This window comes from Homo sapiens, chromosome 17 (genome assembly GCF_000001405.40).
Source record: "Homo sapiens chromosome 17, GRCh38.p14 Primary Assembly".
Lineage (NCBI taxonomy): Eukaryota > Metazoa > Chordata > Mammalia > Primates > Hominidae > Homo > Homo sapiens.
Window position 1 is genome coordinate 56979881 of NC_000017.11, and position 1121645 is coordinate 58101525.

Here is a 1121645-nt window from a genome sequence, read left to right on the forward strand (position 1 = left end):
TCCAGACATTAGAAATATATTTAACTATATTTTTGTATTTTTTTAATGTTTAAAGTTTAAAATTTAATTGCTTGATCCTCATGGAACTTATTTCGTTTATAGTGTTGAGAGGACCTAAATTTCTCTTTTTTTCTCCAAAAAAGGTAATTGTTGCTCCATTACTGTATATTGAATATTCTCAGCCCCACTAATTTGTGATGCCTCTTCACTCATGTTTTTTGTTTGTTTGGTTGGTTGGTTTTTTGTTTTTTTGAGATAGGATCTCCCTCTGTCACCTAGGCTGGAGTGCACTGGTGTGATCACAGCTCACTGCAGCCTCAACCTACTGGGCTCAAGCGATTCTCCTACCTCTGTCTCCTGAGTAGCTGGGACCACAGGCATATGCCACAATGCCCAGCTAATTTTTGCATTTTTTGTAGAGATGGGGTGTTGCTATGTTGCTTAGACTGGTTTTGAACTCCTATGCACAAGCTATCAGCCTGTCTTGGCCTTCCAAAGTGTTGGGATTACAGGAGTGAGCCACCAAGCCTGGTGTCTTACTCATGTATTAAATACGATATAAAAACCAGTATATTGCATTCTGAGATTTTTACTTTTTTACTCAAAATATAAATCTCTCTTGTTTTTACAGAATTATAAAAGTATTTCCTGTAATCCCAGCACTTTGGTAGGCCTAGGCGGGCAGATCACCTGAGGTCAGGAGTGCGAGACCAGCCTGACCAACATGGAGAAACCCCATCTCTACTAAAAATACAAAATTAGCCAGGCGTGGTGGTGCATGCCTGTAATCCTAGCTACTTGGAAGGCTGAGGCAGGAGAATCGCTTGAACCCGGAAGGCAGAGGTTGCGGTGAGCCGAGATTGCGCCATTGCATTCCAGCCTGGGCAACAAGAGCGAGACTTCGTATCAAAAAAAAAAAAAAAAAAAAAAAAGTGTTTCATATTTATTGTTAAAAATCCAAACATTACAGAAAAGTGTAGAGGAAAAAGTGAAAGCCCCTGGCCTCCTATGCCGCTGTTAAGTTTGGTTTCTTTTTTCATAGCCGAGGTTTTTTCCTTATTCCTGCAATGTACTGGGGTGGCTAAATTACCAAACTATAAAACAAATCATCTCTAGCCTAGCATGGCTGTCTCTACCAGGCTTGGAATTTACCTGTACATTAGGCACTCTTCTGGAGAGTGAAATTGAACTTCTGTTTCAGGAGCTGTCATTGACTGGCCCACAGAGGAGGGCAAGGAAGTATGGGATTATGTGACGGTCCGCAAGGATGCCTACATGTTCTGGTGGCTCTATTATGCCACCAACTCCTGCAAGAACTTCTCAGAACTGCCCCTGGTCATGTGGCTTCAGGTAAAGTAGCTTCCCAGCCTGGCCTGAGGTCAAAGCCAAGTCTCCTCTGTGTGGCTCTTTGCTTGCTTTTTGGGCTGATGTCTCAGCAGTGAAGGGCGGATTTGGTCCAGCAGTGTGACCTGGGGGTTCGGCGTGCTTCTGAGGTAGGCTGAGGCAATGGTATAGCCAAGGAGGCTAAATCAGAGGGCGAGGGGGTTCTAGCCTTTTGCCAGAGTCTCTTTATATTTCCAGACGGTCACAAGAAGGCTCACTGAAAACTCCTGATGATACATTTGAATACATAGTGATAGAAAGTGTTTTGAGGCCGGGCACAGTGGCTCATGTCTGTAATCCCAGAACTTTGGGAGGCCGAGGTGGGTGGATCATACGAGGCCAGGAGTTCGAGACCAGGCTGGCCGACATAGTGAAACGCTGTCTCTACTAAAAATATTTAATACAAAAATTATCCAGGCATGGTAGCACATACCTATAATCCCAGCTACTCAGATGGTTGAGGCATGAGAATTGCTTGGACCCGGGAGGCGGAGGTAGCAGTGAGCTGAGATCGTGCCACTGCGCTCCAGCCTGGGCGACAGAGCAAGACCCTATCTCAAAAGAAAAAAGAAAAGAAAGTGTTATGGAAGGTTCCAAAGCAAAGACCTGAGGTAGCCTGACCCTCCCTTCCTCTCCATACAATCCTTTCCTGAACCCTAACTTCTTACCCCCAGAAAACCTGATCTTTTGAAGGGACTGCTACAAGCCTTCTGCACCTTCGTGTGACTGTTGCGCCTTCCCCCTTTCCCTGAGTGTGTTTGCATTTTAACCTTGAGCTCTGATTGTAGGATGGAAGGCAGGGAGCTGGTTGAAAGATTTGTAGGGACAGGCAGAGGCTCTTTTCTGGCATTTCTGAAATATCTGTCCAGAGATGGCCCACCCCCACCCGGAAGACCACCCACCAGGGAGGAATTAAGGAACATGGTCTTGCCTCTGGAAAATGTAGGCATGGCCCAGCTGGAACCCTGGGCCCCTCATCAGTAAATAGGGACCCTGGTGCTCACCTCCATAGGATGCTACTGGGACGTCTTCCAACAATGCTGGTATTTATAAGCAGCCTCCCACCACCTGGGTTTTGCCTCCCAGGATGGTCGATGCAGACTTTCTGGTGAGATAGAGCGAAAATGAGCAGTTTTCAGGGAGGGGCCTTTCTCTTTTGGAATTATCACTTGTGCCACCTCTGAGGGCTAGAGCTGAGGCTCAGCCCCAGGTGCGGTTATGATAATGCAGAAAAAGAACCCTTGTATGTCAGCCTGGGGAGCCCTGTTCACCTCCGGTGGCTGGAGACAAAGGTGCGGCACAATTGGCAGGGAGAGCCAGGCCGTGGACAAGCTCAGGCCTGCCGTCAGGGGCCTCGGGTTTTCAGTGCCTACCTGCCACTTAGAGCCATGGCAAGATACTTCCTCCTCTGGGCCTTGGCTGTCTAATCTGGGAGATTTTGGTGGTTTTCAAACTTTTTGTTCATCAGCAGAACTTTTCTTTTTTTTTTTTACCCCCAAATGAAAGCTTACAAAGGGGAGACAAAGCAGACAAAAGCACAAGTGCTGAGGCTGAGGCTTCTCCTTTGAAGTTTATCAACTGAAGAGAATAAATTGCTCTTCACTTACCCAGAGACCCAAGAGAGAAGAAGAAAGATTATGCTTACAGAAGAAATAACTAATTTAGATGAAAAGGAGATCTATTTTAGCAGCCTACTGAGGACATGGTGCTGACTTCTCTCGGGGGAATCTTTGAGAATCGAAGTCATGTCTTCTGAGTGGGTTAGCAAACTATGTTAGGGACACTTTCAAGTCTTCGAAGCGTTTCACTTGGTCCACTGACACACTGACTGTGTCTCAGAGTTTCTGGATAGCCCTGGGCCATGCTAGCACCCTATCCCAAAGTTCTAGACAAAAAAGAGGTTTTACAATAGGATATATTCACGTAGAACAGAGGCTTCCTCCATCCAGCATCTCATTGCCTTTTGAGGAGAGGGGAATGAGGAGAGAGGAGAGGGAGAGGTCATCTTCTGCTGTCTCCCTGGCATACCAGAAGCAGAGGAGAACTGAGATTTCTCCCACAAAGACCCAACCCCTAGGATTTCCAGCTTTTCTCCTTTTGCTTTGATCCTACCTCATCCTAATAAGTCCATTAGGAAAAAGGAACCCAGCTTTCATTGGAGGGTAGATCCCTGGCTTTAATTTATTGCATATTGCATTATAAATATTTTTCAATGTTGCCACATCATTTTTCGTAGTTCATGATTCTAAGTGGCAGTGTAGCATTCCATGCAGTAGATGTGGTATGGTTGCCTAACCTGTTCCCCTATTTGGGGGACGTTTGAGTTGCACCCTTACTTCTGTTATTTTTAATAGGACTGCGGTTAACATCTTCATCTGGTTTGTGAACTTTTTACTGCTTAGGAAATCTTAAGATACAAAGGGCATATGATCAGGGGGATGTATAGCCTTCCAATTTTATCAGAGTTAGGTTGGTCCAGGTTCAAAACATTAGTGTTGTAAAGTCTTTCCCTTTTGGGGCCCTCTTGCCGTTGCTAGTTACCCTTTAGCCCTGACTCTATCTTGTCTTTTTTTTTTTTTTCTTTAGATTTCCCTACACAAATTGCCCTGGCTTTTGTTTTGCCCAAGGTATTCCCTTTCATCTTTTTTTTCTTTTTCTTTTTTGAGATGAGGTCTCGCTCTGTCACCCAGGCTGGAGTGCAGTGGCGCAGTCTCGGCTCACTGAAACCTCCACTTTTTGGGTTCAAGTGATTCTCGTGCCTCAGCCCCCCGAGTAGCTGGGACTACAGGCGCACGCACCACACCCGGCTAATTTCCTGTTCTTAGTAGACGCAAGGTTTCACCATGTTGGCCAGGGAGGACTTGAACTCCTCTCGAACTCCTGACTTCAAGTGATCTGCCTGCCTTGGCCTCCCAAAGTGCTGGGATTACAGGCGTGAGCCACCGCACCCGGTCCCCATTTCGTCTTTTCATATCTCCCTTTCCTACCCATCCTGCTAGTGCACAGAGAGGCCATATCCTTTTATTCTAGGTCCTCTGCCCTTTCCCTCGCCTCAGCTGACAGGGCCCTTCTCATAGACTCCCCACCTCAATTGGCCCCTGGATTTGTCCAGAAAAAGCACTGACCATCTTTTCCCCTGACCACCTCCCAAAGAGCCTCCTCTTGTCTCAATTAGAAAGCCCACCCAACCTGTCCTATTTGCCTCTTAGTTTCTTTTTTCTCTGAAGCCCTCAGAGCCCATAGAACTGCCCCCAACACCGAGCTGTGGTTCAGAATCCTGCCTTTCCCTCTCCCATGGATGCTCACAGTATCAAACTCTCCCTGCCCTGGGACTTTAGAAACTGCTGCATTATATCCACAGAATCTGCTTGATCAAACTGCTTCTAAGTCTGGGTCCCTTATCAATCCACAGGGACTCTGAAGAGTCTCCCATCTCCTGGGGAGAGGGTGATGGAGGAAGAGTCAGAAGGCCCAGTGTCTAGTCCGGTTAGAGCTCCTTCAGGTCAGCAAGGCCTACGGCAGGCCAAGGCTCCAGCTCAGAAAATCAGGAGGCAGCTGGGTGTGATGGCTCACACCTGTAATCCCAGCACTTTGGGAGGCTGAGGCGGGAGGATTGCTTGAGCCCAGGAGTTTGAGACCAGCCTGGGCAACATGGTGAAACCTCACCTCTACAAAAAATACAAAAATTAGCCGGGCTGGGCATGGTGGTGTGCGCCTATAGTTCCAACTACTTGAGGGGGCTGAGGCGGGAGGATCACTTGAACCCCAGAGGTAGAAGCTGTGGTGAGCCGAGATTGCACCACTGCACTCCAACCTGGGTGACAAAGTTAGACTCTGTCTGAAAAGAAAAGAAAAGAAAAGAAAAAATCAGGAGTCAGGAACATTCCATTGTGGACCTCTTAGCTCAGCTCTGCTCCTTTCAGAGAAAAACCTCAGCAGTTACTAGGGGAGCTTTGCTAATGTGGAAGTCCCTGGTTCACTAGAGAAATTGTGTCTTTTGTGCAAATTGACCCAGCCATCACTAACTCATAAACCATCTATAGCAAATGTGGTCATTCATTGTAAAGACTAAGATCTGACTAAAATTTTTGTTTGTTTCTTCTCTCTTCCATAGGGCGGTCCAGGCGGTTCTAGCACTGGATTTGGAAACTTTGAGGAAATTGGGCCCCTTGACAGTGATCTCAAACCACGGAAAACCACCTGGGTACAGTGAGGACAGTCCTGAGCTAAACCTTGCCCCGTGGCCTCTCAGAGGCCCTGCCCAACTCTGGGAGGGGCCACAAATGTAGCAATCCCTCGCTGTCCTTTTCCTTTTCCTGTGACTACTGAGGCCATGGGCACTTGTCCGCAGGCTTCCTCTCTGGCCTAGCTTCTCTCCCATTTCTCAGGACAGCTTATCTTGCACCAGTCTGCCTCGCCTTCTCCAAAACAACCCCTCTCTCCAGCTGCCTTCAAAAACCTACTACAGCAGACACCTGGGACCCTGTGTTATGCACGCTGGCCATCTCCGCGGCCTCAGACACCATGGTTGCACCCTCCAGCCACAGCCCCCAGTCCTTTTCTCTCTCTCCTATCCTCCTACTTGTATCTTGACTTCCCCTTTCAATGTCTCTCTTGCTGCCCTTCTCACACCTCCCCCTCATTCTTATCGTCTCTTCCTTCCCTCACCCCTCTGTGGTCAACTCCCATATCCTTCTCCCTTTACAGCCTTGCCAAACCCAGCCTTGGGTCACTCCCACTGTCCACCTGCTTAGCCCTTACGCCCAGGCTGCCCATGGGCAGAACTGCACACCCACCCTGGGGCTGCTGCACAGCGTGGGCCCCACTCAGGGCTTGTGGCTGTTCCTCTCTCTGTGCTCCCACTCTCCCGGCTGCACCTATTGCTATGAATGTTCTCCACTTTCCTCAGTGCTCCTCCTCCAGCCTCCCTCTCGCATTAGAAGCTAAGCTTTCTGCTCTTTTTTTTTTTTTTTGGAAATGGAATGTCCCTCCGTCACCAAGGCTAGAGTGCAGTGGCACGATCTCAGCTCACTGCAACCTCTGCCTCCTGGATTCAAGCGATTCTCCTGCCTCAGCCTCCCGAGTAGCTGGGATTATAGGCATGCGCCAGCACGCCCGGCTAATTTTTGTATTTTTAGGAGAGACGGGGTTTTACCATGCTGGTCAGGCTGGTCTTAAACTCTTGACCTCGTGATCCACCTGCCTCAGCTTCCCAAAGTGCTGGGATTACAGGTGTGAGCCACTGTGCCCGGCCACTTTCTGGTCTTTCTTTGTTTTTTTTTTTCTGTTTTTTTGTTTTTGAGACAGAGTCTCGCTCTTTCGCCCAGGCCAGAGTGCAGTGGCGCTATCTCGGCTCGCTGCAAGCTCCGCCTCCCGGGTTCACACCATTCTCCTGCCTCAGCCTCCTGAGTAGCTGGGACTACAGGCGCCCGCCACTGCGCCTGGCTAATTTTTTGTATTTTTAGTAGAGGTGGGATTTCACCATGTTAGCCAGGATGGTCTCGATCTCCTGACCTCGTGATCCTCCCACCTCAGCCTCCCAAAGTGCTGGGATTACAGGCGTGAGCCACCGTGCGCGGCCTCTGGTCTTTCTTAAGTGCTTCCTACTCTTGCCTCAGGGTCTTTGTACATGCTGTCCTCTTGGCCTGGGCCTTTCCTGTGCTTGGTTCCAACAGAAGTCTCACTTCCAGGAGTGGTTGTAGAGTCATCCCCTACCTCCACTCCCCACCCCCATTGTCCCCAAGCCTCCTAGAACTAAAAGGGCCATATGAGTGAGGACCATGGTCCCAGTCCTGATGCTGCCACTGCCTGTCCGATCTTGTGACCTTAGGCACATTCTGGGCTCTTTCTGGGCTTTAATTTCCTCATCAGCAAGGGACATGGCTGGACTGTGTCATTATTCAGGATCTTTTATATGTAAATTTTATAACTTTCAACCTCTTTGGAAAAGGTATTAGAATAAATTCTGCTCTTGCAGTGTACAGAGAAGCCAGGACAATGTGGAAATTTGATGCATTTCCAAGAAAACTGATGTGTGTCCAGACTTTGAGTGTCCTCTGGCTTCTTCGAGTTAGTGCATAGACTGTCTCTGCATGCTTCTTTCTGCGCTAGTTTATTACATTTAGTACATTTGTATTGTATGAAAAGCAACAGCCCAGATTATTTGATCCCCGTGTGTGTTAATCTTTCCTTCCTGCCTCTCCCTTTTTTTTTTTTTGCGGCGGCGGGGGCGGTTGGCCTTTCTTTGTTTTTGTTTTTTTTTCTATGTTCCTGTCCCTTATTTTTAAAAATCTCTTTTAGCAACAGGGATATCATCACCACGCTGGTATCCTCACATGTGTGGGTTTTGCTGAGCTAGTAGAAAATGATCCAAAGATGATTGGTGACCAAATGTCTGATTGCAACATTTCGTTTTCCTCCGTGGTACATAGCTCCAGGCTGCCAGTCTCCTATTTGTGGATAATCCCGTGGGCACTGGGTTCAGTTATGTGAATGGTAGTGGTGCCTATGCCAAGGACCTGGCTATGGTGGCTTCAGACATGATGGTTCTCCTGAAGACCTTCTTCAGTTGCCACAAAGAATTCCAGGTAAGCAAAGACTCAGGAACAGCTAAGTAAAGGGCTGGCAATATCAACTCTACATCCATCAGCATAAACCTGAACTGCCTCCAGAGTTTAATGCCTAGCTGATTTCAGAGAAAACTTTTTAATTCCCAAGATTGGGTTGTGGACTTTTGTTTCTGTCATCTCTAAAGTTGATATTTAACTTGAAAGAATGACCTTGGAGTGAGCATTCTAATCAGACGCAATAATCAGATATGGAGTGGTGGGGGAGGAAGACAAAGCAGATTTGTTTTTTCTGGTCATTACGTGCAATAGAAATTTGAAATTAATTTGTGTGACTCAAAAAGCAATCAAGGTAGTTAATTCTGTGTAATTCCTTTTCTTGCTAGACAGTTCCATTCTACATTTTCTCAGAGTCCTATGGAGGAAAAATGGCAGCTGGCATTGGTCTAGAGCTTTATAAGGTAATGGAAAATAACTTTGTTGTTATGGTTTTGGACAGAAAATCAATTATGTTACTTTTATGTACTCACGTGCTATTAAATATACTTTGAATAGGGCCATGTACATGCAGAGTACGATTAAATCTGTAGTAATAACCATAAAAAGTTTTTAAAAGAAGAATGAAGATTGCCCTGCTAGATCTGGAACAAGATATAAAGCATGAGTGAGTAAAAGAATGTGGTACTAACATAGCAATAGACAAATAGGTTAATTGCAACAGGATACAGAATCCAGAAACACACACACATATATATGTATGTGTATCATATATTTGTATTTTATATAAATATATATGATCATATATAAATATAAGATAACGTTTCAAATCATTGGGGCATGGATATAATGTCGATAAATGTTATGGAGACAAATACCTATCACTTTGGAAAATAGAAAACTTGTATTCCTGCCTTGTATAAAATATTAATTCTGGATGGATTAAAATCTAAACATAAAAATAAAAATAATGGAGACAAATACCTATCACTTTGGAAAATAGAAAACTTGTATTCTTGCCTTGTATAAAATATTAATTCTGGATGGATTAAAATCTAAACATAAAAATAAAAATTAGGACAGAATGCAGTGGCCCACGCCTATAATCCCAGCACTTTGGGAAGCCCAGGCAGGAGGACTGCTTGTGACCAGGAGTTCCAGACCAGCCTGGGCAACATAGCGACACCCTGTTTCTACAAAAAAAAAAAAAATAATAAGCTGGGCACAGTGGCTCCTGGCTGTAATCCCAGCTACCTGGGAGGATGAGGTGGGAGGATCGCTTGAGCTCAAGGAGTTGAAGCTGCAGTGAGCTGTGATCATGGCACTGCACTCCAGCCTGGGTGACAGAACAAGACTGTGTCTCAGGAAAAAAATGAAAACAAAAACCAAAACCAATGTCCTAGTAGAAAAATGTGGACAAGCAATTTGTAGAAGAAATATAAACAGCCTTTAGACATAAGAAAAATCTTCAGCTTTTATTAGTAAGCCAAGTCCATGAGATTTGTAAATATTTAAAAGACTGATAACACCCAGTTTTGGTAAGAAGTCAGGGAAATAAGTGCTGTCGTGCACTTTTGATGGGAATACAAATTAATTTAAATTTAAAAGGACAATTTGACAATGTCAATTTTTTAAAGATATGTGTCATTTCACCCAATAATTTTGTCCTATGGGAATACTTATACATATGTATATGTCAGAGAATGTTTATTATGCCATTGTTTATAATGTTTATAAACTGAAAACAGCTGGTTGGCTGTCAGTAGAGGATTGCTTAAATAAAGTAGGTATATCTTTCCAAGATGAAACCCTTTGCAGCCAGCATAAAGAATGGATCCAGGCGGGCGCGGTGGCTCATGCCTGTAATCCCAGCACTTTGGGAGGCCGAGGCCGGCAGATCGCTTGAGGTTAGGAGTTGGAGAGCAGCCTAGCCAACATGGTGAAACCCCATCTCTACTAAAAATACAAAAATTAGCTGGGCATGGTAGTGCACGCCTGTAATCCCAGCTACTAGGGAGGCTGAGGCAGGAGAACTGCTTGAACCCAGGGAGCAGAGGTTGCAGTGAGCTGAGATTGCGCCTCTAGTCTGGGTGACAGAGCGAGACTCTTTCTCAAAAAAAAAAAGAATGGATCTTAGCACTTTGGGAGGCTGAGGTAGGAGGATTGCTTGAGATCAGGAGTTAGAGACCAGCCTGGACAACATAGTGAGACCCCTGTCTCTACAAGAAAGAAAAAAGAAAGAATACAGAGAGCTATATATACTGAGTGTGGAAAGTTCTCCTTTGGGTATTTAGTTGTGGAACGATATGAGATAACTTTGTTTGTAAGTCAAAAACACTTCCATATGTGGAGATAGATTTGTATGCTGTGACGGCAAACAAAAGGGTTAGAAGGATACATGACACACTTAACTGCAGTCAGTTGGTGAGTGTGAGGGCACAAATGAGACAAAGTAAAAGACTTTCACATTTCCTTCTATCTCCTATGTTTGAATATCAGTGAGCTTAAATAAGGGTTTTTTTTAAGATTTATTAATTTAAAAAACTTATAGAAACAGCATATGTACATTATAGAATATTGGAAACTGTAACAAGCATAAATTAAAAATGAAAACTTCACCTTCCCACCTGATGGAGATCACTATAGTTAGCATCTGGGTATATAGCTTTCTAAATATTTTTGTGCACATTTATATAGAATTGTTTAGCTGAATGAGATCATATTATACATACTGGTTTCAGCCTGCTTTCTTCAATCAGTAGTTCTCAACTTTCTATTTCTGTAAATTTTCATCTCAAATATTCAGACTTTTTCTTTTTGAGACAGGATCTTGCTGTGTTGCCCAGACTAGAGGCTGGAGTACAGTAGCATGATCATGGCTCACTCCAGCCTCTGCCTCCTGGGCTCAAGTATCCTCCTGCCTCAGCCTCCCGAGTAACTGGGACTACAGACGAGCACTACCGTGCCTGGCTAATTTTTGTATTTTTTTGTAGAGATGGGGTTTTGCCATGCTGCCCAGGCTAGCCTCGACCTCCTGGGGTCAAGTGATCCTCTGACCTCAGCATCCTGGGTATCTGGGACTATAAGGCACATACCACCATGTCCCACTGATTTTTTAACTTTTTGTAGAGATGGGGGTCTCACTACATTGCCTAGGCTGGTCTTGTATTCCTAGGCTCAAGCGATCCTCCTGCCTAAGCTTCCCAAAGTGTTGGGATTACTGCGTGAGCCACTGCACCTGGCCTGAGGACGTTTCTTGTTTCCTCTTTCAGGCCATTCAGCGAGGGACCATCAAGTGCAACTTTGCGGGGGTTGCCTTGGGTGATTCCTGGATCTCCCCTGTTGGTAAGTGTGGCATTTTCAGGCATTTTTTCACTCCCCTTTTGCCCATCCTTTCCTGGGACTTTGGGCTGTGTTGTCCAGATCAAAGAGCTAAGCAGGAGAATGTTCTGGGCCCTTAGAGAAAGTGTTTGCTACATCCAAGAAATATAGAGACAGAGTGCCTACCATGGACCACTAAGGGCTGAACTGAGTTTTCTTAATTTAATTATCACAACAAAAGGATCAAATTTTACAATTGGAGGCATTCTGAAGACTCAGAGAGGTCAAGAAATGTGCTATCTGCCACGTAGGATGAGTGGCCTAGTCAGGATTCAAATCCAGGTCTGTGCTGCTCAGTACAAAGGCAAATCTGTTTTGTCATCCTGCCCCCTCTACTTCCCTGATGCTGACATAAGTGTTTGGGGTAAAATTCCCGTCTGTTACGCATATTGATGGCAAGACAAGGTTATCGTCTGGTCTTGCAACTCAGAAGTGTGCAGTTTTGTAATTGAGCATCCGTGTTGCGAGCATAAATAAGAGTTGTTTATGTTGCAGACACCCAGGGTGTGGCCCCAGACATCTGAAACAATCATCCTGGTGGCGTTCACTCTAACACAGGGTTTCTCAGCACTGTTGACATTGTGGGTCATATAGTTCTTTTTGTGGGAGGCTGTCCTGTGCATTGTAGGATATTATCAGCAGCATCCTTGGCCTCTACTCAGGAGATGCTAGTAGCACCGCTCCAGTGTGACAACCAGAAATGTCTCCCTGGGGAACAAAACCATCCCTGATTGAGAACCATTGTTCTAACCTAACAAAACGTGATTTCCCCAGGCAAAACCAAACTATCGAGTTAGAAATCAGAAGAGAGGCTGCCTAGGGGCAAAGGAGGGAAATAAGCAGGAAAGGTACATGAGGGAAATATATCTTGATTGCAGGGGGTGGTTACACGGGCATATGCATTCATCAAAACTCTTCTGAAGGTACACTTGTGATTTGTGATTATGGCTCAGTTTTTTAAAAATAATCATTTATAAAAGGTAATATTTACCCCTAAAAGATAGGGATTTGCTTGTTACAGAGCCATATTCCCAATAACCATTACGACTTGGAATAGTATTTCTTGCCCTCATGTTTGCCATCTGCAGGGTAGGACTGAAGTAGCATAAAACTGAGTCAGCATGAAGAGGAGGGCTGCTATTCGTTTATCTGTCTTTCCTTCCTGGATGGATCTCGTAGGACATCATAAAACTGCAGAAGCTTAGAGAAGCATGAGAGTTTCTTGTCAGATACTGCTCTTTTGTTCATGTTGATGGCAAGACAAAGTCTCCATCAGGTCTTGCAACCCAGAGGTGTGCTGTTTCATAACTGAGCATCCTCACTGGGAACACAGATAAGAGTTGTTTATGACTCAAAATTATGATGCTGGCCCTCTCACTTCCTCATGGGGTCTCCTCAGTTTCACAGTAGCACTAAGTACTTTACATGTGCTAACTTCATGTAATCCTTACAACAACTCCATGGGATGGATGCTATCATTATCCTAATTTTGTAAATGATGAAACTGAGACTTAGAGAGGTTAAGCAACTTTCTTAGAGTCACCTAGCTAAATGGTAGAACTGGGATTCAAATCCAGGCAGCAGGTACTGGAATCCAAGCAACCTAACCACCTTGCTACATTGTCTCTCCAAGATCAGTACGTTTCGCTTCCTGGCTTTGCAAGTGTTATTCATTGTGTTTGGAATCTACCTTTTTCTCCTTGCCGTGACCCACTTTACCTTATGAATCTGTTTGTCTGGATCGTAATCCATCCTTCCAGATCCACTTTAAGTATTGCCCCTCTATCCCAGAAACATTGGTTTTTGAGGGAGAAGTATTGTTAATTTCCATGAACAATTGTTAATTGCTTGCTAGGTAGTAGATACTGTTCTAGGTGCTAGGAAAAGATACACAGATAAGCTCCTGATCTTCAAGAAGGTCTTGATCTGCACTGTCACTAAGCCCATGTGACCATGTCAGTATGGTAACCACTTGCCACATGTGACTATATAAATTTAATTATAATTTTTAAATACAATTTCATTTTTTCAGGGGCACTCTCTACACCCAAGTGCTCCATAGACACATGTGGCTATTAGCTAGCATTTTGGACTGCACAGATACAGAACACTTCCATTACTGTAGAAAGTTCTATTGAACAATGCAGGCCTACTTCAAAGATTGGTAAACAAGGGCCCATGAGTCAAGTCTGCCCTGCCGCCTGCTCTGGTAAATAAGTTTTTGTTGTTTGTTTGTTTTTGTTTGTTTGTTTTGAGATGGAGTTTTGCTCTTGTTGCCCAGACTGGAGTGCAGTGGCACGATCTCGGCTCACTGCAACCTCCGCCTCCCAGGTTTAAGCAATTCTCCTGTCTCAGCCTCCTGAATAGCTGGGATTACAGGTGCCCACCACTACGCCTGGCTAATGTTTTTGGTATTTTTAGTAGAGATGGGGTTTCACCATGTTGGCCAGGCTGGTCTCCAACTCCTGACCTCAGGTGATCTGCCCACCTCGGCCTCCCAAAGTGCTGGGATTACAGGCGTGAGCCACCGCACCCAGCCGGTAAAAGTTAATTTACTGTCTATGGCTGTTTGGAGGCTGTAAGAACAGAGTGGAGTAGTTCAACCGAGATAGGCTGGCCTACCAGGCCAAAATTATTTACTATCTGTCCCTTTACAGAAAGTTTACCAGTCTCTGGCCCAGATCAAACAGGAAGTGGGATGCATTGGAGAACTGCAGCCAATCCTGTGTTTTAAGAAACTAAGAAACAAGTTTGAAGGTTAAGCCCGGGAGGTGATTAACAGCTAGGCCACGGAAGTCCTGGTGTGCTTGCATTTCTCAGAGAGTACTCTAAAAGAATACCAGTCCAGGCCAGGTGTAGTGGCTCACATCTGTAATCCTAGCACTTTGGGAGACCAAAGCGAGCAGATTGCTTGAGCCCAAAAGTTCGAGACCAGACTGGGCAACATGGACTTAGTTCCTGCAGAACTAAGACTACTTGAAACCTACTTTGAGACACTTTGCCTTAAGGAGCCATTGAATACTTTTAAGCTAAGGAGAGACATACTCAAATGTGCTTTATAAGTTGAGGTCCTTGATTCTTTGTTGGCGTGTCTTTCAATAGCACTTGTCTTACCTAGTGATACAGTATTTAATAGTTGTGAGCTTGTCTAAACCAAGGTCAACTACTATTCTCTTTGAGGACAGGCATTATGTTACTCACATTTATATCTTAAGCTTTTGCTGCCTCTAGACCCTTAGTAAATTCTCAATATGTTTGTGGGATGGGAATAAGCCAATTGGCAATATAGCCATTTGCACTGTTGCAAACTCATTAGTCATCTTCCTTATTTAGCTCCTTGGCAGAAGCTAATATCTCCAAACTGGAGGAGCAAATAAGATGTAGAGCAGAAATGTGAGGGTGGGGAAATATTTTAAGCTGTCAAAAGGCCTAGAGGTCCACAGATAAGAGCCTCCACCTGCATACCTACAGCCTGCCTGTGGGGATGCTGTCATCGGCAATGACTCACTTGCTGGACCAGTATCAGGCCAAATTAATGTGCCATTAGTCTTAAGAGTCAACAGAAAGGCCCCCACACCCTTATCCCACCTTCCAGACACTGAGACATCAGCCCGCCTCCTGCATGGGTACAGGTGAATTGAGGAGCCTTCCAATCCAAAGCCACCGGGTTTCTTGCTTCTGTCTCTTTCTTCTTTAGAGAGAAGACAGTAGGTTTGTCTTTGGAAAGACAGAGGTATGACATACTTGATTTGTACATATGTGATTTCCTTTAGATTCGGTGCTCTCCTGGGGACCTTACCTGTACAGCATGGTAAGTAGATACACATCTGCACCCTCTGGGCAAACAGCCCAGCAGATCTCTTCTGGCTGTGACCCCAGGAAAAGAGATGCTGGATGAGTTTGCCTATGTGGTTGACACTGCTTTTTAGGGACTAGTCATCCACATAGAGTTGGAGACCCAAAGCAAGAGCTCGCCTCAGGGACAAATTGAAAGAAAATCAGCACACATCACTTTTTTCCAGATATAAGAAACACATTTTTCCAATGCCCTAAATTTTTATTACAAAAATTTTCAAATATGCAGAAATGTTGAAAGATCACGGTGAATACCTACTTAGGTTCAGTTAACAATTTGCTGTGTTTCATCCAATAAACATGTGGCTTGTAACAATACACTTTGATATGTGAGCTCCCGTTCTCCTTCCTTCCCCTCTTTCTCCTACCCCTCCCTAACTGCAGCAATACCAGATTGACGTTCCCAAGTAAAGTGGGTCTTTTTGCTCTTGGTTTGCATTCCAGTCTCTTCTCGAAGACAAAGGTCTGGCAGAGGTGTCTAAGGTTGCAGAGCAAGTACTGAATGCCGTAAATAAGGGGCTCTACAGAGAGGCCACAGAGCTGTGGGGGAAAGCAGAAATGATCATTGAACAGGTAAAAAGGGGAAACACTCAGAGGCGAGCCTGCTTGGCTTTTTCTGGTGGGTACAGGGCCCATGGTTGGTGTTGTCAAACTTGGAGTCTACACTGAGGCTCCCCACATATCTGCAAATGATTGCATGCTGGATAATAAATCTCTTGGGTCTAAGCAGTGATGTAGTGGCTCCTTACAGAGTCAGAAAGCCACCCAGGCCTGCAAGACTTGCTTGTCCTTCACTAAATGTATGGATTCTATTAAAAAAAAAAAAAAAAAAGACTGTCTTGCAGAGGTGAGTGTGTGGAGAAAACACATTCCCTTATTGGGACCCTTGCCAAGCAACATTCTGACTCCAGAGAGCCAGAAGGAAAGAATGCGTAGGCTAAGGACTTGGGAGTGTAGGCCCCTCTGCAGCTCTGTTCTCCCTGTAAATTAACACCTAGGCCCTTGGTTTTTTCCCTGCAGGGCCTGATCACTGCTCATATGAGATGCTCACCACTCCAGGGAGAGTGGGCTGACACAGCTGGTTTCTGAGACTTCAGAGCTGCATTTCTTTCTTTATTTTATTTTTTACTTTTTCTTTTTTCCTCTATTTATTTATTTATTTATTTATTTTTGAGACACTCGCCCAGGCTGGAGTGCAATGGCACAGTCTTGGCTCACTGCAACCTCTGCCTCCTGGGCTCAAGTGATTCCCCTGCCTCAGCCTCCCGAGTAGCTGAGATAATTGGCACGCACCACCGCACCCAGCTAATTTTTGTATTTTTAGTAGAGAAGGGGTTTCACCGTGTTGCCCAGGCTGGTCTTGAACTCCTGACCTTAGGTGATCCACCCACCTCAGCCTCCCAAAGTGCTGGGATTATAGGCGTGAGCCACCGCGCCTGGCCTCTTTTTCCTTTCTTTCTTTTTTATTTTTTTTTGAGACTAAGTCTGGCTCTGTCACCCACACTGTAGTGCAGTGGCCCGATCTCGGCTCACTGCAACCTCTGCCTCCTGGGTTCAAGTGATTCTCATGCCTCAGCCTCCAGAGTAGTTGGGACTACAGGTGAGCACCACCACGCCCGGCTGATTTTTGTGTTTTCAGTAGAGAGGGGTTTCACCATGTTGACCAGGCCGGTCTCGAACTCCTGGGCTCAAGTGATCCACCCACCTCAGCCTCCCGAAGTGCTGGGATTACAGACATGAGCCACCAGGCCCAGCCAAAGCTCTATTTCTTTCTGATCCAAGCAGATATACAAAATTAAACCTGTCCTTGGATAAGATAAAGAGCCATGTGTCCTTCTGTTTGGCAGCTTTGATGATAGGAAAATGAAACAAACAGCCAAATAAACTTTTATATTTCAGAACACAGATGGGGTGAACTTCTATAACATCTTAACTAAAAGCACTCCCACGTCTACAATGGAGTCGAGTCTAGAATTCACACAGAGCCACCTAGGTGAGTGAACCTTGAAGTTATTAAAGTCCCTGCCTCAGCCTCCATGCAAAAAGAAACCTGTTTATTAAAAAAAAAAAAAACTTTATTAACATATAATTTGCATACCATAAAATTAACTCACTGTAAGTGGTTTTCAGTATATTCCCAGAGTTGTGCAGTCATCACTACAATCCAGTTATGGAGCATTTCTGTCACCCCAAGGAGATCCCACGTGTCTGCTTGCAGACAGTTCTCATTCCCACTCCCAGCCACAGGCAACCACTCATCTGCCTTCTGTCTCTCTAGATTTTCCTTTTCTGAACATTTTATATAAATACAATCGCACAATAGTTAGTCTTTTGCACTGGCTTCTGTCACATAGCATGATGTTTTTGAAGTTTAGAAACCAGCTTCCATACACCAAATTACAACATCAGTTCAAGACTGAATTTAGTCATCTTTCAGCCAACCAAGAAGCATATAAAGGCTGCAGGATACCCTAGGTTCCACTTTCTAGATGATTCTCTTTGGCCGTTCTGGAGAATCCCAATGGCCCCCAAGTCTATAGAATGTATAATCAATACTATTAGGTTGGTGCAAAAGTAACTGTGGTTTTTGACAGGTTTCAAGAATTATTAACTCACAACTAATGAAGCATTATTTCCCTTCCCACCCAGTTCCCTACCAACCCCTTATTTTGAACCAATTTTGACAAATCTATTTTTTCCCTTTTTTTTTTTAAGAGATAAGGTTTCACTCTGTTGCCCAGGCCAGAGTGCCATTGAATTTGAGAAATTCTGCCATTACTTTTAATGGCAAAAACCGCAGTTACTTGTGCACCAACCTAATAATAAAGCCTCTCCACTTTCAATGTGTTTCTGACTTCCTTCCTCCCGCTGGGGGTGAATCAAGGTGACGCTTTTCCTTTTCCAGCTGAATCTGAAACCCTCCCTCTTGCTGTGCAGCATCCCCAGCAGCTTGGTAAAGATGTCCTCATGGCCAGGCGTGGTGGCTCACACCTGTAATCCCACCACTTGGGAGGCTGAGGCGGGTGGATCATGAGGACAAGAGATCGAGACCATCCTGGCCAACATGGTGAAACCCTGTCTCTACTAAAAATACAAAAATGAGCTGGGCATGGTGGCGGGTGCCTGTAGTTCCAGCTACTCGGGAGGCTGAGGCAGGAAAATCGCTTGAACCCAGGAGGCGGAGGTTTCAGTGAGCCGAGATCGTGCCACTGCACTCCAGCCTGGAGACAGAGAGAGATTCTGTCTCAAAAAAAAAAAAAAAAGATGTCCTCTTGGCCTTACTTCCAGCCCTTTGACTCACTATCTACCAGTTTGGTTTTAGTTTGTCTTTGTCAGCGCCACGTGAGACACCTACAACGAGATGCCTTAAGCCAGCTCATGAATGGCCCCATCAGAAAGAAGCTCAAAATTATTCCTGAGGATCAATCCTGGGGAGGTACTTATATGACCTAATTAAGTGCCGTTTGTACAGTTATGGGGAGAAAAGAGGTGCAAATTCAGAGACCTGAATTTGTAGGGTGGGTTTTGTTGTTGGTGATGATAGGTTATAGGTAAACAATATTACTATCCACGTTTTGTAGGTGAGCAAATAGATACAGAGACAGTAAATGACTTGTCAGGGCTGGATGCAGTGGCTCACGCCTATAATCCCACCACTGTGGGAGACTGAGTTGAGAGGATTGCTTGAGGCCACAATTAAGCAACATAGTAAAGCCCCATCTCTTTAAAAAAATAGAAAAATTAGCTGGGCATGGTGGCATGTGGCATATAGTTCTAACTACTTGGGAGGCTGAGGTGGGAGGATTGCTTGAACCCAGGAGTTTGAGGGTACAGTGAGCTATGATTATGCCACTGCTCTCCAGCCTGGGCAGCAGAGAGAAACCCTGTTTCTTAAAAAGGGGAAAAAAAAGACATCAAAATTGATTCAAAATAAGGAGTTGGTAGGGAGCTGAGTGGGGAGGGAAATAATGTGTAATTGGTTGTGAGTTAATAATTGTTGAAGCCTGGTATGGGTACATCGGAGCATTGTATGCTTCTCCTTTCTATCCATTTGAAATTTTCCATAATAAAAAATTAAGATAAAAAAGCTACATCGAAGGCCACAGTTGGTTGCAGATGAGATTTCGCGCCAAAGGTCCTTGCAGGATGTCAGAGACACCCAGGTGCTCGGGCAGATTTTGACCAGCTCTCTCTTGCTGACCTCCCCAGGCATCCTGATGCTGGATATGGCCAGGCATTACTGCGTTCTGGTCTCAAGGCCATGGTGAGGAAATAATGAAATCCTTAGAGACCAGGGCCAGGTAGAAATCTTGGTTAAGTTCCTACTTTAGTCCTATAGGGAGGCCTTGAGCAAGCAGAGATCTCAGGTTTCTGAAGGGAAAATACTCCAAACCTAAGAGGGTTTTGTTTCATGTGTGTTCAAGATACCCCAAGGATATGGGGTCAGTGGTCCTGCGGCTGCTGCTGGGAGCCTACGATTTGCTGCTGCTGGGAGCTTTCTCAGGGGACATGGGCCCTCCTCTCCCAACCTGCAGTCACCAGAGGTCTCATTCCATCCCTGGTTTTTTCATTACTCCTGAGTGCTGGGAGAATTTTAGAAATGAAGAAAAATTAGCTCAAATGAAAAGAGCTGGGTGTGGCCGGGTGTGGTGGCTCACGCCTGTAATCCCAGCATTTTGGGATGCCAAGGTGGGCGGATCACCTGAGGTCGGGAGTTCGAGACCAGCCTGACCAACATGGAGAAACCCTGTCTCTACTAAAAATACAAAATTAGCTGGGTGAGGTGGCACATGCCTGTAATCCCAGCTACTTGGGAGGCTGAGGTGGGGGAATCGCTTGAACCCGAGAGGCAGAGATTGCGGTGAGCCAAGATTGTGCCATTGCACTCCAGCCTGGGCAATAAGAGTGAAACTCTGTCTAAAAAAAAAAAAAAAAAAAAGAGCTGGGCGTGGTGGTGTGCATCTGTAGTCTCAGCTACTTGGGAGGCTGAGGTGGGAGGATCGCTTAAGCCTGGGAGGTAGAGGCTGCAGTGAGCTGAGATTGTGCCCCCGCTCTCCAGCCTGGGTGACAGGGTGAGACTCTGTCTCAAATAAGTAAATAAATAAATAAAAATTAAATTTTTTTAAAAGAAGACTTCTTATCTCCCAAGGTAATGAAGAAGAAAATGGGATGTTGCTTGTCAGATGCCTCCTTGGCAGTGACTAGCAAATAATGGTGGCTGCCACTCTTATTGCTGTCATTCAGTGTTAGGATAATGCTGATGGGCAGGAGCTAGCAAGAGTACTAGCTCCTCTCTTGCCTGGGGCTTGTTATTCATTTGGCTTTCCTGAGGGCCAGCTCTGAATTGGTTTAGGTTTGATCTGGTTTATTATAAGGTAGGCCTACCTGTTCAGAACTTGAAACTTGGCCCTGGTGTTACTCAAAAAAACAGGAAAACTGACATTGGCCCAAAGCACAATTTATTCCCTGAGTGTACCAGCCTAATGAGTATTTCCTGGGCCTCTCCCTCCCTGTTTCCTTGGACAGTAGCCTATTCCAGGTGTCAATTCCTCATTAAAAATGGTGCCTGCTGTCATCACAAGCTCTCAAGAGAATGGACCACATGTGCTATTTATGTGTGCCTTACACCTGACCAGTCGGCACAAATTTCTGGGCTGGTTCATCCCTGTTTGTGAAGCATCTGTGCATTCAGTCGTTGTTCGGTGCTGGAGCCCAAGATGCTCTGGGCTGAAAGGTACCTCCTGTTTTGGCAGATTCCAAGCTACTCCCTCTTTCTCCTTCCCCATGTGCAGGCCAGGCTACCAACGTCTTTGTGAACATGGAGGAGGACTTCATGAAGCCAGTCATTAGCATTGTGGACGAGTTGCTGGAGGCAGGGATCAACGTGACGGTGTATAATGGACAGCTGGATCTCATCGTAGATACCATGGGTAGGAATTGACTCTGAGAGGCACCTAGAGGCAGTTTTATGGGTTCAACTGGAAGGGAACTGGCCTTGGACATGTCAGTCTTGCGGTGGGTGATGTTGAAATGCCAGGTGGAAGGCCATTTCCCATTACATCCGTCTACCCCGACCTTGATTATTCAAAGGGTGGGGAGCTGCACGTGGCTGTGACCCCTCAGAAGCCTGAGCCTACCTGGGTTTGGGGGCCCTTAGGTATGATTAAAGAAAAGAACACCACCTGTCTCTACCACAAAACTTAGACATTTTCCTGGTTATTGGGCAAATGCGCTGTTTAATTAAGGGAGAGCCTCATTTTTGTGCGACATCACAGTCGATGTTGACCACTGCAGAGTGAATTAAAACTAAACCCTAATGACTGTAACCCTGAAGACCCAGGGGAAATGGTCTTTGTGGAATCCTGACTCCTGCCCTATCACCTACCACCTGTTTAATTTGCTCACTTCCAAATTAAATAGGGCCTGGTGGAGGCTCAGAGACAGGTTCTCTGAACTGGCAGGGTAATTGAGGCACAAGGTCTGACGGATGTGACACGCCTCGTGAACCAGAAGGATTGAATATTTTTGTGATGGGTAAACAAGAGACACCAAGGACAATTTGGAAAGCTGCTGCATTTCTCGATGAACATCCCAGGTGATCCTTATCACTATCTCGTTCACGACATCTCTCAGTCCTCCTCACAGGCCTGTCTGCCTCCAGAGGTCCCCAGTTCCCTTCCTAAAGAGCAGATGGCGGTGAGAGATGCAGAGGCAAAATCAGTCAGGCTTTGCAGCTGTTAGGTTTCTCCCAGCAGCCTAGGTTTCACTGGGAGTCAGAAATGCAGATGCTCAGGCCCTACCCTGATCTTCTGAATCAGAATTTGCATTTTAACAAGATCCTGAGTGAGTTTCATGCATATTGCAGTTTGGGAAGCACCAACTTTTAGGACCTAGACTTTTTTCCTATTCTATCCAGCTGTTAATGCCAGGCCTTTCTCTTTGTCCTTCTCACCAGGTCAGGAGGCCTGGGTGCGGAAACTGAAGTGGCCAGAACTGCCTAAATTCAGTCAGCTGAAGTGGAAGGCCCTGTACAGTGACCCTAAATCTTTGGAAACATCTGCTTTTGTCAAGTCCTACAAGAACCTTGCTTTCTACTGGATTCTGAAAGCTGGTCATATGGTAAGAAAGAGCTTTTGTTCCAGACTTAAAAATCATCCTGAGAGGGAAGCCACAGGCGGTTATTATGCCTCTGTCCACTGCCCAGGTGGGTCTTGTAGGAAGTACGAGGGCCCGAGGGCCAGGTACAGTGGCTCATGCCTGTAATCTCAGCACTTTGGGAGACCAAGGCAGGTGGATTGCTGGAGCCCAGGAGTTTGAGACCAGCCTGGGCCACATGGAGAAACCTTGTCTCTACAAAAAATATGAAAATTAGGCCAGGCACAGAGGCTCATGCCTGCAATCCCAGCACTTTGGGAGGCTGAGACGGGTGGATCGCTTGAGCTCAAGAGTTCAAGACCAGCCTTCGCAACGTGGCGAAACCCTGTCTCTACAAAAATTTACCAGGTGTGGTAGCACATGTCTGTAATCCCAGCTACTTGGGAGGCTGAAGCACGAGAATCACTTGAACCCGGGAGGTGGAGGCTGCAGTGAGCCGAGATAGCACCACTGCACTCCAGCCTGGGCAACAGAGTGAGACTCTGTCTCAAAAAAGAACAAAAATCAACCGGGCACGGTGGCGCATGCCTGTGGTCTCAGCTGCTCAGGAGGCTGAGTGAGGTGGGCAGATTGATTGAGCCTGAAAGTTAGAAGCTATAGTGAGCCAAGATCATGCCACTGCACTCCAGCCTGGGTGACAGAGCGAGACCCTGTCTCAAAAAAAAAAAAAAAAAGAAAAATTAAAAAAGAAATACTTAGGGCTTGGGAGTGTTTTGAGTTTCCTAACAAAATTCCGCTATTAGCACTAGAGACTGCGAGCACAAGGGTGAGTGGTGCCCAGTCCCTGTCCTCAAGGAGCTTGTGGTCTAGAGACAGACAGGCAAGGAGACTGTCAACAGCTGGCTTGGCCCAGGGAAGGGTGCCCTGCCCAGGCATGCAGATCTGGAAGATTGTGCCCCACGTGATGCGTAGGAGTGATTTAAGGAAAGAGGAGGAGGTGGGGAGCATGGAGAGCAGTGAATACAAGGTCCACAGGAGCCTCAGACAGCGAGGACTTGGAATGGACACTGGAGGGAGGTGGCTGCAGAGGGGGAATTTTCATACCACTCTAAGGAGTTCAGACAGTAGGGCACCAAGCAGGGGTTTTAAGCAAAGGAGTGAAATTAACAGATTTGTCCAAGAAATACCATTCTAGCAGTAGAGGGCATGGGGCAAGCCTGGGGCCAAAGACCAATCAATGAGGCTGTCAGGTAAATCCAGAAAGGAGGAAAGTAGATGGATTTGGTGAAGTGTAAAGAAGGGAAAATTGGCAGGACTTGGTAATCATTTGGGGTAGAAAAGAACTGAAGGGTGGCTTGCAGGTTTCTGCTCCAGCATTGTGGTTTGCGATGGAGGGAATTTGCACAAGCTGAGTTTGAATTGCCTATAGAACAGAAGGCAGAAGAAGAGCCTACAAATGAGACTGAGAAAGGAGCAGCCAGATAAGTGAGAAGGGAGACCAGGGATGCGTGGCATCCCCAAAGCAGGGAGGGGCCCGCAGTGCTAAGTGAGAACTCAGGGGAAGGGCTGAAACGTGAGTGATGATGTGCTTACACCGATGTCCTTGGCACCTGCGTTGGTGAGATATTTTGGTGAGGTGGCAAGCTCAGAAGCCAGATTGGAAAGACTGGAGAAAATGAATGAGTAGTGAGGAGAAGAGACAGTAGCTTCCTTTAAGAAGCCAGAGAAAGCAGCCCACTCTCAAAAGACACTTAATCTAGGCTGGGTATGGTGGCTGACACCTGTAATCCCAGCATTTTGGGAGGCGAAGGCAGGTGGATCACCTGAGGTCAGGAGTATGAGACCAGCTTGGCTAACATGGAGAAACCCTATCTTTACTAAAAATACAAAAATTAGCTGGGCATGATGGTGGGCACCTGTAATCCCAGCTACTCAGGAGGCTGAGGCAGGAGAATCGCTTGAACCTGGGAGGCAGAGGTTGCAGTGAGCCAAGATAGTGCCATTGCATCCAGCTGGCGAGATAGCGCCACTGCACTCCAGCCTGGGCAACAGAGTGAGACTCTGTCTCAAAAAAGAACAAAAATCAACTGGGCGCGGTGGCGCCTGCCTGTGGTCTCAGCTGCTCTGGAGGCTGAGTGAGGTGGGAGGATTGATTGAGCCTGAAAGCTTGGGTGACAGAGTGAGACTCTGTCTCAAAAAGTAAATCAATAAATAAACAAATAGACTTAATCTAAAGGGAGAACAAACAAGGCAGCAGGGCACAGAGGGAGAGGGCATTATTTATGGCTCTCAGGATCTGAGTACCTTCAATATTGACTAAAAGAAAGAAAATTAGAACGTCTTAGAGCAAGCACTGTTACAGGTTGAGTACCCCTTATCTGAGATGTTTGGAACCAGAAATGTTTCAGATTTTTAATTTTTTTTTTATTTTGGAATATTTGCATATCCATAATGAGATATCTTGGGGATGGGACCCAAGTCTAGGCAATGGAATTCATTTATGTTTCATATACACCTTATACACATAGACCGAAGGTACTTTCGTACAATATTTTAAATAATTTTGTGCATGAAGCAAAGTTTGTGTGCACTGAGTTATTAGAGAGCAAAGGGTGGCTATTTCAGCCACCCATGGCTCTTCAACCAATCTGTGGTTGTTAGGCATCATATCATTTCTGACTCCAAATTTATATGCTGCCGATAAGCAATCTTTTTCTTGCATGTAGTCACACATAAGTACTTCACAGTAAGAAATACAACATACCATTAATACAGTGGAAAAGTTGTGTGTTCAGAGTAACTGAGCAGCACAGTAGCATGACCAGAATACCTGTGTCAGCTGCTAGACAACAGCAACAGCAAGCAACAGCAGCTTTCGGTCTCTACCTACAATGCTGTGTTTTGATTAAAAGGTTACTGTACTGTAACCCCCTTGGGGATGCAGAAATAAACTGTGTGTTGTGCGCCTGCATTTTGAATGCAGCCGCCCATGGGGCAGGTGTGAAATGTTCCACTTGTGGCCTCATGGTGGCACTCAAAAAGGCTGGAATTGTGGAGCATTTTGGATTTTCCAATGAGGGATGCTCAGCCTGCCCTAGAGAGAAGTCCCTGACGAGGCTGGTAGGAAGGCATGGAACAAGCCAACCACGCGCTCTGTATACTAGAGTTCAGGCCCATTTCCTGTTGGTTTGTCACATATAGAACAACAGATCAGTTGGGGACAGGCTTAAAATAGCCCTTGGAGACTGTTGTTAAGTCGTCCCCAAACCACTTCCCCTTTCATTGATTAAATGACATTTTAGGATAACCCACCTTGCCTGTGCCTCCTGGGGACTCTTGGCAGAAGAGTCAAGGATGGGTGTGCCATAGAGAATCATGGAGCCAGGGAATTACATAACGGGGAGACCATATACTCCAACCCCTTCTGTGTAGGGAGAAACTGAGGCCTCTGCCCTTCCCCCTTTTGATGCTGTGTGGGAAGGAAATTTTAAAGGACTTATTCTAAAAATCTGAGGGAAAACAAAAGAAAGTTGAATAACTGCGAAAATCGGATGCCACCCAAAGGGCCCTGTTTGTTTTTATTATTTGCGGCTCTCTGCTGTGAGCTCCCTTCTCAGCCATTTCTCTATTCTCAATCCGGGATCCCTTCTAGACAGATGCCTTTAAAATGTTTAGAATCTTCCTTCTTCCTTGAACAGGCTAGGTCTAGTATCATTAGCATGACCCTTACCAAGAAATCAACAGATCAGCTCCAAATGGAGTAGAAGGTTCTTGTCTTAAATGCTGACTTCTCCAGGTCCCTGCCACCCAGCCCAGTCAGGGCCCAGAAGAGCTTTCATCCAGTGCAGGAGTCATTTTCAGGAAGGACCCTCTCTCAGGGATGTGCCCAGGTGTCTGCACAGGTTGCTGTCACAGAGCTGGCTCCCTTTTGGGAGCAAGGTTTCAGGATGTTGCCTCTGACCCCAGCCCCAGGAATAGCACCAGGAGCACTAACTCAGATGTTGTTTTTTTCTAGGTTCCTTCTGACCAAGGGGACATGGCTCTGAAGATGATGAGACTGGTGACTCAGCAAGAATAGGATGGATGGGGCTGGAGATGAGCTGGTTTGGCCTTGGGGCACAGAGCTGAGCTGAGGCCGCTGAAGCTGTAGGAAGCGCCATTCTTCCCTGTATCTAACTGGGGCTGTGATCAAGAAGGTTCTGACCAGCTTCTGCAGAGGATAAAATCATTGTCTCTGGAGGCAATTTGGAAATTATTTCTGCTTCTTAAAAAAACCTAAGATTTTTTAAAAAATTGATTTGTTTTGATCAAAATAAAGGATGATAATAGATATTATTTTTTCTTATGACAGAAGCAAATGATGTGATTTATAGAAAAACTGGGAAATACAGGTACCCAAAGAGTAAATCAACATCTGTATACCCCCTTCCCAGGGGTAAGCACTGTTACCAATTTAGCATATGTCCTTGCAGAATTTTTTTTTCTATATATACATATATATTTTTTACCAAAATGAATCATTACTCTATGTTGTTTTACTATTTGTTTGACATATCAGTATATCTGAAACACCTTTTCATGTCAATAAATGTTCTTCTCTAACATTTTTAATGGCTGTGGAGCATTCTACTTTATGGTTGTACTCTAGTTTATTTACAAAATTCCCAGTTGTTTCCGACAAGTATAATAATTTCTAGTTTGTTGCTATTATACATAGTGCTCTGTTGATTCACCCTGATAGTTAGATTTTTTTGTACCTCCTTATTTTCTTAGAATAAATTCATAAAAGTGTAATTATTTAGTCAGAGGATTGCCACATTTCCTTAAAATCAAAATAATTAGCTCAGGACTTTTAACTTTTTATTCATAGCTCAAGATCTACATAAGGAGGTTTGATGCCGTGGCTCACACCTATAAACCCAGCACTTTGGGAGGTCGAGGCAGGAGGAATGCTTGAGCCCAGGAGTTCAACAACAGCCTGGGCAACATAGGGAGACCCCATTTCTACAAAAAAAATAAAAACATTAGCCGAGCATGGTGGCACACACCTGTAGTCCCAGCTACTCAGGAGGCTGAGGCAGGAGGATCACTTGAGCCAGGGAGGTTGATGTTGCAGTGAGCCATGATCAAGCCACTCACTCCAGCCTGGGTGACAGAGACCCCATCTCAAAAAGAAAAAAAAATCTGCATAGGGGATCTAACAGCTTCTAGGACTGTCTGAAAGAAATATCACCTCTTGTAGTTGCAGGGCTGAGATTTTATTTATTTATTTATTGAGACTCTGTGACCCAGGCTAGAGTGCAGTGGCACAATCATGCCTCAAATGATCCTCCTGCCCCAGCCTCCCAAGTAGCTAGTACCACAGGCAAGCACCATCACATCCAGCTAATTTTTAAAATTTTTTCGTAGAGTTGGAGTCTCACTATGTGGCCCAGGCTGGTCTCGAACTCCCAGGCTCTAGCAATCCACCTGCCTTGGGCTCCCAAAGTGCTGGGATTACAGGCATGAGTCACCAAGCCTGGCCAAAGGCTGAGATTTAAAAAAACAGCCAGGCACGGTGGCTCCAGCCTGTAATCCCAGCACTTCGGGAGGCCAAGGCGGGCAGATCACGAGGTCAGGAGATCGAGACCATCCTGGCTAACACGGTGAAACCCCATCTCTACACACACACACACACAAAATTAGCCAGGCGTGGTGGCGGGCACCTGTAGTCCCAGCTAGTTGGGAGGCTGAGGCAGGAGAATGGCGTGAACCCGGGAGGCAGTGCTTGCAGTGAGCCGAGATCGCGCCACTGCACTCCAGCCTGGGCAACAGAGCAAGACTCTGTCCCAAAAATAAATAAATAAATTAATTAATTAAAAAAAATAACAAACCCAAAGCTTATTCCTGCAGACTGTGAGGAAACAGTTAACAGCAGGTTATGTCTACGTGACTAACCCCTTCAGACCCTGAGACTAAAAACAGGCTCCTGGGACAGAGACTACACATGTCCCTATGGTTCACTGTTGGCAAGAACTCCAGTGTGCCCATGGAAAGCAAGAACCTTAGAAGCCTGTGCTGGATACCCCTGGACATCACCCATGTGTATCGTTTTTACCTGCCGCTTTTGATATGCATCTTTTGTTACAAAAATGTTAGCTATTAGTATAACCTGCTACTGAGCCTTGTGAGTCTTGGTGAACCATCCAACAAAGCAGTGAATCATAAAGCAAGTTGAATTCCCAACCTCACAGAGTCTCTTCTGTTAAAAGTTAGTGCATTGATTGAGAAGAAATGTAATTCTGAACATTGAGATGAGTCACCTGCACAGATGAAGCTAGGGGACCTCAAACCTTTTTGGCCATTAGAAGCCGCCCTTCCATTGCTGTCCGGGCAGGTTAATCATGTCTTGTCCTAAGATCTTGTAGTAAATTCCTAGACTTGCCCAGGGCTCTTATTCCTGCTGTATAACATTCTCTCTCAACCCACACCCCTACCTTCCTAGGGAATCCCTGTGATCAGTTGACAAAGGAAGACAACTCTCAGGCTTGATTTACAGACGGGGCTCCACAGTATGCATGCATCACCTGAATGTGGACCGCTATGGCACCACGGCCACACTCCAGGACAGCCCTGAAAGATGGTGTGAAGAGAAATCCTCCCAGTGGACAGAACTTGGAACAGTGCACTCAGCTCTTCACTTTCCCTGGAAGGGGAAATGAACAGAAGAATAAGTGCACCAATTCATGATTTAGCTGGGTATTTAGGGACTTGGAAGAAACTTGATTAGAAGGCTGGGCACAGTGGTTCATGCCTATAATACCAGCACTTTGAGAGGCTGAGGTGGGAGAATCCCTTGAGTCCAGGAGTTCAAGACCAGCTTGAGCAAGATGATAACACCCTGTATCTACAGAAAATAAAAACATTAACTCAGCATGTTGGTGCACCTCTGTGGTTTCAGCTGTGTAGGAGGCTGAGGTAGGAGAATCACTTGAGCCTGGCAGGTTGGTTGAGGCTACAGCGAGCCATATTTGTACTCCAGCCTGAGTGACAGGGTGAGACCTTGTCTCAAAAAGAAAAAAAACTTGATTAGAAAATTGATGACAAGAAGCTCTGAGGAAGAGGTATGAGATTAGATCTCTGAATGGCCGAGTATGAAGATCATTGTTTTCCATCTGAATACTCAACTAGGGCAAGGGAAGATTTTAATAATCAGGTGGGTAGATGACCCATTCTGTGGCTATTAGCCTCCTTCAGCCATTCCTGTAGACTCATGAACAAAGTGGCCATGGCGGCGGGGATGGAGGCTATGCATGGGCTTGGCAACATGTGCTTCCACTTACTAAGGGTGACCTGGTCACAGCCACTGCTGAGTGCCCCATCTGCCAGCAGAAGAAACAACACTGAGCCCCTAATGTGGCATCACTGCTGAAGAGATCAGCCGGCTACCTGGTGTTAGGCTGATTACATTGGACCACTTTTATTATGAGGCAGGCAGCACTGTGTTTTCAATGGAATTAACCCTTGCTCTGGACATAGATGTGCCTTCCTTTCCCACAATGCTTCTGCCAAAACTAGCATCTGTGGACCTACGGAGTGTCTCATCCATGACTATGGTATTCACAGCAAATGAAAGGCAGCAGTGAATTTACACAAGTGGAATTGACTGCTCTCACCATGTTCCCCATCCTCTTGAAGCAACTGCCCTGACAGATGGTTGAATGACTGAAAATTCAGTTACAGGGCCAGCTAGGAGGGGATAGATTGCAGGGCTGGGGTGCTGCCCTCCAGTATGTGGTACATGCTCTAAATCAACCGCCTTGTTTCTCCCATACCCAGGATTCATGAGTCCAGTTATCAAGGGATAAAAATGAAAGCGACTCCTCTCACTGTTAACCCTAGTGATCCAGTGGTAGAATTTTTGCTTCCCATCCCTGCAACTTTAGGTTTTGCTGGTCTAGAGGTCTTAGTTACAACGGGAGAAATGTTTTCTCTAGGAGACACAGCAGATAATCCGTGGAACTGGAGCTTGAAGCCACCATCTGGCCTCTTTGGGCACTGCATCAACAGGCAAAGTGCTGTCTGCAGTGATTGATCTGACTATCAAGAGGAAATGGGGTTGCTCCTACACAATGGACGTAAGAAGGAAGAATGCAGGAGATCCTTTGGGGCACCCCCTAGTACTGCCATATCCTGTGATTAAGGTCAATGGAGAGCTACAACAACCCAATTAAGACCGCTAATGGCCCAGACCCTTCACAAAAGATTTAAGTCATTCCATCAGGCAAAAAGCCACGACCAACTGAAGTGCTTGCCGAGGGCAAAAGATACGCAGAATAAATCATAGATGAGGGCAGTCATAAGTACTATGACCTTGTGACCCACTGTAGAAACGAGGACTGTAATAATTATGAGTATTTCTTTCTTCTTTTGATGTGAATCTATTTTAATAAATATTAACAAAAAAACTTTTTTTTTTGAGACAGGGTTATGCTCTGTCAACCAGGCTGAAGTGCAGTGGCACAATCACAGCTCACTGCAGCCTTCACCCCCCACCTCCCTGGGCTCAAGTGATCCTCCCACCTCAGCGCCCCCAGTAGCTGGGACTGCAGGCATGCACCACCATACCCAGCTAATTTCTGTATTTTTTGTAGAGATGAAGTTTTACCATGTTGCCCAGGCTAGTCTGAAACTCCTGGGCTCAAGTGATCTGCCCGCCTCTGCCTCCCAAAATGCTCTGCCTCCCAAAATGCTGGGATTACAGGCATAAGCCACAGCTGCATCTGGTGAACCAAATATTTTTGTTTTTATCTCTCATTCCTTTATCGTCTCTGATGTGCTAATAGTATTTAACCTTTTTTGTTTTTCTTTTTTAAGACAGGGTCTTGCTCTGTCACCGAGGCTGCAGTGCAGTGGTGCAATCACGGCTCACTGCAGCCTCAATCTCCTGGGCTCAAACGATCCTCCCAGGTAGCTGTGACTGCAGGTGCATACCATTGTGCCTGGCTTTTTTTTTTTTTTTTTTTTTTTGAGACAGGGTGTTGCTATGTTACCCAGGCTGGTCTTCAACTCCTGGCTTAAAGCAATCCTCGCAGCTTGGCCTCCCAAAATGCTTGTACCTAACTTTACATATAAATATTTATATTACAAGATGTCAAGGAAGGAATGTGAAACAGCTAGTAAAAGAATGAGCATCATCCAAAGACAAAAAGTGGACTCTGATTCTCTTCTGGGGAAAAAGATGTGTATTTCTGGGTATAGGAAGGACAGTTGTGTCATGGTAAGCAGAGTATGACTTTGTTATTGACTTTATTTGGAGATTAAGTGTGGTTTAAGGCAATGTTATGGGTGCCAAGTTGACAAGGGGTGGACTGTAGTGTTTTTGTAATGTTTCAACTTGCCTAGGCTAACTTTTTCAGAATTACCTTTCTTGTATGTTTCTGATTAGGGTGGCCCACAAGAGAAATTCTTCGGAAAATGTGGAGGGTGAAGTGAAGCAGCAACAGTTTTTCATTCATGCATGTTATCGTTTTTCTGCTGGCTCAGCTCAGCTGAGCTCAGCTGCTCCCCCTTCCCCCGGATCCTCCTAGAGCATGTCTGCTTCCCGGGCCAGGTGAGTGTGCTTAGCACTAAGAGGGACCCAAGAACTGACATGCGTTTCAGTCCCATGGACTCCATCTCTTGCTTGTGGGATTCACATTGTTCTTGTCCTTCTCCACTTTACATTCCTTGTTCCTTCCTGACTGCTTGCCCTGTGTACTTCAATCTCCAGCATCAGATTTGGAGACAAAAGCCTTATGAAGACTTCTTAACCAGCTCCACACTGCATAAGTCAAATCCCTGTTACACCTTCCCCCATACGCACGGCTGTGCACATGCAAACACGCACACACCGTTCTGCTTCTGAAATTGAATCCTTTTTTATTTTTGAGATAGAGTCACTCAGGCTTTAGGGCAGTGGTGCGATCACAGCCGCCTCGAACTTCTGGGCTCAAGCCATCCTCCTGCCTCGGCCTCCCAAGTAGCTGGGACTATCGGTGCGTGCTACCACTCCCAGCTAATTCTTTTATTTATTTATATATTTATATATTTATTTATTTACTTATTTTGAGACAGAGTCTCGCTCTGTCACCAGGCTGGAGTGCAGTGGCATGATCTCGGTTCACTGCTACCTCTGCCTCCTGGATTCAAGTGATTCTCCTGCCTCAGCCCCCCGAGTAGCTGGGATTACAGACGCGTGCTATGATGCCCAGCTAATTTTTGTATTTTTAGTACAGATGAGTTTTCGCCATGTTGGCCAGGCTGGTCTCCAACTCCTGGCCTTGTGTGACCCGCCCGTCTTAGCCTCCCAAAGTGTTGGGATTATAGGCATGAGCCACTGCACCCGGCCACCAGCTAATTCTTTTTTAAGTTTTATTTTTGTAGAGACAGGGTCTGGCTATGTTGGCCTGGCTAGTCTCAAACTCCTGCCCTCAAGCAATCCTTCCACCTCAGCCTCCCAAAGTACTGGGATTACAGGCAGGGACCACTGTGCTCAGCTGCTGATTGAATCCTGATTGATACAAAACTTTATTATTTTAATGGCTTCAAAATTCTCCACAATTGGAATCTGCATATCTGATGTCTTTCCGTTGCCTATACTTGTGAGCAACAATTGATCAGATACTCTCAAATCACATCGTTCTTAGTGTTGCCACCTAATGTTGCTGAGAAATTTGAAACCAATTCACTTCTTTTTCATCTTTGTAAATAATGAGTTTATTTTATTTTATTTTTTATTATTTATTTATTTATTTATTTTGAGACAGGGTCTCACTCTGGTTGCCCAGGCTGGAGTGCAGTGGCGTGATATTGGCTCACTGCCTCCCCCATCTCCTGGGCTCAGGTGATTCTCCCACCTCAGCCTCTAAAGCAGCTGAGACTGCAGAGGCCTGCTGCCAAGCCCGGCAACTTTTGTTTGTATTTTTAGTAGAGACTAGGTTTTACCATGTTACCCCAGGCTGATCTCGAACTCCTGGACTCAAGCTATTCGCCCTCCTTGGGCTCCCAAAGTGCGGGGATTACAGATGTGAGCCACCACACCTAGCCAACCAGTTTAATAAATGGTTGCTGTAAATTTTTTTTTTTTTTTTTTTGAGACGGAGTCTCGCTCTGTCGCCCAGGCTGGAGTGCAGTGGCGGGATCTCGGCTCACTGCAAGCTCCGCCTCCCGGATTCACGCCATTCTCCTGCCTCAGCCTCCCAAGTAGCTGGGACTACAGGCGCCCGCCACTACGCCCGGCTAATTTTTTGTATTTTTAGTAGAGACGGGGTTTCACCGTTTTAGCCGGGATGGTCTTGATCTCCTGACCTCGTGATCCGCCCGCCTCGGCCTCCCAAAGTGCTGGGATTACAGGCGTGAGCCACCGCGCCCGGCCAAATATTTTTGTTAAATTATGTAAACCGGGAACGTCTGATGGTTACATTGATGTTTAGCTTTTAATGAATTTTGCCTGATGTGTCGTGAGCTTTTAGATCCCCAGGCTCTGATCTTCAGTTCAGCAATGCTTTCCAGTATTTATTTGAATATTGTTTTAAGATATTTTCCCACTTTGTTGTCCTTTAGCTTTCATTCTAGATACTTTTTCTCCAGACTCCCGTCAACATCATTACTTCATTTTCGGTAATGTCACTCTAGACTTTGAGTTTCTTTTTTTTCCTTTTCCTTTTTTTTTTTTTTTGAGACGGAATCTCCGTCTGTCACCAAGGCTGGAGTGCAGTGGCATGATTCCAGCTCACTGCAACCTCCGCCTCCTGGGTTCAAGCAATTCTCTTGCCTCAGCCTCCTGAGTAGCTGGGACTACAGGCGCCCACCACCACGCCCGGCTGATTTTTGTATTTTTAGTAAAGATGGGGTTTCACCATGTTGGCCAGGATGGTCTTGATCTCTTGACCTCGTGATCTGCCTGCCTCGGCCTCCCAGAGTGCTGGGATTACAGGCATGAGTCACTGCGCCCGGCTAGACTTTGAGTTTCTAAAGGATTCTTAACTTCTATAATTATCTTTCTCCTTAATTTATTTTCCCTAGTTATGCCAGCTGCTGTTTCACCTTATCTTTTCATCTCATTTTACATTTCTTATTTCACAGGCTCCCGGTTTGCTTTAATTTCCTTGAGAGCGAGAAAAGTATTTGTAGTTTCCCAGTGCAAAGCTTCCAAGGGATGTTCCTCATTTATCTTTTGTGCTTTGTGTTAATTTCCTCCATTTTAGTTGCAGGTGTTTTTTCCCTATGTTTATGTGTTTGCTTTTTTATGTGTCTGTATCTTTGAATGAGGGCAGTTATATAATCATCTAATTGATTATCTGGTTATTTTTCAGATTGTCCACTTAATTCTTATTCAGGAAGCCTAGATGTGGCGGAGCTATATGGTCCTCACAGTTCTTCAGTTGCCTAAGGGCGGTGAATGCCCAGCTCTTGGATAATAATTATTGGGAACTTATTTCCTGTGTCCCTTAGGACTTAGGGAGTGTTTCCTTCCTAATGACATGAGTGCTCAGAATTTGTTGTGTTCCCAGCTTCAGGATGAACCCAAAACTTTGGTAAGATGCAAAGTCCATGATAAATCCAGGGACTCCTTATTTGATGAATATATTAGTTATCTATTACTGTATAAAAAATTACGCAGAAGGCCAGGCATGCTGGCTCATGCCTGTAATTCTAGCACTTTGGGAAGCCAAGGTGGAAGGGTTGCTTGAAGCCAGGAGTTCAAAACAAGCCTGGTTAATATAGCGAGGCCCTGTCCCTATTAATTTTTAAAAAATTAAAATAAATAAAATACCCAGAAACTTGGTGGCTTAAAACAACATTTATTATCTGACGGTTTCTGTATGTGAGGAGTCCACCTGTGGCTTAGCTGGGTCCTCTACTTTAGGACCTCTACAAGACTGCAATCAAGGGTTGGCCAGGGCAGCAGTCATCTCAAGGCCCAACTAGGGTAGAATGTGGTTCCAAGTTCAGCCATGAGGTTATTGGCACGATTCGCTTCCTCATAGGCTGTTGGGCTGAAGGACTCCCTTAATTACTTGTCATGTGGACCCTTCCATGGGCAGCTCACAATATGGCAGCTGGCTTCATCAGATAGACACAGAGAAAGAAAGAGTGAGAGAGCCAGAGAGAGAGAGCATGGGCAAATGTGCAAGACAAAGGTCACGATCTTTTTTTTTTTTTTTGAGACGGAGTCTTGCTCTGTCCCCTAGGCTGGAGTGCAGTGGTGCGATCTCGGCTCACTGCAAGCTCCACCTCCTGGGTTCACGCCATTCTCCTGCCTTAGCCTCCCCAGTAGCTGGGACTACAGGCACCCGCCACCACACCTGGCTAATTTTTTGTATTTTTAGTAGAGACGGGGTTTCACCATGTTAGCCAGGATGGTCTCAATCTCCTGACCTCGTGATCTGCCCGCCTCGGCTTCCCAAAGTGTTGGGATTACAGGCATGAGCCACCGTGCCTGGCCTAGGTCATGATCTTTTATAATGAAATCTCAGAAGTGACATCTTATTACTTTTGCCTCTTCTTTAGAAGCAAGTCTTTAGGGAGGACTTAGAAACAAGAAAAGGGGAAGAAATCTTTTCTCTCCCAGCTCCTCAACCCTCAACACTGAATGTTCCATGTGCCTGGCTTTCTGGAAACCTCCTGCCCCTTCTACCTAGCTGCTTTCTGATTTCTCTTCAGCTCTCAGAATAAATATGAATCTCTCAAGAAGCCCTCTCTGATCCCCCAAGCTAAGGTAGAACCCTGTTTTGCTCACTCTCTAAGCACTCTACCTGTACTTTGTAATCCTCAGTCTTCTTAAGACAGAGTAGAAACAGGGCTCGGTTTCAGCTCACCTGCTCTAGAGCATTCTTTCATGCATCCCCACTGATCCCAAAACCCACACCACTACCTCACTCCTCTTTTACTTAAAGAATTCCAGCATGGTTCTTAGGAGATAATGAAGGTTGTGGAGTGTCCCACCTAGGGAAGGGATGCTGCACAATTGATTTGCAGCCTTGTTGCTGCAGGCCAGACCACCAAGTGGCCCATTACTCAAGATAGCCATCGCAACTAGATATGCTGCCTTGCATACCCCACCCCTCACCGGCTTTGCTCAGCCCAGCCTACATAACCTACCCTGCTGTCAATGCCCATGCTTTGCATAATAAAAAAAGCCCTACTGGCTCTCTATGCCTCGCTTACCTCAGGACATAAGCTCCAAGGAGGCCTTGTCTGGGAAAACTTTTTCAGGCTCAGGTCAATTTCTATTGCTTTGAGAGCCCAAGAACCCATGGTTGGTAACACGTTCTTTGAGGGCTCATCTGGGATCAGGCTACATGGGGAGATTTTTCTTCTGCTAGTGGGGAGACTTGAGGGCTGATGGGACTGCTGGACAATATCCCTTAGTGGCTGACAGCAGCTGCCTGAACTTTTGACTCAGTGTCACCACAATGGATCAGTCTCCAGCCCCTTGGAACACCTCGCCCAAACCTCAAGGCAACACTTTTCTCCCTTCCTTTTCTCTGTCTTTCCTATCCCTTTTCTATTTTTTTCTGTCATTTGGGGTGCTTCGCCCCTCCTCTTCTAATCCCTTCTGGTTTGGGTTGCCTTATTAGACATCCATGAGGGATGGGTTGACATGATTTTCCTGATTTACTGGTCTGGGTCACTTGAATAAACATCCACACAGGATGAATTAAAAGGGTTGACCATCCAGTTCTGGTTAACCCAGCAGGCAGTGGGATGAGTCACACCCATCCCCTGGCCTAAATTGATTTGAGTTTAAGTCCCAAGAATCTCTCTCTCTCTCTCTTTGGGAGTCTGTCCAAATGTGTAGTCCTGCTGGTTTGGGGAGACTGCCCGAGACAGGGTGCCAGAAACGCCCAGCTAGCTTTCAGGAAGGCACCAGGGAGGCCTGGGTGTGACGGTCAGTATTGGTTTTCTAAACACTGAGGAAAGTTCAGAACACAAACCGTTAATGTCAAGCCTCTGAGCCCAAGCTAAGCCATCATATCCCCTATGACCTGCACGTACACATCCAGATGGCCGGTTCCTGCCTTAACTGATGACATTCCACCACAAAAGAAATGAAAATGGCCTGTTACTGCCTTAACTGATGGCATTATCTTGTGAAATTCCTTCTCCTGGCTCATCCTGGCTCAAAAGCTCCCCTACTGAGCACCTTGTGACCCCCCACTCCTGCCTGCCAGAGAACAACCCCCCTTTTTCCTTTACCTACCCAAATCCTATGAAACGGCCCCACCCCTATCTCCCTTCGCTGACTCTCTTTTCGGACTCAGCCCGCCTGCACCCAGGTGAAATAAACAGCCATGTTGCTCACACAAAGCCTGTTTGGTGGTCTCTTCACACAGACGCGAGTGAAAGTTAACTTACTACAAAATTAAGAAATTTAAGAGGCTTTGGCCTGTGGTTCTAAGATAGTGTTATGGGATCTTTGGGGTGTCACTTTTCTGGCTGGAAACCTCTGTGCTGGTGGCCCCTTTGACCGGGTTCTTGTCCTGAGTCCAGGAAGAATGAGGTACAGAGACAAGTGGAAGGTGAACAAGATAAAGAGGAGCTTTATTGAGTGTTACAACAGCTCAGAGGAGACCTGCAGTGGGTAGCTCCTCTGTAGGCAGGTCTTCTCGTCGGGTGTTCAGCTCTCAGCACAGAGGAGGCCCTCAAGAGGGAAGCTCCACTCTGCAACTGGTCATCCTGAAGTCTGTGGCTCTCAGCAGAGAGGGTAGCTCCTCTCTGCAGCTGATCATCCTGTCATCTCCAGCTCTCAGAAGAGTGGGTAGCTGCTCTCTGCAGCTGGTCATCCCATCATCTCTCCATCCTCTGCCCTGCTCTGGCTGAGCCCCGGGCTTTTATGGATCTCAGAGGGGGAGGAAGTGTATGCCGATTGGTACATGGGCCAACTCAGAAGAGGCACCACAAGTCCCCACTCCTGGGGGCTCAGGAAGGCCCCCCTGCCCTTTTAGGCTCAGAAGTGCCTGCCCTTCTGCCGGTCTTCTCCCTGCTGTTGGCTCCCGCTCCAATTCTGCCATGATGCCTGTTAGAGACAAACTGCTCCAAAAAGCTTCTTGGTGCTGCCCGCCCCTCCCCACTCTGCAACTCCTCTCCATGCTGCCCCAAGCCTCTTTACATTTCTAAGCCCTTATCTAGGCACTGCAGTGAACCCGGCAGACTTTACCTATCAGGACTTGCTGCTATAAAGCAAACCCCAATTACAAACCATCCAGACCCCACAGGGGGAGGTCATGGGAAGCATCAACAAACTTTACCTACATCCTCCGGTACCATAAATGTCACAGGTGATATGTGGCAGAGTTAACCAACAAACGACCCTGGGGTCTCTCTCCCCCATATAAACCCCTCATTTTGTAAACTCAGGGCTGCCTCCTCTGTCTGTAACCGAGCAGCCAGCAGGTTCAATAAACTTACTTGCCTGAACTTGGGTCTCTCTCTCTCGTCCTTTCTCTCAGCTGACCTTACAATGCCCGGCTAATTTTTGCATTTTTTGGTAGAGATGGGGTTTCACCATGTGGGCTAGGCTGGTTTCGAACTCCTGATCTCAAATGATCCACCTGCCTTGGCCTCCCAAAGTGCTGGGATTACAGGTGTGAGCCACTGTGCCCACCCAAAGCATAACAATCTTTTTTTTTTTTTTTTTTTTTTGAGACGGAGTCTCGCTCTGTCACCCAGGCTGGAGTGCAGTGGTGCGATCTCCGCTCACTGCAAGCTCCGCCTCCCGGGTTCACACCATTCTCCTGCCTCAGCCTCCCAAGTACCTGGGACTACAGGCGCCCGCCACCACGCCCGGCTAATATTTTGAGGTTTTTTTTAGTAGATACGGGGTTTCACCATGTTAGCCAAGATGGTCTCAATATCCTGACCTAGTGATCCGCCCACCTCAGCCTCCCAAAGTGCAGGGATTACAGGTGTGAGCCACCGCGCCTGGCCCAAAGCATAGCAATCTTAAAAGCATGTATCGTTATGAATATTGGGACATCTGGACTTTCCATCATTGTAAGAATGTGTCTTTTGCAGGTATCTTCAAGCTGTTTCCTGAACTGTAAACATCTCATGACTGTGAGTTGTGACAAGCATGGAATGCGCCTTGTTAGTCTCAAGATGAGCTGAACTCAAAATGGCATCACCCTGGCTCTGCTATGCTCCTATTTCCCTAACATAACCCCCAAAATTATAACTGGACAGATCCCTCTCAAAATCTAAGGTTTTGCTCATTTTGCATTGCATTACCTGATCATCTTGACTCTTGGAGGCATCAAAAATTACCTTGCATTATAAAAAAAATTTTAGCATTGATGTTTAATATCTAGGTAGGAAATAGTCTCTTTTGACTCCATGGCTCATATCCAGGTGATGCTGATGCAAGGGGTGGGCTCCTAAGGCCTTGGGTAGCTCCATCCCTGTGGCTCTGCAGGGTCCAGCCCCCACAGCTGCTTTCACGGTAGGCGTTGAGTGCCCTGGGCTTTTCCAGGCACATGGTGCAAGCTCTTGGTGGATCTACCATTCTAGGGTCTGGAGGATGGTGGTTCTCTTCTCACAGCTCCACTAGGCAGTGCTCCATTGAGGACTGAGTGTGGGGGCTCCAAGTTATCTTGGGACCTCCAAAGGAGAATTCACCCATTTCATATAGGCATTTGCAGGCAGAGATAAATCCATGGCTGGGCTCCAGGCTTTAAACAATCTAATCTGAGATTCTTACGGAACGAAGTTCTAGCAAAGCCAATTTAAAAAGAGAATAATTATCTTGCTGCACTTTATGCAAATAATCAGGCCAAGTATAATATGACTAAAACTTATTTTGCAAACACATTGGTCCTACCATGACTTGTCTTTGATTAAAAATGAAAGACTGGAGAAAAAATATTATAATACACCTGCTATTAGGTTCTAGTCTTGTCTGTTATTTTTGAGTTTTTTAAATATGATTTTTACAACATGGACTGAATCTTAAACCTTTTCTGGGCTGCAAGTCTCCCAACTAATGTTTGGAAATTTTTCTTCCATTTTTCTAACTTAAACTTGTGAAAAGAAAATAAAAACTTGGGACCCCAATTTACTATACCAAAGGGACAAAGTTAAGCTGAAACTGAGTCATGCAAGAAACTGCCTTTCCTTTTGTTTCTAAGCAGACAGCTACAGATAAAAGGTTAAGTATCTCCACAGGTCACTACTCTATGTTCACCTTATCTTATGCAAAGTTCTGTCTTACTGAGGGCAAGACAAATACATAATTTACTATTCCCCTACCTGCTCCTTTTCTCTTGCAACATGTGATTCAGTAACGTGACCATACCCTCCCTCTTCGCTTCCAGTCCACTTTTCTCCTTTACATATCGAAGCCCTCAAAATCATCTTTGGAGAAAGACACAGACCTCTCTTCTGGGTATATCCTTAACCTTGGCAAAATAAACTTCTAAATTGATTGAGACCTGTCTCAGATACTTTTTGGTTTACAAACTCAATAGAATTGCTACTACCTTTTTCCGAAGGCCCTGCAAGCTGAAGCTTATTCCTTGTGATACACGTGATAAGAGCACGTCAGATTGTCACTGCCTTCCTCCTCTGTAACTAAGATACTTTGAGTCTAACATCTGGATAGATTATGCCCACTATTAACATTTGTTTTTCTCCTGTTTATTCCATTTTTGGGAAGTGCCTTTTATTAAAAGTCTGTTTGCTTTATACTTCAGGCAACAGGAGACTGGCTCTCTGGACTATTCACCTAAATTAACGGCATCTGATCTCTTATAAGAATTATCGAACTCTTTGGGAGGCCGAGGCGGGCGGATCACGAGGTCAGGAGATCGAGACGATCCTGGCTAACATGGTGAAACCCCGTCTCTACTAAAAATACAAAAAATTAGCCGGGTGTGGTGGTGGGCGCCTGTAGTCCCAGCTACTCAGGAGGCTGAGGCAGGAGAATGGCGTGAAACTGGGAGGCAGAGCTTGCAGTAAGCCAAGATCGCACTGCTGCACTCCAGCCTGAGCGACAGAGCGAGACTCTGTCTCAAAAAAAAAAAAAAAAAAAAAAAAAAAAAAAAAAAAAAAAAAAAAAAAAGATCAAACTGAGCTTAAGCATGTTATTATCACTGGGTATTATTTAATTTTTTAAAATAATTATTTGTTATATTCAATAGGAGTATGGATGGTTAAAATTTATGTCTTCCAGGTTTCAACAGTGCCTAGTCTCTATAGGTCTTTAGAGCAGTCAGGAAGAGATCTCCATGCCCTGCACGGTTAGGCGGGAAGTAGCTTCAGCAGGAAGTAGCTTCAGAAGATGAGATCTTTGGACCTTTCTCCTTAAGAATAAGGAGAGTGAAATCTCTCAGTGGCTAATGAGACAGAGTAGTAATGGGGCTGAGCTTCAGCTCACCCCCACTAGAGCATTATTTCATGCATCCTCACTGATCACAAAACCTATACCACTACTTCCCTGATGCCATAATGTTTGAGCCATGCCTTTCACTTTAAGAATTCCAGGAGCTGGCCTTAGGCAGTTTGGTTCCAAGAACAGAATGTGTCTTACTCAGCTTTACATCTCTAGCACCTGGACCAGTGCCTGCCACATAGCACTGGGTAAATATTTGTCGAACTGAACTAAATTGGGAGTATCACACAGAGAACCTGGAGCTTGACTAAGAAATTGAGAAATGCATTTCCGGTTAATGGTTTCCATCAAGTTTCCTTTGGGACTTAAGTGATATGAGATATCCCTTTCACCATGCAATCCACCCCAGACATTGATGAGCTTGTCTTAATAAATAATGGTTCACCTGTCTCTTGCATCACTCTGAGACATTAGATGAACTCTTGCCAGATGCAGCATATTCCTTGTATCATCTAAAGAGTTATGTCCATTAGACATTAGCGTTGGCCAACTTGAAAATCTTGGGTTACAGTTTTTTTTCCATTATCTTTTTTTTTTTTAAACGGAATCTTTCTCTGTCACCCAGGCTGGAGTGCAGTGGTGCAATCTTGGCTCACTGCAACCTCTGCCTCCTGGGTTCAAGGATTCTCCTGCCTCAGCCTCTCAAGTAGTGGGGATTACAGGTTTATGCCAACATGGTTGGCTAATTTTTGTATTTTTAGTAGAGACAGGATTTCACCATGTTTGGCCAGGCTGGTCTCGAACTCCTGACCTCAAGTGATCCAACCACCTCACCTCCCACAGTGCTGTGATTACAGGCATGAGGCACTGTGTCTGGCCTCTTTAGAGTCTTGATAAATAGTTTTACTAAAGCAGGAAAAATAACTTCTTTTAGTCATGTTGTTTTAATAGCACCTAGTCTGTCCTGCTGTAACAGAATACCTGAGACTTTATATTTACAATATTTATTTATAATCAACAGAGATTTATTGGCTCATGGTTCTAGAGGCTGAGAAGTCCAAGACTAAGTGATCAGCATCCAGTGAGGGCTTTCTTGCTGTGTCAGCCTGTGACAGAAGAAGAGACATTGAGAGAGAGAAAGAATGCAATAAAGTGACTGAACTCATCCTGTTATGTGGAGCCCCCTCCTGCATTAATCCATTCGTGAGGGCAGATTCCTTATGGCCTAATCGCCTCTGATTAGGTCCCACCTCCCAACACTGTTGCATTGGGAGATTACATTTCTAACACATGCTTTTTGGGGCTACATTCAAACCATAGCACAATGCAAATCCTGAAGCTATTGACAAAGCAAGCGGGGAAAGTCAGCAATGCCCTTATTAGAATGTATTCTGGATCACCTTGTGTGATACTGTGATTTATAATGAGAAATATATACTTGAACTTCAACCCCATTTCTGATACAGAGCTCCTACAACCCTGAGAATTTTCTAAGTGGTAAAAGTGAAAAAAGCATCTTGATTTTCCTAACAAGCCCCTTTCAACCACACTAAAGTATATGTTAATTAGGTGACTTTTGGAAACCCCCTCTGGGTGGGGGACTGGTTGCCAAGAAGCCAACCAAGTGATTAGAGGATTACAACTTTCAGCCCCACACCCCACCCCCATCTCTAGGGGAGGGGAGATGAAGCTGGAGATTAGGTTCATTTCAATGGCCAACGATTTAATCAGTCATGTCTACATAATGAAGCCTCCACAAAAACCCAAAAGGACCAGATCCAGATGGGTGAGGATGTGGAGGTGCCGAGAGAGTAGCATGCCTGGAGAGGGCATGGAAGCTCCACACCCCTTCCCATACACCTTGCCCCATACATCTCTTTCATTTGGGTGTTTCTGAGTTGTATCCTTTTATAACAATCTGGTAATCTAGTAAATGAAGTGTGATATAGTTTGGATACGTGTCCCTGCCCAAATCTCATGTTGAATTGTAATCTCTGGTATTAGAGATGGGGTCTGGTGGGAGATGATGGGCTCATGGGGGCTGAGTTCTCACAAATGGTTTAGTACCAACCCCTTGTTGCTGTCCTCACCATAGTGAGTGACTTTTCATAAGATTTGGCTGTTTAAAACTGGGTGGCACTGTTACTGGAAAGGGATCCCCATCTATACCCCAAGAGAGGGCTCTTGAATCTCCTGCAAGAAATAATTTAGGGTGAGGCCAGGTGCAGTGGCTCATGCCTGTAATCCCAGCACTTTGGGAGGCTGTGGTGGGCAGACTGCTTGAGCCTAGGAGTTTGAGACCAGCCTGGCCAACATGGCAAAACCCCATCTCTACTAAAATTAAAAAAAAAAAAATTTAGCCAGGCATGGTGGCACATGCCTATAACCCCAGCTACTTGTGATGCTGAGGTGGGAGGATTGCTTAAGCCCTAGGAGGTGGAGGTTGCAATGAGGCGACATGGCACTCACTCTGTCTCCAAAAAAAAAAGAAAAGAAAAAAAACTGGGGGCACAGAGCAGCCCCAAGGGCTACTAGTTGCCCTTTTTAATGGTTATTTCTTGATTATATGCTAACAAGGGGGTGGATTATTCCTGAGATTTCTGGGAAAGGTGTGGGCAACTCCCAGAACTTAGGGTTTCTCCCCTTTTCAGACCATACAGGGCAACTACCTGACATTGTCATGGCATTTGTAAACTGTCATGGCTCTGGTCGGAGTGTAGCAGTGAGGACAACCAGAGGACACTGTCGTCACCATCTTAGTTTTGGTAGGTTTGGGCTGGCTTCTTTACTGTAATCTGTTTTATCAGTAAGATCTTTGTGACCTGTATATCATGCTGATCTCCTATCTCATCCTGTAACTTAGAATGCCTTAACCTCCTGGGAATGCAGCCCAATAGGTCTCAGCCTTATTTTACCCAGCCCCTATTCAAGATGGAGTTGCTCTGGTTCAAATGCCTCTGACGTATTTCCCCTCTTCCTTTTATAAGAGAACCCTTAATCCTAAGGGTTGTACAGGGATAAAGATGTATCTTCTGTAACTTCTTAAGGCTGAATAGAGGCAATGATATTCCTGACTATTAGGGTCTTTTGCATTCAGGGTAGAGAGGAGCTCAGTCAGAAAGCATAGGCATGGTGAGGGCCATTCATAACTCTGAGAAAAGGTGATATCTGGAAAATTAATAAGTGTTCAATTTAAGAAACCATTAAGTAAACTTATCCTGCATCTCTACGCAAAGAGTACAACCACAATATGTTCCACAACAGCAAAGCAAAATAAGTAAAATTATCCCAAGTAAATGAAATAAGAAGGCTTTCCATGAACTGGGCAACTGTTGAAACCAAGCTGATATGGGGACATTAGCTGATTCCAAAATGTGACCAGAATTAGAATATTGATCCAGATTTTTACATTACCCATCCCTCTTGTTTCTTCTGAACTGCAGCCAGAGCTCACTGGTTGGTTCACAGAAATAAGTAGGGTTAGTCTAAATTGCAGGAAAAAACTAAAAAATAACTGATGAGACTAGAATCTAAGAACAAGTTTTTGAAACATAATTTTTCTCTCTCTAGTCTCCCATTTTTATTAAAAACAAATCATGGCAAGACCAATTTGCTTTATTATACTTGGCCTGATTATTTCTATAAAGAGCAGCAAGAATAATTATTGTTCACATAGGCTTTTAAAATAGGCTTTTTTTTTTCTTTTTTTTGAGACAGGGTCTCTCACCATTGCCCAGGCTGGAGAGCAGTGGCATGATCTTGGCTCACTGCAGCCTCCACTTCTAAGGTTCAAATGATTCTCCTGCCTCAGCCTCCTGAGTAGCTGGGATTATAGGCACCTGCCACCACACCTGGCTAATTTTTGTATTTTTAGTAGAAGCAGGGTTTCACCATGTTGGCCAGGCTGGTCTCAAACTCCTGACCTCAGGTGATCCACCTGCCTTGGCCTCCCAAAATGTGGAATTACAGGTGTAAGCCATGGCGCCTGATCTAAAATTGGCTTTAATGGACTCTGTTCCATCAGGAATCTCAGATAAGAGTCTTTTTAAAGTTAAGCACAGCCATGCATTTATACCCTCAAATACCTGTGAGTTGGGTGAATTCCTCTCCTCTTGAAGTCCCAAGATAACTTGGGGACCCTGGGACTGTAAGAAAGTGATATTCTTTACTCACCACAGGTCAGAAACCCTGTACAGGGACTGTGTAGACAAGGTATGAGGCCAGTTTTCCCAAGGGGCTTTTATTGGCTTTATAAGTCAAGTTTGATTCCTTAAAGGAAAGTACACCATTCCAGTCAAAGCCTTGGTAAAATAACCAGTATCTCCAATTGTGTCTTGTTACAAAAGAAAACGAATTCTTATTGCACTTATGCAGGTAACTATATTGCCATAAATTAAGAATACTCAACAAATAGTTTTTAAATTCTGGATAAATCAGGTAGAGAGAAACAAATATGCTCCAAATTGTGTTCACAGGTATTCTTTACTCAATTGTTAAAAGCTGTAAACAGTTCTAAAGAAAAGTCTCTTTAACTCTGAAAAACAAAACAAAGGATCAGCAACATTTTAAGCAAAAAGTCAAAAAAGGTTACTTCATTCTTCTATTAGTTCAGTCCACGCAGTTAACTTCTGTTCTACTTGATATTCATCAACATTTCATCTCTCCATGAACACTGAAAGTTTTTTTCCTCTGTTCTAATGTCACAGTCTCCAAAGTTATCAGAAACTTGCATTCAAGAACACCTGTTAGAGACCTATAGCTGATTACAAACCACCTTTTAAAGAGGATCAAAACAAGACCATCATTGTTTGTGGATGACAAAATGTCTTAGGACAGCCACTATTAAAGCCACAGTTGACTAGGTAATTTTGGTTACTTCTGTGGCATAAACAATTTTACATAACAATTATAACTATGAATAACATGCACTGTTATGTTAGAATTGTATACTTTTTGAACACATACCAATAACATATTTATACATATACAGCCCAAAGAAAGCCAAACAGCATCTCATAGTTGACAATGTTTCCTGCATGGTTTTATACCAAATGAGCCACACTTTACCATTGCATTAATGCATTATTGATGTCAAACCCAATCCTTAATAAAACCTTATAGACAAATCTATCCAATTTTAATGTCTGACCAAAAGGTAAGATTCTCATAGATCTTTTTTATAGCCTTTACAATTTTTGTTAAAGAGCAGATCAATTCTCCGAGAGAAAACCTCATTGTGCTTTTATTTGAATATTCAATTTATGGAAAAACTGAATAATATTCCTTTAACTTTAGCCAATATTTTCACACATAGAATTTCTTTTACAAGAATAATTTTTCACAAACCTTCCATAACTTGTCCAAACCTTTAGATTTATCCTAACTGAATACAATCCTTTAACACTTTAATCTAGGCAGAAAAATCCACATTCCCATGCCTTCTTAAAATCTTTTGCCAAAAGTACATTTTACTTTACTTATACACCTTGCAAGTAAAATTGTTTCTTCAGTAGCCTCAATTACATGTTACAGTGTTAACTCTTAACTTTTACTTTTGGTGAAAAACCTGGTTAATGAGTGATTTATTTATTTTTATTTATTTTTTTAAGATGGAGTCTTGCTCTGTTGCCCAGGCTGGAGTGCAGTGGCATGATCTTGGCTCACTGCAACCTCCACCTCCCAGGTTAAAGTGAATCTCCTGCCTCAGCCTCTCTAGTAGCTGAGATTACAGGCACCCACCACCATGCCCAGCTAATTTTTGTATTTTTTTTTTTTTTTAGTAGAGACAGGGTTTCACTATGTTGGCCAGGCTGGTCTCAAACTCCTGACCTCAAGTGATCTGCCCACCTCAGCCTCCCAAAGTGCTGGGATTATAGGTGTGAGCCACTGTGACTGGCCAATAAGTGATTTTAATTACGTACCAGGTGTGTGTGGAGCCTAGGACCCAGAGAGAAGTACAGATAAGGTCTGACTTTTCTCAGCATAGCCAGGGGGTATGGATAGCTCCACATGTCCCCAGGTTTCATCTAGAATTTAATGCTCCAAAGTAGGTAAATTGAACAATTTTCAAAAGTCAAAGAAGCAGTTTATGACCTTAAAGCATTAAGCAAACCTAATACCTGACCTGCATAATTTAGACCAAATGCCTAAATTTTGAAAACATTTTTGTTTTACCAATAATCTTTAAAACTGTGTTTCCCAAAGCTTACTAAAGTCATGTGAACCAAAAGGCATTAAAGTTTTTATTTTTCTGACAAAATATTTGATTTAAGCACTTATTATTTTTAAGCCAATTAATCAAAGCTCTTTCATATAGAAACATTATACACATAACACATATAAATACAAAGACAGAAGAAGATCCAGTAGTTGAAAGATTTTTCATTTGCCAGTTTCTTAATTGGATTACTGGCTTCAGGGTGGAGCCCTTGGAGGAACACAGCCAGGAAAGCATGCCATTTCTACAGCCTAATAAGTAGGCACAGCTGGAAACAAAACAGATTCCCAAAATTTAAGGGTCCCAGATCCAGATCCTGGATCCCCAAAAGAGAGATTCAGCCCATCTCCCATGGGAGTCTTATCTCTCAGTGGGGGTGGGGTCATTTCCATACCTTCTAGGTAGTCAAGAGCATGCTTCTCTAATGCAAACATGCAAAGAGCCACGTATTCCCCCATAACTGCCATTAGCTATCCCCAAAAGTATATTCCTACCCAGTTGTTATACTAGGTAAAGCTTATACCAAAGCTCTCTAATAATGTAAAGTAATTTCTGATACCCCAAAAAGTTAAAAATATCAGATAATGCAATGCAAAACAGGACAAAGCCTTAGATTTTGAGAGGAATCTACCCACTTTTATTTCCTGGGTTTCCATGAAGACAATAGACATTTTTCCCCAAATGGGATCTGTGGTGCCTCCTATTACTGCAACCTGTTTTATCAGAAAGGTCTTTATGACCTGTGTCTCGTGCTGACCTCCTGTCTCATCCTCTGACTAAGAATGCCTTAACCTCCTGGGAATGCAGCCCAGAAGGTCTCAGCCTTATTTCATCCAGTCCCTATTCAAGATGGAGTCGTTCTGGTTCAAACACCTCTCACAGCACCTCAGTCTCTCTCTTGCTCCTGCTCTGGCCATGTGAGGTGCCTGCTCCCCCTTCACCTTCACCATGACTGTAAGTTTCCTGAGGCCTCCCAAGAAGCCGAGCAGATGCCAGCACCATGCTACCTGTATAACATGCAGAACCATGAGCCAATTAAACCTCTTTTCTTTACACATTACCCAGTCTCAGGTATTTCTTTTTTTTTTTTTTTTTGAGACGGAGTCTCACTCTGTTGCCCAGGGTGGAGTGCAGTGGTGCGATCTCGGCTCATTGCAAGCTCTGCCTCCAGGGTTTATGCCATTCTCCTGCCTCAGCCTCCCGAAGTGCTGGGACTACAGGCGCCCACCACCACGCCTGGCTAATTTTTTGTATTTTTAGTAGAGATGGGGTTTCACCGTGTTAGCCAGGATGGTCTCGATCTCCTGACCTCGTGATCCGCCCACCTCGGCCTCCCAATCAGGTATTTCTTTATAGCAATGTGAGAATGGACTAACAAACATTACCTGAGTTCTGTGAGCTGTTTTAGCAAATGATTAAACTCAAGAAAGGGATCATGGGACCCTCTGACTCATAGCCTGTCAGAAGCACCAGGTGACAAGCTGGACTTTTGATTGGCAACCGACTGTGGGGTAGGTACTAACTTCAGATAGATCATGTCAGAACTGAATTGAATTGTAGGATACCCAGCTGGTATCTCCAGAGAATTGGAGAATTGCTTGGTATAGGAACCCCTGCTACACACACACATCTGGTGTCACAAGTGAAGTACTGAGTTTTTCCTTTCGTTGTGAAGAAGAAAACCCTTTTTATTCTAAATGCCTTGTGTTTGGTGTCATTGAAGCTACATAGTGTCTTAGTTCTTTCCGGCTGCTATAACAAAATTACCTTAGACTAGGGCATTTATAAATGACAGAAATTTATTCCTCATAGTTCTGGAGTCTGGAAAGTGCAAAATCAAGATGCCAGCAGGTTTGGTGTCTGGTGAGGGCCCTTTCATGAGGGTTCCGCTCCCATTAACCACTCCTAAAGGCCCTATTTCTTTTTTTTTTTAATTATTTTTTTGTAGAGGGTCTCACTATTTTGACTAGGCTGGTCTCAAGTTTCTGGCTTCAAGCAATTCTCCCACCTCGGCCGCCCAAAGTGCTGAGATTACAGGCAAGAGGCACTTGTGCCAGTCCCATTTCTTTTTCTTTTTCTTTTTTGAGATGGAGTTTCACTCTTGTTGCCCAGGCTGGAGTGCAATGGCACGATCTCAGCTCACCACAACCTCTGCTTTTGGGGTTCAAGTGATTCTTCTGCCTCAGCCTCCAGAATAGCTGGGATTACAAGCATGCTCCACCATGCCTGGCTAATTTTTTGTTGAGATGGGCTTTCTCCATGTTGGTCAGGCTGGTCTCAAACTCCCGACCTCAGGTGATCCACCTGCCTCAGCCTCCCAAAGTGCTGGGATTACAGGTGTGAGCCACTGCCCCTGGCCCCTAGCCCCACTTCTTTAGTACTATCCCATAGGCAATTAGGTTCCAATATATGGGGAGATAGGACATTTCTGCTGGGCTTGAACACCTACATTTTTAAAATAAAATTTAAAAACAACCATAATACCATCATCACTCCCCTACTACCCCCCAAGTGAAAAATATCTTAGTATCATCAAATATCCAAAGCCCACGTAGACTACAAATTTATTTCCACCAATTCAAATTCCTGGGCTGGAGCATCTGATTAGTGGGTCTACAGGACTACTCTGTATCTACCAAGGAGGAGAGAGAGGAAAGGTATAACCTCATTGAGGCCCCAATAGCTTCTCATCAGAGGATTCTGCCTGATGCTGGCAAGACAAAAAAAAAAAAAGAGTTTTGCCAGGCGCGGTGGCTCACATCTGTAATCTCAACACTTTGGAAGGCTGAGGCAGGTGGATTGCTTAAGTCTAGGAGTTCAAGACCAGCCTGGGCAACATAGGGAGACCCCATTTCTACAAAAAATTTTTAAAATTAGCCAGGCATGGTGGTGAGCACCTATAGTCCCAGCTACTCAAGGAGGCTGACGTGGGAGAATCGCTTGAGCCTGGGAGGTCAAGGTAGTGAGCCACGATCATGCCACTATACTCCAGCCTGGACAACTAAGTGAGGCTCTTCCCCCGCTCCAAAAAAAAAGAAAAAAAAAAAAAGAAATGACTTCCCATTACAAGTGGTGTCAGCAATAATGCAGAAGAGAGGGAATGGCCAGAAAAGCTTTTGGACAGGAGGTCAGATTAAACTGAGCTCTATGAGATGGGTAGAGTATAGGTATCTAGAGATGGGTAGAGTGTAGGTACCTAAAGATGGGTAAAGTGTAGGTAACTAGAGAGACTAGAGGATAGGATATTTTTTATTTTATTTTTCCTTCTTTGTGATGGAGTTTCACTCTTGTTGCCGAGGCTGGAGTGCCATGGCGCCATCTCGGTCCACTGCAACCTCTGCCTCCCGGGTTCAAGCAATTCTTCTGCCCCAGCCTCCAGAGTAGCTGGGATTACAAGCATGTGCCACCACAACCAGCTAATGTTATATTTTTAGTAGAGACAGTTTTCACCATGTTGGCCAGGCCGGTCTCAAACTCCTAACCTCAGGTGATCCACCCGTCTTGGCCTCCCAAAGTGCTGGGATTACAGGCATGAGCCACCACGCCCAGCAATATTTTTTATTTCTAATAAAATAATAAGTGTAATAGTAACAAAATTTAGAAAATAAAGAAATGTAGGAAAATAGTTATTAAAAGTCTCATTACCCAAAAAAGTCATTTGGCTTAATTCATATCCCTATATTTTTTATTTAACGGGCATTATAAGAATTTATCTATGTTACTGTGGGTTCTTTGTCAGTATAATTTTTTTTTAAAGAGAGAAGGTCTTGCTCTGTTGTCCAAGCTGGAGAACAGAGTGCAGTGGTATGGTCATAGCTCACAGCAGCCTTGAACCTCTGTGCTCAAGTGATCCTTCTGCCTCAGCCTCCTGCATAGCTGGGACTACAGGTGCCACCACCACACCCCGCTAATTTTTCAATTTTTTGTAGAGACAAAGTCTCATTTTGTTTCCCAGACTGGTGTTGAACTCCTGGCCTCAAGTGACCCTCCTGCCTTGGCCTCCTGAAGGGCTGGGATTACAGGCCTGAGCCACTGTGTCTGGCCTTGTAAATATCATTTTTTAACAGATACATAATATTCCATTAAGAAAATGTTCTACACTTCATCTGACCAGTCCTCCATATTTTGACATTTATTCAAATTTCAGTTTTTCTTTTCTTTTTTTTTTTTTTTTTCAGACAGGGTCTCATTCTGTCACCCAGCTGGAGTGCAGTGGTGCCATCTTGGCTCACTGCAACCTCGACATCCCTGGCTCATGTGATCTTCTCACCTCAGCTTCCCAAGTAGCTGGGATTACAAGTGTGCACCACCATGCCTGGCTTATTTTTTAAATTTTTTTTGTAGAGACAGGGTTTCACCATGTTGCCCAGACTGATCTCAAACTCCTGGGCTCTAGCAATCGCCCACCTGGGCCTCTCAAAGTGTCATTTCAGTTTTTCTGATTATAAATAACTGTGATGAACATTATTTTGCTTAAAGCTTTTTCTGGTTTTAGAGTTATTTAATTACTATGGACTCCCAAAAGCAAAATTCTGGTAAAATGTTGTATAAATATTATAAAGAGTGGGGGTATTTCTGATACTGATTTTATACCACCTTATATTGTTATTTAGTAATCTCAAGAGGTGTTTCAAATTCTCAAGGCAAAATTGATAGAAATTGGTAAATTTTAAGACCATAGGCCCTAGGGTGTATAGCATAGAGGCAGAATTTTTAACTGCGCACACAGCGATCCAGAAAAAAAAAAAAAAATACTACATTTCCCAGCAGTTAAGTGTGGCCACGTGACTACGTTCTGGCCACCGGGATATAAACAGAAGTGTTCTGGCAGCAGCTGGAAACCGTCCCCTTTGGTGTACCTTTTGTTCCCTTTCACCCTCTTTTATTTTGCTGGCTGGAATGTGAATGCAACCATTTGGGATCATGGTAGGAAGATATGCTAGAATGAGCCGAGGTCCCCGAGGATTTTGAGGACTGGAGCCACCATTCCACCTTTGTACTCCTTTTCTCTCTTTACATGGAAATAAATTTTTGTCTTAAGCTACTGTTGGTTTGGGTTTTCTACCACTTACAGCCATGCCTAATTCTGACTAAATACAATGTGGTTTTAAAACTGGGACAGGCATTGTTATACTCTTCTTCATAAGCCCAGAGTAGCTGAGAAATGTTGCCATGGGAAAAAAACATTACAGGCCGGGCACGGTGGCTCATGCCTGTAATCCCAACACTTTGGGAGGCCGAGCTGGCAGATCACCTGAGGTCAGGAGTTCGAGACCAGCCTGGCCAACATGGTCAAACCCCGTCTCTATTAAGAATACAAAAATTAGCTGGGTGTGCTGGCAGGTGCCTGTAATCCCAGCTACTCAGGAGGAGGGTGAGGCAGGAGAATCACTTGAACCTGGGAGGCGGAGATTGCAGTGAGCCGAGACCGTGCCACTGCACTCCAGCCTGGGCAACAAGAGCAAAACTCCGTCTCAAAAAAAAAAAAAAAAAAAAATTTCAAATGTACTTTGAGATCAGGTCACGAGGAGGTTTGACTTTTTAAGTGTTCCTGATTCTAACAGAAAAGAAAACATTAGTGTCAGCAGCAGGAAATTTCAAGTAAAACTATAGGATTCGTGACGTCCAACTTCTAATTTAGTTGCTTCAAGTGTAAAGGCAAAAAGGAGTTGTGGGGTAGAGGGGAGAAAACTGGTTTGTCTTGTTTCCAAGGATTACTGCCCCTACTTCAAGAGCTATTAAAAGGTCCTCTTGAGAGAACTGTAACCAAAAATAAAGTGGCACTGGCAACTCTCTGGGAACACATTTAACTCTGCTCGTAGAAGCATAGCCTGTTTTAATTGGCTAAAGCCCAAGCCAGGCCCTGTTTTCATCTGAATTAGGAAAAAGCAACTGCTGAGAAAATATTTAAAAATAACTATACCAATGTAAAAAAGCAAAGAAAAAAAAAAAACAAACAAAACCCCAAAACCCTAAATTAAAAGAACATGTGTTCGAATGTACTTGGTTAAAGCCAGATGCAGTGGCTCGCACCTGTAATCCCAGCCCTTTGGGAGGCCAACATGGAGGATCGCTTGAGCTCAGGAGTTCAAGACCAGCCTGGGCAACATAGGGAGACCCTCTCTCTATTTATTTTAATTTTTTTTAAACAATGTACTTAAAGTAAATCAAATCTGGTGAAGACACAGATGCTTTGGGGCTCAGATCTATATGTTAGGATTGGGAATTTGTATTTTTGTTTCTCAAAAGTGGTCACTGACTGGGTACAATGGCTCAGACATGTAACCTCAGCACTTTGGGAGGCCAAGGTGGGAGGATCATTTGAGCCCAGGAGTTCTAGACCAGCCTGGGCAATATAGTGAGATCCTATCTCTACAAATAAAAATAAAAATAAAAATAAAAATAAAAAAAATGCCAGGCATGGTGGTGCATGCTTGTAGTTCCAGTTACTTAAGAGTGTGGGGTGGGAGAATCACTTGAGCCCAGGAAGTTGAGGCTGCAGTGAGCTATGATCATGCCACTGCACTGCAACCTGGGTGACAGAGTGAGACCCTGTCTCAAAACAAAAGAAAAATGTGGTCACTTCAGGGGGCAGTGAAGTAAGTGCAATATTTTGCTGTGATGTTTACAAGCAATCTTGGTATTTGATCTTTTCTGCCATTAGAATTTGTCAGCCAAGCTGGGCACAGTGGCTCATGCCTGGAATCCCAGCACTTTGGGAGGCCAAGGTGGGAGGATCGCTTGAGCCAAGGAGTTATAGACAAGCCTGGGCAACACGGTGAAACCCTGCCTCTACAAAAAAAAAAACAAAAATTAGCCAAGTATGGTGGTGCATGCCTGTAGTCCTAATTACTTGGGAGGCTGAGGTGGGAGGACCACGTGAGCTGTGATGGCACCGCTGCATCTAGCCTGGGTGACAGTGAGACCCTGCCTCAAAAGAAGAAAAAGGAATTTGTCAGCTGAGAGCATTAGGGCCAGACTCAAAACCAAGAGCTGCATCCAACTGACTCCCTCTGGAATTAAATAGCATCATCAGTGACATACCTTAGTCTGGTGTCCTCTGGCATACAGAACTCACCCTAGACTAGATTGCCCCTGTCAATGTCCCTCTTCCAACCTACATGTGATATGTCCTGACAAGTTTCTGCAAGATTTCTTCTTTTCCCCAAACTGACCCCAGATTAAAGCTTCAGGAGCTTGCTCTCAACCAAGCTGAAAAGGGGCCATTCAATTTGTGACTCCATATGGCAAGATGTTCATCCAAGCCAGCTTCCTTCTGCCAGCCTGCATACCTTCAGACTCCTCCAAACAATCAGGGGCTGTTCACCTGGGGACAGCAAACAAAGTTGGATGTTGTCTTTGGCAAAGTATAAAAAAGGCAGCAAATATATTTCAAAATAAATCTTACACTGCACCCCAAAGCCAATATGATTAAAAAGAAACATGTAACCATGTTTGCCATTCTTGTTTTTTTTTTTTTTTTGAGACAGGGTCTCACTCTGTCGCCCAGGGTGGAGTACAGTGGCGCAATCTCGGCTCGCTTCAACCTCTGCCTCCTAAGCTTACGGGATCCTCCCACCTCAGCCCCCAAGTAGCTGGGAGTACAGGCATGAACCACCATTTTTCTGTATTTTTTGTAGAAATGGGGTTTCACCATGTTGTCCAGGCTGGTCTCAAACTCCTGAGCTCAAGCAATCTACCAGCCTCAGCCTCCCAAAGTGCTAGGATTACAGATGTGAGCCATCGTGCTGCGCCTGGACAGCCATTCTTTTTTTTTTTTCTTGAGACAGGATCTTGCTCTGTCACTCAGGCTAGAGTGCAGTGGCGCAGTCATAGCTCATTGCAGCCTCGACCTCCTGGACTCAAGTGATCCTCCAACCTCCCAAGTAGCTGGGATCACAGGTGAACACTACCACACCCAGCCAATTTTGAAATTTTTGGTAGAGACACGGTCTCTCTATGTTGTCCAGGCTGGGGCTATTCTGTTACTATAATAAACAATTAACCTTCAGTGGGTCATATAATCCCTTTACTTATGGGCATTAGGATGTTTCTGATGTTTCTGATGATGTTTCTGTCTTTTTCAAAATAGACATTTCACTTCCAGGGTACTGGGGTTGGCTGTAGTACTTGGCAATGAAATCTACACTTTCTCAGGAGAAAAAAGTCCCGCACTTCATCAATCATGGTTGTTTCTGAGATGGATTTAACGCTGTGTTCCACCAGGGTCACAGCTCGTTCTTACCTTGTGCTTTTTCTTTGAAAGCCACCTGGCTCCTGCCACAGCCCCTTGAAGGTTGCCTTTGTTAGTTGCTCACTTTCCCTTTAAGAGTTGTGAGTGTTTCGGCTGGTAAAGTTCCAAGTGCCCTCTGGACAAATTGGCACAATGTGAGGATTTTCCAATTTGGAAGAGAAAGAGCCTGTTCTCCAGGGAGGGCTCTTCAAGGTAATTGCTCTCTGAGAGGTTCTTGCCACTCCCTTTGGCAACCTTCAGAGAAAAATCCCTCTTGCTGTTAGGAGGAGGTAGAAACCCACAGATGGGAAAAGAGGAGCTCAGGGCAGACTTGCCGAGACCTTTGAAACCAGTGACCTTTGGAAATGCAGGAAAAGAGGGAAAGGCCAGTGCAGGCAAAGGCAGTCGCGCTTCCCTTCCCAAGATAGGCACTATAGCTCCAGCTGTAATGACCATTTTCACTGTAGTCCTTTTACTAAAGAGCTTTAGCAAAGGAGTAGTGGCCAAGGAAGCCCCTTGCAGGGAGAGAATGGCGCTTACTCAGAAGAAATACTTTAACAAACCACCTGGGCTGGAGGGAGGCGCCCAACGGTGTGCTGGATAAGAAAAGATGGTGGTTAACAAGAGCAGGGGTCCAAGAAAAACCACAGAGAAGAGCAAGACATGGAGAATAGAGAAGTCCCCTCTGGGTCACCACCCCTACCCTGGCAGGGGATGTGTGGAGAGAAAAGCCAGGTGGTGGGGTGACAAGAAATGGGTGGTAGGCTGAAAAGAAGTATGGAAGAATAAAAATGAAATTGTTTTCAGTAGATCCCCTTCCCCAGCTCTGCCTTGAAACTTTCAGTAAATTTCACATCATTCACCATTGTTGTGAGTGTAGGTAAGCAACCTCTTTCTGGGGAAACTGAGAGGGCACTGTGGTCTGTTGATGTTGGGCGGAAAGCAAGAGAGAACGGGGCTGGACACAGACGGGGTTGTAGCACTTTTGTTTCCCTGTGTGTTCACATCACAATCCTGGAAAATGGCAGAAAGGAGCAGGCAGCCACAGCTGGGTCTGGGTGGAGAAAAGGAGGCTGGAGGCCAAGCTGAGAAGCAGTCTTCACTGTGAGTTGCCAGGCTCAGTGTGAATTTAGCGCTGCCTGGTTCCAAAGCTCATGGAAGAATTACCTGGTCCTGAAGTTTCCTCCTCCTGCCCTTGAACAGGACTTTAGAACTGTTGGGGTTAGGGTTAGTGCTGAGAGCTGTTGGTTCCTGTTTCCGGTAGGAGAACAGCATGCGGCATGAATGCATGGGTTTTGGAGACTCCCTGGGCTTGAGTCCTAGCTCTGCCATTTACTAGGTGTGTGACCTTGGACACATTATTCAGAGTCTCCATACCTTAATCTTATCTGCAAAAGCAAGGGAATAATAGTACCTTCTCTATAGGGTTACTAGGGGAAGCAAATGAAATTATATACATAAGAGTCTTAGCACAGGGCAATAAATATTAATTGTTTTTATTTGCTAACAACAACACAGAACAGTGCCATGAACAGCCCCAAAGCTCAGCACTGCTATCCATCTTTTTAATTTTTCTTTCAAGATAGGGTTTTGCTCTGTTGCCCAGGCTGGAGTGTAGAGTTGCAAACACAGCTCACTGCAGTCTCAACTTCCTGGGCTCAAGTGATTCTCCCCTCTCAACTTCCCAAGTAGCTGAGAACACAGGCACGTGCTACCACACCTGGCTAATTTTTTATTTATTTTGTTTATTTTTTTTGAGATGGAGTCTCACCATGTTGCCCAGGCTGGTCTCAAACTCCTGGGCTCAAGCAATTTTCCCACCTCTGCCTCCCAGTGTTGGGATTACAGGTGTGAGCCACTGCACCTGGCTTATCTGTCTTTTTGATCCACAGAAAGAGTTTAGGTCCTGGAGTCAAACAGACCCAGCTCCAGTCCCAGCTCTACCCCTTCCTGGCTGGATCACTGCAGGAAAATTATTTAACTTTTCTGTTAAAGAGGTGAATAACACTTTGCTAGTGGGATTGTTGAGGGGGTGAACTAATACGAAAAGCACCTGGCAAAGTCCTGTCCATCTGATTTGATCACAAGACGATCTGGGACTCCCCTGCCCTAGTCTGCTTTACTATACACATATTCTCAACAGCTCTCAGACCTCCTAGGAAATAAATTTTTTTCCTACATTCAGTTAAGTTTGGCCAGAATTAAACAAACTCTGGGATTTGTTCCTTCTGTGTTATCTGGGAAGCCAGTTGGCCTCACCTTAGCATCTTGCTACGCAGGTTGGCTGAACCCTGACTGCAGCTACAGTGTCAGGTCAGCGAAAGGAGTTGCTTTGAGAACTTCCGGGAAACTTTTATTGGCCAACATGGACTAAACGAAGTCAAGCTCATTTACTATGAACCAAATGTTACCCCCTTTCCTCCAGCTTTGAACAGGTCTCATTTTAGCAACTCCTCCCTCCTTCCAAGACCTTCATAAAGGCGTCTGCCATTGAATGCCTCCATTTGTAATGTTGACTCCTCCCAGGATGCCAAGCCCCATCATGGACGACCCTCCAGAAAACGCTGGTCACCATCACACTCCTTTCTCATCCATATGGCAGATATGAGCAACAGTGGCCAGGAGGAGATGCAATGAAAGATAGTGCAGATGAGGATTCCTGCAAATTCCACTACCACAGAAAGGTCTAAGCAGTGGGGAAGACAATAGGCATGCTGCTGCGGTAGGAATAGTAACAGCTGTGCTTATTGAGTGCTTGCTAAATGCCAGGCACTTGCTCTAAGTGTTTTATAGCTGTTTGTTCACTTAATCATATACCTCTGAGCTGGGACTGTTATTCTACCCATTTTACAGATGGAGAACATGAAGCAAAGAAGGTTTAAATAACTTTCCCAATATGACACAGTTACAAGGTGGCACTCATGAGATTTGAACCATGTAGTCTGTGGCTAGAGCCCATGCTCTCTCTCTTTCTCTTCCTTCCTTCCTTCTTTCTTTTTTTCTTTTCTTCTTCTGCTTTTTCTCCTTCCTTCCTTTCCCTTTCTTTTTTTGATAGGGTCTCACTCTGTCACTTAGGGTGGAGTGTGCAATGGCACAATCATGCTCACTGCAGCCTCAACCTCCTGGGCTCAAGGGATCCTCCCATCTTAACCTCCTGAGTAGATGGGACTATAAGTGCATGCCACCCGGCTACTTTTTTTTTGTAGAGATAAAGCCTATGTTGCCTAGGCTTGTCTCAAACTCTAGGTTCAAGCCATCTGCCCACCCTGTCTTCCCAAAGTGCTGGGATTACAGGTGTGAGCCATGCCTGGCCTAGAGTTCATGCCCTTAACCATGATAGTATAAGCACAAAATGAAAACACATGTGACATTACCTTAAGGACTTTAAAGTGCCTTGAAAATATAGAGTATATGTTCTATTGACAGTGGATAGTGGCATGATACTTTTTAAATCACTGCAATTTTTTTTAGAACCATTTGACCCATTGCCTCTGAAAAACCTCTCCTTATGGATATTTCAAAGGCATCACAAACTCAATACTGCTAAAAAATAAAAGCTTAACTATTTTTTCCTACCATGCGCTCCAATCTGTTCCTTTTCTTTTCATCTGCAGTGTAACAAATGACTCTATTCAGGCGCCTAAGTCACACACCTGGGAATCTCCTTGGATGCCCCCTCTCCTCACCCCTGCATTAGACCAATGGCCAAGTCCTGCTGATTTTACCCCGTTAGTCTCTAAGTTTGTCTGTCCCCTTCCCTGGGCTCCTTCCTTGATTGAAGTGTGCCCTCAGATCTCCCCTGGATCCCTCTGACACACTCAGAGCTCATGACTCCACCTCCAGCCTCCCCTCCCAGCCATGCTCTACACTGAAGCTACAGGAGCTTTCTGAAATGAACCCGTTCACATTGCCCTCCTTAAAACCCATATGTAGCTCCTAGAACTTTTAGGATCACATCTAAACCCTTTCCTTGGCTGACAAAGGTCTTTCTCACCTGCACCTGCCACCTCCAGGCTCCATTTCTGCTGACTTCTGAAGGCACAGCACTTGGGGACCACAATATTTTTAGGGATCCACGAACATGTTTTAATTTCTTTAAAATCAGAAAGAAAAACAATGGACTTTTAAATCACAAAAGGTGTTTTAATATATAATAGTAATTTATATGTTTATACCAACACAGCCATAAAATATGTATTTTAATATATTTGTTTAACAGAGGGAGGGGCCCATGAAAGTAAAATGCCTAGGGCCATCAAAAGCTATAAGGTAGCCCCATTGTTTACATTTCCAAAGTCCCCCCTCTCCTGGCTAACTCTTCCTCATCAGTCCAGCTCTTAGTTCATAAATCTTGCCCTGCAGGAAGTCTTTTTTCTTTTTTTGAGATAGGGTCTCTGTCGCCCAGGCTAGAGTGCAGTGACTCAGTCATGGCTCATTGCAGCCTTGACCTCCGAGGCTCAAGCAATCCTCTCACCTCAGCCTCCCAAGCAGCTGGGACCACAGGCATGCACCACCATACTTGGCTAATTTTTAAATTTTATAGAGACAGGATCTCACTGTATTGCCCAGGCTAGTCTTGAACTTCTGGACACAAGCAGTCCTCCCGCTTTGGCCTTCCAGAATGCTGAAATTACAGGCATGAGCCACTGCACTTGGGCCCTAAAACTTTTTTCTAGGTCTTTTCTAACCCTAAAACTAAACTAAGTATGGTTCTGACTGCTCCAGGGCACCCTGCTGTTGTCTATACCACAGCACAGCCAGCCAAGTATGGTGTTTGTCCTGTTTTCTAGAAACTCCTTGATAGCAGGCTTAAGTCTGGTTCATCGATGTGGCCCTGGCATCTGGCACGTAGTAAGCACTCAACAAATAACTATTGAATGAATACTGTTCTGTCTACACAGAAGTTTAAAATAGAAAACAACCTTCAGGAGGGCACCTGTTTTGAAACCCTTGAAATGCATGCATTCTTTTCAATTTCCCTCCTAAGGAGAGGCCACATAGCAAACAGAGAGGCAGACAGCCTAGGTTGGAACCTCATCTTTGCCAATTACACCTGCATGACCTTGAGCAAATTATTCAATGTCCTCATGCCTCAATTTCCTCATCTGTAATGTGGGGATAATAAAAGTTCCTAAGCTCATAGGATACTAGGAAATTTAAGTTAATAGTTGGAAAGCACTTGTAACAATCAATGCCTGTATTAGTCTGTTTTCACGCTGCTGACAAAGACATACTCGAGACGGGGGATTTTACAAAGAAAAAGAGGTTCAATGAACTCACAGCGCCACGTGGTTGGGGAGGCCCCACAATCATGGTGGACGAGAAAGGCACGTCCCACATGGCCGCAGGCAAGAGATAATTGAGACCCAAGCGAAAGTGGAAACCCCTTATAAAAACATCAGATGTTGTGAGACTTACTACCGCGAGAACAGTATGGGGGGAACCGCCCCCATGATTCAATTATCTCCCACCAGCTTTCTCCCACAACCCTTAGGAATTATGGGAGCTACAATTCAAGATGAGATTTGGGTGGGTACAGAGACAAACCATATCAATGCCTAATATGTAGTAAACTATCTTAAGGAAATATTGAATGAAGGATGCAGATGCTGCTTTTGTTTTATGGCAGAGTTGTAGCTCCAAATGTCACAATGCATATTTTTTTCTGTCACCGAGGCTGGAGTGTGGTAGCTAGATCATGGCTTAGTGCAGCATCAACCTCCTGGGCTCAGGTGATTCTCCCACCTCAGCCTCCCAAGTAGCTGGGACTACAGGTGCACACCACCATGCCTGGCTAATTTTTGTTGCCTAGGCTGGTCTCCACCTCCTGGGCTCAAGCGATCCATCTGCTTTGGCCTCCCAAAATGTTGGGATTACAGACATGAGCCACCGTGACCAACTCACAATGAGTATTTTTGATGTATTCCTCTCCTTCTCTTGTTAATTCACTGTACCCTAAGGTTTGGTTTGCCTTCCTCCCTGCTTACAGCTCTGTAAAAGCAGTTGCTGGACTGAGACACAGGAAGGGTCTGGAGCCTTCTCCCTCACAACTCCAAGATGAGATGCACCGGGGCTTGGGGTCAGGTGGGGGAGGGGAGGGACAACAGCAGAAGAGGAAAATGAGGAGGAGGAATCCGGAGCCCTCAAGGTGGATTCTAGAGAGCGGCACCTTCCATTTGGAGGATGGGGCAGGGAGTCAAGGCAGCCAGCTTCTCATTGTCCCATTGTCTGTAAACAGCCCCCCGTAACTATCCTGGGGCCACAACACTTGTAAAGCCCCCTAGACTGGATGTGTTAGGACTTAGCCTGAGGGGAGCTCTCCCTCCTCATAAGGTGAACCAGTACGTAATCATGTGGGAATTTCTCTTGGAGTCATAACAGCACTGGACATAGCACCACCATCATAATTACAGGGATGTTGTTAAAGTGTTATCTATTACAATAAAAAATGAAAACAAGTAAATGTCTAATAATATGGGATCAGTTAAGTAAATAATGGTCCTTCCTCCCTTTCTTTCTCCCTTTCTTTCTCTTTCTTTCCCTCCCTCCCTTCCTTCCTTCCTTCCTCCTTTCTTCTTTCTTTCTTTCTTTCTCTTTCTTTCTTTCTTCCTTCCTTTCTTTCTTTCTTTCTTTCTTTCTTTCTTTCTTTCTTTCTTTCTTTCTTTCTTTCTTTCCTTCTTTCTTCTTTTTTTTTTCTTTTTTTTTGAGACAAGGTCTCTCTCCATCTGCCAGGCTGGAGTGCAGTGGTGTGATCTTGGCTCACTGCAACCTCTGCCTCTCAGGCTCAGGTGATCCTCCCACCTCAGCCTCCCCAGTAGCTGGGAATACAGGTGCCCACCACCACACCCAGCTAATTTTTATTTTATTTTATTTCATTTTTATTTTTGGTAGAGATGGGATTTCACCATGTTGCCCAGGCTGGTAATCTGTATTCTTTTCTTCCTTTCCTTTCTTTTCCTTTCCTTTCCTTTTCCTTCCTTCCTTCCTTCCTTCCTTCCTTCCTTCCTTCCTTTCCTTTCCTTTCCTTCCTTCCTTCCTTCCTTTCTTTCTTTCTCTTTTTTCATTCAAACTAGATCAGAATGTAAATCTGTGTTCTTTCAATGCAATGAACTAAACTATGAGTCTAGCCATTTTTTTGAGTTCTCTGAGCACTTCAAATGAGTCATTGAGCCAGAGGGTGGTCTTAGGGCCCTGTGACACCTTGTTTCTTAGTTTTGGAAACTCTCTTGATATCTCTGCCTTTTTTTGTCTCCATCCCCACCCCACTGTCACCCCTCCCTCTTCTATGAAAGAGCAGGTACCTGGACAAGCTCTATCAGGAGAGAAAAGTTTAGATGTATAGATGAGCTAAGCTGTTCTGCACAACAGAAGTGCCAGGAATCTGATCTTTCTTTCTGATAGGTCAGAAAGACTCTATTTTCAAGGTCCTGACACGTGTAGCAAAGCAGAGAAGGACCTGGTTAGAGGTGAAAGGGAGAAGACCAAGATGGCAGCAGGCCAAGACCTTGGACGCAGAAGTACACAAGAAATCTCCATTGCTGGCAGCAATGGCCAGCGCTGAGCCTTATGTCATCTCCCACATTGTGCTTGGTTGGGGGTCACCTTCTTGATCCCGAACTCCAGTAAAGAAGAATCTGTTATCCACTTAGTACTTGGTGACCTTTGGGGACAAAGGAGGAGATAGATGGAGACAAAGTAGAGGGTGCAGGGACAAAGCAGAGAAGAGAGCAGACAGCAACTTTAGGAAACGGATGTGGGGATTCAGCTGAACCAGGGATTGGAAAATTACCAGAAGAAGGCTTGATGTCCCTCAGCACGTGGCATGGGACCAAGACATTTTGTTTGGCTGTCAAAGAACAGGCGACCACAGAAAGTTGAAGGACTTGGGAGCATATATATCCCTGCATCGAGATTCATTAAAAAGGCCCTGGAGGAATATATCTGAAGGCTATTAGTGGCTATCTCTAAATGTGGGGTAACATGATTTTATGTTTTTATTTAATCTATGGAGTCTAATCTTTTCTACTATGACAATGTAAGGTTCTTGCAGTAAAGAAAAATAACTGTTGGCCAGGTGTGATGGCTCATGCCTGTAATCTCAGCATTTTGGGAGGCTGAGGTGGGAGGATCATTTGAGTCAGGAGTTCGAGACTAGCCTGGGCAGCATAGTGAGACCTGGTCTCTGCACAAAATTTTAAAAGGTAGCCACGTAGGGTGGTGTATGCCTGTGGTCCCAGCTACTTGGGAGGCTAAGGTGGGAGAATCACTTGAGCCGAAGAGATTGAGGCTGCAGTGAGCCTTGTTCATGCCACTGCACTCCAGCCCAGGCAACAGAGTGAGACCCTGTCTCCAAAAAAAAAAAAAAAGAAAAAGAAAAAGAAAAATATCTGTTAAAGGTAAAAGTGATATTCTTGGCCATGTGGCTCATGCCTGTAATCCTGGCACTTTGAAAGGCTGAGGCAAGTGAATCACTTGAGCCCAGGAGTTCAAGACAAGCCTAGGCAGCATGGTGAAACACTTCTCTACAAAAAACACAAAATTAGTCAGGCATGGTTGCGGGCACCTGTCGTCCCAGCTATTAGGGATGCTGAGGCAGGATGATTGCTTGAGCCTAGGAGGCAGAGGTTGCAGTGACCTGTGATGGCGCCACTGCAGTCCAACCTGGGCGACGAAAAGAACCTCTGTCTCAAAATTAAAAAAAAAAAAAAGTTGTAAAAAAGTGATATTCTGGCCGGGGGCGGTGGTTTATGCCTATAATCCCAGCACTTTGGGAGGCCAAGGCGGACGGATCACCTGAGGTCAGGAGTTGGAGAACAGCCTGGCTAACATAGTGAAACCCCGTCTCTACTAAAAATACAAAAATTAGCTGGGTGTGGTGGTGGGTGCCTGTAATCCCAGCTACTCCGGAGGCTGAGGCAGGAGAATCACTTGAACCCGGGAGGCAGAGGTTGCAGTGAGCCAAGATCGTGGCATTGCACTCCAGCCTGGGCGACAGCGTAAGACTCCATCTCAAAAAAAAAAAAAAAAAGGCGATATTCTTAGCTAGAAAATTCAAAATACACATTCAGTAGTACCCCCTTATCCACGGTTTCAGTTACCTGCGGTCAACTGTAGTCCAAAAATATTAAACTGAAAATTCCAGAAATAATTCATGTTTTCAGTTGCTTGCCATTCTGAGTGGCGTGATGAAATCTCACACCGTCTTGCTTCACCCCTCCCGGCCTGTGAATCCTCCGGCTGTTCAGTGTATCTGAACTGTAGATGCTACTTGCCCATTAGTCTCTTAGTAGCTGTTAGTTATCAGACCAATCCATGGTATTGCAGTGCTTGTGTTCAAGTAACCCTTATTTGACTCAATTGTTGTGTTTATTATTCGTTATTGTTGTTAATCGCTTCCTTAGTAAGCGCCTATTTTGTAAATTAAACTCGATCATAGATATGTAGGTAGGAAAAACATAGTATATAAAAGGTTTGGGCGTCGATCAGCGAGGGAGCAGCAAATGGCCGGCGGTTGGCGCCTCGCGGGGGGCGGGCGGCGCAGAGTAGGGGGCGGTGGCCAGGGCCGAGGCGTCGCAGCAGCTAGGACGGTTCTTCTGCCACTGCTGCTCCCTGGACACCGTCCCGCGCCTATCGGATTATATCTGCCCAAGATGTGCGTCTGATTTTATCGAGGAGCTTCCTGAAGAGACCAGGAGCACAGAAAACAGCTCTGCCCCTTCCACTGCCCCCACGGACCAGAGCCGGCCGCCGTTGGAGAACGCGGACCAGCACCTGTTCACGCTGCCGCAGGGCTACGGACAGTTTGCTTTCGGCATCTTTGACGACAGCTTCGAGATCCCCACGTTCTCTCCTGGGGCGCAGGCTGACGGCAGCAAGGACCCTGAGAGACCGTGGGAGACAGAGCATCAGTCCCGGCCCCGTACTGCGCCCGGCAGCCCCGCCTCCGCCTCCCCACGCGGCGGGCCACCGGCCGGCACGAAGGCCTCCCCACGCTAGAAGGGATCATCCAGCAGCTCGTCAACGGCATCATCACGCCCGCCACCATCCCCAGCCTGGGTCCTTGGGGAGTCCTGCACTCAAACCCTATGGATTACGCCTGAGTGGCCAACGGCCTGGACGCCTTCGCACAGCTCCTCAATCAGTTTGAAAACACGGGCCCCCCACCGGCAGATGAAGAGAAAATCCAGTACCTCCCCACCGTCCCCGTCACCGAGGAGCACGTAGGCTCCGGGCTCGAGTGCCCCGTGTGCAAGGACGACTACGCGCTGGGCGAGCAGCTGCCCCGCAACCACCTGTTCCACGATGGCTGCATAGTGCACCGGCTGGAGCAGCACGACAGCTGCCCCGTCTGCCGAAAAAGCCTCCCGGGACACAACACGGCCACGAACACCCCCGCCCCGGGCCCGACTGGGATGAACTGCTCCTCCTCGTCGTCCTCCCCCTCCTCCAGCTCGCCCAGTAAAGAGAACGCCACAAGTAACTCCTGAGCCCGCGTGGGCCGGCACCCACCACTGCCCGCTGCGCCTGAGGCTGCGGGGAAACCGCGGGGACTTTCCCAACCACCCTCAGCCAGGGCCGCACGGCACCCACAGACTGGGTGCCCCAGAGGCGCCAGTCTTGGCTGGTCAGCGCTACAGGCCCCGCCTGTTCCAGGGCAGGATCCTGGACCGGCCCACCGGCTCCCTGGCTCGGGAAGGCGTGGGCCACATGGTCCCCTCTGGGGCGCCTTCAGCCTCCCCGTCTTTTGTCTAACCTCACCCTCTAAACGTTCAGCGGTGGAAAGATTTTTAGAATTTTAAATTATTACTGCTTTGAAATAAATGGAAGTTTTAGCTCACATGGCGGCCATGCATGATCTGTGGCAAGACGGGGCACCGCTGCTCCACCAGTGCTGCGAGCGCCGTCAGAATAGGCCGCGTGGGCTCCCAGCCTTCCCCTCGGCTGCCTCCAGGACCTGGAGTTTGGGGGCTCGGGACCATGAGAATGACCAGCAAAATTCAGGAACAAAACTGCTCCAACGGACTTTTTTTTTTTTTTTTTTTTTTTTTTTTTTTGAGGAAGTCTAGCTCTGTCGCCCAGGCTGGAGTACAGTGGCACAATCTCGGCGGCTCACTGCAACTTCCGCTTCCCGGGTTCAAGCGATTCTTCTGCCTCAGCCTCCTGAGTAGCTGGGATTACAGGCGTGTGCCACCACGCCTGGCTAATTTTTTGTGTTTTTAGTAGAGATGGGGTTTCACCATGTTGCCCAGGCTGGTCTCAAACTCCTGACCTCGTGATCCGCCCGCCTTGGCCTCCCAAAGTGCTGGGATTACAGGCGTGAGCCACCGCGCCCGGCCACCAACAGACTTTTTTAAAGGAAAAAATATGTGTGTCTTGAAAGCTATTTAAAATACACTACCTACAAAGATTAAAAAAAAAAAAGGTTTTGTACTATCTGTGATTTTAGGCATCCACTGGGGGTTTAGGAACATGTCCCCCATGGGTAAGGGGGAACTACTGGATTTACTGTATTTATGAAATCTGTATTGTGGTCAGCACTGGGATTGGCTCTGGATGAACACAAGGAATAAGCCCTCTGCACTCAAAGAAACTGCAACAAATGGAGGGAAACCTCCAAATAAACCAATAAGTGTGTCCTGACCAACAGGGGTGCATGCAAAGAAGGAAATGACGTGGGTACTGTGGTTGCGAATAATAGAAGGAAGCTTTATGTGGTGGAACCTATTTCAGAGGATGCTTAATAAAGGCTTCCATGTGGAGGTGATGTTTAGGTTCAGATCTGAAGGAGAAAAAGGAGCCTGCAGCCACAGCTTGTAGAAGAGAGTTCCAGACACAGGGAATGCCTATGGCCAGCGCTGAATAAGACAAGACAAGACAGAAATTGACTCCTGGAAGGGGATGTTTGGGGAGTGCAGGTCAGATTGTGGAGAGGGGCTGGGGGTAGCTTGCGCAGATAGAGTATAGCCGTTATTCCAAATGCATGGGGAATTGTGGAAATTCATCATTGTTTGCATTTTAAAAAGAGCTATCTGGCTGTATCATGGAGAATAAACTAGAGGAGAGCAAGTGAACAGGCTCTTGAAAGAGAAGAAGCTGGGGTGGTACCAGCGAGGATGGAAAGGGGTGAGGGGATTTAGGCCATTTTGAAGGAAAACAAATAGATAAATAAGACATGATGTTGGATTGGAGGTAAGGGATAAGAGGGAGCTATCACTGATGGCTTCCTGTTTTCTGGCTTGGAATTATCTACCAAGGTGACACAGACTGTAGGAGAAACAGGTTTTGACCTGTTAAATTTCAGATGTCTGGGTTTATTAAAAGGGTGGCATTCAGCAGTGGCTCAGCCCTCTGATGTGGTAAGGTTCAGTGCCAACAAGAGAAACAATCCTCCAAATTGCTTTGGCATTACTGAAGCCACACTTATTTTTAATAGCTTTATACAGCTTTAGTTCCTTACTTATAGAACTGTTAAGGACTTAAAAGAGTAGTGAAGGCCGGGCACAGGGGCTCACGCCTGTTAAATCCCAGCACTTAGCACTGAGGCAAGAGGATCACTTGAGCCCAAGAGTTCGAGACCAGCCTGGGCAACCTAACAAGGCCCTGTCTCTACGAAAATAAAAATAAAATAAAAATTAGCCGGGTGTGGTGATGTGCACCTGTGGTTCCAGCTACTTGGGAGGCTGAGATGGAAGACTTGTCTGAGCCCAGGAGTTTGAAGCCACAGTGAGCTGTGATCATGCCACTGTACTCTAGCCTGGGTGCTGAGTGACAGAGTGAGACCCTGTCTTGAAACACACACACACACACACACACACACACCAGAGTAATGTGTAATTTTCAGTTGTACTTTATTTTGTTTTATATGTGACAATATGTGCTACAGTGGTCTTTGGTAGCTTGAGTTTTCATAAAGGTAAAGGATATAATCCTCACAAATGTCAAAGATCTACTATAGATATAATAGGCAATGTATTTAATCAATTGCCAGTAACATTTTATGGAAAATGTAAAGATACTAGTTGATGTGTAGTCTGTGGATAGACAATAGTTCTCCTGGCTGGGTGCGATGGCTCACACCTGTAATCCCAGCACTTTGGGAGGCCGAGGTGGGTGGATCACTTGAGGTCAGGAGTTCGAGACCAGCCTGGCCAACCTGGTGAGACCCCCATCTCTACTAAAAATACAAAAATTAGCCAGGCATGGTGGCGCATACCTGTAATCTCAGCTACTTGGGAGGCTGAGGCACGAGAATCACTTGACCCCAGGAGGCGGAAGTTGCAGTGAGCTGAGATCACACCACTGCACTCCAGGCTGGGTGACAGAGTGAGACTCCATCTCAAAAAAAAAAAAATTATCCTTTAACTATCACTAGAAGCTGGGAACTCTGTTTTACACTATAAGTATCCCATTTCAGCTCCTACATTATTTGTCATCTATTTTACATGTAGGAAAATCAAGGCTCAGAAAAGTTAAGTAATTTGCCCAGGGTCACAGAGCTAGCAAGGGGCAGAGTCTGTATTTGGACTCAGGTCTGGGTTGGCTACAAAGTTTGAGCCTTTATTTGATTGTTTGTTTGTTAGAGACAGGCTCTCACTCTGTTGCCCAGGTTGGAGTAGAGGTACGATAATGGCTCACTGCAGCCTAGAGCTCACAGGCTCAGGTGACTCTCCTGCCTCAGTCTCCCAATAGTTAGGACTATAGACATGCACCACCATGCCCGGCTAATTTGTGTGTGTGTGTGTGTGTGTGTGTGTGTGTGTGTGTGTCACAGAGACAGGGTCTCGCTATGTTGCCCAGGCCGGTCTTGAACTCCTGAGCTCAAGCGATCCTCCTGCCTTGGCCTCCCAAAGTGCTGGGATTACAGGTGAGCACCTCTGCACCTGGCTGAAAGCTTGAGTTTCTGTGTAGTAGATATTTCATTACAGAATGGATTCTCTGGAAGCAGAAGCTATGATGGGAATGGAAAATAGAAAGGTTTATTGGGGAGCAACACCCATGGAAGGAGACCTATCAAAGTCTCTACCAGCCAAACAGGAAGCTCTGAAGCAAAAACTACCCACTGGAGGGGTCCAGCATTGAGCAGAGATGGCTAGGCCGTTCTTCCACCCCCTTGCCCAGTCATTGACTAGGGAGAATGTCCCAAGAAGAGCATGATCTCAGCTGGAAAGCTGAGCTGGACTTGAAGGCTGTCAGTGAACTGAAATCTTTGCAGCTGGGCAGTGAGCCCACCCTTAAATGGGGATCTGAACAGTGCATCTCCTTGTCTGCCACAGGCTCTAAAAATTGTCAGCACTCTTTCACCCAAGAAAAGGCACTGCATTAGTTATCTATCGCTGTGTAACTAATTGCCACAAAATGTAGTCGTGGAAAACAACAAACATTTGTTATCTCACAGTTTCTGTGGGTCAGGAATCCAGGCATGGCTTAGCTGGGTGCCTCTGGCTGACGGTCTTTCATAACGTGGCAGTCAAGCTGTCAGCCTGGACCGCAGCCCCCTCCAAAGACTCAACTGGATGGAGAATCCACTCCCAAGCTCACATTTGTTGTTGTCTACAGGACTCAGTCGCCTCATCACATGAGCCTCCCCACAGGGCTGCCTCATGACATGGCAGCTGGCTTCCTCTAGGGTGAGCAATCCAAGAGACCTCAGTGAGAAAGAGGACCCAAAATAAAAGCCATGGTCTTTTATAATTTTGGAAGTGACATTCCATCCCTTCTGCTGCATTCTATTTCTTAGGAGTGAGTGAATATATCCAGTGTACAGTCGAGGAATGTACAAATACAAGAATACCAGGAGGTGGGACTCCCTGGCGGCCATCTGAGAGGCTGCCTCCCATATTCAAATAAATAACACTGTGGCAATAATAAGATTGGCTCCCATGTATTGAGCAGTTGCTATAAATCAGGGGTGGTATTAGGCCCTTACATACATGATCTCACCATGTCTCCTGTGTTCACTCAGGATTCATTAGGCACCAGGCACTGCAAGTTCTAGAGAACAGAATGGCAAATGAGGAACACTCCTGCTCTTGAGGTGCTCATGTCTACAGGAATAATTTGTTCTGATTTTACAAAGGAGGACAAGAAAGGTCACACACTAAGTGGCTGAGCTAGGAGGCCCAAGCTGCTCAATGTGACTTTGAGGCCAGAAATGTTTGTGAAGACAGCATACTCCTGAATCCACCATCCCGGAAAACATCAGCAGGCACCAAAAAGGCCTCTTCACACATTGTCTAAGAACAATTGTGAGGAAGAAACAAGTCACAAAGAATATATACAATATCATTCCTTTTTCTTTTTCTTTTTTTTTTTTTTTTTTTTTTTGAGACAGGGTCTTCCTCTGTTGCCCAGGCTGGCATGCAGTGGCGTGATTTCGGCTCACTGCAACCTCCACAGTGTTCAAGCAATTCTCCTGCCTCAACCTCCCGAGTGGCTGAGATTACAGGTGCCTGCCACCATGCCCAGCTAATTTTTTTGTATTTTCAGTAGCGGCAGGGTTTTACCACATTGGCCAGGCTGGTCTCGAACTCCTGACCTCAGGTGATCCACCTGCCTTGGCCTCCCAAAGTGCTATTACAGACATGAACCTCCACACCCGGTCTAATTCCATTTATATGATATTCACAAACTGATGCTTGTTTATGGGGCACATTTAGTTGTAACACTAAAGAGGAAAGAAAGAAAACGGTTTCCACAAGTTAGGATAGTGGCTACTTCTGGGGGAGGGAAGGAGATGGAATAGGGGGACACACAGGGGCTGCTGGGAGGGGGCTGAATACTATTCTAGACCTGGTGGTGGTTATATGGGTGTTCAATTTATAATGACAATTGAATGACACATATATGTTTTCTTTACTCCTCTGCATGTATGACGTAGCTCACAAATAAAATAGCAACAAGAACTATTGTGTTGAGTGGGAAGCGATTTGCAGGGTACTTGCCTATGCCTGTGATGGAAGGCAAAGAGCTCTCCTTTTCAGAGACACCGGGGATACGATGTCTTCGTGCCTCTGGCAAATCTCTCACACAGATGGCTCGAAGCCTGGTTTACCACTATGTCCTTAATGTGTGTTGCACCCAAAATAAATTCTGAGGAGGACAGTGCTTGGTGAGATCATCTTGCCATTTGATACACGTGTCTGAGCAAGTTGGTGTTTTTTCTATTCCTGAGCCCACTGCCTAAGAGTGAAACCTGATTCACATTGTAACAATAGCCACTCAGATCTTCACAAAGCAAAGAGAAGCTTTATACAAAAGGGTGAAGGAAAGCTCACTCCTAGGATACCTCTGATTCATTAGGCTTTAATGGATTCCATTCAAGAACCTGTCAGAAAAGCCAGGTGCAGTGGCTCACACCTGTAATCCCAGCTGCTTTGAAGGTTAAGGCAGAAGGATCCCTTGAGCCCAGGAGTTCGAGGCTGCAGTGAGCTATGATTGTGCCACTGTGCTCTAGCCTGGGGGACAAAATGAGACCACATCTCTAAAAAACAAGGAGGAAGGAGAATTTTATTACTTAATGGATATAGAGTTTCTGTTTTACAAGATGAAAAGGGTTCTAGAGCTGAATACTGGTGATGGTACCAGAACATTATGAATGTATTTAATATCACTAAAGTGTACACTTAAAAATGGTTACAGTGGGCTGGGCATAGTGGCTCGTGCCTGTAATACCAGCATTTTGGGAGGCCGAGGTGGGTAGATCACCTGAGGTTAGGAGTCTGAGACCAGCCTGGCCAAGATGGCCAATGTCTCTACTAAAAATACAAAAATTAGCTGGGTGTGGTGGTGCGTGCCTGTAATCCTAGCTACTCTGGAGGCTAAGGCATGAGAATCGCTTGAACCTGGGAGGTGGAGGTTGCAGTGAGTCGAGATCACGCCATTGAACTCCAGCCTGGGTGACAGAACAAGACTCCACCAAAAAAAAAAAAAAAAGGTTACAGTCGTAAATTTTATGTTGTGTGTATTTTACCGCAATAAAAAAATGGGGGAGGGGGGGATATGTGGCATCAAGCCAGGAAAAAACATGGAGGTTTGTAACCAGCCTGGGAAAAACAGTGAGACCCCCATCTCAAAAATCGAAAAACAAGACAAAACAAGGCCAGGCGCGGTGGCTCATGCCTGTAATCCCAGCACTTTGGGAGGCCGAGGCAGGCAGATCACGAGGTCAGGAGTTTGAGACCAGCTTGGCCAAGATGGTGAAACCCCGTCTCTACTAAAAATTTTAAAAAAAAATTAGCCAGGTGTGGTGGCGGGCGCCTGTAGTCCCAGCTACTCGGGAGGCTGAGGCAGGAAAATTGTTGAACCCGGGAGGTGGAACTTGCAGTGAGCTGAGATCATGCCACTGCACTCCAGCCTGGGCGACAGAGTGAGACTCCATCTCAAAAAAAAAGGAAAAAAAAGAAAAACAAGACAAAACAAAAAAGACATAAAGACATGGAGGAAACTTAAATTCATATTGCTAAATATAAGAAGCCAATCTGAAAGTAATACATATTGTGTGACTCTATAACTATATATAATATATTATATATTTATATATAAAATATATAATATATATATTTTATATATAAATATATTTTATATATATATATATATATATATATATATATATATTTTTTTTTTTTTTTTTTTGAGACAGAGTCTGGCTCTGTGGCCCAGGCTGGAGTGCAGTGGCATGATCTTGGCTCAATGCAACCTCTGTCTCCTGGGTTTGAGTGATTCTCATGCCTCGGCCTCCCGAGTAGCTAATCCCTGGCAACCAGTGATCTTTTTACTGTCTCTGTAGTTTTATATTTTCCAGATCATTGTCAGGGTGCGTGGCTCATGCCTGTAATCCCAGCACTTTGGGAGGCTGAGGTGGGTGGATCACCTGAGGTCAGAAGTTCAAGATCAGCCTGACCAACATTGGAGAAACCCCGTCTCTATTAAAAATACAAAAATTACCCAGGCATGGTGGCGCATGCCTGTAATCCCAGCTACTTGGGAGGCTGAGGCAGGAGAGTTGCTTGAACCCAGGAGGTGGAGGCTGCAGTGAGCCGAGATTGCGCCACTGCACTCTAGCCTGGGTAACAGAGGGGACTCTGTCTCACACGAAAACAAACAAACATGCAAAAAAACACAATCATATTCCTCTGCAAATGTGTCCTCCAACTTTTGTCTTGGCTCAGCCCAGCAGCATTTTTGCATATAACTGTCCTGAATTCACCTTCTTTGTTATCTGGTTCTGCAGGCGGGTGACTCAGTTACAAAAGGTGAGGTTTGCAGGGAGGTCCTAAGGGAATTTGATGACAGTGAAGGGGAACTCTGAAATACTGATCCAGCCACACTTACAAACACTGCTGCTATGGCTGGGAGTTACCTCTATAGAGCTTGAATCCTGTGCTGTTAGAAGCCTTCTTCTGCAGGAGTGGCCTTGGTTTTATTGCTTCTTAGCGGTTGGGAACCAGCTTCCTGCCAACTGTTTGGAAGGACATGCCCAGTTTCCAGCTCTGGCTAGATATGAAAGTGAAAGTTTCTGAAAATGATCTTTGCTGGCTGGGATCTGAAGCACCTGTCAGGAGGAAGAACAGATTGGCCCTAACTCGAGGGTGCTCCCAAGTGGCTGTGGATCAGCTATGAGTCCCTTGCAGGGAGAGGCAAGAAGTGTGAGCAAAGCTACAGGTAAATGAAGAAACGGGAGACGTCTGAGACATAGCATCCATTTTATTTTTCCTTTTAGTCTTTTGGGCTTGCAGCAGTCAATATTTTTAATTAAAAAAGTTAATTTACGAATAAAAATTGTATATATTTAATATGTACATGATTTGATATACATATACATTATATAATGATCATCACAATCAAATTAACATACCTGTCATCATCCATAGTTACCACTGTCTGTGTGTGGTGGGCTAAGGTCATTTAAATTCTGTTCCCTCATCAAATTTCAAGTAATTGATACAGTAATGTACACTATGTTGTAAATTAGATCCCCAGAACTTGTTCATATTATAAATGAAAGTTTGTACCCTTTCATCAACATCTCTTCACTTCCTTCACACCCCAGCCTCTGGTAACCACCATTTTACTCTGCTTCTATGAGTTCAACTTTTTAATTTTTAAATTTTTATTTATTCTATTTATCTATTTATTGAGACAGGGGCTTGCTCTGTCACCCAGGCTGCAGTGCACTGGTGGTACCACAGCTCACTGCAGCCTTGAACTCCCAAGCTCAAGTGGTCCTCTGACCTCAATCCCCCAAGTAGCTGGGACTATAGGCACATGCCACCACACCTGGCTAATTTTTGTATTTTTTATAGAAATGGGGTTTTGCCATGTTGCCCAGGCTGATCTCGAACTTCTGAGCTTAAGCAATCCACCTCAACCTCCCAAAGTGCTGGCATTGCAGGTGGGAGCCACCACGCCAAGCCAAGTTCAACTTTTTTAGATTCCACAAACAAGTGGAATCATAGAGTAATTGTCTTTCTGTGCCTGGTTTATTTCACTTAGCGTAATATCTTCCTGGCTCATCCATGTCCCAAATGGCAGAAAGTCCTTTTTAAAGGCTGAATAATGTTCCGCTATGTATGTATATATACCGCATTTTCTTTATCCATTGATCTGTTGATGAACATGGGTTGTTTCCACATCTTAGCTATTGTGAATAAGGCTGCAATGAACATGGGGGTGCAGATATCTCTTTTAGATACTGATTTCATTTACTTTGGATATACAGTTGACCCTCCATATCTGTAGTTTCCAAATCCATGGATTCAACCAACAAAGGATCAAACATATTTTAAAATATTGCATCTCTACTGAACATGAACAGACTTTTTTTGATTGTTGTTTTTTAAACAATAGAGTATAACAACTATTTAGGCCATGAGCAGTGGCTTATGCCTGTAATCCCAGGACTTTGGGGCCAGGCACAGGGGCTCACGCCTATAATACTAGCACTTTGGGAGGCTGAGGCAGGTGGAACACCTGAAGTTAGGAGTTCGAGAACAGCTTGACCAACATGGAGAAACCCTGTCTCTACTAAAAATGCAAAATTAGCAGGCGTGGTGGTGCATGCCTGTAATCCCAGCTACTCGGGAGGATGAGGCAGGAGAATCACTTGAACCCGTGAGGTGGAGGTTGCGGTGAGCCGAGATCACACCATTGCACTCCGGCCTGGGCAACAAGAGTGAAACTCCATCTCAAAACAAACAAACGAACAAACAACAAACAAACAGTGTATTACAACTATTTAGGCCATGGGCAGTGGCATATGCCTGTAATCCCAGCACTTTGGGAGGCCAAGATGGGAGGATCACTTGAGCCCAGGAGTTCAAAACCAACCCGGGCAACATAGGGACACCCTGTTTCTACAAAAAGTAGAAAATTTACCCGGACACGGTGGCTCATGCCTGTAATCTCAGCACTTTGAGAAACTGAGGCAGGAGGATCACTTGACGTCAGGAGTTTGAGACCAGCCTGGCCAACATGGCGAAACCCCCATCTCTACTAAAAAATACAAAAAAAAAAAAAAATTAGCCAGGCATGGTGGCACGTGCCTGTAGTCCCAGCTACTTGGGAGGCTGAGGCAGAAGTATCGCTTGAACCTGGGAGGCGGAGGTTGCAGTGAGCCAAGATCATGCCACTGCATTCCAGCCTGGGTGGACCATAGCCTGGGTGACAGAGTGAGACTTCCTTTCAAAGAAAAAAAAAAAGTAGAAAATGTAGGCTGGCACAGTGGTGCACACCTGTAGTCTCAGTTACTCAGGAGGATGAGGCAGGAGGACGCATTGAGCCTAGGAGGTGGAAGCTGCAGTGAGCTGTGTTGTGCCACTGCACTCTAGCCTGAGTGACAAAAATGATTTACATAGCATTTACATTGTGCCGAGTATTATAAGTAATCTAGAGATGATTTAAAGTATATAGGAGAATGTGCACAGGTCATATGCAAATACTACAACTTTTTTTTTTGAGACAGCGTCTCACTCCATTACCCAAGCTGGAGTACACTGACACCATCATGGCTCACTGCAGGCTTGATCTCCTGGGCTGAAGCAATCCTCACACCTGAGCCTCCTAAGTAGCTGGGACTACAGGTGCATGCTACCAATCCCAGCTAAAATACTACAACATTTTATATCAGGGACTTGAGCATCTGTGGATTTTGGTATCAATGTGAGGTCCCAGAGCTAATCCCCACTGATACCAAGGGATGACTGTATACCGAGAAGTAAGATTGCTGGATTATATAGGAGTTCTATTTTGTGATACAGACTCCTTGACTGTAACTTGCACTGGTGGGCCAGAAATGCCAGAATTACAGGGTAAGCTGAAGCTTAGAGCAATAAAGCACTAATAAGGCACTAATAAATGATAGCTAATATTTATTCAGCACTCACTCTGTACCAGGCATTGGGCTAAGTGTTTATGTGAAATATCTCATTCAATCTTCACAACAATCGTAAAAAGCAGGTATTATTTTTGTCCCCATTCTAGAGACAAGAAAATGGAGGCACAGACAAATTAACTAACTGGCTCAGGTCACAAAACTAGTATGTGATAGAGCTGGGATTTGAGTCTGGCTTGCTGGACTCTAGAGTCTGTCCTCTTAAACACTATGCTAGTGAGGAGCAAGGCAAAAAGATTATAAAAAGAAAGTGCTTCTCAAATGGCTATAATGGTTTTTAGCCATTACTGCTTAATGAGAAGTATAGACAGGTCTATTGATGAAGAAAGAAAAAGAACCTAAAATTGGAGGTGAAGTGGTCATCAAAGAACAAAAGGTCAACAAATTGAGTTTCAAAAATCTGATTAGCTTTTATTAGCAATTCATGAACCACGCAGCATCCAATCTACAAAACAGAAAGGAGCGCCAATGAGCTAGACAGAATGGGTAAGTTTTATAGGCAGAAAGAGACAGAGGAAAGCAGGAACAATGAACAAATGGTGGATTAATCATTTCAAGATTACTTTCCTTGTAAGAATGTAAGTGAAATCTTACTGGCTTAATAGGATTTGGTTATCATCTCTCTCCTGATTTCTTGAAGATCTGATCTTACAAGTAAGCAACTTTGGTTTGGTTTGATGACATGGAACTTCAGCCTTGTTTGGGGCCTGCCGTTTTTTTTCTTTTCATACCAGATAGGTAATGTTCAAGACCAGCCTGACCAACATGGAGAAACCCTGTCTCTATTAAAAATACAAAATTAGGCCGAGTATGGTGGCTCATGCCTGTAATCCCAGCATTTTGGGAGGCCGAGGCGGGCGGATCACAAGCTCAGGAGTTCAAGACCAGCCTGGCCAACATGGTGAAACCCCATCTCTAATAAAATACAAAAATTAGCTGAGCATGGTGGTGAGCGCCTGTAATCCCAGCTACTTGGGAGGCTGAGGCAGGAGAATCGCTTGAATCCGGGAGGTGGAGGCTGCAGTGAGCGGAGATTGTGCCATTGTACTCCAGCCTGGGCAATAGAGTGAGACTCCATCTCAAAAAAAAAAAAAAAAAAAATTACCTGGGTGTGGTGGCGCATGCCTATAATCCCAGCTACCCGGGAGGCTGAGGCAGGAGAATCGCCTGAACCCAGGAGGTGGAGGTTACAGTGAGCCGAGATTGTGCCACTGCACTTCAGCCTGGGCAACAAGAGCAAGACTCCGTCTCAAAGAAAGAAAAAAAAACGGAAAAAGGGATGAAGAAGGGTAAGTGGCAGGTCATGCATGCACTGACTCCTCACATATTGGCTCTCATGTCCTTTGTCAAAGCAAGTCTCATGACCATACCTCACTTCAAAGAGAGCGTGGAAGTACATGCCTACTGCATGTTTGGAAAAGGAAAGAGAATATTTGTGATGAAAAAAAAAATCAAGCATGATGATATTTGTGTCAATGACAGCTCAATGTTTATAGAAAACAGTGGACATTTTCTAGGTTTTATAGAAATTATGTGATGCAAGAATGTTTATCATGTAATACAGATTTTAAAAAATGCATTAAATGACCAGGCATAATGACTCATGCCTGTAATCTTAGCACTTGGGTAGGCTAAGGTGAGAGGATCATTTGAGCCCAGGAGTTTGAGACTAACCTGGACAATATAGTGAGACTTCATCTCTGTAAAAATAAAAATAAAAATAATTATATATTTTAAAATGCACTAAATGATCGCCACGTAGAATGGAGAACTCAAAATGAGGTTACTACTTTAATTGGTTTTAAAGTGACAGAAGAAATCATAGACAACATATTTAGAAGTAACTCTTACTCAGTTTAAATAGATTATATTATGGACAAAAATCATGGACAACATGTATCATGTAGTATACATATTGATGAACAACCAGAAGGGAGAAAAAACAAAGATATTGAAATCAATTAATATTTCATTGGTTGTACATCTGCAGTAATCATTACATTCAGTTATCTTTGCTATTTCCCCTACTTTCAGTCATGTAAAAACCACAGTTCTATGAAGTTTTAAAATTTCATTGTCATTAAAGTATTTGTTTTGTTGTTATAAAGCTATATTTGTTAAAGTAGGGAGTTAGACCATATTTATTTATTTATTATTATTATTATTATTATTATTATTTTGAGATGAAGTCTCACTCTGTCACCCAGGCTGCAGTGCAGTGGTGCGATCTTGGCTCACTGCAACCTCTGCCTCCCGGGTTCAAGTGATTCTCCCACCTCAGCCTCCTGAATAGCTGGGATTGCAGGCACATGCCACCATGATTGGCTAATTTTTGTATTTTTAGTAAAGATGGAGTTTCACCATGTTGGCCAGGCTGATCTCAAACTCCTGACCTCAGATGATCCACCCTTTCATAGTTGATGGGAAATAAATGTGAAGCTGCTGAAGGCCATTTTTGTTATGACCTGGGGAGACATCCACTGAGAACAAAGCCCAGACAAAGGACAGATTGATGAGTGATGACATATTTGAGTACCTGGATCCAACTGTGTCTGAAGCCAACAACCCCTAGATTTAGGTGAGCCAGTAAATAAATTCCCTTTTCTGCTTAGGCCAGTTCTAATTTAATTTTTTCCATTTGCAACTGAAAGAGACCTATAGTATTCACTGGGCTCATCACAAATATTTAAAAATGTTTAAATATTCCATGCTTTTTGTCCATAATATAATCTATTTAAGCTGAGTAAGAGTTACTTCTAAATATGTTGTCTATGATTTCTTCTCTCACTTTAAAACCAATTAAAGTGGTAATCTCATTTTGAGTTCTCCATTCTACATGGCGATCATTTAGTGCATTTTAAAATATATAATTATTTTTATTTTTATTTTTACAGAGATGGAGTCTCACTATATTGCCCAGGTTAGTCTCAAACTCCTGGGCTCAAATGATCCTCTCACCTTAGCCTACCCAAGTGCTAAGATTACAGGCATGAGTCATTGTGCCTGGTCATTTAATGCATTTTTTAAAACCTGTATTACATGATAAACATTTTTGCATCACATAATTTCTATAAAACCTAGAAAATGTCCACTTTTTTCTATAAACATTGAGCTGTCATTGACACAAATATCATTATGCTTGATTTTTTTTTTTTTTTTTTTGAGACGGAGTCTCACTCTGTCGCCCAGGCTGGAGTGCAGTGGTGTGATCTCGGCTCGCTGCAACCTCTGCCTCCTGGGTTCAAGCGATTCTCCTGCCTCAGCCTCCCAAGTAGCTGGGAATACAGGCGTCCGCCACCACAGCTGGCTAATTCTGGTATTTTTAGTAGAGATGGGGTTTCACCATGTTGTACAGGCTGGTCTCGAACTCCTGACCTCAAGTGATCTGCCTGCCTCGGCCTCCCAAAGTGCTGGGATTACAGGTGTGAGCCACCGCGCCCGGCCTATGCTTGATCTTTTCAATGCTTTTTTGTAAAATTGCCTTTATTTATTTATTGAGAGAGGGTATTTCTCTGTAGCCCAGAATTTGTTGTAAAACTCTGTCACAGTAGTAACAAAATACTTTGTACTTAGGCTATAAAAAAATATATAAAAAAAGTAACACCGATTTCTGCAATTTCTTTCTCCATCTAAAATAATTTTTACATAAAATTAAATAATTATCTGCCATGTTCGTGCAGTGGGAAGTTGTAATGATTAATTTGTGGGTTTTTCTTTTTTTTTCTCTCTCTCTGCCACCCAGGCTGGAGTGCAGTGGTATGATCTTGGCTCACTGCAACCTCTGCCTCTTGGATTCAAGTGATTCTCCTACCTCAGCCTCCCGAGTAGCTGGTACAACAGGCACCTGCCACCACATCCAGCTATGTTTTTGTATTTTTAGTAGAGATGGGGTTTCACCACGTTGGCCAGGCTGGTCCCGAACTCCTGACCTCAGGAGATCCACCCACCTCGGCCTCCCAAAGTGCTGGGACTACAGGTGTGAGCCACCGCAACTGGCTCATTAATTTGAATTGAATTGCATTTTGCTAGAAACATCTTTATGCTATTAGAAGGATGTGATCACCATTTTTTAGGATCACCATCCAAAAAGCATAATAAAGCCCCAGAGGTTTTTGATTTTCACATTCAATTGCAGCTTTTATAAATGCAGTTTTCTTCACATACTAATGGACATGCTGGAGTTGTTGCATTTGGGTTTTTGAGTTATAAATTTGTTACAAATAATTCTTTTCTTGTTCTTGTTTTGATCAATAATTCAGTCTTCACTTAGGGAAGAATGTCAAGTTGTACGGATTTCAACGGATCTTTTCAAATTATGGGTTTGAAGATATTTTTTGTTCATTTTCATACGATTAGTAATTAAATCTTTATTAAATAAGGAATTTGTGAAAGTCTTGTCTGCAAATTTTATGTGAGTCATGCTCAGCAGACGTCGATTCACTTTCATTGTTGCCAGTTTTTAGAAATTTAAGCAGACTGGACCGGGCACGGTGGCTCACGCCTGTAATCCCTGCACTTTGGGAGGCCGAGGCGGGCAGATCACGAGGTCAGGAGATCGAGACCATCCTGGCTAACACGGTGAAACCCCGTCTCTACTAAAAAAATGCAAAAAATTAGCCGGGCGTGGTTGCAGGCGCCTGTAGTCCTGTGAACCCGGGAGGCGGAGCTTGCAGTGAGCCAAGATCGCACGACTGCACTCCGGCCTGGGTGACAGAGTGAGACTCCTTCTCAAAAAAAAAAAAAAGAAAGAAATTTAAGCAGACTGCTTTCTATTTTCTCTTCTTTCAGGCTTTTTGTTCTCTAAGTTCCACTTCTGTATTTTCTTTTTCTTTCTTTCTTTCTTTCTTTCTTTCTTTCTTTCTTCTTTCTTTCTTTCTTTCTTTCTTTCTTTCTTTTCTCTCTTTCTTTCTTTCTTTCTTTCTTTCTTTCCTTTCTTTTTCTTTCTTTTCTCTTTCTTTCTCTCTCTCTTTCTGCCTCTCTTTCTTTCTCTCTCTCTCTCTTTCTCTCTCTCTCTTTCTCTCTCTCTCTCTTTCTTTTGTGACACCGTTTCACTCGTTGCCGAGGCTGGAGTGCAGTGCAGTGGTGAAATCTCGGCTCACTGCAACCTCCACCTCCCGGGTTCAAGCACATTTCCTGCCTCAGCCTCCTGAGTAGCTGGGACTACAGGCGTGTGCCACCATGCCCGGCTAATTTTTTTTTTGTATTATTAGTAGAGACGGGGTTTCACCATGTTGTCCAGGCTGGTCTCGAACTCCTGACCTCAAGTTATCTGCCTGCCCTCAGCCTCCCAAAGTGCTGGGATTACAGGTGTGAGCCACCGTGCCCAGCCCATTTCTGTATTTTCTATCTCAATGTGATCTTGACTTATACTTATTTAAGTTATTTATTTATACTTACTAAATTATACTTATTCAAATTATTTAAAGAATTTTTAAATTATTTTATGTAAAAATATTTAAATAAGGCTGAATTTGTATTTAAATTTCTGGAAATACTAATGTTTTTATAAAAATTCATAACTCTAGCATTCAGTGTCAATCTGGTTATCATTGTATTTGTCCATGTAGTTGTCAATTCATATTGTTTGATGAATGTTGTCTCTACACCTGAGTATATACAAATATAAGAATAATAAGAATTATTTGATGTTACAAAATATTCAGCTGTCACTTGCAACTGTTGCAAATACCAGAATCATGCATCACTAACAAATGGTACCTTGTTATGCAAGAATCTATTGCACTTGTGCTGAGAAGATTTGACAAGTTCATTAGTCTTTTTTTATTAATGTCTCCTCCTCCCTGAGATCTAAAGCAGTGTCTAGCTCTATGTTAGCAGCGGCACAACTTACAAATCTCCACGGCATTCTGATTAATTTCCTTTTTTTGTTTCAAGGACATAGGACTAGGGTGTAAAGAAGGAATTTCTTGGGCCCTGAAACAGCGTAAGTCATGAGAACAGATGGGTGGGGTATATTGGTTGTATCATGCCAGCACTAAGGGGCAAATATCAAGTTGCAGACACCCATACATTCTTTAGTATACAAATGTGTTGTGTTTGTTATATGTGTGGTCCTCCAAAGCTCAAGTTCCCCGCTTGCCTGGGTTAAGGGCAGTGGTCACTTTGGATGTCGTCTTAGGAACTAGTCAAAGATCTCTGGAGAGTGGGATCTTCGGCAGACTAGAATAGGGAAAGGAGCCACGCTAGGTGAGATTTGAGAGACAGGGCAGAGGCAGATTTACCATGAGGCAAATGAAGCTTAAGTTTTGAGGTCCCTCATTTGTACAGATTGCGCCAAGGTTTTAGTGCTTGCTGATTTTGTGTTCTTTTTCTTGAAGATGCTCCCAGCTCACAAAAGTGAAGTTTGAAAAACTTAAGGCAGGATATCAGAGCCCAAACCAGACAGGTTCAGGGTAGTTCAGGGCAGGGTTCTCTTCTGGCAGTGTCCTGGAATACTTGACAGGAACCAAAGGCATATGAGCTGGGAGCAGAAGGTCTGGGACAATCCAGTAGGGTTTTAGAGTGACTTCTGCAACTGCAGCAGTGAGGTGGGGCATGGTGGCTCACACCTGTAATCCCAGCACTTTTGGAAGCCAAGGTAGGTGGATGCCTTGAGTCCAGTTTTGTCATGGGCAACATGAAAAGTCCTATCTCTACAAAAATTACAAAAATTAGCCGGGTGTGGTGGCGCATGCTTGTAGTCCCAACTACTCAGGAGGCTGAGGTGGGAGGATCACTTGAACCCGGGAGGGAGAGGTTGCAGGGAGCCGGGATCATGCTAATGCACTCCAGCCTGGGCGACAGAGTAAGACTGTCTCAAAAAAGAAAAAAAAAAAAAAAAGAAAGAAAGAAAGAAAAAAGAAACTGCAGTAGTGAGATTCATCTAGAGCAGCCCTGATCAATAGAAATACAATGAAAGTTACATGTATGCTTCTGAATTTTCTAGTGGTCACATTTAAATAAGTAAAAACAAACAGATGAAAGTAATTTTAATATTTTATTAAACCCCTTGTATCTAACATGTTAACTGAGTCCTTAAAATCTGTTTTGTTGTGTTGTTTTGTTTGAGATGGAGTCTTGCTCTGTCGCCCAGGCTGGAGTGTAGTGGTGCGATCCTGGCTCCCTGCAACCTCTGCCTCCCGGGTTCAAGTGATTCTCCTGCTTTGACCTCCTGAGTAGCTGGAATTACAGGCACCCGCCACCATGCCCAGCTAATTTTTGTATTTTAGTAGAGATGGGGTTTCAGCATGTTGCCCAGGCTGGTCTCAAACTCCTGACCTCAAACGATCCACCTGCCTCGGCCTCCCAAAGTGCTGGGATTACAGGCATGAGCCACCACGCCAGGCCTGGTGTGTATTTTATACTTACAGCACATTTCAATTCATATTAACCCCATTTCAACCGCTCAATAGCTACATGTGGCAAGCGGCTACCATATTGGGCAGCATGGCTCTGCCTCTATCTTCCCATCAGCGCTAGCTGGGAAGCTGTAGTAGTTTCCTATTGCTGCTGGAATGAATCACCCTGAACTTAGTGCCATAAAATGGCACACATTTATTCTCTTACAGCTTTGGAGATAGAAATCGAAAATGTGTCTCACAGGGCTAAAATCAAGATGGTGGTCAGGCTATCTTTCTCCTGGAGACTCTGTTCCTCGCCTTTTTCAGCTTTCAGAGGCTGCCCATATTCCTTGGCTCATGGCTCTGCACTGCTTGGACTTCTGCTTCCATATTCACATCTCCTTCTCTGACTCTGACCCTCCTATAAGGACCTTTGTGTTAACAGTGGGCCCATACAGATAATCCAGGATAATCGCCCCACATCTCAAGATCTCCACCTCAATGACACCTTTATGGTGTAAGGTAGCATATTCACAGGTTCTGAGGATTAAGATATTTGGGGAGCCATGATTTGGCCTACAATAGGTGCTTAATAGGAGGGGCTACGGTTACAGAGGAAGAGTGCTCAGGCCTGTAGCCAAAATAGGGCTAGGGACAAAGGAATGACTCCATTTTGTCCAGAGTAAGAGCAAAGAACAAGCTGAAATTCCACAGGAGGAAAACTAGGGGAAGCTGAGGGTGTTGAGTCTTACTTAGGAGGACCTATGGTTTGATTATTTGTCTCCTCCAAAACTCATGTTGAAATCTAATTCCTAATGTGGCAGTGTTGAGAGGTGGCACATTTAAGAGGTAACTGGGTAATGAGGGCAGAACCCTCATGAATGGATTAGCTCATTCGTGGATTAAAGGGTTAATGGGTTCATGGATTAATGAGATATCATGGGAATGAGACTGGTGGCTTTATAAGAAGAGAAAGAGACTTTTGCTAGCACACTTAGCCCCTTGCCCTGTGATGCCCTGAGTTGCCTCCAGGGAGACCCCACCAGCAAGAAGACCCTCAGCAAATGCAAGCTCTCGACCTGGGATTTCTCAGCTTCCATAATTATAAGAAATACATTTCTTCTTCTTCTTTTTCTTCTTCTTTTTTTTTTTTTTTTTTTGGCAACAGAGTCTTGCTCTGTCGCCCAGGCTGGAGTGCAATGGCACGGTTTGGGCTCACTGCAACCTCCACCTTCTGGGTTCAAGTGATTCTCCTGCCTCAGCCTCCCGGGTAGCTGGGATTACAGGCATCCGCCATCATGTCCAGCTAATTTTTGTATTTTTAGTAGAGACGGGGTTTCACCATGTTGGCCAGGCTGGTCTCGAACTGCTGACCTTGTGATTCACCCGCCTTGGCCTCCCAAAGTGCTGGGATTACAGGTGTGAACCACCATGCCTGGCAATTTCTTTTATTTATAAATTACCCAGTTTCAGGTGTTCTGTTATAAAGAACTGAAAATGAACTAAGACGAGAGAAAACCTGGCCAAGGCCCATCCCAACTAACCAGCAGTCTCCCTATTCTACTCCCTACTCTATTTATTTATTTATTACCTTTTAGGAAACTTGTCACAGTTACAAGTCCTAGAACAGAGCTTTTCCTCCAAAGATTTTATACACACACACACACATGCACACACACACACAGACACACACACACACATATTTTTTGAGACAGAGTCTAGCTCTTTCACCCAGGCTGGAGTGCAATGGCGTGATCTTGGCTCACTGCAACCTCCACCTCCCAGGTTCAAGCTGTTCTCCTGTCTCAGCCTCTCGAGTAGCTGGGATTACAGATGTGCGCCACCACACCCAGCTAACTTTTGTATTTTTAGTAGAGACAGAGTTTCACCATGTTGGCCAGGCTGGTCTCAAATTCCTGGTCTCAAGTGACGGCTTTGGCCTCCCAAAGTGCTGGGATTACAGGTGTGAGCCACCTGCCTTGCCCAAAGATCACACTTATTTCACGAAGTTTCATGCTCAAGCCCTCCCCACTATCCTGTGCCACACATGCCCATAACCTCAGTGCCAAGTCAGAGGCTGAACGCTCATTATGTGCTTAGTGTAGAGTGGATTGTTTAAACATTAAAATATTCATGGAATGAAAAAAATAGGTACATTGCATTTTACCATAGGAAAACTAGTAAAACGGGACCACGTACTCCTGACCAAGGACTCAGAACTGAATAAGTCAAAAATACATCCTAAAAGATTATAAAAATCTGTAATCACCTAAAACAATAAACACGTGCCACTCCAGCTTCTATAAAATGGGTTTGAGGTACTCTACACAGTGATTACACAGGGAGTCCAATGAACTGTAGAGCACATAGAAGTACCACTGGATCATACGCTTGAACTCAAGCCTAATTTGATGGCTATCATGTGGTCAATTATAATCTTGCTGGATTAGTTAGACCTTAGCATGGCTCATATGAGATGGTTTGATGATCCAAACATACCTCAAAGATTTTCTCTTGATCTGTTTCCCTGGAGAGCAAGCAGAGGTATTTGAAACAATTTCCATGAGTCAGTACCTTCAGTGCTAAATGTGCTATTGGTAATGACAGTCCTTCTAGCCAACTGGGTCTAGTATTGAGGAAACAAGATGCACTGGGAGGTGTGGACACCTGGCACGTGACACGCCCACTGGGGTGGGGCATGTCCTGGGAGGGAAGCCCATGAGTGTGGGTGCCGGGAGGCCATCCAGTATGGCAGGCAGAACTTGGAACTTGGGGTGCAAGGAAGCTGATAATAAACAGTTTTATAGTAAAATGGGAGGCCTCAGAGTCATCTCGTATAACAAGAGGTGGACAGAGTGTAGCAACAGATCAGATGTTTAATTAACACCCTTGGCATTCTTGGATACCACAGTCACCATTCAAAATACTGTGGGGTGATCCCAGAGATCCATGATATGTAGTCATTTGCCATTTTGCCAGGACAAGGATCTTAAACACCTGAGGACCTAAGAACGACTTAAGTGAATGGCTGGCATTCCATCTCACCATAACTTTGTGTTTCTTTGTTCATGGTTGGGTATGCAGAAATTTTCCTTCGGTAATTAAAAAAATAAAAATGACCACAGTGGTTTTTCTTTGGAAAAAAGTCAGCTGCTTCTTACTGGTATTAAACTGAAGAGAAATTCAGCCAGAAAATGAAATATAACTGAATGTGAAACTCAGCTGTGCTTGGCTAGAAGGGGTTGACCAGGCCCACTTGCACTTGTCTGTCTGTCTGTCTCTCTCTCTCTCTGTGTCTCCCTCTGTCACCCAGGCTGGAATGCAATGGTGTGATCACTACAGCCTCTAACTCCTGCCCATCCCAAAGTGCTGGATTACTTGAATGAGCCACTGCCCCTGGCCCCCACTTATACTCTAATTAAAAAAAAAAAAGACATTGAAGAAGCTATTTGAATATGACCCCAAAAAGGGTCATCAAAGGAGAGTTAAACTTTAGTGAAAGTTGAAAAGGAGGTTAACATGAGACGTGAGGCTATCCACAAGCAGCAGCAAGCCTTTGATTCTGGAGAAAAAGGGGCATCTGCATAAACAACACAGAGATTCAAAAAGGCTTGGAAAAGTGTTGCTCAAGCATGTTATGGGTTGGCTGTAATCAGAAATCAAGCTTGTGGGAGCTGTTGTTGGGAAAGCATGTCAGCAGGTAAGCAGCAACATTGCCCCCCCCCCCACCCCCGCACCGCTGGATGGGTGGAGCATGGGGAGGGACTTAGTCCCGGAAGGCCTGGAGGGAGTGCTCAGCAGATCATCATCACACCACTGCACTATGCACTGCAGCCTGGGTGCAGATCCTGTGTCTTAAAAAAAAAAAAAAAAAAAAAAAAAAGTTGGGGTTGGGGGAGGACTTTTGGCCCCGGGAATGAGGCAGAAGCTAGCCAACAGAACCTAAGACAGGGGCCAGAAGTCCAAGCAGACCCCAGAGCAAACTTACTTTGTGTTGTATTCCCCAGTACCAAGCCAAACATCCTACTCTTTCTTTCTAAAATCAGGATCGCTCCTAAAAATTGTGGCAGGGCTGAGCCTCCAGGTTCAAAGGAGGTTCAAGAGCTCTGAGATATAGAGAAGAGGGCTGGAAAGGCTAGGAACCAGAAAGGGTGTGAGAAAATTTTCCCAATGAGAAGAGCAGGGGCAGACTGCTGCAGGGCTCCTGGATAAGTCAAATGATGTAACAACTGGTTCTCCTTCTTTGCTGGGGAACCTTTACATAAAGTCCTCAATTTGTGGCTGCCTGGCTTAAGGCTAGGGCAATTTGTACTGTGTAAACTTGAATAAGTTGGGATCTACATTTCCCAGAATCCCATTCCCCATATGGTTTCAAGAGTGAGTTCGCCAAAAGAGGAATTTGCAGGATATTAGAGAGGTGAAGCAGCAGCTATTACCCTCTGTAGGCTGTCGTGATTAGAAGTGGTTACAGACAAATGCAGAGGTGCCTATGACCACTGGCACCTCTGGTTCCAGGTGTAGGGCCCGTTTTTTTTTTCTTGCTGTCTTCTGCTCCCAATCTACCTCTTCTTACCAACTGCTGATGTTATGGAACAATGGTGTTTTTGTTTGTTTTGTTTTGTTTTGTTTGAGACAGAGTCTGGCTCTGTCCTCCAGACTGGAATGCAATGGCGTGACCTTGGCTCACTGAAACCTCCGCCTCCCGGGTTCAAGCAATTATTGTGCCTCAGCCTCCCAAGTAGCTGGGACTACAGGCGCATGCCACCACGTCCAGGTAATCTTTGTATTTTTAGTGGAGACTTGATTTCGTCATGCTGGCCAGCCAGCCTGGTCTCAAACTCCTGGCCTCAAGTGATCCAACTGCCTTGGCCTCCCAAAGTGCTGGGATTACAGGTGTGAGCCATTGCACCCAGCCCAATGGTGACTCTTGACTCACCACCATATACTTGACAGTGATGCACAAAGGCAGTAGCTATGCAAAGGGACGGCTTCCCACTGACCTCCCATGAGCTTGTTTTGCCATCCTATTTTGGGGCTAGATGTGCTTAGCTTCTCAGATTGATCAAATAGTAATCTCTTCTCTGATCCACTACTTTTCTCCTGGACCTTCACTTTCTTGGCTCCCCTTACAAATGTGTAAGATCTCATCCTAGAATACATTTCCTATCCTGTAAGTAGTAGTTCTGCTTCCCTGGATAACCTCTGACTATATACTAGGTAGACTGAAAAATCCAGGCAGGTGCTTACTTACTCTTAAGGATTATTTGGTTCCAAGAAACAGAAAGCCACGCTGAACTAATTTAAGCAAAAAAGGAGGCCTTTATTGGCTGATGTTCTCAAACCATGAAAGTGCTGGAGTGACTAGAGCCAGGAATTTAAAAACTGTCAGTCTCTTATCTCTGCTGCTCTTTTCCTGTTAGCTTTATTCTTCCCTCCATGGAGAAAGGCTGATCAAGCCCAGCTTGGGTCATGTGTCCACTATGTGGACTAATCACAGGCTAGAGGAATGAGGCATTATAATTGATCTACCTGGGTCACTTGCCCACCTCCATGATTTGGAATTGAGCCTATTATTAGAAAAAAGTGTAGCATGAATGTGGCTGCTGGGAGAACTGTAAGCCAGGAAACTACCTCCAGTTACATCTACTACACTACATTTAGTAAAATTAAACTGGGCAATTTTGAGCATAACCAAAGCCCTTTCTAGCTAATGCATTTAAAGACATATCTAGCAGTTGGAGGACACAAATAAGTTGCATAGGCCCTTCATAGAATCTGATATTACAGGCCGGGCATTGTGGCTCACACCTGCAATCCCAGCACTTTGGGAGGCTGAGGTGGGTGGATCATCTGAGGTCAGGAGTTCGAGACCAGCCTGACCAACATGGTGAAGCCCCCATCTCTACTACTAATACAAAAATTAGCCAGGTGTGGTGGTGCATGCCTGTAATTGCAGCTACTCGGGAGGCTGAGGCAGGAGAATCACTTGAACCAGGGAGGCGGAGGTTGCAGTGAGCCGAGATTGTACCACTGCACTTGTCTGGGCAACAAGGGCGAAACTCTGTCTCAAAAAAAAAAAAAAAAAAGAATCTGACATTACACTAAAATGCGTTGAGAGTTTTTTTTTTTTGAGATGGAGTCGTGCTCTGTCCCCCAGACTGGAGTGCAGTGGTGCAATCTCAGCTCACTGCAAGCTCCGCCTCCCAGGTTCACGCCATTCTCCTGCTTCAGCCTCCTGAGTAGCTGGGACTACAGGCGCCCGCCACCACGCCCGGCTAATTTTTTGAATTTTTAGTAGAAACAGGGTTTCACCGTGTTAGCCAGGATGGTCTCAATCCCCTGACCTCGTGATCCGCCCGCCTTGGCCTCCCAAAGTGCTGGGATTACAGGCATGAGCCACCGTGCCCAGCTTGAGAGCTTTTTGTACTTTACTGGAAACCTTACAAACATCAGGTTATTGAGGATCTTTAGATGGAGCTCCAAAATGTGTCTCACTAGAGGCTTGCTAAGATGGGCAGAAGACATTCTGACAGTGAAAGAAGGGTGAGAAGAACAATATACGTTTTTTTGTTTTTTTTTTTAGATGGAGTCTTGCTCAGGCTGGAGTGTAGAGGCACAATCTTTGTTCACAGAAACCTCTGCTGCCCAGGTTCAAGTGATTCTCCTGCCTCAGACTCCCAAGTAGCTGGGATTATAGGCATGAACCACTACATCCAGCTATTTTTTTTTATTATTATTTTTTATTTTTTAGTAGAGATAAGGTTTCGCCTTATTGGCCAGGCTGGTCTTGAACTCCTGGCCTCATATGATCTGCCAGCCTTGGTCTCCCAAAGTGCTGAGATTACAGGTGTGAGCCACTGTGCGCAGCCAAGAGCGATATAAGTCTTAATTAGGAAGCAAAGGAAGTGAAAGATGGAGAAGATTACATCTTTACTACATTGAGTCTCTCTTATCCATAAACATATTTAATAATGTCTCCATTTGTTTAAGAATTATTTTATGTCTTTAAATAAAGGCTATAAGTTTTCTCCATGAATGTTTTGGCCATATTTTAATAGACTTATTCTTAGATACTTCATAGATTTTGGTACTATTATAAATGGTATTTTAAAAATTATTCTAATTGTTTGCTATTAATATACAAGAAAGTATTTCCCCCTCCGGTGCCCTGGGCATTTTATATCCAGAAACTTTAGTGAACTTTCTCATTAGTTCTAAGAATTTATCTGGAGAGGCTCTTGAATTTTCTCTATATTGTCTCCTAATTTTTCACATTAAAGTTAATTTTTGCAAAAAATCCAAATTAAGTAATGTAAGCCTAGGACTGTAATATCCTATATTAATGTTTTATGCCTTAACAACTAACAAAATTTATTTAGCTCTTACTGGAAATCATATTGGTCTGTGGAAGTGCTTTGCAAAGTGTGTTCCATCAGCCAGGAGAAAGTTTTCATACTTCACACTACATTCTTTCTTTGGAGATTCACAAAGGCCCTGAGAAGTCCTGCAAAGAATCTTCTCAAAACTGGGTAAAGCCTGCATTCCAAACTGACTTCATCACGGAACCCCCTTCCAAACAATACTTTCCAGCCTTCTGAAGAACTACTTTTTATAAAGAACACACTTTGGGAAATGATGGTCTAACGAAACGAGTCATGAAAACTGGGTAACCCCAGGATTTTCTCAAGAATCTACTCTCTCATTCACAATGTTCTATGGAAGCTAAGCTGGGTGGAATAAGGCTCTATTTGGCTTTTTCTTTTTCTATTCTTCAGTCTGTAACAATAACTCCCTGTGGGTTAATGCCGGCATCTGAAAGAAAGAAAAATATGCACATTAAATCTCATGAGGCTACCCAGTATGTCTGTTCCTCAGGAAAGGGTCACAGCTGGTCACAGTGGGAGATTGTCCTTGGAATTCCCATCAGTATCTTTTAACCGATGTTGAGATCACATTTTTTTTGTTTGTTTCCCTTCCTGCTAAATCCCAGGCCATCAGCTCTCATGCCATGTGTTTTTCCTTACATTATACAGAACCACAAGTGTTTATCAAAAGCTGTCCTTTCTGTGTTCTGCATTATGTACAAAGGCTAAAAATTTGACAGAGTACAACTAAATAAATGGAAATATAAAAGCTCCACAAATAGGAACATATTTTGTTGGGAGAAAAAAGCTGTGATTATGTAAGTTTTCCTTGGACTGCTATTTCTGATCAGGGTGCTTATTACACTATCTGAAAGGATAATAATGAGTGTCCACCTTCGTGGGTCTCACATCAAACTTACTTGAGGAGCTCTGAAAAAATACAGGTTTTTCCCCAACTGGGACCCTCTGAATTAGAATCTCCAGTGACAAGCTTAAGCACTTGTATTTTTAAATGTTCTGGACTTCACTCTCTGGCATTTATTACATGGCCTTTCTTTTTAAATAAATCATCTTTCAAAATGGTCTTGCCTACATTTTTTTTTCCTGACTTCGATTTAAAATAACAATAAAGAATATTTTTAAATAAGAAAAATCAATTCCGGCCAGAAGTGACAGCTCATGCCTGTAATCCCAGCGGTGTGATAGCTCATGCCTGTAGTCCCAGCTACTCAGGAGGCTGAGGTGGGAGAATCACTTGAGCCCAGGAGGTTGAGGCTGCAGTGAGCCGTGAATGCACCACTGCACTCCAGCCTGGGTGACAGAGTGAGACCCTGTCTCAAAACAAAGCAAAACAGAACAACTTTCCAAACACAAACAAATGATATTTTTTCAATGTCTGGCTCTCATCCTTGTTCATATAGAGAAATTCTGGAATTCTGAATTTGTCACTTAGCATTTCATTTTTTTAAATTTCCGTGCTACCATACAGTAATTGTCATTTTTAGGAATTGCATAATATTCCAACATGTATTTATTTGTATCATAACTTAGCTAACCATTCCTTTACTATCAGACCTTTAAGCTATTTCTCTATTTTTAGTTGCCCTAAGGAGCTTGATATGTATGGATTTTGCTTTTGTTTTGAACCAATTCCCTCGGGATAATTTTCTGGAAGTCTGGTTATTGGGTCAAAGGATATGAACGTTTTTTTATGTCTCTTGTTAATGATTACTAAATTGCTTCCCAAAAGGTTGAACAAATTCACAAAGCCATGCCCCAACTCCATGGCATAATTGCTGAGGTTTTCAGAGAGGGGCAGACAATACTAGAAGTCTGTTGGTTTTTCCCATGACAAATCAATAAATGACTCTAAAAATACAAGTCCTATTACTTTACCTAAGAAGAAAGGCAAGAAGCCTAGTAATAACAACAGTATTATTATGGCACTGCTTGACCATCTCACCCTCTATGGGCCAGCACTTTCCTTGCATTCTTTCTATTATATAATTCTAATATATATTCTATAATTCTGAATACCCTAGGAAGTTAGATCTTGCTGCTCCTCAGTTCACAGATGAGACAAGGGTGGGAAGAGAGGTTTAATGCCTTGCCCAAGGGTTATACAGTGAGTTAGTATTGTAATGTGGATTTGAACCCTGTATTGTTGGGCTTTAAAATTTTATTATTTCGTCTTTTTCAAAAACTTAATTTTTTTTTTTGTTTTCTTTTTTCTTTCTTTGCTGCTTGAATCAGAATGAACCCTGTGTTTTACAACTGCTGCTATGCTATCAGGTTGGTGCAAAAGTGATGGTGAGTTTTGCCATTACAGTTTACTTTTTTTTTTTGAGACAAAGTCTTGCTCTGTCACCCAGGCTGGAGTGCAGTGGCACGATCTCGGCTCACTGCAACCTCCGCCTCCCAGGCTCAAGCAATTCTCCTGCTTCAGCCTCCCTAGTAGCTGGGATTACAGGCATACGCCACCACGCCCGGCTAATTTTTGTATTTTTAGTAGATATGGGGTTTCACCATGTTGGCCAGGCTGGTCTCGGACTCCTGACCTCAAGTGATCCACCCACCTTGGCATCCCAAAGTGCTGGGATGTGAGCTATCATGCCCTGCCTTACAGTTTACTTTTAATGACAAAACCCACAATTACTTTTGCACCAACCTAATTAATTTCACACCATTGATTCCTAAAGCAGTCCCAAAATCTCACCAGCTAGGTGCCTCCTAATTCATAAATTGGCTGTAAAATGGAATAAGACACAATAGATGCAGTAGGTTAAGGATATCCACAATGTCCTGCTGCTTCTCCCATCAAGAGGTGGTCTATTGACCCCCCCTTAAGTCTGGGCTGGCCTGTGACTTTTTTTGACCAATAGAATGCAGCATCACTACATCACACCCAGACTTAGGTCTGACAGCTTCAGTGTTCACCCTCTTGGAGCCCCAAGCCACTATGTAAAGAGAATCAGTCTTTCTAGAGAGACCACAGAAGAAATGTGTGGCCAGCCCAGCTTTTTCAGCCATCACTGCTGAGGCTTTAGACATGATTGTCACCATCTTGGATCCTCTATCCTCAGTTAAGTCACCCCGTTGGCAATATGTGGAACAGAAACAAACCATCCCTGATGAGCTAAAAATCAGCTGTTGTTTTAAATGCTGTTAAATATTGAGGTGCTCTGTTATGCAACAAAAATAACTGAAGCAATAGGGTTTATTTTGGTGAAAACCAAATGCAGAAAGAGTATCAGCAATATGTTCAGTCTTCCCAAACCCTAACACAAGCAGAATAAAACTCACTGACATTTACCACCTCTCATGCCACCTAGCACTTAACCTCTATCATGACATTGACTCTGCTGCACGCAGCCTTAACTTACGTACACGTCTCCCTTCCCTACCAGATTAGGTGTAAATTACCTTGGTAACCACAGCCTTTTACACAAGGCCTGGCACAAAAAAGTTACTTAATACATATTTGTTGAATGAACTTTGACTTGCTCTTGATTGATTGATGAAAGCACTTGAAATGGAATAATAGCTTTTATTTATTGTGCTCAGCATTGTGCAAAGTATTTTACATAGATTATTTCATTTAATCTTCACAATGATCCCATGAAATAGGTCCTATGATTATCTTCATTTTACAGATGAGGAAACTAAGAGGCTAGGTAACTTGCTTGAGGTCACACTGCTAGGGGCCAGCGCAGATTCAAACCCCACTTTGCAAAGAGAAAATATTTCGTTATAAAACATTTCAATCACACAAATAACTATAGAGATGAATGTAACACACACCAATGTACTTCTGCTTCCCCAAAGCCTTAACCTTTTATATTTGCTTCAAGTCTTTACAATGCTTTTAAATAAATAAAATATTACAGATTCAGCTTAAGTTCCTTGTGTACTTGCCATTAGGAGGGTACACAGTGAACTTCAACTGATCTACATCCTTTTCTTCCTCCTTTATCCTTGATCCCAAGGTAACCATCAACCTGAATCTGGTGTCACTCATGACAGGCAACTCAGGCCTGTTTTTGTTTTTTCGACGTATGCATGCATTCACAGGCAATGTTTTGTGGGTTTTAAAAAACTACATAAAAGGAATCATATTGTTTACACCCTTCCATGCCAGAAATGGCTTTTCCTCAGTCAATAAATACATTTTTGAGATTCATCCACATTAATATATGTAGCTTTTTGATGCTGTATAATATTTCACTGTAGAACTACACCATAATTTATTTAGCCATTCACCTGTTGAAGGAAATTGTTTCCAAAAAGAATTTTTTTTTGTTGTTATTACAAACAATGTCTCAATGGACATTTGTATACATGTCTCCCTAAGCAGATCAGTAACAGTTTCCACCTAGGAGTCCAGTTGCTGGATTACAGTTTACATATATCTTTAACTTTACTAGATTTTTTCCAAATGTTGTGCAAAGTGGTTGTACTGATTAATATTCCCAGAGCCCAGTTTCTTAAACATTATGCAATTGTCTTTTTTTTTTTTTAGACAGGGTCTCACTCTGTTGCCCTGGCTGGAATGCAGTGGTGCAGTCATAGCTCACTGCAGCTTTGATCTCCCAGCCTCAAGTGATTCTCCCGCTTCCGCCTCCCAAGTAGCTGGGACTACAGGTGCATGCCATTATGCCCAACTAATTTGTTTTATTTTTATTTTTAGTACAGATGAGGTTTCGCTATGTTGCCCAGGCTGGTCTTGAACTCCTGAGTTCAAGCAATCCTCCCACCTCAGCCTCCCAAAGCACCAGGATTATAGGCATGAGAGATACCGCACCCAACCGTAAGCAAAAATCTTGATATCAGTTCTAGGGTTATCACCAAACAAGTGTTTTTAAAGTATCTGTGCTGGGCAAGGCAATACTTTAGGCATTTGCAGCAATTAAATGAATGAAGCCATTGCAGTGTGTGCACAAAATCCTAAGAGGTCTGGTTGGTTGTGTCATGGTAGATAGCACTAGCTCTGTTAGGACTCACCTCCAACTACAAAAGTGTCTCAGAGGGCCATGCAGGTCAAGCCCTGCACACGGGCATCCAACCCAAGGGCAAGTAGGGGCTGAAGTCCAGGCTGGGCTTCTGCACTCCACTCACCATGAAGCCTCGCACAGGGCTGTGCCTGTCTATGGAATGGAACACCTGTTGCCTAATTTGCATAATGCCACTGAATAGGCTCATGGCAGTCCTGGGTAGAATGCATTCATCTGTGGGAAACTGGTGTGCCTGATCAAATGGGAGACAGAGATTACTAAGAAATTTGCTAGGTTTTAGAATAGGTAAATCCAGAAAATGGTTCCAGAGAAATAGGAGGGGATGTGTGGAGGTTGGTGGCAATGGAAAATTTGGGTGCAGTGTCTAAGTTCTCATATTGCTATGTACTCTGCCCCATCACTCCTAGGAGTGGGTCACCTTGGCCAAATGTCTCATCCCCAGGGAAGCTCCTGTCTCCCTGAAATTCTGCGAGACTTCTGGGTCTTGCTGTTTCAGACCATCTCAGCTGCAACTGTGTGCCTAAGGGTATGCAAACTAACAAAATAAATATGGTACATGAGATTGCAAACCTTACCCAGAAAGGGTTCACTGCAGTTTCCCTACAGATTCAAGCAATTCAAATGCCCATACACAGGCATCCAGCATGGTTGGGTGGCCTCCAGGAGGATCTCAATAGTTGGACCAGAAGGTATCTCCCATTGAATCAAATGAGGTAAGTAACAGTGTTTGATGATTTAATTGCTTCTCTACATGCATGAACCTTGCTGTAGTTAAAGGACCTAAATTGGCTGTGGATAGAACCTCACCCTACCTGAAGGAGTCTGCAGAGTTTCTTAGGCTCCATTTCTAAACTAAATTCCAATTGGAAGAAGCTGGGAAGAATGGAGGGGGCTCTGGGAAGCTGGGAAATATGGCCAACCATATTCCTGACAGCCACCCATTAAACAGAACCAGAATCAGGATCTTAAATAACTAGCTAAAAAATTCCCAAGTAGTATGTGGTGGTGATGGTGCCTGGGTAGCAGGCCCCTTCATCACAGCCCCCGGATGGGGCTCCTGCCCTGGGAAGCCAGGGCACCTGAGGTTCAGAGGGGAGTCAGCGGACAGCCCTCTTTTATCATGTTCTGAATGACATCACGTTCCCTTTTACCAACTGCTGTCCATGGTTCAAGAAAGAAGGGCACTGTGTTAATTTCCTAGGGCCTCTGTAACAAAATACTGCAAACTGAGTGGCTTAAGACAGCAGAAATTTATTGTATCACAGTTCTAGTGGGAAGAAGTCCAAATCAAGGTGTCAGCAGGGCCATGCTCCCTCTCTGAAACCTGTAGGGGAATCCTTCTTTGCCTCTTCCTTACTTCTGGTGGTTTGCTGGCGATCTGGCATTCTTTGGCTTATAGATATATTAATCCAATTTTCTGTCGTCACATGGTGCTGTCTCTGTGTCTCCCTGCCTTCACATGGTTGTCTTCTGTTTTTTTTTTTTTTGAGATGGAGTCTCGCTCTGTCACCCAGGCCGGAGTACAGTGGCGCGATCTCGGCTGACTGCAACCTCCGCCTCCTGGGTTCACACCATTCTCCTGCCTCAGCCTTCCGAGTAGCTGGGACTACAGGCGCCCACCACCATGCCCGGCTAATTTTTCTGTATTTTTAGTAGACACAGGGTTTCACCATGTTAGCCAGGATGGTCTCGATCTCCTGACCTCACGATCTGCCCACCTTGGCCTCCCAAAGTATTGGGATTACAGGCATGAGCCACCGCGCCCGACCAAAACATAATTTGCCCAGGCTGGAGTGTGGTGGCACCATCACAGCTCACTGCAGCCTCAACCTTTCATGCTCAGGTGATCCTCCCACCTCAGCCTTCCAAGTAGTTGGGACCACAGGCACATGCCACCATGCTGCACTAGTTTTTTGTATTTTTAGTAGAGACAGGGTTTCACCGTGTTAGCCAGGATGGTATTGATCTCCTAACCTTGTGATCCACCCGCCTCGGCCTCCCAAAGTGCTGGGATTACAGGTGTGAGCCACTGCGCCCGGCCTGGTTGTCTTCTTATAAAGACGCCAGTCACACTGGAGTAGGGGTCTAATCTATCCCAGGATGACCTCAGCTTAACTAATTACATTTGCAATAACCCTGTTCCCACATAAGGTCACGTTCTGAGGTACTGGGGGTTAGGGTTTCAACGTTCTTTTGAAGGGACCTAATTCCACCCATAACAGACCTGTTTCTGTATAAACTGCTCCCTTGGTCTCTGGATTTGCCTCCAGTGGCAGTTGGTTAATCCATGGGTTCCAAGTCAGATGGCTTGGGTGAAAATCTTGCCATCGCTCTTGTGTGACTAAGGTCTGTGGAACAGAAATACAGTGATACAGATTGCTGTGATACAGAAATAAATACAGATAACAAGAGTATCTAGTATTTGAGGTTGATGGAGGATTAGGATAAAGGACTCTGCATGGTGCTGGGCATTAAGTGCTCATTAAGCCTTAGTTACTTAAGTGCCATTAGTATTGTTATTCCCCCAGCTCTTTCCATTGACTTCTCTAGGAGTGGGTTATTTATTCTTCCCTGCAGGCACACATGGTCCTGGGGCATAACCAAATGCATCTCCATTTTAAGAGAACTGGGAGTGGGGCGGAGTGTGGGAGGGCTCCTTCAGTGTATACATATAAAGGAGACAGTTCGTATTTATTAGCACTAAAAAAGTTCTTTCTGTAGATGCTTCCAATAGAAAAGTAGGGCATTTCTCAAACATGTGCCCCTGAAATTGGAGGGACTGCCAAGAGAAGAAAACCAACTGACTAATTTTTTTTTTGAGACAGAGTCTTGTTATGTTGCCCAGGCTGGAGTGCAGTGGTGTGATCATAGCTCACTGCAACCTTGAACTCCTGGGCTCAAGACATCCCTCCACCTCAGTCTCTGGAGTAGTTAAGACTACAGGAGTGCACCACCACATCCAGCAAATTTTTTTAAATTTTTTTGAGACAGGGTCTCACTCTGTTGCCCAGGCTGCTATGCAGTGGCACAATCACAGTTCACTGCAGCCTCAGCCTCCTGGAGTCAGGCAGATCCTCCTGCCTCAGCCTCCTGAGTAGCTGGGACTACAGGTGAGCACCACCATGCCCAGCTAATGTTTTTTATTTTTTGTAAGAGACAGGGTCTTCTTATGTTGCCTAGGCTGGTATTGAACTCCTAGGCTCAAGCACTCCTCCTGCGTCAGCCTCCCAAAGTGTTGGGATTACAGGTGTGAACCACCGCACCTGGCCACGTATCGAGCTAATTTCTAAAATTTTCTTGTAGATATACGGTCTTGCTACATTGCCCATGCTGCTCTTGAACTCCTAGCCTCAAGAGATCTTCCTGCCTTGCCTCTCAAAGCTCTGGGATTATATAGGTATGAGCCACTGCACCCGGCTCATTAACTAGCTAACTGTTTTTTGTTTTTGTTTTTTCTTTTTTTGAGACAGAGTCTCACTTTGTTGCCTGGGCTACAGTGCAGTGGTGTGATGATAGCTCATTACAGCCTCAACCTCCTGGGCTCAAGCAATCCTCCCACCTCAGCTCTGCAAGTAGCAAGGATTAAAGGCAAGTACCAGCCTGTTTAGCTAATTTTTAAAATTTTTGTAGAGATGGGGTTTTGCCATTTTGTCCAGGCTGGTCTTGAACTCCTGGGCTCAAGCGATCCTTCTGCCTTGGGCTCTCAAAGTGCTGGGATTACATGCATGAGAATTAACTACCTTTTAAAAAGAGACTCACAAGGTGGCATTTACCTTGATGGATTTTCCCATGGTCCTGTGTCAAGCCCTCACTTAGCTTTAAAACAGGTTCAGAAACTTCACCATGTTCAAGTCCCAGAACTGAAAGCTGACTCATACTAAAAATATTCACATGATGTACAAGATACAGAAAATGAGAGAGGGTAGGTTATGTAATTTATAATGATAAAAATGTCATTGGTGGACCAGTGCCTTTCATCAGTCCGATCATGGCTTCTCTCCTTAGTGAGAATGATCAGAAGGCTGCTGGGTGGGTACAGAGTCAGAGTGAGGGGCTTGGGTCATAGAATTTAAATGAATAATAGCATTGGGTTCAGATCTGACTGGTTTGACTTCTCAGAGAGCCCAGCTTCTTGATTAAATGAGATTGGACACCTTCTTCCTTTCACAGACACTTACTACTTCTTCTATTTTTATTTTTATTTTTATTTTTTTGGTCTCCTTCGAATACTTTTATTTTTTACCTTCTTATTCTGACTGACATACTCCTTTCTGGATAAAATGTTTTGCTCTATTCACCAGATTCTAATTTGTTGTTGTTGTTGTTAAGGTCAGGATTAGAGTCTGATAGAAATGATCCATAACTAATCTGTACCGAAAAAAATGCCGTATTTATAAGATCATGCAAATGATTTCAGGGTGTTGTGGACAACCTTGATGTCCCAGGTTAAATTCCTATGCATCCTAGGTTAAAATTCCTGCCTTAGGCAGACCTTGCCCATTTTTGAGCTGACAAAGCTGAAGCCTAACAACCTTATCTTATTTTCCTCATGGCCAAGTTCTTAGGATCACCTTCCACCCTCACCTCTCTTCTCATTCCTCTACTTTCTAATCTTATATTAGGGCCACCGTGGTGACCTTGGAACTGTTCAGACCTTGTGGATACTTCCTCAGCCACAGGTACTGGGTTGAGGTCTAATGGTGATTGTAGTCAATCCTATTTTCTCACCTTTCCCCCTTTGACTTGTATCTTGCACTTTCTCTAGTATTCCAGTTAACACACTCCTCTTTTCTTCCCTCATTCCTTTTTTCTGGCAGGCTGTGCCCATGTCCCCTTGCATCGGGTATGACTGACATATTTCTCTCATTCACCGCCGGTCTTTGTCCTTCTTTCTCATAACCATATTCATAGCCCCATCTCGCTGTTTTACTCCTTCCATCTTCCTGTTTTTCTTTCCTACCAATGCTTCCAGGGCTTACATCCCTGGACATCATTTTCTCAGTTTCTTTCTATTCCTACCTCCACTACTGCTAAGCATTGCCTTTTTTTTTTTTCCTTTTTTTTTTTTTTTTTCCCCGAGATGGAATCTTGCTCTGTCACCCAGGCTGGAGTGCAGTGATGCGATCTCAGCTCACTGCAACCTCTGACCCCCAGGTTCAAGTGATTCTCCTGCCTCAGCCTCCCGAGTAGCTGGGATTACAGGTGCACAACATGCCTGGCTAACTTTTGTATTTTTAGTAGAGACAGGATTTCACCATGTTGGCCAGGCTAGTCTTGAACTCCTGACCTCGTGATCCACCGGCCTCAGCCTCCCAAAGTGCTGTGATTATAGGTGTGAGCCACCGTGCCCGGCCTAGCATTGTCTTTAATATATCTTTTTAAACATGATTTTCAAACCATATTTGTATTTCCCATTCAGACCACTCCTCTGAGCTCCAGACTTGCATATCCAACCTAATTACTATTTATACTTTGATGTCACAAAAACAATGGGTCAAAAATGAAACCAACACTTCTCTGCCTTCAGATTTCTCCTTCTCAGGAAATTGCACCCCAGTTCACATTGTAACTCAAGCCAGAAGAATCATCATTCATTGCATTCATTGTTCCTTTTTCTTTACCACCAACAACATGAGTAAGTCTGCTCCTCTTTCAAAATATATCTTAAGTCCAAAGCAGTGTCTTCATCCCCAGAGCCATAATCCTTAGCTCAAACTAGCATCATTTCTTACCTGAACCACGTCCAGCATCCTCTTTCACTACTCTCCCTGATTCGACACTGATCTCTCTCTAATCTGTTCTTCCCACAGCAGCTACAGCTTGCTTTTAAAAACAGAAATTATGTCACTCTCTACTTAACCCTCTTTAATAGCTTCCTATTCATTCACGAAACACATTTTTACTGAACACCCTCTATGTACCAGGCCCTCAAAAATCCCTGCCCTCATGAAATAAATGAAGTCTAGACAGGGGTAAGGGTTATGAAGGAAAGATGGGGTGAGGGATGGGGAGAGAGAGAGAGAGAGAGAGTGTGTGTGTGTGTGTGTGTGTGTGTGTGTGTGTGTGTTTACAATTTAAAAGAGAGTCCAGGCCAGGCACGGTGGCTCACGTCTGTAATCCCAGCACTTTGGGAGGCCGAGGCGGACAGATCACCTAAGGTTAGGAGTATGAGACCAGCCTGACCAACATGGTGAAACCCTGTCTCTACTAAAAATACAAAAAATTTTAGCTGGGCATGGTGCCACGTGCCTGTAGTGGGACTACTCTGGCGGCTGAGGGAGGAGAATCGCTTGAACCTGGTAGGTGGAGGTTGCAGTGAGCTGAGATCGCACCACTGCACTCCAGCCTGGGTGACAGAGACTCCTCAAAAAATAAAAAATAAAATAAAACAGAGAGTCCAGGGAAGACTTCACTGAGTCTGAGTAGGTGACCTTTGAGCAAAGGACTTGAAAGAGGTGAAGACAGTGAGCTTTGCAGAATATTCCATGTGGAGGGAGGCCCTGAGGTAGAGTCATGACTGGCTTTGGGACTGAACAGAATAGAATAAAATCCAAGCTTCACTATTTACTATGGCAAATACTAAGTATTTACTAAGGCAGCCCAGGCCCCTATTCCCCCAAAAAACAAAGACAAGAAACGATCCTCTTTATCTCCTTTCCTGACACTCCCTCCCTCAATACATACCATCCACACTGGTCTTCCAGTTTACCAGAAGTTGTTTCCTGCTTTTTCCTGTGTTGTGCATCTGCTAGGAATACTCCTCCAACCCTTATGCCCGTATACAATTTGCAAGGCTGGTTCCTTCTCATCCAATGGGTCTCAGTTTAAATTTCATTTTAGGCCTTTTCTGACCACAGGACCTAAAACATTTGGGCTCTTTTTGGCCGGGCGCGGTGGCTCACGCCTGTAATCCCAGCACTTTGGGAGGCCAAGGCGGGCGGATCACGACGTCAGGAGATCGAAACCATCCTAGCTAACACGGTGAAACCCCATCTCTACTAAAAATACAAAAAATTAGCCGGGCGTGGTGGCAGGCGCCTGTAGTCCCAGCTACTCGGGAGGCTGAGGCAGGAGAATGGCGTGAACCTGGGAGGCGGAGCTTGCAGTGAGCCGAGATCGTGCCACTGCACTCCAGCCTGGGCGACAGAGCAAGACTCCGTCTCACAAAAAAAAAAAAATAAAAAATAGGGCTCTTTTTCTTTCTTTCCTATGTCAGTTTCCTATTTGTTTCCTTCCTGACATCTACCACACCATGCAATTGGGATTCATATATATATGAATTTGACTTAAATCTCATTAGGTATAGTAAATGGCATCTGTCATTTAAACTTGCATTTGATCACTAGTGAAGATTAAGCATTTTCCCAAGTAATTGTTAGTTCTTAGCATGATCTATTTTCTATATTTTGGCCAAACAAATGTTCATTTAAAGTCACTTTGTTTTAAGGATGACAGCAGGGCTGGACAGCCAAAACCCTACCCTCTCCATTTATTTTGGAGGAATTTATTTTCCCAAGGTCCTGGCAGAGATAGTGACTCACCGTGACTATCTCTGCAAAAATCATTCCAAAACCCACACCAATTCAGAGAAAAGTGCTTCATTTCGATAACATCGACTTGTGAAAACGAGCAAGAAAGTTGCATTTGAGTGGTACCAGGTTTCACCATTATGCAGTTATCGAGCAATTATTAATGGCCAACCCAATTATACGCTACAAGGAAATGACGGTCACAGGGAAGCTCAAAGCCCCGAAGCGAGGGAAGCCCTGCTCCTCACCGGCCCCTCCGCCTTTTCCAGGGCGCTCTCCGTCCCGAGGCAGGAGATGGCCTGGTTGACCCTTCGAGACAAGGCGGCAAAACCGGTGCTGGGCTTGCGGGGCAGGGAATCAAGGTTCCTCCGGTTGCTGTACCGTCCCGCCCGGCCCCTCTCCCGGGCACCGGAGAGATGACGGCTCTCTCGCGAGAGCGCGAGCAAGACCCGGCTCCGGGCGGCGGCGGGATGTTAGCCCAGCGCTGTAGACCGCGCCCCCTCTGGCGCAGCTGGGAGAGGCGCGGCGGAGGCACTGCCGGGAGCGGCCGGCGGCGCGCACGCGCAGGTGAGCGGGGCGGGCTCGGGAGCGCGCGGGCACAAGGGCGAGGGGCGGGGCCTGCGTCGCGCTGCGGGCACGTCGCCGCGCGTCTTCAGTATTTAATGTCTCTGTGTTCCACCCGCCTGGGCTAGCACGTGGGGGAGCTGCGGAAGCGCGGCGCTGCGGGCCGGGCCGCGGGGCACAGCCGGGGGCCGGCGGCGGCGCGCGGACTCCGCATCCCGCACCCCGATGGTAGCCGAGGAGCTGGTAGGTCGGGGGCAGCTGCGCCGGGGACCCCCTGCCGGAGACCCGAAGGCGGCGGGGTCGGGGCGATGGGGAGCCTGAGGTGCAGGTGCAGGGTGCGACGCGCCCTCCAGGTACCCCGGGGGCGGGACGCTCCGGACGCAGAGGTGTCCTGGGGGCTCTCGGCCGCCGCGCGCTGTCAGGCAGGCCCATCTTTCCCTCCCTCGTCTGCGCCCCCTCTCGTCCTTCCCCGCCGGTTGTCTGCCCGCGGGCTCCTGACAGATCGCGTGTGCGCGGCTCTGGGCGGCGCTCTGCGGCCGCGCCGTCCTCCCCACGCGCGTCACTGTCCTCGGGGGCGGGGGGCGAGGGCGCGACGCCCGGGTCGCCTCTCTGCACCTCAACTTAACCGGAGCGTGCACACCCGCCTGCGAGGCTGACCCGAGCGCGTCCCACCCAAGGTCGCCCAGCCCCGCGGGCGTTTACTTTTCAAAGGTCGTGTGTACACAGTCTGAGCCGGAGCTGCCCCTTCACTTCTGGAGCCTCGCCCAACTTCTCACCCTCGGCTCGCCCGCCGGCGCAGCCCCTGGGAGTTCCGTGCGGCGAGCCAGGGGAACTGGGAAGATGGGCCGGGACATCGGCCGGTTGTGATCCAACCGTGTTTCGGGCTGAGGGACCGTTCGAACCGAATTGGGGTCTGGAGGTCGGAGGCTCAGGGGCGTCTCGGGGGGAATTTGCATTCGTAGCCCCTGCAGGCGTGTCCGGAGGGGTGGAGGCCGTCCAGCCTGGGGTGTCTGCCGACCTCACGCCCGGGGGCCCCGACGGTCACGTGTCCGGCCCCGCCTGCGGCCCAGGGCCCGGGGTCTGCGATCTGGAGGGACCGCGCCAGTTTTGGGGTTACGATGTGCTAGGAGAGGCAGTGGCTGGATGCCTCGAACGCGGGCTTTCTGGCGTTCAACTCTTTTGTGCCCTAGCTGAAGGTCTTCCTGTTTCCCTTCCAGGGAGGGATAGGAGAAGAAAGGTGCTGATCGTGGTAGGCGGTGCTGTGGCGACTCGGAACGGCATGGGAGCCCTGGGCGTTTCGGGATCTTCCTCTCCTGGGGGATGTCCTGGGTGGCGGCGCCTTCCTGCCGCCGTTAACACAAACCCGGTGGACTTCGCTCCAGGTGCGAGTCGAGGCCTCTCAAGCTGGGTAGGGTGTATGCGCAGGGCAATTAGTGAGGTTAACCTGGGTATCTTTCCCCTACTGTAGTGCGCGTTACTTCGTGTTTAGATTTGTCTCCAGTGAAATCTAGGCTGCTGGACCTGGTGCAACAGTATCTGTTAGTTACTGATCAAGGAACACCGTTCACAAAAAGCTATTAATTCTGGCAACTAGTAGCCTTACAAGCTCTTGTAACTGCTAAGTCCTTCCCAAATTAGTACCTTTTTTTTTTTTAACTCTTTATTTAGAAAGCAAAGCTTGGACTCTTAGCACCACCCATCCACTTTGCTCTTAAAGGTACAGAACATCTTTGAAATGAAGAAGGCTGCCTGACTTGATCATTTATATAATTCCTCTGATCTTGGCATTGAAGTGGTTCACCTGCTGATTATTTAAGACCCTGAGCACTGGAAGCAAGTGAAGTTATGTTTTGGGAACCTTTTGACTTGTGTTGAACTTTTCTTTAACCTCTAACTAGTTTTGTAGGTTCTGCATAATTCTTGGGTGTATTCTCTTTGAAATATGGCCCTAGGTTAGAGGAGGTCCTCTGGATCCTACAGGCATGCAAATCACTAAAGCTTGAGTCCATTACTGGATTAATAGGCTCTGTCTTCATGCATGTTGTCAGATGATGGCTCAGAACTTGCAGGTAACAGATCCTAGCCAATGAGTGAGACAGGTCTAATGGATTTGTGTCTAGGTCTAGTTCCTTGTAGGAATATCTCTCCCATCTCCCAGTTGTTTCTAGGAAATGCATTCTCACTTGGCCACTGCAGGGTGACAGTGGAGGTGTCTGTTGTAAGTGGCCTGCTCAGGTGCTGAAGTCGATATGTCTCCAGTGTAAGGTTGCTGAACATCAATATTTAAAAGCAATTTATCTTGCTGCCTGGTAACCCAAATTATTCTTGAGCTTTGGACATAGGCTGGGTTGCAGCCATATTTTAGGGGAAGGCTGGTGTTAGCCTCTACAGTATTCCCTTTTCCTGTCCTAAAGACAAATGGAGATCATATTTGTGATACTGGGGACTGTGATAGGTGCTTAAGCATTGCTCTTCCCCTCTCCTCCCTGAACAATCCCTGAGACTGACTTTGTTTCTCTTGAATTACTTGAGTGACTTGAATTCTATTAAAAGCACCCCTCTCCTTAGCCTCTGACCCAGAAGCTTGTTTGGGAGGAAAAACGAATTGGTTTCCCTAAGCTTTGCTGGCTAGCCTCCTGCTCCCAGCCTGCAACATGACTTGATTGTGTGTGCATTTCAGGGCTTTGAAGAGCAGGCAGCTTGTAGCCAATGTACCCAGAGAGCTGGCCGTAGAGTTCCCCTAGGTCACTCCTTCCTAATCTTCCCTGTGAGTCTGAATGATTGGGCCTTTCTGTAGCTTGGTCTGTTTTCCTATTGTGGGGAAGTCAGTTGTTTCAGGTATGAGTTAATACCTTCAGCTTGTCATTCTCAGGCGTTTTCTTCCACTATGGGGAGGTAGTAGATCCTGTGGGCATCTTGTCCCATTGAAATCATCTCATATACTGTTTGAGAGTTGCTCATCTTTATGGTGGGGGGTGTATTTTAGTCCTAAATCTTGCTTCTTAGGGCAAGTTCTGTTTCTTCCATGTTCCTTCCTGGTGTAATACCTCAGGCAGTTTTCACTTTTATGATCATTTAACATTAAGTTCCCATCACATGTGGCATCCCACTGAAGGAACCTCCTGGCCTTGGTACCTAATTTGAAGCTTGGGCTGTGGAAAACATCATCAGTGAGCATGTTTGAAGTAGGACAGAGTCTGGCTGGAGAAACAGGTAGTGGGGGAGCTGGGAGCTAAACTTGAGAGGATGCCTCTTTCTTGATAGTTACTGTGCTAGGTGAGTTATGAGCACACTAATCCTTTAATCCTCACACCTCTGAGAACAGTGAGGGTGAAGCTGGAGGTCATTCTGGATTGTTTCAGTGGCTGTCACACAAATTCAAATTGAGGGGTAGAGGAACTAGGAAGCGTGGGTGTGGAGTTAAAACTAGGTCCTCTGGATGGCTTTTGTGAGAAGAACCAAGGAATATTCTTAAATCCCTGGGCTTTTCTCCTAATCTTTCTGCTGCTTTCTAAGTAGATTGTTAACATTGTGTGTGTTATCATTCAGCATTCTGAGAACTAGCTTTCCAGCAATAAATAGCTTTCAAGGTGTCCTTTGCCTTAACTTTTTCATTTTACTAAATGGTGCAGCCTTGTCCACATTCTGTCCGGGTCTTCACCATCTGGTTGTTTTTCCGGCTTGGTTTGATAGTTTGCAGCAGTCAGTGGTAAACATTGTGTTCCCTGTTCTGTAATGGTGGCTGGTTGTGTTCACCGAGCCAGGTGTCACTAAGGCCCAGTTGCACTTGGGAGCAAAGAAGGGCCCTGAGGTGAGTCCTGGAAGTAAAAATATGTATAACCTAGGGCTGATGAGGCTTGTTTCACTGCTGGGCTTAGCTGACAAGAGCCTGGGACTTGCTGCAGCTCTCAGAGCTGAAACCTGGCGGTGATTCTAGGCAGGCTGGTTGGCCTTCCAGATCTTGGTTTATTCAGTGGCTAAAAGAGGTTTGGTCAAAATTATCAGTATTCAGATTATGGTCCTGGGAGCCTTGGAGTTAGACCAAACGTGCCCAGGGGCCACTGGAGTGATGTGTTTGGGCTGGGGAGCACAGCTCAATGGGTAGTACATGTCAAAGACTTAAGGGGAAAAAAAACAACTCACTGTTCATCTCAAGTTCTTAGCTCTAAGGTGTGCTACTGTTCTAAATATTTTTTATTTTTAAAGATAGCTTTATTTGCCTAAATTTGTCCTGGGTGTGGGGAGTTTAGAGCTGCCTTGTCTGTAGGGTAGCTGCTAGCTGTGTGACTAATTAAACTTTTCAAAGTATTTTTAAAAAAATTTCTTAGTGACATTAGCCACATTTCAGGTTCTCAGTGGCCTCGTGTAGCTAGTGGCTGCCGTCCTGGTCAGTACAGGTCAAGAACATTTTCCATAATCGAAGAAAGTTTTGTTGGACAGCGCCGGCCTAGAAAGTTTTTTTTTCTCCAACTCTAAAAGCTTAATTGTCTCAACTTGTAAATCTCTAAAGCATAACATGTTTGAGCTTAGTCTTCCAGAGTCCATAAACCCAACAGCTTTGGTGACAAATTATCTACTGGTTGTCTCCATGGCATACTACAAGTGAGTTCTAGTCTGCCAGTTGGGAGTGGACGAACAGTTTTGAAACAGTTTGAGTGAGGACCTTCAGAAAGGACCTGGGGACAGGAGCGTGAAGCAAAGGTCCAGATGCTAAGCCCTTAGAAAGCCCTTTTGGTTTGAAGCCGTTTATTATCATAAAGATCCCTGCTGGTTTGTCCTTGGTCTCCAAATGTCAGATGTCAACATATTGTTACTTGGTCCTTCACCCACCTGATGACTTCCTACAGATCTCAGTGCGGCCCTTCTCTTAAACGAGGTTGTGTTTTCATTCTGCTGTTTCCAGTCCACCTAAATGTTAGGGGCCATTCTTCACAGAAGGTGTTGGGGGAGAGTGGGGCCACAGCGTGGATGCTAACGTGTTCTGTTGTGGCAGGGGTGGGGAGTTCTTTGTTTCCAGATGCCCCCTCTTCTAGTCCTGGGTGTGCTTTGTTTGAACCCTGCTAGATTGACCTTTGGTATATATAATGTGAGATCTCTTTTCTTGGAGCCAGGCAGCATAAAGGACACTTACTGATGAGCACCTACTGGCATATTAGTGGCTTTTTTTTTTCTGTGTCATTTTTATTCTCTGTCAGCCCTATGAGGTTAGTACAGTGATTAGTTTGTGGGTGAAGAAACAAGATCCGAGTAGAGTAAACTGGTCCCTGGACACAGCAAGGGCTGGACTGGCTTGGACCTGGGCTGGGGCGTGCTCCCCACCTCCTCCTCTGCCCCTGCCGCCCCCCATGCTCATTGGTTGTTGCTTATTTACTGCCCCTTTATCACCACATCCTCATTCAGGAAACTAAACTGGGTTTTACAAAGATTAAAATCATTGATCCCACATATGGAGTCTGACTTAAGTGTGTTCAGCCTCGTTACAACTCTGTGAGGGAGATATTCCCTATTACAGAACATCTTCATTTTATGGGAAACTGAAGTACAGGATCCTACTCTTAACTCTCTTGTCTTTCCAAAGCCATATTTTATCATCAGAATTATGCAACCATCGGGTGCTTTTGAAATGCACAAGTAATGACTATGAATAAAAAAAGCTGTGCCTGAGGGCTCAGGGAAACTGCTCTGAAGACTGAGCTGATTGAAAAAGACAATCCTGAAGTCACTAATTTCCCGACACCTGTCAGACCTCACTTGGAGGTCACAGACCATCTCCTGGCCCTCCAAAGGCTGTCACCCAGCAGTAGCTGGCCTCCTGATTAGAGGAGGCAGTAAGATCTTTTCAAGCACAGCCCCAGCCCCCATCCCTTCTCTGGCCTGGGCCTGGATGTGCCTTTGTGAGGTTGGGTCGATGACAGATCTGAAGGACAGTTCAGTCTTCTGTACACTCCTTCTTGCCCCTCCTTTCTGCCACTCCCAAGAAAAAGGAGCAGGAGTGATTCTCACTTTCCTGAACTGCCTTGGAGGGAGACCCACACTCAGCTGTGCCTTTAGCTGTCTCTGGGAGAAAAGGCCGTGCTGCAAATAACCTCCCTGCTTTGTCCTTTGGCTTTGGTGTGGCTCACCTGGCCAAGCATGTGCTGGTGCTATTTTTAGCAGGTGGCATCCTTTAGGAGGGCCAAGTGCATGTGGCTGCAGTGTACGGGACAGGTCCTGGTGCCAAAGCTGCTGCTGTCTCTGCTGCCACCGCCTCGTCAGGAGAGAGAGGAGAATAAAGCCACCCTGGAAGCTGCCAAGGGGTGTGTGGAGGGGGTGGCTGCTTAAGAGGTCTCCAGGGCTGCCTTTTCTATTCTGGATCTGTGGCAGGGGCCCAGCCTGCCTCCTGGTGCAGGCAGGCATGTGACTGAGGCAGCCCGGGGAGCTGGGGAGCTGGGGAGCTAGGTGTCAGACTGCTGCCTGGGGAGTGAGGACCCCTTGTTGCCCCAGCAGGCAATTTTTCAGGAAACCACATAACCCCATTAAAAACATTATTTATTTATTTATTTATTTATTTAGAGATGAGGTCTTGCTTTGTCACCCAGGCTAGAGTACAGTGGCTCGATCATAGCTCACTGCTGCCTTGAATTCCTGGGTTCAAGGGATCCTCCTGCCTCAGCCTCCCAAGTACCCGGGACTATAGGTGCACATCATGATGCCTGGCTAGTTAAAAAAATTTTTTTTGTAGTGATGGGGTCTCATCACCTTGCCCAGACCCATTTCAAGACTCCTAGGCTCAAGTGATCATTCCATGTTGGTCTCCCAAAGTGCTGAGATTACAGGTGTGAGCCACCGTGCCTGGCCCCATAACTTCATTTTTGTGTGAAGTTGCCCAGCCTAAAGGCTGGCCACTAAATGGACACTTAAAAACTCTCTAATAGTGTGGATTGGTGGGCAGTCTGATTCCTCTGGCTTAAACCAAAATGCAAACATGAAAGGAGGCATGGCCATAGACCCCCGGTGAGAATTCTTTACTGTGATGACACAGAAGCTGAAGAGGGATGAAAAAGCAGTTTGACCAGCAAGCTTGCTGGTTCCCTAGGCCACCCTTTCTTCTCTCCTTTTCAGTTCCTCCTTCCCTCTAACTTGGAGCTGCTAACTCCAGCCCATCTAACTGTTTCTGATTAAGAAAGCTTCAAGCCTTATAAGGCCCTCTGTTGCCTATGGTTTATGTTGGCTGGAGAGCAAGGTTGTTTTTTGCAAAGTCTGATTCAAAGAAGTGGCAAGGGCTTACGTAGGCTGTGTGTGTCCGCCTCCTGGGGCTGGACTGCCTTATTGGAACAGGTTCCTTTGAGGGAGCCTGAGAGTAAGGGGGGCTTATTATCCCTTACCCTTAGTGGTGGCTCTGTAAGGCTAATGTGTGGTGTGGCCACAGGGCTTCCTGGCAAGTGTATTCGCTGAGAACTTAAAGGTAAAAGCAAGCCCCTGTTTACCTACACAGTGTACCTGTCATGCTACCAGCCACAGAGGCATCCTGTTTCAGGAATCAAGTCTGGAAGCAGCTTCTGCTTATTAATTAAGAACTAAAGCCCCTTGGCTCTTCAGGCACATCGCTTTCCCCTCTGGAGAAAGTTTGGTGGACCGTGTCCCTTGGGGTTCTTGCGAGTCCGACTGGCCTTCCGCGCAGTGATGTTGGAGAGCCCTTTTTCTGAGAGCCATGCTCTGCCTCATCTTCACCTCCCCTCTTGCTACCTCTTGAGTCAGCCAAGCCTGTTCCTGCCTTAGGACTTTGGCACATGTTCTTCCTGCCTGGAACTTTCTCCCCGCTCTCCTCCTGCTTCCCCCCAGATCTTGGCACAGTTCTCAAGTGTTCCAGTTCTGATGCCACCTCTTCCAAGAGGCATTCCCGCCTCATTCTGTCTGCAGCTTCCCCTTCCAAGTGCTCCATCCAGCCTTTCTCATTTCAACCACAGCACACAGAAAAGGACTAGGTGACCGTTCCTCAACTCTCCCAGCTGGTGCCCTGCTACACGCACAGGGATATAGGTAATTCATCACATGCAAGGGCAGCCTTAGGGCTCAGTTCTCTCAATCAGTTGAGAGAGGCTGCAGGTCTTTATATTTAAGTCGCGGAATCTTTGCAGTATCTTACCTGTAATTTGACTCTCTACCCTTCCTTCCACCTTTGCTTCCTGAGGGATCTCTTTGCCTTATGTGCCCAGCGAACTTGGCTCACAGTGCGTGTTAAACTCTTTGTTAAATGACTGGCCCTGAGAGGTCCAGCCATCTGATGCTGGCTAGCCCTCAATGCCTTGCTTCCAGAGGGATCTAACCTGTCAATAAGCATGCTCTCTTTTTGATATTACTATTATGTCAGCTGGGCAGCTGGGGGTCTCTGAAGCAAAATTGGCATCAATTATTATAGGAAAATAAGGCCTTACAAGTTTGTACACAGATGAGTTGACATTAATGCAAATTTAGGATGGTTAATAAGAAACATAAAGCTGTGTGGTAATAGAGCATGCATTGCTACTTGTATGTATCTTAATAACGTGTTTTCTATCAAAACATTACTTGTAGAAAGGATTTGGCTTTTGACTGTGTACAAGGCTTGAAAGGACAGTCCTTTGCCCACTGCCCCCCACCCCCATTACTTTCAATTCTTCCAGCTGTCCCCACCATTGTCAGTAGTATTATTTTCTTTCTTTTTAAGGATTATTATCTGATTTGTTTTTCTGCTGTGGGAGATAGGATTTAGCTCGTTCCTATGCTTTTTTCTTCCCTCATCATCCCAGTGTAGAGATAGCCCAAGTTTTGGTCAAGTTGATCTTCAGAATATACATTATTATAATATGAACCTTGTTTATGGCTGCAAGGTTTTTAGTTTCCCATATTTCTTCTTTTCCTTCATTTTCTTCTTCTCCTCTCCTAGTTAATTTCCTTAGTTTCTTTTGCTTAATTTTCTGTCTCTCTCACCAGTTCCCTGACCACCTCGCAGCCTCCACCATTGCTGTGGAATGCCTGTCATTGGGGGAAAGTGGCTCTCACTGTGGCTCCACATACCAGGTACTCGCAACGGTTCCACGTTTCTCCTGGGCGCATCCCTTTTCCCTGGCTCTGCTTCCCCTTCAGCCTTGGAATTCCCTCTCCCCTTCTCTTGTCTCGTTTCTGGATCCAGTGCCCCTCCTTTCTTGGTTGATTTCCTTGTCTTGGGGGAGCCCATCGTTCAGTAGCTTGCTGAGAAGGTGTGCGTGGTTTGTGGCCCACAAGAAGCCAGCCGATCCATGCAGGGACAGGCACCTTTGAAGGCATGGATTGGGCCTTCAGTTGGGTGGCTGAAGTCAGCAGACAACTAGGCCTGTGGAGCCCTTCCGCCAGGCCAGGCCAGCAGAAGGTCTGGCTTCACTTTTTAGAGAAGTTATAAATGTGGCGATCTGGATTTGGGTACCAGGGAGTGGTGAAAATGGGTCCCCCCCAACTTTTTTTTTTTTTTTTTTTTTTTAAAGACAGGTCTCACTGTCCCCCAGGCTGGAGTGCAGTAATGCCATCATAGCTCACTGCAGCCTTGATTTCCTGGGCTCAAGTGATCCTCCCACCTCAGCCTGCTCAGTAGCTGGGACAAGAGGCATGTACTACTATGCCCGACTAATTCTTTTAAATTTTTTTTTGTAGAGATGAGGTCTCACCACATTGCCCAGGCTAGTCTCGAACTCCTGGGCTCAAGTAATCTTCCAACTTCCCAAAGTGTTGGGATTACAGGTGTGAGCCATCGTGCCTGGCTGAAGATGGGTCTTGAATGAAAGTCTATATATTGAATGGGGCATCCCAACTCTCCTTGGCTCCCATAATGCTGGCATTCAGGCTTATATTCTCTCATTCCTACCCCAAGATACTAGAACATTCTAGTCTGAGGACACTGGCACCCCATTTTCTGTTCCTCCTTCACCCCTAACAGGGCACTTCCATGTCCTATGGACAAAACTTTCAGTTGGTCAGTAGCAGAGAGTGGCAGTAACAGGCCCACTGGAGAAAAGGTCATTGCTTGTTTTTTGAGACAAGGTGTCACTCTGTTGCCCAGGTTGGAGTGCAGTGGTGCGATCTCGGCTCACTGCAACCTCTGCCTCCTGGGTTCAAGCAATTCTCCCACCTCAGCCTCTCGAGTAGTTGGGACTACAGGTGTGCGCCACTATGCCTGGGTAATTAAAAAAAAATTTTTTTTTTGTAGATACAAGGTCTCACTATATTGCCCAGGCTGGTCTTGAGCTCCTGGCCTCAAGCAATCCTCCCGAAGTGTTGGGGATTGTAGGCGTGAGCTACCGTGGTGGCCTGTTTGGGCTTTTTTTTTTTTTTTTTTTTTCTTCTGCCCTCCACTACTCCCCGCCAAGACTGAAAGTGCCTCGAGGGCAGTGCCTTGCCTGATTAATTTGTGTCCCACCATGCTTTTCTCTGTGAGTGCCAGTAATTATTTGTTGAATAGAAATTACCTTCTATGCTTTTATGTGATTTCTGGGGTGGTCGTAGTTCACTGTCTGCCATTAGGAAGATCAGGGTCTTACCTCTTTGGTTTTGCCCATGTGAGGTGCTGCGAAGGGTTTCTTGCTGCACACCAACATCTTTTCTGATGTCTTTACTGGCTTTTAAGTCAGGTTGTTGTCAGATTGCCATTTCATACTTTTTGGGCAGTTTTGTGTAATGTCTTCTGTGGTCGTGGGCGGGAACTCCATGTACCCAGGAAGGCATTCCTGGCACCTGTGTTGTGACCATCTTTAGAAACCTGGCGGAATTCACTTGTAAAGCAAGATGGTTGTCAAGGCCAGAGGTGAGGGGCAAGGTGAGTGTGACATAGTCTTCAAAGTTTTAAAATCCACACCCCTACCCCCAAAATGAAGTGATTAGGAAGACCTTTGTAGGAGGTGCTGATGATTTTTCCTTCACGAAAAGAGGCATGTGACTTGGACCTGCCATGGATTTGGCCAGCAGAGCAGGAAAGAGACTGGGCAGTTCAACCTCGGGTACTAAGTTTTCCAGAGCAGGAGTTGGTTTAACTTTTAGTTGGGCTGGCGGAGCTCTTACTTTGAGGCCATGTCCAGAGATGGTATTTCTGGCTTTTGGCTTGTCTTGTCTTACCTAGAGCACCTGGTAGTGGATTCAGGGTTTTCATTTTGGCCGTAGAAGGCTTTGCCAAGCAGGTACTCAGACACTACTGGGTTAAGCTTCTGGCCTTCCTTCTGTGAATTGGGCTGGGAAAGTGTCCCGAGTTCCTGACAGCTGCTCTACGTGGAAGGGCAGAAGCACCCACAAAGTGTGCTGGTCTGGTGGTGCTGGCCCCCCTGGCTTCTCTGTGGGCCATCACAATGGAGGGTGGGGGACAGTCCTAGACAGGACCTCACAACCCCACTGTGAGCTAATTTGGGATCTCTAGGGTACCCACATGAAGTCATAGCTTACTGTGACTTACACAGGCCCCTGAGGATGAAGGTAACAGTCCTGTGAGCACTGAGGCTGGGCTGGGACCAACACCTGAGCCATGGCTCCAGCACTCTGATTCCTGGCCCAGCCATGCTGCTGAGGGTGCACAGCCCAGGCCTACCATCGCCCCCACCCTTGGTGGCAGAACCGAGCACTACCCAGCAAGGTAGGTGTTGGCGGCTGCAGCATGTATCCAGCCCTCCTGTTCATTGGGGCCTTCTGGGAACACCCTTTAGAGCTGCATTGTCCAGTAGGTAGCTGCCAGCTGCAGGTGGAGAGTTCAAGTTAACCTAAAGTAGAATTCAGTGCCCTAGTCACACTGGTCACATTTCAAGTGCTCAGTAACCTCCCATGACTAAGTGGCTGCCAGTATTGGATAGCAGTCACTCTTGAGGGTCACCGAGACCTTTACCTCTTGTGACCTACTCTACTTTACCATGTTGCAACTGCTGCGACTATGGCTCCTGTGGCAAAGGTCAAACTCTTTGTCTCGCCTGACCAGCACTTCAGCTCCTAGGATTTCTTCCTGTTTTACTTTGGGACTCACTGTTCCCTCCCATGCCCAAAGATATTAGAACCTCAATTTATGTCCTGTCCCCCTCCCTACCCACCCACTGCAGCCTAAGGAAATCCTGGCCCTCTTTGAGAAAGCCTTCCTGGGCTCCCTTTGCCCACTTCTCAGCTGCTTGTGGCGCAGGGGTGTGTGTGTGAGTGAGTGAGAGAGATTGATTCTTCCATCAGAATCGTGTGCTTCTGGTGATCAGAATCTTCTGCTTATAGCAACTTAAACATATTTGAATGAATGAGCAAGGTGAATGACTGTGACCTGATGAGGAAATAGGTAAATGCATCTGATACAAGCCAAGAGGCGCTTTTGGAATCTTGCGGAGAACTCCGAGTTTGTGATTTTCCTCGACCAAACTCCCATGGAAGGGAGTATGCCTCTGCCTGGCCACAGACTGCTGTCATTCTCTGAATGCAGTGGCTGAAGTGCTGGGCTTTAGGTTCTGATTCCCTGCCCTTGGAAGACCCCCTTCAAGGGGAAGAGTCCCTCAGCAGGAACTTAATGAGCTGGGCACTCTGGAGGTGGAGTGTCTTGGGCAGGCTCCTTCCTATTGGTAGAACACCTGGGGACAGCCTTTGTCAGTGTGAACACTGGAATAATGGAAGAAATGTTCAAATTCCAGTGTAAATGTTCATTCAGAACGCAAAGTGGATGTGGCTTCACTGACCAGGCCCAAGCCCACATTGGGCTTGTTGGGCACTTGGCTCCTAAGCTGTTGTTTTTATGGTGGACTTTCCCATCAGTTACATGCGGCTCTTTTTGCAGTCACTGCAGCCAAATTGGCTTAGTCACTGGGACCAACACTCTCTGTACCATTGCCAGGGATTTGTTTTCTTGTTTAGCAGAAGGCTGTAGCCTGCAGTTACCAGGTTTGTCAGCTGAGTTGAGAGTGAGGCCATTACTTTTCTGAGGGCTGTTCTGAGAAGCTGCAGGTACCTCCCTGGAGAAAGAAGAGATCCTTTGGAACCTGGAGTGAGCAGATGAATGCTGAGGCCTGTGGCTGTAGCACGTGCCTAACTTCAGCTCTGTGTGACCACTTGGCAACTAGCCAGTATGCATCTATTCCCAGGCAAATGGACCTGCTAAAAATAAGCAGGCAGCTATTTAATTCCAACAGATTCAAAATGACAGAGTGTCCTCCCCACCAACCCTAGGGCAGGGCTCTGCAGCATCCTTCTGGGAGGCTTTTCTCTGACTGCAGACAGGTCTGCCCTTAGTCCTGGGCCTGGGGGAGGAGCCAGCCTTTGATTAGCTTGTGAGTAGGAAGGCTTTGGGGACTACTGTGATACCACTTAAATGTTGAGAAGTTCAGGTTTACAAAAAAAAACACCTCAGGGCAAAGAGAGCAACTCCGAAGAGTCTGGCCCAGTGCAGGAAGGAAGATGTCAGAAGAGCCTTGTAAGGCTAAAGGGGTATGTGTATGTATGAAAAGAGGTGGCACTACCTGGGCACTCAGGAAAGCCTGATGCATTTTATACCACCTCTTGTAGCCCTGTCGGACCACGTAAATTGGGCAAAATGGCATCTTACCAATTCCAAGAAGTCTGTTTGACTGAGGTGAGAGTGGCTCAGGGGTGAGGGAGTGAGGGGCTAGCTGATTTTTTTTTTTTTTTTTTTGAGACGGAGTCTCACTCTGTTGCCCAGGCTGGACTGCAGTGGTGCGATCTCAGCTCACTGCAAGCTCCGCCTCCCAGGTTCATGCCATTCTCCTGCCTCAGCCTCCCAAGTAGCTGGGACTACAGGTGCCCGCCACCAAGCCCCGCTATTTTTTTTTTTTTTGTATTTTTAGTAGAGGCGGGGTTTCACTGTATTAGCCAGGATGGTCTTGATCTGATCTCGTGATCTGCCCGCCTCGGCCTCCCAAAGTGCTGGGATTACAGGCGTGAGCCACCGCACCTAGCCTAGCTGATTTCTTGACTAGTGGGAAGTGGGGGCTGGTAGAGGGGCATCTGTGAGGTGTCTCCTGGCAATGGGTGCCCTTAGTGAGACCCAGCCAAGGCCTGCTGATCCCAGGGTCTCTTGGCTCTGTTCTTGTTGGAGGATGGTTCACATCTCTAGGCACAATTCCCTGGTAACAAGGAAAAAAACACATCTTCCACTCTGCTCTTCGGGGATCTGGTAATCTCTGTTCTCAAGTGCTGGTGGAGCGCTTCAAGCCAGGCAGTTTCTGTTCCTGGAAGCAATGGTGTGAGAAGGGCTTTATCTTGAGCCACTCACTGCATAGAAGCAGTGACACCTGGTTCCTGATTGCTCAGCCTTGGGTCTCTGGCTCTAGTCCAGAGTGCGGGGTGAAGGCTGGGGAGAGATGGGCACTGGGAATTTAGGTGGGACATCCTGGATTCTGTGGGTTGGGTGAAATGGGTAGCAGTATTCAGTGCCTTCTAGGAGGCCATCCCTGGCTTGGAAATGTTGTAGAAACCATGTTTTCCAGGCAGTAATTCTTCAGTAGCTCCAGTGACTATAGGGGTGACTCTAGAGGTGGTGGTCTGAGGGCTTAGAGCCTCAGTCTCTGGGGAACAAGCTGGGCAGGGAGGGCTAGTGGTGGTGTCCTGGTAAACTACAGAGCAGCAGGCAGAGATGGGTGTTGTGGCCTGCAGTGGTGATTCTGTGCATTCTGTCTGAGGACTGAGAACAGGGCAGGTGAAGTGCAGGGAGCCTAGTGACAGAAGGTGCTGGGGACTGGGTATGGGTGGCCCAGGGTACAGGACCAAAGCCAGGGCAGAGGTGCGTGCTTTGAGTGTTGGGTCTCTACCTCACTGTAGTATAGCCCCCTTATGGGATCTTGGGAGGCTGGGTGTGGTGGTGTGGTGTGGGACCAGCAACTAACTGCTGGAGACAGGCAGGACCCCTTGGGATCAACTTTTAGTTCTAAAGGGGTGGGGCTTCTCCCAGCCATCTTGAGAGGTGGTTTGTGTTTTGAGCAGACAGCCAATTAGAGTCTGCGGCCTTGGGCCCTTGATATGTAAAATAAGGAGAACTAGCCCCCGGTGGGGTAGCTGTTAGGATTGTTTTTCTTCTCTACCCCATCCCATTTAATCTTTTTCCTGCGATCAGATAATTGCTATGGGAGTCACAGCTATAAATCTGGGTGAAATGGGATTGCCTAGTTAATAAGGAATCACAATCTAAATTTACTGACCTGGCCAGGCGCGGTGGCTCACGCCTATAATCCCAGCAGTTTTTGAGGCCAAGGTGGGTGGATCACTTGAGGTCAGGAGTTCGAGCCCAGCCTGGCCAACATGGTGTGAAACTCCATCTCTGCTAAAACACACACACACACACACGCACACACACACACACAAACATTAGCCAGGCATGGTGCCGTGTGCCTGTAATCCCAGCTACTTGGGAGGCTGAGGTGGGAGAATCACTTGAACCTAGGAGGCAGAGGTTGCTGTAAGCCGAGATCGTGCCCACTGCACTCCAGCTTGGGCGACAGAGCAAGACTCTGTCTTAAATAAATAAATAAGTAAACAAACAAACAAACTGACCGGATGAAAACCTGGGTTTAGACTCCACTCCTCTTCCTGCTGGCATGTGCCCTGTTAGGTAGGATTTGAATCTTTTGACAGCAGGCCACGGGCACACTCCCCTATCCATTGCAGCCTTTCCTCATAGCCACTTTCCCGTCTCAAACTGTCCTTACTCTTTTTTTTTAAATTATTTTTTCCAGCCAGACCAACATGGAGAAACCCTGTCTCTACTAAAAATACAAAATTAGCTGGGTGTGGTGGCGCATGCCTGTAATGTCAGGTACTCAGGAGGCTGAGGCATAAGAATCACTTGAACCCGGGAGGCGGAGGTTGCGGTGAGCCAAGATCACACCATTGCCCTCCAGCCTGGACAACGAGAGCAAAACTCCCGTCTCAAAAAATTAAATAAAATTATTTTTATTGGGCAGCCCCCAAACTAGAATAGGTGTAGGGAGACTTCCCTGTCTTTACTCTTTTATTTGAAAGACAATTGAACACAAAGCAAATACAAGGCAAATCTCCCATCATTACCACTTTTTTGGGTGTGGGCGGGTTATTACAGAACAGTGATTCTCTCTTTCTTCCCCCCAGGATGGGGTCTCACTCTGTTGCAAGTGCAGTGGCACGATCTCAGCTCACTGCAACCTCCGCCTCCCTGGCTCAAGTGATCCTCCTGCCTCAGCCTCTGGAGCAGCTGGAATTATACCACCTGGCTAATGTTTTTTAGAGACAGGGTTTCACATGTTGCCCAGGCTGGTCTCAAACTCCTGGCCTCAAGCGATTTGCCGCCCCCTCCACCACCCCCAACCCCCGCCTCCCAAAGTGCTGGGATTTTGGGTATGAGCCACCACACCTGGCCTCAGAACAGTGATTCTCAAACTTGACTGCACATTGTAATCACCTTGGTTTTAAAAAAACCCTGCTGCTGGGGTCTCACTCTAAGATTCTGATTTAATAGGGCTGGTGCTGCCTTGGCCTTGGGCTTTTAAAAGCTTACCAGATGATGCTAATGTGAAGCCAAGTTGGAGAACCGGTTGTGAAAGAAATTAAAAATCTCTCCTCCCAAAAGGAGGAAGTAAGACTCTTTATCTGTAGGTAAGAAATCCCAAGGAAATCTACTAAATGGTTAGAATTAGTGAGTTCAGCAAGTTTGCAGGATACAAGATCAGTGTGTAGAAACTTCCCCTCTCCTACAACTGAATGGCTTGTTGTGTGTCCTTCCCAGTTTTTCCATGGGATTATGTGAACATAGACATTCCATACACATGGTGGTCTGTACCTTTTTGTTTTACGTATCCAGGTGATTTTTTCCATGTCGGCACATGAGATCAACTTCTTTCGGTAACATCGGTATGTCAGTGGATTCCATAATCTACCTAGCAGTGATTCCCCTGAAATGTTTGTTAATCCCAATTTTGTTTCAAATGATGCCTCAGCCTGTGCAGAGGTACGTGGGTTAAAAACATTTTGAAAAAAAATTTTTTAAGGGACTAGTCTCACTGTGTTGCCCAGGCTGGTGGCAACTCCTGGACTTCAGCGATCCTCCTGTCTCTGCCTCTTTAAGTAGCTGGGATCACAGGTGCTTGGCTTTGTGGATTTTTCTTTGTTGTGGTTTTGTTTTTGTTTTTTTAATTTAAAGATGCCAAGTGTGGGATTTCAGAGTTGTAGGATGTGGTTATGAGCTTTTAAGAGCTATCATAAGGCTCTCCGGAAAGGTAGTACAGACTTCCCCTTTTCTTGGCTCATATAGCGCCTCTTCCCCACAGTTCTAGAATAATGGGTTCCAGATTTAATGTGGGAGAGAATTTAGGTACCCATCCCTTGGCTGTATGCCTTGAGCTTTTTTTTTTTTTTGAGTCTCGCTCTGTCACCCAGACTGGAGTGCAGTGGCACTATCTTGGCTCACTGCAACCTCTGCCTCCCGGGTTCAAGTGATTCTCCCGCTCAGCCTCCCGAGTAGCTGGGAGTACAGGCTCCCGCCACAACTCCCGGCTCTCTCTCTTTTTTTTTTGTATTTTTAGTAGAAACAGGGTTTAACATGTTAACCAGGATGGTCTCAATCTCCTGACCTCGTGATCCACCCGCCTCAGCCTCTGAAAGTGCTAGGATTATAGGTGTGAGCCACCGCACCCAGCCTCCTTGAGCTATTTTAACCTTCAAGATAGTAATTCATTTGGCTGGGCACCGTGGCCTGTCATCCCAGCACTTTGGGAGGCCGGCTGGCGGATCACCTGAGGTCTCGAGTTCCAGTCTAGCCAACATGGCGAAACCCCGTCTCTACCAAAAATACAAAAATTAGCCAAGTGTGGTGGTGGGCGCCTGTAGACCCAGCTACTCTGGAGGCTGAGACAGGAGAACTGCATGAACCTGGAGGCAGAGGTTGTAATGAGCCGAGATCACACCACTGCACTCCAGCCTGGACGACAGCGAGATAAAAGGAAAACAATCTAGCAAGGTTCTGTGTTTGAATGTGAAGCAAAACGGTAGCACTAAATTTCTTCCCTGAGGAATTGATGTAAAGCCTTAGCCCTGGCCACTGCCTAGCCCTGCATTGTGCTTCAAATGCTATCATTGCTGCTGCTTCAAATATCAGCAAGAAAGTTTATCTTTAAAGATATAGGGACTTTCAAATGGAGGTGACCTTCTCACTACCACTGCCCCCACTTCATCACTTCAGGGGCAGAACACACCTCTTAGCATTCCTTCACAAACTGTAAGGTCCTTCTCAATCCCCTAGGGATCTTGTTAAAATGCAAGTCTGAGGTGAGACTGGGATACTGCATTTCTAGCAAGGTCCTAGGCAATATTCAGGACTTCTGGTACATGGATCGCACTTTCAGAAGCAGAGTCCTAGAGTAGTGGTTCCCAGCCTTGGCTGGAAAGTAGAACCTCTCAGGGAACTTTTAAAAGTACTGATGTTCTGGTTCTGCCAGAAAACAATATAAGTCAAACCAATATGAGTTGTTAAAACATGTGCATTTGTTATCTCTAAAAGAAAACAAACCCAAATAAGGTGTAATTCAGCTTGTCAGTTGAAGGATTTTTGGTTTTAAAAAGACATTACTTTGGCAGAGAGATTTAAAGTTTGCTGGCATAGGAAGCATTGAATGTAAGTGTTCTAGAATAAGCCCATCATATACCTTTAGTGAGTGTTAACTGCTTTGCAAAGAACTTTCTATATCTCAGCTAATCCTTATACCAACCATCCATTAAGAGATGTGTCCCCATCTTACAGATGAGGAAAAATTGAGTTTTCTATCCCCTTTACATGTCTGTTGCCTTCTTCTAGGCCCTTACTATTCCTCCTTGCTTAGACCTAACTGACTTAGGTTTCTAGGTTCCTTCTGCTCGATATACTTCACTTTTCTTTTTTGAGATGGAGTCTTGATCTCGGCTCACTGCAACCTCCACCCCCCTGGATTCAAGCAATTCTCCTGCCTCAGCCTCCTGAGTAGCTGGGATTACAGGCGCCTGCCACCATGCCCAGCTAATTTTTGTATTTTTAGTAGAGACAGGGTTTCACCGTGTTGCCCAGGCTAGTCTCAAACTTCTGACCTTAGGTGATCTGCCGAGCTCTGCTTCCCAAAGTGCTGGGATTTCAGGCTTCAGGCATGAGCCACTGCGCCCAGCCTCGATTCACTTTTCATCCTGTTCCCAGAATTGCCTTCTAGAAACAATTTGATGTGTGTGCCTTGCAGACCTATGCTGGTTCTCTGTTGTCTGCAGGATAAAGTCCAGACTACGCAGTGGGGCCCTAGGACACCCTCACTGACCCCACGATGGTACAGATGCTCCTCAGCTTACAATGGAGTTACATCCTGGTAGACCCATTGTAAGCTGAAAATAGCATAAATCGAAAATAAATACATCTAATGCACCTAACCTACTGAACACCATAGTTTAGCCTAGGCTACTTTACATGAGCTGAGAAGACTCACAGTCGTCTACAGTGGGGCAAAATCACCTAGCAACACGATCCACTCTGGAGTGCCCGTTGTTCACCCTTGTGATAGAGTGGATGACTGGGAGCTAGCATTGCGAGAGAGTAGCGCATCACCTATTGGTAGTCCAGGGAAAGATCAGAATCCAAAATTGGAAGTATAGTTTCCACTGAATGGGTATTGTTTCCCACCATTGTAAAGTTGAAAAATTCTCAGTTGAGCCTTGGAAGATCAGGGAGCGCCTGTATTTGAATCTTCCAAGTCTGACCTGGACCTTCATGCTGCAGTTTGCTGTGTTGGTCCCTCACCCTGGAGCATCTCCTTAGCCATTGGGAATTTTATTCCTCCTTCATTCTCACTGTCTCTAATTGCTGAGTAACAAAGTTCCATTTCATTGACTCATGATTTTATGGGTAGATGTGAGGGAACCATGCACATGTGGATTCCATGGGGGTTTGAAATGCTCTGATGCCACTTGATAGAAAAAAATGTTCTGTGAGTTTAGAGAACTGAGCCACACTGAGCAGAGCTAGCCCCTTTTTGGGGAACATAGAGAGAATTTGGCATCATGAAGTGATGAAGGGAGGGATTTGGGTTAAAGAATAGAATGCTCGGTTTGTTTCAAGAGGGTGCGTGAGTTGGGGAGCATGGAGGGGAAGATGCCTCTTCCTGGCCACTGACCCCCAGTGGATCACACAGAGGGTGGACTGGTACGAGCTGAGAGGTGTGCTCCTCTTGGAGGGCAGGGAAGGCGGAGGAGATGGCTCCAGCTCTACCCTGTTGACTGTCTTGCATGTGCGGTTGCCAGTATCCTCCTACCTGGCTCTGTAACATCCCTCCTCCCCGCTCTCCTGCTCTCCCCAGGTGTAATTACTTCAAGCCTCCAGGATGGCAATCCAGTTCCGTTCGCTCTTCCCCTTGGCATTGCCTGGGATGCTGGCGCTCCTCGGCTGGTGGTGGTTTTTCTCTCGTAAAAAAGGCCATGTCAGCAGCCATGATGAGCAGCAGGTGGAGGCTGGTGCTGTGCAGCTGAGGGCTGACCCTGCCATCAAGGAACCTCTCCCCGTGGAAGACGTCTGTCCCAAAGTAGTGTCCACACCCCCCAGTGTCACAGAGCCTCCAGAAAAGGAACTGTCCACCGTGAGCAAGCTGCCTGCAGAGCCCCCAGCATTGCTCCAGACACACCCACCTTGCCGAAGATCAGAGTCCTCGGGCATTCTTCCTAACACCACAGACATGAGATTGCGACCAGGAACACGCAGAGATGACAGTACAAAGCTGGAGCTAGCCCTGACAGGTGGTGAAGCCAAATCGATTCCTCTAGAGTGCCCCCTTTCATCCCCAAAGGGTGTACTATTCTCCAGCAAATCAGCTGAGGTGTGTAAGCAAGATTCCCCCTTCAGCAGGGTGCCAAGGAAGGTCCAGCCAGGCTACCCCGTAGTCCCCGCAGAGAAGCGTAGCTCTGGGGAGAGGGCAAGAGAGACAGGTGGGGCCGAAGGGACTGGTGATGCCGTGTTGGGGGAAAAGGTGCTTGAAGAAGCTCTGTTGTCTCGGGAGCATGTCTTGGAATTGGAGAACAGCAAGGGCCCCAGCCTGGCCTCTTTAGAGGGGGAAGAAGATAAGGGGAAGAGCAGCTCATCCCAGGTGGTGGGGCCAGTGCAGGAGGAAGAGTATGTAGCAGAGAAGTTGCCAAGTAGGTTCATCGAGTCGGCTCACACAGAGCTGGCAAAGGACGATGCGGCGCCAGCACCCCCAGTCGCAGACGCCAAAGCCCAGGATAGAGGTGTCGAGGGAGAACTGGGCAATGAGGAGAGCTTGGATAGAAATGAGGAGGGCTTGGATAGAAATGAGGAGGGCTTGGATAGAAATGAGGAGAGCTTGGATAGAAATGAGGAGGGCTTGGATAGAAATGAGGAGATTAAGCGGGCTGCCTTCCAGATAATCTCCCAAGTGATCTCAGAAGCAACCGAACAGGTGCTGGCCACCACGGTTGGCAAGGTTGCAGGTCGTGTGTGTCAGGCCAGTCAGCTCCAAGGGCAGAAGGAAGAGAGCTGTGTCCCAGTTCACCAGAAAACTGTCTTGGGCCCAGACACTGCGGAGCCTGCCACAGCAGAGGCAGCTGTTGCCCCGCCGGATGCTGGCCTCCCCTTGCCAGGCCTACCAGCAGAGGGCTCACCACCACCAAAGACCTACGTGAGCTGCCTGAAGAGCCTTCTGTCCAGCCCCACCAAGGACAGTAAGCCAAATATCTCTGCACACCACATCTCCCTGGCCTCCTGCCTGGCACTGACCACCCCCAGTGAAGAGTTGCCGGACCGGGCAGGCATCCTGGTGGAAGATGCCACCTGTGTCACCTGCATGTCAGACAGCAGCCAAAGTGTCCCTTTGGTGGCTTCTCCAGGACACTGCTCAGATTCTTTCAGCACTTCAGGGCTTGAAGACTCTTGCACAGAGACCAGCTCGAGCCCCAGGGACAAGGCCATCACCCCGCCACTGCCAGAAAGTACTGTGCCCTTCAGCAATGGGGTGCTGAAGGGGGAGTTGTCAGACTTGGGGGCTGAGGATGGATGGACCATGGATGCGGAAGCAGATCATTCAGGAGGTAGGAGGGTCTCGGGTTCGTTTAGAGGATGGGGCGCTCCCAGTATTTCTTGGAGAAAGGCTGCCAGTCTGCCTCTCCCTTCTGCTACTTGTGCAGCAAAGTCATAGTGCTCTTCAGCTCTTTATCGCAACCTGCAGAGGTCTGGACACGGCGTAGAGCTGGTGGGTAACTGAGGAGTTAGATTGCCCTGAAACCCCAAGTCATGGGAGCTGTAACTTGGTTCCTCAACCGGTGACCTTCCCCAGTGAGCCCTTCCCAAGGAACTAGCGCCAAGTTGGGCTCGCTGATTAACATTAGTGTGCCTCTTTTTCTTTGTTTAAAAAAATTATTATTATTTTGGTGCAGATGGAGTCTTCCTTTGTTGCCCAGGCTGGTCTCGCACTCCTGGGCTCAAGTGATCCTTCCGCCCTCGGCCTCCCAGAGTGCTGGGTTTATAGGTGTGAGTCACTATGCCCAGCCCATTTTTTTTTCTTTTTTAAACACTAACCTCTTTGTGTGTGCGTGTGTGTGTGTGTTTTAATGGAGAGGCCTCCTTAGCTTTACTTCCCTTGAGTGCCAGGTATGGGTGTGAGTGTTTTGAATGGTTTTTATTTCCTTTTAATCATGTGCTTGTTCCCATGTCTTCACCTGCTTTCCTTCTCCAGAAGCTCTTACAGGGTAAGTGCCCAAAGAACGGCCACAGCTTTGAATACTTGTGGGAGGCTTGAGCTTCCTGAGTTGTCGCTGTCACCTTTGCAGAAAGCCTCAGCCATTTTCTTTCTGTGCAGTTGCAGCTCCACCCCCGGGAAAGCGGGGCACTTTGATAACGAGGTGTCCTGGGTTTTTCGAGTGCTGACCCCAGCGTAGACAGTTCAGACCGCTAACTTACAGGTCAGCAGCTCCTGACCCTGCTTCTGCAGGCACCCTGGGGTGTTTTCATTTATCTCATGGAGAGAGGCCACGAATATCCCGAGTGGCTCTCTGACTTGTTTGTCCTGGAGCCATTCCCTCCCATTTCAGCTCCGGGTAGGTTGGGAATCTTTATTGGGAATTTTACCACTTTCAGCAGCATCTAGTTTGTACCACACGCTACATTTTGTCACCTCCAAGATGCTGTTAAGACACTACTGTTTTTATGTACCTTGGAAAGAAAAAAGTGCTGCCAGTCATGATTATAGAAGGCAAGATACTATATGATGCATCCTAATCTCGGGATGTTTAAATGTTTCTTAAAATACTGCATCTGAAAATGGGTGATTTTTATTTTATTTATTTTTTAAGAATAAAGGAGTTTCCCTTTGCTTACTGCCCCTCAGCTGAATTAACAAGCCCCGCAGCCTTGTCTGCCAACTCTAGATGGATAGTAGTAGCTACTCAGACCTGTTGAAGTCTTCTGAGTTTAGGCTTGAACCTAAGCCGTGGTGATGGGCAGGGAGGTTTAGGGATGGCACGTGGAAATGAGGTAATACTGTCCACGAGCATGCGGTGGGTGCCAAGCACGAGGTTAGTGCCTCGCATGTACCTTCATGTCAGCCCTGCTTTGTTTGTGAGGAAGTTGAAGCTGAGAAGGGGACCAGGGACCACCCCACTGAGGGAGCTGGAAGCTGGCCTTTGAGTGCAGCCTGCTAGAGTCCGGGTGTGGTTCTGAGCCACTGCTGGGAGCCATCGGGATGGCAGGTGTTAGCCAGTCCCATTCTGTGGGGCAGAGGCTGGATACTGTGAGTGAGCAGAGCTCCCCGCCCCCTCGCCCAGCCCCTGTCAGCCTGTTATGCTTCCCGCAGGCTAGCCAAGCAGTCTTCCCCCAGAAGGGGTACTTTTCCCTGCATGAATCCTGTTCGAAGCGCCTAGTGTTAAGGGGGGAAGTCATTTTGAAGGTGATTCTTCCTTAGCTGGGAGCAGGATCTCTTGGGCCTTAGTTCTCTGCATCCAGTGTATGGGTTACTTGGCAAAGGATTATACTCAGGGTTTGGAGAAACCATGTGGAAGGTAACCTAATTGGTAGACTCTCAGGAGTGATCTATTTCTGGTGATTGAGTCATCCATATTTAAGCCAGGGCCACTTCTCTTGAGCTGATCTGGACCCGCTTTTTTGTGACGGTCCCTTTGGCACGCTCTTGAGTGAGAGTGGAACAGCCCAGGTCGGGAGCAGAGTCTGTTCCCATTGGGTTTTCTTGGGCATGAGCTTTGGCTCAGTCTTTTGACCAAGGGAGTATTTGAGCCAGAAGAGTGTTCAGAGTTGCATGAATCAGGCCTAAGCAAAGGGAAAGGAGACTCTCCTTTTTTAGTCCACATATGGCAGAGGAACGAGCGGGTCCCCGCTAGGTATAAGAATGGGGCCCTCAGGCAGGCCAGTGAGGACTTTGTCTAGCTCTGCTGGGCTGAAGGCCAGTACCTATGACCCTGGGACTGGGCCCTGGGGACAGGAGACTGACCCTTGGTCTGAGGGGGTAGGATAGTTGGAAGGGTGTCAAGGTGTTTGTGGTCCATCGGTCTGGCTCTCAGGACCATGTGGACCTCAAGCGTGTCTCCTCCCCCGCCCTCTGGGCTCCCCTTCCCTGGGCGCAGTCTGTCTCTTCCAAGTTCACCACTTGTGTCTCTGCTCCAGCAGCTGTGGCTGGGTGCGGCTGCCAATTAAGCAAGTGGGACTGTAAGTGACAGGCTAAAATTAGGTGTATCGACACCCCCAGTTCTCCTTTCATTGGGGTTGTTCTGAGCCTTCTAGACTGTAAGTTGACAGTCACCTGCCAAGCTTGAGGAGCGGGTGTGGGGCAGGGCCTCCTGGGAATGTGAGTTTGGGAAGTTCTTGGTTACTGGCTGCTCTGAGTGGGGTCTGTGTGTGTGCGTGCCTGCTGCTTCTTCCCCTGCAGGTTCTGACAGGAACAGCATGGATTCCGTGGATAGCTGTTGCAGTCTCAAGAAGACTGAGAGCTTCCAAAATGCCCAGGCAGGCTCCAACCCTAAGAAGGTCGACCTCATCATCTGGGAGATCGAGGTGCCAAAGGTAGGGGCGGAGTCCCCCAGGCTGGTTCTGTGGTAAGCCCAAAGCTCCCTGGGGCCAGGGCCATTAGACCTCAGGGAGGGAGGGGGCTGGGAGAGGGACAGTAAACCAGAAGGAGCCCTGGGTCAGCCAAAGGCCGCAGGGAAAGGACACGCTACACTTTGCCAAGGCTCAGAGAGCTTCCTGCAACATGGAATTCCTCCAGCTGCCTCCAGGAGCATCTTATTCTTGTACTTCTCAAACTCGCAGGCCTGTGTGTCTCCCTTGGGGGTGGTTCTTGCATATTCTGGGGCTCAGATCTATTTGGAAAAAAAACACCAAGGCCGTGGGGGCCAGCCAGAATCCCTTCACTGAGCTCTGCTCAAGTGCTCCAAGTGTATTTTATAATTGAGCAAAGCATAAATCCATATTTTAGAGAACTTGAAAAGTATAGAAATACATGCAGAAAATAAAAATCAGCTCTAATCCTACCCTTGAGAGTGACTGTGAAAGACTTTTATTTCCTTCTCATCTTGCACCCTGTGGTTTTTAAACAAAACTGAGATTATGTCGCTTTAATTAATACTTTAAATATTTAACAATTTAATTTTCGTGTGTTATTCTTTGAAAATGTAACTGTAACTGCATTATTCACTGTGTGGATGTCAGTTTACTTCATCAGTCCCCCATTCCTGAGTGCTTAAGTGGTTTCGAGCTTCTTGCTATTAGAACTTACAACATATTAGCTTGATCTTGATGTTTATCTCTGGGGCTCAGAAATAATTTGTCAGACCGCATTCTCCCAGGGCCCTGGGCTCTGTGCTCAGGTGGAGACTTGGCTTGGTCTGAACTCTGGGTCAGAGTGGCTGTTTTGACCCTGGGTTGCGAGGTCTCTTGGTGGTTTCCTCCCTGGGGGGCCCTGTTATCCGTCCTGCCTGCTTTTCCTTCAGTGGTTACAAAGGGCATGAAGAGAAAGGCTGTGCCTGAGGATGGACCATGTCCCCAGTAGCTCCTCCGGGAGGGGGTCGTTGGCGGTTGTGTGGGAGCCCATCTTACGTAAGGGCTAAGTTTGGCTGCTTCTATCTGCCTTGAACTCTGGCGCACTGGGCACTTCTGCATGCCTCCTGCTCTGCAGGCTTCAGCCTGCTGTCACTTGGCAGCGGGAGCCCAGGGTTCTTAGACCTTCATTTTCAAATCGAGCCCCTTTATCTTTGGATCTGAGTAGACTTGAGGGAGAGGGGCACGAGAAATCGAGAAACTGTGTGCTGGTGAAACTTCTCAGCATGGCTTTTAGAGGAGAAGATGCTGCTGCCTTTGCAGCTTTCCGGGTCTGGGCCACATTGTTGGGATGAAATGGGAACTGCTTGGTCCTGGAGCCAGACTGCCTGGTTCGACTTCCTGGTTAGCAGCTGTGTGACCTTAAGGTAGTTACTTAGCCTCTCTGGGCTTGTTTCCCCATATACAGAATGGTGATAAAGTTATCTGTGTTTCACAGGTACTATGAGTAAATGTAAGTGCTTAGAATAGTCCTGGAAAATAAATGCTGACATGGTAACAGCTAATATGTTTGAGCATGATCTTGTGTAAAACAGAAGTAGGTCTTTGGGTGTCCAGGGAATTGGTTTCCCTTTAACCCTCTCATCTCTTTTTGTCTTTCTGGAAGCACTTAGTCGGTCGGCTAATTGGCAAGCAGGGGCGCTATGTGAGTTTTCTGAAGCAAACATCTGGTGCCAAGATCTACATTTCAACCCTGCCTTACACCCAGAGCGTCCAGATCTGCCACATAGAAGGTCAGTAACATCTGCTGCTTGTATTGCCTCTTACCTGAAATATTAAATAGAAGTGAATAGCATCTGAGTTTCAATTGCTATCTTTTTGGAATAGGAAACCCTGCTTCTCATCCCAGGGAAGGGAGCATTAGGTATCTTCCCTGCAGCCTTTTCCCCATTTCAGGTGCCTGCGGGAGACTCAGGTCCCTCCCTACTCTGATCTTTGGCCAGGAGAAGTGTGGGTGCTTGGTTGGGCGGGGCCTGGGTCCTGGGTTCATAGTGCCCACCACCCCATAAAGGCTTCTCTCAAAGCAGAAGTGCCCTGTGTGCAATTCCCCCTTGGCATTTTCACAGCTGCCTGCCTCTTCTGTTGCATTGAAAGCATGGATCATAATGGCAGAGGTATCATTTGAAAGGCTTAGATGCCTTTCTTCCTAAAGCAGAGCTTAAGTGTTTTGTTACCTCAAAGATGCACTTGAACTCTATGCAAAGTCCAGTGGAGTGGGGTCTGTGGCTGTGTTTTTGTGAGTGTGGGTGTGAGTTTCCTCTTACAGTGATTGTATGTCCTGCCCCCATCCGCTATTTAGGCTCTCAACATCATGTAGACAAAGCGCTGAACTTGATTGGGAAGAAGTTCAAAGAGCTGAACCTCACCAATATCTACGCTCCCCCATTGCCTTCACTGGCACTGCCTTCTCTGCCGATGACATCCTGGGTGAGCGTGCTACTGGGTGATCCGGACTTCTTGCCACTTTCCCCCAAACCTACCCCAAACAAGAAACTCCCCAGACCTCAGGCTAAGAAGGCCAAGTGCACATGAGTGCCTGCGCCCTCTCTTCTCTGGCCTCTGCTGGTCGGTTCTGCTATGGGACTGTGTTCTGGGGACAGGGCTTAGGTGGTGATAGCGCTGGCAGGAAACCAGAGGCCTCTTGGTCCCCACATGGGAGGACTACTTTTCCTGGCTCTCCCCCTGGGCACCTTTTAAGTTTTCTAGGCGTTTGCTTAGAAAGGATGGTGTAGTTCGGACAGGAGATTGGGTGTGTCCAGGGTCGCCGTTCACCACCTGAGACCTGGGTGGGACTAGAATCATGGGTTTGGATGGCGCTTGTTCTTTCTTCTGGTTGAGTCAGGCCTTAACAGTGGCCCTGGTGAAGGATCTCCTTCCCCTTCCCCTCCCCAGGAGGTGCCTAAATTACAAAGAAGAATGAATACTCCCCACCAGGCCCGGAAGTCCAGTGACTCTTGGGAGGTTGCCCCAGGAGTTTGGCAGAGGGAAGAGCTGCTATCTCCAGGGCCCCTGTGTGCTGCTGACTGCAGGGTCTCTCAGGGCCGTGGCCCATATCCTGCCGTGTGCCTCTGGCCCTGGTTGGGTCTTATCTCACTGGGAGTAGAATTGCAGAATTCTGTGGGCCAACGACTGTTGACTACGTTTTACACAGATGGACAGATGGGCTGACTATAGCTCCAAGGAAATTGTCCTCCTTCGTGTTTTTTTTTTGTTTTTTTGTTTTTTTATGGATGGTAGGCATTTCAGTTTTGTGTCTTCCCCTTTGCAAAGGCCCTTGGGCTGGAGGGAAAGGATTGGGATATCTTTTTCCTGTGGATATGTGAGAGTAGGCTGAATACCACTTTATGCTTTACTCCTGAATCAAGAGTTTTTTCCCAGGAGGCTCGGTCGTAGACTCACTCTCTTTTTTTTTTTTTTTTTTTTTTTTTTGAGACAGAGTCTCACTCTGTTGCCCAGTCTGGAGTGTAGTGGCATGATCTTGGCTCACTGCAACCTCTGCCCACCAGGTTCAAACGATTATCCTGCCCCAGCCTCCTGAGTAGCTGGGATTACAGGTGTGCTCCACCATGCCCAGCTAATTTGTATGTTTTTAGTAGAGATGGGATTTCACCATGTTTGCCAGGCTGGTCTTGAACTCCTGACCTCAGGAGGGTAAGCAGTAGGAGGGAGAGCAAATAGGAAGCAGACTCTGCTAGACCTTGACCATGGACCTGACCTGAGGCCACTGCTTGCTCTTGGGAGGGCAGCGTAGATGCTGTCAGACCATAGGCTCCTGGGGTTGTCTGCCAGTCCACAGGAGTTGGCTAAAGGGCCTGGGGCCTGCCTACTGCTTATTTTCAGGAGTCTTGTTCTCAGCGGCCACCTCATTCCTGTGTTGCCCTCCCTGGGTCTTATAGATTCATCAACAGAAGTGGGAGGGAGGGCACTGCTGGTAGGTGGACCCTGCCCAGGCCTGTGCAAGGCCCAGCACTACCTCCGCAGTTGCTTCTTGGTTGCCCAGTGTCTGTGGGACCCTCCCTGCCTGGCCCTGAGGTGAGACTGCCCCTAATGGCTGCTCGTGGTATTGCAGGACAACAGCCACAGGGGTGTCGAACACTTTCTGTTGTTAAAGTAGTCCTTCAACCTCTACCTTCTGGGTGCCATGTTGTCTTGAGTTGCCCTTTTCAAAGATATGCTAGCCCAGAGACTTGCCCTTGGGTCTCGGGACTTATTCAAAGATGAGATAAGAAGGATTGTTTCAGTGACCGCTCCCCCTTCCCCTCTACAGCTCATGCTGCCTGATGGCATCACCGTGGAGGTCATTGTGGTCAACCAGGTCAATGCCGGGCACCTGTTCGTGCAGCAGCACACACACCCTACCTTCCACGCGCTGCGCAGCCTCGACCAGCAGATGTACCTCTGTTACTCTCAGCCTGGAATCCCCACCTTGCCCACCCCAGTGGAAAGTAAGCAGTGCCCTGAGGGGTCGGGAAGGGGGACCCCTGGGGTTGCCTGTTCTGCCCTGGATCCTGATCAGGAGGAGGCTGTTCTGCGATCCTTCATGGAAGCAGCATCCTTCAATTCTTGCCATTGTTATGGAGCTGGGGTGGGTTTCCTGGCAAGGCAGAGCTGGGGTTTCCACTGGCTGGCAGAGTGATGGGTGTTGGAGTAGAGTTTTGACACAGGGATTCAGATCCCAGCTCTGCCACTAATTTTTTTTTTTAATTTTTTCTTTTTTTTTTCCCTCAAAGCCAGTGTCATAGTATCTGCCACCTATTTATTATCTGTTAAAGGGGGTGATACCCACTTGTTCCAGGAATTAGTGTTGAATACTGTATGTATTACATATAAAGCACTTATGCATATAATGGTTACCACAAAAAAATCCCCAAGTCCAACAAGCCTGTGCAGCGTGTTGGGTCATCTCCATTTAACAGATGAGAAAACTGGGCCTCAGGTGACTTGCCCAAGTGAGCAGGATCTGGGGTCTGAGCCCAGCCTTTGTCATTATTATCTTTGTTGTCCTTATCACAGAGGATGGAATGTCAGAACATCACCCATTCCTCACCAGGGGATGGCAGGGTCACTCAGTGCAGTAGAAAACCTTCTGAAGTGATCTCTGTAGCCTTTTGTGTGGATTTTTTCCTTTTGGAAGGATAAGGACTTAGTTTTCATTGGCTTCTCTAAAGTTGCCTTAACCCAGCAGTAAAGACTGAACTGGAGCCTGAGGGGTAACTGCCAGGGGTTCTCTCCAAGGGTCAGGACCCAGCACAGTCAGCCTCATGTCACAGGTCCTCATCCTGGCCAGCGTGGGCAGCTGTTGGGGTGCTGCTGGGAACGTTTACCTCCTGGTCTCGTCTGCCTCTGACCCACAGTGGGTTAGTGACTCCTTGATCCTGGGTGGCTGCCCAGGTGCTGTCAGCACCTTCCAGAGGCAAAGGCTAGAAGAAGGGGGTTTAGGCCCAGGAGGCCCCTTCTGGTCAAGCTCTCCAGCTGAGTTGTGGGCTGGAGCACACCCTAGGTATGAGGATGCTGAGATCTGCTGCACTTGATTTCTTCAGGGACTTTCTTTTAAATGTAAGGCTGGCCCTGGCCCCCATTCCCCGAGTGCTATATTTACTTGGTTTATTCCTATTCATCTGTGTCCCTCTTGGGTCCCAGAAGTTTTGGAGTAATGGATCTAGACTGAATGCTTCTCAGTCTGGATGGCCTCGGGGGCGGCACACTTGCTAGGCTGAACTTCTCACATCCAGGTTTTTCCCTCGGCTGGTCTTGGGCTTGGGGGAGGCTTTGCTTGGGGCCGGTTGCTGTTCCTGTCCCCTGCACTGTGGAGGTTGCAGGCCTCTGAGAGGTAACGCAGGGAGGTGGGTAGTGGCCAGGTGGCCCTTGGTGCCCTGCCCTGGCCCAGGCGTTCCACGCACTCTGCTCCCTACCCTGCAGTAACGGTCATCTGTGCCGCCCCTGGTGCGGACGGGGCCTGGTGGCGAGCCCAAGTGGTTGCCTCCTACGAGGAGACCAACGAAGTGGAGATTCGATACGTGGACTACGGCGGATATAAGAGGGTGAAAGTAGACGTGCTCCGGCAAATCAGGTGAGCGGAGATGCCTCAGGCAGGCCTACGCCCTGCTTGTTCTGGGATGCGTGATCTCTGCGTGGCTGGCTCAGTTGTGCCAGGGCTTGGGTGAGGGTTACTTCTTCCCTCCTGCTGCCTACTGTGTTTTAGCAGAGTCTGATAGAAACAAACTCGATTACTCGCTTAGCCAAACTGAGCTAGAAGGCCTGTATTGTGGAAGAATCCCCAGCATCATCCTTCAAAAGTGAAGCTGGGCCAGGCGTGGTGGCCTGCTGCAAATCCCAGCGCTTTGGGAGGGTCACTTGAGTGCAGGAGTTCAAGACCAGACCGGGCAGTATAGCGAGACCTCATCTCTACAACATCAACAAAAAAGGAAAAAAGTGAAGCAGGCTCCTTTTTAGGAATTTGTCATAGGAAGTCCCTCTGAGGTCAGGCTTGCAGCAGGGTCGGCTGGCTGTGTTTGGGTGTGCTGTGAGCCGTGGCCTCCTGCAAAGTACGAACCCTCTGCTTTGCTGCATCCCAGGTTATGGGCGTCACTGTACAAAGATGAATACTGGCTTGGAGTGGAGTCAGCCTTCATGTCCACATTAAACTTGTTCCTTTCTTGCCTTCCCAGGTCTGACTTTGTCACCCTGCCGTTTCAGGGAGCAGAAGTCCTTCTGGACAGTGTGATGCCCCTGTCAGGTAACAGCTGAGGCCTTTGGCTTGGGGGATTGTTGGGGACAGTTGTTGAGAGTAGGTCTTTCTCAGAGCCTCCGTTCTCACCTGGAGGATTTATGCTAACATAAGTTGCTACCACTCAAGAGTTTCTGACTGAATAGGTCTGGGCTTAGGCCCAGGAACTTACATTGCTATCAAGTTCCCAGGTGAGACCAGTGCTGCTGATCCTTTGAGATCCACTGCTCTAGACTGTACTCAGACCTCAGGCATCAAGGGGCTTCCAACAAAGGCACTTTCCAGATTATAGTCCAGACCCAGAGTCTTAGCCCCGGTGGTTGAGGGCGTGCTGGTCACTGATACTGCTCAGCCAGGCCATAGCTCCATAGGGCACAGTGGGGACACCCTATCTGGTGTCTTAGACTATGAAAGCATTGTCAGAGGGAAGAGGACTGGCAAAATCTTGGGTAAATGACTTAGCCTCAATTTTCACCCCAGAACATGGGAATGGTACCTGTCTTTGATGCTGGCTGTGAGAATTACATAAACCTAAGATCTGGTGTGTAGAGGGTGGCGAAATGGCAGCTGTTTATGGCTAGGAATTTTATATTTGTAGGTGATAGTTCATCCCATCCCACTCCCTCCCCAGGTTTGCCCCTTCTGATCTCCTTCTTGCTTGTCTTAAGCGATTTGCATGCGTTAGAAATACTACAGTCTAGCTGGAGTCGGCTTAGAGGGAGCACTGGGGCAAGATCTTTGTTTTGCTTCTTTTATTGCTGTTGCCCCTCCTTCCTCTCTGCTTCTGTCCATCTAAGCGATCTGTCCAGACCCAGCTGAAACTTTCTCCTTCGTAAGATTTTCCCGGATCTTCCTTGGTAAACCCCTGTCTCTCCCATCCTTGCCACTGCTTGCCTTGGGTATGGTGTTCTATGTAACTTTTGTAATCCAGCAAAGCTGAATGCTGCCGCAGCGCCTTGCCCACTCTGAGTGGCTGGCCTTATTGGGCTGTGTGGCCAACTGCCTGGGTTTGATTCCCACCTTCACCACTTGGGAGCTGGTTGACCTTCAGGAATCCACCTTTGCCTCAGTGTTCTCTCCTGTAAAGTGGGGATAGCACTTGGTGTTACTAATTTTGTGGAAGAACACATATGCTCTGCACTGCCAGCATCCGAGTTGGTGGGGGTGGGGGTGGTGCTGCTGCTGGTGGTATTGGTGGTGGTGTTAGTGGTGAAGTTTCTGTCCATCTGTTGTCTGTGCTGCACCAGTGGGCAACATGCAGTAGCGGCCCTTAGTTTATCCACTGGGAGTCATATGGAGGCCTAGGCTCTGTCTCTGACCTGGGTGGATCTCCCCAGTGCAGTTCTCAAGTTCCACAGCATCTGAAGCATTCTACTTGGAATGCACCTGAAACTTGTGTACATGACAAGGGTGCCTTGCCTCAGTGAGAGCCTAAATGCCGCTTTTCCTTTTCCTCCTGAAGACGATGACCAGTTTTCACCGGAAGCAGATGCCGCCATGAGCGAGATGACGGGGAATACAGCACTGCTTGCTCAGGTGTGTGGTTGGCAGGGGTGGGGGAGGCAGGCTGGCTGGGTTCTTGGGAACTGACCTTTCAATGCCTTCTTTCCTGTGGCTTGGCCCTGGATTGACCAGCAGTATTTAAGGAAAGGTGCATGAAGTAGCTAATACTTGATATTAGTCTGTTCTCACATTGCTGTAAAGAAATACCTGGGACTGAATAATCTATAAAGGAAAGAGGTGTAATTGACTCACAATTCTGCGGGCCTGGGGAGACCTCAGGAAACTTACAATCATGGCAGAAAGGGAAGAGGCACGTCTTACATGATGGGCAGGCAAGAGACAGTATGTGAAGGAGGAACTGTCAGATACTTATAAAACCATCAGATCTCATGAGAACTCACTATGACGAGAACAGCATGGGCACACCGCCTCATGATCCAATCACCTCCCACCAGGTCTCTCCCTCGACACATGGGGATTATGGAGATGACAATTCAAGATGATATTTGAGTGGGGACACAAAACCTAACCATATTATTCTTTCCACCCCCCTTCTTCAGGTGACAAGTTACAGTCCAACTGGTCTTCCTCTGATTCAGCTGTGGAGTGTGGTTGGAGATGAAGTAAGTTCTGCCCTTCTTTTCCTTCTGTGTTGCTGGCCCGAAGTAATGGATTGATTAGGAGCTGGTCCTGGGATTTGTTTCCTCTTGAGTTAATCAGAGGATATAACTGTAGACAAGCACCTCCTAGGGAACACTTTGGATGTCCTGATTGGCAGTGGTGATGTCAGTGTCCTCTAGTGGGTAGAGGCCAAGGATGCCACTAAACATCCCATAGTATTCAGGACAGCCCCCCACAGCAAATAATTATCCAACCGCAAATGTCAATAGCGCCAAGGTGGAGAAACCCTGTGCGAGACTTTCTGGGACCTTCTGTCTGTTGAGTTTTTCTGTCCTCTATCTTATGGTATGAAAGCTTAGATTTCTTCAGCATATTAAAAAGCCTATCCTGGCCAGGTACAGTGGCTCACCCCTGTAATCCCAGCACTTTGGGAGGCCGAGACGGGCAGATCACTTGAGGTCAGGAGTTTGAGACCAGCCTGGCCAACATGGCGAAACCCCCATCTCTACTAAAAATGCAAAAATCTGCTGGGTGTGGTGATGCACACCTGTGATCCCAGCTGCTTGGGAGGCTGAGGCAGGAGAATCACTTGAACCTGGGAGACGGAGGTTGCAGTGAACCAACATTGTGCCACTGCACTCCAGCCTGGGTGACAGAGCAAGACTCTGTCTCAAAAAACAAAAACAAAAACAAAAAAACCCTATCCTTATGCCACAGCAGCCAACAGAATACTTAAATAAATGTTCCTGTTGGCTAGAGCATAAGCCATGTCCCCCACCCTGTTACTCTTTTTTTTTTTTTTTTTTTTGAGACAGTCTTGCTCTTGTTATCCAGGCTGGAGTGCAGTGGCGTGATCTTGGCTCACTGTAACCTCCGCCTCCGGGGTTCAAGCGATTCTGCTTCAGCCTCAGTAACTGGGATTACAGGTGCCTGCCACCACACCTGGCTAATTTTTGTATGTTTAATAGAGACGGGGTTTCACCATGTTGGCCAGGCTGGTCTCGAACTCCTGACCTCAGGTGATCCACCTGCCTCAGCCTCCCAAAATGCTAGGATTACAGGCATGAGCCACTGCGTCTGGCCTACACTGTTACTCTCATACATCTGTTGCCTGCAGTGGCAACCGGGGAGGGGAGAACTCATGTTGGCTAGGGAGATGGCCCCAGGATGCCATGGACAAAAGCTTTAAGGGAACTTTCTTTTCTAGGTGGTGTTGATAAACCGGTCCCTGGTGGAGCGAGGCCTTGCCCAGTGGGTAGACAGCTACTACACAAGCCTTTGACCCCCATGCTGCTTCCTGAGAGTCTTTTTTTGCACTGTTGAAATTGGGCTTGGCACTCAAGTCAAAGATGAACATCGGAATAACAAACATTGTCCTCTCCAGAAAGTCCTTTCTTTCTCCATACTGTAGTCCTATTGAGAAGACATTTCGTCTCTGAGAAAAAAGGATGGAACTATGGGTTCTCTTCGCAAAGCCAAAGGATAGTGTTTAACAAGCCAGCTGGCTTATGCTGGTTCTCAGCTGTTTAAAAAAAAAAAAAAAAAGGAATAGAAACAGTTTCAACCAGATTGTCCTATTCCCCCTGTTCCATTCCCCTCTTCTTCCTTCTATCTCCTTCCCCGGCAAAAACCAAACAAACTGGCAGACAGGCCAGGGATGTATGTTGCTTGCTTGAGAGGGTTTCTTTTACTTCAAAATCTTTCTTCAGGGAGCAAGACATGAACTGACTAATTGGTATCCACTACTTGTACAGCTTACATAAATGAGTTGATGATATTTAACCAGTTTTTATAAACTTCATTTAGGTCTCTAAACACAGACTTTTTAAATTGCAACTGTAAATATGAAATGGTCATCACATCTGACCTTGGTCAGTGGGGAGGGGAACTGGTATCCTGCCAAGCCTGGTTGTAATTTGTAACCATTTTCTATTTGTGCAAACTCTGTAAATATGTGTTTAAACAAATGTAATATTTTGTACAAGATACACTGGAGAACAAAGGGAACTCAAGATTCTTCCAGCCACATGTCACCTGTAGGTAGAAGTAAACTCTGCAGTGCAGCTTCTGCTCTTGGCCCCTCTGGCCAGGGCCCCTGTGGCTTCCTGCACACTGGACAGGTGACTGTATGGTAGAGACTGTGATCTGGGAACTTTTTGCTGTACAAATCTGTTTAAAAAAAAAAAAAAGTAACTCATTGAATTAACTTGCAGTGGTGTGTTTGATTCTTTTTTAGACTGGCTTCAGCATTGTGCAGTTTAAAAATAAGTAAGTAACTTACATAAATCTTCAATTGTATGAACTGCAGCTTTGAGTCCATTTTTTTCCAGTGGTGAAGAATTGGCGGGGGGGGGGTGGTGAGTGTGGCGAGCTGGATCACAGGCCCCACACAACTGCCTCTGCAGGAGACCCATGGTTTTTTGAAGACAATTTGGCCAGAAATTTCTATCTGGCCTTTTCCTCTCTCTCCTTGTCCCACCAGGTGGCAGCCAAGCGTCCTCCGACTTCTTCACTGCATGTTAACTGGCCAGACTCAGTTTAAAGCACTGGCTTCCAAAACGGGTTGTGCCTTCTTTGGTTGTCATTCTTAATAGATTCGTGAAGTTATTTAATTTACTGTAGTGATAAGAATGATGTAAAAAATACATGTAAGTTATGGGATGAGATACTGCCTCAATTTAATAGCCCCTGCTCTTAAAGAAGGCTGGCCACTGCAGCCCAGGCCTACCCCAGTGCCCCGCCCCTGCCCCCTACGTTTGAGGCCTCTGGCTGCAGGGCTGTTGAGCTTGAGCTCTAGTTTTTAGAGAGCTGACGTAGCCTGAGGGTCATTCTGATTGGAGATATCCTCCCACCGCACACCCACTCCTGGGAGCTCCTCCCAGTTCCAACCCAGCTGGCTTGTTCTTTCCGTCTCTGTCCTGGCCAAGCCTGAGCTGTGGCCATTGTCAGGTGCCCATCTTCCCCTCCATCCAGGTTCTCGCCTGTGTGGTTAACAGCCTCTGTTTCCCTCATCTGTAAGATGAGATAACCTCATAAGGCAATTTAATCATGGAAATGCCCTCTGCTTCTACAGTGCTTGGTCCCAGGGAGCTCCCCTGCAGTTCCTTAGCCACTATTGGCTTTAAGTCCTGGCAGGAATTGGGTGTGACTTTGGCCAGGTCACCATACACCCAGGTCTAAGCTTTTCCTCTATAATCCAGCATTGCTGGAGCATGAAAAGGTCTACGGAAGCCTTCCGACTAACTTAGGGAATGCTCACAGAGCCTGGTGTGCAGATTTAGCTTTTATCTCCAGGGAACCATTGAGGGGTTTCAAACATTAAAACATGCTTCTGGTGCAGGGAGAAGGGTGGGTGAGGTGGAGGTGTAGACATGAGAAAAAAGGGATTCCCCTGGGATGGAGCCTGGGACAGACAAGACGTGATGAAGTCAGGATCCTCAGATAAAGCCCCTTGGGCTTTGATGAGTGGGATGGGCTGCTACCCGGGACTCCCACGCCTTAGAGTCCTACCCTGCAAGGGTGCCTCCATTAAACTCGGTTTGGAATGCTGGAGGAAGAGCAAGTTGGAGGCTGGTGAAGGACTTGTACTCCTCGAATAAATGCTTCTCAGATTGTTGCCTTTGATTAATTTCCAGAGTTCTGAAAAACTTGACTTTTAACCATTTTGCCAGAAATCTCATTGTTCTTAAGGAGGAGCAGATTTATGAAGGTCCTCGCTCCATCCCTCTGCAAGTCAGCTGCCCGGGCAAGTGCATTTGAGACGCCCTCTTTTAATTACCTGTGGGGCATCCAGGGGATGTCTTGGTGTGAATTGGAAACTCACGGGAGAAGCCAGTGCTGGCAAGAGATCTGGCAATCTGCCCAGGGTGTAGGGGAGAGGGGTGGAATGCTGGATGCAGGAGGCTAGAGCTTCCACCCTGTTCTCATTATAGGCATTGGTGTCAGTACTGCCCCTCTGGTCTCTGGGGCATCACCATGGAGGCTGGGTTTTAGGGTTACTGCTATACCTTGTACAACTTCAGGTATGCCACTTGTAGACATCAACATCTGTCAGACGATAACTAATGTCAGTTCTAAGATAAAATGAGAGTTGTAGCTAGAGTTAGGGAGTGCTTACTGTGTCAGGTGCTGTCTCTTTTACAGGTAACACTGAGTCCTTGACACAACCCAGGGAGGCAGGGACTCCGTAGATGAGCAGACCCAAGAGGTAGAAGATGGTGATTTTGGAAAGTGGTTCGTGGATAGAGCAGAGCTGAAACTAAAAACCAGGCTGCTACCCCAGGCCAGGTGCTCTTCACCACCACCCCTAAAGCAGCGTGGATTCATCTTGCCCCAGTCCACATCCCCAAATAAATGCCACAGTGATTAAATGATCAGTCCATGGAAAAGCTTTGGAACTTAGAGTGGGAAAGATACCATGACAAGAGAGATCAATGATTTTGCTTTTATGGAAAATTTAAATCTTAAGTAACATAAAGCCAAGAGACACCTGCAGCAGCTAGGGCCAGAGAGTGGACGTTTTGAATCCGTGATAACGTAAAACAAGGAAAACTGGCCAGGCACGGTGGATCGCGCCTGTAATCCCAGCATTTCAGGAGGCTGAATTGGGTGGATCACTTGAGGCCAGGAGTTCGAGACCAGCCAGGCCAACATAGCAAAAACCCCATCTCTACAAGAAAAATGACATGGTGGCACGCACCTGTAATCCCAGCTACTTGGGAAGCTGAGACAGGAGAATCGCTGGAACCTAGAAGGCGGAGGTTGCAGTGAGCTGAGATCACACCACTGGACTCCAGCCTGGGTGACAGAGCCAGACTGTCTCAAAAAATCAAAACAAAGAAAAAACCCAAGACAAATCTCTAAGTTTCCATTGGGAAATATCATAAAGGATGTGGATGGAAAATCTGGGTCTGTTCCTAGACCAGCAGTGGCCAATAGAAATATGTGAGCCACATCTGTAATTTAAAACTTTCTAGGAGCCACAGTTAAAAAGTGCAAAGAAACAGATGAAATTAATTTTCATAATACTTTAAGTCATATCATTTCAGCATGTAATGGATATGAAACATTAAGGAGTTGTTTTACAGTGTTTTTCCTACTAAGTCCAGTGTGCATTTGACACTTCAGCATATCTCTGTTCAGGCCGGCCACATTTCAAGGGCATGATAGCCACGTGTGGCTTGTGGCTATCACGTTGGACAGTGTAGGCCTGGACTATTCCATTGATCACTATCACACTGATACTGACAGCCTTATTTATGTTCTTCCTTATTCAAAAAGTTGTATGTCCTTTTGCACATTTATTTTTCCAGATGAACTTTAGAATCATTTTGCAGGGAAGGGGGCCATACTAAATATTCTATTGGTATTTGAAAATAATGCACGCTATTGAGTTGGTATAAAGTTTTATATAATCTATGAAGTTGGGTGTGTAAAATATTTGAATTTATTGTTTTCCTTTCTCGCCCTCTCCTTCCCTGGTTTTTTTTTTTTTTTTAAATACAGGGTCTCGATCTGCTGCCCAGACTGGAGTGCAGTGGTGCAGTCAGCTCATTGCAGCCTCGAACTCCCTGACTCAAGCAATCCTCCCTCCTCAGCCTCCTGAGCAGCTGGGAGCACAGGCGCATGCCACCACACCGAACTAATTTGTTTTTTCATTGTTTTTGTAGAGATGAGGTCTTGCCATGTTGCCCAGGCTGGTCTTGATCTCCTGGCCTCAAGCGATCTCCGCTGCCTCAGCCCCCAAAGTGCTGGGATTACAGACACAAGACACTGCACCCAGCCCTGAAATTGTTGTCAGAGCATGTATGAGACCTTGTACATCAACATATTTTTTTGTAGTTTGGCTGGGCATCTCTGGTAGACTGGATGTCTCCTTGCCAAAAATTCTGTCTTCCTCACGGTAGGATTGTACATCCTACTGTGTTTTGTTGGACTCAGGCATGGACTCATCCTGGTCAGTGGAAGATGGGTAAAGGTGGCACAAGTCACCAAGGCAGATGCCTTGAGCCAGTATGTGGTTCGCTTGTCTTCTCCCTCTGCACCAGCGTCAGCTACATGCCAGGTAGATACCCATCCACCCACCTGGGTCCCAGTGTGAAGATAACGTGGAACAGGGCTGCAGCCAGCTCTCAATGGGTGTGTGGTTTGTGAAACATCTCACATGAGCCTCTGAGGTTTGGGGCTTGTGTGTTCCCCATGGCCTGTCATTCTAGGGTCCCACACCTTTCCTCCAAGGGCTCAGAGCTCTGGCCATAGAAGCTGCCAGGGTACCATGTTCTTATGCCTGACTGGGGACAAGCTCCTCGCCCTCTCTTCTCATAACCCCCTCTGTAAACAGTGGGGGTGAATTAGGTGAGTGCTGACATGCTTGCCAGGTTTGACTTTTGACTGATCTGTGAATAAGAGCCTTCCTGAAGATTCCTCTTAATGAGGCTGACTTGTATTTTTACAAAGCAAATCATCTAAGAGAGATCTTGGCTGTTTCTTGTTAGAAATAGGCCCAACTGACATCTGGTGGGGACAGACGGTATTTGAGAAGCCCTGATGCTCTGGGCAAGGAAGGCGGATACCTCCTACCTGGAGCTGGGATGGATTTCTTGTCTTTCACCAGCCTCCCTGGCTTGGTGACAGGCAGGAGCTCTGACTGCTCCCACTGATTTCTTTCTCTCCATTGAGCACCTGCTGTATGCCAAGCATCCTGCTGGGGGCTTCAAAGATGAAACAAACATTGAGCCTTTAGGGAGCTTCTCTGTTTTGGGAGTGGGGTTTGATGATCTCGGTGCAGATGGTGCTTTCCTGAGTGGGTGCCTTCTCCCACTTTGTAATGGGATCCTGGCAATTGCTGGTGAGGTAGGAAGGAAACTGAGGCTTCAAATCAGCAGAGCCAGACTTGAACCGGGTCTTCTGCACTCCAGACTCTGTCTTTGCTTGCATGTGATGCCTCTGCTTCTCTTTATGATGGCCCGAGCACCAAAGGGACATGTTGACAAGAAGGATGAATGAGGCGACAGGTGGGAGGGCTCCTCTCCAGAGCTGGCCTCGTCCAGGCTTTGAAGGAAGAGGAAGCCGAACAGAGTGGCATGGCAGGTGAGGGAGAAGCTGCATGGCCAGGGTCATTGCCATGATGGGAGGCACTTCCTGCTGAGATTGGGGCTGGTCCTGTGATCTGGCTCATGGACACTTGGAAAAGGAGATGGTAAAAGAGCAGGGGCTGGGCACGATGGCTCACACTTACAATCCCAGCACTTTGGGAGGTCGGGGTGGAAGGATCACTTGAGCCCAGGAGTTGGAGACCAGCCTGGGCAACATAGTGAAACCCCATCTCTACTAAAAATACAAAAATTAGCCAGGTGTGGTGGTGCACGCCTGTAGTCCCAGCTACTTGGGAGACTGAGGCAAGAGGTGGAGGCTGTAGTTGAGCCATGATTGCACCACTGCACTCCGGCCTGGACAATAAAGTGAGACCCTGTCTCTAAAAAATAAAAATAAAGTGAGAGGATGACATCATCACAGGAAGCTGTCTGTGAAAACATCACTTATAGAAGTCCTGTCTTTTTCATCTTTTAATAGGTAATAAACACATAATACATGATTCCAAAGATACTTAAGGATAACCAGAAAAAAGGAAATCTTCCTGTTTCCCCCAGACACCCAGATTTTCTCTCTGGAGGACACTATATCTAGTTTCTTGTGTTTCTTACCAGAGGTTCAATCCCTGCACACCCAGCACACATAGATGATAGCATAACATAAACAGGGTCACACACTAGGCCGGGGTTTGTCAATAAAGTTTTATTGGAACAGGCATGACCATTTGTTTACGTATTGCCTGTGGCTGTGTTTGTGCTACAGCCACAGAGGTGAGTACCTACAATAGACTGGATGCCCTGCAAAGCCAAAAATATCTAGTTTTTCACAGAAAGTTTGCTGGCCCCTGCTGGAAACACTCGTGTGCAATTCCTAACCCCCACCACCCTCCATTTAATCAAACTTAAATGCAGCTTTGATATTTATTTGCCTCTTTTCCAACCATGAGTTTTTTTGGTCTGTTTTTTTTTTGAGACAGAGTCTCGCTCTGTCACCCAGGCTGGAGTGCAGTGGCACCATCCCGGCTCACTGCAACCTCCACCTCCTGGGTTCACGCAATTCTCCTGCCTCAGCCTTGTGAGTAGCTGGGATTACAGGTGTGCACCACCATACCCAGCTAATTTTTGTATTTTTAGTAGAGATGGGGTTTCACTATGTTGCCCAGGCTGGTCTCGAACTCCTGAGCTCAAGCAGTCCACCCACCTCTGCCTCCCAAAGTGCTGGGATTAGAGGCATGAGCCACAGTGCCGGGCCAACCATGAGTTCTTTAGATTTTGAAAATTGCAGACTCTCAGCTTCCTTGTGATGATAGTAGGCAGCTCTGTGCCTTGTAGACCTCCTTCCTGGTACCTGCCTTGTTCCTGGTAGAGTGATCAGGCACAGAACCCTCCACCCCCAGAGGGTGGGCAGTCTTCTCAGGATAGACTGGGAAGACCCTCTTTAGACAGCAGTGTGGTCCAGGAACCTGCAGCGCTGGCAGCTCCTGGGAGCAGAATCTCAGGCTCCACCCTCCTGAATCCTCATTTTTGTGACTCCCAGGCTATTCATACATTCATCAAAGTTTGAACACTTGATGAGCCCAGGGCATGGATGTTCAACCCTGGCTGCATATTGGAATCATTCTGAAAACTACTGATGCCTTCGCAGGACATGCTTAAGTTATGGCTAAAAAAACAACAACAACAACAAAAAACGTTTAAATGACTTGATGCCAGAGACCTGTTTTCAAAGACACGGATTTAATTGGTCTGGGCTACACCCTGGGCACTGGGAGAGATTTAGAAAAAGTATTACCTTTGGAGTGTAACGTGTACACCAAAGCACACCAAGTGCACACATCTTGAGTGTAGATCATGATGCATTTTCACAAACTTGTGCATCTGGGTAACCATCACCAGAGGAAGTTAAAGGAACATTTCTAGGATCCCAGGAGTTGACCTCATGCCCTTGTTTAGTCAATACCTTGTCCCCTAGGGAACTGTAATTTTATCGCTGTAAGATTAATTTTCCGCCGGGCGCGGTGGCTCACGCCTGTAATCCCAGCACTTTGGGAGACCGAGGAGGGTGGATCACGAGGTCAGGAGATCGAGACCATCCTGGCTAACACGGTGAAACCCCGTCTCTACTAAAAATACAAAAAATTAGCCGGGCGTGGTGGCGGGCACCTGTAGTCCCAGCTACTCGGGAGGCTGAGGCAGGAGAATGGCGTGAACCCAGGAGGCGGAGCTTACAGTGAGCGGAGATCGCGCCACCGCACTCCAGCCTGGATGACAGAGCGAGACTCCGTCTCAAAAAAAAATAAATAAATAAATAAAATGTTAATTTTCCTACTCTGGAACTTCGTGTTAATGGGATGATGCAGTCTGCACTCTTGCATCTTAGTGTTTGCACTCACCGTTTTGCCTGAGATGGCACGTACCTCAGCTCTCTTGTGTGCATCCCACTGTATGAATATACTACAATTTATTTACCCATTCTTTGATGTTCATTGAGGTTTCTGGTTTTAGGCTGTAATGCATAAAGCTCCTATCCTTCATTTTTGTATTTTTAGTGGATGCATGTATTCATTTCTCTTGGGCACACACCTGTGAGGGTCACACACCACAGAGCAGGAACATGTTTAGCTCCAGTAATTATTTGTGTCTTGGGATTTTTTTTTGTTTTTTTGAGACAGGATCTCTGTTGCCCAGGCTGGAGTGCAGTGGCACAATTTTGGCTCACTGCAACCTCTGCCTCCTGGGCCCAAGGGATCCTCCTACCTCAGTCTCCCAAGTAGCTGGAACTACAGGCTCGTGTCACCATGCCTGGCTAATTTTCGTATTTATTGTAGAGATGGGGTTTCACCATGTTGCCCAGACTGGTCTAGGACTCCTGGACTCAAGCAGTCCTCCTGCCTCAACCCCCTAAAGTGCTGGGATTATAAGCAGGAGCCACCTCGCCCATCTATGTATTTGGATTGTTAAAGCTCACCAGGTGATTCTGATTTGCTGCTGGAATCAAGAATCCCTGTTCCCAGCTGGGCACAGTGGCTCAAGCCTGTAATCCCAGCACTTTGGGAGGCTTAGGTGGGCAGATCACCTGAGGTCAGGAGTTCAAGACCACCCTGGCCAACATGGTAAAACCCTGTCTCTACTAAAAGTACAAAAATTAGCCAGGCATGGTGGCAGGTGCCGATAATCTCAGCTACTTGAGAAGCTGAGGCAGGAGAATAGCTTGAACTCGGAGGGTGGAGGTTGCGGTGAGCTGAGATCGCACCACTTCACTCCAGCCTGGGTGAAAGAGTGAAACTCCATCTCAAAAAAAAAAAAAAAAAAAAAAATCCTTGCTCTAGAGAGATGGCTGTCAACTCATGCTGCCAAGTGCTGCTCTGAGGGCAGTGGTTGAGCTCTTCCAGCAGCCGTTCTGTGAGTTTCCTCAGTAGCCTTCCAATAAATCCCTAATCCATTTCTGTTGCTTGCCACCAATGAGCCCTATCCAACCAGACACACAGTTCCAGTACAACTCCCACCCGGCCCTCCGGTTCAGTGTTTACATCTCTTCCTATTATCACTGTTGATTGGATTTCAGTCTCAACCTCCTGTCTCCCCTGCCAGAGCCCTCAATATCTGCTGCCGCCTAGCTCAGACTCTTGACAAAATTCTTTCTTCTGTGTTCTCCGGGTCATTTTGAATACGGCCATCTGAATATATGAACGTGGTAGTGGGAGTCGGAGATTCACAACACCCTCTCTATCTTGAGACTACTAACATAGGGTTGATGTGAGGCTGAAATGGCCTAGAGCATGTAAAGCTCTTACCACAAGGCCTGGCATATAGAAATTACTCAATAAATGATGCCTGAATGCAGGTGACTTCCATCGTCACAGAAAGTTTTAATGGACTGCATTCCACTATCCAATAGGGTAGCCATTGGCCATCTGGGGCTATTGAGCATTTGAACCGTGACTTGTCTGAATTGAGAAGTGTTATAAATATAAAATATACACCTTATAAGAAAAATAATAATTACACATTGAAATATTATTTTGGACATTGCGGGTTAAATAAAACATAGTTACACTTTTTTTTTCTTTTTTTGAGACAGAGTCTCACTCTGTCACCCAGGCTGGAGTGCAGTGGCGCGATCTCAGCTCACTGCAAGCTCTACCTCCCGGGTTCACGCCATTCTCCTGCCTCAGCATCCTGAGTAGCTGGGACTACAAGTGCCCGCCACCACACCCGGCTAATTTTTTTTTTTTTTGTATTTTTAGTAGAGACGGAGTTTCACCGGTTACACTTGTTTTTTTAAAGGGTGGCTAGTGGACATGCTAAGATCACATGTGTGCCTCTTAGTCCTGTTGGACAGCATGGGGTGGAGGAACATCATTATAGGAGGTCATACCCTTTCAGACAGTGTTTCTCAAATGAGGGAGCTCAGGCCATTAGCCTCAGTTTACCTGGAGTGCTTGTTAAAAAAAGCAAAGTGCTGGGACCTGGACTCTACATTTTCAATAAGCCTCCCAGGCTAAACTCATGCCCACTGCTCCTATAACTAGGGACCATTTGATTTTACTCATAAACAGGCATGCTCCCTTGCTTTAGGTTGTGAATTGATGGAATCCTTGTTTCCTACGTTGACTTGGCTGCTAGGAAGTGTTCGGGACTAAGTTTTTGGTTAAGTTAGGGTTTAATTATTGTGTAATCTGGGTGGCTGTGTTGCTGTCTTCCAATGTCTTGCCTTAGGCTGGAAGTATCCCGAGGACAAATACCAAAGTCTATTTGCACAGTTGAAAGTTTCTCGCCTTAAAACAGCCGTCTTCCAGTCTCAGTTCTGTCGCTGTGGGACTTTGGGCAGGACACAGTCTGTAAAGATCCCATTCTCTTGTGGTTGTTCAGAGTATGAAAAGTGATCATTTATCTTCAATAAAACACTTACTTAAAAAAATAGAGATGATAAAGGTGAAGGCGCTTGGAGAGGGCTAGATTTCAGGGTTACTCAATGCACACAGCACAGATTGCTGCCACTGTGTCTTAGACCACTAGATGGCGCCACAGCACAAGCTACTGGAAGTGTCCTCCCCGCCTTCCACCTCCCCCCACCCCCACCCCGCACCCAGTAGTTAGAACAGCCGTCCTCCAAGCGATCTTATTATTAGAACTTAATAGAAACGCACATTCTCAGGTCCTCCCCCAGACCTCCTGAATCCAAACTCTTTTAACACACTGTCCTGATGCACACTTAAGTTTGAAAATCACGGTCCTAGAATCAGCCTCTGGGTAACTTGGGAAGAAGTGAGCAGGAAGCGGTGAAATAGAGGGTGGGCCGGCTGCAGGGGGTGAGGGTGGGTGTGCTGGAGCGGGTGAGGATGGGCCGGCTGGAGGGGGTGAGGGTGGGTGTGCTGGAGGGGGTGAGGATGGGCCGGCTGGAGGGGGTGAGGGTGGGTGTGCTGGAGGGGGTGAGGGTGGGTGTGCTGGAGGGGGTGAGGGTGGGTGTGTTGGAGGGGGTGAGGGTGGGTGTGTTGGAGGGGGTGAGGGTGGGTGTGTTGGAGGGGGTGAGGGTGGGCGTGCTGGAGGGGGTGAGGGTGGGTGTGCTGGAGCGGGTGAGGATGGGCCGGCTGGAGGGGGTGAGGGTGGGTGTGCTGGAGGGGGTGAGGATGGGCCGGCTGGAGGGGGTGAGGGTGGGCGTGCTGGAGCGGGTGAGGATGGGCCGGCTGGAGGGGGTGAGGGTGGGCGTGCTGGAGGGGGTGAGGGTGGGTGTGCTGGAGGGGGTGAGGGTGGGCGTGCTGGAGGGGGTGAGGGTGGGCGTGCTGGAGCGGGTGAGGATGGGCCGGCTGGAGGGGGTGAGGGTGGGTGTGCTGGAGCGGGTGAGGATGGGCCGGCTGGAGGGGGTGAGGGTGGGCGTGCTGGAGGGGGTGAGGGTGGGTGTGCTGGAGGGGGTGAGGGTGGGTGTGTTGGAGGGGGTGAGGGTGGGTGTGTTGGAGGGGGTGAGGGTGGGTGTGTTGGAGGGGGTGAGGGTGGGTGGGCTGGAGGGGGTGAGGGTGGGTGTGCTGGAGCGGGTGAGGATGGGCTGGCTGGAGGGGGTGAGGGTGGGCGTGCTGGAGGGGGTGAGGGTGGGCGTGCTGGAGGGGGTGAGGGTGGGTGTGTTGGAGGGGGTGAGGGTGGGTGTGCTGGAGGGGGTGAGGGTGGGTGTGCTGGAGGGGGTGAGGGTGGGTGTGTTGGAGGGGGTGAGGGTGGGTGTGTTGGAGGGGGTGAGGGTGGGCGGGCTGGAGGGGGTGAGGGTGGGTGTGCTGGAGCGGGTGAGGATGGGCTGGCTGGAGGGGGTGAGGGTGGGCGTGCTGGAGGGGGTGAGGGTGGGCGGGCTGGAGGGGGTGAGGGTGGGTGTGTTGGAGGGGGTGAGGGTGGGTGTGTTGGAGGGGGTGAGGGTGGGTGTGCTGGAGGGGGTGAGGGTGGGTGTGCTGCAGGGGGTGAGGGTGGGCCGGCTGGAGGGGGTGAGGGTGGGTGGGCTGGAGGGGGTGAGGGTGGGCCGGCTGGAGGGGGTGAGGGAGGGTGGGCTGGAGGGGGTGAGGGAGGGTGGACTGAGGAAGGGCTGCTGAGTGAAGGTCACAGTGCAAGAACAATTCCACAGCGCTTGTCCCAATCAGGGAACCTTTAAGGAACAAGATATCGGATGGCAATTTTGTATTTTCCTTTTTAGGTAAGACATATCCAATGCTGTCAGCTGGATAGAGGGAAAGGAGGGGTTACTAGGGGACCCACAACTTAGGGGCAAGGTCTTGGACCAGGAGCAGAAACACAGGGGCTGGCTGAGTGCTGCAGGGAGCCCTCAGCCAACCTGTGTCCCCACTCTGGCTGCTTGTCTCTGCCTGTTGAGATTTCACCAAACTACCACTGTGTTAATGGACTAGAATCTTGCAACCCTCTCTAGATGACCCAGGAAAATGGATGCTCAGAAATCAAAAAGAAGCTTGAGACTGCATGGAAAAATCACTAGTGAATTAAAATCTTATTTCTGTTTTTTTCAATCCTGTCTGTTTCCTAAGAAAAAGCTGGTGCCGGAATGAACGCGTATCTTTTTGTTGTTGTTTTGACACTGACAAAAATTCCTTTTGCAGATGGCTACTGAGGCTTCAAAGGGGCAATGTATCATGCAAATAATTTTTTTCAGCTATGACGTGTACAGTTCAGTTTGATTTATTTTTGATGTCAGAAACAAAATGGAAAGTTAGCGCTTTAAAAATGAGCATGGCTGGCTGAATAAATAAATAATATGCTCTTGGCCAGAATCTGCCAGTGCCTCCTTAATTGTCCATTGATTCTTTAATTCTCTGCACTTTAACATCTACGGAAATTAAGAGGCCACAGAGCATGGAGATGTCTTTTGTTAAACAAATTAAGGAAACTGGGTTTTAGAAGGTTTAGTTCTTCCTCGGGCTTTGACCTAGCATTTAAAGGCGGGAAGCAAAGTTGCCCAGTGAAAGCCAGTTGCCCTCCGTGGTTTCTTCTGGAGCATGACTGTACTCTCACCTTGTTTTTCCAGCCATGAATATTTATAGCGTGTCCTCAGGCCACGTACATATAGAACATGGTGTGACTCAGAGAGCAACGGAGACCCTGAGCATCCCTCCTGTCAATTACTGGGAGGTATGGAGGTGGCCTGGTGTGGCTTCCCTCCGGAAGATGCTGGTTCCCATGTTTTAGATCCTGGCAGACCAGCCCCAGGATACCCAGCAAGGGTCCTGGGAAGTCTCCTCCATTTCTTGCAGGGAGAGAAACACTCTGGAATCTTTGTTTCTTTTCTTTCTTTTTTCCTTTCCTTCCTTCCCTCCCTTCCCTTCTGCTTCCCCTTCCCCTTCCTTCCTCCCTCCCTCCCTCTCTCTTTTTCTGTTTCTTTCTTTTCTTTCTTCTTTTTTTTTGACAGAGTCTCGCTCTGTTGCCCAGGCTGGAGTTCAGTGGTGTGATCTCAGCTCACTGCAACCTCCGCCTCCCGGTTTCAAGCAATTCTCCTGCCTCAGCCTCCCAAGTAGCTTGGATTACAGGTGTGTGCCACCATGTCCGGCTAATTTTTGTATTTTTAGTAGAGATGGGGTTTCACCATGTTGGCCAGGCTGGTCTTAAACTACTAACCTCAAGTGATCCACCCACCTTGGCCTCCCAAAGTGCTGCGATTACAGGTGTCAGCCACTGCGCCTGGCCTGGAATCTTTCTTTTATCCCCATTTCCAGCTGGATCAGAGGCACCAGCCATTCTTAGTGCCCCCAACAGAGGCTTCCAATACCATCCAGAAAGGCTCCCAGAACCCCATGGCCACCAGAGCCTCCTGGCTCACCAAGCCCCACTTCCAGTCTTCTAAACTGCAGAAAGTCTGCGTTCTCTCCCCACCTCCACCCCCTGCCTTTCCCCTAACACTGCACTCTGAGGCTCCCTTCTCCAGAAAGAATTTCTGAACCCTCACCCTGGCCTCCCCCCAGGTGTGGAATGGCGGCCCCTCAGTTCCCATGGCCTGCTGTGATTCAGCTGCTGGTACTGTGGGCCCCTCCAGAGCAGGGCGTAGTTTTTTATTATGTAACCCCAGCATATAAAACAGGACCCAGAACATCATCTGCTCTCAAAAATATTTTGTCGAATGAATAAACAAGTAAGTCCATTTCCCCCAAGCAAATACTATAGATAGAGGTGCATTTAACAGAGGGTGAGATGCCCAAAGGGAATTCCATGACTGCATCCTTGTCTTGTGTGTTCCAGCATCTCAGGCCCCTTTGAAAGGGCCTTCCTTATATTCCCTCTAAGCACCCCACTTTGGGGTCAGGTAAGGTCTGATGAGAAAATGGGTGCGGAATACCCAGTGAGCAGCTCACACCAGTGGCAGGGAACCTCCTCTGCACCTTGTGACTCGTGGAAGGTTTTGGACAGGTGGTGCCATCTTAGCCTCTGGTGGATGCAGACTAGGCCTGTCAGGATACTTGTGAGTGATATGAAGAAAAAGCCGGATCCTGCCAGGCTTTAGACCCTTGAACCTTAGATCTCTGACCACATCAATGTGTCACTAAGGCTGAAACCTCCCAACCTGCAAAGGCAAATGTACATGCCTGGACAGTTCTGGGTTGGCTGTGCCAGTTAAGAGCTGTGTGATCTTCGGGAAGTTACTCCACTTCTCTGGGCCTCAGTTTGCTCCTCTATAAACTAGGGTCAATAATAGTGCCGCCTCAAAAGGTGATTGTAGGACTTAAACATGAAGCCCTGGCATCCAGGTTGCACTCAATCTATATTTTATTATTTATGTCCCTTAGCTGCGGCCTGAAGACAAGATCTGCTGAATGCTTCTCTGTAGAAATCTCAAGCAGGCCAGCTGTGTCTGCTTCTATGCGTTCTTCCAGAGTCGCGGCTACCCCATCTCTCTAGGTCCATAGGGGCCCGTCATTTCCCCCACGCTGGAGACCCAGTTGCCAGTCCTCCCTCCACTTTCCCCTGGAACCGCCATGGGATGCTCCTTGGCTGTAATTATGGCCCCAGGGTGCAGCTGCCATCAGAACACCTGCTGCCCAGGCCCTGCTCTCAGGGTGCGAAGCTGGGATCCCCCGTTCAGGCACAAAGACCTCAGCTGGCTGCCTTAGGGACCCCTCACCTGCCTCTCCGCTCTGAGTCCTCATTTCCCTCTCCATCAGCATCATTACATTAGAATTCTCGCCCTTCCACTTATCAAATCAGCATCGTGCCTGTCTGTCTCCGCCACTGTCAACAACGCAGCTTCTTGTGTCTCTTGCAACCGGGCGTCTGGGCCGCCCCTCTCTCTCTGGCAATTATGATTCCTTCCCCAGCTCACATGGAAAGTCTTTGTTCTTCTCCCTGAACGTTCAAGTTAATTTCCACTGACTGTTTATTCAGCCTTTGTACTGGCTGGCTTGCTACTCGCTCAGGAAAGGCAGGCCTTTGAGGCAGAGTGGGAAGGCAGAGCAACAGTTTGGGACAGGAAGGAAAGACACTTCAGAGAGTGAGGGGGCGAGGCAGGAGTCCTGAGGGCCCCGGAACGTGGGCGTGGGGAGGGGAGGAGGGAACCCAAGAGGGGTAGCCTGCCAATTCCCAGGTTCTGCTTTTCGGGTTAGCATCTTGGGGTATTTCTTCCCCGTGTAAGCGTGCGTGCAGATGCACGTGGCTACGAAGGCGCGTAGAGTCACAAACCTACAGATGCGGGAGGCAGAAAAAAATAGCTCTTGGCAGTTGCAGCTATCTCTCTGTGGGCCTTCTGTTCTGCCGAGCATCTGAGAGTTTGGGAGGAGGTTCTGGACCAGCAGAATTGCGCTGCTCTGAAAAGGGAAGAATTTGGGGGCAGAGAAGAACCTGATCCCACAGGGAGGAACAAAGAGGAGAGAGGGGACTGGAAGGGGAGATGGGGAGGGAGGGAAGGCTGGGGTGGCGTGGCCGCAGGGGAGGAAGTCCCGGCCAGGGCGGCCTGAGGAATACCACGCGCCCTTTTAAGGTGTTTGCCCTGTGGTGCCGATTCGGTTTCGGGTAGCAGCCTTGTATTTGAGGTGCTTGGAGATGGGGCTGGGGGTGAGGTGGTGTCGGGCCAGGAAACGAGGAGGGAAAGGAAGAGATGTCTCATTTATGAATGCTTAACCAGAGTGGAGATAAAGCCACAGCCAGGAGACCCAGGGCTGAGCAGGATTTGGGGGAGGCTGGAAGTCTAGAAACTCAGCTCTCTGGAATTTGGAGAAATTTTGGAGATAGTTTTGGACTGTGGAAATAGAAATGGGCGGTCTAATCAATGCTACCCACCTTATGGGGCCAGGAGACCCCAGCTGACATCTGGGATTCTCTATATAAACACAGCTCTCCAGTATTTTCATAATCTAAAAATGCATACAAGCAATTATATGTAACACACAACATAAGACATTTATAAATCTATGAAATCATATGAAAATATAAATGAGAAAATCAAATATATTTAATATAAATACACGTATAAATATACGTTTTAGTATGTAATCATATATATATACATAAAATGTAGAATACATAATCATATTTTTAATATATGTAATATAAATAATATCTTGGAACACAAAATAAAGTCACATCTTTTACTTTCCCCGTTCTGACCACCTCTAACTTGTATTTGAAGTGTATAGGCCATTTACATTTTTTAACTTTATTGATGTATAATTAGAATAAAATAAACTGTACGTCTTTAAAGTATGCAACTTTAAAAGTTTTTTGTTTTTTGAGACAGAGTCTCACTGTGTCACGTAGGGTGGAGTGCAGTGGCGCAATCTCGGCTCACTGTGACTTCTGTCTCCCGGGTTCAAGTGATTCTGCTGCCTCAGCCTCCAGAGTAGCTGGGATTACAGGTGCCCGCCACCATGCCCGGCTAATTTTTTGTATTTTTAGTAGAGATGGGGTTTCACCATGTTGGCTAGGCTGGTCTTGAACTCCTGACCTCAAGTTATCCACCCGCCTTGGCCTCCCAAAATGCTGGAATTACGGGTGTGAGACACCACGCCCGGCCATACAACTTTATAAGTTTTGACCTATGTACACATCTGTGAACTCATCACCACAATCAAGATAATGAACATATCCATCACCCCCCAAGTTTACTTTTTTCTAGGTAGTCCTTTCTGCCCCTCCCTCCCATCCCCCAGACAACCAACAATCTGCTTTACATCACTGGAGATTCGTTTGCATTTTCTGGAATTTTAAATAAATGGAATCAGGCGTATGATTCTACTTGGCTTCTTTCACCCGGCATCACTTTTTGAGACTTATTCATTTGCTTTGTGTATCAATAGTTCTTTCCTTTTTACTGCTGAGTTCCACTGAATGGTTGTACCACAGTTTGTTAATCCAGCCACCTGCTGAAGGACATTTGGGTTTAACATTTAAATGAAAATGCCTCCCACATCCCATATCATGAATTGTAAGAAGTTCCTCTCTTTTCCTGAGTTTCTCCTCATTTCTGGAGTGCTCCAAGAGCTGCAGGGTTAATTTCTCCCTGGGCCAGTAAGTTCAGGACCTGCTGCCAGCACAGGTAAGCTGCTCAGTCTCCTGCTCTGGGCCAGGCTCCTCACTGCTCTGCCCCATCGGCCCCTCACAGGGCAGCGTGGGCATAGGAGGCAGGCTCACACCGTGCCTCAGGGAGCTGGTCAGGAGCCCAGGCAAGCCCTGCTCTCAGCTCGCTCCAAGCAGACACAGCTGTGCCTCTCCACTCGGTCAGGGCACATTCTGGGCCTCCCCAGGGGTACACACGTGCACACATGGCCACACTCCCCTGGAAGCGAGCACTGCAAAGTCTCAGCCTCTGCTGGGGCCGCACAAGCCTCCCAGCTGTTTCAAGGAGGCTCTTCTCACTGCAGTCTCCCATGTTTCCATCCCCGCCTCCTGACTAGTCTCTCCCTCTCCTTCAATCCCCTTCATCCACACTGGCCCTTTGCTGTTCCTCAAGCACACAGGTGTACTCCTGCCCCAGCACTTTTGCACGTGCCCTTCCCTCTGCCCAGAATGCTTTTCCCTCAGGTGAGTACTCCTTCATTTCCTTCAGGCCTTTACTCAAAAGTCGCCTTCTCGAGGAAGCCTGCTGTGGCCACCTTATACCTAAAATTTCAGCCGGGCACGGTGGCTCATGCCTGTAATTCCAGTGCTTTGGGAGGCTGAGGTGAGTGGATCACTTGAGCCCAGGACTTCAAGACCAGCCTGGGCAACATAGCAAGACCCCTGTCTCTCCAAAAAAAAAAAAAAAATTAGCTGGGCATGGTGGTTGAGTCGGGAGGATCGCTTGAGCCCCAGAGATCGAGGCTGCAGTGAGCTATGATCACACCACTGCACTCCAGCCTGGGCGACGGAGTGAAACCCTGACTCTAAAATTACATTACATAAAGTAAAATTTCACCCCACCACCCTTTAATTTTCCCTTTCCCAGGCTGACTTTTCTCTTTGGCAGGAGTCACCATTGCACGGCATAGTTTACTTCTCTCTTGTTTATCATTGTCTCCCCCATTGGACTGTAAGCTCTCTGAGGGCAGTAAGTAGTCTGCTTTGTTCATCACAATTCCCCACCCCTAGAGGGCCTGGCACATAGTAGGTGCTTAAATACTTGTCAAAAGAATGAGTGGATAAATGGACATTTGTTTCACGTTCATTCTATTGGAAAAGAGAGTCCCCATCCCTCCAGGATGAATAGCCAAGGGCGATTTCAATCTGAACAGGATGTGTAATTTCCATACTGAGAGATGAGCACATTTAGCTCACTTAGTAAGTCCTGATGCAACCTGATCCTGTGCTGACACCGAATCACACGGCTGTCAGAGTCTCCCCAGGCCTTAAGGAACAGCGCCTCTAGTTGTTTGCAAACTTAAAAAAAAAAGGTACAGTGGATCCCCTCTTTTTTTCCTCAAAGAAATCTTTCTGGAATTTCATTATACAAAACATATAACATTGATGTTTTGTTAGCATGAAACTACATGCACACATTTATAATATTTACTTATTAAATAAGGACATCGAGATTGATGAAAATACAAAGTTGACCACGTGCAATGTGATATATTGGATTGGATCCTGGAACAGAAAAACGACATCAGTGGAAAAACAAGTGAAATCTGAATAAAATCTAGAGTTCACTTCAAAGTGACATACCGCTGTTGGTTTCTTAGTTTTGATAAATGGTAATGGATGTGGGTAATATTAGGAAAAAGTGAAAGTGGGGTAGGGGTATTTAGGAACTGTTGGTGCTATCTTTACAAGTTTTCTGTGAATATAAAATTATTCCCAAAAAGTTTATTATTTATTTATTTTGAGACAGAGTCCCACTCTGTCGCCCAGGCTGGAGTGCAGTGGCATAATCTTGGCTCACTGCAACCTCCGCCTCCCGGGTTCAAGTGATTCTCTTGCCTCAGCCTCCCAAGTAGCTGGGATTATATATGTGTGTCACCACGCCCGGCTAATTTTTTTGTATTTTTAGTAGAGACGGTGTTTCGCCATGTTGGCCAGGCTGGTCTTGAACTCCTGACCTCAGGTGATCCACCCACTTCAGCCTCCCAAAAGTGCTGGGATTATAGGTGTGAGCTACCTTGCCTGGCCTAAAGAGAAAGTGTATTTAACAAATGTATATTGCATCCCTGGAGGTTTAGTGGTTAGGATGTGGTGCCTCTCTCACCGGTGCAGCCCAAGTTTGTTTCCTGGTCAGGGAAAAAAAAAATATTTCTTATTGCATTAGTAAATAGATTTAACAAACAAAAAATACAAATTTGAAATTACGGTTATGGATGACAATTAGCATCTTCCACAACATATAAATTATTGCCATGTTTTGCTTTGGTGATACAATATTGAAAAAATCTTGACTCTCCCAGCTAAGCAGTCCAAAATGGCAACAGATTTTGACAGCTGCTCGCCTTGCGGTCGTAGGATATGCACCAATTAAACTGAGAAGGCGAGAGAGGCTCATTTCGAGTTCTCTAGAAGAATGGGGAAAGCAGATAGTCCACATGAGTGCAGCGCTGGTCTGCAAGGGGTTATCATTTTGAACAAAGCACATTAGAATATGCACGTTGTTGCCTCTAGTTTTAAAATAGTTTTAAATATTTTTGAAAGATGATGTTTAGATTAAACGTTTGCAGACCCTGTGAAGCATCGCTAGGACTTTGGCAAACACAATCTGAAAACCACTGGTCTCATCCTCAGTTCCCATTTTACAGATAAGAAAACTGGGGCCTGGAGGCCAGGTGCAGTGGCTCACGCCTGTAATCCCAGCACTTTGGGAGGCCGAATGGGGGTGGATTGCTTGAGGTCAGGAGTTCAAGACCAGCCTGACCAAAATGATAAAACCCCATCTCTACTAAAAATACAAAAATTAGCCGGGCATGGTGGCGCATGCCTGTGATCCCAGCTACTCGGGAGGCTGAGGCAAGAGAATTGCTTGAACTCAGGAGGCACAGGTTGCAATGAGCCGAGATCATGCCACTGCACTCCAGCCTGGGTAACAGAGCAAGACTCTGTCTCAAAAAAAAAAAAAAAGAAAAAAAGAAAAAGAAAGAAAGAAAACTGGGGCCTGGAGAGGATAAAGGACTGAGTGTTCGCAAGCAGAGGATAAGCCCATGGTGGTCATATTTCCACCATGAGATTCATTTCTATGGATGGATTTAACTGGCTATTTTTCCTAAATGCTCGGATAGAAAGCCATTGCATGCTTCATTCTATCTGTTCTCTTGAGGGTCATTTAGTTAGCACCATTTTTTTTTCCTTCCATAAGCAGAGAGTGGCTCCCTGTGGCTCCACATCCTCACTGGTGCTTGGTACTATCAGAATGGAAGGAGGAAGTTTCCCCTTCTACTCTAGAAACCTTGATGGTCCCAGGACCTGGGTTCTTGCCCTGAGTCTGCTCTCGCTCACTTCTTGACCTTGAGTGACTTTGACTGTCCTTATTTGTGACATGAGGAGGTAGGCGTAGCTCAGAGGTTCATAATTTGAGTGTTTTTGTTTGTTTGTTTTTGCTTTTGTATTTTTTTTGAGACAGAGTTTTGGTCTCGTCATTCTGGCTGGAGTGCAATGGTGCAATCTTGGCTCACTGCAACCTCCACCTCCCGGGTTCAAGTGATTCTCCTGCCTCAGTCCCCCAGGTAGCTGGGATTACAGGCGTGTGCCACCGTGCCTAGCTAATTTTTGTATTTTTAATAGAGACTGGGTTTCACCATGTTGGTGAGGCTGGTCTTGTACTCCTGACCTCAGGTGATCCACCTGCCTCAGCCTCCAAAAGTGCTGGGATTACAGGTGTGAGCCACTGCACCTGGCCCTTTGAATGTTTTTTTTTTTTTTAATTACAATTTCACAAACCTCCTCCATAATAGCAGATGTAGTTGTAGTATTTGCTGATTGAGAAAATACCTGATCCTAGGTGACTCTGAATTCAGTAATAATTTACATTATTAATTTGTATTTCATTAAACACTGTAATATGTAAGACATTTTGAAATGGCTCTGCATGTATCTGTGATCAGTATATTTATTCAGTTTATCCACAACGCTTTTTACACATATGGACTCATACTCCATACCCTATGTTTATTCACCCTCCCCCCATCTCCCCACCCCACAGTCACAACCCAGGGTTGGAAAATATTGGACTACAGAACGTCAGTGAAGGGGGAAGAGAGCATAGTGGTTTCAGAAAGCCCTGGATTTGAATCCTGCTTCTGCCACTTGCTAGCTAATGACCTCGGGCGAGTTACTTGCTTCCTGAACCCTAGTTTTCTCTTACGTGGGCACACATGCACCAGGCACTGTTCGAAGTGTCTTCTATATATTAATGTTGTATGCTTAGAACAGCTCCTGGCACCTAAGTGTTTTTAAATGTTAGCTCTTTTTCTTATTTCAGTTAATCCTCCCAACCATCTTAATAACAGAGTTATCATTCATTTATGTATTTTATTTATTTATTTATTTATTGAGGCAGAGTCTGTCTCTGTCACCCAGGCTGCAGTTCAGTGGCACAAACATGGCTCACCACAACCGCAACCTCCTAGGTTCAAGCAATCCTCCCACTTTAGCTTTCAGAGTAGCTGGGACCACAGGCATGCGCCATTACACCTGGCTAATTTTTAAATTTTTTGTAGAGATGGAGTCTCGCTATGTTGCCCAGGCTGGTCTTGAACTTCTGGGCTCAAGAGATCCTCCTGTTTTGGCCTCCCAACAAGCAGGTGCTGGGATTATAGGCATGAGCCACTGTGCCCAGCTTCATTTATTTATTCAATAGATATCTATTAAACATAAACATGTTCCAGGCATTGATTAGGCACTGGGGATATATCAGTGAACAAAACAATAAAAAACTACTGCCTTTATGGAGCACACCATTATCCCAATTTTACACTGAAGGAGGCTGAAGCCCAGAGAGGCTAAGTGCCTTTTCCAAGTCCACACAGTGAGTATAGAGAAAAAGCATTCGGGTTGCTTTGTCTGATGACACACAAAATTCTCCCACACTGTCTGGGAACTGTTCCTGCCCACACCCAGTTCATTGAATGCTTCCTGCAGCAGCTGCTCTGGGTTCGTGACCCTGCTCCTGACCCTTGAGCCACACGGGGAACTTGGATTCCATTCCTTGTACTTGGGACCAGAGAAAGTACAAAGTCAGCTCGTGGAAACTGTAAGAGGCAAAACTTGGGAGCTGGTGGCTGCCATGTTTTCTTCCATATGGAGAATGATAATCTGGAGCAAGAGGGAAGAATGGAGCTAAGGACCAGAGAAAGGCAGAGATGCATAAGAGAGAAGCATCTGTAGCCATTTTGAGACCCAGCCCCATGCCTCTCCTTGAGTTCCTGGAGACACCCAATATCCTTATAACAAGCTTCCCTTTTTTGCTTAAACTTGCAACCAAAGGAATCCTAGTTAATACCGTGGGATATGGCAAGTACCTAGCGAGTGACTGCTGTAAGATTCTTTGAGCTCTTGCCACACCCTAGACTTGCTGTTTTGGCTTCTGGAGCTGAGAGTGTCCTGCTCTTAGATAACTTTGCAATAGATTCACTACTTCAGAGCATGTGACTGCAACCTAACTCTTAATAAATCAGACAGGAGCTTTCTGCATGGAAAAGAGCTTCTGCCATACATCATTTTTGTTTTCCTCTTGGGGAGAACAGCTATGCTACAGCAATAACCTGCCACGTATACATCTCAAAGCCCTATTTATATAGCCATATGGATAAATATATATAAATAGGACTCGGGAATAATAGATTAAAGGATCTGCTCATCCGTAGAAGACTTTATGGGGCTTTCAGGACCTAATGGTGGCCTGATTCAGTAAGAAAAATGGGTCTCTAGTAGGATGTGGCCAATAATTAGATGAGTCCATAACCTGACAGATGCTCACCTGGGAGATAGAGAGGTCGGGGGACCTTGTGAGGGGCCAGGGACTCCAACAGAATAAGCTGTAAGCGGGAACAGGAAGGGAACGGATGTGCAAAGTCATGAACTCTGAGCTGTCTTCCTAGCTCAGCTCCTGTTCTGTGTGACCTTGAGCAGGTCACTTGCCTTCTCTGAGCTTTAGTTCCTCATCTATAAATGAGGAATGTGGACGTGCTGACCTACAAGATTCTTTTTTTTTTTTTTTTTTTTTTGAGATTGAGTCTCACTCTGTGTCCCAGGCTGCAGTGCAGTGGCTCACTGCAGCCTCGACCTCCTGGGCTCAGGTGATCCTCCCACCTAAGCCTCCTGAGTAACTGGGACTACAGGCATGTGCCACCATGCCTGTCTAATTTTTGCATTTTTTTTTTCAGTAGAGACAGGGCTTTGCCATGTTACTCAGGCTAGTTTTGAACTCCTGGGCTCAAGCAATCTGCCTGCCTCGTACTCCCAAAGTGTTGGGATTATAGGCGTGAGCCACTGCGCCCAGCTGGTTCTTTTCTTCTCTGACATTAAAATGACTCTGAGGCCTATGATCATGGTCCTCTGGGTGGGGAAGGTTGGGAAGATCTCATCTGAGTTTAGCTTATCCCTAGGCCTTGACCAATCGCTGATGCTCCTTAAGGGTCTCCTACATTTTGGAGGCATATGCAGAAGGAACCTGAAGTCACAAGATCAGAGGTCCTGCGGCAGTTTAAATAACAATAGCAACAACTGCTACGACTACTTCTCCCATTATTCAGCACAACTGCAGCTGGGGGATTTAGGTTCATGGTCTGCAGCTAACATTTATTGCGGACTTACTCTGGGCCAGGCACCATTCCTTACGCTTTATGTATATTATCCTGCTTCACCCTCCCAACGACCCCAGGAGGTAGGTACTGTAGCTTCTACAGGAGGTAGAAGCAGAAGCACAGAAGCCTAGTGTGTGTCCCAGGCCACACAACCGGTAAGTGAGATTGTTAAGATGCCCCCGGGAGTCTGTCTCCAGAATCTGTGTTCCTCATCACTCCTGCATACTCCCCATTTACAAGGGCAGAAACTGAGGCTACAGGAGGTTAATTGATCTGTGAACAGCCAGGATCCTGGGAGTTCTCAGACCTGTCCATTTTGTGAGAAGGGAAAAAGTCTCGCTGCTCCTTGTGTTTCTTTCTGTTTTTCCAAGTCAGTCCATTTTTTTTCTTGTAACAAAAGTCTATTTACGGAAGAGACATATAGGACCCAAGATAACCATGCATCAGTCATGCTTCAGTGAACTCCCAAATCAAAGATGGGCTGGATAACGTGTACCCGACGCTCTTGGCTTTTTCAGCATTTCAGACGTTTTTGTTGTTGTTCCCTCTGTGGGTTGAAACCAGGCTTTTGTGACTTGATGAGGACACATTTTTCCTGGGGTGTAATAATGCCACTGGTGTTAGCCCTAATGCTGAAGAGAGAACATTTGCTATTTTGGAAGAGTTAATCCCAAAGCTTCTTTCTTTTGCTCCTGCCTTTAGAAAAGGCATTTCTGAGGCAGGTCCAGGCAAGAGTACTGCCTCTGTAATCCGCCCTCAATCATCTTAGCGCTAATCACCGAGCTTCATTGAGTACTTTGTAATGTGCCAAGCTGGGAGCTGAAGGCTGATTTGATTCTCTTAACATCTTCTGAACGGGTATAGCTGTTACCCCCATATTACAGATAGGGCACTGAGGCATGGAGCTTAAATGGCTTGACCAAGATGCCCCGGCAGCAAGGGGCAGAGCTGGGAATAGAACCCCGACTCCAGACATAGGCTATTAATGCCACAGTCTGCTACTCCAGGACTGACCATTACGTTTGTGGGGAGTGGGAGGGGAATGAAACTGCAGGGCCTCTTGTTCAACAAAGATTAAGACTTTAAGACTGCTGGGTGCAGTGGCTGAAGCAGTTTGGGATGCTGAGGTGGGAGGATCGCTTGAGCCCAGGAGTTCAAGACCAGCCTGGGTAACATAATGAGACCTCCGTCTCTATCTTTTAAATATAAAAAACTAAAAAATTAAAAATAAAAATAATGTAGGCCGGGCATGGTGGCTCACGCCTGTAATCCTAGCACTTTGAGAGGCCAAGGCAGGTGGATCACCTGAGGTCAAGAGTTCAAGACCAGCCTGGTCAACATGGCGAAACCCCGTCTCTACTAAAAATACAAAACTTAGCCAGGTGTGGTGGCACATGCCTGTAATCCCAGCTACTCAGGAGGCTGAGGCAGAAGAATCGCTTGAACCCGAGAGTTGGAGGTTTCAGTGAGCCAAGATCGCGCCATTGCACTCCAGCCTGGGCAACAAGAGTGAAACTCCGTCTCAAAAAAAAAAAAAAAAAAAGTGTTAAGACTGTGACGGCAGAGTATTAACCAACTGTGGAGCCCTTCTCAGTATGAGGCCCTGTGTGACTGCACAGGACAGATGCCCAGGAAGCTGGCCCTGACTACCCCTTTGGGCAGTTCCCTGGCTGTCTTCCAGCTTCCAGCCCTCTTTTCCAGGGGGACAAAAGCACCTTGGCCCAGGCAATGTGCTTTATACCGCCCTGACAGCTATGAAAAAGAATGGCACAGCCTGGGCTTTAGAAAGCTTGGGTTGCTGCAGGTTCCTTCTGAGCAGCAGGCAGAGAGGGCTCAAGCCAAGACTGGGTGCCCCAGCCCATCTTCTGCCTCATCGGTGCCCCCGAGGGCTGGCACTTGGCGAAGCCCCACCCCACCTCCAGGCTGTGTCTTGTGGAGAACACAGCCCCTCTGGACTCCTCCCTGTCTCTGCCCATCCTGTGGCTATGTTCATGATGGGGCCTCCTGGAGGTTCAGAGAGGGCCAGAACATTGTCCTTTCTTTAAGCTTTGGTTTATTAAACAATGGAGAAATGTCAAAACGGATTGCAAAAATTGTGGTGTGCTTCAAATGTGTGCATGTTTAAAATCAAGGCCATTATTATAAAAACAAATAAGATGCAATATAAATGTGCTTTTCCCAAGACAGTTACTGGATTTATTCATTCCCAGCTCACATACACAGTAGAACCCGGTAATGGAATACGTGGTGTTATGATATAGATGGGCTGTTGTCCACGGCTTCTGCTTCATATCTCCCATAGCCCCTGTTACAGCCTTTACTTATAATGTTGGGTGTATTAGGCCTCAGGGGCAGGCTTCAGGAAACAGAATCTCTCTCTTGCCCTCCATTCACCTAACTCAAGATAGGACTCTCATTTTCTTTTTTTATTGAGATGGAGTCTCGCTTTGTCACCCAGGCTGGAGTGTAGTGGCGCAATCTCAGCTCACTCCAACCTCTGCCTCCTGGGTTCAAGTAATTCTCCTGCCTCAGCCTCCTGAGTAGCTGGAATTACAGGTGCCCACCACCATGGCTAGCTAATTTTTGTATTTTTAGTAGAGACACAGTTTCACCATGTTGGCCAGTCTAGTCTTGAACTCTTGATCTCAGGTGATCCGCCCGCCTCAGCCTCACAAAGTGTTGGGATCACTGGTATGAACCACTATACCCAGCCTCAACTTCCCCTGCCTTTCTGATTGTGGGTCTTAAGGCTTTCTTCAGAGAGGGTCCCACCCTGTACCCTGGGGGGAAAATGCTTTGAAACTTCCATAAATACCCAAGAGGACTGGGTTGGGGGAGCTCCCGGATAGCTGAACGTGTGAAGCCTGGTATCCCAGGGAGGGGATGGAAGCTCCACGCCCTTTCTCCTATACCCTATGCATCTCTTCATCTGTATCCTTTGCAATATCCTTTTTTGGAGACAGAGTCTTGCTCTGTGCCCAGGCCGGAGTGCAGTGGTGTGATCTTGGCTCACTGCAACCTCTACCTCCCGGGCTAAAGCCATCCTCCCACCTCAGCCTCTTGAGTAGCTGCGATTACAGGCATGCGCCATCACGCCTGGCTAATTTTTGTATTTTTTGCAGAGACGAGGTTTCACCATGTTGGCCAGGCTGGTCTCGAACTCCTGGCCTCGAGTGATCTGCCCACCTTGGCCTCCCAACGTGCTTGGATTACAGGCGTGAGCCACTGTGCCTGGCTGCGATATTCCTCATAATGAACTGGTAAATGCGAGTGTTCCCCTGAGTTCTGTGAGCTGCTCCAGCAAATTAATTGAACACAAAGAGGGTGGTGGGGGCAATTGTGAAGCCAATCAGTCAGAAGTTTCAGAGGCCTGGACTTGCCACTGGTGTGTGCTGGAGGGCAGTCACGGGGACTAAGCCCTCAGCCTGTGGGAGCTGACGCTATCGTAGTGTCTGAACTGAATTGGAGGACACCCCCCTGGGGTCCGCTGCTTGGTGTGTGGGGAAGAAACACACATACCTTTGGTCATAAAAATTCTGTGTTGATTGCTGTGGTGTGACAGCTGAGGAAAAATGTGGCTGGAGAGAGTTTTTCCCTATAGAATATAATTATTTTTTAGTTTTCATTGAGGTATAATGCACGAAGTATGGGGAAAGTGCACTGATCTTAGGTGTTCCACTTGCTTTTTATATATGTATATACCTCCATAACCACTACCGACATCAGGATATTTACAGCACCTAGAAGTTTCTCTCACCCCCCTTCAAAGTCAGTACCCCCGAAGAGGTCAGTGCCGTTATGGGTTCTATCACCTAATGATTGGTTTTACCTGTTCTTGGATTTCCTATAAATGGAAGAATACAGTGTATATTCTTTTGTGCTTGGTATCTTTCTCTGAACATAATGTCTGTGAAATCACCTATGTTTTTGCATATGGCAGTGGTTTATTCTTTTTATTGTTGAGTAGAATTCCATTACGTGATTATGCTGCAATATATTCCCCATTCTCTTGCTGAAATGGGCATTTGGGTTGCATCCAGTTTGGGGCTATTAGGAGGAAAATGCTGTCAACATTCTTGGACACTCTTTTTTTTGGTGGATATATGCACCCATTTCTCTTGGCTGGGGTATGCGTATGTTTAGTTTTCTGAAGTGGTTGTACCAGTTACCACTCGTATAGCAATGCATGAGGGAAAATATACGTTTAAAACTGTAGGATGAATATCCTCTTCTTTCGATCTATTTGGTATCCCTCTGTGAATGCAGCATTTTGCAGAGATGTCCAAGTTTGAATAGCATGCTGGGCAGCCCCCTCGTGCCCCACTGCGACCATATCTGATAGGAAAATTCCACGGAGACACTGCTTTCTCTCAGGAGCCTCTGTACCCCATCTCCTCCACATTACCCTCCAGCTGCCGGGGCAGGGGCTTTGGAGGTAGGATGCCTCCAATCTGACTAGCTCTGTCAATGAGGTCATGGAAGGGAAAACTAAACCAAGAAAGGAAGAGCCAGAGGGGAAAAATGAGGGGGAAGGAAGTGGTCGCATGTGACAGAGAGTCCTGTAGGATCTTGGGAAAGCCGTGTGGATATCTAACCCGGGATCCTCAGCTGCCTTCACTTTTTGGGCAGCTCCCATGGGCCAGGCACATCTGCTGCTTCGTGCAACCATTCCAACAACCTTGTAAATTCGCTATTATTAGACCTTCCCCTGTGTTAGGCACCTTGCTAATGTTCATTACCTCTAATCTTCATGACTCCTCTGTGGACAAAAGAGAAAAAGGCAGAGCAGAAAGACAAGCCACTTGCACAGGACCACATAGGCAGGAAGTGCCATCCTAGGACTCGAACCAGACCCTGCTGGGCACAGAGGGGAAGCCTTGTGGTACCCGACAAGCGGAGCCTCTGTCATCAGAAGTTATTTGCTCCCATGATGTGTGACCTGTGTACATGTATCACAGGTATATGAGAATGAACACAACTTCCGGCATAGGTGTTGCTCATCTGAAAGGCTAAGCACAAATGGATGTTTTACAAGTTGAATTACATTACTTACCAGGGGAGTTGATTTTTTAAAAAAAGATCTAAGAGGAGACATAGGGAGAGGCCGTTGGGAAATGTGACCATATCTTCTGTGTGGATTTTATAGTTGGGACTCGCATGGACCCACTCCCCGCTGCCTCCCTCCCACTGTAGTGCTAGCATGTGTACATTGCAAGAGGCTCAGTGTCCTATCTTGGTTTGCAGAGACCCCGAAGTGGTCAGAGCCCCTGACTCTGGCTCTTTGCTTTGTGGCCAGGTAGGTGTCCACAGCCCACAGGATTCAGGTTCACGCATGAGGGGCAGGCTCCTCTCCTTTCCCTACTTCCCACCCCAGCACTTGTGGAGAGACCAGTCATTTCTGCCAGGTCTGTTTATTTCAGCCTGTGAAGCAAGCTAACACAGCTAGTGAAGTCATAGAAAGGGATGCCCTGCAGTTCCAAAAATAATTGTTCTGTTTGTCCCCTCAGGTGGGTGAGAGGAGCAATCACAAGCTCTGGATGGGACGTGCTCATGCTATGGCTGGTCACCGTGATCACTCAGTCATCTAAGGGGGGCAGTCCTGGTGCCGGCCATACCACTCTTGGGCATGGGGGCTGTTACCAGTGGTAGTTATCCATACGGGTCTGCAGCAATCTCAGTTTTTGCCTCCTCAGAAGAAAGAATTCGACTGAAGGACATAAGAAAGAAGGAGAGACTGAGGCAAGTTTTAGAGCAGGAGTTAAAGCTTATTAAAAAACTTTAGAGCAGTAAGGAAAGGAAGGAAAGTACACTTGGAAGAGGGCCAGGTGGGCAACTTGAGAGATCAAGGGCACAGCTTGACCTCTTGACTTGGGGTTTTATACGTTGGCATACTTCCGGGATCTTGCGTTACTTCTCCCCACTCTGCAGATCTTATTGGGAAGTTGCTGATCAGTTTTAGGTGTTTTCTGTCTATTAGGAGACTGCCTTTCCCTGGCGCTGGCTGTGACCAATTATTATTTTAGAGAAACAGTTAACAACTGCCTGACCATCACCTGATGGTTGCCCATCACTCCTAGTGTGTGTGGTGTGGGGGAGCCGTCTCCTCCCCTGCTCTACCTGACTAGTTACCTCGTGTGGGAAGGGGCCCCCCCAACTCCCACTGCCCAGCCTGCTCCTCTCTAGAACAGCCAGACTTTGTAGCCACAAAGAATTCTTTGAGCTAGGCACAGTGGCTCACACCTGTATTCCCAGCACTTTAGGAGGCTGAGGCAGGAGGATCGCTGGAGCCCAGGAATTCAAGACCAGCCTGGGTAATGTAGCAAGACCCTGTCTCTACTAAAAAAAAATTTTAAAGAGAGTTCTTGGTGGGAGATGTCCTTGCTTCTGCCCAGGAACAGCTGGCAAAGCCAAGTCAACAGTAGCAGAGGGCTTTTCTGTGAGTTCTCAGAAGGGCCACCCTTAAAGGCAGGCACCAGAAGGCTGGGCGCAGTGGCTCATGCCTTTAATCTCAGCACTTTGGGAGGCCAAGGCAGGCAGATTACTTGAGCTTAGTAGTTAGAGACCAGCCTGGCCAACATGGTGAAACTCTGTCTCTACTAAAAATACAAAAATTAGCCGGGCATGATGGTGTGCATTTGTAATCCCAGCTACTCGGGAGGCTGAGGCAGGAGAATCGTTTGAACCCGGGAGGTGGAGGTTGCAGTGAGCCAAGATTGTGCCACTGCACTCCAGCCTGAGCGACTGAGCAAGACTCCATCTCAAAAAAAAAAGGCAGGCACTAGAGCTTCTGGAGCTACGAAAATGTATTGTTCTGAGAGGTGACAGAAGGGCAAAAGATGAAGGTTAGATGAATGGAGGGGAGTTCATATTTTTTTAGTACCTACAATGTGCTAGGAACTGTGTGAGGTGCTTCCACATGCCTTATCCTGTTTGCTTTTCACAGCAGTCCCATGAAATAGATACTATGTATTATAAATCCCAGCCCCCTGCCCCGCTTTGCTGGCCCGCAACCAGTGTGCTCATAGGGAGTCCTGTGCTCAGAAGGACACCTGCGCTGTTTAATGCCCTGTTGTCACTGTGATGTGGTTTGGCTCTATGTCCTCACCCAAATCTCATCTTGAATTGTAATCCCCGCGTGTCGAGGGAGAGGCCTGGTGGGAGGTGATTGGATCATGGGGGCAGTCTCCCTGCTGCTGTTCTCATGATAGTGAGTTCTCACGATAGTGAGTGAGTTCTCACGAGATTTGATGGCTTTAAAGTGTGGCGTTTCCTCCCTCGCGTTCTCTCTCTCTTTCCTGCTGCCTTGTGAAGAAGGTGCTTGCTTCTCCCTTTGCCTTCTGCCAAGATTGTAAGTTTCCTGAGGACTCCTCAGCCATGCAGAACTGTGAGTCATTTAAGCCTCTTTCCTTTATAAATCACCCAGTCTCAGGTATATTGTTACAGCAGTGTGAGAATGAACTACTATGTGCTGCATTTCCATCTTGCACTGGACTCCACAAATTTGGTAGTAGGTCATGATTATACCCACTTTATAAATGAGGAAACTGAGGCTCCAAAAGGTTATATAACCTGCCCAAGGCCATAGCTAGGAAATGGTGGACTTTGCACTTGGTAGTCCGACAGCCCTGTCTGTGTTCAAGACCAAACCCACCATTATGGTGCATTTCATTCAACAAAGTGTATATATTGAGGCCGGGTACAGGGGCTCACACCAGTAATCCCAGAATTTTAGGAAGCCAAGGCCGGAGGATTGCTTGAGGCCAGGAGTTTAAGACTGGCCTGGGCAACATAGCAAGACACTGTCTCTATTCTATGAAAATGAAAGCATAGGTATTGAGCATCTGCTCTAAGGCTGATATTCTCTTAGGCTCTTGGGATTCATCAGTGAGCAAAATAAAGTCCCTACCCTCATGGGGCTTGCACTCTAACAAGGTGTGTGGTATGCGAGTGCTTTGGCTCTTAAGGTGAGGTCCCTGGATCTGCAGCATCTAACAAGAAAACTTGTTAGAATCAGACACTCTGGGGGTGGGCCCAACAGTCGGTGTTTTAACAGTCCCTCCAGGTGATTCTAATGCAACTCAAGTTTGAGAAATACTGACCTAAAAGGTAATACAGATAAAAGTGCAGAGCAATGAGGGAGGGAGATGGGGAGTCTGCAGTTTAAACGGGATAGTCAAGGAGGGGCTCAGTGAAGGCTTCCCTCTGAGCAAAGCTGTGAAGGACATGAGGAGGTTGCCCCCTCTGGAGCACACATGAGCCAGGCAGAGGCGGTGGCTGGCAGAGAGGCCTAAGGGCGGGAGTGTGACTGAAGAGCATGAGGGATACTGTGGGGCCATTGGCAGGGACGAAGTGTGGCAATCATGAGGCCATGTTTCATGTGTCACCAAGCCTCTGATTCTAATATGCTTTTCTTGCATATTCCAGCCATGTGACTGTTGCCTGGAGGGACCATTTTGGTATAGCCACCCACAGAGAAGCAGGACAAATAAGGAGTTGTTTCTCAAGATGGGCAATCACGCCCTTCAAGGAGAAGACAGAGGACACAAGTGTTCTCCAGTTTCCCCTCCAGCTTGAGTTATCTGAAAGCACTGCTTAATGAATACACAGATCGGGCTTCATTGGGAAACAGAGGCTCCTAGCCAAGGCCCCTGATGTGGCATTCTCATTTTCTGGGTGGTAACCCTGAGGATAGATCAGGGACATTTTCATTAAGTGTCAAGCGTTCCTTGAGCTCCAGCAAATGACGCAGGAAGCTTCAGGACTCTACCACAGGGACAGCAAGTCTGCCATCTAAAGCTTTTCCTCAAAATTTCAGGGCCACACTTGTCATGCAGCATGAAATCCCAAGGGAGAAAAATGTTGACACAGTTGACCAACAGGGGCTCACCCTCTGCCTTAGAAGAGGCCCTGCCTCTGGTGACTTTGTAGTCTCATGTCCCAGGGAGGGCCCCCCTCCTCCTCTGTCTCTTTCTCATTGTGTTCCTAGTCTCGGCCCATTTTATAGATGTGAAAGCTGAATCTCAGCTGGGAAATCATCTATAAAATGGGGATAATGAGGAATTAAATGCAATGATATACATTGTGCACTTAATATACTATCTGACATAATAAAATCAGCACTCAATTAAATGTTGGCTAATATTATCCAGGTGTCCAACCTGGAAGTTACCTTCCATTTTGCTTTCTTATCACCCACACGTGCAATCCTTCATCCAGTCTATTCATCCTACACCCTTAATATTTCTTCCCTTCCTCTTTCCTTCTACCACTACTAAGAGTCCTAGTCCTCATCATCCTGCATTTGAGGGAGGTACAGATTCTGCACAAGGGCTGAGATGGAGCTAGTAAATGGCGGATTTGGCATGGAAACCCAAGCCTGCTGAGATCCAAGACTTCAGTGATTCTCACATTAACGTATGTATCGGAATCACCTGGAATACTTGTTAAGCTACAGATTACTGGGCCCTGTTTCCGAGGGGTCTGATTCAGTGATTCTCACATTAACGCATGTATTGGAATCACCTGGAATGCTTGTTAAGCTACAGATTACTGGACCCTATTTCCGGGGGTCTGATTCCGTGATTCTCACATTAACGCATGTATTGGAATCACCTGGAATGCTTGTTGAACTACAGATTACTGGGCTCTATTTCTGAGGGGTCTGATTCAGTGAGTCTCACATTCATGCATGTATCGGAATCACCTGGAATGCTTGTTAAAATACAGATTGCTGGGTCCTATTTCCAGGGGGTCTGACTCAGTGGGTCTTGGGTGAGGCCCAAGAATTTGCTTTTCTAACAAGTTCCCAGGTGATGCTGATGCTGTTGATTCAAGGACTACACTTTGGGAACCAATGCATTTTAGCAAACTAGTGGTTCTTAACCCTGGCTGTACATTGCAATCACCTGGGCACTTAAAAATTCTGATGCCAGCCCCCGTCTCTGAAAGTCTGATTGAATTGGTCCACAGTGGTGTCTAGACATTGGCGTTGTTTTCTAATGTGCAGCCAGGAATGAGGACTACTCCTCTAAACGCTGTCAATAGGGAGTATAGAAGGAGTAGCAGGTTCCTGAAGGCAAATAATGGTCCTTTTTCCCTAAAATACAGAAACATAATGACTTCTGCTTTCAAGCTCAAAACCCACAGCATTATAAACCAATCTGTTCAGCCCCAGTTAGATGCTAATTGAGTTTCCTCTCTGGGCTGGGTCTTGTTCTCTGTGGCTTTTTCAACAACCTGAGTGTGGACTGATTGGGGCCAACTGGTTGGTGGGAAATGACAAGATGGAAATCCACTGAGAAGCTGATGACAGGTCTACCTTGCAACTGGGCATTTTTCTTGCAAATAATAATCTGTGGTGATTTCACTTAAGTTTGCAGCAGCATGTTTTATGACCACAGTCGTTGCATAATTATGCAACGGAAATGTATTTGAAATTGCTTAAATGGTTATATAGGCAGGATTTGCTCAAGCATTTGATGTATACTTTTTAAAAGTCCACATGCATTTGGATTACCATTGAAATGTGCTTTTGAAATTGGAGTTTGCTGTTCCCAGTTTAGTGCTGAGAAACAGGAGGGTTTTTTGTATAACCTAAAAGCAATAATGCATTTAGAAGGTGGCATTAATTCTTTCTAAGGATGATTAAATCTTATCTGGTGATAAATTGTTTAGGAACTAGGCAGGGAGGCTGGGTCTACTGCCTTAAAGTGCAAGGAAAGTAAAAACAAACAAACCCCCCCAAACCAAAAAAGTCCAAACAAACAAGAAAAGTTGAATATCTTAGTTCATTGGCTATTATCAATACAAAAACAAAAATGGTGAGGATGTTGTCTGGATAGAGGATGAAGAAGAGAAATTGTAATCATGGGGTAGTAGGCCTTCAGACTTGGAGCTGAAGAAGGAGTCTAACCAGGGAGCTCAAGTCCACTGCCTACGGAAGTCTAAATGAGTGAAGGACCAGCATGTGCCCCTTTATCTTTCTTTCTTTCTTTTTCTTTTTCTTTTTTTTTTTTTGAGATGGAGTTTCACTCTTGTTGCCCAGGCTGGAGTGTAATGGTGCGATCTTGGCTCACTGCAACCTCCACCTCCCGGGTTCAAGCAATTCTTCTGCCTCAGCCTCCTGAGTTGCTGGGACTACAGGTGTGTGCCACCACACCCAGCTAATTTTTGTATTTTTAGTAGAGACAGGGTTTCAGCATATTGGCCAGGCTGGTCTCAAACTCCTGACCTCATGATCTGCCTGCCTCAGCCTCCCAAAGTGCTGGGATTACAGGCGTGAGCCACTGCGCCCAGCCTGTATTATTATCATTATTTTTTTTTTCCCCGTAGAGATGGGGTTTCTCCATGTTGGTCAGGCTGGTCTCTAACTCCCGACCTCAGATGATCCACCCACCTCGGCCTCCCAAAGTGCTGGGATTACAGGTGTAAGCCACCATGCCTGGCCTTGCCCCTTTCAAAAGGAGCAGCCAGCTGTTCCATCCATGAATGTGGGCCCCATTTCATCACACTCCTCTGAGTTTTCAAGAGAAGACAGAATTCAAGATTTTTTGTTTTGTTTTGAGACAGGGCCTCACTCTGTCACCCAGGCTGGCGTGCAGTGGCACGATCTCAGCTCACTGCAACCTCTGCTTCCTGGGCTCAAGCAATTATCTTGCCTCATCCTCCTTAGTAGCTAGGACTATAGGTGTGAGCTACCAATGGCTGGCTAATTTTTGTAGAGATGGGGTTTCACCCTGTTGGCCAGGCTGGTTTCAAACTCCTGAGTTCAAAGCAATCCACTCACCTCGGCTTCCCAAAGCCCTGGGATTATAAGCATCAGCCACAGAGCCCAGCCTAGAATTCAAGATGTTAATATAAACTTTCTCAATTTAAAATGCTTGCTTAGGCTGGGTGTGGTGGCTCACCCAGCACTTAGGTGATCCGCCTGCCTCGGCCTCCCAAAGGTCAGGAGTTTGAGACCAGCCTGGCCAACATGGCAAAACTCCTGTCTCTACTAAAAATGCAAAAACTACCCGGGCGTGGTCGCAGGGGTGCCTGTAATCCCAGCTACTCAGGAGGCTGAGACAGGAGAATCACTTGAACCTGGGAGGCAGAGGTTGCAGTGAGCCGAGATGGCACCACTGCACTCCAGTCCGGGTGACAAAAGTGAAACTCCGTCTCAAAAAAAAAAAAAAAATGCTCATTTAGGCTGGGCATGGTGGCTCATGCCTGCAATCCCAGCACTTTGGGAGGCTGACGTGGGAAGATTGATTGAGGCCAGGAGTTTGAGACCAGCCTAAGCAATATAGCAAAACCACATCTCCACAAAAAATTATATTAAAAAAAGCCAGGCAGCCAGGCGTGGTGGCTCACATCTGTAATCCCAGCACTTTGGGAGGCCAAGGCGGGTGGATCATGAGGTCAGGAGATCAAGACCATCCTGGGTAACACGGTGAAACCCCATCTCTGCTAAAAATACAAAAAATTAGCCAGGCATAAACCCCATCTCTACTAAAAATACAATACTCAGCCAGGTGTGGTGGCACGCACCTATAGTCCCAGCTACTCAGGAGGCTGAGGCAGGAGAATTGCTTGAACCCGGGAGGCAGAGGTTACAGTGAGTCGAGATCACGCCACTGCACTCCAGCCTGGGAGACAGCGAGACTCCATCACAAAAAACAAAACAAAACAAAAATAACAAAACAACCAGGCATGATGACATATGACCGTAGTCCCAGCTACTCAGGAGGCTAAGGTGGGAGGATCTCTTGAGCCCAGGAGTTAAAGGGTGCAGTGAGCTATCATAGCACCACTGCACTCCAGCCTGGGTGACAGAGCAAGATCTTATCTCTCTCTTTTTTTTTTTTTTTGAGATGGAGTCTCACTCTGTCGCTCAGGCTGGAGTGCAGTGGCGTGATCTTGGCTCACTGCAACCTCTGCCTCCTGTGTTCAAGTGATTCTCCTGCCTCAGCCTCCCAAGAAGCTGGGACTACAGGTGCGCACCACCATGCCTGGCTAATTTTTTTGTACTTTTAGTAGAGATGGGGTTTCACCATGTTTGCCAGGCTGGTCTCAATCTCCTGGCCTCAAGTGATCTGCTCACCTCGGCCTCCCAAAGTGCTGGGATTACAGGCATAAGCCATCATACCCAGCCAGGACCTTGTCTCTTGAAAGAAAGAAAAAAAGCTTGCTTAAGTAAGATAAATATTCTGTGGGCTTTATTTAGATCATATCAATGATCTTGCCCAATCCCCTTATTTTACAGAGAAGAAACATGCCCTAGAGGGTTTATTGATTTAAATAAAGGCAGTCCACTCAGAGATCCTTTGCCTTCAGGGCGTTCATAGTCATGTGTGGGGAAAAGGTAGGAAATAGAGGTAGACTATAATGGAGTGGCCTCTAGAATGCAGTTAATGGAGAGGCAGTGGTCTCATCTGGCCTAGCGATCAGGAAGGACTTCTCTCCAGGGAGGAATTCTCAGCTGAGTCTTGGCAGAGGAATAGGAGTTAGCCAACTGGAATGGTGCCTCTTTGCAAACACCCAGGGACATGAATGGTTGAAGAACTGCAGGCAGCTGCGGGACAGAACCCAGGTATAGAACCAAAAGGTCACAGGCTGAACCCCAAGGAGACTCTGAGCAATTGGGAGATTCTGATATGGCTAAAACTGTAGCCCACGCCCCAAGATGTATTTTCACAGTGGTGAAGGAAAAAGATGAGTTAAGTGTCTGAGAATCTGAGAGCGGGGGCTTAGCCACGCCTGAGGAAAAGGGTGACATGTCAGGTGGTGAAGTATAGTTTTGGCTTTTGTTTTTTTTCCTACTTGCTCTGAAATCAGCATTCCAAGCTCTGTCATCAGAACCCCTGAAAGGCTGCCTGATTCCTTCATGGAAATGGCTCCTTCTGCTTTTAAGAGCTCCTGGTGTTCTGAGTGGATGAGTCTTCACATTTCAAAAATCAGCGTGATTTCCCTTTGGTAACCTTGGCATTCATTGCACCTGATCAGGGAGGTTTTCTTTTTCAGTCCTGATGCCTTAAAAGAGGGAATCCAGATTGTTTTTCTGTGTTTCATGTGCTTTAGGGAGTTTTCTTTTTTTTTTTTTCTACTCATATTGTTACTCAAACAGGGACCACTAGGTGTGGACAGAAATAAAGGTTGTCTTATTTCCTCCCTAGGTCAATTGTTAACTGGCTGTCTCCATGACTTCTCTAAGTGTTGACGTCTCACTATTTTCAGTATTTCCTTGGCACTGTGATAGACTTTAGGATCTGGACTCTGCCCCTGCCCCCATGAAGCAGGAAAGAGACAGCCATGGGTGATCAAAGTTGATATGGTTTGGCTTTGTGTCCCCACCCAAATCTCACCTTGAATTGTAATCCCTATAATCCTCACCTGTCAAAGGCAGGAACAGGTAGAGGTAATTGAATCATGGGGATGGTTTTCCCCCATGCTGTTCTCGAGATATTGAGTCTCATGAGATCTGACGGTTTTATAAGTGTCTGGCATTTCCTCTGCTGGCACTCATTCTCTCTCCTGCCACACTGTGAAGAGGTGCCTTCCGTTGTGATTGTAAGTTTCCTGAGGCCTTCCCAGCCCTGCAGAGCTGTGAGTCAGTTACACCTCTTTCCCTTATAAATTATGCAGGCTTGGGTACTCCTTCATAGCAGCGTGAGAATGGACTAATACAAAAGTCATGACATGGTTAAATATGACATCTTCCAACTGCAACAACAACAACAAAATTACAAACAGAACCAGGGGTTTAGCAGGAATCTTATGGCAGGGAGTCAAGAGTTTGATTCCTTTTATTGTTGGGAACACTGATTCTACAAGCAAACAAATCTTGACCTGCCATTTATTTTTTATTTCTCTTAAATTAAAAAAAGAAGAAATGGGCCAGGTATTGTGGCTCATGCCTTTAATCCAGCACTTTGGGAGGCCAAGGAAGGTGAATCACCTGAGGTCAGGAGTTTGAGACCAGCCTGGCCAACATGGCAAAATTCCGTCTCCACTAAAAAAAAAAAAAAAAAAAAAAAAGCCAGGTGTGGTGGTGTTTGCCTGTAATCCCAGCTACTCAGGAGCCTGGGGAAGGAGAATCACTTGACCCCAGGGGACAGAGGCTGCAGCGAGCCGAGATTGTGCCACACACTCTGGCCTGGGTGACACAGCAAGACTCCATCTCAAAAAAAAAAAAAAAAAAAGGTGGGGCGCAGTGGCTCACGCCTGTAATCCCAGCACTCTGGGAGGCCGAGGTGGGTGGATCACGAGGTCAGGAGATCGAGACCATCCTGGGTAACATGGTGAAATCCCGTCTCTACTAAAAAAAATTAGCCGAGCGTGGTGGTGGGCGCCTGTAGTCCCAGCTACTTGGGAGGCTGAGACAGGAGAATGGCGTGAACCCAGGAGGCGGAGCTTGCAGTGAGCTGAGATAGCACCACTGCACACCAGCCTGGGTGAGACTGTCTCAAAAAAAAAAAAAAAACAGAAGAAATGGAGGTAAAATTTACATAACATAAAAATCACCATTTTAACCACTTTCAAGTATTGAGTTTAGTTTTTTTTTTTTTAGCATAATGCCATGTAACCATCACCATGATCTAATCTCTGAACATATTTATTACGCCTGAAAGAAACCCCATACCCGCTCCTCATTCTCTTACCCCTAGCTCCTGGCAAACAATAATCTACTTTCTATCTCTCTGGATTTGCCCATGGACATTTCATATAAATGGAATCATGCAATATGTGGCCTTTTCTTTCTGGCTTCTTTCACTTAGCATAATGTTTTCAAGGTTCATCCATGTTGTAGCATGTATTAATACGTCATTGCTTTTTATGGCTGAATAATGTTCCATTGTATGGATATACTAAATTTTGTTTATCCATTCATCAGTTGATGGGCATAGGGGTTGTTACCACATTTTGGCTATTGTGAGTAGTGTGCCTATGAACACCTGTGTACAAATTTTTGTTTGAACACTTGTTTCAATTATTTTCAGATATACAGCTAGGAGGTGAATTGCTGAGTCATGCGGTAATTCTACGTTTAACTTTTCGAGGAACTGCCACATGTTTTTCACAGTGGCTGAACCATTATACATTCCTACCAGCAATTTATTAGGGTTGCAATTTCTCCACATTCTCACCAACACTTGTCATTGTTTGTCTTTTTTATTATAGCCATCCTTGTGTGTGTGAAGTGATATCTCATTGTAGTTTTAATTTTCATTTCCCTGATGGCTAGTGATGCTGAGCATCTTTTTTATATGCTTGTTGGCCATTTATATATGCTCTTTGGAGAAATGTCTATTCAAGTTCTTTGTTCATTTTTCATTGGGTTGGTTGTTTTTGTTTTGTTTTCCTTCTTACAGATAGGATCTTGGTTTGTCACCCAGGCTGGAGTGCAGTGGCACAATCATAGCTCACTGCAGCTTCAAACTCCTGGGCTGAAGTGATTTTCCCGACTTGTCCTCCCAGGTAGCTGGGACTAGAGGTACACGCCACCATGCCCAGCTAATTTCTAAGTTTTTTGTAGAGACAGGGTCTCGCTTTGTTGCCCAGGCTTGTCTCCCACTCCTGGTTTCAAGTGATCCTCAAGCCTCAGCCTCCTAGAGCACTGAGATTACAGAAGTGAGCCACTGTGTCTGGCCTGTTTGTCTTTTTGTTGTTGACTTGTAAGAGGTCTTTATATATTCTGGATTCTTTATATGTTCTGGACTCATATCTATGATTTGTAAATATTTTCTCCCATTCTGTAGACTATCTTTTCAATTTCTTGACAGTGTTCTTTGAGGCACAAAAGTTTTAAATTTTGATGAAATCCAATTTATCTATGTTTTCTTTTGTTGTTTGTGCTTTTGGGGTTCTAGCTAGGAAAATTTTGCCTAATCCAAGGTCACAAAAATTTACACCTATGTTCTATTCTAAGAACTGGGTTCTTACATTTAGGTCTTGGATCCATTTTGAATTAATGTTTGTTTGTGGTATGAGGTGGGGACCCAGCTTTATTTTTTTGCATGTGGATATCTAGTTGTCTTGGCAACATTTATTGGAAAGACTATTCTTTCACCATTACATGGTCTTGGCAGTCTTGCCAAAAATCAATTGACAATAGATGTGTGGGTTTATTTCTGAACTCTCAATTCTATTTTTACCATTTATCCTTATGCTAGTATCACACTGGTTAGATTACTATAGCTTTGTAATATAGTTGTGTCCAATGTAGTTGTGTCACACCCCCACCTCCCCCAGCCCCCATTTAATTGCCCTGGCTAGAACCTCTAGTACAATGCCAAATAGAAATGGCAAGAGTGGAAGTGCTTGTCTACTTCCTGATCTTTAAGGGGAACGCCTTCAGTCTTTTGCCATTAAGTATGATGATGGTGGAGGCACTTTCATAGATGCCCTTATCAAGGTTGATGAAGGTTTCCTTCTTGTAGAGTATTTTCATTATGAAAGGGTGTTGAATTTTTTTAAGTATTTCTTCTGTGTCTATTAACATGGTCATATATTTTTTTCTTATTCTATTAATATATGAGATTTTTTTTCTTCTCGACACCAAATACATGGTATCTTTTCCAATACCACTTCTCAAGTTCTTTGACGCCAACTGCATGGCCAATAATCCAATTCAATTCTGATATGAACTATCCAAAGTTAGCCCAGACCCTAGAGGTTAAAGTCTCAGTCCCATAAGACTGCTCCCACTTCAGACACCAGCCATAAATGGAGTGACCAGGATACTCAAATTTCTTCCCCGCCGACTACAATTTTGGGAGTTCCAATCACCCCTCCCCAGGTTCAATAGTTGAATAGAATGACTCTCAGAACTCAGGAAAACACTATTTCCAGTTTGTTATAAAATATGCAACTCAGGAATAGCCAAATGGAAGACATGCATTGGGCAAGATACATGATTAAAAAACTCAGTAAATATTGATTGCATTAATGACATAAATGCCACTGCCTAACAACAGAGTATTTCTGAATATTTTAGTTGTGTATGTGTGGTTAATTGGTGGTGGTGGTGTTTCTACAGCATCTAAGGTGAATTGCCCCTAGTCATCACCGTCCTATATCTCAGTGTACCTGACTTGTCACAACCTCTTAGAAATGGCTGTCCAGGGGTTCATACAGGTGAGTCTTTCCTGGAGTCAAACCAGAGCTGACAACTATACATAAATCCTGTGACCTTGACCATTTTAACATTTGGACTAGCTAAATCAGACAATAGATCTTTACCTTCCAAATGTTCAGGCCTAAAATGTTAATGTCAACTCCTAAGTGCGTTGTGCATTAGAAAGCTACAAAGAGTTAATTCCAAGAAGCCATTCCTATTAATCTTGGTGTCTGGATAAAAACTAAATTTGGGACCTCAATTACCTGATCGCGTCCCATGTAGATTTCGCCGGCAGCAATATTGATGAGGGCAGCAATCATTTCTCCCACTTGGAAACACAATTGCAATCCCATCCTAAGCAATCTGTCCTTCAAGTGCATCTGGAAGTGGGCATTATTTTCTCTTTTGTTTTGTTGTAGAGAGAGTTTTTCAGTTCCAGAATCTTTAACCCTTTCTGCTCCATAGCACAGCCCTACTTGACTGAAGAAGAGAAATCATACCACTAACATTTCAATTCTTTTATAGTTTAGGAAGCATTTAATGTTATCCTGTCTCAGTGAATCCTGATCATTGCTCAGTAAATACGTTTGGCTATGCTCATTCATCAGAGGCGGGACCTGAGGTTTGAAGATGTTAAGTCTCCTGCCTGTGCCATCCAGTTGGTAAGGGGCAGAGAGAGAGTTGGGACTCAAGCTGTGCTAGTTTCTCTGGGTTTATAGGCTACAGAGGATGTCATTAAATAGGTCCAGGTGTTTTCAAAAGGCCACAGACACAAAAGACCAAAACTTCAGTGGCTTGTGGGGGCGATGAAGGGCAAAGTCTGATTGAAGGACTGTGAGGGAGGAGAGAGAAGGATTTTGAAGAGGGGATTGGAATGGGCACTATTGGCAGATGATACAGTGATACTGCCATCAACTGCTGAACATCCCAGCCTCTCCAGCTGTGGTTTGTGTCACTGACCTTCATTTATTTATAGTTCCCCTACACCAACCCTTGTCAATTATCTCCCTGGTGAATTATTGGTGATGTGTTTTTGATCCCAAACCACCTGGCGCATATCTGGTCATCTACCTAGACAGTGGGCATGTGGTCAGAGAGCATGAATTCCTCTGAGTAGGTCTCTACGCAAAATAAGTCATGGAAGCAAATCCTTATTTAAAAAATAGTCAAGCGGTGGTGGCAAAGGTCATGCACACTGAGAAAGATGAAGAGCCTTCTCCAAGCCATGCTCCTGTCATTAGGACCAGCTGGTAACTGGTCCTGTATGAAGAAGAGAGAGCAGTAGCTTTGTGAAGAGAGCAGCTTTATGTTACCTTCGCTCTTTCGCATTTTATCATTGAACAAAGGGAAAGAGAATGAGACCTGATGGAATTCGTCCATTCATCTATTCTTTGCATTTAATCCTGTATTCCTTCACTCAATAACTATGTATTGGCTGGGCATGGTGGCTCATGCCTCTAATCCCAGCACTTTGGGAGGCCAAGGCAGGTGGATCACCTGAGGTCAGGAGTTCGAGACCAGCCTGGCCAACATGGTGAAACCCTGTCTCTACTAAAAATACAAAAATTAGCCAGGTGTGGTGGTGTGTGCCTGTAATCCCAACTATTTGGGAGGCTGAGGCAGAAGAATCGCTTGAAGTTAGGAGGCGGAGATTGCAGTGAGCCGAGATCGCACCACTGCACTCCAGCCTGGGCAGCAGAACAAGACTCCATCTCAAAAAAACAAACAAACAACAACAACAAAAACTATGTATTAAGCATCTACTGGGGTCTGTGCTGAGCACTCAGGATGCAGCAATGAGCAAACCAGATACCATCTTTGCCTTCACGAAGCTTGGAGTCTAATAGAGAAGGAGAAATAAATAATTACAAATAAGGTAACGAGCCAGTAGGAAAGTAAACAGGACCCTTTGCTAGAGAACACTAAGAGACTTACTTGGATTCCATGGTCATAAAGATGTCTTTTTGAGGATGTGGCAGTTAAGTCCTGTTTTAAACATGAGAAGGAGCCCATTTCGAGGTAAAGAAAGTGGCTAGGGGATGAAGAGTTTTCCATGCAAAGCACATTCTAAAGCACAAAGGAACAGCACATGCAAGGGCCCTGAGGCAGCAAAGAGATTAGGGCCTTCAAAAAAAACAGAACAAACCGGCTGGGCATGGTGGCTCATGCCTGTAATCCCAGCACTGTGGGAGGCCGAGGTGGGCAGATCACCTGAGCTCAGGAGTTTAAGGCCAACCTGGCCAACATGGTGAAACCCTGTTTCTACTAAAAATATGTAAATTAGCTGGGCGTGGTGGCACATGCCTGTAGTCCCAGCTACTTGGGAGGCTGAGGCACAAGAATTGCTTGAACCTGGAAGGCGGAGGTTGCAGTGAGCCAAGATCACACCACTGCACTCTAGCCTGATCGTCAGAGCGAGACTATGTTTCCAACAACAACAAAAAAGAAACTCGTTACAGCTAATGAGTGAGGAGGAAGAAGAATGGTAGGCAGGGGCCAGACCATTGCAAGGCCTTGCTCCTTTCTCCAAAGCTGCCTACTCCCCACTAACCCATGAGACTTTGCAAGAGTGTGTCCAGTAGAAAAGGGCCAATCAATTTTTCACTCCTTCATATTCTATGTCTACTCTTCTACCATGGTCTCTTGACTTTGGGCTTGACCTTGTAACTTTGTTTTAGCCAATAGTATGTGAAGGTGGCAAGGGCTAGAAATGTGCTTATGCAGCTGGGAATATCCCTGTGTGTTTCTGCCTTTTCCCATTAAAAGAACATGCTTTGGGGAGTCCCAGGAAGATGACAGACATCTGGAGCAGACCTGGACCCAACCTGAAGCCCAGAGTCAAGCTCCGCCAAGCCCAGGTTAAGGTAGTATGCCATTGAGTTCTTTGGTTTTTACTGAGTTTGTTTTTTTCCATTGAAATTTTGGAGAGGCTTTTTACACAGCATTATTCTTCCAATAGCTGACTAATACAAGCAGGACAATGAGAACTTCTCTAAGAAATGATTGACACAGAAGGCATATGTAGTCTGGAGAATGGAAGGAAAAAAGGAACCTAAGAAAGGAGAGTAAAATGTGTCACATGACAGAAAGATGAGATTTGTTCCATGAAACCCTAAAGTAGATGTCTGAGATCCATGAGCGAATATACAGGGACACAGGTTTAGCCATACCTAGGGAAGAATTTTTTATCAACTAAAAAGTCAGGAAAATGAAATGACTTATCTCAGAGACTGTCTTTCACCACCGGCGAGCATAGAAATGATGATTAGTGCCTACTATGTGCCAAGGACTCTCATATTTTTCTTTTATTTTGTGGTAATTCTCACACACACACAAATTTTTGAGATAAGAATTATTCTACAGATAAGAGAATTGAGATTCAGAGAAGATAAGAAACTTGCAAAAATCTATATCTAGCCAGTAAATTGCAGAAGCAGGATTTGAACTGAACCTAGATCTGGCTGGTACTTAGATCCTGCTGATTTAGAAGATGGTTTCCAGGAGATCCAAGTGCTGAATGGAGAGTGATACCTAAAGCCTGGGTCCATAAGCCATCCTGTTTTGGGGATAAAGTTTTCACTTGTCTTTGGCAAGTTTTCACTACTGGGGAAAGAGGAGGAGTGGGGAGGGGAAGGGAGAAAGGTAATGAGTTTTTCATAATGCTGAATTGTTCCATTTAAATGGCTTTCTTTTATTCTGACATTCTATCTTTTCAATTATTCTTTAAAAAAAAATCCAATAATGACATTTAATGATCCAATAATGTTCCTTGTCAGTGTCCCTGGATATTTTAGAATGATATGGGATGTGAAACCTGAAAGTCTAGAAGCCACTATCTGGATGACATCCAAGGACTCTTCCAGCCTAAACTTCTGTAACTTTTCTTTCTTAACTCTAAAGGTCAAATTACAGGCTCGAGGGCCTCAGGAATCAGCCCCGGCCTGCACTTGCCTCGAGGCTGAGGGAGGACTGCAGGGTTGGCTGCCTTTTCCTGGCTGGAAAAGGGGGGGAAAGCCTCCCGGATCGTTCGCTGCATGAGAGCTGTCTGCCTTTCTCTCAGGTCACCCATTTTGCTGATTCAATGGCAATAGGTCAGCGATGTCTCATCTGTAATGGTCTTTGTCATAACGTTATGACAGAAAGGGTGTGGCTTGTCCAGGTGCCCTTTCTGAGATGAGAATGCCTGTTAAGCAGCTAAGCTGAGCTGTGTTTATGCTGATGAGCCCTCGCAGCAGAAACCTTAACCCCCACCCCTCAACAGAGTCAAAGTGGTCAAAGGTGGTAGGGTGGTGGGGAAGGGGGGGTGGGGTCAGCTCCTTAGCCACAGGTGAAGCTAACTAGCAGGGACTCCTGGAAGGCTGCAGTCCTGACTGATTTTTTTTTTTTTTTTTTTTAAAGACAGGGCCTCTGCCCAGGTTGGAGTGCAGTGGTGCAATCACAGTTTACCGCAGCCTTGATCTCGCAGGCTCAGATGATCCTCTTGTCTCAGCCTCCCGAGTAGCTGGGACTACAGGCTTGCACTACCCTGCCTGGCTAATTTTTGTACTTTGTGTAGACATGGGTTCTTGCTGTGTTGCCCAGGCTAGTCTCATGCTCCTGGGCTCAAACAATCCTCCTGCCTCAGCCTCCCAAAGTGCTGGGATTACAGGCATGAACCACTATTCCCACCTCCACCCTACCAGTTTTTTAAAACAGCTTCATTGAGATATAATTTACATATCATATAATTCACCCATTTAAAGTGTATGATTCAGTGATTTTTAGTATTAATGTATTCACAAATACACGCAACTCTCACCACAGTCAATTTTAGAACATTTTCATCACCTCAAAAAGAAACCCATACCTTTTAGCTGTCACTTCCCCTCTTGTTCATTCCATACCCTCCTGCCTCTGGCAGCCACGAGTCTAGTGTCTGTCTCTATCAATTTCCCTATTCTGGACATTTCATATAAATGGAATCATATAATATGTGGCCTTTTGTGACTGGCTTTTTTCACATAGCATGATGGTTTCAGGATTTATCTATGTTGTAGCATGTCTCAACACTTCATTCCATTTTTTTAGACTTTATTTTGTAGAACAGTTTTAGGTTCACAGCAAAAATGAGCAGAAAGTACAGAGAATTTCCTCAACCCCACACATGTATAGCCTCCCCCACTGTCAACACTGGCACCAGTGGTACATTTGTTAGAACTGGTGAAACTGTATGGATACCTTGTTATCATTTAAAGTCCGTAGTTTACATTAGGATTCACTGTTGGTGGACATTCTATAGATGCTGACAAGTGTGTAATGGCATTGGCGGGTATTCACCATTACAGTATTACACAGAATAGTTTCACTGCCCTAAAAATCCTCTCTGCTTTGCTATTCGTCCCTCCTCCGAAGTAACTGTTGATATTTTTACTGTCTCCATAGTTTTGCTTTTTCTGGAATGTCATGTAGTTAGAATCACGCAGTATGTAGGCTTTTCAGATTAGCTTCTTTCACTTAGTAGCGTGTCGATAACATTTCATTGTCTGGATATACCACAGTTTCTCTATTCACCTACTGAAGGACATCTTGGTTGCTTCCAAGTTTGGGCAGTTATCAATACGGCTGCTATACTTTATTTCTTTTCTTGGTTGAATAATATTCCATGGATATAACATTTTGTTTATCTACTTATAGTTGATGGGCATTTAGGTTGTTTCCACCTTTTGGCTATTGTGAACAGTGCTGTTATGAACAAATTGAGCCTGTTTTCAAACAAATATTGTTTTCAGTTCTTTTGGGCATATACCTAGGAGAGCAATTGCTGGGCCATATGGTAACTCTATATTTAACCATGAGATGAACTACCAAACTGTTTTGTAAAGCGAGTGTATCATTTCACATTACCACCAGCAGTATATGAAGATTCTGATTTTTCTACATCCTTGTCCAACGTTTTTATTCTAGCCATCCTAGTGGGTGTGAAGTGGTATCTCACTGTGGTTTTGTTTTGCATTTCCCTGATGACTAATGACACAGAGCATCTTTTCATATGCTTATTATCCATTTGCATATCATCCTTGGAGAAATGTCTATTCAGATCCTTTGCCCATTTTTTAATTGGGTTATTTGTCTTTTTATTATTGAGTTGTGAGAGTTTTTTTTTCTTCTATATTCTGGATACAAGTCTCTTATCAGATATATGATTTGCAAATAATGTCTCCCACCATCCACTCTTACACAGTGCTCTCCTCCCTCTTCCTGCCCCCTGCAAAGCTGGTAACACAGTAGGAGAGTTTTGATTTGTTTTTAAAAACTCATCTACTTCTGGATATATACCCTGTATTAGTCCATTCTCACACTGCTATAAAGAACTACTTGAGACTGGGTAAGTTGTAAAGAAAAGAGGTTTAATTGGCTTATAGTTCAACAGGCTGTACAGGAAGCATGGCTGGGGAGACCTCAGGAAACTTACAATCATGGCAGAAGGTGAAGGGGAAGCCAGCACATCTTCACATGGCAGCAGGAGAGAGAGAGCAAAGGGGGAAGTCCTATATACTTGTTAACCAGTTCTCAAGAGAACTCTGTCGGGAGACAGCACTAGGAGGATGGTGCTAAACCATTAGAAACCACCCCCATGATCCAATCACCTCCCACCAGGCCCCACCTCCAACACTCGGGATCACAATTCAATGTGAGACTTGGATGGGGATACAGAGCCAAACCATATCATACCCCAAAGAATTGAAAACAGAGACTCAAACATAGAAGATATCTGTATACCAATGTTCATAGCAGCATTATTCACAATAGCCAAAAGGGGAAACAACTCAAATGACCGTTAATGGATGAAAGGATAAGCAAAATGTAGTATATACATACCATGGAATATTATTCCACTTAAAAAAACAATGAGCCTGGCATGGTGGCTCATGCCTGTAATCCCAGCACTTTTGGAGGCTGAGGCAGGCAGATCACTTGAGCTCAAGAGCTTGAGACCAGCCTGGGCAACATGGTGAGACCCTGTCTCTACCAAAAATACAAAAACATAGCCAGGCATGGTGGTGTGCACCTGTGGTCCCAACTACTCAGGAGGCTGAGGTGGGAGGATCACTTGAACCCAGAGGGTGAGGCAGAGGCTGCAGTGAGCCTACATTATGCCACTGCATGCCAGCCTGGTGACAGAGTGAGACCCTGTCTCAAAAAAAATTTGACACATGCCACAACATAGGTAAACCTTGAGGACTTCATACTAAGTGAAATAAGCCAGACACAAAGGAGAAATATTGTATGATTCTACTTATATCAAGTACTTAGAGTAGTCAAATTCCTAGAGACAAAGTAGAATGGTGGTTGTCAGGGGCTGGTGAGGAGGGAAGGGAGAATGGAGAACTGTTTAATGGTTATAGAGTTTCAGTTTCAGAAGGTGGAAAAAGTTCTAGAGCTGGAGGGTGGCAATAGTCATACGTCAATGTGAATATACTGGCAGTGGTTCAGGCCTGTAATCCCAACATTTTGGGAGGCCGAAGCTGGTAGAGCACCTGAGCTCAGGAGTTTGAGACCAGCCTGGACAACATGGCAAAACCCCATATCTACTAAAAATACAAAAAATTAGCCGGGTGTGGTGGCAGGTGCCTGTAATCGCAGCTACTCGGGAGGCTGAGGCAGGAGAATCACTTGAACCCAGGAGGCAGAGGTTGCAGTGAGTGAGATTGCACCACTGCACTCCAGTCTGGGCGACAGAGCAAGACTCTGTCTCAAAACCAAAAATAAAAACAAAACAAAACCAGCTTGGCCAACATGGTTAGACTCCGTCTCTACTAAAAATAAAAAATAAAACATTAGCCGGGCAGGGTGGTACACACTTGTAATCCCAGCTACTCGGGAGGCTGAGACAGGAGAACCACTTGAACCCAGGAGGTGGAGGTTGCAGTGAACCAAGATCGTGCCACTGCACTCAAGCCTGGGTGACAGAGGGAGACTCCGTCTCAAAAAAAAAAAAAAGGTTAAAATGGTAAATCTTATGTATATTTTACCATAAGTATCAATTAACCAAATGAAAGAAAACTGAAAAGAAAAAAAAACCCAACTCACCCATGGACTCTGCCCAAGAAGCATGCCTCTCCTGCAGCTGGCTCTGGGTTGAGCCTGGGGGTTCCTCTAAAACGAATGTGGACAGCCGGGCACTGACCTGAGGGCTGCCACCTGCCAAGACTGAGAACAGGTGGTAGAAGTGATGAGAATGCGGAAAAACAAGAGAGGCACTCTGAGATGGAGGGGCCTGGGGAGGCCATGCAGATTGTTGGAACGAGATCTGGAGTCAGCTTGCCTGAATTTGACTTCTGGTTCTACTATGTGACCTCAGGCAAGTTACCTTGCCTCTCTGGGCCCCAGCTTCCTCACCTGTAAAAATGGGGGTGGTAATAATTATTTCTTGGGAAGATGTGTGGCTCAGAGAGAGAGTGTGCCAAGAGATGGCCAATGTCAGGAACGCTGGCCTTGGAGAGAAAGTCCTGGAGGAAGGTTTCTACTCTGCCCCATCCTTGCTGTCTGTCTGATGTCGGTGGGCAAGATGCTCGATCATGCCAGACTTCAGTTTTCCCATCTGCAAAGTGGAGATAATTATACCAGCCTCTGTTATATGCTCTGAAGTTATGGGCTGGATAAGAATACCTTCTGTAAATGGAACAGCCTTATATAAAAGCAAAATGGAGGTTAAAGAATAAAGATATCCTTGGCATTATAATGAACTGTTAACCCAGGGTATTATAGTTAATTAAAAATGATCCTGCATAATATGTAGCCATTAAAACAAATAATTATGCAGACTGTGTAGAAACAACACCATTTATAAGAGGTAGAATGCTTACAAAATTATATGTACATGAGGATCAGAACTGTGTAGAATTATGTATAATGCAGACAAAGACTAGAAAAGGATCACGAAAAATCTAATTGTGCACAGGCATGGCGAAGATGATGGGTGATTTAAACACATTCCTTTAAAGTCATTGTTATATTGTTTTGACAATAATATGATTTAAAAAAATAGATGTGGCAGGGGGTCATATGGGGACAGCCTGTATTTGAATTCTGGCTTTGTGTGCTGCTGGGAATGAAACCACATTTTTTTGCTGGGTCGTGTGGTAATTCAGGAGTTTGAATTGCCCCTGCAGAGCCCTGCCCAACCTTCCCTGTCTGTCCTGTTCTCAGTACCACCCGCTCTTCCTCTGCTGATTTCAGGACTGACAGATGTCAACACGAGATGGACCAAGCATCCGTCCTAGCACCACTGCTGCGGAAGTGGGCCATTTCACATTCTGACAAGTTACTCAGCCTCCTAAGCCTGGATCCTGTATGTAAAATGAGGAGACCTAGTCCCCGTCCTCACATTCCCAACTCATAGGGTTGGGAAGAGGATAGAATGAAATAGTAGATGTAGAATAACCCAACTCGCTGGATCCCACCAAACAAATATGGGCATCACTGCTCCTATTTAACTGCAGAGGGAAGAGGGGCTCCACATCAGTGCAGCTAACTGCAACCGAAGCCAGCTTCCTTCTCATTCCAACCCCTAGCTATATTTGAGAAATCTCCAATTTATTTATTAACATGCTTACATCCCTTCAAGTATAGAACATATGGGATATAACTGTGCTTTCATTTAAGATGCTTTTTTAAGTCAAATAACAGAGTCCCCTGTTCTTCAATCCCCAGAGCAACCACTTCCCACCTTTTTAGATGTTTTTCTCTGAGTGTTTTCTGCATGTCTTTAAGTAAATACTGCTTTTTTAAATTTTTTACTTTTTTATTTTTTTTGAGACGGAGTCTCGTTCTGTTGCCAGGCTGGAGTGCAGTCGCATGATCTTGGCTCACTGCAACCTCCCCATCCCAGGTTCAAGCGATTCTCCTGCCTCAGCTTCCCAAGTAGCTGAGACTACAGGGGCACGCTACCACACCCAGCTAATTTTTGTATCTTTAGTAGAGACGGGGTTTCACCACGTTGCCTAGGCTGGTCTTGAACTCCTGACCTCAGGTGATCCACCCACCTCGGCCTCCCAAAGTGCTGGGATTACAGGTGTGAGCCACCGTGCCCGGCCGGTTTTTTATTTCACATTTTAAATGCCTACTCATTGACTTCCTGCTACACTGGAAAATGACTTAGCTCACTTACACCCCTCCTCCATCTCCCTTCCTCTCATTCTCCCAACACAGCTATATCACTATTTTGGCTACAATTGTCACCTTCAGAAATAGGCTTAGACTGCCTCTTGTTCATCTACTAGTATCTCCTGACACCGCCCACCAATGCTTTATAAGAGGCGGCTGGTGCCTCAGCCTTCCTTCCTTCTCTCCTCCTTCCTTTTCTCTCCAAGCCTCTGTCATATATACTTTTACATTCTACTGACTGAAAGCTTCCTCATTCTGTTTCATAATTCTAATTAAGTCTTCTATGCTTTGCTTATAGATTGATTGTAAAATCAATAAACAATGCTTACATTATTGAAACCATACTCCTATGGTTCTTTGTCCAGCCGGTATTATATCTGTTTATGATTGCTTTCTTGTGATACTTTTCTTTGATCTGGAATTGCAAAATGCTTTTTTTTTTTTCTTGCACTATTTGACTTTATCATGTTCTCAATTTCCCCCTGACTTTCCTTCCCAGTGGGCATTCTATTGAGTTTTTTTTGTCCTCCCCAAGGTCTACCTTCTACAGCCCCTGTCCTCCTCCTTCGGTCTGGACAGTTATCATTTGGGGACTTCACGCCATGCTTTCCTGGGTTCAGACACAATTTCTGAGACTTAGGTTGCCATCTAGATTTTTCTTTATTTTGCCAGAGCATACCCACTAAGTGACATCCTACACAGAAGTGTGTGGTAGGTAAAACTTCTGAATCCTTTATGATTAGAAATTTACTTATTCTGCCTTTCTACTTGACTGATAATGGGGCTGGGCATTGAATCCTCGGTTGTAAATAGAATTCCCTTAAAATTTGAAGGCACTGATCTATTCCCCTCCATATTGATTTTCCTATTGAAAAATCCTGATTCTTGCTTTACATACTTAGAAGCAAAAAAGAAAAAATATTTGGGCTTGGCACAGTGGCTCATGACTGTAATCTCAGCACTTTGGGAGGCTGAGGCGAGTGGATTACATGAGGTCAGGAGTTCGAGACCAGTCTGGCGAAACCCTGTCTCTACTAAAAATACAAAAATTAGCCTGGCATGGTGGCGCACACCTGTAATCCCAGCTACTCAGGAGGCTGAGGCAGGAGAATTCGCTTGAACCTGGGAGGTGGAGATTGTAGTGAGCCGAGATCATGCCACTGCACTCCAGGCTCAAAAAAAAAAATTTTTTTTTTTAAAAGAAAACACGGATTCATTGTTATTATTGCTTCATAAGGAATGTGACCTTCCATGGGAGTTTTATGGTGCTCTTTTTATCCCTGGTGACCTCTTATTTCATAGTGTAGTTTCTAGGTGTGAGTCTTGTTTCATTCATTGTCCTGAGATCTCTTAATCTCAGCTCTTCTGTCTTTCACCTCTGAGAAATTTTCCTATATTATTTCTTTGATAATTTCCTCTTCTGTTTTTCCTGTCCTCTTTTTTCAGAAACTCCTATTAGTTGGATCCCAATTTGATCCTCTATGCCCCTTATCTATTGGCTCATTTTTTTCCATCTCTTTGTCTTGATATTTTCAAATTTAAATATTTAAGTGTGAGAACAATTTATCTTTTCTGGCTGCTACATAGAGTCTTACATGAAAATGTATTTCTTGTTATATTGTTTCTGTAATAACAGTGACAGACATTTCAAACAAGTTTCACTCAATGGTTTAAGAATTACCATAAAAGAGGAACCAAAATTGCCTTAAATGAGCAAGGCTCTGAAAACTTAACTACAAAATGAGAGTAAGGGCTTTTAGAGGCATAAAAGGAGGATTGCGGTAACTATGCTAGGCGAGGCAGGAGCCAGCTCAGGGGAAAAATGCTATCTTAGCGACTGGTTGCAGGTGCTGCCTCAGGTCAACAGGCTTGTGGGCATGCTGTCCCCTGCTCCCCATTCCTGCCAAGAAGTGGGTAATGTCAGCAAGTCAGGTAGTGGGGCTGAAAGAGTCAAATCCCAAATCTGTGATAGGGTCTTCTCTGAGCAAGGCAGCTGGATCAAGAGTGCCGGTGGTCTTCTTAGCAAGGAGACAAACCCATCAATGCACTAGGCAGGAGGAGGCAGGAGCCAGGCAGGCAAATGAAGAATTAGGCTCAGGCAAGGGCTCAGGGCTCAGCTTGAGTGGACGACAGGGGCGGCTAATAAGTGGACAGAGGCATTGAATGCTGACGGGCACTCAAGGCCATGTGGATCAAAGGAAGCAGCACTCTCCTGGCCCATGGGGCTGAAGAAACTCTTCCCCAACGTATGCCTTCTACCTCCAGGCCACAGGATCTTCCTCCAATGAAGATGAGGCGGCAGAGTAACCGGATACAACAGAGGTTCAAGGGCCTTTTTGATGTTCTGGGACCCTGCGTGTGTGACTTACCCTTAAGCCCATGTTCATCCTTTGTGCATGCTCTGATGTTGCCCAAAGCATCTCTGCAACCCTGTGCCATTTGCAGTCAGGTTTCATTGTGAAGGAATAAGAGGCAGTACACACACACACATGCACCCCATCACCACCACCACACCAACTCGTTCTTTTCTGCACACACAAGTGTGTGGAGAGTCTGCCCATCTCCGTGCCTGCACAGAGTGTGGGCTGGAACCCCAACACTGAATTGGATGCCCTTCCCGTTTCTGTGTCCCACAGGGGAGCAGACATGTGCACAGAGGAGGGCTGGCAATTCCTTCATGGTTCAGCTGCCTCCAAATGAGATGTTTGGCAGGAGAGGAGGACTGTCGCCTGTTGTCCCTATGTTCATTGTTTATTTGCTAAAGGAATAATTTAGGTAATTAGTTATTCATGCAAATGTTTACTTACTCAAAAAATGTTTGGTAGTTCCAATAATAGTAATAATAATTAGCACTCACTGAGTGCACACTATATGTCAGGCACAGTGCTAAGCCCTTTAACCTCCACTGTGTGCCAGATTTTAGAAAGATAAAGAAGTAATAACAATATTCAAGGAGTAGCGAGACCAGTGATCAACATTGCAACCAATTTTTGAAACCTTCACAACAGCCTTGGGAAGCATTATTCTTGAAGTGTAACATAATGGTTAATAGTAAGGCCTTTTCTAGCCGGGTGTGGCAGTGTGCACCTGTAGTCCCAGCTGCTTGTGAGGCTGAGGCTAGAGGATCACTTGAGCCCAGGAGTCTGAGGCTGCAGTGAGCCAAGATCGTGCCACTGCACTCCAGTATGGGCAACAGAGTGAGACCCTGACTCTTAAAAAGAGTAAGGCTTTTGTACTGGGGACCTGGATTGAAACCTGTCTATAGCTCTTGTTAGCTGTGCAACCTTAGGCAAGTTACTTAAATGCTCTAAGCCTCAGTTTTTCCTTCTATAAAATAGGCATGGAATTAATAACAGGTATACCTAATGAAGTTGCAATGGTCAAATGAGATAATGCATATAAAATGTTAACACATTGCTGGGAACATAGTGAGTTGTTATTAAGTCCAGGGTACCATAGGATCCCAGGAATTAACTTAGCATAATGTTAGATTAAGGCAGCCAAAGGCATTAATATTCACAGGATGTAGCAGTTAGACAAAATAGGAAGTGGAATCATTCTAAATGATTCCTATTATTCTGCTTGGAAACCCAGTATCTCCCCCCATCCGTATTTCTATGCAATGACACAAGCCTCTTCAGTTCCACGTTCTACCACCATATCTCACAATGGGTAATTACCATAGGCCTTGGGAAGTCTTTTCTTACATCTGGGCTTCAGATTCTTCATCTTTACAGAGAAACAGCTGTAACAATCCAACTTAGATCTATCCTTCAAGGATGTTGACTATGGCATTGCTTATAATAGCAAAAACTTAGGAGAAATCTAAATGTCCATCAATGGGGAAACAGTTTGATAAATTATGGTACATTCATACAACAGAAGATTATACAGCTGCTAAAAAGGTAAATTTACTCAGAGGTAAGTCCATATGAGCTGATATAGAGAAATGTACTTTATTGAGCCATAATTTACATATTCTAAGGATGAGTCTGTATGCATTTTTACAAATATATTCACCTGTGTCAATACCACCCTGATCAAGATAAAAAACATTTCCATCACTGAAAATTTCCCTTGTGCCTCCTTTTGGTCAGTTTCTCCCCACCCACACAGAGGCAACCACTGTTTTGATTTCTAACACCATAGATCATTTCTTTGTTCTTCATATTTTTTGAATTATAGGTCTTTTTATATTCAGTCATGTTGCAAGGATCAGTAGTTTCCTTTTTGTTGCTGTTTTGGACATTTTTACCTCCCCCCCAAATTCATATATTGAAGCCCTAATTCCTCAGCGTGGCTGTATTTGGAGATGGGGCCTCCAAGGAAGTAATTAAGATTAAATTACTTAATTAAGATGGTCCCACCCCCACCACCATCACTTTGTGGACACCTTAGCTTGGACTTCCTAGCCTTCAGAGCTGTGGTATTTTGCTATGGCAGCCCGAGCAGACTAAGACAGTTGCAGAGTAGTATGCCATTACTCATTTGTATACCATGGTTTGTTTATTCACAGTGGATGGACGTTTAGGATGTTTCCGTTTTTGGCCATTATGTATAAAAGTGTGACCATTCTTGTATGAGTCTTTTGTGCATATATGTATATATATCATTTCTCTTGGGTATACACCTAGGAATTGAATTGCTGTGTCAGGCCGGGCGCGGTGGCCTTTGCCTATAATCCCAGCACTTTGGGAGGCTGAGGCAGGTGGATCACTTGAGCTCACGAGTTCGAGACCAGCCTGGGCAACAAGGTGAGACCCTGTCTCTTAAAAAAAAAAACAAAAGCAGCAATGAAAGAATTGCTGTGTCATATGATGAATGTTTGTTTAACTTCATTAAAAACTGCCAAGCAGGATCACGAAGTCAGGAGATCGAGACCATCCTGGCTAACACGGTGAAACCTCATCTCTACTAAAAATACAAAAAATTAGCCGGGCATGGTGGCGGTCGCCTGTGGTCCCAGCTACTCGGGAGGCTGAGGCAGGAGAATGGCGTGAACCCGGGAGGCGGAGCTTGCAGTGAGCCAAGATCGCGCCACTGCACTCCAGCCTGGGGGACAGTGCAAGACTCCGTCTCAAAAAAACAAACAGAAACTGCCAAGCAGTTTTCAAAGTAGTAGTACTATTTCACACTTCTAGCAGAATATATGAAAGTTCCAATGGATCCATATTCTTACCTACATTGTGTATTTTCAATCTTTTAAATTTTAGCCATTTAGTGTGTTTAATGGTCTATTTTGTGGTTTTAATTTATATTTATCTGATGACAAATGATGTGGAACACCTTTTCGTATGATTATTGGATATTCAAATACCGTCTTTTAAAATTTCTTTTTTTTTGAGACAGAATTTTGCTCTTGTTGCCCAGGCTGGAATGCAATGGTGCAATCTCGGCTAACCACAACTTCTGCCTCCCGGGTTCAAGCGATTCTCCTGCCTCAGCCTCCTGAGTGCATGCGCCACCACGCCTGGCTAATTTTGTATTTTTAGTAGAGACGGGGTTTCTCCATGTTGGTCAGGCTGGTCTCGAACTCCTGACCTCGTGATCCACCCGCCTCGGCCTCCCAAAGTTCTGGGATTACAGGCGTGAGCCACTGCGCCTGGCCTCGAAATGCTTTTAAAAGTCTTTTGCCCTTTATTTTTTTTACTGCATTCTTATTTTTTTTTCTTTTTAGTTTGTACAAGTTTTGATAAACAGCCCTCCATATCTTTGGGTTCTGTAGTCACAGATTCAACTAATCACAGATGAAAAAGTTTAAAAAAAATAAAAAATAACAATACAACAATACAAATAATACAAATTTTAAAAATACAGTATAACAACAATTTGCATAGCATTTACATCGTATTAGGTATTATAAGTAATCTAGAGATGAGTTAAAGTGTACAAGAGGATGTGCATAGGATATATGCAAATACTACACTGTTTTATATAAGAGAATGGAGCGGCCGGGTGTGGTGGCTCACGCCTGTAATCCCAGCACTTGGGTTTTGGTATCCACAGGGGTTCCTAGAACCAAGTCCCCACAGATATTGAGAGATGACTGTATTCTGGATATGAATCATTTGTCAGGCATATATATTGCATATATTTTCTTCTAGTATGTGATTTGTCTTTTCATTTTTTAAAAATTATGCATTCTGAAAAATATGTTTTTAATTTTGATGAAGTACAACTTATTTATTTTTCTTTTATATTTAATACTTTTGTGTCTTAAGAAATCTTTATTGCCAGGTGTGGTGGCTTATGCCTGTAATCCCAGCACTTTGGGAGGCCGAGGTGGGTAGATCACTTACGGCCAGGAGTTCGAGACCAGGCTGGCCAATATGGTGAAATCCTGTCTCTACTAAAAATACAAAAATTAGCCGGGCATGGTGGCACATGCCTGTAATCCTAGCTACTTGGGAGGCTGAGGCAGGGGAGTTGCTCGAACCCAGGAGGCAGAGGCTGCAGTGAGCTGAGATCACACCACTGCACTCCAGCCTGGGTGACAGAGTGAGACTTTGTCTGAAAGAAGAAAGGAAAGAAGGGAGGGAGGGAGGGAGGGAGGGAGGGAGGAAGGAAGGAAATCTTTGCTTACTCCAAGGTTATATTTGCCTGTTTATTCTAGAGGTTTTATAGTTTTAGCTGTCATATTAGGCCTCTGATCCATTTGAGTTGATTTTTATGTATGCTGTAAGGTATGGGTAGAAGTTTATTATTTTGCATCTGGGTATACAGTTGTTACACCACCATATGTTGAAAAGACTGTCTCTTCCTCATTAAATTAGCTTTGGAACTTTGTCCAAATTCAATTGAAGCTCTATGTGCATTTGTCTACTTCTAGACTATTCTGTTCCCACTGATCTTTATGTCTATCCTCATGTCAATACCATAGTAAATCTTGAAAGCAGTTCATGTAAGGCTTCCGAGTTTGTTGTTTTTCAAACTATTTTGACTATTCTATGTCATTCACATTTCCATGTAAATTTTGGAATGTTGGATGTCAATTTCTATCAAAAAAAGAAAAACCCAAAACAAACCCCAAAACCCTGCTAGGACTTTAGTTAGGATTGCATTGAATATATAGATCAATTTGTGGAAGAATTGATAACAATATTGAGTCTTCCAGTCAATGAACATGGTATATCTTTACAATTATTTAGATCTTTTAAAATTCCTCTTGGCAATGTTTTATAGTTTTCAATGTATATATTTTGGACATATTGCATTAAAAATTTCCCTAAGTATTTGATGTTTTTGGTATTTTTGTAAAAGTTATTTTATTTTTGCTTTTGTAGAGACAGGTCTCACTATGTTGTCCAGGCTGGTCTTGAACTCCTGGGCTCAAAGGATCCTCCTGCCTCAGCCTCCCAAATGTAAATGTTATTTTTAAATTTTATTTTTAAAGTCTTCATTGCTACTATATAGAAATACAATTGATTTTTATACATTGACTTTGTATCTTGCAAATTTTCTCTTTAGTTCTAGTAGTGGTTTCATACATTTCTTTGGATTTCTATGCATTAAATTATGTTATCTGCAAATAAAGACAGTTTTATTCTTCATTTTCAATCTCTCTCTATATAGTGTCTTTTTCTATATATATATATATATATATATATATATATATATATATATATATATATATATAGTGTCTTTTTCTCATTGCACTGGCTAGGACCTCCAGAATGATGTTAAACAGATGTGAGAATGTACATCTTTGCTTTTTTCCCAATATTAAGGGAAAATATTCAATCTTGCACCACTGTGATGTTAGCTGTTGGTTTTCATAAATGCCCTTTATTAGGTTGAGAAAATTTCATGTTAGTCCTTGTTTGTGGAGGTTTTCTTTTTTAAAAAAAAATCATGAATTACTCTGGATTTTGTTATATACATCTTGTGCATTTATTGAGATGATCACATGGTTGTTATCCTTTGTAATTGTGAATTACATTGATTGATTTTTTTTTTTTTTTTTTTTTTTTTTTTTTGGAGACAGAGTCTCACTCTTTTGCCCCAGCTGGAGTGCAATGGTGTAATGATAGCTCACTGCAGCCTCGGCCCCCCCATGTGCAAGTGATCCTCCTGTCTCAGTGCTTTGAGTAGCTGGGACTACAGGTGTGCACCACCATGCCCAGCTAATTTTTATATTTTTTGTAGAGATGGGGTTTCACCATGTTGCCCAGTCTGGTCTCAAACTCCTGGGCTCAAGTGACCCACCCACCTTGGCCTCCCAAAGTGCTGGGATTACAGGCATGAGCCACTGTGCCCAGCCACATTGATTGATTTTTAAATATTAACCCTGCCTTGTATTCCTGGGATAAACCACATGTAGCCAGATGCATTTTTAAATGTAGTGATAGATTTAATTTGCCAATATTTTGTTTAGATTTTTAATTTGTTTCAGACAGGGTCTTGTCACCCAGGCTGAAGTGCAGTGGTGCAATGGTGTGATCACAGTTCACTGCAGCCTCCATTTCCCAGGCTTAAACAATCCTCCTACCTCAGCCTCCCAAGTAGCTGGGACTACAAATGTGCACCACCATGCCTGGCTAGTTTTTTTTTTTTTTTTTTAATTTTTAGTAGAGACAAGGTCTCAGTATGTTCCCCAGGCTGGTCTCAAACTCCTGAGCTCAAGCAACCCTCTTGCCTTGGCCTCCTAAAGTACTGGAATTATAGGCAGCAGCCACTGTGGCTGGCCTTTGTTTAGGATTTTTGTCTATGTCTATGTTCATAAATGATTTTGGTTTAAAATTTTCTTTTCCTTATAATGGCCTTGTGAGAATTTGATATCAGGTTTCTGCTGAGTTGGGTATTATTGGGTGTTATTTTATCTTCCTCAGTTCTCTGGAAACATTTGTATAACATTAGTATTATTTATTTTCAAAAATTTTAATAGGATTCACCAGTGAAGGCATATGGACCTGTAGTTTTCTCTTTTTTTTTGAGACGGAGTCTCACTCTGTCACCCAGGCTGGAGCGCAGTGGCGCCACCTCGGCTCACTGCAAGCTTCACCTCGCAGGTTCACGCCATTCTCCTGTCTCAGCCTCCCAAGTAGCTGGGACTACAGGTACCTGTCACCACACCCGGCTAATTTTTTTGTATTTTTAGTACAGACAGGGTTTCACCATGTTAGCCAGGATGTTCTCATCTCCTGACCTTGTGATCTGCCTGCCTCAGCCTCCCAAAGTGCTGGGATTACAGGCGTGAGCCACTGCACCCGGCCATGGACCTGTAGTTTTCTTTGTGAAAAGGTTTTAAATGATGAATTCAATTTGTTTTTGTTTTTGTTTTTGTTTTTGTTTTCAGATGGAGTTTCACTCTTTTCACTTAGGCTGGAGTGCAGTGGTGCAATCTTGGCTCACTGCAACCTCCGCCTCCCAGGTTCAAGTGATTCTCCTGCTTCAGCCTCCCGAGTAGCTGGGTTTACAAGTGTGCGCCAACACACTCAGCTAATTTTTGTATTTTTAGTAGAGATGGGGTTTCTCCATGTTGGCTAGGCTGGTCTTGAACTCCTGACCTCAGGTGATCTGCCCGCCTTGGTCTCCCAAAGTGCTGGGATTACAGGCGTGAGCCACCACACACAGCTGATGAATTCAATTTTTAACAAATATAGGATGATTCATATTTTTTATTCCTTCTTGGATCAGTTTCAAAAGTTTTCTTTTTCAAAAAATGTTTTCATTTCCTCTAAGTAATTGAATGTATTGTTGTAAGTTATAGTTAAGATGGACTAACAGGAACCAGATTTGCCCTTCTGCCTGGAGTGACTAAAAAAAATAATAATAAATAAATAAATAAAGTAGAATATCAGGCAACAATGGCTAATGACAGTTGAGGTTAGGGAGTCAAATAAGATGAGCTTCCTACAATTGCCCCAGCTCTTTGCCTAGAGACAGATTCCAGGCCTCAGAATAGGGAGGGAAAACCCACATGGAAGCCAGCAGTTTCCCTGAATTGAGGATATGGAGCTGGGATCCTGGGGAGGCCAAGGTAATTAGAGTTTATAGGACAGAGTATTAGGGAGAATAGAGCTTGGATAGGGGTGGGAGATCAGGAGGCGAGGGGAAAGGGAACTGGAGGAGGAGGGAGGGGAAGAGAGTTCTGGAGACATTTGGAGAACTCTCCTTGAGTCTTCAGCTAAATACCTGTCAGTGCGTGCATGTGAGAAAACCATGCAGAACTGAAGAAAGAACAACTGAAGAGCATCAGAGAGAACGACGCCCCAAACTTACGCAGGACTGGGAATAATTCCTGTTTCTGCCAGAATAGAAAGCCTCATGATTCAGAGAGAGTCCCCAGTTAGTGTCCTCAGAAGAGTTTTGCCTCAAATAATGGTACAAAATTAGCCCAAAATGCTGCTTTAGTCTCACCTGACAAAGCTTAATACCTGAAAGAATCAAACTGTCTCTAAGTAACTTAATCATATCACAGGACAAAGGCCAAGAACATAGAAAGAGAAAAATGGGTAGTAATTTTTCATTACATTCTTGGTATTGTGACTGATGTATCATAGCGACTCTGGATTTTAAAAATGTTTTTCTAAAGAGTGTTGAATTTTTTGGGGGTGGGGGCAGGTAGCTAAATTTTTGATGGGTCACCTCACTCTTGTTGAGGTTTGGTTTTAGTTTTTGTTAAGGTGGATCTATTTCAGTTTCACCCTTATTCCTAGGCCAAGCACCTGCTCCTAGGACATGGTCCTTATTTCTACAACGAGGTCTTTCTGGGGGGTCTCTACTGAAGGCCCTGTGTGTCTTGGCTCTGTCTGGGTCAGAATTCCAAAGACTTGCCAGTATTCTTTTTTTCTTTTTTTTTTTTTTTTTTTGAGACAGGGTCTTGCTCTGTTGCCCAGGCTGGGGTGCAGTGGTGCAATCTCAGCTCACTGCAACCTCTGCCACCCAGCTTCAAACAATTCTCTTGCCTCAGCCTCCCAAGTAGCTGGCATTAAAGGTGCCCACCACCACACCTGGCTAATTTTTGTATTTTTAGTAGAGATGGGGTTTCACCATGTTGTCCAGGCTGGTCTTGAACTCCTGGTCTCAAGTGATCCACCCACCTCGGCCTCCCAAGTGCTGGAATTCCAGGCATGAGCCACAGTGCCCGGGGATTTCAATCCTTGAAATCTCTGTTCAACTGTCAGCCCTTCGTCAGCTGTTCTCTACCAGACCTTGTGAATTACCACCCTGGGCACAAGCAGCTCAGGATTTGTCCAGGTGCTTGAAGGGAACCGCTTCACAGATTTCTGGGTTTCCTTTTCTGCAGTTCCCTCTGCTCCATAGCCCACAAGTTCCAGCCATCTTAGAGCCCTGAACTCTGATCTGTCTCCTCCACCAGGTCCCTGTTTTTTCTGCCCAGTGCAACACTACACCATGGTTGGGCTCCACTGCCTCCACTACGGCTTGGAAACCACCCTCCCAGGCAGAAAGCCAGGGCGAATATGGGGTTGCCACTGCTACAAAGACACAGCTCAGCACTTGCCCAATGCCTGAAATCAGTTGCTTCCTATCTTTTGTTCATGATTATGGTTATTTACAGTTGAGGTTGAAACCAGATACTGAGTCATGGCTGAAACTGGAAAATCGAGGATATATTTTTATTTATTTATTTTTAGTGAGGTAACATTCACATAACGTAAAATTAACCATTTTATTTTATTTTATTTTATTTTATTTTATTTTATTTTATTTTATTTTATTTTATTTTTTGAGAAGGAGTCTCACTCTGTCGCCCAGGCTGGAGTGCAGTGGCACGATCTCGGCTCACTGCAGCCTCCGCCTCCCTCGTTCAAGCGATTCTCCTGCCTCAGCCTCCCGAGTAGCTGGGACTACAGGCGCCTGCCATCACGCCCAGCTAATTTTTTGTATTTTTAGTAGAGACAGGTTTTCACTGTGTTAGCCAGGATGGTCTTGATCTCCTGACCTCATGATCCGCCCGTGTTGGCCTCCCAAAGTGCTGGGATTACAGGCGTGAGGCACTGCACCCAGCCACAATTAACCACTTTAAAGTGAACAATTTAGTGGTGTTCAACACATTCACAATTTTTTTTTTTTTTTTTTTTTTTTTTAGACAGAGTCCTCACTGCAAGCTCTGCCTCCCTGGTTCACGCTATTCTGCTGCCTCAGCCTCCCCAGCAGCTGGAACTACAGGCGCATGCCACCACGTCCGGCTAATTTTTTTTGTATTTTTAGTAGAGATGGGCTTTCACCGTGTTAACCAGGATGGTCTCGATCTCCTAACCTCGTGATCCACCCGCCTTGGCCTCACAAAGTGCTGGGATTACAGGCGTGAGCCACCGTGCCCTGCCAACATTCACAATGTTGTGTAACCATCATCACTTCTATCTACTTCTAAAACATTTTCATCACTCCCAAATGAGACCTGTATAAATAAAGCAGCCCTGAGCAACAACCAATCTTCTATTTCTATGGATTCACCTGTTCTTGATAATTCATATAAATGGAGTTCTGCAATACGTGGACTTTTGTGTCTGGCTTCTTTCCCTAAAGGTTCATCCACATTGTAGCATGTGTTCGTGCTTCATTCCTTCTTTTTTGTTTTTTATTTTAAGAGATGGGGTCAGCTGGGCATGGCGGCTCATGCCTATAATCCCAGCACTTTGCGAGGCTGAGGCGGGCAAATCACCTGATGTCACGAGTTTGAGACCAACCTGGGCAACATGGTGAAACTCTGTCTCTACTAAAAATAGAAAAATTAGCCAGGTATGGTGGCGCGTGCCTGTAATCCCAGCTACTTGGGAGGCTGAGGCAGGAGAATCACTTGAACCTGGGAGGCAGAGGTTGCAGTGATCTAAGATCGTGCCACTGAACTCCAGTCTGGGCAACAGAGTGAGACTCCATCTCAAAAAAAAAAGAGAGATGGGGGTCTCGTTACGCAGGCTGGTTATATGCATAGAAAAGATGTCTTTAAAGAAAGTCCATTGTTAACAGGGAATACCACCAGAGAATAGCAATGGAGAGGAATGGGGACACTTAAAAAAACTGATGTAGTTTTGTATCGTTTGAATTTGTTAAAACAAGTGTATATTAGAAAATAAAGATTTTAATTAAAAAATTGGGCATGGTGGCATGTGCCTGTGGTCCCAGCTACTCAGGAGGCTGAGGTAGGAGGATGGCTTGAGCCCAGGAGGTTGAGGCTGGAGTGAGCTGTGATGGAGCACTCCAGCCAGGGTGACAGAGCTGGGCAGACAGAGACAGAGACCCTATCTCAAAACAAAAACAAAAACAAAAAATAAAGAAAATAAAGATTAAAAATAAAACTTGATGAAAAATAAGGGAATTTTCTGCTTTAAAGTTTAACTTTAGCCTTAACCCTCAACCCAAGGCTGTTCACAGCTGTTGCAGCTTGCCAGATGGCCTTGTTTTTCTCATGGCTTTTCCAGAGGCTGCAGTGTAGGTCACTTTTCCAGGAGGGGCTGTGAGGAGAGTCCTGCCTATCCCTCCCCTGGATTCCCTCGCTGCCCCCCATCTCTGTTCTCCCACTACTCAGAACTTCCTCTAGTTCCTGGAACACCTTGCTTTCTCGTGCTGAAGAGACTTTTCACAGTTTTTTCACTCCCTCTGCCAGGAATTCTGTCTCAGACTCATCTCCTTCCTGTCCCTCTTTCAAGCTGGGTGGGGTGTCCCTCCCTCCTCTGCACTTGTCCAGTGCTCTGTGTGATCTCAAGTTTACCTCTTGTCACAACATATTGTGAATTGCCTGTCTGTCTCCTATGATGGTGAACTAGCAGGACAGAGGCCATGTTTATTTCCATCACAGCCTCATGGTCCTGTTTCCAAAGGCTGGCACACAGCCTGGAACATGAGAAGTGCCCACTGCACGTGTTGAATGAGAGAATAAAGGAAGGGGAGAGCTGTGGTTCTCTAGTCAGAAACCCAAGCTTCAGTCATCAACTGCGTGTCCTGGTTTACTTGGCATATAGCTTCATGCCTCATGGACATGGGGCTTTCAGGATCTAAAGAAAATCCTCTAGAGGAAATTTCCCCAGATGGAAAGCTAAGTAGACCGTAGATCCTTGCCCCTTCTCTCAACAGAGCTGCCTGCGGATTCCCAAAGAACTGATGACTATCACCCTCCCAATTCTCTTGGATATTATTGAAGGATCATTTCCGTCTTGGAAATAAAGCAAGATGGCTGGTATGTGTGTTTTTTTCCCTAAGCCCATGAGTCTCAAAACACCTACCCCGTCAAGTTCCAGAGGTGGTGTGGCTGTTCTTTAAAAAAATGAAAATAACCAGAAAAATGTATTTTACCTCCCTGAGAAATAAAAATTTCCTTGTTTCCAAAATTTCCAAAAGAAATAATTAGGATGTCCTGAGTGTCCAGTATGTGTTCCTGACACAGGAACACCATGAGGTTGAGAGGCTAACACTGAGTTAGGTCTCCAAGCATCCTTAAGAACAGTGTTGCACAAATGAGGTGCCACATCAAGGCACGAGCAGAACAACAGAGCTCTCATGACATGTTATTCAGGAAGGGGCCCAGCCAGGAGAGTACATTTCTCCATGAGCCAACGTCCAGAGCAAAGATTTATCGCTAAACTTAAAAAAATCCACTGTGGGTTATTGTTGTTATTGGTGTGAATTATTATAACTCTTGTTATCTTTGGCTTGTGTGTTCTGGTATGTCTGTTTTGGTTGTTATGGTAATGTTGGGGTTGAGTGTGTATTTTACTTGCCGTTTTAAAAGAAAATTCTTTTTGTGGGATTTATGGGACTCCGGTGGTAAACAATGGCTCTTGCCATTTTGGGTGAAAAGGGTTTCAGATGCAGGGATGATTAGAATATAGGAGAGCTTCCTGTAGGTGAGCCACCGATCACAGCCAACCTGGGGGAGATGCTCACCTTGGCCTCTCGCACGCAGACCAACAAGACTACTGATGCCTTGAGATCAGCTGCCTCAAGTCTCATGGCAGATGAGCAGAATGTCTTTGCTGAAGCACCCTTGCATCTTCTGAGCACACTCATCACCTCGCAGGTTTCCAGGGACTGGGAGGCTGGCACTGCCTGCCTCCCACAATGCCCCATGTCCCAGCTCAGACTAAAGCTGATCACCTTTGAGATTTCTGGAGCAGCCAACATGTGATCTGGCCTTCAAAGAGGGCTTTGTAACCAGGGGTGGAGGTAGCTGTAGCCTGAGTTACTCTTCCGCTTCTTAATATCCAAGACAGGCCTGGGTGTCTCACGGTGCCAATAATATTAATATTAGTTACCACCATATTGTCTCTATGAGTATTTACTATATACCAGGCACTCTGCTGAACATTTGAGATGGAATATTTTATCTGATCTTCCCAAGAATCCTATAGGGTTTACTCCTGTTTTACAAATAAGGAACTTGCGGCTGAGAGGCTAAGCAACTTGCCTGAGATCACCTAACCTAACTATAAGTGAAGAAGACAAGATACGAAAACAGGCAGTAGCTCCCAGGCAGTGGTGGACACACCCTAAGGTGACTTCCAATGACCATGTCCTTGTATAATCCTGTCCCCTTGAGTGTGGCCACCACCTCTGACTGGCTTCTTGTCAATAGAATGATGCAAAGGTGATAAACATCACTCTCATGATTATGCTACCCTATTTATTTATTTATTTATTTATTTATTTATTTATTTATTTTTTGAGACAGAGTCTTGCTCTGTCGCCCAGGCTGGAGTGCAGTGGCGCGATCTCGGCTCACTGCAAGCTCCGCCTCCCAGGTTCATGCCATTCTCCTGCCTCAGCCTCCCAAGTAGCTGGGACTACAGGCACCCGCCACCACGCCCAGCTAATTTTTTGTATTTTTTAATAGAGACGGGGTTTACCATGTTAGCCAGGATGGTCTCGATCTCTTGACCTTGTGATCTGCCCACCTCAGTCTCCCAAAGTGCTGGGATTACAGGTGTGAGCCACTGTGCCCGGCCTGTGCTACCTTATTTAAAACTCTGGCTTAGCCAACTGGAGCAAGAGAGAGTCTCCCGGTGGCCATAAAGAAGCAAGTACCCCTGTCGTGAACTGCCTTGTGAGGGCCACATGGGAAAGATTGTGGGTGGCCTCTAGGACACAAGGGCCACCTCCAGCCACAGCCAGTAAGAAGCTGGGGCTCCCACACATACCACCACGAGGAAATGGATTCTGCCAATAACCTGAAGGATTTGGGGGCAAATTATTTCTTAGTTGAGCCTCTAGATGAGAAGGTGGCTTGGCCAACACCTTGATTGCAGCCTTGTGAGACGCTGAGCAGAGGATCCAGCTAAGCCGTTCTCAGACTCCTGACCCACAGAAACTGTGATAATACAAGTGTGTTGTTCCAACCCACTAAGTTTGTAGTGATTTCTTACACAGCATAGGAAACGAATACACAGCCCACGCATTTAACCTGGCCCCGTCCACATTTGTAGCAGGTCCTGTGCTCTGTGCATGGGTCCTCCTACAGAGTTTCCCTTTGCCACTTCTGGGAGTTCCAGCCTAATTTCTTGGAAAATGACCAGAGCAAGGGACTCCTGGGCTGCTTTCTGACCAGGAGACAGAGAAGCAGGGAACCCAGGCACAATCAACTCTGTGTGAAAGAAGGATCAGCAAGAAGCATGTGAAGCCCTCCTGCCTTGCAGCAGCTACAGGCACACAGAGATTGGGATTAGGATTAAAGCTATCATCTGAGGATTGGTCCTAGCAGAAATGTGCCCTAATGATACTATGCAGTGGGAAGGGGAATATTTTGGGATCTGAATCTATACTTATATAATTATGGGGTTTTTTTTTTTTTTGGGACAAATTCTTGCTCTGTCACCTAGGCTGGAGTACAGTGGCACAATCTCAGCTCACCGCACCCTCCGCTTCCTGGGTTCAAATGATTCTCATGCCTCAGCCTCCCAAATGGCTGGGACTACAGGCCCGCACCACCACGCCCAGCTCATTTTTGTATTTTTGTAGAGATGGGGGTCTCGTCATGTTGCCCAGGCTGGTCTCAAACTCCTGGCCTCAGTGATCCACCTGCCTTGGCCTCCCAAAGTGCTGGGATTACAGGTGTGAGCCACTGTGCCTGGCCAATTATGGTGTTTAATTGAGTTAGTGCTGGGCTTCTAGGGTGCATTTCACCTTGACTTTGAGTGCTGGAATTTAAAGTGTGGTCCACCAGCCACACGCAGCTGGAATGGTATTGCATCTGTTGGATACTTTCAATTTATCTACTTCATTGAGCATGGCAGTAAAATGTCAATACCACAAGACAGGGCTGCCTGTATAATTCTGCAAAAATAAAATGTAGCCGTATGTTTGGGGACTAATACAAGTGGAAGGTTCCCCTGTCATGTTGGCCGTGTTTGTGCAATCAGGCCTGTGCGGAGCCTGGTCTAACAAGGGCAGCCATATGAGGCCATTTAAAAAGGCATTTCCAGTCTCTGCCCCAGTGACCAGGGACACTGGACTCCTTCACTAGTTACCACGAGAGGCTGAAAGCCACACAAGGGCCCGCCCAGAGTGGGCCTCCCCTCCAGGCAAAGCTGGCACCATCCTGGTGGCCTGTGGGTTTACCTTTACTCATCACAACTTCCATAGAAGAGGAAGGAACACCCACACCCAGGCTGTGGCTGGGCTGGGGACTTGGCCTGCTGGGCATTGGGGTGGCAATTGTGTTTCTCAGCAAGTTGCCTCAAGAAGCGAGAATGGCTACTGATTCTTCTCTTATAGGATCCACACAGCATTCAGTCCTTCTACTGGCAACTGAAAGGGACAAAACACTTGCCTGTTCAAAAAGGTCTTTTGCCAAGGGGGTGTGGCTCATGCCTGTAATCCCAGCATTTGGGGATGCCGAGGCAGGAGGATCAATTGAGCCCAGAAGTTCAAGACCAGCCTGGGCAACATAGGGAGACCCTCATCTCTTGTTTTTATTAATTAATTACTTAATTATTTACTGACTCTTCATTCTGGTCTGAAGGGAGACCTCATCTCTACAAAAAATTTAAAAATTAGCTTGGCTTAGTGGTGCATGCCTACAGTCCCAGCTACTTGGGAGGCTGAGGTGGGAGAATAGCTTGAGCCCAAGAGTTTGAGGCTGCAGTGAGCAGTGATCATGCCACTGCACTCCAGCCTGGGCAACAGAGTAAGATCTTGTCAAAAAAAAAAATGTCTTTTTAGGAGATGTCAGCTGGGCAAGACTGTCATCCTGCTGTGTCCAGCTCCAGTCTATCTGCCTTCCTGAGCCAGAATTTTTTTGGGAGATAGAGAATCAGCTGTAGGTGAGGCTTTGGGAGGAATGGAAGAAGACTTTCTTCTCTGTGGATTGGGTGAGAGGCAGGAGATCAGCCTCAGAGAACCTAAGCGGAGGAGCAGCCCACCAGCTCTGGAGCGAGTTTGGCCCTCAGAAACCGGAGGATTCCTGGGCTGCTATTTCCACATGAAAGCCAAGTGGCTAGACAGGAGCTGGATGGCTGGGCTGGGTCCTTGGGTCACCATGGAAAGATGGCTCAGAAACAACAGAATTTGGCCAGGCGCAGAGGCTCACACCTGTAATCCCGGCACTTTGGTGAGGCGGGGGCGGTTGAATCACTGAGGCGAGGAATTCGAGACCAGCCTGGCTAACACGGTGAGATCCTATCTGTACCAAAAAGTACAAAAATTAGCCAGGCATGGTGGCATGTACCCGTAGTCCCAGCTACTCAGGAGGCTGAGGCAGGAGAATCACTTGAACCCGGGAGGCGGAGGCTACAGTGAGCCGACATAGTGCCACACTGCACTCCAGCCTGGGTGACAGAATCTCTAAAGAACCAACAGAATTTGTGCCAAATGAAAAAGACACAAGCATCCACATTAGCCAAAAATTAATAAGCACACTCAAGAAGACTCAGGAGGGATTGCTTACAAAAAAAAAAAAAAGAAGAAGACTCAGGAGACGCACAAAACAACGGGAGTGTGCAGATGCGCAAAAACTGAGAGCATATCACTCACATCCCTGTCTGTGAACAATAGTTGAGAAAGACTGGCAAAACAACCAACGAATCCACTACAGACCTCAGGACATAGCAAGATGAAGAAGCAATGCCCTCATCTTGCTGGCTCGGACAGGAAAGGTGCGATCTCACTCATGTTCCGTGTCCCTTATGAGCACGGCAGCTCTATTCCACATCCTCTTCACTTGGGACCCTTTCGGTGTAAAAGTCCATAAATGTGCTTTTAGTGCTTCCATTTTGTGTTGATTATTTTTTCTATTGTTTCTTCTTTTCATTTCCCGTCCTTTGACCAGTTGGATCCAATTCCTATTCATTCTGCTTCTCACCTGCTCAGCTAAGGAATACCACTGCACTTTCCATTTAACCAAGACTCACTTTTCTACCATTCACTAAAGAACGCACAATTATCTACTATTATTTGAAAGTGACGTGCCAACTAAGAACGACAGAAAAGAAGGACAGGTGTGGGTCCCTGGTGACTGGGAGCTTTCCTGTGAACCCAAGATTGCCTATTTGGGGCTTATTTTGCAAGAGAGAAGAGCAGCTTGCATATTTGCCTGTGGTATATGGGGCTTTCTATTACATGCGGCAAGGATAGATTCTATTGTTGAAGACATTTCCTGTCTCTTTCTGGGTGGGGGGATTATGTACCTGCTTTATTGAGGACAGACTCACATATGACTGGTTTGGGCCAATGAAAATTTAGCAGAGGTGACCTGTGCCACTTCTAAGCAGAAGCTTTGAGAACCACTGTGTCATTCCACCATTTTCTCTTTTTCTATGCCCTGAGCCCAGTAATGCCCCAGGTCATAGACACGCTGATAGCCCAGGTCCCAAAGTTAATAGCACTTGGAGCAAAGCAGTACCCCCACCACAACAGAACAGTTAAGTGAGCAAGAACTAAATCTCGAAACCCCTGAGATTTTTGGAATCATTTGTTAACACAGATTATCCCAGTCTATTCACACTGATACAATAGTTAAACATAATTCTGGCTTCTGGTGTTGCTGCCTAAAATGTATTTTATTTAACAATGCATCATGTCATCTAATATTTAATCACCATTCTGGACTTATAATTAACCCTATTTTCTGAGGCAGTGATGGGGACATAGGGAGATTAGGTCACCTTTCCAGAACAGCACAGCCAGTAAAGGGAGCAGAGCCAGATTTCAAACTCCGAAGACTCAATCTCTTGCTCATTTTACTGCAAAAGCTGCCACAGGGGAAATGGCAGCAGCCTCACTGGCAACACAACAGAAGTGCATGAAGGACTGTGGTTTCAAATTGGGGTTTTCTCATTCAATTCCATTTTTAGCTAGAATGGCACATGGTGGTAGGTTGCTGACTGTTATCCTTGGAGTCTGATTGACTTATTACATAATAAGGATCTTCTAGCCCTCAAGCTTCTCATGCTTTTAAAAAAAATAAAAATAAAAAGGAGCCAGGCATGATGGTGTGTGCCTGTATTCCCAGCGACTTGGGAGGCTGAGGTGGAAGAATAGCTTGAGCCCAGAAGTTCAAAGCTGCAGTGAGCAGAGATGGCGCCACTGCACTCCAGACTGGGTAACAAGAGTGAGCGGGACCCCTGTCTCTAAAAAATAGTAATAATGGCCGGGTACCATGGCTCATGCCGGTAATCCCAACACTTTGGGAGGCTGAGGCAGGATTGCTTTAACCTAGGAGTTTGAGACCAGCCTGGGCAACATAGTGAGACCATGTCTCTACAAAAAATGAGGTGGAAGGATCACTTGAACCCAGGAAGCCGAGGCTACAATCAGCTGTGATTTGCCACTGTACTCCCACCTGGGTAACAGAGTGAGACCCTGCCTCAAAATAATAATCATAAATAAAGAAAGAAAAACGTAACTGTCAATGTCCAACTCCCACTGCCAAACTGGGCCTAAAAATGAATGTTCAGTATAAGTATTCCATACCTTCTGAACCCGAGGCCTGAAGAATCAGCTTCCTGAATTGGGGGAGGTTATCCTCAGTTTCACTTTTGTGCGGTAATTCTAGGCTTCTGGCGGGATTCAAATCTCAGGGGCGTGTACTTAGCAGAACAGCGTCCCCATTATCTGGGAGTCTGGGACTTGATGACTGTCTCTGCTTCACACTCTGCTCTGAGTTTGGCAGAATGGTCACCTTTCTCAGGAAACTCAGGCAGTCCTCAGCCGTCTCCCTGGGAGGGAGCAAAACTATTCAAGGGCCCCTTTCATGAGGAGAAAAAAAATAATCATCCAAAAACCTCACACCAGCATAAACCAAAGTATTCAAGGCCCTCTTACAGATTTTTAAACAAGGCTTTAAGGGGAAAAAGAGAGGAGATGGGAAGAAGAAGAGAGAAGAAAGAACTCTTGGAATTCGATTGAGCAAATCTGGACATGAACAAGAAAATGGTGCACATACCAGTTGATGGTGGGGATTGGAAAGGCTGTGAAAATCATTGGAAGTTCCACAGACTAAACTTTCCATTTTTATCTTGACATTTTTCCTACCTAAGCTTTTATGCAAGTGGGTTTTTGGATCTCCAGGCTATAATTTATGTAATATTTAATGATGAAAAAAATGGATTTGGACCAAAGCACTCCACTTCTCAAAAAGCTGACTGATTGCCTCCTGCCCCTCTCAGAAGTTCACTTTGAAAGAGGCCTTGTGTCGCTTTCTGATCAAGGCTCTTCCCAAGCCTTATGCCTGTACTGAGTTGTACAAGTTAGGGACCACCATCCCTCAACCTGGGAAAAGGCCTGGCACAGAGAACAGAGAGAAATATTTGGTGCATGGAATCGGTAAAATAAGGGTGTGCAAGGATGGGCTGTGGAAGCACCTAGAGGTGCTGGGTATGTTGGGGCATTTGGTTTGCTGTCTGAATTGTGGACAAGGGAGTATTACAGCCATGCCCATGAGAAAGATGGGAGCATTTGGTTTGCTGTCTGAATTGTGGACAAGGGAGTATTACAACCATGCCCATGAGAAAGATGGGTGCCATAGGCTGGTGGGGTATCATATCTTGGTTTGTATTTGGAGTAAGTTTTCTCAGATGGCTTGAAAAGTCTGATGCTAAGAGGTATCTAGAGTCCTTTTTTTTTTTTTTTCTTTGTTCTGTTGCCCAGGCTGGAGTGCACTGGCACGATCTCGGTTTACTGCAACCTCTGCCTCCTGGCCTCAAGCCATCCTCCCACCTCCACCTCCCATGTGGGTGGGACTACAGGTGTGCACCACCACACCTGGCTAATTTTTGTATTTTTTGTAGAGACAGAGTTTTGCCATGTTGCCCAGGCTGGTCTCAAACTCCTGAGCTCAAGCAATCCGCCCACCTCAGCCTCCCAAAGTGCTAGGATTACAGGCGTGAGCCACCATGCCCAGCCTATCCAGAGTCTTGACATCAAGATAGATCACAGAGTCCTAGAGGAGTGAGATTGTTGCCACCTGGACAGCATGTGACCCTAACTCAAGGATTTGTCGCTTCATGTTCAACCTTTGATCCTAACAAGGTACCCATGAACAGATTTAATAGAATGGTGTTCACTGGCAGTAAGAAGTTGATCCAGGTGGGGCCTGGTGGCTCATGCCTGTAATCCCAGCACTTTGGGAGGCCGAGGTGGGTGGGTCGCTTGAGGCCAGGAGTTCGAGACAAGCCTGGCCAACATGGTGAAACTCTGTCTCTACTAAAATACAAAAAAATTGCCGGGTGTGGTGGTGCATGCTGGTGATCCCAGCTACTCGGGAGGCTGAGGCATGAGAATCACTTGAACCCAGGAGTTGGAGGTTGCAGTGATCCGAGATTGCACCACTGCACTCCAGCTTGGGTGACAGAGGGAGACCCTGTCTCAAAAAAAAAAGTAAGAAGTTGATTCAGGTTAGAAGCATGGATTTCCAAAGAACTTGTGGACTTCATAAAGACGTAAGAAACCCCAAGATCATCTGCAAGACTTTTAGGATGACTCATTACCACATGCTGTCCTGAAATGAAGATGTTGTATTTGGCTCCCTGGTATCAAAGGCACTTTCTCTCAAAGTGAGAATAGATTAAGCAGAGGCTCGAGTCACCTCTATGTATCAGTTAGTTACTGTTGTGTAACAAAACACCCCCAAACTTCATGGCTTATTAAAGCAAACAGTTCTTATTCCTCACAGGTCATCTATGGAACAATTGTGGTTTCTTCTGGTCTGGGCTAGACTAGGCTGTTTATGGCATGGCTGGCTCACGCCTCTCTTGCCAGCTGGCAGGTTGGCTGGGGGCTGGCTGGTCTTGGATGGCTTCACTCATATGTTTGGTGATTGGCTGGCTTTTGGCTGCAGCGATGGCAGTGACTGAGTCATGAATCTCTCTGTATCTAGCGGGCTAGCCTAGGCTTGTTCCCTTGGTGGTGGCAGAGTTCCCAGAGAATGCGTAGAAGTGTGAATCCTGGCCTCGGAACTGGCTCAGTGTCACTTTTACCTCCATTCCATCAGCCAAAGCAATCCATAAGGTCAGCATGAATTCAAGGACAGGGGAAATAAACTCCATCTCTTGATGGGAGGACCTGCAAAATCACATCATCAATGGTGTGGGTAAAGGCAGGTTTGGAGCATTGGAGCCATATTTGTAGACAGCCTACACAAATGGGTTGGCTGTATTTTCAAGATGGCTGACTTGGGCCAGGGTTACAATGTGTGACCTGGAACTGAGGCCATCTCTGTATGAAACGAGTATACCATAGAGGAATCAGACACATAGCCCTAACCTCAATGGGCCTGTGTCCCTAAGCCAGCAACTGTAGGTCCAAAGTGTTTCCCATTTCAAAATATTACCTACGATTTCTTCTCTCAATACCCTTGTGAGTGTTTCCTGCATTTTGCAGTAAAGGGAACCACAAAATAAGGGCTTGGGGCTATTTTTTTTTTGACAGATATTTCTTTTTGAAATAAGGTTTAAACCAATCAAACATTCTTCTTTGGAAACAACTGATTGCAATATTTCTACGCTATAGTTTCACTGATTCCTGCTGACTTCCTAAGGTACTGCACACATGGAAGAGGTAAGGAGAGTAAGCCAAGCTTTGTGGTTTAAAGGCTATAAATCAAATTTTGTAAATCTAGGGCACAAATGTGACCTACTAAGGACTGTAGTGAACCGTGGTGCCCCATCCAGTTATTGAGAGCAAGGCTTTCAAGCATTCAACTTGGCTGTATCAGTTGGTCTTGAATCATGTCCTTGAATATGTCTAGAGCCGCCTACACAGACCCATGATGCTGCCATCTCTGGGAGAAAAGAAGCAGCATTCGTGAGGTGGCTAGATTCCCTGATCAATCCACCCCACCCCATGGTGATACAATAAAAAAAAGAAAAGTTGCTTCTTAGGCTGGGCATGGTGGCTTGCGCCTGTAATCCTAGCATTTTAGGAGGCCGAGGCAGGTGAATCGCTTGAGCTCAGGAGTTCGAGACTAACCTGGGCAACATGGCGAAACTCCGTCTCTACAAAAAATACAAAAATTAGCCAGGTGTGGTGGCGTGCACTTGTACTTCCAGCTACTTGGGGGGCTGAGGCAGGAGGATCGCTTGAACCTGGGCGGTCAAGGCTGCAGTAAGCTATCACACCACTGCACTCTAGCCTGGATGACAAAGTGAGAACCTGCCTTAAAAAAAAAAAAAGAAGTTTCTTCTTACTGAAAAGTCAATGTGGCAATTATTGCTGGTTACTTACCCAATAGCTGTTCCTTACTGCCCCCACACACTTTGCTTTCTTCCAGGCTAACAGAACCCTAATTTGGTTTCAGTACAAGTAGCAATGCGTTTTGGCAAGATAGGACCCTCCATTTCCCCAGAGAATGAACTGTGACTGGTCCAAGGTAACCACTGTACTCCCTTTTTCCTGTGGTAATGACTGGTTTCAGGGTGGACATGTGACCTAATTCTGGCCAATAATACTAAGAGGGAGTCTGCCAGGGGCTTCTGGGAAAGATTTCTTCTTGATAAAAAAGAGAGGTGAACTAAGAGAATCCTTCATCCCTTCCTTCCTGCTTTTAGACTTTATTTCTAGATGAAGAAAAGTGATGTTTGGAGATGTCGCAGCCATCTCATCACCACAAAGGGAGGGCTAAGAGAATCTCTCAGAAATGGACCCGAGCCCTGACATTGTGATGCTGAGCCAGCCTGGAACCAGGGATGGAGTGTAGCCGGAAGTATGATCCAGCAGCAATGGTTGTTTAAGGCTAGGCTTTATTCTGACTGGTCAGGCTTCGGTTCTCATTTGTCAATGTCTGGGACAGATTGGTTGTTAAGTATTTCGAATACCCCTTGGTTGGAATCAGTGCCTCTGGATTTATTGGTATGTAATGAAAATAAACACTTTTTTAAAAAGCACTTAACTGGATATTCAGTTACTTGCAGCCAAAAGCTTTCTAACTACATAGTTTGGGTTCACAGAACCCAGTCACATCTGAACTGCATCTGTGGGGACTTCACTTGCACAGCTTTGGGGGACTGCAGCCCTGTTAGCATCTATCTCATTCCTTCCTCACCACCACTCCCGCCCCCTACCCATTGTTAGGTAGCAATAATGTCTTTCTGTGTTTATTTTTTATATCAGGTGGTGGTGGGAGGGTAAAGGCAAACTGTCTAATATCTGTGGCCTGGAAGAGAAAGCTATTGTAGCTCTATCAGTGTACTGTATCTGCTCTTCATGGAAGAGTCGAGATAGAAATTTATCCTCTCTGGCAGAATGTAGGAGATTTAGCTAACTTCTACCTAATCTATCCATTTGCTCTTTTGCTATACCATTTGATTAGCCATATTGATAATGTCTTTTTTAGGAATGAGGCTTGGGTAGCCATCAGTCAACCAGTCAACCAATCAATCTTGTTGATGCATGCCATCGGTAACAAGAGAAGACTTCAGGGAGAGGGTCTAGGGGCACACTCGCTGCTTTGCATTGTAATTTTTTTTTCTGTGTCCATCTTCCCTGTTAGACTATGAGCAATTTAATGGCAAGAACGGTATCTTCAATCTCTGTATTCCTAGGTTTAGCACAGTATCTGGCCCATACAGGGTGCTTAATAGATGATTTGTTGAAAGAAAAAAAATAATGAATCACATATGAAATTATTTTAAAATGCACGTTCTACCAAGACAAGATGATTTTTATGGACACAGAAACACCTTCCTATGTGGCCAGCTTAAAAAAAGTTCTAATTAGGGATATTGGAATATCTTATCCCATTTTAAAACCAACACATTCAGAAATACAATCAAAGGGAATCAGCCTATCTTTCCACATGCTTTTTGTGGCACAGTTTGTGCCTAGAAAGCCTTTTTTTAATGGGAAAGATGATGTTTCTTAAAGCATCTCCTACTAAATATGGTGACAAGAAATGGAAATATCATTCTCAGGGTTAAAAAAGATTTTTCATGAATTCACTAAGTAGTGTGTTTGAACTAACTTTAAAAGCTGACTTCGACAAACTAGATAAAATATACTTCTATCTCTGCTAACCATCTTTCAACATGTCAGCTCATCTGAGGCCTCCCTGAGATCCATGAGAGACAGCGTGTAAGCTGTTCTTTAGATGGCCATCTAAAAACTCATCAAATAGCAAGGTATGAAAAACAAAATCACCTCCAAAACGTTCAAATTGCATTGATCTGTGGCATAAAACCCTCACCACAGGAAGAGAAATGATGGATTTGAGACCCGCAGGAGGATTCGTTTAAAGTGCTTTGTGTTGTATGTGTGTGTGTTTTATTTTAATTTATGTATGGAATTGCCCGGGAGTAGTAAATAGACTTTATTTGCTATATTTCGAGGAAGATAAAATTATCAGGACTGTCTATGTATTTCAAAGCCAAGAAAAACAAAAACAGCTTTGAAGCGTCTCCTGGATTTTTTTGTCCTAATCTTCTAAGAGATGGTCTTGATAATGTTTATTCTTTTCTTCTTTCTAAACTGATTGAAAGTACCATTTTTCTCAGTTAAAATAGCAATCTGATTCTTAACTAGGTCAGGTAAAGTACCCATTGAGCAGCACAGATTATTTAAACGATTGCAAAAGGGCAGGTAGGAATTTCTGAATAGCATTGCCACACTTCTTTCCAAATCTCTCTCCTCTCCTTCTCTCTAAGCTTGTGTGGCTCCCACCGGGAACACACCCTGGTCTTTGAAGGGTGGGTTTTTCATTTGAATTCATACCCACCATCTGGACAAGTTTTTCTGCTGCATTTCCCCTATAACCCAAAGAGTGAAGCCATTTTCCATCTGCTTGGAGATAATGTGTGGAGTTTTTCTTTCCATTGGTGGGCATGGGGAAGGAGATACGCACACTGTATTATAACGCAGCCAGTGATGATGGAGAGGCAGGGCTTTGGTTTAAATTTTACATACTCAGAAACATCCATTTCTGACAAAATCCCATCTTGTGAATCCCCCATAGCCTGGAGGAGCAATTGGCAAACTTTTTCTGTAAAGGGCCAGATAGTAAATATCTTAGGCTTTGTAGGACATTTGGTCTCTGTTGAAACTGCTCAACTCTGCACAAAAGTGGCCGTAAACAATATGGATTTGAATAGGCATGCCTGTGTTCAGTAAAGCTATGTACAGAACCAGACAGTGGGTCCTGGTCCCTGGCTCAGAGCATCTCTCCATGCTTCATGTTGGAGGCCCACATCTTGGTTTTCTGCAAGGTGGCATTCTATCTGCTCTCGTGAGGAGGGGGTGAGCCCAGCAATGGCTCAGATCCACTTAGGCAAGACCATACCGCCACCCTACCTGTGTCCCAGGACACACTTGTGCCCAGTGGAGACCTGGTGAGCATTATAGGGTGTAAACCCTCAAATTAATGAGCTTGCCAGCTGCCCTTGTTAAGGCCCTGAGTGTCCCATCTCAGTCACGGTGACCATCTTCTCCCTCATCACATATTTCATTCTTTGGCCTCTTCTCCACACTCTCAACTAGGGCTATCTTTCTAAAGTACTGTTTGGTCGCGGAGCTCTTGTTTGAACAATGATTGATGAAGAAAGTCCATCATGTCTAATCACAGCATTCAAGGCTCTTTATAAGCTGGCACCAGGGCTGACTTATTAGGCACGGTAGGTATAGTAGTTGGGGTCCATGATACTTTTAGGTCCTCAAGCATGTTTTAATTTTAATTTCCTTTAAAGTACAAGAAAAATGAGTACAATAATAGTAATAATGAGTATATAATAATGAATCCAGGCTGGGTTACGTTGTCTCTTTTTTCTTTTTCTTTTTTTTGAGTCCGAGTCTCACTCTGTCGCCCAGGCTGGAGTGCAGTGGCCCAATCTCGACTCACTGCAACCTCTGCCACCCAGGTTCAAGCAATTCTCCTGCCTCAGCCTCCCAGGTAGCTGGGATTACAGGCGCCTACCACGGCCAGCTAATTTTTGTATTCTTAGTAAAGATGGGGGTTTCACCATGTTGGCCAGGCTGGTCTCAGGCTCCTGACCTCAGGAGATCTGCCTGCCTCAGCCTCCTAAAGTGCTGGGATTATAGGCGTGAGCCACCACGCCCGGCCTATATTCTTTTTTTAATTAAAACAATTTTTTTTAGAGACAGAGTTTTGCTCTGTCACCCAGGCTGGAGTGGCATGATCATAGCTCATTGCAGCCTTGGACTCCTGGACTCAAATGATCCTCTTGCTGCAGCCTCCTGAGCAGCTGGGACCACAGGCATGCATCACTATGTCTGGCTAATTTTAAAAATTTTTTTGTAGAGACAAGATCTTGTGGCTGGATGTGGTGGCTCATGCCTGGAATCTCAGCACTTTGGGAGGCCGAGGCGGGCAGATCACTTAAGGTGAGGAATTTGATACCAGCCAGGCCAACATGGCGAAACCCTGTCTTTACTAAAAATACAAAAAAATTAGCAGGCATGGTGGTACAAGCCTATAATCCCAGCTATTCAGGAGGCTGAGGCAGGAGAATGGGTTGAACCAGGGAGGCAGAGGTTGCAGTGAGCTGAGATTGTGCCACTGTACTCCAGCCTGGGTGATAGAGTGAGACTCCATCTCAAAAAAAAAAAAAGAGAGAGACAGAGAGACAGAATCTTACTAGTTCAAGACCTTGCTTAGGCTGGTCTTGAACTCCTGGCTTCAAACAATCCTCTTGCCTTGGCCTCCCAAAGTGCTGGCATTACAGGCATGAGCCACCATGCCCAGCCTATATTCATCTATATACCAGTGCAGTTGTAAATATAACTTTTTTTTTTTTAATAGAAGAAGGGGCCCACAAAAGCAAAAGGACTTGAGGTCCTTTCTAAGGACTGCCATATGAAATATGGAAGGCCCGGTTACATTTGCATTTCAGATCAACAATGAATAATATCTTTGTATAAATATTTTGCAAATATTGCATGGGGCACATTCGTACTAAGAAAACAATTGTTGTTTATCTGAAATTCAAATTAACTGGGCATCTTGTATTTTTTATTTGCTAAATCTGGCAGCCCTGCAGGAAAGTCATAATGTGGCCCTGGCTGGAATGAAGCACAGTTGCAACCTTCTCTCTCGTGTTCTTGAAGGTAAGTGTTTAGGTCAGGTTCCCTGGAAACGGACCCTAAGATGAGGATTTATGTGCAAGTAATTTTTTCTAAAGAAGTGCTTTCAGGGGAGACAAGTAGGAGAGTGAGGGAACAGTCAGGGCAGGACAGGCAAGGAGGCAAAGCAAGGGTGAGTCTCACGCCAGTCGTTGTAGAGGGTAGCTTCAGCCTGACCCCATCTGGGTCACTTTAGAAATGTCCTAAAGGATATCTGGGGCTGGGTACAGTGGCTGACGCCTGTAATCCCAGTGCCTTGAGAGGCTGAGGCGGGCAGATCATGAGGTCAAGAGATCGAGACCATCCTGGCCAACATGGTGAAACCCTGTCTCTACTGAAAATACAAAAATTAGCTGGGTGTGGTGGCATGCGCCTGTAGTCCCAGCTACTCGGGAGGCTGAGGCAGGAGAATCGCTTGAATTCAGGAGGCAGAGCTTGCAGTGAGCCGAGATTGTGCCATTGCACTCCAGCCTGGTGACAGAGCAAGACACCATCTCAAAAAAAAAAAAAAGGATATCTGGGCAGAGGATTGACATTGTTGTCTATACTAGACTGGAAACGTGGCTGGTCCAAGTTCAAAGCTTAGAGAGAATAATCACTCTGCCTCTGTTGCTAGCTTTCATTTGGCTTTACTTCCTAACCTGTACATAAGCAGTGCAAAGGAGAATGATGAAATCAAGCATATATAATGGCGTGAAAGAAGGCAGCTCCCTCATGCTGGTCTGTACCTCACACTGGGGCATCAGTACCTCACAGAGGAGGTCTGTACTTACAGAGGAGGCCTGGGCCTCACAGAGAAGCCTGGACCTCACAGAGGCCGGCCTGAAGTTGGCAGTCCCAGCAGCTTACACAATGGAAGGGATTTGTTACTTCAGAGGAGCAGCCTTGCTATATTTTATACCTTTTTATTGTTGTCCAGGAGAGGCTCATACCTCACAGAGGCATTATGTCAGAACCCAAGGATCTGCCTTATCATGAAAATAATTTCTTACTTCCACCCCTCTGTGCTTTAACCCTTACTGCACCATCAAGGTTATCCCACAGTTCTGTGGGCTGACCATAGCCCTGCCTTGTCACCAGCACAGGCAGGAGAGGGCATTTTGATGAACCATGAGAGATAGGGATTTGACATTCTGACTGCCCTGTCCACTGGGATGCTTTCTCCTACCTCCAAGCCCAAGAGGAACACATACTTTTCTGGGTACCTCGGCACACCTCTGTCACTGATGACTCCTGCTATAAATGTTCACATGCACATCTGCCCCTGGGCACCTGTGACCTCTGCGCTGGCAGGGATTGTGTTTTATTCATTTGGTTTTCCCCAGCACCTAGACCATAGTAGCCCCTCAAATGTTTGCTGTATAAATACATGAATGAATGAATGAATGAATATAGGAATTTAATCTGCAGCTTTGCACAAGCAAGCACTGCACCACAACTGGCCGGCACTGAGTTACTGTAGGTAAAGTGTGTGCATGCAAGTAGAGGCACCAAAAAATCAGTAGGAAACTGAAAAACAGAGTCTTGTATCCAATGGCATCAAGCTTCATCCTGGTGGAGCAAGGTGGGTATCAGCAGTCCCATCCGCTGGAGATGCTGTCTTCCACGTGCCTGGGCCGCAGACTGAGGCCTTTCCCTAACCTGCACTGGAGTGTCCCGTTTGATTGATGGCTTTATTTCTACCTCCATTTCCAGGAATGGGAGCCTGGTCCTAGTCCACCTCCATTTACTGGTTAGGGCCTAGACTTTGCCCAACTCCTCACCAACCCCTTTCTTCTGGAGGCTTCCTGTGGCTTCCTTGCATCCCCATCTCTAAAACATCTGGACCTGATGGGCAATAGCCTGGTGTGAAGAGCATCGGGAAATCTCATGGCCAAATCGGACCCCCGTGGCCTTGGATGCCAGCCTCAATCAGATCTACATTCGAAGTGTCTCCTGCCTTTCCTTCCCCAAAGCCTCCTGGGCAGCCTACTCCCACAGCCAGAGGTGGGTGGGGAAGGCGAGGGCCCCAATGCTGGAGTGGACATTTTTGGGTTTGGATCTTGACTCTGACACTGACCAGCTGAGTGGTCTTGGGAAAGTTATTTCATCTCAGTTTCCTCATCAGTCAACTAATAATACGATCTCATCGGAAAGAGAGAATTAAGTGAGATCACTTAGCAGATACACAAAACCATATCAATTCTTTTCCCTTATGCTCTTGGACCCCTACCTCTTCCTAAATTTCTTCTTCTCCACTTATCTTTGAAATGCAGGATTCAAAGTGCCTTGCAGTCTGAGAAAGAGCCAGAGAGACGTTCTCCTTGAGTCCTACTCTGCAACCAAGCCTTTCCGAGTGGCTGCTCTCTTGTATACTGGGGAAGGGAGGATGATGTTAACCAAAAGGACCCAGCAGCAGACATGAGGAGCAACAAAGCACAAGACAAGCACACAGAGCACAAGTTGCTGAAAAGGGCACAGACGGCACAGCACATTCTGCCCAAGCTGGAGAGACAAACATGATTAGAAAGAGATAGAATGGAATACACTCCTGACGTCAGTGGGCAAGAGGGGACGAAGCAATAAAGGGAAAATGCTGTAAAGGAAAACTGGAATTTCATTTTCACGGTTGATTCTCAATTACTCAGGCTTGGTGGGAGGCTACACTTGTACCAAATGTAGCACCCAGAGTACGTGGCCGCTCCTCTTCCTGGAAACAGAGTAATGGTTGCCATTCACTTTCTGATCTATTCAGTAAGTCCCTGGTGGGATCCTTCAGAAAGAGAAAGGGCGACATCCATTATGCTGCTAGTTTCCTGCCCTTTCCACTTGTTTCCATTTCTATCTCCTTCTCTTCCTGCCATTTACCACAGCCAAGTACATAGAATGACAAGAGATTCAGTGATGGTTGTCCTCAATTTCCAGTTTAATTCAGATTGTTTTCTGTGGAAAAAAAAAATTCCCAAGGCTGATCTTTCTTTCTTTCTTTCTTTCTTTCTTTCTTTCTTTCTTTTTTTTTTTTTTTGAGACAGGGTCTTACTTTGTCACCCAGGCTGGAATGCGTTGGGAGTGATCTCGGCTCGCCGCAACCTTCGCCTTCTGGGTTCAAGTGATTCTTCTGCCTCAGCCTCCTGAGTAGCTGGGATTACAGCCACCCGCCACCACACCTGGCTAATTTTTGTATTTTCAGTAGAGATGGGGTTTCGCCATGTTGGCTAGGCTGGTCTTGAACTCCTGACCTCAAGCGGTCTGCCCGCCTTGGCCTCCCAAAGTTCTGGGATTACAGGCGTGAGCCACTGCGTCCAGCCCCAAGGTTGATCTTTCAAGAAGAATCATTTAGTTACTTTTTGTGTTGTTTATTCCCCCAGTATCACCTATAATATGTTAATCACAAGAGGGGATGCAGGAGGAGTTAAGATGAGCTACTTAGTCCACATAGTCTGGTAAGAGAGTCAGGGATGTAGACAAATGATTCTAGGACAAGATATGCTAAAGCTGCCACAAAGGGCTGTTCAAAGTGCTATGGGAATACCAAGAAATGAGTGACTGCCAGTCTCAAAAGAGAAACTGCTTGAGCTGTCTTAAAGGATGAACCCCTTTGCTCAGATTTACAGATGGTCAGAAAACATTCCAAATGGAGAGAGCAATTCAACAACGGTTCAGATGCGTGGATTGGCCTAACTTATGGGAGAATTTGGTTTGGCTAGAATACAAGGTATTTGGGGGAAGTAGCAAGAGCTGGAGCTAGATAGCTTAGCTGAAGCCTGATTACTGCATTCACAAATATTTACTGAGCACCTGCTATGCACCAGGGGCCGTTCTATGTGCTTGGGACAGAAGAATCCTTGAGAGCACCATGGGCCCTGCCATCTCAGGGCACACTCACCATAAGGCCTGCAAAGGGAGAGAAGCAATCAGTTGCCAAACCGGGAAGTGCCTTTCAACGCTGTGCAAGGGAATGCTATCTTACTGCAGTAGAAGCTCAGGGACCATTGAAAGATTTTAAATAAAGGAATGTAATGCTCATTTTGACACTGTAGAGAATCCATGGAACATGGAGTGAAGATAAGTAAAACTGGGGACAGGGGACTAGTTAGGAGGCTACTGTTATAATCTAACTGGCATATGACAAAAACACTGAGCTAAGCAGGAGAGGTGTTTCAGGAAGTGACCTGGATAGACAACAATAACATAATAGCAACCTGATAGCTGCTCTTAAGCAAAGAGCTCTCTTTTTAAATTATTGTAGTAAAATACACATAACATAAAATTTACCATTTAACCACTTTTCAGTGTATAATTCAGTTGCATTTGATACATTCACAGAGTTGTACAACTATCACCACTATCTTGTTCCAGAATATTTTCATCACCCTGAAAGGAAACTCCATACTTACAAAGCAGTCACTCCCCATTCCCCTCTCCCTCACCTCCTGGCAATCATCAGTCTGCTTTCTGTCTCTATAGATTTGCCTACCCTGAATATTTCATATAATTAGAATTATACAATATGTGGCCTTTTGTGTCTGGATTCTTTCACTTAGCATAATGTTTGCAAGATTCATCCATGTCATAGCACAGATCAGTTACTGCATTCCTCTTTATGGCTGAATAATATTCCATCGTATGGATATACCATATTTCATTTATCCATTCTTAAGCTGATGAACATTCAGATTGTTTCTACCTTTTGACTATTGTGAATAGTATGTGCTACTGTGAACATTCATGTACAAGTTTTTGCTTAAACACCTGTTTTCAATTCTTTGGGGTATATGCCCAGGAGTGAAATTGCTGAGACCCCTCTTTTTAATTTATAACTTTTAGTTCCCAGGAAAATTCATTTTTTAGAAAACTTACACAAAAGCTTTGTTCACTTGCTGGGGGATTATGAATGATAGGGGAGTATTTCTTTCAGTTTGTAATTTCGCTGGGATCAGTTTCAACACTAAGCTTTTGCTCAGGGCCTGCCTGACTCTGATCTGCAAGAAGTGATCTCCAGCTGGGGCCTGATTTTGTTGAAGTGGCCACAGAAGCAAATTGTCATGGGCTCCTTGATCTAGAGACATATGGTCGAATTTCTTGACCAAAATAGACTCCATATTGTCTGTCCTGATTTCCTGTCTGGGTTATTCAAGGAAAGCCTGAGGGGACCAGTGTTGATAATTAGAGACTCTCAGCTTCTGACCTCAGCACCTGCTTCAGGATTTAGGATGATTATCATTCTTTGGCCATTTGAAGGACAAATGCAACACTATTTCCTCCATTAGCCATAGTATGGTCTTTTAGAATGACTAAATGAAGTTTAGAGATACCTTAGCCACTTTGGTTTTATGTGTGAGGTGGGGGCATGATAAATGCTGTCTGAATTTTTCTAGCTGTACTGATATGGCCTAGTGGAAATAACATCTTCTCTGGTCCTGACCAAGCTGAATTTGAATTATGTCACTTTGTAACTATATGACCTTGGGCAAGTTATTTAAACTCTCTGAGCCTAACATCCCTCATTTGTAAAATAAAAGTAATAATTCCATCTGTAGGTAGATGACTTGATTTTGGCTGAGGCCCCAAAATACTGAGAAAAACGAAAGTGGCAAGCTTTCCCCCTTTGCAAAAAATAAGATACTAGAACACATTTGCAAGTCTATGGAGCCATCCTGGAACCAGTTCTGTGACCCCTAGCTCTGTCCACCTCAAAGATATGACCCAGGCTGAAGTCATAAAGTCCAGAAGTTGCAATTAGGTTTCTTGGAAAGAGTTGTCAGTGAGATAGGAGTTTTATTCTTTTCTTTAGAGAGAGCTAAGAAATGTTTTCCTTTCACTACAAGTTTAGTGAGAAAGCTCCATAGAAACCCTAATTCCTAAAATCAGAAATAAGATGAGGATGTTTGCTTCACCATTCCTATCTAACATTTTATTGAAGGTTGCAGCCAGTGCAATAAGGCAAGAAAAAAGAAGTAAAAGGCATATGCATTGTAAAAGAAGAAATACAACTATTTCTATTCAAAGATGACATAATTTTCTACACAGAAAATCTCAGAGAATCTGCAAAGAAAGCTACAAGGGCCAATAAATGAGATTAGTAAGATTACAAGATACCAGGTCAAAAACCAAAAATCAATCGTATTTTTATACACTAACAACAATGGGGAACTAATTTTTTAAAGTATTTTTTAACAATAGCGTCCAAAGACATGAAATATTTTGTTATAAATCTAATACAATATGTATAAGATCTAGATGTTGAAAGCTATAAAACACTGATGAATAAAAAAGAAAAGCTAAATGAGTAGATGGTTGGACTGGAAGACTCAGAATTGTCAAGATGGCAATTCTTCTCAAACTGATCTATTGATTCATTGCAATTCCAATTCAGCAGGATTTTTTTTTGTAGAAATAGACAAGTTGATTCTAAAATTTATATGGAAAGGCAAAGGAATAATTTTGAAAAAGGTCAAAATTTGAGGACTTGCACTATAGGATTTCAAGGCTTATTCTAAAGCTAGAGTAACCAAGATGATGTGATATTGTCAAAAGAAAATACACAGATCAAAGAAATCAAATAGAAGTCCAGAAACAGACCCATACATATATAATCAATTGATTTTCGACAAAGACACAGACAAGCCAATGGAGAAAGGATAGTTTTACAACAAATGGTGCTAAAACAATTAGACATCTATAGGCAAAAGTGAACCTTGTTCTATTCATTGCACCATGTAAAAAAAATTAACTCAAAATGAGTTATAAACTTTAATGTAAAGCCCAATGCTATAAAAGCTCTAGAAGAAAATGTAGGAGAAAATCATTGTGATCTTGGGTTAGGCAAAGATTCTGTAGTTACAAAACTAAAAGCATGATTCATAAAAGAATAAAATGCTATATTAGACTGTGTCAAAGTTGAAAACTTCTGCTCTTCAAAAGGCACCATTAAGAGAATGAAAAGACAAATTACAGACTGGGAGAAGATATTTGCGGCACACTTATCTGATCCATACTATATGAAAAACTCTAAAAACTCATTGATTAAAAAACATAATTTAAAAGTAGGCAAAGATTTGAACTGGTGCTTCATCAAAGATAATATATGGATGGCAAATAAATAGATAAAGAGATGCTCAGTGTCATTAGTTATTAAGGAAAAGCACATTAAAACTATAAGATACTGCTCTACATTTATTAGATTGGCTAAAATAAAAAATTGGCAATACTAAGTGCTGACAAAGATGTGGGACAGCTGGAACTTTCACATAGTGCTGGTGGATGCAAAATGGTACAGCTACAGCTGCTGCGGAAAACAGTTTGGCAGTTTCTTATAATACTATCCAGCAATCCTTTTTTTTTTGAGACACAGCCTCACTCTGTCGTCCAGGCTGGAGTGCAGTGGTGGCATGATCTCGGCTCACTGCAACCTCCACCTCCTGGGTTCAAACGATTCTCATGTCTCAGCCTCCCAAGGAGCTGGGACTACAGGCACACACCACCATGCCTGGCTAATTTTTGTATTTTTAGTAGAGACAGGGTTTCACCATGCTGGCCAGGCTGATCTCAAACTCTTGGACTCAAGTGATCTGCCCTCCTCAGCCTCCCAAGGTGCTGGGATTACAGGTGTGAGTCACTGCACCTGGCCATTATCCAGCAATTCTAACATCCCATTCCTAGGTACTTACCCAAGTGAAATGAAAACTTGTGTTCACACAAAAACCTATAAAATGATTTTTTTAGTGACTTTATTCATAATTGCCAAAAACCAGAAATGACCCAAAATCCCATCAATTAATGAATGGATAAGTAAACTATGGTACATCCATACAAGGCAGTACACCTCAGCAATAAAAATGAACAAATGACTAATCCTCACAACATGGATGAATCACAAAAGTGTTATGTTAAGTGAAAGAACTCAATCTCAAAGGCTGCATGTTGAATGAATCCATTTATATGATATTCTGGAAAAGGCTAACCTTTAGGGGCAAATAAGAGAACAGTGGCTGCCAGGGCCTGGGGTGAGGGAAGCAGTGGATTATAAAGAGAGGTGAAGAAATACTGGACAAGGATGAAACTATTCTGTATCTTGATGGTGGGGGTGGTTATATTACTGTATTTAATTTGTCAAATCTCATAGAACTCTATACTAATAAGGTGAATTTTACTGTATGTGAAATGTGCATTAATTAAAATAAGCATAGTTGAGTGTAAAAGAAAAAAGAGGTGGGCGTTGGAGGGTTGACAATGAAAACGCCAAACATTGGGAATTATTATAGATTTCTTTGGAGAGAACTGCGGTGTAATGTCAGTCCCATTCTCCTCTTGGCAGAAAGGAGGGCATGTTTTTTCCTTACCTCAAGCCTAATGAGAGAAACACTGAATAGATCACCCACTAAGAGAGTTCAATATGTGCCCTATGTGATGGGGAGAACAAAGAGGTTGGAATCTTAGCTCAAGCTTGGAAGAGAAGGAAAAGTGTTTACTGGAGGAGAGGGTGGCTGCAGCTCCCTGTGGCAGAAGAAATCACTGTGTTTGAGCCATCATTGCACCACTACAAAGGTCAAAAGTGTGCTCTTCCAAATAACTCAGGAAGGGTGGGGTTGCTTTAAAAGAACCCTGCCCACTGAACTTCTTGCATGGAGCAAGGAGACTTCAGCAGAAAAAGGTGGAGGGCATACTGTCAAGTGCCTGACGGAGGGGGAGGGAGATCATAGCAGTTAGCCTACGAGACCTCCTACCTGGGTTAAAGGATGCAGTCATAGGGCCCAGGAGGGGAACTTCCAGCATCCCATGCTAGCCCTGAGAGAAGAGTCAGCTCTAGGCGTCTGACACAGCCAGTACCATGACTAGCCCAGACTCTTCCTGCACTGCCCCCACCCCCCATAATCCTAGGGGAGCCAAAGAGAGCCAGGCAGGGAGAGTGGAGGTCCCAGGAGGCACCCTCAAGGGTGAGCCATCAGGCAAAACTTCTATGGATTTCTGGAAGCTCCAGTCCAGGGAATCAGTTTCCAAAACTTAGTAAAAGGAAGATGAAATATAATGAAACTCATTATTTTTTTCCTTTAGATAAACATGAATTATTCACTAAAGATCTAAATTCTGATTTATTACAGCTTCAGATTTATCAGGGAGAAAAAGTGTGGGGTTTTTTTTTCCCCCTTTTTGTCTCCGTCTCTGGAGGGGAAATATGACCTCACCGTGCTTAGCAATACAAACACTAAGTGTGATGGTCACCTTTAGTCATGGAAGAGGGTGAACTGCCTATGGGCCAGGGTGCTAAACAGTGTGGTTATTTACATAGTTCTGGAGTTGGTCGTGAATGCTAATGCTCTCATGCCTCTGCTGCCTGAATGTGGGAATTGTCCTCTCCAATGGAGAGAAAAATATATGACCTTTTGTGAAGATCTTAATGTCAGCTGTTACATTCCTTTCAAAGGGCGTTAGTGGTCTAATTAACCTACCTACTGATTCTGAAATCTGACCTTCACAAGACAGTGAGGTGGTGAAGTTCTCTCTGAACCTGGTTGGGGAGGGGTAAGGATGAGATCGTCCTGTGGCCAAGGAGTTAAACCCAAGGATGGGTTTGATTGAGCCCATGGCTTGGTTGAGGTCCTGTGTATGTTATTCCTTTTGTTCCAAGAGCTGCATTACCCCCTCATGACAAGTCGCTGTTGGAGGTCACTGGGGCACCAAGAGCCCAGCCGAAGCAGGTGACTCCAACCCTCAGAGACAGAGGGCCCTCAAGTGTCTGAGCTCACTCCACTGCGAAGACTGCAACATTGCTTTGTTAACCTGGGGAGTGATGTCAGATTTAATTTTGCTGTCAAAGGCTTCGTAAACCTCAGATGAAATGTATTCCAGAACCTAAATAATTCTTGCTGTTGTTATTGTTGTCCCTGAGATCAGGTCTTTTGTGATAATCTTTCATGACACTGGGTACAACCATCCAACCCCCCCAGTGAAGGATGACTGGCTTGGTCAGTGTTGGCATGAAGGTAATCCATGACTCTCTCTCTCTCTTAGTGTAAACATATCTTCCCGGAGATTTGGCTTCAGACTTAGGATGGGAAAAGGAAGAAAGTGAAAAACATCTCACTTTAAACATATACTGAGTGCTATTTAAGTGCACCCTAAATACCCGCATCTACTTTATTATTTTAATTTAATTTGTATTATTATTATTTTTAGAAATGAGATCTTGCTCTGTCATGTAGGCTGGAGTACAGTGGTACTATCCTAGCCCACTGCAGCCTCAAACTCCTGGGCTCAAGTGATCCTCCTGCCTCAGCCTCCTGAGTAGCTGGAGTAACAGTTGTGCACCACCATGCCTGGTTGATTTTTTTTTTTTTTTTGGTAGAGATGGGGTCTTGCTATGTTGCCCAGGCTGGTCTTGAATTCCTGGGCTTAAGTGATCCTCCTACCTTGGCCTCCCAAAGTGCTGGAATTACAGGTGTGAGCCACTGTGCTTGGCCCCTCCACATTTATTTCAGCCCTCATCACTCAACTGGTATAATACTTACTGGGTTAGGGGCCTGTACCCCTGTATCAGCTAGGACTCCTTTTTGCAAGTGTGAGAAGCCAAGTTGAGGCTTCTGTAACTGAAAAGACGAGACAGTGAGAAATCTTCAGGCATGGCTAGATCGAAGGGTTCAAATCATGGCAACAGTACTCAGTCTCCAACTTTCCTCATTCTGCTTCTGGTTGGTGTCATTCTCTACAACAGATGACCCTCCCAAATCTCCAGGATTACTTTATCTCTATAGCCAACAGTTCCAATTTGAGTGAGAAGACAGCTCATTTTCCCCAAAACTGACAAAAACAACGACCACAAAAAACAAAAACAACAAAAAAAGCCAACCTTCAGACTTAAATCCTATTGGTCTCTTAAAGGTCACATGCTCACGTCTGAGCCAATCAGTGCATCCAGGAGCTTGAGTGGCCAGGCCTGGGTCAACCTCTCAGTCCTCGGACCAGGCCTGGGTAGTCAGTTCCAACTGAACTGCGGGGACCAAATGTGAGAAGGGTGGTTCCCTGAAGGAAAATCCAGGTGTTGTCATCCAAAAGGAAGGGAGTGGATGCTGGGCAGAAAACCACAACTGTTAAGAGCAAATCTTGGCTCTGCCTTTCTGAGCTCTTTAAGCTTGGGCAAGTTACTAAATGTTGCTGTGCTCAATTTCCTTTATTTTTTGAGACAGGATCTCACTCTGTTGCCAGGGCTGGAGTGCAGTGGTGCAATCACAGCTCACTGCAGCATCAACCTCCCGGGCTCAGGTGATCCTCCCACCTCCTGAGTAATTGGGATTATGGACTTGTGCTACCACACTGGGCTAATTTTTTGTATTTTTTGTAGAGACATGGTCTCACTACATTGTCCAGGGTGGTCTCGAACTTTTGGGCTTAAGTTATCTGCCTGTCTCAGCCTCCCAAAGTGCTGGGATTACGGGTGTGAGCCACCATGCTTGGCCAATTTCCTCGTTTTTAAAATTAGGGAAATAGTAGTTCATAAGATTAAATGAGGTGATCAATGCAAAGTGCTTAATGCAAGCAGTAAACAGTTAAATGTCATACGTTACAATAATATATTAGCTATTGTTTTTATTATGAAAGCTCCCTGATATATAATAAATTAATCTAATATATTAAAGAAATCTATTTCTGGTGTCTAGTATAATGCCCAACACATAGGAAATATGCAACAAATGGCTGTGAAGTGGATGAATAAGGACTCTCAAAACTTTGAAATCATCATGTCATCTCTGACTATAAAGAAACAATATAGAGAATTTAGGATAATTTTATTTTATTATTTTGAAATATGTCGGACATACAGATGAATGAATCAAACATGTAACTACATCCTAAAGAAGAATAATGAGGTGACACCCAAGTGAGTACCAACCAGAGATTTGCAGAGGGGTCTTCACCAATCATTGAAAAATTAACCAATAGAAACAGAGGTGTAAATAACAAGTGATTGAATTAGCAGATGAGGACATTAAACCGTGATTACAGCTAGACCCCCTTATCCATAGGGAATAAGTTCCAAGACCCCCAGTGGATGCCTGAAACCACAGATAGTACCGAGCAAAGGCAGATAATTTTTTATTTTCTTTTTGAGAGCATGTGTGTCCTTTGCTGTGTATACTACACCTGGCTATATCATATGCCCTGCAGTATTGTCACATGGCAACAGAGCTAATCTGTCCTTCCATGTTTTCTGCCCTGGTACTTCCTTTGCACTTTTATGAATGTAGGTTCTATTGCCCATCTTCTCCCAGAAAATCCAGATTTCATTGCAATTGAAGACTTGCTTTGGAGGGTATCCTTTCTCGTTAATTAACTTCTTCAACTTTGCCAGAAATGTGGCAGCAACTTCTTCATTGGCAGATGCGGCCTCTCTAGTAGTATTTCTATTTTTCAGTCCAAACCTATTCCTGGATCTGTTTAACCATCCCTCACTTGCAGTAAATGGCTCGTTGTCGCTCATTTCAGGGGATCCCTTGCTGAAGTCTTTGTATGAACTCAATGCTTTCTGCTGCAACATGTTGCCACCAATCAGGACATGTTTCTGTTCGTGTCTTCCACCCACAAATTTAATTCCTTTTTCATCTTAACTAAGCACTTACCAGGCGCTGTGGCCGTAACTTTTGTAGTTTGAGGTGCAACAGCAAAACTAGCATGAATCTCTTTTTCCGTCTTCACAATTTCACGGATAGAAGATTCATTCTTACCATAGGTCTTAGCAACCTCAGCATAAAATTTTTTTCTTTCCTTATTAAGTCAAGAACTTTCATCTTTTTCACTCAAAGGAAGTACTTTATGCTTCTCTTTGGCATATTGGAATTGCTAGCAACACTACCCTTGCACTTTGGGGCCATTATTAAGTAAAATAAAAGTTCCTTGAACACAAGAACTGCCGTACCTATACCTGACGGTTGATCTGATAACCGAGCAGGCTACCCAGTGACTAGCAGGGTGGGTGGTGTAGATGGCATGGATACACTGGACAAAACGATGATTCATGTCCTGGCCGGCACAGAGCAGGGTGGCGTGAGATTTTATCACACTACTCAGAACAGCGTGTACCTTAAAACTTATGAATTGTTTATTTCTGGGATTTTCCATTTAATATTTTCAGACTGCAAGTGATCATGGGTAACTGAAACCATGGAAAATGAAACTGTGGATGAGGGAGAACTAGTGTATAAATTTGCTCCAGACGTTAAGACATGTGGAGGAGATCATGAGCATAATGGGGAGAGAATGGAAGGCATAAAAAAAGAAAACAACTACAGCTTGGGCGACAGAGCAAGACCCTATCTCTAAAAAAATAAAAATAAATAAAAATAAATTTAAAGCAACCAAATGGAACTTTAAAAAGTATAAATTAAAATACCTGAAATGAAAAATATATCGAATGGCTGGTCTGGCATGCAAGGAGCTTAGCAGTCAGCACTCCATCCTAGACAGCAAGTAAAAGCTTTATAAACTGAAAAATCAAGTCTTCTAGATCTGTCAAAGAAGTGAGGTCCTAAGGCAAACTGCCATCCCCGAAATTAGACAGACAAACAGATACAGAGAATCACAACCTACCAGAGCAGAAACCATCAGGAGCCAGCACTAGGGTAGGAAAACCTAAATTATAATTGACAAATTCCTGGAGGGTCAGTAGGGACAGGTCTGAAAGTTGAAAACTCCAGGGGACCCTGTGATAGAGGAACCCCCATGCTTTTGTAGTTTTACCTGCAGGAGCACTACCCGGACCTCAAAGTCAATATCGGACAAAAACTGCCTCAAGCTTCTGGCAGAAGGAAGAGAAAGGACCCATTTTTAAATGTGCCAGAGCATTCTGTGTGTGTGTGTGTGTGTGTGTGTGTGTGTGTGTGTGTGTGTGTTGTTCCTTTCAGATCCAGATCTACAGAACATTCTGTTGTTCCTAACAAGGCCTACCCTCAGAAGTAACTATTTTACCAGATCCTAACCTGCTGGGGTGTATCAGAGCCGAACCTACTCGGAGAAAGGAAAATGCTCAACTCTGGCTGCTTTTAGCCATCCACATGGCAGAAGGGAAATACCCAATTCCAGCCCCATCTAGCCATCCTGTCCCACATAAGGAGTTGGGGTTGGAGACATCTGAGAAACAATGGTGAAATTCACAGTCCAGGGGCAAAGGCTCACCAAAAGACAAAGACCTAACTATAAAATTATAGAAGTCTTCCCCTCCCTCTGCCATACCTTACTTCTATATTACTTTTTAAATATTTTATTTTATTTTTTTATTTTAGATAGGGTCTTGCTCTGTCACCCAGGCTGGAGTACAGTGATGTAATCATAGCTCACTGTAATCTTGAACTCCTGGGCTCAAGGGATCCTCCTGCCTCAGCCTCCCAAGTAGTAGGACTACAGGTGCATGCTACCATGCATGGCTAATTTAAAAATTTTTTGTAGAAACAGGGTCTTGCTGTGTTGTCCAGCCGAGTCTCCAACTCCTGGCCTCAGGCAATCCTCCCACCTCAGCCTCCCAAAGCACTGGGATTAAAAGATGTGAGCCACCATGCTTGGCTCACCTCTATATTACTAAAGGTCTATTTAGTGCAGTTCCTTTTACCCAGTACATCACGTCCACCTTCCAACAAAAAATTATGAGGCACACTATGCTGGGTAGAGTGGCTCACGCCTGTAATGCCAGCACTTGGGGAGGCTGAGGTGGGGAGATCACTTGAGGTCAGGAGTTTGAGGCCAGCCTGGCCAACATGGTGAAACGCTGTCTCTATTAAAAATACAAAAATTAGCTGTGTGTGGTGGTGCGCACCTGTATTCCCAGCTACTTGGGAGGCTGAGGTGAAAAGATCGCTTGAACCTAGGAGTTGGAGGTTGCAGTGAGCCAAGATTGTGCCACTGCAATCCAGCCTGGGTGACAGAGTGAAACTCTGTCTCGAAAAAAAAAAAATACAAAGTGTACTAAAAGACAAACAAACAAACAAAAAACCTCATCATTTGAAGAGACTACACAAGCATCAGAACCAGGATCAGATATGGCAGGAACATTGAAATTATCCCACGAGTAATTTTTTTAAATGATGATGAACATGCTGAGGGCTTTAATGGAAAAACAGACAATATTAAAGAACAAATGGATAATGTAAGCAGAGAGATGAACATTCTAAGACAGAATTAAGAAAGAGTGCTAGAGATCAAAAACACTGTAACAGAAATGAAGGATGGTTTTGGTGGACTCATTATGGCTAAAGATGTGGCTAAAGAATGATTCTCTGAGCTTGAGGATATGACAATAGAAACTTCCAAAAGTGAAAAAAGAGAAAAAAAGACAAAACAAAACCACAACAGAATATCCGTGATGAGCTGTGGGACCACTAAAAAAAGGAATAACAGACATAATGGGAATTTTTGTCTTCCACACCTTCTTTGCCTTTTGTGGTATTAATTGAAAACCTTATATGATTCCATTTTCCCTTCTTTCTTAGTCATCAATTTTACTTCTTTTTTTTTTAACTTTTCTTCAGTAGTTGCTCTAGAGTTTGCAATATATATTCACAACTAAGCCAAGTCTATTTATTTATTTAGAGACAGAGTCTCCCGCTGTCATCCAGGTTGAGTTGCAGTGGTGTGATCTCGGCTCACTGCAACCTCCACCTCCCAGGTTCAAGTGATTCTCCTGCCTCAGCCTCCTGAGTAGCTGGTACTACAGGCATGCATGACCACAAATTTTTGTATTTTTAATAGAGACGGGGTTTCACCATGTTGGCCAGGCTGGTCTCAAATTCCTGACCTGAAGTGATCTGCCCATCTTGGCTTCCCAAAGTGCTGGGATTACAGGCCAGCTACTGTGCCCAGCCTCAAATCACTTTTATTACCATTATACTGCTTCATGGGTAGTATATATACCTTATAACAGGAAAATATTCCTAATTCCTCCCTATAATCCTTTGTGTCCTTGCTGTCATTCATTTCTCTTATACATAAGCATATATATACAAAGCGTATATATTCATTGTGGCTATTATTATTTTGAACAAACTATCTGTTAGATCAATTAATAATAAGAAAAATAAAACTTTTCATTGTTTTCCTCATTTATTCCTTCTTTGATACTCTTCCCTTATGTAGATTCAAGTTTCTGACCTACATTATTTTTCTTTTCTGTAAGAACCTCTTTTAACATTCCTTCAAGGCAAGTCTACTGCCAACAGATTTCCTCAATTTTTATTTGCCTGAGAACATCCATATTCCTGGATTCTGTGTCCATGGATTCAACCAACTGTGGGTTGAAAATACTTGAAAAAAAATGGATGGTTGTGTCTGTGGTGAACATGTACACACTTTTTTCTTGCTATTATTTTCTAAACAATACAGGATAACAACTATTCACTTAGTATTTACATTGTATTAGGTATTATAAGTAATCCAGAGATAATTTAAAGTATAGTGGAGAATATGTGGAGGTTTACACAAATATATAGTGGAGGATGTTGTGTAGGTTGTACAAATACTATACCCTGTTATATAAGGGGCTTGGGCATCCTTGGACATTGGCATCTCTGGGGGTCCTGGAACAAATCCTCCATGGATACTGAGGGGCAACTGAACTTGGGTATAAATCCAACAAAATATGTGTAACATTATTGAAACGACAAAACTCTAAGCTGGTCGGATGGTAGTGGGTTATCAGAACTTATTAACACTAGTGTCACTAAAGTTTGGTATTTTCCATATTTATGAATAGGAAACTTCAATATTATCAAGATGTTAATGCTTCCCAACTTGACCTATAGATTCAATGCAATCCCAATGAAAATTCCAGCATGTTATTTTGTGGATATAAACAAATTGATTCTCAAGTTTATAGAGAGAGGCAAAGGATCTAGAACAGTCAACTCAATATTGAAAAAGAACAGAGTTGGAAGACTAACACTACCCAACTTCAAGACTTACTATGTACTGTATCGTTTACTTACCATGAAGCTACAGTAATCAAGACAGTGTGGTATTGGTGAAAAGGTAAACAAGTGGGTCAATGGAACAGAATAGACACCCCAGAAATAGACACAGTCAACTTATCTTTGTTAAAGTAGCAAAGGCAATATAATGGAACAAGGATTGTCTTTTCAGCAAATGGTGCTGGAACAACTGGATATCTACATGCAAAAAATGAATCTGGACTGACTTTATACTCTCCATAAAAGTTAACTCAAAATGGATCATAGACCTAAATGTAAAATGCAAAACTAAAATTCCTAGAATATAGCACAGGAGAAAACATAGGTGACCTCGGGTATGTCAATGACTTCTTAGGTACAACACCAATGGCACAATTCACAAAAGACATAATTGATAAGCTGGATATTATTAAAATTAAAAACATCTGCTCTCCCAAAGAAAATGTCAAGAGAATAAGAAGCCTGGCACAGTGGCTCATGCCTGTAATCCCAGCACTTTGGGAGGTCACAGCAGAAATACTGCTTGAGCTCAGGAGTTTGAGACCAGCTTGGACAATATAGTAAGACCCTGTCTCTACAAAAAAATTTTTTTAAAAAATTAGTCAGGTGTGGTGGCACATCCCTGTAGTCCCAGGTACTTGGAAAGTTGAGATGGGAGGATCACTTGAGCCGGGAGTTGGAGACACAGTGAGCTATGATCATGCCACTACACTCCTCCCTGAGTGACAGAGTGAGACCACATCTCTAAAAAGAAAAAGAAAATGAACAACCCGAATTTAAAAATGGGCAAAGGACTGTAACAGACGTTTCACTTAAAAAATATATATAGATGGCAAGTAGGCACATGAAACGAAGTTTAACATGTCATTAGGAAATTGAAAGTTGAAACAACAATTGAGGTGCTACTACACACCCATTAGAATGGCTCACATCCCGAAACTGACAACACCAGATGCTGACTGAGGAGGATGTAGATCAATAGGAATTTATTTATTGTCGGTAGGAATGCAAAATGATACAGTCACTTTACATGATGGTTTGAAAGTTTTTTACAAAACTAAATAAACTCTTACCATGTGATCCAGCAATCACACTCCTTGGTATTTACTCGAATGAGTTGAAAACTTATTTTCATACAAAAGCCTGCACGTGGATGTTTATAGCAGCTTTATTCATAATTGCCAAAACTTGGAAGCAACCAAGATGTCCTTCAGTAGATGGATACATAAATAAACTGTGGCACATTCAGACAATGGAATATTATTATTATTATTATTTGAGACAGGGTCTTATTCTGTCGCCCAGGATGGAGTGCAGTGGCCCAATCACAGCTCACTGCAGCCTCGACCTCCCGGCCTCAGGTGATCCTCTCACCTCAGCCTCTCGAGTAGCTGGGACTACAGTTACATGCCACAATGCCCAGCTAATTTTTTAAATTTTTTGTAGAGATGAGTTTTCACTATGTTGCCCAAGCTGATCTCAAACTCCTGGGCTCAAGCAATCTGCCCACCTTGGCCTCCCAAAGTGCTGGGATTACAGGCCTGAGCCACCATGCCTGACCACCAGTGGAATATTATTTAGCAACAAAAAGAAATAAACTATTAAGGTATGAAAACACATAGAGGAAAGTTAAATGCATATTACTAAGTAAAAGAAGCCCATCTGAGAAGTACACATACTATATGATTTCAACTGTGTGTCATTCTGGAAAAGGCAAAATTATGAACACGATAAAAAGATCAGTGGTTGCCAGTTGGAGAAGAGAGGGAGGGAGGGACGAATAGGCAGAGCACAGAGGATTTTTAGGGCAGTGAAACTATTCTATATGATACAGGTTGAGCATCCCAAGTCCAAAAATATGAAGTCTGAAATGCTCCAAAATCCAAAACTTTTAAACACCATGTTGGGATGCTTAACTGGTAAGTCTATAATGCAAATGTTCCAAAATCGAGAAAAATGTGAAATCCAAAACACTTCTGTTCCCAAGCATTTTGAATAAGGAATACTTAACCTGTACTACAATGGTAGATGCATGTCATCATACATTTGTCAAAACCCATAGAATGTACAATGCTAAGAGTAAACCTTAATGTAATCTATGGACTTTGGGTGATAATGATGTGTCAATATAGGTTTATTGACATAAGTACAAATGCACCTCTGTGATATGGGATGCTGATAGTGGGGGGAGGGGGTTGTTCATGTGTGAAGACAGGAGAACATGGGAATTCTCTGTACTATCCCCTCAGTTTTGATGTGATCCTTTAGGTTTGTGAACTTTTCTACAAAATAAAGTTTATTAATTTAAAAATATATTGAATGGAATTTGTAGCAGGTTAGACACTGCAGAAGAAAAGTTCTGTAAACTTGAAAACACAGCAATGGAAAGTATTCCAAATGAAACATGCAGAGAAAAATATGGAAAAATTTAAACAATTATCAGAGACCTATGGAACTATATCAAGAAGTCTAATGTGCATGCAATTGGAGTTCCTGAAGGAGAAGACAGATGGGAAAAAATATCTGAATAAATGATTAATGAATTTCTTTCCTAATTTGAAGAAAACTATAAATCTATGGATCTAATAAGCTCAACAAACTCCAAACAGAATAAACAACCAAATTATGGCATACCATACCACAGCTTTCCATACTGTGGAAAACAGTGATAAAGAGAAAAATCTTAAAAGCAGCTGGTAGAGTGAGAGAAGACGCTTTATGTGCAGAGGAACAAAGATAAGAATGACAGGAGACTTCTCTTCTAGAAGTATGCGTGCCAAAAGTACATGGAGCAACATCTTTGAATTACTGATAGAAACAAAACAAAACAAAACAAAACAAAACAAAACTGTTAACCCTAAATTCTATAGCCAGCAAAAATGTATTTCAAAAATAGAGAACAAATAAAGACTTTCTCTGGAGATAACAAAGCCAGCAGAATTCATCACAAGCAAATCTGTACTACAAGAAATATTAAAAGAGGTTCTTCAGGCAGAAGAAAATGACACTAGATGAAAATTAGTATCAGCCAGGTGGAGTGGTTCATACCTGTAATCCCAGCACTTTGGAAGGCCAAGGCAGGAGGATTACTTGAGCCCAGGAGTTCAAGACCAGCCTGGGCAACATAGTGAGACCGTATCTTTATTTTAAAAATAAATAAATAAATAAATAAATAAATAAATAAATAAATAAATAAATAAATAAGAAAATTAGAATCTATACAAAGGAATACAAAGTGCCACAAGTGGTAAAGGTATAGGAAAATGTAACAGATTTTTTCCTCACTTTTAAATCTCTTGAACAGATAATTAATAGCTTAAAGCAAAAAAAAAAAAAGTATTGTGGGATTTATAGCACATGTACAGGTCTGACAAAAATAGCACAGATGGGAAAAGAGATATGAAAGTATACTGTTGTAAGGTTCATATGCTAAATGTGAAGTAAAGACAGACTATATTACATTAAAGATGTATAGTGAGAACTTCAGAGCAACCTCTAAAAGTAAACACACAAATAGGTCTGGGTAAGACAATAGTGGGGATTAAAATGGAATCATAAAAAATGCTCAAGCGGCCGGGCGCGGTGGCTCACGCCTGTAATCCCAGCACTTTGGGAGGCCGAGGCAGGTGGATCATGAGGTCAGGAGATCGAGACCATCCTGGCTAACAAAGGTGAAACCCCGTCTCTACTAAAAATACAAAAAAATTAGCCGGGCGCGGGGGCGGGCGCCTGTAGTCCCAGCTACTTGGGAGCCTGAGGCAGGAGAATGGCGTGAACCCGGGAAGCGGAGCTTGCAGTGAGCCGAGATTGCGCCACTGCAGTCCGCAGTCCGGCCTGGGCGACAGAGCGAGACTCCGTCTCAAAAAAAAAAAATGCTCAAGCATTGCAAAAAGAAGACAGGAAAAGAGGATCAAAAGAACAAAAAAGAAATGGAACAAATAGAAGACAAATAGTAAGATAAGCACAATATAATTCTATATGTTTAATTTTCTTTAATATTTATTGATAATGTTTTACCATTTCTATGTAGAACCCTTGCACATCTAGTGAAGATTTGTTCCTAGAATTGTTATGTTTTCTGATGCTATTGTAAGAGATATTTTAAAATTTTTATTTCAACATGCTTACAGCCAGATTATAAAATTTAATTGGTTTTGGTCATATTTATATTGTATCTAGAAACTTTGTACATTGACTTATTAATTCTAATAGTGTGTGCATATTCCTTTGGATTTTCTATGTATCAACTGTGTTGTCTGCAAATATTGGTAGTTTTTTCCTTTATAACTTTTATATCATTTGTTTCTTTTTCTTACCTCATTGCATTGGTTGGGACCTCTAGTATAGTGCTTTTTGCAGATAACCTTTATCATATAAAGGAAGTGTCCTTCTATTCAAAGCTTTCTTTTCTTAAACCAAGAACGAATGTTGAGTTTTATCAAATGCTTTTCTGCATTTGTAGATAATAATCATATGATTTTTCTCCTTTATTATGTGAAAGTGGAAATTTCTCATTGATTTTAAATGTTCAACTAATCTTGCTTTCTCATGATGTACAATAGTCCCCACTTATCTGTGAAGAATATGTTCCAAGACCCCACCCCAATGGATACCTGAAACTGCAGATAGTACCAAACCCTATGTATACTATGTATTTTCCTGACTACATACCCATGATAAAGTTTAATTTATAAATCAGGCATGGTGAGAGATTAACAATAACTAACAAAATAGAAAAATTGTAACAATATACTATAATAAAAGTTATGTAAATGTGGTCTCTCTCTCTCAAAATATCTTATTGTATTGTACTCACCCTTCTTTTATTAAGTGAGATGAGACGATGCCTACATGATGAGATGAAGTGACGGAGTAGGATGGTGCAGGATTTCATCACGCTATTCAGAACAACATGCACATTAAAATATGAATTGTTGGCTGGGCATAGTGGCTCATGCCTGTAATCCCAGCACTTTGGGAGGCTGAGGCGGGAGGACTACCTGAGGTCAGGAGTTAGAGACCAGCCTGGCCAACATGGTGAAACCTTGTCTCTACTAAAAATACAAAAATTAACCAGGCATGGTGGCACATGCCTGTAATCCCAGCTACTCGGGAGGCTGAGGCAGGAGAATCACTTAAACCTTGGAGGCAGAGGTTGCAGTGAGCCGAGATCACGCCATTGCACCCCAGCCTAAGAGACAGAGCGAGACTCCGTCTCAAAACAAACAAACAAACAAAAAACATGAATTGTTTATTGCTGGAAATAAACACATAGTTTATTTCCATTTCATATTTTTGGACCACAGTTTACTGCAGGAAGGTCACTAAAACCATGGAAAGTGAAACCACAGATAAGGGAGGAATACTACAGGATACCTTATCTTTTTCATACATTGCTGAATAAGATTGCCAATATTTTGTTTATGGTTTTTGAATCCATGTTCTTGGGTGAGGTTTACCTGAAATTTTTCTTTTTTTTTTTTTTTTTTTGAGACAGGGTCTCACTTTGTTGCCCAGGCTGGAGTGCAGTGGTGCGATCTTGGCTCACTGCAACCTCCGCCTCTTGGGCTCAAGTGATCCTTCTGCTTCAGCCTCCCAAGTAGCTGAGGCTATAGGCATGCACCACCACGCCTGGCTAATTTTTGTATTTATTTATAGAGCTGGGATTTCACCCTGTTGCCCAAGCTGGTCTCAAACTCCTGGGCTCAAGCAATCTACCCACCTTGACCTTCCAAACTGCCTGTAGCATCAGCCACCGTGCCTGGCCGAAATTTTTCTTTTTTGTACTGTCAGGTTTGGCAGCAAGTTAATGCTAAGTTAATAAAATGAGTTGAGGGAATGAGGCCTCTTTTTACATGCTTTGAAATAGCTTGCATACAATTAGAATTATTTATTCTTTGAGTGTCTGGAACTTGCTGGTGATGCCAGCAGGGCTTGGAGTTTAATATGTGGGAAGGTTTTAATTTACACATTCAATTTCTTTCATGATTATAGGATTGTTTGGGGTTTCTCTTTTAGTCAGTTAGATTTTCCTGAGAGTGGGTCTGTTTCTTAGAAGATTTCAAATTTAGTGACATAAAAATGTTCAACAATGTCCTCTTATTATTTTGTTTCAATCTGTGAAGCCTTTATATTTATATCAGTATTTCATTCTTGATATTGTTTATTTATGCTTTCTCTCTTTATTTCTTGGTCAGTCTTACCAGAGGTTTGTCATTTTTATCAGTCTTTTCAGAGGAACGTTTGGCTTTGCTAATCTTCTCTGTTGTGTTTATTTTCCATTTCATTAATTTCTATGCTTCTCTTTATTTCTTTTCCTACCTTTCTTGAGTTTATTTTGCTGATGTGTTTCTAACTTCATAAAATGGATGTTTAGTTCATTAGTATTTAGTTTTTTTCTTTTCTTTTTTTTTTTTTTTTTGAGACAGAGTTTTGCTCTTGTTGCCCAGGCTGGAGTGCAGTGGTAGGATCTCGGCTCACTGCAACCGCCATGTCCCAGGTTCAAGTGATTCTCCTGCCTCAGCCTCCCGAGTAGCTGGGATTACAGGCGCATGCCACCACACCCAGCTAGTTTCGCATTTTTAGTAGAGGTAGGGTTTCTCCATGTTGGTCAGACTGGTCTTGAACTCCTGACCTCAGGTGACCCACCCACTTGGCCTCCCAAAGTGCTGGGATTACAGGCATGGCCACCTCATCCAGCCTTCTTTTCTTTTTTTTTTAAACATAGCCTTTTGGGCCATAAATTTTCCTCAGAATTGTTTCATCTATCCCAAAAGTTTTGCTGTGTATTTTCATTACAGTTCCATACTCAATATTTTCTAATTTCTGCTGTTTTCTTCTTTGAGCCCCTGGTTATTTAAACACGGGTTTCTTAATTTATAAGTATATGTGGATTTTCTATTAACTATCTGTTACTGATTTCTACCTTAACTTCATTGTTGTCAGAGAATGTATTCTATATGATTTCAATACTTAAAAAATATGAGATTTGCCTTATGACCTGGTATATCAGCAACTTTTGTAAATATTCCATGTGTGCTTGAAAAGCATGAGTTTCTGCAGTTGTTGGGTATGGTGTTCTAAATATGTCTGTGATGGCAATGAAAACGCGCCACTCAGCTCTTCTGCTAAATATGCGTAGAGTGGTCATGAACGTGTGCAACTCAGCTCTCCTGCTATGGGGTGCACAGTTGACTGGCAGCCCTAACCACTATTCCTTTGGATCCCACAATGCATTTGTGCTGAGACCACTCTTCCTCTGAGCTGCTTCCAGCTGGTGGAGCTGAGCTTGTCGTGGTTACTAGTGCAGGCCCATTCCTGTGGGATTTGAGACTTTTTAAATGGGCAACTTTGGTTCAAAGGCACCCCATCAGCCTGGCCATGCCCTTTATAGAATTGCACTGTAGTCTGAGACTCTACCTACTCAAGTGTTCTTCCTTTTCCCACTCCTTTCAGATTGGTATTGTGGGCAGAAGGCTCTCTCTGCCTGCTACTGCTTCCTTTCCTTTATCCTTCGTGGGCAGTTTCCCCAAGACACCTCTGGCATGTCTAATCTTATCTTGGCATCTGTTTCCTGAATTGATATAATGTCCCTTTGGTCAGTTGTACTGCATGTGTTGTTCAAATCTTCTGTATCCTTACTGATGTTTTTTCCTGTTTGTTCTGTTTGTTCTACCAGTTACTGGAAGAGGTGTGTTAAGTGCCCCACCATGGTTCCTGATTTGTTTATTTCTTTTGGTAATTACCAATTTTGGGGAGATATATATACATATGATTTCAGACCTTATCCTCCATGCAGAATTTGTGCTTAATATATTTCAAAAGTTATTGAGTATGTAAATTTAAAATAGTCTGCGTTGAACTGACTTGTTTAACGTCTTGAAGTGGCATCTGTCTCTAGCAATGCTTTTTGCTTTAAGTCTACTTTGCTCATTAACATAGCTAAACCCAGTACACATTTTCTTAGTACACCTTTTCCCCCCTTTTGCTTTTAGACTCTCTGTATACTCTTGAGATATGTTTCTTATGAACAGCATATAGTTTGATTTTTAAAAAATTCATTCTGACAAGCTTTGTATTTTAGATGAAACATCTAATTCATTTATATTTGTCATTATTTTTCATATTTCTGGTTCTATAGCTATTATACCTTTTCTTTTACTACTATTTTCCCACAAGTTCCATTCTTTCTCTACTTTCTTGCCCTCTTTTGGATTGATTTGTTCTTTTTTCCATTTCCACTTTTTCCCTCCACCGATTTGAGAACTGTTTCTATTCTGTAAATGGAATCTCTAGAAATAGCAGCAAATAACTTAGCAAAATCAAAGTTACTTAGCAATTCTACTCTTTTTCGGAAAAATATGAAATCTTACAACTTCCACTTATGCCTTCCTGACACATATGCTGTTATTGTTGTGCATTTAGTTCTATCAACTTTTCTTTCAAAAGCCCACAAGTCTATTACTATTGCTTTAAATGTTCAATGTTTCACCTATTTTCTCACTTTTTTGTGTTTTATTTCCTCTTGTTCTCTACACCTTCCATCTGAACTAGCTTTTCTTCTGCCAGAACTGAAGGTTTGTTAGTAGCAAGTTGTCTCAGTTTTTGTTTGCCTGAAAATGACTTTTCCTCCTTAATTATGAATATAGAGTTGAAAATGAACAATCATCTTCTCTCAGCACATTGAAGATATCATACATTGTCTTTTGATTTCAGTTGCTGCTAATGAGTAGTAAATTGTCTGAAACTCTTTTTTTTTTTTTTTTTTTTTGAGACAGAGTCTCGCTGTCGCCCAGGCTGGAGTGCAGTGATACGATCTCGGCTCACTGCAAGCTCTGCCTCCCGGGTTCACGCCATTCTCCTGCCTCAGCCTCCCAAGTAGCTGGGACTACAGGCGCCCGCCACCACGCCTGGCTAATTTTTTGTATTTTTAGTAGAGATGGGGTTTCACCGTGTTAGCCAGGATGGTCTCGATCTCCTGACCTCGTGACTCGCGCGCCTCAGCCTCCCAAAGTGCTGGGATTACAGGCGTGAGCCACCGCGCCCAGCCAGTTGTCTGAAACTCTTTTAAAAATAATCTGTCTTTTCTCTTTCACTGTTATTAAGATATTCTTTTTGTCTTTGGTGCTCTGCAACTTCATTATGATAGAGATAAATGCTAGCTAGCTAAATAGTTAGCTATTTATATATTTCCCATGTTATTATTCCAGTAAATCTGTCCCCTGAGTTCTTTTTTTCTAGAAGTTCTTTAGATTCTTTTTCAAAATCACTTGTTTTCTTGTTTTCTTTTTCTTGCATACATTTTCATGCATGATTTTTATTTTTATTAAATGTATGAAACGTGGTTGTTTAAAAGTCTTTGTCTTATTTCAAGATCTGAAGTTTTTGCAGGATTGTTCTAGCTATCTGCTGCTTCTTGCACTTAGTTCTTAAGTGCCCTATTTTATTGTGTAGTTAGTTTCTTTCTCTCTCTCTCTCTGTCATTTAACTTTAAACTGATCGTTTTCCTTGACATTTTATGTGTGGGAATACTTTGAAGTCTGGGATAAATTTGGCTTCCTCTATAAAGGATTCACTTTTGCTTCTGCCAGGTTCTGGAGGCATTACTATTTCTGGGATCACTCCAGTTACATTCTCCACTTGGTCTATCCAGACCACCCAGAGTGTGGATTTTTTGCTATAAACTGTGTCATGGACAGCTTGTGGTTTGAATGTTTAGTGATGATTCTTGGCACGTGTGTCTACACACGCACACAAACACACACAAAGACACACACATAAACATACGCACCTGTCTTACCCTCTTCAGTGCAAGTGTGAGGCAGATTTCCCCTGCAGTCTTCAAGAGAATGTGGGAAATATTCCTTTTTTTTTTTTTTTTTTTTTTTGAGACAGAGTTTTGCTCTTGTTGCCCAGGCTGGAGTGCAATGGCGCGATCTTGGCTCACTGCAACCTCCACCTCCCGGGTACAAGTGATTCTCCTGCCTCAGCCTTCCCAAGTAGCTGGGATTACAGGCACCTGCCATCACATCCAGCTAATTTTTGTAGTTTTAGTAGAGATGGGGTTTCACCATGTTGACCAGGCTGGTCTCAAACTCCTGACCTCAGCTGATCCACCCACCTTGGCCTCCCAAAGTGCTGGGATTACAGGCGTGAGCCACCGCGCCTGGCCCGAATGTGGGAAATGTTTCTGAATTTCCCCTTACACAAAGGGGATAGCCTTTGGAAGCATCCCAGCTTTATGGTGGAAGACTACTTATTAAACTCCTCATCTTGGTCAGACGGTGGGCTTTGTCTCCTTTTTCACAGTCTTGTGAGGCCATGAATACCAAAGCTCAAATTCAGCAGGTTTAGCAAATGCCTTTGGAACACATTGCTCTACCCACATCTCTCAACTACTCCGCTAAATCCCTGGACTAAGAATTGTTAATTTTTCTGCTTATTCACTGATGCTCTTAAATTATTTTTAATCCAGAATTTTTAGTTATTTTCAATAAGTATATTGATTCACTTGCCATGTTTCCAGAAATGGAAATCAATTTTATTAAAAAAAGACTCATGTTTTATAATTCAACAGTCTTCATTTAAATAGTACCAATGTACAGTGTCCACTGAAAATCCACTGTAACGTTAATGGATTAATCATAGTGCGTATTTGCAAAGCTCTTTTAACTTTTCAAATGGTTTTCACATGTATCTGTGGTTCTCAAGGGGGGGGTGGCACTGCCCTTCTGGGGAGTTTTGAAAATCTGAAGGAGTTGTTTAGATTGTCATTATGGATGGGAGCCATTATCAGCATTTAGTGGGGAGCCAAAGATGCTAGACTCCTACAGTGCCTAGGGCAGTCCTGCCCAAAGAATAATTGCACTGTGTCTCATATGACTTTTCAGTATCCCCTGGTCGTTCAGAAACTGAAAATCATACCTTGTCCTGTGTCATAGCATAGGGGCTTATTTTAATTCTTCTTTTTAAATTTTATTTTATATTTATTTATTTATTTATTTTGAGATGGAGTTTCGCTCTTGTTGCCGAGGCTGGAGTGCAATGGCAAGATCTCGACTCACTGCAACCTCCGCCTCCTGGGTTCAAGCGATTCTCCTACCTCAGCCTCCCGAGTAGCTAGGATTACCGGCATGTGCCACCACACCTGGCTAATTTTTTATATTTTTAGTTGAGACAGGGTTTCTCCATGTTGGTCAGGCTGGTCTTGAACTCCTAACCTCAGGTGATCTGCCTGCCTCGGCCTCCCAAAGTGCTGGGATTACAGGCATGAGACACTACGCCCGGCCTATTTTGTTTTGTTTTTGTGGAGACAGGGTGTCTCTGTGTCACCAAGCCAGAGTGCAGTGGCGTGATCAGAGCTCACTGCAGCCTCAAACTCCTGGACTCATGCAATCCTCCCACCTCAGCCTCCAAGTAGCTAGGACTATAGGCATGTGCCGTCATGACCAGCTAATTAAAAAATATATATATATAGTAGAGATGGGGGTCTCACTATGTTGCCTAGACTGGTCTTGAACTCCTGGGCTCCAGTGATTCTCCTACCTCGGCTCCCCAAAGTGCTGGGATTACAAGCGTGAGCCACTGTGCCTGGCCATGCTTCTCTTCTTAATAAGGACCAGTTTATTTGTGAGATCTTCTTCTTCCTCAATTTTTCCACTTTGATAATTTTTAATTTGTCTTGGCATGTTATTCTTACTTCAATTAAGATTATATCTCTCTTGTTTCTTATCATATGCAAACAAGCCTGGTTTGTTTTCATTTCTTCTAACAGGGTCATTGTGGTGAACACCTGTACCTCTGCTCCTTGATTTCCTTAAGCTCTAAATCCAAGCTAATATGTTCATTATAACTAGTTGCTATCATTTCACTCCTTCAATGTGTCTTCTAATGGAATCATGCCAAGGCAGTCACAGGTTGAAACACAAATTTGTGTGTATCTATCTACCCTTTATACTATACCTTGGACATCATTTTTGGAGGAATTATGTTTGTAGGTATATTGTCTCTGAATTTAATTTCAGGATAGTGAAAGAGGCCTTTACAGAATATATGTTTAGAAATTAGGTCTGGCTGGGCGCCGTGGCTCATGCCTGTAATCCCACCACTTTGGGAGGCCAAGGTGGGTGGATCACTTGAAGTCTGGAGTTTGAGACCAGCCTGGCCAACATGGTGAAACTTCAACTCTACTAAAAATACAAAAATTAGCCAGGTATCGTGGCAGGCACCTGTAATCCCATCTACTTGGGAGGCTGAGGTGGGAGGCTCACTTGAGCCTGGGAGGTGGATGTTGCAGTGAGTTGAGATGATACCACTGCAATCCAGCCTGGGCAACAGAGCAAGACTCCATCTCAAAAAAAAAAAAATTAGGTCTGATAGGGTCTAATAGGGTTAAGAACACAGACATATTTGTTTCCTTTCATTCTTCTAAAAACTCTATTAGGTAGATACTTTTATTTATTTTTTTGATAGGGGAGGAGACTTAGGCTTAGAAAGGCAAAATAACTTGTCCAAGGTCTCTGAGATCTTTAATTAGGCTTGATTACAAGGTGGCTGACACCCTGCATCCCACTACTGATGTCTTGCAAACTGTCCATTTATTCTGTCAATGAGTATGCATGGTGCAGCTGTGAGAAGGGGACGGTGCTGGATGCTGTGTAGAAGGCAGGAATACATAAATCACAGTCCCCACTCTCCAGGAGAGGAGAGAAGATTTGCTAGAAGCCCAGAGGCCAAGTACAACCCAGCAGCATCATTGTCACCAGAGTAGCACAAAAGCAGGAGGCCACTCTGCTGAAGAGACATAGGAAGGAGGAGTACATGGAAGAAGTACACTGGCTGGAGGCTTTGGGATGGGTGGAAATTGGACAGGGTGAGGAGAGGCAGGATGGGCTGAGGAGGAGGGCATTGGGCATAACTCATTTTGCTTAAGCAAAGGCAGACCAGTTTTCCTGGAGCACCCAGGTTAGACTGTGACATAATCAAATTCCTGAGAACAGAATGACTGTAAGACAAGCATCCAAGTTGATATCACAGGTCACCAGATATACATCAAAGAGAGGATGAGGAAGCAGACAGGGTAGTACAATAACACACTAGATGGCAAATAATTTTGTACTTTTATGACAAACTAAGATTTAAGGATGTTCTTTGCCACATTGTTTATGCTAGGGAAGCATTAGAATCCACAGAAATGTCCAGAAATAAGAAAATGAGTGCACAGTTATGCTACATTCAGCTATTTAGCATACTATGTATTTAGCCTGGTTTCATTAACAAGTCAAAGTTATACACAAAGAAAGTGGGGAGTGGGAGAGGTTGGTTAGGGGCTGGAACAAGATACTGTTGCAACCTCAAAGGGACATCAAAGACACAGTCCATTGAAATGCATGGTTCTTGATTGGATCTTGGTTTGAATAAACCATCTATAAAAGAAATTGTGGAAAACAAGTGAAAATTTCTATATGGAGCAAGTATTAGATGATATTAAGAAATTATTGTGGGCTAGGTGTGGTGGCTTATGCCTGTAATCCCAGCACCTTGGGAAGCTGAGGCGGGCAGATCACTTGAGGTCAGTTCAAGACCAGCCTGGACAACATGGCAAAACCCCGTCTCTATAAAAATACAAAAATTAGCCATGCGTGGTGGCACATGCCTGTAGTCCCAGCTACTCAGGAGGCTGAGACATAAGAATCGCTTGAACTTGGGAGATGGAGGTTGCAGTGAGCCAAGGTTGAGCAACTGCATTCCAGCCTGGGTGACAGAGCAAGACTCCGTCTCAAAAAAATAAATTAATAAATAAAATAAAAAAGAAGAAGAAGAAGAAATTATTGTGAATTTTGAAGTTATGTAGGAAAATATCCCTTTTGGGATGTATATGGATGTGTTTAGAACTAAAATGTCATGATGTCTGCAATTTACTTAAAAATACTTTAGCAACGAAGTAGATGAAGTCAATACATCAAATGTTAACAGTTGTTATCTAGGAGATGGGTATGGAGGTGTTCATTATCCTACTTTTTCTACTTTTCTATCTATGGTTAAAAATTTCCATAATAAAAAGTACAAAGAAAAAAAAGAGAGAAAAAGAAGAAAATAACGTTTATAAATAATTTTAATGATGTAGAAAAATACTATGATATAATGTTAGATAAAAGAAAAGTAAGAATGAAAATTTTTGTATATAAAATTTTGATTCTTATATAAAACTTATATATAAAATTTTGTATATACAGCATATATATTTTTTGTACATTCAGTAGTATACAATATGGTCTTAACATTGCTTTAAAAATGAATACATGCAAGTTATGAAACACTCACCAAGGGCCAGGTCCTGGGGATGATGTTGGTATTAGACTGTTCTCGCACTGCTATAAAAAACTACTTGAGACTGGGTAACTTATAAAGAAAAGAGGTGTAATTGGCTCACAGTTCCACAGGCTGCACAGGAAGCATGGCTGGGGAGGCCTCAGGAAACTTACAATCATGGCGGAAGGTGAAGAGGAAGGAGGCACATCTTACATGGCCGGAGCAGAAGGGAGAGCGAAGGGGGACATTCTACACACTTTCAAACAATCAGATTTCGTGAGGACTCACTCACTATAATGCAAACAGCAAGAGGGAGATCCGGTCCCCATGATCCAATCACTTCCCACTAGGTCCCTCCTCCAACATTGGGGATTACAATTCAACATGACGTTTGGGTAGGGACACAGAGCCAAACCATATCAATGTTTAATACACATTGTAAATAATTTCCCCTGACCCCATCAGCTGGTCAACAATGGAGCCAAGACTTGAACCCAGACTCAGCCCATTCCAAAACCCATGCTTTTTCCCTACACCAGGAGTTGGCAGGCTCTCTTGGTAAGGGGCCAGATAGTAAATATTTTTTGGTTTTGAGGACCATATGGTCTCTGTTACAACTACTCAATGATCCTATTATAGCAGGAGAACAACCATAGATAATGCACAGCTGAATGTGTGTGGCTGGCTTCCAATAAAACTTTATTTACAAAAACAGGTGATGGGCCAGATTTAGCCTGGGGCTACAGTTTGCCCACTCCTGCCCTATGAACATGATGCTGCCTTTCAAAGCATTCAACACACCCATACATACAGACACAACCAGAGACCAGGAAAAAAAATCATGCTTAATCATCATTCTTTCCGTCATACTTTTCTGTATATCCCAAATTTTCTAACATGTTCTGTTACTTGTATGTATTACTCCTATATATATCTATTTATTTTTACAACTTCTTTGATTTATTTTCTGGGAGGAGAAATTTTCTATAATGCATTTACATAGTCCCACATTGAAAGGACACAAAGGCTGAATTGTGAAAAGTCTCCTTCCCACCTATGTACCAAGCCACCTCTGTCCCTTCCCCACAGGAAACCAATGTTATTCCACCTTTGTATTCTTCCAGAGGTTATGTTACCCACATGCAGCCAAGTTAGCAGGGCCACCACTGTGTTGCACGACTCCAAGAGACATCATTTATATTGAGCTCCTGGGATGCCATTGACATGGAATACAATGGAATTGTGCCCCCTGGAGTTGTGTAATGCAGCAGCCTCACCAAAGATGTGTGTGTGTGTGTGAGTGTGTATCTATACACTTATAAATATATGTAGAGATATATATGTGCATTTTTTCTACTGTCCTTTTTTTTCAACCAAAATTAGCATATTATATACAATGCTCTGCATCTGACTTTTTTTCACTTAGTAATATATTTTCATACTCATTTGATGTCAGTTTATAAAATGTCCTCATTCTTTTTGATGATGATGATGATAACGGTCTTGGTGTGGCATCACAAAGGAATAGTAAGTGACCATTGTCATTTGCGTTCCAGGGATTGTTCTAAGCATTTGCATGTATGTCATTCATTCCTGAGCGCTCACAGCGACCCCATGAGATAGGCACAGAGAGATGAATGTACTGACCCACAGTCACAGCTGAGATTAAAAAAGAACTCTTCCCTGGTTCCTTCTAGTACTTGGATGGGTTGTGCTGTACATTCAGATCTTTTCTCCGTTTGGAATTCTTCCGGCAGTAACTATGAGATGAGGATCCAACCTTGTTTTTCCTTGACGGCTCCTGTTATTCCCACCACTGTCTCCAGATGCCACCTTTCCCACACATGAAAGTCTTGAAGGATTTGGGCCTATTGCTAGACTTTCTTTCTGTTTCATTGTTCTGTCCCTGTCATCAAGCACCAGTGCCATACTCTTAATTCCTGAGGTTTTAGAATCTGTGCTAATATCTGGTAGAGTTTTGTCTCTTCATTACTTCCTTTTTTCAGAAATATCCTGGATAGTCTTGGCTTGTTTATTTTTCCACATTTTTTTATTGTGGCAAAATATACATTGCATAAAATTTACCATTTTAACCATGTTAAATTGTGCAATTCAGTGATATTAACTACATTCACACTGTTGCATTACCACCACCACTATGCATTTCCAGGGCATTTAAATCTATTTCCAGGCTGGGCATGGTGGTTCATGCCTGTAATCCCAGCACTTTGGAGGCCAAGGCAGACGGATCACTTGAGGTCAGGAGTTCGAGACTAGCCTGATCAACTTGGTGAAACCCCCATCTCTACTAAAAATACAAAAATTAGCCGAGTGTGGTGGTGGGTGCCTGTAATCCCAGGTACTTGGGAGGCTGAAGCAGGAGCATCGATTGAACCTGGGAGGCAGAGGTTGCAGTGAGCCGAGATCGCGCCACTGCACTCCAGCCTGGGTGACAGAGAGAGACTCCATCTCAAAAAGTAAAATAAAATAAATCTATTTCCAGAACTTTAAAAAATGATCACTTCTCAGCCTTTTGGCTAAGATCTAGTGCAGAACTTTTTTTTATCATTCCAAACTGAAATTCTATACCCATTAAACACTAACTCCCATTCTCCTCTTCCCCAAGTCCCTGGCAGACACCATTCTGTCTGTAGGAATTTGACTACTCTGGGTAGCTCATATAAGTGGAATTGTATAATATGTATCTTCTGGTATCTGGCCTATTTCACTTAGCATAGTGTCTTCAAGGCTCATCCACATCCACATCATAGCATGCATGTATCGCTCCTTTATTCCTTTTTATGGCTCAATAATATGACATTGTATATATGTACCACCTACATATATTTGTTTATCAGTTCATCTGTTGATGAACACTTGGATCTTGGGTTGTTTCCACCATTTGGCTGTTGTCAATAATGCTGCTATGAACACTGGTGTACTCCAGATTAATTTCAGAGTCAGTTTGTCCAGGACCAAACAAAACATTCTTCTACTACTTTTATAATTACCCTCTCTCTTCCCCAGTTTCCCCTCATGCCTCCCAGTGGTCATTCATTATCTTGTTCAATCCCAACATGCCCCAGATACCTTTCTGGATGTATCGTCCATCACTGCAGTGCCGCCTGTGGTTCTGCCTGCCCTTGCCTGCCTTCCCCTTCCTGGCAAAGCTGTGCAGCTGCTCTCCAGGCATTTACTTGGAAAACCACTTTCCTTTGCTTGGTGGCTTCATTGGTCCTGAGGGACTTTACTGGAACTTCTGGTAATAAATTGCTCTCCTTGCACCTACCTGCAGACCCTACCTGCACACCGTACCTGCCTCCAGCCTAATAGGGCTCTCAGGCTCCTCAAACAAGCCCTAGCTTGCCTGCCCCGGAAGGCCGTCCTTGCCAGCCACCTCCAGCACTGGTCCCTCTGGGGAATCTTTCTGCCTCTCTTGTCATAACTTCAGGCTGCTGGCCCCCTTTCCCCTGCCACTTTGCCCATCCATCCTGTTTGAGAGACACCTTTGCTCTTTCCTGATCTGTCTGTGGCTATCCTCAGCCTGGGCACAGGTGGCACACCTCTCACTTCTCCACCACCCTCTGCACGTAGCACACTGTTTTCCATATAATGGGTGCTGGTTTGAATTGGGTTAAATCAAGATCATCTCCCTCTGCAGGCTTAGGAGCAAGTAAAGCAACCAAAGCCCTCCTAGGCACAGGACAATCTTGCCGCCACTCCCACCCTCCTGGCAGCTCATGGTAGACCTCAGGGAAGTGTAAATAACACCATCCTGTTGGAGACCTGAGACATCCAGGCACAGCCTGCTTCCCTGAAGGTCCAGCTTGTATTCTGATCCTGGCTACCTGCAAGGTCCCCTATGTGTGCTGGGTCCCTGTGCCTGACCCACCACTTCCCAGTCCAACTCTGTGATGAGTTCTGACAGCACGTGGGGAGTGGGTTACAAACGGAATCTAATTCATGCCTGGCTCACTGTGTGGTCTGCTCTTCACCCTTCAGTTGCAGCTCTTGCCAAAAAGGTCTCTGTGGCCTGATTTTTTGTGAACATGTGCATATTTGTGTGTTTCATTGCATTTCATGTTCATCTTAATTGTTTCTTTCTCTTTATTTCTAAGCATTTAAAATTCACTTATTCAACAAATGTTTTCTGGGCACTTACTTTGTGCTAGGCTTGTGCCGCAAATAAGACAGGCAGGCTGGGTGCGGTGGCTCGCGCCTGTAATCCCAGCACTTTGGGAGGCCGAGGCGGGTGGATCACGAGGTCAGGAGATCAAGACCATCCTGGCTAACACGGTGAAACCCCGTCTCTACTAAAATACAAAAAAAAATTAGCCGGGCGTGGTGGTAGTCGCCTGTAGTCCCAGCTACTCGGGAGGCTGAGGCAGGAGAATGGCATGAACCTGGGAGGTGGAGCTTGCAGTGAGCCGAGATCATGCCACTGCACTCCAGCCTGGGCGACAGGGCGAGACTCCATCTCAAAAAAAAAAAAAAAAATAAGACAGGCAAAGTCTCTTCTCTCTTGGATAGGGGGTGAGAAGCAGGCAATTAACAAGGAAACAGAAATTAGCACAATAATTTCAGAATGAAAAGTGCTAGGAAGAAGAAAAAATAGAATAACGTGACAGAAAATGATTTGGGAATAGGTGGAAAATATTTTAGATTTTGGTATTAAATTTCTCTTCTCCCTAGACTTCACAGACAGTTGTTAAAGACAGAGGGAAACTTTCCTACATCAATGAGTCCACCTTGTAATTTAAATAATTGTCTTTTTAATAGGTCTCTTTACTTAGTTGATATTTGAATGTTGAGCTTTTTAAAAATAAGCTGTTTTTTGAAAGAGAATTATAGAAATTTAAAGTTTATTCATTCAACAAATACTTGTTGCTCTCCTACCACATGTTGGCATTGTTCTAGGTGCTGGAGGTATGGTAAAGGGTGAAACAGATGAGGCCTTGTTCCATAGAGTTTCCAGACAATTCTCTAGAAAGAAGTAAACAAAATAACTTCACATGGTGTTGGGTCCTATGCAGGAAATAAATAAAGCAAAGGGTAGGGAGGAAACTTTAGAGAGATTGGTCAGAGAAAGCCTTTGTGAGGAGGTGGAGTTGAAAGAGGATGAAGATACAGAGAAAAGGGAACGTCATACGTTGTTGGTGGGAATGTAAATTAGTACAGCCTCTATAGAAAACAGTATGGAGATTTCTCAAAGAACTAAAAATAGAACTGCCATTTGATCCAGCAATCCCACTACTGGTAACCTTTAACAGTATATACCCAAAGGAAAAGAAATCAGTATATCAAAAAGATACCCATACTCGTATGTTTATCGTAGCACTATTCACAATAGCAAAGATATGGAATCAACCTAAGTGTCCATCAACAGAGGATTGGATAAAGAAAATGTGATACATGTACACAATAAAGTACTACTCAGTCATTAAAAAAATCAAACAGCAGCAATATGGATGGAATTGCTGGAAGACATTATCCCCAGGTGAAACAAGCCGGAGACAGAAAGACAAACACTGCGTGTTTTCACTTATAAGTGGGAGCTAAATCATGTGTACACATGGATGTAGGGTGTGGAATAACAGATAATGGAGACTTGAAAGAGTGAGGGGGCCAGGCATGGTGGCTCATGCCTGTAATCCCAGCACTTTGGGAGGCCGAGGTGGGTGGATCATCTGAGGTCAGGAGTTTGAGACCAGCCTGGCCAACATGGTGAAACCTTGTCTCTACTAAAAATACAAAAAGTAGCCGGGCATGGTGGTGTGTGCCTGTAATCCTAGCTACTCAGGAGGCTGAAGCAGGAGAATAGCTTGAACCCGGGAGGGTGGGAGGTTGCAGTGAGCCGAGATCACGCCACTGCACTCCAGCCTGGGCAACAAGAGCGAAACTCGGTCTCGAAAAAAGAAAAAAAAAAAAAAAAGAAAGGGTGAGGGGATGGGGGAAGTGAATGATGAGAGACTACTTAATGGGTACAATGTATTTGAGTGATGAATACCCTAAAAACCCTGATTTTACCACTATGTGATCTATGCATGTAACAAAATTATACACGTAACTCATAAATTTACATAAATAAACTAAAAAATAATTTTTAAGTTAGCAAACAACTTTTTTAAAAGAAGAATAAGCAGATACCCCACATAGTGAGTAGACAAAGAACATCCCAGGCAAAAGGAACAAACAGCATCTGCAAAGGGCTTGAAGAAGGAAACAGCTTGTTTTGTTTAAGAAATGATAGAAGGCTGGGCGTGGTGGCTCACGCCTGTAATCCTAGCACTTTGAGAGGCCAAGGAAGGTAGATTGCTTGAGCCTAAGAGTTTGGGACCAGCCTGGGCAACGTGGCAAAACCGCCAAAATTAACCGGGCTTGGTGGCATGCAGCTGTAGTCCCAGCTACTCAGGAGGCTGAGGTGGGAGGATCACCTGAGCCCAGGTGGTCAAGGCTGTGGTGTGCTGTGATCATGCTACTGCACTCCAGCCTGGATGACAGAGTGAGAACCTGTCTAAAAAATTAATTAATTAATTAAAAAAAATGAAAGAGATGATAGAAGATGGTGGTGTAATGTGAGGTTGGAAAAGCAGACCTAGAACATACCACGGAAGGTCTTTTAGGTGACAGCAAGGGGGTTCGATGCAGTGGGAAACCGCTGGAGGGATCCGACCTGCATCCCATAAAGACCTCTTTGGCTACTGTGAGGGAAACAGACATTTTGGGAAGGTTCCAGAAGTCAAGGTAGAGGAAGACTAGTCTATAAAGCGGACCGCCTTTGTGAAAAATCAACCTATGAAAGAAGCCAACATACAAAAGATACACTGGAAGTGATCAAAGACTTCCAAGAGCAGCCGGGAGGTGGAATCTCAAGTCCAGATGTTGAATGAGTTGGGTGATTGTATGGGACAGAACCAGAAGCTGATGAGGGGCCCAGGATGCAGATCAAAGAGATGGGATGAGCAGGCAAATGCCATTTCTTTTCATTCCGCCTATTTTGCTTGAGTCACCAGTTTGGTAAGGGGAGAGTTTCAACCATCTGCAAGTAATCCAAATGCTTTTACTAACCTGCCTACCCATCCACACCCCCACCAAAAAAAAAAAAAAAGAAAGAAAGAAAGAAAAATAAGAAGCCAACCCCAGAGCTTGTACGCCTGCATTCTCCACAATCATTTCTCTGTGTTACAGCTCTTGTCATCTTACATTATACATGAATAACTAATCAACCAAACACAAACCCACTGATGAAAAAAAACGCATGTTGGATCTAGAATGTGAGCAGGGTAAAGAGTAATATTAATTTCACTGGCAAATAACAAAATGGGAGCAAACATGAGGGATGTTAAGACAAGACTTGTGTTTTTGAATGCTTCTGGGAATGGAAACTCTCCAAGAATCAAGGGAAAGGGGAAGAAGGTTGGACATATTTGGAGTGCACTAATACCAATTCTTTTTTCTTCTGGTATGCATATGTGACTATATGCAACATCATCCTGGGTCAGGCCAACTGGTCATTTAAACCACCATGCTGTCTGCCTCACCTAGTCGAACAGTTCATATAATGATCTTCCACTATTCCTTAATGGACATACAGGTGTTAGTCTTAATGCACCAACCAATATTGCGATAGGCTGGAACAAAACCTTTTGCTCTTTGAATGTCCACAGTGAGTAACACTATGCTAGGTATGTAGTAGGTGCTCAATAAATGTATCTTTCACACACTTCCTAAATGAAGTCTATTTCTTCCTTCATCGTTTTCCTGAAAGATCTTTCTTGACCACTAAGGATGAACTCCTCATCTCCATGTCCAGTGAGTGGTTTAGAAATGTTTTAGTCTTCCTCCTCCTTGACTTCATAATGGCATCTGACACTGCTGTGACACTTCAGTTGTCTTCTGTGACTCTGAACTTTTCTGGTTCTAATCTTTTCTCCCTGATGGCCTCTCTACCCTGACCTCCAATGATTTCTTTTCCTGTTTCTGCACTCGAAAGTCCATATTCCACAAGGACTCTGCTTTTCTGTCTTGTCACTCTTTATGAGAAATTAATTGTATCTCATTTCAAATCAATGCATGTATCTATCATCCTCTGTCACATTACATGCAAAGTATCTGCTTATGGATCTGTCTGTCCAACTAGACCTCAAGCTCCTCAAAAACAGATCCCTCACTGTGTTCGTCTCTGTGCCTCCAGTACCTGGCACAGAGCTGGACACTCAGTGAATGCTCCATACACACGGGCCCAACTGATCCATTCTCAAATTATGCTCGGAGTTGGTAGATTGGGCAGAAATTATTACCCCCATTATATAGAGAGGGGACCCCAAAGCTCAAGGAGGTAAAGCAAACATTAGAAACATGATTCCTGTGACTGGCTGTGGAGACTCCGTGTAATAATCATTCTGGTATTGCCAATTGCAAAAGGACTGTAAAACTAATAGAGATGCTGTCTAAATACCGACATCCAATCCTTTCATGCTCTTCTGAGCAGGCTTGAATTTTCCAGTGCCTCTCTTAAAATACAGCCCGCAGGACTGAGCATAAAACTGCATGTGGCCTGACCTGCCAGCACGCGCTGGGAGTATTGCTTCCCTCCTTCCACACTCTGCTGTGCTATTAATAGAGCCTCAGATTGCACTAGGGTTCTCAACAGCCTCCTCGCGCTGTAGGTTCACATCAAGCTGGTGATCAGCTAACCCCCCGGGTCTTTCTCATGCAATGCCTTCTGTCAGGCCAGGCCTCCCCAGCAGCCACTTGGGCAATGAATGTTTTTGAATGCTCATGATTATTTGTGACTTAGACTAGAAGGTACAACACCAGATCATGCCCTTCTTTCTCATGTGGCATTTTGCTGAGTGGGTGATGGGGTCTTAGGGGTCCTGTTCAGGACCCAGAGCTGTGGCCAGCCACTGGGGGCCACCAGCATCATCGGCCCCACAAAAGTAAGAGGATGATGGCGAAATTAATTTTCTGGCTCACTTCAAATTATTCTTATGTTCATCCCTACTCCTCTTGGATTAGGTCCTTTCTTGGTCTTGTTCTAATGCTGGGTGTTTGTATGCACAGCCTCTTTTCCCTCCCACCCATGGACACAGCCACATTTTGATTTCTCATGCCCTTTCCAAATAGTAGTAGTATTTTTAGCATGAATATCTTGCTCAGAAATTGGCTGTACAGTCTATCCCCTATTGTCTTCACATCTAATACTTTTCTTTTTTCCCTCTGCCTCTCCTATGCATCAATACCACGTTTGGCTAAAGAGATTTGATTTTGACCTATTTGAATTCTCCCTTCACAGATGACAGCCCTTTCTCCCTCTCCTTCCTTCCCTTCAATTAGTTTTTTCAGCCACTTGGAATTAGCTGATGGGTGATTGTAGAAATTGCAACGTGGGCTACTGTGGTGGGTCTCAATGTCAACTCCAGGAAACCTCTGAATCTGGGGGGCTCTGGTTTCAGAATCTGATAGCCAGGCCCTGAACTCTGGAATGTGGGGCTGTGACATGAGATACAGCTTCTCTTTGCTCGGCCACTAGAGGGAACTGAAATGTGGGGCGCAAGAAGGCGTTTCCTCTGTTCGCCAGACGAGGGCGCTCATACCCATGGTCCTCCAAAGTTGGAATTTCTCGCCCCAAAACAGATATTGTCGGGTTGGCCTCCTTGTAACCCAAACATACGATGGGATGACATTACAGCTGTGCTACTGATTGCTGCTTTGACCGCCTCCTATGCTGTGTAAATGGCCAAAAGCAAAGAATTATTAAAAAGCAGGCCCAATGTTGTCCAAGCTCACGTGTGGTTTGTGGGTCTATGTGTTTGCTGCTGGCAAATTTGCAAGCAGATGGGACTCCAAGGCAAGGCGTGGAAGTGATGATGGGAACGTTGGAAGTTCACAGACATAACTTGTAGAGTGTGTGAGGCCGGGTGCGCGGACCCTGTGTATCTGCAGCTGCGATACTTAGATTTCAGTTTGGCAAGGCAGGTCACGGTGGAGATGGGGCAAGCTGCAAGGGTGGTGGAGAGGAGGAAGGGAAGGTGACAGTGGCCCTCTGTCAACTGTTTCCAGGTGGAGTTGAAAGGTGTAATCATTTTCTTCTGGGGGCCTTGGCACCTTTCATCAAGACGAAGTTGGTGACTGGTTTAAAAAGATTTAAAAAATTAAGCTCGAGAGGCCAAAGGAGAAAATGGTTTCCAGGTGGAAAGGGCTTGACAGAATGGTGCTCTTGTGCCGTGACTCCGAACTCCGTGGAGCATTCCAGTGGCCCACTGTACTCCCACCCCTCCAGGCAGCACTGGGAGGCAGCCAAGTCTAGGAGGCAAAGGGCTCCCTAACTGCCAAGCAGTGAAGATGTTGAATAAAATATTTACTTACACGTTTAAGAATAATGATGACAGCATGACAAACAGTGGTGAAACAGCTTTAGGGGACATGGAAGGGCAGCCCTGGGATATTTTTAATGAGAACAGTGACTTCCTGTTTAATTCCCGAGGCTTGTCTCTTTTGCCTACCATACCCACACTGGTATCACAAGATACCGCCCATGATTGGGGAGGGGGTTCACCAGACTGGCCTAGGGAGTCCCCTGCAGGAAGCTGCCACATGGAGAGGCTACAGCCAGCCTCACTCCCAACCCTAAGCTATTGCCCACCTTTTGCAACTCCTGAAGATTACAGCTTTCTGATCCCTTCCCCCCCCCTACACCAGAAGGGTCCTCTGTTGTGGTCATTCAATAAATGATATTTCTTAATTAGGAATCTAGCTCTTTCTTATTCAGCTGGACTAATAAGCACCCTATGCCCTGCTTGGGTGTGATAATTTTGAGTTGGAGACAAGGAAAAAGGAGTGAATGAAAGGGAGTAAAAGTCTTCACCCACAGCACTAGATTTCAGCTATGCCCAACGTGAAAATGGAAAGGGAAAATGGAAAAAAAAAAAATTGGCCAAACACGCTTTAGGTTTGTTTTTCCCTCCTTTTGGGAGCTTTTTGCATTTTCCTCCCCAATTTGGAAAAAAAATGAAAGAAAACAAATTTCTCTATCATTTAAATAAAACAGACCTTTATGTCTCTAAATATAATACATCAAACAATGTTAGGAGTAACTAAATTATACATAAAGATACTTGTTTGTTAGATTGTTAAAGGCTGTTTGAAAAATAGAATTTCGCTGGTGAGGTGCCTCACACCTGTAACTCCAGCACTTTGGGAGGCTGAGGCAGGTGGGTCACCTGAGGTCAGGAGTTTGAGACCAGCCTGACCAATATGGTGAAACCCCATCTTTACTAAAAATACAAACATTAGGTGGGCTGTGATGGCACATGCCTATAATCTCAGCTACTCAGGAGGCTGAGACAGGAGAATTGCTTGAACCGGGGATGTGGAGGTTGCAGTGAGCTGAGATTGAGCCACTGCACTGCAGCCTGGGCGACAGAGGGAGACCCTGTCTCAAAAACAACAACAAAAAATAAGAATATAATTTCACTTTTTGTCAGCCTCACATCCTCCATGGTTTTGTGTGTTTATTTTTCCAGATATTTTATACCTCCAGTTATGACTCTGTAGAAAGATACCATCTGGGGGCCAGGCATGATGGCTCACCCCTGTAGTCTCAGCACTTTGGGAGGCTGAGGCAGGTGGATTGCCTGAGGTCAGCAGTTCAAAACCAGCCTGGCCAACATGGCGAAACCCTGTGTCTACTAAAAATACAAAAATTAACTGGGCATGGTGGCAGGCGCCTGTAATCTCAGTCACTCGAGAGGCTGAGGCAGGAAAATTGCTTGAACCCAGGAGGCAGAGGTTACAGTGAGCCGAGATCGCGCCATTGCACTCCAGCTGGGAGACAGAGTGAGACTCTGTCTCAAAAAAATAAATAAAGATACCATCTTGGCTTTCCCATATTATACAGATCCAGAAGAAAGACCAACTTAGGATCTCTATGCACATGATTATTTCATATTTTTTGGAAGAAAATAAACTAGTGTTGAATTTAAGAACATGCTCAGAAGTCATGATTTTTGAGGAAGGAGGCTATTTATTTAAATCGATATAAAGGACCATTAGTTTTAGACCTGTAATTTATACTTGGTGAAATTTTCATGGAAAAAAAACAACAACAAAAAAACTCATTTCCCTAAATATTTTCTAGTAAAAACATGGCTTGCTTTTTTGGTGCAAAGTCTGCCACGCTGTTTTTAAAAGCGAGGCTTACGAGACCGTGGGAGAGAGATAAGTGAACAGCCTCTTTAATAAGAGAGGCGTCCAGCGTGGCGGCGGAATGCAATACCAAAAAGTAAACAAAGAGCATCGTGTGAAAAAGAGCAAGTTGAAATGAATCTTGCTTTTCCTATTTGAAAAACACGCTCATGGTTGTTAGCAACTGAGTCAAGACATTTAAATCATATATATACTTTTAGATCTTGACAGTGACCTTTTATAAGTGTACAGTGGGGATAAGAAGATGAGCAAAGCCTTGCTGCAGAAAAAGCATTTCAGTTAATTGAACATGAAATGTGTTACCATCTGATAACATTAATAATATGTGATCGCTACTTTGTATCTAATATGCAGTTCATTTGGTTGGAATCTAAAGCATTCTATAAATGTTAGAGTATGAATCCTGTTGCAAACCTATAAACTAAGCAGCTCTATTTTGGTGCATTTTGAAGTATCTCTGTGTTAGTTATCTATGCTGTGTAACAAATTATCCCAAAACTTAGCAGCTTCGAACAACAAATATTTATTATCTCAGCATCAATCAGGAATGGCTAAGCTGGGAGGTTCTAGTTCAAAGGCTCTCATTAAGTTGTAGTCAAGGCATTGGCCAGATTAACAATCATTTGAAGACCTGATGAGGGCCGGCAGATCCACTCATAAGGTGTCTAACTCACAATCCCAGCAAGTTAGTTTGAGATGTTGACAGTAAACCTCAATTCTTTTCTACACTGGTCTCTCCGTAGGGCATGGAGAGATGCCTGAGCATCCTCATGACATGGCAGCTGGCTTCCCCCAGAGCCAATGATCCATGAGACAAAGCAAAACGGAAGCTACAATATCTTTGGATGATCTAGCCTTAGAATTCACCCATCATCACTTCCTTCAGGTCCTGCTCCTTAGAAGCCGGTTACTAAGCACAGTCCACACTCGAGGAGAGGGCAATTCGACTCCATCTTTTGAAGGAGTCTTAAAGAATTTGTGAGCATATTTTAAAGGCACCGCAATCCCCTATTTACATAAGGACAGTTGAAAATGATGGTGGCTTACCTGCTCAAGGTCAACGAACTACTGGTAAGACCCCACCTGGAAGGCGGCAGGCTTTTTTATTTATTGTAAAGCAAAACAGAAAACCCACATTCTTGAAATAACTGCACATGAATCCCAAATCTGTCTCTTTCAAATGTCCAAGACCTTCTAAAAGTGGCAGGATGCTTTCTGTTTAGAAATGGATGAGATGGACACTAGACTGGAAGGGTCAGCCTTTGATTAAGAGTCAGCTTTCCTCTTAATCAGCTCTGGGACCATGAGAACAAAAACACTTTTCTAAGGGATGTTTTCCTCCTTTGCAAAATATGATGGGCTAGCCGAATGGTTTCCAAAGTTGGTGGCCTTTAAGTCCTCTGGGGACTTAAAAACTCACTGATCTTGTGTTAAATCCACAATGTCCAGGAATCTGTACCACTTAAAAGCACTTGGGGACTCTGGCGGCCTGTTTTGCAGACAGTAGGAACTGCTCGGCTACATGATTTCTCACTCTTCCACTTTTAACATTATTTTATTTATTTTTGAGACAGAGTCTCTCTTTGTCACCCAGGCTGGAGTGCAGTGGCATGATTTTGGCAACCTCCGCCTCCTGAGTTCAAGCGATTCTCCTGCCTCAGCCTCCAAAGTAGCTGGGATTACAGGCTCCCGCCACCATGACTGGCTTTTTTTTTTGTATTTTAGTGGAGATGGGGGTTTTACCATGTTGGCCAGGTTGGTCTGGAACTCCTGACCTCATGTGATCTGCTCACCTCTGCCTCCCAAAGTGCTGGGATTACAGGCGTGAACCACCATGCCTGGCCAACATTATTTTAACTCTCCCCATCAGACTGGGTATGCCCATGTAAATTGTTGGTTCTCCATCTTCACTACAATCATGAGCAGAATTTTTAAAAAATATGATACCTAGGGCCCTCCCTAGGCAAAATATAAGTCATTCTGGGGTGGAACTCTGGTACCATCACGGGTTGTTGGCTTGTTTTCATCAGTACATTTAAAACTAATCATGTTTAGCCTTGTTGGCACATTAGAATCACTTGGGGAGCTTTAAAAAAGCCCACTGCCCAGCCTGTCCCCCAGGCCAATTAAATCACAATCTCGTGGGAAAACCAAGAATCAGCATTTTTTAAAGTTCCCCAAGTGATTACAACATACAGCCAAACTGACCTATGTTTGCCACATTTGAGATAATTCTAATGCTAATTCACCTATAAGGGATTATTCAGAAAAAAATCCCAACATTTAGATGCCACAGTACTCTAAGAAAAAAAATGCATTTAAAGTGGAAGATATTACAATTTTGAAATGAAAGATATTAAAAATTAAATGGAACTAAGTTCCATTTCTGGCAATATGGTAGACTAAGTAACTTGAAAATCCTCCCATCATAAACCACCTATAAATACTGGTCAGAATGTAATAAACACCCATTTAAATGAGCTCTCAGGACAGTAAGCAAAGGCTCTCAGAGTCAGGAAGAAGAGGGAGATTCTAGCATGGTATGCAAGTAAGCTGAGGTTGAGCTGGTCTTAGGCAGGTTTGCTGGTGTTGGGAACCTGAGGTTTGAGCATCAAAATAGGAAGGAGACTATGCTTAAGGTCCATTAAAAGTGGGAAAATGGAATTCAGAATTCCCATAAAGCTGGAATCCCATCAAGCTAGAACCTCCTGAATCACTAGAGAAATAATCACTGGAAAAATAATCTCCCCAATGTCACAAGGAAACAAGAAAATGTGCCTGTCTTTGCAGGGGTTGAGGGTGGGGAATAAAGGGCTTTACTGAGAATTTGAGATTATAATGTGGTATGGTCCAGGAACCCCAAAGCTGAGAATGAATACAGAAATACAGACCCAATGCCAAACTATACAATGTATGTGGATATAATCCTCCACAAGCAAGATGTAGCAGACACAAAGGTCCCAAGAACCTCAGGTAACAGAACTATCAGGCAGACTATAAAATAAGCAAATTGAAAATTATTAAAGACACAAAGAGGCCGGGCGCGGTGGCTCACGCTTGTAATCCCAGCACTTTGGGAGGCCGAGGCGGGCGGATCACGAGGTCAGGAGATCGAGACCATCCTGGCTAACACGGTGAAACCCCATCTCTACTAAAAATACAAAAAAATTAGCCGGGCGTGATGGCGGGCGCCTGTAGTCCCAGCTACTCGGGAGGCTGAGGCAGGAGAATGGCGTGAACCCGGGAGGCGGAGCTTGCAGTGAGCCGAGATTGCGCCGCTGCACTCCCGCCTGGGCCACAGAGCGAGACTCCGTCTCAATTAAAAAAAAAAAAAAAAGACACAAAGGAACCTTTGACACCATGAGAAAATAACATAACACTCTAAAAAAGGTAGATTTTAAATAGAACTAAATAGAATTTCTAGAAATGACAAATATAGTCACCAAAATGAAAAGCTCAGTGATGAGTTAAACAGCAGATTAGACAGAGTCGAAGAAAGAACCACAGATGGATCTGAGAAAATTGCCCAGGAAGCAGCAAAGACAAAGTGAAGGAAAGTCTGACAGATTCAGAGTGTGCTGGATAGAAGGAGAAGATGCATTATACATTTCATATAAGTACCAAAAGACAATGAGAGGGATACTTCATTTAGAGAATCCCAAGATTATGCATATACAATGAGTATTGAATCAGATAAAGAAGAAGAAATTCATACTTGAATATAGCAGAGTAAAAATGTAGGAAGCCAAAGACAAGGAAAAAGTCTTAAAACCAGAGAGAAAAGACAGATTACCTACAAAGGAATGACAATTAGACTCATAGCAAATGTTTCAGAAATAAAGAATAGGAAGACATGGTATATTCAAAAAAGTGCTGGGGTAAAATAACTGCCAATCTTGAGTATTACACCCAGAGAAATCATCATTCAGGAATGAGAGTGAAATATGACATGTTTGTCTTAGCGGAGAGAGCGTACCACTCAACAATCCCCTGAAAAAAACTAAAGGTATGTTTCAGGGGAAAGGGTCTATATCTAGAAGGAAATTGGTAAATAAGGGCAAATCTAAACGATGAATTGACTGTATATAAAATTACAATAGAGATTAAAATTAGGGGTATAAAAAGTAGGTGGATCTAAAAATAAGCAACAGTAAAACATAATGAGAGGATGTAACTGAAGTTGAATCATTCTTAGCTTATTGGATAGTTCTAGGGCATTTGATTTACTTTAGATCACATGTACAGGTTAAAATTGTAATCACCGAAAGAGTAGAAATAGAATTTACAACTTCCGGCCAGACACAGTGGCTCACGCCTGTAATCCTAGCACTTTGGGAGGCCAAGGCAGGCAGATCAATTGAGGTCAGGAGTTCAAGACCAGCTGGCCAACATGGTGAAACCCCGTCTCTACTAAAAATACAAAAATTAGCTGGGTGTGGTGGTGGGTGCCTGTAATACCAGCTACTCGGAGGCCGAGTCAGGAGAATCGCTTGAACCCAAGAGGCAGAGGTTGTAGTGAGCTGATTGTACCACTGCACTCCAGCATGGCTGACAGAGTGAGACTCTGTCTCAAAAAAAAAAAAAAGGCCTCGGCCTCCCAAAGTGCTGGGATTACAGGTGTGAGCCACCATGCCCGGCCAATAGCATCTCTTATACATTGCTAGTAGGAGTACAAATTGGAACACCACTTTGGAAAACAGCTTAGTATTACCTTGTAAAATTTTACATTCACGTATGTTACGACCCAGCAATTACTCCAAAGAGAAATTCTGATCTATGTGCATCAGAAGGTAAAAATGTTCATAATAACACTGTTTATAATAGCCAAAAAAAAAAAAAAATTCCTGAAAGCAACCCAAAGGCTTGTTTGTGAGAATAGAGAAACTAAACTGTGGCACAGTCACATAATGGAATATTATACAACTGGGAGAAAGAATGAACTACAACCTGATACAAAAATCTAATTTTGTTCCCCCCACCCCCCCAGGGCCCTGGCTAGAGGATCTAATTGATTCTTAATAATTTCATATTGAGTAAATTATCAAGCCTCAGAAATTTTTCATAAAGTTTCAAAACAAAAAGTAAAACAAAACAAATATTAGTCATTGATATGCATGATAAAACTTTTTAAAAAGCGAAAAATCATAACAAATACAAGATTCAGACTGGTGGTTACTTTAGAGGAACAAAATAGGGAGGAACACATAAGCAGATGTTACATAAGTCAAGTCATTGTTTCTGTTTTAGTTCTCTGGTTGAATAGCAGGTTTACAGGTATTCATGATATCAGCAAATAAAATAAAATAGGGCCATGAGTATACACAATGATGATAGTGTGTTATACTAGAGATTGTGACTAATATATTTTTGTGCCCCTAAATTGTGATATTTTGTGATCTTTAAAAATATCAGCAATCACAATAAATGTAAATGGACTAAACTTACTAGTTAGCACAATAATGAACCAGAGCTAACTATATGCTATTTACAGGAGACTGAACAAAAAATTTGGGACATGGAAAGGTTCAAAGTAAAAGGAAAGAGGGAAAGAGAAAGATCTATAAGTGAAGGGCTAATTAAAAGAGTAGTTACATTTATTACAGACAAAGTAGACTTTAAAGCAAAAGGCATTAGGGATAAGTATCTTCTGTGCCAATATTAAAGGAATAATTCCTAGGAAAATAGCAAATCTAAGCTCGTATGCACTGAATAACAAGGCCTTAAAATACACAAAGCAAAAAGTATGAGAAGCAGAAAATGTATAGTTACAGTGGGAAATTTTAACAGTTCTTTTTGATGCACCTGACAACATACTTTTAAAATACAGCAAAATTTGAGAGAATTACAGGAGAAACTGGCAAATCTAGTCATATAGAAATTTTAATGTACTTCTATAAAAACCAACAGGTCAAGCTGACAAAATATTAGTAAGGCTACAGGAAATCTAGACAATATAATTAATAAGTCTGATCTAATAGACCCATATAAAATGCTGTACTTAAAAATTAAGGCATATACATTCTTTTCAAATCTACATGAAATATTTATAAAAATTGACTGCACCAAAGCAAGTTTCAATAAATAACAAAGAATCTGCTTCATATAGATCACATTCTTTGACCTTAATTCAGTTAAGTTAGACGTTAGTAACTAAAGAATAACCTCAAATACCCCTCAAATACACCTGTATTAATTCACTAGTCAAACAAGAAATCGTATCTGAAATCTAATTTTTTTTTTTTTTTAAACAGGATCTCGCTCTGTCACCCAGGCTGGAGTAGTGACATGATCATGGCTCGCTACAGTCTCAACTTCCCAGGCTCAAGTGATCCTCCCACCTCAGTCTCCTGAGTAGCTGGGCCTATAGGTGCATGTTAGCACACCTGGCTAGTTTCTAGAAAAGTTTTCTTTTGCAGAGATGGGGCCTCACTATGTTGCCCAGGCTGGTCTCAAACTCCTGGGCTCAAGTGATCCTCCCACCTTGGCCTCCCAAAGTGCTGGGATTACAGGCATAAGCCATTGTGTCCAGCCTAAAATCTAAACTTTTTTTACCTCATTGGTGATAAAAAGTCTATATATCTTGTGGAATATAGCTTGAGTGGTACTTAAAGTGAAATCTGTAGTCTTAAATGTTAAAATCAGAAAACAGATGGCTAAAAATTAATTACCTAAGGCAACAATTCAAAAAAAAAAAAAAAGAGCAACAGAATAAATCCAAAAAGAGCAGAAGCAGAAGGGAATACTATATGATATATATTAATATTACATTACATATTATATTCTCACAAACTATATAATAGTATATATTTTCTATTGTGCCATATATAACAATATAATATATAATAATATATAAGAACAAAACTTACTGGAACAGAAAAAGAAACAATATTGAAACTAAAGTCTGGTTCTTTGGAAACACTAATAGAAAGTAGAAAGAAAACATTAGTAAAAAAAAAAGATCTCTGGCACAGCTGATCCAGATAAGAAAAAATACATATAAAATGATATTTAGAATGAAAAAAAAACATTATGGATAGATAGAGCAGAGATTAAAATACATTAAGAGATAACTATGAACAGCATTTTGTCAACACATTTGAAAACCTAGATGGTATGGATAATTTCCTTGAAAAACATAGTGTATAAAAATAGATTCAAGAAGAAAACAGAAAACCTGAAGAGATCTACGAGCATTAAAGAAATGGAATCAGTAGTTAAAAATCAACCCACGAAATGTCTATCCCAGACCCAGACAATTTACCTGCAAAACTACCAAACATTCAAGGAACACATAATTCCAATCTTACACACACTGTTCCAGAAAATGAAAAAAGAAGGAACATTTACCGGTTCATTTTATGAGACCAGTATAACCAGACAAAGGCAGTAAGAAAAGGAAAAACTGCAGCCAATTTGACTTATGAACATGAATACAAAAAGAATCCTAGAATGAAATTAAATGTTGGCCATCATTCATTCATTCATCCACTCACTCATTCAGTCAATCATTATTTATTGAGCGTCAACCGTGCGCCAGCAGGCACTGTGCTAGTACATGGAGAGCAGAAAGGCACGGGAGCTTCTGGCTTAGAGGAGATGGGCAATAAAGCAAATGATCATACAGGGTAAGGTACACAGAGGACGTTCTGGTAAGGTAACTGCATATCAAAGGGCATTCGACCCTGTCAGAGAGGTCTGGGAAAGATTTCCAGGCATGTAAGTGGAGTAAGGGTGTATGTGGGAAGACTGTTTTGTAAGCTGTTGCAGGGCCTCAGGTGGGAGATCTGGGATGCAGCAGCAAGAAAGATGGATTTGAACTTGGGCTTCCTTTAGAAAGGCTAAGTGGAGATGTTGAATAGGAAATTGACCAGAGCCTGGAGCTCTTCAGGAAGGGTGGGGCTGGAGATTTCAATTTGAGTGGCATCACCATGTGTTTAAACCCATCCTGGAAGATTGAGTTTGAAGAAGGAAGTGTCCAACATTGTCTTGGGCTGTTGAGACTTTCAGAGGGTTGAGGACTGATATTGTGCTGCTTGAATTCTCCTGATGCAGGGGCTACATTGAGTGAGCTGGAGAAAAAAAATGCATAAAATAATAATAATAATAATAATAATAATAATAATAAGCTATTACAAATAATGTAGAGCAAAGGGGCAGCAAGAGGGAATTTTTTTGGACAATGAAACTGTTCTGCATCTTGATTATGGTGGTGGTTACATGACTCTATACATATGTCAAAACTCATAGGATTACAGACCAAAAAGAGTAAATATTACCGTATATAAATTAAAAATAAATGAGTAAAAACAATGTAGTAATGGAGACTTAAAATCCAGTTCTTTCTAAGCCCTGACTTTGTAACCGCAGCTCTAGCCCCTCTCTGGATTTTAAATCAGTTCTATAAGTGTCAGCTTGTGGAGGTCTATACCAGACAGGAAGGGCCCCCAACTCTCGCCTTGTGAGGGACAGAATAAACACGCAGGCAGCAGAGGCCACACGGCATTGGACTGATGGTCAGAGGGTGGGGGTGGGGTGTAGCCTGGTGAGTTTGGCACCTCTGAGACGCTGATGTATAATGAGGGGATTAGATTAGGAAAGGCCTTTCTACCTAGGATGGCCTGTGGTTCTACTGTAAAAATCCCAAACACAATACAATTAGCTCTGTTGTCTGCATTTTGTTTAGAATAATCAATCATAATAAACAATCATTGTAACAACTGGCTGTTCAACACATGAGACCCCAGATGATTTGGGAAGGAGCTTGGAGTGACAGGAAATGTTTGGGTTTGTGGTTTAAAGCCTTAGAGCACCTTCTCAATATGATTATATTGAGTAGTGATTGATAATAAACACGACTCAGGTTTACAGTGAAAAAGGAACTTTTACAACATTGGTTCACTTCAGCCTCTCACCTTCACCACATCAATCCTGTCAAGGAGGAATTACTGCAATTTAGGGAACAGGGAGACTGAGGGTCTGGTCACTCAAGGCTATGGCTGGTGTTGAGATTTTCCCAATATTCCATTTTTCCAAAGCCCACAGTGGATTTGGTTCAGTTTTGGTGTTGAGTGTATTCCTTTGTCTCCTAATCCTATGAAAATTAATGGAAAAGTGTTAATTGGGCATCAATTCATGCTTAACATTAATCTCAGTATTTGATGAACCACAACTTTATGTTGCCCCTCATGCCATATTAACTCAGTTTATTGCAACAATTTAAAACGATACAGATTTAAAACAATATGGGTAATTGTATCCGTATTGTTTCAAATGCCCCATAAATTGAAACCAGCCCGAATTTGGGCAGTCTGGAATCTGCCGGAGAAACTTTCATGCGATGCCTTTGGAAGGCTACAGACATTGTCTTTTTGGAGTTTTCAGTGCATGAAGGTATGAAACCGCATTTATTAAGCACCTACTGTATGCCAGAACCCGTGCTGCACAATACTACTGCTGCTAAGGTGGGAGTGATTCTGAAGCCTTCTGCCACCCTAGCTACCTCTGCAGGTCGTGAGGGGTCTTGGGCTATTTCAGTATCATGCACTTTACTATCCTGGCATACAAAGGCTGGGTGAGAAATAAAATATATAACGAACGGATTACACAGGGGTTTCCTGAAATAACCACCCTTCCCATCCATCCCAGAGACACCCCAAAAGTACTTCTCGTTATATACAAACATTTGCTTTGAACCTCAATCATGTGACCTTGACTCCTATAACCTATCTTATTACATTTTTAAAACACTGTATGATTAACGCGGAAACCCTTTCTTCGGCACTTTCTCGCCACTGGAATCGCGTCAGTTTCTCAAAGTTCCAAAATAACCTTTCCCGGGCACGGATTGGTACCTCTACTGGGGAAGGGCGGGGAACCGCGCAAGACGTGCCGGTGTGGAGCCAGAGCCAGAGAGAACTTCCAGCGCAAAAGGAAAATAAAACTTGTGGCTGGTGTTTGTGCAGGAGGGTCTCCGCCATCCTGAAGCCCCCCGATCCTGGGGCGTCTCGGGGGCCGCCAAAGGAGCGCCAGGGTGTGGGTTTGCTCCCGACGTCCTTGACCTAAATTTCTGAGCGGTGGCTGGAAACAGGGCACAGCGGAGGGCGGGCGGCTGGTGCCATTCCCGGATCTCGGCGGCAGGGGCCGGCAAACTTGAATGGAGAGGGCGAACTAGAGAGGGTGGGGGGCGTCTTCTCCCAGGTCCGGGTGAGGAGCCGCAGCAAGCTCCCCGCGCCTCCCCTCCCCCGATCCACCCGCCCCCCGCAGCCCATGTGATCCAGGGAAGTCGGGGTGCGCTCCCCCTCGCCCTGCGCCCTGCCGGCCCGGAGGCGGGGTCCCCTCCGCCCGCGGGGTTCGCGCGCCACCCTTGTGGGTCCGGCCGTGGGGGGCCGAGTGTGCGCGCGCGGGCAGGCGGGGGCCGCACGGGGGTGCGTGACGTCACCGGCATTGGTTACACGACGTTCTAGAACTCCGCCCCACGTGCGCCGGGGAGGAGGGGGAGGAGGAGGAGGAGATGGGGGTGGGGAGGAGGAGGGGGAGAGGTGGGGATGGGCCGGGGGGGCGGGGACGGGGGGGTGTGCGAGGCAGCGGGGCTGAGCTAAGCCGAGCCCACGTGTGACGGCTCTCGCCGCTGCCCCGGCTCCGCCGCTCGCAGAGAGATTCGGAGGAGCCCGGGCGGGGGGGAGGAGGAGGGGGAGGAGGGAGCGGAGATCTCGGGGCTCGGAGCCGGCCGCCGCTCCGCTCCGATCGCTGTGGGGCTTGGTTTTTTGGGGGTGGGGGGGCGGGGGGGCTCAGATATGGAGGCAAATGGGAGCCAAGGCACCTCGGGCAGCGCCAACGACTCCCAGCACGACCCCGGGTAAGTTTCCAGCCGCTGCCCACCGCGCCGCCTTGGGCTCGCTCTCCTTGCAGCGGCGGGGACGGCGGTGCGCGGAGCCGGGCATCTCCCGCGCCCCCCCGCCTCTCCCGCGCGCCCCCCCCGTGGAAGTTACACACCTTTGGATTGCATTTCGCCGTCACCTTCTCCCCCACCCCACCTCCCGGCTCTCGCTCGCTCGCTCCCCCCCGCTTTCCTTTTAGCTTTTGTAAGTTACACGTCAAAATGGCCGATCTGACATCGGTGCTCACTTCTGTTATGTTTTCTCCCTCTAGTAAAATGTTTATCGGTGGACTGAGCTGGCAGACCTCACCAGGTAAGGGAGGGAGGGGGGGACGCCTGGGTCCCCCCCTTCTTGGCTTCTTTATTGCTCTTTGTTATCCCGGTGTAGGAGCCCCCCCCCCCCCGCCATTGGCTCCCCACTTCTCCTGTGCAAGGTTATTTTTTTTAAATAGCAAATCCTTTCTGAGCCCTCTATGCGACCTCTGTTGCCGAATTTCCCCCGCGTGTGCAAAAAATGCAAAAACAAAACAGAATAACAACAGAAAACTACTTTTGGATTTTGTCCTTGATCAAAATTTGCATTGCTTTTTTTTTCCACACCTTCTCTCCCCCCCCCATCTCTCTCTTTCTCTCTCTACAGATAGCCTTAGAGACTATTTTAGCAAATTTGGAGAAATTAGAGAATGTATGGTCATGAGAGATCCCACTACGAAACGCTCCAGGTAAACCATTCCCTTCTGGATTTTGTCTTTATTTTAGAACAAAGTTTAAGTTTTATTTTTGGAGGTGTCTTCGGAAGTAGCTAAGCGGATTAGAATGGGGCTCAGGCGCGTGGCTGATCTCGAACGGCGCTCTATACCACCCCCACCGCCCCCTAGTAACCCCAGAGGTTATTGTTAATTGGAGCTGAACTCTGGATACAGAGATACCCATCTCTCTGCTTTTAAGTCATTTTCCCGTCGCTTCTTTTTCTCTGTTTAAAATGACATTCAGCTTCATTTACTTTCGCATAGTTTTTTTTTTTCTTTTGATCTTAATGTGTGTTTCCCCCACACTCCCAGCTCCCCAAACTCTTAAGATCCCTCTTAGAAAGATGGTGGTAAATCTCTTCTAAGTGCCGGGCTTTCTTCGGAATAAAACAAAGCGTTAAGAAAGGGAAGGGGAGGAGGAGAGGAAACTGAGGTGGCCAAAGAGTGGAGGCACCAGCATTTTCCAAGTTACCTCCACCCTCCCTGCCCCCGTTCCACTTCCCCCGTTAACCTTGATGTTTTTTCTTGCGAGGTGGAGGGCTGTAGGCAGGAGGGGAATTGGAGGAGGGGAGTGGGAGGTGGGGGTGCGTGGGGGGCAACTTTTGCTCCTCATTCAGCCTTAGGTCTCACTCCTGGTTGCTTTCAATGGTGTCACATTTTCTTGTTTGTTTTTCTCCCTCTTTGTCTCCTTTCAGAGGCTTCGGTTTCGTCACGTTCGCAGACCCAGCAAGTGTAGATAAAGTATTAGGTCAGCCCCACCATGAGTTAGATTCCAAGACGGTAGGTTGCTTTTTGTTGTTGTTGTTCGCCCCTTTTCAGGAACGATCTGGGCATTGACAGCCCCATTTAAAGGGACAGTGCCTTCTTTTGCTTCTGTGCTAGAACTGGGTAGTTTTAAACTGAGCTAGCGAGTTGGCTCAAAAGTTTGCTGCTGTGGCTGGCTTTGGGGTTTTCTTTTTAGAGCCTGTCCCATTGCAGCTTCAGAGGCTGCCAAGGTTAGGCTTGGGGAGGAGAGGGTTCGGCTCCTGGAGAGTCTGCCTTCCCGGCCTGGGGACTGTGCAGAGAAACTCCACCAGAGAGCAAATGCAACTTTTCTTTGTCAGCCAAGCACAGCACGCGTTACCAACTGTGGCTGTGGGGATCAGCTTTGAGAAGGCACAGCCTGCTTTGTGGCCAAGGGGGACAGCAGTGGGAAGGAGGGGAGAGGGCGCTAATTACAGGTCCAGGCAACAGGTTTCTCTTGGGGCACTTGGGATTTGGAATGTGCTTTGGGAAGGGAAGGGGACGCTGGCGGAGCTGAGCTGGGCATCCACTGGGGTGACTCCAGATGGCATGAAATCTAAGGCTGATAAGGCCTGGGGGTTTCAAAGTGATTTTTTTTTCCTTCCTTTTCTTTCTCAGATCCTTTCATTTGAGTATGGGTACTTTTATACATCACAAGTTTTAAAAATCCAGAGTAGAAGGGGGAAGAGTCTCCAGGCAGAGGTCAGAAGGGGAAGGGAAGAAAGAGTGTCTGTATATAACAATACATTTAATGGGAGGGGGAGTGTGCAGTGTTTTATTTAGCCCCTGTGTGGGCTTCCTGCCTCTCCTCCCTTCCCTTTATGTCTACCAGAGTTTCCCCACGGTTTTTATTAATATATATCTGCCCCAAACAGAGGCCTTAAGATGACATTGGGCTGTAGTGCTGGGTTGCATGGAACTTCACTCCTCTGTGATGGGGTAGTGGGACAAGGCCAGAAATGGGGCTCTACTTCCATCCGCCTCTTATGAAAGTGAGCAAGACATTCCCTACCTCTGGGTCTCAATTTCCTCTTCTGTAAAATAAGTGGACCAAGGTGATCTTTCAAGCCCCTTTTGGCTTTAACATTGAATGGAAGAGAAGGAAAGCAAATAAAGAAACCTGGCAACCTTCGGTGCACTTGAATTGATTTTGCAAATTCACCCTCTTTCTCTGATCAAAGAGATCAGGAATGCGTGCCTTCTCCTAAGAAAGAAACCCACCTACACTCTTAGTTGCTTTATTAATTGTCCTGGACTTGTCATAGCTTGCATGCAGCCCAGCCTTTTGTACTTTTAGATAATTTAATTTCAGAAATGATTTGTAGGATGATAACAGATGTCTGAAAAATTTTTCTCTCCTTGATTTCGTGGCTAGCCATTTCAAAAAGCTAGTGAAATTAAAGAGGAAAATCTTTTCAAGGCAAATTTGGGAATTTATCATCCACCCCCTCTTGCTACCTGGGTGGGAGAAACAGTATTTGGTTTCTGTGGTGGCTGGTGGGTCATATTCCTCTGTATCAGGTGCAAAGCCTGCAGTTTCCCTCTCTGATTGTTTATAGACATGTTTTGGTCACTATTATTTAGTGTAACCTAGCTTTTGACTTTGTTTCAACGTTCAGTGCAGGAGGCAGAAGCGGTTGGTTTATTGACATGGAAACGAGGATCTTGTTTACTGTTACCTTAAAAGCTTTGTTTAGGTAACGGCCATTCACATCCAAAATAGTACCCTAGTCTTTTCCTAGAGGACTTGTAGATACAGTAAGTAGAGCTGTACCTAACTAACTAATGTTTTAATTTTTGGTAGTTTTCTTTTTTGTTTGTTTTTTAAAAAATAGTTGACAGGGATGTGCAAAAGGTTGGGATTTGCCATGCTTAACTTGACCCTTCCTCTCCTTCAGAGATCTCAGCGTGTAAACTTTGCACACTGAGGAACTTCGATCATGATATAATGCTCTGATACGGCCACACACCATCCAGGAGTTCTGAATTGGCTTTTTCGTTTTGTGATTTAAATTTTCTTTAGTACTTCACTTTCTTCATTGCACCTTACTTCTTCCAGCTCCTGGCACCTCCCTCAACATACCCCACACCTGTTACCCCATAAACAAGGTGATTTCTGATTGCAATTGTGTGCCGGCCAACTAAAAAAAACACCCTCTGGGGAGTATTTATAAAAAGACACCTCTGTCTTACGTACGTCAACAGAATGGAAAATCCACACCTGTTGTATTTCTCTTGTAGACAAGCGCTAGTCAGTGCTGGACACACCTGTAGATGCAGTAATGTTAATCTTTATGAAAGGGTAGTTTTCTAGATCAGAGATTTTTGTCTATTTTAGTTTTTGAAAAGTAATCTCTCATTTCTCAGGTGATGTTTAAAGGTAGGGAATGCAATGCAGACTTTTATTAGGTCTTTAAGCCCCCGTAATAACAGCAGGAAATCCTCATATGTCTTTCTGGCTGGGACCCTAGGTGATGTAAGTCAGGGAACAAATGAACTATCCTCCGTGCTTCCCACTCCCCACCCCCACCTCCCTACTTTCCTCCACAGCATTACTCTTTTCTCCCCTGCTCCTTCTCATGGCAGAAGTGAAAACAAAGCTCAGATTTACTTTTTAAAAGGAAAACATTTTAATATGAAAGCCAAAGCCTGGAAATAAATAACTGGTAGCATGTTTATACTATCTGTGTTACATTTTTACCCAAAGATTTGTGACATTTAGAAATTCAATGAAAACCGACAACGGGAATATTTTCACATTTCTTTCCTCCTCTTTTTATCTGTGCAGTCACTTTTTTCCTCCCTCACATCAGCCTGTTAGATTCACATGCTTCCAGGAGAACTGTTCTGAGCTGTACAGCTAGACCCTGATTGAGCATCATGCGTTTTGCAAGTGTGTGATTTGGACTGGAGGATGTTTTTCCACTCGGATTGAGGTTGGGGTAGGGGAATTCCCTACTTGTTGCACTAGATTCTGACTACTTCTTGTATTCAGTAACTTTTTTTTTTTTTTGGTGCCCTCCCCATGATGGGATTTCTTTTCTAATTTGGGTTTAGGTTGCTTATAGATTTTTACTCCCTGTTGTTTTTAAAATCCAGGTGGATTTAGCTCACATGCTTCATTTTCTTTACTTCAAAAAATTATTTTTTATCTTTTGAGGTATAGCTACAGAACAGATGATCTTTTTGGTTAATCCTGGGTAACTTTACTTTTGCTAAAATGAATTAATTAACTCAAGCAGAGCACTGTGTTGGATGTCTGTGGGGAGTTTTTGGATGTTGTTGATTTAAAAAATTTTTGGAAGCTCCTTTCCCTCCTGTGTTGTTTAGTTATCATCAGGGAGAAGAAATACCATCCAATTACCTACTGCTAGAGAATACTTACATTTAATTTTCAGGTTATGATTTTTTTCCCAATGATAATGATGCTCCCATCTTTTCTCCCAGCCACGCATAGCAAATTAGATGTAGATACCATTTAATATTCAGTGTCTGGAAGAAGAAGCCCTTGCCTAAATAAGAATTACATGAGATCTGGTTTATTAAGAGCATCACACACTGAAATGCATGGTGGGTCATTTCAGAAAGGCTAGCTAGCTATGTTAGTTACCTGATCTGTTGGAGGGATGGTTAAAGTTGAGATCAAAGTTTAAGAAACTTTTGAGTTGCCTGAGAAGTTACTAAAAGCTGGATTATAAGCCTGAGAAATGAGTGATTAATAATTAGGTGATTAATCATATATTTTTTCCTTAAAGTACTTTATTGACTCCTGCTTTTCTATTTTTTTTCCCAGATTGACCCCAAAGTTGCATTTCCTCGTCGAGCGCAACCCAAGGTAAGTAGGAGAATAAACAGTAGGATTTTAGCACTCAGAGATGATTGCCAAGAATTTCAAATTTCAAACAGCATTGGCCATGAACTGTTGAAGCCTGGTATTCACTGTTCCTTCGGGGTATCAGGACAGGCTGGGCAAGTAGTCCTGTGAGATAACCATGCGTCTCTAAGTTAGCCATCCCAAGGTGGCTTCTGAACATCCACCTGGGGGCAGGGACAAGTCTGATGCTTAGTGGGAGGACGTGTTTCCATCGACTGCAGTATTTTTTGCAAGGATTCTATTTGTTTTTTAAGCATTTCCAATATCATATCAGGAAAAGTCGAACATTTCCTTGTGACTCTTTCGGAGGGTACTCTTTGAGGCTTTACAACTTGGAGTTAATGCAGAGGAGTAGAGTTTGACTAAACAGCTGATCCTTTCTTGGAAAAGACAACTTCTTAGGCCCATAAAGCCTTAAATCTGGGAGGGCAAGCAGTGGATATCTTGGTTTTAGGTTGGTTGGATAAGTCAGGGCATACTTGAAACCAACAGTGCTTCTTATTTGTGCAAGTGCTGGTGCCTGGGTGGAGAAGTCCTGAAAATGTTGTAACCTTGTAGGAGTGGCACTACAAGACTTGCTTAAAGAATTGAGATAGGGCTTCACTTTTTTAGAAGTGTGTCGTTAACATAGTTTTCACTGAGCTTGCCAGGTGTGGCTATGAGAACACAGTTGCTTGAAGCCTAAGGTTAAATTGGAAGGGCTTATGGCTTACATGTTACATTTACACTTTTTAGTTACTATTTTTCTTCCTTATGTAGCACTGGAAGAAATGCTTTTTATGTATCTTCGGGATTTGTCATTCTTTTAGGGAAAGGGGAAAAGTTGAAGCTTCTAAGTCGGAAAAGGTTGTGGCTTTAGCAAATTCAGTTTATTTCTTTATGCACAGTCTCCCAGAAGTGGAACCTTTTAATCGTGTAAAGAGAGGAATGGTTTTGCACATTAGTATAGAAAAAGTTGGTGATTGTGATGGTACTTTGAGAATTTCAGGTCTGGGGCATACCACTTGATTGATTGATTCCTTCCTTCCCTCCTTCTTTCTCTCCCTCCCTCCTTGTTCTCTTCTCCCTTTTTTAAAGATGGAAACACAACTTTTTAAGTAAATACAATGAAATATTTTCTTCAGGCATTTTTTTGTAATGCTTAAGCAAATGATAGGAATTAATGATTAGGTTATTTTTGTACTTAGCACAAACTTTGGAATTGCCCTTATTGTTTTAGTTACTTCCCAAACTGTCTGTGATCCTTCACATTTCAGAGGGCTTCCCAGAGTTAGCAGTATTTCCTGGGTTTGGAGGAATTGCTGTTTCTTCCATAAGTGTGAATCTTCAAATTTCCAGGTTAGTCATTTGATCACTCAGAGCTTGGATCAGATTACCCAAGAGGGAAGCTGGAAAAATCCCTTACTTGGTAAAACCATGGGTTTGACCTGTTTTTCTCTCCCCTTTGTTGTCCCCCTTCCTTAACTTTGTTTTTAAATGAGAAAAGCAATATTTCACTTTAATACACTCTGCAGTGATGCATTCAACTTGAAAACGAGACAGAATGTTTCTCAAACTTGTCAAAGTGTGCATTCCTTTCCCAACCCTCAACTCCACATCTGGAATGTTTGTAGGTGAATTAACATGAAACCACTTGGGGGAGAACATCTTTCCATGAATTCTAGGGATTTAATAATAACACCTTACTGTGTATGACATACTTCACTTTACGGAGGACTTGGCTGTTCATTATCTCCATCTGAATTCCATCTCCTGGGGCATTTGGCTGTTGTCCCTAACCTTCTCTCAGTCTCAGTGTGCTCATCTGTAAAGTAGGAGTGATGACATAGCTCTCCCAGAAGGTTTTTGTGTAGAGTAAAAGAGCATGGTCTGCGACAAAGGTCTTCGTCATTGTCATTATTTTTCTTGTCGGTTTTCTCATCATTGTTCCGGTTGTTGTTTGCAAGTGGGACAGCCTGGGTTCGGATGCTGGTGGTGCCACTCCTTAGCTGTGTGAATTTGAACAGGTCGTTTAACTTCCTTGAACCTTCGTTTTTCCATCTCATAGAGTTTTTCTGCAGATTACGTAAATTAATAAAGGTAAAGGGACTGAAAAAAAAAAGACGTTGCATGGTAATGCCATAGAAGCGTTAACCTGCTATCTTATTTATTTATTTATTTATTTTTGAGATGGGATCTCACTGTGTTGCCCAGGCTGGTCTTAAACTCCTGGGCCAAGCTATCCTCCCACCTCTGCCCCCCAGAGTGCTGGGATTATAGGCGTGAGCCACTGTGCCTGGCCAACCTGCTATTTTTTTCTGCCATTTTTATTAAGTCCTCACATCAATCCTGTGAGAGGTTGAGTAATAATAATGATACTAGTTGAATTTATATGCCAGGCACTATTGCAGAGACTTTATTAATCCATTTAATTCTCATGCAGCCCTATGAGGAGAGTACTAGTATGAGCTCATTTTGTAAATGAGGAAACGGAGGCACAGATGGATGTCCAGGAGCCATACCCAGGCAACCTGGCTGTAGAACTGGGCCCTTCACCACTGTGCCATGCTGTGGGGGTACCTCAGGGGATGGCCCCTCTGCTATGCGACAGGAGATGGGCTCGGAGAGGTCAGCGGGCTGTGCTGAGGGAACCATAGCCAGAGGCCCAGTACTTTGAAGTTCTGCGTTCCTGGGCCTAGGTGATTTGCCTTGCCCCATCATGTTATACCAGTGTGTGACACTGTCTTGTATCTTTTGATCTGACCCCTCAGGCCATCTTTTCAGATGGTTCTGGAGTTACTCAACCCCAGTGAGGCAACAGAGTAAATGCCAAGGTTGTATGGTGGTTGGGAATTGGGACAGGGTGGGGAGAAAGTGTCTTCCCTGTCTACGGTTATTTTCCAATAGAATTTGAGCCTGGCCACCGGGATTTCAGACTGGAGTTAGCGCTGGGGGCCAAAACCCAGGAGCATAGAACTTTAAGTCGACCCTGATTTATTTATCGATTATCTCCCTTCAATAAAACTTCTGTGTTTTTGTGTTCAGGTCACAGTGGCAGAGGGAACCCTGCCCCTCCTCGTGGGATGGGCGAGGAGCTTGTAAATGATATGTCAGTGTGTGTTTCAGTTAAAATGAGTTTCTCTGCTTTCTGGCTGTCCCTCCTTGCTAACGCTCGCCAGAGAAATATTCCGTGGAGGTGTTAAAACAAGACTAGTGGAAAGAAATGGTAACTTAAAAAGAAAGAAAATCCATGGCAGTGAAGAACAGATTTCATATTAGTACTGTCATAATATTCTCTAATGTATCATATAAATAAAAATCTGTTTAGACCAGAATTTTAATAAGTCACCAAAGGAAGGTTTTGAATCCTACAGTTTATGTATCCCCCTTTGCGATGTAAATGTTCACATCTCAAGTGAAGTAGAGTGGGGAGACGCTTCGGAGACTAGAGGCTGTTAATTAGTGAGGTATATTTTGATCAGGGCAAGAAGACTGGTTCATTCTATATCTTCGTATTTCTCTGGATGATTATTTCATTTTGTAAAATATGTAAGAGTTCCCCCCCAGCCCCTTATCTTTTTAAAAATTAAAATGGTCATGCTCTTCTAAAAAGATGACTTAATTTGAAGGCTTTGGAGACATGAGGATGATGGGGATCCATCACTCCCTGTTCTTTGCTCCCTTTGGACTGGAGTGTTGGCTGTCTGGAAGAGTTTTGCTTGAGCTCGTGGGTTATTTTCTTCTATGTGGAGGAACCAAGAGACTCTTTAGCATCTTTCAGCAAGAGCGAGGTCTGGGTGTACTCACCATCTGTCTTAATTATCCTTGTGTATAAGAAAACATTCCCATCTTTTCCCAATTGCCATTTCCTTCCTTAACTTTTAGAGGCCAGAACCTCATCTGTTGATGCAGGGAGATCTCACTTCTTTAACCTATTTCTAGTTGCCTTCAGTCACAGCGGGGTGGCCAGGGGCGAGTCACTTAAGCCTCCCCAAGGCTCAGTTTCCTCCTTTGTAAAAGAGGGAGAATTATAGTACTCACTGCCTGCAGTTAGTTGTTTGGAGGATAAATGCAAAATTCTTCACTGGGAGTCTGGCATAAAACAGCACTCCGCAAATGTCTGTTGATCTTATTATTATAGAATTATTATTTTTATTATTATTATTTTTAAGACGGAGCCTCACTCTGTCGCCCAGGCTGGAGTGCAGTGGTGAGATCTTGGCTCACTGCAACCTCCGCCTCCCGGGTTCAAGCAATTCTCCCGCCTCAGCCTCCCGACTAGCTGGGATTACAGGCACCTGCCATCATGCCTGGCTAATTTTTGTATTTTTGTAGAAATGGGGTTTCACCATGTTGGCCAGGCTGGTCTTGAACTCCTGACCTCAGGTGATCCACCTGCCTTGGCCTCCCAAAGTGCTGGGATTACAGGCATGAGCCACCGTGCCCGACCAGATAATTATTTTAATAGAATAAAAAAAAGTACAATGGTGAAATGACTGAAGGAAAATCTTAATTGGAATGTAAGCTCCCTGAGGGCAGGGAACTGTTGGTGGCTGCTGTTTGGTAACTAAATGAACGAACTGAGTCCAGCCTGCTTTTTTCACCGTGGAGGTAGCTGCTACCCAGTAAAGTTACGTTGGTTGCTTCAGATCCACACTTAGGTTGTAGCAGGGCTGAGCTAGCAGTCAGGTTTTCCTGTTCCTGTCTTGTCCTCTGACGTGGCTTCAGGGCCCTGGAAGGTTCTCTGCTAAGCACGCATCCAGATGGGTGCAATGGCAGCCCGAGCGTGTACACGCACACCTCCTGTTCTGGGGGAGTGGTTTCTTGGCAGCTTCTCAAGGGCGAAGGGTGAGTTTTCGGCATCTGGCCTTCCCTTGCTGCTGTGGGTCGGGTCATTCTAGCATCTTGCCATCTTGGATGATCTGCAGCTGTCATCTCGGCAGCCACCATGAACTGGCCTGCCAGTGGGTTTTCTCGTTCCCAGCGAGGATGTGGTGGTGTGTCTGCAGCCCTTTTCCACAGCAGCGAGGACCTGGGAGGATTAGTGGCTTAGCTTCTTTCTTGTCGGTGAGCACCGCTCCTTCCTATGTTCCAAGTCAGTAGCAGGTGTCAGCTTAAGGAGGAGGGGCACCTTGTCCTACAAATGTCCTTTCCCTGGATTTTGCCGTTCCTCACATGCTTTCGTTTCATTGTTGAGGTCAGTCTCCTAGGACTATGAAGCTCCTGTGTTCTTTGTCAGATGATTTTTGGCAGACAGGTGAGCCTCCTCTGCTGCCCGGGAAGGGAGGAGAAGGCAGTCTCGGAGGAACCAGCTGACCATCTCAGGTGCCGCTTGGGGCAGCGTCCATTCTTTGTGTCCTATTTTGTATTTTTAAACCCGGACAATCTTCGGCCGAAAACCCCGAGAACACACAGGGGAGATGTAGTTCATCATCTCTCTCTTCCCGTTTGATCTAGTGTGTTCATTTAACAAGAGCTGGGTTAATCCTTGTTCATTGCCAACTGTATGCGTGCACCCACTTTTGGAGGGATTCAGGAAATACTCGGTGCTTCCTGATGTGCATGGAACACAGTCTCGACGTCTTAGCTTGGTGCTTAATTAAGGTCCTTCAAAATCTGTACCAGGGTCTTTTCCACCTTATCTCTCAATTCTTCTAGTTTTTGCTGCCTTGAAACTGAATGCTCACCCTTCTTTGAGAAACCTGTCCTTTTGCAGATTTCCCTCTCTGCACTGCCCTTCCCTTCTCTGTACACAACAGACCCTCTTTGAAAGCCCAGCTTCATCATTATCTTTTCCACGAAGCTGTCCCTGCCCCTTTGTGGAAACAGTCATACTTCTTTGGATTTCCACAGCACTTACCTTTTCTTTGGTTAAGCCCCTTCCAACAATAATAAATTAGCAGAAACTTGTGGAGCACATACATCTGTTGCATGTTGTGCTAGACATTCACTCATTCATTTATTCACCAAACAAGCACCGACCGTTTGCCAGATACTGTGCAAAATTCGGGGGATAGTGTGGAGAATATGACAAAGTTCCTGCTGTCACCAAACTTTTGCTCTAGTGGGGCAAATAAGCAGTGAGCAAACAGATAAGTTTATGACATGCTCTCAGGTGTGATCACCAAAGCCAGGGAGGAGCGATGGCGGGAGTGGGGTGGACCATATCTATGGTACAGTCAGTTGCCACTTTCAGTAGTTCAGAAATTATTTACCAAGTTTCTGCTCAGCACCGGGGATTGCGTTAGGTACTTTGTTCTGAGTTTTATGGTATTTAGGTTCATGCCTTATCTTCTCCATTGGACACAAGCATATTTTACTAATAATTAAAAAAAAAAAAAACCCAGCCAGGTGCGGTGGCTCATGCCTGTAATCCCAACACTTTGGGAGGCCGAGGCGGGTGGGTCACGAGGTCAGGAGTTCAAGATCAGCCTGGCCAAGATGGTGAAACCCCGTCTCTACTAAAAATACAAAAATTAGCCAGGCATGGTGGCGGGCACCTGTAATCCCAGCTACTCGGGAGGCTGAGGCAGAGAATTGCTTGAATCTGGGAGGCGGAGGTTGCAGTGAGCCGAGATTGCGCCACTGCACTCCAGCCTAGGTAACAGAGCGAGACTCCATCTCAAACAAACAAACAAACAAACAAACAAAAAACACCCCATCCTTAGCCCTTACTTCTGCACTTTTGTACATCGTGGACTTCCATTTAGGTAGAGCGAATGAAAAATGCCAGAAGAAACACAGTTCTTGTCTTTAAGAACATCATTAGCTCCAGGTTGGGAGGAGGGGGTGACCTGTGATACTGGAAAGGGTGGGATAAGCACAGTAGAAGAGGTAGGAACAGCATTTTGAGGAAGGGCAATCTAAGCTTCTAGGAAGAGGTGGTCTTTGCCCCAGGTCTTGAAGATCAGATAGGAAGGAATAATGGCAGGAATGCTGTTCTTCCTTCCGGCTAGGCACTAGGAAAGGTCAGGGTGTGCAGGTGTTGCAAAGGGTATGTGCTGCAGAGTGGCCTGGCATGAGGCTTGCAAAGTAGGTTGGAGCCAGTTTGTAGAAGGCCTCAAGGGCCCAATAAGGCAAACTGACAGGTGCTGTGGGGAACCTGTTGTGTGTCTGTGCGGGTGTATGGGGATGCCCTGTGGAATGTTCTGAGCTCATTCAGACCCATATAGAAGCTGGGGTCACTGATAGGACCATGGCGGATGCTGTTGCCTGGAGAACTTCCAACCTGGGCTTGTGGCTTAAGCTTAATGCAGGCTATGTTCTCTCTGGCCAGAGTCTCTCTTGCCATAGACTCTTCTTCTTCAGGAGTGATGCTCTTAGCAGATGCCACCTCTACCTTTGGGGTGTGTGGCTGCTTACAAAGAGCTCTCTCATTCTCTTGTTTCTACCTTCTGTTCTCTCCTCTTTTCCTCCTTAACAAGGGACCATGATATAGATACAATTCCAAAGTCCTGTACTTTGTCCTTGTTTAAGCCGTGATCGTGACCTCACCATGTGTAGACAGTGAGATGTCATTTCTCAATGTGGACATCACAGATTGCCTGTATAACCCCAGTGTGTGTCCCGTGGCTCAGAGCAGTCTGACCTGTGACTTCATAGATGGTATCTGCTTGGGGTCGCCTTTGGCTGAGTGTCTGCTTGGTGAAGAATATGCATTTTTGGAATCATGATCTCTGCTTTCCGTGTGGTGTGAAGTGCGCAGGTGTGGTCTTGGGGCTGAGCACCCTGTGGTATGTTGTAGCAGCAGCCTCACTTGGTCGGTCCAGCTGGGACAGTTGTCCCACTGGGTCCAGAGTAGGATAAGATATTTTCCATTCTCCCTTCTTTTGAAGATAGCACCAGGCTTCCAACCATCTGGAATGTTAGCCTTAGGGTGGATGCCTGGCTGCTATCTTGCTTTATTTTAGCTGTGAGATTTTGAATAGTTAAAAAGAAAAATCCTAATTCAGAATAATGACTGTCATTTATTGTGAGTTTATATGTTATAGGCATAGTACCGAGACTATACACTTAGTCTTCTTTAATCCTTACAACAATCCTTTGAAATAGTTGGTATTATCTCCGTTTGACAGTGGGTAAACTGGGGCCTGAGAGGGCAGACAGCTTTCTAGAACCATAGAACTAGTAAGGTTCAGGGTTGGCCTTTGGACCAAAGTCTCTCTGAATCCCAAGGCTTTGTTCTCCTCTCTGCTAAGCCTTGCTGCATCCAACATGAGTGGGCAGAGTTGAGGTTGCCACTTTGCCTGATGGCTATAAAATGCTCAGGCTGAGGAATAGAATTTGTGATAGTCTAGCTGGAAAGCTTCAGGTTAATTTTTGTTACCTGTTTTCTGAGAGCTTGTTTAGCATAGGTAAGTGCCACTTACCAGCTATGGCATTTTAGACAAGTCACTTAGTGGTTTTGCACCTCCACTTGTACCTGTTAAATGGGATAGCAACCGTCCCTCCATTGTAGAATTGCTAAGGGTAAGATGGACTGAGCTACTGCATATGAATGGCCTAGGGTGATAGCTGCATGTTGTGGGTACAGTATAAGCATTCATCATCTGTTACTGTCCCCGAAAAATGTCCCTGCCCCCATCATCAGGGGACCTTATAACCGAGCAGCTCGTGGGTTGATTAGCACTGTTGCTCCTTTCTAGGGTGAGGGATAGAACAGCACATTGAGATTGGAAAATTCTGTGTCAGTGGCTTGGCCTGCTCATGAGGTCCTGGCTCTCGAGGCGAGATAGCATGCAGCCTTTATCTTGGGGATGCTTGATGGGCATTAGGAATTCATTTCCTTTTCCGTATCTGATGCCTGTGTTTTTGCTGCCTCTGAGAGTAAAGTCCCGGGGAGCAGCTAGGGAACAGCTGAGACACTGCTGTGTGAGAGGTCTCCCCATGAGTCTTCTCTCTCCCTGTACTGGTCTTTATCTGCCCGGGGGTAGCTCTACCAATGACTGATCTGAAAGCATCACATTCATTTATTTGTCACTGGCTGTGACAGGCAAGTTAATGCTAATGGATTCTTTTTTTAGCCTGTTGTCTGGGATGAGTTTCTCTCAAACGTCCTGAAATCTAAGGCATTAGGAGAATGTGTAACTTTTATGGCAGGGGAGGATTTATAAAATAAATAGGGTTTTGTGTGCAAGGACCTTAAATTTAGGTTAGGGGTATGAGCAGCCAAGGAGCGGGGGTGTCGGGCAAGCACAGAGTCTTCTTTTTAAGAAATCCATTCAAGAGCTCTAAATTGCTGTTTCTGTTTCAATTATGTGACAATTTCAAGGGTTTAGAAAAATCTAATAAAATGGTCTTGATGATGCATTCTGGGGAGAGAGTGCTTCAGAAGATCTAGGAGAATAAATTCCTTGGGGGTCAAGAGATTCTCGTTCCTGCCACCTTGGGCCTTCCTTCATCTGGGTTTTTACATTTTTATTGTTTTGAAGGGCAGAAAATGGTGTAGGAATGTATTCAGGGCTTCATCCATACCCTCCACCGAAATGAATTATTCTCTTTTGGCAATTGCAAAATAGACGGGCCACTGCAATCTTTTTTTTTTTTTTTTTTTTTTTAAGCTGACATATTGTAAACGACTTTCAGACCATGATTTGTGTGTGTAGTGATGTTGAATAAAGCACCAAAGAAAAGAAACTGAAGGAGGGGAAAGAGTGAGGAGGGAGGCGCTATAAAAGTTTTTTTCTTTTCTGCCATCAAAGCTTTTGATAGTTTCCTAAAGCACAGAAGTTTACAATGGAAGCGGGCTTTTGGGCCGCCTAGGGGAACAGAGTGCAGAAAGACCTAGTGTAGCAAAATGTGATGCTGAGTGACATTAATGAGGTGACCGCTCTGGTGGGAGGGAGGCAAGGAACCAGCCAAGTAGCAGTTCCCATGACTTGCTCTCAGCTGAGTGTTTCCTTCTGCATGCTTGCATGGGCGCCTGTGTGTGTTTGTGCATGCACACGTTGTGTTTCCTAAGTCTTCAGATGGAATTTTTAACAACAAACCCTGTTTGGTTTACTGTGGTGTTCTCCACCCTAAAGAGGCCGTGAATGTTGAGTTTTGTCCTTTATTCCCACCTGCTGAAAAGTAAAGTTTTCAACTTAGCGGCATTTTGTTTTTACTTTCTGGATACCTGCCGGAGCCTGGCTGGGCGGCGTGTCAGGCCAACATCACAGAGCTGGGCACTGTTGGAACACCAAACCAAGAGTGTGAAAAGTCAATATTCTCATTTCTGAAATGAATTCCAGGGAGAGGGGAAAAGAAAACCTGTTGGTGTACAGATCCCGCCCCTCCAAAGGCCCTAGATCGATAACACTTCATATTGGTGGCATAATTAAACATGGCAACAACTGCTTCTTAAATATTTCAGTGTCTTGGAAAGTAATCCGTATTTCCATGTTGCTCTTGTGCAAGAATTTCCACTCACTCAAGAACAAGAAAAGCTGCAACCTTGGGGGTAGAAGAAGGTGAGAAACCTAGGTCTTGCTGATTTCCTGGATAGGAGCTCGAGAGTACCTGGCTCAGTTGCGAACTAGTTTCAGAAAGGAAGCTCGTATTTTCATCCCATTCCTCGCCATGGCATTAGAGTGACCATTCTAAACAGTACTGGGCGAGTGTTCTGAAAAACTGCTGCGACATCTTAAGAAAAATAGCCAGATAGGGCCTGGTGTATAGTGGAGTGGGTGGAAACACAGTGTGTATTTACTGATACACTCTATTTTTTAAATCCCTTTCAACTCAGTTCCCTCTGGGATATCTCTCAAATGTGTCCTTTTTGTAGCTAGAGGCAAACAAGCAAAAAATGTTTCAACTTTCAGATATACTACTTAATAAAAACTAACTAGTGGATTCATCATGTCTTCTACCTGGGGAAAAAGGATCAAATTAGGATGCTTGCACCTAGGAGAGAATTGGGTTGTGAATCTCCACGAGATTGCTACATGTATATGTTTCCTCTTCTGTTTTCCAAAGAAGATAATTGGTTTTAGTAAGAACTTCTGACTTGATTAGGGGGCCCTTAGGAAATTAGAGTGTGTTTGAATTTCACAAGTATAATTTTAATTATACAAATTTTGCATTTTTTCACTAGGGAGCCAGGTTCAGAACTTGTTTTCCTGTACTAATAGGGGTAGTAAAGCTGATTATGGCAGAATGCTTTACTTAAATTGCTTTGAAAATAAAAATCCTTGGATTTGATCATTGTTTTTCCCTGCAGTACACGATGTTCAGGTTAATGTCCATACACGTCCCATATTCTTGTTAAAAATGATTTTTTTTTTTTTTTTTCTTTTACTGGATTCACACAACTGCAGAACAGACTGACATAGTGGGGATGTGGGTGGGGGGGGGGACCTCATTATGAATTTTTCTGCTGCACTTGCTGAAAGAATTCAATTAAAGTTCTTTTGAGCACAAGTCCTGCCTGGGCAGTTTGCGTTTGGCAGGCCATCGCCTTAGCATGTTGTGATTGCCTTTATTGCCACGTCATCCTGTTTGCTCAAAGCCTGTGCATTCACAGCATTAGCCCTCCAAGCGGCCCCTCTGCAGCATGACCCCAGTGGATTAGAGTAGAAGGTGCCGTGGAAACAGTCACCTGGGTCTTTCCCCAAGCTATAAAGAGACGGTGGAGTGAGGATGATCAGACCCCCTGGGCATCCCAAGAGAAGGACTGATTGTGTTCATGGGAAATAACTGTTTTTTTCAGGGCTATCCAGACAAAACCCCCAAGTGTCAGAGCGGGGGAACTGCTCTGAGAGTTTGAACTCAAGCATCCTCAAACATCTACCCCAGTGTGGGGCTCTAAAAAGCTTCCTAGAGACCTGCTCCTGGGGCCTTCTGGGCCTTGTCTCAGATATTGACAGGAGAGATTCAATAGAAGAATTCGTTCACAATAGAGAAATCATGAAACCAGCTTGTGAATGACGTGATGCCACATAGGCCGGGGCCTGAGAATATGGGAAAACAAAACTGCAAATAGAGGCTGGATCCTACTCACCCCCCATCACCCTGCATTTTACACATTGAAGTAAAATGTTATTTTTACTGTCGTTATTTTTATTACTTTCTCTCCAGGTGTTCTAGCTGAGCGTTTAAGAGCATGGACTCTGGAACCAGACTTTGAATCCTTGCTCTGCCACTGCAGCTGTGTGACCTTGAGCAAGCTATCTAAATATTCTGTGCCTTTGTTTTGTCATCTGTACAATGGAGATGATGATGGTATCACCTTCATGGGGTTGTCATAAGGATTATGGGACTTAACATAATAAAGTGTTTAGAATGGTGTCTGCAACATAAGGAAGTGTATGGGTGTGTGAGTTGTGGGGTTGTTAGAAAGGAGCACGTCCTGTGGCAGGTTTGGGTAAGTGCTCCGTGCCTGCCTTACGTAGTAGTTGGAGAACGCTAAGTACTGCTGTCTTCTGCCTTACGTATTTTTCCTTAAGTAATGTTTGAGAAATACAAAAGAAGACACACACACGTGGTTGTGCGTTTATGCATATAAATGTATGTGACACGGGTAGAATTGCAGTGTAATTTGGATTCAGACAAATTCATGTGCCATAACGAAGTGTGTGGTTTGTTGGCAGCACGGGCTTTGGACTCAGAGGGACCTAGTTTGAAACTTGATAACTGCCACTAACTCTGTGACTTTAGGAAGGTGTTCCAGCCTTTCTGGGTTTCAATTCTGTACTTAAAAAAAGGGGAATAGTAGGGTTGTGGGGATTAAATGAGCCAGTATAAATAAGGCACCAGGTGTATGATGAATACTGAGAAAATGTGAATTCTTTTCTCCATAAACAACAAAAGAAAAATTTTAAAGCCATCTCGAACATGGGAAAGATACAAAGTGTTCTGTTCTTGCTGGTGATGAGAGTATCTGAAGTTAGTTGATAAGTCCTTAGAGGTCTGAGTAGAGAAAAGCAGGCCATAAAAGAGGGTGTTGTCATCCTTAATCCACATGCCAAAGGGCTGTTTTAGCAACTTCATTTCACAAAAGCCACATTTTCAAGGGCAGGGAAATCATTTCAGTTAGGAACCTTAGATGGTGTCCCCAGCCTTTGAAGATGCCTTTGTTCCTTTGACACTTGGTAGGAACTGGGAGCACAGGGCTGGATGGTCCAAGAGGAGAGAGTAACTTCAGAGACATGAAAGAGCCCCAGCTAGGAGGGAGCGAGGGAGAACCTTGGGATTGAGGGCAAGGGTTACTTTTTCATAGAAACTTTTGCTTGGGGATATGGAATAGTAGGTTTTGATCTACAAACCCATGAGCCCTGTCCTGTGAGTGGGAAGAAGATTGGTAGAGCTCAGGAAATGAACACAGTTCCCAGCCATTGGCCTGGGAGATGCTGACGCTCAGACCTATTGTCGGGGCTGGGAAAGCCCCCAGACCCCTTGGGGCATCCCCTGTATGTGGGTCCCTTTCACTTCATGTCCACTGGGTGGAATTTACCAGGTATTGCTGGGAACGGGGAACAAGATCATGATTATAAGTGGATCCTGGACAGGGGATGGAGTGCGTGTGAATGTTAGTGTGTAGAGGACGGAAAGGGAAGGAGAGAAGGGGTGGCCAGGAGGAGGGAAATAGCAGTAGATTACATTGACTAATTATAGGGAAAAAGCCATATTTGCTGCTCCATTAAGTGATCACTAGGCTATGAAGCAGTTTATTGTAATTAATGCAGAAACAGCAAGTAAGTGTTTGAGTTTGGAGTGGAGGGTCTTCAGGACCCCCTCCCTCCTTCAGTTCTCTGTGCTCACTGTCTCCCTCCCCTCCCTCAAATTCATTATCCTTGGAGAGAAAGAGTCTTGGGGGAGCATCTCTTTGGGAAGGGCTGTTTAGCACAGTCTTGGACCAGTTTTCTACTGGTTTATTTTGACAAAGAAGGAAGATCTTTTACCTGACCTCCTTCAGAAGATTCTGTAGGGGTTTTTATGTTTTCTAAGGCTGAAGGAGGAGGGACAAACCCATGTCATCATTGCTATTCTTGCCACAATCATTTTAATTTCAGCACATGAAAGTGGCAGGTTACACATCCAAGTCCATCGAGTTATGGGCCGTGTGGAGTTGTGATTGCTTTCCTTGATGATTTCTTGTTCAAATCAGCAGTGCTCTTAATTTTCCAGATGAAGTAAAAAGAAAATTGGAGACTCCCCTCCCGCCTGGCGTCTCTTCATCCAAGGTTTTCTGAGCATGACTCTGATTTGGAGGGTTAATATTAATTAGGAGCCAGTTTAGACCTCAGTTGCTTGATGAGGTAGCTTCAACTGTTGTCACGAATGTGGCTCCTTTTTGCTTGTGCCTGCTTTTGGTGAAAGTTTCTGGGTTTAAAAGCCAAAGGAAGAAATATGCAGAGAAAGATAGAGGAGGGGACAATTACTAAAGAAGTGCAAAGCATTCTCTTAGAACTTGAGGGAGGAACAAGACCAGAGTGCCTGGGTGGGTGTGGGTTCTGAGCTACTGTGTTTCCCGGCGTGCTGCCGCTGCTGTTTGCCTCAGTTTCCTTTTTTGTAAGTAAAGGTCATCTCTCTAGCTTCCTAAAAGGGCCATGACTCATTTCCTTGGTTTCCAAATTGGGTGACGCTAGAATTTCTCTGAGGCAAGTCCCTGGTGAGTGCCAGGTAACGGAGGCGCCTCATTTTTGTGCCGAGGCTCAAGGTTTCCTGGCTCCCAAGTTTTCCCAGGGCTGACTCGGTCTCCTGGGGAACGGTGGCAGAAAGGATGAGACCAGAGACAGTGAGTGAGCCCCACTGCATAGTCAGGGGAAAGGAGACCTGGAGAGGAAGGGACCTGTTCTCCTTGGGTTGTATCATGTTAGGGACCTTTCTTCTACGGACTGGGGGTTTGGGTTGGTTTTCTTTTCTTTTTTTTTTTTTTTTTTTTGAGACAAAATTCTGCTGTCTCGCCCAGGCTGGAGTGCAGTAGCAGGATCTGGGCTCACTGCAGCCTCCGCCTCCTGGGTTCAAGTGATTCTCTTGCCTCAGTCTCCCAAGTAGCTGGGTTTACAGGTACCCGCCACCACACCCAGCTAATTTTTTTGTATTTTTAATAGAGGCGGAGTTACGCCACGTTGGCCAGGCTGGTCTCGAACTCCTGACCTCAAGTGATCTGCCTGCCTCAGCCTCCCAAAGTGCTGGGATTATAGGCATGAGCCACCGCACCCGGGCTGGTTTTCTTTTTGACAGGGTGGTTTGGGTCGTGAGGGAGTATGGCAGACCATGGGTGTGAAAGTTCCAGTCCTAGCAGGAGAGACTTGACTTCTGTCTCTTGGTCTCTTAGCCCAATGCTGATGTGCTGAACATGACCTCAGGCACTTTGCCTTGCAGCTCCATGTTTCGATTTCCCCATCTGTAGACGGGAAGAATGAAGGCATGTGGTGGGAAGCAGTGCTGATTAGGGCTTAAGAGAAGAGGCTTAGGAGGCAGACAGTCTTAGGGTTTCTTTCTGGCATAATAGTTTCCTAGCTGCTTGACCTTGGGGAGTTCACTTAACTTTGTTAGTCCTCAATTTCCTGATATGTAAAATGGGATAATACCATATGAGCATCTACCTGACAGGATTGTTGTAATGTTTACAGGAGACAGTGTTCGTAAAGTACACCGCCTGGGAGGTGGCTAGCACATTATTCCTGGGGGCTACTTTTACTATTAACAGCTCCATAGTGATTTGACCAAAGGTTTCTGAGAGTTGAGCCAAGATGCGGACTAGATGGGACCACATTGAGAAAACATTTGAGGCTGGATGCAGTGGCTCACGCCTACACTCTAGGAGGTAGAGGTGGGAGGACTGATTGAGGCCAGGAGTTGGAGACCAGCCTGGGCAACACAGTGAGAACCCTCTCTACAAAAAATACAAAAATTAGCCAAGTGAGGTGGTATATGCCTGTAGTCCCAGCTACTCAGGAGGTTGAAGTGGGAGGATCTCTCGAGCCAAGGAGGTTGAGGCTGCAGTGAGCTATGATCACACCACTGTACTCCAGCCTGGGCAACAGAGCAAGACCCTGTCTCTCAAAAAGAGAGAAAAAGAAAGAAAACATTTGAGCTCCATAGATTGACATTCTGATTTGAACAGTTTCCCATAGAGGGAGAATTGCGGCGAAAGAGGCAAGGCCTGCCCACAATGCATGGTCTGGGACTTAGCTGATGAAGTGCTCTGCACCACCCAGCTTCGAGGAGATGGGGACTGGGGTTTCCCCTTGCTTGACATCTTAACTACTTCACTGCAGGAAAGGGGAGGAGGGACAAGAGGAGGACCAATCCCCAAGGGACACGGAGACCCACATTAGGTTTTGGAACCCACGCCTGGTACTATCTGAATTTAAAAGCCTTGCTTGACTCAGGCGGGGCTGATCAAAGGCCATTTGCTGTTTTAGAGTGTTCCTATGTGTGCTTGGCAGACAGAGTTGTCTTTTTATTGCTTCCATTCCCACTAAGACCTCCATCCCCCCACTGCCCCCCCAACCCCTTGGTGAGCTTGGTGAGATGTGTTTTTTTTTCTTTTTTTAATTTTAAGTTCCAGGATACATGTGCAGGATGTGCAGGTTTGTTACAAGGTAAATATGTGCCATGGTGGTTTGCTGCACCTATCAACCCATCACCTAGGTATTAAGCCCTGCATGCATTAGCTGTTTATCATGATGCTGTCCCTCCTGATGAGATGGTTTTAAGTTGGCACCAGCACCTGTTTCTCATGCCTTGCGTATGCAGCAGGAACTGTGAACTAGGGACAGGTTCATGCCCTTTGGCCACTGCAGACGTGGAGCTGTGGACGCCAGTACTTGTGTGGAGAGTCGGTGTCTGTTGGCTGTATCTCAGCTTTCTTTTCAGGGCAGACCTGATACAGGTGTTCTAGGTGGGAAAAGCCTTAGCACTTGTTGTGAACTATTATATTGTTACTCTCTGGAAGGGAAGGTGGAAAGGGGAATCTATGCCAGTGAGCACAACACAGGCCGCATATGGACACACATGAGGTCGCTCGGCATGCTCTTAGGCCCAGAGGAGACAGAATCAGATACTAGCCTATCCTCTGGCTGCTCCCAGGCTAGCAGGGAGGTAGGTGTCTAAACCAGGATGTGAGCTAGAGGGGACTATAGCCGTGCACAGGAGGGGCACAGAGGACGGAGCAAGCAGGGCAGGCTTCACGGAGGAGGGCTTGTGAGCTGAATCTTGAGAGAGAGGAGATCCTCCAAGTTGAGGGAACTGTGGGAGCAGTTAGACAGCTTGGATTTTGGGGGGTGTAGCACATTGCTCCTTATGGGCTGGGGTGTAATGTGCAGAGGAGGGCAGAGGGAAGATTGATTTGCTCATTATGCAACAAATGTCTGGAGCTCCAGTCCTGAACCAGGCCCAAAGCTGGGGAATAGCAACTCAGTCCCTGCCCTTGTGGAGTCTGTGGCTGGCAGGGGCATGTTCATTAAACAACTTATTGCATGATTCACTACTTTTCTTTTTCTTTCTTTTTTCTTTTTTTTGTGAGACAAGATCTTGCTCTGTCTCCCAGGCTGGAGTGCAGTGGCACAATCAAAGCTCACTGCAGCCTTGAATTCCTGGGCTCAAGCGGTTCTCCTGCGTCAGCCTCCCAAGTAGCTAGGACCGCAGGCACACATCACTGTGCCTGGCTAGTTTTTTAAATTTTTTGTAGAGGTGGGTATCTCACTTTGTTGCCCAGGCTGGTTGAACTCCCGTGAGCTCAAGTGATCCTCTTGCCTTGGCCTCCCAAAGTATTGGGACTACAGGCGTGAGCCACAGTGCCTGGCCTGATTCATGATTGAAGTACCATTACCATAAATGCTATACATCCATGCATTGGATGTTAAAGGGATCATAACAAAAAAAAAAAAACAGTGTCCTTTGGGTTTTGGGAAGGCTTCCTGGAGAAATAACGTTGAGGCTGAGCTTGATGTAGGGAGGGAAGTAGCAGGGTGCATTTCATGTGCTGAGGGAAGAGAGGGTGGCTGGAATGCAGAGAGTGAGGAGGACAGGGGGACAGGCGAGGTCACACTTGCGTTGGCGGGGATAAAAATTCTTATCTTAGGAGGGTTGGGGAAGCCATCCATTTAAAAGTTTAAGGGATGGGATGGGAAATGATCAGGTTTGCGTTTTGAAAATATCTCTCTGACAGTCTACACGAAAAGTGGCTTGTGGGTACCCCAGGGGGCTGTGGGGGAATCAGTGAGTAAGTTGTTGTGGTGATCCACTTGAGGAAGGATGGCTGCTTAGCTGAGTTCTTGGAGGTAGTGATGGAGACCAGTGGATGGATTTGAGATGCATCTGAGAATTGGAGCAGCAGCTTGGTGGTTTGGTTAGTTGAGGAGTAGCAAGTGTTAAAGGTGAGAGGCAAATTTGACTTCTCATTGATGTGAGCAGAGCCCCCAACCCCCACCTCCGTGAGATTGAGAGTGTTGGCCCATGCAGGGGACAGGCAGGGCAGGTGTGCCTGGCTCAGGGGGTTGAGTGTAACCCCTTGGCTGGCAATCGGCATACTCTTAGTGACGGACCCCTATTGGTAAACTTGTTTTTGAGCTTGCACTGTATACATATTTATTTATAAATGACATACATATACTTCTGTACTAAAATAGCATGCTCCTAATAAGGCAAATCATTAAAAATAAAATAGGATGAGAAAAAAAGCTAAGCACACATAAACATTTTAATCTTTTTCTTCTAAACCCTACTTCGGAGACCACTGCTTTTGGCCATGGGGAGCACTTAATGAGTTTTAGGGTGGGGGTGGCCAGGTCAGATGGGTGTTGGGGAAAGAGCACTCTGCAATCCAGGGGCTCTCCCGTGAGTTCTGCCCAGGCCAGGGGCCCAAGGAGGAGGTGCTCTTGCAGTCTTGTCGTGTGTGGCCTGGTGAGTCAGGGACATGAAATTGTGGCATAATTGCTATCCCCCGAGAAGTGATGTTGGCAATATCATACCAGGTGTGTGAGGGCTTATTGGTGTTTGATGTTTGCTAGTCTGTGTGTGCTCAACCTATGGGAATATGGCAAGGCCCACTCCCCTGTGGTCCAGCAGGTTCCTGTCTAGAGGGCTGAAGGCCATAGTTAGCCAGGGAGAGCCTGATCTTCTAAAGAGAGCATCACGTGAGGGATATAGTGTCAGTTCTCAGCACCTCTACTACCTGCAACGCCATCACCAGCCAATTCTGAGCTCATGTGGGCCACTCTTCCCCGTCTCTCTGGTGGATTGATAATCATACTTCCCTACTGAACTCCAAAGACTGAAAATGATGCAAAGTGAATTGTTTCTATCTTTGCAATCCAAACGTTCCTCTTCGTTTACTCTCCAGATCCCTTCCAGCAAATTGGTATTGCCACTCTCCCTCCATCCCTGGGTTCTCGGGGCTAATTCTGTTCCAGCTCGCTCTGTTTAGCTCTTTCTTCGAGCAGAACCCAAGCTAGGATCTTGCCTTCCAGAGAATGCTTTAAAAAGCCTTGTTTCCCAATATACTGCGTTTCAGTTTTCCACGAGTGCAGCCATGCTCGGGAGAGGCGTACGAGCTGCTTTTACATGTGAGAGGTGAACAAATCAAAGGTGAGCCCGTTCTGCCTCAGTGAGGCCTTTTGTGTAAAAAGGGCCTTCTGGAGTAAAGCAATCAGGTTGACTGACAACTGCCGAGGCTACCAGTGACAGTCCTGCTCCGTGGGATAACTTGGAGAAAAATCAGGGCCAAAAGCAGACAAAAGGATGTCCAGAAACTGGAGGTGGGGAAGCCTGAGTGAGATCAAACAACCTGAAAATGTGTCTTCCATCCATTTAGGGCTTTATGTGCAGCGAGGTTGGAGTGGCTGGCTGAGGATGTCAACATTTTAAATTTGTCACTGCTTTGACTTCCCTAGCTTTATCTCCCTTCAGATCAAAGCGGGGAGACTAGGAGTTGTCACTACTGGATTTGGTTTCAGACTATGTTGGTGTACCCTTGCTTTATGACCTTGGGGTTTCCTGTCTTTGCTTGGGGTGACGGGTTCATTTCAAACAAGTGAGATGTGTGTTGTGGTCTTTTATTCAGAGTGGGGAGCTCTTAGAAGCACCCACAGAGGCTTTGAAAGGACTGGGAAGCAGCTTGGAGGGCCAGTTGCGTATTTTCCAAGGATTCCTGAATATCAGGAATCCAGAAGTTTCTATTTGTTAGCCTTGCTGCTCCTCCAAGGAGCCATCCTGAAGGCAGTTTAGTCCTGCACTGGGAGACAAGGCACAGGCCTGAAGAATTCCTGCCCCCTGCTGTATAATAAATCTGATACTAAAATTAGTGCTGGCCTCCTGAGCCATATTTCTTGCTGAGATGATAAAGAAGTGTGTGTGTGGCAGGCTCATCTTTCAGGATTGGAGGATGTTGCTTTATGTCAGATAAGTGCCCAGGTCTCGAGATCATTTTTTTATGGCAGCCTCTCCCCCATTTCCCTGCTTCCTCTCCCTGTTCTGTTTTGTTAGGGGTAGGAGTAGGTAGGGGTGGATAGGGGAGAAATATTTTAGCTTGTCTTCTGGTTTTGTGTAAGTCTCTGTCACCGTAGGTAGATGTTCCTTGAGAATCTTTCTGAAGGTTTTATAATTGAGTCTTTTACCTCCGTGACAAGATATTATTCACTTTCTCTAAAGCGTTTACTTTATGCTTGGGCTGGGGTTGGGGGGTGGGGGGCAGACTTTTTTTTTTTTTCAGGGAACTCTGTCTCTAGAAGAGACTTGCCGTCAGGGCAGTTGAATGGCCAGCTTACGACTTTAATAATTGAGGCGGCATCTGGGCCCCTTGCTGAACGGCAGTCCTTCTGGCAGGGCGATTTTGCTTTTAAAATAACCATGTTCACCTTTAACTGCAAACGGCTGTGACGAGAGTTGTATTTAATTTTAAATTGCCCATGTCCAGTAACCCTCTGTACCTCTTTAAATAATAAAATGTTTTTAATCTTCCTGCAGCTGTGTTCTCTGTGTGGGGGCTTGCCATTTTTGGAAGAGGAGGGGGCTTCTGTGCCTCCTCTCCACTCCCTTTCTTTTCCCTTTCAAACTCACCGGGACTTCTAGAAAATGCCATTTCACTAAGGGCGGAATCTGGCCCGTAAAGTCTCTGGAGTGAGTGCTGGGAAGTTTATAAGCAGAGGCCGCACAGGGTCAGTCAGTAATGTCAGCCCCTGGGGCTGAAGTGCTTCCTTTGTGGGCAGAACCCCAGAAGTCCCTTTGTATCGCTGACCCATTAAAGACTTTTTCTCCCCATTCCCCGCCTCCAACTTCAGGGGGGCTTGATTTGTCTGTTATAATCGGAAACAGATTTTGGGCTCCTGATCCATTATAGATGTGTTTGAGATGGATGCCAAACCTGAAGCCACTTAAAGAGCATGTGAAAATGTGTTTAGATATAAAGGAAAGAAAGGAAGAGAGAGGATGAGGAAAGAAACAGCCTCTTCCAAATCCCCCAACTAGAAACAATACTGAAATGATAACACACAACAAAAAACAAACAAACAAAAAAACTCGATTTAGGCCCTAGGAAAGCATGGGAGGAGAAAATTAGGCTCCAGAGTCAGCCAAGTTGGTGCTTAGTCTGGGATGAACAGCCCAGTGAAGGAGGTTAAAGGAGGCAGAAGACCACACGCGCACGCGCACTCCCGGAAGCGTGGTTCAGGTGGGGCCTGCCGGGTCCAGGGGAATGTGTGTCCCAGGCTTGGAGCAGAGGGTGGCAGGTGCGTGGGGACGCATGGGAAGCACTCACGTTGTGCCCAGCAGGTCCATGTTTCTATCCCGGAGACCCTTGGGTTAGGAAATATTGATTGCTCTGTATTTGTAAACAATCTTTAAGGGGATCTAGTGCCAACACAAATAGTCAACTTCAGGCGAATCAAGTGGCCTCCTCTCAACAGGGAAGCCCATTGCTCTGATTTTCTGGATCGACACAGCCCCAGATTTATTTTCCTTTTTAATTCTCAAAAGGGGCCCGCTGAGTTGAGCATTGCCCAAGTATTGGTTTCTTTTCATCCCTGTTGAATTTTTTCCCTTCTTTAATGAAAGAGTTGGATTGGCTGTGCTGGGCCCTCCACCCGGTCATGGTAGTCCTGGTGACGCCTGGCTGCAGGGTTTCGAAGGTGGCCCTCATTTCAGCTGTCCTTGAGGCTCACTCCTGTGTTCCCCCTGCCCCTGCCATCCACCCCGCACCCGCCACCCCGAAACGTTTGTAGTACAGCTGCTGGCCTAGAACTCGAACTGATGTGTCTCTCACTCCAAACAAAAAATAAATCTGTGTGCTTTATGTATGTGTTTTAGAGGTGTGCCTGTGTGTTTTTTCTCTTGACAAGCTCATTCCCTACAGCTGTGCAGTCACAGCCCACTTTGAAATCTGCAGCATATATATATTTTTAAGTGAATAAGTACGAAGAGATGGGAAGATGTGGTTTGACTGTAATCCCACGTAAAACACTCTGACCCCAATTTTTAAAAAAGTATTTCATTAAAATGTTGTAGGAGACTATTACTGAGAAGAAGAAAGTTTCTAAGTTGATGGGACTCTTGTGTCTCCTAGTGTAGAGTTGATTTTGTTTTTTGGGGTCACCATGGAGATGAGAAGCATGGGGCTTCATGGCGTCATCTGCCCCCATTGGGGGAGGGCTTGTTGGCACAGGTCACCTCTGGATCAACCTCAGCCTCATCTGCTGGGGATGGGAGAAGCTCAAGTTGGCCAGGGGTTTACCCTATGCCCTCCTCAACCAGAATTAAAATGACCTTTTTTTTTTTTTTGCCTTCGAAGACAACATTGGTAACAATTTATTGAAACTATGGAGCTTAGCAGTGATCAGTTTTTGGATTTTCTCTTTCTTCAACCCCTCCCCTTTCTGGAAGACTTGTAGGAGGATAGGGGAGGTTTTTCTGTGCATAGATTGGCGTCGGTTTCTTAGAAGTTTCTTCTTTTCACCTTAAAAAAAATTGTTTGCATCCTTCCCCTTAGATAAGGAACCGTCAACATCCTTGTTAGAGCCCAGTGCGGAGGGGACCCTGAGGCACATACTGTTTTCAAGGTTAGATAGCAACAAACTTTCAGAGTAGCCGGAGTTTCAGGGGAGGGAGGGTTCTTTGGGTTCAAGGTTACCCATTTTTCCCCTGCTAGGAAGAAAGCCTTTTTGTTTTCTTTTGCCGACTTCTTCCAATAGCTTAGAGCAAATAGATTAGCAACCCAGCAGAAACCAAACCAAGGAACAAATAAAGGGGAAGTTTGCAGAGGGCCCTTGGCTGGGGGCTGGCTGCTGCTGAGGAGGCCAACTTGCGGTTTTCCATTTTCACGGTGAACCGCATTGTCTCAGCGTTCGCTGGTATTCACAAAATCAGAAAGAAAGGAAGGTGGTGGTGGGAGGGCGCACTTTTCAGGAGAGGCTGGGGTGTGGGGAAAGTATGCCCAGCTGCATGTTATTAGCAGCCTTCAAATAAAGTTTGTGGAAGGTTCCGGCCCCCACAGTCATGCCTGGGAAGCTTCTGTGTTCTTAGTAGGTGTTTTGAATTCTGTGGGATGGAACTGAATGTTTAAAAACAGTTACAGGAACGTCTCCCCAAGTAGGTATTCCTGAGAATTTCTGTGTACATGGAACTCTATTTTCTTAGCAAGCATCATTATATTTTTAGAAATGTTTTCTTTTCTCCTTGCCCGTCAGTTAGCCAAGCCTCCTACCACTCACTTTCTGTTGTGTAGTTCTGATTTTCCGAACAGGTGTTTAGATGATGAGGGGTTATATTAAGAAAGTACTAAAGAATACGTCTTATCACGTGAATCAGTATCTTTTTATTCAACATGGATGGAGTGGGAGTGGAGACCAATCTGTTTTATATTCCTGCAATCTGATGAGGGTAAGAAAAAGTTCATGCTGTTCATATTAGCTAGCCAGCCTCTTTCTGTCTTTCCCTCCCTTCCTTCTTTCTTCTTTATTTTTTCTTTCTTTCTTTTGTCTAATACCTAATTCCTTATCTCATTTTTGGGATTTTGAGAGAATAATTTTCATGTGGGGCGACAGAACTAGTGGTTGTAGTTTCACTTGTTTTTTTGACATTAAGGAAACAACAAATAGTCTTTTTTTTTTTTTCCTCAGACTGAGCACACATTTTAAGTGTTTTAGGGGGAAGCTCTGAAGGCAGTTTGTGGTGATTTTTAAAAAAATGTTTTTAAAGCTTTAGTCTCTCCTGGAAGCTTTGTGTGTCCCTGCATTTTCCTCGACGGTCGCTAATAAGAACTGCTGGTCTAAATCAGTGTCTCTGAGAGTCATTGATTCACTAATTGCTCATCATCGAGTCCTGGCTTCCCCCTCCTGCTGAGAGCACTTTTGTTTTCTGCTATTCTGCAAGGACTTGGACAGATTTCTGGAGTGTTTAAGAGGTAACCAATAAAAGAGTTTGGCGTGCCCCTGTTGGTAATTGTGCTTCTCGGAGGTGACCACGTCATTGGTATCCGGGCTCCATAAACAAGGGGCTGCCTTACCAGTGACCTTTCCCGCCTAAAACCGAAGGCCCCAAGGTCGCTTGTCTGATGGAGAATGTATTTCCCGGCTCACTGTGAGCCTCGACTTAATTTGTTCCTTTCCTAAGGCAAAATGACCTTCCAGTAAACCCACACCCCCTCCCCCGCTTATTATTATTTATTTATTTTTCTGGTGAACAAACAGAATTAGGAAAGGTGTGTTCTTCCAGGAGAGAGCGGGCAGTGTGGGAGGAGATGGCAGTCTGGCTCATTAAAATGCCGAGGTAGGTTTAAGCTGATTGCCAAGTGCGGGTCCTGCAGGTCAGAGTGTGATGCCCAGAAACAAAGCAAGGCCTAGGGAGAGGCTGGCCTGGAGGCAACTGGCTCGCGCCGCAGAGAGTTTTGAAGCCACATTTCTTCATTGGAAATTTAAAAAGAAAGAAAAAAAGCAGCCCCTTTTGCTCCATATTTATCATCTCTATAGTACCCTACAAATAAGTGGTCTCAAAAAGTTGTTTTTTTTTTTTTTTAATTTGCTGAACCTTTATAATAGGACCCTTTCTGAGGGCCCCGTGAGCCCAAGAATGCCTCCTTGCAATGTGAGTGTGGGAAATTAGTGCAGGCCCAAGGAAAGGAAGTGTGAAACTGCTTCCCTCAGTGAACACCCAGCCTGGCGAGGCTGTCCTGTGTGTCTTGGAAGCCCTGCTGGGCCTGAGTTTGGGTGCCATATAATTTGCTGGCCTAGCACCCCTTCCATGGGTCCCTCTCGGCCAGCCTCAAGGAAGGGGTCCTGTGGGGGACAGAATAGTGTGTGTGAGGGGCTGTCTGCGGGTGGAGGACTGCCGGGGCTTACCATCCTAACTTGTTGCTCAGTCGCGGAGTCTTGCATGTTGACTCTCCTGGGCTTGGTTGGCCGCTGCTGCTTTCCTGTGGTTGTTGGTTTGTGTTAGGTGTTTGGTCCTCTGGTTTGCTTTGGGTACTGGGACTTTAGCCCAGGGAAGAGGCCTGTGGTGCTTCTCTGCCTTTCGGCTCCTACGTGGGGCATTGGAAAGCCCTTTCCCTGCCTGGTTGAAACCTTCGCAAACTGCACACCTGGCCGGCCTGGCAGTCAAATGGATTCCATGGCAGCCCCTGCCTAGAGCGGAGCAGGATGTCTGTTTCGGCCGGTTATGAATGAAATCAGAGTCCTGTGCTGGCAATGCCATTGTGCGTAAGGAGTGCAAGGAATGCACTGGGCCATCTTCCCAGAGAGACCCTATAGACGAAACAGATGTGGTCAGATGAGCCCCTGGAGACAGCAGTAGTGGGGAGTGTGGGAGAGCAGGCCAGGGCGGCACCAGGAGGAGCAGGAGGAGCTCCAGGAGGATTCTGAGCCTCCTCCTCCTCCTTTATTCCTCCATCCCTCTGTCTGGGGTGGGATGTTTGGGAGAAGAGAGGCAATGTGGTATGGTAGATAGGCCTGTTCTTTGGAGACAGTTCTGGGATTGAATCCTGGCTATGTGACCTGGCCAAGTGACATAACCTCTCTGAGCCTGATGTGTGTCATCTGTAAAATGGGGATAATAAGACTTGTGTGGCAGCTCTGGGAACAGACAGAACTTTCTGTAGAGCACGTAGCACAATTCCTGGCATCTGTTAGGTGCTTAGTCAGTGTTGATTATGCAGCCAGCCTGGACCCAGCTGTTGTCGCTGGGACAGGGAGGAGGTCGTGCAGTTACCGAACCCTACACCATTGATTTTACTGCTTTGGACCGAGAGGCCCGAGTGTGCTGTTTAGCCTTCCAGGCCCTGAAAGGTTAGTTGTACCCTTCTGACTTTCTCTACAGAATCTTCCCCCTAACCTTCCTGGTGTTTGCTAAACTGAGAGTTAGCCTCACAGAGTCCCAGCTTCTCCTGGGTCATCATCCTTTTCTCTGGCCTCTGCCTGAGAGCAGCGTGCACCGGAGACTGAGGGAGGTTGGCTGTAATCAGCACAGACCCTTGGCTCTCAGCTGAGGGTGGATCCCAGTGTCTAGATGATAGATGGTGCAGTTTGGTTTCTAATTCCTGCTTGATTTAGAGAGGTGCTGGGAGTGAGTGGTGTTACAGGGAACGGAGGCTGTGGGAAGGCTGGGAGTGTGAGCGTTTGATTACCTTCTGTGCTCTAGGCCAGGGGTCCACAACTTTGGCACTGTTGACATTTTGAGCCAGATTATTCTTTGTTGCAAGGGTGGAGGTTGGGGAAGTGGGGGTGCATTGGAGTGCATTGTATCTGTAGTAGGATGTTTAGCGGCATCCCCGGCCTCTACCCACTAGATGCCAGTAGCAATCCCTCCCTGGTTGTGACAGCTAGCAATTGCCACGTGTCTCCTGGGGGACACAGTCACCCTTAGATGAGAGTCATTGGTCTAGCACTATAGGTCACTTCTCTATAAGAAGGGGAAATATTTGTATGTTTTCTGAGGTTCTGTTCTGCATGGATTGGAACCTGGACAATGAAATATTCATGAAATTCAAGAGCAGGAAAGTGCCTGGAGAGATCACCTGGTCCAGGCCCCAGCCTCCCGCAGGTGGCTAGCCACATGCCCTGGGTTTGATTTCCACGGCTCCTGCTGGTCTTCCCTTTTGGTTAAGTGAAAGGGCAGGGAGAGGGGACGTTTCCACCCAGGCCAGCATCTCTATAGAGCTTTTTGGAGTGGGAACTTCTTTTAGCAGAATGACTCTGCACTCCTGGGCTCTTGGCAGTCCTGTGTTTGGGCCTCTAGGAGTTTGGTTGCAAGCTCCACGAGTTTGATTTGCTCTCTCATCCCTGGCACACACAAATTTGTCACTCAGAGGGACTGGCTTTTCTGCATGCACTGAATGGATTTTTATTTGAAATGAATTCATTAAAAAAAAAAAGTTTTGCTTGCCAGGACTCTGCCGTCCTCTCTTCCCTTTTATTTCTCTCTGTCGTCTGTAAGACGAGCCTGGAAGGAGCTGTCTGGTGGGATTGGTTGGCCAGGGATTTTTCTAGGCCCTGATTAAAGGTAAATTATCAGATGAAAGTTGGAGGTTGCTGCTGTGCTTGTAAAAAAGTCACTTGTGTGCCATAAAATCCATCACAGCTCCCTTGGTGAGAAGGAGGAGGCCGTGAAACACTCAGTGATGCTACTTCGGCTTCCAGTGATTTGGCTTCCCTCTGCTGCAGGAGTGCTGCCCGGCAGCCCGGTGCACCCTGCTCTTGTGAGAAGCTCGCTGAATCACGTTGGTGGGAAGCTCAGAGACAGAACTGTGTGTTGCCGGCAAGTTGCCATGAAGTAGTTTTAGATGTTGGACTTAGGAGAACCAGATGGCTTTATGGAGTAGAAGCGGAGCCCATGATGTCTTGGTGACTTTTGCCTCTCTTTTGCTTAGAACCAAAGAAGGTGGTTGTCCAGTTGGAGAGGGTGTGGGGAGTCTGGCCTTGGAGAGGCAGTATAGCCCATGGTTGACAGCATGGATGCAGGGACCAGACTGCCCAGCCAGTTATAGAGGTGGGACTGTGGGCTAGTTATTTAATCTCTCTGTGCTTCAGTTTTCTCATCTATAACATGGGGATGAGAGTAATAGTACCTACTCTGGGGTCATCTTGAGGAATTTGTGCAAGAAAAGGGCTGAGCCTATAGCCTGGCCAGGGGTAAGGAAGTCATCCTTAATTATATTATCATTGGTTACACTATTCTTTTTAATTTATTTTAGTTTTTCTTTTTAGAGACAGAGTCTCCCTCTGTTACCTAGGCTGGAGTGCAGTGGTGTGATCATAACTCACTGTACCCTCCAACTGTTGGACTCAAGCAGTCCTCCCACCTCAGCCTCCCAAGTATTGGCACTACAGGCACATGCCACCATGCCCATTTAATTTTTAAAAATTTTTTGTAGAGATGGGGTCTTGTTATGTTGCCCAGGTGGGGGTCTCTAACTCCTAGCCCCGAGTGATCCTCCTGCCTTGGCCTCTCCAAATGTTGGGATTACAAGTGTGAACTACTGTCCCTGGCCTGGTTATATTATTCTATAATAGATGGTTAGCCTGGCTCCTGAGGCTTTAGGAAAGTGCTTCTCAGACTTTACTATGCAGAAAAATCAGGTGAACCCATTCCTGGGCATGCTGAAATCGGTGTCTCAGTCTTGGGGCCCAGGACTCAGTGTTTAATATCTCAGGTGGTGATATTGCAGGGAGCCCGCATATAACCTGGTGGCTCCTTCAATGGCAGTGTTGGTCAGATTCTTAAAGAATGAAGGGCCCCCGTGTCATCACAAGGAGAAGTGTCTTCCACCTTGGATTATCTGGGAAACAGTTCTGCCCACGCTGGGGGGCCTGATTTGGGCCCTGCGTCAGTGTCCTGGGTGTAAACCTCTGCGAGATGCCCCTGGGTGTCAGGTCCTGGCTGCACCCCATCGTTAGGACTGGGGGCAGCAGCAGATGAGGGAAGACTTGTCTCCTCTGGCCCATGGAGTGTCCCTGTTTTTCAGCTCAGCCAGCATCCCATACTCAATTCTGCCGGCGAGAGCTGTGGGCCTGTTTTGCAGGTTGTGTCGTTTCAGCGGGTAACTGGTATGTGTGTGCATGCGTGCAAAAGAAAACATCAAAATGTTTGGGGAGTGTTTTAGGAAAATAGCAAGGAGCAGATTGCCAAGATTCGCTTATATGTTTCTTTTTCTTTCCTTTTCGCTGTGTACATGTGTGATCAGCATCCCGGAGTGTTCTGAAATACAGCTTTGGCTTTCTTACCCCAACTATTCTTCCGTATAGCAGAGAGGATACAATTCACCACCAATAATACCGAGCAATAAATAACCCAGAGAAGATGAATAGCCTTGTGTGGTGGTAAATTAAAGTTGATTTATTGCACATAATATATACAGGTGCTCCTAATGTAATTAAGCAGCGAGGCTTTTAATGTTGCAGAATCTGAAAGAAGACCCAAGAAAATTGGGTCTTAATAAGGCTTATTGAAATAACAGCTAAACATGCTGCTTAGTACCATTAGGGGATGCTGAAAGATGGATCGACTCTGCTGCTTTTTCTTATGTGTGGAGATGACACACCTGACCTGTTGTCAGCAGGTCCCGCACTTGAATTGTTTTCTCTACGGTAGGACTGGATTGTTTTGAGCTGTCAATATACCCTGGCCTTGTCCTGCTTGTGGCCAGAAGTTTAAGTGGCTGCCTATTGAATAGGTTTTTTTTGAGTGAAGGACGGGGGAGCTGGAACTGAAGACCCCACTGTCTACAGCCATACCACCCTGAATGTGCCCGATCTCATCTGAAGACCCCAGCCTCATTCTCCCCCGCCATTCTAACTAACCAGGCCAGGCAGGAGAGGATTTGTTCATGGAGTGAACTCACTGATTGAGCCTTTACCATGGGCAGAGTGCTGTGCTGGAGATTGGGAGTCAGGGATGGAAACAAAAGCTAGACAGTCCCCCTCCTCAGGAGGGCTAGTGGGCGAGACCTGCGTGAAAATGCAGGATCGTAGAGGAGGGGACGCATTCACCGAGAAGGTCCAGTGGATTGGGGGCTAGGGAGACCCTCGGACAGCTGCCTGGGGGAAGGGGCTAGAGAATGGGAGGGGAGGCTGGACTGGTGATTTAGGGGCAAGAGCAGGAAAAGTTCTGCATTCCGCTCAAGAGATAGAGACTTTGCCTGAAGGCAGTCTGGAATCCTGGCGGCTTAGGAGCCAGGGCATCATCACATTGATATTTTAGAGAGAAAATTCTTGGCAGTGTTATAAGTCATGGACTGGGGGAGACCAGGGAGCTAAGAGAACAGGGCCTGGACCAGAGCAGGGGGCAGAGTGAGTATGAAAGGAGGAGGGGTGAGAGGCAAACTCTCCCATGTGCCTTAGACCTGGTGACTCCAGTGGGGTTGGGGTGGCAGGGTACCTGGAGGAAGGGTGGATTTGTGAGCAGCCAGTACTTCCATCAGAACCCCTCGGGGGTGCTTGTTAGAAATGGAGGTTGGTGGGGGGTCCCTCACCTGTGGATCTCCAGTTGCTAAGGTGCCTGGACATCTGTGACTGAAACCAGGTCCCCAAAGGATGCTGAGGCCTGGAAACCTTGGTCTCACCTGGAGATGTGGCTCCACGATGCCCTTGGGAGCGAGCGAGTCATTTCACAAAGTGTTAGGAGGGAAAGGAGCCTTTCTGGGGCCAGCACGGTTGGAAGAGTTCACAGCCTTTCTGTGAGTTGCTTTAGGGGCCTAAGACTTTGGTTGCTGAAGGAAGTATAAATGTACAGTGACCCTCCAAGAGCCTCCCTCTCACAGGTATGCCCCACTTTAAGAAAACCCGCTAGACGAAAACCCTGACTTTTGGAGTAAGATTTGTCAAGGAGAGAGAGTTCTTCCCAGTACCAAAGGTTTCAGAAAAAGACCCGTTTAAGTAGTAAGCTGACCTTCTGAACCAATAAATAAGACAGTGGTTTCTTTCTTTTGTAGAGGTCACCTGTTGTAAATCTGAGAACATTTGAAGAATTTACTGCATTGGCTCATTAAGGTTAAAAAAAAAAAAAGTCAGTCGACTTGGTCAGCATTACCCAGTGCCCATGGTTTTCAGAGCCACCCCTGGGTGAACTGAGAATGGTGTTTGCTCCAGAGCCTGGGGCCACAGGGGAGGCTGGGGAGAGACTCAGGGCCCTACTGTTGGAATGGCCTTCACATGACTTGTCCTGCTTCCGGCTTGGAGTATGAAACCACCAAGAGGTATGTACAGCTCGCATTCCAGCATGGGAGGCGGGGAGGCTCCTGGACCCACGGGGCTGTCAGGTTGAGGCCTGCTCTGAACGCCTGAGCACTGCGATCCTGATGTGGAGAGCTTCCTTCCACCTCCGCCTCCTCCTCACGCTGCAACAGCGCTTGGCTGTACCTTGCCATTACTTGATTATTTGCAGAATTAGAAAAGGCTCAAGTATCTGATCATAATTTTTTCCTGGATATATAGCACATCCTCTGAATATGTAATCAGTGCTTTATTGTTTTTTTGTTTTTTTTTTTGTTTTTTTTTGTTTTTTTTGAGATGGAGTTTTGCTCTTGTTGCCCAGGCTGGAGTGCAATGGCGCAATCTCGGCTCACTGCAACCTCCGCCTCCTGGGTTCAAGCGATTCTCCTGCCTCAGCTTCCCGAGTAGCTGGGGTTACAGGCATGCGCCACCACACCCGGCTAATTTTGTATTTTTAGTAGAGATGGGGTTTCTCCATGTTGGTCAGGCTGGTCTCGAACTCCTGACCTCAGGTGATCTGCCCGCCTCAGCCTCCCAAAATGCTGGAATTACAGGCATGAGCCACTGTGCCCAGCCTGTTTTTTTTTTTTTTTAAAGGAATATGGGCTGTTAGATGTTGTAAATGGATAGGCAATGCATGTTCACTTTTTCTGAGGCTTGTTCAGGGAAACTGAAAAAAGTTCCTCTGTCACCTTGTGTGCATCTCTGTGGTACTGTCTCTCCAGGGTAGTGTGGGATTTAGAGGAGAGGGGCTGGAGGGGACCCTGCAGATGTCCCTATGTTCTGGAGGCGGACTTGTTTATTTTTGACAGAATGAATCTTGGACATGGGAGGATCTGGCTCTGACCAGCCACAAATTGGATATTTGTTTGACCTTTTTATTCCAGTGAGTGGGAAGAGATCCGGTACCTCCTTTATCATAAATCTTGCCTTGTTGTTTGCTCCAGTATAGCACTTCATCTGGGTGCTGTTTGAGCATCTGGCTTTCATTTTTAAGTGCCGGCAGGTGCAGGGGCAGGCATATCTCAGGGGGCCGTGGCAGATGAACGAGATGTGGCAAAAGCTGGCGTGGCACTGTTGGGGGTGAGTTTCACGGGAGAAAAAGGAGTTGAGCTTATTCTTGGGCAACTCTTTGCCTTCCTGCTAATGTTTCCAAGTATACCATGCAAGAATCAACTCCAAGGGGCTAGCTGAAGCTGGGGAAGGTGAAGAAGTGAGTCTGAGTTGTCTAGAACTTGATTGGTAACATCTCAGGGTACTGCCAGCTGCTGGACCAATGTGGTTCTCCTCCTTCCCTGCCTCTCACCCCTTCAAGATGAGTTGTCTTGTCTCTGACCCATCCTACAACAGCCACAAGTCAGTCGATCCTGTGTTTGTGCTCCCGAAGGACTTGGCGACTTGGCTAACAAGGAGACATTTGTTATTTCATTTCCTCATCCATTATTCATGCAGTGAGAGGTAATTAGCATTTAGTAATGTGGTTTCTGGGGTAGGTGAGTTGGGTTCATTCATTGAGCAAACATTTCTTGATCCCCTGCTCTGGGTTGGGTGCAGGCCAGGGGGCTAGGGTTACAGAGATGAGGGAAGGGCCTAGTTTGCCTTTGAGTGTGTGTCTGTTTGGGGAGGCAGGTGATCAGCGGGCGAAGGATGCTAAAGGTGTTTCAGGACCACCGAGCAGAGAGTCGTTTCTGGGGAGAGCCAGGGAAGGCTTCATAGAGGAAGTGGCATTTGGCTTGGGCCTTGAAGAGTGAACAGGAAAGAATTGGGATGGGGGGAATGTGCCCACCCTCCAGTGCAAACTGGGTCCTGGGGTTTAGCTTCTGATGATGGATGGTCATGGTCATGTGTCTTTCTGTGCAGCGCTGCCCACTTCTTTCCCCAAGCCTCTGTCACTCAGGAGAATTAATACGCCTCCTGCCCAGCATCTGGTGGCCCTGCCGCCCTGCTTGCTTAGGGAGATGGCTGACAGTTGGCAAGGAGGGGAGCTAGAAGGGTGCTGGTGAGTCATCAGGCTCCCCATGGCTAAAAAGAGAGCATACTTCAAAGCCCAGAGCATATCAAAGATGGGTTGTGTCACACCCACTGAGCATTTTACACAAATAAGAACTCAGTTTCTGACTCTGCAGCAAAAAGTTGGTCAGTTTTTGGGGGATTATTATTATTATTATTTTTTATACAGGTGCGGTAGGTTGAGAAATATTATTCATGGAAATAGGCTAAGTTGAAATAGGCTCTATCTGTTAAGGAATAGACTTATTAAGGTGGTGGGTGTGCCCTGTGTCTCTCTTCTTTAAACTCCGTTTTTCTTTGTTCTAGCCAATGTTTTATTGCTGATATGAATCACTGAGGGGCTTGGAGGGAGAAAGGAAAGGGTTTCTGTATAAACAGCTGTCTTGCTGATTCAATCTACAAAGTGGATTTTATAGCTAAAGTATTTGTTCTTGCTTTAAAATGCCAAAACAGCACCGTCATTTCCTCAGCGAAAAGAAGGGTCTTTGAGAATATGGGGCTTTCTGCTCCCGTCACAAATCTTTGCTTGGGGGAGAGGAGGAAGGAATTCCATAGAACTTTTCTTTGAACTGGTCTTTCTAAAAGAATCTCATGCTCAGAGGAGAAGAATTTTCTTTACAAAGTTTGAGTTACCAGTTCACGCAGCCTTCCTTTTTTTTTTTTTTTTTTTTTTTTTTTTTTTTTTGCCTTACTACATGTTCTGGTTTAAAAAACAATAATAATCCTCTCTGGTCATCACAGCTGACTACCTGCTTAATGTTTGCATATAGATATTTCATTTTCTTTTTTTATGCAAGATTTCATCGTTGCATTATCTGAGATAGTTGGTTGCCCTGAGATTATTAATAAATTGAGACAGTTAATGGTGTGTGACTCAGAACATACATTTAAAAACAAGTTGGAATAGAAATAGGTCTTTTACAAAATTAATTTTTTGTTAGGCTCCTCTCTTGAGCCTTTTTGTTTGAAGCCGGCTGGCTTTGTAGTGTTCATATATGGCCGACTGCAATTAACATAAATTACTTTTAAATACCAGTTAGTTGCTGTGGAGAGAGGCCAGGGTGGTGGCTGCTTATGGAAGGTTAAGAGGCTTGGTCATTGTCTGGGTTTTTATCTCACTGTGGATCAAATTCTGTTCCCTTTGGAGGCCAGAAGATCGTGTCAAAGATTGCTTTCTTTGACGATAGGGAGAAGGATTAAGTCTTTGCCCAGAGTACCAGTACTTACCAAGGAAGAATAAATAATCATAAAATGTTTACATATTTAAAAACAAATAATATTAAAATGCAACATGTATCCTGGATTGGATCCTTGAACAGAAAAAAGACATCAGTAAAAAAATTGATGAAATCCAAATAAAACATGTAGTTTAGTTAATAGTATTGAATATTGAATCAGTGTTAATTTCTTAGTTTGATCAATGCATCGTGGTTATGTAAGAGATGAACATTAGGAAAAGCTGAATGAGGGGTATGGGGAACTCTAAGCTATTTTTGCATTTCTTCTGTCATTCAAAAATTATTTTGAAATATTAAGGCTTTTTTGTTTTTTGAGATGGAGTCTCACTCTGTCGCCCAGGCTGGAGTGCAGTGGCGCGATCTCTGCTCACTGCAAGCTCTGCCTCCTGGGTTTACGCCATTCTCCTGCCTCAGCCTCCTGGGTAGCTGGGACTACAGGCCCGCGCCACCACACCTGGCTAATTTTTGTATTTTTAGTAGAGATGGGGTTTCACCATCTTGGCCAGGCTGGTCTTGAACTCCTGACCTTGTGATCCACCCGCCTTGGCCTCCCAAAGTGCTAGGATTACAGGTGTGAGCCACCACCATGCTGGGCCCAGTTTTTTTTTGTTTTTTTTTTTTTTAAGTATATTTGTAATATTGCTTTTGGCTTGGTTGAGATTATACAGGCACACCTTGGAGATATTGCAGATTCAGTTCCAGACCATTGCAATAAAGTGAATATTGCAGTAAAGCTAGTCAGATGATTTTTTGTGTGTCTTAGTGCATATAAATGTTATGTTTACACTATACTGTAGTCAATATTAAGTGTGCAATACATTATGCCTAAAAAACAATGTGCATGCCTCAATTAAAAAATACATTTGATAAAAAAAAATTGACAAAAATCTGAGCCTTTAGCAAGTCATAGTCTTTTTGCTGGTGGAGGGTCTTGCCTCAATGTTGATGGCTGCTGACTGATCAGGGTGGTGGTTGCAGAAGGTTGGGGTGGTTGTGGCAATTTCTTTAAAATAAGACAATGATGAAGTTTGCTACATTGATTGACTCTTCCTTTCACGAAATATTTCTCTGTAGCATGCAATGCTGTTTGATAGCATTTTACCCACAGTAGAACTTCTTTCAAGATTGCAGTCAGTCCTCTCAAACCCTGCAGCTGCTTTTTCACCTACTTTTAGGTAATATTATTAATCCTTTGTTACCTTCCCAACAACGTGCACATCTTCACCAGGAGTAGATTCCGTCTGAAGAAATTACTTTCTTTGCTCATCCATAAGAAGCAACTCCTCATCATTCAAGTTTTATCATGAGATTGCCGCAATTCAGTCACATCTTAGGCTCTGCTTACAGTTCCCTTGCTCTTTCCACCACATCTGCAGTTATTTCCTGCACTGAAATCTTGAACCCCTCAAAATCATGCATGAGGGTTGGAATAAACTTCTTTTAAACTTCTGTTAATGCTGATTTTTTTTTTTTTTTACTTTCTCCATAAGTCACAAATTTTTTAATGGCATCTAGAGTGGTGAATGCTTTCCAGAAGGGCTTCCTTTCACTATGTCCAGATTTATCAGAGGAATCACTCACTATCCATGACAGGCATAGCCTTACAAAATATGTTTCTTAAATTAATTGAAATTACCCCTGATCCACGGTTGCAGAATGGATGTTGGTTAGAAGGCATGAAGACAACATTAATCTTCTTGTATACCTCCATCAGAGCTCTTGGGTGACCAGGTATGTTGTCAGTGAGCTGTAATGTTTTGAAAGGAATCTTTTTTTCTCAGCAGTAGGTCTCAACAGTGGGCTTAAAATATTCAGTAAACCATGCTATAAAGAGATGTGCTGTCAGCCAGGTGTGGTGGCTTGCACCTGTAATCCCAGCACTTTGCGAGGCCAAGGTGGGAGTTTGAGACCAGCCTGGCCAACATGGTGAAACCCCACTGGTGTGGTGGCACATGCTTGTAATCCCAGCTACTCGGGAGGCTGAGGCAGGAGAATTGCCTGAGCCTGGGAGTTGGAGGCTGCAGTGAGCCGAGATTGCACCGTTGCATTCTAGCCTGGGTGACAGAGCAAGACTCTGTCTCAAAAAAAAAGAGATGTGCTATCATCCAGGCTTTGTTGTTCAAATTTATAGAGCACAGGCAGAGTAGATTTAGCATAATTCTTAAGGGCCCTAGGAATTTCAGAGCGGTAAATGAGGATTGCCTTCAACTTAAAGTCACCAGTTGTATTAGCCCCTAACAAGACAGTCAGCCTGTCCTTTAAAGCTTTGAAGCCAGCCATTGGCTTCTCCTCTCTAGCTATCAAAGTCCTAGATGCCATTTTCTTCCAATAAAAGACTTTTGTATACATGAGAATATCTGTTGTTGAATGTAGCCACCTTCATCAGTGATCTCGGCTAGATCTTCTGGATAACTTGCTGTGTAGCTTCTACATCAGCACTTGCTGTATTACTTTGCACTTTTATGTCAAACAAATGGCTTCTTTCCTTAAATCTCATGAACCAACTTTGCTGCTTCCAGTTTTTCTTCTGCACTTCTCAGCCCTCATAGAATTGAAGAGAGCTAGGGTCTTGCCTTGGGTTAGGCTTTGGCTTAAGGGAATGTTGTGGCTGGTTTGATCTTCTATCCAGATAATTAAAACTTTCTCCGTATCAGCAATAAGGCTGTCTTGCTTTCTTATCGTTCATGTGTTCACTGGAGTAGCACTTTTAATTTCCTTCAAGAACTTTTCCTTTGCATTAACATCTTGGCTGTATGGTGTAAGAGGCCTGGCTTTCAGCCTGTCTGGGCTTTTGAAATGCCTTCCTCACTAAGCTTAAGCCTTCCTAGCTTTTGATTTAAAGTGAGAGACACGTAACTCCTCCTTTCACGTGAACACATAGAGGCCATTGTAGGGTTATTAATTGGGCTAATTTCAGTATTGTGTCTACAGGCCTGCGGGAAGGGGAAGGGACGTGGGGGAATGGCCGGTCAGTGGATCAGTTAGAACACACACAATATTTATTGATTAAGTTTGCCATCTTATTTATTTATTTATCTTAATCAATATTTATCTTAATATTTATTAAGTTTGCCAGTTTGTGGCACCCCAAAACAGTTACATCAAAGATCACAGATCACCATTACAAATATTATTATAATAATAATGAAAAAGTTTGAAATATTTTGAAATGTGACACAGAAACATGAAGTTAGCACACGTGGTTGGAAAAATGATGCTGATAGACTTACTCAGCTCTACAATTAGTAAAAAATACAATATTAGCACAGTGCAATAAAGCAAGGCACAATGAAATGAGGTGTGCCTGCCTTTGGTTTATGGGCATTCATAGTGATGACCTCTAGGGAGGGCAGATTATTTCCTTGCTGCCTTGGGGACTGGGAAACTAAGGCCTTCGGGGATGCAGGGAGACCCTGGCTTCTGGCTTGTCGCTTCCTTCACTCTGTTCATCTCTGCCCATCTCTACACAGCACCGTGGACCCACGCACGGCTTTACTGCCCACATACCCTTCTGAAACTGGTATCTAGCTGATCTCTCCTAACTCCATAGGCACTCCTTGCCTGAGATGGGCAGATGGCCTTTGGTGACGTGCTGTCATTCTCCTCTAAGGACCAAGCAGTGGGATTTTTTTTTAATGCTGTCTTGTTTACTCTCATTCCAGGTGTCTTAACTTTTAGCAGCCAGATTGGAAGCTTCCTGAGGGTGGGAATTTTTATCTTGCTTGCTTTCTTTTAAAATCCATTTAAAAAATGTTCCCAATTACATAAATAATGCATGTGTTTAATAAATAAATATTAGAGAATTTATAGCATCAAAAGTAAAGGTTTCCGTAGGGCTGCCTCCTTGCTACCACCACTGTTAATGAATTAGAGTATATTTCTCTATATTTTTTCTGCGTGTACTACAAATATGATTTACAAATGTGAGATCCTATTAAACATACCATTTTGTACTTTCCACTGGGAATGCCTCATTGTCAAAGGAAATGCTGAGTGCCACCTTTAAGATGATGTATTCATGGGTGTATTAGCCCGTTTTCATGCTGCTGATAAAGACATACCCGAGACTCGGTAAGTTATAAAGAAAAAGAGGTTTAATGGACTCACAGTTCCACGTGGCTGGGGGAGCATCACAATCATGGTGGAAGGCGACAGTCATGTCTTACATGGTGGCAGACAAGAGAGAATGCAAGTCAAGCAAAAGGGGTTTCCCCTTATAAAACCGTCAGATCTTGTGAGACTTATTCACTACCACAAGAACAGTACAGGGGAAACTGCCCCTACGATTCAATTATCTTCCACTGGATCCCTCCTACAACATGTGGGAATTATGAGAGCTACAATTCAAGATGAGATTTGGGTGAGGACACAGCCAAACCATATCAGTGAGGCAGGGGACAGAGTGTATCTCTCACTTGTTAGGTCCTAGAAAGTCTTTGTAAGCTCCTGTTTCTTCTCTGGGAGAGGCGGGGCTGTGAGGAGTTCTTAGACACGGAGACCTTCCTTATGTAACAAAACATCCCAGAAGCCTTATCAGTGTTGTTACAACCCCAGTTAGTGAAGTGGTGTGGATACAGGGATTTTTCTAGAATAAATCTTGCTTTGTGGTATGGATGGATTGATTCATTTCCCTTTGATTTTGTGTCTCCTTGATAGAAGTTTGACTTGACACAAGGGAAAAAGGTGGTAGTAAGTACTGAGCACCCTTAAGAAGTAGGTTTCTTTAGAGCGGATGCAAGGTCCCAGAAGGACAGTGATGGTGCTGAGAGGAGAGGAGTGCAACCTGAGTTTAGTTGAATTTTCCTTCCTCACATATAAAATATCGCATACATACAAAAACATGTGAGATCTCCGTGTAAATAGGAATACTCACATAGTCACCATCCGGCTTAGAAGGAGAATATTACCAATACCTTTGATACCCCTGGGTGTTTCTTCCCGGTTTTACCTGCCTGCCTTCCTATCACATTTGGGTTTGCCTGCTTTTCACCCTTGTATTAGAATACTTTTTTCCATTCATGTGGTGTTTGTGGCATTCATTCATGTTGATGCAGGCAACTGCAGCTCATTTGTTTTCATTGCTGTAGCGTGTTCATTGAATGAATGGGCCACCCCTTGTCTTTTCTTCTTTTAAGGGACATTTGAGTTGCCGAGTTTAATTTTTGGCTAGCTCAAACCGTGCTGCAGCGAATATTCTTGGTTTTTTTTTTTTCACCGTGAATATTCTTGTATATATCTTCTGGTGTTTATACATGAGTTTACCAGAATGTGTATCTAGGAGTGGAATTGCTGAGTCTTAGGGTATCTACAACTTCAGGTTAACTAGAAACTGCATTGCAAAGATCCCCTTCTTTCTGCACTTGCACCTTTTGTGATATATTGTAGTTTTCATTGCTCTGCATCCTTATAGACAGTTGTTATTTTCAGACTTAAAACATTTTTTCCAATCTTGTGGAATCTCGTTGTGGTTTTATCTAGCATTTCCCTAATCACTAACAAGATTGAACTTCATGCTTATTATTGATGGACTAACTGATTGGTGCATGATACTTTTACATACTTTTGGGGTACATACGATATTTTGATATGTGTATACAGTCTGTAATGATCAAATCAGGGTCATCGAGACATCTGTCACCTCAAACATTTTTCTTTGTGTTGAGGACATTTCATTTCTTCCAGCGATTTTGAAATACCTTTATTTATTTGTTTTTGAGACAGGGTCTTGCTGTGTTGCCCGGGCTGGACTCGAATTCCTGGGCTCAGTAGGGCCTCCCACTTTAGCCTTCTGAGTAGCTGGGATAACAGGTGTGTGCCACGGTGTGCCCGGCCTAGTTATTTTGAAATGCACAATAAATTAGTGTTAACTATAGTCACTTGACTATTCTGTCGAACACTAAGACCTGTTCCTTCTTCCCAAGTGTATTTTTGTTCTTGCTTATTTTTTAGGGAAAGGAATCCAGGCACACTTAAACACACTTATTAAATGACACAAATGGCTGCTTTGGTAGGACATGTTCTCCCCAGTGCTGTTTTCTTGTCTGGGGATGGAATCAGACAAATCTTTTCACTTACTGTGAGAATTTTGGGAGTGTCTATTAGCTTGCAGCACTTTTCTTGGATTCTGTGTATTACATTTTGAGAACCCAGCTGATGCCTGGTTCTGTTGAAACCCCTAAATCCACATCCTCTTTTGAGGGGAGCATTTTATTACTTTTCATGTAAATAGGCAAATAAATGGGACTTCAGGCAGAGTCCCTGGGTGTTTGGTGGCAGCAGATCGTGGGCAAGGGAGTGGCTTTGGGGAGGAGTTGGGGGACAGCCCCAGGCAAACATCAACACCTAAGATAGAAACCCCAAGGTAGAAACTGGCCGAGTGAGGAGGAGAGAGGGAGAAACAGCAACACACTTTTCATAGGGAGGGATGAGGGAAAAAGGACCACCAGGCTCCAGCTGGTGATCAGAGGCCAGAGCGGGGTTGGGCAGGACTGCTGGAGCACAGGATTCCCTGTCCGGTGTTCACGGGGAAGTCCCCAAATCTCAATGAGGGACCCATTGGCCAGGGAGGGTTCTGCTGTGGCTGTAGCTTTGGCGGGGGCGGTCTGTTTTACTACATGTTCAGCTGAGTGCTTTCCTGTGAAAATAGACCTTTGATGTTCTGGAAAATCTGCTTTAACACTTGGGGGAGAGAAGCTGCCTATGGAAGGGGAAAAAAAAGTTATGTTACGAAAGAATGGAATTGCACAGCTCGACATATGCTGGGTTGGTTGTTCTAGTAACCCCATGAGAAGAATTGCAGGACCAAACACAGGCTTTCATTCCCAAGTGAGAAAGCATGTTTAGAAACGCAGTGTGAAGGGGGAAAAATATCAGAGGCTAACATTGTGTTTCTGTTGTGAATACAACTATATAAATATTACCTGTGCTTATGGACAAGGTCCAGGAGGAACAGGGAAAAATAATAGTTGATTTCATTTGTGTGGTGGGATAGTGGGTGTTTTAAAAATTATTGTATTATTATTATTGTACAGGAAAAAATCTTTACTCAAATAATCCTGGCCTCAGCGGTCTGTTATTTTGCTACATCACTCGGAATACCTGTCAACACATTTATTTATTGAGTTCCTAATATGATGGGCCCTTTGAGGAAGAAGACACTAGTCCCTGCCTCCAAGAAACTTACAAACTATTATGGGATGCTAGACTGTAAATACCCAGGATGTGAATGATAGTTCAGTAGCGTAATGGGCCGTCACACAAGGTGTCGTGTGGTTAATTGTCAAAGGAAGTAGAAAACAGTACAGGCTCTTCCTGGGGTCTTTCAGGAGGATTTCTCAGAAGAGGTGGCCTTGAGAGAGTCCCTCAAGCATGGGAGGACCTGAATTACTAGAGGGAGGAGGGAAGGGAGTCTTGGAGGGAAGGAGCAGGGAGGGAGAGCTTTATCCAAAGGGGAACACCCAGAAAAATAGTTGGGAGCCATATTAAGAGCCCATTGATGGCTGTGCGCCATGGCTCACGCCTGTAATCCCAGCACTTTGGGAGGCCGAGGCGGGTGGATCATGAGGTCAGGAGATTGAGACCATCCTGGCCAACATGGTGAAATGCTATCTCTACTAAAAATACAAAAAATAGCTGGGCGTGGTGGCGTGCGCCTGTAGTCCCAGTTACTTGGGAGGTTGAGGCAGGAGAATCGCTTGAACCCAGGAGGTGGAGGTTGCGGTGAGCCGAGATTGCACCACTGCACTTCAGCCTGGGCGACAGAGTGAGACTCTGTCTCCAAAAAAAAAAAAAAAGAAAAAAGAAAAAAAGAAACCCATTGACTATCAGGATAAAGAGTAATTTTTTTTTTTTTTTTCCTTTTGAGACCGAGTCTCACTCTATCTCCCAGGCTGGAGTGCAGTCGTGTGCTCTCGGCTCACTGCAGCCTCCACCTCCCCGGTTCAAGCGATTCTCCTGCCTCTGCCTCCCGAGTAGCTGGGACTATAGGCGCCTACCAGCACGCCCAGCTAATTTTTGTATTTTGAATAGAGACAGGGTTTCACTATGTTGGGCCAGGCTGATCTCGAACTCCTGACCTCAGGTGATCCTTCTGCCTCGGCCTCCCAAATTGCTGGGATTACAGGTGTGAGCCATCGCACCCAGCCAGGAGAAGCTATTAAGAGTTTACCCAGAATTCCTCCCTGAGATTCACTATTTGTCAGTAGTCTTAAGCTATTTTTGGGTAGGTCCTCTTTCAGCATAGGGTGAAACCTCTGGACCCTCTCCTAAGAAAAATCCCCTTAGAACTACAAGAGGTCTCCCACAGAGGGGTTTTCTTAAGGAAGACTCCCCACAGCCCATCCTTGGCAGTGTAGCAAATATGTATCCAGCATCTACTGAGTGCCAGATGTTTTGTGGGACGGGGGGATACAGTAAAAATAAGACAAGCCAGGTCTTCGCTCTCAGAGAGCTTATAGTCTAAATGGAAGGACAGATGCTGAAGACGTGATTACAGGCAGGAGAGTGTTATTAGGAGGTAGACCAGATGCTTGGGAAGAGTGATAGGTGGCCCCAGCCTTTAGGAAAGGCCCCCTCAGTTGGGATTCAGAATGAGGATATTTAGGGGTACAGAATCCCACGGTGTGAGTTGCAGAAGGGCCCGAGCATCTGTCTGGTGGCACCTTCTCAGGAGGAACCTCACTGACCGGCATGGGTGAACCGTTCAGCTAGGGTCTTGGGGAAAGTCAGGCATCTCTGGAGCCTCCGATGTTGAGGATAGGGTAAGAGCAGCATTGTTCTCTGGGGCCCTTTTTCCTTAGTAACACACACTCACCCGGAGCCAGTTGTGCCTTCTTGCAAACAAACAGCTTTCAAGAAGAGTTAATAAATTAATCTTCTGGGAAAAAGAATCTGCTCTGCGCCAGCAAGACCTCTAGCAGCCAGGGCCAGAGACTTGGGCAATGTAGTCAAAACACACGCTGATCACTGTGTGTTACTGCTGACGAGGTTTTAGGCAGCCAGTTCGGTGCGTTTGATATCGGGCAGTTCAGGCAGGGTGAAGGAAGATAAAGTGTGTTAAATGGAGCTCTCACAACAACCCTGGAGGATCTAGTCCCATTTTACAGATGAGGAGCCTGACACACAGAATAAAATCGACTTAAGGTCAGCTACGAGTCCCTGGAGGCTAGGGTTGCGTATTCTGTTCCTTCTCTGCCATTGAGTTGGCTTTCCCTTTATCCTTTTCTTCCGCTTAATAATAATAGGTAACATGACCCACAAGGTACTGTGAAAAGCTCTATGTAAACCATCACTTCTTACTAGAAAAGCATTTCAAACCATCTGCTCAATCTATATTTAAAGAGGGTGTAATGCCCATACTTTATTAAGGTCTAACTGTATTAAGGTCTGGATATACTGATTCATTCAACACATATTTATTGAATGTCTGTTATGTGCCCCTAGGACATGTCAGTGAATAAAACTGACAAGGATCCTGGACCTGGTGGGGCTTTCCTTCTGCTTGGCCATACAGAGTAGAGAGAAGCCTGGCCTTTGCTTGCTCTGGGGGTTGGGGAAGCAACTGGGAGCCTCTGGGGACGCTGAATCAGGTCCCACTGGCTCCTCTGGCTGATGAGGAAGAGCTTCTCTGGCTGCCTCTTGTGTTTCCTTCTCCTTGTGCCTTACCACCTGCAGACCTTCTGGGGCTTGGAGTTCACTGCCGCCTATAGAGAAGATCCCTTCCTTCCTACTAATGAGAGAGAGAGAAAGAGCTTCCCACTGAGATCTGCTTGTTAAAAAGTTAGACTCATCTGCAATTTCACCAAACAGATGACCTTACAGTGATTAAGTCACAAAACGAAGTCCTGTCCGCCCCTTTATGTTGGCTTCCTTTGTAGACACGTCCTCCCCACATTATCTTCCCTCTCCCCAGTGTAGATTCTGGAGTTCCCATCAGGGTTCTGCAACTTGCTCAAATGAGGATGAGGTTGGAAGATTCAAGGGTGTGACACTGTCATTTGTCCTAAATGGAGGGGCAGGAAAGAGATCCTGTCACCCCTCCTGTTCCCAGGAACTGGGGGTGTACCTGGTGACAGTTAGATGTGTATACATGTCATCGCTGTTCACATGCTCTGCTGCCAATTTTATTTTGTTTTATCTATTTATCTATCTATTTGTTTGTTTGTTTATTTATTTATTTATTTTTGAGTTGGAGTTTCGCTCTTGTCGCCCAGGCTGGAGTGCAATGGCATGAATCTTGGCTCACTGTGATCTGCTGCCAATTTTAATATTCCTTAGTATACACAATGTGTCTGCCCTCATGAAAATGTGGTGTGAGGATACCCATATCATATTCAAAAGCAAAGTGATGGGCTAAGTAATTATTTGGTGTTCAGAAAGATTCACTGGAGCTCCTTTAACTAGGGGGTCCCCAGTTTGTTTACATGAGGACTTGGTCTTTGATACATTTGTGCAGTTTTTGAGGAACATTTTGAGCTTCGGATGCCTGCTTATTCCTTGGGCTGTCCAACATTTCCTAAATCCTTAGGAGTTTTTCCTCTATTTCCTAACACTCTGTGCAACCCCCTGTGATTAATTTCATATGTCCACTTGGTTAGGCCTATGGTGCCCAATTGTTTGGTGAAACCTTAGTCTATGTATTGCTGTGAAAGTATTTGTGGATGTGATTAACATTTCTAATCAGTTGACTTTAAGTAAAGCAGGTTACTCTCCATGGGCAGGAGTCACCCAGTCTGTTGAAGGCCTTAAGAACAAAGGCCAAGGTTTTCCCAGGAAGAAGCAATTCTGCTTCTGGACTGCAACATGGAAACCCTCCCTGAATTTCCAGACTGTTGGCCTGCCCTAGGATTTTTTTTTTTTCTCTTTGAGATGGAGTCTCTCTCTGTTGCCCAGAGTGGAGTGCAGTGGTGCAATCTCAGCCCTCCGCAACCTCCACCTCCTGGGTTCAAGCGATTCTCTTGCCTCAGTTTCCTGAGTAGCTGGGATTACAGGCACCTGCCACCACACCCAGCTAATTTTGTACTTTTTAGTAGAGACAGGGTTGCACCACATTGGCCAGGTTGGTCTCGAACTCCTGACCTCAGGTGATCTACTTGCCTTGGCCTCCCATCCACTGGCCTTGGCCTCCTTGGGATTATAGGCATGAGCCACCGTGCCTGGCCTGCCCTAGGATTTTCAGGCTTGCCAACCCTCCACAATCAAAAGCCAATTCCTTAAGATAAATTTCTCTCCCTCTTTCTCTCTCTCTCCTGTTGATTCGATGTCTCTGGAGAGTCCTGACTAATACATTCCCTATCATAGCAGTTGCTTGTTTCTCTTTTTCTCTCTCTTGGACCATAACCTGTATGAGAACTGGAACAGTGTCTTGTTCTCTGCTCCATTCCAAGTGCCTTCCATAGAGCCTGACAGACAGACGATGCTCAGTCAATGCATGAAGAATGAATGAAGGCATCTGTACTCACTGAGAGGCAGTGGATTTTTGACCCTTTGTGGTCAGACAGACCTGAGTTGGAGTCCTGGCCCCACCATTGATTAGCTGTTGGATCACAAGTTCCTTATTTGTCACAGAGGAGGAGTAATATCTGCCTCCCAATTGGCTGTAAGGATTAAATGAGACGACGTGCCTGGCATGTAGTAAGTCATGCGAGGTAAATCAAATAATGTTAGCTACTCCTGATACCACCACCGCCACCATTTTCCAAGGTTGTTTTGAGGATTAAAGGAGATAATGGATAGAACATTCCTAGCACATAATAGGGGATCATAAGTGCTAGTTCTCTTCTAAATATCAAGCTTTTTCATGTGTATGTTTTTGCTAAGTGTATAATATCTATTTAAATCCCATGAAGCAGTTTTAATTGCCCCATGTTAATGCTGAGAAACGAAAGCATAGAACTTAAGTGGCTTACCCGACATTCAGTAAGCAGAATGTTTTATTGTGTGCCGACTTAACGGTTGGGATTTCCTCTTTGGCATATGATGTTTGACCCTGCTTTTCCCCTGACCTTGTCATTTCATTACCATCAGCTTTTGCTTGGTATGGACAGGTGTATACTTCCCTACCACAGGTGAGCCCTTGGTTCCTTAGCAGGCTCTCCTTTACCTCCTTGGTGTGGTCCCAGGGACCCAGCCTGCTCTCTCTTCCTCTGGCACTGCCACTCCATCCCTGAGAGTCTTCTCAGAGACTGGCTCTTGAGAAGGTACAACCCCCCTCATTTCCACTTCCACGTTGTCCTTGAGGAGGAGCTGTTTTTCCTGGTGAGTTTTATTGTTCATCATTGAAGGCAGAAGTTTCAGTGATGCCACAGGCGAGGGTACAGTTGGGCTATTTTCTTTTGTCCGTGGTACCATGGAGGAAACTGAGTTCAGTTACTCGTGCAAGGCCACAGAGCTGTCACCTGGCAGGCTTCCCAGGTTGAGGGCTGCCTGTATTTTCATCAGCATGAGGGGATATCACCTCCTCAGCTATTAGCTCATGTGATCCTACAGGCTACAACTGAGTCTTCTTTGTAGTCTCAACGCAGGTTTTCTGTGGACTGGAGAAAGCCTTTGGAAAGAAATGTTAATACTCTTTAATAAGTGAAAATGCACTGTAGAAGAATCTTTGAACATAAGTAGTTCTATAGATCATCTATTCTACTGGGCTTAATCATCATAGGGGATTTTTGCCTCAAGTTTGGGGCTAAGGAACTTGTAAGCATTTCTGTCTTACCCATGAGCTGGAAGCTGTGTTCAGAGCAAGCTTCTCTTATACTTGGATCATGCCCCTGGTGCCAGCTTTATTCTGAAATTGCTTTGGGCTTTCTGACAGCTCATATTCCCCCTCTGCCACCAGTTAGCTTCCAGGATGGGCTTGCAGAATAAGTGGCTTTAATCGTCTGTTGGCCACTTGTTATATATCCCTACCATGGGGAAACGTGTGTAATAAAACATGAATATATTGGGGCGGGAGGACTTTGTATGTGTTAAACATATTGTGTAGGTGTATAATGGTGAAAGAAAAGTGCATGCAATAAATATTGGGAAATGTTTGCACAAATGAGCAAGGATTTAGTCTTTGTGACTTGATCATCCTTGAGGGGAATTCCTTCTCAGGAAAGCAGGTGTTAGTGCCAGATGGTCACGTGTCAGTTTCCTGAGATCCTGCTCAGGAAGGAGTCGTTGGGGAAGAGGAGGCAGAGAGGGCCCTACTTGGGGAGTCTCAATGGATGACACAGCCAGAAGAGAGGAGAGAGGGAGGCACGACTCAGTGGCAGAAGGGTTCTCGAGGCCCGAGTGGAGTGCTATTAGTAATCAATAGATTCAGAAGCAGCCTGGGCCTGCCACGAGAAGCTGGCAGTGTTGGTCTCTGTCCGCTGGGCCTCAGCTTCTCTCCTGGCAGACGGTGATGATGGGGGTGCAGGGGCTGGGGAGTATGAAGGGTTTGGGCTTTGATGAGTCAGTGAATTTAGCATTTGTGTGTCAGTTCAGACCCGGCTGGCCTGGAAGTCCAGGTGGCAGAGGGCAAGTCAAGCCCTTTCTGGTACTGTATTCTCCCTCTTTCCGGCCCAGCAGGCCTGCCTGGACCTGTGTTCTGCTTCTGTATCCTGGACTGAGAATCACTGTGCTGCCTCCTGAGGAGCTGCTGCTGGAGTGGACCTTGGGGCAGCTAGCACATTGCCTGTCTTCCTAAAGGCATCGGTGCACAGGGCACCTGGGAATGACAGCGGGCCTGAGAGCAGAGCTCAGTGGAGATGCTGGACCCCTGAAGGTTGTGTTATTTTTTTTTTTTTTCCGAGTTGGAATCTCACTCCGTCACCCAGGCTGGAGTGCAGTGGCGTGATCTTGGCTCACTGCGACCTCTGCCTCTCAGGTTCAAGTGATTCTCCTGCCTCAGCCTCCCAAGTAGCTGGGACTACAGGCACACAACACCGCTCCCAGCTAATTTTTGTATTTTTAGTAGAGACGGGGTTTTACCATGTTGGCCAGGCTGGTCTCGAACTCCTGACTTCAAGTGATCCACCCGCCTCGGCCTCCCAAAGTGCTGGGCATCAGCCACTGTGCTTGGCCGACTGTGTCATTTTGTACTTGCAGCACAGGAAGGAACTTGTCTTTTCCTCGTGAAGGGTTAGAGGCACTTTGGTTCTTCATTGGGCCTCAGTTTACCTACCAGTGCCACGGGGATATTAATGAGTGCCTCACTTGACTCTTTCTCCCACATGGATGCTGTGCAGATAGAGGTTGGTCCTAGAGAGGCCCGAGAGCCTTCACAGATGGTGTGGCAGCACCGCAGAGCGCCTTGGCATCAGATAGACCCACCTTCAAATCCTTTTCTGCCCCTTACTATCTGGGGACCCTTGGCATATTGCCTGTTCTTTCTCGGCCTCAGTTTTCTTGTCAATTTAAAAGGAATAACACCATTTTTTGAACGGAATGGTTATACTCATTTGACAACGTTGTTGTGAGGATCTGATGGGTTTCTCTGCAACATGTGTCAAATTCCTGTAGTGCCCAGGACACAGTAGATGCTCAATATGTGGTGGCTCTGATTACTATTATTGGTGTTGTTTGTAGAAAATTGGGCTTTCGGGTCCATCCCACTGGTGGCTTGTGCCTGGGAGTTTTTGGCACTCAGAGAAACTGTGGGAGACCTTTAGCTGTTGAGACCAGTCATGGATGTGTGTGACACATAGGGTCTATGGTGACTTCTCAGCAGATGATAAAGTGGTGCTGGGTCTTTCTTGGACAGCTCAAGGATGGAGGTGCTTCTTTGCCAGAAGCAGGGTTCCCTGGATTCTGAAATCTCATTTTGCAAAGGATTAAAGATAAAAGAGAGAAACCACAGCAGTTCTACATGCGGTAAAACACTCCCCACTGTTCAAGGAAGTTCCTGGAGAGGTACCTGAAAGAAACCCTATATGCTGGGAGTTGGTGCTGTTAACCTTTGGCTCAGGGGAAGTGGGAAAGCTGAAAGGACAGAATGAAAGCCATAGTATTGGCTATATATATATTTTTAAACAGGCCCTGTTCTCTTGCCCAGGCTGGAGTGCAGTATATACACATTGCTCATTGCAGCCTCCTATTCTTGGGCTTAAGTGATCCTTCCCACCTTAGCTGCCCAAGTAGCTGAGACTACAGGCATGGGCTGGCTGCTATGCCCGGTAATTTTTAAAATTTTTTTGCAGAAATGGGGTCTTGCTATATTGCCCAGGCTGGTCTCAAACTCCTGGCCTCAAGCGATACTCCCACCTTAGCCTCCCAAGTAGCTGGGACTAATGCAACCACACCTGATTAATTTTGTTTGTTTTGTAGAGACTGTGGGGATGGGGAGTGGTTCTCATTATTTTGCCCAGGCTAGTCTGGAACTCCTGGGATCAAGTGATCCTCTCACCTTGGACTCCCAAAGCGCTGGAATTACGGGCGTGAGCTATGGCATCCGGCCAGGTATTGCCTTTTGATACCTGCTTTCTCTGGAGACAAGTCATAGCACTCAAGCCTGGAAGGGTGATCACTGTGTTCAGGTCGGAGACAGAGCACAGTCCCAGCAGCCGAGCCATCAACCAGGATATTGCAGGGAGAGGCCCTTGGCCTTGCTGTCAGAGAGTTATGGAGAGTGCAATGTCAAGAGAACTACATTATTGTATAGTTTCTTTTCGAGAGAACTACATTATTGTATAGTTTCTTGATGCCTGAAGGCAACTTTGCAGGAAGGAAAGGCCTTAAATCTTAAGACTGTGTTGGGTTGTGTAGCAATTCCTGCCTACCTTCTATACTTCCTTCCTAATTTTTCTTTTTCAAAACTGCCAACTGGAGGAAACCTGGTGTGGTGGTGTTTGAGAGGCTCCGGGTGGGTGCTGACCTCTGGCTTCAAGGCTGCAGGCTCCCTGGGGCCCGGGTTGGGATGCCTCCCCTGGGGAGGTGCCTGATGAGAGAGAAAGCACCCTGCTGCAGTTTCAAGGCTGACCAGCCTTGTAACCTTCAAAAGAGCAAACCCTGCAGTCTTCCAGAGTGTAAATTGAAGAGAAAGTGACCCTTTCATATTTCAGGTCCTGTGTGAGAAGGAAAAGAAAATTCTCTGAAGATGCCTGGGCTGTGTTTTTTTACAGGCTTGGAAGCCACCATAACTTTTAACTTGACTCCCTCCTCTCTGCTCTTTGCTTGTGAAGGATTTTAGGATTTTGTATGTGTATGAATTAATGGGCCTGTTTTGGATCTTTCTTCCTTAGAACACAGATGTCCAGGGCACCATTATAGTTCCAAGGGGGGTTAAGATTTCCCCTTTGCAAAGGTCGACATTGGATTTCTTTTTTGGGACAGAGTCTCGCTCTGTTGCCAGGCTGGAGTGCAGTGGTGCTATCTTGGCTCACTGCAGCCTCAGCCTCCTGGGTTCAAGCGATTCTCCTGCCTCAGCCTCCCGAGTAGCTGGAACTACAGGCGTGTGCCACCATGCCCGGCTAATTTTTGTATTTTTAGTAGAGACGGGGTTTCACCTTGTTGACCAGGATGGTCTTGATCTCTGGACCTCGTGATCCACCAGCCTCAGCCTCCCAAAGTGCTGGGATTACAGTCGTGAGCCACTGCACCCGGCCGGCATTCGTTTTCTGATGTCTCATACAGACTTTCTCTGCTTGCCTTAGGGCTGCAGCTAAGTTTAAACCCAGTGGGTTTGTGCAAATGTCTGTCCCTGTAGTATGCATTCAGAATGTGTTGGTCTGACTCTGTTTGGTCTCCTTTTCTAGCATAAAACACGTCCACACTCGGAAGATGGTAAAGCAACAGTCCAAATCTGCTTTCACTCCCTGCCCAGCATTTAGTCACCGCTGCCTTTTGACAAAAGAATTACTTTCCCTTCCTGGTTTTGAATTGAAGACCTTTTGTGTATTTACTGCAAATATGATAAATGCTAGTCTGTAGAAACCAGCTGCCTCTGAGGGCTGGGGGCAGCATTTCTAACACCTGGCAGTTTGCATTTCAATATGGTGGCTTAAAGAAAACTCACACACACCAGAAAAACAAAACCCAGCTCAAAACAATGATTATTCTTGGCTGCCTAGTGGGAAACAAGAGTAGGGGAGGCTCAGTGGGCCCTGGCACAGGCAGGGGAACTTGCTGAGAAGTTACTGCTTGCAAGGTGAGGTCCGCTTTCAGTTCGGTCCGGTTCATGTTTATCAACGCCTTCTGTGTGTACCGTATAAGGTGCTAGGCACAGAGACAGGTGAGACAGGGCTCTACCTTGAGCTCACAAGCTGTTGGTTGTCAGATAAGCAGGTCAGGGAACCTGGAGGCTCCAAGGATGACCAAAGAGGCGGGCCTGCTGGGGTGGGTCCGGGCAGTGTCCCAGAGGAGGCTGTACCTAGGATTGGGTCTTGAAAACTGATGTATTTGTTTGCTAGGGCCAGTGTAACAAAGTACCACGGACTAGGCGGCTTCTACAACAGAATTTTTTTGCTTCACGGTTCTGGAGGCTGGGAAATTCAAGATGGAAGTTTTGATAGGGTTGGCTCGTTCTGAGGGCTGGGAGGGAAGGATCATTGCAGGTCTCCCTCCGTGGCTTCTAGATGGCTGTTTTCTCCCAGTGCCCATATGCCATCCCTTTGTATGAGTGCACATGTATAAATTGTGCCCAGATTTCCTCAAGGACACTGGTCCTATTGGATTAGGGCCCACCCTAATGATCCTATTTTAATTTAATTACCTCTGTCAAGACCGTATCTCTAAATACAGTCATATTTTGAAGTACCAGGGCTTAGGACTTCAACATGATTTTTTCAGGGGACACAGTTTGGCCCATAACAGATGGTAGGAGTTTTTCAAGGAGATGGAGTAATTGTGGAAAGGGGTTTCCCGCCAAAGGGAAAGGTAGGGGTACAGCCACCGGGCAAAGTAGAGCATCATGCATTGGGGAGCCTCATGTATTGTGGGGTGTAAGAGTGGGCAGTGGCAAGAGATGGAAAAGGGAAAATATAGGGTGAGATCATATGTGACCACCTGTTCAGTCAGGCACCTGGATTTTTTTTTTTTTTTTTTTTTTTTTTGAGATGGAGCCTTGCTCTGTTGCCAGGCTGGAGTGCAGTGGCGCGATCTCGGCTCACTGCAACCTCCCACTCCCTGGTTCAAGTGATTCTCCTGCCTCAGCCTCCCGAATAGCTGGGATTACAGGCACGTGCCACCACACCCAGCTAATTTTTGTATTTTTAGTAAAAACGGGGTTTCGCTATGTTGGCCAGGATGGTCTCGATCTCCTGACTTTGTGATCTGCCCGCCTCGGTCTCCCAAAGTGCTGGGATTACAGGTGTGAACTCCTGCGCCCGGCCGCGCCTGCGTTTTTAGAAGATGCCCCAAGTAAATCATGTGCACAGTGAAGTTTGAGAAACATGAGTCCAGAGCTGTGGTTCTCAGCCTTGGCTGCAGGTTAGAATCATCAAGCGGAGGGATGCTGGTCTCTGAAACTCTGATTTACTTGGTTGGGGGTGTGGATTGGGCTTTAGGAGCTTTTGAAAGCTCACCAGGTAATTTTTCTGTGCAGCCAGGATTCAGAACTGCTGTTTGGGCAGTGGGGAGCCAGGAAGAGTTTAAAGCAGGGGTGCGATGTGGGGTGGAAAGTATAGAAACTGTTTTCTGCCCTCTCTTGACCAAGAGCAGGAGCTCATGGTCTTTGGAGCCAAAAGCAGCCCTGCCGGATACCAATGTCTTGTCCTGGTGTCCTTTGCCTGGGGCAGGTCAGGCGAGTAAAGGAGAAACACAGGCCCAGCTGATTTGCCTGTCATTGGGGGTGAGGGCTCTGATTTGAGTGTGTCCTGTCGACTCAAGGACCACAGACGTGGGGCATTTGACTCCATTGCTGGCAGCGTTTCTTGGGGGCTTGGGGGTCGGTGGAGGGGAGCCTGTGTTGGGGGAGGCAGGGCAGATATGCGGGTGGAAGAGGGGAGTTCCCAGCCAGGTTTTCTGGAAATGGTACATTCTTATTTCCCATAGTACCAAAGGTTCTTGAAGGCTGGGCCCACTCCTCAGAAAGGATGCTTTTTGTGGCTGTTGCATGCACCAGATAAGCTCTCCAAAGCCCACTGGTGGTAAAGGTGATCTAGAGCAAACAAACATCAGTGAAAAAGCAAACAAACCCGAACACCCAAACAGCATTTATCCCAGTTTAGCGGCGAGACTTGGATTAGGCAGGTCACATGGCCCACAACTTTCCTTCAATCCTTGGGAGACTTCTTCCGTGGAAACCTTTTTCGGCAGCTTTGCAATTCTGATTTTCAGTTAATTAGATTTGTGCTGTTTGGGAGACTTGGTTAATGCATTTCACCCCACAGAGCTAATTTGCCTCTGTCTAAATTAGGTCCTTGCTGTGGCGGAGGGTGTACACGGGCTGTGTGAATACAGACTCACGTGGGGTATTGAGAGACCATTAGACAGTAAACAGGAGAGGGCTTTGAAATCACATTTGTCATCATCATCATTATTATGGAATATCTGAGGTCCCACCGAGAGAATAGAGGTGTTCTTCAGAGAAAGGCCATCATGTGAGTACACCTGGTCTTGTTACATGTCTCTTGAAATACAACCAGGTGCCCTCTTGTACTGTTAACCCAGGGCCATAGCATGAAGGAGAAGGGAAATCTATCTGGAGGGTACAAAGTAGTAGATACTGCTAAGTAATACATTTACAATCTCTAAATTTTTAGGGCTGAGAGGGACCTTAGGAGCTATCTTAGCCAGTCCCTCACTTTATAAGCCCAGGAATCTGAGGCCTAGGGTTATTGCTACTTTTTTTTTTTTTTTTTGAGGCAAGGTCATCTGTGATCTCTGTCATCCAGGCTGGAGTACAGTGGCATGATCATGGCTCACTGTACCCTTGACCTCCCGGGTTCAAGCAATCCTGCTTCAGCCTCCCAAGTAGCTGGGACCACAGGTGCATGCCATCACACCAGGCTAATTTTTTAATATTTTTGTGTAGACAGGATCTTGCTATGTTGTCCAGGCTGGTCGCAAACTCCTGGCCTCAAGTGATCCTCCTGCCTCAGCCTCCTGAAGTGCTGGGATTACAGGCGTGAGCCGCTGCTCCCAGTCCATTCCTACTTTTGAGTTTGGAAAATCCTGTGCTTTTCTTTCCTTTCCCATGTGTACTTGCCCCCTTCCCCATGGTCTTTGGAGGCATGTGAGGGATGGAGGGAGGTTAATCTAATCGCATGGATATATTTGGGAGGTGACTATGGGAACTGAGTGAAGGCTTGAGGTCCGGTTTTGTGGATTCATCACAAATGCTATCCTTTGTTCCCTTTCTCCTGTGTCAGAAATTACAGACTCTGTTGGTGATGGGACACTAGAAATTATAATTTAATAATTTGCATGCTGATGATCTTCTCAAAAGACTTTGAGGCAGGAAAAAAAAAAAGGCAGGGGGCACCTAGGGAGATAGAATCAGGAATCAGGCTCTTTGTTTCCATTGCCCACAAGAGTGCTCAAAAGCCATTTGTGGAGGTGGGCTGTGTTTTCAGAGGCCCTGTCAATAGTTAAGATCTGTACATGTCAGAGGCCATGCATGCCACCTAGACTAGGGGGCCTTTCACCTCTTTGCCATCTCTGATAGGTTGGAAGAAGCTTGACTGCTGGAGTACTGATCAGTGGGTGGGCATATGCACTCGATTAGCCACGCCTGCCATGGCCAGGGCATGGGGGTGGCAGCATGCTTACTGTCTGTTGCCATCTCTTCAGCTTATACCACCAACTGAGATGATGACGATGCCTGGAGACTCTTATTTCAGGCATTTTGAAAAAAGGAGACATAACTTCTGTCCCTGGGAAAATTTTAACCCCATCAGAAAGGCAGAATATATGCACAAGGAGGCCTTAATGCCTAAAGAATCTCAACAATCTCAATTAGCATTAGCATTATTAGCATAATTTAGTAATAACCACCCATTACACTCTATCCCATGTTATAGTTTTGCTTTTTTTTTTTTTTTTTTTTTTGAGACGGGGTCTCACTTTGTCTCCCAGGCTGGAATGCAGTAGCATGATCTTGGCTCACTGTAGCCTACACCTCCTGGGCTCCAGTGATCCTCCTGCCTCAGCCCCCCATGTAGCTGGGACTCCATGTTATAGTTTTGACACACGGAATAGATAGGACAGAAATGAATATATAAGGCAGAGAAAGAAGTCAGGACACTGAGATAGGGACTTATTTCCTGAGGTTACACAGCCAGCAAACGCAGAGCCCAGGATAATGTGTATTTGGGGTAGTGGTGCCCCAGCCTCAGAATGTGCCTCTTGGGAAGGGTGCTCCAGGGAGTGGTTGAAAGCAGAATGTGGGCCAGGCACAGTGACTCACGCCTGTAATCCCGGCACTTTGGGAGGCCGAGGAGGGAGGATCACTTGAGGCCAGGAGTTTGAGACCAGCCTGGCCAACATGGTGAAACCCCATCTCTACTAAAAATACAAAAATTAGCTGGGAGTGGTAGCACACACTTGTAATCCCAGCTACTCGGGAGGCCGAGGCAGGAGAATCGCTTAAACCCAGGAGGCGGAGGTTACAGTGAGCTGAGATTGCACCACTGCACTCCAACCTGGGTGACAGAGGGAGACTCTGTCTCAAAAATAAAATAAAATGGAAGGTGGAAGGTGAGAAGGTGAGAAGGTGGGAAGGTGGGAAGGTGGGAAGGTGGGCAGGTGTGAGCATGTCCTGGAAGAGGAGGACCATAGAGGTGAGGTGGGAGACCCGGGGAGGTTTTTCACTGTTGATGGACTCTGTGCTCTGAGTGCTCTTTCATCGGAGCCTTTCCCCCATTCCGGATTCTTCACTGGTTGTCTGTGTCTCTCTCATGGGACCGTGTCCTGAATGTCAGTCTGAAGACTCTTTCCTCACTTCTGAGGCTACCCCTGGGCTCTGGCTTTGGGGGAGTGCTCCAGTTTTCATTTTCTTCGCCTGTTTAGAGAGTGTGGCCACCATATCACAGAGGACTGGGAATGGGCCGGAGAAATTGTGGGCTGTGTCAGGGTTGGGGCGTTGGTGCTGCTCATAAGAAGCTTGAAGGCAGAGGGTGCTGGGACCTTCTGTGTGAAACCCGGGTCTGAAAAGGTGCCTGTTGTGGGGGGTGGGGGCGGAGGGTCCCGGGGAGAAAAGGTAGCTGACATAGAAGCACATACAGCACGTTCCTGAATCCAGGCCTTGGAGTCCGAGGAGTGCCTTTGTGGCAAGTTTCCCCCTTTTTAATTTTCTTGTGTCGTTTCTCCTGTTAAGTGCAAAGAAGATGCCTCGCTGCAGGAACATCTGTGCTCCTTAGGATTCCGTGGCTGATTTGTTACATATAAATTTCCTAATGTAGGTTATGGAGCTGTTGAGGGAGAGAAGCAGGGAAGCAGGCTAGGGAAACATCCTTCTCCACTCAACTTAATATTGGTGCCTGTGGCTCCAGGGCCAGCCCAGGCCCCCTGCCTTTAGGTGTGTGGGCCCTGAAAGGACAACTTTTGTGCCCACTGGAAAGTGTGTGTGGGGAGCTGTGGCCGTAGTCTTGCTCTCTTCTGAGCTGGTGATGGGGAGCAGCCGGTGATTATGCAGAGCAGGGCCTTCTGACTCTGGGCGGGCTGAGACAATTGCTTAGATGGTTGTAAAGGAGGTGTTCAGAAATAGTGCGACAGGGGCGAAGCCTGTGCTGTCACTGGTGACTGGGGATGCTTGTTAGCATTTTCTAGGGCTGAACTGGTTATCATTTCTATCTCTTCATGCCAAGGAAGCTGAGATTCAGAGAAGCGAGGTGACCTTCTCAAGATCACACATGTGTTTCGGTGGCATGGCCAGGACGGGAACATGAATGTCCAGATTCCCCCTGGAAACACCATATTTCCTCAATTCAGAATGCACTTTTGTTCACATTTGCACTTGAAAATCCAGTGCATCTTACAAATGGATGGCATCATGTCAGAATGATGCATCTTATGATCCACCTGTGTTAGATTCAATCAAATATGGTAGAGACTTTTGATCGAGAGCTGCTTTATGGCTGGTATTGGGCTTTGAACACATTTTCTCAATTAATCCTGAACAAAACAAAACCCTCTTGAGTAGGGGTTTGTTTTTGACAGGGTCTCACTCTGTTGCCCAGGCTGGAGTGCAGAGACACGATCATGGCTCACTGTAGCCTCGACTTCTGGGGCTTGAGCGATCCTCTCACCTCAGCCTCCCTAGTAGCTGGGACCATAGGCACATGCCATCATGCCTGGCGAATTTTTGTATTTTTTTGTAGGGATAGGGTCTTCCCATGTCATCCAGGCTGGTCTCGAACTCCTAGGCTCAAGCAATCTGCCCACCACAGCCTCCCAAAGTGCTGGGGTTATAGGCACGAGCTACTGTGCCCAGCCGAGTAGGGGTTTTCTGCTCAGTGGTAAAGTGGAGCGAGAGGGGCGACTGCAGCTCTCAGATCCCTTATTGTTCCTCAAATGAGTGAGCTGTGAGTCCCCCACCCCTCCTACTTGGCCCTTCCCTTTGCATCGTCTCACTCTCAGCTTCTCTGGAATGACAGTGCTTTCTTCCTTTGAGTGGGCACCAGGCTGCTGCCTTGAGTTTTCTGGACACTTGCTGCTGAACTGTGTTCCGATCGAAAGAAATACAATTACTCTCTGAGATTTGAGGGGCGATTGTGAGCTCTTGCAGTCACCTTCTTGTTCAATACTTGCTTGGAGTGTCTCTCTTGAGAGGACTGGAAATGCATCTTTGGGTGGAGGTTGATCTGTATGAGGACTGGCTCTATCACAGGGACAGGGATGGTCTGCTTTTTGCCTCTCTTGGGGAGGGAGGAGAGTTATTTTTATTTAGGTGTGAATGCGGGGGCTTGAATCCAGGGCAGAGGTGATGTCTCACTTCTTTCAGGTGCAAGCCAGTTTGTAGGAAGATAATAGGGAGGATTGTTAGGTATGCTGGGGCTGTTTTGGAGAATCCTCAAGGGAGAAGCCACGAAGAGGAGGCACTGTCAGATGTTCCTCACTAGTTTGCAGAGTGCTTGGAGGTAATATTTTAAGACAGTTGGGAAGGGTCAGAGGTTTCTACCCTTAGAGTCTCATCAAAGCGCTGAGTGATGCCCAAAGGGGATGAATAATTCTTCCAGAATTCGGAGTCCTAAGCTTTCCTCTTGCTTTCTTGTTGAAATAGGCAGGCTGGTTGAGGGATGCCCCTGGCCCCGTCTTAGGGTACATACAGAAAGAAATACTAAGCGGACTCTTGCTGTCTTTGCAACCAAGCAAAGGGGTCCTGCAGAGGGTGTGTCAGGAAGGGAGAAAGAAGAGACATGGGTACAAAGGGCTCTGGCAGCTGTCTCAGCCATATATGTGGTCATTTCCTAGAGATGAGAGTGGACGTCTTGTCCTCCTGCAGCCTGCTCCCTGCCATGCTGCCTTCCCTGCATCTGGGCCCCTTTATCCCTCCTTGTTCCCCTCCTACCTTTCATCCAGCCCTCTAGATTCTGTACCACTCACCTGGAGCTAGGTGAGAAGGATTTAAGGATATCCACTGGCTGTCTTACTCTGGGCTATAATTGGCGGTGGGGGGGATGGATTTGGGGGCCTGGGATGGTCTAGCTTCTTCCCATGGACTCTGAGTACCCCTAAACCCTCCAAACGTGGCTCAGCCAGACAGGCTGGGAAAAGTGACCAGGAGTCTCTTATTCCAGCTTCTGAGACTGCTGTGTTCTTGGTGAGTCTCCCGCCCGCGGCTTCCAGGCCCAATCTCTCCGTTGTTACTGTGCACCACCAAGCAGAGAGGGATGGTAATTATAGATGCTTTAGGAGCCGCCATTTGCTTCACATGGCAAGGTGACTCAGAACATTAGATCAGAATTAGAGAAGGAGAAAAAAGTGATCAAAGAAAGCCCCCCTCCCACGCCAACCTCCCGTGATATCCTAGCACTCTAGCCTTCCGTCCCAAATAATAGTTATGGAAATGCCTCGGCTTCTCTGGAAACAGGAGGACAAGGGAACTCTGTTGCACCAGAATCCATGCTGAGCTTTCTCTTGGACTAGGCCAGAAGAGCTCCCTGCAGCCGATTTGTCTTCTAGCTTGTGCCTGCTCACCTGAGGAGCCATTGAATTTGGGCTAAAGAGGTGCCTGGGGACAAGGGTGAGCTGGAAAGGGAGATTTGGTCAAATTAGGAAGGGCCCTGCTGTTGGATGTTCTTATTTTTTCAGTCTTGGGAAACAGCCTCCAAAGAAATCCTTTTGTGTTGGGCTGGGCAACTTTGCCATGGATTTAAACAAATTTTTTTTTTTTTGAGACTGGGTCTCATTCTGTCACTCAGGCTGGAGTGCCGTGGCGCGATCTTGGCTCACCGCAACCTCTGCCTCCCGGATTCAAGTGATTCTCATGCCCCAGCCTCCCGAGTAGCTGGGATTACAGGCTCCCACCACCATGCCCGGCTAGTTTTTGTATTTTCAATAGTGACGAGGTTTTCCCATGTTGGCCAGGCTAGTCTCGAACTCCTGACCTCAGGTGATCCACCCACCTTGGCCTCCCAAAGTGCTGGGATTACAGGTGTGAGCCACCGCGCCCAGGCCTTGGGTTTAAATTTTAAGCTCCATGAGGGTAGGGGCAGGGTGTGTCATGTTTATAGCTGTCCCCACAGTACTGAGACCAGAGCTCAGGAGAATGTGGTAGCTGAATCAGGGAATGGACCCAGTATGTGGTAGCCATGAAGCAGGGAGCTGAGGCCAACTTCTTTGGTCCTGAGCGCAGGAGGCAGACACACCTTGTCTTGTCTGTTTGGGTGTCCTCTGCACTTTGTGGTCAGGGTTTGGTTCTCAGAGTCTGATTAGGAGAACTTGAATGGAAAAATTTATTCCTGTTTCAGGAAAGGGCAGTAAAAATATTTATTTCCATAATCAAAATGGAAATTTAAGTCAATGACAATGGAAACTATTTTTGGCCATTTGCAGACTAGGGAGGGGAGTGAGAGGGCAGAATAATTCAGTCATTGTAAATTTTAGGGGTGAAATAACAGCATAGAAATAAAAACTCCCCAAGGAAGCATAAATCAACCCTTAATCGAACATAAACAACAAACCACGTACCACTCACTCAAACCAGGAGCTGCATCCCTGGCCGTCAGATTTGTGCTTGGCTGTTGGAGTGACGTGCCGCCCACAAGGTCTTGGCTACTAAGGGACAAGTATTGGGTTTTCTCTCTTCTCCTGAAAGGCTCTTGTTGACAGCAGACAGCTTCTCAGAGCCTCTGGTCACCGACCTGTTCTTCCCTTCCTTTCTCCTGTGCTGTTTTCAAGACAGAAAGCCCAGCTGTGGCAACTGCAGGTCTTTGGATTAGTTTGACACCTGGGGGGTTCCCAGGTGAAAATGAGGGCTGCAGGGCAGGGAGCAAAGCCCACTTGGGAGTTATGTGTTGTGTTGGTGAGAAACAGGTTGAGAAAGAAGCAGCTGCTGAGAATAATCTAGTGTATATTGGGGCGGGGAGCATATTGGTGGGGGGAGAGGGACTGTGTTGGTCGTGAGTGACCCTGAGTGATGGGTACCGGGGGTTCATTCTCTCAATCTCATGACTTTTGTGAAAGTTTGCAAAGGTCAGAAGCCAGAAAGAAAGATCAAAAGCCAAAAAGAAAGGGAGCAGCTGACCCCAAGATTCCCACCCCCAAGGCATTACCCCCTTGAATCAGGTGTAGGTCTGTTTCCTCATCTGTTCCACACAGATTGAGTCTACAAAGACCCAGGTCTCATATCCTGCAGGAAAGTGGAGAAGAAAAAATGTGAGACTGATTTTTTTTCAGAGTTTTGACTGAGAGAGTCCGTTTTCCCATGGACTTCTGGACATCCATGCCTGAGAAGCACCTTGGGTTTTCCCTGCTCCCAAGTCGGACTGAGCTCAGGGAATCTCCAGGGAAATGCGGGGGTCCGCTGGGCACTTGGGCCCTCCCAAAGATCCAGGTTCCCCATTCCAGTGGAAGCCTTTGCCCTCCTGTCCCTGCAGCCTCCTTGGTTGGTGCCGCCTCCCTGGGACAGGTGCTCCTGCGTCCCTGGCAGGGCCAGGATTGGGCTCCAGAGGGCCTGCATCTGCCTGTGCTGCGCTGCCAAGCTCCGTGGAGGAGCAGTTGCCTAGGTCAGCGTCCTGTGGCCTCACCAGGGGAGACTTGTCTTAGTTGCCAGGATGGGCAGAGAAGAGGGGATGGAGCAGACACACTGTCTGCCGCTGTGGGTGTCAACGGGGGCATTTTAGGTGGATCATGGGGTAGCTATGTGTGGCATAGACACCCACTGATTTGAACGGACATCTAGGTCTTAATTTCTTGCACGAACTCATTATTTCCCCATCACCCTCATTTGTTCCTGCTGTATGAGGAGCATTCTTCCCACAGGTTCTGAGATGGTTTTATTTTTGGTGATGGCTGGATTTCCCAGGTTATGCAGCTGTATGTTAGGTGACAGTAAAAGGAAGACTAGGTTGTCCCTGTCCTTAAGGATCACACACACAAAAATAAGGCCAGGTGTGGTGGCCCATGCCTGTAATCCCAGCACTATGGAAACTGAGGTGGGAGGGTCGCTTGAGGCCAAGAGTTTAAGACCAGCCTGGGTAACATAGCAAGGCCATGTCTGTACGAGAAATTAAAACAATTTTTTTCCCTCATTTTGCGGGTGGAGTCTGAGGCCTTGGAGGAGGGGTGGCCGGGAGAGTCTCTGAGCAGCACAACATGGGCTGAGGCAGCGCCCCGCCGGAGCCCACACCCTGGTCCTGCGAGGGATGCAGGAGTGCCTGACCCAAGGAGGGGTACCGCATGAGGTGGCTGCACAGACAGGAGGCAGCTTTTCCTCATCTTACCCGCTGGCTCCCGCGGTCATATACTCCCCGGTCAGTCACAGACACCTCTGACCTCTGATGGGACATTCAGTGACACTTCCCTTGTAGCCCTTGGCTTTTCAGTTCCTGAAGGAGCCAGCAGGTAAGATGGGGAAAAGCTGCCTCTGCTGTCTTCCAAGTGGCTGTGCATGTTGGCCCATGGATACTTATATCTATGTCACCAGCTGACACCTCTCTTCTTCTGCCTGGCTCGGAAGGTGTTTTGTTTTAGTTTGGTTTGTCTTTAATAAGGGAGCAGTGGCCATTTCAGAGATGGGTGGCTGTAGATCCTCCTCCTGAACCAGCAGAGGCCAACTCCATTCCATCCTGGACCTTTCCCTCCTCCTTCACTTTCTTCCAGCCTCTCCTCTTGACCTGTGGCTCAGAAGGGCATGTGACAAGTGCTGTCCCCACCTCACTGACCCACTGATTGCTCTTACCAGATTTGCTTCTTTGAGCCACTGGGGCAGGGACTGACTGGGCCACATGCACCTGACTGCTGAACTTTGCCAACCTGCTTGTGAGCTGGAGGAGAGCAAGGCAGGCATGCAGAAGAGGAGGGTTGAGTTGCCACAGCTCAGAGCCCAGTGCTGCCAAAATCACCACTTTGTCATTTGGTACATCAGAAAGTGGTATCTACCTATGTTTATCACAGCACAGTTCCCAGTTGCAAAGATATGGAGCCAACCTAAGTGCCCATCAACTGATGAATGGATAAAGAAAATGTGGTATATATGCACTGTGGAATACTACCCAGCCATAAAAAAGAACAAAATAATGTCTTTTGCAGCAACTTGGATAGAGCTGGAGGCCATTATTCTAAATGAAGTGACTCAGGAATGGAAAACCAATTATCACATGTTCTCACTTACAAGTGCAAAGGCACACAGAGTGGTTTAATGGACATTAGATGCTCAAAAGGAGGAAAGTGGGGGAGGGTGAAGGATAAAAAAACTACATATTGGATGCAATATATGCTATTCAGCTAACAGGTGCACTGAAATCTCAGACTTCAGTATGCAATTCATCCATGCAACTGAAAACCACTTATACCCCAAAAGCTATTGAAATACAAAAATTATTAAAAACAAAAAAAGAAAGTGGAGTCTAAAAAAGGGACGTGTTTGAGTCCTGAACACAGAGCAAATGAGTGTGGGCTGTCTTCTTGCACCGGTTGCCCCCTCGGCCCTGTTAAGAGGCCAAGCCTGGGCACCACTGGGTGTGCAGCGGCTATTCCTCTTTTTTACCCCCTTTGCTGACCGAGTTGGTGTTGTCATCTCTTCCCTGACCATTTGACCCACCTCCAGCTGGCCACCTCCTTCCTCTGTTCCTCTGCCTGTCCATTTACCAGGCACCTACCCAGGGGGATTTTAGGAAAATGTAGATCAGATCAAATTCTTAAGGGGCTCCCATACGGATGCCTGCCGTACCAAGCGTGATGCTTCAGCATGACTTATGCACAATTTGGGATCTGCCCCGGCCTCATTTTCTGGCGTCTCCTCTTGCTACTCCTGCACACACATCTTAGACTGCGCTCCATGACCTGTTGTGTTTCCTGAACATTCTTCACTGATTGCTACCTCCTGCCTTTGCATCTGCTGGTCCCTCTGCTGGGAATGCCCACCTGCCTAGTTCAGTGGGGCTCCCTTTTTTCCTTCAAGCGGCAGCTTAAACCGTGCCTTTTTAGCAAAACATTTCCCGTCACCCCCATTAGGTTGTTTGCTGCTGCTGCTTTTGTAGCCTCTAATGCTTCGTTGCTGTATGGTGCAGGTTACAGACCCTTAGCTACAATTCTCATATCCCCCAAATTTTGAAAGCCAAACTTTTTTTTTTTGTAATTCATCTGGCTACAAAATCTGAACTGTCTTCAGACACTTGGTAGTATTTCTTGATCCCGCTTAGTGTGGCTATCTGTGGGTTTTGCTTACTCCCAGCGGGTTTGATCACAGGTGCTGTTCCAAGCCCTGGGGGAGAGGAGGTGGGTACTGTAGGCTATGTGATACATGACTTATTACCTGTCTGCAAGCAGAAACACCTACATCCAAACCGATTTGGCCCCAGGGCTTGGGATAAGAGATATAGGTCTGTATTTCTTGGTTCAAGTTGGCCTCTTCCTACTAAACTGTAGGGCCTTGGACTATGTCCTAGTCAATATCTTTGTGTTTCCTTAGAGGCCTCATGATTAACTGGCACTGTGAGAGTAAATACCCAGTGAGACTGTCTTGGTGAATGGATAATAGTAGCTAACATTTATGAAGCTCTCACTGTGTGTCAGGCTGTGTTCTAAATGCTTTACTTATTTCCGCTCATTTGATCTTAACACTAGCCCTATGAGAAGTTACTTATCTTATCCCTGTTTGATAGATGGGAAAACCAAGGCAGCTGCTGCTGAAGTAGCTTGCCTGGGGTCATGTGGCTTGGAAGTGGAGAGGGAGATTTGAATTCAGGAAGCCTGATTTTAAACCACGGACTAGTAGCAATTGGAAGGACTATACCTTGTCCCACTGCAGTGTTTGTGCCTTCTGGCTGTCACAGTTGGAATAGAACTGCTCATCTGAGAGTGTTTTTGATAGGGTGATAAAATGACTAGACATGAGAGTTAAGAAGGGAAAAACCTCCCGTGGTTATTGAGTGTTTTACTGAGTGCCAAATGGAGCTCGGTACTTACAGAAACAGACCATCCACTGGAAGTAATAGCTGTCTTCATGGTCATCTTGTCCAACATCTAAAAAGATGACAAACCACAGGGCTGGGCACGGTAATCCACCGTAATCCAAGCAACTTGGGAAGCTGAGGCAGGAGGATCACTTGAACCTAGGAGTTTGAGGTTGCAGCAACCTATGATTGTGCCACTGCACTCCAGCCTGGGTGACAGAGGGACACCCCATCTCTAAAAAATGAGAAAAAGAAAAAGTGACAAATCTGAGGCCCAGAGAGGTAACGTGACTCATCTGAGGTCACACAGCCAGTGTACATCGCAGGGACCCAGATCTAATACAGTGGGTGCCTTTTCTCTTGCTTCAGCAAGGTACCTGGAATGAGTGCTGAGTCCTGTGGCTTTCAGCCCAGAATTGTGGAAACTCTACCCTTGGTTGGCTATCTTCTTCCAGCTGACCATGTGATTTGTGAATTGGTGTCAGACAAACTTTTAGAACACAAGAAGTGTTCTATTCAACACGTCTCTTCTTTGTGGCATCAAGGGATAATGTGGTGTGTGGGGGCCCCAATCCTTTGCTCCTACTCTCTGAGCTTCGGGTAGACAAAACAGGATTGATTGTGTCTCTTTCACCAGTTAGTGTGATGACTGCTTTCACAATCTTGTCGCAAAAACCAAGCCACTATGGGATGCCTCCAAGGTCATTGGCTGATGGTGTTGTGCTAGGGAGGCCCTAGTTTGTGAGTAAAGCTGGGATATGAGGGACTTGTAGTTCAGGCTCAGCCTTCTGTTCAGGGTGAGACATTTGCCCTTGACTGCTTGTGTGTGTGGGAGCCCATTGTCAGGCAGGCCCGTAAATCTGGTCTGAGTTTGATACTTCTTTCCCCCTCCATCTGGGACAGGTGAGTTGCATTTCCCAGGAGTAGCTCAGATGTTTTTGGCTTCACCCCCTATAATTTAGTATGCAAAGGCACTACTGTTGGGGGGAGTGGGTAGGGGACACAGATTTCTTTCTTTTTATTAATTTCTTTAACTATCTGTTTATCTCAGCAAGGTTCATGTTCTAATAGCAAAATAACCAGACTCAAAGGTAACTACTTCTTTATGGCAAAAATCCCAAAATGTGCCTGTATTGGCTTCTGTCCATCTGTCTCTTTGTCCTTCTGTTCATCCATCCATCCATCCATCCATGCATCTACCTAGCCATCCATCCATGTATTCATCTATCCATCCATCCATCCATCCTTCATGCAGCCATCCATCCATGCATCCATTTATCCATCCATCCATCCATGCATCCATCCATTCATCCATCCTTCATCCATCAATCCATCCATCCTTCATCCATCAATCCATCCATCTTGTCCCCCATCTGGTGAATTCTTTCTTTCCTTGTAGGCTTTCTGATGTAAATGTAGACATAACTTTGTATATATTTCTCCTCTTAAAAAATTAGATCACATTATACATTTAGATCACATTATAAAATTAGACCCCACTACAGAAAACATGTTGTTTTGTAAGTTGCTCCCAGTGCAGTTTTTGCCGGTTACACACATCAACAGCAACATTTTCAATGGCAGCAGAATGCTCCATTGTATAGATATAACCTAATTTAACTAATCCTCTGTGGTTGGACAGCTGTGTGGCTCAGCTTTGCCTGTATAAACAGACAATGAACATCTTTGAAGAGTCTTTTTTTTTTTTTTAAACCCACTTGTTTGATTATTGCCTGAGGAGACATTCCTCTATATGGAATAGGTGGGTTAAAGTTTGTGTGTTTGGTTTGGGTTGGGTTTGGTGGAGGGGGACTTTGAATACATTTTGGTGGTTTATGTGGCTGAATTTTAGTTGTCTTGCTGATTCCTCAGTCATTAGGTTTTGGGGGCCCCGATAGGAATATAAATTCATTTTAATATTTGTGAATGATTAAGAAAGTAGATCTCTTGGGAGGCTGAGGCAGGAGAATCGCTTAAACCTGGGAGGCGGAGGTTGCAGTGAGCCAAGATTGTACTCCAGCCTGGGTGAGGGGAGTGGAGACTCTAGCTGGTGTGTGCCCTGAGATGGTATTTGGACAGTAGTACCCAGTAATGACATAGAAGATGCTGGGATTGTGTGTTGTTTCACTTTGCAAGAATGCATTCCAGGGGTTTATTTGAATTTCTCCCTGCAAAACAGCTCTACATTTTGTAGAAATAGGATTATTAGAGGAGGTTTTTAGCACCTTCAATTACATTTGGAAAACACTGTATTTCTTTTGGCTTGGTTGTTAAAGACAAGTAAATAATTTTTTTAAAAAGGTAAATGGTAATATTTTGCATTCCCAAGAGTGTGTTCTGTCCTTTAAAGTTGCTGTGTTCAACAGTAAATTATTTGATTCCTTCTAACAATACCCCTGTGTGGGAGGCATGTATAAACTTCCATTAATGGCAAACAACATGGTAAACCCAAGCTCAGAAATGTGTAATTTCTTACCCCTCTGGGTGGGCCAGAAACTCATAGTGGGGTTTTACTAGGATGTAACTGTGGGTGTTTGTGTGGGGAGGGTTAGGGGGTGTGTGTCACTGAGGGTATATAGAGGTTTTCTCAAAGACTTATTTACATGAGTTAGTGAAAAAAGGTTTGTCCTTCTTCTCTCCCTCTTTCCCCGGTGTTTGAGTCCCTTGTGAGGAGCTGATGTGCACGATGAATTCATCTCAGCCAGCAGGCTGTTTAAAGTATAATCAAATCAGAACCCCTGTTTTCCGAGTTACGTAATTTTGCAGAACGGACACAGAGGCTCCTGGGAAAAACTGCCTGTCCGCCTGTTAATATTAAGGTCCATTTATAAAATTAGAAGCTATGTTGAACAGATGAATCTGAAATGGAACTTGCCTATTAAAGTTTTTTGTTTTTGTTTTTGTTTTTTTTTTTTGGTCAGATAGCCTTATTTAACCTTTCTGTGTCTCAGAGGTTGGTGGCCTTTGCCTATGGTGCCTTCATGGAAAAAGTTCTAAATATAGCTCCTGTTTGTTGTTGAATAATGACTTGCGAGGGCGGATGGTAGAGTTTCCAACTTCTTTAAGTCAGCAAACTGGACAAGAGGGCATCTAGTCCGAAGGAAAGCCATGTGCCTGAGTGTTCAGCACTGCTGCTGTTTTTACTGTGGTCCTGGGTTTAGTGGATGTTCAGTACACTGTGCCTGTCTCTCTTGATTGTCCTTCTCCTCCCAGTTTTTACCTCCAAAAGCCTGTAACTTTTTCTTTTTTTTCTTTTTTTTTTTTTGAGACAGAGTCTCACTCTGTTGTCCAGGCTGGAGTGCAGTGGCGTGATCTCTGCTCACTGCAACCTCTGCCTCCTGGGCTCCAGCGATTCTCCTGCCTCAGCCTCCCTAGTAACCGGGATTACAGGTGCTTGCCGCCGGCTAATTTTTGTATTTTTAGTAGAGATGGGGTTTCGCCATGTTGTCCAGGCTCGTCTTGAACTCCTGACCTCAGGTTATCTGTCTGCCTCGGCCTCCCAAAGTGCTGGGATTATAGTCGTGAGCCACTGTGTCCGGCCTCCTTTAATTAATTCCTAACTTGTAAAGGGTACCTGCATGATTCAGATCCTGTGAAGACTTTTGTCTCTCAGGCGTTCCGCATCCATAGACCCTTGGCCATTATCCTAACAGAGTGTTGAAGTGGGTGGATGGTTTCAAAAAAAACACTTGGGTTTCATTCTGTCTGTTTCAAGGAAGCATTGTGCAGTGGTAGAACGAGCACCACAGCTGGGGTGGCACCCTGGGGTTCAAGTTTCTAGTGTATGTGACCTTGAACAAGACTTCAGTTTCTGTTCTCGGTAAAATGGGGGATTAGATTATATTCCTGGCCTTGCCCAAAGAGGTTTTATTCTTTTTTTTTGTGTGTGTGACGGAGTCTCACTCTGTACCCCAGGCTGGAGTGCAGTGGCGCCATCTTGGTTCACTGCAACCTCCACCTCCTGGGTCCTAGTTCAAGCAATTCTCCTGCCTCAGCCTCCCGAGTAGCTGGGATTACAGGCACGCACCACCATGCCCAGCTAATTTTTGTATTTTTAGTAGAGACAGGGTTTTACCACGTTGGCCAGGCTGGTCTCGAACTCCTGACCTCAGGTGATCCACCCGCCTCGGCCTCCGAAAGTGCTGGGATTACAGGCGTGAGCCACTGCGCCTGGCCATGTTCTTTGTGTCTCAGAGCAGTTTAAATTAAATAATGAAACTTCTTGAAGAACTGGCCCAGGACACACTGTCCAGTCTTCTGTGTTTCCACGTGGTTCCTCGATGAACCTGGAACCCAACGCAGACCTCTTTTTTGAGGCCTCTGAGCTGGGGAGGGGGCAGGGTGAGGGAGTGGGAGCTTGGGTTTTCAGTAACTTCTCTGGAAACTTAAGTGGAGGAGAGCAGAGATATCAAGAAAGGAAATATGTGAGATGAGTCGGACTGTCACCCTGGTGAGGACCATGGGTGAGCCACGTGAGGGTTGATCATCTGAATAGCTGCTGTTTTCCTTCTGCCCCTCCTGAGCGAGATCTGAAAGCTTTGAAGACTAGGACACATCTATGCAGTATAGACGTGCATGGAAGCCCCAGCGGATTCCTGAAGCTGCATTTCATGTGACCGGCATGTGACTGGAGGTGCTTGGCATGTAACCTTCCTTTGTGTTCACCAGCGTCAGTGTTCTGCGTTTCTAGGGTCTGTCTCAGAACAGTGAAGGCGTATCAGCCACCCCAAGGATCTGCCTGTTTACAGAGAATTTTTTTTAAATATTAAACTTCTCTCTATTTTGTAAGTTTACACCAGTAAAGCTGGAAGTTACACACAATATGACCCTAGCTCTTTATAGAATTGCTACTCTCGAGTTGCTTTTAGTGTTACAACCTTGATCTTTAAAATCGTACTCAAAAATATCAGTGATGACATTCATTCACCACCTCATTGTGGTCTCTTAAACTAAATGAGAAAATGGTATGGAAATTTAATAATAGAAAAGTTTGGTCCTCTCCCAGGCACTGATGAACCTTTCTCCTTTTGATGAAGAAAAGTTTGTAATTGGTCATGTTGCCATTTTTTTTTTTTTTTTTTGAAATGGAGTCTCACTCTGTCACCCAGGCTGGAGTGCAGTGGCATGATCTTGGCTCACTGCAACCTCCACCTCCGCGGTTCAAGCAATTCTCCTGCCTCAGCCTCCCTAGGAGCTGGGATTACAGGCGTGTGCCACCACATCTGGCTAATTTTTGTATTTTTGGTAGAGATGGGGTTTCTCCATGTTAGCCAGGCTGGTCTTGAACTCCTGACCTCAAGTGATCTGCCCGCCTCAGTCTCCCAAAGTGCTGGGGTTACAGGCATGAGCCATTGTGCCCAGCCTATGTTGCCATTTTTATTTGGGCTGCCAGGAAGCTGAGAGTCCAGTGTGAGAGTCACAATCTGTTGGTCCAGTTATTATTGTATTTATAATACATCCTTTCCATGGACATGATTTTCTGTAATTGTAATTTTACTGTTGGTTTTATGCTTCTTGTTGTTAGCCATCTCAGAGCCTTTGTGCAAAGAACTGGGTTAAGAATACTTTAAAAACAAACACACAATGAAAGAGAAAGAGCAAGGATTTCATGCTGTTAGCAAAGCTTTAGAATGTAAAAACTTGCTTCTCTTGAGAGAGAGAAAGAGAGCGAGGCTGATTAGCATGGTATTTAAGAGTATGGATGCAGGCCGGGCATGGTGGCTCAAGCCTGTAATCCCCACACTTTGGGAGGCCAAGGCGGGTGGATCACGAGGTCAAGAGATCAAGACCATCCTAGCCAACATGGTGAAACCTCATCTCTACTAAAAAGTACAAAAATTAGCTGGGCGTGGTGGCACACACCTGTAGTCCCAGCTACTCGGGAGGCTGAGGCAGGAGAATCGCTTGAACCTGGAAGGCAGAGGTTGCAGTGAGCCGAGATCATGCCACTGCACTCCAGCCTGGGCGACAGAGCGAGACTCTGTGTCCAAAAAAAAGAAAAAAAAAAGAGTACGGATGCAAGAGTCAGATGCCAGGGCTCAAATCCTGGCTGTCTCACTTTAGTGGCTGTGTGACCTGGAAAAGTTGCTAAACCTCTTTGTTCCTCAGTTTCCACATCTGTGAAATGGAAATGATATCCCCTCCCTCCTCATAGCGTTGCTGTGAGAATTAGATGGGTTAGTTAATACCAAAGACCCTGGGAAAGGTGTCTAGAACATATAAGCAGCCTGTAAGCTTTATCTATTACTAGCAAATGACTACTTTTTGGAATTATTTTTCCCCCCTGGAAAGTTCCCAGTGGCATTTGAGCTCTTCCTCTTCTCTCCCATTCTCCCAGCTCTGACTTTTTTACAGATTAATTCTTAATCTACCAAGCCAACTTTTCCCTGCTGTGATTTGTACCGTTTTTTTTTTTTTTGAGACAGAGTCTCACTCCATCGCCCAGGCTGGAGTGCAGTGGCACAATCTCCTCTCACTGCAACCTCTGCCTCCTGGGTTCAAGCGATTCTCCTGCATCAGCCTCCTGAGCAGCTTGGATTACAGGTGTGTGCCACCACACCTAGCTAATATTTTTTTGTATTTTTAGTAGAGACAGGGTTTTGCCATGTTGGCCAGCCTGGTCTCGAACTCCTGACCTCAGGTGATCTGCTGGCCTCCGCCTCCCAAAGTGCTGGGATTTATAGGCATGAGCCACTGTGCCTGGCCTGGTTTGTACCTTTTAAACGTATTATTATTATTATTTTAAATAAGAAAGGGAAAAAAAAAACAAAAAGATTTGCCCTCTAGGATCTGCATACTTTTTTTAGAAGATCAAGAAAAAGATGAAGTACTTTCTCTTGTCTCGAGCTACAGTGTGGCATGTCTGGCCCAATCCATCTGTGTGGTTTAGCAATGAGGGCTTTACCCCAGTTTGTCATCTTGGAAGATGACTTTGCTTCTCCATGCCTTAGTTTCCCTATAGTACCTTGGTGATCCGTTTCACTCCATTGTTGTCTCCAGGAAAGCATGGTTTCTGTCTCCTCCTGTCCTTCCCCCATCCCCAACCGGGGGCCATTCAGTAGACATTTGCTGAACACACGGATGCGTGGAGACTGAAGCCTCTGCTTGGCTGCCTTGTGCATTTCTTCGGAGTTTGAAATAAGATAACCAAAGTGAGAGTAGGTTTAGAAAAAGCCCCCTCGAATGGAAGGGTTTTTGATTCCTGTCTTTTCCCTACTCTTTGATGATGGCAAAATGCTGATAAAATCTGAGGGTTGGATGAAATGAAATAGCCCTTCAGGGTCCTCTGCCATCTGGGTAGGTGGTGATTAAAAATGGCAAGCCTCACAGCTTCCCTTGGAGAGCTGTCTGAGGCACTGCTGAAGGTGGATGTGCAAAGGGGCTTGGCATTAGGGGTTGGCTGAGGACTGGCAGGGCAGCTGGGGAACGCCTCTGAAAGCAACACTCCCCAAGATCTCATTAAAATGCTTCCTCTGGCCGGGTGCGATGGCTCATGCCTGTAATCCCAGCACTTTGGGAAGCCGAGGTGGGAGGATCGCCTCAGGTCAGGAGTTCGAGACCAGCCTGGCCAACATGGTAAAACTCCGTCTCTACTAAAAATACAAAAATTAGCCGGGCATGGTGGTGGATGCCTGTGATCCCAGGTACTCGGGAGGCTGAGGCAGGAGAATCACTTGAACCCACGAGGCGGAGGTTGCAGTGAGCCAAGATTGTGCCATTGCACTCCAGCCTGGGCAACAGTACGAGACTCCATCTCAAAAAAAAAAATAAATAAATAAGATAAAAAAATACGTCCTCCAATGGACTGAGATGGAGGAAAAGGGTTTGGGAAGAGAGACAACCTAAGGCTGGTAGGAGACTCTGAACTATGAATTTAATGGCAATTAAAGCAGAAAGACTTGAGCAAGTAGCTTTTTTTTTTTTAACCGTGCCCTGTAGTTATGATTTGTTCTTTGTAGTTAATTTAAAATAAGCATAATCTTTGTCTACTAGCTGGCTGTCCTGCCAGAATTGCATATATTTATTTTCATGACTATTTTTTTGCACTGACCAGGAATCCGTCAGTGCCAGGAGATTTCTCTCTGGACATATTTTGGCTTTGTTGGTGTCTTCCCGAACCCCAGCCCCCACCATCCCTGTCTGCCATTTCTTTGAGAAGCCAGCAAGTATGAATTGTTAGCTTTTCCTCTGAAGTGGATAATATAGTAACTGGTGGATGTTCTAGCAGCTGTGCGATGTGCTAGAATCTTAGACCATACCTGCCTTGCAGTCCTCAAGACTGTGACAGAAGTGAGCTGACCCCCACCTGCCTTTACACCAGCCAGCTCTTAAACGGGCAGGCCAAATCTGGCCCACCACCCATTTTCACAAATAAAGTTTTATTGGAACCCAGCTACACACATTTGTTTACGTATGGCCTATGGCAGATTTTTTGTTACAACAGCAGAGTCAAGTAGTTTTGACAGAGGTTATAAGGGATGCAAAGCCAAGTGTTGATTACCTGGCCATTTATAGCAAAGGATGCTGACTCCTGACATACATAATGAGCCTACTGTGTGCCAGGCGCTGTTGTAGGCACTGGGGATGGAGCAGTGAACTTAACAAAATGCTGAGATGTGTGTATAGTAGTCAATTAGCGATAAGTGCTGTGACTGAATAAAACAGTAAAGGCATGGAGACTGAAACGGGGTGAAACGGGGAGTGTTATTTTAGGTAGGATTGTCAGACAAGGCCCTTGTGAGTGCTCTTCAGGGACAGTGCTCCAGGTTGGGAGCACAGTGATGGCAAAGGCCTAGAGGCAGAAGCTGGCATGTGTGAGGAGTAGCAGGGAGGTCCAGGTAGACTATTTGGGGCTAGTGGAAGGAGCTGAGGCTGGACAGACAGGAAGATCAGATCCTGTAAGACTCTCATAAGGACTTGGGCATTTATTCGGTGTGCAAGGGGAAGCCACAGTGGGGTTCTGAGCAGAGAGGACTTCAGAGCAGAGTTTGACAAGAGAGGACTTCTGTGTAGGAGGCCCACCAGTTACTGCATGGCATAGAAACAGCAGAGGGCACGGGTAACGGTGAAGAGGGCAGGTGGGAGCTGCTGCACTTATCCAAGGGCCAGGGTGGTGGTGAGGACGGTGGTGAGAAGTGGTTAGATTCCAGCTATGTCTTGAAGGTTGAGCTATGGGATCTGCTGAAGACTGGGATGTAGGAAGTTCTGGGAAAGGACTATTAAGAGTAAGGCCAAGGCTTTTGGCCTGAGCAAATAAAAGCCTTTTCCTATGATGGGAGAAGACTGTGAGGAATAGCTTTGGAGGTGAAAGTCAGCGTTTGGAAACCTTTCCACATTCCCAGTTTTCTTCTTCTCTTACTCGTTTTCTTTGGGAAAGAGTTGGAGGAATGACTCCATCTACTTTACTGCTTCTTTTTTCGGGGTAATACAGGACTTGAATAGTAGTTAAATCACCTGTGTTACCAATGGTCTTTAAACCAAAACTGCATTACTCAATCAGGAAATATATACAGGTAACCTGCCTTTCCTTCATTCTGAGACTTATTTCTTGTTCATAATGCTTGTGAAATCTGAATGCATTTAAATAATGTACATATTTAATATGATGGCATTTCATTCTTGAAAAAGGTGTTATTAATTGGTGTTGCATCTTATGGTTGTTATAACATACAGTAATTAAAGAAATATTATAGGCATTATATATTGAGCTCTTGCGTGCGAGGAACTAAAATGTGTGTTATTTGCCTACTGCCGCGTAACAAATTACCCCAGAATTTAGCAACTTAAAATAGCAAACGTTTATCATCTCACGGTGTCTGAGGGTCAGGAATCTGGAGTGGGCTTATTAGCTGGGTGGTTCCACTCAGGGTCTCTCATGTGGTTGAAGTTAAGCAGCTGTTCTGGGCTGCAGTCATCTGAAGACATGGCCAAGCAGGAGCTTCGCCTTCCGGGATCCCTTGCAGGGTTGTTTGCTGGAGGTCTCGGCCACTCTCCATGTGGGGCCCTCCAGAGGCTACCTGTGTCTGCACAGTGTTGTCATTGTCTCCTCCAGAGCTTGGGCACCACCATTTCTTTTGGCTCTTAAAATTCTCTTCTAGGCTTGGGATTTTAACCCAGGTTTCCAGATGAGGAAACTGAAGCTCAAGGAAGTTGATTACCTTCTTCCCAACTTACAGAAGCCAGTATTAGACTAGGGCCCTGACCCTGATCAGCCTGACAAGAAAACCCTTGTTTTCTTTTCCACGGCCCCACAGAGTGGCCCATGTTTCTCAAATGCTGCAATCTAGGATTGACCCCAGGAACCCCTTTGGGGTCATTACATTTTACTTCCACTGTCTGATGGCATTGGTGTGGTCCATGCGAATACTCACAGCTTTAAAACCATCTGATTGTCTCTGAGACTCATTTTCTCTCCACTTTCTCGGCCTCTAGCCTTCACGGCTGGGTGTCTCAGAGGCTGGGCTCTCTCCTCTGGGAAGGCTGTTGTCTCTGTGTCGCTGGCTAGCCTGGGTCTCAGGGGCAGTGAGAATCCCTGGCGGCTGTCCCTGTCGTGTTTACCACCTTGGCAACAAGCGCTGCTCTTGGCACCACGGTCGAGTCCTTAGCTGGACGGTGACTCGGGCTGGGGGCTCCTTCTTCACATCATGAATTGGTCTTTTGCCAAGCCAAAACAGCGGCTGCTTGCTTTTCAGAAGGAAAGGTTGTTCATATTTATTTTTTAATTAGAAAATGAATGCATGCTCCTTACAGAAGATTCAAAACATATAGAAAAGTGCAAATAAATGAATGTTTTGGTATATTATCATTTTTGTGTGCATACGTATTTAAAAACAGAATTGGAAAAGAACCCAGAATTAGAATCACGCTGTGTTGTGTGCATGTGTATGTGCTTTTGCATTTACTAGTACTTAGTAATAATTTTCACGTGTTACTAGATGGTTGTAAAAACATGATTTTTAATTGGTGTGTAACGTTCTCTCATCTCAATGTAAAATACAGATACGTTTTAAATATACCTTACCGCCAAGGACGAGATTTGTATGGGTTTTATTTTGTTTTTTATTTATTTTTGAGACAGAGTCTCTCTCTGTCGCCCAGGTTGGAATGCAGTGGCGTGATCTCGGCTCACTACAACCTCCACCTCCTGGGTTTAGGAAATCCTCCTCCTCAGCCTCCTGAGTAGCTGGGATTACAGGTGTGCGCCACTATGCCCAGCTAAATTTCTGTATTTTTAGTAGAGATGGGGTTTCACCATGTTGGCCAGGCTGGTCCCGAACTCCTGACCTCAAATAACCCACCCACCTTGGCCCCCCGAAGTGCTGGGATTACAGGCATGAACCACTGCACTGGCCTGTTTTATTTTATTTTTTGAGACAGTCTTGCTCTGTCGCCCAAGGCTGGCGTGCAATGGCACGATCTAGGCTCACTGCAGTCTCTGCCTGAGACCATAATCTCTGCGGTCTCTGTCCATGAGACCATAAATAAAGAATAAGGAGCTTGGCAGGCCCCACGCAGACTTGTTGCATCCCAGTTGCTTGGGGACCCTGAAGGCTGCATAACTCGTAGCCGGGTCTCTGCCTGGAGGAGCGGGCTGGTGTTAATTCACTGACCCGGGGAGCTGTGCCTGCCTGTCAGCCTCTCCATCTTGTTGGTGCTGAAAACCTCTCTTCCTCATTTTGGTCCCTGCTATGGCTTTTTATTCAAGGCTGTGGTTTGAGTTCTACCACAAAGCAGATAATGTGGCATGAGCAGCTCACGCAGGGACTGCCCTGCCTCCCTGTCTTCACCTACAGGGGCTGCCGAGATGGGGAAGGGCCCCACCCCTGAGTTCCCCTTTGTCTTCCTTGTCTCCTTTGCAAGGAGAGTCCTTTATTTGTTCTTTTAATGCAACTGGCCTCTCTGAAGAGGCTTTCCAGATCAATTTGGCTTGTCAGGGGTGCCAGGCTTAAGTTTTCAGGCATCTAAAGAAGTGGTGGGGGAGAGGGGATCAGACTTTTCTTTCTCTTTGTGGCTTTCAAAAGAAAATCACGGACGTTAAAATAAATGACGCAAATATCTGTATTTTTTGTATCAAAGAGACAAATGGCATAAATGCAGATTATAGGGTATTCCTTAGAACTGTCCATCACACAGGAGCTCCTGGGAAAGGCAAGCAGCCCGCGAGGCACCACCCGGTTTCACTGAGCAGAGGGTGAGTGGTGGCTTCGCGTTTGGGCAGCCTCCAGGGGGTCGGCATATTTAGATCATCGTCTCACGGATTGATTCAGGATTGTCTTAAAAGCCAACTCGGTTTCCAAGTGTTTCATTCTTGCATGCACGCTTAAGAAAGTCAAAGCCATTTCCATTGTCTTCTGTTTGATCTGCACTGACCATCCTTCAGCTCCTGCCTCCACTTGCGTGATGCTTTCTCTTCTGGTTGAAGAACTGGCAGCGTTGGTTTGGGCTGCTCCTCCCTCCCTCGGGCCCCCTCCCTGTGGCACGGACTTGCCCTGCTGTCGTGGATGATGGTCTGTGTGCAAGGGGTTGAGTCCCGTTTGCCATGCTCCTGGTGTTTCTAACTTCTCAGCCTTTCGTTTCACACCCTGCCATGATGACAGTATATCCATTTTTCATTCTTTGGGACATTTTCTCTCCAAGGAAAGATGCTCATGCACGTTTGCAGTGGGTGAACTGTTGCCTTCCTGTGATCAGTCATTGGTAGGGCTGCTTCTGTGTCTCCACCCGTGAGTCTCCATCACCAGTTGAGGACCTTTGGGTCTCCTGACTCCCAGAAACTTTTCCAGCTTCCCATGGTCTGTGCTTAGGGTGTATTCTGGGCCATGGCCTCCTGGAAAACCATTTTCCCAGCTGAGATGGATTCCCCAAGGTCCCTGGCCTCCAGTGTGGCGGTCCCTCAGAAGCTCATCAGTGACCGGGAATGGAACTGACTGCTATAAAGTTGTGAGCCTGCCCAAAACTGGGCAGCAGAGGTGTTGGAATTCAGCCCACCTGGGCTCAAGTGTGGGTTCCAGCCCTTCCTAGCTTGTTGACCTTGAGTGATACTGACTAACATTTCTTGACCATTTGCCCTAGGTTGGCTTACCTTAACTCCATGATGTCTCATTTAGTCCTCACAGTAGCCCTCTGAGAAAGGTATTATTCTTACCTTACTAGGCTTCAAAGAGGCTCAGATCCATGGAGCTAGTAAGTGATGGGCCATTGTGCAAACCCAAGGAGTCGGCCTCCAGACGCACCTCCTCCCAGCCACTACACTGCACTGCCTTAACCCTTGTGCTGTACTTAACCCTTTTGCCAGTACAGCCAAAGGTTCATTTCCCAGAGCCTCCACTTCTGCATCTGCAGAATGGAGGTACAGTGTCAACACTGCAGGGCTCTTTGGAGGCTGAAATGAGATGAAATATAATGGATCAAGCTCTGGCACTAACAAATATTAGTTCCTTCCTTTTGTTGCCCTGGAACAAAGGGTGGGGCATGAGAAATAGAGGGGCATTGATGTTCTGCCTGGCAACCTTGATTGTAAAGAGGGCAGGACAAGGAAGGGAAAATGTAGAGGATCCCCATCATTGTGGCTGAGTCATTTTACCGCAGAAGCCTCCCCAGCAATGGCCTGTGGTTCTGGGGGATGGGAGGGTGGTGTGACACTGGGAAGTGTTGTCAGGTAGACACTTGAGTCTTGATTGGGATAGAGATTGGGTACTTGACCTTCTGACTCTGGGGTAGACATGGGATTGGGCCATGGGGACCACGCAGGTACACTCTCTGCCGATTTCCAGCGTGCCAGACATTCTTATCAGCGCATCTGAGCCCAGCAGCAGGGAAGCCCAGTCCCTGGTCACTGTTTGCATCTTGGCTGCTCCTCCTTGGCTTGAAGCCCTGGCAGTTGCACCTGCAGGGAGCCTCAGCAGGAATACAGGTTCACCTCCGACCTGGGATCTGCATTGCTCCCCCGGTATCCATTCTGTCCTGGGGTGTGCTCAAGTGCAGGTCCATGTAGACAAATTCAGATGCTGCCCCAGGGCTGGTGTGAGAGAGCTGCTGCACCTTTCCCTAGCCCTCTTCTTTTAGAACATGGATGATATGAGAGTAGAGAGGGGCTCCCCAGTCAGAACCAGGGCTGGGGTGGGCCAGGGAAGGAGGTCAAGTCAGGACAGAGCTGGGAAGGATGCTGGCAGCTCAGTGTGGCCCCAGCATCACCTAGGAACGTGTCGGAAATAATCTGCATCTTATCCAGCTCGCAGTGGTGTGTGTGCAGAAGGAGGTCTGAGAAGAACTGGGATGTGCCCTTCTACCTACCCACCTGCATTTAAAAGAAAGGTAATCACGTATTTAGAAGATGGAAGTGAGTTAAGTGTAACTAAAGTGGGGAAAAACCAAACAGTGCCTGAGTGAGAACTGGAGTTGGGTACATCCTGGGTTGGTCCTCACACTGCCGCCTGGCTGGGGACCCTGTACCATCTAAGGCCAGGATGTCCTGTGTACGACCAGGTTCCTATTGTCAGTCTGTTGGCCCCTCTGCCAAGGTGAGCCCTCCTCTTTCACTCCCTGGTACATTGTGCTGAGAACATGACTTTTTGGGAGAGTGTTTGTAGCAAGTGGTAGCACTACGTAAATAGCTTTGTTGGCAGCTTTTGCTTTTCTTGCTTGTATTGTACACCTTAGTGTGTTTTTTCTTTTCTTGCTTTATTTTTTTTGGATAACGGCAAAATCACCGCTTGTGGGCACCGCCACAGATAATACAAAAAAGCCATTTGAAAAGAGCTTTATGTCAGCACAGAGTACTTGGAATTGAAGACCTCCAGGGATTTGCCTTTGTTGCTCAACTTTTCTCTCTCCTCTCCCTCTTTTTTTCCCCCTTTCTTTTCTTCCTCTCCTTCTTCCTCCTTGTTCTCTTTCTCTTTTCTTCCTTCTAACTTGCCATGGAACCAGAGTGAGCTACATATTGCCCTATTTTCAGCTGATTTGCATGTTAGAGCAGAGTAATTGGTGTTTAACCAGAACAAAAGAGGATCTGTTTTCTAAAAGAAAAAAGAATTTTTGAAGTAGATCCTATTGCATCTACTGCCTTTGTCTCTCCTCTCATTAGGAATTGAATAGGATGGCCCCGTAATGAGAATGTGGGAGATACTGCTTTGGTTGTGATGCTTTTTGAGCTAATTGGTTTGAAAATTATATTTGATACAGATCTGAGGGATGTTGGCAAAACACCTCTTTGATACATGGACATCCGGTCCCTCCATCAGCAGGAGGATGGGTAGTGAGAGGCAGGGTTGGAACGCTGTTTACCTTCCTGGTTGAACGCTCTGAGAGGCCACCCCCTGAGATTTTGGTCTTTCTCCAAATCTTCATGTTGGTCTGTGCCTGGATGAAGAAAGCCAGGGAGCACTGGAGGACAAAGTTTAGTAGAAAAGTTTGTAGCTCATGATTTGACTTCTAGTGTGTTTTAGCGAAGACATGAAGTTGAAGAATGACTTTTCCTCTTGTTCAGAGGAAAGTCTAAATCTGGACTAGAAAATTGAGAGGATATTAGTTAAAAACTTCCAGACTGTCCGTTCTTCATTTTATATGCAGAAATCACTTTGTCAGCTCACAGTTGCAGTCTCTTTCTTCTGGAGTTAACTGGCATCTGATGGTATCATGTCTTTTTGTGAAAATTAAGTGAATTTTTGAAGACTTTCAGTAATGTTTCAGTGACCACAAAACCATCTTAAAAAATTAGAAACCAAAATACTACTACATGAACTTCGAATGATAGAAGGGGAAAATGAGTTATAATCACATCATTCTAAATAACAGCTGTTTTAAATTTTAATGTATTAATATTACCCTGTCTTTTGCCATTATAAGTCTTACTTACATACACACACATTTTGAAATAGTCATTGATTACTTTGGGGATTGTGTTTAAGCAAATATTTATTTAATAATACCAGTTAAAGAGTTCTGTGACATTTATTCCTTTTCTGAGGTCACCCAACTTTGCAAAAGTTCAATATTATCTTGCAAAATCTGATAGCAGATTTTAAAAAAAGAGACACGGGTCATGATGACTTCTCTCAGAAAATGTGACTACAATCAATTTTGCTGTCTGTACGTTTGTTTGTTACTTTATCTTTCTGCACAGCCTGTGAGGTAGGGAAGGGTTAAGCCCTCTTGACCCACTTTGCAGATGAAATGGAGCTAAGCTTAGAAGGAGGACAGCAACTGAGATGAGCAAAGTTCGAAGCCAGGAGGTGCAGTCCCCAGCTTTATCTACCAAGTCAACTGTCTTTCCTTCTCTCCCTTTTGCTTTTTTTTTTTTTATTTGGAGGTAATTTAAAACTTACAGGAAAGTTTTTAAGGATAAGTTCAAAGAACATCCTTGTATGCTCCACTCACATATATCCTTTATCAGCATTTTACCCTCTTTGCTCAATCAGTTGCTCTCTTTTTCACTAATAGGGTTTTTTCCTTGAGTCATTAGGGAATAATTGTACGCATTGTGACCCTCCACTCCTAAATACATCAGTGTTCCTAATGGGGATATTCCCTTACCAACTTCAGTCCAGTTATGAACTTCAGAAATCCAGCATTGATACAGTGCTTTTATGTAATCTACCATCTGCATTTCAGTTTTATCAATTGCCCCAATCTGTCCTTTATAGAATTCTTTTTCCCTCAAGTACAGGATACAATGGAGGATCAGGTATAACATTTAGGTTTTTTTGATGACTCTTTCGTCTGCTTTAACCTGGAATATTTCCCTAGCCTTTCTTTGCCTTTTATGACATTGCCATTTATAAAGAATACAATCCTCCCCCACCTTTTCCCAATAGAACATTCTTGTCTAGTATTTCCTCATGACTAGATTCAAGTTATGCTTTCCTGGCCAGAACACGACGTAAGTGTTTTTGTGTCCTTCTCAGGGTATCGCATCTGGAGCACTTGATGTCCATCTGCCTCTCTTTGATCACCTGGTCAAGGTGTTGTTAGATTTCTCCACTGTATAGTTACTATGTTTTGTCTTGCAACGAAGAAGCAGTCTGTGGGGAGATGCTTTAAGATGTTCCTCATGGAAGTTTCCTCTGAAAGCTAGCATTCACTGATGATTCTTGCCTGATCTAGTCTTTACAGCAATGGTTACAAAATAATTTTCTAATTCCTACATCCCCTCTTTATTTACCACTTGGCCCTTGGCATCTGCGGTAAGCAAGATCCCCTCCTTCTTACCCACTAATTTTAAAATCTATTTCTTATAGATATGGACCCATGGAGTCCTAGTATTTCAATGGCTTATAATCATTACTGTACATAACAATTTTGGTGCTCAAATTGGCCCACACTTGGCCAGTGGGAGGCCCTTCATTCTGATTCCCTACAACATGATCCTGCGCCGGAGTTTATTTTTAAGCACTTCTTTACTTTCTGGCATAACAAGGTGTTCCAAGCTCATCTTGTGTCTCCCCTGCTCCAGACCTGGAGTTACTCACTTCTCCAAGGAGCTGGTTTCTTGTAGTGGGGATTGCATTTAGAGACCAAGATAAGAAGGTTACTAGAGCGTCTTTGCTCAATGTTACTGGAGTGTCTTCGTCTCTAGGCCATTTCAGTGGAGAGATATAGGAAACATGAGTGTACACATATACACACAGATACATGGGCATGTCCATGCATCATATACATACATATTTTGGAAATCATGGGTTCACACCACACCTCCAAGTTTGCTCAATCCACACTTACTAGTTTGCTCAATCCTTAATACGTCTAAAATAGAGCCAGAGTGGCTTGCCCATTCCACTACAAAAGACTGGCCTACCCGAGGTGGGTGGATTACGAGGTCAGGAGTTCGAGACCAGCCTGACCAACATGGTGAAACCCCGTCCCTACTAAAAATTCAAAAATTAGCCGGGCATGGTGGCATGTGCCTGTAATCCCAGCTACTCAGGAGGCTGAGGCAGGAAAATCACTTGAACCCGGGAGGTGGAGCTTGCAGTGAGCCGAGATTGTGCCACTGTACTCCAGCCTGGGCGACAGGGCGAGACTCCGTCTCAAAAAAAAAAGGCCTACTAAAAAGGAAGGGTTCAAGGCTTGTTTGCATTTCTCTTGCATCCGACAACCACCCCCATCCCAGCTAAAGACCTAGGGTGCATAGTTCAACCGTGTGTTCCTCAGTCATTTGGATTACCTCTTCCCTCCCTCCCACCTGCACTGTGGTTATGGTTTGCTGTCAGTTTCAGGGTTTTCTTCCTTTTCCCTTCCCATCCTTGTTAATTTAATTTTATTTAATATATGGGACATTCATGTGTGTTTAAAAGTTTACTGAGAGAAGCCCTGCTGCCATATCTAGATCTCTCCTTCCCTGTTTCCCAACCCCTGAGAGGTAACCAACCTCACCCTTTTCTGATTTGTCTTGTGTTTCTTTTTGTAAAGATAAACAGATATATGTATATTTTCTTATTTCCCCTTCTTATATAAGAGGTAGTGTAGCATATACTCTTTAAAGCATCTTATTATTTTTAAAAATTAACTAAAGTCCAGCTGGATGTGGTGGCTCTCGCCTGTATTGGGGACTGAGGCGAGTGGATCACCTGAGGTCAGGAGTTCAAGACCAGCCTGGCCAACATGGTAAAACCCTGTCTGTGCTAAAAATATAAAAATTACCCGGGTGTGGTGGTGCATGCCTGTAATCCCAGCTACTCGGGAGGCTAAGGCAGGAGAATCGCTTCAACTCAGGTGGTGGAGGTTGCAGCGAGCCTAGATCACACCACCGCACTCCAGCCTGGGCGACAGAGTGGGACTCCGTCTCAAAAAAAAAAAAAAAAAATTAACTAATGCCTGACTTTATTCCAATTTCCCTAGTTTTTCCTTACTGTCCTTTTTCTGTTCTAGGACATCATTTACATTTAATAGCCCTGTCTTCGTAGGCTCCTCTTGCTTGTAACAGTCGCATCTTATTTTTTGAAATGTATCAATAGGTAGGTAGCGGTTGAACAAGACGGAGAAAGAGAAGGTGAAAGGTGAGAGATGAAAAATGTTAGGTCCATATCCTGCAAATGTTGTTATTTATCACTTCTGTGATTTTCTCTATATCCACCTGCTACATGTATTATTATTTACTTAATACTTTTCTTTTTGTTGATTTATTTTATCACCATAAAAACATTTTGTAAGAAAACTTTACATCATTACTATAAATGAGAAACCACTTGCTCACTTGTATTTCGTGAGAATTGCATAGAAATTGCAGCATTTTGAAGTTTAAAAAGTTTAACAGCGAAGTAACCCCTTCTCATCCTTATTTTTAACAGGACTTGAGACATGTAAATAACACATTTTGGGGGGGGGGGTCTGATTTTTTTCTTAATGAAGATGTAAACCCATGGAATTCATTGATCTACCCCTTTGCTCTGATAATGTGCAGTAAACTGAGGCTGAGCCTTCCGGGGGTTTGAGAAAGAGCTGAGTCATATGGGGAAATAAAATAAAAATGTGAATAAGTGTAGTCCAAGCTGGGTGAGTTAAATGCTTTGAAGAACAATAAATAATCTTTCTTTTTTTGTTGTTTAAATCATTAGCAGAACATTTTGCAAAGTGTCTTTCTTTCTTTTCTTTTTTTTAGACAGGGTCTCACTGCATTCTGACTGAATGCAGTGGCACGATCATGGCTCATTGTAGCCTCAACCTCCTGGGCTCTGGCGATCCTCCCACCTCAGCCTCTTGTATAGCTGGAACTACAGGCACACGCCACCATGCTTGGCTAATTTTTCTATTTTTTGTAGCGATGGGGTTTTGCCATGTTGTCCAGGCTGGTCTCAAACTCCTGAGCTCAAGCAATCTGCCTGTCCCGGCCTCCCAAAGTGCTGGGATTACAAGTGTGAGCCACTGTGCCCAGCCAAAGTGTCCTATTTTTACAAAACCTAAACAGAATAGGTAATCGAACAGAGTAGGGCTAAACATATATATGTTTGTGTGTGTGCACAGTTTACATTTACTCTGGTTATCTTTAAGATAATGCCTTAAAGATTCAGGGCTGCATCTTAGGCAGATCAAACACATATCAGTTATGCTTATGTCTTTTCATGGAGTTCCAAATAGAAAATTTCCCAGCACTCTACTGTAGTGACTTCTTAATTAAGCAGCTATTAGTTAATACCCTTCCTCACCATTGTTCCTGGAAATGAGTTCTAGAAGCCCTGGCCCTTAGGTTGCCATAGATAATAAGGATGCAGTGTGTTTCAGACTAGCATTGTAGAAAGAAGTGGGAATTATCAGAGCACCCCACAGTGTACCATCTTATCAAGATTTGAATTATGAGACCTGTATTCCAAAATAGCTCTTTTAAAATGATCTTAGCCGTTATTTTAAAATAATGAGTGTGGCATTATAGCACCACTTTTCAAATTTTAAGTGAAGAAAAGAAACACATCTACCCATCATCCTGCCTGTGGGTCTCATTGCTTTCCAGCCCCATCCGCATGTGTTCAGACCCCTTCATGCAGGCATTATTGGAGTACAGATGTACATGCTTCTGTCTTGCGTTTCTCTCTCAGCATCATGTATGTTGAAACCCATGGTACTTATATTGGAGTTGTTCTGTCTTCACGATTGTACATGTGATGTTCAGCGAGGTCACTCCCTGGGATTTCTACCCCCCTGAAAGCAAAGAAGTGGAAATTTTGTCCTGGTTTCTCTCTTGGTAGAGTAGGTTTGTCTCTAGGTTCTCCACAATACCTGCTTCCGTGGAATTGGCTGGAGTCGATGATGTTAGCAACTCCTTCTCAAGTCATTTCAGCGATCCTTCAGTCTTTTTCAGGACATTGGGTTTCCACGTATCTGACCATTTCTTCTTTCTTCTGTTCACTGAACCAACACTCAGAGGCTGTGCCCTTTGCCAGGCCCTGGGCTGACTATGGCGATAGAGCGGTGAGCAAGGTAAGTGCATTTGGTCTCTGCCTGCGGGAGCTCACAGGTCATTTGCACAGTTGTGTGCACGGTGCCCTTGTGCTGCGCTGCGTGTCCAGCCTTTCTCATCTGCTCATGGATGCACACATCGCATTAGAAGGGGAGAGAAGGTGACGTGGCTGTAGGAAGACTCTACTCTGCCTTTCTAAATGCTAAGTTCTGTGCATGCTTTGGCACCTTCCTAGTGGTACAAGTTGCTTGTGATACATCTCACTTGGACATATCTATGGTAGTCCAAGGAGTATGAGGGTGGTTAGACTAGGGGTTGAGTTGGGAGTCACAGGAGGCAGGCAGGGAGTGATGGATGCCTGGGTTGTCCCTTGGGACAAGAGGCCACTGCTCAGTTTCAGGAGTTCTAGTGTTCAGCTCACTTCTGTACCCAGGGAGGATGACTGATGTGGTTCGGATATGTGTCTTCTCCAGATCTCATGTTGAAATGTGATTTGCAATGTTGGAGGTAGGGCCTAGTGGGAGGTATTGGATCAAGGGGGCAGATCCCTCAGGAATGACTTAGTGTCATCCCCTTAGTCATAAGTAAGTTCTCACTCTATGAGTTCTCATGACAGCTGGTTGTTTAAAAAGCCTGGCACCTCTTCCCTCTCCTTCTTGCCCCCTTTCTTGCCATGTGATACATTGGCTCCCCTTCCCCCTCCGCCATGATTAGAAGCTTCCCGAAGCCTTCGCTGGAAGCCGTGCAGATGTGGGCAACATGCTTGTACAGCCTGAAGAACCGCGAGCCAAAAAACTTCCTTTCTTTATAAATTACCCAGCCTCAGGTACTTCCTTATAGCAATGCAAAAATGGACTAACCCAATGACCTATAGGGAGAATGGTGACATTCTTAGGTTGGTGTCCTTCTCTTTCCCAACTCACATCCCCTCTCAGGGTGTTCTGGCTTCTTAGCTTTCTGTTACTTTCTGAATTAGGAAAGATCTGATATTATTTACACTCGTGCCTGTTAACTCTCCCAGGTGCTGTCCAAGCCTTTTATCTCAAATTGTGGACTGAAAAGCTTTATCTCTGGTTTAAGGCTTCAAGTCCTGGCCAGTAGACTAAGGAGATATTTAGGGGCACAGAGAAGCCTTCCTGAAGTTCCTGAAATAAGAGCATTCTCGGGCTGCCCTCCTCCATGGTTCCTGGCTGACCACTTGTCTTCTGCCTCGGGGTTGGAAGCCTGGGATGAGGACTCCAGGCTCTCGTCTCGGAGCCCTTCCTTCTCCTGTTACTGGGATTCTCCTCAGCTCACTGCCTTCTCCCTTTTGGTCACTGCTGCCCGACTCCTGACCCAGCAGCCCGGGGATTTTCAGTGTGTGTCTCCGTGTGTGTGTTTGTGTGTGTGTGCACGTGCGCTTCCATCCCTGAGCTCACTAGAGAGGCATAGGGCAGCATGAACACTCACGGAGAACGAATGCTCATGAGAAGCGTGTGGTAAACTCAAAGTTTTTCCATTTGGCACAGTTGAGGAGTAACGTTTAAATCTTCTTCTTAATTAACATTTATGAGTGATCCTGACAGTGATTAAAGAAATATAGGAAAGCTCTCAACATATGTGTATGTCAATTATATGTACTGGGGGAAGAAGAAAGATGAGGAAAAATGAAATACTTGAATGATCTGCTTTAGAATTGTGTACATTTGTGTCTAAGTACCATGTCATGAATAATAGTGCTAAGAGTACTTAAGAAGATGAACAGATCACCTTTTATCAGTTTTATGACAGGAGTCAAGTTGGTGCACTGCACATGTGTGCTTAGTTCCAGCCTGTCTGCTCACAACCAGGAACCACACAAAAAGAGTTAACATTAGTCATGGTAAGCTTAGCAAGCAGATACACTTCAAAATTTTTTCTCCTTGAAGCTTTTTAAAGCCAATTTCAGGAAGATATATACTGAAAAACTCAAAGGAGAGGTGACGGTTGGGAAGCCAAGAAATAATTTTTTACTCTAAGAATATTCTAGAACCCAGTAGTACCTGAAAAATCTCTCAAATACATCCTCCTTTGCTGCCCTTTTGGAAAGATTAAAGCATATCTGGTGACACCAGTAGGTGTCATCTGATGGGTTCTTGCTGCCTGGCGCTGTGTGAATTATAAATGAACCATATGGAACCACTTTATATTAAGTAACTTACGTGTTCCAGTGATAGTTATTTAGGTTGTAATCTTCTCAGAATCTGTTGTTAATGACTGGTTTGTTTTCACCTGAGGTTGTTAATGCTCCAAAGCCTATTGTTAACAGTGCCAGAGGTAGGGGTGTGTGTGTGTGTGTGTGTGTGTGTGTGTTCATAGAAGGATGTTACTGTGGACCATATGTAATGGGCTGATAGCTTTTATTTTTTTGCCTTAGAGTCCAGACATGGTGCTCTGGAATAGCCGTTGTAGGGATTATGTTTATTTGTCCTGCATGAATGCCAATTTTCGGTTTGTGCAAGGAAGGGATGTGTCTGGAAACACTTGGAGTACTGGATGGCCTCTCCATGTGATTGGCCTTTGGAGACCGCCCATTGCCTCAGGATAAAGTCCAAGTGCTGTTGCATGGCCTGGAGGGTGGCCGTGGTGTGTTCCTCCCTCCTCCCCAGCAGGGTCATTTCTCCCTCTCACACCCCACCACACTGAGCCACTGGCAGTGCCCTGATCACACTGGCTGTTTATGCTTCCCTGCCTTTGCGCAGGGGATCCCTGGCCCGGAAAGTGCTCAACCCCATCTTGTCAATTTGGCTTCAGCATCACTTGGTCTCTGAGCGCCTCCTGATCCCCTCTGCCTCCTCCTCCTGTGCCTGCTAGGCTGTGCTCCTCTCTGTCAATACCATGGCACGTTTTAGACTTTTTGTTCACCCACTGTCATCGTATCAGCTAGGGTCTCTGTAGGAAACAGACACCTCATGGGAGGGGGTACTTGAGAAGATTGAATGAGGGGATTGTTTACAGAGGTGTAGACAGGGTTAAAGGTTCAGCAAGGAAGGATGAAGCTCCTCAGGGTTATCAGCAATGCTAAGCAGGCTAACCACCCCTAGGCCTGAGGGGCAAGAGGAGGGAGCAGGTACTGAAATTCAGCTGTTGTGGAGGTTCCCAACTGGACCTGTGGCCGAGGAGGAGTGAGGCCCAGCAAGCAGGGGCATCACTGCCTCAACTTCTCTCTTCCCACCTTCTCTTGATAGTGTCTTCCATTGGCCAAGCCCAACCGGAAACCAGGAGACCATTCTAGGGAGGTCAGTCTTGCAAGGCACAAGCAGGGAGGAAAAGAGCAGATGATGGTTCTGGAGGGTCAAGCAGAAAGTAACTAGCACACCCACATTCTCTTGTGGGAGTGTAGGCTCAGTAAGGGCACTAGCCATGTCATTCCAGTATTCCCAGGGCCCATCATAGTGGGGTGCTGGGACTAGGGCTTAGTTGCCCTCCCCAGTCCTCATCAACACCTCCTAGCCACCACAAATAAATACACCATCTAAGCCAAAACTGAGTGCTTGTATAGCTTTGAAACAAATCCTCAGCCCCCTGCCTGTTCCCACTTAGAAGGGTGCTGCTCCTAAGCCCCTGTTTTATATAAATTCTGGAGCCCCCACCTACTTAGCTCAATGCCTGATTCAAAGTTTGTGTGTATGGCCAGGTGCAACGGCTCATGCCTGTAATCCCAGCACTTTGGGAGGCCTAGGTGAGTGGATCATCTGAGGTCAGGAGTTTGAAACCAGCCTGGCCAACATGGCGAAACCTCATCTCTACTAAAAATATAAAAATTAGCTGGGTGTGGTGGCGCATGCCTGTAATCCCAGCTAGTTGGGAGGCTGAGGAAGGAGAAGCGTTTGAACCCAGGAGGCAAGTTTGCAATGAGCCGAGATCGTGCCACTGCACTCCAGCCTTGACAACAGAGTGAGACTGTGTCACACACACACAAAACAAAAACAAACAGCCCCAAAAAACCACACACACACAAAGTTTGTGTTCAGTGTATACTTGATGGAATGAATGAATGGATAGATGAGTGAGACAATGAATGAATGAGAACATACATTGTGTGAAGAAACACTGAGAGGAAGGTGTGAGGCAGGTCAGCTTCTCATTCTTTGGTTCCCTTTCATATTCATAAGGTACTGGAGGTACTGGATATAAGTCGCAGGAAAGTCGGCCTTTCCTATCTCTTTGGTTTGCTGTTGACTTCCAGCACAGTGTCTGCACCAAGTAGGCACTCAACAAGTATATGTCACGTAAATGAATCTGGATGTTAAGTCATGAACCTGGATGGTTTCTTCTTTAGTGGTCTACTCTGAGGTTCACCAGTGTGTAAAGTCTTGGGCTACCATCTCTGTTTTGGGACCTAGGACCATTTTGGTATTTTTCCCAAGTAGAGAAATCTGTGGCCGCCCTTCCTATTTATTCTTTTGATTTCTGGAACTTAGATGTCTGAATAGAGGACTCGATGTTTGTTCCTTTTATTTTATAAAGGAAGTAGGGGAGGAAATAGGACTCTAAGACCTTGGCGGAAAAGAGAAGGGAAGCAGATGAAGAGGAGCTCCCAGGTGAAGGAGGGTGGAACCCTGATTCCTAAATGGGAACAGGTTTGTTCGGACTCACACACTGAGCAGCTCTGTGTTTCTTCTTGCTCTTCCATGCTCACAAAGGTCTGTGATTTTAGGAGGAGGTGTTGAGGGACCCTGGAAGAAAGATAAAGGGTAGGGTCAGAGGAATAAATATCAGCCAATCCCTGAATAATTGTCACCTTAAAAGGCTGTACCTAGACAGGGTTTGTGGTCTTGAAGGAGCCAGTTTCTTATGTTCAAGCTTCTTGGTCTCTTCTTGGTCCATGTGGATTTAACTTGGATGGAATCCCTCTGGCTACCAGTTTGCCTTGGCCAGAAGGAGAAGGGCTCCTCCTAGCCTCCTCCTCTGCTGCTTCAGCCCTGCTGGGCACTGAGCAATTTCACAGGGCGGTGTTAAGGATCAGGGTGTGGAGAGTAGGAAATTAGTAATGACTGGACTGGGTGAGGGTGACTCTTGTAATTTTAAAGAAATGTTTAAAAATTAATCGGTTCTCTGCTCTGCAGCTTTAAAAAAGTCAAGATGGAGAATTTCCCACTGTGACGCCTTTTATTTCTGGAAAGTTGAGTCATTTAATGATGATTTGAATATCAACAGTTCATTGGCCCATCTTTCCCCAGATAGCTCCCGAAAATGCGCTCTCCTCCAGAGAAGGACACTTTTCATTCCTTTAGTTTTCTGGCAACTCAAGTATAGCCTGGCCTCCTGTGTTTCCCCAGACCATTATCGGAGTTGTACTGACCAAATGGGAGTGGGTTTTCACTTGTACCCACTGCTCCTGTTTAAGTCTTCCTTGGACCAACTGTGGGTAGGTGTAAAGCAGGCATGGCTGTGACTTCCACATTGGATGGAGGCTTGATTGATTCGATGTGATTCCTTGGGTTTTCTTGGGGTTGTACTAAGGACTTGTGTGCCCAGGAGGACACAAGGCTAAAGATGGACTTGGTGCACTGATACATGGTTCAGTTAGGAACAGATAGTGGAGGAGCTCCTAAGACATTTACCTAAGATATTCTAAGGGAAATCGTAGACTCTTATTTCCTTTGTTATTTAGGGAGTAGTTGGTGGAGATGTAGGTGGTACCAGTGATGCCATTTCTCTTGTAGGAGCATTTGCTGAGTCAAAGTATCTATTTCCTCTGGAGGGTCCTTGAATTTAAGAGCTTCCAGTACCAGTAGATTGAAGATTTAGTCTGATTATAATTTTTTCCTTGGGTCTCAGAACATTAAGAGTATTCGAAGACCTGGTTCTCTTGTTTCCTCATTAATTTTGGTCCTGGATGGTGCAGGGGTTGGACTGACCTATTAAGTCTCCTTTTCCCCCATCCATGAGCAGTAAGTCTGTCATGGGGATCAGCAAACTCTTTTTTTTTATGTGTGTAAAGGGTCCAGATAGTAAATATTTTAGGCTTTCAGGGATCAGGATGCAATATTGAGGATTTTGTGTAGGTATTTAACATAACAAGAGAGAAAACATTTACGGAGAATTTTTACTGATGAAATTCAAAATATAATGACAATTATTGAGTACAGTTTTTTAAAATACACATTTGCTAATGAGAAGAATGGATTTTGTTTCAGGGGGCATAACATTTTGCTGAATTGGAGTACAAAGTTACTGTTTTCTATTATCAAGTCAGTTATAGATGTTTGTCAGTAAAAACCATTCTTAGTTCTCAGGTAAGAGAAAAACAGATGGCAGACCTGATGTGGACTGCATGCTATAGTTTGCCAACCCCTAGTCAGTAGCATAGCTCTGGTGATGTTAGTTTTGGTGTGGAAAGTGTAAGGACGTGGTATGGCCCAGGACCCCATGTTGCTCTTTGAATGGCTGGGAAGGTGTTTGAATGCCACAACACTGGAATTTTGTGTATTTAATAAATAGTGGTAGAGAGGCCAGGCAATAGAAATACAGAAGTGAGCAGGATGGTCAAGGTCAATGCCCTGGGAGAGCTTACATTCTAAGAGAGATGATAAGTGAATATAAAATTTGATTCCAGGTGGGGGAGGGGTGTTTAAAGGATGTCTCTCTGGGAGGTGATATTTGGATAGAGATCTGAACTAAGGGAGGGAATGGTCGCCAGAACTTTAGGTGAGGCAGCAGCAGAGGCAACATCTTGAGATAGGAGAAAGCTTGATAAGTGTGAACCTCCAGGAAGTGCAGGTGAGAGCAGAGAGGGTGTGATGAGGAAGGGGGTGGGAGAGGAGTTTGAGGAGAGAGGCAGGGGCCAGATACAAGGAGCCTGGGAGCTTGTATTAATACAAAGGAGCATGCGATGGGATGTTGTTGGAAGGATTCGAGCAGCCAGAGAATGATGCAGTATGATTAACTGTTGGAGAAGATCTCTCTAGCTGCTGGGCAGAGTAGACTCTAGAAGGCAAGAGTGGAAGTGGTTTTATGGGGCCACAAAACTGAGTGTTGAAAATAAAGATAGTCTGAAAAATGTGGAGTCTGTGACCAGCATATTTTTAAGATTGTCTTCTGTGTCATAAGTCAGGATCCTTCTGGTTTCAAATAACCCAACTCAAAGGAACCCAACCAGAAAGGAGAATACCTTGGCCCACATAACTGTAAAGTCCAGGAGTTTTCCTGGTTTTGTCACAGCTGGTCCCAGGGCTCCGGTGATGTCACCATGGCTCTCTCTGTCCCTCATCTCTCCTCTCTCCTTTTCTCTGTGGGTTGGCCTCATTCACTCCTTTTGCACGTAAATGTTTTCCATGAGTTGGTGAAGTGGCCGTCAGGATTCTGGATGCACATAGGAGCTTGGCAGCTCCCATGGAAATAGTACTGCTTTCTTTCAGCATCTGCATATCACTGTCAGGAAAGTTCCCTGATTGGCCTTGCTTAGGTCACAGGTCCAGCCCTTGGACCAGTCTGTGATGGATAGTCCCTTGGAACTGGGTAGGTTCCCTGAAGACAGGGGTGCTGAACAGACACAACAGTGTATGTCCAGCTTTGGTCTGTCCTCTTTGGTCTCCCTTATTTTTCTCTTCCTTTTCTGCCTCAGACCTTTCTGTTAGGGATGCGTGCCAAAACTCAAGTGGAACTGGTGTCTTTACCCTCAAAACACAGACTCCTGAATTATAATCACATGCTGATTTTCGTGGTTACCACTGATCATGACCACATGATTCTTTTGCTCTGAGGGTTGGGCCAAACCCCCTCCCTTGTTCTGGCAATGCTATTTTGAGAGGCCATGGGGGCAGGCAGGGCCTGGCGGGTTCCAGACTCTGGCTCACCTTTTAATAACTTGCTCTGTGACCCTGGATGTGCCATTTAACCTTTCTGAGACTTAGTTTCTGAGCTGGGTGCATCAACTAAGATATCCATCAAATACTTTGGAAGATGTAAAGTGGCATTTAGATGACATAGGCTATGTTTCCCAGGCTAGGACATGGGCTATGTTTCCCAGGCTAGAGTGCGATGGCACAATCTCAGCTCCCTGCAACCTCTGCCTCCCGGGTTCAAGCAATTCTCCCTGCCCCAGCCTCCCAAGTAACTGGGATTACAGGCACCCACCCCCACGCCCAGCTAATTTTTTCTGTTTTTAGTAGAGTTGGGTTTTCGCCACGTTGGCCAGGCTGGTCCCGAACTCCTGACCTCAGGTGATCTGCCCGCCTCAGCCTCCCAAAGTGCTGGGATTACAGGCTTGAGCCACCGTGCCTGGCCAGTCTTTTTTAATCTTTTGCTTAGGAAAGAGAGTGACGGGGAAAGAAAGGTTTAATTCTGGACCTTACTACCCACACATACCAGATCTCCCCTCTTTGCATAACTTCTTTTTTGGCGGGCATGTTTCTTCATTTTTATCTTCTTGATAACTTTGATGCCCTGGTTGGACTCTTAAGCAGATTATCCTTGGGTGGGGACGTCAGCAGGGAGAACCACCCCAGACTAAGACAAGTTGTGTTTTGTCTGTCAGCCAAAAGCACTCTTAGCAATCCGACATAGACATCATTTTAGATGTACAGAGAAGAAAGAACAACACAGTATTGATAAGATTTCAGCAAGATCCCCCCTCCCCCAAAGACGAAAACACACAAAACTTAATGCATTGCTCTGTAATGCCTTGGTTCCTAGTTTCCTAATTAGGCCTGTGGTTTAGCAGAGTGCACCATCTCAATACACAGATGGTTTTTATGTAAAAAAATTTTTTTCAAATGTTAATTTCCAGTGACTGATGTTTTATGCCTAAATCATTTTCCATTGTTTATATTTGATAAGAACTGTATTTGAACTGCTCCTTTATAAGTTGGAGTCTTTTGTAATGGGATTTAACTTACTGGTTTTACAGGTGTATGAAAATGTTAAGCCGTGTATTGTATTTGAGAGTTTGAAAATTCTTCGTTGCAGCTAATTTAAGAAAAAAAAAATTAAACAGGTGATTAGCAGCTGCTTTCGGTTTTGAATGTCCTCGCTTTGGGGTTTTGTGTTTGCTTATTCGTGTGCAAATTGGTGTGGTTATTTTGGACCGGTTGAGACGCTCCAACATTGCACCTCCCAGGCCAGCTGCCCAGGGCCCATTCAGTAGACCCTTCCCCGCTTCTCGGGGCTGATTTGTTCTCATCTTGTGTGCTCGAGAGCTTGCTCTCTCCTTAATGATTCAGGCCTTCCTGAGAAAACAAAGCAGCTCTGGCCCCGTTTCTCCTTGAGGACAGCCTTGTTCACTGCCACAAAGACCCTGCTTTCTCCCCAAGCAGAGGAACTGCCTCTCGGGGCAGCCAAGAACCACAGACCCAGGCGGCTGCAGCTCCTACTTCTGAACTTCTGGTCTCCCGAGTGACAGCTTCTGCATGGTCTTAAGCTCCAGGACCCCCAAGGCCACCCAGAGTCAGAGTCCACCGCCGGTGGGAAAAACAACATTAGGAAGTGGGTGGTGTGGTGTAGAAGGGGCTGCTTAGAGCTTCTGGCCTTCGGAGCTGGATCCAGCCACTTGAGCTTCATTCGGCAGCACACAGACACCTCCCCTCCCTCCTGCTCTGCCCCAGACCTTGTGCTTTCTTGGCACCGCTGGGTCGTGCCTGCTCAGACCTGGTCAGTGTGCTTGCCAGGGCGAGGAGAGCTTTGCATAGGCCGCTGCTGCTTACTTATTAACGATGACGCTGGTGGGAGCTGCGCCACCAGCTCCCTATCCAGGCCTTTGTGGTTGCATCCTGTTCACATAAAGGTGAAATCATGACCTGCCCGACTTGATTTTTCAGTTGAGGGGCTTTTGTGTATGTGTCGTTCTTGATCCAGTAAGAGGATTGTGCTTTCATTCACAAAGATTTGATCAGTAAATAGGAAGAGAAAATACTCAAGGGAGAAATGCTTAGTGTTCCGATTAATACATTAATCTTTTTTTTTGATGAGCTGAAGGTGCTCTGTTGTTTCTCTTGACTGAGTCTTTGCCCTTACCTTTGACCTTAGTGACTTGATCATCCAGCCAGGATCTCTGTACAGCCCCATCTCCTTTCTGAGGTCTTGTGGTCACACACATGCTTTCCTGCTTCTGTCTTGAATGATACTCAGTGAACCCCACAGCTTTGGGGGCTGCTATTTGAGGCACCACACTTGGCAGGCTTGGCTCCCACGGGGAGTTGCAAAGCTTGCAGTTATAGACCTTGGCAACTATTTGCCCTTAAAGAAAAGCATCAGTGAAAAGTTGAGGGCAGAGGGAAGAAGAGAAAGATCTTCGTGGGTTTTTCTGTGTGTGTGGGGGGGTGTGTGTGTGTGTGTGTGTGTGTTTATGGACAGCATTTGTACCTGTAAAACCAGAATGACTCCTTCAGGCATTTTTTCTCCTGGGTGGTTGCATTCATGGGCTGAAGCTGGCTCTTCTGAAGATTGCAATGATATTTAAGGTTAAGGGCTTGCCAGGTAACACCTTGAATGACTCAAGGCTCTGAGGCCAGGCTGCGTCCATTTGAAGGAAGGAAGCATCTTTTTCTGATTCATGCAAAGGCATCTTATGGACTAATGGTCATCCTAGAAAGTCATCACTAGTACAAGGATCTTTTGGAAAAGTGAGATTGGAGAAGGTTGAGTATGAAAGTGATGTATTAGAAAGGTGAATATGGGATGTGAGATCCTAGTCATTAGCGTTTGGAGGGGGCCTTGGAGGTTTGTTAGATCAAAGCTTTCATTGTGCAAATGAAATGGCCCAGTGAGGTTAAAAGAGGGAAGGTCACACAAATTCCATGAAAACCATAAGTACAAGGTTTGAGGAAAATAATTTTAGGACAAATAAAAGAAGTGCTGATTTTCATTGCACTTCTAACAGTTTTATAGAAGTGTCTGTACCTAAAGTGTTGTACATGTTAAAATGTAAATATGGTCAAGAAGATTGTAGGTGAAATCGAAGATGATATGTTGCTAGGGCCCAGCCCTAGCAACGTATCATCTTTTGAGGAGTGTTCCTCATACTTTGAGATTGGTTTTATAGAGGGCTGTTCCTTATACTTTGCGATTGGTTTTATAGAGGGCAACTCTGTTCACCCACAAAAGTCTCTTGATGCCATTGCTGGCCAGAACTTGGGTGGGAGAATGGGAACTGTTCAGCAGAGCAGGTGAACAGGTGGTCCTGCCATCCCAGTGGCAGGGGCCCCTTCCTTTCTCCCGCCACTCCCGGAGGAATGACCCTGCATCTTATGCACTCTCTCCGATTCCCCAAATCCCCTAGGTCCCACTGCTTGGGTTTGGGGAGTGGGGCACATCTCTGCTGAGAGCCAGCCCATCAAGCTGTCTGGGTCTCATGGTGGCATATCTTTGTTCCAACTCAATATGGGCATTTTAATCTTTATTTATTTTTAAAATTTAATTTTATTGAATTCAGCTTTAATATTATTGAATTCAGCTACAAGGGAGATAGAATAGGGTGATTGATAGTTAAGAGCATGGGTCTTAAAGTCAGAAAGACAAAGGCTCCAAGTCCAGTTACCAACTTCTGTAATTCTGTAATTCTGGGGGGCGGACTTACCTGTCTGAGTCTTAGTTTCTTCAACTATAAAATGGATGTCCCAGTACTGCCTCCCTGCCAAGGTTGTCTGAGTGAGTCCTCAATAAAAGCTGGTAGTGAGATTAATAGCACTTGATGGCAAAGTTTGTACCCAGTCATGGGTAGGGGAATTGCATCTGCCATCCAGTGGCTGAGGTCAAGTGATGACACCCCAAACTATAGGATCCTGGCAGCTACAGCAGGCATTGCTGCTTCCCTTTCGGAAATCCCAATTGTTGAGGCCCTGGCTGAAGCCCTGTCGAGCCCTTGGTGACCCCACTACCATTTCCTTTATGGTTGGCTTACTCTGCTTTCTTTTGCAATGAATATAGTTTAAAATTTCTTTATGAGTGTTCTCCTATTTGCTGCCTTAGCCTGTCACCCACTATGCTGAGCTCCCCACCCCTCGTGATGCCACTCAGCACCTTTATTTGTGATGTGGGGTATTCTGGGAAACTCTTCACAGGCAACTCAGGGAGCCTGGCCCTCCATCTTATCTCTTAGGAAATCCTCAGGTGTCCCAGGGTTTGGCACCAGAGAAGTGCTGTAGACCCTGTTTTCCAGAAAGCTCCGTGCCTTCACGTGTGGTGAGGGAGTGGCTGCCCAGAGCAGGCGAGGAGGCACTGGGGGTTGCACCCATGTTTTATTATGATGGGGGCTTCAGAAGCCAGATGTCTGCAGCTACTTGGAGCAAGCCTGGGTCTTCCTTAGACTGCAGTTTTAGGACTTAAGGAAGGAGCTGGGCTGCTGCCACATGCTCGTGCTTGTGTGTTTAATTTGTTTATTGGTGGATTTTCTACCCTGCCTCACATCAGAAAGGGCTTGAGGCCCAGGGGTATAATAGGTGAAACTTTTTCTCTTGAACAGTTTTGCCTTTTCCTAACTTCTCCGAGCCTCTGATCTCTAGGAGAGGCTAGTCAGCCCTTGGTTTAGGGGCTCTCCCTTGCTGAGTAGGGTTTTGGCTTTGTTGGGGCTGTCCAAGGGCTCCAGGTTCCACTTTTAGCTGCACAGCTGACTTGTCTCTTGTCCCCAGATGCTCTCCTGGCCCGTGAGGGCCATAGCATCTCAACTCATTTAATCTGGTAGCACTGAGGTGGGCAGTGTTTCTGAGTGTTTTGTGTGAACCCATGAAGAGAAAATGTTAGAACTAGGCTTTATGCCCATGGAGTGATTCTTCTACAGTTTCTTAGTTCTATTAAATTTTAAAAATATCTTATTGCTTCCACAGAAGAGAAATTTTTAGAATATGGGAAGAGCGAATATAACATTTTGTTCAATATTAAAAGTTAATTTAAGACAGAACCAGAGGCCAAGACAAGTGTCTTCTCTTTTCTTCATTTGGTGATATAATTGACCCTTTGTACCTGCGTACAACTTAATATTCATTCAGCAGAGGCTAATTATGGGATGCGTAGATGCCACATGGTTAAGGTGAAGATGCAGATTTCTGTGTGAGCTGCTTAATTCTGACGGTTATAACTTGTCCATAAAATTTGCTATGGATTGTAACAAGTGGAATATTAACTCGGAATATGGGGAGGTCAGGAGTATCTCCCATCTGCTTCCTTTCTGAAGGGATCCTAGCTGAACTGAGTGGGGGGTATGTTGTGCACAGTTAATATGTTGTTGACACTTGAACAACTCAAGGGTTACGGCCCCCCTGCACAGTTGAAAATCTGCGTATAACTTTTGAGTACCCCAAAATGTAACTACTTAACCTATCATCAACTAGAGCCTACTGATAACATCAACAGTTGATTACACATGCTTTATATATGTATTATATACTGCATTTTTACAATAAAGTAAGCTAGACAAAAGAAAATGTTAAGAAAATCATGGCTGAGTGCAGTAGCTCATGCTTGTAAACCCAGTACTTTGGAAGGCCAAGGCGGGCAGATGGACTGAGCTCAGAAGTTCGAGACAGCCTGGATAACATGGTGAAACCCTGTCTTTACAAAAAATAAAAAAAAAAAAATTAGCCTGGGCATGGTGGCTCATGCCTGTAGTCCCAGCTACTCAGGATACTGAGGTGGGAGGATGACTTGAACCCAGGATGCAGAGGTTACATTGAGGCAAGATCATGCCACTGCACTCAAGCCTGGGTGACAGAGCAAGACCTTGTCTCAAAAAAAAAAAAAAAAAGGAAAATCATAAGGAAGAGAAAATATATTTACTATTCTTTAAGTGGAAGTGGATCATCATAAAGGACTTCAGACTTGTTATCTTCACATTGAGTGGGCTGATGAGAAGGAAGAAGAGGGATGGTTTTGCTGTCTCAGGGGTGCAGAGGTGGAAGAAAATCCACATATAAGTGGACCCACATGGTTTACACTTGTGTTGTTCAAGGTTTGACTGTACGTTCTGAGCCCAAAATTGGAACACATGCCCTAAGGCCCTGTCCTGGATCATTTTATATATGTGTATGGTCAGGCTTACAAAGATAGAAAAATGGAATTCCATTTTCTTACATATTTCTACAAATTATTTTGGTCAAAATCTAGAAAATACATAAAACTGAGGTCTCCTGGAAAAGCCAGAATTTATCTCTGGGATTGGGATAATTGGCTATTAGGAAAGGGGTCTACCTTGTTGGCCTGTGGTCTTGACTTTTCCTTCTGGAACTGAGAATATGTGAATGGCTCGTGGAACTGCACGGAACCCAGTGGTGGGCAGTATCTTTGTAAACAAAATGAGGTTGGCTTTCAATGGCCAGGGAATGAATGTGGAACCAAATTGCAGTTTGTAGAAACAGAGCTGGGCTCAGACATTTAAATTAAACGTATATTTCTATTTGCACTTCCATTTTGTTCGGTAATAGTGTTGGATATGGGAAATCTTGTCTTTGTTTATATTTGAGGGAACTGCAGCCTTCATTTCCTAAACGGAAGATCCTGTGGCATTCCTGCAATGGAAGCTCACCAGATGATCAGAAAAGGGAGAGATGGCGAAGTAACTTGTCTCTGGTTACCCTCCCATTGTGGAAATTAATATCTGACCCAATTCTGTTTGCCCAGTGAGTTTATGGCTTGCTAAGTGGCTGTTGTAATGATCCGTCAACTGTTGCAACAGCATTTTCTAACAATTTTATTTTACAGTTCTGAAGTTTTAGTCCATAAATTTTTTGAACTTAAGGCTTTGAGTTGGAGGAGCCATGTGGTTCTAGGGGGGAAAAAAGTGCCAGATTTATTCTTTATGTCTGTGAGCTGTGCCTTCCCCCCATTCTTTTCCCTCTTTACATGCCACCCCTCTGATATTTTCTACTTGAAAAAAAAATTCATACTAAAGTGCTTGTCTTTGTATAATGCTACTCATAGAATATTTGTATGAAAAAAGAGTCAGGAGATGCGATGTTCAACCCAAGTGCATGAATTATGATTATAAAGTTTCCATTTAAAAATGAAGGCTGTTGGAACCCTTACGTGTTGCTGATGGAAATATAAAATGGTGTAGCCACTGTACAAAGCACTGTGGTAGTTTCTCAAAAAATTAAACATAGATTTATTGTGTGGTCAGCAGTTCTACTTCTGGTTATATACATGAGAGATTTGGAGGCAGGGACTTGAACAGACATGTGTATACCCACATACATTGCAGCATTATTCACAATAGCCAAAAGGTGGAAACAACCCAAATGTCCATTGATACACGAATGGATAAACAAAATGTGATAGACATATGATTAAATAGTATTCAGCCTTGAAAAGGAAGGCAATTCCGATAGATGCTACAATGTGGATGGACCTTGAAGACGTGCTAAGTGAAATCAGCCTGTTACAAAAGGAGATTATGGCTCCTCCTATATGAGGTTCCTAGAGCAGTCAAATCCATAGAGCTCCCCACCCCTTATGACATCACTCAGCAACTTTATTTATTAGGTCACAAGGGGGTGGGGAGCTCTGTGACAAAAAGAGCTCTGTGACAGAAAGAGTGGCGATTTTATGTTATGGATATTTTACCACTGTAAAAACATAATAGGCTGGGCATGGTAGCTCACGTCTATAATCCCAGCCCTTTGGGAGGCTGAAGTGGGCAGATCACTTGAGGTCAGGAGTTCGAGACCAGCATGGCCAACACGGAGAAACCCTGTCTCTACTAAAAAGTAAAGAAATTAGCTGGGTGTGGTGGCGCACGCCTGTAATCCCAGCTACTCAGGAGGCTGAGGGATGAGAATTGCTTGAGCCTGGGAGGCAGGGGTTGTAGTGAGCCGAATTGGCACCACTGCACTCCAGCCTGGGCAACAGAGTGAGATTCTGTCTGAAACAACAACAGCAGCAGCAACAACAACAACAACAAACAACAACAACAACAACAAACAACAACAACAACAAAACATAATAAATGAAGGCTGATGGGAAGCCTTATGTGGGTGGGGTTAATGTCTCTCTTAAGCCAGACAGGTGAGAACTGCCCTCTAGATGTCCTTTGAAAATATAGCACTGCCCAGGCTGGTCTGTCAATATTAGCCAGCTAACGTGGTCCTTAGGTCCCAGGCCACTTCCCAGGTAAGGGGCTCCATCCCCGTGCTGACCTGCATTTTCCTTCTAGGTGGGGATTTCAGGTCTAGAAGCAGCTCCCACCTGAAACCTATGTTCTTGGTTGCTTTATGTGATAATTATTGTGTTCTATTTTAAGCCACTCCTCTGAGTTTGGTAACCGTCTGGGATTCTGTTTTGTTAGCCCTCTCTGTGAGACACAATAAAAGAACAGCAAGACCTCATGTAGGTGGTGAGGGGCCAGAAGGCTCGGCTGGCTGGGTTTGGAGACACAGTCCCTCCTGTGCAGCAGGAGTTTTCATTCCCTATAGGTGAAGGCTGAGAAAAGACAAGGCTTTGAATAAAATAAAATACATATTTTTCTCCCTGCTCTGGAAATGCGCTTGGCTCCAACACAGCAGGTGGCCGAGGAACTCAATCTGTGGAAGGCATCAGTGCTTTCAGTGCAATCAAAGTTAAGTGCAGAAATTTAATTAAACGGCATCAAGGATGGCAGAAACTTTGTAAAGCTGCAATGCATTGTCAAATTCAACAATTATTTCAAGGAACACAATCCACAGATGGTGTCTAATTGATAAATTAAGGTTCTGCTTCTCTAATGGGCTTGTGTTTAAGCCCGTTTTCCACCCATACAATAACCATCACCTCCAGGATGCCCCCTTTCCCCTCTCCAGCTTGGACATCGCTGCAAGAAGAAAGCAACCCAGCTCCCCCAGATGACATTCGGGAAGCCTAGGGTTGGGTCCTGAATGTTTAGTGGGAAAGACCTCCAGCTCCTTTTCCTGTGATCCCAAGCTCCCTTTTGGGATTGAGTCTTGTCCTAAAAACAGAAACAATAGGATTTCTTCGGGCCTGTGTGTCCTTTTCTGCTCTGCTAACCCGGATGTGTTGCTCAGAGATGGCTGGGTTATTTATTTATTCATTTTTTTTTTCTTTTTCCTTTTTAGCATTGCTGACTTTCTTCCTCCATGGCACAGGATTTTTGCCCAAAACAAAAGTCTCAATTTATTTGTTCTTTAAAAAAATAAAAACCACACTGAACAAAAACCTCTGTTTTTCAGAACTTGCTTCCTGTCTGTTAATAGTAGATACCCAGCTAACTTACTTTTATTTCGTAAGAAAATATTTGCGATCTCCAAACATCCAGTCATGTGCAGAGAAATGTATCCTGTGTTGAGATTTCATTTGAAAGGAAACCTGAAGATCTTGGGTGTTTACCAGAACTTCATTTTGCAGATGAGAAAACTGAGGCACAATGGTTTTTTATATACCTTGCTTTGGGACTAGTTCTGTGAAACATGATGTTTCTAAAGCTGGAGGAGAGGCAGTTGAGCACATCTGGGCTACCTACTTTAAATGGTTATTTCATCCATTCGTTTGTTCTACCAACAAATATGCATTAGGTACCTTAGCTTTTCTAAATGCTAAGGGGAAGTTCAGTGGTGAAGGAAGACACTATTCCTGCCTGCGTGGAGCTCACAGGAAAGTGTGGGGAACAGATACTGCACGGATCCTATGAGTAGCTGTATCAGTACAAGTTGGGATGGGTGTTCTGCAGGCAGGGTAGAGGGTGACCTGGGAGTGTCTACTGGGAGACATTAGGAGGGTTTCTCTGAGAAATGACTTAGCATTAGGAGGGATGGGAGGAGCCTTCTTGGCAGAGGGGATAGTGAGCTCACGGCTCAGTGTACCAGAAGACCCAATAGAAGGCCATGTGGGGGAGGAGATAGTGTGAGAAAGGCTGGCAATGAGCAAACAGAGAATGTTGTCCTGGGAGATGAGCTTCCACATATTGTGCACTTACTGGACAGTATACCTGGTGCTGTTCAGAACCTTATACAGCCCATCTTGTCTAACCCTTACTTTATTCCTAGATGTATCTCAGTATCTTCTACAGATTGTGGCACATAGTAGAGTCTCAGTAAATGAATCTTCCCAATGTTGACTATTTTTTTTGAGACAGAGTCTCGCTCTGTCACCCAGGCTGGATGCAGTGGGTGTGATATCGACTCACTGCAACTTCTGCCTCCCCCGGATCAAGGGAGCCTCCCACCTCAACCTCCCGAATAGCTGGGACCACCGTTGTGTACCATGCCAGGCTATTTTCTTGTATTCTTAGTAGAGACAGGGTCTTGCCGTGTTGCCCAGGCTAGTCTTGAGCTCCTGAGCTCAAGCAGCCCCACCCGTTTCGGCCTCCCAAAGTGCTGGGATTACAAGCATGAGCCACCATGCCCAGCGTTGGCTATTATTATCCCAACTTTTCAGTTGGGGAAGTTGAGGTGGACTGAAGGTAAATCTGCTGGCCCCAGGTCCGAGACCACCGGTGGGGTGGGTTTCTGTGCTGGACAGCATCTGTCTCCCCCAGCCTGGGCCCTTCTCACGCCTCTTCCCTCCCCTGAAGGGATCACACGTTTGAATGACTTGGAGACTTGGAGACACATTCTGTAATTCATAACTCTGACCACATGCTGCTCTTAAATTTCCACCCCGTGAAGGAAAGAAGAAATGAGAGACAACCCCTAACTTTTTATTTTTACACATATAGTAGAGGTGGAGAGGGCCAAGTTTACAACAGAACCTTTGCAAAAGCAGCAGCCAGGGCTCAGGACCTCACTGGGTACCCTTGGCCTTGTCTTTGCTCCCTACGGGTTGTCCTGGAACAGGAAAGCAAAGGGGAGGAGCGAAGAGGTGGGGACAGCCAAGGAACAGATCATATTTACTTATTTGTTTGTTTATTTCTAACGAGTAGCTGTGGGGAATGCCACTGCAGAACCCTTTCTAATTGCCTTTTATTTATTTATTTTTGCCATAGCGTGGGTGGCTTTTGAAATTGCACGTAATTTACGGAGGCGAGGATCCTGTGCCTGGGATACCAGATGATGTGGCTGAATGGCTGTTGGCTGTTTATTTGCTAGTCTGTCGTTACCAACACAGTATTCTTGAGTTCAGAGGCACAACAGTGTTTGATCCCCCTCCTCTCTCCTATCTAAATATATCCAACTAGTCAATCAGACTTGGCAGCCGTCAGGGCTGTGGCTGTCAGATTGAGTTTGCCTTGGCTCCTCTGAACTATTGGCTTGTTTTCCAAGCTCGAAAGTGTATACAAATAGTGATATCTAAATTAGACTTGCAAACACACACCCAGGTAGGGGCCCTGAAGGGGAAGAATGAGGCAGCATTTTGGTATGAAAATGACATTTCCTTCTCCTCCACTATCTGTTGGAGAGCACAGACGAAGCTACACTGAGGGGAATGGCTTCACGCTTGGTGAACAAGATGCGTGGGTGTGTTTTTCTGAATTGTGATTAAAATGTTTTTTTTTCCTTCAAATTTTAAGTTGTATCAGGAGATACAAGTGGAATATTAACTCAGTAGATGGGGGAGGTCTGGAGTGTCTCCCATCTGCTTCCCTTCTGAAGGGATCTCAGCTGAACTGAATGAGGTATATGTTGTGAGCAGTTAATATACGGTTGGTCCTTGTGATGTTGTTGTCTTGGCTGAGGATTCAGGAAGACTCTTGGGCCTTGGAGAGGCCTTTGGTTCCATGGCCTGCCCCATTGGGCCGGAACAGCCCCTTTCCTCAAAGCTGCCTCAGGCTTTTCCTGTAGCTTAGGAACAGCAGACCGAGCTCCTGGGCCCCTCCCTGGAGGCTTATTAAGGGGGATCAGTGGAAAGAAAATCAGAGCATCTTAAATCCCTACCTGCAAGGTACCCTTAATTCTCCAGGGAGAAACCTTTTATAAATAAATGTCATGAGTGCTCATCCCCCGAGTTGAAGCTTATCTGCAGAGATGCTTCACTCCGGGAGAGAGGGTTGGAGTTGCCATTGTGAAGGCCTGTGTGTGTAGAGGTACCATGCTGCCACCAGGCCATCCCTCTTACAGCTGTGTGGCATCCTGGAGGCCTGGGTAGGAGACGGAGGGTGCCGCAAGTTCTCTTCCAGTGATGGGGAGCCACAGGTGGTTTTGTAGGGTTCCTGGGTCTTAGGTGGTTATCAAAAGCATTTCACAGACATATGTAAGATAAAGACCCTGTCCTCAAGCAGCTAAATGAATGAACTAGAACAGTGGTACCCAAATTGTGGTTCGGGACCCCTGGGCATTCCTGATAACCTTTCAAAGAGTCTGTGACGAAGTTTCTTAAATAATAATTTTAAGACTTTGTGTTTTTCATTCTCATCCTTTTATGAATATACAGTAGAATTTTTCATAGGCTACATGACCTCTGTTGACATCATAGTTCTGGTGGCTAATGGAATATGTGTATTTCTGTGTTTAAAAATGTCTCAATTTTGGCTGAGCGTGGTGGCTCATGCACTTTGGGAGGCTCCCAGCACTTTGGGAGGCTGAGGCGGGCGGATTGCTTGGGGTCAGGAGTTTGAGAGCAGCCTGGCCAAAATGGCAAAACACCGTCTCTACTAAAAATACAAAAATTAGCTGGTCATGGTGGTGGGCGCCTGTAATCCCAGCTACTCGGGAGACTGAGGCAGGAGAACCCTTGAACCCAGGAGGCAGAGGTTGTAGTGAGCAGAGATCTCACCACTGTGCTCCCACCTGGGTGACGGAGTGAGACTGTGACTCCAAAAAAACAAAAACAAAAAAGTCTCAATTTTGATTTCTAATATGATAAATATTGAGAGATATAACACACATAATTCTCTTTGGTGGTCCTCATGTTTTAAGAGGGAAAAGGTGTCATGACATCAAAGATTTTCAGAACCGCAGAATTAGAATATCGGCAGATAAGTGGCAAGTTGAAGTTATATGCTAGGTACTAAGGTAGGCAGAGCTCTAGGGGTAGATAACAGGTGCTTGTGAGTGAGCTGGAGAGGAGATTGTCAGGGAAGGCTTTCAAGACAAGTGGTTTTCTTACCTCGGTTTTGAAGGATGAATAGAAGTTTACCAGAGAGACAAGGAAGGAAAAAGCATTCTAGAAGGAAGGAACGGCATGCCTGAAATATCAGTGTGTCAGCTTTTCCTCCCCAGTCTGTGGGGGTCAGAAATAGGGTCACCCTGGCCTCACCATGAGATTTTTTTCTACTGGGAATTTCCAAAATAGGCTGCATCTCAGAGTCATTTGGTGAGGTTTATGGAAATACTGGTGAAGCTAGTTCCCAGGTGTGCTTTGCTCTACTGATGGTTGGTAGCATTGTTTACCTCTGGTGGTGGGAATGACAGGGTGCTGTTTGTACCATTTTCGGTTCTTTTGTTGAGAGTGACGTCACAGTTGTCCTGCAGCAAGCCAGGGTTATGCCACCCTGTCAGCTATGCCAGAATGGCAGCAGGTGTCACTGGACACATACCATTCCTTCTTTACACCATCTATCAACCTACAGTGGGGAAAGGGGCAAGAATACAGCATAATGAGAGGGGCAGCCAGTTGTAGCTCGGGGACCTTGGATTCTAAGCAGCATGACCTTGGGAAGGGTCTTGAGTCTTTGAGCCTGTTTGTCCTCTTAGGAATAAAGCAGGTTGGACAGACCTTACTTAATAGGCATGCTTAAATCTGCCAGGGAAAGGGACCCTCCTGTTGATGAATAATTCATTCTGGTTTTGTTCCTAGAAAGTATTCCATGGGGCACACACTTTCTCAGCTGCTCTTGGTTTTGCAAAGGAAGATACTGACATGTTCAGATTAAGAAATCGTAAAGCTTCTGAACTACTAAGGAAGGGAAAAGAGGGGCCCAGGGCCCACATGTGTGCCAGGTGCTGATCTGAGGGTTTTTTGTGACTCATCTCATTTAATGGTCACGCTGTTCCTGTGAGTAAAAGCTGTCATCCCATTTTATAGATGAAGAAACAGAGGCACAGAGAGGTTACCTTAATTTGCCCAAGGTCACACAGAATCCTGGTGTTCAGGCCTCATGCCTTCTGTTCTTAACTCCATATCCTGTGTCCCTGGGAAAGGAAGGGGCCATAGTCTGGAGTGGTTTCCAGGAGAAAAGAGCCAGAGTAATCTCTGCTCTTCATTTCTTAACAAGAATAGAAGACAGAATAAAGGGCACAGGGATAAAGGATTGTTAACCAGACTGGCAAATCAGTAGACTAATTAAAAATCAAACACCTTAAAACACTGTCGCTGGGTTAATTGTAAACCAACAATGAAACGTTAAAATTTGCCCAGCCCATGAGTTTGAATGATTAACTGAGTGAGTTAATTTCAAGCCATTGGTTTGAGTAGCCGTGAAAGCTGAGGTTAGTGGAAGGGGAATCTGTGTGTTCTTTCCTGCCCAGGCCTGCCCTGGTGCCTAAGGTCTTGTGATTGTTGCTGCTGTTTGCGTTTTTAATCGAAATATCTTAAACATTTAGGCAGAACCTCACAAATGCAGCTAGATTGTGGAAAAGGACAGTGTGAATCAGCAAAGAGTAGGATTACGTATATCTTTCCAAATAGAAGAAATGCCATTCTGTTTTGCAATATCACAGAGTCCTGGTAGCAAGAAAGGGCCCTTTGGAAAGGCCTTTTGCCTTCCAGTGTTTGACCCAAGGCTGCTGTCCCATCTGTGGCCTCTGTTGCTCTCTCATGTTCTTTTCTGCCCAGAGACCAGGTCTGGGGGTGTTATCAGGAGTTAGTCCTAAGACTGGAATGAGACTCCTGGGATTCAATGATGGCCAGTTGACCACAAGATGTTTCTGTTAGGTTTTAAGTTGAGATTCTGCTACGCCTGCTTTGATGGCTAGGTAACACTCCTCAGCACCAGGTGATGGATTTAACCTCTGTGAGCTGTGTTTCTAACCTGACTGGGCCCAGGGATCATGCTGGGAAAGTTATGGACCCTTTACCCAGAGACTTGCGCTACAACACAGCCACATACAGCTTTGCACTGAGGGTCAGGATGCACAGATCCCTGGTGCTCAGACATGAATGGCCTTATTAGAGTGAAGAAACCCTGTGTTGAAGTCACCAAACAGCTGGACTTTAAATGTTAATGTTAATATTTCACTGTGACTTATATAGCATTTTATTTTTTCCAGAGTTCCTTACAAGACAATCTGATTTGATCCGCAGGAGAATCCTGTAAGGTCAATTATATAGTCGCTCTTTTATATATGACGCATGCAGTAGGCTCAGTATCTTCCCTGAGTGTTGCTGTTTTCTTGTTAATTTGCTAAATGGGCTTTTAAAAAGGAGATAAATGTAAATTTCAGCCCCGTAAAATAGATACATCTCAAATGCTCGTGACTCAAATTAATTAATTAAAAAACAGAATAAAACACCACTCCAGCCACAAAACATGGCAAGGTTGTAATGTTTATTCCATTCAGCCAGTTGATGGGGTAAAATTACGAGATTGGTCTGTGATAAAAATGTTTTTAACTCCAACTTAGACGTTTACAGAAAGGAGAGACTTGGGCAGTTTGTTTATTTAGAACATTGATTACTGCTTCTGCCATGTTCCTCCAATCACAAACACTTGGGAAAATTTTGGAAAACTGCAAGAACTAAGTAAAAATCCCCCCAACGCCACTATTTACCATTCAGAGATAACTGCTATGAACATTTCGGTACATTTTTTTCTGTCCTTTTTCATGGCAAAAAAAAAAAAGGGCAAAAAATTATATAGAGACACAGGTATACACACACACACACACACACAAATCATTGGCTAACCTGCCTTTATAACTTTATCATATTTTCCTCATTCACTGTTTTTATGTTGTGGTTTTTATTGTCTATGTGGTGTTGTGACTTACAATTATACTTTATTTGACCAAAGCCTGTTATTGAATAGTTAGCTGGTTAGTGATTTATTATTATTATTATAAGTAACATTGTGGAATATCCTTGTACATAACCCCTTAGCAACATCTCTGATCACTTCCTTAATATGTTTACCTAGAAGTGGAATTTTGGGGTTAAAGGCTATGGATATTTTGAAGGAGATTTTACATATAAATATATATGAAAAATATATAAAGGAGCTTATATATATGAGATATATAATCTCCTTTACAATATCAAAAAATTTGTAATATATATACTTATATATAATCTCTTAAAATTTTTTTTATCTTACATTGGCCCTCCCGATAAGGAGAATGGTACTATTTTCTAACCTCACCAAAAGTTTGAGAGATTAACTTAATTTAAAAAAAATTACTGTTTTTGTAAAAATGATGTGTTTATGGTAAACATTTTTATATGTGCTGAAGGGGAAGGCTTAATTTAAAAAGATTGGGGTTTCTTGGATCAACTTGAATTGCTTATTTTAAACAGCCCTCTTCAGTGTAGTTTGGCAAAGCTCTCTCTTTCGGGTTTATTTGTTTACTTACCTACTTATCTTCAACACACTGACCTACCCACCTGTGTATCTTATTTGGTTAACATTTATCCAAGTTTGAAGATGGAAATAGTTTTCCTCTGAATCAGAACTTTCAGTGTAACTGTTCCAAGAAACCGCCACCACAGATGTGGGAAGAGGGAAGAGAATGAGGAAGATTCCTGCTGTCTTTTTACCGCTTGGGTTTACAAATGTGGCAAATTTGGAAAATGTCAAAAAGTAGGAAAAATAAAATGAAACCTGAGATCTCACCACACAGAAATAATTATAGTCAACATATTGATATGTTTTCTCTTTTTGGAGGAAAAAAGTTACAGATGAACAGAAATTTGAAAACAAGCTGTGCCTATTTTCTGTTTCTTTTATTACACATTTTATTATCAATGAATACTTTCTGCTGTAAAAAATATAAATGATACAGAAACCAATAGTAGTGTTCCCCTTTCTAGAAGAAACTATAAAAGGGTGTACTGTTCATCGCCCCTATTCACGCTTTAAAGGAGATGTCCAGCTCCAGTTGAAAATGAAGTTTTCTTACCTGGCAATCTGGTGTTTCTGAATGTGATTTGAAATCCGCCACCCCAATGAGAATGAGGACAGTTTTGTTTTTTTTTCCTGCCAAGAGGGATCGATCGTATTGATTAATTGACTGCAAAAATAAATTCAGAATTATGAAAATAAAGGGCATCTGGATTTAGAATTACCAAATATGGCTGGGCACAGGGGCTCACGACTGTAATCCCGACACTTTATGAAGCCAAGGCAGGTGGATCACCTTAGGTCAGGAGTTCAAGACCAGCCTGGCCAACATAGTGGTAGAGACATATCTGTCTCTGCCAAAAAATACAAAAATTAGCTGGGCGTGGTGGTGTGTGTCTGTAGTCCCAGCCACTTGGGAGGCTGAGGCACGCTTGAACCCAGGAGACGGAGGTTGCAGTGAGCTGAGATTGCGCCACTGCACTCCAGCCTGTCAAAAAAAAAAAATCACCAAATATTAGGTGTGTTAAGATCCTGGGAGATCAAATTTCACCCTCTCATTTTACAGATAAGAAAACTGAGGCCCAACAAACATTAGTAATTGCCTCACCCCAGGTCAATCAGCCAGTTAGGAACAAAACAGATTTCAGGTTCTAGTTTGTGTCCTTTTTTCTTTTTAAATGAAGATATTGATCTATTTTTTAAAAACAAGAACAAAGGCCGTGTGTTAGTCTAGTTTCAGTTGCAGAGAGCTGAATCCACTCCCATCTGGTTTAAGCAGAAAGGAATTTGTTTGAGGGCATTAAAATGCTTCCAGAAATCATCAGGAGATACACGGAAACCTCTAGGTTGTGCTTTTGGGAACAGCCCTCAGAGCTATGCAGCAGATCTGGGTCTTCAAATACCTACTGTCTCTTCTGTCATCTGGAAGTCCCCACCAAATTGGGAAGATGGTGCTACAGCTGCCAGGTTCAGAACCACAGCCGCACTGTCCCCATCCGAAGGCCTCCATGGCTGCCACTGTCCTGCTGTGATCTCCAGCAAAATAGGTTCTCCATGACTAGTCAGTAGAGACAGAGGATATTGCTGCAGAATAACCTAACACCTCCCTGGCCATGTTGCCAGGGGAAATAGTTAAAGTACAGAATATACTACTTTCCCTTTCATACCTAGCTGCAAGGGAACCTGGAATATTACTCCTTAATTTTCCAGATCCTGCATAACAGAAAGGCTTATGGCGAGGAGGTTGGACTGGATGATGGGGACCGATTTACCATGTCTACTTAGTAAACAGATCAAATGATAAGAAATAGACTTCAGTTCTGTGTTATGGCCATGCAAGGTAGACTGGCAGAGAAGCAAAAAACAAAAACAAAAAAGCAGCCAGACAACTAGAGAATTGTCCAGAATTTAAGACAGACAAAGACAGAAGCTATATGCAGAAACATAGCGTCAATAGGGTGGCAGCACTACATTGTACTGTTTTAGGATATATCATTTGAAGTCCTGTTGCATTTTTGCAACCCTAGGCATAAGTGGTATGTGGTAGTTTATACTTAATGTGACTGAAATTCAATTCAAATCCAATTCCAACTTGAGTATTGAAGTTTCCCTTTCTAGCCCTTGAACTTGTATCCTGATATTTGTCCCTAAAACTTTAACTTCCTCAATATTTTTTTCCTGCCCTTTTCCTGGTTTTATTTACCTTATACTATTGAGGAACCTACATTTTCCCTCAAAATCCAAAATTTAAAAAGATGCTTGACAGGAACAGTGGCTCACGCCTGTAATCCCAGCACTTTGGGAGGCTGAGGCAGGTGGATCACCTGAGGTCAGGAGTTCGAGACCAGCCTGGCCAACATAGTGAAACCCCATCTCTACTAATGATACAAAAAATTAGCTGGGCATGGTGGTGCAGCGCCTGTAATCCCAGCTACTCGGGAGGTTGAGGCAGGAGAATTGCTTGAACCCAGGAGGCAGAGGTTGCAGTAAGTCGAGATTATGCCACTGCACTCCAACCTGGGCGGTAGAGTGAGACTTCATCTCATAAATAAAAATAAATAAATAAATGCTTATCTTTGATCTAGCAAGGAGACCACTTAGCATTTATTCCATGTCCAGTTGACATTTGGGATGTGCTTTAGGCAAGATGGCAGCCAGAGCACTAGTCTTGCCTGCTATGGGAATGATCATCTTGGTTTCCATCTCTTCAGCATCTCTAGTGAGACTTCAGGACATCCCTGAACATTCCCCATACAGATCGAACATCATTATTTGCTCTTCCTGGTCATTGCCAGCTTGTTGGTGTGGCGGCTGAGTGCTTGGTGTTCACACAGCTCTGAGTTTAGATTTGCCTGGGTTAATGCAGCATCTTTACTAAATGGTGAGGCTTATCCACAAACATCCAGCATGACTACATTGAAAATCAGACTTATGGAAGAAGAAGGAAGAGAGCACTAGATAGAGGGTCAAAAATGGAGCGAGAGATGGCACAAAGTGTAGTGATCAGCAAATTTAAGCCTCTGACAAGCGGTGGTCAGCAGCCTTCCCAGGCCTCTAGCTAGTCAAGTAGGTCAGCCGCACTTCCCCCGTGGCTGTTTGTAAAACATTCTGCTTTGTGGTATAGAGCCAGGAGCCGAGGAGAGGAAACTCAAGAGGCAAAGATGCAGTTCTGTCTTCAGAGGCATTTATTTTCCTATTCAGGTGGGTGAAGCCTTGCCAGGAAACAATTTCTGAGCGAGTAGAAATGGTGATGGAATACGGAGGATTGTATGCCAGGCAGCATGGAAGCCATGGGATCACGGCGTGGGGAGTGGGGCTGTGAAGCCAGCCAGAGCTTCTTGGAATAGTTGAGGGAGGAGGAGGAGGAGATGATGATGTAACATTATCACATTCTTCTACTTAAGAATTCAATAATGACTTCAGGCAGTGTTATTAAGGCCTGCCCAGCAAGAATGGAGGCACAGAGGCCACTCTGAGTGAACATATTTGGGGGACTCTGAGATACAGCCATTTCGGGGAATGGGGAGTGGTGTTGAGTGCAAATAGGAGATAAATTTAGAGATAAAGGATGACGAGACTCCCCTGCCCCCATCCTTCTCCTTTCATTCGCGTTGCCCTTACAGGTAGATGTCTGTTCCTGTAGCCAAGGCACCCCAGGCCGCGTTAGCCGATGCTCACTCTGACCGCCCAGGAGCAGCAGGCTGAGTCAGCCTGTCCCGCCTTTGAACTTGTGTGCAGCTGCTTGCTTTAATTAGGTGATATGTGGGTTCCCTTATCTTCCTGAGAGAAGATTTCTCGCTTTAGGTGATCGGCTATTGACGCCAATGTGGGATTAGAGTTCCTTCTCTCCAGTTTCCCCTCAGGCCCTGTTACAGGATGTCTGAGATAGGAAAATCACATGTTTGAACAAGTGGTGGGTGAGTTGCTTGGCAGGTCGTCAAGACTGATACCTCCAGTGCCCTTTCAGGTTGGCAAAGCACATTCACATAGAATCTGATTTGATCCCTGGAGAAAAGGTATACAATACTTTGGAAATGTCCCATTTCATAGATGAGGAAACGAAGGCTCAAAGGGATGAAGAGTCTTGCTCAGGGCCAAGTAGCCAGCAGACAGCAGGTCTGGGAACCCTATCCCGGTCTGGATCCAATTTATTGCCCTCTCCTTCAGTGCAAGCTGGTGTCCACTTGGACTTGGTTTTCATTGCTCAAATCCCTTCTCGCCTAGGTAGGGAGCCCCTGAAGGGCACACAGTCAAATGGGCCAAGCACGGCAGGTGAGACCCTGACTTCTCATGACCCCGTGTTCTGGAGTTGGAGAAACTTCTGCTAGATTGACTGGAGATCTGGGTTTTCGGTTGTGATTTTTCCATTCTCCTAAAGGTAGACAGCAGAAATAAAAATCCTGAGGCCCACCGTTGTCTTCCTTACCCCTTTGAAGAGTTTTCTGTTTATGAGCAGCTGATTGGCTCAAACTTAGCCTTTCAGAAATAGCGTCTTCCTCTTTTGGGAAAATATGGCATCTCAGTTGCTTTCTGGACTTGAGAATATCTGCCCTTTGCCTTTGGGCAACATTTGCTGCCAAGACCTGCATGTCAATAAGATCCCACCTTCCCCTGGGTTCCTCCCACCCCCGACCCAGGAAAGGGGAAGAACATGGTCATTCTGGGTGTCACGTTGACCTGCAAGTGCCTTTTTTTTTTTTTTTTGAGACGGAGTCTCGCTCTGTCCCCCAGGCTGGAGGGCAGTGGCGCGATCTCGGCTCACTGCAAGCTCCGCCTCCTGGGTTCATGCCATTCTCCTGCCTCAGCCTCCCAAGTAGCTGGGACTACAGGCGCCCGCCACCACGCCCAGCTAATTTTTTGTATTTTTAGTAGAGACGAGGTTTCACTGTGTTTACCAGGATGGTCTCGATCTCCTGACCTTGTGATCTGCCCACCTTGGCCTCCCAAAGTGCTGGGACCACAGGCGTGAGCCACCGTGCCCGGCCCACAAATACTTTTTTAACCTACTTGGGATAGTCAGTTCAGAAGGAAGGAATGAGCCAAGCCTGACTTCCCTCAGGTACGAGTCTGCTAATCTTTAACTCTGACTTGAATCAGGGCATCCACTTCTTTCCTTAGATATCCTTCTGCCCTGTTACATCACCTCATGTGTTGCATCACTGTGGCTGGCTCCACAGTTGGAATTCTGTGTCGGGGAAAGGACAGGGAATTTGGGGCTCTGCCCAGGTGAGCAGGGATTCTCCACAGTTCAGTCCAGCAAGTGTTTTTGGAAGGGAGGCCTCCTGTGCTTAGAGCTTCATGCCCCTTCACCTTCTCAGTGACCTGCCCTATGGAAGTCATCATCTTTACAACAAGGACTTCTGATATATTTGACTATATTTCCCTGGATTCTGCAAATGGCAGAATTTGGAAAGACATGCATTCATTTGTTCCCCCTTGCTCTTCATTACTTTAAAAAAAAAAGCTAATTTGTTTTGATGAGTAGTAGAGGAGAAGGAGGATAGAACTAGATAGAACCTGTCTTCCACTCGCTCCATCCCACTTCAGAAGTGAAGGCATGGCCAGGCACAGTGGCTCACGCCTGTAATCCCAGCATTTTGGGAAGCCAAGGCGGGTGGATCACGAGGTCAGGAGATCAAGACCATCCTGGCCAACATGGTGAAACCCCGTCTCTACTAAAAATACAAAAAATTAGCCAGGCGTGGTGGTGTGCACCTGTAGTCCCAGCTACTCGGGAGGCTGAGGCAGGAGAACGGCGTGAACCTGGGAGGCAGAGCTTGCAGTGAACCGAGATTGCACCACTGCACTCCAGCCTGGGTGACAGAGCGAGACATCATCTCAAAAAAAAAAAAAAGAAAAAAAAAGTGAAGGCATTATGGACATTCTTTTTTTTGAGGCGGAGTTTTGCTCTGTCGTGTCCCGGGCTGGAGTGCAATGGCGCACACAATCTTGGTTCACTGTAGCCTCAGCCTCCTGAGTATCTGGGATTACAGGCATGTACCTCCATGTCCGGCTAAATTTTGTTTTTTGTTTTTATTATTTTTTTTGAGATAGAGTCTCACTCTGTTGCCCAGGTTGGAGTGCAGTGATGTAATCTCGGCTCACTGCAACCTCCGCCTCCCGGGTTGAAGCAATTCTCCTGCCTCAGCCTCCCGAGTAGCTGGGATTACAGGCGAACGCCACCACACCCAGCTAATTTTTCTATTTTTAGTAGAGGTGGAGCTTCACCATGTTGGCCAGGCTGGTGTCGATCTCCTGACCTAGTGATCTGCCTGCCTTGGCCTCCCAAAGTGCTGGGATTACAGGCGTTAGCCACTGTGCCCGGCCAATTTTTGTATTTTTAGTAGAGGCAGGGTTTCTCCGTATTAGCCAGGCTGGTCTCAAACTCCTGGCCTCAAGCCATCCGCCTGCCTCAGCCTCCTAAAGTGCTAGGATTACAGGAGTGAGCCACCATGCCCGGCCCATTTCTTGTTTATCTTCTTAATTTCTTAGTTTGCCCAAGTTTAGGGGTGTTGGCATACCAGGCTTTGAGTGTGGTCCACTGGGGAGAAGGTTCCAGAGTGAACCAGCCACCCATGAGGAAGGACTTGCCCCAAACTGAATTATCCCTCTGTGACTCTGCACCCAATGTGGAATGACTGGGACAGTAAATGAGTGGAAGCTGCATTCTTCTCACAGCGACATGGGCCCAAAATGCTACCTGTGCTAAGTGGCTGAGTTTGTGTTATATGTGAGCCATCAGCCTGCGTGTGGGGTCTGCAGTCCTCTGACAGGGTTCAGTTGCCTACCTGGGTCTATCTCGCTTTTGCTCTTTTGCGTGTGTTCTGCAGACCGACCAGAGGTTGTTATTTCACTCTCCATCCCCTCATCAAACTCACCCACCCCAGACCCTTCAGGAACAAAACCCTGACATCCTCCCTCATGCATTTGTTGTGATCTCGTGTGGCCCTGCTCTCAGCTCACCCCACTTCTCTTGGCTGCCAGGTTTCCGTGTTTTGAGAAAAACCTAAAAAAACTACCACCTGCCTCTACTACTCGATCTACTTTCCCCAAACCCTTCTCTGAGTCAGGGTTGAGTTTTCCCTCCCGCCCACCCTGGGCTGGGGGAGATGTGGTCTCTCACTGGTACTTTATGGAAGGGTGTCTTTATTCAATTTGACTGTTGCTATTATGTGGCGAAGCCTTCAATAAAAGTCGTGATTTATGAGATGTGTGTGGCTGTGGTTGTTTTTTCGTTTTCTTTCTTCTTTTTTTTTTTTTTTGCTTTGTCATCTATCAGGGAGAGAAAAGCCAGGCCTGATACTTTCTTGGCATATCCTGTGTTCAGTTAAGAATGTCAGCTGTCGGCCATCAGGAAGTTACTTCTCGGATTGGCTTCTCCTCCCTTTTACCTCTCACCACAGTCCCCTCTTGAAACAGGCAGAGGCCCCTGCTGTCCTGCAGGCTGGCGATAAGGGGCCTGCTGGATGCTGTGGGGAGAGAAGTGGGGCCCCTGGAGTGGCCCCTCGCCCTCTTAACCCTCCTCAGTGGCTATGCGTTCAGCACCCGGTCAGCTCTTGATTGTTTAATAGGAAGAGGCAGGCAGTGCTCTTCCAGGGGTTTCCAGAGTTTTCTTTGTTCTCGAATACGGTGACTCCCCACCCCTCCCAACTTCTCTTTGTTTTTTGGCCTGGCCACTTTAGAAATCCTTTCTTTTCTTTCTTTTTTTTGTTTTCCTTTTCCTTTTTCTTTTCTGCAAAGTATGTGCATGTTAGATAAAGGCTCTTGAATAGAAGGCCTAGCATATTGGGTATTGGCTGCTGAAAATAGGCTAATTGGAGATAGAAGCAAGTTGTCACAGAGGTGCCGTGCTAGGGGGTGGGAGGAGGATGAACCCCAGCCAATGCCAGGATGACTGTTTCCACCTCTCCCCTCTTCCCGCTCTTATTATTAGCTGTTTGCTGAAACGCACCCATGTCTTTGTGGAGCCACCCACAATAGCATTAACCACGTTGTGCCCTGCATCTTAAGCACCTGGTTAAGGCCCTGTTCTACGTCTGGAATTGGTCCATGCTGAGCCCCCAGAGCGTGCGTAAATCAAGTCTTTAACCCACAGCGGGCGGCCTGGGCAGGACCGTGGAAGGTAGGCCTGCTGAACTTGAGTGGAGTGTGTGCCCCTGGGTTTCTAAGCGGCGGCTTCTGAGGCAGAGCCACCCAGACTTTCATTTTGGTTAGTAGCGGTGCTTGTCAGCAAGTTAGAAACTTGGAAGGCCCCCATCGTTCTGGCCTCCTAACAGGGAGAGTGAAGCGGGGGCAAGCTGGGGGACCTGTAAGTGCCCACTGGGATTTATTCAAAGTGAGGTCTTTAGACAGTCCTTGGTGAAATGTGCTGGACTAAAGGGTTAGTCCTTCAGCCCCCTACCCCCAAACAACCAAGTGGATGTGGGTTTTGCCTTCTAGATACCAACAGTCTAAGAGGGCAGGGGGATTCTGCTTTTGTGAGCACCTGGGTGCTTTGAATTTGGACATCTGTTACTCTTCCAGCACCAAGGGTAAAGTAGTTGGCTAGTCCTATACCTGACACCACCAGGTGTGTACCTTCTCTCACTTCTGTGTGTGCTGATGTCCCTGTTACCCATGGAGATCTTGGCATCGAGTTATCCTTCTGGCTTTCTCTCTGGTGGTCTGTCTGTGCTCCCCCATCCAGGTTCTCAGGGGGTCTTCAGCAGTCCTGGCCTGGAATTCTGGCTCCCCTGACCCCCATCTTACACATACCCCCAGCTCCCACACCAGTGGCTCTTCCTTGGCCTGACCTCCCTTTCTTTTGCCTGGAAAACCCTACCCATTTACTTCTCAATTTTATTTTTATTTTGAGACTGGGTCTTACTCTGTTGCCCAGGCTGGAGGGCAGTGGCATGATCATGGCTCACTGCAGCCTCAACCTCCTGAACTCAAATGATCCTCCCACCTCAGCCTCCCTAGTAGCTGGGACTACAGGTGTACCACCACACCTGGCTAATTTTTGTATTTTTTTTAGAGACAGGGTTTCACCATGTTGCCCAGGCTGGTCTTGAACTCCTGGATTCAAGCGATCTGCCTGTCTCGGCCTCCCAGAGTGCGGGGATTATAGGCGTGAGCCACCGTGCCTGGCCAAACCCACCCATTTTTAAATGGCTCATCTCAAATATCTCCCCTTCCTTGAAGCCTCTTCTGCTTTCTTCCCTCCCCAAGGCAGTGACCCTCCCTCCTCCTAGCCCTATGGCCTCTGCTGGTTCTTTTAGAACCTGTTACCTTATTGTTCCCCCTGGTCCTTCTTGTTCCTGTCCTGTATGCCCCAGTAGCAGGTTACATATTGAGGACAAGACTGTCGGTGTCACTGCTGTCCTATAGAACTTTCTGTGATGGAGGAAATGCTCATCTTAATGCACGTGGGCATGGAGCACTTGAAATGTGGCTAGGGTGACCATGAACTGAATTGCTAATGGCACTTCATTTTAATTAATTTACAATTTAACTTCAGTAGCCATGTGTGGCTGGTGCTATTCTGTGTGCATCTTGCTTATCTTTGTATTTTCAGAGGCCCTGGCACTGTATTCTGCTCACAAGAAAAGGCTTGAGAAATCACTTAGGTGTAGAGTCGTGTGAGCTTATGCATTCTTTGCCTATTTTCCACGCAATTTGATTTTTAAGTTAAATTCAATAGACTATATACTTGAGCACCACCAGTGCTTTGGGGGATGCAAAGATGAAAAGACATGGTCTCTGCCTTCAAGGAACTTAAACCTAACGGGTAAATACTTAGTGATAATAGGAAGCAGAATGAAATGAAATGCTACTCTTCAGGAATAGTTTACATCCTGTGCAGGTGTAGAGAAAACAATAGTGTATGTGACTGAGGGGTGTTGGGGAGATGCTTTAGGATGGTCATTCATTCATTCAGTAAATATTTATTGCATGTCACTGAATGGCCCAGGTACTGGGAATACATCTGTGGACAAAACAGACAAAATTCCTGACCAGAAAGCTTACTTTCTGGTAGGAGGGGGACAGGTGAGAAATAAAACAAGCAAATTATAGAATGTGCTAGAAGATGAGAGGCTGGGAGAAGGTCTAGGGAGTGCTGAGGTGTGGGCGGAATTGAAGTTTTCAATGGAGTAGTTAAGGAAGGCCTAGTGGAGATGGTGACATTTGAGCACAGACATTTGGACCAAGACTTGAGGGTCTGAGAATCGTGATAGGAGGTAAAGACAGGTGGGAGGATATTCCTGGGTGAGGGAACAGCTTGAATGAAGATCTGGGGTGTGGAAATGTGAGCAGTGGTCAGAGACATGTGGTTGGAGCATAGAGGGTAGACAGAACAGGAAGATGAAGCTTCAATGTTAGTTGGGAAACTGATAACAAAGGGCTAGAAAACCCTGCTGGCAATTTTTGATGGCTCTGCAGATACCCTGCCTCCCTGATTAACATATTACCCCCTCCACCCACGAGGACAGTGGTCCCAGTTATTACTTCTGTTCTTCCCATAGGGATTTATTCCAAGTAGCTGCTCAGAAATTGTGTTTATTAAAGGACAGTTAAAACTAAGCCAAATGTCTTACGATGAAATTTTGAGAAAGCAAAAGTCTAATAAGATCAGGTCTCTCCTTTGGGTAATTGTACCATTGGCTCTTATGCTATTTCTAGGCATCTCTTTGTGCAGACTGAGTACTCTGCTATGTCCCAGGTGTCTCAGTCCCTGTGTTTGAACATGTTCATTTGCCCTGGATTCACTTTGGGACACAGAGAAGGTTTGAGGAAGAAAGGGCCTGTGAACAGCAGGAACAGGGTGGAGGACCAAGGAGGCTTGTAGAACAGGGTCTGTGTCCAGGGAGAGGAATGCTTCATTTCCCAGCAAGGACAGAGACCCAGAGACTTAATGGCTGGACAGGAAATGAGTTGTTCTGAGCCACAGATGCCACTTGGAGAACAACTATACAAGATTATCATAGTTTTAGATGTACCCTGAGTTTTAAGAATTCAGATTTTGCCTAGGAAGAGGAGGAGGGCCTTTGGCAAGGGCAAGAAAGGCCTCTTAAAAATACATCGCCCATCAGCCTGTTTTAAGGTGGCTGTTTGGAACTACTGACATTTACAATGATAATAGATATAAAAACCATTTCTAGGCTGGGTGCGGTGGCTCATGCCTGTAATCCCAGCACTTTGGGAGGCCAAGGCGGGTGGATCACCTGAGGTCAGGAGTTCGAGACCAGCCTGGCCAACATGGTGAAACCCTGTCTCTACTAAAAATACAAAAAAGAATTAGTGAGGCATGGCAGTGCATGCCTGTCATCCCAGCTACTTGGGAGGCTGAGGCAGGAGAATCGCTTGAACCCAGGAGGCGGAGGTTGCAGTGACCCAAGATTGCATCATTGCACTCCAGCTTGGGCAACAGAGCAAGACTCCGTCTAAAAAAAATAAAATAATAAAATAGAAATCATTTCTACCCAGAAAAAACTGACATTTTAGACTCCTGCCTTTCTAAAGGCAGAGTTGACCACTACAAGCATATGGTGGTGTGCCTTGGGGGTGGTTATCATATTTATGGATAAATCTTTCAATGCCATCAGCAGCGAGGTTTACCCCCAATGAATACAACTAACCAGAGACTGCCAGGTCACTCCACGGCTTGGTGCACCCATGGGCCTGTCTGGGAGACTTGCTCACGTGGCAGCTCAGAGTTTGCTGATAGCTGCGTGTAGACTGCTGGCCCAGCAAGCACCCAGATCCATCATGGGAAGTGTGTGGCTGAGATCTGGATCCAGTGAAACTGAAAACTGACTCTTCATCCTACTAAACATCTTTGTGATATTGAACACTGTTGACCCTTCCTTTCTATTTGAAATGGCCTGACTTCTGTGTTATAGTTATTGTTGCTGTGGAACAAATTACCCTCAAATTTAGCAGCTTCAGGTAACAATTTTATTATGCTCATGGAGTCTCAGGTCAGAAATTTGGATGGGGCATAGCAGGGACAGCTGGTTTCTTTTTCACCTGGTGTAGGACCTCAGCTGGGAAGACTTGAAATCAAGGGGAGACATGATGGCAAGGGGCTGGAATTATCTGAAGGCTTGTTCACTCATATGTCTGGCTCCTGAACTGGGATGATTCAAAGAATGGAGCTCCTACATGTGGTCTGTCTATATGGTTGGGCTTCCTTACAATATGGTGGCTTCAGAGGAGTGGGACTTCTTGCTTGGTGGCTCAGGGCTCCAAGTGTAAGTGTTCTAGTGAACAAGCTGGAAGCTGCAGCACCTTTTTATGACTCAGCATTGAAATTCATGTTCATCCCTTCTTCTGTCCTCTGTTGGTTGAAGTAGTCAGAAGCTCCCTCAGACTCGAGGGGAGGGACAGAGACCAAGGAACCATGTGCTGCAATTGGCAAAGCAGTTTTTCTTCCTCCTCCCCTAGTTCAGTGAGTGGTGCTTTGGGTTTCCAAAAGATGCTGGCTAACTCCTGAAACTGTTCTTGTCCTTGCTTTTACTCTACCCCATCATCACATCCACTCCCATGATTTCAGTGGCCACTAGATGTTGGTGAATTTAGTCTGATCTTTCTCTTGAGTTCCAGAGCAGATACACAGATTGTCCTACAGACACTGAAAATTTAACATACTCAAAGTGAACACATTTATCTTTCCTCTGCAAACCTGCTGCTTCTGCATCCCCTATCTCAATTGGTGACACCACCATCAGCCACCCAGTAAACTCAAGACCCTTCCCTCTCCCTCCTTTCTGCCTTTGGCCATTTACCCAGTCCTGATAATTTTGTCTCCTACTCTCTCTTAAATCTTTTCCCTCTTTGTTATGCAAATGATCCTTGCTTTAGTTCAGGGTCCCTTCATCTTGAACTATTATGATAAGCTCCTAACCGTTCTTACAGGCTCTATTTTCAACCTCTCAGATCCATCCTCTACAGAATAACCTATCTAAAACACAAAGCTGGTCATGTTATTCCCCAGCTTAAAATGGTTACCCTTTGTCTACAGGATGAAGTCCAGTCTTCTTTGTTATGGTCTGCAAGACTTCTTGTGATATAACCCTTGTTCATGTCTCCATCCTCATCTCCCCTCAGACCCTCCTTTTCACTTGACTTCTAGCAATCCAAAAGTTTAGTGCCTGAAACAAGCAATGATATTCCATGCTGCTGTGACTCTGTCTGCCCTTCTCTCTTGTCTTCCTGAAAAACTTCTGCTCATTCGAGACGAGCCTGGCCAACATGGTGAAACCCCATCTACTAAAAATACAAAAAACTAGTCAGGCATGGTGGCACATGCCTGTAATCCCAGCTACTCACAAGGCTGAGGCAGGAGGATCGCTTGAACCTGGGAGTTGAAGGTTGCAGTGAGCTGAGATAGTGCCGTTGCACCCCACCCTGGGCAACAAGAGCAAAACTCTGTCTCAAAAAACAAAAAACAAAACAAAAAAACTCCTGCTGCTCATCATTTCAAACCCTAGCCAAGCATCTCCTCTTTCAAGCCTGCCCTGACTCTACTGACATAGTTCATCATATTTCCCTGACTGGTCTGACTTCTGTGTTATAGTTGTTGTTGCTGTGGAACAAATTACCCTCAAATTTAGCAGCTTCAGGTAACCATTTTATTACACCTGTCTCTTTTGCATACCATACCATGGTGTGTGTTAGGTGTCTGGGAGATCTTCAAGGGCACAGAACGAAATCTTGTAGTCTGGGATCCCAGTTCCTGTTAGGTGCTCATTAATGGTTGATGTCGATTGGAATGAATCAGGAGTAGGTAATACAGACAATGGCAGTTGTCCTAGAATCTATGAATGCCAGTGGTTTCTGGCCCTTCCCTATTTTACTTGACCTTTTGACTGATTTCTTATCAAGAGTCACCAATGGTCTTTTTTAGATATAAAGATACCCCTATCGAATCACCAGCTGTGCGTGTCCAAGTAGCCTGGAAGGGTTTGTCTGACTTCATCTAACTTCATCTTCTGATGTTCTAACTTTATCTTCTAACATCATCCTCTGATTGTGGCACTTTCTGCTTGGGTCCTCAGTGGCTGCTGAACAGAACTTTGGCCAGCTGTTCTTCGTAGGAACAAAGCCTTTTATCTTCTTAGTGCTTGTGCCCAGTGTAGCAGTGAGGAGTGTTTGGGATTACCTGAGGGGAAAGAGAGAAAACAAGTAGGGTGTCCAGGAACCTAGAATAATCCACAGAGTAATTCAGAACAGGGAACATTCATCCAGCATTTGTCCAACCCATATTTATTGAATGCCTACCATGTGCTAGGCATTCTTTTAGGTGCTAGGAATACAGGGGTGCACCAAACAGATGCAAGTCCTTAACTTCCATTCTAGAGGGTGCATTGACCACAACCCTTCTGAAGCTTCCATTCTGGAGGGTGCATTGACCATGGTCCTCCCTTCTGAAGCCTCCATGCTGGAGGGGACATTGACCACGACCCTCCCTTCTGAAGCCTCCATGCTGGAGGGTGCATTGACCATGGCCCTCCCTTATGAAGCACACCTTCTGTGGGGCATCCTGATGGCAGCTGATTTGACTATGAGTCCCTAGCCCAGTACCTTGTACGTAGCAGACACTCAACAAATGTTTGTGGAGGGAATGATTAAGTGTTGTTGGACAAATGAGGTTTAACTGTACAGATTTTTCTTTCTTGAGGGAAGGGAACCAGATTTTGTTAAGTGCTTGCCAGGTGCAGGGCAACTTCCCCTTAGAAGACCCTGGGCTTCCAGGCAGAAGTGCCCTTCAGAGAGAGCCACACGCCATTTGCTGGGCCATGTGTCTGATTTGACAGCCCTCCAGGGTGAACTACAAAATGAGCCCTCCATGTTCCGGCTGACAGCTACAGGTCCCCAGTTGCCTCTTTGCCTCAATAAACAGCCAGCCCAGACCAGTTAGCTGGGTTGGGCGCATTGGGGAATATATCTTTTCCTTTTTTCTTTTTCATTGTTTGGTTGGCCTAGTGCAAGTGTTTTAAATAGAACAGACATCATGGCTATAAAACATCTGTAACACTACACATTTAGTAAAGTTCCTGGCGGACTGAGTTCTGTTTGATTGGTGATATTTTTGCTGCGACTGTTGTTTCCTTTTCTCTTCTGTTTATCCCTCTGGAAAATAAGTTTTCTTTTATGTGAGGATTTATAGAAATATGTTCCTGGCATGTGGAGAGCATGGATGTATTAGGATATTGGTGTAGCAGAGAAATATTACCTCCGAGGCATGGCCAGCTTTATCTCATAGAGAGTGATCTTCCTAATGTGCAACAGTCTGTTACTCTTTACAGGGTCAGGAGCTACCTAGGTTAAGGCAGATAAAGACACTGCCTTGTGTTGAGGTAGCATATCATTTTTGCTAGAGCATCTCTAACCATTGGAAGTTGATGGGCTGGCGATGGATTGATTCAGGGTGGTGTCTGAGAAATCAAGGGTAGTAGAATTCATAATAATTAGTATTTAATTTATAGAGTGTGTGTCATGCCTTTTCCAAGTACTTTTCCTTCTGTTGTTTAGCCTATAAAACAGGCAGGGAAGGTTTGATCCCCATTCACAGATGAGCAGACAGAGGTGAAGTCACTAGTGGGGAAGGGAAGGTGGTGGGGAGGGGGAAGAGGGACTTAATTGTGTGCCTGTCATTGCAGTCCATTCCAAATAAGCATGTTTCATGTGTTATCTCTTTTAATACTATTTTGTAGAAGAAGGAACAAGTTTAGAGAAGCTCAGTCACTTGCAGTGATCACCTAGTAAAATGCATTACAGGATCGGGTTGCCTGAGTTTGTCCTCTTTCCACTCCTTCAGCCTGCTCAGGGCACTGGGATTGGAACCTGGCCTTCCAATCTCCAAAATCTTCAAATCTGATGCTCTTTTCAGCCTCTATGGCCCTCTTAGGTTTAGAAAAATCATCTTCCGTCCTTAGAGGGTTGAGACATTCAATAAAAGGCAGAGAGACTTGCTCATGATGATTTTGGCCTCTCTCTTTTACTACAAGCCTTTCTTTGGGTTTCCCCCTTTTCCCTCAAAGGAAGTTACTTGTGGAGGTTGGAAGAGGCCAGATCAGCATATCTGGGCTGGGGGGAATTTGACTTTTTTTCTTGATAGGTAAAATTTATGACTTAACAGATGGCTGAGTGTATTTCCAAAGACCACTGCGCTCAGGGTGCAATGTGCTTATCGCTTCTTATGCCTTCCCCACCTGCCCCCACTTGCTCTCTTGCTCCTGGGGTGTTTCTGGAACAGTAGAATAGCTGGGCAAGAAGGGACCTGCTGGTGGGGGAGCTAATCCTAGCCCGCATGCGGGTTGCTTAGGACTGCTGTCCAGGTGTCTTGCTCCTGGTTCATGCCTTTTTCTCTACTTCCTTGTCAACATCTAAGTGTTAAGATCACCCAGCCTCCCCACCCAATGGCCCTACTCTTCTTTTTTCTTTTTCTTTTTTTTGGAGACTTCTTGCTTTGTCACCCAGGCTGGAGTGCAGTGGTGCCAACTTGGCTCACTGCAACCTCTGCCTCCTGGGTTCAAGTGATTCTCATGCCTCAGCCTCCCAAGTAGCTGGGATTACAGATGTGTACCACCACACCTGGCTAATTTTTGTATTTTTAGTAGAAGTGGAGTTTTGCCATGTTGGCCAGTCTGGTCTCAAACTCCTGACCTCAAGTGATCCACCTGCCTCTGCCTCCCAGAGTGCTGAGATGACAGGCGTGAGCTACAGCACCTAGCCCCTGCTCTTCTTCTTCTTCTTCTTCTTCTTTTTTTTTTTTTTTGATACGGAGTCTCACTCTGTCACCCAGGCTGGAGTGCAGTGGTACCATCTCAGCTCACTGCAACCTCCGCCTCCCAGATTCAAGCAATTCTTCTGCCTCAGCCTCCCAAGTAGCTGGGACCACGGGCATGTGCCACCACACCCAACCAATTTTTGAATTTTTAGTACAGACGGGGTTTCACCATATTGGCCAGGCTGGTCTCAAACTCCTGACCTCATGATCCGCCTGCCTCGGCCTCCCAAAGTACTGGGATTACAGGTGTGAGCCACTGCGCCCGAGCCCCCTGCTCTTCTTTTTAATAGCTGGATTGAAAAGTCACTCTCCCGTTTAAACCCCACAGAGATTCAGCCTTCCCGTTGGGCCTGGCCTATCCTCCTTGCATCCCACAATGTCTTATGCTGCAGTCTTTTGGGACCACTAACAGTCCTTCTGCCAGACAGGCTGCAAAGGCCCTTCTCCCCTTTCTTCCTGGCTCTCCCCTGCTAACCTTTAAGCTGCAGGTCATGCCCAGCCCTGTGCTCTCACAGCTCTACCATACTAGAACTAACACAGGCTCTTACTTGAATGTAAGCATCTTTGGAGCAGAGATGAGGTCTCATGCAGTGCTTGGCACATAGTGGGTCCTCACAACAGGTTTGATGAGAGAGTGGATTAATGAACATGGCTTGCCACTGGAGACACTCAGCTGCCATTTCTTTTCTTACCCTCTTGGTCTTTCTCAGGACTCAGCAAACCTTTTTTCAACACCTACTACGTGCCAGGTGCATTAAAATAATTTGATGCTTACAGCAGCTCTGTGACATATAGGTATTGCCCCCACTTTATGCGTAGTTTGCCTAAAATTACCCAGCTAGGACTCAAGTCCAGCAGTTTCTTGTTGAAATCCCAGGCTCCTTCTGCTCTTCTGTGGCTCTTCACCCCTCATGCTCAGGAAGGGTTTTAATGAACAAGAATCTGAAGGCCAGGCATGGTGGTTCACTCCTGTAATCCCAGCCCTTTGGGAAGCTGAGGCAGGAGGATCACTTGAAGCCAGGAGCTTGAGACCAGCCTGCGTAACATAGCCAGACCCTGTCTTTACCAAAAAAAAAAAAAAAGAAAGAAAAGAAAAAGCCAGATGTGGTCGTGTGTGCATGCTTGTAGTCTCTTCTACTCAGGAGGCTGAGATGGGAGGATTACTGGAGCTCAGGAGTTAAGGCTGCAGTGAGCTATAGTCATGCCACTGGCCTCTGGCCTGGGTGACAGAGCAAGACCCTGTCTCAAAAAACTTGGCTTTTGTTGAGGCCTCTATCCTTGCCATTTTTCCCGTTAGATGGCAGAAGTAGCTTCTTACAGAGCCCTGGCTGCATATTAGAATGTTCTGGGGAGTGTTTAAAAATACTGATGCCCAGGTCTCACCTTGAACCAATGAGATCCCTGAGGGTGGGGCCCAGGTATCAGTAAGTTTTAACGACCCCCACCCCGCAGGCCATGCGAATGTGCAGCCAGAATTGAGAACCTCTGCACTACAGGAGTGTCAGTGTGTGGATTAGGTAAAACTTGCTCATCAGAAACTGATTGCCACGTACATCTAAAATATGGTAATGAAGGTAATCAAGGCTAAGGGTTGAGGCTGCCATTTGTTCTTTTCGTGAAATCAACTGGAGGGTTTGGGGGATGGGGTAACTTGGCTTTAGAACCTGCCTACCAGCAAAGTTTTTATACACTCGCTCCTAAGAAGAGCAGGCCAGATTGTTGCTGATGAGAACAGGCCTCGTTCTGGCAGGTGGCTCCCAGTTTACTGGAGAGATGGGCTCTGGAAATCCTCTCTTGGTCTGGCTTCTCTCTGAAGCTTGGTTTTCCTTAAGTTGTGGTGTATCCGAGGGTCTGTAGTCTCGGCCATTCCTTCTAACATGGTTTCTCAGCCTGTCTGTGATGTTTCCCAAATGTCATAGTGAAGGACTCAGAGGTTCCCCAAGATGATAGATCGGGGGTGGCTATTTACTTCTGTTTACAGGGAACTTTGACATGCTCAACTTTTGTGTAGAAACCATTTTCCCTGGTAGTTGCTACCCAGATAAATGGAAATGTTTTGGGAAAAGAGCAATTTGGGAGCTCTGAGCTTGTCACCAAGGTTGTGTGTTCCTAAATCCTGCAGCCTGTACTTGGGCTGGTTTCTTTTACCCTGAGCACAGCCGGTGTGAAGAGCCTCAGGCATTTCTCAGCGTGGGAATAGGCACTGAGGAGATTCCAGCCAGGAGGAGAAGCTGGGAGAAAGGTTGCGCTGGAGGAGACAGAACCCTTGTGTGGATGGTGTTCTCAGGGTTACGATTTCACATTTGTTGTTTCAGCTTGTGTTATTTCAGCCAGTGTCCTAGGCCTGTTTTATAGAACGGAGAACGTGAGGCTCGGAACTGTTAGGAGACTTGACCCAACCTCATCTGAGAAACCAGGGTCAGTTATTTAGCATGTCTCAGTTTACATAGGTGTGCTTGAAAATGGGAACTTCCTATTATTGTTGTATTTGCATCATTTCTGTAGGCAGAATGACCTTGGGCCTGTGCTTTAGTCATGGGACCCTGAGACCATCGTGCCACCATTTCTAGGGCCCTACCCCTCACCGTGAGTCATCTGTGCATCTTCAGAAGAATTCCACCCTGGGTGGGCAACTCGGGCTCCCACTGCTGGAGTGACAGGCACAGATGGAAAGACTGAGTTCATACCAACCCCACCATCCTGTCTGGCTCTTTCTTTCCCACCTCTTTCTGAGGTTTATTAAGAATCTGCTTTGGCTGCCTTTCTCATGCTGGGGCTTTAGAGGGGCCTCTTTTGTATGCAGAAATGCACGACTTCCTCGCAGATTCAAAAACAGTGAAGGTTTCTTACTTAATTTTGCTTAATACCACTGTTGTAAAAGATTATGGGTTTTAATTGCATCAGTGTATTGGTAATCATTCAAACACTTGAGAAAGTCTTTGGGGTCTTCCCCATAGTGGGTCTGAATCACCGTGTGGTGAGCACTGGGGGGCAGCGGCTCCCAGAGGGATGGAGTGATGGAGAAACCGCCTGCAGATGCAGAGCAGCCTGGGTGCCTGTGATCGGAATGACGGCTAGCCAGCCACCTCGCTCTGCAGCGCTTGATGCAGGGATCATGATCCTTAATTTCCTGTGCTTTCCAAGGCAGCCCTCATCTCTCTACCTTTGTCGGTTACCTCCCCCAGCCCCCAATAGGAGTCAGTGCTACTGTTTAGGATATTACTCTCTGATAGTAATCTGTGGACAGGTCACCCCTGTGGCTGCGGCTTTTTCCCTAGGGTAAGAGGAAGTAGTATTTTTTAAATTAGCCTAGGAGGGAGCCAGGTAGAGAGCTCTGAGATGAGGGTGGGGAGCTTCAGCTCCCAGCCGAAGCATCCTGATCATTTCATTACAAGATCACCTTCTCCTGTAGGTGAGTTTCTGTTGTTTTAATCAGAGGTAACGTTGTGCCCTGACTATGTTGTATAATTGTGTGTGAATTATATTCCAGCTCCATATAGGCGAGGGCTATTTTTTTCCTTCCAATTTTAAAGCTATTTAGAGGGAAGGCCAAATTGTAGCTTGAACCCTGGTGCTCTCTGGCTAATAGCTATATACAGGGAGGGAGAACTTGGAGGAACATTTGGGGTTATATTTGTAATTAGTTTCCTTTGAAGTTAAATTAATTTTAGCAATCGGCAACGTAAAATATTGTTATACCTTTTTCCAGTGGTCACCTGTGGGTGACCTGAGGCCTGTGGAATTGATGAGAGACGAAGCGGTGGGAATGGTGGGCAGGCACACTTTCTTGGACATGTGGGCTTATTTTAAGTCATTTTTGCATTCAGACTCTTGGCTTAGGGATCTCTCTGGCCTGTCATTTTTTTTTGACAGCTTTATTGAGATATAATTCAAATACCATATAATTCACTCATTTAAAATGGTGCAATTCAATGGATTTTAGTATATTCACAGATATGTGCACCCATCACCACAGTCAATTTTAGAGCATTTTTATCACCTCAAAAAGAAACCGCATACCCTTTAGCCATCACTCCCTCCCTCTCCCCTGGCTCTATGCAACTACTAATTTACCTGCTGTCTCTACAGATTTCCCTATTATGGACTTTCATTTGGATGGAATCAAATACAGGTTGAAGATCCCTAATCTGAAAATCCAAAATCCAGAATGCTCAAAAATCTGAAACTTTTTGAGTGCTGTCATGGTGCTCAAGGGAAATGCTCGTTGGAGCATTTCAGATTTTTGATTTTTGAATTAGAGATGCTGAACTATTGAGTATAATGCAAATATCCCAAAATCCAAAAACATTTGAAATCTGAAACACTTCCGGTTCCACACATTTCAGATAAGGGATACCCAAACTGTAATACGTGATGTTCTGTGTCTTGCTTGTTTCACTTGGCATAACGCTTTCAAGGTTCATCCATGTTGCAGCATGTGTCAGTACCTCGTTCCTTTTTACAGTTGAATAATATTCTATTTATGGATGTACCACATTTTGTTTATCCATTCGTCTGTTGATGGATATTTGGGTTGTTCTATTTTTTGGCTGTTGCTGCCATGAACACTTGTGTAAAAGTTTTTGGGTGGACATAGGTTTTAATTTCTCTTGGGCATATACTAAGGAGCGGAATTGCTGGATCATATGGTAACACTATGTTTGTTTATTTATTTATTTATTTATTTATTTTTGAGATGTTTCACTCTTGTCACCCAGGCTGGAGTGCAATGGCACGATCTTGGCTCACTGTAACCTCCGCCTCCCGGGTTCAAGTGATTCTCCTGCCTCAGCCTCCCAAGTAGCTGGGATTACAGACGTGCACCACCATGCCCAGCTAATTTTCGTATTTTTAGTAGAGATGGGGTTTTGCCATGTTGGCCAGGCTAGTCTCAAACTACTGACCTCAGGTGATCCACCTGCCTTGGCCTCCCAAGGTGCTGGGATTACAGGTGTGAGCCACCATGCCCAGCCTGGTAACACTATGTTTAATCATTTGTGGAGTTGACAGACAACGCTGTGTTTAATCATTTGTGGAGTTGCCAGACTGTTCCCAAAGCAGCTGCACTATTTTAAATTTCCACCAGGAAGATCTGGCTTGTCATTTTTGCATCTTTGCTGCAAAATTAGAAAAGGTGAAGACATACCTGCTCCTTATGGTGCCCTCAATCCTCCCCTTTTTCCAATTGTTTTTTTTCTTATGGAAAGAAAGAAGATGACACAGTAGCAAATGAAGGTGTTAGAGCAGTGAATAGGAAGGGCAAGATTTGGCTTCTCCATTTGTCACTCCATACGCTGTTTGATTTTGGATGCTTAACATTTCTGAGTCTTGGTTTCCTTATCTGTGGAAGAGTGGCTGGGACCTGCCATAAGATTGACATGAGGACTAAGTCAGGCAACTCATGGGAAGTGCATACCTCAGGCCTGGCCCACAGATGATCTACAGTGAGGGCAGAGAATTCTAGGCAGGGAAGCAGACACACCAGTAAAAGGGCTTTTCCATAGGGGAAAAGTATATCTCAACAGCTCAGATTTTATTAGGCAGGAGCCTGCCCTTGCGTAAACTCTGGCCTTACTTTCATCATGTGTTTTTATCAGAGGAACTTGAATCCTTGTGTCACCTTTGGGTTGCTTCTCCTTACAGGTGGCTTTGTCCTTCCCATTCTTCACCTCAAGACAGGTGTCATTTGACCATTTAAAGCAGAGATGTCCTCCCTGTGGCCTCTGCCAGTGGGCGTGACTTGCCTTGCTTGGGTGGGTGTGATGCCCTCTTCCCCCATAATTGATAGAGTTTCCATGTGGACTGTGGCTCTGCTGTCACCAAAAAAAGGTGAGGTCAAGGCAGTGGTGTCCTTGCGCTTCTCCCGAATAGATCTCTGTATTAGTTTTGTGGGACAGCTGTAACAAATTACCACACACTGAGTGGTTTAAGAAATAGAAATATAGTCTTTCATAGTTCAAGAGTTCAGAAGTCTGAAATCAAAGTGTCAGCAGGACTGGTTCCCTCTGGAGGCTCCATGGGAAAAACTGTCCCATACCTCTCTCCTAGCTTCTGGTGGTTGCCCGCAATTCTTGGTGTTCCTTGGTTTGCAGGCACATCACTCAAGGCCCTGCCTTCATCTGCACATGGCCACCTTCTTTCTGTGTCTGTTTGTCCTCTTCTTAGAAGGACACCCGTTACTGGATTTAGGGCTTACCCTATGTCCAGGATAACTTCATCTCAAGATTCTTAACTAATTACATCTGTAAAGACCCTGTTTCCAAATAAGGTCACTTTCTGAAATTCTAGATGGACACGAATTTTGGAGGAACTCTTTTTGATCCAACCCAGTCTCTTTTCCACATGTGATCCTAGAAACAGTTGGAGAAGATGCCCAATACCTGACCTGTGTTCTGACTTTGCAAGCTAAGTAAGTTTGCCACTGGATTCAGATGTGATGGTGATAGTAGTTATGGTAGTGATGAAGGTGGCAGGAGGGTGGCTCCGAGGGTGATGGTGGTAGAGTTGGTGGTGGCAAGAATGGTAGTATTGGCAGTTGTGAGGGTGAGGGAGGATGGGAAAAATATGGGGAGAAGTAGGGATTTTAGAGGGGAGGTACCTTGAATGAAACACCTTGGGGAATGGAGTCTTGGTGTTCGGGAGTTCTGTGATCTCAGGCAGCCCTGCTCGTGGGTCTGGCATACAAAGATTGGACTTAATTCTCAAATGCAGACTGATAGGAGAAGACTGCCACATTGGCAGATACATAGGATTTCATCCTGGATTCTGAATTTGGTGAGCACTTTTGTTCTTCAGTGTCACTGGACAGGATGGGGTAATAGACAGAGCCCTTGTCTGAGCCTGGGAAAGCTGTCCTCCTAACTACCTGCCTTGCCTTTAACTAGCATGCGAGTCATCTCATTGACTTGACTTTTCCATCCGCACAATGGGGAGGATGAACTAGAAGGTTTGCAGCATCCTACCCAGTGCTAGCATTTTAACATCTTTCCTGGGCTTTCTCCACCTTGGGGTTCCCACAGATGAGGCATCATCTGCAAACAAGCCTGTGTTCTTGGGGAGTGAAGATGGCTTACATTTTTTCATCATGGGGAATTTGAACTCTTTTAAGGAACATGATAATAGCCAGAGCTGATTTAATTCCTGTGGGCCTTTCTCATACTCATTTAAGGCTCTCCAGAGCCATTTCCTGCCTTTTCATGTATTTGTTCTGATTAAGAAATATTTGGTTTTTTTGGTGTTTGTTTTGTTTTTGTTTTCCTTGTGTGATAATGAATATCTTTAGGCCAGTGCTGTTGGAATTAAGTTTTCCCTTTAATCTCATTTTTAAAAGTAGTTTCTCTTTTCTAACCTCCCCTTACCCCACTCTGCCTTCAACACACACACAAAACACACACAGCACACACACCACACACACACACACACACACATCCCATTTGCTTTATCCTATTTTATAAAAATACAAACAGTGGTCCCATTCCTAGTGACCGTTTCTGATGCAAACACATTTTTTAAAAGGGAATTTTTTTTAACTCAAAAAGCCAGCTCTCTGTTTAGAGGCAGGGAGGTGGAGTGCTCTTTGCAGCTCTGGTTAGTACTGGCTTTGGCCAGTTCTTACGTGTAAACAGCAATTTTCCAAACGGGAATGGGTGCTGGGGTTTTCTTTATGGAGCCAAGGGGTATGTGGAGAGCAGCGGTGTTTAGTTAAATTACAGGTCTAGATGCAGAACTTTCCAGCAATGATTTGTGAGAGCCTGAACACTCCCCACTGCCCTTTGTGCACACAGGCAAGAGCGCACACACGCACACATGCACACGGACACCTCCTGCTTCCCAGAGTGACACCTTAAACCATAAAAGGAGGGGCGCCTGCTGGGAGAGGGGGCTGTCCCCACATGGTGCAAGGCTGTCGGGTAGGTATCTGGTGTCTCTAATGGTGGGAAGCACTCACATACCAAAATGTTATCCGCAACCTCTCCACTAAAACTCCAAGCAAAGGAAATTTAAGATCAATTTCCTAATGGATTTTGGACTGAGCTCCCTGAAACAGATGGGTAGCTCTCCATCTCAGTTCACTGTGGAGCTGAGTGGGGCCATCTGAGCATTTTGGGATGCAGTGGCTGCTTCCCTGTACCCTGTATGGGTACTCTACTGGTATTAAGGCTGCAGGTTAGGAAACAGTTACCTGAAGGGCCTATCCTAGGAGGAAAACAGGTGGCTCTCTCTTCACTGGGTAAAGAGGATTTTTGTTTTTTTATAACCCAAAAGGAGTATAGAACCCGGGGGCCTGCCTTGTCCAGCCTTCTCACTGTATCCAGGTTTAAAGTTCCAGGGATACTGAATGGTTCCTTAGGTAAATGGAAGCCAAGACTCAAGGAGTGGGACTGGAGTTGACCCAAACACACACCCATGCATGTGCATATACATGTGTGTGCACCCTCACGTGTCCATAGAAACCTTGCATAGTATTGATGGGAATTCGAGGACCTCCATTTAGTCCCACTGAAAGTCAGGACACAACATCCCAGCCCCATCCCCTTCCTGCCCTCCTCAGTAGCCATGGAGATGGCAAGGAAACCGAGAGAAGAATGTGTGACTCTAGGGTTCTCTGCCTCTCGTGTCCCTCACCAGAATGCAAATTGTGGAGCAGGCCACAGTCCATTTGGCAGTCATGCTGGCAGCATTCTCAAAGTAAATCACTTCCATTTCCCCCAGCATGCCCCTGGCGGGAGAGGTCACTGTGCACAGCCCTGTCGCCCCCATAGCTGTGCCCCCTTCTCCTAAAGCCGAGACACTGGTGAGCAGCTAACCAAGGGTTGCCCATGTTTCCACTGGCCTTTTCACGTTTGGAAGGTTTTGATTAAAACAGTTTCTTTCAGTGTTTGCTGAGGAGTGGGATCCATCACTGTATCTGAGCTGGTCCCTGGAGAGGATGTTTTAGTAACTTGGACACTTTGGTGCATTGTCTGGGACCTGGAATTTCTCATCCTTTTTTAAAAAAAGGTGTTTTAAAGGCCTTTTGGGGACTGTGTAGATTTATAGCTGAATGGCTGCCTCTGTGTTTAGGGCTCTGGCTAGGCAGGTTTATGGCTATAAGGCAACGGTGGAGGGTGTATGAAGAGATATTTTCATTTCACCAGTTATTGGGGAATGAACAATCTGTTGACTTCTGTTATTTGGAATGAAGACATGTTGTTTGTTGAATTCTCTGGGACCACATGAACGTTTGGAATATAGACAGGGCTGCTGTATACCCGCCCGACTCTAAACAGTGTATAAATGAGACCATGGGGTTCAGATTATAGTATGGCTCTCCAGAGTTTCTTCAAATTGAGAACTCTACTAGTGTATGTTGGTAGATCACGTTAGTGTTTCTTTACAGACATTTAATTACTTGGCTGGGGTAAGGGAAAAAAAGGAATGAAAAATCTAAAATTAAACTATTGGGAATCTCTGCCCATCTGAAAGCATGTAGAGATGCAGGAAAGTGTTTTTGAAATTATAGTGGAAGACAATAGGACAGTAAGAGATGCCTTTTCAAAGACACGTTTTTGTGTAATGTGTCTTTTCGCTGCGTGTTTGGTTCTGAGCTTGAAAGATGAGTCTAGTAACTGACTTTGGTCAGTTACAGTGACCATTTATTTAGCGACTACACAGTGCCCTGCTAGACACTTGGCATACATTACTTAATTTACTCCTGATAGGAACCTTGTATGGTAGGCTAATCATTATATCTTCATTTTATAGTGGATTACATTCCACATTCTATTAGAATATAAGCTCCGGCACCTCGCACTTAATGTATCTGTTGAATGAATACATTAGCAAAGTTAGATTAGTAAAATTTGGTGATTCATGAGTGTAGGGACAGATGTAAATCTGGAAAGGGCTAATCATTATATCTTCATTTTATAGTGGATTACATTCCACATTCTATTAGAATGTAAGCTCCAGCACCTCGCACTTAATGTATCTGTTGAATGAATACATTAGCAAAGTTAGATTAGTAAAATTTGGTGATTCATGAGTGTAGGGACAGATTTAAATCTGGAAAGGGCTTGATGGAATTTTGCCATTCAAGTGACCTCGATTTACCAGGGAGACTTAAGGAATGGGTGAGAAGGGAGATGGACAATAATGAGTGAGCATAAGAGGCCAACCAGGTCATGAGAGGTACTTGGAGCTCAGTGCTGTGCACAGTGGTGGGATCTTCATAGAATTTTTCACATGCACTATCTCATCTAATCCCCCATTCATCTGAAAAGAGGTGAAAAAACAGTCAATCCCAGCTTTAAACACATGAGCAAGCCACTGCTTGGTTCTAATGGGCAGAAGGAAGTAGGGAGTAGGTGGTATACTGAGTTGTTAGAATAATGTCCTCTTAAAACACTGTGGAACGTCCATGACAAGGATATTCAAGTTTGGGGTTAACCAGCAGGTTGTGGTGGCATGTGTCTTCTGTGGGAGCTACTAAGCTAAACAAGAGCTCCCTGGAGTCTACGAGCTCCAAGTTTGGGGTCAACCAGCAGGCTATGGTGGCATGTGTCTTCTGTGGGAGCTACTAAGCTAAAGCAAGAGCTCCCTGGAGTCTACGAGCTCCAAGTTTGGGGTCAACCAGCAGGCTATGGTGGCATGTGTCTTCTGTGGGAGCTACTAAGCTAAAGCAAGAGCTCCCTGGAGTCTGCAAGCCTCTCTGCATCATGGCTATGATGCTCATGGATTCATGGGAATCGGGCATTAGGTGGGACCTTGGAGCCCTGACCCAGCATCTCGTGCTGCAGAAAACTCATACCTAGGAGGAAGTGAGTCCTGCCCAGGGTCACACCCAGAGTTAGACCCAGGAGCTGGATTTCCAGTGCCCTACAGCACAGCCTGCCAGTAACCACTGTGCCCCCTGGTGTCACTCACCTCAGGCTCCTGTTGAGGTGGGTCGGTTCACTCATTCACTCAGCAGATACGCCGGGAGCCTCTGTGATGACTGACCCGGGCAGCCATGGCTCCTATGCTTCAGCATCCTACATCACATCGAGTTGCAGTAGAAACAGATGACATTGTGTGTTGATTATATGCCAACAAACTGGTCAGACCCTCACCCATCAAATTCTACAATTTTGTATTGTGACAGTAAAACTAAAATGGCACATAGCCTAAACTCAGTCTTTAGAACGAAATTTATTTTCTTGATTTTGGCTCCTACGTGTAAGATTTTGGTTCCCACTCTGAACAGTTAATGTCATTCTCCTTTTTTTTTTTTATTGTGACAGTAAAACTAAAATGGCACATAGCCTAAACTCAGTCTTTAGAAAGAAATTTTTCTTGATTTTTGGCTCCTACATGTAAGATTTTGGTCTCCACTCTGAGCAGTTAATGTCATTGAGCTTCCTACTCCTTTGGCTTTGGAGCTGGTAGGATTTGGAAATGTGGCCACATTTTTTCACACGTACATCTACAAAACATTCAGTGTTGGTTTCTATGTGCCTGACGCTGTGCCTGGCCTGGTGGAGGATTTGTAGAGGAGTCAAGAGCTTATTGTCTGGAGGAGGAAGTAACTTCACACAAGGTGGAGAGCAGTGAGTGTTAAGACAGGGATATGGAGACACTGTTAGGGGGTTTCAGAAAAGGGTGGACTAACTCCTGGCTGGATTGATAAATAACTATTTTGAATTTTGGAGAAAGGTGCTGGATCCTGGAGGAAGGTTACAACTTGCCGTAGTTAGGTTCAGGAGTGGAGAGGCACCCCAAGGAGAAGGACCTGCAGGAACGAAAGTGTAGGGATCTGGGGATTAGCTGGGCTTGACTGGGTGCAGGGTGAATCAAGATGAATCACAGGAAATCAGGAGGAGGAATCCTGGACAAAGCTTGCAGGGTGGTCTCCAGGTGCGAGGTCAGCGTCTGTGTTGCTTGCAGACGTATACCAGCACCAAGCACAAACAGCTCAGCGTAGACAGCCTGTGCGTACTTTTGAATCGTGTGCATTTCTTATTGACAGGTTTTGTGGATGGTTTCTGGGCAGCAGTTTTTATGCATTTGGGTCTGTTTTGTTCACGTCTCTTAGCTTTAAAATAGCTTGACATGTGATTTTTCTCTTTTTGCTAGTCCATCAGAATGAAGTTGCGTGTTGTGGCTAATGAGGTTCTGAAGTCTCTGTGTCTGTATGAAACTCAAGCTTTTAGGTTGCCATCTGAATGCCTGAGATATGCAGAGTGACTGTCTCTAGCATCCTTAGACATCTAAACGCCCGCGCCATGCAGCTTGAATATATCTAAAATTGCCTTCCTAGAGAAATGTGGAGAGCAGATTGTTTCAGCAGCCTCTTGAGCCCTGCTTTAGATAACCTGGTTAACCCATGCCTTTCTCTTGTCATTTCTTGCAGATGGTCACAAGAACAAAGAAAATATTTGTAGGCGGGTTATCTGCGAACACAGTAGTGGAAGATGTAAAGCAATATTTCGAGCAGTTTGGCAAGGTAAGCGCTGGATGGGGTTGGATGGCACATGCCAGAAGTAGCCTCATCAGTCCTAAGAAGAGGCTACCGTGGCCCCCGCCCCTGCTACAGCTGTGTCCTCAAGAACCTTGTCCTTGAACCTGGCCATCATGATTTAAGTGAAATTCAGCAGAAGCTGAGATGGAAGAGTCTGGCTTGCATTTGGTGTGATGTCCCACGTGCTGGCAGGAGCAGACAGAGTGGCCTTTTAGTGCAGTTTTGCGGGCATTTGCTGGCCACACGGGGCCTGGGCTGGGAGCTGGTGGTGACGGCAGCTGGGGAGGGATGTGGGGCTGTGACTCGCAGGGCAGGAGCTCCCATGGAAGCTGCTAGAGGCCTGCAGGTTGGTGCTGGGCTTCTCCCTTCTGTGCCTGTTTGGAAAATGCATTGAGAGCTGAGTCTCCCTGGGGCCCTTTGCAGCTGAACCCTCCCCTGTCAAATGCCCAAGGAGACTCGGAAACCATGCGAGGCCTGTACCTGTCAGCATTCTCTGACCTGAATGTCTGTGAGACAGCAGTAAAATTACCCCCTGGGCTCTGCTTCTGGAACAGGCTGGGACCAACCCAAGAGCCCCACAGCAGCCAGGAAACAGAGTGTGAGAAGGTGTGTGTATGATAGAGAGTCAGACCGACTGATAGGACATGTCACCGTGGGTGAGGTGTTTAATTCGGCCTCTTTCTAGTGGGTGAAGGGAGATGGTGCCTTGAGAGTGGGTTCTTGCTGAGGATGACACATTCCTCAGATGGCCCTGTTGCCTTAGGAGGGCTGACCCTTGTTGGCTTTTGTGTATACCACCCTCCTCTGGCCCCTGTGGAAATGGCAGGTTCAAGGAGGCTGCGTCCTGCATCTTTGAGTAATTGTGGACATCGCGTGGGAGCCCAGGTCTGGGACAGTCTCCTCCTGACAGGTTTGGGTCTTCCCTGCTGAAGGGCTGACATGGGAGAGAGCTGCTGAGGCGTCCTGAGAAGACACAGTGCCCGTGCTAAGCTCCATCACTTGTTTCCTCCCACGATGGGTGTCGTGCTTGCCATGGGTACAAAGGCACAGCCACCCACTGGCCAGGCTGAAGGTTCTGTGCTGTTGGTTTGCCCAGGGTGATAGGCAGCTATGACCCTGTCCCCAGGTGTGTCTGTTTGTGAACTACTGTCTGGGATGAGGGCCATGACCTTTATTCAGCCTCAAAATGGAGATGTTCTTGTCTCTGGTATTAATTTCTGCCTGGATAGGAGACCGTGCAACAAAGAGAAGCCAGCCTCCTCCAGCCCAGCCTTGCATTCTGAGTGGCTCTGAGCTGCCCTTCCAGGTTGGTTTTGAAAAGGCCTCCCCCATGGCCCTTTCTGGTATTGTCAGCTGGGGATGGATTCATTCTGGCTGGGTCTAAAGAATAGCCAAGTGTGTTGATGACTGTGTACGTTATAGCACTTCTCTCTTCCAGACTGATGTAAAGCAGTAAGGGGGATTTGTCCATCACCCAGCCCCACCCTGCCTAGGGAGAGGGATTGGAAATAATTAAATGAGACAGGTCCGGCTTGCATAATGGAAAGCTCTGGAGGGTGAGCCCTCTTTGCTATCTTTCTGCTTTTAAAACAAGTCCAGGGGTAGTGTTTGCAAACATGAAGTGGGATTTCTTTTTCGAGCCATAACCTGCCTTGGAATCTCATGGGCCTATTTGTGTCAGAAAAGTCGGTGCTGCCCAGATGGGCTTTTAGAGTATTCCAGACAGGCTTCTACTTGCCAACACATAGCACATCTCTGCACGTCCCCAACCCTTGGTTTCTTTCTGTCTCTCTCTCTCTCTTTCTTCCTTTCTGTATTTCTGTTTCTCTCTCTGTTGTTTTTCATTAACACTTATCATTGTGACCCAGTATGCCTCCAGTAAGACACACTGCAAGCTTTGGCCATGCCCACAGTGGCCACCATTGCTGCCCTTAGAACAGTTGTCCTTTTGTCTGAGAAGCAGTCACAAACCATCTTCCCTGGCATGGCACTCGCTGGGTCTGAAGCTGCCCAGTTAATTTTGCAGTAATGTTTGTGGACTCTGGCAGGATGTGCAGACTTATCAAGTGTTTTATTAAAAGACCAAAGAGGCTTTTGAATGTATCAAAGCCATAATGCTCTTCAATGCTCATATTTTAGTAGCTTTTTTTTCATACATAGGTTCTGTGCATTATTTGTGTCTGTCTGCAGAATGGCTTATTTCTCATTTGGCTGGTGGCTTGTGTTACTGTGTGTGTCCCCTTGGGCAGGACTCACCACCTCTCAGGATTCTGGCATAACTTATTTGAATCCAGAATGATCAAAGTCAGGGAGACTCTGCTGCTGGGCCTTGGGAGCACTACAATGATTAAATCCAGTGGTTGTGAAAGGAGGTAACAGGTAAATTGACAGACTGCCTCTCCCCTTCGGTACTTTATACTCTGGTTGAAGGAAACAGAATGAATGTGCACACACACACACACACACACACACACACACTTGCATGAAGTATATTCACACACATGTGTACACCCCCTGTGCACACACATTTCTAACTGTATGAAATTGTTTTTGACTCTCTTTAACCAACTGCAATTTAATGAGGTGTATGCGAGTGCAAAGTGTGGGATACTAGGCCAGGCCATTTACTCACATTATCTCATTTAATTTTTCTCTGGGGGGCTGGTAGTGGTATTCTCCATGTTGTAGACTGTTAAGTGGGGTCTTGATGGGATTGTCTCTTGGACTCAAGGTCACAGCTCTCCAGGAGGTAGAGCTGGGTGTGGACTCCCCCTCCAGGCTTGTCTGATAACAGCATCTGAACTCTGCACCCTGTGCCAACTGCTGATCAGTCCCCAAGATGGACTGACGATGGGCAAGATGCAAAGGACAGGAAGATATTGTGCCCTTCAGTGTGCCCCGGAGTGCTGGGGACCTGGACATTCATCACCTCATTTTACCTGTGCAGCAGATATTGGTATCCTCCAGTCTATTTGGCGAAGGTAGACAGTCAGGGCCAGGGAGGCTGAGTGTCAGCAGAGGTCACCCAGGTAAGACAGTGTAAGAGCCAGAATTCATACCCTACTTCCTTTTCCTCCAAGTCTAGAACTTTCCTTTCACAGCTTCCATGCAAGGTGTACCACTCTCTTTTTAGGTCTCCTTGCCGTCATTCCTCTCTCCTCTCCCTCATCCCATCCTGCCCGAGGTGGCAGCTTCTCCAACTGTTTATTTCAGGTGGCAATCAAGATGGGTAAGACTGCTATCAAGGGGCTGAGCTAAGGGAGTTTAAATATGTCATTACTGTAAGTGGAGTGGGTACAGAGTGACACACCGGGAGCTTTAAATAACTTAAATTGGAGGCTTGTAAACCCTTTTGTGTTTTTCTTCCACCTTCCTCCCAGAAAACACACCCCCTCTCCCCAAGGTTAGAGATGTTGTTACTTGTTTATATTTAAGATCAGGTCACGAAGCGTGGCCACTGGCATAAGGACTCTGCCAACTGAGGTTAACAGCTAACAGGTTGGCAGAATCCACACGTCACCATGAGCTACCCAGGGGTGAAGATGGCATTCCCACCCCTGGGTAGCTGTTCCGGGGTTGTCTGTCCTTGGAGAAGGGTAAGGCAGCAGATACTCCAGGGCTTCATGCTGGGCCTAACAGTGGACTGACCTCCCTGGGACAGCCTGATGGGTTGTTCCTTTGCTGGCCTCGGCTTCTCTTCTCAGGGAAGGGGTTGGAAAACTTAAAAAGGGCCAGATATTAAATATTTGCAGCTTTGCAATCCATGTAGTCCTTGTTGCAGCTACTCACTTCTGCTCTTGTAGGATGAAAGCAGCCATCACCAGCAGGTAAACAGATGCATGTAGTTGTGTGCCAATAAAACTTTATTTACAAAAACAGGTGATGAACCAGATTTGGTCTGTGGACCATAGTTTGCTGACCCCTGGACTGAATTATTCCTGAGGTTAGTTTTAAGCTTGAAAAGTCAGTAATGTAGAAAGTATTCAAACATTAATAGGATGGATAGATTATAATCTAAGGTATCTATAGGCTATAACCAAAATAATACGTTGTCAGTAGTAATAAGCATGGTATATAATCAGCAGTCTAAACCATGTTAGAGTTTATTTTGGGACTTCATGACGCAGGGACAGTGAAGGGATTCTTTATTTGGAAAAAGCCACTATTTATAAACTGGAACTTCATCCTATGAGTAAGAGCCAGAAAAACTGTTATAGTATTTCCATCTCCCTATTTCACCAGCTAGATGTAATTAATGACACTCGGAATTTTTGAGGTCCAGGTTTTACTATGAAGATCCTTTTACTGTGCGCTGTTTCTGAATTGGAGTTACTGGTGCTAAGCTTTCTAATGCATTTTACAATGTGCTTCTCAAGGGTGTCAAGTGAGATGGTTGGCAGATCTATTATGTAGGTGGTGAGGCTGATGTTGAGAAAGGTGAGGAAGTTCTCCAAGATCACTCAGCCCATGCTGAGGAGAGCCTGGATAGTCACTTGTTTGTGCACAACCTACCCTTCGCCTCTTTTTACTTTTATAAAGCCCCACCTCCCACTTTACCACCAAGCAGCATCTTTCTCAGAAGGAGCAGGTTTTGTTCATTTGTCAAAAACGTTGATATACAGTAATTTGTTTTACTGCCCTGGGTTTCTTAGTGGACGTTATCTGTGTTCCTGATTCCATACACACAGGAATGATGTATATAGGCCATTCCAAAAAATGGCAGGTAAATGATGCTCCAGATATGCCCGTGTAGACCCTGGCGACGAGGCGGCCTGTTCTGCACTGTTCTCCCGGCAGAGCCACCCGGAAGAGCCCAGCCTGGTAATTAAAATGCACTGGATCAAAGAAACTCCACACACACGGGCTTCCTCCTTCTCCCCTTCAGGCCCCTCCTTCAAGTACCGGTTTCTTAAATTCTCACTTATAGGATTTTGGAGATCAAAAAGAGGCCTTTAAACTTAATGAATTCTCCGCTTCGTCCCGGATGGAGCCGTTCCGCACCTTTCAGCTGTTCCCGGGAATGATAGGGCAGCTCAGTGCCGAGCTCGCTAGGTAATTCTCGCTTTCTAGAACTCCTGTGAAAGCAAAGCAGCCCGCATTTGGAGGCTTCCAATTATACTTCACATGGTGAACTGTGTAATTAGTTTGGAAGACTTATGCTTAGTCATTGGTTTATCCTAATCGGCTTTGGCTTTCCCCAACAACAAAGTGAGCTTATTTTGCTAAGCTGAAACGACTCTGCACCCTTTGTTCCTGCCTTTTATTGTCTCATTCCTTTCATTCTGTGTTACTGCCAAAGTTCTGTTTCATTAGGCCTACAAGTCATTTCCAATTCAGTGGGCTGCTACAATCCGGCCTTTATCACGGGCTGCTCTGGTTCCCATGTCCCTTCTGGGCCAGTGCCTGAGTTTGTGGTTTGACATGAGGGCTTTAACCCCTTCCTGTGCCAGCCCCTCACTGTGGTGGCCGGGAAGAAAAGGCCTTCCAGGAACCGGCGTGGAAAGTTACAGCTCTTGAGGTCTCGTCAAAGTGGGAGATCGCTGTGGAAACCAGGTGAAAGGGTCCTTGGAGCCCTTTGTGTCGGATTGGGGTTGTGTGGGGGCCCATAAAAGTTAACTTGAGCTCTGGAGAATGGTGTGTGAAAGCTTTTTAGGGGAAGAAAAAAAGAAAACAAGAGTGAATTGTTTTTTTTAATGTAATGAGACCTTCCCGTTTATCCGGCCAGCGTGGGCGATTGTGGGTGAGTGAGGCCCGAGGAAGCGCTGGGTGCCTGCGATCTCCCAGCTCCGGGGTTTTCTGTGCAGGTGCGAAGCTGCATTCATGGCCCCCACTCAGACACCCCTTTTGATACTGTATGTGTGAGGAGAGTCATACCTGGAATAAAAGTCTCATAAAGCCCTTTGAAATTTAAAAGGCATGAGATCTGTGAGAAGATAAATAAGCCTGAGAGTGGACTGTGATCCTCAGGTAGTGTTTTCTTGCTTTAAATGTGTGTCGTAGATAAACAGAGCTCTGTGCAGTGTGGTTCTCTCAGAGGAGGCTTGGAAAACAAAAGTCTTGTGTGTCCTTTGTGGACATCTGAGCTCCCGTGAGGCTTTGTCCTCTGAAGTGGTTCATGTAGGTGGGTTGCCCGGGGAGTGGTCAGCCTCCCGGGCCTCACCCTGTCCTCTGCTCCACCTTTTTCTGGAGAGCCTGGGTGTTGCCCTTCAGACCTTCTTCAACGACAATTGTAGGCTGGACCAGGAAGGACCATGCGCACGCTCTTCCCTGGCTGAAGGCTACTTTTGTGTTTAAATTTTCTTCCTCTAATAGCCCAGAACAAAGCCAACACTGTCCCCATGTTTTATTAATCTTCTGCCTGGTTTGTGTCAGCATCTCCCTCTGGAAGTGTGTCATAAGGGGAGGGGACTTTATTTGCCCCCTGACCCCTGGCCAAGCTGCTCAGTGGGAAACAGCACAGCGAGTAGACAGGAGAATCCTGCTTCCTCTGCCTCCTCCACCTTCTAGGCCAGGTGGCAGAGGCAAACAAACCTTACCCATGAGTAATATGATCCTGGGGCTTTGCAGGTAAACCCTCCTGCTAAACAACTTTGTGTTTTCCTGGTGAACTTTTCCTCCATAGACTGATTTCGGCTGAAGCCAGTAAGGTTGTCGAGTTCTAAAGATTGAGCACCCTAACGTTACTTCTCTTAAATTTTCGTATTTTTGCTTCAAAAAGGAGATTCTGAAATACTGGGTTTCTAGGAAAACTTCCCATTTCCCTCTTAGTATATAAAATATAGCCAGCTGTTGTTAGGCAAAGGCATCAGACATTATTATTGCTCGTTAACAGTGTTTTAAAATATACAAATAGAAAACTAGGATGCCTTCTGGGTAGCAAGCTGGGAAAACTTTGAGATTGTGCTAATCAAATGCCATGTGCATTTGCATAGTAGGTAGAGGAACAAGGCCGAATAGAAGAACAAGGCTCAAACTTCAGCTTTGCTGTTTGACCGCATTTCCTGGTATGATTTAGCTGTATTTACTTTTTCTGCTGCGGCAAGGAGAGGAGAGCCAGCGGTAGGGGAGCCCTTGGGCACAAAGGAGTTAATGAGCCCTGGGTGGGTAGGGGCGGGGGGGCGGTATGAAGTACTTCCACCAGCTCACCTTCCCAGAGTCCTCCTGGGCCCTCTGAAGACGTCACTTAACAATGGAGTTGTTAGTAGGAGAAAATAAAGCCTTTTTCTCCCTAGATGTAGTTCAGTGGGAACTGAAAGTGTACCAGAAATCATGGTTCAAGCTTGTGCCAGTGGGTGCAAGGGGTGGTTCTTATGGAGGAGAAAGCGCAGTTCATTTAGACTTGGCATTGAAATCGAACTCTGTTGTTCGGTGGAGTGAACATTGATATGGAGATTCCCACCCGCCCCCCACCTCCGTAGGATACCCCCTTACACAGGTCCTGTATGCTTTTCTTTTTCTTCCATTTTCTTTCTTTATTTTCTTCTTTTGTCCTCTTAGAAATAGTCTCTCTGTAGACCGGCCAGATTTGTCAAGTTACCACCCTCTAAATTTTTACAGCTCCGTATATTCAGACTTGGTATTTGTGAATTAGCTAAAAGTGGGCTGCCAATCTGTACTTTATTTACATTCGAAGCCATATTAGTGAGAGCCCCAGAAAAAAATGTTAATATGCAGGAAGAGGCAAAAGGGTTGAGTTTCTGACTGTTGCTAACCTCACCACTGCCTTTAAAACCAATCATGAGGCACACGGCTGATATTTAATAGCTTTTAGCTGATTATTTTTCTTCTCCTCCTCTTTCTTTTCTATCCAAGTTGACCTGGGTGTACTTGAGTGGAAATGAAGTCATCCAAATGCTGAATTAGAATAATCACAGGCCTCTAAGAATGAAATGGAAGCAGAGATTAAATGGCGGAGGGAAAGCCGGCATTAATAAGGACCAGGAAAACTTTGCATAAAATAAATAGGAGATGGAATAGATTGAATTTGTATATGCTGCTTCCATTTCTTCCTCCATTTTGTGTTGTCTTCCTAAGTCGAGTTACTGGCAAAGTGGGATTTGATTTGCCACAAGGACTCATACCTTCTGCAGCCTAGGTGATGGGCCTTTCTTCTTTGTGGGACGTTTGTGTGACCATTGATGTTTCCAGGAAGGAAGAATCTGATGGAGGGGCTGTTACCATGAAATGTTGATGATTACTTGGTACAAGTAGTGCGTGGGAGACAGATGAAAGAGTGTGGGGCACAGGCACAGTGGCTCACGCCTGTAATCCCAGCACTTTGGGGGGCCAAGGCGGGCGAATCATGAGGTCAGGAGTTCGAGACCAGCCTGGCCAACATGGTGAAACCCTGTCTCTACTAAAAATACAAAAAATTAACTGAGCGTGGTGGTGGGCACCTGTAATCCCAGCTACTCGGGAGGTTGAGGCAGGAGAATCTCTTGAACCCAGGAGGTGGAGGTTGCAGTGAGCCGAGATCGTGCCACTGCACTCTAGCCCGGGTGACAGTGTGAGACTCTGTCTCCAAAAAAAAAAAAAAAAATGGGGAGTATGGGAGCCAGTGCACCACAGGCCAACTTAATATTATGATGATTCCTCCTCGTAGGGAGAAGACCTGGGCAGGATGCAGGTAGGGTGACTGGTTGTCTGGGTTTGCCTGTGACTAAGGGGGTTTCTAGGAACTTGGGCCTTGCAAACTAGAATGAATTGGTCACCTTCAAGCGGAGTCTGGAGAAGTCAAGACACTTGGCCTGACACTCTAAAAGGGTCAGCATCTTCCTTGACCACCTCCAAGGAGATTTAAATACTCCTTCCTGCGTGCTCCAGAACACTAACTTCATACCTGTTTACATTCTGCCTTCTTCATTTAATCCAGCTGCTGGGTAAACAGCCAGCATGGGGCCTTGCGTGAGCACAGGCCGGCAAGTGTTAGATGAGCAAGTGGCTGCTGAAGGCAGGTCAGACAGACCCACAGTCTGTCTGTCTGTGCACCCCTCTGGGCTTCTATTTGGCGATTATTTCTGTGTCTCTTGAAAAAAAAAATTCTGCCCCAATGTAGCGAAAAGTGAGCTTCTTGTAGTTAAAGAGCAAAATAAGGATTTAATTAAATTAAAAAAAAAAGAAAAGAAAACCCAGCAGAGTGGTTTGTTTACAGGAAGTCGTTTTTAGGTGGTCTGTTATAGAAGATGTAATTTGTGAAAGTAGATTAGTTGTAAATTAGAGATTTTGGGTTGTCGAGGTCGCTAACCATCTTTTATAATTGGCGGCAGAGGTAAATATTTTCAGATTTGCTTATAGAGTGTTAGTATTGACAAAACAATTTAAGGTGTTTTTCACTTAAGGAAAAATAAGTGAGAGTATGGAATGATCAGAGACGGGCTTCCTGATCTTATTCCCAGCTTTCTTATGGAATGACAAGGGTATGGAAAGCAACAGGGAGATGAAATGCTGGAGTAGTTTGCAAGGGAGCTTGCAGATTCTCTGATAGGGAAACAGTTTTATTTATTTGTTTATTTATTTTATTTTACTTATTTATTTAGAGACAGGGTCTCACTATGGTTTCCCAGGCTGGAGTGCAGCAGCACGATTTCAGCTCACTGCAGCCTCAGTCTCTGGGGCTCAGGTGATTCCCCAACCTCAGCCTCCCAAGTAGCTAGGACTACAGGCATGCACCACCATGCCTGGCTAATTTTTTTGTATTTTTAGTAGAGACAGGGTTTCACCGTGTTGCCGAGGCTGGTCTCAAACTCCTGGACTCAAGTGATCTGCCTGCCTCAGCCTCCCAAAGTGTTGGGATTACAGGCGTGAGCCACCACACTCAGCCGATTTTTATTCTTTAATAAGAGCAACCCATTTCTTTTATCAACAGACTTGTTTTCTTAGCAAAAAGGGAGGACGTATTGATGTCACTGCTTTCCATTCAACTAAGTTGGTATTTGTGTTCAGATTTAGGGATTCCTGTTTGCCCGAACCGTTCATGTATCTTTTACCTTGTAATTGTCCCAACAGCCCTGTGAGGTAGGATAATTATCCCTATTTTAAAATTAGGTAAGGAAGACTAGGAGAGCATAAATGACTATGTAAGACCCCTTAGCCCAACAGCAGTGGGGCCCAAGGTTCAAATCTAGACTTCCTGGGTGAGGACTCTGGGTTTGTTGTTAAACTTAAGCTGTTTATCCTGAGGTGATCTTCTTTGGGGTGGCCCTGACCAGTTGTTTGTAGTGCCATAGAGTTACTATGGTATGGCCAGGCGCAGTGGTTCACACCTGTAATCCCAGCACTTTGGGAGGCTGAGGCGGGTGGATCATGAGGTTAGGAGTTTGAGACCAGCCTGGCCAACATGGTGAAACCCTGTCTCTACTAAAAATACAAAAATTAGCAGGGTGTGGTGGCGGGCGCTTGTAATCCCAGCTACTCAGAAGGCTGAGGCAGGAGAATTGCTTGAACCTGGGAGGCAGAGGTTGCAGTGAGCCAAGATCACACCATTGCACTCCAGCCTGGGCGACAAACCAAGACTCCGTCTGGGGGCGGGGCCGGGGGAAGAATTACTATGGTACCTCTTTGAGGAAAGTCACTCTGACCTTCCTCTCTGTCACCCAGGCTAGAGTATAGTGGCGCGACCTCAGCTCACTGCAACCTCTGCCTCCCAAGTTCAAGCAATTCTCCTGCCTCAGCTTCCTAAGTAGCTGGGTTTACAGGCGTGTGCCACCACGCCTGAATAATTTTTGTATTTTTAGTAGAGACAGGGTTTCGCCATGTTAGCCAGGCTGGTCTCGGACTCCAGACCTCAAGTGATCTGCCTACCTCAGCCTCCCAAAGTGCTGGGATTACAGGTGTGAGCTACCGCACCTGGCCAGTTTGTCTAAAATATTTTATATTAGAACAAATATTATGGCACAGAATGCAATATTTGCATAATTCTTTTTTGAAACACTGTGATACTTGCAGACACTTCAGGATCGCTTCTGGCTGCATCAGTTCCTGGTCATTCTGGGCTGTCCCTTAACGTACTTTGCCTTTAGGAGGAGTACATAGGTAGAAAAGTTGAGAATCTCTATTGTTTACTCCTTAGTATAGGGGCTGGCAAACTTTTTCTGCAAAAGGCCAGATAATAACTATTTTTAGTTTTGTGGCCCAGATGGTCTCCTAGAACCATTCAGTTCTGCCATGCTATCACGATGACAGCCAAAGACAATATGAAAATGAATGGTTGTGGCTATATTCCAATAAAACTTTATTTACAAAAGTCAGGAGGCTGCTGGTTTTGGCCCTCAGACTGTATAGTTTTCATACCCCCTTGGCTGAGCATATTGCCTGCTAATAAGAGCATAGGTTGTTTACACTCAGTCTGTCTGGTATTAGACCCAGCTCATCTGTTTACTAGCTTGGTAACCTTGGGCAGGTCATTTAACTTCTTCCCACCTCACTTTCTTTATCTGTAAAATGGGGATAATGATGGTCTTTAACCCATAGGGTTGTCATGAGGATTAAATGAGCTAATGCACACATAGTTGTTAGCATCCTGCTAAGAAACAGAGTGAGCACTTAACAAATGTTAGAAACATGAGCTGGTGGTGTTATTTTCAACGTTGGAGACTCAGGTCCTCTGAGACTCTGGAGTTTCCACTTTAGTCCTGTCTAGCAGTAGGCTTGCTAGTGCAACAGCCTTTATATACACACACACACACACTCTCTCTCTCTCTGTCTGTCTCGTTCTCTCATTCATCTTTTCCATCTATCCTGTGGGGGAGCTTACCACTCAATTCTTCTACCCACCCTGGCAATGATGCAAACTAAAAAGCCCTTCCTGCATCTTCTGAGCATAAAGACGACGATTCAGTTTTATGCAATTTTGGTGGGATGTACCTCGAGTTCCATCCGGCTACCCCGCTGCTTCCAGTTTGTGGAACTGACTTGCCGGTTGCCCTGGCTTTGATGAAAGAGTTGAACCGATGTAGGCCCAAAGAGAGTTCTTCTGGGTGGATCCTTCTGATGAACACTCTTTACATTTCTTTCTCGAATAATTAAACTTTTTTTGGTAACGGATACTGCCTGGAAATTGTCCCAGTATCATTTGGCTGATGTTTGTTAAAATATCTTTATATATATTGATCCACTAATCTGTTTATTGCATTTATTTTGCCTCCTGGGAGAGCTTTTCAGATCCTCATTTAAGTTTTTCTTTCCTTTTCCTTTACATATGATTCTAATAAGCTTGGTTTTCTGGCTTCTTTTAAATTTATAGCAAATATTAAGGGGTGGAAAGATGTTAATAAACTCAGTGTAAAGCGAGAGGGAGAAAACCTATAAAAACAAAGAGGCTTCGATCTTGAAAAGCTCCGCAATGTAGGACTGTTTAGTGCAGGGAAACAGTCATCCTTCCTCATTAGGCCCACAAGGCATTGCATCTACAGCCTCACGCATCATTCATTTGTTCATTGATTCATTCAGCAGACCTTGATTACCTTGAATGCCAGGTACCGAGCTAGGAGCCAGGAGCACCTTGGTGAGTGGAACAGACAAGATCCTTGCTTACTTGGAGCTTAACAAGCATGGGGTGTGGGTGGCGGAGGACCAGCCAAAAGCAAGCAAGGAAATAATAAAAATAATTACAGATTGTGTCATCAAGGAAAGAAACCAGGAGCTGAGAGAATCCATAATGGGAATACGGAAGAGGGAATCTTGGCTTATCAAGAAGTCAGATATGTGTAGTCTCTTTGCCTTGACCTGACTGTAAATTCCACCAAGTGGGGCTGGGTCTGTTTACTCACCCTGTAGCACCAGGACTGGCCTATGGCCTGGGCAGTAGTTGGTGCTCAGTAAACAGTGGTGGAATGAATGGATCCTCTGTATCGGAGGGCAGGGAAGTTCCAGTCATTGGAGAAGGAGTTTCAAAGGGTAAAATTAGGATTTTTTTTTTTTTTGAGACAGAGTTTCACTCTTGTTGCCCAAGCTGGAGTGCAGTGGTGCAATCTTGGCTCACTGCAGCCTCTGCCTCCTGGGTTCAAGCAACTCTCCTGCCTCAGCCTCCCAAGTAGCTGGGATTATAGGCGCCTGTCACCACGCTTGGCTAATTTTTTGTATTTTTTGTAGAGATGATGTTTCGCCATGTTGGCCAGGCTGGTCTCAAACTCCTGGCCTTAAAAGGAGGTGAGCATCTGCCCGTGTTGGCCTCCCAAAATGCTGGGATTACAGGCATGAGCCACCCTGCCCAGCCAGGATTTTTCTTTTTAAAATGGGGCATTAAGAGAGTATATTCCATTATCTGGAGCATTTCCTTATGTGAAACCCATTATTTCCCTGCATCCTAGGATCCCTTAGCTATTTCCAACCCGCAGCAAAAGCTTAATAGAACTAAGGGAATATCTGGGCAGGGTGAGCTGGTCAGTAATGCCCTTTTCAGAGTCGGTAGATTCTCAGGCAGGTTTCGGCATAGAGGGTAGACACAGAGAAGGGAAGGATGTCAGGAGGGTAAAAATTGGGATATGCAACTCTGTTTCATCTTCTCTCCTTCTCTTCTTTCTGTCTTTGGTCTAAGAAAAGCAGTAGACTTGCTGCTTGGGAGGTACCAGGGTAGGTCAGTGACTTTGAAAAGCTGGTGAGACGGTGAGAGCGTTGACTCATCTAGGCTCATAGATGTTATGGATCCTCTGGGCACCAGGGATGGGGGTACTTGGATGGGCATCGGGCAGTTTCTCTCCCAGACTTGCCGTCTTGTGATCAGCCAGGGTGGGGAATGAAAATGGGTCCAACAACATTAAGCCACAGCACAATCCTCCCTGATGTTGAGAAATCTGGCTGTGGACATGGAGAATGTGTTTGTGGGTACATTTTTGCCTCTCGAATGAACCGAATTTGCCATTGGCATTTACTGCCAGACTGTCGGGAATTATGTGGGGTTGTGGGGGGATTATGTGGGGTGAAGTTGAACAATTCTCAACTTTGGAATTGGGCAGACCTGAGTTTGAATCCAGATCATTTGCTGTTAGCATTGTGACCCTGGGCTATTGATTCAACTGTCTCCTGAGCCTGGTTTCTCATCCGTTAAGTGGGCATACAATTTCATTTACAATGGGGTTGTAAGAATGAAAAGATACACATTTGCCCAGGGTCTGGCACATGGGTATTTAATGATAGTCTCCCCTGCCTGCATTCCCTTTCTGCTCCCCATTCCCCCCAACATCCCGTGTTTCTGAACCCCCAAATTGCTGACTTTCACCAGGTTCACTCCCTCTGATAAACTCCCTCCCTTAATCTGCACAAAGCCCTCTCTGTGTGCCAAATGGACGGTTTTTGGACCAGTTTCTTAGTTGCTCCCAGCCTCTGCCCCCACCCCTCCACAGCTATCCCTCTGACAAATCCGGAACCATGGAAGTCCTCATTCTGAGATCCTCCTAGATTTAACCCAGCTGGAGTTAGTGTTGGGGGAGGCTAAGTGGAGGATTTGGCTTTTTTTCCTCTTATGCTAATGAAGTGAATATGGCAAGGAGTCACAATATTTTCTTTCCAGGCAAAGAAATGTTGTAGTAGGAGAAACAGCATGCAGGGGAAGCAAATGTGATCTCACTGGATTCTCTCAAGGGAGGAATAGGACAAATTGTCAGCTTCTGTTGAGAAGATAATACTCTCACTATGATAAATGCCAAGTTTCTATTGAAAACCACCATCTTAATGGTGGTGTCCCCAAGCACTCAGTGCTTGCCTGGCAGCCGAGACCAGAGGAGAAGCAGAGGAAAGCAGATATTTGTAGGGGGTTGTTTGTTTGCAATGAGAAATCAGTTCAAAGCAAAGGAGATGGTGCATTAAAAATGTTCTTTTAAGGCAGCTTTAAAAAGCTAACTGGAGTGCTCCAGTGTGGCCTGATCTTAAAACACACCTATGGGGAGACTTCCACCCTCAATAAATATTTCTTGCATATGACTTGAATTAAAGGAGGCACATGGGGCTGGAAGCCGCCCGAAATAATTTTCCCTCCCATAGGAAGCAGCCGCTGTAATTCACTTGCAAGTTATTTCAAAAGGCCTGTTCTGATAGAAATTGCTGCCTTCTCGTGGACTGGGATTTTTCTCGTACTGTCTGTGACATCCCTTCTTGACAAGGGTGTGTCCGCCCATATTTTACAATGCACCACTCCCTCAAAGAGCGTCTCAGTTTGTTGTTGCCCTTTTTGGGGGTGCTTATGCTGGTTTCTCTTAGACACCTGAGTGTGGCTGATCTGCCTCACAGCCTACACTCAGGGAGACCTTCAGGTTAGTTAAGGGAGTTCCTGGGGTTGGGGGGCTGGACGACAGTACATTCAGGAGCTCTAAGAATGCTGGTGATCATGGGAACAACTGGAGGGGGAGGAAGAAGGTCTCTTATCAGCTGCTGTTGAAAGGTCCTAAGGTGGTTGTGCTTGTCCAACCATCCTTGCATTCAGGAACCCAAGCTAGGTATTAAGCACCATGATGGGGCCACAGAGATGGGTGAGGTGGGGTGCCCACCCATGTGGGGCTTGTGGTCAAGGAGCAGAGATGGTGGTAAGCAGAATCGCAGTGTGGTATAGCAAATGGAGAGCCTGCCAGTGTCACTGCGAGGTGGGGACGGTGGTTGCTGCTGTGGAGCTCCTCTCCCAGGCCTCCCATCCTTTCCCTCAGCTGACTCGGCTGTTCCCTATGGTGGCCGCTGAAGGCAGATCATGTCTTCATGTGCCTCAATGCCAGCCTGAGCATTGACCTGGAAAAGGTGCTTGACAGACATTTATTCTGGGCTCCATAAAGGACCAGTGTTGCCATGGTAGGTGGAGGAGAGGAGGAAGCCCAGAGTGTGACTTGCCCCACACACCCCTGGATATCACAGTCCTGCCCCTGCCCATTTTGGAAAGAACCACATGGAGAGGGCTCACTTCCATGGACCTGAAATCGTGAGTTTGACTTTGTCATCAGCTGCAGAGCAAGGAGGGAGGCAGTTTACATCTGGATGCCTGCATTCACCTTGCCCAGAGATGCTGACTGCTGAGGATGCACCTCAGGGCTTTACAGATGCTCCCCTTCTTGCCATGTTCAGTCTCCTCCCTGAGATCTTACCCCTCAACCCCCAAGAAGCCACAAGGCAGGTCTGCTTGTTTGACCCATGAGTGGAACGGTAGATGTGATCTTTTCAATGTGAAAGAACCTCAGCGAACATTAGTCAGGGTGTCTCAGTTATAATTCAGTCTCATTATTGCCTCCCGGATGTGATTAACCTGGGATCTGCTCATGAAGGGATTTGGCCGCCCAAGGAAATGGACAAAGATGATGGATCAGGTGCACCTGGGACAGAATGACAGCTGAAGTCAGTGGTTTTCTGCTAAACCCATAACTTAACCACTGGTTGAAAGTCTGTATCAGGTGTCCCAAATCAAATGTATTGATTCTAGATGCCTTTTTGTAAAGAGGCAATAAAAAGAAATACCATTTATTTTCACAATTGTTCCTTCCTCCCTGTGTCTAGGAATTACAGAGTCATTGTTATTATTCCTCCTCTCATTCGTAGCTCCAAGTACATAGAGAGCAGGGCTTGACACACTTTGTCTGTAAAGGGTCAGATACCAAATATTTTAGACTCTGTGGGCCATACGGTCTCTGTCCCTGCTACTCGGTTCTGCTGTTGTAGCACAAAAGCAGCCATAGACAATATGTAAATGAATGAGTGTGGCTGTGTTCCAATTCCACTTTTATTTACAAAAACAGGCAGCAGGCCTGTGGGCCGTAAGTTGCTATCCCCTGTTATAGACAGTCCTAGTCGTCAACTTGACGTCTCAAAGAAAGCAGCGATTTCATAGAACTGAGGATATTTTCAGGATCAGTAATAAACTTTAGGGGCATGGCTATGCTCATTTGAAATAGTCATCCTTTTAATGTAGGCACATGTCAGAAAGGTACATTGTATTGTCTGATGCCATCCCTCCAAGATATTTGGAAAAATCTTTTGGAGTAAGTAGCTGCAAATAATAAGGACTAGGGAGAGTTAAGAGCAGGCATAAGCCCCTGTCAGTCACATAAGGTTTGTTATAGTGAATAGGCAAGGAATGATCATTTTGGGGTCTTGCTTTTTTCTTGGGCTGTGGGGTGCTCTTGCTCAAGGACAGGTGCTCTGTGTGGACGTGGTAGCCACAAGCTAGAGGATTGTACCCACAAACGTGTGCAAAGGCTTGCTCGTCATGCAACACTTATCTGGCCACATTCCTGAAAGTGGAAGGCCAAAGTGGGAACTTTTATGCAGCTTTATGCGACGGGTCCTTGACTCTGCTCACTCACATCTATAAGCTGAGAATTTGGTGGTAATCACTTTTCTAAAAGAGGAAAAAATGGATCCACATGGATTAATCTGCACTGTTTAGGTCTGTAAAAAACCAGTGACATTGACATGTCAATGAAAATGGTGGAAATTAACACTTGGAAATTTTTATATAAAACCTTTATTGAAAATTCAGTTAAACATTCACACACTAAAAAGAGCTCTATATTTATAACTGAAAAACTCAATTTGATGCAAGCTGCTTATTTCTCCATTGTGGTCACGTGGGCTGAGGTTCTTAGTATGAAATGTAATTTACACAAATTAGTCCAAGGCAGGTAGAGTGTGAAATTAAATTGATGCCTTGATTTCTGTATTCTCTAGTTAAGTGTTTCTCTGAAAATTCGTCATTTCTGTCCTAGGAACTTTAAAGTATGGAGGTTTTCTTTTTTTTTTTTTTTAAATAGAGCAAAGAAGTTCTTACTGGTTAAGGACATGAAACAACCTTAATTACAGGCTAAAAAGGCACGTTCCATTTTGTTTTGTGGCTAAATATTAGAGTGACCCCCAAATTGGGCTGCCAGTAGAGGTAGAAAACTTGGGCTTTAACGCAATTATTACATTTTTCTTTTTTTTTTTTTGAGATGGAGTCTCACTCTGTCACCCAGGCTGGAGTGCAGTGGCTCAGTCTCAGCTCACTGCAACCTCCGCCTCCCAGGTTCAAGCGATTCTCCTGCCTCAGCCTCCCGAGTAGCTGGGATTACAGGTGCTCATCAGCATGCCTGGCTAATTTTTTTTTTTTTTTTGTATTTTTAGTAGAGAAGGGATTTCACCATGTTGGCCAGGCTGGTCTCGAACTCCTGACCTCAGGTGATCCACCCACCTCAGCCTCCCAAAGTGCAGGGATTACAGGCATGAGCCACTGTGCCAGCCAGCTAGTACATTTCTCAACTAGCTGCACCAAGCCATCTAATTTCTTTGGTTGTGATGAGAACAGGTTAGGGCTGTTAGCTGTGTAGACCTAGAAGGGGCTTTGCAGACCCTTTTACAGATGAGAAAACTGAGGCTCATGAATAACATTCTGACCTTGGTCTCTTCGGTCAGGACGCCGTGGACCCTGGCTGGGCCTGCTTCTGCCCCTGAGTCCGCACTGCTGCCTCTCACTGAGGACAGTTGTCGGTGTTGGTGTCAGATTGTGTCAGTAATCGTAGTAAGAATGAATCAAGTATGGGGTATCCTGGTTCAAATTTGATAATCCAAGAGGAAGGAGAATCACTACTTGCCCAGAAATAATGGAAGGCCAAGATGATCTGACGACCTTGTAAGGAGATCACCAGTGCTCTGGGACTGAACCCATCTGCTGGGTCCTGGGGTAGCTCTGTTGACTGCCCTCTGCTGAAAAGGAGTCAGGTTGCACCTCTAGGGTCCAGGACGCAGGTGATTGCATTTTATCAGCATCTTTCTCACAGGCCACCCTCCAGCAAGGTAGACATGGGTCAGCCCTGCCAACTTTGGAATGAATCATTTCTTTCAAATAACTAGCGACTGACGTTCGGGGCAGTCTGAAAAATGAATTATGGGCTCTCACGATTTTTATTTGTCCATGGTGGCATAGGTGGTATTTATCTCTCTTGTCCTTGCTCTCCCCCACTTTTGGAGCCTTTGTCTCTGTCTGAGTCAGCATGACATGGTTTGAAAATTGCCTGTTTGGCTTTTAATGATGATTAATGTCCATAGCCATGTTTCAAATTTAGGATCTCTTGAAGAGTCTCCGAGACCGTTACCAAGAGCAACCTGCCGAGGGAGTCGGCGCAGAGCTCCGTACTTTCCCAGCCTGAATTAGATTCCTCCCAAACTTCTCCATCTTTCCACCAGCACCCCGTGGGCCCTTCTTGGGTCTTTGACACCAGGAGCTGAGCTGGCCTGCCCATCTGGCAAGCTCCAACCACCCTCTTGGGTTAGTGCCTGTCCCATGGGCTATCTGGAAGGGTCACTTTTTCTTGCTTCTTCCTCCCCACCCCCAAATCAGAGAGGCCAATGAGGAGCTTAATTTCCTCAACAGCAGGTGTCTGTCATCTATCTGAAGATAGTTGCCAACATCTGGTACAATTGCCTCCGCAAACGCAGTAACAAGGCGGCCTGCAGTTCAGGCGCAGAGCGAGCATCGCCGCTTTAATGATAACAAGCTGTTGGCCTCCCCTCTGAGATGAATCCATCTCACAGATGTTTGTCTAGTTTTGGCAATCGTATTGCACTATAGCTTTGGTGATTATGCTCGACTGGAGACTATTACAATAAAAGAAGTTTGAACTTGTTCCATTTTTATACCCCACCCCCTTCTCCCCTGTTCTGAGGTATAATTTATATCAATGGCTGTAATATTGGTTCCCTTACTGAGGCCTCTTTACTTTTTATGATGTCGGTGGAGCTGCAGCTGATAGCCTGGCTTCCTCCACAGGTTAATGTGTTTTGGCTCCATCAGCGCTTTTAATGTCCACGCTTAATGGCCCCGTGGCAGTCCCCTCACCCTCTGTCAAAGCGCATGTTGACACTGAGAGGTCATGTGATTACTTTGACGGAGTATCTCCAGCTGTAGATAGTTACAGCTTGTGTGTGTATGTAGGGCGTGAACATGGGGCGTGTGGAAGGCCTGATGCTTGCACAGGACGGAGTAGATCAGAAGGAGAGGTTTTTCCTGAAGGTGGCAACAGTAAGAGACAAGGCCTGGGAATGTAGAACCTTCTAGACTACTGGTGGACTTCCTCTCTGCCTCTCTCCCTCTGTCCCTCCTCCCCATTCATTCTCCTCCTCCTCCTCCTTCTCCTCAGGCACAGTATACTTTTACTGAGACAAAATAAATAGTCCTGGTGCAGTGGCTCAAGCCTATAATCCCAAGACTTTGGAAGGCCGAGGTGGGGAGGATCGCTTGAGGCCAGAAGTTTGAGACCAGTGTGGGTCACATAGTGAGACCCTATCTGTACAAAAAATGTGCCTGTACTCCTAGCTACATGGGAGGCTAAAGCAGGAGGGTCGCTTGAGCCCAGGAGTTCGAGGCTGCAGTGAGCTATGATTGTACCACTGCACTCCAGCCTGGGCAACAGAGTGAGGCTTCATCTCAAAACCACAAAAATAACAACAAAGCAAAATAAATAGAAATCACACCTTGGTGAAAGGGCATTTGGAGGCCTGTCAGGTAGTTTATGCTGCAGTGTTTGACATTTTGGGCTTTAATTACACAGTGGTTTAATATTTAATACTATCAAATGTTACACAGCTTTACAATTATAGTTCTACATATGAAAATTGAAAGGAACTATCAATCCACTCAAATCGTATTTAGTGATAGTAAATACCAGGTATTTTAAATAATAACTCTCATTAATTGCATCTCCACTGTGTACTAGGTACTACACGAACTGCTTTTATTAGTAGATAAATGGGGCCAGGTGCGGTGGCTCACGCCTGTAATCCTAGCACTTTGGGAGGCTGAGGAGGGCGGATCATGAGATCACGAATTCGAGACCAGCCTGGCCAATATGGTGAAACCCCATCTCTACTAAAAATACAAAAATTATCCGAGCATGATGGCAGGTGCCCGTAGTCTCAGCTACTCAGGAGGCTGAGGCAGAAGAATCACTTGAACCCAGGAGACGGAGGTTGCAGTGAGCTGAGATCGCACCACTGCACTCCAGCCTGGGTGACAGAGTGAGACTCAGCCTCAAAAAAAAAGATAAATGGGTAATTCTTACAGTCTCCCTGTGAGGTAGGTATTCTTTTGTCTTGTCACAGGTGAGGAAAATGAGGGTCCGGGACAGGAAAGTACATGCCCAATGGCACAAAGCTGCCAAGGGACAGAGAGAGCGCTCAGTCCAGGGCTAGCAAACTCCAGACCCATGCTCATTCTCCAGCCATCATTGTCACCGCTAACCCTGCTCGTGGTCTGCTTTGATGTCATGGAAAAATTGGCCCATCTGAGATGTGGCGCATTATATAAATCAGTACAGCGTAAATCACCATCATCACTTGACATTTAAGCCTTTTTTTCATTTTAATTTGGATATTACTTTGTCAAAGATTAGGCAACGTAATTTTGGCAAGGTGTTATTTTTGGCAGTGCACTTACGAATGGGTGAGTCAGCCTGGCTGTGGATGCATCATTGGTGGCAGGGCACCATGGGTTTCTTTCTTTGTCCAGAAATAGACACTGGTCTCTGGACTGGTGACACTTCAGGAGGCTCCAGATGACTGTACTGGGTGCGTGTATAGCAGCCTTCTATGAGGAACTAAAGGGGCCACCTCATCTTGGCCTCTAGATAGGACTCTATTCTTTAATGAGTCCTTCAGATATGTGGGTTCGAGTCCCATAGGGAGAGAAAAAACTTTTCCCAAAAAGTTAAAATAGAGTGATCTTTTGTGATGCATATCAAAATAAAAACCATGGGATGGCTTATGAAAATTAATGGAATTAAATTTCCCAGAAATGGCTAAAAATGTGCAGCTTGCAACCCAGCAGTTTATTAAAGACTTGAGAACATTATCTTCGCCATTCGAGTTAGATTTAAGTATATGCTTTTAACCTGGGCCACACACAGTAATAGAAGAAGCCCGACAGAAATGTAAAGACCTGCTAATTTCCTTTGTGATCTTGGGCCTCGTCTTACTTCTCTGGGCCTTGGCTATCTTTTCTACAAATTTCGGCTTTGTAGACATTGGATGAGATTTCAGATCTCTTCCAGCCCTGTAGCTGCATTCTATTCTGTTGGCCAGCGCCTGCTCATGCCTTTCCACAATTGAAGTGTCTGTTGCGTGGATCACCATCACCATCCTCCTTCTGTTCTGAGCTACATCCCAAGTTGCCCAAAGTCAGGTTAAGTCCAGCATAATTTGCCATTTGTTAAAGTATGCCTGTTGATTTGTCATCTTTCCTTCTTGACTTCCCTCCCTCAGCACAGATCTCTCATGCCAGTAGTCAAATATAAAATTTTTCATACCCACCCAGCGTTTTGCATGGGTTCTTCACTCTCTCCTGCCCGCCCCTCCTCACCAAATGAGTTCTTTCTTTGCGAAGCTGGAGCCAAACCACCAAAATGCCACAAAGACATGTGGCGCAGCTTTTTCCAGTTTTTCTCTTGCGGTAGTTACAATATTATTAAAAATCCATTAAATTTTAATGTACCCTATAAAATATGTGCTCTTGTGAAAGCAAGCACAGATAATTATTTCTGATGAATAAACCAAGAGGACAAGTATGTATGAAGTTCATGCTGCAGCATTCAATTTTTATTATATACATCTCCTGCAGGGGCAATCACTGTGATGTTCCAGCTGGTTGTGTGGAGGGCTGGTTCTTCTCAGAGATCCTTTGGGGCAGCATGAACCCTGAACTCTCCGAATGTTCTCAGAGCTTGTTATTACCTGGAAAGAGAGAGCCCTGTGTAGGAGCTGTCTTCTGTTAAGCTCTTCAAACAAAAGAATGAAGGACTAAATGAATCAGGATGAGAAAAATGCAGTCTCTCTAATACTCCAAGGTATCCTTCTGGGATGAGGAGGGAAAAATCAGACATACATTTGAAGATCTTCTACCTAGTAGCTCTGTTCCCTTGAGCCAGTCTCTTAGCTTCTCTGAGTATTTGTTTCCTAAATGGGAGATGAGCGTTCTCTCTGCCTTGGGGCTTAACAGAGGCACAGAAGAGCCTGTGTCTGGCTCAGAGTGGGAATTCTGACTTGCGGTTTCCCTCTTTCAGTCTTTTTCTTCTTCTTCTGGAGATCCTTTGAAAGTTTTCTCATAGCTCCAGAAGTTGGAAAACAGAGCTGCTGCCTGGCCTCCTGGAGTCTGTGTGGTGTGAGGCTTGGGAGCCATTAACACATGACTATCTAGTGTCACAGCTGCTGGCTCTGGACATCTCCTGATGCTTCAGGGGTGGCTTCCATATTGGTTTCCAGAGGCTGCATGCACCTGCCAGGTGGATGGAAGTGTTTCCCATGGGAGTTGCTGGGCCCCTGTCTGCCTTCTCGGGGTGCCTGTGGCCTCTGTGCCTGATGACTCTAGGGCAGGGGTCTGATGACTCCAGGACAGCCAGTGTCATCCCTTTGCTTGCAGATGAGGTGGCTTAGAACCAAGAGGGAGGAGCTTAGCCCAGCAGACCCTCCTGGGATTTGTTGGAGGCTGTGCTTGGGAGTCGGACACCTGATCTGCTTTGCAATTTTATGAGGTCCAACTTCTGATCCTCAGCGAGGCCCCATTTCCTTCCTGGGGCAGGGTTAGTCATCCGGCCCTGCAGGAGGTGGGGCAGGACTCAGGAAGCACTTGGAATGGCCTGGAAATCATGGGCTATAAAAGCCTTTCTTCCCAGGGTGGCGGAGTGCACTACTCTCACATTTAATCCTGCCCGGTATCCTGAAGAGGGGAGGGCCAGGGTTGTAGGTGAGTTGCATGGAGTTATTCTGGAATATTCCACAACTACAGTTGGGACTCAGCTGCTGGGATCAGTGGTGAAGAAAGTCCCACATTTTGCACAGAATTGGGTGATCTGTAAATGAAGGAAGTTTATTTTTAACAGCATTATGATTTTGTTTAAAAACGAAAAGACATACTAGAAAAAATTAAATACATAAGTAAACAGAGAACTAACAAATCCTCTCATCTCATCACCATGAGATAACCCACAGTAACATTTTGGTGTAGGCTTCCAGAGGTCTGTCTGCACATATATAAACTACGGTTGTGTACACTTTTATATAAATGAGATCATATGTGGTGTTTGCCAGATGGCCTTTTCTGGTCAGTAGTATGTCAGAGGCATTTTTCCATGTGATTGTACCCTACATGGTCATATTTGTTGCCTTCATTGTTTCTGTGATATCGATGCACTATGATTGACTTACGCAAACCCTTAGTTAGGATCATTTAGGTTGTTTGCAGTATCATTATGATCATTGTTTGGTATTATAGCCAGTTCTGGCAGGACCGCCCTTGTGCATGCATTTCTCTCCTGCTCCTGCAATACTTTTGACCTAGCAATTCCACTTCTAGGAATTTACAATAAGGAGATAATAATACGTTTTACAATTTGCTATTTATTGCCAAACTGCCCCACAGGGAGGTTGTACTAATTTACATTTCTACCAGTTAAGGCAGCATAAGAGTGAGCTTGAGCTTTTGGTCTTAGGATTTTTGTGCCCAAGTCTTTCTAAAATTTACATTCCTCTGAAATTTGTCATATGGAACATTTTTTTTTAATATTGAAGAGTGAGGAATCTGTTATACCTTGACTTTTAAATACTTGTTACATTGCCTCTCTGTTCTCTGATAATCCATGAAGTTGTAAATGGTTTTGACTGAGTGAGATACATGCAGGAGAGTTTCAGGATAGACCGGGGGTTGTGTTTCTGTTTCAGATTGTCATCTTGAAACAAAAATGGTGGCAAATAAAATGTTTTCAAGTGGATGTGTTTAGTCGTGATTTTTAATGGGTTTTTGATCATTGTTCCTAGCTGCATACCGGTTTTGTCCTAGACAGGATATAGCTGAAGACAAATACTGACTTTTTCCTTCATCTAATACATTTGGCAATTACGTCTTGCCTTGTGAAAGCATTACCATTGTTATTTAAATTTTGCATTGCTCTTTTAAGATAACGTTCAGCTTGTTGCCTGTTTATCTCTTCCCTCCTGCTGCTCTTGTGTGCGTCCTCACGGCACATGGGGCAGTGCCCTACACTCAGTAGTCACCCAGTACCCATTTTGGGATTTTTCTCCAATTATAAAGTTTTAGCATTAGGAGGTCTCTGAGAGTCAACTTTTCCCCAATTGTAGACATGTTTTTGATCTTACATACATTTTAATTTATTTTTTTCATTCAGTAGTAAATGGTTGTTGAGTGCTTTTGATGTACCAGGTGCTGAGGTGACTGTGCCGTGACAGTGTCCCCATCCTCGTGCAGGTGATGAATGGGTGTCCATACAGCCTTGGAAATGCACAGGCCTGGGGCACAGGCCTTTTTCCTCTCCTGTTGTTACCTTTTACATCTGCATTTGATAAAAACCTTCTCCAGAGAAAGGCTTAGAGTTCACAGAACCTTTATTTCAATGGAGGTCTGCAGTGTTCAGCGTTAGAGTGAAGATTTTCATGAAGCATGGCCTGACAGAGAAGTGTTTGAGGAAGAGATTAAATGGAAGCAAACTCTTTCCATCTCTTGGGGAAATGGGAGATGCGGGTGTCCACTGGAGCCAGGGCTTCTAAATTTTAAAATCACTTCTTCACCAGGCTGAAGCCGGGGTGCCCCCACGGAAGGTACTGTTGAATTGCTTCGAAGGTTTCTCATTGAGAGAAGCTCTCTGTTTCTCCTAGTTGGGACTGGCATGAATAAAAGCAGAGGCCAGGCGTGGTGGCTCACATCTGTAATCCCAGCACTTTGGGAGGCAGAGGTGGGTGGGTCAGCTGAGGTCTGGTGTTCAAGACCAGCCTGGCCAACATGGTGAAACCCTGTCTCTAATAAAAATACAAAAATTAGCTGAGTTGTGGTGATGCATGCCTGTAATCCCAGCTACTTGGGAGGCTGAGGCAGGAGAATTGCTTGAACCTAGGAGGTGGAGGTTGCAGTGAGCGGAGATCGCACCACTGCACTCCAGCCTGGGTGACAGAGTAAGACTCTGTCTCCAAAAAAAAAAAATAAATAAAAGAAAATAAAAGAAAAAATGTAAAGGCAGGAATGTGTACAGGACCTCACGGGATGTGGGGAAACCAGCCTGGTTGCAGTTGAGGGTATGAGTGGGACCCTACTTCTCTCCCGCTGATGAATGAAATGTATAAAACCACCTTCCTCATTATGTGGTCCTAAGGCTGAAATGAGGCCACGTACGTAAAGTGTCAGACACACTTTACATATGGGGGTTAGTAAATGTTGCCATGTCATTAATTATTAATACATTGAATTACAAAGTTATTTAATCCAGCCTCTCCATCCAATCCATATGGGAATCTCATCCGCAGTATTCCTGACAAATTTGATTTGTTAGGAATCTCTTTTAATCTTTCATATTTGATCGGCTTTTAATGGTTTAAGGAAGAACATTTCAGGAGTAAAAATCTGCTTCCCTGCTTAAAGAGCACATAGTTCCTTATTTTGGCTTTGTGAGCTCTGCAGTGGGACAACTCTTTCCCTTTCCCACATATTTTGAATAATTCTTTAATATATATTGACATAGATATTACTATATATTATATAGATTAGCTATATAGACATATAAAAGATATTTTCACTGTCTCAGCAAGGGGAATGCAGCAGGAAAACAGGGTGATAGTGGGGAGAAAGTCAGCAAGAAAACGTGAGCAAAGGAATGTTTGTATATCAGTGCTTTGATATACATGTTAGTGGTTCTCAAATTTGGCTATATATTATAATGATCTAAAGAGCTTTTCAAAAATACAAATTCATGGACCCATCTTTGGAGATTAGATGGTAGGACTGTGGTAAAATCTGAACATCTTTGTTTGTTTTTATGAGACAAGGTCTTACTCTGTCACCCAGGCTGGTGTGCAGTGGCATGATCGTGGCTCACTGAAGCCTCCATCTCTGGGCTCAAGCAATCCTCCCACCTCAGCCTCCCTAAGTGTTGGGATTACAGGCATGAGCCACCCCACCTGGCCTTTATTTTATTTTATTTTTTAAAAGAGATGTGGCCTTGCCCTGTCACCCAGGCTGGACCCATGCTGGAGTGTAGTGGCCTGATCATGGTTCACTGCAGCCTCAAACTCCTGGGCACAAGTGATGCCCCCACCTCAGCCTCCTAAGAACCCAGGATTATAGGTGTGTGCCACTGCTTCTGGCTGGGCATCTTTTTTTAAAAGTCCTAATGTACAGCTGCAATTGTGAAACATTCATTACCTGTTTTCATATTTAGAATGAGGGTAATCCTTCTAGAGGCACACAAAGTTAGCTGAGTAGCAAAAAGCTGGGTCTCAAACCAAGGTCTTCTAATTTCAAATATCATGTTTTATCTACTTTACCATGAAGCTGAATTGTGTGAGCACAATTATGAGGTCTCCTTTGCCTCCCACCCTCGCTGTATTGTCCATTTTCCAAGGTAAACACACCCAGTTCTTTCAGTTCTTTTTACTCTGTGATTTCAGTGCCTTCTGCTCTCCTAGTAATAATATATTTACCAGCCAGCATATATTTATGATCAGTATACATTTGTGATGCATTCTATGGGCCAGGTACAGGGCTAGGCATTGGGACTCCAGAGTGCCTGGAGGAGAAGATCCCCCACGCTTAAATATAGTACATTTGACATAGTCCTTATCCTTAGTGCCCTCAAGACCTTTCCCAGCATATCTGGCTCTTCATAACATGGAGAGCTAGTGGTCCTTCCTGGATCTGCGTGTCCTCAGTCTAACCCCTGCAGATCTCCCTTCATGTGGGGAGGGCCTTCTAGATGGCACCTGGGCTATGCCGACTTAACCCTGCATTTCAGGCTGATCCCACACAGCCTCCAAATAGGCACTATTGCTCTAAGGTGTCTGGGAGAGAAAAGGTTGGCCCCGGTTTTGGAAACTTTGGGGTTTTGCGTGTGTCTAAAAAGATTATCTTCAGTAGTTTTGCTCTCCCAGTGAGAAAAGGAGAGGCTGATCATGTGCTGCCAGACACTGGGCAAAGGGTGATGTTTGTAATGACCATCCAGTGACTCCTGCTGCCGCTGTCCTTCCTGCCTGGATGTTTTTGGAGCTTCCGTCTACTCATTCAGCATCCAGGGAGGCTGTGATGAAGTAAGGACCATCTGTTAGGGACCAGATAGCAAGGACATTTGCAGCGCATTGAAGGTTGGCCTGGATGACCAGCAAGGGTTTTTCCTGCCCTGCATGCCTGGACTCCCACCTCCCCACCCCTGGTTAGGCTTCCTGGTTGTGGGGAGTCATAGCCAGTGGAGCTCTAGTCTGTAACAAACACACCATCGGAACAACAAACCCTCAGGTCTTTCACATTGATTAGATAATTAAAAAAAAAAAAAAACAATTAAAATAGCTAAGCAAAAGGGAGAATTTCCGGTCTCATCCTGGAGAACCAGCATTCTGGTGTGTGTCCTTCCACACTTTGAGCGCATTCACTCTGCAGTTGTCACACTGGTGATGAACGTGGACACTGGGAGCAGGCAGGCCTGGCTGCCATTCTTGCCCCCATCACTTCCCAAGTGTGTGACCTTGGGCAAATTCATCTGTAAAATGGTGATTCAGTAGAAAGTATTTGATAGGATTGGGAGTCTTAAGGGAAACAGATGCATGGAAGTCCTCAGCAGAGGACCTCACACACAGTGAATTCTCAATCCGATGTTTATTTAAATCATATGTGCCTTGTTATTTGTAAGGATGGAACTCCCTGCAATGTCTTGAGGTTGTTAGCGTGTGACCATGAGTACTAGTACACAGTGCCCATTCATTGGAAATTCTGTAGCCACCGAAGAAAACTCACCTCAAAGTGAAGTGATGCTCTTTTGATGGTAAACACCATTGTTTTGCTGCACAGTAATTAGGCATGAATGGCAAACAGTTCACATCAGTGATTGTAATTAATTAGTATAAACATTTTTTTTTTCCAGCCAAATCTCAGTCCGCCTTCTTTCTCTTATCATGTGGTTGTCTGGTGTTGGTAATCAGTGTCCACACTGCCCCTGGGGCAAGTTCCTTGAAGGCAGGAATGGCAGTTTCTTCTTTGTACCCCCTGCCCCACTCCTGGTCTGGCAAATGGGGGCTCAGGAAGTGCTGGTGCTGCAGGACAGCTGTTCCTTCATTCACTCAAAAGTTCTCGTTAATATGCATGCCTCTAAAGCAATGGCCTTATTTTCATTGGATTTATTTTTCTTGTTCTTGCTCTTCACCTCTCATTTTCCCATATGAGAGACTCCGGGGCTGCACTCAACAGATTCTGTCTGTCTGTCTTCTTCTCAAGGCTGGAGATCTCTAAGCACCCACTTTTCCCTGGCCCATGTGCTGGTGGCCCTGAGTTTCTAGACTTAGCTTGCCCTCTGACCCAAGGATGGTGGCCCAAGTTGGCAGAGGTGGTGGGAGGAAGCAAGGCTGTGGTGGTGGTTGGGTGGAGGAATCAGAGCATAGGGGGTCCTCTGACCATGAAGATGAAGGAGTTTTCACTGTTTATAGAATCTGCATTGGCTGTCCTGCCCGCCTCTTCTTCCTGAATTTGGCACTGGTTATGATTTTAGGAGCACGGAGAAGACTCCTCCAAGAATTAGAAACAAACAAATTCCATTTCCTCTCTCTTTGGCTGTAAAGCCTTTAACTGAGGACCACGTGTTTTATTCCACAATTGGGTGAAATGCCCTCAGTTGCTGAAACCCATTCCATGTCAGATGGTATCTCCTGCCCATTCATTGTGACCCTCCCGTTTTGAAGAATTTATCCCTCCAGGCCCAGTTTTTCTGTAACTGGCACAGATTCACAGGTGGGAGCCCAGGCAGGCTGCACTCTAGGCATCGGCCCTCTCTCCTCCCCTGATGCTCAGAGCCAGGCTCCTCCTGAGCACAAAAATCAGAGCCCTGTGGTTCAGAACGGCCACCATGTAGGATGTGGGTGGCACCAGCTCCTTGGGCCCGAACTGGCAGCACAGCCAGGGAATGTCCTTAGATGTTAAATGGGTCGCAGGTGAAATGAGCTGTTTGTGTCCTTGCATTGTGAGTGTCCATGCTTTCCTTTGAATTTACAGGGAGAGGCAGGTGGTAGGTTTGGGGGTCCCAAGGCCAGCTGTGTTGTAGCATGGTCGGTGCGGCATGTCTTTTATATAACCTGCATGTGGGTTACTGGAGGCCAGAGGCACCTGTGGTCTTGGAATGAGGATCTCTTTGACGTGAGAAGACAGATGTCAAAACAACTTCCTGCCACCCCTGGAGCTGTTTGTCCAAGATCAGCCATTGCATCTTCCTGTCTGGCAGATTGCATTCCTCCCCTTACCTGTTTGCCTTCTGGAAGACTTGATTGTGGTGGCAAGAAGATAGGCCCCATCAGGGTGGGCCTCATTCCAGCTTTGCAGCAAACAAGCTCTGATTTGTTGGGGAGGCTGGGAGGGACCCCACTTCACTCTCTGCCCCCAGTGTCCACCTGCACTTGGGCAAGTCAGCCAGTTGGTTCTGTAGACAGAACACCCCCTTGCAGCACAGACTCCACCGGGCATTTGGCGGCGGTGTGGAATATGAAGAGAAGGCTTCCCCCAGTCTGTAGGTACAACTTGCTCTGTCCCTTTGCAGCACAAATGTGTTCCCAGTAATCTGTGCCTCTCTCCCCTCAACACGTTCAGCCTTTAATTGTAACTATTAATCACGCCGAGTTGTGTCGCACTTCATAACCCTTCCATTAAATATTAAGCTTGAAAAAAATTGAGCTGTCTTAATTGAATTATTGAATTACCAGGCACTTAATGTGGCTCTGGTGGATGAGAATCACGGAATTTCGGCTTTGGAAGGGATTTTAGTTTCCTTGTCTGTGACGTAGAGGGTGTGTGAGGCCCCGAGGAGCCAGGAGACTTGCTCAGGGTCGGTGGCCCAGAAGAAACTGGAGCTGGTGTCCCTCTTTCCGTGCCTTGTCCCACTGCCTCCTTATGGAGGAGGCTGTATTCCTGGGCTCATAGCCATTCTCAGGTTTCTGCGGTGTGCATTTCTCTAGTGGTTCCCAGCATTGGGGTTGGGTTTTTAGGTGGACGCAGTCACATGTGGGCATTTGAAGGGCTGCCCTCTCTGGAATCAGGCAGTCTGTCCTTGGGATGAGATGCTAGCTGGCCCTTTGGCTTCTTCCTTAGAGATGTTTATGCTCATGGCCTCGGCCACTCTCCCTCTTCCTCCAGGTTTCCGCCGGCAGCCCAGGCCTCTCCCTGTCTGACTCCCCCACTCCCTTTCTGCTGGGCATTTCCATTTGAATGTTCCAGGCTCATCTCACCTTCGCCCTCCTCACACTGACCTCACTGACTCCAGTCTGGTCTCCTGCCCTGAGTCCCTGTCTAGGAGAAGAATGGCGTTTCTGACAGCTCTTCCTGACTCACTCGTTGAGACCGATGCTTATCTGCTAAGCGATTCCTGTGTTCACTCCTTCTCTCTTCTGTCTGCTGTCCCCATCACAAGCAAGACTGAACCCCTTCTGCTTCCTGATGTGATTCCTTGTCACGGTCCCTCTTGCTCCAACCTGTGTTGCCCTTTGCTACCAGACGCGACTTCCTGAAATCCTGTTTTCAGCAGACGATCCTCTGTTCCCAACTTGCAGTGGCTCCCTACTTCCTGCCACAGTGAATCTACAGTCCTCTCAACTCAGTTCACGTCCGTGGGCCCTTCCAGAGTGACAGGCACCATGATCAGTGCTGCCACCTCCCTTTCGAGAAAGGATTTGAGACCTGTGTGGAACAACTCGGAAAGGGAGGCTCAGACACTGCAGGCGGCTTCTCTAAGGTGACACGCCAAGTTGTTGGGTGTACTGGGTTGAATGGTGTTCTCTCCCAAATTCGTGTTCACCTGGAACCTCAGAATGTGACCTTATTTGTAAATAGGGTCTTTGCAGATATAATTAGGTAACATGCTGTTGGGAGGAGGGTGCTAATGCAGTGACTGGTATCCTTATAAGAAGATCTGAAGTCGAACCCAGGACACACATGGGGAGAAGACCCCGTGAACATAGAGACAGGGATCAGAGTGATGCATCCACAAGCCATGGGACACCAAGGATTGCTAGGAGCCCCCAGAAGGCAGGAGCAAGGCATGGGACAGACTCTCCCCAGAGCTTTAGAAGGACAGCTTCTAGAACTGCGAGACGTAAATTCCTGGTGGTTTAAGCCACCTGGTTGCAGGACTTTGTTACAGCAGCCCTAGAAAACCAAGACAATAGGGAAGCTGTGTTTTGAAGCCACGAATTCTGAGTGCAGGAATGTTCTCACTGTACACAGCTGCCACCCATGCCTGGCCTCCCAGACTTCCCTAATGCGGACCCTCGCTTTGTTAATGGGTGATTGCCCGCTGTCTTCAGAGTTGATCAGCCCCAGAGATGCTCCCCTTCCTTAAGCGCCGCTCATGCGGATTGTGGTTGTACTGTTGCGTGTTCCTCTGGCCCCCTCCTTCTCTGTTCCTAACCAGTGTTTTTTGTATGATGTGAATATTTTAAATTTTAATTTAATTTTTGGTGGGGAAATACAATGTGATGTTTAAATTTTTAAAAATGTTATTTTTAATTGATGAATAGTAATGGTTTATATTTATGGGGTACAATGTGATGTTTGTTTCGATACATGTATACATTGTGGAGTGATTAAGGCACGTGAGTTAATACATCCATCACTTCACATACTTATCATTTCTTTGTAGTAAGAACATTTTAACGATTTATTTTTTTCTGGAGACGGAGTCTTGCTCTGTCGCCCAGGCTGGAGTGCAGTGGTGTGATCTTGGCTCACTGTAACCTCCGCCTCCTGGGTCCAAGCAATTCTTCTGCCTCAGCCTCACAAGTAGCTGGCACTACAGGCACCTGCCACCACACCCAGCTAATTTTTTGTATTTTGGTAGAGACAGGGTTTCACCGTGTTGCCTAGGCTGATCTCGAACTCCTGAACTCAGGCAATCTGCCCGCCTCGGCCTCCCAAAGTGCCAGGATTACAGGCATGAGCCACCGTACCTGGCCCATTTTAACAATTTTGAAATATACATTACCTTATGATTAACTATAGCCACTATGCTGTTCTGTAGATCACTGGAACTTACTACTCCTGTCTAACTGAAACTTTGTCCAGCATCTCCCTTTGACCAGCAAACCCTTTGACCAACATCTCCCTCCTTCCCCATGCACCCCCATCCTCTGGTAACCCCCATTCTATTAATACTCTCTGTTTCTATGAGTTAGACTTTTTAAGATTCCACATGTAAGTGAGATCATGTAATATTTGTCTTTCTGTACCTGCCTTATTTCACTTAGGATAATGTCCTCTAGGTTCATCCATGTTGTTTCAAAGGATGTAATTTCATTGTTTTAAGTCTGAGTAGTGCATATATATATATACACCACATTTTTTTTTTATCCATTTACCCATCGATGGGCACTTAATTTGTTTCCATGTCTTGGCTATTGTGAACAGTGCTGCAGTGAACATAAGGCCAGCCAATTTTGATTGAGTGTCTTCAACATGTCAGGTGCTGTGTTAGGCACTGGGGGATATAAGATGGACAAGACTCTCACTTTCATGAAACATACATTTCAGTGGAGGGTTGAGGGGAAAACACTCAGATGGCAAGCAAATAACAAACATAGCAGAGAGTTCTCTTTGCTATGAAGAAAATTTCCACTAATGTAAGAGAGACTGCTTGGGGCTACTTTCTTTTTTATTATTTTATTATTTTTGTTTTTTGTTGATCTTCCCTTGAGTTGCAACTTGGGGCTACTTTTGATGGGGGTGGTAAGGCAAGTCTCTCTCAGAAGCTGGTTTTGAAGCTAAGCCCTGAATGAAGGAAGAGGCCAGCTGTGTGCAGATATGGGAGGTAGTCATTCCCGAGAGGGAGCAGGCAGTGCAAAGGCCCTGTGACGGGACAGAATTTGGTAGTTCAAGACTCAGAAGGAAGACAGGTGTGATGGCACCTGGTGTGTTGGGGAAGAGGCAGATGGGCCACGCAGAGCCTTGTGAACCAGGGGAAGAAGTTTGAATTTTCTTCCAAGTGCCGTGGAAAGCCTTTGGAAGGTTTTAAGCAGACAAGTGACAAGATCAGTGTTTTTAAAGGTCACTCAGATTTTTCTGTAGAGACTGGATAGTGGGGAGCTAGGAGCACCAAAGGTGATCTGGCTTTAATGCCCAGCTCAATTCTTCTGTCGTACACCTCTAATCCACTGTCTTCCTCCCCTGAGCTACTCGTGCACTTAAAGTCAATACAGCATGCTCACCACTTAATTAGAAAATCGTTTCTGCACACTAAAGAGACCTCCCCAGCCAGGGAGGGCCTCAGGGCTATGCTGTCTCACGTAAGTCTCCTTTGGAATGCCCCTCGGTCCTTGGGGATGGATTCATTGCCCTTCCAATGGGACTGAGTGATGGATTCATGTTTTATGTGAAATTGTCGGAGGGGTAGGGGGTAAGCCCATCCCTCCTAGAAAAAATTTTATCCATCCAGGAACTGCCACACTCTTAATAGGAGACTTGGGGGATTTGCTCTACTATACACATGGGAAACTGAAGCTCTGAGAGGTTGTGGGGCCTTGAATAAGGGTCAGAGCCCAGGTCTGCTGGACCACAAAACCCAAAACTTCCATGCTGGAGGTGGAGGGTTAGCTCTTGGAATGAATGCATGCCTGAAAAATCTATAACTGAGTGATGAAGCAATTAAAAGCAGAAGGTTCCTAATGGATTGTGGAAGCGGGTATCACTGTATAGTGTAGTGGTTCCGAGCTTTGGAATGAGATGAACCTGGGGATGAATACAGGCGTGGCCGTGGGCAAGCGACTTGACCTCACTGAGTCTCTCAATATGTTGATCTGTAAGATGGGAAGAATAAGAAAGTAACTACCTCACATGGGGGCAGTGAGGGTTAAATGAGAAAATTCACAAAAGGGGCTTAGTAGAGCCTGTGGCACAGAATATGCACTCAGTAAATATCTTCTATTGAAAATAGACTGGGACTGGGAACAGATTATGGAAGGAGGAATGTGTGTTCACAAATGTGTGGGAAAACCTTTTGTACTTGTGTTCTGGCTATTGGGTTCTCCAAAAAGTATGGACTAAAGAAAACTGATGCTCTGCTGGGTGGATGTGGGGAGAGAGATCCAGCGTGGGCCTTGCTTTGCTAAGCTGAGTGTTAGAAGGCATGGGAAATGAAAGTTGAGAGGTTCAAGAGCCTGGGGCAGAGGAGCCCCTGGGTCTGGGCAGCCCATGCTCGCCGAGGAGGCAGGGGGGTGAGAGCAGGCAGAATTGGAGACTTGGGTGGAAGTGAAAGATGCCGCTTGCTGTGGGCATTCCAATGAAACCACTCCCTTGAATATGACAGCGGTTAATCATTAATATCATAAAAGTTTTAGAATTGGAGGGACTGAGGAGAGCATCTAGTTCTGCCCAAGGTCAGACAGGGTTATTCTGCAAGCAGAGATGAGTACTGACAGTACTCTGGTTTTAGAGAAAACATTTTCCCCACCCTTCCTGTCCCTTCTCCTGGGTTGACTCCAGCAACTCACCTCTCCCAGCTGAGAAGTACTTGACATTGGATTCAAGGACATCAGAGACACTTACAGCCTGGAGCCTGGTGTGTGCATTGTTGATGAATCCCCAAGGTTGAGCCGAGACTTGGATGGTAGGTCAAGTGTCTGTTGAATATCAGCAGAAATATTTTCCATCTTCCTGATGAGGAGGGAATTTCAGGAAGAACATTTTTGGTGTCTCATTTCTTGGGATTGCCTTTATCAATCGTGATGCATATTTTTGGGCAGTAACCTTACTTTTGGATTTATTTTATTCCCCATCCTAACTCATTTCTTCGTCTATTTTTATCGTGTTGTAGCTATTTTTGTAAGACACCTCCAATCCCTTTGGAACAAAATGAAGTGGAAATAAAGAAATGAAGTCTCTTGGCTTTTGCTCCCAGATCATCAGAAAGATGACTCAATGAGCCAGAGCTCTTTGATGCCAATAATGAACTTGGGTCAGGTCAGAACTCGAATTCCAATTGAAGGAGGGACTTGACAGTGGGACTGTCATTCCTGGGGATGATGGTTGGCAATAGGATGGATTGGGGGTTGAATTATTGGGGACATGCCTGGAGGGACTGGGGAGAGGAGGGAAAGAATGTTTTCAGCGGGTTGCCAGGTAGAATTCCAATGTTCACTGCAATGAACTTTTCTTCAAACTTTTGTCCTTGGCTCTCTTTTCTTCCGTATGGGACAGGGATGCATTTTTGGTGGCTTGTTAACAAGACAAAAATAAGGAGAGGGATGAGAAAAGGTAAACAGAGAACCCTACAAGTTCATGTATTCTATGCCCTGCATTCTGTGTGGACCAAACAATTCCCAAAGAGGCCTAACCCAAAATAAGTTAGTATCCTGCTTCTAGTAGCCTGTGATAAAGTGCATCTTTTTTCTACTTAACTTAATCAATAAATATGAAGTGCTTAATACCATGGAGAAGAAGGCAACAATGGTCTCACCTTCATGGGGCCTAATGTGGTGTGACTGACCAACATTAGAGACGCACGCAGAAAGCCGTGCACATGCACCCGTGTAATTACAAAGTGCCACAGGTGCTGTGAAAAGAAAGCACAGTGTGTCCTACAAGAGAGAAGGGGACCTTATTTGGATTGGGTGGTTATGGAGGGCCCCTTCTGAACATGTTTGGCCTTCTTTGCAGCAGCCTCCACCTCCCAGCGCCTGGGAGACAGTGCACCAGTAGAGGTGGGGTGGGGCAGGTGGTTTAGCCCGAGCTGGGGTGCCTGGCTGGGGACGTGCCCAGAGGAGTAGGGTGTGCGGAAGGCAGGATGGGGTCCCCACAGCAAGCTTTCCTCTCCCTGACTGGGCCACCTGTTGCAAACAGTCAGGCCCCGAGGAATAGCCTCCCCCCAGGGGGAGTTCAGTAACGGGTACCATTTCTCAGAAGGGGCTGGCCGCAGAGATAAGACCACAGTGCCAAGGGGGCCATAAATTGTTACCTGTGCCCTTCAGTTACCCCTTCTTCCTCCATCCCCTCCTTCCTGAGCCAGTGGGGTTAGATTTAGCAGCAGGGCTTCTGTTCATGAGATGGAGCAGAAAGCAGACTTTCTGGAGGCTGGGCATGATCACTGAGATGCAGAGCACTGATAGGGAAAATCAATTTAATTTCTGTGGCTCCGTGACAAGGAGGGGTGGCAAGCAGGAAGGTCAGGCCTGTTTTGAAAGCCACAGTTCAGTTAAGAAAATAAAACACTCCCTCTAAGGAATTTTTAAAAATACAGTATTTTAGGAGGGGGAAAATGGAAGTGGGTCAAGATGAGGGATTTAGTCGGAGGAGCAGAGCAGACCCATGGCAATCCCAGTCTGACCGGAGCCTAGGGCCTGAGGGTTGCAGGTCTCCCATAGGAATTTTTTTTTTTTTTGAGACTGCGTTTGTTTCATTCTTGTTGCCCAGGCTGGAGTGCAATGGCGCAGGTTGCTCACTGCAACCCCCGCCTCCTGGATTCAAGCAATTGTCCTGCCTCAGCCTCCCAAGTAGCTAGGATTACAGGCACCTGCCACCACGCCCGGCTATTTGTTTTGCATTTTTAGTAGAAATGGAGTTTCACCATGTTGGCCAGGCTGGTCTCAAACTCCTGACCTCAGGTGATCCGCAGAGGCATAAGCCACCATGCCCGGCCTAGGAATTTTGTTGTATGTCTGTTGAGTTGAGTTGCTCAGGACTTGTTGCAGTAGGGGACACTTTCATTAGGTTTCTGTTTCCCGAGGCATGATTTAAGGCACATTTCTCCGTCCCTCTGGTTGATGCTGGGGAAGGCTTGGCTTCTGGCAGTTTTTGATTGCTCAGATCAAGCCTATGTGATTCATGGGATTTTACAGGTTGGAGGCTGAGAGGTATTTGTAGGTCTGGATGAGGATTTGCACTCAACCTGGTTGTGGCATGTCGTAGTCAAACTATGGCCTCACCTGATTTAGAGGACGAGGAGGACTCTGCAGAAAGCACTTCCTTGGCTGTTGGTAGAGATTAGATATTTGCGGGCAGAGAGTTGGGTCAACCCAAGCCTTCATCAACATCCCACAGGGACCTCCCTTGAGGTGACTTTCATTCATTAGATGGAGGATGGCATTGCAGGTCCTGTGCCAGGCACTGGGGAGATAGGCTTTGTCTTTTTTTTTTTTTTTTTGGTGGCATCTCTCGCTCTGTCGCTCAGGCTGGAGTGCAGTGGCACGATCTTGGCTCACTGCAACCTCTGCCTCCCGGGTTCAAGTGATTCTCCTGCCTCAGCCTCCTGAGTAGCTGGGATTACAGGCGTGCGCCACCTTGCCCAACTAATTTTTTGTATTTTTAGTAGAGAAGGAGCTCACAGCATAGTAGAAGGCTCAGACTTTGGACTATTTCCTAAGAATCTGATAAGTGAATACATTTCCAGGATTCTTAGCGGATGGCCCGAAGTCTTGGGATAGTGTGTGAGGGCCAGAGGGGAAAATTGAAACAATGAAGAGAATTGAGAAATTCCTCATTGGAAACTTCTGTCTGTGATGCTTGGGGTGGGATAAGAGGGGGGGTCTGTTCTAGCTAAGATTCAATACCAATGGTTATCTCTTTGATTATAGCTTAGGGTGAGGCTGAGTGATCTATCTCCACTGTTTGGTCTCCCCAGAGTTAGCTGTTTATTTCAAACCACCAGTCACTTGTGGTGTTTTGACCTAGAAGCCATGCAAGGCAGTTTGAACTGTGCTTGAAAGGGTGGGGAGGCAGGGCTTGTTCTGAACTGTGAGCTGAGGAGGCAGCGATGGGTGCCCTGTGCTCTAATAGAGGTCTGAGAAGTGAACTGGGTGGCCAGCTGGGTCTGCCTGCTGAGAGCTTGCTGGGGCACAGGAAGCCGTGCCCCTCATTCCCTTTGAAATAGCTTTGTGTTTGTCATTCTTGTGACTTGGATACCCTTTTGGACCCCGTATCTGTGGGCTTAGCATCAGTCAGATGCTGTTTATCAGACAGTCTTACCTGGGGTTTGTTATCCGTGTGTGTGTGTGTGTGTGTGTGTGTGTGTGTGTGTGTGTGTGTGTGTGTGTGTAGCGTGGCTGGGTCAGACTGGATTCCTTGTTGAGCATCTAGCTAAAAGAGGTTAAGAGGAGGCTCATATACTGCTGAAGGCCAGAGGGCTTTGCTGAACGCTGGTCATCTTAAAAACGAGCTGGGCTATTTATAATTTGGCAGGCTGCCATGGGACTTGAATGAATGGCAGTCTGTGCAGGCTCACATACTCTGTGTACTGAGTCTGAGCGTGGGTTTGTTCATTTATGTGCCCCTGTGCATGGGTGTGGATGTGATTTCCTGGCGTGCAGGGTAAGGACTGAGGAGGTGGGGAAGCAGGTTTTGCCCTGGTCCTCTGGTCCGCCAAGAGGCCACAGGTACCCTTATTTATGCCTGGGATGTTGGTGTTTCTGGTATTTTAAGCCACAGAAACGTTTGAGGGAGTAGACCTGGACTATCTCTTTTTACTCCTGAGGAAACTAGGCCAGAGGGGTTCCCTTGGGCTCAGAGGAGGCCTCGGGTCAGGGGCCATCCCGGGTGGGAGCTGTAGCTCTGGCCAGCTTGCTCCTGTCAACACTGCCCCCTGCCGCTCTCCCAGGGCTGCAGGGACCTGGTCGTGCTGGAGACGGATGTTTTCAGGCAGCGCTTTGTAGGAGGCAGTGACGCTGGTAACCCACTAATGTGAGGATGAAGTCTTTGTATTCTGTTTCCATTGACGGGGACGGGTTTGCAGAACCACCCACACCCTTGCCTGGGCCTGGTGACTCATGAGGACAAGATGGCTGACCAAGGAGAGGGAGAGGTTCCACTCCCTCCAAGGCCCAGGGCTGACTCTTTTTCATGCATTTGGTGCTAAATTGCTGCCCTGAGGCTCTTGAATAGCTTGTATGAACTCTGGTCCACCCCTCTTGCCTCTCCTAAATCCCTTGGGAGGTGTCCCCATGCCCTACACACTGCCTGCTCTGTCACCTCACCACCCTGCAACCAGCTGGGCTGGCTGGTTTTCACTGCTGGGAGGTAGATTTTTTTTCAAGAAGTATGAAAGTATCATTGGCATATAGACAGACCTCTGCACTCAGCTGGAACTGGGTTTTGAATCGCAGCTTCAGGACTCAATAATGTTGTAAATCTCTGAACTTCTTGGAGACTTTGTTTTAGGAAGACAGGACCCTATAAGACAAAGTCCCTCTGTGAGGTCCAGCACAGAAGGCATCTCTCACCAGGGTCCCTTTCTTTTCCCTTTTCTCTCAGCCTGATTCTGTGCTTTCTTTCTTCCTTTTCGTTGTTATTTAAACTTATGCATGTAATTTCAGCCTCATAAGGGACATTATGTAGATTAATTGCCATATGGGAAGTACTTAAAGCATGTTGCCTGGCACACAGTAGGTGTGTAGCAATAGTAGTCATTGTTTTAGGCAAAGATGATGCCTGCAGGGGTTTCTTTCATTATTATTTCACTATTTATTTCATAATTGTAGCTTCATGGGGAGGACAGAAGGGTGAAGGGATCTCAGGGAGGCATTCTTCCCTTCACCCTGGAGACCTCCCTTGCTTGGCTGTACATTTAAACTGGCCTCCGCGTGGGTTCATGGTCCTGTACATCAACACAGCTGATTTTTTTTTTTTTTGAGACAGAGTCTTGCTCTGTCTCCAGGCTGGAGTGCAGTGGTGCGATCTCGGCTCACTGGGTCCTCCACCTCCCGGGTTCAAGCGATTCTCCTGCCTCAGCCTCCCAAGTAGCTGGGACTACAGGCGCGTGCCACCACGCCCGGCTAATTTTTGTATTTTTAGTTGAGACGGGGTTTCACCGTGTTGGCCAGGATGGTCTCTATCTCTTGACCTTGTGATCTGCCCGCCTCAGCCTCCCAAAGTGCTGGGATTACAGGCGTGAGCCACTGCGCCTGGCCAACACAGCTGATTTTTATAAACCTTCTAGAGACATTTGCCTTCTTGGTTTTTAAGCATAAACAACCTCACTTTTGTAAAGGGGAGTTGCTGTAAGATTCAGAACTTGGAGAGGTTTTTGTGTGGGCGTTTATTTTTCTTAAACAGCACGAGGTTTGTGGGATTCTATAGGGTTTTGTACAGCCTGACCAGCAGTTAGCCATCTCCCCTCCCCTTCTCCCGGAAGAAATGGGTGTTTTGTTCTCCACTGGCCTCTCCTCGTGTGTTTCTTCTTCTGGGAAAAAACCCACAACCCCAGGTTCTGTTGCCCAAGATGAGACTGGATGAAAATCAAGAGGGGTTGCTGACGAGACCCTGGAATGCCCAGAGAACAGAGGGGTGGGAGCGAGGGAGGCGGTGCTGGCCTGGGGCCATCTTACTCTTCCTTTCTTCCTGACAGGTGTGTAGAATGGCATCTCCTGCCGGCACGCTGGGGGCCTGGGATACCTCTGGCAGACAGTGCTGGAAATTTAATGCTCCTTGAAACAGGAGAGCCTGAGAATGCTTACAAAAATCATCCTTATTAAAGTTTGAAGGGATGAAGAAAAGCGCTAATGGGAGAGACCCTATACTTACAAACCCACCTTGAAGGGGTTAGGGGTTACTTCCCACCTGCCAGCACCTTCCCTGCTCTGAGGAAACAGGAAACCTGATGGCTGGGGGCTTCAGGGCTCTGGGGACAGCTACCGTTTGCGGCCTGTCTGCCTGGCTGATGTCTGTGCCTGTCTGCAGCTGAAGGCCCACTTAGGACAACAAAATCCAGCCAAGCCGGCTGGCTGGGGCTGAGTGGGGCCTTTTGGCTTCAGGTGACTTTGTGGCTTCGGCCTTGGGTAAAGGGAGTGGGGGGCCATGTGTGGAGCCCTCTGGAAGGTCTGGACTCCTGCTTTTCCTTGGCTCTTCTCGTTCTCCAACCACCCCCAAGGTTCAGCAGAGTCTTGGGCGCGTCTCCTCCGTTTGTGCCGCGTGTTTGTGGCAGCAGCTGTTGGTGCTGACTAATAGGACTTCCTGGCAGCTGTGCCGGGCACACGTGGCACCGGCAGGAACTGCCTCTCCTCGGCTGCCCAATCTGTACCCCAACCACCAAAGAAAGGCCTGGAAAAGGGGCTGAGAGAGGCTGCTTGAGTGGGAAAGCCCTAGAACTTGGTGACTCACAGATCCATAGAACACGGTTGGAAGAACCAACTCCCATCTGCAGAGGGGAGCACTGGGTGCCTAGGAGGGGTCTCTCAGGTCGAAGAGCAAGTTAGGGGCTGAGCTGACACGTAAAACCCCATCTCCTCCCTGCCCCCTGAATGTGTTTGCTCTGCCCGTGTGAGACAGGCTTGTCAGGGGGTCAGCCTGAACCGTGTCACTCACTAGCTGTGTCCTTGGGCAAAGCTTTTCACCTCTCTGTACCTCAGTTCCTCCAGAGACAAAAGGGGATCATCATTGTCCCTACCTTAGGGGCTTTTGAGGACAGGGTGAGCACCCAGGGCAACGTGCCTGGGACAGTAAACCTCAGCAGATGCCACTTTGCTTTCTTCCTTACCAAAAACTGGGCAGATGCCTCTCTCCTCCTGAGTCCAGTGGTGTCTGTGTCAGATGCCCTAACGGATTCTCAGGAATTGCAGCTGACATCCGGTCATCATCTTTGGTTTGGGGTGGATGGGGGCAGAGCCAGGGAAGAAGACAAGAAACGGGAGAACCTAAGTGCTTGCTGACTTCTGCCCCATTCCCCTCACCCCAAACCCTTTTTTAGAAAGGACTCGAGAGGCCTTTTAGGGTCAAGATTACCAAGGCCTGAGTGACCCTGCAGAATTCCTGCACATGGCTAGGCATCCTTTGTCTGATAATGACAGCCACTGCTCACACAGCGTCTACAGTGCACCGTCAGCAGCCTTAGGAGGCAGATTCTATTATCTGCTCTAGTTTACAGGCAAGAACACAGCACGGGCCAGGCACAGTAGCTCACGCCTATAATCCCAGCACTTTGGGAGGCCGAGGCAGGTGGATCATGAGGTCAGGAGTTCGAGAGCAGCCTGACCAACATGGTGAAACCCCCGTCTGTACTAAAAATACAAAAATTAGTCGGGCGTGGCGGCGGGCACCTGTAATCCCAGCAACTCGGGAGGCTGAGGCAGAATTGCTTGAACCCGGGAGACAGATGTTGCAGTGAGCTGAGATCGTGCCACTGCACTCCAGACTGGGTGACAGAGCAAGACTCCGTCTCAAAAGAAAAAAAAAAAAGAACACAGCACGGAGAAGATGCCCAGAGCCCTTCACTGTGGGCCCATGAGATGACACAGATCTTTCCACTAGGCCATCCTGTTTTGTTGCTGGAGAACTTTGTCCCTGGAAGGGCAGAAATGATTATTCTGGTTGCCCAAGGCCTGGTGGCCCAGGTAGGAGAAGGAACCTTCCAAGGCACATCCAGAGGAAAGCCCGGGGTTGGCGGGGGGTGGGGAGGTGTCCGCTCTGTGGCTATAATTAAGCCTCTCTGCCTGCTCTTCCTTTTCAACCACCAGCTTTTCAGGGGTTTAGATAACATGGCTTTGTGCTGATGGCCCTTTCAGCACTCAAACAGGAGGACCCATCTCAGCTCCTGGCATTCACGGGGCATAGTTCCCCTTTTCTCCTCACAATGCTGAATTTTTAAAAAGTGGAGTGTTAGCATAGGAAGAGTAGCTGATATCTGGGCGTTTTTCATAGAAATTCCATGATGGATGTTTTCCCCAGGATGCACTGCCAGTGTCCCAAAGAGAGACTTATCAGTTAAACCTGCCTGGCTCCAGAGGAGTCGCCGCAGACTTCCTGGTAAATACCCCCGAGCCAGGAATGCGTTTGTGAAATTTTTAGGAGATGATCCCAGAAAAGCTTCCTTCGGTCACCAAGCCGCGTGTTTGTGTCTGGAGATGAAGTGTGTGAAGGAAGATGTTTGCTCCTGAAATGAGACATTTTGTACATACAAGCCTTTTATGTGACATTGAAGTCAGATGCTGAGCTGTCCGATGCTGGGGTTTGAAGGTGAAAGTTGACTTTACCTCCTGTAGTGACAAAGTTCTGTGTCAGCCTGAATTTCAATTTCCTGGGACTTTTGTCTGTCTACAGCTCAACATGGTATCCTCAGCACCTTTGGGGTCTTTTGTTGTGTTGTTTGTTTTTTTGGTGGTTAGGGGAGGGATGGGTTAGTGACAGGGCGGTGGGGGGGGGTGCATTTAATCATTTATTCTTTTTAGTAGGTTTAATTGTATAAAGATTATAATGCATACAAACGTCTGTAATTAGGGGAGTTGGTTCTATTAGACAATGTTTTAGTGAGGAAAATTACAGTGTTTATAAGCCGTTTAAGGAGGGGGCAGCATATATTAACATGCAACTAGTTTTTGTGAATTCATACCGAGTACTTACCAGTGTTCCCCGGAGGTGTCTCCCCGAATTCCAAAGTGTGCCCCGTTCTATGTGCTTCCTGGGCTTCCTTCAGCAGAACCAGGCCATTTTTCAGAATATGGAACGCTATTCTAGGGGCTTAGGAGAGCAAACCTTGTTCTGTGACGGAATGAGTTTCGTTGATTCACGAGACAAATGTTTAGGAATGCCCTGTCTCTGCCAGGCACTGTTCCGGGTATTGGGGATACAGAGGTGAGTAAGACGGCAAGCTCTTTGCTCTCATGAAGTTTGTAATCTAATGGGGAGTCAGACTGGAAATGAGAAGACAAATACACGAACACACTCCTTACTGATACCGATCGGTGCAGAGGAAATGGAAGAAAGTGTTAGGCTGCAGAGGGACTGGGGAGTGGGGTGGGGTGTGTGTGAGGGTGTCGATTTAGGCATAGCCTTCAGAGAGGCATCTCTGGGGCAAGTGATCATCCAAGGACAGGGAGAACGCACAGCCCATGCAGTTGCCAAGGCAAGAAGGAGCTTTGTGACTTCAGGGAACAGAAGGAAGGAGGGGGAGCTGGCGACAGTGAGCAAATGAGGGGAGATGAGGTTAGCGAGGTGGCAGGACCAGATCATGGGGCTCTGCCAGGGGATGGTCGGAAGGAAGAATTCGCAGTGCCCTAAGAAGCTAAAAGTGAAGGACCTACTGCAAGCAAAACAGTGGGATGTTCTGTCCCTGCACAGCTGGCCCCCTTTGGGGCTCTCTGCCACTTGGTCTCAATGTTAAAGGTGCCAAGCACGTAGAATAGGGCCTTTCCCTGTTTAGGCACCCACAGAAGTGCTTGACTGTCGATACCTTGAGGGACACCAGTTGGAGAAAAGGTCAAGCATCCGTTCAACTCTGGGAATGTTCTTAACAGTGCCACTAAGCTGTCAAAGAGATGCACTCACATGCTGTAGGAACATCATTGACTCTGAATGGCTCCATCTGGGAATAAAAAGCAGGGGCTCTGAAGGATGAGTGGGAGTTTGATAGAATGGATGAAAATGAGAAGAACTTTGCAGCAGAAGGAACCCACACGGACAAAAGGCACAGTGTGTTAGACGAACACCAAATCATCTGGTGTGGCAAGAAATGAACCTTTTGGGAAGAAAAGCTGGGGTCAGGTTGGGGCACGCCTTGAAGCTTTGGACTTTATTGTGTAGCTACACTCACATATGCTTTGATGCAAGGTTGCTATGTAAAAGTTGCCTCCAAAAATCCATGCGCTGCAAAGAGATTGACCGTCACCCTTAACAACAAAGCTGAAGCATCTCAGCTGCCACAGTACAAGTTTAGAAAATTGTTTAAAGTATCATTTATTTATGTATTTAGAGATAGGGTCTCTCTGTATCACCCAGGCTGGAGTGCAGTGACGCGATCATAACTCACTGCAGCCTCAACTCCTGGGCTCAAGTGATCCTCCCACCTCAGCCTCCCAAGTAGCTAGGGCTATAGGTGTGTGCTGCCATGCTCAGCTGGTTTGTTTTGTTTCGTTATTTATTTATTTTTTGTAGGTATGATACCTCCCTATGTTGCCTGGGCTGGTCTTGAACTCCTGGTCTCAAGAAATCCTCCTGCCTCAGCCTCCCGAGTAACTGGGTTTACAGGCGCAAGCCACTGTGCCCAGCTTAAGTTTTACATTTTAAATCACGCTTCTCTGGAAGGGCGGCCCCTGGATAGGGGGGACCAGTTGTGGAGGACCTGTTCCATGTTTTATCTGAGTCCTGATCCTCCTGTCACATGAGTACGGCCCAGCTGACACAGCTGTGCAGTCAAGCCCTGGGTTGGATGATAAGTATGTGGAGTGGCATGGGTGGGGGGGGTGTCTCAGGTTTTATAGCCAAACTCCCAGAAGCCCCTTTTCCCTCTTTGACAACTGGAAGTCCAGATGATCCAACCCTCAGAGGATGGATCATCCCCTGAGGAGTGCACGACCCAGTGCCTGCGTTCTATGCCATTGTCACTCTGGAACCACCTGCTTGGCTTCTGGAATGACACGTTTGATCATCGCTGTCTTCCTCTTATCTTTCCCCAGCCCCCACTGACACTGACAATTTACTTCTGTCTTTGGGGCTATGAACCATGACAGGGGTGGAGAAGGAGTGGGGATAGAGATGAGACCAAGATACTTCTTGATATCTGTGGAAGCCTCAGATACCAAGAAGCCCTTCATCTGAAATATCACTGACGTGTCTCTCCTAGTTGGTTTGGAGCAAGTTGTGAGCACTGAGGACTATCAGTTTAGGTTTGAGCTGAAGGAGTGGAGATACATTTACAAGTTACTGAACGGGAGGCAGGCAGGCATCTGTGTGCCGCTTCCACACTGGGCAGCTGCAGGGCTCTCTGGTGGGCATCCTCCTTCTAGCCTTGCTGAAAGATGATTTGCTGGCATGAAATAAAGACGTCCCTAATTGTTTGGGGTGTGGGAAAGCAATCCCATGAGCATTAATTTGCCCAAGCCCAGAGTGTGTGAGAAAGTGCCTGCCTGACATGTTTTTCTTTTCCATTAACACTTCTGTGATAAACAGCTTAGATGCTCAGAGAAAAATTAATGAAACTATTGTAACAATCATGCACATGTAGGTAATTTATTAAGGACAATTAAAAAGCTTTAAAAATCATCCGTGAGGCAAAATGAACAGGAAGATGGTGTGTGGCGGGTTTTGGCAGGGAGCCTGCCCGTGGGTGTACGGAACAGGTTTCTCTTCCCATCGCCCTCACCCCCATCAGAGCAACACAGCAGTGGAAAGCGTGGATTCCTGCTGTCCAGGCTGTTAGTAACAAACATTCTATGCTGGTTGCCTGTTGGGTGAAGCCAGGGAGATGTGTGACTGTGTGGTCTGGCTGTTCTGCTCTACCTTCCTTGGGACCCAGGTATGCTGGTTCCTGGGCCTCCCTTCCAGGAGCAGGAGCATGTTGGGTGACAACTTGGTTATTGGACTTTTGTTGTTTGTGTTGGCTCTAGGAGCCTCGAAACCAGGTGAGGGGCAGCAAGGGAAGCCTAGAGAGGTTAAGGTGGCACTGTCATGACGACACCAGCCACTTACTAGCTTGGACCTTGGCCTCTCTGTGTAACGAGCCTGAGCCTCAGCTTCCTCATCTGCAAAATGGGGAGAATCGTTAGGAAGGAGTGGAGGATTGGAGCGAGGATCACACAAGATCATGCATGCTGAGGGCCTAGCGTGATGCCTGGCAGGTATGTAGTAAATGTTCAAATGTTTAATATTCTTTGTTATCATGAGCGGCATCATGATTGTGTTGTTGGCTGAAAGCCAAGCTAGGGTTGACACCCACATATCAAACTCCAAGGCCAGTGCACTTTTCATGATGTGCCAGTACCCACCCACTCACCCTTGGATCCTCCCTCCACCGCCACTGTTTTACAGGAATGCCAATACTGTGTCCTGTGTGAATGCTAGGATGTACTCACTGAGCCTCCTTGAGGCTTGGGTGAGGCCCCTCTTTGGAAGGATGGAGCTGCCTAGCTTCCTCCTGGTCTCATCTCTATCCCCACTCCTTCTCCAACCCTGTCATGGTTCATAGCCCCAAAGTGACAGATCTTCCACACTCTGGAATTTTTTTCACACGTGTGGAGGACTGGGATTGCTAGAATTTGTTTCTTTTTATTGGTTGGTGACCCAAGAAATCTTTGACCTTGTGGACCAGTGGTTTCTCAAATGCAGATATATTTAATAAAGTCAGGGTCTGTTAGCGGATGGTATTGGTCCCTCTCTGGGTATTTATCTTTATTTTATTGTTTTTCCCCAAGGCTTGATCGTAGACACATAGGTTATGTGTCCATTATAGACATATGCATCTATTTTCAAGAAGTAAATTTTAGTTCACTTACTGACTAGAAAGGAAAAGAAAGTGTTTTAGAGTAGACACGTCAGACACGACAGATTTTTTTCCCTTTCCGTGCTATAAATGAGCAGTGAAAAATGACTTTTGCTATTAAAAGCTGTAGCACCAGCCAGGCGCAGTGGTTCGTGCCTGTAATCCCAGCACTTTGTGAGGCCCAGGCAGGCAGATCATGAGGTCAGGAGATCAAGACCATTCTGGCCAACACGGTGAAACCCCGTCTCTACTAAAAGTACAAAAATTAGCTGGGTGTGGTGGCACGTGCCTGTAATCCCAGCTACTCGGGAGGCTGAGGCAGGAGAATCGCCTGAACCAGGAAGTCGGAGGTTGCAGTGAGCCTAGATAACACCACTGCACTCTAGCCTGGCAACAGAGTGAGACTCCATCTCAAAAAACAAACAAACAAACAAACAAACAAAAAACTGTAGCACCTGTAAAAAATAGTAAATTATAGGACATTATCAAAGTTTATAGGCACTAGAATTTGACCTTCAGTAAATTCAACATTGGAGGGTAACAGGGTTTTCTTTCCTTTCTTCAAAATGAAAAATGAGAGGGAGGAAAAAGATTTATTTCCTTCTGGGGCTGGAGTAACAACTGGAAATGGTATTCCCCAGCTTAAAGAAAGAAAGAAAGAAAGAAAGAAAGAAAGAAAGAAAGAAAGAAAGAAAGAAAGAAAGAAAGAAAACCTTTGTTAAATTACATAAAGTAATATAAGAAGTCACTTTCCTTAGAAAAAAATTTAAACCTCATAGAAAAGGCAAAAGTTGTGCGGTGGCTCATGCCTGCCCAGCACTTTGGGAGGCCACAGCGGGCTGATCACTTGAGGCCAGGAGTTTGAGACCAGCCTGGCTAACATGGTGAAACCCTGTAAAAATATAAAAATTATCCAGGCGTGGTGGTGCATGCCTGTTATCCCAATTACTCGGGAGGCTGAGGCAGGAAAATTCGCTTGAACTCGGGAGGTAGAGGCTACAGTGAGCCAAGATCACACCACTGCACTCCAGCCTGGGTGACAGAGCAAGACTGCATCTCAAAAAAAAAAAAAAAAAAAAAAAAAAAGGTGAGTAAAGGCAAAAGTCCCCTTGTACAATTCCGTCCCCCCTCCCCCCACCTGCTGGCCACCACCCTTGATCTTATTTTCATATGTATAACAGAGCTTTTTCTGTGCATTTATACACTCTTCTGTATACTCAGAGAAAATAATATAGTCTTGTTTTCTCAGGCTGTCCACCCTCCTCCCAAAACTTTTTGCCTTTTCCTCCATCCTTTCCTGAGACTTAGCTGGAGGAAGAGGGGAAGTTTGATGGACAAGTTTTTTTTAACATGGGGTTGGATGGTCCAGTGGGTGGTAGTGGTGTTTCCACCTTCTTCTCTAGGTTCTCCTTGGGCTTTGTGAAGCTTCCTCGATTGCTCATAATCCAGGTTAAGATTGAGTAGATGGATAGTTGGAGGGTACAGGTAAGTATCCAGAGGAGCAAAGTGTTGGGGGTTGAGTACCAGATACTGTGGCTGACTTGAGCTTCCCGTGCCTTTAGCTGGACCCTGACACCTCTCTGAACTAGGAATGTAGAATGAACTCTCTGCGAGACATCTGTGCCCATTGCCGGATTTTGAGCATGTGAATTGTGTGACGATGTGGGTGCGTGCATGTGTGTGGGTGCACATTTAAGGAGGATTTCTCGGAGAAGCCACCCCCTCCTTTGTCCTGAAATGCACAATAGAGATCCTTCGCTAAATAAGTCAGCAGATGTTAAGTGATGGTGTTGGAGGAAGGCACCTTCAAAGAACTGGTTGTTGTTTCAGAAGCAACATGCTGATCAGCCCATCGTGGGCTCCCAGCTGTCCTGTGACATTTCTGCAGCTTCAGGTGCCAGCCTGGGCATGGCATCTCTGAACAGTGAGACTCTCCATCCTTTTTCTGAGAGCAGAGGCCTCGTAGCTGTTGCTGGATCTTCACAGAAAATGGGTCCCTAATCTCATTCTCACCTGCTTCTACTTCTGCTCTGAGGCCAGCTGAGAAAATTGCTCCAGTGCTTTGCTGCTGTCTGAGATTTAAGGTGGGAAGTTGGAGCTGCAGATTTTGAGAAAGCCACACTGCGATTCAGGAATAGTAGCGAGACCGGCACAGCTGCCCTGACCAGCCTTCCTCCTCACATCCTTGTGAAGCTGTAGTCTTTAAAACTCTTCACAACTGCTGCCCAGTAGAGGCAGTTTGGTCTTTTCAGAAAGAGGGAAGGGACAGGGTACAATCTGTCACCCTCATCAGCTGGCTAGCCGGTTCCAAAATGAAGCCTTGGGGAAGAGGAGTATCAGGGCGTGAGGAAGTTGTGCAGACAGGAAGCCGTGACCCCTCCAAGCTTTGCTGACCGTTCTCAGGGGGGATGTCCTCTTCTCTTTCTTTAGTGAGGAGTAGCTCTCCCATGTCCTCAAATCCAGCTTTCCCAGTGTGGGCACCTGTGACCACACCCTCATCCCTCAGGCTCCAGTGAGAAGACATGGTAAGGGTTAACCAGTTTGGCCGGCTTCCCTAGACGGGAAATGGAGGTTCACCCAGCTGGTGTCTGGGAGGCAGGTTCTAGTCTTCTTTCCGGTGGCTCTCTGGGCAATGCATCTTGCAGCCCTCTTCTCTTCTCCACCAGGAGAGCAGGGAGCCTCCTCCAGAGGGGGAGCAGGTGACCCGCAGTCAGCCAGAAGTGGCCACAGGAACCCCTGTCCATCCTCACAGAGGGGAAGCAACTTCCCCAGGCCACCTTGCCTGCAAGCATGCCAGTGGCAGAGCCAGGACTAGAAGTCAGGCCTTTTGCCTGCTGGTTGGTGTGCCCCATGCCAGGCCAGAGGCCTGTTAGTGGGTCCTGGACTCGTGAGGGGCAGCCGAACTGTTGCAGCAGTCTTAACAATCCATCTGCTTGCTTCCACTCTGTACATTAGGATCATTAAATGTGGACTGTATTTTCTGGACTTACAAACAAAAGTGGGAGGGAAGACCTTGTACTTGAAAAGATTGCTCTCTAAGATGGTTCGGATTTGAAGAGAGAAGGCCTGAATTCTCTCATTTTTGCAGTTATAATAATAAATACTTTTCTTTAATACCTAGAACATGCCAGGAGCTGAGCAAAGTGTATTTTGTACTTCATCTTACGTGTTCCTCTTACCAGCCCATGAGGGTGGTTCTGTCATCACCCTCGTCTTACAGGTGAGGACTTGGAGAGGTTCAGGTTCTGCCTTCAGTGCCACAGCTGAGAGGTGGGGAACTGGGATTTGGATGCAGGCTCTAACCTCAGACTGGGGAAGGATTCTGCATGGTAGATAGGGAACAGAACTGCCAGGCCAGTGCTGGCTGAGGGCTTGTTTCTGGTTGAGGGACTTTTTTTTTTTTTTTTTTTTTAAGATGGAGTCTTGCTTTGTCACCCAGATGAGTACAGTGGTGCAGTCTTGGCTCACTGCAACCTCCACCTCCTGGGTTCAAGTGATTCTGCCGCAGCCTCCCGAGTAACTGGGATTATGGGTGTGCACCACCACACCTGGCTAATTTTTGTATTTTTAGTGGAGACGGGGTTTCATTAGGTTGGTCAGGCTGATCTCAAACTCCTGACCTCAAGCAATCTGCCCACCTCAGCCTCCCAAAGTGCTAGGACTACAGGCATGAGCCACCAAGCCTGGCCTGAGGGGCTTCTTGCTTTTGCTTGTGGTCACTTCCCTGCAATGCTGCTGTCTTGATTTTCAGGGCATCTTGTGACAGTGACTGAGGCTTGCTCTCCCTTCTCTTGCTGCCCAGGTGATGAGCACTACAGGCCTTATAACCTGATGATTTGGGGTTGAGCCATATCCCTAGAACTTCCTATGTGGTGAGAAGTCAACAGTATCACGGAACACTTGGTTTTGTGTCTCATTTCAGCCTAGTAGAGGGACAAAGCAAGAAGTTTAATGCCAACATCAGAAGAGCCACTTGAGCAGACACAAGCATTTGCCTGTGTACAGCATATACCTTGTGCCGGGCACGCTTTTCTATTACTTCATTTAACCTATCTATGCCTAGTGTTCCATTATCGGAACGCCAAGCTTGTGGGGAGTTATTTATATCCTACTGCTCAAGGTCATCACCAAGGTCTGATTTTTCACAAAAATTTGCAACCTCCGGCATAAATGGGTTAATTCTCAACACCATCCTCAGGATAGGTACTGTCATCATTCCCACTCTACAGGTGAGGGATTGGGCTATAGTAACTTGTTTGAGATCAAAAAGCCAGGAATTGGCAGAGCCAGGATCCAAACTGCCTGACCCCAGAGCTCATACCTTTATCTTTCTCATCAAAAACCACTGGTTGGATGAGTACCTCTCTGGGAAGAAAGGGCTGCATGACCCTGTGTGCTATTACCCACCTGTTGGCCGCCAAGGCTGATACCTGGCAGGAAGCCCTCATTCACAGGGCAGAAGGCTCAGTGAAATAAACAGGCACCCAAGGGCTAAGTGGAGAGGACTGGCTCGCTCCAGGAGCTCTGTGCAGATCTTGAGCACATTGGCTCAGTATGTTATTGAAATGATGGAGCTCGGGGCGGAGTGATGATTAATAGTGCCTTTGGCAGCCCCCAAAACCACCAGGAACTGTGGATAGTGAGAGGCCCACCATCCGGTGTCACCACAATGGTGCTGGTGTCCAATGAACGTGTGCTTCCATATACTGTTCTGAAGGGCAGTAGTGAGTGGTTCCAGCCCGCCTCATCTTCCCTGTAGCTGCTGAAGGTATGTCTGTCCTCCTTCCTTCCTTCTTTCCTCTCTCTCTCTTTTTCTTTTTCTCTTTCTTTTTTTTTTTTTTTTTGAGATGGATTCTCGCTCTGTCTCCAAGCTGGAGTGCAGTGGCACGATCTTGGCTCACTGCAACCTCCAACTCCCTGGTCCAGGCGATTCTCCTGCCTCAGCCTCCTAAGTAGCTGGGATTACAGGCACCCGCCACCACGCCTGGCAAATTTTTTGTATTTTTAGTAGAGATGGGTTTCACTATGTTGGCCAGCATGGTCTCGATCTCCTGACCTGGTGATCTACCCACCTCGGCCTCCCAAAGTGCTGGGATTGCAGGCGTGTGCCATGGCATGTGTTTTCAAGATCTCCTTTGACCCAGGTCTGTGGCTTTGGTCCTTTGCCATGGACTAGAGTTCTTCATAGGCAAGTAGTCCATGTGGCGCTTGAGCTCTTCACTAGATTAAAGCCAGTAGAGGTAACAGCGCAGCCCCTCTGGCTAGGGAAGAGGGGTGCCGCTAGCATCATTCCATCTGGGGCTTCACCTCATCTTTGCATACCAGCCCTGCCTGCTGCTGCTCCTGTCGCAGGCGTGGAAGACCTGGCTGGAACCCTATTCCTGCCATGACCTTGAGGCTGTTCAGTAACCTCTGAGAGCCTGATTTTCCCACCCACCTTATGAAGTTCTTACAGAGCGCCTAGCTCTCATTCAGGTGCGTGGGAGATGCTCAGTGACTTCGAGTTCCCTCCTCATGCCTCTTCATGTGGCTCTGGGGCTTGTATTAGAGCTTCCCTTTCTTTTAGAGTACAGCCAGCTGTCTATTGCAGCTTGTATATGAAACGGTCTCTCTCTGTGGTAACTTTGCACAAAAGATGGTTTTGTGGTCAGCCTCTGAATAATGCAGTGAAGCCCCTGCCCCCCAACTCACACACAGGGAGCTGTGGTCACAGTCGGACCACTTGGCAGCCATCATAAGACTTGAAATGGGGGGTTTGAAGCCATTGCTTGTGAATTAGCATGTTTTTCTCTCTTTTGCCTTTGTGAAAACCAACTTCCTGTGCAGCCGCTTGTGTTTTAAAACCCTGAAAAAGGGGGGCCAGCTCTCAGCCCTTGTCCACCGCTGGTTCCTAGGACCGTTATGAATTAAAGATTACAGCCGTTAAAAAGAGATCGTCTTTAAACAAGCGCAGTTCTCTCTCCTCATGCCCCCTGAGTGGAGAAGTTTTTGTGTATAGCGAGTCCAAAACAAACAGAGATGTTCTTGAGAGATGTGGGGAGCAGGGGCCGAGACAGCAGGAGAGCGAGGGCAGCAGAGGGACAGTGGGGGAGAGCCGGGGAACTGTAGTTTTGAATTGTTGGCCTCCTGTCTGCATGCTCAGAGAAGCAGGGCCGCGTGGAGTGCCCAGCGGAACCTGCTCATGCTGATTTGCTGCGTCACCTTGGGAAAACGTTGGCTTTGCTCCTCCGCAGCACGCACACAGGCACAGGCACACACACGTTCCCATCCCAGCTGGTGCCCGCGTGTGGGTGTTAGGCACAGACTCTTTGGACAAAGCTCTGGAGATGAATTGGGAAAGAAGTGTGGTAGAAACATCACCAGGAAGCTTTGTGTTACGGGCCTTGTCACTGCATGTGAAGATAGACCAGACGCCCCGCAGAGACAGCCCTCTTGAAACTCTCACCTAAAGGAGATGCTACCAAGGTGAGGGACCTCCGGGCAGCAGAACAAGAACATCGAACAACCACTACGGTTTAACAGGAGCAAGAAACGATCTTTCCGAACTTTCCTCTGTGGATGCAAAGATGTTGAAGAGCAGTTCCTGCCTTTGGCAGGGAACTCGGGGTGCACACGGGGAGACAGACAAGAAGGGATGAGTCCAGGGCACTTGTATGTCTGTACCTTCTCTTAGCCTCATAACATCTCTATGAGGGAGCGAAGAACATCACAGCTTTGGCCGGGCGCAGTGGCTCACGCCTATAATCCCAGCACTTTGGGAGGCCAAGGCGGGTGGATCACGAGATCAGGAGTTCAAGACCAGCCTGGCCAAGATGGTGAAACCCTGTCTCTACTATTAGTGGGGCGTGGTGGCAGGCACCTGTAATCCCAGCTACTCAGGAGGCGGAGGCAGAGAATTGCTTGAACCTGGGAGGCAGAAGTTGCAGTGAGCTGAGATCGCACCACTGCACTCCAGCCTGGGCGACAGAGCGATCGAGACTCCATCTCCAAAAAAAAAAAAGGAACACCACAACTGACTTGCCCTGTGTTGGAGATGGCTGTGCAGATTTAGTCTTGCTCAAGGGCTTTACCAAGGGTTGTGCTCAGGGCACAACTGGGGCTAAATTCCAAGGCCTGCTGCCTTTGGGTCCGTAAATCTTCATTGCAGATGTTGATGTAGTTTCCAGGACTGCATCATCTTGGAGTTTATTTTAGGCAGATGATTGCCTTCTAGGTCATTCTCAACCATTTAAGTATCCTTGGCAGGAGAACTTATCTGAATGGGCCAAGGCTCTTTGAGTTGGGAGCAAGGCGTATTTTCCCACCCAATCTCCATGCACCCGGGTCCTGTGGTTTCATTGGCACTTCATTTGGAAAGTTGTTGGCTTTTGGGAGGAGAAAGGAAGGAGAAGTTTGGCAGCATCCTGTTCCAAGGCCTAGAGTTTTAATGTGTGGTCAGACTGTTTATTGATTAATTGGTTTTCAAGAGGGAAACATGTTCTTTCAGGACATAGGGTCTCTAGGACAAAAATAACTTTAAAAGAAGAGGTGGAGATGTTAGAGAACACTCTAATAACTCCTATCACTTCACAGCTGGGAAACCTGAACCCCCAAAGGGGTAAGAGATTTTAGAAAGTTTCACCAAATTCCCCATTTCTCTGGACAGAATTGGACTCTAGATGGAGGACTAGACATTTTCCCCTAGAGCCGTGTTTCCCCAGGGCATTGAGAGGTGTTAGGAGATGCAAGGGCTCCATGGCCGTACATGTGGCAACTCCTAAATTAAACATTCCCTAAATGCAGGACTTCTCAGAGCATTTACTCTGCTAACAAGTGGTCTGCTTTTCTAAGAGCTGGTTAAGGTAGGTAATGATTCCTTATTTGGCCAATGAACTTATTTTAAGGAGACTAAATTATCTTTAGTCTTTAAATTATTTTAAAATTATTTTTCTCCTAGAAGACCCTATGTCTTGAAAAATATGTTTCCCTCTTAGAAACCAATTAATAAATATTGGGAAGTCAGGCCAGGCACGATAATTCATGACTATAATCCCAGCAGCTGGGGAGGCTGAGGCAGGAGGATCACTTGAGTCCAGGAGTTTGAGACCAGCCTGGGCAACATAGCAAAACTCTATCTCTACAAATAAAATAAAATCAAATAAAATAAAATTAACTAGGCATGGTACTGTATGCCGGTAGTCTTAGCTACTCAGGTGGCTGAAGTGGGAGGATCACTTGAGTCCAGGAGTTCAAGAATGCAGTGAGTTATGATTGGGCTCCTGCACTCCAGCCTAGGAGACAACGTGAGACCTCGTCTTTAAAAGAAGAAATAAAATAAAATAAAATAAAACTAAGAAGTCAGATGAATTCTGACTCAATAAATTGAAGTCAGATAGATATATTTTTATCAACTGGGCATATACATATATAAAAATAGATATCAGATACCATATTGCATATATATAAGTACATATTTTAATAAACTATATTAGCCTGACATATATATACCTTTTTTTTTTTTTTTTTTGGAGATGGAGTCTCGCTCTGTCGCCCAGGCTGGAGTGCAGTGGCGCGATCTTGGCTCATTGCAAGCTCCGCCTCCCGGGATCACGCCATTCTCTTGCCTCAGCCTCCCGAGTAGCTGGGACTACGGGCGCCCACCACCACGCCTGGCTAATTTTTTGTATTTTTAGTAGAGACGGGGTTTCACTGTGTTAGCCAGGATGGTCTCGATCTCTTGACCTCGTGATCCACCCGCCTTGGCCTCCCAAAGTGCTGGGATTATAGGCGTGAGCCACCGTGCCCGGCCACATATTTTTAATATATGTGTGTGTATACATATTTTAATCTCTCAATGGCCATCAGAGATTTAGGTCACAGTGTTACCATGCTTTAGTCAGAAGGAAAGAACTCTGGGTCACTGTGCAATTTCTGGTTGGCTTTTGGAAGCTGACAGCCTCATTGCTGATATCTTCTTCAGGAGCACAAAGTCTCTGACTGGGAACTGCTGGCTACATGGATGGAGAGCCCCTCTCCAGCTCTAATACTCTCTGTGTTCCATGCCTCTGGGTTATCAGCAAGAAGCCCAGCTGCTCGGCCCATAACTCAGATCAGTTAGCATATAAACTCCAGAAAATAATTGCCCTCTTAATTGCTACTGATACCATGTCTTGAACCAGGCTTTGTTCAAGGTGGGATACAGGTGGGACACAGGCTTGGTTCACAGGTGGGAGGGTGCCCTGTGCAGGCCGTGGGAGGATAATTTGAGAATTCCCTTGCCTGTCCCTGCTCCGCGGTTGCTGGGCACCTGGCGAGAGCGTTGGGTTGTTTGCTTTGGGTAACTATGGCAGATCCTTTTAATTGCCACCAAATAACTTCAGCTCAACCTCGTCAGTGGTTGTTTTGCTGCGTCGCTCGGAAGAATGCCTCCCTCTTTGTAAGAGCTGGATGGATGGGAGCTTGGCAGAGGCAGGCCAATGCTCTTTAATGTTTTCCTTCCCATTTAATAAGTGTTGAGTAAAACTTGAGTTTAGGGTGTTTATGTGGCACAAAAGGTAAACCATTTGTGGTGTTTTGGAACCTGGGCTAAGTGTTTCTCACACACATCCTCATGACATGGTAATGACTACCTTTGTGTTAAACTTGGGTCACTGTCAACTTTCTTCTGAAGTGCTCCCTGCTTTGTTTTGGGGGCAGGGGTGGGAAAGGAATGAGGTGAGAGAAGGTGAGGTGAACATGGGATGCCGCACGGGGGCATTGTCCTCAGTCGGACTTTCTAGAAAAAGGCATCACGCGGCCTGGAGACAGGAAGGGAGAGATTTTAATCATCTGCTGTGGCTTTTGCTCTTCTGACATCAGAATGGTAGGAGGCCCTGAACTTTTGACCTCTGGCTCCAGGTCCATAAATGTCCCGAGGTTCCCAGGAAAAGGAAGACTTGTTAGATGGGAACCCTGATGTTTGATTAGAGCAGCTTTTAGTCACTACTGTCATGTGTTTGTTTATTCAGGCACCAGTTGCATCTGAGTAGTGGTAGGTCCTGGAGACAGGAGGCACAGCCTTTACTCATGGCCTCATGGTAAGGTAGAGTCATGCAGAACATTTAACGAAAGTATGGCTTGGCCGGGTGTGGTGGTGACTCACGCCTCTAATCCTAGCACTTTAGGAGGCTGAGGCAGGAGGATTGTTTGAGCCCAGGAATTCAAGACCAGCCTGGGCAACATAGCAAGACTTCATCTCTACAAAAAATTAAAAAATTAGCCGGGCACGGTGGCTCACACCTGTAATCTCAGCACTTTGGAAGGCTGAGGCGGGCAGATCACCTGAGGTCAGGAGTTCGAGACCAGCCTGGCCGACATTGTGAAACCCCGTCTCTACTAAAAATGTAAAAATTAGCTGGGCGTGATGACAGGCACCTGTAATCTCAGCTACTCGGGAGGCTGAGACAGGAGAATTGCCTGAACCCGGGGGGTGGAGGTTGCAGTGAGCCAAGATCATGCCACTGCACTCCAGCCTGGGCAACAGAACGGAACTCTGTCTCAAATAAATAAATAAATAAATAAATAAATAAATAAATAAATAAATAATCAGTTGGGCGTGGTGACACATGCCTGTAGTCCCAGCTACTTGGGAAGCTGAGGCAGGAGGATCACTTGAGCTTGGGAGGATGAGGCTGCAGTGAGCTGTGGTTGCACCATTGCACTCCAGCCCGGGTGACAGAGCCAAACCCTGTCTTGGGAAGGAAAGAAGGCAGGAAGTTAGGGAGGGAAAGAGAAAAAGGAAAGGAAAGGAAAAAGAGAGAAAGAGAAGAAAAGAAAAAGATTTGATGGGCAAAATCCTGTCTTTGGAAGGAAAGAGGGGAGGAAGGTAGGGAGGGAAAGTGGAAAAGAAAAGGAAAAAGAAAGAGAAGAAAAGAAAAAGATTTGATGTACGCCACCATGAAAGCAGGTAGAAGGCAGAGGAATCATGAGGAGCTGGATGGGTTCACCTGGGGAGAGTACTAATGGGACATGAGGCACCCCGCCTGTGTGTTTGGAGAACTACAGCAGTTTGCAATGCCAGAAGGAACAAAGGGAGGCGAGGAACCATGGCAGTAGGGTGGAGGTGGGCAGGGGCAGGTCCCAGTGGTGCTAGGAAACTTGTACTTTATCCATAGGCAGGGGAGCTGTGGCTTCTATAGCCTTCAAGGGGAGGTCACCATTGAGCCGAGAAGGGAGAGGAGCTTTCTAGGCAGAAAGCGTGGTTGACTGAAATGGCAGAGTGTGTTCTGAGGAGGGTGGCAGGCTCTGGGTGGTGCATTTCTTCCGGCCAAAGGAGAGACGTGAGGCAGGAGCTGTGTGTCTTCCATACTGTGCTCACTCACCATGCTCAATGCTCAGAATCCCTCCTTGCAGAGGCTGCAGCCCTCTTTGTAGGTGCTTTGGTGGAAAGTTAAATTTGATTGTCCTATGGGCCTGTGGCAGGGGCTGCAGTCTCCCCTTGTCTCAGTGCCCCATTTCCTCTGAAGAGTGGGCATTGGCAACACCCTTCATGACACTTGAGCTTGTGCCCATGGGGTCTGCCGGCTTCTCCCTGCCCTTGACCCGGCCGCAGAGTGGACTGCACAGATCACATGGGTGCAGTGTTGTCACCCACTCTTCTCTGGGCTCCACACACAGACAGCATTTGGCCTGCTCCCCGAGGGCCACACGGTCATCCTAGGCAGCTGTTCAGTGGTAATTAGTCAACCCAAGTCTCACAGGTTCAATGACTCATTGTCTTAAATTTAATAAGTACAGAAAAACAGAGTGCTGATGTATTAAAAAATTAATCCTCCTAAGAGGTAGCCTCGGCAGAGGGGCTTGGAATGAAGGGAAGCAGAGGGAATGTGCAGGGAAGTAGGAAATTTCTCCTTCTGGGGCCCGGGCTGCTGTCGGGAACAGTAGGGCAGAGCCCCAACTCTTGGATTTTTTTTTTTTTTTTTTGAGACATAGTCTCTTGCCCTGTCACCTAGGCTGGAGTGCAGTGGAGCGATCTCAGCTGACAGCAACCTCCACCTCCTGGGTTCAAGCGATTCTCCTGCCTCAGCCTCCCGAGTAGCTGGGATTACAGGCGTGAGCCACCACACCGGCTAATTTTTGTATTTTTAGTAGAGACAGGTTTCACCATGTTGGCCAGACTGGTCTCAAACTCCTGACCTCAAGAGATCTGCTACCTCGGCCTCCCAAAGTACTGGGATTACAGACGTGAGCTAGAACCCTTGGGTTTTGAGAAGGAGATGGCAGCTCTGCATAAACTTTCTTCTCTTACTCTTCCTTTTCCATTACCCCATTTCCTTCCTCTTGTCCTTCTCTCTTTCTGTATTAGTTTCCTAGGGCTGCCATAACAAAGTACCACAAACTGGGTGCCTCAGCTACAGAAATGCCTTGTCCCACAGTTTGGGAGGCCAGAAGTCCAAGATAAGGGTGCGGGCAGGGTTGGTTCCTGCTGAGGGCTCTGAGGGACAGTCTGTCCCAGGCCTCTCCCCTTGCCTCTGGTGGCTTGCGGGCAGTCTTTGGCATTACTTGGCTTGTAGACACATCACTCCAATCTCTGCCTTCATCTTTATGTAACCCTCTCCCTGTGCTCATGCCTGGGCCTAAATGTCCCCTGTTTGTAAGAACACCAGTCACATTGGATTAGGGTTCTCTCCGACTTTCTCTTGCTCTGTGTCTCTCTGGTGCCACCTCACCTGCCTGGCCCTTCATGGTTCACCTTACTGTGTGGGTCCCAGCCATCCACCAGAGATGGACAGGTGCCTCCTGGGCTGCCAGCCCCTGCCAGGACTCCTTTCTTTGCCTTTCCAGAGGTGGGTGTTGTGCCCACGTGACCCCAGACATCTCACCTTGCAGCTTCTAGATTCCCCTGCCCTTCTCTGACAAAACTTTTCTTCTGGAACATTGACTAACTCCTCTGTGTAGGCTGCAGTTCCCAGCAGGGGTTTATGAGTGTGGACAAGAAAAAGGGTATATCTATGTGAGTCTGCATACTTGGAGAATTTCCTTCTATCGATCAAAAAATATTCCAGCACAGAGCAGGACATTCTCCTGAATAAGCCTTATCACTTAAAGCATTTCCTCCTCAAAGGCAATCCATTTAGGTGAAGTGCAGAGACAACTGAGTTGAAATTCATCAAGAGGGGAATGTTGGCCCCCAAAGCATTATGGGCCATTAAGTCTGTAATGTGGCAGAGGCCTCTGGATAGCCAGAGTTCCTTCCTTCCTGGTGAATTGCAAGGGCTGCTGTGCCGGCACCTTCCTGTTATAGTCTCTGTCATACACACAAGCACTCAGACATTCTCCTGGTGTTTCCCTCTTCCTTGGGCACCTGTGTCCATAACGGAGGATGGTGATAGCTGGGAGACTCCCGCTTGGATGTCAGTGGAGGCCATGGGGCCCCTTCCACCACAGGTCTCAGGATTAAGGAGCTGCAGTTTTCATCGCAACGAGTGCCCCTTTCCCTGCTTATAGCTTGGAGGACGCTAGTCCTGGGCTCTGGGAGGGATATAGATAGATACCTGTGTCCCTCTGCCCTCTCCCTTCTGCTAGGACCCCGGCCTGCTCAGTTTGCCAAGGGTGGCTTGTTTTCCGTCTGGAGTGTCAAGCCTGCATTGAGAGGGAAGGCGTGGGGCTGGACCTTCCAGCATTGTGTATGTAGGAGTGGGGGTGGTGGGCAGGGTGAGTAGGACCTTTGTCTGACTAGGACCAATAGTTTTGAAATGACTTGAAAAAAATTTGATCTTGGGGAATTTCCAGCATGAGTAAAACCTAGAGACTTCTCAGAGTTTTGAGAAAGCCACCCCCTGTCAAGCCAGTCACCGCTTCTGTCTCTACAGCCTCCCTCCCCATGGCCCCACTGAGACTGCCTCCTGTCCAGGCCCTAGTCACCCACCCACTAAGGCTTTGCCCCGCCCTCCCAGCTGGCTGGGTCTCCTCCCCAACAGCCCGGGGCTTCTTCTGCCTCCCCATGAGCACTGCCTTCACATGGGGGTGCCTCCATCAGAATCTCCGGGGTGTTCTCATACCTGGCCTTCCAGACCCTTCCCTGTCCAGTCCAATCACAACCTCAGCTTCATCCATTCAGCAGTGTGAACCCACTGCTCCAGCCCCCTGCTCTGCCCCTGGCCCTGGACAGCACATCTGCTGTGCCCAGTCCAGAGCACTCCCCCTCTCTAAATAGTTGAGACCTACCCTCCAACACCAGTTCTGTGCATTCATTCTCTATATTATCCAACCAGCATCGCCCTCTTCTTTGTCATTTGTTCGACACTTTCTGGATCCTTAGACTGGAACACTTCAGACTGAAGAGTTTACCTGAATTTTGTCACCCCTAAAGTGTCTCCACCTTGTCTACTTTCACATGTAGTTTGGTTCAGTTTAATGAACGTGTGTGTGTGTGTGTGTGTGTGTGTGTGTATGTGTGTGTGTGTGTGTGTTTTCAAGAATATTTTCTGGACTCACAGTGGTTCTGTCTCCTTGGTTGATATTTTGGGAGATGAGGTGGGGAGTTGAGGAAGGAAGGAAGGAAAGAAGTGACCTGGAGGTAGAAAAAGAGTTGGCCAGGGCAGTGGCTCACGCTTGTAATTCCGGCACTTCGGGAGGCTGAGGCAGATGGATCACTTGAGCCCAGGAGTTTGGGGCCAGCCTGAGCAACATGGCAAAACCCTATCTCTACAGAAAAAAACAAAAATTAGTCAGGCGTGGTGGCACGTGCCTATAGTCCCAGCTACTCAGGAGGCTGAGGCAGGAGGATCACTTGAGCCTGGGAGGTCAAGGCTGCAGTGAGCCATGATTGTGCCACTGCACTCCAGCCTGGGCAACGGAGCAAGACCCTATTTCAAAAAACAAAAAGGAAAAGCAGAGGTGTCTTAGAAGCAGAAGTGGATAGGCCACCTTTCTGGAAGGGTCTGGACAGATCTCAAGTAGGGGGTCAGATTGGGGAGAACATGGTTAGATCCATTTCTCTGAGGATGGCTGCAAGCAAGAAGACTGCTGCCTCGTTACGGGGTGTGGGTGTGGGCCAGCCTCTTCAGCTGGAAGGAGGAGATGGGGAGAGGCAGGGCATCCTCCCACGCTGCTGCCCCTTGGGACACTCTTTGGAAGCCTGAGAGTTCCTGGTAGGCCACTCTGTTCCTGTCCCTTCCTCTTTTCTCTGAGATTGGTCCAGTAGGCAGCCTGCAGAGCCTCTGGCTTCAGCTTGGCCAGAAGACGTCTGACCTTACCAAAAAGTCCTTGGTTCTGAGTTGAAAACGGTCCGTCTCCATCGTCAGATATGACAGAGCCCCATGAGCGGTGCCCACCTGGCATGAGATACTGTCGTGAAAGCCTGCACTAGCCTCCCTGTTAAGTGGTGCGGCTTCCTTGCTTCCTGCTGACAGCACTCATCTTATACCTGCCCTGGGAAATGCCCTCGTGTTGGGCCACATGAATGATTCTCAAAGGCAGAAAAACAATTTTTTTTGATGGAACCATCAAGAATAGTTTAAGCATGTGATATTATTATCCTTTTCATTACTGTTGTATTTCTATTTAACATGATTAGATGACTAGTTCTGAAAACCTAAATTAAAGCACAGGCCGGGTGCGGTGGCTCAGGCCTATAATCCCAGTACTTTGAGAAGCCAAGGCGGGTGGATCACTTGAGTCTAGGAGTTCGAGAACAGCCTGAGCAACATGGCAAAACCCCATCTCTACTTAAAGAAAAAAAAACACACAGAGGAGGCATTTTGTTGAGATGAGAGTCAGCTCACATCACATTGCAGACACCTCTCTCAAAGGCAAAGGTCTTCCTGGGCCCCTTTCCCTAACCAGGGAAAATGAGGTAGATCCCTGCCTGGGTTTTTTCAGAAGCTGCTTTGTGTTTTTGTGTTTGTTTTTTCGCCATGAAATAAGTTGCCCTTGGTGTCAAACTGTTGATCTTAGGGGTTGTGGAGTGGAGTGGAGGATGAGGAAGGGGAGAAAGGAGCCCGTTGTATGCCAGGCATTATGCTAATAGTTCTATGTCCTTAATTCAGGCCTTACCCAAAGCCCATGGGAGGGTGGGTGCTGGCCTTCCCTTTTCAGAGGCCACTAGTCTCTGTTGCTGGTAATGTTCTGTGCTCTTAGCCTGAGTGGCCATGCTCTCCTGAATTCCACCCTTCTCTCCACCCACCTTGGTGGGATTGGAACAGCCCAGAAACCCAAACTCTACTTGGCAGCACATCAGGTTTTTATAGGCCCGAGAATGCTGAAGAACATGAAGCTTTATTGCGATGCTTTTAGAGAACGTTAGCTCAGCTCTGAGCCCCGTAGAAGGGTTTCCAAAGTCTATTAGGCGGCAAATGCTTTCATGGCTTTGGAATCATAAGGTTGATTTGAAAAATTGGCACCTAATGGCTTACAACTGTAATAAATTTCCTGAAATTGGACCTCAGAGGGAGACTCGGGTGCACACTCCCCCTGAGGAGTGTGGGCAGCCCTCTCCCCAGCTCGGTGCACACCAGGCTCTGTGAAGGGTGTTGCTCACCGCAGCCTTCAGGAACCAGAGTCCCCCGTAATTAGGGGAGAGGCCCTGTCACTCTTCATTTCTCAATTTGGACCCAACGTTTAGTGGCAATGACTGTGGGGAGGCTTCTGACTGGAATTTCTCCCCACTGGCCTTTAAAAGGCCAGGGCCTGAGAATTCCTGAAAAATTAATGGGGTCTCTGTGGGTTCTTTACACTTGCTGGTAACCTGGCCTCTCCCAGGCCCGCTGTGGCTCCCTGGCATAATAGCTGCTCAGCAGCCGGTCTTTTGTATGCAAATATGACCTAAAGCTGTATGGGAGGCGGCAGTCCATTGTTGCCCAAGACTGTGCGATTTCAAACAGACACGGGCTTTTAAAATATTCCAGACAGATATTGAAAATGTCAGCAGCAGGTTTTTCCCACTTACTTCTTGCCCAGCTCTTTTTTCCTCTCTCCCTCCCCCTGCCACCCACCCCACCATAAAATATAATCAAAAAGCTGGTAAATAATTTAAAGAATTGCCTCAAAGGATTTGCAGACTAGAAAGAGACTCCCTTCTCTGGTTTAAGTTGGGAGAAACTGTTTTCATTTTTTTTCCCCCAAGATATTTAAAATATTCAGGAGTGTCCCACAGGGTCTTGAACTTATAAGTGTCTGCATTTTTCTCACTATACTCTCATCCCCTCTTTTCTTTATTGATTTTTTTAAGGTTGCTGTCGGCAACATTTAGGTCCAACTTTCAAATGAAAATCATATTTCAGTTACTGGTCTTAAGTCAGACCAACTTAAGGTCTGTTTCATTCATCTCAGTTCTGTGCCCCCTGCTCTTTAGTTTAATGAGAGAGTGGAGGGAATCTTGGCTGCTGTGATTTTTCATCCTATTAGCTCTTTCCAAAGGGATCCTTATCTTGTGAGCAGAAGGGAGTGATGTCTTATATGTGGAGTCACTGTGTATCTTTTTAGAGAAACTTAATCATCCCTCCCTACTCACCTTGAGAAGGTCTCTGGGTAGCCAGAAGCTTAGACTAAGATGAGGGTGCACAGATTGGGAAAAAATAAACAAACCTCTTATTGACCAAGCCTCTGTCCCTGAAGACAGGCATTGCTCCTCCTGGGAGAACTGTCAGGTGGGTATGCATTTCTGGATCTCCCAGCAGTCCTGAGGCCAGGAGTCTGGCTGGCCATGTAGAGATGATTGTACCTGGGATATGGTGCATTCTTGAAAAGCATTGGATGGATGGAAAAAAGGAAGAAGTGTGAATGGATGAATAAAGGGAAGAGAAAAGAGGAAGGACAGATGCACGGATAGAAAGATGTAGGCTGGATGTGTAGATAGACGAATGAAAGGAATGGCAGATGGACGGATAGATGATAGATGGATGCATGGATAGACAGAAGGGCAGATGAAGGATGGATGGGCAGATGGATCGATGAAAGGAAGGAAGAACTGATGAAAGATGGCTAGATGGGTGGATGGATGGACAGATGGATAGATGGAAGGAAGGAAAGAGGGATGGTGAGCACCTGGTTTCCCCTTTAGTATTCATTCCCTCCTGCTGTATCCAACCAGAGGGCATTCCCTGGGCCTGCCCCTAGAAGGTGGAGAGGGTGATCCAGGACCTCTAGGACACTGGTCCTAGGGAATCCCGACAGTCTTCCGTGAACATTTACGGATGTCTGTACTGACTGACCCTCCAGGAAGGCCATTCTCATAGCACCCTTTCTCTTTAAAAGCATAGGGTTGCACGTATATGGCCCACCCCCCACCCCTTCTGTCATTCCCCCTCTCCTCTGTGAGGGACCTGCACACTGACAGTCTCTGGCCCATTTTTAGGTATCTGGCAGTCCCCTGCCAGAGCCAGATGTGTCCTCTCTGGGTCCAGCCAACAAAGGTCACCTCCTTGGCTGTGTGGTCTGTCAACTAAAGTCGTTGCCTCAAACCCAGCAATGTCAAGTGTAGTGGATAAGAGCTCAGGCTCTAGAGGCAGATGGGGCTGCGTTTGAATCTCTGGTGCCACCATTTACTGTCTGTTACGTAACCTCTTAGAGCCTTAGTTCCCGCATCTGTAAAATGGAGGAAAGAGTCTCTACTTAAGGGTATTGTGAGAATTCAACGAGACAATGCACACAGAGTCCTTAGAAACAAGCAGTGGCGGCCCAGTACGATGGCTCACACCTGTAATCCCAGCACTTTGGGAGGCCGAGACGGGCAGATCACGAGGTCAGGAGATCAAGTGGCTAACACGGTGAAACCCCGTCTCTACTAAAAATACAAAAAAAATTAGCCGGGTGTGGTGGCGGGCGCCTGTAGTCCCAGCTGCTCAGGAGGCTGAGGCCGGAGAATGGCGTGAAACTGGGAGGCGGAGCTTGCAGTGAGCCAAGATTGCGCCACTGCACTCCAGCCTGGGCAACAGAGCGAGACTCTATCTCAAAAAAAAAAAAAAAAAACAAGCAGTGGCTGGCACATTGTACTCAAACGCAATACATGTAGCATTTATTGTTGTTACTACTGAAAGTTGTGGGACTGACATCTCTTGAAGAAGAGATAGCAAGAATCCTGGCTTCTGAGAGGATCCTCAGGCACACAGCACACTGCTTGCTGAGGTCTTGAGCTGTCATCAGTGCCGGGGGATGCAGTCGGTGTGGTAGAGTGGCTGCCCAGAACGCGGGTCTCTTGGGCCTCATCCGGGCATCCTGTGAGCTCTGTTGTAAAGAGCAGCTGAGGATGGCGAGCGCTGGGGAGATGCTGTAGGGGGCCCGAGAGGAGTCATTAGCTGACCTCTCTCTCCTTGAGACAGAATCTTTTCCCTTCTGCTTTTGTTCTTATAACTGACCCTCTGACAGTTTTTCCTCCCTTGAAAGCAGAGGCCTTGAGTCTCCTCCAGCTGTCAGTTTGCGTGTTCCCCTGGGCATAAACTCCAACACAGGCTGCCCGATACCAGCTCTCACCTTCGTTTCTGCCCTGGAGAAAGGCTGCTTTCAAGTTGGTAAAAGCCTCAGGAGACCATGGCTGGCTCCAAGAGCCTCTTTGTGCTCTGAAATCCAGAACAGCCCTGGCCTTGTTGGCTCAGAGGAGCCTTCCAGAAAAACAGAAGTCCTCGACTTCTGCCTCATCTTCTAGCTCCTGTTCTTTTCTATTTTAAAGCCCTTAAGAAAGGAGGTGCGAAGTCCATGGTCTGTAAGCATAAAGGATTTTTAAACTAAACAAGAAAACCAATTATTTTTCTTAACTGCTTTAGTCCTTCAAATCTTTCACTGTAATGGAGATTTAGAACCCATCACAGTTGGGCTATTATTTCTGTGTAAACAGTGTCATGCCCTATTGCACCAAGCAAACAGTCAATTTTTTCCATTACACTTAGACACAGATGATGAGGGTGCCGAGTCAATGGTCTCCCGAGCAGGTTTTAGTTGATGGGGAGCGCGTGACTGTGGTTGGAGGTGAGGAAAGGGTTAAGGCTTACAGGGGATTTTGGTTCTTACCCAGGGGTCACCTTTTGGCTTCAAAGCTCTGTTAATCTTCAGGCCCTGGCTTGTGAACCTCCTCTATCCAGAGCATGGAGACTGGGGGAGAGAGAAGGGTTGGTGAGAGACTAGAGCTAAAGTGAGAAGGGCAGGAACTGAAAGTTTCTTTCAACTGGTGAGAGAGGGCACATCTCCAGTGTCCCCATCTCCAGAGTCTCCCTTCTTCCAGATGGTTCTGCTTTTGGATCTTCTGAAGTGCACATCTGATTTTGCATTCCACTGCTTGTAGCCCTGGGATAAAATCCAGACAGCTGCATGGCCCACGGGCCCCTGTCCTGTGGTGCCCACCTGGACTTCTTTGCTTCTCCAGCACTAACCCTCTTGTGGACCCCTGATGATGCCATGATGCCTCACGCTCTTTTCCCAGAATATTCTTCCCACCTCTCCCCTTTCTCTGGCTTAATGCCTTTTCATCCTCCAGGACCCAGCTCAGATGCTGCCTCCCCCAGGAAGCCCTTCCCCCACCCCAAGGCTGACTGCGGGCCTGTCAGGTGCTGTCCTGCAGTTCCCCTCTTCTAGCCCATACCCCTCTGTATTGTAACCCTGATCTGTCTTCTCCAGTAAAGTATAAGCTCCTTGAGGGCAGCCTCTCTATCCTCACCAGCTTAGTACTCCCTATGCCTTGCACAGCTTTGACATACAATACCTTCATATTGAAATTTTTATTTATTTATTTTTTTGAGATGGAGTCTTGCTCTGCCACCCAGGCTGGAGTGCAATGGTGTGATCTCAGCTTACTGCAGCCTCCACCTCCTGGGTTCAAGTGATTCTCCTGCCTCAGCTTCCCAAGTAGCTGGGACTACAGGCATGCACCACCATGCCTGGCTAATTTTTGTATTTTTAGTAGAGATGGGGTTTCACTATGTTGGCCAAGCTGGTCTCGAACTCCTGACCTCAGGCGATCTGCCCTCCTGGGCCTCCCAAAGTGCTGGGGTTACAGGCATAAGCCACCTTGCCTGGCCCACACTGAATATAAAATGAATAGATGAGTCCCCCAAAAGCTTCGCCCAGACCTAGCTGGCAGAGTAGGGTAAAAGAATAGTTGACTGTGTGCACTGGGGCGGCATCAGCCTTGCTGTCCACAGCAGGGATGGAGACAGCAGTGCTCCTGGCAGCCAGCAGCTCCTGCGGGTGGAAGGTGGTAAAGCAGTAAAGTGAAGAAGGCGGACCCTGAAGCCAGACTGCCTGGGTTCAAATCCTGGCCCCACCACTGTCACTTGGGCAAGTCGCTTAAACTCTCTGTGCCTCAGTTCCCTTATCTGCAAAATGAGGTTAACAACAGTAGGGCCCTTATGGAGGTTAAGTGACTTGCTAGTAAAGCGAGCAGTTCCTGCTCTGGAGTGGCCACCCCAGGAGGGATGGCTGTTGGCATTCTCTTTATGATGCTTCTGCTCTCTTGGCTCTGCCCAAGGTTGCTTCTGGCCCATCTGAAGACCTTGCTTAGAGCAGAGGTTGGGGACCCCATGTGGCATGTAACCCTGGGGGTGGTGGCTGCCCACCTCACACCCTACCCCCTACTCTTTTGTTTATGCCCCCTGCCTGGCCTCTGAGGCACTTGAGTTTGTGCCTTCTGTATTGACCTTTAGCTCCATCCAAGGTTTCTCGAATCAAGCTGGCTCTGCTAACAGACTCAGCCATCAACCTGCGGCATTTATGGAGCACTTTTTTTTTTTTTTTTTTTTTTTTTTTTTTTCAGATGGAGTCTTGGTCTGTCGCCCAGGCTGGAGTGCAGTGGTACAATCTCGGCTCACTGCAACCTCCGCCTCCTGGGTTCAAGCCATTCTCCTGCCTCAGCCGCCTGAGTAGCTGGGATTACAGGCGGCTGCCACCATGCCCGGCTAATTTTTGTATTTTTAGTAGAGATGGGGCTGGCCAGGCTGGTCTTGAACTTTATGGAGCACTTTCTGTGTACAAGCATCGTACTCACAGGTGACCTGTTGATCATAAATGCCTTAAAGAGTACATTTGAGCTGCTCCCTAATCCCATGAGGTAGGCTGGTATTACTCTTCGTGTTTTCTCCAGATGAAGAAGTCGAGCCAGAGAGTAGCTGAAGGCGTGCAGCTGCAGGAGACCATGCAGCTGTAAGCCCCCACCCCGCCTGCGTGCTGCCCCCAGCCTGGGGCCCTGCTGTTGAGCATTTTTGTTTTCCTCCTCCAGACAAGTACCCTCTCAGCCCTTGACTCTGCAGTAGGCTTCAAGGTCCACTTCTGCCCCAGAGCATCAGCTTTCTGGAAAGCCATCAGCATCTGGAGGAGAGGAGAGGAGAGGGGAGGGGAGGGGAAGAGAGGGGAAATGTCTTCAGCTACAAAATGCCTGGCTCCTTTCTCACTCAGAGGCTTCCTGCCTGAGGAGCTTGTCCTCTAGATTTTGAGGAGCAGAGGGGCTGAGGACGGCAGAGCTGAGATGCAGCTTCTCTCTTGCTGTGGGTGGGCGTGCCCTTGCTGACACAGGGGGCGAGGGTGAGAGGCTCAGCAGGGTGTTGGAGTTGCTGCCGGTTCCTGCCTGTGAGTGGGCCTTGCTTTAAGCAAGGTTGAGAGCCGAAATAATGGATGCCTATGAAAGACAAATTAGGAGGGGATTATCATCTCACAAAAGAAGGCTTCTAAAGTCAACTCACGAACACTCAGAGTGAGAGCTGGTTCATGGACTGCCTGGCAGGCACACCTATGCTCAGTCCAGGGACCGGCCTCCTTGTGGCAGGGGGCAGGGCGAGCTCAGGGGCTGTGGCCCTGCCTGCTTTCCCTAAGGGCTCTTCTGGGGAGGAGCCCTGCAGATCAGATCCCCTTAGTGAAGGAGTAGTGACTGGGGGGTCCCAGAAGACAAAAAACCTAGCCATAGTAGGCAGGGGGAGGGGCAATGCCTTCTGACCCCTAATTGAAGGTGATGGGAAGGGAGGGGGCCAGTGTCCTAGAGACTGGGGACTTCCTTTGGGGCCAACCCCATCTGGGCTCGAATCCTAGCTCTGCTGCCAACTGGCCTCATGACCTTGAGCAAGCCCCTTAATGTTTCTGAGCTTTATTTTGCTCATCTGTAATATGGGGATGATACTAGTGGTAATAATAATAGCTGTTGTTATTGCGTTGCTGTGCGCTGTGTGAAACACTCAGCGTGGATCCTGGTACGTCGTAAACACTATGTGGTGGTGGCTGTTGTTATTTGTCCCGTCACACGGAGCTACCTTCTACCCTGCAGCAAGTTCTGCTTTCCTGAACCTTTTCCCTACTCACAGGGCACACTATCCATCATTGAGTTTTCCCAACAAGCCACTTTTCTTTTCTTTCTTTTTTTTTTTTTGGATGGAGCCTTGCTCTTGTCGCCCAGGCTGGAGTGCAATGGTGTCATCTCGGCTCACTGCAACCTCTGCCTCCCGGGTTCAAGTGATTCCCCTGCCTCAGCCTCCTGAGTAGCTGGGATTACAGGCGCCTGACACCATGTCTAGCTAATTTTTGTACTTTTAGTAGAGACGGGGTTTCACCATGTTGGCCAGGCTGGTCTTGAACTTCTGACCTCAGGTGATCTGCCCGCCTCAGCCTCCCAAAGTGGGATTGCTGGCGTGAGCCACCGCGCCTGGCCTTCCACTTTTCTTTAAATGTCCTTTGAAGCTAACAGGCGGATCACCTTCCCTCCCAGAAGCTCGGGGCTGCCTGCTTGGGGATTTGCCCATGTATTTTGTCTGTAATGCATAATATATATGCGTGTGTGAGTATGTGTGCATAGGTCCCCCCACACGGATGTATATATAACTCATTCCCCAAAGAGAGATTTATTTCAAGGCACAAATGCTTCTAGTTAGCTTCTGTGTGGATCTGATCCAGCCCAGAGCCTTTGCCATGAGTAGAATTCATTGACGGCAAAAAGAAATGAAAACAAACATTCCCTGACATGGGGCATTTCCGTCGGGGGGCCTCTGGGAATTCTCCTCCTCTATTAAAATATCTACCAAATTGGACAGAGAAACTTGGCAGCCACAGCCTGAGCTACTTAATTGTTTCTGTGGGGAGGGTATGGGCAGAAGCTATGCACTGGCCTCTCTTCCGGAACCTTCCTCTCACCACTGAAGTGCAGGAGGATGGGGCTCTTCGAGAACAGAGGATGTTTGGTTGCCCCTGGAATCCAGCTACTACCCACCTTGTCTGGACAGGTGCCGAGGGATGGTGAGGGGAGAGTGCCTGCTCCCTGACCCTCTGCAAGCAGCTCTTTGTAAAGTTTGCAGGGGAAGGTGGCCAGTGGCTGGGAACTCACATTCCTGAGATGGTCTGCAGCCTTCCGCTTAGCCCCAGCAGACTGAATATGAATGTGGTTTTGATCACAACCAGCTGATGGGAGCTGACCCAGACTTATTATGATTTTGCTGTTTTTTTCGGTTTTGTTTTTCCTTCTCCCTCCTCTTCTTTATGGGGAAGATGTTTCTTGAATGAATTTGCTTCAGGGGACAGAGTTCAGGACGGAGGCAGATGAGGGGATATAGGAACTCTCACGCGAAGTTGGGGGTATTTGCTGATCTGCAGCACCCAGGGCTTTTTCCTCCCTCTCTCCTCTTAAAAATGGGCCACCGGTACTGTTTCCTGGGGCCTCTAGATGTGCACTGGTATTCATAGCAGTTGGGTCTAGACGTGCTCATTTATTCAGCATCTCATTTAATCCTTCTGCAAGGTAGTTATAATAATTTTCATTGTACCCATCTGGAAGCTGAGTCCCGGTGAAGTCGAACATCCCCCACAAAATGACAGAGCTTGTAAGTGGCAGAGCTGTTCAACTCATGCAGACCAGGCTCCAAGCCAGGGCTCCTCCACCTCAGCACTACTGACGTTGGGGGCCAGATGATTCTTTGTCGTGGGCACTGTCCTGTGCATTGTAGGAAGTTGCGCAGCATCTCTGGCCTTTACTCACTACCTGCCAATAGCATCCCCCACCCCCAGTCATGACAATCAAAAATGTCTTCAGACATTGCCAAGGTCCCCTGGAAAGCAAAATTGCCCCTGGTTGAGAATCACTACCTGAAACCTAAGTCCTTTCTTCTGCCCAGTGCCTGCCCCATGCTGTTACTCTTTGTGGGAATATGACTTTGTGTACTGTTTTTTTGTTGTTTTTTTGTTTTTGTTTTTGTTTTTGTTTTTGTTTGGAGACAGTCTTGCTCTGTCTTCCAGGCTGAAGTGCAGTGGCACAATCTCAGCTCATTGCAACCTCCACCTCCTAAGTTCAAGTGATTCTTCTGCCTCAGCATCCTGAGTAGCTGGGATTACAGGCGTGCACCACCACCCCTGGCTAATTTTCTTGTATTTTTAGTAGAGATGGGGTTTTACCATGTTGGTCAGGCTCATCTCCAAATGCCTGACCTCAAGTGATCTGCCTGCCTCGGCATCCCAAAGTGCTGGGATTACAGGGATGAGCCACCGCACGCACCCAGCCTCTCTGTACTTTTGAATACTAAGGTGATCAGTGGACATCTGAGGTGCTTGATCCAGTGTTGCCAACACATATTCAACAGATATGCAGTAACTGTGTATTGAGCATCTGTGGTATGCAAGGCACTGTAAGGTGTGGGCACTAAGTGAAACCCAGGCAGGAGTTTATTGCTGTGCCCAGGAGCTGAAGGATTTACCAAAACGCCTAGGGAGGGCTCCCTGTTCTCACAGAGGTCCCAGTTGAGTGGGACACTCACAGTCTTGCTGAGTAACAGATGCTCACTTTTGGTTTTTGGATGGACAGATGGTGGGAACGTGGGTGAGTGTCCAGGTGTGCCCCAAGGACACATGCGTGCACACAAGAGAGGAGAGAATAAAGCCCAAGTGGCATCTTTGGGGCTTCTGGTCATTCCTCATCAGGACCTGATAGGTAGTGTACTGTCCTGTCATCTAAAATAAACCTCCCTCTTGCTTTATCTGAGGGTCTGCATGCATTTCTCATTTCTGAAAACCTGAAGACATTTTTTTTCAAATCTCTTACTGTTTTTGAAAATTTACCTTTAAAACAAACATATGAGGAAAGGCTTCCAGGCCTTTGCTCTTCTAGTTTCAATTAATTGGTACCAAAAATGTCTGCTAGTGCCACCCGTAACCCCATGTCTCAGGGTGTCAGAACCCTAGAGAGACTAGGATTCCTTGGGAGTCCTTTCTGAGGAGCCCCAGATAGGAGCTAGTGAGAAAAGAGTGTTGTCTGTGTGTGTATGTGTGGATGCATGCTTGTGTACACACACACACACACACGAAAAGAACATCAGTTGTTCCTTTTCTCCTTTAAAAACTCCAAGAATGCATTTCAAACTCCTGTCTGCCAATCTCTCGTCCTCCCCCAGAAATCCTTGGTTAAGTCTTTAGACTCAACAACAACAACAAAGAACAAAGCCACAGACAATCTCTCCCTCCCGACAATGTCAGCTGTGAACTGAAGATCTGAATAGCCTTTAAAATTGTTTTATTGTTGTCAGCGCTGCAGAATGGTGTGTAATCTTTGTATTCTGGAGAATTTTTAATTGGCACAAAAGGGCAGTTTAGCCGGCATCTTGTAGGAGGTTTGTCATGCAAACGGTTAGTGCCTGCCACTCACAACATATAGGGCTATCCAAGCTGATTTACATCAGCAGCTCCCTCTGGTTAATAGCCTTGTATATTTCCTGGGGGTCTCTGAGCAGAAGTCAAGGGAAGATGAGGCTTCCCTCCCCTCCTCTGCATCCACACTGCATTGCAACGCATTAGGAACCTCCTGGCACCTTCCCCTGAGCCTGGATGGAGGTTGGGGGTGAGCAGAATGGGTCCCTCACATAGGTGGGAGCCTTCAACTAGACAACTGTTTCGTCTAGAGTGGCCTACTGGGGTGCAATCCCAAACAAGAAGCTGTCCTTCTTGCTACCTGTATTAGTTGGGTAGTGCTAGCTGCTGGTATAACTGAACTCCAAAATTTCAGTGCTTAACACAATAGAAGTCTGTTTCTTGCCCACTTAACAGTTCAGTACAGAGGTTTCTGGTTGCCTTTTCTTCTGTGCAGTGATTCAAGGATACCGGTTGATTCAGGGATCCAGGTTCCTTCCATCTTAGAGCTTTGCTGTCCCTTAGGACCTCAGCGTGGCTGAGGGTTGGGCACCAAACTAAACACTTTGGATATATTACCTCATTTAACCCTTAAAACAGCTCTTAGAAGATGATAGTGTTTTCATTTGACAGGTGAGAACATTGAGATTCACAGAGGCTCCGTCATTTGTTGAGGATCACATGGGAATGTCATGGGTTTTCCAGAGCCAAGTAAGGAAATACCTGGTTCTCCTCCCAGTCCCCATGCCCCAACCCATCTAGACCTGTCTGTTCTCACTCTCTTCCCCATTTAAAGCTTGTAAAACAAGATTCTTCTTTTTCCAAGGCCTCACCCCCGTCTGGCCAGCTGTCTCATGCTTAGCAAGTCTTTGAGACAGGGACTTTCTCATAGTGGGGACAGAAAAATTCTACCAAATTGAGCCTGGCCTTAACTGTGGAAAGGCAGGGTAGGGTCAAAAGATGAATTCTAGACCATTCACTTCTGTTGGTCCATAAGGCCTGGTGTGTGTGTGTGTGTGTGTGTGTGTGTGTGTGTGTGTGTGTGTGTGTGTGTGTGTCGGAGGGTGAGGAAGCAGGAGCTGTTTATCTGTACTCTGGAGAGGTAAACACAGCAGGTGGGCCCCACCGAAGGAATCTCTTGACAAGCTGGGCTTTCTCGTGACACAATTGCCTGTTAATGGATTCAGCATCTGGCAGTTTCACCAAAAGCCGACTGCCAATGAGCCTGGCTGCTCGAAACCCTTGACACTGCTGATCACAAATGGGTTTCCTTTTGACGCCCTGCGCTGCTCCTGAAATGGTCTTGATCAAACAACAGAGTAGTAGTTAACCGAAACCCATGTCCTAGAATTCTCCTCCTTCCCCACCTCCCGCAAGCAAAGTGATGTCGATGTCTGCAGGGGAAAATGAGAATGGGCCCTCACCCCCTAGCCCTGCAAAGACTGTACACATTTGTACAAAGCCTACTGAGTGCTCTGAAAGTAGCTTTTGCTTATGCATTGATGCAAAATGCACCCAAGGGGACTAGACTAAGCCAGGGAGGGCCCCAAGAGAAGGCAGTGTGCTAGGTGCTGGGGGTGGAGAGGTTGGCAAAAGGAACAGCTTCTGAAGCTTTGAGGGCTCTGAGAGAAAGCTTTCTCTTCTTAGATGTTGGGGACTTGACATCCCTGTCCCTCCTGGGTGATTTCCTGGCAGAAAGGTCAGGAACAAGTGGCAGTCATGAGTGGAAGGCATTTGAAGCAAGAGACTATCGCAGCCTTGGTTTAATCCATGTAACCAGCCCCTTCTGCACCTCCAGGAGTGGAGAGAGAGCCACAGCTATTCTCTCTTCTCCCCACTGCTAGGATGCTGGCTGCAGCTCAGAGGGTAAATTAAGCATGTAGAGAGCACAGAGCCTCTGCCCGGCCTGCTCCTGAGAAGACTCGCCCACCCAGAGAAGCTCTCGGGTCATCTCCTCACGTGCTCTGTAGTCTCTTAGCAGACGGTATGCCACACTGGGCACATTGATGGCGGGCCCACTGGCTGCAGGCCAAAAGCCAATAGACAGTTCATCCAGAGGCCCCCTCTTTAGCTCTGGGGGAGTTTGACCTCTGCTGATGAGAAGAAGCCATTTGGCAGAATCTGCAAGGCAGAATCGATGGCACCTAGTGGGCCCCAGATTCAAGAATCCTGGGTGCCCTGCTGGCTCTGATGTACATCTTTAAAGCTACTTTTCCAGCACAAAAGCACTAGAGAAGCCTTTATTTGTTACTTAATGCTTGTGTTTTGTTTCAAATTACAGAACTTGAAGCCTTTAGGATGCACTGCCAGATATCTTAGTTTCTTTTCTCAAGAAAGGAAAGTCCACAGGCCCCTGAAGCACGCATTGTACTACTATCTCCCCGACAAAACCAAGTGACATAGACAGATTACCACTGACGTCTCCATGTTACATCCAAGGCCAGCACTGATGTCATTGGGTTTCTGAATTCTCATGTTGAGCCAGAGATATGACGAAGGCCACCGTGAGGTCTCAGACTGCCCTGGGAGAATCACACAGTGGTTCTCAGAGTCGGAAGGAATTCAGGGATCCTGTTCTAGATTTTAGTGCAAAGCAGCCTTGGTTTTGGCCATGGGCAAGAGGCCAAGCCATTCATTCATTGCTTTTGTTCCCCCACCATTGCTGAAATACTGATTTCTTTTCTCTAGGAAACAAGCAAGACTTAACTGTTTAACCTGTGAGAGAGTCGCTACTTTGTCTCTTTGCTGCTGCATTTGTTCATTCGTTCATTCATTTAAATAGTCAGTGAGTGTGTGCTGTGTGCTAATGCCTTCCTATGCACTGGGGTGGAAAACAGAACTCCAGCCTTCATGGAGCTTAATTCTGGCAAAGGGCTGCCAGCCAAACAAGTAGAAGACTGTGTGTGCCCCAGGGGGATAACAGATAAGGAACAGGACTAGAGGGAAGGGGTGGGAGTGCTTTGGCAGAGTGGCACCTTCCAGCCAATAGAGCCCTACAAAATGATGGAGACCCTTGGGCTGCTGGGGGATTGGGAGGACTGACAGCAATCAGGATGAAGGACACTCTGAGACCAGCCCCACAGTTTCAAGCCATTTTTTGGGAATGGGGCTTTGAGTGTTGGGGTTGAGGGAGAGGCAGCCCCTTTTGCCTTGCGTACTGGGGCATGCAGGATTTGGAGATGGGAAAGGTTAGTTTGACCTGGAGCATAGGTTCCTTCTTATGTCATCATATTCCTGGACAATAAACCTGGCCTTTGGGTCTTAACTGTCTTCTCTGGACTCAGTGTTCCTGATTGCTTCTTTCTCAGAATGGGTTGTTTTCCCAACCCTGCTGTGGGTAAAACATCCCAGATACTCCATTTTTATATTTAAGGTTTAATCGTAAATGATAATTATATTTAATTATGGGAAATTCAACATTTCTTTCAATGAAGAGCAGGAAGGACACATCAAAAGAATCAGGATTAGAAATTCTGGTTCTCAAGTAAAGCAAAGCAGCGGTGAAAGACTCAGACACATCTGCACTAATTGGAGCCACTGAACTTTGTATTTTTGTTTGTTCTTCATGGTGGGCTGTCACCTGGACAGCAAGGTTCTCATGGCCACATCTGAGCTGCCATCCCTGAGACCTACTGTGGGCTAGACAGGCACCTTCCCACATGATCCATTTGATCCTCATTGATAGGTATGAGAAGTGGGAATTTAATTTTTACACATTGGGAGACTGCAGCTTGTGGAGATTGAGTAATATATCCAACGTTCTGCCAGCATTCAAACCCAGGTCAGAACAACTGAAATGTGTTATCTTTCTACTTCACATTACCAACTCATGAAGGTCCATTTATTTTTTTTGAGTCGGAGTCTTGCTCTGTCACCCAAGCTGGAGTGCAGTGGCGCAGTCTCAGCTCACTCTGCCTCCCCAGGTTCAAACGATTCTTCTGCCTCAGCCTCCTGAGTAGCTAGGATTGCAGGTGCCCACCACCATGCTCGTTTAATTTTTGTAGAGATGGGGTTTCACCATGTTGGCCGGGCTGCTATCGAATTCCTGACCCCAAGTTATCCACCTGCCTCAGCCTCCCAAAGTGCTGGGGTTACACATGTGAGCCACCACGCCCAGCCACGAAGGCTCTTTTGTCAGGAGAAAAAGCTGTTTCAAATATCAGCCTAGCAAAGTTAAAATATGAAGAATTAATGTTGGCATGTTAGATATCAATGTAACCATTAAAAACAAACCCAAAATAAAACCCCCCAAAAGCTATAACTTTCTTAATATTTCTTAGGCCAATAAACAGGACTCATGTTGACATTAACTGAAGTTCAGGCTCCAACCAGCAGCAGGAGAGTTTTGAAGCTGCAGAAGAGATTTCTTGTCACCTTCATCAGAGTATCTGCCTTACCCTAAGCCCTTCAGTAATATATTCAGAATTTCAAGATTGGATCATGTGAGCAGGACTTAACAGGCCTACCTCTGCCTGAGCTTGGCTGGGTTTCAGACCTCAGCCGCAGAGACGAGGCACTATAAATAGACGAGGGAAAGAGATTTAGCTCAAAAATCCTGTGTTCTCAGAATTGCCACCTTCTACCTTTTGGGCCAAGCTGTCCTAGCGTTGAAGCCATGATGTTTGCCTAGGTAACTTGGCATGAGTTAGTTTTCATGCCAGCCCACACCCCAGTCACAGAACCATGGTTCCTTGATATTAGGTGAGCATTGACAAGAAGGTGACTTTAGCCTTGGCCCTAAATATGAGGAATACAGTCAGAGAACTTCTTCCTTAGTGGCATGCAGTGAAAGGAGTGGGTTTGTATTGCCAGTGACCATTAGGATGTGAAGACTGGAGATGGCATTGATAAGGGAGACTCATAGGATTTCAGTGACTCATAGTACAGGATGGTATACACAAGGCACTGGAGAAAGACCCATTTCCTCTGGGTTCATGGTAATTACAAATGCCTTTAGTAATCTCCCCAGGCTGTTAACCATTGTGGGTGCAAGGAAATCTGGGTTTTCAGTGACAAGGTATTAAAGCCTGCATTTCCCTGTTGTTAGTAGTTGCTGCTTCTTAGCTTGATTTCCTTGAAGAGACTGAAGAGTAGCAGCCGGCAAGTAATGTCTTTCAAAAGGATATATCCATTCTGCTGAAAAGCATGGAACCAAAATAATCTGTAACCTATTCCACCCAAATAAATAAGTCAGCAAATAAGTCTGCTTTCATTGTATTGTCTTCTCCATAAATATCCTTTAAATTGAGGCTGAGTGACAAGATATGCTTCTGCCACTAAAATGGTATCACTGATGATATTGAAAGAGCCTTTAAAATACCACAATTGTCACTGAAACTATACTTTGCTTTTTTTCCCCCTTCTCCTTTGCTAGTAACTAGGTCTCTTTGGGAATTTTTAAAGTGACAATTGGTAGATTGTAGTCGATGATATTTCTTCCACATAATACTTCTGAATGCCACTCAACTCTGCCTTGATTGGCTCCAAATATCCCAAAGAAGAAAAATGTTTCATTTGAAAATGTAAAGCTTATTGGAGGTCATTTGCTCCCTAACTTTTACCCCTTTGCAGAAGGGGCAAGGAAAAGGCAACAGTGGTAAGACTCGGCCTCAAAGGAACATAACTGCTGTCAAAATCAATCCATAGCTATCGGCTTGAGTACAGGGTGGTATATGCTTATTAGATTCTCAAATGTTATTCAGCTTGATTGCAGCTTTTATACAAAGGAGTTAAGACACGGGTAGGAAAGATAATAGAACTATAAATTGCAAGACAGCTTCTTATGAAATCAGTAAATTATTCATTTAACAGTTCACTCTTTGTTGATTTCATGTTGCTATGGCACCTCAAGATGGAGGCGAGTCAGTCCACCGGCCCAACCAGGGGCCTTACACAGATGCACAAATCCTGGTGGAAGGCAGATAATGCATTACGTACAACCTTCGGCCACATGATAAATTGCCTGTTTATCTGGCAAATTCCAAGGAGATCTGCTGGAGAGAACTGAAAGAGATATCTCACAGTGGCTAACATTTCTTGGAAGAGACCCAGCCATCTCAGGGTTTGAGTCAGAATCTGTTTAAGAAGGCATTAAGAATGCATTGTCTTGGAGTGTCTTGCCTGTCTCCCGAGATTGTTGGAAACACCATCGGCTCACAGTTGCTTTGGCGTTCACGCTACAGTAAATGCCTGACTTCATTTATTATTTTGATGGGCAAAGAAAACTGCCTGCCGACAGCCATGCTCCTTCCTAAGCTCTTCCCAGACTTACTTTTGTAGTCCTTCTCTACCCGTGTACAATTTGATTTCTTGCTGCTTGTTAAATTATTGTACTTACGAAATATATTGCCATGGCCAAGTCTGTCATTCGTGTACATGGCGTGGAAGGGAGTTTGGGTGCCAGAGGAGTTAGGAAGCTTGATGCTGTTGTTGGCCGTGACTTTGGTGACAGTGTGACCTTGGACAAGTTCCTTTATCTCTAGGGTCTCAGCATCTTCATCTGAAGCATGAGAAGTTTGGGGTGGTCCCTTCCTTCTTTAACCTCCCGAGACTCTGTGCCTCTCACATGTATAGATTCCCTGTTTGTAGACAGCAGTGCTGTTATGGGGACCTCTGAAGGCTATCTGAATGTGCCTGCATTTAGCAAGTCAAGGCCAGACCCTCCAGATGCACTGGACTGTGGGGACATTTTGTGTGAGTGAGACTATTAAGAATTTAGCAGTTCATTCTGACAGCTTGATAGATGGAGTGGTTTTGCATGGCATCCATGTAGGAATTGACTAAAAAGGAAACATTTTCTGAGAGTCCGGCTGTGTGTGCATGCTGGGAGGTTTTTCTCAAATCAGATTTTAAAACTTTGCTCTGAAAGACCAACAACAATAACCTAATCCAATATCCTTGTATATTTGATTCTACTGACCATAACATTTCTTAATTTCTGCTTTTGGCTTCTGTAGCCTAATATACTAATGATAATAAGTATTAGTGTTGTATTAGGAGGTAGATGCTATTATCCCTCTTGCATTGGTTGGAGTCTAGTTAGGGGATAGAAACCATGCTAGTTGAGCTGTTCTGCTTATAGAGTAGCCATTCTTTATTCCTTTACTTTTTTAATAAACTTGCCTTAAAAAAAAAAAAAGAAAACATGCTAGTTGTTTGTACACAGAGAGTTAAGCTAAGGAAGTGTTCATGGGGATGTAAAATTAACTAACTGAAAGAGTAAAAAGAAAACTAAGGAATTGGTTCTTCAATATTAGGGTGCATCCGAATCACCTCTGGGGCTTATTCAAACACAAATGACTGGCGCCCCCCAAATTCACATTTCTAATACGTTTTCGAGTGATGCTGATGTGGCTGTTTTGCGGGGCCACGCTTTGAGAACCACTGCTGCCAGGTACTGCGGAGGTAGCAACTGCAGGAAGCCACCACCCTTACCCTACCTAGGGCTGATGAGGGAAAGACTAAAACTTAGATGTTTGGAGGAGGAACCCAAGGCCTCTGAGGAGGGATCTGGGCCACTGGTGCTCATGTCTCTGAGGGGGTGGATGCTGTGTTGCTGGTTCTGCAAGTGTTGGGAGAAACTACACGCTGGATTCAGCTGCTGGTACAGGAAGGCACCTTTACTGCCAGGATGAAGAAGCATTGCTGGGGTGATGCTCACAGGAACCACAAGCCAATAGGAAGCCCCCAGGCAGCAGATGGGAGGGAGCAAGACCCTCTTCCTCCTCCAGCCTTAGGGTCTCCCTCTAGCACACGCTGTTGGCAGAGCCTACCAGGGAGCTAGGGGCAAATCAAAAATGTAAGTGGTTTGTAGGGTCCCAGGTCTAGTGGAGAATAAGTATAAAAGGGTGGGTTTGGAACCGAGAGCTGGTTTTACAAATGGAGAAACGGAGGCACTTTCCCAAGGTCTCTCATACTGGGTGGCAGGGATGGAATTTGAACCCAGGTAGTTTGGCTGCAGAGCCCTTGTTTAACCCCACCTCAGGCTGTTGGCTGAGAGGCCATTCTCTCTGGCTCACCTTCCTCCCTGTGACTGTTCTTGGCCTCCGTTAGCAGTCGCTTCTCTTTCCCTGCTCCTCAGGCAGATGCCCGTAGGACTTCATTCCCTGCATCTTCTCCCTCCACCTCTACCCCTAGCATCACCTTTAGGTGAGTGGGTCCATGTCTGTACCTCCACCCTTGGCTCCTTCGGGGGAAATGCCAAGCTTGGAAGGCCAGTGATTTCCTGGACGTTTCACCTGGAATGTTCTGTAGATTCCTCAAATATTTCTTCCCCCTCGGAACTCAGTACTGTCAGCCTCAACAGCTTCCTTTCTTCTGATTATTTCAGATTCTAAATCTGTTTTTCATTAGACTGGCTTAGTAGTTACCACAGCCTTCTTTGTACACTTCTCTACCCAGTTTATCCAGTAAACTGTGATTAGAGAAGTGTGCCTTAAAAACAACTGTGTTCATGTCATTCCTCTTCTTCCCTGTGGCCTCTGAAGAAAGCTGAGGCTTCTCAGAAAGCAGTTGTCTTCATTGCTGAGTGCTTGGACCCTCTGTGGAGCATGCCCTGTGTCCTTTCCCTAGGTAGTTCCAGCTTCTCCAGCCCTGCTGGGCTACTCATGGCCTTGGCTTCCGTCCTCTCTCAGACCACCCATGGTTGTTTTTGTCACTCTCATGTCAGCAATGCCACCATTTCCACCCCATCAGAACTCTTACCTGTGCTCGAAGACCCAATTCCACTGCCACCTGCTCCATGAGGCCTTCCCTGCTTCTCTCTCGGGGAAACATGGTCTCACCTTTCTGTAAACTCCCCTGGGTTTTATCTGTGTCACTCCTGCACAGGCAAGGCCCTCTGCCCACTGGAGGCTGAGTCTTTGTCTGAGCAGATTCATATCTTTTCTGTTTCTGAATTTCCCAGGGTGCCTCGTGTAGAGCCCTTAGTGCCGGCTCACTGCAGAGCTGAGTGTTTCCAGTTCAAATGGGTGTTCCCAGAGTGGGTTTTGTTTCCCATTTAAGAACAGCCTTCCTGTCATCCAGCCTCAAACAGGTTGGCCTGGACTATTCTAGTCTTAGGAAAGGTGGCCCAGGTGTGAAGCCACAGGCCACACTGTTGCTTTTAGCACAAGTTTCACAGCGAGGAACAGGGACTCTGCCCTCAGTTTTCTCTGTTGGGTTACTTTCATGTCTACTCAATTGAGAGTTTTAAATCCTTTTATTTCTAAAGATCGCCTGGTTAACGTATGAAGCTTTCTTGGGTCCATGTTGGCCTGTTGTTTAATGTTTCTCATTTGCCTGCGTATCTGGAAAAAAACAGACTCATTTGCACAGATAGAAACAAAAGATTGTGCAGATGGGAGCCACGCATGGAAGGGAAGGAATACTGATCTCCCTAATGCATCTTCCTTGCGAAACATGGAGCTGCTCAGGAAAGAAAGGGCCCGTGATTCAACAGTTGGGGAAATGTGGGTTCAACGGGCTCCCTTCCTGCAGACCTTCACGGAGCCTTTGATATGTAGTGATGAGCTTCCTGAATCTTGATCTGCATGCTGAGTTCCTCAGATGAGGTTAATTTGACCACAGGAGTGTGGTTCCATGGAACTAGTATTCCTTGGAATGTGCTTTGAGAAAAGTTGCCATAAAGACTATGAGTGTCAAAGGGATGAAGGAAGCAGGAGTTCAGGCTGAGGATGAGCCAGTGACCCCCTGCTCTGGCCGTGGAGGGGAGGGCATCACTAGGTGAAGCAAGCCCTCAGGAACAAATCTGCACCTGTGTTCTGAGCCCACTCCACTCTTGCAGGCCAAGACTGCCCACACCACACCAATGCAATAGACCCAGCTTCTCTGCCTCTCCAGGGAAAGCCGTTAGGGTACTGCAGGGAGGGGGTCGGTTTCGCCAACCAGGCTCATTCCCTCAGTCACCTCCCAAGGATACAGTGTCAGAATAACAGCTTCTGAAATGAGTTTTCTCCACTCATGCAAATTGCTCTCTGACTTTGAACACCCACGTGAGTAGAAGCAGTGTTTTGGCTGCCTGGTTGGTGGAGGAGGAACATCACAGGGTTATTTTTTCCCCTAGCAAATGCAGACAATACCCTCCCTCTAATCAACAGGTTCATAAGCGTTTGTCTGAGAACCAGAAATGAATTTACAAGGGGCTCTCTCCTAGCCTTGTGGAATTAGAGCAGAGATATTGCTTTCTTTTCACTTCAGTTAATCCAAATGAGCTGAGTCTCCTTTCTATAGGGAAGGGCAAAACAAAACAAAAACCTAACCCAGCAAAAACAAGGCTTTCTTACTGCCAAACTGGGGCTCCGAAAATAGTTTGGGTCATTGGAATCATGAAAGAAATAGTGTTTATATAACCTCTCTCTTGCAGAGAACTTGAAAGTGATTTCCTTTCGTTTTATGCAAATAATATATGGGATTTATATTACCCACTTTGTCAAACTCATCTTCCTTGTATGTGTTTGGAAAGCTTATTCACTGGTGGTCAGGCTTCTTGTTTTTCTTCTGGGTAGACTGCCTTTTAGACAATAAATTCTGAAGTCTTTGTTAATTCCGAGCTGGGAGGATACAAATGGCGGTCCATCCTGAGTGTGGGAAGGAGAATCAGTTTGAAAGAGCTCTTTTATCTGCACTCCTTAGACTTTTTAGTGTTGTTTCGGTTATTTTAGTGTATTGCCAGACTCACGGAGAACTTCGTTTGTCCAAAGCTCCACGAAGGCTGCAAAGATAAACCAAGCTGTCCATGTCCTTACTGGCAGGGATCACAGAGTCTAGTGGGTGAGAGAGTGACAGATACCATAATACAAGGCAAGTAAGTACTGGGTGCATGCAAAGTGCTTTGGGATTGTAAAAGAGAAAGAGAAAAAACCCAGCCAAGTAGGGAGGGGAAAAGCTGCCATCTGAGCTTCACTTGCAGGCTAGGTTACATTTCAGCAGGCAGAGGCAGGCAATATGGCCCTGAGCAAGGGAAGTACAGAAGTGGGAAGTGCAGGGGACTTCAGATCACGGGGTGAGGGAGGAGGCTCACTGAGAGAGAAGACCAGTACTGTGCTCTGTGGGGCCAGCTCATGAGACCGCAAAGATAGTAGCAGCTTTGATGCCAGGCTGGGAATTCTGCCTGCGCTGTTGGGAGCCAGTCACGTGTTCCACACAGGTGAGTGGCCTGTTCAGATTCTGTCCCTGTGTGCTCCATCCTAGTGGTACCTGGGAGTTGTCATCTCCGTGCCTCTCTTTTTTCTGTCCCCACATCTCCAGTTATCAGTCTTTCTATTGCACCCAAAAAAACTGCTTGCCTCTCTCCCTAGTTGTATGTGGTCCCTGTGTCCTCATCACTCATCCATCAAGTGACAAAACTCTTCTCTTAACCTTCAGCCTTGGCCTCCTCTGGTCTACCCTTTCCATGCTGCCAGAGGGATGGTTTTAAGCTGCACTGGCCATGTTCTTCCCCTGCTCAATACCTGGCAGCAGCCCTGTCATCTCCCCAGGAAAGCCTGAGCTCCTTGGTGAGGCTGATGAGGTCCTCCCAGGTGCAGGTGCACTCTCCATGCCTCTGCCTTCTCACGCACTCAGCTTTAACCACACCAAACTGGATGCACTTCCTCTCTCTTGTCTCTTTAAAGGGACTGTGTCTTCTGCTTGGAACTTTCCCTTTGTGAACTCCCATAGCCATCCCTCAGCCAACAGACATCTGCACGCATGCCAGCTCCCTCCCTCCCCTACCCGGTCTATTGGGTTGCGTCTCCCTCCCTCTATTCTCATAGTACTTGGTGCCCCCTCTGTGCACACAGCCCGGTGCTTTATGGTTACTTTTTGCCTGCCTGTCCATCATGTCACTAGATGGTGAGTTCCTCCCAGTGCCTAGCTCTGTGCCAGGCCAATGATAGGACCCCAGGAAATGTGTGTGGGAGAGATTAGAAGGAGAGAGCTGGAAGGAGGAAGACCCATTTGGAGCCCAGGGCAGCAGCCAAGCCACCTTCATTTGTCCCGACGATCATGCTGGTCCCAGAGTTGGCCTCATTCCTCCAGAGGGTGGTACTAAGATTACTGGAGAAAACAACCAGGGGGAAGCTCACTGGTATATAACAACATCAGCTCCCTTCTCCTCGTCCCAGGAGGAAATGATATTTCCATACATCCTAAACATCCGCCTCCTTGCAGCATCTGCGGAAGCTTGCTTGAATAATGAAAGATAATCAGCAATAGTTGAAATTTCCTATCCTTGGGCAGGTCTTTTTTTCCTACTATATTATGTATTTAAATACATAGACATATTTAACCCCACCTACCTTTTGGGCCAAGTGTTTATGGACTAGACTTGTTCTTCCCCTTAGTTTTGGAGGTCCAGTGGTGAGTACCTCTCACTTTTCAGAGCCAGAAGTGCTGCTTAAAAATGTGTTCAGATCCTGGCCGGGCGCAGTGGCTCACGCCTGTAATCCCAGCACTTTGGGAGGCCAAGGTGGGCGTATCACCTGCCGTCAGGAGTTTGAGACCAGCCTGGCTAATATGGTGAAACCCCATTTCTACAAAAAATACAAAAAATTATCTGGGTATGGTGGTGTGTGCCTGTAATCCCAGCTACTTGGGAGGCTGAGGCAGGAGAATCGCTTGAACCCAGGAGGCAGAGGTTGCAGCGAGCCGAGATCGCGCCATTGCACTCCAGCTTGGGCAACAAGAGTGAAACTCCGTCTAAAAAAAAAAAAAATGTGTTCAGATCCTGCAAAGTGACAGCACATTAGAGCTGGCGGTGTGCAGACACGATAAGAGGGAAGATCAGATGTGCTGGCAGAGAGCTCCAAAGTGCCCTTCCCATGAGTGTCTCTCGGTTGGAGAGGGAACACACTGCCAGGAGCCAGGCAGTGTCCCGAGGCCTTCACTCTCAGTCCGTGCCCAGAGATGCAGCCCCCTTATGCTAATTTATGTGTCATCAGAGTCATTAAGGGTCATGAAGAGCCTTGGGTTCTGGTCGCAGCTCTGTTGCCAACTGGCTGAGTAGACTTCCGCAAGCCACGTGCTTTCTGGGGCCCAGGCAGCCCTCATCTGCCAAAGAAGGGAGTCGGATGAAATCTCCAAGAGTCTCTCCTGCTTCCCACTTCCATGAGTTTATGAAAGATGCAGGGATGTGGTGTTGGCATTGGGGTCTGATGGAGCTTCTCAAGGGAGAACATGCCCCTAAAGAGGCATGTAGCAGCTGGGGAGGGATGGAAGGGGAGTGAGGGCTGGAGACTTTGGGGGTCCAGGAGCAGGTGCTCCCAGCTGCTTGTGGCAAGAGAGGAAGGGAGGGAGACACTGAAGAGAAGAGCAGGTCTGCAGGCAAGGAAGAAGCAGCCAAATGGCCCTGGGGTTCTGACCATGAGCTTTGGAATTCCAGAGTGGCCAGGGAGGCTCCTGGCACGGCCAGTCCCTCAGTGGACAGAGGCCGGCGGGGCCAGCTGGTACAGCCCAGCAGCTTTCCCAGAACCTCTGTGGGTTGCGTGCCTGGGAGGACTCAGCCAGCACTGGCTCCTCTTCTGTCCTCAGAACCATCTCCACCTTAACTCCTCCCTGGCACATGCAGCTCTTTCTCAATTATTTATCAGTAGCAGCATCCATATTAGCCCACTGTGTGCTGGGCACAGTGCCGGACACTGGTGACTGAGACACTGGTGACCCAACCTTTGCTAAGAAACAGGACTTGGGGAGAAAGAAGAAAAGCAACAAAGTGGGTTATCTCTAAGTCCAAGTATCTCTTGGTGTTGTAGCTCCTGTGGGCACTGCAAACTCATGTTTTTATTATTTGAAGGAAGAGGAATTAGGGTGAGCAGGAGGGTGACGAGAGGGTGATTGGAAAGTCCAGATGTTGGGCTCTATGAACAACTTATGTCTGCTTTAAATTCTCATAGGAGACTGAAAACCAAGAATATACCTAATGGTAACAGGCAGTAGACCAAAGATCATGGACTGTGGCTCTCTCCCAGGGCAAGCTCTTTAGTCTCCCTGATCCTGAATTTCCTCATCTATAAAATGGGGATCATCAAGCCTATCTGGAAGGGTTGCACTAGAGATGCAGGTGAAATCGTGGATGTATGATGCCTGCCACTCAGTAGATGCTAGTTCTTCTTTCTCTTGCTGATTTAGCAACAGGCTTCCTTTTAGGCCCCACAGAGATCTCTCCTTTGTTCTCTTAAGTCTAATATGTTTAGATCTATTGCTGACACCTGATGAAATTTGCCAAGTGTCTTGAAGTGGCTACAGTGCCAAAAGGCTTGTTCTTGGCAGGTACCATATTTCAGTTTCTCAGATCTCCTCTGGCAAGAGTTCTGCAGACATTCTCTAATCGGAGTTTGGGGGCTACTTAAATGATTAGTCCCACTGAAGGTAGACCTCTGCTTTGAAAACAGCCCTCTGTTGTCCAGGAAGGGCTTGTGCATGCCTTTATAAGAGGTCATGTAAAGCATGGTTGGGACAGAAGTTGTATTGGGTTCACTTGTGTGTCCTGGCTCCTAAAGCAAAGGGATTATCCTTGCCAAAGGAGAAATATTTGGAATAAAATACCATGGCTCATGTTTCAAGATATCACAGGCCGAGAAGCGACCATGATCTTGGTGAGATGCCCTGATGTTTTTTTCTGTGGGGCACATCATAAAAGAACTTTGGTTAAACATTTTGGCCTGCTCCTCATTTCCCAGCTCCAATCTTCCAGATTTTCTGAGTAGCTGACATGCCTTCTAGGGGAAATTTTGCATTCTTCACTTCCTCTACCTCTCTTTCTTCCCCTCTGTTTTTTTCTTTTCTAGCCAGGGGCAGCAGCTTAGTACTTGGAACCTGCCACTTAGAATGGCTCAGACTCCTTGGAGCCAAGGGGCACGCTGGCGGTTTCTGCCAAGCACCTGGCCAGGGTTCCGGGGTGGGGAGGACGGATGGGAGGTGTCACACTGCCCCTCGTGGGCCATTGCCTCACAGCTTGCAGGTGTCCTGGCGCTGGGATAAAAGGGCTTATCCTTGAGACCTCAGGAGCGTTTCTGCCAAGCGCTCGCATTGGTCAGTTTATTCGGATTCTCCTGTAGAGGGGAGTTACCTGCTTCTTCCTATTTCTGTTTTCTGTTACAAGACCTGGCTAGAGGCCTCTCTGAGAGCGCAGTCAGGCACAAAGCCCGGCAGAGGCATTGGAGAAGACAGGTCATGGAGTGAATGAGCGAAGGAACTCTGAGATTCTAGGGTGTTAACTCTTAGAATACCCAGATCCTACATAGCTGCAATTCAGCAGAACATTGACCCTGGCAGCCAGAGTACTTTTCAGACTAGCTGAGGTGCTGGAAAGCAGCCCAGGAGGACACTTGGGGCAGAGGCAGCCAGCCTGGGGTTCAACATTTGTGGCTGATAATAGAGACCTCGGATAAATGGAATATAGACATGTTACATCTCCTGATGCAGAGCTCCTGCAGCCAGAGGGTCTTGGCCTTTGGGGGACCTCTTTGGGAGGGCCTGGGGTCAGATGGGGGTGGACTTGGGCCTGAGTCCATCAGAGAAAATGTGGGGAGTTGGGGTAGAGACCAATGGCTGCCAATGCTCACTTCCAATTCAGGAATCATTGCGCCTTCCTGCAGGAGGATGGCCAACGCCTAATGATGATGATGATTTTTTCAAAGCCTTCACGACTGCTCTAATGATAGGCATATGAAGCCACAGTTTTCCTCCTTCCTGCTGTTCATTCAACCTTTCTAGCCTGGCAGCTTTGCCTCAGTTTTCCTCCCTGGATGATGAATCCACAAGTCTGGCCAGAAGGAAGATGAGCATTACTCTGAAAGTCATTTTGTACTTTTAAAACTTATTTTCTTTCTCTGAGTTCTGTATTAGTGTTGTAATTTGCTCCTGATACCACCTAAATCAGTTGCGATTAAAGCTTTTCTATCTTTCTTTTTTTGTTTAAAAGAAAAAAACAGATTTGCTGCCTGGAGTTCACGTATTAACAAAGATGAAAAAGATAGTGTCTGATTTATAATGTACTGAATTGCCTAAGTCTTTCATTTGTAATTCTTGACAGTGTTCCTCTAGTAAAGCGAGGCATCGTTCTGTTGTCAGGGGCTCAGTAATCGCCATGAAAAACGGGGGAAGGATTTGTGAGACATTCTATATGAGTACCGAAGGTGATGGACAAGTAAAAATCAGGACGGCATAAATTACTCAGTATCTTTCTTCTCCACAATTATTTTCACTGTGGCATTACTATATTGGTATGTCCTCCGGGTCCCTTTAAGGTCAAGAAATCAGGAGATAAAAACCTTGTAGCATTTGACCAGATCAATACTGAGGGTTCTCAAATAGATATCTAAGTCTTTGGCAGCTGATGCTGGATGGGCAAGGGAAAAACATAGTTTTTGATAGGTATTGAAGAAGCTTCAGCAGCCGCTGAGTACATGGGGCCTCTTTCCCATGCGTCTGATGTGCTGTGTGCCAGTCTGGGGAGGGGTGAGGGAACTCCATTTGGGTTCTCAGTTTTGTTTTGTTTTTTTTTGAGACAGAGTTTTGCTCTTGTTGCCCAGGCTGTAGTGCAATGGCACGATCTCAACCTCTGCCTCCCGGGTTCAAGCAATTCTCCTGCCTCAGCCTCCCAAACTGGGATTACAAGCACCTACCACCACACCCAGTTAATTTTTGTATTTTTAGTAGAGACGGTGTTTTACCATGTTGGCTAGACTGGTCTCAAACTCCTGACCTCAGGTGATCCACCTGGCTTTGCCTCCCAAAGTGTTGGGATTACAGGCGTGAGCCACCATGTCCAGCCTGGGTTCTCAGTCTTTTGTGGAATATCTTTGTTCTTCCTCCATTTTCCATCAGTTTTCCACTCTGGGGAGATGAGAATTCGTTAAAACAGAGTGAGCCAGCGTAGGATGGGGTAGGGAAATGAAGCCCACTGTAAACTCTGTGGGTGCTGAGAAACCTCAGGCTCCTAGGTAAAAGGAGGAAATCCAAGGTGGCTGTCCAGACACTGCCCAACTGTGCCACCAGAATTCTGAGCTCCGGCCAGCAGGCTCTAAAGGACAGGTGGGCACCTTGGAGACGTGAGGAGCAATCATCTTTGCTTCATATTCTACCTGTGGTTGCCTTTCAGCAGTTTTGGGAATGGGAGCTTTGGGGCATTTTATGTCCTTTGCATTGTCCGAAGAAAGGTAAAAGGAGCGATTGCTGTTACACTGGGGATTTCTGATCTGTCTCTGATAAAATCTGGTTGCATAGTTGATCTTCAGCAAAAGAGGAAGCGATGAATGAAATTGCTGTCCTCACTTGCCACCTCCCCTTCCTTTTATTCTTTGGTTTTTAAGTGTGGTGAAAATATCAATAAAGAGGCTGGCCATTTTGGTCCCAGTCAATGAACACTTGCCATGGGGTAGTCCTTGCCCAGTGGAGATCCAGCCCATATGGGCACCGTTGCATTGCCTGTGGGTCATAATGTTTTAAGGATATTCTGTTCAGTTGCCCTCTGGGTCCCTCCAACTAGATGAAGGCATTCTAGATTGCAGGGGAGGCGGGAAACAGTCTTGAGCTGCGGGATGATCTTGTCTCCTAGTCACGAGAAGGAGTATTGGAGATCCCATCATCTCATCTGCCTGTGGTCATTATTACTAAAACCTTCTTCAGCTGCCCAAACCACAGTAGGAGGTAGCCTTGCTCTTCCTCCCCTTGGAGCCATTTTCATGTGGGCATGAAAGTGATTGACAGGCTGTGAAGTACCTCTCCCACCATCACCCAACACTGTGAGGTAGGCGGAGCAGGGAAAGTTTTAATTACCATTATACAGATGAAAAAACTGGCCCTCTGCAGAAGTTAAGTGGTTTGCATGAGCCTGGGAGCTGGCACTGCAAGACAAGTCTACCTGCTACGGACAGAGTGCTCTTGTACCCTCGGGGTTCTGCCTCTGGTCACTCTCTACATAGCAGAAGCTCCACTGGCACTTTTGTATTCACAACTACCGGGTGCGATAAGGCAGTGAGGGTTATTATGATACCCCTTTTCACAGGTAAGGAAACAAGGCTCAGAGAGGTTCAACAACAGAGTCATAATTCTTCTTGTTGGAGAATTCATTTTGTTACATTTCATTCCCACCATCTGCAGTAAGGGAGACCCATTAAAATATAGTATCCTGATTTTTAAAGAGAAGGTAACATTAAGGCCAGGAGGTTTGGGATTTGCCCAAGTTCACTGTGGGCTTCTGGACTCCCATGCCCAACAGCCTCCATGATGCAGAAGCGTCCCGCAAGAGCCTAGTGTTTTGATTCTTTTTTGGTGCCAGGAGACAGACTGTGGACCTGGAGTGGGTTTGGGGGCTGGAGAAGTAGAGGAGGTGGAGTTTCTAGAAGAGGGGTATATTGTGGGGGTAATAAGACCAATAACTACATAAGGACCTGCGTTTGGTCTTAGCAGTGAAAATTGCATCTTTAGCCTTATAGAGAATGTTGTTTTCCTCCATAAAATAACCTGCTTTGAGCACCGCTGTTGTGCTGGGCACCATTCCAGTTGCTTTTGCATCTGCTCTTTAATTTAATCCTCTCAGCAATGCTATGAAGTAGGTACCTGCCTCTTTTTTCCTCAGTTGAGGAACTGAGGCTCAGTGAGTTGAAGAAACTTGTCCCGGACCACACACCTGGTCTATGGCCATGGCACGTGGTCATTCAGCAAACGCTGAACACATGCTGTGTGTCAGGTACCATGCTGGACACCAGGGATAAATCAGTGAACAGAACAGAAACGAATCCCGGTCATGACAGAACTCAACTCAAGCGGAGGGAGGTATAGGATAAACAGCAAAAATATACCAAAAAAGAAAATTACATTGCACAATTAGAAAACGGTAGGAGCCACTTAAAAAAAACAACAGTGGAACACAGGGTAAAGGAGATTAGGAAGTACCTGGAGTGGGTTGCAATTTTACATCAGCTGACCAGGCTGGGCTGCAGGGAGAGGGCTTGGAGGAGGTGAGGGAGTGAGCCCTACAAGATGTCTGAACTGACGCTCTCTCTTCAGAAAGAAAGGGAGGCCCAGCAAGTGGGAATGACTTGGCCAAGGTTACCCACTGAGTTAATGTCCAAACCGGGTCAAGAACCTGGGGATCCTCACAGCTGCCTTTGAAAGCTTCATATGGGCCGGGCACGGTGGCTCACGCCCATAATCCCAGCACTTTGGGAGGCCGAGGCAGGCGGATCACCTGAAGTCAGGAGTTCCAGACCAGCCTGACCAACATAGTGAAACCCCGTCTCTACTAAAAATACAAAAATCAGCCGGGCATGGTGGTGCACGCCTGTAATCCCAGCTACTCAGGAGGCTGAGGCAGGAGAATCACTTGAACCCAGGAGGCGGAGGTTGCAGTGAGCCAAGATTGCGCCACCACACTCCAGCCTGGGTGACAGAGCGAGACTCTGTCTCAAAAAAAAAAAAAAAAAAAAGAAAGCTTTACTTGGCTTCTCTATATCCCCTGAACATCTCTGACCTGGCTCTCTTGATATCAGTCTCCATGTCCAATTCTCCATGTCTGCCTTCCAGCCTCTTCCACAGCCTTCAACCTTTGTGGCATTGATTCCTGGTGGTCCCATCCTAGCCCCCAAACCTTCTCTGTCCTCAAAAGTCCCATCTCTCTTCTCTCTTCAGATAAACGTACATCTCTTCACCCCAGCATCCCAGCGCCCTGAGTGAGGAATTAATGCTTTTATATTTGAAGAGATCGGCTGCTGTCATTTTTGATATCTTCTGTTTTTGTATGTGGGAACGCAGAGCACAATTAGAATACAGTTATATATCCTCATAGTTATTGAAGCTTGGATTAACATGACATAAAGTTTTGTCTAGGGAGTCTTTTGCTATGGCTCAGGGAGCATTTTTTGTGACAGTAATAGGCTACAGTTAATATACTTGAATGATACTAGAATCTGTGTTATAAGGCAGAACAAAAGGGGTTTATCTGAAGCTGAATTACAAAGGTGGAATTATCACTGCGAATGATCCACAGAGATCTGGGGCTTAATTATTGTCGCTTGTGTCATTTCGGCATAATATGGGTAGTTACTGGAGCAGAGTAGAAGTGCGGGAGGGCCAGCCTGTCAATCACCCGGTGGATGCCAGGATTCCCACCCCTTACACTTAGCGCCACGCCAGCCGTGTGCCCTACAGAGCCACAGGAATGGATCCCTTTGGCCATCTGTGGCTATGTGGTACTTTCAGTTTTCTTAATGTTTTAATGACTCCCCTGTCCTACCTCCAGCCCAATCCCCCTCTCCCCACTTAGGTCCTTTGCCCTCTTGGCCCTGTCGAACCTTCCAGGAGGCTGATGAACGGTCTCATACACTGATGGCATTTTCTCAGCCCGGTGAGGCCGCCACCACCTTCCAGAGCCTAATTGTTTTGACAAGCGAAGGAGGCAAGCTAATGTGCTCTGTCAGCCATTTGGTCACATTTGGTCAAAGCCAGGTGTCTGGCTGCAAATAGGTGCACTCAGGTAAACCACATCCCCGTGTGCTCCGGGAGGACAGAGCACGCAGGAGGCGGGAGTGTTGCGGGCAGCCCTTCCCCATCCCTGGCTCCAGCGCATTCATTCTCCTCCCAGGCTCCAGTCAAGTCTGAGGGTGAAGGGTGGGAACAAGACAGTTCAGCACCTGAACAGGGCAGGGCACCCAAGGGCTTTTAGAAATGCTGTTAGATTTATAGGGACCATCATCCTCTTCTTACTATTTTTATTATCATTTTTCATTATCCACCTGCTAGGTGTACAATTACAACTTGTTTTGTTGGTGGCTAAATTCAGCTGTCCTCCTCACCTTACTGTTAACCAAGAGAGGTATGGCCATTTTAAATGGCCAAAGTGTTTCTATTGGACCCTTTAATTTTTTTATTTGAGATGGAGTTTCGCTCTCGTTGCCCAGGCTGGAGTGCGATGGTGCAATCTCAGCTCACTGCAACCTCTGCCTCCCGAGTTCAAGCGATTCTCCTGCCTCGCCTCCCAAGTAGCTAGGATTAAAGGTGCCTGCTACCATGCCCAGCTAATTTTTGTATTTTTAGTAGAGTCAGGGTTTCACCATGTTGGCCAGGCTAGTCTCGAACCCCTGACGTCTGGTGATCCACCTGCCTTGGCCTCCCAAAGTGCTGGGATTACAGGCATGAGCCACTGCACCCAGCCTATTGGACCCCTTTAAATGTGACTTTTTCTGCCAGACTTGTTTTCTGAGAGGTCATTGCACTGGTGCTTTTTGAAAAGCTACTCTGAGTGACCCCACGTATAAAGCGAGGAAAGGGAACAGGACTTTGGCAGGCAGCTGTGTGTGGCAGGAAGTGAACCAGGAAGGTGCTGGGTGTAGTCTTCTCCCACCCTCCAGCAGTGCTGGGGAGCTGCGCTTGTTTGGGAACAGAGAGGTTCAGGAATGTCGGGTCTTTGTCAAGGTTACATGGCTGGAAAATCAAAAAGACAGCTACGTCTCTCTATGTCTGAAGGCCATGTTTTTCAGCTAGTCCTGTACTTTTTTTAAAGTATGGTCTTCTAAATACCTCATCAGAGATGTCTTTGGGCCCCTTATCCAAAATGAAGATTCCTGGGCGCCACCCCAAGACAACTGAAACATGCTTTCTGAAGGAGCAAGCAGCTTGGGCTGTGCATGTAACAAGTCACCAGGTGTGACTGATGCACACGCAGGTAGTTGGGGGCCGCTGCACTGTCCGGACAAGCTGATGACAGCGTCAGCCCTGGTGTTCCCATAGATGCCTAGGTATTAGTTTGAACACCACATGTCCTCAGATATTCTTCATACCAAGAGAGCTGGTCCTTGGTACATTATACCCTACTGGGCTGGGGTAACAGAAAGTGGGAGCCATGACCTCAAATTAAATTAGAGCCAAAAAGGGAACATGTGGGATTTTCTTCACATCTCCCATTTAATAAATGAGAGAACTGATCCTGCAAGTAAGAGAATTCCATGAAGGACATACATTCACAGCAGATCTGGTCCTAGTAGCTGTTACCCCCGCTACCCTTAAAAAGTAAATATCTATCACCACTTGCCTTCCTATTGCTACGATGATTTAAAAGAAGAGTTGGTTTTAATTAGAATAAACATGGTATTTTTCTTGCTGCAACAAGGCCTTCAAAGGGGAAAAAAATCTCAATACCCCAATTATGCCAAAGCGTTCCCAGTCCTATCCAGGAGTAATTAAAAAATACAGCTGACGCTTGTTCTCTTGCTTGTTTTTAAATGAGTAGCTAAGTATCTGTCAAGATGATGAGCACCTAGGCCGCTGACGGCCTTACCATCTCAATTTGCTCCCAGGAACTGCAGAGATGAGAACACGAAAGCTGTTGTTTTGAACTGTGAGGTACCTGGCTACCCCAGGCACATGCATTTTGTGGTTGGTGGAGATCATCTCTCCGACCCCAGTACCAAAATGTGGGATGGAAGGCCAGGCCTCATGTCCACATTCTTATGCCTGGAACACATCTCTTCTTTCCCTATGGGCAGCTGAAGTGGCTTCTTCCTGTGCCGCGCGGGGAGCTCAGCTTCTCTGCAGTACACAGCATGTTTTGAGGATCGTTGGGTAGAATTAGGTTGGCTTTGTTGGGGGAAATCCCCTAGTTGCAATTCACTTTTTAATTAGTTCATGGAACCTTTCTTTCTTTTTTTTTCTTTTTTTAAATTATACTTTAAGTTCTAGGGTACACGTGCACAATGTGCAGATTTGTTATATATGTATACGTGCACCATGTTGGTGTGCTGCACCCATTAACTCGTCATTTACATTAGGTATATCTCCTAATGCTGTCCCTCCCCCCTCCCCCCACCCCACAACAGGCCCCGGTGTGTGATGTCCCCCTTCCTGTGTCCAAGTGTTCTCATTGTGGAACTTTTATTTCTAAAATATGCCCCCAGGTGAATTGAGAAGTCATTTTGCATATTAACACCATCCATTTGGTGACAATTGGGCTTTTTTTCCTCAAGCTAAGGGCAAGGCCAGACGCGGTGGCTCATGCCTGTAATCCCAGCACTTTGGGAGGCTGAGGCGGATGGATCACCTGAGGTCAGGAGTTCAAGACTAGCCTGGCCAACATGGCACAACCCCCTCTATACTAAAAATACAAAAATTAGCCAGGTGTGGTGGTGCATGCCTGTAATCCCAGCAACTCAGGAGGCTGAGGCAGGAGAATTGCTTGAACCCTGGAGGTGGTGGTTGCAGTGAGCCGAGATTGTGCCACGGCACTCCAGCCTGGGCAACAGAGTAAGATTCTGTCTTAAAAAAAAAAAAAAAAAAGGGCAGCTAAGGGCAATTCTGTATGCATTCTTCTCACCCCACCCACAACACACATGTTTTTCTAAAGACAAAATCAAGGGCAGACTTGAAAAGGAAATAATCATAAAAGTTTCTATAGCATTTGGAGTTCTTAATATTTACCCATCAGTTTACAGCATGTTTTTATATATGTGGTGTTCCGGTTATCTATTGATGCATAACAAATCACCCAAAAACTTGTTGGCTTAAAACAACAGCAATCGTTATATTATTTCTCGTGGTTTCTGTGGAGCGGGAATTTGGGCGGGACTCAACTGAGTGGTTCAGGCTGGGAGCATCTCATGAGGTTGCAGTCAGACATGAGGTTGTAGTTCTAGTGGCTGCCACTGGCACAACAGGGGCTGACGAAGCATCTGTCCAAGGGATCTCAGGACTTCTCCCCATGGTCTCTCTGCATGAGCTGGTTTGAGCTTCTTTATATCATGGCTGCCTCAGGCAGTCAAACTCCTTGTACAGAAGCTTAGGGCTGGAGCACAAATGTTTCCACAGACAAGGCAGAAGCGTGTTCACTTTTTTTTTTTTAACCTAACCTCAAAGGTCAAACAACACAAGTGAGTCTCAAACTCTCAACTGGAATGAAGGGGAGGGGACATAGAGCTCACCTCGGGATTGGAGGCGTATTGAGGTCCTATCGTAGATCGCATGTGGCACGGGGGAGATATTGTGGCCATCTTAGGAGAATACAGTCTGCCACATGTGGTCACTCTCAGACACGCTCAGGACGGGTAGGAGGTCTTATTATCACCATTTTACAAACTGGAAACTCAAAGCCAGAGAGGTAAAGTAGTTTGCCTGCAGTCACTCAGATCTTAAGTGGATATTAGAACTCATATCCTGAGGGATGTGAGAAAAGGGGAAAGAAGGCAGCACCAAGTAGCTTGTCCAGGTGACCTTTGGGGGCAGGTGGGACTTGGTGGCTCTATACCTCAGATCTCTCTTCGCCACCATATGAAATGAGTTGCGTCTTTTTTTTTTTTTTCTCTTTCTCTCTCATATAGACTCTTGGGTGCAGGGAGGGAAGAGCCAGGTGGGGTGGGCTAGCAAGAGGAGGAGCGAGCTCTGGAGGAGGAGGTTGGACAGTTGCCCGCTTGGTAGAGCAGCTAGTTTTTTACAACCACTGTCAGGAGAGGAAGGGCCATCCGGGTCTGTAGGGTGTGTGTGTTGACCAGGCTTTACCCAGAGCACTGTCCTGTCTCTTCTGAAGGTCAGGGCACTCAATGAAGGACAAGTCCAGCTGTGGCCTTTAAATTAGAAGACTAGCCAGGTGTGGTGGCTCACACCTGTTATCTCAGTGTTTTGGGAGGCTGAGCCAGGCAAATTGCTTGAGCTCAGGAGTTCGAGGCCACCCTGTCTCTACCAAAAAAAAAAAAAAAAAAAGGATTAGCAGGGGCATGGTGGCATGTGCATGTAGTCCCAGCTACTTGGGAGGCTGAGGTGGGAGGATCACTTGAGTCCAGGAGGTCAAGGCTGCAGTGAGTTATGATTGTACCACTGCAGTACAGCCTGGGTGACAAAGTGAGACCCTGTCTTGAAAAAAAAAAAAATGAACCAATATGATTAATAATAATGGCAGCATCAAGAGCCTGTACTTCCTATGTGTTTCCATGTGTGTAAATGCTCTGTCACACCGTCTCATTTCACCTCATTTCCCCATAAAGAACATTCTATTAACTGGGGTTCAGAGAGTAACTTGTTCTGTCGCTCACCCAAGATCGCCGTGTGGTTCCTGAGTGTAAGGTGTGAAGCCAAGTCTCTGTGGCCCTGGGGCCCGAGCCCTCAACTGCCCTGCTAGGGTCCAAGCTGACCACTGCAGGGCCTTAGTCTGGAGGAACGGCTTGACTCCGGACATCTGCAGGAGTGTTTGCTGTGTTGAGTTGAGCCCCTCTGCCAGACGTGTCAAAACAAATGCTTTTGTGTGTTTACTGCCTCACACGCTCAGCCAGAAGCTCCTGTTTTATCATCTAGTTTAGATTGAGGGGAAGAGGCTTCATCAGTAAGGACCTGTCTCACTCTTCATCCCACGGCCCTGGGCCAGGCCCTGTTAGCTTTCAAGAAGGCAGTTTATCCCTCAAGGGTGGTCCTGCCTCCAGGCTGCCCCCACCCCATCCCTGTGGTTCTGCGCACAGAATATTGTTAGATTTGATTTTTCCAAGTCGTCTCTCTCAGTGCCTAAAAGAGATTCTGGCGTGCTCAGGGAAGTTTTTTGAAGTGACCAAATGAACAGTATGTGTGCTGATTCATCTCCCCTCACTACTGTCAGGGTGAACCAAGTTCAGCCGTTGGCAACGAGACGGACCTAGAATAGCCCCTGCTCCTGGAGATTTTATTCATAGACCCTTCAACACAGCCTGCTCTTATAGACACAGTCATTACATGTCTTGGGTTTTTCAGGAAGATTTAGATTTTCTGTGTCAGATGATGTATTTAAGATAACTTCAGTCACTGCGTAGCTCTGCAGGACAACCATTTATTACAGGTCTATTTCAATTTTTGAAACTTATAGTAGAGACAGTTGCTAAGTTCAAGCTCTCAGAGCTCACCTCCAGGTTGCATAGCCAGTTTCTAGGAGGGTCCTGGGTTTCAAGAGCAAGAGATTCCCCTCATCCTCCACTCCTGGGCTATAGGCAGGTACAGAGTACAAGGCTCAGAAGGGCCCACCAGCGATGTGGGGCTCTCCAAGGGTCCTCTAGGAAGGAGACCCCAGGGGAGAGAGAATGAGTTGGGGCAACCAATAGGAAAAGGGCTAAGAATCACGTTAACATTTATGGAATAGGCCACGTGCACCTGGCATTTCACACTTGGCACCTGGTTCTTTACCACATTAAAAGATGAGTTTAACTTTTCTCATCTTACAGGTGACGTGGTACAGAGTTTAAGAGCATGGGCTCTGGGGTCCACTGTTGGGTTTAAATCCAGGTTCTTCTCCTCATAAGCAGGATGAACTTAGCCAAATTTCTCAGCCCTCTGGATTTCAGTTTCCTCATTGATAACATGGAGACGATGATAATAGTGCATCCTTTGAAGGTGTAATGTGTGAATTGAACTAGATAACTTTGTGAAATGGCCGGCATAGTGTCAGATCTACAGTAATTGTGTAATAAGAATTAGCTGCTATTATTATTGTTGTTGTTTGAGGGATATGGACAGGGAATGGAGAAGATGACTCTGAGATATATATATATATATATATATATATATATATATAGTCATCATTCTGTCATGCAGGAAGGTCTGGGCTCTAGATTTAAGCCTTCTAGCATCTAATGCTGGGTCACTACTGTGATCAGAGGTCCTGATGAGGCTGTTTGCGTGTTTGTGCACAGAGGCGCATGTGTTGGGAACCGACCACCTACCCTTCCCCAGCACCATTACATACCCAGGCTCTGCTCTGACCTTACAGCCCACCCTCCATGGCCCCCAAGTGGTCTTGGGAGCAGATGCACAGCTGGTGGATTGGGCCTGGGCCCTGGCTTGCTCACCAAGCCCTGAGCTTCTGTTTATGACTAATTGCTTTGTTTGTTCTGTATGAGACACTTAATTTTTTTTTTCAGTGATTTACTCCTCTTTGTAATTAGGTGTGGTGATTAGAATCTTGTTCCTATTACAATGGAGTTTTCCTTTTAATTCATGCACATTCACCAGGCCTATCTCCGTCTGTTCCATTGATTGTCCCCAGTTGGCTTTTCCCAAGCTGTCATATAAATCACAGTTCAGGGGTGGCTTAGAGACTGATACGAGTCCAAGGAATGAAAGAGAGCTGATGGGGAGTTTTGTTATATTCAGCTACCCAATAGTGATACATATTTAAGGATGAAGTCTCAATAAATCAGGGCACAAGGAGTTGGCAAATTACTTTAATAAGTGTTCTTTACTATATCTTCTGCATGTGATTTATTTTTTTATTAAAAATGTCATTACACACACATATACGTTTTGCTAGGAAAAGGTCTGAAAATAAACACTGAAGTGTTAACAGTGGGTGATTTGTATTTTCTTCTCTTTGCTCATAGGCAGTTTCTGCCATGTATATATGACACATGTATTAAAAAATAAGAGGTTTTGCAGGCCCTCCTTTATAACAGATTAGAAACAGCACATTTGTCAACTAGCCCAAGGTCACTTCACACATCAGCAAAAGACTCCAGGTCTTTAAAGTTCCAGAGCAATTGCTCAGTCCCCAGAGCTGACGTTCATCCGTCAGTCAGTCAGCAAGTAGTCATTGAGTCCTGGGTCTGGGGTGAGGGGCAGAGAAGGCATAAGATGTGGTTCCTGTTCACAGGTGCTTATGGTTTAGGGAGAGAGTTGTTTTTGTTTGTTTGTTTGTTTGTTTTTGAGACAGAGTCTTGCTGTTGTCCAGGCTGGAGTGCAGTCGCGCAATCGCGGCTCACGACAACCTCCGCCTCCCAGGTTCAAGCGATTCTCCTGCCTCAGCGTCTCGAGTAGCTGGGACTACAGGCGTGCACCACGATGCCCAGCTAATTTTTGTATTTTAAGTAGAGATGCATGTTGGTCACGCTGGTCTCGAACTCCTGACCTCATGATCTGCCCGCCTCAGCCTCCCAGAGTGCTGGGATTACAGGCCATGAGCCACCGCGCCCGGCCGGGAGAGAGGTTTTTGACAGAAACTTTCTCTTCCCCTGACCATGGCTCTGACCTCTCAAATTCCCCAGACTTTGGTTTCTCCTCCACGGATCCTCCTCCTTCATGATGCTGTGAAGGTGGCCGATGCCAGGGCATTGCCCTCTCGGTTCCGCCTCTTCCTGCAGGGCACCCTCCCTTCCCGTGGTCTCCCATCCAGCCTCCTTGTTGCTAGCTCTTGAGGCTGTGTGCCCTCCCGTTATGACCTCACAAGGCAGCCCCCCGGGATTCTCCTCATGCCTTTCCTTCAGTTTTCCCTTCTGTGGAACACAGACAAAGTCATGTTCCTCCTAAGTAAAGGGCTGGAGAGAATTCAGTGGAATGACAGACCAGTGGACTTGACTGGGGGTGTGCGTCCGAGGGGACCTAGATGTGATGCTGGAAGGCAGGGTAGCTTGCCTCGGGCCATGAGTGCTTGGATATTTCCCTGTGGGCAGTCGGAGACATGGAAGGTTTTCAGTGATCCTTCAGGAAAAGTAACCGGGTCACAGTCAGTGATGCCAGGAAGGTGGCCATCTTGTGTTAGGTCACAACTTACAGTGACAAGGTTCTGAAGCAAAGAGAGTTGTAGAAAAAGTGGCTGGGCGCAGTGGCTCACGCCTGTGATCCCTGCACTTTGGGAGGCCGAGGCGGGTGGATCAGCTGAGGTCGGGAGTTCGAGACCAGCCTGACCAACACGGTGAAACCCCGAATCTACTAAAAATACGAAAAATTAGCCGGGCAGGTGGCAGGCGCCTGGAATCCCAGCTACTCAGGAAGCTGAGGCAGGAGAGTTGCTTGAATCTGGGAGGCGGAGGTTGTGGTGAGCCGAGATCACACCATTGCACTCCAGCCTGGGCAACAAAAGCGAAACTCCATTTAAAAAAAAAAAAAAAGAAGAAAAAGTAAGGAAAGGGGAGAATGGGGGGTCCCATCAAAGGAAGAAATAATAGAATGGGATGGGGTAGCTTGGAAGACAGAGGACCGGGCAAGAGTGTAAAGCTTTCAACTGCAGGAGGTTGGGGTCACTAGTTGAAATGGAGTCTGGGGGAAGGTGTGTTTGTCATTGTTAAGATGTGCTGGGGTTGGAGGTCCCAGAATATCCATGTCACGGGAAACCAACAGCAAAGAAGTGAGCCTGCTGCTCTGGGGACAGGCCTGGCAACAGAGCACAGAGAGGCAATGGCTCTTCTTGCCACCTTCTTGCATAGGGGAGAGAGCTCAGATGGCGAGGGTGGGGGCCATGGATCAGGTAGGATGGATGACGCCCTGGAGTTTTATGGGGTGAGAGAAGAAAAGGGAGCCTGGGAGAGTTACAGAGAGGGGGTAGAGCACCTGGGGCCTAGAAAACCCCAGAGAAAGCATGGACATAAGGGAAGGTTGGGAGTTTAGGTATATTCTTACATTTTCCTTGACGTGTTTTCCTATTTAATAAAAAGGGGTGGGGTCTTCCAGACTTACTGAACAAATTAACAAGGAAAAAGCTCATCCCCTAACATATGCAGGTATTCCTTGCTTTTAGAAAGAATGCCTCACCAGAGTTGCTTAAGCAGAAATGTGTACAACTTGGTAGGCTATTCACTCTTTTGCCAGGGGAGTAAAAACCAAGAGAGAATGAAATTTCAGGTTAAAGCTATGCCAGTGGTTATTTGGTATGGCCGAGTGCCATCTTGGTTTGGGGGTGCGGCGGGGGGTTGTGTATATATTCAAGTTAGTATGTAAGTCAGGGTGGAGTCGGGGGACAAGGTGAAAAGCATATGGGAAATAAAAGCAGTTTCTCTGAAATTCTGTGGCTGTAGATTTCTTTCTCTGGAACCAAAGAGAAACTTTAATGAGTTTTCCTTTGCAGGTAAAGCAGTTTTATTCTGTAGCTGAGACTTCTCTAAATAAAGCAGCCTTCCTTCTACCTCCACTGCTCAGGCTCTCCCTTCCTGATGGCCCCCTCCAGACTCTCTTTAAAACAGAGTTTCATGCATGAGGAAGCATCATAATGTAATACTCATCTTATCTCCACACTTACCCAGCAGGCACTTACAAAAGGACAGTGGGCAAACCTTAGAAATCTCTGTGGCAAGCGGAGGTGGGACGTTTTCTTTAAAGACGCCCTCACCTAGGTCTGTCCAGGGCAGGACCCTGATGGGCCAATTAGCCACGATCAGGGTTTCCCTGCTCCGGCTCTTTCTCTTTGAAAGGCGTGGGCTCATCTTCCTTTACATTTCCAAGGTTCTCCACTTGTCTCCCTCGTGATAAACAGTGTAAGGCGGAGTGTCTAAAGGACTCGGGGAAAACCTGCGGGGTTATTATGGCTCATTTGGTAGATGAGAGGGATCTGTAATTTTCCGTGGTGTATTTGTATGCACAGAGATGTGATAAAGATGGCTTGTAGCCTCTTTCATTTTCCAGATGTCTCACAAGTGGATAAACATCGCTTCTTTCTCTGGCTGTGGGTCTGCTCTTTCTGGTGTGCTCCTGATGCCATGTTCCCTGGGAACGTTCGCAGTCATCTCACCGTCCCCGAGAACAGCCATTTTGTCTTGGCAGGTCTTCCCCTGGCCTTCCGAGGGAGTAGGGAGAAGGCTGCTGTCGGGGGAGGCCATGGGAGTGGAGGGGGCTCTGCCTCGTCTTCCAGAACCGTTCAAACATCTGGATGTGTTTAGCCCTTTTGATTCGAGTTGAGCAAATCTGGAGCTTGCTTTTTGTGCCTGTTGAAGGGCAAACCTTCCTGTGTCTTCCTCCATGTACAGACTGTGGGGACAGCCAGGGTTAGACAGGGCGTCTTGGGAGGGGAAGGACTTAAATCTCATGAAGACAGATTTCTGACAGCTAGGAAATGCCTGGAAATGGTGTGTATGTTGGGGTCAGGGAGGATCTGTAGGGTGATTTTCAAGCCAGTGCAGGCCCAGCCCAGACTCACAAACCTCCCTGCTGCTTGGTTAAACACATCTTAAAGATGCTAATTTTGTTGTACATTGACATGGTGAATGTTTTCCTAGTGTTGAATCCATAATGTATTTGGTATGAAGCTATAAAAAACCCTTTCTTATTTCCCTCCCTTTTATTTTACCTCCAAGATTTGTTAAATGAAGAATTTGTCTTTCTCAATCTATCTGTTTCTCTGTGTGTGTTGGGGGGGGGGGGTGTAAATCTCTTCCCATTGGTTTTTGTCTTTGTCTCTCTGTGTGTGTGTGTGTGTGTGTGTGTGTGTGTGTGTGTGTGTGTGTGTGTGTGTGTCTCCCCCACCCCCGACAATGACTAAGAAGCATTGAGAACTGGGCTTTTTCCTACAGATGCAGTGTGTCTTCTTCAAAGTGGGAGTCTGTGTACTTCTTCCAAAGATCCTGCCTTTGCTCTGCGCAGTTTCAAAGTGTTCACTGTGAACTCATATTCAGACTCTAGCATTTTCTTCTGAATATCCTCACTGGTGATAAATCTTTGGCCTTTGAAAGTGGATGTGATTTTTGGAAACCATTGCCAGTCTTGGTTCCAAATGACTTGTGGCCAAGATTGATTATGCTGTTTTTGGACCAAAATGCAATAGGACTATAAAATAATGACTAGTTGTTTTGCATGAGTTGGGAACTGACTAGAAGGGAATTCCCCACCCCCCTGACCCCCGCCTCACCAAAGTTTCAAGAAAATATTTCAAGTCTTAGTGAATAAAGACAGGGCCTTCCATGGTGACTTCTTTGAAGGGGATGATGACCATATGACGTCCACTCCGGTGTATTTGTCTATCAAACAACAAGACAGAGGGTGTATTTTTTTCTGCTTTTAAATTTGTAGGACGGGTCTTGTTGTATTGCCCAGACTGGTGTCGATCTCCTGGCCTCAAGCGATCCTCCCACCTCAGCCTCCCAAAGTCCTGAGATGATAGGTGTGAGCCGCCATGCCTGGCTTGCTGCATTTTCTTTTTAATCCTTGCTGTGCATTAGATGTGGCACCAAGCCAGCTGATGCTAGATAAAGGGCCAGGGTCGTTTATGAGTTAGTGTTTAGTGAAGACCTACTTCAGAGCGCAGCAGCAGCAGGCATTGCCCTTTTAAAACTCCTGCTGCAGGTCAGCAGCAGCTGTGTCTGGGAGCTCATGGCCAGGACAGAGGAAAGCCATCCTGAGTGCTTCGTCACCCATTCCCTTGCCTGTGGCCCGCTATTGGCTGGCAGCTCTGGACAGGCCATTCTGCATTGATATGAGACCCCCACCTCAATGCCACACACTGCAACCACACCACCCCTTCCTCTGCTGCCCGTATCCAGCGCAGACTTCCCGGACCTCCAGCCCCTACCATGTACAGAATTTGAGGCATCTACACTGACAGCCCTTTCTTTCCCTGTCCTGCCCACAGGAAAATCAACACATTTTCTTCACTAATAAAGTGAAGATTCAAATGACAGGAACCTTAAATCTCATTTTAAAGTGATGAATACAAAATGCATTTGAAGGCTAAAGTTTAGGGTGCTCCAAATAGCTTAAAAGATTTGATGCTGGCTGGGAAGAAGTCTGGAAGTGTTTCTTTCAGGGAGCAAAGAAAAGCCATACCATGGGACATAAGCCCCTCTTTGGAAGGCCTCTTCCAAAGCCTATAGTTTGCCCCCAGAAAGTGATGTTTTGGTTCAGATGCCATCAGATGTGTGGGATTGGCAAGACATGGGAAACAGAGTGCAGCTCACAGATACGCGCGTGAGCCCGGCAGGCCTGGCCAAGGGGAGATAGGAACTGGGAGATGTAGGGCACCTGCTGATGGCAGACAGTGGGCTGTGCTGGGAGGCTTGCACCTGGCTGGATAAAGTGCTGAAGGAGCGTGTTCTTGCACGTGTTCATGCACCCATGGTCAGAGGCCACAAGGCTGTTCCGGGACCCATTCATTAGAATAGAGTCCTCAAGTCCTAAAGTACAGTGTCATCTTCGATGAAAAATGGTTTCTGTGGTCCAAGTGAGAGGACCCCTGAGTCAGATCAGCATCGAGTCATTGCAGAAATCCACAGGGATCCTCGGGCAGCCCTGCCTCCATCTTCCCAGTCTGAGAGATGGGGCAAAGTGCTGCTTCTCAAGGGTTTTGAGGATTAATGAGCTGACATTTGAAAACTGCTTGGGAGACGAATTGGAAGTGCTAAGTATTACTATTTCATGTGGAAGTCTGAAAATAACTGCACCGAAGTGTTCTGATAAATAACTAAATTGAGCTAGTGAGGGGGAAATTTCAGCCGTCTAGAGAGTGTTTCTCTTAAATATTTTTTCTCTCAAGTGGAAAGGAGTGAGGGGGAGAGTGAGGAAGAATTTATCCAGGGAGAATTTGTGTGCGTTATGCCGCCCACAAATGGAAGAATATTGAGTCGGCCTCACCAGTCTGGCGTCATCTTGGTTGCTTGCTTTTTGTTTTGTTTTGTTTTTGAGACAGAGTTTCACTCTTGTCGCCCAGGCTGGAGTGCAATGGTGTGATCTTGGCTCACTGCAACCTCCGCCTCCCGGGTTCAAGTGACTCTCCTGCCTCAGCCTCCTGAGTAGCTGGGATTACACACATCTGCCACCATGCCCGGCTAATTTTTGTATTTTTAGTAGAGATGGTGTTTCACCATGTTGGCCAGGCTGGTCTCGAACACCTGACCTCAGGTGATGCACCCACCTCGGCCTCCCAAAGTGCTGGGATTACAGGCGTGAGCCACCATGCCCAGCTGGTTGCTTGCTTTTTGCTCCTTCTTCAACTCCAAACCCAAGGCATTGCCAAGCAAATGCAGTCCCCCCATGATTAATTCAGTTGTCTCTACCACATGACACCTTCACAAGGTCTTTTCTGCTTTTTCAAAACTTTCCCATCCTTTACGATTAGTGTCATTCCTGAAGATTTTTGGCCAAATGGCAGTTTCTCCATTCCTTCTGTTGTAGCACCTGATTGTGCCACAATCAGTCACTGCATTTGCCCATTGGTTTAAATGTCTGTTTCAGCTTGCCTCTTCACCTGGGGCATGGGAGGCAGAAAGGGTGCATTTTTCATGTGTGCTGGGCCTGCCACGTATTTGTTGTCAGTTTGTTCTTAATTGCGCTGTTTGTCACACCACCGTTCTGCCCCACGAGGTTTCCCCATCTACTCCTTCCTCTGTCTTGGTCCCATAGGACTTTCAGCCTTTTGTGTGGCTGGGTTTTCTGCAGGCCTCTTTGGGGGCTGGTATGGATGGCCTTGGGTGGGGAGGGTGCCTGGGCCCCTGAGGCCCTCTTGATGAGGTGGGATGTTGTGAATGGTGGCCCCATCCCCAGGGAGCCCTCTCGTTTCTTCCTACCCTGATATTTTATAACAAGATGCTCATAAGCCTTTGGTTCCACTGGCGTGAGCTCCTAAATAATGTTGCACTCCTCTTGTTTTTTTTTTTGTTTGTTTGTTTGTTTTGTCTTTTGTTTTTCTGGAGACAGAGTTTTGCTCTTGTCGCCCAAGCTGGAGTGCAATGGCACGATCTCGGCTCACTGCAACCTCCGCCTCCCGGGTTCAAGTGATTCTCCTGCCTCAGCCTCCCAAGTAGCTGGGATTACAGGTGTGTGCCACCACGCCCGGCTAATTTCTGTATTATTAGTAGAGACAGGGTTTCACCATGTTGGCCAGGCTGGTCTCAAACTCCTGACCTCAGGTGATCCACCCACCTCTGCCTCCCAAAGTGCTGGGATTACAGGCGTGAGCCACCACACCCGGCCTCCTCTTGGTTTTAAAAGCCATGCGAGTTCTAAAGTCTGCTGGAGCTGGCCAAGGCAGAACACTCATCTGGAAACACCTTTTAGAAAATAGGCTTATGGCACATTTTTGTGTTTCTCTGGCTTTAGTCCATGGCACATAAACTGGGGTTGGGAGCAGGCATTTAAATCCCCAGGGCTAGCTCTTGTCCTGTCTCTGCCTCGCTGTATCCCGCTCTCTGGAGGTGGGAGGGAGCTGTGCCTGCCATGCATCCACCAAGCAGATGCTTCTGTCCCTGGAATCCCAGCTTTGCTTGGTGATCAGAAACTCCAGGGGTATCAGTCAGTCTTGACCCTTTGGAGGAGGTCACCACCACATCCAGGCAGGGACAGCGATTTATGCTTTTCCACTGATACCTGTTCTAGAACCAGAGGGGGTCAGCCAGCATGGTGCACTGAGTCCCCAGAGCAGGGTCCCAGGTGCAGCCTGAAGGATGGAAAAGACATGGGCCCTGCCCTCAGGGAGCGGATGCTCTGGCAGGAACTTACCATGGTCATGCAGACGTCAGGGTGGAACAAAGGAAGGCGCATTAATAAACCGCAAATGTGAAGTGAGTAGAATAAAAGGTAGAGTGGCGACCCACCCGCTCAAATATATTGAGTAGCCTCTCCTTCCCCTTACCGCCACCCACCCCACACTTACCCAGAGACACAGAGAAGGTTCATTAAGCTGGAATAGTCATCTTTCCTTCCTGCGTGCCTTGAGACTGGGGCTCCTCGGCTTTCGAGACCATCTGGGCTCAAGTCCTGCTGGCTCAGAACGCCTCTCATTTGCTCCTGGAGCGGGGTGTTGCCCTGGGGAGGCAGGTTTCTCTCGTGCGTACGGATGTTGTTTCCCGGGGTTGATGCAGCGTACTAACCCCAGCTCTGCCTCTGGCCTGCTGTGTCACCGTGCACAGCAGGGTTGATTAAGCCCCTGACCCCTTGACCTCAGTTGGCACTGTTGGATGTCCCCCAGGCTATTTGGCAATGGGGTATTGGTTTCAGCAGAGACTGAAGGTGGTCTCTCTGACATCATTTTGTTCCCCCAGGTTTCTTTCTGAAAAGCCAGAACCTCACCTTCAGGGTGGAGGCCCAGCCATTCCGCAGCTCACACAGGCCAGGCCCACACAGACAGCTGTGCTTTCTGCAGTTTCCCTGCCCTGCTCCCGTGGCTTACATTCCACTCCAGACACACACACCTGCTGCTCCATTACCAGGTCCCTGGTGCCCCTTTGCTTAGAAACCACCTCCTGCCATTTTTGTGATGAACCGTCTCCCCCAGCTAAGTTAGTGTCATTTTTACCCTGAGTATTCAGAGCCCTTGAGTGCATGAATGAATGACTAAAAACTGGGCCTTGACAGAGTGCCTGTATGTGCGCTGCATGGGGCCTGCACAGCCTAGAGCACTTATCACGTATCCTGCACTGATGGCGCCTCTGTCCCCATGAACTCAAGGACAGGAATCAAGTCTTCCTCATTTAAAAAGTCTTTGGGCCTAATATGGTAAATATGAGTTGATTAATTTTTTTTTTCAAATGAATGAATGGATTCTAAAGGTAGCACCACTGCCTCTGACAAACTTCTTTTTAAGTTAAGGGCTGCCCATTTGCTGAACAGAAGGAGCTCATTCAGCCCAGTTGTTAGGGCATTAAGTGGGCTTAGGGTAATAGCTCTGAAGCTGCTGTCACCTGTTGCCATCTGGCCAGAGTAGCCTCCTCAGGTAAGGGCTGAATCTCTTTGCTATGCAGGATGACACAGGGGGTCCTCACTGGAATAGAGGTTGGCCTCAGTGAGTTAATTTCCTCGTTGAACAGAACTCAGAGGCCGCAGAGTCTTAGTTAAGACTTGGCTGTAAATCACAGAAACCATCTCATGTCGGCACAAGCCTGTCTGTCCCTCTCTGTTGCCTGGTTTTCCATGCTTCTGCAGCCTTGTGGCAGGACACGGCTGCCTCCCATGTGGGCAGCATGGGCTGGACAGATAGATGTTAGAGAAAGTGGCCATTGTGTCTCATCCTGGGTACTCCTTGCTCAGGTGAAGCCAGCCTTGCCACTAATTTTAACTTCACTTAGCATCAACATCCTAACTGTAGAAAGAGGGAGGTCCTCAGACATGAACAATACTAGATCTTCTGACCAGCTCGCTGAGGATGTAATAATAATGGATGGCAGCTGTTTAGTTCTTCTTATGTGCCAGAATATTGCACATGAATTAGCTTCTTCCTTTTTTTTTTTTTTTTTCCTTCTGAGACAGAGTCTCACTCTGTCTCCCAGGCTGGAGTGAAGTGGCATGATCTTGGCTTACTGCAACCTCCACCTCCCGGGTTCAAGCGATTCTCCTACCTAAGCCTCCTGAGTAGCCGGAATTACAGGTGCCCGCCACCACTGCTGGCTAATTTTTGTATTTTTAGTAGAGATGGGGTTTCACCGTGTTGGTTAGGCTGGTCTCAAACTCCTGACCTCTGGTGATCCACCCACCTCAGCCTCCCAAAGTGCTGGGATTACAGGCATGAGCCACCACGCTCGGCTGAATTAGCATCTCTTAATGCTCATAACAGCACTATGAGATAGGTACCAACTTGAAGTGAAGTAACAGAGGCACAGAAAGGTTGAGTAATCTGCCCAATGTCACACAGCTAATAAATACTAGAGCCAGCATCCAAGCCCAGGGAGTCTAGCTCTAGAGTTTCTGGCCTCTCCCATTAGTCTGTACTGGTGAGCTGGGACCTGGGTCTAGGTGCCCTAGCAGGCACTGTTTGTGGACACATGGGTCATTGGCAGAAGAACTGCAATGCCTTTTATAAATCTAGAATTCGACAGTGTCACCAAGCAGATGGGATTCTGCAAAAGACAGGACTATATGCCCATGACCACATTTGCCATCATTTGATTTTAAATTGACAGCAGTTAGGGCGGAGGGGCTCCTTCACTGCAGTCCCTCAGGGAGCCTCACCCCCCTCCCGGGCTCTCAAACCCTCTGGCCAGCTCCTTGTGCTTCTCCTGTGGTGATGAAGGGCAGTTTCTTGAGTGCCACATAGTTCCTGAGATCTACAGAGACATCTTGACCTTGGAAATTCCTATCGTTCTTAGAAAATCCCTAGTTCTGGAGCTAAAGTAGGAAAAATTATAGAGCTGAGTAGTTGAGGAGCAGTTTAATTAAAAACGACAAAAAAAGAAATGTAAATGAATTAGGCAAAAATCTTCATGGGGCATCATTATTGGTAGAGGAGGACCCTGAGAGGAGATTAAGATTTCCTTTTATTTATTTTTAAGTTCCATTGTAATTGAACCCTTAGGCTTGAGAGGGTAAGGATTCCTCACACAGTCTGATTTCAACAAGAATTTGTCTTTGTTAATTTATATAGGGAAGTGTAGTAAATCTACCAGGAACAGGACGTTGGCCCCTGTACTATTTCAAGGGGGTCTTGAGAGTAATAGCGCCTGACAGTTTTCCAGCAGCTAAGGGATTTTTTTTTCTGCTTCAGAAAGCAAAATGTTGTATGAGTTGTGCAAAATGTAGAAATGATTTGAAGAATTAGGGTGCAGCAAATAGTACAGTTTTCAGCAAAGCACTGAAGACTTCATCAAGTTATAAAGTTAGCAAGTGGAGGGAAGACAGGGGTGGACCAGTGGGGTACAGCACAGGTGTGCTGTGGGCCTGTCATTCTTGTTTAATTTCCTTTTTCCCTGGTCCCAATTTGAATTGCCAAAATATGTTAGATTGCAGTGCATTATTTCATTTGCCTGCTTTGTAATTCCTCTTTACCTCAAACAGATGAAAACATGGCACTAAAGCAAATTGACAGCTCTTGAAATGAGAAAGATCTTTATCCTTCAGAGTGTTGATGTAGAAATAAATGAAAGAAAAACATACTTGTTGGGTCTTGAAGCAGCTTGAATTGATACTTTTTTTTTTTTTTTTTTTTTTAAGGGAAGATATGGGTTTTTCCCTCTCCGTTCTTTTTTCCCCCTTAGGGTGTTGTGTGGCTCAGGGATTAAGTAGGAGGGTTGGTTATTCTGTCAATACTCATTTACAAAGATCTGAGTCATGATTTGGGTGTAAGGAGTAGACCAAAAATTTCCAACCTCTCAGGGTCAACAGAAGGAATGCCGAGTCCTCAAGTTGACTTCCTTACCTCAAAAAATCTATCAGGCACCATGGGTACCCCACCCCAAACCACATATGGGCCAACTGAAATGTCAGGCCTGCTTGCCTTACACAGAGCACCCCGACACACCCCATCCCAGCCACTTCACGCTGCCAAAAAGCTCCAGTGATGATCAGGATGAATATTGATAAATGATTTTCCATACTTCAAAAGTAAGTAGTTTGGTGTATGAAAGATCTCAAAACATTTAAGGTCTGTGTTTCAAAAATTAAATGAAAGACAGGCCTAATGGCTCAAAATAGAAAGATTGGAAACCACTGGGTTTGATGCTCTTTTTTATCTGAGTCTATTTTGTTTTGTTTTGTTTTGAGACGGAGTCTCGCTCTGTTGCCCAGACTGGAGTGCAATGGCATGATCTCGGCTCGCCGCAACCTCCGCCTCCCGGGTTTAAGCAATTCTCCTGCCTCAACATCCCGAGTAGCTGGGATTACAGGCGCCTGTCACCATGCTGGGCTAATTTTTGTATTTTTTAGTGGAGATGGAGTTTTGCCATGTTGGCCAGGCTGGTCGTGAACTCCTGACCTCAGGTGATCCATTTGCCTCGGCCTCCCAAAGTGCTGGGATTACAGGTGTGAGCCACTGCACCTGGCCTTATCTGAATTCTTTTCTTTATCCTCCAAAATCTTCCTGAAACTCAACAGTACGCACTTATTGGACGCTTATTTTTGTATTAATCCCTCTAGTGGGCGCTAGGTAGGGAATGCAGAGCTGTATATGAAATTTCCTGAGGACTAGGGAGAGGAAGCGATGGGGGAGTGTGGACCACCAATTCATGTATTCATGTGACAGAATAAGATTTCAGAGTTGTGTATGCCAGCGCCAAATACAAGAAACAGATAAGGGATAGATATTTCTACTGTATGCCTACCTTATTTATGCCTACTTTATCCAAATCAACAGAAATGAGGGCATAGTTGTTTGTATTATAAACAGATCTGCCATGGGGTTTCTTGAAATCATGAGCCCCCTTGTGGTTTCTTTTTATTATTATTATACATTTTTATTTTAAAATAGTGTAGGACTCACAAGAAGTTGTAAAAATAGGACAAAGAGCTCTTGTGAACCCTTCATCCAGCTTCCCACAATGATAGTACTCCCATAACCACAGTACTTTGTTAAAGCCAGGAAACCAGTGTTGGTACCTTATCAGTTTTCATGTGTATTTGTGTGTAATTCTTTAAAATTGTACTACCTGGAGATTTGAGTAACTATCACTACAATCAGGATATATAATAGAACTGTTCCATCACCCCAACAAACTCCTTGTGTTTCTCCTTAATAGTTACACCCTGGCCCCACTCCTAACTCCTGGCAACCACTGATCTGTTCCTCATCACAATAATGTTGTCGTTTTGAGAATGTCACAGAAATGGAGTCATACAGTATGTAATACAGCCTTGATACTGACTTTTTCACTTGGTATGATCCCTCTGGTCAGTTGTGCACCAGTTGTGTACCAGCTGTATTCCATTGTAGGAATGGAATGGAATGGTTTGTTTGTCCATTCCCCCTGTGTTTCCAAAAGATGGTTTATTTGCATGCGACCCATTGCATCACAGTACATCAAGCCGGGTACACTTACAAAGTTAAACCTCACTCATCCGTACTGATTTCACAACTTTGTAGTTATCAATACAAAGTCTGTTATCCCATTATGCAGTCCTCATCCAACAGATATTTGTTGAGCATCTGTGCATGCCGGGGCTGGAATGCATTCTGGTAATAGCATAGGGTAGTCATTTGCCACAGGCCAAATGCTTTCCTGCGTGTTGTATCAATAGTTTCTACTTTTCAATGCTGGGGTGAAGGTTAACAGTGATCACGTGTTCCTTTTACACACAAGGAAGCTGAGCTGCTTTGGAAAGCCATGCCCAAGATCATGCGTAAGTGGAAATGGAGTGGGATTTGAACCCAGGATGTGTGATGGCATGCCAAGTTTCTTTTATTCTGTAACTGTGGCTTCAACTGTACCCGCTGAATTGCTTACAGCCAGTTTGCTCCTCTAGAAAATGAGTGGACTGGACTCATATCCTTTTTATCCTCTCTGCCTTGAAGAGTTTATGATCCTCCCTGAACAAGAAGTAACTTTGCCCAGTGACTGCATCTCTCAGCCTGTTGCTGCACTTGAAGTTTGTTCTCAGCAGCATTTTCTTAGCCATTATTTGAAGACAGTTTCGGAATTCAAAAGTAGCAAATTAGAATTCCTCTAAAAACAGTCGGTAGTTCAGACCTTCCCTCATTTTGCTAATTTTTGACAGGGTCTTTGGGTCAGGACCAGGACTGGGAAACCCATGGGACTCTAGGGATGACTTTAGGGATAAGGGGATTGGGGAGATTGGCTGCCAGGCAGCCCAAAGGGGAAGGAGCAGGAACTTCCTTGGATGTCATCAAAGCCCCATGAAGAAACTCTGGGGCTGAGTGGTGCTGAGTGCGCTGATTCGGGTGCCTGATGCTATACAGTTCGCAGAATTCTGCCTTGTGCCAGAATTGCTGGGGATCAGAGGAGGCTGCTATTTCAGGCATCTAAGTGCTACTGCTGCTGAATTCAGGCCTGAGCAGCTTGTCCGAGAGGGCGGGGCAGAGATGCTCCTCCAAGCTTTTGAAGCTCCACGAAGGGTTCAAAGGAGTCTTGGAGAAGGGATTCCTGTACTGGGCGGGAAGTGGAAAGGTGACCTTTGGGTCACTTCTAACTCCTGAGTCTGTGATTCTGAGGCAAATGGAACTTCCTCTCTCCCTCGGTTACCAACATGCACTCCAAGATCTGGCTGAGTTCATTGGAATCAAAGGCTGGTACCTTCAAAGGGCTGGTGGAGAGAAAAGGGCCTGGGGCTTGGGAAACCTGCAGCTACTCCGTGACCTCTGGCTTATCCCCTTGCCCCTCCTCTGTTGTGGCCAAGAAAAGTGGTGGGGCTCTGGGACCCAACAGACCAGAGTCCACCTCCCATCAGAGTGGCAGAAAGAGATGGTGGGGGATGGGGAGGCACCGTAGTACAGGGGTGTCAGAGAGCCCAAAGGTCATTCTAAACACACATTTTTTCATCTGTGCTCTGCAACCAACTCTGCGTGTTTGTCAGACAAAAGAGCTTTAATAAATATTAGTTTAATGAATAAATGTGTCACCTTGGCAGAGCTCTCCCTCTCCCTCAGTCTTCTTTTTTCATCAGCCAGTCTTAAAGAGAGCAGGGTGGAAGATGTCTGAAGCCCTGTCCTGAAAGCTGATGCCCTCAGAAGTTCCCTGCACTGGGGCCCCTGGCCTTTCTGAAATGTAGGCAAGCCCTTCATCCCATTATCAAGCCATGTTATTTACCCTCCCTGTTTTCCAGACAGAAAGAAGGTGCAGATGGCCCATGGGATTAAAATTGGGATTGGAACCAAGATTTTCCAAGCCTACAAAACTCCTTTCTCCTCTCCCCCTCCCCTCCCCAGGCGTATGGCTGCAGCTACGCTTGTCACCATCCGAGACTGCATTGGCCACAGGAGATGTGGATGATTTTTCCATTTGTCCTGATGTTTATTTCATGCCCATCAATATCAGCCCGTATTAGGACAGATGAGGTGGCTATTTACAGGCTGTGCATTTTCACACTTGGTAATTATAAACCCTTCCCTGGTTCGGTCAGAGTCGTGGAGATCCATTTTGGCAATTAGCAGTTTAGTATTTGTTTAATGGGAATGTGAGAGAGTGTTCCGGCACATCAGTGCTCCCCTAAATGATTTGCCTCTCTCCTCTGGAGCTGGCAGGCTTGGGCCTTTTTCATGGTAGGTGAGGCCTGATGGGGAGAGGCTGGAGAGGGGGAGAAGGGAGCATTCAGCAGTTCAGCAGCCTGCCTGCCACTCCCCTCCCCCAGCACATGCACGCACGCACTCACAATCAGTGCTGAACACGGGCCTGGATTTCCAGAGCACAGCAGCCGCCACTTGAAGGAGCCTCACACGAGAGGCCGTTAGGCCAGATGCCATTTCCATGTGACAGCTGTCAAGCCTGCCGGATCCAACTGCTGCTCCTCAAACAGCTCTCTCTCTCAGTGTCTCTCTCCCCTTCCCTCATCGCCTCCTCTCTACACCCCATCTCAGATATCCCCAGTGACAGCCTGCTGCCCCACTCTCCAGGGTGGTGCTTGGGCCCACGGCTTTGCAAGCTCAGCCAGAATGGAGCTCCCACCCAGTCCTACCTCTCACCGGGAGACTCTGCCTTCCCTGGCTTAGTCTTGAGATAGGGCCTCCTGGGACTGCTCCCCCAAGGGCACACTGGTTCTGTTAGTGGCCTTCCCTTGGCATAGTCCATTCACAATAAGAAAACCCACAGCATTGGGTGTGGCTCCCGGCTTAACTGCATGGACCATGTATGGGTGTGTGCATGCAGGCGAGGGGATTGCCAGGATGGGGCAGTGAATTGAGCCAGTGTCTGTTATGATGAGCATTTTCTGTGTGGTAGGCGCTCACTGGCTACCACATGAGCCTTCCTAACAACTCCAGGAAGCAAGACACACTGAGTATCCTTAGAGTCACTGCACGGGGCGGGGAGACTCGCATGGCTGAGCCTGGACTGCGTTCCAGAGCCCTCTGGCAGTTCCAGCTCTGCTAGAGGCTTGCTCCATGACTATGGAGGAGCCCGGTGATCTCGAGCTTTTGGAATTCACTTATCTAAAAGGAAGAGACCCAATATCCTCCTCTTTCCTTTACCTTTCCAATCATTCCTCCTCTCCCGAGCCTACCGGGGCAATATACCTCCATTTCCTTGAGGTTACCTAATCACCTCTATTCACTTTTTGGTAGAGTTTTAAAGCAGTGTTTGTTGGTTCATCCAGCAGACAGGGGCACTGCACAAAGCTCTTAGGGATTCAAAAAACAGAACACAAGTAAGGGAGAACAGAAGACTTAGGGACTCATCTGATTTTAACTACTGGCTCCACCATTTACTTACCTGTGTGATCCTAGGCAAGTCACTTACTGTCGGTGAACCACAATTTCCTCACCTGTAAAATGGGTGTATGATGCCACGTGTGTGGGCACGTGCCTGTAATCCCAAGCTACTCAGGAGGCTGAGTCGGGAGGATCGCTGGAGCCCAGGAGTTTGATACCAGCCTGGGCAGACAAATCGAGACCCCATCCCTACAAAAAATAAAAAATAAAAATTTTTAAATTTTAAAAAGAGAAAAAAAATGGGTGCCTGAAATGGGTATGATAGTATCTACCTCCAAGCTATTGCAGTAATTAAATGAGCTTTGCAAATTGCCTATTACGCTCCAGTAAATGGTAGTTATTATAACAATCATTATTTCAGGAGGATAGACATTTTATAACTTAGAGTCTGATACAGACTTGTGGAATCAGAATCTCTGAGCAGGAGGTTTTGCCTTAGGTAGATAAAATGTCTACGTCTCCAGGATTAAGTTGTCTGAAGACCCCACATCTTTCAGTTCCCATGGGCAGGTGTCCCTTTGTTGAATTCATAACTGCTATCTGATAAACATTGTGCGTTTTTTCTTGTAAGCTAAATGGGAAAATAGAATGATCCCACAAGAATAAAAGAAGTAAATGTAGGAAAAAATTAAGGGCTGTAAAGGTCTTGCTAATGGGGACAAAATACTCTGGCCATTGTAAGGTGTGGGAGCCTTCTGTGAAGAGTTCGAGAAATGTTCTTAATGCCACTGAACTGTAGACCCCAAAAATGGTTAAAATGATAAATTTTATTTTATATATTTTTTGCCACAATTAAGAACAATTTTTTTCATTTAGGAGATATTTTATTTTATTTTTGAGGCAGTCTTGCTCTGTCGCCCAGGCTGGAGTGCAGTACCATGATCTCAGCTCACTGCAGCCTCCGCCTCCTGGGTTCAAGCAATTCTCCTGCCTCAGCCTCCAGAGTAGCTGGGATTACAGTTGTGCACCACGACACCCAACTAAATTTTTTTTTTTTCTTGTATTTTTAGTAGAGATGGAGTTTCACCATGTTAGCCAGGCTGGTCTTGAACTCGGGACCTCAAGTGATCTGCCCACCTCGGCCTCCCAAAGTGCTGGAATTACAGACGTGAGCCACTGCCCCCAGCCCTAGTTGAGGAGAAATTATGTAGACTTTTTCTCTTGTTAGTCAGTAAAGGCCTGGGTTCAAATTAAAATAAACAGGCTTTCAGATGGATGCAAACTAGCATTTTTTGACATTTGGAATGAAGGAAAAACGTGCCTGGCAGCAGCAGCTGGGATAGAAACTCCAAGCGCACCTTCATCACTGCAGTCTTCCAGGGGTAAACACACAGGGACAGAAAGGCTGGCTGTAGCAGGAGGAGGCCAAGAACCTGAGATGGGCAGGAAGGCAGCGGCTGGCAGGCTGAGGCTTGGACTCAAAAGCCCAGCATCTGAACCCCAGGCCCAGCCCCTGCCGGCTCTAGGACAAACCAGTAGGAAAACTGAGTCTCAGAGAATTTGTAATACTCCCTTTCTCGTGGGGTTATTGTGACCACGAAAGTAGTAATAATACCTGTGAAAATATTGGTGGTGATGGGAAAAAAAACAATGGTTTTGTTAGGTTTTCTTAAAGCCCTCTGTTCATTTTTGGCTCTTCCGAGCTGCTTCTCATATAGAACTTTGGCTTTCTTGTACTAAGACTGAGTTAAGCTTAAGGAGAGCCCTAAGAAAGTAGGATGAGGCAAGGAGTGCCTGCTCCTGACTTCTGGCAGGGAATGAACTTCTAATCTTTAGGCAGCAGAAGGCCCATTAATACTCATTTACTTAGGGCCTGTCTACACACACATATGCTGTGTTACGGCTCAACTCAGCTCTATTTAGCCATTTAGAACGGTGGGTCTCGGCCTTGGCTGTACCCTGGATCACTGGGGAGCTTTAAAAAATCCTCTTTCGGGCTGCCCACTCCAGAGTACTGATTTAATAGGTTGGGGTGTGGCCTTGGTGAGCAGTCACGGCTGAAAAATCACTGATGTAGATTTCAGAATGAACCAATGGGATTTTCCAGTCTGCTCCTTCTTCTCCGTCCTTCCTCTTTGGAGAATGGTTAAAGACAGACCAACCCCACCCTTTTCAAGGCCAGAGCACACGGAAAAGTCTTATTTCAATAAACTACACATTATTCCTGAGCTTTACGGAAGGAACCGATTTGGGTTTTGCCTAAGCTGGCAGGGAGAGAGGTGGAGACAGTGCCTTCCCATGTTCTGCGTAATCCTGGACCCAGGCAGCGGCTGTCTCCACCACAGGCCCCAGGCACCTGTGGCCTGGGCAGTCCTGCCACCTCAGCCGAGTCTCACTCTTGTGGCCTTAGCTCCTTGAGTTTACAGAGCATAATGCCTGTTAAGCCTGACACACTATAGTATCATGGTATTGCATTTGAGGGTGTTTATTTATACTAACACTTGGAGCGTTTGAGTGGGAGCAGGAAGAGAAATTCAAGGGCATTTGTTCTGGGGGAGTTTGGAGAGCTGGGTTTCTTCTCTTCCCTTTCCCCTCCCTCCTTGCATTTGACCAGATAATTTAAGGATCATCTGAAGTGCCGTTTCCTGCTTTGTTCTTGATATGTGTGGCTTGCGGGTGTGTATATTTATATCCCCAGAGGAGTAGGACATTTCTCAGGGCATGCATCGGCCACAGCAAAGCTCTGGAGCAGCCTCACAGCACAGAGAGTTTGCAAAAGCCCAGTGGCCAAGTCAATGCTTCCAGAGCATCGTCCCAGCTGCCTCTGGAGTCCATGTTAGCATTCCAGGCAGAGAGTCTTTATGCATGGATCTTAGGGGCCATCTCATAGAATTTCCTCCTTTCACAGAAGAAAAACTGAGGATAGAGGAGGGAGGTGACTGGTCCTCAGTGAGATCCTGGTGGGGCTGGGATTAGAACCTGGACTCCCTCCATGCTTGGTGCGGCACTCCCCACCACACCCAGCTGCCTCCCAACACCTGCTGAGTTACGTACCAGCAACACTGCTCTTTAGCTGTCTCCTGGGAACAAGTTTTTTGTGTCCTCAGATCAGTTCAGCTTCACTCACCTACTATGTATTTGGGGAGCCAAAACTGTAAAACCTTCAGCAGAAGAGGCAGTGGTCCAGGGGACATACTGTAGGTTCCCACCCATTAGCCAGCTAACTGGACAATAGCATTTTTGACCTCCCTCCATGTACCTTTGCATTGTGTCCTTTTTTTTTTTTTTTGAGGTGGAGTCTCACTCTGTCATCCAGGCTGGAGTGCAATGGCGTAATCTCAGCTCACTGCAACCTCCACCTCCCAGGTTCAAGCAATTCTCCTGCCTCAGCCTCCCGCGCAGCTGGGATTACAAGCACACACCACAACGCCCACCTAATTTTTTGTATTTTTAGTAGAGACGGGATTTCACTATGTTGGCCAGGCTGGTCTCGAACTCCTGACCTCAGTGACCTGCCCACCTCTGCCTCCCAAAGTGTTGGGATTACAGGCGTGAGCCACCACGCCCGGCCTGCATTGCGTCTTTAAAGTTTTCCTATTCAGCCAGCACGTGAGCTGGGCTGTCTCAAGTCTAACCCCTGGATGTGGTCAGTACCATCTGGCTACTTCTAAAATCACCCAGCAAGAATGCCTGGCTCACAATAAATCTTTTGACTCATTAGAAAGAGGGTTCACTCATTCACTAAATGAATTAGGATTAGAGAGGCATCACCCACTGACTTGAGTGGTAATTATTGCTGATTTTCACGGTGCTCATTTAGTGAGGAACATGTTGCCAGTTTCTCTTGGCGCTTCTAGGATCTCTGTCTCCAACCTTGCTGATGGGGTGAGATTTAGAAGAGGTCCGTCCACACCTTAATGCCTGTGTTCCATGTGGAATGTTCCATGAAGAGCGTGCTCCATGTGGAATGTGGAACCTGATAGTTTAATTCTCTGCCACATTTAGCACTTTCCCTTATTCTGCCCCTTTTCTTTCCTTTGCTTTCTAGTATTATTTTAGACTGTCTATCTTCTGATTACAAGCTTTCTTTGTTGTTTTGGGGGATTTTTTTAGAATGAGGACCACGTATGAGTTACCTATGGCCACAAGAATGCTGTGTAACTAACCCCAAAACTTCAGGGGCAGGCAGTAACTGTTTATCTCACGTGTTTGGAGTAAACTTGGAGTGGTTCTGCTGATCCTGGCTGGCCTCACTTGCATGCTTTGAGGGTGACTGGCTGTCCACCCATCTAGGCTGGCCTCGGCACAGGGAAGTTGGCCCTGCTCCATGTGCCACCCATCCTGCATCAGGCTAGCCTGGGCATGCCCTTGTCATGGTGATGGCAGAGGTGCAAGAGAGAACAAGCAGGAACTTGCAAATCCTCTTAAGGCTAGGCCCAAAACAGGCATACTCTTCCCCCCACCGCATTTTATTAGCCCTAACAAATTAAGCCCAGATTCAAGGGATGAAAGTAGACTCCACCTCTTTGGGGGAGAAGGACCGCAAACTCACAGAGGAACGGGTGTGAGACCATTCATATCATCAGTCCACCATAGACCTGTGTGAGTTGTCTTTTATTTGTACTTAGGCTGATGTTTTGCAAATAGCGAATGCCTCATACATGCATGTTGCATAAAAGTAAATAAAGTTACCATTTGCTAAGTTTTCTATTCAAGATTGGATTGGCTGCATAATCTAGACATGAGTTTATCTGTTAGATAGATCTAGACATGAGTTTATCTGTGAATAAGAGTTTATCTGTTAGAAGGAAAGTTTATGTCATCCTAGTAGAATCTGGATTTTTCTTTCATCGGGTGCAGGGCAAGTTGGTTGCCACTAAGAAATCCCTCTTCTTATCATCTTTTCCATCGTGGGGTCTACCATCATCATTTTTAGGATTTTAGAATATAAACATCTGAGAGAAGGGGAACAAAGAGAGGGAGAACTTGCCACACTGAAGTGTGGAACTTGCTCCTAGATGGGAAATTTTGTTTCATGTATTGACCACTGAGTGTATGTTAAAGAGGAAGAAGCAACCTCTGCCCAGTGTCTTTAACCTTTGCTCTTGCTTCTTACCCTTAGAGTAGCTCATGGAAAGAGGGGTCTCTGGGCCAGCAGCTGCATCAGCATCACCTGGGAGCTTGTTAGAAATGCAAATACTACTGAATCAGTCACTCTGGCTCTGAGGCCCCCGGGAGATCTGTGGCTTAACAGTCCCTCTGATGATGATTCTGATGTGGATGATATTTGAGAATCCCTGCCCCAACTCCAGCAGCCATAGAAACTAACAGATTAGGTCCCCTTTGTTGACTCTCACATACTTCTGAGGATATTACAGCATAGTCTGAACCGTGCAGTAGTCAGAAATATGTTCAATACCTTCTGGTGTCAGGACAAAGACAGAGGCATCCCATTCCCCACCAGCTTACCTAAATGTTACTTTACTTTGCTTTTTTGGGGGGGGCAGGTGGGGGAGGTTGTGTTTTGAGACAGGGTCTCGCTCTGTAGCTCAGGCTGGAGTGCAGTGGTGCAGTCATGGTTCACTACAGCCTCAACCTCCCAGGCTCAAGCAATCTTACCATCTCAGCCATCTGAGTAGTTGGAACCACTGGTGTGTGCCACAATGCCTGGCTAAGTTTTTAGTATTTTTTTGTAGAGATGAGGTCTTGCTATGTTGCCCAGGCTGGTCTCAAACTCCTGGCCTCAAGCGATTTTCCCACCTCAGCCTCCTAAAGTGCTGGGATTACTAGACATGAGCCAGCATATCCGGCCTATTTTGCTTTTTCATTCACAAAGATACACCACTAAAGATGTCAGGGCCATATCTCAAACCTGCCCCAAGTTATTACAAGGTACATCTCAAGGTTGGAATAAGCTCCTTTTCCCAAAACAGACCAGGGTTCTGCCAGGACATGGGACAAATCATGCTGAGGATCAGACACCTCTTGTCCTTCTGTCTCCCTCAGGGGAGCCACTAGGCCTGCAGGTGCCCATTTCAGGTACAAAGAATTTTGTAAGGCAGGTGAGCGCGTTGTCAACATGAAGTAAGTACCAGAGTTAATCATAAGGATGAGGGTGGTGTCCCTAGAAGGGGTATTTCATAAGGGGTTAGAGAAACTCCTGTTCCTGGCCGGGCACAGTGGCTCACACCTGTAATCCCAGCACTTTGGGAGGCCAAGGTAGGTGGATCACAAGGTCAGGAGTTCAAGACCAGCCTGACCAATGTGGTGAAACCCCGTCTCTACTAAAAATACAAAAATTAGCCAGGCATGGTGGTGCATGCCTGTAATCCCAGCTACTCAGGAGGCTGAGGCAGGAGAATCACTTGAACCCAGGAGGCGGGGGTAGCAGTGAGCCAAGATCATGCCATTGCACTCCAGCCTGGGTGACAGAATGAGACTGTCTCAAAGGAAAAAAAAGAAAAAAGAAAAACTCCTGTTCCCAGCTTCCCCTAAGCTTTTGGGCTCTCCTAGCATCTTGAATGAGGCCTGGCCTGTGTGTTCATGTTGATGAGTCTTCATAGCCCCCTGATATACCTGGGTGTGTGTGTGTGTGTGTGTGTGTGTGTGTGTGTGTGTGTGTGTGTGTGTGTGACAGAGAGAGAGAGAGAGAGACAAAGACAGAGACCGAGAGAGTTATCAGCTGGCTGGCTCCAGGATTGAATACCAGTTACCTTAACTGTGCCCCTTATTTTCCCTTGACTCACACAAGCCGCTTCTGTTTGATTCACATAGAACCGTGAGAAACAGTCTCGTATGTGAGACTGTGTTTTTCATTCTATTCAGTCTTTGTATATTCAAATTCTTCTAGTTTCAGCTCTTGCTGTTCTGCCAGATTTCCATCGCATTGATGGCTTCTCTGAATTAATAAGTATTTTGCAATTGCTGAAAAGTTTTCTACCCCCAAGCACTGGGACTTATCCATATTGATTTTTCTCCCGTTTCTCTTTCCTCTCTAGCTCCTTCTTAGATGTTGTATTTTGTAACGTGTTAATAGAATTTTTCTTTCGTCCTGACACTTTATCTATTCAGGAGGTCTTTGCGAGCCCCATTGTACAGCCGGACTACAGAGGAAAGAGCTGTATTCTTTATGACAATGGTTGCCCTAAAAACATATACAGATCCTCCCCCACGCTCACCAGGGTGGAGCGAATGTTGAGAGGGCGCTATTAGAAAACGTCCAAACTTAGGAAGGAAAAGGAGAGCCAATTATGCACTGTTGAAAGGAGGTTTTGAAAATACGTTTTAAAAAAAATCCAAAACATTTATTTCCTAAGGGAATCTGAGTCCCAGTACCAAAACATGGCCAGCACAGAAGGGCAGCTGTTTTCCTTACTGTTAGGCATTTTCAGTTCAAAATAAGGATTTGGCAAAAGTCTTAGAAAATATGGAGATGGGTGCAAAACAGATGTCACATTTACCTGCGTGATACCTGGCAGGACTCATCCCCCACCCACCCACCCACACCCCAGGCATTCGAATTCCTATTGAGTCCCAGGGTCTGAGTCTGAGATATGCTCATATCACCATATGCTCGAGTGTGACTGCTCTGTGTACAAACACACCAGTTGATCTTATGGTGATTTTGCCTGTGTGGTGCACGGGAGGTGGAACGGCTGTTGTGTGTGTGGCCCCAGCAGGTTACCGTCGGCGGGGGCTCTTGAAGCCTGCCCAAAAGGAGTTTGTCCTGCCTGGGATGGGCATGGGGATCTCCAAACTAGCATTGCCCACTCCCATCATCCTGGTGCCTGGGAGAGAGGGGGCAGCTGCCTGCTGGAGGAGCCACCATGCCAGGCCATTTTCCTCCCAGTAACTGACTTCAGAAATGGGGAGCAGAAGGGGAAGGCCCCAGGAGCCTGTTTGTTCAGGCTTGGTTGCTTAGCAACAAAAGGGGGCCCTGACTTGAGAAGAGATTTTTAAGCCAGGCCAGTCCCTTTGAGGTTTATGACCGGCTTGCCTACCCCCATCTTCCATTCTTACCTTGACTTTGCTCTTCCCCCTATTACATTTGATCGCATCTAGAAAAATACGTTTGATTTGTCTGCAGGCACCATTTTAAACCTTGGTTTATTGCTTTGCCCAGCGTCTTCCCCTCCATTGGAGATTGTAGTCTGGGAGGAGTGAGGCATGAATAGCCCACGATTCCTTTTCTCAAAGGGATTAGCGCCAGCCCCCAAGCTCATTTGTGAGCCTTTGAGTGCACATCAACGGTGCTCAGTCCTTCTTAGCCACAGGCACACAGTGAAATTGCTCTGAGGACAGGGCCCCCCGCTAACAGTTTTACCCCCCCTACAGCCACACGGACTGGGTTGTATTTTTACCATCAACCTTGAGCACAAAGTAAATGAAGAGAGTAGGCTGCACACTGGTCAGACCAGGTGCCCTCCCCCGGTGCGTAGCTGAAGGGTGAGGACAAACACCTGTGCTAAAGATGTGTGCTCTGTGGGATAAAGGAGTGGGTCATAAATACTCATAAAAGGAGTGCATTCCAGAGCGGAATCTGGTTCATTAAGTGTGAGTTCCTTGAGCTCTACGTGGGAGTTGAGTGTGGACCCTGAAATCTTATTGCCAGAAACATGCAGAAGGGGTTACAGGATGCGTGGGAGGGGTCTGGAAGGGATTAGCAAGAGAGACAGAGGACGCCTTTGCTATTTTATTATGTTCTTCTCTTTGATGTTTTTAAAAAGGTCCTAGCATCAGTGTATTTGTTTGCTAGTACTGCCATAATAAAGTAACGCAGATTGGAGGGCTAAAACAACAGAAATGTATTTTCTCACAATTCTGGAGGCTAGAAGTTCAAGATCAAGGTGTGGCAGGGTTGGTTTCTTCTGAGGCCTCTCTCCTTGGCTTGCAGTCTTCTCCCTGTGTTGGCACATGGTCTTCCCTGTTTGTGTTTGTGTCCTAATCTCTTCTGATAAGGACACCAGTCATATTGGATTAGGGCCCACCCTAATGATCTCATTTTAAATTAATTACTTCTTTGAAGAACCTCTCTCCAAATACGGTCACATTTTGAGGTCCTGGGGGTTAGGACTTCAACTATGAATTTTGGGAGACACAGTTGAGCCCATAACAATCAGGATGTTCAAGCTTCACTGTTTATCACTAAAAACAATTCACATGTCTATTAGAAGGGCAATAATTAAGTAAGCTATGGCTTCTTACACTGGGAAATATGCATCGGTCAAGATAGTAGTATACATGATATACTAACCTGGAAATTGTTTGCCATATTGTAATGTTACAGGTTAACAAAAGGACAAATTCCATATACTATATGATTTAAACTATATTGAAATAGTCATAGTTTTTTCTTTCTTTAGAAAAAAAATACTCCAGGCCTGGAGCAGTGGCTCACACCTATAATCTCAGCGCTTTGAAAGGCTGCTGCAGGAGGATCACTTGAGCCCAGGAGTTCAAGACCAGTCTGAGCAACATAGTGGGACCCTGTCTCTAAAAAAATAAAATAAAATAACTGGGCATGATGGTACATGCCTGTAGTCCCAGCTACTCAGGAAGCTGAGGCAGGAGGATTGCTTGAGCTCAGGAGGTCGAGACTGCAGTGAGCCGTGATGGTGCCACTGCACTCTAGCCTGGGTGACAGAGTGAGACCCTGTCTCAAAAAATAAAAAGCAGACACTAAAGGGAACTATATAAAATGTTAACTGTATACAACGGTGTGGAGTGGAAAGACCACTGTTTTTTTTTCTTTCTACTTTTTTGCATTTTCAAATATTTTTTGATAAGCAACTATTACTTCTGTAATGGAAACTACCCCCTCACCCCCCGACATGCATATAATGTTTTGTGTACTTTCTTAAAATTCCTAAGGCAGCCTGTATTCTATATTTGTTTTGCAGGTGGAAGATGCAATGCTGATGTTTGATAAAACTACCAACAGGCACAGAGGTAAGATTACCCCAGTGTAAGAGGGTTGCGTTCACCCTCTCCTGGCCTCTCTGTCTGTCATCCCCAGTCCCACTGACAAAAGATACAGTGAAGAGTCCAGAGTCAAGCAGGTAGAGGTGACCATCCATTGAAGATCTTTATTCACGGAGAGTCCCAGTAGCACAAAGAGTTCCAGTACTGGATAGCTGAAAAACCATTTCCTTCTGGCCTAGGAACTCCTGTTTAGTTATGCAGCCATCCCTGACACACATATTCAGATGTACCTCTCTAATCCTGCCTTTCTGGGTCCCTTGCTAACCTCGGCACTAAGCGATCCAAGTGGAAATTATTCACAGCAGTGACTCAATTGAGTTATCAATTTGTATTGAAGGAGGTTCTTTAGGAGCAGACTGTCAATCTAAAGAGCCAAAAAATCAAAATAAAACATTGTAGGTTCGTTGGGTGTGTAGTGATTACAGCCTTGGGAATGCTCCGTGGGGCCTCTGGAATGTGTAGAGGGCATCTGTACTTAATTGTGTTTTTCCCTGTGCTGCTTCTGTCCCATCCACTTTACAAAAAATGGGTCTTAACCTGGAGTCTATGAACCTCTGCAATGACATGCAAAATGTCATATGTTTATACTTTTCTTGGGTGAAGATCCCTAGGTTTGGACAAATTCTCAAAAGGGTCTCTGGCCCTGCCCTTAGTCTCTTCCTTCCCCAAAAAGAACACATTAAATTTATTGCTTTAAACAGAAAAATTGGAGGCATCTAGAAAAGTCCTCCCTGGAGGTAGCAGAGTCAAAGGAGGTGATGACTTAGTGTTCTGTTCTCCGGAAGCTCAGGTTTCTGGGGTTCCTATTAACAGGGTGTTAATGAGCAGAGCTTCCTAAGGGGGTGGCAGGAAATGGTGTGCTGGTGCCCTCAAGGGAGGGAGCCTGTGAGTGAGCAGCATTTCCTTGCCACTTGGATCGCATTTAGATGTTTCCTGTGTTGTTTACATTCCTGCTGTCACCTGTGATTAGAAACAGTTACCCAGCACTGACTGTATGTCTTTCCTGTTTGGAGAAGGCAGAGTGAGTGAAAGGCAAGAAGGAGTGGAGTGGGAATCATTGCTGGCGGGGCTGGGAGAAGGAGGGGGATATCCTGAGTGCGTCTGGTAATCTGGCTTCAAATGCATCCCTCTACAGCATCCTCAGAATGGGAGAATGGAGCATTGGGTGCACAACAGTGGTGTCAAGTGGTATTTATGGAGGGAAGAGATGGCAGGGGGTGGAGGGTGGGGAGCAGTGGAGAAGCAGGGAGAGAAAGGAGGGGCATGCAGGTGTGGAATGATCGATTTTGTCCACTGCATTGCTGGGGAGTGAGAGCCCAGTGAGTGAGATGAAGGTGGTGCCCGTGGTGGGCAATTGAGGATTATCCTCCATCATCATCCACATTCTGTCAATCTAGCTTTATGGTTTCCAAGCCGGACTTCCAGATGCATCTCCTAATGTGACCTTCACAGCAGCCCCTGGAGGGTTGTTGTGACATTGGGAAAAATCACTTAACTTCTTTATGCCTCAGTTTATTCATCTGTAGGATGGGGGTAATCATAGAACCTCCTCACAGGATTGCTCGGAGAGTGTAATGCCAAGCATCTAGTCAATTGTGCGTAAATGTTAGCTCTTATTATTAGCGTTATCATCACCTCCGTCCGGTTGGAAAAATAACCAAGGCTCAGAGGAGGCAACTGAGAGACCCATGGCTGAGCAGGGTCTCAGGACTATTGATTTCAAATTCTGCTGTTTCTCTGCTGTGTCCAGATGGGAATGCATTTGTTAAAAAGAGCACTGCCAGCTATTTATTTTCAGGGTGGGTGATGCCCATTTGAGTTTGGCACCTGGTGTTCAGTGTTAGAATTCATAGTCCTGGGAGATTCCAGAGTTGCCCCCAGGTGATACTGTTGTCCTTTTATTTTGAAAATCAGTGAAAGTATTTTTTGATCTGCTGTGTGTCAAGCCCTGTGCTGGGGGCTCACACTGGTATCGTCTCATTAACTCTCAGAGCCGGGCAGGGAGAGGGCTGGTCATGGCAGAGGTGGGGTTGAAACACCGGACTTTGGACTTCTGGGTGAAGGCCCAGAGGATGTGCCGGGAAAAGTCCTCTCTTATTTTTAACCAGATCCCTGTTGCTGTGGGTGAAGCCTCTTCCCTTTTTCCAAAAGGGAGAAAGGAAAGTGCTGGGCCGCAGAGATGGGGTGGCGGTTCGTCTGGGACGGGCGTGGGAAGAGTTTTTTGCCCGTTGTGAGGTGGAGGATGGTCTGTTGGAAGGCCCGCTGCTCAGAATGGCTTCGGGACATCATTGCTGGCTCTCCAGGAGTCCTGGTGGGCACTGGCAGGAAGGAGCGTGGGCAGGGCCTTGGTGCATGCACACTCCTGCCCCCAGCCAAGCCAGAACCTCTGCTAGCACCCTCGGACCTGCCAGAGCTGAAGATGCCTGCAGTGGGGGCAGGACCAACTCTAAAATGTGTGGAGCCCAGAACTAGAGGAAAGGCAGGGCCTCCTATTCAAAGATGATTGAGAAGCTGGCCTGAGGGGCTGCAGCCTGTGGAGGGCAGAGACATGCCAGGAAGCCTCAGCAGGGAAGAGCCGCCATCCCACTGCCCTCCCTCTCATCCAGGGCCCTCCCACTCTGCAATGTCGTTTCTGTGTGGGTGGGAGCAGCGGCCCATACACACGTTCCAACCCCTCAAGATACCGGAGGAGGCATTTCTCTTTGAACTGGGTGCTAAAGTTGGTGTAATACTTCACTGCATTTAGAACATTGAAGAGAGTGAAAAAAAATTTTTGTTTTTCAAAAAGAAGAACATATCACAGCAGAGGCACAGATCATATATATGGAGCGAGCCGGCCCCACATCTGTGGCCTGATGGAGTGCACATTTGGAGTCAGGTGATAAGCACAAGGAAGTAAAATCCTCATGCAGCCACCTTGCCCCAAACTTACCTTCACCTCCTCGGTTCCTGCTGTCCATGATCTTATCAAGAGGAAAGTGCTGCAGTGGCAGAAGTTGAGGACATCTCCCTGGCTGGCGCCGCCTCCAGCTCTCTTCTTAAAGAGGCCCAGACCATCGACCCAGAGGTGTTGTCACAGCACATGCTCAGCACTTGTCCTCAGACTCCTAGCCCAGCCCTGTGGGGCAGCCTGGGGCCTCAACTCATCCTTACCCCAGGAATTTTGACAGCTACCTGTGTGTCCTTGGAGCTGTGTGACATGAGCTGTGTGACATTTGCTGCTCGGGGATAACCACAGGGAACTGGGCTTAACATCTGATGAGCGTCAGGTGGGCCAGGCTCCCAGGGCCCATTCAGTCTCCACTTGCTGTTAGGAGCCACAGGTCAGGGCAGAATTTCCACTCCTTGACCCCACTGGTCACCTCCTGTCCCTGCTCCCTGTTGGTCTCTGTTGGGGCAGGGATGCCCTCAGTTCCATCTGCATGGCGGCAGCTTGTATCTCCCATCCACAGGAGCACCAGCCTGGGGCTCACTAGTGCCATGGGAGAGAACCCAGGACCTAGGAGAGAATGAGCCTCCCGCAATGTATGTCTTCCACCCTGCAAGCAGGAAGAGGGTCCCACGTTCAGTCTTTGACTCACAGTGGGTGGAGCCCTGGAGATGTGGGGGCTCTCACCTTTCTCCTTGCAGATGGGCCTTCCTCCAGCTTCTGCTGCTCCCATGACATTTTTCCTGGGGGCACATTCCCTGACCTCTGAGCATCTCAGGTTCTTCCTCTAAAAAATAAGAGACCTGGGATTGATGAGCCCCAGGACCTGAAGTATGTTTCTGGCCTTTAGCTTTTTAACTGTGAGAATGTTCAAGATGAATTCCTTTGCTGTTTTTGTGACTAGGGGAGGGAATGGGCAGTTGTTGCAGGTTGGGTTCCCTGGGAAGCAACTCTAGGAAGGGATTAGCAAGTGGGAGGTTTATCCAGAAGTGCTCTTGATCAGGAGAGGGCAGAGGGAGAAGCTGACTTGCGATGCCCTTCTGTAATGGGGTGGTTCTTCAGGGGTCCCCAGCTGGGGTGGGAGTGCCATCCTTGATGCCTGCACGCTGGCCTGTCATTGGGTGCAGCCCACCCTGTGAGGCTGATGTGACCTGGGCTTCCCCTGGGGAAATCCTGGAGGGGACTTCCAGCTGGGGACTATCTTCCAGCAGCACTCCCAGCCACTGGGAAGGAGGTCCTTCATTCCTGAAGGGGATCTAAGCATCCTGACACAGCACCCACTGTGATGGTGTGTGGAGTTCTGTTGCTGTCTAAGCAGGCCATGTTAGCAATCTTGATAGAAACAGCCAACACTTTCTGAGCACTTACAACACCAAGTGCTTAGCACAGTGCTGGCACCTACCATTGAACCTTGATGACAGACAGCCATAGGTGAACCGAGCTGCCCAGAGTCTCACACTGGTGAAAGCAGAGCTGGGACGTAAACCCAGCCTGTCTGACCTGGAGCTCAGGCTCTTACACTCTGCAAGCATTGTGCAAGGTAACTGGTTAAAGCGGAGGAGCTGGTCATTTTAAGGGTTTGGTATTTCCTCATTTTCTGTCCTTCTCCACAACAGCCTTCTTGCTGGATGACCGTGCTCCTCCATTTCCACTTGGAGAAATTAAGGCACATAAGTTTGGAATATTGCATAGCAGATTCCTGCAGCCAGACAAGGAGCAGAGCTGTTGTTAAAACCTGGATGCCAGTCGGCACGATGGCTCACACCTGTAATCCCAGCACTTTGGGAGGCCGAGGCGGGTGGATCACCAGAGGTCAGGAGTTCAAGACCAGCCTGGCCAACATGGTGATACCCTGTCTCTACTAAAAATACAAAAATTAGCCGGGTGTGGTGGTGGGTGCCTCCTGAAATCCCAGCCACCCGGGAGGCTGAGGCAGGAGAATCGCTTGAACCCAGGAGGCGGAGGTTGCAGTGAGCCGAGATGGCGCCATTGCACTCCAGCCTGGGCAACAAGAGTGAAACTCCGTCTCACAAAAATATAAAACAAAAACCTGGATGCCTCCCTTGGCCCTGTCCCTCACTTCATTTCCTGGCCTTCCATACGATGATTTGTGCCCAGGGGGAGCGGAGAATGGTGGCTTTCCAATCTTCTCAGAGTCACTTCATTTGCTGTCTAAAAGTTGTTAGAGATGGTCTGGAAAACACTGGGCTGATCGTCAATGGATTTAATCATTAGGAGGGGGAAGTTTGTTGCTTTATCCTTGTAAAAGTCAGATAAGATCTGGGACTTGGCATTAAGTATTGATCCCAAGTGGGGCTGGAGGGGAGGGACAGGGAGGGAAGAGGCAACAAGGTGCTGTCCTTCCAGTTTGCTCTGTTGTTGGCAGGAGGCCGGGGAGTAGACAGCCAGCGGGAGGGAGGAAGGGTGCACTGGCCAGCTCTCTCTCCAGTGTCCCCACAACCTCAGCCCTGATGGAGAAAGTGGAATGCGGGCATGTTGCTTGCTGAAATAATCTCACACTCACCTCCTTATGGGGGAAGGGAACCCTCCCCATTGTGAGGGTCACTGTAGAGGATCCTCAGCTGTCCTTCCCTCCAATTTCAGAGCCCTGGGTTCCTGAGCCCTGCACAGCTGGGTTCCTCCAGGGAAGATCTGGATGGTTGAGGCCTAGTTGAAAGGAGGTGAGGAGTCTCTGAAGCTAATCCCATAGCCTGGTGAGGGAGTGGTTTCTGGCAGAGGACATCCCTGTGGCCTTCATTACCCAGCAGGCCTGCTTGCCCTGGAACATTGCCAGAGGCAAAGGAACAGGAGACACGGGGAGAGAAATAAAGATTAGTGTGATGGATGACTCTTCTGCCAGCAGTTAGCAGTTGCTTATTAAATGCAATGCTAATGGCTTTGGAGAGGAATAACAGCCCTGAGACCCACTGGAAGGGGGTGGGATGGTTTTGTGAGCCCCAGCGAGCACCATCAGTGGCAGGCCTCTTGAACTAAGAGGGTCCTTTCCCAGAGTGGCTGTGGTTTATCCCAGTTCCTGGGCTGGAAAGGTGCAGTGGTTGGGGATCCAGCCAGAGGGAGGAGCATCCAGGCAGGTGGCCGGAGAGCTTGGGTTCTTCCTGGAGCTTGCTCAGTCTCTGTCCCGAAAAGCAGCTGGCCAAAGTTTAAGGTCTTTGTAATTTGCGTAATCGGTTTATTTATTAAAATGGTGCCAGTAAGATGTAACTTAAGCTGTGATAGAAGATAATGCTTTTCTAAGGAGGAAGAACAGCCCTTAATGTTTTGAATACCTGCCAGACACTCACTTTTGAAATTGACCTCTGAAGTCCAGATTGACTCTTTTATGTACGATGTATAAAGATGCCTAAGAATTGCACTGTCATTATTTGTTTATTGGTGTCTATTACTCAAAAAAAAAAAGAGGGCATAGAAAAAAGTTTCACAAAGGTGTAGGTTACATTTTAAAATAATTTAAAGCATTGCTTCACTTGTAGGTGTGGGATGTCAGACATAATGTATGCATGTCCTTCCTAATGAGAGTCTAACATTCTGACTTTATTTACCTAGGGAAGAACGTTGGGACTGTATAAGCTGTACATGTGACTTTGTAGGATGGAGGAATAAGTGTATTTGACAAAAACGATCAGACCCTCTGGCCAGAAAGGGCACAGTCCAAGAAGAAGGGTTGTTGGAGGGAGTAGAAAGTATGATAAGGATGTGTAGAATCACAGCTGGTGATGACACTTTTGCTGATGTGACAGGAGGGCAGCCTGCAAAAGATTGGCTCCCACGCTGCCCTCGTTTGGGGTCTGGAGCAGGATTTGCTGCCTGTCTTCCCTGCTGGCATTTTACCGGTAGTATTTTCCCCACCTCTCAAATCTGCTCTTATCTTTTCACTAATTGTTGATGGTGTTAAGTATCCATCAAATCCTCTCCCAAGTCTGAGATGTGTTAAGGGGTTTATTGGAAGCCTGTAAACCAACAGTTGGTCACTATTGGTATTGATCCTAATTCTGCACCAGGATTAGAAACCACTTGACAAGAAAGCGGACAGTCTGTCATAGACCACCACCAACAGCCAGGGTTCCTGGCCTCCCAGAGCTTTCAGTTTAGTCCGTAGTGTGATGTAACATGCCAGCTGGGTTCTCTTAGGTAAGTTCAGGGTCCTAGATGGGGTTAGGTGAAAATCCAGTTCTCTTTCCAGAGTGGACCATTGTTGGGTGGCAGAGGGTGGGGCGGTGGGCAACTGTTTAAGAAAGACATTGACCAACAGGAATCTGGGAGAGAATGGTGAGAATGGGGTAGAAACTCAATATGATTGAGTCCAAGAGGTCTTGAGGGGAGTGGAGAGCTGTGATGTGGTCATTCATTGCAGCCTTTGGGTACTTGAAGAGTTTCCATTGGAAAAGAGTTCTGTGTAGCCTCAATGTTGGGCACACTTGAGTTAGAACAAGGAAGAATCGCCTAGTCCAACAGTGGCAATAAGAGGACAGCCATTGCCCCTCTGCCAGATTCTCAGAACCCAAGGTTCTGTGCCTCCAGTGGGCTCATTCTAAAGCTGGGACTGTGTGAGGGGGTGGGCATGCTGCGTGCCCACCGTGAGGGGCACACCCGCCTCTTCACTGCCTTGCAGGGCTGTATCCCCAGGCCCTGTAACCTTGCAGCGATGGAGGGCAAAGGAGGGGGTGGGATAAAGAGTCAGCCCACCCTTTGCCATCTTTCAGAGACCAGCCCCGGAGCTGTCTGCACATTTTATTTTCTCGTTAAATAAACACCATTAGCCTTCCTGAGAAATTGGTGCAAACATGACCTCGCAAATAACCAATTAAAAGGGTAGGGTTGAAGGGGAATGTGAATTTGAAAACATGTAGAGGAGGCCATTAAGGATTCCTGTAGAATCTGGCAACATCGATCCAAGACCTTAATTTTATTTCTGACAGGAAAGCAAGGAGTGTGCTTTCATTTTTTTCCCCCGAGTTAACTCAATTCCGGAAGCGCCCATTCCGGCGCTGTCTCTTGAGATATTAATCAACACAGTAGCTTGGTTTCTGTTCACCTGCTCTTCTTTGGAGACACGGAGTAATACAAAGCCCTCAACTTCCTAGCAACAGGGCTGGGGGACAGGGTGCCCGGGGCAAGAGGGAGCTTGCAAAGCCAGGGGGAGTTTGGTACCCAGGATGAGCTGCACTTTTTTAGCCAAAATACAAATCTTAAACTTCTTTCCTTTGGAATAAAAGCCCTGGCACCAAAAGGGTGGTGACCTAATAGGTCTTCCTGCCTCCCCCTGCTGTGGCCCACGGAAGCAGAAAGGGAGTGGGCTCAGGGTCAGCAACTTCACTGACCCAGAAGTGGTTTTTTTGTAGAGAGGGACAATGAATCTTTTGTTTGGTCCTGTTCCCATAGAGGCCCAGGCTCTGACTCTCACAACATGGTTTAAGATCTCGGTGAGGGCAGAGTGTGGAGATCTGAAGAGAAAGGAGCTTTTAGCATGGCAGCTTGATTAAAAGCACCCCCTTTCTTAGCATCACGGCACTGCCAGTGGCCGGAGAGGGCTGGGCCAGGGGTCGCCGCAAGCCCTGGGTGGCTGCCTCCCCGTTGGGACTTAAGGTTCCTAGAGGGGTCCCGGTTATTATGCACCTCTGGACTTCAGCCTCTGTTTTCAGTTTGTGGATCAGAGGGTGTACGCTATCCCATCTGTATCTGTATATCAGCATGGTATGCTGCAAAGAGCTTGAGTTTTAGAGTTGGTCATACTCGGTTTCAGATCCCAGCTTTCCCTTGGGCGTGATCTCAGGCAAGTTACAAGATGTTTTACTCCCTTGTGAAGGTAACACACCCGCTCTGTAAGAGTTAAATGATTCCGCTTGCGAGGTGCCCACTCCCCACTCCCCGCAAGTGGAGAGTGCGGGGCAGCCTGGTTTCTTCCCCCTTCCTCCTTAAGTGAAACCACCTGCTTAACTTCTTTAGGCAAACAAACTAAAATCTGTGTTTGAGTTTTGGGGACCCTAGTCTTGAAAAATAAAACCCTTTCGTGGTTGTTTTTTCCTCTGCTTTGCACACACACATATGCTTGCATGTGCATGGAATATCTTTGAAAGGATGCCTGCAAAATCGGTAACAAGGAGTTAGAACTGCATATTGGTTAAGATCACATGCTCTGAAGTGAGACAAATCTAAGCTCTGGGACTTAATAGCTGTGTGACCTTGGGCAACTTACTTATCTTCTCTGCAACTCAGATTCCTTATCTGTAAAATAGGACATTGGGTTAGCCTGAAGCTTACGTCATTTAATGAGTATAAAGGGTTTGGAACAGTCTCTGCCCATACTAAACACTCAAATATGTTTTATGCACACGTGCATATCATATGCAGATGTACATACATTAAAAACATACATACATAAAAAAGTGTTTGCTCCTTTTTTATGGGGAAGAGAATTAAGCAACCTGAGATACAGAGACGGAGGGAATCTTTTTATTATATACTCATTTACTTTTTGAATTTTTTTTTTTTTTTTGAGACGGAGTCTGGCTCTGTTGCCCAGGCTGGAGTGCAGTGGCGCAATCTTGGCTCGCTGCAATACTTTTTGAATTTTTGTACCTTATGCACTTATTACCTATTCATTTACTTCTTTAGTGTGAGCTTTTAAAATTTATTCCAATTTGAATTGTCAATGCAGTGATAGAACAACGTGAAAGAGACTTTTTGAAAGAAAGAAAATTTACCAGCCGGGCACAGTGGCTCACGGCTGTAATCCCAGCACTTTCGGAGGCCAAGGTGGGCAGATCACTTGAGGTCAGGAGTTCAAGACCAGCCTAGCCAACAGGGTGAAACCCCATCTCTACTGAAAATACAAAAATTAGCCAGGAACGGTGGCACGTGCCTGTAATCCCAGCTACTCAGGAGGCTGAGGCAGGAAAATTGCTTGAACCTGGAGACAGAGGTTGCTTTTTGTTTCCATAAACAGATGATCTGATGGATAGATGAGGATTTTCTTAGTAGTTTCTGCTCTTCCCAGACAACGTGCTATTATTAGAATAGCCAGACTGGCCCTGGTCTGAAAAGAAGCCTGGTTTGCGCCAGTTCATCCAAGACCAGAGGGGAGGAGGGCCAGAACAGGGAGGTCCTCCATCCCAGGAGCTCAAAGTGCTTCGTAATTCAAGTTTAAAAAAAGTTAAAAGCATTTTTCTACCCCAAGTTATGACTAGTAAACACGTGGGGACCTTACACAGCGTGGCAAATGCAGAATCTTCCTCTGCATTCCCATTGTTTATGGCTTAGGAGTCAAGGCAACACCCGGTTAATGATGCTTGTGAAGTGTCTGGGCCATGTGGCAAAGGGATAAGAGCTTAGGTCCAGATTCCCACTGCAGGACTCACTTTCCAGAGCAACCACTAATCAATTGCTGTGTGACCCTGGACAAGTTACTAAATCTCTCTGAACCTCAGTTTTCTCATCTATTAAATGGTGTTAATGTTATTAACTCATGGACTTGGGAAGTTTAAGTGAGATAGTTTATCTGTGTGAAACATCTGATGCTTGGAAGGCTATCTGTAAATGTTAACTTTGTCATTATCATATTAATTATTGTTATTTTACTACTAAGAATACTGTGACTGTCATTACTTCGGGAATGGAGGCTCAGGCTTGCTGATTGGAGAGAATGTTAACACCCTAGATGGCTGCTGGCAGATGCTGTCAAGTTTTCCACCTTGAAGGGTGTTGTGGGCTGAATTTTGTCCTCCAAAAGCATAAGTTGAAGTCCTGACCCCTAAAAGATACCCCCAAAAGAAGTCCTAACCCCAAAAAGATAAGTTGAAATACCTCAGAATGTGACCTTATTTAGAAAGAGGGTCTTTGGAGGTGTAATCGGGTTAAGAGGAGGTCTTAGTGGAGTGAACTGATCTCACCATAGTCCTTATAAGAAGGAACATGTGAAGAGAGAGACACAGGGAGATGGCCACATGACCTCAGAGGCAGGGACAGGGGCAGTGCGGCTGCAAGCCAAGGATTGCTGACCACACCAGAAGCTAAGAGAAGAGCCTGAAACAGATTTTCCCCTGAGCCTTCAAGAGGGCATGGCCTTGCCAACACCTGGATTTCAGATTTCTAGCTTTCAAAACTGAGACAGAATAAGTTTCTGTTGTTTTAAGCTCCCCCCTCCCATTTGTGGTAGCTTGTTATGGCAGCCCTAGGAAAATAATAGGGCAAAGCAGAGTTTCCTGCCCAGTATGTCCCCTTGCTCACTACTGGCCTGCAGTCCTGGTGGTCAGACTTATCCTTCTCGCTCTGTGCCTTGCTAGTCACAACCCCCCTAAGCAAAATGATGTGCAAGAGAAGTTAGAGAAAAGACCTTTCATGCAACTGAGAACACAGCCCCCGAAGCCTGACTTGGTTCACACCTTGCCCAAGTCTAATTTGCCAAAGACCTTGAAAGTGACCTTAGGATGTTAAAGATACATTTTGGTAGAGAGAGAGAGAGAGAGAGAGAGAGACACTTCAAGAAGTCTGAAGTTTACATTTTAATTTAGTGGCCTGCAGGGCTCAGTCATTTCTTTATAAGCCAAGGAATAACCAGTACAGTTATGAGTTGTCAGAATTCCCAACTCCAGCGACACAAACCATACTCATTAGAGTGGCGTTTCTAGCTGGTTCATTCAACTTGGCAATTCAGGGAAATAATCCAGAAAAAGAACGAAAGGAAGAAAAGGAAGGAATTCAGGAGAGCTCATGTGTATGACAACATGCACCCTGGCATCCCTATATACCTGCCTCCTTTCTATCCTGAAAAAAAATAAGAAAACAGCAAGACAACACTGAACTTCAAAAGCTGCCAAACAGACTTCTTTATTTCTTTATGTTGTCCCAGAAGCTCTTTCAGGCAGGAACATTTGCCAATTCAATCCTGGAGTGAATTTTTAAGCTAAATTAATGCAGTTGGGGGTCAAAATGGCAACACCTACAGGTCTTCAGTTGTAAGGACACCGGTGGGCACAGCAGTAATTGATCATTATAGCACTCATGTGGATGTGCTTCTCTTAATCCCCTGGTTTGGTTGGCAAACCAAGTAGTGTATAAAAATCACTGCCATGATTTTAAAGTGATCAAAGTTGTACACCTTTGAGCACTCCTTACGCATTTGAAATTTCTCCCTCAACTTGCCACCCATCTTGGTATCAGGAAATAACTGAAAGTGCCTTCTTCCCCCTGAATGTGTCCAGCGTTGGTGCCTGCGTTCTAGCACCCTAGGCAAAGCTGGCGCCTCTGCACCAGATCTGCAATGTGCGTACGCAATGCTGACATCCGATTTATTATCTCGGAGGGCTGGGCTGGTTCATGGATGATTCATGACTCTGCTTTCCACTGCCGCTGGAGGTGACATCATCTATTCGGGACCCAGAATAGACACAGGAGCAACAGTGGGCCGTGTTTTGTGTGTCTCTCACCAGCCCTGGGCTCCCTCCCACTTGCCACCCCGCTGCTGGGTGTTCATTGAGTGAGAATGGTGGTGACCCAAGGAGTCCGTCGGAAATGTCTTCTTAGTGGAAGGTCATAAATGTGTTTCAACACTGTTGCACAATAAAGCAGAGAAGGGACCTTTCCCAAAGTTCATCTCTTCCCTTACGTTCTTCTAGTTGGAATTTAGATTTCACTGGCAACCCAAGAGCTGCTTCACTCTGTGGCCGACTTTGATTTTCTCATGTAGAGACAGGGTTGGTTAGGAAAGTCTGGCTGAGATAATTTATCCCACAGCCTTAGCATTGGTCACCCTGCATGATGACTGATTAATGTCATGTTAGATGTTGGAATTGGATCGATGGTTTCCAACCTGGTTGTACACTAAAATCCCCTGGGGAGTTTTTAAGATGTCCTGATGCCTGAGTCCCACCCCAGACCAATTAAGTGAGACTGAAAGATGGAGCCCTGGCATTGGTTATTTTTAACATTTTTCCAGCTGATGCTAATATGCAGTCAGGGCTGGGCACCCCCTGGGTCACATGACCTTCAAGGAGCCTTCCAGCTTTCAAACCCTTTAAAAAGGCAGCACTGCTGACTTGGACCAGGTCTTTGAGCCTGGTCTGTGTCTGGGCAGTCTGGCACGTGTCCTGCTGTTAAGCCCTGGGAGGTGGGGATGCCTCCTTCATGTGGGGCCCTTCGTGGGTGACTAGGTCAGCTCCATCCGTCGTCTGTGCCCATGACTTCTTGTAATTTTCCTTTGTGGCACTTCTCAGTTCTTAATGATTGCTATTTGCTTGATTATTTGATTTGTATCTGTGTCTTCCACTCTCCTCCATGTCCCCTTTGCCCAGCAAATACCATTAATCTATGACAAGAGGGTGGGCACTCACCTTGGTCTCTGTCCTAATTTGCCTGAAAACTGAGAATGGTTCCTACTCAATGCTTCCCATCTCAACTTCCTTTGCTCTAACAAAACGGAGGTGCAGGAGCCCTGTCTGGAGAGGCGTGTAGGAGCTACACCTGTCTTCTGAAGAGGGCCTTGGAGACCTAAAGAAATGATCTGGGAACACTTTTTCCAGCACCCAAGGAAAGAACCCAGCAAACTAATGAGAATTTTTTCTTGCTGGCTTAAGAGGGGGGGAAAATGCCTTTAGTGTTGTTGTAGCTGTTCTTAACAGCTGATTTAGAAGAAACACTGAAAGTATTGGTTTGAATCAAAAACATCAGTCCTGCCTGTAGTTCCGCCTTGGACCCATGCTGCCTGGTTGCAGCCCTGGAAGGCTGGGGGGACGGCACGCTTTAGCCAGGGGTCTGTTGCAGTATTTAAAGTGCCTATGCATTTCTACCCCAGAGGCCAGGTAGAGAGAGGTGTGTGCTTACAGATCGAGTTCTAAATTTCCTCCCCACTTCCAAAATCACTAGTTTTGGCATCTTAAGTCTTCTTTTAATTAAGTTGATTCATTTGCTCTGGAAAGAGTTTTCCTGATTCAGCTAGTATATTTATGTATAAACTACTCTGGAAACACCTGGCAATTTTTCTGAGTGACAATGAGGAGACGTCGTTTGAAAATTATGGTTTAATTTGCTCCCTCCCCCATGCTGTCTTACCTTTTCAAAAATGGGTAAGATTTACAAAAGAAGCTTTGTATTTTGCCCATATGTTTTACAGCAGAGATATGTGTATCAACAATACCTAATAATTTCCCTTCATGTTATTTTTAGAACTCTAGCTTTTAATGGACAATTGAATCATTCCTTGGCAAAGAGGAAATCATCTAATTACATGTTTTTATTTATTATGAATTTGCAGGTAGGCCCCAGAGAGATTGGTGAGCATATATAAAAAGTTAGAATAAACAGCATCTTAATGACTATTTTCAGGAGTGAAAAACTATGTTGTCTCTTTAGGGTTGCATCCCAGCTCTGTGTGTTGTGTGTATGTGCGTGTGAGTGTTGCTTGCAGAGTGTGTGTGCCTGTGAGTGTGTTTGTGTGTAGGTAGGAGGGTGCAAGGCACATTTGAATTGGACGTGGCCCTCGGTTGGTTTCAGAAAGTAAACTGGAATCAAAAACGCTATAAAGGATCAAAATAGGAGAGAAGACACCTGCCCCTGTTTTATTTTGCTTTATTTTAGGTTTATGGCCTCTTTAGTGTGGGACTAATTAAAATCCCCTGATAAGGCCTAGTACCCTGGCCTGGTCATTAGCAGCGTTGTTCACTTTTCCTGGGTAGGATAAGTGGCTTCCAGAAACAAAGTGGTTTGAATCAGAAATGGCACCTCCTGGGTTCATCCCCTCTTTTCTTTTCTTTATAAGGTTCTTTCAAAATGCACGGGGTAGGGCGCTGCAGGTAGCCCAGCGAATCTTGCTGCTGCCAGGGCAGTAGCAGCTGGGGTGGGAAGAGGAGAGCAGCTGGGGTTGTGTTATTAGTCATTCCATGAAGAGATTGATTTGATAAATAATAAAGCAGCGATATTAGCAACACATGCTTGCAGGTCAGATGACTTCGATGAAAACCCCCAGTTAAGTGTGTGTAATGGTTTGACAATATATATGCCTTCTAAAAACATCCTATTTTAAAATGGAAATTGGACTGTTCTTGCAATTCTTAGCAAATATGCCAAGACCATTACCAAAGGGAGCTTGGAAATCTGAAGGGTGATGTTTCTATTTAATTTGGCCTCTACCCTCCCCCTTTCAAAGGATGCTTAAACTCACTTTGTTTTCCTGTCCTTGCCTTTTCATTTTGTTAACTGTTTTGATTTGTAAAATACTATGCCTCATACTACACTCCTTTATGATGATTTACTGTGCTGTTCTTATCTTTCACCTTAAATCCTTGATAAGAGCATTTTAAAAATGAGATTGCTACCTGACACTATTATAAAATCTTGGCTGGCAGCCAGTGGAGAAACAAGCACGTTTGGTGGGGGAGGTGGGGGCAGAGAAGGAGACTGAGTTTAGAGAAAGGAAAGATTTTCAAAGGAACTGTATAGCAGATTTTCCCCCCTCTGAATTCTGGAGGCCCCCCCGTTTTTTAAGTAGAGCGTTAATGCAACCTCATAAGTGCCTCCTCACTATTGCCTAGTGGACCGTGGGGTGGGCGGTGAGTGAATTGAACAGACAAAGATTCTTTGGGCAAAGGTTATCTGCGCTGAAGATGAAACTCCCATATGTCCTTTGCTATGAATTGGAACTGGGTGGATGGATGGACCAGACAGATGGATAGCAGTGAACCAGCTACCATATTTATAGCTAGGAGCACGTGCCCTTCTCAACTCCAGACATCCCCACCCCTGTATCCCACCTTGTTCTGTTCCAGACACATCAGAGCAGAGCCCCCTTTAGTTGCAGCAGCTATGGCAGCCGACTGCCCAAAGATGGAAACTTCTGTGTGTGTGTTTTGTCTAGAGATCTCCTTTTATCCACAAAGGGCATCACCGATGGGGGGACCAGTAAATAGAGCTGTCTGAAGTAGCAGGCCGTTGAAATTCTAGTATTGTGACTTAATGAACTCTTGTCTTTAATTCCTATGACTTGGAGAAGACAGCCATTCTCTCCCCATAATGGAGCTCGTTAACCCATCTCTGTACTGACTGGTGCTTTTATTATTATTATGACGACTGGAGAACATAAGTCTGAATGTTAGAATAACAGGTTTCCCAAGTGCCTGGCAGAGAAGGGGGTGTATAATGATGATGATCTTTCGTGGGAATAACAGCGGCCACCGGCTTATCTGGCGCAGGCATTATTACATCTGAGTCGCCTGAAGTGCCATTTGTGAAGACCTGGTATTTATTGTCCTAGATTATTGGGGTGGGGGAGGGTGAGGCAGCAGAGGGGACACTTATCATCCCGTCAGGGCTCGACAGCCGAGGGGCAGCTGCTGGGTGCGAAGGCCACAGTCAGCGGGAGGCCCCTGTGTGTAACTGGAGATTCCGGGGCGATTATGCCCAATTTATCACGCACCTCATGAAAATACAATCCACCACCAAAATGACTGCTTTTGGAAACTGTCTTGTCTCTTTTGAGCCGAGACTGGAGACAACCAGACAAGGTTCGGTGGTAATGAATAAAGAAACATTACTTTCTGAACACAATCTTCTGTCACCAGTCACTTTTCAACAGACATTCAATCAAAATGCTAATAGCAGCGGCAACAAGGGACCGCGGTTATTGTAATACTAATTGATTGGTTGGAGGGTGGGTTTTGATAAGTGCAGCCGAAGATTTCTGAAATATGATTCTCCTTAATTACTGTGATGCTAATAAAAACGAACAAATGATTTAATGATGATTTCCTGGGTAATGGCTTAAAGATTTTGTTTGAGTTTAAAATGAGATAGGGTAAAAAATACACCAGAAAAATAGGGCTCTGGTGGGTGGCCTTGCCTTTATCAAACCTAGGCATGGGGATTCAAATCCAAGAATGCCCTTGGAAGGCTGTGTGGCATGGTGATAAAGGCCTCTCCTGGGCAGCCAGGGACGACCAGGCTGTGGGTGGATTCCAGCTTGAAGTCATTGGCACTTCTGAGAGTGGATGCTGATCTGTCCATGTGTTCCCTTTGGGTTTCCCCAGGATGGCCAGGCTGTAGCCTCCCGCTGTGGGGCAGAGTGAAACCCCCTGCCCCAGGAGAGGTACATCTGTGCTTGAGGCTCTGGGGCTTCATGCTCTTGTCCCACGGCCACTGTGTCCTGGGCCCTTCCATGTTCCAGGTGCAATGCTAGTTCTGGCAGTACTGCAGGGAACAAGGCAGGCCAAATCCCAGCCCTCCTGAGCTCATGTTCTGCGGGGAGAAGGAACATACATCACACGATTTCAGGTACTGCTGAGGGCTAAGAAGAAGAGAAAATAGGGAGCTGTTGGCGAGGGGGCCTGGGCCTACTCTGTTTAGGTGGGTAGCTGGGAGTGGCCTCCCTGAGGAATAGGCCTTGGACTTGGGAGGCAGAGAACTGTGAGAAAGGCATTCCAAGGAGCAGATAACAGCAAGTGTGCAGGACCTGGCATGGGAAGGAACTGATTGATGTGTTGGTAGGACAGGTGGAGGGCTGGGGCCTCCAAGAGGGACAGTGGTAGAGATGACTGAGAGAGGCAGACAAGCGCTGGATGGTAAATGACTTGTGAGCCAGGCAAGGCAGATGGGAACCCTCAGGAGGAGGTCAGAAGGGCAGAGGCATATGGCTGGTGCTCTAGAAAGATCCCAGTGGCTCCCTGAATTAAGGAAGGACGGGGATGCATGTTTGGAAGCAGGGTGGCCAGTGGAAGTTTATTGGAGAAGTGCAGTGGAGAGCTGATGGCGTCTTGGGTGAGGGTTGTACAGTGGAGGTGGGGAGAGGCAGTGGGATTTAAAATTTATATTTGGAGACAAGTTATGGTAGATTCTGATGGATTGGAAATGGGTTATGAGGTGAGGGGAGAGAGAAAAATTAGAGTGAACTCTAGGTTCTTGGGTTGAGCTCTTGAGGGATGGTAGTGCTATTCAATAGTATGGGGACTGCTTTGGTGGAAGGAACACATTTTAAGAAGAAAATCAGTTGTTCTGTTTGAAATTCCCATTGGGATCCATTTGGTGATGTTTAGTAGTTGCATAGACAAAAAGTACACACACACACACACACACACACACACACACACACACACACACACACGTCTCTGGAGAATTAACATAACCTACCCAATTGTTTTTGCATAAACCTCTCTAAGGAAAGGATTGTTTCAGGGGAACTCTGAGTAGATTTTATCATCAGTGTGGTAGACAGTGAAACTTGGAGAAAGGGTGGTTGTTTGGTCCCTAAACACTCCAGTTTTTCTAGCATTCAGGGTCCCCTGTGCTTTTCTGTTGCAGTTCATCCAGAGTGTTTTGTGAATGATGTTGCATTCAAGAATCAAAGCATCATTGCATCCACCCCAACAGGGAAGAGAGATCCCATAGATGTGGACGCTCTTTAGTACGCATCGTGGCATCCTCCTCCCAGTGTGTGTAGAGGGGTTTGGGCTCACTGTGAATGTCCTAGGAAAACCAACTCTGGGGTCCAAAGCCCTGACCACTCCCTTCTTCTTAACAGCTCCCTGGGTCTCTCAGATTTCAAGGGCTTAACCTGTACAGAGGGGCTTACCCTTTGTATCCCTGTCCATGCAGATCATAGGTGGGCCTCCCTGGGGTGGGTGCAGCTCTGACATATTAATTCGTTTAAAAAAAAAATCAGATTTGTGTTATTGGGGTGGGAGTGGGGGCTTAATTGGGGCGGAGAGGCAGTGATAGCCTTCCTTTCAATTTGTCAAGCTTTCTTTCAAAAGATCTGCCAAAGAAGAAAGGGTAATTAATAGGCTTGAAGTCATTTCCGATGTGTCAGGATTTCTGCCTTGCTTCCAAGTGATAATGTTCGCAGGCTCCGGGCCTCTAGGGAGCCTTCCGTCTTATTAACTTGTCTGGGAGAAACAGGGAGTAGGGACAGCTCGGGCCAGTGGGTGACAGGAAATAAAGATTTGTGGTGTAGTGAGCTGTAAACACTAGGGCTGGAGAAGTTTGGTGTGGGGGGCTGGGAGCGGGTGGGGGTGGTGCAGAGGGAGAGGGTTTGCTCTCAAACTCCACTTCATGAAGCAAAGTCCTAGAGTTTCCTGGGTCAGATGGCCATTCGGAGTCAGCCCGGATAACCCCAGGGAAGAAGTGCTTTTTAATGAGCAGTGTTTAGACACTCGGCAATTTTTGTGTGTGTTCACCTCTTCACCCCTTACTTCTCACTGTTTGTTTACCCTTCCCCCCCCCACCCCCCCGCCAAAAAAAATCATCTCCCACTGAAAAGATCTTTGGACTTTACAGTGGTTATTCTCACAAGCCCTGGACATTGTCTGCACACATAGACACCAAACTTTTGACTTTTCCAAAGACAGAATTATTTTATTTGTTTGTTTTTTAAAAGGCTTGGTCTCACTATGTTGCCCAGGCTGGTCTTGAACACCTGGGCTTAAGTGATTCTCCCACCTGGGCCTTCCAAAGTGCTAGGATTACAGGCGTGAGCCGCCGGGCGCCGGCCGACAGAATTGTTAATGAGTATATATTAAGCATCTAATTGTGCATGCTGCCATCTAAGACTTGGCCAGTTATGTGGGCTTGGTGCCTAGCCTGCAGGGGTTTATGCTTTGCGAAAACAAGCCCACCTCCCCACTGCCCTTTTTTTTTTTTTTTTTTTGCAACAAATGGGTTTAGTTGCACAGTGCCCAGCATGGGCTGCTGTCCGGCAACTAAAGTCGTGGTTGAGAGTATGGAGAAGGGATACTGTTTTCCTTCCATTTCCGGTAGTTGCTCACTACCATGACCCTGTTGTTGTGATAGCTCTTTGCTGTCCTTTCTACCTCACCTTCACCCTATCCTCAGCTATAATACCGTTTAGCTTTGCAGATTAGGAGCTGGGTGAATATAATGGTTCGAGTGAATGGATGAATGAGAATAGTCATTGTAGGCACTGCTGAGGCTTTTTCATACATCCCCACATTTAATGTTTACAGTCTAGCCCCTCCATTTACCTAATGGGTGACTGATACTCAGAGAGGTTAAGTAACTTGACCAAGGTCACACAGCCAGTAGGAGGTGGAGATTGGGATTTGAACCCAGGAATCCTGTTTGACGATAGCTCCTTGACCCCTAGGTGGGCTCCTGCATTTGTACTCAGGGGCAAGGCATCAGTAGTTGGCAGAGATCTTAGCTTGATGCCCAAGGCCTTGCTGAGTAGAGAAGGGAGTTCAAGAGAGGCTTGGAGATGGTCCCTTTTTGGAGCAACCTCTGACTGCAGGGAGGTCAGTTGAGACCCTGGACAGGCATCCAAGCATTTGGAGGAGGGTTGATGCTGGAGCAGGAGCAGCATCTTCACAGGCTGTGGTCACTCCTGAGCTGGGGGAAGCCACCCTGCCTGTCTCCTCTCCCTACCCCATCCCCGCCTTAGTTGTCAGTGAATGCGGTCTTTTCTGAGCTAATTAGAAATCTCAATAGGATCGAGAATAGCTGCCGAAGACAAACGCCCCTTTTAAGTGCTATCAGTGCATGGGAGAGGGGGCTTGCAGAACTGTTCTTAGAGCTTGGGTTTGGTGGCTCCGGCTGGCAGCAGGAAGCAGTGGTTGTCAAGGCCTTACGGCAGCTAGCCTGGGGAGGACAGCATCCCAGGCGACCTTCAGGATCAGTGCAAGCACAGATCTCCTTGACGGACACCCCCGTTTGGGACTTGTTCTTCTCCTTTGTTAACAAAAGTGCTTAAGAAGTAAAAATTGAGTTAGTATAGGAAACCTGAAGTAAATAATGCTGGCTTCAGCTATATGCAAGCTGTTCCTCACACACTGTGCTTTTCATTGTTTAAAATAGCAAGGTTTGGATTTGGGGGGGTCACAGGGAAAGAACACGATGTCTCTTTTACTTTTGTTTTTGTTTTGCCTCTTTTTACCTTTTCTTTTCCAAAAGTAATTTTTGGGACAGAATCAGAAGTGAAGCAAAAATCCAAACGAGCTCTCCGTTTTCTTAATACCTGTCTCCCCTTGTCTTTTTCTGTCAGGTTTGAAGCCGGGCTGGAAAATGTTGGAGATTTTCAGCCTGGGGAAGAGTCGAGGTTCAGGACATTTTTCCTTTTCCTAGGAAAACTCAGAGCAGGGTTAGACAGTTCGCACATCCAAGACCAACACGCATAGGCACACACGTAGCCCTCTGTCTAGGGCCTGATTCAGTCTGCATTCGAGAGTGTTCTGAATGAGAGCACTGTGTTGGCGTCTTCCACACCAGCCTCACTTCACAGGAGAATTTTTCAGGAGCCATTTTTCTATTAAACTCAAGAGCAGAAATTGATGGGGGGATGGGTGCTCTCTGGAGATGTAATTTGAATTTATTTATTTTAATGATTAAAGAGAAAGAATGGTTATTATTCACATGAATGACCTTCTCCCGGTGCTTTTTTGAAAGGAGTTGTGTTGGTTTATTCAAAGTGGCTTAGAACTCACATAATGGCTTACTTCTGTGGAGCTTTCTGAATGAAGCCATGAACTGGGAGGGAATCAAAGTCCCCTTATTTCAGTGCCGGGAGGTAAATGGATAGGGGACAAAAGGAGCAATATTATGTCTCAGACTAAATAAGGTCTCCAGATCAGGGGCTGAACCTGCCCCGGCTCCATCCTGAATTCTTCCTGTGCGGGTAGGTCCTCACTGGACTCACCTGGGCTGGAGAATCAGCTTGGCCACAGACTCCTGGCTTGGTGTGAGCCTCGGGGATTGCTGCCGGAGGGAGGGCGGAGGTCTGTAGGTGGAGAGGTAGGTTCAGGTGGGTGGAGAAGGCACACAGACCGCCGTCTGGGATGAGGTTGCTATTGGATTGGAAATTGCTGTTCAGCCGAGGGTAGAAATCAGGTGCCTGATGTGTGCCAGTTGCTGCATGACGTCTGCCGAGCCCCAGGTGCACCCATGGGGTCATGCATGTACACACACTGGTGTTCCCACACCCCCCTCTTCCTGCACTGCCATGCCCCACCGCCCTTCCCCCACCCACTGCTGAAGTCTTAGCTTTCAAGTGCAGGTGTTGAGGTTAATAACAAGAAGTATCCCAGTTGGCCATTTGCATATGAGACTTCTCACTGGGTTCTAAAGGTGGGAAGGAAGGGATTTAAAAAGATCACGGGCGTGAAAGCTGGAAACAGTGGCGTCCATTGCTTGGGGCAAGGATTGACTAGAGGTGATTTTATGTGCTGACCGCTCCTGTAGAAAGAGAAGCTTAGGCAGATGTCATGCCCTGCCTGTGCCCACCCAACCTTTCTCCCCCTGGCTGGAGCACTCACTCCAAGCCAATAGCCCAGCTTCCCTGGATCCCTCAGCTCCAAAGGGTTGCCTCCTACTCCACTTGCTGCATAGAGGGGTTTTCTGGAACAGAGAATGTGCTGGACCTAGAGCCCCTCGTCCTGGGGCTCAAGGACCCAGCTCATGTGACCTTCAGCAGGTCTCTCCTGCTGCTGCCCCAGGACTGGCCACACACCAGGGCTCTGTCCCCCGACTTCCTCACTAGACCCTCAGGCCATCTGGTCGTGAGGTTTTTACTGCTAACGGGACAGAGTAACGCACATAACCCATGGGGGAGTTGCAGCGGTCTAATTGAAGTTCAGAGTGATGTTCACTGGTCTGTAATTCCTGACTCCCTTCCTGAGAGAGTCCTGGGAACTGAGCTTGGCTTTCTGCCTGCTGCTTGTCTCTGATTATGGAGACCAGCCAGCACCCCCCAACCCAGCCCCCCACTCACTGCCCTGCTGCATCCAGCCCCTGGGTCTTCCACCTCCTGGCACGCTCTAGCCTAGGCCTGAAGTAGCAGGGCCAGACGCTAGGTGTCGCCGTCCTGGACCTGCCTCCATCCCCGGAGGTCTTGGCTCATGGGCTTTCTTGATCTCTGAGTGTCTTTTTTAATCCCTATTGCCCAGCAACGGCTTCCTTGGTTAGAGACAGTCTGGCAAGTTTCCTCTGGTTCAAACTTACGTTTGAAGTTTTTCTACAACCAGAAGGTGATTCTCTGGCTTCTGAGCTTCACCCAACCCTCTCTGAGCCCCAACATGGGGGAACACTGGTCTCTTCTTTCTGTGACTGGTCATCTTTTACAGCTTTGATTCATGCTCTTAGTTTCCAGTTTTATATGTGCTTAAGCATTATAAGACACCTCAGTATTTTTAGGAAATAAGTGGGGACATAAATATAAACAACCCGGAAATCACTGCCCCTAGAATTCACAGAGTGGAAGAACCAAGCTTTTTAGGGCTGATGTGGCGTGGGCTGGGAGACTTCTCTTTTGAGAGGCTGATACTGGTCTTTGAATGAACTCTTTACCCCACCAAAAGTAGAAAAAGGATTCCAGTGACTTCAGAAATTTTTGTTGTTGTTTTGAGAATGTTGGCACCACTGGGAATAATGAGAGACGCCTGGCCTATTCAAAAGTGGCATCAGAAACCTCAGTGTTGGAAATGCAGCCTTTGGTTGTCCATCCCCGCAGCTAGAGCATGAGCCCCCCAAGGCCAGACTCGAGGGCTCAGCGCTTCAGTTGAGTAGTCCTGATTGAACTAGGCTCATGGGCACAGAGCACTGGACTGGGGACCATAGTGGATGCCAAGGCTCGACCAGTGCAAAATCAGCCCAAACTGAAAGCTGTTTGGGAAGGCAGAATGAATGTATCATCTTTCACTCGGCAATTTTTCAAAATTCAGCCACAGGTCTTCCTGGACCCCTAGCCAGGTTTTGATTTTCTAGGCTGGGATGAAAGATGAAAGAGACGTTTATTTGGTGGGAGGGGGATTGGGACATTGAGCTGCTTTTAAATGATGTTAAGAATCCCATTCTTCTCCCTGCTTTCCCACTTCTGCCCTGGTGTTGACTTTGAAAAACCTTCCAAGACAGGCTGAGGCTAAGGAGATGGGGGAGCTTTCCTGAGCAGCTTTCTGAGGTCCGTTTTTTTCTTTTGAAATAGACTGGAAATCTATCTCGGCTCTGAATCATCCTTCGATTCTCATCGCGGAGGGGCAGAGAGGAGGGTGCACGGGCAGCCCAGCTCATGTGCCTTTGTGGCCATCCCTCCTCCTGGCCAAGAGATAACCGGTTGTTTTTGAAAGTCCTGTGTTTATCGCGAGAGAGCAGTGTGGTCAGAGAGGCGGTGAGGAAAGAGCCGGCAGCCCTTCTGTGATGGATGGGTAGCCGACTTTTCTTGTGAAGCAAAGGCAGCCCACAAGTTTGTCTCTTTCAAGAGAAGAAATTTAAAGCAAAGCTCCAGAGAGAGAAGTTTTTTCAGTCTGGTCCTTCATGTAGGCTTAACAATTCTAGGAGGGCCCTGAAAATGGCAGAGACCTCAATTCTCCCCTCCCTCCCTGCCCCTTTATGGGCTCCCTAACTAGAGAGGTTTGCAAAGCTTAAGGGGATTAATGCTCTTTAAACCTCTGCACTCCTTCCTGCTCCTCATGGGATCCGGGTGCTAATAAAGATGTACTAGCTTGGAAAGGCTGGTAAACGCTGCTTTGTTGCCACGGCAACAGGCGAAACAAGAACGACACCAAGTATTGCTAAGAAGAGTCCTTAGGATCAAGAGTTTGGGGCGGGGGAGGGGGGGGATGGTTCTTAAAAATGCAGAGAGTCTTGGCAAGGTAATTAGACTTGGTGCTCTCAAAGTAAATTCATAGTTTTATGGAGCATTACTAGAGAGCCTTGTTACTTGCAAAGTCACCCTCCATCAAGTAGAAGGAACAGCTGAGAGCCGCCAGCATCTGCCGCCAGTTGCTCCAGTGAGGCTGGGGTGTTGCGTCCTGAGACACCATCCCCCCTCTCCTCCTCAGCAAGTAGTCAATGTGTGCACACGCGCTTGTTTGGGAAGCGTTAAAAAGCTCTATTTCCTGCCTCCTTGGTGTTGAAAGATATGAGGGAATGTTCTACACCTGCCTTCTATCCGGGATGATGTTATTGTTTTTAACAAGGATGATAAGACAGTAGCTAAGCACTCCGTAAGCCTGTGTACTGGGCTGAGCAATTCTTTTGCTTTATCTCATTTCACCTTCAGGCTGACCCTGTGTGGTGTAGCTGTTATTATGCCTGTTTTTTCTGATGAAGAAACAGAAGGGTTAAGGAACTTGCCCATGGACACACAGCCAATGACAGAGCTAGGGTCTGAACAGGTGTGGCTATAAAGCCTGGGCTTTGGCCCGTGGGCCATATCTTTACAGACTCACAACCATCCCTTCCTGCTGCTCGAATTTTCATTCTTGAGGCATGAGCAGCGCCTGCAGCCCCTGCTGGGATGTTTTGCTCAAACCTGCTGAGACTTCCAAGGGAGCCTGGGACTCTGCTCTCCTACTCCTTTCCTCCCTTGTGTTTGGGCACTCGGCTGAGCTCCTTGGAAAGATTTCTGCTTCCTGTGGGTGAGAAGTAGGGCAGTGTGAGGAGGCAGGGCTGCTAGGCTAAGATCCCAGGCTGCCCCACTGACCCATGTCCCTTCCTGGGTAATGGTGCCCAGTTGCTCAAGCCATACCTGAGGCTTCAGCCCGGGCCCCATCTCCCACACATCTAGCCAGCGTCCGCACCGCCAGCTCTGGGTCGCCCTGTCCTCTGCACCCACCGCCATGCTCTGTTTCAGACACCTATCCCATCTGTCCCTGGCAGAGCAGCAACTCTCCGGGGACTCCTGCCTCCAGGCCTGTGACCCATTTAGAGGGATCTTTCTGAAATGTGATTCTGGTCGTGCCAAGTTTAGTGGCTGCCTGCTCAGGCGCCTCAGTGTGGCCTCCAGGGTAGGCGTGATGGAGCCTACCTCTCCATTCCCTGTCCGCTGGGGTTCCCTGCTCAGCGCAGCAGGGACCCCAGCAGCTCCTCAACCAGCCAGGTTCCCTGTCAACTTTTGCACATATTAACCCCTACCCACCTTTCCTTTGATAAACTCCTGAGGGTCCTCAGATGGGTGCCCCTTCCTCCCTCCTGAACCCCCTGAGCATGCCTCCATCATTATTTCCCTACACTGACTCCCCCAGTTACTATGAGGATCTTAACTGCAGGAGACCATATTCTGTTCCTCTTGGTGTCCCCAGTACCTGGGACATAATAGGTACTTGGTATATGCTTATTAACCAGAAGAGTGATGGTGTTTATCCTCACCAGGTTGCTATGGCAACAGATGCTGCAGCCCCTCGAGGCCAAGTGACTTGAGACCTTGGAGGTCCAAAGGTCACACAACTACCTTCCTGGGGCCCCACCTGGCATCCTCCTCTCCCTACAGCCAGGACAGGCTGCCCAGCCTCAGAACCACCACTTGTTGTGACTATTAAACCCCATGTCCCAATGATGCCTGGAGACCATGCCTCAGGCACTTTACACTGTTAGTGGTAATGGTGACACATTATCTGAGTTTTGTTGCTTGTAAATTTCTTTTATGCTGATAAGCTTGGAACTGGATTGGAATTGAGTGGGGGACATTGTCCAGTGTCCATCAAGAATGTAATGGTAAACATTTAATGTTTTTTTCTCCTTCTTCCCCACAGTATCAGTTTTCTTATTGAATTTGGGAAGCAATAGCAATTGATTAAGTTGCAGTGGAGCTTGCCCTAAAAGGAAATGATTGATAATCCGTTTAGGTCTGGCTTGCTCGCTTTTCCCCTCCTGATTTCCTTGGCCACTTTTTCAATTACCAACTGTATTTAGCTTGGTTTGCTTGTTGTAACTCATTTCCCCTTCCTCCAGGATCTGCAGGGAAGTTGTAATGTAATGTTAGAGTAGTGACATCTAATTATTTCCCTGAGACATCAGTTAGAAATGTAAGAATACTTCTTCCTTGAGGTGGGCAGACGAGGGATGTGAGTCTGTGAGGCAGAACGTGTCTGTGCTGCCATCAGTCTTTGGGGTGGGAGGGAGGTCAGGGCGTCCAGTGACATCACAGCCTCCTGTCACTGGACTCAGAGCCCATGTGGGCTCCTGAGGCAAGCTCATAGGATTGTTTTGCAAGTGGACTGATTGGCTGGTTGGGTCTTTGCCATTAAGTGAGTTTATGAGGCCCTCACTACTGGGAGAGAGGCTTTGCAGAGGCTTGCGGCACTATGACGAGGGTCACACCTGATGTTCAGAGCTTTTTGTTTCTTTAGCTAATATCTTTAAGGTAAAACCATCTACAAAGTACTTTTACCCACTCAGTGACAGCTTGAGATCCTCCCAACAGTACTAATAAAAGAAAGGAGAAATTGAATTAGCAGCTATGTTTACCCTCCCAAATTAATATATGTATAATGTCTGGCCTTATTTGGTGTTTAGTAATGCATGCTGTCATGGCCACCTTCTCAGTGGAAGCACCGGGTGTGGGATCTCCCTGTTTCACAGGTGGATTGGCTGAGGCCTGAAATGGAGAAGGGACTTGTCCAAGATGGTTCAGGGCATGGAGTATGGAGCCCACTGTTGGGATCGCCAAGATGCCCGATAATAGCGTTCCTCATCCCTGCCTGAGGAGTGAACAGACTGAGGGGTAAGCCAAAGGCATGGCAGATGGTACACGGAAATATCACCTTCTTAAGAAACGTTAACGATGAGGGGCAGGCCGCCTGCATGAGAATTCCTCAGTCATAGGCAACCAGATGGGAGGTGGGCTGACTTACATGGGACAGCCAGGGCAGCATCTTGCTACCTCTTTTTACGCAAGATGAGTCCAGGAATATTCCACACAAAAAAAGCACAGGAGTCACTCAGGACCTGGAGGCTTTTCCCAAGACATCATGATGGAGTCTTCAGGGTCTGCCCCAGGGGCCAAAGCCCCCTTTCCCGCTCCTGCCAGACTCTCATGCATAACAAGTTTGGAATGAATTTGGCAATGCCATCACCACCCAGCTCACTTCTCAGTTACTTTCTGTTTGCTGTGTACTCTGGAAGGTGTGGATTACCCAGGGAGAACCCTGCCTTGAAGGGTGTGTGGCCAGGGACAGGTTCTCTGGGCTGTTGGCTGGTACCCCACAGCCCTGGGCTGGGGTGTTCCCCCTTGTGCCCATGCCAAGGCAAGGCTTTCTGCGTGGAAGTCTGGCAGGTGTACATTCGCTCCCCAGTGGGAATGGGGAGCAGAGGTTTCGTTGAGGCATCTCTTGGGAGTGCACAGTCCCTAATTTCTGAAATACCATTGATGAGAAGCAGCCCCAGTTTGGGTCTGAGTTAATGGGTTAAAAGAGCAGAACTGTTTTCTTGGGCGCTGAATATTTCTTCTAGATGTTCAGGTCCATAACCAAGGCAGCTAAGTCAGCGAATTGTCAGCATTCCAGAAAGAAGCGTCATCTCCTTGGGTGCTGAGGACCTCCGGGGCTGCAGCTGACTCTGCCCTCACACACCCTCCTTCTTGGCTTTCATGATTTATTTTGTCAAGAAGAATGAGGGAGTTAGGAGTGGCATCTCTCATAACAGCCTCCTCCCATCTTCTGAGAGTGCTCAAGACGGAGCTTGCCTGCTGCTGGCGTGGGGAGCTGACAAAATATTTAAATAAAGGCTCTGGGGGAAAAGGACATGCTTAGATTACAAAGAGAAATTCCACGCCGTTATGGTCTCAGCGTATTAGGCGCCTCTGTAATTGCACCTATTCAGCACTGCCATTTCTAGTCACCACGCAGCCATCCGAGGGAAGACGGATGCTCTAAAAATGGCCCCGAGAACAGTCTTTTTAAAAAGGCAGTTAACGATCTGGAGCTATAAATAGTGTCTTTCCAACAAATAACAAAGAGGGTCGGTTCCCCTTTCGCCTCTGCTGTTGAGGCCCCGCATCCTGGAGTAAGTGAGTGGGGTCAGGAGGGTTTGCACCTCCCCTAGAGTTTGAGTTCTTGGAGGCCTGATGACACCCAGCGTGTTGCCTAGAGGTGGGGATGAGACCCTGGCTGGCTGAACTGCCGCTCACCGTGTGTTTTTGGAGACACATCCCTCCTGGTGGCACAACAGAAAACCACGACTCTAAGTCACTTGCCCCAGCCCTCTGACCTCTCTTCAGCCCAGACCAGCCCTTCTGCCAGTTATAAAGCACCAGCCCTGCCAAGAGCAAAGAGAGGCTTGCTGGATCCCGCTGTCTCTTCATGGAGTTCCTGAATCACAGAACCTCCCAGTTTGTCTGTTTGCCTCCCATGTATCAAGAACTCAGAGGTTCAGCCAAGCGCGGTGGCTCACGCCTGTAATTCCAGCACTTTGGGAGGCCAAGGCGGGCAGATCACCTGAGGTCAGGAGTTCGAGACCAGCCTGGCCAACATGGTGGAACCCCATCTCTACTAAAAATACAAAAAAAACAGCGAGGTGTGGTGGCGGGAGCCTGTAACCCCACTACTCGGGAGGCTGAGGCGGGAGAATCACTTGAACCCAGGAGGCGGAGGTTGCAGTGAGCCGAGATGGCACCACTGCACTCCAGCCTGGATGACAAGAGCGAGACTCCATCTAAAAAAAAAGAAAGAAAGAAATCAGAAGTTCTTTGACATCATTTTAATTCATACCTTCTCCAAATCAGAACCACAAAAGCAGCATTACCTACACCCAGAATAGACACAGACATCAACAGAAGCACAAAGTGAGATGGAACCCTGTCTCCCAACCTGAGAGGGAGAGTTTGGGCTAAAACACGCCCATGTGAGGACAGCATTTGGAAAGTTAATGCTAAGGAAATAAGAAGGATGGGAGTAAAAAGAGGACAAGCCCCGATGTCCTGTTTATCAGCTCCCCCTCTCTCCTCTCCTGTCTCATCCGCTCCCGCCTTGAGGATAGCGTGGTTTCCCTGGACTCCTTTCCAGACCAGCTGCAGCCCCATTGGCAATACCAACTTCCCTAGCTGGGGTTGGCTGGACGGTGTGGTTCTTGGCAGAAGATGACACATGGGTAGCAGAGTGACTTTGGCTCCTGCATCGAGTGCTTGTCTCAGCCCCATCCATAGCCATATAGAATCCTAGTGGTGAACATGCAACACCCCTGAGAGCCACTGACCAGGCAGGCACTGGGGTGAGGGAAAGTGAGGGGACTGTGTGGGACCAGCTGTGCTGACGACAGCCTGCCACCCAAGGGATGCCTGTCCCTGCACCCTGGCTTTGTTCCTGCACCTGGTCCCCAGGAAGCCAAATCCAGTGCATTTTTCCAGCTTCTGCTCAGAGACAGCCAGTGTCTGCAGAAGGGCCAAGGCCACTGGACGTCTGGAGAGAGTCTGGCCACAATGGCCAAGTGGTGGACGTCTCCACAGGCTGCCCCGTGCCCCTGCAGAGGCAGGGCTTCATGAAGCAGGAGCAGGCAGCTCAGACCTGGGCCGGGCCACCTGTGCAGGTAACTCCTTCACTGCTATTGGTCGGTGGAATTGTAAGATCAGTTCTTCAGCAGGATGCTGCGGGTTTTCTGAGGCCCGTGGCCATCTGGATTTGTGCTCCGAACATATTATACCATGTTAACAGCTTTTAAAGTAGAAACACATGTGATTCTGGAAGGCTGGGATGGGGCAATGGAGGAGACTGTTTAAAATTGCTGTTTGGTATCTCTCGTAGTACAGTAGCAAAGGTAAAAACCTATTATGGTCCACGGAAGCAGTTCATTGCGTAATGACATCTTCATAACTTGCCCTGCTAGCTGGCTTTTCTCACAGTCTCTGCGGGGAAGTTTTGTTCTTTTAAAATATTTTCTGGGGTGGTGGAGGGGGAGAGTTTGGAGGCGCTAAGCCCCTCCACTGAAACTCCTGGGATGGGGGACTTGCAGTAACCCGTGCCCCTCCGAGGAGCCCTGGAGCGGGGTTGGTGGGGACACTTCCACCCACTTCCATGGGGATTTACAAGGTCTGCTTCATGGACATTTTCAAAACTCTTCTCTCTGCTACTTCCTCCCACCACCCCCAGATCACCACGTTTTGGGAGAAGAGTGGTTGGGAAACAAAGACTCAGATATCAGCCTGCCTTTTAGAAATCCCAGATTTTAACCACCTACCAGCTGAGCAACCTTAGGCCAGTTATATAATCCTCAGAGCCTCTGACTCCTTATCTGCAAGATGGGGTAACAGTAACACATGCCTGCTATTATTTATTACTGATGTTGCTGTTTCTGAGCAGTATAATAATGCTGCTATTATTAACAATTACTGCCGGTATGGAGAGGAGTCATTAGGGCAATGCCTGTACGGTTCCTCGCAGCTCAGTAAAGGCGGTGGTTGCCACCAGCACAAGCATGCCTTGCAGGTTGGTTTTGGTTATTTAATCTTTGCCAAGTAATGCATTGTGGGTTTCTGTTCTGTGAGCATCCCAGGAAAGGAGGCAAGCCAGTTTCGCCCCAGTGGAACTGGGGCAGGAATAGAGGTGGAAAGATGGAAAGCCCACCATCCTCCCAGCTCCAAAGGAGCTGCTCCCTGCTTCAGGGGAAATGGTGACTTTCCAGAGCCCATCTAGCTGATGAAGCAAATGGCGGTGAGGTCGGTGCCCTCTGCACAGGCTGATGTGCACATTTAGGGAGTCAAGTATGGAAACCTCTTGTTCTTGCACTGTCTGTTCTTGAGCAATCATGAAGAGACCTCACAATCCAGAAGAAACCAAGCGAAGTGATGAAACCACAGCCCTGAGATGGAGAGATGGCGGTGTGGGTGGGCCTGGGAGCTTTGCACAGGGTTCTGTCTAGGTGGAGGGTGGGAACATTTGATATTTTTGCCCACCTGCCTGGAACACACTGTATGTGCAGTTGCGTCACCCATGTCTCAGTCCCTGAGGCCTGTCAGCCCCAAGCAGGCCCCAGATATCACAAAAATCCCCGCTCTTGCTCTCCCGTCTTGCTGTTTTCTGACCCCAGCATATCCATTTCTGTGCGGTTTATTCTGAGAAATCCTGTGTGAATTGTGCTTGAACTAGCGGGTCAGAGACTGTCTCCCACCTCCACCCCCACCTGACCTTTCATCCAGACTGCAAACAGGAAGCAATAAGAATTGTTTGCCCAGTTGCTGCTTTGATCTTCTGGGCCCCTTTTGGGGTAGGAGGCTGTGCTAATGAGGAAACATGGGCCAGAAGTCCACAGGCAGGGGAGCTGTGAGGACGACAGAAAGGTAGGAAACCCGCAGCCAGGTGCTCCAAGAAATGGTAGCGTGTGCCCAAGAGCAGTCTCTGCCGCCCCTCTTGAAGCAGCACCCCTTTATCCAGAGGGGATCGGCTGCATGTTTAATGAGAACTTTAGAGGCCTGGAAGGTGCCTACCTAAGCAATAGCAGGTGGCAGTGGCCCCATTTTAAAGATGAGGAAACTGGCACCCAGAGAGGATTGGTTCAGACGTTATTCGAATTTGCAGCTTTGGAGCCCAACAGGCCTGGATTCAAATTCCGGTTCTTTCTACTTATTATATATATAAGCTACTTAACCTCTCTGACCCTCTCTGATTTTCCTCATCTGTAAAACAGGGATAAGAACACTTCTTCAGATGTGATTGCTATAGATTAAATGAGGGAACATATATAAAGAGCCTGATATATAGAAGTGTCCAATAAATAGCAGCTGTTGTTTTCCATTTATCTATCCATCTGCCCGTTCATCCATCCATCCCCATCCATCTGCCCATCCATCCATCCTTATATCCCTTCACCCATCCGCACATCCAGTAAACAGTGATTGGTAAGCCAAGTGCTGTGGCATCTCAAGATGTTCAGAAATGGATCCTGGCCAAGAAGCTTATGTGTCTAGAGACATTTCTAAGACCGTACTTCCCAGGCCTCTTCTCATGGTGCTTTCATACACAGAGGAAGCATTCTTCTCTTAGCAAAGGCATTGCCTGCTGGTCCCAAGCAACTCCTACCCTGGGCACTGGTGTTGCCTGTGGCCTGAAACCAGGGATCTCCCTCTCCTAGGCGACTGGAAGTGCAGAGCTGCGTAACACAGCCCTTCTTAGATCTGTGCTGTCGTAGCACGCGACAGTGGGTCCCAGCTCTCCAGCAGAATGCACCCACTGCTGCACATGCTGTTGGCCAGCTTTCTGGAGGGTGGAGGAGAGCCATCTTTTAAAAATACTATGTTGGGAAAAAAAATACTTCTGTTTTCATTTCACCAACATAAAAAAATGTAGTCACTGCAAACACTGACAGGCAAACTGGTGGCTAACAAATCAGATCCTCAGGGACTGCACGAATGGAGAGATAAGTCTTGGTGTGTGAATTGCACACGGACTATTTTTTTTTCCTTTTTTAAAAATGCGTACAGGCCGGGTGCGATGGCTCATGCCTGTAATCCCAGCACTTTGGAATGCCGAGGCAGGCGGATCACCTGAGGTCAGGAGTTCGAGACCAGCCTGACCAACATGACGAAACCCTGTCTCTACTAAAAATACAAAAGTTAGCCAGGTGTGGTGGCGCATGCCTGTAATCCCAGCTACTCAGGAGGCTGAGACAGGAGAATCGCTTGAATCCAGGAGGTGGAGAATGCAGTGAGCAGAGATCGCACCACTGCACGCCAGCCTGGGTGACAGAGCAAAACTTCGTCTCCAAAAAAAAAAAAAAAAAAAAAAACAGTGCATAGATTTGTGGGGTCCATGTGCAGTTTTGTTATGTGTATAGGCTGCATAGTGGTCTAGCAGGATTTTTTTTATATCCGTCACCCGAACAACATACATTGTACCCATTAAGTCATTTCTCATCACCTACCCCATCCACGTGGACCATTTTTCATACCAATGGCTGCACACCTTAGAGGCTTGCTCTCTTTAGTGATTTAATTGTTTCTCCTGTTGGTTCCTGTGGAAAGTTCTGTTTCTCTCCAGCCCTACACTTGGGGACCATTTATACTCACTCAGGCTTTCCCACAGCCCTGTGAGATAAGGACCCTTGTACACATGGAAAAACTTGAGAGCAGGTAGGCCACTGCCCAAGATCCCAGGCAAGCTAGAACCAAGCTGGGAAGCGGGCTCTGGGCCCAGGATCAGAACCCCAAGGCCCATTTCCATTCTATCCCCAAAATAGTGAATGACATTGGATAAAGCACAATCCATGTCAGTAATCTCCAGTCCTTCCTAATGTGGACTCTCGCCTTCCAGCATTTAACATACCCATAATGGCCCCATTTTAGTGGCTGACTGTCTGTCTGTCTGTCTGTCTGTCTCTCTCTCTCTTTCCCTCTCACACACACACAGGCGCGCACACACACACACACACACACACACACACACACACACATAGGCCTCTGTACAGATGGACCCTGCTTCCAAAATGGAGAGTTTGCATTTTCCTTTCATCCCTCACCTCCTAGTCCCCAGGCCCTCCGCCCTCCCTAAAGATGCTGTGGTGAAGGGGTTCTGGAAGATCCCATTGTCTGGCCTGTTACACGCTCTGCTGAACAGCCCACCTGAGCCAGAATGGGCCTGGGCACCTCCTCTGAGGCGTGTCACATTTCCCAAGCGCAGCCTGATGAATAGGACGTCCTTTATGGCCAGCCCCCTGCACGTGTTTCTCTCTGTGCAGCTGATACTGTTGTGCTCAAGACACAAAGGCCCCCATGTCCCTGGCTGCCCATCCTCTCTGCCTGTGTGAAGGGCGTGCCATGTGTTTGTGGATTTCTTGCTGGAACAGGGCACAGATGGCTGGGTTTGAGTGCAGCAGTAATTAAGAATTGCCCAGGAGCTAACATATTTATGGGCACTGGCCCAGGACAGCCCAGAAGGTCGCCTTGTAATCAGGCATCACGTGACTCCTAGGAGCCAGTTAACAATGGTATGGCCGTGGCTTGCATCCTCTGCCCTGTGCCCTTAGAGGGTTTTCTTTTTAATTGGGGACATTTCTGAATGCATTTGGGTCCTTCCTCTGCTTTGGGGGAAGCTCTGATGTTTCTGGGCCTCAGTGGGTCCAAGTGAGGTGGCCTGGAAACCACCAGTAAGCACACGAGGTTGGGGTGATGATGATGGTGAGGCCATTCTACCCATCTCATGGCTACTCAAAGTCAGTATTGCAGTCTGAGTCCTGGGCAGGGTTCTGGAGACAGTGCTGCTGTCAGGGGAGCTCCAGCCCTAATAGGAGACTATTTAGGGCATTTATGGAGCTTGCAGCCTGTGTCCAGCACAGTGCACAGATGTATAAAGTGTCTCCCTGACCTTTGGAATTGGGAGTCTCATCAAGTATGTGGTTAATGCTAAATTGTATGGTATTTCCTTTGCTTGTTCATTCAATAAATGATGCGAGCACACAGTAGGTACTGAGTAATGCAGTTATGAACCCCTGCTGCACTCTTTTGTCTACTCACTGGCACTTACATACAGCCTTTTATCCATTGGACAGTACCTCTTGGCGCAATCGTGACGCCTTGGGTTGTTGGTTACCATTCTGTGCGTTTATCTGTTTCACCACCTTCATTAACAACAGCCGTTTATGGGGCACCTAACAGTGCTAGATGCTGTCCTGAGTACCTTACATATGTTGCCTTATTTAATCCTCACAGAGTTCCTCTTTGACAGATGAGGAAACTGAGACTCAGAGACATGGTTACTTGCTGAAGACACAGAATATGCATCAAAGGTGGTCTGACTTGAGAGCCAGGGTGCCTGGTATTCGGCTGTGCCACCCCATCTGCATCTAAGGATTTTTTTGTACAATCCACAGTGCCTGGCACTGTGCCTAGATAGCACTGATGCTTCCAGAGAAGGAAGAGATCATGCTGGATTTCCCATTTTTCTGTAGGATAAGCACAGCATCTGAATTCGGTTCCAGCCGGCCTTCCCAGCCTCACGCTGTACCATTCCCTGATCTTGAGTCACCTGATCCTGCCTGTAGTTTCTCAGTGCACTCAGTGCTCCCGGAGGCTTCCCTGACTTTGCACCTGCCCTTGTCTCCACCTGGAATGTCCGTCCCTGCCCCTTTGTGCCTGGAGGCCTCGTCTTCTGTCTAGAATAGGTGGATGCCACCTGCCTGAAAGCCTTCCTGCATTCTTGCAGACAGTCATCCTTCCTTTTGTCCTGCTCCATCACAGCCTTACCAGTTTTGTGTTGGGATTGCTTGCCTGTCCCTCTCCTGCTAAGGACAGGGCACTCTCTGAAGACAAAGACATGTTTTATTTTATACCCCCTCGACTAACACCCATGCCTGGCACATCAGCCAGGCTCAGCAGACAGTTACTGAGTGAATGCATTCATTGGAGCAGCTCTGTGGAGCAGTTGAAGCTGTATCCACCTAGGCTTTGAAAGCAGAGGAAGGGAAGGCATTTCAGGCAGATGCCCCCTTCTTGCTATTCTCCTCTTTCTCGGGCTCCCTGGGTTGGGTGAAAATTGGCTGTAGACATGAGACACCCCTGTTGCCTCCTAAGTAACATCTGTTTACTTTCCCAGGGAGAGTAGCGATTTACGAAGAGCAAATGGAAGCGAAAACCCCTTTTCTTCTTTGGGCCGGCTGTGTATTGCTGGGGCACTTGGGCAGACCCCCAAAGACATCCTTAAAGACAAGAGAAATCGGGGGCTGTGTGAAGATGTCACATCTGCAGATAGGGTTCGAGGTAGAGCGGCCTTTTGGGTTTTCTCCTCATTTGGAGAAATCGAGAAGTAGCACGGAAGACCTTCAGACCCAGAGCTTGTGTACGGCACAGTCCTTGAAGGATTTGCTCCCATTCTCAGGGAGCAAGACCCATCTTAAACGTGGAAACAAATACAGCAGAGTAATACATACTTGAGGCTTAATGTAAGTTAATTCCTCTTGGCACAGCCCCAGATATCTTGATTAAATGGTCTGCGAAGTGCTGAGATATCTTGATAATGTACGTTTTACATTTGATTATATAATCAATTATGTTTCTCCTAATAAAATTTAAAATGAGCTAAAAAAGCCATGAGAAGACAGTACCACATATCAAAAGAAGGTCTCCAGATGAATGGAAGGAAGCCCTGGCCCCCTGGGTCACATGTTGGTGTTCTCAGGCATTGGGGCCCGGTATTTCCTGCGTTTACCTGTGCAGAAGTCATCATAGCTTACTAGATTTGTGTTGGTAGAGGGCATGTGCAGAGTGAGGTATCATTTCAAGACACAGAATATAGCGCAGCATTGCTTTCTGGGATGAACGTGGTTTTATTCACTCAGTAACTGAGAGATTGAGGATTTGGCTCATCTCAGGAAGCTCAAGGCAGAGCTGAGAAAAGAACTCAACGAAGCTGGGCTTGCCCGAGAGACTGCCACCGATCTGGTTGGGGCCACCAGTCAATTTATGAAACAATGTAAGGAGGAGTGTTCAGAGGCGCACCAAGGGCCTCGTACAGCCAATTAGGAGAGTTGCTGGTGGCTTTCTCTGCCTGCCTGTGAAGCAGCAGTGCCCGCTGGGGAGGTGGCAGGATTTAATAGAAGGGGCATGTTCAAACCCATTCTTCCAGGGAGTGTAGGAGAAGGACCTGATGAGTCTTCCTATCCGTGCCCTGGAGGGTGATGTTTCTCCAAGGATGCTTCCATGTAGCAGGGAGCTTGGGAGGTTTGGGGGACAAATGCTCGTTCTTATTAATGGATGGAAGGGTCTATTCCAGACAATCCATTCTGTCCCGCAGACAGGCTGCTGCACCATTTTTGTTTCCGTTTAAAACATTGCTATCAACCAGTTGGAATATAGGCCCGGAGTATCGCAGGGAGTAATCTAATTAGTATGAAGTCAATTCAGTCGCTCCTTTTGTATCTCGTGATTAAATAAGTGGGGAAAATGGCTTGAAAATTAGGTGCTAGAACGACCCAATTACATTTCTGTAGCTTTTTGTATTCAATTTCATAAACAATTTTGCTCTTCGCTGGTTAATCAGTGAATGCCTTTTTCCAGTTTGAAAAGCACTTTTGAAATTATAATGCAATTAAATTGTGTGTGGATGTTCTGGCATAGCGAGTGTGAAAGCCAGGGGCTTGGCAGGCCGCCATGTTGTACCTTGACTGTAATGAGTCCCTGGGCTGGCAGCTTGCGAGTGTCATTCATAATATTGTCCATGCTGGGTTACTGTAAAGTGCAGCTGCCTTAACCGGCAGTTAACCGGCGACTGCCAGTCTCTCTCTGCAGTGGGCTGTGCGTGCCTCTTCCAACAGGGCTGTACCCCAAAGACGGCAGAGTGGCCAGGCTCCTCTCAGTACTTGCCCAGGCATTGGGAAGTCGGGGGTCTTCCTGGTGGATGGGGCCACTGCCTCAGAGATGATCTGATTACCTGTCCCCAGGGAAGGGTGGAATGTATTTATCCTTCTTCATCTCCTTGGCCTAGCAGGCTTCTCTGTCTACAGTTACAACAGATTATGGGAAGGGGAAGGGAGGAGACAGAAGTCTTAAGCACCTTGCTCTGCACCTAGCTTACAATAAATACCTTTACTGAATCCTTCCAATAACCTTTGCAAGAGTAGTATTACTGTCTCCATTTGATAGATGGAGATATTGAGGCACAGCGGGATTTGATGACATCCCATAAGTGGTGGCTCTGAGATTGGGACCTGAATTGATCTAACTCCAAGACCTATGTTCTTTCAGCATTTCTGCAACTGGGAAACAAACTGAAATAAAGGCTGGGGGAGCTGGGTGCAGGAGAGTGGCATGAAGTCACTGCTCTCCGAGAGGGGACGTGAGGACATGAACCTTCTTCCTTAGGCTGGGAGAATGCCTCTTGGTCCACACAAGGATGCCATATAGAAAATGAAAGATGCTTTAGTTTTTCACCAAATTATATTTAACCATATTTCCACTCCTTTGGACATTTCGATGTGAGTTGGGATGATCTATAAGGTGGGCACAAGACACAAGACAGTGACTCAAGGCTGGGATCATGAGAAGCCCCTAGGGAAAATACTGGCCATGGCATAATCCAGTGGCACAATCCTGTCTCAGTCCCCAGATCTTGCCCCAATCAAGAACAAAGACTCTCGTGCCTCTAGTGCCTTAGGATATGAGGCCTGTAGAAGGTGGTCGACCCCCAAAGGGCCTCACAGCAGGAGGTGGTGAGATCACTCTGATTCTAGAACTTTCTTGCTGATTAATGGCTCAAGTCCTAACAGTTAACACCTAGCCTCCACCTCTAATCCCCTTCTTCCCTATTGATTCTTTTTCCTGATAGAGGCCTTCACACTAAACCCGGTTTACTGCAAATGAGTGTTATTAAACTCCTAGAGGGTGCTTTTCAGCACATTCCTTCATGTTAAAATTGCCATAGACTTTCAACCAAAGGAGGGGAGTACCTGTGGCCTGGTTATCGTAATGCTTGCTGAGTGGAAATGACAAGCTTTACACCAAGGTGGGCCTCCAGGGGGCTGGAGCACTGTGGTGGTGTTTATTGGTGAGAGAGGAAAGGTTAGCAGGTAGAAGTGAACACACCTGGGCCTGGCTGGTACCGGGGAGAAGGAGGGACAGAGGGAGAAATGTCCTGACCTACCTTGGACTTGGGGAGATTGTTTCCTGTTGTAGCCTCTTTTAAAAATTTTTTTGACTGTGTCTGGGAGATCATGGGTCAGGTGCAACATCTCTTTTGCAGTAAAGCTTGGCAAGGCTAGGGTGGGGAGGTGAATGGGGTGGGACGGTGGATTAGAGAGAGGAGGGGAGATAGGGCCCCTGGGACTAAGCTTAGATTTAGCTGGGAAGCATGTTAGTAGCTGCCAGCATGTGCTTCTAATCATCTATTCGCCAGATGTTCCCGGAATGGGAAATAGAGGGGCCTTGCCTGATAGTTCCCTGATGGAAACTGGTAGCTTCAAATTGGAAATGGGCTCCAGTTTGCTGCCAGGTGTTTGCTCCTTCCTAGAACATCTGGAAGGAGGACAGTAGAAAAGGCATCTCTGCCCCAGCCTGGAGTTTTGCGGGCAGCTGTCTTGCTGATGGATCTCTGAAAGCTGGACATTGTGGTCATGAGGAGAGTCATGAGAATCTTCTGAAATGAGCCCTCCATTTGCAGGAGTTCACCTCAGAGTTTAAACTTCCAGGATTGAGCCTGAGGCTCCAAAACAGGGCACCTTGCAAGCCTGGGCTAATAAGGCACCTATTTCTGGAGAGATGCAGATTTTTCAAGATGTTAGAGGAAGAAGCAAGAGGAAGATGAAGAATCAGCTCCTGACCTAATTTCTGGTCCAAAGTGAAAAGATTGAAAAATACTTTTTAAGGTGGTGACTATCCTAAACCAGTGAGCCTTGTGGAAATTCCATGAGGATCTCACAGGGAAAACTGGACCCCGAATGAATTAACATGGAACCCACCTAACCACACAAGTCTTTGCTCTGGGTATGTGGAACCAAAATTATCTTCCTGGCTGAAATGACCAGTTTCTCAAGAATTTTAGGGTGCAGTGCAGGATCCTAAGATGGTGTAGCAGGAGGCCACTCCCTGGGCCTCTGAGTGCATCTGCCATCAGTGGGAAAGGGTGTGAAATCTGCCTTGGGAGTTACAGGGAGGTCCTCAGCGTAGACACGAGCCACGGCTGACACACACTCAGGAGAACACTTACAAAGCAAACTGAAAGGAAATTATGGGACGCTCATATGATGGATGATTACACATCCATTAAAATGGTGTTTACAGAGAGTTTTTAAATGACGTGGAAATGCCGATGACATAGTATTGCACAAAAAAGCTATAAAATTTATATACGCTGTGAATCATATTAGAATTAGAATCACCTGGGGAGCTCTTAGAGAAGACCAACTCCCAGGCCCCACCTCAGACCAAGTAAATCAGAGGCTCTGAGGGTGGCGCCTGGACATCCCTGTCTTTTAAAACCCCCCAGGTGATTATGATATGCAGGTTGGGTTGAGAGTGATTGCAGTAAAGCAGTATTCATGGAAGGAAAGAAATTCTCCACACTTTCACCAGTGGTTTTCTCTGGTAGAGGAGTTATGGGGTGGGTTGAAATCTGTGCCTTAATTATTTGTGAGTTATCCACGGTTTTGCAGGGAGCATAGGAGCTATGATGAGAACAGGGGTCTCTTCCAGCAGGTAAAAATGGACAGTGCTGGAGACCCAAGTCGAATCTCTTCTCTGCAACACTCTTCCCTGCCTGCCTTCTTGTCCCCAGTCCTTGGGATTCTGTTAATTTGGGGATTTATTTCATGCTCTTGGTGATGAGGCCATTATGCCTATTCAGATTGTTTATCAGAAAAGCCAACAACCAAAAACAACCTATTTGAGACAAAGTGGGAGGCCCAGCATGGCGCCCACTGCAATTGCTCATATGGGTGTGACCTGAGTTCACAGGGTCGCCAGAGTCTGGCAGCTTGGGATGCATGGTATGCAGAAGGCTGCTGGATCCTCTCTTATATGGGGGTTCCTGGCAGGCCGATCTGGCAGGCAGGTGTGTGAGTCCTGGCTGGGTTGGCTTTCCTCCCAGGACATCTGGGAGAAAGACCAGCATGGGAAGAAGGCAGTCAGGGCAGCAGTGACGGCCTCTGGGGCCCCTCCCCCTGCAGATTTGAGCAAAGCCTGAGCCACAGGTGGGCTCAGGGTAAAGACCAGGGTAGGAGTGTGCACTCAGCCATAATTGGCCGCCTTGTTGATGTATTGGGTCCAGTGAAGAGCCTCTGAGCAGAGGGATGCTGTGCCAAGTTTCATTTCTGGAGCTGTGGTGGCTCTAACTAGGAATCGAGCTTTTGCCCAGTCCTGACATCATTTGATCATTTAGCTCCGAGGAACCAGAGGCAGGAAGCATGCCACTAACCTTTTACTGCCTGTCACTGTTGAAGAGGAGGGGCAGGCCGCCCTGGGAAGGGGAGAATCAATCCACAACTTGCTTTTGTCGTTTGTTAAGTCTTCTCTCCCCGCATTTCAGGCTGAGGGGCCTGACCTTGCCACCTCAGAACCATGAGACAGGAGGATGCAGGAAGGGGAGATGCTCTGAGGGAATGTGGCAGCCCCCACCAGGCCCCGCTCCTCCCAGGAGATGGGTTTCTGGTGGACCTGGTAGTGTTTTACCTTGCCTTTACCTCACGTACCTCTGGATTCTGAATATTCTCCTCTGGTTCTTGTGCTCTCTGAATATTCTCCTCTTGGATTCGTGGTGTGGTCAACGACAAGGGTCACCTAGTCTATACTCCAGTTTCCTCTTGGGTTAAAATGGATAATCCTTTTTGAGATACTTCATCGAATGATAGTAAGGATAAAGTGAAATAACCTACAGGAATGGGTTTGGAAAGACAGTGGGAAAGTAATAGTAATGATAATAATGTCACTTTGAGAGCACATCCAGACACTCCTCTGTTCTTTTCCTCTCTGTTCCCAGCTGGGCAGGTGAGCAGCTTACACCAAATGGGAAAGCCAATACTTTCTACAGCCGACTGCGTGCCTCTGCCTTCCCCGCCCACATCAGGAGAGGGTCCCAAACCCTCCCTCTCTGCAAATGCCCACTTCCCTCATGTCCTCTCAATCCCACCTACACCCACCCTAGTTCTCCAGACCCCTAAGGAAGGGTACTTTATCATTAGGCCAACTAATTGTTCATCTGTGCTTCAGTGGGTGTGGTGGGGGAGCTAGAAAGCTGATCAGCCGTGCCAAAGAGTAAATCAATGGATCGTAGCCAAGTCAGGACAGGTGACCCTGACAGGTGTGTGCAGCAGAATCGGATCCTCAAGCCAGAGCCTGCTGGGAAGCATGAAGGATTTGGCATCACCAAGGAGGAATGTCGCAGGTTTGAATAAGGATTCAGAGGTTTAATCAGCAAAGCTATTTAGGTCCCAGTGAGTCTAACTGTGAGAATTATTTTGAGCTTCACCCTGTTCCAGAAATTTTGGGTTCGCTAAGCAAGATGGTATTTGGCAGCAGCAACCTGGAAAAGAGTGAGGACTTGCCATAGAAGCCTCTGGGATTAGAGGAATTTGCAGAGCCTCAGAGCCCAAGGCTGGCGCCCAGTAATTTTTGTGGGACATGGTCTCAGAACTCTAGCTTCTGACGATTTGCTTTTAAAAGTCCAATCTGTCTGCCTTTCTCCTTAAGGCAATCTGTCCTGAATTCAAGATATTCTGTGTCTGCTTGTCTTTGTCCATTTTGTCACCTTGAGACATGGCTGCAGCCTCAGGTACCTCCTGGCACATAAGCAGGTGCTAAACCAATATTGATTGAATCGAAGGAGGCTAGCACGTTGGAGGGAATGTGTTGCCTTCTGTGTAAAGAGCCCTCCTTTCCCCAGAGCTGGCATCTCTGCTATGGAGGCTGCCACCCACCAGCTCAGGGCAGAGAGCTGAGCTCGGCCGACCTCCATTCGTCAGCACGGCGCCACATTTGGGTAGCACCTGCTTCCCCGCCGTCCTGATTTAGAGGAGCCTGGATTCAGGTTTCTGTTGTAAACTCTATTTTTAACTAAACCGAGTGGAGATCAGGCTGAGATGGCTGTAACTTATGGGCATGAGGTGACCAATGCAAAGGTAACAGGATGCATTCTCACTGGAACTGCTGTGCAAGTGTGGACGTGCCCGACAACTCCGTCTGAGGATCCCACATGGGCACAGTGACCTGGGATGGAGCAGGAGTGCCCCCTCGTAGAGTCCAGATGCACATGTCCAATGGGAAGGCGAGGGCAGTCTCCTAGAATGCCTCTGTGGTGGGCGGTACGGTGTTCATGGGGACCACTTGTCAGTGTCTGCCCTTATTTGTCAGCATTGGTTACTAGTTATTGTAAAGATATTGCCTTACATTTATATTTCCCAAATGCATTGATCCCTATAATGACCTTGAAAAGCAATAATAGCGTTATAATAATATGTAATAATAGTATTAATGACCAGCAACTTCTGCTTATTGATCCCTTAGGATGTGTCGTGCTCTGTGCCAAGTGCCCTCCTACATTATCACTCATTAATAAACCAGGTGGGGAGGCTGTTACTGGGATTTCCATTTTTCAGATTCATTCATTCATTTGACAAATTTTTATTGAGAATAAGTTCTAGGCACAGGGAATTCAGCAGTGAACCACCCAGGCTGAAATCTCTGCCCTCAATGAGGAAGCTGAGCCTGTTGAGGTCACCTGAGTTGCTCAGGGTGATAGAGCCCATAGAGTGAGGCTGGGGATCAACCCCCATCACTCCAGACCTGCTGAGTTCCTGGGCCACCACATTTATCAGCAAGGATAACCGACCAGCCATTGGCCTCTATTATATGGCAGCTTATCCAGGGCTGTGTTAACACTAAGCCTTCCATTTATTTTGGTTGATCTTCCAGGGGCTGATGGAGGAGTGACAGGCTTTAGGGACAGACAGACCTGGGCTTACATCCCAGCTCAGCGACTCCCTGATGGAAGGAGGGCATGGACAGTGACTTGACTTTGCTGAGCATCTGATTCCTCATTTGTCTAACTGGGATAACATTACTTGCCTTGAGGGCGAGGGCAGGCTAGAAGGATTAGATATCATCATATGAAGGGGTTGAGTAGGACTTATAAGCCAAGTACGTGGTGGTGGTTGTGACGATAATGATGACAACCTAATAAGAAGGAAAAGCCAGGCGGGGAAAGGAATATGGCTCATCCTAGAGGAGAACAAGTCAGGAGGTAGCTCTACCCCTCCCTCCCTGGGCTAGGATTTGTCAGTCCCAGGTTGGGAAAGGAACTCCAGCCCCTGCACATCTGTGTCTCCCCAGCCCCACCCCTCATATCCTCCATCCTAGCCCCAGCAATGCCGCTGCTCCTCTGGGGAAAGCTAATGGCCAAGGCATTACTTAACTCCTGGCTTTTCTCCAGCCTTTGCTGAGGCCTCCACCACTGCCAGCTTCTCTCTCGTCACTATTTGGTTATGTTCCTTTACAAGCCAATGAAATAAAATAAGAAAGTCCATTATACCTCTGGTTGGCAGAAAACCAGGAGCTAAGAACCAGAGTGCAAAGGCCCTCATGAGTCTGTAGCACAGGCCATTGGATGGGGATGTCTTCCTTCAGAAGGATGGTGCATGGGCGGGGCAGGGCGGAGAAGCCAGCCCATGGGCCAGTCCACAGAGCCCAGGTCAAGGATGCAATTCTGGGTCCTGTGTCCCCATGGTTGAGCCTCTGGTGGCCACCCCCAGTCTCTCCTAGAAGGTTTCCAGCCTGGATGTGTCAGGCTGGCATGTGTGCCAGGCTGGATGTGTCATATGGGGCACAGCCTTTAGGCGCAGCAGTAGGTGACCCTTTGTAGGGCAAGGGTCTCTCTCTGAGTGTGGGTTCTGTCCTAGCTTTTGCCATCTATCTTCTACCAACTACTGTGGAGCTTCGGTTTCATCAGTCTTAAGAGATGAGCAGGACAGATGGCTCTGCCAGCCTTCAAAGACACAAATTCTGCATTCTCTCTCTCTCTTTTTTTTTTTTTTTTTTTTGAGACGGAGTCTCGCTCTGTCGCCCAGGCTGGAGTGCAGTGGCACGATCTCAGCTCACTGCAAGCTCCGCCTCCCGGGTTCACGCCATTCTGCTGCCTCAGCCTCCCAAGCAGCTGGGACTGCAGGTGCCCACCACCACGCCCGGCTAATTTTTTGTGTTTTTAGTAGAGATGGGGTTTCACTGTGTTAGCCAGGATGGTCTCAATCTCCTGACCTCGTGATCCGCCCACCTTGGCCTCCCAAAGTGCTGGAATTACAGGCGTGAGCCACTGTGCCCGGCCGCATTCTCTTTTTTAACTCCCTCCCCCCGCCACCCCCCGGCTGGAGCAGATCCCTGTTCTGGCTGGTCCCATCCCCTCCACAAGCAGCCCATGGACACTGAAGCTTATTCCTGGAGAGAAAGTGATTGGGAGATCCAGGGTTTTGCCTGGCTTATAGTTTCTGTGGCATCATTTGCCCTAGATGCTCAAACGTCCTATCTTGTCGGTGGAAGTGGCAAAACCACATTTGACACCGCTCTAGGTGGCGGCTCAATGGGAGTGGAGTGCTGCGCATCTCCTGTTTGACCTTTCAGTCGCTGCATGGCTCTTCCAAGCTGCCGCAGCCTGGAGAAATGTGAACTTTCACCAAAGCCTTTGCAAATGAGCTTTTCCAGACAAGGCAGATGGCTTTGTTTGGCCAGGCCTGAGGACCCCGGGATTGACTTCCTTTCTGCTCTTTCTTCTCACTGTCCTCTTACTCCCCTGCACCTCAGACCTTCAGCTAAGCAGATTCCACTCCCCCTGGCCCAGGCTCTGGGTAGAAATTGGAAAAGGAGCCGGGCGCGGTGGCTCAGGCCTGTAATCCCAGCACTTTGGGAGGCTGAGGCGGGTGGATCACGAGGTCAGGAGATCGAGACCATCCTGGCTAACACGGTGAAACCCCGCCTCTATTAAAAATACAAAAAATTAGCCGGGCCTGGTGGCAGGCGCCTGTAGTCCCAGCTACTCGGGAGGCTGAGGCAGGAGAATGGCGTGAATCCAGGAGGCGGAGCTTGCAGTGAGCCAAGATTGTGCCACTGCACTCCAGCCTGGGCGACAGAGCGAGACTCCGTCTCAAAAAAAAAAAAAAAAAAAAAAAAAAATTGGAAAAGGAGGCTCTGGTGGATTGAAGAAGCAGCCCTGGCGTATTTTTCTTACTTAAAACTTGGTCTGGGACTAACTGCCTCTGGTCAGAACTGATTTAGTTTTTAGGAATCATTTGTAAGACAGACACTGTGGGAAGGCCATCCTTTAAAGCCATTGATTCCTGTAATAATTATTTGCTGAACACTGGCTCTGTGCTGGGCACTTATCAGGGGCTGAGGATATGGTGGTGAACAAAACCAACAGCAGTCCTGGAGCTCAGGCTCAACAACTCTATTCCTTGCACACATTCTAGCCGTGGAGAATGTGGGTTGTGTGCTTCTCACAGCCTTGAAGGCAAGGGCTGGATCCTACTCTCCATTGTATCCTAAAGGCCCAGCTGAGATTCTTTCATATAGAAGGTATCCAATGAATGTTTGTTGTAGGAATAGATGTTTTCTGTATTTCCTAAGACTCTAAAATGAATGTTACTTTTATAATCAGAAGACCATAATCCATGTTGGCTGGGTGCAGTGGCCCACACTTGTAATCCCAGCACTTTGGGAGGCCGAGGCAGGTGGATCACCTGAGGTCAGGCGTTTGAGACCACCCTGGCCAATATGGTAAAACCCTGTCTCTACTAAAAATACAAACATTAGTGGCACGGTGGTGCATGCCTGTAATCCCAGCTACTTGGGAGTCTGAGGCACAAGAATCGCTTGAAACTTGGAGGTGGAGGTTACAGTGAGCTGAGATGCGCCACTGCCCTCCAGCCTGGGTGACAGAGCGAGAATCTGTCTTTAAAAAAAAAAAAAAAAAAATGACTATAATCGATGTCTAATTTTAAAGAAAAAAAAAAAGGAAGGTTGGGCAGGGCGAGATTTTGACATGGTTTATAGGAAGCCTGGGGTTTTTTTAGTTGACTGTTAAGTTTTCTTTGAGGCAACAGGTGATGGAGCTGCTAAGGACGCCACCACAAAGGGAAGTCCAGTCCGGTATTTGGTTGCACTGCTCAGACCCCATGTGGAATATTCCATTCCAGGCATTTATTTTAAGAGGGGCATTGACAAGATAGACCACATCAGAGGAGGTCGTCTGATGGGGACCAGGACAGTATTACGGGAAAAATTCCAGAGGAACCAAGGAGACTCGAATAAGGAGAAATGAGGTGGCTACGTTAGATCTTGAAGGACTACCCCTGGGAGGGGGGCCAGGCTGCTTCCCCAACCATGAGTGGCCGTTTGTGAAGTTACCAAGAGAAAGGCTGATCCTTGGGCTGAAGAATTTAGCAACACCTCAAGATGCCCAACTCAAACAAGCTGTGTTTATGAAGTACCGAGGGGTGATGCCCCTTTCCCCAGAAATATTCAGAGACTAGAATTGATGAGGCAGCAAGATGGGGCCAGGGACCACTTTGCAAACCACTGGTGGGTCCTGCATTATGAAAGTCCAGCCTGGTCCAAACCGTCCCATTTCCAGACCCATAGAGCCCAACTGGTAATATTTCAGGAGGATTCTGTATAAAATTATATCTTTAAGCCCTGGTCTCCAGTAGATATTGGTTTAATTACCAGTTATTTACTGCCATGCTCAGTAGATGATAGACAAGCAAGAGAAAAGGATAAAATGAAAAAAATTAAAAAGAAAATTCCAAACCCTTTGAGGTAGTAGGAAGAGCCCCCTACTTGCTGAAGATGATTAAGAAATAAAGAGAAAGCTTTTCTTGGAGTCATGATGTAAGCCCAAAGGGAAAGTAGGTTCTTATTTATGAAAAAAGGTTATAACTTAAGCTGTTCAGAAGCACAGCAATTACTTGGAGTAAGATGCCTCTTAATTCATTTGGCCTCCTTTGTAGGTGGCTGAGTAAGTGTTTCTGCGTCCTCGGACTCCAGCCCTTCTTTGGTCGCCACTTGCTTTTGTTCACGGCAGGTCACTGGGTACTCCAGAGGCATTGTTGATAATAACATCTCTTTCCTCCCCCACACCACCCGCAAGCAAAGCTTTGGAAAAACAGCCAAGTGTTCAGCAAAGTGAAGGCTTCGCTTTTCTTCCTCCCCGCTCCTCCCCTTGTTGAGAAATCCCATTATCCGGGAGAATGATTGTGAAACTCCAATCTGTCTGCCGCTGAGCTGTGGGCCGTTCTTCTTGCCTCCTCCGCCCCTGCCCTGGTCCCCTTGTCTATCTGCAGGGGGAAGACAAATATCTATATATTAAAGCTTTAAGAATCTATAAATCTGAGTTGATTCTCTGCTGGTGACAGCCCAAGCTCTTTCCCACCACGTTTGACATGATCTAATGGGTTTACAGTTGTTTGAGTGCTTCTCTGAAGCAAATGAAAGTGCTTAGTTAGGGGACGTATGAAATGGCATTGTTTGTTCTGGGCACTACAGCAAAGCTAGGGGATCATCTTTAAATTATCCACCCTTTCTCTTCAGCCACCCCGCAGAACAAGGGGCTCTGCCGCTGAAGGAGCTGCAAAGACAGTTCCTACTGGCCTTGCCTTTCTGCTTGAGAGGTGCCAGGACTGGGGGGGTAGGATGCATCCCCAGCTGTATTCATTTCGCCAGGAAGCTTGGGGCTAATTGGGAACAGAAGAATGCCCAGGGGATGAGGGGAAGGGGACGGGAGAAGGATGGTCTCACCAAGGTAGAGGAGTGACAAATACTTGCTTCTAGCAAAACAGGAGTAAAAACAAGAGAGACTCCTAATGAGAGCTTTGGGGCAGTTTGTGCTTTCCATTCTCAGGGGCCAGCAGTGTGGGTTGGTGTGATTAGTTGCCTTGCTACTTGGCGCAAAACCAATTCCTCTTTTCAATATCAAGTTTCATAAGCGTGGAACAGTAACAAATCATTATAAACCCTCTGGGACTGGTGGGTGTGTGATGATGCGGGGTTGTTTTTCTTTTTCCCCCTCCTCTTTGATAAGCCCATCTTTTCAGCCCAGGTACATTTTTCCCATTGTAAACAGAAAATGGCATGGGAGGGAGTGTGTCTCGGAAACTTGCTGTATTGTTAATCTGTTATTAGGCAAAAGTCTTAACACCAGGCTGGGTGCTCAGATGCCTCATTGTGAGCTGGGGATGGAATTATGCATCATGAATAAAAACCGCTGTCAACATGCATTGGTTTCAAAACATTAGAGCATATGGTATGTGATTATCTGTATTGTCAAGTGCAATAAAGTGAATTTGGATATAATAAAGGATGTAATATTTTAGAAATTTGGTAATAAACTAAGGAAAGGATGACAGCTGAGGTTCCTTAAGGCCCCAGACACAAATAAATTGAAGTTACTGGTCTCTGTGGCCAAGTGGCAGAATGGCCGTAACATGGCTATCTGTGCTCGGTGATTTTCAAGTTGGGGAAAGCTCTGCTGTCGCTCGGTTGCCTTCTCTGGAGGACGCAGGGATGATCTGGCCCCCATGCTGGGTGGTGGGAGAGGCGGTGGCTCCCGTTGGAGACCCAGGTCTTGCCTCCTTGCCTGGCCTCAAGGTGTGCCCTGTGGCCTGCTCTGAGTGGCAGACGCATCTGCCTCCAGTCAAGGGCCGCCTTGTGCCAGCCATCAGGACATCTGAGGACCCCTCTCCCCTAGACAGTCACCTCTCAGTTAATCTCCAGCCCTCTTTGTCCCCATTTGGTCAATGGGAAGATGTTGCTGTAAACGCAAGGACCCTGAGCAGCCGCCCCTTGGAGGCAGCCGTCTTCTGGAACCCACATCCTACAGGGCCAAATTATTAAGTCATGACAGCAAGTCAATATAAGTAATGAGAATGGTCCTCTAGAGAGGCGTGAGTGCTTCAGCATCTGATGGGGGCTAGGAACTGTGCCAGGCTTCGGTGTACTCTCTCCTTAAATCCTCTATAACCCTATAATGCTGCTGTCCCTATTTGAAGGATGAGAAAGCTGAGACACAGCCAATCAGTTGTGGAACAGAGATTACAACCCATGTCTGAACCCAAAGCCCAGGCTCCTTCCACTTACAACCTTTTCTACAAATCCAGAGGCTCTTTCCATTCATAGTCCACAAATAATAACCCACATGTTCAGAAGGCCTCACCACAGGAAACTGGAAACCTTTACATTACTGGGTACCTAGGGCCTTGAAAGAATGTTCCAGAAAAAAAAAAAAAATAGAACCAGGTGACCAGCTGTCTCCTCTCTGTTCCCACTTGGGCCTAGCAGGGGCTGATCTGCCTTCATTATTCCTGGGGTTTTCCCTTAGCACTGATTTTTCTGTCCAGCTCTAGCAGGGTGAACCCATTTATCATCATATCCTAACAGTTTGCCTTGGTTCAGAACTCATCTTCCTCCTCTGGGAAGGGCTCCTGCCCCCACCAAACCAAAGTTTATCGATGAAGGCTGAGGCAGCATCTGTTTGCATCTCCTGACTGACTGCTTTTGTGTTTCTGACCCTGGCTTTACCTTGACCCCTGGCATTTGACTTCAGGGCTTGCCTTGGCCCCCAGCCTACAGGAAACCCCGGGTGAGGCCTGCCCCCCACACCCTCCACTTAGGCCTGGCCCCTTCCTTCCACCCCGGCATTCTGTGGCTCTTCCAGTCCTGGCTTCCAGTGCTGGTCTTGCTAGCTGCCCTGCCAGGTGGACGGCTTCATTAGTAAGCGTGAAAAATTGGGAGTGCCACCATCAGGCCAGGCTAAAGCAATTTGGATGGCTGGGAAAAGAGAAGACATTTAGTCCATTTCATGCCTGGATACCCCTGTAATTCCTGGGACAGGCTGGGAAGAGGCTTCAATAAACCCCTCTGGCCTAGGAATCTTGTGACCAGTTTGCACTGGAGACGACAACTAGGTGAGTTCAAATACACTTCCAAATCGCTCAGCTTTGGTACCTCAGAGGTGGCTCTGCTAAAGCTCTTATCACCGCAGTCAACATTTATTGATAGCTAAAGTATTTTCAAGTCTCAGCTGGTAGCCCACTCATTCCAAGCAATATTGGGTATAAAATCTTTATATAAAAACAACAGACTTGTGCAGGCATAACCAGAACTAGCATTATCTCATTTAATCCCCATGCCAGCCCCATGAGGTCAGCATCTTTTTTTTTTTTTTTTTTTTTTTTTTGAGACACAGTCTCGCTTTGTCACCCAGGCTGGAGTGCAGTGGCACGATCTCTGCTCACTGCAACCTCCACCTCCCAGGTTCAAGCGATTCTCCTGCCTCAGCCTCCCAAGTAGCTGGAACTACAGGCGTGTGCCACCACGCCTGGCTAATTTTTGTATTTTTAGTAGAGATGGGGTTTCACCATGTTGGCCAGGCTGGTCTTGAACTCCTGGCCTCAGGTGATTCCCCAGCCTCCACTTCCCAAAGTTCTGGGATTACAGGTGTGAGCCACTGCACCCAGCTGAAGTCAGCATCTTTATTCCTACTTTATAGGTGGGGACATAGGATCAGGGAGGTTGATGGCTTGCCCCACATCACACAGCTAGTAAACAACCAGGATTTCTACGATGTCCTCGGATCCAAGATTCAAATCCTCCCAGTCCATGGAATTTCACTCATCTGTCTTAAAAGAGTGTGTTGCTTTCTCCTCCTCCCCACCCAAACCCTTCCATGTAGGTTCTTTTGAGTAGGCTACACTGAGTGACATCTGAGAACAATTTTCTTTAGGAAAAAGAGACCTTGAGTCGCTGTCTCGTGAGTTTCTCCCAGACACAGTCTTAGAACATGTAGAGGGGCTGAGGGTGAACCCCGAAGAACACTTGTGTTCTTGCTCCAGATCCCCAGGGCTGCCCACTGACAACTGTCCCCACCCTGCTGAAGAGCTGGTGAAATTGAACCAAATGCTCCTAATGATCTGTGAATGTATTAATCCTACTTTCTGTTAATTAACAATATGATAAAACCAGCATTTCGTAAGTCGTCGCTTAACACATGTTTTAGCAATTATATACTTAGTGGTTTGTATTCAGAATGCTAATAGAATAAAATTTTAATGAAGATACGATGCTATGAAAAATTTATTGAGACGAGTTCAGGTATGGCTGCCGTTAACATGCAGGAGACAAGCATCTCAGTTTGAAGAGTGAACCTCCCCAATGCCTCTCAGCACTGTGTGCTGCTCAGTCAGGAGGACCCAGGAGATCCTGAAATTGGCTGATTCTTGACTCCCGTGAATTTCTCATGCAAAGATCCCTTCTTGGTGTGGGGAGGGGTCCACACCCGCTGGCAGTCACTGAAGGTCCCTGTTCCCACCCTACCTCCAGACTTCTAGCAATCTCTGTGAATAAGAGGCAACTTCAGAACCAGAGTCCATGATGTACCATCTCACCTTCTCCTAGAGAGTCTCCAAAATTTTTTAATTGTGCAGAAAAAAAAATTAGCATGCCGCCCCCCAATATATCTTACCTGATTTTTAATTTATATGCATGTACCGCTATGTTAATATTCATGTATATTATAAAACCTATACAAATAGGACTATAATAGGATACATTAAGAATTTTATTTATTAATAATTAAAGTAATATTTTTATTACTTTAGAGAGCAATATGATTGAATATGCTGGTTTTAAAAAAGAATTCTTGATTTAACACTTCATGATCCAACTCTAAAGGTTGGATTCTAAGTTTAGTTTATTTTGATACTTGGTTTTAATGCCTGGCATAACTGAAAAATACACCTCACAAGATAAACAGATCCCAGCGGAGGAAGCACGATTCACTGTGCTGGCTAAATCATGATACTAATTTTTCAACCCCATCCTCCAATTATGCAAAGGATTTTGTTGAAATTCAGCTTGTAAATTTCCATCTTCCCTGATGTCAATCAGTTTTTCATGCAAACTAATCAAGTGTTGCATTTTTATATTTTTAACAAATGGGTTCAAAATCCACTGAAATGTTCATGTTTTTTTTCAAATGAATCTTTACAGTTCTGTTTCCGGATTTTAAAAGTCTGCAGATATGAGAGCTTTTGTAGATGACCTAGTTACATCATTTTTAGCAACAAAAACACTAAACAATAGAAATATTTTCCAAACATTTGTTTTCAAAGCACTTTCTCTACGGTACCAGTTTCTGTTGAAAATCAGGTTCTTCCTCATTCACTTGGCTGCAACTTGTCCCATCTGATCAAGATATGTTTTTGGGGGTGTGATGTGGCTGGTTAGGTGTCTTGCCTAAGGGTATGGAAAGGGTTGGCTGACCATTTACTTTTGTGGCATGTGCTTGTATCATTAGTATTATCTCCAATCCATGTTTTCTTTGCAGTTACCTACTTTGTAAGGGTTGGTTTTCTTAAAGCCAGATCGCATAATCTATACCTCCATTTACTGGTTACCTGTAAACAGCACAAGGTACCAGCTGTGCTCAGGTGAGTAAATGAGGAGCCCCACCCTCATGGAAACATTTCCTCTTTTCCTTTAGTGGCTTATAAGGACAAGTGTCTTGCTGACATAAGGACATGTGAAGGCACTGGGATTATTCAGTCATATGATAAATGTTAGTGAAGCTGGAATTATTTCCAGGTGACAAAAATTAGGCATTAGGCATTATACTTTTTTCCTTCTCCCAATGTTTCTTTTTTTTTTTTTTTTTTTGAGACAGGGTCTCACTCTGTTGTCCAGGCCGCAGTGGCATGATCTTAGCTTACTGCAGCCTTGACCTCCTGAGCTCAAGCTTCCCAAGTAGCTGAGACCACAGGCACGTGCCACGACGTCAGGCTAATTTATTTTATTTCATTTTTTGTAGAGATGTGGTTTCACTGTGTTCCCCAGGCTGGTCTCAAACTTCTGAGCTAGAGCAATCTGCCTGCCTTGGCCTCCCAAAGTGCTGGGATCACAGACATGAGCCACCAAACCCAACCTCCCAAAGTTTCTTAACCCTAACTGAATCACTTGGGAGATTTTAAAACATACAGATGCTGGGGTGCTACCCCTAACTCAATTCTGAGGATGGGACCTGGACATCAGCATTTTGAAATTTTTCCCTGAGTGGCTCTGATGTAAGACTCACTACTGAGAAGCAGTGTTCTAGACTGATGCATCTTACATTTTAATTTGCATAAAATCACCTGTTAAAATGCAGATTCAGGTTCAGTGGGTCCAGGGTGGGGCCTGAGACTGCATTTCCAACCAGCTCCCTGGTGGTGTGGATGTGCTGATTGGTAGAACACCCTAAATAATGAGCTCCAGACTGTGCTGCCCCCTGTCCGCAGTAGCCTCCTCACCTCATTCCTCCCTGTCACTATCCCAGGCCTTTGCTGAAGAGTCAGGGAGCAGTCTCCGCTCCCTCCTGGCAGAGCCGCCACGCCAATCCAGCTGCCTGGGCTGCTGGTCACAGCTTCTCAGAGAAATCTGGCTTCCAGATGTTAAGAACAGTTCCTTAACAGCTGGAAGAATATAATAAAATAGGCCAGACCCCACCCCCTGGTGAATTTAAGTATGTGTGTCTCTTGCAAACCACTCATCAGAGGCACCCGATGGTCATCTGCCTGCCCGCAGACTCCAGGCAGGTTTGCTGGCAGTGTAGCCGGGTGGGGTCATGGAGATGCTGGCAGGAATGACCCCCCTGTGGGGGGCGCGGAGGGAGCAGTGGGCACCCAGCCAGGGCTCTGTCAGTGGGACTGGTCTGAAACCATACCTCATAATAAAAGTCATATAATTTGTGGCAGCGCTGAAAACCTGCTCCAAGTAGTGGTTTCTTGATGGAGTTTTGGAACCTTATCTGCGGCTGGTAACCATTCCTTGAGAACTTGTTGGAGAAAGGCGAGTGAGCATCTTAAGAAGGCTGCTGGGGAAGCTGAGTGCACCAGGGCGGGGGGCCAGCATGCCCGCACCCTGCACAGCCAGGTGCGACACTCAAAGATTAATGGATGATTTGGGTTTTTTTTTTTTTTTAACCTAAATGGATGCACCTTAGGGTCTTTTTTTGAGTTGGGGTCTCGCTCTGTCACCCAGGCTAGAATGCATTGGCATGATCGCGGCTCACTGCAACCTTCGCCTCCCAGGTTAAAGTGATTCTACTCAGCCTCCTGAGTAGCTGGGATTACAGTCATGCGCCACCACTCCTGGCTCGTTTTTGTATTTTTAGTAGAGACGGGGTTTCACCATGTTGGCCAGGCTGGTCTTGAACTCCTGACCTCAAGTGATCCACCTGTCTTGGCCTCCCAAAGTGCTAGGATTACAAGCATGAGCCACCACCACGCCCAGCCCTCTTAGGGTCTTTTAAAAGTAACAAGGTGACCTAGGAATTCACTGCATGACTTGTTTTACCTCTCCCTGTCCTGAATCTTATCCCATCATGATAGTTGGTAAAGCACCATGAACATCTGCCTTACAGACATGTCAAGTGGATTTTAACAAGTGAGGCTATATACAGAGACAAAAGTAAGCATGTGTGGAGATAGAGATTGGGCTAGGGGAGAAATAACAAGGCTAGTTTGACTGATAGGAGGGGCTAGCTATCTTCTCAGAAGTGCAGGTGTTTTTAAGCAATCCTGACTGGTGAGGTGGATCATTTGTCTCACAGAGGAGGATACCAAGGGTCAGAGTGGTTGAATAACCTGCTCAGAGTCATGCAGCCAGTTGTGCTAGAGCCAGGATTTAAGCCCAGATCTACCCAGCTCCAAAGTCTAAGCCCTTTTCCACCCACCTCAGTGGGGACATTAAGTAGATTGAAACTCCCTCTTAGCTTGTGTGTTGCTCGCTGCATGGATGAGGCTGGAGGATGAACGTGAGAGAAGGTGACAAATTTGAAACCCACTCTTCAGTGGAGTAGCTGGGGGTACCAACCCAAAAACCCACCTCCAGAGGGAAGAACTTCCAGCTGATACCCCATCTCCCCTGAGCTCAGAAAGCCCTGAGTTGAGAATCCTTGAAGGCCATGCTCCCGCAGTTGGAGCTCGCCAAAGCCGCCCCGGGCTCTGTGGTTTCCAGAGCAGATGCGGAGGCGGCACGTCCTCGTGCCCTTGCTCCAGCTGCGCACACGACCTCAGCCTCCTCTGCCCCGCTGGGCGCGAGCTGCAGTCCTGGCACCTTCTGCTGGGGTCCTGATCTGAGCCAGTTGTCTAGCGATTTAATTTGGTGAATTTACCACTGCGTCCCAGAGTTTATATTGGCACTTAACAGCAGTAATATGTTTCTCTCTCGCCAAGAACTATTTTCCCGACCAAGATGGAACACCACGCACAAAAAATAGGTTTGTGAACTAATCTGCTGCCCTGACAAGTGTCATTCACAGAATCACTGCTATAGAGCGCACTCGGAATTAAATGAGGCTGGGGTTGTCTGGCCTGGATCACAGGTGCTTTTTCCCACTCAGTTAACAGGAGTCTGGGATGAGACACCCTTTCCCTGCAGCCGCAGGCACTTTCAAATCACACTATCAGTATTCATGACAGATTTCTCTCTTAGAAAAATGGTTTGAGGATGGTTAGAGGTCTCTCTCTCTCTCTCTCTTTTCCCTTCTAACCTCCCTTTCTTCCCTCCTGGGTGGTTCTTTTTAGGATGCCCCCACCCTGTCTGTCCTTATAAAATGCAGCTCTGTAAACATTTGTCTAATTTCACAAGCTCAGGGAGGTGCCCCCATCAGTTAAAAAAAAAAAAATCTCCTAGTGCCTGATGCCTGTTTGAAATTCTAAAGTGGAACTTAATTGCTTTCGCGTAAGGATTTGATTCGGGCAAACTGCCCATACCTCTGGGAGTAGAAGCAGGATCTGTCATTTACACTTTAGTCTGAATGGGTGCCTGAACCTGGGAGAAAACAGCTTTGTCTTTCCCTGGTCTGCCTTGGATGTCAGAGGCTTCTTAAAGACAGCGTTATTGAGGGGCATGGTGGCTCATACCTGTGATCCCACCCCTTGGGGAGGCCAAAATGGGAGGATCACTTGAGGCCAGGAGTTCGAGAGCAGCCTGGCCAACGTGGCAAAACCCCATCTCCTTAAAAAAAAAAAAAAAAAGTTTCCCACTTCATGTAAGAGAGTTCCTCAAAATTCTCTTTCCTGTGGAGAGTTCTAGATTCTCTTTTACCATATGGTCTCCACTTAGCTTGTCTTGAATTGGGAAGCATAGGGCAGAGTCAGGCTTGCGTCAGCATCAGAATTACCAGAGACCTGGGTAAAAACGCAGTTCCTGGGCAACACCCACTGAGACCATGTTAGGAGCTGGCAGAGCCCAGGGATCTGCATTTTTGACAAGCCCTTCCCCCATGAGAGATTCTGCTGCAGGACCATACCCAGAAGCATTGGTCTAGGAGCACACTTGGCCCTCAGCCCCACCTTGATATATTGTCTAGGAGCATCCATAAATAAATGGTCGCCAGGTTATGGTGGCCAATTGGAAAAACTCTTTGTAACTAAAGCCTGATGAAACACTTGCTGGTTCATGGTTGGCGCCTGACTTTTAGAAGGTTTCTCCTCACATTTCAAGGTCAAGGGTTGGCCAGCGCATCCCTGAGCTGAAAAGGAAAGAAGAGCACCTTTCCAGTTGAGAAATTGGCTCCCCTCTGGCAAATGCCGCCAACGTAGCTTAATATTAATTTAGGGAATGCAGTCTTGTGCAGTTCCATGGAACTAGATTGGAAATCTGATAGTGCCATTTCTGTTATCTGATTCCTCACACACCTGAGATCACTCCCCGCCCCCCACCCAACTCCCCCCAGCCCCAAAGGTGGCTGCAGAGGCGCAGGTGTGAGCTGGCTCACTAAGTCGCTTTCCCCCTCCTGATTAAGCGTGTGGGGGAATAAAGAAGACCCGTGTCGACTCACGCCGATCTCTGCCTTGCCTGTGCTTGAGCCACTTGTAATTCCCCACAGCCCCAGCCAGGTCTGCAAGGCAGGAAGAAATATGACCAGGCAAGTTGAGAAAATAAATTAAACTAAGTGTCAACTTTTCTTGTTTCTCTCCTCATTATTAAGAGATGGAATGGGGCTCGTTTATCAAGCAGGGGGAGAAATTAATTGACACGGCTTTAATATCATGATGTCTGGCGTGTCTGGTCACATTCCTTCATTTTCTGGAAAGGCATTTTATTATAGTTTACAGCAACCAGCTGCCAAACTACTGGTGTAAACGAGGAAGCAGGTGCATGAAGGATGCCACAGTGGAGGGGCTGCGATGCCACCCTAGAGGGGACGGAGACATGGCAGAGAAGGAGGGCCAGTTCAGAAGGGACCCCAAAGAGAGGCTGCTTATTTTGGGGGGAGGGAGGAAGAAGGATATCAGGGAGGAGGGAGGGCTGTGCTAAGAGGGCATGCCAGCAGACCCCTCGCATCCATCGCGGGCTTGTTTACTGGCCCACCAGGAGGGCAGTCTCAAGTATCTGCCTCTGATGGCCTCCTGACCTGGAAGTCTTTGTTCTTAACCATCCCTGAGGCTGGGTGCTGTGTACAGCTCAGGTCAGCGTGCCTGCCCCTTTTCTTTCTTCTTAATAAGGCCAGGGAAGTGAGCACTTCTCTGTCCCTCCCTCCAGGGCAGCTGACTCATTTGAGAGCCAGTTTGCTGCAAAGAAACTTCTAGCATCAAGTCTGGCATCCCAGTCCTACTTCAGGTACATCTGCGGTTGGGGGTCTGGAAAGGTTCGGAGAAGTCACTCTGCTGTGCTCATCCTGGTTAGACTGGCTTAGGAGATACTCTAGCTGTTTTTCTGTGTGAAGGTCTTCTTTGCTGTGTATCTCTGAAAATCCTCAGTGCCTCCTTCCCTGCTCTTATATTTAAGAAATCACATACTTCAGGGTGCAGGGGAAGCCAACATAGAGCTGGAGTGGATGACCATATCTTTCCCCACTCTCTCCTTGCCCTCTGTCTGCCGGATTGTAAGAACTGAGGGCTCTTGCCTATTTCATAGATGTTCTTACAGGGAAACATGACAGAGACAGGGTTCAGGGGTGCAGTTGTTGGACAAGGTAGGAATTGATGAGTATGGAACAGTCTGCCTTCATATGAAGAAGGTGGGCTGCAGGGGAGAGAACACAGGGTCCCACTGGGGCCTCAGTTCTTCGTCTGTGAAGTGGGAACAATCATTTCTATTCATACTCCCCAGGGTGGGGCTGGGGGTGAAGATTGAGTTACAGAGTGGCTGCTCAGTGACGGCAGATGAGCTTTCTCTTTTTAACATTATTATTAGAATGTGGACTGATCCTCAATAACCACCTTTGGGAAGCAGATGCGAGTTGTAATGGAAGGAATCCTAGCCCTTCCCACCTTACAAAGTCCACATTGGCACCCGGATGTAAAAGCACACACAGCCTGATCATCACCCACCCTTTCCCAATCCCTAGTGTCTGAAAACGCCCAGGAACCTCTAATGGCGACTCCAATTGGCTCTCACTGAAGCCAAAGTATTGTGCAGTGATTTCCCAACATGGCAGCCAGTAATCAGAAACATGCTGCTGCTTTTGAAAAGGTAGCTTGTTTTTTTTCTTGGAACATACTGATCTTCTGAGTTATATTTTTCTTAGAGCAAAGCCAAGGCATGTGATGCCACCTCCCCATGCCTGCCATGCATCTGTGCACACTACTCATCGCTTCTGCACTTCCAGGTGGGGCCTCAGACCTTCCAAGTTTAGGGTTGCAGGACAGCTGACTTGCCAAACCTGCCATAGCTCATGGAGGTGACCTAGAAACGTTCCGCGTTGGGGCTGGGGACAGCCCGAGGTGTGGGGTTGCCAATGGACGCACAGCCAACTGGGGCTCGACTTGTGACGATGCAAGCACACCACCATGCCTCCTTGCCAGGCCGGTCCCTCTCATGCTCTCTGAGCCATATGGCCACCAAATCCATCCCTGAACACTTACTGATCCAAAGAAGACCCTGACAGTCTTCTCCAGAAAAGTAGGGGGGAGTGTGAAAGTAACTTGGGGTACCACTCCTGGGTTCAGTTCCTGCCTCTGGTTTAGCGGCCATGTCACGATGGATGAGTCACTGAACTGTGCAGAGCACTTGAGCACAATGACAGTAGCAGAGCCTGCCCTGCCTCTCGCAGAGTTGCCTTGGGGACCAGGTAGGACGATGGATGAAAAGGATTTTCAAACCAGAAAGTGCTCCCCACACCCACACCCAAGGGATTCATTTGTGCTGGAAGCAACCCATGAATATTGCTTTCCCCAAATACTAGGTTATTAGCAAGAGAGGGAAGCTGCATGAGTTATAAATATTCTTAAGTACACATACCTTAAATTTCTCATGGGATACCCAGAATAAATTTGACAATCTGGGGTTTTTTCCTCCCTCATTTTTTTTTCTCCATTAACCAAGTATGTTAACTCATGACTTGCATTGATTTTCACTGAAGATGCATTAGATACTACATGATTGCCCATTAGTGTTCATTGACCTATATGATAAGAGAAGAAAATTATTTTTGAGGCTAGGAGGAGGCTGTTCCCATCTTTCTCTCTCTGACCTAAAAAAAAATTCTCTTGTAAGTTAACTGTCGATGTTCCTCAGTGACTGCGTTTGGAGCAGGTCATTTTAATTTTGAGGTATCTCGTTTTCAGATTTCGATCTTCTTCTTCTGTGTATGTGGTCTTTTGTAGCTTTTATTATTCAGATGAATATTTAGTTTTGTTCATTTGGATAAAAGAGGGGGAAAAGGTTTGACTGTTAAATGCTTATCTCTTAAATAGTGCTTACTTGTTAGTTTCTAATAATAGCTTCATTCAAGAGAATGCCAGAATTTCATTTTTAAATGCTCCCTGTCAACTGCTACCCTATTAATATCCATTTTTAAACCACTGGTGTTTAGGGTTAACCTTCCCACCACCTTCTTTGTCCCCGCTTTGCTGACTACTGGAGCCCCTTGGAAGTGTGGGGTGCAGTTAAGGTGGGGGCTTTAGGAGAGGCGGGGCAGGTGCCACTTTGCTGATGCCAGGTGAGAAGGGTTTCTTTGGTGAACTAGTCTCTTGTTGCCCAAGTTCTGGCCCTTTGTTTCTCCCACCTCCCCTAGTTGTCAGTCCCTGGGTCTCCTCTCCATCCTGGGTGGTGGCTTGAGTGAGTTTAAATACCCAGGGAGGAGTTCTCTGGTTCTTAGGACCAAGGGAGATGAGCAGTGGATGTTCACAGGGGTAACCCAGAGGGCCCCGATGGAGTGCCAGCCCTCACAGACTCGCCATAGACTAGAATCCTCACTCTGTCAGGGCCTGGAGCAGGATCCCTGCTTCTGCCTGCATCTCTTACAGGTCCAGAGAGGCAAAGGGAGTCTCTGGGGCACATAGCTTGTTATCTGGCCCCTTGCTGAGTGAGGATAATTGTGTGTCTCTTTTACCTGGCTGCTACACCTCAGTTTGATGGGCCTTCATGAGGCTCCATTTCTGATTCTCTGTGGGGCCCTCTTCTAGGGCAATGAGAAGGAAATAATCATGACTCCCTGTCCTCCATCTCTCCCAAATCTCTTGTACATCCAGTAGATTGTTCAAAAGACTATGATGCCTTAAAAACATATGTCAAATAAAACAAGCCAGGCACAACAGTACAGGACATAGAGTGTATGATGCCACTTATATGAGAAAATTCATAGTCATAACAAGTAAAATATAAGCCGGTGTGGTGGCTCATGCCTGTAATCCCAACACTTTGGGAGGCTGAGGCAGGAGGATCGCTTGAGCCCAGGAGTTTCGAGACCAGCCTGGGTAACATGGTGAAACCCCATCTCTACAAAAAAATTACAAAAAATTAGCCAGGCATGGTGGCACACACCTGTAGTCTCAGCTACCTGACAGCCTGAGATAAGAGGATTGCTTAAGCTTGGGAGATCAAGACTGCAATGAGCCAAGATTGTTCTACTTTACTCTAGCCTGAGTGACAAGGGACTGAAACCCTGTCTCAAAAAAAAAAAAAAAAAGGAAAATAGAGGTTACTAGGGCTGGGGGAGGGGGAAATGGGGAGTTATTTAACGGGTACAGAAAAGGTCAGGAGGTGGATACTGGTGATGGCTGCACAGCATTTTAAGTGTACTTAATGCCACTGAATTGTGTGATTAAAAATGGCTACAATGGCCGAGCACATTGGCTCAATCCCAGCACTTTGGGAGGCTGAGGCAGGCGGATCACCTGAGGTCAGGAGCTCGAGACCAGCCTGGCCAACATGGTGAAACCCTGTCTCTACTAAAAATACAAAATTAGCCGGGTGCGGTGGCGTGTACCTGTAGTCCCAGCTACTTGGGAGGCTGAGGCAGGAGAATCGCATGAGCCTGGGAAGTGGAGGTTGCAGTGAGCCGAGATCGCGCCACTGCACTCCAACCTGGGTGACAGAGCGAGACTCTGTCTCCAAAAAAAAAAAAAAGGCTAAGATGGTTAATTTTATGTTACGTATATTTTACCAAAATAAAATACTTATTTCAGAAAAGAAGACTGTGATGCCAAAAGGATTTTTCCCACCCATCACTCTATCCCAAATTTCTGACCCCATTGTTTTTGTCCTCCTCTGCTCATTTTAATTCATTTTGGGGGTTATTCAGCACTAAGTTACTAATTCATTGTAAATGCTAATGCATCTGTGAAGTAAAAATGATTATATGTTAAGGAATAACACTTATTGATAATTAAGTGTTCTGTTGCTTCTTTGCTTTCCCCAAATGGAATAAATAAATATTTTAGACATAATCAAGTTTGTTTTCTCTGCTCGGGCCAAACAGACAGAGATGTTGAAATGATATAGGTCTTTAAAACACTGCAAATGAGTCTTGACATTGCTGAATTGTTATGCATCCAGGGTACATAGGCTTGAAATCCGGGCTATCTCCTTTAATCAGGAAAATCATTTTTGTGATACTTGAATTTTGAGTCCTGTGGGGTTAGGAAAAGGACCAGCGGGGAGAATATCAGAGTCAGAATTTGAGATGATGCCCTGAGTCTTGCCCCGACCCTTCCTGGTGCAACAGTCTGCATTTTAATTCCTGTCTCCTACCTCAGTTGCCTTTCTTCCCATCTCAGAGTGGGAAACTGGGGCATCAGAGAGTCCTGAATTACCATTCAGGGTATGGAGGTGATTTGTGCAGTGGACCAGGAAGGAGTTGGTTTGCAGCAGGAAAGCAGCTTCCATGGCCGGGAACTCAGCCATGGCCTGCCATGGTGACTTGACTTTACTCTGGCCTGTATTCTAGGATCAAGTGTGGATCTTTGCTTAGCTGCAAGGTGGCTTTAAACTAGGCTGTCCTCTGGCTCATGGGGCAGTGCCCTTCAGTGGTGGCACTGACTTCATGTTCTTTCCCCATAGCCAGGATGGGTTTTTCTCATTCATCCACTCTCTCCTGCCTTCAGTCCAGAGCAGCATGATTGGCCAAGTCAGCAGGCCTGGCGGGAGGAGGTTGCGTGCAGCCCCCCTGTGTGGGATATGGAGGCAGCTGAAACCTAGAACCTTGCTGTATTAGTTTTCTGTGGCTGCCGTAACAAATTACCACAAACTTCGTGGCTTAAAACAACAGAAACTTCTTGTCTCACAGTTCTGGAAGCCAGCGCTGCACTCCCCCAAGAGGTTCTGGGGGACAGTCGTTCCTTGCCTTCTGGAAAACCAGCTTCTTAAGACTCCAGGTGTTCCTGGTTTGTGGCAGTACCACTCCATTCTCTGCCTACCTCTGTCTTCACATGGCCTTCTTCTCTTTCTCTGTGTCTCAAATATCCCCTGTTTGTCTTTTAAGGACACCTGTCGTTGGATTTAGGGCCCACCCTAAATCCAGGATAATCTCTTCTCAAGATTCTTAATTAAATTACATTTGCAAAAGCTCTTTTTCCAAATAAGGTCACATTCATAAATTCCAGGGATTAGGACATGGATGTATGTTTGGAGGGCCACTATTCAACCTGCTACACTTGTCCTAATTAGCAGTGAGGTTCCCTAAAAACTGGCCTATCCTGGCTTGTTTTATTTGCAAGGTGCCTGGGCGTGGGGGCTGGGGCAGAGGGGTGACCTTCAAAGACAGATGAGACCCAGAGTGCCCCACAGGCTGGAAGTGAGGGGTGAGAGGGAGACGCTGTCCCTGCATGGGATCCTCTGACTCGTGCCTGTTCGTGAATTGTGCAAGCAGAGGGCCATTGCCTTGTTGATCTCCACGTCCTTCACAGTGCCTAGCACAGGTGGCAGCTGGTAAACGCAGAAGGAAGAGCGGAATCAGTCTTGAGGCAAAGCAGTGACTCAAGTGGATTAGCAAGATGCTCAGACCCTGGAGGAGCAGAAATGGCTCATTCAGTCACTCACTTAGCACTTGGTGTGTGTTAGGGGCCCTGTTCCGTCCTGAGGACCCTTAGAGGACAAGACCCCAGCATCACCCTCTTGCAGGGCGCTCTGGCTTGAAGGCACGCTGGCCAATTTCCGCGGCCTCCGCAGTGCCACCCCTCCCTCCCTGTGGGATTGCGGGAGGGTGCTGGCTCTTAATCCATTCTACTGGGGCCAGTTAGGATCTGGGCCCTAGGAGGGTGGGGCTGGGGGAAGGGGATTAACCAAAAAGATTAAGTTCCTGGCTGAGTGCTCCAGGGGTCCTTGACTGGGTGGGAGTTTTAACCTGATGTTTTTAAGGCTCCTCCCAACCCAGGATTCCTGAGACATACCCCAGTAGGGTGAGCTGAATGCCCTCAGGAAACTGAAAGTGCTTAAAGGAGCGCTTGAGGAACAAATACCCCAAAGCCCAAAGAGAAGTGGCTTGGGGAAGTGTCGGTGTGGCTCTTCTCCAGCTCTGCAATGATCAGTGGGACCAAGGGCCAAGGAGAAGGAGATGCCCAAAGAGAGGGAATAGGATAGCGTTCCCAGCAGCTTTCTCTCAAAGGACCTGGTTTAGGGGGTAGGGGGTATAAACCTGGTGAAAGGTTTTTTTGTTGGACAGCATTTCAAACCACGTATCCTGTCGGATGTCTGCTTCAGGCCTCTGAGGTAACTGAGAACCTAGCTTTTACTGGGTGACACTGGGAGAAACTCGGCATCTTTGAGCCCCTCCAGCAGACACTCATGTCCACTTTATGGTACATCTGATGCTGCCTTATGTATCTACAACAGGCTGGACTGTGTATGCTGGGAGCACTGGCCCAGTATTTGGCGGGTGGTGGTAGCAAATGACATGATAAAGATCACGATTGCTGTGTTTCGTGGTCCTAGCCCTCTGTTTTACTGGAAATGGTTTGAGAGCAGATAGTAGCCTTTTTTATTCTCATACCGAAGAATCTGCTAGTCCCTGCAGGAGCTATGCTAAAGGAGCTCCACATATCAGCTCCCTGTTTCCTGGTGTTCCTTGGAAGATGGTGATGTTAGAGTTGGATGCATGAGAGTCAGAAGGGACCTGAGAAATTCCCTCTCCGTCTTGTGTTGCAGGGACCCAAAATAGACACAGAGTTTGAAAAGGAAGCATCTGTATTTTGCTCATTGACTGGAAACACAATTATCATAATATAATTGTGATAGAACAGCCATTCAGTTTTTGTCTTCCTGCTTGGTGTGTCTGGCCATTCAGTTTTTGTCTTCCTGCTTGGTGTGTCTGGCTTAGTGTTCAGCCAGGTTCATACCTTTGGGGAGAAGAGTGTCTTAGCTGGGGCGGCTATAATGAAGTACCATGGTCTAAGAAAAACGGTTTATTTCTCACAGTTCTGGAAGCTGGCAGTTAAGAGCAGGGTGCCAGCATGGTCATTTCTGGGAGGGCCCCCCTTCCTGTGTACAGACAGCTGCCTTCCTGTTGCATCCTCGCATGGTAGAGAGAAAAAACAAGCTTTCTAATGTCTTTCTGTAAGGGCACTAATTCCATTTATGAGGGCCCCATCCTCACGAACTCATCACCTCCCAGAGGCCTGAACTCTTAATACCATCACATTGGGAGTTTGGATTTCAACATGAATCTGGGTGGGGGGTCGGGGGGCAGCAAGGGGCAGCCACAAACATTCAGATGGCAGCAGACAGCCTTGTGAATCCTGATTTGGGCTGTGACAGGAGGTGTGAAACCCAGGGTCCAGTTCTACCACCTTCATTTGCAGATGCAAAAGTTGAGGCTCAGAGAGGGCAAGGGGCTCCCCCAGATTAAACATAAAGTAGATGCACAGTGAGAAGTGGAAGCCAGGTCTCAGTCTCCCCATCAGTGTGTCTGCCCCCATGGCCTGTGCTCCCTCGCCATGTTAACGCTACCATGTGGCAGCTGCATCCCATCCAAGGAGGGTGCAACCCTGCATGGGGCCATGTGGTAAAGCAGCACTTACTGAGTGGGGTCACAGATGGGGCCACATGCTGGAAACGCTGTCGGAGGCGGGAGGAGAAGAAAGAAAGGGGCAGGAGGGTAGGAGAGGAACTGAGGATACTGAGCAGCAGTCGCCTGCCAAAATTCTTCAGTGCAGCTTGTCTAGCAAAGCCGGTCTCCAGCAGAGTACATACAGTGGATAGCTGACGGGCTGACAGCAGGCATCAAACAGTCTTAAACTGCCCCAAATCCAGAGCGCTTTTGAAGCAGCAGTATAAAAAGGATGCCTGCGCGGAACAGAGGCCTGAAACTTTTAATAGTTTCTTCCAGGCCTCAGGATGTCCTGATGAGGTATTAGAGGAAGTAATTCAGGAAGAAAAGGACAAATAACCACCTCCGTCTGGAGGCCGACCCGAGGGCTGGCCAGGGCTGCTCGCGGAAAGGGCAAGCGTGGCCCCGCAGTGATCCACGAGGCTCTGGTTAGCCCACCCGCCTGCTGCCGTGCACAGAGCCGCGGGGCTCTGACCCTTGTAAATAACAGACAAGTAAATTTCTTGTTTGCTTCGGGGCAAATGTAAACCACACAGTGCCCGCTGCATGTGGGTGAAATCATTAACTTTTCCTCGCTGTCGGAAGGGTGCTCAGTACAAATTAGAAATCATTGCCTCCAACCTCAAGGTCCTCCCAAGGATCCGCCTACCTACCCCCAGACCAGGAGGCTGTCAAGACCTCAGGACGTCAGAGAAAAACCTGGGCCTGCCAGAACTGAACTCACCCCGCCTCTCTTTGTTTTTTCTTCTCTCTCTTTTCCTTTAGGGTTTGGCTTTGTCACTTTTGAGAATGAAGATGTTGTGGAGAAAGTCTGTGAGATTCATTTCCATGAAATCAATAATAAAATGGTAAGTGTGTAGGGGTTGCGCTGAAATGGAATGCCCCCTTTCTCTACGTACACACCCAGTCTTGCAGACTGGTCCAGCCCATCATCAGGCTGGAGTGGGCAGGGGTGGGGAGGGGGCTAGATGCTCGGGGTCCAGGCCTGTGAACAGTAGCAGTTGTTTCATACTGAGGTGGACAAACTCTGTAAAGGGCCAAGTCGTGAATATTTTCATCTTTGCAGGCCATAAAGCTGACTGCAGCTACCCAGTTCTGCTGGGTAGCGTCCATAGGCAATGCATACATAAAGCAGTGGGGCTGTGTTTCAATAAAGCTTTGTTTATGGACACCAAAATTTGAACCTTATGTAATTTTCACAGATCACAAAATATTAATTTTTTAACCACTTAAAATGTAAAAACCAGGCCAAGCATGATGGCTCACGCCTATAACCTCTGCACTTTAGAAGGCCAAGGCAGGAAAATCACTTGAGGCCAGGAGTTCGAGACGAGCCTGGGAAACATAGCCAGACCTCATCTCTTAAAAAAAAAAAAAAAAAAAAAAAATTAGCTGGGTGCAGTGCACCTGTACCCCACCTACTCGAGGTGAGAGGATCACCTGACCCCAGGAGGTTGAGGCTGCAGTGAGCCATGATCACACCACTGTACTCCAGCCTGGGCAACAAAGTGAAACCCTGTCTCAAAAAAAATAAAAATAAAATAAAATGTAAAAGCCGTTCTCAATTCTTGGACTTTACATAAACAGGCAGAAGGGCGGGATTTGACCTATGAGTCGTAACTTGCTGGCACCTGGCTTAGGATATTCTTTTGCTGTGCAGCTTTTGAGAGGTATATCCTAGATAGGAAGTTTACTGCACCAAACTATTTTTCTCTTTGGGTCCTGCTGGAAAATTAACATTCCCTCCCTTGCCATCAATTAATTTCTGCCCTCTTGATCAGCTGCTTCCTTCCCTCTCTTTGGCTCTTTAAAGTTCCTTTTTCTGCCACAGCAGCCTCAAGAGGAAGGGAGGTTGGATTACTGGAAGTTTGGGAAGTCGTGTAGGCCTCCCAGATCAGTGGCCACCAGAGGGTGCCATATCATGCATAGCATTTGCACACTCACAAACTCCTTTCTTCGGATTGAGTAGGAGGGTGAGAATTCCCTTCTTTGTTGGTTCCAGAAAAATAGAAGCTCAGCAGGTGTTTCTGGAACCAGTCCTTTGGAGCAAAAACATTTTGGTTGGCCACGAGAGCCTCCAGCCTCAAGAGAAGAGGGAGGGCAAATCTGTGTTTCAATTGCAGCTGTAACTTTAATATTTTCTTCCTTTTGTCAAAACATTTCTTGCTTCTAAAACATGCGTTCAGACATGCATTGTATATTGGTCTGATATGTGTTCACCAACTTTAAATTCAATAATAGAGCTTTTAGTGTGGATAAGATCAAAGCAATCTGCTTAGCATGTGGCGCTACAGGCCTGATTCAATATTTGACTTGCTAATTTTTTCCCAGGGCACTAAAATAATATTGTTCGTATTGTTCCTTGCCATCATATGCATCTGAAATGAAAATACTCTTTTTTTGCGTACTGTATGTTGGAGGCATCAACTCAGACATTAAAATGGTAGGAGGGAGATAAGTGTGACAGAATAACACAGGTCCCCTCATAGGCTTTCTCAGCTCCCCAGATGTCCGTGCAAGTTTACAGTTGGTACTTTTCTCTTGGTAGGTTACTACTTGCTATTTTTTTTTTTTAATTGAGACAGAGTCTTGCTTTGTTGCCCTGGCTGGAATGCAGTGGCACGATCTCGGCTCACTGCAACCTCCGCCTCCCGGGCTCAAGCAATTCTCCTGCCTCAGCCTCCCAAGTAGCTGGGACTACAGGCATGTGCCAGCACACCCAGCTAATTTTTGTATTTTTAGTAGAGACGGGGTTTCACCATGTTGGCCAGGCTGATCTCAAACTCCTGACGTCAAGTGATCCACCTGCCTCGGCCTCCCAAAGTGCTGGGATTACAGGCATGAGCCACTGTGCCCGACCAGTACTAGCTATTTTTAAAAAGAGAGAGAGAGGACTTAAATGAAACTTGCATCCACTGCCCAGATGCCTTGTTTATCCTAGCCAGAGCACGCCATTGACAGGCTCCACTAAGGCTGCTGGGCAGTGGGGAATAGAAGAGAGTACTGGCAGATGCCATTCCTGTCTTGCCAAGCCTTAAGGGTTCATCAGGAAAGGCCAGATGTAGACCGGAAGGACATTGCTCCATTTGTCACCTTGAATGCATATGTGTAGCCCTTCCCTGTTGACAGGCTTTGAAACAAACCCGAGACACAGATGGGGAAAGGCTTTATCCTGGGAAACTGAGGCTCAGGGGATAGGTCCCAGGCTATCCAGAGAGCGAAGGAGCATAGGTCTTGAGCTTACTGGTGCCAAAGGAACTATATAGACAGTTGTTGGAGCTTGGGGGTGGGAGGGTGAATCCCCAGATAACCCGGGCAGCAATCAGGAAGTAGAGCTTCTGCCCCAGAAGAAGAACCCATGGGGCTGGCTTGAAGCCAGAGAGATTTGCAGCCATTTTCCTGTTTCATATTTATCGCCTTCTCTCCCACCCAGGTGGAGGGTGACTATGTCAGGTGCACGTAACCGGGTTTTTAGTGTAAGGGTTTGTGTTTGCCTTTGAATCTGGGGCTAGTACTTGTTCTTCAAGAGAATGAGCAAAGATGGAAGTAGACAAGAGGAAGAAGTGGGGGCAGATTGATTCGGATGACAGGCTTTGGAGGTGTTGGTCCACGTTCCCAGCACAGCCCAACAGTTATGAGCTCCAAGGTGGGGAGTTTAGAGGCCCTGGGAGAGGACTTTGGAGAAGAACACTGGGCCTTGCTGAGCTCCAGTAAGACAGGGCTGGTAATGATACTGCCTCATTGGGTTGTTAGAGACTGGGTGACATACCAGGAGCAAAGGGCTTACTTAGCACAGTGTCTGCACAGGGTGCAAGCTTGATCTGTGTTATCTCTTGCCATTATCCTTGCCATCATCCACGAGTTGTCATTGAGAGAGATTTCTCCAGCCAATTCCCCTCCTCTGAAGAAGGGTGGAATTTAAAGGGTGTTGGTAGAGAAGCCTGCATCCTGAATTGTTTTGGTTTTTGTGATACTGGTTTCTACTTCTGAGGCCCAAAGAAAAGGAAATGAGTTTAAACTGGGCTATGGACAGAATTCAAATGAGATATCTGGAAAAACTGAAAACTCAGAGACTGCCAAACAAGAACATGGATGATTGTTAGAATGTGCATAGGAGTGTTTCATAAACAGGACTGTGCTGTGAAACCACAGACCCATCTCCTCAAACCCTCGCAATCTTTCTGGGTATTTGGCAGGAAGTGGCAGATAGCTGCACCCCCTGGTACATACTGGAGCCATGATTTTTTTATATTCACAGATGGGAAAGGTCTTACTGCAGATTAGTCACAGACATAGTACTTGAATCTAGGTCTTCTGGTTCAATCTCATGTGCCTGGCACTTAGGAGACCCTGTATAAATAATTGTGGACTAAATAAAGGATTCACTGAAGGACCACATGTCTGTGAGGCACATTATAATTCCTAAAGCCATTGCCCATCTAATTGGGTCGGGGAGTCTCTTCCTGGGCATTTTTTAAAATGGAGTTCCTTCTCTACCATGCAGAAGGGCCAGGAGAAGGCGTGAGTCATTCTACTCACAGGGGACCAGGATAGCTGTCTTTGGGAAGTGGGGATCACAGGAATCCTTCCTTCATTCTCCATGTAGGCCCTGCCTTAAGGAGGTTATCTCCAGGCAGGAGGATGCCCAGAAAGACCCCACATGACACCCTTTCACACATAAAGATCCCACTAATAGCTGACATTGGGTGGTACAAACTACATACTCTACTAAACACTTTATGCATCATGCATCTTATTTCATTTGATTTTCACTTACTCTTTAATCATTATCCCCACTTACAGATTGGCAAGGCAAGGCAGAGAGAGGTTAAGCAGTTTGCCCAAGGTCACATGGTCAGCAAATGGCAGCCCCAGAATTCGAGCCCAGAAAGCTATACTCCAGAGCTCACATCTGTACCCATCAGACTGTGTGTCCCCTTCAGGCCAAAAGGGGCTTTCAGGGTTATGTAGCTGGGCTGCAGGCCCTCCATCACTGACCACCCTTTCCCAGTCAGCTATGTCGTGGCCCATGTGGTTCCATGTTCTCCTAGGAGAAGAGCAGAGGAGACAGGCCAGATTCCCAGCTAGGGAGAAGGACCACGCTTGGGTTTAACAGGTCCCAGATCTCCATGCCTCTTCCTCCACTGCCACAGACACAGATAAGTGACGAGCATGGGTCAGGAGCTGACTGCCACCCAAGCTCAGGGCCAAACCCACAAGCTCTCCAAGCCAGAGCAAAATGCAAATGTGGCTCTTTATCAATAAACACACACAAATGCATGCACAGAGCTGCCTCGTGACCCACCAGAGAGGGGATCCTCCCTGGCCACTCTGTGTGCCCCAGTGCGGGTGCAGCTAATAATGCCTCCCGTGGCGTCCCCCTGATTGAAGCAGCCCCTGAGCAGCAGGGACACTTGCTTGATGAGTCACCACAGCCCAGCCTTCAAGCGGCCTCCTGACGAGCCGGGCAGCAGCAGGAAGGGAGGTGAGAATTGACAAGAGCCACCTCCAGGCATCCGCAGAGGCCTAGTACAGCCTAGAGCTTGAAATGATGTTGGGGAGCCATCACCACCCTCATTGGGTGAGAGCGTGGGTACAGCCTGAAAGGTGCCTGGGACGAGGGCATCTCGGGTAGAGCCTTTCCTCACGCCTGATTCACCAGAAAGGAATCGGTGCTTATAGGCACTGGGACTGTGCTTTACGTGCGTGCTGTCTCCTTTTGTCCTCACAACATCCTGAGCAGGAGTCCTCATCTCATTTTACAGAGGGGTTCACTAGAGCTCAGCAGCAGTGGATCTTCCTTGGTGGGACAGTTCTAAGGGATAGAGCTGGGATTTGAACCTGTGTCATTCTGGTTCCGAACCCTCTGTTCTTCTCATTATACCTTGCTGCCCATTTAGGCAAACCTAGTATTTGAAAAATATGGATTTATATGATGAGTGAATATCAAGAAGAGTTTTTATTTGCTTCATACAATACTACTGCAGGATTACTTTAAATCAACTTTGTCCAACCCATGACCCACGGGCCATATGCGGCCCAGGATGGCTTTGAATGTAGCCCAATGCAAATTCATAAACTTTCTTAGAACATTATGAGATTTTTTTTTTAATTTTTTTTTTTAAAGCTCATCAGCTATCTTTAGTGTTAGTGTATTTTATGTGCGGCTGAAGACAGTTCTTCCGGTGTGGCCCAAGGAAGCCAAAAGATTGGACACCCCTGCTTTCTGTTTTTTGTTTTTTGTTTGTTTTGTTTTGTTTTGTTTTTGGAGACAGGGTCTCATTCTGTCACCCAGGCTGGAGTGCAGTGGCACGATCTCGGCTTACCACAACCTCTGCCTCCCAGGTCTGAGTGATTCTCGTGCCTCGGCCTCCCGAGTAGCTGGGATTATAGGCATGCGCCACCACGCCCAGCTAATTTTTTGTGTGTTTTTAGTAGAGAGAGTGTTTCACCATGTTGGCCAGGTGGTCTAGAACTCCTGGTCTCAAGTGATCCCCTTGCCTCTGCCTCCAAAAGTGCTGGGATTACAGGCATCAGCCACTACACCTGGCTACACCCCTGCTTTAAATAGTCCTTTTTCTTACTCCTTTAAGGTGATAGGATTTACAGAAATTTGCTAAGTAACTCATGGGTACAGCTACTTTGGTTGTCCCTTGTCTTGGAATGAGAGGTCTGGATGCTGGTAATCAAAGTGTGGTCCATGTACCAGCAGCCTTGGCAGCCCCTAGGAGCTGGTTAGGAATGCAGAGTCCCAGGACCCACCCTAGACCTACAGAGTCAGAATCTGCATGCTGACAAATCCCCAGTGATTGGCGTGCACATTAAAGTCTGAGAAGCACCAGGCAAGGGCCACTGCTAATGACAGATAATGTGGGACTTGTGGGTCATAAATTGCCCAGCCATCATCATCAGAAGGAAGGGACTTGGGAATGAAGGGAGCACGGAGCCAGGCCAAATGGGGCCAAACCAGGCCTGGCACCTGGACCTCCAGGCCAGTCTGGTGCTCTTGGCACCACTCCATACTCCCTCTATGGTCAAACAGAGACCAGATTTCCGAAGATCTCCCAGAGGAAGCTCTCAGTGCCAGAGACTGCTCCCGCCCCTCACCATGCCCTACCCCTCTGGGTGCAGGCCTTGGAGCATTGCTTGCAGAAGACACGTGAGGCATGCATCTCTTGGGGTAAAGGGCTCGATTCTCCTGAGTGAGGTGCACGTGTCCTTGTCCCCAAGTCGGGACCTGCTGGGTCACTTAGAGGCACCAAGAGAGCCTTGGAACCTGAGCCTGAATCCCAGGTCCACCGCTGGTGATTCTGTAACCACAGGCGAGTGCCCTACCTGTCTGCACCAGTTTGCTCCTGTGGGAAATCAGAAGGTTGAGGATGGCTGCCTTTTGCAGCTTATATAAAGCTCTGCTTTGATACCTGGAGGTCTCGGCCTGTTCTGTTGTAGGGTATGTAATTGGGTAGCCTTGAAGGAATCAGCCCTTGATAACTTCACGTTTCCCCCACTGGGCCTAAGCCAGGGGCCAGCAAATTTTCTGTAACGGGCCAGAGAGTCTCTGTCACATCTACTCAGCCCTGCCATTGTAGCACAAACACAGTCCAGGCAATATATAAATGAAGGGGCGTGGCTGTGTTCAAATAAAGCTTATTTGCAAAAACTCATGGCAGCTGGGTTTGGCCTGCTGGCCACAGTTTGTTGACTCCTGGACTAAACTAATCTAGCTCAGAGCAGGCCCAGTCAGGGTGCTCCTTGTCTACAGGGGTCCAATGAAAGGCATTTAGCCAAATGGTCAGCCAGTTTCACTATTGAGCACACATTATTAGGGGCAGAGTAGAAAGGGGGTGCCCCAAACAGGCACACGAGTTTGGGGATAGCAGCCTGTGGAAAGTATCAGTGCCTTCATTCTTTGGGGGAGCCCCCAGGTGGGGAGTGACACAATGGTCAGAACAGGGTGCTGTCAACCAGGGCGGCCTTCCTGGTAGAGGGTGCCTCAAGTCCTCAGTGCTGAACCCCCTTCCACTTCCCAGCTTTGTGGCCTTGGGCAAGTTACTTCTGTGTTTCGGCTCTGTGGTTCCCCTTTCTATAAAACAGGTTGTGGTAGTGCCTACCTCGGAGAGTGCTGTGACTTAAGACTTGTAAGGGGTTTGGAACAGAGCCAGGCCATGGCACGCTCTCTATCAGAGTGATAGATTTTTTCACCACTGTCGTCATTGTCATCATTCTTAGAATTATTTTACTGAGCAAATAAAGAGTTAGCAGGTAAGGAGGTCCTCAGCAGATTATAAGTCAGTAAAATGCAAGTGGTGCGGGACCTGGGCAGGACTGGGTCCCGAGCCTGCGGGGCAGGGATGGAGAGTATGAGGTGGGCACTCTCAGTGCCTCTGGGGATGGTCCTAGGAAAGGAGGTGGTGCACCTCCCAAAGCAGGAGGAACCAAGAGATGTGATTGTCTAGGTCCTGGAAAAGCTGAGTCCCACTCTTCACCTGACTCATTCTTTAAGAAGGTTCCAGAAAAATCCACTTCTAAGAGCAAAGCCTACTGAGATCTTAGGCCTGCTACCCTTCAGCCCAGGGCATACCTGGGGGATTGACTCGGAACAGGGGATTCTGGGGAAGGAAGGGCAGAAGGATAAGAAGGGAGGAGGGTCCTGAGCTGTCCTCTTGGACTCAGGGCTGCGGTGCTGTGACCAGCCCATCCATGGAGGCCAGCCGCAGGCTAGGGTCGGCTTCTGGGCCCTGCCACCTGGCAAGGTGCCCAGTGATTGGCTCACCCCCCCACTCCTTCCAGCTGCTCCTCCTCAGCCCTGAAGACAACTCAGTCGGGAACCAGCCCAAAAGTGGTGGGTGTATTTGTGTGTGGGGAGGGGGGCGGGTAATGTGGGTGGAATTAACTAGGCTTCTGTATTCACAATCCTATTTGTAGCATCATTCTCACTCGTAAGCTAATTTTAGCCATCCATTCTGCTTCTGTTGCCATTTATAAAATGAGAATGTCAAATGCAATATTAAACAAGCAGGATGAAGGCAAAAAAGGAAATGCCAGAGAGGCATTTAATAAATGAATCTGGTGTTTACGTGGGAGAGGGAGAGATCCTGCCCCCCACGCATCACACACGCAAGCGCGTGCACATGCTGTTTGTGTACAGGCTGTGTTAATGAGAGCAGAGTGATTAGTGTGTTGGGGGAGGCCGGGTGGTTCGGTGGTAAATGTTTGTTGCTCTTTAGGCAGAAGTAATTTGGCCTGCAGGGAGTGGCCTCCCAGTTGCCTGAGTGGTTCGCTTGCCCTTCATCTGTCCTCTGGCGATGTCAGTGTAGGCAGGGCCAGGGAGGGCAGTGGTCTGTCTCCTCAGTATCTCAGCACCCAGTGCCTCTGGGCTTTTCTGAACGTGCTGCCACCAGCGTCCCCGTACTCCACCCCCAGGGCGCAGGGTCATGAGAGGGGAGCATGGAGACCACTAGGAGGGGCTGCCCCCCCTTCTCTTCTGCCTCTTCCCCGCGCAGAAGGCAGGGCATGAACAGTCTGCGCCCGTATGCAGCTGCAGAGACCAAGCCCAGAGTAGCGTGGCTCTTGCCTGGACTCTTGCCAATTTCTCTTCTAGTTTCACTCTAGTTTCCCCAGGGCCTGGGAGTTCTGTCCCTGGTTCTTCCTTTGCCCTCTTCTTTCAGCTGCCTCTGCCTAGAAAAGAAGGCTCAAGCCATACCTTTTATTTTCTCCCTCTTTTAAATAAATGAAGTTAGGCCCCACGCAGGGCCTCTGGCCCAGCCCACCGTGCCCTGGGGTAAGCACTCCTCCAGCCTTGTGGCGGAACCTGAGCACCTGCTGGAGGCTGAGGTTTCTTTCCACTTTGAAATGCCCTTGCAGGTTCCCAGAAATGAAAAGGAGGACAGCTGCTGCTGCCACCATCAGCTTTTTCCCCAAATAGTGCGGCCTGGGAAGCTCTCTTTGCACATCCTGCTGATGAAAGCAGGGAGATGGGACCTACCTGGCCGACAGGTGCAGGGAGGGTTAGGGAGAAAGGCAATGACTGTGTGCTAAGAATCTGCTGTGCTGGGGAGGCTGCTGCTCTCTCTCTTCCTCTTCACTCCCCATTCTGGGATTTCAGTGAACACAGATGTGACCTGACTTCATCACCTTCAAAGGCACTCACCTAGGCTCCATGTGGAGAGGGCAAGGTGTGACTCAACCAACTTTATCCAGTGCAAGCACTTTGTAGGATTAGCTCCGAGAGCCCTATGGGGTAGGCACAGCTGTCACTGTTTTAGAGATGAGAAAATTGAGGTGCAAAGAAGTTAGTCAGCTGGTCTCAGCTCAGAGAGCCGGCAAGTGGAACAGAGATTTAAAGCCAGGAGCCTTAGCCCTAGGCTAGACTGCCGTATAACAGACTAGGAGGCACCCACTCTCAGATCTGGGCAGGGTGGGGGCTGCAGTTATTGGGGTACATCTCAGGTGATATTGGGGACCAGCTCCTCTCTACCCATTGCCCAGATTCTGAGGACCTCTGAGGGAAGAGCCACATCTCAGCCACATTCATTTCTGTGTCCACACCCAGCCGCTGCTTGGTAAATAGTAGATGCTTAATGTTTATTTTTGGTTTATGACCTATTTTACTTTGCCATCACTGATTGTAATAAAACACTGAGCAGAGGAAACAATGGATGAAATTAATTCTGGAAGTGGTAAGGAGATCAGTTGTGGAAGCTAGCATCGGGAAAGGCTTTGTGAACTAGACGCAGATAGGCCTTGAGGGTTGGGTGGAGAGTGTGGGGAAGGGCTGTGTGAGGTGGGGTGATGGGGGGGGGTGGCTGGCAGCCAGAGACCCAGAGGAGGGAGCAGGGGTTTTGAAGCTGGGGGTCTATGATTGGATTCTGACTGTGCTTTGTGACCTTGGGCAAGTCATTCCTTAGAACTTCTGTGTCCTTTTCTGCTGTAACTACGAGGCGGGTAAGGCCATCGCACAGAGGAAATGAGGCTCCATGCAATGAGGGAGTTGACAACCATGGACATTCTTTGAGGACTTCTGTGTGCCAGGCACTGTGCTTTATATCCATTATGTGTATATGTTATGTAATATATGAAAATTACAAGGATGTTGTGGCTGTGCCTAGTTATGGATAGCACTCAATAAACAGTGCGTGCCTTCCTCCCCAGAGTAACCCTCCTGAGTCAAGATTATAAATCTAACAGGTCTCTCAATGCCTTTTGCAAACAGGTCTGGGCCATTTATAACATGCATGTGTCCTGGAAGGTAGACATTCCTGCTGCCTGCCTTTCCCTATGGAAGCTGGCAGCTCCATTTCTGTTTGCACAGTAACCCCTTCCTCTGTAGACTGCATGGGCAGGTCCCACATCCATGAGGACCTTTTTGCAGTAGAACAAGGAAAGTTATCATTTACAAGTAGGTCCCCTGGTGCTTGGCCACACGCTGGTCCCTGTCCACAAGGACAGTGCCTGATTATGATGTCTGAGAAGGGAGGAGGGAGGGTCTCTTCCGCTCACTTTCCAGTATCCACAGTGACCAGCTGGGAAGCCTGTCTGTGTTAGGCCGTTCTCGCGTTGCTATAAAGAAATACCTGAGACTGGGTAATTTATTTAAAAAAGAAGTTTAGTTGGCTTACAGTTCAGCGGGTTGTACAGGCATGGTGCCAACATCGCTAGGCTTCTGGGGTGGGGCCTCAGGGAGCTTTTACTCACGGAGGAAGGCAAAGTAGGAACAGGCACGTCGCTTGGTGAAAGCAGGTGCAAGCAAGCGAGAGAGTGCAGGGAGGTGCCACACATTTTTAAGCAACTCCGAGTAAGAGCTCACTCATCACCAAGCAGGTGGCCCAAACCATTCACAAGGGATCCACCCCCATGAATCAGAGGCTTCCCACCAGGCCCCACCTCCAACACTGGGGAGTACATTTCAACATGAGATTTGGGCGGAGACAAATATCCAAACTATATGACTACCTGAGTTTGCAAAGGAGCAGAAGGGCTTGTACCAGTGAGGGAAAAGGACTGCAGAGTGGTTAGGGACCCTTCCCCTGCCAGATTGAAGGACCAGGGCTTCCCAGCACAGCTGCCAGGATTTACAGGGGTGCAATTGCTGCCTCACCAACCCCCTAGCCCCTTACTGGCTTCTTAAGGCCTTGCCCTCACCTGGCCACATACTCACGCTAGTCAGGAATCCATCTTGGCCTCTGGCCCTGGGCAAGAAGAGCAACAGGATGGAATTGAAACCCTGGAGCAGATGTTAGAACTGAGTAGAGGTGACCTGGCTCTCTGAAGCTCACGCAGGAGTGATGGTGACATGCCCATCTCAAGTGGGAGCTGCACATGGAGGGCAGCCGAGGTTCCTGCGTTTCCCTCCCCGGGCCACTTCACCTCCCCTAGGTGGGTTCCACCCCCTCTCCTTGTTACATCATAGCCTCTTTCTCCAACACATTCAACAGCTCTCTCTCAGCAGTGCCAGCTTCCTGGGTGTAAGGCCTGAGCCGTCGCTTGGCCCTGTCCTCAGAGGCCCCCCACGCTGGTCTAATGCTCTGCTCTTTGTTGCCGTCTTGCAAATCCTAGTCATTGTTGGTCAAAGGACCCCTTGTCGTCTTTTTGTCATGGGCCCTGTTCGTTCTGCTGTGAGGCTGACTCAGGGCCAGGTGCCGTGCAGGTACACAGTAGGAGTTGAACTCTGATCAAGGGCTTGTTTTGTGTTTATCTTCCTTGCTTTGCAAGTTCCTTGAGGGTGGGTCTCCCCGAATCTTGATTATAAACCTGCAAGAGCCTTACAAAATGTCCTGCTTTTTGTGGGGTCTCCAGAAAGGCTTGTGATTGGCAGAGGGGGCAGGAGAGCAGTGACCAGGAAGAAAAAAGGCTGTGGCCACTGGATGGCAAAGGAGGGCTGTGCAGGGAGGTATGTGTGACATGTGGTCTCTGGAGGCCAAGCTCACCCCTCCTGCCTCAGTAGCAAGATGTGTGTAGCTGTCAGGCTCTAGGCAAGACACTTTACACTTGAGTAGCATCTCCCCTCCTCTTCACCATCTCCCTGGGCAGGGCTCAGGGCCTAATGTCCGGAGGTGAGGATCTTCAGAGAAACAATGTTGGCCTCAAACCCACCAGAACCTGGCTGGGGAAGAGGTCAAGCTGATCAGGCGCAAGACCAGGTCAGGCCTCTTATGTCTGTTAGGAAACGCCACAGAAGGACAGATACCCACCCTAGAAGCTGCAGGACCTCCTCTCCTCCTGAGCCCTTTCCTCCCTCTGCTCCCCTCCCCTTTCTGTTAGCCAGACAGTCAGACGGTCAAGGTTGATACCTGAGCACTGGGGAATTTTATCCATCGAAATAGGCCTCTCCCTCTGGAGGACTAAACAGTCTCAGACACGACCTGTTTGGAGTGAGAAATGAAACTGCAAACACTGGCCTCTTCAGGCCAAACAGGCTTTCCTTGTCCTGGATGGTACATCAAGGCCACAGGTCCAGGGCTTGGATTTCCCTCTGGGCCCCAAGGCCGCGTGCTGACTGGGTTCTTTTGTACAGAGACCAGGGAAAAACAAAAGCCCTTTACTTCCCAAAGCTTGGCATACTCCTCAGACTGCCAGCCACCATCCCCAAAGATGCCAGGGCAGTGAGCTTACCTTTGCAAGGGCTTCGGATCCACTGGGGAGGAGTGGCCACTCATAGTAGCTGCAGGGAAGCTGTTCTTGCAGAAGCTCCAGCACCTCCTCTGAAAGCCAGTGCTAAGCATTCCCCGCTAGGGAGAGGGTGTAACGCAGGGCCACAGCACCCACTCTCCTGGCTTGGGCTGGGGCTATAGGCAGATCGGGATTAACATCCCAGCCCTGCACACAGGTACTGGGTCTGGACCACAGGTTAGATGTCTGAGTCTGAGCCTCAGTTTCCTGCTCCGTGGGATGGATATATAGCTATAAAGGTCATTATCGGGTCCGCTGGCAAAACAAGCGTATGGAAGGTAAAGTATTGCATTAATGTTAAACGTACTGAGACTGATAACTGTGCTATGATTACGTAAGAAAATGCCCTCATGTTTATGAAACGCATACCAACTTACTCTCAAATGGAAAAAAAAATCCTGGCCAGGTGCAGTGGCTCACGTCTGTAATCCCAGCACTTCGGGAGGCTGAGGCGGGAAGATCACGAGGTCAGGAGTTCGAGACCAGCCTGGCCAATGTGGTGAAACCCCTGTCTCTACTAAAAATACAAAAATTAGCAGGGCGTGGTGGCGTGCACCTATAGTCCCAGCTACTCGGGAGACTGAGGCAGGAGAATCACTTGAACCCGGGAGGCGGAGGTTGCAGTGAGCTGAGGTCACGCCACTGCACTCCAGCCTGAGCGACACAGCAAGACTCCGTCTAAAAAAAAAAAAAATTCTACATATAGAGGGCTCAGGAGTGTGTGCAAATGATAAGGCAAAAGTAACAAAATGTTAGCAGTAGGTGAATTCTGGTAAAGGATACTCTCCTTGCAACTTTTCTGTAAATTTGAAATGATTCCTGAGTAAGGAGTTAGAAACTGCAAACCTCCTTGCTGAGTTGCTGTGGATGCTGATGGGAGGAGGCACCCAACCCAGTGGGCAGCAAGGACAAGAGTGTTAGCGACCACAGGGGCCACACTCCCATCAGGCCTTCGTTTTGTTCTCTAAAGGAACATGCTGCTGCCCTAGGTGTCCAGGGGCTAGGTGTCCAGGGGCTAGGTCATTATTCTGAACCCATTACCATGGGGACTATGAGGAAGCCACACCCTCTCTTCTAAGGCCAGTTTGTCGAACAAAGCAGCATATTGGGAGAAGAAAATTTCAGAACAAATCCCATCAATTTTGTTGGGGTGGGGGGTGTTGGCACATCCCTGGTATTGGGAGTGTTTTGTGGCATTGCCAGCTGTGCACCTTGAAAACAGAGACCTGGTCCTTCTGGTATAAGCAGTTGGTCATCAGTGGCCTCTGAGGCTTCTTACAAGTGCTCAGTCAGATGGAACATCTCACTGCATTTCTTGCCCCTTGAATAGACTGCTCTGGTCAGTTGCTATTTGAAACAGTAGCAGCAGTAGCAGCAGCCACTGTGAGAAGCCGTTGGTGCAGGAGACTCAAGGACTGAGACTGGGAGGTGGGCCTTCCTCAAGGGGAAGTCTTAGGAGGTGGGGCCAAAATACCTGCAGCAAGAGGCCTGGTCCCCATGAGCACCACATTTGTTTTGTTTTAGAGGACCATGGGGAGCCAGGCAGGCCTGTGTGGGGCTACAGTGGGAAGGGAGCCCCCGTGCCCTGCCCTCTGCCCTGTGGTGAGAGCAGCCCTAGGTGCCCACTGCTCCAAGGACCCAGCCAGCCAAAAGCCAGAGTGTGAGGAGTGCCTCCTGCTGCCCTGTCAGCTCACTGCCCTTCACCGACCACATGTGGTTGTTGGTCTCCAAAGATTATCCCTAGAGCCCCCTCCCACACGGACTCTAGGCTGGCCCAGTGTCACCAGTAGAATGTGTGGGAGGGAACACTGTGAGTCCCAAGGCTAGGTTAGAAGAAGCCTTGCAGCTTCTGCCTGAGTCTGTTGGAATGCTTGTGCTTGGGACACTTCCTCTTGGGACTTAGCCACCATATTGTGACAAGACCAGGCGCCATGGAGAAGCCATGGTGGACGCCCCATCAGCAGGCCCAGCCAAACCAGTGTGGCTGCCTGCCATGTGAGCGAGGAGCCATCTTGGGCCTCCAGCCTCGTTGAGGCCTCCTCTGGCCTCAGCCCCAGTCACCACCTGACCACAGCGCCATGAGACCACCAGCAAGAGCCCAGCTGAGCCGGTCACCCCACAGAACCCTGAGGAAGGATGATTAAATTGTTGCTCAAAGCCACTAAGTTTGGGGGCAGTTTGTTGCTCAGCAGTAGATACCTGGAACAGAGCATGTGACCAGATAGCCTAAGTACATGACTAGAACCGAAAAGATAGACCACTTTTTACCCTTTTTGGGTTCTGACTGTCACCCGGGTTGTTCATGCCAAGCTCTCTGGCTTATGCAGGGCCTGGGGGAGGACAGCAGGGGAAGGTGACCCGATGTGGGCTAACTCAAGACGCTCGAGAGGCTAACAAGTGCAGAAGCAGCGAGGGGCAGGTTGATGTGTGAGTACTTGCATTCATCTTAGGAGAACAAGACAGTCAGAGCCTCTTCTTTTTCAATACAATGAGAGCTCTCAGAGAGGTGGAGGCTTTCCTTATTTATCTTTGGGTCCCCAAAGCCTAGCACTTGCCTGGCGTGTTGAGTTCCTCCGCATCTGCGTCATTGAATTAAGTGGCTGAGTCTCGGGGGTGGAGGGGACTGGACAGGCTTCCTGGTCCTGAGAAGTCTTTCAAGAGGCCTTCAGGGCAGGCAGGCCAGGTTCCCTGCTGTTAACTGTTACCTGCTGCCTTCCCCTGTCATTCAGATGCCCAGGACAGGCCAGGGTCCCCTGGAGAGTGTATGCGCCATGGCCCCTGGCCTTGGGGAACACTCACCGTTGACCCAGCAGGTGGTTGGCACTCAGACAGTCATTGCTGCCCAAACCACCAGCAGCAAAGACAGAGCAGAATTAAACAGAGCTGTCAGCCCTGTTCAGTGAGAGGAAGAGTAGGTGGGTTTGTTTAAAACACTCCCATTACAGTCAGTTAACCTTTATGTTCCCTAAATGAAAATTGTATAAACCTGAGATTTCCGTTGATCGGGTTGCCTAGGAACAGGCAGCAGGTTTTCATAAGACAATGCAGTAGATTGTCACCGATAGGGCTATTAGGAAGTGAGCTGGTTAGCGGTATTATTCCCCTTGCTGGTGTTGGCTTTGGGTAATTATCTGTCTGCCTGTGCGAGACACGCCCATCTTCCTAGGCTTGGGGCAGGTTCATGCAAATGAGATTTCTCAGCCTGCTCCTCTGGAGTCCTGAAGCCAGTTTTCACCCCTGGGCTTAGGAGAGAAACCTAAAAGAGCCAATTTGGATGAGTTTGTTGTTTTCAATCACCTTTCCCCCCTACCTGCAATGACAATATTCTAATAGCCCTATCAGTGACAGTCTATTGCATTATCTTACAAAAACCTGCTCCCTGTTGCTTAGCAGAAAGCTTAGAAAATAACTAGCAAAATGCCCAATTAAAATTTAAAAACAGAGTGATTCTAAGACAACTTTAGTATGTCTTTTCAGTATTTTTCCCTATATGATATATGCACTTGTTTATTTTTCAAAAAGTCAGTGACATTTGCTGTTTTCCCGCTTGCAGTTAAAGAAACCCATCATCCTGGTTTGCCTGGGACTGAGGGGTTTCCCAGTACCAGTGCATGATTATTATCAACACACTTTTTCATAGCTGCATAGCATTCAATCAGTGTGGATAATCCAAACTCAGCTAATTCCCTGTTCTTCTATATTTTAGGTATTTCCTTTTATTAAAAAAAAAAATTCTAATTCCGGTAGGGCAAATTCCTAGAGGTAAGATTACTAGGTGTATGTATAAATTTATGGCTTTTGATGTAGTGTCTGGTTGCCCTCCAGAAAAATACGTGCCAATTTCCACCCCTCCACACTATACCGTCAGAAACCCTTACATCAAACAATGCTTTCATCACTGTCAATCTGTGGGCAAAAAATATGCTTCATCTTGGGGAATGTGTTCTTTATTAGCCGTCTGTGAATTGTCTACTCCTGTCTTTTACCCATGTCTGTTTTGGGATGCTCATCTCTTTTAATCTATAGAACTCTGTATTAAGCATATTAGTCATGAATGTTGAACCATTTTGTCCACTTTTTAAGGCATTTGTGGTTATTCTTGAAAGAGCAAGAGTAATACCTGTTGTCCGGTGTCTTTGAAGAAAGGTGACTTATATCTTAGGTAATTATAGCATCCCCCTAACCTTGAGCACTAAAATATTTTTTGATTGAAGTATTTGGGATGTGAGTATCTCCAAAATGGATAACCCATAGAGGTTCCTTTTTTATTTTCGTTTTATTTATTTTTTTTATTTTTTGAGATAGAGTCTCGCTCTGTCGCCCAGGCTGGAGTACAGTGGTGCGATCTCGGCTCACTACACCCTCCACCTCCCGGGTTCAAGCGATTCTTCTGCCTTAGCCTCCCAAGTAGCTGGGATTACAGGAGCATGCCACCACACCTGGCTAATTTTTTTGTATTTTTAGTAGAGACAGGGTTTTGCCACGATAGCCAGGCTGGTCTCGAACTCCTGGACTCAAGCAGTCTGCCTGCCTTAGCCTCCCAAAGTGTTGGGATTACAGGTGTGAGCCACCACGTCCGGCCTAGAGGTCTCTGTTTAAACAATGTATATTGCACACAGTTTAACTTTTTCTTGCTATCTCAGGCACACCTGTGAACAATAGCAATTTTCTGTGTTACAGTGATACCTCAGCAGCTGTTGAACTATGTAGAGCTTTTGTTCCTATACCATATGGCCCAGACTGCTCTTTAAATAAGATACCTGTTTCTTGTCTTTTCTCCGTCATTTAAATAAGATACCTGTTTCTTGTCTTTTCTCCGTCACTATCAGGCGGCCATGCTGTTTCTTTTGGCTGTTAAAAGCATCCGTGCCTTACCCTGCAACATCCCATCTTCATCAGCAGTGGGATTGATGACTGGCTAACAATGCTTGTTAAATTTCTCTGTAAACAAAAAGCAAATAAGTGCTAATAAGCACAGGCCTAAGGCGCTCTGGTAAAACAGTGAAGGAGCTTCCGAGGGCCACAGTTTTACTTATTCCCTGAGGTTTATAGTTCGCATAGTTAAGGTTATTAAATAAGTGACCTCTGGGTATACAAGCAGATTAGCATGAAGAAATTTGAGAGTCAGAAGGGAAACAGAAAGGGGAGATTAGCAACCACTTGAAAATGTAGCTGCAAATGAGAAACTAGTAATCCAGATGAACAGAATCAGTGTTTAATCTTATTACTTCCCTCAGGAGTGTGGTGGTGGTGTAGGTTTTGTGGAAATGTGGCATTGCTGACCTAGAAATTCTAAAGATCTGGTTTGTAGGCCTGAACCTGTTGGGGAGGGCTTTCAGCATGTTGCACAAGAATTTTTTTTTTTTTTTTTTTTTAAGACAGGGTCTCGCTGTGTCACCCAGGCTGGAGTGCAGTGGCGTGATCATGGCTCACTGCAGCCTTGACCTCCCAGACTCAGGTGATCCCCCTACCTCAGCCTCCCAGGTAGCTGGGACTACAGGTGTGTGCCACCACACCTGCCTAGTTTTTTGTATTTTTTTAGTACAGACGGGGTTTCACCATGTTGCCAGGCTGATCTGAAACGCCTGGGCTCAAGCTGATTCACCTGCCTCCACCTCCCACAGTGCTGGGATTACAAACATGATCCCCCACGCCCAGCCAACACAAAACTTCTGATGCTCTGTTTTCTCATCTGTGAACTGGAGCTAAGGCTAAGTGGTCTGTCTGTTTAATAAGAGTTTGAATCAGATGGCCTGGCATGAAGAGTCACTGGCCTGAGAGAATGTCAGGGGCATTTGTAAATGTGTAAAGGGCTGAAAAATCCTGAGGGATTATTATTATTGCTATTGTTGTTATTATTCACAGACACATCCAACAGCCATTGTCTGCCTCCTTATCTGTCATGCTTTCTGCACGAGCGTCAGCCTGAGCTTCAATCTGTGTGTATATCTGCAGCTTACGTCCTTGCCACCCCTCCAGAACCCAGTTTCATCCTTGTAGGTTTTTCCGAAGCAGGATTTGCACAAGTGGCGTGTTTTCTTAAGTATTTATTTTGCAGGCCATTTACTCGGCATGGCTATTTTTACAGTGGGTAAGGAGCAAGGCTAAAAATAACTTAGCTCATAACCAGACAGGTTCTGCATTTGACATTTACGTGGAATTCATTTGCATCTCATTTGTTCGCCTTTCTGTTTAACAGGTAGAATGTAAGAAAGCTCAGCCGAAAGAAGTCATGTTCCCACCTGGGACAAGAGGCCGGGCCCGGGGACTGCCTTACACCATGGACGCGTTCATGCTTGGCATGGGGATGCTGGGTGAGTCTGGACAGGACCGCAGGTCACCATGGACTGGGAGGGCTATGGAGGCCTCTACTCCCAACTGGGTCACCTACCAGTGGGGCAAACTGCTTCACCTTTCTAAGCCTCAGTTTCCTTGTCTGTAGATGAGGATGATAATTCCCCGTTCCAAGACAGTTGTGATGATTAAGTGTGGGTGTGTGTGTGTGCATGCATGTGTGTGTGTGTGTGTGTGTGTTTGTATTTATAATATTGCCCCATGCCTGGCTTATAGGATATGTTAGACTATTTTCTCTCTTTTCCATCTCCTTCCTCAAAAGAAGGAAAAGTCCCCCTCTATCTGCCTCAGCCCTCTCATCTGAGTGGGAGTTCTTAAGATGTAAGGACTCCTGGCTGACTTGACTTGTGTGGGCTAAGGCTACGTTTTCTAAAACTTGGGAGAGGAGGGAAGTGGTAAGGGTGGGCGATAATCCTGTCTATTTAAATGATTAACATTTTTCTCTTGGGATATCAAAATTTGCATTTAAATGGATGTTTTAAATAGCCTGTTTTACTCTTTATTTGCCAAAAAAAAAAAAAAGATGAAAGACAAAGTGTGTTTGTTCTGACTAAAAATGATTTCTCCTGGCTTTTAGAGAAATTGAGTTGCATATTATGTCCCTTTCCTTAAAAGTATCTCTGTCCGTCCTGCGTAGATAATTGAAAATCTTACCGCTTAAATGGCATGAAAGATGGAGAAAGCAGTGGAGATGCGTAATGGTGTAGGTCGCAACAATAATTAGAAATTTAAAGGCGAGAGAATGGTATTTTAGTGCAAGTTATTGTGTGTCAGGAAAATACTAATTAAGTGGGATAAATGGTAGTTAATGGTAAAATTCCATTCAGGCACATGAGCTGTCTAGTGTTAATGGATTTTCATTTGGTTTGGCTAAGAGTCCCACTTCTACATTGTTTGATAAGCCCTTTCTATATTTTCAGATTTGCTGCTGTTTAAATCACTTCTGGCTTAATTTTAAATTTATAAAACATCTTGTGGTCTGACAAAGAATTGTATCTACTTGTCTGAGGAAATAACAAGGGCAGGTAAAACTATTTTGAGGAACTTTATGAAATAGAAAAAGATGCCAGGAGAATATTAAAAATGGCCATGATGTTAATTCTCCTCATATGAATTTTTTAGGCTTAACAGAGTTTCAAAGAGAAATCCTATTGTAATTTTTTTAAATTGGCCAGATGTTTCTAAAACTTATCCCTGGAAGAAGAAACAAGTGAGAATAAATGAGAAAATGTTTTTAAAAAGAGGAATGAGAAAAGACCAACAGTGAGAATGTAACACAAAGCTACAGTAACTAAAACAGTATGGTATATGGGAATGCACCAGTTGATAGAAAAGGGTAGAGTCTAAACTAAATATACCTATATTTAAGAGTGTGATTTTAAAAATCAGTGATAATTATTTCCTGGTTCACTACAAGATAATTCCTTAGCTCCTCCTTTAAAAAATAATTTTTATTAGGTCTTTATGTTTTATATCAAAAGAAACTCTAAGCTGGTAGTTTTAAATGGTGAAATCAACCTGAAAGAAGGAGAGTTGAGCTGAGTGCAGTGGTGCTCGCCTGTAATCGGGAGGCTTAAGCAGGAGGATCACTTGAGGCCAGGAGTTTATGAGCCAGCCTGGGCAACATAGCAAGACCCCCTCTCTACAAAAAATAATAAACATTAGGCTGGGCATGGTGGCTCATGCCTGTAATCCCAGCAATTTGGGAGGCCGAGGCAGATGGATCACCTGAGGTCAGGAGTTCAAGACCAGTGCGGGCAACATGGTGAAACCCTGTCTCTACTAAAAATACAGAAATCAGCTGGGCACTGCAGCACGTGCCCGTAATCCCAGCTACTTGGGAAGCTGAAGCAGGAGAATCGCTTGAACCCAGGAGGCAGAGGTTGCAGTGAGCCAAGATTGTGCCACTGCACTCCAGCCTGGGTGACAGAGTGAGACTCTGTCTCAAAATAATAATAATAATAATAATAATAATAAACATTAGCGGGGTGTGGTGGCGTGCACCTATGGCCTCAGCTACCCAGGAGGCTGGTGCGGGAGGAAAGCTTGAGCCCAGGAACTCTGGGCTGTGCAGATTTGGTGTCCCCACTAAATTTGGCATCAATATGGTGACCTCCTAGGAGTGGAGGAACATCAGGTTGCCTAAGGAGGGTGAACAGGACCAAGTTGGAAATGAAGCAGCACAAAACTCTGTGCTGATCAGAGTGGGATCGTGCCTGTGAGTACCCACTGCACCACAGCCGGGGCAGCATAGAGCATAGCAAGACCTGTTTCTGAAAAAATATAAAATAAGAAAGAGTTGGGGGCCAGGCCGGTGGCTCATGCCCATAATCCTAGCACTTTGGGAAGCCGAGGCAGGAGGATTGCCTGAGCCCAGGAATTCAAGACCAGCCTGAGCAAAATGGTAAGACCCTGTCTCTCTCTTTCTTTTTTTTCTTGAGATGGAGTCTCGCTCTGTCGCCAGGCTGGAGTGCCGTGGCGCGATCTCAGCTCACTGCAACCTCCGCCTCCTGGGTTCAAGCAATTCTCCTGCCTCAGCCTCCCGAGTAGCTGGGATTACAGGCGCGCGCCACCACACCCAGCTAATTTTTGTATTTTTAGTAGAGACGGGATTTCACCATGTTGGCCAGGATGGTCTCGATCTCTTGACCTTGTGATCCACCCGCCTCAGCCTCCCAAAGTGCTGGGATTACAGGCGTGAGCCACTGCGCCCAGCAACGCTGTCTCTTAAAAAAATAAATAAATAAAAGCAAAATAAAAATAAGAAAGAGTTGAGCCTATTACCACCTACTGGGTTTTAGAGTCTTGAATTTAAAATGAGCATAAAGGCCCTACAGCATAAAATGGAAGACCTTCAGGATCCAACTTCAGGAAATTTCCCACCTTTCTGAGTCTAACTTGGTACCCTCTGCATGCTGGGAAGAAGGAACTGGTTTTCATCTGGGAGAAGCAAAGGTGTGAAGCGGAGCCAGCTCAGGTCCTGTCAGTTGACAAAGAGCAAAGAGTGCTCAGCCTCCCAGACTCCGAGCAAAGGCTCAGGCCCACATCTCCATAATCACCCAAGCAGGGATCCCTGAACAGAAGGGTACCTAACATTTCATCATGGGAACACAGGTAGGGAGGCGGGGCAGGAGGCAAGGGGCAAGAGCACCTGCTGCGTGACCAGCCCTGGGTAGCCTTGGGACACAGTGCTTCACAAGCAGATGTGCTTCCTGCCCTCCGCGAGCTTGTGGTCTATACAGAGAGCCTGATGCGTAACATGAATTGCACAGATGCCTGATGATCATCATAGAGTCTGGGGGTGGTTGGAGAGCACGTCATGAGGAGTGGAAGCCAGTCTTAGGAATCAGGGAAGTGGCATTTCAGCAGAAATGAGAAGGATGAGTAAGGCAGGGGCCTTCCATTCGGAATAAACAGGCTTGGAACACGAGGACCCTACTGTGGGACCTTGAGAGCCAACGAGCCTGGCCACGTGTGTGTGGGAAGGTGGGGAGAGGCAGGCCCAGGGGCTCCAGGGTTGGCTTTGCCTGCAGCTCGTGGGCAGACCCGAGTGGCCCCTTCCTGAGAGCACCTACTGAGGTGGTAGGAGACAGCACTGGTCCCTGCGCTTATCTGGACAGCATCTGAACAGCGCCTGCTCGCTGGGGGATGGATATGTGATGCCTGCCAGGAGCTTACTCATCTGCCCAGCTCTTCCCCCGTCTACTCACAGTTCAAGTTATGACTTCCCCAAGCCACAGTAAAGAAGGGGCTGTTAGGTAAAGATATTGTTGCAGTTCAGAGCCTATTGTTCTTGAGTTATAACCTCCGCAGCCCCACCCTGCTGCTGAAGGCCTTTGCCTTTTGCCTGCTGTAGCTGTGGTTGTGCCTAACCCCAGACCCTATCCAGCCCAACCCCAGGTCACAGAGGCACTAGTCTTCTTCTAACCAAGTAGAGAACCCTTTGGATGGAATGGATGGGGTCAGCCCTAGCCAGAGCAGGGCTCCAGCAAGGGAGGCCGTGTGGTCCAGAGGCAAGAGCTTGGGACTTCAGAATCAGCAGACCTGGACTCTTCACTCTATCAGCTGTGTGATTTGGGGCAAGTGGCTTAGCCTCTCTATTCTTCATTTATCCTACCCATGGGGTAATAATCTTACTTCATGGGGTTGTTCAGGGATAAATGCAACTGTATCTTGCCTGGTAAATGCTGTATTTAGTCTAATCTGAGATGCCATGGCTAGTAAGATGTATGTTCATGTACTCTTCAGAAAGAAAAAATATGCTATTAATTAAACCGCATAATGCTTTCTTATCACATTGGCTGCAAGATAGATCCCACTTTCAGAGAAGTTAAAGTGTGGAAAAGATGTGTGTCTTCAAATCAGCAAGGTATCGTAGCATGTACTCAAGCTGGGAGTTGTTATTAACAAGGCACTAGGAAGCCCTACCACTTGGACTTCCTTACCACCCAAGGCTGAGAACCTAGCTAGACTCACGAATGTGACCTGTGCTGTGGCAACTGCGGCCTCTTTCTCCTTGTGGACTCCCAGCCCAAGGAGTTTGGATTATTCTTGAGTAGCCACCTTCTGACAAAGATCTGTGTGCTGGATTCCAGGCCTCATCAGCCCTGGGCCCTCCTGAATTTCCCAGTGACTGTGGTGAGGCCATCCATATGCACTGAGCAGGGTCTCCTAAGATGTCCCAAAATGTGTCCTTCAGCCAGGAACCAGCTCAGCCAGAGGTCCAGGCAGAAGGGATGAATCAGATGCAGTGTCAAGTTGTATCTGAGGAGATACAGGCCTCCCCAGCCATCACAGAGCCTCCTCCTGAGCCCTCTGTAAAGCATCCACTGGGAACTCCCTGGGCTGCCCTCTGTTTTGCCCATTGGCCCAGCTTGGCCCTCTGGGTCTATGGACTCTCTAAGCGAGGAGACTGCCATTTGCTGTGCTATGATGGAAGCCCTTGACTCTGTCATCAAAGACTGTTTCTCTTTCTTCTTGCTTCTTCCCTCGAAAGTGGTAGTGTAGCATCAGGCAGAGTCAAATCTTTTGGTAGCATGGCCTGACATGACCCCATCAGTTACATGGGTCACCATCTCCACCGAGCACTATGCCTGCATATTAGTCCTGGAAGCACTACCATCCTCACCAACAGCAATCTGGCTGATGAACTTGACTCATGCAGAAAAACATTTTCTTAAAGTTAACTAACCAATGAAATTAGACGAGGTTTCCATGATTTAAACTTTTATTATTGAAAGAGTGGAAAAATAAATAGCACTTCTAGGGATTTTTTAGAAGTGAGACTATAAACCATTAAAACATTAAAATTCATTCATTCAACAAATATTTATTAAATGAGTACCTACTAAGTGCCAGGCACTGTTCTAGATGCTGAAAATGCAGCAGAAAACTAAGTCTCTGACTTCAGGGAGCTGACATTCTAGTGAGGAGTCTGAGACAACCAGCACACTGGTCTGCAAATGACTCGAACACTGTGGAACTAATTTTTAAATATCATTTAAGATTTTCTCCATACTCTGGGTGGTCTCTTCAGAGGGAGGCTGATAAGCATATAGTTGCACAGTTATTCTATCTTGATCTCTGTTGATATGGCTGCAGACATCCTTGGGGAAAACCTACACCTGTTTTGGTTTTAGCTTTTACAGCGTTTGACAGAATCACAGAATAATCAACCCAATGGGAATTCCTTAAAAGGAATGTAGAAGAGAAGAGGAGGGGTTATCCTTAGGCCAGGTCTCCCACCTTTGAGCCGGACAAAACCAGAGTCACCTAAGACTCTTAGGAAAGGTCTTTTGCAGGTCAGTGCAGTGGCTCATGCCTCTACTCCCAGGAGGCCGAGGCGGGCAGATCACCTGAGGTCAGGAGTTAGAGACTAGCCTGGCCAACATAGTGAAAACTCCATCTCTACTAAAAATACAAAAATTAACAGGACATGGTGGCGCATGCCTGTAGTCCTAGCTACTCGGGAGGCTGAGGCAGAAGAATCTTGAACCCGGGAGGCTGAGGTTGCAGTGAGCCAAGATCACACCACTGCACTCCAGCCTGGGTGACAGTGCAAGATTCCATCTCAAAAACAAACAAACAAAAAAACAGAAATGGTCTCGTGCAGCCCCTCAGACTTTGCGGCACCGCACCAAGAGGTGCCCACAGTTATCCAGCTCAATGTGATAGAATCTCTTTCATTTTTCTTAATGAAGGTGAACTTAATAAAAGCAAACACATGATGATTGTTGATATATTTTATTTCTCTGAGCCTTCTCTGCCACATAATCCCACTGCCTTTAACTTTCTTGGCCTCGTTGGGCACATGCTGTTTATTTAACATGCTGATACGAGTGTTAGAGAAATAGCACATTGCTGAGCCCTCAAAGAAAAGCTTCACCCTAGCAGGCCCAGAAACGAAGAGAGGCTGATGATCAGCTAAAGCACGTTAGCCAAAAGCATTCTTAGGTGCAGTCGTACTGAGAAGCCCCGCGTGAAGTCCTGACTCAGTGTTCCCTGACATTAAGCCCCCTGAAATGTGAGCAAAAAAAAAAAGTATCGTTAAGAACAGGCACTAGGAAGCTGTAATCTGCTGGCGTTCACTAACAGATCAAAAGATTGGAGATTGGCTGGAACTTAAAACCACATATCTACACTCAATTTCGACGGGGATCTGGCTTTCCCAAAAATATCTGTTTAGGTTATTCTCAAGGAAGTGTTCCTTTGTTTAGCCGCTTCCTGGTGGACAGAGGAAACTCAGAATTCAGCTCTTCATTGTCCCTGTAGAGCAGTGCAGTCCAATAGAACTTCCTGCAAGGGAGGGAAGGTCCTGTCTGCACTAGCCAATATCACTAGCCGCCTGTGCACGGTAGCTGCTGAGCCCTTGAGTTGTGGCTTTTGCGAATGAGGAACTGGAGCTTTCATTTTAGATAATTTGAATTAAATTTAAATTGGACGGCGCAGGTCTGGAGGAGCCCCTGCAACTCAGGGTGATTCTGGGGGCAAAGCATCTTTGTAGACTTTAGCCTTCGCGTCCTTGCCTAGGAAGGACTCTTGGCACTTGGTGTTTAGTCTGTTTGCAGACCTCATGGAGCCGATGAGGTGCCCCAGGCAGTGCTCTAAACATCACGCAGCAGATATGTCACACTCTGGCAGTTCCCTGGATAAACAGCCCTGTCTCTTGTCTCTTTCAAGTCTGGGGCCTGGTGGGAGCCGTTTTCCATGACTCTGAGTAGCTGAGTAACAGAGCCCGGGAGAAGATGAGTCATGGACCCGTCTAGAAGGGAAACATCTCTAGGGTTGCAGCAAAGATCTAGAACCAGAACCACAGTTTTGACAACTTTGTCAGCATCCCCAAAATGGGGACTCAAAATGAGCTCAGTGGCAAATCCAAATTCTATTGTTGATTTCTGTATTTTTGCTTCTGCAATGGAAAGCCGATCTGCAAGAGAGGTGGTCACCCTGGCAGAAGCCTTGATTTTTTTTTACTTTAGTGACAAGAGATAATTACTGTGGGATTGATCAGGCGTCCAGAGTATTGGAGCAGATAAATTGTGCAGTGGCCAGTGTGGGAGGGGCCAGGCTGCTAATGGAAGTGGTGGCTGGGTCATCCCACCGTAATGTGGCTTGACGGAGCGTCTGCACGGGTCTGCTGTAATGTGCTATTGATATGCAGCCAGCCAATTTCCCCCGTGTGGCTGGGGCTGTGAACCATTCGAGCAGAGCTGGGCTGCACAGCAGTAAATGAAGAGGAAAATTGAAGTAATGTTGTATTATAAATTTATGATTTCATCTGCCTGACCTAGAGGATGTTCGGCGATTGGGGGTGGAGATAAGATCCCCCGCTCTGGCAGATGCCGAATTCTCATCTTTGTGGTTTGGGAGACTATAGTATTGATGTGTCCAGGAAGAGTGGGGTGAGACCCAAAGTTGGGGTGAACTTGACCATGCTTTTCTTCTTTCTCGTTGAAGCCTTGTAGGAAAGCCAGGAAGAAAGCAGGTATAATTGCATTGTATTTGTCACCTAAGTGCAGGGAGAAACTGGCTGCTCTGCCACTTCCCACCCTCCCTGAGGGAAGGTGACACATAGGCTTATGCTTTTGCTGTCAGATTAACACTAAAATATTTAAGACCCCCAGCTCTGAAGTTAGAAGCAAAGGAGCCATTTTTCATCTGGAAAGCCCCTAGGCAGCCATGACTTGGCTGTTTGCATATAATCCATTTATCAATATTGTTGAAATCATGGTATAAGAAATCTAGTACAAGATCTGATTTGCTAGCAGGTGATTAATTTGGAGGAGAACTGAGCTGCCTAGCCACGAAATAAATACGAAGGAAGGCGCCAGTATGCATGTGTCCATTTAAGGCATCTGAGCCCTGGCCTTTGCTGTTCTTCCTTCCTTCTTTCTCCGTCGGGTTGCTGAGCTCAACATCCCACCGGGCTCCTGCTCCTTAGCTAGCAGTCAGTGCAGAGCTGCTGGGTCCTTCTGCCTCGCTTGGGCAGGCTTCTGTCAATGAGTCACCAAGCACCGGGAAATAAGTGCACAGGAAGGAGCAGGTGGCAAGACCCTGTGGAGGTAGAGACAGTTCCATTCAGTGAGTGAGCTGTGACTGCAAATTTGGGAAGGTTCTGGGGGAAGCAAGGGAAAGGAGCCACAGCTGGTCTCACTCAAGAATTTGGGCACGTCACTGTTGCAAGGGACCCACAAGGCTTTCTACAGGTGACAAGACTAAGCTCCAAGAGAAAAAGGAAGACTCCTATCTTAAGTCGGGTTGCTGTCACAGATTACCATAGACGAGGTGGCTTATGAACAACAAACATTTATTTCTCACAGTTCTGGAGGCTGGGAAGTAAAGATCAAGGTGCTGGCTGATTCTGTGTCTGGTGAGGGCCCGCTTCCTCATAGATGGCCCCTTCTAACCGTGTCCTCACGTGTTGGAAGGGGTGAGGGTCTCTCTGTGACCTCTTTGTTAAGGGCACATTCATGAGGGCTCCACCTCATGGCCTCATCACACCCCAAAGGCCCCATCTCCTAAGGCCATCACCTTGGGGGTTAAGATTTCAACATAGAAATTTGGGGGAAACACATACATCAAATCATAACAACCCCCAAGGGCATGGTTGGGGGCCAGAGGCAGGACTGGAACCCAGGTCTCCTGACTTCAGACCCGTGAGTTTCTGCTCTAGGTCTGGTGGCAGATCCACTGATCCTAGGCAGAGGCTACAACACCAACATCCACCAGGAAGTGAGGGACGGTGGAGCCCACCTCCAAGGCACAAAAGCTCTGAGTAGGCAGCAGGATGACAAGCAAACTCTGACTCCTGTTGCCGAGTGCAGGCAAAGTGGAATTTAGTAAGGGATCCTTTTCCATTAGCCCTCACTTGCAGGGTCAGAAAGTGGTCAGTGTGATGTATGAGAAGCCACTGAGCAGGTGGGTGATAAGACCCCAGAGCTGTGTGTAGGGATGTTTTTAAAGGGTTTGTGTAGAAGGGCAGAGACACCCGTGGAAAGTGTCACTGTTGCCCTCAATTGCTGGAGAGCCTGGAGGCTGTCATAAGTCCACTCATCAAAGTAATTGTTTGCCAGTGTTTTGATAACAAGCAACAGAAACAACCCTGGCTGCTGTAAGCAGCAAAGGAGATTATTAGAAGGAGCTTGGGCAGTGCTGGAGAATTGACAGGATGGCTGGAGAACAGGACTCAGAAAACAGGCAGGAACTGGGGGAGCTGGGTGGTCAGAGCCCCAGCCCTAGCCAAGGGGACAACTCAGGAATGACCTGGTCAGGGGGCCACTGTTGCCAACACTGGATGCCAGATTCTGCTACTGACACCAGAATAAATTCGGAGCCAGTCCCTCCTCCTCTGCCCTACCAGCTCCAGAGGCAGATCCTAAGGAGGGCTTCCGTCTGTCGAGCCCAGGTTCACAGGCCTGCCTCCCAGCCTCCAGCCCCAGGAAGAGCCCTGAGGCCTTCTCAGCTTCTGTGATGGCCGGGGGGGTGGGCCTCTCTCCAAGACTTACACACAGGGAGAGGCTCAGGGGCTGGGCAGCCAAAAAATGACCACAGACATTCACCTCCAAAGTCAAAGCGAAAGTCACGTTCTCGGTGGTTGGGTGGCCGTGGTGGCATCTTAAGAGCAAGAATGTACTGAGGTTACATATACACTGAGTGGAGGGAGGCAGAGTGAGCCTGACCCATACGGCCTTCATTTAGCCTGAATCAGGCAGGGACTTGAAGAACGAAGTGGCCTGAGCAGCCACAATGACTCCCTGAGAGCTGAATGACACCTCACATCACTGGGGGTTAGTGACAGATCTGAGATGGTCACACCAGCCCCTGGACTTGCCAGCTGAGTTTCTTGTGTGCCCAGTGGCCAGCCCAGTGGCAGTTTCTACAAGTGTCTTTCAGTGAACCACTCACCCCCTAGCTTGCCTGCTGAGACAGGGGTCTAGAAACAATACGCTTGTGGTGAAACGCCCATCCAGTCACACGGCACGGGGCTCCTGAGTCGGAGCTACACTTTGTGGTATGCATCTTAACACATCCAGCCTCTCACCATTCTCCAAAGATCTTGGCACCTCCGTGGAGTGTCAAAACTGCAGTGTGGGCCATGGCTCATCAGGCCCAGCGTTTTCCAGAGGCCCAGGGTGAGCCCTGAGTTTGGCCGCTAAACTGTGACTCCTGAGTTCGCATGCTCTGTCTGGTGCTGGCTCTGTTGTCCACTGCCTTGGGAGGATGCATCACGAGGACTTTAATCTCCTACTGTCAATAGCTTTAAGGTAAAGTACATGCAGGGTAAGCTCTCCAAATGTCAGAGCCAGGCGCAGGCTTTGTGTTTGGTGCTGATGCATGGCATTTACTCTGAAGGTTCAGGAAAGTACATGGGCTTTGCGGGGTCTGGCTGCCCAAATATGGGTTAATTAGCAACAGCTGACAGCAGCGCCCCCGGCCACAGGAGAGAGGTGACCCAGACCCTTAATAAAAAAACCCTCATGAGAGACAAATTATTCTGTGAAGGAAAATAACTCAGGCTTTCCTCATTGCCACCCTCCGTGAGATTTTACCCCAGACCTGAGGCGGCTGTACTAACAGGACTCTGATCTTTCTCTTTGTGTTCAAGGATATCCCAACTTCGTGGCGACCTATGGCCGTGGCTACCCCGGATTTGCTCCAAGCTATGGCTATCAGTTCCCAGGTGAGTGGCTTGGTCTCCCAGGGCTTTGGAAGCACAAGAGGTGGGCTGCATTTGCGGGGAGGTGAGAGGACCCCTAAAGAGAATGCATTTCTTACATGCATCCACTTGAAAATGACCTATACATGATAAATTTCAAATCCACTGAAGTTCAAGGCCAGGATGCAGCTCAGAGTTTTTGATTAACTCAGGTATAACTCACTGGTGCCGGGTATTTGAGAACGGCAGCTTTTAAAGGGAAAGCAGAACGGAGGCAGGAGGCCTCCCTGTGCTCACCTCCTTTTTCTGAAGCCTCTTCCGGGTTTTTTCTCACTGGGGACTGAACTCTAGGCCCAGGGCTTTCTTTCACCCTCTACCACCCCTTGCCCGCCTCCCCGCTCCCTGTGTCCACCTGCCCAATGTTTGATGTCTCCCCGCCCTTGCTTCCTTTCCTCCACCCCTCCTCCTCCTGCTCCGTCCTGACTGCTGTGGCTTCGGCGTCCTTCTGGGCTGTGTTGATGTTGAGCTGCTAGGGGTTGGGACTGCTGTCCATCCTGGGTGAGCTGTTTAGATTATCCTTTCCCTCTGCGTGGGTATCAAGACTTGAGGCAGAGCCCATGGTGATGCCCGCCACATGCCAGGGCTGCTCCAGCTCCAACTCCAGGTAGCTGGCAGGCCTGGGACCTCACCTGGGAGAAGCAGCGAGGGGAAACATGGTCTTGTAGGGATGGGGTAGGGACAATGAAGGAAGCGATGTTTTACAGGGTATGCTTTTCCCCAGCCTTTCTCAAATCTGGAGTACAGATAAGAATATATTGGGGTGTTTGGGGGTCTCCATGTGCAAAGGACAGCCGAGATTCCAGAGGAGGTGTAGGGACAGAGTCTTGTCCCCTGTGGGTTTTCTGCTGAGGGAGGAGGCTCCCTGGGGAGCTGGGCTGCAGGCGGAGTTTCACCCCTGCCTTGTCGTCATGCCTAGACCTGGAGGTCTGGGAGTGTCAGGGTCTGAGATGAATTAGGAAGCAAAGGGAGTGAAGACGCGTCGCTGGAAGATGGCGCCCTGACACTGATGACAGGAGGGCAGAGTGAGGGCTTGGCCTGGTCTTTGCCTCAGACCAAGCATTGGGGCGGGAAGGGTGTAGTTGGAGAGATGAGGAGGCATTTGGGGGCACCTAGAGCCGTGCTCTATGGCAGACAGATCCTTCAACCAGCGGTGGAAGCCCCAAGCTCTTGTCCTGTCTCCGATACCACCTGGCCAAGTGGCCATGGGCGGGTCACTCAGCTTCTAGGGCCTTACTTCTCTCTTTTGGAAAAGGGGGTCTACGAGGAATGGTCTTTGGGGTCTGTGCCCCTCTCCGATTGTGTGGGTCAGAGGGTGCAGGGAAGGCAGGCACAGAAGCAGAAGTCCAAGATGGAGGAGTTTGAGTGCAGGTGGCTCCCCCACCAGTGTCCCCTGGGGCTGGGATGGTTCCCCATCTGGGAGGGGCCTCAACAAGACTCCTCGGCCCGCACTAAGGAAGCCGTCCCCAAAGATGCCCCCCAGCAGCAGGCTGCTTCAGGATGGCCACAGGCTCCCAGACCTGAAGAAAAGAAGGGCACATGCAAGAAGGACCACCACAAGAGAGGCCAGCACTCAACCAGCCACTGTCATTAGACTTTCCCATTTCCAGGCAGAGACCCCCACCAGGCACAGGCACAGAGGTAGAAACTCCTTCTGAAGGGGTCACAGTACGCAAGGGGTAGGACCTGCATTTGGACCAGGCGGTCTGGGCCTTAACTGCCACCCTCCACCATCTCCCTAGTGTCCATTTTTCTGGTACAATAACACTAGCCACAAAGAGCTACTAAAACTTAGGTTTAAATTAAAGTTGGCTGGGTGCGGTGGCTCACGCCTGTAATCCCAACACTTTGGGAGGCCGAGGTGGGAGGATCACTTGAGGTCAGGAGTTCGAGACCCGCCTGGCCAACATGGTGAAACCCCGTCTCTACTAAAAATATAAAAATGAGCCGGGCGTGGTGCCCGGCATCTATAATCCCAGCTACTCGGGAGGCTGAGGCAAGAGAATCACTTGAACCCAGGAGGCAGAGGTTGCAGTGAGCCGAGATCACACCACTATACTCCAGCCTGGATAACAGAGTGAGACTCTGTCTCAAAAATAAGAAGAAGAATAAGAAGAAGTAAAAAGAAAATTTCAGTTCCTTTAGAAACACTGGCCACATTTCAGTGACTCAGTAACCATGTGTGGCAAGTGGCTATTGCCAGCACAGAATGTAGAACAGTCACCGTGGAAATTTCTTACGGGCTGGTGCTGTTCCAGTGCCTAAAGGAAGAGGGCTGTTACTGGGGGGTGCACGGTCCACACACTCACACATGCGCACCACTCCTTCCTGGAGACACCCATGGGGTCAGTGTCCCTGTGCTTCATTCTCTGCCAGTCTTGCTCAGCCCAGAAGCTGGTGGCTTTTCCTCTCACTTCCTCCCCTCGCTTCCCCTCCAGGGGATGACAGGTGCAAAGGCTCACGCATCTCGGCCCTCCAGGTGCAGCACTGATCTGTGCACTCAGCCTGCACAACCTGCTCCCCTCCGTAATCAGGCTGCCATTGCCCCTGAGTGTGATGCTAGTCCCAGGAGGACAGAGTTGAGGGATCTTAACATGGAATAATTGGGAGAGGACATCAATGTGGACCCTATGCTAAGGCCCCTGTCTCATCAGAGGGCCTGCCCCGGGGCCCCCATGAGCTGGCTCAGGAGACATCTAGTAGAACTCTGCCTCCATGGCCTGCATCCCTGGGCCTGCCCCAGGCAGACGGACATGCAGCAGTGACCAGATTGAGGCTGGGCAGAGTGAGATAGGGTCCCCTGGGTGCCCAGCCCTTCACCAAAGCCAAGACTTTGGGAACTGGGGGGGCGGGGGATGGACTGGGCTGCAGGAAGGAGGATAGAGTGGGGTTGGAGTGTTTTTGCCCAGGGCCCATCCGTTTGTCATGGCCACAGTCCCTGCAGCTTAATACAATCAGGTGGGTTTGAATGGGACAGAAATCAGGCATTACAATGTACAGACAGCAGCTTCCTGACCTTTGGGAGTTAGCTGCCCTGTTCTCAACCATCAAACTTTTATTTTTCCATCCTTCCCACCTTCCCACTCACTATGGAAGCCTCTTGATTCTCTTAACTAATGGCCAGAAAGGGGCCACCAGTGGCCACAAGAGTAAGGTTGCCTGCTCTCAGGGAGGGCAAGAGTGGAGTGGCCCTGAACTGGGAAGGGTGGCCCCATGGCTGGGGCCGCCCACCCCACTCATCTGAGAAGCCAGGCTAGGGTCAGAGTCTATTCCCCTCCTGACCCCCTCCCAAAGGATATGCTCCTTGTGGAGTGTTGGGTCTGTGCTTATCCCAGATGCCTCCCCAAGCAGCCAAATGTTTCCAGACACAAAGCCTAGGTAGGTCCATGTGTCATTCCAGTCAAGAGCGCAGGGAGTAGCTGAGCCCCTCTAGAACCAAACTTGATGACTCCTGGAGCCACAGCCTCAGGGCCAGGGCTACAGAGAAGCTTCTGGATGCCCTGACTTCCATCTGTCACCTCATGCCAATAAGGAAAGTTTCGGGTGGATCTGGCCGAGGCGGCTGGGGTACAGAAGGGGGACCCAGAGATGGGGCAGCCCAGCCCTCTGCCCTCTCCTCATCCCCATCAGGTAGATTCTGCGAACCCCTGCCATGCCCCGGGGATCCTGTGACTTCGTGACATTACACAGCAGTCATGTCACCTCCCAACTATCCTGATGTTTTCTTTGTGGTCTTTCTTTTCAGTGTCCTCACTGTATGCCCACTTTACCCACTTCCCACCTCCGGTCCCCCTCATGCTGTGCATGGATCCCGAACCTCTCCCAGCCCCTTTCTGAGTCCCCCTAGCAGGGCCATGCAAGACAGCTAGCTGGGAGAAATGAAAGCACGCCCAGGTCCTAGAGAGCTCCGAGACTCTTCATCCTGGCTGTTCTCACTCATAAACCAGGTAGCCTGGGTCCCCTTTCAGGAAGATGCAATCTGATCCCCTTTATGAAGGGTCCTCCTTTCCACCTGGACTTACCCTTTCTATGAACATCCATCTCATCTGGTTGGGGGTGCAGATATCACTCTTAGTAGAGCCTCATTCTCACCATGTGACATGGGGCTGCACGGACCTTCCTGGGCCACACAGCTGGTGGCAAGTGGCACCTGGCTGTGCCCATCTTCAGAATTCTGTCAGAATAAATGTTCCTAGAGAAGGCTAGACACTGGATAGTTTTTAGAGTGGGGAGTAGTTCTTTTCTAGAAAGGCTGGGTGGTGACCAACCACTCTGGGAACAGCTCCTTCTTCCCACATCCAGGTGTCCACCCCAGCCTGGAATTTGGATCAGGATCCCGTCTTGAATTATTATGGGTTGTGATCAGGGATCTCCCCTGCTTCCTCTCTTTTCCCCACTCTGGACTTCTCATTTCAGTTTAATCTGTTAATTTCTGTTCTTATTTCACTTTGCAGACTATTTGCCGGTTTCACAAGACATAATTTTTATCAACTAGCTCTTAAGAGAGGCATAGCAAAGTGGGGGTTGCTACCATTTCTAGAGAGAGAGGACACAGTCCCGGCCTGGGCTGCCCCCGCTCCAGTCAATGCTCACTGAAAGTCTGTCTTAGCTGCCTGTTTGAATGACTGTTCTTTTTCTCATTTTTAATTCTTGGACTCATGTCCTCATTGCTTCACTCAATTAAAAAAAAATTATTCTCCAGTCCCCTCCCACTTTGCTTCTTGTATGCATTGTGACCGACCCCACTTCCTCAGAATGTAACGGGGCCAGAGGGAAACTTCTCACAAACTTCGTAGAGCCTCCTCAGGGGAAGCTAGGAAGAAGACATCAAATGTTTTTAAGTCATGACCAAACAGGCTTGTTGGGGACATATCATGGGGTGAGCTTTGAAGTGCTGGTGGTCCAGAGGGGTTGCAGATACGTGACTTGGAGCACCCGTGTCTTACGATGGACAGTGATAAAGGTGAACACACAGAGACAGACTATTCTCTAAGAATGTGAGAAACCTGATCTGGAAGAGGAGCTATATAAACACTATCTGACTATCTTTGTCTTTTGGGGCCAGTGGCTGTTGGCATAATCACAAGCCTGTCTGTCTTCGAGAAGGGACAGTGGAGTCATCCAGGTGCTGCCACATGACAGGCACGGTGGGCACCGATCCACAGTGGGCCCCGCCTTCCCCAGCTCGCCTCCCTGCCTGTGCTGGCCTGGCCTTGCCTGCTGGCACCATTGGAGTAGGAGGGGGTGGAACACAGGGGGCCCATCCTGATCAGGCCCCATCTCAAGGTTGGCACTCCTGCCCATCACCCTTAGAAGGATCTTTTCCCATGGCTTGACTTCCTTCATTTCCCTAACTGAAATACACCCACTCTCTTGGAATAATGACGTACCACTCAGTTGGACCCTCAAGAGTCACTGCTTTGTCTGTGCTGGTAGTTTGTGAGAAGTGACCCGCACGCTTCCATTTGATGCATTTGATGTGAGTGAATCCATACATTTGAATGTCATTGTCCTTGAGACCCTACATGTGCAGTTTGGCTCATCTCATTAAAGATGCTTGATGTAATAATTGGTTAGTTTCCTTTTATTTTCCTGCAGGCTTTTCCATGAGTATTATTTTTTTCAAAGAACAAATCTGTATGGCTTTTCCCCATCTCCATATTTTGTTTTGCTATGAATTGCTTTGCTTTGGTGAACTTGTCCTAGTATGCTTGCCTCACAAACGTTTTAGCCATTGTGAATTTTCTTCATCTCTGTAAATAGTTCATCTGTGCTTCTCCCTGATGACGTTTTATTTTTTTTCCCCTGTAAGCAACCGAGGTAGAAAAATAAATTGTTTACCATGGACATACTGTGTGCTGCCGTCTCTTAGCCTGACAGTGTCCTGTTCTCGCTCCGGGGGAGGTGAATGCACTGAATAACCAGCACCGATGACAGCCTAGTGCAGTTTCTAAAAGCATGCGAACTCCCCCTGGCTGCCGCCTGTTCCCAGCCCTCCCTGCCTCCTGGCATCCCCTGTACTTGCTTGAGGTGGTCTGTCCTTGAGCAGAGTGGCAGAGCATCTGCATGCGCCAGCTGCACAGTATCGCCCCGATGCTCCTTCCTCCGCCACGGCTCCCCTCTCAAGTGAAAATGCCACACACATCTGGAGCCCCTCACATCTGTGCACTAGGTGTGTGCGCCGTCTTACCCTCGCGCCCACGGGCCTGTGTGTGGTTGTGCACGTGGCCTGCTTTCCTGACTCCCCAGAGCACTGCAGGCAGAGGAGGCACCAGTGGACAGTGGGAATGTTCTTGGATATGAAGCCGGAGGACCTGGTTTCCAGGTCCCACTTGGCCACTTAGTAGCCATGTGGCCTTGAGCAAGTCATGTATCCCTCCAAGCCCTGAAGATGATGAAAGTGCCTAGTTAGTTGAGTTGTTACAATTAAGGGATAACATGTGCATGAATGTGCCTTGTAAGTTGGTAAATGCTATAAAATTGGAAGTTTTAGAAATAGTGGGCACTGATGTTCTTACTAAGTCAGCTCTCCAGAGTGGTTTTCCCATTTTTATCCCCCATGAGGGATCTGTCATCAGTGAAAGGAATGATACAGGATTCCTACGTGAAGCTAGAGACTTGCTAGGACTTCCTCCCCACCGTCAGGCCCCATCCTTTCTCTTCCCTCCTTCCCTCTCTTCCCTCTTCATTTTGCTATCACCAGGTACTGAAATAGGTACCAGACATCTGGACATGAATAAGACTGACTCCTTCAGATGCTTTTGGGCTACCCAAGGGAGAGAGAAGCAGTGATAAGACCAATTGAACATCATGAGACAGGCACTTCACTAGAGAGAGGGAAGCTCTGGCCAGGCGTAGTGGCTCACACCTATAATCCCAACACTTTGGGGAGGTCGAGGCCGGTGGATTGCCTGAGGTCAGGAGTTCAAGACCAGCCTAGCTAACATGGTGAAACCCCATCTCTACTAAAAATACAAAAAATAGCCCGGAGTGGTGGCGGGTGCCTGTAGTCCCAGCTACTTGGGAGGCTGAGGCAGGAGAATCGCTTGAGCCTGGGAGGCGGAGGTTGCAGTGAGCTGAGATCACGCGGTTGCACTCCAGCCTGGGTGACAGAGTGAGACTCTGTCTCAAAAAAAAAAGAGAGAGAGAGAAGCTCTCTATGCTGTAAGGGTGCAAGGGTGGGCTGCTTGTTCAGAGTGCCCTCTAGAGAAGGTGACACCAGAACTGGGTCTCAAAAAGCCAAATAGAATTAGCCAGGTAAAGAAGGAAAGGAAGTATATCCCAGACAGAGAAATGACATGCTTAGACATTGAATCAGATAGTTTTAAGAAAGAAGAGAAACACAAAAGTAATAAGACACAAAATAATAATGGACTAAACAAAATAAGAATTCATTTATCTCTCATGTAAAAGAAGCCTGGATGTGGCTCCATAATACTCATGGTCTGGGTTTCTTCTCTACTCTCATTCTACTCTCTTCAGCATAAGACTCCACCTCATAGTCTAAGAAGGCTGCTCAAACTCCAGCCATCACATGTTCATCCCAGAAGACTACATCTCTTCCCTTTAGTAATGCTTCCTATAAGTCATGCAGGACATTTTGCTTAGATCCCATTGGTCAGAACTTGGTCACATGACCAGTTTCAGCTGCCTGGAAACCTCAGAGGTGTCTTTTTTCCAGGTAGCCATGTGCTCAGATAAAAATAAAGGATTTTGGTACTAAAAAAGCAGAGTGGAACGGCTACTAGTAGACACTTAGCAATTTCTGCTACATACCTGAGAGAGGAAACATTGCAGGTCCCAGGGACTGTGAGTAGTTCAGTGCACAGGGAGCTTGCAGAAGCATCTTGGGTGGGAGGAGATCTACAAGGCTGGAGCCATGGTGGCCTCCTGAGTCAAGTTTAGGAAGTTAAATTTGATCCCCAAAGCACGTGAAGTACTTGGAGATGATTTCACATACAGAAGTGATGTGGTCGAACTTCCATAGTGAGTCAGAGGGGTTTGGAGAAGTGGGAGGCCATGAGGGTGAGTCTGGAGGATTGTCCCTTCTCTCTGCACCCCATCTCCTCTCCACCTCATCCTCTCTTGGCTCCATCCCTCTCTCCCTGCGTGGGGCTGGCTGGTGGTTCTTTGAGCCCTGCAGTTCTATGCAGTTCTATGGCCCTAACCGCCAAAAGGCCTCTGGGCCAATATTTTGGCAACCAACAGTAGCCTCAGCCACAGAGCACTCGGGGTGGCCAGGAGGCCAAGCTAACGTGTCATGGCTTGGTGCCCAAACCTCCCTCCCAGGATACTGTGTGCAAACGGCAGGGGCAGCACAGCTCCCCAGGCAGGGAGACCCTTCCCCAGCCTGCTGAGCTTGAACTCTGGTTATAAAAGTGCCAGTTTGTGCTCCTACCTCTTCAGCAACGGAAAACAGGTTTGCTCTCGGGTCCTGATGCTGACTGATGAGCACTGGATTCCTGGAGCACTGGCTTCAGAATGATGTTGAGGCCAAGTCCTAGCTCAGCAGAAAGGACGGCTGTGATTAGCGATGTGGCCGATTGCTGTACCAGGAAGGACTCACGGCCTGTCTGCCATGTAGCTTGCCTTCTATATTCCTGTCCAATGATGGTTCTTCGGCGCCAGGTGATTTTCCATCACTCTAAAAGATACGTGGGGGAGTGGGGAGGGTTGGTGTCTGAGGAGAGGGATCTGCTAGCTCAGGGATATCCTGTTCCTCTGGAGGGAAGCCGCTGTAGTCCATTGTCTGTAGGGCTGCTTGCAAGGTAAGCTTCAGTCAAGTCATCAGGTCTTTGAGCAAAGGCAGAGGCTTGTGGTCCGTCTTAGCCTGAGGGGTAGGGCTTGGATGTGGAAATCAGAGTGAAGGGGTCCAAGTTCTCAGGAGGTGGAGGAGCTGGCGTTAGCAAGGTGACCGAGAGAGAAGCCTTGGCCATAGGCAAGGGGCTGCATCCTGAACCTGCTGTCACTCACCTGCCAGATCTGTCTGGTCATTGACATTTTGCAAAACATTCAAAAATGCTGCAGCTGCCATGCTCAAGGCCTAGGACCCTGGCTGGGAGTGGTAACCTGGGCCACCGGGGGGAGCAACTTCAGAGCCCTTCCATCCACCCCCTCCTCTAGCCCACCCAAGTGGCAGAGACCTCTGCGGTCAGTCCCCACTCAGGAGAGGCGAGACCCCGGGGTGCGCTCAGGGAGCTGCTTCCTGCCTTGGCGTCTCCTGTGTCCTGCTCTTTCTGGCCTAGTTCAGTGAGAGCACAGAGTTCCCCTCCCCAGGCTCTGTAATCTTGTCTGCGGAGGCGATTCCAGGCTTGCCTGGACGGCCCCTCATTTTCCTGTAAGTTGAAACTCCCTCTTTCCTCCTGCTTCAGTTTTTAAGGGACTGTTTCCTCATCTCCTGCCCCAGAAATGCCCTCACTAGGACCCCTGACAGACCCTCAGGCTCTGCCTGGTGCAGTGCTTCTGGTTGGCTTCCAGAATGGAGCCCAACCAGCGAGCAATGGCTGGTTTCTTGCTAGTAGGGACACAGATCTTGAAATATCAAGACAGGCTAGTCAGTTTCCCAGGTAGGCTGCCATAAGCATGGACTCGTGCGTCCAGGGACCCCAGCTAGATGCTGCAGCACTGTAAACAGAAATGCTCCCTGTCAAGAAAAGCCCTCCTGACACAGCAGCCCCCACACATCTGTCTCATCACCAGCCCTCTAATCTGAACATCCCTTCAGCCCTTGAGCCTCGTCTCTGGGGATTACCCCTTCCCAGATTAGATCCACAGCCAGATTTCAAATCACAAGCGAGCTCCCTCATGGCCAGCCCACTCCTGCGCCACCTGGCCCTGTGTATACTTGGGGCCTATCCTCTCATTTGAATATTAAAGGCAAGCTTAGACAGGAAAGCATGTCTGCTGCTTTAAAAGAAGACAGAGAAGTAAAATTCAGTGGCACACCCCAAACCCAGACCGACCGCGGCACGAGGCTCGTCGGGGCTGTGGATATGTTGCCACGTTCCTCCCTCGGCGTGGAAAATCAGGAGTTGACTCTATTCCCAGATGAAAGCAGAGCACGGTGCCTAATAGGCACTTAATAAACGTTTGCAGAAATGAATTGGAGCAATCTGAATTGACGAGAATTGTGGGTTTCACTTCCGATCAGCTTTCTGTGCCTCTTGAAGCTCCTCTGCATAAATAAACGGAAATGTGACTAAGTGAGCGCTCAGCTCCCCATGGCAAAGCCCAGAGCCCCGTGTCCTCAGGCAGGAAGCCAGGATACTGAGTTCTTGCCCTTAGCTTGCCAGGAAAATAAGGCCATCTCTAGGCCTCGGTTTCCCCATCTGTCAAATCAGGCTATTGATCCTTCCTCACAGGTTGTTGAGAGGGTTAGTCGGACCGGGAATGATCTAGTGCTTTAGAAAAGGTTAGTGTCATGACCAAGGAAGGCAACCCGGCCCAAGGAGCAGAGGGCCCCGCCAGCTATGGCAGGATGGCAGCAGCTACAGTGAGGGAGGCTGCAGGTGACCCCACACCTCGTCCTCTGTGGACTGAGGCCCCGTGCCCACCAGATCTCATTTTCCTCCACTCCCCACCTGCTTAGGTCCCTGTACCACCAGCCTTGCAAAGTCCCCATTAAGTCTGCTAGCAGGAACTTAATCACCTTTCTTCAAGCCCTTCAGTTTTCATTTCCATCAGCAAAAACACGTGAAAGGCTGCAACTTAAAAAACAAAGCAACAACGAAAAACAGAAAATTACTCAGCATGTGAAATTCTAGGCAAAGAGCAGTGCCAGGCCTGAGGTTCGGGTAGCTGGTGCCTTCTGGCAGCCAAGGACAAAGCAGAAGGCAAAGATGTGTCCCCCCACCCTCTCCTCTCCAGGCTGAAAGGAATCCTGCACAGAGACTTTTTTGCAGAGCCCAGGTCAGCTTGAATCCCCTGCCCCTGAGAGACCCCACCCAGCTGGGTCACTGCCTCTGCTCTCTGTCACTTCAGTTGGGGCAAAGGCACATTCTCTGCAGAGAGCTGGAAATGGTCATCAGCACCCGACCCGAGACAGGGCCTCCTGGGGCACAAGTTGCTGAGCAAGGGTGCAAGGAATTCAGAGCCTGAAGGAGCATCCCACGTGCGGCCAGATGTGTTCCTGAGTGATTGGAGCAGCTGCACAGGGTACAGAGGGAGCCGTTGACTCTGCTGGACAGCCTTCAGGAAGGGGTGAAAACTTAGTCCATTCTGGTGACCGTAATAGAACACCATAGAGTGAGTTGCTTATAAAAAACATAAATTGGCAAGGCACGGTGGCTCACTCCTGTGATCCCAACACATTGGGAGGCCAAGGCGGGAGGGTTTCTTGAGGCCAGGAGTTTGAGACCAGCCTGGGCAACATAGTGAGACTCTGTCTCAACAAAATATTTAAAAAATATTTAAAAAATTAGCCAGGCATGGGGGCACACACCTGAAATCCCAGCTACTTGGGAGGCTGAGGCGGAAGGATCACTTGACCCGAGAAGTTCAGGGTTATAGTAAGCTGTGATTGTGCCACTGCATTCCAGCCTGGGTGACAGAATGAGACCCTGTCTCAAAAAAAGAAAACATAAAGTTATATTTCTCACAGTTCTGGAGGCTGGGAAGTCTAAGATCAAGGTACCAGCAGATTGGACATCTGGTGAGGACCACTTCCTGGTTCGTAGACTGCCATTTTCTTGCTCTGTCCTTTCATGGTCAAAGAGGTGGCCAGCTCTCTGGGGTCTCTTTTATAAGGGCACTAATGCCAATCATGAGGACTCCACCCTCATGACCTAATCACCTTCCAAAGGCCCCACCTCCTAATATCATCACCTTGAGAGTGAGGATGTCAACATATAAATTTTGGCAGGGACATAAACATTCAGACCATAGCGGGCAACATCCGAGCCGAGTTTTGGAGCACGCACAGAAGTTCGCCAGGCAGATGATGAGGGAGGGTATTCCACCTAGAGGGCCAGCAGGAGGCCCAAACACATGATGTGTCTTCCCTCCCTCGCATTCCTACCTCCATGGATTCCCCATCTGGGCAGAGACTGTCCTAGTACTTGGGCTGAGACAGCTGGACAATAGGTTTTGGCATTGGGAAGCCAGTGCCACTCTTCTCAAACCCAGGGAATCCCGGACACATGCTTTGTGAGCCGGGGATGCTGACCCCACCTGTGCCATAGGAGGCTGTTCCCCGACTGGGGCCTTTATGCATACGGCTGTGCAGCCCCAGTGGGCTCTGGATGCCAGCTGGCCAGGGCTGGCTGCCTTTGAGGTGGGAAAGGGAGAGGCAAGTGTAGCCTCCTGTTCCTTCCACTGAGGTCCTGCTGCCCCACCCTGAGTCTGAGCAGATGCTTGGCTGCCCCCAGGGCACGCCTGGTTTTGCAGGGAAAGGTGTGAGGCCAGCCCCACAGTTCCCTTAGTGGGGAACCTGCTTAGGGATTCTACAGTCTTTCTCCTGAAACCCAGGACCAGCTTTGAAGGTGCTGGGATTCAGGTAAGGCCAGGAGCACCTCTCCCCATCCCCCTGTGTCTATCCTGCCTCCTCCACCCATCCATCTCTCCATCCTTCCTTTAGGTGTTTAGCGTATAGTCACCAAGCACTATGTCACAGGCCCTGCCCTAGATGCGGGGGACACAGTGGTGAATGAGAGGTGGGCCCCTGCCTGCTTGTTGGGAACAGAGCAGCAAACAGGATTCCACTCTGGTGGAAGGACCCAGGAAGGCTCCTCTGGTCCAGCCCCTCCTAGAGGAGGTGGGGGGAGCTGGGCAAGACCCTGTTTCAAGGGCAGCACATCAGGGCAGGAGGGCACTGGGAACCATCAGTCCAGCTGACCAGCACAAGCACTGGGGCTCCAGGCTCCGCATTCATGCCTGTGGTGACCACCTCACAGGGCGATGGCCACCCCAGCTGCTTCTCCCTGGCCCTCCGCAAGCCCTTGCCTCCTGCTGTCAGATTAACCCGCCAGAGTTAAGCTCGCACTTCAGATAAGACATACCCCATCACTCACAAGCGAATTATCAATGTTATCTATTAAAGCCCTTTGGATGTGAAATGCCATGTAAATTAATAGGATTTTAGAATAGGAAGGCACCAAAGGGATTTCTCAGCTCCGCTACAGTTATTACCTTGGGCAATAATAATAAAAATAGAAATAAATGTTATTATTCCACTTACCAAGCAACAGATAACCGTGCTGAGCGCCCAACGCCATCATCTCACTGAATCACTGATCTTCACTGCAGCCCTAGGAGGAGGTGTCATTAACTGGGTTTTACAGAGGAGGAAAAGGAGGCAGAGAGGGAAGTTAAGTAACTTGTCTTGGGTCCGACAACTAGTTAAGTGTGGGAGATGGGATTTTAACCACCGTTGTGTACTATTTTCTTTAACCTCTCTGGACCTAGAATTCTTCATCTATTAAATGGGAATAGTAATGTCTTTCTTGTGGTGTTATAGCAAGGACTCACTGAGATGATGCAGGGACGCTCTGTGGCCATGAAAAGTGCTCAGATGGTGGCTGCTGTTGTGTTATCATTAGTGTAATGACTATTTTCTCATCATCAAAACCAAGCTCTTCCATTTTACAGGTGAGGAAAGTAAGGAATAGAGAAGGCCGTCCTCCCATCCACCTTTTCAACAAGGGCTAGAGTGTAGTGGTATAAACTACTGGCTGTTGACATTTTTAGGTATTTCTATACTAGCTGGTAAATGGCTGCTGCCCTGAGCCAAAGTTCCTCCCCACCATGCTGGGCTCTCCCCTGAGACTCCCTGACTGCTCCACAGTCTAGCAGTAAAAGGGTTGGTGGTGTCTGCCCTTCAACATCTGAAACAACGTCACTCAGGAGACAGAAGTGGTGGAGCATCTAGGGGAGGGAACTTAAGATCACAGATGTTCATCTAATCACTGAGCTAGTGATGGGGCCAAAGTAGGAAACCTGGAGTTTTTCAGCAAAAAAAGTCGGAGCGCTCAAGACTTGAGCGTTTGCTGTCCTGGTTGGCAGAGGTGAGGGCCACTGGACTGGGGTCTAGGATCCTGCTGTGGCGGATTCATTGAAAAAGCCCACGTGACATGAAGCTGGGGAGAAAGCAGGCATGGAGAAGGAACCCAGAGAGAGTGTAAGATTTCAGGGGCTCAGCAAGAGACCCTGTTGGAAGGAAGCAAAACTGTGACTCTTCTGGCAGTTGGGTGTCTGAAGTTTTGGGTACAGGGAGAAGTGTAAAAAGCATCGGAACAGGGAACTCTGGAAGGATCAATGGTCAGAACATTCGTAGTTTGTCCTGACACTCATTGGTGGTAGATGAGAGAGTGGCTCAAAATCAGAAATTGCCATTGTTATGAGAAGTTAGGGAAGAGGAGGGTGTGATTGGAAAGAAAAACTGTCAAGATAGTTTGTTGATGCCTCTTTTGAAGCTAGAATCCCTTCACTTTGAAGGTCTCAGTCTGGGTCTCAGAAAGATAGGCAGATAGATGTTTGTTCTGTGGGGAAGTGGGTGTCCCTGGCCTATTGAGGAGCCACAGGCTGCTGGCACAGGGTAGCAAGGGCTGGCTTCAGAATAAACTCCATGTGGACATTCTCTCCCTTGAAGTCCTGCTGGCCAGAGAGTGACGCTGAACCAAGTGTCCTTGTAGGGCTGGGGGCCAGCGTCGGAGCCCTTGTAATGTGTCAGCCATTCTTGATGCTAGCTGTCTGGCCAGCACTGCAGCAAAATGCACATCATCCCCAAGGCCCTGGATGGTCAGGCCAATGATGCCTGAGGCTGGAACTCTCCAGGGCCTCTGAAGTCAGGGATCTGTCCCCTGCCTCCACCTCAATGGGTAGTAACTAGAAAGAATTACTTGTGTCTTGGTCATGTGTCCAGGGCCCAGCTCAGTAGTTTTTTTTAACTGAATTGAATCAAAGTGGTGAGACCTTTTGGGGGTAGGTCAAGATCATAGCTATGGCAATACCTCCATTTTCTTTCTCTCTTGCCACTTGATCTTGGAGAAAAGGATTCATTGGAATGGCCACTCCTGCACTCCCATCTCTGAGGACTGAGTCTTCTGAGTGCTCTCTCTATCTTCAAGTGGCATTTGGTGTAGCCACGCCCAGGTCCTTGAGCTCAGCTAGAAGACCCTAGAGCAGACACAGCCAATGCCTGGTTCCAACCTAGAGGGGTCCAAAGCACAGGTCCCCCACCTTCTTCCTGGAAGAGTGAGCCACGGCCTCCTTTAGCCCAGGCCCAGCTTACCATTAGCCAGTTGTCTCTCCTTGGGCAGTTGATCTGTGTGCAGCCTGTCCTGGGACCCCAGTCCCATAAATAGAGCCCCTTTGCTGTCCACAGCTAGCAACTCTAAGCTCCATGAGGGCAGAGACTGTATGTTGTTCACTGCTATGATTCCAGTGCTTAGAACCGAGCTTGGCCTGTAGCAAGCACTCAGTATTTACTGGGAGGGCACAGGGCTGAGAATGGGTCTTGAGTTATCAGTTCTGCTGCAGCTCACTGCGGAAGTTCTGGGTGACTGCATGCAGGTACTGAATGCTAGGCCCCAGCCCTCTTTGGGGAGGGATTTAGTGATTCAGCGGTAGAATGGGCCCAGGGAGAAGGCTACTGGGCCAAAGTCCCCAAATAGAGCTTTCTGCTTCCTGCCCCCTGAGAGAGTCGCAGGACACAAACTACCTACTGCAGTGTTCTGAGCTCCAGCTGCAAGTTGGAATTCCCAGGAGAGCTTTGGCAGTTTCTGTTGCCCTGGTTGCACCTCAGACAGATTATATCAGAATCTCAGGAGGTAGGGCCCAGGTTGTATTTTTCAAGCTCCACAGGGGATTTCTGGCTGCAGCCCAGGTTGAAAAGGTACCCTACTGGAAGAGGGGAGGCAGGAGGAATTTCCGTGGAATTCAGCTGTGGGCCTGGAGCACCCCCTACGAGTGGGATGAAAATGCCCCCTCTCAGAGAGACTGGAGGAAGGCGTGAGCTCTCCCTCCGCAGCCCAAGACACCACGTTCTGTTGTGGAGACAGGTTGAGGTTGAGACCAAAGCCTATTCTCAAGCCGCAGAATCTGTTTGCCAAAAACAAGATCCAGTGTTGCGAAGGGCCCCGCTGTGGGCAGGCAGGGAGAGGTCTCTCCCTACTCCTGGTCCTCTGCTGGGTCAGTGGGGTGGGACAGGTGCTCCGCTGTGTTTCCTGAGTGCTTCCCAGTTGCAGGGAACCTGCGGACAGACACACACCTTCCGCTCCTGGCTGGGCCCCCTGGTTCCGCACTTGCCTCTTCTGAGGATTTCTCTGTTGCTTCCCAGGGGTGCTGCCTAACTTCTATTTTATGCTTCCACAAAGCCATTCATCCAGTCAGAGGTGTCCTGACAGAAACACTTTCTGAAACCTCAACAAAGGTTTGACATTGCGATGCACCTTCCTTTTAGTCCTATCAGTCTGAAGAGTTACATACATATCTTTTTTAAAATTAAGCTAAACAGCAGTTGTATTAAAAATTATCTGGGGCACTTTTGTGCCATCCCTGTGTTTTAGGAACTAACACCCTTAGGGCTCTTGACTGCAGGACCTCTCTCCTTTAGGCAACAGGACCAACCTGAGCCACCAACCTCTCACCCTTCCCAGCAGGCAGGCCTGGCCTTCACATTTGGCCCCTCTCCGGAGGGACAGATGACAGGTTCCACGTGCCTGTCATTTTCCCAGCTGCAGCTGAGGGCGAGACATTGCCCCCCCAGGCCATACACTCACTCCCCAGCACCCCCTTCCCCAACCAGCAGCCGCAACCTTCTCTGTCTGGGGGTCCCCATGGGAGTGATGTGTTGGTACCCTTGGGAATGTCAGGCTTTCTCCCAAAAAATATGTGTTTAAAACAGATTCCTATTTTAAATGCCAAGGACGCCAGGGTAAGTTGTTTTTTTTTTTTTTTTTTTCAAATGGAAATACATCTTCCTTCAAATCAAAATGTGACAGTCTGATCATGTAAGTGTGTCCCTTTGGTTATCAATTGTTCCTCCTCTTTGCACCCCCTGTTCTGATGTGAGTCCCTTGGTCCTCCCACTCCAAACATGTGCCATCCACCTTTTTTCCACTCTCTCCCCTTTGCAGCCTCCAGCCACTGTCTTTCTCTGCACAGAAGTCAGGGCTGTGGATTTCCTTGAAAAGAACCAGCCCTGTCGCATCAGGCTGGTCTGCCCGGGAGGTGGGAGCATCCTGGGCCAGCCAGGATGACAGATGGCGGTGTTTCCAAACTCTCGTAGGACATGTTTCCTACATTCTGGGTGACAGTTTCTTCTTTTGCTTGCTTATTTTTTAGTGTTTGGATTCGGTGAAGCAACATTGGGTTTAGCCAAGAATGTTTGAACCATCTATAGAAATTGCTGCTGGGGAGATGCAAGCATGCTGGGGAAGGGGGTGGAGAGTGCTTTAAGTAAGCACAACATAGGAAAAATTGTTTCATAATGGACCATTCGGGGCCGGTGATGCATATTACAAAAGAGTCTTTTATAAAGATTCCCCTTAATCACACCTATTCAAGCCAGAAGGAGCCTCAGAATTCTCTCATCTCCTCCTTTGAGAGAGGCACAGAGGGGCCACTGACTCATCCAAGGTCACCAAAATAAGTAGCAACTGGGCCAGAACCATACCCCAGGCAGTCCACTCCCAGACCAGTGTCTTCTCAGACCAAGAAGGGGAGAGGAGGCAAAGAAAAGGGTTCATGACGTAATACTCCCCAGCCCATGGGACAGAGGGCAATACCCTTTCAGTGGTAACTAAAAACAAAGACCCCAAAGCTTCCTCTAAATCAAGGGTTCTCTGCCTACACTGTGCATCAGAATCATCCGGAAGGCCTTTAAAAGACACAGAGACCCGGCTCCCACCCGATTCTGTGGGCAGGGTTGGGGCCAGGGTTAAAGCTCCTCCAGGCTGGACTGAGACCACTGCACCAAGTGGAGACATCGCATTGGCTCTCACAGGGGACAGGCCACAAGAGTTAGCCCCCTGTATTCTCAGGAGCCCCTTTGCTTCTGCAAAGTGGAGGGGCTGGCAGACTGAAGATGTGTGCCATAAATTTACTTTTTACAACCTTGGGCTGTACACTGGGGTCATCTGGGAAGTTTTTTTGTTTTTTGTTTTTTGGTTTTTTTTTTTTGAGACAGAATCTGGCTCTGTCACCCAGGCTGGAGTCCAGTGGCGCAATGTTGGCTCACTGCAACCTCCGCCTCCTGGGTTCAAGTGATAGTCATGCCTCAGTCTCCTGAGCAGCTGGGATTAAAGGTGCCCACCACCACGCCTGGCTAGCTTTTTTTTTTTTATTTTTAGTAGAGACAGGGTTTCACCAGGTTGGCCAGGCTGGTCTTGAACTCCTGACCTCAGGTAGTCCTCCCGCCTCAGTCTCCCAAAGGCATGAGACACCACACCTGGCCCTGGGAAGCTTTTAAAGGTCCCAGTGCCGAGGCTGCTCTGCAGACCAAGTAATCAGAATCGCAGGGGTGGGACCCAAAAATCAGCATTTGTTAAAGCTTTCCAGGTGGGTCCAGTGAGCAACCAGGGTTGAGAATCAGCACCCATACAGAGCAGGGCACTCCCATTTGCCATAGCTGTGTCCCATCTGCTGGATGAATCATGCCCCTGGACCCCTCCAGGGACGTTGAATGTGCCCCCACTGGGGTGGAGGATCGTGGGACTAGGGAGGCTACTTCTTGTAGGCAGTGCTGCCTTTCAGCTGCAGTTTACCCAGAGCAGTGACTCCCAGCCCATACCCTCATCCACTGCATCAGAGCATCCTGACCATCATCAACTGATGCTCATTGACAGTCTTCTGTGGGGAAGACTCTGGGCTAGGTCCTAAGTGGGACATGTGACTGAGTCCCTGCCCTAGAAGAGTTTGTCACCCAGCAAGAGAAATAAGATATGCACACAAAAATAACTGTGCTTAGGTAAGGAAGAAGCTGGTAAGTGCCAGAGAAGCAATAAAAAGTAAGTGTGGTATCATATCATCCTCAAATTCCCCAAAACCCAAAAGCACCATTGACTTCTAATTTGCACTAGATCATCACAACTCCAAAAAGTCCAGCAAAGTGTCTCATCCACTGTCAGCAGGTTGGTGACATCTTTCACTTAGATGAGTCACTAACCCCAGAGCTGTGTTAGCACCAACCTCAGAGGACTTGGGTTTATCATCCTCCTCCCCGCAGACAAGCTCAAGCAAGGTCTGAGATGAAGGGACGTTAGAGGTCATCTTGCCCAACCTCCTTGCAACAGAGAAAAGTTACACAGGGCCCGAAGAAGTGAAGTGTCGTGTCCAATTGCACAGCAAAGCAGGGACAGCCAGGGCTGAAGGCTGGGCTTTGAGGCCAAGGGGGTGATTCTTCTGTTATCCCACTCGAAGGGCAGAGGAACTCCATTCTAGCAAGAATGGGTCTTCGAGTCTGACGCCCATTAAACAAGATGGTTCCCACAAGCCGTGGCCCCTGTTCATGCCTGGAATTCCACCATTAGTGCTTCTTTCTTTTTTAGCCAGACATCCTCGTTTTGAATATAAGGTTCCCAAACAGAGGAGCATAACACATTCCTAGTACCTAAGTTCCAGGTGGTCAACCTATAGCTCTCAGGCCCTCTGAGATTTGATCAGCAAAATGATTTTCTCTTTTCTGCTGGATTTACTAACATATGATAGGTATTAAGCCACTAGGGTCATGCCTGACCCCTTGGCCCACTTGTCATTGTTAGAGCTAAACAGAATGTGTATTCTAATTTTGAGCTATGTTAACTCCACTAAAATGATGCTATGAAGTTGGGATATTATGAAGGATACCAGACCACTGTAATCAATAAGAAATTCAGGCCAGGCACGGTGGCTCACACCTGTAATCCCAGCATTTTGAGAGGCCAAGGTGGGCAGATCACCTGAGGTCAGGAGTTCAAGACCAGCCTGGCCAACATGGTGAAATCTCGACTCTACTAAAAATACAAAAAAAAAAAAAAAAAAAAAAAAAATAGCCAGGAGTGGTGGCACACACCTGTCATCCCAGCTACTTGGAAGGCTGTGACATGAGAATTGCTTGAACCCTGGAGGCGGAGGTTGCGGCAAGCCACGATTGCACCACTGCACTCCAGCCTGAACATCAGAGTGAGACTCTGTCTCAAAAAAAAAAAAAAGTAAAGGAAAAAGAAAGAAATTCAGGCCCCCTGTGTGCTTACTACCAGCTGACCATGGCTCCTACCTTGGAGACAGTGGAACACCCCTGCCTGGTGAAGAGTCCTGTCTTGAAGACAGGGCTGATGCCTGGACAGAGACCTGGTAGGCCTCATCACAATGGCAGGTGTCACCAACATTTTTTTTCTTTTTTTTTTTCTTCGAGACAGAGTCTCGCTCTGTCGCCCAGGCTGGAGTGCAGTGATGCGATCTTGGCTCACTGCAACCTCTGCCTCCCAGGTTCAAGCAATTCTCGTGCCTCCGCCTCCCAAGTAGCTGGAACAGACATGCGCCACCACACCCAGCTAATTTTTGTATTTTTAGTAGAGACAGGGTTTCACTATGTTGGCCAGGCTGGTCTTGAACTCCCGACCTCAGGTGATCCTCCCGCCTCAGCCTCCCAAAGTGCTAGGATTACAGGCATGAGCCACTGCACCTGGCCAAAGAGTGTTTGTTGGTTTGTTTGTTTGTTTGTTTGTTTGAGACAGAGTCTTGCTCTCTCACCCAGGCTGGAGTGCAGTGGTGCAGTCTCGGCTCACTGCAACCTCCACCTTCCAGGTTCAAGTGATTCTCCTGCCTCAGCCTCCCAAGAAGCTGGGATTACAAGCATGCACCACCATGCCTGGCTAATTCGTGTGTGTGTGTGTGTGTGTGTGTGTGTGTGTGTGTGTGTGTGTGTGTGTTTGTAGTGACAGGGTTTTCCCATGTTGGCCAGGCTGGTCTTGAACTCCTGACCTCAAGTTATCGGCCCACCTTGGCCTCCCAAAGTGTTGGGGTTACAGGCATGAGCCACCGCGCCTGGCCTAGCTCTCACTAATTAAGCTAACTCACTGCCAGGCATTCATCTAAGCACTTTGCATATATTAATCCTGCACTAAAATGGTCATCTCCTTTACAGTTGGGGACATCAAGGCAAAGAGAGCATAAGCACCTTGCCCAAAGTCACACAGCTAGTAAGCGGCTGAGCCAGGCATCGAACCCAGACAGGCTCCAGGTCTGCGTGCTCTGCTGTTTGCTGTGCTGCCCTGCCTCAGGAGGAGGAGTCTGGTGGCCCCTTCACACATTGGCCAGGGAAGCTATGTTGAGGAGGGACCCCCCCACCACATTTCCAGCAGTGGAGGGGTGATCATTTCCCACTCTGGGCAGTGGGGTGCTGGGCATCTGTGGGCACCCATGGACCAAGGAGCTCTGCCGCAGCTTTGCTTGGCCCGAGGCCCTATGAAGAAGCCTTGAGCCCTGCCAGACCACCTGCCTGGTTCCCTGCAGTCTTCCCCCAAGCACTCTCTGCTAAGGCAGTCCCCTCCTTGATAACCCAGCCCCTGCTTTCCCAAGGAAGTAGCCTGCCCCAGATGACCCCGGCCTCCTCAGGGCCTGGGGGAAAATGCTGAAGACAGTGCCACGAGGCCACTCTGCCAGGCGTCTCTCCCCTGCATTTCCCAGCCCTCCCAGGTCCAGCCCCAGAGAGTTGTTTCCACCAGGGGCCTCCTGGTCCTCAGGCCCCTCCTGTGTCCTGCGAAGGGCCTGTCCTGGAGACAGCCTGTGCCCTCCGTCACCACAGCCTTAGGCTCAGGCCACCAGGATGTTTCTTTGGCCTCTGGCAGCCCCAGCTGGGGTGCCCCTAGTCCACCCAACACATGCACAACACACATGTACTCAACACACACATCTACATATACCCAACACATGTACACAATACGTACACTCAATATACAACACACACACCCAATACATACATACACTCAACACACACATCCACATACACCCAACACAGGTACACAATACGTACACTCAACAAACACAACACACACAACACATACATACACTCAACACACATCCACATACGCCCAACACATATACACAACACATAACACACATGTACTCAACACACACATCCATACACCCAACACATGTACACAACACATTCAATACACACACACACACATCCAATACATACACTCAACACACACATCCACATACACCCAACACACATACACCCAACAAACACACATTACACACATACACCTGACACACATACACTTAACACATACCCAACACACATACACTTAACACATACACACCCAACACACACACCCCTTGTATCTGTGCTTGCCCATCTCCCGCAAGCCCAGCCACCAAGAAGAGGCCTGGCCCTGGGAACTCAGTATCAGGGGCCTGTCTGCCAGGTCATATGGAAAATGTATTTGGCGGGTGAGGGGTGACTGGTGAGGCTGGATGGCCTAATGGAACAGGAGGGGGATGGCGAGGAGCAGCAGAAGGGGGCCAGGAGGACGGCTGTGCAGGATGCTGGTGCAAGCTCCATCCCTTCCCTACCAGGAGGCTCCCAAGGGGCTAGGCCAGGTTTTGGCAAGGCCCTGGTGTTTCAGATGTAGGGCACAGAGGCAGTGGGGTGGCGACTATGGAGCTGCTGCCCGTGCTGTGTGAGGGACAGATTGGGCAGCCCTGCTCCTTCAGCCCCTCTTCTCACACCCTCCCTCTCCAGGGTGGAGATGAAATTCCAGCCCTCAGCAGTGTCTGATGCTCCACCTCCAGCAGGAGCCTTTATTTGAGATTAAGGATAATGGATTTCCTTTCTTGGATAAGTTTTTTTTTTCTTCCTCTTTCAGACTTTTTGTCCAAAATGCACTCAATTCCAGAAAATGGACCTTTTCTTAACAAGTCTTTATTGACTACACTCCCCTCCCCCACTTCGTTCCTCTTTCCCCCTCCCCCAAGTCTTTCCGTGCTTCCAAGGAAACCCGCTGTTTTCAGCGCATGGTAAGGAGTGCAAAGGAATGACTCACCTGCACCCTCTCCCTCCAGCATCCCCTGGGCCTTGCTCTTAACAGCAGCAGAAGCCTGGGTGTCCTGGGGGTTGGGACAGAGAGAAATAACTTGACTTCTTCCTTGTGTTTCTTCAGCAATTTCTGCCAAGACCCTCATCTTCAGAAATCTAGATGCTGCCTGGAAGAAATGGGGAGAGGACTTGGTTGGGGGTCCCTCCCTTGGTCTCCCTCTCGGTTCATTGCTGCCTTCTGGGGAAGGGAGGGCCTCCAGTCACCATGCATGGTCTCCATGGGAGCTTGGAGACCTGCAGCCAGGGACAACCATACATTTATTTCACCTGGATCTTTCTTTTTCCCCCTTCAACAGCCCTATTACCATATTTAAATGCAAGTATGTCTCTTTTCATTGACATTTTAAGTAGCTTAGCCTGACCTTTTTAGAGTAGCATGTTCCCCCTTTGAACTTCTTTCCCTTCAGTAGTACCGTGTAGCTAGGACAATAGTCTTAGTGTTTAGTGGGCTTCTAGTTCGCTCTGTTTGGGGGAGCTTTGTCTCTGCTTTCTTCCCTCCTCTGCTCCCTGCCCTTGACGGTGCATGTCTTCCTCTCGTCCTGTAGAAATTCCTTGTTTAAAAGGCTCAGTAGCTAAAGTTGAGCAGCCCTGTTGGGGGCTGTTTATTGAGTTTGCGGCTGGCTTCTGGCACATCATTTAAAACCACAGTGATTGGAAATGGGTCTTGGGGTCAGGCCTCCAAGCATCTGCCTGGATGGCAGAGGATGTTTGTCTTTATATGTATGGGAGTGTATCTGTGTATGTCCCAGCACGAGGCTGTGCGTGCACGTGCTGGTGGCTGAGAGAAGCCCAGGGTAGGGAACATGGCATACTTCATCTGGATTCTGCAGCTACAAGAGGTTACCTTGGCCTCCTGACTATTATTCCCGTTGCTGGGACATCCTTGCTGCCCGGTGCATTTTTAGATAGCATAAGCCTTGATCAAGAAGAAATCCAGGGACCCGTAGGAGACCCTCCAGTGCCAGCTTCATCTAGACCGTGGGGCTCAGACCGAAGAGCCACATCTAAATTCCCACAATTGCCTCAGGAGGTTGAAACACCGAGAGATCAAATAAAGCCACAGGGCTCACCCCACATAGACCCCTGCAGCCCCGCACTCCCTTCCCTATCTGGCTCCATGTGTATGCAATCACCTGGGACCCCCCAATGCTTCACCCTCGGGCCTGGGGCTGTGATGCTGCTGACTTCATGTTTTGACAAAAGTCTGGAGTTAAAAAGGCCATGCTAACCTGCAGAGCCTTTGGAGAACAGCTGGAATTAAGCCAGCTCCCGGCCAAGGTGCCTGCTCTGTCAAGAGGCCGTCCCAAGTGCCTCCTGCCTGTGGCACGGGGCTGACCACTCCGCCATGATCTCTGCCAGGAGCAGTGGGCCAGCCCAGCCATGCTCAGTTCTACTCAAGACAACCCCAGGGGAGCCACTGTGTCGATGCACGGCCAACAGGGAGCTCAACCCTGCTTCTCAAGAAAAAAATTCCTCCTACAATTCTTGAATTATTGTTGTGGGCCTTCTAGAACCAGCTTCTGGGGTGACAAATGGGTGAGAATCAAACGCACCTAAAGATGTTGTGCCTTCCGGAAGCCTGACAGCCACTACTCTGTGTCCCTCTCAAAAGCTGCCCTGTGAAAATCCCTTCCCACTCCTGTCTTTGTGTGGAGGGCGGGGGGTTGTGTGGCCCGTGACCTAGGTCTGTGCCTGGCCCTTTCAAGGATTCCTCCATGACTCAGGCTCCTCTCTCTCCTGACCAGGCTTCCCAGCAGCGGCTTATGGACCAGTGGCAGCAGCGGCGGTGGCGGCAGCAAGAGGATCAGGTAGGAAGGTGTATGGGACAGGCGACTCCCAGGCATGCCCCCAGTGTGCAGGGGGAGGTCAAGGCCCTGTCGGATCTGTGTGGCTGCATCTGTCCAACACCACTCTCACCACAGCCCCGGGGAGGGGGTGGACGGGGAGGGGGTGGACCGGGAGGCGCGGGCAAGGCCTGGCCACCCAGGGCACTTGTAGTGGGGTCAGTCACAGTCATGGGACTGCAAACTAAAGGCAGATTATTATTCTCTCCTTGAAAAAAAAAACAAACCTGAGTTTCTTTTTGACTTTGACCATCCCGTCACCTGACAGCTAGCTTCGGGTACCTGTGGTCATTTCCCTCCTTGGCTTTTGCTAATTCAACAGGCTCCCTTCCTTGGGTCCCTGAGCCAGCCAGAGAAGTGCTAGGCTGTCCCCTGGGACCCTGCTGCACTGGTAGGTGGGCTTGCTGGTCTGGCTAAACCCCCAGAGCCCCTGAAAGCAGCCATGGGACCAGCCCTGGGCCTCAGTGAATGAAGCTGCTGTTTCTGGAGCCGCTGTGCCTCCCAGACTCTTCTTAGCCAGACTCCTCAGCTCCAGCTGCCAAGGGAATTGGGCTTTCTGTCCCATGAGGTTGCTCCAGTCCTTCTGTCTCCAAAGCCAACCTTTTGGAGGTCTGGAACCCCTCAAGTGACATGGGAACACTTTCCCAGCATTATCATGGGGTCAGGCCAGAGCTGGGATATGTCCAGGGTGCCCGGGGTCCCTTTTGTCCCTCTCCCCAGAATGCTTTCTGCCTTCCCAGGCAAGCAGGGCTTCTGCTGTGCCCTGGGCTCCCTCCCCACCCCTGCTCCCTGAACTGAGTGGTCATGGTTTGCAGCTCTGTCCCCCCACGCCCCACGGACAGGGCTCTGGAGCACCCAGGGAAGCGCCTAGTTTGATGTCACAGGGCTCTGAGGAGGGTGGGGCTGGGCAGGGTGGGGGGCTGGTGAGGGTACCAGGAAATAGAGCATTAAAAGCCCAGAGGGCAAATGCCAAGAACCCACACCCTGGGTGATGAGAAGTTGGCACAGTGAGGCCCATTAGAAAACTTCAGTAAAAATCCGTTCCATGCAAACTGGCACTGCCTCGAGCTACAAAGGATCCACTCCCCCGAATCATCCCATTGGGGTTTTGTTTGGAGGGGGCTAGGGAGTTCTCAGGGGTTGCCGAGGGTCAGTTTGCCAGAGAGCTAGCAAGTGGGCAGACTGGCAGGCAGGTCCAGAGAGTGGGGCCCCCTTCCTGAGCTTCTGCTCACCACAGCCAGTGTCCAAAGGCCCCACCTGCCCTCTGGCCAGTGTCCCTCAGTCCCCCCAGCCCCGGGCCCCGGGGGCGGGGTGCACAGCTGCCTCGTGTCTCCCTGTGCCATTTGGTTTTTTAACTTGAGTGCTTTTTGGTATCATTATAAACAAGCCTTGGCCCTACCTGTGCCTGGGGTTGGGGAAAAGATAAAAGAAAACTCTTGAGATTTTTGAGTGTTGTTGGTTGTTGTTTTCTCCGTTCAGTTTCTTTCTTTTTATAACTTGGATTATGAAACTAAACTTTAACCCAAAATTAACCCTGCCTCTCTCCCCACCCCACCCCGTTCTCCTTGACTTCATGGCAAGTTTAAAGGGCAGCATGGGGTTCTTTATGAGTCTGAGAGCCGTCTCCCACGGTCTGTGCCCCCTTCTGCCACCCTACCCTCTCATGGACTCCCAGAGCCAGGTGGGAGTCCCACCCATCCCTCTAACTCCTAACCCCCAAGGTCATCTCCAGTCACACATTTTTTTTTTTTTTTCGGGATCAATGGTGTTTGATTTGTAGCCATTTCCATCAGGAGCAAAGTCTCTCCCAGCCCATTCTAGGTCAGCCATGCTCATCGCTGCACTGTTAGTGAACTGTATTCAGGAGTGTGCTCCCAGACCACCTGCCCACACCAGCCTGGGTTAGCGCAAGGAGTAAATCCTCAACTCCGAGGTGCCCGCCCCGCCCCACAGGGTGCAGGGTCAGCCTGGAAGCTACAGGGCAACCCTGCAGTGCTGCCGGGCAGGGTGTGTCAGGGGCTTGGGATGTGCCCCAGGGCAATGACTAGACTGTATCCACCATAGTGAGAGCGCTGCCTAGGCAGGAAGACACTTGCCTGTGTGTAGCCAGGCTACCCTAGTTCCTCAGCCCCACTTTGGACCTGGAACAGGGTTACAGGTTTGGGAAAGGAAGCGTTCTGCCTTTCTTTCTTTTAACGCATTCTGCCAGTAAGGGGACTGTCACCTCACTCCTTCTAGAAAATGATCGGGAAGCCAAGCCTGATGGGATGGCCAATTATTTACCTGTGGGTGGCCTCTCCGTGGCAAAAGCTCTTTGCTCTGAATTTCGAAGACCACAAAGACTCACTTGGGTGTGTGCATCAGTCTAGGCCACAGAGGGCTCACTGGGTGTTGATGGCCTAGTTTCACCTTCCCCAGCTCCTGAAGCCCTTACTCACCCCAGCTCCTCCCCAGGATGCTCCTGCAGCCTCAACTACTGCAGGTCAGCATGAACTCAACTGCATTCCCTTATAGGGAGACACAGGGAGACATTCAGGGAGAGTCTGTTGAGTACCTACCTTGAACCTGGTACCATGCTAAACCTGGCAGGCAACTCCAAACAGTAGAAAACGTGGCCTCTGCTCCCCAGGGGCTCTCAGGCTTCATTTAGGGATCAGACATCATCCTATGGACGGCCCTTTTTTTGTCTTTGATTTTTGTCTAGCTCCAACGTTTGGGTTTTTTTTTTTTTTTTTCCTTCCATTATGACTTATAGGGGAAGCTTCCTGAAGTGAGAAGCACTTGCTGAGGGCCGTGGGGTGGGAGGCAGCTTCGTTTTTGCTCAGGGTGGCAACTTGGATCCATCAGGGCTATGGTGTCAGGGTAGGAGGTCTGGGGGGGCCTTGAGGTCTGTGCCCACCTCAGCCAACTCCTCTGGGCCAGCCTGCCCACCTGTTCCTAATTCCCCTAGGACCTGAGGTGAGCAGGGCTCAGGGGACCCCACCAGGTGAGGTCCCTGCCGACTCCTAGATAACTTCACTATCAGTGGTCACTTTTCTTTTCCCTTCACCTGGTAGTTTGAAATGTCATCTTTTCTTGTGCTCAGTCGAGAGTTTGTTTGTTTATTTTGATCGTATTCATTCAGTTCCAGTGGCCCCATCATGTCCCACCCAAACCTAAATTCAGTTTGACAGAAGCCTCCCCCGACAGGTGAGGGAAGTGGTTTGGATATTCAGGGTATTTTAGTTTGGGGTGACATTATGGGTGGGTCCGTGTATCAATCTTAGAGCTTCTGAGCCCCTGGTACCACCCCGTCCCACCTCTCCCCACCCACCCGGCCCCAGCCAGGACCCCTTACTGTACTTTATACTTGCCAGCTTTATTCCAATCTAGTAACATGAGCTCCTGATGGTGGTGGTGAGTGTGAGCAGTCATATTTCTGTTGTCTTTTCTCTTGCTTGGTTGGGGCTGCGGTGAGAGTGTCTCTGAGGCATACTTTCCCGCCTCTCTTACGCTAGGATCTGCACACCTCCTCTCAAACACTCTTCTGAGCACGCTCAGCGGGAAGGTTTGTCCACACCTATTAATCCTCTCTCAGTGTCCAGCTTCCTGTTAGTACCAGCTGGTTTGCATGTTTTTGCTTGTTCAGATGAAACAGTTCAAGAAACAAACTCATATCCAACTCTCAAGAAATGTCTTTTTTTGTACACTTTCGTTTTTGATTTTTTTTATTAGTTACAACTCCAAAACACCTGTTGTCCAGTAAAACATTTCACACCTCCCCTGCCTGTTCTTAGATTGTATGTATCTGTGGGACTGAACTAAATGCATGCACCGTAGTAGATGTACTGGTAGCCGTAGCTGTAGTTGTAGTACATGCATTGTTGAGTTGATATTACAGGGTCTTTGACGGCTCGGCACAGCACGGCCGTCTGAAGGATAGTGCGGGGACCAGGAAGAGAAGGGGCTCCATATTTTCAATGTTTCCAAGGGGCTTGGATCCATGTTCTCACCATCAGCCACCACCACCTCCCCTCACACTCCCCGTTCCCCCAGTCCAGAACTGGGTCACCACCCTCAGCTCTAGCCTTCCTCACTGAGGTCTCTGTTGATATCGTCCAATTATAGTGCAAAAATGGAGCCAGGATTGGAAGGAGTCTTAAAGGTCTTCCTTGTTCTTGTCTTTCTCATACTATTCTTGAACAGAGCAGATCTTTTTTTATTTCTTAAGGCCTACCAGCAAGACTCCTTCAAGCCCTTCTACTCCTTGAGTCCTTTGGCAGGTCACAGCCAGCCCTTCAGGGATACGGGTCTATGTGGCAGTCCTGTCTATATGGATTACTTCTTGGGGTGGAGGGGAAATGAGACATGGTAAGGAAGGGATTGAGATCTTGAGATCCTTGGTCTGCAGACAGGGAATGCACTTGGCCCTAGTGAATCATTGCTATTTGTTCTTAGGGTTGGTGAAGGTTAAGTAGGGTGAGAGTGGTGACATTCTTAGCATGGAGGTGACTGGCACAGTTTCGTGGAGACAGAAAGGGAGGTCGGCTTGGAACATCCAAGAGGAACCACCCCTAGTTTCCTCCAGTTCCCCAGGAAGGCTCCCTAGAGGGGAAAGGAGCAGTCCTGCAGCCTGTGCCCTTAGAACAGGAGCACGTGCTGCCAGTCATCTTTGGACATGCCATCTTCCCTACATTTGTGGTGACAAGCCATAAGGGAGTGCCAGAGGTCTCTCAGAGCTTCTGGAGGTGTCCCTACTCTTTACGTGTTGATGCTGAGTGAGTAGTGCCTGCCTCCTGGAACCTGCTCTTTAAGTCAGGATGTGGTGGCTCTGCCCAGTGCTGCAAGAACATTGATGGAACACAGGTGGGATCTGAACCTTCAGGGTGCAAGTTATCTACTGTGGGAGACAGAAGCCCAGGAAAACGTCGGAGTCCATAAAGTCCCCTGAGAGAATGCGTAGAGATAGAGCAAAATGGTAGCGCTGTGGAAAGAATGTACCATGCTGTGGAAATTGGTGGCAGAATCGGAATGAACAAGGATTGAATGTGAGTAAGGCCAGTCTGCCACCAAACAGGATGAGGGTGCCAAGGCCCAGGAAGATAAATCTGGAAGGAGCTGTTCTTCTAGCTTGGCCTGCATGGGGGTGCGGGTGAGGGAGGTACACAGGGAGATGGCTGGAACTGTCAGGCTTCAGGGCTGCTGAAGCTGCAAATTGGCCCGAGGCTGGGGAGTAAGAGAAGAGGGTAGGGACAGAAGGCAGAGAGAGCAGAAAATCCCCTCCCACTGGCCTAAATCCCAGGTCTGGTTCTGCTAGGAAAATGGCTTTGCTGCCCTGTGGCTGGAAATTCTAAGAGCTCCAGTTCCAGTTGGTAAAATGAGCAAAAGTAAAATGCAAGTCAGGGGATGGAATAAATAGTTTAACTTGAACCAGAAGAGAAAATGCTTTAGGGAGGAGAATAGATCTCAAGAAGTAGATATGCCCATCCCAATCCCCCTTCAAGATGTTTTCTGTGTCCCCACTGCTAGCCTCTGCCTTATATATGTTAGGGGCTGGGGGACATGAAAGATAGTGTCCCACATACACTCTTCCACTTGCTGGAGGGATCCTGGAGCTATTTGGGTCAGTTGTACCATAAGCTTTAGGGTTCCCAGGTATTGCTTTCAACATGTATTTATTAAGGATTTGTTTTGTACCAAGCACCAAGGAATATAAAGGCAGATGGCATTTCTAGCCTTCAGTGGCCTGAGACTCTGGTCCTGTCCTCTGAAAGTCCGTGTTTCCCACAATGCACTGTTTCTGGCCTCAGAATGACCACTGTCAGCTTCATTTAAAAAAGGAAAATGGATCAATGTGTGCCTTCATTTCTGAAGATGGCTTTCCTGTGCTTCATGAGCAAGATCTGATGGGGGGCGGAGCGGGGGATGCAGTGCCTCCATCTCTGCTTCCTCACCCAGCCTCCTGTGCTAGCAGCAAGCATCCTCTGGGGGCTGTGGACCCAAGATGGTCCATTTGTGGGTAAGGTCATGGGGACACCCTTGTGCTAAGACAAAGCCACATCTGTGGCCATAGAATACAGCCAGTAGTGGCCCAGGGGGAGAACAAATCTCTGACCCACTAGGGCCAGCCACCACAACCAGACTTACCAAAGGATCTTACCTGAACACACATCTCTCAGTCTACTGCCATGTGTTCTGGGGATGGATACCTCGTTTCCCAGTTTGTCATTAAAATGTTCATTTCTGGGAGAGCCAGGACTTTCACCATAAAGAGTCCAGCATTGGATTTCAGTAACCCCAGTGAATTTATAATAATGCTGACAGCTGCCCGCTGCTGACCTCAGCTTCATTCATTTTCCAAGGGCTTTCAGACCAAACCTGTTGAGGATAAAATACATCAGCTCTAATCAATAATTTTGTAATAGAAATACTGTGCACTTGATAAATCAACTCTAGTGCAATTAGTGACTAGCCTTGAAGCCCAGACCTAAGTATAAGTTAATCCTAAAGTGAATGGAGTGGGGGAATGTTAATGGTCTTTCAAATCAGTGGAATTATTTTCAGTGGTTGACACATCTCTGCCTGCCCCCTGAGCTGGTTGGTCGTTGCTCTTGTGTGGGCTCAGGAGCTCAGGCCCAGCTGTCTGGAGCAGGGGTGGAAAGTGTGGTGGTGTCCTTCATAGCTCCATAAGGGCGCGCAGAGCACAACAGAGAGGGGTCTAGAGACCCGCTCCTTGCACCCTGGGCTGGGTGGGGGCACTGCAGGGTCTAGGAGGCCCCTAAAGCTGATCAACCTGCAGGTTGGTGAGAACCATCCAAGGAGCATGTGCCCGGGTGTATCATTCATGGTTGCTTGTGTTTTGCAGAGGTTTTTTTTTTATTTGGTTGGTTGGTTGGTTGGTTGGTTTGTTGTTGTTGTTTTGAGACAGACTCTCACATGTTGCCCAGGCTGGAATGAAGTGCAGTCTTGAACTCCTGAGCTCAAGTGAACCTCTTTCCTCAGCCTCCCAAGTAGTTGGAAATGTAGGTTCATACTACCATGCCCGGCTTTGGTTTTTTTGTGTGTTTTTTGTTTTTTCTTTTTTTGTTTGTTTGTTTTTGGTAGAGACAGGGTCTCACTATATTGCTCAAGCTGGTCTCAAACTCCTGGCCTGAAATGATCCTCCTACCTTGACCTCCCAAAACACTGGAATTACAGGTGTGAGCCACTGTGCCTGGCCTCTGCAGAGTTTTGACTTTCAGATATACACCGTGATGTATATTACCATAGCCACCCTGGGAGACGGTCAGGAAGGCAGAAGTTTGTGGCCTGGTTTACAAGCATGTTTTTGTTTTGTTTTTGTGAGAAAGCTGGGCTACAGAATGGCCATGTGACTTATTTAAAATCACACACCTGGTTACCGGAGAGCAAGGCTTTGGTTAAAGGTGAAGAACCCTGGACTTGAACCCAGGTCTCTGGCCTCCTTAAGTAGCCCTCTGGAGAAGCCGTGTTTTTTATGAGGGACACACCTGCCCCCCAGGACACCGGGCACAAGCAGGAATAAAGACCATGTAGGAAAAATAATAAAATAAAATAAAAGCCCATGTAGGGACAGCCCAAGTAGCCTCAGCTTCTAGCTCTATATAGGCCAAGCGCTCAGTCTCTGGCCTAAAACCTCATAGTCTGATCTTTCAGATGTAGATTTCAGAACTGGACCTACGGGACATCTGCCATGGAGTTGAATGTGGCAGATATTTATTAAGTATATAACAATAGTAATTATTGTTATATGTGGTAGGTACTGTCCTAAGCCTGATTCAAGGGTGCTTTTGACTGTATCAGAAACCTCCCAACTCTGATTAAACACTATAGGTTAATGTTACAGGGAATTAAATATTATGGGGGATTTATTGGCTGACATCCTGGAAGCTCCATAGAAGAGTGGGCTTCGTGCCTGGCTTGTTCAGGGATCCTTTTTCTGCAATTCTCTTAGCTTCGCCCTCCTTCTCATTTCAATACTGTCTTTATATTGGTTTTCCTCATGGTGGCAAAATGATTGCAGCAGTTTCTGGCATCATACCGTCCTGTCCAGAAGAGGGGAGTCAGATGGTCTGGAATGCTAGGAAGAGTCCAGAGCTTTGTGCTGCTTGGCTAAGGCTGGGGTTACAAAACCAGTCACTGAGGGTGGGATCCACCCCCTCTAAACCGAATGGCTCTTTACACGGTGGTGTAAGGATGGGTTCCCAAAGGAAAACCTGCATGCTGATAAGAGGGGAAAAGGAAGAATGATGCCAGAGAGACAACCAGTGGATGCCCACCACAGCCCTGGAAGTTCCTGGAAGTTCATGGATAAATACTAAGCAGTCTCCACGCCATTGAAGATCTCCCAACCTAGTGTGGAAACTAATGGGTAATTACAATAGGATGCCATAAGCCCGGTAACATAAGCCTATCCAATGAACAGAAGTAGCACAGAGGAGGAAGTGATCAGCTTTGTCTGGGAAGTCAGGGAATGTTTCACAGGGGAGTGAATATTTCCACTTTTAAAGGACAAATAGGAGCTCCCCAGGGGGCCGGGGAACATCATGGGCAAAGCCACCAGACCTCGGGACAATGGAGTGAGGTGGAGGCCCTGCTTTATTCTGGCTGGAGAATAAAATGCAACAGGGGAGTAACTGTAGGTAAAGCCAGAGAGCTGGGCAGAATCAGAGCAGGGGACCCTTGGTACTACGCTAAGGAGACTGGATTTACATGGGCAGGGCCTGTGAGATCATGGGAGGCCTGAAACTAGGAACTGACATCAGATTTGTATGTTAGACAAGCTTTGACAACATTGTCCAGGATGGATTCAAGACGCAGGACTGAGGTGGGAGGACAAGTTACAGATAATTCGTGTACATTGTAAACACTCCATAGATGTTAGTATATAGCTGCTCAAGAAGCAGTAGGCCTTTTGCTCTTATCCATAAGACGATTAACTCTGGACTCAACATCATGCTAGGGGCTGGGGTGGGCTGCAGAATAAGTCCATGGCATGGTCCTTGCCTTTAGCCGACTTCCAGTCCTCTGGGGAGGACAAAAGTACACAACCGATGTGAGAGCTAGCCTTTAATAAGGATAGATTCCTACAAGGTCAGAGAGTACCCAGAAGGCAGGAAGCTTAGTGGAGGAGGCAAGACATGACACAGGGCCTGGAGAATTTGGAGTGGGAAGCTGTCTGCTAGGCAGGGAATATGGGCTTGAAGAGATAGAGACAGTCAAGGTTCTGGGAGATCTTGAAAGCCATGTTGATATAGTCACAGGAGAGGGAGGTTCGTATTCTTCATGCAAGTGGCGCTCAGTAAGGACAGAACCATCTAAAGAAGATAAGCCTGGCTGTAGCTCCACAAAGAACAGCCTGACCCCTAATCCTGGGGTCTGGGGCTGGGGCTGGGCTCGTGACCTGGAGCAAGGGGTGTGGAGTGAGAGGCATTGAGAAAGCAGACACAGGAGGGCATTCCATGGCAAATCTCTGCCTTAGTTCCCTTAACTTTCCTTTGCTTCTGCCAACAAGTTGTTATTTATTCCCTGCTTGGGGCTATTGTTTCCCATTCCTTTGCCCTTGAGGTGGCCACTGTCCCCTTTCTTTCTGCCACTCCATTTCCCTCTGTCCTTGTCTTTGCCCTCTCTGTCAAAATTTGGCTCAAAGTGCCAGAAAGCCATACCTGATTCACCCTACCTGGGGCACCCCCTCCTTTGCCCATGTCCTCAGTCCTCTTCCTCATGGGTGAGCTCTCCTGAATGAAAGGTGAGATTATGGGTCCTTGGAAGATATTTTGCATGTGTCTGCGGGTGGCACCTGCTTTCCCCAACAATACAAACCATCAGGCCTCCCGGCGGCAAAGTCAGCCTAGTCCTCATTCTTCATATGGATAAGTAATTACTATGCAATTAGAAAACACAGAAAATGAAGGGGCCCTTTGTTCCTGGTTGCTTATTAATATTAATTTTTTTAAAAAGGTCTCCCTTCCCAGCTTGGGATCCTACAGAACAGGAAGCAGACAAATAATGCCTTTGAACAGCTGTGATGGGCTGTTGAAATTAGATCTGTCAGGGGATGAGAACACCACGATGGCAGCCACTCCGTGGTATAGGCTAAGAGGGTTCCAGGGGAAGGTATCTTGTAAGTGGTCAATAGAATGCTAGAGACACATCCTAGTCAATTTGAATACAATAATGATAATAGATGTTAATAATAATAGCTCACATGTATTATGAGTGAGCCAAGTACCATGTCAAGCCCACCTGCCTTATCCCATTAAATTCTCATAACCCTATGAAGTGAGCACTGTCATTCTCATTCCCATTTTAAAGATTTAAAAACTGTAGTTTGGAAAGGATAGTAGCTTATCTGAAGTGGCAGAGACAGGATTTGAGCCTAAGCCTGTCGTCATTCTGTCCTCTAAGCCACTGTCAGCGGACGCTCCATCGTACCAGCCCTGGGATGGCTGAGCCAGGCTCTGCAACCTTAAAACAGACACTCAAGAAAAAACCACAGCTGCTCTTAACTAAATTCTCCATTATCCTTGGGGGAGGAGATAACCCCAAATCATTTACGAGTGGCCTCAGGAGGCGGTATAAGTATTTTTTGCACCTGCTCCTGCTGTTGCAGACACTGCCTGGCTTTGGCTGACAGGTTTCTGGTCCCTGAATGCACTCAGACCAATGTCAGACAAAGGAGGCCGGGAGGAGGCGTGGTCGTGTAAGAGGAAGCCAGCCTGAAGAGAATTATTGGAAGGGAACCTTTAGCTGAAACAAGGCTGAGGGAAGTTAGCCAATGCCCAGAAGAAACTAGGCGATGGAGCACGGGCGGGCTTCTCTGGGAAGACAGACGTCCTCTGTAGGGATGAGTCAACATTTTTTCCTGTGGGCTGCGAGGACCGCTTCTGGAAGGTCGCTGGGAAGCCCCGCCCGGCCTTAGGGCTGGGAGGGGATTGGCTGCCCAGTTGCTGGGGCTTTGCTCTGAGCCAGTGGCGGGGTGGAGGGGCGGGGCCAAGGCGGGAGCAGCGGGCTTCTTGGCCAATCATCCTGCAGGGAGGCTGGGCACCCGGTACCATGGCAACCGCGAGCAGGGCCTCATTTGTTTTGTAGATGAGTAATTACTACACAATTAGAGAAAGCTAAAAATAAAGGGGCCCTTTGTTCCTGGTTACTTATTAATATTAATAAAATGGTCTGCCCAGGTCTGTGGTAAACATTTGATGCCTGCGTGCCTGTGGCAGAGGCTTGTGTAGCCGGGAAAGGCACCCCAGCCCCGCTCGCCCCTCTTTCGGGAAGTTATTTCTGACTATATCCTGGAGAGGGTGGGCTTCTGACCTTGGGGAGAAGAGGAGAGGCTCAGTGTGACAGACATAGGATCCAGGATGTCCTGGAGTCCGGGTCCGTCACTGACTCAGGTGGAAAGGTGGCGGCAGCGTCACCATCCTTCAGAGAAAAGACAGACACACAGCAGCAAAGCAGACACTATGGACCGGTGTCAGAGGAAACCCCTAGTCCAGTTTTGCTGTGTCCTTCTGTGTTTTCTGGCTTTTGATTGATCAGCTCCAGGTGTGTAAAATAGTCGTTAAGTCTTCAATGGAGGTAGCCCCCAAGACTCCAGTGACTCCCCTCCCATCTGGCTTAAAGGGCACATTCCGTTCAGGCTTGGAAATGATCTGCTGGAGGTTTACACTGTGTTCAGGGTTGTCCCCGTGGCTCCCCATGCCCTGGCCTTCGAAGTTAAAGCAGCTGAGAGGCTTGCTTTCTATTCCTTCTCCCTCCTAGGGGGAGAGGTTGCCTTGTTGATTACTCCAGTGAGGATGATTAACAGCTTAAAAAAAAAAATAGAGGCAGCATAAGAGCATAGAAGGCAGAGTAGGGAATCAGAAGACTTGGTTCCAGGCCTGCTTCCACCTCTACTAAACGAGGAATTCAGACTAAAGGGTCCTTGGGAGCCATTTCAGCTCTACAGCTCTGTTTTGCTGCTGTTTCCAAAGCTGGAAATCCCTTTTCCTTGGAGATAGGAACAGGGACAGTGACAGTGCCTTAAGATCTGAGAGAACAGGCCGGGCACGGTGACTCACGCCTGTAATCCCAGCACTTTGGGAGGCCGAGGCGGCTGATCACTTGAGGCCAGGAGTTTGAGACCAGCCTGGCCAACATGGTGAAACCCCATCTCTACTAAAAATACAAAAATCAGCCAGGTGTGGCGGTGTGTGCCTGTAGTCTCAGCTACTGGGGAGACTGAGGCAGGAGAATTACTTGAACCCGGGAGGCCCAGGTTGCAGTGAGCTGAGAGTGCGCCACTGCACTCCAGCCTGGGTGACATAGCAAGACTCCCTCTCAAAAAAGGGGAAAAAAAAAGAAAAAAGATCTGAGAGAAGTGAGTGGAGAGAAAGCCAAGAGGTTCCAGGTGATAGGAAACTTCGTGGGAATTTGAAAACAGCCATGAATTGTTTAATGCATGAAGGCAATGGGAGGGACAGAAGCGGTTCCAGAACTGTGTATCATTTTACACATCTGTCCTCAGACTTCCATCCTTGGGTGTGGTTGATTAAATCTCTTAGGGTTTGATTCTGTGTGGATGGTATTCATGAATAATAGTGGACCTGTTAATAGCTGCTGTCAATGAGCAAATCAACCCAGAGATTGTGGCCAGTTCAGTGGCTCTTGAACTTTGCTGCTGTTCCTAATAGGAACTTTGATCCTGTTAGGATCACCTGGGGAGTTTTTAAACTGTGCAGTGGCCAGGCTGCATCACAGACCCATCAAACCAGAATCTAGCAGGGTGAGCCTCAGGCAGGCCCAGTGTGTAACACGGGGCTCAAGTATCATCATGTTCTTGCTGGATGTAAAGCTCCATAACATCTTTGTGGCTGTCACTGGTACCCCAGCCTCCTCTAACTGGGAGGTGGGGAGGTGGGGCTGGGATCTCTAGCCTGCTGCTGTGGAGCCCACGGCTCTCCAGCCTCCATTAGTCTTCCCAGCAGGGTCAGGAAGGCCACCCTCCAGGGTGGACCAAGGGGTTTTTGTCCTCATAGAGGGACCCTCCTGTCTCTCTCGAGGACAGGCCAGTCCTGGCTGAGATTAAGGGCATGTACCAGTAGAACTAGCAGCCTGCAGCAACTGTAAACAGAGAAGCAGCCGCCCTCCTTGACTGACCAATGGGAGCCTTTTGGTAAGGTCGGAGTTTGTTTGTTATTAAAGACCTAATTAGAAACATGAGAGGGAGCTGAATGGCTCTGTGCTTGGCTAATTAGTGACATGTATGCGCCTGCTTTGAACTTCAAGGACACAGAACTATTAGTGCTTACATCAAAAATGGATTAAACTCCTGTGCTTTTATAATTATTAAAAAGGAGCTACTCAAGTGGAAAGTCTTTTGTGTGGGTCCTCAAGGGGCTGCCCCTGGGATAACTTCCCCACCCCACCCTGCCCCCTGCCTGCTAGAGCCCCAGCAGTGAGTTTTCTATTAGATATGATTGGGCAGTAAATACCGTTCAGCCCTAGGGTGTGCCAGCTCCCAAAAGGACTTGGCTCTCAGCAGAATGGAGTGGTCTTTTAGGACTGAGATCAGCTCTCTGGGTGGCCCCCTGGGTCCAGGCACTTTCCTGGGGTGGGGGAGGGGAGTTCTAGCGAGGGCCCAGGGTTAACCAGGGCTTACTTTCCCTCTGGCAGTGCCCTCTCTGCTTCCACGCTGACCCCACCAGTACTGCAAGTCTGCTTATTCTTTGGGCTGTGGCGTAGTGGAGGGTGGCCTAGTCCTCAGGAGAGAGGCAGTCCTGTATCTCTTGGGGCAGTCAGATCCTGACCTCAGGGAACCCCCACCGTGATGGAAGAGATGTTTCCACTGCCAGGGAGCTCCCAATTTGGAAAGGCAACAGGGTCCAAGCCCTTAGGAGCTTCTACTCCAAGGCTGGAGAATCTATTCTGTGTCCTTGAATTTGCAGTTTCTCTGGGGCAAAGAAAGATCCAAGTAAACAGAGGAAACCTTGTCAAAGTGTGATTCCAGAAGGGACAACTGAGCAGCATGATTTAAAAAGCATGTGCCTTCAAGTTAGAGCCAGATTTGGTCCTGTCTGAGACACTGTGTGGCATTGGACACATTTCCTAGCTGTTCAAACCCTTGGTCTTCTTATCTGTAACAGGGGTTACACAGCTGCTCTTACAAGATGTTCGGAGCATGAAAAAAGATCGTGTGAAACACCTACCAACATGCCTGGCAACACAGTAGGGGCTCATAAGTATGAGTTCCCTTTCCAGCCTCACACCTGCAGAAGCTACAGCTTCTAGAACTTTGTGCTTCTTGCCTCATTGGTTTTCACCTCCAGGCCCTGTTTTGTCCCTACCAGTATCAGGCCTAACAGGGGCAGAGTGATATCTAATTCTTACATAGCTTTTCATCATGATTGAGAAGACTACATTAGGCTGCCTCGTAAGTCTGTGGTCCCAGCCTTGGATTTCACAGTGTTTTCTTTTAGCAGCAGTCTGTCATGCAGAAACTGGGCCTGCAGTGAGTGCAATCACTTATAAGACACAAGCAAGGATCTGAGCCTCCTGGCAGGTAGCAGGCAGGGAGGTAGCTTTCAGGTTGGGAATTGGTGCCTGAGCACACCACAGAGCAGCAACATGAGAGGGTGGCTGGCGACATGTGGGGAAAAGCCAAACTGACTTCTTTTTTGAAAAAAAGAGACGAGTGTGCTTCAAAGACAGAGGCAGTCAATGGATCAAAGCAAAGCAAGGGACATTTTCAGGACTGAACTAGGAGAAACTTGGAGCCACCAAACTGTAAGAGACAGTAGGGAGTTGTCTCCGGGCAGCAAGCTCCCTGTCTATTTCCTGTGGAGTCTCAGACCTGGGAGGGCTGGATGAGGAAGCAAAGGCTCTGGTATCACCCAACAGGGGCCACCTCTCTGCCTTTTCTCTGCTGAGTGGTGATGGTGGCATCTCGCCTCCCCAGGGCTGCGTGCCCAGCTGCTGGGTGGTTCAATGCAGCATGGCATGGGTGCTGCAGGTTCCGGGGAGCCTCCTTGTCTGTTATTCCTTGCAAATTCTAACCTGTGTGGGCCTGGAGTCTGAAGCCAATTAATTTAAGGAAGAGGCAGCAGGATGTTAGTGTTAAAACACCGCCTGCTTCAGCCAAACCATAAACATTTGTCTCCCGGGTTGGTTTTCCCTCCTCTTCTGAAGCGCTTTAGAGACTCAGGGTAAGGTGTTGTTGAAGCATCCGTTCACGGTGGAGAGGGATCAGGAACACCATCCTGCGTTTGAGACTCGAAGCCTGGTCTGGTGAAGCCTGGCAGATAGTTCACACAAGCAGGACAAGCCCCGTGCCAATGCCAGGCAGGAGTGATATCCAGTCACCGCACAGGGCCCCAGTGACTGCCTCATGGCCTTTCCCTTCCCGGGGCCCTCCGCACTTGCCTCCTGGAAACCTGCAAACAAGCCCAGTCCCTCAGGGCCCTTGGGGGTTGAGAGAAATGAGAACTGACCTCGGCTCCAGAAAGTTCTTTCCTTGGCCTCATGACAAAAGCCTGGTTTCTCTGGCCACAAGGCCACAGCCCATTCAAGGCTGCTCCATCCCCAGAATTTACACCATGAGCAGACAGCAGTCAACTGCTAACCACCATCCTCCCTCACCCACCTTCCCAACCCGCCAGTCCAGAACCCACCCAGCCTGGCCTTGGGGCTTGAGATACACTTACAGACTCAGATCAGGGCTGATAATAAAAACACACCAGGAGGGCCAGGCACAGTGGCTCAGGCCTGTAATCCCAGCACTTTGGGAGGCTGAGGCGGGTGGATCACCTGAGGTCAGGAGTTCGAGACCAACCTGGCCAACATGGTGAAACCCTGTCTCTACTAAAAATACAAAAATTAGCCAGATTTGATGCCGCACACCTGTAATCCCAGGTACTCAGAAGGCTGAGGCAGGAAAACCACTTGAACCCAGGAGGCAGAGGTTGCAGTGAGTCGAGATTACACCACTGCACTGTTGAGATTATATCTCAACAGCAAATGCATGGTCCTAGCCACAAAGCCTTTCTCAGGTCGGTTCTGGGTGTTTGGAACTTTTTCCTTACACCAATCCGAATGGTAGTGTGCTTCCCCAGCTTTACCACTGACATGTTATATGAGAGTTTTAGAACTGGCTAATAGTGATATTATCTCCTGAGGGTTTTGGGGGAGTGTGACTTGACCAGAAGCCAAGATCTTTCTACAAAATAATTCACAAGTGTTAAGTGCTAATGTCCATCAGTTCCCTACTTGAGACAGGCCAACATTAACCAGTAGACATTATCAGCACCAACCTCAGTGGTCTGAATCAGGTTAAGTTTTGAGAACAAGCAGAAACTACAACTTATCATAAGACTGGCGCCATTGTCACTGACATTTGGAATGTCTGTGTGATGCTGGCTGCCCTGTCAGCCCAGTGCATGCACAGACAACTCACCATGTGTCCCGTGCAGTGTGTAAGAGGAGCCAGGGGACTCCAGATACATCAAGACTAGCATGATGTTGACACCAGGCTGCGTTTGTACCTCTCAGTAATATATCTGTTTGTATATGCAGACAGTGAAAAAGAAATCCCATCACATTGCTCTCTTAATCCTCCCCCAGTTTTAAAGTATTTTCCCCCTTCCCTTCTGAAATAGCCTGAATTTCAGCAGAGCTTTAAAAACTACATTGTGTATAAAATTGATTGTCCCTGCATCTGGGTCCCTGAACTGATTTGATTTTAACTTAGCATGTCATACAATTTTCCCAGGTTGGACATCATTGCCGATCTTCTCTACCAGTCTCTCCTACCTCCAGGCTAAGCTCTAGAAGGAAAGCTTGAGCCAAGGATTGCTGGGACATAGCTGGCCGGGCAGACTCCTGAAGTATAATCCTACCTTGCTCTGCTCAAGACATGCCAATTCATAACCGAGTATTCTCCTTCCATTATCAGAAATAGATTTTGTCTTTTCATGCTGACCTTTCCCATTTGACCATCTGCAATTATTTACAGTGGGCACTGCTTTCAGAGGACACATGAAGGAAACTGCAGAATGGGGTCCCCAATTCTGTTCCCCAGGAAGGCCTTTGGCTGCCCAGTTGCTGAAATTCAGAGCCCTCCAGTAAAGAGTGGCTGGCTGTTCAGAGGGACTGATGCAGGCCCTCACTGTTGACAGCCAACTGGCATTGTGGACCCAGTGTCCACTGAGGAATGGCAGAAAGTTGCTCTTACTCTTTGGAGAATATGCCCTCTGACTAGGAACATAGAGTTCCCTGAGAGCCCTGAGAGTTCCCCAACTGCCTGGAGGAGTTTCTTGCTAATAGGGGAGACAGAGTCCTACGACTATGGAGTTTTAAATCAAGGCAGATATAAGCATGATATAGACAAGATGAAGGTAGAGGTGTGTGTTGGAGAGTGTGATAACTTTATTTAGTTTCTTTAAATTTCTCTGAAACAAAAACTCCTAAAATTCAGTGTGATGGATTAACACAGCCTCTGCCCTCATAGATTATCACACAGGCTATGACCTCTCCTGCTCTCAGTCCTCCGTCCTTTCGGGACTAGGGGTTGGGAATGGAGGCCGTGACACCAGTCAGCCCAAATCCCTTCTGAATTGGACTTGGCAAAGGTGGGCCCTCCATTGCATTTGCCTCCCCGAGCCACACGCACAGGCTGGGCAGGGAAGAGTCTCTCTCCCGGAAATGTACCAGGGGCCACTGCGGTCTTCTGCCTGAAATGAAACCTGGCAGCAGCAGATAATTCACAAAGCAGATGACTGAAATTGTCTTGAGGGCTGGCCCTGGCCTTTGCGGAAATGTGAGACCCACCACACCAGGAGCTGGGTCTAGGGCTGGAACTTGGTGGGCCCCTGGCTTGTTCCAAGTATGTGAACTGAGCTCATCTGGAAAAGATTTTGTAAACATTTGCTTTCTCTGAATCGGTAATAATTCAATTTTCAGGCCTTAGAGCCAGAGGTGCCCCCCTCATTGACCTGGCTCTAGCTTTTTGCCTCAGGTCCAGTGACATCACTTAGGGACAACACAGAAATTATTGGACTAGACTTCCATACCTTTTCTAGACCCACAGTGAGGCTGTTCTGACTACCACCACTTCCCTACCCTCCATGCCTAATTCCACTCTCAGCCCAGCCCCTTGTCACTGCAGTTGGGCAGAGCCACATGCTGGCCAGACAGCAGGCATCTCTCCCGTCTTGCTTTAGAACCCTAAGGGAAAGGTGCCCAGTAGCTTTGGGTCCAACCCTTACAGGTGAGAGTCTAAGCCTGCAGCATCTGTCTCTGTTAAGATCTCCAGGATAAGATTCTTGGGCTTTCCTAGGTCAGCCATCAGAGTATTTTATTGATGGGCAGGAAGTTTCTCCTTTTATCCAATGTGAAATACCACCAACTTTCATTCAAGTGCATCTCCTCTTGCCGTCCTCGGTGAGATCGGTGTCCTTGCTTTTCTGGTCCCCATTCCCAGGAGTCCTTTCTTCAGGCCCAAGATGATTAAATGCACCAAATGGATAAATTGGGTTTTTTGTCAATCACCTCCTGATTCATATGGCAAGTGAATTGCATTTTCCTATGTCAGATTTTCCTAAATCTGCATGTGGTACCTGCCTTATTGGCCTCTGCATACATAACTATTTCAGAAATAGGGTGTATTTGTTTTAAACTTGACAAGTTACAGAGCTCTGTCTCTTTTTCATTCTTGAAGCAGTCCCATGAGTCAGATTGAATAAGGAAAGCATCACTCACTTGCTACAGATGAGGACTTGGGCTTGTGAGTGGCTTCTTAGCCCAAGGCACCTGACTGTAAGAGCAGAGCTGGGGTCACAGTCAGGTCTTCTGCCTCTGAGTCCAGTACTCCCTTTCCTTACATCATTGCTGCCTCTCTGTGGGTGCCACCTTGACTGGGAAAGCCCAGAGGATATTGGAGAGTGAGGATGAGGGGCAAAGAGGAACCTGCCATGGATGCTGCTGATGAAATGAACCTGATCACCGCAATGAGCCCCCAAACTGCCATCCTAGAGCAGGGCTTGTCCCAAGCCACTTAATGCTCATAGCTCCTGCTGCAAAAATGCCAAGACGTTTGCAAGACGTTGTCCTCTTCTGGGACAGGAGTCATAATATCCAATTTATAAACCTCAGCACTGTTTATTTATTCAACAAAGTGTGCTCCCTGTCCCCGCCCCCTCACACGCACACCCTAGCTGAGCAGTAGACAAGGTGCCCTTGCCCACTAAGAGCCATGTCCCATCCTCTCTTCCCAAGCTGATCCTGGTATATGGGACCAATTCTGGCCCCCCAAAATAAGTCTCCGTGCCTGGGGAAAGGCACCGTTCGCTTAGAAGGATCACTGAGAATTGACTGGAGAATGACTTCCACAGAAAGCACCCTCAGGTGAGAGATTTGGCTTCATGCCTTCCCCCACCCCCCAACCCCACTCCCCACCTCTCCTCTTAGAGGGAGACGGGTTCTCAAATGACCCCCTTTCCTGCGTAGCCAGCCAGTGTTCAGTTTGTGGAGTTACGCTGAGTTTGCAAAAGAAGAAAATTGCTTTGTCCCTAATGCCTTCCCACTGTCAGACAGCAGGAACAGCTACTGACAAGTTTATGTGCCGAGTGGCAGTCCCCATTCTCTCCTAAGCAGCCAGAGCCGTTGCTTTTTATGAGTCTTCTCAAAGATGCATGGGTTTCCAGATGGCTCGTTCGGGGACTTTAACATGCTTTCTGGAGCCTGGTTCTTCTGCTCACAGAGACAGACAGAGAGAAGTGTCGACTGTGGAAAATAGAGGCTCCTCTCTTCCATGCGCCCAGCCCTCAGGGGTGCGGGTTCCACTGCCCAGAAGCCTAGCTAGAGGCGGGACCAGCCAGAACTGGGTGCTTATTGCCTGCTGGCTGCGCCCTCTAGTGGGGACCCAGCAGCCCTGTCTTTCACCCCTGGCTGGGGGACATCTGCAAGGTGACTTTGAGCTGAGGCTCCGGCACCGTGATGAGCAAGTGCGTAATAAAACGGGACTTGGGATTTGAAAGCTGCATTCTAATACAGTGTCTTCTCCACGGTGATTTTAGTGTCATTTGATGGAGGAGGACTGAGCAAGGAGGGGTAATATAGACCTAAGATGAGCTGCTTATTGTGAAATTCCCTTCAGGCCGACTCAGAAACCACAGGCCTCCCCACACACAGGAATGGGAGCGGTTGCCAAGGATGGGCATAATACCAACAGCCCTTTTGTCTTCTATCTAAGCCTGCAGAAGGGGGTATTTCTGAACAGCACCCTTCTGTGGGCATGCTACATCCTGTCTCCGAGGCTGCTTCTGCTGGCTAGATTAGTCTCTAGGTGGCTCTCCTGCTGGAAGAAACGGAAACCTAAACCTGCCTCTCCCCACCCATTAGTTAGGTGGGCCTGCCCAACACCTTCCTGGGTTCACATCCGGCCAGACAAGAAAGAAGCCAAAAAACTTTCCGTCTACCACTGCGCCTCCTCATGCCCACCCCATCCTATTAGCCTAAAATGGAACGGGCTAATTAGTTTATTTGTATAGGGAGGGGTTTCAGCTGCCTGGACAAAACCAGGAGTCCACTGTCCAAGCTTCTTCTGTTTTCCTGAGCTCAGAAGAAAAAAAGTGTGTTAGACTAAGATAATACCGCCTTTTGAATATCTCGGCTTCATATTTGCCTCCATGAGTGAGAGGGCCAAGTGTTATCTGCAAGTTGAATCTTCTATATTCAAAAATCTCCATCCCTTTTTTCTGCCAGCGCATTCCCAGATCAGCCGTTCACTTGCTCTAAGCCTCTATAATTTATTTTTTTCTTTTCTCTTTAACCTGCTCTTTCCATTGGCCAGTTTATTCATTTCTCAGCTACAGCTTCAGAGGGGCTCACCTTCGGGCTTCCCGCCCCAAGGGCATCTGGAGGCTTCAGTTCTGTTTTCTCTGCTGAGTCAGGAGCCAGGCCCAGCTTGATTTGGTCTCCCGTGTATCTTTGTGTCTCTGTCTCAGTCTCCTGCTAGTGTGCCTTGGGTGCCTCATCAATCTCTTCCCATCCCTGTGACAAGTGGGTGAAAATCAATCCACTTCTGGCTCTTCCAGGCCCACCAGAACTGAGGGCCTCAAATCACAGGCCCCTGGGAAAGGGAGGGGCCAAAGCCAGGAGTGACCCCACCTGCATCGATGTTCTTTGCCTCTGCCATTGAAGGCAACTGGTCATAGGGCAGAGGGGGAGAAGCCAAGGGAGGCAGAAGGGAGAAGTGATTGTTGCAAGGAGCAGCCCTCTGGAGCCAAAGATGTGAAAGTGTGACTCTCAGAATGTCTGGTTCTTTAAGACGGGTTAGCCGTAGCCCAAAGGTAGCCAGCCCAGACTCACCTTGAGGCTTAAAAATCAGTAAGAACTTCCTTTAACAATTAAAAAAATATTGTTTTCCATTTTGGAAAAGAAAATAAAGTTTAAACTACTAAGGAGAAATAAAGGTGAGACAAAATTAACCTGGTTAACTGGTTGACAGGCTGCGGCCCTCATTAGGGTCAGAATGATGGGATTGGGGGGGCCGAGGCAGTGTCACCTTCCGCTGCCCCCCGATCTGCAACCCCACCACTCTCTGGATTTGTGCGTGTCAAGTCCACTCTCTCTGTAGCAAAGGTACATCCTGAGCCTGCTGTTCTCACTCTGGAGTTGACATTGCAGGATAACCAAGAGAAAGCAGGTGTTTTGGTCAGCTATGGTTTAGCTATGAATTGGTTCAGTCGGTATGTTCTGCATTCATACTTCTTTGTCTTTTTTTTTTTTAAACAAAAGGAAAAAAAGTTTAAATCCCCCCTTTCCTTCTCCTGCAGGAGGTGAGTGTGTGGGTGTCCTGTAGAACCATTGGCTTCCACCCCAGCTCTGGCCCCAGCCTCCAGGTTTACCATTCCCCCCCATCCCTCCCTCCATCCCCTTCTCTCCACCCCAAAAGGAAACTCTCTGCCGCCATCATTACTGTTATGTCAAGATGCCCAAACTCTCCATAACATATCCCATCCTCCGACCACGTTCAGTATTGATGACTTTCATTCAGTGTTATGAATGGGAAGGGCGGGAAGGGAGGGAGTAGCCAGTGGGGAGGGGCGGGTGGTGGGGGTGGGATGGAGAATGGAGATCTTTTTTGTCTTTTTTAAAAAAAAAAACAAAACAAATTTGTCATTTAATGGATCCAAAAACCAAAAAGAAAAAGTGAAACACACACACAAAAAAAGATCAAAAATCCCCTCTGCAAAGATTTTTTTTTTCCTGGACACAAATTGCTTTGTTTCCTGTCACGTTTTAATATCAATATTAACACAATGTGTAGTCTAAAACTAGTTCCTTTGTAGTTTGCATGGGATGTGAATGCTGTCTCAACGTGCCCAGATCTAGAAGACTGCATGAGCATCAATTCAGATGTGAAAAAAAAACTCTCTCTCTCTCTCTCTCTCTTCCATATATATCTCTATTTCTATTGTGATAATTTGGTGGGCAGTGAAGCACCTCCGGTTGGTTGCCGTAGTGTGTTGAATGATTGTTTTTTTATTCTCTATATTTTTGGAGCTCCAAGCTTCTTAGTAGTAGCCTGGGCTGAGTATTCTTGAGTCCCTGCTGATGTTTTCGCATGGCCTTGGTTGAGTGTTAGAAGTTGGGCCTCAGCTGTTTTTCTCAAGTGTTTGGCTTGTAATGACCGGTGCATGCCTGGCTTCTGGCCTCATACCCAGCTCTATTCTCTGCACACCAGTCCTGAATAGCTACAGTGCTCAACCGAATTTTGGCGCGCCCGCTTCCCCGGCAGGCTCCAACCCGGCGCGGCCCGGAGGCTTCCCGGGGGCCAACAGCCCAGGACCTGTCGCCGATCTCTACGGCCCTGCCAGCCAGGACTCCGGAGTGGGGAATTACATAAGTGCGGCCAGCCCACAGCCGGGCTCGGGCTTCGGCCACGGCATAGCTGTAAGTACCTGCCTTCCCCTGCCCTCCTGCCTCCTCCTTCCTGACCAGCTCCTTGTGGCCTGTGGGTGTGCCAGGAAAGCCCAACATCGGGGGCAGAGGAGAGGACAGAGGGTCCCCATCAACATCACACCAGCTCCTGAGGGCTGAAGCCTCCGTCGTCTTAGAGGTGTCCTGGGTGCCTCTCGTGTGGCTGTGTGATGGAGCAGAAGGAGCATGGGCAGGTCCGGTTCAGATCACCACTCCATCACCTTCACACAGTGCATCCTTGAGCCACTTCGATAACCCGTCTGAATCTCATTTCCCTGGCTGCAAAACCAGAATCTCTATGCTTTCCTCAAAAGATTGTGGGAGGATTATTCGAAACAGTGTCCCACGCTGGCACGTAATAGGGCCTCAGTAGTGGCCACCTTCCTTGATCCCCGCTTTCTGGACACTGTCATGTGGGCTGGGACCTGAGAGCTGGGAAATGTCCCAGCTCCCCACCAGAGTAGCAGCCTTAGTCAATAGAGCCCCTGATCTAAGGTCCAGTGGCAGCGCTGGAGCCCGGGAGGTGGTGTGGGGATCCAAGCCCTCTCCCAGGCAGTTTCCTTTGCTAATGTTTCTTACAGTTTCCAGGTTCCAAGTAAGTTCCCATTTGCGTTCCTTAGCTGCAGCCTCCACCCCTTGAAGGCCAGATGCATTTGATATTTGTAATGCTCTGTGGTTCTATAATCTGACTAATCCAGGCAATGGAAATTTGCTTAACAGATTTGCATGCTGTTTTCAGATTGTGTTGTTCTTCTCCCTCCCGGTGTGTGTGAGCATGAATGTGCCTGAGCCCACTTGCTCGCTGTCCCTTCCATTTTGGAAACAGAAAATTGGCCAACCTTTGCCCTAGCCAGCCTCAGCATTTTGGAGGCAGTTTGGTTTTGAGCTAAGATGGGTGCGTCTGCAGTCCCAGGCCACGTTCCTGTCAGACTCCGCTTCTGAGTGACAGCTGGCAAGCCCTGACTTGGGGGCCACGCTGCGGAGAACAAAACATGTGCAGACAGTCTAGGGCACCAAGGTGGCCTCATTCATGCCCCCTGGCATTGGGAGCTCCTCCCTCATACACACACTCACACGCACGCATGCATGCACACACGCACACAGACATGCACGCACACGCACGCACACACGCACACACAGGCGCACACACGCCTGCCAGCCCTACTTGTGCAGGATGGGTCCTTGTTCAGCTCCGCTCCCAAGCCAGTATCACTTAAGTCAGTAGTCTGATGAATCTAATCCCTTCGGATCAACTGTGGTACCAAATCCAGAATAATATTATTCACCTGAGAGCTGCTCAATTTAGGGGACCGTCTATCACCACTTATAACACAACTTATTTCCATATTCAGCATCCAGAAACACAGACCCAATTTGTTCTTGAAAACCGGGGTCTTTTGACCTGTGGGCTGTGATGTTTTTCTGAAATAACCAGAAAGCATCCCAGTTTGTCTGCACTGGGATTTCTTCTCCCCAGCTAGAGCCGTTGGGACTGCGGACAGAGACTTATCTTTGCACTCTGGGGTTCAGGGCAACATGCCCATCACTGGGGGCACAAACCCCCGTTTCCCACCATCCACCCACGCCTCTGAATCTGGCTTTTGGTTTCCCCCGGGGTAAGCAGATAGGCTTGGTAGGGGCGGAGGGAGTGGGGACTAGGGATTTGGAGCTGAGGAGGATGTCATCCTGGCCCCTCATGGCACGGTGTCTCAGAATTACATATTCATGCTGGCAACCACAGAACTAGTCCTAGAGATAATTTCCTTTCCCAGAATATGACAATCTGTTCCCATGTATAGCACACTGATGACCTTAACAATTGTGCAATTTTAGGGACCTTTGATTGCAACGGCCTTTACAAATGGATACCATTGAGCAGGTGCTTTCGTTGCCATCTCACTCTGAGGTATTACCGTCTCTGCCATGTGTCTCTGCCCTGCCGGTGTGTCCGTACATGTATGTCCACAGGTCATACATGCACGTGCGTGCCCCTGTCTCATCACATCCACATCTCTCTCTCCTCTTTCTGGACCCCTTTTCAGGAGGGTGGGGGCAAAAGCAAATCCAGTCGTTTAATCTCTCATCTCTTCCTCCAGCTTTTAATCATGACCCCCACCTTTTTGACTCTCTCTCTTTTTTTCTTGATTTGGTTCTTTGGATTCTTTTTCTGTATCTTCCCCACCCTTCATCTTTCTCTGTCTTGAAATACAATCAAGAGTGTGGGAAACTGGAAGGAGATCTCGTGCTGTGCCCGTCCCAGGGGGATAGAGGCAGGGAAGCATTGGGCTTCTGCTAGGCCTGGAAGCAGGGATGGGGGCCAGGGCCACCCACTCCTGGAGGTCCTTTGAGCTGGCCCTGTGGGTTGCTGGGCCCCTTCAGCTCCCCAGGCCTTGCTGGGGCTCAGCCAATGGGGTTCATGCAGTCAAACAGCCAGACTCCATCTTTTAGTGAAAAGAAAACGTTTTTGCCAGTAACTACTGAGTAATTATCCAGATTACTGCACGAAAAGCAAATTAAATTAACGACATCACCTGTGTAACATGGATTTGGATCCCTGCCAGTTTCCTAACCTTTTAAACTGAGCTCAAGTTAATTAAACATTTTTTCAATCACTTTGATGGGGATATGGGGGAGGACGGAAGAGAGGAGAGGGAGGTTGGGGCAGTGAGGAAGCCCCTTGCCACACACTCCTTTGGAAATGAGTATCTGTCCTTCTTGGGAAGAACACCAGCAAGGGAGAGGGGTTGTCCTTGTGAAAGCGCTAGATGTGTACTGTGTTAGCACGTTAAGTTTGTGAGGTTGGAACATGGATCTGTCTCTGGAAAAGAGAGGGTGACAGCTGAGGCCAGGGAATGGATTCCACTCGGAAAATCCCACAGAGGCACCAAAGCCTTTCAATCTTGGAGTTGGGATGTAGGAGAAGCAAGGCTGGAGATGAACTGGCCACTTTGGGCTTGCACTTCATTGGATGCCTCTCTCGTAGAGAGGGATTGCTCCTGGCTCCTGAGTCGGACCAGGTGGAGAACTGGGTTGAGTTGAGCTCCATAAATCTCTTGGATTTCTCTAATGTTGCTGCTAAGGGATCACCTCAACTAACGCAACTGCCTCTCTTAACCAAATAAACCATGTGTGTGAATTCTCCCACCCCTCGCCTCCACTTCCCCTTGAGCACTGACCCAGCCATTGCTGGCCAGAGCCAGAGGCCACTAACAGTTTGAAGGAAAGCTACTTGCTACTAATTAAGCTGGGTTTGGGGACCCAGAGGAAGTAAGGTTTCTCTGAGAACAGGGACAACTGGTATCACCAAGAACTCTGGAGACTGAAGATGGCTCCAGCCCTTTGTGGAGTCAGATGAAGAGGGGGTTAAACAACTACCAGGCACAGCAGACCCTTGAAAGGCCAGACACTGGGGCTGCCTGTGCTCCCTCCCTCCCTCCCCTGGAAGAGAAGGAGTGGTGCAGGGCTTCCTGCCCACAGCTCCATATAACCCCAAGGCCACTAAAGCCTTTCCATAGGGGTGGGGTGGGGTGGAATGGGATGGGGGAGGCTGCTACCAGCCCATCCTCCCTCATCTAAGTCTAGGACTCAATTTCCAGAGAAGGATGAAGTAACCAAGAGTGTGGTAGCAACTCACCCCCTTCCAAAATGGATTAGGTGAGCTCATAGAGTCAGATGGCTGCACCCGCAGCACTTAGGAAGGACTGGTCAAACACACCCATTGTCCCCAACCCTCTGACATTCAGCGCCATCCACAAAAGAGGAGCCCAGGCCCCCTACTCCCAGTCAATTCAGGGAGACTCAGTAAACACATCTGTGAATCCTGGGCCTGTTTTTGTTTCCTGTAACCAAAGCCGGTTATTTGTTGTATATTTTTAGTGTCATGACCTTTAGTTTTTGGTATATGATATGATCTTTTAGTGTAAGTTTGCATTTAAAAGTTATCGATGGGTATCTAATAAAGGCAAGTTTGTGGGGTTTTTTTTGTTTGTTTGTTTGTTTTTTTAACATTTAGCTTTGAAAACAGAAGTTTAAACAGAAAAAAGGTATCTCAGGTCAATGGGCAGTTTGCCCACCTGGCTGCAATCCCTGTAAGCACATTTCCCACCACTACCTCAACAACCCTATGGTACTATATCAAATCAGCAAAAGAATTGAAGCCTTGTCCTCTCCCCAGTGTCAGGTATGGTTTAGATGTCAGATTTCCCAACCTGTGATCTCAGTAAGCTTCTAGCCAGGTGATTCTCGTGCGTATTCAATAGTCCAGTGAAGTCCATCTTTGAAACTCTAGTTAAAACAGTGGAGGAAATCGCATACTTGTCTGACACTTCTTTCTCCTCCCCTCTCCCCTCCATTTTATGTTTTCTTCTGGACATCCTGGCCTTCCCTGCCCTGCAGAGCATACCTGGATGTCCAGGCAAGACTGGGCGAAGTTTCTGAGTGGCCCTTTGTTTAGGTGATGTCCTCAGACCTGGACCCCCACCAGCCTCACTCCCCATCCCAACCAGAGATGGCTCACTTCGGATCGAGGGTTGACTACATCTCATCATCTCACGAATCTGCTGTAATATAAGACAACAGCTTTTAAATGTGTATATAACCCATGATTTCGGTTTTGTTTTGTTTTGTTTTTCTTGATGGTTTCCCTCTCCCTCCCTCTCTTCCCATTCTCCTTTTAAATCTCTTTGAATCACATTTGGTAGTGATTTTGACTTAGTCCAGTAGTCACATAGCTTTAATATCTAGTTCAAAGCTAACCATAGTATAATTGTTATATTAAGGAGTTATTTTTTCTTAAAACATTTTTTTTTGCTTGTTTTGGTTCTGTTCTCACTTTTAAAGGATGCTGAGATGGTAATATGACTCTCCATATTTTGGTACCAATTCTGAGACTGTATGAATTTTCAGGTGGAACTTTAGCACACACTGAAGCAAAGTTGTGAAGTGCAGGGCGGGAGGTGGGCGTGAGCTTTCTATTTTGCGTTGTAGAAGAAGTGAGATGTAGTAAGCTAATTAACAGACTTTCTAGCAGTTCTTTTTGTGATGTCTCTTTGTTAATCTGAGTCTATCTATTTTCGGCAATAAGGTAAGGACGACAGTGTTTTGAGTGTCCTCCTTTTCTATAAGTGCTTTTTTTCTGTTGAAAGAGGTGATATTATAAGGTTTTTTGAAATTGTGAATTCTAAAAAAGAAATGTTGTAAATACAATTCCATTAACTACATAGAAACTATTAAGAAAGAGAGAATCAAAAATATTTTTGTGAGGGAGTCGGTCCCAGGCAGTTTGATGCTCTGTGGAAGGAGGCGGGAAGGGAACGTTGGCCAAGTCAGTTACTGAGATGAAGATCGCCCAGCTGCCAGGACCACCCCAGGACAAGTTAGAGCACTGTTTAGCTCCTTTGTCTGTGTGATAGACCTAAGAACTGTATTAGTGTTGTACCAGCCTATTAACCTCTTGTCTGTGCACAGCTTCAAATGTTACCGTCTAGTTAGATTTTTATTTAAAATATGAAAAACTGCTTTTCCCAAGATGTTTTTTAAAAACAAAGCTACAATTTTAATATTTAACATATTTAAAGTTTCAAAGCACACCTGTTTGGCTTGGGTGGGGGTGGGGTGGGGGGGACATTCTTTTTCAGTCTTAATTTTTAAATATTTGATCATTTTCTATTGTCCAATCATTTCAGCACCTCCAAAGGTCCCTAGGACACTTTGCCTCTCTTCTCCCCCTGCCCCCCACCCTGCTCCCACATCTGGGGGCCCATGGGCCAGGAGTGGATAAGCCTGCATTAATACAACCTTTCTCCATTCACTTTCTATTTACAAATTAGGAAAGCAACCTTTTGGTTTATATATATTTTTTTTAATACCTCAGTGCTGCAAGTATCACCAGAGAGGCTATGGAAGAATTTTTTTTTAATTTATTGTAGATGTAAACAGAATTTTAAAAATAAAAAGTATAAACATCACTGCACTGTGACTGGTGGGAAAAACTGACAGTTTCCTCTTTGCACATGTTTAACATTTGGCTGTTATAATATATGGTCCTCGGTTGGGGAAAGATACTTATGATGAAGGATATTTTTTAATTTAACTTTTTTTTAAATATTGGTAATAGGTCGGCAACAGCAACTATAGAAGTACAACTCAATAGATGGCATTAAAACATATTGTAGTGTGGATATATATTTTTTCTTTTTTAAAATGTGATATTGACGTTTTATTAATATTTTTTAAATTGTTACGTTTATAAATTTGGTACTTAAGGCACAGCCAGTATGAGACACTGAATGCGACATTTATTATAAAGAGCTGCTGCACTCCTATTTTTATAAATTTTACTAACAAAGTAGACTAATGTAGACATTCACAGACATGGTAGGGCAAAAGCATCTTCAAACTAAAGACTCCAAAATGCTAACTCAGAAAGAAAGAAAAAACCCGTTTTCAATTCTAATGAAACAGCAACAACATTTTTTTTAATTAAAAAAAAAATCATGTTCTTTGTTTTTCTAATAAAATGTTAGGTTGTTTGGTGAGGTTTTTTTGTTGTTTTTTTCCTTTCTTTGTTTCTTTTCTTTTCCCCCAAACAACCAGATTAAATGCTGAGCGCTTTTAAAATATCAAAACTTGTTCAAGTCATAAAACAACAAAACATAAGTTTTATTTAAAAAAAAAAAAAGAAAGAAAAAATAGTAAATTCCCAGAAATTCAGTGTTTAGACGAGGGAATTTAATTCCTATTTTGTCCATGTTGGTGATGTACTGTACTTCCCTTCCTTTTCTCTGCATCCCCCATCACCTCATAGAAGACTCTTTGTTGATCATTGTATGTTAATAATGTATAAAATGGCTATCTTGTAAGCGTGCTGTCCTGGTACTAGTGTAGCGACTTTTTTTCTCCTCTTTCTTCTAGTACATATTGATAGGTATAACATAATTAAGGTTTAAAAAAAATTAGACATAGTTATTCAGATTTAGGACCAGTAAGGATAGAACTTTCTCTTATTTATGAAAAAAAATGCTAATAATTTTGGGGCAGTTTTTTCCTTTAATTATTTTTTTCAATTTCAAGTTTAATTTTATTTTAGCTGATCTGATGTGGTTTCAACTAACCCAAGGTCTCACCATGTTAAAATGCCGGCGGACTCTACGGCGTTTTGTAGATCCCCCCCCCCCCACCCACTGTGAAGGGGTGCCATACTACCTTAAATGCTAATGCTAGATATGCAAAACTGGATTTTTTTAATTTATTTTTTAAAAGAGGGAGGCATGGTATATTAAAATGATTTTACTAAGAGAAAAAATATTTTTTTAAGAATGCTCAGAAGAAATTGATAATCTGTGTGAATATGTTTTAGATGTTTATATACCTTTTGAAGAGACCCAGTAGCCCATAGCACAAATCTTGTGGAAATCCGATATGTTTTAATGTGGCTACCTAGGTTTAAGGTTCACGTTAGTCCCCCCATTCCATCTAGAAGTCCATTTTGAAAGATTTTTGTAAATTCTTTTAACACTGATGTTTCAGCCTCGTCTTTGTTTCAGTTAAGCTCAATGGCGAACATGGGAACCACCTTTCGCCTTCCCTGGGGGAGAAACCCTCTTGGCTGATGGCTTTTCCCCGGAATTATCAAACAGCCACCGGGTGACTTTCTGGCTTCCAGATCCATCTGCCTGAGACCCCCGAACTCCTCTCCTCCCAAGCAGAGGCGAGTGAGTGGCATTAGCTCCCGGACCCATTCCCGGTCCTAGCTGGGCATGGGGCTGACGGAGATGACCAAGCCTTGGTCTGCTCTCTAGCAGCTTCCACAGACTTGGCTCGTGGCCTTCCTTATATCCACTGGGAACAAACAGCCTCGCGCTCTATACCAAACAGCCTCGCGCTCTATCCCAGTCGCCCATTAGCTTGATTCAAACAAAGCCCCAGCAGGCCTTTGCGTTTTTATCCTTCATAACCTTCATCTTAATTTGAACTTGTAGCTTGGACTTTAAGGTAGCATGGCTCTATTGCTGTCAATTTACTGTTTCACTGCACAGCAATCACAGCCAGTGAATGTTACACACATCTTGCTAGACTAGTATAAAAATCATTGGGTAATTGTTGGTTCTAATGACCTGAAAGGTGTTCAGTTTTTGTTCTTGGTTTTGTTTTGTTTTTGATTTCTTGGGGGTGGGTTTTGCTTGTTGTTCCTTTTCATTTGGGGGTTTTTGGGGAAAAAATTTATTTTTGGTTCCAAATAGAAAAACAAAACCTATTTTGATCTTTAGTGCAAACGAGGGCTAGGGACTTAGCCTCCTCCACCACCTCCACACTGCTTCATTCTGCCATTCACTCACTGCAGCATATTCAAGAATAAAGCAATATCGTTTACTACATTTTTTATTGAAGGTCAGCCATGCTTTCTGTATTATATTGCATATGAAATTGTTTACAAAAGAAACACTAACTCATACTTCTCTTTATTGGTTGCAAGTGGCACGCAGGAACAGAGGGAGAGTGGGGGGCTGGTGGGGGAGGGGAGATTTTTTTTTTTTTTTCTTGAATGTGCTTCGCAAGCCAGGCTATCTTCCAAGGAAGGCAGACAGTGGGAGAGCAGAGGGACTGACTGCAGGCAAGCACATTGAAGAAAGACACTGGCGGGTTTCCCCACCCTCACCCCAAAGCAGAAAACTAGCAGACGTCAGCTCAGCCCCGTCCTGGGCACAGACACTACACAAGGAGACGCTGGAAGTTAAGCAATACTTTAATACTGTAATATGTTTGTTTTCTTTTTCTTTCTTTTTTTTCTACCAAAAAAAAGTAAGTAAACTAAAACACAAAAACATATAAATAAAATCCATCCCTCTTGTCGGGGACCTGCAGGGGGGCAACCTTAATCCAAACACCTGGCTATCAAATAATCAGAATGTATTGTCTCAGACAGGATTTCAGTTCCGGGAGGCAGGGGCATGATGGGGGAGGGGGCCGGAGGCTGAGAGACAAAAGTTCCAGAGCCTCCCTCGAAGGTTCTCTACTACTGTATTCTGTACATAATGTACCATCCCATGTGGAATCTGTGAGTGTCCTCTTAAGTAGCGTGGGCTAGCCAATCTGCCGTTCATGGTGTATTGTAAACTCCGAATTCCATATGTAATAGGATGCAAGTCTAAGCGTTTCATGTGGACATAAATGTATCTAAATAAAACTTTCCCTAGCACTGTGGCTGACCTCACCCTTACTTTTATACTTTAGTATGAAACTGATGAGAACTTTGGTAGTGAGTATTTTTTTTATATATATACATATATATGTACTATCTATATATATATCTCAAGCATCTTTCAGGTCTTTGTGTGTGGCTTTCTTAAAGCCCTGTTGTAAAAAATTACTATGTGGATGGCAGTCTCTCACATCACAGATGTGGAAAGTATAATTTTATATTTGTATTTTCAAATAAATAAGTTTGTGAAAGGTTTCCATCCTCTACTGTGGTCCAGAAATCAATGTGTTTGTCTGACAAAAAAAAAAATAAAATAAAATAAACTGTTTTGAACAGAGTTGTTTGGTGTTCTTTCACTTGCAGAGGAGGTCTGGGGTCTGGGAGAGCTGTTGTTTTGCTTGGGCGGGAGAGGATATCATCAAATCGCACCTGCCACCCTCACCCCTCAGCATGAATGCTGGCCGTGGGCCTCCAGCAGCGAAGAAGTCCCTGCCTTGTCCCCAGGGAGCTTGTGGCACCATTTTTATGAAGTGGCAAGAGAGCACTAAGATGGAAGAGCAGACGGGAGAGGGGTGTAGATTAACAGCAGAAGGTACACAGAACCCATGAGTGGACAGGGAATAAACCCCAAAGGTCCTGCGGATCAGAGGACCCAGATGGTGGAAGGAGCTAAGGGGCCCTCCCGGGTGCTGCCCTCAGTTATCAACAGTGCTGGGAGAAGGCGCCAAACCGCATTCCACGACCCCTGAGTAGGGGTCTGAATAGGTATCAGACCTCTGCCCTCAAGGAGTTTTAAGTTTTGCCTACTGGAAATCATTACAATCACAAAACTAAAGATGTAGAGATAGATCATCTACAATACTTTCCACCCCTCTCTCTACCAAACAAACGAGAGGATACAAAAGAATTGAGACCCAGTACATTGAGGGCAAGTCCCAATACCTGGTGATGACGGCTACAGCATGCTCTGAATCAGTGGATTCCTCAGCTTTGAAGCCCTGGAGAGAAACACCAGGCCAAGAGGAGTGCAAGGGATGAAGCGTGGATGAAGGACAGTGGCCCTTAGCTGCTTCCTCAAGGCCCCCAGGAAAGCTGTATTCTCCAGGACATGGCCTTCTTGGGTCCCTCCTCCAATTTCCTGTCTCCTGCATATAACAAGTTTATCTTTTTTGTAAAATGGGTCTTCCGGTGAAAACCAGAAAACCAGCTAGACAGGTTCTTTCAAAAAGCTGCAACACTAACAACTTTGTTTTAAGGCATTCCCGCTACACTGGGGTCCTAGAGGAGACAGTCGAAGGTGCATTCCTTTATCTGGAGCTGGAGGCAGGAGCACTGGGTTCCAGGCCCACCTCCTGTGTGTCCACAGACAGCACTCCACAGTGTCTCGTTACATTGTTTAGGGGCAGGAGAGAAGAGTATAATCCCTGCTGCCCCACAGAAATGAAAGACCAATGGAAGCTGATGTGAGAAATCCCTTTTAGGAATCCTGAGAGAAGTGAGCCAGACACATGAGGCCGGCCATCGTGGCCATGCTCCTCATCCTGATTGCTCAGCTCAGAGAAAGGGGAGGCCCAAACCCAGCCCAGGAGCCTAAGGAGAGAGGGAGCAGGGAACAGGAGCACCAACTATATGCCAAGTGGATCATACACATGCCCTGCTTAGTCCCACCTGTGCCACGTGACTATCTACATTGTAATGGTCAAATAAGGTGGATAATTTGCCCATGGTTGTATAGCTGCTGAGTGGCAGAATGAAACCCCATCTCCCATACATCCTGCTGCCCCTGGGTTCAAGCCTGGTGACAAATGTCAGCGTCAGTGTTGAGTGTGCCTGGGAGGGTGGGAGTGAGGCTTCTAACCTAGGTGCCTACCTGAGTCAACAAAATGCACTAAAAAAAGAGGTAGGACAGTACCAAGCTAGAGAACAACAAATTTTCCTGTTTTAATGTTTCATGGAGAAAAAATAAAAAAATAAAATAGAAAACAAATCAGCAAAAACTAGAAGGAAAAAGAAGAAACAACAATGTAAAATAAATAACACACAAAGTAGGATAGAAGGAGTGAGATCAATTGAATCTACCATTATCTAAATATGAATGGGTTGAATTTTCTATCATTACAAAATAGATGTGTTTAGAAAAAACAAAACCCGGTTACGTGCTGTGTATACAAACACACTTAAAGTGATGAAAATGGCTAACAATAAAGGGCCGACAAAGAGAAAATAGGCAAATACAAAGAACAAGGGCAAGAACTGAAATGTCAGTATCAGACAGAGTGGAATTTAAGGTTAAAAACACTCCACAGCAATATTATGTCATGACAAAAGACACAATCTATTAAGAAGATACAGTGGCAGTAAACTCTTATGTCCCAATTATCAGAGGAACTGAAGACTTTAAATCAAAAGCCACTAGAAATGCAGAGAACTTGATAAAAAATAAAAATACAGTTAGAGAGATTAATATACCTCTCTTAGAACTAGATGTATTTAATAGACAAAAATAAAGACATAGAAGAATTGAATAATGCAATTAGTAAACCTGATCTGATGGCTCTATATAACCTGATCTGATGGCTCTTCGAATAGAGTTTGCACATTTTTTTGGTTTATATTCATGGAACATAAAAATCAAATAAATTTTGGCCAGCAGCCCCCCCCCCAAAAAATTTTAGAAACAAATAATTAACATGTGGCTATAAATATTATAACTGTGTACAAATTAAGAAACATTCTGTTGGATCAGAGAGAAAAGTTAAAAAAGATTACATACAAACTGCCAAAAAGCAACAGAAAACACACATTATACCCAAACTTAATAGCATATAGCCAAAGCTGTACTCAAAATGTAAGCTTTAAATGCCTTCAGATGGAATTTTTTTTGGGGGAGGTGAAGGAATATATTACTTTTTCTCCTTAATAAGGTAGCAAATAGCAACCAAAAAAACTAGAAAAAAAGAAATTGATAAATAGAAGCTGAAAGCAATAGAATAGAAAACATAAGTCCAAAGGCTGTATTTTTATAAACAGTAATAAAATGGACAAGTGCCCCTGAATAAAGGGGAAATGAGCAAAAATATACAATATGAAGAATATGAAAGGAGTTAACAGAGAAAAGAATGAATATTGGCAACAAACCAAAAAATTCAGGGGAATCAGAAAATTTCTTAGCAAATATAAATTACCAAAACTAGTAAGAAGTGGAAAACCAGGATAAACTTAATATCACAAAAGATACTGAAATGATAAATAAAGATATAATACTGAAAAATAGACTGGATCCAAATGAGTTTTATCTAACTAATAATTCCAGCACCATTTAAACTATTCCAGATGATAGAGAAATATGGAAAGAAAGCTCTCCTGTTTTATGAAACACATGGCTTTGCTGTCAAAACCCAATACAGTAATAAAACAAAAAATATATCTACAGACTTAGGAGCTCAGATGTAAAAATTTGAAATATGATTTTAGCTAGTAGAATTCTACAATATATCAAGAGTGTAATTTAATATGGCCAAGCAGGACTTCTTTCAAGAATTCAAGGACATTTCAACATCAGGAAATCTGTCAACATCTATTATACTAGCAAACTAAAGGAGGAAAACCATATGACCATAACAATATGTGCTGATAAAGTATTTGAAAAATATGGCAGCTCTTTCTAATAACACCATGGAATGTTGAAACAGAAAACACTTTACCAAAAGACTATTAATATTTGCCAAACCAACATTAATTATTCTAAATTGTGAAACACAAAACCTGTTTCAATTAAAATAAGGAACTTGTAGGGGTGCTGCTGTCACTATTATTACCTTAAACCTTCTAAAAACTAAGATAACAGAAGACATAAACATTGGGAGGAAAAGACAAAGATGATTTTATTTCTAGAAATTTTAAAAGACTGCAGTAAAATAAAATGAATACAGAAAAATTGCTACTAAAATTCATGAAAACTTTGGCAAGATGGCTGGATGTAAGATAAATATACAAAAACCACTAGGCCTCCTCCTCTCCAGTAGTAAGCACTCAGTAATGGAAATAGGAAAAAATATTTAAGGATAAACTTTATAAGAGAGGTATATGCATTATAATAATGGTTGAATTCCCCATCACTAGGGAAATTATGGACTGAAGTATCAATATACAGCATATCATAGAAAATTAGGCAGCCATTAAAACAGGTAACCCCAGAATCTAACAAGTGGCTTGAAGAAATTTATGAAACACAGTTGAATAAGGTAAAATATCTTTGAAAAATACATATATATGTATGTGTGTGTATAAATGTACACACACACAAATTAAAACTACATATGTATATATGTGAAGATACATATGTGTATATACATCACATGTATGATGACATGGATACAAAGAAAGGGGTACACTCTAGGTTGTTTACATGGGCTCTGGGATGTGGGGCTGAGAAATAAGACAAGTGGGAGAGGGGGATAGGAAGAGGTGACATGCTGAAAAATATATGTTTAAAGATTTCACTGAAAATTCTGTAAGATACAATTTAAAAATTTTTTTAAGTGTGACTCTATGAAAATACAAATTTTCAAACAAAACTATTTTTAAAAGAGCTGGGATCCACATTCCAGTAATAATAATTACATCTCGACTGGTGAAATGGGGAAGACATTAAGTGGTCAAAGAGGATTCTGGCTTTTCCTGTCCTTTTTAATTTTTCAAAAGAAGTGTGGATTTGTATATTCAGCTGAGATAAAATTAACTTTAAAATTAGCTGTCTAAAAAAGGGAATACAAGAACGTCTGGGAAGAGAAAGTCAATTGTATGCAGTGATATGTGGGTTTTCTCTTTTTTTTTAATTGTACTTTAAGTTCTAGGGTACATGTGCTTATTAATAGTATGTTCTCTCTCTCTACATTTTAATAGAAAATATGTATCACTTTTTCATTTAAAAACTATTTCCATTTTTTGAATAATAAAATATGAACTGAGTTAATAGAAAAAGAAAAGGGTAGGGAATGATTCTGATAGGAGCAAAAGGTAGCTAGGAGCATGCCAAAAGAGTCCTGTGGTCAGGAAGCTGCAGGGACAGTGATATCCCTCTGGGAGAACGTGGTTTCATGTAAGCGCTAAATACAACAGTTTCAAGGCCACAATCCTTCCTACCTTCCAAAGACAATAATGCATTTTAAAAATCAGATACATTGAGGTATGAAATTACATATAATACAGTGCATCCATTTTAAGTGCACAATTCCACGAGTTTTGACAAATATATACTATACACCTGTTTAACTCCCTGCATAGTCAAAATAGAGAACCTTTCCATCACTTCAAAAATTCTCTTGAGCTCCTTACTGGCATCCCTGGTCCCAGACAATAACTGACCTACTGTTAGTCACTATAGCTTAGTTTTGCCTATTCTAAAGTTTCATATAACTTGAATCAAACAGGATGGATTCTTTGTGTCTGGTTTCTTTTGCTCAGCATGCGTTTTCAGATTCATCAATGTTTTGTGTATCAAGTACTTATTTTTATTGCTGAGTTGGTTTTCCATTATATAGATATACCCAATTTGTTTTCAGTTTTTGGCAATTATATATAAAGCCACTATAAACATTCATGGACAGGTTTTTGGTGAATATAATTTTTCATTTCTCTTGGGTAAATAGGGCGAAGACATTGGGTCATATGGCAAGCATATATTTAACTTTAGCCAACCTGTTTTCCAAAGTGACTGCAATATTTTGCATTACCACTAGACATTTTTCAGAGTTCTGGTTACTTTGTATTCTTGTTAGCACTTCGTATTGTTCAGTTTTTTTTTTTTTTTTTTAGTCATTCTAATGAATTTGTAGTAGTATCTTATTGTGATTTTTATTTGTATTTCTCTAATGAGTAATGATCTTGAGCATCTTTTTGCATGTTATCAACATCTGGATATCTTCTTTGATGAAGTACTTGCTCAAATCTTTCGCCCAAATTTAAAATTGGGTAGGGTGGGCATGGTGGCTTATGCCTGTAATCTCAGCACTTTCAGAGGCCAAGGCAGGAGAATCACTTGAGGCCAGGAGTTCAAGACCAGCCTGGGAAATATAGTGAGACCCTATCTCTACAAAAAAAAAAAAAATACAAAAATTAGCTGGTCATTGCAGTGTGCACCTGTAGTCCCAGCTACTCTGGAGGCTGAGGTGGGAGGATAACTTGAACCCAGGAGGCTGAGGCTGCCGTATGTCAAGATTGTACGACTGTACTCCAGCCTAGGTGACAGTGCAAGACCCTGTCTGTCTCTATTTTTTTGGTTGGGCTGCTTGTTTACATATTAAGTTTTAAGAGTATATATTCTGAATACAAGTTCTTTATCAAATACGTGCTTGCAAATATTTTTCCCAGTCTTTGGCTATTCTCTTTATTCTCTTAATGTTTTTCAAATAGCAAAAGTTCTTAATTTTTATGAAATCCAATTTATCAATCTTTTTAAATGGATTGTTCTTTTAGTGTCATATCTAAGAAATCTTTGTCTAACTCAAGGCACAACAATTTTATCCTATATTCTGTTCCACAAGTTTTATAGTTTCGCATTTTGCATGCGACCTAAGTCTGCACAGACCTAAGTCTGTGGTCCATTTTGAGTTAACATTTATGTATGGTGTGAGATATGGGGTCTGGTTTTTCTTTTATTCCACATATTGAAATCCAGTTGTTCTAGCACCATTTGTTGAAAAGAATATCCTTTCTCTATTAAATTGAGTTTTGTTGTACCTTTGTCAAAAATCAGTTGACTATTTGTGTGGGTCTTTCTGAATTCTCTATTCTGTTCTGTACCACTAATCAATCTCTCTCTCTTTCTCTCTCTCTCTCTCTCTCTCATCTATCTATCTATCTATCTATCTATCTATCTATCTATCTATATTGCCATACCACACTATCTTGGTTGTATCTTTATACTAAGTATTGCGATCAGGTAGAGTGAACCCACCAGCTTTGGTCTTTTTCAATGTTGTTTTGGCTACTCTAGTTCATTTGTTTTCCATATACATTTTGGAATGAGCTTGTTGATTTTTACAAGATAATGTGGCTAGGGTTTTAATTGTAATTGTGCTAAATCTATGGATCAATTTTAAGATAATTGACATTTTAGCAAGATGGAGTTTTAGAATCTATACACAAGGGACATTTTTCTGTTTAACTTTATGTCATCAATGTTTTGTAGTTTTCAGCATATAGAACTTGAACATAATTTGTTGGACATAATTCATGTTTTTCTGTGTGAGTTTAAAGGGTACTTAACTTAAAATTTTTTAAATTCCAATTGTTCATTGCTCATGTATAGAAATACAGTTGAACTTTGTATTTTGACCTTCAGCCTTGTTAAACTCCCTTATTAATTCTGGCAGCTTTTTTATAGATTCATTGGGACTTTCTATGTAGATAATCATACTGTCTGAAAATAGTTTCATTTCTGTCTTTTGTTAAGCTGTAGGCCTTTTATTTATTTTTCTTGCCTTATTCACTGGCTAGGAGCTCTAGTACAATGTTGAACAAGAATGTCAACAGCAAATATCCCTGACTCATTCCCTATCTTAAAGGTAAGTGGTCAGTCTTTCATCATTAAGTATGATGTTAGCTGTAAGTTTTTTGTCAATGCCTTTTATTGAGTTAAGGAGTTCCATCCTATTCCTACTTTGCTAAGAGCATGTGTGGATGCTGAGAGCATGTATGCAGCATAAATGGATGTTTAATTTTGTCAAATGTTCTTTGCATATATTGAAATGGTCATATTGTTTTTATACTTTAATCTGCTGATATTGCGATTATATTAACTAAGTTTTAAATGTTGAACCAGCCTTGCATTCCCAGTATAAGCCCACTGGGTCATGATATATTATCCTTTTTACATATTACTAGATTCTGTTTGCTAATATGTTCTTAAGGATGTTTGTGTCTATGTTAATTTGTACTGTTATTTTCTTTCAATTTCTTTGGTATCAGAATAGTGATGGCCACATAAAATGAGTTGGGAAATAGTTCTTCTCTTCTATTTTTTAAAAAAGTTTATATAGAATTAGTATTATTTCTTCCTTAGGCCCAATAGTAATTCATATTAGACAATCAATTATGTTTTAGAGGGAATGAAAATAAGGGGAAGACCCTTTCATATGTACCTTTATTTTAACCATTTTCAGTCATCTTTATTTCTTTGTGTAAATCCAAGTTTTCTTTGGGTATCTTATTTTTCCACCTGAAGAACTTCCTTTAATACTTTTTGTAATGCAAATCTGCTGGTAATGAGTTTTTGGTTTTTGTTTGTCTGAAAAAACTATTTGTTTCTCTTTCACTTTTGGAAGATACTTTTGCTCAGCATAGGATTTTGTGTTGACAGGTTTTGTTTTGTTTTGTTTTGTTTCTTTTCAGTACTTTAAAGATGTTACTCCATTGTCTTCTGGCTTGCATAATTTTGATGCTAAATCTACTGTTGTTTTTTTCTTAATTTTACCTCTCTCTCTCTTTATCCTATCTTTGCTTTTCAACAGTGTGATTACGATGGGTCTAGATGAATGCATGGGCTTTTTTTTTTTTTCTCTTTGTTTTGTCTCTTTGTTTAATTTATTCTGCTTGAGATTCTTTGAACTTCTTTCTGTGGTTTCATGTCTTTCATTATTTTGGAGACATTCTCATCCATTATTTCTTCAGATATTTCCTCTGTCCCATTCTCTTTCTCTTCTCTTCCTGGGATTTCAATTACAGAATGTTTGACCATTTGATATTCTTCCACACCTCTTGGGTACTCTTTTTTTAACTCTTTTTTTCTCCTTGTGTTTAATTTGTTCAATTTCTATTGTCCTATTTTCTTTTTTCTTTTCTTTTTGAGACAGAATTTCACTCTGTCGCCCAGGCCAGAGTGCAGTGGCGCGATCTTGGCTCACTGCAAACTTCACCTCCTGGGTTCAAGCAATCATCCCACCTCAGCCTCCCGAGTAGCTGGGATTGCAAGTGTGTGCACCACACCTGGCGAAATTTTGTATTTTTAGTAGAGATGGGATTTCACCATGTTGGCCAGGCTGGTCTCACACTCCTGGCCCACCTGCCTCTGCCTCTGCCTCCCAAAGTCTGTTGACCTATTTTCAAGTTCACTGATTCCTTCTTAAATTGTATCAAGTTTACGGATCAGCTAGTTAAAAGTATTTGTCTCTGTCACTTTTTTCTCCTAGCATTTCTGTTTGACTCTTTCTTGTAGTTTCCCTCTCTCTACTAAAACTCTACATCTATTCATGTATGTTGTTCATCTTTTCCACTCTAGCCTTTAATATATAGTAAGCATAGTTACTTTAAGTTTCCTATGTGATGGCTTCAACATCTGGGTCATATTTGAATCTGGTTTTGTTGACTGCTTTGTTTCTTGACAGTGAGTTATTGGTCTTGTGTTTGGTGTCTCATGACTTTTGATTGAAAGCAAAACATCTTTAGAACAGTAAAGGCTGTAGTAAATATGCATGCCTCTTTTTCTGCTAGGCAAGGGATCTGCAAACTATGGTCCTTGGGCCAAATCAGGCCTGTTGCCTATTTTTGTATGGCCTATGAGTTAAGAATGGTTTTTATATTTTTAAATGTGTCAAATGGATATCAAAAGAAGAATAGTAATTATACAACATAAGACAATTATATAAAACTCAAATTTCAGTGTCTATAAATAAAGATTTATTGGAACATAACCATGTTCATTCATTTACATATTGTCTATGGCTGCTTTCATGCTTCAACAGCAGAGTTGAATAGTTGCAACAGAGCCCACATGGCCCACAACACCTAAAATATTTGCTATATACTGGTCCTTTGTAGACAAAGTTTGCCCCTTGATGTGGGTGGTTGAGTCAATCTAGTCAGAAGTTGACTTGGATTTGGGTTTTGCTGCTCTAGGTTTGGGTTTTATCTTCAGTGCACCACCAGCTTTAAATTCCTCTAGCATTTTCTTATTCTTAAGATGGAGGCTGGGTTGCCAGAGGGTTTTTCTCAGTGTTTCTGCTTCACTCTTAGCCTTAGGCCTTCCTTGTGTGCTTGTGCCTTAGCCTTGTCCCTGGGTGTTGTGATCTGCCCGTCTCCCAGCAGAAGGAGATTCCTCTTAGTCTGGTCCCAGATGGTTTCCTTCCCTCCTCCCGAAAGCTAAGGCTTTTGTTACATGGAGGACAAAACCCAGTGTAAGCTCCATGTTTTTCCAGGCTGTGGGGAATGGGCTAATTAACAGTTTTGCCACTTTTTGGCAAAATACCTTTTTTTTTTAGAAGGCTAAGCACAAACAAAATTAAGACATACATTGAAAGTATGTTCATGCTAAACCTATCACAGATCTGTACATCACTCTGTAGGATTAGGCAGATTAAAGTAGCTCATCAGTACACAACATGGCCTTAGAATCCCTGGCCCCTTTTTGGTTTAACCAGACTTAAGTTCCATGAACTCCCTGGCTTGATAGGTTAACTGCAGTCCCAGACCTCTGGTTGCTTAACTCACCCCTGGTCCTAACCAATGTGTACATCCTCAGGTTCAGTGAGTACTATGCCAATGCTTAAAAATAATTAATAACTCATGCAATGATTATGTGAATTTGCACTAAATGTAAGTGCTATAATTATGTCAAATCAAAAGCTGAGCATAGAACATAGAAAATCTTCGGGGAGATAAATTGAACCCTTTGGTTTCATTGAGGAAAAATCATCAAATCACAGCATGTCATAGCTGAAAAAGCACTTTGAGAACATCTAGTTTACCTGCTTCACTTAACCAATGAGATAACCAAGGCTCAGAGAAAAGTAACATGAGAAAGTTCACACAGCTAGTTAATAGTGTGGGAACTATTACCTTTCGAATTAAAAGTAGGGAGGAGGCAGGGAGCCTCTGGGTCTTTGTGGAAGGGGGCGGAATATTGGGAGGAAGAGTCCCAGGCCTGCTTCTATTTCTAACTAGCTGTGTGGCCTAGCTAGTGAGTATGACTCAGTCTCCCTCTCTGCCATCTGTCTGCCCTGCCCCTTTCCTGGGGATTATATTAGCTGAGAGGTGTAATGGCACTTCATTAAGACCTTGGGGGAGCTGTGCTACAGGGATCCTGCGGTCACCCAGGACTTACTTCCCTCCATTTTCTGAAGATGAGGCTCAGGGCACAGCCCGATGCAGTGAGACAAAGAAGACAGGTACAGAGTCCAGCTCCTCAGCCTGGAGGTTCCTGCCCTTGACTAGTATAGGCACCGTCTCTTCTGGATCAGTCAGGGTCTCATCAGGAAACCAGAAGCAGAGCTCTCTGTGAACAGAGATAAATTAACATAAGGACTCGATTAAAAACCTCTGAGGGCATCACAAGGGTGATTCTAGGGATACCCCCTATATTAGTCTGCTGTGGTTGCCATAACAAAATACCATATACTGGGTGGCTTAAACAACAGACATTTATTTTCTCATAGTTCTAGAAACTGGAAGTCCAAGATCAGGGCGCTGACTGTTCTGGCTTCTGGTGACGGCTCTCTTCCTGGCTTGTAGATGACCACCTTTTCCACTGTTTCCTCACACGGCCTCTCCTCACTGTGCGTGTGTGTGGTGAGAGAGAGAGAGCTCTCTGGTGTCCCTTCTTATAGGAACACTAATCCTATCGGATCATGGTCCCACTCTTATGACCTCATTAACCTTAGTTACTTCCTTGGAGGCTTCACCTCCAGATACAGCCACACTGGGGGTTAGGGTTTCAAAATAGGAATTTGGGGAGACATGAATATTCGGTTCCTAACACCCCCCCAAAAAAGCTGGAAACTGGAACCTATTGTCACTACTAGGTGAAGACCCACTGCTGAGGCATGCTGCCTGGAGCAGTAAGTAGACAGGAAGAAGGATGTCCTTCCTCCCTCCTCCCGCCATGTTGGGAGAGCCTGGCATGGATCCAGCTGGCAAAGTGGCAATGTCACGGCAGAGTGTGGAAGGCTGAGTGTGGAGCTGAGAGGAACCCTCTCCAGCCAAGACAGACCATGGAACCAGAGCAATCAAACATTTATTGAGTACTTATTATGTAAAATAGTAAAAGTCACATTCACTCCCCAGGATTACCTAAAATCTTGAAAGTCATATTAAAGTTTTTAGAATTAGAGCTGGGCTCAGTGGTTCATGCTAGCAATCCCAATGTTTTGGGAGGCCAAGGCAGGAGGATCTCTTGAGGAGTTCCAGGCTGCCTGGGGAACATAGCAAGACCCCTATCTCTACAAAAAAATTAAAAATTAATCAGGCATGCCAGCAGGTGCCTGTAATTCCAGCTGCTTGGGAGGCTGAGGCAAGAGGATCACTTGAGCCCAGGAGTTCAAGGCTGCAGTGAGCTACAATGGCACCACTGCACTGCAGCCTGGGCCACAGAGCAAGACCTTATCTCTAAAAAATAAACAATTTTAAAAATAAATAAAGAATTAGGCATTTGGTCAGTGGGCACTGGGGTAATATGGATTTGAGTAAAGGGGTGATGTGATCAGCTATCCTTTCTTCCTTCACCCAGTCCTACCCATCCTTCTTCCCCAAACTCTTGGCACACTCTAGACTCTCCTCTTTTACATTGCATACCTTCTCTGCTCATTTGCTATACATCAGCAACTTAATACACAGCATGATGAGCTTAGGAGAATATTCCATGGGACCAGAGCTATCTCTGTAGCTTCACTGTAAGCCAGGGAGGGGGTGTGAGGTTTAGACCATGGAAGGTCCTTAGGGGATGTGGTGAGAGTGAGATGGGAAGTACCTGGTCAGACCCACCCCATCAACAGCCTGTCTTCATCCTCGCCAGCAGGACACACACACACACACACACAGGCTCTCTCCTCACATATGCACAGTCAAGTCCTCTCTCATTTGCACACTCCCACACTCACACCCACACTCCCCTGTGCCCTCACAGTCTCACACACCCTCTGAGACTCACACCCCTCACACACTCTACACACTCACATGGACCCACTCACACTCACTTTACTCACACTCAGCCCTCTCACTCACACCCATGGCCACTCCCACTCCCACGTTCTCACAGCTTCACGCACTCCTGCTCAGTCTTCGCCCACACTCTCTCCCCCTCACTCGCAGACACTCGCTCTCTCACACTCTTGCTCTCACACTTATCCTGCCATTCCCACATTCCCACTGCTTCCCTCACACTCCCACCCCCTTGAAGTCGCCCTACCCATCATTCAGTCACTCGGTGTATTAGTCCATTTTCATACTGCTGATAAAGACATACCCAAGACTGGGTAACTTATAAAGAAAAAGAGTTTTAAATGGACTCACGGTCTCACGTAGTTGGGGAGGCCTCACAATCATGGTAGAAGGTGAAAAGTGCATCTTACATGGTGGCTGACAAGGGAGAATGAGAGCTAAGCAAAAGGGGTTTCCCTTATAAAAACATCAGATCTCCTGAGACTTATTCACTACCATGAGAACAGTACGGGGGAAACCGCCCCCATGATTCAATTATCTGCCACTGGGTCCCTCCAACAACACGTGGGAATTATGAGAGCTACAATTCAATATGAGATTTGGGTGGGGACACAGCCAAACCATATCACTCGGGCACCTGCACCCCTCCTTCATGCCCACTTTGAATCATACCCATGCCTTCACTCCCTCCCTCACTGCCTCCCACACTCACGGCTGTCACACTTGCTCACCTCCCTGTCTCTGGCTTGCTCACTGTTACCACACATTGCCACACTCTCCCACAGACACCCTCTCAGCAGGATTCTGCCCTCCCACCTTCCTGTCACTCTTCCCTTCTTCAAGGCTCTCTTCCTCACTCAGCAAATCGACAGGCACTGGACCAGCCTCTTAGGCTGAGGACAGACCGGATCTTCCTGTCTCCACCCTCTCTCTGAGCAGGAACAGCTCTGCCTGTTCCTGGTTGGATGTGAACAAAGGTCAATGTACAGCAGAAAAGAAGGCTGACATGTCCCATCCGCTGTCAAGGACCCTCCTCCCTCCCTTGCCCACTTTCTGTGCCCGCACGCTGTGGGGCACCAGAGTGTTCCAACAGGGAGCACCTTTCCTCGGTGGCTCCCTGGCCCATCCCTGCCTCAGCTATGTGAGGCTGAGCCTCCCTGTCTTCACTTCTGCCTTTCCTCAGCTCCCAGGACACCTCCAGTGTCATCTGATAACATGACCCCAGTAGCAGGCCCGTTTTTCCTTTGATCTCTGTCTTGCTCTGAATATCCCTACAAAAGCCTTTTGTGTGAAGTGCAGGGTGCGCCTTCCGTGGCTGCTTGCTGGGCCTTCCGCTGTCTTGGGTTTATTGTTATGGGTCTGGGCTGCCCTCTTACATGCTCTCTTGAGTTTATGGCCCTCTTTCCATCTCCTATCAATGCCCCTTGTTGCCTTTTCATGTATTCATTTGAATGGGTAATACAGTCAAGTCACGTGTTTCAAAATTCAAAAGATACAAGGAGTAAAGTTCCCTTCTCTCTCCACCCCTCAGCAGCATAGTTCCTCTCCTCAGAGGCAATTGTTCTCTTCAGTTTCTTGTAAAAGATTCTAGAAATAGATACAAGGAAGTGTGTGTGTGTGTGTGTGTGTGTGTGTGTGTGTGTGTGTGTGTGTGTGAAGGTGAGAAAGGTCTTACCAATGCACTTCTGATTGGGCCACTCTCAGATGACTCTAATGAGGAAGAGGCGAGGAGAGAGAGAGAGAGAGAGAGAGAGAGAGAGTGTGTGTGTGTGTGTGTGTGTGTGTGTGTGAAGGTGAGAAAGGTCTTACCAATGCACTTCTGATTGGGCCACTCTCAGATGACTCTAATGAGGAAGAGGCGAGGAGAGAGAGAGAGAGAGAGAGAGAGAGAGAGAGAGTGTGTGTGTGTGTGTGTGTGAAGGTGAGAAAGGTCTTACCAATGCACTTCTGATTGGGCCACTCTCAAATGACCCTAATGAGGAAGAGCCAGGGAGAGAGAGAGAGAGAGTGTGTAAGCTCAGCCATCACTGGGACCATGAGGGACACTCTCCACGTCTTCCTCACTAGAGTCATTTGAGAGTGGCCCAATCAGAATTGCATTGGTAAGACCTTTCTCACCTTCTCATGCCATCCTCCCTTTCAGAATCTTGTCATGTGAAGGAATAACTATATATTATTTTCTGAATGTCTTGCGCTCTGCCTCCCTCAAGTCTGAGAGATACTTCCACGTGCTAAGCCTTCGTTCAGTGTTATAAAGGGTATAATATTATACCCTTTCCCTCAAGATTCTTATCACTTCCAGTTGGCTGGTCAGTTCTTTGATGGTCAGAATTGATTTCAGAGTGGCTGATCCACTGGTCATTTTCTCTACCCCCTGGGAGATTAAATTGTTGGGCAAGTCAAAAGCAATAGTCCAAATAGACACTTCTGTGAGAGCATCCCTGTGTCTGCCGATGTCCTTTGCCAACCCTCCAAAGGTGGATGGGGGCCAAGGAGCACCCCCCACGGAAGAGGGGATGGGGCACATGGCCGCATCAGCCAGCCTGGCTGTCCTGCTGCCCTCGCCACCCCTCCCACAGGTCTCTGGTTAATTGCCAGGACACATCAGTGGGCACTCTCTGAGGAAGGAGCAGGCGAGCCAGCCCATAGCATCCCAGCTCAGCAATCATCGCTGATTAAAAACTAGTTACAAAGCAATGAAGATGAAATCCTGCATTAACCAAATGACCCCATCCATGGCCAAGCCCAGATAGATGGGAGTGATTATGAAAGCATCACTCACTATGTCGGCAAACGTTAACGGCTGTTTGAATTTCTGGGAGATTTACGGGGTAGTGACAGCATTTGGCTGGATGGGACTCTGGCTTTTTGCTTCATTCCCAGATGTGCCTGTGTGTTTATGGGCTCCTGTGGACTCACAGCCTATTCAAAGTGGTCTAGCTCGGCTGTGCTTTTATGTGGGTTTAATCTGAATATGCCGGCTTGTGTAAAGTAGAAATGTATTGTATTGCCAATTTTCAGAGAACCTGAATTAGCTCAGCTATTCTGAACATAATTTAATCTTTCTTTAATGATTCAATAGGTGCTTTGAAGTCTCGCACTAATCAGAGTCATGGTCATGAATATCAGAACTTGATATTGAAGAAGCATAAAAGTGCTCATCAAAGAATTAGGTGACGGAAATGGCAGGAAACAGCATAAGTGGATGCTTCTGTGAGAGTGCAGGTATGACCATGTGTGTCAGTGGGCATGTGGAAGCCTGGTGTGATAGGTCTAACTGGGATAACATTGACCTCACCACAAGCAATGAATGACCCTATCAAAAAGTCAGCCTGGGCCGGGCGCGGTTGCTCATGCCTGTAATCCCAGCACTTTGGGAGGCCAAGGCAGGCAGATCACCTGAGGTCAGGAGTTCGAGACCAGCCTGGCCAACATGGTGAAACCCCATCTCTACTAAAAATACAAAAATAGCTGGGCGTGGTGGCAGCTGCCTGTAATCCCAGCTACTCAGGAGGCTGAGGCAGGAGAATCGCTTGAACTCGAGAGGCGGGGGTTGCAGTGAGCCGAGATCATACCACTGTACTCCAGACTGGGCAACAAGAGCAAAACTCTGTCTTAAAAAAAAAAAAAAATTTAATAATGTCAGCCTGCTCCCACACTTCCCAAGGAGAATTTGGTCTTTGCTAACTTGGGCCTCAGTTGAGCAGATTTGGAGTGAAGGGTGAAGATGAGAATTGTCCTCCCCGGAAAAGGCCCAAGAGCCCCAGACAGAGTTTAATCCCCTTGAATAGGTAAAAGAGAAATGAACAGATATGTAAGGTGGTCAGGGGGAGACCAGAGCTGGGTTTAGAAGGAAGTAGAGTGTTAGGAGGCAGCTGCCATGATTGTAAATATACAGGTGTACGTGCACATGAAGTGGGAATAATGACATCTCCCCCATTAGGTTGCTATGAGACCTAAGAAGCCCGCATGCTTTGCTGTGGACTGAATGTTTGCATACCCTCCTGAATTCATATGCTGAAGCCTAAATCCCCAATTTGATGGTATACGAAGGTGGGGCCTTTGGGAGGTAATTAGGTCATGAAAGTGGAGCCCTCATGAATAGGAAGAATGCCCTTATAAAAGAAATTCCAACAAGCTGCCTTGCCCCTTTTCTGCCATTTGAGAAAACAGTGAGAAATTGCTGCCTGTGAACCAGGAAGCGGGTGCTCACCGGACACTGAAGCCACTGGCACCTTGATCTTGAATTTCCCAGCCTCCAGAACTGTGAGAAATAAATGTCTGTTGTTTAAGCCACCCGGTCTTAATGTACTCTGTTTTAGCAGTCTGAAGAGACAAAGACATGCTTGCTCTCTCCTTCTCTCTCTCTAGCTCTCTGGTGAGAGAAAATTTTGATAGAATCACCAATTGAAATTTTTTGAATCACTTCGGGAAATATTTAAATTGCCTTTCAAGGGCCAGGCGCGGTGGCTCACCTCTATAATCCCAGCAGTTTGGGAGGCTGAGGCGGGTGGATCACCTGAGGTCAGGAGTTCAAGACCAGCCTGGACAATGTGGTGAAACCCTGTCTCTACTAAAAACACAAAAAATTAGCCAGGCATGGTGGTGGGCACCTGTAATCTCAGCTACTCGGGAGGCTGAGGCCAAGAATCGCTGGAACCCGGGAAGCAGAGGTTGCAGTGAGCCAAGATTGCACCACTGTACTCCAGCCCAGGCGACAGCACAAGACTCCATCTCAAAAATAAAAATAAATACATAAATTACCTTTCAGTAATATTTGACTGTAGAAACCTCTTTGAATACACCCCCATGTGGAAGCGGGGCAATAAGTAAGGAACAAAAGAGCTGTCTGTTAGTGTGGTACCATTCAGGCCAGAGGCTCTCTCCTGGGTATGCCCCAGAAGTGGTTCCCAGCAGCCGGGTCAAGCAGATGGCGCTGGCCAGCCTGGAAAGTCTGCCTGAGAACCACCTGAGGCTAGCACCTCCACCTTCATCCCCTGCCAACCCAGCCAACTAGAGGAAATGGAGATGCTCAAACACTCGGACATTAGCAGGACCACAGGGCAGCTCCTCCAGCCCTGAGACGTAAAAAATGAGTTACAGGGGCAGCTGCATAGCCCAGCCTACCTGCACTGCACATCCCCTTTCCCCTCCCCAGGAGAGAGAAGGCTGGGAAGGAAGTTGTGCATTGGAGCTAGGGATAGAAGGCGGGACAGGGGTAGGGTTGTCCCGAGTCAGCCAGTGCAGAGACCTAGGGAAAGGACCAAAGGCGGCCAGATGCGGTGGCTCATGCCTGTAATCCTAGCACTTTGGGAGGCCGAGGCGGGAGGATCACTTGAGGTCAGGAGTTCAGGACCAGCCTGGCCAACATGGTGAAACCCTGTCTCTACTAAAAATACAAAAATTAGCCAGGCGTGATGGCAGTCACCTGTAATCCCAGATACTTGGGAGGCTGAGGCAGGAGGATTGCTTGAACCTGGGAGGTGGAGATTGCAGTGAGCCGAGATGGTGCCACTCCACTCCAGTCTGGGCGACAGAGCAAGACTCCATCTCAAAAAATAAAAATAAAGAAAGGGCCAAAGGCTCCATTATCAAAGGACCCAGTGGTCCTGGCTCTGTGGCATTGCAGGCCAAAGTGACTATCTCTGTTTGCCCCTGCCCAAATTCTACCCCTACCCCATCCTTGACTGCCCCTCACCCCATACTTGTCCAGGGCCCATCTGTCTGAGGATTTGAGGAATCCAGAGGCTCTTCCCTGAATTTAAGTGGTAGTTACACTCTTGAAAAAGTCACTATGTACTGAAATTATGCAAAAGATACTTTAAAAAATATTTTTAATGTTTATTTTAGAGACGGGGTCTCACATGTTGCCCATGCTGTTCTCAAACTCTTGGCCTCAAGTGATCCTCCAGCCTCGACCTCCCAATGTGCTGGGATTATAGGCATGAGCTACCATACCCAACCACAAAAATTACTTTGAATTGGCTGTCAAATAAAATTAGGCAAAAGGCCCAGATGATTATAGATTGGTTTCTTCTCTACATGGATATCGTGTGGGACCCTTGAAGGGCTCTACTGCAGATTGGGGGCCTACCCCTGTGCCCTCCCTCTGCTGACCTCTCAAGTGATACAATAGCCACTAATGTCCTCCCCAGCCCCACTCATCCCTCCACCACTGCCAGAGTGGGCATTTTGCACTACCAGCCCAACCATGACATTGCCCCTCAAACTCTTTATTAGCTCCCCATACCCACAGAGAGGTTCTCAACATTGGCATTTGGAAGTTTCTGGGGGCATCTTGATGGTCACAATGATGGGAGACCCCTGCCACCATTTAGGGGGCAGGGCCAGAGATGAGGATGCCTAAAATGTGTGGGCCAATCCCACATGAAGACAACTTGTCCTAGGTCCCTTGTACCCTTCAAGGGACCCACACGATATCCATGTAGATGAAAAATCAATCTATAATAATCTGGGCCTTTTGCCTAATTTTATTTGACAGTCAACTCAAAACATTTTTTGCATAATTTCAGTATACAGTGACTTTAGCAGGAGTGTAACGACCACATAAATTAAAAGCATGCTATATTTTGTTTAGAACTTCACCAAGAGTTATTCGCCATCTCAGAAAATCAAGTTACCAACAGCAAATTGCCCTTGGTATCTGTCTGCACTTAGAGTGCCACATTCACTATGACTGCACATGTAGGAGGAGGCATCTGACTATTTTATTATGTCCTCTAGCACAGTCATTCCCAAATATTTACATATTAAAATACATATTATTTTATTAAGCCGGGTGCAGTGGCTCATGCTTGTAATCCCAGCACTTTGGGAAATCGAGGCAGGTGGATCGCTTGAGCCCAGGAGTTTGAGACCAGCCTGGGCAACACAGTGAAACCCTGTCTCCACAAAGAATACAAAAATTAGCTGGGCATGGTGGAGCGCACCTGTGGTCCTAGCTACTCAGGAGGCTGAGGTGGGAGGATCGCTTGAACCCAGGAGGCAGAGGTTGCATGTGATCATGCCACTGCACTGCAGCCTGGGCAACAGCGTGAGACCCTATCTCAAAAAACAAAACAAAAAACAAAAAAAATATTATTTTATTAAATAATTTACTTTACATTTCTCCTTTATATTAAGGATTATTATACTGATTTTTTTGAAAATACATGTATACATAAGTTATTTGTGGATTTTCTTTCAAGATAGAAAAGGGGGCATTAAAACATGTTTTTATATAAAGGGAGTGTTGGGTCTGATAGAGTTGAGAAACACAGGCTCACAGGCTACTGCCAGCCTCCCTAGGAAGGCTTCCAGACCCTTCCAATCCAGCCCCTGTCTGCGCTCCAGCCTCATTGCCTGCCACCTCTCCAGCCTGGCATCTTGAACTCCAGCTTCTCCAGTACAAACAGTGCCATGGATACAGCACAGATCTCACCATCCCTGCAACTGACTGGCCTTCCTGCCTCAAGCCACCTAAAACCTCCATACTCATCCTTTATTATGCCTCACACAAAGCACCCACAACAGAAGGACAGGTTGGCATCCACCCACCTGACCTACTCCTTGGGACCCAGTCACCTCTGTGAGCTGTAACTCCACAGCTGGGTCTCCCAGGAAGGCACACTGGAAAGCAAGTAAATGACAGTGCTGCTCCTGATATGATACATATGATACATATAATAATGTACAGGTATAGTGCATATGACACATAGGAGGTATATGTGTATGATACATATGACAGCGTATAGGTATAGTGCATATAATACACATGATAGGCCGGGCGCGATGGCTCATGCCTGTAATCCCAGCACTTTGGGAGGCTGAGGCGGGCGGATCACCTGAGGTCGGGAGTTTGAGACCAGCCTAACGAACATGGAGAAGCCCCATCTCTACTAAAAATACAAAATTAGCTGGGCATGGTGGCGCATACCTGTAATCCCAGCTACCAGGGTGGCTGAGGCAGAAGAATCGCTTGAACCCCGGAGGCAGAGGTTGCAGTAAGCCAAGATCGCGCCATTGCACTCCAGCCTGGGCAACAAGAGCAAAACTCCATCTCAAAAAATAAAATAATAATAATGCATGACAGTGGATATGTATAGGTGTCGTATATGTGATACACGTTATAGTGTATAGGTATGGCACACATGATGTCCATAATAGTGTATGTGTAAAGTGGGTATGATACAGTTGGGTACCTGAACTCTTCTTCACAACAAACCACCTTACATTTGGGGACACAACAGAGAGTCGCACCCTGGGTTGAAAATCTTGAGTCCAGGTGGCCTCAAGATAGAGGTGCTCCTCTTCCTTCAGCTCAAGCAGCCCCTTCTCTGGGCTGCCTTCCCCACCCACCTGCCCACTATGTCCATCCAAGGTCTGTCAACTTCATGTGGCAGCAGGCCACTATGCCAAATGACTAGTCATCCAAATGTCCAATCTGCCAAAAGAAACAAGTTCACTAGAATCTTGCTTTTTATAATCATTTAAAAAGTTTTCAGCTATCTGTGTTGAATGAAAGAATTTTAATAACCTTGGAAGATTTCTATGGAATTGTAGTCATATACTTTTCATTTATTTACTTTGGCTTCCTCACAATAGATGGAGGTTTCTGGGAAGAAAAAGGGACTCTCTGCTAAGGAAAGACAGTTTCAGATCAGCACACAGCTCAGCGTGGTAGTGGGACTAAAGGCACATGTGGTGGAAATTGGGGGGTGGGTGGGGAGGCTGGAGGCAGAAACTGGGGAGAATGACGGGTGAGAGGAGTCTGAAGGTTCCAGAACACTGGAGCCCCAGCTCCCCACAGCCCTGCTGAGCCTGCTCTTCCACCCCGTGAGATGACAAAGCGACTATTCAGATGAGTTGGTTGCAACAGCTTGTCAGAGTTTTATCTCAAACTTGCCAATTAAAAGAGCTACTTCCATGAAAGCCAGTTCTGAGATTTCTTCTGTGGTAGAGACATCAGAAGCAGGAGAAGGGTGTCTAAGCCACACTGTTAGATCAGGTGTGATGAAGGAATGTGTGGTGAAAAGGCACCGAGGGAACAGTGCTGGAAAAATCTAACCTCCCCCAAGGGCTGTAGATCATGTCACACAAAACAGTTCTCCATTCTGTCACAGACAAGGTGTGGGACAATTTTCTCTCACAAAGAGTTGCAGTAAAGACCACAGCTAAAAGAAACAAGGCGTGTGTGGGGGCGGGGGGCGGTGTGCGCCTGCGAGTTCTAATTTGGTAACTTTGGTGGAGTGGGTCGTTTGATGAATTGGTTATTGGGTGTGTTGATAGGAGGGTTAGTTACTGTGAGGCTTTCCTAAAAGTGCTTGCAAATGAAGGGATCAAGATCTCTCTTGAGGAATCAAACTATAAAATGGGAGGTAGGCAGAGAGGAGTGTCATTTAGCCGTGAAAGCAAGACCAAAGGAGAGGCTCCAGGCCAGCGTTCATCTCCTGGGGAGAGGAGTCTTAAACAATGAACTTCAGGTGTCACGACCAGTCGGCTGGGCATGTGCAAGGTGGAGACGGAAGCAGGGCTCAGCTGATGGATTTCTAGTATTCTTGTTCTGTGCTCAGACCTTCCCTATTGGGAGGCAGATGCACCCGCCGACCTTCGTTGATGCAGTTAAACATTTACTCCATCCAGCTGCCCTTGTTCTGATTGAAAACGTGCCAAGCATCCTTCTGGTTATAATCTGGCCTGCCAGGTAGATCTGGATGATGTCAATGAGCCGGCCCTCTGGAGTTGCCCCTCCATTTTCTGTGCTCAATAAGTGAGCAGAGAAGGATCTACTCTCAGGGTGCTGACAAAATCAAGTGTGTGACCAAGCCCAGAATGGGGATACGTTCCAGAATGCAGTGAGTACCTACCTGAGCTCCCTGCCTGCCTGCCCTGGGGAGCCTCTACCCTCACTTGCCCCTCATTGAATATAGTGCTTGCATCTACTTCTGCAGTTTCTAACACAGGACTGTGGTTTGGGGTTACCCACCCATCTCCCTCCCAGCCTCCAGACAAGTACACACAGTAACTTATTCAAGTTTGTATCTCTGGCACCTGGAACCCTGCAAGGCTGTGGGCTAGCTGAGAACAGTTCCTGGTGCATGGCAGGCCCTAAATAAAAATGTATGCAATGGATGGATGAATGCACCATCTAGCCATTCTTTAGCCCACTCTTGGTGGTCGAGCCCTGGCTTACCCACCATGAAGCATTTGTGGGTACCTTCAGAGCCTGCTGATGGCTTTCAGAATTCCTGTGACCTTTCTCTTGGTTCTCCTCAGTTGGGAGGATCTTCAAATCTCTTCTGTCCCGTATCCTGCACTATGCAGGCTTTGGAATCAGCCACCCTTGGGGTCTAAAGCCAGGTTATTGACCTTTACCTATCTGTACCAGCTCAGCTGCTGCTTCTGTGAAATGAGAATTATAATGCGAACCATACCGGAGACCGGGTAGGTTTTCTAAGAGTCCCTCGGGCTTTGCTGTGAGGAAGAAGAGGCATGAGAAGGTAAATATTCTTCAGAATCTTCTGCTGAACAGTCCTGAGATACAAACTCCTCCTGCCCCACTGCAGCCTCCCCTCCACCCCGCTCCTGACCCGGGACACTTCGAGCTGTGCTCCTGCAGAGAATCAAAGGGGCTCTATATTTGCCTCCCTTCTTCCCCTCCCCTCCTCCCAGGCGCCTCTGAGGTGAGCCAGCTTGACCTGACAGCTTCAGAGCCTGTCTTCTGGCTAGGGAGGGAGCTGACACTTCCATCTGGAGCCAGGAGCAGGATGTGAGCTCTGCACAAAGAAGATCCGTCCCTGAAACCCTGCTCCCCGCCTCCTCCACAGCACAGCAGCTGGCTTCCTGGGGAATCAAGTGACAGCCAGACTCCAGGGAACCGAGCTAGCAAGACCGAATTCTGGGGGGGTGATCCACAGTGACAGAAGAGGCTTTGGCGTGGATAGCTCAGCAGGGCAGCAGGGGCAGGGCCAGTTAACCCACAGAGGGACAGACAGTCTCAGGACTGTGGCCTCCTGCTCTGCTCCAATGGGCACCGTCAATTGTCTCATAATTCCCTGCTTCTATTAGCATTCAGGACCTGAAAATGACCTTCTTTTGCTGTTTTCCTGACCACAAGGTGGATTCTGCCCATCAGGGCCTCCCTTTACCTTGGCACACAAGGGCCTCCATCCTGGGGCACCCTCCCACCTGCCCCACCCCTCCAACCTAACTACTTGCCATTTCCCAAATACATCGTGCAGTGCCTGGTGTCTATCCTGTGGTTCATGCTGCTTCCTCTGCCTGCAATATCCTTTCCCTGCAATAGCCTCTTCCACCCAGCAGACGCCTCCTCACTCTCTTGGCTCAGCTCTAAGTCATATCCCCTAGGGAAGCTTACCAGGATGCTGCAGTCAGATGGAGTGTCTCCTCCTGGGCCCCCACAGCCCCTGTACTTCCTTCTGTGACAGCAACAATCCCACAGCAGTGGAACTGCTTACCTGCCTGAGCTCCTGGAGGGCAAAGATGCCATGTGCTTCCTAGTTCTGAATCTCAAGCTCCTAGCACAGAGCATGGTGGGAAAAAAAAAGTGCTCAACAAATACATGCTGAATTTAACTAAATTTGGTAGAAGGTTCATTTTCCCACCAGCTCTCACAGCTCACAGATTAGGATTCCACTGGAATGTATATACATACTAAATCATGTGTATCTAGTTTTTTTTGGGTAGTGGATTTATTGAGATTGAATTTCTATAACCATACAATTCACCCATTTAATTTCAAGTATACAATTCAATGTTGTTTGTACATTCACAGACTTGTGTAATTATAACCACAATCAAGTTTAGAACATTTTCATCTCCTCAAAAAGAAACTCATACCCATCAGCATTCATTCTCCATTTACCCCCTTCCCCCATTCCCTGGTAATCACTCATCTATTTTCTGGTCTCCATAGATATATCTGTTCTGGACGTTTCATATAAATGAAATCATACAATATGTGCTTCTTTGTGACTGGCTTCTTTTACTCGTATATAATGTTTTCAAGGGTCATTCATCTTGTAGCGTGGATCATTGCTTCATTCTTTTTTATTGCCAAATAATATTCCACATTTTATTTATCCACTCACCTGTTGATGGACTTTTGGGCTGTTTCTACTTTTTGGTCATTATGAACAGCTTGCTTTTTTTAATGCTAAGATATTTTTTATTTTAAAATAATGTCAAATTTACAAACAAATTTTGTAAGAATAGTAACAAAGAACTTTTTTCCTTTAACCATGTGAGAGTAAATGGCTGGCATGATGTCCCATCACCACTGGCAACTCCAGGTACACACAAACATACAAATAATACTTGTGTGTACTCTCCTACATAATCATAATACAACCATGAAACTAGGAAATTAACATTGATTCATTCCTTCTGGATAATCCATGGACCCATTCAAGTTTCACCAGTTGTCTCAATGATGTTCTTTAGAGCAAAAGATGCAAGCTAGGATCATGCATTACGTCTTATTGTCATGTCTCATTAGTGACCCTCAATCTGGAATAGTTCATCACCCTCACTGACTTTCATGACCTTAGCACTTTGGAAGATTATAGGCACATTATTTTTCAAAGTCCCTGATATGGTTCGGCTGTGTCCCCACCCAAATCTCATCTTGAATTGTACTTCCCATAATCCCCATGTGTCGGGGTGGGACTAGATGGGAGGTAGTTGAATCATGGGGGTGGTTACCCTCATGCTGTTCTTCTGATGTGAGTGAGTTCTCACAAGATCTGATGGTTTTATGGGGGCTTTTCCACTTTTGCTTGGCACTTCTCCTTCCTGCCACCGTGTGAAGAAGGACGTGTTTGCTTCCCCTACCACCATGATTGTAAGTTTCCTGAGGCCTCCCAGCCATGCTGAACTGTGAGTCAATTAAACCTCCCTCCTTTATAAATTACCCAGTCTCGGGTATTTCTTCATAGCAGTATGAAAATGGTCCCTCAGCTTGGATTTTCTGATGTTTCCTCATGATTAGAGTCAGTCTGTGCCTTTTAGCAGGAATATTACAGAAGAGAGGCTGTGCTCTTATCATTGCATCTTATTAGGTGATACACAATTTCTGTTTGTCCTGTTAGTAGTGATTTTTCACTTTGATCACTTAATATGCTAGGTTGTATCAGGACAATTTTACTCTTTTTTTTCTTCGTGATTAATAAATATATTTTGGGGAGATACTTTGAGACTATGTATACAAATATCCACTCCTCATCAAACTTTCACTCACTAAGTTTAGCATCAGTGAATACTCCCTAGCTGAATTGTTACTCTCATGGTGCTAACTGGTGATTTTCTAGTCGCATCTTTTCTCCTACACTTATTAGTTGTTATTTTATTCTAAGGGAAATTTATTTTTTTATATTAGTATGGATTTGGGAATTATTATTTAAAGAATTATAATTGGTTATTGTCACTATTTATTTTTATATTTAAATACGCCCTGATTTAGTCAGTGGGAGCCCCTCAAGGTGGCTTCTGTGTCCCTTCAACACATCCTCATCAGTTCTTGAGCATTTTTTTTTCTGGCACAAGATATTCTAAGCTCCTCTTATTCTTTGCCTGCCCAAGGTCCAAAGTCATCCATTTCTCCAAGGAGTTTTGGCTTCTTTTTAGTGGAGAATGGTTTTTAGAAATGAAGATATGGATACTAGATGTGCTCATTGGTATTGGGATATCACTTCTCTTAGGCCCTCTCAATGGACAGAGCTAAAAAATACACACGTGCACAACATTCTCTCTCTCTCACACATACACTACATAGATACGTATTTATACACATTCATACCCACATTTACATCCATATATATATAAACATGTGTTGAAAATCATAAATTCATCTTAACACCTTTAATTCCAATCCAACACCACAGAGTTCATTCCTATGTTCCTTTTTTCCATATTTGTAACTCCTTCTCAGACAGTGAGAGTCCTGACTCCCATTATCCTCAATATATTTGCTTATAGAATGAACCCAAATGTGTAACCCATCTCCCATCACCTTTGGGGACCCTCACATGGACACTCTCCTTACCCTGATTTGACTTTAAAATCCCACATGAGGCCACAGTTGTCACCACCCCTCCCATGTAGATGCTCCCTTTAGCTCCCTCTGGCTCCAACACATTATGCTCCACTGCATCCCCTCACCAGGATGCTGCTCCCATGTGGACACACTCCTCACCTTCCTTGGACTCTAACCCCCTGTGCCACACCATGTAAGCACTCGTAAATACTCTCTTTACACTGCTTGGGCTCTGACACCCACCCTGGGTTGCTGCCACCTGCCCCCCATAAGGACACCATTCTTCTCTCAGTCTCTGATATCCTAGCCTGGACTGATGCCACCAATGCCACTGCCTCCCCAGCCTACCCCAACATAGACATCTACCTTGCTCATCAAAAAGGTGGGGTTCTTAGTTTTTTTAGGCTTTTCACAGCTGGGATTTTGTGGACTGCATCTCCACAGTGTCCTTAAATATGTTTTTCCTTCTCCTTCACAAGAAATTGATCGTTAAATCTAGATGTTTCATAACATTCAGGTTCAGTTTCTTGGCAATAAAACTTCATATGTAGTGCTGTGTTCTTCCACCAGATAGCACATGATAACCGATTATCCATCATTTCATTAAGAGTTGGAAAATGATGTTACTCTGTTTCTCATTCTTCGTACGAAGAGCTCCTCCTTCTCATCAACCATTCATTTATTTTGTGGTTCATGTAGGAAAAGCAGGTACTTGATTCTTTCGCCTTATTTTCTAGTTTTTAAAATTATGAATAGGTTCCCTAACATCTTCCAAGAGTGATCAATGAGTGATTTTTCTTTTGCCTCTTAAAAAATATTATGAACTCATGGATTGAAATATATTTGATGTGTTTCAGTCCAGTGCATTTATTTTTACTGATGATCAAATTGTCTTATCTTTGGCTAGTAGGAACCTCTTCAAGTTGCTACTCCCTAGTAATCTTTGATGGCTTCTGATATAACAAGATGTTCTAGGTTCATCTTGTATGTGTTGTACCCCCAAACTGGAAACTGTCATTTCTCCAAAAAGCCCAAATCCCCATTTGGGGGGTAACAGTACTTAGAGGCCATAAGCTGGTGTTCATTGTTACTGGGTTGGCTATTGTTCCATAGTCTTTTTGATGGAATAAAAAATAATCAGACCATGGACAGAACTAGAAAATAATGACATATCTCTTGAATTCATATTGATACTACCAATTCAGATTCAGGATTACAGAGCTTATCCTTAGCTTCAACAGTCTTACATCTGTATATCCTTTCTTTCACACTGAAAATCAAAATTCCCAATGAAAGCAACATAATTATTCGCTTCCTTTATGGCACTATATATCCAGTAGTCTCAGATTAACAATACCAGCGCTGTCATCACCAATGTGCGTATATTGATAAACAGTTCTAGAATTTTTCGCAGTTATTTTTATTAGGCTATATCACACTTGGGATGATAATCAAATTAATTTGTCTTTAAATTGCTTGAAATAGTTCTTTCTGTGTAATTATGCTACAATACCAATTAACACATAGATTACTCTTTTTAATTTTGCTTTCATGATTTAGGCTTTTTAGAAAAAAATTTATGGATTACTTTGTAAAAATAATTTTATTTTACAACTGTAAGGATATTTGCATGGTTCCAGTGACATCTACAAAACAAGATATCTTAAAAGAGATCTTCAAATTCCCTCTATTAGAATTTGAACAGTTCCTAAACATGCCCAGAGTATTGTAGGCACCAGAATCTTAATGTTCTGCAATATCAACACTCCACCGATTCTCAGTTCTTCATATCAGTATGAAGATATGATATAATTCAAATACAGGCTTTGTCCTGTAACAAAGACCCTAAAATAGCAATAATATAGAATTACCACTTAATATTTCAAGTATAAGCTCTCTAGGGCTGATGTGATGGCTCCGAAAGGATCTTCTTTCTCCAGTACTCTCAACACATGGCGTTCATCCTGTAATCAAGACAGCTGCGCCGGATTCTGCCCTCCCAGCCCCACGCCGGCCAGCAAGGAGAAAAGGGGACGGGAAGGCCAATTCTCTGGAAGGGCAGGACCTAGAAGCTGCACACACAACTTCCATTTATATCCCACTGATAGCCAAATCTATCTCTTATGAATTCTGCCTTGGTTTCTACAATGAAAAAGGCATTTTCTGGTTGAGTTGAGATACATATTCAGCTTTATTTTCTACAGTTCTTTTCTTATCGTATTTTCCTTTTACATGTAAAAGTTTTGTTGAGTAGTATCAGGGAACTAAGGCTGTTTTTTTTTCTTCCAAATTGCCAATCAGCAGGGTCAGACTTGGGACAGGTGGCATTGCATTGCACACCCAGATGATCAAGATTGTCTAGAACGATTTCAAGTTTTTGTCAATGGTGGTTGAGCACTTATACAAACCAGGCTTCCAGTCAGCATCTAAAGAGATGAAGATAGAAAAGACCCACCCAATTCTTGCTTTTAAAGGGCATAGAATCAGGGAGGTAAATCACAAGCAAGTCAGCACCATTGAGTAGACTCCATGCCGGGATTGTGTGGAGGGAAGAGCACACAGACAAACATCACAAAGAAAGTCACACTTGAACCAGGAAAGACCAGGGGTATTTTCCAGGTAGACATATGAGGGAGGAGCTTTTCAGGGCACATTGCTTAAATCCTCTGAGCTCTAGTTTCTTCACCTAGAAAATACAGCGGTAGTGCCTCCTTCATTGACTTGTTAGAATTCAGGGAAGGGGGCCAGGCGCGGTGGCTCCCACCTGTAATTCCAGCACTTTGGGAAGGCAAGGTGGGTGGATTGCTTGAGCCCAGGAATTCAAGACCAGCCTGGACAACATAGCAAAACCCCATCTCTATCAAAAATACAAAAATTAGCCAGTCTCATAACCCAGTCTCAAAATAAATAAACTGATTTTAAGATACTTTTTAAAAGAAAATTAAAAAAAAAAAAAAGAATTCAGAGATGGGACCTGGGTAAGTCTTCTCCTGTGTTTCTGGTGCAGCAGTGGATTAACATAAGGGACACTCCTTCACCTTCCCTGGTAGGAGATGCCAGCAGCCCTGGTGAAACGACTCCTCTACCCTTCCTTCTCTGAGCCTGAGTAGGTGGGATTTCCAAACAGCTCAAGGCTTCATGGAGGAAGAGCACTGAAGTGGAGCCACACAAAACTTCCTATACCTGGGTAGGGGTGAGGGCTAAGAGGAAGCTGGAATTGAACCTCGTCGCCTTCATAGTTTCCACAGGAGCGAGACCCAGCCTTTTGCTGCAAAACTGATTTTGGAGTGGAAGATCCAGGTGGCAGAGCCATAGCGGCCATGTAGCTAATTCACTGCATGACTTTAGGCAAGTCGTTTCCCCTCATTTGAGAATTGATTCTTCTAGCTCCAGGACATCCAGAGCATCCTCTGGCCCTGAGCCAGTCCAGGGATGAAGATGGGGAAAGCGGAACGTACACCTTTAAGGCCGTCATCCCACCCTTAATGGAGTCCACATGCCAGCTGTCCCATTGCCAGGTCCTCAGGCCAGCAGTTGCCATGGTGTGTGGACTCAGAAGGCATGTTGCTATAATAAAATGTGTTTATTTGAATACGAAGGTCAGGGAGTTAAGTAGTTGGTATTCCAGTCGTATAGAGTCGTTTGCACAGTGTCACTAATAATTAAAGAGGGTTTTGACTAATCTAGTTGCTCTTCCTAAATATACTCTGCTCAAGAAACTCATCAAAGCAGCAAAGTAATCTTTGAGGTTATTAATCTCCTCTGCTTCACAGCTGGGGCAAATTTATTTGCTTGAATTAGCATGTAATAAACTTATAATAAAGCTGCCAGAGCCCCAGCTTGGGAGAGATCGGCTCCATGTAATGGGTAGTTACATCTAGGAAATGGGGCGCTAGTCCCTAGGCCACTGCTGCAAGCCTGCTGGGGCTGGGGGCCTCCCCCAGGGGCCACACAGAGAGGGGCCACCAGGCATGGGAGAACCTGAGATGGAGCCGAAGGGAGCTTTGCAGACTGGTGACTCTACCTCCTCATCTCTGCCCCTCCCCATTGCACAGGTGAGGAAACTGAGGCTCAGAGAATGGAAGGATGTGCCTGACATTGAGAAGAGGGCAACTCTGGGAGCCCAAGTTAGAATCCAGGCGGGAGGCATGGCTGCCCATCCACCCCTGCCCAGGGGTTGGCAGTCCTCACGGTCGGGAGTTTTCCACCCAGGTTCTACTAAGGACCCCTGTCTGTGTCCCTTACTTCCCTTTTATCTGCCCCTCTACCTGTCTTTTCCTTACACTACAACTCCACCAAGACTTGTTTGCCTTCCCTGCTTCTCCATTTTCCAAGGAATTGCTGCCCCTCTGCCCTGTCTGGAGGCCTGTCTGGGCTGTCTGTGTGCTTCCTGGCTGCAGCAGCCTTGTTGGTCCCTGATCTGTCGGCATGCGGAGAGTCTGCAGGAGGGACTCTGCAGTGTCTTCTGAGCCTTGGCATACAGAGGAGCCATCAGGCTGGGTGATGGGCAGCCTCGGGTGGGGGCCTGAGAGTTTCTTCTACTTCTCCTTTTCCTTTCTCCTTTCTTCCTGCCCCTAGGAAACCAGCTCCATCTGGTCTTTGAGATTTGCTTCTGGAGTTTGAGGCTGGGGAGATATTGTCCTGATTCCCATCTGGGGTGGGAGTGGTAGGTATGGGTGCTGGTAGACCCTCTCTTCTTAAAGGGGAGCAGCTACAAGACAACAACCATTCTCGCCACCTTGCATAGCATTGCTTTGAAGGATTATACCAAAAATAGCCTATTCCATGAAGTGAGGACAGGAGAAAAAGAAGAAGATAAAGAGGACAGGCAACACCATCCTACCTCTTACATAGCCATGCTCCTCATCCCCCAATCCCATCCTCCAGCTCCTTATCCCCTTCCCCTCATCCCCCATTCTTTTATCCTCTCATCTCCCTACCCCATCCTCCCCTATCCCTTCATCCCCCATCTCCCATCCCCCCAGCCCCTTGTCCCCTTTTACTTATAGTCTTTGGAGGAGAATAGAAGGGGAAGCAGGAGAAGAGCGGCTTCCTGGAGTTCTTGCAGACCCTGAACCTTGCTTCAGACACCTCTAGGACACCAGCATGAGGGATGCCTTCCAGCAAAGCTTACACCTGCAGCATTCCCAAAGTCACAGACATTTCTTCTCAAGCAATGGATAATAAAAATAGAGTAACTCATCACCGGAGTCTTGAAACTCTAAACACTGAGAACCACCTATCCGGGTCAAGTTCTCTCTTTTTTTGAAGGTCAGAGAGAATAAGTGACTTGCCTAAAATTACACAGCTACTAAGCTCAGGGCCAACAGTGGAACCAGGCGTTCTAACCCCCTCTTGGGAGTCTCCTCCCACCATGCCAAGCAGCCTTAGACAGGGGCACATGATGAGAGTCCCCTCCTTGCCAACCAACATGTTGACCTATATTCCAGGACCTGGATGGCTCCCTAGTTTTCCAAATCATTTACTCAAGGGCCCTCAAACCCCTTCTTCCCATTCAATTTCCTCATTACTCCTTAAAAGTGATAGTCTAAGAGGTGCCTTATCTTGGAGTCTTTATGCCTGGCACAGCTCATAGAAGCACAACATAGACTATGTGGTATGGTAGAACTAGACCTGGCCTGTGAGGTGCCTGGTGCTAAAATTTAGGACAAACCCAATGGTAGGTGCTGTTGGAGGAAGAAGAGTCTGGCAGGAAGAACATAAAACCTGGTGGATAGCACAGATATCATCCTGGTGGTGCTTAGCATCGGGGAGCCCCATTCATTGGGGACAGGTTGCCCCAGCCCATGGACAAAACTCTTGCTCCATAACTGCCCACACAGACGAGCTAAGTTCACATCTTCACCATCATCAAGGTGGTCTAGGTCAGCTCAGCCAGGAGGGTTCTCCCCACCACCCTTCACAGTCCTCTGATTCTACCCGGAAGCTAAGGAGCAAATAATTTTAGCCCTTTCTTGGTGGAGATGGCAACGGCTGGATCCTAGCTAAGGTATCAGAGGTGTCAGTGTCAAAGGAATGGCAGAATGGCCTAAACTTACCCTATGGTGATAAAGTCATTAAGAAAGGAGGCAGGAGCTAGAGAGGCCTTCAATTATTTTTCATCTCCCAAGCTTTCTGTGGAAACCCTTGGTGAGATCCTTATTTTCTTCGACAAAGGAGTTTTGGGAATGAAGTGGAAAAGAATAGAGTCTGCCTTCACAAGAACTAGTTAAACAAGTCTTTGTGGAAGAGAAAAATCGTCAGAGGAGGGTGAACCCAGACTCAAGTCAGGAGAGCTTGAAAAAACACACAAAAACCATGTTGTCCACAACCTGAAGGGCTTCTGAGCTGTCGTGGGAGCAAGAAGAATCTGCCAACTGGAGCGGATGGTGACATGGGACTGGGTGGTAAGGAGGAAGCAGAAACACCTCACCTCTTCACTGAGTTCCAAATGTCTGTATCACAGAGGACGGTCTTCAAACACAAAAGGGTCAATCAAACACAGTTAAGAGAGAATAGATCCATTCCTGGAATTCTGTCTAAAGGAAGGAATCTTCAGTAGGAAAAAAGGCATGCACAAATTATTGCAGTGTTGTTTAATGAAAAATTGGAAACAAATAAAAGGAAGGCCCCAAACAAGAGACAATTTAAGCAATCTACAGAGCGTCCAGTCTATGGACTCTTACAAAGCAATCAAAATGCCTCCAGACTTTGTAAGAGCCTGGAAACTACATGCTGACATGTTAAGTAAAAAATAAATAAACAGGCCGGCGCGATGGCTCACGCCTGGAATCCCAGCAACTTTGGGAGGCCGAGGTAGGCGGATCACCTGAGGTCAGGAGTTTGAGACCAGCCTGGCCAACATGGCAAACCCCCAGCTCTACTAAAAAAAAAAATAAAAAATTAGCCAGGCATGGTGGTGCACACCTGTAATCCCAGCTACTCAGGAGGCTAAAGCAGGAGAATCGCTTGAAACTGGGAGGTGGAGGTTGCAACGAGCCAAGATGGCGTCACTGCACTCCAGCCTAGGTGACAGAGCGAGACTCCATCTCAAATAAATACAAACATGCATAAATTATTAAATAACAGGAGGTAAATTTGCTTAGACAGTTCACACTCTATTATGAGCATGTACTACTTTTTATTTTATTACCTTTATGTGAGAAAAACTGTGGCATATGATATTTTGAAAATCTTTATAAGATATATTTAAATTATATTATCATATGTTTAAGCAGTCTAACACAGACTACACCTAGAAAATAGGTGGAGGGTACACTAAATTATAAGTCAGGTAATGTCTCAGAGGTGGATATTTCCTAAATTTTCTACAAAGAATACATCTTTATTGTATTATATTGGGGAAAAAATCTCAAAAGTTTTATTTCAGGAGAGAAAGAAGGAGAAAGGAAAGGAGGGAGAGAGAGAGAAAGGAAGAAAGGGGAGGAAGGAAGAAAGAAGGGGAGGGAAGGGAAGGGAATTGGACTCAACATATGTAAAGTCCGAGAAACTCTGGTCTTCTGAGTTCAGTTCTCCAGACACAAGATCCCAGGGCAAGAAGCTCGGGACAAGTACAGAACGCCTGGCAGGCAGGCATCTTTGAGGGATGATAGCAAGTGAAGAGATGCCGAACTATTGACAGCCCGTACTCTGAGTTTTAAAAGAAAACAAAACATTAAATCCCAGTAACAACAGGCTGGTAAGTTTGATAACAATCTCTGGTAAATTTCTAAGCATGAGGACTTACAGAAGGGAAAGGGGCAATCCCTAGAGGCCAGCATGAGTTCACCAAGGCTGAGCTGTGCCCCACTGGATTCCTGTCCTGGAGGGACAACTAAGAGAGGAGGGACGAGTAGGTGCCTTTGACAAAGGGCACAGTGTGGCCATTCGAGTGTCAAAGCCGCTCGGGTCCTGAATTAGAAGGTGAAGTGTTGCCTACCTAAGGTTCAGGTGCCGGGCAAGCAGGTGGGGCCGCTATGTCAGCTCAGCGGGCATCTCCGACAATACCCCAAGGCTCAGCCCTTGACCTTGTCCACCTCAACCCTTTTCTCAGCAACTTGGATGAAGTCAAATGGAAGATGTGCTTATCAGATTTGCCGTTGACACAAAGCCAGAGGGATTGTTAATAGAAAGGATGGCAGAATCAAGATTCAAAAACATCTTGACAGGTTGAAATAATAGGCTGAAAACATGTAAAAGGGATAAATGTAAATTCCTGCATTTAGGTTTAAAAAAAATTTTAATAAACATCGGACATGAAAAAGGAGGCTTAAAAGCAGAAAAGACAGCTAGGTAGGAGCCAGTGGGGCATGGTTAGTGTGCAGATCAAGGGAAGGCAGAAAGAAAAGAAAAGAATATTTGCTAAGTGTATCAGAAACTGTACTAGATGCTTTTTTATTTATCTGAGACAGAGTATCTCTCTGTCTCCCAGGCTGGAGTGCAGTGGTGCAATCATAGCTCACTGCAGCCTCAACCTCTTGGGCTCAAGAGACCCACCTACCTTAGCCTCCTAAGTAGCCAGGACTACAGGTGCACCCCACCACACCTGGCTAATTTTTTCATTTTTTGTAGAAATGAGGTCAGTCTCGCTGCGTTGCCCAGGCTGGTCTTGAACTCCTGGGCTCAAGCCTTCCAAAGTGCTGGGACTGAACTCCCAGCACTCTGCCCAGTTTGCCCAGGCTGGTTTTGAACTCCCACCTCAACCTTCCAAAGTGCCGAGACTGCAAGTGTGAGCCACTGCACCTGGCTTCCATCTAACTTTTTTATTTCTTATTTGTAGAGATGCCATCTTGTTATGTTGCCAGGCTTATTTGCTGTAAATTATTGCACACCATGTCTATGGGCCAGACATTATCACTGAGCCCATTTTACAGATAAGAAACTGAGACTCGATTATATCATTAGCTGATTAAATGATTCATGTCAAGCTATTAAGTGATTCATATTAAGCTACAAAGTGATGGAGTCAGAATTGGAACTCACGTCTTCCTGTCTCCAGAGCTAACACTCTATCCCTCCTCTGCTTTGGGAGTAAATCTTGGTTAATCTATGTTAATCACAATGATTCCTTTCTCCTCATCAGTAATGGTTTTCAAAATGGGTCATCATTTACCTCTTGCCAATGAGACATGGAGATAAATATGTTGGTGGAGTTTCCAGTAAAGTTTTCTACTTTCTTAAAAATAAGCCCAAGAAGCATCTGGCCCTGCTCCTCTTCCGCCTCTAAGTGTTGTCATCATGTAGGATCTGGAACTGCAGGAGCCATCTGGGCACCTCAAGAATCTGGCATTAGATGAAAAGCCAGATGTGGAGGATATGGGGTGGAGAGGCACTGACCTAACCAAGGCCACCCAGGGCTTCTCCTTGGGAGATGATCCATTTTCCTGACTGTTCAAACCCCTTCTGCTTGGGTTTTCTGTCAGACTCTACCTGTATGTATCCTGACTAATACCCAAGGCTGAGTGAGTCGCCTCTGCCAGCCCTGGCAAGGCCACATTTGGAGTCCCACACACATCCATATACAGCTGGGCCCATGGGTTGCTTCAGCCCTGCAGGCTCAGACCTACCTCTGTTCCCAGGGCCCAAGGTCCCTAGGATCTACCTCCCTTGGCCCTGTGTGTGGGCTGGGGGTGGGGATGGAGGGTGTCCAGCCCTGTCCTCTGCTCTGTCTTGTTGAAAGGTCACCAGGCAGTGCTTTGCCCAGGCCTGAGAGATGATGACAGCATGTAGGGAAAGCTGTGAGCCAGAAAACAAGGGGAAAGTGTGGAGGTGAGACTTGGGCTCCATTCACTCATTTAACTAAGTCATTCACACACTTGTTTATTCATTCATTCAACAACTATTAATACTGTATATATTGAGCATCTAATATGTTTAAGTGCTCTGTCCAAAGACTTAGCACAAAGATTGGGAAACTTTTTCTATTAAGGACCAGTTAGTAAATATTTTCAGCTTTGTGGGCCATATGGTCTCTGTTGCAATTACTCAGCTCTGCCTTATAGAACAAAAGCAGCAATAGATAATACGTTTTTAAAAGTGGGCGTGGCTGTATTCCAATAAAAATTACAGTTGTTCCCCTTTATCCACAGGGGATAAGTTCCAAGACCCCCAGTGGATGCCGAAGCCATGGATGGTACCAAACCCTATGCATGCTATGTTTTTTCCTATACATAGATACCTATGATAAAGTTTAATTTATAAATTAGGCACAGTAAGCAGTTAACAACTAATAACAAAGTAGAATAATTATCACACTCTACTGTCATAAAACTTATGTAAATGTGGCCTCTCTCTCTCAAAAATACCTTATTGTACTGTACCAGAGGTAACTAGAACTGCAGGTATTGAAACTGTGGATAAGGAGGGACTACTGTATTTACAGAAGCAAGTGGTGGGCCAGATTTGGGCACTGTCTGTAATTTGCCAATTCCTGACTTAGAACATACAGTTGGAGAAGGTGGTGGTAGATGCTATAGATTAAATAAAGCTTTGAATAGCAGCAGAGAATATGAATTTTATTGAATGGCTGATGGGAATTTGAAGAATGTTTATGCTGGAGAACAATGAGATCAAGGTGGGTGATGGAGGGATTGATTCAGCACCAGCTTCTTTGCCAGGCACTCATGATTCCTTCACTTACTGAATGAATATTTATTGAATGTCTACCATGTCCAGACACTGTCCTAGGTGTAGGGCAGACAGTGGTGAGCAAGGCAGTCAAGATGCTTATCTTTGTGGAGCTTATTCTCTCCCAAGTTCTCAGTGCTTTGTGATCTAGCCCACGCCTACCCTGCCAGCCTCAAATTCTCCCACTCCCCACCCACTAAACCACTCAAAATTCCTGAATGTTCTTTCCCACTTCTGTGACTTTGCACTTGCTGGTGTCTCATCCTGGAATGCCTTCATTCCACCTTGTCCACCTGCTGAAGGCCTTAGAGCCCAGCGGAGTCTCCTCCTTGTGAAGCCTTTGCCCCCAGCTTTCCCTGGGAGAGAGTTGGTCACTCCTTCTGGGCTTCCCCCACACTTTGTACCCACTTTAGCTCAAGTGCTTCTCATGTGACATTGGAATTATTTGTCCATAAGCCTTTCACTTCTATAAGAGCATGGGTTTCCCAGGGTGCTGCGTCCCCAGCACCTGGCAGAGGCCAGGCATATCAAAGTGGCCCAACAAGTGTTTGTTGAATGAATGAATGAATGAATGAATGAATGAATGAATGAAAATATCTTTGGGAAAGGAGAGAGTTATGCCAGAAAAAAGGTGGGAAACCTCAAACCTGAGAAGAAGGATGTCTGCCATCTTAGGGATCTAAATGCTTAAAAGATGCAAGGGATTTTATTTACAGGCTTAAAACTCCTGTTGAAAATTATTTGTTGAGCGTGAACAATAATACAGTCTCTCCCTCTCTGAAACGCCATGGTGAGGGCTCCTTTGTCTGATAAAGGGCTGTCGGGAGTGACTGATGGGCTCCCGCCGGACAGCTGAAACCTCTACTCCTGACAGCACGAGTGATAGCCGAGTGGAAGCTGACCCCAGCTGACACAGTCATCTTAAAATATCTCCAGAAGACCAACAATGAAGGAGTCTGTGATGTCAGGGCTCAGCTGGAGACCAGACCAAAAGGACCCCAAGAAATTAGCCCTGGGTGAATTGTATTCCAGGAAGCAGCTTAATATCCAGTCAGAATGAATGAAAGACCATCATCAGCAATATCAAGAAGCGTTTATTCAGCATGTATTGGCATGTGGTACTAGATTCAGTTCAGATCCAGATCCAGAGAATAACATAGACCCAACCGTTCTCCAATGGCACCTTGCAACACACAAAGAAATGTAAGGATTCAGCCATTGCTATGGGCCTTTCTCGGTTACAAAGAGCTTTCAGCAGCACAGGGAAGGAAATAGAACAGGTTTGAATATTATTTCCACTTCAGAGGTGAGGAAACCGAGGCCACTGGAGACCTCCCAGCACAGACTCAAGCCCATGTCCAGGGCTCATGCCCCACCAACATGCCTGTTCAGGAAGGGACTCTAAAGACATGGAAAGGACAGTTTCTGCCTTTGGAAACCTATAGTTTCACAAGGAGCCCACAGATGTCAGGAAAGCAGAGCCACATTGGTATGTGCAGCAAAGAAACCAGTGTGCAGGAAAGGCATGTGCTTGTGGTTAGCAGAAGGCAGGGTGGTCAGGGACACCTTCGCACCTCCCCTCACTATGCCTCATTGCCCTCGGTGTAAACCAGGAATATTGCTTCCTTGCCAAGGAATAGCCAGAGAGGTCACAGTGGAGGCAGGAGTCCTCGGTCTAGTGGCTCCTGCCTCGCCACAGGCGTGCCGCAGAGCTGCAGGCAGACTGGAACCAGAGAGAGCAATCCTGTCACCAGATCCCGGCCTCACCATCCCCACCGCAGAAGGCCTGAGTTCCCCGGGTGCCCTCTGCCCCAGCACCTCTTCCACAGGCAGTTGGCTTCCTGGAACCTCAGCGCAAAGATCTCTGCAGAGCCCCAGAATGGATCCACAGGGTTTCTCAGGGAAAGGGCAGACAGGCTGAAGCCTGAGAGTGCAGGGAACCCCCACCAGGCTAGTAAAGGTCACAAGGACAGAGAGGCGGCCTGCTCCAACAGACAGACAGAGCAACCGGGGAGAGGGTCCCTAAAGACTCGCAGATGGAAAGGTCTGTCCTCAGCAGTGCACTTGACTACAAGACCGTCCTTCTCTGACTAGGACTTACGCTGAGGCTTTAATTATAGCTTGTCACTCATGCACCATCCCCGGGAGATGGCTGAGCAGGACGGCAAAGGAAATGAAACTCTCGCTTCAGATGGCTCATTCTGTCTGTCAGGAAATTTCAAACTCACAAACAGTAATATCCTGAATTGTGGCAGAGCAGTGCCTCCTGAGCGCTCAGCCTGCTCCCCGACCCAGCCCCTGCCTCCCGGTCCAGGCCCCACCAATGAGTCACTCCTTGCTGGGGTGGGACAGCTGCTGCCAGAGGCCATTCCTCACCCGATCCCAGCCAGGCAAAGTGACTGACGCAAGGTCACCCAGCAGACAGTTGGTGGAGCAGGGAGAGCTGTGAGCATTGCATTGCTGTGAGCATAGCATTGTAGGTTCTTTTCTGACACTTCAGCATCCCAGAAGGGTAGGCCGCAGCCATGATAATAGGAACAGTTTGTGATCCTCTCTGTCTGCCAGGAGCTAAGGCTCTGTGTAAACCACCTCACTTAATCCTCTCGGCAGCCCTCATGAATTGGTTTGTAATTAGTATCCTCACTTTTCATGAAGAAAATCCAAGACTAGAGAGCTTGTTCAAGGTCACACGGCTAGAACCAGGTCTTGAACCCAGGTTGCCCAACACCGGAGCCTGTGCTCCTAAGCCCATACTTGTCCTTATACTTGGACCCGGATAAGTAGGTGGCAAACCTGGAGTTCTAGCCATTCCCTTCTGCCAAGGGGCACAGATTGTTTCTGGAAGCATTCAACAAAGGGCATCCCCCACATGACAGAGACAGACTGTCCTTGAGCTCGGCTGTGAGTGTCAGGGGTAGAGGGGTGGTGTCCTTGCATCTGGTCCTCAAGGTTGGCCTGTTGCGGTGCTGTTGGCAGGGAGGGGAGCTGTGGCTCAGGCCTGGCTCCCGGCAGCTCAGCCATGAGATCTGTGCTCTCACTGGGCAGCTTCACATCTCTCAGTCCCTGGGTCTTAAGTGGGACATTTAGAATGGACTGGGGTTAGGCTTAAAACAGGACATCAGAAACTTGGGGCCAGTGTGACCCAGAGGAGCACGAGGCATGCCACACAGACCCCTTCCCAGCAGCAGGGCCCAGAGACCACTAGCCTCTCTGCTGGCAGTCTCCCTGGGCCACCTAGGAATAAGCTGCTTTGGATTACCTAAGTCGCCAAGGTTTCCACCTGGTTTGGGAAAAGAGAGGAATTTCAGCCTTAAGACACTCCAGGGCAAGAAAAATCAAGTACAGTGCCAATGGGGAAGGGCAAGCTGCGATCACACCACTGCACTCCAGCATGGGCAACAGAGTGAGACCGTCAAAAAAACAAAACAAAAAAAAAACGCCAGGCACAGTGGCTCACGCCTGTAATCCCAGCACTTTGGGAGGCCAAGGCGGGCAGATCACCAGAAGTTGGGAGTTCAAGACCAGCCTGACCAACATGGAGAAACCCCATCTCTACTAAAAATACAAAATTAGCCATGCGTGGTGGTGCATGCCTGTAATCCCAGCTACTTGGGAGGCTGAGGCAGAAGAATCGCTTGAACCGAGGAGGCAGAGGTTGCAGTGAGCTGAGATCACGCCATTGCACTCCAGCCTGGGAAACAAGAGCGAAACTCCATCTCAGCGACAACAACAAGAACAAAAAACCTCCAGCAAGTTAGGCTCCTGAGGGCAGGACTTGGTAAGAATAGAATGCTCTGAGTATTTCAAAATGTTTTATTTTCCCCTCCCCACCACTAGATTTTTCTGTGCGATTCACTGTGATGACCAGGTGGGCCATGGGGACCTGGTGACTGGGTCCCCCCTGAGGCTCTTCTCTCTCAGGTTTGCCCATGCAGAGCCTCCAGGAATTTGTCAATTACAGGGCATGTTTTTACCCCAGAACTGGTTGCCACAGAAGTTTCTGCTCCAGTAAGTTGTGATTCTCTGTATCCACCTGTCTTTACAATTTGGGGTGCAGTGGTTTGCCCGGTGACCTCAATTCTGTGGTGGATCTAAGAAGACTTGCTTTTCAGTTTGTCCAGTTTTGTACTTGTGGTTAGGATGGAGTGGCGGCTTCTGAGCGCCTTCGTGGCATGTGTCTGTGGAAAGGCCTTGTGTGATGTATTGAGTCCAGTGGACTCGGTTCATTCATTCAGTGCCCTCTTTGTGCTGGCATTGACTCAAGGTCTGCGTTCTTCGTCTTGCTATTCCTCACCTCCCAGAAGGAAAGGTGTTACAGACGTCACTTTACAGACAAGAAAAACTGGGGACCAGAGAAGTTAGGCCATGCAGCTGTGAGGGTGAAGGTTTGCACGACTCCAAAGCCCACATGTCCCTATGCTGATCACGTGCTGCCGCTCACTCTTAACGGTTTTGTCCCTCTCCCTGCAAATGCCCTCTGATCAGCCAAGCACACAGACCCACCCCTGGTCCCATGAGGAGGCTGTGGAGCACTCCATCTGTGCTCGGGTGAAGGGTTAAGCTGCCTCCCCTCATGGGAGGGAGGGTGCTGGCAGCCCCCTTATGGCAAGGTCCGGTTCCTGGGAAATATGCTCAAGTGGTGCATTATAGTTTTATGAATCCAGCTCCTTCTGTTGTCCTGATTGAAGTACAGAATGCCTGGGGCAGGCTGCCCTCCTTCACAGACCCATTTGTCATGGGAATTGATTAGAAAAGAAAAAGGCAGCTTGATGGCTTGATTGCATTTGTTTGAGGCAGGAGGAGGACTGCCACCTGTCTCTGCCACCTTCGGCTTGGCCGGACCAAAGGAAGTGCCAGCTCTTTGTCCCAAAGCAAGAGTGCCCTGAGGAGTGCCACAGATGCTGGGGGGAGCTGGCGGGGTCAACATGGTAGGGAAGCAGGGTCTCCTGAGCCTGGGGTTTGGGGCAGCGATGTGCCCTCTTGGCCTTGGAGGAGGCGGGGACACAGAGGAGCATCTGCTCTGAGGCCACTCGCCAGAGGCTTCAGAAGGGGGCTGCTCTGCCTTCAGGGTCAGAGGCAAAGAAAGGGGGCAGCTTAGTCTGTTACTAAGCAGAACCTCCCACACCAAGTGGCAAGGGGGCAAGCCCCAGGAAATGGAGGGTAGGATGAGGGAGGGTAGCCTTAGGGGTTCACTGTCCCCACATCCAGACTGTCCCAATGTGGCAACGGAGTGTGCCACTCAGCTCCCCCCACTTCTGTGTGATTCACTGTGAGGTAAAGCTCAGACCCTGAGCAAGGCAGCCACGATGCTTGAGCCACCTGCAGGCAGCAGGGCTACATTTATCCGCAGGTCCTGGGAAAGTCACAATATCTCAGACCATTGGACCCACCTCGTCGTTCAACAGAGGAGGGACTTGCCCAAGGGCACACAATGACACTTGGCAGAGCCAAGACCTGACCCACCTCTTGACTCCCAGATGAGGTGGCAAGAGAGAATGGGATCAACCACTGTCCTTGGCCATCAGGACTGTGAGGAAAAGAATAGCACCCCTTGCCAGGGTAAGCAGCTGAATTCACCTTGGCCTTCAGCAGGGAGACCCAGGCCTCTGACAGTCCGTCCTCTTGGCCTCCTTCCAGCAAGCCCCTGTTTCAGGTTCTCACACGTCTACACCCTGGCCATTGCTGCTCCAGGGCTGAGAGGTGCTGCAGGGAAGGAAGGAGGGAGGAGGGAAGGGCAGGAGGAGGGCAGTCCGTGCCAGGAGACTCAGGGGACACTGAGATGGAAGAGCAGGCTTATTGACCCACCACATACTGGCTCGGATTTCCATATTCAGCACATACTGGAAGAATAAACTCATTGAGATGCCACATTGCTTTCCAAGACATCCCAAGAGGCACAGGGTTGGAAAGGCCTAAACAGAGCTGGGAGTGTTCCTCCACTGTGAGCAGAAGGCAGGAAGACACCTCCTCTGGGACTGGCCAGCAGAGGCCTCACAGCTCCCTGCAGCCTCGGACACGTGGTGCCCTCAGCTGTCCCTGAGGTCCAGCAGAGCCGCCCGTGGAGCTCTAACTCCAGGAGATTGTGCACACATAAGGTGGATAGAGGGAACGCACTCTGGGGAAACAGGAACCCATCTTCCAGCTCTTACACACCTCTTCCTAGAGACTGCTGAATATCTCCCATGCGCCAGGTCTGGGGATAGTTGGATGTGACTATAATTCAGAAACTTCTTCCAAAGGGCTTATAGTCTGATGATGCAGGTGACTGCAAACAGGTGACTGCAACATGGTGTTTAAAAGGCCGAGATGCTGGTAAGCAAAGGTGTTATGGAAATACAGGGCTTTTAGCCAGAAAGGAGGGTCAGGGCAGGAGGCTTCCTGCAAGAGCTGAGTCTGAGAGGACAGGGAGGAGTTAGCTGGTCTGAGTGGTGTGACCTAAGGCAGAGGGCAAAAGCAGCACTGGGCCTAGACACAGAGCTGGGAAACAGCATGTTGTGCTTGGAGGATTAGAGGATGGTGGTGTTGTCAAGCTCAGAAGGGGAGGCTAGGGAGGCAGCTGGGGCCAGGGCTGCAGAGCTCAGATGAGCTTCCAGGGCAAAGGGCAGCATGATGATCAGAGTCTGGTCCCTATGGGGCCCATCTTCTGTGATCCTTTCCCCTTCCATGGGTGCTGTTCCTTTCCTGGCCATGTGCTGCCAGAGGGACCCCAAGGCTCCACCTGTCATGTGGCCCCATCCAATGTCACCCCTAGGCCCTGTAGGCCGAGTCTATGCAGCTCATCTGTCTCCCACCCACGGCCCCTCAGTCAGTCCATCCACAAAGTCTCCTCTTCACTTAAGGACACAGAACTCCCAAGGAAGGGAAGAGCCTGTAGCTGGCATCTGCTCCATGGGGCCCTTTAGATCCAGGGGAGAGATATGTGGACAGGGCACTGCCAAAAGTTAGACCCCCCAAAAGCATGGAGAAGGCCCACCAGGGGTTTGATGGAGATGACAACCTGAGAGCCGGCATTTGTCTGTTCCTGGGGCTTCCCACCCTGGCTGCACATTGCGATCATGAGGGTTGCTCTCCTGAGTAGCAACCCCTGGGCTCTCCCCAAACCAGTTAAATGGATTCTCAGGGTGAGTCCCAAGCATGGGCATTTTTAAAAGCTCCCTAGGTGATTCCAGCAGGCAACTCAAGCTAATAACCACCAGTCCATACCAACCAACTCAGATCCCATCTTTCTTGTTATGCCTTCTTCCTCTAATCTCACAACTTCTATCTCTCCCACTGGCTCTCTCCTTCCACCTGTTCCTTCTCTTCTTCTCCAAGGCTGACCCCTCTGCTAAGCTCTGGATCTCATCTCCTCCCATCATCTGGGGAACCAGACTCCAAAGAAAACAATGATACTAATAGTCATAATAATAAGAGCAGCAGTATTCATGGAGTGCTTAATATGTACCAGGCATATGAATGTTCTCATTTGGATTTTGTCCTCAGAACAACCCTTTACTATAGGTACTATCATTGTCCCTCATTTCAGAAAAAGAAACTGAGTTCCAGGGAGGTTAAGTATTAAATCATATAAGCCCAAGGCCCTGGCACTACTGAGCAGCAGGAGCAGGACTCACACCCAGGTGCCTGTGGCACTGACGCCTAGTCCTTAGCTGTCGTGGAGACCACCTCTCCATTGCTATCTTGGGCCTCCCTTGTCTGCAACCTCCATGACTTGCACTTCCTTGGCAGGTTGATCTGCCTTCATTCTCATTCTTTCCATGCCAGCCACTGAGTTAGCCTGCAAGTTCCAGAGCAGACACTGGGCGCTCTGTGTCCCTTGTGTCTCCACAAGGTATCCCCAGGTACATGCTCAGGGCAGGTGAGCCCTGGGCCCCCAGGGCTCTGGAAGGGCTTTGTTATAACCTGCTTACTTGTCAGTCATGCCAACCATATGGTGAGCCCTTCAAGGTAACACCTATGGTCTTACTTTTTAGGGAGGAGAAAAGGATCATCTGACTTAAATAAACTAAAATTTCCAAAAAATTCCACCGGCTTGAAAAATGCTCCATTGTACCCAGATGTCTATTTGATGCCTAAAGAATGCAACTGCTTGCATGTAGCCACTCCATCCACACTGTTTCCCCCTTGCCTATGGGGCTTTGTGCCATGAGGATGATCAGTAAGACATTTTTAGGTTTCTGCCCTGGTTAGAGTGAGAAGGAACCTGGCGGGGGGGGGGGTGTGACATGGGGCACAGCAGACGTGTGTGCTATGAGGCATGCAGAGGAGAGATGTGTGGGTGTGGGTATGGGTATGGGACATGGGGTGGCAGGCATACAAAGTGTGTGCATGGGTGTGATGTATGTGTGAATGGTGTGATGGGTGTGTCTCATGGGTGGCACATGTCTGGGGGTAATTTTTGTGCAGTGCATTGAGTGTGGTTTGCTGTATGTATGATTTGCAGATGATGTGATGTATATTTGTTATGTGGTGTGTGGTATGTTTCTATAGCATGTGTGGCATATATGTGATACGTGGTATGAATGTGGCCTGGGATATGATGTGTGTGATCACAGTGTGTGAAAGGGTGTGAGGTATGGGGTCATTTGTGTGTGGTGTTGGGTATGAGGTGAGTGATCTGTGACATGAGGAAGGAAAGAGATTTAGCCCCTCTCATCTCACTTCTGGCTTCTCTGCTCAGCCTGGGTCCTGTATGCACCTTCACTCATGCAGTAAGACTCACAGACTAAGACCCAAGGTGTCCCATCCTGAAAGTGACACAGCAGCCATCCCAGGAAGGGAGAGCTTGGGCTCAGCACTCCCCATCAAGGTAAAACCAGACTTTCTTCATTTTCTCAGCTGCTGAGAGCCCTGTAACCTGGGAGCTCAGCTTCAGGAATGCCAACAAGGAGAGGACAGAGTCCTATAAATGGTCAAGACCCCACTGCCTATAAGCAGGCAGTGAATGGGGAAAGCCCATATCCTTAAGTCTCTTCCCAAACCCAGATGGTCAGTTGATAGGCAGAACATTGAAGACAAAACGTTGGATTGAAAATAGAATTCCTATTTATCTTCTCCAGTTCACAATGGGCTCAGCCCCATGCCTGATGTAACCCTGATAAAATCTGGACTCATGTGGCTCATCGAGAGTTATTATGACCTAGAAGCACAATGCAATGCCATTCCTTACTCTCTATCTTAGCACTACTAAAGGAGACTCAGATCCAATGGACTCCAACAGCACTTACTAAAATCCCATTCATTCTACTTCCTTCTTTCCCTGCAGCTGCTTGGGTGTAACTCTCCTCAACCCCCTGAAAAAGCTCCTCCTTGGCTCCCAGTTTGTGAAATTCTCCTCTGCTCTTCCTACCTCCTCCAGCACTTTAAGATGTAGAATAACTTGGCCTTTCTGCCAACAAGAAGGAACCATTTTTTTATAGGGGCTGGGGGTAGGCTGGTGATTTCAGGATCCTCTTTGTAGGAGAGGAATGTCAGGGAATAGCACCACATTTGAGAATCTTGGATCCTGGTGCACTAAACCATGTGGCCTATATGAGTTGCATGTTCTCCCTGGGACTCTTTCCACAGCTGTTTAAGGCAACCATTATCCTAGCAACTCACTGCTTCACAGAATTAAAATCTGCTAAAGAGCCATGCTAATACCCAGACAAAGCTTTAGGAGAAAAGAATAGTACATTGATGAGTTATCTTTCTTACCTGTCCATTAGCAAGGCAGTACCCATGGCAGTGCAGTGCAGGACAGCAGCCTTGACCAGAACTGATGGAAAGCTGCAGAGATGCCACCGGAAACTCAAATTGGAAGTCAGTGCCAGCATTTTAATACCTTTCTATAGTATTGAGTTGGGGTTTGGGGAAGGCTGGGAGGGTTTACAGGTGACATTCCTTCATTACCTAGGACAGAGAAGGAGGACACACACACACACACACACACACACGATGTTCTTGTTTCATCTTTCTACACCCACCCTCAATTTTTCTGAATCTCATTTTCCTCACTTGTAAAATGAAGGTGACAACTGCATAGAACAATCCTTTAGAACCAGACTTTGGAACCTGTTCTACCTTTTCTTACTAGATGTGAGACCTCAGACAAGTAATTCAACCACTCTAGGTCAGTTAGTGATTACTGCGAAACAAGCTACTTCAAAACTTAATGGCTTAAAACAATAATCGGTTATTATTTCTCATGAGTGTATGAGTAGCCTGGGTGGTTCTGCTGATGTGAGCCAGACTTGGCTGATCTTTGCTGAGGTCACTCATGCATCTACAGTCAGCTGGCAGATCAGCTGGGGGCTGGCTGGTCTAGGATGGCCTTGGCTGGGATAACTTGGGTCTGTTCCACATGGACTCTCATCCCCAGGATAGCCTGGGCTTGTTCTCATAATGGTGTTTATTTCCAAGAGAGTGAGTGGAAACACACCTGGGCTTTTTCAAGCCTGTGCCTGCATTAAGTTTTCTGCCATCCAATTGGCCAAAGAGTCATTCGACTGAACCTGGAGTCAGAATGGAAGAGGCCTATAAAGTTACAGGGCAAATGGCTGGATCACAGGGAGGCAAGTAATAAGTGTTGTCAGTGTAATCAATCTACCACTACCTTTAAGCTCAGTTTCCTTATTTTCTTTTAATTGAGGCGAAATTCACATAACTTAAAATTAACTTTTCTTTTTTTTTTTTTTTTTTTTTTTTTTTGACACAGAGTCTCAGTCTGTCACCCAGGCTGGAATGTAGTGGTGCCATCTCGGCTTACTGCAACCTCCACCTCCTGGGTTCAAGCAATTCTCGTGCCTCACCTACCAAGTAGCTGGGATTACAGGCGCCCACCACCACACCCGGCTAATTTTTGTATTTTTAATAGAGACAGGGTTTCACCATGTTGGCCAGGCTGGTCTCGAACTCCTGACCTCAGGTGATCCACCACCTCAGCCTCCCAAAGTGCTGGGATTATAGGCATGAACCACCGTTCCTGACCAAATTAACCAGTTTAAAGTGCACAATTCAGTGATATTTGGTACATTCACAATGTTAGGCAATACCACCTTTATCCAAGTTACCAACATTTTAGTTACCACAAAACAAAACCTCACAGTATTAAGCAGGTACTCCTCATCTCCCCCTCTGTCCTCTCCAGCACCTGACAACCACCAATCTCTTCACTGTCTCTATCAATTTCCCTATTCTGGATATTTCGTATAAATGAATAGGTGAACGGTGTCTGGCTTCTTTGACTTAACATCATATTTTTGAATTTTATCCATGTTGTAGCACATATGAGCACTTCATTCCTTTTTATGGCATAATAATATTCCTTTGTATGAACATGGCACAATTTGCTGATTCATTCATTTATTGCTGGATATTTGAGGTGTTTTCATGCTTTGGTTATTGCAAATGATGCTGTGACAACATGAATGTACAAAATTTGTTTGAGTAACTGTTTTCAATTTCTTTAGGTCCATACCCCCCAAAAGAGTAGAATTGCTGGGTCATATGACAATTTTATGTACAACATTTTGAGGAACTCAGTTTCCCTTATTTTCAAAATGGATTACTTTGTGGAGATGCTGAGAGGCTTAGAGAGTGCATGTGAAGTGTCTTGCACAGAATACGACTTCAGTAAAGGGTTTATATAACTATTCTTTTGTTCCTTCATTCAATAACCATTTATTGATCCCAGGATCAGGAATTATGTGAGATGCTAGATAGATATGTGGATATAGACGATATAAAATATCTATAAAACATATGCCTATATTTTTATAGACATATAAATATATCCCCAGGGTCCCTTCCAGCTCAGACTTACAATGGTTCCCTCCTTGGTTCTCGCCTGGTGTGTCCTTCACAAACAGAAGACAAAAGGCTCTCTCTCCCTCCCTCCCTAACTGAGTCCCCGGGAGGTGGCTGGCTTCATTGCTCCCCACCTGAATCAGTTCAGACCACCTATTTCAGATCTGTCGGCTCTTATAAATGTAGCCACACACCCGCAAAGTGAGACAAAATGGCAATGTGATTAGTGTGTGTGTGAGTGTGAATGCTCATGTGTCCCTGTCTCATTGCTTTTGTAAAGATTAATACATCAGAGCAAGCACTTACGAAGGGAAGAATAAAAAACAACAACCAGATCCAATTCTCCAGACATTCAATAACCGAATGTCACCCACATGGTAAGCAATAAAATAAAAATATATGCTTAGCAGAGGCAATATAAATATGATGTATATTTTGAAGTTGGATAACAGAACAGTGGCATAAAAATAATACCCAGTGGCAAATTCAGGAAAGAGACCTTTTAAAAACACAGAATGTCTTTGGGCTGCCATTCCTAAAATATCGCAGCGTCTCAAGCAGTAAAGGAGGGCTTGGTTTAAATCTGACAGGAGCACCTCATGTAATGAGGGCATGGAAATTCTTGCCAGCATCCCAGTGTCAAGGCAACATCTACTTCTCCTCCACCCCCCACTACTCCACTCCTGAGAGCTGCCCCCTCTACAATCTACTGGCTCCATCCTCTCTGCCTGTCTCAATAACCCCTTACTTTTCTTTCTTTCTTTCTTTCTTTTTGAGACAGAGTCTCGCTCTGTCACCCTGGCTGGAGTGCAATGGCACGATCTCGGCTCACTGCAACCTCCGCCTCTTGGATTCAAGCAATTCTCCTCCTTTAGCCTCCTGAGTAGCTGGGATTACACGTGCGTGCCACCACGCCCAGCTAATTTTTGTATTTTTAGTAAAGACAGGGTTTCTCCATGTGGGTCAGGCTGCTCTCAAACTCCTGACCTCAGGTGATCCACTGCCTCAGCCTTCCAAAGTGCTGGGATTACAGGCATGAGCCACCGTGCCCAGTCTCAACAATCTCTTACTTTTTAAAACTCCTTCACAGGCATTATTCCATTCAACCTTTACAACCTGCCTCTGAGGTTAAGAGGACAGGTATCATTATTGCCATTTTATAGATGAGGAAATAGAGGCCACATAAGTGGTCTGAAACCTAGAACTGAAACGCCACCTACCTGCCCCTCCACCCCAGAAAGAAAAAATGTCTTCCTTGTCTTAGAAACTGTCATTTTGCACTCACACGTGCATACACACACAAACACACACACACACACACACACACACAAATCATTAAAAAGATTTCTGCACAAAACCAACTCCTCCCTCTGTGGCCCAGCACAAATCTTGATTCCCAGCTACTATTTGTTTAGGGAATACAAAGCAATTTTTTGTACCAACCAAACAAAATGTAATTAGAAAGTAAATCTGGAAGTGTATTGTAAACATCAAAATATATCAACGGTAGATGCTATGCACTTCTTAAAACACACACCTTTTGCAAGTCTTAGTTCCTGAGATTCTGACCAGAAAACGGCAGTCCGAAAATGTGTGTACTTTGCCTAAGGCCTTGAAATGAGAACTCCAGGACTGAAATGCACATTGCTGCTGCAGAGGAAAGAACCACCTGTTATGTGTTTCTAAGCAAATCACTTGACCTCTCTGAGTTTTCATTTCCCCATGATAGAAAGAGTAGAAGGAGAAGATCTCTAAGTTGCTTTCTAGCCCTGAAATGCTCTAATTTTATCTCTAGAAAAAAAGACAAATGTTGCTCAGGGAAAGCCCTGTGTTGCTCACAGAGGGGTCAGTAAAATATCTCTGATGGAACCCTAACCTCTAATACATTCCTGTGGGGAAAAAGTCTATTTTAGAAACAAGAAGACAGGGCACTGGTCCTGTATCAGCCACTAATCACTATGTAACCTTGAGCGTCTCCTCTGCTAAATGAGAAATTTGGACTTGATGAATATGAGAAATAAATGTCACCTCAAGTGCCACTCTGTGACCAGTATAGATAGTGGCTACCTGGGAGCGAGATGTTGAGAAAAAAAATATGAATCTGCCTCCAACTCAAGCAGGAAGAGTGTTGGGATCGATGACTGATGCCTGCCACCTGTGGAGGGCTCCAGGCAGTGCATGTGGCCTTTGCCATCCCTGGGGTAGATCCTCTCTAAGGTGTCTTTTTACTTGAACTAATCCTTTGCGAGTAGCACACGGAAAACCAGGGGATTCAGAGTCACCGATGGACTGGAAGAAGAACTTGGCTTGTTCAACTGTTTTTATATTATCCATGGCTTGGGTTTGAATAATCTGTCCCCTGATACCACTGTATTTTAGAAATTGCTACCTAAGGCAAATTCTCCACTTTTAAACTCATTTCCTGAGTCGGTCTTTTTAAGGCCCACATTAAATATTGATCTGCCCTGGAGAGATCTAATTTATTTAGTAGAGACATGTTTGACTCCGCCAGAACTGTCAAACTCAAAAATGGGGCCATACCCCTCCCAAAGCAATAACCATTGACGATAGTGACAGACAAGCCAAGGGCACCAGAACCAGCGGCGTTCCACTGTCAGAGTCTCAGGGACAGGGCCTGCCTTCTGCTTTCACACAGGTAGCCCTCTTGCCCAAGACTATTGGAAGCTCTCTGAAAACCTTTCCCAAGAGGCTGGTTTTCTGAAAGTCAAGGTGTCCACTCTGTGCTGGCCAGGCTCGCCATCTGCCGCCCCAAGGCCTGTTGGCCCATGGTGGGGAACCCCAGAAACCTCTTCTGCTTGCTCCCAGCGAGCTCTGTTTCTGGGGCTATCGTGACCAAGCTCCAACCTTCAGACTCTGCAACCCCTCCCTCAAGTCCTGATTCTGGCCCAGGAACAGGGACCCTGGTTCTAAACCTCAGCCCCAGTGAGCTTTGGCTTGATTGACAACGCGCTGGCTGTCTCCTGTTTGCACTTAATAGACTCCAAAGAGAAAGAGAGAGAGAGAGAGGAGAGAAGGAGATTTTATCTGCTCCAGCCTGGGGAGAAGGACTCTCATGCCCCACACAGCCAGCTCAGCACACAGAGTGGATTGGAAGATTTGAGGTTCTGATCCAGCTTTGCCTTTGGATCTGGCCTCCTTCACCTCTTGCACACAGAATCACCTGCTTCCATCACCCTACACTCTGGGTTGATCCAGCTTAATTTCACTCCATGATCTAGGCTTCCAAGCACAAATGCCGAAATTCCCTTCTGGGTCTCTGGCAACATCTGTTTGAGGTCTAGCAAACAAGAATCCCCAAGGCCAGGAACAAAGCCTATCTTCTTGGGTTAGGGAACTGAATTATAATTACAAGTCTTAGCAAATTATCCTACCCTACCTGCATTCCCTCTGTTAATTCACCTAAGTATCCTGTGAGGCCCGTAGTGTCTTTATCCCCATGAGGGATATGGGGAAATTGAGGCTCCAAGTTTGTAGCCGCTGACCACATATGGCCAACTAAAATGAAATAAAACTTAAAATTTAGTTTCTAAATCCCACTAGCTACATTTCAAATGCTCAATAGCCACATATGCCTGGTGGCGACTAAATTGACAGTGCAGAATTACAGAACATTTTCGTCATTGCAGAAAGTCCTATCACACAACACTGTGAGGGGTAGAGTAACATCCCTGTGCCATGCAGAAACCGAGTAGCAGAGTTGGTACTTCAGCTAGGCCAGTTTGTCTATCCACTACCCTTTTCTGCTATTGAAAGGAATCCGAAAGGAAAGGGTTGAGATGGGCAAGAGGTCAACAAAGAAATCTCACTCTTAGAGTGAAGGTTTTTGAGGGACACATCTGAAAAGTTTAAGACCTTTTGACCACCTCCTGGTCACGTGACAGCTGTCACCAGCACCAGGGGCTACCTGGCTACCTGGTCATGATGCTGCTGTTTGCTCCATCAGACATCTCTTCCAGCCCTGGAGGGGCTTGGGGTTTGATCTCCCTGTGGCAGTCAGTTCTATCCCTTATCTCCCTGATGAAGGGGAGTCAAGCACACATTTGGGCACAAAAGAATGTCTTGCACACCCTGCCAAGCTCCTGAGACCTCTTGGAGATAGTGAAGGTCAATCAAGTTCTAGATCTCCAGTTCTGATCCATTTATCATTTATGACATGCCTTCTATGGCCCAGTCTCTAATTCAGGCACCTTTTACATCTATAACCTAGATAGTTTCTGGAGCCCATGTGGCTTCAGAATGTCCATAAACTAAAAATAATTTAAAATAATCGCAGTCTATATTTGTATCACTCAATATTAAATGGGATTTGAATGATAAATCATAACATCATTTATTTTTCTCACTGTATATTTGAATTTACACTTTATTTTATAAACAGTTTTGTTTTTGTTTCTTGAAACAGAATCTTGCTCTGTCGCCCAGGCTGGAGTGAAGTGGTGCCATCTCGGCTCACTGCAACCTCCACCTCCACGGTTCAAGTGATTCTTGGGCCTCAGCCTCCCAAGCAGTTGGGATTACAGGTGTGCACCACCATGCTCAACTAATTTTTTTCTATTTTTAGTAGGGATGGGGTTTCGCCATGTTGCTCAGGCTGGTCTCAAACTCCCGGCCTCAGGTGATCCACCTGCCTCGGCCTCCCAAAGTGCTGGGATTACAGGTGTGAACTACCACACCTGGCCAATATGTTGTTCTTTTTATTGCCAAATAACATTCCATTGTATGAACATACCACATTTTGTCTATTCATCAGTTGATGGATATTTGAGTTGTTTTCACTTTTAGGCTATTATGAATGATGCTACCATGAACACTCACATACCAATTTTTATGTGGAGATGTGTTATTATTTGCATTGGGTATATACCTACGAGTGGAATTGCTGGGTCATAGGGTAACTCTGTGTTTATCATGTTGAGAAACTGCCCAACTGTTTTCCAAGATGTCTGCACCATTTTACATTCCCATCAGCAATGGGTTCCCATTTCTCTGTATCATCACCAACACTTGTTATTGTCTAGTCTTTTGATAGTAGCCATATTAGTAGGAGTAAAATGGTATTGCATTGTGGTTTTGACTTACATTTCACTAGTGTCTAAGGATACTGAGTATCTTTTTGCGTGCTTGTTGATCATTTGTCTATTTTCTTGGGAGAAATGTCTATTCAGATCCTTTGCTAGCTTTTCAGTTGAGTTATCTTTTTATTAAGTTGTAAAAAAGTTCTTTCTCTTTTTTTAGGATACAAGTCTCTTGCCAGATAAATGATTTGTAAATATCTTCTTCCGTTCTGTGGGTTGCCTTTTTCACTTTCTTAATGGTACCATTTGCAGAACAAAAGTTTTTAATCTTGATGAAGTCCCATTTATCTATTTTTTCTTTAGTTGCTTGTTCCTTTTGTGTCATATCTAAGATTTGCTCCCATGCTTTCTTCTAAGATTTTATAATTCTAGCTCCTATACACATCACTTCTTAATGCCTTCCTTCCCCTAAGCCATTGGCCTCCCCTCATCTCTTCTATACTTCTGCTGTCCAACCTCATTCTCAGGACTCATTCTCAACTACGCACTGAAAAGACTTCTCTCTGAAAATCTAAGCCTGCCAGGTTTTCTTTCTTACGTTTCTCCATCTCCTTGTTTCCTTCTAGTTGTGTCTATTTTTTCTTTCCCATGAATAAATCTCAGCCCTTTCTGAAACAAGACCCTTAGCTTCCCCTCTTTAGTTCTGCATCAAAAAAGTCTAAAACTTGGGCTGGCTCTCTTAGATGACTAGGAATAGAAGATTGCAATCTCTTATAATTTAATATATTTCCTTTCAGCACTGTTGTACATGCCTTATCTCAATTACCTCTTAAACAAGCCTAGGAAGTTGGCCCCACAAATCCCAATTTGCAAGTGGGAAAACAGAGGCCTTGGTGTGACAGAGATGTTTGTTAGTTAAAGGATCACATCTTAAATAGAAACCTAAGAAGCTGCAGAGTTAGAATCTGTACTTGGAATTTCTGACCACAGGCTCAGTGCTCTGCCACAAAATGCTGCCTTTGCCCAGAGATTTCCACTCAGCTGCTCTCAAAGGTCATATTGATAAACACCACTCACACAAACAGGCACAGATGATGCCACCACCTCCTGTTCTATTCAACATATGTTCCCTGAGCAGCTACTCCTTGCTGGGCATTCATTGTGAGCCACATTCACTTCTGAAGCAGCCAAAAAGAGGAGAATAGGAGAGGAGATGGACAAACCCTTGTGTACCTCTTTGCCTTCTCACCTCTACTCTGGAAGACTTGCCACATCTGCTGCATGAGCCACACCCAATACATCTGGACCCTGGGAAAGTCACTCTAGACTGACACCTGGTGTCAAAAAAAAACATGCCCAAGGCTCACTGCTCTTAGCACTGGGCGGATTACTAAATGGATTGGGTCAGATCAAGAGGCAAAGCTCTGCATGTGGAATGAAGCCAATGCCCAAATCCAAACCCTTGCTTCCCAGCCACACTGCACAACTCTGCCTAGCCATGCTCCTCCCTGAGCGCTCTCTTCTTCCCAGCACTAAGTATCAATTAAATAGACAAGGCTGAAGTTGTGCCAACTGGGTGAGTTCCCTCCCCTAGCCACACACGTTTGCTTTCCTGCATCTCAGCTACCTTGCTGCTCACCCCAGCATCCCAGCTTGCAGTAGACACAGGACTTGGGGTCCCAGGGAGGACTCCCTTGTCTGCAAGTGGTTTTCATAAGATGGAGCCATATGTCTAGGATCTCAGCAGCCCTCTGATTGCTGTGGATGCTGAGGGGGAGCAAGCAGAGCCTTGCAGCTTATAGAAAACCTTTGAGAACCAACGGCTATTAGCATGGAGAAAACCATCTGTTATTTTTGTCTTCTATTTGTCTTAGAATTTCAGGGAAAGTGAGCAGTTGGGCTGCTTAACTTTATTGTTCACAGTTGGGAGCAGAAGAGTTGAAATGAGGAACTCCAGCTTCCAAAGCTACAAACCAGATTGTCTCCTCTTGGCTTTATTTTATTTTATTTTATTTTATTATTTTATTTTTTGAGACAAGGTCTTCCTCTGTTGGCCAGGCTGGAGTGCAGTGGCATGATCACAGCTTGCTCTAGCTTTGAACTCCTGGACTCAAGTGATCCTCCTGCCTCAGCCTCCCAAGTAGCTAGGACTACAGACATGCACCGCCACACTCAGCTAATTTTTTTATTTTTGTAGAGTGAGGGTCTCACTATGTTGCCCACGTTGGCCTCGAACTCCTGGCCTCCAGCAATCTTCTCGCCTTGGCCTTCCAAAACACTGGGATTACAGGCATAAGACACCACACCCAGCCTCTCCTTGGCTCTTTAATCCACCATAGGTTTCCTCTGTCCTCCAGGACTAAGGTTGCAGCTGTGAGTTGTGGCCTAATGAGGAATCCCTGGGGTCCCCAGAAGGATCTCAAAGGTTGCTCGGAAAAGGCCTCGCTCTCAAATTTTCTTGCCAGATTGAGGTGGAAGGCAAGGATCTGAGAGTGGGGAGGAGAAATGGACACAAAGACAAGCTCTTCCAGCTGCAGAATGAACAGACCAGCCTCCTCTGGCTAAAAATGACAGCAGAGATGCACTGACCTGGCATGTATGGCCTCTACCATCCTTGTTTCCTGCCTTGAGTTCCTGTGATTTGCCCCACCCACAGCCTCACCTGGATCACCCCACGGTGTGTATTATTTCTAGTGCAGGTGACCAACCATCCTTGCTTTCCCAGGACTGAGAGAGATCTTGGCCTGAGGGACTTTCAGTTTTAACACTAGAACAATCCCAATTAAACTGAACAAGTTGGTTACCCTGGACGGTGTTAACTGATTGCATCTCTAAGAGTGGCTGCCTGTTTTAATGACCAAGGGGTCGCAAAGTCTCCCTGGCACCCTTTGGGTCATCTCGAGCCTCTGACTTCAAGGGTGAAGGCTGGGTATCGGGCAGATGAAGGTGAAGCAACTGAAGGCAGTGGGTCTGTACCCACAGCACTGAGGTGTAGCTGCACCTAGACCCAGCCCATCTCCCCAATTCTCAGACCTAACTCCATGCTCCCTGCAGCCATGCGACAGCCACCCACACTGCATGACACTGCCCAGTCAGTGCCATCTCCCAGAGCTGTCTTCTTCCGGCCCTCAGTATCCATGATATAGAAAAAATAAGACTGAGGATGTGGCAGCTGGGGTTGATTACTACCAGCCTCACTAATGAAACCTTGATTTTCTTTAGATATTGGGTAACTGAAGTGTCCAGGCCCAGGAGCAGAGTTGTGGCAATTGCTTTCCTCTTTTCATAATTGGTTTAGGGCGGGCAAGCAACCCAGGTATGGCCAAAGAAATGTCAATGTCAATGGAAATCTGATGGGGCCAAACTCATCCCTTTATGAGGAGCCTACTCCTGAGATAACTAACCAAGCTCCTATGATAATAGCATTAATCTATTACCACATAAAGGCCCCACCTCCCAACACTGTTACATTTGGAATTAAATTTCAACATGAGAGGCCGGGCACTGTGGCTAACGCCTGCAATCCCAGCACTTTGGGAGGCCGAGGCGGGTGGATCACCTGAGGTCAGGAGTTCGAGACAAGCCTGGCCAAAATGGCAAAACCCTGTCTCTACTAAAAATACAAAAATTAGTTGGGTGTGGTGGTGGGCACCTGTAATTCCAGCTAGTTGGGAAGCTGAGACAGGAGAATCGCTTGAACCTGGTAGGCAGAGGCTGCAGTGAGCACAGATCATGCCAGTGCACTCCATCCTGGGTGACAAAGCGAGACTCCCTCTAAAAAAAAAAAAAAAAAAGATTCAACATGGGTTTCGGAGGGGACATTCAAACCATAGCAGTACTTACCTTCAAAGGGCCAACCATGGTGCCTGGACTATATCATATTCTTAATAACACTAAGCTCTTATATTAGTAATAATATTGTTAGTATTACCATTATTATTACTTAAGCTAAATCTTCCAAAGAAACTGCCTAAAGGCCAGGCACAGTGGCTCATGCCTGTAATCCTAGCACTCTGGGAGGCCAAGGCGGGAGGATCACTTGAGGTCAAGTTTGAGACCAGCCTGGCCAACATAGTGAAACCCCATCTCTACTAAAAATACAAAAATTAGCCAGTTGTGGTGGTACGCACCTGTAATCCCAGCTACTCGGGAGGCTGATGCAGGAGAATCACTTGAAAGCCGGGTTGCAGTGAACTGAGATTGCACCACTGCACTCCAGCCTGGGCAACAGAGTAAGACTCTCTTCAAAAGAACAAAAAAAGCAGCTGGGGGCAGTGGCTCATTCCTGTAATCCCAGTACTTTGGGAGGCTGAGGCAGGTGATCACCTGAGGTCAAGAGTTTGAGACCAGCCTGACCAATATGGTGAAACCCCGTCTCTACTAAAAATACAAAAATTAGCTGGGCATGGTGGCATGAGCCTGTAGTCCCAGCTACTCCGGAGGCTGAGACAGGAGAATTGCTTGAACCCGGGAGGCGGAGGTTGCAGAGAGCCAAGATCACACCATTGCACTCCAGCGCTCCAGGCTGAGTGACAGAGAGAGACTCTGACTCAAACTAACAAAAAACAATGACAACAAAAAAACTGTCTAAAGTTAAAGTAGGGTTGCAGCCCTTCGTGGTAGATGGCTATTGGATGGGTATTACAATTAACCATGGGTCACGGGGTCCTTTTGGGAAGCGCAGCTTGGGAGTTCCAGATGTTTAAATCTTATTTGGAGAGATTCTATGACAGAAGGAAGAGGGAGAATGAGACTGCCACAGAAGATCAGAGGATATGGAATCTGCTGTAAGCCCAGAACTGGAAAGACAGACTTGACTTTCTGTTGAGGCACTGGCTCTGGTCTCCAGGCACGTCTCTTCTGCTGTTTAGAGGAGAATCCCTGCTGCATGGCAGCATTTGGGTAGCCAGAGAGAAGATATATGAATTGATGAAGTAGAAGACTAATTGGAAATAAAAGGTATAGTGTCAGCTAATGAACTCCCAAGTCACCCATGTGACAACCTCAGCCTTCCAGAAGAACACGTCCATGAACAGCCTGAAGTGGTTCCAAAACTGGGGAGCAGAGAAGGATGCAGCAGGATGCAAATGAGCACAGCTGACCTGGACTTAAACCATGGCCCTGCCACTTACTAGTGTGCAGACCTTGGGTACTGGACTTGCCTTCCTGCGGCCAGTCTCCCAGTGTGAACCATGGAAAATCAACACTCACCTCCAAGGTGCCTATGGAAGTAAGTGGGATGGTATGTGTGTGTTGCCTGATAAATGGCCAGGCACTGTGACAATAATTCCTGCTCCATGGATCGAACACAGAAATCAGTTTCCCCACTTCCTAGTGCCATCTCAGAGGTGTTGCATTATCGGTTGCTAAAGCTCAGCGAGTTCCACCCACACAGTCCCAATAAGCTCTGTCATTCCGATTGGCCAGTCTGCAGTCTAAATGGAAAGGAAGTAGAGGTAGAAAGAGGCAGCAAAGAAAAGTGAGATGTGACAGTCTAAGAGTAGAGGCAGACAGAAAGACCATACAGACAAGGGTTAGAATACTAAAAACAGAGCAATCTGGGGTAGTGTTAGTGCACGGGCAAGCAGTCCGACCCCTCTGGGGAGATCATGTGTTACGTGATGTGGTATCAGTTGACCAGGTGTTAAGTCTCAAATCATGAAAGCCTCAAATCATTCAAAAAAAAAAAGGTGAATGTTCAACACAATCAGTTTAAGAATATACTATACAAATAAAGAGGTATACATTGAGCAATAGTACCATTACAAACAGGAAAACAGTTCAAGTGAAAGTTACAGGGGCCTGACTCAGTACTGGGGTGCCTCCTTCCTTTAGAATGCTGGATAAATGGAATTTCACCAAAAAAAATATTGAAGTCTTTTTGCCTCTCAGCAAGGTGTTATTTAGGCAGAAGGAAAGCAATGGAAATGAGGAAGGGAAAGCAAGGGGGTAGGGACTTGGGGTTTCTCCTTCCGTTAAAAAAAATCTTCAACTTGGTGCTTGGCTAGTGCCACCCACGAGGTTCAGTCAGCCTGGCTCTTCTTGGTGGCACGCAGGGCGTCACGTCCCCTGTCCAGCAGCAGGTCCTCCAGCCGCTTGCAGTGCTCCCGGAGCTGTTTCTCGCGCGGCAACAGGAAGGTGAGAACCTTGTTGCGCACGATGCCACGGTCCTCCTCCTCCCTTAGCCGCTGCCTCACGCGAGCCGCCTGCTCCTCCTGTTGCACCAGGGCTCCATTCATCTCGCAGAAGGCGTCTTCAAGGTAATGAATGGACTTCAATGCCTCTTTCTTAAAGTCCTCCAGTTCCCGTTGCACCCCGGCCACCTTCTGCTGCAGGATCTCCAAGTCAGCGGGTGGTGGGAGGCAGGAGGGCCATGACTGGGACAGGGAAAAGTCTCCAGACTGGAGGCCACTCTCTATCATTTTTTTCCCCTGTAGGGTATTCACCGTCATGAGAATGGACCCAGCCTGGTAGAGGGGTTCCATTGTCTCTTCTACGTTGGACAAAGAGAGGAAGCCAAGAGACCAACCAGGTCAATAAATATTTTTGGCTAGAGACACGATCATTCGGAGTGGAGAAACCCTAGAATTGTGACATCAGGGCCCCTTCAGCCAACCAGAAAGAAAGCCACAATCCATTCATTTGCATATTGTAGCTTCCTTGGTTGGTTACCTAGAGCTTTGTCTGTTTATCTGACCAAGTCGCCCTCCTGAGATGTGGATCCTTAACTCATCACCCTTCTAGAACCAGAACTCAAGTTCTTCTTTAACCTAAGGAACAAACCAAGTCCCAGAGCAGGGAAGTAAACTGGCCAGAGCAAGGCAGGCCAGGCCAGGCTCACTGGCTGCCAGGACTGGGTGGTCTCCCACACTGGCAAGGGACCTGCATGGTCTTGGACTGGTCTCTGGGCTTTAGTACCTCACTAGTAAAACAAAGACATTGTAAGAGATGATACCTAATCCCACTTGTAGCTCTAAAATGCTAAAAAGTAATCTCTTATTCCAAGTCCATACTCCTATAATGATGTCAGAATTCTATAAAATCTTAGAAATTGCGAAAAATGTACTTAGATTTTGATGTATGGTCCACAGCAATGGCTGATTCAGCAGGTGCAAGGTAAAAATGGGTTAGTCATATTTATTCAATAAATACTAAGTGCTCACTACACACTAGGATCAGGGAACAAGTGAGTGCATGGTCTTCCAACATACCTGAATGTTAACAAATATGAGAAACAACACATAGAAAGGTAAATCTTGTACTTTTTACCTGATAATTAGAACAAAGGAAAATACTTCTAGCTAATCTACATTTGGTTTAGTCAGGAACAAACCTTCATCTTGCACATCTCAGTCTCTTGCCTAGACTTCTCTCCTGGTCTCCAAATCTAAACGTCTCCCCCACAATGGGCCTCCAATTCAAGCCATCCAAAGCTGAATTGGTGATCTCTTTACCCAAACCAGTTCCTGTTCCAGTGTTGCTGTCAGATTAATGAGAGCAACCCAGAACAGCACACACACCAGAGCCCTCATGAGACAACTGGTGCTGTGATGCTAATATTTGTCCCCTCCCAAACTCATGTTGCAATTTAATTACCATTGTAACAGGATTATGAGGAAGGACCTTTAACAGATGATTAGGCTACCCTTTAAGAGATAAATGGATTAACACTGTTATCTTGGGAGCAGGTTCCTTATAAGTGGATAAGTTCAGCCCCTTTATGTCTCTCTCTCACCCTCTCTTTGCCCTTCTACTATGTGATGTCTTCTGCTGTGGAATGACACAGCAAGAAGGCCCTTGCCAGATGCCAGCATTTTGATTTTGGACTTCCTAGCCTCCAGAACTGTAAGGAAATACATTTCTGTTCTTTATAAATTACCCAGCATCGGGTATTTTACTATAGCAGCACACAATAGACTAAGAAACTTAGGATCAACCTAGACCCTTCCATGTCAAAGTGGCTCTAAGTCCTGTTCAATCTACCATTGCCAAGCACTCTAGCATCAAACCACCTGGGTTAGAGTCCCAGCTCTACTTATAATCTACCTATCTTTGGCAGATTACCCCATCTCCCTGAGCCTCAATCTTTTTTATAAGTAGGAATACTAATTCAGTGGTGTGCAGTTCTATGGGGAAAAGTGAATAAAACTCCGAATTATTTTGATAGCTGTTGCCAATTTCCATGGTGTAAATACTCCCACCGTGGCCAGTTTCAAGCTACCAACATGATGTCACTGGGAAGAGATGCACAAAATCAGCTCTCATGAGCCTCTGCAAGCTGACTCTCGCACCACAGGGACCGTGATGAGGGCAGCTGCCTCCTCCGAGATGCAGATTAACCTATCTAGGGTGCCTTGTAGTAGGCATCAGAGAGGGCATTTTGCAGGGAGGTTCATGGCTAAACTAAGGTGGCATTTTCTGGGGGATTTTGTGGGGTTTTTAGCATAATAAAGTGTCAAGCAATAAGGTGAAATTTTAAATGGCAAGATGAAAAAAGCAACTTTGATTATTGAGACAGAATGGTGGAAAAAGCATTTTTCCAGGAGTCAGGAGATCTGGAGACTGGAATTGCTGTGTGACCCTAGGTCAATCACCTTCCCTCTCGGAACCTATTCCTTCCACCATAATGTGAGAAGGCAGGATTCAGCTGTTCTGACGTCTCTGATGTTTGAAGAATCCACACAGTCCTTCAATTAAACCTCTCCTGAGGCACTTAAAATCTCCCTCTTCTCGTGACTTAGGACTTTGTCCTTCCAGGTCCCTGATGGCACAGTGAACTCCATGAGGCCAGGGATCATGGATTTCTCACCCTGTGTACCTTCAAGCATCCTGCCTGGTGCCCTGCACATACTGGCACTCAGAGAACTAGATGAAATGGAACTTATTTTTACAGGTGGCTATCAAATCCCGGGCACCCTGGCTTTCCCGCTGACATGATGACACCTACTGGTCTTAGCAAAAACAGCAACTTCTTGATTCCACTACCTAAGAGCTAGATGGGGATTGAGGAGCTGATAAAAACAGCATGTGGTCTTGTGGTATATTTAATTAAGGGAGTGTGTGCATGTTGGACACATAATAGATTCTCAATAAATATTTTTTGAATCAGCAAAAAGGCAGTCTCTAACATTCTCTGAGTGCTTTTCTGTTTCTCTCTCTCTCTCTTTCTTTCTCTCTCTCTCTTTCTCTTATTTTCTGAGTCTTTGTCTGTGCCTCCCACGGGGAATGGTGGAAGTCATAACCAGATCTGCAAAAGAAAAGTAGTAAAAGTCACATGGAATAGCACTTTTTCCATTTCCATGGTGCTTTTTAATGACGTTGAAGTTTGCTTCTCAGAACCAGAGGGGAGGACGGTATTTCCACAAGAGCACAGCAGAGACTAGAAGCAAGTGAATGCTGTCAGCAGAAGACCCCAGGCTTGGTGGCCTCCCAAGCCTTCAGGGCAGCATCCTCAGCAGGGCAACTTAATGTGCATGTTCTCCTGAATGTTATCCTCCTAGAAATTTCATAATCAAGGACTATGCCTTTCTCACAAAATTTCCTTCCATATATACGAGGAAACTAAGAAAGCCAATCACTTTGTCCCCTTAAAGGTCTCAAGAAAAAGGAGTTCTAACATCTCCAGGCCTTGAACCCACTGTCAGATGGGTTTCTCTGTACCTGGCCTATTTCAGTGATTACAGCCTCCTCATGTCTCAGGATGTTGGGGGGACAAGAGGGGCACCTCAGCCCCACAGAGATCCCAGTACCACCCTTGAGAATCAGAGTAAACCTGAATGGGATGGGAGTCAGTAGTGGGCATGTTCTAATAGTTCCCCAGGTTGGGCATCACTGGGTCTGAGCACCATTCCTGCGGGACCCTGCCCATGGCTTGCCAGCAAAAGCCAGATGGTTTCCCCAGGACCCCACCCCATCCTATGCCTTCATCTGTCTCTGCAAATGAAATAAGCCTTGGTCCTTTTGGGGATTGGGAAAAGGGACATGACACAGAGGCACCCCTTCTTCATGTACCTTCTTTAAAGTGAGGAAAATGCTCAGAAGCTAGAAGCTCCTCACATCCCGTGAGTTAGAACCACATCCTTGGGCCCCTTCTAACTACATCACTGACTAGAGGGGTGGGGCTCCCACAGTTGGCTGAGGCCGATCACAGGCCCCTTCCTGGGACTGGGGCTGGGTCAGGCCTCCCTGAAGCACAAGGATCCCAGTACCAGAACCAAATTGGGGTTCTGTTCTCAAGCAAGAAAGGGAGAGGACGGGCAACCAACTGTGTCTTCCACAAAGAGTAATTAGATCTAAGGAAAAGACTCGGTGAAAGAACCATGCAAAATCCTCCCAAATGAACTACTAATGTGAGCTCACAGGCAGAGTGGGGAAGCAGTCTTCTGGGAGTCTCTTAAAACTGGTCTATCTAAGCCAGGCACGGTGGCTCACGCCTGTAATCTCAGCACTCTGGGAGGCCAAGGCGGGTGGATCACGAGGTCGGGAGATCAAGACCATCCTGGCTAACATGGTGAAACCCTGTCTCTACTAAAACTACATAAAATTAGCCGGGCATGGTGGCAGGCACCTGTAGTCCCAAGCTACTTGGAAGGCTGAGGCAGGAGAATGGCGTGAACCTGGGAGGTGGAGCTTGCAGTAAGCGGAGAGAGAGCAAGACTCCGTCTCAAAAAAAAAAACAACAAAAAAAACTGGTCTATCTCTCCCCATCCCCAAGAAGAAAAAATTATTAAAAAAAAAAAAAAAAAAAAACAGAACTCAGAGCAATCTGTCCAAACCCCAAAGAACATGTGATTGGATATTTCTAAAGGAGAGAGGACAGCTGTTGGCCCTATTTAGCCACTCTTTTCCCAGAATCTCCTGACCCGGTGCCTCCTATGGCCTGGGCAAGGATACTGTGATACAACCGGTGTCTTCTCAGATGTCCTCATAAAATGTCTTCCATCCATCCTTCCATTCATTCATCCATCCATCCATTATTCCATTCATCTACCCATCTGTCCAGCTATCCAGCCAGCCTTCCATCCATCTATCCATCTATTCAGCCAGCCAGCCTTCCGCCCATCCATTCGTTCATCCATCCATCCACCCATCTATCCAGCTATCCAGCCAGCCTTCCATCCATCTATCCATCCAGCCAGGCTTCCACTTCTCCATTCATCCATCCATTCAACCATCCATCCACTTACTCAGTGATAATCATCGAGTACCTACCCTGTGTACACTGAGCCAGGCAACTGAAATTCAAGAGAACAAGCAGGACAGAAAAAACTGCTCTCAAGCAGGCAGCATTTTGATGGAAGGAGACCAGTAAAGTAAGCAATCAACAAATAAGATGATTTAGGCTGGTGCTAAATCTCTGAAGGAAATAAGCAGTGGAAGGTGATAGACTTTCGGGTAGGAGTGGGCTCAGGGAGGGCCTTTGTGGGGGTTAGGGGGTGGGCAGCATCTGGGGCAAGACAGGAAGGAGGAGGAGACCTGGTGATAACATTCAGGAAGGAAGTGCAAGTGGAAAGGCCTGGGGCAGGAAGGGGCTCGAAGAGCCCAGAGGAGGCCTATGTGGCTGGTGGCAATGGGAAGTAGGGGGAGGAGGTCAGAGGGGCCGGACCATGTGGCAACCTAGCTGGGGGAGGCAGGGGTGGTATCCCCAGTGTTACGAGGGCTCTCCAGGGCTACTCCAGCTGTGCGCGGTTTCCACCTCTGCAGCTGGTATTCCAGTCAGGGGAATGGGGACAAGGCTGGGATGGGGGATGGGGACCAGGGTCAAGAACAAAACGTGGTGCTGTTCACTATGATTAATTAACCCAGCACCAGAGCCCCGAGCCGCGGTGCTAAAAATACCTGCTTCCCTCTGAGATGCGGCAGCTGCCACGCAGCAACTTTTACCCACGCCGTTTGTCATAATCTGACACTGCTAAGGAGTGTCCACAGGGCCGTGCGTCTGCAAGAATCGGACTCATCCGCAGTCCACCAGCCAGCTGGTCCTCGGAAACCATCCACGGCGCTGTCCTACCTTCACTCTCCTCCCATCCCTGAGCCCAGCCAATGTGCCTACCACCTGCCACTGCCTGCCGGTTCGCAGCTCCTCCTGGAACCGAGCGGACCACCCCCAGAGGTGGGAGCCAAAGCTTCCTCGAGAGCAGGAGGAGCGCATCGCTGGATGCCATGTTTCACACTCTGCAACTCCGCAACTCGGATTGGAGCCATCCATCAGAGGCCCTGCCAGCCCAGGGCGGCACTTTAATTAAAATATGTAAAACATCCTGGTGGGAGTGGAGCTGAAGACACAGGAGCAGGCCTTAGACACAAGCTGGCCCTTCTCCAGCCTGGGAGGGCTAGGACTGTGCCAGGAAGGCCCTCCGAAGCAGTCTGGGGGAGTGGTGATGTCTAATATGCACCAGCAGCCACTCCACTAAGCACAGAACTTAGCCAGGGCAAGAACATCTGCTTGAAAGAAAGCCACACCAGGTCCCCAGGCCAGCACGATGACCCTGAGAGCATGCTGGGAAGGACTTGGCATCACATCAGTTGTCAGTCTTAGGGGTGGGAATGTTCTATTCCCACTCTCAATTTTCTAAAGGACACATTGTGACGCTGATACCTGGACATTTATACAAACTCTTTAGCAAATCCATTTCCATTTCCCAGACAAATCAACTCCCCAAGTTCACTATTTGTTCAGACTTTGCTTTCTATGTTGAGAGGAAGCGTGGCAGCAGCTGCATTGTTTAGGGCAGGGGTGAGACAACTCTTTTGCACGGTTTGCGCAATATCAGAAAAAAATGTCTAGGCCAATTTTTTCAAACCAACTTTTAAAATATCATGAGATGCAATATTTAAAACTTGTTTTAAGCATCCTTTAAATTTATTTCCCCTATTATTGAAGGACTTTGTGATTGTTACTGAAACATCAGAACCTGAAGAGGCATGGTATGCTGCAGTCTCACTCTGCACTTTAGGCCTGCAGCACATTTTCTGGGCAATGACATAGATTGTGTGTAGCGCTGAGGGATTTGGTGTTGGGGAAGCAAACTGGACTCTGAGCCCAGCCAGAGACCAGGGACAAAGAAAAGCCCCATTAGGAGTTCCTGGTTCTGGTAGAGCAAGGGGTCGGGGGACTGTTTGGAAGCCTGTCTCGGTGGGGACAAGAGGCATTGCTGCAGGAGGCGATGGGTACCAAGCACAGCAGGGTGAGGAGAGATGCCCACGGGCTCTAAAATAAGCCTGCACACAGACAAGCTACTGCTCCCATCAGCCCGCACCCCTCCAACCAGCGACAACTTCCTCAGGGCAGAGCCAGAGCCACTGTCTGCATGTGGGGGTGTCAGGCTGAATTACGTGAGCTTAAAAACCAAATCCCCTCCTTCCTGGGTTACTTAACTGTCTGCCTGGCAAGGCTGGGAGACTACTGGTGACAGACACCAGGGCCTGCCTGGCTGCTCCAGACAGAGAAGCTTTGATCACCTGGAAAACTCCAGACACCAGGCCTCCTAATGATGAGTAATGAGCTCAAACCATCCGAAAGTTACCCTGCACCATGCACGGGGGACATGCACAGCTTCCACAGAAGCCTGGTGCAGGAAGCCAGTGCCCAGTCATCTAGTGTCCTAAGACAGAGTTTGACCCTGACTCCCACGCCACCCACCCCAGCCCCACCCAGAGTCTTGCCAGTTTGTTGATAAAGCAGGGAAGATTGTAAGCTCTGGGCACTTGCCTGTTCCAAGGGTTGATCTGGGGTCTAAAGGCCAGAATTTATCTTTATATTCAAGAATACAGCCTCCTCATTTGTTCATTCATTCATTCACTCATTCACATATTCAACACACATTTACTGAATGACTAAGACAAGCCAGGCACGGTGCTGAATGCTTAGGATAGAAGACACTCAAATGAGGCTTCTGTCCTGAGGGGATTTGCCATCTCCCATGGAGATAGCCTGCAAGTCCAGCATCACAAGACTCTGTGATAAGGAGCCTGACAGACTTGGCTACAGGGTGTTAAGATAGTCCAGAGGAGGGGCCTCTAAATTAGAGTGTCCCTTCCTTCTGGCAGTGAGAATAGGAGCAGGATGGGATGGAATTCAAATATTCCGGGTCCTTCTAGTCTAGGATCCTAGGCCTAGGTCCTTCCAGGCTATTTGAGCCTGTGAGAATCCCCAGTCTCAAGCTGTACCTGCATCACTTCATCTGGGATTTCCTTCTGCTCTGATGTTGGCTGGAAATATGTTAACCTTGAGTTCCCCTTTTGGCTTCATGGTAACTTAAGCCCACTGTGTCTTAAACTTTGACATACATTAGAATCATCTTGGGAGAGTGTTAAAATATCATTTTTAAGTTCTGAGTCCCACTCCAAAGAGATTCTAATTCAGAAGGCCTTGGGAGACTGAAATTAGGGTGATCAACCATCTTTTTTTTTTTAATAGGCCAGGTCTCACTATATTACCTAGGCTGGTCTCGAACTCCTGGGCTCAAACAATCCTTATGCCTTGGCCTCCCAAAGTGCTGGGATTACAGGCATGAGCCACTGCACCTAGCCGATCAACCATCTTGATTTACCCAGAACCAACATGGTTTCCCAGATATGAGACTTTCCATTTTAAAACTGGGACAGTCCCAGGAAAACTGAACAGGTTGGTCACCCTAGCTAGGGCAGATGCTGTCCATCCTTGCCCAGTGGCATTCCTTTCTTCCTTGAATTATAGATTCCCAATTTTGATGATGCAGTAACATGTTTAAGGAAGTTGAGCCTTCACCCAGACCCAGGTGGTAAACCTAGGTGCATTCAGTAATTCCATTCCCTGTTGCTATTGGTTTACTTAAGGTAGGCCTGTGATTCACTTCTGGCCGAGAAGTTGTTAAAAGAAAACTTATGAAAAAATATTGTCCCTGAAGTTTAGAAGTGGGACTGAGAGGGAGGGAGAAGGAGAGATGCCTGCTCTTTCTTCTGCCTTGGATGCAGTTGTGTGATAACATGATGGTTGGAACTGTGGCAGCCATTTTGCAATCCTGAGGAAAACCTAAGGATGAAAATTCAGCTGTGCTAAGGACGAACAACTAGAATAAAAAGAGCCTCCACTGTTTAATAATAATATCATTGATACTCTATACCAAACCTGAAATTACCTACCTCCAATATAATTGATATGTGATTAAATGTCTTTCTTGATCAAACAACTGTTGTCTGATATTCTGTTAATTTTCTGCCAAACACATCATGATTATTACAAAAGGCCTAGAAATCAACATTTTTAATAAGATCCCCGAAATCATTCTGATGCCCTCCATTGAGCTAGCTAATCCAGTGATTCTCAAAATGTGGTCCTCAGACCAGCAGCATCAGCATCCCCTGGGAACTTGCTGGAAATGCACATTCTCAGGCCCCCCCAGACCTTCTGAATTAGAAACTCTGGGAGTTTCTGGGGCCCGTCAGTCTGTGTTTTAACAAGCCCTCCAGATGATTCTGACAATTGCTAAATTTGAAGAATCGAGCTAATCAATACCTGAGACTCTCTGAGTAGTATCAGATCTGAGAAACTTCTGGATGGAACTTTTCATCTTAACCCAGGTCTCAGTTGTTTCTTTATATTGCTTGGGAAATAAAGCAGGATGTCTTCTCACCTTCTGTGATTTTTCTCCTTCCTCCTCAGGCCTTTCCCCAGTTAATCTTGCATTAGTTGGATGCTTTGACCAGATTTCCTGGCCTGTGTTATTTAACAGCATGTAGTGACAGGGCAGGGAGGCAGTTCTTTGCAGTCAGGCCTGGCCAGGGCAGGAGGTAAACTTGGTCAACCTAGCAGTTAAGGAGAGTGCATGGCAATGCCCCTGGCCCAGTAACCCTGGGTGAGTGTTTATACCCTTCACCAATACTCAACTCATCAGACTTTGCATTACATGGCAGCCAGCCTGGGAGGAGAAGAGGGGAGGCCCAGGCAGCAACTTCTCTTCCTTCCTAGGGAAGCCTTGCCTTGGCTGGCCTTTTATACTCCAGGCAGTCCCCTACTTCTCAACATAATGAGTTACTCCAAACCCCGGTAGTAGTCTAAAGGCAAAAACTGAAAAATAGACTCCATGTGGCAAGGGGAATCCATTCTCAGTTCACTAAAAAAGGAAGTTACAGGCCGGACTCAGTGGCTGCTCATGCCTGTAATCCCAAAACTTTGGGAGGCCAAGGCGGGCACATCACCTGAGGTCAGGAGTTCGAGACCAGCCTGACCAATATGGAGAAACCCCGTCTCTACTAAAAATACAAAAAATTAGCCAGGTGTGGTGGCACATGCCTATAATCCCAGCTACTCGGGAGGCCGAGGCAGGAGAATTGCTTGAACCCGGGAGGCGGAGGTTGCGGTGAGCCAAGATCGCGCCATTGCACTCCTGCCTGGGCAACAAGAACAAAACTCCATCTCAAAAAAAAAAAAAAAAAAAAAGGAAATTATAAAATCCCTAATTACACCTCTTCTTTGGAATATTTCCTCAAAAATAATTTTCAGTATTTCACATGTGCTCCTGAATCTTCCTCTTTACAACTGAGCACACTGTCAAAGGATCATCCAATGAGCATCACATTGTGAATAATCATTTATTTTTTAAAAATATATGAATTCTCACCCTTAAAGCATTTTCTATGTGCCAGACACAGGGACTTTATGTGCATCATGTTTTGAAGTCAAGAGCCACCAGCCCAGGCATGCCTGCCAAGGCTCACCTTTGTCCGGGTGAAATTAGGTTGATGAGTCCTATTACAGCAGCTTTATTTTGTCCATCTCCCACTCAAATGTATCAGATAAAGCCAAATGCCATAAAATATTCAAACACGACCCACTTCTGCTGTGTGATGCAAGCTGGCAAGACTGCCAACAAGGACCCACTGGCCTGCAGTGCCCCTGGGTAGCTGAGAGTGCTGTCCGTCAGCTAAGGTTCTGAAAACCAAATTCAGCTTTCAATGGTTTTGAAGTGTGTTATCAGAAAGTGAGGGCTGTACCAAAGTTCCGCCTTGCCTCTCTAGTCAGGGGGTCTGTGGATCTCTGACTCCCACTGCCATGGGTCTTGTCTTGGGCGCACCTCTCAGAGGGCCCCTCCAGCCACCCTTGTTTACAGTCTACCAACAAGTAAGGCTGCTTCCAGGAGCAGGGCCCCCTGGTGCTCAGGTCTTGCTCACACTCACAGGCAGACACACTTCCAGCTCTTGGGTGGTCACTGGCCCACACACTTCAGTGGTCGAGCTAACTCATGATTCATACTTTTCTTGGCCATCATCATTTGGTCATTATTATAACCAAGGCCTAGATGCCAAATGGTCCCGCTCGTACAATAGTTGAGATACGCAGTAAAGTCAGAAAAGGCCACTAAGCAGGAAAAACCATTTAAGGCTATGTGATGGTCATGCTGTTAAGGGGAGGCAATTTGGAGAGTCAGCCTGAGAGCAAGGCAAAAAGACCCAACCACTGCCGAGCCTGACTTTGGTTTTTCAACCAAGCCATGGGAGGCAAGCAGGCTGTCTCCTTGTCTCCTCCCACCCCCTGAATGTCCTCTGGTAGCCAGGTAGATGCCCACCTCATGCCCTTTTACCTCTGGTTTCTGTGCTGGGAGCATCTCAGCTGCTTCCTGCCAGCTACAGAAACACTTTTTTGCCATAAAGCCAGTCACTTCCCCCGATCCTAGACCCTGTCAACCCATAGAATGAGGTAAAAAGCCCCAAGGAAGACTTTTGAGCCTGGCTTTATTTTTCTTTTCTCTTTTTTTTTTTGAGACAGAATTTCACTCTTGTTGCCCAGGCTGGAGTGCAATGGTGCAATCTCAGCTCACCGCAACCTTCGCCTCCTGGATTCAAGCAATTCTCCTGCCTCAGCCTCCTGAGTAGCTGGGATTACAGGCATGTGCCACCACGCCTGGCTAATTTTGTATTTTTAGTAGAGATGGGGTTTCGTCATGTTGGTCAGGCTGGTCTCGAACTCCTGACCTCAGGTGATCCGCCCGCCTCAGCCTCCCAAAGTGCTGGGATTACAGGCGTGAGCCAACAGCACCGAGCGGAGCCTGGCTTTTAAAGCCTCCTTCATTTGATTCCTAGCACTGGGGTTGGGGAGGGGTCAAAGTGATCCCATAGGTTGAAGATGACAGGTCAGCAGGGGTTGGCCAAGGCTCTGGAGGTTGTTACTTTTCAGACACAGTGTTCCGGGGAGCAGTTAAAAGGCTGGTCTTTGGGAGAGGTGTAAACTGTAAAATCCTGCTAGGCTGGGGTTCCAGTCAAAGCCCATGAGCAGGCAACAAGATGCTCAGGCCCCCTCCCGAGACACACCACCTCCAGGTAACAAAGCCTTCAGGAATCAATCAACGGCTGCAGGATGCACCATTCTGTCTGAGCGGCTCCCTTTTCTCCCTCTGCTCTTGCCGCGGGAGGTCAGAGTTCACATCAAATGTCATTAATCTTCTTCCTGGGGGCTGGGGGCTTATTGGACAGTCCTATTAATCAGAGGCCTGTCACACCCACAGCCTGGCTGGGTCGCCATTGTCCTGTTCCTCACCTATCATAGAAAGATTAGATTATCAGTGACAACTGAGACACCCTTTGAGTCACAGGAAAGCTGGAGATTGGGGTTGCTTTTATTTTTTTTATATATCCTCCTGATTTGAGGATGAGCTGTTTATTGTCTTGTCACACTGCATCCTTTTCTTCAAAGAATCAGCTTTAAGAATCCAGTTTGTCAAACTGGACAATCACTGGCAAATCCAAAAAAAAAAAACCCTCAGTGACTTTATCAAAAAAGGTAAAATAAAGCAGAAGGTTTTAAATGGGTCCTGAAAGGATTAGAAAATAAGTTGCATTTGACAACAATTAATCTCTGAAAAGCAGGAGCTTTGTAAAAAGGAACAGGCAGAAATGTGGGTTCTGGGGTTCCACACAATGGGGATGTGTCCATTCCCTGTGCGCCCGTCCCTCTTCCAGAGTGGAGTCCAGTGGGGACCTGGGGCTGCAAAGGCATGAGAGACCGACCTTCCAAGCTTCCTCCTAACTCTCTACCCGCCAGTGTCAACAGCAGCAGCAACAACAAAACAGAACAGAACGAAAACACCAGGGCAGAGCAGCGCAAAGACCTCAGCCCTCCGGGTCTCCCAATTGTGTGACAGACTCAGTCACCCAGCAGGTACTGGGACCACCTATAGAGGCCCTGTGGGGGTCATAAGTGAAGGGGACACTTCTAATCCCTTTGAAGCGTAGAGACCACGGGGAGCACATGAAACACCTAAGTCAACTTAGATGGGAGCAGGGCCTTGGAGAACGTGGACTCACGGGGCTACAAATGGAGATGCCTCAAGGGCCCAGGAAAGAATGTAAACCAGGGAAGCAGGCTGTGGGAAACCCACTGGGAGTGGTGAGGACTCCAGCAAGAGAGTGCTCCGCACGAGCCTGCCTACAGGGGTGCAATGACCATTCCCTCTCACCGCACTGTGGGAAGGGGAGCTCCAATCCCCCAGATCTTTCCGGTTTCATGAGATTCCGGAGACTCAGGTTTGTATGTTAATACTCTGTATTTTAGGCTGGGCACGGTGGCTCACACCTGTAATCCCAGCACCTTGGGAAGCCGAGGTGGGTGGATCATGAGGTCAGGAGTTCAAGACCAGCCTGGCCAACATAGTGAAACCCCATCTCTACTAAAAATACAAAAAAAATTAGCTGGGCGTGGTTGCGGGTGCCTGTAATCCCAGCTACTCAGGAGGCTGAGGCAGGAGAACGGCTTGAACCCGGGAGGCGAAGGTTGCAGTGAGATGAGATTGTGCCATTGCACTCCAGCCTGGGCGACAGAGTGAGACTCCATCTCAAAAAAAACAAAAAAACTCCGTATTTTAATCGTTGGCAACATATTCAATTTTTTTTTAATCACTGAACATACTAAATAAAACCCACAGGCAGGTCCAGTTTGGCCCCAGGCCTGGGATTGGTGCTTGTTGGAATCCACCTGCCTCAGTGCCAGTAAGGACCAGGAGGCCCAGAGAGGCTGGTAACTGCAAAGATCACACATCTGGCAGGGCCAGTGTAAGAGTCTGGTTTAGACTCCCAGCCCAGCGCTCTATGCTCCAGATCTGAATACAGAAACACATATGTGACCAATTAGTATTAATAGATAAGCTCATTGGAGGGCAATAAAAGGGTAAGAATGAAGAGAAAAGCCTTGATTTCACACCTTCACTGTGAAAGCAGAGAAGAGACCAAATTGGACAAGGCCCAAGTGATTATTGCTGTACCTTTGATATCATAGGCATTTAATTTTTCTACCTAAAAAACTAGCCCTGGGTGCTTCTCTGTGTGGGTGCTATAGCAGCCGGGGCAGGGGGACAGGGAGTGCTGCTCTGTGGCCCTCCAGTTATGCTGTGGGCTGCCAGCTCTGTGGAGGTGTGTTACCCACTTGGCCATAGTCAAACACTGGAGCTGGGGAGCCAAACTACCTTTTCAAATCCACTCTCTGCCACTTACTAACTGTGTGACTTCAGACAAGTTACTCAACTTCTCTGAGCTTTAGTTTTCTTATTTCAGAAATGGGGATAATAATATCTACCTCAGAAGATTGTTGTGAAGATTAAAACTAGCATAGAACGAGTGAGCTGTGATTGTGCCACTATACTGTAGCCTGGACAACAGAGCAAGACCCATCTCTAAAAAAATAATAATACATAAAAATAAATAAAAGTAGCATAAAACAGAGCCTGTCCCAGAGCAAGTGTTCTATAAATTGTTGTTATATAATATAATCATGTTTTATACCATCTTCAAAGGTGCCTGGTATTGAGACACAACATTATAGGAAACTGAGTCTGGGAGGAACCTTAGAAACCATTCCTAGTTTGATTATCTAAGAGAAGGGAAAAAAAAGTGCTGGGGTCCAAAGATGGAAAATAGTTTAATTTCTGTAGCAGGCACACGTGAAAATCTCTGCATTCCTACATAGGTAGTTCACTTTTTTTTTTTTTTTTTTGAGACAGAGTCTCACTCTGTAGCCCAAGATGGAGTGCAGTGGCATGATCTTGGCTCACTGCACACAACCTCTGCCTCCCAAGCTCAAGCGATTCTCGTGCCTCAGCCTTCCGAGTTGCTTGGACTACAGTTGTGCCACCACCCCTGGCTAATTTTTTTGTATTTTAGTAGAGATGGGGTTTCACCATGTTGCCCAGGGTGGTCTCGAACTCCTGAGCTCAGACAATCTGCCCGCCTCAGCCTTCCAAAGTGCTGGAATTACAGGCGATGGTTTCACTTTTAACCATTTGCTTAGCCGTATGCCAACCATTTTGTTTTCCTGCTATAACACCATTGGAAATAAGGAAAGTTTCTACTATAAATATATTTAAAAGCAAAGCCATACAAGCCTTCAGACTCCCAAATATTCCAGCAACGTCAGCATAGCCAACACTGCATAACGTCCACTGCTATGCTCATTAAAGAAAGATTTGTGAGATGACTCAGGGCTGTATTTGTCCACTGCAAGTGTGTGACCAGCTTCATTTTCAAAAATGATTGTTCCCCAAGGTAGTTTGTGATCATTAGCGAAAAGCTGAGCCTCAAAGCAATTTCGATGTTTTGGGAAAGATGCTGTATGTCTTTCCATACTGGCTTGATAAATTAAGGTCAAACCAGTTGATTATTTGTGAAAATTGAACACTTGAACATGTTAACTGTTGACAAACCTTGACAGGTATCATGTCTGCCTTTATTAGGAGATTAATTAAAGGCCACTGGAGGTGCTGGCATGGCGTGAAAAGCCTGGATTTGGTGATAGATAGATTTGGGACAGATCCTGACTCCTTACTTGGCTCTAAGGCCTTAGGCTAGTTTCTTAAACTCTCTGGATCACCATTTATTTGTGTGGGAAATGGGGGTAATAAAACCTACTTCATAGACTTTGTGAGAATTAAACAGAAAATGTCTGTGCTCAGGAAATGCGAGATCCCTCCCACCCCACCGCATCCCCTCTAGAAAGATGAGGCGAGTGTTCATCTGTGGATGGGCATTCACTGAGGGACTCTTGTACGGCGCCCCTTGCTGACTGCTGGGATGAATCGGCTCAAAGCCAAATTTAGGTTAATGTCAAATGAGAGGGGAGAACAATGAACGCATCATTCTTTATGCTTCTGTTTAGGCTTCTGATCTAAAGACCAATTGTTGAGTTATTTAAATAAGAGTCTGCTCCCTCTTTGGAGATGATGTGGAATCTGAAGTTAGAGCCCTGGCTGAGTTTCAGTTTAAACACACTATTTTTGATTTACTGACCTTTCTGCAACCTTTCACTATCCTGAAGCAATCCGAGAGGGGAAGAATTGTGAGGTATCTCCCTGAGCACCAATGTGGGGTGAGGTACTGGCCCTGAGAGGATATTGAGAAGGCACATCCCGTGCAGGAGACCTCTGGCCCATCCTTCAGCTCTCGGGAAGTTCCCCAAGGGTGGGTGACTGTCTACCTTGGGAGTTCAAAGATGAATGATACCACTGCCAAATAAAAACTGAGAGAGTAGGGGGTCTGGAGTCTGAAGCCTGAACTAGAGCTAACTATGACAGCCAACATTCACTGAGCATTCACTCTGAGCTAAGCATGATGCTTGAAGCTTTTTTTTTTTTTTTTTTTTTTTTGAGATGGAGTCTCTGTTGCTCAGGCTGGAGTGCAGTGTCACAATCTGGGCTTACCACAAACTCTGCTTCCCGGGTTTAAGCAATTCTCCTGCCTCAGCCTCCTGAGTAGCTGGGATTACAGGTGCACGCCATCACGCCCGGCTAATTTTTGTATTTTTAGTAGAGACGAGGTTTCGCCATGTTGGTCAGGCTGGTCTTAAACTCCTGACCTCAGGTGATCCACCCTCCTTGGCCTCCCAAAGTGCTGGCATTATAGGCGTGAGCCACTGCGCCTGGCCAATGCTTGAAGCTTTAAACCCTGTGTTGCATCCAAGCTTCCTATCAGCCCTATGAGGTAGATATGATTACTGTCATAGCTGAAAATACTGAGAAGTTACACTTGTTGCCCAAAGGCCACATGGCTCCCACCGAGCAGAGTGGGAGCTATGTACGAGTGACACCCACTCTCTTACCTGCTGGTCACACAGTTTCCCCAAACACATTGATTCCTTCAGCGCTCCCACAAGAGAATTCCAGCAGCCACGCCTGCACCTCATCCCATCTTAGGGCAAAACTCCCCTTCTGCTTGGAAAAGACACACGATAGGCAGGGGCTTATGCTTTCCACCAGGGGCCCTTTCTCTGCACGTTGGGACTCCAGAGGTCACGTGGGCCTGGGGTTTAACCCTGCAATGCCGACACATGCACGCATGCACACAAATACAAAACCACAAGTGGAATTCCTAGTACCCTGCCCAGCCTGCAGGGGAGGGGCAGTGGCCTCTCTTTCTTCTTACCACCACTCCACCCCCAGCCCCCCTACACCGGCATCCACTGATCTGCTCCCTGCTGGGCTGTTGGAGCTAAGGAGGGACAAGTTTGTCTCCCACCCACTTCCAGGGCTGTGTCCTTGGCTTCGATGACCTTACAAAGGCTCTCACCTAAAGGGCTATTTAGGTTTAGGTTTAAGGGGCAAGAAGAAAAGAAAAGAAGAATAGCTGCAGCCTAAAATAAGTATTATTGGCAACCAGGAGAGAAACTCGGGGCTCGTAGAACCAAATGAAGAATTTGTAAGCTTTCAGCCACCTGAAATTGTGGCGCTTTCCCCCACCCCATGCACTTAATAAGAGCTGACAGCCTGCATTGTTCTGCCACGACAAGGTACGCTGCAGCCCAGTGATAGGGCGAGAGCAGCAGGGGGACAAAGGCAGCACAGCCGAGGAGGGGCAGAGCGAGGGGTGAAACATAAAGACTGAGGGCTGGGGGGGGCGACTCCTAATCAGGAGCCTGGCAAGAGACCCCGGGAACGGCAGCCCACTGACAGTGGAGACCAGGAGCTCCAGATGGCTTTTTGTCTCAATAAAATAAAAAATGTAATCTGACAGGCTCTGGGATGGGACTCAGGGAAACAAAAGTCAGCGGAGCAGGGAGCGGGAGTGGGCCGGGTTAAAGGTATCAGAGTCTGAGAAAGACAAAAAGAAGTGGCTGTCTCTTTGAGCAATTATGGGCTTTGCAAATGACATTTAATTCCAGAGGTGCATGCCAGGGACAAAGCCAGTTGTTTTCTGGTCTTGGCAGGGGTAGAGGAATTGGAAATACACTGGACATTTGGCCTCGGAAGAAAGGTGATAACTTTGCCAATTACCCACGGGTGTGGGCTCTTTGTGTCCACACTCTTCTCCCCACCCCAAGTCATTAGGGGATGATATAAAGATACAGGGCTTCCTGGTGCAATTTAATTGCTCATAGACCGAAAAGTGATGAGCTCCATCGAATTGCACAGACGTCCTGTAGGAGACCAGCTGCCGTATTAATGTGGCTTCTCAGAGGGGAACACACCCCCACCTGCTTCACCAGGAGCACACAGAAGCCCAGGGAAACAGTGGTCCCCCTGTGGCCTCTGATGGGGCTGTCGCTTTTTATTAAGTAATCTCTGCCTTTCAGATCACTGCATGTTTTCTTCCCAAAGGTCTTTGTTGCTGTGTAGGCCCAGCACACAGCAGGTTCCCAATAAATATTAAACAGCGGATGCTAGTGATGTCTCCAGATGTCACCATAGGGGACAAATTGTCACCCAGGGGATGACCCCACACTAGGACTATGGTGTGGTCACTATGGCTGTATAGCACAAAACCTAAGGCATGATGGGTTAGGGGTTCTGAGGCAGGGAAATGGGGCAGGAGGGTTAGTGGATATTACAAAGAGCCTCTTAGACAAAAATTATAAAGCCAGAAGATGCATAGTTCTGGTGAGGATGTAGGGAAACAGGCACTCTCAGATAATGGTAGAGGAGAAGGAGTAAAGGCTTTTCCAAAAACAATGTATCAATAGTGATTAAAATGTAAATGGCCAGGTGCAGTGGCTCTTGCCTGTAATCCCAGCACTTTGAAAGGCTGAGGTGGGTGGATTGCTTGAGCCCAGGAGTTCGAGGCCAGCCTGGGCAACATGGTGAAATCTTGTCTCTACAAAAAATAAAAAAATTAACCAGGCATGGTGATGTGCACCTTTAGTCCCAGCTGCTTGGGAGGTTGAGGTGGGAGGATGGCTTGAACCTGGAAGGTGGAGGATGCAGTGAGCCAAGATCACGCCACTGCACTCCAGCCTGGGAAACAGAGTGACCTCAACAGATCACTTGAGGTCAGGAGGTCGAGACCAGCCTGGCCAACATGGTAAAACTCCATCTCTACTAAAAATACAAAAATTAGTCCAGCGTGGTGGCGTGTACCTGTAATCCCAGCTACTCGGGTGGCTGAGGCAGGAGAATTGCCTGAAACAGAGAGGTGGACGTTGCAGTGAGCCGAGATCGCACCACTGCACTCCAGCCTGGGCAACAAGAGAGGCAGACAGACAGACAGACAGAGCATGTGCATGATTCATAATTTAAAAATTAAAATACACATTCAAAAAACATCAAAGTGTTTTAAGCATGAACTTTGAAGTCTGATCAGGCCATGAGTCCTGGCTTCATCTCTCTCTTGGTTATGATTTCAGGCAAAGTCCTCTGAGCTTGTGTTTCATGGCAGCATGGTTCGTAATAGACCTTTGTTGTGTGTCTCTGAGCTTTGGTTTCCCCAACTGTAGGCCAGAGGTAGTAATTGTTTGTTTGTTTGTTTGTTTGTTTGTTTGTTTGTTTTGAGACGGAGTCTAGCTTTGTCACCCAGGCTGGGTGCAGTGGTGCAATCTCGGCTCACTGCAAGCTCCACCTCCCGGGTTCACGCCATTCTCCTGCCTCAGCCTCCTGAGTAGCAGGGACTACAGGTGTCCACCACCAAGCCCGGCTAATTTTTTTTTGTATTTTTAGTAAAGACGGGGTTTCACCGTGTTAGCCAGGATGGTCTCGATCTCCTGACCTCATGATCTGCCCGCCTCGGCCTCCCAAAGTGCTGGGATTACAGGCATGAGCCACCGCATCCAGCCGGCCAGAGGTAGTAATAGTATTTACCCCACAGGGTTGTTGAAAGATTTAGATGAGATATGCATAGAAAAGCTCAGTGCCTGATATACCCTCAGTGCTCAATAAATAGCACCAGTTGATGTATTATAGACCGAGTGACTCTAAGTGTCTCTCAGGAGTGGGAAAGGAAGGAGAGAAAGCAAGAGAGGACCCCAAATTACCCAATGAACAAACATCTCAAAAATATCCAAGGTCCTGGGATGATCTGTAAACTAAGGACACAAAGGAACTTGCTGACTAGTGTAACTTCCTCTTTGTCTCTTGGCCCAACAGGTCTTGGTGGATTCTCATTACCTCCCTGCCTTGTGAATTCAGATAACAGAGACAGAAGTTTGAATTCTGGGCCCGCAGACCAATGTCAGATGAGGGGTCCCATCACCCTTAGGTAATGATGAAAGCACAGGATGCATCTTTTTCCAAAAGCTGTCCGCCTGGTTGGGGCTTCTAGGGCCCTTGGCCATCAACGGGATTTGCTCTCATTCAGAATGACTTCCTGTCCCCAAAAGAATGTTTGTTAGGTTAGAAAAGTGATCACCAGGGCTATCAACTGAGAAAGCAGAAGGAGTTGACTCACATCGTTTGTGCTTATTAAATACATGTTAAAGGATTAAGTGAAAACTAGAAAAAGAGAAAGAAAAGAGATTCACCCCTAAGAAAGCCGGGTGTGTCCCTGGCTGCCCTCTCAGAAGGGCCGCTCAGAGTGAGCTGGAAGAGATGTGCATGGCAGCCCTTTGGGTATCTATTTTATTCTGAGGAAACTGAACCCAGAAAAGGTGAGAGTTCTTCTAGAGATGCCTAGCAAGTGAGTGGCCCAGGCAGAATCTGATTTTGAGTTTCTAGATCAGTGCTGTCCAAGAGACATATAAAAAGAACCATATATGTGATTTAAACTCATGGCATAGCCATATTAAAAAAGAAAATGAGACAGGTAAAATAAATTGTAACATTATATTTATTTAATATATCTAAAATACTATTTAACATATAATCTATATTTTAAAATATAGGCTGGGTACTGTGGCTCATGCTTGAGGCTGGGAGTTCAAGACCAGCCTGGGCAACATAGCGAGATCTTGTCTCTTAAAAAGAAATTTTTTTTTACATTAGCCAGTGTGGAAAAAAAAAGGAAAAAAAGAAACAAAAATGTAAAAAATAAAATAAAATTAGCCAACGTGGTGGTGTGCTCCTATAGTCCCAGCTACTTTGCAGGCTAAGGCTGAAGGATCAATTGAGCCCAGAAGTTTGAGGTTACAGTGAGCTACGATGGCACCCACTGCACTAGAGCCTGGGCAACCAAGTGAGATGCTATTGAGAGAGAGAGAGAGAGAGAGATTTTCCATCTTTGTGTTTTATAATAAGTCTTCAAAACTCTGCTGTGTGTTTCATTCTTCCAGCACATCTCAACAAGAACCAGGCACATTGCAAGTGCTCGCTAGCTAACAGCTAGTGCTGCAGCTCTAGGTTCCTAGCCAAGTCAGTTTCCTTCAGATGTCTGGCTGCAATGCCAGGGTGCATGTGTGTTGGGGCCAGGTTGGGTGGGTGCAAACTGGGAGGCACAGGAAAGAAATTCAAGATTTGGTAGGTACAAGGCACACTTGTAAAGACAGCTAGCAGCAGGGGGCCAGGCTAGGTACTGGGTGGGATAGGACAGAACTGAGCTTTAGAAATTGATGGGAATGAGTCAACCAAGAGCTGCGGCCACAGCCAGGACAGAAAAAACTCAGGAGGGGTGGGGCAGGAGAAACAATTCCATGAGGGTTGAGGCTGTGTGAGCCCCAGAGAAGGCCTGGCCACCTCATTGGGCAGGGGCAGCCCCCAAACTCTAACAAGGAGATTCTTCTTCAGCCAGAGGACCCAGCTCTGTGAGTCCAGGGAGCTTTGCCAAGAAGGATACTGCTGTGTTTGCTGCTCTTCCTGTTTCTAGGCACCACCCTACAGCATGAGTCTTTCTTTACCCCAACCCAAAGCAAACAGTGCAAGCTTGAGACAGCAATGCAAACTGTAATGACATTTAGGAGATGACCACCTCATCACGATTAGGCATGAGTGAGCCTTGGTACAAACCTCTGCCAGGCACTTACTAGCATGTGACTTAGGGAAAGTTACTCTCTGAGCTTCAGTTTCTCAGCTACAAAATGGAGGAGCTAATGGTGCCAACCCTGTTGCCAACCTCACAGGGTGACTGGGTGTGTTGGGGGAAACAGCGCTCCACACAGTGGAGGGCTCGATGTGCACTTGTGCCGCTACACACAGGCAGTCCACAGTTCCCTGCACATCTCATCTGATGCTGGAGCAGGAGGCAGCCTTTCCACTCATCTCACTGAGAAACAGAAAGAAGGGAGGCCTAGTGCTCTGCCAGGGCCCCACAGCTACAACCCAGCTTCAGGGTTCCCACTCTAGGGCTTGTTCCATGACTAGGTTGAAGACATTTCTGGTAAGTTTGAAAGGTGGGATTCTTTTTACTTTCTCTTTTCTTCTCTCTCTCTCTCTCTCTCTCGTGTGTGTGTGTGTGTGTGTGTGTGTGTGTGTGTGTGTGTGTGTTTTGTTTTGGCTTTTGTCGTTGCTGTTTGTTTGTGCTTCTAACCAAGAGGTAAGGCAGAACTTTAAGAAGCTGATGTCTTCCCATCACTTCTGTTGGTCCAAGTCATCCTCCTGAAAACCTAGGTGTGGGCTGAGCAGCTCAAAAGCCAAGACAGCAGAGAAAGCACAGAGTGGTGAGGGTCAGATGTGTGAGGGGAGAGGGTCCACTTGATGGAAAGAAGGGAAAGAGAGGCTGTGGGTGGGGAGGTTTGCCAGATGCCTGGCTGGGCTGACCCACCCCAGGTTCGGGAGGCCTAAAGAGCAGCTGCATCTTTTGAGGACTGTATAAGGGGTCAGAAGCCCCACCTCTTCCTACCACCCTTGTACAGGGGAGAGCAGGGTTCTCATTTCTACAGCGCCCCCCACCGCCGGTGGGGCAGGGATGCAAGCATTATCTCACCTCTTACTCTGTGTCCTGGAAACAACCTGGGAAGTCATCTTGTCCAAACATTTTGTTTTGCAGGAGATGAAACTGAGGCAGAAAGCGGCTGAGAAATATTCTCAAAGTCACACAGCTAGAGTGGCTGAGCTTGGTTTTATGCAACTGATCGGAGAAGGTAGTGGACAGAGGAGAAGAAAGGAAGAGACAGGGCCCCAGGGCAAGAAAGAAAGGGATTGACAGGGAACGCCGCTGCAGGGAAGGGACTTCGGGGACTGCTCAGCATGTCCGCACAGGAAAAGAGGCCCAAGCCCTTGTTCGGTTCATTCCAAAAAGTGGATTGACATCAAGATGAATGGCCAATTAGGGAAGATTGCAGAGACAATTTACAGAGCAAGTTCGCTCATATTCTGGGGCTAGATCAGTTGGGGGAGACTCCAAAGGCCCGTCTTCAGTAAAAATAATCTGATGATCGCTAATTCTATAGCCATTAGCTTTGGAGAGACTGGTGTGAGACGGTGTAAAGTGTTAAAATGACTCTCTTCCTTTGGGGGAGAACTTACAGCCTTAATTCAGCTGGGGTTGCAGTCCATGGGTCTTAACTGAAAGAGAGAACATCAGTCCCAGGCATCACAACAGAGAAGCCCAGGAGACCCAAAGAATCAGCAATCTGTTTCTCCAGTACTTGAAGGACAGGGTAGACAATGGTCTTTGGAGGAAGTTTAAAGCTTTCAGACGTTGAGGTGGACCAGACGGCCTCTAAGGGTTTCTCCCTACCAGAAGAGTATTTGTTTGTATGGTTCAGTTACTAAATGGACACCATGGGCTATCCATTCTTCTTGTTCAAGCATCATAGAACCAAAGCCATGACCTGCCAGTCTAGAGCTGGCTTTCAGCTTGGAGCTTGCTTGAGCACAGGGGAAGGAGAGTGGGGTGGGGAATGGGATTCCACAACCTCTTCCCAGCTTCCCAGCTCTGATGTCCTCTCTCTCGCCTGAGGTGTGAGGGGGTAATGGCTCTGAGCAACCCTCACAGCCATACAGCGAGAGGATTAATTAATGTGGCTAACATGCTCGGAGATCCCTAAACGAGGACGTTAGCCAAGGGCCAACATTATTAGAGGGATGATGGCTATTAGGATTACGCTATTGTTATGATGTTTGCTTTCTCAACCCTTAAATCACACTCTACCTCGCCATCACTTGCATTTTGTGTAATTATAGTTTATATAGGTAACAAATGGATATTTCTGCAAGCCTGGGAGAGAGCCTTCTGCATACATTAATTTGCTTGATTAGTTCTCTATTTAGTATGCTCTGTTCCCCCAAACCCCCCTTTCCTGCCCAGCTTCAACAGAAAATTAATGAGTTTTAACACCTTGTAAAAGTGGGTTGTGCTGTGGGAATACCTTGAGTGTACTTTGGGTTTTAAATCCACACATTCAGAGGCTTCCTAAAGGTTATGCAAAGGTTAACAAACAATTAATATGTTGAATCAGTGTGCTAAATCTGTTTACCCAATCTTTGCAATCTAAAGGCCATTAGCCATCAGCCTCAACACTTACATTGATCTCTCTCTTTCCTAACCCACCCCCACTCTGTTCTCTGAATAATCTGAGTCAAAAGCAAGAAAAAGTTCTGAATCGAGAGCAGTAAATATCTCTGGAAAGTTTGGGGTTTCTTGCTACTTAAGCCTCAAAGCTTTGGGAATCGTAATAGACTTGATCAAGTTGTCAAAAATTTTGAGAATACAATGAAAGATGGGAAGCATTTCCACCTTTTTAACAATGAGCAAAATGTGAGTTAGTCTTGTACATGGATCCCATCTTGAGTTCATGGCTCTTGTGCTGATTCTCTCCCTTGTTTATAGGACAAAGGGGATGGAGAAGTGGTGGGAGATAATTCTCATCTTAGTGGACTAATTGGAAAGAGGCTTTCTACTACTCTCTAAGGAGAAAATTCAGCAGAGCTATTGGGGCCAGAATGTTTCTTTCCTTAAGAGAAAGAAGAGGGTAAGGAAATAGCCAAATGTAATCCAGGTGGTAAGATTGCCCCCAGGGGTCTCCTAGTCCTTCAAAGAACTTCATTGCTCTCCCTCATTTTAGGATGCCTTTGTTCATGATGATAATGATGATCATGACTATAATGAAGACCATGACCTTGATGAGATCGTCAAGATTTATCATCAGAGTCCAGTGGGCATGAGGAAAGCAACATGCAGCAGTCCTTCCCAGCCTGGCCCCTTAAGAGGAGCTTTCCTGCCCATGTGATCCACCTCTATCCTTGGCTCAACAGAAACAATCTCCCATGTTGACTGAGACCCCGTCTCCTTAGCCTGTTCCCAGACTTGCCAATCACCTTGTCTCCCTACCTATGACCCCTTTTGTGATGCTCATTCTTGCACACAGACTGCCAGATTTGGCCGGTGAGGTGATTCCTTAGACATGATCTGACATTGGCTCTGGGACTCAACTCATAAGCCTTGCTCAGGTCTTCTCCCTAGTGTCAGAGGCAACTCCTATGGAGAACTTCAAAGGTGGCATCATTTTCCTCTTCAAAGTAAATATTAGCAAGGACTAAGAGCTAGCTCTCTGTCTGCTTTCGGTTTTATTGGTAGGTGGGGCCCAAAAATTGTAACAACTAGAAAAGCACAGTCACTGACCAACCAGAATGGACACCTGATGGAAACAACCAGAATAGCTGTGCCCTTGCATGCCAGTCAAATGTCTGCCCTGGTTGTCTGGATATCAATGGGAAGGCATTGTTTTGGGTTCTATCAAAGTGCACTGCTCATGAATTTTCTTGATTACATTTGGCTTTCGCATTGTTTGTGAATTAAGCTTTGTTTAATTTTACTTCCACTTACAATACATTGGTATGTGCAAATACCTTTGTTTCTAAAACTTCGTGGATGTGAATATTAATGGTGATAATGAAGACATGTGTCAGGCAGTGTCCTAGGAGTTTTATGTGAATTATCTCATTCTGATTCTTTAGCTGAGGTACCTACAATTACTACTCCCATTTCATAGATGAGGAAAAGCAAGATTAAAGAGGCTGTGGAGTTTGATCAAGGTCACAAAACTGAAAAGTGATGGAACTAGCTCTCTTTGATGCCAAGACACATGTTCTCCTGCAAGAGAAAATATTCTACTTAACAAGATTTAACACACTGCCTTTTATCCCAGAGCAAATCAGATGAGTCATGTAAACCCACTGGCCTTTTTTCTGTACCTGGAAATGAGGGTATTTGAAGTATAACTTATATTAACAGATACGAAGGTAGAAAAATCATAGCTATCTAACAATCAGAAATAGAAAAAAAAAAGACAGTATACCTGCTTCATTGTACATTATCAGTCATTAAAAGTAAATTTCACAAAGAGTTTAACATTCAAGCGTGTTAATAATATCAAAATAATTGAATGAAGCAGGATATAAAAGTACATATTAGGCATTTTATTATTACAACTACTTAAAACATATCCAGAATGCTAAAGTATTTATAGGTGAAGGGTACTGATGTTCATTGCTTTGAAATGCACTAAAAATAAGATAATTGTAGAATCTAAGTAGTGGGTATGGAATGTTCACTTTATGTGTTTGAAAATTTTCAGAATAAAATGTTGAAAAATATGTGTAGAAAAAAAAGAGAGCGAAAGGAAAAACTTACGGATGTTAAGAACAGTCATCTTTGGCCAGGCATGGTGGTTCACGCCTGTAATCTCAGCACTTTGGGAGGCTGAGGCAGGTGGATCGCCTGAAGTCAGGAGTTTGAGACCAGCCTGGCCAACATAGTGAAAACCCGTCTCTAATAAAAACACACACACAAAAAAAAAAAAATTAGCCGGGCATGGTCGCACACGCCTTAGTCCCAGCTACTCTGCAGGCTGAGGCAGGAGAATCACTTGAACCCAGGAAGCAGAGGTTGCAGTGAGCCAAGATTGTGCCACTGCACTCCAGCCTGGGTGGCAGAGTGGACTTCATCTCAAAAAAAAAAAAAAAAAAAAAGAGCAGTCATCTTTATGTGATGGGATTATGGGTGATTATTTTTCCTCTTTCTAATCTTCTACTGTTTCAGTTACCTATTGTTATATCAAACCATCCCAACACATAGAGACTTAAAACTACATCCATTGATTATTTCTTATACTCCGTTTGTGAGTTGGTGACTTAAAACAACAGAACTATTTATTATTTCTCCTGATTCCATTTGCTAGCAGGGAGGTTCCTCAGCAGGTTTTGTTTGGGCTCAGGCAGTTGCTTTCAGCTGGAGAGTCAACTGGGGTGGGAGATCCAAGTCAACCTCCCTTACGCCGTTGGTAGTTGGTGCAGAATGATGGTGGGCCTTTCTCTCCATGTGGTCTTTCATCCCAGGCTTCTTCATGGATGTCTGTCTCAGGGCAATGTTCCTAGAGGAGAGCAAAGGTGGAAGCAGCAATGACTCATAAGCCCTAGCCTCAGAAGTTGCCTAGCTTTGCTTTCTGCCCCTTTCTATGTGGACAAAGCTGGTCTCAAAGCCAATGAAATTGCAAGGAGTAGACAAGCAGATGTCTCCTCTGGATGGGAGGAGTTGCAAAGCTGTATTGCAAAGGGTCATAATCCTGGATTGAAATGAATCTGGAGCCATAAAAAACCTACTACAACTACTGCGCTAGATGTTAAAATGGGATTCTTGTCTCAGTATTACTGAGACAAGACATTATTTCTACTGAAAGTAGAAAATAATGGGTGCAGAGTAAAGCAGGATGCTGGGCCAGCATGGCAGGGTCTCCAGTTCAGTCAGCACTCGAACATCATTGATTGTTTTAAGAGAAGGCTGTGAATGCATGAATCAGGATGAAGAGATTGAGAGTAAAGATTTCTTTAAAGAGGGAGAGAGTTAGTTGTTGAATACAAAGGCAGGGGCACTTAGAACCACTCAAAGGATTTGCTCTATGCCCCTAGAATTTGAAGGATGCAGGGATGCAACCTGACTCATGCTCCAAAATCAAAGACAGAGGGCCAGCTGGGATGGCCTGCATGGATGGGCAGCCAAGAGGCAGGGCAGGGGCAGGAAGCACTGCACTTGTTAGGTTTGGTGGTGCGAGGATACAGGTGCGCTTCCCGTGGACCAGACGTGGACTTCCCCTGAGAAAAATGCCTGCTTATAGGTCAGATATGGATCCCCTAGAAGTGAGTGCTCCCTGCTGGAGAAGTGAGGCGACCACAACAGAGGAGCTGACTGCTGTAAATTAGCGCTCTTATGGAGTCAGCTGGAGGAAGCACCGTCCAAGAAAATCCTCAGCCAGTGGGGAGATGGTGTCTCCAAAGAACCCTAAAGAGCACACACAGGAGAAACACACCCTCAGGATACCAGGTTACAACTGTTCCAGTCAACCAAGACTTTGCTTGCCCCCTAAGCCTCTCCCCCATCTTCCTCCCACACTGGCCCAGGTGGCAGAAGCCGACTACTGAGAGGGGGCGCGAGGAAGAAAACAGAGAAGAGGCAACTGCATACATGCCTGTGCCCACGGGCCAAGCTCAGCAAGGGGAGAAGTTATAAACTGCATGAGAGTTTGATATGAGACTGGGACTTGACATTTTATTACCTGAAGGAGCAAGACTCTTAATTAATACCTGGGAGTATCCAAAAAGCAAGAGAAAGAAAAAATGAATCCACAGAGCCAGTGTGCAGGGCAAGTCGGGGGAAGAGTAGAGTTGCTTTCTGTCTGCACCCCACCAAGCCAGCCCAACTCATTCATTTACCTGGTTACTTTATATTTTCCATTTTTTATATTAAACTGGCATGACTTATAGAGAGAATGAAAAATAAACTCTGTTTTTAAAAGGGAAGAAAAGAGCTTTGCACTCTACATTTCAGAGTTTTAAGATTGATGAGAAGGCGTCCTGACAAGAGTCTGGGTTGACCAGGAGAGGAAGGAAATGAGGCATACGCTTGGGAATTGGGAAGTAGGTTTCTTCAAGGTTTTGTGTCTAAATAAGTCTACAGACTTCAGCAAAAACAAGTTAAATAGCAAGCTCCGAAGTACATTAGCCACCCTGAACAATGTGATCCAGGTACCTTGCCCCAGAAAACATAGTCTGGCAATTTTAGACTGGCATAGCCGGCAATTTTAGAATATGAAAGGCTTCTTCTAGCATAAACACTTTCTTTCTTGCAAATTCCTGAGAAATGAACACTCAACCTGCTCTCAGGTCACACAAGGGAGAGACCTCAGGGAGAGAATTGTTTACAGCCTGGGTGAGCTCTTTACAGACACCTCAAGAGAGTCTAGATCTTCTGACTTCAAGTCAGGGTCTCTGAGGCCATGTTTCATATCTAAGGAAAAAAATAGTTTCATTGTTTTAAAGAAATGCCAAGCTGAAGATATGAGGGGAAAAAAATGGATAAGCTACACCATGCCCTTTGAATCATTTGGGTGCTTTATGCATAGATTTTTATCCTTAAAAATAGAGAGGGGAATTAGGTTATGTTTGGAAGGGCTGAACCATCAGATCTGGATTGCCCAGTGGCCAGCCCCGGGTGATGTCTGCCTATTGATTGTAGAGACACTGGGAAAAAGATGTGAAGACTGATCTAAAGTTACCAGCTCTGGAGAGGTTGCCAGTGCCTGATAATTGGCACACATGGAACGCAAGTCCATCTGAGAAGAGCAGGCTGGGTTCGCGCTGACTGGGGCTCCCTGGATGGAAACACCCCACCTCACCCCGACCTGTGAAAGAGACACCCACCTTGCTGCTCATTGCAAAGGGTGGTCTGTGCTTTGTGGAACTTCATGCCCCTCCTGAGCCCAATGCTCAATTCAGGAGGCCTCATTCGCCCGCTTGATGCTGATGGTTGAATGTGGTCTCCTTCCATCCTGGATTGCACTCTCAATTTGCAAGGATAAAGAAGGGAGACTTTCTGCAAAGATGATGCTCCCATTCATGATAAGGGGCAACATGCATTTCAGCTTCCTGCAGCCCAGGTTGGTGCCAGGGTGGAGGTGGGAGCTGATCATTTGCAAGGAGACGCGGAGAGATGTCGCCACACCTTCACTGAGAAGCACATCTGCTGCCAGAGTCCGCTTGTACTGATAGTGGAACATGGTCAGCTCTCTGGCTGTGATGTCCCCGCCAGCAGGAGGACATCCAGGCCCCTGATGGATGGGGTGGCTCTCTTATTTATCAAGCCATCAGAGTCTGCTACCTACCAGCACCTCAGCCTCTTCTGTTCCTCCTTCCACTAGTTCTTCGTGGTCTTGAACACTGCTTGTCCCCCAAGATGGCTCTCCCTTCTTCCTGAGCACATGGTGAAACTACATTTCCCAACTTCCCTTGCAGTTAGGTGGGGGCCATATAACTAAGATGTCTTCAAACAAATGTGAGCGGAAATGAGGGGTGCCACTGCCAAGCCTGAGCCTTCTCTACGTTCTCTCCCTTTCCCAGTGGCTGGAACCACAGCAGCTGAGCCTCAACCTATAGACAAAACCAAGGCCTGATGGAAGGAATTTGAGTGCCTCCAGGACTCTGTGGAACACTCACCTCAAACTGCTACACAACAAAGAAGTAAACTCTGTCTTACATAAGCTACTCAATTACTATCGGGTCTATTGGTTACAGCAGCCAAGCCTGACTTCTTACCAATACCCCCACTGCCTCCCGACTAAGAAGGCAGCAGTTCTCACCCCAGGGAGGTAGGGCAAGAGAAAGGTTTCTTAGAGGCAGAAACCACAATATAGAGAAGCATTCTGTCTGAGGCATCACCTAGGTGAGACCAGAGGCCAAGAAGACAAACCCCAAACCGTTCTGATTTCTCCTCCTTTCTTAATTATAATCCCATTTGTAAGCCAAACCCTTCATTCTGTCTCTCTTAATGGCTAGTTTCTATTCTGGTCCTTTTTCAACCCTATTCTCTTTTGCAATATTCAGGAGTTCAGGCAATGAAGGGGTAAGGCTGTTCCCTTAGAACGCCAGTCCCTTCTCTATCTTTTTAAATATTTCAGTTGCTCCCAATCCTTATTTTTGCATTTCGATTTCCTGTGGTACAGTAAATTTATCTTGGTCACTCAATCAAGTTCTACCTGGCTCTCTCCCCTCTTATCTCTCCTGCTCCGGGCTGACTGAAAATACCTACATTATCTTTGCAGCCAATATGCCGACTGGAAAAAAAATCTACAGATTGTCTTGATAGGGAGTCATCTGAGGGAAAACTTGGAAATGCTGGACTTGTCAGGACAAGGATGAAGTGTGAAACCTCAGTCAGTGACTTTCTTTCAAGGTTAACCGCATGGCGCAGGCCTCTTCCAGAGGCATTTATAAGGACTCTCCTCCTCTTTGTTTCAGTTCAGAAAGAGACCTTCCTTTGTATCTTTGTCCTCCCACGGAATAGGTTTACTCCTCACCACACCCCCTCACCTGGCCGTGGATCGCCTTGACCCGTGAGTCCCTGAGCCCCAGGCTTCCCACTTGTGACACCAATGTGCCATTTGCAAATTACTGCAAATATCAGTAGAGAGCTCCCAGCAGAACCCTACAACCTAAGTTTGAGAGAAAAGTTCTATCTTTGCTGCCTGGAATCCTGAGGCTCTCGAATCAGAGAATCTCTCCTTTGACTACGTTTTTCCCCCTCCTGGAGATTAGAACGTGGGGAGGATGGCAGGTGAAAATCTGTTCTTTTTAAAGAGGATTGCTGGATCCGGAACCAAATCTCAGTGGCAGGCCTTACTGAATGACCCTAAGCCCCCTCAGCTTTGGCGACAGATGGACTTTGCATGCGGCTCACTCTCTGGGAAAGTGCGTGGATATTGGGCCGCCAGCTGGCTTCATTTCCACCAAACCATAGCCTCTTGATGAGTAGCCTCATCACTCGGGCACTGGCCAGTGGGAAGGAGGGAGAGTGCAGGTCCTTGTCACGCAGGCTGACTGATGGTCGGTCGACCCACGTAGATCCAGGCCATAAACAACAGTTACTTGTTTGAGGTCCACATTGTATTGTCTTATCTGTTCAGAAGCCACAGATAATTTGAGGTCCCTCTCCTCAAAGGACACAAGGCCTTCAGCCTCAGCTCTTGGCTACATGTGGCCACCCCTCTCAAAGTTGGTAAGAAAAACCCTTCCCTCCTGCCTTAGAGCTTTTTCTTCTCCTTTCAGCCCACTTATTCCCCTCCCTTTGGGTTCCACTTCTGTTCACTCCTTGGGACATATCTCAGTCATTTTGTCCCATTGCATTTGATGACTCTGGACTTAGGGATGGGGAATAAGATATGCGTTTGGATCCTGCCAGATGGATTCCTCTTTGCAAATTTCTTGTGTGTTATAAGAGCAGCTCTGGTTTCTTCTTCGAGGTTTTAACACTTAGGAATTACATTTATCTTCCTGTAAGAGAGATCTGATCGATGTGGCCTAAACAGGATAAAGATTTATTTCTCTCTTGTGTTATAGAAAAAAAAGAAAGAGTCCGGAATAAGGCAGCCCAGAGCTGATCTGAGAGCTCCCAGGATCCTTTTTGCCTCTGTTCCACCATCCTCAGCACGTGGCTTCCATCCACACCATGGCTTCACAGTGGCTGCTGGAGCTCCAGTCATCATGTTTATATTCCAAGCAGGAGAAAAGAGAAACAGCCAAAGAGTTTCCACTTAATTGACTATATCTAATGGCAAAGGAGACTGGAAACTAGTTTATCACCTGGGCATGTTGTCCAAGGTCCTGACACTAAGGAAGAAAATAATGGATATCGGGAAGGCAACTGAGAGTGTTTGCCACAGAGGCAATCAGAGTGGTGGGGAGGAGTGGAAACACTGGGCCCAGATGCCATCCTTTGCTCCACTAATCACCAGGCGGGAGAGTTTGGATGAGTTACTTAATTTCTCTGTTCTTCTACGTCCTCATCTTTATACTTGCAGTAACCACAGTACTGACCTCACAGTCAGCAATACTATTATTGGTTGATTATTAGATGGATTATATAGGAAGCTACAGTGTTCCGGTGCATGGTAAGTGCTTGGTAAATGCTAGTTTTTGTCATTCCTCTGCCTATAGTGGCATTATTGATGCCCTCAACTGTTACCCTGCCTGGTACACACCCTTGCCCAAAGGCAGAATTGCATTTGGGCTCAGCTAAGGGAGTAGGGAAGAAAGGTTACAGTGCATCTCTTTAATTTCCCACTCCCAGGGCCCAAAGGACTCAAGTCACTTTGGAATGTCCCTTCCTTGTCCTCTCCCTTTTCCCACTAGAAGGACAAGGAGCAGAGAACACAGAGGAGGTGATGCAGAATGATGTCTCCATGTCCTTTCTATCCATCCCAAGCCCCAAGTTCGTATTGAAAATGCCAGGCCGGGTGTGATGGCTCAAACCTGTAATCTCAGCTGAGGTGGGAGGATTGCTTGGGCCCAGGAGTTTGAGACCAGCCTGGGCAATATAGTGAGACCCCATCTCTTAAAAAAAAAAAAAAGAAAGAAAGAAACATGCCAGCCCTCTTACTGTAGTCATTGCCAAGGATAACTGTGCATAACCCTGGTCCAGGGGCTTGGGGAATCCACTTGGCCCTTGCCCCAGGGAATTTACAGTCTAGAACAGGGATCGGCAAACTATAGCCTGCTGGCAAAATCTAGCCTGACAGCTATTTTTGTAGATAAAGTTTTAGTGGAAAATGGTCACATTCAACTGTTTATATATTGTCTATGGCTGCTGTTACATTACAACAGCAGAGTTTTGTACTGCAGTAGACATGGCCCACAAAGCCAAAATTCTTACTCTCTGGCTCTTCACGAAGAAAGTCTGCCAATTTCTGTTCTAGAAGGAGAAAAAGAACACACGTTTAAAAATATCAACAGGGGAACATAATCAAACAGTAGATTGGATGACATATGTAAAGGTAAAGTGAAGAGCCTGGAAGAACTGAAAGCGACAGCTAGCAGCGCGTATGTACAGAGAGAAGAGGAGTGGAACAGAATGAGGATATGGGCAAAGCTAACCTTGGCCTGATCTGTTATGCTTTGTTTTATAAGGATAGTAGACTTAGGTAGTTAAAAACTAATTTTTAAAAGAGTATATTGATTGCTGGAAAGACTGTGACATGTTTAACACTCTTATAGATTCCTAATAAAGTATAAATTAATATAACCCTTTTGGAAAGTAATTTGGAAAAATGTATTGAGAGCCTTAAACATGTTCCTACTCCTGGCCTCATAATTTCACTTCTGGGAATCCATCCTAACGTTATAAACTAAAATGTCAAAAATCTTTATGCACAAATATATCAATTGTGATATGACTGCTAGTAGCAAAAAGCTAGAACCACTTAGATGGTTAGTTACATAGAAGTTAAATAAATTATGAGGCCATGTACAGTGGCTCATGCCTATAATCCCAGCACTTTTGGAGGCCAAAGCGGGTGGATTGCTTAAGACCAGGAGTTCGAGACCAGCCTGGCCAACATGGCAAAACTCCATCTCTACAAAAAAAAAAAAAAAAAATCAACCGGGCATCAGCCGGGCATGGTAGCACATGCCTGTAAGTCCCAGTCACTCAGGAGGTTGAGATAGGAGGATGATTGAGCCCAGGAGGTGGAGATTGTAATGAGCTGAGTTTGCCCCACTGCACTCCAGCATGAGCTACTCAGGAGGCTGAGGTGGGAGGATGATTGAGCCCAGGAGGTGGAGATTATAGTGAGCCGAGTTTGCCCCACTGCACTCCAGCATGGGCAACAGAGTGAGACCCTATCTCAAAAAATGAAATAAAATAAAAAGAAATTATGATACTTCCATATGATATATAGTGACTAAAATGATGTTCACAAAGAATTTATAAATAATTTGGGGAAATGCTAAGTGAATAAATAGGATACAAAATCATATGTAGTTTCATCAGAGTTGTATTAAAAAGAAATATTACAACCAGAGGATACCCAAATGTCACAAAAGTTATCTTCAGAGGAGTGTATGATTTATGTTTTTCTTTGTTATATTCATATATATTTTTTGTTCTAGAACATCTTGGTTTTATTTTCATGAGGGGGAACCTGCATATCATCTTGAATTCTAGGGGTTTTCAAAGAGTGCTGTCATGAACTGAACGTTCCTATGTTGAAATCCTAACCTCCAGTGTGATGGTAGCAGGAGGTGGGGCATTTGGGAGGTGCTGAGGTCATGAGGGTAGAGCTCTCATGAATGGGATTAGTGCCCTTAGAAAAGAGGCCCCAGAGAGTTCCATCATCTTTTCTCCACATGAGGACTCAGTGAGAACATAGCCATCTCTCAACCAGGAAGCAGACCTTCATGAGGCACCAAATCTGCCAGGGCCTTGACCTTGAACTTCCCGGCCTCCAGAACTGTGAGAAATAAATTTCTGTTGTTTATAAACCACCCAATCTAAGGTATAGCAGCCCAAACAGACTAAGACAGGTGCCAAGTTGATCAGAGATTCCGTGAAAACAGAAAAGAGAAGGTGGGTGTTAATCACCTCATTTCTATAGGGTCAGGAAAGCAAATAGAGGGAAAGGAGAGATTTACACTCCATTCCACCAAACTGACAGGCCAGAAGCATGCTCTGTGGACACAGCCCCACCGCATGCTCCTTCACCGTGCTCCATCCTCCACTGCTGAGAGCCTGGTGGGTAGGGGCTTAAAGGGCCAGCCTCTCCCCACTCCACAGAGTGAGGTTTCAGCTTCTTCCAGGAGCAGGGGTCCAGCTCTTCAAGAGAGAGGGAGAGGAGAGAGGGTCAAGGATGAACAGGGTCCAGGCTCGGTGACTTATGCCTGTAATCCCAGCACTTTGGGGGGCTGAGGTGGGCAGATCACTTGAGGTCAGGAGTTTGAGACCAGCCTGGCCAATATGGTGAAACCCTGCCTCTACTAAAAATACTAAAAATGCAAAAATTAGCTGGGTGTGGTGGTGGGCACCTGTAATTCCAGCTACTCGGGATGTTGAGGCAGGAGAATCACTTGAACCCGGAAGGCAGATGTTGCAGTGAACCAAGATAGTGCCACTGTACTCCAGCCTTGTGAGACTCTGTCAAAATAAATAAATAAATAAAAAGCTGAACGGGGGAGGGGGGCATCCATTTTCTCTCAAGGGACTTTTGAGTCACTGGGATCCCTGCCTCCTGAAAATTTTCCTCTGGTTCAGACCTTCAGTTCAATTCTGAAATCTGCAGCAACCCTATTTGTTTGGGCTTCTCTTCCCTTATCCTAAAAAAAAGACAAGAAATAATATCAAAGCTGGGTCCTCAATCCATGCAGTATGTTAGGAAGGCTCCAAGAGATGAGGTCTGCTTGAAGGCGGGAAATTTGGCATCTATATGGGAAACCCTTTGGAAAACAGCTACAGACCCTTCTGCAAATCTCAGCCCCTCGGCTTTGGGGTATGAAAGAACAGGCCTTGAATTCTAGCTTCGCCATGCCTGACCTGGATGTGTGACCTCAGGAAAGATACCTACATTCTCTGAGCCCCATTTGATTCATTTGTAGGTTAGGGTAGGGGATGGCCATCCAATAAGTGTTGCTAAAAAATACCAGAAATAATTTTTGTAATGTACACTGTGCAATAATTGGCACATTATAGGTTCTCATAAAAGGCATTTTTACTTATCAAATTACATTTTCTGAGCACCCTGATGACGGGAGGGCAGTAAACTGGAATCAGGCACTAATCTAGAAAGGATGGTTAGTCTGTATGTTTTCCAAAGCAAAAAGAATCATGAGTTCTATTTATAGGCTCTGATGCATTCAGCCTTCAAGAAGCAACTCAAACCCAGGCCTCCATCCCATCAGCACCATCCCTGCCCCCTGCCCCAGTCCAGTGTTCCTGACCACAAAAGCCTGAAGCACGCCCTCTCTCCCCTAGACAAGGGGAGCAATCACTGTCAGAACCACTCACTTGATAATTAATCACAAAGGGACCTGTGACATCTCTTCTTCTGTAGTCGAAACTGATATGTTCACTGTTCCCAGATACTGAACTCCCCACGTATTTGGATCTCGTCTCTTCAACTAGATTACAAGTCCCTTGAGGGTGAGGTGCTTCCTTTACTTTTCGCATTCGATAGGAGATTGATACTTGTCGCACTTTGAATTTTTGTGTTTGTTTAGATCTAGTCCACAGGAAGTACAGCTACACTTGGCAGGCGCAGGGTGGAATAGCTGTAGTTCTAAACAGATCAGGACAGCTCTGGGACTGGCTGCTTCCAAGAGGGAAAGGCAAAATGCAAAGAACTCACAGCAGGAGGGGGCTTTCTGTGCCCCTCAATGTGTGGCTCTAACCACATCAGTGGGTGGAGGGCAACGCGATGCTGTCAAATCAGGGACCAGGTTTGTGTCTGGGGTGATGCCAGGACACTGGTTGCTTCCTGCCACCCACAGCTGCATCTGGGAGTCCTGGGCAGCAGCCACCTGGGGAAGCCAGACTTAATCAGGAAGTGTGGGGGCTGTCAGCAGGGGCAAGGGGCCACGCAGCCAAGCCAATTCTGGAATCTTTTGGAAAGAGGAAACATCCGGCTCCTCCTCCCTCACATCTCTGCTTCTGGGTCTGGGCTTGTGGGTCCCAGCTTGGGCTAAGGAGGGCCATGCTCCGGGTGGGAGCAGCTGTGTCCCCACCCCCTCCTTCCCATGCGACTTGAGGCCCTCTGGTCAGGACTGGAGCTGTCACATGCAGCCAGCAGCTGTGGTGGCGCCAGGCTCAGGCACCCACCACATGGCTTCCTTTTTTTTTCTGAGATGGAGTCGCCCAGGCTGGAGTGCAGCGGTGTGATCTTGGCTCACTGCAACCTCCGCCTCCTGGATTCAAGTGATTCTCCTGCCTCAGTCTCCCGAGTAGCTGGGATTACAGGCACGCACCACCCTGCCCTGCTAACTTTTATATTTTTAGTAGAGACGGGGTTTCACCATGTTGGCCAGGTTGGTCTCAAACTCCTGACCTCGTGATCCACCCACCTCGGCCTCCCAAAGTGCTGGGATTACAGGCCTGAGCCACCGCGCCCAGCCCACATGGCTTCCTTTTGATTTGGGGCCTCCCTGGCCAGCTGTGCCTCCCCCGCTACCAGGGCAGCAAATGGCCAGTGGTGTCCTCGCAGAAGGGGCGGAGGAGGGCGGGGAAGGATTAATGCCACCTGCTTCCCTCCTCGCCCTGTTTCATGTGACATGCACTTCAAAGCCACAGGACACTGCTGCCCTTCTTTGTTGCATCCCTGCAGATACGGGAATCTGATTTTCCCAACTAGGAATTTGTATTTCAGCGGTTCTAGTGCTTGGGATCTTAGAAAGAAGCTTGCTCAGAAAGAACTTAGGAAACAAAGCGATGTTTGAGTGCCTGCCCCGCAGCGGATCTACCCGTTCCAGGAGCTGAGCGAGACACCTACCACCTGCCAGACCCAGGGCATAGCCGAGGGCCTTAGCCTGCTGTCCCCACCGGGTCCCCACTATTTTAACACCAACACCCTGAAACCATGGGCCACCACCCCCCACCTCTACCCCGCCCCTACCCCACGACCCTTTCACCAGAGCAGAGGTTTTTCACAAATCTCCATAGAGATAGCTTTGCTAGCAGCAGCAGCAGCAGCAAACTCTGATGCAGAATGAGGAAGGGGAGAGCCTGGGGGTGTGGGTGGCGGGGGAGGGAGTCGTCGCAGTCCGGGAGCCAGGCTCTCGGCGCGTTGGGTCCGCCTCTCGTGACAGCAGAGCGCCCCCTGCTGCCCGAGCCCGGGTGGTGTCGCACAGCCAGGTCGGGGAGGGGGCGGAGCTGCTTCCTGGCACAGCGGGTCGCCCAGACGGGCGGGAAGAGGATGCAGTCTCTCGGTACTGAAGTCTGCCTGCAGTGGCCAAGGTCTGCCGCAGCCCCTCTGGGTTGGGGGCAGTTCTCTAGGGCGTCCTGGTTAGGTCAACGGGGGCTGGTTGGGAACCTGGCTCTACCATGCACCGCCTGCCCCGCTATGGACATATGGTTTAACCTCTGAAGCTTCTGTTTCTTCATTAAATTGAGATCATCAATTGTACCTGCATCACAGTGATGTTTTACAGAGATAATTCATGTAAAGCACATCCTAAGGTTTCAATAATAGTAGCTTATTATTATTGATTCAGCTGACACCTCTACAACTAAGTGATAGAACAACTGAGAGGGTCTGGTAGACAAAAGTCAGGGGATTTGTTTTTTCAAAGCATTTTCATCATTAAATGGATCTGATCTGGTCGCATGGGCACATTTGAGGGACATGCAACTTTGCCTAAAGGGGAAATAAATGCCAGAGATATTCACAGAAACATCAACCACAAACAATTACTGAACACATTGATCAATGCTCTAAGCTGTACAATAAAGAAAAGGGAGGAAAGTTATGTTTAGGGCAGCTCAGCCCTGCATTCTCAAATCTTCCCTCTTCACTGGATATCTATTAACTACAAACATGCTGAAACATCTCCCATATAAGAAAGCAAACAAACAAAAAAACTCCTTGCACCCTATCTCCCTCCAGCTAGCCCCTTACACCGGATGTCTTTCCTCCCCTAGAGGGCCAAATTTCTTGAAACACGCTCAGTGACTCCCTTCCTGTCCTGTTAGCTCTTGAACCCACTTAATCAACTGTCTGTGCCCACTTCACCTTCCCTGCCCTTGTCAAAAACACCATGACCCACACCGTTCATCCCGTGGCTCATTCTCAGGCCTCTCCCCTCCACCCATCAGCGACACTGACGTAGTTGATGGGCAGCTCCTTCCTGATCCTTGAAGCACTTCTTCCTTCGACTCACCCCTGGTTCTCCTCCTACCTCTCTGGCCAGTCCTTCTCTGTCACCTTTGACTGGAAGCTCCTCTTCTCAACCCCCAAACATCAGGACACTCTGGCTCGGTGTCCAGCCTCTGCTGTATCTGTGCGTCCTCTCAGCCTTATGCCTTAACTGCTGCACAACGACGCTGTCCACATGCATATCTCTAGCTGAGCACCTCTCCTGAACTCCACATTTGCATATCCCGCAGCCTCTTCACCATCTGCACTTCGGTGCCCCATCGACATCTAACTTAACATGTCCAAACAGAGCTCTTGATTCCTCTCTCCTCCCTGCCTTTCCCATCGTTTTTTTTCTTCACTGGTTTCTCCTGAGAAATCTTTCCCATCCTAATATGGGTAACTTCACAGTTCTGGTTGCTCAGGTCAAACAGCGTGCTCATCCTTATGTGTCTCTCTTTCACACCTTCCACCAATCCATCAGCAAATTCAATCAGTTTGACCTTCAAGATGTGTCTAGAATCTGCCCACTTCTTGAAATCTCCACTGCTACCCCCAGTCCCAGCCACAGCCATCTCCTGGCTGGGCTCCCAGCTTTCACCCTGTTCCTCTGAGGACATTTCCACATAGCAGAGTCTTTTATGACAACAGCTGAATCGTGTCACTCCTTGGCTTAAACTCTCCAAAGCTTTCTCTTCTCACTAAGAGAAGAGGATGCAGGGTCCTTGCACGGACTCCAGGGCCACATGTGGTCTTGCCCCTGGCTTCTTCTCCAACCTTATCTCCTACCCTCCCCGTGCTCACGTCACTCCAGCCGCACTGGCCTCCTTGCCATTGGTGGAGTGTGCTGAGCATGATTCCGCCTGAGGTCTTTGTCCTTACTGCTCTCTTTTCCTGTAACACTCCGACCCCAGACAACCACAGGGCTCCTTCCCTCACTCCATTCAATCTGTGCTCATTGTAGTAGCAAGGCCTTCCCTGACCACTCTCTATAAGATAGAAACCCCAACCTTTCCCCTTACTGTGTGTATTTTTTCTTCATAGCATGTATCATCACTTGACATAGTATAAGTTTCATAGTTATTTTTTGTCTCCCCCAACTAGATTGTAAGCTCCATGAGAACAGGAACTTTGTTTTGTTCACTGCTGTATCCCCACTTCCTAGTACAGTGCCTGGCACATAGCAGCTGCTCAATAAATATGTGTTGACTGGCCAGGCACAGTGGCCCACGCCTGTAATCCCAGCACTTTGGGAGGCCTTGGTGGGTGGATCACCTGAGGTCAGGAGTTCAAGACCAGCCTGGGCAACATAGTGAAACCCAGTCTCTACTAAAAATACAAAAATTAGCCGAGTGTGATGGTACGCGCCTGTAATCCCAGCTACTCGGGAGGCTGAGGCAGGATAATCGCTTGAACCTGGGAGGCAGAGATTGCAGTGAGCCGAGATTGTGCCACTGCACTCCAGTCTGGGCGACAAAGCAAGACTCTGCCTCAAAAAAAAAAAAAAAAGTGTGACTACAGGAATGAATTAGTCCATACTGACAACCCCCCACTGCCTGGCTAGGAGGCAAAAGATCCAAGGGCAGCTTCAGCACTGACTTCAGAGACATATTCATGACTCTGTGCTTTGTCTTTCACCAATAACCCATTAGATAGGCCTATAACTAGAACATAAGCAATAATGCTTTAGCATTCTCGGTCTCAAAAATATTATGTAAAACCTTTAAAGGTTGTGAGATAACATGATATCTTCCACTTCTGGGCTAGACAATCAGATTTCATTTTTTTCCATCATAGGAACAGAGACAAACTTGTGAAATCATTCACCCCAGATTTTCTCTCTGTTATATCATGTCATCACTTCTATCACTCATTGTTCTAGTGATACATTCAAAATAATGAACATTCAGGGAAATGCCGGCTGGGTCCAGGATGGCCCTGGCTGTTTTTAATCACACTCTTAAATAAAAGCAGAAATGCACCTGACCTTGTAGCATCTTCGGGAGAAAGAGGGTCAATGCTTCTAAATCTAAATCTCCCAACTTATTTCACCTAAAGATCAATTGTAGAATTGTGTGCACTGCAAGAAAGACCAAGAATATACTCAAAAATTGACAGAAGGACAGTGGCTTAGAAATCCACTCTTTTCCACAAATTGCACCCTCCCAGAGTCTATCAACTTCCCAGCCATATGCAATATCACTTTCCTGTGTTCATCTTGCCTAGATGGGGATGCCTTTGGGTGAGTGAGACATCTCCAAATAAGTAAAAGCTGTTTCAACTGGCTCCCACTTCTGTTTATTATGGAGTACCGTGAGCTGCCACCAAGCAGAAGATCCCGCTCCTGATATTCATGGTACTTTTAACTTACCAAAATCATGTCATGTATTATTAATCTCTATGGGAATAGGTGCAAAGCACTGACATCTTCCAGCAACCCCTTGATCCACTTGGTTCTATCCCTAGCCTCTCATGCTAGTTCACCCTTTTTAAGTCTATGTTCTGATTTACTTCTTCTTGGTGCTCTTGGGCCCTGGGAATGCAAAGTCCTTTCTCTTTGGGTCCAAGGTTTACCCCTCAGCCTTCAAATGTTAATTATTCTCCTTGAATATGACCTCATTCTTTCATTCAACAAATATTTGGACTGGATAAACTGATATAAATTCACAATTACCATTAGTGTGCTAAGTACTAAATAGAGATATTTATAAGGTGCCAAGGAAGCCTAGAGCAAGATTACTGGGTGGGGAAAGAATCTAGAAGATGGATTAGGGTTGGGGGCTGAAGGCGGCTCACCAGTTGGGAAGTCACTGCAATAGCCCAGGCAAGACACTGGTAGAGCAGCTGTGAGTGGTGGGGATGGTGCTGGGGATGGACTGGACCAGGGAAATTACAGAAGTAACTGGATAAGAGGGAGAGGGGCAAGTCCAGGGATACTCCCAGCTTTCGGGTGCAGATAACTAGACATCCACATCCCCAGAAAGATTGTTTGCCACCCCTTTCTCCTTTCTCTTCCTTACCTTCAGGATCCAGCCCATGTAATTGTCCCCAGTATAGTCACAGCTCCAACCTACCAGTCTCATCACACACCCTCTCTGTGACTCAGTTTCCTCATTCATAAATGGAAGCAATAATAGTCATTTCCAAGTAAGTTCGCAGTGATGAATAAACAGTTAATCTGTGTAAAGTGTTTTGGATAGTATCTGAGACATAATAAGCACTCAAAAAAATGTTAGCTATGGTCATCATCATTAAGGTCATCATTTCTTCCCAACCGCCCATCCTGAACCACCGTGCTTCTTTCCCACCTCAAGGAGCTATCCGTGTGTTCTTGGCTCCTCTGCTCTAGGTCTATGCACAGTCTAACATCTTTCCAAGATTTATTTTTTAGATTCCCAAATTTCTGCTGTGGAGGAACTCTTTGCTGCAAGACTTTAACTTGTTCTCAAAGTAAGCTGAATTAAACATGGAGATGCCTCCCTCGGCACCCCCAGCACTCCGCTTCTGCTGTATCCACAGCCGAATGAAACAATATAATCAGGACAGAAACTCCATTCCTTGGGTGGGTGCTGCCAACCACCTGCCTGGCTCCAGTTGAAACCTGCTTGTTTCTTTTTCCACTCTCTAAATGCTCACAGATGTCTGTCTGTTTTCCTCTAATACTTGACTTCCAAAAGATGGGGGATGATTGGCTACTTGTAAATATGTTAATCTCTCTTTTTCTTTCTCTCCTAATATCAAAAGAAGCAGGGGGTGCATGAGGGGATCTTTTTCTCCTGGGTGGAGTTAAAGTTGGCAAAACCTGCCAACAACTTTGTTGCATATTGAAGGGGGCTAGGAATAGTGCATTCCTTGACCAGAGAATTTGACTGAGCTCTTAACCCCTTAGCGTTAATCGCTCCACCTCCACTAGGGCTTTGAGAAGCATTAGAAGGACCCCAAACCAGGGAGTGGCCAACATGACCACAGACTAGTAGGAACCAGACAGGGTCTAGCTGGGAGAATTGGTTTCTGAATTGCTACAGGACATTCAGATTAGGGAACTGTTCCCAGGAGGAAAAGGCAGGAATGAACACCAGTGGTCCAAGCTGAGAATGGGAGAACGAGGACATACTCTAAGCATGTCCTCCACCACAAGCCTGCTTTACAGCATCTTTCAGAAAGGGCTGAAGGCTTTACATAGGAGAAGATACTGTCTCTGGTGTCAGAACCTTTAAAGTTTGTATCTGAGCAGGAAAATATTTACTATAGAAGGTGTGGTACATGGAACAATGTCGTTCAAAACTTAAAGACTCAAATCTGAACTATCGTGGGAGTGTAAGTTTATGCAAAATCTGTGAAAAGCAAATTGGCCAGATGAGTCAAGAGCCATAAAAATATCCATTATCTTTGACTCAGAACTCCCACTTCTGCATTCGATCCTAAGGAAATCACTCCAAATGCAGAAAAAGATGTCTGCTATGGGGCAAAAATGGAAACATCCCATCTGCCCATTTATAGGGGAAGAGTGAAAAAAATCAGGAGGAGCTCCTTGAGAAACCAGCTGGCAACATGTCTCTTACGAAGAGTACATGAAAACATGGAGACATTTTATAACAAGGCTGGAAACAGCAGTTACACTAACATTTGTATATGCTAGAATTTCAACCATTGGCTGAAGATGATGGAGACAGTGCATTTCAAAAGAAAATGAACAGAATGAAATAGACGAAAATGGATTTATGCTCGTGTTTCGGTGATAGAACTATGACTAGATTTTTTTTTTATTTTCCCCTTCTTTTGTATTTTTCAAGAGTTCTTTGATGAGGTGTTTTACTTTTAAAATGGAAAATAAGTATGGGTCTTCAAATTAGAAAATCCATCAAGAGTTTTTGATCTAACCTCAAAATGAAAAGTTTTTCATGGAAGTCATTTTTCCAGAATTTATTTCATTCCACTGAAAAGTCTATTGGCTTGGAAGTTCTGGATGTGAGGGCGATCTGGCTGCAACGTCTGTCACCCCATTGATCGTCAGGGTTGATTCGGCTGATCTGGCTGGCTAGGTGGGTGTCCACTTCCTCCCTCAGCACTCCATGTGCGTCCCTCCGGAGGCTGAAGAGGATGACCATCCCCGACAGAGGAGGACCGATCTTCGGTCAAGGGCATATGAGTAGCTGTGCTCCCTTGCTAGAACCTCCAAACAAGCTCTCAGGTTATGCCACTGGAAGTATATTAACACATCTTTGCTCCCTGAAAATGCCCATGCTTCCTGAGCTTTCATCTCCAAACAGGAGGGATATTGAGTGGGGGCAGAAGCAATTATGGTATATACAGCCAACTACAGACTGCTGTTTACACAGGAACACCCCAAGAAAGTCAGGATAAAGCCTTGCACCAGATGACCTGATTTACCTAAAATACTGCCTCTCTTTATGGGCAGTCCCAGGCAGATCTTTCAGGAGTACCCGTCTTTTGTGTTGCAGACACAGATATGAGAGGACCCAGAAACGGAGGAGGAATAAGAGTTTGAGTATGAGAACCCATTTCCTTCAAGCCTGCCAAAACAGTCCAGAACCTGTGTGCTGTGAACTGTGGAATGAGCCAGGGCCACTCAGAAGTCCTCCCCACCCACCAGCAAGCCCTGCAAAAAGGAGAAACAACTAATCACAGTGACTTGTGTGCAGCATCCTGAATCCTAAAGACAGAGCTACTTCAGGGAATACCTGGGTGGATACCAGGCGGGAAGTCCAAGCAGCACCACCTGCGCCTCTGTCCCAAAGGGCTGACACCCCCTGTAAAGGCAGAATCAGCAGATCTCCCAGGAGCTCCAGAGTGAGTGAGCTAGGGGGTGGGGGATTGTTGCCTAAAGGGCATTTTTTTTTTTTTTGCATACTGCTTGAGAGAGCCTGTTAGACTCACCTCTTAATTGCGACTATTCTGTTTGTGAAACAGAAAGAGATTGGTAGATAAATGCATAAGGAAACAAACAAAAGGACCACCATCAGAAGCCCCCCTATTTTATCAGAGACAGCTCTGGTTTGGTTAGCCTCCAGGCAACTTCTTGGAGGGTCCTGCATCTTTGAAACCTCTAACTTCCTTCTCTTCCACACCCCTCCCCATCCTGAACACCCATCTCACTCCTGGCTGTTTATCTTTTTTTCAGCCAATCAAAGAGCTAAGCAATTTTTTCACTTTTATAAGGAAAATTTAAGAGTATAATAAACCCCATGTACCCTTGTCCCAGATTCAATAATTTTCAAATCTTGTTTCATCAGCATTCCCACCCACTTTCTTCTTCTCCACCAATTATTTGGAAGTAAATGCCAAACATTACGTTATTTTATCCATAAAGAGTTCACTATATATAAATCTAAAAGATGAAGTCTTTTTAAAAACAGTCTCGGCTGGGCACGGTGGCTCATGCCTGTAATCCCAGCACTTCGGGAGGCCGAGGCAAGTGGATCACCTGAGGTCAGGAGTTTGAGACCAGCCTGGCCAACATAGTGAAACCCCGTTTCTACTAAGAAGAAAAAGTTAGCCAGGCATGGTGGCGGGCACCTGTAATCCCAGCTACTTGGGAGGCTGAGGCAGGAGAATCTCTTGAACCTGGGAAGTGGAGGTTGTGGTGAGCCGAGATCTCGCCACTGCACTGCAGCCTGGGTGACAGAGACAGACTCCACCTCAGTAAATAAATAAATAAATAAATAAATAAAAACATTCTCACTATACCATGTTCAACTTCAACAACTTAACAATAATTCTTTCCTTTTTTTTTTCTTTTTTTTTTTTAAGAACATTCTGGATTCTGGGATCTGAACCCGACTCCCTTTCTATCAGCTGAAGGGACTGGAGGCCATTGCAGGTCCTTTCGGAATGGCACTCACCCATCTCTCAGGACCAACTGACCCATGTTCAACTGCTGTTCACAATAATAATCCTTTAATATCATCAAGTATCCAGGCAGTGTTTAACTTCTTCTGTTTGTCTCATAAATTGTTTTGTCTGTTTATCTGAGTCAGGATCCAAATAAGGTCCTTATAATTGTGATTGGTTTTGTATCTTAAAACATAAAGAAACTTAAAAAGAGCCGAGTTTTAAAACCACAAAATCCAAATTCAGGTCAGGTGACATTTGTTTCATTCTCATTCAACAGATATTTATCAAGGACTTCAAATGCACCAGGCCTGTGCCCTACGCTGGGATACAGTGATGACCAAGAGCATACCTAGAACCTGTGCCATAGAGGGAATCTGGTGAGAAAAGCAGACATTGATCAGATGATCACAAAGTAAATGGGACATCTAAAATATTGAAAAGCATCATGAAGGAAGGTGCTATAGGGACCAAGAACATGGAGCTTACATAACTTTTTTTTGTTTTTTTTTATTTTTGAGACAGAGTCTCACTCTGTCACCCAGGCTGGAGTGCAGTGGTGCGATCTCAGCTCACTGCGAACTCCACCTTCCGGTCTCAAGCGATTCTCCTGCCTCAGCCTCCCAAGTAGCTGGGATTACAGGCGCCTGCCACCATGCCCGGCTAATTCTTGTATTTTTAGTAGAGATGGGGTTTCACCACATTGGCCAAGCTGGTCTTAAACTCCTGACCTGATCCACCCACCTCAGCCTCCCAAAGTGTTGGGATTACAGGCGTGAGCCACCATGCCTTGCCGAACTTACATAACCCTAAAAGACAGAATTAGGACCAACAGTTAAAGTGCTGGGGAATCCAATTAGGGCACAGTAGAGGGAAGAATTCAAAAGTTACTGAGTATTTCAGCAAGCAAGAATATATGACTCAGGTTGGTCACAGTGGCTCACATCTGCAATCCCAGCACTTTGGGAGGCCGAGACAGGTGGATCACCTGGGGTCAGGAGTTTGAGCCTAGCTTGGCCAACATGGTGAAACACCATCTCTACTAAAAATACAAAAATTAGCTGGGCATGGTAGCGGGCACCTGTAGTCCCAGCTACTCGAGAAGCTGAGGCAGGAGAATCGCTTTAACCCGGGAAGCGGAGATTACAGTGAGCGAAGATCATGCCACTGCACTCCAGCCTGGGTGACAGAGCAAGACTTTGTCTCAAAAAAAAGGAAAAGAAAAAAGAATATATGACTCATAATGAAGAGAAAAATCAAGCATCAGAAACATATCCTGAAATGACACAGATGATAGAATTAGTAGACAGTGTGTTAAAAGTAGCTATTACTTCACATGTTCAAGAAGGTAGAGGAAAATGATTATGATAAGAGTAGGCAAGGAAATTTTTTTAAAAAGAACCAAGTCAAACTTCTAAAGATAAAAAAAAATTCATCTGAAATGAAAAATACTCTGGATAGGATTGCCAACAGATTAGACACTGAAGAAAAAAGATTAGTAAACTTGAAGATACAGCAACAAATACAATCCAAAGTGAAACAGAGGGAAAAAAGACCCCAAATATTGAACTGCGTATCAATGAGCTGTGACACAACATTAAACATATGTGTAACTGGAATCGCAAAATGAAAGGAGAGAGGGAGGACGAAAAAATATGAAGAAATAGTGACCAAAATCTTTCCAAATTTGATTAAAAAGTTATGAACCCACACATACAAGGAGCTCAATGAACTCCATGAACAAAAAACATGAAGAAAACTGCATCAAGCCACATCTTGATTACATTACTTAAAATCAGTTATAAAGTCTTGAAAGCAACTGGAGAAAAAAAAAGAGACATTGCAGAGGAACAATTATAAGAATGACAGCAAACTTTTTATCATAAACAATGCAAGGCTGGGCACAGTGGCTCACACCTGTAATCTCAGCACTTTGGGAGGCCAAGGTGGCTGGATGACTTGAGGTCAGGAGTTTGAGACTAGCCTGGCCAACATGGCAGAACCTCATCTCTACTAAAAATACAAAAATTAGTCAGGCATGATGGCACACGCATGTAATCCCAGCTACTTGGATGGCTGAGCCATGAGAATCACCCAAACTCAGGAGGCAGAGTTTGCAGTGGGCCAAAATCACACCATTGCACACCAGCCTGGGAGGCAGAGTGAGACTGTGTCTCATAAAAAAAAAAAAAATAGAAATGAGAAGATAATGGAGTGACATCTTTAAGGTACTAGAGGGAAACACACCATAAAATTCTATACACAGAGAAAATCTTTCAGAAACAAAAACTAAATACAGACCTTTTCAGCCACAAAATCTTAGAAAATTGATAACCAGTAAACCACCAGTACGATGAAATGTTAAAAGAGGTCCTTAAGGCAGAATGAGAATTATACCAAAGGAAAAATCTGCATTTACATAAAGGAATGAAGAACACCAGAAATAGTACATATGTGGAGAAGTACAAAAGACTTCTTTTCTTTTTTTTTTTTTTAGACAGAGTCTTGCTCTGTCGCCTAGGCTGGAATGCAGTGGCGCGATCTTGGCTCACCGCAAGCTCCGCCTCCCGGGTTCACGCCATTCTCCTGCCTCAGCCTCCCGAGTAGCTGGGACTACAGGCGCCCGCCACCACACCCGGCTAATTTTTTGTAGTTTTTTTAGTAGAGACGGGGTTTCACCATGTTAGCCAGGATGGTCTCGATCTCCTGATCTTGTGATCCTCCCACCTCAGCCTCCCAAAGTGCTAGGATTACAGGCGTGAGCCACCGCGCCCAGCCAAAAGGCTTATTTTCTTATTACTTAAACCACCTTAAGAGGTAATTGATGGTTTAAACAAAAGTAACCTGGCATGGTGGAGTTTCTAATCTATGTAGAAGTAAAATGTATGACAACTATAGCACAAAGGCCAGAAGGGGGGAAAGGAAAGTACAGTGTTGTAAGGTTCTTATACTATACGTGAAGTGTTATAATATTTCTTGAAGGTATATGTGATAAGTTAATGCGCATTATAAATCCTAAAGCCATCACTAAAAGAACAAAACAAAGCAGTTGAGCTAATAAGTCAATAAAGGTGATAAAATAAAATCATAAAAAGAATACTCAATACAAAAGAAAGCAGTAAAAGAGGAGAAAGGGAACAAAGACTAGATGGCAGAAATAGAAAACAAATAGTAAAATGGTACATTGAAATCCAGCCACATTGGCTGGGCATGGTGGCTCACACCTGTAATCTCAGCACTTTGGGAAGCCAAGGAGGGTGGATCACCTGAGGTCAGGAGATCGAGACCAGCCTGGCCAACATGGTGAAGCCCTGTCTCTACTAAAATTACAAAAAAAAAAAAAAAAAAATTAGCTGGGCGTGGTGGCTCACGCCAGTAATCCCAGCTACTCAGGAGGCTGAGGCAGGATAATCGCTTGAACCCGGGAGGTGGAGGCTGCAGTGAGCTGAGATTGCGCCATTGCACTCCAGCCTGGGCCACAAGAGTAAAACTCCGTCTCCAAAAAAAAAAAAAAAGATAAAAATAAATCCAACCACATCAATAGACACCTCCAATTAAAAGGCAGAGATTGTCAGATTAGATAAGAAAGCAAGACACGACAATATGCTCTTACTAGGAAACTACTTTAAATATGAAGAACAAACGGGTTAAAAGTAAAAAAATGAAAAAAGGTATACCTTCCTAACACTAAGCAAAAGAAAGCAGGAGTTGATGTAAAATATCAGACAAAGCAGATTTCAGAGGAGAAATACAACCAGGGATAAGAAAAAAAGTTATTTTATAGCTGTCAATTCATTAAAAGAACATAGCAATCATAAACATTTATACATCTAGAAATACAGCTTCAGAATACACACAGCATAATGTGAGTATTCTCAGACAACACAACTGAATACATAGAAAACCCAAAGGGATATAAAGAAAAATTATTAGAATTAATGAGTAATTTATCAAGGTCACTGGATACAAAGTCAATATACAAAAGTCAAATGCATTTCTATATGCACAAGCAAATAGAAAATAAAACTGTTTAATGACACAATTTACAGTAGTATAAAAAATCAAATACCTATAAATAAATCAACAAAATAGTGCAAGACTCTTACACTGAAAACAAAGAGAAATTTAAAATGACCTAAATAAGTAGAGAATTATACCATGTTCTTGGATTGGAAGGCTCCATACTGTAAAGCAGTCATTTTTCCCCCAGAAGATCTATACATCTAATCCAATCCCAATCAAAATTTCAGCAATTGTTTTATGTGTGAACATTAACAAGCTGATTCTAAAATGTATGTGGAAATGCAAAAGCCCAAGAATGGCCATGCCAATTTTGAAGAAAAACAAAACTGGAGGAATTACGCTATCAGTTACTAAGACCTACTTTAAAGTTAAAGCAATTGTAACAGTGTGGTGTTGAGCAGCGGAACAGATTAGAGGTTCCAGAAACAGACTCGTAAATATACAATTGATCACCTGATTTATAACAAAGATGGTACTGCAGTGCTGTGGAGAAAGAAATACCTTTTCAAAAACTGGTGCTGGGTCTACAGAGAAAAAAGTGAACTTTGACTCCTCCTGATACATATATACAAAATATAGATCTAAATGTGAAAAGTAAAAAAATAAAGCTTCTGAAAGGAAACAGAGAACAGTAGGTAAAAAAGAAATTTTTTAAAGAATGTGAGAAGCACTAAGTAGGACATGTCAGCTTAACATGAGCTAATACTGTTAAGATTACAAAAACAGGCCGGGCGTGGTGGCTCATACCTGTAATCCCAGCACTTTGGGAGGTCAAGGTGGGTGGATCGCTTAGGTCCAGGAGTTCAAGACCAGCCTGGTCAACATGGTGAAACTCCATCTCTACTAAAAATAAAAAATTAGCCAGGTGTGGTGGCGCACACCTGTGAATCCCAGCTACTCAGGAAGCTGAGGCACAAGAATTGCTTGAACCCAGGAGGCAGAGGTTGCAGTGAGCCAAGATTACACCACTGCACTCCAGCCTGGGTGACACAGCAAGACTCTGTCTCAAAAAAAAAAAAAAGAAAAAAGAAAAGAAAAAAATTTTTTTAAAGATTACAAAAACAAACAAGCAAACAAAAAATCCTGAATGTGATCTAACTGACATTAATAGAAATGTAAAATCCAGATGAAAGGATTCTGTATTCTGTATTCTTCAATGGCTAGTTGGGTGTTATGTTGTGCTCTCAGCATAGGAATAAAAAAAATTATCGAAGTATAGGATACATACAGAAAAATGCACAAATCTTAAGTATACATCTTGATAAATTTTCAGAAATCGTGCACACGTGTCTACCAGCACCCATATCAAGAAACAGAACATGGCCAGCACCTCAGATGCCCTTTCACAGAGTCTTCCAGTCACTCCCCTGCCCTTCTAGATTAACCATTATGCTGAATTCTAACACTATAGGTTAGTTTTTCCTGTGTTATATATATAGCTGCAATCTTAGAGTACATACCTTTTTGTGTCTGGCTTCTTTCATTTGACATTATGTCTATGAGACTTATATTTTTATGTACAGTTATAGTTTACTCATTTTCATTATGGGATAGTGTTCCATTCCACAATTTATTAATCCATTCTACTATTGACGGACTTTGTGTGGCTTTCCAGTTTGGAGTTAATATGAATAGTGCTGCACATTCTTGTACATGTCTCTTAATGTGCTTTGACAGCTTTGTCAAAAATCAATTGGCTTTGTACGCAGTGGTCTAGTTCTGGGCTTTCCACTGTGTGTCATTGATCTATACAGCTATCTTTACACCAGTACCAACCACACTGTCTTGATTACTGTAGCTGTATAATAAGGCCTTAACATCAGGTAAATAAGTCTTCCAGTTTTATTCATTTTCAAAGTTGTTTTGGCTATTGTAAGTCCATTGAATTTTCATACAAATTTTAGAACCAGCTTGCCAATTTCTACAAAAATGTCTGCTGAGATTTTAATTGGGATTGTATTGAATCTATAGATCAATCTGGACAGAACTGACATCCTGACAATGTTAAGTTTTCTGATCCATGAACAGTGTATTACTCTGCTCAGGCTGCCATAACAATATACCAAAGACTGGGTGGCTTAAACAATAGAATTTTGGGCCAGGAGTGGTTGCTCACGCCTGTAATCCCAGCACTTTGGGAGGCCGAGGCCAGTGGATCACCTGAGGTCAGGAATTCGAGACTAGCCTAGCCAACATGGTGAAACCCTGTCTCTACTAAAAATACAAAAATTAGCCAGGTGTGGTGGCACACACCTCTAATCCCAGCTACTTGGGAGGCTGAGGCAGGAGAATCGCTTGAACCTGGAAGGCAGAGGTTACAGTGAGCCCAGATCGCACCATTGTACTCCAGCCTGGGTGACAGAGCAAGACTCCGTCTCTCTCTCTCTCTCTCTCTCTCTCTCTCTCTCTCTCTCTCTCTCTCTCTCTCTCTCTCTCTCTCTATATATATATATATATATATATATATATATATATATATAAAATTTTATTTCCTCACTCTTCTGGAGGCTAGGAAGTTCAAGATCAAGGTGGTAGCAAGGTAGGTTTCATTCTGACGACTCATCTTTTGGCTTGTAGTTATCCACCATTTCACTGTGTGCTCACATGACCTCTTGTTTGTGTGATGGATAGATAGAGAGTAAGAAGTCTCTGTGTCTCTTTTTATAAAGACATTAATTCTATTGAATAAGGGACCCACCCTATGACTTCATATAACCTTAATTACTTCCTTAGAAGGCCCATCTACAAATAAAGTCACATCGTGGGTTGGGGCCTCAACATATAAATTTGGGGGGCACACAATTTAGTCCACAGCAAACATTATATATCTTCCATTTATTTAAGTCTTCTTTGAGCTCTCTCAACAATTTTTTAAAATTTTTCAGAGTCTTATCCATCTTCTGTCATCTTTTGTATTAAATGTTTTCGATGTCATTAAAGATGATGTTTTTAAAGATTTGAATTTCCAATTGTTTGCTGCTAATATATAGAAATTCAGTTTAGTTTTGTACATAATAGGCTTTCTATCCTGAAACCTTGCTCAACACACATATTACTTCTAGCAGTTTTCTTTAGAACTTTTTACATAGAAAAATCATGTCATCTGTGAACAAAGATGGTTTTACTTCTCCCTTTCCATCTGCATGCTTATGGGGTTTTTTGTCTGTTTGTTTTGCTTTATTGCAACTGCTAAAACCTACAGTACAATGTTGAATATATATGATAAAAGCATTCATCTTTGCCTTTTCCCAATCTTACTTGGAAAGTATTTAATATTTCATCATTAGGTGATGTTAGCTGTAGGTTTTCTTAGGTACTTTTTATCAGATTGAGGAAGTTTCCTTATTATAAATAAGCAAATGTCAAATACATTTTTGCTTCTATTATGATGACCCTATAGGTTTTTCTCCTTTACTCTGTTAAAAAGGCAAAATATGTTAATTTTTTGTTGTTGTTGTTGTTTGTTTTTTGTTTTGAAACGGAGTCTCACTCTGTAACCCAAGCTGGAGTGCAGTGGCATGATCTCGGCTCACGCAACCTCCACCTCTTGGGTTCAAGCGATTCTCCCTGCCTCAGCCTCCCAAGCAGCTTGGATTACACGTGCCTGCTATGACGCCTGGCTAATTTTATGTGTGTATTTTTAGCAAAGACAGGGTTTCGCCATGTTGGCCAGGCTGGTATTGAACTCCTGACCTCAGGTGATCTGCCCACTTCAGCCTCCCAAAGTGCTGGGATAACAGGCATGAGCCCCACACCTGGCCTCATTGGTTTTCAAATATTAAACCAACGATGAATTCCTAGATAAAATCTACTAGGTCATGATGCATTATCCTTTTTATATACTTCTGGATTTGATTTCATAATATTTTGTTAAGAATTTTTACATTTATGTTCATGAGGAGTGTTGTTCTATACAATTCACTCTTGAACAATGTAGGGTTTAGGAGCACTGATACAAGCACACAGTTTAAAAATCTGTGTATAACTTTTGACTCCCCCAGTCAGAACTTAATTACTAATAGCCTACTCTTGACTAGAAGCCTTACCATTAACATGAACAATCAACACATATTTTGTGTGTTATACGTATACTGTAGTCTTACCATGACATAAGCTAGAGAAAAGAAAATGTTAAAAACAAAATAAAGACAAGAAAATATACTTGCTATTCATTAAGTGGAAGCGGATCATCCTAAAGGTCTTCATCCTTGTCATCTTCACATTGAGTAGGCTGAGGAGGAGGAGTAAGAGGAGGTATTGGTCGTGCTGTCCCAGGGGTGGCAGAGGTAGAAGAGGTTCTACAAATGTCAACTAGATTGGTTTGGTTGATGGTGTTCAAGTTTTCTATAGCCTTACTGATTTTCTATTTTTTCTATTATTATTATTATTATTATTGAGACAGAGTCTCGCTCTGTTGCCCAGGCTGGAGTGCAGTGGTGTGATCTCGGCTCACTGCAAGCTCTGCCTCCCAGGTTCACGCCATTCTCCTACCTCAGCCTCCCAAGTAGCTGGGACTACAGGCGCCCGCCACTACGCCTGGCTAATTTTTTGTATTTTTAGTAGAGACAGGGTTTCACCATGTTAGCCAGGATGTTCTGGATCTCCTGACCTCGTGATCTGCCCGGCTCGGCCTCCCAAAGTGCTGGGATTACAGGCGTGAGCCACCGCGCCTGGCCTTCTGTTAATTATTGATCATTGCTCTATAATTTTTGCTTTATGCATTTTGAAGCTCTGTTAATAAATGCATTCAGATTTAGAATTATGTCTTTTGTTTTTAGCTGTATTTTCCCCATATAGCAAAACAAAAAACAACCAAAAAAAACTGCTACTTGGTTTCTTCACAATTTATAATTTTTAAAAATATATAAATAGAAGTGAGCAAAACGAGAGAGCAAAAATGAATTATATTCCACTTATAGAATCACACCATTTTAGAATATGTCTTTGAAAATGTTTTCCATGCATATTGCGATGGCCTTTTATAACCAAATAATTATGAACATTTTTCCATGTCATTATTCTTTGACATTATTTTTAGCAGCTGATATGGTTTGGATCTGTGTCCCAGCCCAAATCTCACATTGAAATGTAATCCCCAACGCCGGAGGTGGGGCCTGGTGTGAGGTGATTGGATCACAGAGACAGTTTCTCATGAATGGTTTAGCACCATCCCCCTTGGTGTTGTCATCACGATAATGAGTTCTGATGAGATCTGCTAGTATAAAAGTGTGTAGCACCTTCTCTCCCTCTCTCTCTACCTATCTCTTCCCCCTGCTCTGGCAATGTGAAGTGCCTCCCTCCCTCTTTACCTTCTGCCATGATAGGAAGCTTCCTGAGGCCTCCCCAGAAGCAGAAGCCACTATGTTTTCTGTACAGCCTGCAGAACCATGAGACAATTAAACCTCTTTTCTCTATATATTATCTAGTCTCAGGTATTTCTTTACAGCAGTGCAAGAATGGACTAATATAGAAAGTTGGTACTGAGGAGTGGGGCATTGCTATAAAAATATCTGAAAATGTGGAAGCAGCTTTGGAACTGGGCAACAGGCAGAGGTTTGAAGAGTGCAAGGGGCAGAAAAGAAGGAAGATAAGGGAAAGTTTGGAACTTCCTAGAGATTTGTTGAGTGGCTTTGACCAAAATGCTGATAGTGATATGGAAAATGAAGTCCAGGCTAAGGAGGTCTCAGATGGAAATGAGGAACTTATTGGGAACTGGAGTAAAGGTTACTTTTGCCATGCTTTAGCAAAAAGCCTAGCTACATTGCGCCCCTGCTTTAGGAATCCATGGAACTTTGAACTTGAGAGTGATGATTTACCATGCCTAAGCAGCAAAGCATTCAAGATGTGGAAGAGGTGACCTGGCTGCCTCCAACAGCCTATGCTCATATGCATGAACAAAGAAATAACCTAAAACGGGAACTTATATTTAAAAAGAAAAGCAGAGCATAAAAGTTTGAAAAATCTGCAACCTGGCCATGTGGTAGAAAAGAAAATTCCATTTTCAGGGGAGGAATTCAAGCAGGCTGCAGAAATTTGCAAAAGTAAAAAGAAGGAGTCAACTGTGAACAGCCAAGACAATGGGGAAAAGGACTGGAAGGCATTTCAGAGGCCTTCCTGGAAGCCCCACCCATCACAGGCCCTGAGGCCTAGAAGGACCGAATGGTGATAGTGATTTCTCATGAGATCTGGTTGTTTACAAGTGTGTAGTACCTCCTTACTCTCTCTTTTCCTCCTGCTCCAGCAATGTGAAATGCCAGCTCCCCCTTCACCTTCTGCCATGATTGTAAGTTTCCTGAGGCCTCCCCAGAAGCTAAGCAGATGCTGCCATGCCTTCTATATAGCCTGCAGAGCTGTGAGCCAATTAAACCTCTTTTCTCTATAAATTACCCAGTCTCAGGTATTTCTTTATAGCAGTGCAAGAACAGACTAATACAGTGGCTATATAATATTCCATTATGTGGATGATCATAATGAAATTAACTTCACATTACATTTACATTTATTTCTTTAATGTTAATCTTACAGTTATTCATTAATTGGAATCTTCCTTTCAACTCTTTTGTCATTTGTTCCATTACCTTTCCTCTCAGTTTAGGAGAATCCACAGATATACTTGGCAAGAGCTCTCCATCTGCTCTAAGATGTAGATATAAATATTTCACAATACAAGCCCCAGGTGGAGTCCTGTGTTCAACTTCTAGAGCTATCTACCCAATCAACAGCCATTCCTTCCATATTCTTCAGAAATATTCTCTCAACCAATTCTGTATCTGCCTACGTACACTGTTATCTTTCTTCTAAAACATGGTTCTGAATACTGTGTTGTGGGAAGCTAAGTAATTTCACTGATTTTTTGTTGTTAAGGTAGAGACCTTGGAAAGTCATTTATGTACCATATTTGGCACCTATAGTAGACTCTATTGAAGCCCTCCTAGATCCCCTGAAATCCCTATCACCAGCTCCACATGCCCACTCTCCACCTCTGTGTTTTTTGTTGCTAACAGCTTGCACTGATGACTTTCAGAAGACTGACTGGGGGCACCAAAGCTGCTTCCCTCTGAAAATTTTACACTTTATCCTGGGAAACCTATAAGCAATAACTGACTAATTTGAGAGTATAAAGCCCAGCTCCTTTGATTCAAGGTGGTAAATGCTGGGGTGTAATTCACCCCAGAACTCCTCATGGGATCAGGCTGAGTCTGGGACCTGATATCCAATCTTTGCCTGGATTCTTTCCTTTCCCTATCCTGTTTCTCCCATCCTACAGATTTCTCCTGAGAGCAGTTCCTTTATAAATCACCTACACCAGACTCCTCAGCCCAGGCTTTTCTTTTGGTAGCAACTAACCTTAAGACAGCATCCAGATAACGTCCAAAGCATCACTCAAAGTAGATTCCTTCCCAGGCCCCACTCACACTCTTACTACCCAACACCTTCCAAATCCAAAAGCACTGCTGTGCTGAACTGTAAAACCACTTGACATCTGAATATCTATGCTTGCATTCAAAGAATAATGAGGGTTTTTATTCACTTTGCAAAAGAATTCACAACAAGGCTCCCAATGTAGGGAACTCTAGCGTATGTTTAAAGTAACATCACAAAATTTTACCCCAAAGAATGACATAGGGTAACTTTCCAGAAATGACACATCCCATACAAGGCAGTGCCCCATATACCAACCCAATCACTGAGACTTTGAAATTTTTCTCTGTGAAAGTGGCTTTCTCCTGGGGCCTCCTGGTAAGTTTCTGACTCTTTTCCTCAGCTCCCTCCCTCATACCCTGAAGGGAGTTGCCATGGTGACTGTGGGACTGTGACCTCCAGGGTAGCTCAGGCTCAGAAGAAAGGGTTTCCCCAGGGTGGCTGAGAAGCAAGGAGCAGAGACACAAATGGCATTCTCTTCAGTCAGTGGGCAAATGTTTAACGAGTTTATGTCGAGGCGTGTGTTGGGAAAGTGCTGGACCATCTTCAGATGCAGCACAGGTGACTCTGGGCCCACTCTGCTACTCATGGGTAGAGGTGTTAACAATACACTCGCCCTGATCCTGATTCAGACAGATGCCTGCAGCAAAAGAAAGTCACTCTCAGGGAGGCAGTTGGGACTAACTGGCTCTAATTCATTATTGGAGCTCACTGATATCAAGAGAAGGTCAAACTACATATGTAAATGAGGCTGTTTTTATCCCAGGATCTAAACCCACTTAACCAAGAAAATGCAAACTACCTCACTTTTGTTGAATTAGCTCATTTGAATAGTTGAATAGGAGAGAAGCCAGGGAGGGGCAAATGGCCCTGAACTCAGGAACTTGCCCACCCCTGAACATGGAGACCTCACTCAATTCTTTCTTCAGTACTTTTTTTCCACATTATTAATTTCTGTCTTTTTTTTTTTTTCAGGCAGAGTCTCACCCTGTCACCCAGGCTGGAGTGCAATGGCGCCATCTCAGCTCACTGCAACCTCCCTCTCCCGGGTTCAAATGATTCTCCTGCCTCAGTCTCCCAAGTAGCTGAGATTACCAGTGCCCACCACCACGCCCAGCTAATTTTTTTGGGGGGGCGGGGGACGGAGTCTCTCTCTGTCTCCCAGGCTGGAGTGCAGTGGCACGATCTCGGCTCACTGCAAGCTCTGCCTCCCAGGTTCACGCCATTCTCCTACCTCAGCCTCCCGAGTAGCTGGGACTACAGGTGCCCGCCACAATGCCCCGCTAGTTTTTTTATATATTTTTAGTAGAGACGGGGTTTCACCATGTTAGCCAGGATGGTTTCGATCTCCTGACCTCGTGATCTGCCTGCCTCGGCCTCCCAGAGCGCTGGGATTACAGGCGTGAGCCACCGCGCCCGGCTAATTTTTGTATTTTTAGTAGAGATGGGGTTTCACCATGTTGGCCAGGCTGATCTCGAACTCCTGACCTCATGATCTGCCCACCTCGGCCTCCCAAAATGCTGGGATTACAGTCGTGAGCCACTGCACCTGGCCAATATTTGTCATTACAAATTAATTTTTTAGCAATAGGGTCTCATGCTGTCACCCAGGCTGGAGTGCAGTGGTGCAATCATGGCTCACTGTAACCTTGAACTCCTGGGTTCAAACTCCTTCTGCCTTACCTTCCCAAAGTACTGAGCTACTGCACCTGGCCCAATGCAGACTTCTAAAGTTAAAGTCTTCCCTTCCTTAGCTCCCACTGCTGTCACTTCAGGTAATGACTGTTAACATCCTAGAGTATGCAGCCTTCTGTATCTTTCTCTGAGATCATTTAATAGTATACAACCATTCCCCATATATCTCTCCCTCCCCCCTCACACACTATGACACTGTCCTTGCTGATTGCTTTTTGCTTTTGCTGCTTAACATTATATCATGGTACCATGGGGATTCCTCCAGGTCAACATGTATGGGTTTAATGCACTCTTTAATATTTCTATAATATTCTATAATATTTAAGTACTATAATTTACCTAACATTCCCCTATTAATGGAAATTCAGATTCTATCCAGCTTTTGCTACTAGAAACAACCTTGCAATAAATATTATATGTATATATCTCCTTAAAATACATTCTCATATTGGGATTGCTGTGTCAAAGGATTTTTTTTTTTTTTTTAGATAAGGGGAGTCTCACTCCATTGCCCAGGCTGGAGTGCAGTGGCATGATCAGAGCTCACTGTAACCATAAACTCCTGGATTCAAGTGATCCTCCCACCCCAACCTCCCAAGTAACTAGATCTATAGGCACACATCACCAAGCCTGACTAATTTAATTTTTTTTTTTTTTTTTTTGGAGAGATGAGGTCTCTCTATGTTGTCCAGTCTGGTCTCAAACTCCTGGCCTGAAGCACTCCTCCAACTTCAGCCTCCCAAGTAGCTAGAACTACAGATGTATGCCAACAGCTAGGATGTGTTCATTTTTAATTCTAATACTCACTTTGAGATTGCTTTCTTAAAAGGGTTTAGCAATTCATATATCCATTAACAATGTATGAGAGTCCCTGTTTACTCACACCGTTGACAACATTGGATGTTATCAATCTTTAATTTTTGCCAATCTGATGACTGAAAATGGTATTAATTGTTGTTTTATCTTGCAGTTCCCTGACTACAAATACAGTTGAGTGTCTTTTCATGTACTTATCAGCTATTTGTATTCTCTCATCTGTAAAATGTTTGTTCATAGGCTGGGCACAGTGGCTCACACCTGTAATCCCAGCACTTTGTGGGGCCAAGGCAGGTGGATCACCTGAGGTCAGGAGTTCAAGACCAGCCTGGGCAACATGGTGAAACCCCATCTCTACTAAAAATACAAAAATTAGCAGGGTGTGGTGGCACATGCCTGTAATCCCAGCTACTCGGGGGGCTGAGGCACAAGAATTGCTTGAATCTGGGAGGCGGAGGTTGCAGTGAGCCGAGATTGCGCTATTGCACTCCAGCCTAGGTGACAGAGCAAGACTCCATCTCAAAAAAAAAAAAGTTTGTTCATGTGCTCTGTCCATTTTTTAAAAGCTTTGTCTTTTTTTCTTATCAGGTTACATATTAGGAATGTTGTTTCTTGTCTGTTGTGTGTATTATCATTAGTCTTTTGACTCAGAGTGACTTGATGATTTTTGTCCCTTCCTTCTCAGCTTCACTCGTGAATGTCAACTTTCACCATTTTTTCTAACTTAACCGTCAAAGATATGGGACTGGGAAGAGGCAGACCATGACCATAGAACAGAGAGGAGGCTGAAGTCATAAGAGAAGAGTTTGCTCTAGGAGGCTGGGAAAACCAAGTTGGACAGCATTTGGCATCTATAATACTCTTTGTTCTGCTTTAAATGGTCCTCCTCTTATGGGAATAGAACCCTTCTCCCATATCCCTTTAGCCAGCTCACTCCTACTCATCCTTCAAAACCCAGCTCAAACATCACTGCCTCTGAAAAGCCTTCTCTGATCCACCCACAAGCTGACCTGGAGACCCCTCTGTGCATAATTCTATTCTAGCACTCGTCACATCACCCCCTGACCCATCAGTTTCTTGTCAGTCTCCCTTTCAGACTGAGTGCTCCTTTAGAGCAGGACACTCCCTGAAGCACAGTTCCACCCTCAGGATCTAGCCCCTCTGAGAGTATTCAAAAAAGGATTTGAACAAATTTAGCAAATTGTTCTTCAGCAGCACTGTGCCAGGTGCTGTGGAGGTGACAGATGGATTATAGCACATGACCCCTGATCTCAGAGAGATCAAAAACTAGCTGAGACATAAGAACGCACTAACATTGAAACAACAGCCTGTGAAAGCAATTACATTTAAGTAGACTATTATGTCATTGAGAATGCACGTGTTCCAGAAGGCCTGGGCTGCATGTGCGGGGGGCACAGGAAAGAATCAGGGAGAATGTGGGACTTGATTTGGGTCTTGGTTGTGGGCGAAGTCTGGATGTGGGACTTAAGGGTGGGTGGGATTTGGACAGAGGGTAAGAGGAAGTGAGGGCAGCTGGTAAGAGGGCAATGGGCAAAAGTATGGGTGTTATTTTTAAAGACAGGGTCTTGCTCCATCACCCAGGCTGGAGTGCAATGGCACAATCATGGTTCGCTGGAATCTCAAACTCCTGGGCTCAAAGTGATCCTCCTGTGTCAGCCTCCCCCGTAGCCAGGATTCTTCAATACCTCCATAATATTCTATAATATTTAAGTACTAGAAACAGTGGAGGGACTGAAGTGACCAGAGCAGAGAGTTTGTGCTGGGAAGAGGAGGAAAACTGAGTTGGACAGCATCTAGCCTCCCGGCAAGGAATTTCTGAATTATGGATAAATATGCATATTGCCTCCCAGATTCCAAGAGCTGATTATGGCACTCTGCCACGTATGCTGAAGATGTGTTCATGTGTTTCTCCCACTCAACTGTGGGCTTCTGGTCAGTCTGGAGTGTAATTGGCAGAATAATGCCCCTCTCCCCTTACCCACCCCCACGCACAAAGATGTCCACAGCTTAATCCCTGGAACCTGTCAATACGTTTTGTTACATGGCAAAAAGGAATTAAGCTAGCAGCTGGACTTAAGGTCACTAACCAACTGACTTTAAAACAGGGAGATGATCTGGATTATTGGCGTGAGCCCAATGTAATCACATGGATCCTTCAAAGTGGAACAGAAGCAGAGAGTCAGAGGGAAATGTGACTACAGAAGGTCAGGGTGACACAGTGGGAAGGATTTGGCTCAATGTTGCTGGCTTTGAGAATGGAGGAAGGCTGGGCGTGGTGGCTCACACCTGTAATCCCAGCACTTTGGGAGGCCAAGGCAGGCAGATCACCTGAGATCAGGAGTTGGAGACAAACCTGGGCAACGCGGTGAAACTCCATCTCTACTAAAAATACAAAACTTAGCTAGGTGTGGTGGCACATGCCTGCAAACCCAGCTACATAGGAGGCTGAGGCAGGAGAATTGCTTGAACCTGGGAGGTGGGGGTTGCAGTGAGCCGAGATTGCACCACTGCACTCCAGCCTGGGCAACACAGTGAAACTCCGTCTCAAAAACATAAAAAAGAGAATGGATGAAGGAGGCAAGAAGTCAAGGAATGTGGGGGGCTCTAGAGGCTGGAAAAGGCAAGGAGATAGGCTCTCCCCAGAGCCTCCAGAAAGGAACATGTCCTTGCCAACATCTTGATTTTAGCCCAGGAGACCCATTTCGGACTTCCAACCCAGAAAACCATAAGACAATTAGTATTGTTTAAGGTAGGGAGGCCCCGACCCCCAGGCAGTGGACCGGTACCAGTCAGTGGCCTGTTAGGAACCGGGCCACATAGCAAGAGGTGAGTGGCAGGCGAGCAAGCATTACTGCCCAAGCTCTGCCTCCTGTCAGATCAGCGGTGGCATTAGATTCTCATAGGAGAGTGAACTCTATTGTGAACTGCGCATACGACGGATTTAGGTTGCACACGCTTTGTGAGAATCTAATGCTTGATGATCTGAGGTGGAACAGTTTCATCCACAAACCATCTCCCCCCACCCCATCCCCATCCATGGAAAAACTATCTTCCACAAAACCAGTCCCTGGTGGCACAAAGGTTGGGGACCACTGGTTTAAAGCACTAAATGGAAGGTAATTTGTTACAACAGCAATGGGAAACTAATATAGGAGGGACCTATATGTGCATACGTCTCATCTGTATTTACATACATGCATAACTTGGCTCCAGTAAATTGAAGTGTTCAGAAATGATTACTTAATGAAATTACATAAAGAATTCCTTTCGGTCAGGCGCGGTGGCTTATGCCTGTAATCCCAGTACTTTGGGAGGCTGAGGCAGGAGGATTGCTTGAGCCCAGGAGTAACAAGACCAGCTTGGGCAACATAGCAAGACTTTATCTCTATTAAAAATAAAAAAAATTTAGTCAGACATCGTGGTGCATGCCTGTGGTCCCAGCTACATGAGAGGCTGAGGCAGGAGGATTTCTTGAGCCCAGGAGGTTGAGGGCTGCAGTGAGCCATGATCATGCCACTGCATTTCAGCCTGAGTGACAGAGGGAAGAGACCGTGCCTCAAAAATAAATTATTTTCATCACAGTATTATTTACAGTAGCAAAGACATGGAATCAACCTAGGTGTCCATCGATGGTGGGTTGGACAAAGAAAATGGTGTACACATACACCAAGAAATACTATGAATCACTAAAAGGGAATGAAATCATGCTCTTTGCAACAACATGGATGCAGCTGGAGGCCATTAGCCTAAACCAATTAACGCAGGAACAGAAAACCAAATACCATGTGTCCTCACTTATAAGTGGGAGCTAACCCTTGGGTATTCACGGACATAAAGATGATAACAATAGACACGGGACTATACTAGAGTGGGGAGAGAGGGAGGCAGGCAAGGGTTGAAAAACTAACTCTTGCGTTCAATGCCCACTACCTGAGTGACAGGAATCAATCATACCCAAATCTCCACATCACACAATATGCCCAGGTAACAAACCTGCACCTGTATCTCCTTAATATAAAACAAAAGTGGAAATTATTTTTTAAAAAAAGAATTCCTCTTGTTTCAACATCTCTCCCAGAAAACAAAAACCGAACTCCATCCATATACCCATTGCTTGTAGCCGTGTGCTTCAAGTCAGTTTGCTCTTTAGCACAGACTTTGATTTCGCTATTATAAATAACACTATAGCCAGCCAGGTGCAGTGACTCACACCTGTAATCCCAGCACTTTGGGAGGCTGAAGCGGTGGATCTCTTGAGGTCGGGAGTTTGAGACCAGCCTGGCCAACATGGGGAAACCCCGTCTCTACTAACAGTACAAAAAAATTAGCCAGGCACAGTGGTGGGCGCCTGTAATCCCAGTTACTCAGGAGTCTGAGGCAGGAGAATCACTTGAACCTTGGGAGGTGGAGGTTGCAGTGAGCTGAGATCACGCCACTGCACTCCAGCCTGGGCAACACAGTGAGACACCATTTCAAAAATAAATAAATAAATAAAACTAGAGCAAGCATCTTTCCTCTGTTTTTGATGAAATTTGTTTATCCTAAATGAAATTAATGAGTCAAAAATGACGCACATTTTGTGTGGCTCTTCACTCATTTAGCCAGCTTACTTTCCACAGAGTTTGCACTAATCTACACACTCACTCACAACGTGGGAGAGCACCACCCTCTGCCACAACTGGGCCCGGCAGGGGACACATGCACAGTCCCCTCCTTGCACATTCAACTTTTTCCTGCTCCAATATCGACTGCATAACTTCAGGCTCAAGTGGGGCCCTCCACAGTAAGCAGAGATCCTAAACACTGCGTTGTGGTAGAAAAAGTGATTTCTCTGTAGCCACAAGGAACATTCTTTAGGGATAATGCTGGTCCAGGAGGGAGGAGTCTGAACATCCCTAGTTTATTTTATCAGCAATTGCAATGAGAGGGTTTTGTTTGTTTGTTTGTTTGTTTGTTGGAGTTGCAAGAGATGATCTGCCTGTTCAGGGAGCTGGTCATCTTCCACTGCCCTCAAATAGAAAGCCTGGAAATTGTACCTGACTGACCCAAAAGAAAAAGCTGGTTTATTTAAAAGTCTGGTTCCTTTATCCCCTTTGCAATACAGTGGTAGGTTTTTGGTTTGTTTTGTTGGTGGTGTTTTTGTTTGTTATTTTGTTTGTGTTTTTAACGAGTTCTTTGGTGACTATGCTAAAAAGACCATCATGGAAGCAAGAACATCAATAATTTTTTCACCCACTTCCAGCCCCCAGGACAGAGACAGACCTGGAGGCTTCATCGTCCCTTAGGACTGACTATCTTCCTTGCTTCAGGGAAGAAAAAAATCGTATGACAATGTTGCTTGCCTTGGCTTGCCTGTGGGTGTGGGGGATACAGTCCAGGCACGGAGAGGCACCCGAGTAGGAGCAGGATAAAAGGGCCTCCCAGAGATTTAGGCTCAGAGACTCCAGGGAGATTGGGCAGTCGCTGTCCCAGACGCTATCATGAGCTCTCAGCCTGATGCTTCCATGTGAAATGGGGCCAATCAGATCTAGCCCTAGGACGACAGTCCCCCCCTGCACCCAGAGGCACAGTCTGGGACTCTGGCAGGCCTAAAGTAACTAGGTTTTGCCTGCACATGTTTGATCCAAAGAGTGGAAAAAGCCTTTGGACTCCGGAGGTCTTCACTGGGGTCCTGGCCGCTCTCCAGACTTTCCTCGTGACCGGGGGCCTTCGGTTCCCTGGGCCTCGGGTTCTCTCTCTGTGAAGTGGCCAAACAATCCTGCCTCCCAGGGAGCGAGCACGCGGCTTGTCCGGGGAGAAAAGAGCAACAAATATTTATAAATCCATCACTGAGGTGGCGCTGAAACAGCTGACGGAGCGAAGCCTGACCCAGTCGGGTCCCGGGCCCTCCACGGGGGTCTGCGTCCTCCCGCTGCCTCCCACCCACCCCTGACAGGGCGGGGCAGACCTCTCGGGCAACTTCCCAGACTATGAATTTCCTTTGGCACTTTGAGGCTCCCCCAGGAGGATTCATGAGACCGCAGCAGGAAATGAGGAACATATTTTTAAATCAGAAGGGGGAAGCAATGTCTTTCTGTCAGATAAGTGGCCTGGATCCAGGGCTGAGAGACTGTGGCGCATTTCTCCTCGCAGACAGCAGGTGCTCTTCGAGATGTGGTTATGGCAACAAAATAAATGATGGATAATTGCTTTTGTGACAACTTGCCAATTAAATTAGACTCAGCAGAATAACATAATGACAATTTGTTATGCTCCGATGGGCACTAACATACCGATCATAATTAAATGCTATGACTGAAATAGAATACCGCTCAACGCAGGAATATACAACCCCAATTCCCTCTCTGTGAAACTTTATAGGTTGAGGCTTGATTTTAATTTCAGGAAGATAATGGCATTAGCTCATATCCGAGTGGGTTTGTGGAGAGGCCTGTGGTGAGGGGAGATGGGCCTGAGCAGGAAGGCGATGCCTGTAAGGAAACACCCGGGGGGCTGAACTCCAAGGTCAAGGGGAAGGGCTGAGGAGCCCTGTCGTGAAAATAGTGCTTGCTGGTCTGGGAAATGGAGGCAAAGGAGGAGCAGAGCAGGGAAATGGAGGCAAAGGAGGAGGCCCTCGCCCATGGTCTGCAGTGACAGGGCCCGTGCTGTGAACAACTCCAGGCCTCCACGCTGAATGTGTGGGGCATGTCCTTGAACAAGGAGCCCAGACTCACAGGTGATGTTAAAGAGGAGCTTAGGGGCGACTTGGTGCTAGGCATGTACAGCAAGTAGTAGAAGTGAGAAGTCCACTCAGTCTGCAGATGCCCTGCCTTCCCCTGCCCCTGGTGACAGCTGATTGGGCCAGAAGTGAATAGCTGACCCAAGGTGGGCCAATCAAATTCTTCCTCTGGAAACTTTGCAGGTGAGCTACTGAGCTAATTCTATAAAACAGTCATACATGTACAGATTGATGTGTAAGCACTTCCCTATATTATAATATACATACAGGACACGCACATATAAAAGCTGCAACTCGACTGTCAAAAACTTGACCTAAACGTGATATTCTAGGTATTGATTGTGTATTCAAGTTTTAATATATTTGTTGATGAATTCCCAAACCATTCCATAAAAGATTTGAGGTGGCTTTTGAAAAAATCAAGTAAGAATAATTCTGTTTGCTGTTTTTAGAGTTTAAAAGGGGTTTCTATATAGACAAAAAGGATAGTTGGTGAGGTCTCTCTCTCTTTTTTTTTTCTTTTTTTCTTTCTTTTTTTTTTTTTTTTGACAGAGTCTCGCTCTGTTGCCCGGGCTGGAGTGCAGTGGTGCAGTCATAGCTCACTGCAGCCTCGAATTCCTGAGCTCCAGTGATCCTCCCACCTCAGGCTCCCAAGTAGCTGGGACTATGGACGCGCACCACCAGACCTGGCTAACTTTTGTATTTTTTTGTAAAGACAGGGTTTCACCATGTTGCTCAGGCTGGTCTCGAATTCCTGGGCTCAAACAATGCACCTGCCTTGGCCCCCCAAATTGCTGAGATTGCAGGCGTGAGTCACCTCACCCAGCCTCTCACTTTCTTGCTTACAAATCTCAATTTTTTAAAAAACAAAGTAATGCAAAAATAAATTATATATTTAGTAATCTAAAGTGTTTAAAATAAAAACTCATGCTCCTCAATCCTACTCCCCAGTGATGATCACTGACATCAACTCGGTGTATATCCTCCGAGCCTTTCTTCTCTGCCTGAGCCATCCTTTAAATGTGAAAATGGCTCCAAGGTTATTTATGGGTACAATGATAGGGTATATGGGATTTGCTTCACATTAATCCATGGGTGAAGGAGACAATGAATGGGATGGAAAAAGAATAGCCAAGAGCTTAAAATTGTTGCAACCAGCCGGGCGCACTGGCTCACGCCTGTAATCCCTGCACTTTGGGAGGTCGGGGGGAGTGGATCATTTGAGGTCAGCAGTTCAAGACCAGCCTGGCCAACATGGTGAAACCCCGTCTCTACTAAAAAAAAAAAAAAAAAAAAAAATTAGCTGAGCGTGGTGGTACACGCCTGTAATACCAGCTACTCGGGAGGCTGAGGCAGGAGAATTGCTTGAACCTGGGAGGCGGAGGTTGCAGTGAGCCAAGATCGCACCACTGCACTCCAGCCTGGGCGACAGAGTGAGGCTTCATTTCAAAAATATATATATACATATATATATATGTATATATATATATTTTTTGCAACCAGGTGATGAGATGTGGAGTTTCATTACACTATACTCTTTACTTTTAATGTGTTTTAAAAATTCTACGGGTGGTGGCTCATGTCTATAATCCTTGCACTTTAGGAGGCTGAGGCGGGCAGATCGCTTGAGGTCAGGAGTTCAAGACCAGCCTGAGCCACATGGCAAAACCCCGCCTCTACAAAAAATACAAAAATTAGCCAGGTGTGTTGGCTCATGCCTGTAGTCCCAGCTACTGGGGTGGCAGAGGCAGGAGAATTGCTTGAACCTGGGAAGTGGAAGCTGCAGTGAGCCGGGATCTCACCACTGCATTTCAGCCTGGGTGACAAAATGAGACCCTCTCTCAAAAAAAAAAAATATACAGTACACCAGGTATAGTGGCTCATGCCTATAATCCCAACACTGGGAGGTCAAGGCAGGAGGATCCTGCCTTGAGGTCAGGAATTCTAAACTGACTTGGTCAACATAGTAAGATCCCCGTCTCTACAAGAGAAAAAAAAATTAAGTTAGCCCGGCATGGTGGTGAGCACCTGTAGTCCCAGCTACTGAGGAGGCTGAGGTAGGAGGATTGCTTGAGCCCAGGAGTTCAGAGCTGCAGTGAGCCCTGACTACATCACTGAATTCCAGCCTAGCTGACAGAGAGAGACTCTGTCTCAACAAACAAACACACAAACAAACAAAAACTACAATCATAGCTTACATTTTTAACTACTGTTTTACCTTTTTTTCTTTTAAAAAATAGAATTTTGCCTTATGTGCCATTCATCAGTTTACTCTTTAAAAAAACTAACAGCTTGTTGTGGACATAGCTCCATGTCTGCACAGCTATTCTTTCTCATAGTTTTCCATTGTATGGATTTTCTACAACTTAACCAACCTCTGTTACCCTGAAGGACTATTTGCAGTGTTTTTCTATACCAAAGAATGCTAAGTAAACACACTTAGGCATACATCTCTTCTCTCTTGAAGAAGGTTTCCGTATGACACATTCCTAAAAGCATAATTTCTGGCTCAATGGGAAAATGTATTTTAAATTTGACTGCAACTGCCAGGCTCTTCATCAAAAATGTTATGGCAAGTCTTAGTTTTGTCAGCTATGGATGCCTTTTTATCTGTATCCTTCCAAAACACTGAGTACTAGCAATCTGTTTAATTTTGGCTAATTTTGATAGGGAAACTACATCTCCTCTTGGTTTTAGTTGTGTTGTTTTGTATTTTGTTGCTAATTTAGAGTATCATTTCATGCTTTCTATGCCATATGTGTTTCTTCTTTGTGACTTGCCCAGATGTCACCTGTGTTCATTTATCTATGGTATTTCTTTTTCTTACTGATCTGTAGGACATTTTTGTATATTATGGATGTTATACTTTTATCAGTTACGTATGTTTAAAATATTTTCTTCCATTCTTTAACTTTTGTTTGTGACATTTTTCACCATATAGAAGTTGTTATTGTTGCTTGTTTGTTTATGTAGTTAGGACTGTTGTTCTTTTCCTGCTGTCTTCTGGTTTTTGTGTCATGCTCAAAAAGGACCTATTTTTTTTCTAGCACTTTTATTGTTTTAATTTTTATTTTTAAGCCTTTAATCCATTTCGGATTTATTTCAGGTATGGAACCAGAAAACGGGCACAGGAACCAAATTTGAATTTTCTCTGAAATTCACAACCTTTCCCTGTTTATGTAATAAACCATCCTTTTCTCACTGATGTGAAATGCTATTTTTGTCATATATTTAATTATCATATATACACAGATTTTTTTCTAGACTCCCTGTTGTACATATTCCCCTGGTCTAATTGCCTATTCCTATACATGTACCATGCTGTTTTCATGGTTGTTGCTTTATAATACATTTGATAGCTAGTATTATATACATAATATTATATGCTTATATTTCAAATTTTTATTTTGGCTAATTTTATCCTTCCAGTTAAACTTTATTATCAAGTTGCTAAGTTAAAAATAAAAACTGCAATGAGATCTGATTAGAAATGTTTTAGTTGTATATATTAAGTTGGGAAAGGTGGTCCAAGTTTCTGAAAGACAAAACTATCCATGGATGCCCACACATACCCTGGATGCCATGACCAGAATTCAGTGTGCTCAGGTTCAGTCTAGGAATGATCCAGCCCCACACTCATGTCTTACTTCACTCAGCCTGCTCTGTATTCAACTCCTGTTCTCTCTTCCCATTGGGTTCTGTCTTTGCACATTTGGGCTGCTACAGCAAAATACCTTATACTGAGTAATTTGTAAACAACAGAAATTTATTGCTCACCGTGCTGGAGTCTGGGAAGTTCACAATCAAGGCACCAGCAGATGCAGTGCCTGGTGGGGGCCTATTCTTCATAAATGGCACCTCTTGCTACATCCTTACACAGCAGAAGGGGGAAACAGGCTTCACCTCTTTTATTTTTATTTTTATTTTTATTTTTGAGATGGAGTTTCGCTCTTGTCACCCAGGCTGGAGGGCAATGGCATGATCTCAGCTCACTGCAACCTCTGCCTCTCAGGTTCAAGTGATTCTCCTGCCTCAGCCTCCCAAGTAGCTGGGATTACAGGTGCCCACCACCATGCCAGGCTAATTTTTGTATTTTTTAGTAGAGACAGGGTTTCACCTTGTTGGCCAGACTGGTCTCGAACTCCTGATCACCCACCTCAGCCTTCCAAAGTGCTGGGATGACAGACATGAGCCACCTCAACCAGCCACTCCACCTCTTTTGTAAGGGACTAACCCCATTCATGCTGCCCTCATAACCTAATCACTTCCCAAAGGCTCTACCTCTTAATACCATCACCTCACGGGTTAGGTTTCAACATATAAATTTTGGTGAGACACAAACATTCAGACAAGCTCTAACTCTAATTCCTACTTGCCTATGAGTTATGTTTCTCTAGCCTTCGAATCATCTCCTTCTCTCCCAGAATGGCATGGCTGGTCTTCTCTCTTTTGACCATTGTGTAATCCACCCCCTCATACCGGTGAGACCTGATGCTTCCAGGCTGGTTCTACCCATGGAAGCTGGCCAGTAGGATCAGGATTAGACAATATCTTCGATGCCATAATAACAGAAGGAAATTTCAAAATCTTCTAGCTTAAACTCCCTCCTTTGACTTCATTCCACAACACAAAGATGACCATGGGGCTCAGACAAATAAAGTCATAGAATAACTGATGGGATAGGAAAGGTATTTTGAATTTTTTGGCAGTAGTGACAGGTGACACCTTTCTCTAGTGTCCACCTTCCCGGTCCCCTGCAGAGAAGTGGAAAGGAAATAGTCTAGGACAATGCTGTCCAACAAATCATTCTACCAGTTCCAGAAAGAGACTGTCTTCATGGAGATATGAAGTTTCTCCTAGCCAAACTGAACTTCCTACCATTTCCTGCTATTAGGGTCCCATGGGTGTTTGACAGGCCCAGGACTAGGGTGAGGCAAGAGCTGAATCTGCACTCACATGACCCAAGTGTGAGGGACTCGCTACACTTGTTCCTAGGTGTCTCACTTGCCTCACCCTAGTCCTAGCCCTGGAGTTGGGTTGTGTGTCACAAATGCTGTGGTCCCCTCCCCAGATCCCCTCTTCACCTGTTCCAGCTCTGGGGACTAAGCTCACAGCTACAACCCTCATTGAGAATTACTCTGGCCACAAGGAACTTCCCTGCCCAATATTATACCCCTTCCAGGGGGGACGTCTATGATCAAGGACTGGCTGAGGCAGGGATGAAAACACCTACTTTTTTTTTTTTTTATATCACTTTAGAAGAACTCTAAAAGAGCCATCCCCTCATCCAGAGCTCCAGAGCCTCAGCTCCCACAATGAATTAAGAACTATGATGCTTGGTGGGTTTCATCGGTTCTGGAGGTGCCACAGTCCACACTGTGGAACAGTACTCTAACCCTGCAGGTAACAAAGAAAGCTGCCAGCTTTGAATGGGACCCAGAGCAGGAAAGGGCTCTGCAGCAGGTTCAGGCTGTGGTCAGAAAGCCCTGCCTCCCGCGCTGTGTGACTCGGCAGGCTCTGTGGTCCTAAAGGCTCTGTGTTTTTTGTGGAGGAAGAAACACCACATGGAGTTTCTGGTGAACACCAATAGGAAATAATATTATAGATTCCTAGAGTTCTGAAGCAGGGCATGCCATCTGCAAGAAAAGCTACACACCCATTGAAAAGTAGCTCCCAGGCCAGGCGCGGTGGCTCAAGCCTGTAATCTCAGCACTTTGGGAGGCCAAGGCGAGCGGATCACCTGAGGTCAGGAGTTCAAGACCAGCCTGGCCAACATGGTGAAACCCCGTCTGTACTAAAAATACAAAAATTAGCTGGGCATGGTGGCGGGTGCCTGTAATCCCAGCTACTTGGGAGGCTGAGGCAGGAGGATGGTCTAAGCCCAGGAGGCAGAGCTTGCAGTGAGATCTCACCACTGCACTCAAGCCTGGGCAACAGAGTAAGGCTCCATCTCAAAAAAAAAAAAAAGAAAGAAAGAAAAGAAAAAGAAAAAGAAAAGTAGCTCCCAGAATGCTACTGGATCCTGGTAGAGATGAGGCTTCTGACCAAGTGACACCAAGTAACCAGACAACTGTAGCTCCCCATCATGAACTGGATCTGTCAGATCCACAGAGTCACGAGGGCAGGCAAGCCCAGTAGCAATCAGTCGTTCGATGGAAGCGGTACATTTAGGATCGGCACCCGGAAGCTGCATGGGCAGGTAGCCCAGGCTCCCATGTCATGTGTCAATATTTCCCTGGGCCCTGGCCCTCAGCAATCACCTATAGCTGCATGAGGGCTTCCTTACGGCCAGCTGACAGCAGAAGCAAAAGGCCAAGTTCAGTTCATAGAAGGGTCAGCTCAGTGTGGCAGTGTGAGCTGGGGCTGCTGCCAGTCGGTGGAGGCAGGGAGGAATACGTTTGGCATTTGGATAATCCACTGGGGCATTTCTTGGTGTTCCATACCCATTTTAATGATAATGGGCAAGTACAACAACCAGGTCTTGAAAAGAGCATGGTATCCATGTGGTCAGAACCCTCAGGAATGAGGGTCCAGGTCATCCCACCCAACAAGTCTCTTAGACCAGCAGAGATGCCAGCCAAGGGCAGGAAGACTCTGGTACAGGTGGTGGAGAAGGGGCATAAGGAGTACCAGGTAGAACCTTGAGATCAAATGCAGCATCAGAGTCTGTGTCTGTCCCATTAACCCTTCTCTTGTCAGTTTCCCCAGGAAGCAAAACTCACTACAATCATAAATAAGCCATCAGAGATGGGGCAAACTTACTACAAGAAACAAGTGACTCTGAGCCACTTGAAGGGTCATCTGTCACAGACACTGCCCACCCAGATCCCTTTTCAGGGCCCACACACCCATCCCCTAGCTACTGAGAATAGGGGCTGCTAATGGCTCAGAGGTTCATCCCTCATTGGGAAATGCATGACCCAAGGCACATCCCCTCCTGGGGGAGAGCCTTAGTCAATGACTGGCTGATGGGGGATGCAAAGGCCCAGCTCTCTCACAGTAGGACAGCTCTGGAGGGCCATCCCAGCTCCAGAGTTCCCTGTAGAATTAACTGAGGTCTCCATGGCCAGCACATTGTGGGGCAGCTACTCCCTCTGCCCCGTCCTGCCTCCCTTGCCCCCTTACAAGTACATCTCCCAAGAACACTCCTAATTAATGTTCTGCGTGCAGCTCTCTATCTCAGAGTCTGTTTCCAGGGAGCCCAACCTCAGACATCTCCCAATCTCAGGCTGAGATACTGGGAAACACAAATGATACTGACTCAGTCCCCTGACTCAAGGGACCCAAACAGTTACACAGTGATCTGCCAATCAACAGTTGAGCCTTTGACTGGTCTTCAGGTTGGTTGTTTCCAACCTGTTCCCTCTCACTGGGATTAAAGGAAATTACCCAAAAGAAAAAGAATGCAGCCTATACCACACTTCAATGGTCACGTCCATTCATGTGCCGTCCTTCCCCACTTGAAACCAAATAACTGAAAAAACTTTCCATAGTAATAGTGAAGGCTTCAGCAAGACTGGACAAACCCAGGGACCTCTGCTAGGAAACATGACTAAGCTTGTCCTTCTGAATGAAAGAGGAAGGGCTATTAGCATTGATGAGGTCCACAGGGAATTCAGTGTTATACAGGAATATTTTTTGTATATGACAGAGAAAAATGTAGAAAACAGACTGATTGATTGACAGACAACCTAATTTTTTAATCTGGACATCTTTAATAAATTCTGTAATGCAGGATTATCAATCTTATCTCACCTGGATTTCTACCCTTCACAAAGAGATGGCCTTGATTTTAGAGGCCAGAGTAAGTGCCTTCTTTATCAAAAGGCTCACTGTCAATGTCCAAGTTGAGCGGCCCTGGGTCAGTCCTCAGGAACAAAATTTCATCAACTTTTTATGGTAAGAGAGTTTTTCTGACTAGTTACACATAGGTAATCACTCTCTTTACATAAAACCTTCCTGGATTTGAAGTGCAAGCAAAATGCAAATGCCACTTTCATCTGGATGCGGTAATGCGGCTCCAAGAAGCTAAAGTCACTGTCGCAAGTTTCACATTGGCAGAATGCCGAATTCTTAACATCCAGAATCTCTTTTGACTCCTTACAACCATGAGAAGCAGGGGAAATGCTCTTATTATCCCCATATTGCAGATAACCAAACTGAAGCTCTCAGAAGTTAAATAACTTGCCCAAGATTCCAAAATGTGTCAGAGCTGGACCCCAACCTGGTGTGTCTGATGTAGAGCCGTGTTTTTAAACTATGATGTTATACTCCAATATCCTAAGTATTTTTGGCCATGTCATCTATACATCATAACATCACAGCCACTTACGTTTCATACTTCCACACTTACATATCAAATTGAATATTTTCTACAATGATTTAAAAATTTCAGGTTGTACTTCCTCCCCACTTTTGGGGGAATGGGAGTATGGTATATTGTCTATTGAAATTTCTCAAGATTTTTTAGTCAATTTATTTAAAGGCATTTCTTACTTCCACGTTAATAATAAAATTCAAATTCTAATTTTTTTTTATTTTTTTGAGATGGAGTCTAACTTTGTCACCCAGGCTGGAGTGCAGTGGTGTGATCGTGGCTCACTGCAACCTCCACCTCCCAGGTTCAAGCGATTCTCCTGCCTCAACTTCCCAAGTAGCTGGGATTACAGGCGCCAGCCACCATGCCCAGCTAATTTTTTGTATTTTTAGTAGAGACGGGGTTTCGCCATGTTGCCTAGGCTGGTCTCAAACTCCTGACCTCAAGTGCTCCACCCCCCTTGGCCTCCCAAAGTGCTGGGATTACAGGCATGAGACACTGCACACAGCCTTAAATTATAATTTTTTAAAGAGTCACAAGTAAAAGCCAAAAGGAAGTTCTATGTTTGACCTTCTTTGTTAAAAAATAAATGTACAGAGGACAGGACAATGTCTTCTGTAGTTTGCCTGATACTGAGCCAAGTGAGATTTTCATATTAAATTTTGCTGTCCAGTCTGGGCACGGGGGCTTGCGCCTGTAATCACAGCACTTTGGAAGCCAAGATGGGGGGATCATTTGAGGTCAGGAGTTCGAGACCAGCCCGGCCAACATGGTAAAACCCCGTCTCTATTAAAAATACAAAAATTAGCTGGGTGTGGTAGTGGGCACCTGTAATCCCAGCTACTTGGGAGGCTGAGGTAGGAGAATCACTTGAACCCAGGAGACGGAGATTGCAGTGAGCCTAGATCATGCCACAGCACTCCAGCCTGGATGACAGAGTGAGATTCCGTCTCAAAAATAAAAATAAAAATAAATAAATAAATTTTGCCATCCAGAATTTTATTATGCTTTGGGGAGACAGAGTGGGAGGTAAGAACAAGATTGTTAGTGACATATTTGTCCTATAATAAATTTTAAAATTGTTTTTTGTTCTCTGAAGATATCTTCAAACTTATCTTTTATTTATTTAAACATAATAAGCAAGAAAAGTCACATATTGTCTGTAGTTCGATAATCTCAACAGCTTACATCTTTATAGATCTGCTTCTATTCTATCTAGTTTCCTTGTGTACCTGGTTATCTTTGACCATATTCCAGCACTTTAAAAATTAGGTATAGGAATAATATGAGGCCTCTGGGTGTAGATATACCCAGAGATGATCTGCTTCTGTAATGTGTTGGGATCATACCAGTCTGGGACCACCTTAAGCCAAATCCAAGGCCTGAGATTTCCTGGACCTGGACAATCTGAATAATTGGAACCTGAGTTATGATTCTGCAGGAGGGCTGCTCCACTTCTAGCCACCCTCCCCCTCAGGATATACCCTGGGAAGTCCCAGTGTACTATAGGAGGGCCGCCTCTCCTTGGCTGGCTCCTGGCTTCCATTTCTGCACTCTCTTCCAGCCAGGCTGCAGCCCATCCGTGGAAGTTCCCCACAGAGGATCAGCAAATACCTGCAGGGCAAAAAGAGCTTTGGTGCTCCTTCACCTCTCTGGTTCCTATTCTCTCTTCCCTGTTGACCTAGTCATTTCTTACTATCTTGTCAGCAATTTCATACTGCTGAAGATTTCCAAAAAATAGTTTACGTTGTTATTTGTCTCCAGTGGGAGAGTTGGTCCACATAGTTTAGCCTACCATTGCTAGGAGGTCTCATCCTGTAAGCTTCTCAAGAAATAACCAACTCAGGCCAAACGGTGGGCCCTACTAATAGGTGTTAAGAAAGACCTAAAGTTGATTTATGTGTCTTAAAACAAAATAATCGATTTTTCAACAAACACATCTTTCTGCTTACTGAGGCCTGTAGTTCCAGAAGCATGGGTTTAGGGTCTTCAAAGGAAGGGGGGCATTGGGGGTGGGAAGGGAAGTGCATAAGAATCACCCACAGCCTCAGGTGCACCGGCTCTGCTACTGAGCAGTTCTACAACCTTGGCCAATAAGGCCAGCTCTTGGCTGGTTTTCTCATCCGGAAAATGGGAATAATGAAAATCATAGGCCGGGCGCGGTGGCTCACACCTGTAATCCCAGCACTTTGGGAGGCCAAGGTGGGTAGATCACCTGAGGTCAGGACTTCGAGACCAGCCTGGCCAACATGGTGAAACCCTGTCTCTACTAAAAATAATAAATACAAAAATGAGCCGGGCGTGATGGCAGGCACCTGTAATCCCAGCTACTCAGGAGGCTGAGGCAGGAGAATCGCTTGAACCTGGGAGGCAGAGGTTGCAGTGAGCTGAAATCGTGCCACTGCCATGGTGGCAGGCACCTATAATCCGAGCTACTCGGGAGGCTGAGGCAAGAGAATCAATTGAACCTGGGAGGCAGAGGTTGCAGTGAGCCGAAATCGTACCACTGCACTCCAGCCTGGGTGACAGAGAGACTCTGTCTCAAAAAAAAAGATCATAATACCTGTCTCACAATGTCGTCATGTGGATTGAATGAAATTGAATGATACAAGCAAAGCCTTTAGCTCAATGTTTAGCACAACAACGTCTGTTAAGTGTTGGGCAAACATTATTATTATTATTATCCCCAAGGTGCTGATGGCCTAAGACACATACTCACCAGACCATCCCCTCTCCCCTGCACATGCTCACAGTCCTAGTTCAGTAGTTGGAAACCACTGCCTTAGTTAATGATGATTTGAATAAATCACTGGATTCCAATGGTCCAGTTGCTAAAGACATTATTCTGAAGGCCCGAAAGGCAGGCCTCCTGAATTTTATCTCCCTTAACTCATTCTGTGACCTACAAATTGAAAGGAGGAAAATAATTCAGATGGCGAAAGGGCCTGGAGATACCCCCCCAATAAAAGATTCCCCTGCAACCACGTGGCAAGTTGTGCTGTTATGATAAAGCGGAAGACTGTTTGGAAATAATCAAAAATTCTCTCAGGAAGCCCAATTATATTTTTACATCAAGAATCAAAATGCTGGTGCTGCAGACTTCAGCCTATCATTCACAAACCTTTTATCCTGTAATTAAGCCAGATCTGCTGCTGGGCTAATTCTTCCCTGAATGACACCACCCTTTGAGCCAGCCCGTATGTCGGTAGAAGACTTCACTCTGATGATCTATTACACCAATACATCACCGCGGTGAGCTGCCTCCTTAATGATTTATCCATAACACATCATCAGAGTGAGGCACACTTGTAATATATTGCTCAATAAGTCTGCAGTGGCCAAGGGAGAAAGCCACGAACAGCAGCCGAGTCTGTGCCCTTACACGGCTGGTGTCAGAGCGCAGGACCCACGCTGGGCTCTCCTCTCTAAACAAATGTTTATATAGGTGGGAGGGCTCTCATGCCAATAGGCTTTTAAAACATGAAGAACCATGACCTTAAGAAAGCACCATAAATCCAGAGGAGAAAGGCCCCTCCGTGTGTAGTAGGGCTTACTCTTCTAAGCCTGTCATTTCTAAGCATTTTAAGCTCTTACTTAGTAGAAGGCCGGGACCACTGCAACACACACCCCAGGGGATGCCATTCTCATTGTAGTCTGCGCAAATGGTGCCCCCTGGAATTGTGCAACGTGCGGCCTGAGTCACCCCACATGGCAGCCCTGTAGGAAGACCTATGGTTAAAAGCATAGACTCTGGCATCATTCTGCCTTGTTTGAATCAAAATTCCTGGAATAACAGTCCTATTTCATGGAGTTGCTGTGAGATTGAGTAAGGTAATGCTTGTAGAGCACTTATCATGTAATAAACACTCAGCAAATGTTAGCCTCTTCTAATAGCTACCTTCACAATGCTGAGTGCCAGGAAGCCTTTAGGTCCAGGCCTAAGGTAGCAGGCTGCCCCTATAGATTGTGTTCTTTATTCTGGCAGACGCTGTCTAATTTTTATGTATTTAAATGCTGCTTCATTCAAAAGAAAAAAGGGGAGAGTGGATAAAAAGGTGCTCATGGGGCTGGGTGCGATGAGCCTGTAATCCCAGCACTTTGGGAGGCTGAGGTGGGCGAATCACAAGGTCAAGAGATCCAGACCATCCTGGCCAACATGGTAAAACCCTGTCTCTTCTAAAAATACAAAAATTAGCTGGGCATGGTGGTGCATGCCTGTAATCCGAGCTACTCGGGAGGCTGAGGCAGGAGAATCGCTTGAACCTGGGAGTCAGAGATTGCAGTGAGCTGATATCACGCCACTGTACTCCAGCCTGGCGACAGAGCAAGACTCCATCTCAAAAAAAAAAAAAAAAAAAAAAAAAAAAAGGTGCTTACGGAAATACATAATAGGATGAATATAAAGAAATGGGAACATCTGCGAAAAGAGGGAGAAAGATTAAATAAAGTTTAAGCAAAAGTAATGTACAAAAAGAATGCCAAGAATCAGTAAGAGTGGGGTCACGGGCACACCCATTCCCTCCAGTGGGAGCAAGTCAGTGCAACCACTCTGGAGTGCAACTTGGCATCACCCAAAAAGCGAAAGATGAGCCCTACCGCCCAGCAATTTCACTCCTAATTGTATGCCCTGGCTCAGAGGGATTCTTCCTTGCACACATGTACAAAGAAACAGGGATAATAATGTTCCCTGCAACATCCTAGAGACAGCAAAAAAAAAAAAAAACTGGAAACAACTGAAACCTCCAAGAGGAAAATAAATATATAACAATAATAGCCAACTCTCTTTTTAAAAAATCACTTTTTGTTTTTGAGACAGGGTCTCAGCTCTGTCACCCAGTCTTTACTGCAGTGACACAATCATAGCTCACTGCAGTTCAAGGGATCTTCCCAAGTAGCTGAGACTACAGGTGTCCATCACCACACCAGGCTAATCATTTTGTTGTTGTTGTTGTTGTTTTTATTTATTTATTTTTATTTTTATTTATTTATTTATTTTGAGACGGAGTTTTGCTCTTGTTGCCCAGGCTGGAGTGCAATGGCGTGATCTCAGCTCACCACAACCTCTGCCTCCTGGGTTCAAGCGATTCTTCTGCCTCAGCCTCCCGCGTAGCTGGGATTACAGGCATCCACCACCACGCCCGGCTAATTTTTGTATTTTTAGTAGAGACGGGGTTTTACCATGTTGGCCAGGCTGGTCTCAAACTCCTGACCTCAGGTGATCCACCCGCCTTGGCCTCCCAAAGTGCTGGGATTACAGGCGTGAGACACCATGCCCAGCCAAAAATCCTTCTAATGTTTATTTTTTTAATTATGAAAATAACTCTTTTTAATTTATTTGCATAGTGTTTTTATTCTACTACATACATAAAAATAGAAGCTACAGGTGAATTAAGTTTATTAATGTGGTCTTAAACATCTTCCTGTTCAGTCTGACATGTCTGAATCCCTTTCAGACTCAGTGTCTTTGATGTCTGTGCTTTTCTACATACCTTCCTGTTCTGTTCCATGAAGGACATTAGTGATATGGCATTTCTTAAAAGAATGTTCCATTAGTGCTTATGAGACCAAGTCTTACACTATATACCAGGAATATTTTCAATGCTTTTCACCTATTAAGTCATTTATTTTCGCCTCTATTAGATAGGTGGTATCATTAGCCCCATTTTACAGATGAAGAAACAGAGACGAGAAGAGGAGGTTAAGTCACTTGCCCAAGGTCACAGAACTAGTAAGTGGCAGGGTTGGGGTTTGAACCAAGGCAGCCTGGCCCCAGAGCCATACTCTTAAAGCCTACATATTCATACATCTAGTCTTAGAATAGAATATTGTACAGCAGTGAAAATGAATTAACTAGAGTTACATGTGGCAAAACAGGTGAGTTTCAAAAGAAAACTCTTGAGTAAAAAGATCAAATTACAGAGGGATACATGCAGTATAAAGCCACTTTTATAATATTTTTAAATGTGTAAAACAATACTGTATGTTTATTATAGATACATACGTTTGTAGAAAAAATTATTATTTTTTAAGTAGGGAAGATAAACACCAAGTCCAGGAAAATATCCACCACGAGAGTAGGGACAAAGAAGAAAGGGATCAGGAATGGATACAAGAAGCTCATGTCTTAACCTGGGTGATGGGTAAGTAGATATTTGTTGTAGAGTCTCTGTAATTTTTGAATGCCTGAAATATTTCATAATAATCAAAAATAATGCCATCTCCTACTCCAGAGCTGCATGTAACTGTAAATTAAGCTCTGAATTTCCCCACAGCCAAAGCTAAGAGGGAAACTAAGACACCAAATTTGCCAAGACCGCAGAAGCAAACCACCCAAGTTGTTCAAAAGCAGCACAGTTTTTTATTCCTTAAGCTAAAACGTGAAAGATATTTATCCCACGGGTCTTCATAGAGGAAAAAATGGTCAGTAACATTCCCACAGAAAAAAACAAAAGTATGCCTCATACAACCATTTCCTAGCATCCCTCAATGCATTGTAACAGCTTAATGTCAAAGCAGGCTTCAGAAGCAGCAGCTCAGCTGGGCGAGGTGGCTCACACCTGTAATCCCAGCACTTTGGGAGGTCAGGAAGGAGGATCGCTTGACCCCAGGAGTTCAAGACCAGGCTGGGCAACAAAGAAAGACCCCATCTGTACAAAAAAATTGAAAAATGAGACAGGGTCTCATACACCTGTAGTCCCAGCTATTCAGGAGGCTGAGGCAGGAGGATCGCTTGAGCCTGGGAAGTAGAGGCTACCGTGAGCTTTGATCATGCCACTGCACTCCAGCCTGGGTGACATAGCGAGACCCTGTTTCCAAAAGAAAAAATTAAAAATAATTAAATTTTAAAAAAGAAGCAGCTGCTCTATAAAGGGAACTGTCTTTATTGCCAGCTTCTGGGACATTTCCAGAGAGAACAGACCTTCATGAGCAAGAGGGAAGCAGGCCGACTTGACCACAGTAGCCTGGGGACTGACACAGCCTTAACTCTGGGAAGGACCCTCCTTCAGATTCCTGCTCAGGGGCCTGGGACCCATAGCTGCAGACAAGCCATAAAGATATCCTACAGTCCTGGGATCTGAAAGCATTCACCCTCTGTTTAGTTCTTCTCATGATCACTCAGACTTCTTGGACCCTGAGTCCATCCAGCTGTCTGTTGAAACCATTGGCTCTTACCTTCATCTTACAAAGGCGGGAGCCAGCTAGGCACCGTGGCTCACACCTGTACTCCAGCACTTTGGGAGGCCGAGGCGGGCGGATCACCTGAGGATGGGAGTTAGAGACCAGCCTGACCAACATGGAGAAACCCTGTCTCTGCTAAATATACAAAATTAGCCGGGCCTGGTGGCACATGCCTGTAATCCCAGATGCTCAAGAGGCTGAGGCAGGAGAATCGCTTGAACCCAAGAGGCGGAGGTTTCGATGAGCAGGGATCCCGCCGTTGCACTCCAGCCTGGGCAACAAGAGTGAAACTCTGTCTCAAAAAAAAAAAAAAAAAAAGCAAGCTGATTATTTAGAGATGTAAAGGTACCCACCAGACGCACTAAAAACAGAAATGGTTAAAACTAGTTGGCCCCAAGAACAGGCCTGGGGTCGGAGGGGTGGAGAGCCTGTTCAGAAAATTGTGGGGAAATTTGAAAATGGACTGAGTACGAGGAAATCTTCAAAAACTGGCTGTTAAATGCCATGTTGTTGGGTTTGATAATGGTATTGTATTGATATAAGAAAGGGTCTTATTTTCCAGAGAAGCAGGCTGAAGCCTTGGGTGAGAGAGGTTTTGTGGGAACTTGCTTTAAAATGCCTCAGAAAAGCTGGAAGCTGTCGCTCATGCCTGTAATCCCAGCACTTTGGGAGGCCAAAGTGGAGGGATTGCTTAAGCCCAGGAGTTCGAGACCGGCCTGAACAACATGGTGAGATCCTGTCTCTACAAAAACTCAGAAAATGAGGCGGGCAGATCCCTTGAGCCCAGGAGGTTGAGGCTGCAATGAGCCATGATTGCACCACTTGCCCTCCCACCTGAGTGACAGAGCAAAACCCTGCCTCAAAAAAACAAACAAAAAACAAAACAAAAAAAAACACTTCAGAAAAAATATAGATGAGCAAAAACAGCAAAATATTAATAATGGTTTAGTCTACATGATAAACATATGGAGGATCTTTATATGATTCTTTTTTTTTTTTTTTTTTTTTGAGATGGAGTCTTGCTCTGTCGCCCAGGCTGGAGTGCAGAGGCGCGATCTCGGCTCACTGCAACCTCCACCTCCCAGGTTCAAGCAATTCTCCTGTCTCAGCCTCCCGAGTAGCTGGGATTACAGGTGCACGCTGCCATGGCTGGCTAACTTTTTGTATTTTAGTAGAGACAGGGTTTCACCATATTGCCCAGGCTGGTTTCCAACTCCTGAGCTCAGGCAGTCCACCTGCCTCGGCCTCCCAAAATGCTGGGATTACAGGCATGAGCCACTACACCCAGCCAATTCTCTCTACTTTTATGAATGCTTCCATAATCAAATTTAAAATGTGGGTTTGTTTTGTTTTGTTTTGTTGTGTTTGAGACAGGGTCTCGCTCTGTCAGTCAGCCTGGGGTGCGGTGGCATGATCATAAATCGAGGTTTCAGTGAAACCTCGAACTCCTGGGCTCAGGGGATCCTCCCACTTCAGCCTCTGGAGTAGCTGGGACTACAGGCACACACTACCACGCATACCTGGCTAATTTTTAAAAAATTTTTTGTAGAGATGGGGGTCTCACTATAATGCCCAGGCTAGTTCCGAACACCTGGCCTCAAGTGATCTGCCTACCTTGGTATCCCTAAGTGTTGGGATTACAGGCATGAGCCACTGTGCCCAGCCTGAAAAGATTTTAAAGAAGTATTTAATAAATCTTGGAAGATGCTGATTCTGCTCTTCTTGGAGCTCCGCTTGGACCCATGGACCCAAAGAACAGGACTTCAGGGATCTTGTAGCTCAACCCCCTCATCTTACAAATGGCTAAAAAGGTTTGAAGACTTACCAAAGTCATACAGCCAACAAATGGATGAGCTGGGGCCAGGCTGGGGTCTCCAGGAGCCTTACCCAGTGTCCTATCTACTGTCTCATGTCTGCCTCATTTTTGGACAAAAGGAGCTATTTTTAAATGTCAATAAAGAACCGGGGTACACTCAGTTCTTTTTTTCTTAAGGCAGACATTGCCTATGGGTCGATGGGTTCTCATCGTAAAAAACCCCTGACTATACCCGGAAAGTTTTATTCTCTTCAACATAAAATTAAAGTATATTCAAGTCCTTTAGATCTTACAGCCACTCCTTTGGGGGTTGGCAAAGCATGTGTCAGTCGAGCAATAAACATCTGTCATCTAGAGCTCATTAATATTAATTACAAGTGGCCAGTGGCTCAGGGGACCTCAGTCCTGCAGATGAGATTTTCCTAAATTTGACCTTCTTAGACTTACAGGTGTTTAAACTGGTTCTTTTAAGAAGCCAGTCTATGGCCAGGCGCAGTGGCTTATGCCTGTAATCCCAGCACTTTTGGAGGCCGAGGACGGTGGATCACTTGAGGTCAGGAGTTCGAGACCAGCCTGGCCAACATGGTGAAACCCCGTCTCTACTAAAAATACAAAAATTATCTGGGTGTGGTGGCACATGCCTGTAGTCCCAGCTACTCAGGAGGCTGAGGCAGGAGAATCACTTGAACCCAGGAGGCGGAGGTTGCAGTGAGCCAAAATCACGCCACTGCACTCCAGCCTGGGCTACAGAGCAAGACTCCATCTCAAAAAAAAAAAAAAAAGGCCGAGGGCAGTGGCTCATGCCTGTAATCCCAGCACTTTGGGAGACCGAGGCTGGCGGATCACCTGAGGTCTGGAGTTCAAGACCAGCCTGACCAACATGGTGAAACCCCATCTCTACTAAAAATACAAAAATTAGCCAGGCGTGGTGGCAGGCACCTGTAATCCCAACTACTGGGGAGGCTGAGACTAGAGAATCACTTGAACCCAGGAGGCGGAGTTTGCAGTGACTGGAGATCGTGCCAGTATACTCCAGGCTGGGTGACAAGATCGAAACTCCGTCTCAAAAATAAATAAATAAAAATTTAAATAAAAAAAAAAAGCCAGTCTAGGCCCATTTCAACAATCAAAAGGGAAGAAATAAACACTCCCAAGTATCAGAGGTTAGGTTGCCCAATAAGCCAGGAGGGGCCTGGCCAGAATGCTACAGGACTGTGGGACATTCTGGTGCCTTCTGTCTGCCTGGAGCTTGGGTTGCCAGATCCTCCTCCTTAGCTGGCCCATCTCCCACAGCCCTTTTCTCTTCTCTCACATAGGAAAGTTGGGGATGGGGCAAAGCTACCAAAGACAAGCTTTACCTTCTCATATTTAAATTGGAATTTTTCTGGGATTAAGCCCACTACCTCTTGTTCTAACCTTGGGGGCCCTTGGAGGGTGGGTAGGCAGAGAAACCAGATGTGGCTCAGGCACACTCACTGAGGTGACCTGGATCCCGGGCACTGAGCCTTCCCTTTTCCCATCTGAAAATGGAGCCCCTGCCCATGCTATGGGAGTCAGCCTGTGGCTGCTGGCAGTAGTGGCAAAGCCACCCCCTTGTCCCTGATGTCACACTCAAGGGGGCTGGAAGCCTTGAGGAGCCAGCCAAGTGACATCTATACCAGCCTGGTTCTCAGCGGGAAGCCAGATCCGAGAAGGCAATGGGCTCCGGGAGGGCAGAGGAGGTCACCTGAGCTGCAGAGAAGGGGCAGGGCCATTTCGCCCCACTGGGCGGGAGCCAGCAGGAGCTGATGATAAAGCTCAGGACCTCCTCGTATGCACTGAATATTCCAGAAATAACCCTGAGCACGCCTAGGGTTTCCACTGAGCACCTGGGAAAGGAGAGGCTTTGAAGAACAATCCTGCATTTCCTGCAGAATTTTCTAGGAGGCAGAGACTAGAAAGCTGAACTTTTCCACTAGTTGTCCCTCATCCTGCCACACTCCCTCTCCGGAGGCCATCGTCTTGGAATCTACACTGCTTCCAGGTTGAAGGCCAGTAGCATCACCACCAGCCCCACAGCCATGTTCTTCTTTCCTGCATCTTTATTTCGCGTAACAGTAGAAGGCTTGAGAGTTTACAAAGTTCTGCATAGCCAGCATCTTATTCGGGTTTTGCACCCCAAAACATACTTGGTGCTAATATTATTTTCCCCGTGTCAAAAACAGGGAAATCATTCATTTGTTCACTTGACAAATATACTTCCAAAAATCTATTAGGTTCCAGATTCTCTCCTGGGGCTGGATGTGGCTCAAAATGGTCAAGTGATTTCTCTAAAGCCATGGCCACAAAGGAGTGCCAGCGTCAGGATTTGAATCCAGTCCTTTTGACTGAGACTTAGAGAGGAAAGAGGTCAGAGCCCTTCCCCTGTAACCCACCTGGGTGGCACCCTTAGCTCTGTGCTCCTCTGGCCTCACATCCCAGGTAATTCAAGGCAGAGGGGCCCACCATACACTGGCAGACCACCAGGGTAAAATAAAGTGGGAGGGTAGGAAGGTCAAGGATAGATCTTTCTGGTCCTCTAGGCCTCATCCTCACCCTGCCCACCATTTCTGCCCTGGCACCCACTGCCTCCCCATGCCCTTCATAGGGAGAAGCTCCAGAAAGAGTTTCAGAAACTCCTAATTGCTGACTAGCCCCAGGTCCCCAAAACAATGGCTCTGATGTTGGAACTATTTTCCCTGGCCGGGCCTCTAGGTAGTGACCCTCTGGCTTTCCTCCATAATCTGGGGCAAAGAGGGTGGAGAAAGAAAGCAGAAAAGTGTGCTGAAAGGAAGGCAGTTGGGGGGAGTGTAGAGGGGCAGCAAGGAGGCAGAAAAGGGCCGGGCATGGTGGCTCATGCCTATAATCCCAGCACTTTGGGAGGCCAAGGCGGGAGAGTCGCTTGAGGCCAGGAATTTGAGACCAGCCTGAGCGACATAGCATAGAGACCCTATCTCTACAAAAAAATTAAAAATAAAAAATTAGCTTGGCATAGTGGCATGCACCTGTAGCCCTAGCTACCTGGGAGGCTGAGGCAGGAGGACCACTTGAGCCCAGGAGGTTGAGACTGAAGTGAGCTATGATTGCACCACTGCACCCCAGCCTGAGTGACAGAGAGAGACTTTGTCCCTATTTTTAAAAAAAGGAAGCAGGAAAGAAGAAACAGAATGAGTGTCATTGAGTGTCATTTAAAATGTTGGTTTCTACACACACGCTTGCCCACAGGCATACACAATCCAAGAAGTTACTAAATAAATGCACATTTTCCAGTGAAACCTACCAGCATGGGATAAGTTCCAAAAGCGGATAGTTCCCAAGATGTTCTCTAGTTTCCTCCTTTGTTGTTGTTGTTGTAGTTGTTTTTTAATTTGATTCATTTACTTGGTGCTAGAAGTTTGGAAGGAGATAAAGGACAGAGTAACTACTGGGGGTGGGGGATAGAGAAAGCTGTGTTTAGACGAGTGGCTGGTGAAAGAGGACACAATACCGTTTCTTCTCAATGTTAATCTAGCGCATGTTAATTCCTCCCCACCCAGTGGGAATCGACAGTGGCTGAAAGCCTTCTAGGCACTGACAGCAAAGACGGAGTACTCGCCAAGAACTTTGTTCACGTTCTCATTCAGTCCTCACAGCAACTTAGTGAGGTAGACGTTGTTACCCTTGTTTTACAGATAAGGAAATTGAGGTTCAGACGGTTCACTAACTCCCCTAATGTCACCAGACAAAGCAACAGATCAGGGTTTCAAACCCAGGTCTGTTCTCCAAGGCCTGGGTTTTTTCCGCTGCTCTGCCTCCCTGCCTGCACTGTTCTCTCTCCCGCTGTCCTCCACAGCAAATTCGCAGATGTGTCATTGACTGGAGAAGGTTAGGAAACACTGCTCTGGGCAGAGTCTCCAGGGGCTCAGCGCAGTAAGCTCCTTCCTCTCCAGCTCCTATTATGGTGCAAACAGTGCCGCTTCCCCGGCAGGCCTTTGTCATTTGTCCCGTGGCCTGTCCCCTCCCATCTCTACCCCATCCCAGTAGCACCCCAGGACCTCAGCTTCCTAAATTTCAGCCACAACATTATTTTTACAAGGACACTCTTCAACCTTGAAAGGCAAGGTACCCCGAGGCAAGGAAACGAAATGACTGTAGTTGAACAGCATGAGAGTCCAGCGCCATCTAGTGGTGCTGAAACCGACAAGTCCCTGGCGGTGACATTTTCAAATAATCAATATCTCATTATTAACCATAATCACAACCTGATGTTTACTTTTGGAGAAATGTTCAGCAGCAAGGGATGCACATGCACTTTTCTGCATGTTTCAGAGGCCTGCGATCCTAAATGCCACAATGACTATTAAACAGTGTCCTGCCCATGAGCAAACAGGAGAGATTGATTGTATATCTTTTTCATCTAAGCTGCTCACCAAAAACAAAGCTCAGTTGAAGCCAGTGACCTTTCACTAACTGCTGGAAGGAAAATGCTTGATAAATAATAAATAGACCACTACTGGATCTTGCTTAGAACTATCTTTTAATTAAAAGAACTGAGGAGCTAGAAGGTCCGGTGACTGACATTTATTTCAGTTGCAGTCCAGGAAAAGCATTCATTGAGGGTAAAATGATACTTGAAATGTATTTTCGTTGTCAGCTAGTATTCCCCAAAAACCCTGTCTGTAATCTGCATGGATGGAGGGTGGTGGTGGTGGCTGGCAGTAGCAACATTTTGTAGGGAACATAACACTTAACTTCCTGCCTTCTCTGCCTTCCCCTAGCAACCTTTTCTTTTTCGTGCTGCAGCAATAAACACTTGTCTGGTTCAGCATCACCACAGAAACTGCTTCAGTGCCGGGCTCATCCAATCAGAGACCCGCCTGCCACATTGAGCGCTACCCTAGGAGTGACAGGAAAGCCATTTCCCGTCTTTTCCACAGGAGGGCAGGTGCCCTTCCTCTGCCAGCCAAGGTGACCTCGACCAAGTTGCTCACTGAACCTGCTCAGCCATCCCTCATCTCACCCAGCACGGTCAAAGGCTCAGAACGCATGACTAACTTAGCCCGAGTCAGGCTCCCACCTTTTGGCTATTCTAGAATTGAGCTCAGAACATAGAGACCAGGAAGTCTCAGCCTTCCCCATCCCCTCCTCCACTCACCTTTGCTTGCTCCTAGCTCCAGTCTTCTGGCTGAGGCCGTGCCAGCTTGCGTTGACTACCAGCACCACATCATGTTCTCTGCCCTAACTCCCATGTACTCAGGAAAACTGCCAGCCCATTCTGAGTCAGGCTTGGTCACAAATGAAAGCTGAGGATGGATGAGGCCCAACTCCGGGTGCCACGTCTGGATTCCCCGGAGCAGAGGCAGGCACCAGTGCCAGCCTCAGAGAAAATCTTACTGTCCCACTTGAGTGACTTTGTTTAAAAAAAGAAATCTGCTGAAGGTTTTTAAGTGGCACGCCATCATTTATTTACAGAGAAAGGTATCACTTTAACAAAATCAGGAGTCCTTCGGGGGCAGATTATTCTGTAATACCACTTTCATTATCAGAGAACTCTCGATACAAAGTGTTCTACAAAACTACAAGAAGAATCAGGCTAGCCTTTTAAGGACATCATCAAAAATCAGGCCTACCCAATAAAGGCAGAGGCAGAGCTCTATAAAATTTGGTGAATCCAGGACCACTTAAACAAGTCAGACATATAGATGATGGAAGACATGGGACGTGAATTTCTTTTGCTGGCTTTCTCATTCCTCCTATTCTATCACTTAAAGCATTTACCTGCCAGCCCCCAACATCCCAGATCTCTCCCCACTACCCTTGGAGAGCTCATTTCTTCTCCTGGCTCCAAATCTTGCCCCTGTAGACACCTATCCCTTATCTCTGTCTGCCACTTAGATATAGCACCATCACCTTCAACTTAGTAGGTTGAGAATTGAAGCTCTCTCCCAGGAGAGCACCAGTTCCACGTCACCAACTGGGTGTTAGTGATGCTGCTAAGTTTTCTAGTCACTCAGGTTTGTGACCTTGGACTTGCTGCCTCCTTTTTGGTCCCTCTGACATGTCTCCTCTTTCCTCCTTCCCTGCCCACTCCTCCATCCCATTCTTTACATCACTCCTAGGCAAACCTTTCTTTGACCTGACACTGCTTTCACTACATTCTTTCTTTCCCTGCTCAAACTTTCCCATACCCAACTGGCTCCTCCATGTAGTTGTCAAGGCCACCATGATCTTATCTCATCCTACCAGTTCAAATGGGCTTTTCCACTACTGCTCAAAATAGTAATAAAACCACCAGCCACACATTACAAATGAGCTTTGCACTCATCTCAATTAATCCTCACAAAGCTAACTGGAAGCCAAAAAGGCAAACATTGTCCATATTTTACAGGCTGAAATACTGTGACAGGCACAGGGTCACATAGTAAAAACTGCCTGGAGTATCCAGATCTAGAACCCAAATCTTCATTACTTGTCTGGGGCAAACTTCACTGTAACCTGGATATATGCCTTCCTCGCCTTGGATTCAGCAAATCCGTAGGAGGGTCTGCTCCTGAAAGGCTGTTTAATGTTTCAATGGGTTAAAAGAATAAGAATTTCTGCCCTCCTTTATACTTTTTTTTTTTTTTTTTTTGAGACAGTGTCTCTCTTCTGTCGCCCAGGCTGGGGTGCTGTAGCATGATCTCAGCTCACTGTAACCTCCACCTCCTGGGTTCAAGCGATTCTCCTGCCTCAGCCTGCCGAGTAGTTGGGATTACAGGAGGCTGCCACCACATCCAGCTAACTTTTGTATTTTTAGTAGAGATGGGGTTTCATCATGTTGCCCAGGCTGGTCTCAAACTCCTGACTTCAAGTGATCTACCCATCTTGACTTCCCAAAGTGCTGGGATTACATGAGCCACCACGCCCACCCTATACTCTTAATAGGTAAATAATCATTACTACTTGAATGAAGGCCACAGTAAATGAGGCAGGAGTACAAACAGTAGGCCAGGTAGACCAACAGCAGTGAAGCACCTTATGAACACAATCTGTAGGGGGTTCAGTAAGGGACTTGATATTATGTATTTTCCGAGCACAGACAGCATTTGAAAACGGCACGGAAGGTTCAATTCCTACAGACCATGGTAGAAGGGAGGGTGTTCCTGCCCAAAGAAACCGCATGTACATGTCCATCCCACTGCCTTTCCAGGCTCTCATGCAGTATTCCTAGACAAATCCAGAACTGATTCCTTGCCCCTGAACCTCTACTGTACTTTTATATCAAAGTTTAAAAGGATTCCTGTTCATCTTGCTGTTTCACAAGTCACTCTTGTAGTCCCAACTCGATTTTAAGATTTTTTTTTTTTTTTTTTTGAGACAGGGTCTTGCTCTGTCGCCCAAGCTGGAGTGCAGTGGCACAATCTCGGCTCAACTGCAGCCTCTGCCTCCTGGGTTCCAGCGATTCTCCTGCCTCAGCCTCCCGGGTAGCTGGTATTACAGGCACACGCCCGCACGCCCAGCTAATTTTTTTGTATTTTTAGTAAAGATGGGGTTTCACTATGTTGGCCAGGCTGGTCTCGAACTCCTGACCTCAGGTGATCCGCCCACCTTGGCCTCCCAAAGTGCTGGGATTACAGGCGTGAGCCATGGAGCCCGGCCTGATTTTAAGCTCTTTAAAGCCAAGAATGCGGTCATGCTTCCATTCTCTCCAAAACGTGATGGGGATCTGATGACAGCTTTTGCCCAAACTGTGGAAATAGTTCTGAGTTTCCAAAGTAAGCTTCATATCTTTCACTATGTTTTGATCACTAAGACTTAACCTAAAGAAGTCAATGAGTGACAGCAGCTTTCTCCCCATCCAGATATTTGCTATACAGGGATGGTCTTTCCCTTCTGGTCCAGAGTCCCAGTCTGGTTTAACAAGATCAGAATGTGTAGGGGAACGCATTCTCATACATTGCTATGAGAGTATAGTTAAGCACAATTTCTATGGACGAAGATATCAAAACTCAAAATGATCTGCTCCTTGATCCAGCATCCCATAACTCTAGCAGCCCATTTGCAACACAGTAAAACAAAGAACATTTTCTTCAATCGGGCACTGATTAAATCACAGTGGATCTCTGAGACATAGTAACTAGAAAAGCAAGGTACAGAACAGTATGCATAGTGTCCTGTCCATGCCCAAAATATTTCTGGAAGAGCGCACAAGGAAATGGTGATAGTGATGGCCTCAGGGAAGGGGAAAAGGGTGGCTGGGGAACAGGGGTGGGAGACTAGCTTTTTACTGTTAAGTTTTGAACCATGTGCATGTATAATTTTTTTAAAGAATTATGCAACAAATAACTTCTTTAAAAGTCTTCAGCCCCAGTACGGTCGCTCAGGCCTGTAATCCCAGCACTTTGGGCGGCTGAGGCAGGAGGATCGCTTGAGGCCAGGAGTTTGAGACCAGGCCAGCCTGGGCAACATAGCAAGACTCCATCTCTACAAAAAAAAACAAACAAAAAAAATGTTAAAGAGCCAGGCGTGGTGGCACATGCCTATAGTCCTAGCTATTCGGGAAGTGAGCCAGGATGGCTTCAGCCCAGGAGTTAAGACTGCGGCAGGGTATGCACCACTGCACCCAGCCTGGGTAACACAGTGAGACCCCCATCTCCTAAAACAAAATTAAAAAAAAAAAAAATTAAGGCCAGGCATGGTGGCTAACACCCGTAATCCCAGCATTTTGGGAGGTTGAGATGGGTGGATCACTTGAGGCCAGCAGTTTGAGATCAGCCTGGGCAACATGGTTAAAAGCCCGTTTCTACTAAAAATACAAAAATTAGCCGGGCGTCATAGCATACACCTGTAATCCCAGCTACTTGGGAGGCTGAGGCAGAAGAACTGCTTGAACCTGGGAGGCGGAGGTTGCAGTGGGCCAAGATGGCTCCACTGTACTCCAGCCTGGGAAACAAAGTGATACTCCATCGCAAAAAAAAAAAAAAAAAAAAAAAAAAAATTAAAAATCTACAGAGGAGGAAAACAAACAAAAATAGCAAAAATGGGACATCAATCCAGACATGAAGGAAAAAAACATTTTTTAAATATTCATCATTGTGGCAAAAAAAACCTGCCCTTAAAAAACCAGAAACCTAAGGTTTAAAGAGATGAGTGACCCCTCAATTGTTCCTCTGAGAATAGACTGTGTCTTTCACCTGCTTTTTAAGTCCTCTTCCCAAGGTCTGGCCCGATGTTTGGTCTCAATGGTTGTGTAATGTCTCTGAATGGATGAAATTTACTTCCCTACGGAAAAGTAAAGCATTCTCCAAATGCAAGCAGTTGTGAAACAGTGATAAAGGTCGAGGGGGAAGCAGCATGGCTGAGAGCTGCTTTTGCCTAATGTATTCATTCACCTGCATGAACCAAGCACCCACGTGCATGGATGTGTACTATATACAGACTGTGAGATGTGGACCTGCCTCACAGTGTACCAGGAGAGATGAGAGCATACACAAAGAATCACTGGGTAGAAAATCTACATGAGTTTTAAAATAGGGAATTTCTGAAGCAGCTTACTACTAACAGCTAAAAACCACTGGCTTGACCACATATACAAAGGCTGCAATCTCAGAGGGATATTTCATGTATTTAGTAAAACCTGGGGAAACGAGGAAGGCAGGGAAGTTGATAAGGACTTGTAGGCACACTTTGGCCCCAGGGAGGCAGGTGGATGCTGGTGGAGAGCATCACCTAAATTAGCTGCCTCCTTTCTTGGCAATCCTGTTATCTACACCATATGAATCCAGTCTTTAGCTGGATATAACCATTCGTTCACTCATTCATTCAACAAGTATTTACTGAACAGCCTAGTCTGTGCAGGCCTATGTTAACTGTCTCCAGCACACTCAATCCATGACATTAAAGTTACAGTTTTGGTCTTTGTGTATCAGCAATGACAGGTCCTCACTCTTACCACAAAGCGCAAGTCAGCTTGGCCTCTCAAGTGGAGAGATAATCGTTCTATAGCAAGAAGTACAAAGATTCTCTGCAGACAAAACCAGCTAGCCAAGGTTCCACAACATGTGTACACGTATAAGTCTGATGGATCAGAAGAAATATGTACCCGGGAATCAGATGTAGCCAGCCCACATACTAACAAACATCAAAGCAAGCCTAGTCAGATTGAGTCCCATTTGAACAATCTTTATAAAGGTTTCTTCATGTTATTTACAATTCAAAGTAAATTTACTTTATAAGCAGCTAGGGAATTCTTTATTTAGTAATGTCCTAACATAAAAGTTCACATAACTGCTTCTGTCAAACCATGATACTGAGCTTTGTGACAACCCAGAAATAACTAAGAGAAGGCAAACATAATACCTTAGAGATCAAGAAACATTTACACAGTTCAACTGTTTAAAAATAGCTCAACATTCAGCCAGTGAGTAGAGTGTGAATGCCAGCATACACAGTATACAGGTCCTTCAGGGAGGCAAGAGACCTTTCGACTGGTCTGCAGGTGCCTCCAAATGCTGGTCCTGTGGAACTTCTTTCTGAGTCTCGTTTTCTTCCAACGCAGTCTGTGGTCTGACACTCAAGTGTTCGGATTTCCGGGAAACGTGACTACCTCCGTGTTGCTTAAAAGACCAGATTTAAGTATCACAGAGATGTTATCATTTTCACTCAATTAATTCGCTAAAGATATATAACTAGGCACATTCTGTCACTGAGTGAAAAATTTAGCACTAATATCTTAGATCCAATTCTACTATAACAAATAGTAAACATGATTTTAAAAAGTCTATAGGGCCGGGCGTGGTGGCTCACGCCTGTAATCCCAGCACTTTGGGAGGCTGAGGCGGGCGGATCACGAGGTCAGGAGATCAAGACCATCCTGGCTAACACGGTGAAACCCCGTCTCTTCTAAAGCTACAAAAAATTAGCTGAGCATGGTGGCAGGCGCCTGTGGTCCCAGCTACTCGGGAGGCTGAGGCAGGAGAATGGCATGAACCTAGGAGGCAGAGCTTGCAGTGAGCCAAGACTGCGCCACTGCACTCCAGCCTGGGTGACAGAGCGAGACTCCGTCTCAAAAAAAAAAAAAAAAGTCTATAGAACCAAATTTCAAAAGCCCTAATGACGACTCACTTGTTTCAAGTAGCAGTCATTACCACAAAATTCTAGTATATTCAGTGTAACAGTATTTGACCTGGAGTTTAAGAACATAAGCCAAGGTTAGGGAAAGAAAACCAAGTCTCTCTTTAACTTCCATCAGATTGGCAACTCTGGTCAACCCTCTGCATCTACAGGTTCCACATATGCAGATTCAACAAACCACGGATCAAAAATATTTTAACAATAAATAAATAAAATAAAAAATATAAATTTTTAAAAATAGAGTATAACTACTTACATAGCATTTACAATGTGTTATGTATTATAAATGATTTAGAGATGATTAAAGTATATGGGAGGATATGTGTAGGTTATATGCAAAAACCACAGCACTTTATAAAAGGTATTTCAGCATCTGTGAATATTGGTATCTGCAGGGGCCCTAGCACCAATCCCCTGTGCATACTGAGGGACAACTATAAACCCAGTAACAATTTTAACAATGAAATACTCACAGTCCTTGCTTCGCCTACTCGTCTTAAAATGACACCTTCTGCCAATAAAGCCTTCCCTGTTTCCACAAATAACTTCTCTTCATCTGTTTCTCCAAGTTTCTGTAGCTCAGTGTACTTCTCCACAAACCTGTAATTCCAAGCAGTCACATTTTAGGTATGTTTGTAAGCATTGTTAAGACGCTGTTACACAATATCAAATGGATAACAAAATCCTTAAAAAATAATATGAATAGCCTAGGACTTATAAAATGGCTTACCGTTGACAGGTAGACTTGAAGTTTGGATTGAATAGATCAAAAGCTCTTTGACCAGACCCATACACTGAATAAAACTTCCTAGAAAATGCAAACAACATAATATAAATCTCCGATTATAGACTGTGGATGAGAATGGAATAAAAGAAATAAAGAATAAGTGCTAGGCACTGAGGAGTTAAGTACGGTATAACCCACATAGCCTAAGCTGAACAGTTTTGTTTTTTTAGATAAGTAATGCACACATGCACATGGTAAATACATCAAATAGCACAAAAGGGTGGCCAGTGAAAAGTAACACTCCCTCCCACTTCTGCACCCCAGCCCCCCAGTTCCCTTCCCAGGAAGCAACACTAACAAATTTCTTGTATATCCATCCAGAAATATTCCACTAATATACTAGCATATATGCACTATCATTCCCTGTCCCCAGCCACATTTTTAACCCCAAGAATAGTAAACCTTGCTCTACATCTTGCCTTTTTAAAAACTGAGGTATGGCTAGGCGCAGTGGCTCATGCCTATAATCCCAGCACTTTGGGAGGCTGAGGCAGGCAGATTACTTGCAACTGGGAGTTCAGCATGGTGAAACCCCATCTCTACTAAAAATACAAAGAAATTAGCAGGCATGGTGGCATATGCCTGTAGTCACAGCTACTTGGGAGGGTTAGGTGGGAGAATCACTTGAACCCAGGAGGCAGAGGTTGCAGTAAGTGGAGAGCGCACCATTGCACTCCAACCTGGGCAACAGAATGAGACTCCGTCTCAAAAAATAATAACAAAATAAAAATAAATAATAAAAACTGAGGTAAAAGTCACACATCATAAAATTAACTTTTTTTTTTTCCAAAGAGACAGGGTCTCACTGTGTCACCAACGCAGGTAGCAGTGCTGTGATCATAGCTCACTGCAGCCTCAAACTCCTGGGCTCAAGCAATCCTCTTGCCTCAGCATCCTGAGTAGCTGGAACTACAGGTTCGCAGCACCACCATGCCTGGCTAAGTTTTAAATTTTTGTAGAGATGCAGTCTCACTATGTTGCCCAGGCTGGTCTTGAACTGCTAGCCTCAAGAGATCCTCCCACCTTGGCTTCCAAAAATGCTGGGCTTACAGGCATGAGCCATTGTCCCCAGCCCACATTTAACATTTTTCAGTGTGCAATTAAGTGACATGTAGAAAACTCACAAAGCTGTGCAACTAGCACCTCTATCAAGTTCCAAAACATTTTCATCACCCCCAAAAGGAGGCACTGTATCTGAGCAGTCACTCCCCATTTCTCCTCCCTACATCTTGCCTTATCAGTGCCATGGAGATTGTTTCCAGTCCTTTACTACTCTAAACCATGCTGCAATCATTATCTCTATTTATAATTTTAGTGCACTACGTAAATAAGTCTGTGGCATAAATTCACAAATGTGGTACTACTGGATCAAGGTATGTGCATTTGTAATTAAGCCTTCCAAATTGCCAAAATGCTTTCCAAAGTGGCTGTACCAATTTACATTCACATAGGTAATATACGAGCACCTATCTCCCCACACCCTGACCAAATGACATTCTCCAGCTGAGCATAGAGGCTCACGCATATAATCCCACCTGCTTGGGAAGCTGAGGCATGAGGATCTTTTGAGGCCAGGAGCTCACCACCAGCTTGGGCAACATGGTGAGACCTGAGACCCTGTCTCTAAAAAAAAAAAAAAAATATATATATATACACACACACACACACACACACACACACACACACACACACACACGAGGCAGGTGCAGTGGCTCACACCTGTAATCCCAGCAAAAATATATATATATATTTAGACCAGGCGTGCTGGCTGATGCCTGTAATCCCAGCACTTTGGAAGGCCAAGGCAGGAGGATCACTTGAGGCCAGGAGTTCAAGACCAGCCTGGGCAATATAGTGGGACACCATCTCTACAAAAAAAATTAAAAATTAGCCAGGAATGGTGGCATACACCTGTAGTCCCAGCTACTCAGGAGGCTGAGGTGGGAGGATCACTTGAGTCCAGGAGGTCAAGGCTGCAGTAAGCCATGATAGGCACCACTGCATCCCAGTCTGGGTTAGATCCTGCCTCAAAAAAAAAAAAAAAATACACAAACACACACACACATGTTCTCCAACTTTTTGATCTTAGCCAACCTAATAGGTAAGAAACCAGAACTCTTTATAGTTTTAATTTGCTTTTCTTTTTAAAGAGACTGGACATCTTTTCAAGTTTAAAAGCAAACTGAATTTCCTTTTCTGTGAACTGTCCAAGTTCTTTGTCCGCTTTTCTATTTGGTGGTTGCTATGGACTAAACGTGTCCCACCAAAATTACTATGTTGAAATCCTAATCCCCATTGTGATGGTATTTAGAGATGGAGGCTTTGGGAGGTAATCAGGTCATGGTAATCAGCCCTCATGATGGGATTAGTGCCCCTATAAGAGATAGAAGAGAGCTTGCTACCACTCTCTGCTCCCCTCAATGTGAGGAATCAGGAAGACAGTCCTCCCCAGAACCTGACCCTGCTGGCACCCTGATCTCAGACTTCCTAGCCTCCAGAACTATGAGAAAGAAATTTCATTTGTTTATAAGCCACCTGGTCTATGGTAATTCGTTACACAGTGGTCTCTTTCTTAATGATTTCTAAGCAAACTTTGTAGCCATATACATAGAAAATTAGTCCTTTGTCATAACATTGCAAAGATCTTTCCCAGTTTGTTGGCTGTCTTTTGATTTTGCTTACAGTACTTTTTTATACAGAAAATTTTAATATTTTCTTTTTATGGCTTCTGAGTTTTATATCATGCTTAAAAAGACCTTTATCACTCAGATTATTTTTTTAATTCTCCCATGTTTTCTTCCAGTACTGTTATGATCTCACTTTTTACACTTAGATTTTAATACATCTTTTTTGTTTGTTTTATTTATTTTGTTGTAAGTTCCTTTTTCTTTTTTTTTTTTTTAAGAGATGGGGTCTTGCCATGTTGCCAGGCTGTTGTGAGTGCAGTGGCTATTCACAGATACAATCATAGTGTACTACAACCTTGAACTCCTAGACTCCAATGGTCCTCCTTCCTCAGCCTCCCAAGTAGCTGGAACTACAGGCATGCACAACCACTCTATAAGCTTTTTTAAATATCAAAACCACCAAAAAAAAAGAGGGCCACAAAGATAAAGGTTCAATAAATTATATAAATACAAGATAATATTTTGGTGTTAATAGAAATAATTTTTATATATTCTGACAATAGTAAAAAATTAAAAAATAAAAAAAGAATTTAAAGAAATAATATTTAACAGGCTGGGCATGGTGGCTCATGCCTGTAATCCCAGCACTTTGGGAGGCCAAGGTAGGTGAATCACTGGAGGTCAGAAGTTCAAGACCAGCCTGGCCAACATGGTGAAACCCTGTCTTCCTGAAAATACAAAAAAAAAAAAAAAAATTAGCCCGCCGTGGTGACACATGCCTGTAATCCCAGCTACTCGGGAGGCTGAGAAGGAGAAATGCTTGAACCCGGGAGGTGGAGGCTGCAGTGAGCTGAGATTGAACCACTGCACTCCAGCCTGGGAGAGAGAGAGAGAGCAAGACTCCATCTCAAAAAAAAAAAAAAAAAAGTAATATTTAACAAGAGGGACAAGTAAACTATTCCACATTCTCCAATCATTTATCATCCAGTCCAAATCTACAGCAGAAGCACAAATGATTTTTTAAATTTTTTATTTATTTATTTATTTTTGAGTCGGAGTCTCACTCTGTCACCCAGGCTGGAGTGAAATGGTGCAATCTCAGCTCACTGCAACCTCTGCCTCCTGGGTTAAAGCGATCCTCCCACCTCAGCCTCCAGACTAGCTGGGACTACAGGTGCATGCCACCACGCCCAGCTGATTTTTGCATTTTTAGCAGAGGTGGGGTTTCACCATGTTGCCCAGGCTGGTTTCGAACTCCTGACCTCAAGTGATCCACCCGCCTCGGCCTCCTGAAGTGCCAGGATTACATGTGAGAGCAAAGCACAAATGATTTTAATGTATCAATGAACCACAAAGTGCATGCAATGGGTCTGAGAAGAAAGGTGCTGAAAAAGCATTTAATCTCCTCAAAGATCTCATGTTGTATGCCGAAAATATCCAAGTAGAACAAGAACATACTTGTTCTGCTACTTTAAATGAGTGTTGGTGTTGGGGGTCCCGGGGTGAAAGCCTGGGCCCCAATTCGGAACATAATGACCTTATAAATTCCATTTTCTAGCATCCTGAAACAACAGTAAGAATAAGGGATGTGTATCAAAGTCAATTAGGCACACTCATTGGTATAAATATTTAAGAGAAAAAGGAACTAGACAAATTCAAGGTACTAAAAGCTAATTAACATCAGTATTCAAGGGGAGGGGCTTTGTCAGTAAACTCCCAGTGAGAGATTTACCACTTACTTAGATCTTACATAAATGTATAGGGATGCTAAATGTGGCCATAGAAGTGGTTTCTAGCCCACTGTTCCTGAAATTGTTTCAGAAAACTAATAAAATTCTGATGGCCATTCTCCAAACAGTCCCAGTCCTGGCCCTCCACCATTCCTCTCCAAGGAATTTTCTTTCGTTTCTCTCTACCAGCCTCATAGTTCATCTGTCCATTAATCCATTAGCTTCTTCATTCAAGAGACGATTAATAAGCAACTTATATGCCACACAATGGGCTAGGCACTGAAGTTACAAGAATGAATTTGACAATGCCTGGCCCATGACAGTGCTTAATGAATGTTTGTTATTGAATAAAGACAGGGCATTTGGAATGTAGAGCTATTAAAGACAGGCTAAGGCCACAACAGGGGCAGTATGAACAAAATTCAGGGCACACAAAAGGGGAAACATGAAAACAGAAAAGTAGTCCCAAAGAAGTGTGACATCTTTGTTTTTTTTTTTTGTATGAAAAAAATAAGGTGGGGGGCAGCCCCCACCCAGCCAGCCGCCCCGTCTGGGAGGGAGGTAGGGGGCAGTCCCTGCTCCGCCAGCCGCCCCGTCCGGGAGGGAGGTGGGGGGCAGCCCCCGCCTGGCCAGCCGCCCCGTCCGGGAGGGAGGTGGGGGGTAGCCACCGCCCGACCAGCCGCCCCGTCCGGGAGGGAGGTGGGGGGCACCCCCGCCCGGCCACTGCCCCGTCCGGGAGGTGGGGGGCACCTCTGCCCGGCCGCCCCGTCTGGGAAGTGAGGAGCCCCTCTGCCCGGCCGCCACCCCATCTGGGAGGAGTACCCAACAGCTCATTGAGAACGGGCCATGATGACGATGGGGGTTTTGTCGAATAGAAAAGGGGGAAATGTGGGGAAAAGAAAGAGAGATCAGATTGTTACTGTGTCTGTGTGGAAAGAGGTAGACATGGGAGACTCCATTTTGTTCTGTACTAAGAAAAATTCTTCTGCCTTGGGATGCTGTTAATCTATAACCTTACCCCCAACCCCCTGCTCTCTGAAACATGTGCTGTGTCCACTCAGGGTTAAATGGATTAAGGGCGGTGCAAGATGTGCTTTGTTAAACAGATGCTTGAAGGCAGCATGCTCGTTAAGAGTCATCACCACTCCCTAATCTCAAGTACCCAGGAACACAAACACTGCGGAAGAACGCAGGGACCTCTGCCTAGGAAAACCAGACACCCTTGTTCACATGTTTATCTGCTGACCTTCCCTCCACTATTGTCCTATGACCCTGCCAAATCCCCCTCTCCGAGAAACACCCAAGAATGATCAATAAATACTATAAAAAATAAAAAATAATAAAAATAAATTAAAAATAAAAAATAAAAAAAAGAAAAAATAGAGAACTTTAAAGATATTTTTAAGAATGTTGCTAGGAGGCCGGGCACGGTGGCTCACACCTGTAATCCCAACACTTTGGGAGGCAAGGCGGGCGGATCACGAGGTCAGGAGTTTGAGACCAGCCTGACCAACATGGTGAAACCCCATCTCTACTAAAAATACAAATTAGCCAGGCATGGTGGCGTGAGCCTGTAATCCCAGCTACTCAAGAGGCTGAGGCAGGAGAACAGCTTGAACCCGGGAGGTGGAGGTTGCATGGGGCTGAAATTACACCACTGCACTCCAGCCTGGGTGGCAGAGCGAGACTCCATCTCAAAAAAAAAAAAAAAGAATGTTCCTAGGCAACCATTAGGAGCACATTTTCTGTGACTATTTAAGTTTTGGAAAAAAAGAGAATAAAGAGGCCGGGCGCGGTGGCTCACGCCTGTAATCCCAGCACTTTGGGAGGCCGAGGCAGGCGGATCACGAGGTCAGGAGATTGAGACCATCCTGGCTAACACGGTGAAACCCTGTCTCTACTAAAAATACAAAAAATTAGCCAGCTGTGGTGGTGGGCGCCTGTAGTCCCAGCTACTCAGGAGGCTGAGGCAGGAGAATGGCATGAACCCGGAAGGCAGAGTTTGCAGTGAGCCGAGATTGCGCCACTGCACTCCAGCCTGGGAGACAGAGTGAGACTCCATCTCGAAAAAAAAAAAAATACTTAGATCAGAAAAAAACAAAACTTTTTTTTTTTTTGGAGACAGGGTCTCCCTCTGTTGCCCAGGCTGGAGTGCAGTGGTGCACTCTCAGCTCACTGCAACCTCCACCTTCTAGTTTCAAGCGATTCTCCCACCTCAGCATCCAAAGTAGCTGGGACTACAGGTGCCCACCACCAAGCCCGGCTAATTTTTGGTATTTTAGTCAAGACAGGGTTTCACCATATTGCCCAAGGTGGTCTCGAACTCCTGAGCTCAGGCAATCTGCCCACCTCAGCCTCCCAAAGTGCCAGGATTACAGGCGTGGGCCACCGTGCCTGGCCCAGAAAAAAAAAATTCTTAAATAATCATTATCAATACTGACAAGGATAAAGTAAGAACTCTCAGAAACTGCTAATCAGAGTGTAAACTAAGACAACTACTTTTTTTTTGGTAGAGACAAGTCCTGCTATGTTGCCCAGGGTGGTCTCAAACTCCTGGGCACAAGCTATCCTCCCTTATGCCTCCCAAAGCACTAGGATTACAGGCACAAGCCACCACATCCAGCCTGTGATTTCTTTTTATGCTTTCTTTGTGTATCTAAATTTTCTACAAGTAGCATGTGTTGCTTTTATAATAAAAGAGGAAGTATTCTTGCCACTGAGCTTAAGAAAAAGAAAAAAAAAGAGAAAAGGGATGCTAAAAAAAAATAAAGAACACATGATTTTCCTTCAAATTCCTAGTGATTGTCTCTCTCTGTCGCCCAGGCTGGAGTGCAGTGGTGGGATCTCGGCTCACTGCAACCTCCACCTCCCAGGTTCAAGCAATTCTCCTGTCTCAGCCTTCCGAGTAGCTGGGACTACAAGCACCCACCACCATGCCCGGCTAATTTTTGTATTTTTAGTAGAGACGGGGTTTCACCATGTTGGTCTGACTGGTCTCGAACTCCTGACTTCAGGTGATCCGCCCGCCTTGGCCTCCCAAAGTGTTGGGATTACAGGCGTGAGCCACCGCACCCGGCCTCTCTTAGACTTTCAAGCATCCTTTCATCTGAGTGGCTTCAAAGAGCCGGACTACTAGATCCACAGACCACGTTCCTCCTATCTCCACTCGTGGAGAAGGCCGGCATAATGATCACCATAAGCTTGGAGTCAGAGATGTGATTCCCAGATCTGCCACCCTCCTATATATTTAGTAATTACAAGAAGTTAGCTAATTTCCTTGAGCTTCGCAGTCTCCTTGAATAAAATGGAAACAAGAATGCCTTCCTTACAAGTTAGAGTAAGGCCTTTAGAGAATGAGATAATGCTTGCAAAGAGCTTAGTACAGTGCCTGGCCCAAAGCAGATGCCCAGAAACATGCGGCTATAATTGCAATGATCTTTCGGTTGCTGGGCTCCAGATTCCACTTTTCAGAACTTCAGTTTCACTATGAGGAAGGGGTGCTGCCTCCCTAATTTGGCTAGATAAGCCTTCTCCACAGGGCAAACCCCTGACTCAATTTCATGTTTGAATTCCCAGACTGCTACCGAAACCTTCCCTTCTGAAGTTCTGTTGCCTCCTGTCCACTACAGGGCTGAGCACTCACGCTCTAATCCGATCCTCGTGGTACCAGATGTCTTGGATGGGAGCTTTGGCTTTGCCATATCGCACTCGAGGCCTTTGGAAGACGGGCTCCCTCAGCGGGGGAAAGGCGTCATATACGTCAAACCACAGGGGCTTCTCCTTCAGCACCCCGGCCCGAACCAGGTCCCGAGTCCTTAGGGAGGGAACAGAACGAAACTGGGTCACTTGCAGTAGCCTGCCAAAGCCCCTGAATCAGTCTAGCACAGTTTGGGACATTAAAGGTATTATGCGGTCTGCAACACAGAACGGGGAAGGACTGCTCCCCACCTACAGAGAAGATCTGTCCACATCCCAAACCAAACTTAACAACGCTCAGGAGAGTTAAATCCCTCTATCTTCTTTTGTGCGTCCCACCCACGTTCGGTCACGGAAAAATGCAAAGAGCGGTCTTGCATGACCTGATAAGGAAGGCCCATCAGGCTCTTCCTCCCTTCCTCTTCCTAGAGACCTCCACTCGGGGAGAGGCAGCTGCAATAATCTTTAACATGACACATAAATTCAAGGAGAGGCATCCTCAGGCACAACTATTCGGAGCCAGGAGAAAACATGAGAGGGCCTCACCCAGCTCAGCCCCCGCACCCTGCAATACGCCTCGCCCTGCTCAGGTCCGCTCCAAGGAAGAGCGTGACCGGCTGAGAACCCCAGCCTGGGGGAGGCACCCTCAGCCCACCACGGCTGGGAGCACACACCGAGAGAAGATGCTCCCTACGGTTTCCAGCCGGCTGCCTGCCATGATCTGCGCCTGGTACCGAGCGTGACTAGCTGCTACCGGAACCGGAAGCGGCTGCTCCAGGTAAAGGGCGCATAAGTTGCTGGCCGAGCCAAGGATCGCTGGGCTTTCACCGCAGCCCCTGCGGGAGAGCGGCGCAGGCAGAAGCAAGTGATAGGCCGAACGGGCGCGCTCCGAGGTTACTTGCCAGGTTCAGGCAGGAGCACTCGATAGCCGAGCCAAAAGGGCAGGAGCGAGCCAAAGCCGGACAGAAGTAATAAATGACCGAGCTGTGGGAGGGATTCATCATGATGGTTGCTTTACTCTCTCTCGCCTTGTTGAGCCAACTCCTCTGAAAAGGTGGGGCCGCGCGGAGGAGAAGTAGTGGGGCAGAGCAGGGGTGAAGCGCAGCCTACAGTCCTAGGGGAGCCAACAAAGGCCGAGATTTGAGGTCACCAGCTCTAGGCCCAGGCTGAGCCTAATGTTGTTTAGAGTCACAGACTACGCAGAAGAAAACCAAGGCCGGGGAGGGGCCGTCACTTGCCCAGCGTCGTGCTAGATCTCGGGCCTCCGCCTCTGGCTGTGTAGTGCTCCCCACTAAGCCCCTCGTCCCCGGAGTGCCACCTGCATCCACGCTAACTAGGATGCTGGCTGCAACTCGTGTTTCCCGCGGCCGGTGTCGCGGGCTACCTCCTCCTTGGAACTCGAAAAGTGAAAGTGTCCGGAACAAACAGACGCCGAGAGGGAAACGAAAAAATCTGGAGAAAGTCATCTCTCAGTGTTAAACTGTAAAAAAATATAAACTGTGTGTAGCATACCCTTTGACCCAGTAATCATATTTCGGGGAAAGAACCCCTTAGAAATTAAAGCATCAATTCATGAGGATGTTTGTGCAAGGATCATCGTTGCAGCATTGTTTGTAGTGGGAAAAAAAATCCATCAGATGAGAAATAGCTGGAAAATTATTGTTCATACTTTCTTTGGAACCCTATGCAGCTATTAAAATGAATGAGCTAGATCCACATGTATTTACCAAGGTTAAGGTACATGACTTATGTTTAAATGAAAAACGAAGTTGCAAAGAAACATGTTTAGTGGAATCTCAACGTGTTAGAAAAAAAAAAGGAAAAAGAAACACCTCTATATATGTTTGTGTTTGAGGATAGAAATTCTGCAGAAGGACACCCAAGGCTGTGAACATTGGATATCTCGGAGTGAAACTGCAGGCAGGCAAGGGAGAATTTTTTCTTCCTTTACACATGCTTCAGAGTTTGACTTGTAAAGAGATTGTATTCATATTTGAACTTTTAATCCAATGAATGTTTTGAATCACACACAATGTCTCCTGGGAGCCTAGTCAAGTCATCCTAGAGTCCTCCCACTCTGAGGCTGGTGAAGGGGAGGACGGGACTGTTTGATGAGTAGTTACTGCTTGTGTGTGTTATCTTACTGAATCCACATACCTTCCCATAAGGTAGCTATTAACATCCTCATTATAGATGAGAAAGCAAGGCCTCAGGAAGTTACATAACTTGTCTGATAAGCAACTGATAGAGCCAGCCTTGGGGGGGTGGGGCAGCCAGGGCCCTTTCCAGTGCCTCACAATGCCGCCTAAGCTATGCCTAAAGCTCGAGGCTGGTAGGCTCAAGAGTCCAGCAGAACGCCGCTCCCCACCCGCCCCCCCCACAACACACACACACACACACACACACACACACACACACACGCACGCCAGGGATCCAGTGATTTGAGGCCCAGGGCTAACCTGAGGTGGATTTCACTGCTGCCTCCAGACCCTCTGGAACAGAGAAGAGAGAGCACAGCTCTGGCCCCAGGCCAGGTGTAAAGGCTCTAGTATCCCAGCCCTCAGGAGGTCTAAAAGACCTTGCTCTGGGGAGAGTAAACATGCTCCCAGCTAAATATAGTCTTCCCAGGCCTCATAACAACTTTCTAATTCTGTCCCAGCCAGCAAGCACTATCTGCCAGCCCAGATTACAGGCACACTTCTCTTCTCCCACCAGGAACTGCTACTGTAGGTTAGTGCAGTCACTGCAGCTAAAGAGTTAAAGGGTTTATTCCAAGATCAAGGAGGGGAACCAAAGACGCAAACCCTCAATAGGGGAAGAACTGCAAGGCAGAAATGTTCTCGCTAATCTTGGGGTGGTCCCTTCCTCTTCCAAGCCTTTGAAGTTTCCCTTTCCAGCCTGCTTCTGTGACTGAGAGCAGAATATTGGTGGGCAGACTTGGGGGTACTTTGGGGATAACAGCCTTCTGAGGCTACACAAGAAGTACACACCCAAGAAACATTCATTCATAATACAGGAGCAAGCTGTCGGGCAGCAGGGGGCAGGCAGAATGGACATTTGAGGCTGTCTTCTTGAGTGGGGACCACAGCCGCCCAAGGCTGTGAGGGCCTGGGGCACTTACACCACGCACCACTGTGCCGCGGGAGGTACCAAGGAACCTCAAGTGTCTCATTCAGTTGTTCAACCACCTGCTGACATAGGTAATGTCCTGCTAATCTTACAGATAAGGAAGTGGTGCTTGTAAACTCCCAAAGGCCATGTTCCTACAACACCACTCGGCCTCATATTAATCCCACTGTCTCATTGTAGACGTGCCCACTAATTGCTTCACTCTGAGCAAGTTATGTAACTTTTCGAGCCTCTGTTTCTCCAACTGTTAAAATGTGGAGCTGGGCTCAGTGGCTCATGCTTGTAATCCCAACATTTTGGGAGGCCAGTGTGGGAGGATTGCTTAAGCCAGGAGATCAAAACCAGCCTGGGCAAAATTAGCCAGGTGTGGTGGTGCATGCCTGTAATCCCAGCTACTCAGGGGACTGAGGTGGGAGGATGGCCTGAGCCCAGGAGTTCAAGGCTGCAGTGAGCCATGATCACACCACTGCACTCCAGCCTGGTCAACAGAGCCAAGACCCTGTCTCAAATAATAATAATAATAATAATAATAATAATAATAATAATCTGGATGGCAGTGTCAACTATCTTCGTGGCTTGTTGCAAAAGTAAAAGAGATCATTCATGTAAAGCACTAATCACGGCACCTGGGACATAGTGAGTGCCTGTGAGCAGCAACAAGCCTGATGGCTGTAACAGCAACACGATTGCTGTTGTGCTGTGTCATCCACCCATTGCCACCTGGACTGCAGCATTTTGATAATATTTCATAGATTGCCTTACTGTTTTACTTTCTTGTTAGATGATCCGTTCGTTCCAGAAGCATATAAACACCTACCTGACTATTCTGAGTCTTAGAGAATCCAACGGTCCAGTAGGGAAGACAGAGAGGTAAATACATAAATATTAAGTTATGTGCTGAATAGCTTGTTGATTGTATGAAGTTTGCTAGGCCTGCCCTAACACCACTTGCACACAAAGTGGGTGGCTTAAACACAGATTTATTTTCTCCCTATTCTGGAGGCCAGAAGTCCAAGATCAAGGTGTCTGCAAGTTTAGTTTATTCTGCACTTGGCTAGTTTCTCCTTGCCTTGGAGACAGCTTTCTTCTCCCACGTCTTCACATGGTCTTTCCTCTGTGTGGGAAGGTTTTGTCCTAATCTCTTCTTATGAGGACACCAGTCTTATTGGATTAGGGCCCACCCTACTGACTTCATTTTAACTTAATTACCTCTTTAAAGACTACCTCCTATTATAGTCACATTCTGAGGTACTGGAGTTAGGACCTCAACATATGATTTTTGGGGAGACACAGCTCAGCCCCTAACATAGATCAGTAAGTGCTGAATAGTTCCCATTTGCCCAAGCAGTTCCACACCCACTCTCTGCCGTCCTTCGCCCTGTTCTGTGCCTCGGGAGGCTGGCTTCTGTGGCCTGCATCCACCAGCTCCTTGCCCTCTGCTTCTGGCTGGATTCCAGTTGGTACTGCCAGCGGGCTCCCTCCTGGAACATAAAGTTCTAGAACATAAAATCACAGCTCTCTCACCAGGTTCCAGCCACCGTCCCTCTCCTGCTCCTTCAAGCCTAGACGTAGTTGGCAAGCTGTACCCCTCTGTTATTAGCCACGGGGTCTAGGCCATCCCTTGTGGCTTCCCATCACTCTGCCCACATCTTTGTGACAATGCCCGTATTTAAATAGTGCGTGGAGGTCAGGCGTGATGGCTCATGCCTGTAATCCCAACACTTTGGGAGGCCAAGGCGGGTGGACCACTTGAGGTCAGGAGTTCGAGACCAGCCTGGCCAACATGGCGAAACCTCGTCTCTACTAAAAATAAAATAAAAAATAAAAAATAAAAAAAATTAGGCGGGTGTCATGGCACACACCTGTAATCCCAGCTACTTGGGAGGCTGAGGCAGGAGAATCACTTGAACCCAGGAAGCGGAGGTTGCAGTGAGCTGAGATTGCACCACTGCACTCCACCCTGAGTAACAGAGCAAGACTCCGTCTCAAAAATAAATAAATAAATATTGTGTGGGAATTTGTCAGACAAAATGAGGAAGAGCATCATCCCCAGTAGTGGAACAGCTTTGGTAAGTGAAACTCCCAGCACACTGATGAAATCATGAATGCTGCTACTCACCTATGACAGCTAAAATCAGGGAGCAATTAGCTTTAAAGGGAGGAAAGCAATACAGTATATTCAATACACAGTTTAAGAATTATGTCAGGCCAGCTGTGGAGGATCATGTCTGTAATCCCAGCACTTTGGGAGGCCAAGGCGGGAGGATGACTTGAGGCCAGGAGTTTGAGACTAGCCTGGCCAACATAGCGAGACCTTGTCTCTACAAAAAAAAAAAAAAAAAAAAAAAAAAAAAGAAGAAGAAAAGAAGAGAAAGAAAAAAGTTAGCCAGTGCAGTGGCACAAGCTGGTAGTGCTAGCTACTCATGAGGCTGAGACAAGAAGATTGCTTGCGCCCAGGAGTTCGCAGCTGCAGTGAACTATGATCGTGCCACTGCACCCCAACCTGTGTGACAAAGTGAGCCCTTTTCTCTAAAAAAAGAGAGAGAGGATTATATCAGGATCCGTTAAAAAAAAAAGAATTGTAGGCTTCCTGAGTCTGAGGACCAGGAGGATGAAGGGCAGGGAGGGCTATTAAAGGAGGAGGCAGCCAGGCACAGCTGCTCACGCCTGTAATCCCAGCACTTTGGAAGGCCGGGGTGGGTGGATCACTTGAGGTCAGGAGTTCGAGACCAGCCTGGCCAACGTGATGAAACCCCGTCTCTACTACAAATTTAAAAATTAGCCAGGCATGGTGGTTGGCACCTACAATCCTAGCTACTCGCTACTTGGAAGGCTGAGCCAAGAGAATTGCTTGAACCCAGGAGGCGGAGGTTGCAGTGAACTGAGATCGTGCCACTGCATTCCAGTTGGGGCGACAGAGCAAGACTCCATCTCAAAAAAAAAAAAAAAGGGGGGGGGGAGTCAGAGTACCTTCTCTTTCCTTCCGGCTGTTGGGCTTGTGCCCCTCTCCTGAGAGCTCCCCTTCAGACCCCCTTCCTAGGCTTCAAGGAACTGTCAAGAATCAGTTCAGGTGGAAAAGCTTTTCAGCCCCCAGCACACACTCGGTAAGATCGGGTGAGTGCCCAGACCTGCTCCCTCCCTTCCTATGCTTATCTCTTTCAGGGCTATGTCTGTGTTGTAACTCTGTTTACCTGTCTGAGTCTGGCTACAGGGGCCTTTTTGAGGGCAGGAACTAGGACTTTTAGCTCTGCCTCCCCACACCCGGCCTGGTGCTTGGCCCACAGCTCTCAGAGTTTTCCAGTGAACAGCATGGATAAATAAAGCCAAGTTAGGACAAATGAGGATGCTGTCATCTCAGCCTTCCCTTCACTGCCTGTGCATACCCAGCCCTCCCTCTCTCCCAGGCCCAGCTTTCCTTTGAGGCCTTCCCCAGATACACAGATAGGGAGAGAGCTGTGGGTGAATGGAAATAATCCCCTACCTCACCATTCACTTCACATCGTGAGCATTTCCGGTCTGGCTGTCCTCTGTGCCTCACTGACAGATAGTTCTCTTTTACAGTCCTCTGGGCCTCAGCTTCATTTGTAAAGTGGGGATAATCATAGCACCTAGCAGAGGGTTTGTAGTGAGGCACCAGTGGGTTCATACCTGCTAAGTGTTTAAAACAGTGCCCGGTATATGGTAACTACTCAATAAATAGAGTGATGGTAATTTCGGACTACGCTTTAGAGCAACAGTGTCCTTCAATTAAATCTCACCTGAGGCTGGCTGCCATGACTCATGCCTGTAATCCAGCACTTTGGGAGGCCGAGGTGGAAGGATCGATTGAGCCCAGGAGTTTGAGAGCAGCCTGAGCAATACAGAGAGACCTTGTCTCTATTAAAAATCAAAAAATTAGCCAGGCGTGGTAGTATGTGCCTGTAGTCCCAACTACTCGGGAGGCTGAGGTGGGAGGATCGCTTGAGCCCTGGAAGTCGAGGCTGCAGTGGGCTATGATTGTGGCACTGCACTCCAGCCTGGGTGACAGAGCTGAGACTCTCTATAAAAAAAAAAAAAAAAAAAAAAAAACCTTACCTAACAACATACAAGCTACTATTTTCCTTTCCTCTTGCCTTTCGTTTTTTTTTAGATAGAATCTTGCTGTGTCACCCAAGCTGGAGTGCAGCGGTTAGATGGAATCTCGCTCTGTCACCCAAGATGGAGTGCAGCGGCGCAATCTCGGCTCACTGCAACCTCCACCTCCTGGGTTCAAGTGATTCTCCTGCCTCAGCCTCTTGAGTAGCTGGGATTACAGGCGCTCGCCCCCATGCCCAGCTAATTTTTGTATTTTTAGTAGAGACCGGGTTTCACCATGTTGGTCAGGCTGGTCTCGAATTCCTGACCTCAAGTGATCCACCCACCTCAGCCTCCCAAAGTGCTAGGATTTACAGGCGTAAGCCACCGTGCCCAGCCTACAAACTATTTTCATTTAGCTACCCACTCTTTTCTTCACCAAACCTGGGCTTGCCCCCAGGAAGAATCCAGTTCAGGAAGAGAACTAAGTACTTTATGCCCTGGGAGGCCTATGTCACTGTGACCAGGGAAAAAAGGGCCAGCTAGGCCTGGAGCAAGAAGCTGGCCTTTTATTGTTGGAATTCAAGACCAGTTGCAATCACTCTGTGGGGTTTTGCAGCCCACCAAACCCCTTGAAGGCATACATTTCAGGGCCAGTGTGGGCCCCTCTCTTCCTGGGGAAGCCACAGCAACTCGATCTTTAATATGCACATGAATTTGCTGCAGATCTTGGAAAATGCAGTGTGACTCAGTAGGTCTGGGTCTGCATTTCTAGCAACCTTCCAGGTTGATGCCAGTGCTGCGAATCTGCAGTTGGGATAACGAACCCACCCGAGTATGCCCACGACTTTCCTAGTTTTGGCACTGAAAGTTCTGCATCCAGGGAAACCAGGACAGTTGGTCGATGTATCCAAAGACCACACTTTGAATGGCAAGGTCAAAGCAAGGAAGCATGTGCTGTTTGTACTGAGTTTCATAGTTCCTCCCACTGGAGTCCCTGGAATAATCCTCTTGTCCTGATAAAGAACTGTGACTCTTTACGCTCTAGAAAGGCCACCTGACTCCAAGCCTCAGCTCTTCAGGGTAGATGCTGGTTTTGGGGGGCCTGAAGCTTATCTAATCTTAGTGGCTCTCTTAAGAAAAAATTTGACCAGGCGCAGTGGCTCACGGCCTGTAATCCCAGCAATTTGGGAGGCTGAGGTGGGTGGATCACCTGAGGTCAGGAGTTCGAGACCAGCCTGGCCAACATGGCGAAACCCCGTCTCTACTAAAAATACAAAAATTTAGCTGGGCGTGGTGGCGGGTGCCTGTAATCCCAGCTACTCAGGACGCTGAGGCAGGAGAATCACTTGAACCCAGAAGGCGGGGGTTGCAGTGAGCTGAGATCACACTGTTGCACTCCAGCCTGGGCAACAAGAGTGAAACTCCATCTCAAAAAAACAAAAAGAAAAGAAAAAATTTAAAATATCTTTGTTTTGCAAATTTTAGAAAACATATAACCATGTGAACAGAGTAAATTTCCCTCTGTCTCTTTGGCCTAAGGCCAAACAGGTGCTCGCATCTTCCTTCTGGGAAAATGGTGCTGGGTGTCTCAGTGGCCAGTGACTGCCACTTCTGCAAGATGACCACCAGGTGGCAGTCGATTTACACAGCCCCCTTCACATGCCCACCCTCTCCCGCCTGGCCACCTCCAGAAATTTCCAACTCTTCCTCCAGCTGGTGCAGCCCATTAATCCAACAAATTAATCTATGCTGTGATAATGGGCATAAGGAGTTCATGTGCTTCTCTCTCAATAGCATATTTGCCATTTAATGGAAATGCTGAGAGATTGTTTTTAAAACCAGATAAAGAATGCTAATGGAGGCGTTCCAGGCACTCTGTTGGATCACGGATCACTTTGGTGATGTTTTTGAGCAAGTGGGCCCTTCTGTGCTCCACAGATTGCATCTGTGCAAAGGTGCTGCATCTTAACCCCATCCCCCTGCATCCCAACCCGACCCCACCATGCTTAGTGTTTAGGTATCATCTCGGGAGCTCAGCTGCCTGGATTCATATGCAGGTACTACCACCTCTTACTGAGGGTAGATGTTGAGTAAGGACTTTAACATCTCTGTGTGAAACGCACGTAGTAATACTGATTTCATATAATTGTTGTGAAGGATTCGGTAAAGTACCCTAGGAGTGTGTGGCACACAATAAACACTCGATAAAGAGCTACCATCTTCATACCACACCTTGCCTGCCTCCTTCATTCTTCAGAGCAAATTCTCCTGTTTCCCCCCCAGACCCTATCTCCAACCAGTTGCTTCAAGAAAACAAAGGGAGAATTGAGACCCCAGCATGGTAATAACCAGGCAATTCTTGTGGGCACAGCGTTTTCCAGACCCATGATCGCCTTTTAAGTTGGGGCTGATCCCTGAGGACATCAAAGCATCATCAAGATAGGGAAGGGGCCCTGGCTGGACCAGACTTCAGATAGCCCAGCTCTGCATTTTTGCAGAGGATAAATCTGCAAGTATCGCCTTGTGGATACCAGGAGTTCAGCACTTGCAGATGAGCAAGCAATGTGAGGGTAGGTGGCTAAGGCAGTCATCTGGTCCAGCCTGTCCCTGCCCCTGGACCCATAGCCATCTTTAACCAGGCGTCAGCGGCTCCAGCAGAGGCTTCATCTCCTGCACTCCTTGTTAGACCTGGTAAGCATTCTCCCTCTCTTTCTCTCTCTGATTACAATCATCTCCAGTGTCATCTACACTAACAGGTAAAATGGTGTAAGGGTCTCAAACTTGCTGCATATTAGAAGCACCTGGGATTTTACAATCTGATTCTCAGGCTAAATCCCAAACCAATTAAATCAGAATCTCTGGGAATGAGACCCACACATCAGAAATGATTCTAACGTACAGCAAGTTTGAGAACCAGTGTTCTAGAGCAGTGTTTCTCTAGCTTTAATGTGCATAGAAGTCACCTGAAGAGCTTGTTAAAATGCGAATTCTGATCCAGTGAGGCTGGGGCAGAGCCTGAGATTCTTTTTCTAACAAGCTCCTAGGTAATAATGAATGTTGCTGGTCCATAGACCAAGCTGTGAGTGGTCAGATTGTGGAACTGTGGTTCTCAAATTTGAGCATGTATCAGAATGATCTGAAGGTCTTGTTAAAATGCACGCCAGTTTCCGATTCAGATCTGGAATGGGGCCTGATAATACGCATTCCTAACAAGTTCCCAGGGAATGGCGATGCTGCTGGTCCACAGGGCACACTTTGGGCAGCAGGGGTGTAGAGGAGGCAACACAAGTTTTGGAGTCAGGCAGCCCTCAGCCTCCTTTTCTGGCCTCATGACACTCTAGCTCTGTGATCTTGGATAAGTTACTTAACCTCTCTGAACTGTAATTATACTATCTGTAAAGTGATCGTTATTGGGCAAGATCAAATGAGCTAAAACACCTAACACATTGCCAAGTGGGCTGGTCCTCAAGCTTGACGGCAGATTTAATTACCTTGGGAGCTTTTTTTAAAAAACAAACAAAAAACCCATAGTTGATTTAATTGGTCTACGGTACTGAACATCAGGACGTTTTTTCTTTAATAGAGATGAGGTCTTGCTCTGTCACCCAGGCTGGAGTGCGGTGGCTCAATTATAGCTCACTGTAATGTCAAATTCCTGACCTCAAACAATCCTCCCACTTTGGCCTCCCAAAGTGCTGGGATTACAGGCATGAACCACAAGGGCGGGCCAGGATCTATTTTTTTAATTGAGACAGGGTCTTGCTCTGTCACCCAGGCTGGAGTGCAGTGGCATGATCACAGCTCACTGCAGCCTCGACCTCCTGGGCTCAAGCGATCCTCCCCCCTCACCCTCCCGTGTAGCTGGGATTACACATGTGTGCCACCAACCCAGCTATTTTTTTTTTTTTTTTTTTTTTGTAGAGATGTGGGGGGTTGGGGGATGGGTCTCACTTCGTTGCCCAGGCTGGTCTTGAACTCCTGGCCTCAAGCGATCCTGCTGCCTCGACCTGTCAAAGTGCTGGGATTCTAAGTGTAAGCCACTGAGCCTGGTCTTGGCCAGGATTTTTTTTAAAGCTACTCAAGTAATTCTGTGCAGCCAGTGCTAGGTACTGGCCTGGTACCATGGTTCCCAAACTGTGGTGTGCATCAGAATCACAGGTTGCTGGGCTGCACCCCCAGAGTTTCTGACTCAGTAGGTCTCGGATGGGACTGAGAATTGGCATTTGGAACAGCTTCCCAGGCAATGAATACCACGCAGAGAACCAGGGCTGGAGGATAATCCTGGTTTGCTCAGGACAGCTCATGTGGAGCGTCACCCTGTCCCAGGTGTGCCACTTTACAAGCCCCCCTGGGTCTGACTGGGAGTGGGGCCAGACCCTGATGGGTGGGGAGGCCCCTGCAGGAGTGCAGGAGGCACAGTTGTTGTCAGGGAAGAGAGAGGGTGAGGTCACTGAGCTGAAACATGGCATCAGGGGCAAGAGAGGCAGCCTTGGCAACAGTGACCCAGAGCCCAGGAGTAAGATGTGTGGTTGGAACCCCTAGGAGGCCGTTAGCTCAACACAAGGAAAAACTTCGACCTTGAGAACTGCCCTGTCTGGAAACGGCACCAGCTTCCTCTTCTGGCAGCGAGGGCCCTGTCCCTGTGGTGGAGGGCGGGGTAGTCCTGCTGAGCTGGAGGAGGAGGAGGAAGGAGAGATGTATCAACTGGGGCGATCTCTGAGTTCCCTTTGAAGTCTGAAATTGCACTTCCCTGCAACCTCCAGTCTGCCTTTAATCCAGAAGCTGTTTATTTAGGGAGGTGGCCGTCTGGAGCTTTCTCAACAGACTGGCTTTCCCCATGGTGTTTCCCTTGCCTGATACAGCAAGCGGTTTACAGTCCTGGGCCAAACAGGAAGGCGACAGCGCTAGACGCAGCCGGCAGGTCCGCAAGGTTGAGGTGCAGCGGTGCCGCAGGTGTCACCTCGAGAGTGCAGTCGGAGAGCGCCGCGGGTGAATGGGCCAGGCAAGGCAGGGGTACCCTAGGGATGCGACGCGGGGCTCCTGGGGACAAACCCTGCCCCAGGCCGGGAGGGAGGAGGGAGCAGGAGGGTCCAGCCCACGCCGCTGGCCACATCAGAGCACCAAGAGAACACCAACTGTTTATTACAGGAATTCCTATGAAACAGCTCCAAGAAAAAACCCACACATAGGAGGAAAAAAAATAACAAAGCAACACTCAACAGACATGGGGCTGGGGCTTCCCCCACAGTGCGCCGGGTCCTGGCGCGGGGAAGGCTCAGAGACCCGTCGAGAACTCGAGCTGGGGTACCGAGGCACTCCTCGGAGACCCCCCCCCCTCCCTCCAGGGCCCCAGGCCTGGCGCGGGGAGCAGCGGAGGGGGCGACCGCTCCTCGGCAGGGCCCCCCGAGCCAGCGTCCCGGCCCCGCGCGCGTTTCCAAACTTGGTCACGCTCGGCGGCGGCTGCGCGTCCCGGCCCTCCCCAAGCTCGGCGTTGCGAGTCCGGGCAGGGTGGGCGGGACGAGGTGCGATCGCCGGCTCGCCTTCGCTACGCCCTTGTGATCTTGGGGCCACGGAGGCCACCAGGGCCCGGCCAAGGATCGGATGCCACTCCCAACCTCCCAGAGCCGCGCCGAAGCCTCGTGCCTGCCCAGGCTTCCCGGCTCTCCGGAAGGTCTGCGCGCTCCCATGTCCAGGGCGGGGCCACGGGCTGGGCAGCCTCCCTCCCCGTGGCAGTGGTCAGTGCCGTGTAAGCGTTCCTAGAATCAGAGTTCTCCTCCTCAGATCACCCGCCCTTCTCAGGGGCACCCAGCAAGCCCTTATGCCCTAGGCGCTCACCCAGGCTGGCGGCCTTTCCGCCTTGCTCTTTAGCCCTGCACCTGCTCAAAGGGGTCACTCCAGGACCCACCGCTGCCCACCCTCGGACAGCAGGGCTTCCAGTCCAGCTGGGGAGTCAGAGCCCCTGTGAGCCCCTACTGTGGTGTGACTCCAGAACTGGCTTTTGTCTGCTGCCAAATTAAAGACCCTGCCTCCCCAGAGTCCTCCAGCTCCAGGGTGGCCACCCTCCCCATCCCTGCTGGGTGACCGGGAGCTGCTGGGAGTGAGCCCATCCCTAACAGCAGCAGCCTGATGAGGCCAGACGGGGCAGGGCAGTCGGCAGATGCTTTGCAGTAGCCCATAGCTCCTCAGAGTTCCTGGGGGACTGGCCAGGGACCTCCCACCCAGGCTGGGTGCAGGGCTCGTGTGCTGGGCCAGCAGCCCCGGGGGAAGGCTGAGATACAGGAGGACATGGAAGGGAAGGGCACAAGTGCCCGGAGGGAGCTGAGGAAGGGGGACCAGAAGGGAGCTGAGGAAAGGGGGTCAGGCAGAGTCTGTGACAGGAGAGATAGAGAACGGACGGAGGCAGAGACTCCACCTTCAGGCCAAAGAGCCTCTGGTGGGGGTCATCTTGCCCTTTTCCATATTCCAACTTTTATCTGCTTTCTGGATTTTTTTTTTTTTAAAGGGAGGTTGGTTCCTGCATTTCCACTCTTTGACCATAGGAACGCCTGGCTACAAAAGGGGCTGTAATTGGCTGCTGCCTATAGGGGCCCCAGGTCCTTCCTCCAATTGCAAGGCAGCAACTCCGAAGTTCTAAGTCCCATGGAAAGTGGCAGTGGTTGGGCTGGACTGTGGCTGGAGGATCACCGGGCCTCGGTTCTCAAGCACCATCTGTCTGGCTGCAGCTGGGCCCTTCAGCTGGGGGCCAGTGTTGCTTTCCAGCTGCCCCCACCGGGTCAGATCATCTCTGGCAAGGAAGAGCTGCTGGCATCTGGTAGGGGAAAAAAGGGATGGGAGGAATCTTTTTCAAAGGAGCCCAATGGTCTTTCCTGGTCACTGGTTCCTGGAGAGACAGTTTTGGGAGAAGTTACTAAAGACGTAAGCCCTCTCCTTTTTCCAGGGACTCGAGGTCAACCGTAGAACTCTGCCTGGGTCATCCCCCCATTCAAATTCCTAGAACCATTCCAGCTTGCCCAGCTGCAGGGACTCTGGCAGCAGGAGATGGAGTGAAGGAATGGAATCCCGGGGTGAAGCAGCTGTAGGGGAGGGCTTCAACGTGGGAGGGTACCTGGCCCATTCTAATACGTCATAGCTCAGGGGAGCTAGGCCACAAAGACCTGTAGGTGGAGAAAAGTAAACTGGGGGCAGAACTTGGTAGGACTCAGACACCAGGCTGAAGAGTTCCTAAGACTTTACTCAGAAGACTCATTCAGGCCAGGCGCAGTGGCTCACGCCTGTAATCTCAGCACTTTGGGAGGCTGAGGCGGGCCGAGGTCAGGGGTTTAAGACCAGCCTAACCAGCATGGTGAAACCCCGTCTCTACTAAAAATACAAAAATTAGCCGGGCGGGGTGGCACGTGCCTGTAATCCCAGCTACTCGGGAGGCTGAGGCAGGAGAATGGCTTGAACTTGAGAAGGGGAGGTTGCAGTGAGTGGAGATTGCACCACTGCACTCTAGCCTGGGCAACAGAGCGAGACTCCATCTCAAAAAAAAAAAAAAAAAGAAAGAAAAGAAAAAGAAAAAAAAAGATTCATTCAAAGAGCACAGGAAAAATGGAACTAAAGTGGTGTTTTGGTGGTGGGATAATCAGAGTAGGTAGGGGCAGTGAAGAGAACAGGGCTGTGACCTAGGTGATGAGCATCTATCAGGGTGGTAATGGAAGGAATAGAAAAGAGAATGAAAGGGGGCAGTCAGGAGGAGAGACTGAGTTGCTATCCAAGGCTGAAAAGAAAATCTTGGGTGCAGCTGGGGACACGAAGCAGCTCTGGAAGCCTAACTGCGATGGAGATTCAGATGTAGGAGCCAGATGCGCAGAAGTGTTGCTGGTGCTATAAAAGAGGGCGGAGGCACTGCCAGAGTGGGCAGTGAGAAGACTTCGAAGAGGGTCAAGGGCAGAGCAACAAGGAGAGCCAGTATTTAGGGAGTGGGCGGAGCAACAGGAGCCAGGAGAGAGGAAGGAGAACCTGGCTTCCTGGGGTCACAGGAGCCAAGGGAGGGCAGCTTCAGGAGAGATCAGGGGAGTGCGTGTGGAAGAGCACCATAAGAATGCAGAAGATGCTAAGGCCCTGAGCTGCTGGGTGACCTCCGAGTCAATCCGAGTGATGGGAGGGGCTGTCAGCCTGCAGTGGATGAAGGAGGATGGCAGGGAAGACTCAAGGACCCTTGGTGTTTAAGGGGAGGAGGAGGAGGATGTCAACTTGCAGAAGGAGCTGGAAGGGGACAAGCTGGAAGTCCTAGGACAGAAATAAATGATGAGGTGCAGGTACGGTGGCTCACACCTGTAATCCTAGCACTTTGGGAGGTCCAGGCGGGCAGGTCACCTGGGGTCAGATGTTCGAAACCAGCCTGGCCACATGGCAAAAATCCATCTCTACTAAAAATACAAAAACAAATTAGCCAGGCAAGATAGTGGGTGCCTATAATCCCAGCTACTCGGGAGGCTGAGGCAGGAGAATCGCTTGAACCTGAGAGGTGAAGGTTGCAATGAGCCAAGATTGTGCCACTGCACTCCAGCCTGGGCAACAGAGCGAGACTCTGTCTCAAAATGAATGAATGAATGAATGAATGAATGAATGATGAGCAAGTTTCTGATGTAGGGGTGGTTTGGACAGGACCCGTTCTCCCTGGGGACCAGTAGGAAGGAGAAGGGCGTGGAGATAGTAGCAGCGTGGGGTGACAGTGGAGGCGATTCCCCGGCAGGCTCTATCTGGGCATTCCAGGACAGTGGGAAGTGGGCCGCGGCTTTGTGTTTGAGGAAAGCCTGAGGGGAATAGAAGGGGCTGCAGTGCCTGGTGGGAGATGTGGTAGGGAGTCAGGTGGAGTGGGTGTGGGGGCCAGCTGCCCAGGCAGAGAGGAGAGGGCACTTGTATTTACTTGTTCCCGGTTTCCCTCCATTGTGACTATCCTGAGGCAAGTGAGTATTTCTCCATCGTCTGACACAGGGCCATACCTGCCACACCATCAACTCAAGAAAGCCTTGTAGATGCTGCCCACTGGGACCAAACAAGTGGCTGGGGAAGGCCGGGCAGCTTCCCCTCTCCCATGGTAAACGGGGGCTGGAAAAGGGACAGCTGTCTTGGCCAACTCCTGGAGGAGGCCTTGGTATTTTCTTTTTCTCCCCAAGAGGGTGCACAGGAAGCGAGGAGGAGAAATGGCTTGGAGCCCTGGGGCTTCAGCCAGAAACCGCTGCCTCAGGAGGGTTTCCTCATCCTGGTGTGGCAGATCCCAGCCCACCCAACCCAAGCAGGGGGCTGGAGAGAGTTGTGTGTGTGCACAGCCGGGTTGAGACCACCTCAGTTTTTCTTTTTCTTTTTTTTTTTTTTTTGAGATGAAGTTTCACTCTTGTCGCCCAGGCTGGTGTGCAATGGCGCGATCTCAGCTCACTGCCACCTCCGCCTCCCAGATTCAAGTGATTCTCCTGCCTCAGCCTCCCAAGTAGCTGGGATTACAGGCGCTTGCCACCACGCCAGGCTAATTTTTGTATTTTTAGCAGAGACAGGGTTTCACCATGTTGGCCAGGCTGGTCTCGAACTCCTGACCTCAGCTGATCCACCCACCTTGGCCTCCCAAAGTGCTGGGATTACAGGCATGGGACACCGTGCCCAGCCAGTTTTTCTTAAATCATCCTCTCAGTGTGCTACGTGTGTCCTGGACTGTCTTCTCAACTGGACTGTAAACTCTTCAAGGTCAAAGCTGATTTTGTTTTCCTGTTCTCAGCATCTGTCATAGGCAGGTGTGCTCATCTTTTGTCAAATGAATAAATAACCAAAAAAGACATGCAATGAACTAGTTCCCACGCCCGTGTCCCTGCCGCAACTATGAGGGAAGACACGTGGGGCCTGTGCTACCCAGTTGCCTGAGCCCAGCGCCTCTGGACACCTGGGAGGACATGTGGGGTGCATAGTGTGGGGGGCCCTGGCCTTGGGCAGTCCCTGGGTTGCTATGGCTCCAGGCCTTACCTCTTACTGTCCTTCTCGCAGGCCTTCCTCCACCTTGGGTGCCTCCTGACGCCTGCCCCGGAAGTCTTCATCTGAAAAGGAGAGGGAAGCTGCCTCATCCTCTACCCTGCAGGGCCTCGCTCAGGCACGGCCCCTAGACTGGGCAAGAGAGCTGACCCGACTCTCTCTGCCCCCTTCATTTGGGACCCATGCAGATCCCCCCAGGTAGACGATGCATGGGTCCAGGGAGAGAGGCAGCAGGACACTCAGGTGCTGGCCAGGGTCCACCACTGAGCTCTGAGACCTTGGACAAGTTCTCCCCTCGTCTTTGGGCCTCAAATTTCCTCATCTATAAAATGGGATGGAAAAGCTGGACTATCTAGATGACCTCTGAGGCCCTTCCAGTCCTTGTTTCTGGATGCCTCCTGACCCTCGAATGTGGCATGAGGATCAGGGTTCAGCTGCGGGCCCAGGAGGGTCTGAGGCAGAGTCTTCTGGCCCACGTGGCCTTTGGAAGGGACTGGGTGAAAGTTGAGAAGCCTCTGGGCCCACAGACTGAAGCTGCCCAGTGCTTGGTTCTCAGGCCGAGGGTCCCCCATGGGGGCAGGCCTGTCTGCCACCTCACACCCAAAAGAATATTCCCCAGAAACAGTACCTGGCACTTCATGCTACAGGTACACATCTAGGTGGAAGTAGGGCTAGGGCCCCTTTTCAGGGGTTGCAGAAAGGGGGAAGCAATGTCGACCAAGTCAGGGGGATCCATATCTTTGGGTCACCTGCCCACCAACCCTCAGTGTGTTCCTCCAGGGGACAGGGCGGGTGCTCCCATGAAACACCCAGGAACTCCGCTGGGAGATCACCGATCATAGAGAAGTTGGAGCTTACGACTCCCCTCCAGCCTCACCACACGCGTGGCCCTCCACATCATCCAGGAGGTTGGCTGTTGACGCGGCAGCCCCCAGCCTGCCAGGCCATTCAGGAAAACCGTCCCAGGGATGAGGGGACACTGCCCTAGTCCTCCCAGTCCCACTGACTCTCTGCCCCACCCCTCAAAGCTCTGGAGGTACCTGACACACCCACCTGACCCCCCACACCCTTAGTACTGTCCCCCAGGCTCATTTTCCTGAGGTCAGTGGTATGGCCAGGCCCTGACACTCTCGCCCAGCTTACATCTCTGGGGATGGAGAAACAGCTTCCTCCCTGTTTCCCTCTGGCTGCTGAGCCTCTGCTATCCTAGGCCCTGTTTGAGAAGCATGAATAGGAGTTCTGATAAAAAGGTGGAAAGCCGTATTTCTACTCGAGGAAGGGAGGGCCAACATGCTTGGAGTGAGGAGGACTCGTGCACCAGTTCAACTAGAGAAATGAAGGGAAGGTTTGATATTGATGGAAGAACCACTTTTTCTCCCAAGAAGTACATAACCTCAGACCAAAAAAAAAGTTAATAGGACAACTTCTGGGCCTACAGAAGGGAGACAGGAGCTGCTGCCCTGCTCCCTAGGCCTGGTCCCTGGTTGGCAACGAGAGACGGGCAGTGGACTGGTGGCCAAGCTCATGGAGGAGAGGGGAGGAGGAAGGGAAGGCCACAGAGCCGGGTTCCACTCCCAGGGGAGGGCACAGCTGCAGGGAGTCCAACAGGGGTCTTGCTCCATGGCCCTTGGCTTCCACCACCCCCACCAGTGCCAGGCTGGAAAGGATACGACTGATGCTTCAACAAGTGTTTCCTCTTTGACTTCCTCATTTTGGTCTTCTCTGAGAAGGCTCGGGCAAGTTCAAACAGTTTCCTCCGGGTGGCTGGGGGCAGAGAGACCTGTGAGTCATTCTCTCAGCAGCCAGCACACCAGATGGCCTCCTCCCAGGTGTGGGAAAGGCCAGGGGAGGACCAAGGCCCCCCGGAGAGGGAGCAGGGGGCAGGCAAGGGTGGGAGCTGAGGAGGGAGAGATGACAGGAATCGCAGACCCCTGAGGACGCCACCCCAGGAGCAAGAGGCTACATCCTGGGTCAGCCTGCAGGGGCAGCACAGGACACCCTGAGCCAGGCCCAGGGACCGCAGGCGGCTCAAGATCCAAGTATTCCCTCCCCAGCTGCAACACACTGCAACGCATCTTGGCTCGCTTTCCCGCCGCCACCGCCTTCCCGCCCCTCCCCTAGCCACCTCCAAAGTTGGTTCTGGGATTTCCATGACTAATCCGAGATTTTCCTTGAAATGGAGCCTGAAAGGATCGCAGCCTCATTCACACATGGCTGTGGGTCTGTGTGGCGGGGAGGTGAGGGGGAGGGAAGGGGGCATTCAAGGCTGGTAGGACTTTGTGGAAAGAGGTCCCCCACCCCCACAGAGGCTTAGCAAGGGCCTCTCTGTGCAGTCAGCTCCGGCCAAGCCTCCTCGAGCCACAGAGAACGTGAACATGAGGATTGCGGTGAGGGCATGTGTGGCACGTTATTTTTCTGCAGACATCTGGCTCAAGAGGATTTAAAACTTAATTTGTATCTAGACTCAGCTGTAGAGGGAAGTGAGGCAGGAAGGCTGAGGGAGCCAGCCTGCGATGAAAATGTCACTGGTTCACCAAGAGTCAGCTGCATTACATGTGCTGAGGGGCTCCCTCACTCCTGGGAGGCCACAGGGCCTGTCTCAGAAAAGCTGGGGAGGGAAGCGGGGCCTGAGTGGGACTCACACTTTCCCATGTGTTTCAGCTTGTCCCTGAATAAGGCATCTTCAGACACAGCGGGGTTGGCGTCGCCAGTTCCTGGAAGGAGACACCTGCTGAAGGCCGGCCACCGTGGCCAGCCATGGCCGCTGTCCCAGCCCTACCCACCCATCTGAGGACAAATGCAAAGAAAGAGCAGGCTTCTTCCCTGGCCAGAAGGGAGTTTAAAGCAAGGAGGATGTGGAGTTCCAGGAGCTCCTCTTTCCCCTTGTGGACTTTGTTTCCTCCTCTGTAAAAATGGGGAGGGTTCAGCGGTCTACTGTGTGTGCAGACAGCCAGCTCGTGTGTGCTCCCAACTGTCCACGCCTCTGACCAACTCCATGTTTCATGACATCACCTTGGTAGCTTGGGAGTATTTCCACCATGGAGGTCACCAAGCACTACATATCAGGCTCCCGCTGCACCCAGAGTTGGCTGTGAAACATTCACCAGCACACCAGGGGCCTCCTGCACCCCGACATTCATGTGACAGTCAAATGAGGTGCTGGCTCAGAGCCGGCATTCACCTGTAGCAAGTCCCTTGTCCTTCCTGCCAGGTAAGCCCATCCATTGCTCCCTCCCAGCCACAGGGTTTCTGGCTATTAGACAATGAGTAGGAATAGAATGGGACTAGTCCTGGAGTCAGAACCCCACCGGCCACCCAGAGTCTCCCGGGCTCGCTCAGCATCCACTTGGGTTTTTTGCTGGTTTCTGAAGCCCCTGCTCTCTGTCCTGCAACTTGGTTAATCCCCAGTCACCTTGCCTGCTAAGTCCCCTTTGAGTCATTCTGATCCATCTCAGCAGCCCCGGTATCTCTAGTTAATTCAGGATCAAGGACAAGAGGCTCCTGCTTAAAACTCCCAGCTGCACATCTGCTGAGCCCTAAGCTCCCAGCCTGCTGCTTATGAGTCAGTTCCACAGGATTTTCTCCCTTCAAGCTGGGATCAGCTCAGCTCCCCATCCCTCTGCTCCTCCACCCCCAACTCCACTGCATGATGCAAGGTCTATTCCAGGCAAGAGCCCTTCTCCGAGGTGGGCAGCTTGTGTACATGTGGGGCAGGGGGCACTGACTGATGAGGGGCCACTGTTCGCACACAGGCACCAGGTCATCGTTCCCAGCTGTGGCTCAACCCAGTAGTCTGCGCATCCCAGGAGCACTGCAGCCCCCTCACCCCTATCCAACCCTCTTTCAGCCATCAGAGCTTCTGAGCAGAAGGGCCTGGCCCTCTTTACAGGCAATTCTTACTTCCCACCACCTTGTACACAAAGCTAGAAATTCCTCTTCCTCCAACACCTAGGGCAAGGCCCAACAGATGGCAGATATTCTCCAGCTATGTCATGAATGAATGAGTAAACTCCCCAGATTAATCCTGCCCTCCTTTTTTCCCATGCATTTGCTAAAATCAGTAAGTCCTCAGCTTTGCTAGTTTGTTCTACCTGTTTTCTGGGCATTTCTCCTTACAAGACCATAAGCTTCCCCAGGACACAGACCAAGACTTATGAGTCTCTGAGCCCCACCACGGGGCATTTTGGGGTCCTTTTCTTCTTTTTTTTTTTTTTGGAGACAGGGTCTCACTCTGTCACTCAAGCTGGAGTGCAGTGGCATAATCACAGCTCACTGCAGCCTCAACCTCCTGGGCTCAAGTGATCCTCCCACCTCAGCCTCCTGAGTAGCTGGGACTAGAAGCACAGGCCAATATGCCCAGCTAATTTTTAGTACTTTTTTGGTAGAGATAGGGGGGTCTCATTTTGTTGCCCAGGCTGGTCTTGAACTCTTGGGCTGAAGCAATCCACTCTCCTCGGCCTCTCAAAGTGTTGGGATTATAGGCGTGAGCCACCGCACCTGGCCATGTGTCATTGACTAGCCTACACTCGAGGCATAGGTTGAGAGTTCAGCCAGCCTATGTTACTTGAACACAACTGTGGGCTCTGAAGCCCAGCAGTGGCTGGATTGGAAAGACCCCAGAGCTGCTAAATGGACTGGATATGGAGATGGGGGCAGAAGCAGCCCCGCCAGCCTGCTGAGGAGGCCCAGGCCCCCTCCCACAATCTGTTTTTTCACCCTCCTCTCAAACTCCAAATATGCAAAGCAAAGTTGGGTGTGAGCTCCCCACTATGCCTCTAGGTTTTCTTCCCCAGAAGGCAAAGTTACCTGGGACAGGAGAGGAAAAGCCAAAGTCGTTTCCGACAGCCACGCTGCTGGATTTAGATTTCTGGGATTCGTATTTCAATCGATCTGGAAAAGGACCACATTCACAGGTCAGGGAGGTTAGCTCCTGGGCTCCCAGGGGCAGGCTGGGCTGGGACACGGTAGTTTGCTAGAGGCTAAGTCCCCAGAATCACACATGAGCACACACGGGCACCCAAAATATGAGTGCACACATCTACCAGCTCTCAAAGAACCAGCAGTAAAAGAAACTACCGCCTGACAGCCATCTCAAATGTCAGAATTAAAAGGACTCAGAGAGACTGTAGAGTCCAAACCCCCTCATTTAAAAAGAAAGGCACGGCCAGGGATGGTGGCTCATGCCTGTAATTCCAGCACACTGGAAGGCTAAGGCAGGCAGATCACCTGAGGTCAGGAGTTCGAGACCAGCCTGGCCAACATGGTGAAACCCCGTCTCTACTAAAAATACAAAAATCAGCCAGGTGCGGTGGCGTGCGCCTATAATCCCAGCTACTTGAAAAACTGAGGCAGGAGAAACACTTGAACCTGGGAGGCGGAGGTTGCAGTGAGCCGAGATTGAGCCACTGCACTTCAGCCTGGGTGACAAGAGCGAGACTATGTCTCAAAAAATAAAAAATAAACGGAAAAGCCTTGAGGCTTCTAGCACCTTTGCTGCAGAGCTGGGGCTAACCTTGGGCCTCAGCCCAGCCTTCTCCCTCCACAACTTGCTCCTCCCCCACCAACACACCATCAGTTACACACACAAGCTCTCACGCTGTGGCCGTCACAGGGACAGAGCTCCACAGCCCTCTCGTCTCCTCTACCCCAAACGCACTCCCACCCTGCAGGGGAAAGGCAGCCAGGCTAGGGAGCAGGGTCTCCAACCCAGAGACAACCCAAATACCTGCAAAGTTCCAGAGCCCCTGCTCTAAAGTCTTCCACTCAAGAGCCTCCCCCGCCCTGGCCTTCATGAACCCAGTCGTTCTGTTTCCGGAGCTCCAGACACATCACGCCTGCCTTGGGGCTGGGGCTCTGTGAGGAGGGGCAGTGCTCTTCTCCCTGCTGCCTTGTGCCAAGGCCAGTGCCTGGCACAGAGCAGGTGTGCAAAGGGAAGAAGGCCTAAGAGTGCACATCCTTCTTCCTCTGAGTCCCGAGGGAGAAAGGGGTGGGCTAGTGACCCAGGTCCCCATAGGCAGAATTCTGAGGCTCCCATGGGATAACTTGGTGGGAGTCATGCCTCAATAGGACAGAAAGCACCTGGCCCCCTCAGCCCCCAGCTCAGTGTTTTCCTGAGCCCCAAGGCTAAAGCCAGCATCACCTCCCTTCTTCAGCCAGGGAGAAGTGGCTGCAGGCGCTGCCCACCTCTCTCCAGAGCGAGGAGGAAGTCGCGGTTCCGTTGCAGCTCCTTCATGAACTCCTCGTTCTGCAGGAAAAGCGCGATCCTCTCGTCCTCCAGGTACTGCTTCCAGCGGCTCTCCTGGTCTCCGGGCCCTGGCCCAGCCATGGCAGGTGGACATCCCTCTCCACTCCCAGGCTTGGGGCCCCCAGCGTTACCCTGAGGAGGGAAGCGAGCATGTTGAATGTGTACACACAAGGGTACATGTTGCACAAACGTCCACATCCCTCTGGTTGCACACATGCCCTGTCCAACATCCTCCAGCCCTCACCTGAGGCTCACACCTCCTAATGGAACCTGGTTGCGAGCCAAAATCCAACGGACAGGTCAGAGCCATTGCTGCAGGGGACACAGCAGTAGCCTAAAAACTATTTTTCCCCCACGCCACAGACCACCTCATACCTTCATCTACAACCTGAACAGTCCTGAAAACAAATCTGCAGACTGTGGAACAGCCTATACGTCAATTCCCAAACTCAACCCTCTCCCTGCACCAGCAGCCTCAGGGTGGACCTGCCCCGCTGTGGGGCACCTTGGGGCATGCCAACATCTAGCAAGAAGCAGCCTCTGGCCCTTTCCCAAGGGAGGAAGGGGGGTGCTCTGGCCCTCCACCATTGGCCACCCCATGCCCGCCTCTCTCCAGCCTGAGGTGACTGCTGCAGCAGACAGCCTCCTTAGGCTGTCACCTTCCCTGGATAGAACAGGAAACCTCCAGGCCCAGGCAGGAAGTGAGGCTTTCAGTTCAGCATTCCTGCCCTACGAACCCAGGGCAACAGAAATAGCTCAGCCTGGGTTTAAACATCAGGAAGTAAAACTGGCTGGCACAAATTGTGTGGGCAAAGAGAGATGCTGGACAAGCAGGTGGGAGTGGAAGGCGGGGGCGGCCCCTGTTACCTGTATGCTGTCCAGCTGCTGGGGCAGGATGCGGAGAAAGTCATCCGGAAGGTTGCCCAGCAGTGGTGGGTTCCAGTTCCGATAGCGTCTCTGGCTTGTAGGGGCTCCAGAGCCCAGCGCGTCGATACTAGGGGATGGCAGGTGACAGGGAAGAGGAAGTCATTAAGCCCAACCCCAGGTCTCCTGGCCCCATCACACCAGGTCCTCAGGCAGGTCGGATCCTGCTCAGAGATTCCCATGGCCTCCACTGCCTCCAGAACAAAGGCCCGTCACTCTGTCTCATCACTGGAGATGTCTCCACCAGCCTCAGCGAACTCCCCAGCCATTCATGCTCTCCAGTCACTCAGTGCCCTTCCAGGTCTCTGGACCTACAGAGCTGTCTGTCCACGGTGCACATGTGGAACTCTGTGGATTTAGCCATAGATGTTTACAAATGTCCCCTAAAGACAGCAGGGATCGCATCCTTTCATGCTTCTATCCTAGCACCTACACAGTGCCAGGCTCATGGTGCTGAGTGACAGGTATGGTCCAAAGGAACAGACACATAAGCCACCAACAGCACAGCCTGCTGCATGCTGGTTTGCTGAGGAAGGGGCATATGGGGACGCCAGGATCCCTACAGAGGGTAAAGCAGATCTGAGCTCCAGTTCTGGCTCAACCACCAGCCGGCAGGGTAGTCTTAGGTGGGCCCCTGTTCCCTCTAGGGCTCGGTTTCCTTATCTAGAAACTGCTGCCTCCCTGCCCAGGTGCTGGGGAGCCCCTCAGGAGGCCGTGTCCTGAGCAATGTTCTGAAAACGTGCGTGGAGATGTGAGTGTGGAAGGGATCTCGCTCTCAGGGTGCTCTGGGGCCGCTCTTTCCAGGCCCGTTGTGTGTGTGGCAGGAGCTCTGTGCCATGGCAGAGCCAACAGCTGGGCAAGGCAGTAGAGGAAGAGGGGGTGGCACACACCCTCCCTGACCCCCAGGCTCCCGCCCTACCGCCCTGGGCCTGAGGGCAGCTCGGAGCCCGGCCAGGAGGTCCCCACAGCTCCATGGCAGCCTGCAGCGTGGCAACCGCAGGACACGTGTTCCGCTGAATCAGGAAAACGGCACACTGAGAAGGCAGCCGAGGGCCGGGCGGTGGGGGCTGCTCTAGCTCTCGGGCCTGGCTTTGATTTGGTCTTCAGCTCTAGGAATCCCGCCCGCCCCCTCACTGGAGGGGAGCTTTTCCGGGCTGCCGCTGACTATGGAAATAACTTCCTTTCCTTTTCTATTTCGGGCGGGTGGCCGGCGGCGGGGGCGAGGGGAAGGGGCGGGGGCGGCAGCAGAAGGGATAACCAGCTGCTAAGTGCCTGGTGGGAGCTCAGCTCTTGCAGACTGGAGCCAAGGGAACCCCAGCACGCCTCGTCCACCCTCTCCCTGCACAGACACAGGGGGAGAGGGAATGGTCTGGAGAGCAGCTTGCATCACAACCCGGGACTCCCATTCCTAGGCCAAATTTTTTTCTACATCACTGCCACCTTCTGTCACTGTTGGAGGCTTCATTTTTCTCCAAAGGCCAGAGATGGGGAGAGAGGAAGCCTCATCTCTAAGGGACTCGCAGACCACCCCAGGCTACAGCAGGGAGGGACCCTCGCCAGGGGTATTACCAGTTCTTGAGGTCTCAGGGTCTTCATCTGGGACATGGGTGCCCACCCCCAATTTAACCACACCTCGGAGCCACCCAGGAAAGCAGTGGAGGGAGAACCTCAGAGGTGCACCTGGACCCCTCTAGCCATGAAGACTCCAAGTGGAGAAGGGCACAAGGTGGAGGAGGCCCCTGTTCTCAGCTGAGTTTCCTTGCTGCTAGGCCTGTGGTCCTGAAGGAAGGCCAGGCCCAGCCCCCTCCCGGCCCCTTGGCTGGCACTGGTAGAGATGAGGTCAGCCCACAGCTGCGTGAGCCAGGGCACAGGCAGCCCAGGCAACTCCATTGTGGTCGGAAAGGAATGTCAGAAATGAGCTGAGACGCAAATAAAAAAAAAAACTTCCAAGGCTGTAATTTTAACGGAAAAACAGCAGGCGGCCTGTGTGGAAGGGTCCCCGGGGTTTCAGAGACTGTCTTTCAGACAGATGGAGGGAAGGACAGACTGGGGGAGGGGAAGGAGGGAGAAGCTGGGGAGGATTTCCCAGCCCAGAGCCTCTGCCTCTGGACCCCAAAACTGCAACTTCAAGCCCCATCGGACCCCCAGGTTTACCCATGGAACATCAGACCTGATGGAAAGGGATTTCAGACTCAGGACTTCCAGGTAAAATTTTTGGTAAGAACTGGACATTGAGGTCCAGAGGGGGTTCAAGCCATGTCCCAGGACACACACATCATCCAGGCAAAACCTGGGCCCAGGGATTGTGACATTTGAAGCATGCTCCCCGGGGTGGCCCTGCCTCTCTGTGCCCTAGGAGGCCAATACCCACGCTCCCAAACTCTGCCCCATCTGCAGGTTCTCGGCACCCCAGTGACTGGAGGTAGCAGATGGGGGCCAGGCCATTCCCCCACTCAAATCTGATCTCCCTCAGCAGCCAAAGGAAGATTCCTAAAACACGAACCTGATCGTGTCGCTCTCCAGGTTAAGGCCCTTGAATGGCTCCCCGCTGTCTGCAAGAGAAGACGGAAGCTCCCTGGAGGGCCACAGGGCCTTTGATCTGCTTGCCTTTCCAGCCTCACCCGCCGTTAGGTACTTCCAGGAGGTCTCCAGATGAGCCCTCTTTCCTGCCTCCAGGCCTCTGCAAGTGCTCCTTCCTTTGCCTGAGCGCCTCCCTGTCCTCTGCTTCTCCACATTACTGCCAATGTGGCCTTCAGGTCACAGCCTGGACATCAGTTTCTCCTGGCAGCCTTCCCTGCCCCCGTGTCTTCGGCTTCCCTAGACCCTGATCTCCTTGGCAGTGTGTGGGCAAACAGGCAGCACCGTATTCACCTCCACATCACACACATGGCTCAGCACGTGGTTCACACACATAGTTCAGGAGTGCTGTACTCACCACCTCATCATACACATGGCTCAGCACCTGCGTATGGCAGGCAATCAGTAAATGCTGGAAATGAATGTCCTGGATGGAGGGACTGGACAAGGCACTGGAGATGGCCTAGAGGCCCAGGTCTAGCAGAGCCATCCTGGGGCAAAGGGATCTGTGCCTCTACTGAACACTGGCCTCTGGGGGAAGCCTCGCCCCTGGTCTCAATGTTAGAGCTAAACTTAGAAGCCAGCCAGTGTAGCTGGGGGACAGGAAGGAGCAGTAAACCACTGATTATAGGTCTGGTCTATACCTGGGTCTGTGCTAAGTGCTCCACACACATCTCATTCAATCCTCCTAACAGTGCTAAGGTGGAAATTACTATTCCCATTTCAGGTGAGGCAAACGAAGCTCAGAGAGGTTAAGCAATGAGCCAAAGGCCACATTGCAAAGGTGCCTGAAGAATTCTAAGCTAGGCAGCTGAAGAAAGGGGTGGGGAGAACAGACCGCTTCTGTCTGACTCCACAAGTCAAGTTCTCCTCAGGGCATCCACTCCCAGCCCAGCAAAGCCTTCCATTTCCTGAGTTAGGCTCCAGAACCTCAAGCAAGAGCAGTAACTTATCTAAAGTCCACAGGGTCTCCTAAGCCTTGGTCTGGTGCTGAGGTTACCTTGCCCCCAAGTGGGGCTCCCATCACCACCCTGGCCCCCACCCACAGCAGGCTGAACACCCAGCCAGAGTAGGGAGGGAGGATGTGGCATGGATATCCATACCACATTTATACTGGGATTTTCAGCCAAGCGTGACGGTATGCCCTGTAGTCCCAGCTATTTGGGAGGCTGAGGCGGGAGGACTGCTAGAGCCCAGGAGTTCAAATTCACCATGGGCAACATAGTGAGACCCTGTTTCTATTTAAAGAAAAAAAAATCCTTTCTCTTATGGCCTCAGTTTTCCCTTCTGAAAATAGGTGGAACCACTCTGCCTAGCAGAAACTGAACTTTTTGCAAAAGTGTATTGGAATATTAAAAAAAAAAAAAAAGGTGGGGGTGGGGATAGGCCCGGTGGCTTATATCTGCAATCCCAGCACTTTGAGAGGCCGAGGTGGGCGAATCACCTGAGATCAGGAGTCTGAGACCAGCCTGGCAACATGGTGAAACCCCGTCTCTACTAAAATACAAAAGTTAGCCGGGTGTGGTGGCACACATCTGTAATCCCAGCTACTCGGGAGGCTGAGGCAGAAGAATCACTTGAACCTGGGAGGCGGAGGTTGCAGTGAACAGAGATAATCCCAGTGCACTCCAGCCTGGATGACAGAGTGAGACTCCGACTCAAAAAAAAAAAAAAAAAAAGTCAAAGAAAGGAAAATCATTTAGCCCAGGGCTCTGTGATCTATCCCAGGCTGCAAGTCCTGCCTAGGTCTCACCCAGACCCACCCACTCATTCCCCACCTCCCACTCCAGTACAGCCTGCCAGCTCCTGGTACCACTCGTGACAAAGATCCCAGCTCTGTTCCTGTCCCTGACTCAAAACACTTCCCTCCCTCCTCCCCTCAGTAACTTTCTAGGACTCTATGAGCTCCGTAAGCTGCAATCACAGAGACTTTTCTCATTCGGGAGGTGACAGGACACAGCAGTGAAGAGTGATTAGCTTTAAGTCAGAATGACCTGGATTCGAACTCCAGCTCTTAGTCTTGGGGAAGTTATGAAATCTCTCAAGGCTCAGTTTCCTCGTCCATAAATAGGGGTGATGACAACAGTGCCCGCCTCTGCATTAAATGTGATGGTGTAGGTAAAGAACCTGCTCCGTTTCTGGCATTGGAAGGGTGCTTAGTCAATGCTAGCTACACTTGTATGATAACAGAGTTCACCACTGCTCTGGGGCTGTTCTGGGGAGAAGGGAAGATCTAACTGGGACAGGTGCCCTGTCCCATCATCTCCCCACCCCCTCACCACTCCAGGCCTGAGCCATTCTAAGAAACAGCAGCTCTAGGGCAAAGAGGTCACACCCCAGCTCCAGCAGCCCCAGCACAAATGTGGAGCCCAGAAAAACAAGCACCCCGGAGACCCATGGGATCTTCCTGGCAACTACCTTGATTATTTATTTATTTATTTATTTATTTATTTATTTATTTACTGAGAGTCTCACTCTGTCACCCAGGCTGGAGTGCAGTGGCACCATCTTGGCTCACTGCAACCTCCGCCTCCGGGGTTCAAGCGGTTCTCCTGCCTCAGCCTCCCAAGTAGATGGAATTACAGGCATGCGCCACCACCCCTGGCTAATCTTTGTATTTTTAGTAGAGATGGGGTTTCACCATGTTGGCCAGACTGGTCTTGAACTACTGACCTCAAGTGATCCACCCACCTTGGCCTCCCAAAGTGCTGGGATTACAGATGTGAGCCACTGTGCCCAGCCTAGCTTCATTTTAAGCTTCCAAATTACAGAGTCTCTAACCTGGAAGAAGTTTCCAGGGACCTTGCAGTCTACCTCCCTGCCTCCAGTTATCAAACTACCTTAATGAAAGAGACTTGCTCTCATTGCTTAAAAATCCTCACAATATCCCTAGCCCAAGGATGGCAGCTAGCCATTCCATCAATTACTGATGACTGGCTGGGAATGCTGTGTTCTGTGTTAAGGAGGATCTGAGGCTCTGTCTTGACTCAGCAGGAAAGAGCACAGTGATGAATCAGCCATGTTTGCTGTGGGCTTGGGAGGGGAAGTGCCAATACACATTCCCTGTTTGTCATTCCTACTCTGGCATCTCCCTTGACTATAAGCTCCCAGAAAGCAGAGGCTGAGCTTTACTTAACTCTGTGTCCCATATGGTACCAGACATACCGCCTAGCCTAGAGTAGGAATTTAGGAAATGTTTGCTCTTGCAATCCTTACATTTTGCAAGTTCTCCTTGGTATCTAGCTAAAATGTCTCTTGCTGCAGTAGAAGCCTGTTCTTTGAAATATACTGAGCAGTCCAGCCAAGTTTCGTGTTGTTTGTACACAGCCCCAGCCACTGATCCTCTTCCCTGCCACCCTGTGCTCTGAGACATGACAGATTCTCACCGGGGAGGCGGAGTCGGGGGAGCCAGAGGGTAGGGCCGGTCGAACACGTGCATGTGGTAGGCTGGCGGGGAGTACACAGGTGGGGGCTCTTCATCCGAGCTATCAGGTTCCAAAGTCCTTTCCAAGATCTAAATCAGAGGCAACAGAGAAAGAAATATTAATCATCCCTCCTTGAATTTAAATACCATTCAGACAAAATCAAGTGTGGGAGGGCAGGTATAATAAAGGAACTCTGTGTGTTGCTAGTGGGAGTGTAAATCGATACAATCACCACTTTAGAAAACTGCCTTTTTGAAAAAGCTAAACACATGGCTACCTCTGACCCTCCAGTTCTGGCAACTCCACAGACATCAAAGTGTATGTCCCCAAAAGAATGTTCACAGCAGCATTCTCCCTCCATGTGCAGTTCAAATACAGGCAGAAACAAATACACAGTGGTAAGGGTCAGGGCGGTGTGCCCTCTGTGGAGCGGGTAAGGGTGGGAACAGATACCAGGGGCACTCCAGGTTCTGGGGATGATGGTTATTGAGCTGGTGCTGATAATGTGGAATATTCGCACTGTGAAACTCCACCGAGCTGCATGCGTGTGACTCATGTGCTCCTGTACCCATGCTATTCTTTGATGATAACATCTTTCATACCTTCTCTCAAAGTACCTCCACGTCTCTGATCTCATCTTAACCTCGAACAACCTGGCGCTGTAGGATATGGCTCATTACCCCATTTGACACAGAAGGAAACTGAGGCCGAGGCTAAGTGACATGGCAAAAGCCACACGCTTTTTAGAACTGAGTCTTCAACTTGGACCACAAGGGTCCCTCCTTCAGGCACACTGGCTGCACACTCAGGTTGGACTCTCAGGGCGGAGAGTAGCAAGGGGAGTGCCCGGGATGCCTGCTCTCCTTCCCAAGCTCTTGTCTTTATCCAGGAGCCAAGAAGAGGGCCAGGGAGAGGCCAAGGACTGGGCAAAGTCTGGGGTCCTGCTCCACTGACCGACTTAGATTCTTCCCCAGAAGCCCAGAGAGGAGTTTGGGGCAGCTAAACACATGGCTACCTCTGACCCTCCAGTTCTGGCACACTCCGCAGACATCAAAGTATATGTTCTCCTGCCTCGGCCTCCCAAGTAGATGGAATTACAGGCGTGCGCCACCACCCCTGGCTAATCTTTGTATTTTTAGTAGAGATGGGGTTTCACCATGTTGGCCAGGCTGGTCTTGAACTCCTGATCCACCATAGGGGCGGCCCCTGACTGGGAGATCCCTCACCACACAGCCCAACCTGGCCTACACCTTCGCCTCCCGCTCACTCCCCACAACTCTGTTCCCATCTCCTCCAAGATCAAAGAATATGGGAGGAGCTCAGAGGCTGTGAATCTCAGGTGCCCCAGAGCCCCCAGACCTCAGGTGAGTTTGCAGAAGTCACCATAATAATGCTGCCTGTATAAGCCTGGGCTGGGCCAGGCCTCACTGGTACATCTCTGCTCTTGAGACCAGCCATGCCCAGCACACACAGCCTCCCAGGGGCACCTGGTGGGTAGGGAAGTGAGCCTGTGCATGTGAGCACACATACACACACACGCGCACATGCACACACATGCACACGTGCACTCTGCAGTGCTCTGCGCTTACATAGCTAGCTAAACCCAAGGAGGCCTCCCGCCCTGGAATGCACTAACGTTCTTTCCTTTGAGGCCAAAAGTATTTAAACAGATGCTTTTGCAGGAAAGGAAGAATGTAGTGCTTGGCAGGCCACTGCTCTGCTTACCCTAAATTTCCACAAGAAAGGAAAAAAGAGAGAGAACACTGTAAGCGCTGCTCCTGTTCCCTGGCGACTCTCTGGTGCCTGGCACAGGACAGTGACCCAGCAGGTACCTGGTGCATTCTGAGAACTTGCTGCTGCTGTCCCCCAGCCCAGGCACCCTGTTTCCCAGACCCCTCTTCTCTGAGGGATAGGGCTTTGGGCTGCAGCCTTGAGGCCAGCAGTGGTGGGTCTCAGTGGCTGGCCTGGGCTATTCCCACTGATATGGGTCAGAGTGAGGTGGGTGAGCAGGGGAGGAGAGCGCAGTAGAAACTGTCCCCTAAAGGAAGCTGCTTGGGGTTTCCCCTGACCATGGCTAGTGGCAGTCAGCCCCCCAGACTCAGGGCAATCAGCCCTCCCCAGCCACACCAGGAGGCCCCCTCCTGCTCCTCTGTGCAGCCTCCCAGGGCAGCAAGACCAGACAGACGTTCATCAGAGCCTCCTGGAGAGGACTTGGGAAACACAGAGAAGACAGGCGGCCGGCCAGGCAAGCTCCAGAATGCAGGGCCCGAGTCCCAAGGAGAGTAACCCCAGCAGCACTGCTGGCCTCCCTGGCCTCTCCCTCCCACTGCCACCGCCACAAAGAGGTTGTTCTTCTGGCTCTAAAGGTGCTGAAGTTTTTGGGCTCTGCAGCCTCCTGGCTTAACTCATTGTGGGTGATGGATGCCTGCCAGGTGCTCCAGGGGGCAGGGTCTAGGCCATTTATCTGACAGGAGATACTTCTCCATGGCAAGGATACCCCTCGGGCCAGCCCACCATCCATCAGCCCCCAGAAAGGGTTTTTTTTTCCAGTCAGCAGTTATTGTCATTCCAGCTGTGGCTCATAAATTTTCCGAAGCACTTTCCGCTGGCTCAGGAGCTGCCTGCCTATGGGCCCAGGCAGAGTTCCAAAGGTGGGGGGTTGGGGAGACTGCCAAGGGAGGGGAGGGGTACCGGGAGGGGGCTCAATTTGGAGAGCAAGATTCTTAGAAAAACAGAAGTGCACACACAGCAAGGGCCTACCTAGGGGGTGGTGAAGCCTTGCAGAGGTCTATAGGACTGTGGGGGCCATGGACAAAGGAGAAAATACTACCCTACCTGCCAGACTGTCAGGGCAAATCAGACTGCAGAAAGGGTCAGAGCTTGCAGAGAGCTTTCCTTCCAGTTCACACTTAAAGCATATACAGTTGACTCTCAAATAACAAGAGTTTGAACTGCGTGGGTCCACTTATAGGTAGATTTTCTTCCACCTCCACCACCCCTGAGACAGCAAAACCAACCCCTCCTGTCCCTCCTCCTCAGCCTACTCAATGTGAGAAGATGAGGATGAAGCCCTTTACGATGATCTACTTCCACTTAATGAGTAGAAAATATATTTTGTCTTGCTTATGATTTTCTTAACATTTTCTTGTCTCTAGCTTACTTTATTGTAGGAATACAGTATATGATACATACAACACACAAAATATATGTTAGTCGACTGTTTATGTTAAGGCTTGAGTTAAGGCTTGAGGTCAACGATAGGCTATTAGCAGTCAATTTCTGGGAAAATCAAAAGTTATATTAAAAAGTGGATTTTTGACTGCAAGGGGAGGATTCACTGCCCCTAACCCCTGCATTGTTCAATGGTCAACTGTATCTGCAGACACACACATACATACGCATACTCTCACTCTCTCTCTCTCCTTCTTTCTACAAAGAGGATCCATATTTTCCAATATTCCTTCCACCACCTACTCCAAGCAGATCAAAGGAGTGGTCTCCCAAGGAGAGAGACAATAGAAAACTGTACAAAGACAGCAGCAACACGTACTCATTCAACAAACACTCCCTGAGTGCTTGCTATGTGCGTGGATTGTCCTGGGTGCTGCAGATGACACAGGGATGAGCCAGATGTCTTGGCCAACAGAGCTTTTCCACCTCTAGGGGAAGTCTCAGCAGCACCCACTAAGGAGGAAAAGCAAGGAGACTTTGCCCTGCAGGATGGCTGATGAACAAGGGTAATAATAATGCCACAGCACAAAGTTTGTGAGGATTAGAAGAGATGACACATCGGGCCAGGTGCAGTGGCTCATGCCTGTAATCCCAATACTTTGGGAGGCCGAGGCGGGCAGATCACCTGAGGTCAGGAGTTCGAGACCAGCCTGGCCAACATGGTGAAACCCCATCTCTACTAAAACTACAAAATTAGCCGGTCATGATGGCACATGCATGTAGTCCCAGCTACTCGAGAGGCTGAGGCAGGAGAATCGCTTGAACCTGGGAGGTGGAGGTTGCAGTGAACCAAGATCGCGCCATTGCACTCCAGCCTGGGCGACAGAGCAAGACTCTGTCTCAAAAAAACAAAAAAACAAACAAAAAAAGAAGATATGATACATCTAAAGCACTTAGGATGATGCCTGGCACGGGTCGGGACTCAATAAAGAGTGGAGTTAAATCCTGCTGGGTCCTGGTCTTGTCCATGGCTGCATGTCCCAGATGGCCCTGTGGACAACACCCCTCTGATTAACAGGCTCTGTGTGCCTCATCCTTCTGCACCAAGCACCTCAGGCTCTGCTGATACTGGGTGGCCAGATGTCCACTGAACTCGGGTGGGACTGGAAAGGACTCACAACCTCCAGCAGGTGGGTACTGATGCAGTACGCAGGTCCCCTCTCTCCAGCCACTTCCCTGGAGAGACTGCTTGGCTATGGCTCACTACTGTTTCCATCAGGCCACAGTCAGAGGGATTTAACTGGCAAGTCTGATTCCTCACTCCCTTTCCGTGGCTATGCTCCCAGGATACAGCCGCACTCTTTTTCTTTTCTTTTTTTTTTTTTTTTTTTTTTTGAGACGGAGCCTTGTTCTGTCACCCAGGCTGGAGTGCAGTGGCATGATCTCGGCTCACTGCAACCTCTGCCTCCCGGGTTCAGGCGATTCTCCTGCCTCAGCCTCCCGAGTAGCTGGGACTACAGGTGCGCACCACCACGCCTGGCTAATTTTTGTATTTTTAGTAGAGATGGGGTTTCACCATATTGGCCAGGCTGGTCTCGAACTCCTGAACTCATGATCCACCTGCCTCGGCCTCCCAAAGTGCTGGGATTACAGGCATGAGCCACCTCGCCCGGCCCCAGCCGCACTCTTTTTCTCAGCGTCAGGGCTTTGTCAACCTCATTGATCTCCTCTCACTCTAGGACCCTGACAGATGGTCCTGCTGCCAGTTCCCTAGCCAGTGAGGCACTATTTCACCTCCCAGACTCTGCACAAGCTGTTCCCTTTGCCTGCACACCCTTCCCCCGGCTTCACTCTTCCTTTGGGTCTCAGCTTAGGGTTTCGGCTTAGCCATCGCTTCCTCTGGGAAGTCACTCCTTTCTGCTGCTTCCACGTCTCCATCGAGCACTTACCACTCTGGCCGTCAGTACCCGACTCGCGCTTCTAGTCCACACTGGACTGTGAGCTCCAGGAGGGCAGAAATTTGGTCTGACTTGGCCACTAGCGGACTCTACGCCTGATGTGGAGTTCAGTATGTTGGGGTGGGGCCCAGGCACCTGCATTTTTAACAAGCACCTTGATTCTGATGCCTCCTGACTCAGGGTCTAGTGCCACGTCTCGCACACCACTGAGTGGGCGCTCAGTGTTTGTTGAATGACTGCATGATTTCTGCCCATAAAATAAGGTGACTGACGGATGGTACTTTTCCCTAGGGGAAGTAAGGCTGCTTGCTAATTAGAACCCAGATAGCGGAGTAACCCAGGTCCTCTTAGAGGTTCCAGTGGTGGTTGGAATTACCCGGGCCGTGCCCCTACCTCCGGGGGGATGCTGTCCTCCAGTGGTGGTTGGAATTACCCGGGCTGCGCCCCTACCTCCGGGGGGATGCTGTCCTCCGAGTCGGAGCTGTCCTCATAGACGCCGCCGCTGCTGCCACCGCCCTCCAGGTTCATCTGCAGCAGCTGGTCGATGGTGGCGTCCACAGCGCCGCTGTTGGCGCGCAGCACGCATTCGATGATGTCGTAATCCATGTTGGGGAACATGGTCTTGAAGTCGTCCATGGCCTGGTTGAACTCCAGGCGGCGCACCTGGCGGGCAGGCCGGCTGTTGTTGAGCTCCTGGGGGGCGGCCGTGCCTCCCCCGCCCCCGCGTGCCCCGGCGGTGCCACCCCCGCCGCTGCCGCTGCTGCTCCGGCGGAACAGGCTGGTCATTTTGCGGAGCCGCTTGGGGAAAATGTTTCTAGCCGGCCGCAAAGCCCCTTCCCCAGGGTCTTTCCGCCGTCAGCCGCTTACTTGCCCTGCGGTCTCGGGCAGCTCACTCCTGCGCCTCCTCCTCCCCGGGTAGCCAGGCAGCAATGGGCTGCCAAGAGCTCCGGGTTAGGAGAGTACGGGCGCGGGGCCCCAGGCAGCCCTTGGAGAGCGGTCCTCGCGGGGCGGTGGCATGCGGGACCGGGCCGTGCTGGGGCTGGGCGGCCGGTCATCCACACCCCCGGTGCATCCTGGCACCGGTTTCACGGATGGTCCCACCTGAAACCGAAAGAGATGGAGTCAGGGCCGAGGCTAACAAAACATGAGCTCAGGGTGGCGGCCAAGGGCTACTAAGAAATGAGGGCAGGGAACCGCGACCCCTACCACGGGCAAGGGAGGCTTGCTTCTTCCTCATGCTTTCTCCCCGGCTTCAGTAATGAAATCCCCACAGTTCTTTACTAGCACAGGACAGCCACCAGTTAGCAAGGGATTCCTCCGACCCAGGTGCCATCCTAAGTGCTCTATGTGGGCCAACTCATGACAATACTGTAAGGTATGTGCTAGTATGCCCATGTTGCAGATGGGAAAAGTGAGGTATAGACGCTGAGTTAGTGGAGGAGCCAGGATTTGAATCTGGGACATATGGCCCTCAAGTCACTGGTCTCTACCATTACACATACTGCCAAAGACCCCTGAAGACCTGAGTGAGGCAGGAGGGGCTCTTTAAAGATGTCCTGCCTCTCTGATCTCTAGTCCCTGTTCTCATCTTCCCACATCACTGCCCCAACATCGTGGTCCCACCACCAGGGCAGGAATCTTGTGCAGAGCTCCATCGAACCCCGGGGACAGCAGTGATGAGAAGCGGGACCCTCCAGTGTCACCGGGAGCTTCCAGCCTGAGAGAGGAAACAGGGTTTCATCCTTGCAGAGCCTCGGGCTAATAGGGGAGGCCCAGTTCCCACTCTTGGAAAACTCATGTCAGGCCCTAAAACTCAGTCCATTCCCCTGAGAAGCACCAGCCCAAAAGAGAGATGCAAGGCCATTGTCAACCCCTGGAGTTCATTTTCCTTACCCCAATGTCAGGCCGACATGTTTTATTTATATCACAGACACGTTTGTTCTTATGGAACACTCAGTGTCCTTACATATTTTTAAAAATTCTAGAAGTTTTTTCTCAAAGTTGTCTTGAGAAACCATATACATCATAAATTCTGGTTGTTTTTTTTTTTTTTTTTTTGAGACGGAGTCTCGCTCTGTCACCCAGGCTGGAGTGCAGCGGCACGATCTCGGTTCACTGCAAACTCCGCTTCCCGGGTTCACACCATTCTCCTGCCTCAGCCTCCCGAGTAGCTGGGACTACAGGCGCCCGCCACCACACCCGGCTAATTTTTTTTTGTATTTTTAGTAGAGACAGGGTTTCACCATGTTAGCCAGGATGGTCTCGATCTCCTGACCTCGTGATCTGCCCGCCTCGGCCTCCCAAAGTGCTGGGATTACAGGCGTGAGCCACCGTGCCCGGCCATAAATTCTGTTCTTATCCCCACCAAGCCCAGTTCTCCTGCCCCAGCCAATGTGTGTCCCTCAGCCCCCAGGGTCAGCACAGTGTCCTGACAACATGTATAGGTGGAACTGAAAATCAAGCACAATGAGGGACCTTAATCTGCCACAGAAAACCACCCGGCCCACTCAAACCCAGGCATGTAAATCACTGCCAAGGTTGCATTTCTGTTAGCACAGACCACTGGGAATGGAATGCGCCTAAACACCAACTTCTGACAGTGGCAGCTTTATTTTAAGGGACAATTCCATCAAATAATATCCTTGAGTTTGATGAAACAGGTGCAAACTTGTTTTCACTTTTCTAGGACTTGGAGTCACAATCTTAACAGCTGATACAGAAATTTTTTTTTTTTTTTCGGTCTCACTTTGTCGCCCAGGCTGGAGTACAGTGCTGTGATCTTGGTTCACTGCAACCTCTGCCTCCCAGGTTCAAGCAGTTCTCCTGCCTCAGCCTCTCGAGTAGCTGGGACTACAGGTACACGCCACCACGCCTGGCTTTTTTTTTTTTTTTTTTTTTGTATTTTTAATACAGATGGGGTTTTGCCATGTTGGTCAGGCTGTTCTCAAACTCCTGACGTCAGGTGATCTGCCCACCTTGGTCTCCCAAAGTGCTGGGATTACAGGCATGAGCTTCAATGCTTGGCCAAGATGTTTTTGTGAGTACATCAACCCCTGAGAAAATCTGTTCACACTTTAGTGTGTCTACATCTCGATTTTTTCTTTTCTTTTTCTTTTTCTCTTTTTTTTTTTTTTTTTTTTTTGAGACAGAGTCTGGCTGTAGCCCAGGCCGGAGTGCAGTGGCGTGATCTTGGCTCACCGCAACCTCCACCTTCCAGGTTCAAGCAAGTCTCCCATCTCAGCCTCCTGAGTAGCTGGGACTACAGGCACGTGCCACCACGCTTGGTGCTAATTTTTGTATTTTTAATGGAAATGGGGTTTTACCATGTTGGCCAGGCTGGTCTCAACCTCCTGGCCTCAAGTGATCCACCTGCCTCAGCCTCCCAAAGTGCTGGGATTACAGGCGTGAGCCACTGCGCCCGGCATTATTTTTTCTTTGCATATACCACCATAAATGAATTTATTTTACTAAAATGTAATCAAACCATAAATCCTATGCAACTAGTTTTTTCCACATAATAAGATATTGTGGCCATCTTCCCATGTCAGAATACGTAGGGCTACGCCATCATTTTTAGTGCCTGAGTAGCATTCTGTTGACTGAGTGAAGCATGATTTATAATCCAACTCCCTCTACCCCATCTCTTCCCAGATGAGCAAGTCAGAGCCCAGAGACGCCCAAGCCATTTCACAAGAAGACACAGAGGGGTGACTTCAAATGATCAGTCCAAGAGTTTTGCTGTGAGAAGGAACATAGGAAGGTAGCCAAGTATGACATGGCTTCCCATAGCCGGCTTTAGACACCCCAACACCCCTACACCCACATCTCCACGAACCCACACACATCAGAAGAGTATGCAGCTTCGCCTGGGCTCCACCCTGACAGCTGCCTTTGTCCTGGGCTCTGGGGACCTGCCCTCAAGCCTCTAACACAGACCTCAGGGCCAGGAGGCCCCAGAAGCTGATGCCTTGGGCTACTGTCTGCTGTCCTAGTGTCATCACACACAGGGGTCAGTGACTTGTGTTAAGGCCTTCTGGAGTAAAGCCATCATCTCTCTGCCCCTCCAGTAATTTACTAACAGAGATGGAGGGACCCAGGTCTCACTCTGCCAAAGGCAATCCCTCGGAGAAAGATGACCTGGGCCACCCCCAGGGGAGGAAGAAAGAAGATGGCAAGACCGACATTTTCCCCATTAGCAGCCCTCTGGACAGCTCCCTCGGGTTCTGGGCCTCTCTGAGTGTTGAGAAGCTCCAGAAGCCTTGCACTCTTGCCACTTATAGGGAACACGCACCAGTTCAGACAAGGCCTCCGCACTCCCCAGCTGTGGGACCTCAGACAAGTCTCCCATCCTCTCCGTGGCCCTAAGCCCTCATCTGGATGTATCCCTTAGGGGGTTTCAATGGGAATGAAATAAGATAATCCTCAGCACACTGCCTAGAACGTGGCTATGCTGCATTTGAGTTATCATTGCCCCAGGAGGCTGGTAAAGAGCCAGGAGCAGTGGGTAAATTGGCCAAGCTGCCCTCACAGGGGGGATGGGGTAGGGAGATTCTAGGGGGGTCTTCCCCAGCACCTGGATGTCAATCCCTGGAATTCTTTCAGCCCTCTGTAAGGAAATATTGATCCTCATGGCCCCAGGGGAGGCTGGGCTGGCCTGGGCAACTGGAGACACAGCAGCTCAAGCAGCCGCTTCCATTTGGCCCAAGTGCAAAGCTTTGAAAGCATCCTTGTGGGGACCACAAAATGTAAAGGACTGACAACTCCAGCCCAGCCCCACACCCTGCCTCACATTACAGGTGAAGAGCCTGAGACCCAAGTCTAGGAGGGAGTTGCCCAAGGACACACAGCGAGTAAAGGCAAAGTCTAGACTTTTCTATCAAAGGGTGGTTCTGTGGATGAGGAGAGTGGCTCAGAAACAGTAATGGGAAACACAAGGAAGCAGTAATGGGAAGCATTTTGATTACCAGAAGTACCATTTCCACAGGACTCTATAAGGTCTCAGAGACTCCCAGGCTGCCTATAGTTAGAACCAGGTGGACTATAGAGGCCCCCAATTCTCAGAGCACTGTCCCTCTCTCCCCCTGGCTAAGCTCAGGGCAGAGTCTGAGGCCATGGCTGTGGTGTGCCTGGGAGCAGGGTCAGAGCCGTCCATGCCAGGCTGCCTTTTGCAACTAGCACTGCTCAAATGAAAAGCAGTTTAAAATACACGAAAGGATTAAAGCAAGTAGGCGACAGGTTTACGAGCCTGTGCCACATGCTTTCACATTTAATCTTTATTACAACTCCATGAGACAGGTGTTGCTGTCTCCATTTCATAGCTGTGGGAACCATTTCAGAGAGGTTGGGTAAATTGCCCAAAGTCACACAGCCAGTATGTGGAGAGGCCAGAATAGGAACCCACTTCCTAAGAGGCAAAAAATGCCAAGTAAGGCTCACAGGGCTATGAGCCAAGGAGCATAAGAAATTCAGCCATGTGTGCCCCAGGCTCAGGAGACTGGGCACAGCCCAGAGGACATTTCAGCACAGGAAACATGACCCAGACAGCATGGTAGCAAGGTCTCTTGGCTCTGCTCCAGAGCTGGCTCTGTGACCTTGGAGAAACCATACCACCTCTCAGAACCCCAGCTGCTGAGCACTGGCAGGGAAACAGAGGGACATAACCCCTGACTGGCTTCTGAAAAAGGAAGCAAACAACCCACTGGGCTCATCAGACCTCTCGGAGGCTGACTCAAAGGCTCCCCTGAACTCATGGTTGTGGATGACCTGGAGACTGGGAAGCAGAAACCCCACACCTGTCCTCCTCCAGGTCCCAGGAAGCCAGGATCACAGTGGCCCTCCACCTCCCCTGTGAAGGAATCCAGGCCCGGCAGGGGCGGCAAACAGCCAACCTCCTCTCCTAGCATAAGCACGCAGCCAAGGCCTGAGTCACTCCCGGCTTGGCCCACGGAGGTGGGCAAGCTGCCCCAGTGCAGTTCATCTGGCCTTGCCCAAGGTCATCCCAGCCAGCCTCCTGCCTGGTACATCAGGGCCAGCGAGGGTCTGCATGGGGGCTATGAGAGCTGGGGAGCCAGAGTCCTGGGTGCACTTTGTGACCTTAGTAAGGCTGTGTGACTTGGGGAAATTGTTTCATTTCTTTGCACCTCAGCTCCCTCATTTGTAGACATAGGGGAGGAGTATTAATAGAACGTACATGGGTACCTGGCGTATAATAAGCACCAGTGACACAGGCTGCTGTGGCTTGGGGCACAGGCCTGGGACCTTTTCCCGGGCTAGACTCACTCCCTGAGCAATCTCATCCAGCCCCATGGCTTGGAATACCATCTGCATACTGAACACTGGCTCTCATGTGCTCCAACCTCTCATGGGCACTCCCCTCAACTCCACACTCATACAGCCTTCTTGCTGCCTCCACTTGGACATCCAACAGCAGCTCCAACAACATGGATCCATCCGACCTGTGATTCCCTCCGACCCCAACCTGCTTCTCCCCTGCCTTCTCCATCTTTGTTAATGGCAACTCTCCCTGGCTCCAGCCAAAACCTTTGGAGTCATCTTGGAGTGCTCTCATTCTCTTATACTCTATGTCCAATCTATGGCGAAGCCTGTCTTCCCCGTCTTCCAAATGATTTCTGAATCTGGCCACTCCTTACCACCTCCACAGCTACCATACCCTCCCTAGCTCCCTGCCTCCCACGTGTTGGCCTAGAGACCCCTCATCACAGGGGTCATGCCCTTCCTCTGCTCCATGCCTCCCAATGGCTCCCATGTCCCCAGAATACCCAGAGCTTTACCGTGGCCAACCCACATGGTCCTGCCCATGTCACCTCGCTGTCATATGTGCACGCACACATACAGACAGAGCCTAACTCTCTGTGGCCACCTGGATCCTTGCTAGTCCACCAACGAGCCAAGCACACTCCCACCCAGGGGCCTCTGAACTTACTTTTTCCACCAACTGCTACGTTCTGCTCCCACATATCTGCATGGCTCCCTTCCTTCTGGTCCCTACTCAACCATCACCTTGAGGGGGAACAGAGTGGCAAGTCCACCCCCCAACATCCCAGTGTTCCTAACCCTTTAGGCTTCCCTGTCTTCTTCATGAAACAGACCACCTTGAATATTATACATTTGTCACTGATATCTTCTCCACTAGAATGTAAGCTCCATGAAGGCAGGGGCTTTGCTATACTCACTGTGGTATCCCCAGTGCCCGAATCAGTGCCTGGCATGGTCAATAGACATTTATTAGGCGAATGAGTAAAGAAGGGAAGGAAAGATGGAGGAGTGCTGTAACTGTGGATTTCCCTCCCTTTCCTTCCTCCTCCGGCTCACAGCAATGATGGGAGGGGGCCTTTTCAGTTTCCAAAGCCCTCTCTCCCCTACACACTCATTTACTCCTCACAACAAACCTAGAAGATATATAAGGGAATGCGTTATTATCTCACTTCACAGACAAGGGGTCTGAGGCCAAGGCAGCCCAGTGACGTGGACACAAGGCTGATGGCAGGCTGCCCCTTTCCAAGCCAGTGCCAGCACCAGGGGGCAGGAGGCTAACCCCCTCCTAGATCTGACTTGACCTTCCATTCTGCCCCCCAGGAGGACCAGGGCCCAACCCTGAAAGGTGGGAGTTAGAACAGGAAGCCACAGGTCCCAATTGCCAGCACCTTCCTGTGTCCCACCCAGAGGCCACTCTTCTGGAAGGAGGGTAAGACTCCTCAGACCAGCTCTGTCTCTGTGCACCCCAGGCTCCCTCCTCTGAAAATCACCAAGGAGCAGACCCTACGTCCATCTGTGACTGCCGTGATGCCTGCCTGCAGAGGGATTTGCTTCTTGCCTAAGATCTGGCACAGCCCAGTGGCGCTGCCAAGCCAGGCCACTAGGTGGTGTCCCAGAGCTCAGGCCCTGGCAGCTCCCAGGGAAAGGGCCAGAGTGGCTTTTCTCTCAGAACCCAAGAATGTGCCCCACCCCCACCCTTGGCCTGATTAAAAGGGAGAAGAACCACCCAGTTGCCTCAGGGGTCTTAGCACCCAAGACCCGCAGAGTTGTCAAATCATTTAATCCTAGGCAGGAAATCTTTGGCACATGTGCCACCACCTTCTAGCCCTCATCCTTGGCAGACATCACTAATCCACCCAGGTATTACTGTCCTACAGAACACACACAACCTCAGAACCCTTTGCAACACCGCCTCTGTGCAAGCCACGACCAAGTGATTAGAACTGGCATGCAAGACAAGCCACTTGCCAGCGCTCTCATTTCCCGTATGAGGACACGCAGGCCAGGCTCACTCTGTCTCATTGGGAATCCAGGCTGCAAAAGCCAGTGGGGCCAGAATGAGGTCATATGACCCTGGGAGGCTTGTGTAACCATGGTTGAGTCCTGCGGAAACCTCAAGTGTGTAATGGCAGAGGCTGCTGGGCTGGGGCAGCTGCATTCTCGGCCAATTGTCACCTCAGAGCGGGTGGGGTGCAGGGAAATCTGCCTGAGCTTCTTGGCTTCAGAGCTGAAGAGGCCCCAAAAGGGGGTGAAAGGAAGGGAAGAGGAGAGCAAGAGACAGAGGCTCTCAGGGTATGTGTGTGTGTGTGTGTGTGTGTGTTTCAGGCAGCCCTGACAGAGACGCCTTGTCCTCCTGCCCCTGCAAAGGCTTGTTTTCTTCCCAAGCTATTAATGTCGCTGCAGCTTCAAAAGCCGGGTGACCTTTAAACGCTGAGCCTCCTGCTCCTGCCCAAGGCTCGGAAAAGGCTTAATGGAAACTCGACCCAAATGGCCACAGCTGCCGGGGCTGCAACAAAGCCAGCCTCATTCCCGAGGCCCCCAGAGCTGCTGGGCAGCCACACCTGTGCCCACCCCCAGGCAGCCAGGAAGGGCAAAGAGGACCCTCGGGCACAGCCATTGGAGAAAAGAGGCCACTGGACCTTAGGGGAGGAGGAGGAGGAGCAGGGGAGAGACAGACAATGCTGTCATGCGCTGCTGTGTGACCTTGGGTACTTCTCTGGACCACTCATCTCTTCTACATCTGTAAAACACGAGAATTTGGCAGGGCACAGTGGCTCACGCCTGTAATCCCAGCACTTTGGGAGGCCAAGGCAGGTGGATCACGAGATCAGGAGTTCAAGACCAGCCTGGCCAAAATGGTGAAACACCGTCTCTACTAAAAATACAAAAATTAGCCAGGCATGGTGGTGGGTGCCTGTAATTCCAGCTACTCGGGAGGCTGAGGCAGAGAATTGCTTGAACCTGGGAGGTGGAGGTTGCAGTGAGCCAAGATCGTACCACTGCACTCCAGCCTGGGTGACAGAGCAAGACTCCGTCTCAAAAACAAAACAAAACCAAACCATGAGGATTTGATAAAAGGACTCCTAAACCTCTTTGCCAGGAAGAAGCCCCACTGCCACCCAGAGAAGCAGGACACCTGGTTTCCATGCCCACACAGCAGAGCTGCCGGCAGGGGTGAGGCTGGGGGCAGCCCCTGCCTTCCAAAGGCTACTCCATGAGCTGTGCAGGCTGGGCATGGCATGATGCCTTGGCCACCCCCACCCCTATCACTTAGATCTGTAAGGGTGGGGCATTCCTTTAAAAATTGTTTTTAATCTTTAAAAATCAGAAGAAAGGCCAGGCTTGGTGGCTCATGCCTGTAATCCCAGCACTTTGGGAGGCCGAGGCGGGCAGATCATCTGAGGTCAGGAGTTTGAGACCAGCCTGGCCAACATGGTAAAACCCTGTCTCTACTGAAAATACAAAAATTAGCCCAGTGTGGTGGCGCATGCCTGTAATCCCAGCTACTTGGGAGGCTGAGGCACTTGAATCACTTGAACCAGGAGGCAGAGGTTGCAGTGAGCCAAGATCACACCACTGTACTCCAGCCTGAGCAAGAGTGAGACTCTGTCTCAAAAAAAAATCAAAAGAAAAAATACGATTCAAAAAAGACCTTTTCTTTTCTAATTTTTCTCTCTCCTGCCTCAACACTTGTGGCCAAGTCTGTAGCCAATGGGAGATGTGGGGCAGGGACGAGGGCAAGAGGTTTCAGAGAAGGTGAATGAGGTCCCTTGTGGACAAATTGGTCCCAGAGCCTCAGTCCTAAGGACATCATCATTCATCTCTGCTCCTGAGGCCCAAATATCAGGTGTGGCTGCCACAAAAGGCACCATCAAGAAGCCAATTCTGCCTTCTAGTGAAAAAGATCCAAGATGAGGCTTCTCAGCAGAGAAACATGTCATTTGTTTGGTTCATCTTAGCAAGATAATGGTCATAATAGTCATAATGAGAATAGATAACACTTATTGCCTGCTTCCTTATATGCTAGCCACTACTCAAAGTGCCTTATTGCATGTTAACTCTCTTCATCCTCCCTACAGCTCTACAAGGTGCATATTACTACTGCTATTTCCACTTCATAGTAGAAAAATGAGGCGTAGAAGGGTTGAGTAACTTGTTCAAGGTCACACAGCTAAGTGGCCAAGCTGAAATTTGAACCCAGAAGGTCCGATTCCAGATTTAACACTCTGTATCCATTGGGCTTGATCACCATTCCATATTCCCTAGAGCCTAGCACAGAGCTGGGCACACAGCAAGAACTCAATAACTGTGAGTTAAATTGAATACTAAAGGACAGGGTTGCCCCTGGAGAGGCTGGGGGTGCCTGGGTGCCACTGGAGGTATAAGGGATGGTGCTTATGTCCAGGAAGCAAAGGAGAAGACAAAACAGTGGCAGTTTCCTCACAAAACCTTTTTCCCATCCTACTGAAGTTGTCAAGTTGCCTGAGCAACCAACTGTTTTCCACCACAACCTGGGCTGGCTGGGGACTATTTCCACAACAGTCCCTCACTCCATAAACAAAAGCCACCAGCTCAGCCAAGATATTCGACTCAGGTGCCTGGGAGGAGATCAAACCTCAGCGGATTAAGGGGGCTACTGTCCCCCTGCCCCTCCCCTCCCAGGTGCCACAGCTCTAGGGGACCCCACTGGGCTGGCAGGAACACGCGCGTTCATGCTACCAAGTCAAAGGGCCCACGCTGGAGGAAGGGGGCCACTGGTAACTCAGGTGCAGGGCCAAGGAAGCTGGGTTGGCTCCAGGCATGAGCTCATACTGGACCAGGCCCAGCTTCTTGGGAAAAGGGGTCAGCTGCTCCTCCCTGGGCTTCTCCTATAGGCAGTCAGGCTGAAGGCCCCCCCAGTAGGCTGAGTTCTGAGGTCTGGACAGCAGCAGGAGACACCTCTGGGTCCCCGGACAGGCAGCAATCCATGCCCCACAATTTAGCATCCGAACATGCCCAGGTAATCCGGGTCAAGGAACCCATGATTAGAAAGGAGTGCTCAGGATGGGCAGAGGAGGGTCCTGCAAACAGAACTCCCAACCCCTGCCCTTGCCCTCCACACTAAGGCACACTTTGCACCTACCTACTGATTCAGGAATTCCACTTCTATGAAATTTACCTACAGATGATATGTTTGCAACTGTGTTGAGTATGGGCATAAGGATATTCCTTGTAATAGTCTAACAGCAGAAGACTGGAAACACTCTACAAGTCTACCCGTAGCAGGCTGATGAAAATATGATACATTATCAGCATCCTCCTCTCTCTATATAATGCTATTCAATAACAAACAAAAATGAGGGATTTCAATATGTCTCTTTAGCCCAAGACCTAAGGGAACAATGCAAGGTACAAAACAATGAGTATAGTCACTCTACTATAGTGCATTATGGGGTGTGTGTGTGTGTGTGTGTGTGTGTGTGTGTGTGTGTGTATGAAATCCGAAAGGATTCACAAGAAACTGATAATATATGTTTCCCCTGGGGAGAACTGGGTCATAAGAGATAGATCAAGGAAATTTTTCCACTACAGATTCTTGTATACCTCTAAAATTTTGATTGATACTCATTTATTAATTTAAAAATAAAATATGCAAATAATCCATTATTATTGGATTACTAAGAACATTAAAGTAATAGCATTGCCAGTGATTTTTATATCTTTTTCTTCTTTCTTTTTTTTTTTTTTTTTTTTTGAGATGGAGTCTCTCTCTGTCATCCAGGCTGGAGTGCAGTGATGTGATCTCAGCTTATGCAACCTCTGCCTCCCGGGTTCAAGTGATTCTCCTGCCTCAGCCTCCAGAGTAGCTGAGACTACAGGTGCGTGCCACCATGCCAAACTAATTTTTTGTATTTTTAGTAAAGATGGGGTTTCACCATGTTGGCCAGGCTGGTCTCGAACTCCTGACCTCTGATAATCTGCCTGCCTAGGCCTCCCAAAGTGCTGGGATTACAGGCATGAGCCACCGCGCCTGGCCATGTCTTTTGCATATTATATCATCTACAGCAGACATAAGTTACTATTTAATAATAATTATAGCAAACGTCTATGAGCACTTGGTAGGTACATGCATTTTCTATATACTTGGCATGCATTATCTCATCAAATCCCCACAGTACAGCAATGAATACATCCATTTCACAGAAAAGAAAACTAAGGCTCAGAGAGATTAAATAACTTACACAGGGTCACATAGTCAGTGGCAGAGCCCGATTTGGAATCCAAACAGTCTGGCCCCGGAGTCCATGATCTTCTTAACTTCCAACCTATAGTGTCTCTAATTAAAAGTTTTTCTAGCCGGGCGCAGTGGCTCACGCCTGTAATCCCAGCACTTTCGGAGGCCGAGGCAGGTGGATCACAAGGTAGGGAGATTCAGACCATTCTGGCTAACACGGTGAAACCCCGTCTCTACTAAAAATACAAAAAATTAGCCGGGTGTGGTGGCAGGCACCTGTAGTCCCAGCTACTCGTGAGGCTGAGGCAGGAGAATGGTGTGAACCCAGGAGGCGGAGCTTGCAGTGAGCCAAGACCGTGCCACTGCACTCCAGCCTGGTCTCAATGAAAAAAAAAAAAAAAAAAAGTTTTTCTAGAATGTCTTTACTCTCTAATTAAAACAAAATTTTACAAAACCTGAATTATGGCCAGGCGCGGTAGCTCACGCCTGTAATCCCAGCACTTTGGGAGGCTGAGGCGGGTGAATCACGAGGTCAGGAGTTTGAGACCAGCCTGGCCAACATGGTGAAACCCCGACTCTACTAAAAATACAAAACTTAGCTGGGCGTGGTGGCAGGTGCCTGTAATCTCAGCGACTCAGGAGGCTGGAGCAGGAGAATCGCTTGAAACCAGGATGCAGAGGTTGCAATGAGCCGAGATTGCACCACTGCACTCCAGCCTGGGCGACAGTGCGAGACTAGGTCTAAAAAAATAAAAACTGAATTGTGGTAGAAAAAATCTTAAGAAAGCAAACCCCAGAGCCTCCAGGGCTTTAAAACCTTTTCAATCCTAAGAATCCCAACCCAATCCTTCCTGCTCTGATCATTTAGGCAGGCTTTCTTCAGTCACTGCACCCCATGGTGCACCCTCCAACCTTGGTCAGGGACTCACCTGCCTCCTGCTGGGGATGCAGGGAAGGAATGAGGGCCGAGTGGACAAAGTGCTGGCTCATAGCATAGCTGTTTCAGAGGTAGAACCACAGTGTGGAGGGCCTGTTGGGGCACAACAGGGCTGGGGGTCTGGCCAGGAAGCTGCCGGTGGAGGGGAGACCACAAGTTGTTTACTGGTGCTATGTCTGGGGTAGGAAGCCATGGAGCGAGTGGTCAGGAGTGGGGCTTTAGCCTGAGTGGTCAGGAGTTGGGCAGTCCTCTGCTTACCTCCTGATCCTGCAGCTTATGGGGCAAGCAGGATTGCTCTGAGCAATCTGTAATATGGGGATACATATACCTTCTCAGATGGCGCTCCTGCAGGGGATTGACTGTGGTGGGCATGCACAGCACCCCACAAGGGAAGCTGTCAGTCAGAGGCAGCTGTTAGTAAGACTCTATGAGCACGGGCCATTCACACCCCAAGGCCACATAGTTCCAAGGGGCTGATTCTAGAGTCTGGCCCAGGCGTCTGGCCTGGGAATCCAGCCCTGAAGGGAGTGAATGTGGAGCACAAAGGCCTCCCCACTCAGGGACCTCCAGGACCTCAGGCTGAGAGGGCTCAGGGACCCCAAGGGAGGAGCAGGGAGCTGGGCCAGCAGCCCTGTGCCCATTCCTGCCCATACCCTGCCCTCCAGCTAAGCTTCCAAGGGTAGGAGAAGTGATTGGAATAATGCAGGGTGCCCACTCCTAACCAGGGGAAGGAGGTGGCTTGAAGGGGCCTGTCCCCCAAGGGAGGGGCTCCATGGGCTCTGGGCAGCAGGAGCACAGGCAGAGTGGCCCTCTCAGAAATGCCTTCTCTGGCAGCTGAGGAATGTAGGCCCAGGACAGAGGAACAGAGGCTGGGAGGGAGGGGTGGCTGGCCCAGGGCTGAGCTTCAAAAGAGCAGGCAGCAGCTGCGGCTGGGAGGCCGCCCGCCTCAGGCAGCCGGGACACCATCAGAAATTCCACCCAGAGTGAGAAGGGCCCAGCCCAGACAGCAGATGGGATAATTTAGAGCCACTCACTGCTGGGCCAGCTGCACCCCCCCAACCACAGACTGCTCCCTCCACCCGGCCTCAGCCCCTGCTCCGCCTGTGTAGCAGCAGCGATCCCCTTGCACAGTCAGGGGCGCCCAGAGCCCAGCTGCCCAGGTCCCCTCTCCTGCCCATCCACATACCCACGTGCCCACACGTATACTCTGGAGCTGCCACGGTTAGGGAGGCAGGAGAAACCTCATGTTTTCACTTCCACATGGTGCATGTTGCCAGAGGTCAGAGAGCCCAGTGGCTGCAGCACTGGGATTCGAACCCAGATCGTGAGACTCCTGGCCAGTGCTCTCTCCTTGTATGGGCACATACAGCAGCACATGCCAGCACACAGCTCACATGCCTGCATGTGCTAACAGGCTCCCACTCACTGCCACACACACCAGCTCACTCAACCCCATTCACTTGCACAGTGCCACATGCTCCTCCCAGGCCCTCGCAGCCATAGGACACAGACAACACTTTAGGATTTTTTTTGAACCGTCCCACACAGCCCAGGCACTCAATGTACTACTCCCCTCTTCGCCCAACTCTGAAGCTATGTTTTTAAAATTACAGTCACTCTTCTATACACACTCGCTAGTGCGCACTGACAGCACCCTCAGCCCTCCCACAGCCCACCCTCCAAGCCACCCCCTTCATTAGGCTGATAGCAGGGCCAGATGAGGCCCTGGGATCCCTCTCTTCCCCCATCTGCACCCAGAATGGGTTTTACAGCATTGGTAAGGTCAGGCTGACCTGACTTGCAGCAAAACTGGCCAGAACCAGGAAGTGGCACACCCTGGCCAAGACACCAGCTTCCTGGTTCCCTGCAGGCCCAGCTCCTAGAAGGCAGTGCAGGGAAGGACCTCAGGCCAGCTGGGGCTGGTAGCCTCAGCCCCAAATCTAACAATCAGGGGAAGGGGGCAAGAGCTTTTAGGGGTCCCATAACCAGCTTCCTTTCGCCTCCCGAGGGCCTCAATCTCTACTTCTAGAAAATGGAGAGAAACAGTCCCTGTTTGGTCTGATCATTGAAATCTTCCAGGGATATAGGTGGGGGCTGGGGGAGCCGGTCAGGACCAGAGAAAGGCACCACTGTTCTAGGCACAAACCAGGATGAGCCCTCTGCAGAAACAGCCTGCTGCATCCTAGTCCCCCAGGGATGGAAGGGTCTGTACACTTTCTTTAGCTACAGAACCAGAACCCCTTTCTTCAAATGAAACCCTCAGCAGAAGTCCATTATGTAAAGGCATTAAACAGAAACCTGCCCTCATCCACCCCCAGCAATTATGCATCATCAGAGAAGCTGCCATTTACCAAGTGCTAGGCAAAGTACTTCTCGTGCATCACATCATTTAATCCTCGTGACAATGTAGTAGTGCAGGTTATTACCTTCCACCATCATCATCACCATTTTATAGATAGATACACTGAGTCGTGTGTGACCTAGAGGTTGTCCAGGACTGCGCCACATTGAAATTGCATGTACATGTCAAGTCTCCTGACATACCACTTACTTGCAATGCATTTTAAAGCCTGGGTTTAATCCCTCATGCTCTCATCTTTAAAGCTGTTTGCATCTCTGCCTGTTCTGCTCACTGCTACTGATGAGGCTTCAGGAAATGCAATGAGCTTTTCCATCAGTCTAAGAAGTCAAATGTTCTTTGCACTATAGCAGGTGTATCTCAGAGGACGGTGGCGACCACCTTCCTCAGACTCCCCTGAGGTGTTTGCTAAGAACCCATATTCTCTAACCCACTATTAAATCAGAATCTCTGAGAACATGCTCTGGGGATGTGCTTTCTAACAAGCTCCCTGGGTCATTCTGATACACAGTAAATTGTGAGGACCACTCTCTTGCAAGGTGATGCAGTTCAGAGACCTGGATGCTGGTTTTGGTCCCATCACTAACTAGCCAAGTGACCTCGGACACATCATTTTACCTACTGGGCCTCCAGGTTTCCATCCGGAAAATGGGAGGGTAGGACTAAATAATCTCCAAGACTCTTTTCACCTCCAACATTCTCTGTGTCCACTCTAGGTTCCCAGCTGGTCCACAGGTATACAAACTGACTTTCACAGACTGCTTGGTCCCTGTAGCAGCCAGCGCACACTGTAGACACTCATGACATAAAGTTCCTGTCTAGTTGATTTAAGGAAACCTGAAAAAATACCTTACCTCTGGCTCTAGGCCCTAAACAGATGGCTTTTGGATCATCCATGCCACCTACCCCTCCCCTGAATATTTATTTTCTTCATTCCAGCCCCAGCCGTGAGCCAACCAGGACTCTGTAAACACTGAGTCTGCACACCTGGGCTTAGTCAACAGTCATCAAACAAAGGCACTGCCAAATCACCTCACAAGCCCAAACTTGCACCTACTCTGTCTGTCACAGGGAAGCAGCCACCTGGGAGGTGTGAATGGTGTGCTCCCCTTCTCCCAACACAGAATGGGCATGAGGGATTGGGCTGTATAGAGGATGTAGCCGGAACGGCCCCAGCCTACAAATGGGTTGCAAGTTTAATTAGACTTAAGGGATATGAGAAAACAGCATGAGAAGCAGCCAGCAGTTGCAAGAATCTTCCAGAAGCAGCTAGACATTTCTCAGTCCCTTGGCTTCTTCGATAATCATCATTAAAATATGATGCACTGGCCGGGCATGGTGGCTCACACCTGTAATCCCAGCACTTTGGGAGGCCGAGGCAGGCTAATCACCTGAGGTCAGGAGTTCAAGATCGGCCTGGACAACATGGTGAAACCCCATCTCTACTAAAAATACAAAAATTAGCCAGGCGTGGTGGCAGGTGCCTGTAATCCCAGCTACTCAGGAGGCTGAGGCAGGAGAATTGCTTGAGCCCAGGAGGCAGAGGTTGCAGGGAGGCAGAGGTTGCAGGGAGCCAAGATCACGCCATTGCACTCCAGCCTGGAAGACAAGAGCGAGACTCCACCTCAGAAAAAAAAAAACAAAAAACAAAAAACAAAAAAAACCATGATGCATTCAGTGCTTGAACCTGGGAGGCGGAGGTTGCAGTGACCTGAGATCACACCACTCACTCCAGCCTGGGCAACAGAGCGAGACCTCCATCTCAAAAAGAGAAACGATGATACATTCAGGTAGTGCTTGAACACTGCTTGCTGGTGGCAAACATATGACTGACTCGTCCTGCAAGGTCTGTGTATCCCTAACAGCAGAGTTGTGGGGATTAGCAGACCCACAGCCCGGACACGGGTTGAATTGAGATTCATGCTACCTTTGTGTATGGTGAACCTGTGTGCATGTGCAAAATAACTAAAGAGGAAGGATGAACAGGAAAGGCAAGGATGAAAACCCAGCTTCCACAGGGGAAACATCTGTGAATTGTAGCCAGGATCTGCTGATACTAGTCATTTGAGAATCCCAAGATAGATTATCCTCTCACTCTGACCACACTGACTGTCCACAATGATTGTGCTTTACGTGTGCACAGCACTCAACAGCTTAAGACGTTGCGGGAAAGTCCCCGAACGCTTTGCATTCAGCCAGGCTCCAGGTTGGGCACAAACCCTATAGCAGAGAGCTGGCCCAGGTGCCATGCCATCCTCACAACAATCCTATGAAGTAGGGACTGTTATTTTGCAGAGGAGGGGATTGAAGTACAGAGGAGTTAAATACCTTGCCCCAAGTCTCGCAGCCAGGAGTAACCAGGTCAGGATTCTACCCCAGAGCCCACACTCCAACCCCTCACCATGTTGTCACCCCACTTACAATAATGAATCTCTGCACCTCTGCATGGGACAAAGAGGGAAACTGAGTCTTCCAGGAGGGCTGGGCACTTGAGGCCATCCTGGCAATGGTCCCACCTCCAGCCATCCTGGAGGAGGAGCGAAGCCACTGCGTTGAGTGCGTGGGTGCAGTGGGCCAGCCAGGGAACAGGGAGGTAAAAAACCAAGGGGGCACCTCAGCTCTGAGCTGGGCAGGCCAGGCCCCACCTCATGCTTCCTCTGCCACAGCAGTCCCAGGCCAGGAGGGCACCTTGCCAGGCTCCACTGCCACCCAGAACATGGCCTCCCTGTCCTGGTCTGGGTTCTCCTCGAGTTGTATTTCCATGGCAGCCACAATGGGCAGCAGCCAGGGTGAGTCAGGCCAGGCAAGAGGAAGTGGCCACACTTGAAAATTATTAACATGCAGGGCTGAGCTTGAGTCCTTTGTTCTTGAGCAAAGACTGTAGCATTTCACTTTCAGGAAGGAGCTAGGAGGGTGGGGCAGGCTCAGAATTGCACAACCAAAGCACAGGCTCAAACACACACAGGTCCCAGGTGGAAGTCAGCTTAGACAGGCCACCTGCAGAAAAGTGCAGGCCAACCCACAGCCCCATACAGCAGGTCCACAGAGAAAATACAGGCCAACTCATCTCCACTGTTTTTTAAATCAGAGGCTGGGCACAGTATATGAAAACCTATATAATCCCAGTGCTTTGGGTGGCTGAGATGAGAGGACCACTTGAGGCCAGGAGCTTGAGACCAGCTTGAGCAACATAGAGACCCTTTCTCTACACAAAAGGAAAAATTAGCTAGGCATGGTGGTGCACACCTGTAGTCCCGGCTATTCAGGAGGGTGAGATGGGAGGATTACTTGAGCCCAAGCGTTCAAGGCTGCAGTGAGCTATGATGGCTCCACTGCACTCCAGCCTGGGTGACAGAGAGAGAGACCGTGTTTCAAAAAAAAAAAAAATCAGAGAGGGTTTCCAACAGGGATAAAATCAGGGTTTTTGTGGTCAAAAGTGTTCCAAGTCAGGGAGACCAAGCAAAGGAGGCACAAGGCCGGCCACAGAGGGAAGGATGGGACTCTGGGCAGCCAGACCCCAGTGGGAGCCCTGCGTCTGGGAGAGATGAAAGACACCCCCTCACCCCAGCTGGCAGGGGGCAGCCCCAGCTCTAGGAAGACTGCCTTCCTGCACCCCCTTGCCAAAAGATGGCATCTCTCCTCCAACCATGCAGCTGTCCTGGCCCCCCTACCCCACCGCGTCTCCTAGGTGAGAAAAACACCCATAACCATCCTCACGGGCACCCAGCAACCCTGAAACACTGTGTCTCGGGCAACTTTTCGAGCTGCAGCTGTTCCCTGAAAAAGTCACACATCAGCCACCAGGAGTGGTGGGAAAGGCTGAATTCTGGAGAAGAGGGATGAAGGTTGGGGAGGTGGGAGGGAGGGAAGGGAATATGGTCACCAGAGGAAAAAAGTCAATCAACGAGGAAAAATCTGTTTCTAAAAATGTAATGCAAACAACAAAAAAACAGGCTTTGAGCAAGCCTTATAAGCCCTGGGGCCCAGGCCTGTCCTTAGTTCCCCGGGAATGGCCCCTGCTCCCCGTCCCATTTCACAGGGGTCATCAAGAGGCTAAGATTTCACTCTGCTCCCCTCCTGCACTTCAGGAGAGCTTAACCTTGAGGCCTTCAAGGAAATTGGGAGAAATGGGACCCCTGTCCTTTGGCAATTACAAAGTAAATGGCCCTAGGGGCTAGGCGTGGGGGGATCGCCCTACCGTAGGGGAGTGGGGGGGCCTCATTCCCACCCTTCCTCGGCTCTGCAGGGGTGGCTGCAGCAGAGGTGGCTTGTTCAGGGAAGCTACCTGCTCCATCCGTGCTGGGACCACAGGGGCAGGCCACCCACCGGGTCCAACTCATCCCCCTACCAAAGCAGCTCTTTTTGTAAAGGGCTTTCGGGGACAGGAAGCAATAAACAGAGTCAAGCGGCCAAGATGCAGGGGCTGATTATACAGTTTACGGATTTTCCAGGCCTTTTTGTACTCTCCCACCAGCTGCCCGGGGCTCTGCAGAAAAAGGTGCTGGAGAAAGACCGGCTGGTCCCTGGCTTTACAGGTGGCCTTTTGCCAGGCCTAACTGGGCCTTCCTGAGCGAATGAGGGGGCTGCATGCCTCGAGGGTCCTGCAAGTCACCATGAAGAACACTGCCACCCGGTACCACTAGAGACCAGCAGGCTAATGGCTACAGCTTCTCTCTCTCTCTCTGACACACACACACACACACACACACACACACACACACACACACTCCAGCCTGCTGCTCAACTCTCCACCCAGCTCTAAGTCACTCTGGTATTCCAGAGGGGAGGGGATGCCTGGCTGCGCGCTGCCTGCGTGCTGAGGCCAGGTGGGTGGCCCTCCTTCACAAGGAAGCTCACAGCTCAGCTCAGTTTAGCTGCACTGGGGGTGGCAAGCAACTTGGGAAAGACTGAGGCTGGCGGGGAAGATGGCTCTGGGCTGGAGGGCCTCCCCAGTGCGTGCTCAGCTCACATTCCCCAAACAGGCTATGATCTGGTGAAACACAGGCCCACGCGTGCAAAGCCGTAAATGCAGAGCTAAAATGGGGAACCACCCACTTGTCTCTCAATACCCCATATGCAACAAAAAACACAGGGCACATCCACATGCAGCCAACACCTTCCAGTGCCAAATAGAATCGCATGAAAAAAACCAAGTGGCCAGGCCATGTGTACACCGTACCATTTTTGTTCAAATGTCTGGATGTCCATGTGTACACTTGGGTACACACAGGAAGACGTCTGGGTGGATATGCACCAAATCCAAGGCAGCAGTTACCTAAAAGGAAGGGTTGTGTGGGGGCAACTCCTGCTCTTTGCTTCATGTACCTCTGCAACCTTTGGTGTTCTTACAAGAAATATGCCTTGTTTCTGCAGTTTAAAATAAGATATTAAACAAAATAAAGTTCATTGTTGGTGGCAATGTAAAATGGTACAGCCACTATGAAAAAGATAGTGAAACACAGTGAAAAACCACAGTTTGGTGGTTCCTCAAAGTTAAACACAGAATTACCATATGCTCCAGTGATTCCATTCATGGGTATATAACCCAACAAATTGGAAACAGGACTCAAATAGGTAATTGTACATCAGTGTTCATAGTGGTGTTATTCACAATAGTCCACAGCTGGAAACAATCCAAGTGTCCATCAATAGATAAATGGATAAACAAAATGTACTCTACATATTTAGAACAATGGAATATTACTCAGCCACAAAAAGGAATGAAATGCTGACACATGCTACAATGTGGATGAACCTTGAAAACATTATACTAAGTGACAGAAGCCAGACATAGAAGTACAAATATTGTATAATTCCACTTATATGAGGAACCTAGAACAGGTAAACTCATAGAGACAGAAAGTAGAATAGAGGTTTCCAAGGACTCAGGGAAGAGGGAGAATTGGGGACTTATTACTTAATGGGCATAGAGTTTCTGTTTGGGATGATAAACAAGTTCTGGAAATGGATAGTGGTGATGGTGGCACAATAATGTGGATCTACTAAATGCCACTGAATTATACGCTTAAAAATGGTTAAAATGGTAAGTTTTATATTTAGTATGTTTTACACAAGAAAGAGAGAGACAAATAAGGCACCAGATTGTAGAAGACACCATGAGTCAGGCCAGGTGCGGTGGCTCATGCCTGTAATCCCAGAACCTTGGGAGGCCAAGGCGGGTGGATCACCTGAGATAGGGAGTTCCGAGACCAGCCTGGCCAACATAGTGAAACCTCGTCTCTACTAAAAATATAAAAATTAGTCGGGCGTGATGGCGGGCGCCTGTAATCCCAGCTACTTTGAGGCTGAGGCAGGAGAATCGCTTGAACCCAGGAGGTGGAGGTTGTGATGAGCCGAGATCATGCCATTGCACTCCAGCCTGGGCAACAAGAGTGAAACTCTGCCTCACAAAAAAAAAAAAAAAAAGAAGACACCATGAATCACCATCACCAGGCAGAAGGGGGCACTACTCGGGCTATTTAGAGAGAGGGCAGCCAGCACACAGGAAATCCTGGCCTGCACAGAGGGGCTCTGTCCCCATCTGCATGGAGTGGGCTGGGAGACAATGACACCCCTGTTGACGAGGGCTGTTCAGATGGCCTGCAGAGTCACGCATGCCACAAGGCTGGGGGAGACAGCACTGCAGGGATACTTTGTGGACATTTGAAATCCTTGCGTTATGATACGCTAGGAAACAGTATTTTAAAAGGCTAGTGTGCTGGAAAACGAAGCATGCATCAGGGAACCTTGGACAGGAGGGGACTGGGGAAGAGAGATACTGGAGGAAGTGGGCAGGAGAGGCTGGGAGAAGAGGATCAGCAGTCTGTCCTAGAGGACCCTCAGTCAGGCTGGATCATTCACTCCACAGACGGGAGCATGCTCCCAGGTTCAGGGTAGTGGGAAAGTGGGGGTAAGGGATAAGAGGACCCTATTTACATCTAGTAAATACCTCTGTACATCTTCAGTACCCCCACAAATCTTGTTCAAAAGTACATACTGGGCCAGGCGCAGTGGCTCATGCCTGCAATCCCAGAACTTTGGGAGGCCAAGGCAGGCGGATCACTTGAGGTCAGGAGTTCGATACCAGCTTGGCCAACATGGTGAAACCCTGTCTCTACTAAAAATACAAAAATTAGCTGGGTGTGGAGACAAGCGCTTGTAATCCCAGCTATTCAGGAGGCTGAGGCAGGAAAATTGCTTGAACCCGGGAGGTGAAGCTTGCAGTGAGCCGAGATCACGCCACTGCACTCCAGCCTGGGCAAAAGAGTGAGACTCAAAAAAAAAAAAAAAAAATACTGTACCTATCTAAAATGAGAAAGAAAAAGCTGCCAGTGCACCCCACCCCCCAATTCTTGCAGAAGGCCCAAATTCCTGTGACTTGAGGCCAAGCCATAAGATCCAGAATAGGGAATAAGATAAAAACTGCCAGGGTGAGCTGAACACCGTTGTGACTGGACCTCGTTCACACACGCATGCCCACGGGCCAGCCACCAGGCATCAGGTTCTTTTTGAGACGAAATCTCGCTCTGTTTCCCAGGCTGGAGTGCAGTGGCATGATCTCGGCTCACTGCAATCTCCACCTCCCAGGTTCAAGTGATTCTTCTGTCTCAGCCTCCTGAGCAGCTGGGACTACAGGTGCTCGCCACCACACCTGACAAATTTTTGTATTTTTGGTAGAGACGAGGTTTTGTCATGTTGGCCAGGCTGGTCTCAAACTCCTGACCTCAGGTAATCTGCCTGCCTAGGCCTCCCAAAGTACTGGGATTACAGGTGTGAGCCACCGCGCCTGGTCATCAGGTTCTTCTTGAAGGAGAGAAGCACAGAGGAGCTTGGGCACACCCAAGTAGGGCCCCACATGCTGAGAACTGTGATGCCAAGACAGGCTTCCCAGGGGCACGGTTTCCTGAGGTTTAGCCACATATCTCCAATCATGCAAGGGCTAAGAGAAGCCTTGTGTGGGGCACATTTGTGGTCAGCGGCAGCTCTGCCTCACTTGAGATAACGATATTTAAAGAGTAGATTTTTTAATAAAAGGATGTTGTATCCAGGGGCTTCCTGAAACATGCCAGGTATTATTTGTGGCTGTGTGTGTGCATTTGTGTGTGTGCACGCATTAGAAAGAAGACAGGTAGCTTTGAAAGATCATAATGTGACCAGGTGCAGTGGCTTACGCCTGTAATCCCAGGACTTTGGGAGACTGAGGCAGGTGGATCACAAGGTCAGGAGATCGAGACCATCCTGGCTAACACAGTGAAACCCCGTCTCTACTAAAAATAGAAAAAATCAACTGGGTGTGGTGGCATGCACCTCTATTCCCAGCTACTCGAGAGGCTGAGGCAGGAGAATCGCTTGAACCCAGGAGGCAGAGGTTGCAGTGAGCCAAGATCGCGCTACTGCACTCCAGCCTGGGTGACAGAACGAGACTGTCTCAAAAAAAAAAGGAAGATCATAATGTAGCCACTATGGCTGTCTCAGAGACCTACTTCTTCTAGAACCTACTGTCCAATAAGGTAGCCACTGGTCATGTATGACAATAAAAATTTTAATTTTAATTAAAATTAAATAAAATGTATTTATTTGTTAATTTTTTTTGAGACGAAATCTCGTTCTGTCATGGCGAGACGGGGTTTCACCACGTTGGCCAGGCTGGTCTCGAACTCCTGACCTCAATCTGCCCGCCTCAGCCTCCCAAAGTGCTGGGATTACAGGCATGAGCCACCGCACCTAGCCTAAAATTAAATAAAATTTAAAATGCAGTTCTTTGGTCATACCATCACATTTCAAGTGTTCATCAGCCATTATGGTTAATGGCCATCATATTGAACAGGACGTATTTTAGAACATAAGCCCTGATTCACTATAACTGGAAGAGCTTTATTATGACTTTCTGAGGGAGACCAAGGACTATGGATGGTCAATCCCCAGCAGAGGAGCCCTTCCACATCTCCTGGGCAAACAGAGCTGGGGTGAGCTCTGTGTCCTCTCATCACTGAGTCCTCAGCCTCATCCAAGATCAAAGCGTTGGCTGTTTCCTGTGAAACTTCACACCCAGGCAGAGAGAAGCTGGGGTCCAGCTGGGAGCCTAAATTCTGATGTCCACACTGGCAGGGCCCAGGCCTCAGAGGACCAGGCTCAGAAAGGCTTTCCCAGTTTGTCTCACCAGGAGGAAGGATGTCTTAACATCCCCAGGCTCCTCCCCTGTTCCCTGTCCTGAGTGTGCAAATGCAAAACTGCCTCCTTGGGCTTCTCCAGAGCAATGGGGAGGAGTCAGAGAAAAAGGGCAGCTGAGGCGGGGTATGCATGTGTGTGCGGGTAGACAGCAGGTAAGTGCATATCAAAGAGAACCCAACGGTCAGGCTGAGGAAATAACCGAAAGAGGTTCTAGCAACACAATGACTGGGTGTTTGGTTCTGGTTTTGTTTTGTTTTGTTTTGTTTTAGAGATGGGGTCTCTCTCTTCTGTTGCCCAGGCTGGAGTGCAGTTGCAGGACCATAGCTCACTGCAGCCTCAAACTCCTGGGCTCAAGCAATCCTCCTGCCTCAGCCTCTTGAGTAGCTGGGATCACAGGCACACGCCACCATGGCTGGCTCCCTCCATCCCTTTCTTTTCCTTACAATTTCTGTGTTGAAGAACACAGGCCATTCAATGGCAGCCTTCTCCACAGACTGGAGTTCATGGAGTAAGTTTTTTTTTCTTGCTAAACCTCAGTGACCTCCCCTGCTCAGCCCATGGGGCCCCTGTGACAATAAAAAGAAAAAGTACACCTGAAAGCACATAGGGAAATGCTTACGATAGTTTAAGCAAAGAATACAAGATGCAAATGAGCACAGAATACAAATTAACATATATATGTTATGTTTTCAACCACAGAAAAAAAAATGCATAGAAAAAAGGATCAAAAATATATATGCCTAGGGCGGGGCACAGTGGTTCACACCTGTAATCCCAGCACTTTGGGAGGCCGGGGCAGGAGGATCGCTTGAGCCCAGGTGTCTGAGACCACCCTGGGCAACATGGTGAGATCCTGTCTCTTAAAAAAAGAAAAGAAAGGAAAGAAAAAGAAAAGGGAAAGGGAAAGAAAGGAAAGGAAAAAAGAGAAGAAAAGAAAAAAGAAAAGAAATATGCCAAATATATCAATAACTGTCCTGGATGGTACAACTCTGTGAACACCCCCTTTTTCTTCCTTTCTTATATTTTTCCACAATTAGCATATCATAATGTGATCATGAGGTGACAAGTCTTCTTTAAAACATTTCAAAGAAGAGTGCCCTTAAAGTCTGGCATGAGACCCAGTGTGTCACCAGGCCTTCACAGTACCCCCTGGCTTTGCTCTGTTACCATGGCCACCACCAATCCAGCTGAGACCCTCAGCCTCCCAAGCCCGCTTCCCTGATGCCTTCAAGCTCCTCTTGCCGTCTCCCTCCCATTTTCTCCCTATGCCACCAACGGAAGAGCAGGCCAGGTCCCCTCCGAACTCCTCAGTCTCTTATGTAAAGATCACATCCCTCCCTCTGCATCAGCGGTCCTCATGCTCAGCAAGCATCACTGTCACCTGGAGGGCTGGTTAAACACACATTGCTGGCCTCCACCCCCAGAGTTCCTGATTCCCTGGGTCTGGGGTGAGGTCCAAGAATCTGCTATCTAACAAGTTGTTAGGCGATGCTGGCACCACTGGTCCAGGGACCACACCTGTCTCCCTAACTAAGCCCTGTCCATCCTTCAAGACCTCGCTCAAGTTCCCCTGTCCCATGAGGCAATCTCTGAGAACTTCAGCCAATATTGATCTCTCTCTTCCCTTCCAGAGCACCTGTTCCTCTTAAGGGTGGTTTGGTAGATGGGGAGATCACTTAGCGGCCATAATCAGGGGCAGTGTAGCACTTCATCACCTGCTGTCTTGTGTGGCTGGCTCTCCTTCATCCTACCAGCTCTCTTTTTTCTTTTTTCTTTTCTTTTTTTGAGATGGGGTCTTGCTCTGTCACCCAGGCTGGAGTGCAGTGGTGCAATCTCAGCTCACTGCAATCTCCGCCTCCCAGGTTCAAGCAATTCTTCTGCCTCAACCTCCCGAGTAGCTGGGATTACAGGCGTGCGCCACCACACCTGGCTAATTTTTGTATTTTCAGTAGAGATGGGATTTCACCATGTTGGCCAGGCCTGACTCAAGTGATCTCCTGATCTCAAGTGATCCGCCCTCTTCTGCCTCCCAAACTGCTGGGATTACAGGCATGAGCCACCGTGCCCGTCCCTATCAGCTCTTAAGGGCAGACTGGGACAGACATTTCTTAAGTGATTCCTCATTAACCAGGAGGCATTCCTCATGTCCCAGGTGAACTGAATCTGTTTCATTCTCAGGCACCCCAGTGACATTCACAAACAGACTTCTAATTATTCACTCGCTCATTCACTGGCAGTCAAAAAACACTTACTGAGCACCTACTGTATGTCAGGATGCGCAAGATAAAAACCTCTTTTCTTCACAGAGGCCAAGAATTACAACAGCATGAATGGCAGAAGCCTACAGAAGGTGCTCTGTGAGGATCCCTCCCAACCGCAGCCCAACGCCCCCACCCCTGGCCCTGGAGACCGCTACACACACACAACCTTGGCCCCAGTTGCAGGTGCTGGTGCCTGCCAACAAGCACACACAGTTGCAGTCACACCCTCGTGTAACCATGGTGAGGATTTGGCTGCCGGTCATAGGCTCCATTGTTCCCCAGCTAAGCCACCCTGGACTCGGGGACAGGATTTATGGGCAGACATTGTTAGGAGAACAGATGTTCGGGCAGGCAGGCCTGGGACCCGCTGGAGGGAGTCAAGAAGACACTACCTCCTAATTAATAGGCGGTAAATGTCTGAGGAACAGACTCCTGTCCCATTTCTTCAAACATCTGGGGTTCCGGACACTTAGGCCCTCTGCCAGGTGAGACATTTGGAGCAGGCTGAAGAGATCATAGATTCTGGAAGGTAGATGTTGGTTTCTCTGTGATCTTGGACAACTTTTTACTTGTTTGTGCCTCAGTTTCACTATCTACTAATATTTACTACTTAAAAAAAATAGTAAAGCCAAAAAAAAAGATGATAAAGACACCGTTTGGAAGAATAAAGGGAGAGTAAAAAACAAACAATAATAACGCCACTGTGTAAAAATAAACTGCAAAAAGACCACTCAGGGAAGCTCCATCAATGCCTTGGCAGGAAAATTCTAAACGTATACAGGCCTACCTGGCACACTGATTCTCAACTAGAGGGGTGCATCAGAATCTCCGGGGAGCCTTTTTCTTTCTTTCTTTTTTCAGAGACAGGGTCTCACTCTGTCACCTAGGCTGTATGTAGTGCAGTGGTGCGGTCATAGCTCATCGTAGCCTCAACCTCCTGGGCTCAAAAGCGATCCTCCCACCTCAGCCTCCAGAGTAGCTAGGCCTACAGGCTCATACCAGGACCAGCTGCTTACATTAAAACAAATTTTTGTAGAAACTGGGTGTCTCCGGGCACAGTGGCTCACACCTGTAATCCCAGCACTTTGGGAGGCCGAGGCGGGTGGATTACCTGAGGTCAGGGGTTCAAGACCAGCCTGGCCAACATGGTAAAACCCCGCCTCTACTAAAAATACAAAAAAATTAGCTGGGCGTGGTGGCAGGTGCCTGTAATCCCAACTACTTGGGAGGCTGAGGCAGGAGAATCGCTTGAATCCCAGAGGCGGAGGTTGCAGTGAGCCAAGATCACGCCATTGCACTCCAGCCTGGGCAACAAGAACAAGACTCCATCTCAAAAAAAAAAAAAGGAAAAGAAACTGGTCTCACTATGTTGCCCAGACTTATCTCCATCTCCTGGGTTCAAGCACTCCTGCCTCAGCCTCCCAAAGTGCTAGGATTACAGGCATGAACCACTGTGCCAGCCTCTGGGGTGCTTTTTAAAGAAAAAGGCCCATGTGTCTTTGTCAATTCTACTGAATCAGAATTTCCTGAGGTGCACCCAAACCCCATCCCCAAGATCCCAAGTAAGTCAAAGAGGAGTGCAGGGAGGAGCAGAGGCTGCAGGGGCTGTAAAGCAGGGACAGGGCCCAGGGACTCTAGGGAGGAGAGGTCAACATTGAGCAACCCCTCATTTCTGCCCCCCATCCCAGGGATTTCTAGCGAGGAAATATCATCCTTCTCGTCTGAACTGACCAGTCCTCCAGGGACCTGCTGATTCACACAATGCATGGCTGTGTCCTGGGCCACTCCTCCTTCTGGCCACCACTGGCCAGCACCCCACCCCAGCATACTTTCCTGACCCTGGGTTCTAACTCCTTGGCCCCAGAAGCCTCACCCTGGCCAACTGCAACTCTTTATTTCAAGGATTCAGGTTGTAGATCTCCTCCTCCAGAAAGTCTTCTCACATGCACTTCTTGGCTCACTCCCACGTGGCTTTGGCCTATTGAACCCTCTCTCTCCTCCACCATCAATGTGGCAGCACTAGTCACATGTTCTCACGATTGCCACTGTGCCCGTTGGTGGCCCCAACAGATGGTGCCCACCTGGAAGGCGGGATTTTTTGGATCTCATTCAGTTCTCGGTCCCTAACAACCTGCTCAGTGCCCAGCATAGAGCAGGCAAGGAATATGTCTATTTATGTTGATCAGAAGAAAGGGAGAGGAGGAGATTTTAAATCAAACAGTTATCCTAGGCACATTTTTCAAAACTGTAGGAAAACTATAGCAAATACTTGTATTAGCATGTCCTGTGTGCCAGAGAGAGAAGCCTGAGACACAGGGGGTAAATAAGTCCACAGGGTATCTCTGCTTCAAAGAGAAAAAGAGTTAAACCTTGGGGGGTCGGGAGGAGCTACCTCTGAAGTCCTTGCTCCCTGTGCCTTAGAGGTCACAGTGACTCCATAACTTCACCCTTTGGATAAAGCACAGGTTCAGGTTGCTGTGCACAGGGAGGAGCAATATATCTCGGCAGGAGGTCTCTCTCAATGAGGTACCAGGGATCCTGTTGCATCCATTTGGGAGGGTCTGGGAGTCAGCAGTCCCAACTGGGAGCTCCTGGAGCTCGATTTAGAAAAGGGACAGGGATAATGCTATCTGGGGCCTTGGCATGAAAGGGCTTTTCTTTCCCATGTCCAGACTCCCAGGGGAGAGAGAAGGGTTCCAAGTCTCCTAGCCTGATGGTTTGAGAGAAACAGAGGGATGTGGCCTGCACCTGCCCCACCTGGCCTCTCTGGGTCCAGGATCAGGCCAGGGAGGAGGAGGCCCACTAATCCTGGGTGCATTACTCAAGAGAGACTGTGAAGAAAAGCAGGAACTCTGAGTGGCATTAAAGTAGGCAGGAAATAAAATTTATTCAGAGTCAGCTAGTGTAATTGAAAATGAACCATATGCCAGGCACTTGGCAAGGTGCGTCCCCACAGTCTTGATTTAATTTTCACACCAACCCAATGAGGCAGCTACTATTCTCCTTGTTTTACCAACAGGAAACTCAGGCATTGTTCTGCTGGAAGGAGAGAAGGCCAGGAGGCAACCCTCAAAACCTGGGTGTGTTTGGCCAAGGCCAAGTAGAGATTTAAGGGTCTTCGAGTAAAGCATTCAGGATTCTTACTCTTCATTTGCTATCTTTCTTAAAGACAGAATAAAATAAAATGGGATTTAGGTTGGATTCCAAAAAAAACTTCCTGACTATAAAGAGGTATTAGAAAGTTCATTTCCTAGGACAGATCCCTGAAAGATGCAACCACATCAAATGCCCACTCTGCAGGCAGGAGACTGGACAATTTGACATTTACCACCACAGGCACGCTCAGAGGTCCCCTCAGGCAACTGGGCTCTAGCTCCCATCTCAAGTGAGGCTTGTGGACAATGCAAAATCTAAAGTCAAACACATCCTTTGCTAAATTTAACAAGCAGATAGGCATAGCGTTCAGATATTAAAATGAAGTCTTTTTTTAATGAATGGGCAGGGCTTGGAGTTTGCCAATGTCATCAATGAGGTTAATGTGGCTACGTTAAAGTTAGCACATGAGTTTTGGATGATGCAGTTTATCAAACCAGCAGGGACTGAGCAACAGCTCAGGCAGAAAGTTGGCGCCTGGCCTTAGGGAGCCCTGTCCGGCCTGGGTATCCTTGCCCACGTGCCACAGCTAAAATGCTGGTAGGACCTCGGGGACTTAAGGCAGGGTTGCTGCTACCCCCGGCTGTTTGGGCCAACACTTGAGCTCCGGCCTGGAACAGAAGGCTCCCTAATAGGTTGTTAAGAGCCTGGGAAGGCGGAACAAGCTGGGCGGGGAGGAGGGGGCCTCAGGGGGCTGTTATGATAAGCAAGAGCTCAGTCTAAAGACATGCTCCCAAGCTGAAGGTTTCATTTCCTGCCAGGCAACTCACCCGTTTGAATCAAACACAGAATTTAGTATTCACCATAGAACAATCATATGACAAAAACTTTGCAGAGTTTACCCAGATGTAGGTTTTCCTTAAGGTAAAAGAGGAGTCATATTACCGAAGCCTCATCTTCTCACGAGTTCAAAACCTCTCCAACCTCTCAGGAGAAACCAAGGGCCGGAAAGGTTAAAGGCCTCACCCTCAAGGTCCCACCAAAGAATCGAAGCTGGTGCCAGCTCTCCGACTCCTACCCAGCAACCCGCCCCAGGTGGCCAGCAGCTGCCTCTGAGAATGCAGAAGGCCGAGGGGGGCTGAGAGTGTTTCTAAATCACAGCACACTTGCTCCATCCCGATGGCCTTGTGATGCCTGAGGCATGAGGGCAGGCCAGGACAGGAGCCATGCAGCGGGGTCTCCCACCCCAGGCCCTCCAGGCCCCCAAAAGGCTTCCTGTCAGGCCCTGCACTGCCCCCTCCTCCCACTTTGATCCCAGAGAGGGGAGGGGGTGGAGAGTCCAGAGAAGTCCCCACTTGGCATCGATTTGCCCAAAGCAAAGGCAACACAAAGGCTGCACCTGTTTCCATGGAGATGCGACGGGGAAGCAAAGGAACAAAACAGGGAGAAACACAAACCCGTCACCACCTCCCAGGCCAGTGTGATCGATGCTGGCAGACCAGAGCCCTGACAGGAAGACAGCGGAAGGATGAAAGGTAATCAGTGGATCTAGAAGCCACACTGGGAGCCCTTTCAGGCCACAGAGAGGAGGCCAGCAGCCTCGCCCACCCCCAGGCTCACAAACTCGCCTGGGCCCCGCTCTCGAGAACCAGTCCAAGCAAAAACTCCCAGACGGAAATCCACAGTGAGCACTTACTTTACAAAAGGATTCCTTGCTTGACTAAGGGATTCCTTCAAGCAGCAAAATCCCACCTGGAGTGCACTGTCTGTTTTATTTCATTATTCACTTCTCTGAGCAGGAGGAGGAGGGGGTCAAGGGAGTAACTTCCAGGGGAAAGTTTGTGAGAAGAGATGAGGGGATGGAGGGGTGGGGACTGGACTCTGTTCATAAAACATCTCCTAGGAGAGGCCCACAAGAAAATGGAGACGTGGTGACTTTAGAAGAGAAAGGTGAGCAGGCTAAGCGCCTGAGGCCCATCCAATAGGGAGGACATGGGAACCTGAACAGTGGAGAAGAATGGGCGGCAACAGGTGTCCCACTAGGTCCCTGAGGTTGCCACAGGTCCCATCAGGGCACACAGGTGCTCTCAAAACCACTGGGCTATGGGGAAATGTGGGGGCAGCCTCATCTCCCCCAGGGCAACAAGGCCAGTGGCTTGATGCCTCCCCGGGTGAATGTTGGAGGAAGATGACAACAAGAGGCCCAGCAGATGGCAGCGGCTCAGAGGCTGTCATAAGGGCCTCTTGACTGGCACTCATTGTTCATCAGGTGACACATACTAAGTGCCACTTAGCACATGTGGTCATCCTGGGACGAAGGGGCAAGGCCATGCACCAACACAATCCTGCCCTTGGAGAGTCTCAACCAGGCCTTCACTCCACGGAGTCTCTTCCTGACTATAATTCTTACAGGGAACAAAAACCAAGGATAACAATAATACTTACTGAGCATGCCATGTGGGCCTGACACTAACACTTGTCTCATTGATCCTCTCAACCATCCCATGAGAGAGAGGCCTTTCTTCTCCCCATTGACTGATGTGGAGACAGGCACAGAGAGGTAAATAACTCACCCAAGGTCACACAGCGAGTAAGTGGCAAAGCTAGGATTCAAAAATAGGTCTGCCCAACTTCAGAGCCTGTGAACAGCAGGCTCAACACCTGCCACATCAGCCTCATTTAACAGGCAGAGACACTGAGGCTGAGAGAATGCAGGTGACGTGCACTGAGGCAGGGGCAGAGGCTGAACTCTGAAGACTACTCCTCCTGACCCACCCCAAGGCTTTTTTGCCTTGTGATGCCTCCACTAGGAATGCCAGCTGGCTTTTTTGGTGGGGTACATGGACTGCTCTGTGTAGTCACTCTCCTGTTCTGGACCTCAGTTTACCCCCTCAACAAGGTGGCATCGTTAGAGTGTGAGCCCCTGCTGTCTCACTGAGAGGAGCTGAGAAGAAACATGGGGCGTGCATTCAAGGTGTTACCAGGGAGCTGGTGGGAGAAGCAGTCTCAGTCTCAAAGATCCACAAGCTCTGTAATGTCCACAGAGCAAAATCCTAGGTAGGATATCCAGGCTGCTACTCAACAGTCTTCCCACCAGAGTACATGTGCAAAACCCTCAGGGAACCTGGGGACTTCCCAGAAGTATTCAGACATGGATGGCTTCCAGGGAATCAACTTCTGAAAGCTCCACTTCCTGTGCTTCTTCCTAAAACTGATCAGCCGGGAACCCTCTGGGTCTGCCAGTTCTCCCCTCACCAAGGCCCTCCTAAACACTTCCCAAAAGAAAGGCCTACCCCCAGTCATCCCAACCTCACCCTGGTATCCCGCCCTGGGTTATAAAAGCCACCAAAGAGACAACGGAAGAATGCAGCCCTCATGGGAGGAGTTCCAGCAGGACAAAGAACTTCCTTAAGATGTTGAGAAGGGGGCCTTATCTATCTTACCTACCCATCTGTTTATTTTAGGATTAGAATTAGGAAGCTGACACAGGGACACCTGTTTAACCTGTTTAATAAATATTTGAATTAAAAAGAGGAGTCAGAGTTTTTCCGACACAAAGTATGATTTGGCTGGCTGGTCTAACCACAAGATCCAGCCTGGCCAATTAGGAATTATGGTGGATGTTTTCCACAACTGCCTGGGCTGGGTTTGCTGTTCTAAGGCTTTGACAAAAATAAATTTGAAGCAAGTAGATGGCATACAATAGGCCTGGAAATACATTCCACTTAAAGTTATGATAAAACATTTTATATGTCAATTTTTATTTTTATTTTTATTTTTCTGAGATGGAGTCTCACTCTGTCACCCAGGCTGGAGTGCAGTGGCATGATCTTGGCTCAGTGCAGCCTCCACCTCCCGGGATGAAGCGATGCTTCTGCCTCAGCCTCCCCAGTAGCTGGGATTACAGGCGCCTGCCACCACGCCCAGCTAATTTTTGTATTATAGTAGAGACAGGGTTTCTCCATGTGGGCCAGGCTGGTCTCGAACTCCTGACTCCAAGTGATCCTCCTGCCCTGGCCTCCCAAACTGCTGAGATTACAGGTGTGAGCCCCTGCACCCGGGAATATATGTCAATTTTTATGTTTTCTTAATTAATTTTTCTTTTGTGAGACGGAGTTCTGCTCTTGTCATCCAGGCTGGAGTACAATGGCGCGATCTCGGCTCACTGCAACCTCCGCCTCCCGGGTTCGAGCAATTCTCCTGCCTCAGCCTCCCAAGTAGCTGGGATTACAGGCAGGCACCACCATGCCTGGCTAATTTTTGTATTTTTAGTAGAGACAGGGATTCACCAAGTTGGCCAAGCTGGTCTTGAACTCCTGACTTCAAGTGATCTTCCCTCCCTGGCCTCCCAAAGTGCTGGGATTACAGGCGTGTGCCCGGCGATATATGTCAATTTTTTAATATATGAGGGGATACACAGTTGTTCAAAATTCTTTTGAGGTGTACAAGTGAAAGAAGTTTGAAGCCTGTTGCTTTCCTTCCCTGGAGCCATGATCAAAGGCTTAAGCTCCCACACCGACAAACCCACTAAGCCATGCACATAGTAAGTTTTCAAGACAAGGCAGCTGCAATGTATACAACAAGCACTAGACCTGAAACCTGGGTGTAACTTTATTTCTGCTACTTCTTAGCTGTGTGGCTCAGAAGGTTAAGCCACCCAGCCTCCTTGAGCCTCAGTTTCTCCCTAAGTACATGGAGATAATACCATACAAGATATATTCAAAATCCTGATGACGAGGAGGACATTAAATGAACAAGGTAAAAGTGCCTCAGCACAAACAGCCCCCAGTAATAGCCAACCAGCAAGCGTTTTCTGTTTGGCTTGGACAAATTGATGGTATTTGTCTCTAGACAATATTAATAACTAACATTTATCGAGCGCTCACTATGTGCCAGGCACTGGACTAAGTGCTTCACAGGCCCCGGCTCATTTTGTTTTCACAACAACGCTGCAGGAAAGATGCCATTCTTATTCCTGATCCACAGGCATGGAAAGCTTAAAGACTTGCTCAACTCACTCAGCTAGCAATTAAGGGCCCAGTAGGTCTTTTTGATTCCAGTGACTGTGCTCTAAAAACCCTCCCTACTCAAAGTGCAGCCTGAGACCAGCAGCATCAACAGAGACTGGTACCTTATTAGCAACGCAGGATCCCAGGAGCTACTCCAAACAAACTGAATCAGTATCTGCATTTTAGCAAAATCTATGAGGGATTCATATGCACATCCAAGTTTGAGAATCACTGCTTTAAACCTCTAGTCTGGCTAATTTTACCATCCTGGTTTTATCTTGCTGAAGGTAATATTACTATGTTTGCTTTCTCCATGCACACACACACACACAGCTGTCAATTAAAGCAAGCAAGATGGTTAGGGATTATAATAATCCATCAGCAACACATGCAAAATGCATTTTTAGAAAAGGGCTAGGAGGATCCACATCAAACTGTCATCAGTGGTCACCTCTGAGAAATGGGATGGGATTGGGGGGTTGTTAGGAGGAGCCAAAGAAGGCTTTTTATTATCTGAATTTTCTTTTTCTTTTCTTTTTTTTTTTTTTTTTGAGATGGAGTCTTGCTCTGTTGCCCAGGCTGGAGTGTAGTGGTGCAATCTCGGCTCACTGCAAACTCCACCTCCTGGGTTTGAGTGATTCTCCTGCCTTAGCCTCCCTTAGTAGCTGGGACTATAGGCTCCCACCACCACCATGCCGAGTAAATTTTTGTATTTTTATTAGAGAACAGGGTTTCGCCATGTTGGCCAGGCCAGTCTTGAACTCCTGACCTCAGGTGATCTGCCCGCTTCATCCTCCCAAAGTGTTGGGATTACAGGTGTGAGCCACCATGCCCAGCTGAAATGTTTAATAAACAGAGTATAGTTGTATATAGGTTATACAATTTAAAAGGAAAGTATGTTTTAAAACACATGTACAGATCACTGGGAATTAGTTGTACTTTATGAGCTCCGTCTATCCAAGGTTATTGTCAGCTATCCAGCCTCTGACTGTGGAAAGCCAAGGTAGCGAGTTAATAGGGAGATATTGGTGGAACAAAAGGAGTGCTGTGCTTGGAGCTGGAAGACAACAGTCCAGACTCTGCCCCTGATTTGCTGTGCGATCTTGAGGCTCTCCTCCACGGGCCTGTGTTTCCTCTGCTATAAAATGGGGGGAACCCCCTTCCCCTCTCAGGGACCAACAATGCAGTGAAAGGCATAAAAGTTCCTTGTGAACTGCAAGGTGCTTGGCAATGCAACGGCCGAGTGTTTTCTTGAAAAGAAAAGAGATGAAAAAAAAAAGCAGTGAAACATTCACCCTCACTCATTCCATTCCCCAAACACAGATATCCCATGACTTTATAAGGAAGATATACGGAGTAACCTGGATTTAGATTCCGTGGGAGCCTCAGGCTGATTTTCAAATCCTTATTCGAACTTAGAAGTTAGGCTTGGACGTGGTTCAAAACATGAAAAGAAAGGGCTATTTCTCAATGTCTGGCCCATTTGCTTTGTGCTTCTCTCCCGGTTTCTCTGCAGGCTCACGAGGGCTGGGGAGCTTCTGTCCCAGGGTTCTGTGTGCTTCCTGTCTGGGCGCAGTGGCTGCCCTCTCCTTTGCTTTCATGGCTTTCTACCAGCACCTGTCTCCAGTGCTACCTCTCAGCTGCTCTTAGAGCAAAAGACCTGGGGTCTGTGGTTCGGCTCAATTCTCACCACTGCCTCTGTTTTCCACTTTGTATCTTAGAAGTCAGATTTGGTCAGGCGCAGTGGCTCACACCTATAATCCCAGCACTTTAGGAGGCCAAGATGGGCGTATCACTTGAGGTTAGGAGTTCAAAACCAGCCTGGCCAACATGGTGAAACCCTGTCTCTACTAAAGATACAAAAATTAGCCAGGCATGGTGGCACGTGCCTGTAGTTCCAGCTATTCAGGAGGCTGAGACAGGAGAATCACTTGAACCCAGGAGGTGGAGGTTGCAGTGAGCCAAGATCACGCCACTGCACTCCAGCCTGGGCAATAGAGACAGACTCTGTCTCAAAAAAACAAAAAGAGATCAGATCTGCAGAAAAAGCAGCAAATGTTACCCCTGGCTCATCTGGAGGGTGTGGAGTTTGGATATGGAGGGATAAAGTGACTTGCTCAAACTCATATAGCCGGCTTAAAACAAACACAGTTGGGTGGGGTTCTCTGGCCCAAAAGTCCAGGCTTCTTTACCCTGTTTCCTCTATGACCTTTGGAAATAACCTCCTTTCCTCAAGACTTGTCCACCACTCATTTGCAACTTGTCTGTCACTGACCTCCCCCCTCTGTTCATTCTAGGAGACATGAATCTGGGGATTAAAAGTTTCTGTGCTTTTCTTCAAACAGAACAATCCTAAAACCACATACTCTGAAAGTATCATTGAAACTGACCGAGAAGAGAATCCTCAGCCAGATTTTCCATGGAGAACCAGACCTGTCTAAACCAGTATGAGCTTTCATTACAGTAAAGTAATGGCAAAAGAAGCCTCGGGGCAGACAATTCCAGATTCACTATTTAAGTGGCCTTAGGTGACTGGATTCACCTCTCTGAGCCTCCATTTTTCTCATATGAAAGACAGGAAGAGTGCTACCACCTTTCAGTTTAAAAGGAAGATTACAAATAAGGATAAAGCTCTTCCTACATAGCAGGAGCTCAATAAACAGCAACTATTACCATCATGATCGCTGTCATTCCAGACCATCCATCCCAAAGACAGGGGTCTAAATCAGTTCTGCAATCCAGCTGCACATTAGAATCACCCAGGGAATTTCTCCCTCTCTCTTTTTTTTTTTTTTTAAATAGGGTCTTGCTCTGTTGCCCAGGCTGCAGTACAGTGGCATGAACATGGCTCACTGCAGCCTTGACCTCCAGGGCTCAAGCGATTTTCCCACCTCATTTTTTGATTTTTTATAGAGACGGGCCTTGCCACATTGCCCAGGCTGGTCTCAAGCTCCTGAGCTCAAGCAATCCATCCACCTCGGCCTCCCAAAGTGCTAGGATTACAGGCATGAGCCTCTGCATCTGGCTGTGAATTTTATTTTTTGTTTACAATTTCCAACTAGCTCCCAGGTGATGCCAATGCCACTGGTCCATGGCACCCAAAACTCAAGGTGTTGGGCAGATGGCTGGAAAGGTTACATGAATCTCTGTCCAGCCAGGCTAGAGTGCACTGCCTCCTGGAAGCAGACAGTCAACTATATGACCTCAGATTAGGGCATGAAGACTCAGAACCAAAGCTTGTCCTCAGGTGACTCTCTCTCTCTTTGGCTTCCTGTTGGCTTTTTGGGTTCTACCAAGAGCTGCAGACAAGTGTGGCCACAAAGATGCACTAGCAAATTAACCATGGTGCCACACCCTGCTTTCACGTAGAGCTGCCGTCTCAAGATCATCCAAGGGAGAGTCAGAAGGCAAGGGCCCTGGTCACTTTCACTCAGATAAGCAGGGTATAGGACAGCATGGCCTGCCTTGGCTGGATGTCCCAGCCAGAAGGAGCTGAAACAATGGCAACTCTGGTCAACCAGACTTCTCTGATCAGCCAACCAGGAAAGCTTCCCACCAGGAGCTGGCAAAGTAAAGGCACAGTTGATGGGCTCCTGTGAAACGAGAGCTGGTGGGGCGCTGGGTGGCAGGCCCTTCTGGCTTTGAGGTTGGTGCATTTTGTGACCCTGAACATCAACAAAACAATACTGACTGGACACCTACTATGTGCCAGGCAATGTTACATAAATATTTTCATTTGAACATCACATCAACTTTGCAAGGCGGGCATCATCATCTTTATTGTACACATGAGGAAACAGGCTCGATGGATAAGTAACAATGGAACTTACACAGGACAGAGCCAGAAATGTAACTAAAGCCTGTCCAATACTTCCTACTTCTACTTTTTTTTTTGAGATGAGGTCTTGTTATATTGCCCAGGCTGGGCTCCTGGGCTCAATCAATCCTCCTGCCTCAGCCTCCCAAGTATCTGGTTCTACAGGCACACACCACTGTGCTCCGATTCTTCCTGCATTTTTTTTTTTTGAGACAGCGTCTCACTCTGTTGCCAGGCTGGAGTGCAGTGGCACGATCTCAGCTCACTGCAACCTCCGCCTCCCAGGTTCAAGCGATTTTTATGCCTCAGCCTCCCAAGTAGCTGGGACTACGGGCGGACGCCACCATGCCCAGCTAATTTTTGTATTTTTAGTAGAGACAGGGTTTCACCATGTTGGCCAGGATGGTCTTGATCTCTTGACCTCGTGATCTGCCCGCCTCGGCCTCCCAAAGTGCTGGGATTATAGGCGTGAGCCACCGCGCCGGGCCTCTTCCGGCTTCTTTACGTTGCTGCTCAAAACTCTTAATCTCTGCGACTCATTTTACCCTTTCATTTGGGGCAGAGAAGAAAGGGAAAAGTGTGTAAATCAATAGAACTGGAAGTGGTGTCTATCCCGTGTGTTGCGTGGCTAAGCAAGGCACCCAGCCCCAGGCCCAGGGAATGAGACTCTATCGATGCACTGATGGGCACCGAGAGCCAATCTGAGCCTGGGTCCCATCACCCCACCCCTGTATAAGCCACAGGAAGCTTCCTGAAGCTGTCAAAGGGCGCTCAAATGAGTGTCCCACTTCTATGGAGCCAAGGGCTGAAGAGGCCATGCTAGAAGCCGCTGTCCCATCAAGGCCCCAGGCCTGTACCACAGCCAGGTCCCTCCTGCTAGCAGTTTGGCAAGAAGGGTCCTTGGCAGAGGCCCCAACTCTGGATTAATATTACACCAAGAGAACCCAAACAAATGGCTCCTGACTTTCACGCTCCATAAAGTTCTGAGGCTTAAAATAAAGATGAGTTTGGAGGGGAGGGGGTGTCAACAATAGTCAGCATAGCAGAGCCACAGGATGAAACACTGTACAGCCACTTAAAAGAGTGTTTAAAACCACACCGTTCCATTAAAAATTCTCATTATGTAGTGTTACACCAAAAAGCTAGATTCAAAGGTATGTAAATCAGTAAGATCACAACTAGTTTTTAAAACTTGTGCACATTAAAAAAAAAAAAAAGAACAGAGGGAAATATAACCAAATGTTTTCAGCCGTAGTACTGAAATTATCAGAATGATCAATTTTACTGGAAATTAAACATTTTCCAGTTTTTCTTTAACGAGCATGTAAACTACCCAGGGGGCAAGGGGAACACATTCTGACTAAAATCCGTGTGACTGAGAAGTCAGGATGAAGAGCTGCTGGGATGGAATAAACCCCTCCAGGCAGCCCCGAGCAATGAGATGGGACAGGCACAGCTGTAATCTAGAGGCCCTCGGGCTCTGCTGTGGTCACACCTAAACAAGCAAGCCAGTGCGGTACCCTTCCCAAGGGGCAGAAGTTCTCCAGGGAACATAACCAAAAGCCCATTAGCCCTTAGAGTGCTCTAAAGAAGTTTGGCAAAGACACTGCAGTGAAACACAGCCTGCTCAGGTGCTCTGCCCCAGGCAAAGAGACAGAAGACAGCTGCCGCTGCAGGGTCCAGTGTCCCTGAGAGACCCCCAGCAGACGAAGATCCCTGCCAGTGCCGCCACCCCCAAGCATGAGGATATAAAAGAGATAAGCTTCACCATCTGGGGCACAGGAGCCTCCTGGGAATGCCTGCCTGAATGAGGGAGAATGGCAGGTCCCTAAGCCATGTGCAAATGTGAAGGAGGAAGAGGGTCAAAAGAGAAGGAGCCACAGCAGCTGTCTCTAAAAGAACACTAATTACAGGGCCGTCCTCCCTTACCCAGGCCTGGTACTGCCAGCAAAGATGCTCTCGAGCTCAGCGTTCACCTGACCGCCTGTCCTCTGCCACCTGTGGTTGGCCCAGAGGTGGCAAGGGTGGTCTGGCTGGGGCTGCAGGCCTGATGGCTCCCCAAGCTGGGTGGGGAGGCCCCAAGCCCAGCTTACTGGGAAGTCCTCATCCTAGGGTCAGGGGCCCTGTGCCAGGAGACCCTGGAACATGGGGATAACTAGAGAACTTCCTTCTCTGGAAATGTTAGAGACCCACCAATACTGGAATGGAAAAAGTGACGTATTCATCCCTCAAAGTTGCGAGAGGGGCAGAGTCAAGTGCAGAGGTGAGAAATGCCAGTTCTCCAGGGGTCCCTCACCTGCCACTCATAGCAAGGAGCTCAAGTTCACCATCACCAAAGGTGCCTCTGCATGGCCTCCTGCTGCTGGCATTTTGCTGAGACACTGGAGAGGACCGAAAAAGGCCCACACCAAGCCAAAAAGGTGGGCAGGAGGAAAGAGCATTGGCCTAGCAGTCAGACTAGCCGGATCTTGTCCCCATTCAAGCCCCTTCACCCCCTGAAATAGGTGTGATTCCCATCCTAGATACTACATCAAAACATTTACAGATCGGTGAGAAATGTATGGGATGGGACTTCTAAAAACAACCAAATTCTGGCCGGGTGCAGTGGCTCACACCTGTGTAATGCCAGCAATTTGGGAGGCTGAGGTGAGTGGATCACTTGAGGCCAAGAGTTCAAGACCAGCCTGGACAACATAGCAAGACCCTGTCTCTATTTACAAATTTTAAAATAAAAAATAAATTTAAAGCTGTCAAATTCTAAACAAATGGAAAGTGTGGTTAAGATGCACGGGAAGTCATTATAAAGTGAAGGCATTTTGCTTCTCTTTCAGGACAATATGCAAATTAGAGGCAAAAATATAACCACATCGTTTTTCTTTTCAAACCACTCATGTATCCACCATAAAACAGAGTTATGGGGCTGCTTCTGGAACATAGGAAATGGGGCTCAGCGGCTGGTGCCACACCGGGCCTCTTGGACCAAAGCGGGAAAGGAATGACTCAGACAGGGAAAGGAAGAGACAAAACCAATGAAACAGGAGGAAACGTAGGGAGGTTGGAACCCAGCATCTCTGAGAAAGAGGCCCAGATGAAAGGGAGGCGCAGCTGGGGGAAACAGGCCGGCAATTGTTTGTAGGGATGGCCGGCCCTGCTGCTTTGTGTGTTAATGTAATTAAGGGCTCAGTGGGGGCCAATGTTTAGAATCCTTTAACTCCCTGCCATTCTCACCGAGCGGCTGGGACAGAGAGTGGGGCTGTTATGGAGGGTGCCAATGGGTTTCTGGGCAGCTCACTTAAAAGGGCATCCAGGGGCAGGCGGGCCTGGGCAGCAGGAGGTGAAGCCCTCATTCCAGGGTGCCTGAGAGGCACTTCCTCCTCCTCCCCACTCCCCCCGGGAGTCTCCAGAAGCCCTGCCATTGCCCTGACCCCAGTTAACACTCCTGGTAATTGCTGGGGCTGCTGCAGAAAGCCTAGGGAGAAAGAAAAAAAAAAAAAAGCCAGAGTTAGAGAGAGAAAAAAAAGTCTGCTTCTCCAGTGTTCATTGAGGCTTCCCTCCTGCCCACACCCTCTGGGTTGGGGCATCCAGTTTCAAGGAAGCTCCCAAGGCAGGGCTCTCCATGCCTGAAGCCAAAATCAACAACAGCACATGGAAATTACTGAATAGGAGCAGCTGGGTTTAGCAGGCTTCTAGGAGCCCTGCTCCAAAGCTCCCAACCCCTCAAATTTCCAAGAGGTATGTCAGGGGATCTGCCCCCCAACCCCACTCATCCAAAGAAAGCCTCACATTAACCCACAGCCCAATAACCTGTTGCTCTGCAACAAAGACAGTGCAAGTTCTTGCTACCAACATGAGATTCCTCTGGATGGCAATGGACATTCTGTAGGCAAAACAATTCATGCAATGTAAGCTTTAAAAATATTATCCCATCTAACTTCACAACTACCCTGTAAGGTCGGTACTGTTCTTTCCTCCACTTTATAGATGGGGAAACTGAGGCTTAGAGAGACTAAATAGCTGTACCCAAGGTTAACAAGCCCACAAGTAGCAGAGGAAGGATTCAAACCCTGGCACCCTGACTCCAAAGCCTGTGTATTTAACCCCTAGTCTATGCCACAGGGCACTCAGGTAGTCACTGGGCAGTGGAAACACGCCTTGTGAAGCTTACAGCCTGGCACAAGGTTCTTAGCGAAGGCTCTGTGAGATTTCTGTGAGGTCTATGGAACCCCTCGTCCCAAAAATCGAATGCAATTTAATGTGTTTGTGTGTGCCTATGCTTTTTGGGAGGGGTGTCAAAGTTCTCTTTAGATTATCCACAGGATCTGGGACCGGAAAAAAGCTTAAGAACCTAGGGCCGATGGGCGTGGTGGCTCACGCCTATAATCCCAGCACTTTGGGAGGCCGAGGTGGGCGGATCACCAGGTCAGGAGATCGAGACCATCCTGGCTAACACGGTGAAACCCCATCTCTACTAAAAATACAAAAAATTAGCCAGGCGTGGTGGCGGGTGCCTGTAGTCCCAGCTACTCGGGAGGCTGAGGCAGGAGAATGGCGTGAACCCAGAAGGTGGCGCTTACAGTGAGCTGAGATCGCCACTGCACTCCAGCCTGGGCGACAGAGTGAGACTCTGTCTCAAAAAAAAAAAAAAAAAAGAACCTAGGGCTAATAAGGTAACAACCCTCCGATGCCTTGTGAAGTACATTCTAGAACACAGATCTTCCGATTTGAGTCCTCTACGTTTTCACGCAACCTCTTTGCTATCAAGAAATAGCGAAGAGGGCAACTTGAGTTTCTCCAGAAAGGGAGAATATACTGGCATTCGAGAATTAGAGGTACCTGGCACTGAAAGTCCACCCAGCCTGCCTGGGAGACAGTATCCAGGATATAAACTCGGGGTGGGGGGCGGGAGGGAAAGGGTTAAGAGTCAGGTCCTGTGGGATTAAAGGATTTCCTACTCTGTGTTTATTACTTCTTTCCATCACTTAAAAACAAGTTCCAACATTGTCCCAATTCTGATCCTGGGTTTTACTTGGATCCACACTGAGAAAAATAATTCATTACGGCAGCCCCAAACTATCAGAAATTAGCAGGCGGGGAAAAAAAGTTTCCATTCCATACTAATTTGCCACAGTTTTAAAGGCCACCGTCTGTCTAAAAACAAGGGTGTTCCTTAACTGAGGCCATTGTCCTCATTTCCAGATGCTCCAAGACAGCAAACAATGACAATGATGCTGCTGCCAACATTTGACACCCAATATTATCAAGCCCAAATTCTGTGTGCTGGGCTCTTAACGATAAGCTTTACCCAAACTTATCTCATTTAATCCTCACCCCTGCCCTATGAGGCAGGGGCATTATCATCTCCAATTTAGAGATGACAAAATTAAGCCCCAGAGAGGTTAAACAGCCGCCCAAGAACACACCGCAAGTCAGTGACAGTGCCAGGATTCAAACCTGGATCTATCTGACCCCAAAGACAGGGCTCTAGACCAGGGCCACTAAAAGTATGTCCACAGACCACCTACAAACTGTTAGTTGTGGGTCCTTACCAAATAAGTAGAGAAAAAGAAAGGAAGGAAGGATTTTAAAATGTTTCTAGCAATCTGACCTTAGCACAATATCCAAGCATGTGATCTGTGGACTTCCCTCTTAGAACAGGGTATAGACCAGTCTGGATGTTCTCAGACTGGCTCAGACTGGTCATGCTCATCGGTTCCTGAACTAAGGAATAGAGCATATTGTCCTTCACCTCAGATACTTTGAGAAGCACTGTTTTAAAGCACTGCAAAGACGGGTCATACAAGACACTCAAACAAGGTTCAGCACGTCCCCAGCTGTCCCTGCAGCATCCAAAGTCTTCTAGCACAGCGCTTCTCAGTCTGTCTCTCTCTCTCTTTTTCTTTTTTGAGACGGAGTTTCGCTCTTGTTGCCCAGGCTGGAGTGCAGTGGCGCGATCTTGGCTCACTGCAACCTCCGCCTCCCAGGTTCAAGCAATTCTCCTGCCTCAGCCTCCCGAGTAGCTGGGATTACAGGCAGGCACCACCACGCCCAGCAAATTTTTTTTGTATTTAGTAGAGACAGGGTTTCACCATGTTTGTCGGGCTGGTATCGAACTCCTGCCCTCAGGTGATCCACCCGCCTCGGCCTCCCAAAGTGCTGGGATTACAGGCGTGAGCCACTGCGCCCGGCCACTTCTCAGACTTTAATGTGCACACGAACCACTGGGGACCTTGTTAAAATGTAGATAGATTCAGGAAGTTCAAGGTGGGGCCCGTGATTCTCCATTTCTAACCAGGTGATGTCAGCGCTGCTGGTCTAGGGACCTGACTTTGGGTAGCAAGTCTCCAACTGCACAAGCAGACCAGAGCCAACGAGGCTGATGCTGTGAACTCCACCTGGCAAACAAGTCGGACTCCAGCAAAGGCTCACCAGTTAGCACTGGCTGTGAGGAGGCCAGAAGGTAGCCCTTACAAACACCTTTCCCCAACTCCAGGCTGAGTCTGGGATGCCCAGGGGCCCTTTTATCCTGAGTCAGAAACCAAAGCCCTCTCCGTCCCAGGGGTTTAACAGAAGGCAGAGAAAAGCAGCTCAGAAGCACTTGCAAACATTGCGAGGAACGCTACCCACAACCACAGCAAGAGGAGGGAGGATTTTGAGAAAACTGTGCCCACTTCTTTGGTTCTGCTCAAGCCAGACTGAAGCTGGGTCTCCAACAGTGATGGCCTGGGAGAATCACTACACACGTGTGTTTGGACAGCACTTTCTACTTCTTAAAAAGAAGATATCCACATCTATCGTGAAAGCTGAGAAATCTAAGAGCTGGAAGCCTGGGAGGAAGGGATGTGCTGTGGCCAACACAGGAGGGCAGAAATGACCCCTCTGTGACCGCTCCTGTAGCCAGAAAGAGCCACAAACAGTCCAACTCCAAAGGGGAAATGGTCCCCATTTCCTGCAGGTAACCTTCTCATGACCTGCTCTACTCCCTGGAAATTCTTGACACTAAAGGACACTAAAGACCTTCTTCCTTAGTGCCAACCTCAGTCTCTCCTAGTTCCATTTCTGGCACAAGGACTGAATGACTTATTAAAGGAGCTGGCCGGGTGTGGTGGCTCCTGTCTGTAATCCCAGCACTTAAGGAAGCTGAGACAGGCAGATTACTCGAGCTCAGGAGTTCGAGACCAGTCTGGGCAACATGGCAAAACAGGGTCTCTACAAAAAATACAAAAATTAGCTGGAGGTGGTGGCACACACCTATAATCTCAGTTACTTGGGGGCTGAAGTGTGGGATCATCTGAGCCTGGGAAGTCGAGGCTGCAGTGAGCTGTGTTCACACTCCAGCCTGGGTGACTAAGTGACATCCTGTCTCAAAAAAAAGAAAGAAAGAAAAAAGAAACAAACAAAAAAAGAGGGAGAGGTACAATTCGCAGGAAAAACCCCAGATCTCCCATTCATTCCGGGCAGTCGCTCATTCATTCAAAAACACTGATGAAGCCACTGCCACATGCCGGGCACTGTCAGGAAGTGGGCATAGAGGCACAGGCTGGGGCCTTCTCCTTACCCTCCTCTAAAGAAGTGGGGAATAAGCAAAAAAGGGGTCATGAGGGCATTAACTAAGTCAAAGGGCACTGCTGTTCCTGCAGTGGGGGGAAAGAGAGTTCCTGGGCAGAAGCTCTCACATATGCATGGACTCAGGGAAAGCCAGTCCGAGGGTGAGACTGGGTATTCAAGTTGATGGTGGCTGACAGATCTCCTTCTCTTTACTCACACAGGGCCAAGAAAGGCCTGAGGGTTAGGAACACACAAAGGAACACAGTCAGAGGGACTTCATGTCCCAACCAAAGGTGTCTCAATAAGACACAGTCCCGAATCCAGGGAGGATCCGGCTGAAAAGCCTCCTCTGGATTGCAGAGGACTCCCGTGAAACCACGAGCCTCTTTCTCCTTTGCAAAAATCAAATCGTATTCTCCCACCTCCAAACCCTGCCATGTGCTGCTTCCCTACACGATGCCCCCACCCTGCTCCTCTCACCCACATGTGTCCTTCCCTCTCTCAGAATTCTGCTTAAAACGCATCTCTAGGCTGGGAGTGGTAGCTCATGCCTGTAATCCCAGCACTTTGGCAGGCTGAGGCAGGCACATCGCCTGAGGTTAGGAGTTCGAAACCAGCCTGGCCAACACGGTGAAATCCCGTCTCCACTAAAAACACACACACACACACAAAATAGCTGGGTGTCGTGGTACATGCCTGTAATCCCAGCTACTCGGAAGGCTGAGGCACAAGAATCTCTTGAACCCGGGAGGTGGAGGTTGCAGTGAGCCGAGATCGCGCGACAGCACTCCAGCCTGGGCAACAAAGTGACACTGTGTCTCAAAAAAAAAAAAAAAAAAAAAAGGCCAGGCATGGTGGCTCACGCCTGTAATCCCAGCACTTCAGGAGGCCGAGATGGGCAAATCACGAGGTCAGGAGATCGAGACCATCCTGGCTAACATGGTGAAACCCCATCTCCACTAAAAATACAAAAAAATTAGCCGGGCATGGCAGCGGGTGCTGTAGTCCCAGTTACTCGGGAGGCCGAGGCAGGAGAATGTTGTGAACCCAGGAGGCAGAGCTTGCAGTGAGCAGAGATCACGCCACTGCACTCCAGCCTGGGTGACAGAGCAAGACTCTGTCTCAAAAAAAAAAAAAAAAAAAAAAAAAAAAGTCTGTTGGAGGGCCAAGGTGGTTGGATCATTTGAGGTCAGGAGTTCCAGATCAGCCTGGCCAACATGGTGAAACCCCATCTCTACTAAAAATACAAAAATTAGCTGCGCGTGGTGGCAGGCTCCTGTAATCCCAGCTACTTGGGAGGCTGAGGCAGGAGAATTGCTTGAACCCAGGAGGCAGAGGTTGCAGTGAGCCGAGATTGTGCCACTGCACTCTGGCCTGGGCAACAAGAGCAAAACTCTGTCTTAAAAAAAAAAAAAAGTCTGGTCCAGGCGCTAGAGCAAGGGTTCTCAACCTTAGGCACTATTGACATTTGGGCTAGAGAGTAAGGGGCTGTCCTGTATATTGGAAGATGTTGAGCAGCATCCCTGGCCTCTACCCACAAATGCCAGTAGCAACATCACCCCCAGTTGTAACACTGCCAATGTCTCCTGGGGGGCCAGATGATCCCCACTTGTGAACCACTGCACTAGATAGATGGTTCTCAACCCTGGCTGCCCAATAGAAACACCTGGGCAATGTATAAAATTTACCCCTGCCTGGGCCCCACCCAGCACTAGCAGAATCAGACAGCCTCACGGGCAGCAAGGGGGGAGAACCACTGAACAGAGCTGCTCTGGACATTTTGGATCTCTTAGCCAGTCTAAGATTCTACAAGTAAACAACAATGTCTGTAACTTTATATAGCCTTGATGTTCTAACGTGTTGGTCGGTTCCTCCATTAGACCAAATCTCTCCAGAAGCAGGAACCATATCTTCTTTTTCCCTGTCTCCACAAAGCTGTATGCAGTGCCTCTTATTTTATACTAATCAAAAAAGCTGGGCAAGTTCATGAGCCCCCCTCCACCCCAATTTCAGATGAAGAAGCCACTTTCATCTCCCCCAGTTCAACAGCATATGACAAGGGAGAATTTGCAAAGGGAGGAAGGGACAGAAGAGATGGGAATCCAGGAGGACCCAGCCACCTGATCTAGCCTTGGAACGAGACTGCTCTCTGCCAGCTGTGGGGAAAGCTTGCTGAGTTGCAGGGATGCAGGGCTAGGTATACTCATACTTCCTCAGCCCCACCTCTCCCGGCCAGACTGGAAGGCATGAAGCTGGGGTCTTCAGCAGTAAACTCTAGTCTACCAGATCGGATGCTGCATTCCCCAGGCCGACAGTGACTCGAGAACAAATGAACACAGGCCCAGAACACCTCTATTTGGAGCCCGACTTATGGGCTGGGATCTTTCTCCCTACACCTCCTTCAAGACTCCCCAGGAGCATCTGGGGACCTGGCTGAGAGAGGCCAGCCCAATGTTAACAGATGCAGTCATATCTGCCTCCTGCTCCCCTCCCCATCCTGCTCACCACCTCTTCAGACAAGGCAAAGAGGAATGCAGTGTCAAGAAAGAATATTTAAAGCCAAGGTGGGAGGACTGCTTGAGCCCAGGAGTTTGAGACCAGCCTGGGCTGGGCAACATAGTGAGACCTCTTCTCTACAATATAAAAATAAAGGCCAGGTGCGGTGGCTCACACCTCTAATCCCAACACTTTGGGAGGCCAAGGCAGGAGGATCATGAGGTCAGGAATTCAAGACCAGCCTGGCTAGTATGGTGAAAGCCCGTCTCTACTAAAAATACAAAAATTAGCCAGGCGTGGTGACACGTGCCTATAGTCCCAGCTACTCGGGAGGCTGAGGCAGGAGAATTGCTTGAACCCAGGAGTCGGAGGTTGCAGTGAGCCAAGATCACACCACTGCACTCCAGCCTGGGAAACAGAGCAAGACTCCGTCTCAAAAATAAAAATAAAAATAGCCGGACATGGTGGTGCACACCTGTAGTCTCAGCTACTTGGGAGGCTGAGGCAGGGGTATAGCTTGAGCCCACAAATTCCAGGTTATAGTGAGCCATTACTGTGACACTGTACTCCAGCCTAGGCAATATAGCAAGACCCTGTCTCTCTAAAAAAAAAAAAAAAAAAAAAAAAAAAGGAAAGAAAGACAATATTTGGATATGAACCCCTATCTTTTTTAAGAAGTGGAAGTGCATTTGCTATCTACTCATTCCTTAACAGATACATAGAGAATACTTAGAGGGGCAGACATGCCATCCTTCCCGATTGTTTTTTTGAGACAGAATCTCACTCTGTTGCCCAGGCTGGCATGCAGTGGCGTGATTTCGGCTCACTGCAGCCTCTACCTCCCAGATTCAAACAATTCTCATGCCTCAGCCTCCCGAGTAGCTGGGATTACAGGCATGCCCCACCATGCCCAGCTAATTTTTGTATTTTTAATAGAGACAGGGTTTCGCCATGTTGCTCAGGCTGGTCTCGAACTCCTGAGCTCAGGTGATCCACCTGCCTCAGCCTCCCAAAGTGCTGGGATTACAGGCATGAGCCACCACACCCAGCCCGTTCCCCATTTTTATACTTGGGTTAAGCTCACAGACAAAATGATGGGGATAGAATCCAGGGACCAAGCTCCCCAAGACAGCAAAGGCTATTCAAGTGCCCGCAATCAGCTTTCTTACTAAAACTCACTGACTAATACACAAGAATGCAAACTGCCAATGTGTTTACCTTACATTTAATGAATGGTTTAGTGTTTTCTCTGAGATTTTACTTATTTGATATTCCATGACAACAGGATGAGCAATCCTTAAAGACCTGCTTCAGGCAGCCCTGGCTGGCTTGCTGAAATCAGTGTAGAGCAGTGAAGGCTTCCATCCTGAGTGACCAGCGTGACAGTGATTTTTTTTTTTAAGCTTCCCTCCCTTCCATTAGACACACACACACACACACACACACACAAACACACACACACACACCCTGTTGCCTAGAGACTGGACACATTCCTGGTGCTTACTCTTCTTTTCATTCTCCAGAAGCAGGAGCTTTAGAAACTGGGGCCTCCAGGAAATATGCCTGGGGCCGGGGTGAAGGGGGTCCAGGAGTGACATTTCCTCATAGCCAGGCCCGCCCCATCCCCGCTGCCCTCCCTTTCCTCCCGAGGTTTGAAAAGCCCCAGCAGGCTGGAACTGAAAGGCTTCCACAGGGAACAAAACAAGGCCCCCTTTGAAAGCCTGTGTTTACCCCGGGTGCAGCCAGGGGTTGCCATGGCCACGGTCCACCTTGGCGGGCCAGGCCCGCCTGGAGCAGCCTCAGCGCCTGGCCGTCCCACCCCAATTCCTTCCTAGGGGACCCTACTGGCACCCCTCTCCTGGGCCCCCTTGACTGCTGGAAGCATGGATTTTCATCAAGTCCCCCAAGCTGAAAACATAATCCTGGAGAGACTGAAAGAGGATTAAGCCTCCCTCTGGGGCTCCTGAGAGAAAGACCAGGGGACTTGACCAGCCCTGTCCACACCCACCTCCGCTGTTGCTGTCCTGTCTCCTGGGCCAGTGACCCACCCGCTGCTAATGAGAATGACTTATTTATGTCATTCATTATCGCTATGTCCTGGAGCCAAGCAGCATCAGGGGAGGCCAGACCAGGAGTGGGGCAAAGAGGAAAGGGAGGGTCTCTCCTCTCAGCCTCAACCTGAATCTGTCAGGCCCTGTGGGCTGCGGGAAACCACAGAGGCCTTGTGACCCAAGGACAAAAGCGGCTGAGGACATGGCAGGACAGTGTGGACTCCCAGGGCCCCTGAGTGCACAAGCCTGGCCAGGGAAGCTCAGCCCTCCCTGGCTCCACATTCCTCCTTTGGCCCTTCCCCAGGAGAAGCCAGAGGGAGCAGAGGCTCTAAATAATTCAGCCCTCCAATTGCTCTGTGGTCAGAGCTTCTTCATTTATTTTTTAACTCTCCAGGCTCCACAGTTTCGCAATGGAAGCACTCTAATCCCAGCCCTCACAACCAGGTGCCTCTCAAGCCCCCAGCCCAGGATGGCAGGGAAGGAGGCACCCAACTTCTAGGATTCTGCAGACTCATCCCTAAGGTTCAACACATCTTGAGGCCTCAGGGACAGTGGCTGGGATGCAGATGGGCAGCGGGAGGAGAGGAGGCAGTGCTGGCTCCAGGGCTGTTTCCACAGAGCATGGCACTACTGTGCTGGCAGAACTGGATTAATAGAAAGACCTGAGCCGCAACCCGGGTGAGGCTCAGATCCACCTCTGTCAGCAGCTCCACTCTCCTGCGCACTGCTCCTCTAGCCTCCTATCTATCCTTTCTCAGGGCTTCTTCCTGCACCCCCAGCCCATCCCGCCCCCATACAGCCCTCCACGTTCATTCACACTTTTTTTTTTTTTGAAACGGTGTCTCGCTGTATCACCACGCTGGAGTACAGTGGCGTGATCTCGGCTCACTGCAACCTCCGCCTCCTGGGTTCAAGCGATTCTCCTGCCTCAGCCTCCCAAGTAGCTGGAACTACAGGCATACACCACCACGTCAAGCTAATTTTTGTATTTTTAGTAGAGACAGGGTTTCACCATGTTGGCCAGGATGGTCTCCATCTTTTGACCTCGTGATCTGCCCACCTCGGCCTCCCAAAGTGCTGGGATTACAGGTGTGAGCCACCGCACCCAGCCCTCATTCTTACTCTTAAAGGGCCTGGGCACCCTGCCATGGTTCCCTGGAATCAGCCTGGCCTCAGCTTCTATTAATAATATTAGTTAACATTTGATTGCACATTCATTTCATGTGATCCTCACAGTAACCACACAAAGCAGGTACTATGGATATCCTCATTTCACAAATGAGGAAACTAAAACTCAGGGAGGTTTAGAAATCTGCCCAGAGGCCTGGCGTGGTGGCTCACACCTGTCATCCCAACACTTTGGGAAGCCGAGTTGGGAGGATCACTTGAGCCCAGGGGTTCAAGACCAGCCTGGGAAACATGGTGAAATCTCATCTCTACAAAAAATACAAAAATTAGTGAGATGTGGCAGCATGCACCGGTAGTCCCAGCTACTCAGGAGGCTGAGGCAGGAGGATGCTTGAACCTGGGAGGTCTAGGTTGCAGTAAGCCGAGACTGTGCCACTGCACTCCAGCCTGGGTGACAAAGTGAGACCCTGTCTCAAAAAAAAAAAAACAGAAAAAGAAAAAAATCTGCCTAGAGGCTGGGCACAGTGGCTCCTGCCTATAATCTCAACACTTTAGGAGATTGGTAGGATCACCAGCCTGGGCAACATAGCAAGACCCTATCTCTACAAATAATTTTTAAAATTAGTCAGGCATGGTGGTGAGTGCCTGTAGTCCCAGCTACTCAGGGAAGCTGAGGTGGGAAAACCCCTTGAGCCCAGGGGATCCAGGCTGCAGTGAGCTGTGATGGTGCTACTGCACTCCAGCTGGGACGACAGAGAGAGACCTAGTCTCAAGAAAAACTAAAAAATAAATCTAAAATTCTGCCTAGGTAGGAAATAAGCATGAGAAGCCAAAAAATAAAATAAAATAATTGTAATAAAAAATTTGTTATAATCTGCCTAAGTCACACAGAGAGTGAAGAACAAGACTCAAAGCCAGCTGCCTAATCCCAGTCTTCAGGCCTTAACTCCCATGCTATATGGACACAGGCTGCACACACAGGATCCTCAAGCCCAGAGTCACAGGCACACAGCCAGTTGAGACAGTCTAGGGACAAGGACTTTGGTCTAGGGACCAAAGTGCCATATCCGGCCTAACATCCTTTCTCCATTACACAGTTTCAAGTGTAGAAGCATCTGTATTTACGCAGGTGATAAATACACGTTTACTCTCTGGTTTATGATGTCATGGCCTAACGCCCTATAAACCTAGCTTAACCCCAGCAATGCCCTGTGCTGGCCCCGGCCCTGACTACTCCCTCCCATCCCTGCTCCATGGCCTTCCAACAAACAGCTCGCCTGCCTCCACCAAGACTTTTAAATTCTCCCTCACAGCGTTATAATCCTTCCCATGCCCCTTTAGGGCAGTACAATCTCCATGATTCCTAATGAGAGAGCTGGCAGCACCATACCAGAGCACACATATGCAATACCTGATAGTTCTCAGTGTTCTTACAGACATTACCCAGCCAGCTCAGCAACCCTGAACCAGCTAAACATGGACAACAGCTTTTTATTTTATTTTTAAATTTTATTTATTTATTATTTATTTATTTATTTATTTTTAAGACAGAGTTTTGCTCTTGTTGCACAGGCTGGAGTGCAGTGGCGCTATCTCAGCTCAGCGCAACCTCTGCCTCCCGGGTTCGAGCGATTCTCCTGCCTCAGCCTCCTGAGTAGCTGGGATTACAGGCATGTGCCACCACGCCCGGCTAATTTTATATTTTTGGTAGAGATGGGGTTTTTCCATGTTGGTCAGGCTGGTCTCGAACTTCTGACCTCAGGTGATCTGCCTGCCTCAGCCTCCAAAATGCTGGGATTACAGGCACGAGCCACCGTGCCCAGCCTTTTTTTTTTTTTTTTTTTTTTTTTGAAAAGGAGTCTCACTCTGTCACCCAAGCAGGAGTGCAATGGCATGATCCTGGCTCACTGCAACCTCCACCTTCTGGGTTCAAGCGATTCTCCTGCCTCAGCCTCCAGAGTAGCTGGGACTACAGGAGTGTGACACCATGCCTGGCTAATTTTTGTATTTTAGTAGAGACGGGCTTTCACCTTGTTGGCCAGGCTGATCTTGAACTCCTGACCTCAAGTGATCTGCCTGCCTTGGCCCCCCAAAGTGCTGGGATTGCAGGCATGAGCCACCATGCCCGGTCTAGCTTTTTATTTTTTTGAGACGAGATCTCAGTCTGGGTGAAGACTGGAGTGCAGTGGAACAATCCCGGCTCACCGCAGCCTTGAACTCCTGGGCTCAGGTGATCCTCCCACCTCAGCCTCCCAAGTAGCTGGGACTACAGGCACACATCACCACGCCCAGCTAATTTTTCAAATTATGTGTAGAGATGTGGGTGGGGGGAGAGGGTCTCACTATGTTGCCCAGGCTGGTCTCGAACTCCTGACCTCAAGTGATCCTCCCACCTTGGCCCCCCAGAGTGCTGACATTACAGGCGTGAACCATTTCGCCTGACCTGAACAGCTTCTGGACGTGTCTGGCCAGCTCATATCCCTCCTGTGAGGACCGCCTCTACTCCCATTCACAGGGGAAAGCTCCTACCCCCTGGTGCTGCGTGATCATGCCCTCCTGGCCCCAGCTGACTGGCCCAGTGGTAGACAGCTGATCCACACAAGCCCATCAGACTCTCTCCTCAGGAGTTCACATCAAGGCTCAGACACCATTCAGTAACTAAGGGTTACTGGAAAGTGGACGGGTGTATTTGGGAGCTGAGGGGCCATACCACCTGGTGCACATCCACAGCAGCAGCGGCGTCCTGCAGGTGCACCATGCAGACTCACTGAGAACAGCTGCGTCAGCCACCCCCACCACACCCCCACACACCCCCGGCACTTGGGAGACCAGGCACTTCCTCCTTTGAGTCTTCAATTCCCCTATGGCTTCAAATAGCTCGAGCTGGTTTCTGTTACTTGCCTTCAGTAGAGTCTGAACTGAGAGACAAGCTGGCATCACTATCCTCCCTGTACAGATGAGGAAAGAGGCTCTAGAGGTGACTAAATCAACATCATATAGTCAACATGTAATAAAGGAGCCGTTAAAAACCCTGCCATGTGACTCTTCTTCAGTGCCATCCCATGCCTCCTTCCCTGGATTAAAGGAAGTGGCAGGTATTCCATTTCTGTCAGTGTTTAAAAAAAAAAAAAAAAATGGTGGCACAGTAAGCGATTCAGCCAGAGGCACTCCAATGGACTGAAGCTGGAAACAAGAAATTCAAAATCCTCTCCTTTAGATCGGCAAAGACAGCTCTTCTCTCCTCTACATTTGCCAGCCTTCCTTGCAGTGAGGTCGGCCCCATGTGACCAGCTCTGGACAATGTGAATGGAAGTAACAGGTGTCAGTTTCCTCCATCTCTCTCCTCCCCTCCCGCAGTAACCTTGAAGGCCCTATATTCCAGATGATGTGGCTACAGATGGAGGTGCACTGCCTGACCTACAAGACTTTCCACGAGCAAAAAATAAACCTAGATGGTGTCAAGCCCCTGGGATGTCAGGATTTGATTATTCCTGCAGCATAATCCAGCCTCTCCTGACTAAAGCACAGGAATTTTTCAGCCTGGGCCCTTCAGCAGGATGCTGCATTCATTTGTTTAACATTCATCTGTTTAACAAATATTTCTGGAGCAACAGTGCCAGGTGCTGTCATGGGTATAATCAAGGGCACAGTAGTTTTTAAAAAAATACAATAACTACCCTTAGGAAGCACCCTATCTGGTGACTCATAAGCCCCACTTGGGACTAAAAGAAACAGTTCTACAGGTGCAAAGCAGAACTCCCACGCAGCCCCTGGCTAACCTGAGCCCCAGAGAAGCTAAGCTGCCAGGAGGCAAAGACAGCTTGTCCTAGTGACTCCAGGAGGGTGGCAGCCAAGAGTGAGTTCACACCAGGCTTTCACACCCAAGGCTCTACCAACTCTACTCCTGCCAGCCGTGTGGCTGTAGACAAGTGCTTCCCTTGCTCTGGGCGCAGACACATGGGAGAAGGCATCAAGGAGGAGTCATCAAGAGAGCAGGTGGCTGATGGAAAACAGAAGCCGCAAAAGACACCACTCATCTTCCCCACCCTCCTCTGCAGCCGAAATGTCTCCTCTGGGAATCATCTCCCTGTTTCATTTTAACTGGAAAAGTCCCCCATGACTGAGCTTTTCTCCCCCTATCCCACATAGCAGAGGACTGAGCAGAGAAGTCATTATTCTGTCAGGAACTGGTGTCTGGGTATAGTCTCCTTTCTTTATGCCAAAAGCTAGATAAAAGTTAGGTAGACAGGGTTGCCATATACAGTTATGCAGGCTGTTCACTACAACGTGCCCATCCAAAGGGGCAAATGGAGCTCAAATCCAGCCTACACTCTGCCTACCAAGCTGTGTGACCTACAGGAAGAGCACCTTCTTCTAATTCACCCAAAGGTGTCTGCTGTATGCCACAGAAGAACTGGAGCCAGGGCTTCTCCATAACAGCAAAGGGAAGTTACTATACTAACCTCTCTACTTTTGTAGATGTTTGACATTTTTCACAGTAAAAGGTTAAAACCAAAACCAAATAAACACCTCACCAAGTGAGTGGGTGTGTTACTTGGCCAGGTTACTTAACCCTCAGCCTCAGTTCCCACATCCAAAAAGACAATAATCGCTGGCTCCTAGGGTCAGTATAAGGACTAAACTAAATTACATAAGTAGCATGTTTGACATGGAGCAAGTCCTCTTACAAATGGGAACTATTAACAGTAGCCACTGCTGATGGCTGGGGCCAGGAAGGAAAACGAGGTGAATGGGGACAGAGGGACATTGTCTAAAAAAGCAAGCCTTTGGGAAATGTGTGTGGAGAAGCCAGAGTCCGAAAATAAGACCACCCTATTCATGTTCCTAAATTGAGCCTGGGGGGCAGGGCTGGTCTGAAGGAGTTCTCATGCAACCCCTTCTTCGGTGGCAGCCTTTACACTTCCCTGGGGACCCCAGGCTCGGCTCAGAATCCAAATTAAGGTCAGTGATCCACAGAAAGGCCACAAAGAGTGGCTTAGAAAAGGATGTGCTCCCGGCCTCCCGGCAAACTCAGAGAAGGGCCCGGCAGCTGGGAGGTGGAGCTGGCTGGGCTGGGAGTGCTCACATCTGAAGTCCTGAAAGAGAACAGGACTTTTCCTAAGATGTTCCAGGAGGTCAGCCATTAGCACAGAGAGGACACCTGCCACCTTCATGGGGTGCGAATGGCCCACTCACATCCCTGTAGGTCAAAAACTATTTTTGAATTGTCTAGTTTTTTTTCGTTTGTTTGTTTGGTTTGATTTGTTTTTTGAGACAGAGTCTCGCTCTGTCGCCCAGGCTGGAGTACAGTGGTGTTCTCTCAGCTCACTGCAACCTCCGCCTCCTGGGTTCAAGTGATTCTCCTGCCTCAGCCTCCCAAGTAGCTGACACTACAAGCATGCACCACCACACCCAGCTAATTTTTGTACTGTTACTAGAGATGGGCTTTCACCATGTTGGCCAGGCTGGTCTTGAACTCCTGACCTCAGGTGATCCACCCGCCTTGGTCTCCCAAAGTGCTGGTATTACAGGCGTGAGCCACCACACCCGGCCAAATTGTCTAGTTTTATGAGATGAATTTTTATGTTAATGTCTTCAAAATAATCACTGCTGCCGGGCGCTGTGGCTCACGCCTGTAATCCCAGCACTTTGGGAGGCCGAGGCGGGTGGATCACGAGGTCAGGAGATCGAGATCATCCTGGCTAACACGGTGAAACCCCGTCTCTACTAAAAATACAAAAAATTAGCCAGGCGTGGTGGCAGGTGCCTGTAGTCCCAGCTACTCGGGAGGCTGAGGCAGGAGAATGGCATGAACCCAGGAGGCGGAGCTTGCAGTGAGCCGAGATCGCGCCACTGCACTCCAGCCTGGGTGACGGAGTGAGACTCTGTCTCAAAACAAAACAAAAACAAAAATGATCACTGCTATATGTGAATTTTACCAGTAGTCTATTTTTAACGACATGCCTCCCTATTCTTTTCCCTTCAAGGCCTTAGGTTCCAGAGCCTTACCAGGATGAGAGGGCTGATGGTGACAGTGGCAGTGACCGGAAGCTGGGAGCCCTTCCCAAAGCCCCTGGAGGGAACTCACCACTAGCACGAACCGCCAAGGCCCTGGGTGCCAGCCTAGTGCCCGCCCTAGGAGACTGACATGGAAGGCTTCTGGCTTCAGTCAAATGCCATCTCACTCATTTGCCTCTCCTTTCTTTCTTTTCCAGAATTAAAGCTCATAGGATGATTCATTCTCTTATTAAATCAGCTCATGAGAAAAAGGGAAGTCACCCGAGTTCCCATCCCTCTCTCCACCAAACATAAGCCACGCTGTGGCTCATTCCCCATATGCATTTAATAGAAATGCTACCACAAGGAAGAAATTCCACTAAGAACCCCACCCTTCACCTTTCCTTTCATGTCTCAAGAATTCACCATCCATGGCAGTTTTCTAAGTTTCTAAGGCTGCCAGGGGGAGAGGTGAGTTGGAATTTAAAGATAAGTTCCCAAATAAAATGGGATAGGAGGGGAAAGAGTCACGTGGCTCTTAAATCCACATACATGCAACCCTCAAAGCAGATAGTAAAAATCCACCCCAAAAAAAATCCTTCTCTATCTCTGCCAGATCTCCTCAGCTCTGCCCCACACTTAGAAACAGCTGTTTCCCCAGAACTCCAAAAAAAACTCTCATATATTCCATCCCTCATTGTTTCCAAGACTGTGATCTGTACACTTAATCTACCTCTAGGCTCAGTTTATCCCTCCCTGGGACTGTCAAACAAGAACAGTAACAGTCAAAGAATAAGAATCCTAACGCTACAATATTGTAAATACATCTATGGACTCAGCCTCCTGGCTTTGGAGCTCAGATCCTGCCTCCTCAGCTAACTAGCAGTGTGACCTTACGCAAGTTAACTTAACCTCTCTGTGCCTCGGTCTCCTCCTGCATAAAGTGATGATACTACTGTCTCATCTAGGATTGATTACATAAATTAATATTCCCAAGATGCTTAGAAAGCTTACTGGCATATGCAGTAAGCATGCAATAAATGTTAGTTATTATTATTTATTTTTTTATATATATATATTTTTTTTTTTTTTTTTGAGACGGAGCTTCGCTCTTGTTGCACAGGCTGGTGTGCAATGGTGCGATCTCGGCTCACTGCAACCTCTGCCTCCCAGGTTCAAGTGATTCTCCTGCCTCAGCCTCCTGCGTAGCTGGGATTACAGGCATGCGCCACCACGCCCGGCTAATTTTGTATTTTTAGTAGAGACAGGGTTTCTCCATATTGGTCAGGCTGGTCTCGAACTCCCGACCTCAGGTGATCTGCCCGCCTTGGCCTCCCAAAGTGCTGGGATTACAGGCGTGAGCCACTGCGCCTGGCCATTAGCCATTATTAGACTATTACAAGAATCTTGTGCCACAGAGATTATTCTTACCAGCTCTATTTAACATATGTAGTCAATAGCCATGTGTTGTTGTGGAGTATAATAATAGATTAGCCTCAAGAAAACTATAAATTAACAAACTAAGTGACCTGCTCAGAATGACACAGCCCACACATGGCAGAGCTAAGACTGGAACTCCAGTCATCAACTCCTTTGCACACTCACACATTTCACACTTTAACACACTGTCTCCTTCAGGCATGGAGATTTGAGAAGTCCCACGGATCAGCATCAAGAACAGATTTCAATCTCTACAGAGCGACAGTATCTCCAGGAATCTTTCAAGATTCACCAAACAAAATTCATTTCCATTCGTCTTCATATTCCACGAAAACACACCAAAGCTGCCTTAGGGAGAGGGTGTCGCCCCATCAGAGGTGTCAAGGACCATGCAAGGCCAGGGGTCACACTGGCCTCAACAATGTTTCAGACAAAAACGGCTCCCTTGGGAGGCTCCGAGGCTGTCATCGATTTGCTAAAGGTCAGTACGGATCATTTGGGAATGGATTTGTGTAGGCATGGCCTAAGACACATGGACTTCTGCCAAGCCTATATATTTTTTTCAAAACATCTGCACTGTCTTCACCCTTGATAAATAGCAGCCAGGCTACAGAAATATTTCCATTACGCACAAAAGCCTGCTTTGCCACCACAACTCATTGAAATGGATGTTTCCAACTTGAGAAGAACTCTTCAATGAAAACATCTAAAAACACCCCAATCTTCCAGCAGAGGCAACCAATCTAGCATTCAGGAAACCTTTAAACACTAGTAAATAATATTTGTGGAAACAAATTCTTTGGTAGACATATGCCCCCATGCCCAAAGTCTAACTATATCTAATAAATAGGTTAAGCCCATTTCTTCTAGCTGTATTATGAACATTCATGCAAAGACATCCGCATAAACATTTTTGTAAAGGTTTTCCCATATTTCCAGAATGTGGTGAAATCTCCTTATGGCCATGCTGAAAAGAATTGGAATAAAAAGAATTTAACATTGTAGCCCTGGCTTTACCACTAAGTAGCTGTGTGATTTCACAAAATGAAAATAATAACAATAACAGCAGCAGCTAACATTTAATGAGGACTTACAATATGCAAAACATTGTGCTAGGGGCTTAATAAGTATTTGGTAGTAATTAACAATCATTATGTAATATTTTGGCCGGGCGTGGTGGCTCATACCTATAATCCCAGCACTTTGGGAGGCTGAGGTGGGCGGATCAGTTGAGGTCAGGAGTTCAAGACCAGCCTGGCCAACATGGTGAAACACTGTCTCTACTAAAAATACAAAAATTAGCTGGGCATGGGGTAATGGAGGGCGCCTGTAATCCCAGCTACTCAGGAGGCTGAGACAGGAGAATTACTTGAACCCGGGCGGGTGGAGGCTGTGGGTGACAGAGCAAGACTCCACCTCAAAAATAAAAAATAAAAAAAAAACACCAAAAAACCATTTGGTAATATTATTACTCCCACTGTATGGATCAGGAAACTAAGACTCAGAGAGATTGAGTAACTTGCCCCAAGAACACAGCAGCAACTAGCAGAGGCTGGGATGAAGCACAGGCATTCTGATTCAGTATTCTTAATTACATACCATTGGTCTTTTCAAAGCACTTAACGACCCACAACCTCAGATTCCTCCAGGAGCCAACCAAGCAAGCAGTCTTCAGAATCCTTTCCAGCTGTAAAATTCAGTGATTCTCTCTTTTCAAAATAAAATGAATTTATAACTTTGAGAAATAAAATGTAATGATGCTCTAGTACTGCTGAGGGAAGGAAACATCTGTGTATGCCTCACCCAGAACCAGTCAGGGGAGGAAAACTGCTGATTTTCTAGGGTAATGATGTCCTGTGAACCAACCAGACTGGCCTCAAGCCGTCTCAGGAAAAATGACAGCTTGAAGTTCTCAAAGGATCCACCAACATGCAAAGGTCTGCAAGTTCGCAACTATCAGTTCTCAAACTTTAATTTGACTTTTTTTTTTTTAAAGGAAACTCATATGCAAGAAAATGCTGCACCGTAGAGGCTGATCTTAAGAATGCCAGTACAAGATGTATGTTGACTCTGTGGCATGCTCACACTTGCTTTCCTTTCAGGTGTACACCTGCTCAGGGAAAATCCACCCGGCCCAGGCAATCTGTTTTAAGACTTCCCTAGCTCGAGGCTCAGTGGTCCTGTAATTGGGTGGGGGTTTTGTCCTTTGCACATCTGATATCTTCATACGCTCCCTCCTGCTCATCATCACCAGCCCGGTCTCTGGACACACAAACACGCAAGTGCTGCCTTCCCCAACTCCATCTCGGACGCATCTTCTTCCTCTCTCTGCTCAACACAGGAGTTCCCTGTTCACACACCTTGCCATTGGCTGACACAGCCAATGGTGAAACTCCCCCAGCTGACCCTCCCTGGAGCTCACTAGCTCTCTCCCAGCTGTGGGTACAGCCTGAAACCGAAACTAATCTCAGACCAGAGCAAAGTGAAATCATTTCAGGAGCCTGATCACCCTACATGACCACAGAGAGGCTTCCCCTTAACAGAGCTCCAAATCCAGCTTGCTGGTCACCAGGAGAAAAAAAAAAAAAAAAAGCTTTGCAGTGCCCTCCTAACATCAAATACTTTCTTAATGAATAGGGAATCATGGGATTAGAGGAGGAAGCAAAAGTTCTTGCCGTCGTGTTTGCTGCTGCTACTTCTCTCTTATTTGCACAAGTCTATTTCAGTTCACCCCGTGAGCTAAAGTTCACCACCCGGTATTATTTTTAAACTCATTGTCCAGCATCCGTTCATATTTGGTTCACTCTTAATCAGATTATCTTCCAAGAGCAAGCTTTGTTCTCTTCTGAGATCCCTGTAACCATCTTGCTGTAATGTGGCTGAGACTGTTATACTACATGTTTTTCGTAAATTTGAAAAACGAAGCGTTTTACTTTTGTGCTCGAGCCAGGCACGGTGGCTCACACCTGTAATCCCAGTACTTTGGGAGGCTAAGGCGAGTGGATCTCTTGAGCTCAGGAGTTCGAGACCAGCCAGGCCAACATGGTGAAACTCCATCTTTACTAAAAACACAAAAAAATTAGCTGTTTGTGATGGCGTATGTCTGTAATCCCAGCTTCTCGGGAGGCTGAGACACAAGAATCATTTGAAACTGGGAGGCAGAGGTTGCAGTGAGCTGAGATCACACCACACTGCACTCCAGCCTGGGTGAAAGAGCAAGACCCTGTCTCATAAATAAATAAATAATAAAAAATAAAAACACTTTTGTGCTTGGAACAATACAAAAGAAAAAAAGCAAAAGCCATTATGACTGAACATAATGTCAGGCCTTGATGATCCTTCAAAGAAGTATAAATGTTGAGAAGGATCCTAAACTGTGTTTTCTCTTCTTACCCTTGCCCCCAGCATACTTGTGGGCAGCTTTCTTTGTGGCTAGGCAGTATTATGAAAAAAAGCCTACTGTCAGCTTAAGCAAAACAGAATAAGAAGGGTTAAGTGCACTGGCCTAACAAGGGTATGGTCAAAGAGAAATTAAGTCTTGGATTATCTGTTATTTACTCATTCATCCAACAAAGTTTACTGAGGGCCTCATATATATGCCTAAAACTCTTCTAGGTGCATCTAGGAGATAACCCACTAGCTCCAACTGAGAGTGCCATTCTCAGAAACACTGTGTGTATGGGGGCTGATGCTTTCTGTATTCCAATACCAAGACAAATGCTCCACTACTTCCAGGTTTCCTGAGCTCTCCTCACACGGCTTGGACTCCATCCCCGAGAGCTGTAGGTCCCTCCCAGTGAGCACCCCCGGGTGATGCTGACCAGGAACATTGCGGGCCAGGGTCACCTGGCCCAGAGCTGTTGGGCAGACTCTGTTTGTGCCTTGGCTCACTCATTCATGGATGAGCTGCTCAGTGTTATCGGGCATTCTTCAATCACTCCAACAGTCAAAGGAGGGGTTAGGCCAAATTTAAGTAATCTTCTAGCTCAAAAATTCCAGCTCCTTTTATCCTCCGATCACCGAGCTGACATGGACCTCTAGGGGCCTCTACTTCATCTTCCTGTCTCCAGATGAAACCTCTTAAACCACAAAGACAAATGAAACTTGTTCCCATTTCTGAAGACCTTCAGGGGAGGCCATTCCCCTCTGTGCCTATGAGTCACTTTTCTTACATCTCACATCCTATCTGGAATGTCTTCCTCATACCTTACTTGAATCCTCCCTCTGTAGTTTAAATTCATTTGCCTCTGGTTCTAAGTGCAGAGAGACAAGAGTGAATCACTGTGTTCTGAGCAATGACTCTTAAGGGACTTTTATGTCTTCTTCACCATGTTCACTGCAGGCATTACAAGAGGTGGCAGTGTTTCTCAGCTGTTAAAAACCACAAAGGCATCAGGAAAGCTGACCACACTGCCCAGTTCCTGCCTCACCCTGGCAAGGGTGCTACAGAATCCAGAAAACCTGACCCTTCTCTGAAACCCACACCGCTACTTAGCTCTACTCAGAGTTCACCAAGGGGGAGAACAATGTGCTCCCATGCCAGATCAAAAGCCCAGGAGGCAGCAGCCACTTTATCTTGTCCTCACTCAGCTCAAGCGGCCCCTCCTCCAGGAAGCCTTCCCTGCCCCAACTCCTCTTCTGGCTGGCAAAGTGCCCCCTTCCTCAGTGCTTTGTCTTATCGCAGCACTTGCCACAGAAACTGAAATTCCAGGCTAACATGTTTGTCTCCCTTACTAGACAGGAGGCATCTTGAAGGCAGGGGCCATGGCTTGATGACCTTTGTGCTCCAGGATGGGCCCCAGCAGAGTATCTGGCACTTGGCCAGTGGTTCTCAGCAGACTCTGTTAAGCTGAACCCTCCAGGCATGTTCCAACGATGCCTGGACATTGCACTGGCAGCCCTTCAAGCAGGACACAAATCCCACAACCCCCCCAGCTCCACCCTCCCCCACCACGACCACCCCCGAGCTCAGTAGGGGTGTCTCTGACATACTTTTTTTTTTTTTTTTTTTTTTTTTTGAGGTAGGGTCTTGCTCTGACACCCAGGCTGGAGTGCAGTGGTGCAATTTCAGCTCACTGCAACCTCGGCCTCCCAGGCTCAAGCGATCCTCCCACCTACGCCTCCTGAGTAGCTGGGACTACAGATACATGCCACCACGCCTAGCTAATTTTTGTAGAGATGAGGTTTCACCATGTTGCCCAGGCTGGTTTAGAACTCTTGAGCTCAAGTGATCTGCCAACCTCAGTCTCTCAAAGTGCTAGGATTACAGGCATGAACTACCACACCCAGCCCTGACAGTTTCTCTAAGGGTGTGGGCCTGCAGCCAGACTTCCTGAATTCAAATCCTGGCTCTGCCACTTTCTAGCCATGTGATCTTGGGCAAGTTATTTAAACTCTTGATGTCTCTTATGTCTCTATTTCTTCACCTGAAAAATTGGTATAATATCTCATAGGTCCTGTGAAGATTCAACGAGCTAATCCATGTGAAGTACTTGGAAAGGGTCCGACCCCTCTGTGAGTGCTGCAATGATTATTTCCCAAGCCTATCCCTTCACAGAAACCCTTGGCCCCCACAGCTTCCACTCTTTTCGTTTTTGAGACAGAGTCTCACTCTGTCACCCAGGCTGGAGTGTAGTGGCGCGATCTCGGCTCACTGCAACTTCTGCCTCCTGGGTTCAAGCGATTCTCCTGCCTCAGCTTCCCAAGTAGCTGGGACTACAGGCGCCTGCCGCCAAACCTGGATAATTTTTTTGTACTTTAGTAGAGACGGGGGTTTCACCATGTTGCCCAGGTTGGTCTTCAACTCCTGAGCTCAGGCAATCTGCCTGCCTCAGCCTGCTAAAGTGCTAGGATTACAGATATGAGCCACCGTGTCCAGCCTCTTTTTTATTTTTTTATTTATTTATTTTTTTTTTTTTGAGACAGAGTCTCGCTCTGTCGCCCAGGCTGGAGTGTAACGCTGTGATCTCTGCTCACTGAAACCTCCGCCTCCTGGGTTCAAGCTATTCTCCTGCCTCAGCCTCCTGGGTAGCTGAGATTACAGGCGCCCACCACCATGCCCGGCTAATTTTTGTATTTTTAGTAGAGACAGGGTTTCACCACGTTGGCCAGGCTGGTCTCGAACTCCTGACCTCAGGTGATCCGCCCGCCTCGGCCTCCCAAAGTGCTGGGATTACAGGCGTGAGCCACTGCACCCTGTGAGCTTGCACTCTTGACTGCCTATTGGGCCTGCCCCGATCTCCTGACTAGGTTCCCTTCCTCCAGGGAACTCTGCCCTGTTCCTCTGGACCAATGTTAGTATTAACTTTATGCCATTCAACCCTTCTCACTGGTTATGCCTCCTCACCCCTCCCCCAGCTTACAGGGCAAATTCTCCAAAGAAAAGGAAAAAGAGTTGGTTCCACAGCAGGGCTACAGATGCTGAGTCATTCTGCCCCCAAATATGCTTAGCTGTCACCCATGACATTTCAGTCTCCCCACCCCCGCCTCCACTGTGCGGTCCTCTCTGCTCATCATTCAAGAGCCTCACCCCACCCCCTCCCACTCTTCCAAAATCCACCCTCAGCCTCTACAGTTTTTACCAAAGATTTTCCTTAATAATGAGCCTCAGAATTTGTGTACCGCTGTGCAGAAATGGCAATAATAATAATAGCTTCGATGTAATGAACACTTCCTCTTTGTCTGGCATACACATGAGATCTCTTTTAACTCTTTCTAAATATAGGAAACTCTGGCACTTACAAAGTCTTAGAGTAAGATGGAGAGCTGGGATTCTACCTGGAGATGCCTAACTTCAGATCTTACACTCTAAACAACTAAGCTATGATGAAAATGTGCACAAAATAACTCAGTTGCTTCCTGGGGGTGGAAGTTAAGCCAGTGGAGTTGGAACTTTTTTTTTTTTGAGACAGAGTCTCACTCTGTTGTCCAGGCTAGAGTCCAGTGGTGCAATCTCAGCTCACTGCAACCTCCGCCTCCCGAGTTCAAATGATTCTCCTGCCTCAGCCTCCCAAGTAGCTGGGGTTACAAGTACGCACCACCATGCCCGGCTAATTTTTTGTATTTTTAGTAGAGATAGGTTTCACCATGTTGGCCAGGCTGGTCTCGAACTCCTGACCTCAGGTGATCCACCCGCCTCAGCCTCCCAAAGTGCTGGGATTACAGGCAGGAGCCACCACGCCCAGCCTAAACATTTTTATCTTACCAAGAATTCCTCAAAGACCCTTGGTGCTGCCACAATGCAAATGAAATGGTCACATTTATAAGAAGGGAGTTTATATTTACAAGGACTGTTATCACATTTATCATTTATGACCTGCTTTAAAGATAAGACATTTAGCTGCATCATCAAGAGTCTGTGATAATGCGCTGACACATCAGAGGTTCTGGGAGCCTGGAAGCCAAGGGGATCAGAGAAACACTGAGTGAGCCAACACAGCTAGCATCCTGAACTCACCAACCCATGGTAGCCAGGGCCACAGCATGACTGAGAAGTCATGGCCACTGGGGAAGGTGAATCCTCAGTCACTGCAACAAGGACTTTGCATGCCACCAAGACACTTTCAATTCCCAAGTCAAGGACCACTGGACCACAGCGCTTTAGGGTCTCCAATGCCCTTCATTTTATTTTATTTTATTTTATTTTATTTATTTATTTATGTTTTTTTTTTGGAGACAAAGTTTTGCTCTTGTCATCCAGGTTGGAGTGCAATGGCACAACTTCGGCTCACTGCAACCTCCACCTCCCAGGTTCAAGCAATTCTCCTGCCTCAGTCTCCTGAGTAGCTGGGATTACAGGCACACGCCACCACACCCAGCAAATTTTTGTATTTTTAGTAGAGACGGGGTTTCACCATGTTGGCCAGACTAGTCTTAAACTCCTGACCTCAGGTGATCCACCCCCCTCGGCCTCCCAGAGTGGTGGGATTACAGGCATGAGCCACCGCATCCGGCCTCCAATGCCCTTTATAGCTCTTGCTTCCTGTAAGTGCAAGAGCCAGCAACACAGAAGCACCACCTCCTCCAGCTCACCTTGGATAGTCAGAGGTGACCCCTGTCAGACACCCAGCTTCCTGTGCCCCAAGGCTCTAGAATACTCCTGCCTCTGCTGCTTATTACCAGAGCAAATGTAGGAAGCTCTAAAGGAAGAATACCAGTGTGAGTGCTGCCATATGCCAAACACTGTGCTCTCTAGTTAAACAAAGAAAAATCCCCTACAGCTCTCTGTGGGGGACTTGAGCCTAAGGAAGTCTTCTCAGTCCCAAGGTAGAGAAGTCACAAATGGCAGATCGTCCTAAAGCTCTTCCAGATCCCTAGCAAGTGTAGATGCCACAAACACCTATGCAGCAGCCCAGGACCCAGTGAGCCAAGAAAGGAAAGGCAGGCCAGGCCTCCTCTGGCCTGGGGCTGCACTGGGGATAGTGACAGCAGCCCTCTGGCCCCCACTTGCCTTCAAGAGTCCAAAGGGATCTAAGGAACCGACAACACCCAGATCATAGCCTTGGACAATTCTGCCCCAAGACCTCCTTAAGAGTCGTCTTTCACACTTAACACTCTCTACTAAAGCACCTCAACCCCATTTCCCCAAGAACAAGCTGGAGCTCTTAAAGGCCTGGATCTCACACCCAGCTGAAACACCAGAATATCCACCTCCACCCAAATCCCTTTATTTACCTCTAATTCAATAGACCAGTGGGCCTAGTCCAGTGCCCAGGGCCTTCCCACCACACAGACAGCAAAATGAGCCCCTGGAAAAGGGCCACCTCATCTGCCCCCATCCTCTAGCTAGCTGTAGGGAGCTGGGATCTGTCCAGACACTCCAGGTCTCCATGGCCACAAGCCCAAAGTTGCATAGGGAGGTCATGAGAAAAGACCTTAGAAGCAGTCTGCTCTTTGAACCCTGGGATTATTCACTGACCAGCCAAAAAGGTGACAACTGTTCTGATGGCCCAGGTCAGACCAGTAACTCTAGGGCAGAGGTCTCAATGGAGGTCCTGGTTCCAAGGGGGTATATTAACCGTCTGGTGTTGAATACAGGTGTCTCCCTACACACATGCATTTTGGAAGGAGAGGAGTTAGAGCTTTCACCAGATTCTCAAAGGGGCCCATGACTCCAACCTCTGGCCCTAGTTGGCCTGGCCCAGGAGCTGGGGATACAGCCCTAGTCATATCAACATCCCTGGGCCATCCTCGCTGTCCAGGGTCTCTCTTCTATTCAAGGATGTGCCCAGGTCGGTAGCAGTATCCTGTTTCCCTTGTCCTGGCCCTTCCAGCTGCAGAAAGTGGACAGCGGGTTTCACACCCAGCCCTGCTGCACACGCTCCAGCTTCCTGGAGACCCGAGCCAGGTTTCTCCCAGCAGCACCTCTCCATCCCAGAGATGGCACCATATTCAAACTGAGGTACCAGTGGCACTGACCCCCAACAACAGAGAGGACCCAGCTTCACACTTGATCCAGCAGGGGCCCAACCACATGGTGAGATGACTTCCTCCGTGAGAGAATTCCTGGGGTCCCTCACCTCCTTCAGGCACAGCTGGCTATAAAGAAAAGGGGTGAAAGGCCCAGTACATCTCCCTGAGTCCTTTCTCCTGGGCCAGGTGGCTCAGGTGCTGCGGGATCACCCAGGGAAGGCTCATTCCTCTCGCTACAAGACGCTGACTGCGGATCAGGTGGGGAGCACGGTGGATGGTCTTCTTGTATCCTCTATCGCCTCCAGGGCATCTTGTTTCTAAACTCCCAGGGAGTCCCCTCATCTTCTACTCCACTACTCCACCAAAAAAAGGAAAATCTAAACCCTCCCTCCCCTTAAAACACATTCCGTCTCAGGAATTTAATTTCAGTGTACGTTTCTTAGAGCTAAAACTTTTTTTAAGGGGAAAAGAAATGGGCAGGGCAGTGCTGGGTGTAAGGCGACCACGCGACCGAGAAAAGGAAGAGGGAGGAATGAATAAACGCTGACACCAGCCCCCCTTGGAGCTCAGAGCCTGGGGCACAGGAGCCGGCGGGGCGGGCGAGCAGGGGCGGGGACAGCGCATTCCCAACTTTCCCTGGCCGAGCTGACGGGAGATACAGCTCCCAGGGGACCGGGAGGGACCAAAAAAGGCTGAGCCGACCTGTGACATCGGCGGGGGGCAGGAAGCGAAGCTCCCCTCCCCCTGAAAGGCGCTCGGCTCCCAGCAGGCGCCCCCGCCTGCCGTCGCCGCCCAGCCTGCGCCCCCAGGCCCGGGCACTGCGGGGAGGGGCGCCCACACAAAAGGGGGAGCGGCGGGAGAGGGGACTCGGGCGAAGCCGGCTCCGGGAGGCCTCGTCTCCCTTCCCTGCGGCGCTGGCCCGCGCCCCCCGGTCTAATCGCGCGCCCCGCTCCCGGCCCCCCAGATGCCCGCACGCCCCCCGCGCCCGGGGCCCGGGATGAGGTGGGGGCTCGGGAAGGAAGGGCGGGCGGGGACCTGCCGCACGCGGAGCTCCCGGGGAGCCGCGCCGACAGCCCCGGGAATCAAACTCGCGACGGCCCGGCCCTCCCGGCGGCGCCTGGGCAACGGGTCCCGAGAAGGTGGGGCCGCTGGGCCGGGGCCGCGGCCGGGATTGCGCGCGGGGCGCCGGCGAGGACCGCGCCCGGGGCCGGGCGGGAGCCGCGGGAGCGCGGGGGTCTTACCGGGCAGCGCCACGCGCGTCCGCTCCGCGCGGGCCGCAGGGGCCGGGCCGCGGGCCGGGCGGGGGAGGGGCTGCAATCCGCAGCGGTGGCGGCGGGGCCAGGCTCGGCGGCGGCGGCGCGGCTGGGGCGCGGGGAGGCGGAGAAAGTGAGGCGAGGCCGGCTTCCTAGCGGCGGGCGGCGAGAAATGCAGCTGTCCCTGCGCGGCTGCCGGCAGGGCCACAAGTGGGGCCGCGCGGGGAGGAGCGGGGCTGCGGGCGGGGCGGGGCGGGGGCCCGGCTGCGGCGCCCCCGGGCCCTTTCCCTATGGCCGACCCCTTTCCAGAGAGGAGGGAAGCGGACCTGGGGGTCCGGAAACCTACATGGTTGCCGGGGGTGGAGAGGGGAGCACCCAGTGAAGGCTGGAAAAATGCCCTCCGTGTACCTCCCTCCCCGGCCGCAGTGACTCCCTAGCTTGCGGGCAGGAGGGCGTGAGCGGGGTGCCTCGACCTCCCGCGCAGAGCGGGGTGCGGGGCATCCTGCCCCTCCCAGCTGCGGAGAGGGTGGGCGGAGGAGACCTGAGACCTCCGAGACTCCGCGGGGAGCTAAGAGCAGGGCTGCCCGACAGGTTCCAGGTCAGTGCCAGGAACCCAGGGTGAGGACGCACAGCTGGGGCTTGGGACACAGGTGTGGAGGAGGGGCACCTCCCTGGAATTAGGGCCCCGGAAAGGAAACCAAATCAAATGCTGAGGACACAGGAGATGGTGGGAAGGGGGAGCAAATCAAAGCTATCACTCGTCCACACCGACAGATACCACCTGCCATCTCCCATTTTCTCCTCCCCCAACCTCCCCAGCATCCCTGATCACTTCAAGGGCTGCTGAGCCCTGGGAAGATTTTCCACGGAAGAACTTGTTTAATAAATGGGAAACTGACCTTTGCTATACTTTTCCCACGTGCTTTCATTTCAGACTCCAATTTGGGAGTAGGTAGCCTAGGTCAGGTGGTGACCACCAAGCACCCTGCTACCTAGGGGATCTGAGGAGGGTGAAGAAGGCCAGATGCAAACTAAGCTCTGTCCCCAAACAACTTGCAAAGGGTCTGCACCCTCCTCCTGGAAAAGTCTGCCTTACAGACCCATTTGCCCATCTGGGCCCAGAACCCCAGGAATAGCCCCCCTCTCCCCTCCTCTGAGCGCTTGCAATTTGCTAGCCTTGCTGAGACAGATCGACACGCTCAGCCTCAGAGACAGCTGATGGTAAAAACCACAAACCAAAGTGCCCCAGACACCAATGTGTTTCCATCATTTGCATGTCAAGGGCAAGTTTCTTCAGCAAGGTGGGAAACTGGGAGGGGGAGAAACCTCAGAACCACACCCTCCTCGGGGAGGCCCAACGTTAGGTTAGCATGTTGAACGGAACTCCAGGACTGGGTTTCCAAACCCCTCTGAGGATCTCCTCTCTCCTGCTCCTCTCTCCCCACACTTCACTCCCTGGTGCATTCAATTTCCGGGGGAGGCAGGGTGCTTGAAATCCCAGAAGATGGTCTTCAGGCCCCAGGTTAAAGATTCTTAATCCGAAGGGACAGACCCATGCCTCTATACTGACTCCTGGCTCCTTTCCCAGGTTGTAACTGAGAGCTCAGGATTTGTCCGCCTGGCCAATATAGTCTAGATTATGTTATCAAGTGTATTACCTTACACTTACCCATAGTGCAGTTCATTTGTCACTTTCCTGCTTACTTGCAAGATCCCTCTGCAGTTCATTCCTGTCACCTTGGCATTTCAGGAGCAGAAAAATGCATCTGCAAACCTGGAGATTTCCATTTGCACTCGCCTATGGATTGCTCATAATTTTTTTTTTTTTGAGACGGAGTTTCGCTCTGTCACCCAGGCTGGAGTGCAGTGGCACGATCTCAACTCACTGCAACCTCCGCCTCCCAGGTTCAAGCAATTCTCCTGCCTACGCCTCCTGAGTAGCTGGGGTTACAGGTGGGTGCCACCACGCCCGGCTAGTAAAATTTTTAAATACATTATTATTATAGTCATTAATAAAACCAGTTGCTCTAATGGACACTCTTCCTTGAAGCACACTTTTCTTGGGCTTTGCTAACATACTCCTCCTTTTGGGTCTGTCCTTCTGGAAGCTTTTTCTCAGACCCCTTCCCTGCCTCTCACAACTTCCCCACCCCCAGACACCTCCACCCACTCCCACCACTGCCTCTGAGCCCCCAGGGCTCCAGCCCCTCACACCAGCCGCCTACAGAGGGCCACCTGTGAGTCTCCCAGACACCTAAAACTCAAGGAGGCTAAAGGCGACTGAGACCGCTTCCCTACCTAAGCCACCTCCTCCTACTCTCCTGAATCCACCTCTGGCTCAGAGGCTGGAAGCCTCTGTCTCCTGTGCAGCTTCCCTGGCCCTCCACTGGTTATCAGATCCTGTTCATTTCTCCTTCTCTCACCGCCTCACTCCTCCACTTCTGCCTGGTTCAGGCCCTATTGTCTCTGCTCTTCCAGAGATGTCCCTTTTGCTTTCCAGCCCAACCTCCTATGTGCTTCAGGAAACTCTGTTAGTTCTTCTTTCTCCTCCCCTCTGCTTCAAAACTACAAACACTTCAGGATACCCCCTTCTAAGGGAACCTGGCCCCAACCCTGCCCTGCCCTCAAGTCATTGCCCTGTTTCTCTCTTCTGCATTCATCAGTAGGCCTCCCCTAAGAAGCAACCAGACCCACTCTCTGCTTCTTCAAGCCCTATTCAATCCTCAACTTCCTACAATCTGACTTTCTTCCCCTTCATCCTAGGGGAAGGTGATTTTTACAGGGAGGCACCGGCATCTTTCTAGGGGAAGATGCCTTTCCAAGGGAGGCAACCTTAGGCTCCTCATTGTTTCAACCCATGGGCCTCCTCCCTATCCCATTCCTTCACTCCATTGGAGCCCTGGATGTTGCTAACGCCTCCTTGAAACCATTCCCACCCTCATGGCTTCCTAGCCTCTGCGTCTTTCTATCCATTCCCTCATTTCTTCAGCTCTGCCTGCCCCAGGGGTTTCTCCAAGGCTGAGTCCTCTAACTTTCTAACCAACCCCTCTTTCCAGATGTTCTCACAGGGGGAATAGAGTGGGGCAGGTACCAACCCCTCATGGCTCCACTTGCAGACTGCATATATATATATATATATATATATATATATATATATTTTTTTTTTTTTTTTTTTTTTTAAGACAGAGTCTCGCTCTTGTTGTACAGCTTGGAGTACAGTGGCGCGATCTCGGCTCACGGCAACCTCTGCCTCCCAGGTTCAAGCGATTCTTCCAACTCAGCCTCCCGAGTAGCTAGAACTACAGGTGCACGCCACCATGCCCAGCTAATTTTTTTATTTTTAGTAGAAATGAGGTTTTACCATGTTGGCCAGGCTGGTCTCAAACTCCCGACCTCCGCCCGCCATGGCCTACCAAAGTGCTGGAATTACAGGCATGAGCCACCGCACCCGGCTATTTTTTTTTTTTTTTTTTTTGGTTGTTGTCTGTTTGTTTTGTTTTGTTTTGTTTTTGAGACGTAGTTTCGCTCTTGTTGCCCAGGCTGGAGTGCAATGGCATGATCTTGGCTCACTGCAACCTCCACCTCCCAGATTCAAGCGATTCTCCTGCCTCAGCCTCCCGAGTAGCTGGGATTACAGGCATGCACCACCACGCCCAGCTAATTTTGTATTTTTCGTAGAGACGGGGTTTCTCCATGTTGGTCAGGCTGGTCTCAAACTCCCAACCTCAGGTGATCTGCCCACCTCAGCCTCCCAAAGTGCTGGGATTACAGGCGTGGACCACCGTGCCCAGCCAAGTTTTATTAATAACATTACCCCCTCTGCACCTAGTGGAGTGTGCTGATGACCTGTCCGAGCACCCCACTCCCTCTCTCAAGCCCCTGACTGGCATGTGTTACTGCCATTGGACAAGCTGTCCCACAGCCACTGCACCTTCAGTGCGGGGAGCCTGGAGCCCATCATCTCCACATCCTTTGCAAGAATTCTCTGTCCTGGATAAGCAGCACCTCCCATTCGCTCAAGCTGCAGATGTTACATGCTGCCTTCCTCCCCTCGTACATTCAACCCCCTCAGTAAACTCAGGGCTTTCTGCTTCTGAGTTTCTCTGGAACCTGCCCCCTCTCCTCTGCCCTGGCTCAGGCCCTGCTGCCAGGGCCCTGCCTTTCAATCCATCCTTTTCAGTGCCAGCAGTTACTTTTCTAATGTACAAACCGGTGATGTCTCTGCACTGCTGAACAAGGTGGATGACTTCCCATTGCTTGGAGAATGAAATTTAAACTCCTGAGAGAGGCCCTTCCCAGGCTGCCCTTAACTTCCATTCCAGCTCTTCCCATTTTCTGTCCTCATGCCACCCACCCACTCCCGGGCTAGAACCAGCCAAGAACAGGGCAGTCACCATGGCTCACATCTGTAGTCCCAGCACTTTGGGAGGCCGAGGCGGGTGAATCACTTGAGGCCAGGAGTTCGAGACCAGCCTGGCCAACATGGTAAAACCCTATTTCTACTAAAAATACAAAAATTAGCCAGGCGTGGTGGCAGGCGCCTGTGGTCCCAGCTACCTGGGAGGCTGAGGCAGGAAAATTGCTTGAACCTGGGAGGTGGAGGTTGCAGTGAGCCAAGATCGTGCTTGACTCCAGCCTGGGTGACAGAGCGAGACTCAATCTCAAACAAACAAACAAAACCAGCCAAGAACACTTGCTGTTTCCACAGACTGAATGTGAAGGTGATGGAAGCCTTTTGCTAAGTCTGTGGCTGTATGAAGCTCAGATCGCTGGAGCATATGGCATTATCTACTGTGAGAATGAGGCTGATGGAGAGCCACTGGGCTCAGGCTTGGAAATGGTGAGCTCTGATCGGACCGTGGGGAAAACAGGACATTTCCCTTCTGAAGGTCCCCCAGCCCAGGGCAAATGCCAGGGCATGAATGGTTGATAAGGAGAGCAGACAGTTGCGGCTCTGCGACCAACCACATTGTCCCTGCCACCGTGAGACCCACTCCTCCTCCTAGGACTACCAAAGACAGCTTAAGAAGGCTGGAGGTAGAAAAGCAAGTGGTGTAAACTTCCAAATAATTTGGATAATCCTGACCCTTTCTCCTCTGACCAATTTAATCAAGGAACTCAGAGGAAACTTGCCACCTCGAACTCCTGGGCTCAAGAGATTCTCATGTCTCAGTTTCCTGAGTAGCTGGGGCTACAAGCTTGTACCACCGCACCCAGCTATTTAAAGAAAAAAACTTTTTTGTAAAGGTGAGGTTTTGCCATCTTGCCCAGGCCGGTCTCGAGCTCCTGGGCTCAAGCCATCCTTTCGCCTCAGCCTCCCAAAGTGCTGGGATTACAGGCATGAGCCACTGCACCCAGCCCAGCCTAGGAAACTTTTAAGGAACTGGTAACATCACTTGGGGATTTGAAAGAACACACAGGTGAACCGTGGAAGCAGTCACAATAAATAAATAAATAAATAAGCAAACAACTCCCTTGTGAGATAATAGCTGGATGGATGCCTGTGGGCTTGCCGATTTGATGGCTATCTGAAAGGATTCCCGGGGACTTTCACCCCTTCCCCAGGGTGCCAGCACGAACATCATGTCTGTGAGCCCTTCTTCCCTTGCATAAGGGATTGCTCCCTTGCAGTCCCTGTGTCCATCCCACCAGCCTGTATAGAGAGAGAGTGCGTGCCATTATAGTTTGTCTCTTCATGAACTCCCGGGAGGTAAGGGGTGTTTTCCATCTATCTCAGTGTCTGCACCCCGCGAGATTGAGTAAATATTTGCCAAAGGCCTGAATTGTAACAAGTGAGTGAGACATGCCCTGTTTGCCTTTATAAAAACCACTATCTTCCCCTTGATTGGTAACAGTTTGTGAGGCTCCAGGGATCTTGCCCCCTTGTACAGAGGCTGCCAGCTTGTCCTCTACAAGGCCGTGGGGTGGAGATTTGACCTAGATAAATGGAATCCCCTGTAATAATTAAAATTGTTCTTAAAGAATAGTGAGGCCGGGTGCGGTGGCTCACGCCTGTAATCCCAGCACTTTGGGAGGCACGAGGTCAGTAGTTCAAGACCAGCCAACATGGTGAAACCCTGTCTCTACTAAAAACACAAAAATTAGCTAGGCGTGGTGATGCACACCTGTAGTCCTAGCTACTTGGGAGGCTGAGGCAGGAGAACTGCTTGAATCCAGGAGGCAGAGGTTTCAGTGAGCCGAGATCGCGCCACTGCACTCCAGCCTGGGTGACAGAGCGAGACTCTGTCTCCAAAAAAGAAGAAAGAAAAAAGAAAGGAACAGTTAGTGAATGTAAAAAATGTTCATGATACAATGTTGGGGGAAAGGAATGCTACAAAACAAAATGCAATGACCCCATTTATTCTTATATGGTAAAAATAAAATATTTTTTTGTAAAAATAAAAATATAAACATAAAAGAAAAAACTTGAAGAAAATATATCAAAATGTTAGCATCATTAGATGAGGGTTTAAAGATAACTTTTATTTTGTTATTAGTATTTTTCTGGATTTTCTGAATTTCCTACATTATACATACATTGCTTTATTATCGATTATGTATATATGTCTATATTTAGCCTTCAAAATCATTATAATTGGAAGGAGGAAAGTTAAACATAAATGACTTTCCTCCATGATTATTCTTAACTTAAGCTATTTCTTTTTTTTTTTTTTTTTTTAGATGGAGTCTCACTCTGTCACCCAGGCTGCAGTGCAGTGGCACAATCTTGGCTCACTGCAACCTCTGCCTCCTGTTGCCCAGGCTGGCCTCAAATTCCTGGGCTCAAGTGATCCCCCCGCCTCAGCCTCCCAAGTAGCTGGGACTACAGGTGTGCACCAGCATCGCCTTGACTTGTTCCTCATCACTCTAATACTCAATGAATGATGCCTGTTTTTCTTATTGTCGTTCTTGCAATTCCAAGAAGGGATACCTGAGATCAATTTGGCCTAGATTCTCAGATCTGGTTCTTCCCAGAAATGAAGCTCCCTAGAGGAGGTTGTGGGGTGGAGCAGGATGAATATTCCTGTGTGGGACTTGGGGAGCAGGTGCTGCAGGTGGAGGAGCCGCATGGCCCTGGTGTCCTGGGGAAGGATCCTCCCTTCTTGGAGGGAGGGAACCTCTGCTGGGCCAGCAAATGGTCAGGGAAGGAGGAGAGAGGAAGCTGGCACTAAATCATTGACCCCTGAACAGGCTTCTGGGCACTAGCTGAAATGTCAAAAATGTTTTACTCTTTGGAGGAAGAGCCTCACTCGGGTTGCACAGCATAGTAGTGGGTGGAGGACCCTATAGAGGGCTGACTGATGTCTTCAGAGTAGCTTGCTTCTTAAAAAGAGAAAAGAGAAACCTCCTCCTGGAAGCAGGGCTGAGCCTCTGGGGCAAGTGGACCCTGAAGCTATGGCAGGACTGAGTTCCTAGGAGCCAGACCCTCAGCCTCAGGCCTCACACTCCAGTCTATAGAGCCTGCTCCCTTTAGGGTAGGGAAGGTAAAGCCCAGGGCTCAGTTCGGCTCCATTCTACAGTCAGGAAAGTGTCACATTATCGTGGCAGGTTGAGAAGCACAGCAGGAGATGGTAGCATAGAGGGGCACATCTCCCACTGAGGCACAAGAAGGCTGAACTGAGATTTAAGGGAGCCGGAGGAGGTAGTCACCCATTTCTTTATGAATTCATGGATTACTATCTTCCTTCGATTGTGTATAATTTGTTATTATCATCTATTTTGGCTTAGATTGTTTCGGACTTGGCCATGTGCCAACTCCTGGAATTCTGCGGCTGCATCCTCATCTTCTTTGAGCACTTCCTTACTTTCTTGTGCAAAGAGACATTTCAACCATCTTGGTAAAGATTTAATTAGATCATCAATGAATGCTAAATCTAAGATGAAATTTTGTTGAAGAGTAGGATATATAGATGGTCTTCAAATGTCTCCCCACAGACTACTTATTAGTTGCAAGGGCAGGGGAAAGTAATTATGTGATAGAGAAAATGGGTAACACCTTGCCCAGTGATCAAAGTTAACATCATGTATGAAGGACAGAGGGACATTGTGCGTCTCCGGGTGTGATATCCTGAGGACACGTGGCCTATGCAGTATTCCCGCTGAAAATGTAGAACTTCATCTCTCTCTCTCCTTTTTTTTTTTTTTTTTTTTTTTTTTTTTGAGACATTCTCACTCTGTCGCCAGGCTGGAGTACAGTGGCACGATCTCAGCTTACTGCAACATCTGCCTCCTAGGTTCAAGTGATTCCCCTGCCTCAGCCTCCTGAGTAGCTGGGACTACAGGCACATGCCACCACACCCAGCTAATTTGTGTAGTTTTAGTAGAGACGGGGTTTCACCATGTTGGCCAGGATAGTCTCGATCTCTTGACCTTTTGATCGGCCCACCTCGGCCTCCCAAAGTGCTGGGATTATAGGCGTGAGCCACCATGCCTGGCCAGAACTTCATCTTAATCATGAGGAAAAGCCAGACAAATACAAAATGGAGAATGTTCCATTAAAAAAAAAATAAGGCGGGGTCTGTATTTTTTTTAATGCCAGTTATGTACATGTTCCAGATTTATGGAGGCTAGAGAGACATGACAACTCAAGACTGAGCAGTCTAGAAGGATTTGAACTTCTCTTCCTCATCCTACTGGGTAGGTGGTAGTGCCCCTTTTCTTCTTACGAAGGAAAGAGGAGGTCAGGCCTGTGCCAGGCTTGCAGCTAGAGAAGAATGAACTCTTTGATTATTGGGATGATGAGATTATAAGGGGAAGCTGTACAGATGCCTTCTCTGGATGTAGTGAATATGGGGAATGAAGGAGATGGAATAACCTGACCCTAGACTAGATCTTTTACTGGAATGGAGAAAATGCTGTAAAAGACATAATTAGGGCCAGGGTCAGTGGCTCACGCCTGTAATCCCAGCACTTTGGGAGGCCGAGGCGGGCGAATCATGAGGTCAAGAGATCGAGACGATCCTGGCTCACAGTGAAACCCCGTCTCTACTAAAAATACAAAAATTAGCTGGGCGTGGTGGCACACACCTGTAATCCCAGCTACTCGGGAGGCTGAGGCAAGAGAATAGCTTGAACCCAGGAGGCGGAGGTTGCAGTGAGCTGAGGTCGTGCCACTGCAATCCAGCCTGGGTGACAGAGCGAGACCAAAAAAAAAAAAAAAAAAAAAGAACATAACTACATCACCTAACTAACAACTGGAATAAGGATAAGGATGGTAGATTAAATATAAGTATTATATAAATGTAAGTGTATAAAGTTAATAACTGTGCTGTGGTGTAACAGCATATCTCTATTTTTAGGAAATACACACAGAAATATTTAGGGGTAAGAGCTATGATGTATGAAACCCTAGAATGGTTCAGAAAAAAAAACAAATTGGATAGAGCCCCATATGGTGATTAAGCAAGGGATAAAATGTTAATAATAGGTGAATTTGGGTAAAGGGTTTACAGATATTTCTTGGACTATTTTCACTTTTGCAACTTTTTGTAAGTTTGTAATTGTTTCCAAATATATATTGAATGTTCCAGGCTCACTTTGTGTTTTCCCTGCCCAAGCTCTGCAATCGGCTTTTTCTGCAGGAGTCCTAGTGAGCAGGAAATTTAGCCACATTTTAAAAGTAGGTGAATGAGAAGAAGGCTTTCCTAGTATATGGAACAGCATGATTAAAGACAAAGAAATATGAAATACAAGTGTAAATGGTAGAAAGGACTGCCGGCGAAAGTGGGTGAAAGCCTAACCCAGCAAAAGGTCTCGCCGGATAAAACCATGGCCTCGCCAGGCGCGGTGGCTCACGCCTGTAATCCCAGCACTTTGGGAGGCCGAGGCAGGCAGATCACGAGGTCAAGAGATCGAGACCATCCCTACCAACATGGTGAAACCCCGTCCTACTAAAAATGCAAAAATTAGCTGGGTGTGGTGGCGGGCGCCTGTAGTCCCAGCTACTCGGGAGGCTGAAGCAGGAGAATCGCTTGAACCCGGGAGGCGGAGGTTGCAGTCAGCCGAGATCACGCCACTGCACTCCAGCCTGGTGACGGAGCAAGACTCCGTCTAAAAAACAAAACAAAACAAACCGTGGCCTCACCTGGGTATGCAAAACGCAGCCCCCACAGTTCCCATAAGCCTGGTCCCATTGACTCGTACAGCTGTGATTTGGATATGCGATACAATAAACGGACAGATTCAGCCATCCCTGAGGGGCCAACACTGCATTTGGGGGCATGTCATCTGCGGAAACCATAGAACTGAATTGTATCTATTTACATCAAATGAGTACAGCTACTGTGCAGAGTGCGGAAAGTGAAGCAGCATTCGAGGTCCAAAGCTCCAGCAGGAGAGAAGCAATGCTTTCTGTGAATGAGATACAGGCCGCCGCCCTCCCAATCAGAACACGGGAGATATCAGCCAATCCCGGCCCGCCGATGCTCTAGTATCGGGCGGGGGCCCACACGCCCAAGAGTTGTTTGTCTGCCTCGGGTCCCCTCCAGCCCTACCGTTGGAGGAAAGAGGCGGAGAGGAGGCCAGGAGGCCGGCAGGGTTGATCAGGCCAAATGGTGGGGGGCGCCAAATGCCAGGCCAATGTGGAGCCAGTTTGGGCTCCACAGCAGGGTGACTGATCCAGCCATGGCAACACTCACATTTACCTTGTCCCCTGCGGGGCTGGTTCCTCTCCCGGATCAGTGAGTCCCTGACGCCTTTGGGAGGGGAGGTTGGAGCTGTGAGGGCTGACTCTGGACTGAGCGGGATAGACGGATTTGGGCTTCTCTCCCTCATCCCACCTGGCTAGGTGGTGGTGTTCCTCTTCTTCTTAGGAAGGAAAGAGGAGGTCTGGCCTGTGCTGAGCTTGCAGCTAGAGAAGGACGAACGAACTCTTTGATTGTCAGGACGGTGAGATTGCGCGGGGAAGCTGTACAGTTGCCTTCTCTGGATATAGTGAATGTGGAGAACGAAGGAGATGGAATGACCTCTCTGAAGCAGGATGCACCATCCCCAGATAGGCACATATCGGATCTCCCAGCCTGGTGACTCTTCCGTGGTCTAATCTGAACACCTCTGGCCTGCCACACCTCTGGCCAGCCTCCAGTTAGCTGCTTTTCAGGAGATGTGCCATACGTCTCATTTTCTCATTCCTCGGATGAAGCTCGTTCCCCATGCTGGATGCCAACCCCCAAAATCTGAGGTGAGAAAGCAATGCAGGAAGGCAATTCAGCTCCTTTGCAGGTCTGTCAGAGGATGCAATTGGTGCCTTTGAGCAAAGTGATGCTGCCATGACCCAAACTGGAAATAGGAGGACCAGATAGAGATGGTCTACATTGAATTCGAGGCTCCATCCTCTGTACCAGGCCCTGGGCTAAGCACTTTACATGCTTCAGATTAAAACTTTACTAGGAGCAGGTGCAGTGGCTTATATCTGTAATCCCAGCACTTTGGGAGGCCGAGGTGGGTGGATCACCTGAGGTCAGGAGTTCAAGACCAGGATGACCAACATGGTGAAATTCTGTCTCTACCAAAAATACAAAAATCAGCCGGACGTGGTGGCACGTGCCTGTAATTCCAGCTACTCTGGAGGCTGAGGCAGGAGAATCATTTGAACCCAGGAGTCGGAGGTTGCAGTGAGCCAAGATTGCACCATCACACTACAGCCTGGGCAACAAGAGCAAAACTCCGTCTCAAAACAAAACAAAACGAAACTTTACCAGGTTGGATTTATTGTCATGCTTATTTTACAGCTTAGGAAACAGAGGGCAGAGAGGCTACATATCTTGCTGAAGGTTACATAGCTTCAAGTGGCACAGCTTGGATTTGTACCCAGGCCTCTCAGATTCCAAGTCTCTGCTCTTGATCATAACCCTAAACTACAGCACCTCCCAGCTGTTCCTTATGCCAAATCGCCCTCTGCTCTGGATCCCCTGCGGGCCCTCCTCACTTACCTTGGTGCTTACTCCTGTTTCTGGCCTTGGTACTTGGTTCCTTGTTGTGTTTCAGGTCTCCCGGACATTGGGATTCATCAATACAGGGCAAAATCAGCAACAATCACAGGCTGCCATGAACCCACTAATTTGGAATCAAAGATTTAGGAATGTAGCAAAACTTTTGGAAGCTATGGTCCAATTTGGAAACTAGCCTCCCTTCTGGGGGTGCTAAACTGCCTCCACCTTTATTTTGATATCTCCCACCTATTCCTGTTATACCAAGGAAGAATAAACTAACTGCCTGACGTTAGTTCAGGCAGGGGAAGGTTTCAGAGGAAGCAACATTTAAATTACACTTTCTGCCTGTCTAGGGGTTCACAGTGGAGAAAGAATGTTGGAGGGCTGGTTATGGGGAGGGCATTCTAGGCCTAGAAAACAGCGGAAGCAGTGACTCTGTCTCCTTTCTCTCTCTCTTCGCAGACTCCCCCCTCCCCATTCTTCTCCCTCAGAGGTGCCTGATAGCCACAGAGTCTCTGGTGTTGACAAAGTGACAGAACTTCCCTTACGTTGACAGGGCCACCCTGGAATCAGGACCTACTCTTTTGGGACAGAGCTCTGGGATTTCAGGAAAGGGTGGGACCCCACTTCTTCCAGCAAGAAGTGGTTCACAGGTCCTCACTCCTAATTACTTGAATCTTGCCTGTTTCTTCAGCTACTGATTTTTCTCCTTTTTTTTTTCTTTTAAGACCGAGTCTCACTCTGTTGCCCAGGCTGGAGTACAGTGGTGCAATTTTGGCTCACCACAACCTCTGCCTCCCAGGTTCAAGTGATTCTCCTGCCTCAGCCTCCCGAGTAGCTGGGATTACAGGCATGCGCCACCATGCCCAGCTAATTTTTGTATTTTTAGTAGAGATGGGGTTTCACTATGTTGGCCAGGCTGGTCTCGAACTCCTGACCTCGTGATCCGCCTGCCTTGGGCTCCCAAATTGCTGGGATTACAGGCGTGAGCCATCGCACCCAGCCTTTTCTCCTTTATCTGGTGAAGAAATGCACGTCTTCTTTCCTGCCTATTGGCTGAAACAAATCATCACAGCTGGCTCGGACTAGCAGCCTGTCTCCAAGTTCCCTAAGTAATCATGTCTAGCCCAGGGCAGGTGCATGGAGAGGGTGGTCAGGGTGGGAGTGATGTCACAGGTAGCACAAGAACATTTCCTCCAAAATGTCTCTTTTCCCTTCCTTAGCCTCTTCCTAACCTCCAAGACTCCCCTTTTTCTTCCTCCATATACATGCAAATCTGATTTCTCTCTAGCTCTTTTCCTGCCACTAACAAAGATAAGAATTCCTTGGCTCATGGGCAAGGGCCTTGGGGATCCAAGCTCCTTCAAAACAGATCTGTCTGGCTGACTCTGTAGGGATAATAAGCCTCTGGCAGTCCCCAGTTGTCCCTAAGATTGGCAAAGACCTGGCTTCCCATCCCAGTCTTTGAGGATGGCTCTCTTCTCCATGGGCAGCCTCTAGAATTGGTGCATCTGTCCCAGCCTAGCCTGAGCACTGACTGCCAGAGAGAGCTGCTGGACCAGTCATTGGAAGGGCATATTGCTCCCTGTCATTCCCCTTGATCTCCTCATCCTCTCAGCTGTCATGCCAAAAGAATACCTCACTGGCAGAACAGAATATTTTCCTCAAACGTCCTTCTTTAGTTTCTGACACAGCCAGATGCAGGTGGACCTCACTTTAAGGAAACTCCATTAATGAGAGTTCTCCCTACATGGTTAGCAGTTACATATATTACAAAGGAGTCGTGATTTTAAGTTCTTATTTTATGTTTTATGTAATCTTGAAAGAGATATTTAGGGGTTGGGAGGGAGGTGGGATGTCAATTTAAGATAATTAGAGATGAAGAGGACTTCTAAAATTATGATGCAAGTCAGTAGTGATAGAGAATCTTTTTTTGCTTTGTTTTGTTTTTTTGGAGACGGAGTCTGGCTCTGTCGCCCAGGTGACAGACAGAGGCTGAGACATAAGGATTGCTTGAACCTGGGAGGCAGAGGTTGCAGTGAGCTGAGATTGTGCCACTGCACTCCAGCCTAGGCGACAGAGCAAGACGCTGTCCTAAACAAATGGGCCGGGCGCGGTGCCTCACGCCTGTAATCCCAGCACTTTGGGAGGCCGAGGCGGGTGGATCACCTGAGGTCGGGAGTTCGAGACCAGCCTGACCAACATGGAGAAACCCCGTCTCTACTAAAAATACAAAATTAGCTGGGCATGGTGGCGCATGCCTGTAATCCCAGCTACTTGGGAGCCTGACGCAGGAGAATCACTTGAACTCAGGACGCAGGAGAATCACTTGAACTCAGGAGGCGGAGGTTCTGGTGAGCCGAGATGGCGCCATTGCACTACAGCCTGGGCAACAAGAGTGAAACACCATATCAAAAACAAACAAACAACAACAACAACAACAAAAACTAACAGAGCAGTTTTTTGTTCATTTGTTTGTTTTAAGACAGCGTCTTGCTCTGTCGCCTAGGCTGGAGTGCAGTGGCACAATCTCAGCTCACTGCAACCTCTGCCTCCCAGGTTCAAGCAATCCTTATGTCTCAGCCTCCTGAGTAGCTGGGACTACAGGCTTGCACCACCACGCCTAGCTAAATTTTGTATTTTTAGTAGACACGGGGTTTTGCCATGTTGGCCAGGCTGGTCTTGAACTCCTGGCCTCAAGCGATCCAGGGCGGTTTTTGTAAAGTGATGTGTACTTGACCTTCATGGTCCAGGGCCAAGATCTGGGTTAAGTGCCTATCTTGGGAAGAGGAAGGCTAACTAGCCAACCCCTAATGGGTAGGTCTAAGGAGAGGGCTACCTCATGCAAAGATCCAAAGGAAAGCCTGCGACCCTTCATTCCTTTATCGGTACTACATGGGCCTTAGATTGCTCAAAGGTGGGCAGCCAAGAGAAGCTGGAATCTGGACTAACACACAAACTCAGTCAGTATTCTGCCCTGGATCATTACACACTAACCTGCCAGCCCCCTAATTTTTTTTTTTTTTTTTGAGACAGAGTCTTGCTGACACCCAGGCTGGAGTGCAGTGGCGCGATCTCGGCTGACTGCAACCTCCGCCTCCCGGGTTCACGCCATTCTCCTGCCTCAGCCTCCTGAGTAGCTGTGACTACAGGCTCCCGTCACTACGCCAAGCTAATTTTTTGTATTTTTAGTTAAGAGACAGGGTTTCACCGTGTTAGCCAGGAGGGTCTCGATCTCCTGACCTTGTGATCTGCTCGCCTTGGTCTCCCAAAGTGCTGGGATTACAGGCGTGAGCCACCGTGCCCAGCCTAGCCCCCTATTTTTACAAGGGGAGATTTTCCAGTAATCTGCCAATGTCAGGCCAGCTGTGGGGGAGATTTACAGACCCAAACCAGGGACAAAAGACATTCTTTCAGGATACAGGACTCTTTAAGGAGGAATTGGAAAAAGTGCAAGACTGATGGCCAGACCTATTAGGGCAGGGAGGAAAAATTGATTACTGTCCCATGAACAGATTGGACTTTTAGGTCCAATGATCCTTGAGGATACTGAAGTGAAAACCTCCACTATCTCCTCTACATCCTAAACCTAGGTCGATTCAGAGGACCAAACTACAGGGCCCCTTGAGAAGAGTGGAGACACCTGAACAGCCGGGACTGGAATGATTAACTAGCAACTCAGTGAAATAACACTTCCCTTGTTCCTAGGACAAACACAGCACGAAGAACACTTTCCTCCAGCTGTGTTCACTGAGTCACTAAAGGCCTAAGACAATTATCACAGGAAGTTTGGAAAGCCTCAATTCTATATAAAACAGATGTAGGTATCCAAAACTTTTTCATTGAATGAAGTGTCACATTCATCCTGATTTGCTGTTTGGTGATACCATCACTCGTCCCATCTCCCTTAACAGCCTCCTTGGAGGCAGCAACCATGTCTTAAATCAACTTTTCATGCCCCTTAGTGCCTAATAGTGCGTGGCACATTGTTGGTCCTCAGTGGGCATCTCATAAATCTAGTTGAACACAAATGGGCAAGGGACCCAGCTTAAAGCCCCTTTCAACTAAGGAAATTGGGTCCTAGAGCATGAGAAGAAATGTTTTAAACCCATCTTCTCTTTTGGGTAGGACAGGGACCTAAACCTGTGGCCACTGCCTCCATCCTAGCTTCCTGGGCCTTACCTGAGCTGCTTGGGAGGGTGCACCTACCAAGGGCAGTCAGTCTGGTGCCCTTCCACCCTCCAACCAGCCTGATACTGGTCCCTCCCTCTCTCTCCAACCCAATACTGAGATGTGCGCACCTGAAAAGAAAGTACTTGAAAAATTCCTCTATTATCAGAGCAAACTGATGAAGCTTCTGAGGTATTAAACAATCCATCATAACATTTGTGACCAGTTAACTTTAATTTTCAAAATAAATCTGCAGTATTTTGCATGTTAGTAATACAGTGCTGGTATTGACAGGTAAAATCATCATCTGCTTACATAGAAACCTTCATTCAGGAGCACACCGTAGGAGGGGAACGGATACACAATAAAAAGCAAACGCAGGCCAAGCAGCGAGCCCTAGAGCGTAACAGGCTGGATGTCAGATTTAAGGATTATCTAATACAACTGTTTAGCTGCCAATCTGATAAAGGGGAAGCTCTCAACCAGGTTACAACCAGAAGGGAAAAACGTACTCTGCCTTTTCGTAGAGCAGTGGCTGTCGTGCCTTCAACACCTGGTTGAATCAGTTCATCAACATCGAAACTCAATTCCAGTTCCAAGACACAGAATTTCATCACACAACCTATTCGGTACCCCTTTTCAGTGGCCCACCCAAAACCCCCTCCTGCCATCGACTCTCTCCCTCCCAAAAGAAGACATGACGTGGCTTTATTATTGCAGACAAGCTTCTTAAGTGAATAAAGAATGCATACAAAATAGTATTTTAACTGAAGTCATACAATGAAGTCTCACTCCTGTTTATTATACAATGAATTGATAAAACAATTACTTCTAGTATATATCTTTTTTTTTTTAGAACTAATACTTTCAGGGTTCTGACAACCACATTCTAGCTTAGGGGTAGGGCCCACACCTGCCCCCACTGAGGACTGCTCCTTGGACCACTGTGGAGGAAGCCTGGGCTGTCTGAATTGTGAATTATGACTGCCAGCCCACCAGAGATAACAGATCCCAGCAGGCAGAGCCAGAACCCAGTTTTGGGTCTGCATGCCAGGAAATGTGAACTTCCTCCAAATGTGGCCACTGTGCCTCCCAATCCAGGCCTCAGCAAGGTCATTCTTGGGCTTTCCCTACACGAGTCCTTCCAGTAGTCCACACATAATGCTCTACATATTAAAAACAAACCATTTTTGTACTGTGGATAAGAACAGTTGTAACAAAGTCATAGCTACATATTTTTCTCTACATTTTGTTTATTGAGACAAACTAATTAAAAGGCACAAACATAGGGCATGTTTACATGGACATTATAACAAACATATACATTAAAAGTGTAGGAATGTGTTGCCTTCCTGCTAAACAGAAAGTTCCTAAGCTTTTATATATACAAAAGTTGTACAATTTAATGTCCTAAAGTACAAAAGATCATTTATAAAATTATTTTACACTAAGTACTATTTATTTTATTTTTTTACTATGTAGTTCAACCCCCTAGAACTGTTTTGTATAATGACACACAGATACCTGTCCCTGATGTAGGAAGTCTGTCTCAGATGCAAGGTATTTTGATGCTTGAACTGACACAGTAGGGTATAAATGGAAATCATCCAGTTTGATAGTCAGTCCTGCAAACATTCTGCAAGATTAACACAACTAATTTCCATTTCTCTTAACTGCAATGATTAAAAAATGAAAAAAACCAAAAACATATTGCAACTTAAAAAATCACAGCATCTTGGTTTAGTTAATTTTTTTTTTAACGCAATGCTTTAAAAACAATGCGTGGCATGATGGTGTAAAGAGTATCTGTTTCCCTAGCTTTTGGTTTCTACTTTATGTACAGAGATAAAATATCTTGCTAAGAAATAAAAAGCACATGTCTCAACGTGCATAATCATTGCTGGGTTTCTACAGGGAATGCAGACAGCTGTCTCCCTGAAAACACCACAAAGCTGATACAAGTGTTTTCTCAAAGAAAAAAAAAGTGATGTCCATATTTACAAAGTTGAACAAATCTGCGCAATACTTAAGAAACGGAAGGAGAAATTTAAAAAAAGATACACTCTGCATGTTCTGAAGGGGCATACACTACCTAGTTAGTGGTTAGAATAAAAACTGTATACAATTTAATATAAGACATAAACTCTAGTGAGCAACTAACACATCTGTCCCTGTTGTAATATCAACAGGCTCTGATTGGGAGAGAGAGGGGCATATCACATCCCAGTGCCTCCAGCGTCTTCCAATTTAAAGCAATATATTTGTACTGTTCCAAAGTACTCCTTGGCTCCTAAATAGGAATCCCACTGGACTCTGTTTATTAGGAGCTTGCCTGTCCACACACTTGACTTCTCCTCTGTCAGTTGAGGCTTTTCTTAGCAAAACACAATTTGTAGATTTTTTTTAAATTTTTTTTTTTTTTAAAAAGTCAACTACAATGCTATATTCCATCGGGATTAATATGCTGAGCAATATTTACATCTCCAAATATCAGGTCACAATCCCTATTATACGTTGAAGTTAGAATGATAAATTATCATATGCTTTGCATATCAGAGCTGGTATCACCTTTCCCATAGGGAATGCTGCCTGAAATTAACATATTCCCAAAGGTAAAATGCATATTCTCTGAAATGCATTTTATTATGACAATGCATGTATTTACTCATAAAAACAATAAACACAGACAATTCTACACTAGCTCTCAATCTGTGGATTTAAAATTTCAGGTTAAAATCAGCCATCCACCTTGTATAGGGAGAAGAGTTCTGCTAGTGTTTACAATAAAGTGATTCCTTGGGATTAGAAATAGTAATGCTGTTTTTTTATTTTGAAGTGGGTTCTACTTATGATTGGTTTTAATTCTGGCATTTCATCTTGCCAACTACTATCCTGTTTAAGCAATGTTGTCAGCTAAAAGGAATTTCTGATTAAACTAAAGTGGTCCAGTGATAAGTTACATACACACCCTACTTTGAATAATCCCAGCCAAATTGGAGAAAAATGCTACCACACTCTTATTAACTAATGTAATAAAATCTCCCAATTTCATGGTTTACTTTTTGCTTTAATCAACTAAAAGTTAAGTTGCTGGTAAATATTTACTTTTACCCATATTTTGATTTTATAATACTGTTTACCAAGGCGGTGATGTAGGCAAAGCTTGGGGCAAGAAAGGCATGCTCTCTACAGGTCTCATTGCTATATTGAGAGGGGCGGCTAATGTCATAGGTGTGGGTAGATTCATTGGAGATGTGATGGTGACAGGGTGTGCTATATTCACTGGGGCAGTGACGGGGGTGGGGAGGTTGACTGGGGTAGTGAGTGTTAAAGGAGAGGTCATGGATAATGGACTGGTTATAGTTACAGGATGCCCTATGTTCATTGGGCTGGTTATGTTAACTGCACTTGAAACATTTACTGGACTTCTCATGCTCATTGCAGCTGCCACTGTGACTGGGTTTGACATAGTCCCAGACGACACAGAGGATGTTATACTGAATGGAGTAGTGAGAGTCACAGGTGTCGTAGCAGCCGTGGAGGTTTGGCACAGGTTAGCAGCTTCTAAAATAAGAAGAAAAAGGGTCTTTAGATTCTCAAAACAGTGAGCAAAATTCACAAAGTTTCTGAATCAATTTCTTTTCATTAAAAATGTCAAACATTTAATAAATCAAATTCCAGTTTTCTATCAAGCGGTCAACAGAACAGAGGATCTTTCTGAGCACAAGCCTGGGGGCCAGGGATCCCAGTGTATGAATCACCTTCTGATGCTATACCTCCTGCAAGGACTTAAGCAACTTGTTTAGCCTTGCACTTTAGGTTTCAAGTTCAGATTTACTTACCTACCTCACAGTGATGCTGAGAGGATCAGTTAACTTCTGCAATGCAGGGCTAAGTGTTCTCACTACTACTTCATGCAGTTCCTCTGAGTTCTAAAAACTTTCTTGGGAAGAGCCAACCTCCAGCAGGCCAGGCTAAAGAGCTTGTTTACACAGAGCTGGGCCAATGGTTACACAATAACAGATAATCAGAAAAATCTTCTCGTAAGGCACACTGTAACTAGCAGAGAGAGGTGTGCATACTCAATAAGTATGTTAAAGCCTGAGACATGAAGCCACATTCTGTGAAGGTTTTAAAAATGCATAATTGGGGAATGATAAACAAGCTATTTTAGTATCATGTTTGTTTCAGTTTTAGAAATATGTTTCAGTTAAATAATCTTATTCTTTCTGGTTATGTTTCTTAACTACATTAGGAAAGAAAAAAATACTCCTCAATAAGTTCATGTTCTCCTCACTCCCATTTCTTCTTGTTTCTGATGTTGACACAATCACCTATTTTATGCCTAGTATCTTTAACTCTACATATTACACATACCACCAAGCATACCAAAGAGAACTAGCTAGGCAAGGAGACCCTGCAGTGAGTTAGAGGACCCTGGTCCTTCTTATCCAACAAAACCTGGACACTTTTTTTTCTGAGACAGGGTCTCCTTCTGTTGCTCAGGCTGGAGTGCAGTAGCATGATCAAAGCTTACTGCAGCCTCAAACCCTCAAGGCTCAAGCAATCCTCCCACTTTAGTCTACCAAGTAGCTGGGACTACAGGTGCATGCCATCACGCCCAGCTAATTTTTGTGTTTTTTGTAGAGACTGGGTTTCGCCACGTTGCCCAGGCTGGTCTCCTCCTAGGCTCAAGCGATCCGTCCACCTCAGCCTCCCAAAGTGCTGGGATTAAGGTGTGAGCCAGGTCTAGACACTTCTTAAAAAATACTTCCCCTCAAGGTGACATCCCCAACCCACCCCTCAACAAAATTCAGCACCAGAAAACAGCAGTAAAATGATGGGTAGGCTAGCTGTGACTTGGCTATCAAAATGGAGAAATATACTTGAACTAAAGATAGAGATCTGTATATGATCCACAAAGGTCTTATCACCGCAGGGGGACCCTTGAGTCAAGCAGCCCTTACTTGATCAATACAATGTAACTTTGGCACACACCATTCTCCCTATCAGGGATTCCCAAATCTGGCTGATTATCAAAATCAACTATCTAGAGGACTTCAAAACAAACAAACAAACAAACAAAAAAAACCCAACAAAACAAAAACAAAGGACTCCAGGAGAATCAATAGTGAAATTTAGATGGAACTTGGGAAATGTGTATTTTTAAAAAGCTTCCCAGACAATATGATTGTCGATCAGGTTTGAAAACTTATGTTACCTTATTTAGGCCTAATATTTAAAGGACGTTATAGATTCAAGCTTAGATTTTCAGGTCAGGAGTCTCCTCTCCTCTAAAATGTGACATTTACTAACATGAATACAGAGGTTTCTAAGATCAGTGGTCTTTTTGAGAGAGATTCACGCTACAAATGGGAATACAATAACATTTTGTTTCATGGAAGTCAGAAGATGAGCTAAACAACCAAGTCTTATTGTGCAAGCAAATTGAAATACAATACCAAATAGAGGAGTACACCGAGAGAGATTGAGAGAGAAAACCAATTCACTTTAAGGTGCTGGGAGTATTGCTGAGGATATTCTCCACCTGCTTTCACCAAAGAATTTTTACTCTCTTATCTGCTGACCCCCTTACCTCCTCCTCCGTGTTTTCTTTTTAATCTAAGAGTGTCCTTTTACTATGACTTAAACATTTTTACTCCTTCTCTAAGTAAAATACCCTTCATAATATACTTTCAACCCACTATACAATTATCACAGCACTACACTTTTTCCTCCCCATTGCCCGTCCCCTCTCCCCATTCTAACACAAAAGTTCATTTGTTTTGTTTTTTTTGAGATGGGGGTCTCAATCTGTTGTCCAGGCTGGAGTGCAGTGATGCAATTGTAGCTCACTGCAGCCTCAAACTCCTGGGTTCAAGTGACCCTCCCACCTTAGCTTCCTGAGTAGCGGGGACTACAGACACGCACTGTCACGTCCGGCTAATTTTTTGTTGTTGTTGTTGTTTTTGTAGAGATGGGGTCTTGCCATCTTGCCCAGGCTGGTCTCAAACTCCTGGCCTCAAGTGATCCTCCCACCTTGGCCTCCTGAAGTGCTGGAATTATAGGTGTGAGCCATCACACCTGGCCAAAACATTTTATTAAAATAATGACAAATCTTCAGATGGAAGCTAGGAACAAGCAGCACCTGAGGAATGATGAAAAGCCTATACGGACTGCTGCATTCTTTTCTTCCAATGCCAGTAAATGTATGAAAAAGAATGTCGCCAGGGCCCAGTAGCTCACGCCTATAATCCCAGTACTTTGGGAGGGTGAGGCGGGCAGATCACCTGAGGTCGGGAATTCGAGACCAGCCTGACCAACATGGAGAAACCCTGTCTCTACTAAAAATACAAAATTAGCTGGGCGCGGTGGCACATGCCTGTAATCCCAGCTACTCAGGAGGCTGAGGCAGGAGAATCGCTTGAACCTGGGAGGCGGAGGTTGTGGTGAGACAAGATCATGCCATTGCACTCCAGCCTGGGCAACAAGAGCAAAACTCCATCTCAAAAAAAGAAAAAAAAAAAAAAAGAATGCTATTCCTTTTATTTTTATCCAAGTATAGGAGGTTTAGAGATCACTCTGGCCAGGTGTGGTGACTCATGCCTGTAATCCCAGAACTTTAGGAGTCTGAGGCGGGTGGATCACTTGAGATCAGGAGTTCAAGACTAGCCTGGCCAACATGGCAAAACCCTGTCTCTAGTAAAAATACAAAAATTAGTCGGGTGTGGTGGCACACACCTGTCGTCCTGGCTACCCGGGAGGCTGAGGCACAAGAATCACTTGAACCCAGGAGGCGGAGGCTGCAGTGAGCCGAGATCACGCCACTGCACTCAAGCCTGAGCAACAGAGCGAGAGACTCTGTCTAAAAAAGAAAAAAAAAAAACAGAAGGGATCACTCTGAGGAAGGGAAGAGCCACACTACATGAAAGCAAAAGATGGAAGAAACTACACAGAAAAGGAATTACATACAGAGGAGCCCACAGATAGAGGATTCCTTAACATTTAACATAGTAAGACATTGTAGAGGTGGAGGAGGAAGAAGGAATTTACAAATCTGTCCTTTGGCTCATGATACATTGACAAAATGATTCATTTGAAATGGCTGCACAATAGTCCAGAAGCCAAAGCTGTACTAGTAAGTTGAAAAGTACGTTGAAAACTGATACTCCAACTGATTCGTTAGAAAATATACACGAGAGAAAAGCAAACCATTTAAAATTTTTTAAACAATTACAGTAAAGTCCTCAGCAGCAGAAGACTAGATATGTTAAGGCCAGCCAGTGATAGACTGAAGGAGATTAAGGGTGTGACCAAGAGAAAAGACATCAACACTACAGAATCTGAAACATGTAATAAATAATACAATGAAAAAGAACACTACAGAGCAAAAATAGCACAGTTGTAAGAAAATGAACTTATGTACACACAAGGATATCCACCTCTAAAAGTGGGAATATTTTAGAAAGGAAAAAAAAAGCCCATAATGCATGGAGGTTGACATCAAATTGAATATAAAAATGCAACTCTGAGCATAGCAAAGGACCAAATTTGGATCCAGGTTTGTAGCAAAAAGTACATCAAAAGAAAGAACATGATAGGAAGTACTGAGAACTTTTAATTCCTAGTAATAACTTATCTGGACACTTTATTGCCAATAACTATACTTTACCAGATATTTCCCAGCATGCACTATTTCCATGTTTCCATTAAGCTAGATTTCCTAAAACTGTGGCTTCTCTACTTTGATCACTTGGCATACTAAATGAAAACACTTCTCTAGCCATATTTTCAACACTGGAAGCTGTGCCTTACCTTTCTTCCTTGCTTTAACAGCTTCTTCCCACAGTCTCAGTGTTTCTACTTGCTTCCCTGGCCAGCTTGTCACATGTTGTTGTTGTTGTTGTTGCTGCTGCTGCTGCTGCTGCTGCTGCTGCTGCTGCTGCTTTTGGTTACTGGTCTCTTCACTCATGCATGCTATTACAAAGACAAACCAAAAACACTGTATCTACCTGTAAAACTGTTGCCGTTTTTTTTCAAAATTGACTTCTCATGCTTCTGTGATCTTAACCATTTAACCTGATAGCTCTTAGTAAGTGCATCTTTTTTGCTGCTGTGTCTATATTGGTCAAAATAAACAAGCACTAAAAAGTCTAGAGAACTAGCAAAAATCAATATAAAAGAGAAAAGGACTCTTTGCTATAAAAAAAAAACCATCAAAAAAAAAAAAAGCAAGTGTCTTTAAAAATGGAAGTTTGATATTATTAATATAGGACTAATCAACATTCAACAAAATTTTTTATTTGATCACAATAATGTACACTAAAAGTGAATGTTTATAGGCCGGGTGCAGTGGCTCATGCCTGTAATCCTAGCACTTTGGGAGGCCGAGGCAGGTGGACTGTCTGGGCTCAGGAGTTCGAGACCAGCCTGGGCAACACGGTGAAACGCCGTCTCTATGAAAATACAAAAAAAGTAGCAAAGGTAATCGGGCATGGCAGTGTGCACCTGTAATCCCAGTTACTTGGGAGGCTGAGGCAGGAGAATCGCTTGAACCCAGGAGGCGGAGGTTGCAGTGAGCCGAGATCGTGCCATTGCACTTCAGCCTGGGCAACAGTGTGAAGACTCCGTCTCAAAAAAAAAAAAAAAAAAAAACAAAAAAAACAGAAGTGAATGCTTATAAAGTACAACATACCAGTGTACTTACAAAGAAGTGTACTTACAAACCCAGTGTACTTACAAAGAAGTAAAAATGGATAGATTAACACACATTAAGCTTTCTTCCCCATTCTCTTGTGGCCACCTATTTTTTTGAGAATTTGATGTTTCTACTGCATAAAGTACATATATAATAGAATAAAGGATTAGGAAAATGCCTTCTTCTAGTGGTTAGGGCAATCTTAAAAGAAAAAGCCTGGGTAAATGCAAGTATTCTATCTTCAACTCTGAATTTAAGGCAAGCAAAGCATTTAAACCTTCAAGTGGATATGATATCTCATTTCTCTACAGATTTGGGTTTGAAAAGCAAGCTTATTAATACTGCTTTCACCTTAAAGGTTATTATTAGCTTATCAATGCTGTTTGCATACATGAAAGTAAAGCATAGTTCTGACATTAATATACTCTGTCCATTGTTGCCTGTTTGCACATGTTGGCAATAGGAGGAAACACGTAAGGTGAATATTAATACCTTTGATACAATATGAAAACATGCATATTTCACCCATCTGAAATATAAAAGAAAGAAAATCTGAAGCACCACCTACTTTTACTGATGCCTTGTTTACATGTATTACAGTTGATACTTTGGCTCTGCCCATGAGTCTTTAAGTGGCTGGTGATGTATGCTGCACTCAGGAGCTTCCCACAGATGTTACATGATACCTTGCCTTCATGGCGCACCATGTGTGTCCGCAGTCTGTCTTTGGTGGCAAAGGCAGCAGTGCACGTCTGCATGAGGGAGGAAAACTTTTTTTAAATATAGACTATCCTGTTCTACTCATTTTGAAGTACGTTATATTCTGTGCATTACCCTATCCACATCAGCAAGCTGACAACTAGTTGAATTTTAATTGCATATGTTACCTAGAATCATAATCATAATAAAACTCTTGATAAATTTTAGACTCTTCCATTTTGAAGGAAGAAAATACATCAACACAGAGTAGCACAAAAAATGTAAGCTTTAGGGTAAGTTAAACCTGGGTTTAAGTTGAGCTCCACAATTTACTAAATGGTGTAATGTTGAACAAGTTGGTTAACCTATCTGAAAGCTTCTTCATCTGTAAAATGGGGATAACATCTCTCACAAAATTACTGGTGGATTAAGAAAAGCCTGGTATACACAGCAGGCACTCACTCAATGACACTAGCTTCCTTCCTCCAATTAGATCTTTCTTAGCATTCAAATCATTTACTTAATAAAATCAGTCATTAACAAACTTAACTGAAAGGTGTACTAAAAGACTTCCAGCAACAAACTAAAATTACCAATGCCTAAAACAGTCATTTGATTTAGCAAAATTCTTAATGTTTTCGTTATTATAATTGATGTCAAATAAAATCATTAACTGGAATAGATTTTTAAACAACTAGAAAGTGTTCCAATTTGGTAATAACAAACAAAAATCTAGTAAGTGGTAACATTTGGGAGAAAAATTCATTATTTTCTCCTATTACAGTTAAAACAACTTCAATAATCAACCCAGAAATTAAAGCCCTTTATTCTTTTATTCATTTCAAATACACAACCACCTTTGCAAGACTGTAACTTTTTTTTCCTAACAAAAAATACTATTGCCCAAAGAAAGGGAAATATAGCTTAAAAAAAACAACACGCTTAAATTTTTAAATGATCTTGCTTTACAGAAACAGAAGCTGTCAGTTATATTTTATAAAACTAGAAGTCAAATGGGCCACATTTACTCAGGTCAGTGATTTTAAGACTATTCAAGAATGGTGAGATTCAACTGGCTCAGACCTTCTGGATAATGTGCATTAAGTGCTACACTAAGGATAAGTCATTTTAACTCTTACTTGGCATTTGAAGGGTCTTTCTGTTGAATGGACATGTTTTACATGACAGCTTAAGTGGTCAGGCCTGTGAAAAAGAGAGTTTCAACAGAAGATATAATCGAACACATAGAGAAATGCTACTTATGTGATGCTCACATGCTTGGCAGATTGGGAAGGGGTGCATTTTAGGGAAAGCTAGCAGAATTACCAACCTCCCTCCCCCGGTGCAAGTCTCCTTCCCTCTCTTACCATGAACAAAGTCTTAGGCCTCTACCTGTTAATTTTCTCTCCTAGTCAACATCAAATCATATTAGGTCTTGATTCTTTACAATTACAAAATACCCGAAGTTTTAGTCTTAACACTTGCCAGAAACAGCTACCACTATATTAACTCTAAAAGCTTTTATAAATGAAAATTAGTGAAATGTTGGTGCTCTCAGAAAAATGAAAAAACATTCTAAAAGTTTAATTAAGAGTATCCAAGGTCATCCCAACTTCCAAGAAATGTTACTTTAATTTGCCCAGTGAGCCTCATGTCTAGTCCCCCAACTGAACTGAAAACTGGTGGTTTTGCAGTGATAAGTATCCATGTGCCAAATGAAAGCCTGAGTCCACCGAGGCACTTGTTAAGTGAAAAAAACAGGTTAATCACTATGTCACCACTTGTCAATCACACCAAACTGAGGTTAGACCTGGAGGTGTTAATACTTATCTATCACCAATCTCCTCTAATAACACAGGTCTGCCCACATCTGTTCTCACATAAACATTCTAGATCACATGGAGACAAAACTGAAGTACACTGATACCATAATGAAGCAAAGCAAAGCAAAGCAAAATGCAGTACCTTGAGAAGCCTTTCCCACAAACACTGCAAGTATAGGGTTTGGTGATGCCTCCTTCATGAGACCTCACATGGTAAGTCATCCGGTCCTTCCTCTTGAAGCGCTGATTACAAATAGGACACTCAAAGGGTTTCTCATCTGAATGGGAGAGCTTGTGTCGATTGAGATGGTACACATCTCGGAAGGCCTTCCCACACATCTCACAAGCATGGTTCTTCTTGACAGGCTTACTGGGTTTCTTGACAGACTGGGTCACTGGCATAGCTGTGGTGCTGGCACTGCTACTGGGGTTGGTGCCCGAGGAAGATGTAGTGACTGTTGACAAGATGCCTGCAATGGTCGAGACCAACGAAGTTCGGCTGCTGTCCCCAGCGATGGTAGAGATAAGGGGAACCACCGTGGTGGGGGTTTTCTTTGGCCGGGACACCAACTTGATCCCTGTGTGGCAGGATTCGTGGCGCCTCAGGTGATAGCTGTCCCTGAAAGCTTTACTGCAGTAAGTGCACACAAATGAAGTTTTGGGTTTTTCTTTTTTAATCCCAATGGCATCCTTTAATGTTTCTGGTGCACCCTGAGGTTTCTGAGTTATTGGTATTGGAAGCAATGGTTTCTGATCAGGGGGCTCCACGGCAGAGCTCAGGAGGGGCAGCAAGCTGTTCTGTGCTGCCTGCTGTTGGTGATGGGAAGCTTCATGGGCCTAAAACCAAACATTTACACTTCAGAAACTCAGCCTCTCACAATGGCCTTCGAAATTCAACATGCTCCAGACAATAGAGACCAGAAGAAACAGTCAAAGAACCTATAAGCTACTCTGCAGTGGTAATCCAGCAACCACCTAGTTACTCTAAGAGCTCACAATACAAAGCATTGAAAAATCACTGTGCAGACACAAAACTTTTGCAACTAAGTTGCTGACAGTGATCTTGCTTTTAAACAGCTGACTAAACTACACACTATCCTGGTTCATAAGGGACAGACCAGCTGATGAAATCAGTTTGCATTAGTCTGTCAGCGCTGAAACCAAGTTTAAATAACTTACTTAAAAAAACCACTCCAGATTTAAGTATTTAATAGTACCTTACTGCAGCAATACACACATACACACTCACATACATGCAATAACACAATCATCTATTTGTCTATTATCCAGAAGAAAAGCATCATGTCTTTCTATCAGAAAACTCAGATTGAGGAAGGGGCTGTTGCTAAGTGATGAAAGAAATCTAGTTCTCTAAATACATTTGCTAGTCGTTAACGTTAAGTTTTCACTTGACTCTACTAAAAGGTTTGGTTGAAACAAAATCTGCTATGAAGCAACCTGGAAGGCATCTGTGAAGGCAGCCCATAGCAAACACCTGTCAGTTGTTTCTCAGGTCATTTAATTGTATACTGAAGTCTGCATCTTTCAGCAACACTATCTGTTCAAATCCCAAACTCTCAAAGACAGACTAATGAGAAAAACAAACTATAAACACTTAAATTCCTTTCATATTCATCTTCTTCCAGCAGTTGTAGGTTTCAATAAAGTATTAGACATTTGCTCTTATGATGTGCTTCTCCACTCCCAAAACTGGAGGCTGCACACTGGAAATTCTTTTAGCCGCAATGAAACCAAAATTTCACCATGGATCAGGTTCTTGACATTTATGAGTAGTTACTCTCTTGGTTCTGATACTTTCAAAATTCTCCATACTGATAAACATTTAGGAAATGATGGAAAAAATTCCTGAAATAGTTCTTCCTAATACGTTGTTCTTTACCAACATTATTTTTGAAACTCTTGACAGTGAGCCCAAGCCCCTATGCTTGAGTTTTGTAATCCTAATAAGATGCATGCACTCAAGAGGAGTTTCAAATATTTTAAGCATACAATGTCCTACTAGGGGCCCATCCCATCATTTTAGACACTTTAGACGGTTACTTACCCTTCTTACTCTATAACCACAAGTCCCACAGCTAACTTAAGGACAAAAAAACAAAGAGAAACACACACACACTCACAGCTCCTCCTCTGATGGGTAAGAACATCTACCACACATTGCTTCTATGTTTACTTGATGGCAGCATAACAGTTAAGCCTGGAACTAGTCTCCCCCAAACGATTAGGAGGTGTGGTATCCAGAGTTCTCAGTTTCAATTTAATAATTTTGATGTAATCACCCTTTGAGTCCTGGAAGCATTCTCAGAAATTATGTGGTTACTTATGAGTCTCTTTCTGGACTTAACTGCTCCTAGCAAATTACAGTCCGCTTTTAATCTAATTTGTGAAGCTCCTGTAAATGTAAGGGTCTATCTACCCAGGTGACATCAGCAGAAACTTTACAGAATTTGGACTCCAGTTGTAACCCCTTTTCCAACCTGGCTGTAGGATACTCGTTTCCATACAGTATACAAATAGTTAATAGCTGAAGATAGCTGAAGATATACAATTTCAAAGGCTAACAGATCAGATAATAGGGAATGCAGATCTTCTGGACAAAGTTCAGACTTATAGCATTTAGAGGCATTTTTCAACTCTAAACAACCATTAGTACGATGGAGTACTAAAAGCACTTACTGCCATTTTACCAATTCAGATGTCTGTGGCAACATAAAGTATTTTTACAGCATTGCTGAAGCTCACTCTCACAGGAGGGTCACACCAGGTCCCTGCTTCTTGGGTGAAATGCTGCAGAACCACTACAGGAATCACTCTCTGAGGATTCCTAGGATCCCCACACTTCTACAAGAAGCCTTCTAAGGGGGAACTGGGTTTTCCCAACTTCTTCTCTGGGGGAGAGACAGAGTAAAATAACAACCACGGCCAGCCTTCAGTTAAGTGATTTATTTTAAAAATATAACTTCTGGGTAGGCTTTTATTTGACTAGCATCATCAAACCAAAGTTTTAATTTTATATCCCATCTCTTTCAACTGCAAGGCTTTTTAACCCTGCCCAAGCTTTCCTTTTCCTGGGGCTGGCAAGAAACAAAACAGAAATGTTATTTCATCACCCAGGGTAGTAGGATATGGCACCATGAAATCTCCAGTGCCAGAGGGTAAAAGATTTTGTACTGAACAAATTAACATCGGTGAGTCACATCTTGAATGTCCTGTTAGAAGAATCATCCATCAAACATTTTAATAGCTATAGCTTTCACTTTCCACCAAGTTATCTGGAAAGCAAGCAGGTATTAAATTGTTTCAAAATATAAATTCAACAGGATGCTCCAGGAAACAAACAAGATAATTTAACTCCATATCCCCAGTGAAAATTACTTAAAACCAGAACTGATTAAGTCTATTCATACCTTTCCATAGAAAAGACTGAAATATTCTCTTTACCCATTCAACTGCTCTCGGCTCTAAATTTTAAGTTTTCCAACAAATTTCACTGCACACATTGCCAAGCCCAGGATTAAATATTTGTTTTCACACTTCTCCATCAGGTGGAAAAAAAGATTTTAATAGCTGAAAAAAATTAAATAATATAAAATCTAATTAAAAAGTTGATCAATAAACGCTTGGCATTTGTTTTACCCAGGAGAAAAATAATCTTTAAAAAAGTATTTCAAAAGATTTTTCAACCAGCTTTCCAAAGATGTGTTATGGGTTTTTCCTTTACATGAAGAACACTTTTTTTTTTCAATCTCTATAGACACCATGCTTAATATGGTTTTTAATCACACGAAAATCACTTCAGTGGCACATCAATCCCATATTTTAAAATAACCATTTGAGCTTTTTTCTGGGGAAAGTATTTGCCACCTTTACACCAACCTGGATGCATGCTAGTTATATATCATTTCTTTTCCAATGCATTTTCAAGTTGGTTTATCACATTATTAGCAAGCTCATCAAAGTACAATAAAACAACACTGATCAGAATGAGAAAAGGGGGAAGTTCATGAATTCCATAATGTTGGGTATTTTAGATTTTAAGAAGCCCAAATATATTTCCATAACTACTTAAAGATCAAATTGCCCACATTTGAAAAAATATGTCTTAAAACAACAGGCCAGTCTACACAGTAGGTAATTTCTGAGTTATCCAATTCTCTATATTAACTCCACTAGGATGAATCCAGTGGCTGGGAGAATAATTTTTTGAAAATTCTGCATCCGTTCCTGTTAGTTTCAAAAGGTATCAAGCGCCCCAGCTACGCGTTTGGGATTTCACGAAGTATTCAAAGGAAAATAACTCAGAGAGGCGGGAAGAACGCACTTAAAAGTGACGAGCTTCCTAACCTCCTCCAGTTCCGAAGTTTCCCCGTGAGCTCATCGCTACTGCCCACTGAATGCTTCGTTTTGCAAACAGAAACGAAGTAGGAAAAAAATAAGTTCCAGCCTAGATCTGCCAAACAGGGGTCCCCCATCTAAAGTGGGCGGGCAAGAGAATTGCCAAAACACATCGGCTACAGTCACTTTCAAGTTTCTTGCAAAAAAGCGAAGACCAACATCCCAGAGAGTGACTCATCTGGGGGCTTTGTAAGCGGACTTTGTTTGCTCTCTCCACTTGGTTGGAGGAAACGTTCGAGGTGGGCGAGAAAGAAAAGCGCTTCGGGAGAAGGTCGGGCCTCCAGGAGTCCCGGCCCCCACCGCTCCCCGCCTGCCCCGGGCCGGCCCGGCTGGGGGATTCCCCAGGCTGAATGGGACGGCGGGAGAGCTGGACAGAGGGAGAAGGTGTCAGCTGCCAAGGCTCGGCTGAGACTTGGGAAAAAAAAATGTAAATCCAGTGAAAAAGTTTGGGGAGGGGATACACACTCACAACATCCGCCCCCCCAACTGGGTAAACACGAGAGGGGTGGTGGCGGTGAGGGGGAGTGGCGGGGAACCTGGGGATACCCGCTATTCGCGGGGACACGGGAGGGGGTCAGAAAGTCAACACACGCACGCACACACACAAAAAGACGAGGAAGGTGAAAAGAGAACAAGCGAAAGATGGATGAAGTGGCGGGGAGGAGACTCAGGGCAGGACCTGGGGACCTCCTCACCCCACCGTGGGGGACCGGGCCGGCACGCAATGGCCCAGCAGCCCGCGCTATCCAGCGGCCCGGCGCCCTCCTTTCTCTGGGCCGCGGGGTGGTGACAGCGACCGGCCTCCTCCCTTCCCCTTCAGAGCGAGAGGGAAGGGTGTGTGTGAGTGTGTGTGTGTGCGTGTGTGTGCTGGGGGGCCCCCGGGTTCACCCCGCGGCCTGCTATCTCCCCCGCACCCCGTGAGGCCGCCTCCTTTCACCTCAGCAGCCCCGCTTCGCCGGGGCGGGCGGGCGGAAAAACAAAGGGGGATTAAGGCCGGGCCGGAGAGCGGAGCCGGGAGGGAGGGGAGGAGGAGCGCCCGCCCGCCCGCCAGCCCGGGGCCCGGCCCCCCTGTCCCCCCCGTGCCCCCCCGGGGGGGCCCCCAGTACCTGGAACAGGAACGCGGTCCAGTTGGCCTCCATGGCTGCGGCGGCCGACCCCCCTCCTCCCCACTCCCCCCGCTCGGGGAGCCTCCTCAGCCGGAGGAGGCGACAACAAAGCGGCGGCGGCGGCGGCGGCAACGGCAGCGGCGGCTCCTCAACATGGCAGCGCCGAGCGCGGCCACTTCCGGTAACCTCCGGGACGCACCACCGCGGCGGCGAGCGCGGGCGGGGGGGGAGCCCCGGCCCGGCCGCCGCCGCCCCCAGTCGCCCGGACCCCCTCTGGGCGTCCCCGCTGCCGGCTCGCCGCCTCGGAGCTCAGCCAGTGCCCGCTGGCGGTGGGGTCAGGGCCCCCGCGGGGGGGCTGGGGTGGGGCCCGGGGCGGGGATGGGGCGCGGCGTCCCCCCCCGCGGGGGTGTGTGGTGCTGCGGTCCGTGGCTCAGGCAGCTGGAGCAGGGGGAGCTCAGGAGAGAAGATGGAGGACGCCAGGGTCTGGCGCTGGCCCGCTGGGCACAGCTGGGCCGTCTCCCGTGACTCAGACACGGTGTCCAGCACCGTCGCGTCCCTGTTAGACCCTCAGCGGAGGGCACAGGCCACGGCGGACACTCGGCTCTTCAGTCGCTCATGCACAGCATGGTCCCCACCTCCAAACTGGGGGAAGCCCTTTCGACTTCGAGCCTCTCTTCCTTTTGGCATTTCCTCCCCGGCCGGCTAAGCCCTCTGCGCTCTCGCTATGATATGCATCTCATGGCGAGATGGCCTTCCAACTCAAGCAGGGAATCCCACTGGGGTGCAGCCTCAGATCCTCTCAGTGTGGAGGGAAACACTTCCCACGCGTAGAGATGTCATTACTGGGTTATTCTTGGGTGAAGGGCTGAGCCTCCCCATCCTCCCCTTCACTCCAAGATAGGATGTGAAATTCTATCCCAACACCCCTCCTCTCCCGCCAAAAATAAAAACAAGTGAGATAGTATAGACAAATTATTTTAGTCCTTTAGTACAGTCTGTTTCCTCCTTCACCCCCAGAACAAAAATCGAACTTCTGGTTGGACAGCGTCAGATGTCACTGAGGTGACCCCAGCCTGTTTGCAGTTCCAAGTCTTCCGTGTAGGCGTCACTGCTACTGGAACTTTGTAGATGAGGAGCCTGTATGATGATGTCCTGAACATTTCTATCCTTTCCTCACACAGAGGGAAGCTACTGGGAATATCAGAGACAAGCTATTATTAAACAAGTGTCTCTAGTCCAAGACATCTCCTGTGGCAGGGAAATGAGGGGGCAGGCTGTATCAGTGATATTTTTATAAACTCTGGTTTTAGAAAAAATTCTTCAGATGGACGCATTATTTTAAGACTTTAACATTTTCCAAAACCAACTGAATCTTATCCCCTCCATTTATCCCCCTCCAGACACTTCTAATCAAGGTCACCATCTCCAACTTCCCCCATAGACAATAAAAATATGGCTGGAGAATTCTACTGTAATAGAAAACCAAGGAGATATAGTAATTTGACAGTGTGTTTCCTTTCCATCCACTAGACAAGAATACCCCCTCCCATTCTTTCCTCCCCTCAGTCACCAGAATGAAGGGGCTGGAAAACGTTGGTCTGGTTCCTTTTAGAGCTGATTCCCCATTGGATACTGCCTGGAGGCCTTGGGGATGAATGAGAAGTTCTGCAGTTTGGATCAGTAGCAGAAGCAGGTAACACATCAGGGAACCGGTCAGCCTAAGATAGGAGGGGACAGAAAATGATGAAAGAGTTTCTGATACATTTATCAGCTAAATTGCTATGGTCACCCCCATGTCTCCTGTAATGTCCAAACCTAAGGAATTAACTAAGTAAACTAAAACCTTTGTGTTCTTGCTCTGACCTTGGACAATGGAATTCTTCTTATTTTCATTCAGTGGATAGCAAATCTGCTTCTTCCCTGCCTTAACTCACTCAAGGTCTCTGTGATGCACTCCAGAGTTTTCCTCCTTCCCTGCATAGTCTTCTCCTCCCTAGCTGCCTTTCAAATTGGTGAAAATGAAGCTTCAGGATTATGAAAACTAGTACTTAATGAAGACCATTATTCTAATGACAATATCGCTGGACTCTTGAACTTGTTATGCTGGGATCTAGAAACCCTTTCCCCAGCAATCTTTCACACAGCACCTCTGGGAAGCGGTTTCCCACTAACAGGAAATAGAGGTCAAGTGGAAACAGTCCAGTTCTCATTACTGAAAAGCTAAGATTCAGAAGAATCACTTTTCTTGAGGAAAATGGCTAATTCTATTTCTATCCATAAGACAAAATCAGAATTGATTGCTCCTCAAACATTCTTTAAAAAAAAATTAACCTTTTAAGTTCATGTAAATTTTAAACACTGAGCTATTTTCCAGAAGGAAAATACTCAGAAGTTTGAAACAAGTACTCAAAAACAATCGGTTCCAACTGTTAGAGGAATATAATGAAACCAGTATGATCAAATGCTCCATCCTTACCTAGAAGGGGCTATTTCTACTTTTAGGACAGAAAATTTCTCTAACCAAACAAAAAGGAGCTCTCTCCTTAAGTGAGCTTCCACAGACTATATACTGGGGTCCAGTCAAAAGACAGATGTCCAAAGACAGCAAATTCATCTAGATTATTGTAAACAATTTTCGGTGAGTGAGTAAATGGTATTACCTTCAGCCATGATGAATAAAGCATCTAAGCCAAAAATACAATGTGCCTACATCTACCCAAACAAAAGTCAGATCCCCAACTTGCCCTGTTCAGGTTCCTCTCTCCTCCTCCCACACTCCAAGTTGTATAACCTGTCACCTAACCTTTTAGGGTCTCAGCTTCCTCATCTGGAAAATTAGAACAAAATATCTACCTCACAATGGTCACCTGTGGATTTAATGAGAAATATGTGTAAGATGCTTAGAACATTTTCCAGATATATAACAGATGTGAAATAAATATTTTTATTGGTGTTATCGAGTGGTTCTAGATTAACTTTGGGGCTTGGAACTCTGCACATAAGCTCTGAGCCAGTTAATTATCCCTTTTACTTTCGCCAAGTGACAGGTTTTCTCCCATCCATTTCTCCTTCAAAGAGCCCTAAGGTAAACGGGCAAAGGGCTAATGACACATAACAAAGGAAGATGCCTATTAAAATCTGTTGTTCTAAACACAACTTTTAGTAAACATTAGAAAGCAACAGGATATTTCCTTCCTCATTTGGAGAGAATTTTAAAGTCCTGTGAATACATTGAGGATGTGGATTACAGACTTAGAATCCTAGGAAAAGAAAGTATCTCTGCCGTTGTCAATTACCTGTCCCCAGCTAAGACTGCTCCACAAACTAAAAACAAATCCAAAACTTTCAGTAGGGAATATCTAGTTAGAAGCTTCAAATTGGCAAGTTAATGGACCAACTCTTTATGCAAAAAAGCCAGAACTGACAATTAACAAATTTAATAGTAAAAATCAAGATTGCAATATTTAGAAATACCAAAAAGTATTGGCCAGAAAGAAATAACCCTTCCATATCAGCCTCAATACAATCAGGAGAAAAAGCAACATATTTTCAAAGTGACACCCCCCCCATCCCCCCTTAAATACTCCAAACTCCTCAGGGAGGAAAGCAGAGGTTATCTCCTCACTGCCTGAACTGGATAAGCACACTAAGGGCTTTGAAGCCATTTGCCTTTTGCCTTTGACCCATGTGGTCAGAAGTCAGGTTTGTGTTTCAATTCTACCACCTGAAGTGTCACCAGGAGTTATTTAACTGGCAAGGTGAGGAAAGGGAAACAAGAATTCTTTTTCCTGAATACCCATTTAAGTTCCTTGACAACTGGAACAAAGTCATAGAGAGCAAAGGGACAATGTAACAAATCTACCCATTTTCCTAGTAGACACTGAATTCAGCTGGTAGTCGAGGGCTTTTAATTAAAACATTTTATTGTTTCTAAGAATGTTCACACAATCCAAGACTTCAAAAATGAGTCTAAAGCCATGGAAACACATTTATCACCTTCATGCTTGTTGAAGGACACCAGCAAAAATCAATGCTAAACCTATCAGCTTCATCCATTAAAGCATTTGCATAGAGAAACTAACTTCCATTTTACAACTCTTTAATGACAGGGAGAATATCCAACAAATCGCAAGTAAAATAGCATAGACCACAAGGAAAGAAACTAAGACAAGTCAAAAATACACCAAGTAAGAAATTCAATACAACTGGAAAACATACTCATAGGCACCAACATTCCTCCTTTGGACACCTGTTCCTTACTGCCCTCAGATGCCCCAGGACAGGGTAATGGCTGAGCATGGAAAAAGTAGGTAATGGGTCACACAAACTTGGTGGTCCTGCACCAAACTACAAAGATTAGCTCAATTATAGCATTGTGCTAACAGTAAAAGTAGTAAAAAATAAAAAATTAAAAAAAATAAAAAAATAAACTAAATTCCTACACAAAGTTTCTCGAGTACAGAGGTGAATGTCTTCTCCTCGGCTACAGCCTCCACCCCAAATACAACCCACCAGTTAAGAGGGATAACACTAAACAATGCTGTTTAGTGTCATGTGCACCCATCTACATGACCAGAAAAATACTGTTCATATGCAAAAAAATTTACTAATTGTTAATGCCTGGCCAGATGTTCTTGTGAAGAGCAAGGCAGGGGAAAAACATGTTATCAAGTGAATACTCTATCCAAACTCCAAGAGAAACATCTCCAGTTTTTCTTCAGAGTCAATTTGATCTTCAACTGAGGGTCCCTCCATTCTTGGCAGTGAGAGGAACAGTGAATAATGAAAACAGGTGTTCAGAAACCTATGCAGTATACTCCCTGGGTAAGGAAGGTGAGCAGCAGTGACCTAAGACACTGACATGACCTCATGACTAGCAAGACCAAACTTTGAGAAAGCTGCTCCATTCCAGAAATCAATGCTAACAGATGGCAACACAAGGCCTAGATAAGATCTGGCTTAGGCTCCAGAAAAGGGAATTAACTTTTTAAAGGATGTTTCTTGACCTTGAGAAGTAGAAAGTGCCTAAAGGGCCGATCTGGTGGCTCACACCTGTAATCCCAGCACTTTGGGAGGCCAAGGCAGGTGGATCACCAGGTCAGGAGATTGAGACCATCCTGGCTAACACGGTGAAACCCTGTCTCTACTAAAAAATATAAAAATTAGCCGGGCATGGTGGTGGGAGTCTGTAGTCCCAGCTACTTGGGAGGCTGAGGCAAGAGAATGGCGTGAACCCGGGGGGCAGAGCTTGCAGTGAGCCGAGATTGCGCCACTGCACTCCAGCCTGGGCAACAAACCGAGACTCCGTCTCAAAAAAAAAAAAAAGTGCCTAAAGTTCTACATTCAGTCATCTGGTCCAGGCATAAAAGCAGGTGAAGGGGCCTGCTGCGCTGGTTATTAAAAGCTCTACACATGGACAACAGCTGTACTCAGCATCTACTCTTTAAGCTGTGAATAACACATCAAGCTTACCTGCTGCTGTCCACAAATACTACTTGAAGCACTTCACCCTTGGTTGCCTGAGTAGTGGCAGAAAGCTCTCTGCTAGGCCTGAGGGAAGACCAGAATTCCTAGAGGACAGGATAGATTTTGACCTGATGAACAATTATTAAGGTACACAGGGAAGAATCTAGATTTTTTTCCTTTGAAGTACCTTTGGTCTCTAACAAAGCACACAAGGCTCTATTCAACTAGCTGACAGAAGTTAATTAGCCCTCTACCCCAAGGGCCTGACCCTGCCCTCTGCTAGCTTTTTGTTTTACTGACCTTACCTCCTCAACTTCACCTCCCTCCTCCAGCTGTTTCCTCGTATTTCTGCAGCTTCCTCTTTCTTCCCACCTCTCCTTTCACTTTCTCCCCTTTCATTCAGAAATGAATGCTCAGAGAGCAGATGGCAAGTAGTCAACCCAAGCCAGTGAAAACACTTCCTGAGCACCTGGTACAAAGACCAGAAACACACTGTGGCTGCTGGAATACAGAATACACGTTATCCCTGTCTTTTAGCAGTTCATACTTTAAAGGAGAAAGGCATCATATACTTATTCCTCACATATGAAAAGATATTTTCAGGCCAATTTATTTATAATATGGGACAAAATGATTGTTTACATCAGAACTGATAACTTTTACTACTACAGTAATTTTTCCGTGGCCTCCTACATAGCACATCTAGTGAAACTGATTCTGAAGCCTGATGAAGCCCCATGTATGTTCTATACACTTTAGCTGAGGTGTTAACTCTAATCAGTTAAGAAAAGCACATGAAGAGTCCAAGTTGGTACTACAATGTGTGATTAGTCTTCTCCCGAGAGAACTGAGAAAATTCAGGTAAACTTGACTATTAGAGGGTAGGTTTGGAGTTTGTTCCAGTGATCTCCTTAAAAATGGCTTAGGAGTTTGAGATAAAACTCCTGTGGGAAACAAGGAGAAAGGGATGGGGCACAAATCCACATCTCAAATCAGTAGGTTACTCTTTAGCTGTTTCTCCCAGTGGCTTGAAGAGCCCTGGTAAACACCCAGTACTCGATATATCAAATGGACAGCACTCAGAGACAGCTCAGATACAGCCCCACGTTCAGGCTGTGGTGAGAATTCCAACCCAGAAAGATGTAGTGAAGATTTCCAAAGGCCAGCCAGGACACCCCAGGGACTAACTTCCCAGTTCATAATTTTAATCATCTTGAATACAAAACAAAGACCTCTCTAATGTGGACTCTCCTTAGAAAAATGGCTTGTGTTTAGAATTATCCCAGAACTATTATGGAAGCATGAGTATTTCAGTAAAATAATTACTGAGCACCTACTAAATGCCAGGAGCTGTACTGTCACTGGGGATACTTCTAAGAATCTTCTCTACTGAAGAAACCAAGCCTTGCAAAGAAATAATTATAAAACAGTTACAGACATTTGTACAAAGTGCGTAACGAGCACTGGGAAAGGAAATTTTTAAAGGGCTATTTGCTCATTTGTTTTCATATAAGTGATAGTTTTGACACTGTAGATTACCAACTAGGGTTGCTGAATACAAAAACTGATACCTAAGAGATAGTATGTGTAGGCTAAGTGTAATGCAAACATTTTTATTGGAAACTGGAAGTTACCACACATTGGCTTTTAAAACTTAAAATTCCTAGAGTGGTTCATTTTTGTGGATCTGTTACTAATACAAATTTAAGTGTATACTCAGCTATCAACACAAATGCAGATGTTTTAAACATTTACCCTTTCACAGGTTCTTTTCTATGATTTTTTTGTGGGGCTGCTGTGTAGTTATTGAGTGGCTAGCCAGGCCCCAGCCACTGTGTGACCAGCTGTCCTCCTGTGGGGCCAGCCTCAATAGTAGGGGTCAAAAGAGGGCCAGGGCTTCTCTGAGAGAGCTGGCTGTGCACTGCACACTGGAAAGCCAAGGAGCTAGGCATCCCTCTTTCTTGCTGCCAGGCTCTGGAACATGGCCACTGTGACTAGATGTAGTCCTACTCTAGAACAACCCTCAGCACACAGGGTAAGAACATGGATCAAAGACAGCACCATGGGACACCCTGCTGGCATCTGGTAGATATTACAGGTGTTTCTCACTTGGGTCAGACTTTTCTCCCCGAGGCCTCCCAACTGGAAAAAGCAGGCTGGCTTTAAAAAGCAACGTGATAGTAAAACAAGAATTTCTCACCACAAGATCTGGATTCAAGTTCTGGGCCTGCCCCTTTAACATCTCTGGGCCTATTTCTTCAAACTGCAAAATGAAACTAAATACTACGTGAGAATTAAAATGAGCCACAGTATCAGGACTGGGCGCAGTGGCTCATATCTGTAATCCCAGCACTTTAGGAAGCCAAGGTGGGAGGCCTGCTTAAGCCCAGGAGTTCAAAAAGTCTGAGAAACAGAGCAAGACCCTGTCTCTACAAAAAATATAAAAAAGGTAGCAAGGGTATAAACCTTTGAGGTTACTATTCTAAGAATATGCATGATCTGACTAAAGAACACAGTGTCTCAGATTTAAGCTATGTGGCACACCTGCCTAAGATTTCAATAATGTATTTATTCACAAACATTTATTAAGGTGCAGGTACTAGCATTCTGGACATCTTAGAAGAAATGTCAAAAAGTTTAAAACATAAGACTTTGGGGAGCCGGGCGCGGTGGCTTATGCCTGTAATCCCAGCACTTTGGGAGGCCGAAGCGGGCAGATCACGAGGTCAGGAGTTTGAGACCAGCCTGGCCAACATAGTGAAACCCTGTCTCTACTAAAAATACAAAAAATTAGCTAGGTGTGGTGGCAGGTGCCTGTAATCCCTGCTACTTGGGAGGCTGAGGCAGGAGAATCGCTTGAACCCAGGAGGTGGAGGTTGCAGTGAGCCGAGACTGCGCCACTGCACTCCAGCCCAGGTGACAGTGCAAGACACTGTCTTAAAAAAAAAAAAAAAAAAAACAGCCTTTGCTCTCAGTTTACTATGTAGCTGAAGAAAACAAAGCATACACATTAAACTAGAGAACAGCTTAAGGGCAACATGTCCACCTGCACATATAGCACTTTTTAAAACATGAAGAAAAGCAAATAAGAAACAACGCAATTAGTTCAAGAATGCTTCAGTCATTAGGTGTGATCATGAAGGGGTGAGATTTTTAATGGCAAAAGGAATGGGGCTGCTTATGGGATTTATGATGTGGGGTGTTAAAATGTATGGATGCTGGGTCTCTTGGTTTTGAGAGAATTGTTTAAGCTAGCTGATCCTATAAACCTAAAGACCAGGGTCAGGGTCCTAAAGTTAATGCTTAAGACTCCCAACCCAAGGAATAATATACATGCTATCTAGTCTCTTCACAATACATCGTTATGTATTAATCTCTTTATGAATAGTTACCAACAACAAAAAAACAACCAAAATGATTCCATCCCAAAGAGAAATATGCAGGAATTCTCATTGAGGCAATACCACTAAATTCTGAGGCAACTTAAAGCTTCCTCTGTAAGAAGCTTAAAAGAGAATGACTGAAAAAGGATACCTAGGAGGCAACTATTTAGTCTTTTTGGAGACAATGTCATCAATTCTTGGTGATCTGTACTGAAAGTGTGCACAGCTTACATCAAAACCACTTACTTTGGTCTTACAATTGGTCTTACTTTGCAAGACCAATTCTGGGAGCAACATTTACTTATCCAATTATACTTGGACTTAGGCTAGCATTTAGATTAATTCAAATTTTCTGGCTTCACATCTGAGGAGTTATTAGTATTAAAATACCTTCTCCAATAATCCACCCAGTTAACGAATAGCTTGTGAAACAGACTTCTACAGTGCTTTGCTTTTAGGGAATACTAAATTCTTCCCATCTCGCCCATCAATATTAAAACTGTCAGCACTGCATTTAGCTCATTGGGAAATATAAATATATTCAGTTCCTGGGTCTGTAGAGTTAAAAAATACATGTATTTACCAAATCAACCAGGGTAGGGGAAGATGTGATTGAGAACAGGATAAATTGGAAAGGTAGAATATAACCCATTGTTAACTCATATTAAGGGAGTGACATGTTTTAAGGATCTGGAGTCACTGAAACCAGCTTTAACACTTCAGTAATATGAATTTGGGTACAGACAAAAATGCTGATATGGCAACTGGAGATGGGAAGACAAATCCAAACAGCATCTTGAAGAACTCTATTTGGCAAGTAAACACATCTCTAGGTTAATCTAAATCATAGATGCGGTGGCACCCTGAAGACACAGAACTTGACTATCACCTTGCTGCAAATTTACTATTTTTAGAGTACAAAGGAGCCATTTGAGTTTTCTTTGGAATGTGCTTGTTACACTGCGAACCAACATTTTACATTTCTAGCCTTAAGTTGTGGATGTCAGCCAGGTGCGCTGGCTCACACCTGTATTCCCAGCACTTTGGGAGGCCGAGGCGGGCGGATCACTTGAGATCAGAAGTTCAGAGACCAGCTGAGCCAACATAGTGAAACCCTGTCTCTATGAAAAATACAAAAATTAGCCAGGTGTGGTGATGGGCACCTGTAATACCAGCTACTTGGGAGGCAGGAGAATCGCTTGAACCCGGGAGGCGGAGGTTGCAGTGAGCCGAGATTGTGCCACTACACTCCAGCCTGGGTGACAGAGTGAGACCCTGTGTCAAAAACAAAGACAAAAAAAATGTGAATGTCACTCTTGGTGTTATTTTATAGTTCAAATTTCTACCACCGTTAAGGGTAGAAGACATTCACCCAGCACTTCCCAGTCCTATCTAAAGGTTATACCTTCCCTTTTGCTTGACTGATCCTATAATCTTATGTATTAAGCCTTAATAATTGTTGAAAGCTTATCCCAAAATGACATATAAAGACTCCTCCTCTAATACACAGCACCTGAGGGAACAATTCTACCATGGTTTTTCTTAGCACTTTACAATCTCCAGGTTTAGCACTTTTCTTTCTACAAGGAGAATTCTGAATTTTCATTTGCCTAATTTGTGGCTTCAGAGTGCATCTTCAAAAGTTATTTAAAAATTATCAAAGGGACACCAGAGCTAACATTTACAGGATTAAAGACAGGCTTCAATCTAGTTAGTGCCCTTTCAGCTGTCAATCCAATTTGCAGCAAGACTACTAGTTAACAGTAACTACCTTCTGTAGCTTTCCTTGCTACTTAGTGTTACCTTAGCAGGCAGGGAAATCTCTACTGTGTAAACTTGATTACTTTTCCCCCCACAAGAAGTCCACTTTGTCCACTTTTAGTGCTTTATTCTTTGAAACAGACTGATTTTCTAAAATTAACATTTTAAGGCCAGTTGTCCCACACCTGTCTTCTGGATGACTAAATCCCATCATATGGGCCTAAAAGGTTTAGTATTCTCAATGACAATTTATACTGTAAACAGGAGACAAGTTTGTGTCCTTTCCATTTTTTATAAAAGAAACCTGGGGAGAAAGCGGTGATGGGAATGACAGATACTAAAAGTGTTAAATTTTCAGTAATTTTCAGCTGTTAATATGGCATTAACTACTGTGTCTACTGACTTTTTGATCACAAGACAACCTGCTACTTAAGTGAGGCCTAGAAAATAGAAAACAGCTAAGCTGACACATAAGTAGGATTTTAAGACAAACTTTAAGAACCTCTTAGTAATACTGAGAAGATCATCACACCTGAAACTGTCACTCCATAAAAGCAAACTGCAGGTCTCTAAAAGCATATTCATTTCTTCTAGTTCATAACCAAATTGTTATGTCTAGTTTTCCCCAGCACACCTAACTCCTGTTCCCAATTCTCACATTCATGGCCTTATTATTCCATACCTGATGTACAAGGTAGGCAGAAAAACAAGCAGACTTATGTCTTCAGTATTTTCTTAGTCCCAGAACCTAGATTTGTTACAAAATGAGTGCCTGTAAGGTAAACTCTGAAAACCTAAATGGATGCAAAAGCTGAAAAGGGGAAGAATTTTACACAAAAGATGGGAAGACAAAGGTAAAGTTGCAAGAAAACTTACCCAAACCATCTAACTTTAGAGCTGATACAGAGGATCAAGGTAGTTAGCTGGTCTCTACTTTGTTCTATGTATCTATAATGGGGATTATTTCCTGCTTAATTTTGTGTTATAGCTCCCTCTAGTGGCTAAGTGATTTTCCCTAGCACTTACCAATGGAGAGCAGTACAGCATGTTGTAAAAAAACCAAACAAACAAACAAAAAAAATTAAGACCTATTTCTACAAGTTGTTTTTGTTCAAAGTGCATTTGGTGGAGATGAGTATAGCATCCTAGAGAAGCTGTTTCCACTATCTTCATGTCCACAGTTCTACCAATAGTTGGCACTTATAAGTTGTCTGGTAACAGAAGTCTGATGCTTTTTAACCCGATGCTTGAGTATCAAGCTGAACTAAGTGTTGTTTTGCTTACCTAAACAGTAAACTTCTTATGAAAAGTCATGAATGACTTTTCACCCCCTGAAATCCCAGCCTAGCACCTATTAAAATGTTGTAAATTACAAATGTTATATTTGCCTAAATTAACTTCTATATGACAGAGTCATTTATTCAATTTTTATTCTGTGCATTAATGAAGCACGGAGTGATTTTTATAATAATTAAAAAATCCTTCCTTTAATCACTACAAGCTCACAAGAACCCTCAGGGTTGTTAGGCATTAGCTTTCAAAGCTACCAAGAAGCACCGTGAAGGTCTCAATAACAGGAATAAGTACTGGTTTAAGTATACTATAATCTCTTGGGGTTTGTTTAAAGCAAGTTACTTTTGGCAGCATTACTATTCATTCAATAGACAATCACGATAGACATAATGAACAGATGTTTCCTGATAATCTCTTTACTTCATGCCAATCCCAGCTTTTCCTATAGGATCTAATTGGTCAATGTTCCTTTAAGTACTGATACAGAAACAATAACTCAAAAGAATGTTGTATTGTACACTCTAGGATGCCTGAGTATTTGCTTCAATGGGATATAATTGTTGAGTCCACTATTACAACAGAATGTAAAGAAATGTGGGCCATACCTTTTTTTCTTGTGGCTGCTTCAGCCTAAAAAGATGGGGGAACTTAAAATTCAATCAACAAAGGATTCACAATAACAGGTTTTTCAGTCAAGACACCCCAGTTACAGACAAAAGCATTAGGCCTGTGTATGCTAGTACAGTTCCTACAATCCCTTATATGAACTCTTTGGAGACAGACATATCTGGGATTCAGAGCTGTATGCACTTTATGAGGTACATATATACCCTGTATTACATAAAACCCTCAGCAAAGTCTGTGGCAACTGTGCAATGAATAATGAAGTTCAACAGGAAACAGTTTAGTCACACTAAGTGCAAAATGAAGGCAGCAATTCTGGTCAGGGTTCACATTTAATTAGCTCAACAACAGAAAATCTTTTGTTTTCGTAGTTTTTGGATTTCAAAAAATGGATAAGAGACTGTAATCTGTTTTCTGCGTTTGCAGTCTTCATACTGTGATGGAAATAATGGTTATGTTACAACAGAACTTCAGTCTAACAGTTTCTCATCTTTTAATACTATTTATGGTAAATACATATATATAACTTACTTGCAATTTAAATTACAAAATTCATATACAAAGTAAGCAAAAAGGCACACATAAGAAATCCACCTTGACCACAGAAATGTGAAAACACCAGCCCTAATGACCAAGACAATGTTTCAAAGACAACAAACACCAAGAAAAGTTGAGATTCTACAATAAATCATATTAAACGCAAGCACTATGATGCACAGACGTGAGCACTGAATATTTACTAAAGCATAAAACTTAGGAAAAATCATTTTACGGGGAATCTATTCATATTCCAAACAGCATTTTAAAAAACATTAAACTTAGCTTAGTTTTAAAAACAAAATTCAGACCCAAACAATCAAGAACCAGAAAATGGGTTTCTTACCTTTTGTTTCCAGTAGGATGTGGGCTGAACAGCAAGGTGGGTTATTCAATCTGATGTTATGAAAAGTAATTGCTTCTTAAAGAGACTTAAGTTTTTCCTTGGTTAGAAAATAATTATAGGCTCCCTAAAATATTCTAAGGGGACATAAATAGGGAGAAGAGGGGGAAATTCCAAGACAGCTTTTGTAGTTTCAAAAGGGTGTAACTTTCTTCTAATAATTGCCAATACGGATAGAGACCTAAAGGTCCATTTTCTGAGACTATAAATAGGAGCAGTCCATACTTCCCATCACAGCTTTTAGCTGTCTGGTCATCTTAACTACAAAACCTATGCCCCTTTACCTAAGTAAACATTAGATCCTCTCTAATCTTCAAATTCAGCCTGTATAACAAGGAATACTGTCTCATTTCAATGTGAGGTTAGAATTACTATAACTTTTAGTAGAGCACATCTTTCAACTTTAAACACTCAAACTTGAGTGAAGGCCATTTACATTTTTTGGTCATTTCCAAAACATTCAATGAACACAAATGAACCAAAGTTTACTTAAGTCTAGCTCACATTAACCTTCCAAAATTATCATTAATCATTTATTTTCCCTTTAATAATCTGATGAATTTTTAAAATGTTCTACACATAAAACTTCTTAGAATTTCAAGAATGTCATGTAAAATTATTCAAATTTTTAAACAGTAAATCTGCCTTTTGGCCATTACATTGAATTCTTAGATAAAAAGAGCTACATCCTTAAACTTACACTAAGTACTTAGTGAAATTCTGCATTCAACTTAACATCCCCTCTTCCCAACATTCCACAACGTTCATTAAAATCTACCGATTGGGGTGACCTTACACATTTCTTCCACTACCAAGATTTCTGGTTTTCCTTAGGTTTTTAATTGTCACCCAAATAATCACCTTAAATTCAACTTCCAACTATGATTAGCACCCAAGGGAAATGTTAAAGTCTATTTATTTTAGGTCCCCTCCCCCAACCTAAATAGTACCAAGGGGCTGTCAGTAGACAAATACAAGAAGTAGCAGGCTAAAAGTTTTTAACTGCTTTGGTAGAGAACACCAAAGTTTTTGGTACAAAATAATCTTATGGTTGGAGAAGGGCTTATAAGGCAAAATTCTAAATGCCCAGCTTTTTATTAACAATGATTCATCCAAAGAAGCAGTTAATCTTGTGCACTCTTCCCTTTCAAAAAAGAAATGAGACTTGGGTTAAAAGTTCTACAGGCTGAGCATGGTGGCTCACACCTGTAATCCTAACACTTTGGGAGGCCAAGGCAGGCAGATCACTTGAGGCCAGGAGTTTTGGGACCAGCCTGGGTAACACAGAGAAACCACATCTCTACTAAAAATACAAAATTAGCCGGGCAAGGGTGGCACACACTTGTAGTCTCAGCTACTTGGGAGACTGAGGCACGAGAATCACTCAAATCCAGGGGTGGAGGTTGCAGTGAGCCTAGATCACACCACTGCCCTCCAGTCTGGAGAACAGAGCGAGACTCTGTCTCAAAAACAAAAAACAGTTCTAATACATCTGTGCTGATGTTAACATTTAATACTTACCTTTTTTTGAGATGAGTTTCATTGAGAATATCAAAAGCTATCTCCAAGTGAACATTAGTAGCCATCAACCAATTTTGCACAAAAGCCTATGTTGTCTATGACCACCAGAAAATAAGCAGCATCTATAGTTTTTTAACCACTTTATAACAAAGTAGAGAAGCTTATCTTTCAGATGCTAGATCCATCCCCCACCGTCATTTACCAAGTTACATACACAAATGCCTTATTCTCCCCTTTTGCTTTCCCCTGAAGACTTTTACAATTAACAATAAAAGATGGCTAATACCATTAGATTGCCTTTTAAGAACTTTTAATTTGCTAACACATTAACACAAGAGTCAAAATCTTATCTTACTTAACAATTTAAAGATTAACTGATAGACCCAGTTAGAATCTTACATGAAGAGGAAAAAGGACAACCATGCATAGTTTTTTAAAAAATGTTTATTTTTTCAAAGAAAACGGCAATAGCCAATTGGAAACCTACTTATTCTTCAACTCCAATTTTGTTTTCTTTAAATTTAGAAGTGACTTACTGATTTACTATTTTAAACAAACCCCCCCTTTCCCCTTTAAATGTTTACCATCTACTCGTGCTGAATCCTTCCAAGGAGATTGCTCCAGCGTTTATCTCCAGGTCCTCGCTTTGCTCCTTTTACCAAAAAACGCAAAACACAATTCCATCGTGCATCTTAAGGGCTCCAATCGTCAAAAATAGGAAAAAAAAAATCTTTGGAATAGCCAATTAAGTTGAATAAAAAAATCCACACGAATGCGGTTTGGTTGGGGCAGGAATCCACTCCTATGTTCCTGGTAATCTGATCCCGCTCCATGAATCCTGGTAATTCATCCTCCCTATCCTATCCACATTATGATTTGAATCCAATGATCCAGCTCCAAGGATTGGGATCCAGTGAGCCCTCTCCAATCCAAACCTTTATAACCAGCAAAACCAAAAAAGAGGAGGCAAAATGTTAGATACTGTAATCAAAAAAGGTTTCTGGGGAATGATGAGTTATGTCTGTCATCAGTTTAACAGATGCACATCAATAACTATCAAATTCCCCAAAACAAGTTTCTGAATGGTGTTCAGATAAATTTTAGAAACTTAATCATCATAGAGACTAATTGGAAGAAGCATTTTGTATTTACAGTTCAACTGATAATGCCAACACTTGTTACTGTACAGCGTATTACAGGTTTCGTGGTTGCAAGAAGTTACGTAATTTAAGTTTACTGGCATTGCTACCCACCTAAGTCTAAAACTAAATCTAATGCTCCCATTTGCAATTTAATTTGTAAATTAAAGTCTTTTAAACATATGAACCAATTATGAATATTAGTTTAAAGGGGAAGGTGAGACTTAAAAGTATTCCCAACTAGATTATCTACACCAATACATTGGAACTCTATATTTTGCTTTCATTTTGTCTTAAAAAAATGAAATAGCAACGCTCTATCAGTCACACAGAGGACATGCAGATTTAGCAGTATTGATATTATACTCTATCTTGTTGGATTTAAAAACACCCTGTACCCACATGTACACCAACAGCAGGTCACACATTAACAGTTGTAACTAAGCACTGTGACAAATTAGCCAGTTCTTCCCACATTAGTCCCTATTAAAACAAAAATGGGGGGAAGGGAGCAAAATAAGTTGCTACAAAATGGGCAATATAATTTTGCCACAATTGCCAAGGTTTAAAAAGCAAAGCAATTGTAGCTAAAGACAACTGAATAAAATGTTTGCAAGTGTTTTAAGGAAAATGTATATAATCATTTTTAACCCCTGCCTTTTAGTATAAGGTCAATACTGCCAATTTCATCTGTGACAATAGCACTTGGAGTCATACCATTGCCTCCATTATTGATCTGATCCTCCTCAATCCTCCTTTTGACAATCCTAAAATGATTGAAATGTGCTCCACAATCCTTAATCCAAAGCATTCTTAATCCATCTCTTCAGATATGTCTACAGAAAGACACATGAAAAGCAAGATAAACATAAGAACTTCCCCAGGTAAGATAACCACAAACACCCCCAACATCCCAGTTCACACAAACCAGGGCAGATAGACATTTACACAATATCACAGTCTGAAGAGTATGGAGTTAACTAAATTTAAACAATCCTGTCTATGACATCACTTAAAATACAATTTATCAAAGACACGAAGGGAATGTAGATGTTAGGAGCAAGGGGATATTACAAGAATGCAATTCAACACTTTAGCCCATTCTGAACAAAACAGTTTGAATTAAAAAATGAAAAGATTGTACTGAATAAAGGAAAACTGTATACAACATGGGTTCTACAAAAAGTGTCACCAATCATCTTATGTACGAGAGCGAGATCTGCTATGACGGGGAGAATAGCGTGGTGATCCTCTGCTTCTCCTTGGGGAGTAACTGCGACTCCTGCTGTTGCTTCTGCTACGGCTTCTGCTACGACTACGGCTTCGAGATCGAGATCTTCCATAACTTGGACTTCTGGGCCCATCAACTTTAACCCGGATGTAGGCAGTTTCTCCCTATTGGATAGACAGAACTTTCCATTGAAAGATCTAAGCTTTCATCTATCTTCAGACATGCTGAATGAATACAATGTAACTAAAACCAGAAATCTGGCAATTTACTTGGACAACCTTGCCTGAATCCTTACCTTGAAATTCCACTGTTAAGACCACTGTATCCAATTCTGGTCAAAGAAAAGAATACGTGTATAACCTACCTCATGAGATCTAAACTTAGTGTTATCCAGTTTTCGAACTGCATAGGTCATATCTTCTTTCCGTACAAACTCCACGACACCAGTGCCATCTCGGTAAACATCAGCATAACATACATCACCTGCTTCACGCATGTGATCCTTTAAATCCTGCCAACTTCCACTTGGAGGCAGTCCTGAAAAAGTGATTTTTTTTTTCTTAGTACCAATTATCTTAAATTTCACGTTAAGCTGGTAAGGTACATTAGGACAAAGAGTACTTTAAAGTACTTAATAGGTGTACTTAAGTGATACCAGGTAAAGAGAGCTGGTAAGATTCTGGAATCCAGAGTCCAAAATTATTTGTAACGATCTTCGTATCTAGTACCGCAACCTAATTTGGTAAATCACCACAGCAGCAATCCTCGTTTATTAAATTCACCCAAAAACTAAAGCAATTTAAGACCTAGCATGAAAAATTTGCAATTATTAAACCTGTCACGCAAGAGAAAAATTTTAGGTAGTTTTCGTCCCTTCACATCAATCCACACAACCAGTACACTCACCAGAGACAACCACTCTGTTTTCAGACCGCCTGGATGGGGGGCCATAGCGACCTCGGGGAGCTCCGCCACCTCCACCCCCGCCGCCGCCTCGGCCTGTTCCACGGCCGCTTCGAGGAAACTCCACCCGCAGACGGTACCCATCGTAATCATAGCCGTCGCGACCATACACCGCGTCTTCCGCGTCTCTGCGGGATCGCAGAAAGTAAAAGGGATGAGAAACACCAGGAGGAGAAGCTCGCTCAGTTGGGAACCAGCAAACCCCCCGCACATGCGCACCCAACGTGGAAGAGCCCACATGCGCCGCATAATAGGAATGGCCCCTCCCCCACCCAGAAACACGCCAGGCTCCCAACCACTACACCAGCCCTCAGCGCCTCAGTTTCCCGCTCCAGCCTGCGAATGGGCTCCGGGGACGTCCAAGGCGAGGCGCCAGAGAAGCCACATCAACTCAGCTCCTTACTCGACTCCTGCATGGGCGATACAGTCTCGCCCCAACCTCTCTAAGAGCCCCCGCTTCCCCGTTCTCTATGTTAAGGCCTTGGAGCCTTCCCCAACTACTCGGACCTATTTCCTCAAGGCTGCAAGCCCCATGCCGCCTCACCGCGGGTCCTCGAACTCAACGAAGGCGAAGGGCGGTCCCCCGCGGCGATTCTTGAGGTCGATGTCGCGGATAGCGCCGTATTTGTAGAACACGTCCTCAATGTCCTTGGTTCGGATGTCTGGAGGTAAGTTACCCACGTAGATGCGGCAATCGTTGTTCCCTGCGGGGCCACGAATCACACCACCTCCCGACATGGCGGTGACGAAAAGCGCGGACTCGAGAACAGGCCTTCCCACCAAGCCTAGCGCACGGCAGAGCGAGCCCGCAGCGGCACCACGTCTCCCGCGGCCCCTCCAAAATGGCGCCTTTATCAGCTCGGCGCACGGATATGGGGGGGAGACAGAGGAAGAGAAGCGGAAGGAAACAGCGATTCGATCCCAACACGCACGCGCGGGAGCGCAACGGGTGCTGCGAGGGCTACGTTCAGCGCACGCGCACGCACGCGCGACGTCACCCTCCCCACGAAGGGGGTAAAAAAGTCCCCCGCGTTCCCAGCTTGGGGTGGTTTGCGAACAGAGTGACCAGCCGTTTGGTAAAAGTTAAATAACGAACTTTCGTTAAAGGAGCTAGTCATCCAGGTCGGGTCTTGAAGGATGGTCGATTTCTCCAGGAATGAGGATCTTTGAAAGCAACTCGGCGCCTTCAAAGCACTTGGTGAAACCTAGCCTAAAGCGTTGTCCCACCATGCTCTGCGGCGATAACGGCCTTTGGCGGGAAAGAGTCTCGGAGGCGGGGCCAAAGGGGGACGGCCCGGGCGGTTGCTCCGGAAACCCGGGTATCTTCGTAGGGTGCGTCTAATCCAGAGCTGAGTTGCGGGTGATTGAACGGAGAGCTGGGGCGTTGGTTTGTCTTCCCGCCCCTGCTGCGAATAGACCGTGGCTGCTTAGACAGATGTGTCTAATTTAGCGAAACCGATTTAGATTCCTTAATCCTCTTCATTAAGTACCGTTCCGCCTTCTCGTCAGAACTTTGCATAGCTCGGGTCAGCACTCCTAGTGCTAGTCGCAGTGGGTCCGTATCCCGACCGGCAACGTGGTACCCGCCAACCAGAAGGGGTAACACCGTACCGCCTATGGGACCCACACCTTTTTATCTCTTGTTAGTCGCCTGTCCGTGGGACTAGCGCAGAATGCCTGCAGAATGAATCGTTTCTGTTGTTTCCTTTCAAAGAACGAGAAGGAAGAAAGGGTGCGTGTGTGCAGTCCTTTTTTCAAAAGTTTTCCCTAAAAGTTACTGATACACCAGGTTTTGAAAATACCGGTCCTCTCAGGTAATAAAATGGAGCAAAATGGATGTGAGAACCGTAACCACTAGATACCGCGGTTGCTATTCAGGACTGTGATCCTGTTTGCCTGCGGCATTGGGAGATAACATTTTACATTTTTTTTCGACGTCTGAAATCTGGATTTTTATGTGAAATCCTGGGATTTTTAAACGTCGCTAATGAATTAAAATTCAAATCAGGCTGGGCGCGGTGGCTCACGCCAGCACTTTGGGAGGCCGAGGCGGTTGGATCACTTGAGGTCAGGAATTCGAGACCAGCCTGGCCAACATGGTGAAATCCCGTCTCTACTGAAAAAACAAAAAATTAGCCGGGCTTGGTGGCAGGCGCCTGTAATCCACTCTACGCGGGAGGCTGAGGCAGGAGAATCGCTAGAACCCTGGAGGCGGAGGTTGCAGTGAGCTGAGATGGCGCCATTGCACTGCAGCCTGGGCTACAGAGTGAGACTCCTCCAAAAAAAAAAAAAAGGAGGGGGAAACAACAACAAATTAAAATCAAACCCTGCAGTCATAAATTTGCCATAACAGATCTACACACTGAATTTAAGGGATAATTTTCTTCATGTTATTTATTTACAGTAGTCCCTTTCCGCAAGGATGTGAGGCAACTTACAGAGATACCATAAAACATGAAAACTAGATGAGGCTGGGCGTGGTGGCTCACTCCTGTAATCCCAGCACTTTGGGAGGCCGAGGCGGGCGGATCACCTGAGGTCAGGAGTCGGAGACCAACATGTCGAAACCCGTATCTTCTAAAAATACAAAACATTAGCTGGGTATGGTGGCGCGTGCCTGTAATCCCAGCTACTCGGTAGGGTGAGACAGGACAATCTCTTGAACCCTTAGGAGGTGGAGGCTGCAGTGAGCGGAAATCACGCCACTGCACTCCAGCCTGGGTGACAGAACAAGACTCCATCTCACACACACACAAAAAAAATGCTAGAGTAAGAAATCAGAGGAATGGGAAAATGAGGGGTGGATTAAATGAAATACGCATAAATTACTATACAAAATGCCTGCAGTGAAAGCCCGTTGAATTTGTTGAGATAGATTGCAAATTTTACTTTAGTCTTCCCAGAAGTCACGGTAAAGAAGGGTACAGAAGTATTGTGTATTCAAAATCCAAAGTGCCTTTGGGATAAAAGTAAATAGGTCATTCAGGAGAAGGACATGTTTTCTTAATTCTAAAAGCTGATGAAATATATTTTACAAATGTTTCTCGGTGACCCCAAAATACAAATTCAATTTGAAATGAGCAGGGATGCTTGGTCTTGTGGCCGTAGATCCTCGGTATATCTACAGATGACCTTTGGTAATCCTTGAGCTTTCTGTAATATTTTCGAAAATTATATGCATGTGTGCATGTACAAAATTATATGCATGTGTGTACTTTTTTCTGGGAAGAGGATTTGGAATTTTAATCAACTTCTTAAAGGAGTCCATAGATCCCAAAAGGAAAAAGAACTTCTGAAATTTGTCAAGGGAAGGATAGATTGCCTATTCTTCAGACCATCCTTTAAGTATATATATAGATGTGTGTTTGTGTGTGTGTGTGTATATATATATATATATATATATATATTTTTTTTTTTTTTTTGAGACAGAGTTGCCCTCTGTCACCCAGGCTGGAGTGCAATGGCATGATCTCAGCTCAGTGCAACCTCTGCTTCCCTGGCCTAAGTCATTCTTGTGCCTCAGCCTTCCGAGTAGCTGGAATTACAGACATGTGCCACGATGCCCAGCTAATTTTTGTATTTTTGGTAGCTGGGATTACAGGCATGAGCCACCACGTCCAGCTAATTTTTGTATTTTTAGTAGAGACGGGGTTTCGTCATGTTGGCCATGCTGGTCTCGAACTCCTGGCCTCAAGTGATCCTCCGGCCTTGGCCTCCCAAAGTAGTGGGATTACAGGCATGAGCCCCTGCACCTGGCCGGCTTTTTTTTTTTTTTTTTTTTTTTTTTTTGAGACAGGGTCTTGCTCTTTCACTCAGGCTGGAATGCAGTGGTGCAATCACAGCTCACTGCAGCCTCGACCTCCTGGACCCAAGCGATTCTCCCACCTCAGTGTCCTTCGTAGCTGAGACTACAGGTATGCATCACCACTTCAGACTGATTTTTGTATTTTTTGTAGCGATGGGGTCTCGCCATGTTGCCCAGGCTGCTTTTGAACTCCTGAAGTCAAGCGATCCTTCCATCTCGGCCTCCCAAAGTGGGGGGATTACAGGCATGAGCCATTGTGCCTGGCCAGAGCCTGATATGTTTTTAAATGAGAAGGTGACCAAAAAAGATACTATTTCAACAAATCTACTGTTTCTAGCATTGTTCCATTAAGTGAATGGCAGAAAAGAGGAGAGTTTTTAAAAACTTGCAGCCTGTTGATTCTTTCATTCAACAGTTATTTGCTGAACACATTTTCTTTCTGTTCTTTTATACATCAGTTTAAATTTATGCAGGCAAAGCTTCTGTTAATCATAAGTCAATGATAACTGAAGTGATAACTGAAATCAGTAGTTTATAATTGGATAGTTCATTTTAAGAAGGGATGAGACAATACACATAGGTACTTTTAATTTCAAGGTAATTTCATTCCAGAAAAATATAATTGAATTTGCTTTTTGTTTGTTTGTTTGAGGTGGAGTCTCGCTCTGTCACCCAGGCTGAAGTACAGTGGCAGGATCTCGGCTTACTGCAATATCCTCCACCCAGGTTCAAGTGATTCTCGTGCCTCAGCCTCCTGAGTAGCTGGGACTACAGGCATATGCCACCACGCCTGGCTAATTTTTATATTTTTAGTAGAGATGGGGTTTCATCATGTTGGCTAGGCTGGTCTTGAACTCCTGACCTCAAGTGATCTGCCCACCTTGGCTTCCCAAACTGCTGGGATTACAGGCATGAGCCACCACACCCAACCTGAATTTGCTTTGATTTATTCTTGTCTAATTTAATGCAGTAATTTCTGATTTTGTTCAGTTCAGCACAGTACAAAGTAAAACTTAATTGAGAGTGAATAGGACATTCTTATTTCTGTTGGCATCTTTTTTTGTATTTGAATGTAACCAACTGTTCTGGAGTTGATGATGAGGTCAGTATATGGCAGGAAAAGTCTTGACGGCTGTTTTATCAGGTCTTGCAGGATGGCGTTAGCTTTGTGATGATTACAATTAAGGATGTTACCAGTTATCCAGAGTTAACATATTTCAGTCCACAAGAGTAAAACATCAAAAAAGCAAGTAAACAATTTATTTGGAAATAAGAACAAAACAAGGTGAATCATTTTGAGGGATATTTCATTCAGATCCTGAGACCTGATAAACGATCCCTGCCCCCACAGCAAAGTATTTCTCTCCAAGACAGGAAAATTCACAGCACCTGGATTCTGTGTCTCTGTTCCTGGGCAGTGCTGGGTAGAGACTGGCAATTATCTTTCTACAGGCTAATCTTCACACAGTTCTCTAAACAATATACTAGATGGTTGATTCCTTTTGTGCTGAGCAAATTACAACCACTTCCAGTTTTGCCTCCTAAGATTACATTCTCATCTTAATTGGAGTTTGAGGGTTTTCTAAACTCCTTAGTTATACATTCACTGGCATTTTTATTAATTGCTGCCACAACCAGCTGATTTAGTAAGCATGGACTTTACCAACTTCATTGTCGGAAGCAACCTAATTTTTAACACTATTACTGTTTATTAAAAGTTCCTTCCTCCAAGAGAAACTTTTTAAATACTTTTGATTCAATCCAATAATCTCAGGAGGAGACTTTTAAAAGTTCATGGAAAATGTGTATTATGAACAAATCATGCATGGATTTCAAAATTTTTTTACACCAAAATAAACTCATACTAACTTGTTATAACATGTATGAACAGGATCTAGTTTGAGGTACTAAAAAGAATAAGACATATGTTTGAAAAGAGCCCCTATCAGAGCAACATGTATTCTGTTAAAATTGAAGCAAGGACAAACATCAAATTTATGATGAACCTTGGGTGAAAAAATGGTGAAATCATTAATTCTTTACCAAAAGTTTATGGGCACAATGCCTCAAAGAAATCAGTATTTTATAATTGGAGAGTTCACTTTAAGAAGGGATGCTGGGCGCGGTGGCTCACGCCTGTAATCCCAGCACTTTGGGAGGCCGAGGCAGGCGGATCACCTGAGGTCGGGAGTTCAAGACCAGCCTGACCAACATGGAGAAACCCCGTCTCTACTAAAAATACAAAATTAGCCAGGCGTGGTGGCACATGCCTGTAATCCCAGCTACTAGGGAGGGTGAGGCAGGAGAATCACTTGAACCTGGGAGGTGGAGGTTGCGGTGAGCTGAGACCGCGCCATTGCACTCCAGCCTGGGCAACAAGAGCAAAACTCCGTCTCAAAAAAAAAAAAAAAAGGGATGAGACACTGTTGAAGAGGAAGCCTGCAGTGGCAGACTACCCACATCAATTTGCAAGGAAAAAATTAATCTTGTCATGCTTGAAGGCAATAATAAATACAGTGGTCCGTTTTCAAGACAAAATGCCTTACATGGGCTTAGGTCAGCAAACTACAGAAGAAACAGAACATACTAGACCCCTACTTGGACAGCTGATGCCTGCTTGTCAGCCTCCCTCTTCCCCCGCACTTCTCTTTCCCCCCTTAGTTGCCTTCACCCAAACCAAAAAAGTTTAGTATAAGATGAAAGTTTACTAGTCTGCAAAATAGCTCATTTTGTCTTCTCTTATCAGCCTGCCCAGCTACTTAGGTCATAAGTTAAATACTTGAATTGCCCCTGACCTAACTAGGATTGCAATGCATTGTGGGCTGCAATAAAATGCAGCAAGACAACCCTAAGAAAACCCTAAAGCCCCTACCCGACAATTAATAGTCAATGTCTGGGAAGATTGTGACCCCATAGTACGCAGCCTGTGAGAAACCAGGGGAGGGACCTGCACACTAGGGGATAAATTGCTTGTTAAAAAACTGTGCTGGGGGCCAGGTGTGGTGGCTCACGCCTGTAATCCCAGCACTTTGGGAGGCTGAGGCAGGCAGATCATGAGGTCAAGAGACCATCCTGGCCAACGTGGTGAAACCCCGTCTCTACTAAAAATACAAAAATTAGCTGGGCATGGTGGCATGCACCTGTAGTCCCAGCTGCTCGGGAGGCTGAGGCAGGAGAATCACTTGAACCTGGGAGGTGGAGGTTGCAGTGAGCTGAGATTGCGCCACTGCACTCCAGCCTGGTTGACAGAACAAGACTCCGTCTCAAAAAAAACAACTATGCTGGGGCCTGGTGTGGTGGCTCACACCTGTAATCCCAGCACCTTGGAAGGCTGAGGCGGGTGGATCACCATATGTCAGGAGTTTGAGACCAGCCTAGCCAACATGGCAAAACTCCATCTCTACTAAAAATACAAAAATTATCTGGGCATGGTGGCAGGTGCCTATAATCCCAGCTACTTGGGAGGCTGAGGCAGGAAAATCACTTGAACCTGGGAGACGGAGGTTGCAGTCAGCCAAGATCGTGCCACTGCACCCCAGCCTGGGTGACAAGAGCAAAACTCCATCTCAAAAAAATAAAATTTAATTTAAAAAAAACTGTGCTGGGTGTGCCTGTCTATCAGACACCCAATCTTGCAAGACTGTCATTAAAAGTCTCACTTTTGCTGTTCTCTGGGTCTCTGAGACAATTCTTTGGGTTTGGATGGGTAAGTTTGTTTCTCACATGCTCTCATAAAAGACGACCAACAATTAATAGCAGAAACCAAAGCCAATACCATAGACATCTCAATTGGTTTGGCTCACACAATTCTAACTGAAAAATTTAAGCTGAGCAAATTTTCCACTCAAAGGTTACTAAAACTGCACACCCAGATCAGCTGCACACAAGAGCAGAGCTTTCCATGGAGATTTTAAACAAGTGCGATCAAGATCCTGAAGCATTTTTTTGAAGAATTGTAACAGGACATGAAACATGGTTTTACCAGTACAATCCTGAAGGCAAAGTATAATCAAAACAATGGATACTAGGAGGTGGAAGTGGTCCAGTCAAAGCAAAAATGGATCAGTCCCAGAGCAAAGATCATGGCACCAGTTTTTTTTGGCTGCTCAAGGCATTTTGCTTGTTGACTTTCTGGAGGGCCAAAGAATGATAATTTGTGCTTATTATGAGAATAAGCAGATATGCTTATTATGAGAAAGCCAAAACTTTAGCAAAAAAAAAAAAAAAAAAAAACTGCCCAGGAAAGCTTCACTGGAGAGTTCCCCACCATGACAATGCTCCTGCTCATTCCTCTCAAGCAAGGGCAATTTTGCAAGAGGTTTAATGGGAAATCATTAGGCATCCACCTGGCAGTCTTTATTTGACTCCTTCTGACATCTTTTTGTTTCTTAATCTTTAAAAATGTTTAAATGGCACCCCTTTTTTTTTTTAATAATAATGTGAAAAAGGGCTGGGCACGGTGGCTCATGCCTGGAATCCCAGCACTTTGGGAGGCCAAGGTGGGCAGATCACCTGAGGTCAGGAGTTCAAGACCAGCCTGGCCAACATGGTGAAACCCCGTCTCTACTAAAAATACGAAAAATTAGCCAGGTATGGTGGCGTGCGCCTGGAATCAGCTACTCGTGGGGGCTGAGACAGGAGAATCACTTGAATCCGGGAGGCAGAGGTTGCAGTGAGCTGAGATTGCACCACTACACTCCAACCTGGGCGACAGAGTGAGACTCCATCTAAAAAAAATAAACAAAATAAATTTTAAAAAATTTAAAAAGTGAAAAAGAGTACATTGACATGGTTAAATTCCCAGGACCTGAAGTTCTTTAGGGATGGACTAAATGGCTGGTATCATTACTTATGAAAGTGTCTTGAGCTTGATGGAGCTTATATGGAGAAATAAAGTTTTTATTTTTATTTTTTAATTCCATTTTTTCCATAAACTTCCTGAAGTTCCCTCATATTAGTGTCAGCACCATACTTTACCCTGGAAATGATTACTTGGGGGGTAGGAGAAGAAAGAAATTCAAAGAGTTAACTGCTGTAAGAGCTGAAATCACGAGACACTTTTTTTTTTTTTTTTGAGACGGAGTCTCGCTCTGTCGCCCAGGCTGGAGTGCAGTGGCGTGATCTTGGCTCACCGCAAGCTCCGCCTCCCGGGTTCACGCCATTCTCCTGCCTCAACCTCCCGAGTAGCTGGGACTACAGGCGCCTGCCACCACGCCCGGCTAATTTTTTGTATTTTTAGTAGAGACGGGGTTTCACTGTGTTAGCCAGGATGGTCTCAATCTCCTGACCTCGTGATCCACCCCCCTCGGCCTCCCAAAGTGCTGGGATTACAGGCATGAGCCACCGCGCCCGGCCACGAGACACAATTTTTCAGTGATTTGCTTACTACTCAAAACTCCACCTGTGGTGATAGTTACATAACTGTGCACATATTTAAAATCATGGCATTGTCTACTTAGAGCAGATGAATTGTATGGTATGTAAATTATAACTCAGTAACTTTTTTTTTCCAAATGACTGGGGGAAGAAATACCTCTGTATCTCCACAGTTAGAAAAATCTCTCTCCAGTACCAATCCTCCAAAGGTATTATTGGGAGTGGGGGAAGTCCAAGAGTAATTTGCACTGAAATACGGCTTTCCTAATCTGGAAACTCTGTTTCCAACATTTTTTGTGCCAACCCTACTGTCTTTTGAGCGCATAATTCTTATTTTTACTACTAGGTAAAGAGACACTTAGAAAGGTTGGGATTACCACTCGATTCCACTGTGTACAGGAGTTTACTTCCAGAAACAATTCACTTGCAAGATTCTCTGTTCCCTTGCTCCACTTGATTCAGGGATAAATATTCTCTGAAAAGGAAAGAAACCGTGTATTTTAAATTTTCATTTATATTCGTCTCATCTTCCTTAGTAAGTTATATTGAGGACAGATTTCTGCTGTAACTCCCTTTATTACCAGTATATTATCTGTTAAAATGAATATTATTGACTATTTACTGACTGCTCTTTGAAAAAGTTGGGAAGTTAGGTGAGCAGAATGCTGTTTATATGGAAACTTCATCATGTTGCTGTCAGTGAATAGACACAATGGGTATAAAGATTTTTTTATTTCTTTTCATTTTTTAATTTTTATTATTATTTTTTTAAGACGGAGTCTCTCTCTGTTGCCCAGGCTGGAGTGCAATGGCACAATCTCAGCTCACTGCAACCTCCGCATCCCAGGTTCAAGCAATTCTCCTGCCTCAGCCTCCTGAGTAGCTGAGATTACAGGTGTGTGCCACCTTGTCTGGTTAATTTTTTATTTTTTTAGTAGAGATGGGGTTGGGGGGGGTGGTCTCACCATGTTGGCCAGGCTGGTCTTGAACTCCGGACCTCGTGATCCACCCACCTCAGCCTCCCAAAGTGCTGGGATTACAGGTGTGAGCCACCATGCCCAGCCTGTTTTTTTACTTCACAGTATAATAAAGATGGCCAAGCCAGGCGTGGTGGCTCACGCCTGTAATCCCAGCGCTTTGGGAGGCCAAGGCGAGGCAGATCACAAGGTCAGGAGTTCGAGATCATCCTGGCTGACACAGTGAAACCCTGTCTCTACTAAAATACAAAAAAAACTAGCTGAGCATAGGTGGTGCATGCCTGTAGTCCCAGCTACTCGGGAAGCTGAGGCAGGAGAATGGTGTAAAACCTGGGAGGTGGAGCTTGCAGTGAGCCAAGATCGCGCCACTGCACTCCAGCCTGGGAGACAGAGCAAGAATCCGTCTCAAAAAAAAAAAAAAAAAAAAAAAAAAAAAAAAAAAAAGATGGCCACCTTTTAAGCCCAAATAAGTCATCTAATAATATAGTCTTAGTAATTTTATTTTAGGACTTGCCCACCTCATTCTTTCATTCATTTTGTTTCATCTTTGGCTAATTCTTTCCATCTTTATTGTCCCGTTACTGATAATAATAGAATATGACTTTGGCAGGAAACAGCTCTTAAAATGATCTATTATGGGCTGGGTGCAGTGGCTCATGTCTATAATCCTAGCATTTTGGGATGCTGAGGCAGATGGATCACTTGAGATCAGGAGTTCAAGACCAGCCTGGCCAACATGGCAAAACCCCATCTGTAGAAAAATACAAAAAATTAGCCGGGAGTGGTGGCATGCGCCTGTAATCCCAGCTACTTGGGAGGCTGAGGCAGGAGAATCACTTGAACCCGAGAGGTGGAGGTTGCAATGAGCTAAGGTCGTGCCACTGCACTTCAGCCTGGGTGACAAAGCAAGACTCTGTCTCAAAAAAAAAAAAATCGATTATGAAAAGATGTATTTTCACCATGTTTTTCTTTTCTTATTACTACTATAATTGCTCTCCCCTTATTTCTGCCTAGTTCTTTCTTTTTCAAACTCCAATTCATATTATACATTTCCTAATTAGAGTAAGTAGCTCTTTAAGGTCCTATAAAAACATATTGCAGACATACTTTATTTGCGAAAAATGCTACCTTTGTTTTTGTGATTCTTTTTTTTTTTTTTTTTTGAGATGGAGTCTGACTCTGTTGCCCAGGCTGGAGTGCGATGGTGCAATCTTGCTCACTGCAACCTCCACCTCCTGGGCTCAAGCAATTCCCCTGCCTCAGCCTCCCAAGTAGCTGGGATTACAGGCACGCGCCACCATGCCCAGCTAAGTTTTGTATTTTTAGTAGAGATGGGGTTTCATCATGTTGGCCAGGCTGGAGTGCGATGGTGCAATCTTGGCTCACTGCAACCTCCACCTCCCGGGCTCAAGCAATTCCCCTGCCTCAGCCTCCCAAGTAGCTGGGATTACAGGCACACGCCACCGTGCCCAGCTAATTTTTGTATTTTTAGTAGAGACGGGGTTTCACCATGTTGGCCAGGCTGGTCTTGAACTCCTAACCTCAGGTGATCCACCCACCTCGGCCCCCCAAAGTGCTGGGATTACAGGCCTGAGCCACCGTGCCCGGCCGTTTTTGTGATTCTTATGCTGTGAGTCCTATATAAATGTTAGCTATCTTTATTAATAGTAATAGTGGTATTCTGTGTTACTACTACTATCAAGTATGTTAGAAAATTAATTTTGATAAATTTTTTAGTTTCAGGTTTTGAGTATGTGACAGTTTTTTCCTCTTTACTCTTTTCAAAAGGTATTCCAGATTAGGTGAGCTAAAAATCTCTCACAGTTACTTTTGTGTATTTACTTGCAGGACCATTGCAGAGCTTATTAGACCGAGAGCACTGGGTCAGCAAACTACAGTCCTCTGACCCACGGCCTGTTCTTTGGAATGCCCATGAGTTAAGAATGTTTTTTATATTTTTCAGTGGTTAAAAAACACACAAAAGAAGAATAATATTTTGTGCATGTGAAAAGTATATGAAAATCAAATTTCAGTGTCCATATTTAAGTTTTATTGGAACACAGCCATGACCACTTGTTTACATATTGTCTATGGCTGGTTTCATTCAACAAAGGCAGAGTTGAGTAGTTGCAACAAAGACTTCATGGCTCTGCCAGGCGCGGTGGCTCACGCCTGTAATCCCAGCACTTTGGGAATCTGAGGCGGGTGGATCATGAGGTCAGGAGATTGAGACCATCCTGGCTAACATGGTGAAACTCTGTCTCTACTAAAAATACAAAAAATTAGCTGGGTGTGGTGGCACGTGCCTATAGTTTCAGCTACTCGGGAGTTTGAGGCAGGAGAACCGCTTGCACCTTGGAGGCAGAGGTTGCAGTGAGCCGAGATCTCGCCACTGCACTCCAGCCTGGGTGAAAGAGCAAGACTCCATCTCAGGAAAAAAAAAAAAAAAAAAAGACTTCATGGCTCACAAGCCCAAAATATTTACTATCTGGCCCTTTACAGAAAAAGTTTGTCAACCCCTTACCAAAAGGAAAATAATAACCTGCTTCTGTCATTTGTGCTTAACCTAATTCAAATATTCAGCTTTGTCATGCGTGTCCTTTTCCTCTTGCAGATGTTTCTGTCATGGGTAATATATTATTAGTTGTCAACATAAATAATGAACCTTTTCAAGCGATAGGTTGCTAACACGTGTTTCATCAGCCACTACTACAGTTCAGTGATAAGGTACTGAGAGCTGGTGGAAAGAAATTCTCCTGCCCATCTGCCCAGCCTAGAAGAGGAGGTATTGCTCTACTGCAGTTGATTTCTTTTTCTTTCTTTCTTTCTCTTTCTTTCTTTCTTTTTTAAGTCTAGTTGATCAAAATTGCTCAATGATGGCAGGTTTCTGTAACCATTCTTGCGTTGAAGTAATGTGGCACACAATGAGTCCATGACAGGTTTTGTTCTAAGTAAATATTAGTGTCCACTCACTATGGAATTTGCAAGTGAAATTTCCAAAATGTTCATATTGTTTTTCTACAATACTGGGATCATTCACTCTCAGGCTGGTGCTGGTACCACCACCCTGTCCCCAGGAGGCTACTAGATGTGTTTACAGTTTACAGTCCAGACCCATGTCCAGGGGGTCTTTCCTTGTTTGCCTCCCATCTGTTTCCATGTGGCCAGGAGCCACTCTGCTCACCAGCTGCAATTCACTCCAGGTTAATTTCTGCTCCATCAAATTAAGACTCCAGGGGAGAAAAAAATTATTTCCCCTGGCTCTGAGTCTCCAGTTTTTTGGAGACCTGAGAGACCCTGTTTACAGATACACACACAGCAAGGGAAGCACATGCCAGTAGTTCTAGCTACTCAGGATGCTGAGGTGGCGGATCACTGGAGCCCAGAAGTTCCAGGCTGCAGTAAGCTCTAATTGTACCTGCACCCCAGCCTGGCGACAGAGTGAGACTCTGTCTCAGAAAAAAAAAAAAATATATATATATATATATTTGCATTCAGAAAAAAGGTTTGTTTATAACTTTTCCCAAGAGAAGTGAGTGTTGCTTTAAATTTGTGCAACTGAAGAGCCTCTTTAGGCAGACTTCCTAACACAAAGGAAACAGTCTGTCCTAAAGAATTATTCAGGTTTTCCACCTCTATAGATACAATAACTGCTTATCACCTTAGTATACATTTTCTTAGCCTCAACTAAATCCAGGCTAGGAAAATTATAGGCATTTGCCTGGGCACCTTGTTAATAATGTTATGTCATAATTCTAGTAAGTTTCTTATAAATTCTTAATTACTTTGCAAATACACATAGGAAAATATGGGGCTCTATTTACATTTCCCATCTGACAATACAGTTTTAAAATTCTCTAATTGCTCTTAAGAAAATATACTTCTCTAGATATTTATACAGGGATTTGTGTTGCCACAAATTTGAATGGCAAAGCCAATGCCCCCAACAGATTCATTGTCTTCCCCAGAGAGCATCAATCATTGTTGAGCATTTGTCTAAATAAAACACTTGTTTGAGAGCGTGGGCGACATGGCGAAGCCTTGCCTCTACAAAAAATACAAAAATTAGCTGGGCAATGTGGCACGCGCCTGTGGTCCCAGCTACTTAAGAGGCTGAGGTGGGAGGATCGCTTGAACCTGGGAGGTGGAGGTTGCAGCGAGCCAAGATTGCGCCACTGCCCTTCAGCCTGGGCGACAGAGTGATACCCTGTCAAAAAAAAAAAAAAAAAAAAAGTACTTGTTTGGGGATGGTATAAATTACTAGAGGTTCTCACCAAGCATGTTTTGCACTGTACTAAGTTATTAATACTAAAACAGTTTCCAAGGTTTACACCACTGTAAATAGAAAATAAAGATACCTGTTATCAGCCAGCTTCTGTTAGATAAGGCTGCAGTAATAAACAACTCCAAACATATCAGTGTCTTAAGAAAATAACCGAGGTTTGCTTCTTGCTTATGTTACATATTGGTAGCCACGAGTTGGCAGAGGCACAGCCCATGTATCTTATCACTAAAAGGCATGAAAGTGCAGCAGAAAGATGGGCTTTTAACGAGATGGATTTGGGCTTAAATCCCCAATACCACTTCTTACTTGTGTGATCTTGCATGACTCTCTTAACCTGCTTAAGCCTGTATTTCTTCACCTATAAAATGGGGTCAATAATAGCACTTATAGAGCTGTTGTGAAGATTAAATGAAATAACATGGAAATCAACTAGTCGTTGAGTGCCCTGAATATAGTAGCACTCTATGCTCTGCGCTACTCTGTGCCCTGCACCATAATAAACAGTGGTTATTATTAAGGCTGCAAAAACCTATCTCCTTGCTTTTTCAACATTTGTGGTTAGACTGATCAACTTTACTCTTCTTTGGAAGAAGGAATAAGATGCGAAATTCAAGTCAGTCTGTCTTATGACTAATTAGATATTATGAGGCTGGGCGCAGTGGCTCATGCCTATAATCCCAGCACTTCGGGAGGCTGAGGCAGGCAGATCACTTGAGGTCAGGAGTTCCAGACCAGCCTGGCCAACATGGTGAAACCCCGTCTCTACTAAAAATACAAAAAATTAGGCAAGCGTGGTAGTGTGTGCCTGCAATCTCAGCTACTCAGGAGGCTGAAGTGGGAGAATCACTTGAACCCGGGAGGCAGAGTTTGCAGTGAGCAGAGATTGCGCCACTGCACTCCAGGCGGGGCAACCGTGCCCCGCCTAGTTTTTCTTTTTTAAAAACATTGATTTTTTTTTAAGATGGAGTCTCTCTGTTGCCCAGGCTGGAGTGCAGTGGTGTGATCATAGCTCACTACAGCCTGAAACTCCTGGAATCACATGATCCTTCTGTCTCAGCCTCCTGAGTAGCTGGAACTACAGCTGTGCATCACCATGTCCCACCCCTGGCTAATTTTTGGGTTTTTTGTAATGAGGGTCTCACCATGTTGCCCAAGCTGGTCTTGAACTCCTGACTTCATATGATCCTCTTGCCTCAGGCTCCTGATTCACTGGGATTACAAGTGTAAGCCACTAAACCCAGTAGTTTTTCTTAAGTCTTCAAACTCAACTTACAAATCTTGATAATTATTAATCTAATCCTATGTTATATAAGAAATAAGATTCATTATTTTTACTTGTTCTGTGATTAATATTCAACTAATACTTATTTTAAAAAATACTTATATGTAAAAAATTAAATCCCGGCCAGGCCACGGTGGCTCACGCCTGTAATCCCAGCACTCTGGGAGGCGGAAGCGGGTGGATCACCTGAAATCAGGAGTTCAAGACCAGCCTGACCAACATGGTGAAACCCCATCTCTACTAAATACAAAAAATTAGCCAGGTATAGTGGCGCATGCTTGTAATCCCAGCTACTTGGGAGGTTGAGGCAGGAGAATTGCTTGAACCTGGGAGGTGGAGGTTGCAGTGAGCTGAGATTGCACCATTGCACTCCAGCCTGGGCAATAAGAGCAAAACTCTGTCTCAAAAAAAAAAAAAAAAAAAGATTAAATCCCTAAACATTTAGCATATTATATAAGTAGTTCATTAACTTTTATTAAATATTTCAAGTAATTAAAAATTTAATATATCTTATTCCCTCAAACACTTCAAATTCCTAACAAGGTTCATTAGTCAGGGTTCAATGCAGGAAACAGAAACACTCTAGTTTTTTTTTTTTCTTGAGATGGAGTTTTGCTCTTGTTGCCCAGGCTGGAGTGCAATGGCGCGATCTTGGGCTCACCGCAACCTCCGCCTTCCGGGTTCAAGGGATTTTCCTGCCTCAGCCTCCTGAGTAGCTGGAATTGCAGGCATGTGTCACCACACCCAGCTAATTTTGTATTTTTTTAGCAGAGACAGGGTTTCTCCATTTTGGTCAGGCTGGTCTGGAACTCCTGACCTCAGGTGATCCACCTACCTTGGCCTCCCAAAGTGCTGGGATTACAGGCATGAGCCACCTCGCCCTGCCTACTGTAGGTATTTTAAGCAGAAAGGGATTAAATACAGTAGATTAGATTAGGTATTTAGAAACTTTTTGGAAGAGATGGAGGGGTAGGCTCTAGGCATATCTCTGGCATGACTCCCAGAATGTTGCAGAACTGGTCTATCAAGAATGATGCTTCCTTTGCTACAGACAGGAAAGTGGAGATCCAGAGGCCAAAAGTAAACTACTGGGATCAAAAGATTCCTGGCATATTGACCAAAATGCCATTCAGAGATCATAAAGCCAGGATCAGGAAGCTGTAGAAGCCACCACCACAACTGTCTCATCACTGAATTGTACTATCTGGCTGCCACTGCTGCAGTGGATTCTCAACACCATAGAGACTGAAGCCGAAATGTCACTAGCAGTACATACTGCGTAGCATCAGGAAGAGGGACCTTGCCGCTTTTCTCCACGGTCTTGTTTGGTAATTGTTGCTCATATACATGTCGTGATTTGTCTAAGTGAATTGAAACCTCCATGAGGAAAGGTGTTGTGACTTTTTAGTTTTCAGCCCGAGGCACAGGCAAACAGAAGTTGCTCAGTAAATGGACTTTGATGGTTGGGTATTCTCTATTTTGATACTGTCATCTTGATGCCTTGGTTTTTGATGGATTATCCTCATCTTCCAGATTCATTAGCTCGATTTTCAGTACACCAGCCAAAAACAAATGAGCTTACACAGAAAGCACTATTGCAATGGGAAAGGATAACTGGGTCACTTCCATTGGCACTTCCAATTCCAATTAAAAACAGAGGCATCCACTGCAGACATTACTAAGTAGCTATTTTGCTGTGGATAGTAGATGTTTGGTAGTGGTTGGCTGTAGCTAAAAGTTTTAGTTTGCTGCATAGTCCACCTATAGATCTAATTGGTGTAACTTAATTTACACCCAGAATGCTAGCTGCACAAGTGTGTTGGGAATGACACTCACGGCCATCACGTAAATCTGATATAAAGAAAAATGTCCTAATGTAACACTACTTACCAATCCAATAATAACATAATTATATTTAGAAAATTGGCCGGGTGCAGTGGCTCACACCTGTAACCCCAGCACTTTGGGAGGCCGAGGCGGGCAGATCACATGAGGTTGGGAGTTCGACACCAGTCTGACCAATATGGAGAAACCCCGTCTCTACTAAAAATACAAAATTAGCCGGGCATGGTGGTGCATGCCTGTAATCCCAGCTACTCGGGTGGCTGAGGCAGGAGAATCACTTGAACCCGAGAGACGGAGGTTGCAGTGAGCCAAGATTGCGCCATTGTACTCCAGTCCAGGCAATAAGAGCGAAACTCTGTCTCAAAAAAAAAAAAAAAAAAAAAGAAAGAAAGAAAAGAAAAGAAAATTAGGGGTTGGGTGCAATAGCTCATGCCTATAATCCCAGCACTTTGAAAGGCTGAAGTGGGAGGATTGCTTGAACCCAGGGGTTCAAGACCAGCTTGGGCAATATAGTAAGAATATGTCTCCACAAAAAATTTAGATAATTAGCCAGCATGGTGGCTCATGCCTATAGTCCCAGCTACTCAGAAGACTGAGGCAGAAGGATTGCTTGAGCCCAGGAATCCAAGGCTGCAGTGAGCTATGTTTGCACCACTGCACTCCAGCCTGGGCAACAGAGCAAGACAACTGTCCCTGCCCCATACCTCCCCTCCACTCCACTCCCCACAGAAGAAAACAAAAAGGGCTTTCAACATTACAGTGAGCTATAAAGTAAAAAATAAATGAATAAATAAATTAAATTAACCAAATTGTCTTTAATTTTTAAAAATTAAAATCACAAATATTGGCTGGGTGAGGTAGCTAACACCTTTAATCCCAGCACTTTGGGAGGCCGAGGCCGGAAAGGATCACTTGAGCCCAGGGCTCGACGAGACCAGCCTGTGCAATATAATGAGACCTCATTTCTACTAAAAAAAAAAAAATTATCTGGGTGTGGTAATGCACAGCTATAGTCCCAGCTACTTGGGAGGCTGAGGCAGGAGGATTGCTTGTGCCCAGTAGTTTGAGGCTGCAGTGAGCTATGATTGCACTGCCACCACTGCATTCCAGCCTAGGCAACAGAGCAAGACCCTATCTTGCAGGAAAAAAAAAGAAAGAAAAAGAAAAGTAAAGAAAACTAGTAAGAAGACACTTGAGGTTTGAGCCATATAGGAAAATAGAAAGTAGAGGGGGAAGTGATGGGTGACTTGGCAAGCTGGAAGAGTTACAGAAGGGCAAATGTGGGCACCCTAAATAACAAGCTGGTTCCCTCTCAAAACCCATAAAAGGCTCAGAAACAGATTCTAGGTACCAGGGAAGGTGGGGTTAGCACAGAATATAAAATCTCTGGAAAAGTTTGATTTGACAAAAAGCAGAAAGACTACAGCCAGAGATTTCCTTTCAGTGAAGTCCCACCCATATATATGGTGCTTTCAATAAACTTTTAATGCCTTATAAGTATGAATAGCCAGCCTAGGATTGCTAGGGATGTTTAAGGAAAATGTCCAATGAGAGAGATTGAAGTGAACACAGGAAAAAAAGAGGGTTCAGAGAAAACAGATACAATGTGAGGTACAGGAAAAAACTTCAAAGAAACTATAATTAGTTTCCCCAAATGGATAAAAGATAATATATCTCTACAAACTAGTAACAGGAATATCTATCTATCTGCCATCTATCTTTTATACATATGTATACACTCTCACACACACATCCATGCATTCATGCATATGTATGTATATATATTAAAAATCAGGGAATAAGAGAGAAACACTTTAAAATTCATAATATGATAGAAAAAATTAAAGAAAAACTAAACAGAAGAGTTAGAAGATAAAATCAAGCATGCTTCTTAGAAATTAGAACAGATAAACTAAATAGATAACACTAAGGAGAAAAAAGATAAAAAAATAAAAGATTTATGAAGTTTAAAAACTACAAATGGGCACTCCAAAAAAGCAGAGTGGTAGAGAAAATATTGTTATTAAAGAGAGAGTACAAAAACATTTCCAGAACAGAAGAACATTAATCTTCAAATTGATAAGGCGCAACACCATGAAATCTTAGAACATTATGGATTAAGAAAATATCCTAAAAGCCTTTAAAGAACAAAATAGGTTACACACAAAAAACAGGAATCAGATGTCATTAGATTTCTCAACAATGTAGGGAGCTAAAATCAACAATAACAATGATGGAGCAATTTCTTTACATTTCTGAGTAAAAATTATTTTTAATGTTCAATTCTAAATCTAGCCAAACTCTCAATCGTGAGTGAAGCCACAATTTTCAGCAGTGCATTTTCTATTCTTTCTTTCTTTCTTTCTTTCTTTCTTTCTTTCTTTCTTTCTTTCTTTCTTTCTTTCTTTCTTCCTTCCTTCCTTCCTTCCTTCCTTTCTTTCCTTTCTTTCTTTCCTTCTTTTTTGCTTATCTGTGACTTTTGCCCATTTTTGCTCTTATTATTAAAGTGCATTTTCCATTTACTATTTCTCCAGAAGCTGCTGGAGGATATGTTCCACCAAAATAAAGAAACAAACCATGAAAAAGGAAGACATTGGATGCAGGGAACAAGAGGTTTACAGAGAGAGACAAAGGAATTTTCAGCATGATATCAAGGAACAGATCCAGGACAACGATTCTATAGCTTCGTTAGAGGACTGCTTTATTTTATTATTTTATTCTATTCTATTCTATATTTTATTTTATTTTTTATTTTATTTTATATTTTTTGAGACGGCGTCTGACTCTGGTGCCCAGGCTGGAGTACAGTGGCGCCATCTCAGCTCACTGCAACCTCTGCCTCCCAGGTTCAAGTGATTCTCCTGCCTCAGCCTCCTGAGTAGCTGGGATTACAGGCACGTGCCACCACACCCAGCTAATTTTTGAATTTTTAGTAGAGATGGATTTTCGCCAGGCTAGTCTCAAACTCCTGATCTCAGGTGATCCGCCTGCCTCTGCCTCTCAAAGTGCTGGGATTACAGGTGTGAGCCACCACGCCTGGCCAAGGACTGCTAGTTTAGATTGGAGGGGTGACCATGGAAAACTGCAGGTGTGGTATCTCTGGGCAGGAGGTGGGGAGAGAAGGAACTGGTAGATCATCTGACAGCATTGACCAACTGACCGTGTAAAACTTGCATGAAAACACTTCAATGTTGGGTAGTGTTGCAAGATTTAACTATAAGTTTAAGGTAATCTAAGTGCATGAAAAATGGGATCGATACATTCATACAGTGGAATATTGCTTAGCAATAAAAATGAATGAGCTATCAAACCATGAAAAGATATGGAAAAATCTTAAATGCATATTGCTAAGTGAAAGAGAGGAGTCTGAAAAAACTGCATGCTGTATTTCAATTATATGACATTTTGGAAAAGGCAAAATTACTGAAATGGTAAACAGATCAGTGGTCAACAGGGTCTCAAGGAGGAAGGTTGAATAGGTGAAGCAATCAGGGTTTTTTGGGGAGATGAAATGATTCTGCATGACACTGTAATAGTGAACATGAGACATTAGGCATTTGTTAAAACCCTAAAACTACTATACAAAAAGTAAAGTTTAATGTATGAAAATTTAAATCATTTAGGAGGTTGGGGGAACTCAGCACGAAATGCAGAATGTGACAAAGGAATCTAAATGTGTTGCGAACATACAAAGCAATCTTTCCAGAGAGGATGAGGGAATAAGGGTCTGACCTCTGTAACTTTGGAAATGAGTGGAGTCTGTAATTATAAGGCAAAAGGCATTCTATATAAACACCGTAAATATACTAGTTAATTAAAAAAAAACTAGTTGTTTCTCACAGGGATACAGGTTAAGAATTCCAAAATCATTATACATGTATATTGGAATTGAACAATTAAGAAAATGGATGGCCAATGGTGAAAGTGGGGTTCTCTTTGTTAGAAGGAAAGCTTACAGACAAGCAAGAGGCAGAGGCTAGAATAATCTGTGTGGTAATTAGAATTAGAGAAATCAGCATGAACTCGTGTTTACCTTAATATGGTTTGGATGTATGTCTCCACCAAAGCTCATGTTGAAATGAGATCCCCAATGTTAGAGGTGGAGCCTGATGAGAAATGTTTGGGTCTTGGGTGTGGATCCTTCATGAATGGATTGGTGCTGTCCTTGTGATAATGGGTGAGTTCTTGCTCAGTTAGTTCATGTGAGATCTGGTTGTTTAAAAGAGCCTGGGGCCAGGCGTGGTGGCTCACGCCTATAATCCCAGCATTTTGGGAAGCCAAGGCAGGCGGATCACGAGGTCAGGAGTTCCAGACCAGCCTGGCCAATATGGTGAAACTCCGTTTCCAGACCAGCCTGGCCCATATGGTGAAATTCCGTCTCTACTGAAAATACAAAAATTAGCCAGGTGTGGTGGTGTGTGCCTGTAGTCCCAGCTACTTGGGAAGCTGAGGAAGAAGAATCGCTTGAACCCAGGATGTGGAGGTTGCAGTGAGCCAAGATTGTGCCACTGCACTCCAGCCTGGGTGACAGATCAAGACTCTGTCTCAAAAACAAAACTAAACAAAACCAAACCATGAGGATTTAATAAAAGGACTCCTAAAGCTCTTTGCCAGAAAGAAGCCCCACTGCCACCCAGAGAAGGCAGAGGCAGGGAGAATTGCTTGAACCCAGGAGGCAGAGGCTGCAGTGAGCCAAGATCACATGGCTGCACTCCAGCCTGGGTGACAGAGCAAGTCTCTGCCTCAAAAAAAAAAAAAAAAAAAAAAGAGTCTGGGACCTCCCACTTTCTCTCTCTCTCTTGCTCTCTCTCTTGCCATGTGACATGCTTGCTGCTGCTTCACCATCCACCATGAGTAAAAGCTCCTTGGGGCCTCACCAGAAGCCAAGCAGATGCTAGTGTCATGCTTTCTATACAGCCTGCAGAATCTTGAGCCAACTGAATCTTTTTTCTTTATAAATTACCCAGCCTTAGGTATTTCTTTTTAGTAATGCAAAAACTGACTAACACAGATGGCTACATATATATATATTTATAAATATGCATATATATATATATACACACACATGTTAGTATACACACATATCTCTCCTTGCTCTGTCAGCTGAGAGGGCCTAGAAGCAAGACACCCCAGTAGCAATGAGCACACCTAGCACCCAGATCTTGGTTTCTAATACCATTCTCCAATAAAAGAGCCAGGGTTCCTTGGAAAAATGATTGATTGTAGGACTGGGACAGGAAATATACGTAATGAGTCTGGAGCATCTTTTAGTGCCGTAAAGTAAGAAAGTGCATACAAAACCAAAACCAAACTAAAAACCCACCATGAGGCCGGCCACGGTAGCTCATGGTGGTGGCATGTGCCTGTAATCCCAGCTACTCAGGAGGCTGAGGCAGGAGAATTGCTTGAACCCAGGAGGTGGAGGTTGCAGTGAGACGAGATCGCACCACTGCACTCCGGCCTGGGCAACAGAGCAAGACTCCGTCTCAAAAAAAGAAAGAAAGAAAGAAAGAAAGAAAGAAAAAAAAAAACCACCACAATAATGGGGATATGTATAAAGGATATAGGACCCAACTGACAGAGCACCCAATGGCCCAAGCTAAAACAATCTGAGAAATAACAAAGAAAAAAAATACACAAAGTAGTATTGGAGTATCACCAAAGTATAAATGATATAAATACATGATTAAATGTATTAGGAGCCCAGCCTGTGGTTTTCTTTTATAGTACAGTATAGAAATGAAGGGGGCAGGCTGGGTGTGGTGGCTCCTGCCTGTAATCCCAGCACTTTGGGAGGACGAGGCAGGTGGATCACCTGAGGTCAGGAGTTCAAGACCAGCCTGGCCAACATGGTGAAACCCTGTCTCTACTAAAAAATATAAAAATTAACCAGGTGTGGTGGTGGGTGCCTGTAGTCCCAGCTACTTGGGAGGCTGAGGCAGGGAGAATTGCTTGAACCAGGAGGCGGAGGTTGCAGTGAGCGGAGATCGCGCCACTGCACTCCAGCCTGGGTGACAGAGCGACACAACATCTAAAAAAAAAAGAAAAAAAAAAGACAAATGAAAAGGGGAAAGTAACTTTAGAGTGAAGAAAACTGATAAACTCCATCAAGCCATTCAATCAAGATTAACATCAACAATGATAAGTCATATTGATAACACGTAACCTTGGTATGGCATGATAAAAATGGCACTTTACTTCCGTGATCTTCCTCTTCAAAAATGTTACCCCTGTCTAATTACAAGAACATCAGACAAATCCTGATTGAGAGTCATTCTACAAAATGCCTGACCAGTAATCCTCAAAACTTTCAACATTATAAAAACAAAGAGAGTCTGGGAAACTATTATAACCAAGAGGAGTCTACAGAGACATGACAACTAAATGTAACAAAGTATCATGCGTGGGATCTTGGAACAGAAGAAGGACATTAGGGAAACACTGAGGAAATCTGAATGAAGTATTAACTTTAGTTAATAACAATGTATCATTAGTGTTTCATTAATTGTGACAGATATACCCACTAATGTAATATGAGAAACTGGGTGTGGGGTATATGGGATCTTTCTGTTTTATCTTCTCAACAACTCTGTGAACTAAAACTATTCTAAAATTTTAAGAGTTTATTTTTAACAATGAGGCAATATTGATTCTAAGAGAACCAAATGAACAAAAAATGAAGAAAAATCATAGTAAAACATTGGCTCAACCTTGAGCAATATTTACATCATCATCATAATTAAAATGTAAAACATGGGCCGGGTGCAGTGGCTCATGCCTGTAATCCCAGCACTTTGGAAAGCTGAGGCGGGTGGATCATGAGGTCAAGAGATCAAGACCATCCTGGCCAACATAGTGAAACCCCGTCTTTACTGAAAATACAAAAATTAGCCAGGCGGGGTGGCACGTGCCTGTAGTCCCTACAGCTACTCAGGAGGCTGAGGCAGGAGAATTGCTTGAACTTGGGAGGCAGAGGTTGCAGTGAGCCGAGATCGCGCCACTGCACTCCAGCCTGGCAACAGAACGAGACTCCGTCTCAAAAAAAAAAAAATAAAAAGTAAAACATGAATCCAAGCAAAATTGTGATATAAGTATATTTGGAAATAGGATGGGGGCTGTAAGAGAGTTAAACATTCTCATCTACCATAATAGGAAGTCATAGATGTTGTCTGCAATTGATGAAACAAGAGAGCAATATGCTATAGAAATATGGAAGTAATTACTAGAACTAAAAGATTGGAAATGCATGCTACTAGGAACTGATGGGGAACTATAGTTATTGTTGTTAAGCCTTAAATTATTATTTCATTTTTAAATTTTTATTTTTTTTATTTTTGAGACAGAGTCTCACTCTATTGCACAGACTGGAGTGCAGTGGTGTCATCTCAGCTCACTGCAACCTCAGCCTCCCTGGCTCAAGCCATCCTCCCACCTCAGCCCCCCAAGTAGCTGGGACTACAGACACATGCCACCACACCTGGCTAATTTTGTTGTTGTTGTTGCTGTTGTCATTGTTTGGTTTGTTTTGTACAGATGGGGTTTCACCATGTTACCCAAGTTGATCTTGAACTCTGAATCTGCCCACCTCAGCCTCTCAAAGTGTTGGTTTTACAGGCATGAGCTACTGCACTCAGCTTATTTCACTTTTTAAGTTATCTTTAAAAACATATTTACAGCCAGGCACAGTGGCTCACACCTGTAATCCCAGCATTTTGGGAGGCCAAGGCAGGCGGATCACGAGGTCAGGAGATCGAGACCATCCAGGCTAACATGGTGCAACTCCTTCTCTACTAAAAATACTAAAAATTAGCTGGGCGTGGTGGCATGCGCCTATAGTCCCAGCTACTTGGGAGGCTGAGGCAGGAGAATTGCTTGAACCTGGGAGGCGGAGGTTGCAGTGAGCTGAGATCGCGCCACTGCACTCTAGCCTGGGTGACAGAGTGAGACTCCATTTCAAACAAACAAACAAACAAACAAAAACATATTTACATCCCTAAGCATGGAGAACTTTGATTAAGGTTTTTAAAATATCGGCCACATGTGGTAGCTCACACCTGTAATCCTAGAATTTTGGGAGGCCAAGGCGAGCAGATCACTTGAGGCCAGGAGTTCAAGACTAGCCTGGGCAACATGGCAAAACCCTGTCTCCACAAAAAATGCAAAAAAATTAGATGGGTGTGATGGCATGTCCCTGTTGTCCCAACTACTCAGGAGCCTGAGGTGGGAGGATCACTCGAGCCCAGGAGGTGTCAAGGTTACAGTGAGCTGTGATTGTGCCACTGCACTCCAACCTGGGTGATAGAGTGAGACCCTGTCTCAAAAAAACAAAACAAACAAACAAAAATTAAAAATATCATGCTTAAAGACATTAAGCATTTCAAATTGAAATAATAAATTTTATATAATAAATTATCTAACATCTTAGAGGATTTAAATTTTCTAAAACATTTCAAATATCTACTTCTATACCTTCATGAGATAAAGTCCCTTATCCAAGAGAAGCTAACCAACTAGGCTTATTTAGTCGAAGACTCGGTACCACAATATAGTTATAGATTTGGGTTACAGTAAGATATTCTGTACTAAAATATTGGTTCATAGCTCTATTTACAAGATGATTCTACCTAAACTCCAGATTTTCATGCCAATTCCTTCTAACAGTCTTGGAAATACCACCTTTAGATGCAGGAAAGAGTGACCCCTGCTCTGGGTTCAATGCTTTATAGCACTTCATATCACAAGCACACGTTTATTTTAAAAAACAAAATATGCCTTTGTCATTCTGAATTCTATGCTCAGCATGGAACCAGCATGACCTATCATCCTAAACATCCATTCTCACGATGAATGCTCTTCAGGCCCCAGGGCAATGCTTTTTCACTGCCTGTGCCCAGTATCCATGAAACAAAATGGTTTGTGGCTGCTGCCTGTGCTGGTGACAGAACGCTTTGGATTTGAGCATCGGGGGATTAGGTAAGAGAAAAGACAAATTAACTTGTCAAATCCTTTCTCTCAGATAACATGAATGCAATAGATTCTTGCATAATGAAGTACTGTTTCCCAGGAGTACCACACATCTATTTTCTTGCTTCTCTTTTTGTTCCATTTGTGGCTCATGCTAATTAATGTGGTATTTGCAAAAGTTTCACATTGTGACTGAGGAATATTTTGCAATATTAAACAATTCATATTAGTCTTAAATGTGCCTATGTGTAGGTAACATGATTTGCGATGCATGATACAGGTTCTTTATTTTGGTCACTAGATGAACATTGTATACTAGAATTGTGCAATGGTCTGAATGTGCGTGTCTCCAGCTTTGGTCTGTTTTGTTTTGCTATTAAAGGAATACCTGTGGCTGGGTAGTGTGTAAAGAAAAGAGGCTAACTTAGCTTATGATTATGCAGGCTCTACAAGAAGCATTGCACTGGCATCTGCTTGGCTTCTGGTAAGCACCTTGGCTGCTTCCACTCTTGGTGGAAGGGGAAGGAGAATCAGCATGTGTAGAGATTGCATGGCAAGAGAGATGGGAGGTACCAGTCTCTTTTTACCAACCCCCTCTCCAGGGACCTAATAGAGTGAGAACTCACTCACCCTCAAGGAAGGGCATTAATCTATTCATGAGGCATCTGCCCCCATGATCCAAACACCTTCCATTAGGACTTACTTTCAACACTGGGGATCAAATTTCAACATGAGGTTTGGAGGGGACAAACATCCAAACCACAGCACCACCTAAAATTCATATGTTGAAACCAAACCCCCAATAGCATAATAGTATTAAGTATAATAGTACTAAGTAATAGTATTAAGAAGTAGGGCTTTTAGGAGGTAACTGGGTCATGAGGGCAGAGCTCTCATGAATGGGATTAGTTCCCTTCTAAAAGAGGCCTGAGGGAACTCACTCACTCCTTCCACCCACCATGTGAGAACACAGCTAGAAGGTGCCATCTACAAGGAAGTGGGTCTTCATCAGACATAAAATCTGCTGGCATCTTGATACTGGACCTCCCAGCCTCCAGAACAGTAGGCAAGAAATTTCTGTTGTTTCTAAGGTACTCAAAGATGTTTTGTTATAGCAGTCTTAAGGGACTAAGACAAATTGAGAATAGTTTTATTTTAATAAAAATATTAAGATTTAATTAAAATGTCCAAAAACAAAATGTCAATTTAATTTAATTTATTTATGTATTTATTTGTGACAGTCTTGCTCTGTCACCCAGGCTGGAGTGCAGTGGCACCATCTTGGTTCACTGCAACCTCTGTCTCCTGGGTTCAAGCGATTCTCCTGCCTCAGCCTCCCGAGTATCTGGGACTACAGGCACACGCCACACACCCAGTTCATTTTTGTATTTTTAGTAGAGACAGGGTTTCACCATGTTGGCCAGGGTAGTCTAGAACTTTTGGCCTCAAGTGATTCGCTGGCTTCGGCATCTCAAAGTGTTGGGATTACAGCGTGAGCCACTGTACACAGCCTTAAATTATTTTTAGTTAAAATATTGATATTTATTTGTTGATAGCTTGAATTTTTTTTTTTTTTTTTTTTGAGATGGAGTCTCGCTCTGTCACCGAGGCTGGAGTGCAATGGCATGATCTCAGCTCACTCCAACCTCCGCCTCCCGACTTCAAGTGATTCTCCTACCTCAGCCTCCTGAGTAGCTGGGATTACAGGTGCACACCGCCATGCCCAGCTAATTTTTGTATTTTTAGTAGAGATGGAGTTTCACCATATTGGCCAGGCTGGTCTCAAACTCCTAACCTCAGGTGATCCACCCACCTTGGCCTCCCAAAGCGCTGGGATTACAGGCGTGAGCCACCATGCCTGGTCTGAATTTTGTCTTAATTTTAATAGGCAATTTAAGATTTAATAACAGAAATATAATTTAAATTTTTCAATATTTGACACTGACCTTAATGTACTTTTTTTTTTTTTTTTTTTTTTTTTAGACAGTCTCACTCTGTTACCCAGGCTGGAGTGCAGTGGGGCGATCTCGGCTCACTGCAGCCTCTGCCTCCCAGGTTCAAGTGATTCTCCTGTCTCAGCCTCCCGAGTAGCTGGGATTACAGGTGCGTAGCCCCCCACCACACCTGGCTAACTTACTGGCTAACTTTTGTATTTTTAGTAGAAACAGGGTTTCACCATGTTGGCCAAGCTGGTCTCAAACTCCTGACCTAAGGTGATCCACCCATCTCAGCCTTCCAAAGTGCCGGGATTACAGGCGTGAGCCAGTGCACCCAGACCTTTAATGTACATTTTTGATGAAATGTATTTAAATTGTATATCTTTTGAACAAAATTACATTTTATTTTTTAATCTGTTAGATCAGGGCTTGGCAAACCTTTTCTGTAAAGAGCTTGATAGTAATAATAAGTAATAAGAGCCAGATAATAAGTATTTTAGGCTTAGCATGCCTAATAAGTATTTTAGCTACGTGATCTCTGTCACAGCTATTCAGTTCTGTGGTTATAGGTGATTACTGCAATAAGTGAATGAGTGTAACTATGTGCCAATAAATGTTTACAAAAACATGTCGTGGGCTGAATTTATCCAGTGGGTCATAGTTTGCTGACCCCTTAGATCAATAGAATGTAAGTTATGTGAAGAATTTAGATTATAGCAACATAGTTGGTGATATTGCTGAAATAAAGACAATAAAATAAATTTTATGGAATAAAATATAATTTGTTAATTAAACATCTTTATTTTATAATTCACCCAAAATTGCTGCACACTAACAAAATGCCTGGAGAAGCAAATAATGATCTGCATTACTTTGGATCAGGCAACGGTGTTTCAGATACAACACCAAAAGCAGAAGTGACGGAAGAAAAAATAGACAAAGTGCACTTCATCAAAAGTAAAACCATCACAGGCTTCAAAGGACACCATCAAGAGAGTGAAAATACAACCCACAGAATGGGAGAAAATAGTTGCAAACCATCTCTCTGATGACAGTCTAGTATCTAGATTATATAAAGAACATTTACAACTCAATGATAAAAGGACAGGGCCAGGTGCGGTGGCTCATGCCCGTAATCCCAGCACTTTGGGAGGACAAGCTGGGATGATTGCTTGAGCCCAGGAGTTTGAGGCCAGCCTGGGTGAGATGGTGAGGCCCCATCTCTATAAAAAATTTAAAAATTAGCTGGGCATGATGGTGCACACTTGTCGTCCCAGCTACTCAGGAAGCTGAGGTGAGAGGATCGCTTGAGCCCAGGAACTGGAGGCAGCAGTCACTGAGATTGCACCACTGCACACCAGCCTGGGCAACAGAACAAGACCCCATCTCTCTCTCTCTATATATATATATATAAAATAAAAGGACAAGCAACTCAATTTAAAAATGGGCAAAGGATCTGAATAGACATTTCTCCAAAGGAGATATACAAATGGCCAATAAGCACTTGAAAAGATGCCCAACATTATTAGCCATCAGGGAAACGTAAATGAAAACCACAATGAGATACCACTTCACAGCCACTAGGATGGGTATAATAGAAGTTAGATAGGCCGGGCGCGGTGGCTCACACCTGTAATCCTAGCACTTTGGGAGGCCGAGGCGGGCGGATTGCCTGAGTTCAGGAGTTCGAGAACAGCCTGGGCAACATGGTGAAACCTTGTCTCTAATAAAATACAAAAAGTTAGCTGGGCATGGGGGCATGCGCCTGTAGTCCCAGCTACTCGTGAGGCTGAGGCAGGAGAATTGCTTGAACCTGGGAGGCGGAGGTTGCAGTGAGCCGAGATCATGCCACTGCACTCCACCCTTAGTGACAGAGCGAGACTCCATCTCCAAAAAAAAAAAAAAAATAATAATAATAATAATAATAGAAGTTAGATAGTAGCAAGTTGATGAGGTCGTGAAGAAATGGGAACCCTCATACACTGCTGGTAGGAGTGTAAAAGGTGCAGCACTTGGGGAAACAATCTGGCCGCTCGTCACGTGGATAAACAGAGTTACCACATAATCTGACATTTCCACTCCTAGGTATATATCCCCCAAAGAAGGAAAATACATGGCCACACAAAAGCTTGTACATGAATGTTTATAGCAGCATTATTTACAACAGCCAAAAGGTGGAAACAACCCGTTTCTATCAACTAATGAGTAGATAAGCACAATGTACATACCCATGCAGCAGAATATTCTCTCACAATAAAAAGAAACGAAGTACTGATACATGCTACAATATGAATGAAACTTGAAAACCTTATGCTAAGGGAAATAAGCTAATTAGACAAATCCATAGAGACAAAGTAGATCAGTGGTTGCCTAGGGTATGAATTGGGAGAAAATCGGAGGTGACTGCCAATGGGTATAGAGTTTTTGGGGTGGTTAATGAAAATGGTTTAGATTTATTAGGCAATAAATCTAAATGGCAATTATAATGGCAATTAATGGCAAAAACTAATACTAGTTTCTTCACAGCTTCCTAAACTTGACTTAGCACTACTTCCCTGGGTCTGCCATTTACCAAGATCTCCCTGAATTAGTCCTACCATTGATTCACTATTACTGTATGGATTTTCCTTTGCTTATCTGTAAAGAGAGAATTCAAGGGTGAATGGAGTCCAGGTCCTCTCACCCCCCTGCCCTGCCCCAGTTCTTACATTTTACCTTCACTTTCTCTTAAGCTTTTTCTTTATTTTTATTTTTGAGATGGAGTCTCACTCTGTCATCCCGGTTGGAGTGCAGTGGGCCAATCTCAACTCACTGCAACCTCCATCTCCCAGGCTCAAGCGATTCTCCTGCCTCAGCCTCCCAAGTAGCTGGGACTACAGGCACCTGCCACCACACCCAGCTAATTCTTTCTATTTTTAGTAGAGATAGGGTTTCATGATGTTGGCCAGGCTGGTCTCGAACTCCTGGCCTCAAGTGGTCTGCCCGCCTTGGCCTCCCAAAGTGCTGGGATTACAGGCGTGAGCCACCGTGGCTGGCCCTCTTAAGCCTTTTCTATGGGCCACTCGTAATAACTCATCATACTGCTTGCTGCCTGCATGTTACTTCCTATTTTTGTAGCATGGTGCTGAAGGGTAGATAGGTGGAGGGATACTTTGGAACTCATGTCAAAGGCAAGGAGATAAGGAGAACAAGGATTAGACCCTGGGCCCTTGCATTCTCTGTGTTCTGTCATTATCAAACCTCACTCTCAGGAGCACAAAGCTGAGTGACTGTGAGCACTTGGTGTGGTTATTTATACCTTATCGTACTATGAATCACCTGTGCCAAGCATTGTGCTAAGGGCTTCACATGCATTATTCTATTTAATCCTCATGATAATCCTATTGTTATTTTTCATTTGATAGATAATAAACTGAGGCACAGAGAGGTTACGACTCTAGCCTATGGTCATCCAACTAACAGAACAGCTGTCTAGGATTGGTACCCAGGGAGCCCAGTCCTTAATGCAAATGTTTGCATTTTTGATGCTCCTATGTCCATCTGAATGGGTTTCTCAAATAGACTTATGATTGAAAGGGAGGGTAGGCACTGTGATCCTTGATCCCCAGAGTGGAAGCAGAACAGTTGCCAAGAGCAGATAAGCAGGCAAAATCTCAACGTCTTTGGCAAGGTTCTTGTTATGTGGTAGTCTCTAGCCTTTCCTGAGTGATGAAAATTTAGTCGGAAAATACTCTAGCTAAACCTCTGCCATTTCTCTCTTTTAGAATCCTATTCTTGTGTTAGTGAGGCATGGTGGCACACACCTGTAGTCCCAGGTACTCAGGAGGCTGAGGCAGGAGGATCACCTGAGCCCCGGAGATTGAGGCTGCAGTGAGCCAAGACTGTGCCACTGTGTTCCAGCCTGAGCAACAGAGCAAGACCTTGTCTCTCTTAAAAAAAAAAAAAAATCCATTCTTGTGGCCCCAAATGAACCCAGAAACTTTTGTGTCTAATTAAAGCTTGGACAGCAGAATCTTTAAAATCCTTCAACCATTTGAAGCAGGGCCTCAAGTCAAGCTGTTGCCATAAACAACACAAATTTGGAGACCCAGAATATGCTAAGAAAAAAAAGACAAAGTTTCCTTTGCTGGTGGAGATGCTCAAAAGCAAAGAAAATTTGAGATGCTCAAAAGTAATGCAAAGTTAAATTTGGTGGAGCTGGCACGTCACCTGCACCTGGATAAAAATTCAAGCAGATTCCATAACCTTCTAGGTCTTTCTTAGTCACCTTATGTATGAATACAGTCTCAACTCAGTAATTAAAATGTTTATATAATCATTATATGTCTCTCCTTCATCTTTGCTGAAAATCCGAGGAGAGAAATCACATTTAGAGGGTGACACAAAAGGTAAAACGATCTGTCATGGGATTTAGGTTCACTTGGGTCTGGAATTGCCTTTTAGGTAATTCTAGACCCAAGTGAACCTAAATCCCATGACAGATCGTTTTATCCTTTGTGCTACCCTCTAAATATGATTTCTCTCCTTGGGTTTTCAGCAGAGATGAAGGAGAGACATGTAATGATTATATAAACATTTTAGTTACTGAGTTGAGACTGTATTCAGACATAAGCTGACTGGGGCAGTTATAGAATTTTTGAGCTGCAAAAGAAAACTTCAAAATTATCCAGTCTAATAATTTTATGATAGAAGAAAGGAGACCTAGAGATGGAAGCTGCTTCCTGCAGGTCACAGGTCTGAAGAGTGGAGTGGCAGACTCAGAAGAGGTGATTAGGTCTCACAGTGTCAGTCCACTGCCAGCTTCTCTGGCTCATGTGCCTGAGGCTGGTGGGATTCTGCGCACTGGGGGAAGTGTGTGAACAGGTCAGAGGGAAACTTGAAGCCTGTTCAGGGCCAATAAAGAGAGAGGTGCAGCCACAGAAGAAGGAGGGCTGTATGGGAGAAAAGCCCCAGAGAAGATCAAAAAGGTAGACGAGTTGAGCCCTCCCAGGGCAGGAAGATCAATACTTGAGAAACGGGAAAGGTTAAAACAGGGATTTGGGAATATTAATCTGGTGGTGATGTGCAGGCCTCATTTGAGGAGGAAAATTTTGAGGCAAGGAGGCCGCTGGGGACACTATTGCAGTGGGCAGGAGTGTGCCAGAAGTCCTGGGTTCCACTCTTGGCATTTTCATATTTTACTTCCTAATGTTGCATGTATGAGTGTGTATGTATGTGATGGGGCAGGGAGAAGGGACCTGGGGGGTAGGTCTCAGCTTGAATTCAAACTTGCTGGGACATGTCTGATGAACACGTTGGGTTGCCTTCCAGATGCATGACCTCTGAGCCAACTTGAGTAATTTCCACATGCTCTATTTCCATCCTCCCTTGCCCACTAGCATGCTCCAGCTGAAGTGAGTCTGCTTATACCAGGCAGTCAGATGTACAAGGAGGCTATTGATGGCACACTGCGAACCAAGAAGCAAGTGGCACCAATGGCTCCACACCCCCTTCAACCCAGCTCAGGGTAGAATTTCTCCCATCTGGACAAATGGAGCAGATTCTGTGCTCGTGGCTCCTCTTGCACCAAGGCTCAGCCGCATAATTCTCCGTCTCTCCTGTCCAAGGCAAGCTGGCAGAGTCTCAAGTCTCAGGGCATCCTCAGAATAGGCCAGTGGTGTTCCACCGGCTGCAGACCATGACGAAGGCCTGACCTTGGGTAGCAATTTCCCCAGGCCTGTAGAAGCAGGTCTGCTCCTGCCTGGACACTTCCCTCAAGGCTGTGACGTTGAGAGTGGAGATCTGTCTCTCATTGGCCTATCTCCTCCCAATAGCTGAACATCATCCCAGGAGCGGGGTCTATTTATAAATGGCATAACTGTTTCTAGCTTTCGTAGCAAAGCAATTTAACAAATCAGTACATTCTTTGAACAACTGTTACATTAAACAAGCATAACTCATGGGATGTATTTCTAAAGAAACTCAAGTTTCCTCTTTCATTAACCCTTTAAATTTGGTGGAGCTGGCACGTCACCTGCACCTGGATAAAAATTCAAGCAGATCCCATGACTTTCTAGGTCTTTCTTAGTCACCTTTTGTCTGTTCTCAACTCAGTGATTAAAATGTTTATGTAATCGTTAAGACTCCAAATATGACATAAAATTGAGGCTTCTCCCCTCTCCTTCAGTTCAGGCTGGGCACTTAGAGGAGGGGGCACTTTTGTCCCCCCTCTCTCTTCTTTTAAACTGTGATTTCTGATCCTTGCAGTGGAAAGAAGCAGGAAAGCTTCCATGGGATTTGTCCTGCTGTGAGGATCTGGCAGGGAGGTTTCCTATACTTGGCAAGTATTTAATGGTGACACTTTTGTGGGTGGTTTCGGCCCCCCCCCACCCCCCCAATTGCTGGGGACCTCTCAATTCAGGTGATATGCTTTCCTCAGGCTCTCTGCTTACTCCATCCACATCCCTCATAATCTGGCCACACCTCCAGCTTCTCTTGGCTGAGATCTCTTTGTCCCTCCAGGCTACTCTCTCGAGTAGAGTTCTCTGACCACACCAGGGCAGAACCCTCTCTCGGTCATGGCTCACACCTTTGCCCCAGCAACGCTGTGAGTACAGTTACTTCCCATGTGTAACCCTCATGTGTACCTCCCGTGTGTACTCTGCTGTACCTCTTGCCATTTTGGTTTCTCAGGCTTGACACCTATGATTGAGATAGGGATGGGGTAGGACTCGCAGCACAGCTCTCTCCAAAGAAATTCTCATCTAAATCTTCCCCTCAACTCTTTTGTACATATATATTCTTGGCCACTTACTTTGTAAATCCTGGTCTAGCACTTCACTCTGGAATTTGGTATCTATTTGTGATTCAGCTGAAATTCCTATTTTAACATCTGATTACATTTGATTTATGACACATTTTGAACTCAAATGCTTCTATTTTCTGAATGCTGAGCATTAACATGACATTTACTTTTTTTTTCAAGCATAAGATACCGTCTACCATTTGGATGTATTTCCTAGGCTAGGGCTCCGTGCATCCAAGTCTGGGTTTTAGCGAGAGAGAGGGAACTCTAATTAAAAAGAGAGAGCACCACTGTTTGGTCCAAACTCTGTAAGGCCTTGGGGCATCCCTGTATGATATTCTGACCCTGGAGGGGAGAGAGCTGTGTCTTCCTGTTTTATAGCATCTCCAGGAGTGTGAGTGTGCAAGGACAGACTTCTTCAAGAGCGGATTGAGACATTGCTGGGAAGAGGCAAGAGTCAAAATAATTCAAAATTTGGGCTGTATAGGACCTTGAGCAAGTCACTTAATCCCTGTGAGCCTCAGTTTCCACATCTGTAGAATGTGAATAATCATCCCTATGTTCCTCACAGATGAGATCCTGTGAGGTCCTGTGAAGTGCTTCCTAAATTGAGAAAGGGGTCACAAGTGTCAGCAATAGGTACTAACAGTTAAATTTGATTTCATCTCCTGTCTTGGACTGTGAGGACCTTGAAGTCAGGGACCATGACTTGTTTTCCTTCCATCCCAATGTGAGCACAACTTTTTTTAAATTTTTTTCTTTAGACAGAGTCTTGCTCTGTTGCCCAGGCTGGAGTGCAATGGTGCAATCTCGGCTCACTGCAACCTCCGCCTCCCAGGTTCAAGTGATTCTTCTGCCTCAGCCTCCCGAGTAGGTGGGACTACAGGTGCCCACCACCATGTCTGGCTAATTTTGGTATTTTTAGTAGAGACGGGGTTTCTCCATGTTGGTCAGGCTGGTCTCAAACTCCTGACCTCAAGAGATCTGCCCGCCTTGGCCTCCCAAAGTGCTGGGATTACAAGAGTGAGCCACCACGCCCGGCTGAACACAATTTTTTGAACGGGCTTGTGATGCTCTTGCCATGTGTCTGGAATGTTTTGGGGTGTGGATTTGCTATGCAGAGCTACATATTTAACTTACACATACCTCCATCAGGTCAAATCTGAAAAAAGTGAGTTAAGGACCAGCCTCATTGCAACCTGGAAAACCCAAGCCAAAGCTCCTTTAATAATTTATGGGATTACTTAGTTTCATTTTCCAAGATATTTTTGAAACATTGAACCCAGTACACTTTGCTTCTACTTTTGCTGTGATTCAAATTCTTACTCCTGAAAGGGCTTTCTTGCTTTCCCTCTTATTATTTCAATCATGTCATTTGCGTCTTCACTTGCCTCTGGGTTTTCAGTTTGCCCTGTGAACTGCATTCCTTTGCTCAGACAGGGGTGTGGAGGAAGCGTGGGCCAGGAACCCCCAGCAACCCCCAGCTAATGCACAGGAGCCTTAAGCTTGGTGATTACTACAATTGTTGCCTAGTGGAACAGTGAGCCATTAGCTGGGTTCTCACCCCTCTATTAGTATTGCCCTGTGATTTAATCACAATTAGTCTCCTAGGAACATAGACATAGGAAACAGGTGGGCAAAGGAGGCAGATGGCAGAAAGCAACAACAGTTGGAGGATTCTCATTCAAGGCACTGTTTTCAGAAAGTGCAGGGCGAAGGAAGAGTGGAGTTGGAGCTTGGAACAAGGCAAATGGGTAAATGATTAATGAGACTTTGAGTTTTATTTTCTGGCATTGAGGCTGGGGACTGGCAAATGTTGATCTCATGTGCGGGGCTGGGCTTGTTTGATATCCATAGGGATTGAAAGAGGTCTCAGAAGGTGATTCCATTTCTCCTTCACTTCCTCTCCTTGGAAACTGTGGGGAGGAAGTTCTCAGAGAGGGTTCTTAGAGGAGGTTCTCCATTGTTTCATCTGGCTTTGCACCCTGGGGTCCAAATCAGTCTCTTGAGTGTATGTTGCAATCAACATCCCTTCCGTGGCCCTGCTCTGACCATTCTGAGGGGCTCACAGAAGACTCAGGCCTGGAGATGACCATTCTCCGTGGCTATGTATATTACTGGGAAGTATAGATGAGGGCGGTATATATGTAGAAGTAGAATTAATTGTGAGGTAGGGAAGATTGGATGAGGGTGTCCTTAGATCCTCCCACAGGTCTGTTTTCCCACTCAAGCTTCAAAACCTGGGTCCCAGTGTAGAAGGGAGGAACCCAAGCATTTAAGCCTCTCCTATTACATCACTCTCCTACTGTGGAACTGATCCATGAAGAAAACAGTCAATTGTGAAAGTTCAGCCCAACCCAGTCCCTCTTTGGCCATAGTCAAGTTGTTAATGGCAGAGACAGCTGAGGGCACTCTGGGGATGTGGTAGAGAGTTGAGGGGAGGTTGGAGCAGGGCAGGGGGTGCAAGAAGTTGGGAGCCCAAGCAGCTGTAAGTGAAATTAGGAAAAACTTTGGAGGCCTCCCATTTCCCTTTATTCTCTCTACTTCTCCTCTTACCAGTCAGGATCCAGTCCTCCTATAAATCCACGAAAGTATTTAATAACTGAATATCCTTGATATGGTTTGGCTGTGTCCTCACCCAAATCTCGAACTGTAGCTCCCGTAATTCCCACGTGTCGTGGGAGAGACCCAGTGGGAGGTAACTGAATCATGGGGGCAGGTCTTTCCTGTGCTGTTCTTATGGTAGTGAATAAGTCTCACAAGATCTGATGGTTTTATAAAGGTGAGTTGCCCTGCACATGCTGTCTCTCTTGCCTGCTGCCATGTAAGACATGACTTTGCTCCTCCTTTGCCTTCTGCTATGACTGTGAGGCCTCCCTAGCCGTGTGGAACTATGAGTCCATTAAACCTCTTTTTCTTTATAAATTACCCAGCCTCGGGGATGTCTCTATTAGCAGCATGAGAATAGACTAATACAATGCTCAAGGGTATTAGGAGAGAGTTCTGGTATTCCAGAAGGTTCTGGAAACCCAAGGCTCCTTCCCCCAAACCAGAAGGCAAGACCTGGGTGCATAGGAGAGAGGATTTCTCCCTCCTGACTCTCTTGGCATCAGATTCTCCACTTCTCATGATAACCATGCAGTCCCAAGTTGGAGACTTTCCAGGACAGTTTCAGTTTTAAATATTTTATCCTATTGTCCTCATAGGTACTTGTGAGGCCACATGCCCTGATTTTGTTATGGAGAAAACCCATAAGTACAATAATCCTAGCTCAGAGTATTTCCTGTTTGGCTGAGTTTACATAAATCTTGCCCTTCCCTGGCACCTAGGCATAGTGGTATTTGGAAGATTTGCTGGAATCCCAGCTAAGGAAAAGTTAGCTTGCAAGTTAGTATAGGAGCAAAGGATGGGTGACCTCCATGTTTCTTGGGAAATAGCTTAATTCTGAAGCCCCCCTAAAAAGAACTTATGCAAAAACCCATTCTCATTATGCTCTGTGGCTTTAGAGAAAAGCTTCCAGGTTTTCAGAATTCTCTCTCTCTCAATAGCTCTCTGATGAAAAAAAAATCCCTTTAACAGGAAAAGAGGCCTGGCACAGTGGCTCATGCCTGTAATCCCAGCATTTTGGGAGGCCAAGGCAGGTGGATCACCTGAGCTGAGGAGTTCGAGGCCAGCCTGGGCAATATGGTGAAACCCCATCTCTACCAAAAATACAAAAAATTAGCTGGGTGTTGTGGTGTGTGCCTGTGGTTCCAACTGCTTGGGAGGCTGAGGTGGGAGGATCACTTGAGTCTGGGAGGGGGAGGTTGCAGTGAGCCGAGATTCCATCTCAAAAAAAAAAGAATGGAGAACAGAGGCTTTTTTTTTTTTAATGTTTAAAAAGTTAGTTTTTTAAAAAAAATTATTATTATTATACTTTAAGTTTTAGGGTACATGTGCACAATGTGCAGGTTAGTTACATATGTATAAATGTGCCATGCTGGTGCGCTGCACCCACTAACTCGTCATCTAGCATTAGGTATATCTCCCAGTGCTATCCCTCCCCCCGTCCCCCGACCCCACAACAGTCCCCAGAGTGTGATGTTCCCCTTCCTGTGTCCATGTGTTGTTCTCATTGTTCAATTCCCACCTATGAGTGAGAATATGCGGTGTTTGGTTTTTTGTTCTTTCGATAGTTTAGGAACAGAGGCTTTTAATCCATGGTGAGAGATGAAAGCTAAGTCACCTCTTCCTCTTGGGGCATTGTTTTTCACACTGAAGGTTTCTGGATCCTGACCTTTGGCAAAACTTTAAAACTGTTATATATATGCTAGAAGAATATATAAAATATATAATGTAAACATATGTAACATAAATTAAAATATATAATATAAATTGGAGACTATGTATAAATAGAATGTGATAGAAGGGAAGAGAACAGAACATATCAGAATGCATTGCACTTGGTTTGTGTGAGTGTGGTTTCATGAAACTTATGTTTCTGTTTTATTTACTGATAGGTATGTGTGCCTTTGGTCACTGTGTAAAATGTATTTTGTCCTGTCGATCACAGTTTAAAAAATTTGAGGCCACTCTCCTAGGAAAGGTCATGCAGTTCCCTCTGTTCACACTGAACTGACACTGCTAAGGCAGACCCTCCCCTGAGAGCTGGTTCCATAGGCGTGGAGAAAGGAGTTGCAGGCTGCTGAGCACCTGTGCAGGGGTGAGACAAACATTGCAGAGAGGGGAGAGGAAAGGGCCAGAGTAGAAGCCACTTCTGTCCCTTTTGCAATAGTAGCTGCAAGGCACCGAGTGCCAACAGCACACAAGGCCTTCTGCCAAGTGCCTTAGATGAGTTGTCCGTTTCAAGTCTCACCACACACCATAAGAAAGAGGAGTACTATTATTACTGTCCCATTTTATAGATGGGGAAACTGAGGCTTACTTGCCTGCGGTCACATTGCTTGTACATTGCAAATGAAACTTTGTCTTAAACCCAGGTGAGCCCAATTTTTCAGGCCATGCTCTCATGCAATCACAGTAAACAGTTCCTCTTTGGGGTCTGGTGTTGGCCCAGCATCACCGATCAAGGTCTGCCAGCCCACACCCAGAGTGGATTCAGGGCAGGCAGGGCCAGGAAGTGAAGGAGCCCAAGTTCTGCAGCCCAGGGCCCCCGGACTGATGGCTGCGAGGGTGGCAGCCTGTTTCCAGCCCTGCTCCTGCTCGCTGCCTGCTTTGCCATCGCAGAATATGCTGCTAATTATAACCAAACACAATGAGCAATCGCAGCCTGCTGGCGGTGGAGCACTCGTTAGAGGTCTGGCAAGCTTTTCCTTCGACTTTCCCCGCAGCCTGAAGGCGGTGGCGGCAGGAGCCCTTGGCTCCAGCTCCCTCCTCCCCTTCCCGCTCCCTCTGCTCTGGGCCGGGTCCACTCAATTCCATTAGTATTTACTTAGCTCCTACTGTGTACAGGCTCTGGGTTCAGTGCTTGAGGGTGGTGCGGAGTGGGTGGAATTAGAGCCAGGCCTCTGTTCTTGCCTTCAGTGAGTTCACCGTCTTCGTTTTCTCTTAATTAGAATTTTAAAAGCCAGGCGCAATGGATTGTGGCAGTGAGAAGAGAGGTTTTGCTCAGCTTTGTGTACCTGACAGTTTCTTTGAGGCCCCTTCTTGGGTTTTGTGACATTTCTTTTCTGCCATTTGATAATGTGAGGGCACAAAAGTGCTTGCTCTGCATACATGATCTCTGGTGGTGCTCATTTGTCCCAGGGAGAGAAACTCTTTCCAAAATCTTGGAGAATGTACACCTGGGCCAATATAAGAGATGCATAAGACATTACAGGCCTTGGAACCCAGAGAAGGAGATTCTGAAATGCCTATGCTGAGGGCTCAGGAATCTGGGAAGGGTGTGAGGGGAAAGACAGCCTCAGATGGTGGGACATCTGCCTCTGGTTCTGGGGAAATACACACAGCTATTTCTGGGTTGATCTTCAGCCAAACTTCAAAGTAAGTCAGATTTATCTTTTGGTCCCTTCATCTCTCTCTCACGCTTCCTGGCATCTAAATTCCTTCTGGTGTATCCAAGGGACATTCTTCCTGCCCCCTATTAGGGCTTCCTTATCTGCCATCAACCAATCACATTAAGGTTTTTTTGTTGCAAATTCATCAAGATATGATTCCTCCAGGGAGCCATCATGGATGGTAGGGATAGTCGGGTCCTGTTTACTGAGGAGTCCTTGATGCCTCCCTAGCAGAATGACTGCCCAGAGCAGTAGAGCATGATAGCATGGTGCATATTTGTGGAGCGAATGAATGAAGAGCTGGGAGCAACACCAGAGAACATCTGGTCCTCATTTTGCTGCGGGGGAAAAACAATCTAAGGCCCAGAAGTAGGGTGACCAACTGTTCCAGTGTGCCAGGGACTGAGAGCATTTCCAGCATATGGGACTTTCAGTTATAAGACCAAGCAAATTGGTCACTTTATGATGGGTTGTGATGAATAAACCAGTATGAGCTGTATGAGAAGGCAGGGAAGAGGTGGGATTTTTGTGCACAAAAAAGATGGGAAGCACCAGACAGGGGAGAGAGCAAAGGCCTGGAGAAGGCAATTTTTAAAAGAAAAATAGACAGAGCCAATACATATATGAAAAAAAAGTTCAGACTCACCAGTAACAAAATACAAACTAAAGCAATTTTCACCTATTTCTCAAGGATTTAACACCATGGGAACACCCTGAGAAACCAAGCACTTTCATTCACTGCTGACAGAAATCTAAACTGTTTCAGTCTTTCTGGTGGGGAAGTTTGGTTCCAGGTTTTAAATTGTTTGGTCACCAGGCATAGATACCTTATGCCCTGTTTTCTTAGAATTTGGCCTTAAGGAAATAACTGGAGATATGATCAAATTTTGGCAATTAGGGAGGCCGAGGCAGGAGGATTGCTTGAGCCCAGGAGTTCAAGACCAGCCTAGGCAACATAGTGAGACCCCCTTTCTTTTTTCTTTTTCTTTTTTTCTTTTCTTTTTTTTTTTTTGGAGACTGAGTCTTGCTTTGTCACCCAGGCTGGCGTGCAGTGGCACGATTTCAGCTCACTGCAATCTCTGCCTCCCAGGTTCAAGTGATTCTCCTGTCTCAGCCCCGCAAGCAGCCGGGATTACAGGTGCATGCCACCACACCCCACTGATTTTTGTAGTTTTAGTAAAGATGTGGTTTCACCATGTTGGCCAGGCTGATCTTGAACTCCTGACCTCAGGTGATCTGCCTGCCTTGGCCTCCCAAAGTGCTGGGATTACAGGCAGGAGCCACTGTGCCTGGCGAGACCCCCTTTCTACAAAAATAAAAAAATTAGCTGGGCATGGTAGTGTGCTCCTGTAGTCTCAGCTACTTGGAAGGCTGAGGTGGGAGGATCACTTGAGCCCAGGAGATCAAGGCTGCAGTGAGACATGATCAAGCCACCGCATCCTGGGTAAAGACAGAGTGAGACCCTGTCTCAAAAAAAAAGTTTGGGGTGCAAGGATGCTTATTTCCTTATTACAGCTTCATAATAAAGTCAAATTGGAGGACGAGCGCAGCGGCTCATGCTTGTAATTTCAGCACATTGAGAGGCCAAGGTGGGAGGATCGTTGAGCCCAGGAGTTTGAGACCAGCCTGGGCAATATAGTGAGACCTCATCTCTACAAAAAATTTAAAAATTAGCTGAGCGTGGTGGTACATGCCTGTAGTCCCAGCTACTCAGGAGGCTGAGGTGAGAGGAGGCCTCGAGCCCAGAAGGTCGAGGTTGCAGTGAGCCGACATTGCATCACCATACTCCAGCCTGGGCAACAGAAAGAGACCCTGTCTCAAAATAAAATAAATAAAGTCAAATTGGTGTCAACCCAAAATTTCCTCTTAGGAGGCTGAATGAACAAAACAAATTTCTTGCTGGTCTTTCTGGTGGTCGGCCCCCACCCAGTTTTTAAGCCAAGCAATTCAACTCTCCTTTTGTCCCCCTTCCACTTCAGGTTTATTCCCTAAGCCTATATTTTAGATGCCAACAATTCTCTCCCACAGAGGAATTTTGCCATTGGCCCTTAAGCTAGTTTTTCTAGTCATTCTCAGCTTGCATCACTCACACGGTGCGTAGGCTGTTCTGCCCCTTGGTGCGGTTACTCTGGTCAGAGCATTTTTGGTTGTAAATAACAAAACCAACTCAGGCTATCTCAAGAAGAATAATTTTTTTAAATGGTAGCAGATATTGTTGGATGTGGGGAAGTAAGCCTCAAAGGAGGCCCACCTAAAATACCTCTGGACTGGCTGCTCCTCAATAGACTGGCTTCTTTCTCATTTGACCCAATACTGAGTTTTAGTCTCTGACTCTGGCCCTTACTATGTGCCCATAGGCAAGTGACATAAGTGTGGCTTCATCTGTAACAAGGGGATATTACTAGCTTTTATCACATAGAACTTCCTAGGTGGCAGGCAGTATAATAAAAAATATAACAGGCCGGATTCAGTGGCTCACGCCTGTAATCCCAGCACTTTGGGAGGCCGAGACGGGTGGATCACCTGAGGTCAGGAGTTCAAGACCAGCCTGGCCAATGTGATGAAACCCCATCTCTACTAAAAATACAAAAATTAGCCAGGCGTGGTGGTGCACACCTGTAGTCTTAGCTACTTGGGAGGCTGAGGCAGGAGAATCACTTGAACCCTGGAGGTGGAGATTGCAGTGAGCCGAGATCACACCACCACACTCCAGCCTGGGCGACCGGGTGAGACTCAGTCTCAAAAAAACAAAAAAACAAAATTTGGTTTTCATGCCCAGTTCCTGATACAGAGCTCCTAGAACCCTTGGAATTTCCAGAGTGATTTTTTGTTATTGATAAGGAGCCTCTTTAAACCACACCTGAGTTTATGCTCATGAGATGGCCCAGGATGGGGTCCCTAGAGAGCTTCAAGATGGGGGCTGACCACCAGAAAGACCACGATTAGAGGGAAGAGGGTAGGAACTTTCAGCCTCACTCTCCCCACCACCCCCAATTCCTGGAGGCGGAGGAGGGCTGGAGATTGGGTCAGAAAATCTTTTGAACAAAGAAATTCAAAGAGTTCCAAGGTTGGTGAATGCAGAAGACAGAGGCTTCTATACTCGGCATCCATTCAGATCTTGCCCTGTGTAGCTCTTTATCTGGCTGTTTATTTGTATCCTTTATAATAAACCAATAAATGCAAGTTGTCCTAATAAATTACTGAACCTCTTCGGGGGTGGTGTGGGGATGCCTAAATTTGTAGTCATCTGGGCAGAAGTGTGGGTAGCTTGTTATTTGCAGCTGGCACTGGAAGTGGGGGGATTGATCCCTTTAACTTGTGGGAACTGATGCTAACTCCCGGTAGTGTCAGAACTGAATTGAATTGAATTGCTGGACACCCAGTTGATGTTGGAGAGTTGGTTGGTGTCAGAAAACACCCCACACAGGCACTGTCTTAGCACTAAGTATTAGCTCAGTTGGTCCTTTTAACAGCCCTATGAGATACATGCTATTACCATCTGCCATGCACATGCATTTGTGTGTGTGTGTGCATACGCATGCACTCAGATCCTCTGCTTCTCCTCCTAACTTGGTTGTGCATATGGCTCCTTAATAGCCAACCCAGTAGTAACTCCCACCCCCTCAATTAAAACCTGGACTGTCCCTTTGTGTCTCACTGGCTGTCAGGCTCTGTCCTGCTACTGCTCCCTGTGGCAATCATCTACTCTCTCCCCATCACTCCCCCATTTGTGAAAGACATGAGCACCTGGCTCACTATCAGTCTGTTCATCACCATACTCAGCATCATTCCTGGTCCGTGTCTATTAGATGACCCCTCCAACATTCTGCCTCCAGTTAATTAATCTTCTCACCACCAGTGACCTGTCCCTCCCTGCCTGCCTCAGCTGCCCACTCCCATCATCTAATGCTAGATCTTATCACCAGCAGTAACTGTGCCATGTCCAAGATCTCCATTTCAAGCAGCTTTCTCTGACCACTACCTCATATCTGTTCAACTTGCTTCCCTTGTACACCCACTCCTACACTCTTCCCCTCAGAGAACTTCCTTCCACACACTGGTTCCCCAGTCCTTTCACTCACGCATTCCTCCATGCTGTCACCTCCCTCACTTCTCAGCTTATAATCCATGGTCCAGCATGATAAATATACTTACATAAACCCTGGGGCCTTGTAGTGACATTAAAATATGTCTGCAAGTTCTTTGATGCTTGTACTCATCAGCTTGGCTGCCATAACGAAATGCTATAGAGTGGGTGGCTTGAGCATGGATTTTTTTTTTCTCACAGCTCTGGAGACTAGTAGTCTAAGACCAAGATTCTGTCCAATTTGGTTTCTGGTGAAGACTCTTCCTGAATTGTAGATGGCTACTTTCTTGCTGTGTCCTCACGTGGCCGTTCCTTGGTGTGTGAGCACAGAGAGAGAGACAGCAAGCTATTTGGTGTCTCTTCTTAAAAGGAGATGAATTCTATTGGATCAGAGCTTTATGATCTTATTTAACATTATGATCTTATTTAACATTAATTTGTTTCTTAGAGGCCCCATCTCCAAATAGAGCCATACTATGGGTTAGGGCTCCAACACGGGAATTTGTGGCGGGGGCAGACATAAACATTCAGTCCATAACAACACTACTCCCTCCAAAAGGTGGAGTCTAATTCCCCTCCCCTTGAATGTGGACTGGACTTAGTGACTTGCTTTTAACAAATATAATGCAGCAAAAGGAACGCAATGTCACTTCTGAGCATAGGTCAAAGAAGGATAGCTTCTGATTAGGTCTCCCTCTTGGACTGGTAGCTCTGGGAGAAGCTGGTTGTCAGGCTGTAAGTACACTCTGACAGCCTGTAGAGGAACTGAGTTGTCCACCAACCACCACTACTGACTTGCCAGCCATGTGAGTGCACCACCCTGGAAGCAGATCCTCCAGCCCTATACAAGCTTTTAGATGACTGTAACCTGAGGTAACATTTGACTGCAGCCTCGTGAAAGACCCCAAGCCAGAACTGCCCAGCCTGAGCTGCTTCCAAATTCCAAACTGTGACCCACAGAAACTATGAGGTAATAAATATTTGTTGTTTGGGAGTAATTGTGTTGGAGTCATGTGTTTCACAGCAATAGATAACAATGACAACCATTCTGACCTTCTCTCTCCCAACCTATAGGCCTAGCAAAATCAACACTTGTCAAATGTGACTTTTAGCTATTTAATGCCTGCACTCCAGGTGTTAAAGGTGGCTGGAGAAAAACACAGAGCTGTACTGAAAGGTTTCCCTTTAAATTCATCACCACTGACCTCAGAGGACCACATTGCTGCCATATTGCTGCCCAGCAATCCTACACTGTTTTCCCCAGGCAAGTCGCCTCTCCTACTCCCTCTGGCAGATGACTGCATCACGCCTCCTTTCTTTTCAGGCCTGCACGCAGTTCTCCTTGCTTCTCACTTTCAGCTGATGACATCATTTTTCCCCCACTGAAAAAAAAAATCAGAAAAGAAAAAAAAATCACATCCTCCCACAACCAAAAATACCAGCCTCCAGAAGTTGTGCCCACGTGCCCCACCTTTCCTCCTCTCATGATGAATGAATCGTCCATGTGTCTGTCTGAGGCCAGCCCCTCCTCTCGCACACTGGATCCCTTCTTCTCTTGCTTGTTAAAAAGCATCACTCCAGCAATTATCCACTCTCTCATCTGCAGCATCAAATTTTCCATCTCAACTGGATCATTCCCATCAGCATACTGATAGGATATAATAACTCTCAGCTTTAAAAAATATCCTTGACCCCACATTCCCTCCAGTTGCTTCACCATTTGCTAACCATTCAGAGCAAAACTACTGTTTCTATTTCCTCACCTCCTAGTCTCCGTCACAGGCTCCAATCAGCCTTTCATCCTTACCATGGCAGTGAAACTACATTTATCAAGGCCACTGATGACTTCTGTGTTGACAGATTCCATGGTCAATTCTCTGTTCTTATTTGACCCATCGGTGGCATTTTAAGTCATGTGATCACTCCTTTCTTCTTGAAACACTTTCTTCAGTTGCTTCCAGGACACCAGGGTCTTCCAATCTTCCTCTGACTTCACTAGCTGTTCCTTCTCCATTTGTCTTTTTTAGATTTTCTTTTTCACTTTTCACAACCTGTAAAATTGGAATGGCCTAGACCTTAGCTCTTGAATAGCCTCTGTTCTCTTCTCTTTCCTTTCCTTATGCTCCCTCTTCTGGGTGGCCTTATGTGGTCCCAAGGCTTTAAACACCATCAACATGCTATAGACCTCCTATTTATGTCCCTAATCTAGAGCATCTCCCTTGAGCCCAGGATGAATAAAGGCAAAATTTGTGTTCATTTTCCTCCCTTTTTGGCACATCTCTCCTCACCTCTCAGTGGTTTTCCTTTCTTCTGATATCCAGTTTATTCATACTCAAGGGTAATAGATAGGATTAAAACATTACCTACTGCTTAGCACACTGCCTCACACATAATGGAAATATTAATCAAATGTAACTAAATTACTCCTTTCAGGGAACAATATTTATATTTGGCCTAAAGGCAAAGTTACGCCTTTCTACTTGTGAAATTTCAGATATGGGCATAGATGGTTTAATCCTACTCAGGCCTGGGATGGAAATGGGGGGATGGGGTGTGGGTTTTTGAGGGTGATAGGCTTTTCTAGAATTGCTTAAATCAAGCTGATCACAGACTCAGCCTTTCTGTAGGGTGTACTTAGTGTTTTCTCTACCTTTTTTGGTGTTGTTATGGCCAAGATGAAATAGAATGCCTGGGTCGCTTGGCAAAGCCCCACCCTGAGTTTTAGTGGTGGCTGCCTGGTGGTGTTAGTCCAGTGGTTAGACCACAGTAGTGACAGGCTGCAGATTCATTTTCCACTTAGCTTTTCACAGAGAGACCCTGTTCTTCAGCCACTGATTGATCCCTTAACTTGGTCAAAAATTGGCACATAGTCCAGCCTAAAGATTCAAAGTTAGACCTTGACATTTGGCTGAATCATTTTAAAAAGTTTCAAAGGTCAGAACGTCCATAAATAAGAGTACAGTCCTTCTCCCATGCCCTCTCTAGTTTACCATGATAAAGTGAGAGTCAATGAGGTGACAAAGCTGTGGAAGTCCTGGGGCACTGGATCAGTCAAGGTCCTGTCACTCAAGGCAGTGAGGCGGGTTGGACAAAGGGGCGATTTATAGGGCCAAGGGAAGCAACATTGGGCAGGGAGGCACCCAGGGCCAGCAACAACAGGGAGTCACTACCGCCTCTAGGCTGAAGGTGTAGGTGGGGAGCACTGACCAGATTCCAGGGACAGCCACGGCTGTTGGAGAGCTGCCTGTGACCGGAGCCTTGGCCACCCATCAGCCCAGCAGGATGGGAGATGACAGAATGAACATCTTGACTTTCTCTTCGTCCTTTCCATCTCTTATAAATGCTTCCCATTGGCCAAACCCAACTAGGAACCAGATGGCAAGGGAGCCTATTGGTATAGACCACATAAGGCAACCTCTTGGATCTCGGAGCAGAGTGGAGAAGTCTGGAGAGTGCAGCTGAAGGAGCCAACAGTGAATATCCCACAGACTTGTTCAGAATTACAACTCCAGGGTCCAAACCTATTAGAAGGCAATGTTCTCAAGGTAGATGGTTCATGGACCCCTGTCTCCACCAGCAAAAACAACTAAAGCCGATGTTCTATGCTTCAAGATGGGGTACTAGAATAACCCTCATGTATATGAGACTGGAAGTCTGCTCCCTAATGATGCTGATTAGGGAGCATCAATAAATCTTGTGACAGGGACAAGATTTATTGAAGTGTGAGTATTCTAAGGAACATTTTAGCTTGATAATCTCATATCTGGATCTTCTGGGTACAGTTTTTTTTGTTTTTTTTTTTTTTGAGATGGAGTCTTGCTCTGTCACTCGGGCTGGAGTGTAGTGGCGTGATCTTGGCTCCACCTCCCAGGTTCAAGTGATTCTCCTGCCTCAGCCTCCCAAGTAGCTGGGATTACAGGCACGTGCCACCATGCCTGGCTAATTTTTTTTTTTTTTTTTTTTGAGATGGAGTCTTGTTCCATCTCCAGGCTGAATCTCGGCTCATTGCAACCTCCAACTCCCGGGTTCAAGCGATTATCCTCCCTCAGCCTTCTGAGCAGCTAGGATTACAGGCACACACCACCATACCCAGCTAATTTTTGTATTTTTAGTAGAGATGGGGTTTCGCCATGTTGGCCAGGATGGTCTTGATCTCCTGGCCTTGTGATCCACCCACCTCGGCCTCCCAAAGTGCTGGAATTACCCACGTGAGCCACCAAGCCCAGCCTAATTTTGGTATTTTTAGTAGAGATGGGGTTTCACCATGTTGCCCAGGCTGGTCTCGAACTCCTGACCTCAAGCGATCCTCCTGCCTTGGGTCCTCCCAAAGTGCTAGGATTACAGGCGTGAGCCACTGCACCTGGCCTGGGGTACAGAATTGGGAGAATGATGGGAAGAAAGACTGGGAGAAGAGGGAAGGACCTGACACAAGAGGTAAAGTCAGCCTACATAATAAACAGCTCAGAAGGAGGGGGATATTTAGGTGCTGGACAGAGTACAAGAGCTTCAGGCATGTCAAAAGCCCTTAAGCAGCTGGCCGTGAGAGAATTAAGGAAAAAGTGGCTTTAGAAAAACATTGCCAAGTGTTTCTATCTCTTCAAAAGATACAACAAATACTTGGAATTTCTTTTAAAATTTCTTTCAGTTGCTGAACTATGTTCCTTTCTCTATGAGCCTCCAAGCAGAGTCTGGGCCATGTGGGCCCTCAACTGTTATTGGAGTCACAATAAAAGACCTTCTGGATGGTTCTGGCAACCAAGGACTGGCCAGAAAGCACTCCACACACCTCATCCTCTGTCCTCTGCATGATAGCACACAAGCCTGGAAGCTTCTGAGGACTTAGCTTCCTTCCAAGGGGTTGTAACCTTACCCAATGATTGCTGCAAAATGGAAGGGATGATTATTTTACCTTTGGCACAGAAGCCAGAGCAGGTAAACAAGTTGTTAGTCACTCAATAAGTCATCTACAGATGCAAGGAGACACAACCCAGGTCTCTGGACTCTGTGTGGCCTGCATTCTGCTCAGCTGGCTGGCTGCAAATTCTATTTCCTTCCCTTTCTAGGAAATGAAAATTCTCCCCTCTCCTTCCTGAGAAGGCTCAGGCCTGCTTGGTTTAGGTTTTCACCAAGGGACTGTGGGACAAGACCAGATTCTGAGCCTTTACAAAATCATTCCTTTAGTTCTTAGTTCCTTTCTTGAAAGCAGTTTAAAGTGTGCAGGGGCAGGAGACTAAGCCCTAGGACTAGGACTTGGGGGTTCTGAGCATGGGTGCATGACTATAACATGATCTGAATTTCCCAGCTATGCAGCATACTCTGTCAGATGTGGGCTCTGATCCGGATGAGATATTGCTCAATCTGGGCTAATAAGATATGGGGAGACATTGACTGAGGGGTTCTGGAAAGAAGTTTCTACTTTCTTCCATGATGACTATTTAAAAAGCAGCTTGCTGTCTCTCCTGAGAGTGAACAAAGTTGCAGACAGCTTTGGTTGCTGCTGGCAACCACATTGCAACCTAGAGGATTGAGAGTTTTAGGATGAAGTTGACATCATGGAAGACAGAGTGGAAAGACAAAAAGAAACAGCATAGAGCAGATGGATCAGATCTTGCATAAAGCCCACCCTACCTCAAACTTCTTTTTAATTGTAAAGGACCAATAGGTTGATTGTTTAAGCCAGTTTGAGTTGTGCTTTCTGCTACTGCAGTAAAAACCATCCATTATACTGATACATTATGGCAGCTCAGATTCTCCACGCTGTAGGCTCAGGAACAGGAAGGCACAGTCTGGTCTGAGAAGATTCTGTCCTGATGCAGGTAATGTGTTGCTCTTTCTTTGGTGGGTGGCAGAAAGGTCAGGCAAGTTCATCTTGCAGCTTGGGGAGAAGAAGTGATGAATTAGGTCATCTGGCAAAGGCATGGCTGAAAGGATGCCTCACGTACTTGAACATGATGCTCTGGGGGCTTAGAGGGCTTGGGCTGCCAGATCCATGTGGGCAGGTGTTCTTTGCCTGAGGTTCTTGAACTCCTAGGGTTCCATGGAAGAGTGTCAGGAAGTCCATGAAACCCTGAAACCGTATGAAGAATTTTGTATGTGTGCATTTTCATCAGGTTTTCAAAATGGAAGAATTACTGCCCTATGTTTAAATGGTATATGACCCTCTAAACCCATCTGCCTCCATTTCTCCTTGTCATCAGACAGGATGACTAGTCCTTTTTCTTCTTACTTTCCAGAAGGGATGAACATATGAAAGATCTTAGAGGGTGGATAAACCTATTAGATGGAAAACATCTTTTTTAAATTATCAGACAGAGCCAAGCTATGAGGAGAGGACTTCAGGGGTGTCCTGAAGTGAGAAAGTCCATCTGAAACTGAAGACAGCCAGGAGCATAGATGAAGAAGAATGACAAAAGTCAGACATGTCCTTTCTGTAGGAAATCCAGGTACTTGGATACACATGAACATATACGCTGCATGTCATGTATGTATATGGAATAACAACGTTTGCATTGTCTGATGGTTTCCAACAAGTATTTTCATAACATTGCCTCATTTGGTCTTCATACAGACAATGGGAGCTGGGTCTCACACTTTTCCCCAAGGTTCAGGAGGTGAAGTGCCTTCTTCACCATCTCTCCGTAAATGGTGATGCTGTAAATGAAATTCACGTATTCTGTTTCCTTACCTGGTGCACTAAGCCCTATATTAGTCTAAACCTGGCTGACCATCAGTATCACCTGGCTGCTTCTTTAAAATGCTTGGGCTCCACACCAGTTCTAGAAATTCTGATTCAGGATGTCTAGGACAGGGCCTGGGTATTTGCATTTCTGGAAGCACCCCAAGTGAAACTGAAGACTATTTAGGTTTTTAGAATTTGGCCCTTGCAGGGGTTGGTGCATTGATACAGTGGACTCTTAAAAGATGGGCAGCTGGGTATGGTGGCTCACACCTGTAATTTCAGCATTTTGGGAGGCCAAGGTGGGAGGATAGCTTGAGCCCAGCAGTTCAAGACCAGCCACGGCAACATAAGGAGACCTCGTCTCTACAGAAAATTAAAAAAAAAAAAAAATTAGCCAGGGTGGCACACAGCTGTGGCCCAGCTACCCAGGAGGCTGAGGTGGGAGGATCGCTTGAGCCTGGGAGATCGAGGTTGCAGTAAGCAGAGACTGTGCCACTGCACTCCAGCCTGGGTGACAGAGCAAGACTCTGTTTCCAAAAAAAAAAGGCAAAAGTAGCAAATCTCTAGTGGTGGAATTTCAGGCTTTGAGGCAGACAAATGGATGCAGGATATATTTTGGGGAAGGGAGACATCTTGTTATGATGTGTGGTAGCTGTGTATTTGCCACATGGCTCTCCACCACAGAACTTCCCACATGAATATTACCTGCTTGGTGTATACTATACACATATAATGTCAACAAAACTCTCAGAATGAAGAGCAAACACATCTAATAAACATGTGGATTTTTAGAGCATGCAAGCTTTTTTAGGGAAAAAAATATGGAAGCATTTTCAGTGTCAAGTCTCACCACGAGGCAGGCTCTTCAAGCTGGAAGAAAGGCATCCGGAAATACGAGTTTGTCATGGAAACGCTGATGGGGCTTCAGCTGAGTGATGCTCACAGGTGCAACCCAGAATGGCACAGCCTCTTGTGGCTTATTTACATCCCAGCCTGCTGAACGAGCTCACTTTTCTTGTTGCCTGGCCCTGGGGGCTTCTTACCAGGAAGAACTGTGGCTGTGGCTGTGTTTCTTGGTGGAGATTTTCAGCAGGAAATTACAGGGGGTCTTAGGATCAGTTTCACATCTGGGAGAAAGGCTCCTGGAGAGAGTGGAGAGATGAATGAAGTAAAGAAGGAAGAAAAGGAGGGAAGGAAGGAAAACATACTGATTCTAAGTGCCAGGACCTACCCAAGGAGAACACAGGCATCATCTTCATGTCTTCATCACCATCGGCTGTAACCCAGTGAGGTACCTAAGGTTATCCCTGTGTTACAGAGAAGGAAACAGGCTGGCGGCACCCAGAGGGGAGCTGACAACCACATCCTTGGGTAGACTAGATGGCCAGCGGTGCAAGGATTGGGAAGCTTCCCCTGAAACCACCACTTTGGCTGACACCAAAAACCCTAGAGCAGGGAACAAAGGCCTTCTCTTGACAAGCAGGGAGAAACCTAGAGAGGCCATTCCTCCTGGGAGAGCTGCATGCTGACTCCCCTGGGTCCTGTCAGGGTGGATGACTGACCACGACCCTGTGCTGCGGGCAGGCTATGGTCCAGGAGGGACACTGGGTCCTTGAAGATACAGGTTCTCTGTTCTTCCCAGCTGGGCTCCAGGAGTCACATCAGGAGCCAGAGAAGGGCATCAGTTGCTTTATGGAGCCAATAGGTGGGGCCTAAGAGGCTGGGGGAGGGAGTTGGGAATAGGAAAAGGTTGTCTGCCTGCGGGACGTTTCCATTTGGCAGAGAAAGTGTGGTCCCTTAGGGGCTCTCAATCCAATCCGACAGGAGAGACAAGAGCTCTGCACACATGGAGTCCAAGAAAGATGGAGGAAAGAAGACACAGGCCAGAGATTCTAGGAGCTCACAGACTGGACAGGGAAAGACCTGTTTTTCCCGATCCTGGCCACAGACCCAGAGGTCCCAACCATCTTGGGAACTGCCCTGGACTCTGGCAAGAGTTAGGGTGAGACCCAGACCCCCCAAGTTCTCTCCTACACATCTACAAGGCCCCCAGAGTGTTCTTCTACAATGCTTTCTATCAGAGCCACCTGCTCCTGGGGGCTTGCAGCTTTGGCCAGGACCAGTGAGTGGCTCTGCTGGGAGGCTGCTCTAATTAGGCCCAGGGTCACTCCCCAGCCCCATCTGTCCTCAGCAACATGAGTCCCACCTTTTCCTCCTCACCAGGAGCCTTGGGAGCTTGGGAGACATTCCAAGGCTGGCTCTGACATGAATTTGCTGCACAGTGCGCCAGGCGATCAGAGCTGACTCCTCTCCCTTTTCCCTTGGAGGTGTTGATAGTAACAGCAGCGATGAGCTGCCAAGTTGGCAGGAGAACAGAGCGACTGTGCACTGCGGATGGAGGGGGGCGGGAAGCAGCAAGCCGGCAGAGGGCTGGGCCAGAACGACAGTTTGTTTATCCTGAAATTGAAAGGGTCCCTCCAGTCTCAGCCACCAGCATCTTGCAGGAGGGAGGGTGACTTCCTAGAAGGTGGAGGCTCTGGTGGGAGGCCCAGGGTTGGTGATGTGGGTGTTGCTAGAGTCGGGTGGGTGGAAGGGATCTTTTGGTTGGGCCTGAAGCCATCAGCCAGCCTGGCCCCAGAGGCAGGACAGAGACCCACCTTTGTTCCTGCTGTTGAGGTGGCTGTGGAGTTTCTAAACTGGAATGGACCTGGGGTGGGGAGCTAGAGTTCTGAAGCTGCTTCCTCCTAAATATAGAGACCTCAAGGGGCATTTAGGAGGGTACTCATGCTCTGTCAATCAAACGAACCTGGGACCTTGGGCAAGTATTTGAATCCTTTGAGCCTCGGAGATTAAGAACATTTACTTTAAAGCTTTGTGTGAGGATTCAATAAAGTAGTGACGGCAAAAATTTGTTTCCTGTTTACTCCAGGGCAGACATGGTGCTAAAAGCTTTCTGTTTGTGAAGCATTTAATCCTCAAACTTTATCAGGTGGGTACTATTTGTATTCCTATTTTATGAATGAAGTAACTGAGGCACAGAGGGGGTAAGCAGCTTACTCAGTGTCACAGAGCTAATGAGTAGCCACAATGGGGATTTGAACCTAGTGGTGTGTTGCTTAGGCCTATGTTCTCAGCCCCTGTAGAAACTGTCTTCACAGTGCAACTGAGTTCTGAGCAGGGTGCCTGGCACAGAGCAAACATTTAATGAATGTTAGCTACTATCATGACTCCCCTAGAGCAGTTCCAGACAGGGGACCTAGGCTCCTGATATCTATACCAGGGACTCCCTGGGGTCCTAGGTTGTCCTCTTTCCATCTTTTGTCTATACTATCTTGCTCATCCTAGGAGCTGGAGGAACTTCTCTTTTGGAGAGATTGCTGCTGGTCTTCCCTGCTTCTCTCATCCCCTCCTCCCGAAGGCAGAGCAGAGGAATTCTCGGCTTCTTCCAGTTACCCTCAGCCTGCAAAGAAAACATAGTCTGCTGCGTCTGCTGCCAGTTCCTCTCTGGCGACAGCCACAACCCATTTGCTCAGCATCAGCCCCAGCCTGTGCTGTGGGTAGAGCCCGGAGCCTGGGGCAGGACCCCAGTGCCCTGTGTGAGAGCCTGGGTCAGTTACTGTAAGGCTGGGCCTTGGGGGCCACTCAGAGGGAGAGGCATGGCCCACATAATTTCTTGAAGACTCTGGCTGTAAGAGTGGTGACTGAAGGCTGGTGTGCTGTATGCATAGACTCTTTCTTTTTTTTTTTTTTTTAGGCGGAGTCCCTCTCTCTGTCACCAGGCTGGAGTGCAGTGGCACGATCTTGACTCACTCCAACCTCCACCTCCCAGGTTCACGCCATTCTCCTGCCTCAGCCTCCCAAGTAGCTGGGACTATAGGCGTCCGCCACCGCACCCAGCTAATTTTTGTATTTTTAGTAGAGATGGGGTTTTACCACGTTGGCCAGGAAGGTCTTGATCTCCTAATCTCGTGATCTGCCCGCCTCAGCCTCCCAAAGTGCTGGGATTACAGGCGTGAGCCACTGTGCCCGGCCGCATAGACTCTTTTTAGGGTAGGAAATCCATTGTATAAACATGTTCTCAGTTTTGGAAGGTTCATTAATACAGCCATGCAAATTGGTAACCAGCTTTACAAGCTCACTAAACTGTGCTACTGGCCACCCTAAGGTGCCAGACAAAGAATCCTGTGCCACTTTCTGCGTGGCCAGAGCTACCTCCTGTCAGCTGCGAGATAGCCAAACCACAGCCAGGAGCCCAGATTACTGACTGCTCCCTAGGCCCGAATTCTTCCCTGGGACGATGAAACATCAGGCATTTGTGTGGGGGAAAGGAACTGCAGTGTGGACATCTCAGAACAACACTGTTTTGTTTATGTAAGCTGTGAGGCATTGTGGGTGTGCTGGCTACAGAGTCACCCCCCTGTTTCCATCACATACGAGAACTGATGACAGGAGATCAGGTAGCGTTGGGAAGCTGGGGCTAAAACTCTGCTATGGACTCAGAAGAAAATGGAATATTCTAAATATTATAGAATAGACACAGCAAGGATACAGTATCTTCTAGTTAGAAACTTTTAATTAAAAGAATGTTCACTCCATAGGGATCAGCTAGAACATGATGGTCAATAATTATAAACAGCTGAGCATGGTGGTGTGCACCTGTAATCTCAACTACTAGGGAGGCTGAGGCAGGAGGATCACATGAGGCCAGGAGGTCAAAGCTGCAGTATGCCACGATTGTGCCTGTGAATAGCCACTGTATGCCGGCCTGGGCAACATAACAAGACCCCATCTCTAAATTTTTTTTTTAATTATGAACAAAAAGGACAGTCACAACCCAACAATTCCTTTACGATGCTCACTACACAAGCAGCACTTAAGACTCCTTAGGCATGGGAGTACTCTCTGCCTGGGCCAGGGAGGTGGAAAGGAAACTGAGGCACCAAAGTAGAAGAGAGGTCCTGAGATGTTTCAAGGCACACATAGAAGGTAGTTGCCCGTCACCACACAGGGCTGATCACCATCTTGGTCTCTGGGATCTAAAATATTCAACTTGGGTAGTAGTTCATTCTTGTAAACCCAGCACTCTGGGAGGCCAAGGTGGGAGAATCGCTTGAGCCCATGAGTTCAAAACTGGCCTGGGCAACATAGCAAGATCTCATCTCTACTAAAAATAAAAAATAAATAAAGTTAGCCAGGCATCATGGCGGCACATACGTGTAATCCCAGCCACTCAGCTGAAGCAGGAAGATCCCTTGAGCCCAGGAGTTTGAGGCTACAGTGAGCTGTGATCGTGCTATGGACCCCAATTTGGGCAACAGAGTGAGACCCTGTCTCAAAAAAAAAAAAAATTCAACTTGGTTTGTTGGAGATTTGCTTTTTCCAGTGTTGTAACAGAAGTCAGAAAGAGAAAAGAATGCCTTACAGTCAACTCGCTGGCACACACCTGTTCTGTAAAGTAAGTTACAAGGGTCTTAGTTTACTCTGCCCAGAAATGCATTTATTCTATGGACTTTGAGGGGCTCATTCACAATACATGACAAATCGTCTGAGGGGTGGGTGTAGTGGGAGACTCTCTCGAGGAGTGGAGAACAACTGTCTGCTTCCCGCTGCTGGTTCAATTTGGTGCCAAGCAGCAGTCAGAAGAAAGGCATGAAACCAGGCAAGGTGAGGAGCAAAAAGCCGGAGCTGAAAGCAGAGGGCAGAGTTGACCATGAATGAGAAAATTAAGGTCAAGGCAAGAGCTACAGGGTGTGGACACCTGCCTACCTGCCTGCCTGTGAGAGAACCCCATGGGACTGGGTGTCAGGAAGAGGGCATGCTCCCTAGCACTTGACCTCCTGGGATAGGGCACAGCGCAGAGGCAGGGGGATGCCCGGATGACCTGTGAGAGAGTTCTTTCCCTCTGGAGGCCTTGGGAGGAAGCCAGAATGGGCATGCAGAAGTGGGTCAAGGTTCAATTTTCCTGAAGAAGCCCTGAGCTGGAGACAGGATGCATTGACTTTTTATTTATTTATGAGGCTATCGATTATAATGCAGCTTTTCCACAGGATCCTGAGGCAGCTCGAGTTGGGAGAAGAAACCTCCTACCAGTTCACTTTCTCTGTCCTGGAGATGTCAGGTGTTCAGATAGGCTGCCTCCCTCCCTCCCTGGTGGTTCTCTCTCCTCTCCCTACCCCTCTGCAGCCCTCACCTCTGCACACCCTGAAGGATGGAGGCTCCAGAGAGTTCCTCTAGTCTCTCGGGTCTGGCTGTTCCGGGTTCTTTCCAATATTTAGGGCATATTCCAATACCCCAAATCCTGAGAGCACAGGCTATGTGCTCCACATGAGTGGATGAAAGATTTCTCAGTTATAAAAGGCCTCTGAGATCTTCCTAGCAAAACACCTTTTTACTGAGAAGGAACAGAGGCCAAGGAGAAGTGATTTCTTCCAAGTCACACAAGGTGAGAGGCACAACCTGGACAAGAATGAGGCCTCTCGATTCCCCCAGGCGACAATCCTTTCCACTCTAGCACGCTGCCTCCCAACAGGATCCCTTTTACTTGAAGTGAACCCCCAGACAGATCCTTAATGCCCACTCTTCCCCCTCAGTCCAGGGTTGGGGTGCCCCTGAGCTGGGAATCACTCTCGGGAGCCCTTGCTCTCTTTGGCATTCCCCCAGCAGGCCTCTCCTTATTTTGTTTTGCACTTGATGACATCTTTGCTCTCAGTCTTCCCCACTCCCAAAGAGGATCGAGGAGGTTCTGCTAACTGCAGAGCAAAACAGGGGGTCGTGATAATGACCACAGGCCTGATCAGCCTCGCCTGGCCTCTCCCTCTGGCCTCCCCATGGGCCACCTTTCCTGAGGCCTCTTCCAGTCTTTGAGCCCCAACACTAGCCTTCTGGTGAGCAGAGATGCCATGTCCACTAGTTCCTGTGAACAGAAATGGCTCTTCTCTCTTGGCCCTGATTGCAGAGCTCAGTCTCCTGGCAGAGGCAGGAAGAGGCCTGCCCAGATGGACAGAATCTAGGATGCTGGCCAACACTGCACCATTCCCCGAAGGCTGCCTCCCCAACTTTGGAGACCCTGAATCTTGGCCTAATTGGATATGGCTCTAAAGATGAGGGCCATTGCTTAGGGCTGGGCTGGCTCTTGGCCCTATCAAGATTGTCTCTGTCAGATGCAGGGCCATGCACCTGTAGTCCCAGCTACTCAGGAGGCTGAGGTGGAAAGATCATTTGAGCCTAGGAGTTTAAGGCCAGCCCAGGCAATATAGCAAGACCACATCTCTTTAAAAAAAAAAAAAGACTAACACAAAAACAAAAGATTGCCTATGTCCCTCTACCTCTCCTTAAGTTCATTTTGCCATTCGTTGTTCCAGGGTTTAACCCCAGCCCAACTTACTGTCTTTATTTCATATTTCTTCCCTTCCTACAGGCTATGCTATAGCCAAAAGGAATTTCATACAAGCACTGCATTTTCTTCCTTTATTCCTATTGTTCTATAATGTCCTACCTTCTTGCTCCACACAAGTCGAAAACTCATGTTATAAGCTACCTTCCCTGAGTATAGCAGCTGATGTTTGTTGAGCATCTACTATATGCCAGGCACTGCACCTTTTCCTCACAGTGACCTCAAAATTCTCCCAATGTATCCTAGGGTTATACAATGAGTAGCAAAGTCAAGATTTGAACCCTGGCCTGTGTTCTTCAGAGTCCATACTCACAGCCGCTACACCATATTGCCTCTCAGGAAACAGGTGTCCTTCCCTACATTACCTTTCTCTGACTTAGGATTTGATTAGCACGTCCCTTACCACACATCACTTTTTGATTTTTACTGTAACTACTTAAATCATATCCCTTAGTTTCCTTATTAGACCACGAGCTCTTCAAAAGTAAGGGCTGGGTGACATTTGGTGTCCCCACCACCAGGCCCAGCGCTAGCACAGACAGGTTTAATTAACTGCATTTCAAATGAAGGAATGAACACATGACTGAGTGAATCTGAATTGTAGTGAGGGTTAAAGTCTGTCCATGGTGGAATAGGGAGCTGGAACTTGCTTTTCTGAAGGCCTCAGCCTCACGCCGCCTTTTAAAAGGCACCATGGGAAAGGAGGAGAATGGAAGAGTTTCATAGATGAGTGAGAGCAGGAGCACAAACCCCTGCATGTCTGTAATTACAGAGCCTCTTGATGCTGGCTGCTGTTGGCAGCATGCTGGGGAACGTGTTTTCAGTCCTCCAGGTTGGGAACTGCTGGTACTACTGATTGCTTTGTGTGATCTGACATGGCTGTGAAAGGAAAAGAAAGAAGGGGATAATAAAACCTCCGAGCAGTGGCCTTGCCAGCTGTAGGGCCTGCTCCAAGAGCAAGGGCCTCCAGTGTGCACCCCACCACTGAGACTCGCTTTTGGTAGGGCAGAGGGGAATCTAGCCACCTTGTCTGTGCTGGACCCTTTTGGGAGCAGGATCTCCACATGGAGCAGCCCAGGGCAGGGTGGTCTCCGGCTGGGTTAAGGGCAGTGTCAATTCACCGGGAAACCTTCCAATTTGGGAAGAGGTTGCAGGAGGTGGTAAGGTGTAAAGTTCTGGGGAGAGGACCTGAAGTGTGGGCCTCATCTGCAAAGGAGGTGTGTGTGTGTGTGTCTGTGTTCACGCTTGCTTGAGTTAAGGGAGGGTGCCCAAAATGGGACTGTGCTCCGTCCTTTCAGGGCCCTGAGGTTCCCTGGTGGGTCTATTTTCTCCAAGGGTCTGTTCAAGATTTGGCTTTTCTGGGCAGGTTTAGAACAGGCAGATCTGGCTCCTGAGCCGTGGCTAGGAGGATGGGGCTCTGCCTTGATATGAATCCACCTTTGTGGAGAGAAAGTGCACTCTCACCCACCATTCCCAGCCTCCTTTCCACAACTGCCTGTTCACCTCCTGCCCAAACCAAACAACAGCCTCAAAACACTTGCCTTCACATGACTTCACTTGACTTTTACTCTGATACTTGTATTTTCAGAGCCCATTTACACCCATTTGCCTGCTTCCATTCTTATAACAGGCCCTCCAGGGGTACAGAAAGCAAAGATTCTTTTTATTATAGGTGAGAAACTGAAGCCCAGAGAGGCTGTGTAACTTGTTTCAGGTCACGCAGCAAATTAGCAATGGAGCCCCAGGGTTCACTGCTCTGGCTTCATGACTCCAAGTTCTTTTCCTTCTTCAGTTCTAGGTCCCTACCCACCTGTCTCCTGAAAGGAAATCTTCACAGAGAAGCTCACGCTTCATTAGTAACATGCACATCAATTCTCCTGGTTCTGGGTCAAAAGCAACTCAAAACTGGCACCCTCCTTACTCTTTCCTCCTTATCTCCTTCCTCCATTTCTACCCACCTCCACCCCACTCTTAAGATGCTCATCTCCAGCAAGAATCCTCAATATGGCTCTTGCTGAAAATGTGGGGTAAACGCCAGGGTGCTTTCCTGGGAGGAGAGCCAGTGCTGTTTGTCCTTCCTAGGAAGGAGGAAAAGACAGCGGTGGCCTGGGTCCCAATAAATGGCCTGTCCAGGCCTGGAGAGGGGCTGAAGACAGGGTGATGTGTAAGGAAACTCAGGGATATGATTTAAATAGTTACAGGGTGATGTCTTACAAGTTTCCCTTTTCCTCACACCTCCCAGACTGGTAACCTAATGGTCACTGGATGGCCACCTCTTTAAGACTAAGAAGTCATCTAGCCTGGCTCTACCCTCCATTTGAAACTTTGTCTACATTTGGGATGTTATGCATTGATTCATTCATTTATTCAGCAAATACTTGTTAACGGCTGACTATGCACCAACGTTTGCTGTAGGTGCTGTCGACACCACAGTGAACGTGACAGGCAAGATTCCAAACAGTCTGAGAAAAGAACATTGTTCTTTGGCATACTGTTTTTGGCGGTGAGGTGGGGTGGGCAGGATAGAGAAGTAATGGGAGCTCAGAGAAGCAGGATAGCTGAGAAGGCCTCTCAGGGAAGACATTTGTCTACGCTGAAGCTAGAAAGATGAGCAGACCTTTAAGCAGGCGAAGAGGGGCAAGAGTGTTCCAGGCACAGTGAACAGCATGTGTGCAGACCCAGAGGCTACAGACCCATAGTACACTGAAGGAACTGAAAGAAGCACACATGACCTGAGTGTAGCATGCAAGCGGCAGATGAGGGGAAGAGGGGGTAAGAAATGAGGCTGGATGGTGGGGCAGGGACTGGGTCAAGAAGGGCTTGAAAACCATGTTGAGTAGAATAAACTTTATCCTACAGACAATAAGCCACTGAAAGCTTTTAAGAAGATATGTGACATGTTCAGATGCATGTTTTAGAAAGAGATTTTTTTGCTTTTGTGTGGATTGACAATTTTCAATAGAAATATAATGAGAGCCACAAATGGGAGCCACATATGTAATTAAAATGTTTCTAGTAGCCACATAAACAATGTAAAAAGAAACAAGTGAAATTAATTTTAAATAAATTAATTCAACATATAAATATACTATGATTTTAACATATAATCAACATAGAAATACTAAGATATTTTACTTTCTTCATATTAAGTCTATGAAATCTGGTGTGTATTTTACACTTATAGCACTTTTTTTTTTTTTTTTGAGATGGAGTCTCGCTCTGTCGCCCAGGCTGGGGTGCAGTGGCGCGATCTTGGCTCACTGCAAGCTCCGCCTCCTGGGTTCACGCCATTCTCTTACCTCAGCCTCCCGAGTAGCTGGGACTACAGGCACCCACCACCACGCCTAGCTAAATTTTTTGTATTTTTAGTAGAGACGGGGTTTCACCATGTTAGCCAGGATGGTCTTGATCTCCTGACCTCGTGATCTGCCCGTCTCGGCCTCCCAAAGTGCTGGGATTATAGGCGTGAGCCACCGCGCCCAGCCACTTGTAGCACATTTTGAATTGGCCTAGCTACCTTTTGAGTGCTCCAGGCCACATGCAGTTAGAGACTATCATATTGGACAATGCAGATGTAGAGAATGCATTTGACGAAGCAAGAATGGGTGTTAGGAGACGAGGGATGAAACTGTTGCAATTGACCTGGAAGATCATGATGACTTGAGGCTAGAGACAGGTTTCAGAGATATGACTCCCAGATTTCTGTCTTGGGCAGCCAGCTGGATGCTAGGGCCATGATGAGATGGAGAAGTCAGAAAGAGGTTTGGGGGTGAGTGGATGTGGAAGGGTTGAAAGTGGTTGAAAGTGAGGAGTTCCGTTTTGGACATGTTGCATTGGAGGTATTTGTGGGGCATCTGCGGAATTTGTTTGATAGTTTTTCTTCACTCCAATTTTTCTGACTGGGTACATGGTCACTCAGAATAAAAACCATGTGTGGACCTCTAAGTTCTGGCCAGAGGGATATAGGCACATGTATTGTGAATCCTGTCTGGGAAGTGTCTTGGAAGAGAAAGAGCATGCTCTGTCACAGCTTTCTCCTTCCTGCTAGAGGCTGAGTGGCCATCCTGGATCAGTTGAGGGTTGAGGGTGGCAGAATTATAGGTAGAAGAATCCTGAGACCCTGACACTGTGGATCCGTCACACCAGGCCTGGATTTAATACCTCTGCACTTCTATCTTGTTTGAGCCATTTTATTTGGGATTTCCTTTTATTCACAGGAAAGGGATTCTAATGAATATAGCACTTAAATGGAGATGTTCACAGGGCAGTTGGATCTTATGGGTCTAAAGCTAAGGAGAGGGGTCTGGACAGGATATATATAGATTTGGGAATTACCAGTCTATAGTTGGTCATTGAAGCCATAGCAACATATAAGATCTCCAAGGAAGAATGGTCTAGTGAGAAGAGAAAAGGATCTAGAACAAAACTCTGAGGAACACCAACATTTAAAGAATGAGCAGAGGAAGAGGAGCCTGCTAAGGAGACAAAAGGTGTAGCCAGAGTGGTAGGAAGAAAACCAGGGAAGTGCTACGCTATGGAAGGCTAGGGAGGAGAGAGTCCCAAGGAGGGACTGGTCAACAGAAAGCAGCCATCTCTGCTTGCTGCTATGAGTGTGACAGGGTCTGAAAAAAACAACTTAGGGTTCTGTTGCTGTCCCAAATCCCAACAGACTAGTCATGTCATCCTTCTGCTCATAACCCTTCAGTGGATTCTTAGTTTTTTCAGGATGAAGTTCTAGCTCCTTCGCAGATCCTTTGGGTCCCTCCAAAGTCTAGCCCTAACTCTTCTGTCCAGCCTGTTCCTTTCCCCCGTACACTGTGTCCCTGCCAGACTTGGCTTCCCACCATTCCCTGCCTTGGCTCATGATTTTTTCCAAAATTCTACCCACTCTTCAAGACTTACCTCAAATGCTAACCCCTCTGTTCCCTCATTCTTCCATACAGATTAATTACCCCTAACCCATGTTCCCAGAGCATTTTGCTCACTCTTAGTCGCAACCACCACTGTACTCTGACCTGTGCTAATAAAATTGATTGTACATATGTGTGTCTCCCCATTGACACTGTGGGTCTGAGCAGTCATAGCTGCTTCTAGCTGTTCATCTCCATCTCCCTCGGTGCCTCCTGCAGAGCTTGTTAGAGATGTTTCAGAAATGTCTATGGATTTAATGGAACTATTGTCCTCCCACAGACCCCAAGTAATAGTGTGATCTCTGTTTTCTTTGTCATAGTATTCCAGGGGTAGAAATGATAGGGGAGACACTAATATAGAGAACCCTGGTATGGAGGAAAACAGACATGTTGAGTTTGAATCCTGCTGCTCAAAGAAATTGTCCTAGTCTGTGTTTCCCTGACTCAAGTAGCTTGTATCAAGAACCACCTTAATAATAGAAAAGCAATAGAAAAAAAAATGAAACTAAAAATTGGTTCTTTGAAGAGATGAACAAAATTGACAAATCTTTAGCTAGACTGACCAAAGCAAGAAAAAGAGAGACAGAGAGAGAGAGAAGGAGGTGAGAAAAAGAGAGAGACTCAAGTTACTAAAACACTAAAATTAGGAATGAAAGAGGGAACATTATTACCAACCTTAAAGAAATAAAAACGTGCAGCCATAAAAAAGAACAAGATCACGTCTTTTGCAGGAACATGGATGGAGGCTATCATCCTTAGCAAACTAATGCAGGGACAGAAAACCAAATACTGTGTGTTCTCACTTATAACTGGGAGCTAAATGATGAGAACTTATGAACACAAAAAAGGAAACGACAAACACTGGGGTCTACTTGATGGAGGAGGGTGGGAGGAGGGAGAGGAGCAGAAAAGAGAACTATTGATTACTGAGCTTAATACCTGGGTGATGTACAACAAACTCCTGTGACACGTGTTTCTCTATGTAACAAACCTTCGCATGTATTCCTGAACCTAAAATACAAACTTAAAAAAAGAAGTAAAAGAGATTTTAAGGAGATACTATGAACAAAGTGGATAGCCTAGATAAAACACACACATTTTTAGAAAGACACAGACTACTAAAACTCTCTCAAGAAACAGGTAATCTGAATAGGACAAGAAAAGAGATTGCACTATACTATCGCAAAAACTTCCCACACAGAAAATTCCAGGCCCTGATGGCTTCACTGGTGAATTCTACTAAATGTTTAAAGAATTAAAATCAGTCCTTTATACTCTTTCAAAAATGGAATAGTAACACTTTCCAACTTATTTCATGAGTTCAGTATTACCCAGATACCAAAACCAGAAGACATCGTAAGAAAACTATCAGCTGGGCACAGTGGCTCATGCCTATAATCCCAGCACTTTGGGAGGCCAAGGTGGGTGGTCAGGAGTTCGGGACCAGCCTGGCCAACATGGGGAAACCCTGTCTCTACTAAAAATACAAAAATTAGCTGGGCCTTGTGGCAGGCGCCTGTAATCCCACCTACTCTGAGGCTGAGGCAGGAGAGTTGCTTGAACCTGGGAGGCGGACATTGCAGTGAGCCGAGATTGTGCCATTGCACTCCAGCCTGGGCGACAAGAGAGAAATTCCATCTCAAAAACAAACAAACAAACAAACAAACAAACAAAACCCATCAATATCACTTATAAATATAGATGCAAAAATCTTCAACAAAATACTAACAAAATGAACATGGCAACATATAAAAAGGATTATACATCATGACCAAGTGGGATTTATCCCAGGAATGCAAGATTGGCTTAACATTTGAAAATCACTCAATAGGCCAGGTGCAGTGGCTCACACCTGTAATCCCAGCACTTTGGGAAGCCAAGGTGGGAGAATAGCTTGAGTCCAGGAGTTCAAGACCAGCCTAAGCAACATAGTGAGACGCTGTCTTTACAAAAAAAAAAAATTTTTTTAAATTAGCCAGGTGTCATTGCATGTGCCTATGGTCTCAGGTGCTTGGGAAGCTGAGGTGAGAGGATCACTGAATCTTGGGAGGTCAAGTCTGCAGTGAGCCATGATCACACTACTGGGTGGCACAGTAAGACCCTTTCAAAAAAAGTAAAAAATAAGTAGAAAGAAAAAAGAAAATCTATCAATGTAATACACCATACTAATAATAAAGGACAAAAGCCACATGATCATGTCAATAGATGCAGAACAAGCATTTGACAATTTGATAAAGTTTCATGATAAAAACACTCAACAAACTAGGGATGGGAGTGAACTTCCTTAACTTGATAAAAGCACCTACAAACCTCCCACATCTAACATTAATGGTGAAAGACTGAAAGCTTTTCCCCTAAGATAGGGAAGAAGTCAAGGATGACTGCTCTCACTAACCCTACTGAATAATATACTGAAGGTTCTATCTAGGACAATTAGGCAAGAAAAATGAATAAAAGACACCCAGATTTTAAAGGAAGAAGTAAAACTATCGTAGATGACATGATTTTGCATACAGAAAATGCTAAGAAACACACACATACACATTGTTTTTTTTTTTTTTTTTTTATTGATCATTCTTGGGTGTTTCTCGCAGAGGGGGATTTGGCAGGGTCACAGGACAATAGTGGAGGGAAGGTCAGCAGATAAACAAGTGAACAAAGGTCTCTGGTTTTCCTAGGCAGAGGACCCTGCGGCCTTCCGCAGCGTTTGTGTCCCTGGGTACTTGAGATTAGGGAGTGGTGATGACTCTTAACGAGCATGCTGACTTCAAGCGTCTGTTTAACAAAGCACATCTTGCACCGCCCTTAATCCATTTAACCCTGAGTGGACACAGCACATGTTTCAGAGAGCACAGGGTTGGGGGTAAGGTCACAGATCAACAGGATCCCAAGGCAGAAGAATTTTTCTTAGTACAGAACAAAATGAAAAGTCTCCCATGTCTACTTCTTTCTACACAGACACGGCAACCATCCGATTTCTCAATCTTTTCCCCACCTTTCCCCCCTTTCTATTCCACAAAACCGCCATTGTCATCATGGCCCGTTCTCAATGAGCTGTTGGGTACACCTCCCAGACCGGGTGGTGGCCGGGCAGAGGCGCCCCTCACCTCCCGGACGGGGCGGCTGGCCGGGCGGGGGGCTGACCCCCCCACCTCCCTCCCGGACGGGGCGGCTGGCCGGGCAGCGGGGCTCCTCACTTCCCAGTAGGGGCGGCCGGGCAGAGGCGCCCCTCACCTCCCGGACGGGGCGGCTGGCCGGGCAGGGGGCTGACCCCCCCCACCTCCCTCCCGGACGGGGCGGCTGGCCGGGCGGGGGGCTGACCCCACCACCTCCCTCCCGGACGGGGCGGCTGGCCGGGCAGAGGGGCTCCTCACTTCCCAGTAGGGGCAGCCGGGCAGAGGTGCCCCTCACCTCCCGGACGGGGCGGCTGGCCAGGCGGGGGGCTGACCCCCCCACCTCCCTCCCGGACGGGGCGGCTGGCCGGGTGGGGGGGCTGACCCCCCCACCTCCCTCCCGGTCGGGGCGGCCGGCCAGGCAGAGGGGCTCCTCACTTCCCAGTAGGGGCGGCCGGGCAGAGGCGCCCCTCACCTCCCGGAGGGGGCGGCTGGCCGGGCGGGGGGCTGATCCCCCCACCTCCCTCCTGGAGGGGGCGGCTGGCCAGGAGGGGGGCTGACCCCCCCCCACCTCCCTCCCGGACGGGGTGGCTGCCGGGCGGAGACGCTCCTCACTTCCCAGATGGGGTGGCTGCCGGGCGGAGGGGCTCCTCACTTCTCAGACGGGGCGGCTGCTGGGCGGAGGGGCTCCTCACTTCTCAGACAGGGCGGTTGCTAGGCAGAGGGTCTCCTCACTTCTCAGACGGGGCGGCCGGGCAGAGATGCTCCTCACATCCCGGACGGGGCGACAGGGCAGAGGCGCTCCCCACATCTCAGAGGATGGGCGGCCGGGCAGAGACGCTCCTCACTTCCTAGATGGGATGGCGGCCGGGAAGAGGCGCTCCTCACTTTCCAGACTGGGCAGCCAGGCAGAGGGGCTCCTCACATCCCAGACGATGCGCGGCCAGGCAGAGACGCTCCTCACTTCCCAGACGGGGTGGCGGCCGGGCAGAGGCTGCAATCTCCGCACTTTGGGAGGCCAAGGCAGGCTGCTGGGAGGTGGATGTTGTAGCGAGCCGAGATCACGCCACTGCACTCCAGCCTGGGCACCATTGAGCACTGAGTGAAGGAGACTCCGTCTGCAATCCCGGCACCTCGGGAGGCCGAGGCTGGCGGATCACTCGCGGTTAGGAGCTGGAGACCAGCCCGGCCAACACATCGAAACCCCGTCTCCACCCAAAAAACACGAAAACCAGTTACGCGTGGCGGCGCGCACCTGCAATCGCAGGCACTCGGCAGGCTGAGGCAGGAGAATCAGGCAGGGAGGTTGCAGTGAGCCGAGATGGCAGCAGTACAGTCCAGCTTCGGCTCGGCATCAGAGGGAGACCGTGGAAAGAGGAGAGGGGGAGGGGGAGGGGGAGGGGGATGGAGAGGGAGAGCCACATTGTTATGAATTAATGAATGAGCTCAGAAAGGTTGTAGGTTACAAATTATAATGCATATACAAAAATCAATTGTATTTTATATACTAGCAATGATTACAATCTGAACATGAAATTATGAAAACAATTCAATTAAAAATGGCATCAAAAATAATTACTCAGGGAATATATGTAGTGAAAAATGTGCAAGACATGTACACTGAAAATTAGAACACATTATTAAAAGAAATTAAAGAAGACTTAACTAAATGGAAAGACATCCATGTTCATGGACTGGAAAACTTCATATTGTTAAGATGGCAATACTCCCCAAATTGATCTACCAGTCAACACAATCCCTATCAAAAATCCCAGCTGGATTTTTAACAGAAATTGATAAGCTGGTCCTACCAGTCATATGGAAATGCAAAGGACTCAGAATAGACAACAAATCATAAAAATTAGAGCAAAGATGGAGGATTCACACTTCCAGATTTCACAATTTACTACTTAGCTACAGTCATGAGGACAGTGTGGTACTGGCATAAAGATAAATATGTAGATCATTGAAATAGAATTGGCAGTTCAGAAACTCTTACATTTATAGGCAACTGATTTTTTATAATGGTGTCAAGACAATTTAGTGGTGAAAGGATAGCCTTTTCAACCATTGATGTGGGACAACTGGGTATCCACATGTAAAACAAATGATGTTGGACTCTACCTCACACCATACACAAAAGTCAACTCAAAATAGATCACTGACCTAAATGCAAGAGCTAAAATTCTTAGAAGAAAATGTAGGAGTAAATCTTTGTGATCTTGGGTTAGGCAATAGTTTCTTGGACGTGACATCAAAAGCACAAGTGACGAGAAAAAAACAGACAAATTGGACTTCACCCAAAGTAAAACTTTTGTATTTCCAAGGACACTAGCAAGAAAGTGAAAATACAGGCCCAAGGAATGGGAGAAAACATTTGCAAAATTAAATCTTTGATGAAAGTCTAGTATCCACAATACATAAAGAACACCATCAACTCAATAATAATAATAAAAAATCCAATGAAAAACGGGCAAAGAATCTGAATAGACATCTCTCCTCAAAAGATATACAAATGGTCCATAAGCATATGAGAAAAGATGGCCAACATCATTAGCTATTAAGGAAATGCAAATAAAAACCACAATGAGACACCGCTTCACAGTCCCTAGGATGGGTATAATAAAAAAGGCAAATAATAATGTGTTGGTGAGGATGAGGAGACATTGAAACCCTCCAACACTGCTTGTAGGAATATAAAATGCAGGCACTTTTGAAAACAGTCTGGCCATTCCTCAAAAGGATAGCATAGAGTTAACATAAAACCCAGAAATTCCACACCTTGGTATATTCCCACCCTACCCCCCGGCAAAATGAAAGAGTATATTCACACAAAATCTTGCCCATGAATGTTCCTAGCAATATTATGCATAATAGCTAAAAAGTGGAAACAACCCAAATGTCCATCAACTGGTGGGTAAGCAAAATGTGGTATACCTATATGATGGAATATTACTTGGCCATAAAAAGAATAAAGTACTGATTCATATTATAGCATGGATGAACCTTGAAAATATACTAAGGTAAAATGAGTCAGCCACAATCACAAAAGACCATATATTGTATGATTCCATTTATATGAAATGTCCGGAATAGTCAAATCCACGGAGACAGAAAGTAGACTAGCGGGAATTGGAGGAAATAGGGGAGAGACTGCCAAGGATTTGGGGTTTCTTTGGGGGTGATGAAGTGTTCTAAAATTAGATAACGAGTGATGGTTGCACAGCTCTGTAAATATACTGAAAACCACTGAATTGTGCACATTATAAAGATAAATTTTATGATATGTGAATTATATCTCAATTAAGCTGAGGGGTGTGTGTATGTGTGTGTGTGTGTGTGTGTGTAATATTAAGTTGAAATGTAAGGGGGGGCCCTCCATTTTCCTGGTGAGAAGATCCCAAAAAAGTTTTTGTTTTTGTTTTAGTTTTAGAAAGAGTCTTGCTTTGTCACCCAGGCTAGAATGCAGTGACAGTCTCTGCTCACTGCAACCTCTGCCTCCTGTGTTCAAGCAATTCTCATACCTCAGCCTCCAGAGTAGCTGGCATTGCAGGCATGTGCCATCACACCTGGCTAATTTTTGTATTTTTAGTAGAGACGGGGTTTTGCCATGTTGTCCAGGCTGGTCTCAAACTTCTGCCCTCAAGTGATCTGACCACTTCTGTCTTCCCAATAATTTTTTTTTGTCACCTTGAATAAACTACAACATGCCTGACAAGGCAAAGTTTTTCTTCAAAATTATCCTCAAAAAGGCAGGCAAAATTGCACTAGTCTCATTTGGTAGGGCTCCCCACCCCCATTCCCCACCTCACTGTCAGGGACCAACGGTGAAAGACCATAGTGTACATTTTTATGACAGTGGGGACAAGGATTTCCCTCATATGTAACTCTGCCTCCCTCTCTTGAGGCTCTCAAGAGAGTGGACATCGGCGGCTTCTTACTTCTTATAACCACTGCTGGACTTTCCCCTGTCAGCTCTTCCTTCCTCGATCTCAGAAGGTCTGTCAATCAGGCTTTCTGCCCTCCTCTTTTGTGACCAAAAGGTGGACATATGACTTCACCGGGAATTTGAGTGGAGAGTGGGGAGACTCCAGGAGAACAGTGGATTTGCCTTACTGGGATGCTCTGAGGCAACTGTTCCCTGGCTGCTGCTCCCTGGAGTCAGGGTGGCTACTCCAGGCCTGTTTGTTTTCCTTCAGGTATTTCTTGCACCTAAGAACACTAACTTGGTCTTTTCAGGTATTCAAGGCTAGTCATTTCCATATCATTGTCTTGATTTTCTCTTGATGGCAAAGACAGGGTTTCTCAGGGTTGTCCAGAAAATGAAGGAGGAAAACTTTTAAATTATGAGGAGTCATGACCTGAACACCATGACTTCCACTGGGCATCTTCTCTGTAGTTTCTATTTGGTGATCATTTGCTTTAATATTTTAATTGAAACTCTAAACAATTCATTGAATCTAAACTAGATCAAGTCATGTTGTTTCTTAGGGCAATAAAAAGATGAGCAAAATGATATCCCAACTCTCCAGGAACTCATTTGGTGTGAATTCTGACTGAGTGGATCAGAGAAGGTATCCTTTGTAATGGGGTTATTGAAATAGAGAATCATAGACTTTGGGGCTTCTGGGGACCTTACAGATCAGCCAGTCCTACATCTTTCAGATGAAGAAATCCAGAGTCTGAGAGGTGAAATGACTTGACTAGCAGCTGAATATGGCTTGGGACTTCCTCCTTGACTCTTAGTCCAGAGCTTATCTCACCGGTTCAAGTGGTTGAACTTGGCTGGTTCCTCAGGGAGTCTGGAGACAGGAGGGACAAATTTTTTGTTTTTTTTGAGACGGAGTCTCACTCCGTCGCCCAGGCTGGAGTGCAGTGGTGCAATCTTGGCTCACTGCAACCTCTGCCTCCTGGGTTCAAGTGATTCTCCTGCCTTAGGCTCCCGAGTAGCTGGCATTACAGGTGCCCACCACCATGCCCAGCTAATTTTTGTATTTTTAGTAGAGACAGGGTTTCACCATGTTGACCAGGTTGATCTCGATCTCTTGACCTTGTGATCCGCCTGCCTCAGCCTCCCAAAGTGCTGGGATTACAAGAGTGAACCACCGCTCCCAGCCAAGGAGGGACAATATTTAGGGCTTGGTAAATAGTTGCCCAGGGAAATATGTCTTACAAGGTCACCCAAGAAATCAGCAAAGAATTGAGGTGGATTTCAGCAGTTCTAGTCACATGGGACTTGAGAGGGGAGACTGGCACCAGGGTCTGCATTGCAATGGGAGTGTCAAGGTGTGTCTTTCCCAACCTTCTACAATTTCCTGGAGATCTTGAAGCAGGTCAATGCTAAAGGGCTAGGCAAAACAACTTCTGTCACCTCCACGGTCTCTTTCCTCTAGATGATCCAGTCAGCTGGAGTTGGATTGTCTTTACCTGTAAGGACATTAGTCAAATACCCAGCAGACAGTGTGAGGAGGAAATCAATTGACAAACCAGGGTTGGAGTTTCACTAGGACTAACAATGAATTATTTTACCTGGCAACTTGTTTAGGGCAGGAAGGGCCCAGTGTTAATAGTATACATTGCTGGTTCTTGACAAAGAGAGCCTGGACACTGTTCTTTGGGGTGGAGAAACAGTGTCCTTCCAAGCTGTACTTTTCAGTCATTAATGGGCACAATTAGTTTATAGAATGTTTACAGAGAACTTCCCATGTTTCAGGAACTATGCTAGGTCCTGCAGCCACACATAAGTAAGACGTGATTCTCACCTGAAAGGAACTACAGACAAACATAAGACTGACATATTTAATGGTAAGTGGTCAGTGAAAACTCCTGGATGTTACAGAGCACAGAAGAGGGGTATGCATTCCCTCTGGGGTTCAGGGGCTTGGTAGATGACATCCAAAGGAGTCAGCCAGGAAAAAAGCTCCAAGCCTCACAGGCAAGAGAGCCACATGAGCTCAGGTGTGGAATCTGCATGTAGGGAAACGACAGGCGGTGGATGGTGTTACTAGAGCAGGAAGAACGAGATGGAAAGTGTGGGGACATAAGGCAGAGAAGCAGGTGTGCACGTGTGGAGGTTAAGTTATGGGAAAGGAGTTAGTGTTTATTCTGAGCAGGAAAGAGGGGCGTGCCTGAGGAGATCTGCATTTTAGATAGATCACAGCAGTGTAGATCTAAGGCAGAGGAGCCAAGAATGGAGACAGAGAACCAACTGGAAGAGATGATGAGTGTCTGACGCAGGGGATTCATAATGAGAAGGAAGGCATGGATTGGAAAAATATCCAAGAGATGAGCAGTGATGGAGACATGGTGGGTGAGGGAGAGACACAAATCTAGGGTTTCTGGCTTGTGCCTGGGTGGATAATGGGGCCATAAACTGAGATAGGAAATACAGGGAAGGGGAACAAGTCTGGGACAGAGATGTTGGCGATGGCTAACATTTATTAATCACATATATGAACCAGGCACTGTGCCAGGACTTCTTCATGCATTTTCTCTTAACTCCATGAAGTGGATATGATTCTCAATTTATAGATGAGGAAAATGAAATTTGGAAATGTTGAATAGCTTAGCCAAATCTGCACAGCTGGTAGAGTGGTGGAAAAAGGTCAGAATCCATGCATTCTGGCCCACTGCTTTATATGTGTGTATGCGAAGAGTCTGAAGAGCCTGTGGGGCATCCACAGTGGAGAGGTCCAGGCATTAGGGGGTCATCGGGGCCCAGATCATGGTAAAAACCATGAATGTGGGTGAAATTTCTAAGTTGAGCAGTGAAGGAAGCAAAGAGCCCTGGGGAACCCCGAAGTTAAAGAAGTAGCCAGATGGAAAGGGGTCCACCAAAGAGCCAAAAACAATAGTCTGATTTTGATTTTTAAGTCAGAAGACATGACCATGTTATCTGGGCAACAGGAAACTGGGCAATCACAAACAGTGTAGCTGTATCAAATAAAAACATTCACCAAGTTAAGCTAACATATTAATTATAACAGTGACTATGTTGCATAGTAATTATCCTGAACAGTAAGCATTTTACACAAATAGCAGTAATTAGTATATCACAAGTTTCCCAAACTGTGTCCTGTGGAATAGTAGTTCCTGGAGATGTTAATAAATGTTTGGATTAAAAAAAGGGCTTTGGAGTCAGATAAGTTTAAGGAATACTGGTATAATTTAGATAGAGGGCCAAACTCTGTTTTACACTTTCTCTCCTCTTTTCTCTGTTAGGATGCAGTATAGTATAATGGCTAAGATTGTAGGCAGTGGAAACAATCTGGAGTTGAATCCTGCCGCTGACAAACTGGATAATCTTGGGTCAGTTACTGAACTTCTCTAAACTGTAGTTTGCTCATCTGTACAGGGTGATAGTCATATATGCACTTCAAAAGGCAGCTTCTGGGATTAAATGGAACGCATTGCATTTAAAACACTTAGAATAGAGCCTGACATAGAGCAAGGGATTCATGAGGATTACTTATTATTATTTATAAACCATACTATTAACACATCTCCCTGTTATTCTACAGTTTAGTCCTTGACACACACACACACACACACAAGAGCACTGATATTCACATTTCCTAAAAGTGAAAACCCGTGGCTCTGACTTCTGTTAGTTGAAGTTCTTCGTGCCCTTCTGTCCACCACACCACAGCCTGGAAATGAGCAAGCTCTTATCCCTATTATACTTCAGGGAAGGGGAGCAGGGAGAGGGAGGATTTATGCCCTGGCAGCATGGCCTTTGAAGGGCCACTGCTAGCTCATAGTAACCCTTGGGAACACTTGAAAGAAGTCATCTTCTGGTTGGACACTGGCTTGTACCGTGACACACAGGCTAGCAAGCAGTGTGCCGGCTGTATTTTAGCACCCGCTTGCTCCATCGGTTGGATACTCTTGCGCAGTGAATGACCTGTGCAACCATACGTGGCAGATCTGACCTTCAGGCCCTGGAAGGGCCTGGAAACTAAGGACTGTTGGAGAAAGGGGGTACTAGCTTCGCTTTCTCCAGGCAGTCCAGGCGATTAGCCCCGCACAAGCCCTAAGTGTATAAATCATCCTTCCTCGTCTCCCTCCCTTCCTCCCATAGAGGCCACGCCTCCCATTCATGAACACAAAGACTGACATCAGAAAACCCTTAGTGTGAGGGGATACCCCAGGCCTTAACTGGTCTCTGAAATCCCCCAACTGAGGTTGTTAGAGGACAGAACTGTGGAAAGCAGTAACCAGAGGGAATGATTTTTCCAGGTTTCCCCTGACACATAACGAACACTAACTTTTGATGCTTCAAACCAGAGCAGGCCAGGGCCAGGGCAAGTCTGACTTCCTGACCATGGTTTGGAGAGGCGAAGGGGAAAAGATGGGAGTGGGAGCTATCCCCGGCAGCTTCTTAATCCCTACTGTATGGCCAAAATGCTTGGTTCCCAATAAAGGCTCGTCAGCCCTTGAGGTAGACACTTCTGTATAAAACAGACCAGAAAGAAAACCGCAGGCCTGAGGATCTTTCCTGGGAGTGGGATGGAGTGAGGGCAGGCAGGCTCCCAACGCGCACGTTCACACCCACTCTCCCAGAAGTAGTCTCTTGAGCCTCCAGAGGGGCTGCTTCCTGGGTGCACCTCTTTTCAGCTAGAAGCAAGTCAAGCCTGACCTGCGGGATCTGGCAGGGCTCTCTGTACTTGGATTCTCTCCTTTATAAAGTGAGGGGTGTGGATGGGTGGTTTTTGAAGGCTCCTCACAGCTCTGACAGGCACCACCTCTGGGGGCTTCTATTCACTCTCCTCCAACCTTGTCTACCTGGACAGGCAGGGACAGACGACAAGAAATCGCTCACTCTCACCCCCATCCCAGGACCCCAAGGCCATAAATGTGCAAGGACAGCAGAGGCCTGCGTACCAAAGACACATCCCCATCAATTTTGCTTCGGCTCTGTCTCCATTGCTCCTGTAGACAAATACCGGCTGGGGGCCCAGCTGGGAGTTTAGGTCCTTCAGCCTCAAAGAACAAAGGAGGAAGAAGGGACCTTCCCGGAAGGTGAGGGGAGGGAGTCCTGGGGCTCCTATGCCTCTCCCTCTCCATAGGGCTGGCTGTCCCTCTCTTTCTCACAGATACGGGAGGAGGGAGTGTCCTGTCTTTTCCTCTGAGGCTGGTGACTTCATCTCCTCCCCTCTCTAAGGTTGGGGTCTCTACCTCAGCCCCATCTGTTCCCTGGGTCTGAAATCTCCATCCCCCTCTCCCTTTTTTCTCCTTGGGACTGGGGGTCTCCACACCCTTCCCTCTCCTCCTCTCTCAGGACCATGTCTCTTTATTCCTTTTCAGGCCTGGCCTCTCCAGCCCCGGGGGGAGGGGTCCGCATTCCTCTCCTTTCTTAAGGCCACGGCTCCCTCCCCCACCCGCTCCAGCTCCTCCTCCCCACCCCCTCCCTCCGCCCCGAGGCATTGTGGGAGGAAACAAGATGTGGGGCGAGAGCGGCGCGGGGAGAAGCCCGCAGTGCGGGGCCGGGCGGGCTCAGCCAATGGGGAGCGCGGACGGCGGCGCGCGCGGCGGGGGGGCGGGGGCGGGGCACTATTTCAGCGGGGGCCGCGCGTCGGCCGCGCTCAGCGGCAGAGCGGAGCGGAGCTGTGAGGCGCCAGTGCGGAGCGGGCGGGCGGGCGGGCGGCGTGAGGCGGAGCGCGGGCGGCCGGCGAAACTCCAAGGGCGGACCGCGGCAGGGAGCGATCGGCCTCGGGCTGCGGGAGCCGGAGACCGCGGCGGCGGCGGCTGCTGCAGCTGCAGGAGGAGCCCAGGGAACACCGCCCCTGCCTGTGCTCTGCCTCGGGCCATCGCTCCTCCCCAGGGCCCAGTGCGGACTCGCCTCCGTGAAGGTGAGCGGTGGGTGGGGGCGTCCCCCGGGTGGCGGGCCTGTGTCCGTCGCGTGCGACTCTACACGACCCGGCCCTCGCCGCGGTGGCCCTGCGGCCTCCTTAGCCGGCCCCAAGGCCTGGAACAGGGCTGGCCCCGCAGCCCTTGGCGTTGACGGTCCGGGCAGCGCAGCGCGCCCCCGCCGCCCCTCCCTCTCGGCGCAGCCCGGGCTGCGCCACCCTTTGCCCCGGCCACCCTCGTGGCGCTGCTGGAGGCCCGGGCTGCGGAGCTGCCGCTGCCCCCGCCCCCGGGAGTCTCTCTGCGCTGCGTGGAGGCCCCTGATGTCAGGGGCCGGGGAAGAGGGGGTGGAGAGGGCTCGGGCGTGACGCGGCTCCTCCTGCCGCCACCGCCACCCTCTGGGGCGTCCTTCCTGCAGCGAGGACGCCCAGTCACTCCGGCGCTGTTCCAGGCCGGGTGGGGGAGGGCGGCCGACCGGCCGGGGCCTGCGGACCTGGCCGGCGGCGCGGGCGGGAGGTCGGGGGGAAGGAGGATGCTTCCTCGTTCCCCAGGTGCTGCCCTTCGGGACCGCAGCGCTCTGGAGGATGGGATAGTGGAGGGATACGGCCCACTTGGAGAGCCCGAAGAGGGAAGTAGAAGTGTGTGTGTATTGGCGGGTGGGGATGGTGGTCCGTGTCATTCGGAGATTTAGCCTTTTTTTTTGGTTGCAAAACCAGGAATAGAGGATGGGAGCTGTCCTGGGGTGCCCTTTGTGCTTTTCACAGGAGCCTTGGCTCGTGACTGAGGCTGCTGGCCTGGGGCCCTCTGGCCATCTTCCTCCTATCTGGAGGCCCAGGTCCCTTGCTTTTTCCCAAGGAGGGAGGGGCTAGGCTGGACACCTTCCTGTGCTTTGCTTACCGGCACCTTGGACAGGGGTGGTAGGGGTTGGGCTTCACCTCTCTCAGATGCCTGGGGGGCCATTGTAGTCGTAAGACCAATATTATGTAACCGCAGGCTCTTTCCTGGAGAGTAAGGTGGCTTTTAATTACTGTAACAAAGTTGCTCCTTTGGACTTTGGGAATGAGGCAGTGGAGCAGGTGAGCTTGCAGGCAAAATGGTGCCAATTTCATACTTTCACTTTGCTGTCTAACCAGGCCCCACCCCCACCCCTGGGTTTGTAAACAGTGCCCCCTTCTGAGTGGTAACCTGGAATAGGCCACCAGGTGACACTAGTTTTTCTTCACTTATACAGAGCCTTATAATGTAAGAACCTTTCTCCCTGTGCTGCTGTTGTACCTTTGCTCAGACCCATTTGAGTTTACCCCATTTATCTCATTTCAACCATTAGTATTTAAAATGAAGATGTTGATTTGCCCAAGGTCACGTAACTAGTCATTCCTTGAACAGGGTTCTCCGAATCTTTCCTCAGCACCACATGGTGCTCACAGACTCCAGTTGAGGCTCTGACTTTTCCTCTCCAGAATGTGGGGGCAGAGGGTGCTGGTCTACTACCTCTTTGCTCTGCCAGTTTCTGCCGAAGTGGAACCAGCCCTGCTTAGTTTGGCAGTGCTATCTAGATGAAGGGGCCTTGGATGCGGTCAAGGGCTGCCTGGCTGGCAGCTGGCATGTGTGCATTCTCTGCATGTGGTGCAGGCTGAAATGGTGGTGGTGAGTTCTGTTTTCCCTTTCAGCCATCTAGCCCACAGGCTATTGTGAACTCCGAGATCAAGGTGGCCTGGAATGATACCAAGGATATGTCCTTGAGCAGGCAGCCTCCTGTGTAGCCTTCCATCAGATAGAGCTGGAATGACAGCATCTCTTGTCCATTGGGCTGGGCCACAGAGGGGTGCTTTTAGGGGTGGGATGATGGGGGAGATAGTTACTGCTCCATGTGTTGGGACTGTGGTCAAGGACAAAGGGCTCATCCCCTCTGTTCCTGCATAGTACCTCACATGTTGCCACCTGTCAGGCACGTCCTGAGATTCCGCTCGTCCCAAGAAGGGTCCATGCAGGGTCTGCCTGGAACCTGTGGTTGCTATGGCATGAATGGCATGGCCTTGATAGCAGGGATATGAAACAAGGCTATTAAAATCTTTACCTTTCTTAGGCACCTTTTTAAAATGCTTTATCTCCAGGTTTTTCCCAAGCCTCTGTTTTTTTAGGGGAAGGAAGGCTTCAGCATTCCTTTGAGGAAAATAAGATATTGTCTCCTAACATAATACCTTTCACATCACCTAATAGGTCAGTACTTTTTGAATGAATGAATAAGTTTGACATGAGGAAGCAACGCACCAAAGAGATGAGAAATCAGTGTTGAAGCTGGGTCCAAAATCTAGGGCTTTCAAAAATTATATTGGGCTTTAAAGAATGAACATTGTACTGAGGAGAGTGGGGAAGCAGAGGGGAGGATGGGACAGAGAGAGACATGTCCTGTGTGACCGACCAGCCAAGTCTGAGGTTGCCTTCCCACCCTCTCTACCTCTTACGGGCATCTCAGCCTGGAGTACTTGAGAGAAGGCATAATTATCATTATCTCTGCCCCACTGGACATTGGTGGCCTGGAATAGGGCCTGTATAGGGCAGGGGTTGGCAGCATTTTTCTGTGAAGGGCCAGATAGGAAATATTTTTGGCTTTGCAGGCCAAATAGTTTCTTGGAAGTACTCAACTCTGCTATCGTAGCATGTTCCTGCAACACTTTATTTTACAAAAACAGGTGGTAGGCTGGATCTGGCTGATGGACAGTCCCTTGTAGACTGTCCTTGTGTGCAGATGCTCTCATATAACTTCAGTTAATCTTTACAACAACTCGCGATAGAGAGCTATCCTCACCTGCTAAAATGAAAATAATCAAATGTAGGAAGGCCAAGTGACTTGTCTAAGACCACGAGAGATAAACTCAGGACCAGGAGTCAGGCCTACTGAGTCCTAGTCCAGCTTCTTTCTGCTATGATGCCAATGATGTAATGAATGGTCATTAAATCAGGGACTTAATTCTGTTCAAATGTTAGGACACCTGGTTTATTCTCAGGACAACCCTTAGTCCCCATTTTACAGATAATGACATAAAAACACAAGGATTAAGTAACTTGCCCAACGACACAGCTAGTAGATGTACACTGTAATATAATCTTGACTATTGGTGCTCTTCAGAATATCGGAAGTAAATTTTAGAGTTGGAAAATCTCATTTTACTTATGATAAAAACTGATGAGTTATTATGTCCTATTGGCCCTGTATTTCCCAGGGTGGGAACAATGTCTCTGCCAAAGCTTAGGGGCTCCCTCTCCTAATGCTTCACATCCGTGTTTTCTGTTGCCCTCACCTTCTATACTCCCCTCTTGCACTGAGACCCCACACCCAGCAGCTAATGTTCACTGCCCAGAGCAAGGAGTTGTCAGCCTTACCTCTCTGCTCCTTCTGTAGTGTCACACCATGTCTGACCGGAAGGCAGTGATCAAGAACGCAGACATGTCTGAGGACATGCAACAGGATGCCGTTGACTGCGCCACGCAGGCCATGGAGAAGTACAATATAGAGAAGGACATTGCTGCCTATATCAAGAAGGTGTGCTGGGAGAGCTGGGACTGATGGCCAGGGGTGGGGATCGACAGCTGAGCTAACCTCCAGGGAGATCTGGAGCTGGGGACATAAGAAAGCCCGTATATCCTGTGCAAGCAAAACCCTAGGAACTTGCAAAGCAGACAAACTAGCGAGTGATTCCGAATTGCCCAAGCATTCACCTTAGGAGTTGTTAATAGCTCTGCCAGGTGTGTGTGTGTGTGTGTGTGTATGTTTACTTTTACAGGTAATTATGCTACTGCAAGGCATTGGGGAAGGATAAGATTATGCAGAGAAACTTCAGAATTAAATATTTCTGGCCCAGTTCAGAACTATTCAAAATTAAAATCTAGGATATTTGAAAGAATAAGATGTACAAATTTTCAGGGAACTACATCATTTAAAGTGGATATGCCTGTAATAATCCTCATCATGTAGGAGGTTTCCTTTTCTTTTCCTTAAAAAGGACTCAGGTACTACATCACCCCTTTCTGTCTACATTCTTAAGAAAAGGGTGGGCTCAAATATATAATTTTTAAGAAATGGATGAGCAATAATGGGGCCATAGGTTTGGTCCCTGAAAAATTCCTGAGTGAATTTGTCACTGGATATGGTTAACATGGTGAGGAAGCAGCTGTGCCAAAAGTAAGAAAAGGGGTACTGGGACCCCCTGATTCCCAGTCAGGATCCATATCCATTGGAGGCATAGTCCCAGCATTTGATATTCTCAGCTCTGGCATCCCAAGAACATGTGTAAGAATGGTGGCAGTCTGGTCCATTGAAGTGGAAGTGGTAGGGTCTCTGAGTTTTACAGAACTGTGTTTTCCTACCCAAATGGGTGGAATGAAAAGAAGAACTCCTGGAGTCCTGAGGGACTTTTTTGGGTGTGAGCCAAGGGTGGCAGAGCTATTTGGGAGCCCACCTTCTCGCTGTCCTGTACTCTGAGAGCCAGAAGAATCCCCAGATTTTCTGGTCTGCGCTCTTTTTTTGCTGATGGAGAAATGAGAACCAGGGAAGTGACTGGCTCTCCTGTATTACACATAGTCTTGAGCCGAGATTGAAGCTGGGTTTAGTATTTACTCCTAGTACTTGGAGAGTTGTGTGGTATCGGGGCTGTGAAGAGGCCAGAGAAGTTGTATGTTGAGCATATTGAGGGATAGAACCCCAGAGTTGGCAGCGTTGGTGGGCCCATGGTGGAGGGCTGCTGCCCTTTCATGGCCATGGCAGGATGCTTCTAGAACTGAGTCTGCAGGCTGAGCCACAAGGTAGTAGGGAGCTGATTAGCTCTAAAGATTTCCTGTGGTTTTGATGCTGAACTTGTGCCCCTTAGGGAATTGCCTTGATCTCATGGTGGAGGTCCTTGTTCTGGTACATACAGCCCACACAGTGCATGGCACACGGGAATGCCTTTAATGTTGTCTTATATAGTAGTGCCTCCTGGTACTCCCGATGTTTGGTCTTGTTTTGCTCTAATGCCTTGGTGTTTAGCATTTGGAAATGCTGGTTAATTATGTGTGAGGCAGCGGGTGGTGGCTCCCCATTTGTGTCATGTGTTTGACAAATGGTCCTTTATTCCACTGGCCTCTTGATTCCCTTGCTGAAGAATCCCAGGGTGGGCTAGGGGTGGCGTGAGGGGGTGGGGTAGCTAGAGGGAGGAGAGATGATCAGGGTGTAGAGTGCTGGAGGCTCAGGGGAGACGAATAATGGAGGCTTTGTGGTGTTCCATTATTAATGAGGGGAAGAGTGTCCTGGCCAGCTTTAAAACCTGAGCTTTTGAGGTTCGGGGAGCTGAGGCTGAGGGATGGGGTGGGGGTGATAACAACCAAACGTGTCGGTGCTGGAGTTGCAGGGAGAGACTCCCATTCTGATTTCTCCTTCTCCAGCTACCCTAATTACCTTTCTTCTCTACCTTTGTTCTTTTTTAGGAATTTGACAAGAAATATAACCCTACCTGGCATTGTATCGTGGGCCGAAATTTTGGCAGCTACGTCACACACGAGACAAAGCACTTCATCTATTTTTACTTGGGTCAAGTTGCAATCCTCCTCTTCAAGTCAGGCTAGGTGGCCATGGTGAAGGTGTCAGTGGCGGCGGCAGCGATGGCAAGCAGGCGGCGTTGCTGGGACTGTTTTGCACTGGAGCCAGCATCAGGATGTCCTCTCCAATGGCTGTGCTACTGCATGGACTGTATACTCGATTTCATGTGTATGTCGCAGTAAACAAAACCAAACCTCTTTCTGTTTAGTTGCCTGGGGGAAGAAGGCTGCTTTATGTTTATTTTTCAAGACTTTAAAAATATTTTTTGGTTGTATTGCACTAGGAAATCTCTCCCACCTCTCCCTTTTCTCTTTCTTTCCCTATACAAAATAAAAGGCCCACCATAGAGACTAGGCGGCCGAAAGACTAGGAGGGCTGAGGAAAAGAAATAGGTCTCTGGAGGTGGAACTAAAACTGTGCAGCTGCCTCTTCCTGGCGGTGGATGCTGCTTTGGGAGGGCCAGGGAGGCTGCAGGGGGACAGTGTTGGGATTGTCAAGGAAAAAGGGGTAGGAAGGAAGGTGGAGGGATTGATCTAGTACCAGGGAGAATATTCCACTGAACTGTGATTCTATGGCTTGGGGCGGAGGGTGGGGTGGGGATGCCTTCTTTAGGGGCCCTGAGATGTGTTTGTCTGTGGTGTGTGGGAGTGGGGAGCAGATTTGTCTTGCTGTCTTTGTCAGAATTTCTAAGTAAGGGCTGTGTCTTTGTGGATTACCTTCTTTTGTTCTTCCTGCCAGAGATCATGACAGGAGGATGCTGGGGTAGGATTAGCTTGAATCTTTTTTTTCTTTACATTTTTCTCCTGTCTGCTCCCTGCTTAGCCCTCAGTTTCCTCATTCCTCTGGAGTTCTCTTAGAGCAGCCCCTGTTGTTAGTTGGCTGGCAAGGGAATTTCTGGTGACTGTAGTTCCTTAGTTAGGTCTTAGCAATCAAACCAAATTGATGTCTCCCTTGACTCTTCTGTGTATATGTGTGAATATGTGTGTATATGTGTGTGTATGTGTGTGTGGGGTTTGGGGTAGAAGGGAGGGAGGGGGCAGGACAGTGTGGAATCTCTAGGGTGTATGGGTAGGTAGGGGGCACAGTTAGTTCTAAGTGGGCTTTTATGCTAAAAGCCTCTGGGGATATCTGTTTTGAAAATAAAGATAGGTGTCCCCTCCTTGCTGTCATCTAGCCCAGACACTCTGCTTGCTCTCTGGCTGTCTGCTCCCTGGGAAGGCTTTAGGAGGACCACCCAGGACAGGATGACCATGCTGCCATCTGCTCTGGAGCTGGGTCTCAGTGCAGAGGGACAGTGACTGTGGATGGTTGCAGTCTCTGGTGGGAGGTGAGGATAGAAGTGATAAAGAGCTAAGAGGAGCTTCTGGGAGCCTTGGAGGAGGTCAGTCTTGCAGTGGTGAAGCCAGGACATAGGAGATGGAGCAGGGCTGTGAGAGGAGGAGATTCTGAGGAGGATGCAGGGGAAATCTTGTCTGTTAATGAAATAGGAGTGGGGTGGGGTTTGGGGTGGGGTGGTCATTGCCGTTTGAGCTGCTGATTTTCATGAGTCGCCTTCAAAACTCTCGTGTAGGGTTGACAATGTGGGGGGGTGGGGGATCCAGCTTATTCTTTTATTTTCAAGTCCATTCTTGGGGCTGGTGGGGAGGCAGGAGAATACCCCTCCCTAAGCCCTTAGTGTGTGCCGAGCTTGCTTTGTGATGTTGGCAGGGGAGGGGAGACCTGGGTGGTGACTGAGTTCCCTTTATCAAACCCTTCAGTGGGCACAAAATTGAGTGCTTGATTTTAGGTTTTATTTTTTTATGAATGTCCAAATCTGTGTTTCCCCCTGCCCTCCCAGACTGTGTGGCCAGTTGAAAGTGTCTGGTTTGTGTTCATCTCTCCCTCATTTCTGGAGCAGGGCCTGAGACCCTGCCACATCTCCTATGCTCTGCATCCACGCCTCTTTTGGACATTAAAGGTTGATTGATGCACCTCTGCACTGTTTGGGTCTCTTTGGGGATGAGGGGTTGGCATGGTGGCAGTGGTGCCACACAGTGGGTGAGGGTGGAGAGTCTCCAGGGTGGAATAGAATGGGGACTGAAGGGAAGACCAGCCACTAGATACTGATTGGCCTGTAGCAGCACTTATTTGTGCCTAGGCTTATGCCCCTTAAGTAGAGGAAAACTAACCAGCAGCACTCACCCTTAAGGGCTCCTGGGTTCTGCCTTCCTTGGTGGTGATGGCCAGGTGAATCATATTTTGTGTCTTTGGGATAGTAACTGCTACCTTCCCAGCTGCCGTCATGGACCTGCCTGAGCTTTGCTGCTTCAACTTTTGCCCAAAGCTCTTATCTTTCATACTCCTCCCTTCTCGGCTTTCCTGAACCTGGAGACTATTTAGCAAAGGGTCTGGCCACTCAGAAATGGAAAGCTGGGGATATTTAGAAAGATGGCACCTCTTTTGGTGGAACCTAAGTGATTCTCTGAATCCTCTGTTGCCCAGACACACAACTCGAGAAATCAGCAGTGCCAAGACTTCTGAGAGTGTCTGCCCACCCCTGACTCCACCATCGTGTGACTGCAATTCTCTTGGAGGTGTTAGGGAGCCAGAGGTGCTTTGCCCTCTTTGTGTTACTATTTCTTTACTCAAAAATATTTAAGAGTTCTTGTATGCTTGGGCCTAGGATGCTGTTCACAGAGGAGAATGAGACAAGTAAGTTCTAGGCTTCTATGACATACACATTCTTATGTGTAGAGCAGACATACACACACTGATCAACTTTTTCCAATAGTGATAAATGTGTTATCAAGGAAATGAACTGGGCAATGAGCTATTGAGTGTTGGAGGTAGGTAGATAGGGTTCCTCCAGTTAGGAAGGTGGTTGGCTGATCTTGGGGAGAAGTTCTACCTCTGGGGCAGTGAGGTCCTAAGGGATTAAGTTGAGAGACTCTAGAGCCCCAACTTCTGTTACTGCTTTAGCTGTCGTGAGTAATTTGACAGAGCTGGAGCTTTGGGAGGGAGAGTGAGGCCACAGTTCACATTTCATCAGGGATGAGTGTCTCCAGGGCCAAAGCTCATCTACTTTCTTCCCTGATGAAAGAGGCAGTCCAGGTGGCATCTGTGAACAACACATTCCTGCACAGGTAGGTGCACAGTGCTCATCTGGAAGACTAATCCTGCAGGGCTTCCTGGAGGAGATGAGCCTCCACTTTTCGGGGCCCAGGATGGGAAAGTATGTGAGCATGTGTCACTGAAGGGACTGTGGAAAGCAGATGGAAATTGTGGAATTCTCTCGGAACAATGCAGCCATTATTAGAACTGTGCCCATAGGAGCATCAATATCCCTGCTCCTTGTATCCTGTTCTCCAGTCTTCTGGGGACCCCCTTTGACTGAACCCAACCAAATGGCAGATGACAAGGCAGACCCAGGATGCAGTCTGTAGGGTTCAGTCCCCCTCCCCACTGGGAACAGCAGGAAAGGGCAAGGTGGTGACAATCTAAGGGAGGCAAATGGATAATAACCAGCATGGTAGGGAATCTTCTTTGTTGCTGTGGCACTGTCGATCTCTGTTCCCTGAACTCTAGTGTCCTCCAGACTAGATTTAAGGTGTGGTTCCCCGCTAAATTATTCTCTCACCTCCTTTCAGTCTTTGCTCAAACATCCTTTTATCAGAGAGGCTTTCTGACATCCTGTGCAAGATAGCACCTCTCCCCCATCGCTGTTATCCTTACCCAGTTTAATTCCACGTAGCATCTGCCAACGCTTGACATATTTGTTTTTTGTTTACTTTCTGGCCTGTGACAACTAGAATATAAGCTCTGTGAGAGCATTTTTCTCTTAACTGCTTATCTTCAAGTAAACAGAACAGTGCCTGTCCTGTAGGAAGTGTTTGATACATACAGATTGCTCAAATGAAAAAAGAAGGGTGCGAGCAAGCCTGGACAGGCCTGGTGCCCCAGGGCAGCCTTGCCTTTTCTGAAGAGAATGGCTGCCTTAGGCACGGCTCTCCTTGCTGCCCAAGCCTTGCCACCTTGAAAGGCGTGAGAGGGTCACTCCCAGGTGTATTCAAGCAAGAGTGCCTGAGCCACTCTTGCTTGGCAGTATGGGAGGATGAAATAGTGTGTTCATAAAGTGCATTTTATTTTTAAAGCATTTCAGTTTATGTTGCTGAAACCTGAGAGCGCCCCCCTGAGCTAGACTCAGTAATCATTAGACACATTTTTGGATAAGCAAACTGAATCAGAGAAGGTGAGTGGCAAAGCCCATGTAGCTGGTGGCATTACTAGAACTTAGCACTGTGATGCACAAAGGCTTAACTGGGTTTGGCAGCAAGGGTCTCATGGATACTCTTTAAGATGTAGGCCCAGATCTCTTAGTAGTGAATCCCTGATGTTCCCTCTCTTGGGGCTCTGGTTTAGCAAGGACAGCGAGGATACTTTCCTCTCTCCCTCCTCCTTACTCCTCTCTACTAAGGATTAAGGAGCCACCTCTTCCTCCTTAAGGCCTTTGGGAGAGATGGGTCTCCTGGTATTAGAAAGGAGAGCAGACGCCTAGAGTTCTGACCTCTTGGGCCTCCCCTAAACAAAAAGCATAGCCCCTTCACTACCCTAGTAACAAGTATGACCTGTTGCCTGTTGAGGTCAGGTGTACCTGTGTGTCTCTCTCTGTGATGTATGTGGGCTTGGTGTCCACATCAATGTGCGTGAATACTCCTACCCACAGACTGCTACTGTGCCAATATAGAGGTTCATAAGAAAGATAAAAGAGAACCAGCAGAACCCCAGGTTCTGCCTCTCCTTCCTCCCTTTGCCCAGATAAAGGTGTACAGTGTTTGTGGTGAGGCTGCTGGACACTGCTGTTTTGGGCTTTCTAGAGAGAATGCAAACATGCAAAAACAGTGTGGTAGTGTAGGCAGAACAAGATCTAGAATCAGAAGACCTGGAGTCGAATCTCAGCTCCAACACCCACTGGATGAACGTGGACAAGCTGCTTGATCTCTCAGATCCTCGATTTCTTCATCTGTAAGATGGAAACAATATGTGTCTTTTCTAAGGGGAAAGATCAAATGACATCATGTATGTGAAAATGCTTAGAAATGGGTGATGATGATGATGATGATACTGATTATTAGGGTATCTAATAAAGTTGGGGAAAGAACAAAATCCCCCCCTCACACCCTATTGCACCACCAGCCTTCTCCCTCCCTGCTCAATTATACCCATGTTATAGGGAAGGAAATAGGGAAGAAACTTGTCTAAGGTCACATGGATGTTCGCAACAATTGGGATGCAGAACTTGATCTGACTCCCAGGCCAGGTTTGATTTTGATTTGCAGTGGCAGAGAGGACTAATTTTTTACTAGGTTCTGAGCCCTGTACTGAACTCTGGATTGCCCTGTACTTGGTGGTGGTATACAGTTCAGCAGTTTTTAGCATATACACGAATTTGTGCAGCCATAACCACTATCTAATTCTAGAACATTTTTATCACCCCCAAAAGAAATCATGTACCCATTTGCAGTCACTTGCCATTCCCTCTTCTCCCCAGCCCTGGGAAACCACTGACCTACCTTATATCTCTATGAATTTGCCTAATCTGGACATTTCATATAAATGCAATTGTACATGTGGCCTTTTGTTTCTGGCTTCTTTCACTTAGCATGTTTTCAAGGTTCATTTGTGCTGTAGCATTTATCAGTACTTTGTTCCTTTTTCTAGCTGAGTAACGTGTGGGTATATCACATTTTGTTTATTCATCTGTTGAGGGATGTTTGGGTTGTTTCTACTTTTTGACTATTGTGATTAGTGCTGCTATGAACATTGATGTACAGATTTTTGTGTAGATATGTTTTCAATTATCTTGGGGCATCTTTTATTTTTAATGTCAGTTTTCTATTTTTAAAAAATCTAGACAGGTTGGCAAATCATTTCTGTAAAGAGTCAGTAAATATTTTAGCCTTTGTGGTCCATGACATTAGGTATACAGATTACAATTTCTGAACTCTGCCATTCCAGTGTGAGAGCAGCCATAGATAATATGTAAACAAATGAGCATGGCTATGTTCCAATAAAACTTTTAAAAAGCAGGGGACAGATTGGGCCTGTGGACCATAGTATACCAACCCTTAATCTAAATGACACATTCACATGATACATTATTCTAAAGGCACAAAAAGCAAAAATTCTCCCTCCCACCTCTGTCTTCCAGCTACGGGGTTACCTTCCTTGAAGCAGTTAATGTTATGAGATTTTGTGTCTCCTTTTAGACACAGTTAATAATGAGCATTAAAGTGGCTATATACTATTCCAATGTGTTGCAGATAGTTTAGTCAACACAAAAGAACGGACATATCTGAGGGTACACCCTAAAAGTCCTTGAGGAACAGAACCCTAAAAGAGAGAACACCTGCCTAATCTGACTCCTCCATCAGAATAATCTTTTGAACTCCTGAGATTTGCCCAGTCATTTTGGGGCCATGTCTGATGAAAGCTTGGTGATCCCTTTTGGGTCAAAAACAAGCTCTGACTGAAGAGATGCAAGATTTTCTCAGATGATTTGTGTGTCAGTCAGAGTTCCGCCAGAGAAACACAACCAGTAGGATATATTCTATCTTGTCTGTCTTCATATCCATGTATCTGTCATCTACCTAGATTTAATGCAAGGAATTGGTTTATGCAGTTGTAGGGGCTGGCTAGGCAAATCCAAAATCCACAGGGCAGGCCGTGTGGAAGGGAGGTCTGGAAACTCTCAGACAAGACCTGACATTGCAGTCCACTGGTGGAATTTCTCCTTCTTCAGGGAAACCTCAGCTTTCAACGGAGTGGATCAGACCCAACCATATTATCCAGGATAATCTCCTTTACATAAAGTTAACTGATTGTAGATGTAAATTACATTTACAAGATACCTTCATAGCAACACCTAGGTCAGTTTTTGAATAACTGGGTATTATAGCATAGCCAGGTCAACACGTAAAATTGATCACCACAGTCCATGTCTTGTTAACTTGGCACCTGTACACATTTCCTTAAACCATTTAATCTCCCAATAAAGACAATAACAAAGTAAAACTTCTGCCTATCATGACACAGCTAATCTGTGTACAACTGAAAATATGCTCTTTTCCTGGGAGAGAATTCACAGTCCTTGACTGGTGTTCACTTTTATCCTTGATAATCCAGTAACTTTAATAATATTATGTAAATGTAGCTATTTTAATAAATTTTATGTTAGATGACAAGGGGATAAGAGAGGGAAGAAAAAATACATAAACACAAACATTCATAACAAAACAATGAATACTCATAATAATTATAGTACTAACTTCTGCAACTGTTCACATGATGTGTTTTATAACTACCGGTGTTACAAAATTACTGGTTATAGCTGGTATGTGTAACTACTTTCCTTCACGACTTATTCCATATTTTCTTTGCCTTCCTCATGAAACTCAGAGCTGGTTGTGGTTCTTTGCCTGGTGGGAGGGCCCCAAACTTTCATTCCTGAAGGGTCTGGGAAATTAGAAGTCTTACCTGCATTGGTTTATTATAGTTTTCCACTGGTTTTAATCACCATAGGGCATGGTAGTACTACGAGATGACCTAAGGGATCTCTCGTATTCCAGACATAACTTTTCTTCCTTTCATTGTTTAGTAGCAGCCTAATTTCCCTTTGGTAGTCAGGAGGAATCACCCTAGCCAGTGGAGTAATTCTTCATTGCAAAATGACCCATGGCAGTCTTAACTTCCAGTTCAGTGAAATAATTGTGACTCCTGGTGAAAGCATTCCTCCCTTTGGAATGAAGACCTCCAGATCAGCAAAGCATAAAGCCACAGGGATGGGAAGCAAAGATTTACCAGTGGACCACTAGGGGTAATAGTGAGTTGTGGGTGCCGTTTCATTTCTGCTACTGATCCCTGGAACCATGAATCCTAGCTATGCGACAAATAGTACCATATGTGGGATGCTGAGTTGGAGTATATATGGTCTCCTGAAGGACATTGTCTCAACCCTGCAAGGTGTTGCGACCGAGCTGGCACTGTAACTAGATCTTCAAAAGGCCATTCCGCCTTTCTATCAAGCCAGCTGCTTCGGTATGATGGAGAACATGGTAAGCCATGAGCACGGGCCCATTGCTGTACTTCACTTGCTGTGAAATGAGTTTATTCATCAAAAGCACTGCTGTGTGGAAAAAGTGGTGGTGGATAAGGCATTCTGGAAGTCCATAGATGATAGTTTTGGCAGAGCATTAAATGCAGGGAAAGTAAATCCAAATCTAGACTGTCTGTTCCAGTAAGAACAAAGTGTTGCCCTTTCATGATGGAAGGAGTCCAATCAACCTGCCACAAGGTGGCTGGCTGATCACCCCAGGGAATGTTGCTGCAGCTCAGTATTGGTGTCTGCTGCTGGCAGATTGGCAGATTGGGCACTCAGCAGTGGCTGTACTCAGACTGGCCTTAGTGAGTGGAAGTCCATGTTGCTGAGCACCTGAATACCTTCCATCCCTGCCACCATGTCCACTTTTCCAGATTCCTATAGAAATGAAATTGTACAGTAGGTAATTCTTTGGGGCTTTGGTTTTTTTTTCACTCAGCATAATTATTTTGAGATTCATCCATGTTGTTTTTCTGTGTATCATAGTTCCTTTTTAAAATTGCTGAGTAGTATTCAATTGTATGGATATACTAAAGTATATTTGTTCCTCAATTAAAGGACATTTGGGTTTCCATTTTGGCAATTATGAATAAAGCTGCTATAAACATTTACATACAGATTTTTGTAGGTTTTTATTTCACTTGGATAAATAACTAGGAGTGGGATTGCTGGATCTTATGGTAAGCATATGTTTAACTTTATAAGAAACTGCCAAACTATTTTCTAGAATAGCCACACCATTTTGCATTTCCACCAGCAATGTATGGGACTCTCAGTTACTCCTCATTCTCGTCAACACTTGCCATTGTCAGTTTCTTTTTTAAAAATTTTAGCTATTTGAACAGGATGTGGTGGTATCTAATTGTGGGCTTTTTAAATACCACATTTTTTAATTAAAAAAATTTAAATTGGCTGGATGCAATGGCTCACATCTGTAATCCCAGCACTTTAGAAGTCTGAGGCAGGTGGATCAATTGCACTCAGGAAATTTGAGACCACCCTGGGCAACATGGCAAAACTCTGTCTCTCCAAAATTAAAAAAACTAGCTGGATGTGGTGGTGTGTGTCTGTGGTCCCAGCTACTCAGAAGGCTGAGATGGGAGGATTGTTTGAGCCTGGGAGGTTGAGGCTGCAGTGTGCTGTGATGGTGCTAGTACACTCCAGCCTGGGTGAAAGAGCAAGACCCTGCCTCAACAAACTAAATTAAAATTTTATTTTTGAATTGACAAATAATAATTATACGTTTTCATGGAGTACATAGTAATGCTTTGATATGTATAATGTGTAGTGATCAGATCAGGGTAATTAGCATATCATCATCTCGAACATCATTTCTTTGTATTGGGAACGTACAATATTCTCCTTCTAGCTATTTGAAACTATATATTATTGTTAACTATAGTCATCCTACAGTGGTATTGAACACTAGAACTTATTCCTCTTATCTAGTTGTAATTTTGTATCCTTTAACAAATCTCTCCCTCTCCTTCCCTTCCCCCACTCATTGTGGTTTTAATTTACATTTCTCAAGTGACTAATGATGTTGAGCATCTTTTCAAGTGATTATTTGCCATGTATATATCTTTGATTAAGATCTTTTGCTCATCTTTTTACTGGGTTGTTTGTTTTCTCAATGTTGAGTTTTAAGAATTCTCCATATTTTCTGGATACATGTCCATTATCAAATATATGATTTGCAAATATTTTCTCTCAATTGGTGGCCTGTCTTTTCATTCATTTAACTATCTTTTATATAGCAAAAATGTATTAAATTTTTATGAAGTCCAATTTATTCTCAATTTTCTTTTGGTGTTATATTTAAGAACATTTTGCATAACCCAAGGTAGCAGGGATTTTCTCCCATGTTTTTTCTAGGAGTTTTAAAGTTTTACATTTTACGTTTAGATCTATGATCCATTTGGAGTTAATTTTTGTATATGATGTAAGGTATGAATCAAGGTTTCTTTCTTGTTTTTGTTTTGTTTTAAGGATATTTCTTTTTTAATTTTTAGAGACAAGGTCTCAAGGTCTCACTCTGTTGCTCAGTCTGGAGTGCAGTGGCACCATCATAGCTCACTGCAGCCTTCTAACTCCTGGCTCAAACAATTCTCCTGCCTCCGCCTCCGAAGTAATGGAGACGACAGGCACTTCCCACTGTGCCTGACTCATCTTTAAATTTTTTGTAGAGATGGGAGTCTTGCTTTGTTGCCCAGGCTGGTCTTGAACTACTGGCCTCAAGAGATCCTCCTGCCTCACGAGGGATTATAGGCATGAGGCACCATGCCTGTCTATTTCAAGGATGTAAAATATCCTTGGCATGAGAAATGCTCATGACATAGGTTAATTAGGAAAATCAACAAAATACAAGAATACACATGTACACACCTTTCAATTTTAACTTTGAAAATAATAATGTATAGGTAAATACTTATTCATGATCATTCACATATCTATCTTGTAAACAAATTATAGATATATTCTGCTTTCTAAAAATCCAATCTGTACTTTTCAGCTGCTGAATTGGGGATAATTTGTTATGTAGCAATATGTGATCAGTTACATTTTCTATTTGTCTCACCTATTTTTCTCCTTTTCTTTGTGGCTTTCTTTTGTGTTGTTTTTGGTTTTGGTTTGGAGTTGTTTTTTTTTTTCTCTTTGAGACAAGGTGTCGCTCCTTCACCCAGGCTGAAGTGCACTGGCATGATCGCAGCACACTGTAGCCTCAACCTCCTGTGTTCAAGCCATCTTCCCACCTCAGCCTCCCAAGTAGCTAGGACTACAGGGATGTGCCAAAATGCCTGGCTAATTTTTTTACTTTTTGTAGACATGTGGTTTGAGACCCAGACTGGTCTGAAACTCCTGGGCTCAAGCAATCTGCCCATCTCGGCTTTCCAGTGTGCTGGGATTACAGGCGTGAGCCACTGCGACTAGACTTTCTTTTGAATAGATCAATTTTTTAATCATTCTGTTGTTTTTCTCTGTCATTTTGGAAACTATAAATTATTTTCTTATGTTTTTAGCAGTTACTCAAAGACAACATATGCATTAATATATCGATGTCTATAATTAATACCTATATATATAGACCTTAAAAACACTTTTAAACTCCACTTATCCCCTTCCAACTTGTACATTTTATGGGATTGTATTATAATTCATATTATTATTGCATTCCACAATTATTTTAGCTCACTTTTTAATTCTTCATTCATTATTGCATCTCAAAAGTATATAATTACTTTCATTATTTTTCTTTTGTGAGGTTTATTTCTTTTTTCTTCTCTTTTCCCTTTCACCTTCTCTCCCCTTCTTCCTTTTGTCTTCATTCCTTTCTTCCTCTCTCTCTGCATATTGTCATCCCATCCAATTGTTTTAATATCATTTCTCAAAAGACTCTTTTTTCTCCATTAAATTATCTTTGCATCTTTGTAAAAAATCAGTTGGCCATATTTGTGGATTCCTAGATTTCTATTCTGTTCCATTTATCTATGTGTCTATCCTTTTGCCAATACAATACTGTAGCTTTATAGTAAGTCTTGAATTTGAGTAATGTGAATCTTCCAACTTTATCATTATTTTTCAAAATTATTTTAACTATTCTGGTTTCTTTGGCTTTGCATATAACTTTAAAAATCAGCTTATTTATATTTTAAAAATATCTTGCTGGGATCTTGATTTGAATTGCATTTAATCTATATATCAGTTTGGTGGCAATTGATAGCTTCACAATATTATGTTTTCTGATCCGTGAACATGGTATATCTCTCTGTTTATTTGTCTTCTTTGATTTTTTTCCATGACTGTTGTAAAATTTTCAGCATACAGGTTCTGCACACGTTTTGTTAGATTTATTTCTGAGTATTTCTGAGTTTGATTTCTAAGCATTGCTCTAATAACAAATGCTATTGTTAATAGTAATTTTATTTTTTTTAAACTACTGATTTCCAATTGTTCAATGTTAGTATACAGAAATATGATTGATATTTGTGTATTAACTTTATATTCTGTGTGTGACTGTGCTAATTCACTTTTAATTTCTAGGAGCTTATTTGTACATTCTGTGGAATTTTGTACATATTAAATCATAAATGGAAACAGTTTTATTTCCTTTCTGTATGCTCTTTTTTTCTTTTCTGCG

General features: G+C 46.4%; 9 protein-coding genes, 9 long non-coding RNA genes and 4 pseudogenes across 66 annotated transcripts in view, besides 155 other annotated features; 10 read left to right on the forward strand and 12 right to left on the reverse strand.

The window, feature by feature from the left end:
- Window positions 1-26888, forward strand: part of SCPEP1 (serine carboxypeptidase 1) — a 28638-nt gene extending 1750 nt beyond the window's left edge. Inside the window, exons 2-13 of one of the 3 annotated variants that reach the window (NM_021626.3) lie at window positions 1202-1350; window positions 5498-5587; window positions 7815-7970; window positions 8336-8410; window positions 11219-11291; window positions 15101-15138; window positions 15627-15755; window positions 17082-17175; window positions 18505-18618; window positions 20975-21112; window positions 22138-22301; window positions 26293-26888. In NM_021626.3, the coding sequence (NP_067639.1) occupies window positions 1202-1350; window positions 5498-5587; window positions 7815-7970; window positions 8336-8410; window positions 11219-11291; window positions 15101-15138; window positions 15627-15755; window positions 17082-17175; window positions 18505-18618; window positions 20975-21112; window positions 22138-22301; window positions 26293-26355 (1283 nt within the window). In that variant the 3' untranslated portion in view covers window positions 26356-26888. Of the gene's footprint in view, window positions 1-1201; window positions 1351-5497; window positions 5588-7814; window positions 7971-8335; window positions 8411-11218; window positions 11292-15100; window positions 15139-15626; window positions 15756-17081; window positions 17176-18087; window positions 18619-20974; window positions 21113-22137; window positions 22302-26292 lie in introns of those variants that run through there. The other 2 variants (XM_005257557.4, XM_047436509.1) reach the window with 2 other exon arrangements.
- Window positions 30101-30730: an enhancer, noted in NCBI's record as "OCT4-NANOG hESC enhancer chr17:55087342-55087971 (GRCh37/hg19 assembly coordinates)". NCBI's record gives its function as "activates a minimal SCP1, AML or CMV promoter by ChIP-STARR-seq in naive H9 embryonic stem cells {active_cell/tissue: H9 hESC(naive)}" and the evidence as "EXISTENCE:reporter gene assay evidence [ECO:0000049][PMID:30033119]".
- Window positions 30367-30566: an enhancer, noted in NCBI's record as "active region_12423". NCBI's record gives its function as "activates an Ori minimal core promoter by ATAC-STARR-seq in GM12878 lymphoblastoid cells {active_cell/tissue: GM12878}" and the evidence as "EXISTENCE:reporter gene assay evidence [ECO:0000049][PMID:35858748]".
- Window positions 36228-36522: a silencer, noted in NCBI's record as "tiled region #8860; K562 Repressive non-DNase unmatched - State 23:Low". NCBI's record gives its function as "represses a minimal TATA promoter and a strong SV40 promoter by Sharpr-MPRA in K562 cells {active_cell/tissue: K562}" and the evidence as "EXISTENCE:reporter gene assay evidence [ECO:0000049][PMID:27701403]".
- Window positions 37061-37887: an enhancer, noted in NCBI's record as "OCT4-NANOG-H3K27ac-H3K4me1 hESC enhancer chr17:55094302-55095128 (GRCh37/hg19 assembly coordinates)". NCBI's record gives its function as "activates a minimal SCP1, AML or CMV promoter by ChIP-STARR-seq in naive and primed H9 embryonic stem cells {active_cell/tissue: H9 hESC(naive and primed)}" and the evidence as "EXISTENCE:reporter gene assay evidence [ECO:0000049][PMID:30033119]".
- Window positions 37888-38712: an enhancer, noted in NCBI's record as "H3K27ac-H3K4me1 hESC enhancer chr17:55095129-55095953 (GRCh37/hg19 assembly coordinates)". NCBI's record gives its function as "activates a minimal SCP1, AML or CMV promoter by ChIP-STARR-seq in primed H9 embryonic stem cells {active_cell/tissue: H9 hESC(primed)}" and the evidence as "EXISTENCE:reporter gene assay evidence [ECO:0000049][PMID:30033119]".
- Window positions 48015-48215: a silencer, noted in NCBI's record as "peak2908 fragment used in MPRA reporter construct". NCBI's record gives its function as "represses an SCP1 promoter by STARR-seq MPRAs in K562 erythroleukemia cells {active_cell/tissue: K562}" and the evidence as "EXISTENCE:reporter gene assay evidence [ECO:0000049][PMID:32103011]".
- On the forward strand, window positions 65598-66915 carry RNF126P1 (ring finger protein 126 pseudogene 1; annotated as a pseudogene). The gene has a single exon (NR_002818.2). The product of NR_002818.2 is annotated as a ring finger protein 126 pseudogene 1 (transcript).
- Window positions 66168-67095: an enhancer, noted in NCBI's record as "H3K27ac-H3K4me1 hESC enhancer chr17:55123409-55124336 (GRCh37/hg19 assembly coordinates)". NCBI's record gives its function as "activates a minimal SCP1, AML or CMV promoter by ChIP-STARR-seq in primed H9 embryonic stem cells {active_cell/tissue: H9 hESC(primed)}" and the evidence as "EXISTENCE:reporter gene assay evidence [ECO:0000049][PMID:30033119]".
- Window positions 66333-66382: an enhancer, noted in NCBI's record as "active region_12424". NCBI's record gives its function as "activates an Ori minimal core promoter by ATAC-STARR-seq in GM12878 lymphoblastoid cells {active_cell/tissue: GM12878}" and the evidence as "EXISTENCE:reporter gene assay evidence [ECO:0000049][PMID:35858748]".
- Window positions 98414-105158, reverse strand: AKAP1-DT (AKAP1 divergent transcript). The gene is made up of 3 exons (NR_186437.1): window positions 104960-105158; window positions 99407-99530; window positions 98414-98823 (listed from the first exon to the last, which is right to left on the reverse strand). It is a non-coding gene; the product is annotated as an AKAP1 divergent transcript (long non-coding RNA).
- Window positions 99171-99909: an enhancer, noted in NCBI's record as "NANOG-H3K4me1 hESC enhancer chr17:55156412-55157150 (GRCh37/hg19 assembly coordinates)". NCBI's record gives its function as "activates a minimal SCP1, AML or CMV promoter by ChIP-STARR-seq in naive H9 embryonic stem cells {active_cell/tissue: H9 hESC(naive)}" and the evidence as "EXISTENCE:reporter gene assay evidence [ECO:0000049][PMID:30033119]".
- Window positions 104823-104902: an enhancer, noted in NCBI's record as "active region_12425". NCBI's record gives its function as "activates an Ori minimal core promoter by ATAC-STARR-seq in GM12878 lymphoblastoid cells {active_cell/tissue: GM12878}" and the evidence as "EXISTENCE:reporter gene assay evidence [ECO:0000049][PMID:35858748]".
- Window positions 105123-105702: a silencer, noted in NCBI's record as "silent region_8744". NCBI's record gives its function as "represses an Ori minimal core promoter by ATAC-STARR-seq in GM12878 lymphoblastoid cells {active_cell/tissue: GM12878}" and the evidence as "EXISTENCE:reporter gene assay evidence [ECO:0000049][PMID:35858748]".
- On the forward strand, window positions 105366-141464 carry AKAP1 (A-kinase anchoring protein 1). Of its 8 annotated transcripts, none has more exons than NM_001242903.2 (12): window positions 105876-106194; window positions 116711-116883; window positions 125561-127298; window positions 130145-130278; window positions 131918-132044; window positions 132611-132738; window positions 134579-134756; window positions 136231-136381; window positions 136980-137047; window positions 138501-138574; window positions 139102-139164; window positions 140370-141464. In NM_001242903.2, exons 3-12 carry the CDS (start codon window positions 125585-125587, stop codon window positions 140442-140444), a joined length of 2712 nt encoding a protein of 903 aa, NP_001229832.1. In that variant the 5' UTR covers window positions 105876-106194; window positions 116711-116883; window positions 125561-125584; the 3' UTR covers window positions 140445-141464. The 8 variants fall into 8 exon arrangements, with proteins under 8 accessions (NP_003479.1, NP_001229832.1, NP_001229831.1 ...); NM_001242902.2 differs by lacking the exon at window positions 116711-116883 and adding an exon at window positions 106493-106657 and having other exon boundaries at window positions 105876-105986; NM_001370423.1 differs by lacking the exon at window positions 116711-116883 and adding an exon at window positions 106493-106657 and having other exon boundaries at window positions 105876-105952.
- Window positions 105743-106042: a silencer, noted in NCBI's record as "silent region_8745". NCBI's record gives its function as "represses an Ori minimal core promoter by ATAC-STARR-seq in GM12878 lymphoblastoid cells {active_cell/tissue: GM12878}" and the evidence as "EXISTENCE:reporter gene assay evidence [ECO:0000049][PMID:35858748]".
- Window positions 105743-106444: a biological region, named in NCBI's record as "H3K27ac hESC enhancer GRCh37_chr17:55163183-55163685".
- Window positions 105942-106444: an enhancer, noted in NCBI's record as "H3K27ac hESC enhancer chr17:55163183-55163685 (GRCh37/hg19 assembly coordinates)". NCBI's record gives its function as "activates a minimal SCP1, AML or CMV promoter by ChIP-STARR-seq in naive and primed H9 embryonic stem cells {active_cell/tissue: H9 hESC(naive and primed)}" and the evidence as "EXISTENCE:reporter gene assay evidence [ECO:0000049][PMID:30033119]".
- Window positions 106323-106412: a silencer, noted in NCBI's record as "silent region_8746". NCBI's record gives its function as "represses an Ori minimal core promoter by ATAC-STARR-seq in GM12878 lymphoblastoid cells {active_cell/tissue: GM12878}" and the evidence as "EXISTENCE:reporter gene assay evidence [ECO:0000049][PMID:35858748]".
- Window positions 111532-112081: an enhancer, noted in NCBI's record as "H3K4me1 hESC enhancer chr17:55168773-55169322 (GRCh37/hg19 assembly coordinates)". NCBI's record gives its function as "activates a minimal SCP1, AML or CMV promoter by ChIP-STARR-seq in naive H9 embryonic stem cells {active_cell/tissue: H9 hESC(naive)}" and the evidence as "EXISTENCE:reporter gene assay evidence [ECO:0000049][PMID:30033119]".
- Window positions 113004-113503: an enhancer, noted in NCBI's record as "H3K27ac hESC enhancer chr17:55170245-55170744 (GRCh37/hg19 assembly coordinates)". NCBI's record gives its function as "activates a minimal SCP1, AML or CMV promoter by ChIP-STARR-seq in naive H9 embryonic stem cells {active_cell/tissue: H9 hESC(naive)}" and the evidence as "EXISTENCE:reporter gene assay evidence [ECO:0000049][PMID:30033119]".
- Window positions 119182-119261: an enhancer, noted in NCBI's record as "active region_12426". NCBI's record gives its function as "activates an Ori minimal core promoter by ATAC-STARR-seq in GM12878 lymphoblastoid cells {active_cell/tissue: GM12878}" and the evidence as "EXISTENCE:reporter gene assay evidence [ECO:0000049][PMID:35858748]".
- Window positions 128989-129590: an enhancer, noted in NCBI's record as "H3K27ac-H3K4me1 hESC enhancer chr17:55186230-55186831 (GRCh37/hg19 assembly coordinates)". NCBI's record gives its function as "activates a minimal SCP1, AML or CMV promoter by ChIP-STARR-seq in naive H9 embryonic stem cells {active_cell/tissue: H9 hESC(naive)}" and the evidence as "EXISTENCE:reporter gene assay evidence [ECO:0000049][PMID:30033119]".
- Window positions 134188-134482: a silencer, noted in NCBI's record as "tiled region #9462; K562 Repressive DNase unmatched - State 25:Art". NCBI's record gives its function as "represses a minimal TATA promoter and a strong SV40 promoter by Sharpr-MPRA in K562 cells {active_cell/tissue: K562}" and the evidence as "EXISTENCE:reporter gene assay evidence [ECO:0000049][PMID:27701403]".
- Window positions 155784-156315: an enhancer, noted in NCBI's record as "H3K27ac-H3K4me1 hESC enhancer chr17:55213025-55213556 (GRCh37/hg19 assembly coordinates)". NCBI's record gives its function as "activates a minimal SCP1, AML or CMV promoter by ChIP-STARR-seq in primed H9 embryonic stem cells {active_cell/tissue: H9 hESC(primed)}" and the evidence as "EXISTENCE:reporter gene assay evidence [ECO:0000049][PMID:30033119]".
- Window positions 171874-172074: a silencer, noted in NCBI's record as "peak2909 fragment used in MPRA reporter construct". NCBI's record gives its function as "represses an SCP1 promoter by STARR-seq MPRAs in K562 erythroleukemia cells {active_cell/tissue: K562}" and the evidence as "EXISTENCE:reporter gene assay evidence [ECO:0000049][PMID:32103011]".
- Window positions 216156-217355: an enhancer, noted in NCBI's record as "BRD4-independent group 4 enhancer chr17:55273397-55274596 (GRCh37/hg19 assembly coordinates)". NCBI's record gives its function as "activates an origin of replication core promoter dependent on BRD2, P300/CBP, MED14 and CDK7 cofactors, and independent of BRD4, by STARR-seq in HCT116 cells {active_cell/tissue: HCT116}" and the evidence as "EXISTENCE:reporter gene assay evidence [ECO:0000049][PMID:35650434]".
- LOC101927510 (uncharacterized) lies at window positions 271181-277116 on the reverse strand. Of its 4 annotated transcripts, none has more exons than XR_007065860.1 (3): window positions 277062-277116; window positions 274982-275160; window positions 271181-274138 (listed from the first exon to the last, which is right to left on the reverse strand). It is a non-coding gene; the product is annotated as an uncharacterized LOC101927510 (long non-coding RNA). The 4 variants fall into 4 exon arrangements; XR_934879.3 differs by lacking the exon at window positions 277062-277116 and adding an exon at window positions 275921-276408; XR_001752946.2 differs by lacking the exon at window positions 277062-277116 and adding an exon at window positions 275804-276350.
- On the forward strand, window positions 275971-721701 carry MSI2 (musashi RNA binding protein 2). Of its 12 annotated transcripts, none has more exons than NM_001322250.2 (14): window positions 275971-276101; window positions 277218-277258; window positions 277586-277667; window positions 278390-278474; window positions 282271-282312; window positions 421499-421591; window positions 549796-549844; window positions 616988-617070; window positions 636090-636204; window positions 647349-647423; window positions 672219-672281; window positions 695038-695246; window positions 697107-697179; window positions 699669-704809. In NM_001322250.2, the coding sequence occupies exons 2-13, from the start codon at window positions 277222-277224 to the stop codon at window positions 697146-697148; spliced, it is 975 nt and encodes a 324-aa protein (NP_001309179.1). In that variant the 5' UTR covers window positions 275971-276101; window positions 277218-277221; the 3' UTR covers window positions 697149-697179; window positions 699669-704809. The 12 variants fall into 12 exon arrangements, with proteins under 12 accessions (NP_001309179.1, NP_620412.1, XP_047291270.1 ...); NM_138962.4 differs by lacking the exon at window positions 275971-276101 and adding an exon at window positions 276643-276924 and having other exon boundaries at window positions 695092-695246; XM_047435314.1 differs by lacking the exons at window positions 275971-276101; window positions 695038-695246; window positions 697107-697179; window positions 699669-704809 and adding exons at window positions 276643-276924; window positions 720488-720630; window positions 721349-721701.
- Window positions 276198-276827: a silencer, noted in NCBI's record as "silent region_8747". NCBI's record gives its function as "represses an Ori minimal core promoter by ATAC-STARR-seq in GM12878 lymphoblastoid cells {active_cell/tissue: GM12878}" and the evidence as "EXISTENCE:reporter gene assay evidence [ECO:0000049][PMID:35858748]".
- Window positions 278806-278895: an enhancer, noted in NCBI's record as "active region_12427". NCBI's record gives its function as "activates an Ori minimal core promoter by ATAC-STARR-seq in GM12878 lymphoblastoid cells {active_cell/tissue: GM12878}" and the evidence as "EXISTENCE:reporter gene assay evidence [ECO:0000049][PMID:35858748]".
- Window positions 279882-280405: an enhancer, noted in NCBI's record as "NANOG hESC enhancer chr17:55337123-55337646 (GRCh37/hg19 assembly coordinates)". NCBI's record gives its function as "activates a minimal SCP1, AML or CMV promoter by ChIP-STARR-seq in primed H9 embryonic stem cells {active_cell/tissue: H9 hESC(primed)}" and the evidence as "EXISTENCE:reporter gene assay evidence [ECO:0000049][PMID:30033119]".
- Window positions 304958-305227: an enhancer, noted in NCBI's record as "active region_12428". NCBI's record gives its function as "activates an Ori minimal core promoter by ATAC-STARR-seq in GM12878 lymphoblastoid cells {active_cell/tissue: GM12878}" and the evidence as "EXISTENCE:reporter gene assay evidence [ECO:0000049][PMID:35858748]".
- Window positions 308754-308929: a silencer, noted in NCBI's record as "fragment chr17:55365995-55366170 (GRCh37/hg19 assembly coordinates)". NCBI's record gives its function as "represses an EF-1alpha promoter that drives an FKBP-Casp9 reporter gene in an ReSE screen in phorbol 12-myristate 13-acetate-treated (for megakaryocytic differentiation) K562 erythroleukemia cells {active_cell/tissue: K562(+PMA)}" and the evidence as "EXISTENCE:reporter gene assay evidence [ECO:0000049][PMID:32094911]".
- Window positions 358686-358853: a silencer, noted in NCBI's record as "fragment chr17:55415927-55416094 (GRCh37/hg19 assembly coordinates)". NCBI's record gives its function as "represses an EF-1alpha promoter that drives an FKBP-Casp9 reporter gene in an ReSE screen in K562 erythroleukemia cells {active_cell/tissue: K562}" and the evidence as "EXISTENCE:reporter gene assay evidence [ECO:0000049][PMID:32094911]".
- Window positions 358686-358904: a biological region, named in NCBI's record as "ReSE screen-validated silencer GRCh37_chr17:55415927-55416094".
- Window positions 358755-358904: an enhancer, noted in NCBI's record as "active region_12429". NCBI's record gives its function as "activates an Ori minimal core promoter by ATAC-STARR-seq in GM12878 lymphoblastoid cells {active_cell/tissue: GM12878}" and the evidence as "EXISTENCE:reporter gene assay evidence [ECO:0000049][PMID:35858748]".
- Window positions 375072-375121: an enhancer, noted in NCBI's record as "active region_12430". NCBI's record gives its function as "activates an Ori minimal core promoter by ATAC-STARR-seq in GM12878 lymphoblastoid cells {active_cell/tissue: GM12878}" and the evidence as "EXISTENCE:reporter gene assay evidence [ECO:0000049][PMID:35858748]".
- Window positions 384234-384477: a silencer, noted in NCBI's record as "fragment chr17:55441475-55441718 (GRCh37/hg19 assembly coordinates)". NCBI's record gives its function as "represses an EF-1alpha promoter that drives an FKBP-Casp9 reporter gene in an ReSE screen in K562 erythroleukemia cells {active_cell/tissue: K562}" and the evidence as "EXISTENCE:reporter gene assay evidence [ECO:0000049][PMID:32094911]".
- Window positions 399679-400333: an enhancer, noted in NCBI's record as "NANOG-H3K27ac-H3K4me1 hESC enhancer chr17:55456920-55457574 (GRCh37/hg19 assembly coordinates)". NCBI's record gives its function as "activates a minimal SCP1, AML or CMV promoter by ChIP-STARR-seq in naive H9 embryonic stem cells {active_cell/tissue: H9 hESC(naive)}" and the evidence as "EXISTENCE:reporter gene assay evidence [ECO:0000049][PMID:30033119]".
- Window positions 421384-421894: an enhancer, noted in NCBI's record as "H3K27ac-H3K4me1 hESC enhancer chr17:55478625-55479135 (GRCh37/hg19 assembly coordinates)". NCBI's record gives its function as "activates a minimal SCP1, AML or CMV promoter by ChIP-STARR-seq in primed H9 embryonic stem cells {active_cell/tissue: H9 hESC(primed)}" and the evidence as "EXISTENCE:reporter gene assay evidence [ECO:0000049][PMID:30033119]".
- Window positions 430832-431333: an enhancer, noted in NCBI's record as "H3K27ac hESC enhancer chr17:55488073-55488574 (GRCh37/hg19 assembly coordinates)". NCBI's record gives its function as "activates a minimal SCP1, AML or CMV promoter by ChIP-STARR-seq in naive H9 embryonic stem cells {active_cell/tissue: H9 hESC(naive)}" and the evidence as "EXISTENCE:reporter gene assay evidence [ECO:0000049][PMID:30033119]".
- Window positions 442885-443064: an enhancer, noted in NCBI's record as "active region_12431". NCBI's record gives its function as "activates an Ori minimal core promoter by ATAC-STARR-seq in GM12878 lymphoblastoid cells {active_cell/tissue: GM12878}" and the evidence as "EXISTENCE:reporter gene assay evidence [ECO:0000049][PMID:35858748]".
- Window positions 442885-443114: a biological region, named in NCBI's record as "MPRA-validated peak2912 silencer".
- Window positions 442914-443114: a silencer, noted in NCBI's record as "peak2912 fragment used in MPRA reporter construct". NCBI's record gives its function as "represses an SCP1 promoter by STARR-seq MPRAs in K562 erythroleukemia cells {active_cell/tissue: K562}" and the evidence as "EXISTENCE:reporter gene assay evidence [ECO:0000049][PMID:32103011]".
- Window positions 444948-445242: an enhancer, noted in NCBI's record as "tiled region #14735; HepG2 Activating DNase unmatched - State 14:Gen5', and K562 Activating non-DNase unmatched - State 23:Low". NCBI's record gives its function as "activates a minimal TATA promoter and a strong SV40 promoter by Sharpr-MPRA in HepG2 and K562 cells {active_cell/tissue: HepG2 | K562}" and the evidence as "EXISTENCE:reporter gene assay evidence [ECO:0000049][PMID:27701403]".
- Window positions 460849-460908: a silencer, noted in NCBI's record as "silent region_8748". NCBI's record gives its function as "represses an Ori minimal core promoter by ATAC-STARR-seq in GM12878 lymphoblastoid cells {active_cell/tissue: GM12878}" and the evidence as "EXISTENCE:reporter gene assay evidence [ECO:0000049][PMID:35858748]".
- Window positions 461319-461378: an enhancer, noted in NCBI's record as "active region_12432". NCBI's record gives its function as "activates an Ori minimal core promoter by ATAC-STARR-seq in GM12878 lymphoblastoid cells {active_cell/tissue: GM12878}" and the evidence as "EXISTENCE:reporter gene assay evidence [ECO:0000049][PMID:35858748]".
- Window positions 464371-464440: a silencer, noted in NCBI's record as "silent region_8749". NCBI's record gives its function as "represses an Ori minimal core promoter by ATAC-STARR-seq in GM12878 lymphoblastoid cells {active_cell/tissue: GM12878}" and the evidence as "EXISTENCE:reporter gene assay evidence [ECO:0000049][PMID:35858748]".
- Window positions 475555-475674: an enhancer, noted in NCBI's record as "active region_12433". NCBI's record gives its function as "activates an Ori minimal core promoter by ATAC-STARR-seq in GM12878 lymphoblastoid cells {active_cell/tissue: GM12878}" and the evidence as "EXISTENCE:reporter gene assay evidence [ECO:0000049][PMID:35858748]".
- Window positions 482146-482385: an enhancer, noted in NCBI's record as "active region_12434". NCBI's record gives its function as "activates an Ori minimal core promoter by ATAC-STARR-seq in GM12878 lymphoblastoid cells {active_cell/tissue: GM12878}" and the evidence as "EXISTENCE:reporter gene assay evidence [ECO:0000049][PMID:35858748]".
- Window positions 483148-483442: a silencer, noted in NCBI's record as "tiled region #3702; HepG2 Repressive DNase matched - State 14:Gen5'". NCBI's record gives its function as "represses a minimal TATA promoter and a strong SV40 promoter by Sharpr-MPRA in HepG2 cells {active_cell/tissue: HepG2}" and the evidence as "EXISTENCE:reporter gene assay evidence [ECO:0000049][PMID:27701403]".
- Window positions 483148-483641: a biological region, named in NCBI's record as "Sharpr-MPRA regulatory region 3702".
- Window positions 483322-483641: an enhancer, noted in NCBI's record as "active region_12435". NCBI's record gives its function as "activates an Ori minimal core promoter by ATAC-STARR-seq in GM12878 lymphoblastoid cells {active_cell/tissue: GM12878}" and the evidence as "EXISTENCE:reporter gene assay evidence [ECO:0000049][PMID:35858748]".
- Window positions 483742-483821: an enhancer, noted in NCBI's record as "active region_12436". NCBI's record gives its function as "activates an Ori minimal core promoter by ATAC-STARR-seq in GM12878 lymphoblastoid cells {active_cell/tissue: GM12878}" and the evidence as "EXISTENCE:reporter gene assay evidence [ECO:0000049][PMID:35858748]".
- Window positions 486137-486386: an enhancer, noted in NCBI's record as "active region_12437". NCBI's record gives its function as "activates an Ori minimal core promoter by ATAC-STARR-seq in GM12878 lymphoblastoid cells {active_cell/tissue: GM12878}" and the evidence as "EXISTENCE:reporter gene assay evidence [ECO:0000049][PMID:35858748]".
- Window positions 489570-489619: an enhancer, noted in NCBI's record as "active region_12438". NCBI's record gives its function as "activates an Ori minimal core promoter by ATAC-STARR-seq in GM12878 lymphoblastoid cells {active_cell/tissue: GM12878}" and the evidence as "EXISTENCE:reporter gene assay evidence [ECO:0000049][PMID:35858748]".
- Window positions 489880-490029: an enhancer, noted in NCBI's record as "active region_12439". NCBI's record gives its function as "activates an Ori minimal core promoter by ATAC-STARR-seq in GM12878 lymphoblastoid cells {active_cell/tissue: GM12878}" and the evidence as "EXISTENCE:reporter gene assay evidence [ECO:0000049][PMID:35858748]".
- Window positions 491202-492065: an enhancer, noted in NCBI's record as "NANOG-H3K27ac-H3K4me1 hESC enhancer chr17:55548443-55549306 (GRCh37/hg19 assembly coordinates)". NCBI's record gives its function as "activates a minimal SCP1, AML or CMV promoter by ChIP-STARR-seq in naive H9 embryonic stem cells {active_cell/tissue: H9 hESC(naive)}" and the evidence as "EXISTENCE:reporter gene assay evidence [ECO:0000049][PMID:30033119]".
- Window positions 492066-492929: an enhancer, noted in NCBI's record as "NANOG-H3K27ac-H3K4me1 hESC enhancer chr17:55549307-55550170 (GRCh37/hg19 assembly coordinates)". NCBI's record gives its function as "activates a minimal SCP1, AML or CMV promoter by ChIP-STARR-seq in naive H9 embryonic stem cells {active_cell/tissue: H9 hESC(naive)}" and the evidence as "EXISTENCE:reporter gene assay evidence [ECO:0000049][PMID:30033119]".
- Window positions 505595-506491: an enhancer, noted in NCBI's record as "H3K27ac hESC enhancer chr17:55562836-55563732 (GRCh37/hg19 assembly coordinates)". NCBI's record gives its function as "activates a minimal SCP1, AML or CMV promoter by ChIP-STARR-seq in naive H9 embryonic stem cells {active_cell/tissue: H9 hESC(naive)}" and the evidence as "EXISTENCE:reporter gene assay evidence [ECO:0000049][PMID:30033119]".
- Window positions 506083-506142: an enhancer, noted in NCBI's record as "active region_12440". NCBI's record gives its function as "activates an Ori minimal core promoter by ATAC-STARR-seq in GM12878 lymphoblastoid cells {active_cell/tissue: GM12878}" and the evidence as "EXISTENCE:reporter gene assay evidence [ECO:0000049][PMID:35858748]".
- Window positions 516154-516655: an enhancer, noted in NCBI's record as "H3K4me1 hESC enhancer chr17:55573395-55573896 (GRCh37/hg19 assembly coordinates)". NCBI's record gives its function as "activates a minimal SCP1, AML or CMV promoter by ChIP-STARR-seq in naive H9 embryonic stem cells {active_cell/tissue: H9 hESC(naive)}" and the evidence as "EXISTENCE:reporter gene assay evidence [ECO:0000049][PMID:30033119]".
- Window positions 526822-527349: an enhancer, noted in NCBI's record as "H3K27ac-H3K4me1 hESC enhancer chr17:55584063-55584590 (GRCh37/hg19 assembly coordinates)". NCBI's record gives its function as "activates a minimal SCP1, AML or CMV promoter by ChIP-STARR-seq in primed H9 embryonic stem cells {active_cell/tissue: H9 hESC(primed)}" and the evidence as "EXISTENCE:reporter gene assay evidence [ECO:0000049][PMID:30033119]".
- Window positions 531140-531734: an enhancer, noted in NCBI's record as "H3K27ac-H3K4me1 hESC enhancer chr17:55588381-55588975 (GRCh37/hg19 assembly coordinates)". NCBI's record gives its function as "activates a minimal SCP1, AML or CMV promoter by ChIP-STARR-seq in primed H9 embryonic stem cells {active_cell/tissue: H9 hESC(primed)}" and the evidence as "EXISTENCE:reporter gene assay evidence [ECO:0000049][PMID:30033119]".
- Window positions 531735-532328: an enhancer, noted in NCBI's record as "H3K27ac-H3K4me1 hESC enhancer chr17:55588976-55589569 (GRCh37/hg19 assembly coordinates)". NCBI's record gives its function as "activates a minimal SCP1, AML or CMV promoter by ChIP-STARR-seq in primed H9 embryonic stem cells {active_cell/tissue: H9 hESC(primed)}" and the evidence as "EXISTENCE:reporter gene assay evidence [ECO:0000049][PMID:30033119]".
- On the reverse strand, window positions 542368-543717 carry LOC101927557 (uncharacterized). Its single transcript, NR_110808.1, has 3 exons — window positions 543676-543717; window positions 542951-543026; window positions 542368-542812 (listed from the first exon to the last, which is right to left on the reverse strand). It is a non-coding gene; the product is annotated as an uncharacterized LOC101927557 (long non-coding RNA).
- Window positions 543853-545052: an enhancer, noted in NCBI's record as "MED14-independent group 3 enhancer chr17:55601094-55602293 (GRCh37/hg19 assembly coordinates)". NCBI's record gives its function as "activates an origin of replication core promoter dependent on BRD2, BRD4, P300/CBP and CDK7 cofactors, and independent of MED14, by STARR-seq in HCT116 cells {active_cell/tissue: HCT116}" and the evidence as "EXISTENCE:reporter gene assay evidence [ECO:0000049][PMID:35650434]".
- Window positions 547928-548760: an enhancer, noted in NCBI's record as "NANOG-H3K4me1 hESC enhancer chr17:55605169-55606001 (GRCh37/hg19 assembly coordinates)". NCBI's record gives its function as "activates a minimal SCP1, AML or CMV promoter by ChIP-STARR-seq in naive H9 embryonic stem cells {active_cell/tissue: H9 hESC(naive)}" and the evidence as "EXISTENCE:reporter gene assay evidence [ECO:0000049][PMID:30033119]".
- Window positions 553886-553935: an enhancer, noted in NCBI's record as "active region_12441". NCBI's record gives its function as "activates an Ori minimal core promoter by ATAC-STARR-seq in GM12878 lymphoblastoid cells {active_cell/tissue: GM12878}" and the evidence as "EXISTENCE:reporter gene assay evidence [ECO:0000049][PMID:35858748]".
- Window positions 553946-554135: an enhancer, noted in NCBI's record as "active region_12442". NCBI's record gives its function as "activates an Ori minimal core promoter by ATAC-STARR-seq in GM12878 lymphoblastoid cells {active_cell/tissue: GM12878}" and the evidence as "EXISTENCE:reporter gene assay evidence [ECO:0000049][PMID:35858748]".
- On the forward strand, window positions 569453-594948 carry LOC107984993 (uncharacterized). Its single transcript, XR_001752947.3, has 2 exons — window positions 569453-580049; window positions 586043-594948. It is a non-coding gene; the product is annotated as an uncharacterized LOC107984993 (long non-coding RNA).
- Window positions 572309-572528: an enhancer, noted in NCBI's record as "active region_12443". NCBI's record gives its function as "activates an Ori minimal core promoter by ATAC-STARR-seq in GM12878 lymphoblastoid cells {active_cell/tissue: GM12878}" and the evidence as "EXISTENCE:reporter gene assay evidence [ECO:0000049][PMID:35858748]".
- Window positions 581490-581990: an enhancer, noted in NCBI's record as "H3K27ac hESC enhancer chr17:55638731-55639231 (GRCh37/hg19 assembly coordinates)". NCBI's record gives its function as "activates a minimal SCP1, AML or CMV promoter by ChIP-STARR-seq in naive and primed H9 embryonic stem cells {active_cell/tissue: H9 hESC(naive and primed)}" and the evidence as "EXISTENCE:reporter gene assay evidence [ECO:0000049][PMID:30033119]".
- Window positions 599075-599575: an enhancer, noted in NCBI's record as "H3K4me1 hESC enhancer chr17:55656316-55656816 (GRCh37/hg19 assembly coordinates)". NCBI's record gives its function as "activates a minimal SCP1, AML or CMV promoter by ChIP-STARR-seq in naive H9 embryonic stem cells {active_cell/tissue: H9 hESC(naive)}" and the evidence as "EXISTENCE:reporter gene assay evidence [ECO:0000049][PMID:30033119]".
- Window positions 599576-600076: an enhancer, noted in NCBI's record as "H3K4me1 hESC enhancer chr17:55656817-55657317 (GRCh37/hg19 assembly coordinates)". NCBI's record gives its function as "activates a minimal SCP1, AML or CMV promoter by ChIP-STARR-seq in naive H9 embryonic stem cells {active_cell/tissue: H9 hESC(naive)}" and the evidence as "EXISTENCE:reporter gene assay evidence [ECO:0000049][PMID:30033119]".
- Window positions 608110-608639: an enhancer, noted in NCBI's record as "OCT4-NANOG hESC enhancer chr17:55665351-55665880 (GRCh37/hg19 assembly coordinates)". NCBI's record gives its function as "activates a minimal SCP1, AML or CMV promoter by ChIP-STARR-seq in naive and primed H9 embryonic stem cells {active_cell/tissue: H9 hESC(naive and primed)}" and the evidence as "EXISTENCE:reporter gene assay evidence [ECO:0000049][PMID:30033119]".
- MSI2-AS1 (MSI2 antisense RNA 1) lies at window positions 620984-628532 on the reverse strand. The gene is made up of 3 exons (NR_110807.1): window positions 628380-628532; window positions 626373-626478; window positions 620984-622128 (listed from the first exon to the last, which is right to left on the reverse strand). It is a non-coding gene; the product is annotated as an MSI2 antisense RNA 1 (long non-coding RNA).
- Window positions 623180-623679: an enhancer, noted in NCBI's record as "H3K27ac hESC enhancer chr17:55680421-55680920 (GRCh37/hg19 assembly coordinates)". NCBI's record gives its function as "activates a minimal SCP1, AML or CMV promoter by ChIP-STARR-seq in naive H9 embryonic stem cells {active_cell/tissue: H9 hESC(naive)}" and the evidence as "EXISTENCE:reporter gene assay evidence [ECO:0000049][PMID:30033119]".
- Window positions 625334-626229: an enhancer, noted in NCBI's record as "H3K4me1 hESC enhancer chr17:55682575-55683470 (GRCh37/hg19 assembly coordinates)". NCBI's record gives its function as "activates a minimal SCP1, AML or CMV promoter by ChIP-STARR-seq in primed H9 embryonic stem cells {active_cell/tissue: H9 hESC(primed)}" and the evidence as "EXISTENCE:reporter gene assay evidence [ECO:0000049][PMID:30033119]".
- Window positions 626259-626508: an enhancer, noted in NCBI's record as "active region_12444". NCBI's record gives its function as "activates an Ori minimal core promoter by ATAC-STARR-seq in GM12878 lymphoblastoid cells {active_cell/tissue: GM12878}" and the evidence as "EXISTENCE:reporter gene assay evidence [ECO:0000049][PMID:35858748]".
- Window positions 628041-628635: an enhancer, noted in NCBI's record as "NANOG-H3K27ac-H3K4me1 hESC enhancer chr17:55685282-55685876 (GRCh37/hg19 assembly coordinates)". NCBI's record gives its function as "activates a minimal SCP1, AML or CMV promoter by ChIP-STARR-seq in primed H9 embryonic stem cells {active_cell/tissue: H9 hESC(primed)}" and the evidence as "EXISTENCE:reporter gene assay evidence [ECO:0000049][PMID:30033119]".
- Window positions 628636-629228: an enhancer, noted in NCBI's record as "NANOG-H3K27ac-H3K4me1 hESC enhancer chr17:55685877-55686469 (GRCh37/hg19 assembly coordinates)". NCBI's record gives its function as "activates a minimal SCP1, AML or CMV promoter by ChIP-STARR-seq in naive and primed H9 embryonic stem cells {active_cell/tissue: H9 hESC(naive and primed)}" and the evidence as "EXISTENCE:reporter gene assay evidence [ECO:0000049][PMID:30033119]".
- On the forward strand, window positions 638228-638513 carry RN7SL449P (RNA, 7SL, cytoplasmic 449, pseudogene; annotated as a pseudogene).
- Window positions 649947-650046: an enhancer, noted in NCBI's record as "active region_12445". NCBI's record gives its function as "activates an Ori minimal core promoter by ATAC-STARR-seq in GM12878 lymphoblastoid cells {active_cell/tissue: GM12878}" and the evidence as "EXISTENCE:reporter gene assay evidence [ECO:0000049][PMID:35858748]".
- Window positions 659161-659963: an enhancer, noted in NCBI's record as "H3K4me1 hESC enhancer chr17:55716402-55717204 (GRCh37/hg19 assembly coordinates)". NCBI's record gives its function as "activates a minimal SCP1, AML or CMV promoter by ChIP-STARR-seq in naive H9 embryonic stem cells {active_cell/tissue: H9 hESC(naive)}" and the evidence as "EXISTENCE:reporter gene assay evidence [ECO:0000049][PMID:30033119]".
- Window positions 663397-663546: a silencer, noted in NCBI's record as "fragment chr17:55720638-55720787 (GRCh37/hg19 assembly coordinates)". NCBI's record gives its function as "represses an EF-1alpha promoter that drives an FKBP-Casp9 reporter gene in an ReSE screen in HepG2 liver carcinoma cells {active_cell/tissue: HepG2}" and the evidence as "EXISTENCE:reporter gene assay evidence [ECO:0000049][PMID:32094911]".
- Window positions 669142-669951: an enhancer, noted in NCBI's record as "H3K27ac-H3K4me1 hESC enhancer chr17:55726383-55727192 (GRCh37/hg19 assembly coordinates)". NCBI's record gives its function as "activates a minimal SCP1, AML or CMV promoter by ChIP-STARR-seq in naive H9 embryonic stem cells {active_cell/tissue: H9 hESC(naive)}" and the evidence as "EXISTENCE:reporter gene assay evidence [ECO:0000049][PMID:30033119]".
- Window positions 683082-683374: a silencer, noted in NCBI's record as "fragment chr17:55740323-55740615 (GRCh37/hg19 assembly coordinates)". NCBI's record gives its function as "represses an EF-1alpha promoter that drives an FKBP-Casp9 reporter gene in an ReSE screen in HepG2 liver carcinoma cells {active_cell/tissue: HepG2}" and the evidence as "EXISTENCE:reporter gene assay evidence [ECO:0000049][PMID:32094911]".
- Window positions 684553-685159: an enhancer, noted in NCBI's record as "H3K4me1 hESC enhancer chr17:55741794-55742400 (GRCh37/hg19 assembly coordinates)". NCBI's record gives its function as "activates a minimal SCP1, AML or CMV promoter by ChIP-STARR-seq in naive H9 embryonic stem cells {active_cell/tissue: H9 hESC(naive)}" and the evidence as "EXISTENCE:reporter gene assay evidence [ECO:0000049][PMID:30033119]".
- Window positions 695994-696063: a silencer, noted in NCBI's record as "silent region_8750". NCBI's record gives its function as "represses an Ori minimal core promoter by ATAC-STARR-seq in GM12878 lymphoblastoid cells {active_cell/tissue: GM12878}" and the evidence as "EXISTENCE:reporter gene assay evidence [ECO:0000049][PMID:35858748]".
- Window positions 696332-696831: an enhancer, noted in NCBI's record as "H3K4me1 hESC enhancer chr17:55753573-55754072 (GRCh37/hg19 assembly coordinates)". NCBI's record gives its function as "activates a minimal SCP1, AML or CMV promoter by ChIP-STARR-seq in naive H9 embryonic stem cells {active_cell/tissue: H9 hESC(naive)}" and the evidence as "EXISTENCE:reporter gene assay evidence [ECO:0000049][PMID:30033119]".
- On the reverse strand, window positions 705649-705712 carry RNU7-134P (RNA, U7 small nuclear 134 pseudogene; annotated as a pseudogene).
- Window positions 727851-728351: an enhancer, noted in NCBI's record as "H3K4me1 hESC enhancer chr17:55785092-55785592 (GRCh37/hg19 assembly coordinates)". NCBI's record gives its function as "activates a minimal SCP1, AML or CMV promoter by ChIP-STARR-seq in naive H9 embryonic stem cells {active_cell/tissue: H9 hESC(naive)}" and the evidence as "EXISTENCE:reporter gene assay evidence [ECO:0000049][PMID:30033119]".
- Window positions 747034-747533: an enhancer, noted in NCBI's record as "H3K4me1 hESC enhancer chr17:55804275-55804774 (GRCh37/hg19 assembly coordinates)". NCBI's record gives its function as "activates a minimal SCP1, AML or CMV promoter by ChIP-STARR-seq in primed H9 embryonic stem cells {active_cell/tissue: H9 hESC(primed)}" and the evidence as "EXISTENCE:reporter gene assay evidence [ECO:0000049][PMID:30033119]".
- Window positions 748680-748935: a silencer, noted in NCBI's record as "fragment chr17:55805921-55806176 (GRCh37/hg19 assembly coordinates)". NCBI's record gives its function as "represses an EF-1alpha promoter that drives an FKBP-Casp9 reporter gene in an ReSE screen in phorbol 12-myristate 13-acetate-treated (for megakaryocytic differentiation) K562 erythroleukemia cells {active_cell/tissue: K562(+PMA)}" and the evidence as "EXISTENCE:reporter gene assay evidence [ECO:0000049][PMID:32094911]".
- Window positions 756014-756083: an enhancer, noted in NCBI's record as "active region_12446". NCBI's record gives its function as "activates an Ori minimal core promoter by ATAC-STARR-seq in GM12878 lymphoblastoid cells {active_cell/tissue: GM12878}" and the evidence as "EXISTENCE:reporter gene assay evidence [ECO:0000049][PMID:35858748]".
- Window positions 756751-756929: a silencer, noted in NCBI's record as "fragment chr17:55813992-55814170 (GRCh37/hg19 assembly coordinates)". NCBI's record gives its function as "represses an EF-1alpha promoter that drives an FKBP-Casp9 reporter gene in an ReSE screen in phorbol 12-myristate 13-acetate-treated (for megakaryocytic differentiation) K562 erythroleukemia cells {active_cell/tissue: K562(+PMA)}" and the evidence as "EXISTENCE:reporter gene assay evidence [ECO:0000049][PMID:32094911]".
- Window positions 764615-765419, reverse strand: CCDC182 (coiled-coil domain containing 182). The gene has a single exon (NM_001282544.2). The coding sequence runs from the start codon at window positions 765390-765392 to the stop codon at window positions 764931-764933; it is 462 nt and encodes a 153-aa protein (NP_001269473.1). The 5' UTR covers window positions 765393-765419; the 3' UTR covers window positions 764615-764930.
- Window positions 770918-771417: an enhancer, noted in NCBI's record as "H3K4me1 hESC enhancer chr17:55828159-55828658 (GRCh37/hg19 assembly coordinates)". NCBI's record gives its function as "activates a minimal SCP1, AML or CMV promoter by ChIP-STARR-seq in naive H9 embryonic stem cells {active_cell/tissue: H9 hESC(naive)}" and the evidence as "EXISTENCE:reporter gene assay evidence [ECO:0000049][PMID:30033119]".
- Window positions 781718-782338: an enhancer, noted in NCBI's record as "H3K4me1 hESC enhancer chr17:55838959-55839579 (GRCh37/hg19 assembly coordinates)". NCBI's record gives its function as "activates a minimal SCP1, AML or CMV promoter by ChIP-STARR-seq in naive H9 embryonic stem cells {active_cell/tissue: H9 hESC(naive)}" and the evidence as "EXISTENCE:reporter gene assay evidence [ECO:0000049][PMID:30033119]".
- Window positions 782339-782958: an enhancer, noted in NCBI's record as "H3K4me1 hESC enhancer chr17:55839580-55840199 (GRCh37/hg19 assembly coordinates)". NCBI's record gives its function as "activates a minimal SCP1, AML or CMV promoter by ChIP-STARR-seq in naive H9 embryonic stem cells {active_cell/tissue: H9 hESC(naive)}" and the evidence as "EXISTENCE:reporter gene assay evidence [ECO:0000049][PMID:30033119]".
- Window positions 794934-795134: a silencer, noted in NCBI's record as "peak2914 fragment used in MPRA reporter construct". NCBI's record gives its function as "represses an SCP1 promoter by STARR-seq MPRAs in K562 erythroleukemia cells {active_cell/tissue: K562}" and the evidence as "EXISTENCE:reporter gene assay evidence [ECO:0000049][PMID:32103011]".
- Window positions 803501-803680: a silencer, noted in NCBI's record as "silent region_8751". NCBI's record gives its function as "represses an Ori minimal core promoter by ATAC-STARR-seq in GM12878 lymphoblastoid cells {active_cell/tissue: GM12878}" and the evidence as "EXISTENCE:reporter gene assay evidence [ECO:0000049][PMID:35858748]".
- On the forward strand, window positions 809569-809811 carry RN7SKP94 (RN7SK pseudogene 94; annotated as a pseudogene).
- Window positions 830747-831633: an enhancer, noted in NCBI's record as "H3K4me1 hESC enhancer chr17:55887988-55888874 (GRCh37/hg19 assembly coordinates)". NCBI's record gives its function as "activates a minimal SCP1, AML or CMV promoter by ChIP-STARR-seq in naive H9 embryonic stem cells {active_cell/tissue: H9 hESC(naive)}" and the evidence as "EXISTENCE:reporter gene assay evidence [ECO:0000049][PMID:30033119]".
- Window positions 852872-853383: an enhancer, noted in NCBI's record as "NANOG-H3K27ac hESC enhancer chr17:55910113-55910624 (GRCh37/hg19 assembly coordinates)". NCBI's record gives its function as "activates a minimal SCP1, AML or CMV promoter by ChIP-STARR-seq in naive H9 embryonic stem cells {active_cell/tissue: H9 hESC(naive)}" and the evidence as "EXISTENCE:reporter gene assay evidence [ECO:0000049][PMID:30033119]".
- Window positions 853384-853894: an enhancer, noted in NCBI's record as "NANOG-H3K27ac hESC enhancer chr17:55910625-55911135 (GRCh37/hg19 assembly coordinates)". NCBI's record gives its function as "activates a minimal SCP1, AML or CMV promoter by ChIP-STARR-seq in naive H9 embryonic stem cells {active_cell/tissue: H9 hESC(naive)}" and the evidence as "EXISTENCE:reporter gene assay evidence [ECO:0000049][PMID:30033119]".
- Window positions 854063-854563: an enhancer, noted in NCBI's record as "H3K4me1 hESC enhancer chr17:55911304-55911804 (GRCh37/hg19 assembly coordinates)". NCBI's record gives its function as "activates a minimal SCP1, AML or CMV promoter by ChIP-STARR-seq in naive H9 embryonic stem cells {active_cell/tissue: H9 hESC(naive)}" and the evidence as "EXISTENCE:reporter gene assay evidence [ECO:0000049][PMID:30033119]".
- On the reverse strand, window positions 854901-870164 carry MRPS23 (mitochondrial ribosomal protein S23). The gene is made up of 5 exons (NM_016070.4): window positions 870087-870164; window positions 869360-869530; window positions 861303-861380; window positions 861046-861172; window positions 854901-860055 (listed from the first exon to the last, which is right to left on the reverse strand). Exons 1-5 carry the CDS (start codon window positions 870128-870130, stop codon window positions 859903-859905), a joined length of 573 nt encoding a protein of 190 aa, NP_057154.2. The 5' UTR covers window positions 870131-870164; the 3' UTR covers window positions 854901-859902.
- Window positions 866352-866959: an enhancer, noted in NCBI's record as "NANOG-H3K27ac-H3K4me1 hESC enhancer chr17:55923593-55924200 (GRCh37/hg19 assembly coordinates)". NCBI's record gives its function as "activates a minimal SCP1, AML or CMV promoter by ChIP-STARR-seq in naive H9 embryonic stem cells {active_cell/tissue: H9 hESC(naive)}" and the evidence as "EXISTENCE:reporter gene assay evidence [ECO:0000049][PMID:30033119]".
- Window positions 870145-870474: an enhancer, noted in NCBI's record as "active region_12447". NCBI's record gives its function as "activates an Ori minimal core promoter by ATAC-STARR-seq in GM12878 lymphoblastoid cells {active_cell/tissue: GM12878}" and the evidence as "EXISTENCE:reporter gene assay evidence [ECO:0000049][PMID:35858748]".
- Window positions 870145-870659: a biological region, named in NCBI's record as "H3K27ac hESC enhancer GRCh37_chr17:55927391-55927900".
- Window positions 870150-870659: an enhancer, noted in NCBI's record as "H3K27ac hESC enhancer chr17:55927391-55927900 (GRCh37/hg19 assembly coordinates)". NCBI's record gives its function as "activates a minimal SCP1, AML or CMV promoter by ChIP-STARR-seq in naive and primed H9 embryonic stem cells {active_cell/tissue: H9 hESC(naive and primed)}" and the evidence as "EXISTENCE:reporter gene assay evidence [ECO:0000049][PMID:30033119]".
- Window positions 880481-881331: an enhancer, noted in NCBI's record as "H3K4me1 hESC enhancer chr17:55937722-55938572 (GRCh37/hg19 assembly coordinates)". NCBI's record gives its function as "activates a minimal SCP1, AML or CMV promoter by ChIP-STARR-seq in primed H9 embryonic stem cells {active_cell/tissue: H9 hESC(primed)}" and the evidence as "EXISTENCE:reporter gene assay evidence [ECO:0000049][PMID:30033119]".
- Window positions 881332-882181: an enhancer, noted in NCBI's record as "H3K4me1 hESC enhancer chr17:55938573-55939422 (GRCh37/hg19 assembly coordinates)". NCBI's record gives its function as "activates a minimal SCP1, AML or CMV promoter by ChIP-STARR-seq in naive H9 embryonic stem cells {active_cell/tissue: H9 hESC(naive)}" and the evidence as "EXISTENCE:reporter gene assay evidence [ECO:0000049][PMID:30033119]".
- CUEDC1 (CUE domain containing 1) lies at window positions 881363-975532 on the reverse strand. Of its 7 annotated transcripts, XM_017024641.3 has the most exons (12): window positions 975345-975532; window positions 905349-905999; window positions 899731-899858; window positions 896271-896319; window positions 893711-893837; window positions 892783-892975; window positions 891406-891489; window positions 889242-889313; window positions 888270-888363; window positions 887477-887535; window positions 886594-886664; window positions 881363-883405 (listed from the first exon to the last, which is right to left on the reverse strand). In XM_017024641.3, exons 2-11 carry the CDS (start codon window positions 905387-905389, stop codon window positions 886597-886599), a joined length of 915 nt encoding a protein of 304 aa, XP_016880130.1. In that variant the 5' UTR covers window positions 905390-905999; window positions 975345-975532; the 3' UTR covers window positions 881363-883405; window positions 886594-886596. The 7 variants fall into 7 exon arrangements, 5 of the variants coding, with proteins under 5 accessions (XP_016880130.1, NP_001258804.1, XP_047292016.1 ...); XR_934459.4 differs by lacking the exon at window positions 896271-896319 and having other exon boundaries at window positions 887458-887535; NM_001271875.2 differs by lacking the exon at window positions 896271-896319.
- Window positions 882182-883031: an enhancer, noted in NCBI's record as "H3K4me1 hESC enhancer chr17:55939423-55940272 (GRCh37/hg19 assembly coordinates)". NCBI's record gives its function as "activates a minimal SCP1, AML or CMV promoter by ChIP-STARR-seq in naive H9 embryonic stem cells {active_cell/tissue: H9 hESC(naive)}" and the evidence as "EXISTENCE:reporter gene assay evidence [ECO:0000049][PMID:30033119]".
- Window positions 888034-889233: an enhancer, noted in NCBI's record as "MED14-independent group 3 enhancer chr17:55945275-55946474 (GRCh37/hg19 assembly coordinates)". NCBI's record gives its function as "activates an origin of replication core promoter dependent on BRD2, BRD4, P300/CBP and CDK7 cofactors, and independent of MED14, by STARR-seq in HCT116 cells {active_cell/tissue: HCT116}" and the evidence as "EXISTENCE:reporter gene assay evidence [ECO:0000049][PMID:35650434]".
- Window positions 888034-889391: a biological region, named in NCBI's record as "MED14-independent group 3 enhancer GRCh37_chr17:55945275-55946474".
- Window positions 888247-888336: an enhancer, noted in NCBI's record as "active region_12448". NCBI's record gives its function as "activates an Ori minimal core promoter by ATAC-STARR-seq in GM12878 lymphoblastoid cells {active_cell/tissue: GM12878}" and the evidence as "EXISTENCE:reporter gene assay evidence [ECO:0000049][PMID:35858748]".
- Window positions 888751-889391: an enhancer, noted in NCBI's record as "H3K27ac-H3K4me1 hESC enhancer chr17:55945992-55946632 (GRCh37/hg19 assembly coordinates)". NCBI's record gives its function as "activates a minimal SCP1, AML or CMV promoter by ChIP-STARR-seq in naive H9 embryonic stem cells {active_cell/tissue: H9 hESC(naive)}" and the evidence as "EXISTENCE:reporter gene assay evidence [ECO:0000049][PMID:30033119]".
- Window positions 893884-894524: an enhancer, noted in NCBI's record as "H3K27ac-H3K4me1 hESC enhancer chr17:55951125-55951765 (GRCh37/hg19 assembly coordinates)". NCBI's record gives its function as "activates a minimal SCP1, AML or CMV promoter by ChIP-STARR-seq in naive H9 embryonic stem cells {active_cell/tissue: H9 hESC(naive)}" and the evidence as "EXISTENCE:reporter gene assay evidence [ECO:0000049][PMID:30033119]".
- Window positions 894525-895166: an enhancer, noted in NCBI's record as "H3K27ac-H3K4me1 hESC enhancer chr17:55951766-55952407 (GRCh37/hg19 assembly coordinates)". NCBI's record gives its function as "activates a minimal SCP1, AML or CMV promoter by ChIP-STARR-seq in naive H9 embryonic stem cells {active_cell/tissue: H9 hESC(naive)}" and the evidence as "EXISTENCE:reporter gene assay evidence [ECO:0000049][PMID:30033119]".
- Window positions 895808-896449: an enhancer, noted in NCBI's record as "NANOG-H3K27ac-H3K4me1 hESC enhancer chr17:55953049-55953690 (GRCh37/hg19 assembly coordinates)". NCBI's record gives its function as "activates a minimal SCP1, AML or CMV promoter by ChIP-STARR-seq in naive H9 embryonic stem cells {active_cell/tissue: H9 hESC(naive)}" and the evidence as "EXISTENCE:reporter gene assay evidence [ECO:0000049][PMID:30033119]".
- Window positions 896450-897090: an enhancer, noted in NCBI's record as "NANOG-H3K27ac-H3K4me1 hESC enhancer chr17:55953691-55954331 (GRCh37/hg19 assembly coordinates)". NCBI's record gives its function as "activates a minimal SCP1, AML or CMV promoter by ChIP-STARR-seq in naive H9 embryonic stem cells {active_cell/tissue: H9 hESC(naive)}" and the evidence as "EXISTENCE:reporter gene assay evidence [ECO:0000049][PMID:30033119]".
- Window positions 899135-899687: an enhancer, noted in NCBI's record as "H3K27ac hESC enhancer chr17:55956376-55956928 (GRCh37/hg19 assembly coordinates)". NCBI's record gives its function as "activates a minimal SCP1, AML or CMV promoter by ChIP-STARR-seq in primed H9 embryonic stem cells {active_cell/tissue: H9 hESC(primed)}" and the evidence as "EXISTENCE:reporter gene assay evidence [ECO:0000049][PMID:30033119]".
- Window positions 900795-901347: an enhancer, noted in NCBI's record as "H3K27ac-H3K4me1 hESC enhancer chr17:55958036-55958588 (GRCh37/hg19 assembly coordinates)". NCBI's record gives its function as "activates a minimal SCP1, AML or CMV promoter by ChIP-STARR-seq in naive H9 embryonic stem cells {active_cell/tissue: H9 hESC(naive)}" and the evidence as "EXISTENCE:reporter gene assay evidence [ECO:0000049][PMID:30033119]".
- Window positions 901348-901900: an enhancer, noted in NCBI's record as "H3K27ac-H3K4me1 hESC enhancer chr17:55958589-55959141 (GRCh37/hg19 assembly coordinates)". NCBI's record gives its function as "activates a minimal SCP1, AML or CMV promoter by ChIP-STARR-seq in naive H9 embryonic stem cells {active_cell/tissue: H9 hESC(naive)}" and the evidence as "EXISTENCE:reporter gene assay evidence [ECO:0000049][PMID:30033119]".
- Window positions 905385-905885: an enhancer, noted in NCBI's record as "H3K4me1 hESC enhancer chr17:55962626-55963126 (GRCh37/hg19 assembly coordinates)". NCBI's record gives its function as "activates a minimal SCP1, AML or CMV promoter by ChIP-STARR-seq in primed H9 embryonic stem cells {active_cell/tissue: H9 hESC(primed)}" and the evidence as "EXISTENCE:reporter gene assay evidence [ECO:0000049][PMID:30033119]".
- Window positions 912688-913429: an enhancer, noted in NCBI's record as "H3K27ac-H3K4me1 hESC enhancer chr17:55969929-55970670 (GRCh37/hg19 assembly coordinates)". NCBI's record gives its function as "activates a minimal SCP1, AML or CMV promoter by ChIP-STARR-seq in naive H9 embryonic stem cells {active_cell/tissue: H9 hESC(naive)}" and the evidence as "EXISTENCE:reporter gene assay evidence [ECO:0000049][PMID:30033119]".
- Window positions 913090-913139: an enhancer, noted in NCBI's record as "active region_12449". NCBI's record gives its function as "activates an Ori minimal core promoter by ATAC-STARR-seq in GM12878 lymphoblastoid cells {active_cell/tissue: GM12878}" and the evidence as "EXISTENCE:reporter gene assay evidence [ECO:0000049][PMID:35858748]".
- Window positions 919088-919382: a silencer, noted in NCBI's record as "tiled region #2303; K562 Repressive non-DNase unmatched - State 22:ReprW". NCBI's record gives its function as "represses a minimal TATA promoter and a strong SV40 promoter by Sharpr-MPRA in K562 cells {active_cell/tissue: K562}" and the evidence as "EXISTENCE:reporter gene assay evidence [ECO:0000049][PMID:27701403]".
- Window positions 919088-919985: a biological region, named in NCBI's record as "Sharpr-MPRA regulatory region 2303".
- Window positions 919314-919985: an enhancer, noted in NCBI's record as "H3K27ac-H3K4me1 hESC enhancer chr17:55976555-55977226 (GRCh37/hg19 assembly coordinates)". NCBI's record gives its function as "activates a minimal SCP1, AML or CMV promoter by ChIP-STARR-seq in naive H9 embryonic stem cells {active_cell/tissue: H9 hESC(naive)}" and the evidence as "EXISTENCE:reporter gene assay evidence [ECO:0000049][PMID:30033119]".
- Window positions 919986-920656: an enhancer, noted in NCBI's record as "H3K27ac-H3K4me1 hESC enhancer chr17:55977227-55977897 (GRCh37/hg19 assembly coordinates)". NCBI's record gives its function as "activates a minimal SCP1, AML or CMV promoter by ChIP-STARR-seq in naive H9 embryonic stem cells {active_cell/tissue: H9 hESC(naive)}" and the evidence as "EXISTENCE:reporter gene assay evidence [ECO:0000049][PMID:30033119]".
- Window positions 922301-922350: an enhancer, noted in NCBI's record as "active region_12450". NCBI's record gives its function as "activates an Ori minimal core promoter by ATAC-STARR-seq in GM12878 lymphoblastoid cells {active_cell/tissue: GM12878}" and the evidence as "EXISTENCE:reporter gene assay evidence [ECO:0000049][PMID:35858748]".
- Window positions 923681-923750: an enhancer, noted in NCBI's record as "active region_12451". NCBI's record gives its function as "activates an Ori minimal core promoter by ATAC-STARR-seq in GM12878 lymphoblastoid cells {active_cell/tissue: GM12878}" and the evidence as "EXISTENCE:reporter gene assay evidence [ECO:0000049][PMID:35858748]".
- Window positions 923901-923980: an enhancer, noted in NCBI's record as "active region_12452". NCBI's record gives its function as "activates an Ori minimal core promoter by ATAC-STARR-seq in GM12878 lymphoblastoid cells {active_cell/tissue: GM12878}" and the evidence as "EXISTENCE:reporter gene assay evidence [ECO:0000049][PMID:35858748]".
- Window positions 932298-936436, forward strand: CUEDC1-AS1 (CUEDC1 antisense RNA 1). Its single transcript, XR_001752948.2, has 2 exons — window positions 932298-932601; window positions 935136-936436. It is a non-coding gene; the product is annotated as a CUEDC1 antisense RNA 1 (long non-coding RNA).
- Window positions 933938-934438: an enhancer, noted in NCBI's record as "H3K4me1 hESC enhancer chr17:55991179-55991679 (GRCh37/hg19 assembly coordinates)". NCBI's record gives its function as "activates a minimal SCP1, AML or CMV promoter by ChIP-STARR-seq in naive H9 embryonic stem cells {active_cell/tissue: H9 hESC(naive)}" and the evidence as "EXISTENCE:reporter gene assay evidence [ECO:0000049][PMID:30033119]".
- Window positions 947332-947847: an enhancer, noted in NCBI's record as "OCT4-NANOG-H3K4me1 hESC enhancer chr17:56004573-56005088 (GRCh37/hg19 assembly coordinates)". NCBI's record gives its function as "activates a minimal SCP1, AML or CMV promoter by ChIP-STARR-seq in naive H9 embryonic stem cells {active_cell/tissue: H9 hESC(naive)}" and the evidence as "EXISTENCE:reporter gene assay evidence [ECO:0000049][PMID:30033119]".
- Window positions 961412-961471: an enhancer, noted in NCBI's record as "active region_12453". NCBI's record gives its function as "activates an Ori minimal core promoter by ATAC-STARR-seq in GM12878 lymphoblastoid cells {active_cell/tissue: GM12878}" and the evidence as "EXISTENCE:reporter gene assay evidence [ECO:0000049][PMID:35858748]".
- Window positions 961692-961841: an enhancer, noted in NCBI's record as "active region_12454". NCBI's record gives its function as "activates an Ori minimal core promoter by ATAC-STARR-seq in GM12878 lymphoblastoid cells {active_cell/tissue: GM12878}" and the evidence as "EXISTENCE:reporter gene assay evidence [ECO:0000049][PMID:35858748]".
- Window positions 966928-967222: an enhancer, noted in NCBI's record as "tiled region #4150; HepG2 Activating non-DNase unmatched - State 1:Tss". NCBI's record gives its function as "activates a minimal TATA promoter and a strong SV40 promoter by Sharpr-MPRA in HepG2 cells {active_cell/tissue: HepG2}" and the evidence as "EXISTENCE:reporter gene assay evidence [ECO:0000049][PMID:27701403]".
- Window positions 966928-967277: a biological region, named in NCBI's record as "Sharpr-MPRA regulatory region 4150".
- Window positions 967178-967277: a silencer, noted in NCBI's record as "silent region_8752". NCBI's record gives its function as "represses an Ori minimal core promoter by ATAC-STARR-seq in GM12878 lymphoblastoid cells {active_cell/tissue: GM12878}" and the evidence as "EXISTENCE:reporter gene assay evidence [ECO:0000049][PMID:35858748]".
- Window positions 968868-969162: a silencer, noted in NCBI's record as "tiled region #6256; K562 Repressive non-DNase unmatched - State 8:EnhW". NCBI's record gives its function as "represses a minimal TATA promoter and a strong SV40 promoter by Sharpr-MPRA in K562 cells {active_cell/tissue: K562}" and the evidence as "EXISTENCE:reporter gene assay evidence [ECO:0000049][PMID:27701403]".
- Window positions 972597-973098: an enhancer, noted in NCBI's record as "NANOG hESC enhancer chr17:56029838-56030339 (GRCh37/hg19 assembly coordinates)". NCBI's record gives its function as "activates a minimal SCP1, AML or CMV promoter by ChIP-STARR-seq in naive H9 embryonic stem cells {active_cell/tissue: H9 hESC(naive)}" and the evidence as "EXISTENCE:reporter gene assay evidence [ECO:0000049][PMID:30033119]".
- Window positions 975387-975456: a silencer, noted in NCBI's record as "silent region_8753". NCBI's record gives its function as "represses an Ori minimal core promoter by ATAC-STARR-seq in GM12878 lymphoblastoid cells {active_cell/tissue: GM12878}" and the evidence as "EXISTENCE:reporter gene assay evidence [ECO:0000049][PMID:35858748]".
- Window positions 985868-986376: an enhancer, noted in NCBI's record as "H3K4me1 hESC enhancer chr17:56043109-56043617 (GRCh37/hg19 assembly coordinates)". NCBI's record gives its function as "activates a minimal SCP1, AML or CMV promoter by ChIP-STARR-seq in naive H9 embryonic stem cells {active_cell/tissue: H9 hESC(naive)}" and the evidence as "EXISTENCE:reporter gene assay evidence [ECO:0000049][PMID:30033119]".
- Window positions 989666-989826: a silencer, noted in NCBI's record as "fragment chr17:56046907-56047067 (GRCh37/hg19 assembly coordinates)". NCBI's record gives its function as "represses an EF-1alpha promoter that drives an FKBP-Casp9 reporter gene in an ReSE screen in K562 erythroleukemia cells {active_cell/tissue: K562}" and the evidence as "EXISTENCE:reporter gene assay evidence [ECO:0000049][PMID:32094911]".
- Window positions 991672-1008374, reverse strand: VEZF1 (vascular endothelial zinc finger 1). Of its 7 annotated transcripts, none has more exons than NM_001330393.2 (7): window positions 1008199-1008374; window positions 1005374-1005585; window positions 1002819-1003513; window positions 1001993-1002056; window positions 1000723-1000906; window positions 999272-999433; window positions 991672-995020 (listed from the first exon to the last, which is right to left on the reverse strand). In NM_001330393.2, exons 2-7 carry the CDS (start codon window positions 1005377-1005379, stop codon window positions 994593-994595), a joined length of 1539 nt encoding a protein of 512 aa, NP_001317322.1. In that variant the 5' UTR covers window positions 1005380-1005585; window positions 1008199-1008374; the 3' UTR covers window positions 991672-994592. The 7 variants fall into 7 exon arrangements, with proteins under 7 accessions (NP_001317322.1, XP_016880507.1, XP_047292618.1 ...); XM_017025018.2 differs by lacking the exon at window positions 1008199-1008374 and adding an exon at window positions 1008030-1008070; XM_047436662.1 differs by lacking the exon at window positions 1008199-1008374 and adding an exon at window positions 1008030-1008070 and having other exon boundaries at window positions 1000723-1000924.
- Window positions 1007637-1007706: a silencer, noted in NCBI's record as "silent region_8754". NCBI's record gives its function as "represses an Ori minimal core promoter by ATAC-STARR-seq in GM12878 lymphoblastoid cells {active_cell/tissue: GM12878}" and the evidence as "EXISTENCE:reporter gene assay evidence [ECO:0000049][PMID:35858748]".
- Window positions 1007787-1008266: a silencer, noted in NCBI's record as "silent region_8755". NCBI's record gives its function as "represses an Ori minimal core promoter by ATAC-STARR-seq in GM12878 lymphoblastoid cells {active_cell/tissue: GM12878}" and the evidence as "EXISTENCE:reporter gene assay evidence [ECO:0000049][PMID:35858748]".
- Window positions 1008230-1011154, forward strand: LOC101929185 (uncharacterized). The gene has a single exon (XR_001752716.3). It is a non-coding gene; the product is annotated as an uncharacterized LOC101929185 (long non-coding RNA).
- Window positions 1008337-1008616: a silencer, noted in NCBI's record as "silent region_8756". NCBI's record gives its function as "represses an Ori minimal core promoter by ATAC-STARR-seq in GM12878 lymphoblastoid cells {active_cell/tissue: GM12878}" and the evidence as "EXISTENCE:reporter gene assay evidence [ECO:0000049][PMID:35858748]".
- Window positions 1008767-1008816: an enhancer, noted in NCBI's record as "active region_12455". NCBI's record gives its function as "activates an Ori minimal core promoter by ATAC-STARR-seq in GM12878 lymphoblastoid cells {active_cell/tissue: GM12878}" and the evidence as "EXISTENCE:reporter gene assay evidence [ECO:0000049][PMID:35858748]".
- Window positions 1008837-1008976: an enhancer, noted in NCBI's record as "active region_12456". NCBI's record gives its function as "activates an Ori minimal core promoter by ATAC-STARR-seq in GM12878 lymphoblastoid cells {active_cell/tissue: GM12878}" and the evidence as "EXISTENCE:reporter gene assay evidence [ECO:0000049][PMID:35858748]".
- Window positions 1009158-1027366, reverse strand: SRSF1 (serine and arginine rich splicing factor 1). Of its 11 annotated transcripts, XM_047436527.1 has the most exons (9): window positions 1027064-1027366; window positions 1026463-1026647; window positions 1025921-1026093; window positions 1025043-1025720; window positions 1018211-1024121; window positions 1013671-1013768; window positions 1011002-1011065; window positions 1009769-1009916; window positions 1009158-1009389 (listed from the first exon to the last, which is right to left on the reverse strand). In XM_047436527.1, the coding sequence occupies exons 1-4, from the start codon at window positions 1027255-1027257 to the stop codon at window positions 1025526-1025528; spliced, it is 747 nt and encodes a 248-aa protein (XP_047292483.1). In that variant the 5' UTR covers window positions 1027258-1027366; the 3' UTR covers window positions 1009158-1009389; window positions 1009769-1009916; window positions 1011002-1011065; window positions 1013671-1013768; window positions 1018211-1024121; window positions 1025043-1025525. The 11 variants fall into 11 exon arrangements, 9 of the variants coding, with proteins under 9 accessions (XP_047292483.1, XP_047292482.1, XP_047292480.1 ...); XM_047436526.1 differs by lacking the exons at window positions 1011002-1011065; window positions 1013671-1013768; XM_047436524.1 differs by lacking the exon at window positions 1013671-1013768 and having other exon boundaries at window positions 1018211-1025720.
- Window positions 1015795-1015844: an enhancer, noted in NCBI's record as "active region_12457". NCBI's record gives its function as "activates an Ori minimal core promoter by ATAC-STARR-seq in GM12878 lymphoblastoid cells {active_cell/tissue: GM12878}" and the evidence as "EXISTENCE:reporter gene assay evidence [ECO:0000049][PMID:35858748]".
- Window positions 1024977-1026176: an enhancer, noted in NCBI's record as "BRD4-independent group 4 enhancer chr17:56082218-56083417 (GRCh37/hg19 assembly coordinates)". NCBI's record gives its function as "activates an origin of replication core promoter dependent on BRD2, P300/CBP, MED14 and CDK7 cofactors, and independent of BRD4, by STARR-seq in HCT116 cells {active_cell/tissue: HCT116}" and the evidence as "EXISTENCE:reporter gene assay evidence [ECO:0000049][PMID:35650434]".
- Window positions 1026508-1026557: an enhancer, noted in NCBI's record as "active region_12458". NCBI's record gives its function as "activates an Ori minimal core promoter by ATAC-STARR-seq in GM12878 lymphoblastoid cells {active_cell/tissue: GM12878}" and the evidence as "EXISTENCE:reporter gene assay evidence [ECO:0000049][PMID:35858748]".
- Window positions 1026828-1026877: an enhancer, noted in NCBI's record as "active region_12459". NCBI's record gives its function as "activates an Ori minimal core promoter by ATAC-STARR-seq in GM12878 lymphoblastoid cells {active_cell/tissue: GM12878}" and the evidence as "EXISTENCE:reporter gene assay evidence [ECO:0000049][PMID:35858748]".
- Window positions 1027001-1027719: an enhancer, noted in NCBI's record as "NANOG-H3K27ac-H3K4me1 hESC enhancer chr17:56084242-56084960 (GRCh37/hg19 assembly coordinates)". NCBI's record gives its function as "activates a minimal SCP1, AML or CMV promoter by ChIP-STARR-seq in naive and primed H9 embryonic stem cells {active_cell/tissue: H9 hESC(naive and primed)}" and the evidence as "EXISTENCE:reporter gene assay evidence [ECO:0000049][PMID:30033119]".
- Window positions 1027668-1027717: an enhancer, noted in NCBI's record as "active region_12460". NCBI's record gives its function as "activates an Ori minimal core promoter by ATAC-STARR-seq in GM12878 lymphoblastoid cells {active_cell/tissue: GM12878}" and the evidence as "EXISTENCE:reporter gene assay evidence [ECO:0000049][PMID:35858748]".
- Window positions 1070486-1080064, reverse strand: LOC105371840 (uncharacterized). Of its 3 annotated transcripts, XR_001752950.2 has the most exons (5): window positions 1079768-1080064; window positions 1079387-1079678; window positions 1073665-1073908; window positions 1073063-1073239; window positions 1070486-1072169 (listed from the first exon to the last, which is right to left on the reverse strand). It is a non-coding gene; the product is annotated as an uncharacterized LOC105371840 (long non-coding RNA). The 3 variants fall into 3 exon arrangements; XR_001752951.2 differs by having other exon boundaries at window positions 1070486-1073239; window positions 1079580-1079678; XR_001752949.2 differs by having other exon boundaries at window positions 1070486-1073239.
- Window positions 1072425-1073624: an enhancer, noted in NCBI's record as "CDK7 strongly-dependent group 2 enhancer chr17:56129666-56130865 (GRCh37/hg19 assembly coordinates)". NCBI's record gives its function as "activates an origin of replication core promoter dependent on BRD2, BRD4, P300/CBP, MED14 and CDK7 cofactors, with strong dependence on CDK7, by STARR-seq in HCT116 cells {active_cell/tissue: HCT116}" and the evidence as "EXISTENCE:reporter gene assay evidence [ECO:0000049][PMID:35650434]".
- Window positions 1095107-1095700: an enhancer, noted in NCBI's record as "H3K4me1 hESC enhancer chr17:56152348-56152941 (GRCh37/hg19 assembly coordinates)". NCBI's record gives its function as "activates a minimal SCP1, AML or CMV promoter by ChIP-STARR-seq in naive H9 embryonic stem cells {active_cell/tissue: H9 hESC(naive)}" and the evidence as "EXISTENCE:reporter gene assay evidence [ECO:0000049][PMID:30033119]".
- DYNLL2-DT (DYNLL2 divergent transcript) lies at window positions 1097011-1103324 on the reverse strand. The gene is made up of 3 exons (NR_110809.1): window positions 1102836-1103324; window positions 1099482-1102736; window positions 1097011-1099379 (listed from the first exon to the last, which is right to left on the reverse strand). It is a non-coding gene; the product is annotated as a DYNLL2 divergent transcript (long non-coding RNA).
- Window positions 1103268-1103562: an enhancer, noted in NCBI's record as "tiled region #5901; HepG2 Activating DNase unmatched - State 1:Tss, and K562 Activating non-DNase unmatched - State 1:Tss". NCBI's record gives its function as "activates a minimal TATA promoter and a strong SV40 promoter by Sharpr-MPRA in HepG2 and K562 cells {active_cell/tissue: HepG2 | K562}" and the evidence as "EXISTENCE:reporter gene assay evidence [ECO:0000049][PMID:27701403]".
- Window positions 1103268-1103628: a biological region, named in NCBI's record as "Sharpr-MPRA regulatory region 5901".
- Window positions 1103279-1103628: a silencer, noted in NCBI's record as "silent region_8757". NCBI's record gives its function as "represses an Ori minimal core promoter by ATAC-STARR-seq in GM12878 lymphoblastoid cells {active_cell/tissue: GM12878}" and the evidence as "EXISTENCE:reporter gene assay evidence [ECO:0000049][PMID:35858748]".
- On the forward strand, window positions 1103539-1115662 carry DYNLL2 (dynein light chain LC8-type 2). Its single transcript, NM_080677.3, has 3 exons — window positions 1103539-1103803; window positions 1107202-1107342; window positions 1109262-1115662. The coding sequence occupies exons 2-3, from the start codon at window positions 1107211-1107213 to the stop codon at window positions 1109397-1109399; spliced, it is 270 nt and encodes an 89-aa protein (NP_542408.1). The 5' UTR covers window positions 1103539-1103803; window positions 1107202-1107210; the 3' UTR covers window positions 1109400-1115662.
- Window positions 1103639-1103698: a silencer, noted in NCBI's record as "silent region_8758". NCBI's record gives its function as "represses an Ori minimal core promoter by ATAC-STARR-seq in GM12878 lymphoblastoid cells {active_cell/tissue: GM12878}" and the evidence as "EXISTENCE:reporter gene assay evidence [ECO:0000049][PMID:35858748]".
- Window positions 1103739-1104158: a silencer, noted in NCBI's record as "silent region_8759". NCBI's record gives its function as "represses an Ori minimal core promoter by ATAC-STARR-seq in GM12878 lymphoblastoid cells {active_cell/tissue: GM12878}" and the evidence as "EXISTENCE:reporter gene assay evidence [ECO:0000049][PMID:35858748]".
- Window positions 1104199-1104328: a silencer, noted in NCBI's record as "silent region_8760". NCBI's record gives its function as "represses an Ori minimal core promoter by ATAC-STARR-seq in GM12878 lymphoblastoid cells {active_cell/tissue: GM12878}" and the evidence as "EXISTENCE:reporter gene assay evidence [ECO:0000049][PMID:35858748]".
- Window positions 1115663-1121645: the final 5983 nt, after the last annotated feature.

Excerpts from the sequence above, each read along its gene's own strand:
- AKAP1 (NM_003488.4), top strand. The coding sequence starts at position 125,585 with ATGGCAATCCAGTTCCGTTCGCTCTTCCCCTTGGCATTGCCTGGGATG. Across the intron at positions 127,299-130,144 it reads GGAAGCAGATCATTCAGGAG|GTTCTGACAGGAACAGCATG; the intron begins GTAGGAGGGTCT and ends CTTCCCCTGCAG. Across the intron at positions 138,575-139,101 it reads ATACAGCACTGCTTGCTCAG|GTGACAAGTTACAGTCCAAC; the intron begins GTGTGTGGTTGG and ends CCCCTTCTTCAG.
- MRPS23 (NM_016070.4), bottom strand. The coding sequence starts at position 870,130 with ATGGCAGGCAGCCGGCTGGAAACCGTAGGGAGCATCTTCTCTCG. Across the intron at positions 861,381-869,359 it reads CACGAGGATCGGATTAGAGC|GAAGTTTTATTCAGTGTATG; the intron begins GTGAGTGCTCAG and ends TGCATTTTCTAG. Across the intron at positions 860,056-861,045 it reads GAGTAGGCGAAGCAAGGACT|CAACACGGAGGTAGTCACGT; the intron begins GTGAGTATTTCA and ends TGGTCTTTTAAG.
- MSI2 (XM_005257015.4), top strand. The coding sequence starts at position 276,863 with ATGGAGGCAAATGGGAGCCAAGGCACCTCGGGCAGCGCCAACGACTCC. Across the intron at positions 276,925-277,217 it reads GACTCCCAGCACGACCCCGG|TAAAATGTTTATCGGTGGAC; the intron begins GTAAGTTTCCAG and ends TTCTCCCTCTAG. Across the intron at positions 647,424-672,218 it reads CTATGGCTATCAGTTCCCAG|GCTTCCCAGCAGCGGCTTAT; the intron begins GTGAGTGGCTTG and ends TCTCCTGACCAG.
- DYNLL2 (NM_080677.3), top strand. The coding sequence starts at position 1,107,211 with ATGTCTGACCGGAAGGCAGTGATCAAGAACGCAGACATGTCTGAGGAC. Across the intron at positions 1,107,343-1,109,261 it reads TTGCTGCCTATATCAAGAAG|GAATTTGACAAGAAATATAA; the intron begins GTGTGCTGGGAG and ends GTTCTTTTTTAG.
- VEZF1 (XM_005257643.2), bottom strand. The coding sequence starts at position 1,008,231 with ATGGAGGCCAACTGGACCGCGTTCCTGTTCCAG. Across the intron at positions 1,000,925-1,001,992 it reads AAAGACCCTTCAAATGCCAA|TTTTCCTCCCTCATGCAGAC; the intron begins GTAAGAGTTAAA and ends ATTTAAAAAAAG. Across the intron at positions 999,434-1,000,722 it reads TAAACAAGGCATCAGTAAAA|CATGCATGAGTGAAGAGACC; the intron begins GTAGGTGGTGCT and ends TCTTTGTAATAG.
- CUEDC1 (NM_001271875.2), bottom strand. The coding sequence starts at position 905,684 with ATGACCAGCCTGTTCCGCCGGAGCAGCAGCGGCAGCGGCGGGGGTGGC. Across the intron at positions 889,314-891,405 it reads CTTTTCCTCTCCTGTCCCAG|GAACTGGCGACGCCAACCCC; the intron begins GTAACTTTGCCT and ends GTCTCCTTCCAG. Across the intron at positions 887,536-888,269 it reads CACTTGTTGAAGCATCAGTC|GCTGGGGGCTGCCGCGTCAA; the intron begins GTATCCTTTCCA and ends ATGGCCTGGCAG.
- CCDC182 (NM_001282544.2), bottom strand. The coding sequence starts at position 765,392 with ATGGAACCCCTCTACCAGGCTGGGTCCATTCTCATGACGGTGAATACC.
- SRSF1 (XM_047436526.1), bottom strand. The coding sequence starts at position 1,027,257 with ATGTCGGGAGGTGGTGTGATTCGTGGCCCCGCAGGGAACAACGATTGC. Across the intron at positions 1,026,094-1,026,462 it reads AAACAGAGTGGTTGTCTCTG|GACTGCCTCCAAGTGGAAGT; the intron begins GTGAGTGTACTG and ends TCACTTTTTCAG. Across the intron at positions 1,025,721-1,025,920 it reads CTAAGTTTAGATCTCATGAG|GGAGAAACTGCCTACATCCG; the intron begins GTAGGTTATACA and ends TCTATCCAATAG.